The sequence below is a fragment of the Schistocerca nitens genome, chromosome 2 (genome assembly GCF_023898315.1).
Source record: "Schistocerca nitens isolate TAMUIC-IGC-003100 chromosome 2, iqSchNite1.1, whole genome shotgun sequence".
Lineage (NCBI taxonomy): Eukaryota > Metazoa > Arthropoda > Insecta > Orthoptera > Acrididae > Schistocerca > Schistocerca nitens.
The window spans coordinates 215,200,187-216,353,619 of record NC_064615.1 but is presented as its reverse complement, the minus strand read 5'-3'; the positions used below and the strand labels follow the sequence as shown (position 1 = coordinate 216,353,619).

The 1,153,433-nt window shown below is 43.1% G+C and overlaps 1 protein-coding gene, 1 long non-coding RNA gene, 2 other non-coding genes and 2 pseudogenes across 4 annotated transcripts; 4 read left to right on the top strand and 2 right to left on the bottom strand.

Moving 5' to 3' along the window:
- The first annotated feature begins 107,142 nt into the window (after window positions 1–107,142).
- Window positions 107,143–107,260, top strand: LOC126237884 (5S ribosomal RNA; annotated as a pseudogene).
- Window positions 107,261–501,894: 394,634 nt separating this feature from the next.
- Window positions 501,895–1,076,554, top strand: LOC126235933 (uncharacterized). The gene is made up of 4 exons (XR_007544844.1): window positions 501,895–502,037; window positions 919,548–919,627; window positions 1,012,243–1,012,354; window positions 1,076,436–1,076,554. It is a non-coding gene; the product is annotated as an uncharacterized LOC126235933 (long non-coding RNA).
- Window positions 633,760–633,877, bottom strand: LOC126238513 (5S ribosomal RNA; annotated as a pseudogene).
- Trnat-agu (transfer RNA threonine (anticodon AGU)) lies at window positions 648,395–648,469 on the bottom strand. The gene has a single exon. It is a non-coding gene; the product is annotated as a tRNA-Thr (tRNA).
- Window positions 648,830–648,906, top strand: Trnat-agu (transfer RNA threonine (anticodon AGU)). Its single transcript has one exon. It is a non-coding gene; the product is annotated as a tRNA-Thr (tRNA).
- A 23-nt stretch (window positions 1,076,555–1,076,577) lies between the features above and the next one.
- Window positions 1,076,578–1,098,028, top strand: LOC126235932 (uncharacterized). Its single transcript, XM_049944895.1, has 2 exons — window positions 1,076,578–1,076,699; window positions 1,094,075–1,098,028. Exon 2 carries the CDS (start codon window positions 1,094,180–1,094,182, stop codon window positions 1,095,515–1,095,517), a length of 1,338 nt encoding a protein of 445 aa, XP_049800852.1. The 5' UTR covers window positions 1,076,578–1,076,699; window positions 1,094,075–1,094,179; the 3' UTR covers window positions 1,095,518–1,098,028.
- Window positions 1,098,029–1,153,433: the final 55,405 nt, after the last annotated feature.

Sequence of the window (1,153,433 nt, the reverse complement as noted above, 5' to 3'; positions counted from 1 at the left end):
GCTATTCGTGCACCCAGGTTCCTCGTTGAGTACACCATCTCAGGCGCTCCTGTCTGTGATGCAGCGTCAAGGGTAACCGCAGCCATGGTCTCCGAGCTGATAGTCTGCAAACGTCGTGGAACTGTTCGTGCAGATGGATGTTGCCTTGCAAACGTCCCCATCTGTTGACTCAGGGATCGAGACGCGGTTGCACGATCCGTTACAGCCATGCGGATAAGATGCCTGTCATCTTGATTGCTAGTGATACGATGCCGTTGGGATCCAGGACGGCGTTCCGTATTATCCTCCTGAACCCAACGATTCCATATTCTGCTAACAGTCATTGGATCTCGACCAACGCGAGCAGCAATGCCGCGATACGATGAACCGCAATCGCGATAGGCTACAATCCAACCTTTATAAAAGTCGGAAACTTGATGGTACGCATTTCTCCTCCTTACACGAGGCATCACAGCAACGTTTCACCAGGCAACGCCGGTCAGCTGCTGTTTGTGTGTGAGAAATCGATTGGAAACTTTCCTCATGTCAGCACGTTGTAGGTGTCACCACCGGCGCCAATCTTGTGTAAATACTCTAAAAAGCTAATCATTTGCATATCACAACATCTTCTTCCTGTCAGTTAAATTTCGCATCCGTATCACGTCATCTTCGTGGTGTAGCAATTTTAGAGGCCAGTAGTGTACTTTTTAAATGCTCGCACGGACCTATATGTAATAACATGCAGCTACGACAAGCTTAAGACAGATCCAGAAAAGTAGATATCCAGGTCTATTTTGCTAAAATGGGATAAATCGCAGGAGAGGAACCCTGAAAAATAAGGAGAAGAAAGATTCACCTGGACATACAAGCTGTAACGAGTATAAGTATAGATATTTTCATTGGTGACAGGACAATTTACTGAACAACACTACTTCCATACTTGCTTCATTTGCAGACACACCTATAGCTGTTACAAGTCGTGTGTGTTTTAGGTTGGGTAACTCCAAGTCATGTGGCAAGAGCAAGCCATTAATAGTTATCTTCACCTAGGCAGCTACCCAGGTGTTGATGTGTGGAACAATGGACGCTGACGAGTCCACATAGTGGTGCAGTATGACCATGCAGATAACATCAGGTTGTAAAGGCTGTGACATGTTTGTCGGAAGATTGTTCGACGCAGAGAAACAAATAACCTACACAATGACATGTGTAAGTATTAAGGTACCACACATAAAAATATATGCACTTGTACCCGTTACACGCTTTATAGCCAGACATTTGTTCCAACGGAGGTATACCCACATGAAGGTGGAGGTAAAAGATCTTTAATAGTGTAGGTTTCAATGATTGAAACACACCAGCAAAGTGAGGGTATTCTGTCTTTAGTGTTTTAGTGAAATGCTGGCAGGGATCCATCAGCAGCAGTTCCACTTCAACGTTGCAAGAACCCCCCACTCTTACAAAATACCCAGAAATCTCTCAATTTAGCAGGTGAGTCCTTAAATGGTGGTATGAGGGGCGTGCAGCGTAACTGACCACGCTTTTCGACCAGAGTTTTGCGATAAATAAACCAGTCCATCCTTGGATTGACTTAGTGAGCCGCGGCGTAGGAATTCTTCCTATCTGTTGTGTGGAGATGACCTCGTTGTTTTATGTAGCCGTGCAGAGCCGTAACAGCTCCGAAGTGTACTGAAAGTGCAGTACTGTGATATACGTAGTGAAGCGGAAAGAAGCTTTCCTTCTGCAAATAATTTCTACGCAGGGTGCTATTATGGTGTGTTTATTTAAGAAACACTGAACTTGTTCACACTGATTACAAGCTAACTATGTCGACTAACTAATAACCGTACGAGAGCTTGGTCTACTGCGTGACTAGTTCGAAAGGCATCCGACTGCGGCGCACTGTCTGTAACTCGAGCGTACAATCGGTATGGTTCGTATAAGATTATGCCAAAGTTATTCACTTATTTATTTATATCACCGTTTTCTGGCTTTGTAAAATTTCTGAAAGATAGTGTCTAGGATCTAGTATCTAGGATCTGAGTGACAAAAGGCAACGTTTGTTAGCAAATATTTATTAATAACTGTGGTGTCACCGCCAGACACGACACTTGCTAGGTGGTAGCTTTAAATCGGCCGCGGTCCATTAGTACATGTCGGACCCGCGTGTCGCCACTGTCAGTGATCGCAGACCGAGCGCCACCACACGGCAGGTCTCGAGAGACGGACTAGCACTCGCCCCAGTTGTACGGACGACTTAGCTAGCGATGCACACTGACGAAGCCTCGCTCATTTGCAGAGCAGGTAGTTAGAATAGCCTTCAGCTAAGTCAATGGCTACGACCTAGCAAGGCGCCATAGCAATTGATAGTTATCGTATGAAGCATGTCTCATCAAGAACGATGTATACAAATGATGGATTAAAGTTAAGTATTCCAGAAGCTACGTACTTTTCTTTATAGCATTCATTACGTATCCTGTTTCAGACCTCACGCCATCCTGCGTGAGCTTATAGCGTGCATATAACAATATAACAATAACAATTTCTTAATTCGCGCCAGAATAAATCAACTTTCCCTACGTATCTCTTTGCTCACGCCATGAGCAATTTCTGCATCGGCACGTTATCGCATTAGCTCTGAGAGCGCCAGACGGGCAACCACCTCTGCCAGCCAGCGTGGGAACCTACCGCTCGCTCCTTGATCCATACGTACTGCAGTGCTGATACATTCACTAAACGTATGTGAAATAGCAAAACTGGAAATAAAGTAAAATGCGCTCTTATCTGCAAATAAGGGGTATCTTATAACGTCTGAGTGAGGATAATTGGCGACCAGTCATTCTGCGATTTCTGTGGGAAGCCCTTCCTCCCTTGCTGGAAGAGGTGCCTCTGGAAGTGCGAACACCAACGTGGCTACTGCACGGGGGTGCAGCAGTTCACTTCTGCATTTCCGTGAGGAGGCATCTAGGCAGCAACTATCACTACCACACACTGAGGCTGAACCAGTGAGGATGCTTCGCTGCCACTATATCACTAAAACTCTAGTACAAACAGAACCGACCCACTTGCTTAGTGTGTTCTCATGTAAAAAGGAGAGAGAGTGAGAGAGAGAGAGAGACATACCACTAAGCAATTAGGTGAATGGTACAGGAACAGGAGAATGTGCTGTACCTGTGCAGACAAATAGAAGATTACCGCTTCAGAAAAAAATGGATGATTTATTCAAGAGAAAATGCTGTACAAAATTGAGCAAGTCAGTGTTGCGTTGGTCCACCTCCTGCCATTGTGCAAGCAGTTATTTAGCTTGCATTGATTGAAAGAGTTGTTGGATGTCCTCCTGAGGGATATTGTACCAAATTCTGTTCAAATGGCCCGTTAGATGGTCAAAATCGCTACCTGGTTGGAGGGTCCTGCCCATAATGTTCCAAATAGTCTCAATTTTGGAGAGATCCGTGAATATTGCTGGCCAAGGTGGGGTTAGGCAAGCAAGCAGGTGAGAAGTAGGAACTCCTCGCCTTTTCAGGTGGGCATTATCTTGCTGAATGTAAGCCCAGGACGACTTGCTATGAAGGGCAACAAAACGGAGCGCAGAATATCGTCGACATAGAGCTGTACAGTAAGGGTGATGCGGGTGACAACCGAACGGGTCCTCCTATGAAAAGAAATGGCACCCCGGACCATCACTTCTGGTTGTCAGGCAATGTGATGGTAGACAGTCAGGTTGGTATACCACTGCTGTCTGGGGCACCTCCACACAGGTCTTTGTTGGTCATTGAGGTTCAGTTCGAAGCCGGACGCATCACTGAACACAACTTTATTCCAGTCAATGAGACTCCAGGCGAAAGACGAGTCAGGAGACAGGGGTGGCATACCAACCCGATTGTCGCCCGCCATAAAAACCGACAAAAAGGAGTGATTGTCTGGAGTGCCATTTCTTTCCATAGTAGCACCCCTATTCCTGCCATTCGCTCCATTCTTTCAGCAGAGCGGTATATGGATAATATTCTACTCCTTATTTTTTGCCCTTCATAGCAAGCCATCCTGGCAAGATACCACCCGCCGGCGCACGGCGAGAGTTTCTAATGATTTTCTGTGTATTAACCAGACCATACCCTGGCTGATACAGGTTTCTCGGGCTTCTAGTCGCATCAAGTGCTTTAAAATCCACGAGCTTTCGGCCGAGTACTCCTCGGCCATTGTCAAGTGCTGACTGTCTTCTGGTTGCGGCTGCCGTCCTTATACAGCCCCGCTGCCTTCCGTGACGTCACTGGTACCCTCTCTGGCACCTTATATGGATGGTAATGTTTGCGTTGTGCGGCCGCCGCGCCAGTTTCAACCTTCCGATGACCGGGTCCCACGCTGTGCTGAACTGCAGGCTTCCATCTTTTTTGAGCATGTTGTCGCAAATTTTTATTTCGATCGCTTCTTTTATTGTGCTACCCCAAAAACCGTTAGTCCGTGTGATAATAGATGTCTCGTCGACACCAAGTTGTTGTAGTTATCACTAAGTTGTGGCGGCCGCGGAGGCTAATTTTCTTATGTACTCAACTAAATTTTAATACTTGTAGCTACCCAACTGCGCATTGTCATTACCTTCCTAAAGGAAATACATAGTTCTTTCTGCGACACTGAAAAGAGCCTTGTAAGAAGACTTCAACAACAAGACGCGCTTGGAACTTAATCAAATAGTAAGAAGAAAACAGTGCAGCGAACCATTTTTCCGCCGTTCTATTATACTCTAGAGAGCCTTTAATTAATTTAATGACATAAAATTTGTGGAAGTAGATACAAGGCAACAGTACCCCAAATCACAGTTCCGCCGTTAGGAGAAGCGGTCCCACAAACATCGGCCGCTGTGCACCAAATGTAAGATCAAACATGTAGGTCGTGTACGCTGCACGTCTTTAAGTGTGCGCCTACGGTCTGACGTTATAGCGTCCAAACAACATGCTGGCAAAGTTATTCCAACCTTCACAGTATACACATACAGGTCAGTAGGTGGCAGCGCGAATATGCGAGACGGATCATACAGCGGATTATTCTACGAAACCCGAAACCCACATTCCAACGCATTTTATATTTTTCCTAATTTTCTTCCAACATCAGCTTCATGCCAGTGATTTAACGAAACTGGTGCCTACGAAAAATATGTGGTGATGCGTTGTTTCTGTGCAACATTTTGTTTACGGATGATGCATCGTTTTCAAACCGTGAGACAATCAGTCTTCGAAATCAACAATACTAGTCAGTTGGAAATGCACCTTGGCCAAGAGAAGTGGATAAACAACGATCTTATGCTGTCAATGGCTGGTACGAGCTTTTGGACGCTCGTGTCATTGCCTCCTGTTGCATCCACACAGCCACATATAACTACACTTCTTATCAGGTTTGCCACTGGAAGGCATCCCGCTAGACACAAGGGGTCGCGCGCATTCTGCTCAGATGATCACTAACTTTTTAACACAATTATTTGGAGATCGTCAAGTATGTCGTTCCGGAAATACAGGAAGACCTGCACGTTCACCCGAAGTAACACCTCTGGAGTTTTATCTGTGGATAAAATTAAAACAAGAGATCGGCAAGCAAACAGCGATGATTGAAGAAGACATGTTTTTGTGTCAAGCGTTTCTGACCACTTTATGTGACAGTCATAATGATAAACACCTGAACCGCGCCTGAGATAAATGTTTACCTTACTTCGGTACAGAGGAGTAGACGTTTGTCGAGCCTCTTCTCCTAACGACGGATCTGTAGTTTGATGTGCTGTTTCGTGTACCAAGTTTCACACATGCTATGTCGTTGAAGTAACTGAAAGATCTTTCCGAAATAATGGAAGTAAATATTAAATCCATTACTAAAAACAAAGCTGTTCTCGTAATTCATCACTTACATATGTTCAAATTTACAGTGTTTTCTTCAGCCAATTGTCAGCAAAGGGTATATTCTTTGAGGAAACCCATGACACTTGGCTGCTTTAGAACAATTTATTAATTGCTACTGGTTTCATCTGACATCTGAATCAATGTTAAAAAACGCAAATGACAACAAAATCTCAATGTACAAAACGTCATAACGACACGTAAATACACAACCTCCTCCCCCCCCTCCCCCCCCCCCCTCCCCGCCACCGTCGGAGGTTCGAGCCTTCTACGGGCAAGGGTGTGTGTGTGTTGTCCTTAGCGTAAGTTAGTTTAAGTTGGTTTAATTAGTGTGTAAGCCTAGGGACCGATGACCTCAGCAGTTTGGTCCCATACAACCTTACCACCAATTTACGAAACGTAACCTCCGAAAAATTGGCTAATGCAAGTCACATGTCTATCACTTGAATAGTAAAATTGCAATAGCTGTCAAATTCATTAATAATGATACAGCAGAACAGTAGCTTTTCCCACACCACCAACCTGCTCCACGCACGTGCAACAGAAAATTGGACATATGCTATGAGCATATGCTCAAAACTTTTAAGGGATGCATTTTAGAGCACATGTTTACGGGACATTTTTTTCTTGTTTTTGTCCATACTACCACTTCCAAAAATATGGAAGGCAAAGAGCTTGCAGTAGAAGAGATTTGTTTCATAATATTGCAAATCAAGAATACCTCATAGCTCTTATGGTTTGCGTTTCAGAGTCCATGTTTACTTGACATTTGTGCTTCTATTATCGCGTACTTTCAGCCGTGTAAGTTTGAAATGGTTCAAATGGCTCTGAGCACTATGCGACTTAACTTCTGAGATCATCGGCCGCCTAGAACGTAGAACTAATTAACTAACGTAAGGACATCACTCACATCCATGCCCAGACGGTAGCGCCTAGAACCGCACGGCCACTCCGGCCGGCGTGTAAGTTTGCTCCATATATATATATATATATATATATGTATGTATGTGTGTGTGTGTGTGTGTGTGTTTTGCTGATGTGTTTTAGATGTGGAAATAACGCAAGTTCCAACCTTTAGGAATTTTTTTATGGATAAATGCTTTTGAACATGACACAAAAAATTTCAGACTGTTTAGATACTTTTGAGTAGAACCAATATGACTGCATTGGGGCTATATTGTCATTCAGCAAAAAAATGGTTCAAATGGCTCTGAGCACTATGGGACTTAACTTCTAAGGTCATCAGTCCCCTAGAACTTAGAACTACTTAAACCTAACTAACCTAAGGACATCACACACATCTATGCCCGAGGCAGAATTCGAACCTGCGACCGCAGCGGTCGCGCGGTTCCAGACTGTAGCACCTAGAACCGCTCGGCCACCGTGGCCGGCTGTTATTCAGCATTTCGCGGTATCTACATGTTCCTCATTTAGTATCACACAAGACGTACAAAAGAAAATCCAGGATCTAACTAAATGAATGTCTCCTATTTTTGTAGTAATTGTTTTCACTGTTCCCAAAGAAAGGACAGGATGACAAACATTTCACAGAAAATATAATATTTGCGTGTTACAAGATAATAACCAAAATTCTAAATGAAATGTTTACTTTAGGTGGCCAAATGTAATACCTATCGAACATTTCATAAGGAACGTTTTGCCTATTTCCTGATATTTCACAATCTTCTCATGCTGTAACTTTGCTTATGGAGCGGCGGATTATGATCACAAACGCACACTGTATGGACTTACATGGTGACAAAATCAGACCATTCGGAAGTGTACTGGTGATATTCCATAAGTGGACTGATAACCAGTAGTTCTTTCGTCCCAGGTTTACTTTTTCCCGGAAGTGGCAGCAGGCGGACGACCTGGTGTCCTGGCACTGTGCCGTGTTGCAACGCGGCGTGGAGAACTGGACACCAGGTCTGCGGTCTGGCTGAAAAGCCTGCGGTCGCTAGCGCTGCACTGCTCCTAGGATAGGAGACGCGTCTAGCACTGCTCTGCCGATCGTATTTCCCGGTCGCGTAGAACAGTGACAGGTGATCCGAACGAGAGACCAGAACAAGGAAGTGCCGTATTTGTATCACGTAAGAATCTCGTCTCGACTACACAGTCTAGGAAATATTTTTGCTGAGTATTATGCTCCAGAGCTTCAATATTTTTAATGAACGACGTGTATATACACTGAAGAGCCAGAGAAAGTGGTACACCTGCCTAATATCCTGTAGGGCGCCCGAGAGCACGCAGAAGTGCCCCAACACGACGTGGCATGGACTCGACTAATGTCTGAAGCAGTGTTTGAGGGAAAACCATGAATCCTGCAGGGCTGTCCATAAATCCGTACCAGTACGAGGGGGTGGAGATCTCTTCTCAACAGCACGTTGCAAGGCATCTCAGATATGCTCAGTGTTCATGTCTGGGGAATCTGGTGGCCATCGGAAGTGTGTAAACTCAGAACAGTGTTCCTGGAGCCACTCTGTAGCAATTCTGGTCGTGTGGAGTGTTGCAGTGTATGCTGGAATTGTCCAAGTCCGTCTTAATGCACAATGGACATGAATGGATGCAAGTGATCAGACAGGATGCTTACGTACGTGTTACTTGTCAGGTGTCCCATATCACTCCACCTGCCCACTCCCCACACCGTTACAGAGCCTCCACGATCTTCAACAGTCCATGCTGACATACAGGGTCCATGATTCATGAGGGTTTCTTCATTCCCGTATACGTCCATCCACTCGATACAATTTCAAAACAGGCAACATGTTTCCAGTCATCAACAGTCCAATGTCGGTGTTGACGGGCCCAGGCGAGGCGTAAAGCTTCGTGTCGTGCAGTCATCACGGGTACACGAGCGGGCCTTCGGCTCCGAAGGCTCATATCGATGATGTTTAATTTAATGGTTGGCACACTTGCTGATAGCCCGGCACTGAAATCTGCAGCTAATTGCGGATTGGTTGCACTTCTGTCACGTTGAACGATTCCCTTCAGTCGTCGTTGATTCCGTTCTTGCAGGATCTTTTTCCGGCCGCGGCGAAGTCAAAGATTTAATGTTTTAACGGATTCCCAATATTCACGATACACTCGTGAAATCTTCGCCTGGAAAAGTCCCCCCTTCATTGCTACCTCGGAGATGCTGTGTGTCATCGCTCATGTGCCGACTGTAACACCACTTTCAAACTCACTTAAATATTGACTATCTGCTATTGTAGCAGTAGTAACCAATTTAACAACTGCGCCACACACTTGCTGTCTTACATAGGCTTTGCCGACCCAGCGCCGTATTCTGCCTGTTTACATATCTCTGTATTTGAATACACATGCCTATACCAGTTTCTTTGGCGCTTTAGTAGCTATATGTACTGGGTGATTCAAAAAGGAAGAATAAATTTCACTTGGTTATTACAGACAAATTATAAAAGATAGAAACACATTGCGCTTGTCACTAGACAGAGGAAGGTTCAAAGTTTTGGTTCAAATGGGTCTGAGCACTATGGGACTTAACTTCTGAGGTCATCAGTCCCCTAGAACGTAGAACTGTTTAAACGTAACTAACCTAAGGACATCACACACATCCATGCCCGAGGCAGGATTCTAACCTGCGACCGTAGCGGTCGCGCGGTTCCAGACTGTAGCGCCTAGAACCGCTCGGACACTCTGGCCGGCCCAAAGTTTTGGCCGCGATGGATTAGCCGAGCGGTCTGGGGCGCTGCAGTCAGGGACTGCGCGGCTGGTCCCGGCGGAGGTTCGAGTCCTCTCTCGGGCATGGGTGTGTGTGTTTGTCCTTAGGATAATTTAGGTTAAGTAGTGTGTAAGCTTAGGGACTGATGACCTTTGCAGTTAAGTCCCATAAGATTTCACATACATTTGAACATTTTTTCAGAGTTTTGACAGAGCTGCAGAGTTGTTTGTTTGTAGCATACATCACAAGAGAAATCATTTTGTGTGTTGGAATTTGAGCGAAGTAAATCCATTATGGAAGGGCAAGGAACCGCCTGTGCACAGGTAGGTTTATGATTGGCATACAAAATTGTTTGAAGTTGGTTGCCCATGCAAAGGGAAGAGCACTAGTCGACCATGCATGTCTGATGAAAATGTTGAGCTTATGCGGGACGCGTTCACACGGAGCTCTCCGAAGTCCACAAGACACAGGCCAGGAACTTCAGACTTCCTCAAACAACTGTGGGGCGAGTTCTGAAACGACGCCTGCATATGAAGCCTTACAAGCTGCAGTTCTGAGGCAGCTGCGTCCCGCCGATTATTACAGAAGGTACGAATCTTGCACTTCAGTTCTCCGGAACATGGCCGAGGATACTTTTTCTTTTCGGATGAATCGGCGTTTCACAAACTCTATGGACCTTTCTTTTTTGCGGAGGAAAGTGTGACAGGAGTTTCATACCTGAACATTCTGCAAAATTGCTTGTTTCCTCAACTTCACGAAGATTCCAGCGATTTCATTTATATACGTTCCTTGCTTTTACCCTCCCAGATCACGAGACCTCACACCTTACTTTTTTTTTCTTTGGGGGAACATAAAAGGCATAGACGCCTATGGCAGCTACTCTTCAAGAGCTGGGAAACCGAATTGTTGAAGCTGGCGATTCAATACTTCAGCCTGTTGATTCGTGTGAGGAATAAAATGGACAATATTTTCTATGTTGCAGTGCGGCGTTGTTTCAACAACAACAATCACACTGGTGGATTAGAAGGGTTGGACAAGAAGATCTTGTTCCTTGCTTTTAGCCTCCCAGATCACGAGACCTCACACCTAACAATTTTTTTTTTTCTTTGGGGGAACATAAAAGGCACAGACACCTATAGCAGATTCTCTTCAAGAGCTGAGAAACCGAATTGTTGAAGCTGGCGATTCAATAATTCAGCCTGTTGATTCGTTTGTGGAATAAAATGGACAATCTTTTCTATGTTTCTCGAACAACGTAAGGTGGTATTTTTCAGTGCCTGGTAAAATGTCTATGTGATGCTGTTTGATTCGTGGGGCGCTCAGCTGCGCGGTTATCAGCGCCCGTATAAAGTCCCAATATTTACGCAGTCCAGTCTCGCCACGTTCACGAATGACGAAATGATGAGGGCAATGCAAACAACCAGTCTCTGGGCAGAGAAAATCCCCAACCACGCCAGGAATCGAGCCTAGGACCCCGTGATCCAGTGGCAGCACAGCCAGCCACTAGACCACGAGCTTCGGACATGTCTGTATTTTACACAGAGTACGCGAAGGAACTTGACCCCCTTCTTGCAGCGGCCTACCGTAGGTCTCCAGAAGAGCGTAGCGTTCCAAAGGATTGATTGGAAAAGGGCACAGGTCATCCCCGTTTTCAAGAAGGGACGTCGAACAGATGTGCAGAACTACAGACCTATACCTCTAACGTCGATCAGTTGTAGAATTTTGGAACACGTATTAAGTTCGAGTATAATGACTTTTCTGGAGACTAGAAATCTACTCTGTAGGAATCAGCATGGGTTTCGAAAAAGACGATCGTGCGAAACCCAGCTCGCGCTATTCGTCCACGAAACTCAAGAGGGCCATAGACACGGGTTCACAAGTAGATGCCTTGTTTCTTGACTTCCGCAAGGCGTTCGATAAAGTTCCCCACAGTCGTTTAATGAACAAAGTAAGAGCATATGGACTATCAGACCAATTGTGTGATTGGATTGAGGAGTTCCTAGATAACAGAACGCAGCATGTCATTCTCAATGGAGAGAAGTCTTCCGAAGTAAGAGTGATTTCAGGTGTGCCGCAGGGGAGTGTCCTGGGACAGTTGCTATTCACAATATACGTAAATGACCTTATGGATGACATCGGAAGTTCACTGAGGCTTTTTGCGGATGATGCGTGGTCAAATGTATATCGAGAGGTTGTAACAATGGGAAATTGTACTGAACTGCAGGAGGATCTGCAGCGAATTGACGCATGGTGCAGGGAATGGCAATTGAATCTCAATGTAGACATGTGTGATGTGCTGCGAATACATAGAAAGAAAGATCCCTTATCATTTAGCTACAACATAGCAGGTCAGCAACTGGAAGCAGTTAATTCCATAAATTATCTGGGAGTACGCATTAGGAGTGATTTAAAATGGAGTGATCATATAAAGTTGATCGTCGGTAAAGCAGATGCCAGACTGAGATTCATTGGAAGAATCCTAAGGAAATGCAATCCGGAAACAAAGGAAGTTGGTTACAGTACGCTTGTTCGCCCGCTGCTTGAATACTGCTCAGCAGTGTGGGATCCGTATCAGATAGGGTTGATAGAAGAGATAGAGAAGATCCAACGGAGAGCAGCGCGCTTCGTTACAGGATCATTTAGTAATCGCGAAAGCGTTAAGGAGATGAGAGATAAACTCCAGTGGAAGACTCTGCAGGAGAGACGCTCAGTAGCTCGGTACGGGTTTTTGTTGAAGTTTCGAGAACATACCTTCATCGAGGAGTCAAGCAGTATATTGCTCCCTCCTACTTATATCTCGCGAAGAGACCATGTGGATAAAATCAGAGAGATTAGAGCCCACACAGAAGCATACCGACAATCCATCTTTCCACGAACAATACGAGACTGGAATAGAAGGGAGAACCGGTAGAGGTACTGAAGGTACCCCCCGCCACACACCGTCAGGTGGCTTGCGGAGTATGGATGTAGATGTAGATGTAGAACACAAAACTGAATCTCCCTGTCTACAGTGTCATACGCAATGTGTTTAATCTTTCGTAGTTTGTAATAAACAACTGGAGCATGTTGTTATCATCCTCTACTTTATCCGAAATGTACAGGGTATCCGAAAAGTCTTTCCCTGATTACATAAATTGATAACTCAGGCTAGAAGTAAGATACAAATATGAAACTGGTCTCTAATTGTTTACAAACTATCAAAGTTTTTTTCACACATCAGTAAACTTCCACATGAGCACCCTTGAGTAGCACGTAGCACATCTAGGCAATATTCAATTTCCGTCCACACATTAGCCAACTTCACTGGAGGGATCGATTCAACGACTGTGGTTATCCGTTGCGCAGGGTTTCAAGATCTGGTACACCTGTTCGGTAGACCTCGTCCTTGACATAACCCCATCAAAAGAAGTCTAATGGGGCTATGTCAGGAGAGCGTGGAGGCCAAACCGTTGGTCCATCACGACCAATCAATCGCCCAGGAAAAGTCATATCGAGATAGGCACGGACGTCCAAACCCCAATGAGGCGGTGCACCTTGCTGAAACAAGACATCTGGGTGATACTGAAGCAGCTGAGGAACAGCATACAGTTGCAACATGTCCAGATACACTGCTAATATGATGGTAGCCTCAGCGGAGAAGAATGGCCCGATAATTCGATCGTGCAATAGCGCGCACCAAACATTCACCTTTGGACTGCCTCTGGTGCACTCCATGACCTCGCCAGGGGGATGTGAACCCCAAATGTGCACATTATGGCGATTCATTGCTCCACTGACAAAAAAGGTCGCTTCGTCGGAAAAGGCAATTCGTCTGAGATAACCGTCATCGTCCTCAATATGTAATAGCTGTGCCTTCTCCTGATTGGTTAACATGGTTTCTTGGGCACTGCACCTCATCCACTACTTACGTACTGCGAACCTAAAACAGAAAAAAACTTTGATAGTTTTAAACAATTGGACACAAGTTTCAAATTTGTATCTTACTTCTAGCCTGAGTTATCAATTTATGTAATCAGGGAAAGACTTTTCGGACACCCTGTATTACTGGTTTCGATCTATATGTACAATGTAAATAAGTAATACAAAACTGCAACCAGTCACTTTTTTCAATAATTATGTTTTATTCCATAAACCGGTTTTCAAACCTTTTCAGGTTCATCTTCAGATTTACAAATAGAAATAAGATATCAGATCACTTGAAGTTTGTTCTTGTAGTAATTTACTTATTTATTTATTTTGTGCTCTCATGCTATCGCCAGTCTGATTAAAATATTTGCCCTTATATTGACTTTAATATATGTAAAGAAGAATAAATTACATCTCTGTGCAAAGTAGGCCTATGCCATATCTTTCTGTCAACATCTTTGTTACAAGCAACAGCTGTAAAGAGCATGCTGGATGCTGGAAAAATTTCGCTGTCAGGGTGTAAATTTATATAGTTTGTGCGGAAGGGTGTGTACTGGACATCAAAATGGAGGCAGGCAGATGAACACTAACCGAAAAAAGCCTCCTATAATGTCGCAGTAAGTAAAAAACTAAATTTACATCCATACCGACAGATAAGCTATAGTCATGGAGATACATTAAAGTGTATTCCATCTTTTTGTCATAGAGCCAGCACCCAGCATTATGCTAGCAGTAATGATGTAACTTCCTGAAACCATCTGAAGATGAACCTGAAAAGGTTCGAAAACCGGTTCATGGAATAAAACATAATTATTCAAAAAAGTGACTGGTTGCAGTTTTGTATAACATATTTACATTCAATATACAGTCACGGTTCTAAAATATCCGTAATGGATAAGCATAATCTATATGTACAATGTTTGGTCACCTAAAATTATTTTAGTTTACTGCATGTCTTTATGTACTTACTGAACAAAAAGTCGTTTTAACAATTTGCTTTCTGATGTTTTAAAGATAGTTGCCTTAATATCGAGTTAAATAAGGCAAACATCAGTATTTATAAATCACTAATACAAATCTATAACTGGACACAACTTTGCTCTAGCAGAATGACATCATGTACACTTCTTGTAAGACTGTGGAGTTAATATTGTATAACAAGCCTCGTCTGAGACCTTAAGACATGTCATACATGCCCTTCACAACATTCTCTCTGCATCAGCAACCTGTCTAAGATTCTCTTATTACGTTCACACCGCAGCTGTTGCAAAAATTTCGTAACGGCATCGATAAAAATATGTTAAACTTGTCTGTGGGTTATTGTGTTACATACACTCCTGGAAATGGAAAAAAGAACACATTGACACCGGTGTGTCAGACCCACCATACTTGCTCCGGACACTGCGAGAGGGCTGTACAAGCAATGATCACACGCACGGCACAGCGGACACACCAGGAACCGCGGTGTTGGCCGTCGAATGGCGCTAGCTGCGCAGCATTTGTGCACCGCCGCCGTCAGTGTCAGCCAGTTTGCCGTGGCATACGGAGCTCCATCGCAGCCTTTAACACTGGTAGCATGCCGCGACAGCGTGGACGTGAACCGTATGTGCAGTTGACGGACTTTGAGCGAGGGCGTATAGTGGGCATGCGGGAGGCCGGGTGGACGTACCGCCGAATTGCTCAACACGTGGGGCGTGAGGTCTCCACAGTACATCGATGTTGTCGCCAGTGGTCGGCGGAAGGTGCACGTGCCCGTCGACCTGGGACCGGACCGCAGCGACGCACGGATGCACGCCAAGACCGTAGGATCCTACGCAGTGCCGTATGGGACCGCACCGCCACTTCCCAGCAAATTAGGGACACTGTTGCTCCTGGGGTATCGGCGAGGACCATTCGCAACCGTCTCCATGAAGCTGGGCTACGGTCCCGCACACCGTTAGGCCGTCTTCCGCTCACGCCCCAACATCGTGCAGCCCGCCTCCAGTGGTGTCGCGACAGGCGTGAATGGAGGGACGAATGGAGACGTGTCGTCTTCAGCGATGAGAGTCGCTTCTGCCTTGGTGCCAATGATGGTCGTATGCGTGTTTGGCGCCGTGCAGGTGAGCGCCACAATCAGGACTGCATACGACCGAGGCACACAGGGCCAACACCCGACATCATGGTGTGGGGAGCGATCTCCTACACTGGCCGTACACCACTGGTGATCGTCGAGGGGACACTGAATAGTGCACGGTACATCCAAACCGTCATCGAACCCATCGTTCTACCATTCCTAGACCGGCAAGGGAACTTGCTGTTCCAACAAGACAATGCACGTCCGCATGTATCCCGTGCCACCCAAAGTGCTCTAGAAGGTGTAAGTCAACTACCCTGGCCAGCAAGATCTCCGGATCTGTCCCCCATTGAGCATGTTTGGGACTGGATGAAGCGTCGTCTCACGCGGTCTGCACGTCCAGCACGAACGCTGGTCCAACTGAGGCGCCAGGTGAAAATGGCATGGCAAGCCGTTCCACAGGACTACATCCAGAATCTCTACGATCGTCTCCATGGGAGAATAGCAGCCTGCATTGCTGCGAAAGGTGGATATACACTGTACTAGTGCCGACATTGTGCATGCTGTGTTGCCTGTGTCTATGTGCCTGTGGTTCTGTCAGTGTGATCATGTGATGTATCTGACCCCAGGAATGTGTCAATAAAGTATCCCCTTCCTGTGACAATGAAGTCACAGTGTTCTTATTTCAATTTCCAGGAGTGTATCTGTGTACCGCAACGTTAGTCACAAAGTTAGCTTCGCTTATCGTTAATCCGTTACTAAAAAGGTAATGCCGTTCAACATTAAAACTTTACTTTACTGTAGATCTAGCGCAAGTGACAGTTAATCATTCACTCGTAATAGTAAAATTCATGTTGATGGTTTTAGTGAAACGAGCAAGTGGACTAAAAGTTTTACCCTTGTTTAGGTAAAAATGTTTTGATTTGGGAAGTTGAGGTAGGACATAGAAGATGAATGTAAACATGTTTAACCAATTAGTTTTATTATCACATAATTATCAATGTTATGTTTATCTAATGCGTTAAATGAAAAATTGTTGCAAACAAATGTTTCTTAACATCACTGGGTAAAATGGCCCTTTGTAGAAACTTCCACTGTGATACCAGCACTACATACTAAACATAGCGTTCATATCTCATGCTCAAAGTGATACCCATTGGCTTGCATACATAGGGTCACTCTGCGGATGAAGGATGCCCTACTTCGTGCTACTGTTTCCTCTTTGATGGCTGTACAAGCATCAATAATGCGTTGCTTCATGTCCTCTGGTGTTCTTGGTTCATGTTGGTAAACAGCATCCTTCACTGCTCCCCAAAGAAAATAATCCAGCGGTGTAAGGTCCGGAGATCGGGCAGGCCACCTAACTGGGCCACCTCGTCCAGTCCACCTACCAGGGAACTTACGGTTCAGAAGTCGTCGTGCTCGTAAGGCGTTATGTGCAGGGCATCCGTCATGCCGATGCCACATGACCATTCTCCGGTTCAGAGGTACGGTGTCCAAGAGAACAGGAAGATTGTGTCGTATAAATCTGGAGTATTGTCTGCCATTTTGGATGCCATTTATAAAGAAAGGTCAGATAATGGTATCTCCAATAATCCCACACCAAACATTAACTTTCCACGGACGTTGATGCCCTACCTGACGGAGCCATTTTGGATTGTCTGCGGACCAATAATGCATATTCCTCATATTGACAATTCCTTTGTTGGAGAATGATGCCTCGTCGGTAAAGAGAACATCAGCAAAAAAATTTGGATTAGTCAGAAGTTTTTGCTGAGCCCACCGACAAAATGTTACCCTATTGCGGAAGTCATTTCCATGGAGATCCTGGTGTAAATGAACATGGTAAGGATGACATTTATGACGTTTAAGAATACGCTGCGCACTTGATTTCGACACACCAACTTCACGTTCAATTTGACGTGTGCTGATTTGAGGATTCACAGCTATGGTAGCGAGCACAGCAACTTCAGCACGTTCGTCTGTGCGTGTTCTAGGACGATGTCGAGGTCTTGGATTTAAGCTTCCCGTTTCACGTAGACGAGATGTGAGACGACCAAAACATCCGGCGCGAAGGCGATGGCTTGTCAGGGAATCGTCTTCTGTACAGTCGTTCTGCCTGAACAGCATTTCGTCCACCTACAACAGGGTACAGTACAGGTATGTAGAGTAGGGTAGAAAACAGACATATTAACTTAATAATCATAATGTTCGCTAACAGTACTATCAACAAACAATCAATCTCATAACGTATTTCCCGTCAACGTGCATTCTCCATAGATCAGCAGCATTTCTACCATATCTTCATGTGTGTATATTATACTGTACAGTATAAGTTCCACAACACAACGTTTATTCACAATGTGTACTACCTCCGTGCCGTCAATAGATTACTCTGATGCACGACTACACTGGCAAGCGGTGTACTGCACGCCAAAGCAACAACAAATGGAATGCTCGGAGGGTGGTGGAGTACAGGAGTTTGCATGGGTCGCAAATCATAAACAGGGCGAAGTGGTAACTGTGGCAGTAGTGGGAACTACGTTGGACACTTGACTAGGTAGAGCCAGACCCTGCGCGACAGGCACAATGGGTCATATAACGCATTAGATAAACCTTATTTTGGGTGTGCGGGATAAATAAGACAACCTGACGGGTGTACACCGATGGTACTGGTTCATATTGTGTACGTAGATACGTAAAACGTGCAAGAGGGAAACCATTATGTGCTTATGAGAGTTGATGGCAGCAGACCGTAGTATTCGTTTCGGACCTCTTGATAAGTATGGAGGTGTGATTACACATGACAATCACATCGCGATTACGGGCAGCATGGGGATCACGCCTGAGCCTCAGGACGTGCGCTAGCAGCGCATGTCGGGTGTTTCAAGCGTCAACTTCGCGTCTCAATATCTTGGGATGTAATGGGGATATTACGATGCAATCAACGCCATTGTGTATGTGCTTTGTCATGATATGGATTGCTGAAGAAAAAATATAGGAGGTCCATTTAAAAAAAAAAAACATAAGTTTGTGTTAAAAAACACATATGCTTTCGTTTTAGATACCGGTGAATGTCGTTTTCCAATAGCTGTTATTGTTCCAGAGATATTTTGGGTGGACAAGGTAGCTGGGACACCCTGTATATTTATTTACAGTATCCCGTTGGAACATATGGGATAAATAAAAAGAAACGTAGCATTTTCACCGTTCATCATATTGAAACATTACATTCGTATCATGTGCGAACGATTATCACACCACCAATACTCCAACAATTTCACATTTAACTCAGCAGTCATTGCTTCATTTCTGCCAACTCTTATTTTCCGTCCGAGCGCAAGCATTGAGGGAAACCCCTCTCCTCAGTATTATAGATATCATATTCTGGTAATATGTCCGTAGCCCATTTCACTTTATCGAAGCACCCCACGTAGACACTCGACTTGGCAGAATAACTGAGTGTATACAACTCAGCAATGGCATGCCAGCTGAGTCCACTGTTTCACCATTAACCATTTTGCAGAACTGACATTCAGCTCATGAGTGAGCACTGTCAGGTCCAACATAAAAGCGCCGGACGCAATCACGATACTTCGATGGTCATCCAGCGTCCGAAATGCTATTTCTTTTGCAACAAATCTATTGTCTGTTGCGCGAAATTCCTGACAATCAGCGAACTCATTGTGCACAGTTGCCGGCCAGTGTGGCCGTGGGGCTCTAGGCGCTTCAGTCTGGAACCACGTGACCGCTACGGTCGCAGGTTCAAATCCTGCCTAGGGCATGGATGTGTGTGATGTCCTTAGGTTGGTTAGGTTTAAGTAGTTCTAAGTCTACGGGACTGATGACCTCAGATATTAGGGCCCATAGTGCTTAGAGCCATTTGAACCATTTTTACGATACTGCAGAAACACTTGGCAGGAACGTAGCTATTGTACATGACTGTTGGCAGCGCTGGTTAGGAGAACGTACGGCCGCGAGAAGACCCGAGAGGGAGGTAAGGAAGTACTTGGAGATTAGGCAGTACTGATGCTGCTGTTGGCGAAATATTTACATGCGCAACTGTCACAGCTGTAATACGACAACAGATGTATAGCCTGATACGCAGTTACCCTGTCAGTGCATAGAATTAACCCCCTTATCTCATCCGTTTCTGGATTAGATCATCTTGCCCTACTGCTTCACACAAATTCCACAAGAATAAACTTATTCGCCAACATATACAATGTAACTGCCAGAGGTTCAAAACGGGTATATATAGTCATAGCACTTGACACTCTGAAGTACTTATAGAGGTGCAAAATGCACAACGTATCTCTGCTTAAGTGCAGTATTTATGGAATGAGACAGAATATACACCAATTAAAAACAATCGAAACAACGGAAAATAATTAATGGAGAGTAATGAAATTTCAGAAATGCATTTCTCTAGGTAACATATTTAACTGATTATCAATGCCAGATTACAGGTTAATGTAGGCGCGAGATAACATTACCAGATGCCAAGTTTGTTTTGTTTGCCGATGATACAAACATTGCAATAAATAGCAAATCAAGTGTAGTCTTAGAAAGATCAGCCAATAAAATATTTGTGGACATTAATCACTGGTTCCTAGCCAATTCTTTGTCACTAAACTTTGAATAAAACACTATACATGCAGTTCAGAACTTGTAAGGGGTGTCCCAAGAGTATATGTCTAACATAAGATGACAAGAAGATAGAAGAAGTGGACAGTGTTAAATTCTTGGGATTACAGTTTGATAATAAATTCAACTGGGAGGAGCACACCACAGAACTGCTGAAGTGTCTTAACAAATCTCTGTTTGCAATGCGAATTTTGTCAGACATAGGGGATATAAAAATGAAAAAGCTGGCATACTATGCTTACTTTCATTCCATAATGTCATATGGGATTTTTTTTTTTTGGTGTAATTCATCAAGCCAAGCTAAAGTTTTCCGGGCACAAAAACGTGCAGTGAGAGTTATATGTGGTGTGAACTCAAGAACATCCTGCAGAAGCCTGCTTAGGGAACTAGGGATACTAACTACTGCTTCCCAATATATTTATTCCTTAATGAAATTTGTCATTAAAAATATATCACTTTTTTCAAAACAACTGCTCAATTCATGGAATCAATACTAGAAATAAGAATAATCTTCACAAGGATTTAAAGTCACTTAGTCTTGTACAAAAAGGTGTGCATTATTCAGGAACACACATTTTCAATAACTTGCCAGCAGCCATAAAAAGCTTAACAACCAATGAAATTCAGTTTAAGAGAAGCCTAAAGGATTTATTGGTGGCCAACTCCTTCTACTCCATTAATGAATTTCTTAGTAAAACCAACTGATTTGTATATAAGTACAACATAACTTCTGCACAATTTCAGTGCAGTAATGTGTTCATTGAAAATTTGTGTGTGTGTGTGTGTGTGTGTGTGTGTGTGTGTGTGTGTGTTAGTATAATCTAACTTCTGCACCATTTCAGTGCAGTAATGTGTTCATTGTAAATAAGTATTACAGTAGTTGTATTACCTTATAAATAAATAAAAAACTTTTTTATTTTAAATTCAGTGCATTAGTATTTGTAAAATGACTCTTAGTGTTCATTAAAAAATGACGATCATTCCACTTGGGACCTGTGGAATGGTACATTAGCTTATTTGTTTTAGTTGTAAATATTTGTCATGTATTGTTGTTTTTCTGACATGTTCCACATCCTGGAGGATCTCCTCACGACGGATCAATTGGAATGAAAGTAAATCTAATCTAATCTAATCTAAGACATCGCAAATGTGAAATGCTCGTACATTAATAACCGCTGCCACAGCCAGAATGTTGAACGCAAGCAGCCAAACGTGCGTGCATTGTGTTGTACAGGAGCTGGGTGTTAGTTTGTGGAATGGGGTTCCAAACCTGTTGCATTTGGTGTCAAAGGAATGCACGTTAGCTATCCTTGAAGAATCGAACTGTAACAGTTTGTTGTGTGACTGTGGCGTCAACAGCTGCTCAAATTGCTGCTGCATATGCAATATGATGCGTGAGAGCCCCATGCGGACTACGACGGTCTTCCCTCTCGGTAGTACCACGCGGCCGTCCGGAGTCTGATCTTCTTGCCGCCGTACGTTCTCGTTACCACCGCTACCAGCAGTAATTCACAGTGGCTACACTCCTGCCAAAGTCTTTTGGGAATATCGTAGAAGGAACATTCAGCTTCTCGCGCCCCTATTACGTGTAATCAAACTCAGTGAGGTGTTGATAATGGTGTCTTTGTTGCCTTAAAGGCGTTCTTGACTAACATCAACTCACCAAGTCCTGTCTCAAAGATAACTAACGCTCACGACCGTTACAGCGTGTATTTAAAGCAAACCTGATTTACATCGTTATTGTGGCGCTACTAGTGCCATTCTAATGCGACTCGCGTAGTATTTGAATCGACATCATCTTTCAGATGTAATGCATGCTTACCAACTTCCGTTCATATCGCTCAACTCCATCTTGGTGTCGTGATTTTTTTCCGTTGAAACGTCCCCTTAGAAAAATTATACAAGACTGAGCTTAAACTGATACACAATATTTTTTAGCGCAACGCAATCTGACTTTCAAAAATCCCTACAAAAGAATGGCCCTGACTAACATTAACCTATACGTTTCACAAATCACTTACCTCACAAAAATCTTCGTTACTCGAACTACTGCAGTACAGCGAGCGCCACTACTGCCAGCTAAATAGAAGATTCAAACTACGGAAGGCACTAACTACTGATAGGCATAGTTAGCAAATGAAAGATTTTAATAGAGAACAAACAATGTATTTACCTTAATAGTCATAATATATATAGCAGTTCATGACAAATTTCAAAACTCCGCCATCTCTCTCCCCACATCCACCACTGCTGGCGGCTCACCTCCAACTGCGCAACGCTACGCGCTGTTCACATCCAGCTGCCGCTGCCCAACACTACAATGGCAGACAACAATGCAAACTAGCCACAGACTGCACACAGCACAGCCAGTGATTTTCATACAGAGCGCTACGTAACGTTGCCAATTAGAAAACATAAACAGCCTACTTACATAGCCCCCATGCTCCCCACAAAAAAATTTACAAATTGTTTTAGGCAATGGCCAATAATGATTTGATAAAATTTTCCGTAATTACAATAACAAAGAAATCAAATGCACACACTTATTGATACAATGTTGGTCAAAAGCTAAAATCTTCTCATAGTCCATAAAGACAGTCCTGATCGTTCATCACAGTAAAATAGCAGTGTTTTTCTCAAAGTCTGAGCAGTAAAAGAAAATGCACACGGAAGTAGTGGATTTCCATGCTGTCTTGAAGAAGTAGTGTTGTCCTTCCAACGGAAAGACAGTGCTGAATCTTGACATGCAGACAGGTAATGGGCCACAACAGAGCAAACCCACAGCAAAGTTTTGAAGAATATTGGTAGGTAGGTCATCACACAGCAGACCCACAGTAGTGCTGGTAGAGATTATGGTATTGGTGGGCCACCAGAGGTGCAGACCCACTGCAGTTCTGGTAGAAATAATGGTAATGGTGGGCCATCAAAGATGCTGACCCACTGTAGTCCTTGTAGAGACGGCCAGCAGCCATCTGTTGCAACTGTGCAGGTGCACAATCACCATTGAAGAGTCTTGAGGACAATATAGCAAGTCCATAAACCACCACTTGCGCACTCACAAAGTTTTTGAAATTGTCCTTAGGACCAGCAATGCTGTTATCCAGTCCCTTGCTGAATTATTAACACACGTGCAAACACTAACAGTCCCTACTTCTCACATATTTTCCATATACTATGACCAACAGAAACATGTGCAGTGAAATGTAACTTAATTTGAAGAACTGGTGTCTATACAATTATAAATTTACAACATGAGAATACAATTACAAAGGTACAAAATACATCATTAAAGAACATAACATTACAGAGAACATTTGTAGTACAGGCTTTACAAAAGAATCGAAATAACATATACGTCAGTGTTACAGGAATTATGGCATGAGTACATACATAAAAGATCAGAATAACTTTCGAAACATCAACTTCACACATGAGCATTAAAACAAAACAGAATAAATAATGTCTAAACATCTTTACAAAGAAAATAACATATTATCAGAAAAATTCTACACTGTAACTCTCATCAGATAAACACATAAAGACAGGAAGAACACAAATATACAAGAGTACACAAGCACATAGCGGAATAACAGAAAGGGAAAGGACAGGGTTTGTTTTCAGTGTAACATTTGGTACTGCAGTCCAACCCTAAACTTCATTCCATAGATCTTTCGTCTTATTTCAACATTTGTTTCCACCAAAAAAATCCTATCCAAGCATGCTTTCTGTATTTGTATGTTCACATATTTCTTACCTCATTATTTATTTTCCATTATCTTACCTCATCATTTATTTCCAAGAAAATCCAACCTAAACCTGTTGTCCCTAAACCCTACTTTTTTGCTCATATCCTCTTTCAAAATACTTTTTTGGCCAAACCATTTTCTTATAGCTTCTCAATGCATTTCTTTCCATTCATCACAACTCGTTCTCTTATATAGCCTACCCCATTTTAAACTAACTTAAATCTACTGAGCTCAGATGCTAAACTAAGGGACGAGGCAATGCAGCAGCATAAAACAATTAATACAAACAGCAATGAAAAAAATTGAAATTGTCAAAGCAAGCTACAGAAAATCTAAATTACCGAGCAATGCAACATTACAACTAATATGAGCCAATGTGCAGCAACAAGAATAATAAATCAGTAGTAAAACTAGATTAACAGAGTAATACAAAGTGAAATTTAATAGCACTATGCCTGGCAAGTAGCAGCAGCAAATGCAATAACTTATACCTAAACATGACAAAGCTCAAGCAGAAAAAATATTACAGTAAAAATGGCCGTGTTTAATACCTATGTCACATCTTAACACTAGGGTGATGCATCACCTTAACTTACACAACTAAATAAGTTACCCAGTCATTGACAAAAATTATGTATGCAATTGCTGTGAAGGAAAATGTCTTTTTCTGCTCCCTCGTATTTTTTTGGAAAAAATATTATTTACTCGATCTGTAGACAGAAAATATTTATATTAGTACATCTATAAAATTTTATTATAACCAATGCCGCAGTGCAGCTAGAAACTAGATATTAAACAAAATAGGCAAAGCAAGGCGTCAAACGTCATTCACTAGCCATATGCCATTTCATAATGCAGTAAACAATCTTTCAACTAGCAAGACAATAGATGTGAAATGTTTCTCATCATTTCATTTCAGTAAATATCATAAATTAAGAACTCTACAGTGTAATCATGTTTTCAAGTTTGAGCGTGTCATATTTGCGATACTTTCTACAAAGAAATGTCAATAGCGGGGATAATGGCCTCCTTTTTTCTCCACCTGAGCCTCTGAAAGGCACACACTAATTGCTTTTTTTCCAGGCAACTGTCGCGCAGCTGCCCACATAATGTGTCGTGCCCATGACGCATTATGTGAAGGTCACTTAACTTTCTTACTGAAATATTTACAACACCAGTTTGCACTACAGTGGCAGTCTCATATACAAAATTTCACGGGTCGAGAATTTGCTTTGCAAATGTGTAGAAACAAAATCTTATGAGTATAACAGTGTCCAAAAAATTTTCGTCGGCATTGTGATACATTCACGCATTTACACACATTTCATAACTCTTAAAGTACGATTCTTGGTTTCCAACATCCTTTTCCACAAATCAGAGTCCCTAACCACTACTCATTATTCATATACGTATTCGTCGACACTTCTTCAATATTTCATCTTAACAAATACATAGCATAATCAAATTCTTCATATAACATCAGCTTATTGATCATAAGCATACCTCAACAGCATAATACACATCGTTGTCGTAAAAATAACATCATAACAGATCAATCACATCTCAGAATCGTCGCAGTTTCTTTCAATAATTTCAAAGTCATCTACCTCAAACGTACTTCAAAAATCATGATCCCTTACCAAATACATCGTTCTAAGCTCTCATATTATCACAATGGTTCCGAAAAAATGTGAACAGTTCACAAATTACAGACAAAATACAATTTCATAAGTGGGAAATTATCCAACTGTGTAATTGCGTAAACATGTGTCACTGACATAAAAAAATTTTGTTTCTCTGTTAAATAATCAGATAGCTGTGTAATTCTGTGTTGGAGAAATATGGTAGCGATGTGTAAAGTTGTATAAGCAAATACCATATTAGCTAGGGCTCCTTGTGCTTCCCAAACACATGGTACACAAAGTAGGCGTGTACCCCCCTGAGGATTAATGTAATTATACCCTCAGGTGTTACAGATTACAGCAATGGAATCAAATGTATCACGGAAAACTTTCTTTGTAATTCAAAAATCTTTAAAAATAAATGTTTTAAGTACAAAATTAATCACTCAAATGCGTGTCCTGTAGCGCTAAATGTGCGTCTTGTTGTAAGATAATTCTGTGGAAATGTCGTAGTTATCGTCCTCTGTAAGCAAAGTTCTGCTGAAGTCAATGTACTTACCTCGTAATAAACGAAGTGAATTGCTTTGCGTATAGATATCTTAGTTATTACGCTTATTGCCATGATGAAGGAAGTACTGTGCTGTAACGTATTGTTGTGCTACGGAAAAGGCTGTCTCATTGTAGCTATACCACAAAAGTTACTAGTAAAACATGTTTTACTTTCCAGAATAATTCAGAAAAACTGTGCAGATATAAAACAGATACACCGCAAAAGCAACATTGTAAATTGTCACTCATTAGTAGTGTCGTGATGAAATCGTGTAGTTGTCACATAAACTAACCACTGTGTCATCTGGTATCTCACAGAAAGTACTTTAAATCCTGAATGTATCTTCAAGTAAACCAAAATGTTGCATTAAAATCTCATTAGCAGTACTGGTAAATGTTCTAAGTATGTAAGCCTGATAGTCGTTACGTAATCGTGCAACTAACAAGCAAGAATGTACAAATAACAACACTGTGTCGTCTGCTCACTATAACAATGCATTCGTAATTTCTGTTTAAAAATGTTCCCTAGGTTCTTGATTGGATATTTAACTTCAAACGTTGTTGCATGGTAACAGTTTCTAAGTCTGACAACGCACACTAGAAATGTGAAGTGAAACGTTTTATGGCAAAGACAAAGTTATGAAAGCAGATTATCTTTCAATAAACGGTTTTACATGTGAAATGTGGTGTAAATCTTTACTCTTCCTAGTACGCAGAGTTTCAACTTCAACGCAATTATCATGTGGTATACTTCGGAAAGGAATGCTAAATCTTTTCTCAAGGTTAGCGACTGTGTTATTTTTCTCTGAGCCAGCCGGCACAGGTGGCTGCCTGCAGTGCGAGTCATTGTCTGCCTCTTTGTTGGCGCGCGTCGTTATTGGGATTAGGAGACCTAACTTCTACAAATTCACCTTGTCGAGAGTGCCCTGCTCTGATTGAATCCCGCTAGTTCTGATGGAATTCAGGTCTGTCGTTTTGTCGGTAGTTTACATAGTTTCTTGTATGTTGGTCATGTGGTGGAGAATTTCTCGTGGAATCGTAACTGCGCGCTGAACTGTTGCATCTGAAGTTATTCTGTCTCCCTTGATAATAATTGTTTTTGTTCCCATATTGTCTGTTTCTACGGTAATCTCTGTCATATTCATTACTACGGAAATGCGATCTTTCTCTGTAACTATTATTACTCTGCCAGTGGTTGTCATATGGGTGGTGTCTGTTTTGGTCACGATTTGCGTTGTAAGAATAGACTTGTCGTGTCCAGTTATTGTTTCTGTCGTCACGGAATTGTGACGGATGTGACCTGTAGTGATTGTTTTCATGTTTTCGCATCCCGCGACTGTCTGTGTTAATTTCTAATTCTTGTAAGAGTCCCTGAAAAGCTTCAATGTCGTCTTTGCAACGTCCTGCCAAAATAATATTTCTTAAATGTTCAGGCAATTTCATTAAGCAAATGTGGATGAGTTTTGAAGGGCTGTATGGGTTTGAAAGATATTGATTCTTATGCAACATGTCTTCAAAATATTTGACAAGACTGGAAAATTCAGATTGTTCAAAGTGTTTCATCATCATGATGCTATGTTTTACTCGGTCTTGTGTAGCTTGAGACCAATACGCTGAGAGGAAGGCATGATAAAATTCTCCTTCACTGTGACAATCGTGAATGACCGATCGCATTCTTACAGCTGGTTCATTCTCCAAGTAGTCACACATAAATTCTAACCTGTGCTCCAATGACCAGTTGGGAGGAAAACAGAGAATTGATGAAGCCATGCTTGTGGATGAATGTCGTTGTCAGAATTCTTAAATGTTTTGAATTTACGTGTAGTAATGAACAGCTTATAGTCAAAATCATCGTGTCGGCGAGTCGCACATCGCTCATTGTTACTTCGTTTCGGCGGTTCCATCTCAAAATCCAATGCGACTTGCCAATTTCTTTCATAATTTCCGAAGTGTCCTGTGTTATTATTTTGTGGTTGTTCCGTATTTCTATGTCCCTCTTCTCGTACTGGAGCGCGAGTGTCCTCTGAAATATGTAATTCTTGTATTACTTGTGCCAACTGATCTTGTACTTCCCGGATTTCTCTTTTGTACTGCGTATTGATTTGATTCTGATTTTGTTTGAATTTCCTAATTCGTTCATACTCTCCAGTGTCCATGAAGGCTACAGGTCTTGTGTCGTTCAGATCATCATCTACCTTTGTAGATAAGTTAGTGAACTGATCTGAAAGTTCGGCTACTTTATCCGTTAGTGAAATTATTTCCTCTGTGTGTTTTTCTGAACCAAGATTCAGAGTGTCCATTTGTGTTGAAATCGTACCTACTGTGTCCTTTAAGTTTTCCTGAGTTTTTGCAAGTTGCGTAACCAAATCGGTAGATGCAACTGAGTCAATTTTAGCTTGCAAGGTGTCGTGATTTTCATGAACAATAGTTTGCAGTTCTTTTATGGCTGCTTCGTGATTCTGTAATACATTTTCATGACGCGAAAAAATAGGTTGGAAATGCTCACAAATTTGAGTTTTTACGTCATTACAGACTTTTTGACATTTCGATTCAATGTTATGTAACTCAGTAGTTAAATCTTCACGTGTTTGTTCAAGAGTTTGTTCCAATGAGTCTAACTTTTGAAGCTGTTGCTGTGTTTGTCTCTGATTTTGTTCCATTGCGTCTAACTGTTGCTGTGTTTGTCTCTGATTTTGTTCCATTGTGTCTAACTTTTGAAGCTTTTGTCCCATTTGTTGCATTAATTGTAATAACAATGCACTGGTGTCTGAAACATGTTCAAAAATGGTTCAAATGGCTCTGCGCACTATGGGACTCAACTACTGAGGTCATTAGTCCCCTAGAACTTAGAACTAGTTAAACCTAACTAACCTAAGGACATCACAAATATCCATGCCCGAGGCAGGATTCGAACCTGCGACCGTAGCGGTCCTGCGGTTCCAGACTGCGGCGCCTTTAACCGCACGACCACTCCGGCTGGCGAAACATGTTCCTCAGTGCTTTTCGGCAGTGAATTTGCACCAGCAACATTCACATTTTGACAAGCGGAAAATGTGTCTTGACTCATTTGAGTAAACGGTGAGAACCCAAAACCTGAGTTTACAGTATTTGCAATATTGTTTTCTGTCATTTCCGATGCCTGAGGCGAGCTGTTGCCGACCGATCGATCGATAATGCTTCCCTGTTCACTACCTGTTTCACTGTCTACACCATTATTTGCAGCTCGCTCCATTTCCCTATGCACAATTACCAAATTACTACTTTGAACATTAGTTAATTCATTACATGATGGCGCTAACACACTGCTTTCGTCTTCACTGTCATTTCTGAGTTTACTTTGGAGCCTAGTATTACGTTTTTCACACGCCATTATTGTCACAATATTTCACACGATAACACAGAAAAGCATAATTTGAAGAGCAAAAATAAGAGAACACATTAACATAGCACTGAAAATAATATCTAGTTAATTGCAGCTGCGAAATACTTGGTGCAAATCTACATGCATGCCACAACTGTTTTTCTGTACAAGAATGAAAAACTACAACTGTGGTGTCACCGCCAGACACCACACTTGCTAGGTGGTAGCTTAAATCGGCCGCGGTCCATTAGTACATGTCGGACCCGCGTGTCGCCACTGTCAGGATCGCAGACCGAGCGCCACCACAAGGCAGGTCTCGAGAGACTGACTAGACTCGCCCCACTTGTACGGACGACGTCGCTAGCGATGCACACTGTCGAAGCCTCGCTCATTTGCAGAGCAGATAGTTAGAATAGCCTTCCGCTAAGTTAATGGCTACGACCTAGCAAGGCGCCATTTGTAACATTGCATGTATCTTAAGAGTCTCACTTGTATCGTCAAGAGCAATGTACCACAAGGATGGATTACAGTTAAGTATTTCCGCAGCTACGTACTTTTCTTTATAGCATTCATTACGTCTCCTGTTTCGGACTTCACTCCATCCTTCGTGCGCTTATAGCGTGCATTTCGGCCCCCTCAAAATACTGTGTCGGCACCACTTGTCGACACAACAACAACTACAATGGAAATTCTCTCTATAATTACGCGCTGGCAATAAACAAAAGCTACACTAATTACACAAACTACAAGAAAAAAATCAGAAGATTCCAGTGAGGTATCCTCGGCTAAGGGTCGACATATGAAACGTCCCCTTAGAAAAATTATACAAGACTGAGCTTAAACTGATACACAATATTTTTTAGCGCAACGCAATCTGACTTTCAAAAATCCCTACAAAAGAATGGCCCTGACTAACATTAACCTATACGTTTCACAAATCACTTACCTCACAAAAATCTTCGTTACTCGAACTACTGCAGTACAGCGAGCGCCACTACTGCCAGGTAAATAAAAGATTCAAACTACGGAAGGCACTAACTACTGATAGGCATAGTTAGCAAATGAAAGATTTTAGTAGAGAACAAACAATGTATTTACCTTAATAGTCATAATATATATAGCAGTTCATGACAAATTTCAAAACTCCGCCATCTCTCTCCCCACATCCACCACTGCTGGCGGCTCACCTCCAACTGCGCAACGCTACGCGCTGTTCACATCCAGCTGCCGCTGCCCAACACTACAATGGCAGACAACAATGCAAACTAGCCACAGACTGCACACAGCACAGCCAGTGATTTTCATACAGAGCGCTACGTAACGTTGCCAATTAGAAAACATAAACAGCCTACTTACACCGTCAGTCTAGAGAATAGTCCGCAGCTCGTGGTCGTGCGGTAGCGTTCTCGCTTCCCACGTCCGGGTTCCCGGGTTCGATTCCCGGCGGCGTCAGGGATTTTCTCTGCCTCGCGATGACTGGGTGTTGTGTGCTGTCCTTGGGTTAGTTAGGTTTAAGAATTTCTAAGTTCTAGGGGACTGATAACCATAGATGTTAAGTCCCATAGTGTTCAGAGCCATTTTTTTGTAGAGAATAGAAGCTTTAGAAATGTGGTGCTGCAGAAGAATGCTGAAGATTAAATGGGTAGATCACGTAACTACTTAGGAGGTACTGAATAGTATTGGGGAGAAGAGAAATTTGTGGCACAACTTGACTAGAAGAACGGGTCGGTTAGTAGGACACGTTCTGAGGCATCAAAGAACCATCAAATTACTACTGGAGGGAAGCGCGGAGGGTACAAATTGTAAAGGGAGACCAAGGTATGAATACATTAAACAGATTCAGAAGGCTGTAGGTTGCAATGGGTACTGGGAGATGAAGAAGCTTGCACAGGACGGAGTAGCATGGAGAGTTGCATCAGACCAGTCCTTGGACTCAAGACCACTACAACAACATCAGTTTAGATAGTAAACCGACGACCGAATAATATCTATTCCATATTTCTATGATTGTACTTAAACTCTGTACTCGGTAGACTCTTCACGTTTGTGCCGACTCAAAACCGTCACCGTTGCGATGCAGTCGAAAGCCAGCGGGTGCCTACGCTTAGCGCGTTGTGGAGCTGTGCTGTAGGGGTCCGACGGTGGCGCTTCCTAACGAAGCTGCTTGCCATGGAGGTACAGTAGCAACTTTCTTCAAATGGTTCACATGGCTCTGAGCACTATGGTACTTAACATCTGAGGTCATCAGTCCCCTAGACTTAGAACTACTTTAACCTAACTAACCTAAGGACATCACACACATCCATGCCCGACGCAGGATTCGAACCTGCGACCGTACCAGTCGCGCGGTTCCAGACTGAAGCGCCTGGAACAGCTCAGCCATACCGGCCGGCAGCCTTCTTCCACCAGCACCTTTCAATCTCTAAGGACTGTCGACGGTGGCCAGCCCACAGGAGGACACTGTTTCCACGCCCTGGACGTGTTTGTTTTCCTGGCACCGTGTGGTCAACCGTAAGTGATCCTACGTGTTTAGGTTGTCTGTACCAGGTTGTGAACCCCGGTGTATCTCCTTGAATCCGTACAAGAAGTTCTTGGTGGTCTTGATTATTACCCAGAGACGCTTTGGTCGTGGTTCAGAAAACCGTTCTTCTGGTTAGTCTAAGGCAATTTGGTTGTTTCAAGACTTCATGAGCGCGGTAGCTACAGTCTGGCAGCTTTGCTGTATGTAATCGGAGCTCAGTTATGGCAGAACTCGCGAGCAGTGTTGTATAGCTTTCATAGCTGTGTTGATAAATGTTGATGCTTTTTTGTTCATGAAATTTTTTTTTTGTTTCATGCATTTCATGTCACGGCAATATTTACCAAACATAGATAATGTGCGATTTATACATTATAAGTTTTAAACATCGTAGTCGAAACAGCCTTGGCAACATGTCGGCGGGCTTTATCCTGGAACAGTATGATATTGTCCGTCAACATCGCTGGGCGTTTAGATTTGATTGTGTGTTTCAGTTTTTGCAAAGTGTCCACATACCGCTGAGGGTTTATTCTAGTGCCGTGTTCCAGAAAGTCAATTAGAAGCGTGCCCTTGTAATCAAAGAGAAATGACATCATGAGTTTTTTTGGAGGTACCGTGCCTGTTGTTTCGACTGCGCTATGGAATACGATGTGCGGTGCGTGCGTTGGCAAGAAAAACGATGCAGTGTTCCTTCGAACACGCGTGCCTGCATGTCCAGAGGAACACTGCATCGTTCTTCTTAACAACTCAGGCAATGCAATATCGCATCTATCCACCGATAACGGGTAGCGACTTTCAAATAAAATGTCCTTTCCCGTATGGGAATTACATAAAGTGTGTACGGTTCCAAGACGCTACTCCAGGTGGGTATAAAAATGAATCTGCGCAACGGCAAATAATAAACGCTAAAATTATGATTTGTCCCTGTCTGACTATCCCCTGAAGCAACCTTAGGAGCTCTTAATGCTATTTTTAACACATAAATTACCATCTAAACATAAATGGATGATGAAGGCAACTAATACTACTAAATGATAAACGTTGTTGTTCAATATATATCTATTATAGTTTAACATCAACCCTTTAAGTACAGTTGCCTATATTTCCTAACTAAAATTATTAATCAGTTGCCCAACTCTGGCCCTTATGGTGACTGTGCGGTCTAAAACCTCTAACGCGAAATGACTGACAACATCTACGTACCAAACACTGGAAGACACTACTTTCAAAGATGATCTACGGTGGTGTGGAACCTCAGTGGAAATAAACTAACGTGATCACAGCTGTTTAACCTCTGTAGCCCCTAATAAGTCGAAGCAATTAGCGATATCAATGTATGTACTGCGTCTGGTGCGTCGGCGTGCTGGTTCTCGTACACGTCTGCGTCGGTGGAAGAATTCCAGCCATAAAATAAAATTCTTTCAAACACTAGGACGGCAGAAGGCGGTCCTCTGACTAATACACTCTAATACTGTCTTCTCCTCTCTGTGTTCTACAGTCCGCAGCTCGTGGTCTTGCGGTAGCGTTCTCGCTTCCTGCGCAGGGGGTCCCGGGTTCGATTCCCGGCGGGGTCAGAGATTTTCCGTACCTCGTGATGACTGAGTGTTGTGTGTTCATCATCATCATTTCATTATCATTGACGTGCAAGTCGCCGAAGTGGCGTCAACTAAAAAGGACTTGCGATACGGCGGCCGAACTTCCCCGCAAGGGGCCTCCCGGCCAACAATGCCATACGATCATTTCTTTTTTTCATTGTGTTCTACAGACGAGAAACGCGAACTCCCTGCCACAAGGACGGCGCTCAGATAACGTCTCAACGTAAGTATAGGCAGAAGTGCTCTCAATTAGTGAACGCTGCTTACTGAACGACGACTTATAACCCGGAGGTGAAGTCTAGAATCGTATAGGTTCGCAACAGTACAGTGCCTAACTGTTCTAACTATAAACTCCCCTGAGAGCAAAGACAGCAAGTCCGTCTATACCAACAAAGCTGATACCGAGCTACTGTCACACACGGGCGCTCACAACGGAAGACCTCGTCTCTCTACCGCTGGCTTCCCAGCAAGGCTCAGCTCCCCACCCTCGTAATTCCGAAAACGAATCATATTCCCGAAACCACGGAATATTCTCCTTCTCTACAGATTCTTCCGAAAGCTGACCAACCATATTTTATTCTTTTGACGTCCAGCGTGGAAAGTTTGCAAGGAAAAACCTATACTCGTACAATGGTACGCTTCTGAGTAAAAATTCTTGGAAATAACACAGCCTGCGTGGTTTATGAGGTGCCGCTTCTTCGTTCCTCTCACCTGCGTCCAAGATTTGCAGAGTTTCCGGTTATCCCTCCAGTCCTGATACAATAGTGGCCGGCCGTCACCCTTGTAACAATTGTGATACTAAATGTAACTGGGGTTTCTCTTTTGATGCTAGTCAATTGTCAGGATGAGCATTCTAAAGCATTATGTCAGGGTGAAAATCCTAAATTATTAAATTTTTCTCTCTTAACAACTTGTGGGCAGGGTGGGTTCTTCCTTGGCTCGGGTATGAGGTCGAATTAAACATCGTTTTTACGTAAGATAACTTTTATTGAAGATTTGTACAACTGTATCTTACTCGATGTTCTGGCTCGGAGAGCGGCAGCTGTATCGTTTGCGAAGTCTTCTGCTGCGGCAGCGGCGGCGGCGGCGGCGGCGTCTGATTACGCGTGGCAGTGTTTATCTCGTGTCGCCGTCTCGCCCAGCTGACTGGAAACGCGCAGCGCGAGGTGGCCCGTTTAATTATTGCGAGCGAAGTCGTGCATCGGATGGTGATACCTTGAATGTGGCGTCTCAGTGTTTCTCTTCTCTAAGCGGCCGCGGGTGTTGTGCGTCGGCCAGCGGAGCGGCGTGAGGCCAGTGTCCCGGATTCGAAACACGGACTCCCACTTGCCAGTCTTCGGCTGTCAGGTCTTCATCCCAGGTCACAGGTGACTGCTGAGGTGAGGCCGTCTCCTTCCCATCCTCACGAGTCACCCGGGTACGTAAAAATCAGACTTCAAATACCTTTTAACTTCTGTCTTCTGGCGCCGCGGCTGCTGCTTGCTATTCCATTACAGCGGCGGACTTGGTTCGTCTGTGCATGATGCAGACTCTTCTTGCATGACGGTCTTCAGCACCGAAACTGACTGAAAACTACTGCTACGCTTCTTCACTTCTTCGTCTTCTTCGTCTCTCGTCTCCATCTCCGTCTGTCTGGCCCACTGCGTCTCGCGTATTTATTCACTTCAATTTACTGGAGGTGAACGACTTCACGGTCATTGCCTCTTCTGTCACGTTCAGAAGCTCCTCGAAGAATCTTCTTAACGTCGGTCATTGGCTCTTGGAATGTAGGCGAGGGCCTTTGATCACATGTGACGACTGAGAAACACGTGAGCCGGTCATTGCCTCTTATGTCACGTTGAAAAGCTTCTCGAAGAATCTTCTTAACGTCGGTCATTGGCTCTTGGAATGTAGGCGAGGGCCTTTGCTCACATGCGACAACTGAGAAACACGTGAGCCGTTCAGGCGATGCCCTGACGGCTGAATCGACAGCCCCCGCTTATGTGGAACTTGCTGACTTCACGGTCATTGTCTCTTCTGTTCTGCTGTTCTGCCCGCTGTTTGCGAGTATGTAACTCTCTAAACTAAACCAAGTTTTTCATTTATATTCTAATTTCTACTTCACTTTGATTTCACTAATTTATTTACTTAAGTATCACTCAACACCCTATTGTGCTCCAGAGATCAGGTGCCACGATGTCCGTCTAACTACTTTCTGTGTTTAAGCAGTACCAACACCTGTGCGGGCCTTCCACCTAGAGCTTGAGTTCTGTCTATCGTTTCATCTCCACTGGCGTTCCAACCGCTTCTAGTATAGGCAATCATTCATTACGCCGTTCTGATAATGAAGACAATCTGTCGCCTTTCATGCAATAAGCGTTAACAATTATTTACAAGGCGTAAGTGACAATGTCAGTCTTCTTCAAATATTCATATATACGATGTACAACCTATCGAATGATACCTAATTGTGGTTGTAGTTCACGGCAAAGTATGTGGATGAGTGCCTGTAAGGTGCGAAATTATAGCCACCTTACACGAGTACAAGTTGTGACACAGGATCGGCAACATATGGAAGTTTGGTTCTGACCGTGAGTCGCGGTTAAGGTGACCGCTCGCGTAAAGAGGAAAAACTGGGCTGGAGTACCGGTCCGACACAAATTTTCGTTGTCGTTATTGCCCCATACAGCTGGTGGTTGTCCGTATTTGCAACTCCGAACACAGTTCATCTAAGCTGTAGAAGTTTCGCTTGGAAGCCCTTACACAAGCCCCGATCTCTATCCATGTAATTTCTATATTTTTGGAGCCGTGAAGAAAGACATTTGCATCCATCTATTTGCTTCGGACAAAGAGGTGCACGCTTGGGTACAGTCGTGGTTCCGCAGGTAACCGCAAACATTTTTCAATGGCGGCACTGGCCATCTTGTCTGACGGAGGGACAAGTGTATTAAGAGCTACGGCGATTACTTTACAGGCAATAACCAGTTTACGTACTTTCTTCCACCTGTCTGTTTATCATTTGACTGACGCTTATATATTACCCATATTTCCTTATAACTTACATCTTGCACCATTCAAAAAAAAAATGGCTCAAATGGCTCTGAGCACTATGTGACTTAACATCTCACAAGGGACATCCCCATCGCACCCCCCTCAGATTTAGTTATAAGTTGGCACAGTGGATAGGCCTTGAAAAACTGAACACAGATCGATCGAGAAAACAGGAAGAAGTTGTGTGGAACTATGAAAAAATAAGCAAAATATACAAACTGGGTCGTCCATGCGTAAGATAGGCAATATTAAGGGCAATGTGAGGCGAGGAGCGCCGTGGTCCCGTGGTTAGCGTGAGCAGCTGCAGAACGAGAGGTCTTCAGTTCAAATCTTTCCTCGACAGAAAATTTTAACTTTTTATTTTCAGTATATGTGAAAAACTCTTAAGTTTTCATCACTTTTTTTGGAGTGATTATTACATCCACAAGAAAACCTAAATCGGGCAAGGTAGAAGAATCTTTTCACCCATTCGCCGAGTGTACTAGTTAGGTGGGTCGACAACATATTCCTGTCATGTGACGCACATGCTGTCACCAGTGTCGTATACAAAATATCAGACGTGTTTTCCTGTGGAGGAATCGGTTGACCTATGACCTTGCGATCAAATGTTTTCGGTTCCCATTGGAGTGGCACGTCCTTTCGTCAACTAATCACACGGTTTTGCGGTGCGGTCGCAAAACACACTTATTACAAACTTACAAAACAAACTTATTACAGTGAACAGAGACGTCAATGAACGAACGGACAGATGATAACTTTGCGAAAATAAAGAAAGCAAAATTTTCAGTCAAGAGCAGATTTGAACCAAGGACCTCTCGTCCCGCAGCTGTTCACGCTAACCACGGGACCACGGCGCTCCTCGCCTCACATTGCCCATAATATTGCCTATCTTACGCATGGACGACCCAGTTTGTATATTTTGCTTATTTTTTCATAGTTCCACACAACTTCTTCCTGTTTTCTCGATTGATCTGTGTTTAGTTTATCAAGGCCTATCCACTGTGCCAACTTATAACTAAATCCGAGTGGGGTGCGATGGGGATGTTCCCTTGTCAGGTCATCAGTCCCCTAGAATTTACAGCTACTTAAACCTAACTAACCTAAGGACGTCACACACATCCATGCCCGAGGCAGGATTCGAACCTCCGACCGTAGCGGTCGCGCGGTTCCAGACTGAAGCGTCTAGAACCGCTCGGCCACACCGGCAGGCCCTTGAACCATTGTCGAGCGCTTTTTCTATATCGATAAATCCAATGAATATGTCTTCATTTTCCTTAAGTCTTGCTTCCAGTAGCAACCGAAAAGTCAGTATTGCTGATTCGTGTCTTTCCCTGCCTTTTCTAATGCCTAACTGGTAGTCATATTTCCTTTCCGTTCTCCTGTAAGTTGTTAGCAATTTAAATCCACGATCTGCTTGCTCGTGGGATTCTCCTATCACTTATCTGCAGTGTAACATCAGAAAACGTGTAAGTAGGCTGTTTAGGTTTTTTTATTGGTAACGCCACGTAGCGCTCTGTATGAAAATCACTGGATGTGCTGTGTGCAGTCTGTGGCTGGTTTGCATTGTTGTTTGCTATTGTAGTGTTGGGCTGTTGGCTGGACACACGTCCAGATCATCCGCTCTCAAAAATCCGCCATCTCACTTCCCCACATCCACCACTGCTGGCGGCTCACCTCCAACTGCGCAACGCTACGCGCTGTTAACAGCCAACAGCCCAACACTACAATAGCAAACAACAATGCAAACCAGCCACAGACTGCACACAGCACAGCCAGTGATTTTCATACAGCGCGCTACGTGGCGTTACCAATAAAAAAACCTAAACAGCCTACTTAAAAAACCGGAATCTGCTTATTGCGGTTTCCAGTGCGCATTCCCTCATGTGATTCTAAAAGCAGTGACTAGACTGAAACACCGTCCAGGAAAAAAAAGGTTTTCCTAGATACAGTGTCCTCCAAGTATATGACCCTCCCCTGTTGTTTTGACGATCCTGGAGGACACCGTTACAAAAGTAATTCGGCCAAAATATTGACCAAATAAATTTCATTTGTTTTTTGCGTGATTTCGTGTTGTGGGAGCTGTGGTTTCACCGAGGAGAACTACAATGGTGCATTAGTAGAATCAGTGGGTTGGCATTCGGAAAGATTGCAGTTGAAATCTCTGTCTGATCAGCCTGATTTATGTGTCCCATGGTTACCCTGAGCCATTAACGTGAAACCCGGGACAGTTCTGCCGAGAAAAGCACGGCATATTTCCTTGCGCATCCATGTTCTGCGAGAGCTGATGTTTCAATAACAACCTCCTCCTAGACGGTACGTTACGTCCCAATCTCGCTTCCTTCCAAAGAACTCATCGTTGACGACGTAGCGTTGAATGCTGATTTTCGTTTTTATTTTTTTTCTGATACCAAGAATAATAATAACAGGGAATAAGCTATCCTAGCCAAGTGTCTGAACAAATGCATCGATCTATAAAAATTTTTTCACCCATTTATTGTTAAAATCAGAGGATTTATCTAAATTGATGTGTGGCAAAGTATGAACAAAAATTACTATTTTTGATTACTTCGGACGTAAAAGCTGTAATTACCCATCTTTCGTTGTTGTTGTTGTTGTTGTTGTGGTCTTCGGTCCTGAGACTGGTTTGATGCAGCTCTCCATGCTACTCTATCCTGTGCAAACTTCTTCATCTCCCAGTACCTACTGCAGCCTACATCCTTCTGAATCTGCTTAGTGTATTCATCTCTTGGTCTCCCTCTACGATTATTACCCTCCACGCTGCCCTCCAGTACTAAATTGGTGATCCCTTGATGTCTCAGAACACGTCCTACCAATCGATCCCTTCTTCTAGTCAAGTTGTACCACAAACTCCTCTTCTCCCCAATCCTATTCAGTACCTCCTCATTAGTTATGTGATCTACCCATCTAATCTTCAGCATTCTTCTGTAGCACCACATTTCGAAAGCTTCTATTCTCTTCCTGTCAGAACTATTTATCGTCCATGTTTCACTTCCATACATGGCTACACTCCATACAAATACTTTCAGAAACGACTTCCTGACACTTAATCAATACTCGATGTTAACAAATTTCTCTTCTTCAGAAACGGTTTCCTTGCCATTGCCAGTCTACATTTTATATCCTCTCTACTTCGACAATCATCAGTTATTTTGCTCGCCAAATAGCAAAATTACTTTACTACTTTAAGTGTCTCATTTCCTAATCTAATTCCCGCAGCATCACCCGACTTAATTCGACTACATTCCATTATCCTCGTTTTGCTTTTGTGGATGTTCATCATATATCTTCCTTTCAAGACACTGTCCATTCCGTTCAACTGCTCTTCCAAGTCCTTTGCTGTCTCTGACAGAATTACAATGTCATCGGCGAACCTCACGGTTTTTATTTCTTCTCCATGGATTTTAATGCCTACTCCGAAGTTTTCTTTTGTTTCCTTTATTGCTTGCTCAATATACAGACTGAATAACATCGGGGAGAGGCTACAATCCCGTCTCACTCCCTTCCCAACCACTGCTTCCCTTTCATGTCCCTCGACTCTTATAACTGCCATCTGCTTTCTATACAAATTGTAAATAGCCTTTCGCTCCCTGTATTTCACCCCTGCCACCTTCAGAATTTGAAAGAGAGTATTCCAGTCAACATTGTCAAAAGCTTTCTCTAAGTCTACAAATGCTAGAAACGTAGGTTTGCCTTTCCTTAATCTTTCTTCTAAGATAAATCGTATTGCCTCACGTGTTCCAACATTTCTTCGGAATCCAAACTGATCTTCCCCGAGGTCGGCTTCTGCCAGTTTTTCCATTCGTCTGTAAAGAATTCGCGTTAGTATTTTGCAGCTGTGACTTATTAAACTGATAGTTCGGTAATTTTCACATCTGTCAACACCTGCTATCTTAATCTTTCGTAATCCCGTTAATTACAATAGTCCCGTTAACATTTGTATCAAGATCCAAAAACTACGTCTATGCATCACAACACGGTCATTAAACTTCTTGACACACTGTAACTGTATGGCAGATCGGATTCAGACTCAAAACTTTGTCTTGTCCGTGAACGGTTAACGACAAGGCCTTACAGTTTCAACTCTGCCAGCATTTCTTTCCAGTTTTTCAGAGTTATTGAGAATACCACTGAGGCTGTTTTGTCCTGAAGTCTTTGGTGTGTATGAGGAGATACATTGTACCATAAATTTACAAACAGGTCACTTAATCCTTCTGGATTATGAAGAGATGGTTTGCCTATTGTAGCCTCCCAACAAAAAATATATTAAATAAAAATGGAAATGGAGCCAAGTGTAACCTCCCAACAGAAATTATGGAATGAAAATTGACCATTAAACCACACAATAATATTAATTAAATAATAAACCATGAACGAAATGTAACCTCCCAACAGAAATATTATCTGGTAAATTTTAAAAGGACAGCAGCGCTGACCTTCGGCCCTGTATTCTGAATAAAAAAGCAAAAATTCTTACCTCAATAAAAACTGCAACTATTTCTGCTCTTATTTAGATATTTATCGACACAGCTTCGTGCATTTTATTCTTGGAAGGAATGCATAGGAAATATTCTTTAAATTGAAATGAATGTTTTCCTTTAAAAAAAAGTTACTTTATATTGTAAAATTATTATGGGTCATTTTTTTCTGAACAAATTAAATAACAATTAACATACATTATTAATTATGCGCAAGGCTGCTTCTTTACCTTCTACAACAATACTAATCCTCCAGAGTCCTGACCAGAGTCGCGAGCAGAGCACACAGCCGACGCATGCCGACTCCCGCAGACTACTACCGTCCACACTTGCTACTAAAGCCGACCGACTACTACTGCATCCGACTGACTACTACTGTCGACTCGCGCAGACAAGCGCAGACACGCTACAAGCAACAACTAACAATAAACTACTCTCTGGTCAGAGATTCTGTCATGCCTCGCCCATCGCCGGCGAAGCATACATGTTACACTATCCTCCGGTGGCATTTTATTAGAGACTAGCGGACCCGACAGACGTTGTCCTGCATGATATTTCAAACGATTAGGATATTAAACAAAGTATGAAATGAAAGACAAATAATACAATAATTTCATTATTCTTTATTTTGAAATAACATAAATTTTTCTAAAAACAATTCGTTATAATCAATAATGTTTGTTTAATTTTATCTAAATTCAAGTTGATGAACAATATTTTTAGCCAATTCCTGAGGAGTATAAATGAATAAACTTGACGGTTTTTCAACGCGAGAACAGGCCCGATATAATTGGCCATGTGAAAAGACCGGATTTTCTAGATCCAACCCACAAATCGACGTTGTGTGACCTCGTGACTTATTAATAGTCATCGCAAATGCCAAACGAATTGGAAATTGCAGACGTCTGAATGGAATGAGTGAGTCTGAAGGGATCATTGGGATTCGTGCCAGGAGAACAACTTCACCATCAAATTTGCCGTTCAATATTGTAGCTTCAAGAACATTGCCCATAATTTTTTTAAAAAACTAACCTTGTACCGTTGTATAGCTTAGGTGCATTTAAATTCCGAAGCAAAATGATAGGTGAGCCAATTTTTAGTAGCAAGTTATGTGGTGGCATTCCTGGTAAATCCAGCTAATTCAAAAATGCAACAGGACTGTTGACTGCTTCGTCAGGATTGGTAACAGTGTCGATCGATTTGAACAATATCTCATAGCCGGACAAAGACTGTTGTATTTTGAAGTTAACAGCGTCAACATCGATATTTTTTGCGGCTAAAATAGCTCGTTCACGAAGCCACGCATGATTAATACAATTAGCGTGTAAATCTGGAAATATGCTTTCAATCAAAGCATATTTCGTATTCACCATGTTGCAGAAATGTCTGGCAATGTGCTGCGTTGTTTGTCTCCATGGTATTGTTCCATTTCCAATGTTAAACAATTGCTCGGAGAATGATAGTGCCAATGGATCGTTTTGCAGTTGAACACGTATATTTGTGGTAATACGTAATGTACTGACATTTCGCCATAGATAAGATTGTTTTATACATGCGTTAATTTCATCCTCATATGAAGCGCGTGGAATGACCAGCAATGTCTGTCTAAACTCACCAGACAGCAGCAGTAAGGCACCACAGAAAAGCCTGGTGTTATTATTTAGATCTTTCATCATTCTATCGAGAGCTTCAAGTGAATGCTTGTGGGCTATAGTGCATTCATCCCAGATATTAATTTTGCATTTTTGCAACACTTTAGCCATACCGGAATGCTTTTTTTATGTTGCACACTGCATCTGGATTTGTGTGAATGTTCAACGGCAACTTGAGTGCTGAATGTGCAGTCCGTCCGCCATCAAGCAAAGTGGCTGCAATACCTGATGAAGCAATTGCTAACGCAATATGATTTTGTGATCAATGCGCGTAGGTATTAGTGAGATGAGAAACTTTTTTCCAGTGCCACCTGGTGCGTCCAAAAAAAAAATCGATCGTATACATTCTTTTGTTCATCAGTGAATAGTTGCTCATTATTTTCAACGAAAGTAGTTAAAGAGAGCGTACTGAACTTTGTTCGCGCTGAATCTCGCTGTTAATGATGTCTGTTGCTGGGCGGTTAGGTGAGGGTATGCCAAATTGAATGAGTGGCATATTCGAAATCATAATGCAAATATCTTCAATCTTTATTAGCGCCTCGTTACATATTTCCGGCGAACTGATCAGGAGTACCTGGTCGGTTGCATAGTTCGAAAAACTCTGTTAATGTGGTTTTTGGGGAAATTGATGCACGTTGTAGAGTAGTCTCTTCCGTGAAATAAACACGCTGTCCATTTTCAAGGTGCACGGCCAAATGTATACCAGCAGGGTCTCTTTCGTGTATCGGAAAACCCAAAATACGCCAAACTGCTTCATTGCTGCTGATGTATCGGCCCACTTGATACTGTGTTATTACATCGTTTTCGTTAACATTGTGAACAGCAAATACAGCCATATCACTGCCCTTATGGACATATTTGCATATATATTTTATGGACTTCACCGAACTGCAGAGCTCAGTGTTTATGCGTGCTTTGTAGATTTTACACAGCAATGGTGAATACGGAACCACCGAGTGATTGTCAGTGTCAACTGTTGTACCGTTTGACATGCGTAATTGATGTGATTGACCACCATGGTCAGTGTCTCTACGACGATACAATGGATAACCATCGATATTAGTGACTGTATCATTTATACAATTTTTTGGAAAACGTTTCGTACATTTTCCATTGTCAATGAACGGCGCCGTCATGTTTATAGCACCGCATGGATCATGGACCATGTTAGCGGTAACAATCTCATACAATTCTTGATCGATATTCCGATCCGTAATTTCTGCTGAGATAATTTTATCAATTTCTTCAGACTGTATTAAGTCGACCAACCAAATCAAAACATGCGCGTGTGGCAAACCTGGTTTTTGCAATTCAACAGAATACAGCCAGCAACGTGTTTTGCCAAATACAGAGGAATGTATAATCAAGTTCATCAACGATTTTAACTTTTTTCTGAAGACACGTGCAGTGATATCGTGCCGATCTATTGCAGTTCGACCTGGCAATAACGCAATTTTAATTTCATCCCATTTTGGATTACACGTAAATGTAATGAACAAATCTGGTCGTCCAGACGCGCGCACGAAAGTCATGGTGTCTTGAATGTATTCTTGTATATGACGTGGGCTACCAATATATGATGATGGAGGGATATATGAAGTACCCATGTCGTCGATATTAGTTATTCCATCTAAGTTACCAACAACAGCATCACGCAAATGCATGTATTCCTCAGCTCGAAGTAGCGCTTGATTATACCTGATGTATCGTAATCGCTCGCTTTCAATTTACGCATACATATCAACGATATATTGATGAAACAGCTAGCGGCATCGGAGAATATTATTGTCTTCATTGGCACGAATCATCAACCAATATGCGTAGAAGTTCATAGCGCTCACTTTCTTGCTGGTTTCTGCACCTGCGAAATAAAAATATAATTAACACAAAAAGAAATTAATCGTGCAAAAAATGGTTCAAATGGCTCTGAGCACTATAGGACTTAACATCTGTGGTCATCAATCCCCTAGAACTTAGAACTACTTAGACCTAACTAACCTAAGGACATCACACACACCCATGCTCGAGGCACGATTCGAACCTGCGACCGTAGCGGTCGCGCGGTTCCAGACCGTAGCGCCTAGAACCGCACGGCCACACCGACCGGCTGCATAAAAATAAAATTTTAGGTAATGACATGTGTGGATTGTACCTGTTGCTGAATTTCTTTGTTTGATATTTAAATGATATCCATCTTCTCCTTCCCAAAATATCAATGGATATTGCAAAGCGTCGTAAGAGCGATGACTGTCTTCAATCGTATGCACTGTGTTATCTCTGCGTTGGATTCGTATATCTCGACGTTCAAATGCGTCGCCAACCATTACAACTGCAACTTCATTAATGGTCAGTGCATTATATTGCCCCGCGTGCTGCCCAGATGGTACTTTGTCTGCTTCGACGATGATCGTGTAGTTGTCGTTTTGCAATATGTTTGAGACGGTATTGAACAACTGGACCATCTGGTTGTGATTCTGTAAAAACGGTTCTAAAATACCCACAATTTCACACTCCTCCATCTGCTCGATATGGTTGTACTCGCAGCGTGCGTTTATTTGCTGCTCGTCGTCACCCATGAAGTAGATTTGCAGAAATTTTGAATCGATATTTGGCATCGGCATTAAAGAACCAATTTGATGATACACTTGGCCCTGAATCTTAAACGTTGATTGAAAATTGCGATCATCCTCATTCTGAACGATTTTTGTTGCTCCAGATGATGTCATTTGAAAGTACGAATTGAATTTGCGAATTTTACGCAAAAACAATTTAGATTGAGATGTATCTCCAGCCAACAGTGTTTTCAATGGTTCTGGCGGCGAATTCCATGGTGACAATACAACTTTTCCAGACGCGCAGCAGAAACCGGCCGATTCACCTTAGTATTTGAGTGCATGAGAGTGTTGGCATTGTTTGTTCATAGCACCGATCACAATTTGTGAATGTGACGAATAGTCGATGTCCGATTCATATTCAAACGCAAGGCGAAGTGTGATGCACGTGTCAATGCGCGATACACTTGAAAACGCTGTTGCTCACGTGTTCTGAATGTGTCGGTGGCTCGTTGACGGGCCAGTCTTTGTCTCAATGCATTAGCTCGAAGGCGTTCATTGCGTTGCTCCTGACTTTCATTAGCATGTCTGACTGCAGCCTGGTTTCTTAAATTTTCGTTGTCTGTCACTTGATCTTCTGCCGATCTATTTAACCGACGGTTCTGCACTAATTGTGAATTCCGAGTCCGTCGACCAATATTTCCTCCTCGTCCACGAAGACGTGGCGCTGTTTTATGTACGTAACTTATATGTGAATATAATACACTTAATATTCACTAAAATGCGACACCTGAAATATCAAAAGACACCGTACAAAAAAATTAAAATGTCAAAATAACGAAACACACATAATATGATACACTCAAATTAAAATGTCGAAAAATAAACGAAATCCTATGCACGTAACTTATATCTGAATATAATACGCTCAATATTGCACGCAAAATTGCAACGCCGCCTACCGTGCTAAGTTAAGAATGTATAATTTCCTGGCCCCCACTTGAATTTATTCACAAAAATCCATTCAAGTCGATCCAGTCGTTTAGCTGCAGTGTAGATAAATAACCTAGATACCGACAGCAGAGCCATCTGCCGGGCTGATTTGTGAATCTAAACCATCCAGGGCGCCACCCAAACGCAAACAAAAAAATTCATTCAAATCGGTCCAGCCCTTTAGGAGGAGTTCAGTGACATACACACGTACAGTAGAATTATATATATAAAGATAGTATTGACTCTGACCACAGCTTCCATGCTGATTTAAGAAAGTAATGCACACGCAGGGATTAGAAGGTTCGTTGGTTGGTAGATTTGAGGGACAGGGCCAAACAGTGAGGTCATCGGTCCCGTCGGATTAGGGAAGGAAGTCGGCCGTGTCCTTTCAAAGGAACCATCTCGGCATTTGCCTGAAGCGGTTTAGGGAAATCACGGAAAACCTAAATTAGGACGGGCGGACGCGGGTTTGAACCGTCGTCCTCCCGAATGCGAGGGACTAAAAATTTCAGTGTTTCCCACGGGGTGATGCGGCAACCATTTGCCTCTACCCTGTGACTCATTTATCGAGCGAGTAAATTCTGACTAGGTAATCGCTTTTATTTAATAGATTCCATGATTTGTAAGTAAAAAACAATTGTACCACACCCAATCTGTTACTGTCTGGAAGATCTGTCTCAGACTGCTACGTGTTCTGCTTTACAAGGTCGTCAACGCCCATTTTCGTCAGTAAGTTGTGGACATCCAACTCATTTACGACAGTTAGCGATTTCGTGATCATTCACCCATTTTCGGAAGAAGCCAAAGAAAACAGCAGACAATATCTGATGGCTCTTTCCGTTTTATGGTGTTACTGTAGAGCCAAAACTCCCTAACGATGTGCATTTGTCAAAGTCATATCAAACAACAAATTTATCCACTATTTTCATAGAAATTCTATCGAATGATGCCCTTGCATCTCTGGCTTTATCATACAGTCATCGCAAAGCGTTACATTCCTTCTACATGAGCTAGATATTGCCGTTTCCATGGTATAGCGTTGGACTTCTTAGTATAACATCTCATACACCGAAATTCCGAACGATCTGATAGAAATCCGTGAACGTATTGACACACCCATATCCACAGTAGCACAGTTTCAAAATGAAACGAAATACAAGCAGAGACGAAATTCTAAATAACGGTGAGACATTTCATTTCACAAATATTACTAATCGTTTCATTCTCAGTCAACCAAAAGAGTCAGACGATAAGATTTTCAGACGAACGTGGATGGAAGTTTGCTGTTTCCAGCATCAAAAGCCTAGTAACTGTCGTAAAATTATTATGAGAATCAAGATCCAAAAATTCATTTCTGTCGTTGTCTTAGGGAATGGCAAATCGCTACTTTAAAATTTCAAAACAGCTGCAAACGGCGTTCTCAGAAGCGTTAGGACGGAGTGCATCTTTACAAAAATAGCAAGGATACGCACTATCCGTATTGCCGATTACTATAATGTTAGCTAGGACCGGGGCAACAATACCGTGCGCAGACGGTTTCCTCGGAAATGCAGCTCAACAAAGCATAGTGGCTATATAAGGAGACGCGCTGTCCCTGAAATTCAGACGACTTCAGCAGCAGGAGAGAGCAACACGGGGCGACGGCCACTTTACACGGTGAGAGCTTCTCACGTAAGTATAGGTAAGTACGTCTGTCCACAGGTGCGTCGGCGAATACGCGTCTGCGACTCTTCACTTCTGTGGCTCTTCTCACCTGCGACTCTTCTCATCTGAGACTTTAGTGATCTGCGACTCTACACGCCTGCACGACTTCAAGCTGGCAGTGGCTACACATCTGTTACGTGTCTGGATCTGCATGTCTTGAGTGTCTGGAGCTATATGTCTATGACTTTGTGTGTCTAGGATTACCAGTCTGGAACTACTACGTGTCTGTACTCTTCACATCCGCCCATCAACTCGACTGGGACCGTACACTGCGCGAACCCGAGCCTACGCTTCGCACCCACGAGTCTACGCTTCGCACCCACGAGTCTACGCTTCGCACCCACGAGTCTACGCTTCGCACCCACGAGTCTACGCTTCGCACCCACGAGTCTACGCTTCGCATCCACGAGTCTACGCTTCGCATCCACGAGTCTACGCTTTGCATCCACGAGTCTACGCTTTGCACCCACGAGTCCACGCTCCGCACCCACGAGTCTACGCTCCGCACCCACGAGTCTACGCTCCGCACCCACGAGTCTACGCTCCGCACCCACGAGTCTACGCTCCGCACCCACGAGTCTACGCTGCACGTCCACGAGACTACGGCACGCTTCGCGTCCGCGACTACGCCACACGTCCAGAAGTCTACGCTATGCGTCCACGAGTTTGCGATTTGTCTCGGTCGAGTTAAGCTCTGGCTTGGCCCGTCACTGGTCCTCCTAGGACAGGCCGCGCCACGCGTCGGCCTGACGGGCCCTGTATCCTGCTGAGGCCTGCCGACCTTTTAAGGTTTTGTTGCCGGCCTTTTCAGGCCGTGCGCAGGTCATGTTGCAGGTTCAGAGCTTCGGGAAGTCGAGGCCGCAGACGAGTGGGCGTACGGCGTCGACGAGTGGGCGCACGGAGTCTGCGAGCGGACGTGCAGAGTCGAGTGGACGCACAGCGTGGACGCGTGGCTGCCACGCATCTGCGACTACGCATCAGTGACTCTGCTGCCCATCTGCGACTCTACGCATCCGTGACTCTGCTACCCATCTGCGACTCTACGCATCCGTGACTCTGCTTAGCATCGGCGACTCTACGCTACGCATCGGCCACACTACGCAGGAGCGAGTCTACCCACTCCACTCACTCTTCACGTCTGCCACGCACCGTTGACCCCGAGGACGACGCCTCTGCATGACAACTTACTGTGGTCCCTCAGTTCCGACCAGGGTTTTCGGGAGGTTTCCCTTGGTTGTAAGGCGAATGCCGGAACTGCTTACTCCCTCCCATCGATATGAATGTAATTCAATGTAAAGAAGAAATTGAGAAATAAACGAAATAAGCTTACTTTGCCTGGTTTTCAATGAATTTCGACATTAAAAAATGACATTGCCCGTTTACTGTGCCCGAGGCAGGAAGCTACATCTGACTGCTGTAGTATACGAAGAGAAAGATCAGTGGACGTGTCGCAGGTAGAGAAAAACATTTGTAGATGATGCTCCTGGCAAATCAGATAGGTTCGCTGGCTAATTAGTACTTAGCATTGACAGACATACAATGCTGCTTGCTACACATTGCCTGCTGGTTCTCTGCTGTTCAGATTTAATCGAAACGTCGGTATCTCTGGACTAAGCAATCTCTGGCGAGCTGTCTATTTCTGCACCTGTAAATATTTCTGCGCCTGGAAAAAGTCTACGGGCTACAGTGCACGTTGCGTCTCTTAATGTGCAAACTATAGCAAACATGATTATGCAACTAAACAAACATACGTTTCTATTAATGTGCAGGCTATAGCAAACATGATAAAACTGAACAAACATCGATGTGTACACTGAGATCGTTCGAGGGCTATGTTTTTCTCCCAATCTCCGATTAAATGCTAAGTACAGGGTGAACATCAACAAAACCGACAAACTACAGGGACACCGACAAAAAAAATGGTTCAAATTGGTCTAAGCACTATGAGACTTAACATCGGAGGTCATCAGTCCCCTAGACTTAGAACTACTTAAACCTAATCTAACCTAAGAACATCACACACATCCATGCCCGAGGCAGGATTCGAACCTGCGACCGTAGCAGCAGCGCGGTTCCGGACTGAAGTGCCTAGAACCGCTCAGCCACAGCGGCCGACGATACCGACAAACCACAGGGACGGATTCCTGACTGGAAATGAAGTAAAAAAGTCATATGAACACGTGTCTGGAAATGCATCAGTGCCACGGTAGATGGCGCTGGCGAATGATAGTTCCCACGTGCCTTGTGTTCCTTGTGCTTCTGGCTATGTGACTGACAAAGCATACTGTAAGCAACAGAATGTCGGGAACAAGCCAAGATGGTGTTTATGTACGGCCAAGCAGATGGAAACGGTCGAGAGACAGTACGGCTGCAATAAAATAAGTATCCTCACAGACATCAACCACACAGCATTTCAATCCCCTTTTGGACACGTGTGTATCCGTGGGTTCTTTCATATAGACGAACCTGCAGAAACTGGTCCTGTCCAAAATGGGATTGAGTCTGTGAGGGTACTGGCTTTGGTATAGCCGCGTTACCTCTCAACCGTTTTCATCTGCTTGGCCTCCCACAAACACCATCTCTGCTTGTTCCCGATATGAATACCGGACCATTCTGTTGCTTAGAGTACGCTGCTAGTATCCGTGGTAAGCTGCGCCATCCACACAGCCTCCAACACACAAGGAACACACACCACGTGGTCAGTGGAACTGACATTCGTCAGCGCCATCTACCGTGGCAACGATGCATTTCCGGACACATGTTCATAGTGTCTGTTAACCTCCAGTTCCAGTCATGAATCCGTCCCTGCAGCTTGTCAGTTTTGTTAATGATGACCCTGTAAAAAATACGGTGATACTCAAAAAGTTTTCTTTGCAACTTTCAGCTGTACCTTTCAGCCACTTCTCTGCGTAGTTGCCGTTCCGACTTGGACATTTGTCGTAGCGTGGTACCAACTATCCAATAACCTATGCTGGTCTGCAGGTCGTTGTCTGCGACGAACTTCTTTCCTCATAGCCAGTGGTTCATGTGAGTGAAGAGATGAATATCTGAGATAAGTCAGAGCTGTATGGTGGGTGATAAATACTTCCCATCGAAAACACTGCGGGAGCGTCTCTGTTGTTCCTGAATTGTGCGACCGAGAATTGTCGTGAAGAAATGAATGTTTGACAGTTACGTTATGTGGGATGTAAGAAATCAGGCCAAAGCTCTCCTCAGGACTTCATACTTGGAAGGTCACACTATTTTCTAAGGTATCTGTATTTGCTCACTGAGCGCTAAGGACAGAAAAATACGACGCTGGACAACACATTTGAGCAAAGCAATTTCACGACCGACCCCGGACAGCTGTAGGAGCGCTTAAAAAAGATTTACTCTGTTCAGCTAGATCAGTGGATTTTCACCGTAATGTCTAGCTAGTTATTACGTTTGCCCGAAAGGTATTTTACAACTTCAACGAATTCTGCTTAGATTATGTCTCCTCTTACACTCACTTTGCTCAGCGAAAAAAAAAAAAACAGTGATGAGACATGTGGAAAATATTCAATACCAATACGACAAAAGTACTTCACGTCGTGAATAATGAAACGTTCAATGTTTTAAATTATACCATTGCTCGTATAGCGTATAGTGGAAAATGTGTTGCCCGCCGCAGTGGCCGAGTGGCTCTAGGCGCTTCAGTCTGGAACCGCGCGACAGCTACAGTCGCAGGTTCGATTCCTGCCTCGGGCATGGATGTGTGTGATGTCCTTAGGTTATTCAGGTTTAAGTAGTTCTAAGTTCTAGGGGACTGATGACCTCAGATGTTAAGTATACGTTGATCAGCCTCCTCGGTCACTGATTAGTGCCGTCTAACATACGGCTAATTCACCGCATTCTCAACAAGAAACTCACTTTTAGTTTTGATTCTCATATTATTGTGGAGAAATAACTGGTCAAACTTTACATGGTTACGCGGTTATGCAACAACTGTACACCGTATATCAAAACATGAGGTACTTTCATCACATTTTAAGTAATTATAATATATAACCACCATATCAAACTTACCTTGTATGGGAAATAAACGAGTTTACGATGGTACTACTTTTAAATCAGTGACATCTGAGCGTTTTAAGTTTTTCTAAGTTTACGTCCACTAGGACAGGAAACTAAAATAATTTTATATTCCTAATTAAAAACGTGAAATTCACACAAATCAATATTCAGAGTGTCACATAATTAAATTTCTTATCTAAATGGTTCAAATGGCTCTGAGCACTGTGGGACTTAACATCTATGGTCATCAGTCCCCTAGAACTTAGAACTACTTAAACCTAACTAACCTAAGGACAACACACAACACCCAGTCATCACGAGGCAGAGAAAATCCCTGACCCCGCCGGGAATCGAACCCGGGAATTTCTTATCTAGAAATTGTTTGAGAATAACTCGCTTATATTTCAGTACAGATCTGCATCTACGCCTACGTGACTGCTCTCCATTTCACATTTGAGTGGCTGGGAATCATCGAATCGCTTCCATACTATTTCTGTACTGCTCCACAATCGAACAGCGTAAAGGAAATAAAAACGTTTTAGTCTTTCCATGCGAGCTCTTATTTTATTATGATGATCATTTCTCCCTATGTAGGTGAGCATTAATGAAATGTTTTCTCTTCGGAGGAGAAATTTGGTTTTTGAAATTTCGTGAAAAGATGTCGCCGTAACGAAAAGCTCCTTTGTTTTCATTATTGCCACCCTAACACGCATAGCATATCCGTCACACTCACTTCAAGATAATAAAAAACGAGCTGTCCTTCTTTGAACTTTTTCGATATCCTGCGTCAAATCTATCTGTTAAGGATCCCATACGGCAGAGTAATACTCTAGTAAAGAACAGAAAAGTATAGTATAAGCAGTCTCTAATGCAGTTGCAGCTTCCTCTAAATATTCCACCAATACAGCGCAGTGTTTGTCTTCCCCACGACATTGCCCATCTGATCGTTCCAGTTTAAGTTGATCGTAATTATAATTTCTAGACATTTTGTTGAACTGACAGCCTTTAGATCTTGATGATTTACCATGTAACCGTGTTTCATTTTAGTATTCCTGTGGACGATCTCATACTTTTCTTTGTTTAGGATCAATGACGACTTTTCGCACCATACAGATACCTTGTTTAAATAATTTTACAATTGGTTTTGATGTTCTGATGACTATACTAGGCGGTAAATGACAGCATAAACTGTAAACAACCAAGGTCTGAGACGCCTTGAAACGGTTCGCGCGGCTCCCCCCTTCGAAGGTTCGAGTCCTCCCTCGGGCATGGGGGTTTGTGTGTGTTGTCCTTAGCGTAAGTTAATTTAAATTAGATTAAGTAGTGTGTGAGCCTAGGGACCGATGACCTCAGCAGTTTGGTCCCATAGGAACTTACCACCACAAAAAATTTACCACCTAACAGCCTAAGACGGGAGCTCAAATTGTATCCTAAATCACTTGTACAGATTCGGAGCAGTGGACGACCTAAACTATTTCCTTGGGGGACGTCAGATATTACTTCTGTTTTACTCGATGACTTTCCATCAAATACTACGAATTGTAACCTTTCTAACAGAAAATAATGACTCCAGTCGTACAACTGAAACGATACGCCATCGACCCCCAATTTGATTAGATGTCACTTGTGAGAAACTATATCAAAAGCCTTCTGAAAATCTAGGAAAATGGAATCGATCTGAGATCAGCCGTCGATATCACGTATTACTTCGTATGAATACATAGCTAGTTTTGCTTCACAAGAACGATATTTTCTGAATCTATGATATGTATCCATAGATAGTTTTTTTCGAGGTATGACAATGAAATATTATTTATTCTACAAAACATATTCTGCGTGAATGGTGGGGATGTTAGCAACTTTCCGACCCACTCCAGAAAAATGTCTACATACGTCTTCAAGCACCTTAACTTCTCTTATTTCATTAGCATGACGCTTATGCGAGATACGAGTCAAGACAATTGTTAAGCAGTGTTTTTCGAATACTGGGTCGCAAAATTCAGCTAACAGGTTTTCACGATACCAGCGTACTTTCCCTTTCAAAGACTCTCATTTAGTTCCCGGGGCAAATACGTTTCCATTTCGCTTCGGTTGTACTGACGTGATGCGGCTCTAGCTGTTCGTTTTCCCATGTCTGCTGCCACGCCTACTAGATTAGGATTCGGGACGCAGGAGCATATTGCAAAACCGGTTGCACCAACCTTTCCGTATATGGCTTCAGGTAAACATGCAATGCTTCTCCCAAATTCCTTCCAATAAACCAAAATCCTCCAGTTGCCTTTCCTACCACTGATTTCCCATATTCGTAGATATTTAAAATGTGTGGCAGGCTCATAAGCTCGAGAACAATCATGTAAACGTATATTACTGGGTACTTTCAGTCTGGTATGCAATGCACCCGACAGCAGTAAACTAAACCGTCATGCATTCCCTTGTGATCATCCAGTGGCGACACGCTTTTTGTATACTACGCCCCTCTCAGCGAACAATCTGACAGTGTTTTGTATGCTAAATGACTTGTGTGTGGGATATGATGTATATTCAGAACATTAATGGTTCTTTGGAGGTTCATAACACTTCCGTTTGTGAGTCCACAAGAAGTACATGAAATGATTACATTTACAGATCAACAGCACAAGCGGTTCTGAGAAGCCACGTATCGACCCATACAGAAACACCCACATTAGCACGTGGTGTAGCCCATAGGTGACAGTGCAGGATCTCACTCTGACATCCAGTTGCTCGTACATTTGGTGAATACTGCCTTGGGATATGATATACCACGCCTGATTGACCTGTTCTTGTAGTTCTGTAAGAGTTGCCGGTTGACGAGATGCACGGGTCACTTCTCGTCCCATCATATCCCACATGTGCTCTACTGAAGACAAAGATGGAGATCGTACTGGCCACGGAAGTTGCTGCATGTCTTGCAGTGCACGTTGAGTTTCACTGGCAGTGTGTGGGGGAGCATCATCCTATTGGAACAACACGTTCCCTACCTGTTGCAAGAATGGCAAAAGAAAGGGTCTAACAACATTCTGCACCGACCGAGCGCTGGTTAGCGTCCCCTCCAGAAACACCGAAGGTGAACGACAATTGTAGCTTATCGCACCAAGCTCCATAAAGCCTGGTAGTGCACCAGTGTGTCTCAGATGAATGCGCTGTACGAGGCAGCGCTCACCAGGTCTCCGTTCAGTCGGAATCTACAGTCGACGCTCATTATCACGGCGAGCCATTCCACCTTCCAAGTGATCTTTTGACGGCACCAGCAGAGTCATGCACGTTTATGCTGTGGGGTGAGTGAAGACGGGCTAGAGGTGTGCTTGCCCGTAGTCTCACTGCTAATAACCTGTTCGCAACAGTTCGCGCTGACACATCTCAGCTTACATGCCCTCTTCTCTGTGATGTGGTAGCGGTAAAATCTGCCACTACTGCCCTTACAATAAGACGATTCTAGAAGGCGTCTGTGCTGTATGGACGTCCAGTACCTCTTCTACGTGTATGAGTATGTTCACGTGAACACTGATGCACAGTCGGCCGATGTGGCCGAGCGGTTCTAGGCGCTACAGTCTGGAACCACGCGCCCGCTACGGTCGCAGGTTCGGATCCTGCCTCGGGCATGATAGTGTGTGATGTCCTTAGGTTAGTTAGATTTAAGTAGTTCTAAGTTCTAGGGGACTGATAACCTCAGAAGTTAAGTCCCATAGTGCTCAGAGCCATTTGAACCATTTTTGAACCACTAATGCACAACAGACACAATACATCCAGTTTGTGTGGCAGTTCTTCGAAAGGACCATCCCGCTACTCGGAAGGCCGCAATTTAATCTCTTTCAAAGTCGTTCAGTTGGCCGTAGGAAGCATTAGTGCGTCTCTGTGGCATGGTTGCCTCCTTGCTTCACACTTTTGTACCACACTGAGCCTTATGGCTGTGAGCATTCCCTATTAAAGGGAAGACACAGATGACACCCTGGTAGCTATTCCATCTGTTGGCAGATGTCGTTGAAACCCCAGATCACGTAAGAAACAGATTGCCCAATCGCTTGGTCTAGCAGGCAACCCTTGTTAGGGAACGGCCACCAGGCGGCAGCAGCGTCACACCCTTACTTGTGGAATCAACCACTAGATGGCACTCCGTTCTGTGAAATATGTGGCAGCATCGGCCGAACGCGTGCAGCTTTCCACTATTTGGCGTCTGTGAAGTACAGCTGTTTCTGACATACCGGTGGTAGTGGATCGAGTCGTCATGCCGAGGGCCTGCGAGTATATCAAATGTGGAAGGAGTAGACGAACAAATCCTGAACTGAAAATGTTCAGATTCCCGTCCAAAATAAAGAAAGATTACGCGAGTGGATTTTAAATTCAAGTAAATCTATAAATTAGTTACGAGTAAGAATTAATAAAGATCCCTAAGCATTCGATCCTATCTAAATTTTGTCGATCTTATATTCTGATATAACGTGGCAGCCCTTCCTGTACAAGAATCATATCATATAATTTTTAAATGAAATCTTTGCTGCGATTTGGACTTTTTTTAAACTGTTTATTCATTTCACTATCGTAATTTTGGCTGTAGAGGCAATTTTGTGTGCAATGTGAAAACTGAAACCAATATAAGATATGGATAACAAAACGCAAATCATAGTGTGGTCGCATTTGGTAACTAATTTAAGAAGCATTACCTTACAAGACCTTTCCCTTGGTACTTGAAAATGGCTCTCGAACTGAGATCGCAACAGTGAAATAAATGAATAATAGACGTCATCTAACTGCTAGGTCATTGGTCCCTCTAAATCCTGGTATATACTAGAGCGAACGAAGTGAACGAGTGTAAAACCTCGTTTACACTGCTGCAAATGAGTATTCATAGATAATTCGCCAATGTTCAGTTCCATTCGTTTATACATGTGAACAAACGTTTATACTGGAATGAAGGGAGGAGGATAGAAGAGAACGAGCATAGCATGCAAACTATAGACGCTGCCTATTTTAATTTTTTTTTATCTGTGCGCTAATAATCCTCACACAGCTTTCACTCGAAAACAACACTGCTTATAGTAACATGTCTGCTTTTTTTTTTCTTTATTGTAATTTTAATCACCTCATACAAGGCGGGCTGGCAGCAGCTTAATACGCTGCTCTTCAGCCTTATGGGGTACAATAATATGATATAGGTGACACAGACAATACAAAAAATGGCGGGCAAAGAAAGTAGTTACAAAAAACAAAAAACAAGAAGCCGTTCACGTTGGACGATAAAAACACCAACACTTGTTGACACGGCGCACAAAACACGGAGAACGGCGACGGCACATGTGAACAGTTGAGTTGTAAACATGTCTGCGCGAGAATAGATTGTGTATTACTTATCATTTCGCATATGATTGTGAGAAGTATCCCTACAGTAGAAATAAACTTGGTTTGTGGAATTACAGGAGCTAATCTACATTCTTCGATTGAAAACTCGGGAGAAACCATAGCCGATCATGGTCTACAGTCAGCTGTGTGACGAATCATTTCGCGCGCAGCGCTCTAGCCGAACACAAATCAGCGTCATTCACGTCACCGAAGATACAGCGTTGCCAATTCCACGACATGGACAGATCAGTTAGCATTGTAGCGTCGCCTGCGACATCTGTAGACCGACGGGAAAACTATTTTTACGGTTGCCTGTTCCGTCGTAAGGACGGTCAATCTGTTTCTTACGTGATCTGGGGTCGAAACCATTATCAGTACTCCACAATTCGCAGTAATTTTGGAGGTTGTATCCGTGCTATAATCGACGCTATAAAAATACATAGAAGTCACAGCTTGTGTGGTGACTACTTTCTTTAATGATACATTTCGATTTATACATCATCAGATTAATAAAGATTCACATTGTCTTACTGATGAGACATTTTACGCCGTATCTGTTGAAAGGTAACTGTCGATTTTCAAGAGATTTTGACCATAAATGTAAAGGAACACGTGAATTTGATAAATGTACTCAACCTCTGTAATGTTGATATAACCATATTCTTTGTAAGTCTGTTCCTGAGACCCCAGAAAGGTTAGGTGTAGTTTGCCAGAGTAGCAGATAGTGTGTCTTAGACAGCCTGGCAATGTACTTGTCTGAGAAGGATGCAAGCTGGACTGCCATGTACTGGAGGCAGCATTATTTGATGAACATTTTGTATTACATTATTCTGAGAAAAATTTTATAGAACTCAGAAGATATGAATGCAACACTGTCAGAAGAGAAGTTTTCTAAGGTAGTCTACTTTTTTTACATAGTTGTAATTGTGTAGTTTCTTATTGTTAGAACATTGTGCATGACTAAAATTTACTGCAAGAAGTTTTATCGTGAAGTATATGAATTAGGCTTATAATTGAAATAAGTGTCAAGGAAAGTAATTGTACACAGGAAAATTATTGAGAAAGATTTTTACTAGCTTCTCTAGTTGTGAGAAATTTATGAAAGGGTGTACTGTAGCTAATCAACCATGGTTATACTTGAAGTCTTTGTTCTCATTTATCAGTCGTTAGGTTTAGTTCCTAATTTTCCCTTCTTTACCTTTATGAATGTGTTGGGATACCCGGATTGCACATCGCCCGTTGTGTGTTGCAGGAACATTTTTTATGTAAAGTGCTAAGATACCGCCTTACATTACACATCGCGAGTACGGTAAATGAAATTTGATTCTTGACAGTTTCGACATTATCTTAATAGTAACAGGTTGGAGGACACGCGAGCGTTCCATGCGCACAGCTAAGCCAATGAATATAATTACCATCAAGATTCATGTACATTGTAGGGCATAGTGACTGCCAGAGTGTTTTTGCGAAAATATCTGTATCAGTTCTGAAGCTTAATACTAGCAAAAGATCCTATGACATCGTGTTATGCTCATAAAATAAATCCGAAAAGTTCACGCTATTTTAAAAGGACGCTACTTTTGAGCGGTTGTTGCAAGACTCTACAACAAAAAATTCATTGCAGCTATGGACCCTATCGCATTGAAAATTACATATAAATAACATATAAATAAAGGCGAAACGCGTATGGCACTAAAATTGTGTTTTATTCAGTTGCTGTCAGACGGTCCATAAGTAAAAATTATCAATATACCGTAACATATAAATTTCTTTGAAAACGTATTGCTCTCTCGCAGGCGAACTGTTTTATGTACTGGCTAGCCTGTATTTCGCATCGTGTCGCGTGAGTTTCACATACTTTCGTTCAGTATTTAACACTTCTGTTGCCCTGACTGACTTTTACACATTTCAGTATCAAAAATGAGTTTCACACTGTTCCTCAGATACCGACCAGACACACACAAACACGAGGTTAAAAGTTTTTACATGGTACTTTCACTGTATATGACGTGTTCTCCTTTATCTTAATCTATCGAAGTATAAATCGAAACGCGTCATTAAAGAAAGTAGTCACCACACAACCTGTGACTTCCATGTACTTCTATAGCGTCCACTATAGCACTGACGCAATCTTCAAATAAAGTAAAAGTGGGCGCATACCTCTTAAGTGACTTATCGTCAAACCTGTTATCAATTAAGCGGATATTCTGTACGTTGCCAAATTAAACGAGCGTACTGGTTGAGGCACTGTAATTTCATTCGCGAGGACGGCGGTTCACATCGTCTTCTGGTTAGAAAGATTTTTTTTTTGTCCCGTGTTTCCCCTAAATAGTTCCATAAATACTGGACTGTTTCTTTTCAGAAGCACATGGCTGATTTCCTTCTTCAAACCGAGCTTGTTCTCTGTGATGACCCCATCGTCTGCGAAATGTTAGACCTTGCTCTTTCTTCCTTTTCCCTCACTGCCAAAAACACTAACGTAATGGCCAATGGATCGAGAAAGAACATGCTCTGTAATGTTCTTCAAGGTGGTTTCCCGTTAATCTGAGTAAGTGTGGCTTCCACTAACAGGAGGGGGCCAACCTGTCTCACTGTGAAGCCCTCCGCATGCTTCCTCTGTGTCATACAGGGTGGCCACAATAGAACATTTGGAAAATATGTCATGCGCCTTAAGGTAGGTTACCCAACTTGTATCATATGCACTTGGAGCAGGTGATGTAAATTGGTTCGCCTATCTTAAGGAGCATGAAACATTTTCAGGGCCAGTTTTATTCTGTCCAATCTATGTCTCGCGATAAGATGTTCAACGTGAAACATTTGGTTAAACTTTCTGATCATGGTTGTTTCTGATGAAGTACCTTGTACTACTCTTGTCTTCAGAGCACCACATTATGACATCGTTAGCTCAGAGTACAAATTATTTGTCACCACCTTAAAACAGCACACTGGTCACTATGGGACGCTGTAGACGGTGTAGACAAGGTACCGCGCGGTCATGTGAGCCTCTACTGATGAAATATAGGTGAGATCCGATGTACTACTGTATGTGCCAGTTGGTCGCACAGGAGCAGCGCAGTAAGGTGGACGACGTGAAGTCCGTGATGGAGCGGCAGAAACCATCTGTCGTGTTTCGACGTGCCCATGACCACACCGTGAATGACGTTGCTCGATTTGTTGGGGGTGTCAACATGGAGCCGTCCGCTGCGGACGAGCAGTTCTAGGCGCGTCAGTCCGGAACTGCGCTGCCATTACGGTCGCAGGTTCGAATCCTGCCTCGAGCATGGATGTGTGTGATGTCCTTAGGTTAGTTAGGTTTAAGTAGTTCTAAGTCTATGGGACTGATGACCTCAGATGTTAAGTCCCATAGTGCTTAGATCCATTTGAATAATTTGTCAACGCAGAAGGTCCAACATGTCAAGGAATTGGTGTACCACTCGTCACCATATATCTCGACGTAAGAACAATGGTACCAGAGAGATCCTGACAGTCACTGGATGGAACGAGTGTCTCGTCATGTCAATGACAAACAGATCCAATTGCGACTGAACTTCCTGATGCAAGTGAATGTAGATCCGTCTATAACACTACGCCCTAACAAAACAAATAGTCCTGTCACCGGAAAAGCCACGTATCACACTATTTTAAGGGGGATTGTGCATGTTGTATACACTTCACAAATGTACCTACTTTCCACAACTGTCGTATAATGCTACCCCTTTTACAGGATTCGACTGTGATGTATCACTAATGGATATTGAAATTAGACTATTAGTTCTTTTCCTAAGAGTTAACTTTCTGTATCAAGTTCGTGAAGTTGTTTTTCTAATGTATTTAGGAAGGTGGCAGCGGTAAAATACAGGGAGCGAAAGGCTATTTACAATTTGTACAGAAACCAGATGGCAGTTATAAGAGTCGAGGGGCATGAAAGGGAAGCGGTGGTTGGGAAGGGAGTGAGAGAGGGTTGTAGCCTAACCCCGATGTTATACAATCTGTATATCGAGCAAGCAGTGGAGGAAACAAAAGAAAAATTCGGAGTAGGTATTAAAATCCTTGGAGAAGAAATAAAAACTTTGAGGTTCGCCGATAACATTGTAATTCTGTGAGAGACAGCAAAGGACTTGGAAGAGCAGTTGAACGGAATGGACAGTGTCATGAAATGAGGGTATAAGATGAACATAAACAAAAGCAAAACGAGGATAATGGAATGTGTCGAATTAAGTCGGGTGATGCTGAGGGAATTAGATTAGGAAATGAGACACTTAAAGCAGTAAAGGAGTTTTGCTATTTAGGGAGCAAAATGACTGATGATGGTCGAAGCAGAGAGGATATAAAACGTAGACTGGCAATGGCAAGGAAAGCGAAATTTGTTAACATCGAGTATAGATTTAAGTGTCAGGAAGTCGTTTCTGAAAGTATTTGTATGGAGCGTAGCCATGTATGGAAGTGAAACATGGACGATAACTAGTTTGGACAAGAAGAGAATAGACGCTATCGAAATGTGGTGCTACAGAAGAATGCTGAAGATTAGATGGGTAGATCACATAACTAATGAGGAGGTATTGAATAGGATTGGGGAGAAGAGAAATTTGTGGCACAACTTGACTAGAAGAAGGGATCGGTTAGTAGGACACTTTCTGAGGCATCAAAGGATCATTAAATTACTACTGTAGGGAAGCGCGGAGGGTAAAAATCGTAGAGCGAGACAAAGAGATGAATACACTAAGCAGATTCAGAAGGATGCAGGTTCCAGTAGTTACTCGGAGATGAAGAAGCTTGACAGAATAGAGTAGCATGGAGAGCTGCATCAAACCAGTCTCAGGACTGAAGACCACAACAACAACAAAATTAGGGTCACCAGCATATCTACGCAAAGAAATGGTTAAGTTTCAGAAAAAAAACAGAAGTAAATTTGGCCTACTTTCCCGCTTTCCCTGACATAGCTTTACAAATAAATATAACTTTTCAGAATAAGGTTCTGAGAAAGACACAGGAATCCTTTAGCTACTATACCCAAATACATATATAGTTTTGATCCAGAAACATCACAAATTTTTAGTCTTCAGTATGTGGCAAAAAAACTGGCCAGTGAGGACTTACATGTTTGCATTTTGTATAACCAAGAAATTATATAATTATTTATTCTAATTGCATAATACACACATTTAAATTCATTAAGGCACTTTGTCTATAGCTTTCTCTTTACTAACGATCTGTCAAAAGCCAAAGGTAGGTTATGGTCATTCTATATTGTTATTCAGGATTTTTATGCAACTCTACTTCAGTGTTACTGAGCGACATAAGCAATTTTCCTTTCCTTTCCTTTCCTGTACTCTAACGACTTTCATTTACAACTTTACTCATGACTTAAAACTTGTAAAACCTCAGTATTTATGTATGACAAGTTCATTTTTTTAACAAATCTTATTTACTCACTTTCACTTTATTTACTGCCGCAAACAGAATAAGAATATTAAAATCGATACATTTTTCTGAAAACATTTTCTTCAGAACTTAAGCAAAGTTTCACGTCAGCATTCCTACTACGTACTTTTATCTACACTTTAAAAGTTACTCAACAACAATTATTTTCTGACATTTATTCAAAGAGGAAAATAAGTGCTTTCAGATACTGAATAAAGCACTCCAAATGTTTCTATAGCAGTTTTAGTCGGAATAATAAAACACTAGGAAAGGACCCTGCATAGTAAAAACTGGTTCAAATGGCTCTGAGCACTATGGGAGTTAACATCTGAGGTCATCAGTCCCCTAGAACTTAGAAGTACTTAAACCTAACTAACCTAAGGACATTCCACATATCCATGCCAGAGGAAGGATTCGAACCTGCGACCGTAGTGGTCGCGCGGTTCCAGACTGTAGCGCCTAGAACCGCTCGGCCACCCCGGCCGGTTTTGCGGATGATGTTTCTCCGCTTTCCCGTTATGCAGCATTAAATCTCCGATAAGGTGCCCCTTGAAACACCACACAGTTCATCTAACTTGGTTAAGGAGCCAGCCATCATAGGAGCACCAAAACGTTTTCCTTGTTCAAATTCACTTAGCTCCGACATAACGTACACACAACTACACAGAACACTCTTGTAACCACAACTGACACTTTCAACGTACTGAGTACGCTGCACAGATGCCGTTAGTGGACAAATACAAAAGTGCAACCCGCAGACTTGGCTAGCATGTGCCTTCATGTTCAAGCATTTATTTCTCGCGGTTTTTCCATATTTTTCTCCAACCGCTGTATTTGTACATGTATTTTGTCCACATCAGTACCTAGTTTTACTCTGCAGTTTCATCTGAATCCTGGGCAAACTTGCAATTCTCCCTGGGTAAGTAGTATTCAATAGTCTTGGACGATGGTTCACATTTTTGGGTGTGAAAATGGAACAAACACTTTTTGTATTTGTAATTTCTTCGCATTCTTCTCTTTTTTAAATTTTATTTATCGTAAGAGTCTGTCTTAAATGAGAAGTCGAGGAGTTCTGAAACCAATAATTATTTCAACTCCTGACACCCACTACAGCGTAACATACTCTTTATTACAATGTAATCATTTGATAGTCGACAGTTGCCCCGATGGATTATCCTAAATAGTAAAATACAGCAAGAAAAGAGTCCAGATGGTCCAGTATGGAGCAAATCCGTCAATAGTCCACAGAACATCAATACAAATGTAGTCGAGTTTCCGGCATACTGCCAGATGGCGAAAGTGTGGTGTAGACGCTGCAGAGACTTTAGCACAGCACGATTCAAAGCGTCTTGCACCAGCCGTGTTTTATCTCCGCCTTGACGTCAGTGGTAAGGCTCATGGGCCCATGTGGATAGACCATTGGCACCTCATGTTGGTTCCTGCAGGAGTTGTCTACAGTGGAAATTGCAGGATATCGACATTGGTTACATGTTCCAATACCATTAATGTAACCACTGCCTATGTCCGGCATCGACTTGCAATAACCACTCATTGACGACAGGTGTCAGCATGAGCACTGGAGGGCACACAAAGCGTGTCAGTGGGACGCGGCATACTCTGCTAGACAGACCACACAAAACAACCTGTAGCACACTGGAATACAGAAATACCTGGAGCTGCGTGAGATCTGTACATATCTTTATGCAATGTCCTACTCAACAGCGGATTCGTGTGAGACAGAGTGTTCAGCATCTGCAAAATTTTTAAAGGGACCTCATTTGGTCGGCTGATCAAAGTATGCAATATTCAGATCTATGAGGCATTCGACTATGGCAGTCACCAAGTGTTTTTATAAAGGGTGAAGAGCCTCCACGGCAACAACAGTGCGATAGCCAACATAAAAGTTCTACTGCCACCTCTGCATACTGGTTAGTTTTCACTAAGTGAGGTCTCGCAGGAGGTGGGTGCTGCGAGGTTTGCGTAAGTCTGGTTATCATTAAATATTAATACGCGCTCATTCGGAGATACATCGGATCAAAAGTTAAACGAAGGGGCGGTTTGAAGCGTAGGTGGGCGGAGCGCCAAGACAAGAGCCAAGGGAAAAAATCTCTCCGATAGTCGAGTCCGGTAGTAAGAGCAGCAGCGGATTGCTGTCTGCGACAGATCATACAAGGGTTAGGTAAGTTAGAGGTGGGTATCGTGCAGGCCGATACCTTTGACGTCGTGAGGCGTTGTTACTTTGTGGCTGCAGCTACGAAACGGCGTTGACTTCTGGGCCAGCATGAACATACCTGTAACAGTTGGATTCTTCATCGGTTACGTTCACAGTATGGGGTAGTGTTGGCGCTTTGTTTGTGCATTAGTGTGTGAGCTTGTTGACTTCTCTGCTGGTGCCTGTTGGTCGGCTGGGTTAGCAGTGGCATATCCAGTTAGTATTTCTGATGTACAGAGGCTTGCCCACGTTGTCGCTTGTGTGTGCTAGCTCGCCAGTTGGTTATACCCTATGGTCGCTTATGCAGTGGAAACCTATGGTTGTGATCATAGTTCCATAGAGTAATGATGAAAGGACTGCTCGAGTTTCTCGAGTTCCTGTATAGTCGTGTGGCGCGTTTTTTTTAATACTTCCTTAAGGGCTTCAACGCCGTATGCATTGTGAACAATAGTGTGGAGCGAGCTAATGGTGCGTAGCACTTTGTACTGTATGATATGCAGGCGGTGCAGGTGTCTAGGAGCTGCCTATCCCCAGACGGGAGCTGTGTACGTAATCAAAGGTCTGGTCGGTACCCTCCTATTTAGAGCGCTTTCCCTGTTGACCATTGGGTAAGGTTGTTTGAGCCTCGTGTGCGCTCTGTTGGCAACGTATTCTATGTGGTCCCCCCATGGAAGTTTCCGGTCCAGCCACAGACCGGGGTATCTAACTTTCTCTCGGAAACGCCTTGGGAGTTCATGTCTCTGATGTTTTCGCAGTAGCTTCGGTCTGCGTGTGAACAGGACTGCTTCGCATTTGTCGACGTTTACTTTAATATGCCCCCGTTCCAACTATGGTTCAAAATGGTTCAAATGGCTCTGAGCATTATGGGACTCAACTGCTGTGGTCATAAGTCCCCTAGAACTTAGAACTACTTAAACCTAACTAACCTAAGGACATCACACACATCCATGCCCGAGGCAGGATTCGAATCTGCGACCGTAGTGGTCGTGCGATTCCAACTATGCCTCGGTAGTTCTGAGTGCTGTCTGTAATCGTGAATTCATGTTCGACCGTTTCCAGTTTTGCTCAAGGATAGCTATGGTAACCGCGTAGAAGGCTATCGTCATGTTTTGTGTTGCTGGGAGATCATTAATGTACAGACTGAGCACCGTGGGCCCCAGTGTGCTTTCCTGGAATACTCCACCTTAGATGCTGTGCTGTGTCGATTGTTTGCCCTGCGCGTCAGTATTGAAACATATGTTCATGAGATATGAGTGTATGAGACGTAAGAGTCCGTCGGGGAAACCAGCATCGCTTAGCTGCGTATGAGGCCGTTGTGCCAACCGGCGTTGGACTGTATGGGAATTGAAGGCAGGAATACCCGTCGTCAGCCTTCCGGTAGACAATGTGTGACCACCACAATGGGGGGGGGGGGGGGGGCGGATCATTGTATTATGTATCAAGCACATCGTAACTCCTTCGCATCTCTACTTACCACGCGAGGGCAAGTTTTGTAGCTTCTGATATAAACTGTGTTATCCATTGCCCGGACACCAGCAGCAGATGAACTAGGAAATTACCATCCCATGTCCAGGCTGCCGTTAGCACAACATCACAAAATATTGCATTTGGAATGGTGCCTTGGTCGGTAAGCAGGGACTGTTCACGAATGGCGTTGCATTCCTGAAACGTTGTTACCAGTCTATCACTTCATTTTCGATTACTATTAATCAGTGTTCAATAATGCGGCAGTGCGTTTTTCTTTTGCAGTTTTCTCGAGTAATGCAATCTTTTATGTTGATATGGGACACAGGTGATTGCAGATGTCAAGTCATCGCTCTAACAACATAAACCCGATCAGTTACGAGTATTTAAACAGCATATTGTACTGCGCCTGTAAATTATCAAGGTCTTGGCGAGCCATTGCACGAGTTCAAATGGTTCAAATGGCTCTAAGCACTGTGGTACTTAACATATGAGGCCATCAGTCCCCTAGAAAAATGGCTCTGAGCACTATGGGATTTAACATATGAGGTCATCAGTCCCCTAGTCTTGTTGTTGTTGTTGTTGTTGTGGTCTTCAGTCCTGAGACTGGTTTGATGCAGCTCTCCATGCTACTCTATCCTGTGCAGGCTTCTTCATCTCCCAGTACCTACTGCAACCTACATCCTTCTGAATCTCCTTAGTGTATTCATCTCTTGGTCTCCCTCTACGATTTTTACTCTCCACGCTGCCCTCCAATGCTAAATTTGTGATCCCTTGATGCCTCAAAACATGTCCTACCAACCGACCCCTTCTTCTAGTCAAGTTGTGCCACAAACTTTTCTTCTCCCCAATCCTATTCAATACCTCCTCATTAGTTACGTGATCTACCCACCTTACCTTCAGCATTCTTCTGTAGCATCACATTTCGAAAGCTTCTATTCTCTTCTTGTCCAAACTAGTTATCGTCCATGTTTCACTTCCATACATGGCTACGTTCCATACAAATACTTTCAGAAACGACTTCCTGACACTTAAATCTATACTCGATGTTAACAAATTTCTCTTCTTCAGAAACGATTTCCTTGCCATTGCCAGTCTACATTTTATATCCTCTCTACTTCGACCATCATCAGTTATTTTACTCCCCCTAGTCTTAGAACTACTTAAACGTAAATAACCTAACGACATCACACACATCCATGCCCGAGGCAGGATTCGAACCTGCGACCGTAGCAGCAGCGCGGTTCCGGACTGAAGAGCCTAGAACCGCTCATCCACAGCGGCCGGTTATCGGACAAGTGATGACCTGTTAGCCAGAGGGAGATGGCCCCAGAGGACAGCTTAACGCGAGATCCAAAGAACAGTGCCTTTTGCACAGAGTCATTCCGCTAACCCTCCAGATAGCCCTGTCACGGAAGTCGGTCGCTGTGGACAAGGCCATTATGCGGAAGGCGGAGCGGTCTTTTCGGAAAAATTGGAGAGCTGTCTGGTAGACAAGCCATATAAAATACCTGTACCAATCTGCAGTACAGAAATCTGGAATTTCGTAAGGCCTGTGTGTTTCTTTATGCAGTGTCATATTCACCTAAATAGCCTTTCACAGTGACTGCTTGCCAAAGGTCGGACAATGGAAATAAAAGAATAGAGTGCGCGTAGCCAGAAGAGAAGATAACACCTTGACAGGTCCGTGGGACTGCAAACCTTTGGAATGTTGGGCACACTTTGTCAAGAGCCGACGCGCAACTTTCTGTTATTGGGCCACAGTATTTGTTGACGCGATTACTGAAGAAAAGAACAGGACATGCGGTGATCCGATAGTGCCCAAGAAAGTACAGTGGGAGAACAGGTGCCGTTTTCAGAGAAAATCGAACGTGGATGTTGCTCCCATTGCTCTGGGTTGCTACTGTTCTTGAGTGTGGGAGTTTGCCGCCAAATTGTTAGAAATTTTATTTACCATGAGAAAGTAAGAGATTGGCTAGCTGAGGAAGAGGTTTTGTTACGTGATATCTCATTGATTGGGAGAGAAGTGCTGATTCTTCCCTGAGGACTCGGAGGAGAAGGTTTTGGAGAGAGATAGATTTGGGATTCAGGACTAGAGTCATCGATTGCGACTTCATCAACTTGGATTTCGTCTTAGGACAGGCGGCCCTCGTTTTGGACACGTGGAAGGGAGTTTTCACTTCAGACATTTCAGTTTTGGCTTCCGTTTCTCCGGGTGGTGGACGCAGTGTACTTTCTAGTGACGAAGAATTGTGGTAAGATCACGCTGCCAAAGAGAATGTGGAATGAGAGTAGCGAGAAAGATGGAGGCGCGTTTACTTCCAAAGTTAAGAGTACTTTGTTTTGGATGTACGCTATGTGCTCAGTGAGTGACTCATGTTTCAGGCGCTTAGGTTTCCTGCAGGTGATTTCTTGTAATCCACAGTAGATTAGTGCAATCATCATGTCTGATGTAGAATCGAATATTAGATATATCTCTGTGGATCACGTATTAATTATCAGATCCTTGCCTCTACCCACATCCTCTGGGCCTTACCGTTCAATGTTTGTATTTAAGTGAATTTATTTGCAAGGATTTTGTGTTCCAATTTTCTTTTATCTCCTTTTTTGCATTTTTTACAGTGGTAGATTAAGGTCAAAGTGAACTTATGTTTTGTTTCAGTAGACAGATGAACCCCGTAACTCTCTTTATCAATGTCCATTCTTGCAAGGGCCACATTTTCGATTCACTTGTACGGCCATTCATTCCCAGACCGTTTCCATTGCTCACAGTCTTTCACTTTACATCTGAGTCGGTCGGGGCGGGGGGCGGGGGGGGGGGGGGGCGATCGACATGTCGATGCAGTGTTTATAATTAGCCATTGGCCGGTGGCCTCTTGCATTGTGTCCAGCGATGAATCATTCAATGTTTCGGAGAGGCTCAGCGGTGTTACTCCTTACGTCATGGCGTTGGGAGCCATCTAGTATGACGAACAGTAGCGAGTCAGGCAACTCTGAGAGAACAACACTGCGTCACTGTCGTCATGGTTCCTTACGTTTTACCTCACCTATGACACTGTCGTTATGCCAGGACAACGCTCGTCCACACATGGTACGTGTCTCTATGAACTGCTGTGTGATGTTGAAGCACTCCAGGGGCAAAAAGATGCAAAGATCTGCCCCGATAGAACGTGTGGGACCAACTCGGACGTGAACTTCATCCCACTACCAGCATCCAGGATATCAAGGACTATGTCTGATCCACTAAAGATGGCGGTTGGCTTATGTCAAGGCACGGAGGGGAATTGCACTGCTGCAGATTCCAAGCGGAATTTCATTATGCGCACGCGCCTTTAGTGCCTGAAGACAGCGCATATCCAGCAGATTATGTCTGTCGCAGAATTTGTCACTTACGACGACTGTCAGCGGTGACAACTCACAACAAATGGAACAGAAATTCAGTAAATAACTCGCTGAGCTCACATTTAATGCTCGCATTAGCTGCAGCATTCGCAGTAGAGCGCTCAGAACACTACTGAGCTCTGATTGGCTGTCGACGAATGCGTGAGTTAGGTGCGCAGAACAAGCCTAAATTTGACCGCCATCATTCGTGACTCCAGCTATAGTAACAACAGTCGTAGGCTGCTCGCCTCAGGAGAGTATACAACATATTTAGGTGCCTTTTCTGAACCGAATCAGTGCACTTATCCCGGCAAGAGGGGATGCAACGTCATACTGGTAAGTGGGTTCATACTGTCAACTTCTTCCTAAATTTGGCTTACTGTCGCTGTAATCACATCATCCCTTGAAGTTCCGTGTTCTTTTCTCCTGCCCTCTGCGTGTTTCGCTACTTCTGTGCTGATGGACGCTGGCGCCAGGACACCATGCAGCATAGAGGTTACGAGAGTATCGATAGAGACCAACGACAAGAGTCGCTGGAAACGCCCCGCCAGTGCCCTGTCAGCCGCCAGTGTTTAGCATCGCCGCTGCGGACCGGAGGGCCTTAGTTCGTTCCAGCTAATTAGTTGGAGCCTGTTACGCCAGTTAGTTCCAGTCTGTACGCCGTGGAGTTCCAGCGTGTCACCGATATGGAGCCTCAGACTTAGCCTCTAGCACAGAGACAGGCAGCATATAGCAACCTTATTGTGAACGTAGCGGAATTCTACGTCAACAGCATTGAGGCTACGTGGACTACGCAGAAGAGAGCTTGTACTATAACATATGAAAACTTAAGTTAAGTACCTCTTTATTTATGAATAAAGAACCCAGTTATTAATTGCATGCAATTTGTGTAATAGATTGAGGATACCGGCCACCAACCAACCTTCTCTTCTTGCTTCCCATGATACAGCTCTACAGAGACAACGAGACGACATAAAAGCGGCTAAAGAGAACAACACAACAGCTTCTGTCAACCAGTGTATAACTCTAGAGCAGTGTTTTTCATCAACAAAAACAAGACACAAGTTTGAATTACCCACATCCCACCAGCATTAGTTCTATACGTTCTTGTCGACGGTCAAATTATACATGCAGAGCTCTGCACTATACTTTCTTTGGAAGTTTCTTTTGCTCTTCTTGAATGTTCTTGTTCCACCTTGTGCTCTTCCTTAGCAAGCAAGATCGGAGGTGAGTTTATTAAAAAAACGCTTGCATTTTGTTCACTGTGATTTTTAAATTTTTTCACAGACATCCTTTCTTTAGGGACTGGTTTGAAATCAAAAATATTTCGGCGGTACCTTTTAGCTTGTATTGTATCGTATTGTATGGAACTGGGGGCCTAGAAGCGAGGGAGAGGTTTCGTCCCCGCCGTAGCCCTCAGTCGTTCACAAGCCCACAATAGTCTACAGCAGTCCACTCACCCCACCGCCGCCCCACTTCGAACCCAGGGCTATTGTGCGGTTCGGCCCCCAGTAGACACCCCCCCCCCCACCTCAATGTTTGCGTGGTAGAGAAATTATGGTGTACGAGTAAGTAGATAAAGTGTTTGTGCAGCAATCGCCGACATAGTGTAACTAAGGCGGAATAAGCGGAACCACCCCGCATTCGCTGAGGCAGACGGAAATCCGCCTTCAAAACCATCCACAGACTGGCCGGCACACCGGACTTCGACACTAATCCGCCGGTCGGATTCGTGCCGGTGACCGGCACCCTTTCCCGCCCGGGAAGCAGTGCGTCAGACCGCATGGCTAACCGGGCGGGCTACGTTTTAGCTTAATAGGAGCAGCATTTGTTTAAGTTATGGTTCTTTATTTTACCCTGCCTGATGACCATCAGAAGATTAATTAGGATTTTTTGTTGGTCGCCCTTTAGATGTTGTAGTCTAAGCAGTATTATTTTCAGTTTCAGTTTTCAAAAAAAATGGCTCTGAGCACTATGGGACTTAACATCAATGGTCATCAGTCCCCTAGAACTTAGAACTACTTAAACCTAACTAACCTAAGGACATCACACAACACCCAGCCATCACGAGGCAGAGAAAATCCCTGACCCCGCCGGGAATCGAACCCGGGAACCCGGGCGTGGGAAGCGAGAACGCTACCGCACGACCACGAGATGCGGGCTTTCAGTTTTCGTGACATCAAAATAATGCACATTAAACACAAGGGGATCATATGGTTCTATCTCACGTTCTTTGAACCCATTAACTGCCTTACCGACTATAGCTGCCTTGCAATAAGCAGAGCTCAGTGGATGACGATATCGTCAACTTGCGTCAGTCATCTTGCCGCATGGACTATATCAAAAGGCTTTAGTTTTTGGAGTGGGATCAACAAGAATAAGACACGAATAAATAGTCACTGTGAAATGCATCTTTTCTGTTTATTTATCTACAAGAATAAGCAAATATCTAACCAGTTATTCCACAAGTGCTTTTACTGAATGTCTTGAAAATTACTACGCGCCAAGCACTATACTCGACAGTGACACTCACTGAAAAGGAGGCAGAGATTTCTCTGTGTGAGTCTTTCGTGTCCCATCATGTGAAGCGTTAGCAGCAACCGTATGATGGTGCTACCTAGAAGTATTTATTTGCAATAAGTTTTAGTCATCTTAGCGCTCTTCTCAACTAGTCCCGATCTCCTCAACCTCAAACGCGCAGTTTTGTAAACAAAAAGAAATCGTTAGGGAATAAATCAGGCGAATCAGGACAATGAGGTATTAATGCGGTGGTCCCTTCCGTCAAAAAAACAACATTTTACGTACTATGTGACCACTGGTATTTTCATGATGTGACGATTTCTGTTATTTTTCCCAAGTTGGATGACTTGCAGCAAACAAATTGTTGTTTGCCATTCACCATTAAATATAATCTTAATTTGTCTCGATTGCGAGTTTGTACAATGATGTAACTGGTTTCAATCATGCTAAAAACCATCTCCAGATATGAACAATAAGATTCTGTCACAGAGAGTAACACGTCACATGTTGTACAATCAAGATACGTGTCTGTATCTAAATTTTCCGTCTTTTTCAAATCCATAAACGAACTTCTTGTTTTGGTTCAAATGGCTCTAAACACTATGGGACTTAACATCTGAGGTGATCAGTCCCGTAGACTTAGAAGTAATTAAACCTAACTAACCTAAGGACATCACAAGCATCCATGCCCGAGGCAGGATTCCAACCTGCGACGTAGCAGCCGCGTGGTTCCGGATTGAAGCGCCTAGAACCGCTCGGTCACAGCGGCCGGCTTCTTGTTTTGAATCAGCATCCATATCATATTATTCATTGTCGTCACGTAAACTGATCAAGCGCCTCTGTGATTCAGTTTCGCATAACAAAAAATCAATTTTTTTATTATAGTTTGTGCCTCTTGCTTTAGTAGAATCTGTTTTCTTTTATTAATGTTTGTTGCTTTTTCGATCTTTGCATGTTCTTTGATTTTCTGTTTCTGTTCTTTAAATTTTCAACACGTTTTTATGTAACGAAGCTGTCATAATTGTCGACTGTACTTTCCTCTATTTTTGTATCTACGCCTGTTGCTACAGGGTGTTACAAAAAGGTACGGCTAAACTTTCAGGAAACATTCCTCACACACAAAGAAAAAAATGGAAATGTCGTGTGGCTAGGGCCTCCCGTCGGGTAGACCGTTCGCCTGGTGCAAGTCTTTCGATTTGACGCCACTTCGGCGACCTGCGCGTCGATGGGGATGAAATGATGATGATTAGGACAACACAACACCCAGTCCCTGAGCGGAGAAAATTTCCGACCCAGCCGGGAATCGAACCCGGGCCCTTAGGATTGACAGTCTGTCACGCTGACCACTTTTTTTTTTATAAAAACATTTATTAAAAAAACAATGTTACACTCCAAATACATACTAAGTTATGCATACATGAAGTTATTTAAACATTTCAGTTACGCTGACGTTAAGGAAAGACAACAGAGGATTGTGTTACTGACTAATTACCAGAAAGAATTAATTTAAACATCAAGAACAAAATTTTTAAAGACATTCAAACTTCAACCTGAAGAAGTAAAATCTGCACTTTGAATTACATGAGGTGCAATCTTGACAGAAGCATAATTTCTTTATGATGGATATCAGCAAGTTGATGGGATACTTTTAATTAAAACAATTTAATAATCATATTAGACAATTTCTGAAATACTTGAGAATGGCGGAAAGGAGATATATAATAAATTTGACTAGCCTTCCAACTACACTTTCTGGACATTAATTGAATCTGATCAGATCTATATAATCAGTCTTTCACTGGATCAGATCTATGTAAACAGTCTTTCACTGAGAAACTGACTTACACGTCACAGTGCAAAAATGAACAGGGCAATGTGCCAGCCATTGAATATTACATTTATCAGATAGAATCTTATGGTTTTAAACAATCGATAAGGACATTTCTATAAAAACTGTCTATTTCCAAATTTCTAGTATAAGCCAATAATGCACCTTTAATGTTTTGTGTTTTGACACTATTTCGACACACAATCTCAATGTCACATAAGTTCTGTACATTAGCTTATAAGTTGCAAAAACTACTCTCTGAAGTAGAAAAAGTACACATCATTAATATACTGTAAAATCTTAAATAGTATCCTTAAGGTAACTACAATACATCACTGTCAACACAGTCTTCTTTTTTATATTAACCAATGCCTATTCTTTCAAATACAATTTTTAACATATTACCGAACTTTTTCTTGTGATTCGAATAGCTTCTAATTTTGTGAAACGCACACAGCATGTGTACTTTGAACTCTATGATGCTATCGGATCCTAATTTGTTAAGGACGTAGTTAACAAAATTTCCCAGCAACCAGTGCACAGCGTTATTTTTTGCTTCTGGGAAATAGCGTGCGTCAGGCCTGTGTATCAATGACAGCGATATATACTCAGGGGATGTTCTTGTAATCAGAGCTATTTGCTCTCGGACCCACTTCCAACTATTCATGTGACCACTGCAAGTATATCTGTGAATTACTGTGTCAACTAGATGGCATTGTTGACATAAATTTGCTTCACAGAGTCCGATTGCGTGCAGTCTTTCATTGGTGCTAACTATGTTGTTAACTGTCTTGTACCATGACGTTTTTATATTAGACGTGAGCACATTAGAACTAATGTTTTTCCAAATCTCAGTCCACTCAATGTTTGGAAACTGTCGTTCTATTTTGTTTCTTCCTTCGCTTTTATTTCGTTCCCGCATTATGGCTCTCGATGTTAAGTGTCGTGACTGCCTGCGTTCGACACTGACATAACTAAACCCAACATAGAAAATCCTCACGTGCTGTAAGCGACTGTTGATATTCTGCACGTCAATCGGGGGAAGCAGGCTTGGAGGTTTAATGATCTCGAAAAGTTGGCTGGTTATGCTTTCTCGCGAGTCTCTTATTAAATTAACTTGCCTTTTGATAAAAAGAGCAGAGGCTTTATCCGTTATATCAGTTAATCCTAGTCCACCATTTTTAGGATCTAAAGTGGCTACTTTAGCAGGTACTCTGAACACTTCACCTCTCCACAAAAAGTTGGTGATTTTGGACATTATTCTCCTCGCTATCATTCTCGGTATTGGAAACAGCTGGGCAGTATAATAAGCCTTAGCAAGGATGCATGAGTTGATATACTGTGTTCTTTGAACTTGGTTCATATATCGAGTTAAATTCTCTACAATGGCTCCTTGCACTTTATCTCCTGCAGCTTTCCAATTTAAAGCCGTCATTTTCATAGGACATGCTGTCAGGGTGATCCCAAGTGTTTTATGTTGTCGGACTATTTTTGCCCACTCGACGTTGATATTATCAAAACCTCTGAGATTTAACATCTTACTTTTTTTTTCGTTTGCATTGGCTCCAGATGCTCTACAGTACGAATCAATCACCGTTGCTAGCATGGTTACCTCGTCATTATCCCTTATAATGACCCCTATATCGTCAGCATAGGCTCTTATAACAGTTTTATTTCCTGATAATGTTAGCCTTTTAATGTAGCATGGACATGTCGGAGGAAAGGTTCCAGCGAAATGGCGAAGAGCGACATGGACAGAGGACTTCCTTGAGGAACACCTCGTTGTATTTGCATCGGCCTGGATTGTTGACAATTCACCGCTATTTTAGCATTTATTCCAGTTGCTATGTTCTTAATCAACTGTATGACCCTATCGTTGAAACCTATTTTCTTCAATGTCTGTAGAAGATATTCATGATTTACTACATCGAACGCTTTATAAAAATCTAAAAACAATAAAGCACACTTTATGTTTGTTACAGTAGTTATTGCAATGATACCCCTGAATTCCGCTAGATTTTGAAAAATGGTTCTGCCTTGTGCACAGTTCTGATGTTGACTAATAATTTTATCTGTAAGGCATGAAATTCTCTTGTTTATTATTCTAGCTATTAATTTATAATCAGAAATCAGCAGTGAAATTGGACGAAAATTATTTAAATCTTTGTTTCCATTATTTTTTGGCACCAAAACAATTTTACTCTCCTTAAACTCAGCCGGAATCATTTTCCCCTGAATAACCTCATTTACAATGTCCGTGATTTTCGCACCTACTATTGGCCAGCAACGGATGTAAAACTCTGCTGGCAGACCATCCGGTCCAGGGGATTGTTTTGGTGGTGAGGCGCACAGAGTCTCATACACGTCTTCTTCAGTGACAACCTCGAGAAAATTTTCGTTGTCATCATCTGTCAGCTGTGGGGCTAGGATGTCAAGGAATTCTTCCAAGGAAGCATCTCTACTTTGATGTACAGAATATAGCTCGCAATAATAGCGATAAATCTCGTCCATGATATCCTGCTGGGTTCTGAGAATCGTACCGTGTTTTGTTCGAATTTCAACAATAAAAGTCCTTCTCCCGTTTTTCGTATGCTTCACTAAATGATATAGGGAAGTAGTTTCATCTTCTGACACCGAATTTGCCTTCGATTTTATTTTCAACCCTTCCATTTGACTTCTCTTGATATTAAGTAACTTGGCTTTGACTTTTTTGATGTCTGCTATCCGAAGTGAGGAACCTGCTGAGACTTGATCATATAGATCTCTCAAAACGGAATAGTAATACTCTATAGTGCATTTCATTTCCCTTGCTCTCTGGGCACTGTATTGAATAAGAACTTTCCTCAACTTTGGCTTTGCCATTTTAACCCACCAATCAATAGCAGTGGCATATCTACTACGGGCTCGCAGGCATATTGCCAATGTTTCTTTAATCAGTTCTCCTAAATCATGATTTACTAACAAGGAAGTGTTCAAATTCCACTGATTCTTGAATCGGCGAACCGGCTGTCTTGTTAGATTTATGCAAGCTAAGACACTTGAATGGTCTGAAAAGTACGTAGGAATGGTTTCTACTTTTGTCACGGAAGTTTCAAGATTGTTAGAAATATACAGTCTATCAATCCTGCTGCGTGATATTGCCGTGACATAAGTGAACTCAACACTGGAGGGGTATTTGATTTCCCATACATCCTTTAATTCTAAACCAGTAACTAGTTGTTTTAGTTCACTTGAGAAATTAAAATTAGGTAACTGATCTTTTCGATTTAAAACACAATTAAAATCACCTCCAAGTAATAACTGTCTTGGCGATTTCCTTAACAAGTATATCAGGTCATCTTTGAAGAAACGTGCCCTGTCAGCTCGATGAGAACTTCCTGAAGGGGCGTACAAGTCGACGATAGTCACATCATAGATATTTAGTCCTATTCCTCTTCCGGATTCCAGTCGTTCCACCTCGCTTACTGCAATCCCTTCCCTCACCAAAATAGCTATTCCAACACTTGTTTCGGGAGACACATTTATGTAACTGACAAAACCGGGAATTACCAAATCCGAAATTAGAACTTCTTGTAACAGGGCAATATCAGTCGCGGATTCGTACAAAAATTCAAACTTTCAGAAAACATTCCTCACACACAAATAAAGATGTTATGTGGACATGTGTCCGGAAACGCTTACTTTCCATGTTAGAGCTCATTTTATTACTTCTCTTCAAGTCACATTAATCATGGAATGGAAACACACAGCAACAGAACGTACCAGCATGACTTCAAACACTTTGTTATAGGAAATGTTCAAAATGTCCTCCGTTAGCGAGGATACATGCATCCACCCTCCGTCGCATGGAATCCCTGATGCGCTGATGCAGCCCTGGAGAATGGCGTATTGTATCACAGCCGTCCACAATACGAGCACGAAGAGTCTCTACATTTGGTACCGGGGTTGCGTAGACAAGAGCTTTCAAATGCTCCCATAAATGAAAGTCAAGAGGATTGAGGTCAGGAGAGCGTGGAGGCCATGAAATTGGTCCGCCTCTACCAATCCATCGGTCATCGAATCTGTTGTTGAGAAGCGTACGAACGACTGAAATGTACAGGAGCTGTGCATGAACCACATGTTGTGTCGTACTTGTAAAGGCACATGTTCTAGCAGCACAGGTAGAGTATCCCGTACGAAATCATGATAACGTGCTCCATTGAGCATAGGTGGACGAAACTAAAATGAGCTCTAACATGGAAATTAAGCGTTTCCGGACACATGTCCACATAACATCTTTATTTGTGTGTGAGGAATGTTTTCTGAAAGTTTGGCCGTACCTTTTTGTAACACCCTGTATATTTGTAAGTGCACAGTTTATAATTAAAGATAAACATGTAACACTGTGTTGCTATATGACACATGCATCCAATTTACACCATATTACCACATTATGCATTAGTTGAATAAATACTGAGACGTACTTGTGGTCATATCGATTCTGACTGCTCACTGAACTTCTCTCGTCTTCGTTTCTCGGCGACGGCTTCCCAGGCGTCTCGCAATCGGCTAACGTTGCGGCTCTTTGAATTGATCGCTCGTGCGACTTTCTGTGGTTGTCTTGTCTTGCTAGCTGTTCCGAACGCTAACAGGGGTCCGCATCCGAGAACGGAGGACTGGTCACCATGTTGTGGTTGGCGATCGTCTAACGTGAAGAGCGTCCCGACGTCATCTGAAGACTCACTGCCTCCCTTCATCTTCGTGGTCGCCGGTTGCCGTCTTCTGTGTCGGCCGATTCCTCCTGCCTTGACTGCATTCCTTCTTCAACAATCTCCGGCATCGAAATAAATGGTGATCAACTTGCCTCCAGTGTAACTAAATGTCGGATGCTGTTCGATGTGATAACCTTGTTCTTTTACCGATGCCTTGTCACTGTTGTTTGTTGTGTGATCTTGCTTGCCCTACAGTTCTGTGTAGCTTGGGCTAGTGGCCAGCATTTTGGCTTCTGTTCTTAATGAGGATCAGCATCCATGTAATCGGAACACACCCGGGCTATTCAAAAAAAAATGGTTCAAATGGCTCTGAGCACTATGGGACTCAACTGCTGTGGTCATAAGTCCCCTAGAACTTATAACTACTTAAACCTAACTAACCTAAGGACAGCACACAACACCCAGCCATCACGAGGCAGAGCCGGGCTATTCCTAAGACAGTTGTGTAATAGCTCACATTTTGCGCAGTTCTAGTCCCCTTATTACCTTATGAAACGTTGTGACTGATTCTTTAAAATGGTATGTGTGTCTTATTTCTGAACTGTTGTGAAAACATTTCCGTTTGTTTATTTACTTTAAAGCAAATGTAGATTAAACATGCACAGTGTATCTGGCTTTAAGTTTATTATCCGAAGGCTGAAAGCCTGTGTGTGTGATCTGTAATTAACTTCTGTATGTATCGTGATCTGGGGTTACTTTCTCTCTTTGCGGGTAATTTTGGCTCACTGGTCGGAAAAGGGTTAGAATCTATTTCTCACTAAAATCCCAGCACTAGCATGGAGTGAACAAGGCAGCATGCATTTACAATGGGTGAAGACGCAGTTGTCACAGCCCTGGACGCAATGTTGTTCACAAATATTTTTAAAGCTGTTACACTCCAATAACTTCTGCGTAGAGGGTTCACATCGGTTGACCTGTACACACAGTAGGTGTGCTTTATCATTCTGTGGTTATTACGGAATAAGACGAGGAACCGTCAATTGTGTGGAATTCAATTTAGATATCATACGTCGATGCGCCAAAGAAACTGGTATAGGAATGCGAATTCGAACACAGAGATACGTAAAATGGGAGAATACGGCGCCTATATAAGAAAATAAGTGTCTGGCGCACTTGTTGGATCGGTTACTGCTGTTACAATTGCAGGTTATCAAGATTTAAGTGAGTTTGAACGTGGTGTTACAGCCGGCGCACGAGCGATGTGACACACTATCTCTGAGGTAGCGATGAATTGGGGATTTTCCCGTACGACCATTTCACGAGCGTACCGTGAATATCAGGAATCCGGTAAAGTATCAAATCTCCGACATCGATGTGGCCGGAAAAAGATCCTGCTAGAACGGGACCAACGACGACTGAAGAGAATCGTTCAACCTGACAGAAGTGCAACCGTCCGCAAACTGCTGCAAATTTCAATGATGAGCCATCAACAGGTCAGCGTGCTAACCATTCAGCGAAACGTCACCAATATGGGCTTTCGGAGCCGAAGATCCACTCGTGTACCCTTGATGACTGCACGACACAAAGTTTTGGCCTCACCTGGCTATGTCAACTCCGAAAATCGTCTCCTTTCAAATTGTATCTAGCGGGTGGACGTGTATGGGTGCGGAGACAGCCTCTTGAATCCATGACCCTGCAAGTCAGCAGGAGACTGTTCAAGCTGCTAGAGGCTCTGTAATGGTGTGGGGCGTGTGCAGTTGGAGTGATATGGGATCCCTGATACGTCTAGATACGACTCTGACAAGTGACACGTACGTAAGCATCCTATCTGCTCACCTGCATCCATTCATGTCCATTGTGCATTCCGACGGACTTCGGAAATTCCAGCATTACAATGCGACACCCCACACGTCCAGAATTGCTATAGAGTGGCTCCAGGAACACTCTTCTGTGTTTAAACACATCCGCTGTACACCAAACTCCCCAGATACGAACATTATTGAGTATGTCTGGGATGCCTTGCAACGTGCTGTTCAGAAGAGCTTTCCACCCCCTCGTACTCTTACGGATTTATGGACAGCCCTGCAGGAATCATGGTGACAATTTCCTCTAGCACTACTTCAGACAGTAGTCGAGTCCCTGCCATGTCGTGTTGCGGCACTTATGCCTGCTCTAGAGGGCGCTACACGATATTAGGAAGTTGTACCAGTTTTTTTTTTTTTTTTTTTGGCTCTTCAGTATACAAATCTTGTAACTTTCTAAGCCAGTAAGTTCCTGAACAGTGCTGCATGCTAGTGATGGTTGATACGGTTCACTCGACAGGATGGAGCCATCAGTTGCCGCTGAGAAGTGCAGTGAAATGATGCACGTTCCGTCATTATTGGTCGTAATTTTCGTAGAGTGAATTTTAAGAGGTGAGAGCAACTGTGTAATAATTCTTTCACGTTGAACGATTCTCTTCAGTCGTCGTTCGTCTCGTTCTAGTAGGATCTTTTTCGGCCGCATCGATGTCGGAGATTTGATGTTTTACGGGATTTCTGATACTCACGGTAGACTCGTGACATGGTCGTACGGGAAAATTCCCACTTCATCGTTACCTCGAAGATACTGTGTGCCATCGCTCGTGCGCCGACTGTAACATCACGTTCAAACTCACTTAAATCTTGATAAGCTGCCATTCTAGCAGCAGTAACCTATCTAACAACTGCTCCTGACTCTTTTTGTCTTATACTGGTGTTGCCGACCCTAAAGCCGTATTTTGCCTGTTTACATATCTCTGTATTTGAGTACACATGCCTATACGTGTTCCTTTGGGGCTTCAGAGTACATGTGTCATACTCACCGTTGTGTTAAATCCTACCACCCTCCGCTACTGACGACGTGTTAGCAACTAGCCGAAAATCTACATCTACACACATGCTCCGCAAACCACCGCATGGTGCGTGGCGGAGGGTACCCTGTACACCTACCAGTTATTTCCTTTCCTGTTCCACAAGCAAACAGAGCAAGGGGAAAACGACTGTCTACATGCCTCCGTATAGCCCCTAATTTCTCGTATCTTGTCCTCGTGATGGCGAAATTTATGTTGGCGGCAGTAGAATCGTTCTGCAGTCAGCTTCAGACGCTGGCTCCCTAAATTTTCTCAATTATCCTCGAAATGAATGTCAATATCCCTCTAGGGATTCTCATTTGAATTCCTGAAGCAGCTCCGTAATACTTGCCTGTTGTTCGAAAATATCGCTAACAAATTTAGCAGCCAGACTCTGAACTGTTTCTACGTCCTTCTTTAATCCGACCTGAGGTGGTTCCCCAAACACTCTAACAGTACTGTAGTATAGGTCGCACTAGGGTCCTACATGCGGTCTCCTTTACAGATGAACCACACTATCCCAAAATTCTTGTCTTTCCTACCACAATCGTCACATGCTCGTTCCATTTCACATTGCTTTGTAACTTTACGGCCAGACGTTGTGGACGAGCGGTTCTAGGCGCTACAGTCCGGAACCGCGCTGCTGCTTACGGTCGCAGGTTCGAATCCTGCCTCGGGCATGGATGTGTGTGATGTCCTTAGGTTGGTTAGGTTTAAGTAGTTCTAAGTCTAGGGGACTTTACACCTAGATATTTAATCGACGTGACTTTGTACAACAGCACACTACTAGTGCTGTATACGAACACTGTGGGTTTGTTTTTTCTACTTATTCTCATTAACTAAGATTTTTCAACATTTAATGCTAGTTGCCATTCATCACACCAATTAGAAACTTTGCCTAAGTTACCTCGTATCCTCCTACAGTCATTCAACGACAACACCTTCCCGTACACCACAGCATCATCAGCGAACACCCGCAGATAGCTGCCCACCCTGTGCGCCAGATCATTTATGTACATAGAAAATAATAGTGGTCCTATCACACTTTCACGAGGGACTCCCGATTCTAAAACATGGTTCAAATGGCTCTGAGCACTATGGGACTCAACTGCTGTGGTCATAAGTCCCCTAGAACTCAGAACTACTTAAACCTAACTAACCTATGGACATCACACACATCCATGCCCGAGGCAGGATTCGAACCTGCGACCGTAGCGGTCGTACGGTTCCAGACTGTAGCGCCTTTAACCGCTCGGCCACTCTGGCCGGCTCTCCCGATTATACCCTCTTCTCTGATGAACACTCACCATCGAGGATAACATACTGGGTTCTATTACCTTAGAAGTCTTCAAGCTACTCGTATATTTGGGAACCTATTCTATGTGCTCTTAAATGTGTTAACATTCTGCAGTGGGTACCGCGGAAATCTAGAACTATGGAATCTGCCTGTGGCCCTTCATCCATACCTCGCAGTACATCATGTAAGAAGAGGGGAACTGAGTTTCGGACGAGTAACGCTTTCTAAAACAGTGCTGACTGATGGACATAAGCTTTTTGGTCTCTAGACCCGCTGCGACGACAGCACATAATGCCGTAGAGAGAGAACTGTTTACATCATACTTCAACATTAGCGCGTCATAACGTGCACATGCTGGCCTACTCGTAAAGCCAGCTCACGCAGCAGGCTAGCCGGCTACGCGTGGCAGGTGATCCTGCCACGACACGGAGACCGCATCCATTAGGGGCGCTAACTGCCGCGGCAGCGGCGCCGTGTTAATGGGGCCCTAATTAGCTAGAGGGTAGTCTGCCGACGCTACCTTACACCTGACCCTCCGGGAACCTCCTCTCCACACTGCGCCGTGTTTCGCAGTAAGGGAAATCTTAGGGGTGGTATCATTAATACTCGCTAACACGCCGTGAGCAGATTTCTTGCGGCGGATAAATAGAGGAAAATATATACGCTACGTGACACCACCACCCAAGCCTGCTTTAGCAGACGCCGAGACGCGCACATGACTGCTCTAGCGAGATCGAATAACACAGAGGCCCCATTTAACTAAAGTAACATTTACATTACGACAGAATATTGATACTCTCGTTACAAATAACAGTCTAGTACATTTCATTTCTTAATGTTAAATTCTTCCACATCTGTATAGCTTTTCAGGCCAGATTTTCTCCTCAGAGGGCAGTCGAAGAGCAGAATTAAGGCAGAGCCACATTAGCTACACGCTACAAAACGGTCTCCAGGAATCTGATCTAAAGAATCAAACTCTCATGTGTAAAACACCTTCAAAAGTCTGGCTACTTTAGAGACGAGATTGTTGTAAGTGCTGCGCTTTGAGAAAAGCAAGTTTTTCACGCACCTCAATGTTTATGCCACATCTCCTGAACAATGTGTCGTACAGTGACACAATTTTGCAGGCACAGTCAGTGGTACTTTTAGATGTTGTTGTTGTGGTCCTCAGTCCTTAGACTGGTTTGACGCAGCTCTCCATGCTACTCTATCCTGTGCAAGCTTCTTCATCTCCCAGCACCTACTTCAACCTACATCATTCTGAATCTGCTTAGTGTATTGATCTCTTGGTCTCCCTCTACGATTTTTACCCTCCACGCTGCCCTACAATGATAAATTTGTGATCCCTTGATGCCTCAAAACACGTCCTACCAACCGATCCCTTCTTCTAGTCAAGTTGTGCCACAAACTTCTCTTCTCCCAATCCTATTCAATACCTCCTCATTAGTTACGTGATCTACCCACCTTATCTTCAGCATTCTTCTGTAGCACCACATTTCGAAAGCTTCTATTCTCTTCTTGTCCAAACTAGTTATCGTCCATGTTTCACTTCCATACATGGCTACACTCCATACAAATACTTTCAGAAACGACTTCCTGACACTTAAATCTATACTCGATGTTAACAAATTTCTCTTCTTCAGAAACGATTTCCTTGCCATTGCCAGTCTACATTTTATATCCTCTCTACTTCGACCATCATCAGTTATTTTACTCCCTAAATAGCAAAACTCCTTTACTACTTTAAGTGTCTCATTTCCTAATCTAATCCCCTCAGCATCACCCGATTTAATTTGACTACATTCCATTATCCTCGTTTTGCTTTTGTTGATGTTCATCTTATATCCTCCTTTCAAGACACTGTCCATTCCGTTCAACTGCTCTTCCAAGTCTTTTGCTGTCTCTGACAGAATTACAATGTCATCGGCGAACCTCAAAGTTTGTACTTCTTCTCCATGAATTTTAATACCTACTCCGAATTTTTCTTTTGTTTCCTTTACTGCTTGCTCAATATACAGATTGAATAACATCGGGGTTAGGCTACAACCCTGTCTCACTCCTTTCCCAACCACTGCTTCCCTTTCATGCCCCTCGACTCTTATAACTGCCATCTGGTTTCTGTACAAATTGTAAATAGCCTTTCGCTCCTTGTATTTTACCCCTGCCACCTTCAGAATTTGAAAGAGAGTATTCCAGTTAACGTTGTCAAAAGCTTTCTGTAAGTCTACAAATGCTAGAAACGTAGGTTTGCCTTTTCTTAATCTTTCTTCTAAGATAAGTCGTAAGGTTAGTATTGCCTAACGTGTTCCAACATTTCTACGGAATCCAAACTGATCTTCCCCGAGGTTCGCTTCTACCAGTTTTTCCATTCGTCTGTAAAGAATTCGCGTTAGTATTTTGCAGCTGTGACTTATTAAACTGATAGTTCGGTAATTTTCACATCTGTCAACGCCTGCTTTCTTTGGGATTGGAATTATTATATTCTTCTTGAAGTCTGCGGGTATTTCGAATGTCTCATACATCTTGCTCACCAGATGGTAGAGTTTTGTCGTGACTGGCTCTCCCAAGGCCATCAGTAGTTCTAATGGAATGTTGTCTACTCTCGGGGCCTTGTTTCGACTCAGGTCTTTCAGTGCTCTGTCAAACTCTTCACGCAGTATCTTATCTCCCATTTCATCTTCATCTACATCCTCTTCCATTTCCATAATATTGTCCTCAAGTACATCGCCCTTGTATAAACCCTCTATATACTCCTTCCACCTTTCTGCCTTCCCTTCTTTGCTTAGAACTGGGTTGCCATCTGAGCTCTTGATATTCATACAAGTGGTTCTCTTCTCTCCAAAGGTCTGTTCAATTTTCCTGTAGGCAATATCTATCTTACCCCTAGTGAGACAAGCCTATACATCCTTACATTTGTCCTCTAGCCATCCCTGCTTAGCCATTTTGCACTTCCTGTCGATCTCATTTTTGAGACGTTTGTATTCCTTTTTGCCTGCTTCATTTACTGCATTTTTATATTTTCTCCTTTCATGAATTAAATTCAATATTTCTTCTGTTACCCAAGGATTTCCATTAGCCCTCGTCTTTTTACCTACTTGATCCTCTGCTGCCTTCACTACTTCATCCCTCAGAGCTACCCATTCTTCTTCTACTGTATTTCATTCCTCCATTCTTGTCAATTGTTCCCTTATGCTCTCCCTGAAACTCTCTACAACCTCTGGTTCTTTCAGTTTATCCAGGTCCCATCTCCTTAAATTCACACCTTTTTGCAGTTTCTTCAGTTTCAATCAGCAGTTCATAACCAATAGATTGTGGTCAGAATCCACATCTGCCCCTGGAAATGTCTTACAATTTAAAACCTGGTTCCTAAATCTCTGTCTTACCATTATCTATCTGATACCTTTTAGTATCTCCAGGATTCTTCCAGGTATACAACCTTCTTTTATGATTCTTGAACCAAGTGTTCGCTATGATTAGGTTATGCTCTGTGCAAAATTCTACAAGGCGGCTTCCTCTTCCATTTCTTCCCCCCAATCCATATTCACCTACTATGTTTCCTTCTCTCCCTTTTCCTACTGACGCATTCCAGTCACCCATGACTATTAAATTTTCGTCTCCCTTCACTACCTGAATAATTTGTTTTATCTCGTCATACATTTCATCAATTTCTTCATCATCTGCAGAGCTAGTTGGCATATAAACTTGTACTACTGTAGTAGGCATGGGCTTTGTGTCTATCTTGGCCACAATAATGCGTTCACTATGCTGTTTGTAGTAGCTAACCCGCACTCCTATTTTTTTATTCATTATTAAACCTACTGCTGCATTGCCCCTATTTGATTTTGTATTTATAACCCTGTAATCACCTGACCAAAAGTCTTGTTCCTCCTGCCACCGAACTTCACTAATTCCCACTATATCTAACTTTAACCTATCCATTTCCCTTTTTAAATTTTCTAACCTACCAGCCCGATTAAGGGATCTGACATTCCACGCTCCGATCCGTAGAACGCCAGTTTTCTTTCTCCTGATAACGACGTCCTCTTGAGTAGTCCCCGCCCGGAGATCCGAATGGGGGACTATTTTACCTCCGGAATATTTTACCCAAGAGGACGCCATCAACATTTAATCATACAGTAAAGCTGCATGTCCTCGGGAAAAATTACGGCTGTAGTTTCCCCTTGCTTTCAGCCGTTCGCAGTACCAGCACAGCAAGGCCATTTCGGTTAATGTTACAAGGCCAGATCAGTCAATCATCTAGACTGTTGCCCCTGCAACTACTGAAAAGGCTGCTGCCCCTCTTCAGGAACCACATGTTTGTCTGGCCTCTCAACAGATACCCCTCCGTTGTGGTTGCACCCATGGTACGGCCATCTGTATCGCTGAGGCACGCAAGCCTCCCCACCAACGGCAAGGTCCATGGTTCATGGGGGAAGTACTTTTAGATACCGTCTGCTAAATGCGTTGCGAATAGAGTTAGTAGTAAAGGAGTAACAAGTTATAACGTCTTGCCTGGTGCTGAAGTTTCACTGCATGAACATCGAAAATGTAGTAAGCGATGAAATTTCTACCTTTCATTATTTTTCGGTCGATGTCAACGAAACTATTTTTGAACTGGTTTGAAATTACGTCTACAGTTTGTTGGAAGTCGCTTAATGCTGTCATTCTCAAATACCAGACAAGCATATTTTGATTAATCTGGGAGCAGTGAGTTACGCTGCCCGAAGATACACTGATGAGTCAAAACATTATGACCACTTGCTTAATAACTCGTTTGTCCGTCTCTGGAACGAAATACATCACTCATTCTGCGTATCAGGGTTCCGACAGTTTGTTGCTAGGTTTGTGGAGGTAAGTGGCATCGGATGTCTACGCACAGGTCACGTAATTCGCATAAACAACGGGCCGCTGATTCGCGTATACTGCGAAGTCTCCCAATAGCGACCCAGATGGTTTCCTTGGGATTTACTTCAGGCGAATTTCGTCACCGAGACATCAACGTGAGTTCACTATAATGCTCCTCAAACCACTGTAGCGCAGTTCTGGCTCCCAGACACCGACAGTTACACTGCTGAAAGATGACATCGCCGTCGGAAACCTGCAACTGGGTTTGGGCCACTGTTTCAGTCCTTTAGTAATACATTTGTTGACACTCGTTAGAATCCGATGAAAAATTGATCAGCTTCTTCTTCAACAAGCCGCCTCGTACAGAAAAAGTGTTCCATTGCGTAGGTTTGCAAAGTCAAACTTCCTTCCCCATCATTATTTCGTGAACTGATTACGAACTGTACCACTCTGAAACATATCAGGCAGTATAACCTCGAATAATTAGTGGCTCGATTGGAAAGGACAGGAGGAGTACGAAGACGACTGAAATGCCAATGGAGGCACCAAGATAAGGAAACAACTTAATGGGCATGGGAAAGGTGCAGGACATTTATCACAATCATTTGTTACTTCACAAAAGTCCAACAATCTTTTATTGCACACATACCGAAAGCGATAATAAAATACAAATGATTCAGCCTAAGCCAAAATTTCTTCAATTAAAGCAATTGATTATTAATAAGTTAATTTAAACGAATAAAATGCACCAATTTAAGAAGGACTAACATGCAAGTAATACAATCAAATACAACTCAAACACGCGCTTAGCGCTGGGCAAACAATGACAGAAATGATGCTAAAGATTACAGTTCCAACATTTGGCTGGCCAAAGGGGGTGCTTGGCATTAATCAATATACTTACAAGAAGTTTATTAACATAACATTACACAAGTCTGATATCAACACAAATATCCAATATTTGATGTATCAGAGAAGCCCCTTGGGCATACTCAAGATGCACCAATATTAAAACTATTACAGTAAAATTAAACTTCAAATAGGGAAAACATGGAAGGAGCAGGTACGGCAGGCCATTTGGGAATAATATAGTTTAGAATAAGGGGCACTACTGGTTAGATTAACGCTCGATTGGTACGAGATAGAAACTCAACTTATGAGGGATGCCGTAGCACGCCAGGAGGCCGCAACGTCTCAGAGGCTACGGTGAGCCGGGAAGCCGACGCTGACAGGCTACACCCGTCCAACTGGCGGCTAACAGATAACATCCCGGGGCAGCGCCTCCAAACGCTACGAACAGCTCGGAAAGCCGAGAGAAAACAAGCAGACATATAATTCATGCATAATAATCGTAGAACACATGAACCAAGACAAGAAACTCAATATGAGAGTGGTCCCAAGCCCAAACCAAACCTTACGTATTACAACAAGAATATTAAAATAAGAATTACTAAAAGGATTAACCGGTTAATCTTACAATAAAATATAACTACGAGTTACTCTAGTAACCAATAACTAACAGAATTAACTTAAGTGACTTACAAGGTAAAAGGCAAATGTTGAGGACTAACACTCAAACAAATACAATAGTAATTTCATTTAAAGCAATTAATATTAATTTTATTGAAAGGAGCGAAATCTCACCATAGTTATAGAACTTAATTACCCATATAAGCCAAGATTCACTGGGCCGCTAGCGTCTGCTTACCACGGCCCTAGGCAGTTTAATAGTCGCTACATCAGACAGGGAAGCAACAACTTTCAACACAAATAAGACTCAGTCCCGTCCTCAGGAGTCATTAATGCACGTGGCGGCCTAGAACATATGACAACTAATGTCTGGCCCGAATGACAAGATCAGCAGACAATGAACAATTAAAGGAAATTATAAAGCATAAATATGGCAATACCTTTAGCTTGGAACTCTTCCATTTAGTCCGTGTTTGCATAGAAAAACCACAATATCATAAATTGAGTCCACCTTGATGCAAAACACCTTGTTATTTGTTTACTGTTTTATTTTCCCAAACCAGTTTCGGCGACAAATATCACCATCGTCAGTGGATTTTTTTTTCAATGTAAAACATGCAGAAAAAGCATAGTTATACAAACACAGTAACACATTGTTACGTTTTACTGATCGTTTTTTGAAATATAGTTTTCTATGGATAATTTCATACTGTTTATGAATTATAGAGCGCAGCAATAAGTCGTCCTTTTTTTTTGTAGGTTTTATTTGGCAAATCCATTCAAAGAACTGTGACTGACGCCCGAACAACAGGGAACTGACATGTACCGAGACTAGAAAATAGTGCATTGATAATGGCTAGGCAGTACCCGAAATCTGTATTTGCCAAATAAAAGCTACAAAAAAAAAAAAGACGACTGATTGCCGCGCTTTGTAATTCATAAATAATATCACAGACGCCGAGTGCACCAACTCTCCTAATGGAAGGTAAACTGATTTTCATACTGTCTTATTTATATTAAGTCATGGCATATTTTTACGAATTATTGTCGCTGTTTGCGGCATATTTTCTGTGCTTTTTTCTGTTGCCTGATGGATGATCTGTGGATAACAGTGTTTGTGGATGATGTGGGTTTCCTGCAGATGGAGAATTCATGTCGGTGGCTGTTTCTTGTGAATGTGAGTTCCAAGAAATTTAGTTTCTCGTTTTTTTTTTATTTCCATTGCGAAATGGATTTGCAGGTGTACTGTACTGATGTTACTTTGTAGCTCTTCTATCCTGTTATGTTTTCGATCTACAAGACAGATTATGTCATCCACATATCGGTACTAGTAGATTATTTTGTGCCCTCCTGCTTTTACATTGTTATTGAATAATGTGCCCTCTATGTGGCCCAAGAAAATGTTGGCTAAGTTTCCACTGATGGGGGACCCCAAGGACAGCTCCTCTTCTTGCAAATAGAAGTTGTTGTTGAAAGTGAAGTAGTTTTGTTCTGTGATTGGCCTAAGAATGGATGAGATTTCATTTATTTGTATGCCTGGGAATTTCTTGCATTTTAACTGTTGTTCTATAATGTTTGTAGTTTCCTCTGTGGTTATTTTCGTGTACATGGATGTTACTGTGGGCGGGAGGCTTCTGTTGTTTGTGTGTGTATGCTTTCTATAGGAATGTGTGCATGTGTCTCCCTAGTATGTAAGATGGGGCTTTTCTGAAGTCCACGACTGGCCTTACTGGGACGAGGGGTTTGTGGACCTTTGGCAGGCTTGTTAAGAGGGAGCTTTAGGGTTCTTTTGTGTCATTCTTTTTTCCTGGTTCTGTGTCAAGGTGTGTGTGATATTTTTAAGAGAGTCTTTTACGTTTCTTTGATATCTTCGTGTTAGGTCTCTGGTTAGCTTGCTTATTTCAATCTCTGCCAGAAATGTTTCTGTTTTCTCAATGTATCCTGCCTCTGTTATTAAGACTAGAGCATTCCCTTTGTCCGCCTTGGTGATGAGAGCATATGCCAGTTTCACAGTCATGCTCCACAGGATAAACAGAACATCTCTATAACCAGAAAACTACACACAGGAACTAAATATAATCAAACAAATTGCTGTTCAAAACAACTACAAGACGGACATAGTAAACAAACTCAACAACAAGGTAAAAATGGAACATAAAAATAGCGAACAGCCACTCAACAGCACAACCAAAGGATGTGAAAATCCAGAGGCAGTACACACAGACAACACAGCAGACCACACCAAATCAGGAAAAAGAGACAGATGGTACACACTAACATACAATAACAAAATATCACATAGAACTGGAAACATCTTGAAAAAGCAAGAGATCCCAATGACATTCAGAAAGAACAACACAATTCAGAGAAGGCTAAGACCAGTCAGAAAAAACCTCACACAAATTCAGCAACTCACTTGCAACTAAGTCAGGTCCAATGCATAGGACAAACAAGCAGAAACTTAAGAACGAGGTACAAAGAGCACATGAGAGCTCAGCACACATCCAACATTCGCAGAACACCTAATGAACAAACATCATAACCCCACTAATATCGAAAACGATCTACACATTCTGAATAACAGCAAAAGTCTAGAACGACAACTAACAACAGTAGAAAATTACTGCATACAAAAGGCCATAGCGGAAGGGAAAAATATAATAAACGAAAACACAACATTTTGCAACAATACACTCTTTACCGCTCTGAGAGAACTGAGCAAGGACATAGAACAGAAAGCACACACACGCTAGAGAACCACTTCCCCATCGTAGACACAGACATAAATAAGGAACAGAAGTCGTCGTAATTTCCGCTACAGTTTTCATAGCTTTCTCGCAACAAGCGATACTCCTCTCGCGACATACGCAAACAGCAAGATAGCGTAATGTTTCTTGATCATAAACAGAGTGTGAAAATTTTGTTTTTCTACGTACAGAATCAGCTACATGCCGTACAATGAATGTGGGTACACGAATAACTAATTAATAGCCCAGTACACACTCAAACTGGATTCCACAACACTACCGCAGCCCCAAGTGTATATTGCTGACATAGTCAGTTCACATTTTACTATTTGTTTACTAACAGTCGCTCACACAGTTGCAAATGTAATGATTACGCTGAGAAAAAAACGGCAACAGAAAGAAGCACAGAAAATATGCCGCAAACAACGAGAATAATTCGTAAAAACATGCCCTAACTTATAATAAATAAGGTTGTATGAAAATATCCATAGAAAACTATATTTCAATAAACGACAAGTAAAAATGTAATAATGTGTTACTGTGTTTGTATAACTATGCTATTTTCTGCATGGTGATATTTGTCGCCGAAACTAGTTTGGGAAAATAAAAATGTAAACGAATAACAACGTGTTTTGGGTCAAGGCGGACGCACTTTCTCATACTGTTTCTGTTTTTTGTTGTTGTTCAAATAAGGCACTCACATAATTTAATTTCAAACACAGACACCACAAGGTGAGTTTAACACTTGAGTCAGAGTGATGGAGGATCACAGGCAATCCAGCGTAGTGGGAGCAACTTCAACATAGAAGCATATGTGTCAATCAAGCAACGAGTACCTTACTCCAAAAAGCAGAAAAATTGGCACCGGAAAATAAACAGCTCTCCAACATCCACATCAGCAATTATGGCTTCTTAATCCAGGCTAAACCGGCTGCAATGACATTAGGCCCAACTATTGCCGACCAACATAACTCTATCGACCGCTGGCCGCTTAGACAACTGTGCCCCCGTACGCTCCGTAAGTCACATGTCCTCTAGTCTCTCTCTCCCTGACTGCGACCGACTACCTGCCCATGTGGTCAACAACCGGCTCCAAGAAATTATAACGAAAGAGTCAACTAACAGGCGGTCGAAACGCCACCCAGCGACTAGACAGAACGGATCGCGCCAGTAGCAAAGTAGGCAAAGATGCAAGAATATAGAACGAGCCGAGACGGCTCACCGACGATGTATGTTAGAATGAATTGTCTGCAGCCATAAAGGGAGTAATCACAAGGGTGCGCAATGGATGATGACAGAGACCTACATTCTGATCACATTCTCTACCTGTTAAAACACACTTGGCTTCTGCTGGTCAGCAGTCGTTCTCAAGCTCTGTTTCAACTGGTGATGCATTAACACAGCGAACTCCGGAATAGGTTCATACACTATGAAAAATAACACGCTACTCTGATAAAAATGGGCGTGGGATACAGGGTTAAAACTCAACCCATCCACAGCCCGAAAGGTCACTGGTTGTTCATCGGGAATCCCTACCACCTTTAACCCGAAATGAGACAATAATTAGCTTCTCTCCTTCAGCAAAGAGTATAAGATTAAAGTCTAAATTGGACTGAGCATGTAACTGCAATGTGCAAGAAGTCGTCAGCATCCCCCCTTACCCTACAAACATACAAATAGCTATTCCCTTTTATTCTGAAAAAAAAAGAAACTTGTAAAATAACTTTTACTTTCGTCAACTTTTGCAGTCCTGTCGTCCTCAGATGCATATAATACGTTGATAACTTTTATTTTTGGGCCGTCTGCCTACAGCTGAATGAAACAATTTCCCTGCCATACGCATTTCGCCTATATTTCTTTGCGGGGCATCTTCAGTGGCAGATTTGGTGGATGTTGTCCTACATGTTGTGGTTTTGTTCCATTTTTGGCGTTGTTCTTCTTCTTGGAATTGCCATGTGAAATTTTGTTTTTCAGGCCTCACAGCACTAGGAACTGAACGCTTGTTTTGATGTTGTTAAAAGGCGAAACATGTATGGCACGAAAATTCTGTTTCATTCAGTCTAATTAGATGGTCCGAAAGTAAAACTTATCACCTTAAACTTTAACTTCCAGCTGTTGATTACAGCGATGTTATACTGGGAGGCCTTTCTGAGGAAAACCTCACTGCGCCAGGAACTGGTTATGAATGCTTGTATTCGTTATATCAGTGATATTCGACCCTGATCATATTTCACCATCATATACACAGCTATCCTGGCTGCGCACAGACAAGCGCAGAGATATCCATACTCTCTGTTTGTTCTACTGTCTTGTCAACGAACACTATCCTTCATAATTATCCCTCACAATTATCTCTCCTCGACGTTAAAGCTCTTGTCTGAACAACAGGGCAGAAAGACCCATTCCCATCAGAGCAAAATTCTTTGTGTCCCACTCCATTGTTTAGCCACTCTCTCGAAGTCTTTCTCAGTAGCAGGAACCTGACTCTGAAATTATCTCCCGCATTTGTATCTCAAGCTTCAGAAGACAGTTACTGACGTGCCTACTAGAGCACTAACGACGACCATTGTCCCTAACGCACTCGTTACCTTTGCATATCCTTCTTGCCAACCAGATCTTTGTCATTTCCCGGTATTCATGGCTACATCAGAAAATATTTGTTTCGAACACCTGTAAATTCTTTTTACAAGTGTCATTATCATCATCGACATTGTCATCATCGTCATATTATTATTGTTATCACTGTTAGTGGCGGTAGTAGCAGTACCACTAGTAGTACAAGTCCTTCCAGTATTAACTTTGTTAGTTGAAAGTTAGTGTTGTTTATTCACTCTAGACACTTAAATCATTTGAACACTGTCTGTCATAGTTATTTATTACGTAACTACGGTGTAAAGAAGGTGTGTATGTCTGAATCCTGGTCCGAAGTAAGATACAGCCTGTTGGCCCTAATCAGATCAGGTTAAATAAATAAATAAAAAGACTCTTTATCCCTGAGGCTCTATGCCCTCTGCTTACTTTGCTGTACAGTGGTAAAACGATAAACCTAAAGACATAATTTCCATGCACGTAAATTCCCGGAGCCTGCACGGTAGCCACTAATTACGATTGACAAGACGGGGAGGCATGGATCCACCTGTGACAAAGCTGAGACTGTGGAAAATTCAGTTCCCTCGGGGAGAGAGTGAAGGAGATGAGGATCAAAACTGCCAAACAAGAGCAGTAAAGCGATTATTGCAGGATATTCACAGAGTACCAGTCAATGAGATAGTGAGAGAGAATCAATCAATCGTGCCGTTATCAATGTAAAATCGGAGGAATTAGAATAGACCGTGGGTTTGTCTTCAGGAGCAAGAGACCGTATGCGACTCAGTCTTCACAGTTTTAGTCAGATCTCTACTTCCATTCCAGTGTTTAACATAACTTTGTGACTTATTCGTTTTCTCTTCATGCTGAGTCGACGACTCCTTGCAGTCTGGTGCTTGGGTCTTCAAGAATCTGGCTGCACACTGCATTCTGCTTGCCTGACCCTATTCTCCAAACATTACCCTAATAAGATTTCTGGAAGACAATTACCACAGATAGCCTCTGGGGGGCACAGATACAAGAACGCGTCTCAACCACCGTTCGCTTTCTGCAACATTAAGACCAGCGAAAGACAATTTGAGAGACAGAATGATTTGTTAAGCCACCAAGGACTTCAGGACTTCGCCCCAAAGCTGTAGAACAATGAAGACTAAAGCTACCAGCTGACATCCCACCGCCAAACAATGACCAGATATTTGATGCGTCGGAACAACCTTGGATTTGTCTTACCCATCTTCATGCAAGACTGACTCCATCCAATGATGAGATAGCCCACCTCCCCTCCTACCTGCTCAGTTACTGAGTCATATTTTCTTCTTTTGCTGGTGCCTTGTCTCGCGGTTCTGCAGAGTCAGCATGGTTAGCATCGGATTTGGCAAGGTTAGTTTTAAGGGGTGGCTGGATGCCACCACCCCGTACCCCTCGGGATGGAATTAGTGCACTACAGCTGTCTGCGTCCAGTGTAATCCATGGAATAATGCGAAAGTGTTCAGATGCCTGCGAGTCATGTAACTGAGGAGGAACGCGGGGGCCAGCCCGGTATCCACCTAGCGGGATGTGGAAAACCACCTAAAAACCACATCCAGGCTGTCCGGCATACCAGCCGACGTCGGTTATCCGCCGGGCGGAATCGATCTGGGGCCGGCGTTCCGACCCGAGTCCAGGAAGTAGCGCATTAACGCTCTTGGCTAACCTGGCGGGATTACTGAGTCATATCTATGCCCTGTCAAATCCACATTGTTTTCTATTTGTACGAGGGTTGTCCAGAAAATAAGTTCCGATCGGTCGCGAAATGGAAACCACTGTGAAAACCAGGAACGTTTTATTTGCAACAGTTAGGTACATCTTCCATCTACTTCTCTACATAGTCGCCGCTCCAACTTCGAGTTTGGTCGTAGTGTTGTATCAACTTCCCAGTTTCGTCGTCACAGAAAGCAGCTACCTGTGCTTTCGGCCAGTTATTGCACTGGTCTGCAGCTCGTTGTCTGTGGAAAAATTTTGTCACCGTTGCCGGCGGTTCTTGTGAGCAGAGATGAGACTCAGGGGGAGCCAATTACGGACTGTATTGTGGGTGATCAAACACTTATGGGAAACGCTGCAAGAGCGTCTTCATTGCCCCTGCAGTGTGCGGCCGAGAATTGGCATGAAGAAGGAACTGCTCGACAGTTGTGTTATGTGGGCTGCATGACACAGGCAAAATCTCTAACCACGCCCTCATACTTGGCATAAGGCGCTATCCCCTACGCGTCTTTACATGTTCACTGTTCACTCAGAACTGAAAAGAGCGACGCGACACATTCGACGCGCATACTAGAGACACTGCCCAACACATCTGTGTAAAACTTTACCGGATTTTCCCAATGGTTTTCATTTCGCGACCGATCGGAATTTACTTTCTGGACAACCCTTGTATATCAGCTTAGCGCCTAGGCTCACCGGCCACCTGCACAACAGATGCGTCAGGCGGGTCCCGGACCTACCAGGGGCCAGCCCATATGCCGCCAAGCAGGTCACACCGGCAGCCTTCAGGGTGCAACAGATATGCCGCTAGAGGTCGCTACGTACACGGACTAGTTTATTGCGCACCGACAGTGATTCAGAATACTGAGCAGAGTATTCTGCCGCGGGTAGCCCATTAGAGGCAGCGCACGGACCACAGAAAGAAGTCTTCGTCGAGTAAGTCGCTGGGATAGGTGACGAGAGAAACTGCTCTTTCACAATAAAGGGCTTACTTTCGTGCATCCAGGAGGACGCATCGCAGTCCACCACCGCTACGCCGCTGAGCATCCCTCCCGGGGCCACCTCTACGCTCCGGGTCAATGCCAGTCGACGCGTGGCCTGCGACACAGTAACGACAGTCTGGATCTGTAAATTATAGTTGTTCACTTTGGTTAACAGTCGGAGAAAATGAGTAACTGCTCCTTCTATCAACCTCCTGACTCAGATAATACAGTTGCTGATTGGTTTAAAGAAAAGTTGAGGGTCATTTCCTCGATATGTTGGGCGAAAATACACGTTTAAAGTCGGCGGCAGGCAGGGAACATGATGAATGCCTTCCGAGAAAATTATTTTCAACAAACAGTTCAGGAGCCCACTCTAAGTGTAAATGGTATCGAAAACATACTTGACCTCTTAGTAATACATAATCCTGACCAAATAAGGAGCATCATGACAGATACAGAGATTTGTGACAGCAAGGTTGTTGTACCTGGACTGAATAACGTAACACCCAAACCCATCAAACATAAAAAAAGTTAAACTTGTCGTTTAAGGTAGTTCTTGTATTCAGCAGCCAGCAGGATACACCAAGATGCAAAAGCGTTCCAAGAGCTCCTTTCTGAGGCGACCGGATCCATTATTCTGATGAAGAGGAGAAACAGAAGATCCCTGATGCAAACACACGCACACACAGGAAAGTCATCGTCATCTGTTACACCAGCAGCAATACTCGACTTTTAGGATTGTGGTATAGCAGACCTATTCGAATTGTTCTTCATTTGCTTAAAGGTCTCGAAGGGCACACCATATCCGCGCGGGATTAGCCGAGCGGTCTGGGGCGCTGCAGTCATGGACTGTGCGGCTGATCCCGACGGAGGTTCGAGTCCTCCCTTGGGCATGGGTGCGTGTATTTGTCCTTAGGATAATTTAGGTTAAGTAGTGTGTACGCTTAGGGACTGATGACCTTAACAGTTAAGTCCCATAAGATTTCACACACATTTGAACATTTTTTTGGCACACCATATGATGTCACGTGCTATTCGTTCAAAAGACTTTTCCAGGTTCTCAAAAGCTATGTGAAGGTGCTTAGACTTCTCACAGTGTTTCTCAATAATCAGATCCAGTTGCATAAATAACATTGGTGATTCCACAGCCTATCAAAACAAAACCGCACTCATTGCTGATAATATTGACAGCTTTGACAACCTCGCGTCTGTGACGCGCTCTAAGATCTTCACTATATGTACGGGGTGGCGTGATTCCATTCGCCTTAACGAATTTAGAGAAACAGCGGAAACTACAATCTGAGATGCCTGACATAAAATTTGAACACCACTCCCCACGACTGTGAGTGCATGACCTTAAACACTGTGCAACATCATTCGGTATAGACATTGAACGTGTGTGCCCTTACGGCCTACCTATAGCGAATATATCGAGTAGATTAACGTTCACCATTGTCCTCTAAGCTTCCAGCTTGCAGCATGTGGGACGAAATTTTTTTCTGATTGTAACTCTCCAATAATACGGAACCGTGGAAACTCAAACGTCTAAAGAACAAAAGATATTGTATAGTAGCGACAGTAATACGTGCTAGATGTATGTGCAATAAGGGATGCAAAAAGCACAATAACCATTTGTTTCTCTTTTTCTTCATGCTGTATTGCATACAGTGAAGCAGAGACACGGATATAAATCGGAGGACGATAGCCACTATTGCAACGTAAGCGAGACAAACAGCTGCAAACTCTGAGCACTAGCAGGTGGTCGACACGCGGGCGGGCGTTTTACGGCGCAAACAGGACGGCGTTTTCAGCGATAATCGCGCTTCGCCGCAGGACCGGTCGAGAGCGAGCGCCCGCTCCGCGAATGTGCGTTGAAATATTAAAACCCGTCCGTTTCGCCCGTCGAACCCATTTCAATTAACAGAACAATGTCCCCCGCCGCACTCGCACGAACGACACGGAGTATTATACTGTGCACGATTTCCCTGTGCACCGTTATTAATTTTCGGCCCCGCGTGAAATATTCACGGCGTAATTAGGCATGTCAGGTGCCGCCTAGTAGTTCTGCGCTGATTCGACGATGAACGTTTTACCAGGACGCCACCAACTGCTCAACAAAGACTGCGTACATTTTTACTGTGTGTTTGGGAGTAACGTAAACATGTCACAATGTAATTTTAACTGGTGTATACCCACTGTATTAAGAATATAACTTTTGGAGGCAACTAACGACATTCTACAGCCATCTACTATGAGGTACATAGGATGTCATACTTTGACAGTACATTCCACATACTAAGCACATGGGCGAAACGTTTCTATAGGTGGCATTCAGTACGGTATTTTATCTGCCTGGTATGATGCGGTCGGCTACGAATTCCTCTCTTATGCCAACCTCTTCACCCACAGCAGCACTTCTACCCAACGTCCTCAGTTATTTCTTGCATATATTCCAGCCTCTGTCTTCCGCCACATTTTCTATCCTCTTCGGTTTACTCGGGTACCATTGGAGTTATTCTTTGATATCTTAACGTATGCCTCTTCATTTTTTCACATCCTCTCCGATTCAGTAGAAGACCACCTCATTTCTTACTATTCAATAATCAGATCCAGATTACTATTAAAGACCTCCATTTAATCCTAAAGGGTTATTAGACCCTATTTCATAAATAAATAATAAATGGATTGCTGCCTGTTCACTTAAATTTCAAAATCCTCTTTAGCACCGCATGTCCAACGCTTCAATTCTTTTCCTGTTTTCCCACATTCATAATTTATTTCCATACAATAATGTGCTCGAATCTTTAATTATCAGAAATTTGTTCATTAAAAATCAAGAATAATTTTACATATTAGCAGATTTCATTTGGACGGAAATGTCCTCTTCGTCTATGCTATTCTGTTTTTACGTTGTATGTCATTTCAGGCAGTGGCGAAGTGGACCCTGAGGTAGTACCAAATGGCATCAGTCACATGAGGAACAGAGGTCTACTGAGTAAACAGCGGATGTCTGGAATTTCTAAAGATAAACCACGTCCCGTTGCCTCACATGGAACGTAATTTGGTTCAGTCACTAACATTCTTTGGAGCAAGTAAATATGAAGAAAATAAACACAATACCGGCTCTAAAGTGATTTTTGATAGAGGTTGGTGCATTGAAAGTGCTGATTCGGAATACATTACTGAGTTAGAAATTAGAACCCTCTTACAACAAAGAATGAAATTTGACATACAAGCAAATGGCAAGAAGCATTACCACACAAGACCACAAGACTTTTCGTAAACTACACCCCGTTGTACGTTGAGCATTCTGAAGTTTATTCTTTCTTTCTAACAATGGGACTGATGGAAGTCTACACGACGTTTTACGATCAGGGTACACGAAGCAATAACAGAGTTGTAATCCTTGACGTTAAGGCAGAACTCATATTCTTAAGGGGGCTAGGACATCAAACGGGCCGACTTGGAGCCGGAGAGGCACCACAGGACATTTTAATTTCCACTGTCTATACTTTTACTAATAAATTCATAAAACATTGTTAGCATGACCACGAATAATGCAGGATTCACGCTCATAGCAGTTGAAGTTCAAAAACATAACTAAATAAATTTTTTTTACTTGTGAAATTTCATCATTTTTTTTTCACTTACTATTGGCTGCATTTGTTGCTATAGGTACACTTTTCTTCATAAGTAAGAGAGACTCTTCGAGGAATTTTGCGCAGCATACAAACCATACTTCTTGGTGTACGAAACTCTAAAATTTATTTAATTTATGAAAGAATGAATGAGCTGTAACATTTTAGGGTTCATGTTTAGAAAACAGTCAAATTTTATAGTTGACTATCTCAACTTTTACCACAGTTTTTAATAGATTTGGAAAATTCTGTATTTTCATACAGCTGTAAGTATGGTTCGTATGCTGTGCAAAATTCATCGAAGAATCTCTTTTACTTATGAAGAAAAGCGTACATATAGCAATAAATGCAGCCAATAGTAAGTGAAAAAATGGAGAAATTTCATACGTAAAAAAAATTATTGTGCTATGTTTTTGAACTTCCACTGCTATGAGTATGAATCCTGAATGCTTCCTGGTTGTGCTTTTTTATGAATTTATTTATAAAAGTATAGAAAGTGGAAATTAAAATGACTTGCGGTTCCGGCGCTCCGGCTCAAGGCGGCCCGTTTGGTTGCCTACCCTCCACTAAGTGGAACGTGATTATGTCATCGCCTTGGAGCTAGGCAGCCCACACTACTGCCACGCTTGTCATGTGAACAGATGTTCTGGCGGTCTCAATTACTTGTTCTCTATACGCTAAGGACCTAATAACTTCGGTTGTTTTGAACCTAAAGCAGTTGACAACTCTCGCTTTAAATGATGGTAGTGCGGGTTATGTTAACAAACTTGTCAGGTTTTCAATATTAGCGGAAAGCATATGAAATAAAATGATATGCTGCGTTGTTTTAAATTTTATTCTTGCTGCCATTGTGAGATGTACCCGATAACGTAAGATAAAAATTCTGTCAGTACCTCTCAACGAGGTGAAGATTGCCTGGAACGTCACGTGGTTCGATTTCTACGTTAAACTGTAGGCCCCTGTTTCTCCGGCTGGATAACAGGGATGGGTTAGGGACACTAAGTCGCCGAAGTGGCTTCCAACAGGAAGACTTGCACCAGACCAGTCAGCCACACGGAATTATTATTATTATTACCTAAAAGCAAAGATAATTTGTATTTTTGAACAGTTTTGTTTTGATAACAGTATCGATGTCCAAAGAGACGCTACCATAAGTTGTTAAATGAAAGAGTAGAGATTGTTTAGAGAAGAGGCTTCTTCCCGTTTAACTTTAATTTGTTTCGTTCCTTCAGGTGGCATAGATGATGGCAGATGTGCCAATTTTGAGATTTGATTTATTCTGAATACCTAACCAATTACCTGAAACGAATCTACTATCAATTAAGTCTTCTATAGATTTCTCACATATGTTTTACTGTAAGTTGCACATTTTCTGTTCTAGAAAAGATGATTCAAGAGAGGTAACGTACATTCTTCGAAAGCCACCAGACCCACTTCGTATCGCGTTTTGCTGATTAAGCATTTCATTTACAATAGAACCTGCATCTTTTTAATACGAAGTCTAAGTTAATGTTGCTACCACTACTTAAGGTGAAAACTGAACTGGCATTTTTTTTCACGGTCAAATTGCTTATCGAATAATGGTACGTGCAGCAACACCCACTGACTGATAAACTTATCCATCAATATGCAGTAGTTATTTTATTACGCTGAAAAACAAATCAGCAACTTACAGAGTAACTAATATTTCGTGTACGGATTTAAATTCAATACGTCATGTAGTCGCTTTTGCGATGTGCCGTTTAGACGGCAAACTTTTACTTATGCACTGAATACCGTTGATCATATTCAACTATCTTTTTCATTCCCATTTTCTCTTCACTGCCGGACAAAGGAAACGTTACAAGCGTTTTATTATATCTATTTCAAATACAAGAAGTTCGCGTGGTAACATTTTAAGTCTGAAACGGAGTCACCCATTTGATGCGTTACATGTTACTCCTGGTTGGACCACAGGTAATTTTTCTGTCAACAAAAGCTGCTATTAAGTATTACTTTATTGCTTTGCTACTACACTCATGGTCATAAATTAAGGATAATTGAAGAATGTGGCGCCACACAGCGTCGCACTACACATAGGGAACACACACGACACAGATCTGTAAATCCACGGTATTGGTGATAAGTTGAGAAAACCGTCCAGAAATACATGTCCTACAAAACGCCACTGTTTCCTGCGCATGTACCCCGACACCAATATCGGATATTATCACCATGCACACGTACACAGGCCGCACAACGGGTTGGCATACTCTGGATCAGTTGGTCGAGCAGCTGCTGGGGTACAGCCTCCCATTCTTGCACCAGTGCCTGTCGGAGCTACTGAAGTGTCCCAGGGGTTTGAGGAAGTGCAGCGATATGTCGACCGAGAGCATCCCAGACGTTCTCGATTGGGTTTAGTTCTGGAGAACAGGCAGGCCACTCCATTCGCCTGACACCATCTGTTTCAAAGTACTCCTCCACGATGGCAGCTCGGTGGAGCAGTGCGTTATCATCCATCAGGAGGAAGGTGGGATCCACTGCACCCCTAAAAAGGCGGACATACTGGTGCAAAATGACGTCCCGATACACATGTCCTGTTACAGTTCGTCTGTCAAAGACATGCAGGGGTGTACGTGCACCAATCATAATCCCACCAAACACCATCAAACGACGACCCCCATACAGGTCCCTTTCAAGAACGTTAAGGGGTTGGTATCTGGTTCCTGGTTCACGCCAGATGAAAAGCCGGCCGTGAATCACCGTTCACACTATACCTGGACTGTTCCATGAACATAACCTGGGACCACCGTTCCAATGACCATGTACTGTGTTCTTTACACCGGGCCTTACGGGCTCTCCTGTGACCAGGGCTCAGTGGAATGCACCTTGTAGGTCTCCAGGCGAATAAACCATGTCTGTTCAGTCTTCTGTAGACTGTGAGTCCGGAGACAACTAATCCAGTAGTTGCGGTAAGGTCCCGAGCAAGGCTACCTGCAGTACTCCGTGGCCGTCTGCGGGCACTGATGGTGAGATATCGGTCTTCTTGTGGTGTTGTACACTGTGGACGTCCCGTACTGTAGCGCCTGGACACGTTTCCTGTCTGCTGGGATCGTTGCCATAATTTTGAGATCACACTTTGCGGCACACGGAGGGCCCGTGCTACGACCTGCTGTGTTTGACCAGCCTCCAGTCGCCCTAGTATTCTACCCCTCCTAACGTCGTCAATAAGTGTTCTTTGAGCCATTTTCAACACACAGTCACCATTAGCACGTCTGAAAATGTCTGTGTACACATACTCGCTGCACCGTACTCTGACATGCAAAAACACTCCTCTGCGAATGTGGACTGCTGCCAGCGCCACGGTGCGACGACCGCAGGTCAAATGCACCACATGGTCATACCCTGAGGTGATTTAAACCCGCAAACCGCCGACCAAGCGTTGTTTCACCATGTATCAGCATGATCCTTAATTTATGTGCATGAGTGTAGTTTCGCATATCCTAATCATCTGTCAGACTTTACTAATCAAAGTGCAATAAACCACATGTGCATGACTACAACGTATCTCAGATATTATTTGAAGAGGAACATCAAATATCATAGGAGATGGTAGTATAGACTAATTCTAAGAAAATATTCCGTATAGCCTATGTTGAACGTTTATTCATTACAATATAACCCAAATGAATGTTCACAGATTGTTTTAAGCCACGGTAAATCGTTACGAGTATGTTCTATCATCTAGTGCCTTCTACTAGTTAGTGTTTTCTATACACTCCTTTCTTTGGCGCAGAACCTCCTCATTTATTGCCTTATCAGTCCACCTGCTTTTCAACATTCTTCTGTGGCACCAAATTTCAAATGCTTCGATTTTCTTCTTTTCCGATTTTCACTACCATACGATGCTCTGGCCCAAACGTACATTCTCAGAAATTTCTTCCTCAAATTAAGGCCTATGTTTGATACTAAGAGACTTCTCTTGGCCAAGAATACCCTTTTTGACAGTGCTAGCCTGCTTTCTATATCCTCCTTGCTCCGTCCGTCATGGGTTACTTTGCTACCTAGGTAGCAGAATTCCTCAATTTCATCTACTTCGTGATCACCAATCCTGATGTTAAGTTTCTCGCTGTTCTCATTTCTTTTAATTAGCATTACTTTCGTCTTTCTTCGATTTATTCTCCGTCCATATTCTATACTCATTAGTCTGTTCATTACGCTTAGAAGGTCTTGTAATCCTTCAATTTCACTGAGGATAGCAATGTCATCATCGAATCTTACCTTTGATATGCTTTCTCCTTAAATTTTAATTCCACTCCTGAATCTTTCTGTTATTTCACTCATTGCTTCTTCAGTGTATAGATTGAACAGCAATGGCGAAAGACCACATCCCTGTCTTACACCCTTTTTAATCCGAGCATTTCGCTCTTGGTCTTCCACTCTTATTGTTCCCTCTTGGTTCTTGTACATAGCATATTACCTGTCTTTTCCTATAGCTTACCCGTATTAGAATATCGAACAAGTTGCACCATTTGACATTGCGGAATGGTTTTTCCCGGTCAACAAGTCCTATGAACGTGAAGGGTATTAATGGTATTATTCGGCGATCTGCAGTCAACTAACGACAAAATTCCAATCGTCTGCCTTCATCTCCTTCACGAAGTTTTTAAATCCACTCTGAATGGTAAGTATAGAAGCCATGCAAACATAATGTCTGCCACATTCGTGTAAATTAAATACTGATACATGTGGAGACTTTATGCGTGCGTGTTGAAGGACTACGTTCTCGGAACTGAATAATGTCTTCTACTTCATCCACAGACCATTTTCTCCTTCAGATGACGTATGAATGGTAGACGCTGCACCATTCTCATGCAGTTTGGTGAAAACACGAGTAAACATTTAAACATTCTTGAATCTGTACTGTAAGATTAGGAAATCGTCTTGCGTCTTCTGAACAAGAAGCAGCAGCGGTTCCATTAGAAAACCCGTAAACTAACACTACATCGTCATACTTAACAATTGTAAATTCGTGAGGCCTGCTTAAACAATCCAGTGGAATCGTCTAGCAAATCATAATCACAGTCAGAGTTGAAAAATTCTTTGATGTTAACGCAAGCACAGCTTCACATCTAGAACGCCGAAACAAAAACGATAATTGATAAATTAATCCATAGGAACTGGATTTCCAACACGGGGAATGAACACATATGAGTAACCAAGCTGACATATATTAGCAACGAGAAGCTGGAAATGGTAACGTACCAGGCCACAAAAAAATAACACATCATCCAAAAACATAACACATCATCAAAAAATATCCATTGATTTTGTTTAATAACTTGAACAAACTGTTATGACTTTTTACAGGCGAAATGTGACAAACTCAATGAAATCCGTTCACAAACACTTAGCAGTTGAAATATGAGTATTTTTAATCTGAGATTTCATATCCTGACCGTGCGTAGAGCTTCACCTCACTCAGGTGGTTCTGTCCGAAAATAAATTCAATAAAGCACACTATTAGTTAATGTACTACTGGACCAAACACTTCAGTTAAGAAATACACATACACATACATACCCGAGGCGTGATTCGAAACTGCAACCGTAGCAGCAGCGCGGTTCCGGACTGAAGCGCCACCCTACTGTTGACGGCGGTAAACAACTGAGCTGGAGCTCGTGGGCAACGAGGTTAAGTCGGCGGGGTGGGGAGTCATGACACCTGGCCGGTCACGAAGGAAGCGGTTGCTTAGCTAGAAAGACAAAGATTTATTCCATGCTTTTGATTCCTTATCGGAGCACCGCCTGGGTCACACGTGTATCTCTGCTACACGGAATTTTTTGTTGGAATTAGTCCATACTGCCACCTCTTAAAATATTTATTATTTCTCCTGAAACATCCAGTATCTTAGGGAAGCAAGCGCACCTGAGGTGAGACACGACGTTGCAACGATGTTGTGCTGTACTTGAGCCCCCCTGGTTTCTTCAGTGTTTATTTATCTGAGCTAGACAACCATCGTGGACACGTATTTTATACGAGGGTGGGTCAATAAATACGTCGCAAACGCCAAAATACCGCATACCGTTTTAATTATGGCGCCTATACGCATCTAGATCCAACGGCCTTGCCGCAGTGGTAACACTGGTTCCTGTCAGATCACCAAAGTTAAGCGTTGTCGGGCTGGGCTAGCACTTGGATGGGTGACCATCCGGTCTGCCGAGAGCTGTTGGCAAGCGGGGTGCACTCAGCCCTTGTGAGGCAAAGTGAGGAGCTACTTGATTGAGAAGTAGCGGCTCCGGTCTCGTAAACTGACAAAACTGCGGGGAGAGCGGTGTGCTGACCACATCCCCTCCATATCCACATGGTCGGTACCGTTGGGCCCTCATTTACTGTTCCGGCGGAGTTTGGTTTCTTTATACTCATCTAGAAGGTGGTAGAAAATGTCGCGTGGAAGGCACCTGATAAACTGTTGTCTGTGTCCAATTGTTAATGTTCTGCAGTTAGACCTAGATGGTAAGTATGGTATGAGTGTGACCCGCCTACAACGACGCGATTTCTGTAAGCCGAGAGACTGTCCGCAGAACATGTCCATAGCGATATTCGTCTCGTATATGATTATAACTGTAAACTCGGTTGTTCTTTTTATCACAAAAGCATTTTCGCCAGTTCGCATAAAAACCCACAATGATCACTAGCTTCAGTGAAATAACGTCGCCATGTACAGATTATTTACGTAAAAAATTACTGACAGTCCGTTTGTTGACTGTTTCTACTCATATTATCGGAAGAGGGCCATTTAATTTCGCTGAAACTAGTTACCACTACATATTTTTATCCGATATGACAGAACAAGAAAGAAGATCAACCGTGTTTAGATTCCGAGATCGCCTCCAACACAACTGACAACGCCAGACAATCGTCATGATCAGATTTTCACAGAAATTTGTGTTCAGTTAGATACAGGCTTTCAGAAAAGCACCAAAGGAGTTAAACAATGATTCTACTGGTCACGCTTGTTACCCCTTGATGGGACATTCTGTCCCAATCTAGGAATATTTCGCTACCATCACGCAGGACACATCGGACTTGCGGGTTGCAGCAATTTAAGGCACCACATAAACTTGTTAATCCCCGAGAGGTCATCGTTATAAGCGAACGCTGCCACAAGAATTCTATGCTAAAGGCTTTTAATGACTTTTCGAACGACGGTCAGGCTGGTATACCGGTTTGCGGTTTGTTTATTGACTCACCTACTGCCACTTTGATGGATAAAATGTGACAGGTAATAATTTCAGGTCAAAACTAGTCTCAGCTGGATATTGTTTGACCAAGTCCTACTGTCTAACAAAACTGTTTTTCATACAATATATCGAAACTGTAGAGCATATTTCAACGCAGACTGTGTCTGTTAGTTGGTTCAAATGGCTCTGAGCACTATGGGAGGTCATCAGTCCTCTAGAACTTAGAACTACTTAAACCTAACTAACCCAAGGACATCACACACATCCATGCCCGAGGCAGGATTCGAACCTGCGACCGTAGCGGTCACGCGGTTCCAGACTGTAGCGCCTAGAACCGCTCGGCCACTCCGGCCGGCTGCCTGTTAGTTTCTCGGTCCTTAATCCCATAATACGTTTACCGAAGAGCTGCACCTGTCTGCTGTGTAAACTAACTGAGCCGTGGCGTTTTGCTGGCGCGCCATCGTATTTGCAGGTGCCTCGCCTTCACGCTCTTATCTTTTCTTGTGACGCGTACTGAGTCTTGGCTGCCTTATCTTTGCTGGAGGAGTTAACTGGAGGCTCTCCCGAAGAACGTGACAGTTGGCGTTCGATGTTACCTGAGACCGGAGTGCGCTTGTGGTGGAGCGGGAACCGACCACGTGTGTGGGGCAGCTTGGTGGAGAGCCTTTCCTGTCGCCTGTGAGCAGGCTTTTTGTTGCCTTGGGTTGCGTGCTAATAGTTCCTGACACGGCTGTCTACGGTCGTCCGCTGGCTTATTTCCGCCTGCTGTACCCGACGCAAGCCATATCGGACGACCAGCGAAAAGTTACGTGAATTTGTCCGTGATATGTGACTGCAGATTTGTCAGCATTGCTGTAGTGCTTTAAAATATATCAAACTTTTTTATTTGGCTTATGCCATAATAAACTTCCTGTGGTGTGAATGCATTCTGTGGATCGACTATTGGATGAATTGCTGAAACCTGAAAATGTTCAGAGTGATATGCTATGTAATAAGCCGTGTATGTTGGAATCATTTATTTAGTGAGATGTGTAATTCTTCTATTACCATCAAATATATATGCTTCATTGTATTGCCACAATTAATCCAAGATTCAGTATTTTTCATTGAAAATAGTTGCACATATTTGCTAGCCCTGTTTTTGTGCGTTCATCTAAGTGATACGACCTGTTGTACAGTGTATTTATATTTGGAAGTTGATTAGCTGTGTCTGCATGGTCGTCATTCCGGAGGAGAAATGTTTATAAATGTTAATCGAAACACAAAGTACTTGATCTTAAAGAAGGCAGTGTGCCGTTTTATTAGTGAATAATTTAACCTGTTAGTTAATATCTTTTGGTGGTTGTTTACATTGTCCCTGCGGACCTGTTCAGTGCGCTTGTTAAATGTTACAGCTGGCTGGCTGGTGTTTTGGAGTAAGCGCTACCTTTTCACCTACGGGTACCGGGTCTGTGAAATCCTGGGGCGGGAGGTGACTTTGGATCGAAGGTCGAGAAGCGGGTCTTCTACGAACTGCCGGCTTCCGCCTTCCGCCTTGGTTTCTCCAAGTTAAGTTTTCGTTCCGCCTTCGAGCGACCTGGCGTCACTACTCGCTAATTAATTCTGGTGCTAATTATGTTTGCTCGGGTATTTATTATATTTATTGAAGTTTGTTGAAGAACTACATAAATTGTGAATTAATTTTAAGCCGTTAGGCGCTTAATTGTTAGTCGTCAAAATTTTCCTATATATGAGACAGACTTGTTTCATAAGAGAGATTGGTAGCAGATTAAGATATTGTTGTTTTAAAGGAATTTGTTTATATGATTGTTAAATAAAACGAGTGATAACAAAAGGGGTCTAGTCCTTCCTGTTTGTTTCCCTATTCCCTAGTAGACCAGGTATCACTAATATCTCACTACTAAGTGATGTCATGCAGCCTCTCTGCCACTTGATGTGGATAGAAAACGAAAAAGTTAAAATGATGCTTTTACTTGTAATACACTCTAAGACAAAAGAAACGACGCACCACAAAGGCATTATCCGAATGGGACGGGAATCGGTAGATGTGATGTACGTGTACGGACAAACAAATGATTACACTTTCAGAAAAATTGGATGATTTACACTCATGCTCATAAATTAAGGATAATTGCAGAATGTGGTGCTACACAACGTGAGACTACACAAAACTGGCACTAATAGCATAGGCACATAGGGAACACATACGACACACACGACACTGTTTCCTACGCGTGTACCCCGACATAAATATGAGATATGATCACCATGCACACGTACACAAGCCGCACAATGGGTTGGCATATTCTGGATCAGATGGTCGAGCAGCTGCTGGGGTATAACCTCCCATTCTTGTACCAGTGCCTGTCGGAGCTCCTGAAGTGTCGTAGGGGTTTGAAGACGTACAGCGATATGTCGACCGGGAGCATCCCAGACGTGCTCGATGGAGTTTAGGTCTGGAGAACAGGCAGGCCACTTTTTTCGCCTGATATCTTCTGTTTCAAGGTACTCCTCCACGATGACAGCTCAGTGGGGCCGTGCGTTATCATGCACAGGAGGAAGGTGGGATCCACTGCACCCCTGAAAAGGCGGACACACTGGTGCAAAATGACGTCCCGATACACCTGACCTGTTACAGTTCGTCTGTCAAAGACATGCAGGGGTGTACGTGCACCAATCATAATCCCACCCCACACCATCAAACCACGACCTCCATACAGGTCCATTTCAAGGACGTTAAGGGGTTGGTACCTGCTTCCTGGTTCACGCCAGATGAAAACCCGGCGAATCACTGTTCAGACTATACCTGGACTCGTTCGTGAAAATAACCTGGGACCACTGTCCAATGAACAGATCCTGTGTTCTTGACACCAGGCTTCACGGGCTCTCCTGCGACCAGGCGTCAGTGGAATGCACCTTGCAGGTCTCTGGGTGAATAAACCATGTCTGTTCAGTCGTCTGTAGTCGGTGTGTCTGGAGACAACTGTTCCAGTGGCTGCGGTAAGGTCCCGAGCAAGGCTACCTGCAGTACTCCGTGGCCAACTGCGGGCACTGATGGTGAGATGTCGGTCTTCTTGTGGTGTTTTACACAGTGGATGTCCCATACTGTAGCACCTGGACACGTTTTCTGTCTGCTGGAATCGTTGTCATAATCCTGAGATCACACTTTGTGGCACATGGAGGGCCCGTGCTATGACCTGCTGTGTTTGACCAGCCGCCAGTCGCCCTAGTATTCTACCCCTCATAACGTCATCAATATGTTTTCTTTGAGCCATTTTCAACACACAGTCACCATTAGCACGTCTGAAAACGTCTGCACACTTACTCGCTGCACCGTACTCTGACATGCACCAACAGACGTCTGCGTATGTAGACTGCTGCCAGGGCCACCGTGCAACGACCGCTGGTCAAATGCACCGCATGGTCATACGCCGAGCTGATCTAAGCCCGCAAACCGCCCACCAGTGCGTTGCTTCACTATGTATCAGCGTTATTCTTAATTTATGAGCATGAGTGTATTTAAGAGGAAGAGTTTCACAGACTAAGAAAGTCAATAAAGTTTGGGTCCACCTCTGATCCTTATGCAAGCAGTTACTCGGCTTGGCGTTAATTGATACAGTTGTACGATCTCGTTCTGAGGGATATAGCGCTAAATTCTATCCAGTTGACACAACAGATCGTCAAAATCCCGTGCTGATTGCGAGCCCTACTCGTAATGCTCCAATCCATATGTTGTCAATTGGGGAGAGATCCAGCAACCTTGCTGGTCAAAGCAAAAAGTTTGGCAAGCACGAATTCTAGCCGCTGCGGGCGGGAATTATCTTGCTGAAATGTAAGCGCAGGATGGATTGCCATAAAGGGCAACAAAACGGGGCGTATGGCATCATAGACGTACTGCTGTGCTCTAAGGGTGCCGCGGATGGCAACCAAAGTGTCCTAGAATGAAAAGAAACCATCACACCATCGGGCGGTATGGTGAACGAAAGTCAGTTTGATACCGCACCGCCGTCCGCGGCGTCTACAGTCACGTCTTCGGCCTGGAATCTCGTTGACTGGAGTAGAACTTTCTTCACTGATGTGCCCTGATGACAGCAAGGACGTCTGGAGACGCCCTGGAAGTGGTGAGAACCGACCTGGCTATCGCGCGCCATACGGCCCGACAACCAGGCCGGACCCCTTTGATGTCATCTGGGCATCCTTACAGAACCGCGGTACGTCGACAATATTCTGCCCCCTTCGTGGCAAGCCATATGCTAGTAGGTTAGTCTGACTGCTGTGACTAATTGGAGTGCATCCTGATACATCCTTACATTTTCGTTGGTTTCCTTGACAACCGCGCACATACACGGTCCAGTCACATTAATTTGACCGCCGCCTATGTTCGACGTCAACGTGAAATAACCACTCACAGATGGCGGGTGGCAGCACAAATAGTAGAGGGTATATCAAGTGTGTCGGGACACCGCGGAAAGAGTGTAGTCGTTGTCGTAATGCGGAAAAAGAACGACTTATCTGACGTCTAAAAAGGCATCATCATTGGCTTTTGGGAGAAGGTTCAAATGGTTCAAATGGCTCTGAGCACTATGGGACTAAACATCTGAGGTCATCAGTTCCCTAGAACTTAGAACTACTTAAACCTAACTAAGCTAAGGACAGCACACACATCCATGCCCGAGCAGGATTCGAACTCACGACCGTAGCGGTCGCGCAGTTCCAGACTGAAGCACCTAGAACCGCTCGGCCACACCTGCTGGCTGGGGACAAGGATGGAAGCATTTCCAAAAGGGCTAATTTTGTAAACAGTTAGAGTGCCACCGCGATAAAAGTATACCGTGCATGGTAAAATGGCACAAAAACATTGGACGAGACGACTTTGGTACACCACGGGCTACATGTGACAAGGGTGAATGACTGCTGCGGAGATGTGTACGAGCGAATAAACGTGCAACTGTTGAGTAGCTGATCGCCCATACGAATAAAGTGACTGCCAACAGTGTCTCCTCAACGACGATGAAGAACGTTGCTGCATGTGGTCCACCGCAGTTGACGCCTCGTTCATGCAGCCGTGCCCACTGTTGTTCATCGACAATAAAGGGTAGAATTTGCACACCGATACCGCAACTGAACGTCCACTAATTGGTGACATGTGGAGTTCCAGATGAATCACGTGCTCCCATAGGACAGATGGCCTTTGGCAAAACATCTGAAAGAAAACATGCTGCGACAGTAATCGGTATAGTCCAGACTCGAGGAGAGGGCGTTATGGTCTGTGAAATTTTTCTGTGGCATTCCCTGGGTGATGTTGTCATTCTGGAAAGCACATTGGATAAACACAAATCTGTATCTAGCCTTGGTTACCACGCCCACCCGTCTATGCACATTATTTTTCCTCGGCATGATAGCATCTACCAACAAGACAATTCAACATACCACACAACTCGCAGTGTTCGTGCGTGTTCGAAGAGCATCAGGATTATTTTACCATACTACGCTGGCCACATGTCTCCCAGGATTTAAACTCAATCCAGCATCTGTGGCTCTACCTCGATCAACTCTCCGTCAATGAAACCACACTTTCCCTGGGGCGTTGATTCCCACATTTCGAGGTTGAAAATGAATACGATGAGCAACAGGTAAATGTTCTTGACAACCTTAGACACTGCTGATACACTTGCAAGTTTGAACCTTTCTCTAAGGACATTGAAGGCTGAATCCCCATTTAATGTGATCACACCCCTTTCGAGTGGTTTCATTGGGCCCTTAAGCCACCTACTTAGAGGTATTTTCGTATCGATTTTGAGCGGCGGTGAGTCTGAAACGTATTCCTCGGCCACCGATAACAGAACTGCGTGATTTCAGCGCGTTGTGTCGCGGTCCTGACCACCATCGTAGAGACGTCAAAAAAAGGGCGAAACGTGGGTAAAAGGGACTGTGATGACCTCCTCATCGTGCGATACGTCCTCGGTGGCACTGTGTCAATACGACTTCATTAACGCACCCTACACTTCACGCGAACGTCTGACAAGGGGAGGCCGCCAATTGTGAAATTCAGATTTGATGCATACTGCGCATAATAAAAGCTCATGGCCAGAGGTGTAATGTGGCAAAGCACCAAGATGCACTTCTCAGCCGTTGTCGAGAAAATCCACAGTTAAAAGAAACCGTTGCGGTGAAATACTCTCTAAGATTAATAATCATCTATAGCGTCGTGGCGCAACGGTAAGCGCTCGGGTTCGTAATCCGAAGGTCACCGGATCGAATCTCGCGCCATGCAAATTTTTTTTATTATTAGTTTTTTGTAATTCAAATACACACACACACACACACACACACACACATATATATATATATATATATATATATATATATATATATATATATATATAAACTATTAATGAATTGCTTATGCATGTTGGTGTAGGCGGATCGCTCTCCAATTGTACCGCCTCCATTTTTCCATTTGTTTAACAGGGTGTACCAAAGCTCTCACGTCCGCACTGATTTTCGACGATGTTGTAAGTAGCGTTAGGGACCGCATATACCTTCTTTCGAAGTTAGCAGGCAACTACGCTGTTATGCGGCGGCTCGTTTCGGCCCATTCAACATCTGTCCTTCAAGTGTAACGAGCGAGTAACGGAGTTTATATTTCATACCTGCCACAGCAAATTTGTGTTCGTGGGGTTTCTATTCTAATTCGAACGTTTGACTTACGCTATACGTATTCGTTTCGGAATATCGTTTCTACGTCTTCCGTTAACTATACATGGTTAATAAAAATGGTTCAAATGCCTCTGAGCACTGTGGGACCCAACTGCTGAGGTCATTAGTCCCCTAGAACTTAGAACTAGTTAAACCTAACTAACCTAAGGACATCACAAACATCCATGCCCGAGGCAGGATTCGAACCTGCGACCGTAGCGGTCTTGCGGTTCCAGGCTGCAGCGCCTTTAACCGCACGGCCACTTCCATGGTTAATATTATGAAGACAATTAATAACGTTTGTGAAATACAACTTTGTTTTTCCACGACAAACGACTTTCAACAACTTATTATATGCATAATTGTTGCAACTGATTGCCGGGAATTTTATATATATATATATATATATATATATATATATATATATATATATATATATATATATATATATATAATGGGTGTGTGTATATATATACACACACATTTGAATTACAAAAAACAAATACTAAAAAAAAAAGGTTGCATGGCGCGAGATTCGATCCGGCGACCTTCGGATTACGAACCCCCCGAGCGGTTACTTTCTTTCTTTTTTTTTTTCAATTTATTAGTCATAACATTCCACAGTAGTACATAATTTTCAATTGACATTTAAAAGTAATAAAACAAACTAAACGCTGCGCCACGACGCTGTAGAAAATTATTAATCTTAGAGAGTATTTCACCGCAACGGTTTCTTTTAACTGTCGATTTTCTCGACAACAGCTGGGAAGTGCATCTTGGTGCATTGCCACATTACACCTCTGGCCACGAGCTTTTATTATGCGCAGTATGAATTGAATCTGAATTTCACAATTGGCGGCCTCCCCTTGTGAGCTGCGGCCTGTTTTTCGCACGAGTCGACACCGGGCTGCTTGCAGTTTGGTCGAGCTCGAGGGTAACGCCGCAGCCTGCCACTCTTTTGCATCATTGCAGAGGAATGGTATAGGCACTATTGAGACAAAGTACAACATTATGCGTTGCAATTAGGGGTTTCGAAAAATTGATCCTTTAATTCTAATGCGCAGCGTATTTATCGAGGAATGGAACGTATGTCTAAAAGACAGATTAACACCATAGAAAGGGGAGTGTTCATTGCACTAGACAAAAATATTGTGTCCGTCGCGGTCGAAATTGAGTCTAACTGTGAACCTATTTGGACGCATATAATATGCCTAGGAGAAATCAAGTTTACCACAAGGTTTTACTGGCCTTCTGATTCCGACGCGTCAGTTCATTCAAAGAAATTCTGTGCACAGTAGCGTTTAAATACCGAGATCTTGCAGTGATAATTGGAAACGACCTTAACCCACGGTGCATAGACTCGGTGGTATGGACAAACAGTCTTAAGAAGTACTTTTGAACACATTTTCTGAAAATTGCCTTGAACAGCTAGTTCAACAGCCCACACTCAATGGTAATATTTTAGGCTTCTTAGATATCAACAGGCCTGACTCTATAGATGGTGTCAGTATAGAGACAGAGATCAGTGCTCACGATGTCATGAAGCGACGAAGGTTACTAAAATTAATAAATTCGTGAAGAAGGCTGGGAGAATATTTTTGCGGGAAAGAGCAGACAAGAAGTTGTTAGCATCCCACTTACACTATGAATGGATAACAATTAGTTCCAGTATGACGGACGAAGAAGATTTATGGATAAATCTTAAATGCATTGTAAATCGCACGCTGAAGGAGTATGTGCCCATTACGTGGATTATGACGGAAAAGACCAACCGTGCTTTAATAATAAAACCTATAATAAATACCGAGTAGAGTGGATTACATACAATACAAAAGAAAAGATAGTTATCGAAACTAGAGTGCACAAAATGGAAAGAATGTTTCATATGACCAAAAACGCTTATAACAAAAAATCCTTGTGCTGTAACACAAATTAAGACACTACCAAACAGTGGCCAGACCTGAAGCTCTGTATGCTGTAGAAACACTTAATCTACCAAGAAATGGAGATCTTGAGAAACTAGAGAAGGTCGAAAGAAGAATTTTAAGGAAAATACTGGGAGCTAAAAGAAACGATAATGCTGAATACAGGTTAAGACCAAACAGAGAGCTATACTTGAAAACTGAAATACTAACTGATGTAATGAGGAAGAAAAGACTACAGTTTTTTGGGCATACATTCAGAATGGATAACAACAGACTAACCAAGCGGATATTCACATTACTCAATAGCTACAAATCCTAGTCTGCATGGTTCATAGAGACGGAAAAGGACTTGGGAACCCTGGAATTACAATACACACAATAGAAAACTGAACACATTTCAGAAAGGCAGTTCAAAAGGCAGAATTTCTGGAGAGAAAGAAAACAGCTAGACGAAAGTGGATTCAAGAAGAAGAGGAACAATACTCTAAAAGAATGAAGCAAATTTCGAAGCTAAGGAAATTTAATACAATGAAGAGTAGCCAAAGTTGATTCATCGTACCCTCCAAATGGGTTATTCGAAAGAAGAAGAAAACTCGGAAATTGCCGAAGAAGCAGAGACTGTTGCCCGCTCGGTTCAAAAAAGAACGAGCAAATGACGACAGGCTAAAGTTAGCAGAAATTCGTACGTGTGTAAAATGATGGATGTCTGAAACATACATCTACCACAGTTATACCTTAGCAAAAGATCTTGCCGAAACCCCGAGAAAATTCTGGTCCCATATAAAACGCTAACCGAACAGGAGGCTTCTATTCAGTAACCCGTTGAGAAGTCTGATGTGGCAACAGAAGACAGCAAAAAGAAAGTTTAAGAACTCACTCACGTAGGTAGAGCATACAAAAGTACCATCGTTTGATAGTCGTACAGACTCCCGTACGGAGGACATGGTAACAGGCAACCCTGTCGTGGAGTATCAATTGAAAAAGTTAAAAAAATGGCACGAATGGAAACCCGGTTGGATTTTACAGAGATCTCTATGGCACTGGCCCTTTTCTCAGCTTGAATTTATGGTGAATCTCTTGCATGGAACGAAGTCCCAAGCGACTGAAATAAAAGCGCTGGTGACTGCTATACATAAGGGTAAAGAAACGATCCTGGCCGCGCGGCTCGCCCCGTCGGAGGCATGAGTGTGTGTGTTGTCCATAGCGTAAGTTAGTTTAAGTTAGATTAAGTAGTATGTAAGCTTAGGGACCGACGACCTAAGCAGTTTAGTCCCATAAGATCTTACCACAAATTTACAATTTACAAAGCGAACCTGCAAAATTACAGACCAATATTCATAATATCGGCTTACTACAGGATTCTTGACCACATTCTGTGTTCGAAAACAATAAATTTTCTTGAGTCAGAAGAGAGAAGAGCTTCTGTCCACATACGAGTATCAGAAAGATTTGTAAAGGATCGGTCCTGGGAAATTCAAGTTTCCCTTTTCTCACGTGACATCCTGCGAACCATGCATAAAGCGCAACAGACAGATTCCATATTCCTAGATTTCCGGAAAGCATTTGACACTGTGCCGCGCTACAGACTGTAAACGAATGTAGGAGCTTACAAACAGGTTCCCAGATATGTGAGTACTTCTTAAATAATAGAACCTAGACGTTGTCTTCGAACGTGGGTGTTCATCAGAGATAAGGATATAGTGAGAAGTGCTCCAGGGAAGTGTGACGGGACCGCAGCAATCTGCGGCTCTGTGCTGATGATGCTGTCGCGCAAGGAGGATACGACTTAGACAAAATTTCTAGCTGGTGTGATGAATGGCCGCTTGCTCTAAATGGTGTAAAGTGTACGTTGATGCAGATGAACAGGAAAAACAATCCCGTAGTGTTCGAATACTGCTTTAGTAGTGTACTGCTTGACACAGTCACGTCGATTAAATATCTAGGCTTAACATTGCAAAGTCATGTGAAATGGTACGATCAGGTAAGGAAGGTAGCAGGGAAGGCGAATGATCAATTTCGGTTTACTGGGAGAATTTTAGGAAAGCGTGGTTCATTCGAGCTCTACTGAGACTCATTCTTGGGTACTGCTCGTGTATGCGGGATCTCAAACAGGTCGCATTAAAGAAGACATCAATTCAGGCTTTTTACCGGTAGATATTGTGGAGATTTTTATTGAACTCAAGTATGAATTTCTGGGACACTACGAAAAAATTTAGAGAACCAGTATTTGAAGCTCATTGCGGGACGATTCTACTGCCGCCAACGTCCACTTCGCTTAAGGAACACGAAGATAAGCTACGAGAAATTAAATCTTGTACCGAGGAATATAGAGCGTCGTTTTCCCCTCCCTCAATTTGCGAGTGGAACACAAAATGAAAGAACTAGTAGTGGTACAGGATGCCCTCCGACACGCACCGTATGGTGTATGTAGATGTAGATGCATAGTTTATTTAAAGATATTATAAACAGAAAACTACCGTTACTTTAATTGTGTAATAATGAGACCGTTTTTGATTTAATTCTTAATCTCTACAGAGTTATTTATTCTTTCGCTAGGTGACAGCTTAATTTACACCGTAGCACTATATAAGCGCTTTGTATCCCAAGTTCAGCTCTTAAACGTACGGATACCAAAGCTAAAATCTCTGATAACGGCTTACTTGGAGTTCAACACTATGTAACATGGGTTGCGCCAAATTGGGCTCTCCCCGGGGCAGACGCAACCTTCCATTACGAAATTAAAGCACACAGCATTTCAAATGGCTTAGTGCTAAATGTGAAATGACACATGTGGGACACAACGCAGAACCTCAGCCTAGCCTCCTGGCTAATGTAGCGATTACTGTAAATCAGCTAAAGCGCATTCCCGTGTAATCCTTCGCAATCCGTGCTGAGCTGAAATCTGACTACTGTGACACACCTCGCTTCAATCCATTAAAACAATTACAAATACATTCGGATTCCCGACTGCACTGTTTATATAAACTGTTCGAATGTAATTCGGGCTTTTTAAAAGTATGAACGCTCTGGGGTATTTGTAGTAAATAAACTCAACTCTGTTATTACTTGTGACGTTAAACTGGCGAGCACTGTAACACCCACATGTGCCAGTCTTGATAATCGCCTGGCAAACTTCACTGTTCATAAAGACCGTACTGAAACAAAAGCAAGCTTCTCCGTAGCAGCCATATGATTTACACCGATCACGAGAAACCCAATCCGCGCTGTTGGCACACGATATCCTGAAGGCAGTGAACAGAAGGTGTGTCTGGATTTTTCAGAAGCTTTTGATTAAAAACGTCATTTAGGATATCTATAGGGCGGGACAAATAAAAGTGGCCCGGAGAACAGAGTTCCAAGGTACAAAGAAACACAGCAGAGAAAAGGAAATACAGCACTAACCTGACTATACCAGGTGTCGAAAGTGATCACCGTTCATCTCTTGGCACTTTTGGGTCCTGGTCAGCAAGTTGCTGAAGGCGGATAGAAACTGGACGGCTGGAATTGCTGCAGTCTCGTCTGAAATGTTCTGCCGCAGTTCTTGAAGACTATGAGGGTGGTTGCGATACACCATAGACTTCGGGGCTCCCCACACAAAGTAATCGCACACTGACAGATCCGGTGTCCGGTGACCTGGGTGGCGAGCTAGGGCCGCGACTAGACTGACCTCTGCTGACAACTCAGTCAGGCGTGAAGGTAACATAAATGTGCTCCAAGGTTCGGCCGGCTGTATGGGCAGTTGCTCCATCCTGTTGGAAGTAAGTGTCGATCTTTTCCTCCCCCGTTAATGCTGCTACAAATGGTACCCACATGTCCGGGCCACTTTTATTTCCCCCACCCTGTAGCTGACATTTCCGACTTTGAGGATTTCATGGTAGACTGAACTTCTTGAACGAGTGCCATTAGCGATACTTATTTTTGCAGTTCGGTTACTATTTCTCAGTCTATCACAATTACACATATGGTTAGTTTACGTAAGGAAACAAGATGGCGGCTAGCCAATGTGGCACTTCCAATACACTGAAGACAGTTAGTGATATGTAAGAGCAAACATCTCAAAGATGTTCGGGTTGACATGCGGTTCCTCTTCGTCGAAATGTCTTGGCTGAACTCGTCTAGTGGTTGAAACGCACGTGTCGCATTACACGCCCTAAATTAGACACTTGGGACCCTTTGGTTAAATTGCCTGCCTGATGGCAAGTTTGCGAATTACAAAGTTAACATAACATATAATAACAGCGATAATAATATCGGGAACTAAATTAACGACCCATAAATGGTGTAGGCCACACAGTTGCGATTTGGTTACAATAATGTTTGTTCAGAAAGAAAACTAATAGCGAAAGTGGTCGTATTTAGAATTGCTATTACACCCGAGCGCATATCCATTTGACACAGTTCGATCATTCACAATCTCATCGTGAATTAAAAGTCCAATACTCCAACCCGTTAACTACGCGGAAAGTTAGAGTTCACACCAGGCCCGCGGCTGCTCACCGCTCAGAGACTAAGTCCCGCGATACCACACAAGGCGAAATTTTCTTAGTCGTTTCACTTCCTAGCTACCTAAAGACCGACTGCCCGCTTTCGCGTCTCAATCCAAACTGTATCCTTTGTTGTCTCCAGCCAAACTGTCCGTTTTCGCGTCTCCACCAGAACTGTTCCCTTTGGTGCCTCGACCAGAACTGCCCTCTGCCCGTCTCCGTCCGCGTTTTCCACGCGTCGAACATTTTCGCTCAACTGACTAGCGCAGTTCCCTTTCCTAAAGCCGTCCATCTGATTGGCTACAGCTTATTCTACATTACTTCACATTTTAATATATTTAAATAATCAAAGCTTGACCGCTTTTACGTTCTAAATAAAGTAACAGTAATATCCATTACATAATAAACGTTAAATTCTTTTATATAAAATCAATACAATTTCCTTCTTAACTTTGAATGTCTCGGCCAGTAGCCTTGCACCAATGTGCTCTCTGATAAATAAATAAAGAACAAAATTAACTATTATGCACTGAACTTTACAACAAATATTCTATTAACTAATGATTCAATAAGGAGAAAATGATGATCTGATGCTTAACTGAAAATACAGATAATTCATATTTACTGTTTCTTTTAAACAAATAAAGTTACAGAGTTGATATTTACAGCATTTGTCATTTTAATGATGCGCTTGTATATGCAATATTGATCGATAAGATCGACCAAAGCGTTCAGAATTTAGCATTCAGGTCTTTGTCAAAAAACTTGTGAATTTCAGTTTGACAGTAATTCCTAAACTGTTGTAGATATGATCAATATTCAAGTTTTATTGGTATCACCATGAAAATTTATGAAGGATGGTAGATTAAAATTACTCTGGCTTAATTCCCTGAATTGATACAGAATTAAATAGTTTTCATAAACGTTTCCCTTCATGGCCAACCTAAGGTCCGCCATATTTAACACTGCTATGCTTCCCTGGGTTTCCCTATGACGTAGGTTCCTTCTTAACTTTGAATGTCACTGCCGGTAGCCTTGTACCAACGTGCTTTGTGATAAATAAATAAAGAACAAAAGTAACTATAATGCACTAAACTTTACAACAAATATTCTATTACCTAATGATTGAATAAGGTGTTTCACTCGCCCACTACAGCGCTTAGGCCTCATTCAGCACAATAGACGTCTGCGAATTTCCCCATCTCGTGGTTAATCTACGCCGTTTGTGGTACGCGGTCCTGGACGACAGAATTCGTTTCAAAATTCCTGTAGGCTGACTATTTCGGCCATATATTTAAATGAGAACGCAATATGGTTCTCAGTAAAACGAAATCGTGAGAAGTTAATTTAACAATCAGTGCATTATATGAATGAATGGTGTCCGTTCTTTCGGCCACGCGGAATCCGCAACTGTGATACATGTTACGTAAATTTAAGTTGAAGGGGGTGAAAGGTAAGATTGATGTCAGCTGCAACGGGACTTCATGCGGAAGCAGCTGCGGAAAGTGGAAACGGGAACCGGACCAGGATTCGAACCCAGGATCCTCTGTTTACTGGGGAGTTGCGTTAACCACTGCGCCAGCCAGACGCAGCACGTATCGCAGTCGCATGGACTACCTCGGCGCGCCTCTCAGCCGACCCACACTCCCACCTGTCTGTTGTCCCTGTCCATGTCTTCCATGCTCGCTATTTCGAGATTCTCGCAAGAGGTCGGACATAACTATGCATCTGCACTGAAGGTGGCGGATTTACTGCCCATCGAGACGAATCAATGATTGGTGTCTGTTCTTTCGGACATGTCCGCGCAACTGCGATACACAGCGTGATTCAAAAAGAATACCACAACTTTAGGAATTTAAAACTCTGCAACGACAAAAGGCAGAGCTAAGCACTATCTGTCGGCGAATTAAGGGAGCTATAAAGTTTCATTTAGTTGTACATTTGTTCGCTTGAGGCGCTGTTGACTAGGCGTCAGCGTCAGTTGATGCTAAGATGGCGACCGCTCAACAGAAAGCTTTTTGTGTTATTGAGTACAGCAGAAGTGAATCGACGACAGTTGTTCAGCGTGCATTTCGAACGAAGTATGGTGTTAAACCTCCTGATAGGTGGTGTATTAAACGTTGGTATAAACAGTTTACAGAGAATGGGTGTTTGTGCAAAGGGAAAAGTTCTGGACGGCCGAGAACGAGTGATGAAATGTAGCACGCATCCAGCAAGCATTTGTTCGCAGCCCAGGAAAATCGACTCGCAGAGCTAGCAGAGAGCTGCAAATTCCACAATCAACTGTATGGAGAGTCCTACGAAAAAGGTTAGTTATGAAACCTTATCGTCTGAAATTGGTTCAAGCACTGTCTGCAGCTGATAAGATTAAAAGAATCGATTTCTGTGATTTTATCCTTGCTCAAATGGAAACAGATGAATCTTTCGTTTCAAAGATTTTGTTTAGTGATGAAGCAACTTTCCACACTAACGGGAAAGTCAACCGTCACAATATCTGTATATGGGGCACTGAGAACCCGCGGGAAACAACTCAGTATGAACGTGACTCGCCTAAGGTGAACGTTTTCTGTGCCATTTCAGCCAATAACGTTTTTGGTCCCTTTTTCTTCGAAGGTGCTACTGTAACTGGACTAGAGTATCTGGAGATGTTAGAGAATTGGCTGTTCCCTCAGCTCGAACAAGAAGCACAACAATTCATATTTCAGCAGGATGGAGCGCCACCACATTGGCACTTATCTGTCCGTAACTACCTGAACGTCAACTACCCGAGGCGATGGATCGGCCGCCAGGCAGCCCGTGACAGAGCACTTCATCACTGGCCTCCAAGAAGCCCTGATCTTACCCCCTGCGATTTTTTCTTATGGGGGTATGTTAAGGATATGGTGTTTCGGCCATCTCTCCCAGCCACCATTGATGATTTGAAACGAGAAATAACAGCAGCTATCCAAACTGTTACGCCTGAGTGTGGAACGAGTTGGAGTGTCGGGTTGATATTGCTCGAGTGTCTGGAGGGGGCCATATTGAACATCTCTGAACTTGTTTTTGAGTGAAAAAAAACCTTTTTAAATACTCTTTGTAATGATGTATAACAGAAGGTTATATTATGTTTCTTTCATTAAATACACATTTTTAAAGTTGTGGTATTCTTTTTGATCCTGGTGGTGCAGTGATAAACGCAGCTGCCTCGCAAGCACGAGATCCCGGGTTCGAATCCCAGTCCGGCACACGTTTTCACTCGTCACCGCTGATTCCGCATAATGTCCTTATGCAGCTGGCATCAATAGTGCATTTCCTTTCCCTTCTTCCCTCCAACTTCAATTTACATGTCATTTATATTATCAACGAACGCAGAAAGGAAACTTCACAAAACAACAAAGTAACATCGTCTCAAATACGTGACTCTGATTCCTTGAAAAAATAATCTTTACACTTCAGGAGGGGTTAACATCTTTGAATTTATAGTACCATGGAGCAAAATAAAGCAATATGTTATGCGATACCCAGCTTTCAAATAGTTCATAATAGCAACCAATCAACGCCTATTAAACTGCGGAAGCGCACGATGTCATACTTACTCGCAGAGTAATACAAGTTAACATCCCAAATTAGCCTCGCCACCCAAAACTGACTTTTGCCACAATAAGTAAGTTGCGATGGTCTCATCCGATTCCTTACGTATTGCTCAAATGGTTCAAATGGCTCTGAGCACTATGGGACTTAACGGCTGAGGTAATCAGTCCCGTAGAACTTAGAACTACTTAAATCTAACTAGCCTAAGGACAGCACACACATCCATGCCCGAGGCAGGATTCGAACCTGCGACCGTAGTGGTCGTGCGGTTCCATACTGAAGCGCCTAGAACCGCTCGGCCACACCGGCCGGCTTACGTATTGCACTGCCTTCTCAACAGCGTGGGTCTCAGCCAGATAAATGCATCTTCTTTCTCAACATCTGAACACATCACGTAATATCTCTTCGAATTTACCACACCAAGTCCTAATAACAAGCCGGCCGAAGTGGCCGTGCGGTTAAAGGCGCTGCAGTCTGGAACCGCAAGACCGCTACGGTCGCAGGTTCGAATCCTGCCTCGGGCATGGATGTTTGTGATGTCCTTAGGTTAGTTAGGTTTAACTAGTTCTAAGTTCTAGGGGACTAATGACCTCAGCAGTTGAGTCCCATAGTGCTCAGAGCCATTTGAACCATTTTTTCCTAATAACAGGTGACCGAGAATAATAGCGCGCTACTTTCAGTCGAGAAGTACCACATGTCCAAACACCTGCGAACGAATACTATTCGTCGAGAGCAGACTGAAATGCCAAAGACTTCAGTTTTTCGACGTGATCAAGCACAGAGGTCGCTAAAGAGCTTCTATCGACAAATCGAAACTTGTTACTGCAAGTTCTCATAGAGCAAATATAAGCATCGCGCTTCACAAAATTGGAAAATATACTACAAAGGAATGAAGGTACTGAGTAAATAGGCGCCTTTCTACATATAAAGAATTTTAGTGATCTCTGCGTTGATAGCTGGGGTCTCTAATGACATGGTCACGTTACAGCTGCTCTTGCCAGAATAAAAAGTTTTCTCCGAATTTTCCACACCACTGAGTTCTGTTAAAGGCCAAATTAATTCCTGCTGGAGGTTGTAACAAACCGCTCTTGGATAAGCTACGAATCTTTGAAATACGCACTTCTAGTGATTATCACTATATTGCATTTACAGTTTAATGTTCCAAGAGAATATGTATGCTGAAGCGCCAAAGAAACTGGTATAGCCATGCTTATTTAAATACAGAGATACGTAAACAGGCAGAATACGGCGCTGCGTTCGGCAACGCCTAGCCAAGACAACAAGAGTCTGGCGCAGTTGTTAGATCGGTTACTGCTGCTACAGTGGTAGATTATCAAAATTTAAGTGAGTTTGAACATGGTGTTATAGTCGGCGCACGAGTGATGGCACACAGCATCTCTGAGTTAGTGATGAAGTGGGGATTTTCCAGTACGATCATTTTAAAGTGTGCCTTGAATATCAGGAATCCGGTAAAACATCAAATCATGGACATCGTTGCGGCCGGAAAAAGATCCTGCAAGAACGGGACCAACGACGACTGAAGAGAACCGTTCAAGCTGACAGAAGTGCGATCCTTCCGCAAATTGCTGCAGATTTCAGTGCTGGGCCATCAACAAGTGTCACCGTGCGAAACATTCAGCGAAACATCAACGATACGGGCTTTCGGAGCCGAAGGCCCACTTGTATACCCTTGATGACTGCACGACACAAAGCTGTACGCCTCGCCTGGGCCCGTCAACACAGACATTGGACTGGAAACATATTTCCTGGTCGGACGAGCCTCGTTACAAATTTTATCAAGCGGATGGACGTGTACGGGTATGGAGACAACCACAAGAATACGTGAACGCTGCATGTCAGCAGGGGACTGTTCAGGCTGATGGAGGCCTGTAATGGTATGGGGAGTGTGCAGCTGGAGTGATATGAGACCCCTGATGCGTCTAGATAGGACTCGGACAGGTGACACGTACTTAAGCGTTCTGTCTGATCACGTGCTTGCATTCTGTCCGTCGTGCGTTCCGACGGACTTCAGCAATTCCAGCAGGACAATGCGACACCCCACAAGTCCAAGAACAAGTCGAAGAACACTCTTCTGAGTTTAAACACTTCTGCTGGCCACCAGAATCCCCAGACATGAACATTATCGAGCATATCTGGGATGCCTTGCAGTAGAGATCTCCACTCCCAGGCACTCTTACGGATTTGTGAACAGCCCTGCAGGATTCATGGTGTCAGTTCCCTCCAGCACTACTTCAGACAATAGTTGAGTCCATGCCACGTCGTGTTGCGGCACTTCCGCGTTCTCGCGGGGGCCCTACGTGATAATAGGAGTGTGTACCAGTTTCTTTGGCTCTTCAGTGTACTATCAATAATTATCTTCATTTGTCTTCAGTGTCCAGAGGTTGATTTCAGATAAGTCTTGATTGAGATAAGGATCATCTTAGTTTCGTCGTTGTCCAAGACTGAAGCACTTCAGTAGAATTTTAACTTGGACATTTTTATTTCGACGATTTCCCACCACATGCTTTGGTTGCAAGAAGCTTAATTCATAAAAACATAATATACATTTTTAAAACCAAATAAAAACTTTTCGCCCCACTTTTCAGTAGAGAAGTCATACTATGTACGGAATACAAGTGGTCACAGGAATAGATAAAAATCACAAACTGTCTCATTGCAGAGTGATTGATTTGGCGACCATTCAGTTCTATATATCGTAACATCGTTTTCCAGAATATTCTAGAACCGATACTGCCAAAGCAATATTTTATAATAACGTCGTGGTTTTGTGTTATACACAATTTTAAGCAAACTTATATAATTTTGTGCTTACACAAATCCAAGCATCACTCTAGTATTACAATACATTTTACATGGTTTTGAAAATAAAATCAACACTTTAAAAATATCTTTGTATATATCTAGCTTTCCTAGTATAATAGAGTGTTTTTGAAGTAATATAATAATTGTTCTTGATTGGTGAAGACCAAAGTTTCATTTACACTCCTGGAAATTGAAATAAGAACACCGTGAATTCATTGTCCCAGGAAGGGGAAACTTTATTGACACATTCCTGGGGTCAGATACATCGCATGATCACACTGACAGAACCACAGGCACATAGACACAGGCAACAGAGCATGCACAATGTCGGCACTAGTACAGTGTATATCCACCTTTCGCAGCAATGCAGTCTGCTATTCTCCCATGGAGACGATCGTAGAGATGCTGGATGTAGTCCTGCGGAACGGCTTGCCATGCCATTTCCACCTGGCGCCTCAATTGGACCAGCGTTCGTGCTGGACGTGCAGAGCGCGTGAGACGACGCTTCATCCAGTCCGAAACATGTTCAATGGGGGACAGATCCGGAGATCTTGCTGGCCAGGGTAGTTGACTTACACCTTCTAGAGCACGTTGGGTGGCACGGGATACATGCGGACGTGCATTGTCCTGTTGGAACAGCAAGTTCCCTTGCCGCTCTAGGAATGGTAGGACGATGGGTTCGATGACGGTTTGGATGTACCGTGCACTATTCAGAGTCCCCTCGACGATCACCAGTGGTGTACGGCCAGTGTAGGAGATCGCTCCCCACACCATGATGCCGGGTGTTGGCCCTGTGTGCCTCGGTCGTATGCAGTCCTGATTGTGGCGCTCACCTGCACGGCGCCAAACACGCATACGACCATCATTGGCACCAAGGAAGAAGCGACTCTCATCGCTGAAGACGACACGTCTCTATTCGTCCCTCCATTCACGCCTGTCGCAACACCACTGGAGGCGGGCTGCACGATGTTGGGGCGTGAGCGGAAGACGGCCTAACGGTGTGCGGAACCGTAGCCCAGCTTCATGGAGACGGTTGCGAATGGTCCTCGCCGATACCCCAGGAGCAACAGTGTCCCTAATTTGCTGGGAAGTGGCGGTGCGGTCCCCTACGGCACTGCGTAGGATCCTACGGTCTTGGCGTGCATCCGTGCGTCGCTGCGGTCCGGTACCAGGTCGACGGGCACGTGCACCTTCCGCCGACCACTGGCGACAACATCGATGTACTGTGGAGACCTCACGCCCCACGTGTTGAGCAATTCGGCGGTACGTCCACCCGGCCTCCCGCATGCCCACTACACGCCCTCGCTCAAAGTCCGTCAACTGCACATACGGTTCACGTCCACGCTGTCGCGGCATGCTACCAGTGTTAAAGACTGCGATGGAGCTCCGTATGCCACGGCAAACTGGCTGACACTGACGGCGGCGGTGCACAAATGCTGCGCAGCTAGCGCCATTCGACGGCCAACACCGCGGTTCCTGGTGTGTCCGCTGTGCCGTGCGTGTGATCATTGCTTGTACAGCCCTCTCGCAGTGTCCGGAGCAAGTATGGTGGGTCTGACACACCGGTGTCAATGTGTTCTTTTTTCCATTTCCAGGAGTGTAGCATCACTTAAATTAAATCTATAGAATAATCAAGTCCCCATGGCATTACTATAAACGGTATGAAAAGAAATATAAAAATACGTTTCTCATAGACACAGAATCATATGTCTATATTAGGTTAACTGGATAATCATCTTTCGTAATGTAACACTTTCACATAAAAGTTCGCAAAAATGTCTTACTATATAACAAACAAATTTAGAAAAAGAATAGTTTCATAAATATTTCAGCGTATAGCGAACTTATGCAAAAACCACTACAACAAAAATTAGAATCAAAATTGCCGGAAAAGGAGATGAATCGCAAATTTCGTAAACTTAGAATGTTACCGTAAACTTCGGTTGATCTAGAAACCCCTAAATGTTGGTGTGCTATTAGGGTCTCTCGTCGCTTAGCCAATAGCTGGACGAACCACGAATCTCTTCGTTTTTCATACTTCTCGATGGAACTCTCTGCGCCAAATACTCATTTTCTGAGCATTGCACTTCCGGCATAAGCTCCATCTCCCGGACTCCTTTCTGCATGGTACTACCGACTCCTAAACCCTGCGCGGTCTAACGCGCTGCTTCCCGAGTGAGCAGGCGTGCCGGTCCCCGACACGAATCCTCCCAGCGGGTTAGTGTTGAGGTCCGGTGTGCCGGCCAGCCTGTGGATGGTTTTGAAGTCGGTTTTCCATCTGCCTCGGCGAATGCGGGCTGGTTGCCCTTATTCCGCTTCAGTTACACTATGTCGGCGATTGCTACGCAAACACTGTCTCCACGTACGCGTATTTACGTTACTCTGCCACGCAGACATTTGGGGTTACAGTCGCTTGGCACAATACACACACACACCTAAAACGTGTGACTACTATGTGACACCAGCAGGTAAATGTAACTGGCGCTCTCCACTTTGGGCTGTACTGTGTAAAGCCGACATACGGCAGAGCAGCGCCTCGCATCTGGCGGCCACTGGTGAATGCAGTGCGGCAGGTTGTGGCTCCGTGGCTCGCTTGGCACTCAGTCAGCTGGTGGCGACACTAACAGCGTGGGCGGGCTCTCCCCTCTCCCGCCCCTCCCCCACCCCTCTCCAGCTCTTCCTAGCTCTCCTCGGTTCTCCCGCCCCTCCGCCTTCGGCACTTACAGGCAGCGGACGCGACTTCTCGAGGGCTCTCGGGTTGGAGAGAGCCCGCCTGTCCTTAATTGCTCCCGCATTTGTCAAAAACCCTCCCGCGATCAGCGCCAGGAATGCTTTTTAAGATCCATCCAGACGGTAATGACCTTTGAATTAATTACTTTTCAGCTCTAATTACGATATTTCCGCAGAGTTCACGAAGCGTCCGTAATTAAATTCCAGAATCGCGTTCTTCGCGTGGAAAACTGCAGGTAGCACGACAGCCGTAATGACATGAATAGGATTTCCATAATATTTTTATGAAAAATCAAGTCACTTTCAAAATGTTCCATCAAAAAATCCAAATAAAGAGTAAAGAAATCACGGCATGATTGAATTCTCAGTTATATGGAGACACCAATTATTGCCTTGGACAAAACAGATTAATAACATTTTCGGACACACAACTTAGATATCAGGACTATAACTGAAAGTTATGGAGTGCTGTAAACCACCCACGATTAAAGAAACAATCTACTTTCCTTCACATTGACCTTTAACTACGTTTTTCCTTAAGGATGGAGACATGGGTGAGAGTTATTCATTTATTTATTTCTCCTGTTACCATCGATGCCTTCGGGCCCTCTCTCGTCTCTAACGCCGTGCGCTGTGGCCGAGCGGTTCTAGGCGCTTCAGTCCGGAACCGCGCTGCTGCTACGGTCGCAGGTTCGAATCCTGACTCGGGCATGGATGTGTGTGATGTCCTTAGGTTAGTTAGGTTTAAGTAGTTCTAAGTTTAGGGGAGTGATGACCTCAGGTGTTAAGTCCCATAGTGCTTAGAGCCATCTGAACCATTTTTTCGTCTCTAACAAGAGTTCCTTAGTAAGTACAGTTTGTATGGTACACGAGGAATATATAATGATGATAATACTAGTAGTAATAACAATAATATAATGGCAATAATTGAATTTATGAATATGTAGGATTTAAGAAATGTCAGTCTATTAACATTAAGCAAATTAGAATTTTAAGCTCTGTTCCCGTGCTTCCAGAAAAAAATGTATTAAAGAGGGTCAGTCATGTTTCAAGTACACAGTTACAGCATACTCAGAGGGCTTTTTTCCCCTTTATTTATCTGGGATACACATTTAATTTCCGTCAGGAAATAGATTACATCGAATTCTGGTGTTGTTTAAACTAAATATGTACTTCACCTTCCGTTTGCGTTGTGTGTATGCTGCCAAAAATGTTCTGAAGTGAAAGGTGTGTCCAAGCCACAGCAACAAAACAAGACCCAGAATTCATCAACGAGGAGGGGAAAACGTGAGTGAACGCTGTTAAAATACGAAACGTAATCTATAAATAAGAAGCCACAGCAAATAGTTACTCCATACCAAAGCTACACGAAGTTTTACCGATGTCCACAGATCGTTCTAAATGCACGAAAACCAAGAAAAACATGTTTTGGCAGACATATAAAAACCGGCCTTAGCTCAGAAAAAGCCCAATACAGCAATGGCAAGCCTAAAAAAAGGAGCATATTCCACGACTGTACGGAAATATACATTCTCAAAGGTTTTATTTGGAACAAAAATTTAATTCAAACGAGGCCCTAACATTCCTTTGTTTCCAGATGAGATGGTATATTAATTTGGACCTATCGTTGATTTTGGTTGGCATCCATTGGACATACAAAATACACCGACGGAAAAAAATAATTAATGTAGAATAATGAGATTTCGGTAACACATTTGTCTACGTAATATACTTAAGTGATTAACGTTACAAGATCACAGGTTAATGCACTACTGGCCATTAAAATTGCTACACCAAGAAGAAATGCAGATGATAAACGGGTATTCATTGGACAAATATATTATACTAGAACTGACATGTGATTACATTTTCACGCAATTTGGGTGCATAGATCCTGAGAAATCAGTACCCAAAACAACCCCCTCTGGCTGTAATAACAGCCTTAATACGCCTGGGCATTGAGTCAAACAGAGCTTGGATGGCGTGTACAGGTACAGCTGCCCATGCAGCTTCAACACGATACCACAGTTCATCAAGAGTAGTGACTGGCGTATTGTGACGAGCCAGTTGCTCGGCCACGATTTACCAGACGTTTCCAGTAGGTGAGAGATCTGGAGAATGTGTTGGCCAGGGCAGCAGTCGAACATTTTCTGTATCCAGAAAGGCCCTTACAGGACCTGCAACATGCGGTCTTGCATTATCCTGCTGAAATGTAGGGTTTCGCAGGAATCGAATGTAGAGCCACGGGTCGAAGCACATCTGAAATGTGACGTCCATTGTTTAAAGTGCCGTCAATGCCAACAAGAGCTGACCGAGATGTGTAACCAATGGCACCCCATACCACCACGCCGGGTGATACGCCAGTATGGCGATTACGAATACACGCTTCCAATGTGCGTTCACCGCGATGTCACCAAGGACGGATGCGACCATCACGATGCTGTAAACAGAACCTAGATTCATCCGAAAAAATGACGTTTTGCCATTCGTACACCCATGTTCGTCGTTGAGTACACCATCGCAGGCGCTCCTGTCTGTGATGCAGCGTCAAGGGTAACCGCAACCATAGTCTCCGAGCTGATAGTCCATGCTGCTGAAAACGTCGTCGAACTGTTCGTACAGATGTCTTGCAAACGTTCCCATCTGCTGACTCAGGGATCGAGACGTGGCTGCACGATCCGTTTCAGCCATGCGGATAAGATGCCTGTCATCTCGACTGCTAGTGATACGAGGCCGTTGGGATCCAGCACGGCGTTCCGTATTACCTTCCTGAACCCACCAATTCCATATTCTGCTAACAGTCATTGGCTCTCGACCAACGCGAGCAGCAGTGTCGCGATACGATAAACCGCAATCGCGATAGGCTACAATCCGACCTTTATCAAGGTCGAAAACTTGATGGAACGCATTTCTCCTCCTTACACGAGGCATCACAACAACGTTTCACCAGGCAACGCCGGTCAACTGCTGTTTGTGTATGAGAAATCGGTTGGAAACGTTCCTCATGTCAGCACGTTGTAGGTGTCGCCACCGGCGCGAACCTTGTGTGAATGCTCTGAAAAGCTAATCATTTGCATATCACAGCATCTTCTTCTGTCGGTTGAATTTCGCGTCTGTAGCACGTCATCTTCGTGGGGTAGCAATTTTAATGGCCAGTAGTGTATAAGCGCAAAGCAAGTCATTCCAAATATGAAATGCTGGTACGTTAATAACCGATGTACTCGCCGGAATGTTCAATGCAAACATGAAAACATGCATGCATTCTATTTTACAGGTGCCGGATGCCAGTTTGCGGGATGGATGTTGTATTTGGTCGGTCAGTGCAGGGACGGTAAATGCTGTTTGTGGATGACGCTGGAGTTATCGGTCGATGACGTCCCACATGTGCTCAATTGGAGACAGATCTGGTGATCGGACAGGGCAAGCCAACAAGTCGACCCTCCGTAAAGCACGTTGGTTCACAACAGCGGAATGTGGGCGAGCGTTGTCCTGTTGGAAAACTCCCCCTGGGATGCTGTTGATGAGTGGCAGCACAACAGGTCTAATCGTTGTTATATTAGGCCACGAACGATGATGATGATGATGTTTGGTTTGTGGGGCGCTCTAATGAGCGGATATCAGCGCACAGGTCTAATCAACAGATCTGTCCGTCTACCGTACACACAACGCAGTGTTGTAAAATATGTTCATACGAGGGTCGTCCACAAAGTAAGTTCCGTTTCTATTTCTGTCCCCGGCAGCGCTGCGATAGCAGTTCTGAGCATGCGCGGCAGTTACTCAGGCTCAAGGAGAAGACATGTACGCCATTTTCAGATCGCTGCTGCGGAAGTGTGCTTTCTAGTGCTTCTTTATAACGTCAGCCGTAATTGAAAATGCCGCCGAGTGTGAAATCAGATCTGTAATTCGTTTTCTAAATGCAAAGAAAGTTAAATCAAAGGAAATTCATCGGCAAATCTGCGAGGTTTACGGACAAAATGCTATGAGTGATTCAATGGTTAGAAGATGGGTCAGACTGTTCGATGCAGGACGTGATCGAGTGCACGATGAGGAATGAAGTGGACGCTCCTCTGTGGTTGCTGATGAACCGGTTCACACAGTTGAAGACAAGATTAAGAACAACCGTAAGTTTACACGTAGTTCCCTTGCTATGGAAGTTCCGCAAATCTCACGATCACTAATCCACGAAATTGTTACTAAAGAACTCAAATTTTGAAAACTTTGCTCACGTTGGGTACCCAGAATTGTTACTGAACAACACAAAAAACAACGGATGGGCAGTGCACTTCAGTTTTTGACACGCTACAATGAAGAAGGTGATGATTTTCTTTCTTGCATAGTGACGAGGGATGAAACTTGGGTATCGTACGACACCCCTGAAACAAAATGGCAGTCAATGGAATGGAGGCACAAGTCATCCCCAACGAAGGTTAAGCCTAAGCGAATCTTGACACCTCGAAAAGTCATGTGCACCGATTTTTTGGGACAGAAAAAGCATTTTGCTGGCTGATTTCTTACCACGAGGCCAAACAATCAATGCACACGGATACTGCGAGACCATTAAGAAATTGCGCCGCGCAATACAGAACAAGCGCCGAGGATTACTGTCAAAAGGCGCTGTTTTTTTCCACAATAATGCCCGACCTCACACGGCGAATGTGACCAAACAACTCACACTGGAATATCACTGGGACGCGTGTGACCACCCTCTGTACAGCCTGGACCTCGCTCCTAGTGACTTTCGTCTGTTCTTACACCTAAAATCTGTCCTTGGTGGTCAACACTTCAACGATGATGACGAGCTGAAAGAAGATGTTACCACATGGTTAAATACACAGGCGGCAACCTTCTATGAAGAAGCCGTAGAAAAACTTGTGCCACGCTATGACAAGTGCCTACAAAATTTCGGAAGCTATGTAGAAAAGTAGTTTAACAGTTGTAGAGTTTTGTACAAGAAATATTTTTTCTGTATCTGTACACGTTTGTTTTATATAACCGAACGGAACTTACTTTTTGGCCATACCTCGTATATAGCGTTTGCTTAAGCGCAATAAGTGGACCACACTCTAATCACGACAAACATCCCCCATACCGTGACACCACCTCCTCCACACTTCACTATTGGCACTGCACGCGAAGGCAACTAATGCTCTCTAGGCATTCGCCAAACCCAAACACTGGCACAGGGCGTAGCGTGATTCATCTCTCCAAATCACAAGTTTCCAGTCACCCACTATCCAGCGGCTTCGCTCCTTGCATCACTACAAGTGTCGCTTAGCACTGAGCTTATACCTTATGAGATACTGCTTACCATTGTGTCCCGTTATTTTTAACTCCCTCGCGTAATCATTGCGAGAGCTGGACTTGTGGTAGCACTTTGGATCTCACGAAAGATTCCTTTCACTGATTTCGTGCGATTTCCTTAGATCCACCTTCCACAATGCTCGACGGTCTCTGTCCGTTAGTACGTGCCAGCTTGGTGGTTCTGCCTTCGCATCGGCGAACTATCAACTTGAGTAGCTTCAGAAGGAGTGCAATGTTCCTGATGGATTTGTTGCTCCGGTTACATCCACTGACCAGACGAAGTTCGAAGTCACTGAGCTCTCCTGATAAACATATTCTGCGGTTGCGTTTCTCTGGTGGAAAAACTATACTCACATACTCTTTTTGTAATGGCGGGTCCGCCTTTCGTTACCGTTATATACAGGGCTCTTCAAAAACAAGGGACCGGTTTCAAACATTTATTGCTTCCAAACTACAAAACATAGAAACGAAATTCCAACGTTCCTGGACAGAGAAAAGTTCAAATTTTTATGCATTCAATGTGAGCGCCGATGTGTTACACGACAAATATGAAAACGGTGGCTTATATTCCACCACATACGAAGCGGCTGGTCTCTCGTTATCGGATTCACATCTTCAGCAATGCGATGTCGCGGTCTTTTACGTAACCCCACAGATAACAGTCACAAGCGGGGGGGGGGGGGGGTCTGGAGGCCTGGGAGACCACCGGCGATGAAGTTCATCTTCTGCTCCTCCTCTTCCCATCCAGTGTCCTGGAATGGTGTCGTTCAAGTAACGTCGGACGTGCTCAGAGAATGCTTGCAAGTACTAAATGCTTGAAAACTTACCCTTCTTCTTGAACAGCCCTGTAAGGCTACGCATTTATTTTGATCAGACTGTGTATTTGTGAAACATCCGGTTGCTTGATCACATCAGTCCTTCCTATAAACTGTTTGGGTGCAGCCGCATAGGCGGCGTGATTTTTCACACGTTCTGTTTACTTCATCAGATTGTTAGCCACTGCTGTGTCTAATAACTCTTCACATGTCAAAAACCAATTGTCATTCCATAACTGCATTCTCAGATCGGATACGTCCTGTATCTTGGCTGCATATTTGTATAACACTAAATCTTGCTCCATCTACTTCTTCATTTCAGCCACACGTTTGTCGAAGAATTCATCCTTTATCCTGTGTCTTATCCAAGTTACTATGCATTCAAGAGCAGTTAAAACTTAGTCCTTTATCATCGGCGTGGCTTCCCTCTTGGGGTAACCCAGCAGTTTTCCTTTTGTCCAACAGGAAGACATTATGTCTGTCACATTGTAAGTTAAGCACGGACATGAACTAAGTTACATATCATCTTGATCGAGCTGAGCCACACAGCTGACACTAGCGTTAATGTTCAGTGCAAACCACCTCTACCTTATTATTATACATATATTGTGTTACGATCGATTTCGCTCGTAGAACATCTTTAGGTTGCTGAGACGTGCTGGAGTCATGCAAGAAACAAACGTTTGGTTGTCGTGTGTAATCCGACGACCAGACCATTGCCGCCACGACTTCAGCAGAGTTCGGCAAGCTGATGGTGTTCCATGAGCTAAACAGGTCGTAACAAAATAAATGTCTAATCATATAGCTGGGGTGTTTTTCATCAATCGTTAACGTAAGTTTCATATGTCGCTCCACGCTAAGACCGTTTTACAAGAGGAGTGTCACATTGTCAGCAAAGAATGTATGCGCCGAGATGCCTGCAGACACATTCGAGCTGTTGTACGCGTAACAGGTGCATCACAGTGAAGTAGCGAAATGACTCGGCATTTGGAAACGAACGCCAAAGGTGAAGTACAGGCGACACTGTCATTCTTGTGGGCAAAACGTCTAAAGTACACACAGACTCACCGTAAAATTATGGCGGTATATGAATCGCATCTAGTCGTAGTGTAATCGTGACAACAATTTGACTACGGCTCATAGACATGGGTGTCGCTGATCGGGAAGGAAGACCACCGGCATCGACCACAGAGGACAACGTCCAGTCAAAAGAGGAAGAACATCGAGAGGGAAAAAGGTTTTCTAACACAGCGTTCACACAGAGGTACTCGAATGGTTCAGTCACCAAGGAGCGGATTTCTGACGTCGAGGAACTGAACGACTGCTATCACATTTCCAGCCGTAGTTTACAGAAACTTTCTATGTTGAAAAGTGGTGTCACGCATCAGTGTCACTTCGAAACGTTGTACAGCTTTCAGTTTAAATTATTTGGTCTGTCATTACATTGTATAAGTCAATTTTTGCAGTCCGTTCATTTCTATGCTTCTGTCATCCCTTTCTATTTCCGTTTTCTTTCATCTCATCTGCTAATGTTACCCAATTATTCATCGCTCTTCCTTTGACCTTTCAGCTCTTCTCCACATTTATTCATTTAGTACTGTTGCCACATGTTTGTATCAGATTTCGACATCCGACAGGAATGTAATGAGCAAATTGCTTCGTAATACTGAATTACAGAGTCTGCCTTTTTGCAAGTACGCAATTATTATTTTGCTTTAACACCAGACACGTTTCACCACAGTTGCGGCATATTCAGCGGTTTTTCTCCTCTTATTTACCTCCTCTTATTTACTCGCAGACCGATTTTATTTAGTTTAACACATATGTTAAACGGATTTTGTTCTTGTTTAAATTACGTATGCTCTTCACCTTTTACCTTTATCTTTACCTTTATACAATGACGGAAAAAATTATTAAGAAGGAGCTGTTCGGCATAAAGGGAAGTTGGTAGGCGTGCTTTTACATCAAAAAGATGCTGTCTGTTAGAACTTCGCGCCAGTCGCATAAGAGTGGCGCTAGTAATACCACTTGAGGGTGCAAATTGGGTTTGCTTTAGATAGCCGCTGTAACGGACGTGACCGATAGTTACCTTTGAGATTAGATGTGGTGAGTCGATGTTAGTCAAGAATGCCTCTAAGGCAACAAAGTCTCCATCGTCAATACTTCACTGAGTTTGAACGAGTTTGTGTTATAGGGCTACGAGAAATTGAATATGCCTCCTGCGATACTGCAGAAAGGCTCGACAGGTATGTAGCCATTGTACATAACTGCTGGACAGCCGTGGTCACGAGAATGTACGGTCACATGAACACGGTCACGTGGCACTACAGAGAGGGAAGGCAATCGTGTTCAGCGTACTGTATCTGCAGCAGCAATTTGAGTAGCAGCTGGTACCACACTGTTACAGCGAACTGTCACAAAACGATTGCTTTAAGGACAGCTCCGATTCAGACGCCCTGTAGCTGCATCCGCTCATCCCGCACCACCACCATCTGCAACTTCAGTGGTGTCAAGAGAGAGCTTGTTGGAGGGCAGCGTGGAGGTCTGCTGTGTTAGTTAGAAACGAGCCGCTTGAGTGCTTGCAACCAACCTGTCTGCGTTCTGAACCTACACCTGGGGTGCGATTTCGTATGACAGCAGGAGCCACTCTCATTGTTATCCCACACATGCTATATATGAATACATTTTACAGCACTTCGTTGTGTGCACAGTAGACTAACAGATCGGAGACGATGATTGTTTTTATTAGCATGAAATTTATCGCGTCATAAAACAGCTATTGTGAGACAATGGTCTGTGGGCAATAACATTCTTTGAAATACATTGACCTGCTAAGAGACCCCACTTGAAGAAAATGCCATTTGAAGCAAATGGAACACCTCTGATACGTTATAACGTTCATCCCAGCGTCCAACATAACTATCTTGTATGGTTTCAGCTCCTGAGGAAGAATGAGCTGCCATTCATCCACAGATATTCAGACACCTGACTGAAAGTATCTCCAGCAGAGTTCAAGCCGTCGTAGAGATGAAGTGTGGACGCTTGTCATATTAATGACTCCTTATTAGTGTCTGGATACTTTTGATGAGATAGTGTAAGTTACGAATCATTCATAGCTAGCTTACGTAGACTGTGGACGATTCTTCATGTTGAACTACGCTGCAGAGCCGAAGAAACTAGTAGACCTACCTAAAATCGTGTAGGCCCCTCACAGCAAGAAGAAGTGCCGCAACGCGAAGTGGCATGGACTCAACTAATGTCTGAAGCAGTGATGAAGGGTTGGTTCAAACGGCTCTGAGCACTATGGGACTTAACAGCTATGGTCATCAGTCCCCTAGAACTTAGAACTACTTAAACCTAACTAACCTAAGGACAGCACACAAACCCAGCCATCACGAGGCAGAGAAAATCCCTGACCCCGCCGGGAATCGAACCCGGGAACCCGGGCGTGGGAAGCGAGAACGCTACCGCACGACCACGAGATGCGGGCAGTGATGAAGGGAAGTGACACCATGAATCCTGCAGGGCTGTCCATAAATCCGTAACAGTACGTAGGGGTGGAGATCAGATCTGAAAAGTATACTGCAAGGCTTCCAGGTATGCTCGATTATGTTCACGTCTGCGGAGTTTGGTGGCCAGCGGAAGTATTTAGAGGACATGCTCGTGAAAATGGCCAAAAATTTGAAAAACATTTTCTTGGTCTATAGAAAAGAGCATTTCATGCTGATTTCAAAAATGTGTAGTTTATAGGCATTATCATTTTCCATTCGTTCTAAAACTGAAGTTGAACGTAACTTTGTACAGGGGCCACGCCCATCAGTCAGTTTCAAGTGCGTCAGAATACGTGATGGGTTATTTTGTTCTTCCATTTTTTTCCGTCGTTAGTTGCGGATCGTTAAGCCAGGTGTATTCTAGAAGGGACTGACTCCCGGAATCAAAGTACTGGCATGTCTAGAAGGCTATGGTTCGAGTAAGAGAATTTGAAAACTGTTTCCCCAAGAAAGTAGTTAAATCGAATTATAAGAAACCATGCAAGAAAACCTTGGCTTACTAAAGGAATAAAAATATCTTGTAACCACAAAAGGGAACTGTATCTAACAACAAGAAAGAGTAATGACCCAGAAACAGCCAAATATTATAAAAACTACTGTGCTACATTAAGAAATGTTATTAAAAAGTCCAGAAGTATGTGCATCATGTCTGAGATTAATACCTCAGATAACAAAATCAAAAGAATTTGGAACATTATTACAAGGAAGACAGGGCAACCAAGAGTACAGGATGACGGCATCACCATCAAAGCGAATGGAATCTTGATAAACAACAAGCCGGAAGTCGAAAACATTTTGAATAATCATTTTTTAAATGTTATAGAGAAAATAGGATCTAAATGTTCATTAGAAGAAGCAAGGCAGTTAATGGAAGAGGCCTTACCCACACCATTTGATACAATTGAAATTCCACCCACTTCTCCTTCTGAAATTAGGACGATAATAAACTCTGTCAAGAATAAAAGCTCACATGGAATTGATGGCATTTCCAGCAGGATAATAAAAGCTTGTTCCCAAGAAATAAGTGAGATTCTCAGCCACATATGTAATAGGTCTCTGAAGCAGGGCATTTTCCCAGATAGACTGAAGTATGCCATTGTTAAACCACTGCATAAAAAAGGGGATACGACTGATGTCAACAACTACCGCCCAATCTCTCTTCTGACTGCCTTATCCAAAATCCTTCAAAAATTAATGCATTGTATAGTAGCTTCACACCTATGTAAAAATAAAGTTTTAACAAAACGTCAGTTTGGTTTCCAGAAGGGTTTCTCAACGGAAAATGCTATATATACTTTCACTAATGAAATATTAAATGCTCTGAGTAACCGGAAGTCACCTGTTGGTATTTTTTGTGATCTATCAAAGGCTTTTGAATGTGTAAATCATGGAATACTTCTAGATAAGTTCAAGTATTGTGGTATGAATGGGACAGTGCTCAAATGGTTTAAATTATACCTAACTGGAAGACTGCAGAAAGTTGAAATAAACAGTTCACATAATATGGAAAAAACTGGCGATTTCTCAAACTGGGGAACAATCAAGAATGGGGTGCCGCAAGGTTCGGTCTTGGGTCCTCTGCTGTTCTTCATATATATTAATGACTTGCCATTCTATATTCACGAAGATGCAAAGCTGGTACTTTTGCCGATGATACAAGTATAGCTATCACACCCGACAGACAAGAATTAACTGGTGAAATTGTAAACGATGTTTTTCAGAAAATCATTAAGTGGTTCTCTGCAAATGGGCTCTCATTAAACTTTGACAAAACACAGTATATACAGTTCCACACAGTAAATGGAACGACCCCATTAATAAATATAGACTTCGATGAGAAATCGGTAGCTAAAGTAGAATATTCAAAATTTCTAGGTGTATGCATTGATGAAGGGTTGAACTGCAAAAAACACACTGAGGTTCTGCTGAAACGTTTGTGTTCAGCTACTTATGCTATTAGGGTCATTGCAAATTTTGGCGATATACATCTGAGTAAATTAGCTTACCACGCCTATTTTCATTCTCTGCTTTCATTGTTGTTGTTGTGGTCTTCAGTCCTGAGACTGGTTTGATGCACCTCTCCATGCTACTCTATCCTGTGCAAGCCTCTTCATCTCCCAGTACCTGCTGCAGCCTACATCCTTCTGAATCTGCTTAGTGTATTCATCTCTTGGTCTCCCTCTACGTTTTTTACCCTCCATGCTGCCCTCCAGTACTAAATTGGTGATCCCTTGATGCCTCAGAACATGTCCTACCAACCGATCCCTTCTTCTAGTCAAGTTGTGCCACAAACTCCTCTTCTCCCCAATTCTATTTAATACCTTCTCATTAGTTATGTGATCTACCCATCTAATCTTCAGCATTCTTCTGTAGCACCACATTTCGAAAGCTTCTATTCTCTTCTTGTCTAAACTAGTTACCGTCCACGTTTCACTTCCATACATGGCTACACTCCATACAAATACTTTCAGAAACGACTTCCTGACACTTAAATCAATACTCGATGTTAACAAATCTCTTTTCTTCAGAAACGCTTTCCTTGCCATTACCAGTCTACATTTTATATCCTCTCTACTTCGACCATCATCAATTATTTTGCTCCCCAAATAGCAAAACGCCTTTACTACTTTAAGTGTTTCATTTCCTAATCTAATTCCCGCAGCATCACCTGACTTGATTCGACTACATTCCATTATGCTCGTTTTGCTTTTGTTGATGTTCATCTTATACCCTCCTTTCATGACATTTTACATTCCGTTCAACTGCTCTTCCAAGTCCTTTGCTGTCCCTGACAGAATTACAATGTCATCGGCGAACCTCAAAGTTTTTATTTTTTCTCCGTGGATTTTAATACCTATTCCGAACTTTTCTTTCGTTTCCTTCACTGCTTGCTCAATATACAGATTGAATGGCATCGGGGAGAGGCCGAAACCCTGTCTCACTCCCTTCCCAACCACTGCTTCCCTTTCATGTGCCTCTACTCTTAAAACTGCCATCTGGTTTCTGTGCAAATTGTAAATAGCCTTTCGCTCCCTGTATTTTACCCCTGACACCTTCAGACTTTGAAAGAGAGTATTCCAGTCAACATTGTCAAAAGCTTTCTCTAAGTCTAAAAATGCTAAAAACGTAGGTTTGCCTTTCCTTAATCTTTCTTCTAAGATAAATTGTAGGGTCAGTATTGCCTCACGTGTTCCAACATTTCTACGGAATCCAAACTGATCTTCCACGAGGTCAGCTTTCGTATGCCATCATATTCTGGGGTAACTCGTCATTGAGTAGAAGAGTGTTCATTGAACAAAAGCGTGTAATCAGAATAATTGCTGGAGTTCATCCAAGATCATCCTGCAGACACTTATTTAAAGAGCTAGAAATCTTCACTGTAGCCTCACAATATTTATGTTCACTTATGACATTTGTTATTTCAATCCGAACGAATTCAAAAGTAATAGTAGTGTACATGGCTACAACACTAGGAGAAAGGATGATCTTCACTACTCAAGGTTAAATCTAACTTTGGCTCTGAAGGGGGTAAATTATGCTGCCACAAAAGTCTTTAGTCACTTACCTAATACCATCAAAAGTCTGACAGATAGCCATATAGCATTTAAAAGGAAATTAAAATAATTTCTTAGTGGCAACTCCCCACAAACAAACAAAAATAAAAAATAAAAAATATTGAGTGTCATGTAATATTTTGTCTAATGTAATATCTTGTATAGACACCTGTTATTAACCTGACACGTTCCACATCATTACGGAGTGTCGTATTCACGATCTATGGAACAAGCACTAATCTAATCTAATCTAATGTAAACAAAGATCTGAGAATATATGATTTTGGAATTTCATAGGCGTGTGGTTTTGTAGCTACTGTGTATTGCTTTGTGTGTGTATGTACTGTGCTGCAAATGCCGAGAGTAAAGAAATTTATCCCCAAACGAAAGTTTCGCGGCAACCAGTTCTAAACACAACCGAATAATACACATCAGTTGCTTCAAAAGTCGCCTGCGGAAACTGTGTCTACAGGCAGTGCTTCTAGACGTAAACTTTCGCTTTCTGAATATAATAGGAACAAGCCTAGTAGTATTGTGTGCAGTAATAACGACGGAAATGTCATTGTGAACCTAAATGTGCTGTCAAGATTTTTGAAGTTTGCTGTGAAATGTAAGTACTGCAGTTGTGAAGGTATTATTGACGTTTCTGAGGACATTTCAGCAAGGAAGGGTCTTTCAAGTCGTTTAGTGATTGCCTGTAACTCGTGTAAGATCCATAGTGATACTATGACATCGCCAGTAACTGATAGTCGACATTACAGTGTAAATATTCAGCTTGCTTATGCAATGCGATGTATTGGAAGGGGAAGGAGAGCTGCCCAGAGTTTTTGTGCAGTGATGGATTTGCCTCTACCTCAGCTGAGGTTTGACAGATACAATAAATTAATACATAATGCTTTATGTGGTGTAAGTGAACATTCAATGAAAAGAGCAGCAGAAGAAGGAGGAACCCTGTCTGAGAATACAGACATTGTGGCAGCAATTGATGGATCTTGGCAGAAGAGAGGTCATACGTCTCCGAATAGTGTTGTAACTGCCCCATTTATTGAAACTGGTAAGATACTAGATTATGAATGTCTTAACAAAGCACTGTCAGGCTTGTTCAAGTACATTTATTGGCACCTATGTTTGTGTAAAGAATTTTGACGGCCCAAGTGGAAACACGGAAACGAAATGAGTTCTAAACATTTTTAGAAGATCAGAGGTCAGTCGTGGTGTGAGGTATGTGGGCTATCTTTGGGGTCGAGACTGTAAAGGACACACTACTGTTGTTAAAGACAAACCATATGGGGACATTCTGCTGGAAAGCTTAAATGTGTTTAGCATGTACAAAAAAAGTGGGAGCTCGGCTGAGAAAATTATGTAAAGACTTCAGTGGAAAAAACCTGTCAGTCGGAAAACATTTAGGTGGTCCAGGTCGTCTTACAAAAAGTGAAACTGATTCTTTGACTCAATATTATGGCCTAGCAATAAGGAGAAATATAGGAGATTTGGAGAACAAGAGATGAGCTGTTTCGGCAACATGGTTTCACAGAGTGTCAACAGATGAAACCCCACACCATGGTTTGTGTCCAAAAAGGGAAGATTCGTGGTGCAAGTACTGGTTGAGCAATGCTACAGGCATACAATATATCCACAAGCATTCCTTACCACTTGCTGTAATGGAGGCAAGTAGGGCTATACATAGGGATCTGGCAAATAAAAATCTACTTAGGAAATGTATGCATGGTCTCTTTCAGAATGCAAAGGAAAGTTTCAAAAGCTGTGTATGGCAGAGAATATCCAAAACTGTATTTGTTGGGCTGACAGTGCTGAAGATTGGCGTAATGGATGCAATAATAACATTCAATGATAGTGCAATTTCAAGGATCAATGTTATGAAGAAATTGAACACCCAGACGGGAAAGAACATGGCTTCAGCTCTAACTGCTATTGATAAGCGGCGGGTAACCGAAGCAGAGACAGCTGCAGAAGCTGCTACCAGTAGTCAAAGACAAAGGCAAGAATGAAGAGAAAGAGTATGGAGGACAAGGAAACAGGGGGACAGCTGGAGTATGCAGCTGGAATGTTCTAAACGAGCATAGTGGTAAGTTAATAAATCTGTAAATCTTCTTTTGCGATTTACCGAAAACTTGAATTTTCATCATTCAGGTACACTTTTCTCCTAAATGACTAAAGTTAAACTCACAGAAATTGGTACAGATATTTAGAATGACCACTTCTTCCCCCCGTTGCCTGCTATTTCCTGAAAATTAAAAACATGATGATGATGTCGGTGATATTTGAGCAACATTTTTAAATATTTCTGTTGTAGTAAAATAAATTACTAGTCTTGTTCTCTGTACTATGAGTCTTTTTCCAAGCTGTGCAGTCAGTGGTTCCAAAGAAAATGATACCACAGTGAAATAGTGTTCCGTTTTTTATACTATTATAGACATTGTTGTCAGTACCAAAATATAATAAATATCTCAATGACTTTTTGGGAAATGCTTTGAATAATAACCCTAACTGTGCGTAAGAATTTTGAACTGTCTCTCTTTTACAGATCAGTTGCACTGTGAGGGTGAAGATAATGCTAAAAAAATGGGGGCATGTCCCCTTAAACTCGGAACAGTGTTCCTGGAGCCACTCTGTAGCAGTTCTGGTCATGTGGGGTGTCGCATAGTCCTGCTGGAATTGCTGAAGTCCGTCGGAATGCACAATGGACATGAATGGATGCAGGTGACCAGACAGAATGCTTACGTGCATGTCACCTGTCAGAGTCGTATCTAGACGTATCAGGGGTTCCATATCACTCCAACTGCACACGCCCCACACTATTACAGAGCCTCCACCAGCTTTAACAGTCCTCTGCTGACATGGACGAGTCGGCCTTCGGCTCCCAAAGCCCAAGTTGATGATGTTTCGTTGAACGGTTCGCACGCTGACACTTGATGATGGCCCAACATTCCAATCTTCAGCAGTTTGCGGAAGGGTTGCATTTTTGTGACGTTGAACGATTCTTATCAGTCATCGTTGGTCCCGTTCTTGAAAGAGCTTTTTCCGGTCGCAGCAGTGTCAGAGATTTGATGTTTTACCGGATTCCTGATATTCAAAGTACACTCGTGAAATGATCGTACGAGAAAATACCCACTTCATCTTTACCTTGGAGATGCTGTGTCCCACCCCTCGTGCGCCACCTATACCACCACGTTCAAACTCACTTAAATCTTGATAACCTGCCACTGTAGCAGCAGTAACCGATCTAACAAATGCACCAAACACTTGTCTTGTATAGGCGTTGCCGATCGCAGCGCCGTATTCTGTCTGTTTACAAATCTCTGTATTTGAATTAGAATGCCTGTAACAGCTTCTTTGGAGCTTCAGTGTATATCAACACGGCTTATAATGACTATACGATTATTTGAAATTCGAGTGATTTATCCCTATTTACGTTATAATCGATATCATGATAAAGTATAGAAGGCCACAGTTTTGTTTCAGTTCCATGTGGCAGTAAAAAATTTTAACTCTTATTATACGAACGCTATTTCTCCAACTCAATTTGTTCTAAGTAAAGTTAATGTGAATCCTGCAGTGATCATATGTGGACTTTTCAGAACCCGCCAGAACGCAAGGTTTTCTTCTCGTAGGCCAGTTAGGAAAGCAACATTTAATATATTCTGTCAGTGTGTGGATCCTCTATAGCAATGCATAGATCTGCGAAATGCTGAAAGGCTTTGACATATGAAATATTAGCCACAACAATAACTATATACACTGAAGGAACATTAACGACTACTTTTATTATTATTGTTACATACTAAAGCAACTCGTGAGCATACCATACTCGCACAGCTCGCACAGCATCAGAAAGCAAATAGAATGGCTTCGAATAGACATGATCGGAAGAATCTACAAGTACTTAAATAAAGACTGTTAGTTAGCTATCCGGTCGCACGTACTGCAACTGCTTACTTGAGATCTCATTCCATTCCAGTTTGACAACATGAAATCTTGTGGTTGACTCTCTCTTGTTCAAAACAAAAACAGTGTGACCATTAGAAATTTTCTTCCGAAAGTCTCTCGTGAGCATCACCGAGTGGTAGTATGATATTTCGACAACATGCTGGAGTGCTAACATCAGTTGAATTTTATGCACTCATCCTCGGTATTTTTTCTACATGGCAGGATTGGATTTTCGCCATGTGGCTTGCGGCGAGGTAAAGCCGCATCGTGTGAATGCTTCTCATTGTTTGTTAAGTACGGCCGTTCAGTTAACGGGATCCACAAATGACCGCATACACTATCACTCGTGCATGACAAGCGCCAACGCGAAATTTCGGCGTGTCAGTGTTAAAAGGCGCTGACCCGGTTAATTAAATTGTCCGCAACACTTATTTCAGCGATTCACGCATTACAGCTCCAGAAAGTGGTTGTAGAGTTAGTATTTTCATCCTGCTCCTGAATGAATAAAATGTTCGACTGTAGGGGTGAGGCAGAGGACACTAAATCATCATCTCCCGTTGAGATATTTTGATACCACTTCTTCTTTTTAAAATTTTTAATTTATTTGACTTTTTTTGTACAAGTCATACAGGCAACCTGATTAGACAACTGCAATGTTACATACCGTTTTAATGTTGGTAGGCAATCACTTTTTCCTGTAAGTATTCCTTGTGATGTCACAATGCTTCTTTTAAACTCATATAGTGACTGATTTGATGCTGTCCATTTTTCTCTGTTGTTGTCGTTGTCTTCACTTTGAAAACTCATGTGCTGCAGATTTCCATGTTACTCTATCCGGTGCAGTCCTCTTCAAGTGTGCAACCAGTATCTATTTGGATCTGCTTGCTGTCCCCAAGCCCTGATCTCGATATACAATTCACCACCCCCACCCTCCAAACTTCCTCAAAAAGTGTCTTGTCAGTAAATGTCTTCTTTTAGTCCAGTTGTGCAACAAATTTGTCTTTTATGCCAGAGACTCCTTTTCACTTCGTTTCTAAGCTGTACCACCTCATTAGTTATCCGATCCACCCATATAATCCTCAGCATCCTTCTGAAGCACGAAATTTCAAAAATCTATATTGTCTGGCCTGAAATGTCTATCGTACACGTTTCACTTCCATACACTCCGGACAAATGCACCAGAAAAGACTCTCTAACACTTAAATTTTTATTCTGTATCACACTAAGGTGACAGAAGTCGTGGGACAGTGATATGCACACGTTCAGATGGCGTAATATCGCGTACACAAGGTAGAATAGGGCAGAGCATTGGCGGAGCTGTCATTTGTAGTCAGCTGATTCACATGAAAAGGTTTCCAGCGTGATTATGACCACACGACGGGAATCAACAGACATTGTTCGCGGAATGGTAGCTGGAGCTAGACGCATGGGACATCCCCTTTCGGAAATCGTTAGGGAATTCAATACTCCGAGATCCACAGTGTCAAGAGTGTGCCGAGAATATCAAATTCCATGGTTAGTGTCTCACAACGGATAACGCATTGGTCGACGGCCTGCATTCAACGATCGAGACGAGCGGCGTTGGCGTTGAGTTGTCGGTACTAACAGACAAGGAACCCGGTGTGAAATAACCGCAGAAATCAATGCGGGGCGTATGACGTACGTATACGTTAAGACAGTGCGGCGAAATTCGGCGTAAATGGGCTGTGACAGCAGACGATCAGTGCGAGTACCATCGGTAACAGCACGGCATCGCCTGCAGTGCCGCTCCTGGGCTCGTTACATTATCTGTTGGACCCTAGACGACTGCAGAACGATGGCCTGGTCAGATAAGTCCCGACTAGAGTGTGTAAGTGCTAATCGGAGGGTTTAAGTGTGGCGCAGACCTCACGAAGCAGTGGATTCAAGGTGTCAACAGCGCACATTGCAAGCTGTTGGAGACTCCATAATGGTGTGGGCTGTGTTTACATGGAATGAACTGGGTCCTCGTCCAACTGAATCGATCAATGACCATCTGCAGCCAGTCGTGGACTTCATGGTTTTGAACAGCAATGGAGCGTTTATCGACGAGAATGCGCCATGTCACCGGGGCACATTTGTTCGTGACTGCTTTGAAGAACGTTCTGGACAATTCGTGCGAATGATTTGGCCACCTAGATCACCTGATATGAGTACCATCAAACATTTATGAGACGTCCAGAATGAGATTTTCACTCTGCAGCGGAGAGTGCGCTGATATGAAACTTCCTGGCAGATTAAAACTGTGTGCCCGACCGAGACTCGAACTCGGCACCTTTGCCTTTCGCGGGCAAGTGCTCTACCAACTGAGCTACCGAAGCACGACTCACGCCCGGTACTCACAGCTTTACTTCTGCCAGTATCTCGTCTCCTACCTTCCAAACTTTACAGAAGCTCTCCTACGAACCTTGCAGAACTAGCACTCCTGAAAGAAAGGATATAGCGGAGACATGGCTTAGACACAGCCTGGGGGATGTTTCCAGAATGAGATTTTCACTCTGCAGCGGAGTGTGCGCTGATATGAAACTTCCTGGCAGATTAAAACTGTGTGCCCGACCGAGACTCGAACTCGGCACCTTTGCCTTTCGCGGGCAAGTGCTCTACCAACTGATCTACCGAAGCACGACTCACGCCCGGTACTCACAGCTTTACTTCTGCCAGTATCTCGTCTCCTACCTTCCAAACTTTACAGAAGCTCTCCTGCGAACCTTGCAGAACTAGCACTCCTGAAAGAAAGGATATAGCGGAGACATGGCTTAGCCACAGACTGGGGGATGTTTCCAGAATGAGATTTACACTCTGCAGCGGAGTGTGCGCTGATATGAAACTTCCTGGCAGATTAAAACTGTGTGCCCGACCGAGACTCGAACTCGGCACCTTTGCCTTTCGCGGGCAAGTGCTCTACCAACTGAGCTACCGAAGCACGACTCACGCCCGGTACTCACAGCTTTACTTCTGCCAGTATCTCGTCTCCTACCTTCCAAACCTTACAGAAGCCCTCCTGCGAACCTTGCAGAACTAGCACTCCTGAAAGAAAGGCTATAGCGGAGACATGGCTTAGCCACAGCCTGGGGGATGTTTCCAGAATGAGATTTTCACTCTGCAGCGGAGTGTGCGCTGATATGAAACTTCCTGGCAGATTAAAACTGTGTGCCCGACCGAGACTCGAACTCGGGACCTTTGCCTTTCGCGGGCATGTGCTCTACCAACTGATCTACCGAAGCACGACTCACGCCCGGTACTCGCAGCTTTACTTCTGCCAGTATCTCGTCTCCTACCTTCCAAACTTTACAGAAGCTCTCCTGCGAACCATGCAGAACTAGCACTCCTGAAAGAAAGGATATTGCGGAGACATGGCTTAGACACAGCCTGGGGGATGTTTCCAGAATGAGATTTACACTCTGCAGCGGAGTGTGCGCTGATATGAAACTTCCTGGCAGATTAAAACTGTGTGCCCTACCGAGACTCGAACTCGGCACCTTTGCCTTTCGCGGGCAAGTGCTCTACCAACTGAGCTACCGAAGCCCGACTCACGCCCGGTACTCACAGCTTTACTTCTGCCAGTATCTCGTCTCCTACCTTCCAAACTTTACAGAAGCTCTCCTGCGAACCTTGCAGAACTAGCACTCCTGAAAGAAAGGATATAGCGGAGACATGGCTTAGCCACAGCCTGAGGGGATGTTTCCAGAATGAGATTTTCACTCTGCAGCGGAGTGTGCGCTGATATGAAACTTCCTGGCAGATTAAAACTGTGTGCCCGACCGAGACTCGAACTCGGGACCTTTGCCTTTCGCGGGCAAGTGCTCTACCAACTGAGCTACCGAAGCACGACTCACGCCCGGTACTCACAGCTTTACTTCTGCCAGTATCTCGTCTCCTACCTTCCAAACTTTACAGAAGCTCTCCTGCGAACCATGCAGAACTAGCACTCCTGAAAGAAAGGATATTGCGGAGACATGGCTTAGACACAGCCTGGGGGATGTTTCCAGAATGAGATTTACACTCTGCAGCGGAGTGTGCGCTGATATGAAACTTCCTGGCAGATTAAAACTGTGTGCCCTACCGAGACTCGAACTCGGCACCTTTGCCTTTCGCGGGCAAGTGCTCTACCAACTGAGCTACCGAAGCACGACTCACGCCCGGTACTCACAGCTTTACTTCTGCCAGTATCTCGTCTCCTACCTTCCAAACTTTACAGAAGCTCTCCTGCGAACCTTGCAGAACTAGCACCCCTGAAAGAAAGGATATAGCGGAGACATGGCTTAGCCACAGCCTGGGGGATGTTTCCAGAATGAGATTTTCACTCTGCAGCGGAGTGTGCGCTGATATGAAACTTCCTGGCAGATTAAAACTGTGTGCCCGACCGAGACTCGAACTCGGGACCTTTGCCTTTCGCGGGCAAGTGCTCTACCAACTGAGCTACCGAAGCACGACTCACGCCCGGTACTCACAGCTTTACTTCTGCCAGTATCTCGTCTCCTACCTTCCAAACTTTACAGAAGCTCTCCTGCGAACCATGCAGAACTAGCACTCCTGAAAGAAAGGATATTGCGGAGACATGGCTTAGCCACAGACTGGGGGATGTTTCCAGGATGAGATTTACACTGTGCAGCGGAGTGTGCGCTGATATGAAACTTCCTTCCTGGCAGATTAAAACTGTGTGCCCTACCGAGACTCGAACTCGGCACCTTTGCCTTTCGCGGGCAAGTGCTCTACCAACTGAGCTACCGAAGCACGACTCACGCCCGGTACTCACAGCTTTACTTCTGCCAGTATCTCGTCTCCTACCTTCCAAACTTTACAGGAGCGCACACTCCGCTGCAGAGTGAAAATCTCATTCTGGAAACATCCCCCAGGCTGTGGCTAGCCACGTCTCCGCTATATCCTTTCTTTCAGGAGTGCTAGTTCTGCAAGGTTCGCAGGAGAGCTTCTGTAAAGTTTGGAAGGTAGGAGACGAGATACTGGCAGAAGTAAAGCCTTGAGTACCGGGCCTGAGTCGTGCTTCGGTAGCTCAGTTGGTAGAGCACTTGCCCGCGAAAGGCAAAGGTGCCGAGTTCGAGTCTCGGTCGGGCACACAGTTTTAATCTGCCAGGAAGTTTCATTTATGAGACGTAATCAAGAGGACAGTTTGTACACAAAATCCTGCACCGGCATTATTTTCGCAGTAATGGACGGCTATAGAGGCAGCATGGCTCAATATTTCTGCTGGTGACTTACAACGACTTTAGTCCATACGATGTCGAGTTGCTGCGCTACGCTGTGCAAAAGGAGGTCCGACACAACATTATGAGGTCTCTCGTGACTTCTGTCAACTCGGTGCAAAATGTTTGTCTTTTCCAGAAAGGCTACCTTGCTATTCCCATTCTGCAGTTTATATCCTCTGTACTGCGTCCGTCAGTTATTCTACTACCTAAACAACAAAACGCATGGCTGCTTTTTGTGTCTGATTTGCAGCGCGGAGGGGCCCCGCGGTTTGGGGCACCATGCCACGGATTGCGCGGCCCCTCCCGCCGGAGGTTCGAGTCCTGTCTCGGGCATGGGTGTATGTGGTGTTCTTAGCATATGTTAGTTTAAGTTATTTAAAGTAGTGTGTAAGTCCAGGAACCGATGATCTCAGCAATTTGGTCCGTTAGGAATTCACACACTTTTTTTTGTCTCATTTGCTAATCTAATGACCTCAGCATCGCTTGATATAATTCAATTGTACTGCCTTATCCTTATTTTACTTTCTTGATGTTCATCTTATAACTTCTTTTCAAGTCACTAGAAATTCCGTTCATCTGCTCTTCCAAGTCCTTCCAAACTAATTTTACCAGAGGGCGACGTCTACAAATTCTTCCATTCCTCTATAGCTAATTCGTGCACTGCAACCATGTCTTACTAAACGTATGGTTTGGTAATATTCCCACCTGTCATCACCTGCCTCAATTGGAGTAGGAGTTATTACACTCTTCTTGGAGATTGTTTCTCCTGTATCTTCTCTCCCATCTCATTTCCATCTAATTGCAATTCTCTTTCTACAACGTTGCCTTCAAGTTCCTTTCCATACTATAGACACTCTATGAGTTAGGGCTTTTTACGATTCACATAAACGATCTGGTTGATGGTATTGACAGCGGCATTAGACTGTTTGCTGGTGATACTGTAGTCTACAAGGAAGTAGTATCACACGAAAGTTGTGAACAAATCAATGAGGATTTGCAACAAATAAATGCGTGGTGTAACTTACAGTGTGTAACAAGGTGACACTCCCCATTAATGTTCGAGTACAAAATAAATGCCCAGTTTTTGGAAGCGGTAAAATCCGTCAATTATCTCGGTGTGGCTATTCGAAATGATCTCAAATGGAATGATCAGATTACACAACGGGCAAGGCGAACTCTAGATTGGAGTTTATTGGTAGAATCCTGAAGCGAGCAGTCCTTCAACATAGGATATTGAATACAATACGCTAGTTCGCCAGTCTTAGAGTATTGTTCGTCTGTATGGGACCCTTAACAGTTGGGTCTCACTCGAGTGATTAAGAAGGTCCAAAGAAGAGCAGCAAGATTCGTGACTGGTACATCTAGCCATCGCGAGAGCGTTACAGATCTCATAGAAAGTTTGAAATGGGATACACTTGCAAATACACGACGCGCTAAACGGAAGGGGCTGCTCACTAAATTCCCAATTCCCATCTTCGCCGAGGACGTGGAGCATATATTATTACCGAATACTTTCAAATCTGGCAATGATCACTACTCAAAGATAAGGTAAATTAGAACTCGTACTGAGGCGTTCATACAGTTGTTTTTCCCTCGTGCGATCCGCGAGTGGAACGGGGGGGGGGGATATGACTTTGGCGCGAATTGTGCCCTCCGCCACACACCGCTTGGTGGCTAGCGGAGTATAAATGTAGATATGTACCGGGTGATCAAAAAGTCAGTATAAATTTGAAAACTGAATAAATCACGGAATAATGTACATAGAGAGGTTCAAATTGACACACATGCTTGGAATGACATGGGGTTTTATTAGAACCAAAAAAGTACAAACGGCTGGCCGTGGCCGCAGCTTCTGCTAGCACGACTGCGGCTGGCAGTCGGTTGGCCCGCAGCTCAGTCGTACGATGGGGATTACGGAGACAGCAACGGCTGTGTATTCATCGTCAGGCGAAGCGAAAGAAGAAAAGATACTGGGTACACCCTACGTCTCAATCCCGCTCTAAAAACGGAAAGTTTGTTACTTTTTTGTGAACTTCGTGAACACTAAGACAAATTCTTCAATTTCACTAGAATGTCTATAAAAGCTTTTCATGAAATATTAAAGAAAATTGGAGACAGCATAAGAGGTACAGACACAGCAATGCATAGGAAATGAAGAGAAACCGCTAATCATGTTAAGGTAAATTTTATTAAAGAAAATTTTTACCAATAACGAAATTGTTAATGTTACATTATGTAGAAAGTAAAATTAACTTGATGATTCTCCGAAACGTGTGAGTGGTGTTGATGTAACACGATTATCAATACTGCCGTCATCGGTGATTTCCGGTGGACACTGAAGTGAATTATTACGAGGGCTATCCACAAAGTACATTACGTTTTCGTTTGTGTCCGTTACGGGCGGGGCTAGCGAGGCCATCTTGGTGTCATGGCATTCCGCCGCTCAGTCGGCATCCTGCCGTGCTAGTGAGAGGTTCGTGCTGTACTCCGTTGAGTTACTGTGACAATTTGAAATGTCAGCGTTAATTGAAAATGCCGCGAAGTGTGAAGTGCGTGCTGTAATAAGGTTTCTGACTGCAAAAAGCTGTACACCGATAGAAATCTATCGGCAGCTTTGTGAAGTGTATGGGGACAACATAATCACTGCAGGTGGACTGCGTCAATGGCTCATAAAATTTAAAAATGGCCTAACTAACGTTCACGACGAAGAGCGAAGTGGAAGACCCAGAATAGTGACTGCCGAACTTGTCGAAAAAGTCGATGCCGCGGTCTGTGAAAACCGTAATTTCACAATAACGGAACTCTCTACGAGTTTTCCACAAATTTCACGAAGTTTGTTGTACGAAATCATTACCGAAAAGCTTGGTTACCACAAGTTTTGTGCAAGATGGATACCAAAAATCTTGACAGACATTCACAAAAATCAGCGAATGGCTGCAGCGTTAACGTTTTTGGATGCTTACGAGAAAGATGGCGACTCATTACTCGATCGCATCGTTACTGGTGACGAAACATGGGTTAAGCATGTGAACTGCGAGACAAAATTGCAGTCAATGCAGTGGGGGCACACAAATTCCCCCCAAAAACCCAAGAAATGCATGCAGACAATGTCGGCAAGGAAGGTGATGGCGACTGTCTTTTGGGACAGAAAAGGTGTGATTTTTGTGGATTTCCTGGAAAGAGGCACTACAATAAACTCTCAAAGGTATTGCCAAACTGTGCACAACCTCAGAAGAGCAATACAAAACAAGCGCAGGGGAAAGTTGGGCTCAAAGATCTTGCTGATTCACGACAACGCCCGGGCCCACACGGAAAATGCCACTCGTGAAGTTCTCGAATCTTTTAAGTGGGAGTTGTTTCCTCATCCGCCGTACAGTCCCGACCTGGCACCGAGCGACTTCCACTTGTTCCCAGCAATGAAGAAGTGGTTGGCTATGCAGCGTTTTGATGACGACGCACAGCTTCAAGAAGAGGTAACCACGTGGTTGAAGGCGCAGGCGGCCGAATTTTACGACGAAGGAATTTCGAAGCTCGTCCATCGCTACGATAAGTGCCTTAATTTAAGTAGCAACTATGTAGAAAAGTAGTATTTAAGTGTGGCTTTCATCCGTATATAATAAAAAAATTCCAATACTTTATTTATTTTTAATTCCAAAACGTAATGTACTTTGTGGATAGCCCTCGTATTTTGTGAAGAAATTACAATGAAATGAATACCCTTAGCTGCATACAGGCATTGATATACGTCAACGGGGACAGTTGGAAATGTGTGCCCCGAACGGGACTGGAACCCGGGATCTCCTGCTTACATGGAAGACGCTCTATCCACTTTTTTTTTGTTCTCATTTTATTCTATGTTGTTCGTTGCATTTGTTCGGTGCGGATGTCCCAGGATACCCGTTCAAATTCAGTCTTCAGCCGTTGACTCAGTTGTTTTATTACAGAGGGCAGCGAACCCTCTGACCGAACACGCTGAGCTACCGTGCCGGCGTCCATCTGAGCCACCGAGGACACAGAGGAGACTGCAGCGACTTAACTCTGGCACGCCTCCTGTGACACCCACATTCCCAACTTATTGTTCCGCACTATATTCGTAGTGCCCCTGCCCCTTACACTCATTACTCGTCGCTTTACTGATTCCCGTAAGAGTTCGGGTAATCTTTGTGCATCCGCACAGAAGATAGTCAAATGGCCGGTGAGCCTTGTGAGGAATATCCTGTTGATGCTTCTGGACGGTGAAAAATGTACGCTGGATAATGTTCGTAGGTACAGACACAGTATATATATATATATATATATATATATATATATATATATATATATATATATATATATACTCCTAGAAATTGAAATAAGAACACCGTGAATTCATTGTCCCAGGAAGGGGAAACTTTATTGACACATTCCTGGGGTCAGATACATCACATGATCACACTGACAGAACCACAGGCACATAGACACAGGCAACAGAGCATGCACAATGTCGGCACTAGTACAGTGTATATCCACCTGTCGCAGCAATGCAGGCTGCTATTCTCCCATGGAGACGATCGTAGAGATGCTGGATGTAGTCCTGTGGAACTGCTTGCCATGCCATTTCCACCTGGCGCCTCAGTTGGACCAGCGTTCGTGCTGGACGTGCAGACCGCGTGAGACGACGCTTCATCCAGTCCCAAACATGCTCAATGGGGGACAGATCCGGAGATCTTGCTGGCCAGGGTAGTTGACTTACACCTTCTAGAGCACGTTGGGTGGCACGGGATACATGCGGACGTGCATTGTCCTGTTGGAACAGCAAGTTCCCTTGCCGGTCTAGGAATGGTAGAACGATGGGTTCGATGACGGTTTGGATGTACCGTGCACTATTCAGTGTCCCCTCGACGATCACCAGTGGTGTACGGCCAGTGTAGGAGATCGCTCCCCACACCATGATGCCGGGTGTTGGCCCTGTGTGCCTCGGTCGTATGCAGTCCTGATTGTGGCGCTCACCCGCACGGCGCCAAACATGCATACGACCATCATTGGCACCAAGGCAGAAGCGACTCTCATCGCTGAAGACGACACGTCTCCATTCGTCCCTCCATTCACGCCTGTCGCGACACCACTGGAGGCGGGCTGCACGATGTTGGGGCGTGCGCGGAAGACGGCCTAACGGTGTGCGGGACCGTAGCCCAGCTTCATGGAGACGGTTGCGAATGGTCCTCACCGATACCCCAGGAGCAACAGTGTCCCTAATTTGCTGGGAAGTGGCGGTGCGGTCCCCTACGGCACTGCGTAGGATCCTACGGTCTTGGCGTGCATCCGTGCGTCGCTGCGGTCCGGTCCCAGGTCGACGGGCACGTGCACCTTCCGCCGACCACTGGCGACAACATCGATGTACTGTGGAGACCTCACGCCCCACGTGTTGAGCAATTCGGCGGTACGTCCACCCGGCCTCCCGCATGCCCACTATACGCCCTCGCTCAAAGTCCGTCAACTGCACATACGGTTCACGTCCACGCTGTCGCGGCATGCTACCAGTGTTAAAGACTGCGATGGAGCTCCGTATGCCACGGCAAACTGGCTGACACTGACGGCGGCGATGCACAAATGCTGCGCAGCTAGCGCCATTCGACGGCCAACACCGCGGTTCCTGGTGTGTCCGCTGTGCCGTGCGTGTGATCATTGCTTGTACAGCCCTCTCGCAGTGTCCGGAGCAAGTATGGTGGGTCTGACACACCGGTGTCAATGTGTTCTTTTTTACATTTCCAGGAGTGTATATATATGCCTGGAGCATGGATGTGTGTGATGTCCTTAGGTTAGTTAGGTTTAAGTAGTTCTAAGTTCTAGGGGACTGATGACCTCAGATGTTAAGTCCCATAGTGCTCGGAGCCATTTGAACCAAGTGTCTAATAACTTGGACATTCCGGAAGACAAACACAGTTTAGACATAAACAAAACGCCCGTGCCTTATGTATTTGTTGCTGACGACGCATTTTCACTGTCACGTTCAATAATGTGTCCATACGTAGGTCTGCGACTTAAGGAAAAAAAGTATTCAACTATCGTCATTCTCGAGCAAGACGTTTCGTAGAGTGCACGTTCGGGATGATGGCAAGTAAGTGGAGGATCTGATTCTTGAGTTTCTCCCGGCGTATTTGATAATGAAAATATCCACGGGTGTACTGCCGGTCTACAGTGTCCAACGGACACAATATTTCGGCGATCATACATGTAGCCATCATCAGGTGAACTGACGGACTGCGCTCCTGTGAACGTGCCGGCACGGAGATCCGTACGCTATGGCTGCTCACAAGGGAACCTCCCCATCGCACCCCCCCCCCCCAAGATTTAGTTATAAGTTGGCACAATGGATAGGCCATGAAAAACTGAACACAGATCAGTCGAGAAAACAGGAAGAAGTTGCGTGGAACTATGAAAAAAATATAGCAAAATATACAAACTGAGTAGTCCATGTGCAAGATAGGTAACATCAAAGACAATGTGACTCCAGGAGCGCCGTGGTCCCGTGGTTAGCGTGAGCACCTGCGGAGCGAGCGGTCCTCGGTTCAAGTCTTCCCTCGAGTAAAAATTTTACTTTCTTTATTTTCGCAAAGTTATGATCTGTTCGTTCGTTCATTGACGTCTCTGTTCACTGTAATAAGTTTTGTGTCTGCGTTTTGCGACCGCACTGCAAAACCGTGTGATTAGTAGACGAAAGGATGTGCCTCTCCAATGGGAACCGAAAACATTTTATCGCAAGGTCATAGGTCAACCGATTCCTCCACAGGAAAACACGTCTGATATATTCTATACGACATTCGTGACGGCATGTGCGTCACATGACAGGAATATGTTGTCGACCCACCTAACTTGTACACTTGGCGAATGGGTAAAAAGATTCTTCTACCTTGCCCGATTTAGGTTTTCTTGTGGATGTGATAATCACTCCCAAAAAAGTGATGAAAACATAAGAGTTTGTCACATAAACTGGAAATAAAAAATTAAAGTTTTCACCCGAGGGAAAACTTGAACCAAGGACCTCTCGTTCCGCAGCTGCTCACGCTAACCGCGGGACCACGGCGCTGCTGTGTTCAGTTTTTCAAGGCCTATCCACTGTGCCAACCTATAACTAAATCTGAGGGGGGTGTTGTGGGGAGGTTCCCTTGTCAGAAGGAACTGAATGTGGACGTCGATGTCGCCATACACATTGTTAAGGCATGTCGTGTTTTACACAACTATGTACGAAAGAGCGATGGTATTCAGTTTTAGATACACTGTATGGATATCCTTCAGTTCATGAGGATATTCCACAACGAATACGTAGACCTGCATCCAGTTCACATTACAGATGGTTTTGCCGATTACTTTGTGCATGAAGGCGCTCTGCCATGGCAGTTGGATTACATTCACAGAAGTCTGAATTACATGTAAATGTTGTGTTAATAAAGATAAATAAAAGTAATAGAACTTACACAGCGTGTTTTGTTCCTGCGATGTTGCACATTCTCTGCCCCCGAACATCACAGTCACTTCCTCCCACATTCTCTTTTTCACATTTTTGTCAGCATATTCTTCAGATTACAGAAGAATGCTGAAGATTAGATGGGTAGATCACGTAACTAATGAGGAGGTATTGAATATAATAGGGGAGGAGTTTGTGGCACAAATTGACAAGAAGTAGGGGCCGGTTGGTAGGACACGTTCTGAGGCATCAAGGGATCACAAATTTAGCATTGGAGGGCAGCGTGGAGGGTAAAAATCGTAGAGGGAGACCAAGAGATGAATACACTAAGCAGATTCAGAAGGATGTAGGTTGTTTTAGGAACTGTGAGATGAAGAAGCTTGCACAGGATAGAGTAGCATGGAGAGCTGCATCAAACCAGTCTCAGGACTGAAGACCACAACAACAACAACATTCTTCAAATGACAAGTCCCACCTAGCAGGCCTCTCCCTTATGTTTATAATAAATTTCTCCGTATTAAAGTCCATGATGACAGAAATATCCTTCTGCAGACACGCAGCAGCAAACAAATAATAAAATGTAAAATATCTCCACAGCTGGAACCGCATTGACGGCTGACCGCACACTGGCAGTGCAGCGTGCGCGCTGCCGCATTCAGCTGCGTGTCACTTCGGCCGCAGCGGCGCGCTGGCCGCAGGCTGGTCACGTGACAAAAGTGCAGCCGGCTCCGTGCCCGTTGCGCGGCTCCTTTCCATGCGAAACTGGCCGCATCTGACCAGGCCCAAGTCTGGCCGTGGCCGCACTAGTTTGCTATTGCCCTTACTTCAACATTTCATCATTGCCTTCCTTTGTTTAGTACTGGCTTCCCATCTGAGCTCTCAACAGTAATATAGGTACATCGCTTTCCTCCGAAGATCTCTCTAATTATTCAATAGTCGACATTTATCTTCCCCATAGCCACACATACCTCTACAGCTTTGTATCTTCTCAAGCCGTTCCTGTTTTTCCCGTTTTTCACGATCTGTATACTTCATTCGTAATGCATGTTTATTGCCTTACGCCTGCTTCATTTGCTTCATTTCTATACTTTCTGGTCATTTAAACTCAGTGTCTGGTACATTACCCCAGTATTTGTATTGGACCTTTTCTTTTTACCTGTCTGATCCTCTGCTGTCTTCACTATTTTATCTTTCACCCATTCGTCTTCTGTTGTGTTCCTTTCTCTTGCTTCAGTCAATCGTTGCCTATTACTCTCCTGGAAACTCTCAACAGACTCTTGTTCTGTCAGTTTATCCGAGTTTCATCGTATTAATATTTTACTTTTCGGTTTTTTTTTTTTTTAGTTTTAATCTGAAGTTCACAACCAATAAAGTACGGTTAGAGTCCACATCTGCCTATGGAAAAGTTTTTCAATTATAATCTGGTTTCGGAATCTCTGACTTGCCATCATGTCATCTATCTGAAACCTTCGACGTCTCCAGACATGTTACATACATCATGATTTTTGAACACAGAGTTAACAATAATCAAAATATGCTCTGTGTAGAATTCAGGCATCTGTCATTCATTTCCCCCATTCCGTTTCCTCCTACTACATTCGCTTCCCTTATTCCTATCGAATTTCATTCCCCCCATCACAAATTTTTGTGCCCTTTAAGAATCTGAATAATTCCTCTCTTCATTTCGCAGCTATCAAGCATGTAAGTTTGTTCTACACTACTGAGAGTCATCTTTTATCTTTCTTGGCAAAGATAATGCGTTTACTCTATTGTTCACAGCAGTTTACCTGCACTTATACTTTCTTATTCTATATTACATCTACTCCTGCGTTTACTCTTGTTCATTCTTTACTTGTAACCCTGTAGACATCTGAGCAGAAATCACGTTCTTCCTGCCATCACACTTAACTAGCTTCCACTGTATCTATCTTTAATCTCTCCATTCCTATTTTTAAATTCTCTAACCTACCTATTCGATTTTGGGATCCAGCATTCTACGCTCCGACACGCAGAACACATGTTTTATTTCTCCTTCTGGGAGGCCATCTTTCCCTATTTTGTTTTAATGTGTCCTAGCTGTTGCAAGAAAGGACAATGACATTCTCTAACTTGGCGGTTATAGACCCACTACTATTTACGTAACTATAGGCTTATTTCGCCCATTAGCTATTTTCATATGAATACTATGTTCTTAAAGACCCGAGCGGAAACAGCGTCCCATGCCCATAAACACTTTAAAAATAGCTACTGCCATTATTTAGTCATGGGTGACTGGAATTCGTCAGTAGGAAAAGGGAGAGAAGGAAACGTAGTAGGTGAATATGGATTGGGGGGAAGAAATGAAAGAGGAAGCCGCCTTGTAGAATTTTGCACAGAGCATAACTTAATCATAGCTAACACTTGGTTCAAGAATCATAAAAGAAGGTTGTATACCTGGAAGAATCCTGGAGATACTAATAGGTATCAGATAGATTATATAATGGTAAGACAGAGATTTAGGAACCAGGTTTTAAATTGTAAGACATTTCCAGGGGCAGATGTGGATTCTGACCACAATCTATTGGTTATGAACTGCAGATTGAAACTGAAGAAACTGCAAAAAGGTGGGAATTTAAGGAGATGGGACCTGGATAAACTGAAAGAACCAGAGGTTGTAGAGAGTTTCAGGGAGAGCATAAGGGAACAATTGACAGGAATGGGGGAAAGAAATACAGTAGAAGAAGAATGGGTAGCTCTGAGGGATGAAGTAGTGAAGGCAGCAGAGGATCAAGTAGGTAAAAAGACGAGGGCTAATAGAAATCCTTGGGTAACAGAAGAAATATTGAATTTAATTGATGAAAGGAGAAAATACAAAAATGCAGTAAATGAAGCAGGCAAAAGGGAATATAAACGTCTCAAAAATGAGATCGACAGAAAGTGCAAAATGGCTAAGCAGGGATGGCTAGAGGACAAATGTAGGGATGTAGAGGCTTGTCTCACTAGGGGTAAGATAGATACTGCCTACAGGAAAATTAAAGAGACCTTTGGAGAGAAGAGAACCACTTGTATGAATATCAAGAGCTCAGATGGCAACCCAGTTCTAAGCAAAGAACGGAAGGCAGAAAGGTGGAAGGAGTATATAGAGGGTTTATACAAGGGTGATGTACTTGAGGACAATATTATGGAAATGGAAGAGGATGTAGATGAAGATGAAATGGGAGATAAGATACTGCGTGAAGAGTTTGACAGAGCACTGAAACACCTGAGTCGAAACAAGGCCCCGGGAGTAGACAACATTCCATTAGAACTACTGATGGCCTTGGGAGAGCCAGTCATGACAAAACTCTACCATCTGGTGAGCAAGATGTATGAGACAGGCGAAATACCCACAGACTTCAAGAAGAATATAATAATTCCAATCCCAAAGAAGGCAGGTGTTGACAGATGTGAAAATTACCGAACTATCAGTTTAATAAGTCACAGCTGCAAAATACTAACGCGAATTCTTTACAGACGAATGGAAAAACTGGTAGAAGCGGACCTCGGGGAAGATCAGTTTGGATTCCGTAGAAATGTTGGAACACGTGAGGCAATACTAACCTTACGACTTATCTTAGAAGAAAGATTAAGAAAAGGCAAACCTACATTTCTAGCATTTGTAGACTTAGAGAAAGCTTTTGACAACGTTAACTGGAATACTCTCTTTCAAATTCTGAAGGTGGCAGGGGTAAAATACAGGGAGCGAAAGGCTATTTACAATTTGTACAGAAACCAGATGGCAGTTATAAGAGTCGAGGGGCATGAAAGGGAAGCAGTGGTTGGGAAAGGAGTGAGACAGGGTTGTAGCCTCTCCCCGATGTTATTCAATCTGTATATTGAGCAAGCAGTAAAGGAAACAAAAGAAAAATTCGGAGTAGGTATTAAAATTCATGGAGAAGAAGTAAAAACTTTGAGGTTCGCCGATGACATTGTAATTCTGTCAGAGACAGCAAAGGACTTGGAAGAGCAGTTGAACGGAATGGACAGTGTCTTGAAAGGAGGATATAAGATGAATATCAACAAAAGCAAAACGAGGATAATGGAATGTAGTCAAATTAAATCGGGTGATGCTGAGGGGATTAGATTAGGAAATGAGACACTTAAAGTAGTAAAGGAGTTTTGCTATTTAGGGAGTAAAATAACTGATGATGGTCGAAGTAGAGAGGATATAAAATGTAGACTGGCAATGGCAAGGAAATCTTTTCTGAAGTGAGAAATTTGTTAACATCGAGTATAGATTTAAGTGTCAGGAAGTTGTTTCTGAAAGTATTTGTATGGAGTGTAGCCATGTATGGAAGTGAAACATGGACGATAACCAGTTTGGACAAGAAGAGAATAGAAGCTTTCGAAATGTGGTGCTACAGAAGAATGCTGAAGATAAGGTGGGTAGATCACGTAACTAATGAGGAGGTATTGAATAGGATTGGGGAGAAGAGAAGTTTGTGGCACAACTTGACTAGAAGAAGGGATCGGTTGGTAGGACATGTTTTAAGGCATCAAGGGATCACAAACTTAGCATTGGAGGGCAGCGTGGAGGGTAAAAATCGTAGAGGGAGACCAAGAGATCAATACACTAAACAGATTCAGAAGGATGTAGGTTGCAGTAGGTACTGGGAGATGAAGAAGCTTGCACAGGATAGAGTAACATGGAGAGCTGCATCAAACCAGTCTCAGGACTGAAGACCACAACAACAACAACTGCCATTATGGCATACACAGTGTGTACCAGATTTCTTAAGACTGATTGTGTGAAATTCCAAACCTCAATGCTATCTCGCGGTGAGTTGCAGCTTTACGATCCCAGAAGCTGTGTGGAAAGTCGAAACGCTAGCTTTGCTGCAGCATCCTTCTTGACTGCGAATGTAACAATACGTGTATGACAATCGTCGGAAAATGAAAGTGGACCAGTTAGGCAACATCACGTTTTTTGAGTCCTCCAGTATCTGTGAGCGAGAATTCGTCGTATGTCTCCCAAAAACGAGTGACAGGTTCCTATTTGCACCTCCATGGCGACACCCCAGCCAACAAAGCGGACACTGTGCACGAATTTTTGGACCAGACCCGGATCACCCACCGTATTCGTCGGATTTGGCCCCTGCCGACTTCTCGTTGTTCGATTTCTGATAGTTAAATTGAAGTTGGCAACTAAAGGACACCGTTACGACCTAGTTAACGACACCCAAGAAAATGCTAGTGCAGTACTAAATGCAACTCCAGAAAAGGACTACAGATGCTGTTTCAAGGTATTTTTAAAACGATTTAGTGTTGTGATTCAGTGGGGACTATTTTGATTAAACACAGCAATTTTTATAACATAATCCATTACTTTAATTTCTTACAGCGACAGTCCTAACGGAATTGAGACACACTGTGAACGTACAAAAACAGAAAACGCACCGCACTCCTAGTACGGAGCACAGTCCTCCCTGGGTTAATTCGAATTAGTTTGGGGAGGACGATGTTCCATGAGAATAGTGCTTGGGCTAGGATAGGGCATAAATGTCAGGAGAAAGAAGAATGTGACACTCTTGAACATCGTGTCGAACGATGTCGTTACAGCTCTGCAATATTCGACGAAATACACTCCTGGAAATGGAAATAAGAACACCGTGAATTCATTGTCCCAGGAAGGCGAAACTTTATTGGCACATTCCTGGGGTCAGATACATCACATGATCACACTGACAGAACCACAGGCACATAGACACAGGCAACAGAGCATGCACAATGTCGGCACTAGTACAGTGTATATCCACCTTTCGCAGCAATGCAGGCTGCTATTCTCCCATGGAGACGATCGTAGAGATGCTGGATGTAGTCCTGTGGAACGGCTTGCCATGACATTTCCACCTGGCGCCTCAGTTGGACCAGCGTTCGTGCTGGACGTGCAGACCGCGTGAGACGACGCTTCATCCAGTCCCAAACATGCTCAATGGGGGACAGATCCGGAGATCTTGCTGGCCAGGGTAGTTGACTTACACCTTCTAGAGCACGTTGGGTGGCACAGGATACATGCGGACGTGCATTGTCCTGTTGGAACAGCAAGTTCCCTTGCCGGTCTAGGAATGGTAGAACGATGGGTTCGATGACGGTTTGGATGTACCGTGCACTATTCAGTGTCCCCTCGACGATCACCAGTGGTGTACGGCCAGTGTAGGAGATCGCTCCCCACACCATGATGCCGGGTGTTGGCCCTGTGTGCCTCGGTCGTATGCAGTCCTGATTGTGGCGCTCATCTGCACGGCGCCAAACACGCATACGACCATCATTGGCACCAAGGCAGAAGCGACTCTCATCGCTGAAGACGACACGTCTCCATTCGTCCCTCCATTCACGCCTGTCGCGACACCACTGGAGGCGAGCTGCACGATGTTGGGGCGTGAGCGGAAGACGGCCTAACGGTGTGCGGGACCGTAGCCCAGCTTCATGGAGACGGTTGCGAATGGTCCTCGCCGATACCCCAGGAGCAACAGTGTCCCTAATTTGCTGGGAAGTGGCGGTGCGGTCCCCTACGGCACTGCGTAGGATCCTACGGTCTTGGCGTGCATCCGTGCGTCGCTGCGGTCCGGTCCCAGGTCGACGGGCACGTGCTCCTTCTGCCGACCACTGGCGACAACATCGATGTACTGTGGAGACCTCACGCCCCACGTGTTGAGCAATTCGGCGGTACGTGCACCCGGCCTCCCGCATGCCCACTATACGCCCTCGCTCAAAGTCCGTCAACTGCACATACGGTTCACGTCCACCCTGTCGCGGCATGCTACCAGTGTTAAAGACTGCGGTGGAGCTCCGTATGCCACGGCAAACTGGCTGACACTGACGGCGGCGGTGCACAAATGCTGCGCAGCTAGCGCCATTCGACGGCCAACACCGCGGTTCCTGGTGTGTCCGCTGTGCCGTGCGTGTGATCATTGCTTGTACAGCCCTCTCGCAGTGTCCGGAGCAAGTATGGTGGGTCTGACACACCGGTGTCAATGTGTTCTTTTTTCCATTTCCAGGAGTGTATATTGCTAACTTTTCAACAGAACTCGTGGTGGTTTTGAATTTCTTTCATGTTTTGTGGTTCTATGTGACGAAGTGAGACATAGCGTCACAGCATAATTCACCGAGTTAGGACAAAAAAGTACAAAAACAGAAAAGAGGTAAATAAGACTTTAGACTTCTATGAACATCTTTTCCTTGTGATTTGCCACCAGGAGAGAGGGTTGTAAGGTAGGATTTGATTTACAAATCTTATTCCTAGCGTACATAGAATATATTCCACCTAACCTTGCTCTGTCCTGTTCTGATTTTCTCTTACTGGTAGAACGCCTAGTTCCTTCCCGATGAAGTCATTACTGATTTTATTTCTTTATATTCAACATCTCACGCATCTGGAGAACTTGAGACAGAAATTTCATGAACCTATACGTATGTGTTCTGATTAGTACACGTGCTGTATTTAACTTACTGTTTTGCTCCAAGTTTAAACTCTTTTATTATTTACTGACCCATTTCTGTTCAATAAATGTGACAACTATATGAGTTATTGTGCTACGTTAATTTGTTACGTTTTTAAAGGTTTTTTTCAACGAAAATTTGTACGATATAGTAGCTTACTACAAATTAGTCCAGTTAGAAATAAAAGTAATCTGTGCCACTAAAATGAAAGAGTTAACGGTTACTTGTGAAGACTGGAAATGAGTGTTAGCGGTAATGGAAGTTCGCTACTATTCGCGGGTGTATAAAGGGTAGCAAACTGAAAACACGGAGGAATAGTAACTGGGACTGTGTGGATAAAAGCAGCATTTGACAAGGAGTATGTCGATATCGTGCAAACTGTCAGGTGTTTAAAATTGTCGTGAACTCACTGCATAATAGCGGTCCTACAGAACTGTTTGACGAACGCTGAAAGGAAACTTCAATTATTTATTGTATTCAAGGAAAGTAGACGAATTAAAAGAAATCAAACTAGTGGAATGAGAACTTAAGAGGGGGCCAAGGTGATTTCCCGGTGTGAAGATTCATAACTAAATAAGAAATTAGAGGACATATGCATGAACTTTAATGGTGTATAGTAACTACGTGAAATTCGAGAAGCTTCATAAGTGACAGACGTTGTAGTAAGACAGACGTGTGGGAGAAAGACGAAGAAAGTGCTAAACTTTGAAAGGTCTCTGTTGGATTCCTTTCATGTTTAATTTCTCAAAATTGTTGTCTTTTAAGGAATAAATTCCTCTTCTAAATTTACTGTGGCGTTTCTGACTATCTGGGAGGAGACTGAGTAGTGGAACGTGTTACTTTTACACGTAAACAAGAACGATCTCTCACACTACTACACTTTAAAGCACAGTTTATATGTAATTCTTATATGTAATTCATGTCACACAGTCTCATACGGAACCTACATCCGCTTTCTTTTATATACTGTGTATGATAAGATACTGTCATCCCCCTTCCCTTCTGTGTGAGAGGATGAATGATCAAATGTGTTTGTAGCTGCATGCTTGAGGGTAGCAGACAAGGCTGTCTGCTAGAGAACAGTAGGACCAACGTTGAAACAGGTAGCTACGCTTCCTAAAAGCAGAGAGGTTTCCATTCTTAGTATGGTCCGGTCCGTCCCCTGTCATGTTGGTATAGGAAGCTGCCCCTCTGGCGCCTTCCGTTGGTCTTTGTGAGCGACTCTCGGGAGCACGCTGGGTAGTTCAGTAGGAGTCTGGCAGTTGGAGAGTAAGCAGTTGGAGTCCAGTAGTAGCGCAGGGCAGTCCAGCAGTAGCAGTCTGGCGGTAGCGAGCGTCTGAAATGGTAAGATCTCCGGCTAAGCGCGTGTCTGTTAAGTCCATAGGACAATGGATTTGTTAAGTTCAGCTTAACTGAGAATTTAATCATTTTATTTCGGGTTAGCTTTAAAATAGCTAAGGTTATCTTTAATTGCAGCGGAGTGTAATTCTCGTGTCCAGTTCAGATTAATTTGCGGTAGTTGCTTTGTTACTACTTTGTGAGTAAAGTGGAACCACGTGTTGGTCAGTAACTCTAAGTAAGATCAATCTTAAATGCAAATGCTTGTGTGATTATAACGTATCGTCTTGAAAAGATTTTGAATATACCAACTTTTCTTTATGTTCAACCCACGTGGCGTGTACTTTGTGAGACCAGTACCACGTGCTTATATAACTGTTTGACCCATCAGGTTAGTAGTAAGACGTTAGTAACCAGTTCGAGGTTTTTGTTTTGTAATTTGCTTTTTGATCTAATTTATTTTTATTATCTAAATTATTGCGGAGTTATACGCTTTCTGTAAACCAAGTTGACCACGTGAAGGGTAATTACAAGACGGACAGGATTGTGCTACGAAAGTAAATTCCTTAACTAAAAATTCGAATCTGTTTGTAGTGATTAACTTTCTCTTGCATGCGTTTCAATGTTCTTTGTGTGTTGTTTTATGAATGCAGTGTTGTATCCAGTCTCCCAATCTTGACTCCATATTTTATGTGTTCCGTAATATTCCAATCTCACAGTCTCACAATCGTAAATAAGGCACCAGCTCAGTTATAACTCATGTATAATATGCTGAAATTTCAATGAACAATCTTTAAAATAAATTTGCAAATATAAACTGATTTCTTTCTTTTTATTTAAATTCTCCTTTTATATAGATATATTACCGGTTGTTGTATGACTGTAAAAGATTATAATCAATGATAGTCTGATTGGTAATATGGTAAACTTAGACTAGTTACCTGCTGAAACAGTGGGCCAGTAAACGCACGGTTAACCTCACAAGACAGCTCACAGTTTTAAACCGCTTTCATGGTCTAATTAGCACCCGATTTCAGCATACCAAATTCAAGTCACAATCTTACGCTATTCAGCAAAGCAAATTAGAGTTACAATCTTTCACATGGCGACCCTGTTCTGTGATTCCGCTAGACTCTGGAATCTCTGAGACGTTAGATTGCAAGCGTTGAATAATCTTAATTTTTTTTCCTACAGCGCTCAAACAACTTTTGCGTTGTTTCCGAGCAGACGTTCAAAAGATTAACGGCGTTGTTGATCGGCGTTGCGTTGTTTGTCTTGTTTTGTTTTCTATATTTGTGTGTTTTATATGTGTGTGTGTGTTTTTTTTTCTCTCGCTTGTAAATTCCACTGTTTCGATCTAAGATAAAAATTTGTTTTGCGTGTAAAAAAGTGCGTACTAGGTTGAGTATCTTTCGTGTGACTGTCGTAATTTTTGGGGGACACATTTATTGTGATTAGTGTGTTGCGTACTGGGTGTAAACTGCACTAATGCTGACACGTAACCAAGCTAAAAGTAAGGGGTCCGACAACTTAAGCAACATGGACCAAGGGGATAATTTGATTTCCAATATTAACGCGTCGGGCGGTTCCGAAAATGCAATGGGGAATACTTCAGACGAAATGCAAAACAGCACGAACGGGCTCACATCAGAGCCAGAAATTAATTCGCCTCCAACTAACCAAATTGATTTGGCAGAATTCATGAAAGCCTTATTGCAACAAAATAAAGAAAACGCAGAGAAATCTGAAAAATCGATCCGCGAGCTAGGCGAACAAATAGACAAAAAATTAATCCAGCAGACAAATAAAGTTGACAAGTCGATGCAGAGAGTGTCCGATGATATCTCACAAAGAATAAACAATCTGGCAAGTGAAATAAAAAGTGACATTATGAAAGAATTAGGCCGTACATTTGAACAAATCGACGACCGTCTGCAAGCCCTAGAACAGAGCAAGCGGTGTGGCGAGGCCGAATCTAAAGAAAGCCAAGAACGGCTACTTAGGAATTTCCAAGAGCTGAGAGAACAATGCCAAAGAGATCGTCAGCAGGTACTGTCGAGGGTCCAAGAGGCTGAAACGCATTGTCCCACGGCCGTTAGCAACACAATAGCGGACAACAGTTTAGCGATCCACGCGTTGGAACAGCAGGTCGAACAATTGAAACAGACTGGGGCGGAGGACAAGAGACAAATAGATGAGAAGATCGCGGCATTAGCGGACATTGTAGGCACGATGAAGCTGACGGAAAGCGAGAACAATATCACACAGGTAGCGGCCGCAGAGACCGAAGAAGTGCGTTCGCTTCTTAAATTCCAGAAGGGACAGTTTGAAGTGAACAGACAACACAAAGCTGTAACAGGCGATTTACAAGAACGCGTGGCGCATCTGGAAAACCGCATGGCGTGTGATTCCGAACTCGCCAATAGCAATAAAAATAGCCGTACGAACAGTGCAGAGAGGGACTCCGGCCACGAGGGAGATTGTGACGACAGGGAAGAATGTAATTTAAGGGGCAGACATGAAACAAATAGAAACATTCAAGGGCCTCGCCAGGAGGAAATGCGGGGATTTGATTTCAAACATTTCCTTACGGTAAGAAAGTTTGAGATATTCCGAAATTCTCAAAAAGGCATACATCCACGAGCATGGCTCGAGCAATTTGAGTTCTGTCTTCCTCCCGACTGGGCAAGTTCACATAAAATAGAGTATATGTGTGGCTATTTGGAAGGCGAACCGGCGAGTCGTATGAGGTCGGCAGCGCGTCACTGCAACTCCACTCGGGAGTTTCGACAAGCCTTTCTGTCCGCCTATTGGTCGGAAGCGGCACAAGATAGGGTCAAACATGGCATAATTATGCTGCCAAATTTGAACCAGTCTGGTTTCGGCAGCCCTGCACGCCTATTCGACCACATGCTGCAGGCAAATCAATTTTTATACGACCCATACGGACCTGCGGAACTAATTAGGATATGCATCACCAAATTGCCGATGCACTTGCGGCACGTCATTCTTGCGGGACGATGCAAAGAGGACGTGGAAACGTTTAAAACGCTTCTCCAAGAGTTGGAATACAATACACCAGAATGCCCGCCTAATCAGGCACAAAGTTATTACGGGGCTCAGCAGCGCGATCGCAGTCGTGGCCGTATTACTAATCAACGGCGTGACTGGTCGTCGCGACGCGAACGAAACAATAATCGGGACAGGCCGTATAGAAACTGGGGTAACAGTCGCGAACACAGGTGGAGCAACAGAAATGATCGAGGACGTGGACAAGATCGTGAACGCAACAGGTACGGCAACCAGCATCGTTACTACGATGAACACGGTGGGAGTAGAATTGTAGGCGGAGCCCCACATGATGTCGAAATTCGGCCGGCCAACCCCAGACATAATCCAACAAATGGGAATGAACGAAACCGGCAATGACAAATGATCAGCCCAGAAGGCGCCAATCGGAACAAATGAGCGACATGGCAAATGAGTACATAGGATTTATAGAGAGGAGAATGAATTGATTAGTTTAAATTTGTGGCGTATGAATTTTGAATAATATGTTAGTAAAAATAATGATAAAGATATTTTTATGTGATTGATTGAAGTGATGTTTTAATTGTTTTCTTTCCTTGTGCAATTAGGATTTAGTTTGATTCAAACGTAAAGATAAAAGGTTTCCTTGTGAACAAGTTAAATGCTTTTTTTTGTGTCAATTGAAAAGAGTCGCTCCTGAGAGAAGCAAGATCGTTGCTGAAATTGCAAGAACTCAGGGGAATATCCGATCTGTGGATATTATGGGTCTGGCAAACCCAGGTCCCCAGCTGTTAGTAGCCGTGTTTCCGATTTTCTGTTTTCAGTGCTACTATCTACCTATTACTATTCTATATCTGTCAGTATAAATGAGGATCTCTTACTATAGTATGCGTGCTGTATGAATATTTTAAGATAGGAGAACTCTGAGAAAGGAATGAGTAAGTTTGGAATCTTGAAAACAGGATGCGATAATACGATTGTTTAACCATTGGCTTCCCAATATGCGATGATATGTTAATATTGATGATATATGTCTTTTTTGTTCTTTATAGCTGAGTACGTAAAGTGCTGTCTGTGGATTTCGTAAGTAGTATATTGATTCCCTTCAAGGTGAAAGAAGAATTGTGGTTTGTGTAATTTACGTGGTCCTGAAATATTATTGTGGTAGTCAAATACGAGCAGTTTTTCAGCAAATGGAGAATGGAACGGAAATATGGATCCTTTTTGTAATCTTGATTGATGTTGAGCCAAAACCCGAAAAATTATTCTGCGTGAATACTTGTCCTAGAAAAGCGACGTTTATGTGATTTTGCTGATGCTGTGAGCATTACAGCCTACTGTTTTCGCTGGTGCGGGATGCACTGCAGCCTATAGGATTTGTACTGAGGAAATTTCCCTCTTGAAGGTAGAGGATGATTAAATAATTTTGATTATGGGAACGAAGGAAAGCTTGGTTTAAGGTAATAAGGATGAAGCAAAACATTTGTCATTTATACTACAGGAGGATTCGGATCTTTTGTGTCTGTTGTAAGTTCAATGTTAAGATGATACTGTTTTACAGAATAGAGGTGACCACAATTTTGCCATTCATGAGAAATGAATCCAGAATAACCACCACAGGCGAAATAACTGATTTGAAGGCGAAAGGTAACGTAAAGAAGGAACGAAATCGAAGCAAAATGGGTAAGAAAAAGTAGTATAACCTGTATAATGCAAATAATTTAACCTTCTCAGAGCCATCTGTGTGATTAATTCTTGTGATAATGTAATTTTTAGAGGAAATTTTCTTACTGTTTGATGTGTGAATATATGAGTATGATAAATGTATAATTGCGAGTCTCTTTTCAGGTGGGTGAACTGATATAAATGTTTTTGCGTGTAAATAACCATTGTTCTTTTTACTGTGTATGTTTAAGGAAAGTTTCTCCATATTTATCATGTGACAAGACGTAGGCAGCGAGCGTAAAGAAGAGGACAAATTAGAACATTGCTGTAGTGGTGTATACACGGTGTTGGAAGTAGCATTGAAGTAGCTTGTTGGATTAATTAGTAGTGGATAGAAGTAGAATTTAGAGTAATGCATGTTTACGGGTAGTTAGTTTGTAGAATAGACAACAGGTGTGGATGTGTGTGTGTAAATAACATGTGAACCCCATGCTCTCCTAACCTATACTTGCGCAAGACATAACCCTATTCATTTTAGTGAATTAATTAGTAGCATTTGATTTATTAAAACGTAAGTGAACCACATTAGTGATGTGGATTTAAATATGATATTGTCAGTTCATTTAATTTTAATTTTTTTACATTGTCAAGTCATTTCACTTTTATCTTTTTATATTGTCAAGTCATTTAACTTTTAATTTTATATTGTCGATTCATCTCACTTTGTTCTTAAAAATTGTGAAAGACAATACTAAGTGGTATTATGTATGACATTGTGTAATCACATAAGGATGATAAAAAAATTTCTGTGAATGCAGTTGAGAACGTGAAAGCGAACCGGCAAAACTCTTAAGAGACAGCGGGAGCAGCCAGCTAGTTGTAAACTGGCGGGTTTCCCAGCGGGACACGCTGTCAGCCAGGCCACTTCGGGAGCGCGGCCGACAACAAAAGACCCTACGCCGCAAACACTTTCCCGTATACCTGCAGCTAATGGGCGGCCGCCCGCGCGACCCTAGCTGAAGGGAATGACCTGAGATGGGCGAGCGGTCCACCGCGCGGAAATCCATCTCCTGGCAACGCACCTCACGCACGCGACCGGGACGAGACGGCCGCGGAGAAACAACACAAGGGGCGTGGAACCTTTTGACAGGTACTGTCCAAAGAAACTTGCAGACGTCAACGACGCCTATCGACATTTCCTGATGGATGCCTACTGTCAAGCGACAGTAATTCATGGTTAGATGTTCTCTGGTCGCTAAGGGTGACACGAAGAAGAGCCATTGAAGTGTCATCCTTGCCCAGGAATATCAACCTGGCATGTCAATCGAGGATACTGCACGAATTTGACAATACAAACATGGAACAAAATCGAGATGTTCGTGACACAAGAGAAACTTCATGAGAGGGCAGAGACGGCGGGATCGCACGCAACAGATGGACAAAAATCCCTACTGACAGCTGCGGCGACGAACCCCCTCCCCCACCCCTTATATTGTGCCACGGAACAGTGGAACTAGTGAGTGTATAAGTGAACAGTGATTATACGGTTCTTAGTTCAATGCATATACGTGTGTTTCTGTCACAGAAACTTTGACTCGTGTGTTTTGCAGGGACTCGATTTATTGGTCTTTATTAAACTTTGACTCTTGTATTTTGCAGGTGTTCTATATTTTTTTAAAAAACTTTGACTATTGTATTTTGCAGGTGTTTTATTTATTGGTGTTTTGTTTTAGATGTTAATTATTGTACTGTTTTATTGATCAATGTTTGTTCTTGTGTTAGGTATTGGATCTGTGATATTTTGTTTAGAAAATTCATTGCTGTGGCACTGCTTCCTTTATGAGTCAGATAGCTATTCATTCTCATTGGACTGTGATCGATTAGCCTTTGCATGGGGCATATTTATTGTGAGGAACCCCTTAAGGGTAACAATCACACAATTATTGTACTTTCAGTATAATGACACAGTGCTCATTGTTTGCTAACTAACTGAAATATTGTAGAGTGATTAAATTAGTGCCACATAGTTAGGTTAATCCTACAGATTATTAGTTTTATAAGGTATAGAAATTTTTTTGCGATAACCACTTAGTAAAACATGTTTTTTTTTTGTCGATTTTTTTGCTTTTGCGAATTGTGCATTGTAATGTTCTACTTTATGATACTGATGTTATTTGATGTTCTTTTTTTTTAATTGCTGTGGCACCTTTGCTATTTTCATAAATTTTGCCTGTTAATAAACAGTCATAAATTCGCCTGTGATCAGTTGGCTCTTGCAATGAGCAAATACTGGTGAACTCCATAAGGGTAACAACCAGAAATTGTTTTCATATTAATGACACAGGAACCATTGTTTTTACTTGCTGACCGATTTAGGTCTACATGATCTTTTAAATAGGTGTCACAGATTGTGTGTTTTTATTTTTCTCTCTTTGAAATTGGTAGATTGTAAAGATGTTTGAAATTATTGTGTTTTAGCAAGTAGCTGGTGACCTTTTGCCTTTTTCTTTACACTTTTGGTTTAAGTAGGGTGTGAGAAGCCTGCTTGGGAATGTCCTAGCATGGCCAGAAAATTCCCTGCACAGTCTTTTCCCGGAGCGTTGGGGTTATGAAAGGTCTCTGTTGGATTCCTTTCATGTTTAATTTCTCAAAATTGTTGTCTTTTAAGGAATAAATTCCTCTTCTAAATTTACTGTGGCGTTTCTGACTATCTGGGAGGAGACTGAGTAGTGGAACGTGTTACTTTTACACGTAAACAAGAACGATCTCTCACACTACTACACTTTAAAGCACAGTTTATATGTAATTCTTATATGTAATTCATGTCACACAGTCTCATACGGAACCTACATCCGCTTTCTTTTATATACTGTGTATGATAAGATACTGTCATCCCCCTTCCCTTCTGTGTGAGAGGATGAATGATCAAATGTGTTTGTAGCTGCATGCTTGAGGGTAGCAGACAAGGCTGTCTGCTAGAGAACAGTAGGACCAACGTTGAAACAGGTAGCTACGCTTCCTAAAAGCAGAGAGGTTTCCATTCTTAGTATGGTCCGGTCCGTCCCCTGTCATGTTGGTATAGGAAGCTGCCCCTCTGGCGCCTTCCGTTGGTCTTTGTGAGCGACTCTCGGGAGCACGCTGGGTAGTTCAGTAGGAGTCTGGCAGTTGGAGAGTAAGCAGTTGGAGTCCAGTAGTAGCGCAGGGCAGTCCAGCAGTAGCAGTCTGGCGGTAGCGAGCGTCTGAAATGGTAAGATCTCCGGCTAAGCGCGTGTCTGTTAAGTCCATAGGACAATGGATTTGTTAAGTTCAGCTTAACTGAGAATTTAATCATTTTATTTCGGGTTAGCTTTAAAATAGCTAAGGTTATCTTTAATTGCAGCGGAGTGTAATTCTCGTGTCCAGTTCAGATTAATTTGCGGTAGTTGCTTTGTTACTACTTTGTGAGTAAAGTGGAACCACGTGTTGGTCAGTAACTCTAAGTAAGATCAATCTTAAATGCAAATGCTTGTGTGATTATAACGTATCGTCTTGAAAAGATTTTGAATATACCAACTTTTCTTTATGTTCAACCCACGTGGCGTGTACTTTGTGAGACCAGTACCACGTGCTTATATAACTGTTTGACCCATCAGGTTAGTAGTAAGACGTTAGTAACCAGTTCGAGGTTTTTGTTTTGTAATTTGCTTTTTGATCTAATTTATTTTTATTATCTAAATTATTGCGGAGTTATACGCTTTCTGTAAACCAAGTTGACCACGTGAAGGGTAATTACAAGACGGACAGGATTGTGCTACGAAAGTAAATTCCTTAACTAAAAATTCGAATCTGTTTGTAGTGATTAACTTTCTCTTGCATGCGTTTCAATGTTCTTTGTGTGTTGTTTTATGAATGCAGTGTTGTATCCAGTCTCCCAATCTTGACTCCATATTTTATGTGTTCCGTAATATTCCAATCTCACAGTCTCACAATCGTAAATAAGGCACCAGCTCAGTTATAACTCATGTATAATATGCTGAAATTTCAATGAACAATCTTTAAAATAAATTTGCAAATATAAACTGATTTCTTTCTTTTTATTTAAATTCTCCTTTTATATAGATATATTACCGGTTGTTGTATGACTGTAAAAGATTATAATCAATGATAGTCTGATTGGTAATATGGTAAACTTAGACTAGTTACCTGCTGAAACAGTGGGCCAGTAAACGCACGGTTAACCTCACAAGACAGCTCACAGTTTTAAACCGCTTTCATGGTCTAATTAGCACCCGATTTCAGCATACCAAATTCAAGTCACAATCTTACGCTATTCAGTAAAAGCAAATTAGACTTACAATCTTTCAACTTCATGGATTTGCCAATGAAAGAAATCGTGCAACTGTGGACTGCTCAATTAAAATGGACAGAATATTACGTGAACATTTAAGATGGTCAGCTAAGTTAGCTCTAACTGCTATTGTGAGGGAACAGCACGTACTTCCAATTAAGTGACCTTACCAGTAAATGTGCATGTCTTTCAGCAAATACGTTTCAAGCAGGAGTCTACTCTCTGTTACGACAAATTGGCATTTTTCGTGAAACATTGCATCTAATCCCATCCAACTCTTTCCAGTGGATTGTTAAAAACTTTTATTTTGCACCTGTCGGCGATCTGTAATCGAGTTTCGATGCAATTAATTCTAAAATGGTTGCCGAGAGCAGCCATTTGCAGAAATAACGACCTTCAGCTACCACAAGAGAACAACAGAGATCACACAGCATCTCACTGCAGCAACCTGTGTTAGCAGCGAGCTACGGAGATACAAGGAGTGAACAAGAATACGGAAACACCAAAAACGCAACACATCACCGTGCCCAATATGACGTAGGTAAACCGTTGGCATTCAAATCAGCATCTAGTCGTCTTCGAATATTTATACTAATCTAGGTAACCTTTTAAAACGCAACAAATTAACATAGTAAAATAACGCATGTATATATTCTGTATGGTTTTCAAAGGAATCATACAGCATTCGGGTCAGAACACTGTTCCAGAAACAAGGAAACAAACATGCCAAATTTAAACAGACGCAAAATCCCCAAGACTGGCGATTTTTCACAGAAGCTCGAAATTTAGCGCGGACTTCAATGCGAGATGCTTATAACTGTTTCCAGAACGAAACTTTGTTTCGAAATCTGGCAAAAAACCGAAGAGATTCTGGTAGTATGTGAAGTATTTTAGCAGCAAGAAACAATCAATGCCTTCTCTGTGCGATAGCAATGGAGATGTTATCGAAGACAGTGCTGCCAAAGAAGAGTTACTTAACACAGCCTTCCGAAAGGATATTACAGGACAGCTTGCTACCAGAGTTTAGGCGGGCTTTGCGAACATAAGTACTGACGATGTTTTTCTTCAACGCTGCTTTTAACACTGAACAATATCTTCGTATGCAAAGATTCGGGCTAGTGAGAAGACGCCGTACTGAGGTAGGTGGGACATTTTGTAGTGCACAGTACGACGAAAGACAGTGGAATTACGGAACGCAACGCGACTTTTAACCCGCATCGCCGCAATAAATACATACAAAGAAATGTTACTTAAAAGTATACCGTCTTAAACTAGATTAACCTAGAATTCTTTGTCCATTGGTTGTTACTGTAGAGGCTGGCGTGGCATTTGGGAGGGGGGCAGTAGATGGCCAGAAATCTATGTCAGTGAAGTCTTCTGCTGGTTGATTTCTTTGTGGTTGACTATGTATGATATCACAGCCTGTATAGGAGGCAAATAGTTTTGCATCAGTTGTGTGTTGCGAAAATAGTGTGAAAGGCTTTTATATGACAGTTGATCACTTACGATTTCATCACCTTGCAGCTTCACTTGCGTCACTAGTGTAATGGTGCAGCTGTTGAGTGACATGACACTTTAGCACATTGTATTTTGTCACTGATTCACAGCACAAATTGCTTCGACATACGTAAACATTATGCACTTAACACAAGATGGCGGACTTGTAGCATGTGAGTCAGTATCGATTATCGAGGTTTTGTATCGATGCTCTTGGTACTGACAGATTTGTAGTCATTTATTTACATTGACACATCTTCAGTCTATTGAGTTAGAACTGGCTTAAGACTGTTGAAGAAGTTTGAGTTTTTGAATTCGGTTATCTCATTAAGAATGTTATCTCCATGCTTTGTATTATGTATGAAAATTTCCATTTCTTCCGTGATATCCATTCTTTTACTTTTTCCTATTTTGTGTAAAATTTCGAGGTCCTCTTCGATTTTCAAAGGGTGGCCTCTGTCTTTAATGTGAGTTGCTACTGCTGATTTGTTACATTTATCAAGTCTGTAGCAGCCTAAATGTTCTTTGAATCGAGTTCTGAAATTTCTCCCTGTTTGGCTGATATAATATTTATTACATTGGCTGCTGGTAATTTTGTACATGCCACATGCATCAAGACTTGTATCTGGTGGTTTTATATTGTGAATAAGCTTCCTACTTGGGTTGCTGTTGGTGCTGAAGCTGATTTTTATTTCTGTGTATTTGAATAGTCTTTCTAGTTTGTGGAATACTATTCCAAGATATGACATTTTTACATATTTGGATGTTGGGGCACTGCCGGTTGTGAGTGTAGGTTGATGTTGTTTGTTCATTTTTTTATCTGTTGTGACATGGTATTAATTAGAGAAGGATCATATCCATTGTTTATTGCGGTATATGTTATGGTTTCCATTTCTTGTTGGAGTTCTACAGGTTGAAGTGGAAATTTTTGTGCTCTGTACAGCATTGATCTATAAGCAGCTTTTTTGTGGAAGGAGGGATCTGCAGAGGAGTTTGGTATAGTGGTGTCAGTACCACTAGGTTTTCTCATCGTGTTGTTTTGGTGCTGACTGGGTTCGCGAGAGCGATGATATTCACCTGTGCGCTGACTTCTGCAGCTGTCGTCCTCTTATTTTTCGTCGCAATCCACTTCAGTGACCGTGTGTCACGATCACTGAACACATGCTTTCGTCAGCTGTGTGACAGCGGAAGATATTTTTCCGCTTTCCCAGAATGAGGTATAAGTTTTCGTCTCACTGCCCCTTAAAACATCAAATATTTCGACTATCTCGTCTACGGCAGCACTCACCAGACGTGCACCAACAATTTTCCCACCCTCATATTCACTTGGCTTCGACATAATGCACTCACGACTACACAGTACAAGGTTCTGACCACGCCTTGAAAACACAGCACAGGTACCGTTCGCGATCAAATACAACAGTGCCCCCTGCAGGCTTGACTAGCATCTGCATTTTTCTTCAAGGATACATTTTTCGAGGTGTTTCCATATTTTGCCCAATCCCTGTAGCTGTACCGTAGGTGCAACCACGTCGAAGGGGCATCTGTGGTCAATTTTCTTGTGAGAAAAACTATTACTCTATTAGAACTTCATACTGACGATCTGATAACTCAAAAGTTTGACAAATGAAACGACAAAATTTCAGAGACTACACTGCCTCATACAGGTATGATTTTATGTATACAGATTGAACCTGCGAGTGAAAATTTGTAGCACGGTCGGGAATCGAACCTTAGTCTCCTGCTTACTGGGCAGGTGCCTTAGCCACTAAGATTCCTTGGCACAGAGGTTTAAATAACTGGGGCGGCGGTGAGAATTTGGATCGAGGAGCGAGGCGTGCCAGCGTAATCTGTGCAGCTGTGTGAACCGCAGTTACAAGGTGGGTTAGTGGCAAACGCACCTGTCTGGTAAGCAGGAGACCTGGGTTCGATTCCAGACCTTGCTACAAATTTTCTCTCGCCGATGCACTCTTTACACATAAAATCAAATGTTTTAACTTGGTTAGTTAAATTTCAGACAGACTTAACAGAGAAAAGTGTTGTATCTTTTCGTAACCCAAGTGTTAACAGAATCCTCAAGGACTGTCTCGCAGGTGACGTTTCGTAGAACTACTATATAATCACAGTTAAACGTCTACTTGCGAGTAATGCTTGTAAGTGAAGTCAAGACTACAGTAATCAGTTGTCGAATACCTTCGGATGTACGGATCGTATCGTAGCAAGTAATAACAGACAATAAGTTCAAATAATATCAGAATCGTTAAGTATTAACTGGAGACGCAACGGTTTTGATTTACCGTTCATTCATGCTCTTGCCATTTACGTTAAGGTATGCTTAAATTCCGCAATGAAATCTCATTTATTATCAGAATCCTTTTACAAAACATTAACTGCAGACGCAACAGTTCTGATTTATGTTCATGCATGCTTTTGGTGTTTAAGTTACGATACAATTAAATTTCGCCTTAAGACTACGCAACGTTGTTCTGGTTTGTGTGGATGAGGACAATCTACACACACTAAAGAGAGAATCCTGAATCTATAGTGTTCAAGCGTAACGTTGTTCTTGACAGAGGAAGCAGTGGTGTTGGCGAAAGAGTACAAGTTGATTAGCAAGGAGGAAAAATTTATCAGCAGTAAAGGCTATAGCACGAGGTAAACAGTTTATATATGATATGGAGCTGCTGCTCTGATTGACCGACTGTATTTCAGGTACAGCTTTGTACTTACTGAAAATCTGGCAGCAGTTGAATTGAACAGACTTAATACGAGTATTGTTTACGATAAACCTAACGTTGCAGGGACGGCTATTTCAGATGTTTCCAAGGCGCTGCTTGCAGATTTTCATTTTGGCTGTGTGCTAAAAATAAGAATGTTAAAATGTGTTAAACAGATACTGACAGACTAATACATAATATAACAACGCAAATATTTATGATGAAACTAAAAACGATGTGCAAAGGTGGTTGACACTTTGCTTTACCGTTATGACGACATTTATAACATACATGCATCAGTAAGAAAAAATAAGTGTCCGGAGATGTTATTACTGACTTCGTAGGTCTAAGAGCAAAAGTGTATGCACTCGAAACTGAGTCGCAACGTGGAACGCATTGACTGATAGGCGGGATACGGTCACCTTCAAAAGAACGAGGTATTGATAATTATTGGGAATGTATGTTAAATGATACTGCAAAATCAACAGTGCAGTATATAATTCGACGAAAGCTGCACACGGCTTTGACTACAAAGCACTGCAAATTTATCTCTTTCAACTAAAGCCGAAAAGAATTTCGTACTTGATGATTAAGCGATCACATTTGCATGGTGCTACTAATACCTGCTGCATGATTATTGGTCTTATTGCGAGTACCTGTAAATAGTGTACATACCTGAAAAGTAAAAGTAAATATTTGAAAAAATGTAAATTGTAAACAGCAACTGAAGGTGAGTATCACCTTTCTGATGTATACTCTTTTTTGGTAATTTAGTGATCTTCTAACTGATCAGACAGTGAAAAACATTGTGTGTAAAAAGTTAAATGGAAATACATTGCATAAATTTTTTTGGTAAATTTTTTTTCTTAAGTATTTGAGGCTGAGTTTCTTCCCCTTCCTATTGACTCCGTAGTTTGTACTTGATGCAAAATAACTTTAGTGAGTCTTTCTCTCTCTCTCTCTCTCTCTCTCTCTCTCTCTCTCCTATCAGGACAGCTTAGACATGTCGAGATACCTCCCCACGCTGGGTTACCTCTCTCTCTCTCTCTCTCTGTCTTTCTCTCTCTCTCTTGCTGTAAGTGGGCCTGTACTGACGTCCATATCATGTGTATGCATGTGTGAGTGCGTTGGTGATGAGAAAGCTTGAGAGTTCAATATTTACATTTATTTCTGACAATGATTCAAAAGGTGAGGTACTTTTTAAATGTTGTGGGATGACATTTAATGATTGGGCAGAGTTAGGAACATATGAAATGTACTGTGCAAATATTTTGTGCACACACACACATCTACATGAGATAAAATTTATTATGAAACAGAGAGATAGGAAATATTTTATGACATGAAATTTAATGACGAAACAATACGTAGGACAGTATGCTGCAATTTTGAACACGTTTATTACGATTTCAGTTAATTATGTTACAATATCACGGCAATCTGTTACAGATTTGAAGGAAATAACTATTTATCTGTTTAACCATTTGCCGTTTAGTGTTTACCTTTTGCCATTTACCAGTTTCCGTTTGCCACCCACTGTTCACCGTTTGCCGTTTACCGTTCACCGTTTATAGTTTATCGTTTACCATTCTTTTCATTTATCATTCACCATTTACCATGCACTGCTCACTATTTAACATTAACCGTTTCCAATTTACCATTCACCTTCAGTGTTCACCATTTACCATTGACCGTTTTCCATTTATCATTCACTGTTCACCATGTGTGTGTGTGTGTGTGTGAGAGAGAGAGAGAGAGAGAGAGAGAGAGAACCATTTTATGTAAATATGTTCGACTTTGAATGAATTAATGCAAGTTGGTGCCATCTTTACACTTCATTGTAATATTGTCCATAAATGCGTAAACGACTTCGACTTTCACAGAAATAACGTAACTTGGCATCATTTTTACATGTTGTTGTTGTTGTTGTCGTCTTCAGTCCTGAGACTGGTTTGATGCAGCTCTCCATGCTACTCTATCCTGTGCAAGCTTCTTCATCTCCCAGTACCTACTGCAACCTACATCCTTCTGAATCTGCTTAGTGTATTGATGTCTTGGTCTCCCTCTACGATTTTTACCCCCCACGCTGCCCTCCAATGCTAAATTTGTGATCCCTTGATGCCTCAGAACATGTCCTATCAACCGATCCCTTCTTCTAGTCAAGTTGTGCCACAAACTTCTCTTCTCCCCAATTCTATTCAATACCTCCTCATTAGTTACGTGATCTACCCACCTTATCTTCAGCATTCTTCTGTAGCACCACATTTAGAAAGCTTCTATTCTCTTCTTGTCCAAACTATTTATCGTCCATGTTTCACTTCCATACATGGCTACACTCCATACAAATACTTTCAGAAATGACTTCCTGACACTTAAATCTATACTCGATGTTAACAAATTTTTCTTCTTCAGAAACGATTTCCTTGCCATTGGCAGTCTACATTTTATATCCTCTCTACTTCGACCATCATCAGTTATTTTACTCCCTAAATAGCAAAACTCCTTTACTACTTTAAGTGTCTCACTTCCTAATCTAATCCCCTCAGCGTCACCCGATTTAATTAGACTACATTCCATTATCCTCGTTTTGCTTTTGTTGATGTTCATCTTATATCCTCCTTTCAAGACACTGTCCATTCCGTTCAACTGCTCTTCCAAGTCCTTTGCTGTCTCTGACAGAATTACAATGTCATCGGCGAACCTCAAAGTTTTTACTTCTTCTCCATGAATTTTAATACCTACTCCGAATTTTTCTTTTGTTTCCTTTACTGCTTGCTCAATATACAGATTGAATAACATCGGGGAGAGGCTACAACCCTGTCTCACTCCTTTCCCAACCACTGCTTCCCTTTCATGTCCCTCGACTCTTATAACTGCCATCTGGTTTCTGTACAAATTGTAAATAGCCTTTCGCTCCCTGTATTTTACCCCTGCCACCTTCAGAATTTGAAAGAGAGTATTCCAGTTAACGTTGTCAAAAGCTTTCTCTAAGTCTACAAATGCTAGAAACGTAGGTTTGCCTTTTCTTAATCTTTCTTCTAAGATAAGTCGTAAGGTTAGTATTGCCTCACGTGTTCCAACATTTCTACGGAATCCAAACTGATCTTCCCCGAGGTCCGCTTCTACCAGTTTTTCCATTCGTCTGTAAAGAATTCGCGTTAGTATTTTGCAGCTGTGACTTATTAAACTGATAGTTCGGTAATTTTCACATCTGTCAACACCTGCTTTCTTTGGTATTGGAATTATTATATTATTCTTGAAGTCTGTGTGTATTTCGCCTGTCTCATACATCTTGCTCACCAGATGGTAGAGTTTTGTCATGACTGGCTCTCCCAAGGCCATCAGTAGTTCTAATGGAATGTTGTCTACTCCCGGGGCCTTGTTTCGACTCAGGTGTTTCAGTGCTCTGTAAAACTCTTCCCGCAGTATCGTATCTCCCATTTCATCTTCATCTACATCCTCTTCCATTTCCATAATATTGTCCTCAAGTATATCGCCCTTGTATAAACCCTCTATATACTCCTTCCACCTTTCTGCCTTCCCTTCTTTGCTTAGAACTGGGTTGCCATCTGAGCTCTTGATATTCATACAAGTGGTTCTCTTCTCTCCAAAGGTCTCTTTAATTTTCCTGTAGGCAGTATCTATCTTACCCCTAGTGAGACAAGCCTCTACATCCTTACATTTGTCCTCTAGCCATCCCTGCTTAGCCATTTTGCACTTTCTGTCGATCTCATTTTTGAGACGTTTGTATTCCCTTTTGCCTGCTTCATTTACTGCATTTTTATATTTTCTCCTTTCATCAATTAAATTCAATATTTCTTCTGTTACCCAAGGATTTCTATTAGCCCTCGTCTTTTTACCTACTTGATCCTCTGCTGCCTTCACTACTTCATCCCTCAGAGCTACCCATTCTTCTTCTACTGTATTTCTTTCTCCCATTCCTGTCAATTGTTCCCTTATGCTCTCCCTGAAACTCTCTACAACCTCTGGTTCTTTCAGTTTATCCAGGTCCCATCTCCTTAAATTCCCACCTTTTTGCAGTTTCTTCAGTTTCAATCTGCAGTTCATAACCAATAGATTGTGGTCAGAATCCACATCTGCCCCTGGAAATGTCTTACAATTTAAAACCTGGTTCCTAAATCTCTGTCTTACCATTATATAATCTATCTGATACCTATTAGTATCTCCAGGATTCTTCCAGGTATACAACCTTCTTTTATGATTCTTGAACCAAGTGTTAGCTATGATTAAGTTATGCTCTGTGCAAAATTCTACAAGGCGGCTTCCTCTTTCATTTCTTCCCCCCAATCCATATTCACCTACTATGTTTCCTTCTCTCCCTTTTCCTACTGACGAATTCCAGTCACCCATGACTATTAAATTTTCGTCTCCCTTCACTACCTGAATAATTTCTTTTATCTCGTCATACATTTCATCAATTTCTTCATCATCTGCAGAGCTAGTTGGCATATAAACTTGTACTACTGTAGTCGGCATGGGCTTTGTGTCTATCTTGGCCACAATAATGCGTTCAGTATGCTGTTTGTAGTAGCTAACCCGCACTCCTATTTTTTTATTCATTATTAAACCTACTCCTGCATTACCCCTATTTGATTTTGTATTTATAACCCTGTAATCACCTGACCAAAAGTCTTGTTCCTCCTGCCACCGAACTTCACTAATTCCCACTATATCTAACTTTAACCTATCCATTTCCCTTTTTAAATTTTCTAACCTACCTGCCCGATTAAGGGATCTGACATTCCACGCTCCGATCCGTAGAACGCCAGTTTTCTTTCTCCTGATAACGACATCCTCTTGAGTAGTCCCGGCCCGGAGATCCGAATGGGGGACTATTTTACCTCCGGAATATTTTACCCAAGAGGACGCCATCATCATTTAATCATACAGTAAAGCTGCATGTCCTCGGGAAAAATTACGGCTGTAGTTTCCCCTTGCTTTCAGCCGTTCGCAGTACCAGCACAGCAAGGCCGTTTTGGTTAATGTTACAAGGCCAGATCAGTCAATCATCCAGACTGTTGCCCCTGCAACTACTGAAAAGGCTGCTGCCCCTCTTCAGGAACCACATGTTTGTCTGGCCTCTCAACAGATACCCCTCCGTTGTGGTAGCACCTACGGTACGGCCATCTGTATCGCTGAGGCACGCAAGCCTCCCCACCAACGGCAAGGTCCATGGTTCATAGCATTTAAATATTACACCAGAGATAAGTAACTGTATGCGACTATCTTCGACTTTCCGGGAAAAAATGTAACTTGACACCATTTTTACACATTAATTTAATATAGCACTGATTAAATACAGAGGTATTCATGTGTGTGCAATGATCTTTTCCCAGTCCCTCATTACCTTGTCGAGGTCCAGGTTGAACATAGAGAGGGTAACCCGTCGCCTTGGAGTCTTCTATATTTGATCATGAAAGCATCGGAAATTTCACCCATGAATTTAATTTTCTGTGTTTTGTTAGAGTAGTCACAGTGCTTTGGGTCGTGTCCCGGTTCTTATAACAAGTTGAACAAGGATTGTCGGTAAGCTGAACAGTATGGCGTCTTGAAAGTTGTGAAGGTGCAAATGATTGCACCATTCCTGATGGCCTTATGTTGTAGAATTTCTTCCATATTGAAGATGTAGACTGTACATACACGACCAGCGCGGAAACCTGCCTGGTATTCGCCAATTTTGTATACTAACTGTTCTTGTGCTCTCTGGAATCAGTATGTCGAGACAATTTTGTAAATTAGATGCAGCAAGGAGAGTGCTCTGTAGTCGCTCACATTCGTCCTACCTCCCACACTATGCAACGATTGGATAAGTGCGCCCCTCTAGCTGTCAGTAAGTATTTTTGTTAACTAGTGGTTCTAATTATTCGTGTAATTTGCTCTATGGACTTTGGTCCGAGAGTCTTTAGTTGGTTTTCAATGATTCCGACTTTACCAAATGCCTTATTGTTTCTTAGTTTAAGTGTATGTATCTCCTCATAAGTTGGTGGTAGTGACTTTAGGTGAGTGGAGGTGCAAATTCACCCATATGCTGACAACATTGAGTTGTATTTAAGTGCAAGTCCAAAAAAATTGTGCAGAGCCGTCCAGCATGTAAATGCCGCTTTACTTTCCGTATCAGTGTGAGTACAGATCATTTGTTTGAAACTTAACCCATCTAAAACCCAAGGAATCTTAGTCGCTCACAAAAGACTTATTACTCCTCAGTTCAGAGAATCTCTTCCACCATTAATTCCAAACGGCACAAAAATAACCTTTCCTCTTCTGCGAAGAAATAGAGGATAATTGTGAACCATCATTTGGACTGGACGGAACATACAACTGCAGTCTCTAAGAAGGTATCAACGTCGCCTCACTCATTACAGAAATACAAAAAAGTATTTCTTTTCGAGCTGAAAAGAATTTTGTAGGGATACTAATATTCTCAGTACTTGGCCATGGTGATGCCCTTCTCCAAGGAATTTCGTAAGAAAGCTTAGCAGGCTAGAGTTGGCGATGAATGCTTGTGTACGACACATATGTGATGTACGCAGTTTGATTATACCACAACAACAGACGGACAATTATCAAGGTTACGTGCAGAGAAGCGTGGAGACTATCGCACTCTATGTTTGCTGCATCGCATTCTCAATCATTGCACTTCCTCTTATTTGTCTTCAACTTTTACACTATTATCTGAATAACACAGCAGAAATACTCGTTCTCAAGAAATTTAAAATTCTCTGTATACCATCAGTCCCATTGCCGCATTTTCTACATCACTTTTTGTATGCGAAACCCGATTTTGGAACAATCTTTCTCAAAATATCAGCGAAGTTAAATTCCTTCCAAATTTCAAAAAACAGCTAGTGGTCCTCCTTCTGACACAATAGCCCTCTCTCCTATATTCCTTGCAGCTCATTCTCGTCAGCTCCCTCCGTGAGAATTTGTCCTTGCCTCTTGTCGGCAGAGTTATATTCCTGACAGCCACTGTCACTATCTTTTCAATCTACTAGTTGCTAATGAGTCTTCCCGAATGTATCACCTTGGTCGAAAAAACTTTTCAAGAGCATCTCTGAGGATGAACATCGCAGCTCTGGACGAAAAGTCAAGAATGGAAAATTTTCTTCGACCACGGTAATATAAACCGGAAGACTCATCAGCAACTATGACATCCGATCGTGAAAGCCTTCATCGCATGATTTCAATTTTCTCCTTTTCATTTATCCATTCCGCTTCTGATAATAGCAAACATGGCTTCAAACGTCCTATGGTAATCTATAGCATTCTAAATCCCTTTGCTACCACGACCATCACTGTTATTATTATTATTATTTCTTTCTTTTCTCAGACATTATGTCTGGTCAAAAATGGAAAGTGACGCGGACCTTGATCAAGCGTGACTTCCTTTTAACTGTACGGTGTATGTTATATTGCATTTAGGAACTTTCGGGTAATTGAACATGTATCAATAATTACGGATTCCTGTAGTTGTATATATAAGTTTGGATGTAGCTGTATTGCATTGATGTACTGGTGGATATTGTGTGGTATGGCTCCTGTAGTTGATAGTATAATTGGTATAATGTCAACTTTATCCTGATGCCACATGTCCTTGACTTCCTCAGCCAGTTGGATGTATTTTTCAATTTTTTCTCCTGTTTTCTTTTGTATATTTGTTGTATTGGGTATGGATATTTCGGTTAGTTGTGTTAATTTCTTCTTTTTATTGGTGAGTATGATGTCAGGTTTGTTATGTGGTGTTGCTTTATCTGTTATAATGGTTCTGTTCCAGTATAATTTGTATTCATCATTCTCCAGTACATTTTGTGGTGCATACTTGTATGTGGGAACGTGTTGTTTTATTAGTTTATGTTGTATGGCAAGTTGTTGATGTATTATTTTTGCTACATTGTCATGTCTTCTGAGGTATTCTGTATTCGCTAGTATTGTACATCCGCTTGTGATGTGATCTACTGTTTCTATTTGTTGTTTGCAAAGTCTGCATTTATCTGTTGTGGTATTGGGATCTTTAATAATATGCTTGCTGTAATATCTGGTGTTTATTGTTTGATCCTGTATTGCAATCATGAATCCTTCCGTCTCACTGTATATATTGCCTTTTCTTAGCCATGTGTTGGATGCGTCTTGATCGATGTGTGGGGCTGTTTTAGATGATACGGGTGCTTGCCATGTAGTGTTTTCTTTTTCCAATTTACTTTCTTCGTATCTGTTAATGTTATGTGATCTCAAGGGTTGTAGAAGTGGTTATGAAATTGCAGTGATGTAGCCAATGTATTTATATAAGTGATTGCTTTGTGTATTTTATCCAGTTTCTGCTCGTTCTAGAAAGAATTTTCTTAAATTGTCTACCTGTCCATAATGTAGATTTTTTACATCGATAAATCCTCTTCCTCCTTCCTTTCTGCTTAATGTGAATCTTTCTGTTGCTGAATGTATGTGATGTATTCTATATTTGTGGCATTGTGATCGTGTAAGTGTATTGAGTGCTTCTAGGTCTGTGTTACTCCATTTCACTACTCCAAATGAGTAGGTCAATATTGGTATAGCATAAGTATTTATAGCTTTTATCTTGTTTCTTGCTGTCAATTCTGTTTTCAGTATTTTTTTAGTCTTTGTCTATATTTTTCTTTTAGTTCTTCTTTAATATTTGTATTATCTATTCCTATTTTTTGTCTGTATCCTAGATATTTATAGACATCTGTTTTATCCATCTCTTCTATGCAGTCGCTGTGGTTATCCAATATGTAATCTTCTTGTTTAGTGTGTTTTCCCTTGACAATGCTATTTTTCTTACATTTGTCTGTTCCAAAAGCCATATTTATATCATTGCTGAATATTTCTGTTATCTTTAGTAATTGGTTGAGTTGTTGATTTGTTGCTGCCAGTAGTTTTAGATCATCCATGTACAGCAAATGTGTGATTTTGTGTGGGTATGTTCCAGTATTATTATTATTATTATTACTATTAGTGTTAGTTATTATTATTATAATTATTATTATTGGGAAACTGAACTCCGCCAGAACAGTTCTTGAACGCCCAAAGGTACCAACCGGCTACCGTGTCTTCCTCAGCCCACAGGCGTCACAGGATACAGATACGGGTCCATGTGGTCAGACACCGCTCTCCCGGCCGTTCACCGCTCTCCCGGCCGTTTCTCAGTTTACGAGACCGGAGCCGCTACTTCTCAATCAAGTAGCTCCTCAGTTTGCCTCACAAGGGCTGAGTGCACCCCGCTTGCCAACATCGCTCGGCAGACCGGATAGTCACCCAACCTAGTCCTAGCCCAGCCCGATAGTGCTTAACTTCTGTGATCTGACGGGAACCGGTGTTACTACAGCGGCAAGGCCGTTGGCTTATTTTTGGGAAGATTTTGTTATATCTTTGGTATGTGTTGCTCCTGTTCAGGGGTAAGAGAGGGCCTTAAGGCCGTAATCTGGTCAAGCTAAATAAGCAATAAATAAATAAATAATGTGCGCGTCCCTGATAATTCTGTTGACTAGTCAGTACAATACAGGATGTTACAAAAAGGTACGGCCAAACTTTCAGGAAACATTCCTCACACACAAAGAAAGAAAATATCTTATGTGGACATGTGTCCTGAAACACTTACTTTCCATGTTAGAGCTCATTTTATTACTTCTCTTCAAATCATATTAATCATGGAATGGAAACACACAGCAACAGTACGTGCCAGCGTGACGTCAAACACTTTGTTACAGGAAATGTTCAAACTGTCCTCCGTTAGCGAGGATATATGCATCCACCCTCCGAAGCATGGAATCCCTGTTGCGCTGATGCAGCCCTGGAGAATGGCGTATTGTATCACAGCCGTCCACAATACGAGCACGAAGGGTCTCTACATTTGGTACCGGGTTTGCGTAGACAAGAGCTTTCAAATGCCCCCATAAATGAAAGTCAAGAGGGTTGAGGTCAGGAGAGCGTGGTGGCCATGGAATTGGTCCGCCTCTACCAACCCATCGGTCACCGAATCTGTTGTTGAGAAGCGTACGAACACTTGGACTGAAATGTGCAGGAGCTCCATCGTGCATGAACCACAGGTTGTGTCGTACTTGTAAAGGCACATGTTCTAGCAGTACAGGTAGAGTATCCTGTATGAAATCATGATAACGTGCTCCATTGAGCGTAGGTGGACGAAACTAAAATGAGATCTAACATGGAAATTAAGCGTTTCCGGACACATGTCCACATAACATCTTTTCTTTATTTGTGTGTGAGGAATGTTTCCTGAAAGTTTGGCCGTACCTTTTTGTAACACCCTGTATATACAGTAGTAACATACAGGTCGTATAGGTGCATATAGTAATCTACGAGGGCTATTCCGAAAGTAAGGTCCGATCGGTCACGAAATGGAAACGACTATGAAAATCCGATAAATCTTTGCACAGATGTGTTGGGTAGTGTCTCTAGTATAACCCCAGTTAGCATCACGTCGCTCTTCTCATTTCTGAGCTCGCAGTGAGTGCGTAAAGATGTCTAGAAAATAGTGTCTGCCGCCAAGTACGGGGGCCTGGTGAGAAATTTCCCCTGAAGCTATGCAGCTAACATTACATAACTGTCGTGCTGTTTCGTCTTCAAGACAATTCTCAGCCGCATTCTGCAGGGGCAATGAAGATGCTCCTGCATCGTTTTCAAATGGAAATGTGAGAGTACCCACAATACAGCCCGTAATTGTCTCCCTCTGAGTTTCAGCTCTGGTCACATGAACCGCTGGTTATGAAGACAACATTTCGGCACAAGACAACGAGGCGTAGGCCAGCGTAGAGAATTGGCGGAGAGCACTGGCGGCTGCCTTCTATAGCGAGGGTATGGGAAAGTTGGTACAACGCTACGATACACGTCTAAGTCGGGTCGGCGACTATGGAGATAAGTAGCTGCAAGGTGTATCTAACTGTTGCAAATAAAACATTTTTGATTTTTACCGTGGTTTCCATTTCGCGACCTATCGGACCTTACTTTCGGAATAGCCCTCGTAGCTGATGGATCATGAACAAAGACGAATAAACGAATAACATGTGCAGGGAATTTACATGAATACTTTAGAGCCATAGAAGACATGGAGGAAGTCAGTACAGTCCAGTAGCTACGCCACATTAACGATACAAGTTTCGTTTCCCATTGCACAAGTGATACCGAACACTACATCTATAATGTAGCACTACAGTCTCGAGTGATGAAAAGCGAACATGTTTCGCCTCGTGTGAAGCCTACAGGTTGAAGGAGGCAGCGCTGCCAGGCGCCTTTGTCCCGGGAACATGATTTTTCATAATTAACGGCGGCCAAATTAGTTGTTAAGCACCTTGACGGCCGCTGGAAGCAACTCCGCGCGACAGCGCTGGCGGGATAAGCCCTTATCGCCAGGATTAACGGCTCCGCGACAGCAGCAGAGGGCTGGCTGCTGGGCTGCGCCCGTCTGCCTACCGAGGCCGAAGCGCCGAACGTTTACTGGCTCGGCCGACAACGTATCAAACTAAAAGGTACTCGGCTTCACGGGAAGAGCGCAGTGTCAAGAAAATGAAAGCTGCCTGTTTACGTAAACATATCACATGGTGTCCTCAAACTCCCTCTCTACATCTGCACACATACCCCACAGGTCGCTGTAAAGTAGGGCGTGGAGGAGGGTTCGATGTACCAATGTTAATGGTTTTTCAGACTAATTCACGTACTGAGCGTGGAAAAAATGGCTATCCATATGGCTCTCTACACTTCTTATCTGTCATAGTTTATTATCGTAGCTCCCTGTACTATATCATATTTCCGTTTCTACTATTCCTTGCGGCTCCTTTTCGTCAGCATTATCTTAGAAAAGCTGCTGGCCTATATGGCATTAATGCTGAATTAATCAAATATGGAGAATCCATTTTAAAAATTTGCTTCCTCCATTTTTAAAAAAATTGTGTTGGAAAAACTGTTCTGTACCTGAAGAATGGAACACAGCTAAAGTATCTACTACAGTTAAAAAGGCAATAGGAAAGACTTAGGAAATTATAGAGGATTAAGCTTGCTAAATGAAAGATATAAAATTTTTGGGAAAACTTAATCAAAGGCTACAAACTATCGGTGACGCAATAATCTCAGAAGAACAGTCTTGAGAGAGGGACGTTCGTGTAATGATAATATATTTATAACAGGACAAATTATTTAAAAACGTCGAGAACTTGGCTTACAAACACATTTGTTGATACTGAGAGACCCTTTGACAAGGTAGGAAAGCCTGTTTTCTGGAAAATTTTAGAAATAGTAGTTTTTCCTACATATTTATATTTTATTAATACCTTAAAGAGTCTGCATGTATTTACAAAAATAGTTATAAGTTCAGGTTCTCAAATGTCAGACGAAATTTTAATCAATGAAGATGATCGAGAAGGGTGCAGTCTGTCACCCACTTTATTTAAATGACACCTTGACGTGGCCGTGCGGTTAAAGGCGCTGCAGTCGGGAACCGCAAGACCGCTACGGTCGCAGGTTCGAATCCTGCCTCGGGCATGGATGTTTGTGATGTCCTTAGGTTAGTTAGGTTTAACTAGTTCTAAGTTCTAGGGGACTAATGACCTCAGCAGTTGAGTCCCATAGTGCTCAGAGCCATTTGAACCATTTGATTTGACACCTTGACGATCTGGTTATGAAGTGGAAAGGTGAAATACATTTAGGAACTAAAATGGTATCGTATGTACCAATAAATAACCTGTTATATGCTGATGACCATATAATTATACAGGAAACAGAAGATAATGTACAAAGTGCAGTTTGTAGATTGAGCCAAAATGCAATATGTTACAACTTAATTATATCTGCAAACGTGACACAGATAATGGCTTTCAAAGGAAAGAATCCAGCCAGATAGAAAACAGTAATAAGTGGGAGAATTTTAGAACAAGTAGCCAACTTCAGTTACGTAAGATGTGATACCAGCTGTAAGTATCACAAGAACTTTGAGAAGGAAACAAAAAAAGAAAAATGACTGAAATTCTATAAAGTTATGGCTGTACTTACTACTGTATATGGTTTCGAATCGTTGACAGTAACAAAAAATAAATAAATAAACTTCACGTGTACAAGCAGCAGAGATGAAGTTAATGAGATATATAAGAAACTGTAATAAAATGGATAAAATAAGGAACGAAACAATAAAATCAGATTTAAAAAATTTTTTTCAGTTACTGACAAGACAGAAGAGAATAGAATGAAATGGAAGGTTCATGTTGATAGAATTACAAAAAAGATTTCCAAGAAAAGATAAAAAGTTATCGGCCGACTGAGAAGAAAGAACTAGGCACATATCGTAAGAGATGGATGGATGGAGGGATGATAGAGACCTAGTCTTTGGAAGGAGATGATGATGACTCTTTCGTATCGTTGGTAAAATATAAAGTAATTGGTTTTATGAAGTAGTGTAGTCCACACAATGATATTTTAAAACTCACTTATTTATTCGCAATTATGGTACAAAGACGCGAGCGTGCCTTTCTTTGCGTCCGCTCCATGCCGTGGCTACTAGGAGAAGTAAAGTCCGGTTTGTTCCCTTATATTGAGACACGTCAAAATGCGACAGAGGCAGAGATGAAATTGCTAAAGTGAGCACCCAAAGGTAATACACGACGAAAACGTTATCTAACACACAAAGCTAAACAAAAGGAGTTATGCCGTAGCCAGGAGAGGTGTGACATATTATAACGAGGTATAAGGTAGTGGCAATAGAACTGATGTATCGTCTTCCCCGAAAAATGCTTCTCTGTATTTACCAAACAACGAGTTCAGTAAGTAATCGTTACAAAATACTGACACGAATCCTTTCCAGAAAAACAGAGCAACTAGTAGAGGCCAACATCAGAGAATATCAGTTTGGGTTCCCCGGAAATGTAGCAACAGACGAGCCAATACTAGTTCTACGCTTTATTTTAGAAGTCAGGTAAAGGCTACAGAGAACTCGAATGAGGTAAAAATGGTTCAAATGGCTCTGAGCACTATGGGACTCAACTGCTGAGGTCATTAGTCCCCTAGAACTTAGAACTAGTTAAACCTAACTAACCTAAGGACATCACAAACATCCATGCCCGAGGCAGGATTCGAACCTGCGACCGTAGCGGTCTTGCGGTTCCAGACTGCAGCGCCTTTAACCGCACGGCCACTTCGGCCGGCTCGAATGAGGTAGCTCTGTTTTAAACAGACTGAGTGTTCGGGAGGCTGGAGGTTGCAGTCTGCATCCGTCCAACCTAACATCAGGTTTTCCGTGGTTTCCCTAAATTCCTTCAGACAAATGCTAGGATCGTTCCTACTATAAGGCCGTAGCCGACTACTTAGCCCATCCTAAAACTGGAACAGCAAATATATTAATACCTGTATATATGATTCATGTTTTTTTTAATGATAATACATCTCCAAAATCCTTGTAAAAGTGAAACATTGTAAGAATGATTAAAAATCTATACGACCACTACTGCTTCTATTGGGATGAACTGAGGCAATCCTAGGTTTATAGCATTTCTAGATGCAGATTGGGCATTTGATAACTGTTATTGGACTGTGTGATTTTCTGCAGATAGCCAGGATTAACTACAGGGAACGTAAAGTTACCTACAGTTTGTGCAGGAACTAGGCTGCAGTCACAAGAGCAAGAAGACATGAAAGGGCAGCAGAAATTGAAACTGGAGTGAAACAGGACTGTAGCCAATCATGGTGTTTCCCAGTCTGTACGTTGAGATTGCTGTAAAGAAACCAATGAGAAGTTTCGAAAGGATATTTAAGTTCAGGGAGAAGAAATAAAAACTTGAAGATTTGTCATTGACATATTAACTCGGTGAGAGACGGCAAAGAAGTTGGAGAGCAGCTGAACGGGATGGATAATGTCTTGAAAACAAGATATGAGATGAATATCAACAGAAATAAAATAAAGGTAATGGAATGTAGTGAAGGAAATGTTATATTTAAAGCAGTAGATGCGTCTTAGTGATTGAGCTGCAAAATTATCAATTATGGCAAAATTACGCAAAAAGAGAAACATGTTAACGCTGAATATAAGTTTAAGTGTCAGGAAGTCATAATTGAAGGTGGTAGTCTGGAATGTAGATGTGTACGGAAGTGAAACATGGGCGATGAACAGCTAAGACAAGAAGAAAATAGAAGCTTTTGAAATGTGGTGCTACAAAAGAAAGCTAAAGATTAGATGGGAGAATCGAACTACAAATGAAGAGGCAGTGAATAGAAATGAGGGAAGAAAATATGGTGCAACATGACCATAAGAAAGGATCCTTTGATACGACACAGCCTCAAGTGCCAAGGAATTGCCAGTTTGGTAATGGAAGGAAGTTTGAAAAGGGGGGGGGGGGGTTGGAGGGGGGGAGGAGAAATTAATAGAGGGAGTCCAAGGGTCAAATAAAGTAAGCAGGTTGTAATGGATGTAGTTTATAATAAGATGTAGAGGCCGGTGTAGAATTTAGACTAGCGTGTAGAGATGCATCAAATCAGTTTTCGAACTGAAGAATACAGCAACAACAACAACAACAACATGTTTACCAACAAAGTTTTGCTTGAAAAAAGTGCCTTTCTCCCAAAGACTCCAATTTAAATTCCTCGAGACACTTATTATGGGCTATACCAACATTCCACGATCCTAAAAGCGTGTCCCTCTATTCGTTCGACACTACTCCGTAAGGACTTCAAACGCTGGAGCAGTTTCCCATATTTTGTGAACACAATAATCTGCAGCGCTTGATGCCGTATTTTACTTTTAAAATGCTGACTAAACAGCTAGCGGTCGATTATTATTGGCTTTTCTGGTCGAAGCTACAATATAAAACCTTTCGGTATGCATGCGACAGCATAAAAAAGGATTTTCCGGTTCTCTTACCTCCTATTCTTTCAGTGATAAAGTGGTGGTGCCAAATGTTTTGGATAGCCCTTGGGATAGGCACCATTTGCTTACCCAAGAGAAGGAGCGTCTCAGTGTTACTATACCGCCTCAAAATATGAATATAACACACTTCCTCTTACTTAGGCACATGGAGAAAATCGGTTCTTTTTACATTTAATGTCGTCAAAGGTGGGCTTGATGAGACTCACGGAGGCACCGTTATTTCATGGTCAGTTGCTCGGAAACCCCCCAAAAAAGGGTTGCGTTACTATATTTTCGTCGTAACGAGAGGTCGGAAACCCAATCGAGGATTGCATGACTGCTTTGCACAGTACGTGGCATTTTTGGATATATTCCTAAGATCCCGACCTGTAAGAGCCTTGAAAACTTTCTTGATGTCTTTAACCGTTTCCAACACACAGAGGTACAAATTTATCCTACGTGAACACGCAAAATACGCCCGTAAATCCAGTGTGAGGCGGAAACGTAATTTATAATATGACGTAGCAAACACAGATATGCTGTAAAGTGCCTCCGTTATCACTTGGAATCCCCATGTTGTAGTAGTGAAGCACATGCAAATTTTACGTTATTTCAGTTTATATAAGTAAACTAACTTAATTTTACTCAGCAACATATTTCTTTTCATGTGAGTACAAGCCTTGCTGCAGTAGGGAAAACAAGGGAACAGCGGAAAAATGGTCCTATCGGAGCACAAGAAACGCAAATAGCTTCCTGTTTATTTAAAGGATTCCGACCGAAAAGTGGGATATCAGCTGCCTCAATCTACCATCCTCATCATCTTGACAGCCTCTGGACCGCGTCTACAGTCCTCGCTAAGAAGAGCCCAACTGTATACAGGTTGTTCCATTGATAGTGACCGAGCTAAATATCTCACAACATAAGCGTCAAAAGAAAAATCGACACAGAACGAAACTTCTCTAGCTTGAAGGAGGAAACGAGATGGCGCTATGGTTGGCCCGCTAGATGGTGCTGCCATAGGTCAAACGGATATCAAATGAGTTTTTATTAAAAATAGGAACCCCCATTTTTTATTACATATTCGTGCAGTACGTAAAAAAATATGAACGTTTTAGTTGGACCACTTTTTTCGCTTTGCGATAGATGGCGTTGTAATAGTAATAAACATATGACTCACTATTTTAGACGAACAGTTGGTAACAGGTTGGTTTTTTAAACTAAAATACAGAACGTAGGTACGTTTGAACATTTTATTTCGGTTGTTCCAATGTGATACATGAACCTTTGTGAACTTATCATTTCTGAGAACGCATGCTCTTCCAGCGTGATTACCTGTAAATACCACATTAATGCAATAAATGCTCAAAATGATGTCCGTCAACCTCAATGGTTCAAATGGTTCAAATGGCTCTCAGCACTATGGGACTTAACTTCTGAGGTCATCAGTCCCCTAGAACTTAGAACTAATTAAACCTAACTAGACATCACACACATCCATGCCCGAGGCAGGATTCGAACGTGCGACCGTAGCGGTCGCGCGGTTCCAGACTGAAGCGCCTAGAACCGCTCGGCCATCCCGGCCGGCCAAACTCAATGCATTTGGCAATACGTGTAACGTCATTCCTCTCAACAGCGAGCAGTTCGCCTTCCGTAATGTTCGCACATGCACTGACAATGCGCTGACGCATGTTGTCAGGCGTTGTCGGTGGATCACGATAGCAAATATCCTTCAACTTTCCCCACAGAAAGATGTCTGGGGAAGTCAGATCCGGTGATCGTGCGGTCCACGGTATGATGCTTCGAGGACCAATCCACCTGTCATGAAATACGCTATTCAATACCGCTTCAACCGCACCCGAGCTATGTGCCGGACATCCACCATGTTGAAAGTACATCGCCATTCTGTCACGCAGTGAAACATCTTGTAGTAACATTTGTAGAACATTACGTAGGAAATCAGCATACATTGCACCATTTAGATTGCCATCGATAAAATGGGGGCCAATTATCCTTCCTCCCATAATGCCGCACCATACATTAACCCGCCAAGGTCGCTCATGTTCCATTTGTCGCAGCCATCGTGGATTTTCCGTTGCCCAATAGTGCATATTATGCCGGTTTACGTTACTGCTGTTGGTGAATGACGCTTCGTCGTAAATAGAAAGCGTGCAAAAAATCTGTCATCGTCCCGTAATTTCTCTTGTGCCCAGTGGCAGAACTGTACACGACGTTCAAAGTCGTCGCCATACAATTCCTGGAGCATAGAAATATGGTACGGGTGCAATCGATGTTGATGTAGCATTCTCAACACCATTGTTTTTGTGATTCCCGAATGTCGCGCAATTTGTCTGCTACTGATGTACGGATTAGCCGCGACAGCAGCTAAAACACCTACTTTGGCATCATCATTTGTAGCAGGTCGTGGTTGACGTTTCACATGTGGCTGTACACTTCCTGTTTCCTTAAATAACGTAACTATCCGGCGAACGGTCCGGACACTTGGATGATGTCGTCCAGGATACCGAGCAGCACACGCCCGTTGGGCATTTTGATCACAGTAGCCATACATCAACACGACATCGAACTTTTCCGCAATTGGTAAACGGTCCATTTTAACACGGGTAATGTATCACGAAGCAAATACCGTCCGCACTGGTGAAATGTTACGTGATACCACGTACTTATTCGTTTGTGACTATTACAGCGCCATCTATCACAAAGTGAAAAAAGTGTTCCAACTAAAACATTCATATTTCTTTACGTATACACGAATATGTAAGAAAAGTGGGGGTTCCTATTTTTAAAAAAACGCAGTTGATATCCGTTTGACCTATGGCAGCGCCATCTAGCGGGCCAACCATAGCGCCATCTGGTTTCCTCCTTCAAGCTAGACGAGTTTCGTTCTTTGTAGTTTTTTCGTTTGATGCTTATTTCGTGCGATATTTGGCCCGGTCATTACAATGGACCTCCCTGCATTCAACAAGTGATTGTAGGTATCGTTCACTGGAATCAGTACTAGGTGAGAATTAAAACTGGTCAATCCACGAGAACGATGATCCGTTGTCACGTACAATCGCCACACAACAGTTAAATACTGCGAAGTTTCTATCAATAAAATCATGCTGTCGCTCGGTGTGAATTTTATATCTCTTGCGAACAGAAACCAGACTGTCGCCGTGTTTTTTAATTGTCTGTCTATTATTTTACCTGTCTGCTTCATATGTATTTTATTAGCATCGTCAACCCTTTGCTTTATGTTTTGAGTTCCACGATTTTCCGCCATTTTACCATTTAAGTCAACGATTTCATCGCCTGCCTTTGTTATTTATTATCTTCATCTTTTTAAATCAAATTCTGTAGGCTGAAGAGCGGCATAGTAAGCTGCTGCCAGCCCGCCCCCTTCGGGAGGAATCGAAACTCAATAAAGAAAAAAAAAATTAATAAATTATACTAAATTGTTGCTGACGGTGTTGCAATCATTTATGCAGTACATCAAAAGTAAAATAGCAATAATTTCAAGGCACGTAGAAAGTGCTCGCAGTGCCGACCATTGCATTTCAATGGTAATACCGGTTGTTAATGATACGCTGCACTGATACTCATTGAATAATAATGGAACACGTAAGTATGGGAACTTATTTTCATATTCTAGCTCAATATTTTAGCTCGTGAATGTATAGCTCACTGTTTTATAAAGACGCAAGATAGTGTGTGTGCGGTAGTTCTCACACGTAACTGCCCTCGCAATCTTCAGGATTGTGTGAATGATTTTTTTCATAAAATCAGCTTGTATGTCTCCAGATTCGTAGATTCTACAAAGAAATTTGAATAGTCCTTTGACTGGCAGTTCCGCACAATGATTTTAGAAATTCTCAAGGAATACTGTTTATGGCCGGCTGGAGTGGCCGAGCGGTTCTCGGCGCTACAGTCTGGAACCGCGCGACCGCTACGGTCGCAGGTTCGAATCCTGCCTCGGGCATGGATGTGTGTGATGTCCTTAGGTTAGTTAGGTTTAAGTAGTTCTAAGTTCTAGGGGACTGATGACCTCCGAAGTTAAGACCCATAGTGCTCAGAGCCAATACTGTTTATGCATTCCGCCTTACTTTATCTCAAGTCTTCCAAAGCCCTGTTACCTTCATTACGGAGAGGCTTTCAATGTACCCTTTCCACCTATCTACTCTCTCCTCTGTGTTTAACAGTGGAATTCCTCTTGCTCTCTTTATGTGAGGCCGTTAATTTTAATTTCTACGGACATTCTTTTGGCTTATCTGTACGCTGAATCAGTCCTTCTGACGACCATTTCTCTTTCGATTTCATCACATTTTTCCTGAAGCCTTTTCGTCTTGGTTCTATACACTGCTAACTCTGACGTCAACGCTCTCTTGGAATGATGTGTACAAGACGCTGCTGCACCCAGTTCTGGACCACACATCTGACGTCTGGAAATCGATTACGCTCCCTTCTTTTTTTTTTCTTTTTGAGTCATCAGTCTTCTGACTGGTTTGATGCGGCCCGCCTCGAATTCCTCTCCTGTCCCAACCTCTTCATCTCAGAGTAGCTCTTGCAACCAACGTCGTCAGTTATTTGCTGCATATATTCCAATGCCTGTTTCCTTCTACAGTTTTTACCCCCTGCAGCTCCCTCTAACACCATGGAAGTTATTCCCTAACATCTTAAGAGATGTCCTATTACCTTGTCCCTTCTTCTTGTCAGTGTTTCCAATATATTCTTGCTGTGTCGTCCGAACAAGACACAGCCAGGGCAAAAGCACCAAAACACAAAGATGCGAGCTGGTGCCTGTGCCATAGAGACTCGCCACTTGCGCGAGTTCCACCAACGCTAGGGACGGCGCTGTGGATTAAGATATCGACTTCAACTAGGCCTATTGCCGAGTACAATCCGCCAATGACCGAACGACGGTGGACAGAAGGCTACTCGGAAGGTAGAAAAGCAGCTCTCGCCCACTTCGTTATAGATCGTCGTCCAGGGCTGGCTTAGGGATCGTCGTATAGTGAACCTTTAGAACTGAACAGACAGTTGTTGTAAACTGCATTTGCTATTGCGGGCTTTCAAATAATAATGATGTGGTGAGGTGGTGTGGCCCTCAACTACGTTCCCCCAGATTCAGAGTTGAAATATTAAAAGTTGTGGCTGTTTTCTTTGTCTAGGGGCTGGGATACGCATTACAAGCCAACTGCTGCTGAGTCTACAGTATACAATATGAATATACACATGAATCGAATGGTTGAAGGTTCCTATCACTTGGCAGTTGCGAATTTTTAAAGTTATATAGAAACTTTTAAATGAAAGATTGCAGTTAAATAAAATCTGCAGAATATTTCAACGACTTTAAATCATGAGTACTACAGATGGGCAAACTGAAACACGTAACTGTTTCGAAACAAATGAAACAGTACAATGTAATGTTTAGATACTCTGTTTCGAAACAGTGAAACAGTTTGTGTTTAGTAATCTAATAAACCTACACATTTTATCACCTTGAATGTCTACTGTATAAGTATGTCCATATAAACACAAATGAGGAGCGAGAGCGCTAGTCATATTGCAGAAAGTATGAAACTATCACTTAGCCGTATAGGCATTTCGTATTTCCTGCAGCAAATCCACTGCTTTCGTGTCGTGTGACTTTTATACTTTTCAATTGACTGAGGACAGCCATAGCTGAAGACAGAAGAACCACCACGAACGGAACTGGAGGTGGGAGCAAACTGCAGAAACTACGGACGTGCTACTGGGATTCCCACATTCCGTTAATGCGGGTAATACACCCATCCTGCTAATTTCCATGCACACAAAGGGAATCATTGTGGATAATAGGCACATTGACTATAGACTCACAGATAATTCGAATAAATAACAAAATATAACAGAAAAAAATTTTGTCTTTCAAGGTGTTTCGAACCGTTACTATAAATTCACCATGCTCCCCAGCCCTTCCCGTTCACCATTACACTATAAGTGATATGTCAAACAGATTGCTTGCAATTATACCTACATCAAATTTATGTATGTGTCTACTAACTGTCACTCTACGCCTTCTTTATTCAAAATGTTGTAGGTCTACTTGTGTTTCTTAATATGATTACTATACATGAACAGAGAAGCGTATGTTATGAAAAAAGTGTAATTTAACTGAATGATTTTCACATATTTATTATTTTGAATGTGAATAGTACGCGTTGTTTCATTGTTTGGTTAGTGTTTATAAAGCAGATGTTACGCCATTTCGGAATAGGACAGTCAGCTAGAAACGAAGCTTTATTTTCGGATATCTTAAGCTTCATGCTATTGCCTGTCAAAAAGATTTCGACACTCTTGAAAGTGTTTCACGAAGTGGTATGTTGTGTTTCAGTACCTGTGCCGGCCCCAATCTCGTCCGACACAGAGCGGAATGAAACATCACTGTTTCGATACAGTTAGTCCGTTCCAAGCACAGGTGGACTGAAACAGCCTTATTTTGAAACAACGATACAGTTTCTGTGTCTGGCTCGAGATCGAATCCGGTCCGGTTATCCGAGACAGGGGCGGAATGAAACACCACTGTTTCGAAACAGAGAACCACAGCCGTTCCGAAACACTGAAACAGTTCCACGTATCGATACACTGTATCGAAACATAGAAACAGTGGCCAAGTCTAATGAGTACGATAGCAGAAATACCTTTAAGAATGCCCTTTATTACTGTAAAACACTTATTGGTGTCGATGGTCCAGCAATTAAATAAAATATAAGTTCAATAACAGGGAAATAATAGATTTCTACTTCACGTAATTAGTTATGAGCAACAACATAGCTCACGAGATATTCACTTTTAAACACATACTACGTCTTCACTGCAGAAGCCACGGAAATCTCACAAGTACACAAGTCGGCACTACGAAATGTTCCTATCTCCCGCGACCACGCGCAAACTGCTCCACTCTCCACGTCTTTCCCGCGACCGCCCGTCGCGTCGCGCCACCTCGTCCAGCACTTCCAGTGTCCTGTGCCGTCCTGTCCCTCGCGCCGCACCATTCCGAACTCCCCATTCACAAGCGCTGTGATTGGCTAGAGCGCTTCCTCCCTGTCTTCTGGGGCTGGACCCCTCTTGCTTCAGCCAACGTCTGACACCACGTGGTCGGCCTGCCGAGCCGCCCGTGCCTGCCGAGTGGCCCATGCGGTCACGCCAACTCCGAAACTTATAATATTTTCAGGGCACCACAATTCGCCCCTTACCTGGGTCGTGACCTACGATTATTTGCACATAGCCATTGAGGGCCTTTTTTGAGTTGTATTACATGCAGTGTTACAGACTTCGTTATTCGACAACTTACAAACATAAATAAACCTTTTTAACCCATTTGTGTTCCTTTATTACTACACTGCTGGCCACCGTAAATGCAACACCAAGAAAGACAAGAGGTAGCACAACAAAATTTATTGTGCAGATAACATGTTGACCAAGTATCAAATGTTTACGTTTACAGACGTCTGTGACATGTGGTTCCTGCCAGAATCAGTAACCAGAGTAGCCGCCATTGTTGGAGATCACCGCTGCCACACGTCTCGGCATTGAGTCAAAGAGACGTTGGATGTGTTCCTGGGGTACAGCAGCCCAAGCAGCTTCCACACGTTGCCAAAGATCATCTGGTGTGGCAGCTGGGGATGTAATCTGGGTCACTCGTTGAGCAACCATGGCTCACATGTTTTCTATCGGTGAAAGATCCGGAGAGCGAGCCGGCCAGGGAAGCAATTCAATCTGGTTATTGACGAAGAACCTTTGGACAATGAGTGCCACGTGTGATCGCGCATTATCCTGTTGAAATATGGCTGTGGCCGAGCCCTGAAGGTAAGGAAGGACAACTGGCTCCAGCACCTCGGATATGTAGCGTCGGCTATTTAAAGTACCGGCAATGCGTACTAGAGGCGTGCGAGAGTAATATCCAATGCCGCCCCATACCATAATACCCGGTGAAAGACCAGTGTGGCGGTGCATAATGCAGCTGTCCAGCATCCTCTCTCCACGAAGTCTCCGCACTCGAATCCGACCATCGTGGTGCTGCAGACAGAAGCGTGCCTCGTCAGTAAAGACAACGTCATTCCATTCTGCCGTCCACATCCGTCTGTCATCACACCATTGGCGACGGAGACGTCTGTGGTTCTGCGTCAATGGTAGACGAAGCAATGGACGTCTTGCGGACAGACCACTCTGCTGTAAACGGCGTCGAATGGTACGCGCAGACACTGGATGATGCGTTACAGACGCAATGTGCTGTGCTATGGTTCGGGATGTCACTGAGCGATCCGTCACTGCCATGCGCACAATTTGCCTATCAGCACGTGCAGTGGTGCACCGAGGTGAATGCGATCGACCACGTCGGTCCGTCGTACCCTCCTGCATCCAACGGTCACATATCCGCATTACAGTTGTTTGGTTTCGTCCAAGACGACTAGCGATTTCTCTGTATGATAATCCACAATCTCGGTAAGCCACTATCCTTCCTCTGTCGAACTCGGATACTTGATCAAAAGATGTTCGCTGTTGTCTACGAGGCATAACTGATCGTCTGGTGAAACAACCACAAGGTAAACACACGTGCCGAAAGTACACTCGTCGAAATCGCCAAGCCTTAAATGGCGCTATGAGGTGGCGCCACAGGCGCGCCTGATGTGCGTCTGCGCTGAAATTCTAATCAGTTGCATATCTCATCGCTGCAAACTCATGGTGTAAATTTCGCTTGATTCGGATGCTTCCTTCAGGGTGTTGCATTTACGGTGGCCAGCAGTGTAATTTGGTGGAGTGTTGTAGAATCTTCGTTCTCCTATCCCGTTACCTCATCCAGGGGCACAGGTGCGTAATACTGGCAGGAAGAACTTGTCTTACCGATGTACTGCACCAGAAGTCGTTTCACGAACTCACAAACTCGACCTACCGTAGCAACAGTGGTAACTCGGCCTCCACAGCAGTAGCGACGAGGTCTTTACAAAACTGGCGACGAGGATTTACAAAAACTCCTTTCCTTATCGATATTGCGGTGAACCTCGTCATTCTTTACGTTTCCAGTCCACGTAATTTTCAACTTTCTTCTGTAGCGTCACATATCAAAAGCTTGGATTCTCTTCTGTTTCGATTTTGCTTCTCTCCATGTTTCACTAGCATGCAATGCTGTGCTCCAACCGTACACTCTCAGAAATTTCTTTCTCAAATTAACGTCTGTATTTGATACTCTGAGACTTCTCTTGGACAGGAATGCCCTTACTGCCAGTGCTAGTCTCCTTTTTAAGTCTTACTTACTCCGTGCCGCGCGGGATATTCGAGCAGTCTAAGTCACCTTAAATGATAATTAATTGAAACCCTCAGCTGCCGACAGGTGTTGTTGATATACCTCGATGGGGACTAAGTCGCCTTGCCACGGTTCGCGCGGCTACCCCCGTCAGAGGTTCGAGTCTTCCTTCGGGTATGTGTGTGTGTGTGTGTGTGTGTGTGTGTGTGTGTGTGTTGTCCTTAGCGAAAGTTAGTTTAAGTTAGATTAAGTAGTTTCTAAGCCTAGGGACCGATGATCTCAGTAGATTGGTCCCATAGGAACTTACCAAAAATATCCAAATTTCCTTTCTCCGTGCGTCTAGGTAGCATAATTCCTTAACTACATCTACTTCGTGATCACCAATCCTTATGTTAAGTTTCTCACTGTTCTCATTTTTACTACTTCTCATTACTTTCGTCTTTCTTCGATTTACTATTGCGTTTAATATGGACTGCTCATTCCATTCATCAGATCCTGTAATTCTTCTTCACTTTCACTGAGGATAGCAATGTCATTAGCGAATATTCCTTCACCTTGAATTTTAATTCCACTCTTGAATCTCTCTTTTATTTCCATCATGGCTTATTCGATGTGTAGGTTGAACAGTAGGGGCGAAATACTACATCCCTGTCTTACACCCTTCTTAATCCGAGACTTCATTCTTGGTGTTCCACTCTAATTCTTCCCTCCTATTTCTTGCATATTTTGCTCAGGATTTCGAACATCTTGCACATACTGTCGAATGCTTTTTCCATGTCGACAAAACGTATGGACGTGTCTTGATTTTTCCTTAACCTTGCTTCTATTATCGCCTGCGACGTCAGAACTGCCTCTGTGGTGCCACTACCTTTCCCAAAGCCAAACTGATCGTTATCTAACAGAGCTTCAGTTTTCTTTTCCATTCTTCTATATATTACTCTTGTCAGCAACTTGGATGCATGAGTTTTTAAGCTGATTGTGAGATAATTCTCGCATTTGTCGCCTCTTGCAGTCTTCGGAATTGAGTGGATGATGTTTTTCCGAAAGTCATGCGGTATATCTCCAGACTCTTGTATTCTACGTGCCAACGTGAACATCCGTTTTGTTGCCACTTCCCCTACGATTTTAGAAATTCTGGTAGAATGTTATCTATCCCTTATGTCTTATTTGATCTTAAGTCTTCCAAAGCTTTTAAATCCTGATTCTAATACTGGATTCCGTATCTCATCTATATCGACTCCTGTTTCTGCTTCTACCACGTCATCAGACAACTCTTCCCCGCACAGAGGCCACCAGTGTACTCTTTCACCTATCCGCTCTCTCCTCTATACTTAACACCGGAAGTCCCGTTGCACTCTTAATGTTACCAGTCTTGCTTTTAATTTCACTGAAGGTTGTTTTGACTTTCGTGTACGCTGGGTCAGTCCTTCCGACAGTCATTTATTTTTTTATTTCTCACGCAGCGATTTCGCCTTAGCTTTCCTGCACATCCTATTTATTTCTGTATTCTTGAATTTCGCTGAACATTTTCCTTCTTTTATTGATCAGCTGAAAGATTTATTCTGTTCCTCATCGTTTCTTCGCAGTTACCTCCTTTGTACCTATGTTTTTCTTTTCAACTTCTGACTGCCGTTTCTAGAGATTACCATTGATGAAAACTTGAACCGTATCTCTTCATTCCTTAGAAATTCCGTATCCCTCTTCTTTTCATGTTGATTCTTCCTGACTAATCTCTTCAACTTTAGCCTACTCTTCACCACTACTACATTGTGATCTGAGTCTATATCTGTACCTGGGTTCGCCTTAAAATCCAGTATCTGATTTTGGAATCTGTACCTGACATCTTCCGATATCTCCTGGCGTTTCCCAAGTATAGCTCCTCCTCTTGTGATTCTTGAACAGAGTATTGGCTTTTACTAGCTGAAATTTACTGCATAACTCAATTAGTCTTTCTCCTCTCTCATTCCTTGTCCCAAGCCCATATTCTCCCGTAACCTTTCCTTCTACTCCTTCCCCTACAACTGTATTCCAGTCACCCGTGACTATTAGATTTTTGTCTCCCTTTTATGTTCTAGATTACCCGTTCAATGTCCTCATATACTTTTTCTAGCTCTTCATCTTCAGCTTGCGACGTCGGCGTGTATAACTGAATTGTAGTTGACGGTGTTAGTTTATTGTCAATTCTGATGAGAGCAACCCTTTCACTGAACTTCTCACAGTAACTACACTCCTGGAAATGGAAAAAAGAACACATTGACACCGGTGTGTCAGACCCACCATACTTGCTCCGGACACTGCGAGAGGGCTGTACGAGCAATGATCACACGCACGGCACAGCGGACACACCAGGAACCGCGGTGTTGGCCGTCGAATGGCGCTAGCTGCGCAGCATTTGTGCACCGCCGCCGTCAGTGTCAGCCAGTTTGCCGTGGCATACGGAGCTCCATCGCAGTCTGTAACACTGGTAGCATGCCGCGACAGCGTGGACGTGAACTGTATGTGCAGTTGACGGACTTTGAGCGAGGGCGTATAGTGGGCATGCGGCAGGCCGGGTGGACGTACCGCCGAATTGCTCAACACGTGGGGCGTGAGGTCTCCACAGTACATCGATGTTGTCGCCAGTGGTCGGCGGAAGGTGCACGTGCCCGTCGACCTGGGACCGGACCGCAGCGACTCACGGATGCACGCCAAGACCGTAGGATCCTACGCAGTGCCGTAGGGGACCGCACCGCCACTTCCCAGCAAATTAGGGACACTGTTGCTCCTGGGGTATCGGCGAGGACCATTCGCAACCGTCTCCATGAAGCTGGGCTATGGTCCCGCACACCGTTAGGCCGTCTTCCGCTCACGCCCCAACATCGTGCAGCCCGCCTCCAGTGGTGTCGCGACAGGCGTGAATGGAGGGACGAATGGAGACGTGTCGTCTTCAGCGATGAGAGTCGCTTCTGCCTTGGTGCCAGTGATGGTCGTATGCGTGTTTGGCGCCGTGGAGGTGAGCGCCACAATCAGGACTGCATACGACCGAGGCACACAGGGCCAACACCCGGCATCATGGTGTGGGGAGCGATCTCCTACACTGGCCGTACACCACTGGTGATGGTCGAGGGGACACTGAATAGTGCACGGTACATCCAAACCGTCATCGAACCCATCGTTCTACCATTCCTAGACCGGCAAGGGAACTTGCTGTTCCAACAGGACAATGCACGTCCGCATGTATCCCGTGCCACCCAACGTGCTCTAGAAGGTGTAAGTCAACTACCCTGGCCAGCAAGATCTCCGGATCTGTCCCCCATTGAGCATGTTTGGGACTGGATGAAGCGTCGTCTCACGCGGTCTGCACGTCCAGCACGAACGCTGGTCCAACTGAGGCGCCAGGTGGAAATGGCATGGCAAGCCGTTCCACAGGACTACATCCAGCATCTCTACGATCGTCTCCATGGGAGAATAGCAGCCTGCATTGCTGCGAAAGGTGGATATACACTGTACTAGTGCCGACATTGTGCATGCTCTGTTGCCTGTGTCTATGTGCCTGTGGTTCTGTCAGTGTGATCATGTGATGTATCTGACCCCAGGAATGTGTCAATAAAGTTTCCCCTTCCTGGGACAATGAATTCACGGTGTTCTTATTTCAATTTCCAGGAGTGTAATTCTCTGCCCTACCTACTTTCATAACGAATCCTATTCCCGTTACACCATTTTATGCTGCTATTGATATTATCGTAAAGTTATCTATCCAGAAATCCTTGTCATCCTTCCACTTCACTTCACGTACGCCCACTATATCTAGACTGAACCTTAGCATTTGCCTTTTCAGATTTACAAGCTTCCCTACCACATTGAGACGTCTGACATCCCACGCCACAGCCCGTTTACCGCTATCCTTTAGTTGGTTATTCAGTCTTTTTCTCATGGCACCTCCGCCTTGGCAGTCCCTCATGGAGATCCCAGTGGGTGTATATTTCGGAATCTTTTGCCAGTGCAGAAATCATCATGACACTTTTTTCAGTTATAGGCCACATGTCCTGTGGACACACATTATGTCTTTAATGTACTGGCACATTATGTCTTTAATGTACTGGTTTCCACTACCTTCTGCATGCTCATGCAGTGCTGACTCTTCCGCCTTCAGGTGCAGTTTCCCAACCCCTGAACTTCTGTCTCCCCCTCCACCTGTACAGAATGCAAAATCATGCATTCAAACTCGCTTTGCACATACGTCGGTATTTCCTGATAGTGGAACTCGATCAGGTAATACCTCACCTCCGGGTGATGTTAGGAGAGTGGCCAGTGAGTACCACCTGAAGTTACAGGGAGCAGCGCCAGAGCGCAAACATTTGGCCACAGGGCAGCCGACAAATAAATAAATTAGCAATAGACCTACGAACGTCTGAAGGAACAGCCTGCAGGGGTAAGGCTTAATCAAACATCGGAAGAACACATTTAGCATTCGAAACGATGAGCAAGTGCTTCAGGATTGGTGCAGACCTCGTTGCTGAAAATTTGTGTAGAACCAACTATTCAACGCCGCAGGAGATCCGAGAGGAATATACACCATTGGCCATTAAAATTGCTACACCACGAAGATGACGTGCTACAGACACGAAATTTAACCGACAGGAAGAGGGTGCTTTTCAGAGCATTCACACAAGGTTGGCGCCGGTGGCGACACCTACAACGTGCTGACATGAGGAAAGTTTCCAACCGATTTCTCATACACAAACAGCAGTTGACCGGCATTTCTTGGTGAAACGTTGTTGTGATGCCTCATGTAAGGAGGAGAAATGCGTACCATCACGTTTCCTACTTTGATAAAGGTCGGATTGTAGCCTATCGCGATTGAGGTTTATCGTATCGCGACATTGCTGCTCGCGTTGGTCGAGATCCAATGACTGTTAGCAGAATATGGAATCGGTGGGTTCAGGAGGGTAATACGGTACGCCGTGCTGGATCCCAACGGCCTCGTATCACTAGCAGTCGAGATGACAGGCATCTTATCCGCCTGGCTGTAACGGATCGTGCAGCCACGGCGTGATGGTATGGGGTGCCATTGGTTACACGTCTCGGTCACCTTTTGTTCGCATTGACGACACTTTGAAAATTGGACGTTACATTTCAGGTGTTTTACGACAGGTGGCTCTACCCTTCATTCGACCCCTGCGAAACCCTACATTTCAGCTGGATAACGCACGACCTCATGTTGCAGGTCCTGTACGGGCCTTTCTGGATACAGAAAATGTTCGACTGCTGCCCTGGCCAGCACGTTCTTCAGATCACTCAACAATTGAAAACGTCTGGTCAATGGTGGCCGAGCAACTGGTTCGTCACAATACGCCAGTCACTACTCTTGATGAACTGTCGTATCGTGTTGAAGCTGCGTGGGCAGCTGTACCTGTACACGCCATCCAAGCTCTGTTTGACTCAATGCCCAGGCGTATCAAGGCCGTTATTACGATCAGAGGTGGTTGTTCTGGGTACTGATTCCTCAGGATCTATGCACCCAAATTGCTTGAAAATGTAATGACATGTCGGTTCTAGTATAATATATTTGCCCAACGAATACCCGTTTATCATCTGCATTTCTTCTTGGTGTAGCAATTTTAATGGGCAATAGTGTAAATTACATACTAACTGCGAAAATTTCCGTTCGGTTACCCTTTCAGTAGCGACTTATGTGAAGCTTTTACAGGCATCATAGGACCGTTTATTGGATAATCATTATTATATTTCTATTTCATTTCCTCACACATTATATATCGATTCCGATGGGTTAAATTGCCGTCAGTGTAGATCTCAGAGAAGATTTTCTTACGAGGCAGCCACTAAACATAATGGAGTTCGCATCAGACGCACTGGGCGCGAACAAGGGGGAGCTAGCCACGGCGGTGGGTGAAAGGGTTGTCGCAACAAAGGGCCGCGCGGGGTGAGTACAGCGAGAGGCCCTCAAAGCAGATTGGTCCAACTGCGTGTCGGGTGGCTCACGCCGAGTATCGATCGCCACGAGAGTATCGATAGCGCACCGGGCCCTCTCAAAGCGATCGGTTAGAGAGGTCGCTTTCTCCAGCGCAATGGCGCGGATTATGACCGGAACAGGTCATCGTTTCAGCATGTGCGACGACCGCCTTTGAAACGTGTGTTGGTTACTGAACGCTTTGGGCATGTGATGAATCAGAAGAGCTAAGAGGAATTTCTACAAGTGGGGCAGACTACGCCGAAACGAGTGCTGATAGCTCAAGCTCTTTATTTCTTCGTTACTGCCTAAAGCGAAACTGTCGTTTTCTTTTCACTCTCTGGCATTATACAGTATCTAGTTACTAGTTATAATTGAAAAGTACAAAACTGTTGATTTTCTATAGCATTTATTTATTTCGTTAAATTGTTTTCGGCAAGTCCAAACACAGAGTGAAATTCGTCTCTGACAGTGCAATAGCAAAATGATGCAAATTGCAAAACGGCAAGTACATGTGAAGCAAATAAACAAGAAAGTCATTAATACTAAACATTAGAAAAAAAAAAACAGAAGAGAAGCGCTTGCCGCAAAACAACAACCTAATAGCCAGTACAATATTTTGAATTAAATTAACGATCACAATAAAATCAAATTAATACAAGACGATAGGTTTGAAGGAAAGATTTAAGAGGTGTCACATGAGTAAAGAGGGTCATGGCCAGGTTACACAGGAAACATTCATGCAAACACTTTCGCTGAGTAACAGACACGGCTCGATCTGCCCCGCTGTTCGACAGATATGGTTTCTGCACAGCTGGTAAACAGTATTAAAGCCGACATCGGCCTATAATTACTTCATGAGTTTCAAACTATCATTTACTTGCACCCAAACTCAATCCTGGGTCGTCCAAGAATGTCGGTATGGCTATCTGTTCCAGAGATGGTTCCAAACGCCTTTCCAGAACACTAATCACGAGAGTAGTTATTTTCATTGACACTGGAATTTCCATTCTTCAGTATATTACACAGAAGGTTTGAATAAAAATGCCTTCAGCCACAATTTTTTCGTGTTTTAGTAAATTACACGATGCGAAACCGACCCTGTGAGGTCCATCTTCAGGTGCAAATAGTGTAATACAAATTTTACATTTGCTCTTCGGTATATTATCCCGTCAGCCACTTGGATGGATGAGTTGTTAAGTTGACTGTGCGATAACTCCTTCCTAAAGACAGGCTGATTGTCATCTAACAGATCCTCAACTTCAGCAGTATAATAACACAATACTACACGTATTGTTTGAATATACGGTGCTCGCGCATAACTACTAGCACTCTAAGCGTCGTTATTTGTAATGATCGAGAACTCATACCAGGAGTTCGTTTCATTTCTAAATAAAATGGACTGCGAACAATCGAATGCATTGCTGATGTAGGCATGTATCGCTATTAGCTGGCAGCTGGGACGCCTCATCCAGTATGCTTACGGTACATTTACTTATGCGAAGATCGTAGTTTAGTGGATACTCGCTCGTGATATTTTGAACGATCTGAGGCTCTGGAGTTCTTCCTGGTGAATGGACCCGCCAGCAGTAACTCGTAGGAGTTTAGTTGAAGATGGAAAGTTGTTTCATACAAAAAGTGTGGCATGAAACAGAGCTAGTGTCCCTCAGAAAATAACCATATGACGCTACCTGTACGGCAAGCGATTTGAGGACGAACAAGCACCTGTTTGAAGGTAGCGGAATAATCGAAGTATCCCGCCCCAGTTGGTAGTATGAAAGAACCAAAGCAACGGCAGGTTCTGAGAAGAGGAAATTCACATTAAAAGAATTAACAGAGCATATTATTCGCGAAACAGGCTGCCTTGTTCCTCTCAAAAGCAGGGGTGATCCCTCACTCAGGGAATGAGCGCATGAGACCAGATGCAGAATGGTACATCGCTGCTCTTGGCAATATCATAGTGTATGTGGTTTGCCGTAACCTTCCCCCGACCACTGAGGAAGTGTCAAGCGTGTATCTGTGTCCTGTGGACGACATGGATGAGTGCTTGGACAGTGTAATTTGGGTTTGTGTTGTTATGGATAACTAGAATGGTTCAAATGGCTCTGAGCACTATGGGACTTAACATCTTAGATCATCAGTCCTCTAGAACTTAGAACTACTTAAACCTAACTAACCTAAGGACATCACACACATCCATGCCCGGGGCAGGATTCGAACCTGCGACCGCAGCAGTCCCGCAGTTCCGGACTGCAGCGCTAGAGCCGCACGGCCACAACGAGAATGGAGACGGTGAAATATGGTGCGTACTCCTCTCCTCTCGAATAGCATAAAGGAAGCCACAGAGCTTAACTTCACCATCCGACGAGCGGATCACCACCACCGGTGTCACTTGCCCACACTTTATGAGACGCTGCGGAGAGTTTCTAATATAATCGAGGGCACTGACGCAGAGACTGTTGCTCAGGGACAGCACCTCTTGCTATCCAAATACTATCAGAGAAAATTTTCCACCAGCAGGATTCGAACTACCTTACATCAGAGACGTTTGTTAGCAACCTCGCCTGCGGAGGCGGTGGCTAATACCTTTGATGAAATAGAAAACCAAAACCAGGGAGTCTACGTAGGCACACTTGACAAAGGTAACCTGTGGACGTGTTACATCGGTTTTGGTGTACTCTCATTACCAAAATCAAAAGTCTTAATGGTCGCATTATTCACATTTTTGCTATCACTTGTTCCACTTCACATTGCTCTGATCACTTCATTGAAACTCTTCATTTACAATTCGATGACGAATAAGGGAAAAGCATATGACTACACGGCATCTTTTATTTCGGGAAATATGAATTAAGTGGTGCACCCGTTAACATAACGTTTCAAACAGATTTCAGGTATTTGATAAGCAACACTTCACTAATTACCCTTATGAACCTGTTGGTCGTAATTCTGTGTAATAGGACAATGTTTCTTCAGCGACTTCTGTAGTCTTTAGAGTCTTTATTCTTCAAACATCGATTGTACACAAGTGCAGAATATAACATGTGAAGGCCCTTTACGGCTGATAGAACAGAAACGTCTCAATATTTTAAACACTTCCCTTGTAAGAAGCAATTTGAAACTAGATGAATAGTAGTTGGGAAAGCGAATGAAAAGCAGAGTTGTTGGAAGAATTCTGGGAAAGTGAGGTGCAGAATGATTTTCTTTTATTTACGCCAACGATCACAAAACTTTTGGTCCTTATAAAACAGGTCTGAAGATGGTCATTGCTGACTGTAAGCGGTAATCTAACAACCAAAACTTTTGTGATCATTGGCAGAAATAAAAGAAACTCATTATGCGCTTCCTGGATTATTCCTTTTATCCGCGACCATATCGCAACTTGTGAAAATGAGGTGTATCTCTAAAGGAAATAGCATAAGAGACGCTAGGGCAGCCAATTACATATACACTCCTGGAAATTGAAATAAGAACACCGTGAATTCATTGTCCCAGGAAGGGGAAACTTTATTGACACATTCCTGGGGTCAGATACATCACATGATCACACCGACAGAACCACAGGCACATAGACACAGGCAACAGAGCATGCACAATGTCGGCACTAGTACAGTGTATATCCACCTTTCGCAGCAATGCAGGCTGCTATTCTCCCATGGAGACGATCGTAGAGATGCTGGATGTAGTCCTGTGGAACGGCTTGCCATGCCATTTCCACCTGGCGCCTCAGTTGGACCAGCGTTCGTGCTGGACGTGCAGACCGCGTGAGACGACGCTTCATCCAGTCCCAAACATGCTCAATGGGGGACAGATCCGGAGATCTTGCTGGCCAGGGTAGTTGACTTACACCTTCTAGAGCACGTTGGGTGGCACGGGATACATGCGGACGTGCATTGTCCTGTTGGAACAGCAAGTTCCCTTGCCGGTCTAGGAATGGTAGAACGATGGGTTCGATGACGGTTTGGATGTACCGTGCACTATTCAGTGTCCCCTCGACGATCACCAGTGGTGTACGGCCAGTGTAGGAGATCGCTCCCCACACCATGATGCCGGGTGTTGGCCCTGTGTGCCTCGGTCGTATGCAGTCCTGATTGTGGCGCTCACCTGCACGGTGCCAAACACGCATACGACCATCATTGGCACCAAGGCAGAAGCGACTCTCATCGCTGAAGACGACACGTCTCCATTCGTCCCTCCATTCACGCCTGTCGCGACACCACTGGAGGCGGGCTGCACGATGTTGGGGCGTGAGCGGAAGACGGCCTAACGGTGTGCGGGACCGTAGCCCAGCTTCATGGAGACGGTTGCGAATGGTCCTCGCCGATACCCCAGGAGCAACAGTGTCCCTAATTTGCTGGGAAGTGGCGGTGCGGTCCCCTACGGCACTGCGTAGGATCCTACGGTCTTGGCGTGCATCCGTGAGTCGCTGCGGTCCGGTCCCAGGTCGACGGGCACGTGCACCTTCCTGGCGACAACATCGATGTACTGTGGAGACCTCACGCCCCACGTGTTGAGCAATTCGGCGGTACATCCACCCGGCCTGCCGCATGCCCACTATACGCCCTCGCTCAAAGTCCGTCAACTGCACATACGATTCACGTCCACGCTGTCGCGGCATGCTACCAGTGTTAAAGACTGCGATGGAGCTCCGTATGCCACGGCAAACTGGCTGACACTGACGGCGGCGGTGCAGAAATGCTGCGCAGCTAGCGCCATTCGACGGCCAACACCGCGGTTCCTGATGTGTCCGCTGTGCCGTGCGTGTGATCATTGCTTGTACAGCCCTCTCGCAGTGTCCGGAGCAAGTATAGTGGGTCTGACACACCGGTGTCAATGTGTTCTTTTTTCCATTTCCAGGAGTGTATATTTTTTAGTTGCAGCGCAGCCCACGGCCAAAATAAATACGCTGATTGACAAAAATCTGTATGACTGACTATTACTTGGGTTAGAATAATCCTTATTTTGAATCTTCGCTACCATACCTGATGGCCCTAGAACCATTTTCTAGTGTATGAAAATAGAGGAGAATCGTACATTATAGGCCGGCTTACTGTACTGGCAACTACTGTCATTTCGCTCTCCACCTCCAGCCCTAAAAAGTGTACGGTATGCAGAAGCAAGCGTGTGTATCCATGTGCACAGGAGTCGGATATCTTCTTCCTCTCTTCAGAGCTTTCTCTGCTCTGAGTTCCTGATGGTGGTCGCTGTAGTTCTTAGCGCACGGAGGATTTGCGTTGCTACACACTTAAAACTATATATACAAAATTTCATTACCTTATCAATTTGTCCCAGTTGCCTTACCTTTGAGTTACAGTACAATTCATCACTTCAGTTTATAAAAACTGCATTATGCTACGTCCATAGACCATTAACAAAATTCTCCCAGCTAGCCACTAGCTTTAAGTCTTACATCCTACCTATAACAGAGGGCAACGGCAACTGCTACTGCGCTCCGTGTGCCCGTACTTACAATCGCTTCTGCTACTCAGGCAACATCTTTGGTTCAGTGGTGTCAAAAATACAATTTCTTCTACATATGACAATCGTTTCAGTTCACTTTTCTTGAATTATATTACAAAATCGGGCTCCACGTACAAGTGGACCCCTAACATAGACCGCTATGAGGCAACGCCCAGTATTCAACACACTTAACGCACATGCAACGCGGGTACGACTTTAGCTGACTAAAGCTACTCTAACTTCCAGAAAAATGGCGTGAAATGTCGATTTTTAAGGTTTTCATTGGACTCCCGCTCGAACAACAGCATAACACGCAGGCTTGGCTAGCATCTGAATTTATGTTCAACTATGTGCTTCTCACTGTGTTTCCATATTTTTGCAGACGCCCTGTACATGCTGCTTCTGTGGTTTCTCTCCTAAAGTGGTATCCAGTGGTTACTTGCTCAGACGAAGAAATGGTGATTTGGCAGACACTTCGAAAATGACAACGAGGTGATTTTCGAGGTGAAACACTTTAGTAAAAATGAAGATTTCTGCAATCAAACTGTCAGTCAGACCATCCACCCTTGGTAAAAACGTGTCGCACTGAATGACAGGCCACTACCAATTTCCCTGTCCGAGGCTTGATTTTTGTCACGGTGGTACTAAAAACTTTACGACTACCCACTTATAGTGCTTTTTTATGGTTCCGTGCATCTAAATGCAAAAGCAGAACCATTATAAGATCGGTTTGTTGTCCGTCTGCCTATCTGTACGACTTGCAAGAACACTTTTTCTCAGGGGGTTAGACGTATTGTAACCCCCCCGCAATATAGTTAGTCTATATTAACGGAATAATAAAATGAGCCAAGCGTAACCTCCTTGCAAAATTAAAGAATAAAAATTGCGCAAATGTAAACTCCCCACAAAATATCGTTAAGGGATGAAGATTAATCACAAACCCACAATAACATTAATTAAATAATGAACCATGAACTGAATGTAACAACTCAACAGCAATAACTAAACCTGACAAATTTTATAAAGACAGCAGCGCTGACCTACGGCCCTGTGAAATAATTAAACCAAAATTCTTACCTCAGTAAAACTGCATCTATATCTGCTCTTATTTTTCGGCATAGCTTCGTGCAATGCTGGCTTATATTTAATTTTGATTCTTGGAGGGAATGCATAGGAAATATTATTTAGCTTGAAATGAATCTTTTTCTTTAAATGAGTTACTTTATAAAAAGTTAATATTGGGGCATCATTTTGAACAAATTAATTACAATTAACATACGTTATTAGCTGAGCGCAATGCTTCTTCATTACCTTCTACAATAATATACATATCGTCCACCACATTCCTGACCAGACTCGTGGGCAGAGCACACCGCGGACGCATGCCAACTCGCTACACACTAGTACTGACTGAGTACAACTATCCAATTGTCTACTCCCTCTGCCGACTCGCCACACACAACTAAACTCTCGCGCGGTCAAGCGCAGACTAGCCACGATAAATAACTCTCTGGTCAGAGATTCTGTCATGCCTCGCCATCGCTGGTAATGAATACATATGAAACGTACGCGTTTCATAACCCACCACTGGGGGGCAAAAATTTGGCAGTGGTGGTGAGTCATTTGGACTTGCCATGAGCAACAAATTTTTTTAACTAATTAACTTTACAATTACAGAATATATATATATATATATATATATATATATATATATATATATATATGTGTGTGTGTGTGTGTGTGTGTGTGTGTGTGTGTGTGTGTGTGTGTGTGTGTGTGTGTGTGTAGAACATGAAGTAAATATAGTGCACATGCACTGAGTACAGAACATATCAGGCAAAGACAAAATATATACAATGAGTACAAAACATATTCACAAATGGCAAAAGTGCACACGCACAGTAGTACAGAACATATCAGCAAATCACAAAATGTATAGGCCATGAATACAAATCATGATAACAAAATGATTTTTAATATGTTACAAGAATTAGGATAGGAAAGGGAAGAATTGCGTCATGGTTGTAGCACTTTAGGTTGCACGCAGCTGCACTGAAAGCCCATATCTTTCTACAGAAGCACAACACCAAGTGAGGCAATCTAAAGTTCTTTTCCCAGAAGTATTAATCAGCGTAGCCAAGACACTGAAATGCCGTAGTAATATTCCATGTTATCCTTTTTGTAGTACATTAGGTACTCCAAACAGTGGGACCATAATAGCATCTCATCGCTCATTGTGGTGGACAGCATGTCGTGTCAACACCACGTTCTTGTCTGTTACAGCAACGTAGAATTAGTGCAAAAACCAAATATAGTGCTCCATGATCATGAGGATATACAGTAAAAACGGATATTGCAGTAATTCCAGGTAATTAGGTTAGAAGGTGAAGGACATTAAGTCACATACTAGTCTCCATAGAGAATTACACTAGTAATAGGTGGCACTCATTGCCCAGTCATTGAACATTTCTGTACCATGTACGTAGTATTACAGAATAATGGTCATGAGTAACATTACAGAGAACATTGGCACTCATTGCCTAATTACAAACCATCAGAAGTCATTTACAGAGAACATTGGACTCGTTGCCTAATTACAAACCATCAGAAGTCATTTACAGAGAACATTGGCACTCATTGTCTAATTACAAACCATCAGAAGTCATTTACAGAGAACATTGGCACTCATTGCCTAATTACAAACCATCAGAAGTCATTTACAGAGAACATTGGCACTCATTGCCTAATTACAAACCATCAGAAGTCATTTACAGAGAACATTGGCACTCATTGCCTAATTACAAACCATCAGAAGTCATTTACAGAGAACATTGGCACTCATTGCCTAATTACAAACCATCAGAAGTCATTTACAGAGAACATTGGCACTCATTGCCTAATTACCATCAGAAGTCATTTACAGAGAACATTGGCACTCATTGCCTAATTACAAACCATCAGAAGTCATTTACAGAGAACATTGGCACTCATTGCCTAATTACAAACCATCAGAAGTCATTTACAGAGAACATTGGCACTCACTGCCTAATTACCATCAGAAGTCATTTACAGAGAACATTGGCACTCATTGCCCAATTACCATCAGAAGTCATCATTGAAAATGAGTTAATAAATGGCATAATTAATCTAATTATAGTAAACATTGTTCTCATAGTTAATCTTATTACATTAATCAGTGGCATTCATTTGCCAGTTACAAAGCTTTTTTTTGTGCTAGCAATGCATTGCGTTGGGTTCGATAATTAATAACAATATTTGCTTTTGAGTTATTGCTGCAAATGAAGATGTGTAACGTCATTCGTCATGAGTCAGCTATATCAAGATTATGAAACAAGTAGAGTATATGTAATCACATTCATAAATGACATGGGTTTAATGAACAACTGCTTATAGTACATTAATTTCATGAATAATTTCTCCTGCAAAATATACAAAAAATGGAATATTAGACTGAAAGAAGAAACGCATTTTATGCTGAAAAGTAGGAACTTCGAATTAACGGGTAGTGACATGTGTATAAAATGTGTTTCCTAGCTGTCCTTTCCAAAACCTTCAGTCATCATACTATGCAATAAACACATACTGTCAAAACGAACTGCAACAAATACTTAAATAACTACAGAGCATAAATACATAAACTTCAACATCATCCTCATCTGTAAAGAAAAAACTTCATTATCCATCACTTCATTATCATAACTCCATTATTATCATCACCTGTAAAGAAAAACTTCATTATTCATAGCTGCATATTTTTCATCATTATTCATCACCATTCATTATCATCTGCAAAAAAAATCTCTTCATTATTCATTACACAACTATTCCTTATTTCTAGCATATTTCCTCACTAAAACTAAGATGTGAAGTTCTGTCTGACAGCCTACATCAATCGCTTCGTATTCTGAAAGAAAAAATTAGTTAAGACTGCTATTCTACGATGTGTATAGTATATTCTTGTTAATGCTTGTTAATTCTGATCCATTTACTCTTCCTCATAAGGTTTTTGCATCTTCTTTCGTTTATTCCGTAGGTGAAATTCCCATTTCTGTTTAATTTATTTCCTTTACACGTTATTTCTTTCTGAAAATGATGAACAAAGATTAATGTCTTGCATTTAATTCATATACCCATTAGATAAAAACTGGTTTATAGTGATATAATTAAGCATACAGCATAGCATGACAGAAAACGTAATATGTCAAAAACATAGACAGTGTGCAGGTGCAAAAAATGTACACAGAGTATCACAATGTAGCAGCAAAAAAAAAAAGTGTAAAATAGTCAACTGGTGTTTGTTATATCGTAAATATTTCATAGTGCATACAAACAAAACAGGAAAACAATCATACATACATGAAAAATGGAAAATATGCACGGTCTGATATATAACGACAAGGAATGTGACCTTCTTTGTGTTCAGCTTGTATGTTGTGTAATCAATAGAGGCGAGAATTGTAGACTTTAATGGAGAGAGAATTTAATAAAATTAATATGTCACTAGATAGATTTGCATAATTATTCATAAGATACGTAAGTTTATCTGGAAAAATGTGCACGGTCTGATGTGTAACGACAAGAAAAGCGACCTGCATACCTTACCTTGCCGGGCACTTGCCAAGAAAAAATACGACAATCATCAGTAAGTATTCACATGAATATAATTGTATAAGTGGTCATAAAAATTAGGAAATGGCACTACAGCATGTTAAATCATAAAGTATCTTCATTCAATAAAAGGTTTAATATTCGATATGTGGTGGTTTCCTTTCGATTTTCTGGTTCTAAAAGTTTCGACGTGTACAACATTGGGGTGAGGAATGCTGCGAATCCGATATGGAACTGCGTATAGAATTTCAAATTTACTGCACCTACCTTTTATTTTGTTGGACAAAGAGTGTGTAGGTACTAATATCTTCTGTCCAACGTGAAAGTCACGGCGTATACAAACCTGTTTTTGTTGTCTTCTCCGGCGCTCTGCGGCACGTTTGATGCTGTTCAGTGCAATGTCAATTATTTCATGGTGTCGTAGTCGACGAGATGTAGGAAATGTTACTAATTCTTTAATTTTGTTAGGTGGTTCAACATTTTTCAGTATAACAGACAAAGATAGCATAGTAGATTCATTCGGTATGGAATTAATTACATCGTGGAATGAGAGTATGTGTGTGTCCCAATCAATATGTTTTTTATGGCAGTAAATTCTACACAGTTTACCAATTTCTTTCATTATTCGTTCACAAGGGTTCGAAGAAGCATGGTACCTGGGTATACACTCCTGGAAATTGAAGTAAGAACACCATGAATTCATTGTCCCAGGAAGGGGAAACTTTATTGACACATTCCTGGGGTCAAATACATCACATGATCACACTCACAGAACCACAGGCACATAGACACAGGCAACAGAGCATGCACAATGTCGGCAGCAATGCAGGCTGCTATTCTCCCATGGAGACGATCGTAGAGATGCTGGATGTAGTCCTGTGGAACGGCTTGCCATGCCATTTCCACCTGGCGCCTCAGTTGGACCAGCGTTCGTGCTGGACGTGCAGACCGCGTGAGACGACGCTTCATCCAGTCCCAAACATGCTCAATGGGGGACAGATCCGGAGATCTTGCTGGCCAGGGTAGTTGACTTACACCTTCTAGAGCACGTTGGGTGGCACGGGATACATGCGGACGTGCATTGTCCTGTTGGAACAGCAAGTTCCCTTGCCGGTCTAGGAATGGTAGAACGATGGGTTCGATGACGGTTTGGATGTACCGTGCACTATTCAGTGTCCCCTCGACGATCACCAGTGGTGTACAGCCAGTGTAGGAGATCGCTCCCCACACCATGATGCCGGGTGTTGGCCCTGTGTGCCTCGGTCGTATGCAGTCCTGATTGTGGCGCTCACCTGCACGGCGCCAAACACGCATACGACCATCATTGGCACCAAGGCAGAAGCGACTCTCATCGCTGAAGACGACACGTCTCCATTCGTCCCTCCATTCACGCCTGTCGCGACACCACTGGAGGCGGGCTGCACGATGTTGGGGCGTGAGCGGAAGACGGCCTAACGGTGTGCGGGACCGTAGCCCAGCTTCATGGAGACGGTTGCGAATGGTCCTCGCCGATACCCCAGGAGCAACAGCGTCCCTAATTTGCTGGGAAGTGGCGGTGCGGTCCCCTACGGCACTGCGTAGGATCCTACGGTCTTGGCGTGCATCCGTGCGTCGCTGCGGTCCGGTCCCAGGTCGACGGGCACGTGCACCTTCCGCCGACCACTGGCGACAACATCGATGTACTGTGGAGACCTCACGCCCCACGTGTTGAGCAATTCGGCGGTACGTCCACCCGGCCTGCCGCATGCCCACTATACGCCCTCGCTCAAAGTCCGTCAACTGCACATACGGTTCACGTCCACGCTGTCGCGGCATGCTACCAGTGTTACAGACTGAGATGGAGCTCCGTATGCCACGGCAAACTGGCTGACACTGACGGCGGCGGTGCACAAATGCTGCGCAGCTAGCGCCATTCGACGGCCAACACCGCGGTTCCTGGTGTGTCCGCTGTGCCGTGCGTGTGATCATTGCTTGTACAGCGCTCTCGCAGTGTCCGGAGCAAGTATGGTGGGTCTGACACACCGGTGTCAATGTGTTTTTTTCCATTTCCAGGAGTGTATATATCGGAGAAATGTTTCTAGCTCGTAACGTACATGTCCATATAGCAGATCGAAACTGTGATCCATTGTCGGAAATAACTTTCAACACACGCCCTACATGAAATAGAAAGTGTTTTACAAATGCTTTCGAAACAGTTTTAGCAGTAGCTTTGCGTAACGGAGTGAAGGTAACAAATTTTGAAGTGAGTTCAACAGCGACAAAGATGTAGCAAAAACCTCTATTAGTTCTGGTAATCGGACCAAAAATGTCTACAGCGGTCATATGTCTCAATTTAACAGGTACAATGGGATATAATGGAGGAATATGTGAAGTCTTATCTGATTTAGCTTTCTGGCAGATTTTACACGACGCTAAAGCTCGTCGTATACGTTTCTCCATGTTGGCATAATAACAGTTCTGTCTCAGTATAAGAAAACATTTTCTAGCTCCGTAATGTGCGTAACTTAAATGAGTATACCAGATTAATTTGTTAATAAGTTCGTCAGGAATGCATAATAACCAATTGTTGCTGTCAGTATGAGAGCGGCGAAACAGAATGTCATTGTGTACATTGTAATGGTTTCTAATGGTAACATTTTTCCTATCTTGCCAAAGGTGTTTAATTTCTTTCCACACGTTGTCTTTACTTTGTTCTTGTGCTATGTCCTGTAATGACGACGAAATGAAATTTTCAAATGCAACTTGTTGAATGTACATGACGCTGAAATTTGCTTTGCAGAAGTTGGTTGCGATGTCTTGCTGATTGTTGCCGAGAGAACGAGATAGTGCGTCTGCTGCAACATTTTGTGTGCCGGGAATGTGAACAATTGTAAAATTAAATTCCTGCAAGTAAAGTTTCCATCTGCTTAATCTGTCGTGTGTAAATTTAGCCCAAAGTAAAAACTGTATAGCTCTATGGTCTGTATAAACGGTGGTGTGTCTTCCATAAAGAAAATGCCTAAATCTCGTAAAAGCCCAAACAACACATAATGTATCAAGTTCTGTAACAGAATAATTTCGCTCAGCAGGTGATAGAATGCGACTTGCAAATGCTATGTTTTTAATTACAGTACAGCCATCTTCTTCAATTTCCCGAAAAATATGTACGCCTAAAGCGGTGTTAGAACTGTCGGTGGCAATGGAAAAGTTCCTGGTAAGATCTGGGTGCAATAAAAGTGGTGCATTCAACAAAGCATGTTTCAGGTTCATAAATTCAGAATGTGCTTGCTTATCCCAGGACCAAATAGTGTTTTTCCCTGTCAATTGGCATAATCTAGGGGTGTCTAAAGCAGAGTAATGAATAAATTTACGAAAAAAGTTAATTAAACCCAAAAAGCTGCGTAGTTGTTTTTTTCGTCGTAGGAACAGTAATGTCACGTAAAGCTTGAAGTTTTAACGGGTCAGGCGCAATGCCCTCTGCTGAAATTACATGTCCAAGAAATTTTATAGAAGTTTTACCAAAGTGCGATTTACTGAGATTAACTGTGAGTCCTTGTGCACGAAAAGTTTGCAACAGTTGTTCAAGAATCAGATTGTGTTGAGACCAGTTAGCTTCTGCGATAAGAATGTCGCCTACGTACGTTGTAATTCTGTCTTTAAGTTCTGTCGGAAGTATTGTATTCAAACCGCGAATAAAAGCTGCAGAAGAAATAGTTAAACCGAATGGTAATTTACAAAATTGATAACAATCACCAACACAGAGAAATGCTGTGTACTTTCTGCAGTTCGGATGGAGCTGAATTTGCCAAAATCCCGATTTCAGATCTAATGTAGAATAAATGGCAGTACCGTGAAATTTCTGTAGTAGTTCTTCTAGTGTCTGTGGTCGATCTGCTTCATTAATAATTATGTCATTGATGTGACGCGAATCAAGTACGAGGCGAAGTGAACCATCTTTTTTCTTAACAATATGGAGCGGGTTTATGTACGGACTAACTGCCGGTTCAATAATTCCTTGGTCAAGCATATCTTGCAATTCTTTCTTAACTTGCTCTCTATGAATATACGGAATAGGATAATGTTTGGCTTTAAATGTGTCGTGCTGTTTAACTTGAAATTCATACATAAAACCGGACATAGTACGAGGAATGTTGTCGAAAACTGGAGCTTGCTGTAAAAGAATTTTGTGTAGTTGCGTGCGTTCGTCGTCTGTATTTGCACTGCTCTGTTTAACTTTATCAGAAATCATCTGAATAATGTCATAGTCATCTTCGTCTGGAGTATTATAGTTATGTACGTACGTATCCGTGAACAATGTGGAATTACAGTCTATGCTACGTGATGCGGAAATGACCTCTGTACGATTAATTGTTTGTTCTTCTGTAGACAAAGAATGCTGAAATTCTAAAGCCAGTTGTACATTTTCATCCTTTAACATTAAATAGAAATTTTGAAAGTCAATAATTGCGTCGTGTTGCACCAGAAAATTCGTACCTAGAAAAACGTCTGTTGTCAATAAGTGAACAATCCAAAAATTTGAGTGAAATGTATGACTTGCAATACAAAATGATAAATATGTCTGTAATTTAACATCTACTCCTTTACTAGATACTCCTCCTTTCACTTTCGTTTTGCCTAATGGTAATGTAGGCAGGTATTCTCTTTGTTACACTCGAAAGTTTCTTCATTTATAACTGACATAGGTGATCCAGAATCAATTACTGCTGAAAATTTCGATGATCCAATTTTAACTTCGATAACAGGGTGTGAAATAGTTTTCTGAACAACTGGTCTTTCCTGCAAAAGAGTGTCTCGGATGTCGTCAAAAGTAATAACATTCCCGTGAACAAGATTCTCTGCGTCAAAAGTATTGCTTGCGTTACTGGAAGATGTAACCTGTACAGTATCTAGTCAAATTCTATCTGACGTGTTATTATTCTCAGGAGGAGGATGCGGCATTTCAACTATTTGAACTGTTCTGTTATTTCTTCCTGAGGTATTACGCTCTGGATGATACCTACTGTCTGGTTCATTCATGATAATATGTTGTTGCGGATGATTTTGCTGCTGGTAAGACCGACTGTTATTAAATGTACGCTGAAAATTGTGCTCATTATTTTTACGTCTGTCATGATAGTCATTTCCATACGGTGCATTGCGATAGGAATTGAAAGTGTGTTTTCTGTACGTAGTTATTTCCTTGTTGCTGTGCGTTACTATTTGTTGGAGCTGATGCTATACGTGCACGTGGCGAACCATAAAGCTTGGTTGACCTTGTACATTACATTGTTGGTTAGGTATGCTAACCGGTTGGCTTTCATGCTGTTGCGGAGAAAAACGTCTATTATTACCAAAATGTGTTAGCGACTGCTGAAAATTTTGACGATATTGATAATTAAAATTTTGTCTGTTATTAAAGTTCTAGTGGTTGTCGTTCCTAAAGCGTCTGTTACCTTTGCTATTGAAATTACGTGGCTGATCGTAATTGCTGTACGTTTGTTGACCTTGGTTATTATAAGAAAAATTTTTGTTTATAAAGGAATAGTGCGATTGCTGTACTTCCAAAAGCTGTAACAGATCTCTGAATGCCGAAATGTTTTCCTTCTGCTGACCCGTTAAAAGAGACACACATAATGATCGTGGTAATTTAGAGATACATAGTTGAATAAGTGCAGATTCACTATAAGGTTCACTTAGGTACTGGTTTTGTTGGACCATGTGTTCAAAAAATTGCGTGACAGTGGAAAAATTTGAGTTCTCATAGTGTGGTAAACTAATTAATTGATCCTTAATTCCGCGCTGTGTCGTCTTCGACCAATACGCTGACAGAAAAGCATTCTGAAACTCTTCTATCGAATAGCATTGCCTCGCGATCGGTCTCATACGAGTTGCCGGTTCGCCTTCCAAAAAACTGCAAATAAATTCAAGTTTATGTGTTACGGGCCAAGTCGGTGGAAAAGCAAAGCTAAATTGTTGCATCCATCCAGTGGGTGAATCTGTGTTCTGTCATTTTTAAATACTTTAAATTTTCTCACTGATAGAAAATGTTTGTAATCAAAATTATCGTCTCTGTATGTGGGAACCGGTTCAGGATTGAATGAAAATCTATTTGACTGGGACTGTTCGGAATCTAACTCACGTACTCTTTGTAGATTACCTAAATTATACTGGCTGTGTGAGCGTGAGAAATGTTCGGAATTCGCCGTATGCTGTGACGTGTTATTAACTGAAATATTTTTTATCTCTGTTACTTCTTGCTGTAAACTTGACAATTTTCTACGTAATGTATTATTAGACGAATCTATCTCACTGATCGTCTGCTGTAAATTTTGGAATTCAGGTGTTTGGTTAAACAAAATCGGTGCAGTATCGTCTGATTTGCTGTCATTATTATTTTCAATAACGTCAATACGACTGGCCAATTCATCATATTTTTCAGTCAGTATTTTTACCTGATCATCGGTTTTAGTGTCGCAAGCATTAATTTGTTTTTGTATTTTTCGTGTGGTTTCGTTCAATTTTTTAACGTCTGCTTTAATGACATCGGAATCCTGTGTTAGTTCTAACTGTTCGAGTCTGTCTGTCACTGTCTGAAAGTCTGCTGTGTGTGTGTCTGTTTTCGACTTAAGATCGGAAATTTCATCACGTGATTCTGTGTTCAACTGTTTGATGGTATTAATTTCGTCGGACACTGTAGCAATATTGTTGTCTACGTATGTTTTTGCTTTCGCAAACAATTTACGTTTATCTTCCTGTCTCTGTGCGGTGATTGTTTCCATGACTTGTCGTTTTACTTTATTCTGTTCCTGTATAAATTTACGGAAACGCGTACCACTGTTTTGTAGGTGATGATTAAAACGCTCGTCAATTTGAGTGTTCTGTTGGTCGAATTTCGCGTCTATCTTTGCATCCATTGTGCGCGAAAGTTCTGCTGTCATTAATTTAAACTCGTCGCGTAATTGTGTTGCCTTCTCAGAGCATTGTTCACCGACTGCACTAATTTCGTCTCTAAGTGATTCTGTTGCAGCTGTTTGCATATCCCTTAATTCTTGAGCAACAGATCTAATTTCCTCACTACTTTTCCTAGCACAAGTCTCAATTTCCTCACGTAATTGTTCCTTAGTATCATGACACTGCGCGGCAACGGCTCTAATCTGTTCACTAAGCTGTCTGGAATTGTTGTCTAATTTTTCATTTAGTTGTTTGTAATTGTCGTCTTGTCTTTCATTCTGTTGTTTGGAATTTTCATTAAGTTGTTTCAAACTTTCCCTAATTTGTTTGTTATCTTCACTCTGTTGTTTGGAATTGTTATCTAGTTTTTCAATACGTTCATTAATATGTAGCAACAATGCCATAATTTGATCTGAGCCAAAATTAACAACTCTATTCTCTGTGCTGTGTGTTGGTGTATTTGCATTTGTCACGTTTTCTGTAACCACTTGGTTATTCTGTGATTCTTGGAAATGTTTGCCAATCGGATGAGCACTGTTAGTCACTACACCGGAATTAAATAAATCTGTCGTACTCTGATTACTCTGTTCATTTTCAATAGAAAAATTTGTCTGTAAATTTTGCAAACCGGTAGTGTTAAGCTGGGCAGAGCTCATTGCAACAGAACGCCCCGCGTCATCAATTGTCGTCAAATTAACAGAGGACGCAACTGAGTTCGTCTGTTCAGCACTAGGATCAAAATCAACATTAGTGGTCGGTACACACTTATTATCCGTAATTGAAGGATTGTCATCATTACACTGCGTGTCGCAAGTACTATCGGTCAAGTTGTTTAATTCGGTTATTTCACTCATTATACCTCGCGATATACTATTAACAGTTTTTCGCGGCATTTTTACACAAAACACAATTATTCACAAACGAAACAAAGACAATACAAAATCCAACAGACACAAATACAACAGAGAGCAACTAATTGCCGATGATCTATGGAAGAAAGTTGACAAATTAGAAAATGCGTTGCGCCAAATGCTAATTATATTTAAGTAAATAAGAGCAGATATCTGACTGCTTATCAGAAGATTCACAAAGAAATACGATCCTGGTCCGGATGTCGCCAAGTGTAACATCCCCGCAATATAGGTAGTCTATATTAACGGAATAATAAAATGAGCCAAGCGTAACCTCCTTGCAAAATTAAAGAATAAAAATTGCGCAAATGTAAACTCCCCACAAAATATCGTTAAGGGATGAAGATTGACCACAAACCCACAATAACATTAATTAAATAATGAACCATGAACTTAATGTAACAACTCAACAGCAATAATTAAACCTGGCAAATTTTATAAGGACAGCAGCGCTGACCTACGGCCCTGTGAAATAATTAAACCAAAATTCTTACCTCAGTAAAACTGCATCTATATCAGCTCTTATTTTTCGGCATAGCTTCGTGCAATGCTGGCTTATATTTAATTTTGATTCTTGGAGGGAATGCATAGGAAATATTATTTAGCTTGAAATGAATCTTTTTCTTTAAATGAGTTACTTTATAAAAAGTTATTATTGGGACATCATTTTGAACAAATTAATTACAATTAACATACGTTATTAGCTGAGCGCAATGCTTCTTCATTACCTTCTACAATAATATACATATCGTCCACCACATTCCTGACCAGACTCGTGGGCAGAGCACACCGCGGACGCATGCCGACTCGCTACACACTAGTACTGACAGTAAAACTATCCAACTGTCTACTCCCTCTGCCGACTCGCCACACACAACTAAACTCTCGCGCGGTCAAGCGCAGACTAACCACGATAAATAACTCTCTGGTCAGAGATTCTGTCATGCCTCGCCATCGCTGGTAATGAATACATATGAAACGTACGCGTTTCAGTATCAAGTTGAAATTTATGTAACATATTAAGGTCTATGGTCTGTTGGAGGTGTAAAAATTTTAAGCTTCTAAGTCAATTCAGTCAAAAGGTACACCATTTACGTAACTTATTTTGATACTCGAAAACTCATTCTTCAAAACCTATAGAGCAGAGTGGGGCAAGATTGAGCACTTAAGGTTTAATTAGCAAGATACTGAAAGAAACTTCACACATTACAATTTTATTTTAACTGGAATTTCATCTGACTTTTGCCTATTATATAACAGAGTCCGAAAGTCGTATGCACAATTTCACTGTAATTCGCACTTAGTAAAGAAAGTAATGCAAATGCGCGATCTAACCAGACGGTGTGGTAAGAGTGCGTTCCTAGTGGGGTAAATTTTCGCATTATTACTAAATGAGAAAAACGTATGTTCCATTCAGTTCTTAGTCTTTATTTAATTCATAGCGTACGTAATCATAATACACATTGTACATGTATTACTGTAGATACAAGATTTGAATTATTTGATAATTCTGGGGGCTGTGAACAAAAACCTGCAAAAATATTCCAATCCGAGAAAAACTGTTGAACAGAAATCACAAATGAAGTGTCCAGAACCTTCATAACAAGAGCATGATTCATGATACTACTCCTGGCACTTTAGACATTGAATCCAGTTTTTTGTTGATAGATTATCGTTCTTTTCAGCACAGCCTGGGCAGTGGAGAGTTTGTGGATTTTCCGTCGACGTATTTAACTTCTGCTTTGCTTTCTTTTTGTTTGCTTGATATGAATCAGTTTCCTCCTTGATCCTTGTCTCTTGACTGGGATTCCAGTTGATTCTTGAACTGTGTCCCAGACACTATTTCTGACTTAGTCCTTTTCTTCTGTCTTTTTTGTCAATCTTTTCTTCTTGGCAAAGGAATTATTTCTTCTGGGGAAACGTGGGTACTTGGTCCTGGTTGTCGTTCATCTGTAGAACTTTGGCTCTGGAGAGATACAGCGTCAACTGTGGAGGCATCATTAAACTTGTGACTTAGATCTGTACGGCAGAACGGAGGAAATTTTCCTCGGTGAATATATGACGACCGATTGGATAAATTCCGCACATCTTGAATGCCTTTGTGGCCTTCGTCATTGTCATTGTGGCCATCCCTTGATAAGCATTTCCGAACAATTCAGTAATAAATTCTTGTGTAATTACATATCCAAGGAGGTTAATGAGCCACTGGTCGCAATCTTTTGAATGAAAGTCCTTCAGCGGCTAGAAAAAGCAGTGATCCAGTGGCTGCAGTTTGTGAATGCTGTGTGGAGGAATTGTAAGCACATGAATGTTACGTTCCCTGCAATGAAGGACGGCATTCAGACTCAAATGTGAAAGTGATTGTCCAAAATTAACAATACTGCATTTTCATCTATTGGCTGTGTATGTTTCTCAAAATGTGTAACCTCCCCGTGAGAAATTAAAATGTCAATGATTATAGAAATGATGTGCCAAATGTTGTCTTCCCACAAAAGTGAATAATAAAAATGAGTCAAGCGTAACCTCCTTGCAAAATTAAAGAATAATAATGGCCCAATGTAAACTCCCCACAAAATTAACGTTAAGACGATTGCACATTAAACCCACAATAATATTAATTAAATAACGAAGCATGAACTGGATGTAACATCTCAACAGAAATAATTAAACCTGATAAATTTTATAAGGGCAGCGACGCTGACCTTCGGCCCTGTGAAATAATTAAACCTGATAAATTCTTACCTCAGTAAAACTGCATCTATATCTGCTCTTATTTTTCGGCACAGCTCCGTGCAATGCTGGCCTATATTTAATTTTGATTCTTGGAGGGAATGCATAGGAAATATTATTTAACTTGCAATGAATCTTTTTCTTTAAAAAAGTTACTTTATAGAAAAATTATTATTAGGGCATTTTTTGAACAAATTAATTACAATTAACATACGTTATTAGCTGAGCGCAATGCTGCTTCATTACCTTCTACAATAATACACATCGTCCACCACAATCCTGACCCAGATTCGGATGAACAGCAGGCCGTCGACGCATGCCGACGCCCGCTCAATACAACCGTCCACTCGCTACACGCAACTGCACCAGACTGCTAATACTATCCAACAGTCTACTCTCTCTGCCGACTCGCCAGACACAACTGCCGACTGACTACTACTGCAGACAGAGTGCAACTCGCAACTGAACGCTCGCGCGGTCAAGCGCAGACTAGCCACGATAAATAACTCTCTGGTCAGAGATTCTGTCATGCCTCGCCATCGCTGGTAATGAATACATACGTGTTTCAAATGTTGTAGCCATGTGAGATACAGACCTGAGTTGAAGCACCCAGTGTACGAATACATCATTAGTGATGTAGGAGGGGCAACATTCTGCAAAGTCTCCTTCTTCCTATACAGAGAAAATATTATTCCTGGAGGGAAGTAATTCCTCCCAACTACCAAACAACATACAATCGCTATCAATTGACACAATTTTGCCTAGGTGCTTCTTGCCTCATTTTGGAATCACTTTCGGAACTTTGTTAGGAACAATTGTAATCCCCCGACACATCCGTGTGGTGACGTTCAGATTTATAGATCTCCATTAGCGTCGAAAGATTGTCAAAGGAGATGTTCGTCTGCTGTTATTGGAACCCCATCACACCTCCGAGACTAGGTTTCTGTGGGATCCGAAGGCTAATATTCCGTCCCTGCATGAAATCATAAGCCCAATCCTTTCTGGCCACCTTAGTATTTTTGTCAAGTTTTGTTTTTATACTATTCCTCTGAGAGTGGTCATGAACTAATTTTCTTAAATCTTTCAGCGTTACATCTTAATAACATCTGTTAAAAGATCTACTGTGTTTGGCGAGTTCCAGTTCCTGCTCATCAGTAAAAGTTCTTACGAATAATCCCAGTCTGTTTACCCTAAAACCCCGAATAAAAGTAGGGTAAGAATATTAATTTTAAGTTTTTCTTTACGTAGGAAACAGTTCCCAAAATAAAAACTATAGAGACAAATGTACTCTTGAAATGGCCTCGAACATCTTTAATGCGATTTCAGATGGCAGCTTCACTTATTCCAAGCTCCATAACTAACTGTCGTTTAGACTGACCACTTTTCAAGCACTTTCTTTGCAGCTTCCAGCATTTCTGAAGTGCATGGCTTCCGTTCGGTTTTTCTTTTGCGGAGGCTAAAATAGAAAAAAAACTGACTCTTTGAAGACTACTGTCGGTTTCATAAACATTTCTAGCTTCATTTCAACGAAAAAGCTGATAATTATGACGGATAGGGTAAGATCACGCGCTGCGCCGTTCTACCACACCTGCGATGAGTAAGCTTGCCCCGTACTATGAGACTGCAGCTTTCGTCCGCACGTGGAAACGCTTTGTAGGAATGTCGATGTGTTAATACATCACAAGGCTGACAATACATCGTAGTACACAACGGAATAAAGATAAAATTCGTAAGCCCGTTGCTGCCTGAGTTACAGCATATTTCCGCAACATAAAATTTTATAGGAAAATGACGTAAAACAGTTGTTACCGCAATGCGCGGCCGTTAACACCAGGACAAAAAACTACGAAAACAAATGGTCAGCCACAGATGCTACTTCGTGCCCTGAAGAGTAGCCACTGCCGGATTGTTAAAACTGAGATATAAGCGTTGCGCAGTTTTATCCGCGGTTCATACTTATCCCACTTATCCCACTCTATACCCCTTGACCTAGAATCACAAAATGTCGCAAGAAAAAAGATTTTACAGCAGAGATATAAGAAAAAAATCCGAAAATTCACAATTTGTGATTATATAACAAGAAAAAATATTTTTATCGCTTTTTTATCTGTCTCCGTGTTTCTCTGTTCGTCTGTTAAGAACCACATTTAAGAGCTATAGACTCTTGATGGTGTAAATATTAGGTTTCTAAGGCAACGCAACCAAAAGATACGGTTATTTATGTCATATATGTTGATACTCGAATACTCACTGATCAAAACCTAAAGGGTTGACCTAGAATTACGAAATTTGGCAAGATGCAAAGTTTCCTAACGCAAGTAAAAGAAAAATGCAAAAAAACTCTTGATTTGTTATTGTATAATAAGAAAAAATACTTTTTGTCATTTTTTTATCTGTCTGCCTGTTTGTCTGTCCGTCTGTTAAGAATCTCTTTCTCTGGAATATGCAGGAGTACCAAGTTCCAATTTATGTCACATAGTAAGGTCTATAGTTCATTGGCGGTGTAAAGATGTTAAGCTTGCAAGTCATTTCAATTGAAAAATACGACAATTTATGTCATATATTTTTTTACTCTAAAACTCGCTCATGAAAACCTGTAGAGTACTTCCCATTGACGTAGAATCATGAAATTTGGCAAGAAGCAAGGAAGTAAAGTAAAAAAAAATTCAAAGATTCTTAATTTGTTATTATACAGCACGAAAAAATATTTTTTGCTATTTTTTATCTGTCTGCCTGTTTGTCTGTTAAGACCATTTTTCCTCTGGAACAGGTTCGCATATGAAGTTCAAATTTATTTCACATACTAAGGTCTATGGTCTCTTAGCGGTGCAAAAATTTTAATTCTGTAAGTCAATTCAGTCACAAAAGACGGCCATTTACATCACATATAATGACACTCGAAAACTCGCTCATTGAAATCTGTGGGGTACTATATCGAAAACTCAGCAAACAGTTGCATAAAAGAAATTAAATTTCTTAACTGGTTTCGGGCACTAAGTGCCCTTTTTGATAAGATTGTACAGAAACGTATACCAGAGGTAAGTAGAAGTTAGATAAGAATATTAAAATTAAGGACGAAAATTTTTAAAAATTTAAAGGTAAAAATCTGTAGTGGTTCTAAAAAAGTACAAGTGCAACAAGTAATACAATAATGAATCCATTAATACAATAAGAGCTCGTAAATGCTTACGTGTGGTTCATAGTATCTGTACCAGAAGAAGCTAAACGACAAGTGTAGACATCATTCCTGAACTGGAGCTAATTAGCTAATGGCATTCATATCTCAGGGTGCGGCTAAATGTACGAAAAAATAATAAAACAAAACCGTACACAACTGTAATTGTCCTAAGGCAAAAACAAAAATATAAGCACACTTAAGCAGCCTAATACATAATATACAAAAACCTAATAAAAAATAAAATAAGTTAACATCAACAACAAGTGGCGCTATGGACGGGAAATTTGGGAACTAATCTCCAAACAGCTGTAGTGAGGTCAGTAGCATGCTGGCGGGAAATCTGTCTGCGAAAACAAAGTGCAAAGGTATCGTGAGGTTGGAGCCTGTGACTGGAGTAAGCCGAGAGACAATTCTCAATAATTAACTAATATTAAGTATCGGGAAGTGACTACAGACGAAGAGAAGAGTGGACACAGCTATATTCAAGTGAACGAACTAGTACTGGAGTAAACGCAGGTCGCAGGTACGTTTCGTGAAAGACTTGTAACTTGCGGCATTTATACCAGTTTTATGTTATTGTAAGTTTTAGAACACATCACTGAACTGGTGCAGAGATGTCAGTAGCGTGGTAGCAGAAAATACGGCAGCGCAAACAGTGAGCGAGATGCACCAAGAGGCGAGAAGCAATAATCGGAGCAAGTGTAGACACAGTTCCTAGTCAGTAGCTAAAACGAAGAAGATTCGAAAGGAAATGTGAGCTCGTTGCATACCTTTTATACAGTCGAATAACTAGTTCAAAAACGGATACATATTCCTGGATATGTTTCGTAAAGTAAATATAACTAGGAATATTCACATGAACTGTATGAAATAAGTACAATAGGTTTGACTACCTGACCGTAAATGACCAAAAGTGCTTATTAACCGTAAACACTGTTTGTAACTGTAGAGTAGGGCATCTGTAACTTTAAGAACTGAATGTTTATGGTTCATTATCTACATAGAGCTAACCATCTGTAGCTAACCATGGTTAACTACCTGCAATGTAAGTGGCTAACCCCTTAGAACTGAAAATACTTGACTACATAGAACTGTAGATGCCTAACATACTGTAACTACAGATGATCAACTTACTAAAAGTCTGTGTAAGTCTAACTCCGTCCGTACAGGCCTTGAAGGCCCAACGGTACAAAAATGTTAACGATATAACTACATCTAACTAATGTCCCAACAGTAAAAGGTGAATTAGTTGTAGATGTGAGCAACTGTTTAAATGTGCCTGTATACGGCTAACAGCAACTAAGTAGAACAGTGTATGGCCAAGCTATAGTGTGTAAAACACTATTAAAAATTTACTACTTATAAACAGCAAATGTCAGGAAGTCGTTTCTGAAAGTATTTGTATGGAGTGTAGCCATGTATGGAAGTGAAACGTGGGCGATAAATAGTTTAGACAAGAAGAGAATAGAAGCTTTCGAAATGTGGTGCTACAGAAGAATGCTGAAGAAGATGGGTAGATCACATAACTAATGAGGAGGTATTGAATAGAATTGGGGAGAAGAGAAGCTTGTGGCACAACTTGACTAGAAGAAGGGATCGGTTGGTAGGACATGTTCTGAGACATCGAGGGATCACCAATTTCGTATTGGAGGGCAGCGTGGAGGGTAAAAATCGTAGAGGGAGACCAAGAGATGAATACACTAAGCATATTCAGAAGGATGTAGGCTGCAGTAGGTACTGGGAGATGAAGAAGCTTGCACAGGATAGAGTAGCATGGAGAGCTACATCAAACCAGTCTCAGGACTGAAGATCACAACAAGAACAACAAACAGCAAATAATTCAGCATCTGAATATAGCCACTTACTGCTAATTATAGAAAGTAGCGTACTGATTGCAACCTATATACTGACACTTATTGAATGTAAGTACATACAAGTAGTTGTAATAGCGGATGTGACTTACCAAATGACAATATCCTACCTACGAAAATTAATGGGTTCATATAATCATATAATTAACAAGGTTGTACTCGTGGTCTGGGGGTAGCGTCTTTGATTCATAATCAAAACGTCTTCGGTCCCGGGTTCGATCCCAGCCACTGCCTAAATTTTGATAAATAATCAGCATTGGCGGCCGAAGACTTCCGGCATAAGGAGGCAGCCTCATTCTGCCAACGGCCTTGTCAAAGAGGGCGGAGGAGCGGATAGAGGTTCAGGGCACTCTCTTGTCCTAGGGGTGGGAAATAGCCCATAAAGGCGGAAGAATCAGCAATGATCAACGACATGAGGATGCAGAAGGCAATGGAAACCACTGCATTAAAGACACGTAACGTGTATCCACAGGACATGTGGCCTGTAATTGAAGAAGTGTCATGATGATCTCTCCATTGGCAAAAGATTCCGGAATAGTCCCCCAATCGGATCTCCGGGAGGGGACTGCCAAGGGGGAGGTTACCATGAGAAAAAGATTGAATAATCAACGAAAGGATAACGTTCTACGAGTCGGGGCGTGGAATGTCAGAAGCTTGAACGTGGTAGGGAAACTAGAAAATCCGAAAAGGGAAATGCAAAGGCTCAATCTAGATATAGTGGGGGTCAGTGAAGTGAAGTGGAAGGAAGACAAGGATTTCTGGCAGATGAGTATCGGGTAATATCAACAGCAGCAGAAAATGGTATAACAGGTGTAGGATTCGTTATGAATAGGAAGGTAGGGCAGAGGGTGTGTTACTGTGAACAGTTCAGTGACCGGGTTGTTCTAATCAGAATCGACAGCAGGCCAACACAGACAACGGTAGTTCAGGTATACATGCCGACGTCGCAAGCTGAAGATGAACAGATAGAGAAAGTGTATGAGGATATTGAAAGGGCAATGCAGTATGTAAAGGGGGACGAAAATCTAATAGTCATGGGCGACTGGAATGCAGTTGTAGGGGAAGGAGTAGAAGAAAAGGTTACAGGAGAATATGGGCTTGGGACGAGGAATGAAAGAGGAGAAACACTAATTGAGTTCTGTAACAAGTTTCAGCTAGTAATAGCGAATACCCTGTTCAAGAATCACAAGAGGAGGAGGTATACTTGGAAAAGGCCAGGAGATACGGGAAGATTTCAATTAGATTACATCATGGTCAGACAGAGATTCCGAAATCAGATACTGGATTGTAAGGCGTACCCAGGAACAGACATAGACTCAGACCACAATATAGTAGTGATGAAGAGTAGGCTGAAGTTCAAGACATTAGTCAGGAAGAATCAATACGCAAAGAAGTGGGATACGGAAGTACTAAGGAATGACGAGATACGTTTGAAGTTCTCTAACGCTATAGATGCAGCAATAAGGAATAGCGCAGTAGGCAGTACAGTTGAAGAGGAATGGACATCTCTAAAAAGGGCCATCACAGAAGTTGGGGAGGAAAACATGGGTACAAAGAAGGTAGGTGCGAAGAAACCATGGGTAACAGAAGAAATACTTCAGTTGATTGATGAAAGGAGGAAGTACAAACACGTTCCGGGAAAATCAGGAATACAGAAATACAAGTCGCTGAGGAATGAAATAAATAGGAAGTGCAGGGAAGCTAAGACGAAATGGCTGCAGGAAAAATGTGAAGACGTCGAAAAAGATATGATTGTCGGAAGGACCGACTCAGCATACAGGAAAGTCAAAACAACCTTTGGTGACATTAAAAGCAAGGGTGGTAACATTAAGAGTGCAACGGGAATTCCACTGTTAAATGCAGAGGAGAGAGCAGATAGGTGGAAAGAATACATTGAAAGCCTCTATGAGGGTAAAGATTTGTCTGATGTGATAGAAGAAGAAACAGGAGTCGATTTAGAAGAGATAGGGGATCCAGTATTAGAATCGGAATTTGAAAGAGCTTTGGAGGACTTAGGGTCAAATAAGGCAGAAGGGATAGATAACATTCCATCAGAATTTCTAAAATCATTGGGGGAAGTGGCAACAAAACAACTATTCACGTTGGTGTGTAGAATATGTGAGTCAGGCGACATACCATCTGACTTTCGGAAAAGCATCATCCACACAATTCCGAAGACGGCAAGAGCTGACAAGTGCGAGAATTATCGCACAATCAGCTTAACAGCTCATGCATCGAAGCTGCTTACAAGAATAATATACAGAAGAATGGAAAAGAAAATTGAGAATGCGCTAGGTGACGATCAGTTTGGCTTTAGGAAAAGTAAAGGGACGAGAGAGGCAATTCTGACCTTACGGCTAATAATGGAAGCAAGGCTAAAGAAAAATCAAGACACTTTCATAGGATTTGCCGACCTGGAAAAAGCGTTCAAGAATATAAAATAGTGCAAGCTGTTCGAGATTCTGAAAAAAGTAGGGGTAAGCTATAGGGAGAGACGGGTCATATACAATATGTACAACAACCAAGAGGGAATAATAAGAGAGGACGATCAAGAACGAAGTGCTCGTATTAAGAAGGGTGTAAGACAAGGCTGTAGCCTTTCGCCCCTACTCTTCAATCTGTACATCGAGGAAGCAATGATGGAAATAAAAGAAAGGTTCAGGAGTGGAATTAAAATACAAGGTGAAAGGATATCAATGATACGATTCGCTGATGACATTGCTATCCTGAGTGAAAGTGAAGAAGAATTAAATGATCTGCTGAACGGAATGAACAGTCTAATGAGTACACAGTATGGTTTGAGAGTAAATCGGAGAAAGACGAAGGTAATGAGAAGTAGTAGAAATGAGAACACCGAGAAACTTAACATCAGGATTGATGGTCACGAAGTCAATGAAGTTAAGGAATTCTGCTACCTAGGCAGTAAAATAACCAATGACGGACGGTGCAAGGAGGACATCAAAAGCAGACTCGCTATGGCAAAAAAGGCATTTCTGGCCAAGAGAAGTCTACTAATATCAAATACCGGCCTTAATTTGAGGAAGAAATTTCTGAGGATGTACGTCTGGAGTACGGCATTGTATGGTAGTGAAACATGGACTGTGGGAAAACTGGAACAGAAGAGAATCGAAGCATTTGAGATGTGGTGCTATAGACGAATGTTGAAAATTAGGTGGACTGATAAGGAACGAGGAGATTCTGCGCAGAATCGGAGTGGAAAGGAGTATATGGAAGACACTGATAAGGAGAAGGGACAGGATGATAGGACATCTGCTAAGACATGAGGAAATGACTTCTATGGTACTAGAGGGAGCTGTAGAGGGCAAAAACTGTAGAGGAAGACAGAGATTGGAGTATGTCAAGCAAATAATTGAGGACGTAGGTTGCAAGTGCTACCCTGAGATGAGGAGGTTAGCACAGGAAAGGAATTCGTGGCGGGCCGCATCAAACCAGTCAGTAGAGTGATGACCAAAAAAAAAAAAAATAACTCCTCTCTAATGATGCGTTAGTTTCTTGCGAACTCTTCTTTATCAAGTCTACCAACATCGACCACATATCGGCATCCTCTGAAACTGACTTATTTCTCGTCGTTTGTTCCGGTGTCTCAGGATAACTAGTTGAATGTGCTGATGGGCTTCCTAATGACAATCCACAATCACTAATTCCTGAATCATCCCTGTCTTCCTGTCCTATCCCTTTTCTTTCAACTACTGCCTCACAGACCTGCTTATCTTCAGAAGACATGTTTGGTTTATATTTAATGCCCAGGCAAGTAATACAAAATAATCTTTAATAACCCAAAACACTCCTAATTATCATGAAACTAATCAACCAGTACCTGCAATCCTTTCAGTTAACTTCCAAAATGATACTATATGCATGAGTACCGAACATCACAACTCTCAAACCTATTAATTTCCAATAACAATTTCCACATATACAATTTATGTAAAAAATGTTTTAAACAAGATAATCATAACACTCACAAAATCTATAAATGCAGATTCATCAAAACAATTATCATTTATACAATGCAGTGTGCATAAATAAGCATGCTAGACTTCTGAGTATGTTTCGCAACTTTTTTTTTTGAAATTACTGCAATTGAGCACTTTTCCTAACGTAAATATCATTTAAAAACTGTTTATTTATCGCGAATATTGCACACTGCAATTTACTGTTACGTTAACCCGTCGTCTTCACTCACCAACCGACGTTACCGCGAGTCGCAATGTTTTGACGTTTGAGATGGGCGTGGCTGTGCCGCCGCTGGAGCTCGCGTAAAGTTGAAGATCAGCTGTAAGGCGACGTAGTTCCCCGTCGGCCGCTCCGTGGCGCTGCAGGCAGGCGTAGTTCGTAGTTCGGCCGCTAGATGCTGGAACTGCGCTCGTTGTCTCGACTGAGCTAGCCGTGGTGTCGTGTGAAATCACCTCGCGGATCGAAGCTCTTTGGTGCAACTGCTACACTGCTCTGCGTGACGTCACTCATTAATTGCGTCGCCACAATACATTATCGTCAGCATACCAGTTTACGGGTCCACACTAAACCGTCCGATTTTCACCGTTCAAAAGGCAATTTCCGTCAACATGTTATCATTAAACACCTTTCTAACAACTTTTGTGACGAAATCTTAGCTCGTTTTGCTATTTTACTGTTCACACGTATCTTTCTTTAGCGTCCACTTTTCACAGTTTTTTGCGCGGATTTCCGCATTTCCACTTTACAACACAGTTTATTGATGCTATTGTTCTATTTAATATGGCCAGAAAAACAGTTTAGTCACACTCTTGAGATATTATTACTTCGTATTGTTCAAAAAATGCACTGTTCCTTATCGCGATTTTAACGTTCATGCACTGTCCCGATTCCACATTGAAAAATTAGTATGGCTCGTCCGAAAATTGCACTTGTCCTTTCATGGTAAGCCAAGGGTGTAACAGTGCCCTTTTATTTATTATTATTGTTCCCGCTCGTTCGGGATCTGAATAGCAGCCCAAATTTAGATAATTAATTAATGTGACCGTGTACCTAATGGGCTGGCAATCGGATTGGACTGCTCAGGGGATGTTACATTCCGTATTGTCCTTCGCAAATACTGTAATAAGTACTGTTTAGTAGTAAGAAGGACACAACACAGTTTCACAAACAAGATCTATATTCTTAACAAAAGCACAAAATAAGGAGACAGCCACTGCCTTCGTCAATACACTGTAAATGACGGCTAATCTCAGCACAGGTTTCTTTAGTTATTCTTAATCGTCACACGCAACATCCAATCACTGTAATCCAAGTAATGCCGGCGCGGTAGACGCGGAAGTTCAATAACGGCACTTAATATCACTGAAATCACTCTGTAATTAAACCTTCTCACTTTCTCGTATAATACTAACACAAAGGGGTTAAACCGCGGCGATGGCCACTCCCTTTGTCGATACTTTGCATTAATTCAACTGCTGGCTTCTGCACAGCTCTGCCCGCCTCGCGGGGGCCTACCACACCCTTACTTCAGCACATCTCAACTCTCACTGCTCTCCGCCCAGTTCTTCCCGCCTCGCGGGAATCTACCCAAGCAGCACTCGGCACTCCGGTGAACCCCCTTTCGCTCTCGCAACCTGCACACACACTACTCGATATTTGCCCTGTCGACCTGTGTGAGCGCAAACTTAGTAGTAAGGGCCTGCGGACCCCTTACATGTTGCTTATGTAGCCCATGGACTACTCAGTTTGTATATTTTGCTTATTTTTTCACAGTTCCACACAACTTCTTCCTGTTTTATCAATTGATCTGTGTTCAGTTTATCAAGGCCTATCCACTGTGCCAAGTTATAACTAAATCTGAGGGGGGTGCGATGGGGAGGTTCCCTTGTAAGTGATTACATTCTACGTATGGTAGTTGACAGGTTCCTTCAACAAATTGCATGTAAGAGAGGAATGGACCGTACATCAGGAACTGATACTAAAGAACTGTATTTCCCGTTGACGTAGAGTCGTGAATTATGGCCAGAAACAAGGTTTCACAGAACAAGTAACGGGAAATATCCGACACTCTTAATTCGTAATTATGTCACACGACAAAAATGTTTCTTGTGTCACGTGTTGTCCGACTTCAGACTTAAAATTAAAACACTCTCCAAAGTCTTGGAATCCGTAGTACCGACATCTTGCCAGTATCGGTGTCGATAAAAGGCAAAAATCATCAATATCCTCGATACCCGGAATGGATAAACCATCTACATAAAAAATACTGACATTGTAGGTCGGTACCCCGGGCCGTGTATGTGCCAAATTTACTATTAATTGGCAACCTGTATAAATTAGTACGCCATTCGGAACAGTTCGTGTCGACTGTTCTCCGTTTCAGGTTATTGCCACTCTCAGTGATCCCAGAAGTTGTCTGACGAAATGTTATTATATTTTCTGTGTTAGCGGATGATTAATAACAGTGACTGTCTTCTTCTTTTTCCTTCTCATGGCGTTTCATCCCTGTGTGGTTCTTAGCCTACATCTACATCTACACCTACACCTACATACTCCGCGAGCCACCATACGGTGCGTGGCGGAGGGTACCCTTTACCACAACTAGTCGTTTCCTTCCCTGATCCACTCGCAGGCAGAGCGAGAGAGAAACGAGTGTCTGTATGCCTCAGTATGAGCCCTAATATCTCGCATCTTATCTTCGTGATCCCTACGCGGAATGTATGTTGGCGGCAGTAGGATCGTTCTGCAGTCCGTTTCAGATGCCGGTTCTACAAACTTTCTCGGTAGTGTTCTTTGAAATGAATGTCTTCTTCCCTCCCAGGGTTCCCACTCAAGCTCCCGAAACATATCCGTAGGACTTGCATGCTGATCGAAGCTACCGGTAACAAACCTAGTAGTTCGCTTCTGAACTGCTTCGATGTCATCTCTCAATTCGATCTGTTGCGGTTCCCAAACACTCGAGCAGTACTCAAGAATAGGTCGCACTAACGTCCTATATGCTGTCTCCTTTACAGATGAACCACACTTTCCTAAAATTCCTCCAAGAAATCGAAGTGGACCGTTCGCGTTCGTTACCGCAATTCTCATGCTCGTTCTATTTCATACCGCTCCGTAACGTTAGACCCAGATATTTAAACGATGTGACTCTGTTAAGGATGATACTAGTAATGCTGTATCCGAACATTACGGGTTTATTTTTCCTACTCATCCGCATTAATTTACATTTTCCTGCAAACAATCCTGTGGGAGGAACATCTGCGACTGAGCATTACACCAGAGGTTGAAAATACCGCACAGTTGTAAGGTTTTTTATGTAGAACACGACCGGTTCCGGAATCGTATACGCCCATCAGCAGTTGTTATGCTAAAAATAGCGAGAAACAGGAGGTAATAATAGTTTTTACACGCAGCAATACACATTAAAAAACAAAATAGTTCCATATAATATTTTAGAGACCACTGGTCGGTATACGTGCTGTAAAACCTAAGTCAACGGTGAAGTGACACCAGACAGTACTACGGACGACTGCCTGGGTAAATAAATATGCAGTGAATACCAGGACACACACTCCGATCTGTGACCCCCAGCGCCGCGATCGACGAGCACGTGAGGCGTTGTATTACCAGCGAACGCAGAGCAGGGAGTAGCGTACATGAAGAGGGAAGCAAACTGGTAACAAGAGTGACAAAAATACTGCCATCTGTTGACGGGAAGAAGAAGGCGGGGCCCGGCATCGTGTTCTAAATAAAAGAACCTTACAACAGTAGAGGTATTGTCAACCTCTGTTACATATTTCTACTTTAAGAGCCAGCAGCCATTCATCACAGCAACTAGGAATTTTGTCTTAGTCATCTTGTATCTTCGACACCTTCCTGTACACTATAGCACCATCAGCGAACAACCTCAGATTGCTGCCCATCCTGCCTGCTAGATCATTTATGTATATAGAAAACAGCTGCGATCCTGTCACACTTCGCTGGGGCACTCCTTGTGTTACCCCTGTCTCCGATGAAAACTCGTCGTCCTGGACAACATACTGGGTTCTATTATTTCAGATGTGTTGAAGCCAGTCACATATCTGGGAGCCTATTCCGTATGCATGTACCTTCGTTAACAGTCTTCAGTGGGGCACGGTCTCGAATGCTTATCGGAAATCTAGAAATACGGACTCTGCCTGTTGCCCTTCATCCACAGTTCGTAGTATATCACGCGAGAGAAAAGCAAGCTGGGTTTCGCACGACCGATGCTTCCTAAGGCCGTGCTCATTCGGGGAGATGAGCTTTTCGGTCTGTAAGAAATTTATTGCTGTAGCGCAGCTTTACGCTACCACAGGAAAGGTTCAGTTAATGAAAGGACTAGGTCACAATTCTCAAACATGATTGGCTTTATTACAATATAACTCTCTGAGCAACTTTCATTCCTTGATACTTATTAAAATTATATATATACATACAGAATCATTGTGCTTCCAGACTTGATCTAAAGTGAGGGTAGACAAACATGAGCTCATTTAGCATTAAACTTTTAGGCAAGCTATTAAAATAATAAAAGACTAAAATATATTTTACCAAGCAGCAATATTTAAACAAGCATTACCAAAGCAGTCAGAATCCATAAAATTTTTAGACAAAGTTCCTCATAAAAACATTACTCTAATTAAATGTAGAAATCTCTAAAACAAATTCAAGCTGACAAGTAAATGACTTTAGAGTTAACTTCCGCAATAGTTCAACACAGGTTCATTAAACAACATTAAACAAACTCGTGGTTTTAAAATTAAGCCACCACTCACGCAACTACAAATGCATCAAGAGCTAATGGCTATAATTGGAGGCGTATACTTAAAGCAGGGTTACACACCTTTCCTTTCATTACACATGAACTGCCGCTCTTGCCGGCCGTTGTGGCCGAGCGGTTCTAGGCGCTACAGTCTTGAACCGCGCGACCACTACGGTCGCAGGTTCGAATCCTGCCTCGGGCATGGATGTGTGTGATGTCCTTAGTTTATTTAGGTTTAAGTAGTTCTCAGTTATAGGGGTCTGATGACCTCAGAAGTTAAGTCCCATAGTGCTCAGAGCCATTTGAACTGCCGCTCTTCGTACGAGCCCTTTTACTCTCCAACAATGAACAGACCCAGCTCGCCCGTCTCCTCAGGCAGCTCGTTGTACACACGGGAGAGAACACAAAGTAACAAGAGAAGCTTCTAAAACACACAAACAGATGGTGTTAATTCAACAAGCCTCAAAAACATATTCATACGTGCTTCAGGGAATACAGGCCAGACAACAATGACAATTCAAACTATGTTCTGGAAAACTTCAAGCAACCAAATGGTCCAGTAAATAAAACTTGTAAAAAATTTAACCACACTTGATAAACCATCAAAACACGGGCATTTCACTGCTAAGGAAATCGTTCAGGACTGGCAATTGGCAATACCCGTAGCCCAGACTGAAGTAGCAGACGAGAATATCGAATGAGGCAACAAGAGGCAGCAATTCATCAAATCACATTGTTACCACAGTTCATAGGCTGAAATTTTGCTCACCCCAAAATTAAACTATCCATGGTTCCAGTGCCGTCGCGAGCAGAAACAAGGCTGACCACTCAGAGTCCCGTCAACCAATCAAAGTCAGAACCACCAGCGTCAGGACCAACAGTCTCAGTTCTACTCGTTGCCAGCTTATACTCCACCCTGCGTGCTTCCAAACACAGTGCAGTGCAGGCCACTCACGCCTCCTAGCGGCTCCGTGTTCACTCCCTCTCTCCGTGCCTCGCCTCAGGCGCGCGCTCTATAGGCAAACTTTACGCCAGGCGACATCGATAACGGCTAGGTCGATGTGCACACATCAGTTACATTCGAACGCAGAATATGTTCTAGAATTCTGTAGCAAACCGATGAGAAGTATATTGGTCTGTAATTTTACAGGACCGTTCTTTTTCTCCTTCGTATATATAGAAGTGACCTGCTCTTTTTTTTTTTTTTTTCAGTCGCTTGGCACTTGGTGCTGGTCAAGATACGAGATAAAAACAAACTAAGTAAGGGACCAATGACGTAGAGTACTCTTTGTAAAACCGAATTGGGCTTCCGTCCGGGTCTGGCGAACTATTTTTTTCAGCCCTTTCAGTTGTTTCTCTACGTCAGGGACACTTATAACTGTCTCATCCATACGATACTCTGTGCGATGCTCAAACTACGGTATGTTTATACGATACTCCTGCGTGAACAATTTCTCAAACATGTGTAAGTAGGCTGTTTAGGTTTTTTTATTGGTAACGCCACCTCTGTACGAAAATCACTGGCTTTGCTGTGTGCAGTCTGTGGCTGCTTTGCATTGTTGTAATACTCGCCATTGTAGTGTTAGGCAGCTGGCTGTGAACAGCGCGTAGCGTTGCTCAGTTGGAGGTGAGCCGCCAGCAGTGGTGGATGTGGGGAGAGAGATGGCGGAGTTTTGAAATTTGTCATGAACTGACTGCTATATACACTCCTGGAAATTGAAATAAGAACACCGTGAATTCATTGTCCCAGGAAGGGGAAACTTTATTGACACATTCCTGGGGTCAGATACATCACATGATCACACTGACAGAACCACAGGCACATAGACACAGGCAACAGAGCATGCACAATGTCGGCACTAGTACAGTGTATATCCACCTTTCGCAGCAATGCAGGCTGCTATTCTCCCATGGAGACGATCGTAGAGATGCTGGATGTAGTCCTGTGGAACGGCTTGCCATGCCATTTCCACCTGGCGCCTCAGTTGGACCAGCGTTCGTGCTGGACGTGCAGACCGCGTGAGACGACGCTTCATCCAGTCCCAAACATGCTCAATGGGGGACAGATCCGGAGATCTTGCTGGCCAGGGTAGTTGACTTACACCTTCTAGAGCACGTTGGGTGGCACGGGATACATGCGGACGTGCATTGTCCTGTTGGAACAGCAAGTTCCCTTGCCGGTCTAGGAATGGTAGAACGATGGGTTCGATGACGGTTTGGATGTACCGTGCACTATTCAGTGTCCCCTCGACGATCACCAGTGGTGTACGGCCAGTGTAGGAGATCGCTCCCCACACCATGATGCCGGGTGTTCGCCCTGTGTGCCTCGGTCGTATGCAGTCCTGATTGTGGCGCTCACCTGCACGGCGCCAAACACGCATACGACCATCATTGGCACCAAGGCAGAAGCGACTCTCATCGCTGAAGACGACACGTCTCCATTCGTCCCTCCATTCACGCCTGTCGCGACACCACTGGAGGCGGGCTGCACGATATTGGGGCGTGAGCGGAAGACGGCCTAACGGTGTGCGGGACCGTAGCCCAGCTTCATGGAGACGGTTGCGAATGGTCCTCGCCGATACCCCAGGAGCAACAGTGTCCCTAATTTGCTGGGAAGTGGCGGTGCGGTCCCCTACGGCACTGCGTAGGATCCTACGGTCTTGGCGTGCATCCGTGCGTCGCTGCGGTCCGGTCCCAGGTCGACGGGCACGTGCACCTTCCGCCGACCACTGGCGACAACATCGATGTACTGTGGAGACCTCACGCCCCACGTGTTGAGCAATTCGGCGGTACGTCCACCCGGCCTCCCGCATGCCCACTATACGCCCTCGCTCAAAGTCCGTCAACTGCACATACGGTTCACGTCCACGCTGTCGCGGCATGCTACCAGTGTTAAAGACTGCGATGGAGCTCCGTATGCCACGGCAAACTGGCTGACACTGACGGCGGCGGTGCACAAATGCTGCGCAGCTAGCGCCATTCGACGGCCAACACCGCGGTTCCTGGTGTGTCCGCTGTGCCGTGCGTGTGATCATTGCTTGTACAGCCCTCTCGCAGTGTCCGGAGCAAGTATGGTGGGTCTGACACACCGGTGTCAATGTGTTCTTTTTTCCATTTCCAGGAGTATATATATATATATATATATATATATATATATATATATATATGATATCAAGGTAAATACATTGTTTGTTCTCTATTAATATCTTTCATTTGCTAACTATCCCTATCAGTAGTTAGTGCCTTCCATAGTTTGAATCTTTTATTTAGCTGGCAGTAGTGGCGCTTGCTGTATTGCAGTAGGGGGAGTAATCAAGATTTTTGTGAGGTAAGTGATTTGTGAAAAGTACAGGTTAATGTTAGTCAGGGCCATTCTCTTGTAGAATTTAAAGTCAGATTGCGTTGCGCTAAAAAAAAATATTGTGTGTCAGTTTAAGCACAGTCGTGTATAAATTTTTTTAAAAGGGGACGTTTCATATGGAAAGTACAGGTTAATGTTAGTCAGGGCCATTCTCTTGTAGAGATTATTTAAAGTCAGATTGCGTTGCGCTAAAAAAAAATATTGTGTGTCAGTTTAAGCACAGTCGTGTATAAATTTTTTTAAAAGGGGACGTTTCACATGTAATTTAAAACTTCAGCCTTCCTTTTGCTATCTTCTTTTGCCAAACTAGAGTGGTCAATGAGTGACTAGATGGAAGACAGATTCGCTTAGATATTTTAAATAGAACCACACTTTTTCTGGTTTCTTCGCCAGATCTCTAGCTAAGGTATGGCGGTGGTAGCTGCTGTATGCTTCGCGCGTAGATCTTTTCACAGACGCACGAATCTCTACCCATCTTTCGTCACGGAATCGTTTAGCTGGCGAGAGAGCGTTACGGAGGTGCTAAACAAACACCACTGGCAGATGTTACAAGAGAGACGTTGTGCATTACGGAGAGATTAACTATTGAAATTTCGGGACAGCACATTTCAGGAGGAGTCAGACAACATATTACTCCCCTTCCCCACATACATCTCGCGTATTGACGACGAGGAGAAAATTCGAGAAATTAGAGCCAATACAGAAGCTTCCCACGCGCTATTCGCGAGTGGAACAGGGCTGGAGTGATCAGATAGTGGTTCCGAAAGTACCCTCCGCCACACACCATTAGGTGGCTTGCGGAGTATGATGTCATTGTCAATGGAGAGAAGTCTTCCGAAGTAAGAGTGATTTCAGGTGTGCCACAGGGGAGTGTCGTAGGACCGCTGCTATTCACAATATATATAAATGACCTTGTGGATAATATCGGAAGTTCACTGAGGCTTTTTGCGGATGATGCTGTAGTATATCATGAGGTTGTAGCAATGGAAAATTGTACTCAAATGCAGGAGGATCTGCGACGAATTGACGCATGGTGTAGGGAATGGCAATTGAATCTCAATGTAGACAAGTGTAATGTGCTGCGAATACATAGAAAGAAAGATCCCTTATCATTTAGCTACAATATAGCAGGACAGCAACTGGAAGCAGTTAATTCCATAAATTATCTGGGCGTAGGCATTAGGAGTGATTAAATAAACTCCAGTGGAAGACTCTGCAAGAGAGACGCTCAGTAGCTCGGAAGGGGCTTTTGTTGAAGTTTCGAGAACATACCTTCACCGAGGAGTCAAGCAGTATTGTTGCGTACATAGTTCCGCGTAGTCAGCGCGTACACAGCTTTCCTACTAGAGCGCGCCCCGCTAAGCACAACAGCGCAGGCGCAGCGCTCGTCCGTCTCCGCACTACGAGATACTGCTTCCACCGATCTGCGTATTAATATGTAACGCAGCCAATGAGATTGCTGCTAACGTAGAACCTTTTCTCCTCGCGGATCACACTCGCGCAGTGATACATGAACGCGCGAGGTATTATAACGAGTGTACAGACCTCCGATTAGTCAGTCCGCATTAGTCTGCATTAGTCAAGTTTCAGTCTGGGCCTAATAAGATTATCATATTTCTGTACATGGCCATGAAGATAAATGTATAGACACTTTGTCAAGTATCAGAGATATGTGAGAATAAGATTAACGTACCAAGACCAAATGAACTTCAGATTGTCAGTTGTAAATAGCATCCAGAATCAAGTTAAGTAAGGTTTATGATTGATATTATTCTAATAAATGTGTGTGAAAATTAATCAAGTTCTGTTTAAAGTTGGTCACCGTCAATCTGCTACTCTAAGCGTGCAAGTCTGACCTAACGGCGGAAGATAAACACGCCACGATAAGACCACGAGACATATTGCTGACACTCGCCTACTTTGCTAGAGCGACAAGCAAATAATCTGATGGTGTGTGTACCGAAGGTCTTACAGTACGCACACCACAAGTATATTGCTCCCTCCTACAGATATCTCGCGAAGAGACGTGAGGATAAAATCAGAGAGATTAGAGCCCACACAGAGGCATACCGACAATCTTTCTTTCCACGAACAGTACGAGACTGGAATTGAAAGGGAGAACCGATAGAGGTACTAAAAGTACCCTCCGCCACACACCGTCAGGTGGCTTGCGGAGTGTGGATGCAGATGTAGATGTAGAAGTTAAGTTTGTACGAAACCCTCAGTGCGCGAGTTCTACTTGTACCTATCCAGTTATCCTCTCGGTCAGTAGGTATCCATGCGGCTGAACACGCTGGCAAACACGTGGTTAACACACGGCGCTACGCGCTGGAATTCGCCCCTTGCCGGCCGCCCTTACACTGGAAGCCAATACCGTGCAGCCGGCAGGTGGCGCGGCGCGCGCTCAAAGGCAGGAGCCGAGATTGCCCCCGAGGCGCCGCCCGCTATGCCAACAGCCGCCTCCCGCCCCAGGGCCGCCGCTGCCGGACATGCAAATCCCTGCACCGTTCCCCGGCGCTGCTGGCTCCCGAGGGAATCCCGGGACCGCCGCAGGTTCATTTTTATTCCGACGCCGGCCTCTAGGGATCGGTTTCGAATCCCGGAAGCAGAGGCCGTAACGGGGAGTTCTTCTTCCGGGCCAGATATGCCGAAATCCTCTTGCATCGACTTCAAGCAATGATTCTCAACGCCGTAGCAGTTTCCTCAGGCCCAGACAACACTTAAGCCTGGTAACGTTTTATCGTCAATCTTGTATGATCACGCAAAAATGACAACACTCATACAAATCGCGACAGTTACGCTATTAAAACTTTCGATCAATCTTTGACTCAGTCGTTTAGAAGTAGCCACGGAGGAAGAAAGATGTGACGGCGGTCGAGATATGTGCTCTTAAAGTGAAGAAGAAAGTAAATAAGTTATACAAAACTGCAACCAGTCACATATTTGAATAATTATGTTTTATTCCATGAACCGTTTTTCTAACCTTTTCAGGTTCATCTTCAGATGGTTTCAGGAAGTTACATAATTATTGCTAGCATATTTGCCGCTATATCGACTTAAATACATGTAAAGAAGAACAAATTACATCTGTGTGCAAATTAGGCCTATGCCATATCTTTCTATCAAGATCTTTGTTACAAGCAACAGGTGTAAAGCGCATGCTGGAAAAGTCTCGCTGTCAGACTGTAAATTAATGTTGTTTGTGTGGAAGTGTGTGTAGTGATATAACCACTGGACATCAAAATGGAGGCTGACAGATGGACACTAATCGAAATGACAAAAAGATGGAACACACTTTAATGTATCGCCATGACTATAGCTTATCTGTCGATATGGATGTAAATTTAGTTTTTACTTACTGTGACAGTATAGGCGGCTTTTTTCGGTTAGTGTCCATCTGTCTGCCTCCATTTTGATGTCCAGTTGTTACATCACTACACAGATCTTCAAAGATCTACTACATTTAGAAATATAGTACAGGTTTCATTATGTTGTAGGATATTACATTGGCACCTATGTAGTTAGGATGTAAGGAGAGGGAGGGGGGTTCGTTGGGGGGGGGGGATGGGGAGGTGGTGTATGGTTCGTTGACTGGTTATTTGTTTTGAACAAATAACCACTCAATTTGTTTTGAACAAATAACAACTCAACGAACCCTACACCACCTCCCCATGCCCCCCCCCCCCAACGAACCCCCCATCCTTCACCTTACATCCTAACTACACCGGTGCCAATGTAATATCCTACCACAGAATAAAACCTGTACTATATTTCTAAATGTTAAAGTCCTCTACTGCTAACATAAATCAATACTTTTATACATGTTACTTCCAGCTGGAACAAACAGAAGCTGCCTTTACCAATATTTCAGAGCACTTTAATGTTACAATAAAAATAAGTCAACAGTTAAAGAACTTTCGTTCATGGTTTTTAAATATAAAGAGTACAGCCATACAAACAGCTTTAGTCCATTACAATCACTATAACTTTTACACATATACCTTTAGCTAAAATAAACGGAATCTACTCTTGCTAATACCCCAGATCATGTTAACAACAGAAATAAGTCAACAGTTCATCTGAAGGTTAAATATAAAGGTCCCAGCCAAATAGACAGCTGCATCTCACTCGAGATACAATAACTCTGTATCATTGGTTCCTGGGTGTTCATGTTAATGCCAATCACATTAAAAGAAATGCTATAAACTGCCTGTATTGTACGTAATACACAAATAGAAATAATATATCAGATCACCTGAAGTTTGTTCTTGCAGTAATTTATCTATTTATTTTATTTTGTACTCTCATGTTATCGCCAGTCTGATTAAAATATTTGTCCTTATATCGACTTTAATACATGTAAAGAAGAACAAATTACATCTCTGTGCAAAGTAGGCCTATGCCATATCTTTCTATCAACATCTTTGTTACAAGCAACAGGTGTAAAGTGCTTGCTGGATGCTGGGAAAGTCTCGCTGTCAAGAGTGTAAATTAATATAGTTTGTGTGGAAGTGTGTGTAGTGATATAACAACTGGACATCAAAATGGAGGCAGACAGATGGACACTAACCGAAAAAAGCCGCCTATACTGTCGCAGTAAGTAAAAAACTAAATTTACATCCATATCGACAGATAAGCTATAGTCATGGCGATTCATTAAAGTGTGTTCCATCTTTTTGTCATAGAACCAGCACCCGGCATTATGTTAGCAATAATAATGTAACATCCAAAAACCATCTGAAGATGAACCTGAAAAGGTTCGAAAACCGGTTCATGGAATAAAACATAATGATTCAAAAAAGTAACTGGTTGCAGTTTTGTATAACTTATTTACATTCAATATACAGTCACGGTTCTAAAATATCTACATCTACATCTACAGGACTACTCTGCAATTCACTTAAGTGCTTGGCAGAGGGTTCGTCGAACCACAATCATACTATCTCTCTACCATTCCACTCTCGAACAGCGCGCGGGAAAAACGAACACCTAAACCTTTCTGTTCGAGCTCTGATTTCTCTTATTTTATTTTGATGATCATTCCTACCTATGTAGGTTGGGCTAAACAAAATATTTTCGCATTCGGAAGAGAAAGTTGGTGACTGAAATTTCGTAAATAGATCTCGCCGCGACGAAAAACGTCGTTGCTGTAATGACTTCCATCCCAATTCGCGTATCATATCTGCCACACTCTCTCCCCTACTACGTGATAATACAAAACGAGCTGCCCTTTTTTGCACCCTTTCGATGTCCTCCGTCAATCCCACTTGGTAAGGATCCCACACCGCGCAGCAATATTCTAACAGAGGACGAACGAGTGTAGTGTAAGCTGCCTCTTTAGTGGACTTGTTGCATCTTCTAAGTGTGCTGCCAATGAAACGCAACCTTTGGCTCGCCTTCCCCACAATATTACCTATGTGGTCTTTCCAACTGAAGTTGTTCGTAATTTTAACACCCAGGTAGTTAGTTGAATTGACAGCCTTGAGAATTGTACTATTTATCGAGTAATCGAATTCCAACGGATTTCTTTTGGAACTCATGTGGATCACCTCACACTTTGCGTTATTTAGCGTCAACTGCCACCTGCCACACCATACAGCAATCTTTTCTAAATCGCTTTGCAACTGATACTGGTCTTCAGATGACCTTACTAGACGGTAAATTACAGCATTATCTGCGAACAACCTAAGAGAACTACTCAGATTGTCACCCAGGTCATTTATATAGATCAGGAACAGCAGAGGTCCCAGGACGCTTCCCTGGGGAACACCTGATATCACTTCAGTTTTACTCGATGATTTGCCGTCTGTTACCACGAACTGCGACCTTCCTGACAGGAAATCACGAATCCAGTCGCACAACTGAGACGATACCCCATAGGCCCGCACCTTGATTAGAAGTCGCTTGTGAGTAACTTTGTCAAAAGCTTTCCGGAAATCTAGAAATACAGAATCAACTTGAGGTCCCCTGTCGATAGCGGCCATTACTTCGTGCGAATAAAGATAAGTATAATCTGAAGAAGAAAGTCTTCACGTCGTTATTGAAGTGAGGGACATTTTGTAAGTAGGCTGTTTATGTTTTCTTATTGGCAACGTTACGTAGCGCTCTGTATGAAATTCACTGGCTGTGCTGTGTACAGTCTGTGGCTAGTTTGCATTGTTGTCTGCCATTGTAGTGTTGGGCAGCGGCAGCTGGATGTTAACAGCGCGTAGCGTTGCGCAGTTGGAGGTGAGCCGCCAGCAGTGGTGGATGTGGGGAAAGAGATGGCGGAGTTTTGAAATTTGTAAGACTGGATGTCAATTATGACTATTAAGGTAAATACAGTGTTTGTTCTCTATCAAAATCTTTCATTTGCTAACTATGCCTATCAGTAGTTAGTGCCTTCAGTAGTTTGAATCTTTTATTTAGCTGGCAGTAGTGGCGCTCGCTGTATTGCAGTAGTTCGAGTAACGAAGATTTTTGTGAGGTAAGTGATTTGTGAAAGGTATAGGTTAATGTTATAGTCAGGGCCATTCTTTTATAGGGATTTTTGAAAGTCAGATTGCGTTGCGCTAAAAATATTGTGTGTCAGTTTAAGCACAGTCACGTATATAATTGTTCAAAAGGGGACGTTTCATATGTCGACCCTTAACCGAGGATACCTCACTGGAATCTTCTGATTTTTTCTTGTAGTTTGTGTAATTAGTGTAGCTATTGTTTATTGCTAGCGCGTAATCATAGAGAGAATTTCCTTTGTAGTTGTAGTTTTTCATTGTTGTACAGTAAAACAGTTGTGGCATGCATGTAGATTTGCATCAAGTATTTCGCAGCTGCAATTAACTAGATATTATTTTCAGTGCTATGTTAATGTGTTCTCTTATTTTTGCTCTTCAAATTGTGCTTTTCTGTGTTATCGTGTGAAATATTGTGACAATAATGGCGTGTGAAAAACGTAACACTAGGCTACAAAGTAAACTGAGAAATAATAGTGACGACGAGCGTAGCTTATCAGCACCACTGTGTAATGAATTAACAGACATTCGAAGTAGTAATTTGGTAATTCTGCATAGGGAAATGGAGCGGGTGGCAAATAATGGTGTAGACAGTGAAACAGGTAGTGAACAGGGAAGCATTATCGATCGATCGGTCGGCAACAGCTCGCCTCAGGAATCCGAAATGACAGGACACAGTTTCGCAAATACTGTAGATTCAGGTTTTGGGTCCTCACCGTTTTCTCAAATAAGTCAAGACACATTTTCTGCTCGTTAAAATGTAAATGTTGTCGGTGCAAATGCACTGCCGAAAAGCATAGAGGAACAGATTCCAGACACTAATACATTATTATTGCAATTAATGCAGCAAATGAAACAAAATCAGAGACAAACACAGCAACAGTTGGACACAATGGAACAAAATGTTCAAAAGTTAGACACAATGGAACAACACCAGAGACAAACACAGCAACAGTTAGACACAATGGAACAAAATCTTCAAAAGTTAGACACAATGGAACAACACCAGAGACAAACACAGCAACAGCTTCAAAAGTTAGACTCATTGGAACAAACTCTTGAACAAACACGTGAAGATTTAACTATGAGTTACATAACATTGAATCGAAATGTCAAAAAGCCTGTAATGACGTAAAAACACAAATTTGTGAGCATTTTCAACCTATTTTTTCGCGGCATGAAAATGCATTACAGAATCACGAAGCAGCCATAAAATAACTGCAAATTATTGTTCATGAAAATCATGAGACCTTGCAAGCTAAAATTGACTCAGTTGCATCTACCGATACGGTTACGCAACTTGCAAAAACTCAGGAAAACTTAAAGGACACAGTAGATACGATTTCAACACAAATGGACACTCTGAAACTTGGCTCAGAAAAACATACAGAGGAAATAATTTCATTATCGGATAAAGTAGCCGAACTTTCAGATCAGTTCACTAACTTATCTACAAAGGTAGATGATGATCTGAATGACACAACACCTGTAGCCTTCAGTGACACTGAAGAATATGAAGAAATTAGAAAATTCAAATAAAATCAAAATCAAATCAATACACAGTACAAAAGAGAAATCCGGGAAGTGCAAGATCAGTTGGCACAAGTAATACAAGAATTACGTATTTCAGAGGACACTCGCGCCCCAATGCGGGAAGAGGGACATAGAAATATGGAACAGCCACAAAATAATAACACAGCGCATTTCGGAAATTATGAAAGAAATTGGCAAGGTGCACCGAATTTTGAAATGGAACCGCCGAAACGACGTAACAATGACCGATATGCGACTCGCCGACATGATGACTTTGACTATAAGCTGTTCATTACTACACGTAAATTCAAAACATTTAAGAATTCTGGCAACGACATTCATCCACAAGCATGGCTCCATCAATTCTCTCATTGTTTCCTCCCAACTGGTCGTTAGAACACAGATTAGAATTTATGTGTGGCTATTTAGAGAATGAACCAGCTGTAAGAATGCGATCGGTCATTCACGATTGTCACAGTGAAGGAGAATTTTACCATGCCTTCCTCTCAGCATATTGGTCTCAAGCTACACAAGACCGAGTAAAACATAGCATCATGATGATGAAACACTTTGAACAATCTGAATTTTCCAATCTTGTCAAATATTTTGAAGACATGTTGCATAAGAATCAATATCTTTCAAACCCATACAGCCCTCAGAACGCATCCGCATTTGCTTAATCAAATTGCCTGAACATTTACGACACATTATTTTGCAGAACGTTGCAAAGACGACATTGAAGCTTTTCAGGGACTCTTACAAGAATTAGAAATTGACACAGACAGTTGTGGGATGCGAAAACAGGAAAACAACCACTACAGGTCACATCCGTCACAATTCCGTGACAACAGAAACAATAACTGGACACGACAAGGCTATTCTCACAACAGAAATCGTGACCAAAACAGACACCACCCGTATGATAACCGTTGGCAGAGTAGTAATAATTACAGAGAAAGATTGCATTTCCGTAGTAATGAATATGACAGAGACAATCATAGAAACAGACAATATCGCAACCAGAACTATTATTATCAAAGGAGACAGAATAACTTCAGACGCAACAGTTCAGCGCACAGTTACGATTTAGGGAGAAATTCTCCACCACGTGACGGACAAGGAAGAAACTACGGAATCTACCGACATGACGACAGACGATATATTCGTAACGACAGACCTGAATTTCAGCAGAACTGGCGGGATTCAAACAGAGCAGGGCACTTTCGACAAGGTGAATTTGTAGAAGTTAGGTCTCCTAATCCCAATAACGACGCGCGCCAACAAAGGAACAGATAATGACTCGCTCCGCTAGCAGCCGCATGCGCCAGCTGGCTCAGAGAAAAATAACATAGATGCTAACCTTGAGAAAAATTCCAGTATTCTTTACCAACGTATACCGCATGATGATTCCGTTCAAGTTGAACCTCTGCATAGTAGGAAGAGTAAAGGCTTGCACCACATTTCACATGTAAAACCGTTTATTGAAACATAATCTGCTTTTTAACTTTGTCTTTGCCATAAAACTTTTCACTTCACATTTCTAGTATGCTTTGTCAGACTTAAGAAACTGTTAACATGCAACAATGTTTGAAGTTAAATATCCAGTCTAGAACCTAGGGAACATATTTAAACAGAGATTATGAATGCATTGTTATTGCGAACAGACGACACAGTGTTACTGTGTGTGTACATTCTTGCTTGTTAGTTGCACGATCACGTAACGACTATAAGGCTCACATACTTAGAACATATACCGGCACTGCTAATGAGATTTTCATGCAACATTTTGGTTTACTTGAAATGACATTCTTTATTTGAAGTAATTTCTGTGGGATTAAATATGACTTAGCATTTGGTTTTATTGACAGCTACACAATTATATCACGACGCTACTAATGTGTGACACAATTTACATTGTTGCTTTTGTGGTGTATCTGTTTTATATCTGCACAGTTTTTCTGAGTTCTTCTGGAAAGTAAAACATGTTTTAGTAGTAACTTTTGTGGTATAGCTACAATGAGACAGCCTTTTCCCTATCACAATAATACGTTACATTATAGTACTTTCTTGATCATGGTAAGGTACGTAATAACTACGATATCTATACGCAAGGTATTTCACTTTTGTTTATGATGAGGTAAGTACATTTACTTCTGCAGAACTTAGCTTTCGGAGGACGATAACTACGACACTTCCACAGAGATTATCTTACAACAAGACACACAGTTTAGCGCTACAGTACATGTATTTGAGTGATTAATTTTGTACTTAAAACATTTATTTTTAAATATATTTGGAGTACAATGATACAAAGGTTTTCCGTGATACATTTCATTCCATTGCTGTAATCTGTAACGCCTGAGGGTATAATTACATTAATCCTCAGGGGGGTGCACGCTTACTTTGTGTACTATGTGTTTGGCAAGCACAAGGAGCCCTAGCTAATATGGTTTCTGCTTATACAACTTTACACATCGGTACCATATTTCTCTAACACACAAATTACACAGCTATCTGATCATTTAACTGAGGGATAAACTTTTTCTTACTACATCAGTGACACATGTTACGCAATTACACAGTTGGGTAACTTCACACTTACGAAATTGTATTTTGTCTGTACTTTGTGAACTGTTCATATTTTTTCGGACCCATTGTGATATTATGAGAGCTTTGAATTATATATTTGGTATGGTATCACGATTTTTAAAGTACGTTTGAGGCAGATGACACTTTTGACATGAGCAGAGAATTTTTTTTAGGTTTTGAAATTATTGGAGGAAGCTATGACGATTTTGAGAGTTGACTGAGGTGTTATGATGTTATTATTATGACGACGATGTGTATTATGCTGCTGAGGTATGCTTATGGTCAATAAGCTGATGCTATATCAGGAATTTGATTATGCTACGTATCTGTTATGATGAACAATTGAAGAAGTGTCGACGAATATTTATATGTGTAATAAGGTAAGGAGCAATGAATAGTGGTTAGGGACTCTGACTTGTGAAAAAGGATGTTGGAAACCAAGAATCGTACTTTAAGAGTTATGAAATGTGTGTAAATGCATGAATGTATTACAATGCCGACGAAAATTTTTTTGGACTCTGTTATATCAATAGGATTTTGTTTCTACACACTTGTAACGCAAATTCTCGACCTGTGAAATTTTTTATATGAGACTGTCACTGTAGCGGAAACTGCTGTCGTAAATATTTCCATAAGAAAGTTAAGTGACCACCTGCACGTAATGCGTCGTGGGCACCCAGATGGGCGACAGTCGCCTGGAAAGAATTCATTAGTGAGTGCCTTTCAGAGGCACAGGGGAAAAAAAAGGCCATTATCCTCGCTATTGACATTCCTTTGTAGAAAGCATCGCACAAAACGACACGGTCGAACTTGAAAACATATGATTATACTGTGGAGTTCTTAATTTATGATATTTACTAAAATGCCTAATGAAACTATGAGAAACATTTCACGGCTATTGTCTTGCTAATTGAGAGAAATGCCATATGGCTTGCTTTATGTATTTATTTACTCATTTTGTTTAATATCTAGTTTCTAGCTGCACTGAGCATTGGTTAAAAAAAAATTTATAGATGTACTAATATAAATATTTTCTGTCTACAGATCGAGTAAATAATAATTTTTTCAAAAAAATGAGGGAGCACAAAAAGACATTTACCTTCACAGGAACTGCATTCATAATTTTCTTTTCAAGTACTTGGTACTTTATTTTGTAGAATAAGTTGTGGTGCACCACATTAATGACATAGATATTAAGATGTGATTAGACATTTCCCTTATCTGCATTGTTGTCTTTACTGTAATATTTTTCTGCTTGAGCTCTGTCATGTTTAGATATAATTTATTGCATTTGCTTCTGCTGTTTGCCAGGCATAGTAATACTAAATTTCACTTTGCATTACTCTGTTAAGCCAGTTTTACTACTGATTTATTTTCCTTGTTTGCTGCTCATTGCGTAATATTAGTTGTAATATTGCTGCTTGCTTGGCCAATTTGAATATTTTGTCATTGCTGTTTGTGTTAATTGTTTTGTACTGCTGCATTGCCTCGTCCCTTAGTTTAGCATCTGAGCTCAGCAGATTTAAGTTAGCTTAAGATGGGGTAGGCTATATGAGGGAACGAGTTGTGATGAATTGGAAGAAATGCATTGAGAAGCTGTAAGAAAATGGTTTGGCCAAAAAAAGTATTTTGAAAGAGAATATGAACCAAAAAAGTAGGGTTTAGGGACAACAGGTTTAGGTAGGATTTTCTTGGAAATAAATAATGAGGTACGAAATATGTGAACATATAAATACAGAAAGCTTGCTTGGATAGGATTTTTAGGTGGAAACAAATGTTGAAATAAGATGAAAGATCTATGGAATGAAGTTTTGGGTTGGACTACAGTACCAAATGTTACACCGAAAACAAACCCTGTCCTTTCCTTTTGTGTTATCCCACTATGTGTTTGTGTACCCTTGTGTATTTGTTTTCATCCTGTCTCTGTTTAGTTTCATAGAATTTTTTCTTCTTCTAATACTAAGCTACATTTACTATGATGAGGAATACTGTTATCCTCAAATATAATTTGCATTAATAATATGTTATTTACTTTGTAAAGATTTTAGACATTATTAATTCTGTTCTGTTTTAATACTCATGTGTGAAGTTGATGTTTCAATAATTATTCTGATCTTTTATGTATTTACTTATGTCATAATTCCTGTAACACTGATGTATATGTTATTTCGATTCTTTTGTAAAGCCTGTACTACAAATGTTATCTGTATTGTTATGTTCTTTAATGATGTATTTTGTACCTTTGTAATTGTATTCTTATGTTATACAATTGTAATTGACACCAGTTCATCAAATTAAGTAACTTGTAGGTTCCATTTCACTGCACACGTTTCTGTTGGTCATAGTATATGGACAATATATGAGAAGTAGGGACTGATAGTGTTTGCACGTGTGTTAATAATTCAGCAAGGGACTGGATAACAGAATTGCTGGTTCTAAGGACAATTAAAAAAAACTTTGTGAGTGCACAAGTGGTGGTTTATGGACTTGCTATATTGTCCGCAAGACTCTTCGATGGTGATTGTGCACCTGCACATTTGCAACAGATGGCTGCTGGCCGTCTCTACAAGGACTACAGTGGGTCTGCACCTTTGATGACCCACCAATACCATTATTTCTACAAGGACTACAGTGGGTCTGCGTCTTTGCTGACTCACCGGTACCATTATTTCTACAAGGACTACAGTGGGTCTGCGCCTCTGGTGGCCCACCAATACCGTAATCTCTACCAGGACTACAGTGGGTCTGCTCTGTGATGACCTACCTACCAATACTCTTCAAAATTTCGACTGACTCTGCTGTGGGTTTGCTCTGTTGTGGACCAATACCTGTCTGCATGTCAAGAGTCAGCACTGTCTTTCCGTTGGAAGGACAACACTACTTCTTCAAGATTGAATGGAAATCCACTACTTCCGTGTGCATTTTCTTTTACTGCTCAGACTTTGAGAAAAACACTGCAATGTTACTGTGATGAATGATCAGGAATGTCTTTATGGACTGTGAGAAAATTTTAGCTTTTGACCAACATTGTATCAAGAAGTGTGTGCATTTGATATCTTTCTTACTGTAATTATGCAAAATTTTTTTCAAATCTGTATTGGCCAGTGCCCAAAACAATTTGTAAAATTTTTTTGTGGGGAGCATGGGGGCTATGTAAGTAGGCTGTTTATGTTTTCTTATTGGCAACGTTACGTAGCGCTCTGTATGAAAATCACTGGCTGTGCTGTGTGCAGTCTGTGGCTAGTTTGCATTGTTGTCTGCCATTGTAGTGTTGGGCAGCGGCAGCTGGATGTTAACAGCGCGTAGCGTTGCGCAGTTGGAGGTGAGCCGCCAGCAGTGGTGGATGTGGGGAAAGAGATGGCGGAGTTTTGAAATTTGTATGACTGGATGTCAATTATGACTATTAAGGTAAATACAGTGTTTGTTCTCTAACAAAATCTTTCATTTGCTAACTATGCCTATCAGTAGTTAGTGCCTTCAGTAGTTTGAATCTTTTATTTAGCTGGCAGTAGTGGCGCTCGCTGTATTGCAGTAGTTCGAGTAACGAAGATTTTTGTGAGGTAAGTGATTTGTGAAAGGTATAGGTTAATGTTATAGTCAGGGCCATTCTTTTGTAGGGATTTTTGAAAGTCAGATTGCGTTGCGCTAAAAATATTGTGTGTCAGTTTAAGCGCAGTCACGTATAATTGTACAAAGGGGACGTTTCAATTTTCCCATCCGAATTTTCTCCGTGTACTACGGCACTAACCAGAAGTTTGGCGCAATTATTTACGCAAGGACACAGAAACGTACTGTAAACAGTTAACATTTGTAACCCCAGAAACTGAAAAAGAAGCCAGTGTCATAGTGTGGCTGCCGGGCCCCACGAGAGACTCGCCGTAACGTTGAGGTTTTTAGAGACTGACAGGAGTTACAAGGACCCAGAATTTCCTAATTTTGTATGAGGGACACAGTAAATAACGGTTGGTGAGTACGAATATTAAAACTGATTTTTGCTACTTAAGGGGAGAAACCACATTAGGAGAGGCTGTTTGACACTGTTCAAATTTTGACATCATTTCATTCATATTTCGAACAGTTTTTGTTAATTTTTTTGAATAATTGCAGACAAAAATAACGAAGTTACGCTGTGATGTCCGCTGAAGATTGCAAGTATAGTTCTCCAATTGCGTGCAGTGTAGCCATTCTGATTTTCATCTCAAATCAAAAAGATTTTTATTTTACATTAATAATTTATTTTCTAAAAATATGAACCCCAGTGCAGCTGAAAATAATGAGAATTAAAACTTTTACAAGCGTTGGAACAAATTACTTCGATTTTCAAGACTTTTTTCTCTAATTATGGAAAGAAAAATACCCTTAAAATCACGGTATCATCTCACAAGTTGGTTCATATAATTCGTAATTTTATAAAGAATCACATTATCAGTTTTCATAATCATCGGTTCTATAATTTTTGAGTTAGACTGGACGCAAATGTCAAAAAAAGTCATTTCGAGATAAACGAGTTTGAAAAATAAATTCTCGGAAACTAGAAATTGAAGGAACTTAACAATAATGTAAAAGGGTTACCGATTAATCTGCGATTCCAGCTCCGGCCGTTGTGGACGAGCGGTTCAAGGCGCTTCAGTCCGGAACCGCGCTGCTGCTAACAGTCGCAGGTTCGAATCCTGCCTCGGGCATGGATGTGTGTGATGTCCTTAGGTTAGTTAGGTTTAAGTAGTTCTAAGTCTAGGGGACTGATGACCTCAGATGTTAAGTCCCATAGTGCTCAGAGCCATCTGAACCATTTTTTGCGATTCCAGCACCATATAGTAATCCTTCTTCTCCCTCATAGGCTTCGTTTTGCGTTTGCAGCAGTGCTTCCCGAGCTTTCCGACCTTCCTGTGATTCCAATGAACTATGTCGATTCTGCCGGCTCATGCGCTGGTTATCCATTTGTTCGGCATAATTGAAACTCTGAGTGCATATTACAATTCTTGACCATCAGAGGGGATGATTCCCTTCATTGAATAAGCCCACTGCTAAATATGAAGCCAGTTCAACGACTTTTAGTCTGGAGTGCAAGTTTTTAGGAGCTAATCGCCAAATAGTGGAATTAAAACTTTCATTCGCATTTTGTGTGTGGCCACCTAAACATCTCTCCCGTAATTCATCCCATGATAAATCTTCATATATTGTTATAATTTTGCTTCTGTACGTCGGAGTGCAGTGGTGCAGGGTGGAATCCATGTTCCATTCCAAGGGCTGTTCGTTTCTGCCACTCTCACCAGCTGTCTTCTCCCTCTTGCCGAGGATTATCATCCGTGCAAATCAGATGATAGTATGTCGCCATATTTGCTTTTTTCATGTCTGTACCAGTTGTGCACTTGGTTTTATGCTCATAAACGAATGTGGATTTCGCTTGAAATTTTGATAGCGAATTCTTGGACAGTTAAGCTAACGACTTATGCAATAAAAAAAATCGGATTTTTTTAAAGTTAACTCGAGCCTAATGTGGTTTCCCACCTTAAGTCCTTTTCGTAATCTTCTATGTCTAACTGTGATCTTTAACATTCAAGAAGGAAAGTACATCAAAGCACCACAAATAACGTTCATAAATTCATCCGTTACAGCTTCAGGTATCATGAACGCTTTTATTTTCGCAATCTCTTTGCTGTAAAATTTTCTAAATGGGTTGATCTTTTTATTGACCAACTGTTTTATAGCTTCACGGTCCATCTCTTTCTTCTCATTAACCAAACTTATCCACAGTTTTCCTTGTCTCGGTTGACGTAATCCTTAGAGTATACGTGCCAGAGGCAAAGAAAACTTTGGTACTTCTCTATGAACTCCGTGAAAAATTCGTGAGTCCAGTGTAGCAGATACATCATTTTCTTTCGTCACTACACACACTAAAATGAGAGTTGGAACCTCTAGCGTCACCGAGAGCAGATTGGCTGCAGAACTAAGTTTGGGCGACAAGACTGACGAGCATCTACAAGAACAGACTCGTCGGCAGTTTTGCACGTACGTAAAGTACAGTCTTTTGCGACTTTCTCAAACTTCATTTAAGTCATGCAAGACTGACAAACTTACATCCATATGGAAAGTTTTATTTGTCAAATCTGGCATGGTCAAGCAAGACTTCGCTTGCAAACATTGTTTCTGTACGAAAGAGCGCGCATATAACGTCCCCAAACAATATGTGCTTTCTCCTGAGTGTTGATTGGTTGGTTGGTTGATTTGGGGGAGGGAACCAAACAGAGAAGTTGAAATGTGTGTGAATTTCTAAGGGACCAAACTACTTAGGACATCGGTCCCTAGACTTACACACTAATTAAACTAACTTAAACTATCTTACGCTAAGAACAACACATACACCCATGCCCGAGGGAGGACTCGAACCTCCGACGGGAGAACAGAGAGGTCGTCGGTGCCATCGGATTAGGGAAGGATGGGGAAGGAAATAGACAGTGCCCTTCCAAAGGAACCATCGCGGTATTTGCCTGAAGCGATTTAGGGAAATCGCGGAAAACCTAAATTAGAATGGCCGGACGCAGGTTTGAACCGTCGTCCTCCCGAATGCGAGTCCAGTGTGCTAACCATTGCCCCACTTCCCTCGGTCTCTGTTCAGGTCATAGCTCCAAATTTGTACTTCTTGAGTGCGTTGTGCAGTCCGAATTATAGGTTTTGTTTCTGAATTACTTCAAATTACGTACGAAAGTTGAACAGGAAGCTCATCTAAACTGGAGAACTGATCAATGAGGTCCGACAATGAACTGAAAACTGCAAAAGCAAACAAAGGTTGCCGCTGCTCCTGGTACGAAGGAGTCTGCTTTCAGGAAAAGAGTGAACGCGGTGAGTAGAAACTATAGCTTTTGAAACTTCCCGGCAGTTAAAAACTGCGTGCCGGACGGAAACTAGAACTCGGGATGTATGCCTTTCGCGTGCCAGTGCTCTACCAACTGAGATACCCAAGCACAACTCAGGACTCCTCCTCACAGGTCTGCTTCCGCCAGTATCTCCTCTCCTACCTTCTGAATTTCAGAGACGCTCTCCTGCGAAACTCGCAGAACTAGCACTCCTGGGATAAAGGATATTGCGGGGACATGGCTTTGCCACAGCCTTGGGGATGTTTCCCGAGTGAAATTTTCACTCTGCAGCGGAGTGTGCGCTGATATGAAACTTCCTGGAAGATTAAAACTGTGTGCCGGAGTGAAACTCGAATTCTGGACCTTTGTATTTCGCATGCAAGTGCTCTACCAACTGAGCTACCCAAGCACGACTCACGCCCGGTCCTCACAGCTGTACTTCCGCCAGTTCCCAGTCTCCTACCTTCCAAACTTTACAGAATTGGCTAGATTTTGGCGCTTCCATAGGAATGGATCCAGTGCATCAACAGAGGGAGATGGTGGTACGAAGAGTGCTCTTCATTTGAGAGTGATACTGCGTTCATTTTTGACATTTACTAAATGCGTATTCTTTGAGCATGTTTTGCGTACTCTTAAGCGCAAGTGAGTGACAGAGTAAGCATTTCCCGTTTACTGTATTTTTGAAAGGTTCGACAAAAATATTACCTGTCTACTGCTGTAGTTTTCTGAGCACGTAGATTTTGTGTATAAATCTAAAATGGTTTTGTTTTCCTATTGACAATAACTCAAATATTTACAGTTATTCCTTAACAGCGCTCTCTTAGGTATGGTTCCCCTAATTAGTAATCCTCAGAGGGCGAGTCTTACTCGCACTTCTCCGGTTTATTTTATTGATTGCTGACATAATATATTTTAATCAACTTTTAATGTTGTTACATCTTATTCTTGGGATTAAGTCAGTGGGAAGCCTGAAACCCCTTCTTCAGGAGCAGTTCTTCAAATCTCGACACAAGACCGAAAATTTGTCTCGCATCTCTTTCTCCACATGACTTCCAATGCTGAAAAACTAATCTCACATAACAGGGAAATTGCAAAAGTGTCGAAACTCATAGGGTCTTGTTACCAACTTGTGGATACTCCTGCTTCACCAAGCAGCAACACTCGAAGCAGTGATAAGAAAACGAACTCATTTTCTGTGTATGGAGTCAAAAGGAATGTCGGTAAATTTCTCTTGTTCTTTTGTGGTACCGTAAGTGTTAATGGAAATTCTGTATTGAAATAACCTTTTATCTAGTTACGTTGATGAACCTGCTCTCGAAAATCCTTCAGAAAGTACTCACTGAATTCAGTTAAATGATTCGTAAACATAGCTCAGCTGAAAATCATTGTCTTCTAAAACAGTGTTAAGAGAAAGGTGGAACACAAAATAAGTTCTGTGATATTTCGACAACGTGCCATGTAAATAAGAACCAACAAAAAGCAAGAACGCTCGCTGCATACCAAGAGAAACTTGCGAGATGGCATACCGTATTTGTCGTCTTCAGTTGGTGGGCTATCACAGCCCATAAACATGTGCTTCTCCAAGCACTATCACATTCGGTCTCTTGAGAACCTTTTCGTTATTGGCACGACTTGTTGTAATAAAATGATGAGAAAGGTAATATACAGACATCAAAAAAACGTTTGCACCACTCCGGTTCCCAGAACTCCTGAAGATTAACGTTTACTGTGGATATTGTATCACAGACACAGTCCCTTTCACTGTTCAGAGATGACACTGAACCCGCCCAAAGATGTAAACAACCATGCATGAGCAGCGCCTATTAGACGGAGGGCGTCCGACTGCCGATAAGTTCCAGTTATTCCACCTGGAAAGAGATACACGACTCGTGTTCTCTGTAGTTCAATCATGCCTAGACGGTCAATACCGCGGTTCGATCGCGTCCGCAGCGATGTTGTTCGGACATAGAGGAGATACAGAGGGACAGGAATTATCATGACATGCCTCGCTCAGGCCGCCCAAGGGCTACTACTGCGGTGGATGACCGCTACGTACGGATTATGGCTCGAAGGAACCCTGACAGCTGAACCACCATGTTGAATAATGCTTTTCGTGCAGCCACAGGACGTCGTGTTACGACTCAAACTGTGCGCCGTAGGCTGCATGATGCTCAACTTCATTTCCAACTTCCATGGAGAGGTCCATCTTTGCAACCACGACACCATGCAGGGCGGTAGAGATGGACCCAACAACATGACGAATGGACTGCTCAGGATTGGCATCACGTTCTCTTCATCAATAAGTGTCGCATATGCCTTCAGCCAGACAATCGTCGGACAAGTGTTTGGAGGCAACCCAGTCAGGCTGAACGCCTTAGACACACTGTCCAGCGAGTGCAGCAAGGTGGAGTTTCGCTGCTGTTTTGGGGTGGCATTATGTGGGGCCGACGTACGCCGGTGGTGGTCATGGAAGGCGCTGTAACGGCTGTACGATACGTGAATGGCATCCTCCGACAGATAAATCAACCATATTGGCGAGGCATTCCTCTTGATGGACGACAATTCGCGGCTCCACGTGCTACTGGGTATTAGAGGTACCTGTGTACAGCAATCTGGACCACCACATCTGAAGGACTCGCTATATGGTGGTACAACATGCAATGTGGGGTTTTCATGGGCAATGAAAAGGGCGGAAATGATATTTAAGTTGATTTCTATTCCAATTTTCTGTGCAGGTTCCGGAACTCTCGGAACCGAGGTGACGCAAACCTTTTTTTGATGTGTTGATGTGTGTAGGTGGTTAAAGAATTATTTTCGAGTTTTACGACAGCACACTGTTGTAAAGCAATGACACATTGAGGATTCATCAAAAATTTATCGTCCTTGTGTAGGATTTGTTATAAATAAATGTCAGTCATTACATCGGCGGTTAACACCTTCAGAACACCGTACCATAAAATAAAAGTGCGTTTATAGCAGAATTTCAGTGTAGCGTAGCTGGTAGGGGCGTCACATTACGAAACAGTGGTTAGTGGGTTCACTTGCCACTGAATACAGTTTCAATTCACGTTTTCTGAAAGACTGTGGAACTTACTAATCAAATTAATATCAATAATTTCTGTAATTTTGGTATTATGTAAATATAATAATGTAAATAATATAAATCGGTCAAGGATGACTTTGTTGGGTTTTATGAACTTTCTGATGTCCTTACTGACTGTTCATGGATATTAAAGTTTTTATTTATGCATCCTACAGATAGAACAATATGACTACCGTATGAACAAGGGAGGAAATGTGTGTTTTAATAAAAGATAGTGCAAAACTTCAGCGCCAGTCCACGTTTGTACACAAACTGTGTGGTTCGAGAGCCAAATAAAGCCGACAACCGTCGCTGGAGAGCTCTGAGAGCGCAAAATCACGTTAACCATCTGCTCTCGTGTGCCGACGTCGCTCTCTCCCATGACGTTGGATTTCCCGTCCGCGTCCACGTCAACGTTAGCTGCCTCGTCCCGTGTGACGACAGCTTAGGCATGTATTACACAATGCACCTAAGGTGTACACCTCTGCAGTAGCGCTCCAAGTGTGTGCTTATGGAATAGCAGACTGGTTTACGTCGTCCACTACTTGCGAAATACTACTCAAATAGGTATGGTAAAGTCGCTCACTCATATCAAAAATTTCGGGGAGGGTAGTTCACCCATATATTTCTAACATTCTGCGTGGTGTCTGTTTGTTCTAAGTCGTGTTTTTTAGGGACTTGACTAGTTTGAACCTGGGACCTGTTGCTGGTAAGGAGACGCCAGACCGCACATGACATGTAGAGTTCAGAAGAGTTCAGTGAGACTAGCGATGATATAATCAAATACTTAATGATTTCAGCGTCAGCTCCACTGCACTCCCTGTAAAAGAATCTTAATACTAACTAAATTTAGTGGAAGGGGTTCAAGGCTTTCCTATTTTTAGTTAGCTGGTGAAATAACGTCGAAAAAGCAGTTAAGTTCACCATTGGAAATATTATTCTACTCACAAAACATTGTTTATAAATTGCACTATTGATAAAAGGAAATATTTTAATACAGGATGATAAAAACCAACTGCATTCAACAAAAATGTGAACGAATATTCCGTGAATGGGTTTCCAAGTTCTATAATGGATCGAAGGATGACCTATGCCACATCACATCTATAATCTAGATTTAAGTTAAGTTTCATAAAAGAGAAAACTATCAAAATGGTCTACAGTGACCCTCAATTATCTTTAATTACTTATCCAACTTGTCGTAAATTACAGTGGCTGAAGTGGCTTCTCAATAATTATATAACAGAAAAATCATCGCGTTTCAGCTTTTTACTTCAAGTAGCAAATGTGAATACCATGAGATTTAATTGACGATAGACACTAGTATTACGCAAAAAGGGGATGTAACAGTGAAGTCTTACGCGCTCAAAAATGCGGCATCGTGTGCGTTCATTACCTTGTCGGTGTTTAGGCAGCGTCAGGGGGCGGCGGGCGGCACAGCTCCATGCACCTCGCCATCTCGGAAGCAACTCTCTCCTAACTTCACCTTACTACAATTTACCGAAGTTGGTTTAAAATAAGCTATCTGGCTGTGTATTCAACTGACCAATCAGGGTCTCAATGTTAACCTTAACCTCTGCCTACAAAAATTCTGTCAATCCAATGAGAAACGTTATACTTTTCGTGGTGGGGCAATGTTTTTAACGTTTGCAACGTAACAGAGACGCGAAAAAGTCTCACCCTAAAACTTGCAGCTGGTGTGGCACTTTTAGTGTTATCATAAGATCTATACTGTTCTTCTGGAGGGCTCTATCTTTTAACATGGGCTGGGGGATGGTTTTGGCGGTCAGCTGGAGACGTGGGTGTCCCTCCCTTATCATAGGGCCTTTTAACTTGACACGGTTCTGCTCTCGGCTTCTGTTCTCGTTTCTTCCCTCAGAACTGCGTCTGTTACACGGTGGGAAGGTATGACATGCATTTAGGCATTCTTGTGTTAGTCTGTGGTATTCCATTTGCTCACTCATTGATCGTATTACTTTAGTTAATTTAATGTCAGGATTTATTTGGAGCTATGTGACATACTGCCGGATTTGCTATCATGTCAGGGTTTTCATGGAAGGTGTTGGATTTGCCTGACACCTTACATATCACCACCCTTCGGACTTAATTTTCGCACTGAAGTTAGGCAATGATTGAATCGTTGTCTAAGTCAGTCAAAAAATTATTCCTTTATCTAAATTTTGTTGCCTACTGTTCAGCCACGTTATTCTGGTTCTGTGCTAGTTTGTATTACTAATTTATATTTTTGTATTCTTCCACATTATTCTCAAACATATGTTTATATTGACAAGAGAAGAATATTTTTATGCTATTATCATTATTAATTTTTAATTATTTTCTTTCTTGATTTAAGTGTGAAGTTTGTTTTTTAAGAAGTTTGTTATCGAAAGTGAGGAGTCTTTCACATCGATTTTCTTAGAAATATTTTTTTATAAATGTAGTAATTAAGTAAAATCTATTCCTAACACATTTTCTAAATATCATGTACAAGTAAAATGTTTTTGTTTCTAGACACTCACTTCAACATTGTTACACTAACAAATAAGAATTATTTCCAAGAATTGCTTTTACAAAGAAATATAGATACACAAGTATTGAGATATTATCCTAACAAATGGTACAAATGTTAAATAAAAGGGAAAATATCTAACAAGATAATTTTTTATTCTTTGTTTTTATAAGGAGAAAATAAGTAAAATATAGTTATTCTATTATTTTTATGAGGAGAAAATAAGTGGCATATAGTTTTAGTGTTTATTATGCCTTACTTTTGTTCTTTATGTACTGTCCATTTCAGAACTAATGACTTATTTTTATCGATAGTCTATTTTTTACTTAAGTCCATAGTCAATGACTGTTATTTTGTAGTTTATTAGCTGTCTGGTGTGCTTAACTTATTTAGTTTTTCACATGTTTCTTTTGCACAATTCCTACATCGCATAATTTGATTTCACACATTCACACAATCCTATGAATGTTTAAGCATAAGGTTGGCGAATGTTTTTGCACAAAGTTGATGGACTTGAGCGAGATGGATGTGGGCAAGTATTTGATGAAAAGCTTCGTTCGTCGTTCCTTGTTGGCTTTGCAATGGTGTGTTGCTGTTGTGGAGGTCCCATAATGGGATGGCGCTGTGAGTACAGAATCTCGTGGTTTACTGGCTTTGTATGCGTGAAAGTCATCGTTATGTGTCGCTGAAAGCGGTCGTTTTTCGTTGTGATACTTCGCAGACGACTAGATTACAATAGGATAGGGATTTGGGAAGGTATATCGTCTATTCTTCACCCATCTTCTTTCTTGGTCTCAATCTTGCGAATCTTCAACTTCTGTTCTTCCTGCTTTTTCTTTGCTTCTTACTTGATTCTTGGTTCTTCTCTGGGCAGGATATGGGAATATTTATTGATAACTAGTCGCTTTGAAGTTCTCCTCTTAGTAACAGTTTGATAAATTGTTTGGACGTGTCATTTCTACTTTGTGTAAGTTTTCTTCAGTTTCGTGCATCAGCGTGCTGTTTAATAGCAGTAGTGTGACTTTTACACATATATTTTGCCAGTGGTGGCTTGCCCAAGCGGTCTTCTCGTTGCGCCGTTTTTTGCTCGCTCCGCTGAGTCGGGGCGTCCCGGGACCCTCCTGGCCTTCCATGTGTCTCTGCAGGGTTCTGCTTAGCAGCAGATTTACTGCCCACTTCAGATACAAGGGCCCTGTGTTGGTCTCGCTGTCCTTTCCCTTCTCTTGACCCTTCTGCCTTGTAGGAATCGTGTCTTGCTAATTACGTCCTTTTCTTTCCTGATACTTCTTGCGTTGTGGGTCGTTGCATCTGGTTGTTGCTGGAGTTTTTACAATGGTTCTTATAAAAAGTTTTACTTATATTCATCTAACATATGTCTACTACCTACATTGTTTTAAACCTTTTTTAAAAAGCTTTAGAAATTTCGGCGCCCTTTCCATGTTAAATTCTAAGATATTTTGAGTCTTAACTTCTACAAGAATCCTCAAATTCGTTTTTTATTTTTTTGTGTAGTGTCGTGGTGTATAGCATTTTAGTATTTCATGCTGTTAGACTATCTACGCTTTATCCCTCTTCACCTTAATCTATGGTACTATTGATGTTATTTTTGTTTTTGTTTTTATTGAAACTACTTTCTTTTCCCCACCTTCCTCTCTATTCATTCTTCTTTCTCCTGACGATCTTCTCTGCAACATAAACTTGAAATATTGTGCTGATTATTTACTTGAACTTCTTGAAATTTTTCGTCAATTTCTTTATGGATTTCTAACATGAGTTGAGGCGATTCTCCCTTTTGTGCATAGCATTCTAATTCTTCATCCTCTTTATCTCGCATCATTCTTAATTGTTTGTTTATAACTGGTATTTCTTCTAATTTTAGCTTTTGCTCAAAGAGAAGTGTGACATTCCCAAATGTTACGCTACCTTTCCACATATTTATTATTGCTTGTCTCTCATTTAAAAAATCAACACCTATAATCAAGAAGTTGGCTTCGATCTTTTGACCTTGGCACAAAAGAGTTAACCTTGTTTGTCTCGTAACTTCCCCAGCATTGTTTCTAATAGGACCGCTTACTTTAATCTTAGGTGTTTTCAGAACTGGAAATTCCTCACTGACATTACACTGCATGAATAAATTTTCTGAGATCGTGGTCAGTTCACTTCCGCTATCAATTACAATATTGACTGGGATATGCTTTACCATGGCCTTCACAATTGGTTGAATTTGAAAGGGTTGGTTCTGTTCTTCTTCTTATTGCATCAACAAATCCTCCACTGAATCATACATGAGTCTTTTCAGGAATTTCCCTTGTGAATTCGAACTTTCTCTAGGATAAGCTTCGACTGCTACGTCTCTCTCTTTTATTTCCTCTTCTCTATTTCTTCCTTCATTTACGCTTTCTTCAACATCATCTACTTTTTCCTCATCTTCGTCTATCTTCTCCTTCTTCATCGCTACTTCTACATAATCGCATTTAAATGGTCTAATTATCGCTTCATAACTTTCTTCATTACATTATATACGTTGGGTTGTGTGCCCACTAGTAACTTATTTTCAACTTCTGTCGACTGCACATTATCCTCATTGAATTCGCTTTCCCTGGTTTCCATCCCAAATAGCTCTGCAATAGTCATTACTTTGTCCTTTCCTCCTACATTCGTTGTGCATGCCTCTGGTAATTCATCTTCCTCGTCAGTATTCTCCCAATTAATTTCGTCCCAACACAATATTGTTATTTTCCTGTCTTCGTTTTCATCTGGTCCCTGCGGATTTGTTTCTTCCTTCTTCTCTTCTCGTGATAAGGTATTTACTTCCCTGTTCAAGGTGCTGCAATTGTCCTGGGTCAGTGCGTCATTCCCTTTGGCATGGGCGCTTAGCTGTCAATTCGAACGTTTTTCGGGGTTTGGTGGTCTTACCTCCGCCTCTTCTATCTGTATTCTCTTTTCTTGCTGTGCTTGTTGATATTGGTTTCTTTGTTGATAATTTGTCGGTCTATTGGCGCTCCAATACCCGTTCCGGTTGTTGTTATTCCCTCTGTAATAGTTGTTGCCGTTCCTGGGTGAATTATAGTTATTGCCATATTCTCTTCTAAATCCATAACCGGTTCTTTGTTGAAATCTATTGTCGTTTCTTGGTGCGAAGTTATCACGTGGTTCGTAATTATTGTTTCTTCGTACTGTGTCTTGTGGTTTCCACTGCTTTTTGCTTTCGTTTTCACGTGCGCTTCGTCTTTTTCTTGCGTCATTTTCCGAAAATATGAACTATAGTTCCCTTAGAATACCTTTAAATGCTTCGACGTCATTGCCTCCGCGACCTGCTGGTATTTCAATGGTAACTTCATCGCGCATAATTTAATCAACTCTCCGTCACTGTATGGTACATCTAAGCATTGATTTTTCTTTGCCATTAATTCGAAAAATTTCATGGGACTCTTCTCTCCTGAATTTTCAAAATATGGGTTCTGTAATAATTCGTACTTCACTCTGTTCTGTGCTTCGCTGGACCAATATCGTGAGAGAAACTTCTCTCTGAAATCTTCGTACGATCGGCATGTCGCTGCAACATTCTGCATGGTTTCTGCGACTGTTCCTGACATGTGTGCACATATAAAGTCTAATTTGTGTGCTAGCGTCCAGTGTTCTGGTAATCCTACTCGGAATTGATCAATAGAAGTTCGTGGATGTAATGAGTTTCCTTCTCGAAAGTGTTGAAATTTTCTGACTGTGAGGAAATGATCGTTGTCGTACTTCGTCATAGTTCCATATGAAATTCGCGATTCTTCGCCACTTTTGTTTCTGATCATTTCTCCCGTCGTTCTTTCCGGTTGTGGTAGATCCATTGGATATTGTCCACTGTAACTTTCACCTACCCTTGCGTAGTATCGTTGGAGTGGTACGCAATAATTTTCTTCCATCGGTTGTGAACGTGTAGCTGAATGCATTGCACTGTAGTCTTCGCGACCTGACTTTCCATTGTCACGTATTGGTTCGGTATCTTGTCTGGCTAACCTTGCCGCTTCATTGCACGATCCAAACTGTCTTGACATATACATTTGTGGTTCTGCATGTGTTTGTGGTGCCGTTTGTTCATCAAAAATTTCGAAACGTGTTTGTTGCGGTGCAGGCTGTCTGATTTGACGTATGTTATTTTCCGCCTGTGATTGGAATCGTAAATGCATGATATCTTCGTTAATTTGCTTGTTTTTCCGGTGTTGTTACAGATACGGGTGTGGTTGCAGACTCAGTGCTTGTTCGATCCTGTTCACTACGCTCTTCAATGGTTTGCAACAACTCTGTTCGCAATTTCTGAAACTGTTGCTTCGTTTGCGCTTCTATTTTGATTATGCGGTTATCATATCTTTTCAGCGCTGCTTTTGTGATACGTTTGCGTAACACACTGTTTTCAACAATTTCACGCGCTGTACCTGCTGCTTGTCTAGTAATTACGTTTATCTGTTTCTCAGCACCCTCGAAGTCTTACGAGGATCGCCGAAATGCCTCGATTAATGAAGACAATGTGCACGCAGCACTACGTTAGCAGTGTATGGATAAGTTGAGAATTTGCGTCTGACAAGAGACGTGCTAGGGTAGTATGTGCAGTTGTGAAAACCACTCTGTCTGGAAAGCGCAGTGGGCAATGCATCTGCCTAGCAAGCACGAGATCTGGCTTTCACTTCCGGTCTGGCACAAATTTTCAACTTTCCGCATTGATTTAAATCGGAACCCACCATGGAGGCACAGAAAGGAGAGAGGTATCATACGTCACACACTTTAACCGGATGTCGGCCATCTTTGCTAGCCCAAAACATTAGATTCACCACATTCATACCTCCCCAGTTCACCGCGTTGAACTCTATTCTGCATAGAGATACACTTCTACGCAGTTCTGTTTCTTTGATTTTTTAATAATCATTCACTTTGTTAAAATGTACGAGATAAATAGCAATTCTTGCTTCTTTCCTCATTACACAAGTTTATGGCCAAGCAAAGAACACTTAGGAGTGTTTTTTGCAAACGTCATCACTAGAAATGTTGTGCATATGAGTTGAAAGCTGGAAATGTATCGAACAAGAAGCAGTACTGATACGAGTAGCAAACAAGCATTGGTTTCGAAGTTCCAGTTTCGTCTGCTATCTACATAAATACAGTAAAAGTAGAATTAAATGGATTACGAAAGCATGCGTTTCACGTCACTTCCTTCTTTTTCTGGTTACCCGAAATAAAGCGGCAAAAAACAGCTTACGTTAACGATGCCAAATGTGCTATATTACTATAGCAAACATGCTTTCGATAACAGAAGAACGTTCGAAACTGCTTTCCTGACACTATGTTATTCATGTTAAACTCTACAATTTTTAGTATGTAAGACAGTTTTGCGCGCACACTATAGAAATAATGAACAGAAGCAATCGTAAACAGTAGTCTGCTAATGTTTTGGGCTACATGAAATGGCGGCAGATCCCGCCTACTCCAGCTTCAAAACAATGTACAGCTTAAGTCTGTAGTGCCACCTCCGTTCTTTATTTACCTCCTTCGTACCCACTCTTCCTTTGTTTCTACAACAGAGATGGTTGTGCTACAGATCAGTGTTGAAATGCAAGTGACTTGAAATGTCTATCTGAAGCATTTGCTTTTGCAGTTTTCTTTCAACGAAACATATTCGCAAAGATTTTCGTATTTTCACCATCAAATATGTCGGTTTATATTATAAAACACTTTCGTTTGGTCATAAAACGAATTTTCAATGTGTACCAAATGTTTTGATTCACAACATATGAAAACAATAAATAAAAACACAATTTGGCACTCCTGTTCTTCGTAAACCCTATATTTGTTTTCATATGTTGGGAATCAAAATATGCGTTGCACATTGGAATTGCTTTTTATGGCCAAATGAAAATCCCTTATAATGCAAACCGACGCATGATGGTGAAAATTCGAATATCTTTGTGAAAATACGTCGTTGGAAGAAAATTACAAAAACAGATACTCCAGACTGACATTTCACGTAACCTGCTTTCTTTCACAGATCTGTTGAAGATTCGTCTCTGTTACACGCTTGTAACTGTGAATTATTGTACATTCTAGGGCAACTCACCAATACACCAATGTCTCACTTTTTTTTTTACGAAAGCATGTAGCCATCTGATGATGAATTGTGTAAATTCGAAAGCGGTAACGCTACTTTGTCAATGAAGTAACGCTAACCAATTTGTGGCTAGTTCCAGTATACCATCAACAATTCATACCAATCACCTCTTTACACAGTATAATATTACTACACAACATACACATTGTTTTGCTTTTTCAATGAAGTTCTAAAACTTACAACTATCGAGGGCTATAATTAAAGTGCAACTACTCACGGAGGTCCAGTGTGGGCTGTAACTATGGTAGTGAAACTAATGGGTTAATTCGGAACCGATTGACGCTGGGAAAAAATCAGATCCAATTTTGGTCACCAGGAGCAAATCTGGCACTCTACAGCGTTTTTTGATGTACCCGTAGCTTATATTGCACAAACCGTGTATCTGGTTGTCAAAAATAGAATCAATATTATGGTTGGTTCAAATGGCTCTGAGCACTATGGGACTTAACATCTCAGGTCTTCAGTCCCCTAGAACTTAGAACTACTTAAACATAACCAACCTAAGGACATCACACACATCCATGCCCGAGGCAGGATTCGACCTGCGACCGTAGCGGTCGCGCGGTTCCAGACTGAAGCGCCTAGAACCGCTCGGCCACAGGCAGCCGGCTCTTGCATTCACGGCGCCATATTTACACCTGGTGACCAAAACTGGAACTAAATTTTTTTTCCAGCAATAATGGTTCCGCATTAACTCGTGAGAACATCTACCGAGTACGATCATTACAGCCCTCCTGGACCTCTATGATTTACAGCACTTATAAGAACCTGGTACTCACCATCCGTGTGTCGAGTGGCGGAGAATGATCGACGGTAGAGTCTATGAATCATTGCATCATCACAAAATGTTAGAAAATGATATCGGAATGTATTAACAATTGCACGGAAGTTTCATCAAAGGATGATATGTGAGTTTTACATACTAGTTTGCTGGTGATCCGTATCGCAATTCGATCAGTAGATGCTACTGAACACTATCCATCTAAGGTGGTAATCCCACGCTCCTTCTATTACATTCGAGACACAAACCGTTGTCCGCCCTCAGAACCTGCGGTTATGTGCTGTGCGCACATAGCGAACCCGAGCTCAGCTGACGAAATTTCGCTGACTCTTCAGGTATATTTTCTGAGCACTGTCGCATATAATGGACCCGTGATATCTGGTGCCTCGTTACACAGTAACTGCATTTCGTTTGTTTTATTACCTCACTGATTTTTGTATCTCCATTGCACTGAAAATTTCTGCACCATAGTCGTATGTCAACGGTAGCCGCAGTTTGCCTTGTTTGGAAACAAATTAATTCCAGTCACTCGTGGTACTTGCTGTTGACGACAGTACTCTTCACCCTTAAAACTGCGAGTCTTGGGTTGGTGCATAAGTTCGTAGCGTTTTTCTTTAAGTTTCATAAACACAACAGGTACACGTAACACAGAATTCAGTCATCAATAACAAATTTTCCTTCACTATTTAAAACAGTTTGTCAGCGCTGGGGTAATTTTTCGTTTCCGCAACAATAGAAATCACCTGGTTTTGAAGTAAAGAACTTGTCATGTTCTCAGCGCATTTTCATCCGGAAAGGAGTTTTCTTGAAGGTTGTTTGATACCGAGCGGAAAGGTGAAAATGTGAGGGCGGAAGATCAGGCGAATAAGGTGGGTGCGACACGACGTCCCAGCCCAGCTCCTGTACAGTGTTTTTTGTCAGTCAAGCAGAATGCGATCAGGCGTTGCCGTAGAGTAGGATCACTTCACGCAGTTTTCCTGGTCGTTGTTCTAGGATTGCGTCTGGGACGCGTCTCACTTATTGCCAGTAAATGTCAGCGGTGATGGTTACGCCTCGGGGAAGCAATTCGAGAAACACCACACCATCGATGTTCCACCAGATGCACAACAATATTCTGTGATGCGCGCAGGCCTTTGTATAGGGAGTTAATGCTTTTCTTTTGGGGCTCAACCATCCTTTATTTTCCTTGTGTTAGCATAAAAACACCATTTGTGTCACCAGTACCGGAAACAGGATAGGAATGGTCGATGCGTTCACAAGACAATTAATGACGAGCAAACAGAGATGCACATATAGCCACCTGTTGATTTTTGTGATTTGGGCTTAGAGCATGCAGAACCCATACAACCGGTTTTTGAACCTTCCCCAATACATGCAAACGTCTCACGATGGTGGAATGATCATACACTAATGGCCATTAAATTTGCTACACCAAGAAGAAATGCAGATGATAAACGGGTATTCATTGGACAAATATATTATACTAGAACTGACATGTGATTACATTTTCATGCAATTTGGTTGCACAGATCCTGAGCAATCAGTACCCAGAACAACCACATCTGGCCGTAATAACGGCCTTGAAACGCCTGGGCATTGTGACAAACAGAGCTTGGATGGTGTATACAGGTACAACTGCCCATGCAGCTTCAACACGATACCACAGTTCATCAAGACTGGCGTATTGTGAAGAGCCAGTTGCTCGGCCACCATTGACCAGACGTTTTCAGTTGGTGAGAGATCTGGAGAATGTGCTGGCCAGGGCAGCAGTTGAACATTTTCTGTATCCAGAAAGACCCGTACGGGACCTGCAACATGCGGTCGTGCATTATCCTGCTGAAATGTAGGGTTTCGCAGGGATCGAATGAAGGGTAGAACCACGGGCCGTAACACATCTGAAATGTAACGTCCTCTGTTCAAAGTGCCGTGAATGCGAACAAGAGGTGACCGAGACGTATAACCAATGGCACCCCATACCACCACGCCGGGTGATACGCCACCAAGGAGATGACGAATACACGCTTCCAATGTGCGTTCACCGCGATGTCGCTAAACACGGATGCGACCATCATGATGCTGTAAACAGAACCTGGATTCATCCGAACAAAATGACGTTTTGCCATTCGTGCACCCAAGTTCGTCGTTGAGTACACCATCGCAGGCGCTCCTGTCTGTGATGCAGCGTCAAGGGTAACCGCAGCCATGGTCTCCGAGCTGATAGTCCATTCTACTGCAAACGTCATCGAACTGTTCGTGCAGGTGGTTGTTGTCTTGCAAACGTCCCCATCTGTTGACTCAGGGATCGGGACGTGGCTGCACGATCCGTTACAGCCATGCGGATGCCTGTCATCTCGACTGCTAGTGATACGAGGCCATTGGGATCCAGCACGGCGTTCCGTATTACCCTCCTGAACCCACCGATTCCATATTCTGCTAACAGTCATTGGATCTCGACCACCGCGAGCAGCAATGTCGCGATACGATAAACCGCAATCGCGATAGGGTACAATCCGACCGCCGGCCGGGGTGGCCAAGCGGTTAAAGGCGCTACAGTCTGGAACCGCGCGACCGCTACGGTCGCAGGTTCCAATCCTGCGTCGGGCATGGATGTGTGTGATGTCGTTAGGTTAGTTAGGTTTAAGTAGTTCTATGTTCTAGGGGACTGATGACCTTAGAAGTTAAGTCCCATAGTGCTCAGAGCCATTTGAACCATACAATCCGACCTTTGTCAAAGTCGGAAACGCGATGGTACGCATTTCTCCTCCTTACACGAGGCATCACAACAACGTTCCACCAGGCTACGCCGGTCAACTGCTGTTTGTGCATGAGAAACCGGTTGGAAACTTCCCTCATGTCAGCACGTTGTACCGAGCGGGGTGGCGCAGTGGTTAGACACTGGACTCGCATTCGGGAGGACGACGGTTCAATCCCGCGTCCGGCCATCCTGATTTAGGTTTTCCGTGATTTCCCTAAATCACTCCAGGCAAATGCCGGGATGGTTTCTCTGAAAGGGCACGGCCAACTTCCTTCCCCATACTTCCCTAATCCGATGAGACCGATGACCACGCTGTCTGGTCTCCTTCCCCAAACCAACCAACCAACCAATCAGCACGTTGTAGGTGTCGCCACCGGCGCCAACCTTGTGTGAATGCTCTGAAAAGCTAATCATTTGCTTATCACAGATCTTCTTCCTGTCGGTTAAATTTCACGTCTGTAACACGCCATCTTCATGGTGTAGCAATTTTAATGGCCAGTAGTGTAGTTCATAGCATTTTCCGGTTCTCGAGTACACTGACGTGGATCATTCTAGATTAACGCGTTTAAACGATCTTCATCAAATCCCGAAGGTCTTCCTGAACGTGGAGAGTCACTAATGCCAAAACGATGCTCTGTAAAACGTAAAAACATTTTCTGCCGTGCTCTGTCCGATGGCATTATCCCCATACACGACTCAAAGTTTCTGGCGGCCTCCGCTGCTGTCAAAACTCTACTGAACTCATACAGAAGAATAAGTCGGATATGTTCCGATTTCTCGACTTGGCAGTCGTTTTTGTAGTGTTCACAGCTCCACTTAGTATCTCCAAATGACAAAATGACAATATGTAAACTCAAATAGTTACAGTGAACTACAAATAAAAAATGACAAACGATAAATAAACCCATAGCAAACGGCATATCAACGTGCAAAACAAAAACGTTATGAATATCTGTATTACACTGTAAATATCTGCACAACAGTCGAAATGTCGACAGTATGCGCTGTGTACCTTGTTTAAAAATAAAACTTGTTCCGTATGTTTGCCGTAGTCACTGTTGACAATAGTAGTGACTATTTTACTATTCGCCCTCAAGGTTGCATTCGTACCGTCTTCAGTTTGTTTTTCAGGTAGTGTTAGCTGTGCGTCAACAGTGATACACAGCAGTGGGTTAGGATTACTGACGAAGCGTTGGCCGATATGGAACTTGGGAAGGTTACACTGAATGCAGAGGAAGAGCAAAACAACGTCATTATGGTCACCTGTTCCCAGAGTGACGGCAATCACATCACAGTACTTCTGCATTAGGGGGTTGTTCCGTTATTCTTTTTTTTGTTTTGTTTTGTACGTTTTGTACGTTTCCGGAGTGGTCGAGCGGTTCTAGGCGCTTCAGTCTGGCACCGCGCAACCGCTACGGTCGCAGGTTCGAGTCCTGCCTCGGGCATGGATATGTGTGATGTTCTTAGGTTAGCTAAGTTTAAGTAGCTCTAAGTTCTAGGGGACTGATGACCTCAGCTGTTAAGTCCCATAGTGCTCAGATCCATTTGAACCATTTTGAACAGACTTCTCCAATGTTGTGGTAAAAAGCCGAATGAATCGTAATTATATAATTGCGCAATAAAGAGCAACCACAGACCACAAGTCCCTATACAAGAAGTATCTCTACACTACCTCCGAAAGTTTGTTGATTGAGTTTGGTTTCATCCTGTTTTTGATGCAAGAGTATTGCAGCATCTGTGGTTCCGATGTGATACTTCTGCACAATGTTACTGTAATAATAACTCAGTCAACTTTCTCAACAATTACTTTATCCAGGTATGTCCCCTAATTATCACTGCGCCGTGATTTACCTTACGTCATGGAAACCAGTGCGCAGTCGTGAATTCAGGCAGCTTTGAAATATTTTAAAAATTCTAAAATGCAAGCTGCTGAGCGAAATACAGCAAAACTGTGTCGGCCCACTAATTAATTCCCGCGCCGACGCCTTCAAAAATAATTACAAAAAATAAAGAACGAAGATTTGAAAGAAAATCAGAGGGAGAACTGCGTCGTGACCCGTGAAGTAAGAGAAGCACAGGCGAGAAAAAAAAGATAACTTCTTTCCTCCAGCGCACCCTTTAAAAAGAGGGATATGAATGGGACGTGAAATGCTTTCATTGTCTGGTTTTACCGCTTCATACAGTTAGCTGACACTTGGAGTATTTCTCGCGCCTCATCTCTGCCGGCAGCGGCGGGAGAAAGCTTGCACTCTGTAGACATCTGGTGGCTTGGCGGGTAAACCTCTAGCTGCCCAACCTGCCGCTAGAGCGGAGCACTATGGCAGTGGCGGCCATTCGATTTCGTTTCTATTACTCTTTGCTCTCAAAGATGATTCCTACTCCTGAAATCATGGAGTAAATATCTCTGGAGTGAGCAATGCGTTCTGCGCATGTTGTCATCATTAAACCAGGATTGTCACGTGATCTCAGGACATCGCTGTGCCTCTGTGCTTTCTGCAGCGTTTGAAGTTTATAATACCAAGAGTTTTTGTTGTGTTTCACCGTTTGTTGATAGTGTAATAGCGATGGTGAATTACGTTGTTGCTACGGATGGAAAGAAAAATATGTGAAAGACGGGATAGTAACTTTTCATGGGTACATTCCATATAGCTCTAATTATAGTTTTCATTTTAGTAAGAGACACTGTATACGTTTGAAAATTTCGAGACGCATTATAATTAAGACTTGATTCTGTAGACCTATTTTTCTACGATTTTATGACTATATAATAGATATTACGGCTCGTACAAAAGCTTACAAACAATCGCTTCCTCTCGTAAATTTGCTAGTGGAACAGGAAAGGGAAAGGTTAGTTGTTTCAGTAAATACTATCCTCCATGCATTTATCAGTGACTTGTCAATTATGTATATAGATTACTCCGTCTACTATTTATTTAATGAACTGGGAGCAAGTATTTAAAATGCGTTAAATAAATACCTCAAAGTGGAACCAGTAAGAAAAATTGTGCTTTAGGTCGCAAAAACGAGAAAATAAATACGCAGAAATACAAGAAAAAAGGACGAATTAGCAGGGATATAATCGCTAATGTGTGGTAAATTCGGTGTTTTTCGGACACTTGCGAAAGTACTAACGTACTGTCAAGTCGTTTTGCAGGACTATCACTGCAAAAATGTACTTCAGACTCTGTAATACTATAAAGTGCGGTATCATACCAAAAACTGCCAAAAATCGAGTGCATCTGAACTATGACACCTATCGCAAAGAAGCTGAATGTAATATCACTTGCCCTTAAAAGTTACGTAGCTGGTTTATTCCCCGTATCAAATGGATACTGTTAAAATGTCTTCGCAACATATATAAATAATCCACGACACGTACGAAAAGAATCCGTCTGTACTAGGGATGTAGTGACATTCTAAATATACAGGGTGCTATACGAACAAACACACGACGTCCCGAGATCACGTGACCAGGCCGGCAATGTACGAGGGCAGTTCAATAAGTAATGCAACACATTTTTTTTCTCGGCCAATTTTGGTTGAAAAAACCGGAAATTTCTTATGGAATATTTTCAAACATTCCCGCTTCGTCTCGTATAGTTTCATTGACTTCCGACAGGTGGCAGCGCTGTACGGAGCTGTTAAAATGGCGTCTGTAACGGATGTGCGTTGCAAACAACGGGCAGTGATCGAGTTTCTTTTGGCAGAAAACCAGGGCATCTCAGATATTCATAGGCGCTTGCAGAATGTCTACGGTGATCTGGCAGTGGACAAAAGCACAGTGAGTCGTTGGGCAAAGCGTGTGTCATCATCGCCGCAAGGTCAAGCAAGACTGTCTGATCTCCCGCGTGCGGGCCGGCCATGCACAGCTGTGACTCCTGCAATGGCGGAGCGTGCGAACACACTCGTTCGAGATGATCGACGGATCACCATCAAACAACTCAGTGCTCAACTTGACATCTCTGTTGGTAGTGCTGTCACAATTGTTCACCAGTTCGGATATTCAAAGGTTTGTTCCCGCTGGGTCCCTCGTTGTCTAACCGAACACCATAAAGAGCAAAGGAGAACCATCTGTTGCTTGCTCGTCATGTGGCTGAGGGTGACAATTTCTTGTCAAGATTGTTACAGGCGATGAAACATGGGTTCATCACTTCGAACCTGAAACAAAACGGCAATCAATGGAGTGGCGCCACACCCACTCCCCTACCAAGAAAAAGTTTAAAGCCATACCCTCAGCCGGTAAAGTCATGGTTACAGTCTTCTGGGACGCTGAAGGGGTTATCCTGTTCGTTGTCCTTCCCCATGGTGAAACGATCAACTCTGAAGTGTATTGTGCTACTCTTCAGAAATTGAAGAAACGACTTCAGCGTGTTCGTAGGCACAAAAATCTGAACGAACTTCTCCTTCCTCATGAGAACGCAAGACCTCACACAAGTCTTCGTACCCGAGAGGAGCTCACAAAACTTCAGTGGACTGTTCTTCCTCATGCACCCTACAGCCCCGATCTCGCACCGTCGGATTTCCATATGTTTGGCCCAATGAAGGACGCAATCCGAGGGAGGCACTACGCGGATGATGATGAAGTTATTGATGCAGTACGACGTTGGCTCCGACATCGACCAGTGGAATGGTACCGTGCAGGGATACAGGCCCTCATTTCAAGGTGGCGTAAGGCCGTAGCATTGAATGGAGATTACGTTGAAAAATAGTGTTGTGTAGCTAAAAGATTGGGGAATAACCTGGTGTATTTCAATGCTGAATAAAACAACCCCTGTTTCAGAAAAAAAAAAAGTTGTTGCATTACTTATTGAACTGCACTCGTATGTTGACAACACAAAATCTGTTCTGCGCATGTGAGTGCTCACTCCAGAGATATTTACTCTATGCCTGAAATCTCCTAAACTGAAGAAATAAGTCTTACAGTGTTACTTCGTGCAAGTCATTTGCTACAGTCTCGCGTTACACCAGTAGCAACTAAATCAAGTTCAATAAACTATATATAGTGGCAGTAGCGTTACATCACAAGGATTAACTAGAAAGATTTAGTTCTGAACAGTAACATGCAGAGGAACTGTACTGTCGAGTAAGCATAGGATACATATACCTAAGAAACAGTTTCTGATGGGAGGGACATAGTATGCAATGTAGGCTGAAACTGACCAAGAACCCATGGTCCGATGGAATCTCTATGTACAGGGCTTCCCAACGTGTGGTCCGCGGACCCATTAGTGGCCGCCGGCTCTTTCTAGGAGTCCGCGGCCACCTTTCACCAAATCGTGTAAAATAATGAGTAAAATTATTGAATAAAAATTTGGAAATCAAATTCATCACTTTTTTTTCGTGTGAAAAACATGTTACTCTTTCTTCAGGTCGTATCCCCAAGCAGCCTTTGCGGTTCCTAAGTGAGAACGTACACTCCTGGAAATTGAAATAAGAACACCGTGAATTCATTGTCCCAGGAAGGGGAAACTTTATTGACACATTCCTGGGGTCAGATACATCACATGATCACACTGACAGAACCACAGGCACATAGACACGGGCAACAGAGCATGCACAATGTCGGCACTAGTACAGTGTATATCCACCTTTCGCAGCAATGCAGGCTGCTATTCTCCCATGGAGACGATCGTAGAGATGCTGGATGTAGTCCTGTGGAACGGCTTGCCATGTCATTTCCACCTGGCGCCTCAGTTGGACAGCGTTCGTGCTGGACGTGCAGACCGCGTGAGATGACGCTTCATCCAGTCCCAAACATGCTCAATGGGGGACAGATCCGGAGATCTTGCTGGCCAGGGTAGTTGACTTACACCTTCTAGAGCACGTTGGGTGGCACGGGATACATGCGGACGTGCATTGTCCTGTTGGAACAGCAAGTTCCCTTGCCGGTCTAGGAATGGTAGAACGATGGGTTCGATGACGATTTGGATGTACCGTGCACTATTCAGTGTCCCCTCGACGATCACCAGTGGTGTACGGCCAGTGTAGGGGATCGCTCCCCACACCATGATGCCGGGTGTTGCTCCTGTGTGCCTCGGTCGTATGCAGTCCTGATTGTGGCGCTCACCTGCACGGCGCCAAACACGCATACGACCATCATTGGCACCAAGGCAGAAGCGACTCTCATCGCTGAAAACGACACGTCTCCATTCGTCCCCCCATTCACGCCTGTCGCGACACCACTGGAGGCGGGCTGCACGATGTTGGGGCGTGAGCGGAAGACGGCTAACGGTGTGCGGGACCGTAGCCCAGCTTCATGGAGACGGTTGCGAATGGTCCTCGCCGATACCCCAGGAGCAACAGTGTCCCTAATTTGCTGGGAAGTGGCGGTGCGGTCCCCTACGGCACTGCGTAGGATCCTACGGTCTTGGCGTGCATCCGTGCGTCGCTGCGGTCCGGTCCCAGGTCGACGGGCACGTGCACCTTCCGCCGACCACTGGCGACAACATCGATGTACTGTGGAGACCTCACGCCCCACGTGTTGAGCAATTCGGCGGTACGTCCACCCGGCCTCCCGCATGCCCACTATACGCCCTCGCTCAAAGTCCGTCAACTGCACATACGGTTCACGTCCACGCTGTCGCGGCATGCTACCAGTGTTAAAGACTGCGATGGAGCTCCGTATGCCACGGCAAACTGGCTGACACTGACGGCGGCGGTGCACAAATGCTGCGCAGCTAGCGCCATTCGACGGCCAATACCGCGGTTCCTGGTGTGTCCGCTGTGCCGTGCGTGTGATCATTGCTTGTACAGCCCTCTCGCAGTGTCCGGAGCAAGTATGGTGGGTCTGACACACCGGTGTCAATGTGTTCTTTTTTCCATTTCCAGGAGTGTATATACAGTTTAGTGCCGCATAATGCGGCTTCTCAGATCGACTGTTTTGCAACAGTACGGGGGTCGTTTGTGCGTCGGCTCACGGCGCTAGATGCGGTGAAACCTTTTACGCATGCGCGGAGCGAGCTTTGTAGACCAATCACAGAGCTGTTAAACTTGCTTTGTCAGTGCATTACCTATTTCATAAGTCGATTTTTGACCAGTTTATTACTTCTAACATGGATCGGTGGCTGAAGTCAGGATCATTGAAGAGGCGAGCAGTTTCTCCATCGCCTTCACAACAAGGGAAGTTTCCAGTTGAAATGAATGAGGAGGGAGGACGACCAAAGGAAGACTTTACATACATTTGAACATTTTTCTTCGGATTTCACGAAAAACCACACACACACACACACACACACACACACACACACACACACAGAAACACACACACGACTGTTACGAAATATGCATGCTCCTTACACAACAGTAGCCAAATAGTGGAAGTGAACAGACCATAAGCGGCAGCTTGTCAACAGCGAACAGTTTGGACGTGACGTTCATTGCTCTTGGAGGAAGGCAGCTCCATCGTGTGAAATTTCAATTACCAAGTAATTTTAATCAGGCTATAATGTTTTGAACAAAGGGAGTAAATCCACTAGTAAGTGTCTGGAGTCAGTGGGAATCCAGATTGCATTGTTAATTTCAAGTTGTTCTCATTCATCTCTAAACCAAAGACTATTGATACCTCGGGAGGGGGGGGGGGCGGTCATTAGGAACATGGCACTTGCATTAAGGAGCTTTCATTTCCCATGGGTTTCTCTCTGAAATTTAAAGTTACGGTGCTCTTGACTGACTAGGGATCCGCCACGGATTTTCGACTGAAGAAGGGGTCCACCAGCTGAAAAGGTTGGGAAGCCCTGCTCTATGACATACTATACACAGTTTCTGGTTGAGATAGCCCATCTCTTAATAGCAACGACCCATGGATCCGTCAGACAAAAAATTATGCCCAGTGGTGAAAAGAACGCACGGGTGAAGCCTTATACGAAAAGAACACCACAAGAGATCGGCAACATAATTATCCAATATTATTGACGTCCATTTATTGTCGAATCTTAAATCGTATTCTGACCTCAAAATTAATGAGATATCTTTAAGAGAATGACCTCCTCCATGCCAACAAACATGGATTCCAAAACAACTGGTCATGTGAAACCCAGTTCACGTTTTGTCAGGTGACATCCTTAGCGCCGTTGATCAAGGCAGTCATATGGCTGAAGAATTTATTAACTTCCGAAAAGGATTTGACGCAGTGTCACTCGAAACCAATTTTTTTCTTCAGTAGCCTCAAGTGTATCCAAGGGAAATGCGTATTAACCTCTAGGCAGATATTATTGATAGTAAACACAGACTTTTCGGAGGTGACTGTGTTATCTACGCTGAGACGACAGAAGTCATGCGATAGCGACCGATGGCCACTTAACGACTTGGAGCAGCAGCGTTTGCATAGAAAAATGGTTCAAATGGCTCTGAGCACTATGGGACTTAACATCTTAGGTCATCAGTCCCTTAGAACTACTTAAACCTAACTAACCTAAGGACATCACACACATCCATGCCCGAGGCAGGATTCGAACCTGCGACCGTAGCAGTCTCACGGTTCCGGACTGCAGCGCCTAGAACCGCAAGACCACCGCGGCCGGCTAGCGTTTGCATAGAGTTGTCAGTGTTAACAGGCAAGCAAAACTGTGCGAAATAACTGTAGAGATTAATGTGGGACGTACGATGAACATACCCGTTAGGACAGTGCGGCGAAATTGGCGTTAACAGGCTCCGGCAGCAGTGCTATTGACAAGGGATTTCAGATTGCGTACGAATGCATGATTTCAGATCGATTCCGTATTTCTGCTTTTTCGGAAGGCTTTGGACACTGTACCACATAAGAGGCTTGTAGTGAAATTGCGTACTTATGGAATATCGTTTCAGTTAGTGACTGGATTCGTGATTTCCTGTCAGAGAGGTCACAGTTCGTAGTAACTGACGGAAAGTCATCGAGTAAAACAGAAGTGATGTCTGGCGTTCTCCAAGGTAGTGTTATAGGCCCTTTGCTGATCCTTATTTATGTCAGCGATTTGGGAGACAATCTGAGCAGTCCTCTTAGGTTGTTTGCAGATGACGCTGTCGTTTATAGACTAATAACGTCATCAGAAGATCAAAACAAATTGCAAAACGGTTTAGAAAATTTGTGTGGTGTGAAAATTGCTAATTGACCCTAAATAACGAAAAGTGTGAGGTCATCCACATGTGTGCTAAAAGGAATGTGTTAAATTTCAGTTACACAGTGAACCAGTCAAATCTAAAGTGCGTAAATTCAGCTAATTCCTAGGAATTACAATCACGAACAACTTAATTTGGAAGGAACACATAGAAAATGTTGTGGGGAAGGCTAACCAAAGACTGCGTTTTATTGGCAGGACACTTAGAAGAGGAGGCTGCCTACACTACGCTTGTCCGTCCTCTTTTAGAATACTGCTGTGCGGTGTGGGATCCTTACCAGACAGGATTGACGGAGTACATCGAAAAAGTTTAAAGAAGGACAGCACGTTTTGTATCATCGCGTAATAGGGGAGAGATTGCCACTGAAATCATACACAATTTGAGGTAAACGTCATTAAGCCAAATGCGTTTTTCGTTGGGGCGGAATCTCACGAAATTCGAATCACCAACTTTCTCCTCCGAATGCGAAAATATTTTGTTGACACCTACCTACATAGGGCGAAATGATCACCATGATAAAATAGGGAACTCAAGAGTTCGTACGGAAAGATAAAGGTGTTCGTTCTTTCCACGTGCTATACGAGATTGGAATAATAGAGAATTGTGAAGATGTTTCGATGAACCCTCTGCCATGCACTTAAATGTGATTCGCAGCACATCCAGGTAGATGTAGATGTAGATGTAGATGTCTGGTTGGCAGTGTGGGGGCGGGAGTTATCGTGCAACAGGATGATTCCACCCGACAGCATTCCGACAGCTCGAGAGCAAACGGCAACGCCAACACTAGAAACATCTCCCCGGCAAAAGAAATCCAAGATAAGGTCATCATGATCTTCTTCTTCGACTGTAGGGGCTCTCCACTCGTCGATTTCCTCGATCGTGGAACCACAATCATGCGTCGGTCAACCCCCTGCTCACTGACTTTCCGTAACACGGCGCCATAATTAATTCACAGCGGTACATGGACACTTTGCAAAAATTGAATGGGGCCATCACGTCCAAACGCCCAGGAATGTTCACAGACGGCATCATTCTGTTCCCGGATAATGCATGGCCACAAGCTGCCAAAGTTTTTTCGACAACGCTGCAGACGTTTCGCTATGAAGCCATTACACACACTCTGTACAGTTGCGATCTCTCTCCATAAGGTTTCATATTTTTGCAGCCCCGGAGAAAGACATTCGTGGCCGTGGATTTGCTTCGCGCTTGGGTATCATCTTGGTTCCGTAGGCAACCGCACACTGTTGTTTTTCCGTGAAGGCTAATGACTGTTTTGTCTTATAGTGGAGTAATTATATTAACAGTTATAGCAATCACTTTTGAAATAATAAACAGTTTACCTACTTCCTTCCATCAGTCTCGTTTCCGTTTCACTGTCACTTATACCTTACAATGCTGACGAAGTATTTTCCAATTAACAATATATATAAAGTGTAAACAGAAGTTATTTCAACAAAAATGGCTTCGATACCTACAATGACATTTTAAACAGTCCATCTCCGCACTGAATTTGGTGTCTGCTCCCATAGACTACATGAACTGGAGCCATCGAGGTTAGGAGTTAAGTATTCACTTTTTATGATTTTGTGTTGTTGCGGACTGAAGTCCGAGGACTGGTTTGAATCAGCTCTCCACGCTGGTCTGTACTGTGTACTCCTCTTCATCTCAGTAAATTGCTACAATCTATGAGGGCGTGCTGAAAGTTATGCCTCGGATTTTTTATATGGAAACTCATAAGCTTTTTACACAAAACAAACTTTAATAACATTCTGAATCTATATTCTTCATGTCTACATATCTGCAGCCTTCAGCCACTAGAGGGCTCAAAACTGTACCTCGTAACATGGGCATGTCTAACGTAACTATTTTGGTGCGTGAGAAATAGTGTGCTGAAATCGAGTTTCGAATTCGAAGAGTTCGACCACACTTGGAGTAGCGCGTCTATCAGTAGGACAATGTCAGACCGCACACGAGCGCTACATCTACAGGAATCCGACACCTCTTCGATCATCCTCCGACTTCACCCCATTCGATTTCAGCTGTTTCCAAAACACCTTCGACGACTTCACTTTGACAGTGATGAAGAGGTGCAAGGAGAAGTGAAGTGGCTCCGTCAACAAAGTCGAACATTCTACAGTGACGGTATCAACAAACTGGTCCCTCGTTGGGAGAAATGTGTTCGTCGCCAGGGCATGTGTGTTGAGAAATAAATAGGTAGACACGAAGAATAAAGATGTAGAATGTTAATAACGTTTGTTTTATTTAATAAGCTTTAAGAGTTTCACATAAAATTTACGGAGGCATTACTTTTCTGCACAATCTTGTACATCAATTTGGGTCTTTGCTTACTGTAGTCAAACCATGGCCTCCCTCTTGAATTCCTTCCCACCTCCACCCCCTCATCCCCCCCCCCTCCACGCCTCCACACACATTCTTCCATTCCATAACTGACGGTTCCTTGATGCATCACGTCAGACGTCCCCTACTTTAGTCAAGTTGCACCACAAATTTATTTTTTCCCCAACTCGATTCTATAACGCTTTATTAGCTATTCGATCTACCCATCTAATCTACTGCATTCTTGTACAGCGTCACATTTCAAATGTTTCTATTCTCTTCTTGTCTGAAACATGTGTCGTCCAATTTTCACTTCTACAAAACGCTACATACCACACACATACTTTCAGTAACGCATTCCTCACATTTTAATTTATATTCGATGTTAACAAATTTATCTTTGCAGAAAAAGTTTTTCTCGTCGTTGTGAGCCTGAATTTTCTTATCCATTCCACGTCTGTCATTGTCGGTTAGTTTCCTGCCCAAAAAGAAATACTCCACTATTTGTAGTGTCTCATTTCCTTACCTAATTCTATCAGCACTGCCTGATTTATATCAACCAAGTTCCATTGCTACTCTTGACTTTTGTTTGTGTTCATCTCATAACTTGTTTCCAAGGCATTAACCATTCCCTTCAACTGATGTTCCAAGTTTTTTACTGATAAAATTACATTGTCAATGGCAAACCTCATGAAGTTTTTATTCTTTCTCCATGAACTTTAATTACCTTTCCAAATGCCTGGTTTCCTTTACCGCTTGTTCAATGTACAGGCTGAATAACACGAGGATAGGCTACAACACTCTTTCCTTTCTCAGCTACTGCTAGCCTTTCATGTTCTTAGAATTTTCTAACTGCTATCTCCTTTCTATGCATGTTGTAGATTAATTTACGCTCCCTGTATTTTACCCCTGCTACCTTAAGCATTTCAAGGACTGTATGCAAGTCAACACTGTCAAAAGCTTTCTCCAAATCCACAAATGCTGTAGGTTTTCTGTTATTCGATGTATCTTCTAAGGTAAGTCACACGCTGAGTACTGCCTCGCTTATTCTGACACTGCTGCCGTACTCAAACTGATCTTCCTCGAGGTCGGCTTCTACCAACCTCTATAAATAATTCATATCCTGCATGCATTACATGTTTGTACATCTCGCCATATGAAGATACGCCCAACACTGTCGAATATGATCGTTTAGTGGTCACGGTGTTACGGTGTGGAGAGACATAATGTTGCATTGCCGTGCTGACCTCCAAATATTTGATCACGGTACAATCACCTGTTCAATGTTATTTTGACGGTGTCCTGCTACCCCTGTTCCCCATATGCGTTTTTTTCTTTCAGCAGTTGAAAGGTGGCTACACTGAGCCACAGCGCCAGAGATCGCGCTAGAGAGTATTGTTCCGCCGCCTCCACTGGCAGTGATTATTGAGAAGTAGCGGTGGGCAGTGCTTGCTGAGATGTCGTAGTGAAGAGTTCTTGTCGAGAGGTGGTAGTAGCGAGTCGGTGTGGAGATGTTGTAGTAGTGAGTGCTTGCTCCATGTTTTATGCAGTTGTTTGATGGGCTAGACAGCAGATGTTGTTCTAATGGAGATATTGTAATCATTAGAGTGCTTTTCATCAATATATATGAAGGTAACAAAACTCGTTTTATTTCTCATTATTTCAATGTCTTGAATAATGCGTCATTACAGGTTCAGTCAACAAAGCATCTGGCTTGTGTTCTTATATTAGAGTGTAATTCTGGTTTTCTTGCGCAATTATAGTATTTCTATTTTCTTTAATTACTTCAGTATAAATGATATTTAAAATTTCTTGTGTTATTGAAGAAGAACCGTGCCAGGTGTGTATGTTGAATCACACTTCCACACACAGAACAGTTACACTTGTGCTTTGTTGTTGCGTTGGTTTTATAGTTGCTGGGGACTTAATTAATTAATTGTGTTAACGGAAATTTTCATTTCATTCTTTGTTGTTGTTCTATGCAGTCAGATTGCGTACAAATACTAATCAGGGCCAACCGTTTACGAGACTTCGTAATCGGACTTACAGCTACGAAAAATAATAATTATTGTCATTTATTTAATTAAGCCCCCATGCAATACTCTCCCGCGATCTCTGGCGCTGTGGCTCAGTGTAGCCATCTTTCACAGTGCATTCGGCACTGATTTCATTTCTGTGAATGACAGTCCGACCGTATCGAATGCTACAGGTGGAGTTCTCGAGACGAGACGATATTCAGTGAATAGACTGGCCTGCCTATTCCCCCTTAAATCCCATCGAGCACATGGAGAAAGGATTGGGGATACGTATTGCAGCCGGTCCGCATGTACCAGCGATCAGCCAGCAGTTGTCAACCGCCCTGGTCGAGGAATGGAATGTCCTACCACGACAACTCCTTGTGACCAGCATGTGATTACGTTGTAGGGCATGCAGTGGCGACCGTTGTGATATCTCTCCCTATTAAGAACCATGTCTCGTCTTTTGTAACATCCAGGGGACTACCAAGAATCGCGGTGACGTCAATGTAATAATTGTCTATAAATAAAAGTGATAATTTTTTTCATAATGTGGGGCCACAGCCATATTTCTTTAAAGTCAGTACCACCATTAGACAGTTTTTTTTTATTTTTTTTTATTTGCAGAGTTACAATTACCCGATCATGAATTCGCTTGTAAGTTGCCATTATCAAGTGTTTTAATGTTATACAGCGCCTAAGATGGCAAATAAAAATGACATTTATGTTCGTCTCATTGCGCATTTATTTCAGTTACCTTGTGTGCTGGATGGTTATAATTAAAGAGCAGCCACTCACGGAGGTTCAGTGTGAGCAGTAATTGCCGTCTATGCAACGAAACTTGATGGATATGCTAATGCGTTAATAAAGAACCGATTTACGCAGAAAAAAAAATAGTTCCAATTGTGGCCACCAGGTGCCAATCGGCCGCTGTACAGTGTCTGCGTGACGGTACGACACCCACGTTGAAAAGCCATAACGTGAGTGAACAGTATGGCTATCGAAAGAGAGACAGTGGGCTGAAAGCGAAGCTGTTTCTTGCGAACGACACCAATTACTGTGTTGCATTGAGAGAGTGTCGCCGACTGTTAGGTCTGAGGGCAGGCCCGATCTCATTTAATGGTTTAAAGAAGATAATAATGAAATTCGAAAACACGGGTGAGCTTGGTGCTGCGACGGTACCTAGTGGTTAAAAAAAATGGTTCAAATGGCTGTGAGCACTATGGGAATTAACATCTGAGGTCATCAGTCCCCTAGAACTTAGAACTACTTAAACCTAACTAACCTAAGGACATCACACACATCCATGCCCGAGGCAGGATTCGAACCTGTGACCATAGCGGTCGTGCGGTTCTAGACTGTAGCGCCTTTAACCGCTTGGCCACCCCGGCCGGCCCTAGTGGTTACTAGATGTGTAGTTACTCTTCCTAAACAGCAACCCACACGAGCAATCAGTAGCGTCTTTACTTGTGGTTCCTCGTACTTCAGGTAATTGGGCTATGCACGGCTCTGTTTAAAAAGATTAGCTGGATGTAGTCATATGTCGAGCCGCGTAGGTCTCTTTTCATGCCCCGCAGCTAATTCACTGCAGATAACACGCTGTAGCTTTGATCCTGTAGTCAGACAGTCTATGCATTGGCTAGAATTGCGAGTTAATAAAATATACAGAAATATAAAATAGAAGTTAAATGAATAATTTATTAACAAGACTCTATTCTAACGAATATAATTGATGAAGACGACAGAGAATTATGTTGAATAACGTTTATTCAAGAAAGTACATCTCAAATAAACGGGAAATGGCCCTGCGATATTCAAATACAGACAAAAAATACCATTATCAAATGCAGTAAAGTTACATTGGGTGCTTTACGAGAATGGTAGCAAAATGCCCAAACTAAATACACATAAAAGATACGCGAAAACTACACTCATGCTCATAAATTAAGGATAATGCTGAAACATGGTGAAACAACGCTCTGGTGGGCGGTTTGTGAGTTCAAATCACCTCGGGGTATGACCATACGGTGCATCTGACCTGCGGTCGTCGCACGGTGGCGCTGGTAGCAGTCCACATACGCAGAGGCGTGTTGGTGCATGTCAGAGTACGGTGCAGCGAGTAAGTGTGCAGACGTTTTCAGACGTGCTAATGGTGACTGTGTGTCTAAAATGGCTCGAAGAATACATATTGATGTCGTTATGAGGGGTAGAATACTAGGGCGACTGGGGGCTGGTCAAACACAGCAGGTCGTAGCACGGACCCTCCGTGTGCCGCAAAGTGTGATCTCAAGATTATGGCAACGATTCCAGCAGACAGGAAACGTGTCCAGGCGCTACAGTACAGGACGTCCACAGTGTACAACACCACAAGAAGACCGATATCTCACCATCAGTACCCGCAGACGGCCACGGAGTACTGCAGGTAGCCTTGCTCGGGACCTTGCCGCAGTCACTGGAACAGTTGTCTCCAGACTCACAGTCTACAGAAGACTGAACAGACATGGTTTATTCGCCCGGAGACCTGCAAGGTGCATTCCACTGACCCCTGGTCACAGGAGAGGCCGTAAAGCCTGGTACCAAGAACACAGTACATGCTCATTGGAACAGTGGTACCAGGTTATGTTCACGGACGAGTCCAGACATAGTCTGAACAGTGATTCTCGCCGGGTTTTAATCTGGGGCGAATCAGGAACCAGATACCAACCCCTTAATGTCCTTGAAAGGGACCTGTATGGAGGTCGTGGTTTGATGGTGTGGGGTGGGATTATGATTGATGCACGTACACCCCTGCATGTCTTTGAGAGAGGAACTGTAACAGGACAGGTGTATCGGGACGTCATTTTGCACCAGTATGTCCGCCTTTTCAGGGATGCAGTGGGTGCCACCTTCCTCCTGATGGATGATAACGCACGGCCCCACCGAGCTGCCATCGTGGAAGAGTACCTTGAAACAGAAGATATCAGGGGAATGGAGTGCCCTGCCTGTTCTCCAGACCTAAACCCCATCGAGCACGTCTGGGATGCTCTCGGTCGACGTATCGCTGCACGACTTCAAACCCCTACGACATTTCAGGAGCTCTGACAGACAATGGTGCAAGTATGGGAGGCTGTACCCCAGCAGCCGGCCGCGGTGGCCGTGCGGTTCTGGCGCTGCAGTCCGGAACCGCGGGACTGCTACGGTCGCAGGTTCGAATCCTGCCTCGGGCAAGGGTGTGTGTGATGTCCTTAGGTTAGTTAGGTTTAAGTAGTTCTAAGTTCTAGGGGACTTATGACCTAAGAAGTTGAGTCCCATAGTGCTCAGAGCCATTTTGAACCATTTGTACCCAAGCAGCTGCTCGACCACCTGATTCAGTGTATGCCAACCCGTTGTGCGGCCTGTGTAGGTGTGCATGGTGATCGTATCCCATATTGATGTCGGGGTACATGCGCAGGAAACAGTGGCGTTTTGTAGCACATGTACACTCCTGGAAATTGAAATAAGAACACCGTGAATTCATTGTCCCAGGAAGGGGAAACTTTATTGACACATTCCTGGGGTCAGATACATCACATGATCACACTGACAGAACCACAGGCACATAGACACAAGCAACAGAGCATGCACAATGTCGGCTCTAGTACAGTGTATATCCACCTTTCGCAGCAATGCAGGCTGCTATTCTCCCATGGAGACGATCGTAGAGATGCTGGATGTAGTCCTGTGGAACGGCTTGCCATGCCATTTCCACCTGGCGCCTCAGTTGAACCAGCGTTCGTGCTGGACGTGCAGACCGCGTGAGACGACGATTCATCCAGTCCCAAACATGCTCAATGGGGGACAGATCCGGAGATCTTGCTGGCCAGGGTAGTTGACTTACACCTTCTAGAGCACGTTGGATGGCACGGGATACATGCGGACGTGCATTGTCCTGTTGGAACAGCAAGTTCCCTTGCCGGTCTAGGAATGGTAGAACGATGGGTTCGATGCCGGTTTGGATGTACCGTGCACTATTCAGTGTCCCCTCGACGATCACCAGTGGTGTACGGCCAGTGTAGGAGATCGCTCCCCACACCATGATGCCAGGTGTTGGCCCTGTGTGCCTCGGTCGTATGCAGTCCTGATTGTGGCGCTCACCTGCACGGCGCCAAACACGCATACGACCATCATTGGCACCAAGGCAGAAGCGACTCTCATCGCTGAAGACGACACGTCTCCATTCGTCCCTCCATTCACGCCTGTCGCGACACCACTGGAGGCGAGCTGCACGATGTTGGGGCGTGAGCGGAAGACGGCCTAACGGTGTGCGGGACCGTAGCCCAGCTTCATGGAGACGGTTGCGAATGGTCCTCGCCGATACCCCAGGAGCAACAGTGTCCCTAATTTGCTGGGAAGTGGCGGTGCGGTCCCCTACGGCACTGCGTAGGATCCTACGGTCTTGGCGTGCATCCGTGCGTCGCTGCGGTCCGGTCCCAGGTCGACGGGCACGCGCACCTTCCGCCGACCACTGGCGACAACATCGATGTACTGTGGAGACCTCACGCCCCACGTGTTGAGCAATTTGGCGGTACGTCCACCCGGCCTCCCGCATGCCCACTATACGCCCTCGCTCAAAGTCCGTCAACTGCACATACGGTTCACGTCCACGCTGTCGCGGCATGCTACCAGTGTTAAAGACTGCGATGGAGCTCCGTTTTGCCACGGCAAACTGGCTGACACTGACGGCGGCGGTGCACAAATGCTGCGCAGCTAGCGCCATTCGACGGCCAACACCGCGGTTCCTGGTGTGTCCGCTGTGCCGTGCGTGTGATCATTGCTTGTACAGCCCTCTCGCAGTGTCCGGAGCAAGTATGGTGGGTCTGACACACCGGTGTCAATGTGTTCTTTTTTCCATTTCCAGGAGTGTATTTCGGGACGGTTTTCTCAACTTATCACCAATACCGTGGACTTACAGATCTGTGTCGTGTGTGTTGCCTATGTGCCAATACTATTAGCGCCAGTTTTGTGTAGTGCCACGTTTCGTGGTACCACATTCTGCAATTATCCTTAATTTATGAGCATGAGTGTATGTCCGTTTCGTGATCACAATACACGAAATATTCACCACCTCGAAACAGTTCACAGTTCAACGTGATGACTCACTCGTGATACAAAGAACAGTAACTCGTACTCTGTCTATGGTCAGTTCCACAACACAAGAGGAAAACGTCTGTGCTAAACCGGAGCACGTACAGACCTCTCGAAATATGAAGCCCTTGAGAAATTAAACTACTGTAGCGGCCGTTCACTGCCTATAGTCTATCACCCACTCCATCAAAAACAACACGATACCACAGGCAGGTCTGCCTTCTTCTGGAACGAACATCCAAGTGCCCCCTTGAAGTTCTCACCGAAAAGGTGTCATCAAAAGCTAAAGTCTCATAGTAGCTGTTCACCGCACAGAATCTAGCACCTATACGTCCGAATCACCCACATTACCACAGGCAAGTCTACTTTCTTCCAGCATGAACCCAAAAGTCTCGAACTGCTCGTTTGAGCTCTTCACTCTAAGAAGTGTCCCTCTCTACTTGAACCCAGCAGCATTCCACCACTATCCAACTCTCTTTGGCTGAAGGACATCCTCACCAAAGATGCAGCGTTCTCAAGCTCTACAGACTTGTTCTGCTTCAACCTGACAACTTCCCCACACTAAATTCACGTATTACAACAACATTTAAATAAAGAAAATGTTATAAACATTTAGTACACTCAGACCATGCACAATAATTACAAATAAAGGTTTGCTCATAAATAAATAAGCTATTATTCTTGCGCCAGTGCGGTCACGATAAATGACAAGGAACAGTCGTTAAATTTTGTTTATACAATTATTTGTGCCTTCTTCACAGAAGCGTCTTTTGGTTCTCTTTTCAACAATGGTGTCCGCTAATATATGCGATTCACCAGTTTTAAATTAGCACAGCTTTTTAATTCCGCTTACAGTCAACGTCTGAATGATGTTACTGGCAGAATAGTAAACTGTTCATTAAGTAAGTACACGAGAACGACAAAATAAGATGTATTCATGCTCTATTCATTTTATGTGTAGTTTTGGCGGATACGATGTTCTGGCAAACATTTGGGTAACAAGGAAATTATAAAAGACGTTAGAAATCAATATATAAAATACAAACAGGTGAGTGGCCTTTAGGAACGATAGCTATCATGCAATTCTGTCATCTGAGCTATCGCAAGTTGAAACCACATGAAACGTTTATTAGTTGTTAATTCAGAGGTTCATTGTGAGAATGTTTATTCGCTGCGAAATATTAATTTCTGTAGTTTCAAAAATATTGAAATACTGTTGGATCACTGGATGCGCCTACTTTTTATGAGATCACAAATATATTCAGATTTGACAAAATGCCTATTGGGTTCTGTCTCGGGTTCTTCGGCCGACGTTTATTTAATGATTTTTCTGACGTTTCGCCAGCACGAGTGGCTGGCATTGTCAAAGCTTTACCCTCCATTGCCGGTGGTGAACAGGAGCCGAGCTTGCGGCCGCAGACTATATGTACCTGGCGCGCCAACGTCCGAGGGCTTCTCCGGGGTCATTTCCGGTGCGGTTCTCCTCTTGCTACCTGCGACGGTCGTTCGCTGCAGTACGGGAAGACAGGATCCGTTTTCCTTAAGGCTTTCCTCTTTCTTGTCGAAACTGTTCTCGTGTTTTTGTATTTCTACAGCTTCTCTACAGCCAGAACTTCCGTGTCGGCGAATTTTATTACGTGGTCGGTCTCATTCAGTGCGTGCTCGACCGGCAATGGAGGGTGAAGCTTTGACAATTCCAGCCACTCGTGTTGGCGAAACGTCAGTAAAATCATTAGATGAACGTCGGCCGAAGAACCTGAGACAGAAGCCAATACGCAGTTTGTCAACAAGTGGCCACAAAAGCCTTAACAATATTCATATTTGCTGATTGTGAAGAGCTGTAAGAAGCCATTTTTAGCTTTTCTGACACTCCGTCATTTCTAGGTGCATTGTTTCCTGCACAAGGGTCATGCGAGCATCAGCCGCCCAATATCCCAGCTTTGGGATTTACCCATTTCCGGTAACGAAGCTCGTCACTGCACCTGGCTCGCTTCTAGTGGCTGTGGCGGACCGCTCGGTAGCGACGCGCTCTCGGCCCTGGTGCCGCCCAGCTTCGCAAACGATTTCACCTTACCCCTGATCAATTCTAGGCGGCCCATTAGTTCGCCTACATACGCGTAACGTTACAGTGTGGCACGAGGAAGAGGAAGGCGTCCTATCCCGGTGGAAGTTAGGTGACGAGAACGCTGTTGCTGTAACTGACCATGCAGCATGTGCCCCCCGGATAGAGCTAGTGCCCGTGCAATGCCACGAGAATTGGCCATACCCTGGTCAATAGTACGGAAAGCTTTCCTGCCTATTTTACACTGATACCAGTACAACATCTAGACGGTGCAGTAACTGAAACTTCATGGTCCACAGCAAAGTTCTGAATTTGTTCTTCGGTTTCTGGAATGAGTAGAAGTTGACGACATGCGGCAGGGCAGATGATAAACGGGTATTCATTGGACAAATATATTATACTAGAACTGACATGTGATTACATTTTCACGCAATTTGGGTGCATAGATCCTGAGAAATCAGTACCCAGAACAACCACCTCTGGCCGTAATAACGGCCTTGATACGCCTGGTCATTGAGTCAAACACAGCTTGGATGGCGTGTACAGGTACAGCTGCACATGCAACTTCAATACTATTCCACAGTTCATCAAGAGTAGTGACTGGCGTATTGTGGCGAGCCAGTTGATCGGCCACCATTGACCAGACGTTTTCAATTGGTGAGAGATCTGGAGTATGTGCTGGCCAGGGTAACAGTCGAACATTTTCTGTATCCAGAAAGGCCCGTACAGGACCTCCAACATGCGGTCGTGCATTATCCTGCTGAAATGTAGGGTTTCGCAGGGATCGAATGAAGGGAAGAGTCACGGGTCGTAACACATCTGAAATGTAACGTCCACTGTTCAAAGTGCCGTCAATGCGAACAAGAGGTGACCGAGACGTGTAACCAATGGCACCCCATACCATCACGCCGGGTGATACGCCAGTATGGCGATGACAAATACACGCTTCCAATGTGCGTTCACCGCGATGTCGCCAAACACGGATGCGACCATCATGATGCTGTAAACAGAACCTGGATTCATCCGAAAAAATGACGTTTTGCCATTCGTGCACCCAGGTTCGTCGTTGAGTACACGATCGCAGACGCTCCTGTCTGTGGTGCAGCGTCAGGAGTAACTGTAGCCTTGGACTCCTAGCTGATAGCCCATACTGATGGAAACGTCGTCGAACTGTTCGTGCAGATGGTTGTTGTCTTCCAAACGTCCCCATCTGCTGACTCAGGGATCGAGACGTGGCTGCACGATCCGTTACAGCCATGCGGATAAGATGCCTGTCATCTCGACTGCTAGTGATACGAAGCCGTTGGGATGTAGCACGGCGTTCCGTATTACCCTCCTGAACCCACCGATTCCATATTCTGCTAACAGTCATTGGATCTCGACCAACGCGAGCAGCAATGTCGCGATACGATAAACCGCAATCGCGATAGGGTACAATCCGACCTTTATCAAAGTCGGAAACGTGATGGTACGCATTTCTCCTCCTTACACGAGGCATCACAACAACGTTTCGCCAGGCAAAGCCGGTCAATTGCTGTTTGTGTATGAGAAATCGGTTGAAAACTCTCCTCATGTCAGCACGTTGTAGGTATCGCAACCGGCGCCAACCTTGTGTGAATGCTCTGAAAACCTAATCATTTGCAAATCACAGCATCTTCTTCCTGTCGGTTAAATTTCGCGTCTGTAGCACGTCATCGTCGTGGTGTAGCAATTTTAATGGCCTGTAGTGTAGTTTGTTGACTGCATCCTTGGCGGAACCTATCATGTGGCTCCAGTGGCTGCTGCGGGAAATCGGTCTGATAACTCGGCCGTGCAGTACACTGTCTGGCTGTTCACTGACGCTCTTCACATATAAATGCACTAGCGGAAGCTTCTCTTCCTTGCCCTGTTCTATTTCGGTTTACCTTGGTCGTCTTATAATGTGACGTATTCACACCGATTCTTTCTTTCTTTCACTGGTGCCATGTCCCGCGCTGACGCAGGTTCGGCATTGTTAGGAACGTATTTGGCAAGGTTAGTTGGAAGGGGTGGCCGGATGCCCTTCCTGCCGCCACTCCGTACCTCCCGGGACGGAATTAGTGTACCCCTCCTGTCTACGACTAGTGCAATTCATGGAATAGTGCGAACGTGTTCAGATGTCTGCGATTCATGTAACTGAGGGGGAACGTGGGGACCAGTCCGGTATTCACCTAGCGGGATGTGGAAAACCGCCTAAAAAGCACATCCAGGCCGGCCGGCACACCGGCCCTCGTCGTTAATCCGCCGGGCGGATTCGATCCGGGGCCGGCGCGCCTACCCCAGTCCACGAAGCAGCCCGTTAGCGCGCTCATCTACCCTGGTGGGTCGACGTGTTCACACCGATCGTCTACGATAAATAGAACCGCCCTCCCTCCAGCAAACAAGCCTTGCCCTGAGGAAACCCGTTGTACTATAGTCTAAAAGTCGATTTTAAGTTTATAATCAAAGTATTTTATACTATGCCGCGGTACAACACGCAGAAGAATTTTAACCATCATGACGTCGGCTGCATATTCCTACGTAGTCAGATAAATAATATAATGTAGCTTTACAGATAATATAGTAAGTACAGTAACGGAATGAAAATCCGCCATAGTTCACAGACATAACCAGGAGGCAGTCACCGCCAGTCGACGCAGCGGCCCTTCACTCTTGCGCAATTTTCGTGTTGACCTCCTTCCTAGTGACAATACCTACACGCAGAATACCGGCCTCTTTCGAGGTGTCAACACGACCCAGAAACATAACTTCTTCGGAAATTATCCGCAGTGGACAGCAGTATTTAAAGCTCCCAGGAGCAGTCCGTCAGCCGGCCGGAGTGGCCGAGTGGTTCTAGGCGCTACAGTCTGGAACCGCGCGACCGCTACGGTAGCAGGTTCGAATCCTGCCTGTGGCATGGATGTGTGTGATGTCCTTAGGTCAGTTATGTTTAAGTAGTTGTAAGTTCTAGGGGACTGATGACCTCCGCTGTTAAGTCCCATAGTGCTCAGAGCCATTTGAACCAACCAGTCCGTGAATAGCTGAGCTGTAGTACGACATCCATTTCGTGCTGGCCAGCTCCATCCCTATGACGCAGCCACCTCCACCCCTGTCTGTAGCTGTGATAGTCGAACTGGTCCCTACCGAATACTAGCGGGCGTTCCAGTGTTCATGGTGGGCGGCCGGATTAGGGATTTTAAAGACGTCTTCATTAGGTTTGCATAAAATTTTGACATAAAGTGTTTGCTTAGTAATTAGTATTATATGCTTTAACTTGCTGTAGCTATGCTTTACAAATTTTATACAGCTACTTCCCAACTTCATACATCACCATTACTGTGAAAATGGTAGGCGTTTAGAAAATTTTGCTACTAATACAAATACGAAAGGGGACGGTAAGTAAAAAAGTTTGACTGCCCCTGGCCTACAGGATGCGAACCGCTGACCGCCGACCCACTGCCTGGGCTTCTGGCAGACAGCCGTTGCCACCGCCACGTGGTCCAAGGCCCGCAGCGAAGTCCAGTCAGCTCCCAAGCCTGCGAGGACTGTGTTCAGTACTCGGTATTCGTCGTGCTGCCAGCCGCCCTATCCCTGGGCACTGCATGTTGCTTCGCTGCCTGTTGTCCTCAAATAGTGAGCGACACGTTTTGCAGTGCAGAGGCTGAAGCTGCCTGCCGCTGTACTTGAAGAATGCTTGCATTCTTACACCCGTGTCAACGTGCCAGGGTGTGAAGGTTACTTACCCATTCCCTGTTGTCCGGCTACTGCAGAAACACGGCTGTACTTGCTTTTATGACTGTTAATAAATTGTTTCAGCAAAAAGTTGGCTGTCTGCACCGTCTGCACCTCCAGCCACCTCCGGCAGGGAGCTACTCACCCACACCTTCCTATCAATACCCATTCATCTGCCGGCCGCTGGTGGCCGAGCGGCTCTAGGCGCTTCAGTCTGGAACCGCGCGACCGCTACGGCCGCAGGTTAATCTTGCCTCGGGCATGGATGTGTGTGATGTCCTTAGGTTAGTTAGGTTTAAGTAGTTCAAAGTTCTAGGGGACTGATGACCTGAGATTTTAAGTCCCATAGTGCTCAGAGCCATTCTGAACCCATTCATCTGGTGTCAGAAGAACTGTAAAACGTTGTCAACGCAGTTTGACAACGCATGAAACTGTGTTCAGTGTATGCCTCCTTTAGCATCTGAAGATGGTCATTGTATGGCCGAAACCGGTTATGACTGTGTTATAAACATGTGATTGTGTCTATAAATAAACAAAAAAATTTTTACAAGAGAATCAATCACGCAGTACATAGACAAAATGTTTTTTTTCCAAAATCATTGTCGGAAGAACTCTTTGAGGCTGTAATGGTGCAGCAATGGAGGGTAGAAATGAACAGGATATAGTACCAATGGCAGTTAGCGCCGACTTTAAATTTCTCTTCGTTTCACTTTTTTTCCGTTTGCATGTATTGTAATTTGTGGAGGTATTGATAAGCAAAATGTATGTTCATATAAGAGCGACAACTCGGGAGACGATTCAGCAATTGCTTGATGATGAAGGCGCAGATCAGTCTGATATTAAAGCTTGACATAGGGAAATACATTGTTAAAAGGGGGGGGGGGGTGAAGGCAATCGTCAGCTTCTAGCGTGTCTCTGCCCATCCTTGATGCTAGTACTGCCTCGCTTATAGCCCTATGTTTTGATAAGTCTGAGGAAATGTTTTTACCTTTTTTGACAGTTTGCGTGTAGCCGCGTGCAGTTAGTCAGGGATGACAGTGCAGAAATCATGATCAAAATCATGAGCAATTAAAAGGTGCAGGCGGCTCGGCTTTCGTAGACTTTCAGGAAGGGTTAGTGGATTCTTACGGAAGAAAGAATACTTGTTCAAAAACAAAGGGAATTGGTAGAAAGTTTAGACTTATCAGGAAAATCAATATTGATTTGTATGAGCTGACCGATGATGATCATTCCAACAAGACATTTTGCAGGAAGCAGAGCAAAGGGGGGCTTGACGTGTTTTTGTGGACTCTACCGGCTGCAATGCTGCGAAAAGTGCGAATGGAGTTCCCGAAAAATTGCGGCGAAGCAATAGTAACTGCGGCTGCTTTGGCTGAAATTGACTCGAAAACTAGGCCAAGAGAGAAGCGTGTAGTTTTTAATGTTGAGTTCGTATGTTATAGATGTGTCTCTCCAGGCCATATTCAGTTGTTTTGTAGGAAGTCACAGCGTCAAAGGTGCAAACAGATTGGGGACACCCTTCGAAGATGTCCACAGGCGCGTGGAAGGCGGAATCAAAATGGTTCAAATGGCTCTGAGCACTATGGGACTTAAAATCTGAGGAGGACATCAGTCCCCAAGAGCTTAGAACTACTTAAACCTAACTAACCTAAGGACATCACATATATCCATGCCCGAGGCAGGATTCGAACCTGCAATCGTAGCGGTCGCGCAGTTCCAGACTGAAGCGCATAGAACCGCTCGGCCACACCGGCCGGCCGAAGGCGGAATCATGGTAACACTCGCACCCCTATGTAAAATAAGACAGGATCATCGAGAGCACAGTGCAATGCTCCCCGTTGAGTTTGAGTATGGGAAACCCCCATGCAAAATCAATGGCAGACATTTATCTCACCAGCTATGTAAAGGAAGATTGTCTATAGCAGCACAGGTATCTACGGCGATCCAAAGTATATATCGTCCCACAAATTTGAAACAGTCACGTTGTAGACTAAGTGATGAGTGTAGTATTAGTGGTCACTCGCTCGTTTCGGTATTGAATTTCAGCATGGGGAAAGACTACCAGGTGTGTATGAAATCTCACTCTAGTGTGAGCATAAGCTACGATGACATTCTTGGGCTAGACTTCTTGATTAAACATCATTCCAAAGTCGATCTACTATAGTGCATAGTGGAGCTGGGTGGGACACCGTTCTGCCTCAGTTTTACTGCTGAAAAAATCGAACTATCACAAGGAAAACCCGAGACATTGAGTAAGCCACTTCTGAACTTTGGACACGGTCTTTTAGACTTGACTCAGGACATAGCGAAAGGTACAAGAAAGCTGTTCTGGATGAATGTATGAACTGTTCTGCTTTACGCCCTTGGCAGTAAACGAGGAACTGGATTATGCACAATGTTCCATACGACGTAGTTCATTCTTTGGGAAGGAAATTGACACAAGTTGAGTGGTGCCTGTGTAGACAATTTTGGTTCAGAAGAGGTGAGGCTGTCAAAAGGTGAACTGACAGATAACTTAGAAGTGTTAAGGAAAGATGAGTTGGACAGGGATTTCAGTGTAGAATACTCGAAGCCAGTGCACTATATTTAATTAATGAAACTAACAGGAAAGGTGTTGCATGTGAAAAGACATGACAGAGTGGACATGGAGAGATTATTGGAGAAATTCTCGGAATTATTCATCACAGCTATGCCACCAGTGCAGCACATAATTACCGCTGGAAATCAACCACATGTGTACAGAAAACCATAATATCAAGTCGCGAACCAAGTACGGGCAGTGATGGAGAAGTTTACTGATCGACAGCTCCGTGATGGAATTATTGAGCAAAGCACCAGTTCCTAGGCAACTAAAGAAATCCTCAGATAATTAAAATGCTTATAGATTCTACTGTGACTAAGATTTTTAAAACAACAAACAGTCACGGCCCATAATACAGTGCCGCACATTACATTACAGAGACCTTCGATAATCTGAGGCAATGTTGTTACTTTACCCATTTAGAGAAAGCACTGGAAGGTCGACGTCAAATGGTATTTCAGGTTCGATTCGGTCACTACCAGCATCGTCAGATGACATTCAAAGTGAAAAATACACTGAAGCCTTTCCAATGCTTGTTATCTGGAAATAATGTATGGTCTACCTAGATAATGTCATTGTATTCCCCAAGGACACCCAGGAGCATGTGGTGCTTGGTTATTTCTGTGATACGACTGACCCTATATATAGGCAATATTATTGTCCAGGACAGTTTATGAACCAATCCATGACTGTTGCAAGCCATAAAGGATTTCCCAACGCCTAGGCAGTAAAGGAATTAGTCATACCTCAGCGTCATCAGTTTTTATAGAAACGTCCCAAAATTTGCGGATGTATTAAGATTCCTTACACATTTATTGAAGAATACAGCAAACTCTCAATTGACTCCAGATTGCGAAGCAGCATTTGAAAAGTTAAAAGATTTGTTGACCACCGGTCCCATCCCCATTTTTCCTATTAAAAACAGTTTATAATGTCATGTGACTTGAGCAACCACGCTCTAAGCTATGCTTTCAACAAAGAGACAGATGGCAAAGATCACCAATAGCCGGTACTTTGGATGGTTCAGTAAGATGGAATTTCATGTTAGGATGTAGACCATTCATATGGCTGATGAACTACTGCAGAGCCACACTACCACGCAGTCAAATTAAAAAATATAATCAGCATACCCGAAGAAGCATTACAGAGAGAGGGGGAGTTCGCTGTTCAACTCACAATTGTTTGTTGATTTCATAAAGTAGACAAGGGTAGTCCCAAGTGAACTAACGGTCAGCCATGTGACGATTGGTAGGAGTGGTGAATCCGAGTTGAGACGCATATGTAAGAACATTCCAAAATAAGTTTTTACTATCAGCACAAAACAGAACCCAGTCAAGCGACGGACCCCAGTTAGCCTTACAATTTTCTTACTACTATGTATAATGACCACGATGCGCAGTCCTCAAAAAAAAAAAAAAAAAAAAAAAAAAAAAAAAAAAAAAAAAAAACGAGATACCACCACTTACCAGAATAAGAGGAGTTAAAGAATATACGAAGATCTAAATTCTCACAATAGTACATTGGCAAGGCTAGAATTAAAAGAATTAGACTCTAGATCGTAGGTTTATAACATAATAAAAATTCCTTTGGAAACATCAGCAATTAAAAATCACCTATGGTTTCAGTTCAGGCGCCAGTTATCTAAAATCAACTTCAGATCGTAAGCGCTAAACGTGTGAAGGAACGCTATAGTTTGGATACATTAGTCAAGAGAAGTGCCACGAAAGCAATAACCTACGCTTACAATCGTTCTTGAAAGAACTCACAGCAACTGCCATTCAGTAGACTAAGCAGCTTAACAAAGAATCTCTCACTAACCAACACTTATGACGTCAGAGTACTGTATAGCCGAGTACAGCTTGAAACAATTACGTTCAGAATTATGTTTAATATTTAACTGTAACATCGTTTTATATGAGAACAGCTACTACTGAATAGTTAGTTTGGATGATGTTTCAGAAGTCCCTGAGCGTCAGGAAGCAACGATAGGGAGGAAGGGTATCAGTCACAGGCATTTCGCAGCACCTGTGTGGGCCACAGTGGACTCACGACCAGAATGTCTCCAACTATGGATACTATTCTCACAGAATACAATTTAATGACCTATATAGTCCACGTAACTTCATAGTGAAGAATAATCCATGATACTTTGGTTACGTAGGTGACCATACTGAAGCAACATTTTGCCGGATCCAGGTTTTAGTTATCAAAGTTCATTTATATGAGAGCTCGGAGTAAACAGTAAGTCTAGGATATCTAATTAACTTTCGTTGCTGTAGAGCAAAGTTAATTACGAGAGTTACGTCCAACAACGTATTATTGAAACTTAGAAGATCCCTGGCTTTAGCCAGGAAACGTCACAGTTACTCAGAGGACGTTTTGTTTCAACATGACACCATACACTGATATTGTTACATCAACGCCCGGTCGTTCCCTCGTAAACTGTGCCAGAAAATTATTCCATATGACATTGTAGAATGGAATTATGCGAAGTAAGTTAATTTTTTGATGCTTTCGTCACCAAAACTAGCTTCTGTAGCCTTTAAATTTCAAACATTTATCTGTAAAACACTACATTTCTGTACAGTAAATGACCTTCTTGGGTGGTAGAACAGACATCTACGTTTTTTAAAATCATATTTATTTGGTTTCAGCTGTTGGAGTTGTGGCTTTCCCTTGCAATATGTGTGTTTTTCAGTTGAAAGACGCCTGTTTATTCAGCACTTTCATCTTCCTAATGTTATAACTTGTTTTCTGTGGGTCGCGATACTTTTATTTCCTATACTCTAAGCGAATATGATCAAACCAGTTTCGATGTATCCATACAAGCTCTGTAGCAACCTCTTCAGTTGGTCCTGAGACAATTTGGGAGCCAATCTGTTTTCAGCCAGTGGGTTTCGTCAGCTGATGTTGGACCATGTGGTTCCATTCGTCTGAACGAGAGACATCATTACGTTACATTACCTGTTATGACTCTGGGTGGAGAAATCGAAGAGGCTTTGTGCTGTGTCCTAATGTTGAGAGAAATGCTGCCTTTGTCTTCTGGTGGTCAATGCCGTTATAAAGATGTTACTTTCCATCGAAAATTGGGTGAGGTCGTTACAATTTATTTCCTACAGAGAAGGTTATTTTTCGATAAGACCACTCCGAGTCTAGGGATATGGGCATGTCCTTGCGCACAGTGGAATAGGTGCTCACAAGCTGCCAGATAACGCGTAGCTAGTTGAGAGGTGGTTATTGCATCTCGTGTCCGCCCCTGGTAGCTGAGTGGTCAGCGCAACGGAATGTCATACCTAACGGTCCCGGTTCGATTTCCGGCTGGGTCGGAGATTTTCTCTGCTCAGACTGGGTGTTGTGTTGACCTTATCATCATTGTTTCATCACCATCGACACCCAAATCGACGAAGTGGCGTTAACTCGAAAGACTTGCACCAGGCGAACGGTCTTCCCGACGGGAAGCCCTAGCCACACGGCATTTCCATATTCCATCTCATGTGCACTATTTTGCTTCGTGATACAGTAAATGTCAAGCCATTTGGCTCTCCTGACGTACAAGGGGCATTCAATAAGTAAACCAACACACTTTTTTCCTCGGCCAGTTTCAGTTGAAAATGGCAGAATTTGTTGTGGGACATCATGGAGTCCCTTTAGCTTCTTGAAGTTCCGATAGGTGGCGGCACTATACTTAGCCTTCAAAATGGCGTCTGTAACGGAGGTGTATTTCAAGCAGAGAGCTGTCATTAAGCTGTTTTTGGCGGAAAATCAGAGCATCACAGATATTCATATGTCTTGCAGAATGTCTACAGAGACATTGCAGTGAACAAAAACACGATGAGTCGTTGGACGAGGCGTCTGCCATCATCGCAATAAGGTCGTGCAAACCTGCCCGAGGTCTCGCGTGCCGTCCAGCCGCATGCAGCTGTGACTCCTGCAGTGTTAGAACGTGCGGACACTCTCATTCGAGGTCATTAACGGATCACAATCAAACACGTCGCTTTTCAACTCGACTTCTTTGTCGGTAGCGCTGACATACTCGTCCATTAGTTGGGGTACTAACAGGTATGTGCGTGCTAGGTTCCTCGCCTCCTAACAGAAGACCATAAAGAGCAACGGAGGACCATCTGTGCGGAATTGTTTGTGTGTTACGAGACTGATCATGACAATTTTTTGTTGACATCGTCACAGGCATCGCTTCGAACCAGACACAAAACGGGCAGTTCTGGAGTGACGCCATACCACCTCTCCTCGAAGAAAAATTTCAAAACTGCACCCTCAGCCGGTAAAGTCATACCGACGGTCTTCTGAGACTCTGAAGGGATAATTCTGTTTGATTTCCTTCCTAATGGTACAACGATCAACTCTGAAGTGTATTGTGCTACCATCAGGAGACTGAAGAAACGACTTCAGCGTTTCGTCAACCACAAAAATGCAAATGAACTTCTCCATTAGAACGCATGGCCTCACAAACCCAACAGGAGCGCAGTAAACTTCATTTAACTGTTCTCCCTCATCCACGCTACAGCCCGGATCTCACACCTTCCGACTTCCATTGTTTGGCCCAATGAAGGATGCAGTACGCGGGAAGCAGTACGCGGATGACGAGAAAGGGGCTACTGATGCAGCAAGATGTTGGCTCCGACTTCGACCAATAGACTGGTATCATGCGGCAGACTGGCCTTCGCAGTAAGGTGGCGTAAGGCCGTCGTATTGAACGGAGGATGTCTTTAAAAATAGGGTTAGGCAGCCAAAGGAGTGAGGAATAATTGGAAGCCTGAATAAAACCAACCAGCTTTCAGAAAGAAAAGTGTTTCATTACTTATTGAACGTCCATTGTATTCATATTAGTTTCTCAGTCAATTAGAAATATATAATACGAAATTATGCTTTCACAAATGGCGATACAGTCTCATTGCAGAGCTGGATGCTTTACGAATAAGGTTAACACATGTTCACTACAATCTATAGCCTTTGAAAACTAACACAGGGTGTTCGGAAATTTTCGTTACAAACTTCTAGGATTTGCAGGTGAGAGTGTGTACATAATATTTTGAATAGGAACCCATGCCGTACCGTTTCTTTTCTTCGACGGTTTCAGTTCAAATGATTAATTCACCCACTTCTGCTTGAGGAATTTAATTAGGCTTGATGCAGTACAGTTATTAAGTCACAATTCGAAAGGAAACACAACGAAACATCCATTTATCACTTAAGTTCTTTTATTTGTATTAACACGTAAACATTACGAGTTCACATTATTCCAAAACAAAAAAGGGCCCAGCATACTGTACGTATAGAACAATACTGACGCATTACAATACGTAACACTATTGTTTAATATTGTAATTAATTTGCACAGATTTATCCTGAATAATGTAAAGTGTATATTCTTTCCCATGTAATATCTTTCGTCTATTGTGGAGAAACGATAAGATTTGTAATATGGTTGCTCTTTGTGTGTTAAGTTCTTTGTATGATTTCGAGGAGATTGTCTTTCAATGAGATAAATATTGCACTGGTTTCTTAATATGCTTAAATGACAAAGTTTTTTAAAAGTATGTCTATTGGTAATTATGTTGAAACTGGTTCACACATAGCGACTTTGCATTGTATAAACTGAAAAGTAAATGTACGCCCCCTCTACAACGGAAGTGGGTTAGCGCGCGCCAAAGTGTGGTTAGCGCGAACGAAAAGGTGGATGTGGCGTTCGTCCGGGTGCCAAACGAGAGAGCTCGGTAGTCAGTCGGCAGTGAGACATTGACGAGTAAACAGCGCAGGTGCCGAGTGAGTCCTGTCGTGTTTCCAGTGGAATGGAACAGCCTCGGATGTAATATGTGGCTCTAAAATGGTGCTCTCGTTTTGGAAAAAGCTCCGAAATTATTACTATCATCGCCAAGAAGAAATATATAGAGCTTATTTGTGCAAATGGAAAGACCACCTAACTGCCACATACTCGCCACCTCGATTGCGCAACCACTTCGTCACACTCACAAAAGGTCAGATATGTAAGCATGTGTGAACCAGTTACGTTGTATTTGGTTCAGTGGAAATATAATCTTAAACCTAAAAGAATTGTGTTCCACCCATGTGTGTATCCTATGCACTTATCCAAGTAGGATCCTCACCATTGATTAATGAATTCCGAGAGTGATTCTTCCATAAAAGTATTAACAAAAATACAGTGCAAATTTTATGATGTGTGGTAAAGTATTGTGCCAGTACACTTAACATGCTGGTCAAGAATTGTTCATTTCTCATACTTATAACAGTGACTATTTTGGTTTGAAAGTTTTAAAACAGCTAGGAAATGAACTAAAAATCAGTTTAGGAAAAGAGAATGCTAAAGTTTACTGAGTCAAAATTGCTTTCAAAACCTACTTACTTCACAAGTGATACTATGAACCTTTTGTCTTGATGCGTTAAGATTATATTATAAAAGGTTACTGAAATTAACTGTTTTAAAATTCATGTAAGGTGAGTAAAATTAGTGCACAGTTTGTCCCAGAAAAGAGTATTAAGTTATCTTCATGGTGATGGACATTTTAAGAGTTCACACTTTTGTGCTGTTTAAAATGAGAAAACATTCTTAGATAACGAATTTATTAATTGCATTCTGAAGAAACACTGAAGTTTTGTGTACTTTGTGTAGTAGAAATTGGAAAGCCAGTTTGAGGTACTCACTTAGATTTATTTATAAAAAATCGCTATAATTTCTTTGATTCATGAAAACAAAACAATTTGGCTTTATAGAGAGTGTAAAAATCCAATTGCATATGACTTTTTATTATACCTGTACTACTTGAGAGGCAACTATTGAAATAGGGCTAAGCCCATGTCCAGTTCTAGTTTAGTAGTATATTTCACAACAATTGATAATGAAATAATTTATACATTACAAAAATATTTACTGTTGAGAAGAAACAAAATTTGGTTGCTACTACAAAGAAAGATATAGTTTGTGGGACCACATTTCTATTCCAACATAATAAAAAAGATAAATCTGATTAGCAGGTTTCTTGCTAATGGATCTTGAAGTAATCAGTGAGTGACAAAGATAGAAGGTTTGTATTCTGTGTGTTCATTTCTTTGTATAGTGAATATGTGTGATTATTGTACCTGACTATTATCATGTGCTGTCTGTCCTTGTGTAGTTAGTGAAGGGCAGGTTTGAGCCATATTAATTACAGACTAAAGCAATGATTGAGGTAAACAAGAGAAACGGCTTATTTGCAAGTCTCGTGTCTGCTTAAATGTTAAGGTGACAACTGCTGTTCCGCTTGTGTAATTTGTCCATTCGTGCGTGGTTATTGCACTTCTTAGAACAGTGTTTAATGAAAGTTCAGTTGTTGTAATAGTAGAAATAGATTCTTTATGAATAATGCTTTTGCATTATTATGCCTAACTAGGCTGGCGACCGTATAACTGTTCCAGTTAACAGTAATCATTTACTATTACCCATTGCAAATTAATTCTTTCGGTTATTTACCTACACCAATGCTAACGGAATTAAGGTTCGATTCCAAATTATCCGTTCGGTCAAATTGCTAAAAATCCTTTCAGAGGGTAACATATACTGTGCATAATAAACCAGTTTTGGTAATTATCTGTAAACACTCAGACGCCAGTAGAGTGTTATAAATACCGGCTCAAAGTGGCGGCCACGAATGTTGTTACATACATTGTTGGGTTGGGGGGTTGGGTTGTTTGGGGAAGGAGACCAAACAGCGAGGTCATCGGTCTCATCGGATTAGGGAAGGATGGGGAAGGAAGTCGGCCGTTCCCTTTCAAAGGAACCATCCCGGCGTTTGCCTGGAGCGATTTAGGGAAATCACGGAAAACCTAAATCAGGATGTCCGGATGCGGGATTGAACCGTCGTCCTCCCGAATGCGAGTCCAGTGTCTAACCACTGCGCCACCTCGCTCGGTTTACATACATTGTACCTATGAAGCAAGTTATGGTATACACTCTCCATCTCACCTGGTGTCTTCTCGTTTTCTAGTGCAACGGCTGTAACCCTTGCCAACAGATCTTCCTCTGTCTCTACAATAGTCTCGTAAATTATCCTTTGCATGCAATCCCACAACAGGTAGCCCATGTCAATTAAATCCGGCGACTGCGGCAGTCACGCTGTTGGTCGACCTCGGCCAATGCATCTTACAGCATATTACCTGTTGAGAAGTCTTCGAATCGCATGTGAGAAGTAAGATGGTGCATCATCATGCTGGAATCACATTTCCTGACGGACATTCAGTGGCACACAGTTTCCAAGAAAGAGTCCAATATGTTTTGTGGGAAGATCAAATATGTAGGACCAGTTAGCTTGAGTGGAAGTAGATATGGCCCAATCACATGACCATCCAGAATACCTTCCCTCACGTTACTCCCAAATCGGTGCTGAAATCCTTCAATATGGGTGGCTCGGGGATTTGTGTCTGCGCAGACAAGGCTGTTTCGCGTATTCAGAACACAGTCCCTAGTGAACTTACATTCATCTGTGAACAGAACTAGACGTGGAAATAGGGGAGTGTCGACGAATCGGTGCGGGAACCACGTTCAGTAGGCATCGTGTTGTGTAAAATCGGTTGGACCCATAGTGTTTACCCTTTGTAGCTGGTAAGGTTGTAAATGTTGCTCACGCAGAACCTTCCAGACGATACTGTGACGTAACACCCACTGCACGTGCAACTACTCGGGTACTCGTTGACGCGATCTCTTCAACGCGATGCAACACACCTTCTTCAAACACGGACGTGCAGCTTTGCTGTGGAGCACCACAGTCCTGCCCCCTCACGATATAGATACCTTTTTCTCGGAGTTGCTGCTAATTTGGGCAAAAAGTTTGTGCGATGGCGTGCTACATTGCGGGAAACGATCGTGATACAGTCGGCTACTAGTTCCTCCATCACCTCGAGCGTCACCATACACGAGGAGCGTCCCTGCGTATTCCCAAAACGTATACCGAACGATGTTTGCTGCAGCAGAGACTTACACGTATTGAATAGGTCTCGCAGCAGGACGGACGGTAAGTGACATCAGGTGACCGTCTGACGTAATACACGTCATCCTGTCAACCCTATTGGATACCAGAACAAGCAGCTCTGTGACTTTTCTCTTTCGCACAGCAGACGTAGACGCTTTACACACCTGAACTGAAACCATCGTAGAACGAAAACGGTACCTTTGCGGTCTTGAGCTCCTATTCAAAATATTATATACTCACTCCCCTCTACAAGTCCTAGAAGTTTGTAACGGGAATTTCCGAACACCCCCAAGCAAGTATTAGATATGCACGTCCATTTCTTTTCGTTGATCAAAATTTAAGTGTGTGTGGTTCTATTCAATTCACGGTCCAGATCGTATTTCCAAGCTGTTTCTGGTCCATGAAAATTATGCATTCTGCATATCTTGAAGGTGTGAGGGCTAAATATCACTATTTTGGGTGTAGCTTATTCTTTTATAAAAACACATACTCACACATACACTATTTGATCAAAAGTATCCGAACACCTGGGTGAAAATGACTTACAAGTTAGTGGCGCCGGCCATCGGTAATGGTATGGTGTTAGCCCACACTTAGCCTTGATGACAGCTTCCACTCTCGCAAGCATACGTCCAGTCAGGTGCTGGAATTTTTCTTGGGGAATGGCAGCCCGTTCTTCACGGAGTGTTGCACTGAGGAGAGTTATCGATGTCGGTCGGTGAGGTGCAGTTCAGTCTATTATAGGGTTGTTATTGTCGTGTAATCACTCCGCCACAGGCCGTCATTATGAAGAGGTGCTCGATCGTGTTGAAAGATGCAATCGCCATCTCCGAATTGCTCTTCAACAGCGGGAAGCAAGAAGGTGCTTAAAACATCAGTGTAGGCCTGTGCTGTGATAGTGCCACGCAAAACCGCAAGGGATGCAAGCCCCATCCATGAAAAACAGGGTCACGCCATAACACCACCGCCTCCGAATTTTACTGTTGGCGCTACACACGCTGGCAGATGACGTTCACTGGGCATTCACCATACCCACATCTTGCCATAGGATCGTCACTTTATGTACCGTAATTCGTCACTCCACACAACGTTTTTCCACTGTTCAATCATCCAAGAGAGGCGTCGTTTGGCATTTACCAGCGTGACGTGTGGCTTATGAGCAGCCGCACGACCATGAAATCCAAGTTTTCTCACCTCCCGCCTAACTGTCATAGTACTAGCAGTGGATCTTGATGCATTTTGGAATTCCTGTGTGATGGTCTGGATAGATGTTGCCTATTACACATTACAACCCCCTGCAACGGTCGGCGGTCTCTGTCAGTCAACAGAACGAGGTCGGCCTGTTCGCTTTTGTGCTGTACGTATCCCTTCACGTTTCCACTTCACTATCGGAACCTAGGGTTTCGGAGTGTGGAAATCTCGCGTACAGACGTATGACACAAGTGAAAACCAAACACCTGACCACGTTCGAAGTCCGTGTGTTCCGCGGAGCGCCCCATTCTGCTCTCTCGTGATGTCTAATGACTGCTGAGGTCGCCGATATGGAGAAAGTGGCAGCACAATGCATCTAATACGAAAAACGTATGTTTGTTGGGGATGTCCGGATACTTTTGATCACACAGTGTAGCTTCCACAGTCTTTGGTGCGACACAAAAGACCACGTCCAACAGCGACTGGAGGCCACGAACATGCCATTCAGCGAGGTATAGAAAAAAGGGTAGGTTTATTTCCATATCGCTCGTATAAATATTTGCGAACCCCTTCAAACTCTGCCACGCACGCTTAGCAAAGAGAGGGTCTGGCGCTATGCTGGCAGAGTACTGAGGGCAGGAGGAGCGCTGCGCCGGGCAGCGGTCGTGAAGTGGCCAGCGGGGATGGGGGCTCCGTCACTCCTCCCTGGAGTCGCTGTCGTCTTCCTCCTCCTCGGGCGTCGGCGTGACACGGATGCGCGGCGGGTCGAAGCCGCCGAAGGACTGCCTCCGGGGAATCCCCGGCTGGCGGTGGTCCGACGCGGACGAGGGCCCCGGCTGCGGCTGTGCCTTTGCGGAGGCGGGCAGCGCCGGCAGCGACGACGACACGCGCTGCTCCCGCTGCTCGGCCGGCGGGGGCGTCGGCTGGCGGTTGCGTCGCATGCGCTTCCACACCGCCTCCAGGCAGAAGCAGCGCAGCTTCAGGCGGCCCAGCTTTCCCTCCGGCGGTTCCCTGCACCGACAGGGCAGCCACTCAGACTGGCAACACGAATGTGCATTTCGTGGAACTGTTTCAGCGTCACGATCGGCCTCATCTTAATACAGCCGTCAGGCGTAATAACATGAGACTTTGGGGTGCGCTGATGACAGAAAGCATGAGTCACATTTCAGTGGTGTCGGTGGAGTCTATCAGCAGGACGGGTTTCACTAGACATGGCCTGCACCTCAACAGGTATGGAAAGGGGAGGTTGGCAAAGCTTATAGGTGACAGCATAGGTGGGGTTGTGGGATCACTCATGGGAAAATTCCTGCAGTAGTGGGTGTTAGAGCTGCACCTTTTTTAGATTGAAGTCAGCTGATAGGTATTCCTGCTTAAGGGAAGTCTCTCTAACAAAGGAACCACTTTTGACAAAGCTTAGGTATCCGAGTAATGAGGGAATTATATTTCATCAAAATATACAAGGTATTAAAGTTGGTGAACTGCTTATAGATGTTGACTCTGAAATTATTGGTATATCTGAACACTTCTTAAATAAGGAGATAATTCAGAGGCTTCCTTTACCAGGATACAGGTTGGCTGGCAGCTTTTCTAGGAGCTCTTTGCGGTGTGGGGGGGTAGCCATGTATGTGAAAAACGGCATCCCATTTGAGTTAACTGATGTTTCAAAGTACTGCACTGAAAAGGTGTTTGAATGTTGTGCAGGTGTGGTTAAATTTAATGGAGCTAAACTTCTAACTGTTGTTATTTATAGCCCGCATCTCGTGGTCGTGCGGTAGCGTTCTCGCTTCCCACGCCCGGGTTCCCGGGTTCGATTCCCGGCGGGGTCAGGGATTTTCTCTGCCTCGTGATGGCTGGGTGTTGTGTGCTGTCCTTAGGTTAGTTAGGTTTAAGTAGTTCTAAGTTCTAGGGGACTTATGACCACAGCAGTTGAATCCCATAGTGCTCAGAGCCATTTGATTTTGTTATTTATAGATCCCCAGACTCCGACTTCACAACATTTTTGCTAAAGCTAGACGAGGTTCTTGGTTCACTTTATAGGAAATACAAAAAGTTAGTTATATGTGGTGATTTCAATATTAATTGTAAAAGTGACTGTGCAAGGAAGAGGATGCTGGTAGACCTCCTTAATTCATATAATCTTATGCAAACCGTATTCTTTCCAACGAGAGTGCAAGGGAACAGTAGAACAACCACAGACAACATTTTTGTTCATTCCTCATTACTAGCAGGGCATTCTGTTAGCTAAAAGGTGAATGGCCTTTCAGATCATGATGCACAAATTTTAACTCTAAAAGATTTTTGTGCTGCAACACATTTTAAATATAGTTATCAACTGTTTAGGAAAGCTGTAGAGACCTTTGTAAACCCTATCAAGGAACAAGAGTGGCAAGATGTTTAAGGCGCTGATACAGTAGATGATAAATATAATGCTTTTATCAAGACTTTTCTCGTGCTCTTTGAAAGTTGCTTTCCGTTAGAACGTTCAAAACAGGGTACTAGCACAAACAGGCAGCCTAGGTGGCTGACTAGAGAGATAAGAATATCTTGTAGAACAAAGTGGCAATTACACCAAAACGTTAGAAACAGGCAAAATCTAACTGCAGCAGCCCATTACAAACAGTATTGTAAGGTGCTTAAAATGTTATTAGGAAGGCAAAAAGTATGTGGTATGCAGACAGAATAGCTAAGTCTCAGTATAAGATTAAAACCATATGGTCAGTCGTAAAGGAAGTGGCTGGTCTGCAGAGACAGGTCGAGGATATAGAATCAGTGCGTAGTGGGAATGTCCGTGTTACTAATAAGTCGCGTATATGTACAATATTTAATAATCACTTTCTGAATATAGCAGGTGAACTAAATAGAAACCTAGTCCCAACAGGGAATCACATAGCGCTCTTAGAAAAAAGTGTTCCGAGACTGTTACCTGAAATGCTCCTCCATGATACTGGCAAGAGGGAGATTGAGTTAATAATTGAATCACTAAAGACCAAGAACTCTCATGGATATAACGGGGTATCTAGCAGAATACTGAAGTATTGTTCTATGTATGTCAGCCCAGTACTTAGCCATATCTGTAACTTTTCCTTTAGGAGTGGTCGGTTTCCTGACCGATTAAAGTACTCGGTAGTGGAGCCACTTTATAAAAAGGGAGACAGGGATAATGTTGACAATTTTGGACCCATTTCTATGCCATCGGTGTTTGCTAAAGTTATCGAGAAGGTTGTATATACAAGGTTACTGGAGCATTTAAATTCACATAATTTGCTGTCAAATGTACAGTTTGGTTTTAGATACGGTTTAACAACTGAAAATGCTATACTCTCTTTCCTCTGTGAGGTTTTGGACGGATTAAATAAAAGGATGCTAGGTGTTTTCTTTGATTTAACGAAGGCTTTTGACTGTGTTGACCACAAAATATTACTGCAGAAGTTGGACCATTATGGAGTAAGGGGAGTAGCTTACAATTGGTTCGCCTCTTACTTTAAGAACAGAAAGCAGAAGGTAATTCTCCGCAATATTGAGAGTGGTAGTGATATTCAGTCCCAATGGGGCACTGTTAAGTGGGGCATTCCCCAAGGGTCGGTGCTGGGGCCACTGCTGTTTCTTATTTATGTAAATGATATGCCTTCTACTATTACAGGTGATTAAAAAATATTTCTGTTTGCTGATGACACCAGCTTGGTAGTGAAGGATCTTGTGTGTAATATTGAAACAGTATCAAATAATGTAGTTCATGAAATAAGTTCGTGGCTTGTGGAAAATAATTTGATGCTAAATCACAGTAAGACTCAGTTTTTACAGCTTCTAACTCACAATTCAAAAAGAACCGATATTTTGATCAGACAGAATGGGCATATTATAAGCGAGAAGGAACAGTTCAAGTCCTAGGCGTTCGGATAGATAGTAAGCTGTTGTGGAAAGCCCACGTCCAGGATCTTGTTCAGAAACTAAATGCTGCTTTATTTATCATTAGAACAGTATCTGACAGAAGTGACAGTTCAACACGAAAAGTAGTCTACTTCGCATATTTTCATACACTTATGTCGTATGGTATTATTTTTTGGGGTAATTCTTCTGATTCAAAAAGGGTATTTTTGGCTCAAAAACGGGCTGTTCGAGCTATATGTCGAGAACCTCTTGTCGACCCCTATTCAATAGTCTGGGAATTCTGACATTGCCCTCACAGTATATATTTTCTTTAATGTCGTTTGTTAGCAATATTAGCCAATTCCCAAGAGTTACCAGCTTTCACTCAGTTAATACTAGGCAGAAATCAAATCAGCATGTGGAATGAACTTCCTTGACTCTTGTGCAGAAAGGAGTGCAGTATTCTGCTGCATCCATTTTCAGTAAGCTACCACAAGAACTCAAAAATCTTAGTAGTAGCCCAAACTCTTTTATGTCCAAACTGAAGAGTTTCCTCATGGCTCACTCCTTCTATTCTGTCGAGGAGCTCATGGAAAAGCTAAAAAATTAAGCAAATTCCAGTGTTACATTGTTGATTTTCTTTATTTAAACTTAAGACTTATCGCCTGAATGTGTTTTTTATATTTCATTTTATCTGTTTCTACTGTCGTGTTATAATTCCATGTATTGACTCGTTACATGACCATGTAGACGTCTCCTTAATTTGGTCCCATGGAACAATAAATAAATAAACATAGCACCGAGCCACTCCTCAGGACCGTGCCTTTGGCAAGAAATACTCACCGAGACTACCTTTCCAAAACACAACACTAATAGCAGAGAAACATCACTTAAGGTACCAAACAGGTACGACAACATCCAAGTGTCCGGACCGTTAGCACATCAGTAGCAGACAAATTGCGCGAGAATCGGGAATCTCAAAAACGTCGGTGTTGATAATCCTACATCAACATCGATTGCACCCGTACCATATTTCTATGCACCAGGAATTGAATGGCGACAACTTTGAACGTCGTGTACAGTTCTGCCACTGGGGACAAGAGAAATTATGGCACGATGACAGATTTTTTGCACGCGTTCTATTTAGCGGTGAAGCGTCATTCACCAACAGCGGTTACGTAAACCGGCAAAATATGCACTATTGGGCAACGGAAAATCCACGATGGCTGCGACAAGTGGAACATCAGCGACCTTGGCGGGTTAATGTATGGTGCGGCATTATGGGAGGAAGGATAATTGGCCCCCATTTTATCGATGGCAATCTAAATGGTGCAATGTATACTGATTTCCTACGTAATGTTCTACCGATGTTACTACAAGACGTCTCACTGCATGACAGAATGGCGATGTACTTCCAACATGATGGATGTCCGACACACAGCTCGCGTGCGGTTGAAGCGGTATTAAATAGCATATTTCATCACAGGTGTATTGGTCGTCGAAGCACCATACCATGGCCCGCACGTTCACCGGGTCTGACGTCCCCGCATTTCTTTCTGTGGGGAAAGTTGAAGGACATTTGCTATAGTGATCCACCGACAACGCCTGACAACGTGCGTCAGCGCATTGTCAATGCATGTGCGAACGTTACGGAAGGCGAACTACTCGCTGTTGAGAGAAATGTCGTAACACGTTTTGCCAAATGCATTTAGGTTGACGGACATCATTTTGAGCATTTATTGCACTAATGTGGTATTTACAGGTAATCACGCTGTAACAGCATGCGTTCTCAGAAATGATAAGTTCACAAAGGTACATGTACCACATTGGAACAACCGAAATAAAATGTTCAAAGGTACCTACGTTCTGTGTTTTAATTTAAAAAACCTACCTGTTACCAACTGTTCGTCTAAAATTGTGAGCCATATGTTTGTCACTATTACAGCGCCATCTGTCACAAAGCGAAAAAAGTGGCCCAATTAAAACATTCATATTTCTTTACGTACTACACGAATATGTAATAAAAAATGGCGGTCCCTATTTTAAAAAACGCAGTTGATATTAGACCTATTGCAGCGCCATCTAGCGGGCCAACCATAGCGCCATTTGGTTTCCCCCTTCAAGCTAGATAAGTTCCGCCTTTGTAGTTTTTTCGTTTGACGCTTATTTCGTGAGATATTTGGCCTGGTCACAATCAATGGACCACCCTGTATAGCCGTCCACGACTGCGAAAGTGTTGCAGGTGCAAGATTTTGTGCACCAACTGACCTCTCGATTATGTCCTATAAATATCCGATGCGGTCCATGTCGGGCGATCTGGGCTGCCAAATTATTCGCTCGAACTGTCCAAAATGTTCTTCAAATCAATCGCTGAACACTGTGGCCCGGTGACATGGTACACTGTCAGCCATAAAAATTCCATCGGTGTTTGGGGATATGAAGTCCACGAATGGCTGCAAATCGTCTCCAAGTAGCCGAACATAACCATTTCCAATCAGTGATAGCTTCAGATAGATCACACGACCCAGTCCATTCCATGTAAACACAATCACACCCCTGTGGAGCAGTGCCTTGTTGACAGTTTGGGTCCATGACTTTGTAGGGTCTGGGCCACACTCGAAACCTACTATCAGCTCTTACCAACTGAAACCGGGACTCGTCTGACCAACCCACAGTTTTCCAGCCGTCTAGGGTTCAACCGATTCGGTCACTAGTCCCAGGCGATGTCGTGCTGCTAACAAAAGCACTCGCGTCTGTAGTCTGCTGCCGTAGCCCGTTAACGTCAAATGTCGCCGCACTGTCCTAACGAATATGTTCTTCTTCCGCCCCACATTGATTTCTGTTGTTATTTCATGCAGTGTTGCTTGTCTATTAGCAATGACACCTTAGCGCAAACGACTCTGCACTCGGCCGTTAAGTGAAGGTCGTCGGGCACTGCGTTCTCCGTCGTGAGAGGTAATGCCTGAGCATTGATATTCTCAGCACACTCTTGAGACTGTGCATCTCGGAATGCTGAATTTCCTTACGATTTCCGAAATGGAATGTCCTTCTTCAACTATCATTCTGCGTTCAAAGTCTGTTAATGCGGCCAGAATCACGTCGGAGAAATTTTTACACGAATCACCCGAGTACAAATGAAAGCTTCCCAATACACCGCTCTTTTAAATTTCGTGTACGCGATGTTACCGCCAGCTGTATATGTGCGTATTTCTATTCCATGACTTTTTTGTCGCCTCAGTGTATACTCTATCGTAATCCCTTGACAGAACTGACCCACAAAACTCCATTTGTTGTTGAATCTCACACGAAGAGGTCCCCAGGAATGCGGCAGATTTCTTGAAACCGTCTATACGGTGTTGTAGGTTAGGGTGCCAGGCATCATACCATGCAGCCATTCACCTGCCGGCCATTCATTTGCGAGTAATCGACGAAAAAATTTCATAATTCGCGCCATGTTCTAGAGGTTTAAAAGTACAAGTACTACACGGATTGGTGGTGTAGTGTTATGGTTGAGATACTTTCTGTTATCAGAAGACTCTGGGTTCGAGTTTCATAAGGTACAGTGATATCTTTCATTTTTACGTCTTTATCGAACTAACTTTCATCATTTTTATCCAATTAATTGCTTTAAATGTATTTCTTTATTTATAATCCTTTGTGGTGCCATTTTAATCATCGTTTTAACTTCTTTACTTGTACTCATTTTTCTTCCTTTCATTCTTTTTCCATTCTTAGAAGCATCGTTTCATATTGTATGATGCCCAAAAAGAAAACAAATTTTAAAGGAGAACAAAAACTGATTACTATTAACCTGGGAAATTTTCACAGATTTTAAAATGTGAAATAGTTGTGGTGTTTGAGAAGTACCTCAAAAAACATCAAAAACTGAAATCAATTTGTAATTGTGTTCTTCAAATTTAAAGACAGTGTGTTGGACTTAATATGCTTTGATCCAATACTTCGTAAAATATAAAAATAAATGGTAAATACATAACTAAACATTTATTTTTGTTATTATTGTAGAATAACATTACCTGTTAATACAAAATTAATTTTCACAAAAAATTCTGATTTATAGCGTGTTGATAACGTCCTTTTTGCTGCCAATTGGCTTTGAAAACCATTTTATTACACAAAAATATATTTACGTTGATCATTTTATGTTGAATTCACAGTGTGTTTCCGGTAAAAATTCCTATTTAAAGAATCTCCAGACTGGCCATCCTATTGGCTTCTCTTCTTATTTGGTACAATCCTGCTCCATCCAAGTACCCACAAGCTGAGACACAAACTTCTTCCCAGTTACAGCATGAACTGCATCGATGATGTTTTTCCCTTACAATCATACCAAAACCTTTAATTAGTAAGTTATTCATATCAATCTCCTTGCCTTGCTCACTCTACTGCATAGTGAAATTACTGATCGTTCAGGAACAAGGCATATTGTTTTCCCTTTTTTAGAATGGGCTGAACATCTTGAAAGATCGGTTGGCTCCATTTTTATTTTGATCGTTACTTTTCCATCTTTAATTGACTTCTGAGAATGTAATTCGTTACTTGTCACTGATACCGTCCATCTTTTTAAGATATTCACTGGGAGCTGCTCGCATAAGGAATGTGGACTGAAGCTACAGATTTATATACACGATAATAATCTTTGTGTGTCAGTGTCCCGGATTTCTTTCGAAGATGTTTTTCCAGAACTCCAAAGACTCCGACAACAGGAGGAAAAGAGTGGCCTCTACGTAGATCAAGCAGTGTTATGTTCTTAAGCTACTGAGGAGTTTTTTTTTTCACTGTAAAAATACAGCAACCAGCCACTTTTTAATGCATTTTATTTATGCCAATATGCATTTCGGGTTTGCACCCATCTTCAGCTGGCAAATTACATGGATCTTCAGTTACTACAGTAGTACAATCTCGACAGCAGTTTGGATGCTGTAGCAGGCCTGTGCAAAAGCAACGATTCCCATCATTTACTTCAATTTCGCGAGTTTAAAGTTACACACTGTCAGTTGTTCATTTTACTTACATTCTCCTCTCCTTGTTTTTTCTTGGCTTTTCTTCTTTTTTGCAACAACACAAACACTTTTTATCACGTATTTTACACAGGCGCACTGCGTTATCCGCCATGTTGTCGACTGACAGTTTTTGTTCACATACAAACGGTTTATCTATGGACAGAGTTATATTTTACGAAAGTTTTGTGGTTCTAAGATAAGCTACTGTTTTCTAAACATTGACTTGGGTGATAGAAGTATTCTAAGTACGATGTATACAATTTTTTTTGGCAGTATTGAAGATAATAAACTAACATAACACATTTATACAAAGCAGTAATTCATACATTTACAATATAACAAAGATAGAATTAAGATTTTAGAATTACGATTTTTATGTTTTATATTATTACATGCATTTGTTGGGTTTATATTAGAGTATGTTATTTCTTGATTGTGCTTAGTAAGTGGTTTGATAAGTAGAGTGTGGAAGTTTTTCAGAAATATTCGGTTTGGCAGCTCTGTTTGGTCGTTAAGTATGTCAGAAGGGGATGCATGTTTGTGTGAATAAATTTCGATTTCTTCTAGGAGGTTCATTTTTTTTCCTTTGTTGGCTAGGTGGAGAACTTGTAGGTTATGGGATATGTCTGTTACTTGATGTTTTTCTTCTGCTACATGTTGGGCGAATGTGGATTTATTTAAGATTTTTAAACGAAGAGCATCCATGTGTTCTCGAAACTGTATGCTGAAGTTTCTCCCTGTTTGGCCTATGTATGTTTTTGGACATGAGTTGCAGTTAAGTTTGTGTATTCCTGATTGATTGTTCGGTTTGGTATTATTTTTAATGTTATGGATAGCTTTGTCCTTTATCCGTATAGTAGCTGATTTTGATATCTGTTCCTCGGAACAGGGTTGCTATTTTAAATGACAGCTTTCCTACAAATGGCAAGCTTACATATTTTTCTTTTGGCTGTGTTGTGGTATTCTTTAATGTTGTTTTGTTATTGTATTTGTTTATGTGGGGATTTATCTTAGAGTTTAGTTCATCTATTAATTTTGGATTGTAACCATTATTGTAAGCAATTGCTTTGATGGTGTTTCGTTCTTCTATTTGGTCAGCTGGTTCTAGTGGTATTTTGTGCATTCTGTTTAGCATTGCTCTGTATGAAGCCATCTTATGTTTATCTTGGTGGCAGGATGATTTATTAATTGTGTTATCTGTGTATGTTGGTTTCCTGTATACTTGAAATTTGTGTTTGTTGTTGGAGCTACTTATGCAGAGATCCAGAAAATTTAAACCTACTTGTGTTTGGTGTTCTACAGTGAAGATGATGTTCTGATGCATTTTATTCATTTCTTTTGCAAGGTTATCAATTTCTTCTGCTGTGCCATCAAATAAGATTATTATATCATCAACATACCTTTTGTAATAAATTATCTTGTATACTATCTGAGGGTCTTCTTTAAAAAATTTACATTCTAAGTTATTGATGAAAATATCTGCAAGCAAACTGGCAAGGCAGCTACCCATAGTCAGGCCCTCTTTCTGCTGGTACATTTTGTTATAGTGATAGTACTAGTGTTAATAGATCAATGAATTCATATATTTCTCGTAATGCCAAATTTTTATGTTTAAGTAAATTGTTTTTAATTATTTCTATTGTTTTTTTGACCGGTATGTTTGAAAAGAGGTTTTTGATGTCAAGTGATGCAAACCTAGCAGTATCAGGAATCTGAATTTCCTTTAGACAATTAATAAGTTCATAACTGTTCTTTACTGAGTATGTCTCTTCAAATTTGAATGTGTTGCTAAGGATCTCATTCAGTTTCTTGCTGATTTTATAAGTTGGGCTGCTCCGAGAATTAACAATTGGACGTATAAGACAGTTAACTTTATGGGTCTTAGGTTGTGCTCGTAGACGTGGTGCATAAGGATTCATAACAGTGCATTCATGTATATCTTTTGCATTTAAAAGGAAATCACTTTTTTTCATCATATTTTTAAGTTTATTCTGTAACTTAAAAGTGGGAGCAGACTGAATTTCTACTATATTATTGTTACTCAAAAAATTCAATGGTACTTCTTACTTATTCAGTTTCATACATTACAACAATAGCATTGCTTTTATCTGCTTTTACTACTAAAGCTTTATTGTCACTTAGTTTCTTATTAACACTTTTTTTAATTATTGTACTGTCATGGTACTTTATACTATTATTATTATTATTTGCTTTCTCTATTTGTTTGATGATAAAATTGTTAACTTTGTGGCCTATGGCAATCTGATCATTCTGAGTTAGTTTTGCAGATAACACAATTAATTAAAAATCTTCCTGCCACCCGGATAAACATAGGATGGCTACATACAGAGCAATGCTAAACAGAATGCACAAAATACCACTAGAACCAGCTGACCAAATAGAAGAACGAAACACCATCAAAGCAATTGCTTACAATAATGGTTACAATCCAAAATTAATAGATGAACTAAACTCTAAGATAAATCCCCACATAAACAAATACAATAACAAAACAACATTAAAGAATACCACAACACAGCCAAAAGAAAAATATGTAAGCTTCCCATTTATAGGAAAGCTGTCATATAAAATAGCAAACCTGTTCTGAGGAACAGATATCAAAATCAGCTACTATACGAATAAAGGACAAAGCTATCCATAACATTAAAAATAATACCAAACCGTACAATCAATCAGGAATATACAAACTTAACTGCAACTCATGTCCAAAAACATACATAGGCCAAACAGGGAGAAACTTCAGCATACAGTTTCGAGAACACATGGATGCTCTTCGTTTAAAAATCTTAAATAAATCCACATTCGCCCAACATGTAGCAGAAGAAAAACATCAAGTAACAGACATATCCCATAACCTACAAGTTCTCCACCTAGCCAACAAAGGAAAAAAAATGAACCTCCTAGAAGAAATCGAAATTTATTCACACAAACATGCATCCCCTTCTGACATACTTAACGACCAAACAGAGCTGCCAAACCGAATATTTCTGAAAAACTTCCACACTCTACTTATCAAACCACTTACTAAGCACAATCAAGAAATAACATACTCTAATATAAACCCAACAAATGCATGTAATAATATAAAACATAAAAATCGTAATTCTAAAATCTTAATTCTATCTTTGTTATATTGTAAATGTATGAATTACTGCTTTGTATAAATGTGTTATGTTAGTTTATTATCTTCAATACTGCCAAAAAAAATTGTATACATCGTACTTAGAATACTTCTATCACCCAAGTCAATGATTAGAAAACAGTAGCTTATCTTAGAACCTCAAAACTTTCGTAAAATATAACTCTGTCCATAGATAAACCGTTTGTATGTGAACAAAAACTGTCGGTCGACAACATGGTGGATAACGCAGTGCGCCTGTGTAAAATACGTGATAAAAAGTGTTTGTGTTGTTGCAAAAAAGAAGAAAAGCCAAGAAAAAACAAGGAGAGCAGAATGTAAGTAAAATGAACAATTGATAGTGCGTAACTTTAATCTCGCGAAATTGAAGTAAATGATTGGAATCGCTGCTTTTGCACAGGCCTGCTACAGCATCCAAACTGCTGTCGAGATTGTACTACTGTAGTAACTGAAGATCCACGTAATTTGCCAGCTGCAAACCCGAAATGCATATAGGCATAAATAAAACGCATTAAAAAGTGGCTGGTTGCTGTATTTTTACAGTGAAATATCATTATCCACGGCCACGGAGCTCAACAGTCCAAATAAAATGGACAAATTGTTGCTGAGGAGTTTCTTTAAGTAGAAAGATAGTCAAAGCATGTGTCACATGGGCAATTTTCTTTTGTCCTCCACAGCCACCTTAAAAACCCTCAACCTACTATCCTCAAGAGGAAACGCAAACCTTCCCAGATAGTCACAGCGATCTGCGGCAATCTCAGCAGAACGTCTGCAAGCTTGATTTTCCGTCCAAACATAGAGGTGTGGATTCTTATTATCCGTTTCTGTTACACAGAGAGTTTAATAGTTTATTTGACGTGAATAATATGCTTCCTTGATCGATAGATTTGGAAGGATCTGTATCCACTGTATAACAAAGCGTAGGGTTGTTGAATTACAGAGCTTTTCCGTCATAGCAGATGAGAAGTTTTTGCGATTAATCTATTATTGATTTTTCGTTTTGGGCAGCTGTAGCCAATTATAAGAGATTTTAAGGAGTAGCTACAAGTATCTGCGGAACGTGTTCCGAAACCTAAATTAAATTTTGAGTTGAATATTTTCCGAAACAACCATTTTCTTCTACTTGTAATTCACTTGATACACTTGGATTATACATTTTGATCAACTTACTGATGGTCTGTTCTGAAGGAAGGTACTATCTTTGGCTCTTCTTCCTAGAATAATGCTCTTCTACCTGCGCTTTAGGCTCGAGATGAAACTAATAACCTTCTCTCTCTTTGGTGCAATCTTTTCTTTCTTTTGATCATCCCATCTGCCTTCTTTATACCATCACCACCCATAACTGATTTAACAATAGTATTTAGATGACTCTCCCCGAAGCCAAACGGTTTTGCAAAAAATTTTGCAAAAGCTGGTTCCAGGTCACTATTTACTGGAATGTGATACATGACGATCATTGCTGTAGGTTTCCTGGTATCAGCTCTTGAGTGGCGTCTCTTTGGTGAAGAAAAATGAATCATCAGTGAAACGCGCCGATCCTATTCATTTTTGTTTAGAACTCCGAATACTTCATTTTTTAAGTTTAGTAGTGTTCTGCCGTAACATCAAGCGCCGACACGTCGGCCTGAACGATACAGCAGAGAAGAACGACACCGCGGTAGAAGCGGCACCTCTACGAAGAGAACATAAGAGCCGCTCCAGCCAGCCTCGGTACACTAGAAGACCGCACTAGAAGACGAGCTGTGATATAAGCTCCTTAGCCGTGACTTGCGATGCATATTACACTACTGGCCATTAAAATTGATACACCACAAAGATGACTTGCTACAGACGCGAAATTTAACCGACAGGAAGAAGATGCTTTGATATGCAAATGATTAGATTTTCAGAGCATTCACACAAAGTTGGCGCCGGTGGCGACACCTACAACGTGCTGACATGAGGAAAGTTTCCAACCGATTTCTCATACACAAACAGCAGTTGACCGGCGTTGCCTGGTGGAACGTTGTTGTGATGCCTCGTGTAAGGACGAGAAATGCGTACCATCACGTTTCCGACTTTGATAAAGGTCGGATGGTAACCTATCGCGATTGCGGTTTATCGTATCGCGACATTGCTGCTCGCGTTGGTCGATATCTAATTACTGTTAGCAGAATATGGAATCGGTGAGTTCCGGAGGGTAATACTGAACGCCGTGCTGGATCCCAACGGCCTCGTATCACTAGCAGTCGAGATGACAGCCATCTTATCCGCATGGCCGGTCGGGATGGCCGAGCGGTTCTAGGCGCTACAGTCTGGAACCGCGCGACCGCCACGGTCGCAGGTTCGAATCCTGCCTCGGGCATGGATGTGTGTGATGTCCTTAGGTTAGTTAGGTTTAAGTAGTTCTAAGTTCTAGGGGACTGATAACCTCAGAAGTTAAGTCCCATAGTGCTCAGCGCCATTTGAACCATTTTTTTATCCGCATGGCTGAACGGATCGTGCAGCCACATCTCGATCCCTGATTCAACAGATGGGGACGTTTGCAGGACAACAGCCATCTGTACGAACAGTTCGACGACGTTTGCAGCAGCATGGACTATCAGCTCGGTGACCATGGCTGCGGTTACCCTTGACGCTGCATCACAGACAGGAACGCCTGCGTTGGTGTACTCAACGACAAACCTGGTTGCAGCAATGGCAAAACGTCATTTTTTCAGATGTATCCAAGTTCTGTTTACAGCATCATCATGGTCGCATCCGTGTTTGGCGACATCGCGGTGAACGCACATTGGAGGCGTGTATTCGTCATCGCCATACTGGCGTATCACCCGGCGTGATGGTATGGGGTGCCATTGGTTATACGTCTCGGTCACCTCTTGTTCGCATTGACGGCACTTTGAACAGTGGACGTTACATTTCAGATATGTTACGACTCGTCGCTCTACCCTTCATTCGATCCCTGCGAAACCCGACATTCCAGAAGGATCATGCACGACCGCACGTTGCAGGTTCTGTACGGGCCTTTCTGGATGCCAAAAATGTTCGACTGGTGCCCTGTCCATCACATTCTCCAGATCTCTCACCAATTGAAAAAGTCTGGTCAATGGTGGCCGAGCAACTGGCTCGTCACAATACACCAGTCACTACTCTTGATGAACTGTGGTACCGTGTTGAAGCTGCATGGGCAGCTGTACCTGTACACGCCATCCAAGCTCTGTTTGACTCAATGCCCAGGAGTATCAAGGCCGTTATTACGGCCAGAGGTGGTTGTTCTGGGTACTGATTTCTCAGGATCTATGCATCCAAATTGCGTGAAAATGTAATCACATGCCAGTTCTATTATAATATATTTGTCCAATGAATACCCGCTTATTATCTACATTTGTTTTTGGTGTAGCAATTTTAATGGACAGTAGTATAATTTCTTGCATGGAAATTGCATATAACGAAGGACACTGATTATTTGCATGTCCCCAATTGCTTTCGACCCCTCTTTGTAAAAAGGCAAAGTTAAGTATTGTCATTTCAGTTTCTGTAGTAAACTCTATCAATAATATATGCTTGAATGTTGTCTAGGTATCCGAGAAAACAGCTCCCTAGGCACCCTATATTAGACGAGTGTGCAGGATCCCATAGGTAGGAAATGTGCTGGTATATTGCAGATATGGTGAAAGGGTACAGTACTACCCGACATACAAAAAAATTGCCTCATTGGGTACAATAATACCCATTGTATAACAACATACTTCGTTGTACATGTCAGAACAGCGGTTTTATGGTAAAACAATTTTATTCAGTACACTGAAACCGGATATTGATGTACAAAAGACGGACAATTTGTATATTTAATTATTCATGTGTGCACTTCCTTCAAAAACAGATCCCTATATCTAGTTTTGTGATGTTTGAGAAATGAGTGAATGGTTTGTTGTCTGCTGACCACTGATGGTGGATATAGAATCTGTAATTATCTTTGAGACAGTCCTCTGGTCGCCTTTGGCAGAACCAAAAAATGGTTAAAATGGCTCTGAGCACTATGGGACTTAACATCTGAGGTCATCAGTCCCCTAGAACTTAGAACTACTTAAACCTAAATAACCTAAAGACATCACACACATCCATGCCCGAGGCAGGATTCGAACCTGCGACCGTAGCGGTCGCGCGGTTCCAGACTGAAGCGCCTAGAACCGCTTGGCCACACCGGCCGGCTTGGAAGAACCAAAGAAAGGAGAGCACTAGAGGGCCTGGAGCGTGGCAGGTAAGAGGATCCTCCCCCACTTCTGAGAAAACATGGGATGGCCCGGTGATCGGCCATGTTCCGACACTCTGTCACTGGTTCCTGAAGTTCAGATACCTATTTTCAGTGTGCTCCGTAAAACTAAAGAATAAGGGAATGGTATGCACGTGGAATATTTAAGAGTAGATAGAAACAATGATTTCCCTTTTCAGGATATCGACGAGAACAAACCTTTTTGGTGGGAGATTCATGTAAAGGTAGGCACGTAAAACTCATGGGGAACTTAGGATTCTTTGATAGTGACCAACAGTCACAATGAAACCACGAGTAGTAATTTTAAGCTATATGCGTGTGGCAATTTTAAGCTAAGATACTTGCATGTGTAAATTTTAGCGGAGAATATTTAAGAATTGCGTGTACAGAATTTGAATTGGGAACAACCACTTCCACATGGTGAGTACTGACTTTGTTTGAATCTGACCAAGAGACAATGGTAAACAGCAGTGCTTGTGGAAATTTTCAGCTGAGGATCCGTATGTGAGATAATTAAGTAATCATGGTATCAAAATTACCGTTATTAATTATATTCCTGTGAAGCAAGTAAGAAAGTTTGATACTCTAAGACAGAAAAGATGACTTAACCATCTGCCCAGCAACACATTGCATTGAGATATGAGCAGAAATCCTCCAGAGATGAGCATAAATCCTCCAGAGTACGTGGTAGGTCCGTAGGAAAGGTTACGTGTCAAATTTAATCCGGAGGTCTGTGACTTGATAATCTGGGTCGAAATTTTGTTGTGAGGAAGATTTGATACGTACTGGCTAAAGTCAGTTGTTCTGTTTTATTTTTCCCTTTTAATTTGTGTAATTTGAATTCGGCGACTTAGTTACAAGTACTGTACCAAAAAGCAAGAATGTTCTTTGAATAGACTGACCGCTAGTAAATTCTCTAGGTTATTAATGAATGAGCTTATGAGAGAGAGAGAGAGAGAGAGAGGGAGAGAGAGAGAAGTAGTAGATAACCGTACCAATCCAGAAAGTACACCGAGCGAGGTGGCGCAGTTGTTCGACACTGGACTCGCATTCGGGAGGACGACGGTTCAATCCCGCGTCCGGCCATCCTGATTTAGGTTTTCCGTGATTTCCCTAAATCGCTCCAGGCAAATGCCGGGATGGTTCCTTTCAAAGGGCACGGCCGACTTCCTTCCCCGTCCTTCCCTAATCCGATGAGACCGATGACCTCGCTGTCTGGTCTCCTTCCCCGAAACAACCAACCAACCAGAAAGTACTCTAGAGTAAATAGAAAATGGCTCTGAGCACTATGGGACTTAACTTCTGAGGTCATCAGTCCCCTAGAACTTAGAACTACTTAAACCTAAATAACCTAAGGACACCACACACATCCATGCCCGAGGCAGGATTCGAATCTGCGATCACAGCGGTCGCGCGGTTCTAGACTAGCGCCTACCACCGCTCGGCAACCCGGGCCGGCAGAGTAATAAGAAAAAACATTAAGTGATCATAGGATACTGAAATGTGTGCGTAATATCATTCCCACTGGGCAGAGAATTCCTTGTTTTATTTTATGTTTAAATGTATTGGTTGAAATTCTGTATCTTTGCGGTGGTAGAATGTCAGAAAATCAAACAGAAAATATGAAACAAAATGGTGGTCATGATCATGCAATAGGGGGTAGCCATTTTGCTCAGGCTTTTTGCCACAAGCTCCCTACTACTAGAATAGCCAAGCTCTGATTAAAATGAATGCAATAGAATGGGAATTTGGTCTGCCAAGGTGGAGTTAGTCCATCGGAAATGTTTACAGACAGTGCCACATTTAAAATTTATTAGTCAGATGCGTTTAATTCCGTTTCGTTGATATAATTAAAAAGACAAAATTATAGCAAGCGAGTCTCGCTCCGGCACACATTTTTAATCTGCCAGGAAGTTTCATGTCAGCGCACACTCAGCTGCAGAGTGAAAATCTCATTCTGGAAACATCTCCCAGGCTGTGGCTAAGCCATTTCTCCGCAATGTCCTGTCTTTCAGGAGTGCTAGTTCTGCAAGGTTCGCAGGAGAGCTTCTGTAAAGTTTGGAAGGTAGGAGACGAGGTGCTGGCAGAAGTAAAGTTGTGTGGACGGGGCGTGAGTCGTGCTTGGGTAGCTGAGTTGGTATTTGCCGGCACGGTAGCTCAGCGTGTTCGGTCAGAGAGCCGGTTGGCCTCTGTAATAAAAAAAACTGAGTGGAAGGATCAACCACCGAACTTGAACAGGATGTCTTACGACGTCCGCAACGACCAAACACAACGATCAATAACAAACAAAATGCAAAAAAAAAAAAAAAAAGTTGGTAGAGCACTTGCACGCGAAAGGCAAAGGTCCCAAGTTCGAGTTTCGGTCCGGCACACACTTTTAATCTGCCAGGAAGTTTCATATCAGCGCACACTCCGCTGCAGAGCGAAAATCTCATTCTGGAAACATCTCCCAGGCTGTTGCTAAGCCAAGTCTCCGCAATATCCTTTCTTTCAGAAGTGCTAATTCTGCAAGGTTCGCAGGAGAGCTTCTGTAAAGTTTGGAAGGTAGGAGAAGAGGGGCTGGCAGAAGTAAAGTTGTTAGGACGGGGCGTGAGTCGTGATCGGGTAGCTCAGTTGGTAGAGCACTTGCCCGCGAAAGGCAAAGGTCCCGAGTTCGAGTCTCGGTCCGGCACATAGTTTAATGTGTCAGGAAGTTTCATATCAGCGCATACTCCGCTGCAGAGTGAAAATCTCATTCTGGAAACATCTCCCAGGCTGTGGCTAAGCCATGTCTCCGCAATATCCTTTCTTTCAGAAGTGCTAATTCTGCAAGGTTCGCAGGAGAGCTTCTGTAAAGTTTGGAAGGTAGGAGAAGAGGTGCTGGCAGAAGTAAAGTTGTTAGGACGGGGCGTGAGTCGTGCTTGGGTAGCTCAGTTGGTAGAGCACTTGCCCGCGAAAGGCAAAGGTCCCGAGTTCGAGTCTCGGTCCGGCACACAGTTTAATCTGTCAGGAAGTTTCATATCAACGCACACTCCGCTGCAGAGTGAAAATCTCATTCTGGTATAGCAAAACAGTTGGACAACAGGGCTTTGCTATCAATGTACAGTCGCAGTAGCTATGATAAGTCATATCAACATTTCCGATGCACAAATATTAAAAGCACTCGCTTGGCAGGCCACACATCTAGTACGCCTGACTGCTAGATGCAACAGGCGGGAGAGCTGCGACCGGAAAGGATGACGGTAGTAACTTCCCAATGGAAACGACCTTCTCCGTGCTGCCACGATGGTGTGAACACGATCATATCAGGATCTCCATCGGAGTTCCTATGAACAAAATGGGAGAGAGACAAACCTTAATTTCTATTTAGTACTGTATAATTCACAGAATTTCAAAGTTCATTAAAATTTTGTCATGGTCAGATTAACGATTGTATCGAGATTTAAAATCCAGTATTCTTTTCTAAACTTTACGAACCTTGCCTCAGATTGAAGCTGATGGGGATGTGCTGTTTTCTTTTTCCCCTTCCGGCTTCCTCTTGAATCATCATCAACTGCAATTTCTTCCTGCATAACCGAAAAAGCTGCTCCCATACAAACTATTCACAAGATAATTGTCTTTACTGAACACGTAGTGTTGTTGAGAAAAGCGTGCTAGTTGTCAGTACAGCCTACTATGCAAAGTGACAAAACTGCTTCAAGTCGAATTAATGTTGGATACATTATGATTTGAAATGCGCACTACAGAGGAATCATAGGATTTGAAACAACTGCTTTCCTTCAGACGCTATTTTCACTGTTAGTGAATCCGATTTGTTACATTCTGACTTCGCAGAATGAAAGCTCGCTATGGAAACTATACGGAAATCTAACTCAATTCTCTCCATTGATGGACATATTACGATTTGAAACGATGCTTCCCTTGGAATCTATGTGCATATGAATTTAATTATTTTTTATTTATCTGTATTAATACTTCAACATTTGAAAACGCCAATCTATCGGTTAAGAACAAAACATGAAATAATCTATTTATATTGATTGTTCAATGATATCAAAAATTATTTTTTGTTACAAGATGTACCGGTAGATGATAACTGTCTTACAAGCATTTAAAACACAAATTTTTGTTGCACTAGGACAAAATATAGGGTTCACAACTAAAATTAAATTCAAGCAACATGAGAAACAGAAATAGTGAATGTGATAACTTCGACGAAAATATAAGATTATAAAACGGAAGAAATTAAATGGAAGTTAAAACATAATGATAACTAAAATCACATGAACAAAGATTCCAACTGAAAGAAAAATGAAATGAAGAAAAAATGAGCGCAAACCAAAAAGGTAAATTGATGACTAAAGTGCACGAATAAGAATTAAACATAGAAACTACATTTAAACTAAAAAGTACCTGAGGAGATCTGAACCCACAACCTTTTGCATGTGGGCAATGCACCATAATTATTACATTACACTGAGAGTCTCTGTGTATAAACAATTATTAAGTCTCTAGATGATCACATGATTTTCCAAAACTTTTTTCGTTGATTACTCGCAACTCATAACCGTATAGATGGGTTTAAAAGTCAGTCCCATCCCAGGGGACCTCTGTTTGTTAGAACATATTATGAAGTATCTCGAACAGAACGATTTCCTCCATCCCCACCAGCATGGGTTTTGGAAACATACACTCCTGGAAATGGAAAAAAGAACACATTGACACCGGTGTGTCAGACCCACCATACTTGCTCCGGACACTGCGAGAGGGCTGTACAAGCAATGATCACACGCACGGCACAGCGGACACACCAGGAACCGCGCTGTTGGCCGTCGAATGGCGCTAGCTGCGCAGCATTTGTGCACCGCCGCCGTCAGTGTCAGCCAGTTTGCCGTGGCATATGGAGCTCCATCGCAGTCTTTAACACTGGTAGCATGCCGCGACAGCGTGGACGTGAACCGTATGTGCAGTTGACGGACTTTGAGCGAGGGCGTATAGTGGGCATGCGGGAGGCCGGGTGGACGTACCGCCGAATTGCTCAACACGTGGGGCGTGAGGTCTCCACAGTACATCGATGTTGTCGCCAGTGGTCGGCGGAAGGTGCACGTGCCCGTCGACCTGGGACCGGACCGCAGCGACGCACGGATGCACGCCAAGACCGTAGGATCCTACGCAGTGCCGTAGGGGACCGCACCGCCACTTCCCAGCAAATTAGGGATACTGTTGCTCCTGGGGTATCGGCGAGGACCATTCGCAACCGTCTCCATGAAGCTGGGCTACGGTCCCGCACACCGTTAGGCCGTCTTCCGCTCACGCCCCAACATCGTGCAGCCCGCCTCCAGTGGTGTCGCGACAGGCGTGAATGGAGGGACGAATGGAGACGTGTCGTCTTCAGCGATGAGAGTCGCTTCTGCCTCGGTGCCAATGATGGTCGTATGCGTGTTTGGCGCCGTGCAGGTGAGCGCCACAATCAGGACTGCATACGACCGAGGCACACAGGGCCAACACCCGGCATCATGGTGTGGGGAGCGATCTCCTACACTGGCCGTACACCACTAGTGATCGTCGAGGGGACACTGAATAGTGCACGGTACATCCAAACCGTCATCGAACCCATCGTTCTACCATTCCTAGACCGGCAAGGGAACTTGCTGTTCCAACAGGACAATGCAAGTCCGCATGTATCCCGTGCCACCCAACGTGCTCTAGAAGGTGTAAGTCAACTACCCTGGCCAGCAAGATCTCCGGATCTGTCCCCCATTGAGCATGTTTGGGACTGGATGAAGCGTCGTCTCACGCGGTCTGCACGTCCAGCACGAACGCTGGTCCAACTGAGGCGCCAGGTGGAAATGGCATGGCAAGCCGTTCCACAGGACTACATCCAGCATCTCTACGATCGTCTCCATGGGAGAATAGCAGCCTGCATTGCTGCGAAAGGTGGATATACACTGTACTAGTGCCGACATTGTGCATGCTCTGTTGCCTGTGTCTATGTGCCTGTGGTTCTGTCAGTGTGATCATGTGATGCATCTGACCCCAGGAATGTGTCAATAAAGTTTCCCCTTCCTGGGACAATGAATTCACGGTGTTCTTATTTCAATTTCCAGGAGTGTAGATCACGTGAAAGCCAACTCACACTTTTCTCGCATGACATGCTGAAAGCCATGGATCAAGGCAGTCTGGCAGATGCATTATTTCCCGTTTGACTCTGTACAACATCTACGTTTATTAGCAAACGCACAACCGAACGGGGTATATAACCAAATTTGTAACTGAATTGAGGATTTTTGGTAGACAGAATGCACCACGTTATCTTGGCTGCAGAGTCGTGGACAGATGTAGACGTAAGTTCAGATGTGCTCCAGGGAAGTCTGTTGGGAACCTTCCTATTCGTATTTTATTTTAATGACCTTGTGGAAAATATTTACAGCAACCTCAGACTTTCTCAGATGATACAATGATCTATAAAGAAGTACTGTCTTAAACAAGCTGCATAAATTTTCAGTCAAATTCCGATAAGATTTCAAACTCGCACGAACATTGGCAACTTGCTTTAAGTGTTCAGAAAGGTAAAATTGTACATTTCACAAAACGAAATATCTCGGTGTCTTATGAATGTAACATCAGTGGTCACAGTTGGAATCGGTAAACACAAACGAGTACCTGGGTACTCTGTATGGATAGCAAATGGAACGATCACATAGGCTCATTCGTCGTTAATGGAGGTAGTGGACTATCAGGGGATATTAAAGGTGTACAGAGAAGGGCAGCTCGAATGTTCATAGATTTTTTGACCTACGATAGAGTTTCACAGAGATCTTTAAATGATGACTCTAGGAATACACTACAACCCATTACGTATCGCTCCCGTAGGTATCGTGAGGAAAAAATTAGATTAATTACAGCACCCACGCTCGCATGTGAATGGAACGGTAAGAAATCCTAATAATAACTGGTACAATGGAAAGTACCCTTTGCCATACACTTCAATGTTGTTTGCACGGCACAGATGTAGATGTAGTTGTAGATGTAACTGGACCTGAAGCCACACACAGAAATGTTGTAGGGCAGTCGAACCAAAGAGTCAGTCTTATTACCAGAGCACTTACACTGTTAGAATAGCAACAAATCTACTCTGCTTACACTATGCTTGTCCGTCCTTTCTGTAGTAATGCTGCAAGGTATGAGAGCCTTACCAGAAGTAGGGGAGACAATGTCTCGCATTTTATACATGAATTGGGTTGGCAGTCAATAAAACAAAGGCGTTTTTCGTTGCGGTGGGGTCTTTCCACGAAATATCAGTCAGCAACATCCTCCACCGTGATCGAAAGTAGTCTGTTGACTCTCATCCGTAGGGCGAGCACAAAAGAAGTTCACACCTTTAAAAGTTCGTATACACGAAACGGTACAAGCTACAAAACTTAACTAGCTAATAGATTCCCTCTGGTAATTTTTCATTTACTTATTTACTTGTTTTACGCATGCGCAGGATGCAGGGTGCTTCCGCCAGAGAGCGCAAGTGTAGAAAACGGCAACACCACAACAAAAGAGCTGGTGCGTCCTTCATTTAGCAAAAGGGAGTCGCTAACTGCTGTTCAACGAGCATTTCGCACACACCTTCACCAGGAGCCAATCACCACAGACTGCATTTATACTTTATAAAAATAGTTTGAAGAGAAGGGCTGCATTTGCAACGACAGAAGTCCTGGTCGGCCTTCTGTGTCAGAGCAAAATATTGATCGCTTTCGAGCTGCGGTCCAATGAACCCTACAGAAATCAATCCCTCGACCAATTTGAAGCTTCATATTCCACAAAAAATCGTTTCCAAAATGCCGCGCAAACGCTTCCGCATGGAACTATACAAGCTGCACTTGGTCGACGCGCTCACTTCAGGAGACAATGGTGAACAATCAGTCTTATGTTCGAGATGGTGTCAGGAATGGACAATGACAAGGACCCGTCAAAGAGGTTAATTTTTAATGATGAAGCAAGTTCGTTTTGGGGAATAGCAAATCCCCATCTCTCCATCGAAGATGAACGAGATTCACCAAAGGTCAATGCTGGTTGTAGACACATGGTTGACGACGTATGGAAGTTTGGGTCTGGCACTGGACCGAGCTCAGATAGCCTAATGGGTACAGTCTGGCTTCAGATGTCCAGAAGAGCGAATGAGCGCTGTGTTTCTGCCTGCGATGTGCACAGCCTACCTTGTCTACCTTGTGGACTTCGACTCCGCTTGCTTGTGAGTAGGAACATGGCCTACCTCTTCAGGAAAGCAATACTTCGATTCACTTTTACCAATAAATATACGCGATCAAAAGCGCTGGAAGTAGAACGCTTCCTCCGTGATGAGGCAGAGGTACCACATCGAACATACTGGAGATACATCTTTCTATTCTTAGTTGCGTTGTATATGTCAAGGTCGTTGACAATCCAGCGTGTGACAGGATCTTGAAATCTGCGCAAGATGGTCTCCAGTTCTGTCACACTGAGGGAAACGTCGGCGAAGTCACGGTGGAGCATGCGGGCTTGGGCTTTCGAACCATACACGTGTTTGAGCTGCCTTTAGAGCTGGCGGCGGAAGATGTCATAACGACCTTCCGGCTCTGCGACATGGTTCACAGTCACAATGCAGAACGCTGGGTGCAGTTGGACATGTACCCAGTTTTGAACGGGCTTGTATCAGATCACAATTGATCTTCGTTGTCAGGTGCCGTCCTATTCAAACATCAGTGGGCGTCGCGCGGTCGTTATACACGACTATCAATCTAAGATCTGCTGTGGCGCAATGGCGCATCAGTTAAATGCCGCCCACTAAGACGCCAAGAGAGACTCCACCAATGGTACTGCTTGTCACCTATAGGGCGGCCCTCACTTCGCCACCCACCGGTCGGCAACCAACGGAGCCAATGTCACAAGTCACACGCCCATCTGACGAGTCCTACGGAACGGGGACGCCTGCATCCCTCCCTCCCTCCTACCACAACGACGCCGCGCCGGACGGTTCAATTGAACTTTCAACACTCATCATTCTTGGATGGATTCTATGCCAGAAGCACCGGTCACCAAAGAAGTGCAAGTGGCGGCACCGCACGATCTCTGACTGGAATGTCTCGCCTCCCGTCCGTGATTCAGTGACCGATCGTCCTGGAATATCTCGGTGATTTCTCAAGATAGTCAGGACAACGATGTTACTTTGGCAGACGGACCAGCAGTGACAAATACGATGGCTGTGCAAATCTTGATCTGGAAAAGCTACTCCTCACATGCAGGTTGGCTGTTCTGCCGCTGCCGTCAGTGATGAATGACACATCTGAGACGCCGACGTCATCGGTTTGGACAGACGACATCAAGGACGCACCGGACCAGGTACCTGTTATGGAGCATTAAACGCAGGACGGCAGCAGCAGCGGATTCAGGGACGCCCGGTGAGCGGCACAGCGGGCTGCCCCCATTCTGTTGCTTACCAGCATGATTCCCCCCCTTCCAACAGCCGTGTACCGCAAGTCTCTAGAGGAGCGGAAGGTTCCAAATGATTGGAAAAGATCACAGGTAGTTCCAGTTTTCAAGAAGGGTCGTCGAACAGATGCGCAAAACTGTAGGCATATATCTCTGACATCGATCTGTTGTAGAATTTTAGAACATAATTTTTGCTCGCGTATAATGTCATTTCTATAAACCCAGAATCTACTCTGTAGGAATCAACATGGATTGCGGAAAAAGCGATCGTGTGAGACCCAACTTGCTTTATTTGTTCATGAGACCCAGAAAATATTAGATGCAGGCTCCCAGGTAGATGTCATTTTCCTTGACTTCCGGAAGGCGTTCGATACAGTTCCGCACTGTCGCCTGATAAACAAAGTAAGAGCCTACGGAATATCAGACCAGCTGTGTGGCTGGATTGAAGAGTTTTTAGCAAACAGAACACAGCATGTTGTTCTCAATGGAGAGACGTCTACAGACGTTAAAGTAACCTCTAGCGTGCCACAGGGGAGTGTTATGGGACAATTGATTTTCACAATATAAATAAATGACCTAGAAGATAGTATCGGAAGTTCCATGCGGCTTTTCGGAGATGATACTGTAGTATACAGAGAAGTTGCAGCATTAGAAAACTGCAGCGAAATGCAGAAAGATCTGCAGCGGATAGGCACTTGGTGCAGGGAGTGGCAACTTACCCTTAACTTAGACAAATGTAATGTATTGCGAATACATAGAAAGAAGGATCCTTTATTGTATGATTATATGATAGCGGAACAAACACTGGTAGCAGTTACTTCTGTAAAATATTTGGGAGTATGTGTGCGGAACTATTTGAAGTGGAATGATCATATAAAATTAGTTGTTGGTAAGGCGGGTGCCAGGTTGAGATTCATTGGGAGAGTCCTTAGAAAATGTAGTCCATCAACAAAGGAAGTGGCTTACAAAACACTCGTTCGACCTATACTTGTGTATTGCTCATCAGTGTGGGATCCGTACCAGATAGGGTTGACAGAGGAGATAGAGAAGATCCAAAGAAGAGCGGCGCGTTTCGTCACAGGGTTATTTGGTAAGCGTGAAATCGTTACGGAGATGTTTAGCAAACTCAAGTGGCAGACTCCGCAAGAGAGGCGCTCTGCATCGCGGTATAGCTTGCTGTCAAGGTTTCGAGGGGGTGCGTTTCGGGATGAGGTATCGTATATATTGCTTCCCCCTACTTATACCTCCCGAGGAGATCACGAATGCAAAATTAGAGAGATTCGAGTGCGCATGGAGGCTTTCCGGCAGTCGTTCTTCCCGCGAACCATACGCGACTGGAACAGGAAAGGGAGGTAATGACAGTGGCACGTAAAATGCCCTCCGCCACACACCGTTGGGTGGCTTGCGGAGTATAAATGTAGATGTAGATGTAGAAGTAGACAGACCCCACCTTCAGACATACCGAGTGGCTACAACAACCACTTTTACTTCTGTGGGAAATATTGTGGGCTTCCGACACTGACGTCGCGCTGCTTCAGGAGGTACACTTGGCCGCCATGCCGGATGTGGCGAGTTACTCCTCTCCTAGTGCCGACGACCTTGGACGTGGAGTAGCTGCGTTTGTTCCAGAGAGCATGTCAGTATAAGACGTCATATATCTGCCATCCACTAGGAGTATGCCACTTACCATGATGGGCACCCGCAATGTAAATGCGTATGCCCCATCTTGTTCTGGACATAGAAGGGACAGAGCTCGATTTTACTCTCAGGAGATCACTCCCCATTTCTTGGCCTCTATGAACGTAGTCTGCTTGGCGGCGGAGTTGTGTTTTACTTCGGAAGGACCATCGAACATACTTCAGGAACTGTCTTTTGCTTTCAGCGATCTTGCCCTCAGTGACACATGGCGGGGATTTATGTCTTCCATGGGCCTCGTCGGTGCTATCCAAGAAGCAAAACGTTGGTCCTTGGCGTTCTCAGACCATTGTGTGAAAGTCAGCACTATCCATCTCCTATGGCAGGTGGTGTGGCGCAGTCATGTGCCGTGTAAATTAAACATCAGACACATTACCAGCTCTGACTGTCGGCGGCGTGTAGCGGATGTTTGGACAACGTGCGAAAGCTAGCGTCCAACATACACGACAACGATGGCTTGGTGGCTGGAATGTGCCAGGCCTGCGATATAGCGAGTCAAGAGGCAGTTTTGCAGGGAGGCGTCTTCATGGAACCGCCACACAACAGACTTCAACTTCACTGTGCTTCGTGATCTTGACACGCAACCACCCTCTTCTGCCATTCAGATGGATCGCAACAGGATCAACACTCACTCAGATGAGCTGACCCATCGCAGATTGCAGACAGTGGACGAGAGGACTCGCCATCAAGATATGGGTAGGGCAGGAAGACCCCTCAGTCTATCACATCCTGGCTGAAACACAGACGGCAACAATTGGTCTCGGAGCTCTTCAATTGAGGGGGCCAACAACCAGGCAGCTACCGTGGCTGGCTTTGTGGACTTTCACCACATCTACCGCTACTAGTAACATAAAGTTCATGATGTGGAGATGGTTTACTTAGTTACACACTTTTGGGCATAAAAGCAGAAATCCTGATGGAGGATATCACCGCTGATGACGTCAAGGACGCGATAGCGAAGGGCACTCCAAATAAGTCGCCTGGCATGGATGGTCTCCCTGTGGAATTTTTAGGGGCATTTCAAGATCTGGTGGCGCCAAGGCTGACTACAATGTTCCTCAGTTGTTGACGACAGCCGCCACGGTTCCGCAGCCATTTTTCGAACGCATTATCATCCAAATTCAAAAGCCATCACAGGGGAATAAGTTGCCATTACCACCCCATAACTTTACTCAGTGCCAGCTAGAAGACATTAGCATGTATTTTGGTGACGCAACACCATCGTGTCCTTCCAAGTATAATGTCCACAGAACAAACAACGTCAGGTGGACCCATCAGTGGCCAGACAGCCACTGGTGAATGCCGAGATGTAACTGCTGTAGTAGTTATGTTTAATCTCTGTGCAGCATTGGAGGCCCGCGACTTTGTCAGCACTTTTGATCAGGTGAAACATGGTTGCCTCTTTGTTGTCATGGAGTGGATTGGCTTCCCAGTCCCCTTCACCAGTGCCTTAGGAGGTCTATACACCAGCGTCCACTCCCTTGTCCAGGCTAACGGCCTTATCGCCAGACCAGTACTGACCCGCCGTTTCTTACATCAGTGATGCTCAGTATCGCTGATCCTCTATCCTCTCTCCCAGGAGCCACTTACTGGGAGTCTCATGACCCAGTTGTCAAGATTCACCCTGTAGCAATACACTTTTCACTCCTGTGCCTATGCAGATGACGTATTGCTGGTAGTATGGTCACAGAAAGAGAGCAGTTGTGTACTTGATCTGATCCCTACATACGAGGACATGATAGGTAGTGCTTTGAGTGTTGCCAAATCTACAGCGTTACCAATCGGCTGCGGACTCACAAGAGAAAAATTGGCACTTCTATCTTATGTGCAGGGCTTTCGATACCTTGGCATTATCCTTACATCACCATCTGTCACACCACAGCGGTGAACTTCCGGTGCGCCTTCCAAGTCACTCACACAACTGTTCGACAACACTGCCTCTGTCGCTTTGATGCTTTGCAACGTGTGGAATGTCTGAGCGTGCATGCAGTTTCCAAGCTATTACACATACCACACGTCTTTCCGATTTCACCGGTGATTGGTCACAGCCTGCAGGCTGCGTTGGACTACTTTCTGACGTCTGGTAACATTTTAAGGTCAAATATCACACAATCCCCCTCCCCTAGAAAACCAGGGGACTTAGACCCACCAGCATCCAGTGCCATGCAGCAGCCTTATATCTTAATATCATCAACAAACAGTGGTCTGGCACGGGGAACTCACTCACATGATATCTCTTGGACATTTACACGCAAGCCTCCATTTCCTCACTGGTGTTGGTAGGACACTTGCACCTCTACTCACACATCTGTCTGTCTTTTTTGTTGACCTTAGATATACATGCACTTGCCTCTCATGTACGCCCCCACCCCCATGTCTAAAGGATTTTTACATTCAGTTGCTGAGTGGCATACCTTGCAACAACATTGGGATCAAGTATTCTTTAACGAGGTCGACGACAGTGTGGCGCAAACATTATCAGCCATACCTCTCAGCATCAGTCCAAGCGAGATGGTAACACGTCATCTGGAAAAATTTGCCAATAACCAGCGTTTACATATGGTTGATTTAATGGACAATCCTTTTGCTCCAACCGGCCGGTGTGGCCGTGCGGTTCTAGGCGCTTCAGTCTGGAACCGCGTGACCACTACGGTCGCAGGTTCGAATCCTGCCTCGGGCATGGATGTGTGTGATGTCCTTAGGTTAGTTAGGTTTAAGTAGTTCTAAGTTCTAGGGGACTGATGATCACAGATGTTAAGTCCCATAGTGCTCGGAGCTATTTGAACCAGCTTTTGCTCCAGCTGCCACTCGATGGACTATGATGCATATGACCTGACCTGCGCCGGTGCTCCTAAAATGTGGACATTGGGGTGACAAAAGGTCACTTGTTTCCTCTGTGCTCCTCCAGCTGTGGAAGAACCGTACACTTTCATTTGCCTGGAGTGCATGTGTTTCCCTGCAGCCAAGACTCATGCAATAGTCTGAGTCAAGGGATGGACAGTCGCCTACCTTTATGGAGATGGGGACAAATTGTGGCTCGATCTTTGGACCCTACTATAGAATGACCGTGCGGTGATTGAATGAAGTCCTTGCTACCGCACTTATTCGCCAATTACCTCTGTGGAGTTTTGCACGATCCCCAGCTCAACTGGAATGTGCCTGGACGAGAGGGAAGCATGGCTCAAACACTTTGACTTTCACATATCCCCACAAAAGAATCACAAAGAGTAAAATTTTGTCATTGTGGTGGCCATCTATGCGTCATCATACCACCTGCACAGTTGAACTATCTTACAGCCATATGTGTCTATACGTGGTCCCAGACAGCCAAGTGGAGGTGAGGAGAGGCACTAACTTGTTGCAAGATAAAATTGTTGGAGTCTCCTTGCAATTGAGAAGGATCTACAAACAAATAATTCCAAGGTGGCATATGAGTGTGACCGTTTCTCTCATGAAAAAGAAAGGGAATAAAATTTTATCCCTCGATACAGTCAATAATCCTAGAAGCTAGATTAAGGAAAGACAAACCTATGTTTCTAGCATTTGTAGACTTAGAGAAAGCTTTTGACAATGTTGACTGGAATACTCTCCTTCAGATTCTGAAGGTGGTAGGGGTAAAATACAGGAAGCGAAAGGCTATTTACAATTTGTACAGAAACCAGATGGCAGTTATAAGAGTCGAGGGCCACGAAAGGGAAGCAGTGGTTGGGAAGGGAGTGAGACAGGGTTGTAGCCTCTCCCCGATGTTGTTCAATCTGTATATTGAACAAGCAGTGAAGGAAACAAAAGAAAAATTCGGAGTAGGTGTTAAAATCCATGGGGAAGAAATAAAAACTTTGAGGTTTGCCGATGACATTGTAATTCTGTCAGAGACAGCAAAGGACTTGGAAGAGCAGTTGAACGGAATGGATAGTGTTTTGAAAGGAGGATATAAGATGAACATCAACAATAGCAAAACGAGGATAATGGAATGTAGTCGAATTAAGTCGGGTGATGCTGAGGGAATTAGATTAGGAAATGAGACACTTAAAGTAGTAAAGGAGTATTGCTATTTGGGGAGCAAAATAACTGATGAAGGTCGAAGTAGAGAGGATATAAAATGTAGACTGGCAATGGCAAGGAAAGCGTTTCTGAAGAAGAGAGATTTGTTAACATCGAGTATAGATTCAAGTGTCAGGAAGTCGTTTCTGAAAGTATTTGTATGGAGTGTAGCCATGTATGGAAGTGAAACATGGACGATAAATAGTTTGGACAGGAAGATAATAGAAGCTTTCGAAATGTGGTGCTACAGAAGAATGCTGAAGATTAGATGGGTAGGTCACGTAACTAATGAGGAGGTATTGAATAGAATTGGGGAGGAGAGGAGTTTGTGGCACAACTTGACAAGAAGAAGGGACCGGTTGGTAGGACATGTTCTGAGGCATCAAGGGATCACAAATTTAGCATTGGAGGACAGCGTGGATGGTAAAAATCATAGAGGGAGACCAAGGGATGAATACACTAAACAGATTCAGAAGTATGTAGGTTGCAGTAGTTACTGGGAGATGAAGAAGCTTGCACAGGATAGAGTAGCATGGAGAGCTGCATCAAACCAGTCTCAGGACTGAAGACCACAACAACAACAACTGTAAATAAAACATTCACCTTTACATATTGACAACTGGCGTAATGGAATGTCAAAAACGAAAACTTGTGCCGAACTGGAACTCTACTCTGGATTTCCCGCTTATCGTGAGCGGTCGCCGTACCGTATTTTTTAAACCTTTTTTGTGGAACATGATAGGGAAATATAACTTTAATTCCAAACAAACAATACATCAGATCAGCAGATAACGTCAAAAAATGCAAATGTGGAAAATTGACCGCTTCTCGCAAGCAGACGGAAGGTAGGAATGATGGGAAATGAATACAGGCAGGTCGCCTCCGTCTCAATGGCGGGGTGGAGGGCGGAGTGGACAGGGGTCGACCCCAACACTACCAACCAACCGGAAATCGCCAAGAAAGAGCAGTCTGGGAAGGAGATATTTATAAAGGAGATATTTACTTGTAACCACGAAATTTCATCATGTGACACTGCAGCAGCAGGTAGAGGAGTGAGAGTAGAAAACATGGACAGTGAGGTATCAGGGACTGCTACGCCCGACAGGGGCCCGAAATAACGTGAAGGGGTGTCAGTATTGCACCTAGACAGCCACGTGACACATATGGAATTTCCTGTAAGTTCAAAAACAAAAAGTTCCAGACATGCTATATTAACAGCACAAGATATGAAGCGAATTGGTTGTACCGTTCCGTTCATATGAATTTTTATATCACGAGGGTCGATCAATAAGCAATGCAACACACTTTTTTCTCGACCAGTTTCGATGGAAAAAATTCTTTATATGTTGTGGGACACCGCGGAATATTCCCACTTGAGACCCTGTAGTTTCATGAAGTTCCGATGGTTGCTGGTTTCTGTAGCGGATGTGCGTTCGAAGTAGAGAGCTGTCAATTACTTTATTTTGTCGTTAAACCAGATCGTAGAAGATATTCACAGGATCTTGCAGAATGGCTGTGGAGACCTGGCAGATAACAAGAGCACGGTGAGTCGTTGGGTGAAGCGTCTGTCATCATACAAACAGGATCGCACAAACCTGTCTCAACTCCGGTGTGCCGGCCGGCCGCGTGCAACTGTGACTCCTGCAATGTTGGAACGTGCGGACACTCTCATTCGAAGTGATCGGCGGAACACAATCAAACAACTCGCTGCTCAACTGGACGTCTCTGTTGGTGGCGCTGACACAGTCGTCCACCAGTTGGGGTACTCAAAGGTGTGTGCCAGCTGGTATCCTCGCCGCCTACCATAAGACCATAAAGAGCAACGAAAGGCCATCTCTGTGGAACTGCTTGAGCGTTGCGAGGCTGATCGTACCAATTTTTGTAGTACATCATCACAGGCGATGAAACATGGGTCCTTCACTTCGAACCAGAAACAAAATGCCAATCCATGGAGTGCCGCCACATCACCTCTCCACCGAAAAAAAAGGTCAAAGCTGCACCCTCAGCCATTAAAGTCATGACGACTGTCTTCTGGGTCTCCGAAGAGGTTACTCTGTTTGACGTCCTCCCACGCGGTGTAACTATCAACTCTTAAGTGTACTTTGCTACCCAGAGGAAATTGAAGAAACGATTTCAGCGTGTTCGTCGCCACAAAAATGTAAACGGACTTCTCCTTCTCCATGACAACGCAGGGCCTCACACAAGTCTGCATACCCTAGAGGAGCTCACAAATTTTCAATGGCCTGGTCTTCCTCATCCACGCTAGAGCCCGTACGTTCCACTTTCTGACATCCATCTGTAAGCTCACTGATGCAGCAAGACGTTGGCTCTGACTTAGATCAATAGACTGCTACCATACGGCCAACAGGCCCTCCAAGTAAGGTGGCGTAACGCCGTCACAGCGTATATATATATATATATATATATATATATATATATATATATATATATATATATATATATATATATATATACGAGGCCTGTTCAGAAAGTAAGCTCCGATTGATTGCCAAATTGAAACCACAGTGAACATCAGAATTGTTTTACTTGTAACAATTAGCTACACCTTTCAGCTACTTCTCTACGTAGTCGCCGTTCTGACTTAGACTTTTGTCATAGCGTTGTACCAACTTTTCAATAGCCCCATCATAGAAGGCAGCCGCCAGTGCTTTCGGCCAATTCTCCACGCTGGCCTACACCTCGTTGTCTGTGTCAAAATGTTGTCTTCAAAGACAGCGGTTCATGTGACCAGAGATGAAACTCAGGGGGAGACAATTGCTGATTGTATTGTGGGTAATCTCACATTTCCATTTGAAAACGATGCAGGAGCATCTTCATTGCCCCTGCAGAATGCGGCTGAGAATTGTCTGGAAGAAGAAACAGCACGACAGTTATGTAATGTTAGCTGCATAGCTTCAGGCGAAATTTCTCACCAGGCCCTCGTACTTGGCGGCAGACACTATTTTCTAGACATCTTTACGCACTCACTGCGAGCTCAGAAATGAGAAGAGCGACGTGATGCTAACTGGGGTTATACTAGAGACACTACCCAACACATCTGTGCAAAGCTTTATCGGATTTTCATAGTCGTTTCCATTTCGCGACCGATCGGAGCTTACTTTCTGAACGCCCCTCGTATATATATATATATATATATATATATATATATATATATATATATATATATATATATATATATATATATATATATAACGAAGTAACAGGAATTAGAGCTCGCCCGGAAAGGTTTAGGTACTCAATTGTCCCATATGCTATTCGACAGTGAGTGGTAGAGGAGAAAGTGGTTCCATGAAGCCTCTGACGAACTCTTAAGTGTTATTTACAGAATAATTATGTAGATTTATCTCACAATAATCACACTTAGCGCCTCGTCTACTGTATTGTGCTGACCCTGAAGTTTTGGGGTACCATGTGTATAGCGATATTTGTAATGTGGTAATCGTTCTGTGATTCTGAAGGCAAGGTGCGTCAAAACCCACGATTTCTACTGGCCTGGTCCTCTGCAGACTTACTCGCCGACGTCGTGGCCCTCCCCTTCCTCCTGCTCTCCGTCCTCCTCCGGCAAGGTGGGCGGGAGAGAACGTTTCCGCTCCCTCAGAATCTCCTCCGTCAGCTTCTCCAGGTCTTGGGTTTCCTGCTTTTGGCGCCGTAATTCGTAATACCAGATGTCGTACAGCACGCACGCCTCGAAAATGTAGAGGAGCGCATTTGCGAAGCACGCCAGCGCGATGTTGGAACACAGTATGAAGAACGGATACTTCGCCTTCTCCTCTGGGGGCAGCAGCATCACCTTCTCGTCGATCGTTGGGTAATGCATGGACAGCGTGCCGCACACGAAAAAGCACACTCCTCCCATGAATCCGAAAAACAGGTCCTGCAACAGTCGAAAGAGGGCAGAGGCTGACGGGTGTGAGTACTAGCGAACCACCAGCATTGTTGCCAATTAGTAATGCGAAATAACTAAATAAGCAATAAACTACTAGTAGTAGCCGATCTGGAGCAATGTCAGTTTGAGCTCCAGACGAATGGCGGAACAAGCCGAGCCAGACTCATACTGCGACGCACCTTAGAAAACGGGTTGAAGAATAAGAAACTCCACATTTATAGCGTTACAATAATATTGAAAAAGCATTGCCAATATTATAGACATTCTGAAGGCATATACATTAAATTGTAACAGAGAAAGCTTTTCTACAACTTTTTAAGAAACCAGTGTGCAGTTATGAGAGTCGATGAACTTTCACTTACAAGGGCGTGCCGGAAAGTAATGCCTAGGAATTTTTTATCTGAAAACTGTTCAAGCTTTTTTAAAGAAAACTAACTTTATTGACGTTCTACATCTCTATTCTCCGTGTCTACATTTTTACACTGAAGCGCCAAAGAAACTGGTATGGGCATGTGTATTCAAATACAGAGATATGTAAACAGGCAGAACACCGCGCTGCGGTCGGCAACGCCTATACAAGACGACAAGTGTCTGGCGCAGTTGTTAGATCGGTTACTGCTGCTACAATGGTAGGTTATCAAGATTTACGTGAGTTTGAACGTGGTGTTATAATCGACGCACAAGCGATGGGATACAGCATCTCCAGAGTAGCGATGAAATGAGGATTTTCCCATATGACAATTTCACGAGTGTACCGTGAATATCAGGAATCCGGTAAAACATCAAATCTCCGACACCGCTGGGGCCGGAAAAAGATCCTGCAAGAACAGGACCAACGACGACTGAACAGAACCGTTCAGCGTGACAGAAGTGCCAACCTTCCCCAGATCGCTGCAGATTTCAGTACTGGGCATCAACAAGTGTCACCGTGCGAACCATTCAACGAAACTTCATCGATATTGGCTTTCGGAGCAGAAGGCCCAATCGTATACCCTTGATGACTGCACGATACGAAGCTTTACTCCTCGCCTGGGAACATCCACACCGACGTTGGACTGTTGATGACTGGTTGCCTGGTCGGACGAGTCTCGCTTCAAATTTTATCGAGCGGATGGACGTGTACGAATATGGGGAGACAACCTCGTAAATCCATGGATCCTGCATGTCATCAGGGGACTGTTCGAGCTGGTGGAGGCTCCGTAATGGTGTGGGACGTGTGCAGTTGTAGTGATATGGGACCCCTGATACGTCTAGATACGATTCTGACGGGTGACACGTACGTAAACATCCTATCTGAACACCTGCGTCCATTCACGTCCATTGTGCATTCCGACGAACTTGGGCAATCCCAGCAGGACAATGCGACACCCCACACGTCCAGAACTGTTCCACAGTGGCTCCAGGAATAATCATCTGAATTTAAACACTTCCGCTGGCCACCAAACTCTCCAGACATGAACATTATTGAGCATATCTGGGACGCCTGGCAACCTGGTGTTCAGAAGAGATCTAGACTCCCTAGTACCCTTACGAATTTATGGACAGCCCTGCAGGATTCATGGTGTCAGTTCCTTCCAGCACTACTTCAGACATTAGTCGAGTCCATACCACGTCGGTTGCGGCATTTCTGCGTGCTCGCGGGCGCCCTACACGATATTAGGCAGGTGTGCCAGTTTCTTTGGCTCCTCAGTGTCTTTTTTAACATAGTCACCCTGGCGACGAACACTTTTCTCCCAATGAGAGACTAGTTTGTTGATACCGTCACTGTTAAAGGTTTGACTTTGTTGACGGAGTCGCACACTCACCTCGCTTGCACTCCTTCATTCCTATCAAAACTATTCCCCGAACGTGTTCTTTAAGTTTTCGAATCAGATAATAAACAGGTGGAGTCAAGTTGTGTCTGAACCAGGACGGTCGGTGAGAGGGAACCTAAGGTGTCGGACTGGTGCAGACGTCGCAGCGCTCTTGAGTAGTCTGGCACTGACACACTGAGTGAGATGGTGCTCATGTGTGAACGAAGTTTCCTAGATTAGAAACTAGATTACAGAATACTGTTTCTCACACAGCGACAGTTACGTTACACATGACCATGTTACACCCAATAATTCGGAACTCTCTAGCGGTAAAGGATTGCAAGTCGCGTTAGCGAAGGGGGGAAGACGATTGAGTAATACCTCAACCGATATTGATAACGAAATAAAAAATTCGGAGTTATTACTTTTCAGCACCCTCTCGTAAAATAAAGTAGTAATAATCCATCTTTCCCTCCCTGTCATTCGTGCTGACACTATGCCACATTCTCAGGTGAACAAGATTGCTGTTCTTCTGTTTGCACGACAAACTGGGTACATCCTCTAACTTAAGTTCATCTCTGACCATCTAGAAGCGCGCCGTCGCTGCACATAATCGGAAAAGATCTTACACTTCTCAATGGTGTACCTCGCCGCAGCTACCAAGCGAGGTGGCACAGTGATTAGCACAATGGGCTCTATTTCGTGAGGACGATGGTCCAAATCTCCGTCTCCCCATCCAGATTTAAGTTTTTTGTAATTTCCGTTAGTCGCTCCTGGCAAAAACCGCTATACTTCATTTGATAAAGGTCACGGTCAATTGCATTCCCATACTTTCACAATCTGAGCTTGTGCTCCGTCTTTAACGATCACACTGTTGACAGGACGTTAAATTCTAACCTTCCTTCCTTCGTCACTGCTGTTCAAGAAACATTTGTTTCGTGTAGTTAATTTAGATGTCCACTAACACGGTAAAATTTTTTGCTTTGCGGTGTTCTCCCATATTTTTATTTGTCGACCAGCTTTTAATTTCAAGTGTATTTGATATTACCGGGTACTAGGTCTGCTTGATACATTTTAACAATCTATTACTATTCGTAGGTGTTGACTGTAACCAAAATATGTCTGTGTGCTCCTTTTATTTTTATTATTGTTTCCATTACACAAACAATGGTTGTTTTATATTTGTATTTTAGTTCTATTACTCCTGTATGTATTTCAGACTTACTTGAAAATTACTGCACAGCCGAAACTGTGCTCTAGCACCGCAGCCGAAAATAAAAGGATGTTCTAATACAACCATCATCAATCACTGTGACAGAATGTAGTCATTCAGGAAATTTGTTTTGGACGTGGCTCTCATACCAACTAAAATAGACAGTGAACCAGAACTCTATCGACTTACAGTGGTGGTAGTATGAAGCAAAACAAAGCAATAATCTCTGCTAATCATGGGCTCCAAAAGGGATACTTAACCGATATGAGCACTTGCTCATAACCGCTATTGTGAGACACACCTCTTTTACTAAAAGCTCTATGCTTTCCATATTTTTTTATGAGAGGTGTTAGCGTAGGCCAAAATACGAAAAAAACTCTTAGTAAATATGGACACTAAAATACTTTAAGAATTATGAGCACTTGTTCATCTTTTCTTCTATGAAACTCATCTCTTCTACTAAGCAAGTGCTCATAGCTCTTCAGGTATGCAATCTGGAGCCCATATTTACTAGACTTTATTCCTTGGTTTGGTACTCCGAAATATGGAAAGCTAAGAGCTTGCAGTAGAAAAGCTATGTTTCATAGTATCGAAGATGTGCTCATAGTTCCTAAGGTATGCATTTTAGGCACATGTTTACTTGGCTTTTGTTATTCTTGTTTTGGTCCATCCTGACACCTCTGAAAGTTTGTAGATGGCGTTCTGGTTCACTCTGTGTTGAAACAGCAACTAAGTTAGAAAGGTGTGAGATAGATTTGTACCTTACCCCCATTGTTATTCAATCTGTACACGGAGCAAGTTATGAAGAAAAGCCTGCAGTTGGAAAATTAATCAGCGTTAGGAGAGAACAAATAAAAGCTTTGAAGTTTGCCAATAACTTTCTAATTCTGTCACACACAGCAAAAACCTTGGTGAACATAATGGACGGTGTCTTGGAAAAAGGTTGCAAATGAACATCACTGAAAATTAAAACAAGCCTAACGTTGTGTAGTCAAATGAAATCAAGCGTTGCAGAGGAAACTAGATAAGTAAAGGAGATACTGAAAGTGGAAGATGAGTTTTGTTTTTGGGGAGTAAAATAATGATGATGGCCGAAGTACAGAGCGTATAAAATGCAGACTGCCTATAGCAATAAAAGCATATCTAAAAAGAAGAATTTTTTAACATCAAATATAAATTTAAAGTTAGGAAATCTTTGGTGAAAGTATTTATTTGGAATGTAGCCTTGTACGTAAGTGAAACGTGTACTATCACCATTACAGACAAATGAGAACAGAAGCATCTTAAATGTGGTGCTACAGAAGAATGCTGAGAGTAAGATGGGTAGATCTAGTAATTAACTGAAAGATTTTGCACAAAAGTGGGGAGAAAAGAGCACCGAGGCACAATTTCTTTCAAAGAAAGTTGATAGAACACATCCTAAACCACCAAGAAATAGTTAAATAGAGAGGGGTATGAGAAGTTAAAAGCTGTAGAGGAAGAATAAGGTTTGTCTACAACAAGCAGGTTTAAATGTATGTGTGTTGCATTAGTTATGCAGAGATGAAGACGCAGCCCTCCACGCTAATATATCACTTGCGTGCATCAAATCAGCTTATGGAGTGAAGACCATAAGAAGAGTTAAATGTTAGATTTTTATTATTCATATGGCGTCTAACGGGGCTCCGGTGAGCTGTGATAGGCCTAGATAACCAATAATGGATCAAGAACCAGCTTTCAACAACGGAATTAGTTTCAGAAAGGATGGATACAAAACACAAGGACCCTGCAAGGTAAATGGACGACGAATTGGAACTTTGAACATTGGAACACTGACAGGAAAGGTAGATGAGGTAGTGGCCATGATGAAAAGGAGAAAGCTAGCTAATTTAGGCATGGGAGAGACAATGGAAAGGAGAAGGCAACAGAGAATTGAGGAGAGGTTACGGACTGTACTGGAGTGGAAATGAAGAAGGAAGACAAAACCGAATGACAGCTGTTGTGATGCATGGTCTAAAAGAAGAGGTACAGGGGATAAGCGACAGGACAATGAAGATCAGAATAATGGTAAACAGTAGAAGTAACGAGGTGATCCCGATTTGTGCCCCTGAAGTTTCCAATACCCCTCAAGCGAAGGGGCACTATGAGGAAGAACTACAAAAGCAGTGTAATAGGCAGAGGACAATAGCCATGGGAGACTTGAATGCACGTGTAGGGGATGAAAGACAAGAACATGAAAATACAATCCTGGAAATTGAAATAAGAACACCGTGAATTCATTGTCCCAGGAAGGGGAAACTTTATTGACACATTCCTGGGGTCAGTTACATCACATGATCACACTGACAGAACCACAGGCACATAGACACAGGCAACAGAGCATGCACAATGTCGGCACTAGTACAGTGTATCCACCTTTCGCAGCAATGCAGGCTGCTATTCTCCCATGGAGACGATCGTAGAGATGCTGGATGTAGTCCTGTGGAACGGCTTGCCATGCCATTTCCACCTGGCGCCTCAGTTGGACCAGCGTTCGTGCTGGACGTGCAGACCGCGTGAGACGACGCTTCATCCAGTCCCAAACATGCTCAATGGGGGACAGATCCGGAGATCTTGCTGGCCAGGGTAGTTGACTTACACCTTCTAGAGCACGTTGGGTGGCACGGGATACATGCGGACGTGCATTGTCCTGTTGGAACAGCAAGTTCCCTTGCCGGTCTAGGAATGGTAGAACGATGGGTTCGATGACGGTTTGGATGTACCGTGCACTATTCAGTGTCCCCTCGACGATCACCAGTGGTGTACGGCTAGTGTAGGAGATCGCTCCCCACACCATGATGCCGGGTGTTGGCCCTGTGTGCCTCGGTCGTATGCAGTCCTGATTGTGGCGCTCACCTGCACGGCGCCAAACACGCATACGACCATCATTGGCACCAAGGCAGAAGCGACTCTCATCGCTGAAGACGACACGTCTCCATTCGTCCCTCCATTCACGCCTGTCGCGACACCACTGGAGGCGGGCTGCACGATGTTGGGGCGTGAGCGGAAGATGGCCTAACGGTGTGCGGGACCGTAGCCCAGCTTCATGGAGACGGTTGCGAATGGTCCTCGCCGATACCCCAGGAGCAACAGTGTCCCTAATTTGCGGGGAAGTGGCGGTGCGGTCCCCTACGGCACTGCGTAGGATCCTACGGTCTTGGCGTGCATCCGTGCGTCGCTGCGGTCCGGTCCCAGGTCGACGGGCACGTGCACCTTCCGCCGACCACTGGCGACAACATCGATGTACTGTGGAGACCTCACGCCCCACGTGTTGAGCAATTCGGCGGTACGTCCACCCGGCCTCCCGCATGCCCACTATACGCCCTCGCTCAAAGTCCGTCAACTGCACATACGGTTCACGTCCACGCTGTCGCGGCATGCTACCAGTGTTAAAGACTGCCATGGAGCTCCGTATGCCACGGCAAACTGGCTGACACTGACGGCGGCGGTGCACAAATGCTGCGCAGCTAGCGCCATTCGACGGCCAACACCGCAGTTCCTGGTGTGTCCGCTGTGCCGTGCGTGTGATCATTGCTTGTACAGCCCTCTCGCAGTGTCCGGAGCAAGTATGGTGGGTCTGACACACCGGTGTCAATGTGTTCTTTTTTCCATTTCCAGGAGTGTATATTGAGAGCCGAATGATGGGGCAGTGGAAATGAAGGAGGAAAGGGATTGCTGAAAATCTGCAAGATAAATGATTTAGTGATAGGTAACTCCTGGTTTCGGAAGAAAGAGAGCCACAAAGTAACGTGATACAAAAAGAATATAGCGCAGAAATCTTTCTCTATGAGTGGGAAACGAAGAAGACGATAATAGATGTAAAGATACTATCATCTGTGGCATTGGGTAGTGACCACCGGTTACTGGTGATGAACATGAGAAGAAGACAGAAGAAAGAAGACAGAGAACCAGGAAAGGAGAATTGGAGTATGGAAATGGAAGGAAAAAGAAGCCAAGGAAGAATACAAAGAGATAATAAGGGGAAGGTTGCCAAAGGATGAATCAAAAACAGAAGACTGGAGACTAGAAATCTACTCTGTAGGAATCAGCATGGGTTTCGAAAAAGACGGTCGTGTGAAACCCAGCTCACGCTATTCTTCCACGAAACTCAGAGGGCCATAGACACGGGTTCACAGGTAGATACCGTGTTTCTTGACTTCCGCAAGGCGTTCAATACAGTTCCCCACAGTCGTTTAATGAACAAAGTAAGAGCATATGGACTATCAGACCAATTGTGTGATTGGATTGAAGAGTTCCTACATAACAGAACACAGCATGTCATTCTCAATGGAGAGAGGTCTTCCGAAGTAAGAGTGATTTCAGGTGTGCCGTAGGGGAGTGTCATATGACTATTGCTATTCACAATATACATAAATGACCTTGTGGATGGCATCGGAAGTTCACTGAGGCTTTTTGCAGATGATGCTGTGGTGTATCGAGAGGTTGTAACAATGGAAAATTGTACTGAAATGCAGGAGGATCTGCAGCGAATTGACGCATGGTGCAGGGAATGGCAATTGAATCTCAATGTAGACAAGTGTAATGTGCTGCGAATACATAGAAAGATAAATCCCTTATCATTTAGCTACAAAACAGCAGGTCAGCAACTGGAAGCAGTTAATTCCGTAAATTATCTGGGAGTACGCATTAGGAGTGATTTAAAATGGAATGATCATATAAAGTTGATCGTCGGTAAAGCAGATGCCAGACTGAGATTCATTGGAAGAATCCTAAGGAAATGCAATCCGAAAACAAAGGAAATAGGTTACAGTACACTTGTTCGCCCACTGCTTGAATACTGTTCAGCAGTGTGGGATCCGTACCAGATAGGGTTGATAGAAGAGATAGAGAAGATCCAACGGAGAGCAGCGCGCTTCGTTACAGGATCATTTAGTAATCGCGAAAGCGTTACGGAGATGATAGATAAACTCCAGTGGAAGACTGCAGGAGAGACGCTCAGTAGCTCGGTACGGCTTTTTGTTAAAGTTTCGAGAACATACCTTCACAGAAGAGTCAAACAGTATATTGATCCCTCCTACGTATATCTCGCGAAGAGACCATGAGGATAAAATCAGAGAGATTAGAGCCCACACAGAAGCATACCGACAATCCTTCTTTTCACGAACAATACGAGATTGGAATAGAAGGGAGAAGCGATAGAGGTAGTCAAGGTACCCTCCGCCACACACCGTCAGGTGGCTTGCGGAATATGGATGTAGATGTAGAGGAATGGGAACACTTTAAAAGTGCTATGGTAGATGCTGCGGTAGCTGTATGTGGAAGGACAAGTGACAGAAAACGGTGGAAGGAGACATCCTGGTGGAATGAAAGAGTCAAGGAATTAATGGGAAGGAAGAACGAGGCATTCAGACGATGAGGATAAAACACTAAAGGAAATAGTAGAAAGCTCTACAGGGGTGGGGGCTGGAGGAGGACCTGAGCTGGAAAGAAATGGAAATGGCACTGGACGATATGAAAGGGGAAATGCACAGATGTGTATGAATTAAATGTCGAAAAAATGAAGACAGCAGGGCAGGCTGGGAAACAGTGGTTCTGACGTGCGATGAGGGAGGTGTGGAATAAGATGAACGTTTCAGAAGATTGGAAGAGGTCACTGATCGTCCCTATATTCAAGAAAGAGAGTAGGAAGGATTGTAGAAACTACAAGGGGAGAAACACTGATACCACATACCAAAGTATAAAAAAATATCCCGTAAAGCAGAATTTGAATAAGCGTAAAGAATAAACTGAGAGAGAGGAATAGCATGGGTTTAGACCTGGGAGGTCATCTGTTGACCACACATTTGCAGTGAGGCATCTCCAAACACTATGAATTTGGGGAAGGCCTTGCGATGGCCTTTTTCGATATAGGAAACCCATTTGATAGCGTCTATAGATGAAAAGTATGGGAAGGACTAGAAAAGAAGGTAGTGGAAAAGGAGACAACAAATAGAGTGGAGGAGATGTCTTGTGGAAGTCTGAGTTGTTTGAATGTGGGAAGTGAAAGGACAGATTGGTTCCAGCAAACAAGTGGTGTGAAACAGTGCAGAACATTTTCACCTCTCCTCTTCATTGTTGTCGTGGATGAGATAATGGCTAAGGTGGCAGAAAAAACAGGAGAGGACAAGATGAAAGCAATGGTGTTTGCGGATGAGTTGGTCTGGGGAAAGAGGAAGGAGGAGGTTCACGAACAGATGAATGCTTGGGAAGAAACTGTGAGACAGCAAGGGATGAAATTTAAGGCTAGCAGTTGTAAGATTTTGGTTACAATTAGAAAGGAAGATAGACCATCTAGCGGAATAGGGATTCGAGGTGAGCAATTTCAGAAGGCAGAGAGGGTCAGGTACTTGGGGAGTATAATAGAGGAAAATGGAAGAAATAAGAAAGAGATCAGTGAATGTGGTAGACAGGCAGAAGCATTCCTGCGAAGTGTTAGGTGCCTGGTTCGAAACAAAGATGTCCGACAAAAAAGCAAAGAAAGAAGTTACTACATATCAATGCATCTGAAACGTGGGTAGTGAAAAGAAATATAAAATGAGGTTCCTCAGAAGCAGGATAGGAATGAAAACGATATATAAAATGAGTAATGAAACAGTAAGGGAAATAGTGAAAGACGGACCATTTCACAGCAGATGACAGGGGCGCTTAAAGAGAATCGAAAACAACAGGAGGATTCCCAAGAAGACACATGAAACAGAGGTGCAAAGGAAACGACCCAGAGGAGATAGTTGAAAGGTGTAGAGGAGTATGTTGAAAAAAGAGACGAGGACTGGACCAGAGTAAACACAGAAAAATGATGAGAAAACCAGACTAGATGGCGATGCCTGGGACTGGAACTGTTCAAGATGATGATGTGATTTGTACAGTTGTGAAAAATATCCAGACCAGTGCATTCTGGTACATACTTGCACTGACACAGACATTTTAAATGTACGAACATATTATTGACGTAACTATTTATGGTCTTTAAGAGGGTATCAACAGTATCAAAGTAACTCGAAAACTATGCATCCCACAAGACAATAGCAAATAGTACATCCGCATGAATAACAGGGACGTTCAGGATGGTACCAACCACTTTCTGAAGGTGCTTGTGATTTTGAAACACATGGGGGTATGCTTGAGTGCTCATCCTCACACTTCAATACAACAGGCCAAAGACGAGCAGTGTTAGAATTTCATCCATGTCGGAAACAGACACTCGATCTAGAATTTCAATTTGAGACTTACAGTGGCCCACAGACTTCTGGGCTTTACTGTGGTCTTCGTTTGGTGCTCAGTGACAAACACATCAATAAAACAACGGCTGTGACATTGAATTTTAGTATTCTTATATTAGAAGCTTCACTGTCCTACTCATTACAGAAAAAACGTCCATCCGACGGCGATCAGTAGGAGGAGGAATACTAAGCACCTAAAGGGACATTCTATAATTTTAAGGAAAGATGCAGCAATTTGGAGTGTTTTAAGCTCACTGTAAGGTAAGCATGAATTCTTCGTTTTGAATATTAAATAAATGTGTTTTGTGTTATTTTAATATTACAAGAATAGGCTGTATTGAAAGGAGAAAAACTTATGAATATACAGGTATATACTATCTGGGGGAATATGTTTGCATTGTAACGTCACATGACCTAGGTCACTGAGTAGTCATCCTCCTCAACACTGTCGTCATCAGCTATGAGCCCAATGGGAAGCCATGCCACCTGCCCATACCCCTCCCCTCTCTTTATCTCCAGCGAATCATAGCGTAGTATTAAAAATCCAACTGTGTCCGAGGAAAAAATTAAAAATTCCCTCCCTGCCTGTTGTCTTCAATCAGTGACCTGTGCAGTATCCCTTATCTCCAGCCAATTAGTGTACATAAATATCTAAGATGGCGGAAATAGCCCATTTTGTAAATGGAAAATGAAAAGTTCATCCCCCCATATCTCCAGCCAACCGTAATGCAATATTAAAACCCTAAGTTGATGGAAATAGACCAACTGTATGACTTATACCCCAAAACCTTCCCTCTTTCCAACCAAACATAACATAGTATAGTAATGATGTTGGAAAACGGTTTCAAATTACATTATTTCAGAGTGTACAATTCCCAATTTCCAACCAGTCAAATTATAGTATTTAAGACAGTGCTGATACGTAGTAAAAAAGTACATGACCATTAGATTATAAAGTCAAAGATAGTCATTATTTCCGAAAGACATTTACCTTTGGCGTAAAAATAGTATCAAATTACATTAAATATACGTACACACAAATATAGTGGACACAATATTAAAATGACTGCAAGGTCAAAGACATGTTTTGCTTTCATAAAATGGTGCTCACACATTACATAGTGTTCTTCCCTTCTCTCTCCTCTCCTGCAATCAGAGCCAAGTATTAAAATGAGAAGACCGATTATTTTGTAGCCCTATCTGGGCTGTGTGATCAAAACTATCTGAACGACTTGAATTATTTATGAAAAAAATAAGTAACACACATCTTCCTCCCCCAATCAGGTCCTAGTATTACTGTTACAGTGTAGCTCTTCTGGGTTGCCTTTAAAAAGTATCTGAAATATTTATCAAGAAATATATTACGTTATCTGAATTGCCTAAAATAACGAAAATAACGAATCATTTTTGGAATGGCTCACCAGCCACTCCGTTAAATTTCATTTGAAGCTATATAACTATCATTCGATACAAATGTTGGAACGAGTATATAACATATTGTCTATAAATAATTAAAAACCCATATTTAGTTATAAAATATAAATAACAAATTAAGAATATGTAGTTCTCGAAGACAAGTTTTACATTAGATACCAGTCCGTGAACACTGAAAACGCGAAATAAAGTCAACTCTTATTTTACATCCCAATTGCTTAATGTCATCAACAGCATCATAAGTTGGCTACGAAGTCTTTCGCGACGTATTTCTTGAATAAAAATCTCTCGGTGTACATGCCGCGTCAATTCAGGATAAAACTCCAAACTTTCGACCACTACCTTTATGGTCGTCGTCAGGGCTAAAACTGACTGTCCTGAACTAGCGAGGTTCCCACTTTTATATGCCAAGGACGGCTTCTGATTGGCTGGAATACGTCATAGCAACAGCGATATGGCGCGTAGTGAAGTGGTGCCCTCTACTTCCATAGATGTAGTTTCTATCCTGCGTTGCTTGCAGCGCCATCACTTGAATCAGGAGGTAAAGTGCGGGAAGTTTTTCTCTGCGATTTTTCTTTATCCAGTGCACTCTTCCAAGTGTTGCTAAGTGCATAGCCGTTGTCTCTGTTAAAGTTATTATCGCTAAGTCTAATTTCGACTGCTTCCCAGATCACAGAGTCCCAGTAATTCGATGCGTGGGCTATTACTCTGGTTTCTTCAAATAAAATCTTATGCTTGCTAAGCAGGCTATGTTCAGCCACCGCTGATTTTTCCAAATACCTGTATTGTAGGTGGCGCTGGTGCTCGATGCAGCGGTCGGCAACGGTTCTTACAGACTGGCCCACGTAATTCTTGCCGCATTCGCAAGGAATAGTATAAATTCCCGGCACTCTTAAGCCGAGACTATCTTTGACTGATCTCAACATTTCCTTAATTTTCCTAGATGGACGGAAAACTGGTTTTATTCCTTGCCTCTTCAGGATTCTGGCTATCTTGCTCGTTGTAGCACCGCAAACAGGAAGCCGCGCTATGTGTTGGTCCTCTCCTTGTATATGGCTGGCATCGTGTCTTACTTTCTTGGACAATACTGATTTAATTTCACCGGCAGAATAACCATCCCTCTTGAAAACAGTCGTCAAATGGTTAATCTCGGGACCGAGGTGGTCCTTGTCGGAAATAGTCCTGGCTCTGTGTACTAAAGTATTCAGCATAGCTCTCTTCTGAGACGTATGATGGCAGCTATGGCTATGCAGATATAAATCTGTATGGGTTGGCTTCCTGTACACAGAATGACCCAGTCGTCCATCCGGCTTTCGCTCTACCAACACATCTAAAAAAGATAGAAACTACATCTATGGAAGTAATTGGCACCACTTCGCTACGCGCCATATCGCTGTTGCTACGACGTATTCCAGCCAATCAGAAGCCGTCCTTGGCATATAAAAGTGGGAACCTCGCTAGTTCACGACAGTCAGTTTAAGCCCTGACGACGACCATGGAGGTAGGGTCGAAAGCTTGGAGTTTTATCCTGAATTGACGCGGCATGTACACCGAGAGATTTTTATTCAAGAAATACGTCGTGAAAGACTTCGTAGCCATATTAGTTTCCTCTACGGGGAGGATATAGCGCGCAGCGTTCGTCACCTGGAGAAGCTGCGCCTAAAACAGTGTCAGTTGCTGAGCAATCTGGCCTTTTTTACAACGCTGTCGTGACAAGGAGGTAGTACCGAAGTTTTCAGTCGTCAAACACCACATCAGAACCGCTGCAGTAAACAGAATTTTACGAAAGACCAGCCATGCCATTGTGAAAGAGAGGATACGTCATACCAGGTATGAACTAGACATGAACGCTCGCCTGTTATTAAGTTGCCATTTACTTCTGGCCGGAGTCCTCTCACCATTGGACTGGGAATGGGTGGATATGACTTTGGCGGCACACCAACGAGCCAATTTAAGCAGGACTACGGCGAAACAGGCCGATAAATTTGAGCGGCTTAACCGTGATCAAGGAACTACTGGGTCCAACGGCATTCAGCGCACTGTTATCAACTTCTCTGACAAGGAACTTGATGAAGCCAGCATCTCGGCTCTCAGTAAAGGATTGAACTTTGCCGCAGCTCCACGTAAGTTACCGGTGGTTGAGATTATTAGTGGAGTGGAACAAGCAGTTCGTCATCTTCCTCAAGAAGCAGCGGATGACGTAAGGCTTGCTACTAGCCGGATTTTAGCGACATCCAAGCCGCCTAAATCAAACATCAGCAGAGAGGAGAGACAAGGACTGAAATTGTTGCAGAAGGATGAAGATCTAGCTGTTTTACCTGCTGACAAGGGGAACGCCACGGTAATCCTCAATGCTACAGATGACCATAAGAAAGTTGGATTATTACTGGAGGATAGCACATACCGGATTCTCAGACGGGATCCCACATCGGCGCTCAGCAGGAAGACAAGGGAGCTACTGAAAAACTCTGACCTCTCCGACGAACTGGTGAAGAACTTACGGCCGAGAGCACCTAGGCCACCAAGACTGTACGGTTTGCCAAAGGTCCCGTTGAGACCGATTGTTAGCGCTATTGGCTCTCCTACGTACAGGCTTGCAAAACACTTAACTAAATTGTTGGCGCCTATAGTTGGTCACTGCCCACATCATATTAAGAATTCAAAAATGTTTGTTGATATCATAAAACAGATGAAGATAGGCCAAGTGATATCATGGTCAGCCTCGACGTGGTTTCTCTGTTCACCAAAGTACCTGTGGATGACACATTACAACTGTGGGCTGCTCATTTTTCCTCAGAAATTTTGAAGTTGTTCCGGCATACCTTGACGACCACTTACTTTTTATACAGTGGAAATTATTATGAAATGAGGGATGGAACAGCCATGGGTTCGCCACTGTCACCAGCAATAGCGAATTTTCATGGAGGACTTTAAAGAAGGAGCGTTGAGCAGTGCTCACCTCCGCCCACCATGCTTCTACAGATACGTCTACGATACTTATTTAATCTGGCCACACGGCAGCGACACGCTGCAGCAGTTCGTCGAACATTTAAATGGTGTACATCCAAACATAAAATTTACATTGGAGGTAGAGAAGGAAGGGAAGTTACCTTTTTTAGATGTGTTGGTAGAGCGAAAGCCGGATGGACGACTGGGTCATTCTGTGTACAGGAAGCCAACCCATACAGATTTATATCTGCATAGCCATAGCTGCCATCATACGTCTCAGAAGAGAGCTATGCTGAATACTTTAGTACACAGAGCCAAGACTATTTCCGACAAGGACCACCTCGGTCCCGAGATTAACCATTTGACGACTGTTTTCAAGAGGGATGGTTATTCTGCCGGTGAAATTAAATCAGTATTGTCCAAGAAAGTAAGACACGATGCCAGCCATATACAAGAAGAGGACCAACACATAGCGCGGCTTCCTGTTTGCGGTGCTACAACGAGCAAGATAGCCAGAATCCTGAAGAGGCAAGGAATAAAACCAGTTTTCCGTCCATCTAGGAAAATTAAGGATATGTTGAGATCAGTCAAAGATAGTCTCGGCTTAAGAGTGCCGGGAATTTATACTATTCCTTGCGAGTGCGGCAAGAATTACGTGGGCCAGTTTGTAAGAACCGTTGCCGACCGCTGCATCGAGCACCAGCGCCACCTACAATACAAGTATTTGGAAAAATCAGCGGTGGCTGAACATAGCCTGCTTAGCAAGCATAAGATTTTATTTGAAGAAACCAGAGTAATAGCCCACGCATCGAATTACTGGGACTCTGTGATCCGGGAAGCAGTCGAAATTAGACTTAGCGATAATAACTTTAACAGAGACAACGGCTATGCACTTAGCAACACTTGGAAGAGTGCACTGCATAAAGAAAAATCGCAGAGAAAAACTTCCCGCACTTTACCTCCTGATTCAAGTGATGGCGCTGCAAGCAACGCAGGATAGAAACTACACTATGGAAGTAGAGGGCACCACTTCACTACGCGCCATATCGCTGTTGCTATGACGTATTCCAGCCAATCAGAAGCCGTCCTTGGCATATAAAAATGGGAACCTCGCTAATTCACGATCTTCCCCACCTCCCCTCTCTTTGCCCCCTTCTCTCCCCCGAGTCCTTTTACATTTCCCTCCTCTGCCTCCTCTCATTCCGTCTCGCGTCTGCCCTTCTCCCCCTTTATTAGTCCTCTCCCTCCTTGGTTCCCCCCCCCCTTTTCGTTTTTTCCTCTCCTCCCTCCTTGTTTTTCCCCCTACTCCAGGTCCCCCCCCCCCCATCTGCCTTGGATCGGGAGTGCCATCTTTGTGCCGCCTTTTTCGTGCAGTGTTTTCACAGTGTGTTTTTCCAGTGCGTGCTCCGTGTTGTGTCTTTTGGGAAGTGTAGCGAACAGCCATCATACTGTCGCTGGGTGTGCTTTTTGTTTTATCACTTGTGAACAGAAACCAGACTGTCGCCATGTTTTTTAATTGTGTGTCTACTATGTTACTTGTCTGATTCCTGTGTATTTCATCAACATTGCCAACCCCTTTTGCTTTCTGTTTTAACTTTCCGCATTTTTAGGCCATTTTACACTTTAAATCACCATTTTATCGCCTATTTTCCCTTGTTTCTTTCTTCTTCCTTTTTTAAACAAAAGTCTGTGGGCTGTAGAGCAGCGTAGTAAGCTGCTGCCAGCCCGCCCCCTTCGGGGGGAATTGAAAATCAGTAAAGGAAAAAAAAATAGTTCACGACAGTCAGTTTTAGCCCTGACGACGACCATGGAGGTAGTGGTCGAAAGCTTGGAGTTTTATCCTGAATTGATGCGGCATGTACACCAAGAGATTTTTCTTCAGCATCATAAGTTGTTTTCACTATCACCAACAGGCGTCTGCCCAGGTAAAAACGTTCTACTTCGATCTACGGACCATACTTGATTTAAGACACAAAACTACCGTAAGTTAATTATTTTCCACATCTACAATGCGACAATATCTACACTACCTCAAAAACACATCAGAAATGCATAAAGTGTGATAGTTACATCGATGATCACAGTGTTTCTTCTTCATAGAGTGTTTTCCACACATATACATCATGATTGTGAACTCTAAAGTATGTGTCAGGAGAGGGGAGGGTGATAGTGAAAATAATGTACCACTAGAAAACTGTAATACTTAAAGATTATTACAAATTATTGAGACTTATCTGAGGCTAGGTAAGAGAAAAATGTTGTAATATGTAAATTAATTACTCTGCATGATGCTAGTCAAAACGTCACAATATTCTGAAATGGGTCAGAAAGTATAGCGTTTATGTTGCAAAAGTATCTAAATATCTGAAGTGTATTCAGATTGCACAAAAACTGTGATGCTTAAATGGTTTATCACACCGTGTTTAGATCACATTATCTTCCACACACATCCATCATTATGGTGAAGTCTAAGTATTTGTCATGGGAGAGGAGAGTAAAGGGGTAATGCAGCACTAGAAAAATATAATCAATAACACTTGCAGCAACTGATCAAAACATAGTTGAGGCTAAGTAGAAGACAAATGTTGTAAGCCTCAAATTAATTTATTTTACCTCAGTTATGATACTTGTAAAAATTATTACACTCTTCTAACATACTTCGTAAAACATAATGTTCACAACGCGACAGTATTCAGTCTGATAATGTGTGTACTGTTTACGCAAATTTTTTAAAATCAGTTTTAGGAGGGGGTGAATTAATATTACAAGAGAAAATACAATCAGTGCCAGGTATTACAAAGAAACTGCCGTTGCCTTCAGAACTAAAACCAGCCAAAATAAAACAAAAAACTGTGATAAACAAGACCAACATCTAATAAAAGTACTGCATGACAATAATTTTTTTAGTGAAGAGATAAGACTTTCCATTCGATGAAGGAATAAGCTATTTTATTACGATATATGTCCGCCATTCGTGGTCTCGCGGTAGCGTTCTCGCTTCCCAAAGACGGGGTCCCGGATTCGATTTCGGAGGGGTCACAGATATTCAACTACCCTCGAGATGGCTGGGTGTTGTTGTGTCGTCTTCATCATAATCATTCATTCCCATTACGGTCGGAGGAAGGCAACGGCAAACCACCTCCATTAGGACCTTGCCTAGTACGGCGATGCGGGTCTCTCGCATCGTTCCGCTACACTCTGTCAAGAAGCACGGGACTTCATTTCCATTACGATATATCATTTAAATTGAAGAACGACATTGATTTTTTATACAATAGCGATGAGAGACAACCAAAGAAAGCAACAGTGAGAGGTAGCATCTCCAAAGACAATGTCAGTGTCGATATCTCGAAAAAAAAATATTTATCAGTTATGGTATTATATGTGATATTTCTCACACTTTACAAGATCAATGAAGCTTCAAATTAACTATTTCAGAATCTAAATTGTCATTATTAATTACTAAACCGTGTCGTACTATATGTAAGATCTGTATGAAAATTCGAGCAAAATAAAATTGCTTTATATTATGTAAGACTTATCAAACTTTGCAAGCACAATGAAACTTCAATTTTTTGACATACTGATAAGATCTTTAGACGAAGCAGCACTCCAGCACCCTTCTGAGTCAAGCAAGTGATTTGTAACTAAGCCTGCGACTATAGAATTAATGAATTACATTATTTTAATAAAAGTGATCTATTTTTCAAAGTTAACGAAGTATAATAACGTATTTTAACAATGCATTTTATATGTGTAAGCTGTTGATAGCGAATTTATTATGACAAATAAGTTCTTTGTATAGATAAAACAGAATTGTGACATACAATACACGAGGAAAGGGAAGCGCACATTTGAAGGAAATGATGCGGTATTTGCAAGGAAAGAACAGCACTCCCTTTCTTTTATTGGAAGCGAAGTTTGCACGACCAACCATTGTCAAAGGTGTCAACATTTTATGGTTAAAGCTACTTGTTTCCGTCATCCTAGTTAGCACCACTGCCTTTGGTGCTGAAGAACACAGACTTCATCCCCAGTACATCATCCGAGTTTTCTGATGCAGAGGGGTGTGCAACCTCTTTGCACAAGGTAGGGAGATCTGAAACTTAGTTGCATAGGACTTCACGATATTTACAGCTGTCAACACGCAACAAAAATTTTGAGGCAATTTTACATTGTTTGACAGGCCAGTATGAAACACTTTTTGGCAAGTTGATGGCGTCTGAGGGATAATTTCATAAAATTTTGGGGCAAGTTGATACAGTTTCAGGGGTAATCTGATACATTTTAGAGTAATTCGATACACGTTTGGAGCAAATGGAAAGGCTTTTAGAGTAAACTGCTACAAATTCCTGGGTAATTTTATGATCTTTCGGGGCAAGCTGATGCACTTTTGGGTAAGCTGAAGCAGTTTGGTAGGTAATTTAATATATTTTGAGGGGAACTGATTTTTTGGTGCATCTTGATACAGTTTAAGATGATATTTGTTGTACACTGAAGCGCCAATGAAACTGGTATAGGTATGCGAATTCAACTACAGAGATATGTAAACGAGCAGAATACGGCGGTGCGGTTAGCAACGCCTATGTAAGACAAGTATCTAGCGCAGTTGTTAGATCGGTTACTGCTAATAAAATGGCAGGTTATCAAGATTTGAGTGAGTTTGAACGTGGTATTACAGTCGGCGACGATGGGACACAGCATTTCCGAGGTAGCGATGAAGTGGAGATTTTCCCGTGCGGCCACTTCACAAGTCTTCCTTGAATATCAGGAATCCGGAAAACATCAAATCTCCGACATAACTGCGGCCGGAAAAACATTCTGCAAGAACAGGACCAACGACGACTGAAGATAGTCATTCAACGCAACAGATGTGCAGCCCTTTCGCAAATTGTTGTAGATTTCAATGCTGAGCCATTCACAAGTGTCAGTGTGCAAATCACTCAACGAAACATCATTGATATGGGCTTCTAGAGGCGAAGGCCCATTCGTGTACCCTTGGTGACTGCACGACACAAAGCTTAACGCCTCGCCTGGGCCCATCAAAACCGACCTTGGACTGTTGATGACTGGAAACGTGTTGCCTGGTCGGACCAGTCACGTTTCAAATTCTGTCGAGCGGGTGGACGTGTACGGATATGGACTCTGCATGTCATCAGGGGACTGCTCAAGCTGGTGGAGGCTCTTTAATGGTGTGGAACGTGTGTAGTTACAGTGATACGGGGCCCCTGTTACGTTTAGATACGTCTCTGACAGGTGACATGTACGTAAGCATCCAGTCTGATCACCTGCATCCATTCTTGTCCGTTGTTTATTCCGACGGACTTGGGCAATTCCAGCAGGACAATGCGACACCCCTCACGTCCAGAATTGCTACAGAGTGGTTCCAGGAACACACTACTGAGTTTAAATATTTCAGTTTGCCTTCAGACTCCCCAGACACGAACATTATTGAGCATATCTGGGATGCCTTGCAAAGTGCTGCTCAGAAGAGATCTCCACCCCCTCGCACTCTTACGGATTTATGGACAGCCGTGCAGGAGTCATGGTGCCAGTTCCCTCCAGCACTGCTACAGACATCAGTCGAGTCCTTGTCATGTCGCGTTGTTGTGGCACTCCTGTGTGCTTGCAGAAGCCCTACACGATATTAGGCAACTATACCAGTTTCTTTAACTCTTCAGTGTAGATGTGGTAATCTGATATACTCCTGTGGCAGGTTGATATACTATGAGCGGTAATTTGATACAATTTTGGGTCTAGTTGATACACTTCTGGGGCAACTTGGCACAGTTTGAAAGGTAATTTGATACACGTTTGGGGCTAGCTGATATACTTCTTCAGAAAAGTGATACAGCTTGAAAGGTAATTTGATAAAGTTTTTGTGTTGTTGGTACACTTTGGGGGCAAGCTGATAAAGTTTAAGCGGAAATCTGATACAGTTTGGGATAACTAATACACACGCTCATGCCCGAGGGAGCACTCGAACGTCCTGCGGAAGGGGCCGCCCAACGCGTGACATGGTGCAACTAACCGCGAGAGCGCTCCGCTTGGCACATTCCAAATGTTGTTCACAATGTATTTTTCATTTTCCTTGGCGCAGTCCAACGCTATTTGTTTATCCGTCCCGTATGACTATTTATGCAGACTTTAATTACTTAATTCAGATGCTTCACACTGACTAATTAAGTACATGAGTAAGCATGTGAGTAACTCATTCGATATACCTTGATGAGCGCTTTCATTTGCTCAGTCGATCTTCTTTCTGGCTGAATTACTATAAGACTTATTACAGTTATTGCAAGAAGTCGTTGCAGACTCATTTTCCACTCATTACCTAACAAAATACTTCACTTTCATGGTAAATCTAATCATTCTGTTGAGCTCTTTAATAAGGCGTATCGCACTCGGCGGTACGTTTAGTGGTTCGCACCCTACGTGCATAAATATGTATAATCTTGACAATTTGCGCTGACTGCTAATGACTTTCGTGACGTTACGTCCGGAAGTTGTCGAGTGCAAAGGCGCCCATTCACAACACGACCGGTGTGCCGACTCGCTTGCTAACTGGATCACGGGGTCCGGGGTCCGATTCCCGGCCGAATTGGGGTGTTTGTGTTGTCCTCAACATTCTATCATCATTCGTGAAAGTGGGTGGATTGGACTGTGCACTGGAACCGTGCGACCTCTACGGTTGCAGGCTCGAATCCTGCCTCGGGCATGGATGTGTGTGATGTCCTTAGGTTAGTTAGGTTTAAGTAGTTCTAAGTTCTGATGACCTCAGAAGTTAAGTCCCATAGTACTCAGAACCATTTGAACCATTTGGACTGTGTACAGATTGGGAATGTGTATGGGCGTTGATGACCGCGCAGTTGAGCGCCCCACAAACCAATCATCATCATCATCATCATCGCTTGCTAATCCACTCAATGACTCGTCTGCATGTGTGTGGGAAATGTCGACTTTTTGGTGGACTCAACCTGGTATGGGCTGGCATGTAGGGTTTGGGGCTTTGAGTTGGCGGTTCGCTATAAAACTGATGCGACCGGGCCATGGATCTGACCAATATAATATTTCCTACACAGGACAGACCTGCTTGGCAGGGGGTGGGGAGAGGGGGGGGGGGCGGAGAAGTCGCCTGAGTGGTCCACCCTGTGTATGGGGGCCTTAACAGAAGCACGTTGGTCTTGCTGCTACGTCATCGCAGTGGCACACAGACAGTTAGCCAAGTGTTCTCAAAACAAAAGAAGCCACCTTTATACGTCGTGTCACAAGCAGGACAATGTGGAAACATAGAGGTACATGACACCGGAAATGACGCCAAAATAATGAGAAAATAGACTTGAACAACCACCGAATTTTTTTAGATAGAGCTCTGGTACATGCACTATAATATTGGGAAAAATCAGTGAGCAAACCATGCCGGGTAATCAGATAACACAATACTATGGGTAGGTAATGGATAAAAGTTGCCTCAAAGAATAGTGCAGTGCTCACCACTTCCTTTGGGGCCGGCTTCCTGATGAAGTAGCCCAGCAAGAGTGCCACGGCGATAATGGTGAAGCCCATGAAGGTACCGCAGAAGAGCGTGTTGTGCACCTCCGGTAGGTCAGGGTTCATGTGAGCGCTCTCACGCAGCGTCAGGCAGCCGATACCCATACCCTGCACACAGTGGTACTCCTCCATCACGACAATTTTCTGCCAGACTGCTTACTAACACCCTGTAGCGACAACAGCGACTACATTTATTCTACTTGTTTAGCAGACATATAATGCTGGCCATTAAAAATGCAACATCAGGAAGGACAGCACAGACTGAAATTTTACTTACTGTGTGTGTGTGTACAATGTAGTAGGACGAATAAATGGTTTTCTTGGTGATTTGGCATATTTAGGTGTCACCTCTGGCAGATAACTAAGGATCTACACAGCTAGGAATTGTGCCGAACTGAGACTGGATGACAAATACAGGTACACCATTCTTTGCTGCTTCAGCTCTACACAAAGGTTCACCAGTCGTAGTGGCTGCTGAGTGGTGCCATTCCAATCTCTCAGCAATCCATGAATTGGATGTTTTCAATGGCTGAACGATCTGGAGAACGAACTGGTCAAGATAACAGTTGAACACCCTCTGTACCAACGTGGGTCAAGACGGTACAGGCTGTTACTGAAATATGTCACAGAGGCTTCCAGAATAAGCCACAGGCTGTATAAAGTGCCAATTATATGAACTAGAGGCGATCATATTGTGCACCTAATGGTACTCCATACCATAAAACTAGATGCTAGGTCCATATCACTGTTGGTGCGCCTCTCTCTGCTACTGCCTGAAGAGAAGCTGCAACAGTGGTCGGGCACACTTACAGTCCGTACTGCTTCAGACGTTATCACTCTGTCCTTATAAATCCTTGTCTTACTGCAGATAATTTCCCTATTCGAGGCACAATACATGAGTGTACGGTCGACAGTTTTCTCTGGGGCCAGTCCTGTGAGGCCGCTGAGATCCTGCATGGTGTTGAGTACGGCGCTCTTGATCCAGTCGCTTTCATACACACAATACAGAGGTAGAAGACCATTCGGGACGAGCAGCAATAACGTGGAAAGGAACAGGACCGATAGGCCCTGTCGAATTCTGAGACGCTTTGATCCATGTTTCACATTCTTACATGAGGCATAACACGATCTTCAACAACATTGAGATGCGTCTCCTGAATGAGAAACCCGCTGCATAAGCTTTCCTGATACAGAGAATGTAGAGGGCATCACTCCTAAGAATTATGTATAGTCGCGCTGAAATGTTAATCATTTGCATATCCGAGAATGTTCTACAGTTTACCTCAGTTTAACGTGCGTTGTACGCCGCTTTCATGATTATGCAATCTTAATGGCCAACAGTGTAAATTATTTATTTTCCAAACGCTGCAGTATCTCAATTATATATAGAGCATGCCAACAGGATCCTAAAAAATAAACTTAAATAACACATGCTAACACGTGAACTGTTTATATGGCAATCGTGTATTTACAATGAAATCAGGTTTCAGTTAACTAAAACAAACTCTCGCATTAAACATATACACGAATCAGTCACAGTAACGTGAACACCACCGAAGTTAGGCGTCAAAGTGCAACAACAACTCACAGATGGCATGTGGTAGCACAAGTAGTAGTGGGAATATGACGCCTGTCGGGAGGACGCAGAAAACAATGCAGTTGGGGTTCTAATGCAAAAACAGAGCGATTTATCTGACGTCCAAAAGTGCATGATCACTGGCATTTGTGGCAATAGTGGAAGTATTTCCGAATCGCTTTTGTAAACTGTACACATGCCGCTATGGTTAAATTATTCTGTGGTTACAGAATGAGATTGCACCGGAGTGTGCGTTGATATGAAACTTCCTGGCAGATTAAAACTGTGTGCCAGACCGAGACTCGAACTCGGAACCTTTGCCTTTCGCGGGCAAGTGCTCTACGAACTGAGCTATCCAATCACGACGCACGACCCGTCCTCACAGCTTCAATTCTGCCAGTACCTCGTCTCCTACCTTCCAAACTTCACAGAAGCTCTTCTGCGAACCTTGCAGAACTAGCACCTCTGGAAGAAAGGATACTGAAGAGACATGGCTTAGCCACAGCCTGGGGGACACAGTTTTAATCTGCCAGGAAGTTTCATATCAGCGCACACTCCGCTGCAGAGTGAAAATCTCATTCTGGTTAACATCCCCCTGTCTGTGGCTAAACCATATCTCCGCAGTATCCTTTCTTCCAGGGGTGCTAGTTCTGCAAGGGTCGCAGAAGAGCTTCTGTGAAGTTTGGAAGGTAGGAGACGAGGTACTGGCAGAATTGAAGATGTGAGGACGGGTCGTGAGTCGTGCTTGGGTAGCTTAGCTGGTAGAGCACTTGCCCGCGAAAGGCAAAGGTCCCGAGTTGAGTCTCGGTCCGGCACACAGTTTTAATCTGCCAGGAAGTTTCTTATTCTGTGGTTGGTTAAATGGCGCTATACAAAGCCGACTGCAGAGATGTGTATGCGCGAACAGAAGTGCAACTGTTGAGCAACAGACCGCCCAGATGAACCAAGGGGCTACCAACAGTGTCTCCTCAACGACCGTTCATCAAAGATTGCTGTGTATGGGCAGCCGCAGCAGGCAACTGGTTCGTGCACCAATACTGACTGCTGTTGTACGGTGTATAAAGTCTGAAAGCAAACACCCTGCAACAGGCGTCTGACGGGTCAAGGCGGAGGGCATTCCCCGTGTGATCTCTTCATTCTGGAATACACTGGATCAACAGAAATGTGCGTATATGCTTCAGGACCATGTTTGCTTTTCCTCAGCAAGGTGGCACTTCCAGCAGGACAACGCAACTTGTCACACAGCTCCCAGTGTACATGTGTGGCTCGAAGAGCACCAGGATGTTTACCATACTGCTCTGGCCTCCAGATTTAAATCCAGTCAAGTATCTGTACCCTCTCCCTCTTCGAACGGGCTGTTAGGGTCATGGATCCTCAACCGAGAAACCTAGCACACCTGACCTTGGCACTACAGTCACCATGGTTCCAGATCCCTGTCGGAACCTCCCACAAAATCACTGACTCTCTTCCTACACGTCTCGCAGAAGTCCATACTGCAGAAAGTATTTATTCAGGCTTATGACAGGTGGTCACATTAATGTGACTGGACAGTGTATTTCATGCAACAGTAGTGTGAACTTCCCAACGACGTACAGCTCAATGTACTAGTTCTTAATCTTCTTCACTTTTCATCTCCTTTTCCCTTTCAAGGAATTCAGGCCCTAAGACCGGTTCTGGTTTTCATCACATCCATGTCTTTCCAGTTGCCATAGCTCATTCGACCTATTGATACGTAGCTGCAAACTACAAGGGTCGTTCAATAAGAAATGCCCCACTTTTTTTTTCCTCAGAACATATTTATTGTTAAGAGTCAGAATTTGGTGACAATATACATAAACATGTCTTGTTCATTTCCTGTTTTTCTACGTAGTCTCCATCACGTTCTGTGGCCGTACGCCAACTTTGTGGAAGAGCATGTACTCCCTAATGGTAAGAGCCACTCCATGGACTGCCTTTTCGTTTCCGGCGCAAAGTGATGTACTCCGCTTTCGTCCCCCATAACGATCCGTGACACAAAGGCCTCTCCGTCGTTCTCCAAACGCTCCAACAATTCAGATGAAATGGCCTTTCTTTGATTCTTGTGGTCCGCTGTGAGCATTCGTGGAATCCATCGTGAGCACCTCTTTGAATATCCGAGAGTCTCGATCGTTGCAGACGCACTTCAACTGCTGACTGAGAACTATAGAGCCAATTGTCGAGTTGTGATGCGACAGTCGGTACGAATAACGGCATCCGCACGATTCAGCATGTCTGGAGCAGTGGCTGTGACAGGACGTCCCGAGCGTGGCTGATCATGGAGCTCTGTTGCTGCATTTCCTGAGACTATAACTTTCTTTATCCATCGCCCATGTGCACTCCTTTCAACTGCAGCATCACCACACACTGCACACAAACGTTTATGGATGTTCACCATGGATTCTTTTTCTATACGAAAGAATTCAATAACAGCACCCTGCTTGTATCGTTAGTCGTATGTAGCTGCCATTTTGACGCTGTACTACGGCTCCGCCACCTGCCAGAACGGTTCTAAACTTCACCGGCGCACAGAACAAACATCAAATGTGAAGCGCCAATAAGGAAATCTGCCTATGTCTATTAATGGCTTTTTCAGAAAATGTGGGGCATTACTTATTGAACGACCCTCGTGGTTTTGATATTCTGCAATATCGCATCCCATTTAAATGGACCTCCTACCACTTCCTATTGTTTTATATTTTATTTTATGATTTGAACTAAATATTTTAAGCCCTTCCTTAACTACGCTGTTTCTTATGCAGTAGTTTATATTCTTTGATTTGAGCAATTTCGTCCCTGCTGCCTCTATATGGTTTTCCTGCTTCAAGGTCATTACCCAGCTTTCACTTCCGTAAAGAAGCTCTAGTATAGCTATAAATTTATAATATTTAAGTTTTGTTCCTGCTCTAGCATTTTCTTACTGATTGCATGTCACTGTTTCGGAATCTATTTAGTTGTACTTGTTTTATCACTTTCACTGTCATTGTCAGAGTTTTAACTGTCGTCGCAGCCTAAATGGCAAGAGTGAGATACTTTACGGACTGACTTATTGTCAATATTTATTTATTATCTAAGTGGCTATTTACCTACGAATGCCGTTACTTTAATTTTATCTAGTAGGATCAATAAACTGTAACCAGAGGAGATCCGATTCAGTTTACGAATAATGAACCGCAGTCTGTCTTCTGTGTCATCTACATCTAACAATTAATCAGCAAAATAAACATCTGTAATTTCCTGCTGGAGTCAGTTTTTCTTCTTTGAGTTAGATAATTTTCTGCACTTTAACATTAAAAGAAGAGAAAATTACAATTTTAAATGGAATTTGTTCCGTTCACAAATCGTCATAACGCACCTCAGAAAACAAAGACACAGATAAAAATCAGAATGAGTGCTTTCCGGAAGTACTATATCGGTATTTTGCCTGTGACTCTTACAAAAGGCAAAGTAAACGTTCAGAAACATACACTCCTGGAAATGGAAAAAAGAACACATTGACACCGGTGTGTCAGACCCACCATACTTGTTCCGGACACTACGAGAGGGCTGTACAAGCAATGATCACACGCACGGCACAGCGGACACACCAGGAACCGCGGTGTTGGCCGTCGAATGGCGCTAGCTGCGCAGCATTTGTGCACCGCCGCCGTCAGTTTCAGCCAGTTTGCCGTGGCATACGGAGCTCCATCGCAGTCTTTAACACTGGTAGCATGCCGCGACAGCGTGGACGTGAACCGTATGTGCAGTTGACGGACTTTGAGCGAGGGCGTATAGTGGGCATGCGGGAGGCCGGGTGGACGTACCGCCGAATTGCTCAACACGTGGGGCGTGAGGTCTCCACAGTACATCGATGTTGTCGCCAGTGGTCGGCGGAAGGTGCACGTGCCCGTCGACCTGGGACCGGACCGCAGCGACGCACGGATGCACGCCAAGACCGTAGGATCCTACGCAGTGCCGTAGGGGACCGCACCGCCACTTCCCAGCAAATTAGGGACACTGTTGCTCCTGGGGTATCGGCGAGGACCATTCGCAACCGTCTCCATGAAGCTGGGCTACGGTCCCGCACACCGTTAGGCCGTCTTCCGCTCACGCCCCAACATCGTGCAGCCCGCCTCCAGTGGTGTCGCGACAGGCGTGAATGGAGGGACGAATGGAGACGTGTCGTCTTCAGCGATGAGAGTCGCTTCTGCCTTGGTGCCAATGATGGTCGTATGCGTGTTTGGCGCCGTGCAGGTGAGCGCCACAATCAGGACTGCATACGACCGAGGCACACAGGGCCAACACCCGGCATCATGGTGTGGGGAGCGATCTCCTACACTGGCCGTACACCACTGGTGATCGTCGAGGGGACACTGAATAGTGCACGGTACATCCAAACCGTCATCGAACCCATCGTTCTACCATTCCTAGACCGGCAAGGGAACTTGCTGTTCCAACAGGCAATGCACGTCCGCATGTATCCCGTGCCACCCAACGTGCTCTAGAAGGTGTAAGTCAACTACCCTGGCCAGCAAGATCTCCGGATATGTCCCCCATTGAGCATGTTTGGGACTGGATGAAGCGTCGTCTCACGCGGTCTGCACGTCCAGCACGAACGCTGGTCCAACTGAGGCGCCAGGTGGAAATGGCATGGCAAGCCGTTCCACAGGACTACATCCAGCATCTCTACGATCGTCTCCATGGGAGAATAGCAGCCTGCATTGCTGCGAAAGGTGGATATACACTGTACTAGTGCCGACATTGTGCATGCTCTGTTGCCTGTGTCTATGTGCCTGTGGTTCTGTCAGTGTGATCATGTGATGTATCTGACCCCAGGAATGTGTCAATAAGGTTTCCCCTTCCTGGGACAATGAATTCACGGTGTTCTTATTTCAATTTCCAGGAGTGTATGTTTGACATTCCCCAGGGAAAAGAACAAGCTGGCTTTACAGGCTTCCAAGAAACTAGCAGTGATCATCAGTTACCACTAGCACTAGACAGTTTTTGAATCTATGAACACTTCACAGAGTTCCAGGAGTTTGGTCCCTATGTTTGCTTGTGCTAAGGGTGCTGCTTCCCAGTTATCCAGTAAAAAATCGAAACATTTATTCAAGTTACCTCGTTTATTAGTAAAAAAATGTCCTTAGAGAGCACAGTCTACAATAACAACCACCATCTGCCAGGTTTTGCACTGTTGGCAACTTAATTTTGAGAGAACTCTGCAAAAGTAATGGAGGTCTTAACGACCTACCTCAACATCGACTCAGTTCGAACTGATTGTGACACTCCTTAAAAATCTGTATCTAGACATACCTCTCCCCACCAGTTTAGGGGATCTAAGGATACATAAACGAAGTATAAATGAAACCTTCATAGTGCAATAAAGCTGTCTGGTAGCAAGCACTATTTTAACACATGATACTTTCACCATAAAAGAGATTTCCTTTGTTTATCATATCCTTCGGAATGTATACAAATGTGATAGCAACAATATTTAATCACTTATTCCTTCCACGACCCGTTCTGCCATATTAACTGTGTAAATTAAACGTAATTTTTAGGAACTTCAGGATCACTATGAAATTATGTGTAAAACGTCTAGTCTTAAACAAATTATTATGCTAATTCCCAAAGTGGTCTTAGATTTTGTGAGTCTGTAATATTTCCCAAGTTATGCAGGATTTAAAATTATGATTAATAATTCATAAAGAGTTATTAACCAGCTGTTTCTGGGATCCAGTTGGTTGTAAAATGTTTTCTTTGTCCTCCAACAGTAGTTGAACGATGAAAACATCAGTAATTGAATTTCGAGATGGCATTACATATTCCGTTGCCAATACGTGATGCAATTTTTCAGTTAACTAAAAGTATAGGTCCCCATGAAACCTGTGCCCTTTTACGATCTCTAGTTGCTCAAACCCTCAATTCACGGTAGCCAAATATCAGACTAATGAATTTATAGAATTTATATGATTTCATTATTCAAAATATTGATTTCTTACAGGGTTCCTGAAATGCAGTTTCAATAGGTTTTTCTGTTACCTGAGCACCTTCACCAGTTTGTTGACGAAAACATACAACATACCCCATTCGACCACATCATGGCATTGGAAACCTCAGAAATGAGGAAAGTTTTGGGCAGCTGACCACGTTGCACCGAAATTATTTTTTGGAACCTTCGAAACGGTCATCTATGTATTAAACTTGGATGAAGAAGGAATGTGCTTGATTGATCGTATCTCAACCACTTTCGATTTGCAGATGACACTGGTTGAAATTACGAAAAGGAAGTATGACAGTAGGCCAGAAGATTAATTACAGCGAGACCTAAATAATTTACAGACAGTACGCTGATAAGAAAGTAGTAAATATTAATGATGAAATTAAGGAAGCAACGGATGAAGTTGTGTTGTTGGATCAACTGAAAACAGCAAGATGGCGCACACGTAAAAAAACATAGAACGTTAAAACGGCTTAAAGTTAATTCCGGAAACTGGATGCTATATTCAGAAGTAAATTCCATATCTGCCTTAAACCGAAATTCTGTAATTACTGCACACTGGCAGTATTAACACACTAAAGCGAAAAATAGATGTTAAATGCACGTACTTATATAACACTGAGATTACCGAAAGAGTACTGGAAAGATGCAATTGGGTAAGACAAAAGACAGTGACTGTTAAAAAAGTGATTGTTAGGAAAATGAAATGGAGATGTGCTGGGCGTATAAGGAGGCGAGATGACAATAATCAGATTCAGTAAATTAATACTGTACTTACAGCTGTTCTTCCGAGCTGTTGGTTCCCTTTTTATGTCTTGTCTTCAAAACCTGACAATTGTGTTAAAACTGAGTGAAAGGCTTCCTCAAGATCCGTTACTCGCAATCAGAATGTTAATTCTTAGACATTACACTTTCATATATCTTCATACACGAATGGCAATGATCCATCACTTATGTCCGGAACTCCATGATTTTTATGCTAGAGACCTTTTCAGTCATACACTACCGGCCATTAAAATTGCTACACCACGTAGATGACGTGCTACAGACGCGAAACTTAACCGACAGGAAGAAGATGCTGTGATATGCAAATGATTAGCTTTTCAGAGCATTCACACAAAGTTGGCGCCGGTGGCGACACCTACAACGTGCTGACATGAGGAAAGTTTCCAACCCATTTCTCATACACAGACAGCAGTTGACCGGCGTTGCCTGGTGAAGCGTTGTTGTGATGCCTCGTGTAAGGATGAGAAATGCGTATCATCACGTTTCCGACTGTGATAAAGGTCGGATTGTAGCCTATCGCGATTGCGGTTTATCGTATCGCGACATTGCTGCTCGCGTTGGTCGAGATCCAATGACTGTCGGCAGAATATGGGATCGGTGGTTTCAGGAGGGTAATACGGAACGCCGTGCTGGATCCCAACGGCCTCATATCTCTAGCAATCGAGATGACAGGCATCTTATCCGCATGGCTGTAACGGATCGTGCAGCCACGTCTCGATCCCTGAGTCAACAGATGGGGACGTTTGAAAGACAACAACCATCTGCACGAACAGTTCGACGACGTTTGCAGCAGCATAGACTATCAGCTCGGAGACCATGGCTGCGGTTACCCTTGACAGGGTTATTTGTCTGCGGTTACCCTTGACAGGGTTATTTGGTAACCGTGATAGCGTTACGGAGATGTTTAATAAACTCAAGTGGCAAACTCTGCAAGAGAGGCGCTCTGCATCGCGGTGTAGCTTGCTCGCCAGGTTTCGAGAGGGTGCGTTTCTGGATGAGGTATCGAGTATATTGCTTCCCCCTACTTATACCTCCCGAGGAGATCACGAATGTAAAATTAGAGAGATTAGAGCGCGCACGGAGGCTTTCAGACAGTCGTTCTTCCCGCGAACCATACGCGACTGGAACAGGAAAGGGAGGTAATGACAGTGGCACGTAAAGTGCCCTCCGCCACACACCGTTGGGTGGCTTGCGGAGTATGAATGTAGATGTAGATGTAGATGTAGATGTAGACGCTGCATCAGAGACAGGAGCGCCTGCGATGGTATACTCAACGACGAACCTGGGTGAACGAATGGCAAAACGACATTTTTTCGGATGAATCCAGGTTCTGTTTAGTGCATCATTATGGTGGCATCCGTGTTTGGCGACATCGTGGTGAATGCACATTGGGAGCGTGTATTCGTCATCGCCATACTGGCGTATCACCCGGCGTGATGGTATGGGGTGCCATTGGTTACACGTCTCAGTCACCTCTTGTTCGCATTGACGGCACTTTGAACAGTGGACGCTATATTTTAGACGAGTTTTGACCCGTGGCTCTACCCTTCACTCGATCCCTGCGAAACCCTACATTTCAGCAGGATAATGCACGACCGCATGTTGCAGGTCCTGTACGGGCCTTTCTGGGTACAGAAAACGTTCGACTGCTGCCCTGGCCAGCACATTCTCCAGATCTCTCACTAATTGAAAACATCTGATCAATGGTGGCCGAGCAACTAGCTCGTCACAATACGCCAGTCACTACTCTCGATGAACTGTGGTGTCGTGTTGAGCTGCATGGGCAGCTGTACCTGTACACGCCATCCAAGCTCTTTTTGACTCAATGGCCAGGTGTATCAAGGCCGTTATTACGGGCAGAGGTGGTTGTTCTGGGTACTGATTTCTCAGGATCTATGCACCGAAATGGCCGGCCGAAGTGGCTGTGCGGTTAAAGGCGCTGCAGTCTGGAACCGCAAGACCGCTACGGTCGCAGGTTCGAATCCTGCCTCGGGCATGGTTGTTTGTGATGTCCTTAGGTTAGTTAGGTTTAATTAGTTCTAAGTTCTAGGGGACTAATGACCTCAGCAGTTGAGTCCCATAGTGCTCAGAGTCATTTTTATGCACCGAAATTGCCTGAAAATGTAATCACATGTCAGTTCTAGTGTAATAATATTTGTCCAATGAATACCCGTTTATCACCTGCATTTCTTCTTGGTGTAGCAATTTTAATGGCTAGTAGTGTACGTTGTTACAGAGACTGCGGTCTAATACGCGCTGTACTATGCAGCTACAGTTACAGTATGTGCTGAAAATGGTTTCCGTGTGCCTCAACACTTGTGTGTAAGCGTCGTAGCATGTTCTGTCTCACACGTTCACATCCGCCAGGCTGCATCCGAACAGCGTCAAAGGCAGCATGCATACGTTGCTCCAGTGTCTCCACACCAGGAAAGGGCTCGGCATACAGGATACTTTTGAGATGGCCCCATATCGCACGAGTTGAGATCCGGTGATCGAATATAGAACCATTGTGTACAACGCTGTATCACAACCACTACAAGGTGAGTAAGCAAGAGAAGTGAATCGGACATAACATTAGCAATTATTATGGTAGAAGAGGGCGCTACGGCATGATGTACGAGGAACAGTGCCACCCTCTAGGGGGAAACCATGCATGCAGTAACTGATGCTGCATGGTACATAGCGTATTAGACCGCAGTGTCTGTAACAATGTGTGAAACAATAAATGGTGTCTCCCATGGAAACCATGCACTTCCGGACATAATTTCATTAGACCATTTTTATTTCGTATCCTCTCATCAATCACTCCCTAGAGTTTGTACACGGTGGAAAAAATAAGTGGCCGCAGGGCAGGTGGAACTCAGTTCTCATCGGGCAGCCACCTCAAGTAGATGATCGATAGCCATACCAAGCTACCATCTAGTCGCCGCCACTGCCACTGGGCTCTTGTGGCTTCGCTCCGTTCTATTCGTTGTCTCTCATCCTGCTGCACTACCGTAGGACTTCCCTGGTCGTCCTACATCGTTTACTTTCTTCTAAACTTTAATTTTTTTTTGTGAGACAAGTATCTGGCGATTTAACATGTATCAGCGTCTGGCGGCCATACTGTGACCGTGCATGGGTATTTATTGATGTAGGTGGCAGTAACATATATCCACTATCCCGCCTTTTACTCACAGACCATCTGCTCAGTCACGTCAACCACCGTTTATCTGAAGCAAGTTTATCATTCACAAAGCGTTACGGTGTTACCTGAGGATGCTTTTTTTTTTTTAGCTGTGTGAACTGATACAACGTACTAATTTTGTTGTTTAGTGAATGGTGTTCTTTCACCAATTTCCAATTTTTCGGGGAATTGAAATTACAGTATATGAAGAGCTGTGAAATGAAGTTGCAGTATTCAATATACAGAGAAACTATTTCCGTATCAGAGACAATTCACTTAGCTTAAAACGTAGTTAAGATGTTCAAATGATAACTGTAGTGGAAGATTCACCAACTGTAGTTCCTTACCAACTGTATTATCTTGATAGTGGCTAAGACGCATCGGGTATTGTCCATGAGAGTCTCGGGCTGCTTTCAGGCCTCTGAAATAAACAACACTATGCAAATATATTCATGATCAAGTTGTCCCACAACTAAGTAATAAAGCGTGTAGAAGCACAATGGTTAACACATAATATTCATTCTCACTATAACCGACATAATCGTCTTGAGAGATTCAGCGACTGTACTGATATTTGCGACAGTTCTCATTTATTTTTCCGTCTCAGTTGCACCTTTTTAATTATATTACATGTTTCGATCACTCTGGATCATTTTCATTTCCAAATAAATGTGTCAGCAGGTCGTCTTGTCTATTCAGAACGACATAGCAGGGTGACGGTTCTCAGCAGACAATATGACTTTCTAAAGCAACATTTTTAATTAGATTGAAGAAGTTGCGTCAGCTAGCCGTCTTGTCTACTGAGAACCACAGATCATAATGGTGATTCTGAGTAAACTACTTAGATCTGAAGATGATCCAGTGCAATTGAGGAGGAATAATAAATGAGAATTATCGTAAATATTCATTGTGTTGGATATGAGAATGGAACTGTTATTTCTTTTTGAAATATCGATGGGAGATGTTCTGGGATTGTAACCGATGGTCATTCACTGTTGTGGTCTTCAATCCAAAGACCGATCCGTATCCTGTGCAAGCCTTTCATCTCAACGTAACTGCTGTAACAAACATTCCTTCGAACTTATTTTCTGTAGCCAAGTCTTAGTCTCCTCCTTCACTTTTAATCCTCGTGTCCTCCCTCCCCCCCCCCCCTCCCTCCGCCACATTTCCCTCCATTACCAAATCGACGATTCCTCGTTTTCTCGGGAAGTGTCCTCTCAACTTAAACCTTCTTTTAATCAGTGTGTACCATAATTTTTTTCTCTTGCCAGTGTTATTCACTGTGTCATTATATTTGTCTATCTTTCTACTATTTAGAATTTTTTGTAGCGTTACATTTCGAAATCCCTAATTCTTTTTTTGTTTTATATTTTCCCACATAAGGCTATATATCAGACAAATACCTCAAATTTGAATTTGGTCTTAACAGATTTATCCCTTCAAGAAGGGCATTTCTCACTATTGACAGTCCGCATTTTCTATCCTCTGTACTTTAGTAATCGTCGGTTATTTTGCTGCCCAGCTATTAAAACTCATCTACTTCTTTTAATGTCTAAACTATTGTACTCAGCATAGAATAATTTTATTCGCCTAATTCCATTGCCCTCTTTTTTTATCTTGTAACGTAATTTCAAGAAACTATTCCGTTCAACAGCTCTTCAAACTCCTTGCCAATGGCCGGCCGAAGTGGCCGTGCGGTTAAAGGCGCTGCAGTCTGGAACCGCAAGATCGCTACGGTCGCAGGTTCGAATCCTGCCTCGGGCATGGATGTTTGTGATGTCCTTAGGTTAGTTAGGTTTAACTAGTTCTAAGTTCTAGGGGACTAATGACCTCAGCAGTTGAGTCCCATAGCGCTCAGAGCCATTTTTTCCTTGCCAATGACGTTGTGATTCTATCGAAGTTTTTATTTCCTCTCCCTGAACTTCAACTCCCTTCCCAAATTCTACCTTTGTTTCCTTCACAGCTTGCTCAACGTACACACTGTGTAACATTGCAGATAGACTACAATCCGGCCGCGGTGGTCTAGCGGTTCTAGGCGCTCAGTGCGGAACCGCGCGACTGCTACGGTCGCAGGTTCGAATCCTGCCTCGGGCATGGATGTGTGTGATGTCCTTAGGTTAGTTAGGTTTAAGTAGTTCTAAGTTCTAGGGGACTGATGACCACAGATGTTAAGTCCCATAGTGCTCAGAGCCAGACTACAATCCTGTCTAACTCCCTTCTGAATTACTACTTCCGTTTCCTTTACAACTGCAGTATACTGTCTGTGCAAGTTGTAGACAACATTTATTTCATTTCTTTTACTTACAAATTTCTAACCATGTGAACTTACATATAGAACTTGAATGTCAATGTTCCGACATCAGTTTCCTAAAACAGTACGAAACAGTTCTCAAAACAAAATTGTCTTTGAAGATTTCCGAGTGCTATTAGATACAAAACTATTGCAGCTATTTAACATGTCCACAGATAGGTGAGTGTATAGCATAAATAATGATCGACTCCGAAACATCGATGTTTTTGAAATCGCCCGTTCCTGTTCCAGTTTGCAGATTACTCTCTCCTGGTGCTGTTTTATAATTTTCGCTCCATAAATCAATTATGGTTCCTCTATTTTACTGTAAGGTATCAGAGTGTTGCCCAGTCTAACTGAAAGTCGGCTCAAAAGCTGCTAGCAAATAGTAGATAGCTTCGGTTGTTTTCAAACTTGCTAACGCATCTTGTGAGAGACGTCAGCCTTGTCTGCGTCTCATCCTATTATTTTAATTTAATATTTCACCAAATTAAAATCTAATTTGGTCTTATTTGATAGAAGCTTAATTTACAAATAGATAATGAGCGACTATTAGTTCCATATGTAGTCAGTTCTTCACTCGATTTCACCTACTTACTTTCACCTGGTGTTTAGTTTAATATTAGTGCATGTGGTAGAGCAGGCAACAGGCTACCTTTCACCAAAGGTTCTGTTGTCCCGCACTGGTGAAATCACGATGGGCTTCCTGTTTGGGAACCTACCAGATTAAGCGTGAGGGATGGGGAAACAGGCGACATCTGGTCAGTCCACCTAATGGGACGCTGTGGCACCCACCTGACAGCAAGGGGTGTTGCAGTACTCATGCCTTGCAGACTCGCAACAAAACTTTTAGATTATTTTACCTGCGTAGCCGTACAGAATAGAACCGTACCCCTTCCCCTTTTTGTTTCCAATCAATTGTTTTGCTGTTTTCTAGACAATCCGATAATACCTCAAAAGGGCGGAACGCGTTATTGATATAAAATAACTTTGTAATAAAGGCTGTTTTCATTCTGAAATCATCCAAAAGAGTTGCTGTACTACTCTGTCACAATGGAATGAAAAAATTCTTAGAGTACAGTGTGGTTTGTAGCGCGCTGTTGCATTTGGAGTGAGGAAGTTGTCGGTGAGTAGTAGCGTGCCTCGATTCGAAACAGAAATCTTTCATCATGCAGTTGGCGGTGCAGCGGACTTCAACCATCAGCGTCGATGGCTTGTGGAGGCATACTACGGCAGCAGCCTATCTGCATATGCTACTCGTAAACGAAGCGAGGGCGCAATTTGGAGCATCTTGTCATCTGCAGCTAAAATCATCGAACCAGCTGTGGTGAGAACAGCGAGCAGCTCTACCTTGTGATGGTACAAACCCCCGTTACTAGATGAATATTTCTAGTATATATGGATTGCTTTGTGGAGAGCGAGCGCGTTACATGGTGCGTGATTCGCGGAAGCGCCAGATTTGCAACGGTCGGTGGGATACCTCCGCCCGGGGGCGGCCACGTGGCCCGTAGCTTGGGGCATTGTTTGGGTTTTCGCGCATTACGCGAAAACTATAGAACTTAACGGTAAAGAGCAATGCAGCAGTGGATTGTCGTCAGCAATATGCACCTTCTGAAAGATCGATATTTATTTCAAGTCACGAGACGCAAAAGTTATAGTAACCTCAAAATCGGTTAATGTCATGAATACTGAAAGATTAATAAAAATAGTAAATAACTATTTACAGGGATGAGCGAGCACTCATTAAAAACGTCTCGTCATAGCGGATCGAGTGCCACAGTCATGTTAAGATTCATAAATAATTAATCCCGTAAAGAGCAATAAACAAAGTTTGCGGGGAAATTGTTCATAAAATTCAATAGAAAATTCATGACGTAAAGAACGGCACTATATAATATTTTGGGTGGCATCACACGTATTTTAAGCTCGTTAAGTTATACTATACATGTAATTTGCAATAGTTTTTATTGTTTGCAAATTATTATTAACATTTATCGCCCATAATTAATTAATTAATATAGCTATAAAGATTTTGAGCAGCGCAATGTGTAGATCGCTATAGATTACGTCTAAAACCAGTGCTATATGCAGTTCCATGTTAAAACTTTGGAGCACAGATGTAAACAAACAAATTTGCGCTAAGTGGCGAAATTTTGCAAAAACTAAAACTTAATTTACGGGCGATACAATAATCCTAGAAATTATTGTAACATAGTAAATAAGATGTACTTTTTAGCGCAGTTCCGATGATGTACTTATTTCTGTCGAGGGATGTATGTATCAAAATTTGTAACCTTAACTGGTGAGACTGGTACTTCAATAACCAGGGGGTTGGATATCCGAGCCTATATAAGCGAGCGGCTACACTTCAATAGGGAACAAGAGACACTTCTCTCGCCTATCGAGAAAAGTAAATTTGTCGTTTCCCCCTTCCCACCCAATAAATAATCCTAAGTGCGAGATGACAGACGCTACTAGCACTTCCCCTGCTATCACCCGCAGCAAGACTGCAACACAAGAGGCGCAAGGATCGACTGCACCCGCCGAAACTCGCGCCCCGCCCGCTACCGAAGGCAAGGGAGCGGCTAGCGACGCTCGACAGCTTGGCGCCAAAGCGCAAAAGCAGCTCGAGTCGCGCCGGCTAATCACCGAACTTTTCGGGGCGGACGTCTCTCCCACCAAAACAACTACACTCAACATCACTTTACACTCACATGTCACTGGACAGTCATGTACCATTCTCCCACCGGCGCCGCAGCCTCAAGAGACCGCGGCAGCGGCGGCGGATGTGGATACAGAAAACCACTACACAGAGCCCTGGCAGGTGGAGGGCCCAAAACGCAGACCCAGAAAAACACCAGCACAAACAAGCGAGCAACCAAACTCGCTAGGCAACCGAAAGGCGCTGTTGCCTACACCCACTAGCTCATCTCAGGCTAGCAACATTAACACAAAACAAAACGCAAACACAGTTGTGGCGAACAACAACAAAGCACACAAAGCCACAGCAGTGCCCACACAACACAAGACTGGTTTCCCCCCACTTGTTATACAAAACTATGGGAACCTTAGTGCCCTTAACACTGCATTCGCGGCAAGGCACATAAACAGCACATTACATGCAAAGTACTCGGGGGATAGGGCCTCACTATACGTTGCCACAGACAACGAATATAAAGATCTTCTGACCTTCCTCAAAGATCGGAAGATCGAACATTACACGTACAGAACGCTGGACGAGAGAACCCAGCAGTACGTGATCAAGGGAGTGGATCCCAGTGCCCCCAACGAGACAGTACATGCGGCCCTTTGTTATGTGGGATTCGACTGCAGAAGTGCCTCCCGGATGACAGGGTTCCGTACACACGCACCACACTACATGGTTGAGTTAGCCGACTCGGCTGCTTCCCGCGCCATCCTGCAGATAAAGAGCTTTCTGCGGATGGACGTACGTGTAGAACTTTACGAACCACCCAACGTCCCCCAACAATGCAACAACTGCCAGCGGTTCGGCCACTCGGCCCTCCGCTGCGGCCTGACAACTCGCTGCCGCTGCCGCAGATCCAACACAACCAAACCAGCGACGCTGTGGCAACTGCGGTGGGCCCCATGCGGCAAACTTCAGACAGTGCAACTCATACAAACAGGCGCTGAAGCGAAAACAAGACAAAAGTAGGGTACTGTACGACATACCACGTCCAAGGCCAGCGCCGAACCCAGTAAGGAACGGCGTAACGTTTGCCACGGTTGCACGCCCTGGCGGAACGGCACAGGCTGCGGAACCTCGGCGCCCTACACACACACACGTGAAACAACCGCTGCAACAGCCACACAACAGCCACAGGCAGCACCTGAAACCCAACAAGCATCGGTACCAACACCTATGCCCCCAAACAACACGACGCCACTCCCGGAAATCACGTGCTGCGAAGAAACGCACTATATACAGGAAAACACACCCACACAAGAACCCCCTGAACCCCAAGCCCAGAGGAGTGATAGACGTACACGCAAACACAGGGCGGGGAACACGAAATCACCACAAAAGGCCACACAGCAACAACAGAACAGCAACACACAGGAAAACAGTCAACAAGACACCGAGACTGTAACTCACACTACCATCCCCCTCACCACAGAAGTAACACAGGCGCCACAACCTCTGTCACAAAGCACAAATGCCGCTCCTAACAACACACCAATACCCGCACAAGCGGCCGCTAACTCCACAACAGCACCTCAGGCTGCCACACCCAACACCAAAACACCACCTGGGGGAATACTGGAAACACTATTCCCCCGACACACGACCGTTCAAATCCTTACCAAGGTGCTGACGGCCGTCACTACACTCATCACCCAGCTCATGAGCGCCGAACCCGGGCAATACTGGGCTGTCACACTCACTGCCATCACAACACTCTTTCACACTCTTACATGAATAATATACCACACCCGGCCCATAAAGCAGACCCGTATACACTATCACAGATCCTGTTCTGGAATGCAGACTCGATCCACAACAAAATGGCAGAATTTGCCGCGTTCATGGAGCGCAAGGGAATCCTTGTCGCGCTACTGAGCGAGACTAAACTTAAACCGCACAAACAATTAAACTTTCCTGGCTATTGTGTCTATCGTACCGACCGACCGGGCGACGCCGTGGCAGGTGGAACTGCAATCGTCATACACAAAGACATTGAGCACACAAACATAGAGCTCCCTGAACTGGAAAAAATCGAGGCTACGGCCGTCAGAGTCAAGTTCAACGGAGCCTACACCACACTGATATCGGTATACAACAGCCCTGTAGGCATTTCAACACGCGATATCAGCACATTACTCAACATTTCACCGCGAGTAATAGTCGCTGGAGATCTGAACGCAAAACACCCAGAATGGAATTCACGCATACGAAATCCCAACGGCAAAAAACTGTACGAACATTCGCTAGGCAGAAACTACATTATACTAGCGCCGACTGAACCGACGCACATTCCCTATCAGAGGGGACACAGGCCAGACGTGATAGACATGGCCCTCATCAAGGGCATTACAGCGACACTCAACGTTGCCGTTGAAAACGATCTGCCCTCAAACCACCAACCTGGAATACTATACATTGAGGAAACACTGCAGCACACGGAACAACGCAAGATGTTGGACTACGGGCGTGCGAATTGGACATTGTTCAAGCAAACGCTTGATAGCCACATCCCACCTATACACGAAATTAACTAAACAGGACAAATTGACGAGGCAGTAGAAACCCTCACTAACGCCGTCCGGGACGCAATGGCAGGCACCATACCTGATCGCACCTCACAACAACGCAGTGCGGCCCTACCCCAGGAAATCCTGGACCTAATCTCAATGAGGAATCACCTCAGGAGACAATGGCAGCGCACCAGGCGTCTGTACTTCAAACGGCACATTAACAGACTACAGGGCATCATACACGATAAAATACAAACACATAGAACACAACAGTGGAATCAAAAACTCGAAGGGCTGGACACCGCACGACCTGGCGTGTGGCAACTAGCCCGACACTTCACCAGGGAGAAAATATACACCCCAACGCTTCAAGGGCCTGACGGACCTGCATACTCAGCGGAAGAGAAAGCAGAACTAATGGCTCGAACACTCGCAGCGTCATTCACACCGAACCTGGTACCATCAGATCCAGTGTTCACACTTGCTACTGACCAAGAGGTTACACGCATTCTAGCCCAACCATCGCGCGACGACATTCGACATGCTAGCACAGCCGAAGTCTCCTGGGCTATAATGCATTCAGCTGCTAGGAAAGCCCCTGGTCATGATGGCGTTCAAAACCGTGTCCTCCAGGAGTTCACGGATAAAGCAACTGAGTACCTAACACACATAACGAATGCCATACTAAAACACCAACACTACCCCGCCTTTTGGAAGACGGCCAAGGTCCTGATGTTCAGGAAGCCGGGGAAAGACCACAGCCTCCCACAAAATTACCGACCCATCAGCCTTCTGAGCTCGCTCAGTAAGATTGTTGAGAAGGTGATTCTCAAACGCATCACTAGGCACTGCATAACAAATGACATCCTGAGACCGGAGCAATTCGGCTTCAGGAATCACCACTCCACAACAGAACAACTCCTACGGGTCGTTGAACATATAACACATGGCTTCAACATAAACAAAGCTACAGGGGTAGTGTTCCTGGACATCGAAAAGGCTTTCGACCGTCTATGGCACAACGGCCTCATCCGCAAACTCAGCGACGCGGGATTCCCCGACGGGCTGCTGCGTCTAATACACTCATACCTCACAGACAGGAGTTTCAACACTGACGTGCAGGGAAAACAATCAACACGACACGGTATACACGCGGGAGTACCCCAGGGAAGCATCCTAGGGCCCCTACTGTTTCTTTTTGTTTTTGTTTTTTTTTTGTTTAGGTTTTAGGGCCCTACTGTTTAACCTCTACATAAACGATCTCCCAACCACACACAACACAATGATGGCAATCTACGCGGATGACACAGCCATCCTTGCGCAAGATTGGAAACCATCAAACATTACGTCACGCCTACAGACTGCGCTCAGAGTGGCCGAGCCTCGGTTGGAGAAATGGCGTGTTAGAGTAAACGTCGACAAGTGCGAAGCCGTTCTGTTCACTAGAAGACCGAAGCAACTGCGCAAACACCGCTACTGCAGACTAATAACTCTACATACACGTCCAATACGTTTCCGCGAGAAAGTCAAATACCTCGGTGTCTGGCTGGATCGGAAATTACTCTGGGGGGACCACATACAACACATGACCAACCGAGCTAGCGCGAGGCTCAAACAGCTCTATCCTATGCACAACAGGCGTAGCACACTGAACAGAAGGGTGTCGAGGTCCATGTACATGACACTTATCCGACCCCTGATGAACGCAGCTCCTGTCTGGGGATACGCTGCGCCTACACGCCTGCGCCGTCTGCAGCTCATACAAAACAAAGTACTCAAAATCATAAGCAATGCTCCACGATACACACGCATCGCGGACCTTCACCGGGAATACCGACTTGAGACTCTCACGGAGGTAATCCACAAACTCACCACAAGACTATACAGAAACTCCAGACATTCGCAGAACCCGTTTATTCTGAATCTGGGGAACTACGACCACAACCATAGATGGAAACATAAAAGACCAAAAGACATACTTGTAAGGACATAACATCTATGGCCAAGCATACGCAAACATAACGGCACAGGCGAGCCCCTGTTAATCAGACGCCATTACTGGATATCCAGCTGAAATACACTGTCGAATAACTGGCACCACACAGGGAAGCCGTACCGTACACTGCATGCAAACAAGCTCCACACATCCCCCACACAGTGAGATGATCTATGGCCGATCTCCCACTACTGTATAACGATCTTGATTGTTCCAGGAATGTAGCAGCTACAGCAACTGGGACACATCGCCATCGCTTGTCACGGTAATGATGCATGATACCTATACTAACAAATCCAACCTCGCATGAGCTATCGCAGCTAGTAAGCCACTACTGCTCTTACTACCCATCCCACTGTCGCAGAGGTTTTTTTCCCACGGCACGAGCCATGGCACTTTTTTCCCTCTGCTCTTCAAATCGCTACCCTCACTCGCGTTTCATCCACTATCTATCACCTGATGGACCGTGTTAATGCGTAGCCTTACCCAGACGCACGGACAAAATCACAGCCCAGCATCCTGTGACCCACTTACTAGACAACTAACATGTTTACGGAGGTGACAGTAGAACTTTTGGTTTGGTCACCACGTTGGTGCGGGCGTGGAGGGACCACCATCTCTTTCGAAAAAAAATTGGCCTGGGGTCAGTCGTTGGTCAGTCGTTTTGGAAGGTGGGTGGCCCATGTGGTCATTTGAAAATTTTTTCTCGCTCCGACTTATTTGGACAAAGAGTATTGTTTAATAGTGCAAGTGTGCAATCATATATTTTGTGAACTGGAAGTGGTACGATTATTTGTGAGAGTGTGAATTACGAGGTATACATCGGCGTAAGTGAACATGTGGCGATCTGTGATTTCGCGTCAAAACTGCAAAAACAGAGAGGACAGTGGGACTTGTGGTTCACTTCGAATTGATTCGTTTATAGCAGCCTACATAACTGCTATTGGGGGCTCGAGTCAAATTACTTTTAAAGTAAAACTGTAAACCGTCTCACCAGTGCTAATTTCATTGTGTGAAAGAAAAGAACAACGCCAATAAACAGCGATTGAACTGTATCGTGAAAAACTGATTTTAGTATAATAATCGCTTAATTATTGTTCCCTAGCATAAACTGTGCTTATGTCTGAGTGAATAATTAATTCAAAAACTATAACAAATGAGCGGGTGTGGAAGTGTACTGATGCACCAAGTGTGGAAATCATCCCCTGAGACTTACATGAGAGCTAAAAATTTGCAATAACATTTTTTTAACCAACATTTGTATATGCACATTCGTGTGAACTCTCTGCAACCGCACTTCTTCTTTAGTTACCGCCCCGTTGCAAACTTTAGAACTAATAACGAAGAGTAGTGTTGTGTCGATTCCCTAAGGTCTCGACACAATGAGTGGCTAGGTGCACGCGAAACTAACGCAGACGGGCGTAATTTCTGAAACAGGAGACTGGATGAAAAACTATAAAGAAAAGAAGAGAGATTGTCATCTACTTAACTTTTAATGATGTTCTTCTTGTTGAAATACATCTCTTGCATAGTAGTAAGCAATTAGCAATGATACACATGGCGCCTTGCTAGGTAGTAGCGATGGACTAGCTGAAGGCTATTTAATCTGTCTCTCGGCAAATGAGAGGAAGACGTGATACGTCTTGTCGCAAGCTATGTCGTCCGTACAACTGGGGCGAGGTCAAGTCCGTGTCTTGTGACCTGCCCTGTGGTGGCGCTACGTTTGCGAATACACAGTGGCGACACGCGGGTCCGACATGTACTACAGGACCGCGGCCGATTTAAGTTACCACCTAGCAAGTGTGGTGTCTAGCGGTGACACCACATTCCTCCCCCGCAAATCGGCGAACGGTCGTGAGATAAGGCTTCCGCCCGCCGTGGGGAGGACCCCATGTTGACGTATGCGATGAGGTGGGGAGCCTAACAACAGGCGAGGCTGTGCCACCCGCACCCGGCCATTCGGTCCGAGGGGAGCTAGGAAACGCCTGCAAACCTAGTCCAGGGTGCACGTCAACATGAGGTGTATGCGCACGTAATGAGACAGAAGGGTCGACCTCCATGTGGTCGGAGCACCCGACGGGCGAAGACGACATCTGGTCCGGAGTGGGCAAGAGGTCCATGGCGGAGGACGGCTGGTCACGGGAAGCGAGCGGCGGCGCGTGACCCAGGGAGGCGCGAGGCGGCTGCAGCGAAGCGTCCGCTGCTGGCGGCGCCGGCGGCGGCTGCGGCGGCGCGACGCCATGAGGCAAAATGGAAGGCATCGTCGGTAACACCTGGGGATGAGGCGAGCCAGTAGATGGGTCCCCAGGGCGCTGACCCGACGGCTCCGTCGCTGAAAGCAGACGGGGAGCGGCAGAACCCAGGCGACGACAGAGGCGCAGCTGATTGAGATGCCGACGCACCTCACCAGAGGCCCCCAAAACCAAATACATCGCGCGGCCTAGGCAGCGAAGAATGCGCCCTGCGAGCCAACGCTGTGAACCGCGATAGTTGCGATAATAGACAACGTCGCCAGGAGCAAAAGCAGGAGTCTGCCGCTGCACAGGAACCTGATGTGGCGGATGCAGCAAAGACATCAGAGTTCGATGAGGACGACCATGGAGCAACTCAGCCGGCGAGCGACCATCGCGGGGCTGAGAGCGATATGAGGACAAAAAGAGCAACAAAGCGTCCTCCCGAGAATGCGACTCTTTCAACTTCAACATCTGTGACTTGAAAGTCCGGACCAATCGTTCCGCGGCACCGTTTGACTGAGGCGAAAACGGCGCGGATGTCAGATGTTGAATACCATTGGCCTTGCAGAATGACTGAAATTCTGCGGACATGAATTGTGGGCCATTGTCGGAAACAATAGTCTGCGGAAGACCTTCAATGCAAAAGATAGCAGACAAGGCTTGGATGGTGGCCGAAGACGTCGTGGAAGACATCCGGACAACAAAAGGAAAATTACTGAAAGCATCGACCACAACCAACCATCGAGCATTCCAGAATGGACCAGCAAAATCGATGTGCAAGCGTTGCCAAGGGGAAGAGGCGTTCGGCCATGCAAAGAATTTCCGCGGCGGTGCGGATTGTTGTTCGGCACACGCCACGCAAGAGGAGCACATATTCGCAATCGCAGCATCGATTCCGAACCAAGTACAGTGCTGTCGAGCAAGTTGTTTCGTTCGCACTATACCCCAATGTCCTTGGTGAAGAAGCCGTAAGACAGAGGACTGTAACGAACGTGGGACCACGACTCGGGACTGATCATTATCGGAACGCAACAACAAAACACCACGTCGTACAAAAAGTCTCTCCTTGTGAGCAAAAAAACGGCGAACCAAAGGATCCTCGATCCGTGACTTTGACAAGGGCCATTGCGTAGCAACAAAACGCAAAACGGGAGCAAGGACAGGGTCAGCAGCTGTGGCTGTAGCACACGACGAAAATCAATCGGAAACGATGCGACCACGTCATCGGCTTCCGAATCAATGAACATGCAAGCAAGTTCGGAAGAATCGAATGCTTCATCCTCAGCAACAGGCAAACGGGACAACGCATCAGCGTTTCCGTGCTTAGCAGTGGACCGATACAAGATATCGTAGCGGTACTGCGAGAGAAAAAGTGACCAGCGAATGAATTTCTGCGCTGTACGTGGAGGTACAGGCTTGTTCGGATGAAAAAGCGATGTCAAAGGTTTGTGGTCCGTGATGATGGTAAAGTGACGACCATACAAGAAGTCATGGAACTTTGTTACACCAAACACAAGAGCCAAAGCTTCCTTCTCTATGTGTGAATAATTTCTTTGCGCAGATGAGAGCAATTTTGACGCAAAGGCAATAGGGCGATCATGCGAGCCATCCTTGTGCGCAAGCACAGCACCGATCCCGAAATCCGATGCATCTACCATCAACAAAAGGGGTTTTCGGGGATCGAATGGCGTAAGGCAAGTATTTGAAAGTAACGCCGATTTCAACTGGCGAAAGGCGCGTTCGCATTCCGTCGTCCAGACGAACGGAACACCTTTACGGCGTAAGCGATGAAGCGGAGCTGAAATGGAAGAAGCATTGCGCACAAACCTATGATAATAATTGACCTTACCCAGCACACTCTGCAGCTGTTGTAAGTTCTGCGGTGACGGCAAGTCCTGAATGGCACGAAGGTGCTCTGGACTCGGATGGATACCTTGGGCGTTAAGGACATGGCCCAGGTACGGTAAGTCACGAGCAAAAAACACACATTTGTCCTTCCTCAAGCGAAGACCATTCTGACGCAATACCTGAAATAATGTTCGGAGATTCTGCAAATGTTCGGCTTCTGTCTTTCCTGAGATCACAATATCGTCCAGATAGTTCGCAGCAGTAGGGACCGACGCACAAATAGTTTGTAAATATTGCTGAAATAAAGCAGGGGCGGATGCACACCCGAATGGCAGTCTTTTGAAGCGATACAAGCCAAGATGCGTGTTAACCACTAAGACGCGCTGGGATTCTTCGTCCACAGGTATTTGCAAGTACGCATCTGCTAGGGCCAATTTTGAAAAATATTTTCCCGGGCACAGTTTGTCAAAAAGATCTTCCGGGCGGGGCAAAGGAAAAGTAGCAGTCACAAGTTGTGGATTCACAGTTGCCTTGAAGTCCACGCAAAGTCTCAATTTTCCGGAAGGTTTGGGCAAAATTACTAAGGGTGAGGCCCAGAGAGAAGCCTGCACACGTTCAATTACACCTTGAGATTCTAATTCGGCTAATGTTTTTGCGACCTCATCACGCAATGCGTGGGGAACATTGCGCGCTCTGAAAAATTTGGGTTGCGCGTTGTCTTTCAGTTCCAAATGCGCTTCATAGTTCTTAGCGCAACCAAGGCCCGGTGCAAAAATGTCTGCAAATTCTTCACAAAGACTAGAAACACTGGCGGAAGGCACAGTCTGATTCACGGAGAGGACCTGATTTACAATAGACATATTAAACAATTGAAACAAATCTAAACCAAACAAGTTCACTGCACTAGAGGAACGAAGAACATAAAATGACACAAGTTTTGTCTGTCCCTTGTATGTTGCAAGAAGGCTGCACTGTCCTAACACAGGTATATGCTGTCCTGAGTAACTAGTTAACGTAACATTTGCGGCACGCAATGGCGGGGCGCCCAGTTGTTTGTACGTGTCGTGATTGAGCAATGAAACAGCAGCTCCGGTATCGAGCTGGAATGGGATCACTTTTCCTGCAAAGGCTAAGTCCACAAAAAGTTTATTGTCTTGTTGACGACAAGAGCGACTGTCTCGTGCAATTTGAATTGATACAGGTCCAGAAGCACTTGCAACTTTACGGGATTTCCGGCGACGTCGACGCACACTTTGGGTGGGACGAACACAGTCACTGTGAGCTAAAGGGTCACTGGACGGGTGGGAATGTACTACATGGATGTCCATGGGTGAAGGTCCACGAGCCTGATTGTCCTGGGTTCGATTCCGGCGCGAAGCAAAGGGCCTGGAATTTGTGTGATTGTCTGACCTAAGCTTTTTCTGGCAAACACTTTGTACATGTCCTTTCTTGTGACAGTAAAAGCAAATAGCTTGGCGTGACGGGCAATTGTCACGCGAATGTCTAGTCGCACACCGCGGGCAAGATTTCACTGCATTTGCTTGCTTACGCGGCGCACGTGGTTGCAAGCTAGGCGGCCGCAGCGAAGTCGGGCGCGAGGGCCGCTTAGCGTCCCGTGCAGCGGGCCGGGCGGGCCGATTAATGTGACACACTGCTGGCGAAGTTTCAAAAGATTCCTGAGCAAAGTCAAGTGTGTCTTGCCTGTCCAATATGTCTATCACCTGTTGCAGGGAGGGATTAACTAGTTTCAAAATCTGTTCCCTTATGCGAACATCAGAAACGTTCTGTGCAATTGCATCACGCACCATAGTATCTGAATATGGGAGGCCACATTCACAGGCAAACGCGCAGTCTCTAGTAAGTCCTTGCAAAGTTGCTACCCACTCCCTATTAGTCTGACCGGCGGTACGTTTTGTACGAAAAAACGTATACCGTTTTGCAACAACATTAACTGTTTCTTTGAAATAGGCATCTAAAGCCGACAAAAGTTCCTCGTAGGTCAGAGTTGCTACGTCGCGTCGGGGAAACAATTTCACTATCACCCGGTAGGTAGACACACCGACACAAGAAAGCAAAAACGGCTGCCGCTCTTTACCTTGAATTCCATAAGCAGTGAGGTGGAACCGGAACTGATCGGCCCACTCAGTCCAGCTCTCGTTATGGGCCTCAAAGGGCCTAAATGGCGGTGCGACAGCGGTGTGTGGCTGCGGTAGCGATGAAGCGGCTGCTGCCGCATCGGTTTGCAGCGCACGTTGACCCTGGACGAGCTGTCCAAGGGCTTCCAATAACGCCTGCGTCTGCTGATTCTGCAAGCGAAAAAATTCGGACAGTACATCTGGAGAATGCGGCGAAGCCATGACACAAGCAAATTAGAGCAAGTATAACACAAAGACTGCAACGTGGGCGCGGCACCACACCTCGTCGCCAAAATATTGTTGTGTCGATTCCCTAAGGTCTCGACACAATGAGTGGCTAGGTGCACGCGAAACTAACGCAGACGGGCGTAATTTCTGAAACAGGAGACTGGATGAAAAACTATAAAGAAAAGAAGAGAGATTGTCATCTACTTAACTTTTAATGATGTTCTTCTTGTTGAAATACATCTCTTGCATAGTAGTAAGCAATTAGCAATGATACACATGGCGCCTTGCTAGGTAGTAGCGATGGACTAGCTGAAGGCTATTTAATCTGTCTCTCGGCAAATGAGAGGAAGACGTGATACGTCTTGTCGCAAGCTATGTCGTCCGTACAACTGGGGCGAGGTCAAGTCCGTGTCTTGTGACCTGCCCTGTGGTGGCGCTACGTTTGCGAATACACAGTGGCGACACGCGGGTCCGACATGTACTACAGGACCGCGGCCGATTTAAGTTACCACCTAGCAAGTGTGGTGTCTAGCGGTGACACCACAAGTAGGATAGTTAGACATGGCAGCTGAATTAGCAGTAGTATGTTTTCGTGTGAGCCACAAAGCTTATGTGCGTTGTTTTTATGATCTTTTGGTGCTTTGTCTTTGTGTTGTTTCTCAAGTTATTACTTGTTGTAATAGGTACATTCGACGGAATACGTCTCGCTCAGTCATGAGAGAGAAAATAACAACCATGGTCTTTCCTCTACAGTCTGTAGCTAAATATTAGGTTACGCGTTGTTCATTACTAATGCTGTGTCATTTCTGGCATTAAAGACTTCAATATAGTTATTCTTTTCAAGCGGGTTTATCACTTTGGGGCGACGCTGTTTTCTACCGTTTTTAAAAATAAATTAATATTGCTAGATCACTCATTACATTTGGTACATACGTTGATGCATCTAATATGTTGACACGTTCAGTTGATAGTAACTGCATTTTGATATTACCCCTGAGATTCTCCCCAGTACACTGTGTACACTGCAAGCCAGGTACCTTGATATTCAGGGTAATGGTTAATGGAATTACTTATCTGCTTGCAACATACTTTTACACGCAAATTTCACCAGCAGCCTCTTCCTGAGACCACAGAAGGTCACTACTATCAGCCAGATCTGTGATATCTGCACTGTTAGCTTGGGTGGTGAACTAGCATGGCAGTTAACGAAATTATTAGTCATTGCAAGCAGCTACAAATATTTTTCAATAATACCGAATGTTAATGCCATGTAGTGGGTAATTATTGAACTAGTTTAAAGTCTGATTCTTTTCTACGCCCCTCATGTGCTACTAAACTTCTTTTACTCCACGTTATAATCATTTAAATAACAGCAGTCAACTAAGGCGGTTTGTTAGTCTTTACAGCACATTTTTTTGCTACCAAACTGAGCACGAGACATGATTTTTTTCCAAATGCTATTTCTGCTCACCTGACGACTGGAATAATATTGCGAAGTTGGACCAAAATTGCTGGCTCATTATGATTATGCACCATATTTATCACGCTGATTTTCTTGTAGCGTATTTAATTATTCAGCAGAACACTAGCCTCTTGAGAAGGGATGGGGCGACAGGTTAATTTATTTATTGGTACGCGTCCTTTCCAGTCCTGGTGTTCCCTTCCTGTGCTCATGAGTGAATGAAAATGTATGCCCATCCTTCTGATTGAAGGTTTGTGAAATGTAGACCATTCACTTTCGTAATAGAATGAAACACCTGCTGCCGTCCATTCGATGTTATTTATGGTATAGTAACCAGTTTCGGTAGATGTCACACAACATAACTCGAAGGTGAGAAATCTATCGACGCATCAAGCTTGGCTGGCAAGCATTTGGGAAGAATTCAAAAGTATTCAGCTCAAAAATGCCAGTAAATCTGAAGAAAGCAGTATTTGATCAATGCATTCTTCCTGTGATAACGTATGGCTGCGAGACATGGACACTGAACTCATTCACAAAAGGGAAACTTAGGACAGCACAGAGAGCCATGGAGAGATCAATGCTGGGCTATACAAGAAAGGACAGGAAAAGGGCAGATGACATCCGGTCTGTGACGAAGGTTAATGACATCTTAGAGAGAGCAGTTTCCTTGAAATTGCAGTGGGCTGGCCACGTTGCAAGAAGAAAAGAGAACAGATGGACGAAGCTAGTACTGGAGTGGAGTCCGAGAGAGCACCGGAGGCCTAGAGGAAGACCACGAGACAGGTGGGACAAAGACATCAAGAAGATCGCTGGTAACACCTGGCAGAGAACTGCCTAAGACCGTCCCACTTGGAGAAGACTTCTGAAAGCCTACCTGAATCCACGACTCGAAGAGGCCACATCATCTAATGATTGAATTGGCTGATGATGATGATGATGATGATGAACCAGTTTCGGTGACTCAACACGCTCTGTGGGGCTATCTCGTCTAAGTTGTGGGTACAGATATCAGAATGCGATATTTAGTTGCAGAATAGCCTAACTCTTTTTCTCTCTCTATCATTTACGTTAGAGGAGTGATTCGAGGTCCCGCAATTTTGATCCTTTTGTTAAATTTTTCTGAAAGTCTGATGGTCATCGGTTTGGTAAAACTGAACCATCAATAGATGCGAAAGTATCTCCAGTTCTAACGGTCATTGCTTTGTGTGAGATTAAGCCATCGATACATACCGAAGTATTCATAACATAAGCGTTGTGGATTCATAATTCGATAATCTTTTTCTCGTAGATAGCTTGGCGCAGAAGTCTATGTGATGATGTTTGGTTTGTGGGACGCTCACCTGCGCGGTCATCAGCGCCCGTACGAAGTCCCAATTTTTGTACAGTCCAGTTTTTACACAGTCCAATCTAGCCACTATCACGAATGTTGATGATGATAATGAAATGATGAGGTCAACACAAACACCCAGTCCCCGGGCAGAGAAAATCCCCAACCGGGCCAGGAATCGAACCCGGAACCCCATGATCCAGAGACAGCAACGCTACCCACTAGACCACGAGCTGCGGACAGAGCTCCATGTGAAAATTATCCCGATTTAGAGCTTCTCTCCTTGTGACCAGCATGAAGACCATTGTTTGGACCCCCCCCTCATATGTTCATGATTTCATAGCTAGTATTGCGCTGCATTGTGTAGTACATTAAAATCCACGTACACTGACTACCTGCAACCGGTCATTATTTCCTTTTTTATTCAACATTTTCGTTGATGATAGCGTGCCTGTGTTTAATCCTTGGTTTGGTTCACTAGTAAAGATAAAAGAGAAGATTATGTGAGGTTCTGGGCCTCTTTAAATGATTATTTCTTTAGGAATGTTGTGTCAGCGTTTGTTTGCCGTCACTCTCACATGCTCATGGTTTTACAGCTAATGAGATACAAAATACCTTGCAGTGCGCAAAACATTAACATCTGTGTAGAGCGACCACCTACACGCTGCTTGCATCATTACTTAATAACTATTTTTGGGTTATTTACAGTTTTGTCAATGCGCACTTGCCTTCGATATGAACTTTCTCCTTCACCCAGTGAGTTCGCCGTTTGCTCAGCTTTCTCTTGGTAGCCAGTAGTTAGTACGGCTGCCCACTGTGATTTATGCTTAGTATTGGAAATGGAAATGAGCGTTTGTCCTCATTGGCCCAGAGTCCCCCTACAGGGGAGGTCCGGCCGCCTTGGTGCAGGTCTTATTACATCCGACGCCACATTGAAGGACCTGCGCGCCGGATGGGGATGAAATGATGATGAAGACAACACAACTTGGGCGGAGAAAATCCTCGACCCAGCCGGGAATCGAACCCAGGCCCGTAGGACGGCAGTCCGTCACGCTGACCACTCAGCTATCGGGGCGGACTGCATTAGTATTATCCAATGGTGATTATTAATGTTCATCCTCCATCATATATTCCAGTCGGATATTAACGGACCATCTATTCTAGCGTGAATTAATGCATTTGTCTATGTAACGAATGTATGAAGTGTGTTCGAATGTATTAAGTGTGTTCCAAGTCATTGGTTTTAAGAAAATAAATACGTGTCATTAATGAAAGGAAAACCCCTTGGTTATGTGAAAGATTTTCCATTACCCAAGCCATGTCCATTTACCCTAGATTCTCTTATCCCAAGAGATCAACACGCCTGCAATGCCGAGACTGACAATGAGTGGAAAGGGAAATGTATAATATGACAAGACTTAAGAGTGGCTTACGGGACATTTCTTTCCCCGACTTCCTTGTGTGAAAACGCGTTATCCGTGTGCTAAGTACTAATGTAAATCAACTATTCGGTCTCATTAAACCTAAACTGAGACGAACGAATATTACATGTTCGGAAACTCAGTTCCAGCCTCTACAAAACTGGTTTACAATCGGTGCTCAGGCGCTTTTTTTAACTTGTGAATCAGGTGATCAGTCAAAAACAATAAAAATAAAGTTTTCTAAGCCCCTGACCGTTATATATTACGAAAGTTATTGAAAATAGTAGCTTCAGTACCAAAACAGAAATATCGACGCTTGAACTCATACTTTCGATATGTTGTAAGTATCGCTGATATCGCACACCCCTACTTGTAATCGTGAAGTCGCTTGTTCAAATCTCCTAGTAACAACATTTTTTAGTGTTATTTAAATTCCATGTTTAACACGTTTTTCACGTTATCCCACACATACCTAAAGGCGAATATGTTAAATAGGTATAAAAGTTCTGCACTTAACACTGCACGGAAATCTGATCTTCAAAAACGATTTTTTCGAGTTGTCTTTCTTTTTTGTTTTGATAATCTTATCATACTATTTGAGGGAACTGATGTCCGGGAACTGACATTCAAATCCTATAGGTATGAAAAAAATCAGAGGGGACAGAGCAGTGCATGAGGTCCCTTTGCAGCAACGTTTTCCTGCCAACATTATCAACAGCTTTCTCTAAGGCTGGAAATGCTACAAGTGTTGATTTGCCTTTCTGCAATCTACTTCTACGAGAAATCATAAGGTCAATACCGTCTCACGTGGTCTTACATTTCTCTTGAACCTAAAATGTAGTTTCCCAGGGTCGGCTTCTACCAGCTCTTTCTTTCCTCTGTAAGTAATTCGTGTCGGCATTTGGCAAGCGTGACTTATTAAACTGATTGTTTGGTAATATTCACACCTATCAGCACTTGCTTTCCTTACAATTGTAATTATTGTATTCTTCTTGACATTTAATGGTGTTTCACTTTGCTCATATATCTTGCATAGCTGGTGGAATAGTTTTCTTACAGCCAGCTCTCCCAAGGATCGCAGTCTAATACTGGGGCTTTGTTTCGACTTAGGTCTTTCAGTGCCCTGTCAGGACGTTCTCGCCATATCATAATTCCCATCTCTTCTTCATCTCCTTTGTCTTCACATTCTGCATTATTGCCTTCAGCTCTATTCCTTTGTGTAGTGCAGTGTATCTATGATCGTTCTGGCGGACCTACTCAGAAACTATTGATTTGTTTACATTTGCGATGCCACTAGCCTCGCCATCTGTAAGGAGTACCATTCTGATGTCATAATGGATCGATATTGTAACATTTGCTTATGTCTGGCTTCTGGAACATTCAAAGCCGGGCGCGCCTTTCCTCCGGCGGAGCTTTGTCTCGCTTTTTTATGGCAACAATGGCTCAGCGCTATTCATCACGCGCCATCTTGAAGTGGGCAGTTCCCACAGGGAGCGGTCGCGTGGAGAGCTACGTCACGGATAAATAATATGAAGAAATTGGCAGAAATATAATTAAGAGTAGAAACTGTTATTTCGGCTCATAGGAGAAAGATGCTCGAGTGATTTAGCTATTTCGCAGCAAGGCATGAGGGATTATTTATGCGATTTATATAGTCATATTGTGGTGTTGCAGTTCTTCCTATTTCTGTGCTTGCTAGGAAATTTGGATGAGGAATTTAATCTTACGCAAGACACGTTTCGAGTTTTGTTTCACCGAGACGTGTTTCATCACTTTTTGTGCTATCTTCTGTGGGCTACTTTATTTCCTTTCTGTAAAATTGTTATAACATATTAACGTTCGCAGAAAACATCTGGTACAAAATATTTACATTTGTGAGTCAAGTGCCTGTTGTCATATAGTATACACGGTTTGTTTACAGTTCGCTGCTGAGATATGTGTTACTGGGCTATGCATTGTATGTTGTTTATTACAATATGTCTAAAGTTCTGGATTTATTTGGAAAAATGGTGGATGTATGCATTGGTTTACATACCTTACATGACGCTATTGAATCCTATGTTGGTAGCTGTAAGTCTGCTACACAGTCTACAACTTTTCGTGTCCAAACGACGAAACTTAATTTTTATCTTAAGTTTATTATGCATTTTCGAAAGATAATAAACCTGTATCGTGTTATTTTACATGTTACTTACGGATTTAATATTGTGGTGTTTGTCTCCTTCGTTTGTGGGGTGGTAACACGCTCATTTGTACCATTTTTTTCGTTTCACGGACATTTTCTACAATTTTTAGAACTTGCACCTGTTTTCGCCGGCATTACATGATGTTGTGGCTGTGTAGTATTCATTTGTTTCGTGACTTGTTTGTCATTGTGAGTGCTCTTGGCTTTTATGGGGTTTCGTTTGTGTGTGTGTGTGTGTGTGTGTGTGTGTGTGTGTGTGTGTGTGTGTACAGAGCTGAGAGGGGGGGGGGCGGAGGAAGAGAGGGAGAGACTGAGAGAGAGATATATATTGTTGTGAAGATTAGCAGCAGTTGCAAGTTAGTTGCTATATACCAGACTGGCAGTACGTGTCACCGTTGGTGGTATTTGTTCCAAGTCTGTTTTGTATTGTGTTGTTGATTCTGTATGCTATGTTGATTCCTTGTTCCTTTAGTAAGTTTCTCAGCCTGTGTTACCTGTTTTTGTACTTTGTGCTTTACTTTATCTGCTTTCTTTGTATCATATCCAATCTCCTGTACAATTTGCTTTAATGTATTCAGTTCTCATGTATAATCATGTTTGCCGATAGGTGTTTTGCTCAGTCTGTGTGATAAATATAAAACCACAAAGTACAAAAACAGGCAACAAATAATCATGAAACATACACACAAACAAACTGAAAAAAAATGGTTCAAATGGTTCTGAGCACTATGGGACTTAACATCTGTGGTCATCAGTCCCCTAGAACTTAGAACTACTTAAACCTAACTAACCTAAGGACATCACACACATCCATGCCCGAGGCAGGATTCGAACCTGCGACCGTAGCAGTCGCGCGGTTCCGGACTGCGCGCCTAGAACCGCTAGACCACCGCGGCCGGCACAAACAAACTCAACACAACACAAAACAAATCAGCAGACCATCAGCAACAAATGGCACATAATGACTTACAACAACAAAGACTCACACAGGCTGAGCAATGTACAAAAGAAACAAGGACTCAACATAGCATACAGAACCAACAACACAATACAAAACAGCCTTGGAACAAATACCACCAACACTGATAAATACAGCCAGTCAAAAATGTAGGCATTTCAGAACCATGTACGCAGAACACCTCAAAGTACCATACCGTACTGAAAAGCAATAGCTCACACTCAACGTTCGCAGATCACATGTTAGCACAGGATATCCACCCAACAAATGTTGAAACTGACTTAAAGATTCTCGAAACTAGTAACAGCCTGCACCAAAATTTTGCAATAGAAGAAAACTATCGCATTAAAAAATCAATAGACCAAGGAATGACAGAACTAAACGAATTCAAATCGCTATGCAATACACCCCCATTGCCACACTTGAAGAACTATATAAAATAACTCACACCAAAACTTCAAATGATCACCCCCCAACTTCACATGATCACCCCCCTGCAGAACAAAATTTCCCTCTCCCCCATACTGCACACCAATCACTCTAGATGCCTTTCCACAACAACCTCTCTCTCTCTCTCTCTCTCTCTCTCTCTCTCTCTATCTATCTATCTCTTTGTCTCTCTCTTTCCCTCCCTCCCAACTCTAAACACACACACACGCAGAGAGAGAGAGAGACAAAACCAAATGAGTGTGTTATCACGCCACAAACAAATGAGACAAATACCACAACATCAAAGCTGTAAGTAACACGTAAAATAACGCGATACATACTCATTATTGCTCAGAAATACATAATAAACAAAAATAAACATTAAGTTTCGCTGTTTACAGACGAAAAGTTGTAGACTGTGTAGCAGACTTACAGCTTCCAACATAGGATTCAATAGCTTCGTGTAAGACATGTAAACTAATGCAAACATCCACCGTTTTTTCAAATAAGCTATCAAACCAGAACTTGAGGCATATTGTAATAAACAACATACAATGCATCAGCCCAGTAATTCATATCTCAGTTGTGAAATGTAAACAAACTGTGTATAATGGTTGACAACAATCACTCCACTCATAAATGTAAATGTTTTGCACAAAATATTTTCATGATTGACTGATTTGGTGGAGGAGACCAAACAGTAAGGTCATTGGGCCTCTCGGATAGGGGATTGATTGATTTGGGGGAGGAGACCAAACAGTGAGGTCATCAGTCATCTCGGATAAGGGACGGCTGGGGAAGGAAGTCAGCCACACCCTTTCAAAGGAACCATCCTGGCAATTGCCTGGACAGATTTAGGGAAGTCATAGAAAACCTAAATCAGGATGGTCAGGTGTGGGTTTGAACCATCGTCCTCCTGAATGTGAGTCCAGTGTGCTAACCACGGCGCCACCTCACTTGGTCCCAAAGGTTTTCTTTGAACGTTAATATTTAATAACAATTCAGCAGAAAGTAAATAAAGTAACCCACTGAAGATAGCACAGAAAGTGCTGAAACATGTCTGGGTAAAACAAAACTCTGCAGGTGTCTTGCCTAGGGCAGAATTCCTCATTCCAATTTCTTAACAAGCATAGCCTCCACCCATGAACCATGGACCTTGCCGTTATCAGGAGAAAGAAAACTGGCGTTCTACGGATCGGAGCGTGGAATGTCAGGTCCCTTAATCGGGCAGGTAGGGTAGAAAATTTGAAAAGGGAAATGGATAGGTTAAAGTTAGATATAGTGGGAATTAGTGAAGTTCGGTGGCAGGAGGAACAAGACTTCTGGTCAGGTGACTACAGGGTTATAAACACAAAGTCAAATAAGGGTAATGCAGGAGTAGGTTTAATAATGAATAGGAAAATAGGAAGGCGGGTAAGCTACTACAAACAGCTTAGTGAACGCATTATTGTGGCCAAGATAGATACGAAGCCCACACCTACTACAGTAGTACAAGTTTATATGCCAACTAGCTCTGCAGATGACGAAGAAATTGATGAAATGTATGATGAAATAAAAGAAATTATTCAGATAGTGAAGGGAGACGAAAATTTAATAGTCATGGGTGACTGGAATTCGAGTGTAGGAAAAGGGAGAGAAGGAAACGTAGTAGGTGAATATGGATTGGGGCTAAGAAATGAAAGAGGAAGCCGCCTGGTAGAATTTTGCACAGAGCACAACTTAATCATAGCTAACACTTGGTTTAAGAATCATGATAGAAGGTTGTATACATGGAAGAATCCTGGAGATACTAAAAGGTATCAGATAGATTATATAATGGTAAGACAGAGATTTAGGAACCAGGTTTTAAATTGTAAGACATTTCCAGGGGCAGATGTGGACCCTGACCACAATCTATTGGTTATGACCTGTAGATTAAAACTGAAGAAACTGCAAAAAGGTGGGAATTTAAGGAGATGGGACCTGGAAAAACTGAAAGAACCAGAGGTTGTACAGAGTTTCAGGGAGAGCATAAGGGAACAATTGACAGGAATGGGGGAAAGAAATACAGTAGAAGAAGAATGGGTAGCTTTGAGGGATGAAGTAGTGAAGGCAGCAGAGGATCAAGTAGGTAAAAAGACGAGGGCTAGTAGAAATCCTTGGGCAACAGAAGAAATATTGAATTTAATTGATGAAAGGAGAAAATATAAAAATGCAGTAAATGAAGCAGGCAAAAATGAATAAAACGTTTCAAAAATGGGATCGACAGGAAGTGCAAAATGGTTAAGCAGGGATGGCTAGAGGACAGATGTAAGAATGTAGAGGCTTATCTCACTAGGGGTAAGATAGATACTGCCTACAGGAAAATTAAAGAGACCTTTGGAGATAAGAGAACCACTTGTATGAACATCAAGAACTCAGATGGAAACCCAGTTCTAAGCAAAGAAGGGAAAGCAGAAAGGTGGAAGGAGTATATAGAGGGTCTATACAAGGGCGACGTACTTGAGGACAAAATACGGAAATGGAAGAGGATGTAGATGAAGATGAAATGGGAGATACGATACTGCGTGAAGAGTTTGACAGAGCACTGAAAGACGTGAGTCTAAACAAGGGCCTCGAAGTAGATAACATTCCATTGGAACTACTGACGGCCTTGGGAGAGCCAGTCCTGACAAAACTCTACCATCCGGTGAGCAAGATGTATGAAACAGGCGAAATACCCTCAGACTTCAAGAAGAATATAATGATTCCAATCCCAAAGAAAGCAGGTGTTGACAGATGTGAGAATTACCGAACAATCAGTTTAATAAGCCACAGCTGCAAAATACTAACACGAATTCTTTACAGACGAATGGAAAAACTAGTAGAAGCTGACCTCGGGGAAGATCAGTTTGGATTCAGTAAAAATACTGGAACACGTGAGGCAATACTGACCTTACGTCTTATCTTAGAAGAAAGATTAAGGAAAGGCAAACCTACGTTTCTAGCATTTGTAGACTTAGAGAAAGCTTTTGACAATGTTGACTGGAATACTCTCTTTCAAATTCTAAAGGTGGCAGGGGTAAAATACAGGGAGCGAAATGCTATTTACAATTTGTACAGAAACCAGATGGCAGTTATAAGAGTCGAGGGACATGAAAGGGAAGCAGTGGTTGCGAAGGGAGTAAGATAGGGTTGTAGCCTCTCCCCGATGTTATTCAATCTGTATATTGAGCAAGCAGTAAAGGAAACAAAAGAAAAATTCGGAGTAGGTATTAAAACCCATGGAGAAGAAATAAAAACTTTGAGGTTCGCCGATAACATTGTAATTCTATCAGAGACAGCAAAGGACTTGGAAGAGCAGTTGAACGGAATGGATGGTGTCTTGAAGGGAGGATATAAGATGAACATCAACAAAAGCAAAACGAGGATAATGGAATGTAGTCGAATTAAGTTGGGTGATGTTGAGGGTATTAGATTAGGAAATGAGACACTTAAAGTAGTAAAGGAGTTTTGCTATTTGGGGAGCAAAATAACTGATGATGGTCGAAGTAAAGAAGATATAAAATGTAGACTGGCAATGGCAAGGAAAGCGTTTCTGAAGAAGAGAAATTTGTTAACATCGAGTATAGATTTAAGTGTCAGGAAGTCTTTTCTGAAAGTATTTGTATGGAGTGTAGCTATGTATGGAAGTGAAACATGGACGATAAATAGTTTGGACAAGAAGAGAATAGAAGCTTTCGAAGTGTGGTGCTAAAGAAGAATGCTGAAAATTAGATGGGTAGATCACATAACTAATGAGGAGGTACTGAATAGGATTGGGGAGAAGAGGGGTTTGTGGCACAACGTGACCAGAAGAAGGGATCGGTTGGTAGGACATGTTCTGAGGCATCAAGGGATCACCAATTTAGTATTGGAGGGCAGCGTGGAGGGTAAAAATCGTAGGGGGAGACCAAGAGATGCATACACTAAGCAGATTCAGAAGGATGTAGGTTGCAGTAGGTACTGGGAGATGAAGAAGCTTGCACAGGATAGAGTAGCATGGAGAGCTGCATCAAACCAGTCTCAGGACTGAAGACCACAACAACAACAACAAGCATAGAAATAAGAAGAACTGTAACACCACAAGATAACTATTTCTACGTCAAGCCGAGTATTCTCTTTGTAGCTGTTCAACAAATTCCAGAACACAACCATCAAACTTCAAAAAACCGTACTCAACATAAAATTCAAGAAACTACCTTTAGCCTATAAAATAGTCCCCAGCTATGTAATCATAACTGTGAACAACAAGTCATCTTTATGACAACAGATAAAACGTAAGGCTGAAAACATATAAATAACGCAAGAAATCTGGTCTTTTTATTCCAAAAAAACAGGCATTGAACACAGAACTACACAGATTGCATATAGAACTAGAAAATGACATAAAGTATCCACCATATTATGATGAACTAATCTGCAGGGTTAGAACACACACAGATATCATAATTAAAAGAAAACATACAATACAACAAAAGAAACTCAACAAAATGATAAATCACACAAACACCTATGAATAACATCACCAATACAACAAACACAGCTTTCAAAAAAGAGTGATTAATCTAACAGACATAAAATTGTCTGAACAAGAGAGCAGCCTGCTTGAAAAGGATCCCAAACATAACATAATGGTATATGCGATTGCAGTCTTTCTCAGCGTATTCCACTGATGAATTGTTCTCTTCGCCAGAAGATGATGGGTACGAAACTCATTGAAACGTTGCGACAAGATGACGCCACCACTCGGCTGATAGCCCGAGAAGAATTCATCACCAAAGCATAATGATGTCACACAAGATAATAGAAAATATCATAACAGAAACTGACATGTCATAAAGCAACAAGAAAAACTGAACACTCCTGAGTTCAATGCAAATCTAACAAGAGAACTAGTTGTTGAGGAAATAAGAAACATAATCAAAGAGAACAAAACCACCATAAAAGAAAACACAATGATAACCAAAGGAAAAACATAAAAGAAACTACACAAACAATAGTGCAAGAAAATGCCATCATCACAAAATACGACAAAGGTAACACAGCTGAAGTAATAAAAGAACAGGAATACATTGACAAAACATTAGAATTCATCTAAAGCAACAACATTACATAATTAACTAGTGATCCAAAAAACTGAAACCATACAAACTTACGGAAAACTCTGAAAAACGTATACAGATGCACAAAATTAAAAGAATAATTAAGAAAAATCCTAAGGCACCCATTTTAAAATCACTGCCTAAAGTTCACAAACATGGAATTTCCATATGTCCATTGATAAAGTTTGCCAAAGTACCAACATACTACTTTGCCAAACAAACATACTCTCTGCTACAGTCAACATACAAATAAGCAGAAAATAGAACTCAAGCGACTTAACACAAAAAATAAGAAACGAAAACATACCAATCACAGCAACATTAATTCCATTTGACATAATTTCTATGTTCACACATATTCCAACAGTTGGAACCATGAACTTCATAGAAACAAACCTCCATCTACACGGAAATATTCCATAACACACTTAAAAAAATATCAGCCATACTCAGGCTCATTACAGAGCAAAACTACTTCATATTCATCAACAATTTTACCTTCTACAAGATGGACTGCCTATGGGATCCCCAACCAGTGGCCACCTAGCTGACGTTGTCCTCAGTCAGACAGACAAGCAAATCTTTGACGAAGTAGTGATACCAAAACAGTACAATATAATATATTGGTACAGACATGTAAATGATATAATTTCCAAATAGATGAATCACAGCTTCACATAAAAGAACTTCATCAGGGCAAAAACACCATTGACCCACTAATACAGTTCACCATTAAAACACAAACAATGAAAAACTCAATTCCTAGATCTCACCACACAAAAGAGAAACACCAGACTTGGGTTCATAATTTACAGGAAAGCCACAATCATCAGCACCATTATTCATAACCAATCGAATCATCCCATTACTCACAAGGAACCCAGCTTCAGCTTCCTCATCCAGTATGTGATTTATAGTTGAAGGAGGATGAAGAGGAAATTAGCGTCCCATCGACAACGAGGTCATTAGAGACAGAGCACACGCTAGAATTAGGGAAGGATTGGGAACGAAATCGGCCGTGCTCTTTCAAAAGAACCATCCCGGTATTTGCCTGAAGCAATTTACGGAAATCACAGAAGACCTAAATCTGGATGGCCAGACGCGAGTTTGAACCGTCGACCTGCCGACTGCGAGTCCAGTGTACTAACGACTGTGCCACCTGGATCGCTGATTTATGGATGAAACCGTGTCGTGTTTGTGGGTAAGTAATTGTTGTGGAGGAACATATTGATGGTAGAAAGCAAAAGAAATGGCTCCCATGATCAGTAAATATCTGTTTAATTAATGTGTAAATGCAATGTAGCACTGGTTACTTCAGTATGAACGTGATACGGGCTTAACTGTTAACGCAAGACTGGAAGAGTTTCGGTATTGTTGGGGAAGTGTGTTAAGTGTTTAAGGGACAATAAATCGAAGTAATTCATCTTGTACTGTTATTATTTACAAGTAACATTTTTCCATTTTTAACTGAATAACTTTAATATTTGAAAAGTTTAAGAGAGACATATTCATAACAGGCGCATAGCGAGGTTTATTTCGTGCTCTCTTATGTAATGCTCTCAGTCTCGCATTCGATAGTCCAATGGCCACGAAAGTTAATATAAAACAAACTGAAAAGGCTTTTTCAGAGCTTTACACATCTATGACATGATCATCATGTTGGTAAACGCCACATCCCCTTAGTGATGACATCCTCATTATCACATGACAAACAACACCCTGATTATCTATGACATCATCATTCACATTCTAGGGAAACACAACTCATCTTTGGGAACGGTAGTGACCGTTACAACAAAACAACCAGTCACAGTGTAATATTTTAGCAAGCATTAAACTGAAACAGCTATGCACAATATACCCCTAGAGCAGCCATCTTGGCCATGCTGAGAAGTATGTGCCACTTTCAAAAGACGTTATCGAAAAAAAATTATATAAACTGTTTAACTTGCAGTATCTCCACGTGTAAAGTACGTTAGCAAAACACACACACATATATATACACACAAAGTTGCTTATCATAATACAGAAGTGTAATTACAGGTCTCTTGATTGTGAACGAAAATTTGAACATTGTGCCAAAATAAAATTGTTTCTCAAAATACATAAGACTTCAAGCACAAAACACACGCAGTACTACTCTCGCAACTTCAATCTTCTTTAAGATTTTAAAAAAAATGCAAATGACTTGCATGTTCACACTACTGATAAAACTTACAGGCTGAAAGCACTTGTTGAAAACCAAATTAAATATTTTGATGACTACCAAATCAACTATTTCCAAATCTAAATTGGTTTATTCATCAAAATACATGCAGCTTGCTTACTGGCAACACTGAAAATCATCTGATAGTTGACGAGATTGTTCTGTCTTCGTACAAGAGGTTACATTCATCAAAACGCATAAAAATTGGTTCTATAATATTTCAAGCACTACTGATTATCTAACTTACAATTTAAAGTCCACTTGTATAAGAAAATTATGGTAGTAAATAACGTTATTAATACAATGTTGACACTGACAACTTCTTACACTCGCAAAAAACGAGTTTTAGTTACTTCACTATTTATCTGTACATCATCCCATATTTGGAATGCATTTAGCACAGCAATATCATCAGAATGCCTACCACTAGTAAATGTTTTTTGTTTATAGATCACACAGCGGTTGTCTGTACTAGTAAGAGTAACCTCCAGGAAGATGCAGCTGTTGAAACATGTTTGCAAAACAGCATGCTGAAAAGTAGTAATACATTTTTAAAGGTAAGAAATGATGTTGGTTATCTTTTCTTCAACATAGCCTCAAATGGGCCGAAATAATTTATAATACTTGCCAATCAGTATCATCGATTATATTTTTCTAGTGTACAACATGATGCATAATTTTCTCCCCCCGCCTCTCAAATTTGTGCATGGTCAGGTGATGTACTACTGAACAAACTGTACAGACATCAGGTGATGTCATTTCGTTTTCGGAACCATTAATAATATACATACAGATGGAAATTCCAGCAGCCTTTAAGTGTTTTACACGAAGAGATACCACTGTAGAGAGGCGGCGCAGTGGTTAGCACACTGGACTCGCAATCGGGAGGACGGCGGTTCAAACACGCGTCCGGCCACCCGGATCTGGCTTTTCCGTGAGTTCCTAAACCGCTCAAGGCAAATGCAGGGATGGTTCCTTTGCAAGAGCACGGCCGCTTTCGTACCCAGTCCTTGAAACAACCTGAGTTTGTGCTCCGTATCTAATACTCGATGTCAAACAGATGTTAAACCCTAATCTTCCTTCCTTCCTTCAGTAGCTGCTACGTACGACGTCTTCAATTATTTATTGTACATATTCCAATCTATGTCTTCCCCCACATTTATTGCTCTTTAGGGCACTCTCTAGTATCTCGAAGTATATTTATGATGTCTTAATAAATGTCCTATTAGCTGTCCTATTAGCCTTCCACGTCCTGTAGTTAGTGTTTGTCTTATTACTCTTTCTCCTCTGATAGTGCGGAGAACCTCCTCATTAGGTATTCTGTCATTCCACTTCATTTTCGACATCATTGTGTAACATCACATCTCAAATTCTTCGATTTTTCATACACTGCTACGTTCCACAAGTATATTTTCGGAAATTGCTCTCTCAGCTTAAGCCCTAAGTTTGATAGCGCTCTCTATGCCTGTGCTAGTCTGCTTGTATAATTTATTTTGAGTCCATGGTATTAGAATTCCTTCTCCTCGTGTACTACGTGGTACCCAGTTATAAAGTGAAGTTTATCGTTAATTTCGTTTATGCTGCTGCTTAATACTGTAGTTTTTCTTTGATTTTTACTCTCAGTCCATATTTTGTGCTGGACAGCTTGTCCATCCCATTCAACATATCCTATAATTCATCGTCATAGCAATGTCATCAGCGGAACCAGGGTGAAAGAGTGTAAGTGATAAGTTACTAATGCCCTCCCACCCTGAATTTCAATCCCACTTTAATTTCTACTTTGCATCTTCGATAGTTGAACAAAACAGAAAAAAATTGCGTCCCTTACTTAACGCTTTTTCTAGACCGGAAAATGCTATCAAAGATTCTCGATTCTTCTGAAGTAAGTTTTGACAGCAGCAGTAAGCTGAACCTGCTGGAAAAAATGCATACTTGATTAGCTCACGGAAGATCCGATGAATGAACTGGTTTTCTTACCACTTTAAGGTAGCTCTTGTTCACAACTTCCTAGTGAGGTTAATTTCTGTGTAACACTGTATAATTATCACTATTCCAATGTCACTAACTTACAGGTAGCCATTAATGATAAACAAATTAGACAAGAAGACAACAGAAGCTTTAGAAATGTGTTACAAAAGAATGCTCACGTAACAAATGAGGTGATACTGAAGAGAATTGTGGAGAAAAGAAATCTGTGGCACAACGCGACTGGAAGATGGGATCGGTTGATAGCACGCATCCTGAGACGTCAAGTGAACCCCCACTTAGTATTGGAGGGAAATGTGTGAGTGGTGGAGGGGGGAGGGGGGGATGTAAGAATCGTAAAGGGAGACCAAGAGATGAATACAGTAAACAGATTCAGAAGGATGTAAATTGCATTAGCTATTTGAGATGAAGAGGCTTGCACACGATAGAATAGCAAAGAGAGCTGCATCAAGCCAGTCTTCGATCTGAAGACCACAAAAACAACAGGAATTTCAATAGGCATGAACATCGACTTTTATTCACTGTGGCACTGAAGACTTGAGGAGAACTTGTTAATGTGACAATTCACGAATGAGTAGTTTAAAACTGTGACTTGAACATAACAGCAATAGCTTCTCTATACAATTTCCCTAATACATGTGAATGATATGACTGGACAAAGAAAATTAATGAAGTGCAACAACAGCATAAACATTGGACGGTTACTGTACAAAATGTGTGCATCGTCACTGGGTATGAACTAGGAGTGCCTCATTATTCTAGTTTTACCAATTTATTGCTACATTAGCTTACTACCAAGAAATGATATCTAATGGTTTCAGAGACCACTGATTCTTTTACACGAAACACTGATTCATATACATTGCATTATGAGTACTGACTGCTCCACTGAAATTACGTGAAAATTATTGTCGAAGTGCCAGTCAACATAACGCCAACAAATTTGATTGAAATTTACGTCCGAACACCGCAATTTTTACTAACTACATGCTATCTATCAGAACGTTTCGATGCACGATGACGTTTAATTGTGTTTACTATCCGCTTACGAATAAAGAACAGGAAGATTATGTTTGTCCCGCTCAAGATGATGGATGAATCTTCTTACACGAAGTACCAGTCTAGAGCTATCTGTAACGACGGGAACTTTATCCCGTACATTATTTAATCTTCATTTAGTAACACCGGCCTTCAAATTAGATAAATCACGGTCTAAAGAATATTATCTCATGATCTTATTCGCTGAAAAACATTGTCAGGTATCACTGATTAGCACCTGCACATTGTAACTGATTTTGGCTTTATAATTTTTACGTAAAAATTTGAAATACAGATTTGAGATGAAGTAACACTAAGACGACTTTTAATAATGAAACTAATAACAGAGAACACGTTTCATTTCAGTTGTTTTGACCATATATCTCTTACACATACACAGAAAAAAAGACTTGTAAATTTCAATCATTTGCTATACATAAAAGACCATAACGCTGCTTTATGTTTCGCATGGATCTCGCTATCTCACTAAAACATGTAACTTTATTCGGTTAACAGTGTGCTTTCGGGTGTTCTGCCGAGTTTTGTTTCCACTTTAAGCACAGTAGTTTCCATTTATGCACTGTACATAGAATAAAAATAATAAATTTGCATAACACCTGGAAGCACATTACTAATCAATTACGGCGAGGAAACCCGAGGTAACACAGCTATATTCGGTTTCGAGAGAATTAATAAATATTTCAACGGAATTGCAACAACGCGAAATTTGTGCATAGAAATTTTATTCCACGCTCACCTGGTCTCAGTGACATTACCTTTCCTTCCGAGGGTCCATATATACACATTTTTTGTGACAACAAACAAAGAATCCGCCACTGTGCCACTAAATTTCTTCCTTTTACTTTCAGTGTAACGGGCAAAGATGGGCTCCTAAAACCTACTCGGAACAAGCTATTTCGAGAGATAAAATATAGCTCTCAACACATACAGCAAAGTCTTTCTTAAAAACTAATTCTAACGTGAAGTGCTAAAGGAAGCTGTTTTCTGTTGTTTCCATCTGAGAGGATCCAAAGAAACACAAACGCTCTTACCAAAGATATTTGATGCATTTGGTGGCGTACCAAAGATACGCTTCACGGGATTTATGCATTACATTGTTTCCCCTTTAGCGTATCCTAAAACAATATGCTCAACCCTTTGAATACACAGAAAACAATCGAAAATATTTGTATAAAAGCTTAAAGCCAAGTTCAAGTACCTCGGCTGTGACCGACAATGCAATCAACCTGACTATTGAGACATTCCGTTCGTCAGAGTATAGAAATAAGCGAACGATCAATGCCAGTGTTGCCGTTATAGCGACAAAGTCGCTAGAACCAGCGGATTTTATGAACTTTTAGCGGGCAAAATTGTGGCTTTGGCGAAAGAAAAATTTTAGTGACTTCTAGCGACTTCTTAGGCAGTCAAGACTAAGTTACCTTTTAAATCTTTCGCATATGAGTCGCTCTTAAAACTCAGTCACATTCTGCTATGGACCACCGCTACATCCTCAGTGTTATGCTAATTGTCTCTTCCTAATAAATATCAACATTCCTCTACTTCCCTAATTCCCCTTGTGGGGAGGGAAAATAAAATATTTCTCTATGGAGAAAAACTCAACGTGCCGCAAAATACTTTTACACCACTAGTATCGTCTACAGTTTAACTCTTCGTTTATACTCGCGTAATGTAGTCAATTGCGATTCAAAACGCTTCCTTTCTATCATGAACTTTCTTACGACCTGCGAATTTTAACAATTTTCTTGTAAACTTATACACGGCTATCTTAATTATGTGCAAAAAGATGCCCGCATCTCGTGGTCGTGCGGTAGCGTTCCCGCTTCCCACGCCCGGGTTCCCAGGTTCGATTCCCGGCGGGGCAGGGATTTTCTCTGCCTCGTGATGGCTGGGTTTTCTGTGCTGTCCTTAGGTTAGTTAGGTTTAAGTAGTTCTAAGTTCTAGGGGACTTATGACCACAGCAGTTGAGTCCCATAGTGCTCAGAGCCATTTGAACAATTTTTTTGCAAAAAGATCCACATATTTCCTTAATCTAGTACAAAAACGCACAGCTGTGTTTACTTTTCTTTTTTAATGAAACTGAAGTATGAAACCAAATACTAGTATATTAATACGTACAGATTGGAAAAATTGTCAACTGACAAGCTTATTTGTATCCGAGAAACGGTCAGCCATGTACGCAGTAGTAACATCATGAAAAGATGAAAAAGAGATTTTTGCAAGTCTCGTTAAGTGTCAAAGTTCTGATGCCAAACAAGTGAATACAAAATGTAAATATTTTCTCGCAAGCCTAAAAGTGTAAGTACGTTAAAATGCGTATTTTTTTTAAATTCCTATAATAATTATTCACATTCCTCACAGCTGTTGTTGTTGTTGTTGTTGTTGTTGTAGGGGTCTTCAGTCCTGAGACTGGTTTGATGCAGCTCTGCATACTGCTCTATCCTGTGCAAGCTTCTTCATCTCCCAGTACCTACTGCAACCTACATCCTTCTGAACATTAACAAATTTCTCTTCTTCAGAAACGCTTTCCTTGCCATTGTCAGTCTACATTTTATATCCTCTCTACTTCGACCATCATCAGTTATTTTGCTCCCCAAATAGCAATACTCCTTTACTACCTTAAGTGTCTCATTTCCTAATCTAATTCCCTCAGCATCACCCGACTTAATTCGAGTACATTCCATTACCCTCGTTTTGCTTTTGTTGATGTTCATGTTATATCTTCCCTTCAAGACACCATCCATTCCGTTCAACTGCTCTTCCAAGTCCTTTGCTGTCTCTGACAGAATTACAATGTCATCGGCGAACCTCTACGTTTTTATTTCTTCTCCATGGATTTTAATACCTACTCCGAATTTTTCTTTTGTTTCCTTTACTGCTTGCTCAATATGCAGATTGAATAACATCGGGGAGAGGCTACAACCCTGTCTTACTCCCTTCGCAACCACTGCTTCCCTTTCATGTCCCTCGACTCTTATAACTGCCATCTGGTTTCTGTACAAATTGTAAATATCCTTTCGCTCTCTGTATTTTACCCCTGCCACCTTCAGAATTTGAAAGAGAGAATTCCAGTCAACATTGTCAAAAGCTTTCTCTAAGTCTACAAATGCTAGAAACGTAGGTTTGCCTTTCCTTAATCTAGCTTCTAAGATAAGTCGTACGGTCAGTTTTTCCTCACGTGTTCTAATATTTCTACGGAATCCAAATTGATCTTCCCCGAAGTCGGCTTCTACCAGTTTTTCCATTCGTCTCTGAAGAATTAGCGTTAGTATTTTGCATCCGTGACTTATTAAACTGATTGTTCGGTAATTTTCACATCTGTCAGCACCTCCTTTCTTTGGGATTGGAATTATTACATTCTTCTTGAAGGCTGAGGGTATTTCGCCTGTCTCATATATCTTGCTCACCAGATGGTAGAGCTTTGTCAGGACTGGCTCTCCCAAGGCCATCAGTAGTTCTAATGGAATGTTGTCTACTCCCGGGGCCTTGTTTCGACTCAGGTCTTTCAGTGCTCTGTCATACTCTTCACGCAGTATCTTATCTCCCATTTCATCTTCACCTACATCCTCTTCCATTTCCATAATATTATCCTCAAGTACATCGCAGTTCTATAAGCCCTCTATATACTCCTTCCACCTTTCTGCTTTCCCTTCTTTGCTTAGAACTGGGTTTCCATCTGAGCTCTTGATATTCATACAAGTGGTTCTCTTTTCTCCAAAGGTCTCTTTCATTTTCCTGTAGGCAGTATCTATCTTACCCCCAGTGAGATAAGCCTCTACATCTTTACATTTGTCCTCTAGCCATCCCTGCTTAGCCATTTTGCACTTCCTGTCGATCTCATTTTTGAGACGTTTGTATTCCTTTTTGCCTGCTTCATTTACTGCATTTTTATATTTTATCCTCTCATCAATTAAATTCAATATTTCTTCTGTTACCCAAGAATTTCTACTAGCCTTCGTCTTTTTACCTACTTGATCCTCTGCTGCCTTCACTACTTCATCTCTCAAAGCTACCCATTCTTCTTCCACTGTATTTCTTTCCCCCATTCCTGTCAATTGTTCCCTTATGCTCTCCCTGAAACTCTGTACAACCTCTGGCTTAGTGAGTTTATCCAGGTCCCATCTCCTTATATTCCCACCTTTTTGTAATTTCTTCAGATTTAATCTACAGTTCATAACCAATAGATTGTGGTCAGAGTCCACATCTGCCCCTGGAAATGTCTTACAATTGAAACCTGGTTCCTAAATCTCTGTCTTACCATTATATAATCTATCTGAAACCTGTCAGTATCCCCAGGCTTCTTCCATGTATACGACCTTCTTTTATGATTCTTGAACCAAGTGTTAGCTATGATTAAGTTGTGCTCTGTGCAAAGTTCTACCAGGCGGCTTCCTCTTTCATTTCTTAGCCCCAATCCATATTCACCTACTACGTTTCCTTCTCTCCCTTTTCCTACTACCGAATTCCAGTCACCCATGACTATCAAATTTTCGTCTCCCTTGACTGAGCTAGTTGGCGTATAAACTTGTACTACTGTAGTGGGCGTGGGCTTCGTGTCTATCTTGGCCACAATAATGCGTTCACTATGCTGTTTGTAGTAGCTTACCCGCACTCCTATTTTGTTATTCATTATTAAACCGACTCCTGCATTACCCCTATTTGATTTTGTATTTATAACCCCGTATTCGCCTGACCAAAAGCCTTGTTCCTCCTGCCAGCGAACTTCACTAATTCCTACTATATCTAACTTTAACCTATCCATTTCCCTTTTCAAATTTTCTAACCTACCTGCTCGATTAGGGGATCTGACATTCCACGCTCCGATCCGTAGAATGTCAGTTTTCTTTCTCCTGATAACGACGTCCTCCTGAGTAGTCCCCGCCCGGAGATGCGAATGGGGGACTATTTTACCTCCGGAATATTTTACCCAAGAGGACGCCATCATCATTAAACCATACAGTAAAGCTGCATGTCCTCGGGAAAAATTACAGCTGTAGTTTCCCCTTACTTTCAGCCGTTCGCAGTATCAGCACAGCAAGGCCGTTTTGGTTAGTGTTACAAGGCCAGATCAATCATCCAGACTGTTGCCCCTGCAACTATTGAAAAGGCTGCTGCCCCTCTTCAGGAACCACACGTTTGTTTGGCCTCTCAACAGATACCCCTCCGTTGTGGTTGCACCTACGGTACGGCTATCTGTATCGCTGAGGCACGCAAGCCTCCCCACCAATATTTAACTCACAGCATTCTTTGGAAATCGAAATAGTGATAGTTTTGAAAGCTGCTGCAATTTATAGTGCCATAATAAGTCCGAACTACTACCGCATTTTTATTTGGAATGTGCTTTTGCACTTCTTTATCAAACAGACAATCGTTTCGCAGCGTTTATACAGAACAGCTTGGCGGCACTGCAGTAGCGAACCTGCGGAAAAACTGTAGGAGCATCGTGACTCAACAATGAGTGACAACAAGAATACTGTATTGGAACTGGACTGTTTGGAATGTCATATTCATTTTAGTTGTATCGATGTGTTGCAGTGTCGTTAGTTCTTACAGTTGTTTACAGATTATCGGTTTTGATTGTGTAACGATAGTAGTTGTGTGGAATTAACGCAGTTGTAAAAAAAAAATCGTGGAAGTGCCGCCTAAAAGAAAGGTCTAAAGCCAGAGTTATAGAAAAGAGTGGGAAAACTGCAAGAAGTTCAAACATTGGTTGAAGCCTGTGGCAGGTAACTCATCTAAAGCCTACTGTAGCTATTGTCAGTCCAAAATGTATGCAAAAATTAACGATTCGAAAAAGCATTTGGAAACGAAAAAACATAGAGCAAAATATGAACTAATTTCTCAAAATAAGCAACTGACATTTTCTGCAGTACCAGTGAAAACAAGTAATTCATGTGCAACAGCTGAGTGTACGTTAGCGTTGTACATTGCTGAACGTAGCTCAATTTCCAACATTTATCACTTGACAGACGTGTGTAAAAAATGCTTCAAGGATTCGAAATCAAGAAACGACATGTAATTACATAGAACCAAATGTACGGAGCTAATAAATTATATTCTAGCATCTCATTTCAAAAAGGAACTTTTAAATGACATAGGTGACAAAATGTATAGTTTATTATTAGATGACTCAACAGATGTAAGCATCAGAAAATATCTCGGGATCGTCGTAAGATATTTCAGTTTAAATTTAAAAAGAGTAGTGTCTGCGTTTTTAGCTTTGCAGCCCCTGGAGAATTCTGATGCCGTTGGAATGGTATCGGCACTTTTACAGTGTTTAAAAGCTGAGGGCCTCAAACTACAAAATTTAATGGCAATAGGAACCGATAATGTAGCTGTTATGACTGGTTCCAGCCACAGCGTGTATACAATTCTGAAAACGCAACACAATCTTCCACATCTCATTTTGATACCTTGTGTATGTCACTCATTACAGTTGGCAGTAACGCATGCATCAGAAATCACTTTGCCACGAAACAGAGTTTCTGGTCCGTGAAACCTACACCTGGTTCTCACAATCGTCAAAGCGCCAAATTGAGTATAAAAATATGTTTCAGCTAATTAATTTCGGTGATGCACCGTTAAAAATACTGAAAGCGTGTGACACACGATGGCTATCTATCGAACCGGCTTTAGCAAGAATTTTATCCCAGTGGGATGAATTAATATTGCATTTTAAGACTACTAAAGATCGATGTTCCACAGCGGAGATGTTTTATAATATGTACTCAGATGAACAGAATCGACCCTATATGTACTTTTTGACAACAATTCTTGGTGAGGTGCAACAGACAATCGAAATCTTTGAGAGTGAAAAAGGAAACCCCGTAAAACTGTTAAGTTGTTTGATGGCTTTGCTACGTTCAGTCTGCCAAAGAATTTTGTTGCCGACTGCAGCAACAACCTACCAAGACTACATAGATCTCAAAATAAGAGATCACCTGAATCCCGTCCCCTACCTCTGATATCTTTTTGAGTCACATGTGCAGAAGCTTCCAGTAAATCATAATGTTAGTATTGCAGGAATCAAAAAAACGGTGTATTGATTTTAACGTAAAGTTAGGAGAAGAAATCCAAAAAAGACTTCAGCCAACTACAAAGCTTTAGAAAAATTTACACTCTTGAGTGAGGAATAAACTTTGAAAGAATCAAAAGACACGTCATTAACTAATCTTGTAAAGGAAATGGGATACCCTGACGAAAAAATTTACAAAATCTTGCAGCAGTGGCAAACTATTCACTTCGTTGATTGGAATCCGCTAATCGGGGACACTATTAGCTTTTGGTCTAAAGTAGCCGAACATAAAAATGCGATTGGAATAAACACCTTCAAGGATTTAAGTGATTTCGCTATTGCTGTTCTAATCTTTACCACATTCAAACGCCGAAGTATAAAGGGTGTTTAGCTCCATGAATATTGTAAAAAATACGCTTCGGAGCAGACGTTCTGAACAAACTGTAAATTCTCTTCTTCTCATCAGAAACCAACTAAAGATTAAAAACATGAGTTGCTCGACTTATGATCTCCCAGAAGATGTTATTAACCAAGTTGGCAAAGGAAGACCAAGAGAAACTGGAGAGGCTTCAACTTCTTCTTTAGTTAACGCAATTGATGATCCTGGAGACTTCTTACATGATTCTGAAATTTAATAAAATCATTCAGCTAATAATTAATTTTCTTTCATGAAAGTGCAGCGTAATATACACATCGTGACATGTTGCATCAAAAGTCGAATCGAAGTTACTCATCATTGCGAACAAATTCTACTATGGGACCAGCCGTGATATCGCAAAAAATTAGCTATTCCATATATTTTTTGAGTGGCCTTGGGCTTTTTATGTGAAACAGCCGATTTTTTCGCGATTTCACGGATTGTCTCATAATAAAAGTTGGAGTTATGAGTAGCTACATTATTTGGTCTTTCAATGTAACACGTTTAAAATGTCACAGTGCATGTATTTTATTTTATTAATAATCTCATGTACACAGCTACAACTACAGAATTTTAATAGCTAAAAGCATACTTTTCATTTTGTCTTTTTAGATCGGAAGCTTGCCGGCCGTGGTGGCCGAGACGTTCTAGACGCTACAGTCTGGAACCGCGCTACCGCTACGGTCGCAGTTTCGAATCCTGCCTCGGGCATGGATGTGTGTGATGTCCTTAGGTTAGTTAGGTTTAAGTAGTTCTAAGTTCTAGGGGACTGATGATCTCATAAGTTAAGTCCCATAGTGCTCAGAGCCATTTGAAGATCGGAAGCTTGAGACACGAATAATTTCGATTAAGTGGAACATTTAATGACTTCGTTTCCAAATTTAATTTTTTTCAGGTTTTTCTAACTGTGCATATGTTAGACTAATTTTGTTGGTGAAAATAACTTTCAGTACCATTTATCAATAAATTAATGTGCTTTGTAGTATTTCATACCAAGTTTCTAAAATATCGCTGGAATAAAAGCAAAATAGGACCATTAAAAATATGTTGTAGGCGTTGTAGTACATTATTGACTGGTAATACCCAAGAGCTGAAAATAAATACACTCCTGGAAATGGAAAAAAGAACACATTGACACCGGTGTGTCAGACCCACCATACTTGCTCCGGACACTGCGAGAGGGCTGTACAAGCAATGATCACACGCACGGCACAGCGGACACACCAGGAACCGCGGTGTTGGCCGTCGAATGGCGCTAGCTGCGCAGCATTTGTGCACCGCCGCCGTCAGGGTCAGCCAGTTTGCCGTGGCATACGGAGCTCCATCGCAGTCCTTAACACTGGTAGCATGCCGCGACAGCATGGACGTGAACCGTATGTGCAGTTGACAGACTTTGAGCGAGGGCCTATAGTGGGCATGCGGGAGGCCGGGTGGACGTACCGCCGAATTGCTCAACACGTGGGGCGTGAGGTCTCCACAGTACATCGATGTTGTCGCCAGTGGTCGGCGGAAGGTGCACGTGCCCGTCGACCTGGGACCGGACCGCAGCGACGCACGGATGCACGCCAAGACCGTAGGACCCTACGCAGTGCCGTACGGGACCGCACCGCCACTTCCCAGCAAATTAGGGACACTGTTGCTCCTGGGGTATCGACGAGGACCATTCGCAACCGTCTCCATGAAGCTGGGCTACGGTCCCGCACACCGTTAGGCCGTCTTCCGCTCACGCCCCAACATCGTGCAGCCCGCCTCCAGTGGTGTCGCGACAGGCGTGAATGGAGGGACGAATGGAGACGTGTCGTCTTCAGCGATGAGAGTCGCTTCTGCCTTGGTGCCAATGATGGTCGTATGTGTGTTTGGCGCCGTGCAGGTGAGCGCCACAATCAGGACTGCATACGACCGAGGCACACAGGGCCAACACCCGGCATCATGGTGTGGGGAGCGATCTCCTACACTGGCCGTACACCACTGGTGATCGTCGAGGGGACACTGAATAGTGCACGGTACATCCAAACCGTCATCGAACCCATCGTTCTACCATTCCTAGACCGGCAAGGGAACTTGCTGTTCCAACAGGACAATGCACGTCCGCATGTATCCCGTGCCACCCAACGTGCTCTAGAAGGTGTAAGTCAACTACCCTGGCCAGCAAGATCTCCGGATCTGTCCCCCATTGAGCATGTTTGGGACTGGATGAAGCGTCGTCTCACGCGGTCTGCACGTCCAGCACGAACGCTGGTCCAACTGAGGCGCCAGGTGGAAATGGCATGGCAAGCCGTTCCACAGGACTACATCCAGCATCTCTACGATCGTCTCCATGGGAGAATAGCAGCCTGCATTGCTGCGAAAGGTGGATATACACTGTACTAGTGCCGACATTGTGCATGCTCTGTTGCCTGTGTCTATGTGCCTGTGGTTCTGTCAGTGTGATCATGTGATGTATCTGACCCCAGGAATGTGTCAATAAAGTTTCCCCTTCCTGGGACAATGAATTCACGGTGTTCTTATTTCAATTTCCAGGAGTGTATAATAATTCCCCCGCCCGCCGACATATCTTTGCCCTTAAGAAAGTTTAGCGTCATATCTAGTGGACTTTTAGTGACCGTTATTTTACATATCTTGCGGATTTTTTAACACGGCTAGCGACTTCACATATTATGCAATGGCAACTCTCATCAATGCTTAGACCATAGATACATACGGACTACTCACGCATCGACCTCTGCCGTGATAAGCACTGAAACGAACCAGAAACTCACGCGATGGGAGGAGTGAGATGGAGTCATTATTATTCCACACTATTCGTAGTGAAGTTCACAGTCATGAATTTTCACATTTACATTTGAAATAAAGTATTTCAGTTAAGAAAGTGAACGAGGTCCTGTTTTGCCCTTAGTATGTAGCAATACTGTTACAGCAATTTCTGTGAAAGCAGCTGTGTCAGAGCGGTGATTTCCGTAGGAGCATAAAATATGTTAAGTCTGAAACATTGGTTACAGTTCGTTCTTTTTAGAAGCGCTATAACTGCCTTTCCCTCACTAAACTCCCCTGATTTTGCTACACTGTATACCATCTGGATCATCATTCACACAGGACTTGAAAACGATGTATCAGTTTAGTACAAAACATTTCGTTTTACAAAACAATGGTGTAAAATTATTTTAATGCTGTTTTATGCAGAAATGACATGCGCTCTTACCCACCACCTTCTGTTTTTATGCTTTGTTATTTCTTACATTAGATTGTATGACTGTTACTAAATTCATTAAAGATAAGCAAAAACACAAGAAGTCTGCTCTAGTGCGCCACATAACATTAAAGTTTTGTCTCGTCGTCTTTCGTCAAGTTTTGCTACTGAGGATAAGGGAACGACGCAAATTTTTACATTGATTGTCAAGACCCGTAAACTAAATTTCGCTATTAACATTCACAAGTATGTAATACTACTTTCAGTAACTTATGTGGTACTTTCACTTTCGTGACTTTTAATGTACTGAAAACAGGATCTCTTATTCAACAACATTACCTGTGCTGCTTCCCCCCGATTTTTATACAGACTAAACCAAACCTTATCTAAATGCAGTTTCAGATGGAAAGGAACAGTACGTTTAAGTGACTGAAACTTGGGCGTAGTAATTGTCTTTAAGTCATATCAATAAAGGTGTAGATAAATTACATCTTACATTACAGTGTCCCACACGGATGGCACTTTCTGCTATTTTCTCTGAAATGGAAGTATTATAATGATTAAAATTTCGTGGCACGTCATCTTGCGTAATTTTCCTTCCGACACCACAGAGCTCACTCAAAACATTTGGGTGAAAATCGTACACTTCAGACTGGGTATAGTAAATCGTACTAAAAAGATCTACTGTTCAAGGCAAGGATCAAAAAAGTCCTTCGTGCCTCATCAGTGGGAAAACAGTTACGGGTGCTCATGATCATGTGAAAAGAAGTTTAGAAGTTCATATCGTCATCAAAAACTGAAAAAGGATAATGCAATTAAAATTGAACAAATTTCTGCACATGGCTTTATGAAACCAACATATAATATTTTTTCTAAATAATCAAGGAACATTCACACACAAATACATCTTACATTTAAGATCATTCACATCTGCTCGGTAATGCTGTCACTTCTTACCGTCACTCTATAATTTAATGCCTCGATCTCAGAAACGTGTTGGCAAAGCCTAGGCATTTTTCGAACAACCTGCCTTTCTCATACTTTTCCATGTAACCAAAGCATCAACAGTACCACATCCTTCAAAAAAAAATCTTTACTGTAAGTATCACTAAACCCTAACTAAACGAAAATCCGCCCGAACAGGCCGTGATGGCCCAACGGTATCATCCTCAGCCCACAAGCGTCACTGGATGCGGATATGGGGGAGCAGGTGGTCTGCATACTACTCTCCCTGCCGTATGTCAGTTTAAGAGACCTCACTTCACTTTGCCTCACAAGGACTGAGTGCACCCCGCTTGCCAACAGCGCTATGCAGACCGGATGGTCACCCATCCAAGTGATAGCCCAGCCCGATAGCGCTTAACTTCTGTGATCTGACGGGAACCGGTGTTACCACTGCGGCAAGACCGTTAGCGTAAGTACCACAAAAAAATAAAGATTAACGTTCAGCCCGCAAGCCACCTACTACGTGTAACAAATAGTCATACCAGTAATTGAAATAGCACATGAGTAAGAGTCGGTAAGTAGGGTAGAATGCTTCGAACTTTTGGGTGTACATATTGATGAAAACTTGGACTGGAAGAAGTGTATTACTGAGCTCCTCAAACAGTTAAGTTCAGCTGCTTGCTTGCTAATCTTGGAAACGAACATATCAATCATCTGTCATATTTCCATTTTTTCACTCAATAATGTGGGAAGGAATAATTTTCTGGGGTAACTCATCATTTAGAAAGAAAATACTAACTGCCCAAAAGCGAGCAGTAAGAATAATTCGTGGTGTTCAACCACAGACATCACGTAGGTAACCCTTCAAGGATCTAGGCATTTTGACTACGCTGTCACAATACATATTTTCGCTAGTGAAATTCATCATAAATAATTCATCAAAATTTGAGAAGAACAGTTATGTACATACCTACAACACTAGAGGGGTAAAATGACCTTCATCACCCATTGTTAGAGCTTTCAGTGGCTCAGAGAGGAATTCAATATGCAGCAATAAAAATTTTTGATCATTTGCCCGACAATGTAAAATGTCTGAGAGATAGCGAAGCAACCTGTAAACTGACTCGTTCCGCATCATTTTGATAAAAAACACACAGCTAACTAAATTTTACTTCTCCTGTCTCTTACTATCACTATCTCTTATCTCTTTGGCTTTCATGCTATTGTCAACATCGACTTCTCTTTCACTCTCCCACCATCAATGGCTCCTCTCTCGTTCTCTCCCATTGGCACTGTCCTCTCTCTCTTCCATTGTCACTGTCGCTTAGCTAACCTCTTTCACCAGATAAATGATGAAGGTGTACACAGAAGTTTTGCACCCGAGGTCTAGGGGTGACGTCTTTGATTAGTAATCACAACGTTCTCGGTTTCTCGTTCAAGTCCCGCCACCGCTTAAATTTTGATTAATAATCAGCACTGCCGGCCGTAGACTTCCGAGATAAGAAGTCTCCCCCATTCTGCCAACGGCCTTGTCAAAGAGGGCGGAGGAGCGGACAGAGGTTCTGGTCACTGTCTTGTTCTAGCGGTGAGAAACTGCCCCTCAAAGGCGAAAGAATCAGCAATGATCAACGGCATGAGGATGCAGAAGGCAATGGAAACAACTGCATTAAAAACACGTAACGTTTATCCACGGGACATGAGGTCTATAATTAAAAAGTGTCATGATGATCTCCCCATTGGCAAAAGATTCCGAAATTAATCCCCCATTTGGATCTCAGGCATGGGACTGCCAAGGAGGAGGTGACCATGAGCAAAAGATTCAATAATCAACGAAAGGATAACGTTCTATGAGTCGGGGCGAAGAATATCACAAGCTTGAAAGTGGTAGGGAAACTAGAAAATCCGAAAATGGAAATGCAAAGGCTCAGTCTAGATGTAGTAGGGGTCGGTGAAGTGAAATGAAAAGAAGTCAAGGATTTATGGTCAGATGAGTTTAGGAGTATAGGATAATATCAACAATGGTTCAAATGGTTTTAAGCACTATGGGACTTAACATCTGAGGTCATCAGTCCCCTAGACTTAGAACTACTTAAACCTAACTAACCTAAGGACATCACACACATCCATGCCCGAGGCAGGCTTCGAACCTGCGACCGTAGCAGCAACGCGGTTCCAGACTGAAGCGCCTAGAATCGCTCGGCTACAGCGGCCGGTCTAATATCTACAGCAGGAGAAAATGGTATAACGGGAGTAGGATTCGTTATGAATAGGAATGTAGGGCAGAGAGTTTATTATTGTGAACAGTTCAGTGATAGGGTTGTTCTTATCAGAATCGTAGCAAACCAACACCGAAAACTATAGTTCAGGTACACATGCCGACGCCGCAAGCTGAAGATGAAGAGATAGCGAAAGTGTATGAGGATATTGAAGGGATAATACAGTACGTAAAGGGAGATGAAAACGTAATAGTCATGAGGGACTGGAACGCAGTTGTAGGGGAAGGAGTAGAAGAAAACGTTACAGGGGAATATGGGTTGGGACAAGGAATGAGAGAGGAGAAAGACTAAGGAATGAAAAGATGCGCTTCAAGTTCTCTAAGGCTATAGATACAGCAATAAGGAATATCTCAGTTGGCAGTACAGTTTAACAGGAATGGACGTCTCTAAAAAAGGGCCATCACAGAAGTTGGAAAGAAAAACAAAGAGCCCGCATCTCGTGGTCGTGCGGTAGCGTTCTCGCTTCCCACGCCCGGGTTCCCGGGTTCGATTCCCGGCGGGGTCAGGGATTTTCTCTGCCTCGTGATGGCTGGGTGTTGTGTGCTGTCCTTAGGTTGGTTAGGTTTAAGTAGTTCTAAGTTCTAGGGGACTGATGACCATAGATGTTAAGTCCCATAGTGCTCAGAGCCATTTGAACCATTTGAAAAACAAAGGCGCAAAGAAGGTAACTGCTATGAAACTGTGGGTAACAGAAGAAATACTTTAGCTGATCGATGAAAGAAGGAAGTACAAAAATGTTCCGCGAATCTCAGGAATACGGAAATACAAGTCACTGAGGAATGAAATAAACAGGAAGTGCAGGGAAGCTAAGACGTAATGGCTGCATGAAAAAGGTGAAGAAATCGAAAAAGAAATGATTGGCGGAAGGACAGACTCAGCACACAGGAAAGTCAAAACAACCTTCGGTGACATTAAAATCAAGTGTGGTAACGTTAAGAGTGCAACGGGAAATCCACTGTTAAAAGCAGAGGAGAGAGCAGATGTGGAAATAATATATTGAAAGGGTCTGATGTGATAGAAGAAGAAATACGGGCCAATTTAGAAGAGATGTGGGATCCAGTATTACAATCAGAATTTAAAAGAGCTTTGGAGGCACTATGGTCAAATAAGGCAGAAGGGATAATGACATTTCATCAGATTTTTTAAAATCATTGTGGGAAGTTACAAGAAAAGTTCACCTTGGTGTGTAGGATGTATGAGTCTGACGACATACCATCTGACTTTTTACAGACGAATGGAAAAGAAAATTGAGGATGTGCTAGATGACGATCAGTTTGGCTATAGAAAAGGCAAAGGCATCAGAGAGGCAATTCTGACGTTGCGGTTGGTAATGGAAGCGAGACTAAAGAAAAAAGAAGACACCGTCATAGGATTTGTTGACCTGGAAAAAACGTCAACTGGTGCAAGATGTTCGCAATTCTAAGAAAAATGGTAAGCTTCAGAGAAACAGGGTAATATATAATATGTACAAGAGCCAAGAGGCAGCAATAAGAATGGTAGACCAAGAACGAAATTATCGGATTAAAAAGGGTGTAAGACAGGGATGTAGTCTTTCTCCACTACTGTTCAATCTATGCATCGAAGAAGCAATGACGAAACGAAAAGAAAGGTTCAAGGGGAAAGTATATGAATGACGAGATCCGCCAATGACATTGCTATCCTTAGTGAAAGTGAAGAAGCGTTATAGGATTTGCTGAATGAAATGAACAGTCTAATGAGTACAGAACACGGATTGAGAGTAAATCGAAGAAAGGCAACAGTAATTAGAAGTAGCAGAAATGAGAACAGCGTACATCTTAACATCATAATTGGTGATCACCAAGTAGATAAGATTAAGGAATTCTTCTACCTAGGCAGCAAAATAGCCCATGACGGACGGATCAAGGAGGATATAAAAGGCAGACTAGCACTGGCAAAAATGGCATTCCAGGCCATGGAAATTCTTTTAGTGTCAAATATAGGCGTTAATTTGAGGATGAAATTTCTTAGATGTTCGTTTGGAGTTCAGCATTTTAAGGTAGTGAAAAACGGACAGTGGGGAAAAAGGAAAAGAAAAGAATCGAAGCATTTGAGAAGTGGTGCTACAGAAGAATGTTGAAAAATAGGGGGTCTGATAAGGGAAGGAATGAGGAGGTTTTCCGGAGACTCGGCGAGGAAAGGAATACATGGAAACAAACTGTCTGTTGGCTTCTGTCCCAGGTTCTTCGGCCGACCTATGTTTGACGAGAGCTTTTCCGTGGGCATTTCCGGTGCGGTTCTCCCCTTGTTACCTGCAACAGTCGTTCGTTTTAGCACAGGAATCCAGAGTCTGTTCACCCTGAGGCTTCCTTACTTCTTGTAGAAGCTATTCACATGTTTGTGAATTTCTATAATTACTCTGAATAAGTGGGTGTGATAGCTTTTCTCTATAGCAAGAACTTCCGTGTCGGTGTGTTTTACTTTGCAGTCCGCCTTACACAGCGCGTGCTCCGACGGGGTCGATTTCTTCACCTGATCCAACCTGCAGTGTCGCTTGTGTTCTGTGATGCTGGTGTTGATTGATCGTCCAGTCATTCCAACATAGACTTTTCCGCATTTACCTGGTATGCGGTATATTCCTGACGTTGCAACTGGGTCCCTTTTCTCCTTTCACGATCTGAGACCATCTTTGATCTTCTTTGTCGTTTTGAACGTAGTCTTTACGCCGTGTTTGCGCATATACGGCCGATTCTGTTAGTCACTCTGGGAATGTATGGTAAAAAGGCCGTACCCGACATTTCTTTTTTCTGATGTGTCACTTCGCCGAGTGTTTGATTCTGTGACACTTCTTATATAATTCGTGGAGTACCCATCACTCCTCAGAACGCTTTCCAGGTGTTGCATCTCTCGTCTGAGGTTTTGCGGCTCACATATTTGTTCTGCTCGCCTTAGGAGCGTATTAATCATGCCTCACTTCTGGCTCGGGTGGTGATTTGACAGTTTATGTATGTATCGGTCCGTGTGTTTCAGTTTTCGCCACATGTTGTGTCCCAGTTTTCACCATTCCTCGCCACCAGCACATCTAGGAAGAACAACTATTGATCCTTTTCCACCTCCATGGCACATTTTATATTGGCATGGAGGATGTTCAGGTGTCTTAGGAAGTCACCGAGCTGTTTCTCACTACAATTCCACACAACGAAGGTGTCCTCGACATATCTGTACCACACCTTAGGTTTACAATGTGCTAAGTCCAGTACCTGTGCTTCGAAATTTTCCATGAAGAAGTTCGCCACCACTGGACTAAGTAGACTATCCATAGTGACGCCTTCCAGCTGTTCGTAGAAGTTGTCATTCAACATGAAATAGGTCGAAGCGAGTCATGCATGAAAGAGTTTGGTAATGTCTTGCGGGAAAATGGAACCGATGTACTCCAGGGAGACAGTGAGTAGCACTTTTGTAAACAAAGAAACAACATTAAAGCTTATCAGTATGTCGTTTGGCTCAAGTTTTCGTTTCTTCAGCTTCTCAGTGGTATATCTAGAGTCCTTTATATATGTGCAAGTCTTTCGCACGTGCGGCTGGAGAAGAGAGGCCAAGTGTTTTGCCAGTTTATACATCGGTGAACCAGAAGCGCTAACATTCGGTATTAATGAGACATTATTCTTACGAATCTTCGATAACCCATACAACAAAGGTAGTAGGTCTTCAGTGTTGCGCAGGTTCTTTTGTATGTCCACCGAGAGAGGAAGACCCCTTGATTAATCGATTTGTGTTCCGTATGATCCGCTGCGTCGGATCTGCACTTAGTTTTTGGAACGTCGTCGGATCCAGTTGGTCCCGGATCTTCTGCTCATAACCTTCGGTCTTCATTACATTTCCCTTATCGGCAGGCAGAACCAATATATTCTTGTCGGTGTTAAGACTCTTGATACCTTATAATTCTTCTTTCTTTAAGTTGTAGCTAGTGCTTTTGTTTGGCACAGTGTCCTGGAGGTTTCGGAGCGTATTCCCTCATACTGTTCGCAAGGAAGGGTCCGAATGGCTGCTTTGATATTACCAATGATAACCTCCTTAGATACACCGTCAGGATGATAGCGCAATTCCCTCCCTTTTGAAGGACTGACTGTTCCTCTTTGGTCAGTTGTCATTCGGTGAGGTTGACCACTGTGCGTAACATGTCGAGAATCGCCTTGTCAGTCTGCTTCCCGCATCTTGCAAACTTTTTATTGTGTCACTCAGCGCGGTGCTCGAATTCGTTCTGCATGCAACTGTGAGTGATGCTGTAGATCTTGTCGTCGCGATGCATTCTGCTACCTGGTTGATAGAAAATGTCTTAAAGTTCCTCATCCGTTCTTGCCGAGAACCACCGTGTTGCATAAATTCACTCCCGAAGAAAAGCCCGTGTTCCATTCTGTCTGCTTGGGCGATGGTGATTAGGTGCTTACATTTCAAGAACTTTGGTGTGTCCCCTTCATCCCTGCACAGCAGCCGATAAAGTTCAAATCTTTTAGGTTTTTTTAGCAACAAAAACGTTAATACTGGCCGCACTTCACAGTTAGCGGTATTTTCAATTGCGGCACACATTTCAAACTTTCACTGCCAAATAACGGAAAACGACACCAATCACGATGGCATACCTGGATGCCGACTGAATAGATAATCGCTGACACAAAAATATGGCCACGCTAACTCCGTCCACTGTTGCTGCAGGCGAAACCGTAAATCTACTGTATTTTCTGGATAGCCCTCTTAGTTCGTCGAAACTTATAAACCATTGATGAACCAGGAAAATCATATTTTTCTTTCTGAAATATTTACTGATCCGACAAAAGTATTTTACTGCTTAGGTTGCCAAAGCAATTATCTCCAACTTGTGAATAGAATAAAAAATAAAACAATAAGTTAGGACATAAAACCGACATAAGCTGACAGTAAAAATAGCACACACGCTTAAGATTAAAATGATCAAAATTAATCTGTCCTAGTAGTACACACTGAAGAGACGAAGAAACTGGTACATCTGCTAAATATCGTGTAGGACACACCCGAGCACGTTGAAGTGCTGCAATACGATGTGGCATGGACTCGAGTGATGTCTGGAGTAGTGCTGGAGGAAATTGGCTCCATGAATCCTGCTGGGCTGTCCATAAATCCGTAAGAGTACGAGTGGGTGGAGATCTCTTCTGAACAGCACGTTGCAAGGCGTTCCAGATATGCTTAATAATGTTCATGTCTGGGGAGTTTGGTGGCCAGCGGTAGTGTTTAAACTCAGAAGAGTGTTCCTGGAGCCACTCTGTAGCAATACTGGACGTGTGGGGTGCCGCATTATTCTGCGGAATGCACAATGGACATGAATGGATGCAGGTGATCAGACTGGATGGTTACGCACGTGTGACCTGTCAGAGTCGTATCTAGACGTACCACTCCAACTGCACTCGCCCCAAACCATTACAGAGCGTCCACCAGCTTGAACAGTCCCCTGCTCACATGCAGGGTCCATGGCTTCATGAGGCAGTCTCCATAAACGTACACGTCCATCCGCTCGATACAACGTGAAACGAGACTCGTCCGACCAGGCAACATGTTTCCAATCATCAACAGTCCAATGTCGGTGTTGACGGGCCCAGGCGACGAGTAGAGCTTTGTGCTGTGCAGTCCTCAAGGGTACACGCGTGGTCCTTCGCCTCCATAAGCCCATATCGATGATCTTTCCTTGAATTGCTCGCACGCTGACACTTGTTGATGGCCCAGCATTGAAATCTGCAGCAATTTGCGTAAGGGTTGCACTTCCGTCACAATGAACGATTTTGTTCACCCGTCGTTGGTCCCGTTCTTGCATGATCTTTTTCCGGCCGCAGAGATGTCGGAGATTTGATGTTTTGCCGTATTCCTGATATTCACGGTGCACTCGTGAAATTATCGTACTGGAAATTCGCCACTTTATCGCTACGTCGGAGACGTTGTGTCCAATCGCTCGTGCGCCAACAATAACACCACGTTCAAACTCACTTAAATGTTGATAACCTGCCATTGTAGCAGCAGTAATTGATCTAACAACAGCGCCAGACATTTCCTGTCTTACATAGGCGTTGACGACCGCAGCGTCTTGTTCTGCCTGTTTACATACCTGTGCATTTGAATACGCACGCCTATACCAGTTTCTTTTTCGTTCCTGTGCATTAACCGCTTTCTTCTTCTTCTTCTTCTTCTTATTCTCCTTTGCTTCTTCCCATTTCTCTACAGGTTCGGCGATGCTATATAGATTTTGATAATGTTAATGGTATTTGGTGACGGACTTTTCCCATGTCGCCGCAACTCTGGGATATATGTATCCCCTCTATCTATATCTCATGTTCAAGTTGAAAATGTGTTCTGCACGTTTATCTAGCATTTATCTGAGGTGGGACCTGGGTACCTGCTCAGTATTTACCCAGGTGAATGTATGAAAAGCGCCTAAAAAATCATATCCAGTCTGGCTGTCTCAAGCCCTCGCCGTATACCGCGAGATTGATTGGTAAAATTATTGGCTGTCCCAAATTCTGTGCAACTGGAGCGTTAGGCCATCAAAAATCAGAGCTGGTATCGGAACAAGTCAGCTCGGCACTAGTAATTGTTACCAACGAATCTATTTTTTTAAGGCCGCTAACAGTTCTACGGAGATGTATCGCTTCACTATGGCTAATTAAAGCCTTTCGTGGCAAATTTATTTCCTAAAACTGTTAGAATGATGGAAAATGACCATAAAATTAAACTTATATTTCTTTTAATTGCTGAGGCGAAGAACATGGGACAGCTAAGTATGAAACATGATATCTGTTACGATTGATACAGCCTTATGAAGAAAGTCGTTTTCGGACGAAATTTAAATTAAATTTCGTTAAACATATTAACACTGCCCGTCGATAAGTACTACTTATTTTGCTTTTCACTAAAGCATCAGTGGCCTGGTATTATTTCCTGAGCACTGCTATTTCAAAGTTTTTGTACTGACGTCTTTCAGTGGGATCCTATGGGTAGATTTCATTCTCCAGAATGAGATTTTCACTCTGCAGCGGAGTGTGCGCTGATATGAAACTTCCTGCCAAATTAAAACTCTGTGCCGGACCGAGACTCGAACTCGGGACCGTTGCCTTTCGCGGGCAAGTGCTCTAACCATCTGAGCTACCCAAGCACGACTCACGACCTGTCCTCACAGCTTCAATTCTGCCAGTACCTCGTTTCCTACCTTCCAAACTTCATAGAAGCTCTTCTGCATACCTTGCAGAACTAGCACTCTTGGAAGAAAGGATATTGCGAAGACATGGCTTAGCCACAGCCTGGGGGATGTTCCCAGAATGAGATTTTCACTCTGCAGCGGAGTGTGCGCTAATTGAAACTTCCTGGCAAATTAAAAGCGTGTGCCGTACCGAGACTCGAATTCGGGAACTTTGCCTTTTACGGGCAAGTACTCCATCTGAGCTACCCAAGCACAACTCACGACCTGCCCTCACAGCTTCAATTCTGCCAGTACCTCGTTTCCTACCTTCCAAACTTCATAGAAGCTCTTCTGCATACATTGCAGAACTAGCACTCTTGGAAGAAAGGATATTGCGAAGACATGGCTTAGCCACAGCCTGGGGGATGTTCCCAGAATGAGATTTTCACTCTGCAGCGGAGTGTGCGCTGATTGAAACTTCCTGGCAAATTAAAAGCGTGTGCCGTACCGAGACTCGAATTCGGGAACTTTGCCTTTCACGGGCAAGTACTCCATCTGAGCTACCCAAGCACAACTCACGACCTGCCCTCACAGCTTCAATTCTGCCAGTACCTTGCCCGCGAAAGGCAAAAGTCCCGAGTTCGAGTCTCGGTCCGGCACACAGTTTTAATTTGCCAGGAAGTTTCAGATTTCATTCTCTTCATTATGGAAAAAAGTTGTTCGCATAAATATGTAGGTTCAAACATCGACACAAACGTAGCTGCAAACTTGTGAAGTTGAGGAAATTCTTAACAAGAAAACTTTTGTACGAGTCTATAAGATTTATTTTATTATGAAATTAATCACACAACTGCCTGTCACTCGCCAGGTCTGTAATTTCTAACTGTAGCTAGACGTCATGCACTGACGGTGTGTCTGACCTTTGTTTTGAAGTTCTTAACCCGGCCATGACGGTGCTTTCGTCGATCTTAAAAGAGCTGCTCTCCACTTTATTATACACTTGCGTTTAAAACTACTGCGTACGTACACTGAGGTGATGAAAGTCAAGGGATACCTATTAATATCGTGTCGGATATCTTTTGCGTGATAGTGCAACAACGCAGTGCGGCAACTCGCCGTAGCATGGACTCAACAAGTCGTTGGAAGTCCAGTACAGGAATATTGTGCAATGCTGCCTCTAAGCCATCCATAATTGCGAAAGTACTTCCAGTGCAGGATTTTATGCACGAAGAGATACCTCCATTATGCCCACAAAAGTTTGATGGGATTCATGACGAGCGATCTGTGTGGCCAAATCATTCGCTCGAACTGTCCAGAACGTTCTTCAAACCAATCGCGAACAATTGTGGTCCGGTAACATGGCGCATTGTCATCCATAAAAATTACATCGTTGTTTGGGAACATGACGTCCATGAATGGCTGCAAATGCTCTCCAGGTAGCCAAACATCAAGGGGACCTAGCCCATTTCATGTAAACACAGCCCTCACCATTATGGAGCCACCACCAACTTGCACAACGCGTTGCTAACAACTTGGGTCCATGGCTTCGTGAGGTCTGCGTCAGACTCGAATCCTATCGTCAGCTCTTACCAACTGAAATCGGGACTTATCTGGGCAGGCCACTGCTTTCCATTCGTCTAGGATCCAATAGACATGGTCACGAGCCCAGGAGAGGCGCTGCAGTCTATGTCATGGCGTTAGCAAAGGCACTGGGGTCGGTTGTCTGCCGCCAAATTTATAGATGTTGGCCACTGAAGCATCGTGTATACGCATGGTGTTAGCTGCATCAGCTAAGGGCTGAAGATGGTCTATTGAAGCACCGAAACAGGTAGCCATACAGTAAACGACATGATATGGACAGCTGTAGGTGTTTCATTTGCTCGCAGACCTCCAATCTCAATGACTGACTTACAAAAACACATCATTTCTACAAACCAGCATGCTTGGGTAACCTGGGCCAGCAACTTTTGTTAATCAATAGAACTGGTTTTTCGTTCTATCCACCTCATTTCTGTTTTGCTCGATGAGTTGTCATCAGTTACTGCAATCTAATGCATTGCTCAACGCTAGTGCAAGTTTCATTCTCTCTGCATAACTGCTGCAGCCTATAGCCATTTGAACCTGCTTACTATAGACTACCCTTGAACTCTTTGGACAATTTTTAGCGCCCACACATTCCTCGTCTACAAAACTCCTCGTTCCTTGATACCTCAGGATGTGTCGTACAAAGCGATGGCTTAATTTAGTCATGTTGTGTCACAAAGTCCTTTCTCCCAAAATCGATTCAGTAGCTCTTCATTTGTTATGTGATACGTATCACTCTTCTGTGACATATTTCAGAAGCTTCTGTTCTCTTTTGGTTTACACTGCTTATGGTCCAAGTTTCATTTCAGGATGTACCCTAGAAAAATAATTTTAGAAAATACTGACATCTGACTTCATTCTCGCTGTTGCAAGTACGTAATATATAGCCTCTCTACCACCGTCGGTTATATTCCCTCCCCAGATAACAAACCTCACTTTACTTGTCCCAATATTTAAATTTGTATTCGCTGTTGATAAATTTCTCTTTTTCAAATATGCTTTTCTTGTTATTACCAGTCTGCATTTTATATCCTCTGTACTTCGGCCATTGTCAGTTATTTTATTGGCCAAATAACAAAACTCATTCCACACTTTTATTGTTTAATTTCTTAATCTAGTTCCTTCAGTATCTCCTGATTTAATTCTACTGCATTCTGGTACTCGTGTCTTAATTCTGTTCTGATCTTTCGAGTCATATGGCGTCTTTGAAAAAATTATAACATCACTGGCAAACCTTGAAGTCTTTATTTCTTCTCCCTGAACATCAGTTGCCTTTTTAGATATCTCCTTGACGTCCTTCACACCTCTCACAATCTACATACCGAATAACGTCGAAATAGGTAATTACTCTGTCTCATTCCCTTATCGACAACTGCTTCACGTTCATCCTCTTTGGCTCTTATAACTGTACACTTGCTTCTGTACAAATTGTAGAAAACACTTCGCTTCTTATATTTTATTCCAAGTACATTTATAATTTAAAAGACATCACGCCAGACAATGTGTCAAAAGTTTTGTCTAAATATCAAATGCTTTAACTATACATTTGCATTTTTTCAGTCTATTTCTTAAGGTCGGAAATTAAGGAGATGGGACTCGGATAAATGGATAGAAACAGAGGCTGTCGAGAGCTCAGAGGGAAGATTAGAGAACGGTTGACTGTATGAGGGAAAGGAATACAGTAGAAGACGAATATATAGTTCTGAAAAAAAGTTCAAAGAAGGGCAGCACGTTTTGTATTATCGCGAAATATGGGACAGAGTGTCACAGAAATGATACCTGATTTGGGCTGGACATCATTAAAAGAAAGGCGTTTTTTGTTGCGCCGGAATCTTCTCACAAAATTCCAACTTTCTCCTCAGAATGCGAAAATATTTTGTTGACACCGACCTGCATAGGTAGAAACGATCACTACGATAAAATAAGGGAAATCAGGGCTCGTACGGAAAGATATAGGTGTTCTTTCTTTCCGCACTCTATACGAGATTGGAATAATAGAGTTGTGAAGGTGGTTCGATGAACCCTCTGCCAGGCACTTAAATGTAATTTGCAGAGTATCCAGGTAGACGTAGAGAGGTGCAATAGTGAAGATACAGATAGCAGAGGATCGAATAGGTAAAAAGACAAAATCTAATAGAAATCCTTGGATAATACGGGAGATACAGAATTTTGTTGATGAAAGGAGAAAACATAAAAATGCATCAAATGAAGCAGGCGAAAAGGAATACAAACATCTAAAAATAAGAGACTGACAGGAAACGCAAAATGGTGAAGCAGGGACGGCTAGAGAACAATTCTAGGAATTTAGAAGCATATTTCACTTGGGAAAAGATAGATATCCCCTGCAGTAACATTAAAGAGGCCTTTGGAAAAAAAGAAGCAGCTGTATGAATATCAAGAGCTCATATAAAAACCAGTCCTAAGCGAAAAAGTGAAAGCTGAAAGGTGGAAGGAGTGTATAGATGGTCTGTACAAGGGAGATGAACTTGAAGGCAGTATTATAGAAATGGAAGAGGATTTAGATGATGAAATGGGGGATATGATACTGCGAGAAGAATATGACAGAGCACTGAAAGCCCTAAGTCGAAACAAGGCCCCTGGAGTAGACTACATTCCGTCAGAACTACTGATAGCCTTGGGAGAGCTAGCCATAACAAGATTCTTTCATCTGTTGTGCAAGAGGTGTAAGACAGGCGAAATACTCTCAGACGTCAAGAAGAACGTAATAATTCCAATTACAATGAAAACAGTTCCTGACAGGTGTTAATATTATCGAACTATCGATGTAACAAGTCATGGTTGCAAAATACTAATACGAATTCATTTCAGAAGAATAGAAAAACTAATAGAAATCGACCTCGTGGAAGATCAGTTTGGATTTCGGAAAAATGTAAGAACTTTTGAGGCTATATTGAACCTATGACTTACCTTAGAAGATACGGTAAGTAAAGGAAAATATGCGCTTGTAGCATTTGAAGACTTAGAGAAAGATTTTGACAATGTTGACAGGAATATTAACTTAGAAATTCTGAAGGTCGCAGCAGTAAAATACAGCGAGCAAAAGGCTATTTACAACTTGTACAGAAACCAGATGGCATTTACGAGGATCGAGGGCCATGAAAGGCAAAGATTGGTTGAGAAGGGAGGTGACACAGGGTTGTAGTATATAGCCGACATCATTCCTTCTGTACACTGGGCAAGCAGTAAGGAAAACCAAAGAAAAATTTGGAGCAGGAATTAAATTGAGGGAAGTGACATAAAAATTATGGGTTTGCCGATGACGTAATTCTGTCAGAGACAATATAGGACTTGGAAGAACAGTTGAACGGAATGGACAGTGTGTTGAAAGAAGGATATAAGGTGAATACCTGTAAAAATAAAATAAAGATAATGGAATGTAATCGAATTAAATGAGATGATACTGAGAGAATTAGATTAGGAAACGAGACACTTAAAGTAGTAGATGAGTTTTGCTATTTGGACAGTAAAATAGCTGATGATGGCTGAAGTAGACAGGATATAAAATATAAACTGGCAATGGCAAGAAAATTGTTTCTGTAGAAGAGAAATTTATTGACATCGAATATAGATATTTATGGAAGTAAAATATGGACGACAAACAGTTTAGACAAGAAGAGAATAATTTTTGAAATGTGGTGCTACAGAAGAATGCTGAAGATTAGATGAGTAGATTACGTAACTAATGAGGAGGTACTAAGTAGAATTGGGGAGAAGAGAAATTTGTATTACAACCTGACTAGAAGAAGGTACTGGTTGGTCGGACACTTTCTGAGACATCAAGGTATCACGAGTTTAGTACTGGAGGGAAGTGTGGAGGGGCAAAAATCGTAGAGGAGGACTAAGAGATGAATACAACAAATGGCTCTGAGCACTATGGGACTTAACATCTGAGGTCATCAGTCCCCTAGACTTAGAACTACTTAAACCTAACTAAACTAAGGACATCACACACATCCATGCCCGAGGCAGGATTCGAACCTGCGAGCGTAGCGGTCGCGCGGTTCCAGAATGAGGCGCCTAGAACCGCTCGGCCACAACGGCCGGCTAGATGAATACAGTAAGAAGGTTCAGAAGGATGTAGGTTGCAGTAGTTATTCGGTAACGAAGAGACCTGCACAAGATAGAGTAGCATGGAGAGCGGCATTAAACAGGTTTTTATATATATATATACAGTATATATGATACTACGTGGTGTCAGGATTATCTAGCGTGCTCCTACATTTTGTCGGGACAGAAACTGATCCTTTTATTTGTGCACAAACAGGAAGTAATAAAATATGCCTCTTGCGTGTGCAGCAGCTCTGGGTAACAATAAACTCGATGCTGTCGCAGGGTTCCACGGCTCTCGCCAATGCCAGCGGTGCGTCGCCGCTTTGTGACGGCGCCAAGTGGTGACGGTGTCGGATGGAGCCCAAGGTCAGCGGCCGCTGCACGCCGGAGCCACCCGGAACACGCGTCCTGCCGCCAGCACGGCGCTTCCGGTCTGCTCTGTTTGTGGGAAATCACGCAGGCGACCCTCTGGAGTGCATTTGTTTCTTTCTTTTACACTCGTATCTTTCATTTGTGAATCTATAAAACCAGCATAAGTCGCCTCCATAGCCGAGGTCGCTAACGCACACACCTGTATGGTGGTGCCCGCTTCGGGAGACTGCCAGTTCGAATCCTGGTCAGGTGCGAAACCGTAGAAGGAGTGAAGGGTAATGACACGCAAGTCACCCTCCCCCCCCCCTCTTCCAAACACACACAAAATACTTTTTAGTTGGATTTTTATAGTTTTACGTACATCAATTATCTCATTTCACAGCTGACTGTCGGCTAACAAAATAGTAGCAAAACTCAACGTGCCTGTTGATACATTGTGGTCATGGGACAGCTGTTGGTCAAATATTTAACAAAGAAATTCGCCAAACAGCCGAGAAAATTGAAAAGTTATTTTATTTCATTTTCGCTATCTGTTTCGGTAATTCAATACGCCATCTTCAAACCACATATGCACCTCTCAAAAATTATCGACATCCAGAAAGAGATGGCCCCAGTTAGCCAATATCGATCACTTTTGAGAGGTGGATATGGGGTCTGAAGATAGCATATTGAATCGCCGAGACTGGTAGAGAAAACAAAATAAAATAACTTCTCAGTCTGCACAGTTGTTTGACGAATTTCTTTGTTAAAAACTCAAAGTGGTCCTACACAAAGGGACTGAGTGTAGGGGGCCAGATGTGTGAATCCTGCTTCGGTGCTTTAGGCAAGAGCCGGTTTGCCGTTGCCTTCCTGCATCCCGTTATCAAAATGCCAAGTATGCTTCTGTGTCGTGTACATGACTGTTACGAGTGCTTGTACAGTGTAGTGTTGGTTTTGTGTTGTCGAGGATGAAGGAGAAGGAGAGGGTGAATCCAGATGGCGGCACACAGCCTGTCCCTCTCAAATAGTAAAAGATCCCCGTTACTTTTTTCTGTTCGATGTATACTTTACGTACTGATGCTAACTGTTGTTTCATTACTGACTGATCCTGAAGTTGGATTTTCTGGAAATAAGGGGCCATCTTTTTTCCATATCGCAAGAACTTGGTGCAGCCGCTATGCTTCTTATCTTGAGCAGGCAATACTTCCCTCTTTCGCAAGTTCCACTCATGTCTTATCGCCATGCTAGCTACATCTGGGAACCGTGAATGTGTGTAATAACCACTTCTTTGTATTTTCCGCTACCTGTCCCTTTTATTTGCTTTATATTTAATTTAATGTACTGCAACGCGTTTCGAACATGTTCTGTTAATCTTCAGGCATTTATTCATATAGAAAACTGTTACTTAAAAACCATATGTTTTACTTTAAATTAATATGGGACCTTTTGTTTATTGTTCGCCGCTGTTGTGGCTGTTGGGGTATTTGGAGAGAGAGGGCCGGGGTAGTGATTGGCCACAAATTAGTGTCCAATGATGTCTTCTGCTAGAGTGGAGGGTCCCTGAACATCAGTGTTTGGCCATGTTAATTTAACTTCACATATTTCATTTTTATGTAAAATTTTTCTGTATGTATAAACACCTGATGATGAGCAGAACATGCTCGAAATGCGTTGCAGTATGTTAAATCAAACATCAATCTATTTACGTAACTGGTAGCAGAAAATACAAATAAGCAGTAATCAGTGCAATGTCGTCTGAAGTCATTAACAGAATTTAGGTGAATTTGACCCAATCATTAACCTAAAACGTGCATCGTAGTCCGACCATGCCGAGTCCAGAACGACTGATGAAGTAATGAATTTTATTACTCAATTAAAAAACACATTTCGAAAGCAGGACAGTTATAGCGAGTCACCACAGGAGGTCGAAAGGAGTGGCGAAATGCACGTGGGGGAAAAGACTAGCCAACTATTCTCTATAAAAAAAGGACATGCGTTTAAACCGAGATAACCTTTCCTCGGATTTTGGTAATCATTTAACAAATCAAAATCATCTTAATATTATACGAAGATTGATTTCTTACCAAGCTTTCTAGGCATTATTCTTTCAGCAAAAAAGGACGTGTCATCGGGACGATAGGACACAGTTGCTCTGCTAAGCGCATTAGATCTCATTAACTACTAGTGAAGAAAGGAAGCCACAAGACTATAATTTCACCAGTCAAACCAAATAACTCCTACGAATTATGGTCGAACCTGGCTGTGATCATTCTACATCTACATATACACAGATACTCCGCAAGCTACCGTAAGGTGCGTGGCGGAGGGTACCCTGTACCACTACTTGTCATTTCCGCTCCTGTTCCACTCGCAAATAGAGCGAGGGAAAAACGACTGTCTGTATGCCTCCGTATGAGCCATAATTCCTCATATCTCCGTGGTCCTTACGCGCGATGTATGTTTGTGGCAGTAGAACTGTTCTGTAGTAAACTTTAAATGCCGGTTCTCTAAATTTTCTCAACAGTGTTTCTCGAAAAGAACGTCGCCTTCCCTCCAGGGACTCCCATTTGAATTCCCGAAGCATCTCCGTAACACTTACGTGTTGTTCGGACCTGTTGTTCTTGTGGTCTTCAGTCCTGAGACTGGTTTCATGCAGCTCTCCACGCTCCCTCTATCTTGTGCAAGCTTCTTCATCTCCCAGTACCTACTGCAATCTACATCCTTCTGAATCTGCTTGGTGTATTCATCTCTTGGTCTCCCTCTACGATTTTTACCCTCCACGCTGCCCTCCAATACTAAATTGGTGATCCCTTGATGCCTCAGAACATGTCCTACCAACCGATCCCTTCTTCTAGTCAAGTTGCTCCACAAACTCCTCTTCTCCCCAATCCTATTCAATACCTCCTCATTAGTTATGTGATCTACCCATCTACTCTTCAGCATTCTTCTGTAGCAACACATTTCGAAAACTTCTATTCTCTTCTTGTCTAAACTATTTATCGTCCATGTTTCACTTCCATACACGGCTACACTCCATACAAATACTTTCAGAAACGACTTCCTGACACTTAAATCTATACTCGATGTTAACAAAATTTCTCTTCTTCAGAAACGCTTTCCTTGCCATTGCCAGTCTACATTTTATATCCTCTCTACTTCGACCATCATCAGTTATTTTGCTCCCCAAATAGCAAAACTCCTTTACTACTTTAAGTGTCTCATTTCCTAATCTAATTCCCTCAGCATCACCCGACTTGTCGACTATCGGACCTATCAGTGACAAATCTGTCGACCCGGCGCAGAATTGCTTCTATGTCTACCTTCAATCCGACGTGGTACGGATCCCAAACACTCGAGCAGTATTCGAGGACACGTCCCACCAGCGTCCTATATGTGGTCTCCTTTACAGGTTAACTGCTCTTTAGTAAAATTCTAGCAATAGGCGGAAGTCGACCATTCGCTTTCCCTACCACAGTTCAAATGGTTCAAATGGCTCTGAGCACTATGGGACTCAACAGCTATGGTCATCAGTCCCCTAGAACTTAGAACTACTTAAACCTAACTAACCTAAGGACATCACACAACACCCAGCCATCACGAGGCAGAGAAAATCCCTGACCCCGCCGGGAATCGAACCCGGGAACCCGGGCGTGGGAAGCGAGAACGCTACCGCACGACCACGAGATGCGGGCCCTACCACAGTTCCCACATGTTCGTTCCACCTCATATCGCACTGCAGCGTTATGCCCAGATAAAGTCACTCAACGTCGACGCCTTACCGTACACCACGGCATCAGCAGCTAACAACCGCAGATTGCTGTCCACCCTGTCCGCCGAATCATTTATGTATGTAGAGAACAACAGCGGTCCTACCACACTTCCCTGTGGCACTCCAGACGATACCCTTGTCTCTGATGAACACTCGCCATCGAGGACAGCTTATTGGGTGGTATTATTTAACAAGTCTTCGAGCCACTTTCATATCTGTGAACTTATTCAATATGCTCGTAGCTTCGTTAACAGCCTGCAATGGGGCACCGTGTCAAATGCTTTCCGGAAATCTAAAAATATGGAATCTTCCTGTTGCACTTCATCCACAGTTCTCACTATATCACGTGAGAAAAGGGCAAGCTGAGTTTCGCACGAACGATACTTTCTAAAACCATGCTGATTCGTGCACATAAGCTTCTTAGTCTCAAGAAAGTTCATTATATTCGGACTGAGTATGTTCAAGGATTCTGCAGCAAACAGAGGTTAGGGATACTGGTCTGTAATTTTGTGGCTCTGCTCTTTTACTCTTAATGCTACGTTTAGAAATTAAAAATTATAGTAGCACAGATACAAAACACAATTTTTTTGAGTCATCAGTCTGCTTAGTGGTTTAATGCGGCTCTACGTGAATCCCTCTTCGGCGCCAGCCTTTTCAACTCAGAGTAGGAACTCCAATCCAAGTGCTCAATTGTTTGCTGGATGTGTACTAGTCTCTGCCCTCCTCTGTTGTTTTTACCCTCTACAGCTCCCTCTAGTACCATAGAAGGTATTCCATGATGTCTTAGCAGATGTTCTATCACTCTGTCCGTTTTCTTGTCAATGTTTTCTATGTATTCCTTTCCTCGCCGATTCTGCAGAAAGCCACCTCATTCCTTACCTTATCAATCCACCCACTTTTCAACATTTTTCTGTAGCACCACAACCTAAGTGCTTCGATTCTCTTCTGACCCGGATAACACACAGTCCATGTCTCACTACCACACAAGACTGTGCCCCAAAGGTAAATTTTCTGAAATTTCTTCCTTACATTCAGATCTGTGTCTGATACTAGTAGACTTCTCTTGGGAAGAAACGCCCTTATTGCTAGTGGTAGTGGGGGTTTCATGTCATTCTTGCTCCGTCCGTCATGTGTTATTTTATTTTGCTGTGTGGGTAGCAGAATTCCTTAACTCCACCGTCTTCGTGATCACAACTTACGATTTTAAGTTTCTCGCCGTTTTCATTTCGGGTGCTTCTCATTACTTTCGTCTTTCTTCGATTTGCTGTCAATCCATATTGTGTACCATTAGATTATTCATTCCATTCGACAGATCCTATAATTCTTATTCATTTTCACAGAGGATAACAATGTCATCAACGAATTATATCGGTCATATCCTTTCGCCTTGAATTTTAGTGACTGTCATCAAGTTTTCTCTTATTTTTGTCATTGATACTTCGATGTATAGAGTGAACAGTATGGGCAGAAGGCTACATCCCTGTCTTACGCCGTTTTTAATCCGAGCACTTCGTTCTTGTTCCTCTACTCTTATTGTTCCCTATTGGCTCTTGTAAATATTTATATTACCCGTATTTCCCTATAGCTTACTCCTACTTTCCTCAGAATTTCGAACATCTTTCACCATTTTATATAGTCAAATGCTTCCTCCAGGCTGACAACCCTTATGAACGTGTCTCGATTTTTCTTCAGTCTTGCTTCCATTATCAACCGCAACATCCTAACTGCCTCTCTGGTGCCTTTACCTTTCCTAAGACCACACTGATCGTCATCCTGACACATATAGTTTATGTTCGCACGTGATAAGCGAAACAATTAGCAATTAAGATACGCTGCGTTTTTAATTAATAGCGCTAGCAGCAAGGGGCATGAGAGATAGGTTTGGAGGAGGGGACGAAAAAGGGACTCGATAACAGTTAATGTAAGAGGAAATTAGGCGCCGTGACTCATGGGGAAGGGAACTGAGACAGAAGCATAAATGGGAGAAGATAAGAGGACGGGCTTTATTATCTGAGAGGAAGTTGTTCGCACGTTAACTTTTGGGATGATGGAAGGAAGTGCTTCAGCTTCTTCTTAAAAGCACATACGAACCCACAAGTGAGGGTCATTCCTTCCTCGACACAGATGAGACCGCTAAAAACTTTACTATTAGGTTTCCACTGAGGGCATGGGATGGCGATATGCACAAGTACAGATCGCAGTAGCATCGCGTACACGATGTATAAATGGGCACTGAATTGCAGAGCTGCCATTTGTACTCAGTTTATTCATGTGAAATGGTTTCCAACGTGATTGCGGCCGCACTACAGGAGTAAACAGTCTTTGAACGCACAATGGTAGCTGGAGCCTCACGCTTGGGACATTCCGTTTCGGAAATTGTCAGAGAATTCAATATTCCGAGATCCACAGTGTCGGGAGCGTCCTGAGACTATCAAATTTCAGGGATTAGCTCTGACCACGGATAATGCAAAGACCGACGGCCTTCACTTAATGGGCTCCGGAAAGGCTCAAAATCATGAAAAGTTCAATTTTTACTTTTTTGCGTTTTCTGAATCTGCAGACTATTACCTTTTAATAGATATATAATTTATTCAATTCCGAAGACTACAACTATTTTTAAATTTTTTTTGAAATGTGTTCTACATGGGCGTGACCCACTGTGGCGCTGTTAAACTGCTGTCAAATGGTGTTATTATTAACGTCCGTGTTCATCAGGTAGATTTTAGTGATGTAAGATAAAGTATGTGTTGTGGCTAACCTGTGATGGTTCAATATATATCGCTGGTGTGATTGTCGATTGTTTCTTGTTTATTTACTCTGTCGTTATCTCGAAAATATTCGTAATTAATTCTGTTTGTTGAGTCTCTGTTTTGTTGAAGTATAATAATGAGTAAAAGTAAAGTTATTAGAAATCCTCTGAAGGCTTTTAAGAAAAGGAGAAATGTTGGAAAGCCAAAGGTATGTGTTATTACTGTAAACAATAAAGACGATGAAAATCCCCAACATAGCTTGTGTCCCAAAGAAGAAGACAGTTGGTGTAAATATAACAAAGGATTGCTAACTGGTGAAGTGTACACTCATAAGCATAGTCTGCCTCATGCAATAATGGAGGTGATAAAACCTATTTTCAGAGACTTAGCAGCACCTGAACTGTTGAAAAAGTGTATTCACGGAAAAACTCAAAACCCCAATGAAAGTGTAAATAGTGTTATATGGTCGAGAATCCCCAAGACTCTATTTGTTGGAATAGAAACACTTCACTTTGGTGTGTATGATGCTGTTGCGACTTTCAATGATGGCAACATTGTAAGGTGCAAGGTATTTAGAAATATGGGAATGAAGATAGGTTCTAACATGGTACGAGCGATGCTTGTTTTAGACAAGGAACGCCTTCGGGCTGCAGACAGGGCTGTAAAGAGTCTAGAAATACAAGCAAGAGTAAACAGGAGGAGGAACAAGAGGAAGCTGGAGAAGGAGTTTGCAGAGGATGAAGATAATCCATCCTATGGACCTGGAATGCACTAAAAAGTTAATCCAATCTTTGTCGCTCGATTCCCAAAACTTTTATTTTCTCATACTAATTACATGTTTTCTAAGGCTCTTCCAAACATATTTGTTTCAAACTTTCAGTAAATGTTACACAGTACCTTCTGCATAATTTAACACAGCCTTTTTCCAAAAAACTGTATATTTTTGAATATATAAATAAAAAATTGCAAAAAAATGTTGTGAATTTTCATTACAATAGAAAAAAAAAACATCTTTAATAACTGAACCAAAATTTTGTAAAATCCCTGTGTTAAGTTGTAGCCCATATTCCAATAAATAATCTGTAAAAAGTTCAACTTCCTACCTCAAATACTTTGTGAGGAAAGATGTAATTTATAAGCGTTATTTTAACATTGCAAGTATAGGGCGTTCCGGAGCCCCTTAAGGACTGAGAGCAGAGTTTGAGTAGTCAGTGCTAACAGACAAACAACTCTGCGAGTAATAACAGCAGAAATCAATGTGGGACGAACGACGAACGTATCTGTTAGCACAGAGTGGCGAAATTGGGCATTAAAGGGCTATGGCAGCAGACAAACGACTCGAGTGGCTTTGCTCATACCATGATATCGACTGCAGAGCCTCCTCTGGGCTCGCGACCATATCGATTGGCTCCTAGACGACTGGAAAACCGTGGCTTGATCAGATAAGTCCCGATTTTAGTTGGTAAAACCCGATGGTAGGGTTCGAGTGACGTAGACTCTTAGACCCAAGTTATCAACAAGGCACTGTGCAAGTTGGTGGTGGTTTTGTCATGGTGTGGTCTGTGTTTACAAGGAATAGACTAGGTCCTCAGATCCAAATGAACCAAATGAGACCATCTGAAGCTATTATCGGACTTCATGTTCCCAAACAACGATTGAACTTTTACGGCTGCAGTGCACCATGTCACCGGGCCACAATTGTTCATGACTGCTTTGAAGAACATTCTGGACAATTCGAGTGAATGATTTGGCCACCCAGATCACTCAACATGAACCCATCAGACATTTTTGGGACATGAACGAGAGGTCACTTCATGAATAAAATCCTGCGCAATTATGAGCGGCCGTAGAGTTTGAATGGAGTGAACATTCAAATGATTACAGGGTATGGAATGGCAATAAATCGAAGAAAGACGAAAGTAATGAGAAGTAACAGAAATGGGAACAGCGAGAAACTTAACATCAGCATTGGTGATCACGAAGTAGACGAAGTTAAGGGATTCTTCTACCTAAGCAGCAAAATAACCCCTGACGGACAGAGCAAGGACTTAAAAAGCAGACTACACTGGCAAAAAGGGCATTCCTGGCCAAGAGAAGTCTATTAATACCAAACATACGCCTTAATCTGACGAAGAAATTTCCGAGAATGTATGTTTGGTGCACAGCATTGTATGATAGTGAAACATGGACTGTGGGAAATCCGGATCAGAGCAGAATCGTGGCATTTGACATGTGGTGTTACAGAAGAATGTTAAAATGGTGTGGACTGATAAGGTAAGGAATGAGGATGTTGTCCGCAGAATCGGCGAGGAAAGGAATGTATGGATAACACTGACAGGGAGAAGGGACAGGATGGTAGGACAGCTCTTAAGACATCAAGGGATAGCTTCCGTGGCGCTGGAGGGAGTTGTGAAAGATAGAGACCGTAGAGGAAGGCAGAGTTTGGAATACAGCCAGCGGGTTGCAAGAGCTGCTCTGACATGAAGAGGCTGGCGCAAATGAGGACTTCGTGTCAGGCCGGATCAAACCAGTCGGAAAACTGACGAAAAAAAACTAAAGAAAATCTTGTGGCTTTGTGAGGTATTTCTGCAAGAGACTGCCAACGACTTGTTGAGGTAATACCATGTCGAGATGCTGCACTACGCCGCACAAAATGAGATCCGACACGATGTTAGGAGGCGTCCCGTGGTCTTCTTCACCTCAGTACAAAGAATGATTGCATGATTATCCGGCTTACAATTGAAGTTTTGTGAAGCTGTACTGCTTGTTGTGGCTGTTCCTTCTTGTAATGTTTTTCTGGTTCCTGGTTAGATGATAAGAGGGTGCTATGACAGGAGGATGGCGCGTTTCCTCTCACCACAACACAAAATGTACACATGGCTCTGAGCACTATGGGACTTAACATCTGTGGGCATCAGTCCCCTAGAACTTAGAACTACTTAAACCTAACTAACCTAAGGACATCACACAACACCCAGTCATCACGAGGCAGAGAAAATCCCTGACTCCGCCGGGAATCGAAACCCAGGAACCCGGGCGTGGGAAGCGAGAACACCACCGCACGACCACGAGCTGCGGACGGTTAAAATACACATTAATACAGGAACCAATTGAGTACTTCAGCGAAGACCTGTATGAAGTTCTGTGGCTTACAGGAAACAATTAACATGTACCAATACTTGAATCTTGTCCGTGTCCATATCACAGCTATAAACAATGACTAACGTTCCCTTGCAGCTAGCTACGGTGAGAGGCGACGACTGTCGCTGTGTAAGAGTAGGGCACAGCGAGGCGTATTGAGGTGCAATGCGAACTGAGAGACTGAGAGATCATTGAAGTACTCAATTGGTTCCTGTAATATTTTGTATTTTAACCACGTGTGCATTTTGTGTTGTAACTCTCTCTCTCCGTCCGATCAGGCCTTGGAAGGCCCAACGTTACCGACCGGCCGCCGTGTTTCTTCAGCCCACAGGCGTCACTGGATGCGGATACGGAGGGTCATGTGGTCAGCACACCGCTCTCCCGTCCATATGTCAGTTTACGAGACCGGAGCCGCTACTTCTAAATTAAGTAGCTCCTCAGTTTGCCTCACAAGGGCTGAGTGCACTCCACTTGCCAACAGCGCTCTGCAGACCGGATGGTCAACCATCCAAGTGCTAGCCCAGCCCGACTGCCCTTAACGTCGGTGATCTGACGGGAACCGGTGTTAACACTGCGGCAAGGGCGATGGCTGAATTTTGTGTTGTAGTGAGAGGAAACCGGCCATCCACCTACCATACCTCCCTCTCCTCTCCTCATTCAGCCAGGAATCACAAAACATTACAAGAGGGTATGGCCACAGCAGTGCCAACGTTCCAGTTTCTCTTTGTTGTCGAGAATCTTACGAAAAAAAAAACAAAAAAAAAAACACATGTTCTTGAATTGTGCGCAGAGTGGAGGCAACTCGTTGCAGCGTCCTCGAAGGAGTTTGCGAATGTTTCTGTTTTACCAATAGTCACAGGTAAGATAGCAGATAAGCGGCACCTAGTGTTTCGATTATAATGAAAGGTGTTTGATTTCTGATGCGAGGTAATCCTGTGCTTGCGTACTGAGAAGCCGGGGACCTACAAGCAGACAAAGTGTGTGATAATCACACAGTGTGTGATAATCACCATCCTAAGAAGCACTCGCAAGCTCAGTAGCGGATTCAAGCATTCATGGTTAGTTCCTACTATCTTGTTTTTTCGCGATTCGTGCCATGCTGAATTAGACTGATGAGCCAAAATATCACGATCATTGCCCACCGCGAGGTCGTATGCTGCATGGTGGTGCCGAGGGTACGTGACGCGGTAAGAGAAGTATATGAGCGGAGCAGAGACGAATGGAGAATCATTCTAGCGACGATAAGTGGCACAAATACGGAAATCCGCCGACTTGAGCGACTTTGACAAAAGCCGGATTGTTGAGGCCCATGGTGTGGGAGCGAACACCTGACAAGGGAACCTCCCCATCGCACCCCCCTCAGATTTAGTTATAAGTTGGCACAGTGGATAGGCCTTGATAAACTGAACACAGATCAATTGAGAAAACAGGAAGAAGTTGTGTGGAACTGTGAAAAAATAAGCGAAATATACAAACTGAGTAGTCCACGGGTCGCATAGGTAACATCATGGACAAGATGACCTCAGGAACGTCGTGGTCCCGTGGTAGCGTGAGCAGCTGCTGAGCGAGATGTCCTTGGTTCAAGTCTTCCCTCGAGTGAGAATTTTATTTTCTTTATTTTTGCATTGTTATGATCTGTCCGTTCGTTCATTGACGTCTCTGTTCACTGTAATAAGTTAAGTGTCTGTGTTTTGCGACCGCACTGCAAAACCGTGCGATTAGTAGACGAAAGGACGTGCCTCTCCAATGGGAACCGAAAACATTTGATCGCAAGGTCATAGGTCAACCGATTCCTCCACAGGAAAACACATCTGATATATTCTATACGACACTGGTGACGGCATATGCGTCACATGACAGGAATATGTTGTCGACCCACCTAACTTGTACACTTGGCGAATGGGTAAAAAGATTCTTCTACCTTGCCCGATTTAGGTTTTCTTGTAGATGTGATAATCACTCCCAAAAAAGTGATGAAAACATAAGAGTTTGTCACATAAACTGAAAATAAAAAATTAAACTTTTCACTCGATGGAAGATTTGAACTAAGGACCTTTCGTTCCGCAGCTGCTCACGTTACCACGAGACCACGGCGCTCCTGCACTCCCAGTGTCCTTGATGTTGCCTATCTTCCCATGAACTACTCAGTTTGTATATTTTGCTTATTTTTTCACAGTTCCACACAACTTCTTCCTATTTTCTCAATTGATCTGTGTTCAGTTTTTCAAGGTCTATCCACTGTGCCAACTTATAACTAAATCTGAGGGGGGTGCGATGGGGAGGTTCCCTTGTCAGAAACGGTGAAGCTGGTCGGCTATTCGCAGGCAGTTGTCGTGAGCATCTATGGACAGTGGTTGAAGGATGCTGAAACCACGAGTAGGCGACCAGAAGTTGAACGTCCATAACCCGTCACAGAACATAGGGATCGGAGGTTTGCCCGCTCTCTAAAGCAGGATAGGTGGCGATCTGTGGCAGATCTGACGGCAGAGTACAGTGCTGGCGCGGGCACAAATGTTTTGGAGCACATCTTCAGCGTACAGTGTTGAACATGATGTTCCGCAGCAGAGGACCCCTATGTGTTCCCATGTTGATCCAGCAACGTCGTCAGTTATGATTAGAAGGGACACGGGATCATAGAGATTGGACCGCGGATCAATGGAATCGTGGCGCCTGGTCGGATGAATCCCGTTTATTATTAAACCTTATCGACGGTCGTGTCCATATACGCCGTCATCCAGACGGACGCAGGCCTGTGGGAGTAGTATTACGGTATGGAGGACATTCACTTCCGCTTCCATGGGACCTGCGGAAGTAATCATGACAGCTGTGGTCTCCGTATGCTTGATACCTTCCCCAACAGCGATGGCATCTTCTGGAAGGATAACTGTTCATTTCACAAGGCCAGGATCGTGTTGCAATAGTTTCAGGAGCATGACTGTGAACTTACTTTGATGTCTTGGCAATCAGATTCGGCTTATCTGAATCCGACGAAACCCAACTGAGGTGCTATCTGGAGCCTGCTCAGTGCCCACAAACCAACAGTCCATAAATTACAGAAAGTGTGTGACATGTGCATTGGCATCCGGTGCCAAAACCCTCTGGAAACCTTTCAAGTACTTGTCGAACCCATGGCACGCAGAATCACTGCTGAATTGTGTTCCAGAAGTGGACCAACACCCTTTAAGTAGGTGATCATAATGTTCTGGCTCACCAGTGGACACCACAGTAGTGACAGCGAGTGACTGCAGGAGTTTACGTTTCACATTCTGCGGAAATAAGTTCCGAAACTTTTTGAGGGCACAGAGGCGCAAGAAAAAGGCTTCTGGCAAATGCGACAGTATTATCTGCCTAACTGAGATGTTCATACAGTGTTACACTCAAGTCCTTCACTGTTTTCTGATGTGGTACTGGAATATCGTAGAGCAGAATAGAAGGCTGGTCACGGAATTCTGAACTTACTAGTTTCTAATTGAATAATATCATTACTTTTGACTTTTTGCATTTTGTTTAAGACCCAGTTTTTGCGCCCATGTTACCACTGAAACAGACTGGACGATCGCAATATTTATATCTTCAGATGTGGCACTTAGGTAACACTGGAGGTCGGCAGCATAGAATTGATATTTACAGAATGACAGAAGTTACAAAATATCTTTGACATACAAGGAAAACAGAAGTAGCTCCAAGACTGTTCTCTTGTCTCTGTTGCACTCCTAAGAGAATATGTTACGAAGACAATTTTTCATTCCCATAGACAACTTACTGCTGTGTTATTCAAGTACCGTAATGCGCGGTCTTTTTAAAATAAATGCTGCACTCTAGTGTGTAAATATGGAACTAAGGCCAGAGTCGTTAAATATTGCCAATAATCGACACTTTCAGGTGATATGTGAGTCGATATGAAATAACATTGTATACCAACGCCATAAAATAAAATAATTTTCTGGAAATGTAAATTCCTTCACAACCGCAAAAACATTTGCCTATTATGAGAAGCATTTTTGAATTTAGAATTTGAAACGAGTTTTTATGGGCAAGGTTAACACTTGAATGAACATTTACAGAAAGCATAAAATTTTAAATTTATTCTTTGGTGACGTAAAAAAATAAAATATGAAGGCTTGTCCTTCAAGGGGTGACTTTTATCAGCGCCTTCCCTATTCTTTGACACATTAGCTCCATCGAAAACATGTTTTAGTGAAGTTTCCTTCAAAGAAAAGTGTAAAATAGGGTTGGACATATCACTGATGACGAAATCACACTTCTGAGGAAATGGCATTCCAAGGTGGAATCAGATGAAGTTTTTTTATATGGCCTAATGTTCCAGATTTTGAGAAAGATGACATTTGTAGGATTCTACCTTATTCTAGATAGAAGGGGAAGGCTTCATTTTGAATTTAAATTTGATGTCTATGACATCTGCTAGTGTGGACACTTTCGTGGCAACTTCATTTCCTGTGGAGTGTTCACAGACGCAATTCTTTAAAAAGTGATAACTTTTTTTTCATTTCTTTTATTAAAATCAGGTGTTGAAATGATCTGTTTTTAAATAATTGTCTTATTTCATAAATAACTCAGCACCCATTTCCATTATTAGCTAAATTAAGCCATAATCATACGAACAGTTTCAGGTGATTAAAGAAAACTCATAAGAAATACTCAAATTTTTCTAAATAAGTTACTTTCAAAACTATATTTATATATCCAAAATATCATTCTGTTTCATGTGATAGGGGTGTCATTTAACAGTAATTGACATGAATGACTCCAGTCGGCCGCCGTAACCGAGTGGTTCTAGGCGCTTCAGTCCGGAACAGCGCGCCTGCTACGGTTGCAAGTTCGAGCTCGGGCTTGGATGTGTGTGATGTCCTTAGTTTAGGGATCTGATGACCTCCGATGTTAAGTCCCATAGTGCTTAGAGCCATTTGAACCATTTTTGACATGACTCCCACAGAATAGGCAAATGTTTTTATGTTCATAGTGACCCCAACCCATGGGGAGAAATTGAGCAATGAAACATTTAAAAAAATAAATTAGGCCTGGGAGATAAAAATGTATAATCTGCTTTATCATATTCGGCAACACCTCTTGCAACTTCCCAAAAAGTTTCATATCAATATCTTCAGAAGTTTCTGTTTAATTTACAAAAATGACTTTAAAATATTCAAAGTCATCCCGCTTTACGGCATTTATCAAACCACTTCAGCAAGCAATCTGAGAAATTTAGCTGACCCATTTTTCTGAGCAGCATGTCGAAGTTGATAGTATTAATTGCTTTGCTAGAGTCTAATTGCGTCAATATTGTGGCCACCCTGATGTCCATGGCCTGCCTGATTACTTCAAATTTATTGTGACTATTGTTATATTATCGGCATGAAAAAGGATATACGCTGCTTTCTATTATGCATACAAGACAAAAACCATGAACCTTCTGTGTCTACAGGTCCATATTATTTTGACTTTTGCGTGAGAGTATCGTGGTTAACACGGTCAAAAGTAACGCAGTTTGTCACTTTCCTACAGATAGACTAGTCACTGGTTAATGTTTCGGAGAGTTCGGCTGATCGTGCATTCACCGTGCCTAGCGTAACCTCACGCGCCGATTGTAATGGCGATCAACTGTGACTCAGCTGAGAAGCCAGTAAACAAAAGAGGCGAATACCCTCTCGGCGTCGGTACGAAAGGCGGAATTCCGATGTGCCGCGGTTCACAAAGGAATTGTACTCACACTTGCTACTCACATCGCTGTAGCCTGCACGAGAGATGCGCCAATGAATACGTAACATCTCTGTTTTCGTCGATATGTCGCATACGGGTACGGGCATTATGTGGGACCGAAGTATGCCGCTGGTCGTCATGGAAGGCGCCGCAACGATAAGTGAATGCCATCCTCCGACCGATAGTGCAACCATATGGGCATCATCTTCATGGAAGACAATTCGTGCCCCCATCGTGCTTATCTTATGAATGACTTCCTTCAGTATAACGACATCGCTCGACTAGAGTGGCCGTCTTCTAAGATTTTAACGCTAATTAAGGCCATAAAGCATAAAGCATCTTTTCTGAACGTACGACTGACGTAGTCAGAAGCCCGAAGTTTTTGTTAATCCCCCAACCAATATTTCTTTATATCCAACCGAGAAGTGAAGTACCAATTCTCATAAATTTAGCTTTTAATTTTTTTTAATGTACCAAAATAGTTTCCTAAAAATTTTCTTCCCCTTCTGCACTCCATTAGGGGCTGAGTTTCCAGAAACACTGAAACATGTATGTTTTTATTTCTAACTAAGAAGTCAAATACGAGTTGTCATAGATGTAGCCTTACCAGTCCCTTAGTAGTTCTTTAGTAGTCATTTATTTTCATAAAAAAAACTTTCACCCACCATTTGACCCCTTAGTGGTTGAATTTCAACACATGCTGAAAGGCGTATTTTTTATTTTCTGAGTGAGAAACCGAATACAAGTTTTCGTAGTTCGAGCTTCAAAATTCCTTTAATATCGACATTCTCTCAAAAGGCCTTTCGTCCCATTTTTCACCAACTTAGGAGTGGAATTTCGGACAATCCTTTCTTAAACGTTGCCTATAGTGTAAGATCCACACCCTCTCCAAACAAGTTTCTACCCTTAGCGGTTTGGGCTGGGCGATGATGAGTCAGTGAATCAGTCTGACTCTATTTCACCCCCTTAGGGGTTGAATTTCCAAAAACAGTAAAACAAGTATTTTTATTTCTAACTGAGAAGGCAAATTTAAATTTTCATACACTTAGCTTTAAAAATGCTTTAATAATAAAATATTTTTATTAAAAATCTCATTCCTATTTCGCCCCCTTAGTGGTTCAATTTATAAAAACACTGAAACATGTAATTTTTTTTTATTTGTAATCGAGAAATCAAATACCAATGTTCATAGACGTAGCTTTAAAAATACCTTAGTAGTTCTTTAATAACGATATATATTCAAAAAAAGCTTTCACCCACTATTTCACTCCCATAGGGTTAAACTTCCAAAACGCTGTAACCTGTGTTTCTTTATTTCTGACCGAGAAATCAAATACCAATTTTCGGAGGTCTAGCTTCAAAATTGCCTTAATAGCGACATTTTCAAAAAAATCCTTCATCCCTCGTCCATCCTATTAGGGTTGGAATTTCGAAAAATCCCTTCTCAGACGACGACTACGGTATAAGATCCATACCTTCTCCAAATTTCAAGTTTCTGTCCTCAGCGGTCTGGGGTGGGCGCTGATGAGCCAGCCAGTCAGTCGATCAGTCAATCAGGACATTGCCTTTTGTATACAGAGAAGATCACACCTCACACTTTCCTCCAGCACCAAATTAATGCGTCAGGACACTGATATTCAGGACATATCCTACCAACTTAAAACTTCTTTTTGTAAAGTTATGCCATTAAGTTCTTTGCTGCACAGTCCGTTTCGGTATTTGCACATTAGCTACTCGATCTATCTATCTCCCTTTCAGCGTTCCTCTGCGACACTGCATTTAAAAAGTTCCTACTCTCCTCTTGTCTGTAGTGTTTATTGCTTACCTTTCACTTCCGAATAACGGTACGCTCCAGACAAATATTTTCATAAAGACTTCCTAATAAATTTATATTAAATGTTTAAAAATTTCTCTTTTTAATAAACGCTTTTCTTGCAATTTCCAATCTGCATTTTATATCCTCTATGCTTCTACCATCGTCTGTTACTTTGCTGCCCATGTAGCAAACCTAGTCTACGACTTTTAGTGGCCCATTTCCGTATCTAATTATCTCAGTATCACCGAATCTAATTCAGCTCCACTCCATCACCATCGTTTTACTGTTGTTGATGTTCGTCTCATCCCCACTTCTCAAGACACTATCCATATCTTCCAAGTGTTCGTACAAGTTCTTTTCCATAACTGAAAGAATTACAGTGTCATCTTCTTCAAGTTTGTATTTCTTCTCTCCGGACTTCAATTGCCTTCTCCAATTTCTCTTTAGTTTATATTATTATTTGTTCAACATACAAATTAGTAACACTGGCATAGAATGCTAACCGTGTCGCTCCATTCTCACGTAGTGCCACCCTCGCATGCATGTTTATGGATGGTCGACGGACCAAAGGACGTTTCGTGCTGATTGTAAAAGAAAAGGCCGAGGCTGCGAACTGTGGGAATTGGGTAGAAAACACTTAGGGCTGACACGATGCATGTAGCTGGGTAGCGCAACACATGGAAAGCTCCAAAGAAAGCCTTATCCAGTCTTCTTCTTCTTCTTCTTCTTCTTCTTCTTCTTAGCGTATCCCTAACTGTCATATGGATGTCATTTAAATGATCCTGTTGTGTCCTGATGCCCGACGATGTGGTGTAAACGGGACAATAGAGGAAGTTATGGCTCATCGTCTGCTTAGCACCACACCCGCAGAACACATCTTTGTTATCGCATAGTCCCCATTTTAACGTGGCAGTTTTACTTCGGCCAGTTTCCAAACGTAGACAATTAAGTGACCTCCATGTCGGTCACGGCAGGCTATTTGCTGATGGTAGCTGCTCTTTTTGTGGTATCTAATCACATCTAGATCGGTCCTGTGAGCGTTGAAACCTTGAAGCTCCTCCTGCTGCAAAGACGGTGAGCAGCAGATTCATGAAGTGGTCTCTGCCATCAATGCTAACATTATTCCTTTCGGATCTGGCTGTTTCTATCCGTCTGATACCGGATGGTGTTATACTGCCTAACATGAACCTTCTCTACTGGATCTCGTATCAAGCATCGTGTCACCTAGAGACCGGTTTCGTGAAGAGAAATGCCAACGTATTTTAAGTGAAAAAATTGGTATTACACAGGTGAAGTATATCCTCCTGCCAAGTAACACAAGGCTAGAGCCGACGTCCGAAGTACATGTGGACGTGCTCCCCGATTTATGTCTCTGAGCTTTCTTAACTTCTGTTTTTTCGTGCTGCGACATTAATTCTGACATGAGTCTTTTTGCTCCTTGAGTGTCTGACTCCTCTCAAGAATAACCCCAAGGTATTTAGGAACACAACTGTGACAGAGAGAATACTCAGCCATAAGACTTTTATGTTATCACACCTGTTGCTGAGGTGGAAAGCACCGACTATTGGTTTGCTAAGATGTTGCTTCATGTTGGTGACTTCGTTTCACTCTTAGGTCGCCCAGGTTGTTGGCTTCGCAATATTCCCAGATTGCCAAGAGCAGACGAAGGTTTTCTTTCGATGCCTTTAAGTCGAGAGGACTATACAGAGGACTATACAGCTGGTATTACGATTGGTCGTTGGTGAAAACCTTTTAATAATGTGTGAGCGTGGTAGCATCTTGGGGAAGACCATTTTTTGTTTTTGATTTCTTGAAAGCTGGCATAGAATTTTCTATTGTTGAGCAGCTCTGAAGTGTTCCTAATAAGGCCGTAAACTTGTCTTTGTGTTCTTAAGACAGTATTCCGTACTGCGAACTTCATTCTGACACAGTTGCACTGACCCTTGAATGTCACTCTCCCATCAAGAATAGCCCCGAGGTTCCGTGATATTTACTGTGTCGTAGGCAGCACTCGGATCAGGTGTCCGCCTGTTAGCTGGGTGGTAACGGGCTCGTCTCCCACGCAAGCGGGACCGGGTTCGATTCCCGGCCAAGTTGGGGATTTTCTTTGCTCGGGGACTGGGTGTTGTATTGTTCTCATCATCATTTAATCCTCATCACCGGCGCGCAAGTCGCCGAATGTGAAGTTGCCTAAAATAAAACTTCCACTTGGCGGTCGAACTTCCCCGGATGGGGCCTTCCGGCCGACGATGCCATACGCTCATTTCATTTTTTTCAACACAGGTGACGAGATATTTCTCGCAGCCGCCTTCGAAATTCTGGGTATGATAAAAAAACTTCACAAAACCTGCGCTGTGCATGACCGACCAAGTCGGAAGCCGGTTTGTTCTCTAATGATCCTATCTTTCTTAGATGACGGGAATCAGACGGCTCAATGAATTCGTTCAAATAGCTTTAACGACCCTGGTAAAGATATTTGCCGAAACTTTTTTCATGTCGTCTGGTGGTTTTCCGTGCTTGATCGAAACGTTAACAGAACTTCTCTCCACGGTTTCAGATTGGTGAACGTTTCCAGGCAGTTTCTGATCATTTGGCGTAGTAGATCTTTCGCCACAGTGTTTTCGTAACTCTGCATGTACGTTATCTACTCCATCAGTGTTTCTTCCCTCCAGAGTTCGGATACCATTAATAATATCTTCAGTTGTGATAGAGTGCATGGTGCTGTCAGCTCCTGATTCAGTGTCAAGAATCAACTTATCTATAGTCTTCAGACGCTTCCTGTTGCACTTCCCATTTAGTAAAAGCTATTGGTAGATTTCAGTGACGATGCTAAATAATGCAGTGATGTGATGCTCGTTGGATAATTTCTTTACTGTGGATCAGGCGTCCTTGCAATTGTGAGTAAAGTCGAGAACTGTCCTCGTCTTACACCAAGAGGTCGTGGATAACAAGTGCCTGATGATATTGATTATGATGACATAGGACGAGTCTGAACACCACAAGACACTGTCAACGTGAAAGCCTGCAGAATATATCCACAGAATCATAATGCTGACTGGTTATGCCAGAGGAAATTAAAAGAGTGGTGAGTCGGAACATCTTTAAAAATGGCCTACCTCTTTACCCTTCAAAATTATCCATTGTGCATGAGTTAAAGCTTCCAGACGAATTGCGTGTGTTCATACCCGTCAGTAGTTTCCCAATAATGTGGATGGAGAAATTTTGCATATGCTGTTTCCCATTCCTTCAAATAAGGTCTGGTGTAAAGCAGTTTTCAACATATTTACCGTTTAACATCCATGTCTTTACCTTTCGTTTGAGTTCGTTACCCATCGTTTGTCTCCAAGATGCACTTTGACGATATCTGCGACTGGCTTTGTTTAATAGAAAGTAAAAATATACCTGTCCTTCCCACGATAATTTTCGGTGTCAGTGTTGGAAATATTTAGATCTAATCCATTTTGTAGAGCTTCTATAAAATTGGCACAAAAAAGCGAATTAAGCGTCAGTCAACCACTGGTAGTACGTATATGTTGTTGTTGTGGTCTTCAGTTCTGAGACTGGTTTGATGCAGCTCTCCATGCTACTCTATCCTGTGCAAGCTTCTTTATCTCCCAGTACCTACTGCAACCTACATCCCTCTGAATCTGCTTAGTGTATTGATCTCTTGGTCTCCCTCTACGATTTTTACCCTCCACGCTGCCCTCCAATGCTAAATTTGTGATCCCTTGATGCCTCAAAACATGTCCTACCAACCGATCCCTTCTTCTAGTCAGGTTGTGCCACAAACTTCTCTTCTCCCCATTCCTATTCAATACCTCCTCATTAGTTACGTGATCTACCCACCTTATCTTCAGCATTCTTCTGTAGCACCACAATTCGAAAGCTTCCATTCTCTTCTTGTCCAAACTGGTGATCGTCCATGTTTCACTTCCATACATGGCTACACTCCATACAAATACTTTCAGAAACGACTTCCTGACACTTTAATCTATACTCGATGTAAACAAATTTCTCTTCTTCAGAAACGATTTCCTTGCCATTGCCAGTCTACATTTTATATCCTCTCTACTTCGACCATCATCAGTTATTTTGCTCCCTAAATAGCAAAACTCCTTTACTACTTTAAGTGTCTCATTTCCTAATCTAATCCCCTCAGCATCACCCGATTTAATTTGACTACATTCCATTATCCTCGTTTTACTTTTGTTGATGTACATCTTATATCCTCCTTTCAAGAGACTGTCCATTCCGTTCAACTGCTCTTCCAAGTCCTTTGCTGTCTCTGACAGAATTACAATGTCATCGGCGAACCTCAAAGTTTTTACTTCTTCTCCATGAATTTTTTTCTTTTGTTTCCTTTACTGCTTGCTCAATATACAGATTGAATAACATCGGGGAGAGGCTACAACCCTGTCTCACTCCTTTCCCAACCACTGCTTCCCTTTCATGCCTCTCGACTCTTATAACTGCCATCTGGTTTCTGTACAAATTGTAAATAGCCTTTCGCTCCCTGTATTTTACCCCTGCCACCCTGAAGGTGGCAGTATGTATATAAGTAACAATAAACTAACATTAAATCAGTCATTTGAAATTCGGCTACCCTTGTTCTTCCAAGTAACATTTGTTAACTGCCTTAAGAATCTTTTTTGTATCTTTCCCTCTACCACATTTATTTAATTCTTTTAATTCTACAAATACATCTTTTGCTTTATCATAAACAGTAAATTTTGCACAAGCATTTCGAAATAGAGTTCCATCTAAGCACTCTACTTGGTACTCTTGCAGTAAACTATTTAATCACTCTCTCGTGTTTTGGTACTTCATCTTGTTCCTACTATATAGGTCTAAGATCTTCATTTATAACAACAAATATCTTTTAAAATATTTAAAAAATTACAGATTGAAGCATAGGCTCATGAAAAGTTAAACAACAAGCAAAAGCTTTTCTTTGTGCCTATTTGGTGTTGCTTTAATTTTATCTAGTTTGATTATAATCTTGTAACTTAGATCTTTTTGGTTCAAATCTGTTCCTAGAGCCAATAATTGGAACAGAAGCATTTAAAAATATGTCTGTTTCTTCCACAATAATTTTTGATGGTAATGTTGGAAATAATTAGAGCCAGTCCTCCTCCTAAAGTTTTCAGTCATCTATAATTCTTTTTATTTTTATGTTTCCTATTATTTCTCCTATTTTTGTACTATCAATTGCTTCTTTGTCTTCTGCTTTATACAATAAACCATCACTTTTTCGAAAATAATGTTTTCAAATAAATTATTCTAGGAAACAGGTGTCTATTAAATGCAAAAAAACTGTCTGTTCGTATTTCTAAAAATGGTTTACCTTTGGAATAGTAAAAAATTTCTAATTCCTGTCTAAAACTACTCTATGGAATACAAATAAATCCTTCACCTTTTAGAACATTTTCATTTTATAATTTCTATAAAATTAATTTTATTGTGTCCTTTAAGGTTATACAGAGACTTTTTACCATTATTTTCACCCAAAAAACCAATACATATAAAATTATTTTTATTGTTTAGAATAGAAACTTAAGTTTTATATACTCCACTTGTTACAAAATTGCTCCATTTCCCTTTAAAATATTTTTATTCAATTTGCTTTAATTTTTCACCTTCTCCGATAAATTTTTTGTCTTCTTCCTTTAAAGATATAGTATTATCCAAAATGGCTATTTTTTGTTGTATACTTAAGATTTCTAATTATTGTTTTAGCTTTTTATTGGAGTGTAAATATGCTATATTTATTACTTTACTTTCTATAATGGTATATGGATAAAGTTTATTGGAAATAGTTGTTCTTTTTCTAGACACAAATGGAATAACACAATTCGTTTTTATTAATCCTAGTTCTTCAATATTTATAATTTCTACCACTGTAGAAAACTAAACATTGGATTTAGAAAAATATGTTGTTCTAAGTTTTATAAAATATGTTTGTTTCACAGAAATAATATTATTTGTCTGTTCAAAAATTCTATTCAGTTACTGGGCAAGTAGTTAAAACTAAATGCAGATAAAATATATTAAATCATTTTATCTCTTTCTTCTTTACTATTTTTATTTGTATTTCTGCTGTTTTTTTCATGATTTTATTGCCTCAACAAATCTATTGCATTATCTTATTGTAAATAATTCAACTATTTTGTAATGTATCTCTTAATTTTTGCTACATTTGAGTTAGTGGAACAGAATACAAAGGAGCTTTCTTGAAATATTTGCTATTATTTGTCATTAATTCCAAACATTCGCTTAATGAATCGAATTCCTGTTCTTTTCAGAAATTTGGTTTAGTGTAGTTATAAATTGTTGCTCCTAATCTTGTAATTTCATTTTCTTGAGCTAATTTAGAAGCAAATGTTTCTTTTATTCTTCTGACTTAATAATTTAAAAATCTATAATGTTGTTGAGAAGTTGTTGTGTTAAGTAATCTTTTCCTACAGAACTATTGTTGTATTCTCCTTAAATACAAAAATTAAAATTAGTTGTTAAATATTTGCACATTTCTTGTTTTTTAAAGATACCTCCAAAATTTCAGGTTATGTCTAAATCTAATAAATAATAATGTTCCTTGTTAAGTTCTGTCAAAATTTCTGGTAACTCTTGTAACAGTGTGTCCAGTTTAACATCTGCTAATTCTATCATGTAAGGTGTAGCAACAGGATTCATATATTGATGTTTTATAATTTTTGTGTGTTTGCTAATAATTGTATAATACATTTAATTGTTTCTGTACTGGAATCTGATGAATATGGAATTTTTACTTTAGCTTCTTTTTTGGAAGAAATGTCTAGTTTTCATTTGTTGTTGTTGTTGTTGTTGTTGTTGTCTTCAGTCCTGAGACTGGTTTGATGCAGCTCTCCATGCTACTCTATCCTGTGAAAGCTTCTTCATCTCCCAGTACTTACTGCAACGTACATCCTTCTGAATCTGCTTAGTGTATTCATCTCTTGGTCTCCCTCTACGATTTTTACCCTCCACACTGCCCTCCAAAGCTAAATTTGTGATCCCTTGATGTCTCAGAACATGTCCTACCAACCGGTCCATTCTTCTTGTCAAGTTGTGCCACAAACACCTCTTCTCCCCAATTCTATTCAATACCTCTTCATTAGTTATGTAATCTACCCATCTAATCTTCAGCATTCCTCTGTAGCACCACATTTCGAAAGCTTCTATTCCCTTCTTGTCTAAACTATTTATCGTCCATGTTTCACTTCCATACATGGCTACACTCCACACAAATACTTTCAGAAACGACTTCCTGACACTTAAATCTATACTCGATGTAAACAAATTTCTCTTCTTCAGAAACGATTTCCTTGCCATTGCCAGTCTACATTTTATATCCTCTCTACTTCGACCATCATCAGTTATTTTGCTCCCCAAATAGCAAAACTCCTTTACTACTTTAAGTGTCTCATTGTTGTTGTTGTTGTGGTCTTCAGTCCTGAGACTGGTTTGATGCAGCTCTCCATGCTACTCTATCCTGTGCAAGCTTCTTCATCTCCCAGTACCTACTGCAACCTACATCCTTCTGAATCTGCTTAGTGTATGCATCTCTTGGTCTCCCCCTACGATTTTTACCCTCCACGCTGCCCTCCAATACTAAATTGGTGATCCCTTGATGCCTCAGAACATGTCCTACCAACCGATCCCTTCTTCTGGTCAAGTTGTGCCACAAACTCCTCTTCTCCCCAATCCTGTTCAGTACCTCCTCATTAGTTATGTGATCTACCCATCTAATCTTCAGCATTCTTCTGTAGCACCACATTTCGAAAGCTTCTATTCTCTTCTTGTCCAAACTATTTATCGTCCATGTTTCACTTCCATACATGGCTACACTCCATACAAATACTTTCAGAAAAGACTTCCTGACACTTAAATCTATACTCGATGTTAACAAATTTCTCTTCTTCAGGAACGCTTTCCTTGCCATTGCCAGTCTACATTTTATATCCTCTCTACTTCGACCATCATCAGTTATTTTGCTCCCCAAATAGCAAAACTCCTTTACTACTTTAAGTGTCTCATTTCCTAATCTAATACCCTCAACATCACCCGACTTAATTCGACTACATTCCATTATCCTCGTTTTGCTTTTGTTGATGTTCATCTTATATCCTCCCTTCAAGACACCATCCATTCCATTCAACTGCTCTTCCAAGTCCTTTGCTGTCTCTGACAGAATTACGATGTCATCGGCGAACCTCAAAGTTTTTATTTCTTCTCCATGGATTTTAATACCTACTCCGAATTTTTCTTTTGTTTCCTTTACTGCTTGCTCAATATACAGATTGAATAACATCGGGGAGAGGCTACAACCCTGTCTTACTCCCTTCCCAACCACTGCTTCCCTTTCATGTCCCTCGACTCTTATAACTGCCATCTGGTTTCTGTACAAATTGTAAATAGCCTTTCGCACCCTGTATTTTACCCCTGCCACCTTTAGAATTTGAAAGAGAGTATTCCAGTCAACATTGTCAAAAGCTTTCTCTAAGTCTACAAATGCTAGAAACGTAGGTTTGCCTTTCCTTAATCTTTGTTCTAAGATAAGTCGTAAGGTCAGTATTGCCTCACGTGTCCCAGTATTTCTACGGAATCCAAACTGATCTTCCCCGAGGTCGGCTTCTACTAGTTTTTCCATTCGTCTGTAAAGAATTCGTGTTAGTATTTTGCAGCTGTGGCTTATTAAACTGATTGTTCGGTAATTCTCACATCTGTCAACACCTGCTTTCTTTGGGATTGGAATTATTATATTCTTCTTGAAGTCTGAGGGTATTTCGCCTGTTTCATACATCTTGCTCACCAGATGGTAGAGTTTTGTCAGGACTGGCTCTCCCAAGGCCGTCAGTAGTTCCGATGGAATGTTGTCTACTCCGGGGGCCTTGTTTCGACTCAGGTCTTTCAGTGCTCTGTCAAACTCTTCACGCAGTATCTTATCTCCCATTTCATCTTCATCTATATCCTCTTCCATTTCCATAATATTGTCCTCAAGTACATCGCCCTTGTATAGACCCTCTATATACTCCTTCCACCTTTCTGCCTTCCCTTCTTTGCTTAGAACTGGGTTTCCATCTGAGTTCTTGATATTCATACAAGTGGTTCTCTTCTCTCCAAAGGTCTCTTTAATTTTCCTGTAGGCAGTATCTATCTTACCCCTAGTGAGACAAGCCTCTACATCCTTACATTTGTCCTCTAGCCATCCCTGCTTAGCCATTTTGCACTTCCTGTCGATCTCATTTTTGAGACGTTTGTATTCCTTTTTGCCTGCTTCATTTACTGCATTTTTATATTTTCTCCTTTCATCAATTAAATTCAATATTTCTTCTGTTACCCAAGGATTTCTACTAGCCCTCGTCTTTTTACCTACTTGATCCTCTGCTGCCTTCACTACTTCATCCCTCAAAGCTACCCATTCTTCTTCTACTGTATTTCTTTCCCCCATTCCTGTCAATTGTTCCCTTATGCTCTCCCTGAAACTCTGTACAACCTCTGGTTCTTTCAGTTTATCCAGGTGCCATCTGCTTAAATTCCCACCTTTTTGCAGTTTCTTCAGTTTTAATCTACAGGTCATAACCAATAGATTATGGTCAGAGTCCACATCTGCCCCTGGAAATGTCTTACAATTTAAAACCTGGTTCCTAAATCTCTGTCTTACCATTATATAATCAATCTGATACCTTTTAGTATCTCCAGGGTTCTTCCATGTATACAACCTTCTATCATGATTCTTAAACCAAGTGTTAGCTATGATTAAATTGTGCTCTGTGCAAAATTCTACCAGGCGGCTTCCTCTTTCATTTCTTAGCCCCAATCCATATTCACCTACTACGTTTCCTTCTCTCCCTTTTCCTACACTCGAATTCCAGTCACCCATAACTATTAAATTTTCGTCTCCCTTCACAATCTGAATAATTTCTTTTATTTCATCATACATTTCTTCAATTTCTTCGTCATCTGCAGAGCTAGTTGGCATATAAACTTGTACTACTGTAGTAGGTGTGGGCTTCGTATCTATCTTGGCCACAATAATGCGTTCACTAAGCTGTTTGTAGTAGCTTACCCGCGTTCCTATTTTCCTATTCATTATTAAACCTACTCCTGCATTACCCCTATTTGACTTTGTGTTTATAACCCTGTAGTCACCTGACCAGAAGTCTTGTTCCTCCTGCCACCGAACTTCACTAATTCCCACTATATCTAACTTTAACCTATCCATTTCCCTTTTTAAATTTTCTAATCTACCTGCCCGATTAAGTGATCTGACATTCCACGTCCGATCCGTAGAACGCCAGTTTTCTTCCTCCTGATAACGACGTCCTCTTGAGTAGTCCCCGCCCGGAGATCCGAATGGGGGACTATTTTACCTCCGGAATATTTTACCCAAGAGGACGCCATCATCATTTAATCATACAGTAAAGCTGCATGCCCTCGGGAAAAATTACGGCCGTAGTTTCCCCTTGCTTTCAGCCGTTCGCAGTACCAGCACAGCAAGGCCGTTTTGGTTATTGTTACAAGGCCAGATCAGTCAATCATCCAGACTGTTGCCCTTGCAACTACTGAAAAAGGCTGCTGCCCCTCTTCAGGAACCACACGTTTGTCTGGCCTCTCAACAGATACCCCTCCGTTGTGGTTGTACCTACGGTACGGCTATCTGTATCGATGAGGCACGCAAGCCTCCCCACCAACGGCAAGGTCCATGGTTCATGGGGGGGGGGGGGGGGAGTGTCTCATTTCCTAATCTAATTCCCTCAGCATCACCTGACTTAATTCGACTGCATTCCATTATCCTCGTTTTGCTTTTGTTGATGTTCATCTTATATCGTCCTTTCAAGACACTGTCCATTCTGTTCAAATGCTCTTCCAAGTCCTTTGCTGTCTCTGACAGAATTACAATGTCATCGGCGAACCTCAACGCTTTTCTTTCTTCTCCATGGACTTTAATAGCTACTCCGAATTTTTCTTATGTTTCCTTCACTGCTTGCTCAATATACAGATTGAATAACATCTGAATAACATCGGGGAGAGGCTACAACCCTGTCTCACTCCCTTCCCAACCACTGCTTCCCTTTCATGTCCTTCGACTCTTATAACTGCCATCTGGTTTCGGCACAAATTGTAAATAGCCTTTCGCTCCCTGTATTTTACCCCTGCCACCTTCAGAATTTGAAAGAGAGTATTCCAGTCATCGTTGTCAAAAGCTTTCTCTAAGTCTACAAATGCTAAAAATGTAGGTTTGCCTTTCCGTAATCTATTTTCTAAGATAAGTCGTAGGGTCAGTATTGCCTCACGTGTTCCAACATTTCTGCGGAATCCAAACTGATCTACGCCGAGGTCGGCTTCTACCAGTTTTTCCATTCGTCTGTAAAGAGTTCGCATTAGTATTTTGCAGCTGTGACTTATTAAACCGATAGTTCGGTAATTTTCACATCTGTCAACACCTGCTTTCTTTGGGATTGGAATTATTATATTCTTCTTGAAGTCTGAGGGTATTTCGCCTGTCTCATACATCTTGCTCACCAGATCGTAGAGTATTGTCAGGACTGGCTCTCCCAAGGCCGTCAGTAGTTCCAATGTCTACTCCCGGGGCCTTGTTTCGACTTGGGTCTTTCAGTGCTCTGTCAAATATTTCGCGCAGCATCGTATCTCCCATTTCATCTTCATCTACATCCTCTTCCAGGTCCATAATATTCTCCTCAAGTACATCGCCCTTGTATAGACCCCCTATATACTCCTTCCACCTTTCTGCCTTCCCTTCTTTGCTTAGAACTGGGTTTCCATCTGAGCTCTTGATATTCATACAAGTGGCTCTCTTTCCTCCAAAGGTCTCTCTAATTTTCCCGTGGGCTGTATCTATCTTACCCCTAGTGAGATAAGCCTCTACATCCTGACATTTGTCCTCTAGCCATCCCCGCTTAGCCATTTTGCACTTCCTGTCGATCTCATTTTTCAGACTTTTGTATTCCTTTTTGCCTGCTTCATTTACTGTGTTTTTATGTTTTCTCCTTTCATCAATTAAATTCAATATTTCTTCTGTTACCCAATGATTTCTACTAGCCTTCGTCTTTTTACCTACTTGATCCTCTGCTGCCTTCACTACTTCATCCCTCAGAGCTACCCATTCTTCTTCTACTGTATTTCCTTCCCCCATTCCTGTCAATTGTTTCTTATGCCGTCCCTGAAACTCTGTACAACCTCTGGTTTCGTCAGTTTATCCAGGTCCCAATTCCTTAAATTCCCACCCTTTTGCAATTTCTTCAGTTTTAATCTACAGTTCATAACCAGTAGATTGCGATCAGAGTCCACATCTGCCCCTGGAAATGTCTTACAATTTAAAACCTGCTTCCTAAATCTCTGTCTTACCATTATATAATCTATCTGATACCTTTTAGTATATCCAGGGTTCTTCCATGTATACAACCTTCTTTTATGATTCTTGAACCAAGTGTTAGCTATGATTAAGTTATGCTCTGTGCAAAATTCTACCAGATGGCTTCCTCTTTCATTTCTCTCCCCCAATCCATATTCACCCACTATGTTTCCTTCTCTCCCTTTTCCTACTCTCGAATTCCAGTTACCCATGACTATTAAATTTCCATCTCCCTTCACTACCTGAATAATTTCTTTTATCTCATCATACATTTCATCAATTTCTTCATCATCTGCAGAGGTAGTTGGCATATAAACTTGTACTACTGTAGTAGGCATGGGCTTCATGTCTATCTTGGCCACAATAATGCATTCACTATGCTGTTTGTAGTAGCTTACCCGCACTCCTATTTTTTTATTCATTATTAAAACTACTCCTGCATTACCCCTATTTGATTTTGTATTTATAACCCTGTATTCACCTGACCAAAAGTCTCGTTCCTCCTGCCACCGTACTTCACTAATTCCCACTATATCTTACTTCAACCTATCCATTTCCCTTTTTATACTTTCTAACCTGCCTGCCCGATTAAGTGATCTGACATTCCACGCTCCGATCCGTAGAACGCCAGTTTTCTTTCTCCTGATAACGACGTCCTCTTGAGTAGTCCCCGCCCGGAGATCCGAATGTGGGACTATTTTACCTCTGGAATATTTTACCCAAGAGGAGTTTTCATTTATCCTTCACAATCTATAACAGCTGTTATTTTTATGATCATAATGTTGTCGCATAATGGTTCAGTAATCAGTTTAAATTCTTCTAAGTTTTTTCTTCCTTCTGTGTAGATAATATTGCCAATATTTGTTACAAGATGATGATTATTATTATAATTTTGTGTGTGTAACCCAAACCCAAATCTTCCATTTGTTTTATTTCCAGAAGGTTCTGTTATAGATTATTCTTTTTTAGCACACATTTTATTTTCGGCTTTTATTTAGTATAACAAATTTTTAAATAGGTTTGAGAAAAGCAGTTGAAATTTCGAAGGTACCTAAAACTGACTAGCTGAAAGCATAGTGCTGTGCTAATATTCCCTATATGACTCTTCCCTGTTTGATGATCTCAAACTACAGATTATTTATAGAGAGAATGGAAAAAATATAATTTTTCCTTCAGGAATGTGGAATCTATATGCATCAAACAATCATCTGATGGTGTACTTGGACAACGCTTTCAGAGATTTTATGCAAGTCACATGACTGAATGGTGATGTTAACAGTTTCACAACAATTTATCCTTTGTACATTGTGTACTTGGACAACGCTTTCAGAGATTTTATGCAAGTCACATGACTGAATGGTGATGTTAACAGTTTCACAACAATTTATCCTTTGTACATAACAAATATGTCAAGAAGAATGAATGTGTTGCACACAGAGAAAAAGACAGTGAAGCTGTGTGCCACATTCAGTGTTAAAATTTCAAATGAAACTATTACTCATGTAGTCATGTATGGTAGAAGAAATTTAACATATGACACTCAGCATAGAATTTTACATGAATATTTTTAATTAGACAAAATGAATGAAAAATAGAAAAAATTATAGAACTGTTAACTGTGTGCATATATGTCCTTTATAAGCATTTTAATAAAGACAGAGGAAATAAAAACTAAAATTTTTTTATGTCAATAGAAAATGATGTTCGATTTCATTTATTACTGTTTCTTTGGACAGACCTTTCCATGTAGATTATGTTACTTTTTTGAATTTTTAAAGTCAGTTAATATTTAGCTGAAAAAAAAAACAAAATTCGATCTATTCAGCTGGAACTAGAAGCAAGTGTTATATAACGTTAGTAGATGTGAATATTTAAATACTAGATTTGGTAAAAAAAAATTGTATGGAGCTCAACAACGATTTTAAAATTATTTTGCCAAACAGATAGTATAAATTAATTACTGTATGAGATCTTCAATTTTTTGAATATGTAAATATTAAGCTGAGATACAAGGGAATGAAGAAACTTGAAAACAATGATAATGAATTTCATGATTTGGAATATTTGCTGTGAATGGAGCTGGTGCTGAAGTCCATTTAAAAATTTGCCTTATCTTACTTTATTTGAAGAGAAAACTATATTGATTGCTAATGATATTTTATGCTTTATTCAGTATGGAACCTCAGGCAATGTGATGCCAGAACCTGAAAATCATTCAAAACTTAAAAGATGAAATAAATAAAATATGTATATTACACCTAAAATTGGTTATTTCCCTGCTCATTTACTCAATTATTTGCCTGCCCTGACTCATGGTGAAATATTACAGTGTTTTGTGTCCCAAATTATTATGACAGGGGTTTCACGTGCTCCCAGAAAGTAGGTTCATGAACTGCTCTCCCCGAATGCGCTGAATGTGCCCGTTTACTACGGATGCCCCTAAGTGTGAGAGTGCCAATAATATTCCCTCGCTCTCTTCAGAACATCCGACATGATGGTAGATCAATAAAGAACTAAGCTAATTAGACAAAACACTAGTCACCCCCTCGTGACGCCACGCTGTTCACATTGAAGCACTGCAAGTGGTGTAGAATTGATACCAAGTGGTCATGTCAACTTGTATCTGTGTTGTGTATATGCCAGGTGGTTGTATGGAACCAGTGCAATAAGATGTAGATACTTGATAGAAAGGTAGGGAGCAGCTATTGCTTCGAAATAACTGAGGCAACATCGTGATTAAAGTTGCACGATTTGTTGATGCGTCTGTTCCCGATTGTCTAACGCGTCTACTAGGAACGATGTACATCTCTCAGCCACCCAACAGTTAATAAGAAAAGTGGTCGTATCAGATGAAAATCGTAAAACTCCCGAATATAGATTGGAACGTCTATGGATTCATTGCACAAGGTGCAGACAGAGAGCCTTGCGAATTACTTTTGAACAAGTTTTCCGAAAACTGTCTTGAGCGGCTAGTTGAGCAGCCCATACGCAATGGAAATATCTGAGACGTTGTGGTTACAAACAGCCTGGAACTTATCGATGGCGTCAGTGTAGAGACAGGGATTAGTGACCACGATGTCATCATAGCGACTATGGTTACGGAAGTTAATAAAACAGTCAAGAAAGCAAGTTCAAAATGGTTCAAATGGCTCTGAGCACTATGGGACTCAACTGCTGTGGTCATCAGTCCCCTAGAACTTAGAACTACTTAAACCTAACTAACCTAAGGACATCACACACAGCCATGCCCGAGGCAGGATTCGAACCTGCGACCGTAGCAGTCGCACGGTTCCGGACTGCGCGCCTAGAACCGCGAGACCACCGCGGCCGGCCAAAGCAAGTAAAGTGTTTCCACTAGAAGGAGCAGACAAAGAGTTGTTAGTATCACAATTACACCATCAAATGCGATCATTTAGTTCCATTGTGATGGACGTAGAAGAATTAAAGGCCAAATTTAAAAATGATGTAAATCGTGCTCCGGATAAATATTTGCTTAGCAAGTGGATTAAAGACGGGAAAGATTCACCGCGTCTTAGCAACGAAATTCGGAAAATACTGAGAAAACAAAGGCTGTTGCGTTCTCGGTTCAGAAGAGAACGTGCAAATGACGATAGGGAAAGATTAGTAAAGATTCGTGCGAGACATACAGGGTGGTCCACTGATCGTGACCGGGCCAAATATCTCACGAAACAAGTATCCAACTAAAAAACTACAAAGAACGAAACTTGTCCAGCTTGAAATGGGAAACCAGATGGCGCTATGGTTGGCCCGCTAGATGGCGCTGCCATAGGTTGGTTCAAATGGCTCTGAGCACTATGGGACTTAACTTCTGAGGTCATCAGTCCTCTAGAACTTAGAACTACTTAAACCTAACTAACCTAAGGACATCACACACATCCATGCCCTAGGCAGGATTCGAACCTGCGACCGCAGCGGCCGCACGGTTCCTGACTGTAGCGCCTAGAATCGCTCAGCCACTCCGGCCGGCTGCTGCCATAGGTCAAACGGATATCAACTGCGTTTTTTTAAATATGAACCCCCATTTTTATTACATATTCGTGTAGTACGTAAAGAAATATAAATGTTTTAGTTGGACCACTTTTTTCGCTTTGTGATAGATGGCGCTGTAATAGTCACAAACATATGGCCCACAATTTTAGACGAACAGTTGATAACAGGTAGGTTTTTTAAATTAAAACACAGAACGTAGGTATGTCTGAACATTTTATTTCGGTTGTTACAATGTGATACATGTACCTTTGTGAACTTATCATTTCTGAGAACGCATGCTGTAAATACCACACCAATGCAATAAATGCTCAAAATGATGTCCGTCAACCTCAATGCATTTGGCAATACGTGTAACGAAAATCCTCTCAACAGCGAGTAGTTCCCCTTCCGTAATGCTCGCACATGCGTTAACAATGCGCTGACGCATGTTGTCAGGGGTTGTCGGTGGACCACGACAGCAAATGTCCTTCAACTTTCCCCACAGAAAGACATCCGGGGACGTCAGATCCGGTCAACGCGAGGGTCATGCTTCGACGACCATACCACCTGTCATGAAATATGCTATTCAATACCGCTTCAACCGCACGCGAGCTATGTGTCGGACATCCATCATGTAGGAAGTACATTACCATTCTGTCATGCAGTGAAACATCTTGTAGTAACATCGATAGAACATTACGTAGGAAATCAGCGCCGGCCGCGGTGGTCTCGCGGTTCTAGGCGCGCAGTCCGGAACCGTGCGACTGCTACGGTCGCAGGTTCGAATCCTGCCTCGGGCATGGATGTGTGTGTTGTCCTTAGGTTAGTTAGGTTTAAGTAGTTCTAAGTTCTAGGGGACTGATAACCACAACAGTTGAGTCCCATAGTGCTCAGAGCCATTTGAACCATTTTTTTGAGGAAATCAGCATACGTTGCACCATTTAGATTGCCATCGATAAAATGGGGGCCAATTATCCTTCCTCCTCACCAAGGTCGCTGATGTTCCACTTGTCGCAGCCATCGTGTATTTTGCGTTGCCCAATAGTGCATATTATGCCGGTTTACGTTACCGCTTTTGGTGAATGACGCTTCGTCGCTAAATAGAACGCGTGCAAAAAATCTGTCATCGTCCCGTAGTTTTTCTTGTGTCCAGTGGCAGAACTGTACACGACTTTCAAAGTCGTCGCCATGCAATTCCTGGTGCATAGAAATATGGTTCCGGGTGCAATCGATGTTGATGTAGCATTCTCAACACCGACGTTTTTGAGTTTCCCAATTCTCGCGCAATTTGTCTGCTACTGATGTGCGGATTAGCCGCGACAGCAGCTAAAACACCTACTTGGGCATCATCATTTGTTGCAGGTCGTGGGTGACGTTTCACGTGTGACTGAACACTTCCTGTTTCCTTAAATAACGTAACTATCCGGCGAACGGTCCGGACACTTGGATGATGTCGTCCAGGATACCGATCAGTATACATAGCACACGCCCGTTGGGCATTTTGATCACAATAGCCATACATCAACACGATATCGACCTTTTTCGCAATTGGTAAACAGTCCATTTTAACACGGGTAATGTATCACGAAGAAAATACCGTCCGCACTGGCGGAATGTTATGTGATACCACGTACTTATATGTTTGTGACCATTACATCGCCATCTATCACAAAGCGAAAAAAGTGGTCCAACTAAAACATTGATATTTCTTTACGTACTACACGAATATGTAATAAAAAATGGGGGTTCCTATTTTTAAAAAAACGCAGTTGATATCCGTTTGACCTATGGCAGCGCCATCTAGCTGGTCAACCATAGCGCCATCTTGCTTCGCCCTTCAAGCTAGACGAGTTTCGTTCTTTGTAGTTTTTTCGTTTGATGCTTATTTCGTGAGATATTTGGGCCGGTCACTATCAATGGACCACCCTGTACTGCAACTGCCACCACTATACCTGGCTGAGAACCAGAGAAAATTGTGGTCTATGTACAGTGGCTACGTGGGTCTGAAGTTCCATCCAGTAACTTATTGATCAATCTGGATGGCAGCTGAGACAGCAAAATGAAAGCCAAAGTTTTGATTCCGCTTATAAGTTATCGTGCACAAGGAAGAATCGTACAAACGTACAGTCATTTGACCATCGCACAGAGTACAGTACGGATGACATAGTAATAAGAATCCCTGGCGTAGGCAAACAATCTAAAGACTTGAAAACAAATAAGCCTCCATGCCCGAGTGGAATCCGGTTTTACAAAGAGCACTCTACGGCACTGGCGCCTTACGTAGCTTCCATTTATCGCGGATCTCTCGCCCAGCACAAGTCCCAAGCGACTGGAAAAAAGCTCAGGTGACTCTTGTATTTAAGAATGGTAAAAGAGCGGACCCGCATTACAGACCAATATCGTTACATTCTGAGTTCGAACATGAAGAAGTTCCTAGAGAACGAATATCATGTAGGCTCTGAATCAGCAGAGTTTCAGGAAACATCGGTCGTGTGAAATTCAGCTTGCCCTTTTCTCACGTGATATACTGTCAACTGTGGACGAAAGGCAACAGACTGGTTCCATATTCCTAGATTTCCGAAAAGCGTTCATCACGGTACTCTGTTAACGAAAGTACGAACACACAGAATAGGTTGGTGGATATGTGAGTGGCTGTAGCCCAATATGTTGTCCTCGATGGCGAGTGTTCATCAGAGACGAGGGCATCATCAGGAGGCAAAGTGTGTTAGGGCCACTATTATTTTTATATACACACGATGTGGCGGACAGGGTGGGCAGCAATCTGCGGCTGTTTGCTCATGATGCTGTTGTGTATAGGAAAGTGTCGAAGATGAGTGACTATAAGATAGTTGGAAACGAATTAGACAAAATTTCTCGTTGCTGTGGAGAACGTCAAACGGCTCTAAATGCAGAAAAAAATAAGTTAGTACGGATGTGTAGGAAAAACAAACCTGTAATTTTCGGATACAGCACTAGTAGTGTCCCCCTTAACAGAGTAGCATCGTTTAAATATCTAGGCGTAACATTGCAAAGCGATATGAAATGGAATGAGCGTGTGCGGACTGTGGTAGGGAAGGCGAATGATCGACTTCGGTTCATTGGGAGAATTTTTGGGAAGTGTGGTTCATCTGTAAAAGGAGACGAATTATAGGACGCCACTGTGACCTATTCTTGAGTACTGCTCGACTGTTTGGGATCTGCATCAAGTCGGATTAAAGGATGACAGGGAAGCAATTCAGAGTCGTGCTGTAGATTTGTGACGGGTAGGTTCCAATAAAACGCAAGTGATATGGAGATGCTTCGGGAACTCAAAGCCAAATTCCTGGAGAAATTCATGTCAAGAAACGGTACTGAGAAAATTTAGAGAACCAGCATTTGACGCTGACTGCCCAAACATTCTACTGCCGCCAACATACATTTCGCGTAAGGACCACGAAGATAAGATAGGGAAATTAGGGCTCATTCGGATCACTGAGTTGATAAAAGTCTTGGGATAGTGAAATGCACAGATACATGTGGCAATAGTATCGAATACGTAAGGTAGATAAGGGGTGTACTGGCGGATCTGTGATTTGTGTTCAGGCGTTTCATGTGAAAGGTTTCTGACGTGATTTTGGCCTCACGACGGGAATTAACAGACTCTGAACGAGGAACGGTAAATGGAGGACGCAAGGGATATTCCATTTCAAAAATCGTTAGGCAATTTAATATTCCGAGATCGACAGAGTAAAGAGAGTGCCGAATACGCCAAATGTCAGGCATTACCTCTCACCACGGAAGGCGAATGATCGACTTCGGTTCATTGGGAGAATTTTTGGAAAGTGTGGTTCATCTGTAAAAGGAGACGAATTATAGGGACGCCACTGTGACCTATTCTTGAGTACTGCTCGACTGTTTGGGATCTGAATCACGTCGGATTAAAGGATGACAGGGAAGCAATTCAGAGTCGGGCTGTAGATTTGTGACGGGTAGTCGATGGCCTTCACTTGATCGAGAGTATTTACGTAGAGATGTCAGCGCTAGCAGCCAATAAACACTCCGTGAAATAACAGCAGAAATTAATGTGGGACTTCCGATGAACGTATCCGTCTGGAAAGGCGAGATTTGGCGTTAATGAGCTATGGCAGCATACAACCAATGCGAGTGTCATTGCTAATAGTACCTCGCCTGCAGCGCCTCTCCTGGGCACGTGACCATATCGTTTGGACCCTAGATGACTGGAAAACCGTGGCCTGGTATGATGACTCCCGATTTCAGTTGGTATGAGCTGATGGTAGGATCCGAGTATGGCACAGACCCCACGGTACTATGGACCCAAGTTGTCAACAACACACCGTGCAAGCCGGTGGTGGCTCCGTAACGATGTGGACTGTGCTCACTTGGAATGAACTGGATCCTCTGGTCCAGCTGAACCGATCATGGTTATGTGCGGCCACTTGGAGAGCATTTGCAGCCACTGATGGACTACAAGTTCCCAAACGACGATGACATTTTTATGGGTAACAATGCACCATGTCACTGGGCCGTAATTGTTTGTGACTGGCTTGAAGAACATTCTGGACAGTTCGAGCGAATGATTTCGCCAACCAGATCGCCCGACATGAATCCCATTGATCATTAGTGGACATAATCGAGAAGTCAGTTCGTGCACAAAATCCTGCTACCGGCAATGCTTTCGCGATAATATATAGCTACAGAGGCAGCATGGCGCAGTATTTCTGGGGGAACTTACGTCTCGTTGGGTCCGTGCCACATCGAGTTGTTGCACTACGCCGGGGAATAGGACGTCTGACACGATATTAGTAGGCATTCCATGACTTTTGTCACCTCACCGTATAGATAGCCATTTTTCTATCGCTCTCTCTGCGAGTGGAACAGGAAAGGAAACGGCTATAGGTCGTACGGCTTATCTCGCCACCCACCCTCCAGTGGCTTGCGGAGAATATATGTAAATGTTGATGTAAATGCAGATCCTAAGCAACAGGGACCGGGGATGAATGTCACGTCTTCTCAACAAATTTCCGTGTACAGATTGTGAAGGGAACTAAATCCAGTAAAAAAAACAGAAGTAAAACAGAAGTAATATCCGGCGTTCTCCAAGGAAGTGTTATAGGTCCTCAATTGTTCCTGATCTATATTAACGACATATGAGACAATCTGAGTAGCCGTCTTAGATTTTTTGCAGATGATGCTGTCATTTACCGTCTTGTAAAGTCATCGGATTATCAAAACGACTTGCAAAATGATTTAGATAAGATATCTGTAAGCTGCGTAAAGTGGCAATTGACCATGAATAAAGAAAAGTGTGAAGTTATCCACATGATTACTAAAAGAAGCCAGCTAAATTTCGATTACGCGATAAGTCTGAAGGCTGTAAATTCAACTAAATGCTTAGGGATTACAATTACAAATAACATAAATTGGAACGATCACATAAACAATATTGTGGGTAGAGCAAACCAAAGACTGCGATTCATTGGCAGAACGCTTAGAAGGTGCAACAGGTCTACTAAAGAGACTGCTTACACCACGCTCGTCCGCCCCATTCTGGAGTATTGCTGTGCGTTGTGGGATCTGCATCAAGAGGGACTGACGAATGACATCGAAAAAGTACAAAGAAGGGCAGTTCGTTTTGTATCATTGCGAAATAGGGGAGATAGTGTCACAGACATCATACGTGAATTTGAATGGCAGTCATTAAAACAAAGGCGTTTTTCGTGGCGATGGGACCTCCTCATGAAATTTCAATCACCAGTTTACTCCTCCGATTGCGAAAACATTCTGTTGGCTCCCACCTACATAGGGAGAAATGATCATCACGACAAAATAAGAGAAACCAGGGCTCGCACAGAAAAATTTAAGTGCTTGTTTTTATCGCGTGTGCGTTCGAGAGTGGAACGGTAGGGAGACAGCTTGAAGGTTGTTCATTGAACCCTCTGCCAGGCACTTTATTGTGAATAGTAGAGTAATCACGTAGATGTAGATGTAGAATCTGGAGCCTGATATCTCTAAGAGGGACGTTGCTCAAAGTGGTCCATGCGGCTGTAATTCTTCGATGGGCCAGACAATAGAAATACAGCTGTGGTATCGTCCGACGAGTTGCGATTTTGCCTCTCTCCAAATTACGCAAGGCGTCTAGTAGACAGACTACCTAACGAGCCGTTTAGCCCACTGTGAATGGAGAGTCTAGTTCAGGCCGCAGATAGTTCTGTGATCTTTCGGGGGTGCCTTTCGTCGATGACTCGTATTCAGTCATACAGATTACCATGAACTGAACCAGGACGTTTCACATTATCCGTCACCAACTGTTGTTCTTTCTTCTACATCTACATCTACACTTACACTCCGCAAGCCACCCAACGGTGTGTGGCGGAGGGCACTTTACGTGCCACTGTCATTACCTCCATTTCCTGTTCCAGTCGCGTATGGTTCGCGGGAAGAACGACTACCGGAAAGCCTCCGTGCGCGCTCGAATCTCTCTAATTTTACATTCGTGATCTCCTCGGGAGGTATAAGTAGGGGAAAGCAATATATTCGATACCTCATCCAGAAACCCATCCTCTCGAAACCTGGACAGCAAGTTACACCGCGATGCAGAGCGCCTCTCTTGCAGAGTCTGCCACTTGAGTTTGCTAAACATCTCCGTAACACTATCACGCTTACCGAATAACCCTGTGACGAAACGCGCCGCTCTTCTTTGGATCTTCTCTACCTCCTCCGTCAACCCGACCTGGTACGGATCCCCCCTGATGAGCAATACTCAAGTAGAGGTCGAACGAGTGTTTTGTAAGCCACCTCCTTTGTTGATGGACTAAATTTTCTAGGAGTCTCCCAATGAATTTCAACCTGGTACCCGCCTTACCAACAATTAATTTTATATGATCATTCCACTTCAAATCGTTCCGTACGCATACTCCCAGATATTTTACAGAAGTAACTGCTACCAGTGTTTGTTCCGCTATCATATAATCATACAATAAAGGATTCTTCTTTCTACGTATTCGCAATACATTACATTTGTCTATGTTAAGGGTAAGTTGCCACTCCCTGCACCAAGTGCCTATCAGCTGCCGATCTTCCTGCATTTCGCTGCAATTTTCTAATGCTGCAACTTCTCTGTATACTACAGCATCATCCGCGAAAAGCCGCATGGAACTTGCGACACTATCTACTTCTATGTCTTCATGCTGAGTACGCTCCCACCTTCCAAGGTGAAAAATGTCGTGTCCGCAGTACCGCTCGTATAAATGGCTGGTGCGACGGACACGCACCTCGACTTGTCCGATGAATCAACCGATCTTAGTCACGTAGAGAAAAACTGGCGCTACAATTGTGTTCAGAACTTAACCAGAAAAGTAACTTTCGCGTGATGCTTCACTTCCTAGTAACATAGCTCTATGAAACTTGGACCAGAAATAGAAACAAATGCTACACTAAGTACAGCAGGTAACTGAAAGAAATACACAACGAGACGAACAGAAATGGTAGTTTTATTCAAAGACTCCACCATTAATGATAGTCCCTGGACATTACAAAAGGCAAAACGTGGAATTTAATAGGATGTGTGATACCCACTGACTGACGGCAATGCATGCTCTGCAACGAGCTACGATGCTAACCACAATGGCGGTACGGAGTTCTTGTAGCAGGGCGTTCCATTACCCCACCAAGCCTGGTTGACAACTAAACTTTTCATGTACTGACGACTAAACTATTCCTGTACTGACACGTTCCTTGACCTTGGAGATTTGCTCCTCAATTTGGTCCTAGGGAACTAGAGGTGTAAAATAAATAAATATATGGCCGTTGGCGTACGCGGACGTGCTGCAGTACGCCTTCCCAATGCATTCGCCATGTGCTCGATGGTATTTGAGTCGGGGGATGGGCAGGTCGGTCCATTCGCCGTATACCTCTCGTTCCCAGAGCTCACCCTGTGGTGTTCGACGCGGTTGTGCAGTGTCACCCATAACAATGAAGTCAGGGTCGAATACAAATGGGGAAGGAAGTACATTGTTACGAAGTGTTCGCTAATGGGTGAACCGCGATCAAAGATTTGGAGGGCAGTACGCACAAGCAACGTTATGTCCCCTCACACCGTAACACCACTATCACCAAAATGATCATGTTCGACAATGCTGGACGCATCCTCATACGGCGAGGTGGGAATGCACCCAGGAACACTGTTCAGTTCTTTCTACGCACAGTCCAAGTTTCATCGAGCTATGTAACTCGGCAATGATTCGCCATGCAAAAATTACTTTCGGCCTTTTGCGCAGCAGTTTATTTGGAAGAGCAGGTGAAACAAGGAATTAGCATCCCCGATGTTTGGTATCCCCCTGGACGTAATCATCAATGAGTACTTTCAGGTGAATATGGTATAACTGAATAAACTCGTGGACTCTGTTCATCGCCGCACTGAAGCCAAAATGAAGCCTAGAGTCAGTGACGTTCCATGACGGTGGCAAACTGTTTATCCAGTCACTGTTAGTCACTGATTTTGAAATCTAACACCATAGGGTTCCTTTCAGTTTCATAGGCATTATCTTTCATTTATCCACATCCAATGAGAACTGTCTGCCATTCATTATATATATTGGAAATTTTGGATTGTTACTGCTGTATTCTTTACTGTCTTGTTTGATTCTCAACTGACTTCACAATTTCTTCTCGCAAAATCACTCATCCGTCTTCCATAACAGTTCTTTCTTTGGTTTCAGTCAATATTTACCTAATGCTCCTCTTGAAACTCTCAACATCCCCTTGTTCTTTCAATTTATCCAGTTTACTTTATCTCTTTAAATTCCTACGTTTAAACAATTTATTTAGTTTTAACCAGCTATGCATATCGAATAGCTATCTATACCTCCATCATCTACATCTACACTACAAATTTTGCCAGTGTCTAGCAATATGACGGCCTATGGTCTTTTGACTTACAATTGTAGTAATTCTAACTAAAGTGTATGTATTAGAATGAAATGGTAATTAAATCAACACCCTAAGCTGTCAACAGGCGTCGATATACATCAACGGGGACAGTTCAAAATGTGTGCCCCGAGCGGGACCTGAACCAGGGATCTCCTGCCTACCTGGCAAACGCTCTAACCATCTGATCCACCGAGGGCACAGGTGGTAGTGCGACTGCAGGGATTTATCCCTTGTACGCTCCCCGTGAGACCCACATTCCCTACTTAAGTCCACACACTACATTCGTAGTGCCCCTGCCCACTACACTCATTACTCGCGGCTGACAATCTTACAGAGTCCCGTAGGAGTTCGGGCAATGCGTGTGCATCCACCACGGAAGAAGGTCAATGGCTGGTTAGCCTTGACTATATGAAGATGGTACCATCTCCATATATGAATATATTAGGTTGGGACGCTTTTCCGTAAGTTTAATAAACACTACAGAGACACATAACAGAGACTTCAGTCATCAATAACATAACCTCTTTTATTATTTACAACAGCCTACGAACGCTGGGGTAACTTTCTTAGTGGACATCACATGGGTTTGAAGCGAAGAACTCGTCGCGTCATGTTCGGAACGCATTTCCATCCAGAAAGTAAGTTTCTTAAACGTTGTTCGATTGAGAGCGAAAAGGTAAAAATCTGACGGCGCAAGATCAGGGGAATAAGGTGGGTGCGGTATTGCTTTCCAGCCTAGAGCCTGTATAGTGTTTTTTTTGTCAGTGTAACAGAAACCGGGCGGGCGTTATCGTGGAGTAGCATCACTTCCCGCAGTCTTCCTGGTCGTTGTTCTCCGATAGCGTCTAAATTCAAATGGCTCTGAGCACTATGGGACTTAACTCTTGAGGTCACCAGTCCCCTAGAACTTAGAACTACTTAAACCTAACTATCCTCAGGACATCACACACATCCATGCCCGAGGCAGGATTCGAACCTGCGACCGTAGCAGTCGCGCGGTTCCGGACTGAAGCGCCTAGAACCGCATGGCCACCGCGGCCGGCTCCGATAGCGCCTTCAAGACGTCTTAGTTGTAGACAATAAATGTCAACAGTGACGGGTACACCTCGGAGAAGCAATTCGCTGTAAAACACACAGTCACGGTTCCACCAGACGCATAATATTATCTTTGTGGATGCGTGCAGGTCTTTGTACGGGAATTGCTGATTTCTTTCCCTTATGCTAGCATAAAAACACCATTTCTCGTCGCCAGTAACGATACATGATAGGAATGGTCGGTGTTGCTCACGAGCCAGTTGGTGACCAGTAAGCAGAGATGCACACATGGCCACCCGATGATTTTTTTAAATTTGGTTTAGAGGTTGAGGTACCCGTGCAGTCGATTTTTCACTCTTCCCCATTGCATGCAGATGCCTTTCGATGCTGGAATGATCACATTTCATCAAATTTGGTATTTCTCGAACACAATGACGTGAATTATTGTGGATTAATCCGTATCACTGTGGATTAATGCATTTAAACGATCTTCATCAAACCCGGAAGGTCTTCCTGAACGTGGAGAGTCAATATCCAAACAATCCTCTAAAAACGATAAAACCATTTTCTTGCCATGCTTTATCCAATGGAATTATCTCCATACACGGTGGAAATGTTTCTGCCTACCTCTGCTGCAGCCACCACTTTACTGAAGTTAAACAGGAGAATATGTCGGAAATGTTCCGATTTCCCCACTTTCCACTCAATTTCCTACCGTCCACAGCCCCACTCACTATATTCAAAAGCAAAATGACAATATGTAAACTCAAACAGCACTAGAGCACTACAAATAAAAAACGACGCTCGATAAATGAACCCACAGCAAGCGGAATAGCAACATGCAAAACAAAAACACTACGAACTTATCCATCAACCTAATATTAATTTTATGTATAAAAATTGAACTCCTTTTAATACATTTAAATTCTAAAATTACTTGTTTAACATTGTGAGGAATAAAATAAAATGGAAAAAAGTTGGTAGCACGGATCGATCCCGAGCCGACGTATTTCCAGTGGGTGTGCTTGACCGTTAGGTTACTTCGCCGTTAAGTGAACTGCTGTTCAAAAATCCCATATACTATATGTGTGAATCTTTAGAAAGCGTTTCACTTTTTCCTACGGCCCACTCAAGCGATATGGTCTAGAAACCCGAAAGGGGCATCTACCCTCTTCTGCTCACGTTGTTTGAGACAAATTGGTAAGCCTCGTCCCACGCCTTCCTGTTGTTGGATTTACATTTGGAGAAGATCTAAATCCCACTATCTCCTCCAAAGATCTAGTGAAAAATGGCCTTTTTACCTGATCGTCTATGGATCATCTACAGAAAACGTGTCCATACTAAGTTTCCTCATATATTCACTTATTTCTGTTCTGTTCATAAACAACATGACATCGATGCAAAGAACGACTTATGAGTCAGTGTTGCCACCTTGACCCTAGCCAGAAACAATGCAGTGCCATCTTGGAGACATCCGCACATCTGTCGTTTGCTGAAGCCACAACTGGGCATGAAAGTGTTACTGCTAAAAAAGACACCCGTTTCAGCTGAGGCTGCTGTTTTTATTCTAGGCTATAGAGACATCTTTTCCATGGTATCAAACAAGCCCACAGTCAGAATTACTACGTGTCCAACGACCCAAATATTGGATAAATTACATTATGTTGATGGCAAATAATACGCATATTTCAGAGCATCCAAATGACCTTGGGAATCCTTCATAATTTCCCGATTCTGACTGTATGTAAATTGTGTTTACAATGTTTCTATGGGGACGGGTTGAAAGGGATGGAAAGGGCTGGAAACGTACAAAAACAAAAATCACCAGAAAAATGCAAATATAAAAATCTAACAAAATGTTATGATGATGAACATCAAACGATTCCATTTGATCAGAAGCTTCCAAAACTGTAGTTGGATTTTGTCTAAGCAAAGTATTATAGAAGTTGTTGATACGTCCTTATTGATGCTTGAATTAATTAATAGTATTTAAAACAAATTCTTTTAAATTTATGAAATGATCTGTACTACTTCAGCCACTTTTTACTAATATTTAATTAGCTCGACACATTGCGGTAGCCTGCTGTTATCACAGGTGCGTTCCTGTTACATGTAAATTACATTGATCTGAAATGCAATTAGGTTCATTTGCTGTGTGCCAGTGAAATTATGTATCGAAATGCAATCCTGTACAGAAAGATACATACTCTTTAATGTGTATATTTAGAGATTTGCTTGTTTAAATCATTTCGTTAGTGCATTTTTGTTGGAAATTTAGTTGTCTGTCACACAGACCACAGTGACAAACACATAGTAGCTTAACATTTTGACATACACTTGTTCACATAGTTCAAGAGTCTTAACTGATACGGTTAACTAGTTGCAATTGCTAACAAGGGAACCTCCCCATCGCACCCCCCTTAGATTTAGTTATAAGTTGGCACAGTGAATAGGCCTTGAAAAACGAAACACAGATCAATCGCGAAAACAGGAAGAAGTTGTGTGGAACTATGAAAAAAATAAGCAAAATATGCAAACTGAGTAGCCCATGCGTAAGATAGGCAATATTAAGAAGAGTGTGAGCCCAAGAACGCCGTGGTCCCGTGATTAGCGTGAGCAGCTGCGGAACCAGAGGTCCTTGGTTCAAGTCTTCCCTCGAGTGACAAATTTACTTTATTTATTTTCGCAAAGTTATGATCTGTCCGTTCGTTCACTGGCGTCTCTGTTCACTGTAATAAGTTTAGTGCGATTAGTAGACGAAAGGACGTGCCTCTCCAATGGGAACCGAAAACATTTGATCGCAACGTCGTAGGTCAACCGATTCCTCTACAGGAAAACACGTCTGATTTATTCTATACGACACTGGTGACGGCATGTGCGTCACATGAGAGGAATATGTTGTCGAATGGGTAGAAAGATTCTTCTACCTTGCCCGATTTAAGATTTGTTGTGGATGTTATAATCACTCCCAAAAAAGTGATGAAAACATAACGGACGGACGGATAATAGTTGTCTGAAAATAAAAAATTAAAATATTTCACTTGAGGGCAGACTTGAACCAAGGACCTCTGGTTCTACAGCTACTCACCCTAACCACGGGGCCACGGCTCTCCTGAGCTCACAAACTCCTTGATGTTGCCTATGTTGCACATGGACTACTCAGTTTGTGTATTTTGCTTATTTTTTCATAGTTCCGCACAGCTTCTTCCTGTTTTCTTGATTGATCTGTGTTCAGTTTTTCAATGCCTATCCACTGTGCAACTTATAACTAAATCTGAGGCGGTGCGATGGGGAGGTTCCCTTGTAAGATAGTAATACACAGTGCAGATGGAACCTTTTCTGCATAGACACATTTACGTCACGGCATATATCACGTAACTGCAACGGCCTTGCCGCAGTGGATACACCGATTCCCGTCACATTACCGAAGTTAAGCACTGTCGGGCGTGGCCGGCACTTGGATGGGTGTCCTTCCGGGCCGCAACGCGCTGTTGTCATTTTTCGGGGTGCACTCAGCCTCGTGATGCCAATTGAGATGCTACTCGACCGAATAGTAGCGGCTCCGGTCAAAGAAAACCATCATAACGACCGGGAGAGCGGTGTGCTGACCACACGCCCCTCCTATCTGCATCCTCAGCTGAAGACGATACGGCGGTCGGATGGTCCCCATGGGCCACTTGTGGCCTAAAGACGGAGTGCCTTTTCTTTTCTTTATAAGTCTTTGAAGAAATTAATATTGTTACTTTGTAGGTTATCATTTAGTACATGTTACGATCTACTGATTTCGTATAAATCTTGTGTTCCTTGTCCATTTTATGCGATATACGGAAACGGAATTGGTGGCCAATGTCCTGATTGTGCGTGGCTATTGTTGATTTATTTGTTTATGTGGTTGCGTTAGCCACTTATATGTTGAATATATAAGAAACTATCAGCCTCGATTGCGGTAATGAAACCAACCTTTACCTAGGTTTCAGCCCAAGCAATTGAGGCTTCTTCAGAAGATATATCTGATTCTATAATATGTCTAGGGGACTGATGACCTCAGCAGTTAAGTCCCGCAGTGCTCAGAGCCATTTTTGAACTAAAACTTCTATGTTGACTGTATGAGGAGTATTCAATAAGTAATGCAACTGTTTTTTTCTGAAATCAGATTGTTTTTATTCAGAATTCCAGTACACCATGTTATTCCCCACTCTTTTGGCTACAAAACCCTATTTTACAACATAAGCTCCGTTCAGTACGACGGCACCTCACTGGGGGGCCTGTATGCCCGCATGGTACCAATCATCCACGTACTGCTTCCCGCGGAGTGCATTCTTCACTGGGCCAACCGGATGGAAGTCTTAGATGGCGAGGAACCCAGTGGCCACACACCTTTGAGTATCCCAACTAGCGGACTAACGTGTCAGCACTGCTAACAGAATATATGCAGTTGCGCAGCAAGGTGTTTGATTGTGATCCGTCGATCTCGTCGAATGAGTGTCCCACACGTTCCAGCATTGTAGGGGTCACAGCTGTGTACAACTGGTCGGCACGCGAGAGATCGGACAAGTTTGCGCGACCTTGTTGCGATGATGACAGACGTCTCGGAGCCAAAACGACTCACTGTGCTTTTGGTAAATGCCAGTTGTTCGCAGACATTCTACAAGCCCCTACGGGTCTCTGCCATGCTCTGGATTTCCGACAAAAGGGACTCAATGAGAACTCTCTTCATGGAACTCACCTCCGCTACAGACACTACTTTCTTTCTTTCTTTCTTTGTCTGAGCCTCGTCCCGCAGTTAAGGGTCGGCCATGGTTAAGCGGATGTTGCAAATGTCCGCGAGTCGTGTAACTGAGGCGGTACGTGAGGACCAGCCCGGTATTCACCTAGGGGGGTGTGGAAAACCGCCTAAAAATCACATCCAGGCTGACAGGCACACCGGCCCTTCGTCGTTAATCCGACGGGCGGATTCGATCCAGGGCTGGCGCGCCCACCTGAGTCCAGGAAGCACCGCGTTATTGCTATCCTGGCGGGTGTTACAGATGCTACTTTAAAGGCTACGTATAGCGCCGCCACCTATCGGAACTTTATGGATCTATAGAGCCTGAAGCGGGAATATTCCACTATGTGCTACAAAAAACTCCGCATTTTTTTTTCAACCGAAATTGGCCGAGGAAAACTGTGTTGCATTACTTATTGAACACTCCAAAAGACAGACCAAATAATAAAACCTAAAACTTAAGAAAAAAGCTGGAAAATAAACTTAATGAAAAGGATCAATATGATTACGTCACGACCAATTATTACACTACTGGCCATTAAAATTGCTACACCACGAAGATGACGAGCTACAGACGCGAAATTTAACCGACAGGAAGAAGATGCTGTAATATGTAAATGATTAGCTTTTCAGAGCATTCACACAAAGTTGGCGCCGGTGGCGAGACCTACAACGTGCTGACATGAGGAAAGTTTCCAACCGATTTATCATACACAAACAGCAGTTGACCTGCGTTGCCTGGTGAAACGTTGTTGTGATGGCTCGTGTAAGGAGGAGAAATGCGTACCATCACGTTTCGAACTTTGATAAATGTCGGATTGTGGCCTATCGCGATTGCGGTTTATCGTATCGCGACATTGCTACTCGCGTTGGTCGAGATCCAATGACTGTTAGCAGAATATGGAATCGGTGGGTTCAGGAGGGTAATACGGCACGCCGTGCTGGATCCCAAAGGCCTCGTATCACTACCAGTCGAAATGACAGGCATCTTATCCGCATGGCTGTAACGGATCGTGCAGCCACGTCTCGATCACTGAGTCAACAGATGGGGACGTTTGCAAGACAACAACCATCTACACGAACAGTTCGACGACGTTTGCAGCAGCATGGACTATCAGCTCACAGACCATGGCTGCGGATACCCTTGACGCTGCATCACAGACAGGAGAGCCTGCGATGGTGTACTCAACGACGAACCTGGGTGCACGAATGGCAAAACATCATTTTTTCGGATGAATCCAGGTTCTGTTTACGGCATCATGATGGTCGCATCCGTGTTTGGCGACATCACGCTGAACGCACATTGGAAGCGTGTATTCGTCATCGCTATACTGGCGTATCACCCGGCATGAAGGTATGGGGTGCCATTGGTTACACGTCTCGGTCACCTCTTGTTCGCATTGACGGCACCTTGAACAGTGGACGTTACATCTCAGATGCGTTACGACCCGTGGCTCTACCCTTCATTCGATCTCTGCGAAACCCTACATTTCAGCAGAATAATGCACGACCGCATGTTGTAGGTCCTGTAAGGGCCTTTCTGGATACAGAAAATGTTCGACTGCTGCCCTGGCCATCACATTCTCCAGATCTGTCACCAATTGAAAACGTCAGGTCAATGGTGGCCGAGCAACTGGTTCGTCACAATACGCCAGTCACTACTCTTGATGAACTGTGGTATCGTGTTGAAGCTGCATGGGCAGCTGTACCTGTACACGCCATCCAGGCTCTGACTCAATTCCCAGGCGTATCAATGCCGTTATTACGGCCAGAGGTGGTTATTCTGGGTACTGATTTCTCAGGATCTATGCACCGAAGTTGCGTGAAAATGTAATTACATGTCAGTTCTAGTATAATATATTTGTCCAATGTATACCCGTTTCTCATCTGCATTTCTTCTTGGTGTAGCAATTTGAAATGGCCAGTTGTGTATTACTTAGAATTTAAATTACGACGAACAAACCAGTTTTCATCTGAAGAAATCGATTCGAACTCGATTGCTCACATTCGATTTCGGGTGTATAGCGGCGCGACGTTTTGCGTAGGATTTTGTCACAATTGATATGTACGTGAAAATGTTTTTAGCTTTACCGATAACACGCGCGCTGCCCTTAGGAATTAAGAAAATCGACCGCGGCGAGACATCGCCACGGAGTGACAGCTGCGCGCGCACAGCACCCGCACTGGCAGCCGTTAGTTCCGCGGGCGGCCGCTAGCAGGCGCCGGGCGCTGGCGTCGTCGCCCACCGCCGGTGCGGCCGGCACGCGTCTGCAGAGCCAGTCTGTCTGGTGGCAGGCAGAGTGAATGAACCCGCGCGCTGACAGCCCGGGCCGTGTGTAGTGCGCCTGCGACGCCGACGTCTGCTCCGTACGGGACCTGTTCCGCTGAGCCGACACGCAACCGGAGCGCGCCAGGGGTCGACTTCTCGCCGAGCCGAAGGTGAGTCCAGTGCACTTCCGGTCGGCCGCCGCCGGCTTGTGCCAACAAACCGCGGCCGGAATTATCCTCCTGAATGGATGACGTGTCTATTGTTCGGAACAAACGGCGCGCGGAGATACGGCTGCTGTCATAGCGGCACCGAAAACATAGGCTCCCAATGAACACACAGCTCTGACAGTGGAGCTGTACAGGGCTGTCATTTTAATTTATTCCGCTGAACTTGCTTCTAGAACCACGACGTGAATAAAAATCAATTCTGTAACAAACTGTAAATTTACTGAAGATACGCGATGTCTGTACGCACATTTTCACGCCCTTTGTTTCCCATCGTCACAAGATTCGTCCACTTCAGGATTCCCTTACCACAAATGATTTTCCTAGCCGTAAATACTGAAGAGTTATGCTGCTTTATACAGATCTTAGATTCACAGGTTTTGCTTTATGAGTCTCCAAAATTTTGTCCATCGTAATATCCAATGAAATTAACAGCTCCTCAATATAGTTATATCTTTGTAACTGGACCAAAACGCATTTTCTTATTAAGTCGGTTCTATTGTCATATACTTGTAACGAGTTTTGGAATTTTCTCTCCATCATCAAGTACATATTAGAGATTACATATTAGTGTCCGAGATTTTGTGTTAAGTGTGTCACACTTTATTGAGGGGGGGGGGGTGGTGGAGGCGGGTGAGACGTAAACACAACGTCAGGCACGAACCATCTTCCACACTGCACTGAAAGTTTTATGTAATTTACCTGGTAACGGGAATTTCAACGCCGAAACTCATTCTGGAGGTATAGCAATAACAATGACTAATTACAACATTGCAAATGCTGTTTAGAAATTGTTCTTACAGCCCCATCTACACTCAACGTATGATTTCCATACTAATTGTTTCTAATGTGTTATCCAACCGTAACTGATGTAGTTTATAAACTGTTCTTTGTAACTCATCTTCGCTTTCTTCCAAAATTGTTACAACATCTGCCTACATAATAAAATTTGCATATTTATTTCTCTTAATTTGTAAAACTCGATTTACCGCCTGTCTTCAGGTCTTAACCAAATCATTTACATCCACAATAAATAAGGTTAGTGGAAGGTTGCAGCCTTGTTGCAGATGATGTAACAATTTTGGAAGTAAGTTTATGTGAGCTACGACAAGCAGTGTATAAACTACACCAGTTAGGAAAAAGAGAGTGTAACCATCGTGTATCAATAAAGAAAATCAAAATTTTGGGTGATAGCGGAAAATATGCTAACCACTCAAAAATAATAGATAATATTCCACTTGAGCGAGTCTCCAGCGTCAACTCTTTAAGATGTTATATAAGCTATGATATGGACAAGAACATAGAAAATAAGATTAACAAATATTAATCAATATTCCAACCCAAAATACGGAAGGAAACAATATTGAAATTTTCAAAACTGTTGCTAGACCTGTATTGTTGTATGGAAGTTAGTTATGGGTCCCTCAAAAGCCTTGGTAGAAGTAAAATACAAGCAACAGAAATTAAATTTTTCGCGAAAGCCAGGGAAGACCACATAAGAAATAATAATATAAGAAAGAAATTAAATCATAATGGGAACATCACCTGCAGTGAAAGAGTGCAGAGAGACTCCCACATCAGGCTATGCTGTAAGAGGCAAGAAGGGACGTAGGAAGACCCAGATCCAGGTGGCCGAGAGAAGTGTATACGATACAGGAACAAGTGCGTGAACCTGAAATTGCGAAAGGAGGAGGAGAAGGAGAAGAAAAAGACGATGATGATGATGGTGTTATTGAACGGCAACCAGTGGACACAACATGAGCATGCAGTACAGGTGGGATCTTCCTTCGGAAAACGTACGAAATCCTGAACGTTGAATGTCAAACAAGCAAGCGAGTTTACGCATGTTTACAGTTTGTAAAAAATGTGGTCATTAGCTTGGTACTGCTGTCTGTTTCTGAGCCGCTGGGGATTGTTATGTCGTTTCACAACGTCGTTGTGTAATTCTGGGAGGTGCGTAAAATACCACAGTCTTGGGGAAAGTTGTATCTTACGTGCTCGCTACACAGATAATCGATAGAGGGTTGACGCAGGTTCAGCGCTAAGCTTTCGGCGTCCAGTGTGCGGTTTCCCTCAGAGATCGTCAGATAACTGTTTCCTAAATCATTGCCATCTGATACCCTTTTTACTGCCTCTCTCTCTTTCTCACTCACATTGTGTGTCAGTCAAGCCGATCTTAATTTTTCAGTTCTCAGTTGGAAGCTGTCTCCATTATCCTGGATGTCTAGAGATATTTTCCTTCTCTCTTCCACTTATTTTTCCCAAGCTTGTTTCTTCGCCTATTTTTACCTGAAACATTTACATTTAACTCACTACCTTATTTTTCTTATTGTTACAACAGCACATTTCGGATGCAAGTGTCTTTTTAATATGTTCTTCAGTATTTACGAGGCTAGTGGCACAGTTCGTTATTTTTCATATTTTGTCTCCATTTTCGACGAAACGGTAGCCTGTTATCGTATATAACAAGTGATACTTTACAGATCGCTATGTAGTGTTTCTGCCCAGCAACTCTCATGGTCAAACCCGGAACCTTCTTTCATCAACGATCACTACGAAGCCTCCCTGTACCATACATTGTAGACGATTATCTCAAACGTATCTGCTGGACCGATCAAATAATCAAACTTTTTCTTACGCCATCGTTTGAAACGTGATTCTATCTAGGCACTCCAGCTCTCCGCGTATGCATCTTTGTTTTCATGACAGTCTAGCCTCTGATCTGTCTTAGAAGTCCAACCTGATGTGGCAGAGAATGTGACGGAAAGATAACGGTGTGGGAGACTTTAGACAGTTGACGATGTTTTATTTGTTGGTCTCAGGTGACGCCGGCATACGTTGCAACATGAATCGATCCAGGTTTTGTTGATCAGCGAGTTATTGTCAATGTTTGGTTTAGAAGCAAGCTGTACCGCATTTGTCGTCGCTCCATAACTAGACTTGGTGAAGGAGACCACACTTCGCCAGCACGAGGTCACAAGAGTAGAAAATTATCTGTACTATCGGCTGATACTACGGACTAACGTGACATGCCATTTGGGATGCTGTAACTGAATGTTAGTATCAATTCAGCCGAAAGATACACAACAGCCGAAAGCGTATTTCCACTATAGATCTGTGTAAGGTGGAAGCACTATGCACGCTAGTAGTAAATAATTATATCTTTAACATCCCCCAGGCTGTGGCTAAGCCATGTCTCCGCAATATCCTTTCTTTCAGGAGTGCTAGTTCTGCAAGGTTCGCAGGAGAGCTTCTGTAAAGTTTGGAAGGTGGGAGACGAGATACTGGCAGAAGTAAAGCTGTGAGTACCGGGCGTGAGTCGTGCTTCGGTAGCTCAGTTGGTAGAGCACTTGCCCGCGAAAGGCAAAGGTCCCGAGTTCGAGTCTCGGTCGGACACACAGTTTTAATCTGCCAGGAAGTTTCAATCATATGTTTGTTTCGCCGAATGGGACTAGCACTGAAACGTGGCACAATTATACGAAATAATTAGCAACGTTTATTAACAGTGAGGATACACAATTGCACTTTGGTAACAGATGCATGGCACTTGTCTTACCCCTAATACAATGCCGCGCGGGATTATCCGAGCGGTCTTAGGCGCTGCAGTCATGGACTGTGCGGCTGGTCCCGGCGGAAGTTCGAGTCCTCCCTCGGGCATGGGTGTGTGTGTTTGTCCTTAGGATAATTTAGGTTAAGTAGTGTGTAAGCTTAGGGACTCATGACCTTAGCAGTTAAGATTTCACACACACCCTAATACAATGAATTCTAAATAACTTTGCTCTCTCTTGGCAGTCTATGAATTAGTTACAATGAATGAAAGGTCCACTCGTAGTTAACTGTTCCTATTGCTCCGTAAACAGCGACTGTTGTGTCGAAACCGTGGTATGCTGAACGGAGCTGCCGGAACTGTGCTAATTCTAGGAAATCGCAGAAATATATAACTGATGGTACTGCAGAAACAGTGTGAACTGGAGTTTCAACGAAATTCACAATCTTCGGCATTGTCCTCAAAACAGATCATGGCCGCCTGCTTCTGAGTCGATTGGAAGGCTTGAACCGGAGACTTCGAAAGTTCTGTGACAAACTAGGGTGGACTATCTAGACTTGGGCCATAGGGTTGACAGTCGCAGGACCCCCTTAAATGGTCCAGGTACGCACTACACATCATAAGCAGCTACCCAAGTAGCTGACGGTGTGTGGGGTGTAAACAAGTGTCGCTTTTTTACAGTACGCCCTCTCCATTCACCTCAGATAACGATTGCTTTAGGAAACCCAGAAGTATCAGTGTAAGCTCCAAAGAAATGCCTCCTGCAGCTGAGATAATTAAAGTCCTAGTGATTACCTACCGAAGCGTTCGCAACAAAGTGCTAGAGTTTGATGCGCTCCTAAAAAAAAATCTGAAGCTCGCATAATACTAGGCACAGAATGCTGGTTAAAACCTGATGTTGACAGTCCTGAGATCCTTGGGGAAAATTTTAGCGTGCATCGAAAGGATAGGCTAATGGGAAAAGGAGGTGGTGTATTTGTTGTGTTGACTGTCTGAAGGAACAAATTCCTTTTTTCATCTTTGATTTGCTCATCCGAGCTTCTTTTAGTCGAGGAGATGTCTCATTGTGCCACTCCTCACTTCACCGCTTTGTCTCAGAATCGTACTCAAAAATCACCTGTGATTACACTACTGAACTATTTGTGGTCTTTGGCGATCCTCTCAAAAAGATCACGCCCACGTTTCTTCGATTCTCATTCTGCCTAGCTGTGAGGTTTTTCGGCACCATTTTGGCACAAACCCAAAACTTCGGCCAAAATTCTATGTACGCTGAAAGTGTTTAACAGGTCATCCATCATCTTTATCGTTAACGTCGGTCTGATTTCACAAGAGCATACACACGTTCAGCGTTTTCGTCGTTTTTTGAAGTTGAAAGTCTCCCTGAGCAAGGTTCATTTTCAACGTGTTCTCGGCCTGCCAAAAAACATTTGTGCCAGCGAAAACATTTTGCTCTTGATAAGGAATGTTTCCCATAGGTCTGTTCCAACTTTTCAAACGTCACCTTTGCAGGTTCTACAAAATTTGAGGCATTGCCATAGCCAGTCTACATTTTATATCGTCTCTATTTCGGCCATCATCAGTTATTTTGCTCCCCAAATAGCAAAACTCATTGACTACTTTAAGCGTCTCATTTCCTAATCGAATTCCCTCAGCATCACCTGACTTAATTCGACTACATTCCATTATCCTCGTTTTGCTTTTGTTGATGTTCATCTTATATCGTTCTTTCAAGACACTGTCCATTCTGTTCAACTGCTCTTCCAAGTCCTTTGCTGTCTCTGACAGAATTACAATGTCATCGGCGAACCTCAAAGTTTTTATTTCTTCTCCATGGATTTTAATACCTACTCCGAATTTTTCTTTTGTTTCCTTTACTGCTTGCTCAGTATACAGATTGAATAACATCGGGGTGAGGCTACAACCCTGTCTCACTTCCTTCCCAACCACCGATTCCCTTTCATGCCCTCGACTCATAACTGCCATTTGGTTTCTGTACAAATTGTAAGTAGCCTTTCGCTCCCTGTATCTTACCCCTGCCACCTTCAGAATTTGAAGGAGAGTATTCCAGTCAACGTTGTCAAAAGCTTTCTGTAAGTCTACAAATGCTAGAAACGTAGGTGAGGCTTTCCTTAACCTAATTTCTAAGACATACCACGATATGGGTGTCCAAATCATCGCTGAACCGCGCCATGTTTCACTCTTTGGACGTAAACTGGGCCAGAAGTTGAAAACGGTGTGAAACAAGACTCATCCGATCAAATGACTTCCTTCTATAGCTTCACACTTCAGGTTTTATGGCTTCATCACCACGTTTTCCCCTTAAGGGCATTTACATAACTGATGAGTGGCTTTGTAATTCCCCTCTTTCTAGAGCTCCCATCGGGTTGTTTTGGTGCTGACGTTGTTCATGAGTGCGACATTTAGCTCTTCAGTGATTTTTGCAGCCGTCATGCACTTATTTTTCGCCACAGTCCTCTTCAATGATCGTCTGCCCCGATCACTCAAATACAATTTCGTCCGCCTTGTGACTTAGCGAATGATTTTTTTGCCGCTTTCCCTGTTGTTGTTGTTGTGGTCTTCAGTCCTGAGACTGGTTTGATGCAGCTCTCCATGCTACTCTATCCTGTGCAAGCTTCATCTCCCAGTACCTACTGCTACCTACATCCTTCTGAATCTGCTTAGTGTATTGATCTCTTGGTCTCCCTCTACGATTTTTACCCTCCACGCTGCCCTCCAATGCTAAATTTGTGATCCCTTGATGCCTCAAAACATGTCCTACCAACCGATCCCTTCTTCTAGTCAAGTTGTGCCACAAACTTCTCTTCTCCACAATCCTATTCAATACCTCCTCATTAGTTACGTGATCTACCCACCTTATCTTCAGCATTCTTCTGGTAGCACCACATTTCGAAAGCTTCTATTCTCTTCTTGTCCAAACTGGTTATCGTCCATGTTTCACATCCATACATGGCTACACTCCATACAAATACTTTCAGAAACGACTTCCTGACACTTAAATCTATACTCGATGTTAACAAATTTCTCTTCTTCAGAAACGATTTCCTTGCCATTGCCAGTCTACATTTTATATCCTCTCTACTTCGACCATCATCAGTTATTTTGCTCCCTAAATAGCAAAACTCCTTTACTACTTTAAGTGTCTCATTTCCTAATCTAATCCCCTCAGCATCACCCGATTTAATTTGACTACATTCCATTATCCTCGTTTTGTTTTTGTTGATGTTCATCTTATATCCTCCTTTCAAGACACTGTCCATTCCGTTCAACTGCTCTTCCAAGTCTTTTGCTGTCTCTGACAGAATTACAATGTCATCGGCGAACCTCAAAGTTTTTACTTCTTCTCCATGAATTTTAATACCTACTCCGAATTTTTCTTTTGTTTCCTTTACTGCTTGCTCAATATACAGATTGAATAACATCGGGGAGAGGCTACAACCCTGTCTCACTCCTTTCCCAACCACTGCTTCCCTTTCATGCCCCTCGACTCTTATAACTGCCTTCTGGTTTCTGTACAAATTGTAAATAGCCTTTCGCTCCCTGTATTTTACCCCTGCCACCTTCAGAATTTGAAAGAGAGTATTCCAGTTAACGTTGTCAAAAGTTTTCTCTAAGTCTACAAATGCTAGAAACGTAGGTTTGCCTTTTCTTAATCTTTCTTGTAAGATAAGTCGTAAGGTTAGTATTGCCTCACGTGTTCCAACATTTCTACGGAATCCAAACTGATCTTCCCCGAGGTCCGCTTCTACCAGTTTTTCCATTCGTCTGTAAAGAATTCGCGTTAGTATTTTGCAGTTGTGACTTATTAAACTGATAGTTCGGTAATTTTCGCATCTGTCAACACCTGCTTTCTTTGGGATTGGAATTATTATATTCTTCTTGAAGTCTGAGGGTATTTCGCCTGTCTCATACATCTTGCTCACCAGATGGTAGAGTTTTGTCATGACTGGCTCTCCCAAGGCCATCAGTAGTTCTAATGGAATGTTGTCTACTCCCGGGGCCTTGTTTCGACTCAGGTCTTTCAGTGCTCTGTCAAACTCTTCACGCAGTATCTTATCTCCCATTTCATCTTCATTTACATCCTCTTCCATTTCCATAATATTGTCCTCAAGTACATCGCCCTTGTATAAACCCTCTATATACTCCTTCCACCTTTCTGCCTTCCCTTCTTTGCTTCGAACTGGGTTGCCATCTGAGCTCTTGATATTTATACAAGTGGTTCTCTTCTCTCCAAAGGTCTCTTTAATTTTCCTGTAGGCAGTATCTATCTCACCCCTAGTGAGACAAGCCTCTACATCCTTACATTTGTCCTCTAGCCATGCCTGCTTAGCCATTTTGCACTTCTTGTCGATCTCATTTTTGAGACGTTTGTATTCATTTTTGCCTGCTTCATTCACTGCATTTTTATATTTTCTCCTTTCATCAATTAAATTCAATATTTCTTCTGTTACCCAAGGATTTCTATTAGCCCTCGTCTTTTTACCTACTTGATCCTCTGCTGCCTTCACTACTTCATCCCTCAGAGCTACCCATTCTTCTTCTACTGTATTTCTTTCCCCCATTCCTGTCAATTGTTCCCTGTATACGGTGTAAATCTTAGATACGGTGCCTCTTGAACCACCAAACACTTAGGCTACCTTGTTTACGGAATTACCCATCATACAAGCACCAACAATTTGCCCACGCCCGAGCTCACTCAGCTGTGACACAACGCACTCGCAACTACACAGAACACTGTTCTGACCAAGAGTGTCACTTGTAAGATATTTATGACATTGCACTGGTGGCGTTCGTGGTCAGATACAACAGCGCAGCGTACAGACATGGCTAGCATCTACAGTTATGTTCAAGTATAGATTTATCGCGGAGTTTCCACATTTTTGTCCAATCCCTGTATGTGGTGTTCATGTATGTGATCGTTTTATAATTTCATACAAGTAACTACGTAGTAGTGACGCTAGCGGTTATAGCTGCACACGAGGAAGTTTGCTCGATATTGTCGTTATTGTAATAAAACTTAAGGAGCTGGGAAAAAGATTTCAATCGGACCGTCTGAGCAAACTGTATTTCTCTGCATCAGAATAAGTAGTTCAGGCAACAATTTTATGTCGCCGAATCAAGATCCGTCAATTTGACAAAATTGTGACAGAGTTTAAGGTTTTGTTTATCGTTTTCAACTAACATTTACAGTTTGATGACCTCTTTCGGTGATTCTTAGAAATACACTTCTTCATTCACAGTTACGCTCCTTTATGAATCCAAAGAAGTCCAAAAAGAGAGTGTGTGCTTGTTATGATTATACGATTCATGCACAGTAATATCATTTCCAAAAGATCCTATCCTGACAGCTAGACTATGGTCAAAGCGAAAATCGAGGAAATAAAAATATTTCAACACGCAATCTTCTCCGCTTAAAATTCTTATTTATCAGCAAATATCATATCGTGCCCAGAAACATGTGCAACTTATATAAATCCAAACGCCAGGCAAACGCAGAGTACGCACTATCACCCAGCTACTTTCGTTCTCTAATGACTCAGCAGCCAACATAAGCTATGGACTCCAAGTGTTTGCCAATGAGTCACTCGCCTATGACAAAGGGTTGTCGTAATCAAGACCCCCAATAATCATTCTATTCGTCACAAGACTGCAACGAAGCATGGGCCTGCCAACTAATTCCAGATGATGAAAGTACAGGGCGCATTGAAAACAAATGACCCAAATTTTAGTGTGGGTTCCTCACACTTAAAGACCAGAAGTCCCATGGGATATACACACCGAGGTGACAAAGCTCATGCGATAGCGACATGCATATACATGGTGGTCCATTGATCGTGACAGGGCCAAATATCTCACGAAATAAGCATCAAACGAAAAAACTACAAAGACGAAACTCGTCTAGCTTGAAGGGGGAATCAAGATGGAGCTATGGTTGGCCCGCTAGATGGCGCTGCCATAGGTCAAACGGATATCAAATGAATTTTTTAAAATAGGAAACCCCATTTTTATTGCATATTCATGTAGTACGTAAAGAAATATGAATGTTTTAGTTGGACCACTTTCTTCGCTTTGTGATAGATGGCGCTGTAATAGTCGCAAACGTATAAGTACGTGGTATCACGCAACAATCCTCCAATGCGGTCGGTATTTGCTTCGTGATACATTACCCGTGTTAAAATGGACCGTTTAACAATGCGGAAAAGGTCGATATCGTGTTGATGTATGGCTTTTGTGATCAAAATGCCCAACGGGCGTGTGCTATATATGCTGCTCGGTATCCTGGACGACATCATCTAAGTGTCCCGAACGTTCGCCGAATATTAACGTTATTTAAGGAAACAGGAAGTGTTCACCCACGTGTGAAAGGTCAACCACGACCTGCAAAAAATGATGATGCCCAAGTAGGTGTTTTAGCTGCTGTTGCGGCTAATCCGCACATCAGTAGCAGACAAACTGCGCGAGACTCGGGAATCTCAAAAACATCGGCGTTGAGAATGCTACATCAACATCGATTGCACCCGTACCATATTTCTATGCACCAGGAATTGCATGGCGACGACTTTGAACGTCGTGTACAGTTCTGCCACTGGGCACAAGAGAAATTACGGGACGATGACAGATTTTTTGTACGTGTTCTATCTAGCGACGAAGCGTCATTCACCAACAGCGGTAATGTAAACCGGCATAATATGAAGTGGAACATCAGCGACCTTGGCGGGTTAATGTATGGTGCGGCATTATGGGAGGAAGGATAATTGGCACCCATTTCATCGATGGCAGTCTAAATGGTGCAATGTATGCTGATTTTCTACGTAATGCTCTGCCGATATTACTATAAGATCTTTCACTGCATGACAGAATGGCGATGTACTTCCAACACGATGGATGTCCGGCACATAGTACGCGTGCGGTTGAAGCGGTATTGAATAGCGTATTTCATGACAGGTGGATTGGTCCTCGAAGCATCATACCGTGGACCGCACGATCACCGGATCTGACTTCCCCAGACATCTTTCTGTGGGGAAGGTTGAAGGATATTTGCTATCGTGATCCACCGACAATGCCTGACAACATGCGTCAGCGCATTGTAAATGCACGTGCGAACATTACGGAACGCGAACTGTTCGCTGTTTAGAGGAATGTCGTTACACGTATTGCAAAATGTATTGAGGTTGACGGAGATCATTTTGAGCATTTATTGCATTAATGTGGTATTCACAGGTAATCACGCTGTAACAGCATGCGTTCTCAGAAATGATAAGTTCACAAAGGTACATGTATCACAATGGAACAACCGAAATAAAATGTTCAAACGTACCTACGTTCTGTGTTTTAATTTAAAAAACCTACCTGTTACCAACTGTTCGTCTAAAATTGTGAGCCATATGTTTGTCACAATTACAGCGCCATCTATCACAAAGCGAAAAAAGTGGTCCAACTAAAACATTCATATTTCTTTACATACTACACGAATATGTAATAAAAAACGGGGGTTCCTATTTTTAAAAAACGCGTTTGACAGCCGTTTGTCCTATGGCAGCGCCATCTAGCGGGCCAGTCATAGCGCCATCTGGTTTCCCCCTTCAAGCTAGATAAGTTTCATTCTTTGTAGTTTTTTCGTTTGACGCTTATTTTGTGAGATATTTGGCCTGGTCACGATGAATCGACCACCCTGTATATAGAAGCCGGAAGTATCACGTAGACAACGTATAAAAGGTCAAAAAGTTTCGCACGTGATTATGGCCGCATGACGGGAATTAAAAGACTTGAACGCGGAACGGTTATTGGACTAGACGCATGGACATTCCATTTCGGAAAATAGTGAGGGAATTCAATACTCCGAGTTGAACAGTGGCAAGAGTGTGTAGAGAATACCAAATTTCATGTATTACCTCTCACCACGGACAACGCAGAGGCCGACGGCCTACACTCAACGACCCACAGCAGCGGCATTTGCATAGAGTTGTCAGTGCTAACAGACAAGCAACACTGGGTGAAGTAACCGCAGGGATCAGCGAGGGACGTACGACGAACGTATCCTTTCAGTGCGGCCAAATTTGGCGTTAATGAGCTACGGCAGCAGAGGACCGACGTGAGTCCCTGTACTAAGAGCATGACGTCGCTTCCAGCCCCTCTCCTGGGCTCGTGACCATATCGGCAGGACCTCCAAGAATGGAAAACCGTTTCCCGGTTAGATGAGTCCCGATCTCAGTCAGTAAGAGCTGGCGGTAGGGTTCGAGTGTGGCACAGACCTCAAGAAGCCGTGGACCCAAGTTGTCAACTAGGTACTGTGCAGGCAGGTGGTGGCTTCACAATGGCGAGGCACTGTGCGAGCTGCTGGTGGTGGTTTCATAATGGCCGGGAGTGTGTCTACATGCAGTGCAACGCGTCCTCTGGTTCAGCTGAACCTATCATTGGCTGTAAGTGAATGTGTTCGGTACTTACAATGGAACCTCCCCATCGCACCCCCCTCAGATTTAGTTATAAGTTGGCACAGTGGATAGGCCTTGAAAAACTGAACACAGATCAATCGAGAGAACAGGAAGAAGTTGTGTGGAACTATGAAAAAAATTAGCAAAATATAAAAACTGAGTAGTCCATTCGAAGATAGGCAACATCAAGGACAATAAGAGTGAAGGAGCGTCGTGGTCCCGTGGTTAGCGAGAGCAGCTACGGAACGAGAGGTCGTAGGTTCAAGTCTTCCCTCGAGTGAAAAGTTTAGTTTTTTATTTTCAGTTAATGTTACAAACTCTTATGTTTTCATAACTTTTTTGGGAGTGATTATCACATCCACAAGAAAACCTAAATCGGGCAAGGTAGAAGAATCTTTTTACACATTCCCTAAGTGTACACGTTAGATGGGCCGACAACATATTCCTGTCATGTGACGCACATGCCGTCACCAGTGTCGTATAGAATATATCAGACGTGTTTTCCTGTGGAGGAATCGGTTGACCTATGACCTTGCGATCAAATGTTTTCGGTTCCCATTGGAGAGGCACGTCCTTTCGTCTACTAATCGCACGGTTTTGCGGTGCGGTCGCAAAACACAGACACTAAACTTATTACAGTGAACAGAGACGTCAATGAGCGAACAGACAGATCATAACTTTGCGAAAATAAAGAAAGTAAAATTTTCAGTCGAGGGAAGACTTGAACCAAGGACCGCTGGCTCCGCAGCTGCTCACGCCAACCACGGGACCACGGCGCTCCTGAGGTCATTTCTCCCTTGATGTTGCATATGTTGCGCATGGACTACCCCAGTTTGTATATTTTATTAATTTTTTTCATAGTTCCACACAACTTCTTCCTGTTTTCTCGATTGATCTGTGTTCAGTTTTTCAAGTCATATCCACTGTGCCAACTTATGACTTAATCTGAGGGGGGTGCGATGAGGAGGTTCCCTTGTTAGAGACTATTTGCAGCCATTCGTGGACTTCATATTCTTGATGGAATTTTTATGGAAGAGTGCGCCTTGTCACCTGGCACAATCATTGCGATTGGTTTGAAAAACGCTCTGGACAATTCGAGCGAATTTTCGGCCACCCAGATAGCCCAACATGAATTCCATCAAACATTTATGGGACGTAATCGAGAGGTCACTTCGTACAAACAATCCTGCCTCGGCGATACTTTCGCGATTCTGGACGGCTGTGAGGCAGCATGACTCAGTGTTTCAGCAAGGGACTAAACAACGACTTGTTGAGTCCATGCCGCTTAGTTGCCACACTACGCCGTACAAAAGGAGGTTCGACACGATATTAGGAGCGATCCTATGACTTTTGTCGCCTCAGTCTGATGCCGTCATAGCTAATGGCAAAAACTGAGACTAGTGAGAAAGAGCCATAACTCACAACAGAAGTACTACTGTAGTTGGTACAAATATTTTTATCTCAAATATCACGCCTTGCCTATTTAAACGAGAAATATAATACACTACTGGCCATTAAAATTGCTACACCAAGAGGAAATACAGATGATATACCTCAGTTTGTATATTTTATTAATTTTTTTCATAGTTCCACACAACTTCTTCCTGTTTTCTCGATTGATCTGTGTTCAGTTTTTCAAGTCATATCCACTGTGCCAACTTATGACTTAATCTGAGGGGGGTGCGATGGGGAGGTTCCCTTGTTAGAGACTATTTGCAGCCATTCGTGGACTTCATATTCTTGATGGAATTTTTATGGAAGAGTGCGCCTTGTCACCTGGCACAATCATTGCGATTGGTTTGAAAAACGCTCTGGACAATTCGAGCGAATTTTCGGCCACCCAGATAGCCCAACATGAATTCCATAAAACATTTATGGGACGTAATCGAGTATTCATTTGACAAATATATTATACTACAACTGACATGTGATTACATTTTCACGCAATTTGGGTGCATAGATCCTGAGAAATCAGTAGCCAGAACAACCACCTCTGGCCGTAATAACGGCCTTGATACGCCTGGGCATTGAGTCAAACAGAGCTTGGATGGCGTGTACAGGTTCAGCTGCCCATGCAGCCTCAATACGATACCACAGTTCATCAAGAGTAGTGACTGGCGTATTGTGACGAGCCAGTTGCTCGGCCACCGTTGACCAGACGTTTTCATTTGGTGAGAGACCTGGAGAATGTGCTGGACAGGGCAGCAGTTGAACATTTTCTGTCTCCAGAAAAGCCCGTACAGGACCTGCAACATGCGGTCGTGCATTATCCTGCTGAAATGCAGGTTTTCGCAGGGATCGAGGGAAGGGTAGAGCCACGGGTCAAAACACGTCTGAAATGTAGCGTCCACTGTTCTAAGTGCCGTCAATGCCAACAAGAGGAGACCGAGACGTGTAACCAATGGCACCCCATACCATCACGCCGGGTTATACGCCAGTATGGCGATGACGAATACACGCTTCCAATGTGCGTTCACCGCAATGTCGCCAAACACGGATGCGACCATCATGATGCCGTAAACAGAACCTGGATTCATCCGAAAAAAAGAATGACGTTTTGCCATTCGCACACCCAGGTTCGTCGTTGAGTACACGATCGTAGGCGCTCCTGTCTGTGATGCAGCGTCAAGGGTAATCGCAACCATGGTCTCCGAGCTGGTAGTCCATGCTGCTGCAAACGTCGTCGAACTGTTCGTGCAGATGGTTGTTGTCTTGCAAACGTCCCCATCTGTTGACCCAGGGATCGAGACGTGGCTGCACGATCCGTTACAGCCATGAAGATAAGATGCCTGTCATCTGGACTGCTAGTGATACGAGGCCGTTGGGATCCAGCACGGCGTTCCGTATTACCCTCCTGAACCCACCGATTTCATATTCTGCTAACAGTCATTGGATCCCGACCTACGCGAGCAGCAATGTCGCAATACAATAAACCGCAATCGCGATAGGCTACAATCCGAGCTTTATCAAAGTCGGAAACGAGATGGTACGCATTTCTCCTCCTTACACGAGGCATCACAACAACGTTTCACCAGGCAACGCTGGTCAACTGCTGTTTTTGTATGAGAAATCGGTTGGAAACTTTCCTCATGCCAGCACGTCGTAGGTAACTTTGTGTGAATGCTCTGAAAAGCTAATCATTTGCATATCACAGCATCTTCTTCCTGTCGGTTAAATTTCGCGTCCGTAGCACGTCATCTTCGTGGTGTAGCAATTTTAATGGCCAGTAGTGTACTACTTCGAACAGCCCCAACCGACTGGGAAGGAACGCAGGTGAATCCCGTATATAGACCAATATCCTTAACACAGGTTTGCTGCAGACTTCTTGAACATTTTCTCAGTTCGAATAAAACAAAATTCCTTGAGACAGAAAAACGTCTTTACACAAATCAGCACGATTTTAGAAACCGTCGTTCGTGCGAAACTTACCTTGCCCTTTTATGAAATGATATCTTGCGAGCCATCGATGAAGAGCAACAGGCAGACTTCACACGCTTAGATTTCCGGAAAGCGTTTGACACGATGCCCCTTGTAATGGTCGCCTGGTCGTAGATATTGCTGATTGCTATAATCGCACTATTTCACTCCAATTTACGGAGCTTGTTAGCACTTGATGTTAGGTTGGCGCCATTAAAATGCATTGTAGTAATCGCTGCTGCTTGCTGGATCGCTGCTGTGTCTCGATGCTGATGCTGGCTCTAAATCTGGTTGTCTAGGGTTAAAAAACATGAGGTCCCGTGTTTTTTCATGTGCTTTTGATGATAAAGAACGAGCGAAACCAACACATATGTAAACATCAAATATTTATTACTTTGGTGGCCATATTAATTCCACTGTCCACCAAAGACCATAACACAACACAAAGTAGTACTTCCTTTACATGTTCTTTGCATTGTTTTTCCGTCCCAAACAATAACACAGAAACACACTTCACCAAAGTGACATTCCGACTGCCTCCCCGACCCTTCTTGCTGCTTGTATTTATAACATTGTCAAAGAACTACTAAAAAGAGATATAGTTTATAAGTCACATGTACATCTGTTATCATAATTTGTGCAGAAAAGTTATTAATTTGCATCGAGTGACATAATTTAACATGTTATTAAAATGACAGACAGATTTGTTGACTTGACAGAATAATTCTTTGTTACAAAAAGGCCGTTTTTTAGAAGTTTGTCAATTGACTTCTCTAATTTGCATAAATAAGTAAGTAACATGAATTATGAAGAATTACATTGGTTTTCGTCTAAAATAGGATTGATTACGTGAATACTGAGTGAAAACGCTCCTAGTGAACAAATAGGTTTCACTGGGTGATTTTTATTTAAGGAGATCCAAAATACCTAAGTTGGCCACTATTTTTCGTACTTCATATTAATTATTTAAGATGAACTTAGTGTTTTTACATTATGACATTTGCTGTATCAGTGATCAAGTGATATTAACTTTTGTGTGGGTCAGTTATCCATTATAATTTAATGGGTTGACTGTTTATGGAGACATGTTATGCAATCATTGTTAACATACACAATAACTTTTCTATAATCATAAATACTCGTTAAACTGGTTGAATTTGGAGGGTATCGCATACTTCATTAAAGTAAAGCCTTGAATATGTTCCGTTACACCCTGCAGACTGTTAATAAATTGAGAAATGTACAGAGTAGGTTCGAAAACATGTGTGCGGCTTCTTGACAGCAAGTGTTCATCAGAGACAATGGTGTAGCCAGGAGTGCCCAATGGCAGTTTGATAGGACCGTTTTTATTCTCTACACGTCCGTAAATGATCTGACGGACAGGATGAGTAGCAATCTGCGGCTGTTTGCTGTTGATGCTACGATTTACGGGAAGGTATCGTTGTTGAGGACTGTAGAAGGATACAAGATAACTTATACGAAATTTCTTGTTAGTGTGATGAATGGCAGCTAGCTCCAAATGTTCGTTCGGATAGTCAGGGAACGCAATCCCATGATTTTAGAAATCAGCATTATTAGTGTGCAGCTTGACACAGTTACGTCGATTAAATATTTAGATGTAACGTTACAGATTGATATGAAATGGAAAGAGCATGTGAGAATTGCGAGTTTGATTTTTTGGGAGAATAGTATGAAGGCTTTCACGACCGGATGACATATCTTCTGGTAAATCTTCCGGGAGGTAAGGTCGTGCTCCATGAAACTCTTCAGCTCCTAACGTTTCGTCCAGAGCTGCGCTGGACATCTTCAGAGGGGTGTTTCTCCTCCGGTGAGTCTTGCCGGCAACACTCACCGGAGGAGAAACACCCCTCTGAAGATGTCCAGCGCAGCTCTGGACGAAACGTAAGGAACTGAAGAGTTTCATGGACCACGACCTTACATCCCGGAAGGTTTACCAGAAGATATTATTGGGAGAATTTTAGAAATGTGTGTTTCAGCCATTAAGGAAACAGCGTATAGAGTGCTAGTGCAACCTTCTTGATTACTGTTAGAGTGTGTGGGATCCCTACCAGGTCGGATTAAAAGGCAACATCGATGCAGTTCAGAGGCGTGCTGCTCGAGTTGTTGGCGGTAGGTTCGATCAACACGCGAGCATTACGAAGATGCGTCGTGAACTGAAATAGGTTTACTTGGGAGAAGAAGAACTTCTTAGCCGAGATTGCTATAAAAAACTTTATTGTAGATAACCCGTTTCGGTAAGAGTAAGTTATCATCTTCAGATATTCATAGATAAACATCTTGTGGCAGCTACACATAAAATATTTCTATTGAATTTGCAGGTACATAAAACATGAAATGAGCGATGCGTTGAGGCGTCAAAATTAGACTTACTATGTAAATCCCAATTCTCCAAAACGTCGGTCCGATAACATAACACGCCATGTCTACCAGGGCACCACGAGGCTACCTGTTAATTTTGAGGGGCCCTGGTAGGCATGGCGTGTTACTTTATGGTAACTATGTTTTGGCGAACTGTGAGTTAGATATTAATTTTAAGTTTGGCGCGTCAGTGAATCGCTCATTTCATGTTTTATGTACCTGGAAATTCAATGGAAAAATTTTGTGTGTAGCTGCCACAAGATGTTTGTAGTACCATTTATGAAGATCTGAAGATGGTAACTTACTCTTACCGAAACCAGTTATCTACAATAAAGTATTTTTTAGTGATCTCGGGAGAGAAGTTCTTTTTCTAAGTAATCACTACAGATCGCCCCTTCGAGCTCAACAGTGTAAACTAATCAAATGGGAATCCCTGGAGAGAAGAGGACGCTCTTTTCGCGGAAAAGTATTGAGAGAAAAGGCATTTGAAGCTGACTGCAGAACGATTCTACTGCTGGCAAAGCTGGAAGAAAGTGTGGCGAAGTGAGACAATCAGCTAGTCCCCTAACCACATATACAATGAAAAACGCTTCATGTTGTGACTCCAAATTTCGGTGAGAAACCGCACATGGAAGACCTTAGAAATTCCACATTAATGCTGTGTCAGTCTTCTATCGATTATCTGTATAGCGAGCGCGTGTGATACAACTTTTCGCAGGGTTGCGGAATGCGCGAGCTCCCCGAAGCGTAATAACTACTATCGTTCGAGGGTGGCATTTTGCGTTCATGTGCCAAACGTATTTTAAAATAATAATGTACAGATTTTCTATTAAAACCGACTGCGAAAAAATTCCGGCTATGCTGTAAAAATCTGCGATTTCATTTTCTTTTTCGCAGTCACATCTATGACATGAGGGCATTATAACCTGTAGACAAATTATCTCTCCGATATCTGTCCAGTATCCTTATATACACTACGTGGTCAAAAGTATCCGGACACCTGGCTGAAAATGACTAACAAGTTCGTGGCGTCCTCCATCGGTAATGCTGGAATTCAATATGGTGTTGACCCACCCTTAGCCTTGATGATCGGTTCCACTCTCGCAGGCATACGTTCAACCAGGTGCACTTCTTGGGGAATCGCAGCCCATTCTTCACGGAGTGTTGCACTGATGAGAGGTATCGATGTCGGTCGGTGAGGCCTGGCACGAAGTCGGCGTTCCAAAACATCCCAAAGGTGTTCTATAGGATTCAGGTCAGGACTCTGTCCAGGCCAGTCCATTGCAGGGATGTATTGTCGCGTAAATACTCCACCAAAGGTCGTGCATTATGAGCAGGTGCTCGATCGTGTTGAAAGAGCAATCTACGAATTGCTCTTCAACAGCGGGAAGCAAGAAGGTGCTTAAAACATCAATGCAGTCTTGTGCTGTGATAGTGCCACGCAAGCAACAAGGGGTACAAGCCCCCTTCATGAAAAACACGACCACACCATAACAACACCACCCTCCGAATTTTACTCTTGGCACTACACACGCTGGCAGATGACCTTCACTAGGCATTCGCCATACCCATACCCTGCCATCGGATCGCCACATTTTGCACCGTGATTCGTCACTCCACACAACATTTTTCCACAGTTCAATCGTCCAATGTTTACGCTCCTTACACAAAGTGAGGCGTCGTTTGGCATTTACCGGCGTGATGTGTGGCTTATGGGAAGCCGCTCGACTATGAAATCTAAGTGTTCTCACCTCCCGCCATCTTGCAGTAGACCCTGATGCAGTTTGGAATTCCTGTGTGATGGTCTGAATAGATTTCTGCCTACAGATAAATGTCAGTCAACAGACGAGGTCGGCCTGCACGCCTTTGTGCTGTACGTGTCCCTTCACGTTTCCACTTCATTGTGACATCGGATACAGTGGACCTAGGGATGTTTAGGAGTGTGGAAATCTCGCGTTCAGACGTATGACACAAGTGATACCCAATCACCTGACCGCGTTCGAAGTCCGTGAGTTCCGCGGAGCTCCCCATTCTGCTCTCTTACGATGTCTCATGGCTACTGAGGTTGCTGATATGGAGTATTTGGCAGTAGGTGGCAGCACAATGCAAACGTATATTTTTGGGGCTACCCGTATACCTTTGATCACATAGTATGTAATGACGAGCCATAGAAACTGGTACATCTGCCTAATATCGTGTAGGGCCCCCCTGAGCACGCAGAAGTGTCGAAACACGATGTGGCATGGACTCGACTAATGCCTGAAGTAGTGCTGGAGGGAACTGTCAGTGTGAGTCCTGCAAGGCTGTGCATAAATCTGTAAGACTGTTCTGAACGTCGCAAGGCATCGCAGATGTGCTCAATAATGTTTATGTCTGGGGTGTTTGGACCAGCGGTTGTGTTTAATCTCAGAAGAGTGTTCCTGAAGCCACTCTGTAGCAATTCTGGACGTGCGGGGTGTTGCATTGTCCAAGTCCATCGGAATCACACTGGACATGAATGGATGCAGGTCATCAGATAGGATGCTTACGTACGTGTTACCTGTCACAGTCGCATCTAGACGTATCAGGGGTCCCACATCACTCCAACTGCACACGCCCCAACCATTGAAGAGCCTCCACAACCTTGAACAGTCCTCTGCTGACATCCTGACATGCATGGGTCCATAGTTTCATGAGGTTGTCTCCATACTCGTACACGTCCTTCCGCCCCATACAATTTGAAATGAGACTCGTCGGACCAGGCAACATGTTTCCAGTCATCAACAGTCCAACTTCAGTGTTGACGGGCTCAGGCGAGGTGTAAAGCTTTGTGTCGTGCAGTCATCAAGGGTACATGAGTGGGCCTTCGCCTCCGAAAGCCCATATCAATGATGTTTCGTTGAATGGTCCCCACGCTGACACTTGTTGATGGTCCAGCATTGAAATCTGCAGCAATTTGAGGAAATGATGCACTTGTGTCACGTTGAACGATTCTCTTCAGTCGTCGTTGGTACCGTTATTGCAGGATCTTTTTCCGGCCGCAGCGATGTCGGATGTTTACCGGATTCCTGATATTCACGGTACACTCGTGAAATTGTGGTACGGGAAAATCTCCACTTCATCGAAACCTCGGGGACGCTGTGTCCCATCGGTTGTGCACCGACTAAAACACCACGTTCACACTCACTTAAATCTTGATAACCTGCCATTGTAGCAGCAGTAACAGATCTAAAAACTGCGCCAGGCACTTGTTCTCTTATATAGGCGTTGCCAACCACAGCGCCATATTCTGCCTGCTTATGTATCTCTGTATTTGAATATGCATGCCTATACCGGTTTCTTTGGCGCTTCAGTGTATAGATATAAATAACGTGTTGTTTTATTTTCTTCAACACAGACAGTTTTAAAAGAAAACAGAGAAGTTGTATTTACGGGTTATCGGGGCATGGTTAGCATACCACTGCAGAATCTAAATCGTCCGAATCTTCTTAATCCAACGCGTTTGCAGATTAAAACCATACGAAACAATATCGTTGAAGCCACTATCCTCACACATCCAGCAGCAGGAGAGACGCTGTCACACCCTGTATGCCAATAGTCCCAATCGATTTACCCATTCATTTGAAGCGACTTCAGTTCCCAATCAAAGTTTCTTTTGCAATACCAACGAACAATGCTGAAAGACATAGAGGAGGGAGGAAAAGGAGATATAGAGGGGGTATGAGGATATGGACAGGAAGAGGCGGGACAGAGAGAAGTGGACGAGAAAATAGAGAGAGAGAGAGAGAGAGAGAGAGGACGGAGGCGGAGCTGTACAGAGAGAGAAAGAGGGGGGGGAGGAGGAGGAGGAGGAAATGGACAATGAGATTGGGGAGGAGACGAGGGAGGGAGGAAACAGATTAGGACGTACATCCAATTCCCACGTGTATGAGGGGCGTTCAATAAGTAATGCAGTACATTCTTTTTCTCGGCCAATTTGTGCTGAAAAAATGGGAAATTCATTTGAGGCATGACGTGGAATATTCCCGCTTCAGCTCCTATAGTTTCATGAAGTTATGATGGGTGACAGTGATAAATTTAGCCTTCAGACTGGTGTCTATAATGGAGGTGCGTCCCAAGCAGAAAGTTGTGACTGAGTTTCTTTTGGCGGCAAACCAGAGCATCACTGATATTCACAGGCGCTTGCAGAATGCGTAAGGAGACCTGGTAATAAACAAAAGCACGGTGATTCGACGGGCGAGTCGTCTGTCACCATCGCAACAAGGTTGAGCGAACCCGTCCGGTGTCCCACGTGCCGGCAGGTCGCTCACAGATGTGACTCCTGCACGAACTTCTCCTTCTCCGTGACAACGCAAGGCCTCACACAAGTCTGCGCTAGCTGGAGGATCTCAGAGTACTCCACTGGACTGTCCATCTGCGATCTGGAGACAAACGATTCATGTCACGACAAACAATAGCAGACGATTTGAGAGAGCGTGTTAAGGAAAGGCTGCAAATGAATGGATCAGGGAGTTGTGTGTATTAGAAGAAATAGTTAAAGATTGTGATAAAAATGAAGTGTAAATGAACAAGACATGTGGCGAAAGTGTGGAAGACGGACAAGAAAGTTGTCTGCTGGAATGAAAGGTTGGTTGGTTGTTTTGAGGTCATCGGTCTCATCGGATTAGGGAAGGACAGGGAAGGAATTCGGCCGTGCCCTTTGAAAGGAACCATCCCGGCATTTGCCTGGAGCGATTTAGGGAAATCACGGAAAACCTAAATCAGGATGGCCGGACGCGGGATTGAACCGTCGTCCTTCCGAATGCGAGTCCAGTGTCTAACCACTGCGCCACCTCGCTCGGTGGAATGAAAGAGACGACGGTCTAATGGAAGGGGGTTTAAGACATGCGATACGAACGACGCTTATAGCGAAGGGCAGTGGAGAAGTCTACAGGGTGGTCCATTGATACTGACCGGGCCAAATATCTCACGAAATAAGTATCAAACGAAAAATTACAAAGAACGAATCTCGTCTAGCTTGAAGAGGGAAACCAGATGGCGCTGTGGTTGGCCCACTAGATGGCGCTGCCATAGGTCAAACGGATATCAACTGCATTTTTCTAAATAGGAACCCCCATTTTTATTACATATTCGTGTAGTACGTAAAGAAATATGAATGTTTTAGTTGGCCATTTTTTTAGCTTTGTGATAGATGGCGCTGTAATAGTTGCAAAAGTATAAGTACGTGGTATCACGCAACATTCCGCCAGTGCGGACGGTATTTGCTTCGTGATACATTACCCGTGTTAAAATGGACCGTTTACCGATTGCGGAAAAGGCCGATATCGTGTTGATTTATGGCTATTGTGATCAAAATGTCCAACGGGCGTGTGCTATGTATGCTGCTCGGTATCCTGGACGGCATCATCCAAGTGTCCGGACCGTTCGCCGAATAGTTACGTTATTTAAGGAAACAGGAAGTGTTCACCCACGTGTGAAACGTCAACCACGACCTGCAACATATGATGATGCCTAAGTAGGTGTTTTAGCTGCTGTCGCGGCTAATCCGCACATCAGTAGCAGACAAATTGCGCGAGAATCGGGAATCTCAAAAAGGGTAACGTAAACCGGCATAATATGCACTATTGGGCAACGGAAAATCCACGATGGCTGCGACAAGTGGAACATGACCGACCTTGGCGGGTTAATGTATGGTGCGGCATTATGGGAGGAAGGATAATTGGCCCCCATTTTATCGATGGCAGTCTAAATGGTGGAATATATGCTGATATCCTACGTAATGTTCTACCGATGTTACTACAAGATGTTTCACTGCATGACATAATGGCGATGTACTTCCAACATGATGGGTGTCCGGCACATAGCTAGCGTGCGGTTTAAGCGGTATTGAATAGCATATTTCATGACAGGTGGATTGGTTGTCGAAGCACCATACCATGGCCCTCACGTTCACCGGATCTGACGTCCCCAGATTTCTTTCGGTGGGGAAAGTTGACGGATATTTGCTATCGTGATCCACCGACAACGCCTGACAACATGCGTCAGCGCATTGTCAATGCATGTGCGGGCAATACGGAAGGCGAACTATTCGCTGTTGAGAGGAATGTCGTTACACGTATTGCCAAATGCATTGAGGTTGACGGACATCATTTTGAGCATTTATTGCATTAATGTGGTAATTACGCTATAACAGCATGCGTTTTCAGAAATGATATGTTCACAAAGGTACATGTATCACTTTGGAACAACCGAAATAAAATGTTCTAACGTACCTAGGTTCTGTACTTTAATTTAGAAAACCTACCCGTTACCAATTGTTCGTCTAAAATTGTGAGCCCCATGTTTGTATTACAGCGCCATCTATCACAAAGCGAAAAAAGTGGTCCAACTAATTCATATTTCTTTACGTACTACACGAATATGTAATAATAATGGTGGTTCCTATTTTTAATAAAACGCAGTTGATATCCATTCGACCTATGGCAGCGCCATCTAGCGGGCCAACCATAGCGCCATCTGGTTTCCCCCTTCAAGCTAGACAAGTTTCGTTCTTTGTAGGTTTTTCGTTTGACGCTTATTTCGTGAGATATTTGGCCCGGTCACGATCAATGGACCACCGTGCGTAGGAGGTATTTATTAAGCAGCGGATTGCAAACGGTGATAGCCTTTGGTGTTTTAGTAGCGATTTGAAACTTCGTTTTATCATCTTGTAGGTGATGTCAGCCTAAACAAATAATGCTCATCGCTCGTTGCATGCAACAACCAGTCTCAAATGTCTGTTTCCTATTATTAACAAGAAATGTTTCAGTGTGAACTTTTGTGTAACCACTCCATACAACGGTTCTTGGTTCAAATGGCTCTGAGCACTATGGGACTTAACTTCTAAGGTCATCAGTCCCCTAGAACTTAGAACTACTTAAACCTAACTAACCTAAGGACGTCACACACATCCATGCCCGAGGCAGGATTCGAACCTGCGACCGTAGCGGTCGCGCGGTTCCAGACTGTAGCGCCTTTAACCGCTTGGCCACCACGGCCGGCTATACAACGGTTCTAAATTAGTCTATCACGATATTCAGTTTAACAACGTGTGTTAAGACCGACCTCAAAAAACGAAGAATAGCCAGTATACTAGCAGCGACTGGGTAACGGGCCGCCAGGCGAGACCTAAAAATGTTTACCGACATGACAAATGTTAGATGACATATCACTAAACCGATTATCGGACAGACTAATTTCCGACCAGGCTGTCGAACGCGCACATCAAATTTCGCTTTCAAAACACATTAACCAAGTTTTTGCCGTTGACACGATGTATGGCCTAGATCCATTTTACATTCAGTGGTGTATTTGGAAGTCTACAAAATGTGTTTCGAAAAGAGGTAATAGCAAAGAAGTATAAGGTCTGCCCAACTGAAAAGGAGACCTTCACTGTATCGGCGTTGTACGTAATGGTGAATGCGTGTACCGAGAGACGATGTGGTATTCCCAGCTGCGCAAGTGGAGTTAATGGCTTAGAACCAATTTCCTCATTTCTTGAGAGCTGTTTCCGTAGTTCATTGTATGATGGATTCCTCCCAATCAGCACAAAGAGCGGTTATTCGATTTCTCTGCGCGGAAGGGGAGAATACTTCACAGATTCATCACAGGATGGAAAAGGTGTACGGAGAGCAGTGTCTCGCAGGGTGCACAATATTCTGGTGGTGTCAGCATTATGAGGCTAAAAGTCAACAAGCAAAGGAACTGTGCGTCACATAATTCGCGAATGGGTGCTAAAACGTCTCTCAGAGAACCAGAAGATGGCTAGAATAGGTGTTTGTCTGATCTGCCTGTTAAAAAACACGGAGCAAGGAACGGATTTTATTGCTCACAAGAGAAAACCCCCATCGCACCCCCACGCAGATTTAGTGATTAGATGGCCCAGAGGGATAACCCGTCAAAAATCGAACACAGATCAAGCATGAATACAGGAAGAAGTTGTAATGAACTGTGAAAAGAAAAGCAAAATAGAAACAATGAACGGTCTAAGCTCAAGATGCTTTACATCGAGCATATTTGGATAGCCGCGGCGTTATGATTGTGTGATTACGGTGTGCTCCGAAGGGGCTTCCGGCATGGTAGCTCAGCGTGTTCGGTCAGAGGGATAGTTGACCTCTGTAATGAAAAAACTGGATTATCGATGAAATTGACGGGTGTCATAAGACGTCTGCTCCGCACAAATGCAACGAACAGTAACGAGAAAAATTGAGATAAAAAGGGGGGGGGGGCACCGGTGTTCAAATATTCCTCGTGCACCATATATATTTTTTTCACAAAATTATGGGCTGTCCGTACGGTCATTGATGTATCTGTTCGCCTCAGTCATATTTGTGTCTGTGTCTTGGTGTGGCCAGCGGTTCTAGGCGCTACAGTCTGGGGCACAGCGACCGCTACAGTCGCAGGTTCGAATTCTGCCTCGGGCATGGATGTGTGTGATGTCCTTAGGTTAGTTAGGTTTAATTAGTTCTAAGTTCTAGGCTACTGATGACCTCACCAGTTAAGTCGCATAGTGCTCAGAGCCATTTGAACCATTTTTGCTTGGTGTAACGCCCTTTTTCAAGACCGATGTGCACGGAATGGACCTCCAGAAGCTCTTTTTTCTTTTTTTTTTTTTTTTTTGAGTCGTCACTCTTGTGATTGTTGTCATGCGGCACGCCAGGATTTTCTATCCTGTGCCAACCTCTTCAACTCAGAGTAGCATTTGCAAACCACGTCCTGAACTATTTTCTCGATGTATTCCAATCTCTGTCTTCCTCTAATGTTTTTGCCCTGTGCACCTCCCTCTAGTACCATGGAAGAGATTCCCACACGTCTTAACACATGTCCCAGCATCCAGTCCCTTCTACTTGTCAGTGTTTTCCACATATTCCTTTCCTCCCTCATTCTGTGCAGAACCTCCTCGTTCCTTACCTTATCAGACCACCTAATTTTTAACATTCCTCTGTGGTACCGCTTATAAAATGCTTCGATTCTCTTCTGTTCTGGTTTTCCCACAGTCTATGTTTCACTACCATACAATGCTGTGCTCCAAACGTACATTCTCAGAAATTTCTTCCTCAAATTGAGGTCTATGTTTGACACTAGTAGATTCCTCTTGGCCAGGAATGGACGTTTTGCAAGTGCTAGTCTGCTTTTGATGTCCTCTCTGCTCCGTCCGTCATTGGTTATTTTGCTGGCTAAGTATTAGAATTCCTTAACTTCACCTACTTCGTGACCATCAACCCTGATGTTAAGTTTCTCACTCTTCTCATTGCTGCTACTTCTCATTACTTCGCCTATCTTCGATTTACTCTCAATTCATATTGTGTTCATTCCATTCAGGAGGCGCTGTAATTCTTCTTCACTTTCACTCAGGACAGCAATGCCATCAGCGAATCTTACCATTATATACCTTCACCTTGAAATTTAATTCCACTCTTGCACCGTTCTCTTATTTCCATCACTGCTTCTTCGATATACAAGTTGAACAGTAGATAACATTCTTGTCTATCCGAGCAATTCCTTCTTTCTCGCTCACACTTATTACTATCTCTTGTCTCTTGTACATATTGTATGCTACTCCTCTCTCCCTGTAGCTTACCCCTATTTTTCTCAGAATTTCGAACGTCTTGCACCATTTTCCATTGTCTAACGCTTTTCCCAGGTAGTCAAATCCTATGAACGTGTATTGATTTTTCTTTAGTCTTGCTTCCATTATTAACCGTAAGACTTGCGTCTCTCGTGCCTTTACTTTTCCTAAAGCCAAACCGATAGTAATCTGATACATCTCAATCCTCAATTTTCTTTTCCATTCTTTTGCGTATTATTCTTGTCAGCAACTTGGATGTATGAGCTGGTAAGCTGATTGTGCGGTAATTATAGCACTTGTCAGCTCTTACAGTCTTCGGAACCGATTGGATCATATTTTCCCGAAAGTCAGATGGTATGTCGCCAGATTCATACATTCTAAACGCTGTGAGGTAACGGGCGAGTCGTCGCGCCCTGAAAATATTCTGTTCTGAGGAAGTAATGGCCGCATGGGCTGGTCGGCGGGCGCGGGCCGCTCGTTAGGAAAACACGTGGTGGCAAACGTTAGCCGGACGAGAGGGGTAGCCCCAGCGTATGGTCCAGCCTAGAGAGCCTGTATACAGAGAGAGTGGCCATACGTGAAGTTGCCCGTGATTGGTTGATTAGCTTTGGCGCCATTTTTCTGCCAAACGTGTCTCGCGCTTCCTATGTTCGCCGTGCTTTTGAGTTGAACTGAAGTTCAGAGGACGTTTCAAAACGATTAAAAGGTATTTGAATTATTGAGAGACTTGTTATGCGTTGTGCATGCATGTTCGATGTAATTGTATATCGTTTTTTGTACATAATTAGCGTCTGCGATCTTAAATAGGAGTTGAAATAATGAAGCGTTTTGTGATGAAGTCGGTAGGCCTACATGTTTGAAGTAAACACGTTAGTAATTGTACAGTATTGTTTTTGACATCTGTAATTCGTTCTGCAAACGTTCGTAAATGATGCCAGGTTGTGCTGCATTTGGTTGTTCCAATAGGGAAGAAAGTGGATTTCGCATGTTGGCATTTCGACGCAATGAAGAAAGACGAAAGCAGTGGGCAGTCGCAGTCAACAGGGCTGACTTTATGTCGTTCCGAATCAGAACACTAGGCATTATTTTGGTTTCAGTATTATTGCCTGACTGTTGACGCAGGCAAGTTGTAAGCATGTTTTCCGCAGTTGTCGTGGTTGCTGAAACATTATTCGTAGTAAATACTTGTAGGTACTCTTGAAGACAGTTTTTAATAGGCCTACTTACTGGGGGAAGAAGGGATACGGCAGTTTTCTTGTTATATTTGGTCGTTATTACAGTAGCCTACATTTAACATTACCTGATTTTTGCAATCTTTTTCGTTTGTTATCTACGAGAGGTATTCAGTATATATGAAAGGAAGCGGTTGTTTACTTGTGACATGCAAAAAGTTTGAAGACGTGACAAGAAGTACTAATACGTCTCACACTTTTTTGCATGTCACAAGTAAACAACTGCTTACGACTTTCATTCATCTGACGTAATACAGGTACGTTAAATCTTTAGCGTTATGCACTTTCGTTACAAAACAAATGCTATACCCAATTTTTTTTTATTTACGTTACTTTCATTGCAATATGTTTAGTAATCGAACTTTAAAGGAGATAAATGCAAGTAATTTTTACAGCCACTGTATCAAATTTTCTTGTGCTGAACGTAGTAGGCTACTATGAGTATATTATAGCTGTTAAGAAAGGCATTTAACGAATGATTTCGCCATATTGTCTTGTTCTTTTGATTCGGTGAGTATGTACTCCAATACTCCACTACTGGCCATTCAAAAGTCCGGCCCGCAGTTTGGCAGAAAAATGGCCGCAGTATCATCCGGTTGGCCACTCTCTCCCTATAGTTCAGCCGCGTGGCTGGGAGTGCCAAAGATGGCGGACTTTGTGAAGCCATCATGGAAGACATTTCACAGTTCGTATAGAAATTAATAGTAGCCAGATGAGTCATGATACCTCAAAAAGAAACAAGTACATTGCTGCTATTTTCACGACGATTCTGGTGGTGCAATCAGATTTTCGATATCTTTATTAGATTAAAGTTTAGTATCTGACGGTAAATTATGCAAGTAACACCCAGCAGCGAAATTCCAAAACATAAACGCTTCATCCGATTTTGTCGATAGACGTGTCTTTATAAAGCTATTAGTGTAACCCTAAATTGGTATGAATTACAGGCATGTACGTGAGTTATTGGAGGTCAAAGTGGCCGATTACTATCGATCGCGTCAGGACATAAGTACTCCACAGTTACACGAAAAAACGGTAGCAGTAGGCTTTTAAATATATTGATTCACCCATGTCTTTGTTAATATCCGATATACGCTATTCATGAAGAAATTGGTTAAATATGTACTGTGTGTTAGAAAGCACAGAGATGTTAGGCTACTGGCCTATCTTTTGCTTCTTTTCTTTTGGTATATGTTTATTTAATTGTTTACACATTTAATAATGTGTGTTAGAGCGTGCTTATGGTCCAGCTGTAAAAATATTTATTTAATTTCAAGTAGTTAAATGTAAATCCAGTATTTCTTATGTGCTTAAATATGTGTGTGGGTGCGTTGGTTGAAGACATGGCGCGAGCGATCAAGCCAGTCACAACGCTCGTAAATGGTGAGACTGGATGGGAGCATCGCTTCCGGGGAGTGAGCGCTGTACACGGACAGTACAGCGCGACGGACGCACAATAGCGGGGGAGACTTGGAGAGTGTGAAGCGGTTTTGCGCGTGGTCGCGGCAGATAGAAATACTTCGGAGTGCCGACTTGTGAACTTGTGAGATTTCCGTGGTTTCTACAGTGAAGACGTAGTGTGTGTTTAGAAATTACGTGCAGTAGGAATCTATTGTTTCCCTATTATTCAACTTATACACTACTCGCCATTAAAATTGCTGCATCACGAGGATGACGTTCTACAGACGCGAAATTTAACCGACAGGAAGAAGATGCTGTGATATGCAAATGATTAGCTTTTCAGAGCATTCACACAAGGTTGGCGCCGGTGGCGACACCTACAACGTGCTGACATGAGGAAAATTTACAACCGATTTCTCATACACAAACAGCAGTTGACCGGCGTTCCCTGGTGAAACGTTGTTGTGATGCCTCGTGTAAGGAGGAGAAATGCGTACCATCACGTTTCCGACTTTGATAAAGGTCGGATTGTAGCCTATCGCGACTGCGGTTTATCGTATCGCGACATTGCTGTTCGCGTTGATCGAGATCCGATGACTGTTAGCAGAATATGCAATCGGTGGGTTCAGGAGGGTAATACGGAACGCCGTGCTGCATCCCAACAGCCTCGTATCACTAGCAGTCGAGATGACAAGCGTCTTATCCGCATGGCTGTCACGGATCGTGCAGCCACGTCTCCATCCTTGAGTCAGCAGATGGGGACGTTTGCAAGACAATAACCATCTGCACGAACAGTTTGACGACGTTTGCAGCAGCATGGACTATCAGCTCGGAGACCATAGCTGCGGTTAACCTTGACACTGCATCACATACAGCAGCGCCTGCGATGGTGCACTCACCGACGAACCTGGGTGCACGAATGGCAAAACATCATTTTTTCGGATGAATCGAGGTTCTGTTTACAGCATCATGATGGTCGCATCCGTGTTTGGCGACATCGCGGTGAACGCACATTGGAAGCGTGTATTCGTCATCGCCATACTGGCGTATCACCCGGCTTGATGGTATGGCGTGCCATTGGTTACACGTCTCGGTCACCTGCTGTTCGCATTGACGGCACTTTGAACAGTGGACGTTACATTTCAGATGTGTTACGACCCGTAGCTCTATCCTTAATTCGATCCCTGCGAAACCCTACATTTCAGCAGGATAATGCACGTCCACGTGTTGCAGGTCCTGTACGGGCCTTTCTGTATACAGAAAATTTTCGAATGCTGCCCTGGCCAGCACATTCTCCAGATCTCTCACCAACTGAAAACGTCTGGTCAATGGTGGCCGAGCAACTGGCTCGTCACAATACGCTAGTCACTACTCTTGATGAACTGTGGTATCGTGTTGAAGCTGCATGGGCAGCTGTACCTGTACACGCCATCCAAGCTCTGACTTATTGGCCAGGCGTATCAAGGCCGTTATTACGGCCAGAGGTGATTGTTCTGGGTACTGATGTCTCAGGACCCTAATTGCGTGAAAATGCAATCACATGTCAGTTCAAGTATAATATATTTGTCCAATGAATACCGTTTCTCATCTGCATTTCTTCTTGGTGTAGCAATTTTAATGGCCAGTAGTGTATTTTATTTAATTACTGGACCATCGAGACCAATAAGTGTTTTGCAGAAATATACCGCATTCTCAAAAGTACTTCTTCTAGCGTAGTCATCATTTAAAGTCATTAAGATAGTACCTGCAGATTTTATTGAATTGCAATCTTTCATTTATAAATTTCTACGTTATATTCGCAATTGCCGAGTGATAGGAACCTTCGACCATTTGATTCACATGTATATTCATATTGTATACTGTAGACTCAGCAGTATTTGGCCTGTAATGCAACAACTACCTATCTCAGCCCCTAGACAACGAAACCAGCCAAAATTTTTAATATTGCAACGTTGAGACGGAGGGTGCGTTGTCATTTTTGAAAGCCCGCGACGCCAACGTGAATAGTGCTTTTGTTGCCAGTTCCCCTAATGATTTATAAATTCTGATGGCATTTTTTTCCATCCCTTCTGCCTTATTTGATCTTAAGTTCAAAAAATGGTTCAAATGGCTCTGAGCACTATGGGACTTAAAATCTCAGGTCATCAGCCCCCTAGAACTTAGAACTACTTAAACCTAACTAACCTAAGGACAGCACACACATCCATGCCCGAGGCAGGATTCGAACCTGCGACCGTAGCGGTCGCGCAGTTCCAGCCTGTAGCGCCTAGAACCGCTCAGCCACACTGGCCGGCTGATCTTAAGTTCTCCAAAGCTTTATTAAATTCTGTATATAATACTGGATCCCCTTTCTCTTCTAAATCGACTCCTCTTTGTTCTTGTATCACATCAGACAAATCTTCCCCTCATAGAGGCCTTCAATGTACTCTTTTCACCTATCCGTTGCCTCCTCCGCATTTAAGAGTCGGATTCCCGTTGCACTCTTCATGTTACTACCTTTGCTTTTAATTTCATCGCAGGTTGTTTTGACTTTCCTACATGCTGAGTCTGTTCTTCCGACATCGTTTCTTTTTCGATTTCTTCACTTTTTTTCTCACTTTCCATGCACTTCCTATTTATTTCATTCCTGAGTGACTTGCATTTCTGTATTCCTGAATTTCCGGAACATTTTGTACTTCCTTCTTTACCGATCAACTGAAATATTTCTTCTGTTACCCAACGTTTCTTCGCAGTTACCTTTTCTGTGCCTATGTTTTCCTTTCCAGTTTCTATGGTTGCCCTTTTTATAGATGTCCTTTCCTCTTCAACCGTTGCGCCTACTGAGCTGCTTAAAATGGTTCAAATGGCTCTGAGCACTATGGGACTTAACATCTATGGTCATCAGTCCCCTAGAACTTAGAACTACTTAAACCGAACTAACCTAAGGACATCACACAACACCCAGTCATCACGAGACAGAGAAAATCCCTGACCCCGCCGGGAATCGAACCCGGGACCCCGTGCTCTGGAAGCGAGAACGCTACCGCGAGACCACTAGCTGCGGACTGAGCTGCTTATTTCTGTATCAATAGCCTAGTGAACTTCAAGCGTATCTCGTCATTCCTTAGTATTTCCGTATCCCAATTCTTTGCGTATTGATTGTCCCTGACTAATCTCTTAAACTTCAGCCTCCTTATCATCATTACGACATCGTGATGTGAGTTTGTACCTGTTCCTGGGTACGCCTTACAATTCAGAATATATTTTCGGAGTCTCTGTCGGACCATGATGTAATCTAACTGAAATCTTCCCATATCACGCGGCCTTTTCCAAGTATACCTCCTTCTCTTGTGATTCTTGAACAGAGTATTCGCTATTACTAACTGAAATTTATTACAGAACTCAGTTAGCCTTCTCCTCTCTCATTTCTTGCCCCAAGCCCATATATTCTCCACTCCCTCCGCTACAACAGCATCCCAACCTCCCATGACTATTAGATTTTCATCTCCCCTTACGTACTGTATTAGCCTTTCAATGTCCTCATATACTTTTTCCATCTCTTGATCTTCAGCTTGCGATGTCGGCATGGACTATCGATGTCGATGTTGGTTTGTTGTCGATTCTGTTAAGAATCAGCCTATCACTGGACTGTTTACAGTAACACACACTTTGCCCTACCTTACTATTCATAACGAAACTCAGTCTCGTGATACCATTTCCTGCTGCTGTTGATATTACCCTATACTCATTTGACCAGAAATCCTTATCTTCTTTCCATTTCACTTCACTGACCGCTATTATATCTAGATTGAGCCTTTGCATTTCCCTTTTTAGATTTTCTGATTTCCTAACCACATTCAAGCTTCTAACATCCCACGCTCCACCTCATGGAACGTTGTCCTTTCGTTGTTTATTCAATCTTTTTCTCATGGTCACCTCCCCCTTGGCAGTCACGTCCCGGAGATCCAGATAGGGAACTCTTCCGGAATCTTTTGCCAATGGAGAGATCATACGACACTTTCCAGTTATAGGCCACATGTCCTGTGAATACACGTTACGTGACTTTAATGCAGTGGTTTCCATTGCCTTCTGCATCCTCATGCCGTTGATCATTGCTGATTACTCCGCCTTTAGGGCAGTTTCCCACCGCTTGGACAAGAGAGTGACCTGAACCTCTGTACGCTCCTCCGCCCTCTTTGACAAGGCCATTGGCAGAATGAGGGTGATTTCTTACGCAGGAAATCTCCGGACGCCAGTGCTGATTACTAATAAAAATTTAAGAGGTGTTGGGTTTCTAGCCCAGGACCGAAAGCGTTTTGATCTCGAATCAAAGACGTTGCCCCTAAATGACGCTTACAAGATCCAGTTTTTCTACGCGGGTACCACGTGGTATGACTCTTGGTTCCGTTTTGGACGTTTGGACTCGTGAATTTCTGTGTTGTAACATAGTCACACCCGGTTATTTGTTGTTTTTATTTCTGTGTGAGGTCTATACTGGGTCTCGCCTGCTCCATCACACTTACTTGCGACGGTAATATATTCTTACCACATAACGTATTTTCTAAAACCAGTGTATAACATAACAATTGCCAAGACTAAAGAACGAAAAGAGACGCGTCCATGACCGGAAAGATCATAATTTTGTGGAAAAAGAAACGGGTGCCAGGGAGACTTGAACACGGATTTCCTGCTTTGCAGTCGGAGACCATGACGACATAACGATGACGGCGCGGCTGTGGTGTCGTGCTCAAAGTTGTATACCTTGGGCCTGGATTGTTCACTGTTTGTATTCCGTTTCTTTTTTCACACTTCAGTGCACTTTCTTCCTGTTTTCGTGCTTGATCTATGTTCGGTTTTCGACGTCTATCCACTGGGCCGTTTTACCTCTAAATCTGAGGGGGGTGCGATGGGGAGTTTCCCTTGTCAGATTGTAGCATGCGATGAAAGGGGGTATCACCACTTGGACCCCATTCCCAAACGGATGAGCAAGCAGTGGCGGCTTACCGCCGATGGTTGTCCTCTGCCACGAAGACCGGAAAAGTGATGCTGTTCATTTCGACGCAGAAGGACCTCTGCTCATCGACTGGTTACCGAGGTGTGCAAAAGTTAACGCTGAGCAGTATTGCAGCGCGCTATAGAGACTGAAACAGGCCATCAAGAACAAGCGCAGTGGCAAGCTCTCGAATGGCACAGTGCTTCCCCAGGATAATGCTAGGTCACATGTGGCGAAAAAGACCCTCGAGATCCTTCAAACATTTTGACGGGGGACTCCTGGGACATCCTCCTTACAACCACGATATCTTCCCACATATCTTCGGCCCTTTAAATCAATCTCTGAGAGGTCCTGTGGCAAGGAAGAGTAGGTCGCAGTGGAAAACTGAATCCGTCAGAAGCCCAGAAGTTTCTACAACGAAGCCATTCACTCCTTCCTTTGCACTAAGATCGGTTTATCAGTTTCAATGGCAATTCCGTATAGTTGCACTGTTCCCCTTGAACTGTAATTATATTATTGTTATTAAAATTTCTTTTCATATAACTGTAATCACTCATTTGGGCACACCTTATAATAAATTAAAACGTCATTCCTGAGGCTGTATTTTTATGCAGTTTTACCGTATGAACAGCAAAAATGTACTAAGTTACAAACGTTTATCTTTCATTATACGCTTTATACGTGCGCGCGGGGTGTGGCGAGGAAGGAAAGGGGGGTGGCGTATCTGTCACAGAGAAACCGTTACGAAATGGTCTGAAACTATGCATGATGTATAATGTATAAAGTATGTTGTTTGTTGCAAGTCGTTACGTGCTCTCATTCTCAAGCAGTTTCTAACTTTAATACTTGTCTTACTGTGTTAACGTGAATTCATGCCTCTTAATGAGTACATTACTACAGAATTTTAAATTTTTAAAAACGGTAAATAATTGTATGAAATTCTGAAAATCAAATTTTATTGCCTCTGGAAGCCGTTATATCGGCAACGTGCAACAGGGATTCGGTGACCGTTTTAGCCCTTTAGTAATACTGATGCTGTATAGGATGCGTGTGTTCAAAATGTGAATAATACTGTGGCGTTAGTCAGTGAAATGGCTATACGGCCTTACAGGGTGTTGTGGGTATAAGTGCAGATATTTCAATCGCTGACTGAGGACAGTGTACTGAACGACTTTATGTCAGTACTTACTTAATTTCAGGAAATAGTTATAATTATTACGAGTAGAATGTTTTTCGGTCAGTTAGTATCTCCAAGCACGTGTGACGCAAGCTAGCCATTAATGCTTATTTTCCTCCTGGAAACATGTCAGGGGTTGAAGTGTGGATGTGTGGGCACAAAATAGATAGCGTATACCGACAGTCCACTTGGCGGAACAGTTACAACAGTGCAGAAAACATCAGGTAGTACATTACGTGATGTGTTTGCGGGAAGACGGTTAGGCACAGAGAAAAAACAAATAACCCAATATAGTGGGTTCGTCTTAAGGTGCCAATTATAACAGTAACTGTACCTATACCCCCAACACCCTCTACAGGATATATATATATATATATATATATATATATATATATATATATATATATACGAGGGCTATTCCGAAAGTAAGGTCCGATCGGTCACGAAATGGAAACGACTATGAAAATCCGATAAAGCTTTGCACAGATGTGTTGGGTAGTGTCTCTAGTATAACCCCAGTTAGCATCACGTCGCTCTTCTCATTTCTGAGCTCGCAGTGAGTGCGTAAAGATGTCTAGAAAATAGTGTCTGCCGCCAAGTACGGGGGCCTGGTGAGAAATTTCCCCTGAAGCTATGCAGCTAACATTACATAACTGTCGTGCTGTTTCGTCTTCAAGACAATTCTCAGCCGCATTCTGCAGGGGCAATGAAGATGCTCCTGCATCGTTTTCAAATGGAAATGTGAGATTACCCACAATACAGCCCGTAATTGTCTCCCTCTGAGTTTCAGCTCAGGTCACATGAACCGCTGGTTATGAAGACAACATTTCGGCACAAGACAACGAGCCGTAGGCCAGCGTAGAGAATTGGCGGAGAGCACTGGCGGCTGCCTTCTATAGCGAGGGTATGGGAAAGTTGGTACAACGCTACGATACACGTCTAAGTCGGGTCGGCGACTATGGAGATAAGTAGCTGCAAGGTGTATCTAACTGTTGCAAATAAAACATTTTTGATTTTTACCGTGGTTTCCATTTCGCGACCTATCGGACCTTACTTTCGGAATAGCCCTCGTATATACTACTGGCCATTACAATTGCTACACCACGAAGATGGCATGCTACAGAAGCGAAATTTAACCGACCAGAAGAAGATGCTATGATATGCAACTGATTAGCTTTTCAGAGCGTTCACACAAGGTTGGCGCCGGTGGCGACACCTACAACGTGCTGACATGAGGAGCGTTTCCAACCGATTTCTCATACACAAACAGCAGTTGACCTGCATTGCCTGGTGAAACGTTATTGTGATGCCTCCTGTAAGGAGGAGAAATGCGTACCATCACGTTTCCGACTTTGATAAAGGCCAGACTGTAGCCTATCGCGATTGCGGTTTATCGTATCGCGACATTGCTGCTCGCATTGGTCGAGATCCAATGACTGTTAGCAGACTATGGAATCGGTGGGTTCAGGAGGGTAATACGGAACGCCGTGCTGGATCCCAACGGCCTCGTATCACTTGCAGTTGAGATGACAGGCATCTTATCTTCATGGCTGTAACGGATCGTGCAGCCACGTCTCGATCCCTGAGTCAACAGATGGGGTCGTTTGCAAGCCAACAACTATCTGCACAAACAGTCCGACGACGTTTGCAGCAGCATGGACTGTCATCTCGGAGACCATGGCTGCGGTTACCCTTGACGCTGCATCACAGACAGGAGCCCTGCGATGCTGTACTCGACGACGAACCTGGGTGCACGAATGGCAAAACGTCATTTTTTCGGATGAATCCAGGTTCTGTTTACAGCATCATGATGGTCGCATCCGTGTTTGGCGACATAGCGGTGAACGCACATTGGAAGCGTGTACTCGTCATCGCCACACTGTCGTATCACCCGGGGTGATGGTATGGGGTGCCATTGGTTACACGTCTCGGTCACCTCTTGTTCGCATTGATAGCACTTTGAACACCGGACGTTACATTTCAGATGTGTTACGACCCGTAGCTCTACCCTTAATTCGATCCCTGCGAAACCCTACTTTTCAGCAGGATAATGCACAACCGCATGTTGCAGGTCCTGTACGGGCCTTTCTGGATACAGAAAATGTTCGACTGCTGCCCTGGCCAGCAAATTCTCCAGATCTCTCACCAATTGAAAACGTCTGGTCAATGGTGGCCGAGCAACTGGCTCGTCACAATACGCCAGTCACTGCCCTCGATGAACTGTGGTATCGGGTTGAAGCTGCATGGGCAGCTGTACCTGTACACGCCATCCAAGCTCTCCTGGACTCAATGCCCAGGCGTATCAAGGCCGTTATTACGGCCAGAGGTGGTTGTTCTGGGTACTGATAATATATTTGTCCAATGAATACCCGTTTATGATCTGCATTTCATCTTGGGGTAGCAATTTTAATGGCCAGTAGTATATATGGTGTGTGTTCTTCTGGACATGTGTAATTAAGGCGAGGATGGCCAATGATCTGTTTAGTGCAGATGCACACCAAACACCAAGCTCGAACTCTTACAGGAATCGGCTAAACGCTGGAAGTAATAAGGGTAATGGGCGCGGGGCACTACATAGCAGTGTGTGGATACGTTGAGAATTTGGTTCTGGCCCAGTGGTCAGCGCATCTGATTGGTAAGCAGGAGACCTGGGTTTGAATCCTGGCCTGGCATAAATTTTCTACTTTCCCCATTCATTTAATCAATGCCCTCTCGCAGCCAGTGTCTGTAATTCCTCTGTCATAATTTTTTTCGTCTGTTGTCTACACGTCTACGTCGAGCTCGCTGTAAAAGTGTGTTCTAGCACAAGGCTAAGTAATATTCAAACTTCCTAGAACTGTCTTCACAGACGCATAATGTTCATCTCGTGTATACCTAAATGAAGAAGACTTAGAGAACGTGTTGAAGGGGGTGAACAGTCCAATGAGTACAGAATACGGAATGAGAGTAAACCGAATAAAGGCATAAGTAATGAGAAGTAGCAGAAATCAGAACAGCGAGATACTTCACATCAGCGTTGGTGATCACGAAGTAGATGAAGTTAAGGAATTCTGCTGTCGAAGGTGCAAAATAACACATCACTGACTAAGCAAGGAGAACATAAAACGTGGATCAGCACAGGCAAACAGGGCGCTCTTGGTCAAGACAAATGTGCTAATATCAAATATCGGCTATAGTCTGAGAAGGAAATTTCTGAGAATGAACGTTTGGAGCTCAGCTTTTTGTAATAGTGAGTCATAAACTGTGGAAAAACTGGGAAAGAAGAGAATCGAAGCACTTGAACGCGGTGTAGGAGGACGTTGAAAATTAGATGGATTGATAAGGAATGAGAAGATTCTATTCAGAATCGGCGAAGGAAGGAACCGATGGGGAATACCGATAAGAGCAAGAATCAGGATGCTAAGAAGTTTGTTAAGACATCAGAGAATAACTTCCATGGTACTATGGGGAGCTGTGGAGGGGGAAAACTGTAGCGGAAAATTGATTGACATAACTGACACTGAAATACATTGAAATACGCCTAATAAATAATTGAGGACGGAGCATTCAAGTGCTCCACCGAGATGTGAAGTGGTTGGCACAAGAGAGGAAGTCCGCAGCTCGTGGTCGTGCGGTAGCGTTCTCGCTTCCCACGCCCGGGTTCCCGGGTTCGATTCCCGGCGGGGTCAGGGATTTTCTCTGCCTCGTGATGACTGGGTGTTGTGTGACGTCCTTAGGTTAGTTAGGTTTAAGTAGTTCTAAGTTCTAGGGGACTGATGACCATAGATGTTAAGTCCCATAGTGCTCAGAGCCATTTGAAGAGAGGAATTCGAAGGTCGCATCCGACCATGCAGAAGACTGACGACTCGCAAATTAAAAGTTAAAGCAAAGCCAATGTGTAAGAGTGGTGTTAGTAAATGTATAGACATTGTAGCATGTTCGATAGACCAGAGACTGTAATTATGAGTCATATCCATTGGGAAAGACAATGAAGGGATCAGGGAAATTCCGCAGAGAGTAGCTCTCGCCGCAGACGTGGAGTAAGGCACGATGATATAAAAAACCCCACCCTCCTCCCTGCCCCTCTCACACGTAGCGGTCCTGACCCACGCAGGTAACATTTGCCTCAAGGCCTGCCATTACTGCTGCATCGCGTGCCGATCTTCCTTCCATAATGCCTCTGGCGGTAGCTGCTGTTTCCTCGAGGAACTACACGATCCGCTGTCCGCTACCCATGCAGATTTCGAATTCTTCTTCTGTAACGAAGTCTTAATGACTAATGTGTACGCCGGTGCAGAAGAGTCTACTTGCTTATATGCGAGCTTACATGGCAGGTCTTCTACGTATCTAACTTATCTCGCCACGCCTTCCTATGTCAAGTTAATCTGAGCTCTTTTGAAAGTGTTTGGGGCCACATCAAAGTTCCCGTGTTTGTAGAAAATCTCTCAGGAACAAACTAATTAAACGGTGCAGCTTGACAAGTCAGTAGCTAGTAATTAGAGCTTACATATACATTTACATCTACGTCTACATCTAAACTCCGCAAGCCAGCTTACACAGGTGGCACAGGGTAATTTGTGTACCGCTGTCATTTCTCCTCTCTCCTGTTCCAGCCGCGAACGGTTCGTGGGAAGAACGATCGTTGGTTAGACTCCGTGTGAGTTTTTACATTCGCGGTTTTGTTGCGAGGTATGCGTAGGAGGAAGCAGTATATTGGTTGATTCTTCTCAGAACGGACTTTCTGGGAATTTAAACATTAAACAATACCGTGATGCGGAAAGACTCTCTTGAAGTGTCAATCACTGGAGTTAGCATAGCATATCCGTGACGTTTTCGCGCTTAGTAAATCAACCTGTAACGAAACGCTCTGCTCTTCTTTGGGTCTTTTCCCTCTATCTTGTCTGATACGGACCCCAGGAAGAACAGCAATCATCACATATATTATTTCTGAGGTCAACATCCCTTTTTCTCAACACATGTCGAGGGGAGGTTTACTATCTTTGGCCCGAAAAAGGCATGTTCTTTGAGAATTTTTTTCTCAGGATGTGTTATAGATATCAATGTTAAATTTGATCAAAATGTTTATTGATATTTCCTCTACAAACCGGAATTTTTTCGACCGGAAATGTCGAAGAGCAAAGGCGGAACGAAACAAAGTTTCGATGTAGACCTCCACGCGCGGTATGTCACAGGTCAGCTGGCCCGTCTGAAATCACAATTTAGTTGACGTTAGCGAAGTATATAAGATTCTTTAGGAAGTTATTTGGACCATAGGAAACAAAATGGCGGCAATTTGAAAAAATAGCTTTTTTTATCTATTTTTCGACTTCGTCGGCCAAGTAAAAATACACTCCTGGAAATGGAAAAAAGAACACATTGACACCGGTGTGTCAGACCCACCATACTTGCTCCGGACACTGCGAGAGGGCTGTACAAGCAATGATCACACGCACGGCACAGCGGACACACCAGGAACCGCGGTGTTGGCCGTCGAATGGCGCTAGCTGCGCAGCATTTGTGCACCGCCGCCGTCAGTGTCAGCCAGTTTGCCGTGGCATACGGAGCTCCATCGCGGTCTTTAACACTGGTAGCATGCCGCGACAGCGTGGACGTGAACCGTATGTGCAGTTGACGGACTTTGAGCGAGGGCGTATAGTGGGCATCCGGGAGGCCGGGTGGACGTACCGCCGAATTGCTCAACACGTGGGGCGTGAGATCTCCACAGTACATCGATGTTGTCGCCAGTGGTCGGCGGAAGGTGCACGTGCCCGTCGACCTGGGACAGGACCGCAGCGACGCACGGATGCACGCCAAGACCGTAGGATCCTACGCAGTGCCGTAGGGGACCGCACCGCCACTTCCCAGCAAATTAGGGACACTGTTGCTCCTGGGGTATCGGCGAGGACCATTCGCAACCGTCTCCATGAAGCTGGGCTACGGTCCCGCACACCGTTAGGCCATCTTCCGCTCACGCCCCAACATCGTGCAGCCCGCCTCCAGTGGTGTCGCGACAGGCGTGAATGGAGGGACGAATGGAGACGTGTCGTCTTCAGCGATGAGAGTCGCTTCTGCCTTGGTGCCAATGATGGTCGTATGCGTGTTTGGCGCCGTGCAGGTGAGCGCCACAATCAGGACTGCATACGACCGAGGCACACAGGGCCAACACCCGGCATCATGGTGTGGGGAGCGATCTCCTACACTGGCCGTACACCACTGGTGATCGTCGAGGGGACACTGAATAGTGCACGGTACATCCAAACCGTCATCGAACCCATCGTTCTACCATTCCTAGACCGGCAAGGGAACTTGCTGTTCCAACAGGACAATGCACGTCCGCATGTATCCCGTGCCACCCAACGTGCTCTAGAAGGTGTAAGTCAACTATCCTGGCCAGCAAGATCTCCGGATCTGTCCCCCATTGAGCATGTTTGGGACTGGATGAAGCGTCGTCTCACGCGGTCTGCACGTCCAGCACGAACGCTGGTCCAACTGAGGCGCCAGGTGGAAATGGCATGGCAAGCTGTTCCACAGGACTACATCCAGCATCTCTACGATCGTCTCCATGGGAGAATAGCAGCCTGCATTGCTGCGAAAGGTGGATATACACTGTACTAGTGCCGACATTGTGCATGCTCTGTTGCCTGTGTCTATGTGCCTGTGGTTCTGTCAGTGTGATCATGTGATGTATCTGACCCCAGGAATGTGTCAATAAAGTTTCCCCTTCCTGGGACAATGAATTCACGGTGTTCTTATTTCAATTTCCAGGAGTGTATTTATAGTTGATGGATCGGAATAAAAGTGGTACAACTCCTAGACAATTTAGTTAGCTTCGTCGGAAAGAAAGAATCATGCCAATCGGCTCAGTAGATTTGAAGTTACCATAGCACGCGATAAAAAAAAAGTCATTTCGAGAAAAACGCGTTTGAAGTTTTGACTACATACAAATGCAATACTATGCAAATTACGTTCAATTCGCTATTCCGGGTCCGTAAACTAGTCCTTCCTCCTCCTCACGGAGGGCGTTCTGCTCGATCTGGGCCATCCTGCGCTGCTCCAGAGCCGCTCGTACGGCCGGTGACAAACGGTTTTCCGCCGCTTGAATCCGGTGGTCGTCCGAATGCTTGGCGAACTGCGTCGAATAGAGTCCCAGGGTGAAGTCGATCGTTCTCATGGTCTTCAGAATTGCTGAATACCCTTCGTTGAAGCTGCTCACTGCCAGGAAAGTCGCAGTCGCCACAGTCTTCGCATCACAATGCAAATGCTTGGGGGCTAACTTCCAAACACACGCATTGAAAGTTTCGTTTGAATTTTGTGTGTTTCCTCCCAAGCACCGGTACAATAACTCGTCTCCGAACGAAAAAAACTGATGCGTGAAAAAGGCCGATTTCAGGCAGGTGCATTTTTTCAACCGCAAATAACAAATATTTCCGTTCCGTATCCGGAAAAACCGTTTCAGGGGTGGATTCTAAACACTTTTATGGATCCAAAAATTCAAGTTAAAAAAATCGATTTTTTGAACCAAAAGATAATAAACCTCCCCTTAATCGAAAAAGGATGAATGGGATATCGTTAGGAAGGTCTTTTAACCAGCTTTTGACATCCCATACCGATTTTGCGCTAAAACTTACTATTTGTGGATAATTTTAATATAAAAGAGGCTTGTATCTAACAATAGCCAAGAAGACGTCATGGATACCCTGCTTCATTCTTAATTTTACGAATCTAACTTGTTGTTGTTGTGGTCTTCAGTCCTGAGACTGGTTTGATGCAGCTCTCCATGTTACTCTATCCTGTGCAAGCTTCTTCATCTCCCAGTACCTTCTGCAACCTACATCCCTGTGAATCTGCTTAGTGTATTCATCGTCTCCCTCTACGATTTTTACCCTCCACGCTGCCCTCCAATGCTAAATTTGTGATCCCTTGATGCCTCAAAACATGTCCTACCAACCGATCCCTTCTTCTAGTCAAGTTGTGCCACAAACTTCTCTTCTCCCCAATCCTATTCAGTACCTCCTCATTAGTTACGTGATCTACCCACCTTCTCTTCAGCATTCTTCTGTAGCACCACATTTCGAAAGCTTCTATTCTCTTCTTGTCCAAACTAGTTATCGTCCATGTTTCACTTCCATACATGGCTACACTCCATACAAATACTTTCAGAAACGACTTCCTGACACTTAAATATATACTCGACGTTAACAAATTTCTCTTCTTCAGAAACGATTTCCTTGCCATTGCCAGTCTACATTTTATATCCTCTCTACTTCGACCATCATCAGTTATTTTACTCCCTAAATAGCAAAACTCCTTTACTACTTTAAGTGTCTCATTTCCTAAGCTAATCCCCTCAGCATCACCCGATTTAATTTGACTACATTCCATTATCCTTGTTTTGCTTTTGTTGATGTTCATCTTATATCCTCCTTTCAAGACACCATCCATTCCGTTCAACTGCTCTTCCAAGTCCTTTGCTGTCTCTGACAGAATTACAATGTCATCGGCGAACCTCAAAGTTTTTACTTCTTCTCCATGAATTTTAATATCTACTCCGAATTTTTCTTTTGTTTCCTTTACTGCTTGCTCAATATACAGATTGAATAACATCGGGGAGAGGCTGCAACCCTGTCTCACTCCTTTCCCAACCACTGCTTCCCTTTCATGCCCCTCGACTCTTATAACTGCCATCTGGTTTCTGTACAAATTGTAAATAGCCTTTCGCTCCCTGTATTTTACCCCTGCCACCTTCAGAATTTGAAAGAGAGTATTCCAGTTAACATTGTCAAAAGTTTCTCTAATTCTACAAATGCTAGAAACGTAGGTTTGCCTTTTCTTAATCTATCTTCTAAGATAAGTCGTAAGGTTAGTATTGCCTCACATTTTCCAACCTTTCTACGGAATCCAAACTGATCTTCCCCGACGTCCGCTTCTACCAGTTTTTCCATTCGTCTGTAAAGAATTCGCGTTAGTGTTTTGCAGCTGTGACTTATTAAACTGATAGTTCGGTAATTTTCACATCTGTCAACACCTGCTTTCTTTGGGATTGGAATTATTATATTCTTCTTGAAGTCTGAGGGTATTTCGCCTGTCTCATACATCTTGCTCACCAGATGGTAGAGTTTTGTCATGACTGGCTCTCCCATCAGTAGATCTAATGGAATGTTGTCTACTCCCGGGGCCTTGTTTCGACTCAGGTCTTTCAGTGCTCTGTCAAACTCTTCACGCAGTATCTTATCTCCCATTTCGTCTTCATCTACATCCTCTTCCATTTCCATAATATTGTCCTCAAGCACATCGCCCTTGTATAAACCCTCTATATACTCCTTCCACCTTTCTGCCTTCTCTTCTTTGCTTAGAACTGGGTTGCCATCTGAGTTCTTGACATTCATACAAGTGGTTCTCTTCTCTCCAAAGGTCTCTTTAATTTTCCTGTAGGCAGTATCTATCTTACCCCTAGTGAGACAAGCCTCTACATCCTTACATTTGTCCTCTAGCCACCCCTGCTTAGCCATTTTGCACTTCCTGTCGATCTCATTTTTGAGACGTTTGTATTCCTTTTTGCCTGCTTTATTTACTGCATTTTTATATTTTCTCCTTTCATCAATTAAATTCAATATATCTTCTGTTACCCAAGGATTTCTATTAGCCCTCGTCTTTTTACCTACTTGATCGTCTGCTGCCTTCACTACTTCATCCCTCAGAGCTACCCATTCTTCCTCTACTGTATTTCTGTCGCCCATTCCTGTCAATTGTTCCCTTATGCTCTCCCTGAAACTCTCTACAACCTCTGGTTCTTTCAGTTTATCCAGGTCCCATCTCCTTAAATTCCCACCTTTTTGCAGTTTCTTCAGTTTCAATCTGCAGTTCATAACCAATAGATTGTGGTCAGAATCCACATCTGCCCCTGGAAATGTCTTACAATTTAAAACCTGGTTCCTAAATCTCTGTCTTACCATTATATAATCTATCTGATACCTCTTAGTATCTCCAGGATTCTTCCAGGTATACAACCTTCTTTTATGATTCTTGAACCAAGTGTTAGCTATGATTAAGTCATGCTCTGTGCAAAATTCTACAAGGCGGCTTCCTCATTCATTTCTTCCCCCCAATCCATATTCACCTACAACGTTTCCTTCTCTTCCTTTTCCTATTGACGAATTCCAGTCACCCATGACTATTAAATTTCCGTCTCCCTTCACTATCTGAATAATTTCTTTTATCTCGTCATACATTTCATCTATTTCTTCATCATCTGCAGAGCTAATTGGCATATAAACTTGTACTACTGTAGTAGGCATGGGCTTTGTGTCTATCTTGGCCACAATAATGCGTTCACTATGCTGTTTGTAGTAGTTAACGCGCACTCCTATTTTCTTATTCATTATTAAACCTACTCCTGCATTACCCCTATTTGATTTTGTATTTATAACCCTGTATTCACCTGACCAAAAGTCTTGTTCCTCCTGCCACAGAACTTCACTAATTCCCACTATATCTAACTTTAACCTTTCCATTTCCCTTTTTAAATTTTCTAACCTACCTGCCCGATTAAGGGATCTGACATTCCACGCTCCGATCCGTAGAATGCCAGTTTTCTTTCTCCTGATAACGACGTGCTCTTGAGTAGTCCCCGTCCGGAGATCCGAATGGGGGACTATTTTACCTCCGGAATATTTTACCCAAGAGGACGCCATCATCATTTAATCATACAGTAAAGCTGCATTTCCTCGGGAAAAATTACGGCTGTAGTTTCCCCTTGCTTTCAGCCGTTCGCAGTACCAGCACAGCAAGGCCGTTTTGGTTAATGTTACAAGGCCAGATCAGTCAATCATCCAGACTGTTGCCCCTGCAACTACTGAAAAGGCTGCTGCCCCTCTTCAGGAACCACATGTTTGTCTGGCCTCTCAACAGATACCCCTCCGTTGTGGTTGCACCTACGGTACGGCCATCTGTATCGCTGAGGCACGCAAGCCTCCCCACCAACGGCAAGGTCCATGGTTCTAACTTATTAACCGCAAACAAGAGACTCCCTTTTCATATTATCTTATTACAAGTACCATTTTGTTTTAAAGTACTAATTAACTGAATGATGTGTATACAGCATTGTTTTAGATAATAACTGTGACCCCGCGACCAGCTTGGGATTAATTAAAAGTTGTGCAGAAATCGTATTGCGGTGCCTAGAGCGGAATGGCGTTGAGTGGATACAGTTATTGAGGTGCAAGTGAGGCAGTGGTTGTAGCCTGTCACCCACGTATTATATTTATATTGACCAAAAGTAAAGGAACCCAAATTGTAATTCGCGTAGAAGAAATTAAAACTATAAAGTTTACCGATGGCGATATAAATATGCCAGAGATGCCAAAGGACTTTGAAGATGGGTTGAAAGGAATGGATGGTACATTTAAAATAGACTGTAAGATGGGCATCACCAGAGGCAAAGAAAGGATACTGGAGAGTAGTTGAAATAAGTCAGGTGATACCTAGGGAATTAGATTAAGTAAAAAGACTCTAAAAGTAGTGAACGAATTTTGCGACATGGGTCACAAAATAACTGACGGCGACGGGTTTAAGGAAGATAATTTGTTGACATCGAATATAAATTTGTCAGTAAGCATTTTCCGATGGCATTCGTCTGGAGTATAGCTTTTCACAAACATGTGAAACGCAGAGGTTCAACAGCACTGTCAAGAAGTGAATAAGCTTTTGGAAAGTGTTGTTTACAGAAGAATACAGAAGATTCGGAGGATAGACTGCGAAGCTAATGAACTGTGTCGAGTTGAAGAAAACAAATTTGTGGTACAAACTGACTGAAAGAAGGGATAGATTGAAGGGACACTGTCAGAGGCGTTACGGGTTAGTTAATTGATAATGGAGTGAAGGACTGGAGGGAGTGTTAGGTAAGAATTGTGGTTGTAGTGGGACACAAAGACTAGAATGCATTAAGTAAGCAAATGCACATAAGTTGTAACAGTTGTTCAGAGATAAAGGGATTTGTACGGCATAGATTAGCGTGAAGAATTGCCTCGAACCAATCTCCGAAATGAAGACTACAACAACACATTCCCTATTTTTGTGTCACTATAGACGACTCATGGCATTTTCGTCTTCTGAAAACAAAAGCTGGTTATAGCGTTTAAGTATTTTTTTCCTGAAATTTATGATGGTACGAGATAGTTTCTCTATTTTGAATAATACTTTTGGCGTAATCTGAAACTGTCCCTTCCAAAACCAGTTAATTATTTTTGGAAAATGTGACATTTTATCATGGAGATAGAGTTACTTTTTACTGTTCATTTAATGTTTTGTTTGGAACACTAACAGAAAACATTTTCAGTGATTGCAAATAAGAATATGTTAAGTGTACAAAATCTGTTATCTCACGCTCTTCTAACATTGCTGCACAAGTCTAACGTATGGTAGGAAAATTTGACAAAATCGAATAGCTAATATCCGATACGGAAAGATTCATTGTTTGCTTAGGCTTGTTTGCGGATATATACTTGGAGTGATTCGTATCAAATAACCTGGAAGAAATTTAGTAATTTAATGCTTATATCTGAAACACACGTTTTGTTGCACAAATTCGTCAAGATTTAAGGCGTTACTTACTGTCGACCATTTGAGGCTTAATATGTCCTATTTAAAAATAGATGATTTGCTACCGATCTTTCACAGGTGACAATGATCGATACCTTTATCCATCAATAGCACGTTACTGAGTTCATGAAGGCGGACTATTTTAACGTGACGGTATCTAGTCACATGTCAGTTACATCAAAATTTCTCACGAAAGATGTTCAATACCGTTCAAGTCTGCGCTTTGAGCAGACCAGTCCATCAAATCCATCTGATTGTACTCTACACAAATCGGCATTCTCATTAATTTCTCTGATTATCGTGATTCCGTCTTGAATAGACGATTGAGGTAGTAGAACTGTCGTTCAGTCTTCCTCGAACATCGGCTGCCTAAATTCAACTAGCAGGGCTAGGCAAGAACAACCTCACATCTCTGCCAATCATACCATCTACGTTCGCACAGTTTCTCTGGTACCCACTGTATTATCCACTATACTACTTGAAAAGAACTCCAAACGTTGTAGCAGAATTCTAGAGTTGGTGGTACTAGTACCTTGCATACGATTTCATTTTGAAATACCTTCCCAACCAGCCTTGGTCTTGCATTCACCTTCCCTATCTTATTTCACGTGTGCATCGCTTCATAGTACTCCCCACCCTCTTATACAGGGTGCCCCAGAAGGAATGGTCAATGTTCAGGATATGACAGGAACGATCATTGGAAGCAAAAAAGTCTAGTAAACATGGTCTCTAAAATGTTTACCTGAAGGGTTATGAGCACTCCTTCATCTTCGAAACTGTGAAACACATTTCTTCTACTGCAAGTTCTTTGCTTTCTCTATATTGAAAGCTGGTAATATAGGCCAAAACACGAAAAAAAAATATCCAGTCGAGATTGATTCTAAAGCGCTGACCTTAAGAATTATGAGTACCTATTCATCTTCGCTACTCTGAAACACAGCTCTTCTACTCAATAAGTGTCCATAGCTCTTAAGGCGTGCATTTTGGAGCCCAAGCATACTTCAGAGTTTTTTCTTGTTTTGGTTTACACTATCTCCTCCAAAAATACGGAAAACAAAGAACTTGCAATAGAAGGAGTTTCACAGAAGATGAAGAAGTGCTCATAGCTCTAAAGGTAAGCAGTTTAGAGCCCATGTTTACTGGACCACTTTGCTTCGAATGGTCCTTCCTGTCATATCCATGAAGTGCCCCAGAAGTTTCCACAACCCGTATGATCGAATTGCGTTTTGACCATTATCTTACATTTATGCACAATTAAAGCTGGAAATTTTATCCAAATCTTTGACCATTTTCTTACGACTGACCAACGACAATATTTTCCTGTACACAGCAGCACGGTTAGCGAACAACCTCTTAGTATTGCTGATCTGATCCGTTAAATTGGAAACATCAGTGCTAGAGGCACATGAATTTGCTTTGAATGTTCACCATCCACTGTAACTAACAGTGTTCCACCAGAAAACAAAATTGTAGCTAAACACCTACTTATGAAAGTAATGTTCGTATGCTTGCCAACACGTTACAGTGTGGTTACAGTATCGAAAGCATTCCAGTAATTTCGGAAGCCTGCAGGTACTACACGGTGGACCGAAAGTCACGAAGGAGTTATAAGTCTCAACAAATAAAAAGTTACTCAGGCTTGGAGATATTATGTATATTATACCTTCATGTATTCACAGTGATAACCCCTTCGTAATTTTGGATCACCTTGTACTTGTAAGTTACTGTGTATGAATAAAGCAACGCCGGCCGGAGTGGCCGAGCGGTTCTAGGCGCTTCAGTCCGGAACCGCGCGACCACTACGGTCGCAGGTTCGAATCCTGCCTCAGGCATGGATATGTGTGATGTCCTTAGGTTAGTTAGGTTTAAGTAGTTCTAAGTTCTAGGGGACTGATGACTTCAGAAGTTAAGTCCCATACTGCTCAGAGCCATTTGAACCATTTTTTGAATAAAGCAACCTGTATTTTAAACGATTGTTTTTGTCTGAATCTATAGTGATTCTTCGAAGAAAGCACTTATCGTTTAAGGTACAGTTTGAGTGTTTGAAATCCACAGTTTGTAGTTAAGTGCTTCGTAGTCTTCCTATAAAAAAAGGCTTTTGGAAGCTGAGTTTGTAATTTTGCTGTGTGTCACGTCGCAGGAAAAGCGGGGATAAGGTGAGGCAGATAAAAGTCGGAGTCTATGCGTGTAGTCTGTCTTTTGTTTCTTGGTGAGATTAGATTGTAGCAGAGAAAGCTCCGCTGGAAACGTGCATTTAAGCGCTTTTCTTAAAAACACCTGGACGTAAACATAAAGTAATGAGTGTCACACACATTGTTCATATAAGCGGGAAGGCATCTGAAACAAGAACACTATGAAACAATGATACAGCAACTAATTACAAGTATTCCCGACTGTCAATCGGCCACTCGTTTACTTTGGAAACATTAGTAGGTAAGTACCAATAATATTAGGACATATAAATTGCTGGCTTTTGACGCCGTTGTAACTGATGACAAATTCTTCTGGGTTGTTACGTTGCGTCATGTTCCACTTCCAGTCTTGCCATTATTCGACTTTTGGACCCCTCTGCAGGGCTCTTCTCCACGCGCCTGCTAGTGTCGATACGGAGTTCAGTCACATCTGCATCTACGTACATACTCCAAAAGCTACCAAACGGTGCTTGGTGGAGGATACCTTGTACTACTACTAATCATTTCCGTTTCATGTTACACGCCCGTGCGAAACTCAGCTTGATCGCACGATATCCTATTCTTATATTTCCAGAAAGTCCGCCCCCTGGTAGATGAGTGGTCAGCGCGACGGAATGTCATGCCTCACAGCCCTGGTTCGATTCCCGGCTGGGTCGGAGATTTTCTCCGCTCAGTGACTGAGTGTTGTGTTGTCCTTATCATCATCATTTCACCCCATCGACACGCAAGTCGCCGAAGTGGCGTCAGCTCGAAAGACTTGCACCACCACAAAAAAAATGGTTCAAATGGCTCTGAGCACTATGGGACTCAACATCTGAGGTCATAAGTCCCCTAGAACTTAGAACTACTTAAACCTAACTAACCTAAGGACATCACACACATCCATGCCCGAGGCAGGATTCGAACCTGCGACCGTAGCAGTCGCGCGATTCCTGACTGAGCGCCTAGAACGCTAGACCACCGCGGCCGGCTGCACCACCACACGGCATTTCCATTTACAGAAAGCGTTCCACAGTGGCATACTGCAGACTGTTACCGAAGCTCCGAAAGCACGGAAAAGGGTCTCAGATGCATGATTGGCTCGAGGACTTTTTAAGTAACAGAACCGTTGACTGCAAGCGTTTAAGGAAACAGAGGTGTCGTCAGGAGTGCCTCAGGGAATTGCGACCGCTATTATTCTCTCTCTTTCAATAATATGAGATCTGGCACCGACAGGGTGATGACGCTGCAGTGTACGGGAAAATGTCGTTGAGCAACTCTAAGAGGATACAGGATAACTTGGACAGAGCTTCTGTTCAGTGTGATGAATAGCAGCTTCTTCTAAAAGCGTAAAAACGTAAGTTAATGCAGATGAGTAACAAAAACAATCCTGTAAAGTTCGAATACATTATTACTGGTGTGCTGCAGGCCACAGTCACATTGATTACTTGTGTAGGCGCATGAAATCGAATGAGCGCCTAAAGTCTGTTCTAGGGAAATCGAATAGTTAACTTTTGTTTATTGGGATAGCACTCGGAAGTGCAGCTCATCTATAAACGAGACCGCTAACAGAAAACTTTTGCGACCGATTCTGAGCACTGCTCACCTGTTTTAGGGATTACCACCAGCTTGGATTACAGGAAGACACGGAAGCAATTCAAAGGCGTGCTGTTACATTTGTTGGGTTTGGTCAGCGCGCCAATATAAGGAAATACACCGTGAAATAAAACGGATATTTCCGGAAGGAAGAAGACGTACTTTCCGTGAAACACGCCAAAAGTGTCCTGAAGAAAATCCTGGTAAAGGGGTCGAAACATCGAGTATCGGAGACGTTTGAAGAGAAAGATGACGCAACTTAACAACTCAGAAGGTTTTACCGCCAGTATTAGGATAGTGTCTTGCTGACGCACTATCCGTTGGGTACACACAGTTTGAGATGAAACACTCATATAACCTGTGATGGGGTCCAAAGTGTCTCCCTAGTTGCTACACGTTGATCTTGTCAAAAGTCGAAAAGCATGCATTTGAGTATGTATATTGCTGTATTACTCTATTTTTTCTTTGGAACTGTGTGACCTTGGTTCATCATCTTACTTGCCTTGCCGGTTCTGAGGGAGCAGGTCATCAAATGCGACATCGTCTGAATTTCTCTACGTTAGCACTCGATCGCTGTGTGCCCTAATAACTTCAGTTCACAAAGCTGCCTACCGTTATCACATTTCGTAATTTATCTGCGATTCACCATAAAAGCAGGCATTTTCCTTCCCACCTATGATTTCTTCAAGAAATTTCATCCACGAACCAGTGATTTAGGAAAATTCTCTCCATTTATCCACGCGATCCATATCAAGCGATTGTGTAAGATTTTTAGAATAATGTGTTGACCTCGTCCGTGTAGGACAGTGAGTATTGTACACACTGAAATCCTTATGCGTGTATTTTATAAGATGTGCGGCTGTGCACCTTGAGAGACTTAACGATATTGACAAAGGCAGCGGAAGCAAACGTATTTATATTTTACTGTCACTCACAATTTAGATATAAGTAGTCACAGAAAGTGCAATTAGTGGTGACGACGCGTGATGCTGCTATTTGGCGATTCAGCACTGAAAACAGTGTCTCCAGATCCGTTATATATGTGTTGCAGTTATTGATAAGCTTCATATATTGTCGCAGCTATCGTCGCAAACTTGACGTCGTGGTATTGTAGATTGAATTTTCTCATTTTGAGAATATTGAAGGGAGATCTGTTATAATTGTCGAAAACGATTAAAAAACCAAGATAGCAAAAAAATTTCTTAAGACGACCCCCGAAACAGTTTCAGCCCAATGATTCATACGACACAGTTCAAGCTTATTTTCACATAAAAGTACAGTCCTCGAAGTCTTCAAACATGACATCGTACACAAGCACTGTTTCTCCGTGGCACACCAATTAGCGTCTAATGCACACGCAGGCAGTCTCTTAGTTCATTTACGAATAAAAGCAGAGCACACAGTTGACAACTTACTCAATATTAATCACTGCCTTTCTGCCTCTGTCGCCTAGATCGCGACCGCGTGCTTCAGCGACGGCGCTCGACTCAGAAGTACTCCATTTCGAACCCTTGTGGTGGATGGAATTTTCATTGCCAGAATTTGGTCGGCTGGTGGCGCGGAGTTCCTGATTACCGGTCCTTGCGCCAATGCACTGGATTAAATTCCAACATTCTCCTACTGTCCCATGAAGTTAGGTACGGGACACTGCTGTTCGTGGACCGTCCGTCGGATAGCGGTGTTCACCTACATCTACATCTACGTGGGTACTCTGCAAGACACATTTAAGTGCCTGGCAGAGGGTTCATCGAGCCACCTTTAGAATAATTCTCTATTATTCCAATCTCCTACATCTTTCCGTGCGGGCTCTGATTTCCCTTATTTTATTAGGTTGGTCATTTCTCCCTATGTAGGTCGGCGTCAACAAAATATTGTCGCATTCAGAGGAGACAGTTGGTGATTGAAGTTTTGTTCCGCCGCAAAGAAAAATGCCTTTGTTTTAAAGATGTCCACCCCAAATCCTGTATCATGTCCGTAACACTCTCCTGTTTCGGGATAACATCAAACGTGCTGCATTTCTTCGAACTTTCTTGACGTACCGTACTCCGTTCATCATATCCGGTAAAGATCCCAGACCGCGAAGGAGTACTCCAAAAGAGAATGGAAAAGCGTAGTGTAGGCAGTCTCCTTAGTAGATCTGCTGCATTTTCTAGTGTTCTACCAAGAAAACGCAGTCTTTGGTTTGCCTTCCCCACAACATTTTCTATGTGTTCTTTCCAATCATAGTTCTTCGTATTTGTAATTCCTAGGCACTTAGTTGAATTTACGGCCTTAGATTTGATTGATTTATCGTGTAACCGAGGTTGAACTGGTTCCTTTTAGCACTCATGTGGATGACCTCACACTTGTCATTACTTAGGGTGAGCTGCCAATTTTCCCACCGTAAAGTTACATTTTCTAAATCGTTTTGCAATTTTTTTATATTCTGACGAGATTATTACACGATAAACGACAGTATCATCTGCAAACTACGAAAGACGACTGCTCAGATTGTCTCCTAAACCGTTTATAGAGATAAGGAACAGCATTTGGCCTATAACACTACCTTGGGGAACTTCAGAAATCACTTCTGGTTTGCTCGATGACCTTCCGTCAAATACTACAAACTGTGATCTCTCTGACAGGAAATTACGAATCTGGTCACATAACACACGATACTCCAAAAACATGCTATTTCAGTACAAGCCGCTTTTGTGGTACAGTGTCAAAAGCCTTCTGTAAATCTAGAAATACGTAATAAATTCGAAATACGTTGTCAATACCACTCAACACTTCGTGTGAGTAAATAGCTGGTTGTGTTTCACAAGAACGATATTCTCTAAATCGGTGTTGACTGTGTGTCAACGTTCGAACACAATATATGTTCCAAAATCTTGTTGCATATCGACGTTAATGATATGGACCTGCAATTTAGTGGGTTTCTCCTACTACCTTTCTTGAATATTGGTGTGACTAGTGCAACTTTCCAGTCTTTAGGCACGGGTCTTTCCTCTAGCGAACGGTTTTATATGATTTGTTAAATATGGAGCTATTGCATCAGCATACTCTGAAATGAACCTAATTGGTATACAGTCTGGTTTGGAAGATTTGTTTTTATTCAGTGATTATGTTGCTTCACTACTGCAAGAATAGCTGCTTCTAAGTTACTCAAGTTGGCAGTTGTTCTTCATTCGAATTCTGGAATATTTACTTCATCTTTTTTGGTGAAGGAGTTTCGGGAGGCTGTGCTTAGTAACTCTGCTTTGGCAACATTGACGTCGATAGTATCTCCATTGCTATCGCGCAGAGAAGGCATCGATTGTGTCTTGCCGCTAGCAGACTTCACATACGATCAGAATCTCTTTGGATTTTCTGCCAGTTTTCGGGCTTCGTAAAAGATCACCAATCTGCTATTTTACGTGTTAAGCTTGGCGGCCGCCTCGTGCTATTCAGGAGGAATAGGCTACGAGCGGTTACAGGTGTCGCCCTTCTCTCATTATCATCATCCTGCTGAAACACTAAACTATATACGCATCCATTACAGTGACTTGCACTTTACAAATACACATAGGGCAAAACTCTTACATACACTACTGTCCATTAAAATTGCTACACCAAGAAGAAATGCAGATGATAAACTGGTATTCATTGGACAAATATATTATACTAGGACTGACATGTGAGTACATTTTCACGCAATTTGGGTGCATAGATCCTGAGAAATCAGTACCCGGAACAACCACCTCTGGCCGTAATAACGGCCTTGATACGACTAGGCATTGAGTCAAACAGAGCTTGGATGGCGTGTACAAGTACAGCTGCCCATGCAGCTTCAACACGATACCACAGTTCATCAAGAGTAGTAACTGGCGTATTGTGACGAGCTAGTTGCTCGGCCACCATTAACCAGACGTTTTCAATTGGTGAGAGATCTGGAGAATGTGCTGGCCAGGGCAGCAGTCGAACATTTTCTGTATCAAGAAAGGCCCGTAGAGGACCTGCAGCATGCGGTCGCGCATTATCCTGCTGAAATGTAGGGTTTCGCAGGGATCGAATGAAGGGTAGAGCCACGGGACGTAACACATCTGAAGTGTAACGTCCGGTGTTCAACGTGCCGTCAATGCGAACAAGAGGTGACCGAGACGTGTAACCAATGGCACCCCATACCATCACCCCGGGCGATACGTCAGTATGGCGATGACGAGTACACGCTTCCAATGTGCGTTCACCGCGATGTCGCCAAACACGGAAGCGACCATCATGATGCTGTAAACAGACCCTGGATTCATCCGAAAAAATGACGTTTTGGCATTCATGCACCCAGGATCGTCGTTGAGTACACTATCTCAGGCGCTCCTGTCTGCGATGCAGTGTCAAGGTTAACCGCAGCTATGGTCTCCGAGCTGATAGTCCATGCTGCTGCAAACATCGTCGAGCTGTTCGTGCAGATGGTAGTTGTCTTGCAAACGTCCCCATCTGTTGACTGAGGGATCGAGACGAGGCTGCACGATCCGTTACAGCCATGCGGATAAGATGCCTGTCATCTCGACTGCTAGTGATACGAGGCCGTTGGGATCCAGCGCGGCGTTCCTTATTACCCTCCTAAACCACTGATTTCATATTCTGCTAACAGTCATTGGATCTCGACCAACGCGAGCAGCAATGTCGCGATACGATAAACCGCAATCGCGATAGGCTACAATCCGACCTTTACCAAAGTCGGAAACGTGATGGTACGCATTTCTCCTCCTTACACGAGGCATCACAACAACGTTTCACCAGGCAACGCCGGTCAATTGCTGTTTGTGTATGAGAAATCGGTTGGAAACTTTCCTCGTGTCAGCACGTTGTAGGTGTCGTCACCGGCGCCAACCTTGTGTGAATGCTCTGAAAAGCTAATCATTTGCATATCACAGCATCTTCCTGTCGGTTAAATTTCGCGTCTGTAGCACGTCATCTTCGTGGTGTAGCAATTTTAATGGCCAGTAGTGTATTTACAAGGAGAGCGGCCGGTGTGTGCGGAGGAAGAACAACCTGTCCGACAGGGGCTGTACCCACTCTAACAATGTAACTCTAACAATGTCATACCAGATTCACAGTTTTACTCTTTTCCGCAGCTCACATCGATAGACTGCACATATTAATTTAAAAGTTTTATCCGCGTCTTTACGTACGAAAACCAATATACCAGCCACACCAGATGTCAGCAATCAATGTTCTCCTCGCTACCGCCTTGTCGATTATTCAGTCTGGATAGTCGAAAATAGGCACTCTTATAGCAAATAAATACACAAATACCTTGAAGTATGATACGTTTAGATGTAATATTTACTATTGGAAATGCCGTGTGGCTAGGGCCTCCCGGAGGGTAGACCGTTCGCCTGGTGCAAGTCTTTCGAGTTGACGCCACTTCGGCGACTTGCCTGTCTATGGGGATGAAATGATGATGATAAGGACAACACAACACTCAGTCCCTGAGCGGAGAAAATCTCCGACCCAGCCGGGAATCGAACCCAGGCCGTTAGGTATCACATTCCGTGGCGCTGACCACTCAGTTACCAAGGGCGGACATATTTACTATTAAATATAATGGAATGACCACGTAAAACAAATAGCAGCAAAAGCATATACTAAATGAGATAAATACGAAGAACCTTCCAGAAACGTAACTCTTCCACTATAGAAGTGGCTTACAAGGCGGCTGTCTCACCGATTCTTGAGTACTGTTTATGAATCTGCGACAGTTACCGGGTGTGACTGGACTGACAGAAGAAATAGAGAAGATCTAACGAAGAGCGGCGTGTTTCGTCACGACTTTGTTTAGTCGGCGTGGGAGTGTTACAGAGATGCTCAGCAAACTCCAGTGGCAGGCGTTACAAGAGAGGCGTCGTGCGTCACGCAGAGGTTTACAATTAAAATTTCGACTGAGCACTTTCCGGTAAGGAAAAAAAAGTGCAAATGTGTGTGAAATCTTATGGGACTTAACTGCTAAGGTCATCAGTCCCTAAGCTTACACACTACATAACCTAAATTATCCTAAGGACGAACACACACACCCATCGCCGAGGGAGGACTCGAACCTCCGCCGGGATCAGCGGCACAGTCCATGACTGCAGCGCCTGAGACCGCTCGGCTAATCCCGCACGGCTTCCGGTAAGAATCGAATAACATATTACGTCGTTCCACACACATCTCACAAAATAACTCGACTGAAAATAAGAGCAATTAGACCTAAAACAGAGACTTTCCAATAATCGTTCTTCCCACGCGCCATTCGCGAGTGGATCAGGGAAGGGCGGATCAGTTAGTGGTACCAGAACAACCCTCCACCACACACCGTTGGGTCGGCTGCGGAGTATGATGTAGATCTAATGAATAAAACAAAATAATGAAGCAAATTAAATATTTATAACGGCTCCCTAGAACCTTTACAAGCGGTGTACCGTAGAGAAGAAGGTGAAATGTCCCCTTCGAAAAATTATGAATGACTGTGCTGGTAAACTTCTACGTTATTTGATTTTCAAACAGCTAAGCAAAACTCAACGTACTCAAACAGTTCTCTCTTTACTTATTCTGATCATCACTAAACTGACACACAATATTTTTTAGCGCAACGCAATCTAACTTTCAATAATCCCTACAACAGAATGGCCCTGACTAACAATAACCTATACCTTTCATGAATCACTTACCTCACAAAAATCTTCGTTACTCGAACTACTGCAATACAGCGAGCGCCAATACTGCCAGCTCAATAAAAGATTCTAGATGATCCTATGTAAGTAGGCTGTTTAGGTTTTTATGTTGGTGACGCCATGTAGCGCTCTGCATGAAATCACTGACTCTGCTGTGTGCAGTCTGTGGCTGGTTTTACTCATTAGTGGAATATTCGCTATTGTAGTGTTGGGCAGTTGGCTGTTAACAGCGCGTAGCATTGCGCAGTTGAAGGTGAGCCGCCAGCAGTGGTGGATGTGCGGGGAGAGATAGCAGAATTTTGAGAGCGGACGATCTGGACGTGTGTCCATCAGAAAGGGTAAATTTGTGATGCTGTATATCATGAACTGATATATATATATATATATATATATATATATATATATATATATATATATATATATATGATAACTTTTGAATATTATTAAGGTAAATACATTGTTTGTTCTCTATCAAAATCTTTCATTTGCTGACTATGCCTATCGGTGGTTAGTGCCTTCAGTAGTTAGAATCTTTTATTTACCTGGCAGTATTGGCGCTCACTGTATTACAGTAGTTCAAGTAACGAAGATTTCTGTGAGGTAAGTGATTCATGAAAGGTATAGGTTATTGTTAGTCAGGGCCATTCTGTTGTAGGGATTACTGAAAGTCAGATTGCGTTGCGCTGAAAAATATTGTGTGTCAGTTTAGTGATAGAATAAGTAAAGAGAGAACTGTTTGAGTACGTTGAGTGTTGCTCAGCTGTTTGAAAATCAAATAACGTAGAAGTTTACCAGCACAGTCATTCATAATTTTTCAAAGGGGACATTTCAAAGGAATTAATTGAAAGTCGTCCTGCGCTACCCGCTACAATCACTATATACTGCTATAAAGCGACATTGTATTTATTACCGTAAGCGTAAGGACTTCCACAGCTGCCTCTGAGGGTTTTTGCAGCTGTTGGTGGGACCATAATGGTTTCGCCGCTTTGACCGCGTACATCCTCAGCCGAACACGCAGGTACCAGATGGGCGCAACTGGGTTGATATTTGCGCTGCACCAGCGTCCCGATTAGGTGAGCGGCGTGGGCATACCTTCGTGCCTGCAGCGGCCTTGTACAGCGAAGGTCCGCGGTTCGTCGATCCTCCGAGATGCAGTCGCCAGTACCGACCGGGAACGGGTATCCACGACGGGTTATCACCTCACGGTAATAAATACCAGCCTTGAAAGCAGACAAAATGTTATTAAGTATTATGGTCCTTGCTCATCCCCCACGTATTAACGACTGCAGAGGAAGTATGCAGGCGTTCAACACAGCAGCACATCGTCGCCCGCTAACCAAGACACGATCGTACTGAGTATTTTCGCAGATACGTGATTCAGTAGATAGTACTGCGAAGGTCAATCAGATATTAATGCTTTCTTTCTTTTTTTTTTTTTTGTTTTACAAGAAAAGTAAATGTCGTATACACTGGAATGGAAACTTGAGGACGAAAGTTAACTTTTGCATGATGAGTCATTGTCAAGTAACGTAGCTCGATGAAACTTGGACCGCACATCGAAAGGGCTACTATCGTGTAGTACAAAAAGGGCAACTGAGAGAAATACACAATGAGACGAACAGTTACGACACGTTCATTCAAAGACAGTAATTACGAGGGTAATCCCAAAAGTAAGGTCTCCTATTTTTTATAAGTACATAGACCTGTTTATTTTTACAATGGTTTACATCAGTTTACAGCTTGAATATTTATCTATTTTCCGACATAATCACCATTTCTGTCGATGCATTTTTGTAGACACTGTGGCAGTTTTTGTATGCCCATGTCATACCAGCTCCGCCATGCTGTTCAGAAAGTTATGAACCTCTTCTTTCACCTTGTCGTCGCAGCTGATTTCTTGGTGCGGTCGCAGTTTCTGCGGCCAAACGAGATGCAACCCAAACACACTGGCGCACTGATTCCGTTGACAGTTCCCAAGTAATTATGGCATCAGTGTATATGTCAGTAATCTGTCTCCAATTCTCAATAAGGACGTCTACACCTTTTTCTATATAGTGGAATCGCAACAATAGTTAACCACCTATCTCTAGACAAGGGAAACCGAAAGCGAACTGTTGATTCTTCATTCAGTTTAACACGACAGTGCTATTGTATCACACTCGAAAGAATACAGTACAGTAGTTGTATCAAACTGTAATTAAAGCCAAATACAGCAGTAGAAAAAAGAAATCACCATTTTCAGTGCAAGAAGAAAGGGGGAAATGTGAAATTTCAGGATGGAAAAGCGATTCTTTTCAGGATTGTACTATGGGACTTAACATCTGTGGTCATCAGTCCCCTAGAACTTAGAACTACTTAAACCTAACTAACCTAAGGACATCACACACATCCATGCCCGAGGCAGGATTCGAACCTGCGACCATAGCGGTCGCGCGGTTCCAGACCGTAGCGCCTAGAACCGCTCGGCCACTCTGGCCGGCTAATATGTAAAGCTTAGCGACTGATGACCTTAGCAGTTAAGCCCCATAAGATTTCACGCACATTTGAACTTTTTTTTTTTTACTCGTTCCCTGTAATAACAGTTACCTGCTTTTCCAAATTTCCTGGTCGGCGTCTTGTTTTCCCTTGATGTTATGGTCCTACTATGCAGTGCCGCATATTCGACCGCTAACTTCTTTTCCGATTGCAGAGGGGCGAGGGCTGTAACAGAGCTTCTACATTTAAACAACTCGCTACGGAATCGCATAAAACGGTTTCTATAATTCTTCTATATTCAGATAAGTTCTGAACTCACAACAACTGACAATTAACAAAGTTTCTCAGGCAATATGTTCGCACATAAGGCTTCAATGCTTGACCAAACCATACGTTCAAAAAATGTTCAAATGTGTGCGAAATCTTATGGGACTTACCTGCTAAGGTTATCAGTCCCTAAGCTTTACATACTACTTAACCTAAATTATCCCAAGGACAAACACACACACCCATGCCCGAGGGAAGACTCGAACCTCCGCCGGGACCAGCCGCACAGTCCATGACTGCAGCGCCTAAAAACCATACGTCCGTACTTAACTCGAGATGGCATAGCATAGAGTCTACAGGGTGTTACAAAAAGGTACGGCCAAACTTTCAGGAAACATTCCTCACACACAAATAAAGATGAGATGTTATGTGAACATGTGTCTGGAAACGCTTAATTTCCATGTTAGAGCTCATTTTAGTTTCGTCAGTATGTACTGTACTTCCTCGATTCACCGCCAGTTGGCCCAATTGAAGGAAGGTAATGTCGACTTCGGTGCTTGTGTTGACATGCGACTCATTGCTCTACAGTACTAGCATCAAGCACATCAGTACGTAACATCAACGTTCATCATGAACGTGGTTTTGCAGTCAGTGCAATAATTACAAATGCGGAGTTGGCAGATGCCCATTTGATGTATGGATTAGCACGGGGCAATAGCCGTGGCGCGGTACGTTTGTATCGAGACAGATTTCCAGAACGAAGGTGTCCCGACAGGAAGACGTTCGAAGCAATTGATCGGCGTTTTCGGGAGCACGGAACATTCCAGCCTATGACTAACGACTGGGGAAGACCTAGAACGACGAGGACACCTGCAATGGACGAGGCAATTCTTCGTGCAGTTGACGATAACCCTAATCTCAGCATCAGAGAAGTTGCTGCTGTACAAGGTAACGTTGACCACGTCACTGTATGGAGAGTGCTACAGCAGAACCAGTTGTTTCCGTACCATGTACAGCGTGTGCAGGCACTATCAGCAGCTGATTGGCCTCCACGGGTACACTTATGCGAATGGTTCATCCAACAATGTGTCAATCCTCATTTCAGTACAAATGTTCTCTTTGCGGATGAGGCTTAATTCCAACGTGATCAAATTGTAAATTTTCACAATCAACATGTGTGGGCTGACGAGCATCCGCACGCAATAGTGCAATCACGTCATCAACACAGATTTTCTGTGAACGTTTGGGCAGGCATTGTTGGTGATGTATTGATTGGGCCCCATGTTCTTCCACCTACGCTCAATGGAGAACGTTATAATGATTTCATTCGGGATACTCTACCTGTGCTGCTAGAACATGTGCCTTTACAAGTACGACACAACATGTGGTTCATGCGCGATGGAGCTCCTGCACATTTCAGTCGAAGTGTTCGTACGCTTCTCAACAACAGATTCGGTGACCGATGGATTGGTAGAGGCGGACCAATTCCATCGCCTCCACGCTCTCCTGACCTCAACCCTCTTGACTTTAATTTATGGTGGCATTTGAAAGCTCTTGTCTACGCAACCTCGGTACCAAATATAGAGACTCTTCGTGCTCGTATTGTGGACGGCTGTGATACAATACGCCGGAGGGCTGCATCAGCGCATCAGGGATTCCATGCGACGGAGGGTGGAGCATGTGTCCTCGCTAACGGAGGACGTTTTGAACATTTCATGTAACAAAGTGTTTGAAGTCACGCTGGTACGTTCTGTTGCTGTGTGTTTCCATTCTATGATTAATGTGATTTGGAGAGAAGTAATAAAATAAGCTCTAACATGGAAAGTAACCGTTTCCGGGCACATGTCCACATAACATATTTTCTTTCTTTGTGTGTGAGGAATGTTTCCTGAAAGTTTGGCCGTACCTTTTTGTAACACCCTGTATATAACAACACTCATTTTTCTTTAGTGCTCGACAATTGTCGTCAGTCCCCTTTCTTCTTTGGAGTTCCCAGCACCCCCAAAGCACGACTACAAAGTGCGAATGACCGCTCACTGGTCAGTCCAAATCACACATTCTGCGCTGTGTCCGCATTTTTTTTTCTCATATCTGCAAATAAATTCCAACAAACCCTGGCACAGAAGATGCTCTTTATGCTAGTACTAATTAAAGTCACGTTTTTCACACGCACATCTTTCACCTGTGTAGTAAAAGGAAAGTAATACGTGTAGCTATGGTTTATGATGAGATCCCATTGTCCGAGGAGCGTTGGGGACGATGCGAGAGACCTGCAGCGCCGTACTAGGTAAGGTCCTAGTGGAGGTGGTTTGCCATTGCCTTCCTCCGACCGTAATGGGGATGAATGTTGATGATGAAGACGACACAACAACACCCAGTCATCTCGAGGCAGGAAAAATCCCTGCCCACGCCGGGAATCGAACCCGGGAGCCCGTACGCGGTAAGCGAGAACGCTACTGCAAGACCACGAGCTGCGGACTATAATTTATACCAATACGTTAATATTTTTTAGCTTTATTCCATAATTCGTTGCATAGGATGAATATAATCATAAGAGGACATAACGTAAGATCGTTGAATCAAAAAGGTAGAACCGACATTTATCTTAATAACAAAAATTTTATTTTGTGTGCGGTATTGTAAAATGCTTACCGGTTAGGTACCAAAGCAGTCGACCTTAAAAATACTAGCTATATAACTATAAATCTCCTGAGATACAATAAATTTCTTGTACTTTTGTCAAATTTGCTTCGTAGGGGACGTCAGGTTTTCAAACCCACCGTATCAGTTATACAGTATCAAAACCTTCAATTTACCCCGACTTGCATAAATAATTTGACTCAAAATATCTTTCTATTTCATCGGGAAGCACGCTTTGACAGGTTCCGGCTTTCAAATAAAGTCTCCGATAGTTCCTCACTCCAACAATGGTGCACCAAAACTAAAAATCAGTTAATTATCTTCGTATGATTCTTGAGTTTCTCCCGGCGTATTTGATAATCAAAATATCCACGGGTGTACTGCCGATCTACAGTGTCCAACGGGCACAATATTTCGGCGATCATACATGTCGCCATCATCAGGTGAACTGACGGACTGAGCTCCTGTGAACGTGCCGGCACGGAGATCCGTACGCTATGGGTGCTCAGAGGGAACTGGGTTCGGTCGCGGCGACGGCCGATTTAAATACCCTCCGCTCGCGGCGCGCTCCCTCCGCTGTCCGCGCCCAGCGCCACTGTCGCGCGGTGGAACAGATTGCGACGCCGTCTGACATGACGTCGGAGTGATGGCTCTGTCCGCCGTGGTCGTCACAACTATACGTTTGCTCGATATACTCTTGATTAACCCAATCGCTGGTTCCCAAGCCTTGCTAATATTATAGCCACAATCACGGTTTGTGATGTCGTCATTGGTGCGAATTTCGATGGCCTCTCTAACAACGCTGTCCCAGTATCTCGACGTCTGTACCAGAATCCTCGTGCGTTCATACCCCATAGCGTGATTTTCCGACAAACAATGTTCGGCGACCGCCGACTTGCTCGGATACATCAGTCGAGTGTGCCTCTGGTGTTCACGGCATCGATCCTCGACGGTACGCATCGTCTGACCAATATACGACTTGCCACATTGACACGGAATCTGGTACACGCCGGCCTTCCTCAAACCGAGGTCATCTTTGGCGCTCCCCACCAGTGCACGAGTTTTATTCGGAGGACAAAACACAGTTCCGACCCGGTGTTTCTTCAGAATGCGGGCGATTTTCCCCGAGGGTGCGCCTGTATATGGAATAAACGCAGTGCCTACCTCCTCCCTCGTGATTTCATCCATCTCCACAGGTTGTGCTGTAATGGTTGGGCTGAGAGCTCGTTGAATCTGCCACTGCGAGTACACATTTTTTCGAAATACAGTCCTCAGATGTTCCAATTCCTGCCCCCCCCCCCCCACCCCCCACCACCACCACCCTTCCCGCAGTGCAATCTGAGTTGATCTTTGTGCCACCTGCACTTGCTTCACACAGTCAGAGAGAAAGAGTGGACATCTGGACGTGATGATAGCTCAACAACTAGTAACTCACCTTCACACAGCGAAAGTAAAATTACGTTCTACTACAATTTCAAATATTTACCTAAAATTTCGAAAAAAACATGGGCTTCGATATTGCCGTTTCGATATGAGTATATCGATATACCAGTGAGTTATCATTCACGAGCACTTATATCGATGTATCGGGACAGTGTTTCGATATTATCGATATTTCAGCAATAGTCCTACTGGAGAGCACTGAGGGCACAAATCACGTTAGCCAGTTCATCCGTTGTGTAGGCGGCGCTTTTGGTGTGAAGTTGGATGTCTCGTCCACGTCAACGTTAATGTCATCGTCGCGAGGACAGCTTTACTCACCGACTCGCTAGATATCACTGTTAGTGCACCTGATGTTCCTTAACACAGAAAGCAAATAAACTAATTATTTATATGAAATTACCCCGACGTTCTTACTGGAAGGTTGCGTGACGCAGAGTATGGAAACCCCTGACGTAGACAAATGACGCATAGCTATTTTTTTTTCCGAATGTTGCTATCGGCAATTTCGTGCTCACCAGCTGTGGCGCGGCTGCGCGGCCGCAGCTGGTGTCCCGTCGGCAGGGGGAAGAACTCGCACGCACGCATCGCCTTATCGAGCGTTACCGGTCACCATCTAAATATTATGGTTGGAGCGCGCCGCCCAAATATTTGCCCCCATCGAACCGATATCTCGGTCGACGGTCGTCGCCGACTAGGACGCGGCACGTAAACCCGACGTCTCGCCGGCATGGGTCGTGGGTTTTGGGTCGTGCCGATTGGCGCACGCGGTCGAATCACTGCTGCCACCACCAGCAATCCTAAAGACTCTGTATAATGACTAGCCGCTAGCGTACAGAGTAATCTCTGTCTACGGGAAGTCACTCAGTCAGGTTCTGATAGATTACCATGCGTTATCACGCTGTCTGCAGCGCTTCCGATAGGAGGTGGAGGCTGGCTGGGATGAGGGACACCAGCGAACACTACAATTGAGATACGAGGGCCAATCGGAAAGTAGCGCCAGCTCTTTCGTTTTTCCTCTTTATAAAGTTTATCTCCTTTATGTAGTAGCCTAATCGTGAATTTGGCGCACTTCTGTAAATGTTCATCTGGAGTCAACTCCGGTAACAGCGTCTTACGCCAACAGATGGAAGCATTGTGTACATTTTGAAAATGGCCGACACTGACGTTCGTAAGGGCTATTCATACCTTCGGCTTACCCGGTAGTGACGTCAAAATGATGTGTAAGTGTACAGCAACACATTTAGAGTAAGCCGGCTGTGAAACTGACACCAACTTCTCCCGTAGGTGAGTGGACACTGAGAAATTGCAGAAACAACAGCCAAATAGTGGGTGTTTATAAATTAGTTATACGAAAGTAACTTTTAATTGTGAAAAGAGTAAATAACTTATAGAAATGTTTGGTACAGTACCGAATGCAGTACACCTTCAAGTTTTATACCCTCCTAGCACTGTTAGTTCCTGACGTTCCAACTAAGCGGCATGCACGAATGAGTTATTCCAACGGCCATCGTAGTCATATAACGGAGATGAGTGTGCGCAGTGTTGTTTATCGTTTCGTGAAGGCTGAGAGGCAATTCAGGAACAAATATCACAAGTTTCAAAGGCAAACTGGTACAATCGTTTCACCAAAACTGGCTGTGTATTATAAATAGGACGCCGAATCATGGTCGGCCAAAAGTCTCTGACACAGCAGTTGAACAAGTTCGGCGGTCTTATCTGGACATGACTGAACATTACTTAATGCCTCAATTACAACAGGATACCGACAAAGTATTTATTTTCCAGCAAGATACCGCACCACCACATTATCATTGTGAAGTTGTCACGATCTCTGTAGGAACGTATCGACCTGGACTGCACATGGTGGTGCAATATCCTGGCCGCCACGATCAACTGGTTTAACTTAAATGGACTTCTGTCAGAGTGTTTACTCCTCCGCTTCCTGGAAGCGTTGACGAACTGCGACAAAAGATAACACCAACAGTCGCCATCATACATCAAGACTTGCATCACAGGATTTGACAGGAAAGTGATTACAGATGGAACACTTATCTTGTTACAAAGACAGTCACACTGAAGATTTGTAAATAAATCTTGATTATATATTGCATTCAGTGCTGTATCGAACGGTTCCATAAGTTCTTTACCCTTCACACAATTAAAGGTATATATAGTATAGTATAAGGTATATATAGTATAACTAGTTTATGAACGCCCTGTATTTCACTCGCAGCTGTCCTCTTAGGCTATTGCCTAACCACAACATCGTAAATCGTGATACATTCGGAAAAAACGGCGAAATATTTGTGACAAGCAAGAAAACAATGTCATTTCTGGTCGTTTCACTCGTAGTAATTTCATCGTTCGCTTTCAAATGAGACAGAAGTCACAAAATCGAATAAACTCATTCCTGAGATAGTGCTCTCATATTTGCAAATAACATCGAACATTTGCAGAACATACTTGCATTACATTTGCAGGAAAGTACTGATGTTGCGATGAGGCCAATACAAAGCCTCTCTCACGCAGAGTTTAACCGCAGCTGCCAGTGGTGCACCCTGCCAAGCTGAGTGTCAGCGGATTACTGTAAGATCGAGCGCAGGGGAAGTGCTGCACCAGTACTCAATACTCATTTAATGAGGGATAGAAGTTTGACGATAAGTTCGCATATGGCAGCCCCACCACCAATTTTACCTGCTCTGTGTAGGTAATGCATTCCGGGACATTTCGAATACTCCAGGTTCCCGGACTCGCCTCGGAAACAGGACGGATATTCTGCGCCCAGGCCAGCTAGGTAAAAGGACAAAAGAAGATGAATAACTAGAAAAGTAAAATTAGTTACATGGAATGTAAGAATAATTGCTTACAAAGGAGAAGTAACAGCCGAGATCTTCTCACAAGAGATAGAATTTGCAGCTGTCTCAGAGCATAAGAAGAATCACAAAGGTAGTTATTCATTTTATAGTGTGATGGAACATACATAATGTTGAATAGTGAAGCACATTACAAAGAAAGAGCAAATAATGATGTAACAATGTACACAAACAAAAGATGGCAAAATTATATCATGAATTATGAATATATAAACGAAAGAATTGTAACAGCGACGATAAAAACAAAAAAAATCTAACTATGGTAGCAGGTATGCTTCAGAAACCAATTGCCTGTTATGACCCCATTCAAAAAAATTATTGACCTTCACAACCAAAAACATCAAGTGGTTCTGTTTGGTGATCTGAAAGCTATGGTAGGAAACAATGAAGTACCTAATGTTGTTGGAATGCACGGAGAAACAATTTGTAAATAAAATGGGTAATTACTTACAGATTTTTCCACTATTAAACATTATTGAACAGCATAGAGAGTTTAACAAAGGGACACATATTCCTCCATACAGTTCGAGAAAACTTTCGATAATGTGGTTAAAGAAAAGTTGTGGAGAATATGGAGCACAGACAGCTCATACCCGCTGTTAAAAGTCTACGTAAAGGAACATCAGTAATCTTAGATATAGAAGGCATATATAAGGAACCTATACAAATAAATAAACACTGTTTAATATTTACATTGATGAAGCAGTTCACAGATGGAATTTAAGGATAAACACTGGGGTATAACCAAACAATTTACTAATGCTAAAATCACTCCTGTATGCTGATGACATTACACTGTCTTTTTTTTTCAAGAAAAGATGATTTACTAAATGGAATTTATGCACAAAAAAATATGTAAGGAATATAATATGAAAATATCTTCTAGTAAATCTAAGACAATGACTTTTTGTGGAGAATATTCAGTGAGAACTAAGTAGTGGATGAAAACACACGCTAGGACACGAAAACTTTTTAACTATCTTAGACATAAAATATCGTATGAATATGAAGAAGATACGCAGATTTGGAAGAATCTGTAAAACAATGAACAGTTTTTTAAGGTTTAAAACACGGAAAGAACGAAACAAATTTTGTAAAACGGTCACATTGCCAAACTTATTATATAGAAGTGAATCATGGGTGCTGAATAACAGACAAGAACAAATACAAAGAGTAGAAATGCGATTTTTGGAGCAATGAAGGGGTGTACAAAAACATAAAAAATATGAAATGAAGAAATTCGAAAGGAGCTGAAAATCTGGAGTGTGAAAGAAAAACTGGACGAAAAAAATGAACATCTACAGCGAATAGATGCAGAGAGACCATCACATCATATAGAGAACTTAAAACCAGAAGGGAAAAGAGATCCTGGCGCACCAGCAAAAGCGTGGAAACGATAACAGGCCACAATGAGCCTAATACGGAAAGTGCAAATGAAGAAGAACAAGAACAAGAAGAAGAAAACATTGGAATGTGTTAAAACGCTACGATGGAAAAAACAGATATTACTGTATGGCAGGACACCTTCCATCAACTCCATAATCGGCATCTTTAACCGCTACGCTGTACTGAAGACTTCATCTTACTCTCAGCCGAAGGCCTTTACTGTCAAAGGGTAATTAGCTGACATTTAATTATAGGAAATCGTACCAAGAGTGACGTGTTGGTGATAAATCTTGAATTTACCATTGCCTTGAAACAGCATACTATAAGTTATAATGTAGAAACAGCGAAATACAACGAAACCAATATGGCGTCTGTCGCATCGAGAGGCACATAATTTTGTGATTTCACGCAATTTCTAGAGGGTTTGATTGTGATAAATTTTTGAAGACAGGGTGCAAAATGAACTCTACCCTGCTGGAACACAGAAATGGAACAACTGATTTCAGTACATGTAGAAGCGTCTTGAGTAATAAGTGTAATGTGAATGATATAATTGTTTATTAAGCTTAGGTAAAATAATACCTGTAATGAAAAGACGTAACGATGTAATTACGTAATATAAGAGTAACACAACACATATCTGTATCAAATGACAGTCAAAGATATATTTAGTACACTACTTCGAATGTGACAGGCTCAATGATTTGCCAAATCATCACACCCGACACAGCCAGGTGGTGGGATCTCTAATACAGATTTAAATTTTTTTCTATTATCTTTAATTTCTCCATCTTAAATGCAAGATTCTTGTTATCTTAGAAATTTTTTTCCGAATTGTAATATGTCAAAGTGATGGTATATCATAACTTCTTTCCATCTTCCTAAATTTCTATCGTCTATTCAAAAAGCGTTAATTTAAGATTTCTATTTCTTAATTATTTTTAAATCTCTGGAGTTTTAAAAGGTGCAGTATTATTAATCTCTATTACAAATAAGAAATATCAATTAGATTCCACACTGTGTACATGTAAAATTTCAAACTATGAATATAGACCTGCTTTAGGAATTAGATGGCAGATGATTTGTAAAAGGTAGCAACAAATAAACAATTAAAAAATATATACAATATGTCAAAACCCTCAAGAAGTTGAAGGCTTGTCCATTAAAAGATATAGGGGATGATTTTCTTTTGCACCACAGTGCAAGATCATACACCCACCAGTCACTTCGGCACTTGCGAAACTGCGAAAATCGGCTGGTAGATATTGGCCTGGAAGACGTGGAGACTTTGAAAAATCTTCTCTGCCAATGGCTGAGGAAGCAGGACCAAGATTTTTACAGCACAGATACACATGCTCATCTTTCAAGACTGAAAAAAACAGTAGACAAAGATGGTAATTGTACTGAAAAGAAACAAATTAATCGTGAATGTTGCACCTGTTATCCTATGTAGATGAAGTTCGGGTATTCTGGAATACCATTTGTTTTTGTGGTTGTATCTTCAAATTGAACTTATTCATTGCTGAACTATTTGGCAATAAGTATTTGTATTTCTCTTAATAAAAATTTGAAAAATATCACTGAAAAAACGTTTCCTATGAAAAAATATGGCATAGTCGGAAAACAGTTAATCAAGCAAATTTGGGAAAAAACATGCGTTATATACCAATAGTACAATCCTGGGACTAGTCTTAATGTAAAATCTTAAAAGAAATAGTTATCAGTAACGGAAAATGTAATTTGATTCGATAACAGATATGTTACATTCATTAAATTCACAACGAAGTTCTAAAACAACTATTAATTTATGTAGTGCAGGCGTTCATTTTATATTCATTAATTTGCATACGTTACAAATCTATTCTTCGTTCTCGGCACCTGCACTGTCTATGTGGGTTTTGTGGAATACGACACGCCATCTTGGACTTCACGACATAACAACACAAACAACAGCATCCAGAGCCAAAACCAAGCAATACATAACTATCTACTAATATTTTACTTAATAAACTACATAGTTTTAATCCTTAGTGTAGATTTTCAATAATTATTGCATATTTTTGAAAACATACCTCCAAAAATTATGTCAAACTACGGAAACAATTTTTCTGCGACGAAGTTCACATGACGTCTGGAGACCAACTGGACTCCCTACAGACCATAGCGGTAACATTTTGAAATGGATCATGTGACTCCTGCTTGGAGAGATAAGAAACTGCCCAACTGTTCCATATTACCCTCAGTTCATCTATACACTTTTGTTCTAAAATAAAAAATTCTAAAAATAAGAGGCATTACTATTTGACTGGCCTTTGTATTGCGACAGAAAATCATATGCGATCCATCGAATTTGAGGTTCACGGAAGTCGTGCGGAAGTCTGGATCGTGCTAATCTATAAGTCTCGATCTGCAGACCTTATCCGGCGTGTAGCTAAGTGTGTTACCATTAAAATAATACAGGGTGATTCAAAAAGAATACCACAATTTTAAAAATGTGTATTTAATGAAAGAAACATAATATAACCTTCTGTTATACATCATTACAAAGAGTATTTAAAAAGCTTTTTTTTCACTCAAAAACAAGTTCAGAGATGTTCAATATGGCCCCCTCCAGACACTCAAGCAATATCAACCCAATACTCCAACTCGTTCCACACTCTCTGTAGCATATCAGGCGTAACAGTTTGGATAGCTGCTGTTATTTCTCGTTTCAAATCATCAATGGTGGCTGGGAGAGGTGGCCGAAACACCATATCCTTAACATCCTTCATCACTAAACACAATCTTTGAAACGAAAGATTCATCTGTTTCCATTTGAGCAAGGATAAAATCACAGAAATCGATTCTTTTAATCTTATCAGCTGCAGACAGTGCTTGAACCAATTTCGGACGATAAGGTTTCATAACTAACCTTTTTCGTAGGACTCTCCATACAGTTGATTGTGGAATTTGCAGCTCTCTGCTAGCTCTGCGAGTCGATTTTCCTGGGCTGCGAACAAATGCTTGCTGGATGCGTGCTACATTTTCATCACTCGTTCTCGGCCGTCCAGAACTTTTCCCTTTGCACAAACACCCATTCTCTGTAAACTGTTTATACCAACGTTTAATACACCACCTATCAGGAAGTTTAACACCATACTTCGTTCGAAATGCACGCTGAACAACTGTCGTCGATTCACTTCTGCCGTACTCAATAACACAAAAAGCTTTCTGTTGAGCGGTCGCCATCTTAGCATCAACTGACGCTGACGCCTAGTCAACAGCGCCTCAAGCGAACAAATGTACAACTAAATGAAACTTTATAGCTCCCTTAATTCGCCGACAGATAGTGCTTAGCTCTGCCTTTCGTCGTTGCAGAGTTTTAAATTCCTAAAGTTGTGGTATTCTTTTTGAATCACCCTGTATAGTGGGTAATACTACTACATGATAAGAAATGCAGCGAACAGGTACAGTTACTAGTAGGGAAGGCTTACTGACGTCTTAGATTTGTCGGAAGGGTTCTGGGAAACTGCACTGCAGCAGTAAGGGATGCCTTTGTGACCAAATATAGCGCTATGTTTAGAATCCTTATTAGTAGCCAAGACGGTATCCACCGTAAGAATTCGGAGACGTGCTACTAATATCGGTATCAAGAAAGCAAGGCGCCTATGAAAGTGTAACAGAGATCCTCGGGGTATCTTTGCAAGGGAGGCGATGCTGTTGGAAAAATTTAGGCAGCTGGTATACGAGGATTAATGTGCGACAGTTCTGCTGAATTCATCATATATCTAATAGTCTGAAAAGAGAGATTAGGCCGCGTTAGAAAGATATAGACACTTCCTTTTCGTTCGTGCCAAATACGCATGGAGAAGAACAAAATATCTCTGGTACTGGTATAAAGCACCCTCCACAACACCTCATACAGTGGCTTGCGGAGTGTGTGTGTAGATACGATCTACCTCCTACGGCTGAATCACAGCTGAAGTGGCCAGTAGCGGTTAACGGTTCACAGGTTCCAATGGATATCTATCGTGATACGTTACAGGACAGCGTTTTTGTTGGGACGTGAACAATATGGTCGTGTGTACGAGACCATAATAGCTTATATTACCGACAAAAAACAACAACAACAACAAGAACAACAACAAAAACACAAAAATGGTCCAAATGGCTCTGAGCACTATGGGGCTTAACTTCTGAGGTCATCAGTCCCTAGAACTTAGAATTACTTAAAGCTAACTAACCTAAGGACATCACACACATCTATGCGCCAGGCAGGATTCGAACCTGCGACCGTAGCAGTCGCGTGGTTCCGGACTGAAGCGCATAGAACCGCTCGGACACACCGGCCGGCACAACAACAACACAAGCCGGGAAGTTAGATGAATGTCAGTCTGACTGGGGCAGTAGAATCACTGCAAGAGGGGTATACAGCATATTCCCAAACATTAGGAACAGGCAGTTTGCGCGACATTGCCCTGCTGGCTGTTAACAGGTCATGGCCCACATCACACACGTCTACATCGAGTGTGGTGTAGTAACGCACCAGTCTGTGAATGGGGAGAGGAATGTTCCGCTTTACATGTTGTTTTCAACTACCCCTGTTTCCAGGTAGACTGAGAATGCACAGAATTTAGACTGCGATCTGCAAACAACCATAAGTGACCAGAAATTATGGACTACAGTTAATGTATAAAAAGAAGCGTCTCGACTTTCAGCGTTCTGGATTAAGTGGACGCCCCATGTGTCAAAATTCGTCAACAGATCACAAGAAGCGTTTCCTCCACTATAGAGAATAGTCGATACATGTAAAAAAATTCAAAGTACAAATTAAATGCACTAACCACCCAAACGGATGGCGTAGACTCGAGAACTACCGAGGCACGCACATACCAGTCTGGGTGAAGTAGAATAGTGTACCAAAAATAGGCCTACGAGAAGGTATAGGTATAATTAGTCGGCAGACCTCGATTTCTTCATAAACTACAAGTAACAGATCTAGTACTATAAGCTAGAAGTTATTCATTTAGAAACTGAATTACATTCCTTTTATTTTATGTTGTATTTATTTGGTTATATTATCAATATTCTGTTTTATTTCTACATTAATATTAACAATGGTCCGTTAACATAATTTATGACTGTGATACATTGTGTGTCACTTGAGAATAGGATATGTGCAACCTGTTTAGAGTTTCCAGACAGCAGGTCTAAAATCCGTGGCAATAAACTGAAATGAATTGAATTGGCCTGTAAGAGCCAAAACTCCGTCCGAACCACCTTAGAGTCTTCGGTGAATCGCAGTGTGCACGTTCTACGGATGATGGTCAGAAACAGTGTGAAAAGCTTCTAAGGGCGTTGCTGGGTATGTTGTGCTGAGAAATAATTTTTGAAAAAAATTCGATACGTTGCGCCGTTCCGATTTAATTAGTATTGAAGTTAGCAATCAGTTCGCTACGTGCGCAGGTTCAAGCAGCCTGTTAGAGCCGGTGGTGCCAACATTGAAAGGTTTGGTTTCCTACAATCTAACAGGAGAGCGATACGGAAGTTCGACATCAAACAGCAGCAAGGATGGAACCAGCGCAAACGACTGAGCAGCCGCGTGCGCTACCACCTACGCTATGAAAACAACAGACACTAATTATTTTATCTGGCAGGCTGCTTGACTTTGCGTGCGCAACGGCCTGATGGGTTAACTACAGTGCTAATTAAATCGGAAACGGTGCAAGGTATCGAATTTTTTTCTTGACAATTATTTATCAGCACAGCCTACTCTGCAACAGCGTTACAAGCATTTCACACCGTTTCTGACCACCGTCTATATTCATCTACGAGGTGTTGTCATAAAGTTATAATCAAAACCCGAAAAAAATCAAGTTACAACCACGACACTTGCTGATTGTGTCAGTCCCTCTCTTTATATTCTCTCCTCAGTGCGACACACTTTCCCAATGACGGATGACTTGACAGAAACAGAATTTAAAAATTTAAAATTCTGTCTTAATTTACTCATTAATAGGTATAATCTGACGCTGAAGATGTTACGCAATAATTCAAGTATTAAAGCTAGAAATAGTGTATACTCGTATTCTTGAGGCAGGATAACTCTCCGAGCGCAAATTACCTAAATTACATTCGTCTAAAATTTGAAAATTAGAGCACCAGCGACTTCCAACAAAGTTTGTATATAATTTCAAGCCTTTTCGAATATTTTTCTCGCTAACACCACCCACAAAGTGATGAAAGTAAGAAAGTTTATCGCTTACTACATTTTCGTTGGTCATGCAGTAAATCTTCTGCGACAGACATGACGTTTTAATTCGTTAATTCTTTATTATTAACTCTGTTTGCAACATATTTTGCAGACAGATTTAACATACACTACTCAACGCACCTCCAAAATTATACCATTGTACGAAATCATAAATATTTGAAACATCCCCTTGGATAAAATTAAAAATGACAGTGCTGGAAAACCTCTTACGTTATTTGATTTTCAAACAGCTGAGCAAAACTCAACGTACTCAAACAGTTTTCTTTTTACTTATTCTGACCATCACTAAACTGACACACAATATTTTTAGCGCAACGCAATCTGACTTTCAAAAATCCCTACAAAAGAATGGCCCCGACTAACAATAACCTATACCTTTCACGAATCACTTACCTCACAAGAATCTTCGTTACTCGGACTACTGCAATACAGCGAGCGCCTATACTGCCAGCTGAATAAAAGATTCTAACTACTGAAGGCACTAACTACTGATAGGAATAGTTAGCAAATGAAATATTTTGGTAGAGAACAAATAATGTATTTACCTTAATAGTGTTCAAAAGTCAATTTCACACACACACACACACACACACACACACACACATATATATATATATATATATATATATATATATATATATATATATATATATATATATATATTTCATACAGACCGCTACATGGCGTTACCAACATAAATACCTAAACAGCCTACTTACACATTAAAATGCGTGAAACAGATGTTGTTAGATGGGAGTTCGATTATTTAACCCAGTAGTAGTCAAGTAGTCAACCTGATTCCTACCGCCCACTAAAGGTCTTTCATGGTGGGCGTTAGGCGGTAGGAGTTTTAAAAACATTTTCTTAAGGTTTTCATAAAATTTTGACATAAGCAGTGTGGTAAGTAAGTGTTACTATGTGCTTGAACTTGCTGTAACTCTGCTTTATAATTTTTATAAAGGGACTTCGCTACATTATAAATCATCATTACAGCGGAGCCAGTGACCAGTTATAAAATTTTTGCTACTGACACAGATACAGAAGTGAGCGGTAAGTAAAAATGTTGAATTCCCTTCTTCAAACCAATGTGGTCGTATTTATATACTCTACTGGTTGTTCCAAATCAGATTTAATACATATCAGCTAATATAGCTGTTTCTTACATCAGATAGCGTGATTGTAGGGTATGGTAGACCTCAAAACAGTCTTCTACATCCAGAGCAACACCGCTCTTCTTACACTACCATGCGACCGTGCACCTTCACTCCCTTTCTCTTGAGCAGCGCGCAACACACCTTTTCGTGACATTTTTTATCAGCAGAGGGTGTATGCGTCGGGAAATGGACTCGTGTTTTCGTCGTTTTTGCCTGAAGTATAATAGTGGTGGTACTCGCTGATCGTCGCGAGAAAACAGAGAACTGTCAGAGAAATCACAGTTCGTAGTAATTGACGGAAAGTCATCGAGTAAAACAGAAGTGATTGCTGGCGTTCCCTTCCGCTCTTCCTTATCTATGTAAACGACTTAGGAGACAATCTGAGGAGCCGTCTAGGTTGTTTTCAGATAATGTTGTCGTTTATCGTCTAGGAAAGTCATCAGAAAATCAAAACAAACTGCAAAACGATTTAGAAAAGATAGCTGTATGGTGCGAAAATTGGCAATAGATCCTAAATAATGAAATGTGTGGGGGATGAATGAGTCAAATCTAAAGGCCGTAAATTCAACTAAATACCGAGTAATTACAATTACAAACGAATTAAACTGGAAAGAACACATAGAAAATGTTGTGGGGGAAGACAAACCAAAGACTTCGTTTTATTGGCAGAACACTTAGGAAATGTAACAGATCTGCTAAAGAAATTGAATATACATTACGCTTGTCCGTCCTCTTTTGGAATACTGCTGCGGGATCTGGGTTCCTTACTAGATAAGATTAACGGAGTACATCAAGAAAGTTCAAAGAAGGGCAGTACGTTTTGTATTACCGCGAAACAGAGGAGAGAGGATCACTGACACGATACAGGATTGCCGGCCGTTGTGGCCGAGCGGTTCTAGGCGCTTCAGTCCGGAACCGCGCTGCTGCTATGGTCGCCGGTTCCAATCCTGCCTCGGGCATGGATGTGTGTGATGTCCTTAGGTTAGTTAGGTTTAAGTAGTTCTAAGTCTAGGGGACTGATGACCTCAGATGTTAAGTCCCATAGTGCTTGGAGCCATTTTAATTTGATACAGGATTTGGAGTGGATACCATTAAAATAAAGGCGTTTTTCATTGCGGCAGAATCTTCTCATAAAATTTACGAATGCGAAAAGATTTTCTTGACGCCGACCTACATAGGGAGAAACGATCATCATCATACAATAACGGAAGTCAGAGCTCGCACGGAAAGTTACAGGTGTTCGTTTTTTCCGCGCGCTGTTCGTTACTGGAATAATAGAGAATTATTGTGAAGGTAGTTCGATGAACCCACTGCCAGGCACTTAAGTGTGATTTGCTGCGTATCATGTAGATATAGATGTAGAATTCTGTGCACTTTCTACCAGTTGCTGTGCAACGTTGGTCCCGAAGTCGGTGTAGCAGATTTTCTTTTTCTTTCCTCTGATCGTGTGTGAACATAACCCTTATGAAGAACATAAAATATAAGGGAATTGTATTTACGTCCTAATGTCCTTCTCCCTCCTCTCTCTGTCCACCTCTTTCTCTTCCCCCTCTCTTTGTCCGTCGCCTCCTCCTCCTCCTCGCCCCTCCCCCCAACCTCTCATAGTTTCCTCATCACGCCTCTCTCTGCCTATCTCCTCCTATCCCCCCTCTGTCTAGTTTCTGCCCTTCCCCATACCCATCCCTATCCATCCTCTCATCCATTCTCGCTGACCCATCCTTGTTTATTGTTACTACAAACGGAACCTTGATTGGAAAATGAAGTCACATAAAGTGAATGGGTAAATCGGTTGAGGTCATTAAGGGTCTGTGAGGATAGTACCTTCAGTGACAGTACTTCTTATAGTTTTAATTTGTGGACGGGCAGGATTGCAAAGTTTCAGATGATTCGGATATCATAGTAGTATTCTAATCGTAAGTCGGTAAGTCATAAATACAACTTTCCTCTTTCGTCTTAAAACTGATAGCAAGGAAGAAAACAAAAGAACACACTATTGGTGTACAAATTTTGTTGAAAATCACACATTAGGAGAAAGAATATACGTAAAGAAACAATTTGTCTAATGATTTAAACGCCCTGATATATAAGTTCACAGCACAATGTTTTCCTTCTTGCAGTCGATTTAACGGAAAATCATTACATTGTTGTTTACAGAAGTATATAGCCTATGTACGTCTGAAGGCAGTAGAGTATCATGTAACAATCTGAAGTAAAACGGTGATGATGCTTGATTTGTGGGGCGCTCAACTGCGCGGTCATCAGCGCCCGCACAAAGTCCCAATTTTTTCACAAACCTCTGTCACGAATGATGATGATGATGACGATGAAATGATGAGAACAATAGAAAAACTCAGTCCCCGGGCAGAGAAAATCCCCAACCCGGCCGGGAAACGAACCCGGGAGCCCGTGATCCAGAGGCAGCAACGCTAGCCACTACACCACGAGCTGCGGCCAAGTAAAACGGTCAAGAATTTTTTTTTAGATTTTCGCTAACAGCGTTTTCCTTTTATATTTACAAGTCTGTCCGAATTGTGAAAAAATTCATTTTTGTGTATTAGATACATGCTTATACCATATATATTAAAATATGTAGTCTGTGTCTGACCGAACATTTATTACAATCTAAACTAAATCGGTTAAGAACTTTCCGAGAATTTTGCCAAGACGTTTCCTTTTTACATAGTATACACACACCATATATATATATATATATATATATATATATATATATATATATATATATATATATATATATATATATATATACTACTGGAAATTGAAATAAGAACACCGTGAATTCATTGTCCCAGGAAGGGGAAACTGTATTGACACATTCCTGGGGTCAGATACATCACATGATCACACTGACAGAACCACAGGCACATAGACACAGGCAACAGAGCATGCACAATGTCGGCACTAGTACAGTGTATATCCACCTTTCGCAGCAATGCAGGCTGCTATTCTCCCATGGAGACGATCGTAGAGATGCTGGATGTAGTCCTGTGGAACGGCTTGCCATGCCATTTCCACCTGGCGCCTCAGTTGGACCAGCGTTCGTGCTGGACGTGCAGACCGCGTGAGACGACGCTTCATCCAGTCCCAAACATGCTCAATGGGGGACAGATCCGGAGATCTTGCTGGCCAGGGTAGTTGACTTACACCTTCTAGAGCACGTTGGGTGGCACGGGATACATGCGGACGTGCATTGTCCTGTTGGAACAGCAAGTTCCCTTGCCGGTCTAGGAATGGTAGAACGATGGGTTCGATGACGGTTTGGATGTACCGTGCACTATTCAGTGTCCCCTCGACCATCACCAGTGGTGTACGGCCAGTGTAGGAGATCGCTCCCCACACCATGATGCCGGGTGTTGGCCCTGTGTGCCTCGGTCGTATGCAGTCCTGATTGTGGCGCTCACCTGCACGGCGCCAAACACGCATACGACCATCATTGGCACCAAGGCAGAAGCGACTCTCATCGCTGAAGACGACACGTCTCCATTCGTCCCTCCATTCACGCCTGTCGCGACACCACTGGAGGCGGGCTGCACGATGTTGGGGCGTGAGCGGAAGACGGCCTAACGGTGTGCGGGACCGTAGCCCAGCTTCATGGAGACGGTTGCGAATGGTCCTCGCCGATACCCCAGGAGCAACAGTGTCCCTAATTTGCTGGGAAGTGGCGGTGCGGTCCCCTACGGCACTGCGTAGGATCCTACGGTCTTGGCGTGCATCCGTGCGTCGCTGCGGTCCGGTCCCAGGTCGACGGGCACGTGCACCTTCCGCCGACCACTGGCGACAACATCGATGTACTGTGGAGACCTCACGCCCCACGTGTTGAGCAATTCGGCTGTACGTCCACCCGGCCTCCCGCATGCCCACTATACGCCCTCGCTCAAAGTCCGTCAACTGCACATACGGTTCACGTCCACGCTGTCGCGGCATGCTACCAGTGTTAAAGACTGCGATGGAGCTCCGTTTGCCACGGCAAACTGGCTGACACTGACGGCGGCGGTGCACAAATGCTGCGCAGCTAGCGCCATTCGACGGCCAACACCGCGGTTCCTGGTGTTACCGCTGTGCCGTGCGTGTGATCATTGCTTGTACAGCCCTCTCGAAGTGTCCGGAGCAAGTATGGTGGGTCTGACACACCGGTGTCAATGTGTTCTTTTTTCCATTTCCAGGAGTATATATATATATATATATATATATATATATATATATATATATATATATATATAGTGACAATTATTGAACTACATGAAATAAAATCGCCATAACTTCTGAACGGTTTGGGTTAGGACGTTCAAACTTCACTGTCGGCCGCCGGGCACATTAGGAATAAGTATGGGTGCTTTACCGACGAAGCCCACTTTCATTTGGATATGTTCGTCAATAAGCAAAATTAGCGCATTTGGGGGACTGAGAATCCGCATGTCCCGATCGAGAAGTCTCTTCATACTCAACGGGTGACCGTGTCGTGTGCAATGTCCACTCACGGAGTAATTGGTGCGATATTCCGTGATGTAACGATACGTGAAGATTTTGGAAGATGATTTCATCCTCTTTATCCAAAGTGATCTTAATTTCGACAAGATGTGGTTCATGCAAGACGGAGCTCGTCCCATCGAAGCAGGAGAGTGATCTCCTGGAGAAGCGCTTTGGGAACCGCATTCTGCCTTGGGGTATCCAGAGACCACTGGCATGGGTCTCGATTGGCCGCCACATTCTCCGCATCTGAACACATGAGACTCCTGTGGGGCTTTATTAAAGATAAGGTGTACAGCAATAACCCGAAAACCATTGGTGAGCTGAAAACGGCCATTCACTAGGTCATCGACAGCACCGGTGTTTCGACACGTCAGCGGGACACGCAGAATTTCGCTATTCGTCTGCGCCTCATCATCGCCAATGATGGCAGGCATATCGAATATGTCACAACCTAAATCCGAATATCTGCAGTGACGTTCTGATGTTGAATAAAGTGTGTACACGCCGTAGTTCGTAACTAATTTACTTTTTTTCATATAGTTCAATATTTGTCACCCTGTATTTATATACCATTACATTAGAAAAAGGTCTATCCTTTCTCGGTCCGAACGTTTCGTAGAGTAAAAGTTTCTTAGTACAAAAATCTGAAGTAAACTGAGTAAGAACTTTTCGACATTTTGCTAACAACTTTAAACTAAAACTTCTCCTTATATAGTAGTATATTTACCTGCTACCAGGTGATAAACATGGCCTGTGGTTCGTTTTAGAACACACTTAATAGGCATCTGGTAGATACGAAGTGAACACCATGGATTCTCGTAGTGAAGGGTGTATTTACGATCTGACTTCGTCATACGATTTGAAGGAAATAGCAACCTTAGGCGACTACAGTTTGTCATTTGACGCGATTGAGGTAAAGAATCGGGATGGTGTTACTGATTAGAGCGAAAGGCCTTACCGTAGTGGTAACACCGTTTCCCGTCAGATCGGAGAAGTTGAGCGCTGTGGGGCTTGGTCCGCACTTGGAGGGCTCACCGTCCGGATGTGCCACGTGCCGTTGGCAAAGGGGTGTACTCAGCCCTTGGAAGCCAATTGAGGAGCTACTTGACTGAGAAGTAGCGGCACCGTTCACGAAAACTAACAACGGTCGGGAGAGCAGTGTGCTGACCACATGCCCCTCCGTGTCAGCATCCGGTGACGCCTAAGGGCTGAGGGTGGCACACCGGTCAGTCGGCACCGTTGGGCCTTCAAGGTCTGTTCGGACAGGTTTCTTTTTCTTCTTTTTTTTGTTACTGGTTAGAACTATCTAGAGAAAGGACATCGCCGAGAAATGGCTTAACCACAGCGTAGAATGAATCGTCTGTCCAGGATTTTAGAGACTGGACTCGCTTTCGGAAAGACTACCTATCAGATCCTCATCCAGCCGTACTTTTCCGATGTTTCCCCAACCAAGTGGAGATAGATGCTAGGATGGTTCCTACGAATTGGAAACTGCTGTTATCCTCCTCAGTCCGTGCTTGATCTCGGTTTCGACAGACCTCGGAAGGCCCATCGGTTCCGACCGATCGCCATTTCATCCTCCGTTTATACTGGACGCAGATGTGAAGGGGCTTGTGGTCAACACACCACCCTCCCAGGTGTTATCAGATTTCGTTATCGGAGCCACTACTTCTCAATCAAGTAGCTTCTCAATTCGCCTCACAAGGGCTGAGTGAACCCCACTTCCCAACAGCACTTGGCAGACCTGGACGGTCACCCATCCAAGTGCTGCGCAAGCACGACAGCACTTAACTTCGGTGACCCGACGGGAACTGGTGTTACCACTGAGGTAAGGCCGTTGGCCCGCCGACAAAGATCTGAATTTTAATTAATCTCCCTTCAGACTTTTTTATCCCCGTGTGGTCTGCTACTGAGATCGAAGTTAAGATAGCACTGAGATCGCTGCTTGTAACAACATGAGGAGCGCCGTCGTTGGTAAACTGCCGGATCTACGGTGTGGTTTTCTCTAAGGAAATTCAGCTCCGTACAGAAGGAGCAATTCCAACAAACAGCAGACTATTTTCCAGTAGGGAAAGACATATAATTCTTAATTGAGGAAAGTAAGACAGTTTGGGAACTCCCGGCAGTCGCATTTAACGGTGCCTTCGACGAGCCCGCCGTTGTGCAACGTGTAGGCACCTGGCAGAGACTACGGTAACGGGCTTCCTAACACAGGTGTTCTCATACCCACAGCCCAACGCTTTCTAATGTGGGTCGTAAAAAAGTGAATGGAGGAAGGGACACCAGAGACATAAACAGCTGAGCTGCACACGGAAAAGGAAGGTAACTGCTTGTACGTTTATCCGCTGCAAGTCTTCGCACGATAAGTAATGGAGGGTGCTTTGTGTATCACTATCAATTCACCCCTCTCCTGTTACTGAAATGTATGTGGAGTGTACGGTCTCCGAATTTTTCCGGTAAACACATTATGGTGTACAACGCCTCTCTTATAACGTCTGTTGTTGGAGGTTGATGAGCATATCCTTGACTCTCTGGCCGTTAATAAAAAAAACTTGTTACGGCACTTGTAGTTTGCCTTTGAATCTCCTCTACCACCTGCAGTAACCCTGCTAGCCAAAGTCCCAGACTGACAAGCAAACCAGTCGTTAGATTAAGCGTTCTGCAAGCGAATTTTTTTACCGGATGACACTTCCATTGTCTCTCAGCCTACTGTCTGACGTTCCTGTGATAACTTCTTTTTGTCCTTCCGCTTAAAATCATTCCGGACGCAGACTGTTATTCAGTGGGTGACAATTTCAGTGATTGATTACAAGTGGTGTAATCTAACAGCAAAAGGCCTTTCCGCCTGCATATATCGCAATATTCGGCGTATTTTATATTTTATGTTGGTTCAAATGGCTCTGAGCACTATGGGACTCAACTGCTGAGGTCATTAGTCCCCTAGAACTTAGAACTAGTTAAACCTAACTAACCTAAGTACATCACAAACATCCATGCCCGAGGCAGGATTCGAACCTGCGACCGTAGCGGTCTTGCGGTTCCAGACTGCAGCGCCTTTAACCGCACGGCCACTTCGGCCGGCTATTTTATGTTGGTCTAGGCGCATTGTACAGGGACGAGGGTGAACTTGGAGTGCTACGCCCATCACCGTAACCCACAAGTTCGAGGTGCTGTCTTCCACTGAAACCGAAACTGAGCTAGTGAGGCGCACTTTACGTGCTGGGAAACCTGATGAGTCCTATGTCAACTCGGCGCAAACGGAAAATGGCAGAGGACAATTAATCGTCAGCAGTTCAAACATTCGGTGGATAACGGTTATACCTGTGGTCCTCATTCAACATAATGAAGGGGCTATCGCTGCAAGCATTGGCGGAACAAACGTAACCGTCTGCGGACTGCGGCGCATGTTGGAACAAATGGTGCCTGTCATCTGGACTCCGTGGTCATACTTGGACCATTCCAGCGACGGGCAGAGTAGATTGAGAAGAGCAGGCTTCGTCACGAAGTTTCAACAGAGCTCACAATTTTGCTCCCGGAACTGATCGTGCTCCCCTCGTTCTCAATCGAGTGGATAGCTTGACCCAGAGACTTCGAAGGTTGGTCGATGTACTAGTTGATTTGGGGTGGGGGGCCAAACAGCAGGGAAGAATGGGCAAGTAAAACGGCCACGCCCTGTCGAAGGAACCATCCCAGCATCTACCTGAAGCGATTTAGGGAAATCATGGAAAACTTAAATCAGGATGGTAGGACGCGGGATTGAACCACCGTCCTCCCAAATGCGATGATGATGATGTTTGGTTTGTGGGGCACTCAACTGCGTGGTCATCAGCGCCCGTACAAAGTCCCAATTTTTTCACAGTCCAGTCTAGCCACTGTCACGAATGGGGGTGATGATGATGATGATGAAATGATGAGGACAACATAAACACCCAGTCCCCAGGCAGAGAAAATCCCCAAACCGGCCGGGAATCGAACCTAGGACCCCGTGATCCAAAGGCAGCAGCGCTAGCCACTAGACCACGAACTGCGGACTCCCGAATGCGAGTCCAGTGTGCTAACCGCTGCGCCACCTCGCTCAGTACTTCGAAGGTTCTGTACCAGGCAAGGCTGCCACATCCTAGACTTGTGCCAATAGGCTTCAGGACTGACCCTGAACGGGTCATTTGTTCGCAACACATCGGAGGCTGCTGTGAGGGTCGCACACAACGCTATTTTTAGATTAGGGAACAGTCCATCCATTTCAGATAACGATAGCTGTAGGAGTCGAAAGAAATGCTCCCTACATTCGAGGCATTAAAATCCTAGTTATTAACTGCTGACCCATTCGCAACAAAGTACCAGAATTTGAACCAATCCTAAAAAATCAGTGGAGCCAATTATTGTCATCATCGGAAGAGACTTATATATATATATACATATATACATATATATATATATATATATATATATATATATATATATGGCAAGCGTATGGGTAACTTTTCTTCTAAACCTGAGCCACAGTTCTTGCACGTGCTCTGTTCAGAGCTACATGTTTCGAGTTCCAAATTTAGATAAGTTACTACTGCCTCTTTAAGTAGTTTGCTACACATTTGAATCCCCCTACTAATTTAAGTTGGTTTTTGCACTTCGGTAATTATTGTTGCTGCAAGTGCCCTGTGGTTACTGTCACCACTTGCGACGATCGACGGTATGGAATGGGGTTGCAGATGCTTCTGCTCGCCAGCTCTCGTCGTCTAACTCGAGGGTGATCCCCCTAACCTTTCTACGACCAGACACCTGCGGTTACGAACTGGTAAACTGCACAAGTAAAGTACTCTCGATGCTGCTGACCGACAGGTACAAATATTAACCAGAGTACAGTCCAGACTGCTGACGTCAAATGACTAATAGAATGCGTTTGTGAAGTTTCTTAAAATTCACAAGCTTTTGTCAGTAACTAAATACAGTTCACTAGTGATATCTTCGGAACAGTTACATGCCATTTTAATTATTGCGGGAGCCCCCAATAGTGATAACGGACACGCTATAAATTTTAGAAAAGGTTGTTGAATGCTGAAGAACATCGATTGATATTTATCAAATCGGTCATTTCGCTGAAAGACGGCCTAATACCAATGACCTAAAGTTCACTCGGCACTAGTGCGAATTCCTAAGTGTCTGATGCCACAAAATATTCAAAGTTCCCACTGGTTTAAAGTCCAGTGGCACTGTTTCAGAATCATTCCCCTAAACATGGTGAAAATAATTAGAGTCCAACCTGACCCTATCAGAAAGTAACTTCCGTAAGTATCACCAAATGCTCAAAAATAGAGTCCCACAGTAACGCTTCAGCGGCACTCGTAAGGAAACAGCTACGATTTTGCATCAAAGTCCCGTTTGCTTACAAAAGCCATCACCAAAAGACACAACACGTGAAAAACAGAAGTTCCTAGCATGTTCCACACCGAAAATATCGTTGTGTCCGGTTTCTTCGCACGCGACTGCTACGGTCGCAGGTTTGAATCCTGCCTCTGGCATGAATGTGTGTGGTGTCAGTGTAGTGTTAGCAGTTAGCCAACACTACGCACACTACTTGGTTGAGGAGGCCGAATGCACGCGTTAACTTACGCAGGCTGGCGTGCGGTCTGAAACAGGATACGTAATGAATGCTATAAAGAAAAGTACGTAGCTGCTGGAATACTTAACTTTAATCCATCATTTGTATACATCGTTCTTGATGAGACATGCTTCATACGATAACTATCAATTGCTATGGCGCCTTGCTAGGTCGTAGCCATTGACTTAGCTGAAGGCTATTCTAACTATCTGCTCTGCAAATGAGCGAGGCTTCGTCAGTGTGCATCGCTAGCTAAGTCGTCCGTACAACTGGGGCGAGTGCTAGTCCGCCTCTCGAGACCTGCCGTGTGGTGGCGCTCGGTCTGCGATCACTGACAGTGGCGACACGCAGGTCCGACATGTACTAATGGACCGCGGCCGATTTAAAGCTACCACCTAGCAAGTGTGGTGTGTGGCGGTGACACCACAGTCAGGTTAGTTAGGTTTAAGTATTTCTAAGTTCTAGGGAAGTGATGACCTCAGAAGTTAAGTCCCATAGTGATCCGAGCCATTTTTGATTCTTCGCGAACAATTCTATCTACCGTTTGCGCGCACACGCGAAATTCGGCTAAGTTCGACACTTCTGTAACCACAACAACTGTTACCAAAATGTCGCATCGAACAACACAGGTCCGGCGTCGGCATAAGCGCGCAGAACTCTGTGATGGGACTTTGTGTCAGCTCCGCGTTCGATCCGATATTCCCGTAGGTACGTCACGTAACTGCGTTCCATTGACCGCACTTGTTTGCATAACTTTTTAAATAGCAGAGCAATCTTAATTCTGTTTGCACCATTATATGCGCGCTCAAATTCTCATCAAAAATCATACATTACACAAATTTGTAGTTGCAATAGTTTGCCCAGAAGTAAGGTTTTAATGCTTTTCCAATTATCTTTGCATATCGTGGAAATAGATTTTGTCCATATGTGCCAGTAAACAACATTACAATTCTTTATATGTCACCGCTTTCGCCGGCCGGGGTGGCCGAGCGGTTCTATGCGCTACAGTCTGGAACCACGCGACCGCTACGGTCGCAGGTTCGAATCCTGCCTCGGGCATGGATATGTGTGATGTCCTTAGGTTAGTTAGGTTTAAGTAGTTCTAAGTTCTAGGGGACTGATGACCTCAGAAGTTAAGTCCCATAGTGCTCCGAGTCATTTGAACCTTTTTTTTTCTCACCTCTTTCGTTGCGGATTTGAAGCGAACTTTCTGATAAGCTGATCAGTATTCACGTATATACAAAGGGTAAACACATATAGACAAAACTATGCAAAATTATTTATAAACGAAGACAACGTATCATAATATTTACAAATATCACGAACTAATCATGTTTAAAATGTGTATAATGACATGCGCTCTCATACACTATCGTGCTGTTTGTGTATCTATCTTGTATTATTTGTTTTAATTAATTATCAGCAACAAATTAATAAAACTGGTGTTTTACACGTTTAGAGTTGCAAATCATAGAAGTTATGTCAGTCGTTGAGTTTGAAATGAGCACTCGCTCTACTCTGTACCTGCATTGCTTCGAAAGTTATAAATTATCCAGTAAACTGCACATATTGCAGATTTGTTTATTTAACACACTTTGATATAAAATTTGTATCAGCATCTCGGCTGATTCGTCTCAAACTCATCTTTTATTTGCCGTATCGTACTTTGTCGCACTAATTTGGGTTTGCATGTAATCAACGAAAATGTGGATAAAGCATTTAAGCCGTTTGCTGGATAGGGGTGAACGCGCGTGACGTCACGTAACCGCCAGCCGTTTGAAACTGACAAGTCCACGTGGAGCGATCTGCCGCAGACCACTCGCTCGCCGCCGTCTTCCTCCCGCTCTCTCGTCCTCTGCTTGCCTGAGCAAACCTCACTGGTCGCCGTGCGCGCGCCCTTTTAAGTACGACCCGCGATCAAACTCCTCTCTCCAAATGACAACAAACGACTGTGGTGTCACACACTTTCGGTCTGGACGTCATCAAAGAGGTCAGAGGTGTTTTTGTCACTGTATTTAATATGTTGACGCAGAAGAAACTGATTAGTGCAGTCCCCGTGGTGTAGTGGTTATGATGCTAGACTATTGCCTGGAGGGTTGTGAGTTTAAAACACCCCGCAACTGTAAAATTTTAATTTCTTTATTCGGTTCGAGTACATTCTAGAAGTATCCACAAATGTCAAGTAACATTGTACTGGAATGTTCTGTAACTGTATAAATACCGTATGTGTTCTGGCTGGAGGCAGTTCGCTCCGCGCTCTTGTATTTGCAAGTGCTGAATAAACCTTCGTTAAGTGAAGTTAGTGTTCGTCATTCATCTAATTAACCATTCTACATGATATTATTCTAGTTTTGAACTCACGACCCTCCATGCAACAGTCTAGTATCGTAACCACTACACCACGGTGACTGTGCTACTCAGCTTCTTCTGCCACAATATTTCTTTTTAAGTTTCCGAATTATCTGCTCTAAGAAGTTCTCAGAGAAGGCATCCCGTCAATTTTGAGTCGACTGCGCGTCATGAAAGTTAGGGGTTGTTTTCTCAAAAACGAGGGGAAGTTGAGCCACAATATCTTAGAGCTTTTCATTTTAGATTTTGTACAAATGACCTAGCAAACATGAATCGGTTGGCCATGTGAGAGGCTTTTCTCTTGTTAGTCCAAACGAAGGCACCTAGTAAAGTTTCGGAGCGGATAATGCATAGTATCGTCGAAGTTAATTTTTAGCAGTCATAGTAAGAAACGAAATCACCGCTTATTATCTAACCTATCTTCTCTTTAACCTGTACATGACCAATGTATTCTCAAGTGATCAGATGCTTCACACTGCTAGCAAACTACACGTTCTGTAAAACTCAACTGAACTACATATGTGTAATGCACCAAAGTCAAAGTAGGCCCTCATCTCATATCCAAGGAATGGGCGTAAGGGAGCAAAAATGGTTCATATGGCTCTGAGCACTATGGGACTTAACATCTGAGGTCATCAGTCCCCTAGAAGAACTACTTAAACCTAACTAACCTAAGGACATCACACACATCCATGCCCGAGGCAGGATTCGAACCTGCGACCGTAGCGGTCGCGCGGTTCCAGACTGAAGCGCCTAGAGTCTGGAACCGCGAAACTGCTACGGTCGCAGGTTCGAATCCTGCCTCGGGCATGGATGTGTATGAAGTCCTTAGATTAGTTAGGTCTAAGTAGTTCTAAGTTCTAGGGGAATGATGACCTCAGCAGTTAGGTCCCATAGTGCTCAGAGCCATTTGAATTTTTTTGAAGCGCCTAGAACCGCTCGGCCACACCGGCCGGCGTAAGGGAGCAGATGTAGGAATCTTGCATTTCTGTCGTATTGGAGGTAGTTCAACATTGTCTTCATCCGACCTATTATGAAGAGCCAAATGAGTATCTGTGTCTTGTTGATGACTGTGCCGAGTGTTCGTAGAGTATACTGTTGGGTTTGCGTTGTTATGTATGAAGGGAAGGGAGAGGGTGAATCCATGTGCTGGCTCGTGGCCTACTCCTCTCCAATAGCACGAAGGGGGCGTTCGAACTTAACGTCCCCATCCTTCGTACACATCTCCATAAACAGGGTCACATGCGCTCACTTCGTCAGACGCGGCAGGGAGACTTTTAACAGAGTCCAGGACATTAGCACAAAGACTGGCGGTCATGAACTGTAAGCTGTCACCTCTCCTCTCCTTGCCGACGAAATAACGGCAGTGAAAATTTTCCACTACCGAGATTTGAACCGAATTACCTCCGAGGTGAGTGCCACCGCACAGGCTACGTTAGCAACCTCGGCCACTTACTCGTAGTATTCATTTGAATGCTAAATAGGTGACACTGTTGCAAAGTATTTCACAGTTAGTAAAAGCATGCCAGCTATGTAACTGGCATATAACTGCACGCATATATACTGAATCATGGAACCAAAATGGGCATGGTAAGGTGTTTTGAAAAATTTGGAATTACATATCAAGGTGTAGCCCATCTGTGAGTTGGAGGTTTCGGATTTGAACTTGTTGTTTTAGCTACGCTATGGTGGCAACATGCTAAAGTTGAATAATTTACATGTGCCAACAGAGCTCGTGTCGATGTCCGCTACAGAAGGATGTTAGTGGCACCACTGGTCCCTTTGCATAATAGACAACTCAGTGAATCTTCCGATGACGAAAGAAGACATCGAAAGTTTGAGTTCTCACCAGAACCCAATTCTGCAAGAAAACAGAAAATTTCGTCCCCTAACATCGTTGCAAGGAACTCCATTCACCTTGTACCTGTTACAGCGCACATCAGTTCCAGTTCAATGGGCAAGAATTTAACTAAAAGCTATTCCTTGGGTCTTGTGAGCCAAAACTACTTGTTGATGGAACAAGTAATAGCGTAATTCACAGACAGATGATACGAATCTCTGAAAACTCTTTCAGTTCGTCTAGAAACCCACTAGAAATTAAACCTGAATAACACTGAAGAGCCAAGGAGACTGGTACACCTACCTAATGTCGTGTAGGGCCCCTGTCAGCACGCAGAAGTGCCACAACACGACATGGCATGGACTCGACTAATGTCTGAAGTAGTGCTGGAGCGAAGTGACACCATTAATTCCACAGGGCTGTCCGTAATTCCGTAAGAATACGAGGGGGTGGAGATCTCTTCTGAACAGCACGTTGCAAGGCATCCCAGATATACTCAATAATGTTCATGTCTGGGGAGTTTGGGGTCCAGCAGAAGTGTTTGAACTCAGAAGAGTATTCCTGGAGCCACTCTGTAGCAATTCTGGACGTGTGGGGTGTCGCATTGTCCTGCTGGAATCGCCCAAGTCCGTCGGAGTGCACAATGGACATGAATGGATGCAGGTGATCACGTATTCAGTGTCGTACCTAGACGTATCAGAGGTCCCATCTCTCTACAACTGCACATGCCCCATACCATTACAGGGCCTCCACCAGCTTGACATGCAGGGTCCATGGATTCATACCAGTACACGTCCATCCGCTCGATACAATTTGCCGGCCGTGGTGGCCAAGCGGTTAAAGGCGCTACAGTCTGGAACCGCGCGGCCGCTACGGTCGCAGGTTCGAATCCTGCCTCGGGCATGGATGTGTGTGATGTCCTTAGGTTAGTTAGGTTTAAGTAATTCTAAGTTCTAGGGGACTGATGACCTTAGAAGTTAAGTCCCATAGTGCTCAGAGCCATTTGATACAATTTGAAACCAGACTCGTCCGACCAGGCAACATGTTTCCACCCATCAACAGCTCAACGTCGGTTTTGAGGGGTCCAGGCGAGGCGTGAAGCTTTGTGTCGTGCAGTGAACAAGGGTACACGAGTGGGCCTTCGACTCCGAAAGCCCATATCGATGATGTTTCTTTGGATGGTTCGAACGCTGACTCTTGTTGATGGCCCAGCACTGAAATCTGCAGCAATTTCCGGAAGGATTGCACTTCTGTCACGTTGAACGATTCTCTTCAGTCGTCGTTGGCCCCGTTCTTGCAGGCTCTTTTTCCGGCCGCAGGGGTGTCGGAGATTTGATGTTTTACCGGGTGCCTGATATTCACGGTACACTCGTGAAATGGTCGCATGGGAAAATCCCCGCTTCATCATCACCTCGGAGACGCTGTGTCCCATCTCTCGTGCGCCGACTGTAAGACCACGTTCAAACTCAGTTAAATTTTAATAACCTGCCGTTGCAGCAGCAGTAACCGATCTAACAACTGCGCCATACACTTGTCTCATATAGGCGTTACCGACCACAGCGCCGTATTCTGCCTGTTTACATATCTCTGTATTTGAATACGCATGCCTATACCAGTTTCTTTGGCGCTTCAGTGTATTGCTCCCGTCAAAGAAGTGTTTTCCATATGCTATTAGTTGTTCCGTCTAATGTTCACTAAGTGAATGTTCAGGTCCTTTTAAATTACACTACATCACGAATCACAGATCCCGTTAGGGAGTACATGCTCAGTAAATTCCGGAGTTAGAATTGCGAGACTCTTGGACAGTTACTTGCAGTTAGTTCAGGAACTAACATCGCATATACGTCGGACTGACCTTCCTTGGCTACGAACAGTCTTTGTGAATGCACAGAATTGCTCCAAAATATGATACCACTGCACAAAATACAGAGAAAGGACGTGTCCTAGGGCTAGCATGTTGGTAAACTACGTCAATCAACGACGGCAGACTTTGGTGCCGAAAACGTAGACGGTTAGCCGTATTAACAAGTTTCCATTGCAATGCTGTGCACTGGCTTCAGTGGCGTGATGAACAGATGTAAGGGTCTCGTGGTCAGGGCTGCCTGCGCGGCCTAAACTTGTCACGCAAACCTGAAGGCGGACAGTTCCAATTTGCCTGCACTTCCTGCTGCGTATCCCGTTACCGTCGGCGGGATCGCTTGCGAAATCTGCGCAACTGCGGCGGCCAGTGACATCGTGCTGGATCGTCTGAACTTCTTATCCACAGCTACAGTGCACGTCCGATGAGCTGATTATACGGGGAACTGTGGCAACTTTAAGCCAAATCATCGCAGACAGCTGTGTAATCCAAGTATTACGGTATGAACGTCGTGAAGTGCTATAAAAATCTCTCTTGTTTGATACCACTTCATTATGTTCAGAGTTTTGTGTTGAATTTTCATATATAATGAAGGAGCTGTTTGTGGATTAATCACTTTTGAACATAGCAGTATATTGCCAAAACCAGTAAGGTGAAATTGTAATTATTAGGCGATCTTCATCTACACTTGCACGGCTACGCTGTATTTCACACTTAAGTGCCTGGCAGAGGGTTCAGTGATCCACCTTCACACCATGTCTAAACCATATGTATGAAATGTATTCACAGTTGCGAATACAAAAATAATCAGTTGTACAGGGTGATTCAAAAAGAATACCACAACTTTAGGAATTTAAAACTCTGCAACGACAAAAGGCAGAGCTAAGCACTATCTGTCGGCGAATTAAGGGAGCTATAAAGTTTCATTTAGTTGTACATTTGTTCGCTTGAGGCGCTGTTGACTAGGCGTCAGCGTCAGTTGATGCTAAGATGGCGACCGCTCAACAGAAAGTTTTTTGTGTTATTGAGTACGGCAGAAGTGAATCGACGACAGTTGTTCAGCGTGCATTTCGAACGAAGTATGGTGTTAAACCTCCTGATAGGTGGTGTATTAAACGTTGGTATAAATAGTTTACAGAGAATGGGTGTTTGTGCAAAGGGAAAAGTTCTGGACGGTCGAGAACAAGTGATGAAAATGTAGCACGCATCCAGCAAGCATTTGTTCGCAGCCCAGGAAAATCGACTCGCAGAGCTAGCAGAGAGCTGCAAATTCCACAATCAACTGTATGGAGAGTCCTACGAAAAAGGTTAGTTATGAACCTGAATGTCAACTACCCGAGGCGATGGATCGGCCGCCAGGCAGCCCGTGACAGAGCACTTCATCACTGGCCTCCAAGAAGCCCTGATCTTACCCCCTGCGATTTTTTCTTATGGGGGTATGTTAAGGAGATGGTGTTTCGGCCACCTCTCCCAGCCACCATTGATGATTTGAAACGAGAAATAACAGCAGCTATCCAAACTGTTACGCCTGATATGCTACAGAGAGTGTGGAACGAGTTGGAGTATCGGGTTGATATTGCTCGTGTGTCTGGAGGGGGCCATATTGAACATCTCTGAACTTGTTTTTGAGTGAAAAAAAACCTTTTTAAATACTCTTTGTAATGATGTACAACAGAAGGTTATATTATGTTTCTTTCATTAAATACACATTTTTAAAGTTGTGGTATTCTTTTTGAATCACCCTGTATAAGGAAACGACAAAATTGAAAATGTGTGCCAGGCGGGGACTCGAACCCTGATTTCCTGCCTTATCCGAACTAAAGCCTGTTTTGGCTGTCTCTGCACGACTCACTGCTAGACGAAAACTTCCACATGTCGTTCCTGCGTCACAACCTGTGCCCGTACACACATTTTAATTGAAAGTTCCTGTCTGGTATCGCCGTATAGATACGATATTCCATTGCCTATATTGTTAAGACGAATGATACAATGTTCCTTCGGACATCCGTGCACGCTTTGGATACCCGGCTGCTCGGCCCGACCCAAACTTCCTTACGTCGTCTTTCCTGCCTCACAACCTGTACTCTAACACACATTATGTAATTTCCGTACAGGGGAAGACATTTTAAGTAAAAGTCGCTGCCTGGTATCGGCGGATAAACACGACACTGCAGTGGCTCTGCACTGCACTGCAATATTATGTTTCATTACGTTTGTATGAGCCGACCACTGTGTCCGAGCGGTTCTAGGCGCTTCCGTCCGGAACCGCGAGACCGCTACGGTCGCAGGTTCGAATCCTGCCTCGGGCATGGATGTGTATGATGCCCTTACGTTAGTTCAGTTTAAGTAGTTCTAAGTTCTAGGGGAGTGATGACCTCAGATGTTAAGTCCAATAGTGCTCAGAGCCATTTGTTTGCATGATATTTCCTCCATTTGACTGTAGAACTTCTTTATTTTATATTACTATCATGATTTGGGCTTTAAGCCATTATCAAGTACAACGAACGTTGGGTATAATTAGACTATGTTAAGTGAAGTCATCGTCGAAGTCTAATTACAACCATCGTTGTTGTACTTGATAATAGCCTAAGGACGAAATCTTGATAGTAATATAAACTAAGAAGTATGTACAGTCAAATGGAGGAAATATCATACAAACATTATTACATGACTGTGGCACAAAAATATAAAAAAGTATTTTATTATGTTCGAAGAAAGGAGATGTTCCAAAATCCTACTGCAAATCGACATCATAGAAAGTGTTCTGTAATTTACCAGATTACTCCTGTTCCCTTTCTTGGATAATGGCGTGATATGTGCAACTTCCAAGTCTTTAGGTTCTGATCATTCGTCGAGCGAGAGGTTGTATATGATTGCTATGCAGGCAGGTATTATATCAACATACTCTGAAGGGAACTTGTATACAGTCTGGATCGGAGGACTTGCCTTTATTGAGAGATGTGTGTGACTTCGCCACGCAGAAGACATCTGCTCTTCTTGAATGGAATTGCAGGATACTTACTTCGTCTCTGACGTTTGACGTAATAAATTATTGTACCATGACTAACTACAGCGCGCACAGAAACTTTTCACTAATAATAAATCTTCCCTCGCTTCATACGCGAATGGAACAGGAAGACACCTCTATATCGATTACCGCAAACGCCAGAACGGCTCCCTCAAGAAGTCACGGCGAATTCCGTTCTTCTTCTTTGTGTTGTCAGAGACTGTGATGTGTCTCCAGTTACGATATAAACATGATATTCCTCCCTTTCTTCCTACAACACACATTTATTTATTTACATACCTAGTTCCATAGGACCAAACTGAGGAGCAAATCTCCAACCTCATGAAACGTTTCAGCAGATGAAATTACAACATGAAAGTAATAACAAATAAAATAAAATGTTTATGAACCCATAAAAAGTCAAACCATAAGTTTAAGTAAACGCAATCAGCAATTTAACACGGAATCAGCTTAATTTTTCAAGGAACTCCTCAACAGAATAGAAAAAGTGACCCATGAGGAAACTCTTCAGTTTCGATCTGAAAGCGCGTGGATTACTGCTAAGATTTTTAATTCGTGTGGTAGCTTATTGAAAATGGATGCAGCGGTATACTGCACACCTTTCTGCACATAAGTTAACGAATCGCGATTCATATGCAGATTGGATTTCTGCCGAGTATTAATTGAGTGAAAGCTGCTAATTCTTGGGAATAAGCTGCTATTCTTAACAAGAAACGACAGTAAAGAATATATATATTGAGAGGCCAATGTCAGAATACCCGGACTAGTGAACAGGGGTTGACAAGAGGTTCGCGAACTTACACCACTTATTGCCCGAACTACCCGTTTTTGAGGCAAAAATATCGTTTTAGAATGGGAAGAGTTATCCCAAAATATAATACCACGTCACATAAGTGAATGGAAACAAGCAAAGTAGACTAATTTTCTTGTCGGTCACTTACTTCAGATACCGTTCGAATAGTGAAAAGGTCAGCATTAAGTCTTTGAGCAAGATACTGAACGTGGGCTTTCCACGAAAGTTTACTATCTGGACACTAGAAACTTGAACTGTTCAGTTTCACTAGTCATATGCCAATTCTCTGAAATTAAAACAGCCAGTTTTGTAGAACTGTGTGTTAAAAACTGTAAAAAACTGAGTCTTACTGTGATTTAGCATTAGTTGATTTGCTACAAGCCATGAACTTATGTCATGAACTGCAATATTTGAAACAACCTTCACTACCAAGCTAGTGTCATCAGGAAACATAAATATTTTAGATCTTCCCATAGTACTAGAGGCATATAATTTATATAAATAAGGAACGGTAGTACATCACGTGATGATGATTGCGTCCTCTTGGGTAAAATATTCCGGAGGTAAAATAGTCCCCCATTCGGATCTCTGGGCGGGGACTACTCAAGAGGACGTCGTTATCAGGAGAAAGAAAACTGGCATTCTACGGATCGGAGCGTGGAATGTCAGATCCCTTAATCGGGCAGGTAGGTTAAAAAATTTAAAAAGGGAAATCGATAGGCTAAAGTTAGATATAGTGGGAATGAGTGAAGTTCGCTGGTAGGAGGAACAAGACTTTTGGTCAGGTGATTACAGGGTTATAAATACAAAATCAAATAGGGGTAATGCAGGAGTAGGTTTAATTATGAATAAAAAATTGGAGTGCGGGTTAACTACTACAAACAGCATAGTGAACGCATTATTGTGGCCAAGATAGACACGAAGCCCATGCCTACTACAGTAGTACAAGTTTATATGCCACCGAGCTCTGCAGATGACGAAGAAATTGAAGAAATGTATGATGAGATAAAAGTAATTATTCAGGTAGTGACGGGAGACGAAAATTTAATAGTCATGGTTGACTGGAATTCGAGAGTAGGAAAAGGGAGAGAAGGAAACATAGTAGGTGAATATGGATTGGGGCTAAGAAATGAAAGAGGAAGCCGTCTATAGCTAACACTTGGTTCAAGAATCATAAAAGAAATTTGTATACATGGAAGAACCCTGGATATACTAAAAGGTATCAGATGGATTATATAATGGTACGACAGAGATTTAGGAACCAGGTTTTAAATTGTAGGACATTTCCAGGGGCAGATGTGGACTCTGATCGCAATTTACTGGTTATGAACTGTATATTAAAACCGAAGAAATTGCAACAAGGTGGGCATTTAAGGAGATGGGACCTGGATAAACTGACGAAACCAGAGGTTGTACAGAGTTTCAGGGACGGCATAAGAAACAATTGACAGGAATGGGGGAAGGAAATACAGTAGAAGACGAATGGGTAGCTCTGAGGGATGAAGTAGTGAAGGCAGCAGAGGATCAAGTAGGTAAAAAGACGAGGGCTAGTAGAAATCCTTGGGTAACAGAAGAAATATTGAATTTAATTGATGAAAGGAGAAAATATAAAAATGCAGTAAATGAAGCAGGCAAAAAGGAATACAAACGTCTCAAAAATGAGATCGACAGAAAGTGCAAAATGGCTAAGCAGGCATGGCTAGAGGACAAATGTAAGGATGTAGACGCTTATCTCACTAGGGGTAAGATAGATACGGCCTACAGGAAAATTGAAGAGACCTTTGGAGAGAAGAGAACCACTTGTATGAATATCAAGAGCTCAGATGGCAACCCAGTTCTAAGCAAAGAAGAGAAGGCAGAAAGGTGGAAGGAGTATATAGAGGGTTTATACAAGGGCGATATACTTGAGGACAATATTATGGAAATGGAAGAGGATGTAGATGAAGATGAAATGGGAGATACGGTACTGCGTGAAGAGTTTGACAGAGCACTGAAAGACCTGAGTCGAAACAAGGCCCCAGGAGTGGACAACATACCATTAGAACTACTAACGGCCTTGGGAGAGCCAGTCCTGACAAAACTCTACCATCTGGTGAGCACGATGTACGAGACAGGCGAAATACCCTCAGACTTCAAGAAGAATATAGTAATTCCAATCCCAAAGAAAGCAGGTGTTGACAGATGTGAAAATTACCGAACTATCAGTTTAATAAGTCACAGCTGCAAAATACTAACACGAATTATTTACAGACGAATGGAAAAACTGGTAGAAGCCGACCTCGGGGAAGATCAGTTTGGATTCTGTAGAAATGTTGGAACACGTGAGGCAATACTGACCTTACGACTTATCTTAGAAGAAAGATTAAGGAAAGGCAAACCTACGTTTCCAGCATTTGTAGACTTAGAGAAAGCTTTTGACAATGTTGACTGGAATACTCTCTTTCAAATTTTGTAGGTGTCAGGGGTAAAATACAAGGAGCGAAAGGCTATTTACAATTTGTACAGAAACCAGACGGCAGTTATAAGAGTCGAGGGGCATGAAAGGGAAGCAGTGGTTGGGAAGGGAGTGAGACAGGGTTGTAGCTTCTCCCCGATGTTATTCAATCTGTATATTGAGCAAGCAGTAAAGGAAACAAAAGAAAAATTTGGAGTAGGTATTAAAATCCAGGGAGAATAAATAAAAACTTTGAAGTTCGCCGATGACATTGTAATTCTGTCAGAGACAGAAAAGGACTTGGAAGAGCAGTTGAACGGAATGGACAGTGTCTTGAAAGGAGGATATAAGATGAACATCAACAAAAGCAAAACGAGGATAATGGAATGTAGTCGAATTAAGTCGGGTGATGCTGAGGGAATTAGATTAGGAAATGAGACACTTAAAGTAGTAAAGGAGTTTTGCTATTTGGGGAGCAAAATAACTGACGATGGTCGAAGTAGAGAGGATATAAAATGTAGACTGGCAATGGCAAGGAAATCGTTTCTGAAGAAGAGAAATTTGTTAACATCGAGTATAGATTTAAGTGTCAGGAATTCGTTTCTGAAGGTATTTGTATGGAGTGTAGCCATGTATGGAAGTGAAACATGGACGATAACTAGTTTGAACAAGAAGAGAATAGAAGCTTTCGAAATGTGGTGGTACAGAAGAATGTTGAAGATTAGGTGGGTAGATCACGTAAGTAATGAGGCGGTATTGAATAGGATTGGGGAGAAGAGAGGTTTGTGGCACAACTTGACTAGAAGAAGGGATCGGTTGGTAGGACATGTCCTGAGGCATCAAGGGATCACAAATTTAGCATTGGAGGGCAGCGTGGAGGGTAAAAATCGTAGAGGGAAACCAAGAGATGAATACACTAAACAGATTCAGGATGATGTAGGTTGCAGTAGGTACTGGGAGATGAAGGAGCTTGCACAGGATAGATTAGCATAGAGAGCTGCACCAAACCAGTCTCAGGACTGAAGACCACAACAACAACAACAGTGGCCCCAACACTGATCCCTGCGAAACCCCCCATTTGACCGTACCCCACGCAGACCCCACATCACAGCCATTCTCAACACTGTGAAGAATGACCTTTTGCAGCCTGTTGTTAAACTAAGAGGTGAACCAGTTGTGAGCTTCTCCCAGTATTCCTTAATGGTCTAATGTCTGAATCAATATTTTGTGAAAAACAAAATCAAACGTCTTAGTTGAATCAAAAAAATATGCCTAGCGTTCGAAACCTAAAGCTGAACTGTACATTTGATAGCAAATTATGTGATGCAAAATGATCAATTATCCTCAAATACACAGCCTTTTCAACAATTTTAGGAAAAACCGATGGCATAGAAATAGGCCGAAAATTGTGTACATGATCCCTTTCTCCCTTTTTATAAATCGGCCTGAGTACTGAGTACTTAAATCGTTGAGGAAACTGACAATTCTTCAAGGAAAAATTACAAATATGGCTAAGTGCAGGACTAACATGTGCAGCACAGTGCTTTAATATTCTGCTAGGCACTCCATCATATCCATGAAAGTCCTTAGTCTTCAGTGATTTGATTATCGACTCAGTCTCCCCCTTGTTTGCAGCACAGAGGAAAATTTCAGACATCAATCTCGGAAAGGCACTTTCCAGAGAGTTATATGACTCCCTGTTGAAACTAAGTTTTTATTATATCACCAGCAATGCTCAGAAAATGATTGTTAAATACTGTACATATATCGGATTTATCAGTAACAGATATATTTTTAAGGCGAACTGACTTCATACGTCGACCTTGTGCTGATGACCAGACACTTCCTTCACAACTCACCATATGGTTTTAATTTTATCCTATGAATTAGCTATTCTATTTGCGTACCACATACCCTTTGCTTTCCTAATAACATTTTCAAGTACCTTACAATACTGTTTGTAATGAACTACTGTAGCTTGATTGTGACTACTTATAACAGTTTGATATAATTCCCGCTTTCTTCTACATGATAACCTTATCCCACTGGTCAGCCACCCAGGCTGCCTTTTACTACTAGTACCCAGTTTAGAACGTTATAATGGACAGCAACTCTCAAAGAGAATGAGAAATGTGTTAAGGAAAGCATTAGTGTTATCGGCACTGTAAACATCCTGCCACTCTTGTTCCTTAATGAGTTTTAAAAACTCTCTATTACCGTTGAATTAGCTTTCCTACATAATTTTTGACATTTGTTTGAGTACAAAGGCCTTTTAGTGTTAAAATTTGTGCATCATGGTCTGAAAGGCCATTCACCCTTTTACTAACAGAATGCCCATCTAGTAATGAAGAAAGAATAAAAATATTGTCTATGGTTGTGGTACTGTTCCCCTGCACCCTGGTTCGGAAAAAAAAAAACAGTCTGCATCAGATCATATGAATTTACGAAATCTGCCAGCATTCTTTTCCTAGCAGAATCACATACAAAATTAATGTTGAAGTCACCACATATAACTAATTTTTGGTGCTTCCTATAGCTTGAGCAGAAATGATCTGAATTCAGAGTTGGGACCTATAAAGAACAACAGTTAGAAATTTAGTTTCACTAAATTCAACTGCCCCTGCACAAAATTCAAGTATCTGTTCAGTGCGTGCCGTGATACCTCTACGGACTCAAATGGATAACTGTTTTTTACGTACATGGCCACTCCCCCACTCCACGAGGAACTCCTTGAAAAACAGCCAGCTAATCTGTATTTATGTAAGTCTGCAGGCTTTCGTGGCCGAGCGGTTCTAGGCGCTACAGTCTGGAACCGCGCGACGGCTACGGTCGCAGGTTCGAATCCTGCCTCGGGCATGGATGTGTGTGATGTCCTTAGGTTAGTTAGGTTTAAGTAGTTCTAAGTTCTAGGTGACCTGATGACCTCAGAAGTTAAGTCCCATAGTGCTCAGAGCCATTTGAACCATTTTTTAAAATGTTCTGGGTTATTAGGCCGCGTCATATTTCTTCTAAAATGATCGATGTTTCGACCCCCCCCCCCCCCCCCCCCCTGCTGGGATGTTCCTCGGGATCTTCTGATAGTAGTAGTGGACACCAGAAGATCCTGAGGAAGATCCCAGCAGAGGGGTCGAAATGTAGATTATTTTAGAACAAATATGACGCGGCCTAATAACCCAGAAGATTTTAACTTCAGTAATCTGTATTTGTCACACTTTTCGTTAATGACAGACGGTAAGTCGGCTGGGTAGTGTGGAGACAGGCGTAGTTCCTTGCCTTCTCGAAAGAAGCAGTTTTGTGCTGACCAGGAATGATTGGAGGAAACCGCCAACAAGTTATATCTGCATGATTTTTCAGGGATTCGAATACCAGCCCTGACTGGTCGATAGAGCGGACAAGACGAAATCGTCCCGATTCATGTCGAAATTTTTGTTTCGAAATTTTGTAAGCTGAGAGCAGTTATCAAAGATACACTCTCTTACGCAGTCTTATCTGTACTGATAGTGCATTAACACGGATATCCCGTAACCCTCATTTCTCAGGATATCTTGCGGCGAGATCAGGACAATAGATACGGGCGGCTGACACAGCAGCGGAAGTGGAACAGTGAGACAAAGGCGCCACCACGTCCTGAGTAGTACAGTAGTAGCCACTGCTGACGAAGTTCGTCTGGACGGTAAACAATACAGACATACGAGACCTGCGTCGGCGCCCTGTGCTGTCACGAGTGACCACAGAAAAGTGTTTTGCAGTTCATTTCATCCTACAGTGTGACGTCATGTTTCGCGTGTATCTGAACAGCGTACAGCAGGATTTCGCAATATTGTTGGATAGATATTAACAGACATGATTCATGAGTGAGGCTTAATTATATTTTGAAACAGTCCCAAAGCTTGTCTTCCTTTATTTAAGTTTAACCTGGGAGTTCATATGAGTGTGCCACTCTGGTTTTATGACCTGAAATGGCTCTAAGCACTATGGGACTTAACATCTGAGGTCATCAGTCCCTTAGACTTAGAACTACTTAAAACTAACTAACCTAAGAACATCACACACATCCATGCCCGAGGTAGGATTCGAACCTGCGACCGTAGCAGCAGCGCGGTTCCGGAATGAAGCGCATAGAACCGCTCGGTCACAAAGGCCAGCAAAATGTTACCCCTTTGCATTAAAGCTGGCCCACATGTAAGTGAACGTAGCCTGTGATGACTAAAGTTTCGGAGTGGCAAGGACTTCCGCGAACCGTAACGGAAGAAAGGTGAGTTAACAAGAGTTAACGAAGACAAAACTGAAATTAGAATCCTCACAGTATACCTGATGCATCTGCTGTCTGTGTGTGCGAATAATTTGTAACTTAAAAACACAATTTGTGTAAGACAAATGTTTCGGCCATCTATGCCCTACACTACTAGTAATCTGAAAGAGTCTTGAGCTTGCGTGGTATTACAAATTACTTAGATGATTCCGTTTCCACTAGCAAATATTAAGAAGTTCCACAGCGAAGTGAACTAGCTTACATTGCTGATAATTCTTACACCATATATTGATTTGATCCGTTGGACGTTTGTTATTCTCGACGTGTACTGTGCACAGAAAATTGTGTGTGATGTTTCCTATGTGTGAGACCCTGCACAGATCGATCACAAGAAAACTTAAAGACAACAGAATAATTTGGAACTTCTCAAATCAAAAACATTACGAAAAAATGCTATAGTACACAGGAAAAACTCACAACGGGAATTATTTCCCGTAACACGTCGTGCAAAATATACTGAACATAAGAGAAATTTTAATTTGAGAAAGAAATTACGTTGGATCACAGCATTGTGTGGTAGTGAAACATTGACTGGGGGAAAAGAGGAACATAAGAGAATCGAAGCATTTGAGATGTGGTGGTACAGACGGATGCTGAAAATCAGGTGGACTGATGAGGTAAGGAATGAAGAGGTTCTGCGGAATCGGAGAGGAAGTGAATGTGTGGAAAACACTGAAAAGGAGAAGGGAGAGGGTGATAGGATATCTGTTAAGGCATCAGGTAATGACTTCCATGGTACTAGAGGGAGAAGCAGAGGCAAAAACTGTATAGGAAGACAGAGACTGGAATACATCCAGAAAATAATTGCGGACTTAAGTTGCAAGTGCTACTCTGAGATGAATACGTTGGCACAGGAGGAGAATTCGTGTTTGACCGCATCAAACCAGTCAGAAGACTGATGACCTAAAAAGAAAAAAACAAGCTGGTGTGATCGATCCCCAGGTGTCAGATGTGTGCTCCACAACTGGGCGCAGTAGCGAAAATCGTGACTGGTAGCAGAAAAGTTGTTTATAAGCGAAACCATTTACATTATATGTAATTCTGAGCATGAATTAATTCAGGCTGTTTCGCCCCAGCTTTAAATACAGTTAAACTGAGTTAGGTACTTTCGATAACGTAGTTCTTGAGAGAACACATAAGGAGATATGGAACACGTGCAAAGATTTATTGGACAAAAACAAGGGAGAAGGATAATAATCCGTACTCAAATGCAATACACAGGGTGATATGCTTCATATATGAACACAACAGACCATATGCTTTATATCCTCACCGGATATTACAGAAAAAAGAAAATTACGAAATATTATTATTAGCTTCTGAAACATTATCTTACGAGCATTGAGCCACTTGAAACCTTCCGTGACTGAATTAGAAATGGATACTGAACCCCACATGTCGTGAAGAAGTTGAAAACGTGAACAAGCCAAAAACGACTGTAAAATTTATCGTGGAAAGAAACCTAATTTCCATGATCTGGAAGGGCATGTAATTTACAGTCATGTAAATACAGCGGAAATGTGCGAAGTAGCGACGATTTCACCATACTCAAGAACCAAGTAGTATGAACGCGCCAATCTTTAGGTCACAAGACGAAACGTCTATATTACTATGAACGTCGGCACAGTCAGCTGCCATGGCAGAAAGAACCCTTGTGCTGCGGCCACGAGGCATTCCGAAACGAAATACGCCGCCCAGAATACACATCATCCGGAACCTGTCGAAACTCGCTTCTCCCGTCAAGATACACCTTTCACTCTCTACCCAGAGAAGCAACGTGCTGTCAGACTGAAGATCTTTGAGGCTAACAAGTGATTATCGTAGCGCACTCGAGTACGCTGTGTGACAGACGTTCGCGCCAAAGCAGACGCCTTTCAAGTCTAGATCACGTTTTTATTAGCGGTATCACTCGAATTAAATGATTTTCAGGTCTAACACTAAAATAGCGTCGTCGTAACGACACGCAACAGCTGACGCCGATGGTAGCAGCCATCCTTCTCTATCTCAGTGTTAGGCAGGAAGACGCCGTGTTTCGACAGACACCGGTGTAGCTGTTACAGAAGACGTTATCTAGACAGTTTTGTTCGTAAAATAATAAAACAGGTTCATTGAGTTCTCTGCGACTTATTATTCATACTCTGGAGCAATAGATGTGAAACACAATGAATGCATCTACATCTAAATTTACATTTATACTCCGCAAGCCACCCAACGGTGTGTGGCGGAGGGCACTTTACGTGCCACTGTCATTACCTCCTTTCCTGTTCCAGTCGCGTATGGTTCGCGGGAAGAACGACTGCCGGAAAGCCTCCGTGCGCGCTCGAATCTCTCTGATTTTACATTCGTGATCTCCTCGGTAGGTATATGTAGGGGGAAGCAATATATTCGATACCTCATCCAGAAACGCACCCTCTCGAAACCTGAACAGCAAGCTACACCGCGATGCAGAGCGCCTCTCTTGCAGAGTCTGCCACTTGAGTTTTCTAAACATCTACGTACCGCTATCACGCTTACCAAATAACCCTGTGACGAAACGCGCCGCTCTTCTTTGGATCTTCTCTATCTCCTCTGTCAACCCGACCTGGTACGGATCCCACACTGATGAGCAATACTCAAGTATAGGTCGAGCGAGTGTTTTGTAAGTCACCTCCTTTGTTGATGGACTACATTTTCTAAGGACTCTCCCAATGAATCTCCACCTGGCACCCGCCTTACCAACAATTAATGCAAAATTTGTCGTACATGAATGATGGTGAACCATTTTATAGGATTATACTTTCAAGGTGATACAACCGGTACACAAATATTTTGTGATGTCTTACAAAGTTAGAATATCATCTTATTTATGTCGAGACCTTGAATCAGGGATGCATTTTATTTGCTTTGACGTGATTGCTTTCGGGCGATTATCTCTGTCGTTTTCAGTCAGTGTTGTCACGACATTCGATACTTACGTGTATGATTTCGTACATATGTGAATTTGCCTGCCTCTCAGCAAAATGACGTACTCAAATCTCTTACAAAGTTGGCTCTCTCTTTAATCATCTTGTATATTACCTATTAACATGTTTGGTGATTAGTGAAGCATCTCCCCTGCCCCCCCCCCCCCCCCTACTGGTTATATTGTATTATTGTACCACGTCGCCACTTACTTCTTTGAGGTACTGGACGTTAGTTTCGCTTGTGGCGCTGTCTCCTCATGGAGAACGATGCCCTGGGCTCTGTTTGCTAGGGAGCGTTCAATCTAATCGCCTACCTGCCCCGATGAGTTCCGTATTTTGTTTACTAGTCGACCGAGTGGAAGTGTATCCGAGGCCTTCCAGAAGTCAAGAAACACGGCATTCGCCTGGTATTCACAATCCACAGTCTCTTACACTCAAGAGCACAAACCAAGTTTCTTCCAAACCCAGTGGCAGACGCTGCAACACAGGCTTTGTCCATCGCAGTGTTGTTTACTGTTTAAGTTTACAGAGTGTACGCTAGCTAATATACCGATTCTTCGTACGTATACGTCGCGAAAAGACAATGAAGGTAAAATCAGAGCTCACGCAGAGACTTAGCAGCACACGTTCTTCCTGGGTAGCATTCGCGATTGGAACAGGAAACGAGAACTGGTGCACAAAGTACCCTCCACCATATATCGTAAGACGGCTTGCCGAGTACAGATATAAATGTAAATGTAGATATTTCACACTGCCAGTGCTCAAGAGCGTGGTGTTTACAATGTTCGCTTTTCTCTTCGCATTACTATAGAGACGCCGTATCCAGTTATCAGGCATGTGGGCCACTGTATACATGCAAAATGGCCTTTTGGGCAACAAGCGTGGCATGAGCAGAATAGAAAATTTCAAGGAATCGAGAATATGCTGGAGAACCTCAGATTTAGTTATAAGTTGGCACAGTGGATAGGCCATGAAAAACTGAAACAAGAAGAAGTTGTGTGGAACTATGAAAAAAATAAGCAAAATATACAAACTGAGTAGTCCATGTGCAAGATAGGCAACATCAAGGATAATATGAGCTCAGGAGCGCCGTGGTCCCGTGGTTAGCCTGAGCAGCTGCGGAATGAGAGGTCCTTGGTTCAAGTCTTCCCTCGAGTGAAAAGTATAATTTTTTATTTTCAGACAATTTCAAAACGTTAAAAACATTTGTTTTCACAGAGCACAGGAAAAACTGTGGGACTGTGAAACTACAAGGAATTTTATGTACAATCGGTATACCTTTTGCTTTCTTCAACATTCTTTTATCTTCGAGGTGGGACTGAAACTAATTTCAACTGCGTACCTGTCCAACACTTTCCCAGTGCGATCTGTAATTTTACTAATGAACGGAAAGAAAGCTTTCCCATTGGACGACAATCGGGTGATCCTGATTCTATGCCTAGGGTGAAGAGCTCGACCATTTTCTTGTTAGAACAACCATTCTTCTTAAAGGTCGATCGTAGGTGGTGAACTTCATCACGTAAATAGCACGGTTCACAAATTTTGTTATCCTTTTCCGTCAAAGTTTATGTAACACCTTTACTTTGTCTGGAGCTATTGTCAGATTCAGTACGAAGATAGTGATCAGTATGCGTGGCTTTTACATACACCTCATGACCCAATGTTCCGTCTAAGCGTTTGATTACAGACGTATCCAGAAAATTAGCTGGCCCTTTGCTCTCCGTCTCCTTAGTATGCTGAATGTCTCCGGAGTCGGAGGCGAAACGTTAGGGGAAGTTTTACATACTGACCATGGCCTTTCAGGCCTGATCTTTTAAAGGAAGAGAGGAGAACGATGTGAGTGAGCAACAGAGACACAAGAATAAAATCCAGAAGCTACATAAACCTACCAATTGAGGGTTGTAGAATTGAACAAGCCTCGGTTCAATTTCTCGTCCATTAACTATAATCAGTCAGAAACTATCTTATGTCTCCGAGCAGGCCACGTATATTTCGTTTTCAAAAGGGGATACTGGTGACATTTAGGTGGTCCGTCTCCCGAGAATTTGAATTTAACTGATGTTCTCCACCATTTCAGTGCATTCGGTTTGTCTTAATTCCTCCAGTTTCCACGTCATCTGTAAAGAACAAACAACAGTCGTAACTTGAGAGTGAATAATGAATGTTTAAAGTGAGCTAAGGCTATCTGACAATAACGGAGTACATGCTCCAGATAAATGAAAAACACTCAGATAAAATATGAGAAGCTATCCACCGAGAGTCGAAAATTTACCAATACCTGATGAAAGTAGATAAGTTTGCCATTCACTGCACCATCCCCGGCAAGGTTGCTTAACTGAACCACACCGTCACTCTAAGGCTGTGTCCCCTGGAAAGATTCTAAAAAAAAACTGCCAAGTCCAGAAAGACGCTCATGAGTTTGAATTGTAAGTTTCAAACTTTTCTGACGACAGTGTTGATATTCAGATATGTCTAATTTTCTCAGTGCAATATTTATTTGAGTAAAACTAGAATTAACGTATGATAAAGTAAAATGTAGTAAAGTGTTAAAACTACATAGCGTGACTAAGCTACATCAACATTAATGTACGATTTGATGTGAGATAAAGTTGCTTTCACTGTGCACATGACATACAAGAAACGAGAACTTTCACTATATAATTTATTTTATTTTCTTAACATATTTTCACATTACGACAGATTTTGGAGAAACATAGGGAAAAATCAAAAAATACAGGATTAATTTTCATAGATCTAGAAAACGCGTATCATACTGTTCCAAGAAAATTACTTTGGAGAGCACTACATATGGCAAACATAAACCCTTCCTTGATTAAAATAATACAACAGATGTATAAAGATAACATTTGCCAATTGAAAAACTTTCACAGAAATTTAGAACAAGCAAAGCGTTTTACAGGGCTGTCCCATGTCGCCATCATTATTTAAAACCTAGATACATACTAGCCTTAGAACATGGTATGCGATTAGAAAGAAGGGATGGAGTTTACCTACATCATATATTGTTTGCTGATGATCAAGTAGTTGTAGCACAAGATGGGGAGGATGCTAACTGTATATGCAATCAACTGGCAGTAGCATACGAAACTTGGTGTCTGAAGACTAATTATTAAAACACAGAATACTTGACTAATGATTCAAATGAGCTCTACATTGAAGGAAAGAAAATCAAAAAGATACTTTCTGTTATTTGGGATCCATTTTAGAAATCGAGGGACGGACGGAAGGTCATTGGGATGCTTAACTCAGTTTTGTGGAGCAGGAATGCAATGAGCAGAACTAAAAAATTAATAATACAAATCTACATTAGAGAGTGTGGTTCTGTATGGAACGGAGAACTGGACAATTAACCTAAAGCACATTAAAAAATTACAAGCTCTAGGGATGGACTTCTGGAGAAGATCGGCAAGACTCTCCAGGAAAGAGAAGATAAAGAACACCGAAATAATAAGAAGAATGGAAATAAAAGAAAGAATATATGACGTAATGGATAGGAAGAATATTACAGTGGTACGGACATGCACGACGAGTGGAGGAAGCCAGAATACCAAAATTGATACTGGAGTGGGAACCGGAGGGGAGAAGAAGAAGAGGACGACCTATGACCACCTGGCTCCAAAATGTACAGCACACAATGGGGAGAATGGGCGCAGAGGAAGAGGACACACAAGTTCGAAACTCCTGGAGGAATATTGTGAAAATATAGTTGAAGATCGTTTATTCTTTGTATAGTAATTTCCTAGTAAATTATTATGTTGAAGATAAGCCTCTGTAATGAGGAAAAGCTCAAAATAATAATAATAATATAACAAATGGTCCCACTATATAGGGAACACATTGTATATTGAGGCTTATCATAGAGTGGGATGTTTAACATGAAATACTTGTGAAATCGTTCTGTGGATATGCTGCGTTGTTCTGTGCGGCGAACAGCGAACGCTATCGGTATTTCCTTGTTGCGTGAGGGAATGGAACAAGAGTTTCGCCTGGTAGCTGTGTCTGCCGCACAATGCAGCCGGCGTTTGCACAGCTCCGCACACTCACGGCTACTTAATCAGCAGCTGCGGGATCGTCTGCTTCTTTCGTCAGACATATTTCCACAACCGTGTGACGTCATTATTGTTCTACAAGAAAGGGATGTATTGCGCTTGAAGGCGCCAGTCTTCGAGAGAAATCTCATTACGTCAGGAGTATCTAAATTCCAGAGTATCCGACTTCACGAAACGTTAACCACACAACAAATTACACGCGTCTGTGCGCCAAAGCACGGACACGTGAAATAACTACACACAGAACACGTAGTAGGGCTGGACCAACGGTACTCGCGTTTGAACGGGCTCTAGATTTCTCGATACGCCGCAGCGTTCGATACAATATAGAGATTGTTCGAACAGTCACGTGTTGAGTGCTAGAGATATGCAAGTAAGTACGAACAAGCCACAACAATAAGTGCCGCTTAAAATTAGATTACTTCGTGAAACACTGGAGGAAAACAGCATTAAATCCCATCACTGCACAAACTCCTACTGTGTTTGAACAAGTTTACAATGAGTTCTCATATAGTACCGATATGTATTGATTTATAGCTATTTATGCTCATTTCTGAGTTAAGGCTAAAGACAAGGACGAATATGTTGTCCTCCAAAAAAATAACACTTGACTCAACCCATTATAATATTTTATTTGTTTATGAAAAACGGTAATTTTTTACAAAGTATGTTGCAAATGAGCAATTTAATCCCTGTTCACATGGTAGGATAACAGATAAAAAGTGTACCAGATTTTCATATGTTTGAAAACAAGACGGCTACATTCAGATGAAACAATCAAGACAAGTAATTAAGGAAAAATACCGAACAAACGAAATAGATCGTAATAAAATTACGAATTTTTATCGCGAGAATGAATTAACAGTGGCAAGACTCATCTAGGAGGTAGTACTATCAGACTTCACTAGATCACGGGACGAACAAAAACTTGAGAACTGGATAGAATCACGATTGCGATTTTTATTTATTTATTAGTTGCCGTTGTTATGCAAGACTGCACCCTAGAAGTTATTTTACACCGTGTTCCACAATTATTTTAATTATTAAAATCAATAGTCCACCAAAACCCCAAGCGCAGGTTGTTGCGATAGTACCAACTAAAGTCACTAGATGGCAGGCTGATCAAAAGATCGAACAGAACCCGAGATTTCCCGAAATGTGACGTAATTCTGTTCGAATAATTCGAGTCGTGTTCAATCACAGCCCTAACACGTAGAGAGCCCATATATAGGAAGTGTGCCAGTCTCAGACCCTGACTGCGCGCTTGAGGCACACAACTAGGTATCGCCATTACATGAAATGCACTCGCCTACTCGCTATAGAAAGACATCGACCTGACAAGTGACACCAAAGCAGCCCTGCTAGCTTGTTATTTGACGCGTGGCTAAAGTGAATACAGTTCTCATGTAGCTATATCTTACTGGACAGTTTGCTGTGAGGCAGGGTATACGTCGGACGAATGCCAAGAGAAATGAAATACTAGCCATGTGTAACAATGACGTTCACGAAGTAATTGGAATCGACAGTATAAAATCTCTTTTCTTTCATTTTACATGTTCTGAAGCCATTTCTGTTTTGCCTGCTGAGAAATTCATACCTGAAGTTAATAGCCTGTAAGCTTTGAATATATTTTTTGTTCGTCCCCGCGTTATATATTTTCAGTGAGTCATTGTGGAGCCAACAACTTTCTCTTATATTGGAGAAATACTGAAGACGTATTTCTTGCACTGAGAGTTAGAAGGGCTGAAACATAAAGAAGCGTAAAAACTATTTAAGTGTAGCCGATTTTCGGAAACGAAGCATGTTTACATCCCACATTGACAGGTAAATGATTACGTTATACACAGTAGCAAAATATGTATTCTCAGACTTCCACAACCAATAATCTCTCCTCTAAACTTCAAGACCGAGCGAGGTGGCGCAGTGGTTAGCAAACTGGACTCTCATTCGGGAGGACGACGGTTCAATCCCGTCTCCGGCCATCCTGATTTAGGTTTTCCGTGATTTCCCTAAATCGCTTCAGGCAAATGCCAGGATGGTTCCTTTGAAAGGGCATGGCCGATTTCCTTCCCCATCCTTCCCTCACCCGAGCTTGCGGTCCGTCTCTAATGACCTTGTTGTCGACGGGACGTTAAACACTAATCTCCTGCTCCTCCTCCTCCTCTAAACTTCAATAAACAGCAACATAAAATCTCAATGTGTGGTTTGTAGGTTGGAGGTACTACTACAGATATCTCACAAGACGCAAATCAAATTCCTGGCATTAACAAATCACTACCAGAGGTGAAGGACACGATAAATGACGACTGAACCCTAAATCTCTCCATTAATATCCAAGACCTGTACCACTTAGCCACCTATACACGTATGCCCGCAGCTCGTGATCGTGCGGTAGCGTTCTCGCTTCCCACGCCCGGGTTCCCGGGTTCGATTCCCGGCGGGGTCAGGAATTTTCTCTGCCTCGTGATGGCTGGGTGTTGTGTGATGTCCTTAGGTTAGTTAGGTTTAAGTAGTTCTAAGTTCTAGGGGACTGATGACCATAGATGTTAAGTCCCATAGTGCTCAGAGCCATTTGAACCATTTTGAACCACCTATACACGTACCAAAGTATGGCATTAAACATTTTATAGACGCAACCAGTGCCCGTACGTTACACAGGCTGCTATCACCCATCACCCTGCTACTGCCATTTCTTCGACAGGAAGGTAATGTGCTTTTTCAGCAGAACAACGCTTCTTCTTTGTATACAACCACTGTCCTGGCCAGCGAGATCAGCAGATCTCTCGCCAATCGAACACGCATGATAAAGAGGGAACTTGTTCTCCAGGGCCGGCCGCTGTGGCCGAGCGGTTCTAGACGCTTAAGTCCGGAACCGCGCTGCTGCTACGGTCGTAGGTTGGAATCCTGCCTCAGGTATGGATGTGTGATGTCCTTAGGTTAGGTTTAAGTCTAGAGGACTAATGGATGTTAAGTCCCATAGTGCTCAGAGCCATTTGAACCTTTTTTTTTTTTTTTGTCGAATTTCAACAAAAGGTGCTGGTGCTTGGGACAATCTATCGCAGGATGCCATTCGGCAGATTTATGATCGTTGCATGCGAGAATACACGCCTGCGTTGCCGTCGTTTTGATATCTTCTTTTGATACCTTCTCTTAAGGATTCAAAAGGGAAAGGCAACATTTGCAGTTGGTCAAGCTGGAACACAACGGTTCTAGTGTGCTAAGCAGCTGAGCACAGTAGCTAAACATTTAGTTGTTTACTTAGTCTGCACAAAATTCAAAGTTATTTTAAAAACATAAAAAATATTAAAATCAATAATCCTTTAAACTTGTCCGAAAGAACAGACACATCGTATTCATACAATTTGATAGGCCTAGCTGGGCAATGAATCCACCATCTTCAGTGCGGACGCATAATTACGTCCGACCTCCTGTGGGAATCACAGAGAGCGAACGTGGAGGAAGTGGACATGGACTTTCAGGCCGAAGGCGTGTCTGGAGGCGCCCGGACAGCGGTGGGCTACCAACCTGACTGTCGCCCGACATACAGCCTGAGAACCACGTGTGATGGTCTAGGGTGCCATTTCTTTTCGTAGCAGGACCTCTTTGGTTGTCATCCGCGGCACCTTTACAGCACAGCGGTACATCGACGGTATTCTATGCCCTGTTTTGTTGCCCTTCATTACAAGCCACTCTCGACTTACATTTCAGCAAGATAATGCCCGCCCGCACACCGCCAGAGGTTCTACTGTAACTCTCCGTGCTTATCAAACTCTAACCTGTCCAGCAAGTTCGCCGGATATCGTCCTAATTGAGAATTTTTGGAGCACTATGGGCAGTGCCTTCCAACCATCTCGGGATTCTGGCGATCTAACCCACCAATTGGACAGAATTTGGCACGATATCCGACAGGAGGACATCCTATAACTCTGTCAATCAACGCCAAGCCGAAGGCCTGCATAAGGGCCACAGGTGGATCAACGCGTTACTGACTTGCTTAAATGTGTAAAGCTCTTTCTCTCGAACAAATCATACACTTGTTTTTCTGCACATTTACATGATATCCAGCGATTTCCCTCCCATTCACGTAACTCGTTGGTGACGCGTCTTTTTTTTGTCGATGTAGTGTGTATATGCCTGTGTACGCACACTAATCTTTTTTTCCTTATCTGTATGTGAGATGGAAGCATAATGGTACCAAGAGCTTCTTCGAACGCAGAGTGTCGGGCAGAAGTACGTCATCTTTCTTCCGAGATTTCCTCTTTAAGTTCGCGAGAACTTTGTTCACCGAAATGTTACGATGCTGGTAGCGGCGTCTTACAAGTATTCCAAACACTGCGACAGTATTGTGGAACTGGTCGCACTTGACTAGGTTACAGTATGCAGCTTCCTTTTCAGATGTATCGCCCATTCCCAGAAGCCTTCCAATAAATCTTTCCTTCATACTACCTGCTACTCATTTCACGTGATTATCCCATTTCATATCGCTTATTAGTATTTTCCCTAAATACTTTTACGATGTGACGTACCGAGCGAGGCGGCGCAGTGGTTAGCACACTGGACTCGCATTCGGGAGGGCGACGGTTCAAACCCACGTCCGGCCATTCTGATTTAGCTTTCCCCTAATTTCCCTAAATCGATTCAGGCAAATGCCTTTGAAAGGGCACAGCCGATTTCCTTCCCCATCCTTCCCTAATCCGACTATATGTTCCGTCTTTAATGATCTCGTTGTCGACGAGACATTAAACAATAATCTCCCCTCCTCCTCCAAGATGTGACGTGCTAAAAATGTTCATCACTAATTACAAAATCATATACTATATAGTTTTCTCTCTCTCTCTTTGTTACAGGTATTGTCCTCATTTAAAGAGAGCTGCCAGGACGGATCCTGCAAACGTCTGCCTTATGTACACTGTTTGCAATGAAACACGTAAGCTTGAGTATTTATTTATTCGTTTATTACACTGTAGCCCGTTACCTATAATTTAAACGCAGGCTGTAGTCATTCTTATGCGAATTATTAGTATCAATAGCTTTTATTCCTATATATCGGCTGCTAATGATACAGTATGTTTATTGCATTCGGCAGAGTACAACTTCACATTACCTATTTCTGCTCTTAATGAACGCTACGCTTACTAAGATAGTTACGTACAACACTATTATTGCCCTACAGCTTATTTTTCTTCTATATATCAAAATATATGCTACGACCAACTGAAACAGATTATAAACAGCATTAACAAGAGATTTGATTCCATATCTAAACAGTTGTGTCCAGCGAGACTGTATTCATTTCAAGTAGTAAAGGATACAGGAATCATTCGCATTGATGTTTATTGCATATCTAGATTTCGATCACTGTGAGACCATCTTCAGTGATAAACAGCTTTTGAAGAACCATTTACAATACGGTAACATGTGTATCTTATTAAATGTACAGTTGCATAGGCTTTAAAAGTAAGCCAATAATAAAATACGTACATGACATAACTTAGATTTACTGATATTTACTTTATGACTGGTTTACAGTTAACGTTTATGGAACTGTGCGTTTAATAAGGCATGCATGTTATCTTATTGTAAATGGTATTTCACATGTTTTTTAGCACGGACGATGGCCGCACAGTTACCTAAGTCTAGACATTGTCGGATGTAGAGTTTATTACTTCAGCAGTAACCAGTTTTATCTGCGACACTCCACAATGCAATCCATCGCTCTCCGCTCGGTCGGCACACCCCGTCGGTTCCGTGGCCGCCATGGAGAGCGCCGTATTCGCATCTGACTTCTCCGTTCTCTGTCGGCTCCCTGCTTGGAGGGGACGGCTCCCCTGGCCCGAGGGAACATCTCTGTTGCCGGTGAGAGGCTGAGCCACACGCCGGTCCTCGCCACTCCGCCTCTAGCCCCTGGGTGACGAGACGCGGCACACCGTTGCGCTTCCACACTGACGATGTTCCGATCGCCGTGGATGCGGTGTTGGTTCTTCGTGTGCTACAACTGTTTGCTTTTGCTGTCGTCGCTGTGTTTCTTATCGATCTTCTGTCACAACATCCCGCAGTGTAGTAGGCGTGAATGCCTGGTAAATGCTACTTTTGTTGTTGTTGTTGTCTTCAGTCCAGAGACTGGTTTGATGCAGCTCTCCATGCTACTCTATCCTGTGCAAGCTTCTTCGTATCCAGTACCTACTGCAGCCTACATCCTTCTGCATCTGTTTAGTGCATTCATCTCTTGGTCTTCCTCTACGATTTTCACCCTCCACGCTGCCCTCCAGTACTAAATTGGTGATCCCAAGATGCCTCGGAACATGTATTACCAACCGATCCCTTCTTCTAGTCAACTTGTGCCACAAATTTCTCTTCTCCCAATTCTGTACAATACCTCCTCATTGGTTATGTGATCTACCCATCTAATCTCCAGCATTGTTCTGTAGCACCACATTTCGAAAGCTTCTATTCTCTTCTTGTCCAAACTATTTATCGTCCATGTTTCACTTCCACACAAATACTTTCAGAAACGACTTCCTGACAGTTAAATATATACTCGATGTTAACAAATTTCTCTTCTTTAGAAACGCTTTCCTTGCCATTGCCAGTCTACATTTTATATCCTCTCCACTTCGCCCATCATCAGTTATTTTGCTCCCCACATAGCAAAACTCACTTACTACTTTAGGTATCTCATTTCCTAATCTAATTCCCACAGCATCACCTGATTTAATTCGACTACATTCCATTATCCTAGTTTTGCTTTTGTTGATGTTCTTCTTATATCCTCCTTTCAAGACACTGTCCATTCCATTCAACTGCTCTTCCAGGTCCTTTGCTGTCTCTGACAGAATTACAATGTCATCGGCGAACCTCAAAGTTTTTATCTCATCTACATGGATTTTAATTCCTGCTCCGAATTTTTCTTTTGTTTCCTTTACTGCTTGCTCAATATACAGATTGAATAACATCGGGGAGAGGCTACAACCCTGTCTCACTCCTTTCCCAACCACTGCTTCCCTTTCATGCCCCTCGACTCTTATAACTGCCATCTGGTTTCTGTACAAATTGTAAGTAGCCTTTCGCTCCCTGTATTTTACCCTGCCACCTTCAGAATTTGAAAGAGAGTATTCCAGTCAACATTGCCAAAAGCTTTCTCTAAATCTACAAATGCTAGAAACGTAGGTTTACCTTTTCTTAATCTATCTTCTAAGATAAGTCGTAGGATCAGTATTGCCTCAAGTGTTCCAACATTGCTACGGAACCAAACTGATCTTCCCCGAGGTCGGCTTCTACCAGTTTTTCCATTCGTCTGTAAAGAATTCCCGATAGTATTCTGCAGCTGTAAATTATTAAACTGATAGTTCGGTAATTTTCACATCTGTCAACAACTGCTTTCTTTGGGATAGGAATTATTATATTCTTCTTGGAGTCAGAGGGTATTTCACCTCTCTCATACTTCGTGCTCACCGTATGGTAGAGTTTTGTTACGGCTGGCTCTCCCAAGGCTGTCAGTAGTTCTAATGGAATGTTGTCTACTCCCGGGGCCTTGTTTCGACTCAGGTCTTTCAGTGCTCTGTCAAACTCTTCAAACAGTATCATATCTCTAATTTGATCTTCATCTACATTCTCTTCCATTTCAATAATATTGTCCTCAAGAACATCGCCCTTGTATAGACCCTCTGTATACTCCTTCCTCCTTTCTGCTTTCCCTTTTTTGCTTAGAACTGGGTTTCCATCTGAGCTCTTGATATTCATACAAGTGGTTCTCTTTCCTCCAAAGGTCTCTTTAATTTTCCTGTAGGCAGTATCTATCTTACCCCTAGTGAGATAAGCCTCTACATCTTTACATTTCTCCTCTAGCCTTCCCAGCATTTCCTGTATATCTCATTTTTGAGACCTTTGTATTCTTTTTCGCCTGCTTCATTTACTACATTTTTGTATTTTCTCGTAACATCAATTAAATTCAATATATCTTCTGTTACCCAAGGATTTCTACTAGCCCTCGTCTTTTTACCAACTTGATCCTCTGCTGCCTTTACTATTTCATCCCTCAAAGCTACCTATTCTTCTTCTACTGTATTTCTTTCCCCCTTCCTGTTAATCGTTCCCTAATGATCTCCCTGAAACTCTCTACAACCTCTGGTTCCGTCAGTTTATCCAGGTCCCATCTCATTAAATTCCCACCTTGTTGGAGTTCCTTCAGTTTTAATCTACTTCCGGAGGGCGTTCGATGCGGTTCCGCACTGTCGCCTGATAAACGAAGTAAGAGCCTACGAAATATCAGACCAGCTATGTGGCTGGATTGAAGAGTTTTTAGCACACAGAACACAGCATGTTGTTCTCAATGGAGAGACGTCTACAGACGTTAAAGTAACCTCTGGCGTGCCACAGGGGAGTGTTATGGGACCAATGCTTTTCACAATATATATAAATGACCTAGTAGATTGTGTCGGAAGTTCCATGCGGCTTTTCGCGGATGATGCTGTAGTATACAGAGAAGTTGCAGCATTAGAAAATTGCAGCGATGTGCAGGTAGATCTACTGTGGATAGGCGCATGGTGCAGGGAGTGGCAACTGACCCTTAACATAGACAAATGTAATGTATTTCGAATACGTAGAAAGGAGGATCTTTTATTGTATGATTATACGATAGCGGAACAAACACTGGTAGCAGTTACTTCTGTAATATATCTGGGAGTATGCGTACGGAACGATTTGAAGTGGAATGATCATATCAAATTAGTTGTTGGTAAGGCGGGTGCCAGGTTGATATTCATTGGGAGAGTCCTTAGAAAATGTAGTCCATCAACAAAGGAGGTGGCTTACAAAGCACTCGTTCGACCTATACTTGAGTATTGCTCATCAGTGTGGGATCCGTACCAGGTCGGGTTGACAGAGGAGATAGAGAAGATCCAAAGAAGAGCGGCGCGTTTCGTCACAGGGTTATTTGGTAAGCGTGATAGCGTTACGGAGATGTTTAGCAAACTCAAGTGGCAGACTCTGCAAGAGAGGCGCACTGCATCGCGGTGTAGCTTGCTGTCCAGGTATCGAGAATGTGCGTTTCTGGATGAGGTATCGAATATATTGCTCCCCCTACTTATACCTCCCGAGGAGATCGCGAGTGTAAAATTAGAGAGATTCGATCGCGCACGAAGGCTTTCCGGCAGTCGTTCTTCCCGCGAACCATACGCAACTGGAACAGGAAAGGAAGGTAATGACAGTGGCACGTAAAGTGCCCTCCGCCACACACCGTTCGGTGGCTTGCGGAGTATAAATGTAGATGTAGATGTGTATTCACGTAAGTTATTTGAACATTCGGTACGCCGGTAGAAGCTCGTGCTTCACTGTATTTACTTCGCTTGCTTACAACATGTTACACATCAGACTGTGATTGACACCCGGTTAGGTTCCCAGTTACAGGCCAGTATATGTATCCGATAGCCTCAGTTTTACAGTTGAGTGCCTGCAAAGTCGGAATTGGTATTGGCTCGCAATCGGCGAACTGTTACTCCAAGGCAGCCGAGTGACGAGTTTGTTCCGACCTTCGGGCAGCGGTAGTCTCGCGCGTTGACCTTTGCCAAACTGGTCATCGGTGGGGGCCCTGAACTAGGGACAGGTGTGCGTTGGGAAACGGGCCTGCAACACTGGCCTCGTCCGCTGCTGACGTTCCCTCTCTACAATGCGGAGACGGCAGGTAGTCAGGGGGATGTTGCACTGCGGTGTCCAAAGCCGGTTCGATGGAGATTACATATTGTCATCGGAACACTTCCGGCATATTCTTCTGCTTGATTTCAGTAGAGGGGTGACAACAGCGGAGGCACCTAGAAACATTAGCGCTGTGTACAGGGGTAATGCCATCGGACAGAGCACGGCAATAAAATGCTTTTCTCATTTTAACGAGGGTCGTTTTGACATCGTTGCTGTGCTGGTACTGCGATCGGCTGAAAGCAAGGGGAAACTACGGCCGTAATTTTTCCCGAGGGCATGCAGCTTTTCTGTATGATTAAATGATGATAGCGTCCTCTTGGGTAAAATGTTCCGGAGGTAAAATAGTCCCCCATTCGGATCTCCGGGCGGGGACTACTCAAGAGGACGTCGTTATCAGGAGAAAGAAAACTGGCGTTCTACGGATCGGACGTGGAATGTCAGATCACTTAATCGGGCAGGTAGATCAGAAAATTTAAAAAGGGAAATGGATAGGTTAAAGTTAGATATAGTGGGAATTAGTGAAGTTCGGTGGCAGGAGGAACAAGACTTCTGGTCAGGTGACTACAGGGTTATAAACAAAATCAATTAGGGGTAATGCAGGAGCAGGTTTAATAATGAATAAAAAAAATAGGTGTACGGGTAAGCTACTACAAACAGCATAGTGAACGCATTATTGTGGCCAAGATAGATACGAAGCACACACTTACTACAGTAGTACAAGTTTATATGCCAACTAGCTCTGCAGATGACGAAGAAACCGAAGAAATGTATGATGAAATAAAAGAAATTATTCAGATAGTGAAGGGTGACGAAAATTTAATAGTCATGGGTGACTGGAATTCGGTAGTAGGAAAAGGGACAGAAGGAAACGTAGTAGGTGAATATGGATTGGGGCTAAGAAATGAAAGAGGAAGCCGCCTGGTAGAATTTTGCACAGAGCACAACTTAATCATAGCTAACACTTGGTTTAAGAATCATGAAAGAAGGTTGTATACATGGAAGAACCCTGGAGATACTAAAAGGTATCAGATAGATTATATAATGGTAAGACAGAGATTTAGGAACCAGGTTTTAAATTGTAAGACATTTCCAGGGACAGATGTGGACTCTGACCACAATCTATTGGTTATGACCTCTAGATTAAAACTGAAGAAACTGCAAAAAGGTGGGAACTTAAGGAGATGGGACCTGGATAAACTGAAAGAACCAGAGGTTGTACAGAGTTTCAGGGAGAGCATAAGGGAACAATTGACAGGAATGGGGGGAAAGAAGTACAGTAGAAGAAGAATGGGTAGCTTTGAGGGATGAAGTAGTGAAGGCAGCAGAGGATCAAGTAGGTAAAAAGACGAGGGCTAGTAGAAATCCTTGGGTAACAGAAGAAATCTTGAATTTAATTGATGAAAGGAGAAAATACAAAAATACAGTAAATGAAGCAGGCAAAAAGGAATACAAACGTCTCAAAAATGAGATCGACAGGAAGTGCAAAATGGCTAAGCAGGGATGGCTAGAGGACAAATGTAAGGATGTAGAGGCTTATCTCACTAGGGGTAGCAGACAACATTCCATTAGAACTACTGATGGCCTTGGGAGAGCCAGTCATGACAAAACTCTACCATCTGGTGAGCAAGATATATGAGACAGGCGAAATACCCTCAGACTTCAAGAAGAATGTAATAATTCCAATCCCAAAGAAAGCAGGTGTTGACAGATGTGAAAATTACCGAACAATCAGTTTAATAATCCACAGCTGCAAAATACTAACACGAATTCTTTACAGACGAATGGAAAAACTAGTAGAAGCCGACCTCGGGGAGGATCAGTTTGGATTCCGTAGAAATACTGGAACACGTGAGGCAATACTGACCTTACGACTTATCTTAGAAGAAAGATTAAGGAAAGGCAAACCTACGTTTCTAGCATTTGTAGACTTAGAGAAAGCTTTTGACAATGTGGACTGGAATACTCTCTTTCAAATTCTAAAGGTGGCAGGGGTAAAATACAGGGAGCGAAAGGCTATTTACAATTTGTACAGAAACCAGATGGCAGTTATAAGAGTCGATGGACATGAAAGGGAAGCAGTGGTGGGGAAGGGAGTGATACAGGGTTGTAGCCTGCCCCCGATGTTATTCAATCTGTATATTGAGCAAGCAGTAAAGGAAACAAAAGAAAAATTCGGAGTAGGTATTAAAATCCATGGAGAAGAAATAAAAACGTAGAGGCTCGCCGATGACATTGTAATTCTGTCAGAGACAGCAAAGGACTTGGAAGAGCAGTTGAATGGAATGGATAGCGTCTTGAAAGGACGATATAAGATGAACATCAACAAAAGCAAAACGAGGATAATGGAATGTGGTCGAATTAAGTCGGGTGATGCTGAGGGAATTAGATTAGGAAATGAGACAAAGTAGTAAAGGAGTTTTGCTATTTGGGGACCAAAGTAACTGATGATGGTCGAAGTAGAGAGGATATAAAATGTAGACTGGCAATGGCAAGGAAAGCGTTTCTAAAGAAGAGAAATTTGTTAACATCGAGTATAGATTTAAGTGTCAGGAAGTAATTTCTGAAAGTATTTATATGGATTGTAGCCATGTATGGAAGTGAAACATTGACGAGAAATAGTTTGGACAAGAAGGGAATAGAAGCTTTCGAAATATGGTGCTACAGAAGAATCTGAAGATTAGATGGGTAGATTAGATAACTAATGAGGAAGTATTGAATAGGATTGGGGAGAAGAGAAGTTTGTGGCACAACTTGACCAGAAGAAGGGATCGGTTGGTAGGACATGTTCTGAGGCATCAAGGGATCACCAATTTAGTATTGGAGGGCAGCGTGGAGGGTAAAAATCGTAGAGGGAGACCAAGAGATCAATAACTAAGCAGATTCAGAAGGATGTAGGTTGCAGTAGGTACTGGGAGATGAAGAAGCTTGCACAGGATAGAGCTGCATGAAACCAGTCTCAGGACTGAAGACCACAACAACAACAACATTTTGACATTTGTGTCTCTCAACGTTGAGAAAGACCCTCGGGGTTTGGTGCAGATCGTTTAAATACATTAATTCACAATTACCCACGTCAGTCTACTCGAGAAACTGACACATTTGATGAACTGTGATCATTCCACCGTTCTGTGACTTTTCGTGCAAAGGGGAAGGTTCAAAAAGTGGGTGTATGGGTACCGCATGCTCTAAGCCAAAATCACAAAAATCAACGGGGTCCATATGTGCGTGTTCGTCGTCTGACTCGTGAACGGCACCGACCATTCCTATCCTGTATCGTTACTGGTGACAGTAAATGGTGTCTTTATGCCAACATAAGGAAAAGAAAGGAATAGTTACGTCCAAACAAAGCAGCAATTCTCTGTACAACGACCTGCACGCATCCACAAAATATAATATTATGTATCTGGTGTAACAGCGAGGGTGTGGTGTAGTACGAATTGCTTCCCCGAGGGGTAACCGTCACTGCTGACATTTATCTTCAACAACTGACAATGAGACGTCTTGCAGACGCAGTCGAAGAACAACCAACAGGAAGGCTGCGCGAAGTGATGCTACTCAACTATAACGCCCGCCCGCATCCTGCTAACTGACAAAAAACACTACACAAGAGTTGGTTTGGGAAGTCATTCCGCACCCACCTAATTCATCTGATATCGCACCCTCATATTTTCACGCTTTCCGCTCTCTATCGAACAATCTTCAAGGAACTTCCCCTCCGGATAAAAATGCGCTCCGAATATGATTCGACGAGTTCTTGACATAATGCTTCGACTTTATGCACCAACCGAATATACAGGGTGTCCCATTTATCTTGTCCGCCCCAAATAACTGTTTGTCCAGATGCAAATTACAAAATATTTCAAGCAAATGTTCTTTAGCCGTCAGAGGCACATCAGTCAGCATGATTGCCTTCGTTGTAACTTTGTTTTTTACAAAAGATATGACTTTTTAAACGGCACACTGTATTTTTTATTCGGTAATTCATTTCTCCTCCTAAAGACCTATTCAAAAAGTGTCCCAGTGTACCATTCACTGAAACACAACGTTGTTAACTACATAACACAGCACTGACGTTGACGTTCCCAGTGCTTAGTGCAGGTGCTCGCTGTAATGGAACACATCCACGTGCTCACGTTGACAGAGGACAAATGTAAACATAATTAGACGCACACCCTTATCGATAACCTGACAGGAACCCACCTTTCCAACGGATGTTTTCTCGTCTTGTTGCGACGCTTCAGGAAACGGGAAGGTTCAACCCAAGACAACGCAATCGTCATAGCACTCACACAGACGAAGTTGAAAAAGTTATTGTTCTCGCTTCCGTTGCTACGAATCCACATGACAGCTTGAACGCGAGATTGACATTCCTAAAACCAGTGTACATTGTATTCTAATACGTCACCGGTACCATGCTTACCATGATGTACACCTACATCAAGAATTGCATGGGAATGATTTCCAGAATCGTGAAGAGTTCTGTCAGTGGGCTCAGCAGCAAATCCTCGCCAACCCGAACTTCTTCTCCAGTGTTCTATTTACCGATGAATGTTCTTTCTCAAACGAAGGACAGATAAATACAAGGAACATGCATTATTGGTCCAGCGACAACCAACGATGGCTTATACAGGCGGAACATCAGCGTCAATGGAGTGTTAACGTCTAATGTGGGATGCTTGGTACTACAATTATTGGCCATTATTTCATCAATGGTAGTCTAAACGGCACAGCGTATGCCAACTTCCTCAGACAAATTCTTCCTCCTCTTGTGGATAAAGTGCCGCTAAAAACCAGAATGCTTATGTGGTATCAACACGATGGATGTCCAGCACATAATGCCTTGCGTGCACGTCGTGTTCTGAGCCGAAGGTATCCTGCCAGATGGATTGATCGAGGAGGAACAGTTCCTTGGCCTGCTAGGTCTCCTGATTTATATCCTCTGGACTTTTTGCTTTGGGGATGCATTAAAGACGTTGTCTATGGCGATATTCCAGCAACTCCAGAGGACATGCAGGGACGTATAGTGCTTGCTTGTAATTCTCTTCAACAGGCAACACTGGAAGCAGTAAATAATCCTTTCATTCAACGAGTGCACCAGTGTGTCGGTGTCCAGGGTCGCCACTTTGAGTACGTTTGAATGTTCTGGTCCTGGTCAGTGGTACAGGAGAGTAAAAGTCAATATTGTGTTATGTTTTTACTTGGTTTTCATTTGTTTTTTGACAACTCCAGCAAGTGGACGAGTTTGTGTTCCTGGTCACAAAGACAATGTTGTGTTATGCAATTAATAACGTTGTGTTTCAGTGAATGGTACACTGTGAAACATTTTTGAATAGGTATTTAGGAGAGGAAATGAATTACCGAATAAAAAATACAGAGTTCCATTTAGAAAAACTCATACTGCTGTTCATATCTTTGTAAAAAAAAAACCTAAAACGAAGGCAATCATACTGATTGATGTCCCTCTCTGACGGCTAAAGAACATTTGCTTGAAACATTTTGTAATTTGCATCTGGACAAACAGTTATTTAGGGTGGTGAAGATAAATGGGAACATATATATATATATATATATATATATATATATATATATATGTGTGTGTGTGTGTGTGTGTGTGTGTGTGTGTGTGTGTGTGTGTGTGTGTGTGTGTACCGTTTGGTTATTTCCTGAACAGACATCGGATTGACAATTTCAAGAAATTGTCGATGCACACTCTCGAAAATTTCTATGGTCCGAATGTCAGTCGCGGTCTCAGCAATTCTTGTGACCACCTCTTCATTGTTGTTCACTTCCGCAAGGAACAACAGTCTGATAACAAGGGCACAGCAGGACAGGGGAAGAAGCCACAAAACGGCGACCAGTCAGCATCGAGCTCGCGGAAGTGAAAAACAGTGAAGAGATTGTAACAAGAATTTCTGAGACCGCGGCTGACATTCGGACCATAGCAATTTTCGAGAGTGTGCATCGATAATTTCTTGAACTTGAGAATCTGAGGTCTGTTCAGGAAAGAACTAAACACTTTGATCTTACTTACGGATTGTTTTCGTCACTTCTTGGTAGAAGTAAACTCATTTTTTCTACTGTTTTTTTTTTTTGTTTATTCATGACTATAATTTTCGGCTTATTGAGCTATGTTCAGGAAACAAAGTGACTGGTTGTAAGACATGAGACTGGCCACCCAGTTACGTTTGCAACAAAATTGTTTTCAATTGGAGGGTACTCTGCACAAACAGCTGGATGACTTGGCAGTGGCGTCTCCCTTCAGCCCTCCTTTAGCAGAAATCTTCATGGACCATTCCAAAAAACAGTTCCTCACAATAAACTTCTCAGTGATAATAGCAAGTGTTGGTGCAGTTATGTAGATGATGTACTGTACCTGTGAAGTGATGCCAAAAGACAGCTGAACACATTCCTGGGACATCTAAACTCACAACACAAAAACATACAGTTCACCATGGAGATAGGTGAAAAATCCATTAACTTCTTCGACCTTAAAATAGATACCACTAGAAATATACATAGTTTCAAAATCTACAGAAAACCCACAACAACAGACACGGTAATATCCTCTTGTTCGGAATACCCAATAACACACAAACATGCTCCCTTCTATTCCATGGTACATCGTATCACATCCACAACAATGTCAAATAGAATTAGACAAGATCCCTAAGTTAATTGACAACATTCTTCACGAGAGACAAGAAAGAAAGATGTTGCCCCATGTATATGCCCCCGCTGTAGCAACAGTCACATCTAAAACAAATTGGTGTACAATCCTATGTTTAGCCAAAACTCTCAGAAATAGCAATTATAAAACTTCATTCTACGTAAAAGATTCTACAGCTCATATCTTATTCAGCAGCAACCGATTTATCATGTATCAGTGGTATCTATAAAATGACTTGCAATAACGGCAACAAACGGTATGTATATATATGTCATACAGGCAGGGTTATAGCAACTAGGCTGATTGGACACGAACGCAGCTGGAAGCTACGTAGGTCGGAATACTCCACCATTGCCGAGCACCTGCTGAAGTAAGGACACAGATACCGAGTCCACCAAGAAGTGCTGCATATAGCCGACAATGGAAGGAAACTTAGCATTTTAGAAGCACTTGACGTAAACAGACATTTAGCTCAAAATGTCCAGCTGGCTCTAAATAATCAGTGACAGCTGGACACGTCCCCACTTTTAAGCTTCTCATGATGCAACCAGTCACACACCCACAAACTGTCACAATGATACATAATGCCACGCAAAATTAAAATACAGTAGTGAGACGCTCGCTAAATCCGCTGGGCAGAACAGTTAATAGGATTGTGGAAAGGGCCAAGGGTTGAGGTCAGTTTCTGCTTCTAATTGTCATTTATTGTAACTTAATAGCCTTTACAATCAAAGCGGCACATAGCCGAATCTTTACCGAATGCAACTCTTTCACGGCTGATGGCCTCCAACAAGTAATCTTAACAAGATAAAAATCCAATTAAGATAGCAAAAAAATAATTCAAAAAAACAACATACGCAAAGTGCAATACAAATGGCTGAGGGCCACAATTAAATTCCAAAATTTTAGAATATATTACCATAGACCTTTAAAGGCAGAAGGCTAACAAGAAATCTTTAAAAAAATCTAAAATTCAGTTAAGATTGCAATAAAATAATTTAAAACCCAAAAAAGCAACATACGCAAGGTGCAACACAAATGGCTGAGGGCCACAATTAAATTTCAAAATTTCAGAATATATTACCATACACTTTTAAAGGCAGAAGGCCACAGTGTTTAAGCTTGAAAGATAAATTTAAAAATTAATTTGCAAAGTTTTAAGAAAACAAAACAAATAACCATAAACCTAAAATTAAAACAGCTACAACGGATAATTAAACACCAGTGGCACTCAGAAGCCTCCAGGGAGGTCGGTATGCGCTCGTTCACTTAGGTGAGCCAGGCGGTGAGCCCAACTATACTTGATCCGTCAGAACCCAACCACAAGGGACAGCGACGGACCGACCAACACAACGACGTGCTTCCCGTCAATCAGTACATGAGAACACAAACCGGCAATGTGACAAACATGATAATCCACAGTGGAGTATGTATTAACTGTCAAAATTACGCACCACGTTGGACAGCGACAACAGGTGAGGAAAGGACGCTGCCTGAAATTACGTTAGTTCAAAAATGGTTCAAATGGCTCTGAGCACTATGGGACTTAACAGCTGTGGTCATCAGTCCCCTAGAACTTAGAACTACTTAAACCTAACTAACCTGAGGACATCACACACATCCATGCCCGAGGCAGGATTCGAACCTGCGACCGTAGCAGTCGCGCGGATCCGGACTGAAGCGCCTAGAACCGCTAGACCACTGCGGCCGGCAATTACGTTAGTGGCCAGGGCAGGTAACCGGAAAACTAACGGCCACTAGGCAGAAAATTCCACTAGTACACTTGAATCTGAAACACGGTAATAGTTAACTTTGCTCAAAAGAACACTGCCTGTATTTACGTCAGTGCCCATTGCAGGTAACCAGAACACTAACGGCCACAAGACAGAAAATTCCACTGGTGCACTCAAATCGTAGTCGACTAAAATAGTTAATTGCACCGCATGGCGGCTAAATCTCAGCAGTAGAACCACTCGGTGTTGCTCACCGGAAAACCTCCCCAACAGCAAACCACCGAAGTGAACCACCACAACATGAATAGAAGTGGCCTGGGTAGTTGAAACCACTACTCAACTTTGACGTCATGTGTCGGTGAACCACGAAGCTCGTAGCGATCGGACAGCTCCACAGACGCCCCAGTCGACTGCACCGCGCGGAGATAACTTTCCCTCGTCCGCATCAACCGAACGACACACTCGAGACCCCCTTGCCGGAAACTATAAGCACCAATCCAAAGATGGTACACGGCGCAAATATCGATACACATCACTGTTGCCACACGTAGAAGGAAGAAGAACCATAACGTAACCGCGACAAGGGCGGGAAACCAAACACAGATAGACAGCGAAGTTCACGAAAACGCATAGTTGGGAGAGAGCACGGCTCAAATAGAATTTTATATTTGTTTCTTTGCTTACCTTACAAACTTCAACATTATAACAATATAACTTGTGAGACTGTAATATCGTGTATTTTATCACATACTGTATTCAATATTGTCCATTGCATAATTGTAATTTACAATGTAAAGCATGTTTGTTGCACAACACAAATGACTAGTGCAGTGTCAGTTCTCTAACATTTTGAATTACGTGCCAGCTGAGATATTTAGCGATATGCGTCTGGCAGCACTGCCTTGTGCGTTACCTCTTTTGTAACCATTTTTTTTTTTTTTTTTAATTTTGGGATGCTGATATCTCGTTCAGTTTCAGTGATATTGTTATTTGACTGCAACGTGTTTTAATGGTAGTGGCGATCTGTGAAATGTGGTTTTCTAGAGCAATAGCCGGCCGAAGTGGCCGTGCGGTTAAAGGCGCTGCAGTCTGGAACCGCAAGACCGCTACGGTCGCAGGTTCGAATCCTGCCTCGGGCATGGATGTTTGTGATGTCCTTAGGTTAGTTAGGTTTAACTAGTTCTAAGTTCTAGGGGACTAATGACCTCGGCAGTTGAGTCCCATAGTGCTCAGAGCCATTTGAGCCTAGAGCAATGATACAACTAAACATTTTCGGTGAAACCAGGGAAAACTGTTACAGAAACTTTGCAACTTTCAGACCAAGCTTACGGATGTGAAACTCTGGGACGTAGGCTATGCTTCGAGGGCAAATCATAACGTCTTTACCTCTATCGTTTTAGCCAAATTACGGCTGTAAATGCGAAGTCAGCATGTCTGTTCCCAGTGTAGGACCTTTCTAGGTTCGGCCGGTATTATCTAACGGCAACTCCGCCGCACAGCGTTGCTATCGGTTGTTAAAGATGGCGGTTGTGCTTCATACGTCCACGGCGTTAGAAAAACTAATTGCGATTCGTTTTCTATGGAGCAAGGGATGAATGCCCATCGAGATATACAGGGAAATTCAGTCCACATATGGGCACATCACGCCATTTCCCAGGAGTTTGATATATCGTATCGGAGTGCTTACGACATCGTTCACGGGTCCTTAAAACCAAATTACACTCCGCCCGAACAGGCATGAACGACCAAAGGTATCGACCGACCGCCGTGACATCCTCAGACCACAGGAGTCACTGGATACTGATATGGAGGTGGTGGTGGTTAGTGTTTAACGTCCCGTCGACAACGAGGTCATTAGAGACGGAGCGCAAGCTCGGGTTAGGGAAGGATTGGGAAGGAAATCGGCCGTGCCCTTTCAAAGGAACCATCCCGGCATTTGCCTGAAACGATTTAGGGAAATCACGGAAAACCTAAATCAGGATGGCCGGAGACGGGATTGAACCGTCGTCCTCCCGAATGCGAGTCCAGTGTGCTAACCACTGCGCCACCTCGCTCGGTTGATACTGATATGGAAGGGCATGTGGTCAGCACACCGGTCTCTCGGCCGTTTTGTCAGTTTACGAGACCGGAACCGCTACTTCTCAATCAAGTAGCTCCTCAGCTTGCCTCACAATGGGTCAAGTGCACCCCACTTGCCAACAGCGCTGGGCAGACCAGACGGTCACCCATCCAAGTGCTGTCCCAGCCCGACAGTGCTTAACTTCAGTGATCTGACGGGAACCGGTGTTAGCACAGAGGCAAGGCCGTTGGCTCCACGGGTCCTTAGGGTACCGGAAGGGTTCGTGGCAATGGGCCCCTAACAAGCTGGTGAAACGCAGCCGAATGATGTCTTCACTGAATCATCCGGAATGGTACTCCAAGGAGGAGTGTGAAGGTTTTCTGGACCACATTGTTACTGGCGATGGAAACGTGGATACTGTACTTCACAAGCACCAGAGCATGGTGTGGAATCATACGGGTTAGGCTGTAAAAAAAAAAAAGTTCCTTTCAGGGCCACCTGTTGGGAAAGTGATGTTAACGGCCTTCCGGGCTAACTGTGGGGCGCTTCTGCTGGATTTCATGCCGCAAGGTGCAACAGTCAATGCTAACAGTTATTGTTCCACGCTGTCACGTCAGAGGTCTGCGATCAGGCGAAGGCGCCGGGGGAATCTCGATGTGGACACCGTGATTCTGCTTCACGACAATGCGAGACCACGTGTGGCAATCAGAACTGCCAAAAGCTACATGCATTTCACAGGGAGATTCTGGACCAGCGACCATACCGTCCAGAAGTCGCTCTTAGTGATTTCCAAGTTTTCGCACCGCTGAAGAAGTTCCTGGCAGGACAACGATTTACAGGTAACGATGATGCCAAGACAGCAGTCCGACAATGGTTCCGTAATCATCCGGACGAATTCTCCTGCAGCGACATCTCAAATTTAGTGCTACGATGGGACAAATGTGCGAACCGGTGTGGGGGCTATGTGGAAAAACAGTGTGAGGTACATAGAATGTGATGTATATTTTTCATTATCTGTACGTAAATAGGGCAAAGACTTTCTGATTTGCCATTGTACAAGTAGTTTCTACGATTTACAATAGCTCATCGGTAGGTTGAAGATGATGCGCCATCAGGAGATCCTTCCACTTCTACTGGTGAGTCACACATTCCGAAAATCACCGATCCGGTGCATTCAAATCGTATATTGACTGTTTTGTAATGATAACGAGAAAAAAAACGGCAAAGAGGCCTGAGTTGTGGCGAGAAAGTTTATGGTTCTGGAACCACGACAATGCGTCCGCAAACTCAGCTGTGTCAGTTCGTCAGTTTTGTGCCAAAAATCAGATGACTGTCCTCCCGCAGCCTTCTTACTCGCCAGACCTGGCTCCTTATTTCCGGAATTAAAATCTGTGCTAAAAGGATGCCATTTTTAGAGTATTAACGACATCAAAGCAAATTCGTCATAGACCTTGATGTTCATCTCAAATGAAGTTATCCAGGACTGCTTCAATAAATGGAAACACCGTTGGGAAAAGTGTGTGAGAAGGGGAGGTGAGTACTTTGAAGGGGACAAGGACCACTAATCTGTAAAATTAATAAAACGAATAAAATAATAACAATTCTCATGTACAAAAAAGGAAAGAAGAATGACCCATCCAACTAAAGAGGGATAAATCTAATGAGTAAGTTCTTAAGCTCATAACAAATATAATAATAGGAAATAAAATAAAAAGCATTACAATCCTTGCAGAGGAGCAGTAGTGTTTTAGTTTTAATAGGTCATGGAAGAGATGCAATATTCTTAGACATGTTGTAGAGAAGTCCACTAAATACAATAGGCCAACTTGTCTTTGTTTTATTGATGTACAGTAGGCTACGATAGGATTCAGTTAACAGATGTGGTACACCTGCGCCACAAACGGGGGATTCCTTCTTACTTAACGAAGACAATTGAAGATATTTATTGCAACAAGGACATCAAGACGAAAACTGGTTCCAAGTTAATTAGCTGCATTGCAGTTAATAGTGGTATTAGACAAGGTGACTCTGTGCGCCGGCTACTTTTTAACACAGTCATGACGAGGTGATAAAGTATTGGCTGGCAACGGGTATAGAAGGGGGGATGAAGAAGTAAACACTCATTTGTTATGCTAACGATGCAGTTCTGCTCGAAAACAGCGAGGATAACCTGGTGAAATTTTTACATACACTCCACGTGGCAGCCAAAACGTAAAAATGGTCATATCCACTCAAATAACCAAAAGTATGATCATACCTGTTGAACCAATTAGATGTAAACTGGAAGTGGATCGAAAAATTATTCAACAGTTAATGAATGACATTTAAATATCTCCGTATTGAACTGTGCAGCAGTGAATATGTCGAAAAGGAAGTCAAAGAGCAAGTAGCAAATGCAAATAAAGTGGCAGGGCTTCGAAATGATACTATTTGGAAAAACAAACGTAAAGGAAAAGGTGTAAAGGCAAGAATGCACTAAACAATAATGAGCTTTGAGACGAGACAGGCCGGCCGCAGTGGCCGAGCGGTTAAAGGCACTACAGTCTGGAACCGCACGACCGCTACGGTCGCAGGTTCGAATCCTGCCTCGGGCATGGATGTGTGTGATGTCCTTAGGTTAGTTAGGTTTAAGTAGTTCTAAGTTCTAGGGGACTTATGACCACAGCAGTTGAGTCCCATAGTGCTCAGAGCCATTTGAACCATTTTGACGAGACAGGAAACATCAAAAACAAAAATACTTTTGGAAAAATTCTTCGAAGGATTGCAGGGAAGACACTGCGGGATAGAAAAGTGAAAGCATTAGAAAATGATGCAACGTGGACCCCATTAATGAGTGGGTACATAGGAGAAAGTAGGAATGGAACGAACACACAAACAGGATGGATGAACGGAAGATTGTGAAAATTGTAAGAAATAAATTACCAGCTGGTAAAAGAAGTATTGACCGCCCAAGGAGAAGATGGAGCGACAAATTCAGGCTAGAGTAAGGGGCACTGAAAGAAACAGGCTCTAACAAAGAAGGAAGAAGGAGAGGAAGAAGGAGAAGAAAGTTTGGTTTTCTTCTGAACAGGCTTCATATGTAGGATCTGTTGTAAAAATATGTTTTAAAAAAACATGTGTTATAAATTTAACATCTGTTTTCTTTTCCACTATTCATTTAAGGTCACAGATCTGGATCAGGATGTCAGTGTATCGATAGTAGGGAAAGTTCGTAAACTGTCCCGTTCCCTTTGACTGTCTGACGAATTCTTCCTTTCCGCAGACCGCGGCCACCTCTAAGGCTTTTATGCTCCCAGCGCACAGCTGCAGCCTAGCTGTGTACCGCTATGAGCGTGTCGTGTCGTGCTGCGTTGCACCACGGCTATTAAAAGTTCAGCGCAAAGCGGCGAGCAGGTGTGTGTGGGCGCACGTGCGTTTCTGCTTCCGCAATTATCATCCGAGTTTCTTCTGTAAGCCGGAAAAAAACGTCTCTGCAACCCTGACCTTTAAAAGGCGCATTTATCTTTGTAATGTTGCACCTTCAATGGTCGCAGCACTCAAGGCCTTTTACATTAATCTGAAATAGGGGAAGGTCGAGAGAGAGAAGTTTGATAATTCATGGAGACGGCGCAGGATGTTGGAATTGCGGCTAGTCATCAAAGACTTATGACGGCTAGCCAAAAATTTCAAGCCTAAACATACCTTCCTTTAGAGTCCCATCAGAAGAAGTGGTGTTTGGCCCATCCGCGGAAGTGGGGTTTGGCGCCAGACTCATGCCAGTTTTTAACACCAAGCTACATCGCTTGTGAAGTAAATACACTCTAAGACAAAAAAAAAGGAACGACGCACTACGAAGAGTTATGTAAAATTGTCACGGACTGATATTCGTACAGGTATCGACGGAAAATGCAAAATGTAAACTTTGACGGCCGATGGACGAATGTGTGAGGCTGCAGCGCAATTTCACCGTGCAGCTGGTAAGAGTAGTAAACAGGGGACATGTCGATACTAGGGCATAAGGCCATTGGGATCTTCATTCCTTGTACTAATTTGGACAGTAACTATGCCTCACAGTCACGTCCGTGAACAATATACGCAGATGAAACTTTCCTGGCAGATTAAAACTGTGTGCCGGACCGAGACTCGAACTCGGGATCTTTGCCTTTCGCGGGCAAGTGCTCTACCCTCTTCTACTCACGTAGTTTGAGACAAATTGGTAAACCTCATCCAACACCTTCCTCTTGTTAGATTTACATTTGGAGCCGGCCGGTGTGGCCGTGCGGTTCTAGGCGCTTCAGTCTGGAACCGCGTGACCGCTACGGTCGCAGGTTCGAATCCTGCCTCGGGCATGGATGTGTGTGATGTGCTTAGGTTAATTAGGTTAAGGTAGTTCTCAGTTCTAGGGGACTGATGACCACAGATGTTAAGTCCCATAGTGCTCAGAGCCATTTGAACCATTTACATTTGGAGAAGATCTAAATCCCACTTTCTCCTCCAAAGATCTATTGAAACAGGGCCTTTTTACCTGATCATGTGGATCATCTACAGAAAACGTTTCCATACTAAGTTTCCCCATATATTCACTTATTTTTCGAATTATCGTGGTTTATTTCTGTTCTGTTCATACAACATGACATCGATCCAATGAACGACTTATCAGTCAGTGATGCCACACTTACCCTAGGCAGAAACAATGCAGTGCCATCTTAGAGACATCCGCACATCTGTCGTTTGCTGAAGCCACTACCGGCCATGAAAGTGCCACTGCTAAAAAAGACACCCGTTTCAGCTGAGGCTGCTGTTGTTATTCTAGGCGCTAGAGACGTCTTTCCCATGGTATCAAACAAGCCTGCCTTCACAATTACTTCGTGTCCAATGAGCCGAATATTGGATAAATTACATTATCAGAATGAGATTTTCTCTCTGCAGCGGGGTGTGAGCTGATATGAAACTTCCTGGCAGATTATAACTGTGTGCCGGACCGAGACTCGAACTCGGGACCTTTGCCTTTCGTGGGCAAGTGCTCTACCAACTGAGCTACCCAACCAGGACTCACGCCCCATCCTCACATCTTTACTTCCGCCAGTACCTCGTCTCCTACTTTCCAAACTTCACAGAAGCTCTCCTGCGAACCAAGCAGAACTAGCACTCCTGGAAGAAAGGATAGTGCGGAGACGTGGCTTAGCCATAGCCTGGGGGATGTTTCCAGAATGAGATTTTCACTCTGCAGCGGAGTGTACGCTGTTATGAAACATTCCTGGCAGATTAAAACTGTGTTCCGGACCGAGACTCGAACTCAGGACCTTTGTCTTTCGCGGGCAGGTGCTCTACCATCTGAGCCACCCAAGCACGACTCGCAGGAGAGCTTCTGTGAAGTTTGGAAAGTAGGAGTCGAGGTACTGCCGGAAGTAAAGCTGTGAGGACGGGGCGTGAGTCGTGCATGGGTAGCTCAGATGGTAGAGCACTTGCCCGCGAAAGGCAAAGGTCCCGAATTCGAGTCTCGGTCCGGCACACAGTTATAATCTGCCAGGAAAGTTTCATAACAGCGCACATTCCGCTGCATAGTGAAAATCTCATTCTGGAAATATACGCAGATGTCAGCATTTGAGGAAAACGTGTAACTGGGGTCAAAGAAGAAGGTTGGAGAAATCGGCGAATCGCTCGACGTTTGGATGTTGGCAGGAATGGTGAACCATGGCCGAACACAACGTCAAGAAGGAAGCGGTCGACCTAGAGGACAGGACCGAGTAATCGTCAGAGTGGTGCTAAGAGCCCAGATTCTTCACTACCATCGATCCGATGTGCAGATAGTGCTTCAGTGGCGACGAGGACCGTAAACAGTCGTTTCAAAGAAAAGGGGCTGAGCTCACGGCGCCTCTTGCACCTACTACCTACCACTGACTTCTCTACACCAACAGAACCCGATTGCAGTAATGTCGGTCACATTCGGGCTGGAACCTTCTTGAGAAGAATTGTCTTCAATGAAGCGTCCCGCTTCGAACTGATCTCCTGACCACCAAAGACATGACTGGAGATGCCGTGGATGGCGGTGGAATACCAACCCGACTGTCACCTGCCATGTCGCCCGAGAACCAGTAGTGATGGCCTGAGTTGCCATTTCTTTTCTTAGCAAGACCACTTTTGGTTGTCATCCGAGGCATCTTTACAGTATAGCGGTACGTCGACGGTGTTCTGCATACCGCTTTGTTACCGTTCATGGCAAGCCATCCTGGGCTCAGAGGTAATGCCCGCGCGCACATTAGATTTTCTACTGCTTGCCTTCGTGTTTGCCAAACCCTACCTTGGCCAGCAAGGTCCCCGAATGTTTGGAGCATTATAGAGAGCACCCTTGAACCAGCTCGGGATTTTGACAACATAACGCGCCAAATGGACAGAAAATGGCACGATGTCTCTCAGGAGGACATCTAACAACTCTATCAATCAGTGCCATGCCGAATAACTGATTGCATAAGGGCCAGAGGTGGACGAACGTGTTATTGGCTTGCTTAATTTGTGAAGCTTTTGTCTTACAGTGTATTTTACCCAGCTTCTTAGTCCCACATTTGAAAAACAAACGTTTTTAAAACGTATTCCTGTAATGTATACATTTAAAATTCTGACATGATTATACATGCATCAAAAAAAGTTTTGCATCACCTCGGTTCCGAGAATTCCGGAACCTGCACAGAAAATTGGAATAGAGATGAACACAAACATCATTTCTGCCGTTTCTATTGCTCATGAAAACCACACATCGCATGCTGTACCACCATTCGGCGAGACCTTCAGAGGTGGTGGTCCAGATTGCTGTACATACCGGTAAGTCTAATACCCAGTAGCACGTCCTTTTGCTTTGATGCATGCCTGTATTCGTCGTGGCATACTATCCACAAGTTCATGATGGCATTGTTTGACCATATTGTCCCACTCCCCAACGGTGATTCGGTGTAGATCCCTCAGAGTGGTTGGTGGGTCACGTCGTCTATAAACAGCCCTTTTCAATCCATCCCAGGAGTGTTCGATAGGGTTCATGTCTGGAGAACATTCTGGGCACTCTGGACGAGCGATGTCGTTACCCTGAAGGAAGTCATTCACAGGATGTGCACGATGGGGGCGCGAATTGTCGTCCATGAAGACGAATGCCTCGCCAATATGCTGCCGATATGGTTGCACTATCGGTCGTAGGATGGCATTCACGTACCGTACAGCCGTTACGGCGCCTTCCATGACCACCAGCGGCGTACGTCGGCCACACATAATGCCACCCCAAATCAGCAGGGAATCTCCACCTTGCTACAGTCACTGGACAGTGTGTCTAAGGCGTTCAGCCTGACCGGGTTGCCTCCAAACTCGTCTCTGACGATTGTCTGGTTGAAGGCATATGGGACACTCATCGGTGAAGAGAACGTGATGCCAATCCTGAGAGGTCCATTCGGCATGTTTTTGGCCCTATCTGTACCGAGCTGCATGGTGTCGTGATTGCAAAGATGGACCTCGCCATGGACGTCGGGGGTGAATTTGCGCATCATGCAGTCTATTGCGCACAGTTTGAGTCGTAACACGACGTTTTGTGGCTGCACGAAAAGTATTATTCAACATGGTGGCGTTGCTGTCAGGGTTCCTCCGAGCCATAATCCGTAGGTAGCAGTCATCCACTGCAGTAGCAGCCTTTGGGCGGCCTGAGCGAGGCACATCATCGACAGTTCCTGTCTCTCTGTATCTCCTCCATGTTCGAACAACAAGTCCGAGACCCCTGGACACTTCCTGTGTTGAGAGCCCTTCCAGGCACAAAGTAACAATGCGGACGCGATCGAACCGCGGTATTGACCGTCTAACCGTCTAGGCATGGTTGAACCACAGACAACACGAGCCGTGTACCTCCTTCCTGGTGGAATGTCTGGAACTGAACGGCTGTCGGACCCCCACCGTCTAATAGGCGCTGCTCATGCATGGTTGTTTACATCTTTGGGCGGGTTTAGTGACATCTCTGAACAGTCAAAGGGACTGTGTCTGTGATAATACAATATGCAAAGTGAACGTCTATCTCAGGAGTTCTGGGAACCGGGGTGATTTAAAAGTTTTTTTTGGTGTGTGTAGTTCCCATCAACGATTACAATGAAATACTCTAGTGAGAGGAGAGTATTTACAGATAAATTCTAACAAAAAACTTGGAATTATCTCTGAGGGAAACCCAGTGACAGTGTTGAATACATTTTTTTTTCTTTATTGTATATTTCATTCGTGGTTCACGCAAGTGGTATCTTTTCCAGTTTCAGTAATAACAAAAAGAACAAATAAACAGAAAGCGTCGGAAATAGAAAATTCATGACATACATGCTGCAAGTTTTTCTTGCTGTTTTCATGATTAGGTATCTTGTTATTCCTGCGCCCTTCCAATATGAGGGCTTGCTGCACTGTCTTGTTGATTACGGACGTATTCTTATGGTGTTTCAGGATCCCAATACCAATATTCTGAGATTAATAGATACTTGACAGTATGCTTTGTTATTTTTGGACAGCAAGTATAACACCGCTATATACGTTTGTTCTCTCAAAACAGTGAAACATTGTACTTGATGCACGGAATATGAACGTTAAACTGGAAAGTGAAGTGTATTGTTCGGGGAATGAAATAGAAAGGAAGTAAATTCACTACTAAAATTATTCCTATTTCAGCTCACACTCGCCATTAACTAGAAGGAACACCATGTCATATCACCACACACTGATCGCATGAACGGGAAAGTACTTACGGAAAAGTAACTTACTTGCCACAAGGAACAACATTTTTTTATATAGTTATTTCGGGCAAATGTTCTCTTGCTAATTATATATGAATAGTGTTTTGCAGTGACACGTTGGTAAGCTGACACCCGCCACTCGATAAAGACCTTTTCGCGGTACACCCTGCCTATCCACTAATTCTGACAAAAAGTACAACCCAAAGAAGGTCGTGCTGTATCGTGTCATGTTGGAAACGTCTGACTCGATCTTACCTTTAGGTATGAATCAAGCGGTCAGTCTGAACATCGATTAATCAAAGCTTAAACAGGAACGACTGTACAACAATCACAACGACGGGCCGGCCGGTGTGGCTCAACGGTTCTAGGCGCTTCAGTCTGGAACCGCGCGACCGCTACGGTCTCAGGTTCGAATCCTGCCTCGGGCATGGATGTGTGTGATGTCCTTAGGTTAGTTAGGTTTAAGTTGTTCTAAGTTCTAGGGGACTGAGGACCTCAGGTGGTAAGACCTATAACGCTCAGAGCCATTTTGAACCATAACGACGGGAGGATCCCAAATTTGACGCCTACGCGTTTCCTACTTAGACTGGGAAAAAAGGCTTCAATCATAGCTCAGTTGTGTGTTCGTCGCGCCTGAAGATGTCCGTCAGTTGCGGCGATGAAATACAAAGTGATTCAAAAAGAAAGAGAAGTTTTCCATTTTTTTCTACAGGCTAACTATGAGAGACATCGCCCTTCCATTTTATTCCACACACCCTGTTTACTGAATCGACAGCTTCAACAGTTCGATTTGACTTTAAAGAGTAGCTGCCACAGATGGGGCAAAGACTATCTTTTATGTACCCCCACAGAAAAAACCCGCAACGTGTAAGGTCTGGTGACCTGGATGGCCAAAACCACTGAATGAGATCTTGTTGTCCAGCTCTGCCAATCAACGTTGTGGGATGGTGTTCCTAAGATATCGCCGCACCTCAAGGTGAAAGTGAAGTGGGCAGCCGTCATGCATAGAAATGAAATCATTGGAATCTTCGTGAAGCTGAGGAAACAACCAATTTTACAGCATGTCAGGAATGGCACTGCTGTTACACTTTCCTCCGCAAAAAAGAAAGGTCCATAAACTTTGTGAACAGAAACGGCAAAAAACACGTTCAGTTTCGTAGGGTCTCTTTCATGTTCGACGACGACGCCGAGATATTGTGACCATCCAAATTCTTACATTATGGCGGTTCACCTTACCCTACGTCCGAAACAATGACTCTTTCGGAGATAGGTCCTCTCCCATAGCCTGGAGAACTGAAACGCAAAATTCGTGACTTCTACTATGGTCGCCGGGACGCAACTCTACAGTAACTGCAACCTGCACAGCTTCTTAGGCAGGCGTCGTTTCAGAAGACACCAACCGTTGTTTCAGGGAGCTGATTGTTCCTGGCCTTGTGGACTTCCGAGCTCTCCTATGAACACATCTCGGGCACGCTCGACATTTTCATCAGACGTGCGTGGCCGACCAGTGCTCTTTCCCTTGCACATGCTAACAACTTCCAAGAATTTTATATGCCATTCATAAATCTGCTTGTACAGAGGCGGTTTCCTGCTGAATGGACAGCGGAATGCACGTAGCTCCTCAACAATGGATTGTCTTCGCGCAAATTCCAACACACAAAATGATTTGTCTTGTGATTTAGTTGCCATGTCACCAAAACAACACCGCAGTTGTGTCAACTTTGAGCCTTTCTGGTATCCAGTGACACATGCATTGTGATTCTGTCGTTTATAGTTTGTCTGTAACAAACAACTGAAATCTGATGTCTCTTTTGATTCACCCGGTATTGTGGGGATTTCGCAACGACATCCGACGTCTCGGCCGAGAACCATTTTTGAAGTGTGAAACCACTTGCGTGCAACTCATTCCACGCAACGAGTGGCGCAACCCAGTGTCGTCGTGTAAACGGCTTGGCGTAGCGTAGGATGTATTCTTTTTCCTCCTACGTACTTCTCGCGAGAAGACCAGGAAGATAAAATTAGAGAGACTCGAGCTAACACGGAGGCTTACCAACAATCAGTCTTCTCGCGGATGATTCTAGCGTTGCTGATAAAATATCGATATATCGATACCCGTTAGGGAAAGTATAGATACATACAGGTGACGTATTCGCACAGAAAACAATATACACTCCTGGAAATGGAAAAAAGAACACATTGACACCGGTGTGTCAGACCCACCATACTTGCTCCGGACACTGCGAGAGGGCTGTACAAGCAATGGTCACACGCACGGCACAGCGGACACACCAGGAACCGCGGTGTTGGCCGTCGAATGGCGCTAGCTGCGCAGCATTTGTGCACCGCCGCCGTCAGTGTCAGCCAGTTTGCCGTGGCATACGGAGCTCCATCGCAGTCTTTAACACTGGTAGCATGCCGCGACAGCGTGGACGTGAACCGTATGTGCAGTTGACGGACTTTGAGCGAGGGCGTATAGTGGGCATGCGGGAGGCCGGGTGGACGTACCGCCGAATTGCTCAACACGTGGGGCGTGAGGTCTCCACAGTACATCGATGTTGTCGCCAGTGGTCGGCGGAAGGTGCACGTGCCCGTCGACCTGGGACCGGACCGCAGCGACGCACGGATGCACGCCAAGACCGTAGGATCCTACGCAGTGCCGTAGGGGACCGCACCGCCACTTCCCAGCAAATTAGGGACACTGTTGCTCCTGGGGTATCGGCGAGGACCATTCGCAACCGTCTCCATGAAGCTGGGCTACGGTCCCGCACACCGTTAGGCCGTCTTCCGCTCACGCCCCAACATCGTGCAGCCCGCCTCCAGTGGTGTCGCGACAGGCGTGAATGGAGGGACGAATGGAGACGTGTCGTCTTCAGCGATGAGAGTCGCTTCTGCCTTGGTGCCAATGATGGTCGTATGCGTGTTTGGCGCCGTGCAGGTGAGCGCCACAATCAGGACTGCATACGACCGAGGCACACAGGGCCAACACCCGGCATCATGGTATGGGGAGCGATCTCCTACACTGGCCGTACACCACTGGTGATCGTCGAGGGGACACTGAATAGTGCACGGTACATCCAAACCGTCATCGAACCCATCGTTCTACCATTCCTAGACCGGCAAGGGAACGTGCTGTTCCAACAGGACAATGCACGTCCGCATGTATCCCGTGCCACCCAACGTGCTCTAGAAGGTGTAAGTCAACTACCCTGGCCAGCAAGATCTCCGGATCTGTCCCCCATTGAGCATGTTTGGGACTGGATGAAGCGTCGTCTCACGCGGTCTGCACGTCCAGCACGAACGCTGGTCCAACTGAGGCGCCAGGTGGAAATGGCATGGCAAGCCGTTCCACAGGACTACATCCAGCATCTCTACGATCGTCTCCATGGAAGAATAGCAGCCTGCATTGCTGCGAAAGGTGGCTATACACTGTACTATGGGGGACTGATGACCTTAGCTGTTTAGTCCCCCTTAAACATCCCAACAACCACCACCACTGTACTAGTGCCGACATTGTGCATGCTCTGTTGCCTGTGTCTATGTGCCTGTGGTTCTGTCAGTGTGATCATGTGATGTATCTGACCCCAGGAATGTGTCAATAAAGTTTCCCCTTCCTGGGACAATGAATTCACGGTGTTCTTATTTCAATCTCCAGGAGTGTATATCGATATGTCAAAGAGGGATGTTGATATTTTTGTTTTATATTATATTTCTTTCACAATTTTCGGTAAATATTTGAAGTTTTTCTTTTTTTTAATTGTAGTAGATCATAATTAGAATTTTCACTGTGCGAAGGAGTGTTACTACTTGAACTTACAACACGGTCAAACATTCTCTTTCTCTGTGGGAAGCAAGTATATGTCCTTCAAAAGCAGTTGCTGGAAATGAGAAATAAAAATCTACATGACAAGATTGGTCTATGAGGTGGGTGGACAGGTGTGAGGAGAAATGCTGGCGTAATCGGCTCTTTGCGCTACCAACAGAACTGTAACGCTTAGCTCCGCCACTGCTAGGTGGCAAAAGTGAAAAAAAAATAATAACAAAACCGGGAAGTGGACATTAACTGTTCCACAAAAATCCGATATGTGACAAAAACCGAACGACGCACCAATCGGACAGCTTTTATTGTGCCACTTACGTGCAGTTACCATGGTTGGCAAGGTGGGTATCGCCAAGCGTGAACGTGCATCGTTATCCTTTCAATTCTTGCTCTAAGGAGAATAGGCAGGCTGCTAGTTTGTTGATGTACAGAGTATCTAACAATAAATCAATACTTAAATATACAGCTCTAAAACAGGCTGCATATTTACAGTGTGAATCCTGTATTTTTATGGGCCTGTTCGTCGATATTTTCTCCAATCGAAACATTTCCTCGATATATAGAGAACTTACTTTGATATTTATTAGAATATCGATGTATGTGACTGCCTAATTTTTATAGAAATGTTAACATTCCTGGACGATTCGTGATTGCAACAGGAAGCGACGGGGGAGGGGGGGGGGGGGGGGAATTGTCATTGGCACAGCAGAAAGTGCCAGCCGCCACACCCTAAGGTGTCTTGAGTGGTATAGATATGATGTAGATGTACATGCGTAATTCTGTTAAGTACTTTCGATTTCCGCTCATCCAAGATTGGAATACTTTACTTGTTTTTTTTTGTGACAATATTCTGAAGCCGTAAAGATACGCTTTCTTGCACTAGCGACAAAATATTGTGTGAAAATTTGTTCTATGACGTAAATTTAACGAGATGCATCACAGCTCGAAAACATCCTTGCGCCAAATATAAGATCTTTAAGTAACACTATTAAACTGCAGTAGACCCGATTCAGTAGCAATTACGTTGTGAAAGTGGCAGTTATAAGGCCTTGATGTGTTTTTCTAGGTCCACCTGGCTTGCCGCAGGGGTCTGTTATAAATGCTAGCATCAAAGCCAGTCGCTGTTTCAGACGAGAAAAAAATCGTCTGGGTAATAACGGACTAAGAGCGCCATGATCGTAAGTTAGATGTCGGAGTAGACGGCGATGTGTAAATCCTGTGTCAGTTAAGGGAGAGGAGATAAAGTAGAGCCACGGTGGTGGCGTCTTTGGAGATACTGACCAAGCGCCACGCCACAGTCCCCTATCACGTGTCAACACAGTCTCTGATCCGAGGTCGCAGTGCGTTTACGCGCTGCTCTTGCCGGCAGTTTCTGTCGTGCCGAGCTCAACACTATCAGAAGCGGCCTTTGCTAGCATTTTATCTATTTATTATTACGTATAATCTCATTACCCACCGCCACCTGCAATGTTATGCGTATCGTATTTCCACACTGCTACACAAAGGTGTAAAAAACTGTAATTAAATATTCGCTTCAGGATTTGTAATGTAGTTACAGGATTTTTCAGCCGGCCGAAGTGGCCGTGCGGTTAAAGGCGCTGCAGTCTGGAACCGCAAGACCGCTACGGTCGCAGGTTCGAATCCTGCCTCGGGCATGGATGTTTGTGATGTCCTTAGGTTAGTTAGGTTTAACTAGTTCTAAGTTCTAGGGGACTAATGACCTCAGCAGTTGAGTCCCATAGTGCTCAGAGCCATTTTTGAACAGGATTTTTCAATAATTAAGCACAAGATAAAAAAGTCCAGAGAAATGTTAGTAGGACTCGCGCTCTGAGAGTTCTGTGCAAACTTCATTAGTAGTGAAACTGTAGTGAAATGGTAGAAAGCTAGGCGCTGGAGTAATAAGGCGCTGAACTTAAATACTTTAATAAAAATCAGAATATTGTAAAAGATTTATTTAAAATATTTAAAAACCTAGAAGGTGGAAATAGATTTATTTTCTTTTATAATAAAACGCGTCCGCTTTGGAGAGCGGAAAATAATAATCTTAATTAGAATGAATTTAATTCACAATAACTCTAACCAAAAGCGATCGTTACTCACACTATTAAAAACTTTAAACTAATCAAATAAATTTTACAGCAAATGATAGTGCATGATATATAAATTGAAGGGAATCACTGCTGTCAGCTGCAGCAGAACATTAAGCGGAATCAGCGGCGACAAGCGAAAATGTGTGCCAGACTGGGATTCGAACCCAGGATCTCCTGCATACTAGGCAGGTGCGTTAACCACTGCCCCATCCGGGACACAGCATTATTGCAACTGCGCGGCGTATCTCGGCACATTTCACGGCCGACCAACATTCCCACTGAGCGTCACCTATCCGCAGTCCATTATACTCTATCTTCGCTACTCTGAGATTCCCACGGGAGGTCGGTCGTATTTGTGTATACGCACGTATCAAAAAGAACAGACACCACCCATTCATATAATTGATACGCCTAGCTGGGCAATGCATCCACCTTCTCCAATGCGGATGTACAAATACGTCCAGCCTCCCGTGGGAATCTTAGAGCAGTGAATTTGACTGCAGATAGGTGGCGTTCGGTGGGAATGTGGATCGGCCGTGAGACTTGCCGAGTTAGTCCGCGCGGGGGCGATAGCGGTGTGTCCCGGATGGCGCAGTGGTTAGCACTCTTGCTTAGTAAGCAGGAGGTCCCAGGTTCGAATCCTGGTCTTATACACATTTTCACTCGTCGCCGCTGATTCCGCGTAATGTCCCGCTGCAGCTGCCAGCAGTGATCCCCTTCAATTTGTATACGAGGTGGAATCCAAAATTTTCGGGACTGGTGCTGCCATCTGGAAAGAAGAAGTAGTAGATGAATGAGATTTTCACTCTGCAGCGGAGTGTGCGCTGACATGAAACTTCCTGGCAGATTAAAACTGTGTGCCCGACCGAGACTCGAACTCGGGACCTTTGCCTTTCGCGGGCAAGTGCTCTACCATCTGAGCTACCGAAGCACGACTCACGCCCGGTACTCACAGAGGAGACGAGGTACTGGCAGAAGTAAAGCTGTGAGTACCGGGCGTGAGTCGTGCTTCGGTAGCTCAGATGTCAGAGCACTTGCCCGCGAAAGGCAAAGGTCCCGAGTTCGAGTCTCCGTCGGGCGCACAGTTTTAATCTGCCAGGAAGTTTCAGAAGTAGTAGATCTTTGCGCTGGTAGATGGTTAGAGCTGCATATCTGATGAGTCAGCTGGGAAAGCATGTTACGTGTCCACAGTGATTTCCGTAATACTCTGTGTTTGGTGTGTGGCGATTTTACGATGGATCCGCGAACAGAACAGCGCGTGTGCATCAAATTCTGTGCGAATCTCGGGAAGAGTGTTACGGAGACCATTGCAATGATTCAACAATTGTTTGGGGGACAGAGCATGAGCCGTACGCGAGTGTTGGAGTGGCACGCTCGCTTCAGGCCGGCCGTACAGACGTCGAAGATGATGCTCACACTGGAAGGCCCGTTAGCCGCACTACGCCAGGCATTGTTGCCAAACTTCAACAATTGGTTCGTGCGGATCGACGTCGAACCATTCGAGACCTTGCGGATGAAGTGGGTATTGGTTATGAGACATGTCAACGAATGTTGACTGATGAATTGGGCATGCATCGTGTCGCCGCAAAATTTGTGCCAAGGATATTGACTGCCGATCGGAAGGCACAGCGTGTTGAAGTGTGCACGGACCTTCGTCAGACCGCATCTGATGATCCAACCTTCTTGTCACGGGTTATCACCGGCGACGAGAGCTGGATTTACGGTTATGACTCAGAGACAAAGCAACAGTTGTTCCAGTAGAAGAGCCCGGGCTCTCCAAGACCAAAAAAAGAGAGACAGGTGAAGAGCAAAGTGAAGAGCATGATCATCGTTTTCTTTGATACCAAGGAAATTGTGGACAAAGAATTCGTCCCACCCAACCAAACAGTGAATTCCGCTAACTACTGTGACATTTTGCGACGGCTCCGTGTAAACGTGCGGCGACGACGGCCCGAACTTTGGCGTCAAGGGAACTGGCTGCTGCGTCACAACGCGCCCTGTCACACGTCCTTGCTCACCAGAACCTGTTTGGCAAAAAACAACATGGTGGTTGTACCCTACCCACCGTACTCGCCACATTTGGCACCTTGCGACTTCGCGCTATTCCCGAGACTGAAACTCAAGTTGAAAGGCCGTCGGTTCGACACTCTGGAGAGGATTCAAGAAGGATCGCTGACGGTGATAAACACCCTCAAAGAACAGGACTTCCAGAAAACGTTCGACCAGTGGCAGAAGCGCTGGGACCGGTGTGTACGTTCGGATGGGAACTACTTCGAGGGTGATGGTGATCACTAGTCCAAAGGTAAGGTTTTCAACAGATGGCAGCACCAGTCCCGAAAATTTTGGATAGCATCTCGTACAATGTTTCACAGCTGCGGATTCTGCGAGGTGTCCGTAGTTTTGGACATGGCCGAAAGAACAGACACCACGCATTCATATTCAGATAGTACGTGATCTTTAAAACAATAACCTTCAGAGTTTTAAAGACGTTCTTTAAAAAATACACGCCTACTATTGTAATTTCCACAATCAGCGACCATGTAGGCTATCGTGTAAAAAGTGCAGCAGACGCAGTGACAATGTGATCACAACAAACCACCTTTGTTTACTGTAGAATACCCTGCGCTTCCATGCAACCGCTTATAGTTTCAAGGCTTTTCACTACACCAAATACGTTACCTGTAAGACATCAAATATAAATAAGCACAAATACAGTTAACACACGCATACAATAAATTAATCCTTCCTAACTTCGACAACTGAAAGTACTTAAAATTCGAAGACAAGCTTTAAATTATTATACAACGGCCACAGCTGAAAGAGCCCCCGACTTTAAAGTACTTTGCCCGAAACAATTTTTCAATGAATAAAACAAGTTTTCAATGTATAAAATGCATATATCAACTATCAGCTGTTTTTATTTTAAACCCAGACATCTATCGGTTTTGGTCTTGGACCATCATAACGGATGAAGGGTTAATATGGTTTAAGCCACCATATTGCATTAGTCATTACTTAAAATATGTTTTGCATGTCACGAATGTAAATATATGACACAGGACTTTAAAAGCGAACATACGAATACTACATACATACAGAGCAGTACTGAAGAGAGGATCTTCTTACAACTTCACCACGTTTCGATAAATAATAACGCTTTCTTGCGTATAAGCCAACGGAACACACATTATTTGAAAATACAGCTCAGTGAGCTGTTAGTAAGCTACAACAGATTGACACCAGAATAATGTAGAATGGAAGGCTCCCTAGAACAAACCAGATGGCTTTTAGAAAGAATGTAGTAAGCATATGCTCACCATTCTAACACCGATGCAATGCGCTCGAAATAAGCTGGTTCAAAGCGACGGCAGGCGCCACAGGGAGACGGAGTGCAACTGCCGTGCGATACACGCAACGGCTCCTCCCAGGGCATCACTGCAGAGGTGAGTCAGTCCGCTCTGCCCCTGGCTGCCGAACCCTCTCGAAGAATCCCGCCTCTGGACGGGAGACTGAGCCCTGTTGCTCACTGCTGGCTATCAGCTGCGCTCCACACTGTACTGGCCTCCCCTGCAGTGGGCCAAACCCGGGAACACAGCTGAGCTTTCTTACCGAGAGCACCGTGGTCACACCGCGTGCCAACCAAAGCAGTACCATCTGTTACCGATCCAAGAACACTGCCGCACTACCTGCGTATCCCCCATCTTCCGCCTACCCCATTGTGACAACCACTGAAGTTCCACCTGTCGATCAAGACCAAATTTACTCGCCACAAGCTGAATCGAAAAATCGTGTGCCACGGCTCACACACGTATCGATGAGAGAGTTTGCGAGTGTCAAAATTTTCGACATATATCGTTCGTGAAGAAGTAGCCTAGGGGTAGCGTCTTTGGTTACAAATCAAAACGTCCTCGATGGCGAATTAGAAGCCCGACACTGCTTAATTTTTTAATAAAAATCATCATCAATCGCTGCTGAAGACTTCCGGCATAAAAAGTCACCCTTGTTCTGCCAACGGTCTTGTCAAAGAGGGTGGAGGAACGGACAGAGGTTCAGGGCGCTCTCTTACCCTTGGGGTGGGAAACTTCCCCTAAAGGTTAAAGAATCAGAAATGATTAACGGCAGGAGGATGCAGCAGGCAATACAAACCATTTCCTTAAAGGCACATAATGTACATTCACAAGGAATTGGGCCTGTAACTGAAAAAGTGCCATTATGATCTCTCTATTGATTAAACATGCCGGAATAGTCTTCCATTCAGATCTCTGAGATGGGACTGCCAAGAGGAAGGTGACCAAGTCATGGAGGATTGGAATGCGGTTGTACGGGAAGGAGTTGAAGAAAGGGTCACGAGAGAATATGGACTGAGAGGGGAGAAAGGCTAATTAAGTTCTGTAATAAATTGAAGCTAGTAACACTCCGTTATAGAATCACAGGAGGAGGAGGTATACTTGGAAAAGGCCGGGGGATACAGGAAGATTTCAGAGTACATCATGGTCAGACAGCGATTCTGAAATCAGATATTGGATTGTAAGGCTGACTCAGATGGCAATTTAGTAATGATGCAGTGTAAGATGAAGTTTAAGAGACTAGTCAGCAAGGATCATTGCACAAAGAAATGAAGAGAGGCGCTTGAAGTTCCCTGAAGCTATAGATACTGTGACAGTATTACAGAATCTGGGAAGGGAAAAGTAGGTACTAGGAAGAAAGCTACAAAGAAACCATGGATAACACAAGAAATATCTCAGCCGACAGAGAAAAGAAGGAAGTAAACAAATGTTCAGGGAAATTCGGAAAAAATAAATACAAGTCACTTGGGAGTGAAATAAATAGGTAGTGCAGGGAAGCTAAGGTGAAATGGCTGCATGAAAAATGTGAAGAAATAGAAAAGCAAATGATGGTCAGAAGGACTGACTCAGCAAACAGAAGTCCAAATAACCTTCGATGAAATTAAAAGCAAGGGCGCTAATATCACTGGCTCCGAGCGCTATGGGACTTATTAACATCAGAGGTCATCAGTCCCCTAGACTTAGAACTACTTAAACCCAACTAACCTAAGGACGTCACACACATCCATGCCCGAGGCAGGATTCGAACCTGCGACCGTAGCAGCAGCGCGGGTCCGGACTGAAACACCTAGAACCGCTCGGTCACAGCGGCCGGCATATCACTGGCGCAATACTAATTCCGCTGATAAATACAGAGGAGAGAGCGAATAGGTGGAAAGAGTGCAATGAAGGCTCTATGATTGGGACGACTTGTCCGATGGCAGAAGTACGAACAGGAATCGATACAGAATAGTATTAGAATTTGAATGGGCTTTGGAAGAGATAAGATCAAATAAGGCAAAAGGGATAGATAACACTCGACCATAGTTTCTAGTATCATTGGAGGGTGTGGCAACAAAACGACTACTCATGTTGGTGTGCAGAATGGGCGAAACCGTCAGTATATCTTCAGACTTTAGGAACACCACCATCAACACAGTTCCGAAGACTGCAAGAGCCGATAAATGTGAGAATTATGGCACAATTCGCTTAACAGATCGTGCATCCAAGTTATTGTCAAGAATAATGTACAAAATAATGGAAAAGAAAACTGACGATCTGTTAGATGACAATAAGTTTGGCTTCAGGAAAGGCGAAGGCACCAGGGAAGCGGTTCTGATTTCGTTTGATAATGGAAGCAAAACAGAAGGAAAATCGAGACACGTTCGTAGAATTTGTCGACCTGGAAATATGGTGCAAGATGTTCTGAGAAAAATAGGGGTAAGACATAGGGAAAGACGTATGATATACAATATTTGCAAGAACCAACAGGGAACAATATGAGTGGACAAGTACGAACTGCTTGGATTAAAAAGAATGTAAGGTAGGGGTGTAGCCTTCCGCCCTTGCTGTTCAGACTATATGTCGAAGAAGCAATGAAGGAACTAAAGGAAAGGTGCAAGAATGGGATTAGATTTCAACGTGAAAGGATATCAATGATAAGATTCGCTGTCGACATTGCTATCGTGAGTGAAAGCGAAGAAGAATTACAGGGTCTGTTGAATGGAGTGAAGAGTCTAATGAGTATAGGATATGGACTGAGAGTAAATCGAAAAAAGACGAAAATAATGAGAAGTAGCAGAAATGAGAACAGCGAGAAATTTATCATAATTGGTGATCACGAAGTAGATGAAGTTAAGGAATTCTGCTACCTACGCAGCAAAATAACCCATGAAAGACAGAGAAAAGAGGACATAAAAAACAAGCTAGCACAGACGAAAAGGGCATTCCAGGCCAAGAGAAGTCTGCTACTATCAAACATAGGCCTTAATTTGAGGAAGACATTTCTGAGAATACACATTTGGAGCACAGCATTGTGTGGTAGTGAAACATGGACTCTGGGAAAACCGGAACAGAAGAGAGACGAAGCACTTGAGATGTGGCGCAACAGAAGAATGTTCAAATGGTTCAAATGGTTCTGAGCACTATGGGACTCAACTGCTGTGGTCATCAGTCCCCTAGAACTTAGAACTACTTAAACCTAACTAAAGGACATCACACACATCCATGCCCGAGGCAGGATTCGAACCTGCGGCCGTAGCAGTCGCACCAGAAGAATGTTGAAAACTGGTGGACCGACAAGGCAAGTAATGAGTAGGTGCTCCGCAGAATCGATGAGGAAAGGTATATATGGAAAACAATGACTAGAAGAAGGTACAGGATGATAGGACATGCGTTAAGACATCAGGGAATAACTTCCGTGGTATTAGAGGGAGCTTTATAGGGTAAAAACTGTAGAGGAAGACTGGAATACATCCAGAAAATAATTGAGGACATGGGCTGCAAGTGCTACTTTGAGATGAAGAGTTTGGCACGGGAGAGGAATAACTGGCAGGCCGCATCAAACCAGTCAAAGGATTGACGACTAAAAAAAAGTCCGTGTCTTTTGATTGCGTTAACTTAGAAGCTTAATTTTTATACTGCCAAGGAAACGTAGATCCTCGTATTTCGACACCTCTACGCATTCCTGAGAAAAAGCGGTCTTATAGTCGGGCAGACAACAGACGGACAACAAAGGGTCCCTATAAGGCTTCCGTTTTTACCTACCGAGGTACAGAACCCAAAAAACGTTAGAAGACCAAAAATTCTTAAACCATGGTACTAAATTTGTTGATCAGCTACAACACAAGCGCAGCAAATGGCTTACGGTAGTTCCTAATCTTAACTACTGAAACAGCTTCAGGAAGCTGCTATTGCGTAGTTCTGTACGTGTGATCTATGCTAACACTACTTACGCCTATGCGAGTGTCCCCGATTGCTGGAGGCAGTATGCTAAATATCTAGTACTGAAGTTTCAGGAAACACATAGCATCCCAAAACAGTCCCGTACCTACCGCACGTCAGCCCTAAAATGGAACCACATGATGAACAACCGCTTTTTTAAAAAATTTCAACATAGGATTATACAGCTAACCGGTTGCAAATAACTGTATGGTGCATAGACCTAGGGTTCGACTCCTACTAAGGGTGTCTTCATCAGAATGAAATATTTGAGAAACCGTAAAATTACATTGCAAGGAAGCAATGGTTAACATTTAGAACAACTATGCTCAATCCACAAATAAGATAAAACACTTTCCAGCCTTTGCTACGTGTGCTTAGCTAAAAACAACATCAGTGGCTGTATAATCCTATGTTGAAAATATGCTACTGGCCATTAAAATTTCTACACCACGAAGATGACGTGCTACAGGCGCGAAATTTAACAGACAGGAAGAAAATGCTGTGATATGCAAATGATTAGCTTTTCAGAGCATTCACACAAGGCTGGCGCCGGTGGCGACACCTACAACGTGCTGACATGAGGAAAGTTTCCAACCGATGTCTCATACACAAACAGAACTTGACCGGCGTTGCCTGGTGAAACGTTGTTGTGATTCCTCGTGTAAGGAGGAGAAATGTGTACCATCACGTTTCCGACTTTGATAAAGGTCGGATTGTAGCCTACCGCGACTGCGGTTTATCATATCGCGACATTGCTGCTCGCGTTGGTCGAGATCCAACGACTGTTAGCAGAATATGGAATCGGTGGGTTCAGGAGGGTAATACGGAACGCCGTGCTGGATCCCAACGGCCTCGTATCACTAGCAGTCGAGATGACAGGCATCTTATCCGCATGGCTGTTACGGATCGTGCAGCCACGTCTCGATCCCTGAGTCAACAGATGGGGACGTTAGCAAGACAACAACCATCTGCACGAACAGTTCGACGACGTTTGCAGCAGCACGGACTTTCAGCTGGGAGACCATGGCTGCGGTTACCCCTGACGCTGCATCACAGACAGGGGCGCCTGCGATGGTGTACTCAACGACGAACCTGGGTGCACGAATGGCAAAAATCATTTTTACAGCATCATGATGGTCGCATCCGTGTTTGGCGACATCGCGGTGAACGCACATTGGAAGCGTGTATTCGTCATCGCCATACTGACGTATCACCCGGCGTGATGGAATGGGGTGCCATTGGTTACGCGTCTCGGTCACCTCTTGTTCGCAATGACGGCACTTTTAACAGTGGACGTTATTTTCAGATGTGTTACGACCCGCGGCTCTACCCTTCATTCGATCCCTGCGAAACCCTACATTTCAACAGGATGCTGCACGACCGCATGTTGCAGGTCGTGTACGGGCCTTTCTGGATACAGAAAATGTTCGACTGCTGCCCTGGCCAGCACATTCTCCAGATCTCTCACCAACTGAAAACTTCTGGTCAATGGCGGCCGAGCAACTGTCTCGTCACAATACACCAGTCACTATTCTTGATGAACTGTGGTATCGTGTTGAAGCTGCATGGGCAGCTGTACCTGTACACGCCATCCAAGCTCTGTTTGACTCAATGCCCAGGCGTATCAAGGCCGATATTACGGCCAGAGGTGGTTGTTCTGGGTACTGATTTCTAAGGATCTATGCACCCAAATTGCGTGAAAATGTAATCACATATCAATTCTAGTATAATATATTTGTCCAGTGAACACCCGTTTATCATCTGCATTTATTCTTGGTGTAGCAATTTTAATGGCCAGTAGTGTAGTAAGAGAACCTATGCATCTGACAGAAAAGCTATCGGAAACACGCATAGTATGACGAATAGTTCCTGCACCAGTGATGTCCTAAAGGCTCCTATGAGCCTCAGCAGCACACTCCACTGTGAATGCGTTAGGAATGATTGCACCGATTGTATCGCAGTCTGTGTGCCTGGACACTGGTTTGAAACGCTGCAGGAGTAGTGATGTTGGCACTCTTGTACTCGGAAGCCAAACGCCGCTGCTCGGCTGTCCTGTCACTGTGCCAGCCGCGAGGCGAGAGGGAAAGCCAAGTGAAACGGTGCCTGGCTGGGGGACAGGCCGATAGCGTCATGGCTACCGGCCCTCGGCGCAAGAGCACAGTGGTCGACTTCCGCTGCTACTCCCTTGCCAGTGATCTCCATACCTTAGGCCATATATGATACAGACCGCGCTTGATGTCATTACTGTGAAACCAATGCTCAGTCAGCTGACTAGTGGCAGCAATCGTTTGCAGGCGGCTTTTAGAGTACTGTTCAGTTTATCTTAATTTCTGTATCACAATGATGAAATCTTGTACAGCATTCAATTGAGCTGAAACATTTGTGAAAGGCAGATAAAGTTGTTTTGGAAACACAAAAGTTTTTGAGAACATATTTTTCGAGTTTGTCAGTGAATTTGAAGGGTGAACCTAAGGCGTGACCCCATTACCAAGTAAATGTGAATGGTCATATATCTGGAGGTATTTACTTCGGTCTAAATATTACGAAATAAGTTTTATATAAAATTTATTTCGTAATATTTAGACCGAAGTAAATACCTCCAGATATATGACCATTCACATTTACTTGGTAATGGGGTCACGCCTTAGGTTCACCCTTCAAATTCACTGACAAACTCGAAAAATATGTTCTCAAAAACTTTTGTGTTTCCAAAACAATTTTATCTGCCTTTCACAAATGTTTCAGCTCAATTGAATGCTGTACAAGATTTCATCATTGTGATACAAAAATTAAGATAAACTGAACAGTACTCTAAAAGCCGCCTGCAAACGATTGCTGCCACTAGTCAGTATATATATATATATATATATATATATATATATATATATATATTTACGTTAAACTCAGATCTAAAACTCGATGAATGACTGGGATTTTGAGACAATAGTATGTTAATATCTAATTCAGTACAACAGTTTTCTCTACAATCAACGGTTTCTAGTGCATTACGGTTCTTATGTTCAAAATGTTTGAGTGTCTGTGCACGATTAAGCGAAAGTCATAAAACATGCACACTTATTTTGTGTACAAACAGGATATTACGAACAGATGGTTGAAATGGCTCTAAGCACTATGGGACTTAACATCTGAGGTCATCAGTTCCCTAGAACTTAGAACTAATTAAACCTAACTAACCTAAGGACATCACACACATCCATGCCCGAGGCAGGATTCGACCCTGCGACGGTAGCGGTCACGCGGTTCCATACTGAAGCGCCTAGGACCGCTTGGCCACAGCGGCCGGCTATTACGAACAGAAACGGATGTCGTCTCTTATAAGCATAGTAAAACATTTGACACGTATTGTTAAGAAATCGTCAAAAAACTAAATGCTTGCCTCCAAAATAATGTTTCCTCATCTACTTCTGTTGAAGCGGCTGACTTAATGACAAATACAGGAATTCACTGAAGATCTGTAATTCTGTCGCTTATAAAAAGAAAAAACAGTCAAAATAAATGTATCGAACTATTTGTCACCCTTTCATCTCGCCAAATACAAAAACGTTAACCGTCGCATTAATATTGGGAATTTCCAAGAAATTAGGTTAACTCTGGTACTACGCGTGTAATGCTAACACAACAAGTCTTTGATTCGTTAAAATCAGTACTATATTATCTATAAATGAGAAAAACTGTAAGTTTCGGCTCCACTTCGCACAGTGCATAGTGACATAAAAACAGCTTTTTACCCTTAATTTCAAAAATTAACACAGCGGAAGCAGGGCCGTGAGCACTTTGTATCTATTGTCCCCTTGGTCTCTAAGCAGAGAAATTCAGCGTGCTTGAGGGTTCCGATCGTCTCTATCGTCCGCCATTTTGTTGTTTGGAAAAAAAATTGGATCGATCTGTGCGTCATTATGGGTCGTTTACTTATTTGTGGTTATCAAAATTGGTGATTTGTTAGGTGACTTTCAGTTTGGTATTAGGAAATGTAAAGGCACGAGAGAGGCAATTTGTCGCTGGAAGCAAGACTTGAACAGTGAAGAGACATCATAGGATTTGTCGCTCTGGTAAATACGTTCGACTATGAAAATGGTCCAAGATCGAAATTGTGAATAAAATATATGTAAGCCTTACGAAAAGACAGGTAATGTACCTCAGTTAAAAAAATCAAAAAGGGGGGGGGTGAAAAAAAGGAAGACAAATAAGAGGTTATAAGATTGGGGTGCAATCATCAAAAAAAATGCAGAATGAGATTTTCACTCAGCAGCGGAGTGTGCGTTGATATGAAACTTCCTGACAGATTAAAACTGTGTGCCCGACCGAGACTCGAACTCGGGACCTTTGCCTTTCGCGTCTCGGTCGGGCACACAGTTTTAATCTGCCAGGAAGTTTCATATCAGCGCACACTCCGCTGCAGAGTGAAAATCTCATTCTGGAAACATCTCCCAGGCTGTGGCTAAGCCATTTCTCCGCAGTATCCTTTCTTTCAGGAGTGCTAGTTCTGCAAGGTTCGCAGGAGAGCTTCTGTAAAGTTTGGAAGGTAGGAGACGAGATACTGGCAGAAGTAAAGCTGTGAGGACCGGGCGTGAGTCGTGCTTCGGTAGCTCAGTTGGTAGAGCACTTGCCCGCGTATATCAGGCGTCCTCTAGTCTGTGACGACGGCGTCCTCGCTACACAGACTAGAGGGCGCCTGATATACGCATCATAATCCATGGCAACGGCGTCCTCACCACAAGGAGCAGAGGGTTCTGTAGTCCTTCCATATTAGCCGTTTTAGTAAATTGACTGAAATGTTTTCTACGTAAATGTACGAATAGATGTATTATAATACAAGACGACACCTGTTTTTGTGTGTCACAAATTGTTTTACTTTATATTATGGCACATAATGTAATACAGTTTTTGCGAATTTTACGAGTTGACTACGGAACATTTGTTATTATTTTATAATTAACACTATAATTGTAACTCTTTTTAAATGGAATGTACCGTTTTCTGTTATTTACTGTCACTTAAATTTATGTTAAACCAAGGTGTCCAGAAATTACATATAATAAACTGTGTTAAATGCCGTTGATCGCCGTTGGGGGTGTTGCCGTCTATTCACGTGATCTCAGCACGCTATTTAAGTCCATACGAAGGACTAGTATCGCATAGTTTCCTGCCGTTATGTAGACAGGAGTGACACCACCAGCAGTCGACCAATGGGTAACATATTTTAAATTTACGTAATTTTATCTGTTGTATAACGGAGCCTTTCTGACGGATATCTATAATTTCACAGTGTAAACGTCCAGAAGATGACCCATACGTCGGGTTGAAACCGGTTGGCGGTATAATAAGAATAAATGCGATTAAGACTGTTTTTGAATAATTGAAAACAGAAGAGAGTCGAAGCACTGGAGTCGTGGTGGTACAGAGGAATATTGAAAATTAGGTGGAGTGACTTGGTAAGGGACAATGAGGTTCTCCGCAGAATCGGCGAGGAAAGAATACGTATATGGGAAACACTGACAAGAAGAAGGGGCAGGGTGATAGGACGTCCATTATGACATCGGGGAATGACTTCCATCGTATTAGAGGAGCTGTAGAGGGTAAAAACTGTGGAGGAATGCAACTCAGCTTGATACATATTGGAATATATCTGGCAGATAATTGAGAACATAGGTTGAAAGTGCTAATCTGAGACTGGCACAGGAGAGCAATTCGTAGCGGACCGCATCAAACCAGTCGGAAGACTGATTGATGACAAAAAAACTAGTTTTGAAATTACACACATACAATAATTACTATGACGTAAATAATGAATAGAACATTTACATAAATGATACATCAAAGAGTTTGGTGATATGGAAGTCACATTACACGTAAGCAGACAAAGAAGTTAATGAGAGAAGCACACGTAATATCAAGATTGGTGTCGCAAAGGATAGTGCGAAGTGTCAGAACGAGAGGAATTTCAGCTTTGGAAGAGGGATTGCGTCCATTAGATTCAGACCTCTAAACGCTTTGCTCTTCTGTGCAATAGCTTTTCTTGCCTGCACAACGCATGTGGGAACAGTCTTAATTTGCTCACATTACTTCTTTTCTTTTCTTCGCGCGTTCACTTAGACTCTGGTCTTCCATTTCCCTCATTATCAAGAGCCTCAAGCGTGGAGTCACTCTTCGAACTCCTGTCTCACTTGACACTGCCATTTGGAGATAACGGGAAAACTCTGATGAGTCTTTAGGTCATTAAGTGCTACTCAATGGCAACAGGTTACGTCACTGAGCAGACAGAGATGTTGACACCTTGTTGAGACAGCTATTAGTGTGGCCGGTGTCTGGGGTTCTTGGGGGTGATGTATTCTCGCGTCCTGCTTAATGACCTGAACTTCTTGCTTGACTGCGAATGCAAAGAGCTGTCTTCTCGCTGTAATATTCCTACTAGGTCCGCTGCTTTTTACGATTTACATAAACGATCTGGTTGATGGTATTGTCAGCGGCATTAGAATGTTTGCCGATATGCTGTAGTCTACAGGAAAGTAGTATCACACGAAACTTGTAAACAAATCAATGAGTATCTGTAGAAAATAAATGCTTGGTATAATGACTGGCAGTTATCTCTCAATATTAGTAAGTGTAACCTATTGCGTATAACAAGGCGAAAATCCCCATTAATGTATGAGTACAAAATAAATGCCCAGTTTTTGGAAGCGGTAACATCCGTCAATTACCTGGGTCTGACTATTCGAAATAATCTCAAATGGAATTGGAAGAATCCTGAAGCGATGCAGTCCTTCAACAAAGGAAATAGCTTACAATACGTTACTTCCTCCAGTCTTAGAGTACTGTTCGTGTGTATGGGACCCTTACTAGTTGGGTCTGATTAGATTGAGAAGGTCCAAAGAAGAGCGGCAAGAGTCGTGACTGGTACATTTAGCCATCGCGAGAGCGTTACAAGTCTCATAGAAAGTTTGAAGTGGGACACACTTGCAGACAGACGACGCGCTAAACGGAAGGGGTTGCTCACTAAATTCCGAAATCCGATCTTCGCCGAGGATGTAGAGCATATATTATTACCACCGACTTTCAAATCGCGCAATGATCACCATTGAATGGTAAGGGAAATTAGAGCTCGTACTGAGGCGTTCAGACAGTCGTTTTTCCCTCGCGCGATCCGCGAGTGGAAAAGAGAAAGGTGTGGGGGGGGGCGGGGGGGGGGGTAAAACGACTTTGGCGCGAATTGTGCCCTGCGCCACACACCACTTGGTGACTAGCGGAGTATATACGTAGATATGAATTGCTCACATTGATCATCATCGTCATCGTCATTTCAAGGCCGCATCACCTGCCCCAGAAAGCATCTTGTCCACGGGCGCCCGGCATTTCGCTCTCCAGTGGCCTTGTAGTTCACGGCGATTCTAGACAGACTATCTCGCTACATTCTTTCTATATGTTTACGTAAGTAGACCTCACATTCGTATTTTGTCCATCATTTTTGACTGCCCTGAGAAATTTCATTTCAGCTGGCATAGTTTTCCTGCTCAGACAATGGAAACTCCAGGTTCGAATATGCGTATGTGTTTTTCGTTTAACCTGTCTGCAACTCAGCGTATTATCTGTAGGGTGAATAGCAACCTATCTTTTCCTTGCAATTTTCTTTCTTTCTTTGAGAGTAACCACGTCTCACTTCCATATAACACCATCAGTACCGCCATTGATTTATAAAGTTTCAGTTTAGTATCCTTTCTAGTTTTACATTTCAGAGTTCTATGGATTGTTGCATATATATTTTTGAATTTTGAAAGTTTTATTTCTTTGTTGAGATCTACTGTTGGGAATGTTTCACATCTTAAAGGTGGCTATCTGCTTCAATATTTATCTCAGTTTGTTTTTGTTCAGAAATTACTTTTGGTTTATGTGGAGATATCTTGAGTCCATATTCGTCTTCTATATTTGTAAATTGTCTTCTGTCTGCTCCACAATAACGAAGTCGTCTGCATACAAAATACTACTTAATTCATACTCCGGTGAGAATATTATACTGCTCTTAAAAATTTGTTTCTCCTCTCCCTATGCTCTCTTCTGCATAGGTATCAAAAGTGTTTGGAAGATATAACAGACTTGTCTAACTACTTTGTTTGCTTTTGATGGTGCTGCCTGTTGCTTTCCTGTGTCAATGAACACAGTGTGTTTTGGTGTAGACCTCTGATAGATTTTACTAGATTATCTGGTAAACCTTTTCCGTTCAATATTTCCCGCAGCACGTCTCTACTCAGGCTGTTAAATGCATTTTGAAAAGGCGATGTTAGTTTCCTGTCATTTGTTTCACTACGGAAATGGCACCCCTTGTACAGCGGCCCCATCTAAACCATATCTTGTCTTAGGTGATGACAGTGTCTGATAAGCCATTAAGCCTATTACTAATTATACTGAAGTATATTTTATAGGTTTTATCCAGAAAACTGATGACCGCATGATTTTCACATTCACTGCTGTCACCTCTCTTATCGGTTGGAAAGATCTCGGCTTTTAGCCAATTCTCAAGTATTCTTCGTTATATCCAGCACATAATATTCATAAATGCACGAGTCTAACGTGTAAGAACTTTCCACCATATTACCAGCACTGAACATTAATTTCGTCCATTTCTGTTGCTTTTTTGTTTTTTGGGCTTTGATCGTATCGACAACTTCCCCAAGATATGTGCTCTCTAATCTTGAGGTTCATATGTGTATATATTTTCCTCGGAATTCTTATACTCGTACCATAGATTTCGATAGTGCGAACGGCAGGATTCCTCGTCAGTCATATTTAGTTTCAGTGTCTTTCTATTCTTTGTATAACGTTTTCAATGCCTTATAAGAGAGAGACTGTCAACCGTGCACATCTTTTTCAGTGTTTTGAGATTAACCTATCTCATGAATCTTGATAGCTCTTTTGCACTAGATTCTTCGTTATATTTGTCTTTATCCGATAGACTTGCCGATTCTCTGCTGTATGCTTGCCTAAACGTATTCTGTATGCCTAAACGCATTCTGTAAGCTGTATAAATTTCCTCAACGGCCTCTCGTGTTTCTCCAGCCCGTATCTTTAGCCTTTCCTTATTCTTTATTTTCTTTCTTTTCTTTCCTAGAACTTCTCTGGCTACTTTGTTTATAGCTCTTCCATTCCTTCTCTATGTCTTTTTTTCTCTTTGCTTCAGTTCGTAATGCTGTCGCTTTTGAAAAAGTAGTGTTGCAGGAGGTGTGGTTTATAAACTACTTCTTGTCAATCTCTGTTTCTTTTTGTTTCTTCCATGTAGCTTTAGCTTATACCGTAGCCTTCGTACACTCTAACATCGGCTGTTTTATTAGATGTCCAGCTATTTTGTTATTTGTAATGATGCAATCAATTATTGATTTAAAACCTCTTGCAGCCCAAGTCACAAACTACTTGTAACCGAGAGCATGCCTACCATCGAACAAGACAAGAAGAGCTCTTAACTCCGACTGCCGACTTTGGCGTGCAGTCCGTATCTCTTACTAGTTTCGCCACAGTTCGTGGATTTCCGATCAAGTTCGTACTTACTAAGATATGCATTTGTTAATGAACGGGTGTGAATTTTAACGAGGCAAAATTATTATAAATAGTTTTAAACATCCAGAGGCTTCTCCTAGTATTCATGTTGTCATAAATGACTTTAATTATTAAATATAAATAAACAAAATCGGTGACTTTGGCGCCAAGATGGCGGTACTTCCCGTCATGTGTATTTCCCAGGCTGACGCTTGTTGCTACGGTCCAGCGCCGAGCCCTACCCCACTACGCGCGACATACGGTCGCTTCGTCACCTAGCCAGCCAGCGTGCGAAATGGTCTCCGACTCATGCCCGGCTACGGACTACAGCACTTCCTAACTGTCGTGAATACATCAGTAAGAGACAATAATTTATTAAATCTGGTAAAAAGTCTTCCTCACGTAAGAGGCACCTTACAATGTGTTGCCTATCCCCGTACGAGTCTCCAGCTACGAGAATCTGATCAGTACTTGCGAAACTGTTAACCCCTTTTTTGGACATTTTGTAAAACTGTTCAGATTCTTTTGCCATACCCTCTTCTGGAGCATAGGCACATGTTAGGTTAAGCCTTCTTCTTAGATGTTCCAGACTTACTAGCATAATTCCGTCTGACATTTTTGTGGCTTTTAATTCTTTCTTTTAGACTTTTTTTTCCTTTATAAGTGCTATACTTATGCGTACTCTCTGCTGCTGGGCCATCCCAGTACAAAATAACATATAATCCTAAACATATTAACTACCGTTAAGCTTCTTTTTTCCAACGATAAAGGCTGCACTGACCTTAAGTGTTATAAAAGTCGTACTAATTCATTTTCTTTATTAATTATTAATCTAACTTCCCAAGCCCCAAAACCTAATTTTTCAGCAGTCCGTCTCTTGTCCTTTTTCTCTCAGCTGTTGGAATATTCCTCTTCCACCTTTGAGACCGGCTGACCAGCCTCCACCTGTAAGCCTAGGTAAGGTCCCTTACTAGGTGCTACTATCCGCAGCCGGATGTATCTAGGTTTTTTAACGAAGTTGTTGCTCCTCCGGCTTGTCCTTCCTCATCTCATGTGCGATAATGGCCCGGCCTTGCGTAGTTGCTCAAGTTGATACAGCAGGAGATTAGTGTTTAATGTCGACAACGAGGTAATTACGGACGGAGCACAAGCTCGGATTAAGGAAGGATGAAGAAGGAAAGCGGCCGTGACTTTTAGAGGGAACCATCCCGGAATTTTCCTTAAGCGATTTAGGTAAAACACGGAAAAGCTGAATCAGGATGGCCGGACGCGGGTTTGAACCGTTGTCCTCCCGAATATGAGTCCCCAGTGCTAATAACTGCGCTGTCCCGCTCAGTTAAACTGATGCAGATGTTTACTCTGTTGTGCACGGTATCTCTGCTCATTTTAATGAGTGGTGTAGTGGTGGGCGTAATCCATGATACTAGATCAGGGATGCACAGACCGCGGCCCGCGGGCCACATGCGACCCGTCTTTGATCTGATGGCCGGCCGCCTCTCATTAATCATAATCTTTGAAAATTGTTTTCCATAAGAACGTTCTAAACAATGTACTAGCAGTGAAAGGTAGCCTGGGTGGCTGACTAGTGGGATAAGGACATCGCGTAGAACAAAGCAGGAATTATATCAAAATGTTAGAAGTAGTCACAATCAGACTACAACAGCCCGTTACAAACAGTATTGTAAGGTGCTTAAAAATGTTATTAGAAAGGCAAAGAGTATGTGGTACACAAATAAAATAGCTAATTCACAGGATAACGATGTAAAGTCAGTTTCTAGTCAAATATTTCTGTTGCTGATAAGTCAGATATATGTACAGTATTTAAAAATCATTTTCTGAGCATCGCTGATGAATTAATTAAAAATTTAGTTTCTACAGGGAATCATATAACTCTCTTGCCAAATGCCTTTCCGAGACTGATGCCGCGCGACTGCTACGGTCGCAGGTTCGGATCCTGCCTCGGACATGGATGTGTATGATGTCCTTAGGTTAGTTAGGTTTAAGTATTTCTAACTTCTAGGAGACAGATGAGCTCAGATGTTAAGTCCCATAGTGCTCAGAGCCATTTGAACCATTTTTCGAGATTTATGTCTAAAATACTCCTCTGAGATACTGAAAAGGGTGTGATTGAGTCAATAACTAATCACTGAAGAGTAAGGACTGTCATGGATATGATGGAGCGCCTAGCAGAATTTTAAAGTACTGTGCTGTACATGTTAGCTCTGTACTTAGCCATATTTGTAATTTTTCCATTAGGGGGTGGGCAGTTTCGAACGTTAGGCATATTTTTTGATTTAATTAAAGCGTTTGATTTTGTTGATCACAAAATATTGCTCCAGAAGTTGGACTAATTGCGGAATATGGGGAGTAGCCCACAATTGGTTGACCTCTAACTTTAAGAACAGAACAGCAAAAGGGAATCATATAACTCTGCTGCCAAATGCCTTTTCGAGATTGATGTTGAAGAGATTCATAGGCTGTATGAAGTACTGTATTTCACTGGAATGTATTAAGGAAAGCATTATATTTGTCATCTGTTATCGGCACTCTAAACATCCTGCCACTCTTGTTTCTTAACGAGGTTTAAAAAACTCTGTATTGCCATTGGATTAGCTTTTCTACATAGTTTGTGACAATTGTTTGAGTACAAAAGCCTTTTAGTGTTAAAATTTGTGCATCATGGTCTGAAAGGCCATTCACCCTTTCACTAACAGAATGCCTATCTAGTAATGAAGAATGAATAAAAATATTGTCTGTGGCTGTGCTACTGTTCCTCTGCACCCTGGTTCAGGAAAACACAGTCTGCATCAGATCATATGAATTTAGGACATCTTCCAATATACTTTTTCTTAATTCTTATTTTTCACCGTCGCGGAAACGACAGAGCGAACCCTTGAAGAACTTGGTTCTTTTGCGCCCAGCCTAGCTAGCTAGCACTGGTACAGTGGGATCGCAGTCCGCAGTAATAAGTTGTCTCAGGGCCCCTTATTTTTGAACTTGCGGCTGTTACGTAGTTACAGTGAGGGAATTGCGGTCCACGGTGGTAGGAAGTCTACACTGCCCTGCACCAAATGGTTCTTTTTAAAAGCGTGAATCGTTGACTCTCGTCATAACAAAATTCGGCCTACTACCGACCGTCTTGGTTACACAAATGCGTAACCTTTTTTTTTTTTTTCAATGCTAAAGGAAGAGAAACATTAATCTCGCCATGTGGTCTGCCCAGTTACACGACTGCCAGAATATCACGTATGATCACAATCTAGGATAAAAGTTCTAACTAGCGATTGTAGTAGCTCTTATTCCACTACCGTCTAAACTGCTAATTATCTGAAGTGCCTCGTAAAGCTCTACTCTTTTGTTCGATTACAAAGGAAAAATGAGGCGAGAAGAACAATGCATACCTCAGCAGAAGGGTATAAATACAAAGATCAACAGAATGGATACAACAATTCAAGTGTAGTGCCTCTCTGTACCATCATTAAGTGGCAATGAAAAGGTGTGGACAAAATTTAGTGTAAGGAAAAGTAGGTGGTCATCCATGGATGGCGCAAAACTAAAGAAGAGTGTTCGTTTTTTGTTTGTAATTCATAAAAAATCTACAGTTTTATTCTGATCTTAATGAAATTTAAGACAAGAGGAAGATAACTGTCTATGTAAGATTTCGTAATCTGACCTGAAACATGTCTGCATGTAATATGTAAAGGGGAAAGGTTGTTACCAAAGATCTCTAAAAGTTCTTGGCCGATTTACTTCAGATTTCTACAATGTCCTCCAATAAACGTTTGGGCGGACATAGGCTATATATTTTATAATATACGCAATATATACACATGCGGAAATGGGTGGCTCATGGGTGGTGCATTTGTCCTTCCGGCAGGAGATTTTCGACAAACCCAGCCTGTGATTCCCCGTTCTACGTCAGTGGACGAACTTAATTCCTGCCTCAAGTCATCGGCCTTATGGGGTCAGGTGTGCGAAATGCATCTCAGGATGAATATGAGGGTTCACTTCGAGGTGAAACGAATGCAGAGCAGTTTGCACAGTAATTGCTGTAACTTGGCAATTGAGAATTTCCTGTCAATCCCTGTACCTGTTTAATTTTGTTGCTCTCAAATTTCTGCAATATGGTCAAGTCACTGGACGACCTAACAGCTATGTGTTTCCGGATACACGCAAAAATTTCAACTCTCGTCACTAGCTGTGTGAGAGGGCCATATACACGCCACAAAACCACAGTGTCAAATAAGTTAATAAGCTGATCCAGGAAATGGTTCTCGGCAACTCTGTTACTTCTAAGCGTCCACTGATTCAGTAACGGATACAAAACAAGCTGTGCGCTACCCGACAGAACTTTTAAATGCCTTTAGGCCCCCCAGGACTACCACCACACAAGCTCATTTTAAAAAGAGGCTTCCCTATCATATTATTAAGCAATATCGACCCGCCTTCGCTTGCAACGGAACGAGGCAGTCTGTGAAGAAGCTAAGCCGAACGTAATCGAACGGAAAAAGGTTACCTTCACCACAGGGTATACGGTGAAATCGAATTCATTCGTCGCATTCCGTTGATACCCAATGATTTTAACACGCCCTTCGATTAAACGCGATTGCAGTTTCCCATCCGGCTTGCATTCGCGAAGAGTTTCAACGAGGCACAAGGCCAATCACTTTGTGTGGCAGAAATTAAACATCCCGGGCAACGCTGGACACTGCAACTAGTATACGAATAAAAATAATACGTTTTAAAAGACGTTGAATTTATTTCTGCTCAAAAATCAGTCCTAAAACCCATGCGGTCGTGTGAACTATGTAACACGTCCTTTTATATATTTTATCTATCTGCTCGTTCGCGGATCTGATTAGCAGCCCAAAATTAGATAATTAATTAATGTGACCGTGTACCTGATGGGCTAGCAATCGGATTGGACTGCTCAGGAGGTGTTACATTCCGTATTGTCCTCATAAATATGGTAATAAGCATTGTTTGGTGGTAATGAGGACAGCAAACACAGTTTCACAAACCAAACCTATATTCTTCGTAAAGCACAAAAATAAGGAGACAGCCACTGCCTTCGTCAATACACTGTTAATGACGGCTAATCTCATCACAGGTCTCTTTAGTTATTGTTAATCGTCACACGCAATATCCAATCACTGTAATCCAAGTAATGCCGGCGCGGTAGACGCGGGAGTATAAAAGCGGCACTCAAATATCACTAATATCACTTTATAATAAAACTTTCTCACTTCCCGCATAATACTGATACAAAGGGGTTAAACCACGGCGTTGGCCACTCCCTTTGCCGGTAATTTGTATTAATTTCTGCTGGCTTTTGCACAGCTATGCCCGCCTCGCGGGAACCTAACACACCCTCACGGCATTCTCCACACAACTAACTTCGCACTGCTCTCCGCCCAGTTATTCCCGCCTCGCGGGAATCTACCCAAGCCGTCCACTCGGCACTCCGGGGAATCCCCTCTAGCTCGCGCGTCCTGCACACACTACTCGATATTTGCCCTGTCGACCTGTGTGAGCGCTAATTTTAATAGTAAGGGCCTGCGGACCCCTTACAACTACATATTCTACAATCCAATTGCTTTAAAGAAAATCCCCTCATATTCGTTGTACAAGTAACAGATTCAATTTTACTGTTTTATTTGTGAACAGAAAGCCAGATTGTAGAGTGTAGGCGACTAATGGATGTGCGTATAGTGTTGTGTCGTATTTGTATTGTGTGGTAAAGAAAGGAAGATGGCGAAAACTGGTATCTGCACGTATTGGACTCTTCCAGAATCCGAATAGCGCCGACGAGGCCGCAGAGCTCAAACGTCCCCATTCATTGGATGGACCACCATTAACACTGCCATAAGCACTTACTTCATGAGACCCTGCGGAGAGGCTTGAGATGTAATCCAGAGCGTTGGCTCAAAAGTATAGTGATCAGAAACTTTACGCCACCATGTCTTCTTCCCATGCCAGACAAATAATGGCAGTGAAAATTTATTCCACGCCCGGGATTAGAACAGTTCACCTCTGCGACGAGCGCCAAAGCACAGACGTGGGTCACTGACTTCAGATTGGGGTATTTTATGTGGTAGGGAAATAGTACTCTACCGGTCATGGGAGCCCATTTCGAAGCGGGACTCATCACTGAAGATAGTTCTATTTCAGTTAATTACATTGCAGGCCGAAGACAAGTCTGGACACGCCGTGGACAGCGGTGGAATACCAACCTGACAGTCGCACGCCATATGCCTGGGGTGGCATTTCATTCACAGCATGACGCCTTTTATTGTCATCCGCGGCATCCTTACAGCACGACGGTACGCTGACGATATCCTACGCATGGTTTTATTGCCCTTCATGGCAAGTTGTCCTGGGCATACATTTCAACAAGATAATGCCCGCCCGAGCACGGCGAAAGTTTCTACTACTTGTCTTCGTGCTTGGCGAATCCTGCCTTCGTCAACAAGGTCGCCATATCTCTCACTAACTGAGGACGTTTGAAGTCTTATGGTTAGGGTCTCCAACCATCCCTGTATTTTGATGATCTAATGAGCTAATTGGGAAGAATTTGGGACGATGTCCTTCAGGATGGCATCCACCAACTCGATCAATCAATGACAACCGAATAACTGCTTGGATAATGGCCAGAGGTGGACCAAAGCGTTATTGACTTGCTCAACTGATGTGATGTACATCACATTACCAATTTATTCCATACGGACAATTCCTTCGTGGTGAGTCGTTTTTTCCCTTTTCTTAAGAGTATATGGGAGTAACATGACAGAGTGTTAGGCTAGAGCCTAAAAAAGTAAAGACTTGTGATCAAAATGATTTGGCGAAACTTGTCGCGGTGAATTACCAAGACAATAGGCCTAAACAAAAAAAGGACCCTTACGTTTACCTTCTGCCTTTATTGTGCCTGATAAACACAAGTTAATGCTCTTTGGTACAATAATTTAAAGTGAGGCCCATTGTACGCTTAAAAATAAATGTGGAAGATAGTTTATGAGACCAAGGAGGAAGGGAAGGAGAGATTAGTGTTTAACGTCCCGTCGACAACAAGGTCGCAGGTTCGAATCCTGCCTCGGGCATGGATGTGTGTGATGTCCTTAGGTTAGTTAGGTTTAAGTAGTTCTAAGTTCTAGGGGACTGACGACCTCCGATGTTAAGTCCCAGAGCCATCTGAACCATTTTTTGACAACAAGGTCAACAGAGACTCAGCAGAAGCTCGGATTGTGTAAAGGATGGGGAAGGAAATCGGCCGTGCCCTTCCTTTCAAAGGAACCATCCCGTAATTTGCCTGAAGCGATCTAGAGAAATCACGGAAAACCTAAATCATGATGGCCGAACGCGGGTTTGAACCGTCGTCCTCCTAAATGCGAGTCCAGTATGCTAACCACTGCGCCATCTCGCTCGGTTTTGTGAGACCATGCGCAGTAATATTATCAAACTTTACTGACAAAAATATCATGTACTGTTGCGCAAATTTCATTTCAAGTAATGTCACATTCGGCGATGAACAGAAAGAGACGGGGCAAGGAAAATTTTGGCAAAATGACAGAAATATCTGATAACTGCCAATTGTATCTCACTGACATCAAATCTCCTCTAGCACTTGTCTGCTACGTAATTACACGCCTCGGCGATAGCCGACAACAGAAACAGAGGTTCCGTTAGAAGAGGAAGCGGAGCAGTTGCGGAACGAATGAGAAGTTAGCCCGTTAGAGTTCTGCTAAAAGGAGCGTTTAATGAATACCGTCAGTGGCTATAGAGATGTCACTGATGGCTTAAGTGAGTTAAAATAGGAAGAAAACATTTAAAATTGTTTCAGAAATTAGCAAGGTAGAGCCAGTTAACTTTGTAACAGCTCCTTGTCACAAAACATTGCATATTGAATATTGCTTTAGTTTATAAGTAAATTAAAACTTAATTAAGCAAATCAGATCTGACTGACGAATCGTGAAACGACGAAGTGAAATGTCTTTTTTTATGTGTAGACGGATGCGTAAGATCTTAGTTGTATTTCAGGCCTATGAAATTATTTTGGCACATTAACGGATCATAGTGGTAAATCATATTGTGTATACACCTTTTCCAACATCTGCATCAAAATTTTATTTTATTTTGAAATTGATTCGTAAATAAGTAAATGGTAGAGCTGTAGTGACAATACGGTGTCAGAATTTTGTACGTGCACACAGACGTTAATCTGAGACGAAACCTGACTATCTGATCAAAAGTTTCCGGACACCTCATCAAATGTTGAATAGACCTGTCAGTATAAAAGGAAGTGCGGAGTATTGTGTCGTCAGCAGAGAAGCAGTAGCAGTAGCAGTAGAATGTTTCGGTCAGGAGTGCTCAGTGACGACGAAGGTGGACTACAAGTGATGCAAAATAGAGTTCTCCAGGCACCCACCAGACCCTACCACTTCTATCCAGTTGGATGTCACCTGTGTAACAAATCCATCCAACTTCATCCCCTCCTATAGTGGCCCATGTCGACTGCTGATGATGTGATTGTGAAGTGGAAATGCAAAGGCAAAACCGCAACTAAACCGGCACCAGATAGACCTCATGTACTGACGGACAGAGACTGTTGACCATTGCAGAGGGCGGCTGTAAAAAATAGCAGGAAATCACTCGTGAGTTCCAAAGTGCTACCAGCAGTCTAGGTATCACAGTGACTTACGTAGGGAATTAAATACAATGGGATACAAGGGCCAAGCAGCTCCTCATAAGCCGTACACTACTGTAGTCAATACCAATCGACACTTGAGATGATGTAAAGAACGACGCAACTGGATTCTGAACGAGTTGTAACGAGTGATTTGATGGGTGACGCTATACATTGTGGCAACTGGATGGATGCCTGGAGAACTTTATTTGGCATCATGTGTAGTACCAACAGTGAAGTACGGAGGATGTGGTGTAACGATAGAGGGTGTTTCTCGTGTTTAGGGTGTATTCCCATTATTGCACTTAAGAAAACGCTAAATCCAGAAGGATGTGAACATTTCTACAACAGAGGAACAGTTCGGAAAGCACGAGTGTTTGTACCAGGAGCGTGCAATAAGTTATGCAACACATTTTTCTCGGCCAGTTTCCCATAAAAAATGCGGAATTTGTTGTGGAACATCCTAGAATATTCCCGCTCCAGGCCCTATAGTTTCATGAAGTTCCCATTTGTGGCGGCGCTCTACGTAGCCTTCTGAATGACGTCTGTAAAGAAGATGTGTCTTATGTTGTCACTGAGTTTCTTTTGACGGAAAACCAGAGCATCGCAGATATTCATAGGCGCTGGCAGAATGTATACGGAGATTTGGAAGTGAATAAAAGCACGATGAGTCGTTGGGCGTGGCGTCTATCATTACAACAAGGTTGCGCAAAGCTGCCCGATCTCCCGCTTGCCAGCCGGCCGCACACAGCTGTGACTCCTGCAATTTTGGAACGTCCGGACACTTTCATTTGAGGCGATCGACACATCACAATCGAACACCTCCCTGCACAACTGGACCTCTCTGATGGCAGTGCTGACAACCGAGAGTAGCTCCCAAAACTTCCCTGGACTATTCTTCGTCGTCTACACTACAGTCAGGATCTGGCACTTTCCGACTTCCATCTGTTTGGCACTCTGGGGCAAGCAGTATGTGCATGATGGAGGTTATTGATACAGGAAGACGTTGGCTCCAGCGTCGACCAGTAGAGCGGTACCACGCGGGCATCAGGCCCTCCAGCAGGGATGGCGTAAGGCTGTCGCACTGAACGAATATTGTGTTGAAAAATAAGGTTTTCTAGCCAAAATAGAGGGGAATAATATGGTGTATCGGAATCCTGAGTAAAACCCAATCTGCTTTCAGAAAAAAAGTGTTGCATTATTCATTGAACGCCCATCGTATCAGCATGACAACGCACTCTGTCATAAACCACGATCTGTGTGACAATGGTTTGTGGACAGTGACATTACTGAAATGGAGTAGCATCGCCAGCGTCCCAACCTGAACCCAGTGGAACAGATTTAGGTTGTGTCAGAACGTCGACTTCATTCCTGACACCACCATCACTACTCCTCTGGTTTTGGCTCTTGAGTAAGAATGGGGTGCCATTCCTTCACAGACATTCTGACACTTCACTGAATGTGCGGCCAGCAGAATTCAAGCTGTCATAAAGACGAAGGATGAACACGGCCCATATTAATATCCAGTAACAGGTGTCCAGATGCTTTTGCTCGGATAGTGTACGCTTATACCCAAGAGATGAAATTGGAGATATGATACTGCGAGAAGAATTTGACAGAGCACTGAAAGAACTCAGCTACGATCTACTCTCTTCTACAAGAAGGAAGTCAGTACCATGACTATGTTATCTGTGCACCGTTCAATCTTTCGACCAACTTGGTTGTACAGGAGCGAAAGCTGGGTGGATTCAGGTTACCTTATCAATAAGGTTGAGGTTACGGATAGGAAAGTAGCTAGGATGATTGCAGGTACTAGTAGATGGGAACAATGATAGGAGGGTGTCCACAATGAGGAAGTCAAAGAAAAGCTGGGAATGAACTCCATAGATGTAGCAGTCAGGGCGAACAGGCTTAGGTGGTGGGGTCATGTTACACGCATGGGAGAAGCAAGGTTACCCAAGAGACTCATGGGTTCAGCAGTAGAGGGTAGGAGGAGTAGGGGCAGACCAAGGAGAAGGTACCTGGATTCGGTTAAGAATGATTTTGAAGTAATAGGCTTAACATCAGAAGAGGCACCAATGTTAGCACTGAATAGGGAATCATGGAGGAATTTTATAAGGGGGACTATGCTCCAGACTGAACGCTGAAAGGCATAATCAGTCTTAAATGATGATGATGATGATGATGACTGAAAGACCTAACATTCAGTTAGAACTACTGGTAGCCTCGGGAGAGCCAGCCGTGATGAAACTCTTTCATCTGGTGCGCAAGATATATGAGCAGGCGAAATGCCCTTCAAGATGAGTCTAATAATTCCAATTACAAGGAAATCAGGTGCTGAAGTGTGTGAAAATTACCGAACTATCAGCTTAATGTCACGGTTGCAAAATATTGACACGAATTCCTTACGGAAGAGTGAAAAAACGTAGAAGCCGACCAGGGGGAAGATCAGTTTGGATTCCGGAGGAATGGAGGAAAACGCAAGGCAATGCTGACCCTACGACTTCTCATTGAAGATAGGTTAAGGAAAGGCAAACCTACGTTCATAGCATCTGCAAACTTAGAAAAAGCTTTTGACATTGCTGAGTGGAATACTCTCTCTGAAATTCTGAAGATAGCACAGAGCGAAAGGCTATTTACTTCTAGGACGGAAACCAGATGTCAGTTATAAGAGTCGAGGGGCATCAAAGCGAAGCAGTGGTTGAGAAGGGAGTGAGACAGTGTTGTAGCCTAACACCGATGTTATTCAGTCTATATATTGAGCAAGCTGTAAAAGAAACAAACGAAAAATTTACTGTAGGAGTTAAAGTCCAGGGAGAAAAAATAAAAACTTTGAGGTTTGCCAATGACACTGTGAATCCGTCAAAGACAAATGGTGCAAATGGCTCTGAGCAATGTGGGACTTAACTTCTGAGGTCATCAGTCCCCTAGAACCTAACTAACCTGAGGACATCACACACATCCATACCCGAGGCAGGGTTCGAACCTGCGACCGTAGCGGTCGCGCGGTTCCAGACTGCAGCGCCTAGAACCGCTCGGCCATTCCGACCGGCCCGTCAGAGACAGCAAAGGACTTGGAAGAGCAGTTGAACGGAATAGACAGTGTCTTCAAAGGGGGATATAAGATGCCGGCCGCGGTGGCCATGCGGTTCTAGGCGCTGTAGTCCGGAACCGCGCGACTGCTACGGTCGCAGGTTCGAATCCTGCCTCGGGCATGGATGTGTGTGATGTCCTTAGGTTAGTTAGGTTTAAATTGTTCTAAGTTCTAGGGGACTGATGACCTCAGATGTTAAGTCCCATAGTGCTCAGAGCCATCTGAACCACTTTTGAGGATATGAGATGAACATCAACAAAAGCAAGATGAGGATAATGGAATGTAGTCGAATTAAATCAGGTGTTGCTGAGGGAATTAAATCACTAAATGAGACATTTAAAGTAGTAGATGAGCTTTGCTATATGGGGAGCAAAATAACTGATTATGGTCGAAGTAGAGAGGACATAAAATGTAGACTGGCTGTGGCGAGGAAAGCATTTCTGTAGAAGAGAAATTTGTTGGTATGGAATTTTGATTTAAGATTTAGGAAGTCTTTTATGAAAGTGTTTGTATGGAGTGTGACCATAAATGGGAGTGAAACATGGAAGATAAACAGTTTGGACAAGAAGAGAATAAAAGATTTTGAAATGTGGTACAGCAGAAGAATGCTGAAGATTAGATGGGTCAATCACGTACCTAATGAGAAGATACTGGATAGAATAGGGGAGACAAGAAATTTGTGTTACAACCTGACTAGAAGAAGGGATGGTTGGTAGGACATATTCTGAGACGTGAAGGGGTCACCAATTTAGTAGTAGAGTGAAGCGTGGGGGGGGGGGGGGGGAGGTAAAACTCGCAGAGGGTACCAAGAGATGAATACAGTACGCTGATTCAGAACGATGTAGGTTGTAGGTTGCAGTAGTTACTCGGAGATGAAAAGGCTTGCACAGGATACAGTTGCACGGAGAGCTGCGCTGAACCAGTCTTCGAACTGAAGACGACAACATATATCCAACACATATAGTGAAAATGAACTTAGAAACGATATGAACCGCTGTTTACTAGTGCTTGGAAACCGGTTTCGATCATGCAGCCCGACTCGGTTATATATAATTTCTACGTTGAGGTGGCAACATTGACGAAGTAGTTCCTTACTTATATGTAAGAAAATTGTAACTTGACTTAAGATGTGATTTACGATATAAACAAACTCTCAAGTCGGCTTCATGGCTAACACTGTCTTGCATCAGTGAAGCTAAATATGGAAAACGACCTACAGGTTATAGAATAAAAGTAAGTACCCATGATTATTAATTAAACGTAACTATACAACTGGCTGGTCCCGGCGGAGGTTCGAGTCCTCCCTCGGGCGTGGGTGTGTGTGTTTGTCCTCAGGATAATTTAGGTTAAGTAGTGTGTAAGCTTAGGGACTGATGACCTTAGCAGTTAGGTCCCATAAGATTTCACACACATTTGAACATTTTTGAACTATACAACTTTGGAAATGTGGCTGCTACATAATTTGATATTTTGCACAAGGTGGCTGTAGCTTTCAAATTGTATTCGATAAGACGTTGTATTGACGAAGATCTAAATGTATTACACCAAATGAAGATGAGTGATAGCGCGACACACATCTTGGCTCAAATAAATCCGTATGAAAAATGTCTGGTTGCTATACTTCCTCAAGGAATTCAGTGCATATGCACGGAGATCAACCATTAACATGTCTAAATTAATGAAGTAGTACCTTCTAGAAGGTTTCTGTCAGTTTTGGTGAGCCGACAACATGTAACTGCCAAGAACCAAGGCTGAAGGTTTTAGATTATGTTGCTCTCGCCTTACCTCAGAGTACAGGTGTACTAGACCAGGCTTTAATAGATAGTGGTCTGAGGGCGGTTGTATAACCGAAACCGGTAGGCAAACACTAACATATCGTAACCTGGGTTATCATAAGACCAGTTTTATTAAATAATCGCTAATGTTCCTTAGACATTCTCTTAAATTACTTACACATAGCTTATGACGTCAGCAACACAACATCCAGTATGTCTCCAGTATTGTTCAGCTCGCCTCGAGCTATCTGTGTGCTATAGTGTGTGTTTACCGGTAGGCGCTCGAAGGCGTGGAGGAAAACGGTGAGCAGAGCAGATGGTAATTGAGGCGGATTTAAGAGCAGCAGAATGGGCCGCAACAGCTAAACAGGATGCGGCAATGTGGACCACGTGCGACGCTCACGGTGGTTGGCTCCAGTTTCTACCAGCTGTATTAAATGGCGGATGCTGTAATGTGAGGTACTGATTGTGTGCAGAGCTGTTGGGTATCGTATGTATTTATTACTGAGAAACGAATACGTCGCGAGACCGGAAGTGCCGTTTCGTTACTCGGGAGCTTTCTTCGCGAACAGTTCGTGTTCGCGTCGGATCTATTCGAGTCGGCAGGTTTCATACTCATACAATTCGTTACCCTTAGCGGACTGAGTGACGGAAACGTGTATTTTTCCCTACCTGTAGTTCGCATCGTCTCACTAGTTTTCATTTAACTCTAATTTCTTATCCTCAGCGGGCCAATCCGGAAGAGCGTGGAATGCATTTCGTCACTCTCCTCGTTTTCTTTCCCGCAAGCAGTAAGTGTCCGAATCGGTCGGAGTAGGCAACACAGCCTACGGTTCACAGGAATTTGTGGAAACATGACGTCACACACACTTTTCGAAGACCATAAGAACTGCTGTCGACTTTCGCTAACATTCAATGCTGGGTCGTTGGGAAACACCATACTGGATTCCGTAAATTCGTATCGTAGCTTGCGTGTCATGAAAATATGCCGCTTCAAGACAATGGTGCACTGAAGATTTGTAAAAACACGTCATTCTTGGTGCGATGCGTTTTAATCAAATACAACGTAATGACGTATCGGCGGTTAAACCGTCGTGGCATATACGATACAGTACAAAAGGCAAAGCGGATTTTTTTTTCTTTTTGCACCCTCACGTTTTTAAGAAGTTCCGGAACTACCTAACTAAGTTAACAAGTTAACAGAAGTATGTTCTCCCGTTGATGGGTTATCGAGAGATTCACAATATTTTGGAACAAAAAATGGTGCAAATGGCTCTGAGCACTATGGGACTCAACTGCTGAGGTCATTAGTCCCCTAGAACTTAGAACTAATTAAACCAAACTAACCTAAGGACATCACACACATCCATGCCCGAGGCAGGATTCGAACCTGCGACCGTAGCGGTCTCGCGGTTCCAGACTGCAGCGCCTAGAACCACACGGCCACTTCGGCCGGCTATTTTGGAACAGCTTTTATTTATTGGGCATAAGATAAATAAAATGCTGCTCTGATTCATCTGCTGGAATAGTTACTTACCCGTCCTTTCTTATTACAGACCAACTTCTGAAACTGGGTTTCAGATTTTCTAAAAACTGGATACAATACTGCCTGGCTTCACTTTTATTTATTTATTTATTTTCCTTGTAACAATAAGTTGCCTCGCTTTCGAGACTGATGAAGGCATATCAGGAAAAATAATAAAACTTTTTCAGTAAATTTCGGAGTTAATTCATGCCAACACTTTCGTTTTTCCCTCATCCACAGTCTAGTCCACATGAACGTGGAACTCTACATATTTATTAACGACGTAACTTCGAGGTTAACGAACCCTGCAATGAAGAAAAAGCATAACCTCCAGTTCTCTCTGCTCGAGATGAATGTTAGCTTTGGAACGTCATGTTCGTCTCGCATATTTTGAACCGAACAATCACGATAGTCGACAAACAACTCTTTTCGTCTTCGATACAGCGTGTGACACCAAAATGACGTCACGTTTGCACGAAGGGTTGTAAAAGGTAGGTTACTCGAGTCGGCAGTATTCGAAAGTCTCCGTTTCCTTCCTCCCAAATTCCGCGTACTATGCTGTTTCACGCGATACCATTTCCACTGTACGGTTAATGGCTGGCCTTTGGATAACCCAAAGTGTTATTCAAATGCTGTGTGCAGGCGATAGGTGATTATATTTCATCGACAACAATTAACTCCCCCTGCCTACGCTTTTCTACAAAGTTTAGTTGGACTGTAAAATTTAATTGTAATCGGCGCTGAATGGAAAGTTCTGTTTTACAGCGATTCGTTTTACTATTTGTCGTGAATTCACATTAATGATAGTGAATTTTCCATCGGTGCTTGGCAGAATACGACAAGAACATTAAACAGGCAACACTTTCCTAATGTTCTACGGAATTTATTTATTTGGTCACGAACCGTCTTTCGGTTTCTTAGGTTATCGTCAAGTGGCCAATGAATACAAATAAAATGGCCTGTGACTTATATAGATATTATAGATACAGAAGATACAGAAATGTTGACACGTAGAGTGTTTACAATGAAAGTATTACGCTTTGCTGTCACACAGAAACATTTACGTGTAACTAAAAATGAAAAATAAAGTTTTAAAGTGGAGTTACATGAAGGACTGACGAAGAATAAAGTCGAATTTAAAATTGCAATCAAATATTTGTATAAGTACGCCTGAATTTAGTAGAGAGAGAAAAGTAAATTGAGTTTCATCATTTAATATCAGGCTGACGTTCTGTGTCATGCGCTTATTTTTTTCCAGTAGGTTAATATTTCAACTTTTACTTCATTATCACAGAAGTATAAAAGTAAGGCCTTGTTTCTTTTCTTCTGTAACTATTATTGACCCTTCATTTTTGCTACTGATTAGGAATTGTTTTCTCTACTTACTTCAGTTATTGCTTCTCGTCCCTCGGTGCATCTCGCGAGTTGTTTGCGCGGCCGTATTTTCCGCGAGCATGCTATTGACATCTCTACACCAGTTCAGCAATGTGTTCTAAAATCTACCATACAACTGGTGTGAATGTCGCTAGCTTCATTTGTTCCACAAATCGTATTTGCGAACCTGCATATATTCCAGTACTGGTTGTTTCACTATAATGGAAGTACAAAGTTCTGCCCGCGCTTCCTTTCCTCTGTAGTTGCTTTCTAACCTTCATATTAGCTAATGACTGAGAACTGTTTCTCCACTTATTCTGGTTACAGCTTCTGGCCCCACGATACGCTTCGCACTTCGTTTTCGCCGACAGCTTCCCTGATAGCGCGCTACAAACCTCACTACTTTTATTTAGGTGATTGGTTCCTAAACTCCTTATCTACAGCACCACAGTTCGTTTGTATTAACTTATTTTATTTATCATTAGATTAGTTGGTTGATTTGGGGGAGGGGATCAAACAGTGAGGTCAGAGGTCCCATCGGATTAGGGAAAGATGGAAGTCAGCCACACCCTTTCAAAGGGATCATCGCGGCATTCGCCTGAAGCGATTTAGAGAAATCACCGGAAACATAAATCAAGATGGCCAGAGGCGGGTTTGAACCGTTGTCCTCCCGAATGCGAGTCCATTATGCTAATCGCTGGGCCACCTTGGTCAGGTGTTTTTTTTTTTTTTTTTTTTTTTTTATACAGAAGGTCGCTGATCGAACACGCTAAACTACCGTGCCGGATTTATCATTAGAATTTTATATATTAGTTAATACGCTGGTTATACCCAATTACATTTTTGTTTCTGTACTATGGCAATTATAATTAAGTAAATTTGACAATCATATACAAAAGTGCGCTCGTCGAAAGATCCGTACCCAAAGACTGGAAAGCTTCACGGGTCACACCAATATTTAAGAAAGGCAGTAGGAGTAATCCACCTTATTACAGGCACATATCATTAACGTCGATATGTAGCAGGATTTTGGAAGATATATTGTGTTCGAACATTATGAATTACCTCAAAGAAAACGATCTATTGACACACAGTCAACATGGGGTTAGAAAACATTGTTCTTGTGAAACACAATTAGCCCTTTATTCGAATGAAGTGCTGAGTGCTATTGACAAGGGATTTCAGATCGATTCCGTATTTCTGGATTTCCAGAAGGCTTTTGACACTGTACCACAAAAGCGGCCTATAGTGTAATTGCGTGCCTATGGAATATCGTCTCATTTATGTGACTGGATTTGTGACTTCCTGTCTGAGAGGTCACAGTTCGTAGTAACTGACGGAAAGTCATCGAGTAAAACTGAAGTGATTTCTGGCGTCCCCCAAGGTAGTGATATAGGCCCTTGGTTGTTCCTTATCTATGTAAACGATTTGGGAGATAATCTGAGCAGCCGTCTTAGGTTGTTTGCCGATGACGCTGTCGTTTATCGACTAATAAAGTCATCAGAAGATCAAAACAAACTGCAAAAGGATTCAGAAAAGATATCTGAATGGTGAGAAAACTGACAGTTGACCCGAAATAAAGGAAAGTGTGAGGTCATCCACATGAGTGCTAAAAGAAATCCGTTAAACTTCGGTTACACGATAAATCAGTCAAATATAGAGGCCGCAAATTCAACTAAATACCTAGAAATTGCAATTACGAAGAACTTAAATTGGAAGGAACACATAGGAAATGTTATGGGGAAGACTAACCAAAGACTGCGTTTTACTGACAGGACACTAAGAAAATGTAACAGATTTACTAGGGAGACTGCCTACACTACGCTTGTCCACCCTCTTTTAGAATATTGCTGCGCGGTGTGGGTTCCTTACCAGATAGGACTAACGAAGTACATCGAAAAAGTTCGAAGAAGGGCAGCACGTTTTGTATTTTCGCGAAATATGGGAGAGAGTGTCACTGAAATGGTACAGGATTTGGGCTGGACATCATTAAAAGAAAGGCGTTTTTCGTTGCGACGGAATCTTCTTTTGATATTCCAGTCACCACCTTTCTCCTCCGAACGCGAAAATATTTTGTTGACACCGATTTACACAGGGAGAAACGGTCACCACGATAAAACAAGGGAAATCAGAGCTCGTACGGAAAGATATAGGTGTTCGTTCTTTTCGCGCGCTATACGAGATTGGAATAATAGAGAATTGTGAAGGTGGTTCGATAAACCCTCTGCCAGGCACTTAAATGTGATTTGCAGAGAATCCATGTAGAAGTAGATGTAGAATTTTATTTCATTATTTCATCGTATTATTAACCTCCTCATTGATACCATCCTCAGCAAACGCATGTCATTAACTAATTATCTCTATTTCTTGCACTATATATTTCCGCCACTGTGAGAACGACCTAGTTTTAACACACTCAAGTACTCAAGGGGTGGCTTTGCAAGGGTCTATACAAAGTGCTCGGGGATTCCTGTTACAGTCTTTTAGTACTTATAGAGGGGGGAGAGTGCATAATATTTTGAATAGGAACCCATCAACGGAAACGTACCGTTTCCGTTCTACGACGGTTTCAGTTCAGATGTTTAACTCATCCACTTCTTCTTGAGGAATTGTATTAGGCGGGACGCAGAACGTTTATGAAATTGCAGTTCGAAGGAAATGTAACATAACATCAATTTATCATTTAAGCACATTTTTTGTATTAATATTTATACTTTACCTGTGTATAGTATTCCAACACAACATAGCCGAGAGGTTCTAGGCGCTCAATCCGGAACCGCGCGACTGCTACGGTCGCAGGTTCGAATCCTGCCTCGGGCATGGATGTGTGTGATGTCCTTAGGTTAGTTAGGTTTAAGTAGTTCTAAGTCCTAGGGGACTGATGACCTCCGCAGTTAAGTCCCATAGTGCTCAGAGCCATTTGAACCATTCCAACACAACAAATAACCCAGCATACTGTACGTACAGGACAGTACTCATGTATTACAACAGCGGCTAGATGTGGCGACCACCAACGCTGTTACAGACATTGCACCTAAGAAGCATGTTCTGGTAAACACTCTCTATCAGAATTCGTGCCAGCGGACCTTCCTGTGTTTCTACAGGAGCGTCGTAAATCAAAATTTGCAAAAATGGGTGGCTCTGAGCACTATGGGACTCAACTGCTGTGGTCATTAGTCCCCTAGAACTTAGAACTACTTAAACCTAACTAACCTAAGGACATCACACACATCCATGCCCGAGGCAGGATTCGAACCTGCGACCGTAGCAGTCGCACGGTTCCGGACTGCGCGCCTAGAACCGCGAGACCACCGCGGCCGGCCAAAATTTGCATACAGCTCCATAGGTGTTAAATCTGGCGATCGTGAAGGCAACGCGGCTGGACCACCTCGGCCTGACCTTCTTCCACCATATTGTCTGTTGAGATGTCTTCGAACCGTTCGTGAGAAGTGAAATGGTGCACCATCATGCTGAAACCACATTTTCTGACGGGCATTCAGTGCACAGTTTTCACCAACCGATCCGATACGTCTTGTAGGAGGATCAACTATGCAGGACCAATTAGATTGTGTGGAAGGAGGTATGACCCAATCACATGACTGTCCAGAATACCTGCCTACACGTTAAACAGGGGTGTGTCGATGCCGCAGTGCAGGAACCACGTGCAATAGGCAACACGTTGTGGAAAATCGGCTGGACCCATAGCGTGTACCCTTTGTAAGTGGTACGGATGTAACTATTGCTCACATCGAGCGGTGACTAACACCCACCGCACGAGCGATTGTTCGAGAACTCGTTGACGGGTTTGAAATCTGATTTCGCAGGACAGAGTGCATCAGGTTGTGGAAAGGAGCCCAAATCAGTTGCTGCTAGTTGCACAAACATACAAACTTTATTTGCTAAAAACACTTAATCACACATTGCCTTAAAGAATTCAGAAACAATATGGCTGAAGGCCAGAACACAAGTTATTGAAATTGCGTTAAGGAATACACACGGCTGAAGGCCTTAGTTAAAAAATACAAGAACTGAGGGCTTAAGGCCTGGATAACCAGAACTCCGGTAAGGAAATTTTAAAAGGTTTTTGACAAGGATCTTTCAAATTTTAGTTTAAGTAGGCTGAAGGCCTAATCTTGAAATATTTCACATAAGGTTCGGCTGAAGGCCATATACTGAACATAGAATAAATCAAGGCTTAAGCCGGACGATGTGGCCGTGCGGTTCTAGGCGCTGCACGAGACCGTTCGGTCGCAGGTTCGAATCCTGCCTCGGGCATGGATGTGTGTGATGTCCTTAGGTTAGTTAGGTTTAACTAGTTCTAAGTTCTAGGGGACTAATGACCTCAGCAGTTGAGTCCCATAGTGCTCAGATCCATTTAAACCATTTTTTTAAACTCAAGGCTTAAGGCCTGGATAATAAATTAAGATAGAGAGATAATTTTCAAATGATGATTTTTTTTTTTTTTTTTACTTCAGACGGCTGAAGGCCGTATCTTAAAATATTTCACATAAGGTTCGGCTGAAGGCCACATTCTGGACATTAAAAGTAACTAAATTAATACACAACTGAAGGTCTCACACAGTACTTGAGGCAAAAGAAAATCACAATCCCAAACAACAGAATAGTGTTGCTCAGAAATGTTCCGAGGGTCGGCCTGGGGAGGAAAATCTAACAACAGGTTAGGTGAGGAGGAGGAGGAGGAGATTAGTGTTTAACGTCCCGTCGACAACGAGGTCATTAGAGACGGAGCGCAAGCTCGGGTGAGGGAAGGATGGGGAAGGAAATCGGCCGTGCCCTTTCAAAGGAACCATCCCGGCATGTGCCTGAAGCGATTTAGGGAAATCACGGAAAACCTAAATCAGGATGGCCGGAGACGGGATTGAACCGTCGTCCTCCCGAATGCGAGTCCAGTGTGCTAACCACTGCGCCACCTCGCTCGGTAACAGGTTAGGTGAGACAGGCAGCCAAGCATAGCACTAAGTAATCGGGTGGCAGCACGACCTTGGGACGGATGAAGAACCAACCAACAATCTAATCAATTCCCTTCTACTCAATCAACGGCACGACAACCGAAAAAATCAGCGAGGACGAAGATCGCAGCAGCACTATGTCATGATAATTGGCCTTTAAACACAGTCAAGGTACAATAACCACTCAACAAAAAAAGGAGAACAACATCAAGCTGTCGAACTACATGCCATGCCAGACAGCATCAACATGGCGAGGGGAACACACTGCCGGAAAACTACGCTAACAACCAATAAGTTACAATCATTTCAATAGTTAAAAACCATACAAGAAGATGGCTGCAAAATTTGCTGACTCCAGCACACCATATGTTGCTGCTTGTGGGAACGACCCAGGAAGCAACAACTGGCAATGAACGAAGAGTGTCAGAGCAATTGAGGTTTTGTAACAGGTTAACTGATTACTCAACTCCAGTATCCAGGTTCGGTGGGCGACGAACTTTGCAGAATTCACAGCTAGTGCCTCACAACTCGGACCACGCATGCACGCCGCCAACTGCCCCGGCCTGACCACACGCCGTGTAGACTTCCTCGCTGCTCAGTCGCAACCGACCGACTGGTCACTTACACCACCACACGGAAAATATAGCGGTCACACCAAAGATGGTACAGCAGTACTAGTGTCAATAAACGCTGCTGCTGCCACTGACGGAGGCAAGTGAGCAGCAACTCATTCAGGTAGTAAGGCGCCACTCGATGGTGAGAAAATGCCAAAAGAAGAAAAAGGCATCAGCGCGAGCCGGCCACTGCTCAGGGTTCTCTTCAACACGATGTGCGTTACATCTTCTTTAAATTCGGCCGTGCGGCGTTGCCGTGAAGTACCTCAATCCTGCTACATCACGCTGAAGGTTTCTCGGAGCCACTGCGTAACTTGGGCAAAAAGTTTATGCGACGGTGTGCCACGTTGCAGAAAAGCATTCGTCATACAGTCGACTGGCAGCTCTACCGTTACCTCAAGTTTCGCCAAACAAAATGAAAAAATGCACATCTGCCTCTACATATTCATAGATACTCGGCAAGCCACCGTATGGTGCGTGGCGGAGGGTACCGTGTACCACTACTACTAGTCATTTCCTTTCCTGTTCCACTCGCAAACAGATGTCAATATGGTTCCTTATGAGCCCCAATTTCTCGAAACTTATCTTCGTGGTCCTTACGCGCAATGTCCACTGGCGGCAGTAGAATCATTTGGCAGTCAGCTTCAAATTCCGGTTCTCCAAATTTACTCAATAGTGTTTCTCGAAAAGAAATTCACCTCCCTCCCCAGGGATTCCCATTTCAGTTCCCAAAGTATCTACGAAGCATTTATGTGTTGTTCGAACCCACCGGTAACAAATGTAGCAGCCCGCCTCTGAGTTGCAGTACTCAAAAATACACTCCTGGAAATGGAAAAAAGAACACATTGACACCGGTGTGTCAGACCCACCATACTTGCTCCGGACACTGCGAGAGGGCTGTACAAGCAATGATCACACGCACGGCACAGCGGACACACCAGGAACCGCGGTGTTGGCCGTCGAATGGCGCTAGCTGCGCAGCATTTGTGCACCGCCGCCGTCAGTGTTAGCCAGTTTGCCGTGGCATACGGAGCTCCATCGCAGTCTTTAACACTGGTAGCATGCCGCGACAGCGTGGACGTGAACCGTATGTGCAGTTGACGGACTTTGAGCGGGGGCGTATAGTGGGCATGCGGGAGGCCGGGTGGACGTACCGCCGAATTGCTCAACACGTGGGGCGTGAGGTCTCCACAGTACATCGATGTTGTCGCCAGTGGTCGGCGGAAGGTGCACGTGCCCGTCGACCTGGGACCGGACCGCAGCGACGCACGGATGCACGCCAAGACCGTAGGATCCTACGCAGTGCCGTAGGGGACCGCACCGCCACTTCCCAGCAAATTAGGGACACTGTTGCTCCTGGGGTATCGGCGAGGACCATTCGCAACCGTCTCCATGAAGCTGGGCTACGGTCCCGCACACCGTTAGGCCGTCTTCCGCTCACGCCCCAACATCGTGCAGCCCGCCTCCAGTGGTGTCGCGACAGGCGTGAATGGAGGGACGAATGGAGACGTGTCGTCTTCAGCGATGAGAGTCGCTTCTGCCTTGGTGCCAATGATGGTCGTATGCTTGTTTGGCGCTGTGCAGGTGAGCGGCACAATCAGGACTGCATACGACCGAGGCACACAGGGCCAACACCCGGCATCATGGTGTGGGGAGCGATCTCCTACACTGGCCGTACACCACTGGTGATCGTCGAGGGGACACTGAATAGTGCACGGTACATCCAAACCGTCATCGAACCCATCGTTCTACCATTCCTAGACCGGCAAGGGAACGTGCTGTTCCAACAGGACAATGCACGTCCGCATGTATCCCGTGCCACCCAACGTGCTCTAGAAGGTGTAAGTCAACTACCCTGGCCAGCAAGATCTCCGGATCTGTCCCCCATTGAGCATGTTTGGGACTGGATGAAGCGTCGTCTCACGCGGTCTGCACGTCCAGCACGAATGCTGGTCCAACTGAGGCGCCAGGTGGAAATGGCATGGCAAGCCGTTCCACAGGACTACATCCAGCATCTCTACGATCGTCTCCGTGGGAGAATAGCAGCCTGCATTGCTGCGAAAGGTGGATATACACTGTACTAGCGCCGACATTGTGCATGCTCTGTTGCCTGTGTCTATGTGCCTGTGGTTCTGTCAGTGTGATCATGTGATGTATCTGACCCCAGGAATGTGTCAATAAAGTTTCCCCTTCCTGGGACAATGAATTCATGGTGTTCTTATTTCAACTTCCAGGAGTGTAGGTCGCAGCAGCGTCCTATATGCGATCTCCTGTACAGGTGAACCACTCTTTCATAAAATTCTCACAGTAAACCAATGTCGACCACTCGCATTCCCTACCACAATTCGCACATGCTCGTTCCATTTCATATCGCTTTGCACCCTTAAGCCCAGATATTTAAACGACTTGACTGTGTCAAACAGGACACTAGTAATATTGTATCCGAACATTACAGGTTTGTTCTTCCTACTCATCCGCATTAACTTATATTTTTCACATTTAGAACTAGCTGCCACTCATCACTTCAACTAGAAATTTTGTCCAAGTCGCCTTGTGCCTTCCTACAGTCACTCAACTTCGACACCTTACCGTACATGACAGCATCATCAGCAAACAACCGCAGATTGCTAGCCACTCTGCACGCCAAAGCATTTACGCATATAGAGAACAAAAGCGGTTCTGTTCCCTGGGGCACTCCTGACACTACTCTTGTCTCTGACGAGCCGTCGACTACAACGTACTGGGTTCTACACTGAAGAGCCAAAGGAACTGGTACAGCGGCCTAATATCTTGTAGGGTCCCCGCGAGCACGCAGAAGTGCCGCAACACGACGTGGCATTGACTCGATTAATGTTGGAAGTAGTGCTGGAGGGAACTGACACCATGAATCCTGCAGGGCTGTCCATTAATCCGTAACAGTAAGGGGGAACGGAGATCTCTTCTTAACAGTACGTTCCTGGAAGTGTTTAAACTCAGAGGAGTGATCCTCGAGCCACTCTGTAGCAATTCTGGACGTGTGGGTTCCTGCATAGTCCTGCTGGAATTTCCCAAGTCCGTCGGAATGCACAATGGACATGAATGGAGGCAGGTGATCAGACAGGATGAAACTTCCTGGCAGATTAAAACTGTGTGCCCGACCGAGACTCGAACTCGGGACCTTTGCCTTTCGCGGGCAAGTGCTCTACCATCTGAGCTACCGAAGCACGACTCACGCCCGGTCTCACAGCTTCACTTCTGCCAGTATCTCGTCCCCTACCTTCCAAACTTTACAGAAGCTCTTCTGCGAAACCTAGCAGAACTAGCACTCCTGAAAGAAAGGATATTGCGGAGACATGGCTTGGCCACAGCCTGGGGGATGTTTCCAGAATGAGATTTTCACTCTGCAGAGTGAAAATCTCATTCTGGATCAGACAGGATGCTTACGTATATGTCACCTGTCAGAGTCCTATCTGGAAGTATCAGGGGTACCATATCACTTCAACCGCACACGCCCCACACCTTTACAGAGCCTCCACCAGCTTGAACAGTCCCCTGCTGACATGCAAGGTCCATGGATTCATGAGGCTGTCTCCATACCCGTACACGTCCATCCGCTCGATAAAATTTGAAACGAGGCTCGTCCGATCAGCAACATGTTTCCAGTCATTAACTGTCCAATGTCTGTGTTGACGGGTCCAGGCGAGGCGTAAAGCTTTGTGTCTTGCAGTCATCAAGGGTATAAGAGTGGATCTTCGGCTCCGAAAGCCCATATCGACGATATTTCGTTGAATGATTCGCATGCTGACACTTGTTGATGGCCGAGCACTGAGATCTGTGACAATTTGCCAACGGATTGCACTTCTGCCACGTTGAACGATTCTCTCCAGTCGTCGTTGGACCAGTTCTTGCAGGCTCTTTTTCGGCGAGATTTGATGTTTTACCGGATTCCTGATATTCACGTTACACATCGCTACCTCGGAGATGCTGTGTCCCATCCGTCGCGCGCTAACTATAATACCACGTTTAAACTCACTTAAATCTTGATAACTTGCCATTGTAGCATCAGTAACCAATCTAACAACTGCGCTAGACACTTGTCTTAGGTAAGCGCTGCCGACCACAGCGCCGTATTCTGCTTGTTTACATGTGTCTGTATACGCATGCCTACACCAGCTGCTTTGGCGCTTCAGTGTATTAATTAAGAAGTCTTCAAGCCACTCACATACCTGTATCGGAGACCTACTGGTATTGAATAGGTCTCGCAACAAGGTCGACGTTAAGTGACACCAAGTGCCTATGGCACACCAGGACAAGGAACTCTGAGGCTTTCTCTTCCCTCAGCAGACATGGACGCGTTACAATCGGAAATGAAAGCGCCGTAGAACGGAAACAGTCGGTTCCGGATATGGGCTGCTATTCAAAATATTACGTACTCACCCCACTCACAAGTTCGGAACACCCTGTATATGGAGTTGTGGTATTTCAGATAGGTGTTTCCACCTGGCTAACCTCACCGAGGTGATAGACGCATACAGTCCACCAAGATGCGTAAATAGACTAAGAGTTTGCAAAACATCTAACAACTCGCAACAATCAGATTTAGAAACAATGTCGTGCTCTCTAGATGCGTATTTTGTAGCGATGTGCTAATTCTTATACACACACTATCTTTGGATGGAAGCGTCAGACCTTTGTTATGATGTCACACAGTCTAGTAATGTAGTGGTGGCTTAGCAGCGGTTTATCTATCGCGGTGTGGTGGTTCCTATATATACCGTATCTTTGGTTGAAATCAGTAAAATTACAGGCAGCGTCGTACACTAGTACACTATCGACGCCACCAGGCATTCTACGTCGAAAGGTTGGCAGTAACATATGTGACTGCCCTGCCAATCCGCAACCGGGTCAACACACCCTCTGCTTCACGCTAGGGCAGCGCCGCCACCCACACGACTTAAGACGACGCCGTACCGATGCCAGCCAGTGGAATCGTGGAGTTCATTGGAACCTTAGCTCCTTCAATACACTGCAGGAAAAAAAATACACCTGAATAGAAACGTCGATATTGATTGGAGGACGGCATATGCCACCTGGAGGACAGTAGATGTACTGATGATGATTTCTACGTCATCCGCCAATAGAAAAAGTAGAGCTATAGCTATCAGGGCGCTATTTGTGTTTACCTTTTAATATGGAATATTCACAGCCAGATGGCTCAGTATGGTGTAAACGTGTGAAGCAAGCAGGCACCCATGCCAGAGAGTTTCACTCGTGCTTCCTACAGCCAACTGAGCATATTTGAAAACGTTCAAATTGAGGCCTTCCTGGAGAACGGGACGATCCTTTCGGAGAATTTCCACAAAAATTCGACGTGCTGCTTTAGTTGTGCAACGATGCTGGTAATAGTGGTCACATGAACATTCTCACACCCTTAGAAGAGATTCTGGGCGTCCACGCAGCACAGACACCCACAGCACAGGTAAGATGGCTTGTGAGACCAGACGTGTCAATACGAACTGTTGCGAAATCGTTTTTAGCAGTGGGACTACGGGTACGCATACCTATAGCCCGTCTTCCATTCACGCCACAGCATCGAAATGTACAGCTCGACCAGTGCCATCGAAGGAGCAATTGGGCCTTGGAATGGCCGCGATAGTCTTCAGCGATGAAAGCAGATTCTGCCTGCACGGAAGCGACGGTCGTTTTCGTGTACGACGCACACTTGGTAAGCGCCGTTTGTAGAGTGCATTCGACCAAGATGCACTGGCCCCACTGCAGGTGTTATGGCCTAGGGTGCGATAAGCTACAACTCTCGTTAAATTTTGATATTCCTCGAGGAGATGCTGACCAGACCTTTGCTGCAGAATGTTGTCATACCCGTTCTTTTGCCATTCTTATAACAGGAAGGTGATGTGTTGTTCCAACAGGATAATGCTCGTCCACACACTGTCTGTGAAACTCAACCTGCTCTGCAAGACGTGTAGCAACTTACCTAGCCAGCACGCTCTCCAGGCTTGTCTACAATTGAGCACGTGTGGGATATTATGGGATGAAAAGTGACCTGTGCGTCACGTCAAGCAGTAACTTACAGAACTAAATGAACAGTTCGAGCAGGCATGGCACAAAGCAGCCCAGGACAGTATTCGCCATCTGTATGATAGACTGGATGCCAGAGTCAGCGCCTGCATTGCTGCCGACGGAGGTTACACTACGTATTAATATGGGTGTTTCAGCATGGGTCGATACCTCGTGTCCCAGAACCGCTTTGTTATTGATCTGTAAATGTAATCATTCCAGGTATTCCATATGCACTTTTGCAACACTAAAATGGCTCTGAGCACTATGGGACTTAACTTCTTTGGTCATCAGTCCCCCAGAACTTAGTACTACTTAAACCTAACTAACCCAAGGACAACACACCCAGCCGGCCGCGGTGGTCGTGCGGTTCTAGGCGCTCCAGTCCGGAGCCGCGCTGCTGCTACGGTCGCAGGTTCGAATCCTGCCTCGGGCATGGATGTGTGTGATGTCCTTAGGTTAGTTAGGTTTAAGTAGTTCTAAGTTCTAGGGGACTGATGACCACAGCAGTTGAGTCCCATAGTGCTCAGAGCCATTTGAACCATTTTTTTGACAACACACCCATCCATTCCAGAGGCAGGATTCGAACCTGCGACCGTAGCGGTCCCGCGGTTCCAGACTGTAGCGCCTAGAACCGCATGGCCACTGCGGCCGGATGCAACAATAGATCTTCAATGAATTGAAATCTCTAAAAGATGTACTAACTTTTTTTCTGGCAGTGTAGTATCTCCTCTGTTATGACGAACGTGCCTGTGTAATGGACTAGTGTAGAAGAAACAACGTTGCATACACATTATGTGTGATTCTTATTAATTTGTTGTTCCAGCACCCATCTATTCCTCGGCATCCACCTCTGGACTGACCCTACACTATGGTGCTTACAGAATCAGCTATGACGTCATTATATCCACAAACCTGTCGTTTCTAACTCATACGCTTTGACATCACACCCATCCACCACCTCCCCACACCCACCCCTTCCCCACGCACACACACACACACACACACACACACACACACACACACACACACACATACACACGCCCACACACACTCACACACTAATAATGAAGTGGTGACTCAGTAATGATAATTCGGGAACTTGCTGGGTGACATCGACAATACGCGACGTTAACATGACGTCGGAAGCAGTGGGATGGAAATCGCAGAATTGGATAAAATTTTGGAAAAATACGACAAAATACGTAAAATTGTGTAAAATACGGAAAAATACGAAAATCTGTAAAAAAACGCAAAATTGGGGAAGAACGAGAGTTCTTACTTTTCTTAATAACTTTTAGAAACCGTCCGTTGTCTCCGAGCGGTTCTAGGCGCTTCAGCCTGGAACTGCGATGCTGCTACGGTCGCAGGTTCGAGTCCTGCCTCGGGCATGGCTGTGTGTGATGTCCTTAGGTTAGTTAAGTTTAAGTAGTTCTAAGTCTAGGGGACTGATGACCACAGATGTTAAGTCCCATAATGCTCAGAGCCATTTATTTAACTTTTGGAAACATTACTGGAAAATATGATCGATCTGTAGATAAATAGAATACTAACGTGTTGATTGCAAGGATTTATTAAAAATTAATTAATGTCCAAGTGGCAACCGGTTTCGATTTTATCAGAAATCATCTTCAGACCATGTCGGTCTCATCAGATGGTGAACAGAGACGATGATTGGAGCTCTGGTAAAAAGTCGGAGGACACTAGTTGAGCAGTAACCAGTGATGTCCTCTTACACTTACCAACGCTCCACCCGTTGTCTCTGTTCACTGAGACATGACCTGAACATGATTTCTGATAATATAGAAACCCCTTACCGTTTGGAGATGTGATTATAAATTTTTGTAACTCCTTTCGATCAAGACTGAGTAGTATTTTAATGTACTTGCCTGCGTGTGGTCTCTGCTGATGCCTCAAATAACATAACATTAAACTGTTAATAACAAACAGATTTCGAGTGACATGGCTTAACGTCATTTGTTATTAAAAATAGACACAGCCTGTATTTCCCTATATACTGCCCAGCTCCAGAGTGAACCCCACACATTCAAGTGCATTAGATATGAAAGACAGCAATAGGGATGGGGTGCTTCAGTCTCATTGGTCGGAGCAGAGGGGAGGGGATGGGAGGGGAGGGGATGGAAGGGGAGAGGAGGGGACGGATTTCCCTGGGTGATGCTGATCATTGGTTCCCCAGGGGGAGTGGCGGGCTGACGACCCTCAAGTGTATAACTTGACATCGGAAGTCCTTACGAGATACGTGTGTCGTTATCGCACCTAGTATGACCACTGATAACCTGCTACCGCTATCCTTTGAGTTACAGATGACGCACACATCAAACTCTGTTAAATGGCTACTAAAACTGTAGGTATGTGTGAACATGACGCTGCATACCGCATCTTTCTATCCATCCCTATTGCCGAACTTTACGAGATAAAAGCTGTAAAGATCATTTTGCAGTACCCTCTACATCTGCTCTAAGGCGAATCCACAAATCCCATTCGTGGTCAAACTCCCTCTTTTGAATCAGTCACTAAGCGTAATGTGTAATGTATAGTTACAGTGACAAGATAGCTAAATATACCTCTGAGGACCACAGACCGATTATGAATCCACGTCATATGAAGCTAAAGAGCTCAAACAAGCCCAGCGATTTCCTACACACTGGCAGGTGTAGTGTGACTTGTCGTTTGGGTGTAGCTGGAGGCCAATATCGGCCAGAGAGTGAAGTGTGAGTGTCTCGTAGCGGGCTCTGTGTGTGTATGTGTGTGTGTGTGTGTGGGTGTGTTTGAGTCTTGGCACGTAGGCCGCACGTGCAGGCAGGCCGCTGCGGCGCTCCCACGGACTGTCCAGTAATTGGCCGTTCGCGACCTCCGACCGTGTCGCTGTCACCCACCCACCAGAGCCACGCACAGCGTGCTACCCGTCACGTGCGCGCCACGCCTCTAACTGGTTCACGGCTCCGGCCGTTCACCGCCTTTTGGGTTATTAACCATTACTCCAGCGGCGCCACTCAATAGAGTTCGGAACATCTGCAGCGTTTCCATAGTTGCACCACTTGCGGAAATTGTGAAGTAGGATACAAGTGGCGGAGGTAATCGATGTTTTATTTATTTAGGTTATGATACTATAACCGCAACTGAGTACAACAAATGTTGTACCACATATTTGTTTCCAAAAAAAGTCCAAATTCTGTCTCCAGTTCGCTTTCCTTTATTTCCATATGATCAGTTTCGGGCCATCTGCCCATCTTCAGACCATTTGTTTCAGTAACCTGTGGACTGTTGTACGGTAAGTTCATTGTTCACTGTTGAGATTTTTCTGTATAAACTCAAGTACAGTATACATGGAGGGCTTAGCACACTCCACGTGTCTCACAAGCGAATGTCTAATTGCTTATGTCGAGTACCAGAGCTCTTCCATCGAAACAACGTAGACTCAACATCACCCTCTGTTCAGTATCATATACCGGGTGATCAAAAAGTCAGTATAAATTTGAAAACTGAATAAATCACGGATTAATGTAGATAGAGAGGTACAAATTGACACACATGCTTGGAATGACATGGGGTTTTATTAGAACCAAAAAAATACAAAAGTTCAAAAAATGTCCGACAGATGGCGCTTCATCTGACCAGAATAGCAATAATTAGCATAACAAAGTAAGACAAAGCAAAGACGATGTTCTTTAAAGGATATGCTCAGTACGTCCACCATTATACCACAAAAATAGCTGTAGTCGAGGAATAATGTTGTGAATAGCACTGTAAAGCATGTCCGGAGTTATGGTGAGGCAATGGCGTTGGATGTTGTCTTTCAGCATCCCTTGAGATGTCGGTCGATCACGATACACTTGCGACTTCAGGTAACCCCAAAACCAATAATCGCACGGACTCAGGTCTGGGGACCTGGGAGGCCAAGCATGAAGAAAGTGGCGGCTGAGCACACGATCATCACCAAACGACGCGCGCAAGAGATCTTTCACGCATCTAGCAATATGGGGTGGTTCTAATAAAACCCCATGTCATTCCATGTCAATTTTTACCTATCTATCTACATTATTCCGTGGTTTATTAAGTTTTCAAATTTATACTGACTTTTTGATCACCCGGTAGATAAACATGCAACGCGTATACACTTTCCACATACAGAACTTTTTAATTATTGTCTGGGACAGCTTGCACAATAAAGGACGATGTCCCAGAAATAAATTAATATGTTTAGAACCCACAGATTCAGATCAAGCTTTTCGTGAGGTTTCCCTCCGTTGTAATGCAAATGCCGGAACTCGTAAGCCCCTGCCATTTATTCCCAATCGGGAACCCTATTTTCCCCCAATAGAAACGCGACTTATTAATGCGACGGATATCGAACAGCCCGCTACACTTTCAGAAGTGGAAAATGAAAAGATTTTCAAAAAATCGGAGCAACACATCATATCGAGCAATTAAATGACTTTACTCAGTACACACATAAAAAAAATACATATACGCATACTCTAGTCCCGCCTGGTATTTGTCTGAAGAGTCTCTGACTCGACTACAACGGAAAAGAAACCATCTAAGGAACGCAAATGCCCCCTCCGCCATCACCCCCCCCCCTCCAATTGTTACAGAATTTAAATTAAAGTACGTTTTATCCCTTGTGGATGACGAAATGCAACTGTGATTAAGTTGACAGTTTATGTAGGAAAAAAATACAAACTGTATCTTTCTGGATTTGATAAGATTTATTGTTGATTCGAGGTCCGCAACTGTTCAGTACTGAGGAAATTTGAAAATTTCTTTATTTTGCCTGTGTCAGTCGAATGAATAAACAATTTTTGCTGCAGAAGTTACAGGTTTCGGGCTGACACGTCCATTCTCAAACCACACACATTGTTATTAACCTTTAACTACTCATACAATAAACGTAACTAGTCATACAATATAACGAGGTGAAAGAAGTCATAGGACAGAGAAATGCATACATACGGATGGCAGTAGTATCGTGTACACAAGGTATAAAAGGGTAATGCATTGGTGGAGCTGTCATTTAACTCAAGCGATTAACGTGAAGAGTTTTCCGACATGATTATGGCCGCACAACGGGAATAAACAGACTTTGAACCTGGAATGGTAGTTACAGCTAGACGCATGAGACATATTCCACTTCGGAAATCGTTAGGAGATCTACAGTGTCAAAAGGATGCTGAGAATACCAAATTTCAGACATTACCTCTCATCACGGACAATGCAATGGCCGACGGCCTTAACGACCGAGAGCAGAGGCGTTTGCGAGTTGTCAGCGATAACAGACAAGCAATACCGCAGAAATCAGTGTGGGACGTACGCCGAGCGTATCCGTTTAGACCGTGCGGAGAAATTTATCATTAATGAGCTATCGCAGCAGACAACCGACGCGAGTGCCTTTGCTAACAGCACATCCCCTGCAACGCCTATCCTGGTCTCGTTACCATATCAGTTGGACCCTAGAAAACTAGAATACCGTGTACTGGTCAGTTGAGTCCGGAATTCAGTTGGTAAGAGCTGATGGTAGGGTTCCAGTGTGGCGCAGACCCCATGAAGGCATGGACCCACATCGTCAACAAGGCACTGTGCAAGATGGTGGTGGCTCCTGAACGGTATGGGCTGCGTTTACATGGAATGGATTGGGTTCTCTGGTCCAACTGAAACGCTCATTGACTGGAAATGGTTTTGATCGGCTACCTGGAGACCATTTCCTTGCCATTGCCAGTCTACATTTTATATCCTCTCTACTTCGACCATCATCAGTTATTTTACTCCCTAAATAGCAAAACTCCTTTACTACTTTAAGTGTCTCATTTCCTAATCTAATCCCCTCTGCATCACCCGATTTAATTTGACTACATTCCATTATCCTCGTTTTGCTTTTGTTGATGTTCATCTTATATCCTCCTTTCAAGACACTGTCCATTCCATTCAACTGCTCTTCCAAGTCCTTTGCTGTCTCTGACAGAATTACAATGTCATCGGCGAACCTCAAAGTTTTTACTTCTTCTCCATGAATTTTAATACCTACTCCGAATTTTTCTTTTGTAACATCGAGTATAGATTTAAGTGTCAGGAAGTCGTTTCTGAAAGTATTTGTATGGAGTGTAGCCATGTATGGAAGTGAAACATGGACGATAACCAGTTTGGACAAGAAGAGAATAGAAGCTTTCGAAATGTGGTGCTACAGAAGAATGCTGAAGATAAGGTGGGTAGATGACGTAACTAATGAGGAAGTATTGAATAGGATTCGGGAGAAGAGAAGTTTGTGGCACAACTTGACCAGAAGAAGGGATCGGTTGGTAGGACATGTTCTGAGGCATCAAGGGATCACCAATTTAGTATTGGAGGGCAGCGTGGAGGGTAAAAATCGTAGGGGGAGACCAAGAGATGAATACACTAAGCACATTCAGAAGGATGTCGGTTGCAATAGGTACTGGGAGATGAAGAAGCTTGCACAGGATAGAGTAGCATGGAGAGCTGCATCAAACCAGTCTCAGGACTGAAGACCACAATAACAACAACCTGGAGACCATACGGAGTCAGTTATGGACTGCATGATCCCAAACAACGACGGAATTTTTATGGATGACAATGCGCCATGTCAGCGTGCCACAATTGTTCGCCATTGGTCCGAAGAACATTCTGGACAATTCGAACGAATGATTTGGCCACATAGATCGCCCGACATGAATCCCATAGAAGATTTATCGGACATAATCGAGAGGTCAGTCCGTGTACAGAATCGTACACCGGAAACACTTTCGCAATTATGGACGGCTATGAGGCAACGTGGCTCAATATTTCTGCAGGTGACTTGACTTGTTGAATGCTTACCACATTAAGTTGCTGCACTACGCCGCGAAACGGGGGGGTCCATCACGATACTAGGAGGTATCCCATGACTTTGGCACCTCAGTGTGTTTAGGTACAATATGTAAACAGTATCTTTTTGTATTTGATACGATCCATTGTACCATTAACTAGTTTTCCAGTCATTGCAGCATCATTATCAGTTGGAGGTGTTACAGGAACGTTATTTTCTGGACCATTTGTAGTTAGACACTGGATCTTGGTGCTGGCGGGAAAAAAAGGAAATTCAGCCGTAAATTACGGAATGTTTACGAAACGAATAGACCGTTATGGTTTTTAGGTTACTTATATTGCAGTGCTCGTGGTATCCACTAACGGAATGGACGCCGCGATGCACAGCAGTGTAAGTATCTAAAAGATATCAGTCTTTTCAAGAGCAAGGGAGGCTGATGCAAACCAGTTTTTCACAAGGTAACAGAGTGCTTCTGGAGTGCAGATGGTCTTTTTAGGCTAGACGATAGTTTCAGGTCCTGTGATGAGCGCTCGCCAATCGATAACCAGAGAGCGAAATCAGATAGCATACGTAGTAGAGATACTTCGACGAAGTTGTAAAAATAAATTGCCGAAGTCTTCTGAATGTACTGCCCTCCGGGAAAGTTGTCGCACTCAAATTACTCTCGGAACTAATAGCTGGATGAAGCCCAAACTAGAAAGCTCCGAAATATTCGATGGGGCATGACAGAGTGCTTCTGGAGTGCAGATGGTCTTTTTAGGCTAGACGATAGTTTCAGGTCCTGTGATGAGCACTCGCCAATCGATAACCAGAGAGCGAAATCAGATAGCATACGTAGTAGAGATACTTCGACGAAGTTGTAAAAATAAATTGCCGAAGTCTTCTGAATGTACAGCCCTCCGGGAAAGTTGTCGCACTCAAATTACTCTCGGAACTAATAGCTGGATGAAGCCCAAACTAGAAAGCTCCGAAATATTCGATGGGGCATGATAAGTAGGCTAACATAGACAGATTAAGAGGCCATGGGAGGGGGAGTTTTGATTGCGGTCGACAAAATAAACTGATTCTGTGAAGTTATCAGGAGGCAAGTGACTCAAGATAATCATCGGGTCACCCGATTGCGCCTTATCAGTTGTAGAATCAATCAAGAAAGTCTACGTTCATTATCACTGAAATACATCATGCAATATTAGTTGGAGGGGACTTTAACCTCTCGAGCATAGATTGGGACGTCTGTGGATTCTCTGTGTTGTGGTTCGAACAGACCTTCTTGTGAACTAGTGTTGAGAACTTTCTGATCAGCTACTTCGACAACCGAAACCCAATGGAAATAATTTATACCTATTAGTGGTCATGATGCCTTCATAGCCACAATGGTTACTGAAGTTAATTCATCCAGAAGGGTGGGAAATAGCTAGAAAGAACATATAAGCGGGTGTTAGCGTCCTGCAGCCAATGAATGGACATCATTTAGTTACTGTATGACATTTAGTTCCATATGACGGACGTAGAGGCATTATGGGCAAAGTTTAAACAGGCTGTAGATCGCGCTCTGAAGAAGTGCCGAGTAAGTGGATTAACGACGGAAAAGACCAGCCGCAGTTTAATAACATAATTCAGAAAATCTGAAGAAGCAGAAAAGTTAAAAATTAATGTTCGGTCAGCGTCAACGTCAGTAGAAACAAAACTATAGATCGGAATGGCAAAAGATAGTGGGTAGGAATGGACTGAGATTTTAGCATAGTATACTTGCAACCGGCAACTTTTTAAGAACAATGTCAGAATAAATAATTTTAGTTATTAGCTATTCCACATCTTTCGACTGATTCGTAAAAGAAAACCTAACTTGAGATACCGTATGAGATAATCAAGATAGGCATGTTTATTTGTCTCACGCAGGCGTGATTTTGTGCAGGTGCTTACAAGAAACAGTTTCAGAAAAGTGTTGAGTGTTTCTGCGCGCCATGTGTACTCCCCATAGGTATAATGGCTAGTCCAGTTTGTCTTTGATTCGCATCTCGAACAGCGCCACAATCCATGCATAATCTGTCCTTTTCGAATCTGGGAGGAGGTAGAAGTCCGCAGTGACCACACAGGAAACTCCAAAGACGGTCCTGTTCACCTTAAGTCGGTGACAACTCTTGCGTTCCTAACACATAGGGCTGTCGGGTATAAAAAGCTATGTTCAGCTGTCTTATTTGTTCGGCGCAATGCCAGATTCTGTGGTGTTTTGCGTCTGTGTGTATGGTTCCGTTAAACAGTTTATACCATGTGGCAGAGAGAAAAGAACATAAGACAAACCCATTTGGATTTTTTGTTTGGTACGTACCCACTTCAGCACCAAGCGACATCAAAAATTGTATAATATCGACTTGTACGAGGATCACTCCGAAAGAAATGTACAGCAGTTTTGTCAAAAATCCAAATTTTGTTCTGCATATTTGCTATTCATGGCGGTCATAGAAACATTCATTCTGCTTGTATTCAGACCCAATTAAATCCATTTCCGCAACTCGCGCTGTCGTAGCACTCCATCAAGATGGTTGCTGCACTTGATGTACGTCTGTATCAATTTTTTATTATAGAGTTCCTGTGTTATGAGAACGAAGCAGAGACAAACATTCACAAGAAATGAGTTCAAATGGCTCTGAGAACTATGAGTATGGGACTTAACATCTGAGGTCATCAGTCCCCTAGACTTAGAACTACTTAAACCTAACTAACCTAAGGACATCACACACATACATGTCCGAGGCAGGATTCGAACCTGCGACCGTAGCGGTCGCGCGGTTCTAGACTGAAGCGCCTAGAACCGCTCGGCCACACCAGCCGGCATATTCATAAGAGATTGTGGGAGTTGTGTGGGGATGACGCTGTTGATCGCAGTAGAGTTAATCGTTGAATAAGAAAATTATTTAGTGAAAGTGGGCATTCCAACAATCTAGACTTTCCGTGCAGCGGCATACCAACATTACAGGGAGTCATGACGATGTGCAGCGTGTTCGCAATATCTTTTGACTGACAAACCGCGTAACAGTGAACAAGCTGTCAATCCAAGTGGGAGTGGGAGAAGAGAGTGTGTGCAGAGTATTGAAACCGTGTAGAAAAAAATTGAGCTAAGTAGGTTCCATGAAGGTTGACGGACGCCCACACAGAAACACAGAAGACAGTGTCCAGCCAAGTTTTGGAACAATATGGGAACTGTGGAGATGGATGACGGCATTGCAAAAATTATGATAGGAGATGAAACCTAGTTGTACCACTTTGAACCGGAGACGGAAAGGCAGTCGATGGAATGGGCGTTATGCAAACTAGAGGAAAAAGAAGAAACTCAAGACTGTGCCTTCAGCAAGAAATCTGATAGTCTTGCTTTTTCTTTTTTTTTTTTTTTTTTTTTTTTTTTTTTTTTTTTTTTTTTTTTGATCAGGACTGTTGCTGGTGGACATTATGCCACACGGAACTACTATCAGTTCTAACGCATACGAGGCGTAATAAAAAATAAAAAAAGCGGGAATGTTTGTTTCTCTTAATCTTTATTAATACATCAACATCAAAAATGTCCCCTCAGATATAACACACTTCTGCTAGTGCTTTTTCCGGTCTTGGAAGTACTTCTGGAACTCACTTTTCGCTATGGTGTTGAGCTCCTTCAGTGATTCTATTTTTATCTCGTCAATGGTGGTCTTTAGAAGTGCTGGATCGTTATCGACATCACACAGCAATTCCTGAGCGATGGTCTACTTGTCGTCGCTTTTACTCGAATTTTTTCTATTCGTTTCATGCCCAAAACTCCGAAAATATTGGTTAGCATGAGCCAAAGGATTTGCTAACATCATCAGCAACCTCTCTGATGGTGATTCAGCGATTTTCTAGAACAATTTTTAGTACTTCTTCCCACACTGTCGTCAGTAATTGAAGAGCTAGGACGTCCAGGGCGGTAGTCGCTTTCAGTGTCTTCTCGACCCTCTTTGAAACGTTTGTGCCACTCGTAATGTCTTGTCTTACTCCTAGTAGATTCGCCAAAAGGCACTGAGTAAAAATTCGCCTAGCGCTCGAAAACAGGTATAGCCCTTTCCAAGTCAACAGTACACTAAATATTCAAAACAGCAAAAATTCAAACCTTAGAACAGGGGCAAATATACCAATAAAATACAAAAGAAATTGAAAATGGGATGTATAAAGCTTGCGAAACTTAAAAAAAAATCCGCTACTTTTTGATCACTCCTCGTATGTGGCAACACTGAAAAAACTTCATGCTTGGATGTATCGCCTTCGGTATCATCGGCAAAAACATTGCTTTGCTGTTGCGTGATTTCCCGGCCATATATCAGATAGGAAACCACCGGCCATACTGCGAACCTTGGGTGCACAACATTGAAAAAACATCTTACAGCACCGTATGATCACCATCTCTTCGGTAAACTGTAGGAATCGCTTCGTGTAACGGGATCCTATGATGATGATACCCTTGTGAAGCGGGTTAAACGTGCACCTGGTCCTGATTTTTAAAGTCCAGGTATACAGGCCTTACTTCCACGGTGGCGTACAGCAGCTGAAATGGGTGTAGGTGACGTGGAAAATAATAGTTTGTCTCTGAAGAATATATCAACATACTGTAAAACTTTCAAAGATATAGAAAATAAATTGGATGTTCAAAAAAACTTGTGCATTTCCCTTTGTGCTCCCCTCATACTAAAGTGGCAAGCAGGTGCAGCTATTCACTTGATTTAAAAAAGTCTGTACTCTATTGTCAGAGAGAAACCCCTCCAAATAGCTGTACAGCCAGTTGTGCCAGTCTTTCATCGGTATGGATGAAACAAAGCTCCGACTGCAGATGCCCGTCCTCTGCCCGCTACGATGACGCAGTGCCTATGTTAGCAGACAAATGTCTTACGCTTTCGCAATTGGGAATGTCCGGGTTGCGTGACACTAGGCTGATTCCATAAATCGGAGTCAATCGGGTCGGCGTGTCTCCCATTATTTACTGAATGAACCTCATGTAGTCGGGCCAATTCGCAAACGCATCCAGCACTGGCCGAGACCTCGGGCGGCGACTGTGTAAACAGCTATGCGTTACAAAATTGAGCTGGTATACCTCTACTTGTGTGTGTGTGTGTGTGTGTGTGTGTGTGTGTGTAAATTTTACCATTTCAGATCTAGCACATCTGCAATCGCACCGAATGAGGTGACTTGTGTTCCAAGTACTACAGGAAAGGAACCTGTAGCGTGGACATTACGATATACTCTGCATCCAAGAAAATACCGTCGTAAATCTGATGATGGCCAGTGGATCAAACTAGTAATTTGGTATGCTAGTACAAAATAATAGCAAACTTCGCCGTACAAAGTATTAGTTTCGTGCATAAGTTCGTTGTGTTTTTCAAGAAGTTTAATAAAAACAACAGATACACATAACAAAGACTTTAGTCATTAGTAATATATTCTCCGTCACTATTTACTGGATATTCCAAAGCTGGGATAACTTTTCGATTCCCGACTGCAGAAATGGTGTGTTTTTGAGGCGAAATACTCGTCGAGCCATGTTCGGAGCGCATTTTCATCCGGAAAGGAAGTTCGTTGAAGGTTATACGATTGAGAGCGGAAAAGGTGAAAATCTTAGGCAGCATGATCAGATGAATGAGGTGGGTGCGGAATGACTTCCCAATCCAACTCCTGTATAGTGTGAAATGATAATTAAATCAAGACCCTAACCTGTCGAAGGAGTTGATATACATCAACGGGGACAGTTGAAAAACGTGTACCCCGACCGGGACTCGAACCCGGGATCTCCTGCTTACATGGCGGACGCTCTATCCATCTGAGCCACCGAGCCCACTGAGGATAGTGCGACTGCAGGGATTTATCCCTTGCACGCTCCCCGAGAGACCCACATTGCCAGCTTAATGTCCACACACTACATTCGTAGTGCCCCTGCCCATTACACTCATTACTCGCGGTAGAAAATGTTACCGAGTCCCGTAAGAGTTCGGGCAATGCTTGTGCATCCAGCACAGAAGAAGGTCAATGGCCGATTAGCCTTAACTACATGAAGATGGTATCTGTTCTTTCTTCATACCTGTATAGTGTTTTCTGTCAGTCTAGGGGAGTGCGGGCGGGCGTTATCGTGGAGCATAACTTAAAGCAGTCTTCCTCGTCGTTGTTCTTGGACTGCGTCTGCAAGACGTCTCAGTTGTTCACAACAGATGTCAGCAGCGATGTTTACACCTCGGGGAATCCATTCGTAGTACACCACACCGTCACTGATCCACCAGATGCATAACATTATCTTTTGTGGATGCGCACTAGCCTTTATACGAGGAGTTGCTGCTTTGTTTCGGCTCAACCGTTCCATTCTTTTCCTTATGTTAGAATAAGGACACCGTTTCTTGCGACCCGTAACGATACGGGGTAGGGATGGTCGCTTCTGTTCACGAGCTAGCAGACATCCACATATTGCTACCCGCTGATTTTTGTGATTTTAGGTTAGAGTATGCGGTACCCATACACCCGATTTTTTAACCTTCCCCATTGCATGCAAATGTCCACGAATGGAATGATCACAGTTCATCACAGTTGCTAGTTCTCGAGTTCACTGATGTTAATCATTGTGAATTAACGTGTTTAAACGATTTTCATCAAACGCCGAATGTGTTCCTGAACGTGGAGAATCCCTAATGTCAAAACGATCTTCTTTACAACTAGAAAATCATATTCTTGCCGTGCTCTGCCAGTGCCCTTATTCCCATACACGGCGCAAATGTGTGTGGCTACCTCCACTGCTGTCACTTTTATACTGAACTCAAACAGAAGAATACATCGAAAATGTTCCGATTTCTCCACTTGGAACTCTAATTCCTACCGTCCACATCTCCACCCACTACCTCAAAATGCAAAATGACAATATGTAAACTCAAACAGCAAGAGTGAACAACAAATAAAAGATTACAGTCTACAGGGTGTTACAAAAAGGTACGGCCAAACTTTCAGGAAACATTCCTCACACACAAATAAAGAAAAGATGTTATGTGGACATGTGTCCGGAAACGCTTAATTCCCATGTTAGATCTCATTTTAGTTTCGTCAGTATGTACTGTACTTCCGCGATTCACCGCCAGTTGGCCCAATTGAAGGAAGGTAATGTTGACTTCGGTGCTTGTGTTGACATGCGACTCATTGCTCTACAGTACTAGCATTAAGCACATCAGTACGTAGCATCAACAGCTTAGTGTTCATCACGAACGTGGTTTTGCAGTCAGTGCAATGTTTACAAATGCGGAGTTGGCAGATGCCCATTTGATGTATGGATTAGCATGGGGCAATAGCCGTGGCGCGGTACGTTTGTATCGAGACAGATTTCCAGAACGAAGGTGTCCCGACAGGAAGACGTTCGAAGCAATTGATCGGCGTCTTAGGGAGCACGGAACATTCCAGCCTATGACTCGCGACTGGGGAAGACCTAGAACGACGAGGACACCTGCAATGGACGAGGCAATTCTTCGTGCAGTTGACGATAACCCTAATGTCAGCGTCAGAGAAGTTGCTACTGTACAAGGTAACGTTGACCACGTCACTGTATGTGCTACGGCAGAACCAGTTGTTTGCGTACCATGTACAGCGTGTGCAAGCACTATCAGCAGCTGATTGGCCTCCACGGGTACACTTATGCGAATGTGTCAATCCTCATTTCAGTGCAAATGTTCTCTTTACGGATGAGGCTTCATTCCAACGTGATCAAATTGTAAATTTTCACAATCAACATGTGTGGGCTGACGAGAATCCGCACGCAATTGTGCAATCACGTCATCAACATAGATTTTCTGTGAACGTTTGGGCAGGCATTGTTGGTGATGTCTTGATTGGGCCCCATGTTCTTCCACCTACGCTCAATGGAGCACGTTATCATGATTTCATACGGGATACTCTACCTGTGCTGCTAGAACATGTGCCTTTACAAGTACGACGCAACATGTGGTTCATGCACGATGGAGCTCCTGCACATTTCAATCGAAGTGTTCGTACGCTTCTCAACAAGAGATTCGGTGACCGATGGATTGGTAGAGGCGGACCAATTCCATGGCCTCCACGCTCTCCTGACCTCAACCCTTTTGACTTTCATTTATGGGGGCATTTGAAAGCTCTTGTCTACGCAACCCCGGTACCAAATGTAGAGACTCTTCGTGCTCGTATTGTGGACGGCTGTGATACAATACGCCATTCTCCAGGGCTGCATCAGCGCATCAGGGATTCCACGCGACGGAGGGTGGATGCATGTATCCTCGGTAACGGAGGACGTTTTGAACATTTCCTGTAACAAAGTGTTTAAAGTCACGCTGGTACGTTCTGTTGCTGAGTGTTTCCATTCCATGATTAATGTGATTTGAGAGAAGTAATAAAATGAGCTCTAACATGGAAAGTAAGCGTTTCCGAACACATGTCCACATAACATATTTTCATTCTTTGTGTGTGAAGAATGTTTCCTGAAAGTTTGGCCGTACCTTTTTGTAACACCCTGTATAAATAAACGCTTAGCAACCGAAATACCAACATGCAAAAAAAAATCGCTTCAGACTTAGGCACCTATTTAATACAACGGGGAAGGTTAAAATAATACGCAAAGTCATATACCAGTAAATAAATTGGAACCATCTAGTCCCATATCACTCCATTTGAACATACATTGTGGGACAAAATATTATGATCACAGCTCACCGTGAGATTGGCTGATGGTTCAGATGGCTCTGAGCACTATGGGACTCAACTGTTGAGGTCATTAGTCCCCTAGAACTTAGAACTAGTTAAACCTAACTAACCTAAGGACATCACAAACATCCATGCCCGAGGCAGGATTCGAACCTGCGACCGTAGCGGTCTTGCGGTTCCAGACTGCAGCGCCTTTAACCGCACGGCCACTTCGGCCGGCTTCACCGTGAGATTAAATGCCGTCTTGCAGACACGTGACACGGCAAGAAAACTACTCAAGGAGATTTAAAATAGTGTCAAATATTCCTGTTGGATATAACATCGACAAAAATTACAAGAAAATTTCCTGTAATGATAAATGTGGAAACCAGAGTTCCTCTCCTGTGCCAAACTTTTCATCTCAGAGTAGCACTTGCAACCTATGTCCTCAATTATTTCATGGATGTATTTCAATCCCTGTCTTCCGCTACAGTTTTTACTCTCTACAGCTCCCTCTAGTACCATGGAAGTTATTCTCTGATGTCGTAACACATATCGTATTATCCTGTCCCTTCTTCTTGTCGGCTTTTTCCCTACATTCCTTTCCTCGCCGATTCTGTGGAGAACCTCCTCATTCCTTATCTTATCAGTCCACCTAATTTCCAACATTCTTCTGTAGTTCCACATCTCAAATCCTCCGATTCTCTTCTGTTCCAGTTTTCCCACAGTCCATGTTTCACTACCATACAATGCCGTCCTGCAAACGTACATTCTCAGAAATTTCTTACTCATATTGAGGTCTATATTTCATACTAGTAGAATTTTCTTGGCCAGAAATTCACTTTTCGCCACTGCTAGTCTGCTTTCTTATGTCCTCCATGCTCCGTCCGTCACGGATTATTTTGCTGCCTAGATAGCAGAATTCATTGGCTTCGTCTACTTCTTGATCCACAATTCTATTGTTAAGTTTCTTGCTGTTCTCTTTCCTGCTACTTCCCATTACTTCCGTCTTTCTTCGATTTACTCTCAATCCATATTCTGTACCCATTATTCTGCTCATTCCATTCAACAGATCCTGTAATTCTTTTTCACTGTCACTGACGATAGCAATGTCATCAGCGAATCTTACCATTGACATCCTTTCACCCTGAATTTTACCCGCACATGATCCTTGTTTTATTTCCGTCATTGCTCCTTCGACTTTTAGATCTAACAGTAGGGGGCGAAAGACTACATCTCTGTTTTACAACCTTTTTAATCCGACGACTTCGTTCTTGGTCTCTCACTCTTACTGTCCCCTCCTGGTTCTTGTACAAACACATTTTTTACCCCTTTTTCCCTATAGCTTACCCCTACCTTTCTCAGAATTTCAAACATCTTGCACCATTTTACATTGAATCCGATGACCGTGTCTTGATTTTTCTTCAGTCTTCTGTCCATTATCAACAGCAACGTCAGAACTGCAGCTATGGTGTCTGTACCTTCTTTAAAGCCACACAGATTGTCGTCTAACCCATCCTCAGTTTTCTTTTCCATTCTTCCGTGGATTATTCTTGTTATCAATTCGGATTCATGAGCTATGAAGCTGATTATGTTATAATTCTCGCACTTGTCGGCTGTTGCTGTATTAAGAATTGTATGGATGATATTTTCCCGAAAGTCTAATGGTATATCGCCAGCCTCATACATTCTACACACCAATGTGAGTAGTCGTTATGTTGCCATTTCTCCCAACGATTTTAGAAATGCCGACGGAATGTTATCAATCCTTTCTGCCTTATTCGATTTTAATTCTTCCAAAGCTGATTCTAGTATTGGATCCCGTAATTCGTCTATATCGACTCCCGTTTCTTCTTCTGTCACGTCATCAGACAAGTACTTCCCCTCATAGAGGCCTTCAATATAGTTTTTCCACCAAGCCGCTATATCCTCTGCATTTAACATGGAATACCCACTGCACGCTTAATGTTACCGCGTTTACCTTAAATTTTTTTAAAAAAGGTTCAAATGGCTCTAAGCACTATAGGACTTAACATCTGAGGTCATCAGTCCCCTAGACTTAGAACTACTTAAACCTAACTAACCGAAGGACACCACACACATCCATGCCCGAGGCATGATTCGAACCTGCGACCGTAGCAGGCGCGCGGTTCCGAACTGGAGCGCCTAGAATCGCACGTCCACAGCGGCCGGCTCTTTAATTTCACCGACTCTCCACTGTGCTGAGTCAATCCTTCCAACAATCAATTCTTTGACGATTTCTTCACATGTTTCAAGCAGCCATTTCGCCTTGCTTGTGTGGACGTTCTATTTATTTCAGTCCTAAGTGATTTGTACCTTTGTGTTTAGAAATGCCCTGAAAATTTTCGTACTTCCTTCTTTCGTTGATCAGCCGAAGTATTTCTTCTGTTACCCATGGTTGGTTGGTTGGATGTTCCACGGATCATTTTGCACGATAAGTCGTAATGATGTGGAAAGAGTTCAAAAAATGGTTCAAATGGCTCTGAGCACTATGGGACTTAACATCTATGGTCATCAGTCCCCTAGAACTTAGAACTACTTAAACCTAACTAACCTAAGAACAGCGCACAACACCCAGCCATCACGAGGCAGAGAAAATCCCTGACCCCGCCGGGAATCGAACCCGGGAATGTGGAAAGAGTCATTTACATTCACATCGCAAATTGATCTGTAGATACGATTACATTCTGAACGTTGCTAAGTGTATTTCCATAAAAAAAGATATACGGATGTTAGTTAGTAATTCTTACCCACAACCTTTTGCACATTACAGTAATAGAAATTCTTCTGCGGAATAGAAGGAGCTGTCAAGAAGAAACTTTCCCAGTTTGTTATCACATTTTACCCTGCTGTCTGTTAGACATTTTATATCACTGGGTAAGTGATCAAAAATTTCTGTTGCACCATTCGACAACCTTAATGTGGAGTAATGAACGTCATTTTTCCTTCTGTTATTGGAATCATGTACATCTGTGTTCCTTTTGAACTGTAGTGAATTACGTACAACATACGTCATGAGGGAATAAATGTACTGTGAAGCTGCAGTCAGAATGCCCAGCTTCTTAAACAGATGTCTACAAGGGGACCGTGGGTGAGCACCACATATTATTCTTACAGCACGTTTATGCGCAATGAAGACTTACTTTCTTTCATCGCAGCCGCCTTCCTTGTATATATGATAGCGACAAAGCAACTGCTCAGGAAGAACTGACCACGCGAAGAGTAGATGCCTGCAGCAACTCCAGTTCCCGCACACTTTGTTGCAGGATCACCTCTACATGTGGCAACACCGTTGGAGGACTCCGTTGCGCTGATTACAGCAGTTTGTTCACACTTTACGGAAGCACTGACCTTATTCTGCTGACGTAGCACATTGGCAGCACAGCTTCAGCTGACTGATGTATCAGCACCACCATGACTGCCCTACAAATTACAACCCTTCAAGCACTCATGATGAACTGCAATAGTAAGAGGGCCTACACCACCGAATACATTACTCGTCTCAAGCGTCTACCTCCACATTTACGTGAGTACCCTGCAACTCACAATTAAGTACGGGATAGAGGGTTCACCGAACCATATTCAAGCTATTTCTCCACCTTTCCACTCTGGAGGACGGGGAGCGAGGGCGGGGGGAGGGGGGGGGGAGGACGAACACTTGAATCTTAGCGTGCGAGCTCTGGTTTCTCCTGCTGTATTTCAATGGTAATTTCTCCCTAAGTAAGTGAGTCTCAACAAAATATTTTCTCTTTCGAAGGGGAAAGCTCGTGAAAAGAATTCGTGAAAACAGGTACTGGATTCCAGACTATCATTACAGCAACTTTTCATCTAGTTTTGACCAATTCTGCCTCCTGTAGGAGTATGCGACACTTTTTTTGAACGACCAGTATAAACGCTATAGAGAGGAACAGGGAAACCACAGACTTAGGTGGAACCGTCCCTTAATGGGTTGTCTTTTTAGAATTCTCTTCCTCCGCACAGTATTACTGACCTGTGAAACAGAGTGAAACGTAACAGCACGTTTTTCATACGATTTCGAAGCTAATATGGATTGCATGATTAACTGTTATGCCATTAGGTAAGACCCACATAAGTAATTTCGACTTTTGAACTCTGTAACGTAATTTTCAACAATTTCATGTCAAAATACACACTGATATTATTTCCATCCATTGGTAAAAACTCGTACTTTCAGTTATTTTAGTTCCAATGAGGGCTTTTTATTTATGAAGAATCGAGTAACAGAAGAGATACCAAACATACTGCAATTATAATGTTTGAAACCTGTAACATCTCTGTTTATCATACTGTCAGCTTGCTAAGCTGTTGGTTAACATAACACATAATTACCTCGCAATTATTATAATTCATAAAACGAAACCAGATAAACAATGTAAACAAAGTATCTGGGCTGTTATATTATATACTGAAATTCTGCTCGCATTAAAAAATAATGTACTAATACGTGTAACAGTAAACGTAGTTTCAGTCTTATTAACATAAAGGTGATCTGTATTGTTTATTCTTATCATTTCACTTTCTTTTCCATGAAAACAAGAGCTATGTCTTTGTATCACATCCCATGCATTTCAGTTTTAACTGCCGGTCGATATTCTTTGTAACTGTCAACGACTTCTGTAATTGTAATTCGCGAATTCACTATAACCAACAATACATCAATTCTTAGCAAAAGTATACAACATCCGCGAGAAATCGTGTGGAAGGCCGAGTATGATGTAAGATCTTGAGCACCACACTGTGACGCAATAAACTGCACACCTGGGACAATAACTGACTTTTCAAGTCTTGTGAGAACCAAGGTGTTCCCTGGTCCGTTTTTACTCAAGGAATTAACAGGAAACACCAACTGCAGTGAACCAACGAAATTAAGACAAGTTCAGGTCAACGTTCATTATTTTGAACAAAGTGGGCTACACAGCGAAATTTCAAGACCATTAATTTCAGCTACCATTCACAAAATTAACGTTTCATATAGACGTTTCCTTCGAATTAGTCTCTTTTGACTACGACAATTGGGGTTATTACTCAAAGCATTTTTGAGAAAATCAATTAGGTATTTACTCGTATTATATTGTGATGTTGACAACAATATTTATAAAAGGCTGAAAAGCAGAACACTGTTTAATTGAGGTGCCATTTTCTTTGGTTCACTGACCTCGCAGCTTAGAGAAACGGCGAAGGACAACAGTCAGGAAAGTATTACGCCTCCAGTTTCCTCTTCTAATGCTGACCTGCGAAAAATATGCAAAATTTATTTTACTACAAGAAATATACTTAAAAATGTAGATCGACATTCAAACACATCATCATAATATTTTAGAAAAAAATCTTGGAATAGTAGGCAAGGGAGGTAGAGAAGGTCATTCTAATTGTATTTGACAATTTTGCTGAATTTAGCAGCAGTCATTTAGGGGAAAAGAGTACCTGAAGGACAAAAATTCAAGTTTCTGGTTAATTGTGAAAGAAAATTCACTAACTCATCAGCTTACCACTATGCTGCACATTCCTGCTGGTCACGCGATTCTTTATCCTGCATACTCTTTCTCTTCATTCTCCTAAATAGCAGCTTCTGCAGCTCTCTTCACTTCATTTACTCGCAGCCGATCAGTAACAGTTAGAGTTGAAACTATATTCCTTCTAGTCTGTATATTTAAATTTTTCAGGACATGAATCCTAGAAATTGCATCATCACTGAAAATTATTACTGTACCCATTACGCCTATCTCAACTATGTCAGACTGACAAGTACAGTTTTCGGTATTCACTCCTCTACGCAGCTTTTGTAGGGATTCTGTAAGAGACCATGGAGACATCTTCTCAGATGATTTGTACCTGCCACATCCCTTAGTTTTGGCTTAAATGCTCCCACAACAGCAAGGAAAGCTTGTGCGTGTACTCCCTGTACACCCATTGTCTGTAGGTGATTGCTGAACGAAGTGATACGTGTATCATTCGATGCTGCTTTGAACGCGTTGCGTCGAAACCTCCGTTTGGTGTTAAATTGGTTTAGTCTCGACATTTTTGACACAGGAAACACGTACAATAAAACAAAACAACACAGCAGTAACTATGAAGCACAGGTGTTTGAAATTCCGAAGGCAAGATCTAAACAAATATATCGTATGTCCTTTGGTTGCAGCTAAGCAACAGCCTTCTAGATATTACTGTACTTACGTTCCGGTAGTCAGAGCTCTCTAGAATACAGTGTGTTTAGGATCCACATCTAAAACCTGAAAAAAGTAAGGAAAAGAAGAATACATGGCCTATTCCTACGCACAGAAGGCCGTGACACCTCCGCAACGTTATGTTCAAACTAAATTTACGAACAAACGACAAATTAAAATGTTCGTAAGCTAAACTTTTTTTGTAATCGGCATGAGATGCTCTTTTCCACAGAGCAGAATAATTTTTCAAATTTTTTGTCATTTTTCACAAGCAGGTCGCCATAAGTGACCTCGAGAAACGGCAGATTCTTATGGTCCGACACTAGAGATCAGAAATGAGCTCCCTATACTTCATTTAAACTCGCCAACGAGTCCTGTGACGCCATGTACGAACTCGCTGTCTCCGTGTGCCCGTAGAATCGATTTGTGAGTCTCCGCCGCAGTTCACTTGTCGCTTGAGTCTCTAGTCGGGTACAAATGGAGTCGACTCGCTCAGAAAGGAAAGCGAGTACACGAGTTGGCAAGCATAACCGCGGATTCGTGGCATTCCCGCTACACACGCAACCGTTTTCAAAAAATTTCCACCATTAAACTGTAAATTACCGTTCACTTATTTCACACAATCATAATTTCGGCTTTACAGCCATTCTGAAATGCAAGTTGAAATTCCACAAAGTGACCGACCTGCCTAAATGAAAGAAACAACCACTGGAAATGACGATTATTATTCACCAATACAATAAATGATCGGTTAACAGTGAATATTGTTATGTTTATTCAGACTTTTTCGAGAACTGCTGTAAATTTATCTTAATATGTAATATCTATTCAGAGAATGACTAACAATAACGTTTACATTTACACACTTTTGAGGCGTTACCGGGACTCTAACGACAATGCCGCAAAACGTGACATGATGATGAAGTGGAATCTCTCAATGGTGATTAATTATTAAAATAAATTACAGAAATGAATGAAAAGCTACACAATTCGCTGTTAGCACATAAACGCAGGTTGCCATAACCAAATGCATATAGAAATAGTGCAAGGGTCCTAATAGGGACGTTGCTCTGTGCCAAGTTTGAAGCAGCACATATGATCGCTCTTGGGGGTGGTGAAATGAACAAGAATATGACCATTTTTTTGCACTGGACGAAATCTTTATGGTTTTCATCTGAAGCATGGACTCGCGCCCGGGTTCCCGGGTTCGATTCCCGGCGGGGTCAGGGATTTTTCTCCGCCTCGTGATGACTGGGAGTTGTGTGATGTCCTTAGGTTAGTTAGGTTTAAGTAGTTCTAAGTTCTAGGGGACTGATGACCATAGATGTTAAGTCCCATAGTGCTTAGAGCCATTTGAAGCATGGACTACTGCGTGAAACTCATTCCATATATCACTCCTTATCTAATGAAAAACGTTTACAATTGTCTATTTTGCAACAATTGATTTTTGTTTTACACCATCCACAGTCTGACAAACACAACTTCGTTAAAGGCCATCTTATCCCAATCATCCGTCATTTCCCTTTTTCATTTCCACGTTGCAACGGCAAGATCGCGTGCTCGTCTTCCGTACTAACAGTAAGTTACGAATAGCTTTACACTCCGTAAGAGAGAACGAGGCGACGAGTATGAAGCGACCGTAGCGCCACAATTCCCGGATTCGTCATACTCGCGGAAGTACAGCGGGAACGAAGGAAGCCCGTTAGCACTGACGTAACAGTGGCGCCTTGATTTATTAATTGTGCAACCTGCAACATTTCACTCGTAATAGCTCCGTTTCCGATCACTACCCGACACCTACGAACGAGAAAACGGCGAAGTTGCTCGGCTGTTCGCATGCTGCGGTTGTGAGTTTGGTCGGATGAATAACCTTTCTTGCAGCATCAGGTCCATGGACGCGTCAAATTCACGCCACGAGAATCGTTGGTTTGTTGCATTTCAAATTTGGACTAACATCCTATTAATCAGGATGTCATAGGGTGGCTGCATAGAGATTCCTTGAGTATTAACTGATTCTATTCTAGTCGGCTCTGCAGAAATCGTCGTCGTAGTCGTCGTCGTCGTCATCGCCATCATCGTCATCATCTCCTCCTTGCAATCACCTTTTCCGGTCTCTGTCATCCATCATCTGTTACGATGCAGTCGGCCGATAAGTCATTGCAATTTTTGGCAGTGTATTTTCTATCATTCTATCACGATCCTTCCATTCTATTCTCTCCTATCTTCTCATTAAATCAAAAGATTTTTAAATTTGGTCTTATTGTTTAACTCTTTGTTTTAGCCAGTGTAAATGGTTCAAATGGCTCTGAGCACTATGGAACTTAATTTCTGAGGTCATCAGTCCCCTAGAACTTAGAACTTTTTAAACCTAACTAACCTAAGGACATCACACACATCCATGCCCGAGGCAGGATTCGAACCTGCGACCGTAGCGGTCACGCGGTTCCAGACTGTAGCGCCTAGAACCGCTCGGCCACCCCAACCGGCTTAGCCAGTTTATTACAGCCTCTTACGTACCGCATGAGCTTCATCTCTGCTGCCTCTATATGTTATTTTTCTTTTTTTTATTATTGTCCGTGATTGGGAACCATATACATGAGTAGGTATAGCCGTAAGTTAATTCAATCATTTGTTTCTTTTCTTGTTTTTCTTCACAAATTTCTTCCAGTTGTTCCGCAGATAGCTTGACTTTATTACCCTCCTTCTCAAAGGCTTTGAATTTGTTAAAACTCATTTATTACTGTTTTCGACCTGATTGTATTCTTTTCTGGGAGAGCCATTATCTTTATCTTATTTGCAGATATAGTTAAGCTGTAACATATTTCGTTTTGGGTCAATCTGTATACTGCTCTTTGTAAATAATCTTCTGTTTCCTGTATCTAGTCATCAGCATATATATCGGAGTAGATCCTATTTTAATGTCTAACTGTAATTCGTCTTTCACTTCATAACAAGGTCTTTTGACCTTATCAAAGGCTTTCTCAAAATTCTAAGCCAAATTTCCTACGTTTTTCTATAATTTGTCTTATTATAAATGTGTTATCAATACACAAACATCTTTTCTGAAGCCTGATTGTAGTCCTGAGATTATTACATCAATAATAGTTTGTAGCCTTTATGAATTTTCCCATAAATTTTATTTCCTGCATTTAGTAAACTTATTCCTCTATAATTTCCTGTGTCTTTTCTATTGATCTTTTTTAAATATAGAAATAACTAGCCACAATATTCCAATGGCTCATCTCGTCGAAAGCTTCAGGTGAGAATGTTTTCGCAAGAACCTTTTCGTACGCTTTTTCATACGCCGCAGATGACGAGAAGCGCGTTCCCCGAGAAATCGTCGCCGCTGCCCCTCCTAACGTAAGTGAAGATACAGCGCCCCAGTGCCGAAAGTTGACAAAGCGTTGTATCGCTGTCGAGTACCAGCGTCGATGCAGAAGCCCGCTGAGTGAACGACCCTTGTTTCTTAATCTATACGTTTTATAAAACTCGTTGTACGTATGTGTGTATGTTCCGCATCTCCTCCTAAAACACTGTAGTATAAATAGTATAAATAGTATAAATATCACTTACAAAGTCTTCTAGGTTGTTGGGCTGCATCATACAGGGCGGGCCCGGACGATTGGATACGATTGGAAGTGAATGTTTGCATACAAACGCAACTCCGTGACGGGCACACCACGTGTACACCCGCGACGTGATCCACAACGGTTCAGAACGTAGTGCGGGCTGTGTCAGTGTGAGTGGAGCAGTGCAAAAGGAACGATGGTACTCAAAGTGGAGCAGCGGGTGTTCGTGGTGGAAAGTTACATGGCAGCAAAGTCGTGAAAACGTTGTGGTCAGTTGTTTGCTATGAAGATTAATGGTATTAAAGTGTCAGCAAAGAGTGCGGTGCAACGCTTAATCCGAAAATGACGTCACACAGGATCTGTTCTGAACAACTCAAAAAACATTTGGAAACGTGCCCGCACACCAGAAAATGTGACTGCAGTTCACCAGAAAATGCTTCAGTGTCCTACCAAATCAACTGTATTTCGTTTCCTCTGCTGTATTCCTTTGTACATTGGAACTCTGTTCTCCAGGCCACTTTTATTTGCCCCATCCTGTATTTCTTCTAAACGATCCTGCCCATAGACAAGACTTATAAGCGAAATATTAATTATGCTAAGTAGTAATGACGAGGAACCACCTCCTCACTCTTTCAAGTTACCGTTTGCTTCTGCGATCACTGACCGCGTAAGCAGAATTCTAAGGAAAAATGGTATTCAGGCCTCTTTCTTTAGTCAGAAAAAAATAAAGGACTTTTTTCGGCGAAAAACGAATGCACCTGATTGCCTCCAAACTGCGAACGTCTATGAAATGATGTGTGGCTGCGGCAAAGTGTATATAGCCGAAAAGGGAAGGGCTGTTACCGAACGTATTAAAGGACACGAACGCCAGACGCAGCTAACAGTGTGAAGTTGGCGGTAGCGGCACATCCCACTGGCCTTATAGTACTTTCAGCAACGTACGTGGGCTGACTAACGAATCCAACATTTATAGAATAAAAGTCCGAGAAGGGATTGCAATTTCAAAAAGCGCGTAACTTCAATAGAGAGGACGGCTACAGGCTTGCAGCACCTCGGCACCCCGCGTCAAGGAAGTGAATAAGCGGCCTCGGCGTGCGAGAAATACAGCGTCCTGTGAACCACCTCTATGGACAATAATATTTTTGATAAACATTTCGTCTCTGTTGCTCTCGTCGTTTCACTTCTAGCTAATGATAACGGTCCACCAAAAACAGCATGAGGAATTTTAACTAACAATTCTTCTCCAACGTTAACTACGGGAAAATAGCTTTCTAACCAATGACGATGGCCCACCAATGGCAGCCACAAGAAATTTGGCCAATAACTCCCTTCTTAAGCTTTAGCGCGGGAATATTACTTACTATCCAAGGACGGTGGCCCTCCAAAGGTAGCCACAATAATTTTACCCAATTACTTCTCCAGCCAAGTGGACATCGCAGAATCCCGAAGAACATCCCAGCAGAGGGGTCGTACGTCGACAGTTTAGAAGAAATATGACGCGGCCTAACAACCGAGAAGATTTTAACTTCAGTGACAACGGTCACGAAAGTCTTCAGACTTACATATCACTCTGGAAAGAATCGCTTTAGGGATAGGAACCACCTACCTACCAAAGAGGTGGAGGTCAAAACGAAGTTTATTCCATGACGCACAAATACCCAGAATTTGTTCATCCAGTACTTGAGGATGAGAGCACTTAGTCAATTGTAACACGCTATACAGATGATACCAAACCTTTAAGAAACTCTTTCTCGCCGACAACGCCACAAAATGAAGGAAGGAAAATAGTTGACCGCTTACTACATTTTCGCTGTTCATGCAGAAAAATGTCGCATAGGGCGTGACATTTCAATTTACAACTCCTTTAACACTAACTGTACTCGTAAAACATTTTGCAGACAATATTCATATGCACAACTGAATGTACCAGGAAAATTAAATAATTGTTCGACACTTATTACAGTTGATATGACGTTATCAGTATTGAGCTGCGTGAAAATTAAACTGCAAGGCGAAATGCGAAAGAGATACAGATGAAATATGTGTACAAACTTGTGTACGCGAAATACATGTGACATGCACGTAAGCAGGCAAAGCCTCGGGTAAAAAGCTCCTCATAAACCCCTGGATCTATTTCAGCCAAATTTTGTGAACCTGATATTTACTGCCTGGAAGAAAGTGCGTCGGAATACGAACCAGCAATCTTCTATTAAGGTGGTGTTGATCACTTGGAGAGAGAGAAGGGCTAGGAGAAGATGGACAGGAAGAAGTAGAATTGGACAGAGAAAGGGTAGGGGAAGAAATGAACAGAGAGAGAGAGAGATGATAAGATGAACGGGGAGAGGAGGAGGAGCAAAAGGACAGAGAGAGAGGGACAAGAGGGGAGAGAAAGAGAGAGCGGGGAGGAGGAGATGGACGGAGGGAGGGGCAGAGAGACAGCCGGGAGGAAATGTACAGAGAGATAGGGCTAGCAAGAGCCAAGCAGTGAAGGGGGGGGGGGGGGGTGCAAGAGATGTACAGAGAAGATGGATTAATAGAAGACTGGAATAACTACATAGCCCAGCAATGCCGGGTATTCATCCAGATAAAGCGAATTACAATTCACTTACGGGGTAGCCCTTGTCTCTATTTCCAATGTCTTCCAGTCTCTTTTCATTGATTATACTAGTTAACAAATTTAAAATTTTTTTCTGCATCTGGTTTGTAAATGGGTAGATGTACCTAATTTTGGAGTGCTGAATATATTGGTAAAATCAGTTTTTCTCTATGACGTCACATTTCCTAGATACATAGCAGAATAAAAAATGGTAATAGCGAAAATTGACACAATTAAGTCAAACGAAAATGCACATTCAGAACGTTTGAAATAAATACTATTTTGTATGTTTATGTGGCCATGATACCAATAAAAGGTCCAAATTAGTTTAGAAGATATTTTCACCTTTAATCGTCTTTCGTTTTTGAAAAATACGACGACGGAGCTCTTCTCTTGTTTGCCGTTTTATCACTCTCCCTAACAAGAACCCAGCAGTCACCCATCATCGAAGGTTTCCAATGGCCTTGCTAACGGAGTTCCATTGTAATAATGTCTTGGTGAAAGCGCTCATCGCCTAGGGCTCCCAAATTTACCGAGAAGAAATCAAGGTGAGAATGTAAAAAGTGAATTTTAGGCGACATTCTACACCCCATGTTCTTATACTTGTCCAACAAATAATTCCCAATGGTAACATAGTTTTTGTCTTTTCTGTTAGACAAAAAGCTCTTCACAATTGCTTTAAAAGAAGACCAAGCAGCTATTTGGATACCTGTGAGTTTGGTATCAAAGGTTGGATCTTTCAGAAATTTTCTTATTTGTGGTCCAACAAATATACCCTCTTTCAACTTTCCATCACTTAATTTGGGAAACTTTTCTTTTATGTGATTGAAGGCGTCACCTTCTTTATCCTGAGCTTTTAGAAAGTTCTTGATAAAGCCCAACTTGATATGAAGGGGAGGCAAAATGATTTTATCGGTCTCAACGAATGGGGTATCGTTCACATTTACGTTTCCAGGAACATATGACTTCCATATAGGCCATTCCTTGACTGTACAGTGGTTCTTGGTGTCACGGGTGTCCCAAAGGCACAAAAAGCAGCAGTATTTCGTGAATCCAGTCTGTAAACCTGTAAGGAGTGCAACAACTACTGAATCACAGAAAAGCTGCCATTCATGATCCTTATATTTGATTAATAGAGTTGAGGCGAAGTGTCATGATATTGAGGCAGCACTCTTCCACATGTTTAATACTTTCTGATTCATTTGACGTGGTGTTTGGTTCCGTGGCTTTCAAGTTACAGACGGGAATAGGCAACCCCTCATCATTGGGCACAGCCAAATGCACTGAAGATACATTTGGATATTTTATTTTATGTCTAGTTTTGCTTGAATGTCCCGAAATAATTGTAAGACAGAAGTAACAGTCTGAATAATGATCATTAGGCTCACACCACACCATCGGAACAGCGAATGGCATGGCTCGGCGTTTTCCTTTCAGCCACTCGGTTAAGATTGTAGTGCATGTTATGCAGGCAATATGAGGCGCAAAATTTTTATCTTGATCACCAACAGGACAATCAAAATACAATTTATATGCCTTCTCAACCAAATCAGCGATTGGTTTTCTTTGGGCTTTTATAGTGAATTTCCAACACACATAACAAAAGCTGTCGGAGTGGTTTGGACAGCAACGAAATTTACTAGTTGCCATTTTTCTTAGTGTAAGTTTTAAACACAAAAAGTTTGCACTATATTTCACAGGAAACACTCACTGAGGATCTTTTTCACACCACTGGACTACCACACCAACCATTTACTGACGATTTGTAGATCTTCTGGCTCTCCTCTGCAAATCAAAAACAAACAATTAAACATCAAAACAGAAGAAAAGAAAAAAGCGAAATACTGAATGCGAAAAATAAAAAACCTTTAAAAACTCCAAAATGATACGTGCTAGAACATTTTGAAAGGTATATTGGGATTCTACATACCGAAATACATACTAGTTGATGTATCACATCCCAGATGCAAAATGGCTGTTGACTAGTGTTACTTTAAGACTCAGTCCCAACAACAAAACGCTGGGGCAACTGCATGTGTCTCATCACACATCATTCTGTGTGCTCCCTCATTTGCAAATTTCTCAGGTTGTAATAATCGCGTGTGGAGATGATGCTCAATCCATGGAGCGAGTGTTAGTTCAATTACATTTTCCCGCATTGGAAAGGAATTTTGTAAACGCCGGGCTTATTCAATCGTAGATCAACTTTCACCAAGCCATGGAGTGGAGGAAATACGGGTTTGATGTTTTATCGTTTTAAAATTCTTCCTATCTCTGAAAAAACACTCAAATCGCATTGAAGGAAAGCATCTGATCTAAATATATCGTATACTGCTTCCGGCGAAGATCTAAATGTCAACGCACGATGGGCATGTTGGTCAGTGTAAGTATTCTCCTTGAACACGAGACTGAGGCGTTCTAGTTGGTTGCAGCTCTTGTGTCAAGTTTTCCGCGCCCGAGTTCGCGCAAGCCTTCCTTGCCAACGTCCACAGAAAGGATAACTGTACAACGCATACGGACCGGTCTCTATACGCAACAAGTTGGAATCCACTTTACCAACACTCGGGGGTCCTGCTTTCGAGTACTCGATAGTTATTGAACGTTTACGCCAGCTTTCACCACCGGGGTCCTGTAACTTTACTTGCGTTAGAGGACAGCAGCGACAATTTCTGACACACGCGCGGATGGTTTTCTGCGTCGTTCATGATATGAACCATTTCCGGCAGACCACCAAAGAGCGTTCTCACCCCAAGACTGCGGCCAGATGGACCTTCGACATACTGTGTGTAGATGATTGCATGATACGGCTGCAGATCTGACAAGAAGGTCATCAGGTGATCATAATGTTACGGCTCATAAATGTAGCTTAAACAGTGGCGCGCACTCGACTCAGCACTCCTTGTTGGAATGTTTACCAACACCCGTTCCCCCCTCTTCCCCCATGTTTTTCCTCCGACTTCTTAGATTCAATGTAGTCAATGTTTACCTGGTACATAACCCCCATTATGTACCTAGTATTGTCATAAGTCATCACTGCACTCGCGTTTTCAAGAGCTTTCGAATGTCGTAAAAAATTACATTGTTCTACTTAAAGATACGTTTGTTTCAAATGGTTGATGCAAGAGTTAGTTCTCTCACGCGGTGCCGGCCGTTGTGGTCGAGCTGTAGGGAAGCAGCCTACTCACGCTGTCGTAAATTCACATCAGTCTTTCCATTGTGTGCCAGCCAGTCCGCTGTAACTAGCTCTGACGTCATATATGTTGCGCAATACTTTAAAAATCAAGTAAATAACCTAAAACATTTCTAGCATGTCAGGAGTAATACTAAATTAATGTGTGTTAAATATCAGTTCGATAACTTTAGCCATTTTCGAAATTTGGACGTTTTCTGTAAAAATCATTGGCGCAACAGAAAAGAGCTAGAGAATTCAAAAGTTATAATTAGATTCATTTTTCACAATTATTTAATAAAAACAGTACTTTGGATTTCACAAATTAAAATTTTAGTGGAAATTCATGATTTTCTGGTTTTCGTCTCAAAACTTAAGGAAGCAAGATAGATTAAGTAGGCTAATAAATAAGGCTAGGATGTTTATATTTAAGTAGGTTGGAGATCCGCTATAACTATGAAGATGCGAAAAGTTTCATTTGAATACCTATAAAACTATAGCGATAGCTTATCTCCAAAGGGCCAGTTCAGAGCTCGTCTACTGCATGCAGTTTAATTAAATTAATTCTCTCGCCCAAAATATTTAACGTAGCCACGTCAAAATTTTATTATCAATACTTACCTGCGTGCTGAATGCACATTTAAATTAAGAGCTTCATCGGCCATCAGCAAGAGAAGCTATGATTTATTCGGTAACTTAATGTGGTGCATTACTAGCCCAGCGGCTAGTCGGGAGAGCCGATTTGATCAGGCATTCCCTTAGCCGTCCGCACCGCGGCTTTATATATAGGAACGCTGCGCGAAGAAGGAAGGCCCCAGTTCTCTCCAGACGCTGAATAGCACGTGATCTGTGTCGGGAGTCGCGTCGCGTCGCGTCGGTATCATTGCTACAAACAGCCTCGGATGCCGTATTAAGTTACTCGGGATACGCGTAACCATGAAATCTGTTGTGTCTAGCTCATAAAGCATAGACACAATGAGGTAGCTAGGTGCACGCTAAACTAACGCAGACGGGCTTGAAGTTCTGGAACATGAGACCTATTAATGAATAAGAAGAAAAGTACGTAGATGTTACTTAACTTTTATTCTCTTGTTGGAATACATCTCTTGAATAGTAGTAAGCTATAAGCACTGATACAAATGGCGCCTTGCTAGGTAGTAGCTATGGACTAAGCTGAAGGCTATTCTATCTGTCTCTCGGCAAATGAGAGGAAGGCGTCGTACTTCTGGTCGCAAGCAATGTCGTCCGTACAACTGGGGCGAGGTCATGTCCGTGTCTTGTGACCTGCCATGTGGTGGCGCTAGGTTTGCGATTACACAGTGGCGACACGCGGGTCCGACATGTACTACAGGACCGCGGCCGATTTAAGTTACCACCTAGCAAGTGTGGTGTCTGGCGGTGACACCACATTCCTCCCCCGCAAATCGGCGAACGGTCGTGAGATAAGGCTTCCGCCCGCCGTGGGGAGGACCCCATGTTGACGTATGCGATGAGGTGGGGAGCCTAACAACAGGCGAGGCTGTGCCACCCGCACCCGGCCATTCGGTCCGAGGGGAGCTAGGAAACGCCTGCAAACCTAGTCCAGGGTGCACGTCAACATGCGGTGTATGCGCACGTAATGATACAAGAGGGGCCGAAGGGTCGACCTCCATGTGGTCGGAGCACCCGACGGGCGAAGACGACATCTGGTCCGGAGCGGGCAAAAGGTCCATGGTGGAGGACGGCTGGTCACGGGAAGCGAGCGGCGGCGCGTGACCCAGGGAGGCGCCAGGCGGCTGCAGCGAAGCGTCCCCTGCGGGCGGCGCCGGCGGCAGCTGCGGCGGCGGCGCGACGCCATGAGGCAAAATGGAAGGCAGCGTCGGTAACACCTGGGGATGAGGCGAGCCAGTAGATGGGTCCCCAAGGCGCTGACCTGACGGCACCGTCGCTGAAAGCAGACGGGGAGCGGCAGAACCCAGGCGACGGCAGAGGCGCAGCTGATTGAGATGCCGACGCACCTCACCAGAGGCCCCCAAGACCAAATACATCGCGCGGCCGAGGCAGCGAAGAATGCGCCCTGCGAGCCAACGCCGTGAACCGCGATAGTTGCGATAATAGACAACGTCGCCTGGAGCAAAAACCGGAGTCTGCCGCTGCACAGGAACCTGATGCGGCGGATGCAGCAAAGACATCAGGGTGCGAGGAGATCGACCATGGAGCAATTCAGCCGGCGAGCGACCATCACGAGGCTGAGAGCGATATGAAGACAAAAAGAGCAACAAAGCGTCCTCCCGAGAATGCGACTCTTTCAACTTCAACATCTGTGACTTGAAAGTCCGGACCAATCGTTCAGCGGCACCGTTTGACTGAGGCGAAAACGGCGCGGACGTCAGATGTTGAATACCATTGGCCTTGCAGAATGACTGAAATTCTGCGGACATGAATTGTGGGCCATTGTCGGAAACAATAGTCTGCGGAAGACCCTCAATGCAAAAGATAGCAGACAAGGCTTGGATTGTGGCAGAAGACGTCGTGGAAGACATCCGGACAACAAAAGGAAAATTACTGAAAGCATCGACCACAACCAACCATCGAGCATTCCAGAATGGACCAGCAAAATCGATGTGCAAGCGTTGCCAAGGGGAAGTGGCTTTCGGCCATGCAAAGAATTTCCGCGGCGGTGCGGATTGTTGTTCGGCACACGCCACGCAAGAGGAGCACATATTTGTAATCGCAGCATCGATTCCGAACCAAGTACAGTGCTGACGAGCAAGTTGTTTCGTACGCACTATACCCCAATGTCCTTGGTGAAGAAGCTTTAAGACAGAGGACTGTAACGAACGTGGGACTACGACTCGGGATTGATCATTATCGGAACGCAACAACAAAACACCACGTCGTACAAAAAGTCTCTCCTTGTGAGCAAAAAAACGGCGAACCAAAGGATCTGCGATCCGTGACTTTGACAAGGGCCATTGCGTAGCAACAAAACGCAAAACAGTAGCAAGGACAGGGTCAGCAGCTGTGGCTGTAGCTACACGACGAAAATCAATCGGAAACGATGCGACCACGTCATCGGCTTCCGAATCAATGAACATGCAAGCAAGTTCGGAAGAATCGAATGCTTTATCCTCAGCAACAGGCAAACGGGACAACGCATCAGCGTTTCCGTGCTGAGCAGTGGACCGATACAAGATATCGTAGCGGTACTGTGAGAGAAAAAGTGACCAGCGAATGAATTTCTGCGCTGTACGTGGAGGTACAGGCTTGTTCGGATGAAAAAGCGATGTCAACGGTTTGTGGTCTGTGATGATGGTAAAGTGACGACCATACAAGAAGTCATGGAACTTGGTAACACCAAACACGAGAGCTAAAGCTTCCTTCTCTATCTGTGAATAATTTCTTTGCGCAGATGAGAGCAATTTGGACGCAAAGGCAATAGGGCGATCATGCGAGCCATCTTTGTGCGCAAGCACAGCACCGATCCCGAAATCCGATGCATCTACCATCAACAAAAGGGGTTTCTGGGGATCGAATGGCGTAAGGCAAGTATTTGAAAGTAACGCCGATTTCAACTGGCGAAAGGCGCGTTCGCATTCCGCCGTCCAGACGAACGGAACACCGTTACGGCGTAAGCGATGAAGCGGAGCTGAAATGGAAGAAGCATTGCGCAGAAATTTATGATAATAATTTATTTTACCCAGCACACTCTGTAGCTGTTTTAAATTCTGCGGAGCAGGTAAATCCTGTATGTCACGGAGGTGCTCTGGACTCGGATGTATACCTTGGGCATTGATGACATGCCCCAGGTAGGGTAAGTCCCGAGCAAAAAACACACATTTGTCCTTCCTCAAGCGAAGACCATTTTGACGCAAGACCTGAAATAATGTTCGGAGATTTTGCAAATGTTCGGCTTCTGTCTTTCCTGAGATTACAATATCGTCCATATAGTTCGCAGCAGTAGGGACCGACGCACACACAGTTTGTAAATATTGCTGAAACAAAGCAGGGGCGGATGCACACCCGAACGGTAGTCTCTTGAAGCGATACAAGCCAAGATGCGTGTTAACCACTAAGACGCGCTGGGATTCGTCGTCCACAGGTATTTGCAAGTACGCATCTGCTAGGTCCAATTTGGAAAAATATTTTCCCGGGCACAGTTTGTCAAAAAGAGCTTCCGGGCGGGGCAAAGGAAAAGTGGCAGTCACTAGTTGTGGATTCACAGTGGCCTTGAAGTCCACACAAAGTCTCAGTTTTCCGGAAGGTTTTGGCAAAATTACTAAGGGTGAGGCCCAGAGAGAAGCCTGCACACGTTCAATTACACCTTGAGATTCTAAATCGGCTAATGTTCTTGCGACCTCATCACGCAATGCGTGGGGAACAGTGCGCACTCTGAAAAATTTCGGTTGCGCGTTGTCTTTCAATTCCAAATGTGCAGCATAGTTCTTAGCGCAACCAAGGCCCGGTGCAAAAATGTCTGCAAATTCCTCACAAAGACTAGAAACACTGGCGGAAGGCACAGTCTGATTCACTGATAGGACCTGATTTACTATAGACAAATTAAACAATTGAAACAAATCTAAACCAAACAAGTTCACTGCACTAGCAGAACGAAGAACGTAAAATGACACAAGTTTTGTTTGTCCCCTGTATGTTGCAATAAGGCTGCACTGTCCTAACACAGGTATATGCTGTCCTGAGTAACTAGTTAACATTTGCGGCACGCAATGGCGGTTTGCCCAGTTGTTTGTACGTGTCGTGATTGAGCAATGAAACTGCAGCTCCGGTATCGAGCTGGAATGGTATCACTTTGCCTTCAAAGTCTAAGTCTACAAAAAGTTTATTGTCCTGCTGAGCACAAGAGCGACTGTCACGTGCAATTTGAACAGACACTGGTACAGCAGCACTTGCGACTTTACGGGAGTTGCGGCGACGTCGACGCACTCTGTTTGTGGGACGAACACAGTCACTGTTAGCTAAAGTGTCACTGGACGGGTGGGAATGAACTGCATGAATGTCCATGGGCGAAGGTCCACGAGCCCGATTGTCCTGGGTTCGATTCCGGCGCGAAGCAAAAGGCCTGGAATTATTGTGATTGTCTGATCTAAGCTTTTTCTGGCAAACACTTTGAACATGTCCCGTCTTGTGACAGTAAAAGCAAATAGCTTGGCGTGACGGGCAATTTTCACGCGAATGTCTAGTTGCACACCGCGGGCATGATTTCACTGCATTTGCTGGCTTACGCGGCGCACGTGTTTGCAAGGTAGGCTGCGACGGGCGCGAGGGCCGCTTAGCGTCCCGTGCAGCGGGCCCGGCGGGCCGGTTAATGTGACACACTGCTGGCGAAGTTTCAAATGAGTCCTGAGCAAAGTCAAGTGTGTCTTGCCTATCCAATATGTCTATTACTTGTTGAAGGGAGGGATTTACTAGTCTCAAAATCTGTTCCCTTATGCGAACATCAGAAACGTTCTGTGCTATTGCATCACGCACCATAGTATCTGAATAAGGGAGGCCACAGTCACATTCAAAGGCACACTCCCTAGTAAGTCCTTGCAAAGTTGCAACCCACTCCCTATTAGTCTGACCGGCCGTACGTTTTGTACGAAAGAACGTATACCGTCGTGCCACTACATTAACTGTTTCTTTGAAATAGGCATCTAAAGCAGACAAAATTTCGTCGTAGGACAGAGTTGCTACGTCGCGTCGGGGAAACAACTTCACTATCACACGGTAGGTAGACACACCTACACAAGAAAGCAAAAACGGCTGCCGCTCTTTACCTTGAATTCTGTATGCTGCTAGGTGAAAGTTGAACTGGCGAGACCACTCTTGCCAGGTCTCTTCGGCCGCCACGTATGGCCGAAAGGGAGGTGCAACAGCGTTTTGTGGCAGCGGTAGCGAAGAAGCAGCGGCTGCCGCATCGTTTTGCAGCGCACGTTGACCCTGGACGAGCTGTCCAAGGGCTTCCAATAACGCCTGCGTCTGCTGATTCTGCAAGCGAAAAAATTCGGACAGTACATCTGGAGATTGTGGCGAAGCCATGACACAAATGAATTAATACAAACTCTTTTGCTCGTCGCCAAATAATGTTGTGTCTAGCTCATAAAGCATAGACACAATGAGGTAGCTAGGTGCACGCTAAACTAACGCAGACGGGCTTGAAGTTCTGGAACATGAGACCTATTAATGAATAAGAAGAAAAGTACGTAGATGTTACTTAACTTTTATTCTCTTGTTGGAATACATCTCTTGAATAGTAGTAAGCTATAAGCACTGATACAAATGGCGCCTTGCTAGGTAGTAGCTATGGACTAAGCTGAAGGCTATTCTATCTGTCTCTCGGCAAATGAGAGGAAGGCGTCGTACTTCTGGTCGCAAGCAATGTCGTCCGTACAACTGGGGCGAGGTCATGTCCGTGTCTTGTGACCTGCCATGTGGTGGCGCTAGGTTTGCGATTACACAGTGGCGACACGCGGGTCCGACATGTACTACAGGACCGCGGCCGATTTAAGTTACCACCTAGCAAGTGTGGTGTCTGGCGGTGACACCACAAAATCATTTTCGAGTGAAGTGTCAATTCTGGGATGATTTTCATTATCTAGCTTCAGTTTGCGTATTGTCGTATTTTCACGTGCCGCCGCGGGACAAACATTCTACCATTATTTAGCGTGGCGTTTGATGAACCTAATCATCAAATTATGGCGAGCATTCATTTAAATATTTAATTTGGACAGTATAGTGGCATCAGCGCATTAGACTCTGAACTGCTCTGTTAGTTAGATTGTGTGGATTCTTTTGTTTTCATCTGTGACTTTCAGAATACAGGACTTTTTTTCTCACGACCGTTTTTGATTATAAATCCCGGACAATCTCCTAAATTCCTCAGAGCTATAAGCTGTAACTATAAGTGTTTCTCAGATGAAGTGGGCACTAGGAATTCTAATTACAGGCTTCACGTTTTGCTAATCACTTTCTGGTTGCCAATATTGTAGTTAGAAAGCCAGTGTTGAGAACGGCGAAAGACAGCATAAATAACATTCTAAATAATAGGAAATGAAGTGTTTCTACATGCAAACATTTATGCAACATTAAACAATTAAATCCTCCCGCCGCCCCACAGAGCGGTTCTAGGCGCTTCAGTCCGGAACCGCGCGCCTGCTGCGGTTGCAGGTTCGAATCCTGCCTCGGGCATGGATGTGTGTGATGCCCATAGGTTAGTTAGATTTAAGTAGTTCTAAGTCTAGTGGACTGATGACCTCAGATGTTAAGTCCCATAGTGATTAGAACCATTTGAACCATTTTCTATCATGCGGCAACAGTCAGTAACTGCTGCTAATTGCTGCGAAACATACTGAAGCTTAAAATATGTGTCCTGTCGACAGGGTGTCTCTCGGATTGGGGGAGTGGCGATCTTTAAGAAAATCGGCTATGTCATTTTCAGATGAAACATATCGACGTTATCCTTAAACGATCCAAGGAAATCACGGAAAAGCTAGATCTGGATGACATGATGGGGATGTGAAATGTTATCCTCCAAAACGAGTGTCCCATGACTAGTGTGCTCCCTCGCTAGGTCCCTGAAGTTTGAGATCACGAAGGAAGACCAACTGGTACCACCAAAAAGAAAGATCTACAACCGCTGTATAAACCCTACGCTCATATACACCGGGTATTACACAATCCGTATCACAGGCTTCCAGGTGTTGAGGAAGGTACTTAAAAGATGTTTTCGCAGGGTACCTAGGCCTGGAAATGTACCGTTCGGATGTAAAATGAGTTTGAAGAACGGATCATTTTCAAATCCCCTGCTTCACGGTACGCACACAGCGGAGACAGTGTGCGCTCTACAGGAGCTGTTCCACGTGGAAACCCTGTTGTTCTTTGCACATGATATATCTGCGACACATGCTTTCATACACAAGTGCTACAAACCCCGGAATACGCTGAGTAATCTCTGTTGCCATCAGATCTCGTACAATGAGATCATCTGATTTTACACCACACACAAGACACTTCATATGGGCCCACAAGAAAAAGTCATGAGCAGTTAACCTTGTCGACTGTAATGGCCAAGGAGTTGGTCCACCAAGACTTATCCGCCCTTCAACGTACATTTAATTGGGATGTACGCGGAAACCACAAGCAATATGCGCGGATGTGGAATCATCTCGGAACCACATTTGCTGACGGAATCAGTGGCAACTCATCCAATATCTCCACCAGTACGTCTGGTCTTCTTCTCAGTTCGCGTGCGTACCGTGAATTAGTAAATTTGGAAGTGATCCGATTTTCAAAGTTATTTTACTTCCATTTTCGGTCATGGGCTCCTTGTCGAAACTTTATTTACTAAGCCCTTCTACAACTCCAAGAACCCTGTAATAAGAATTGTCAAACACACTCCAGTTCAAAGTACACAGTGCGGAATTGATCACTAGATGCAACAAGAGGCGGACCGCCAGTATAAAAGGAAGCAGGGAGTTCTGCGTTGTCAGTAGGGTAACAGTAACACGGCAGATGCGTCGGTCAGTCACTTCGAACGTGGACTAGTTATTGGACGTCATCTGAGTAAAAATCCATCAGGGACGTCTCATCCCTTCCAAAGCTACTCAAAACGACTGCTGTTGATGTGATTCTAAAGTGGAAACACGAAAGATAAGCAGATCTCACGTAGTGATGGACAGGAACCGTCCAACAAGGCGGAGCATGAATGTAAAAAGTCGCAAGAAATTAGCGGAAGGAATTACTGGTCAGTTACAAAGTGCTACAAGCGGTCTACCTAGCGCAATGACTCTACGTAGGATACAACGGTTGAGCAGCTTCTCATAAGCCACACATTTCTGAAACCATTCCTAAGCGGCACAACTGGACAGTAGATGACTGGAAATGAGTGATCTGGAGTAATGAAGTATCCTATAGCTGTGGCAGTCCGATAGATGGGTTTGGGTTTGGGAAACGCCTGGAAAGCTTTACCTGCTGACATGTGTAGGGCCAACAATGAAGGATGGAGGATGTGCTGTTACGGTGTTAGTGTGTGGTCTCCTTATTGCACTAAAGGAAATACTAAATGTCGAAGTATATGAACAGATTTTACAGCGTAGTGTGCTGTGTAGAGTAGATGAACAGTTCGGAGATGATGATCGTGTCAGGATGACAATGCGCTCTGTCACAAAGCAGCATGTGTGTGGACGATAACATTCCTGAATGGAACACCTTTGGAATAAGCCAGAAAGTCGACTACGCTCCAATGTCCAGTATCCAACATAACTACTACTTCCCTGGTTTCGGCCCTTGCAGAATGGGCTGTCATTCCTGCACAGTCAGCCCGACATCTCAGTAAATGTGTACCAAGCAGATTTCAACCCACCATGAAAGTGAAGGGCTGACACATTCCATACTGAAGTCCACTAATAACTCACCGTAAACATTTAACCAGATAGTTTACATGTAGACAAAAAACACCTAAGTTACTATTAACAAATGATTTAATTTTCACCACCGATTACGTTTACTAACCCTTCTCAGGTGACTTGCATAACAACAGAGACGTGCATTGGTTAAGGGAGATATCCCTCTAAGATAACATTTTTAAGCATTTCATAACAGCAGCTGAGCTGATGTTTATCATATAACTTCAGATATTAACAGCTAAACAGCATGCATGATATTACTTCAGATGAAGCCCTCAGATCTGATTTCTCAAATGCTTATAGGAAAATAGAGTGACAGAGAGAACATTGAGAGAGATAATGGCGCCGTCCGCCTTTGACAGGGACAGAGGTTCACTGGAAACATCGAGCAGTCATCGACTTTACTGGTAGAAACATGAACATGTACATTTACACATACTCTACGCCTTCATATTGTCCATGTGCTATATATCGTTCCAGAACTAAATCAAAAATAGTTGCCACCCCCGGTCCCAACTGGGGTTTGTGGGAGGTTACCATTACTTGCAAGGTGAATGCTGAAATTCGAACTCCCAACTCAATCCCAACCGCACATCCTGTGCCCCACTGCCAACTCGCCTGTATTTGACTGAAACAGGATAAAAGAAAATTAGAAGATTTTGTTAGAAACAACATGAAGAGACAGGGGAATGAGTGAATTGGTGAGGACTAAAACAGAAGTAAACGACGCACTGGTCTAAAATTTTGAAACTGACAATGGGCAAGAGAGGTCTTTAGAGGGTCTAATGGCAAATGAAGCGAAGCAACAACACAATCATTGCGCCTAGATGGAAGAAGGTAAAGAGGAATATTAATAAAAAGGAGGCAAAGCGAGCTACAATTAGATGAGCATGAAAGAGGGGGGGGGGAGTAGGGGGGAGCCCGGAGGAATAAGTTGTAAGTGAACTTTTCCCAGCACGAGTACATTAATGGTTGACAACGTAAACAGACTCCGCCTGTGCGATTCCATGAATAACACGTTTTCAGCTCATTTGTACATGTGTCCATGTCAGACAAATAAAAAGAGTTACCAGGGATTATTTCCCGAGTGGTTTTTATGATAGCTTCCGAGGAAGTTTCGCTCGGGCTGGGAGTGCAGTAACAGCACCTGACGCAACACGGCAGCCAGCTGTAGGTGAAAGTGGGTACGCAGCTGTGGGCGGGTGGACTAATTAGCGTTAAGAGCGGAACATCCCGGCGGCAGCCATTAACTGCAGCTGGGGTCCAGCTTCTGGGTCAGGGGCGGCTGCGGCAATTGTCCGCAGCAGCGGGACGAGCCACGTGCGACCAGTCCCGCTAATAAGAGGATCATCAGGGGCGAATATGGGTCACAGATAACATCCCAAGCAATCAAGCCATCTGCATTATCCATGACTGCTTGAGACGCAGCGTGTAAATTTTATCATTATATCAGCTGAAAGAGTGTGTACGCGCACCGCACGCACACACACACACACACACACACACACACACACACACACACACACACACACACAATACATACTAAATTCAATAACGGAGGTAAAACCGATTAATAATAGACTAATGAAAATTTCTCTTAAACGCGCTCTGAAGTTAATGGAGCTTGGGAAACGTTAGAAAGCATTATCCTGAAAAGCCTCTCAAACCATGTTAAAATTTTAATGGGTGATTTTAATGCCCGATTAGGTAAAGAGAAAAAATATAGGAAAACGGTGGGTGGTTTTCCTTCGCATAAATGGACAAACCAAAATTGGCAGAGACTTGTTGAAACGTGCAAAAATTCTAACCTTAAAATCACGTCAATATACACTCCTGGAAATTGAAATAAGAACACCGTGAATTCATTGTCCCGGGAAGGGGAAACTTTATTGACACATTCCTGGGGTCAGATACATCACATGATCACACTGACAGAACCACAGGCACATAGACACAGGCAACAGAGCATGCACAATGTCGGCACTAGTACAGTGTATATCCACCTTTCGCAGCAATGCAGGCTGCTATTCTCCCATGGAGACGATCGTAGAGATGCTGGATGTAGTCCTGTGGAACGGCTTGCCATGCCATTTCCACCTGGCGCCTCAGTTGGACCAGCGTTCGTGCTGGACGTGCAGACCGCGTGAGACGACGCTTCATCCAGTCCCAAACATGCTCAATGGGGGACAGATCCGGAGATCTTGCTGGCCAGGGTAGTTGACTTACACCTTCTAGAGCACGTTGGGTGGCACGGGATACATGCGGACGTGCATTGTCCTGTTGGAACAGCAAGTTCCCTTGCCGGTCTAGGAATGATAGAACGATGGGTTCGATGACGGTTTGGATGTACCGTGCACTATTCAGTGTCCCCTCGACGATCACCAGTGGTGTACGGCCAGTGTAGGAGATCGCTCCCCACACCATGATGCCGGGTGTTGGCCCTGTGTGCCTCGGTCGTATGCAGTCCTGATTGTGGCGCTCACCTGCACGGCGCCAAACACGCATACGACCATCATTGGCACCAAGGCAGAAGCGACTCTCATCGCTGAAGACGACACGTCTCCATTCGTCCCTCCATTCACGCCTGTCGCGACACCACTGCAGGCGGGCTGCACGATGTTGGGGCGTGAGCGGAAGACGGCCTAACGGTGTGCGGGACCGTAGCCCAGCTTCATGGAGACGGTTGCGAATGGTCCTCGCCGATACCCCAGGAGCAACAGTGTCCCTAATTTGCTGGGAAGTGGCGGTGCGGTCCCCTACGGCACTGCGTAGGATCCTACGGTCTTGGCGTGCATCCGTGCGTCGCTGCGGTCCGGTCCCAGGTCGACGGGCACGTGCACCTTCCGCCGACCACTGGCGACAACATCGATGTACTGTGGAGACCTCACGCCCCACGTGTTGAGCAATTCGGCGGTACGTCCACCCGGCCTCCCGCATGCCCACTCTACGCCCTCGCTCAAAGTCCGTCAACTGCACATACGGTTCACGTCCACGCTGTCGCGGCATGCTACCAGTGTTAAAGACTGCGATGGAGCTCCGTATGCCACGGCAAACTGGCTGACACTGACGGCGGCGGTGCACAAATGCTGCGCAGCTAGCGCCATTCGACGGCCAACACCGCGGTTCCTGGTGTGTCTGCTGTGCCGTGCGTGTGATCATTGCTTGTACAGCCCTCTCGCAGTGTCCGGAGCAAGTATGGTGGGTCTGACACACCGGTGTCAATGTGTTCTTTTTTTCATTTCCAGGAATGTATTTTAAAAAGAACCCTTCTAAACAAAAAACTTGGCGCGCAGCCAATACATTTATTGGGAAATTTCAAATCGATCACGTGGCAATTTCGTACGCTACCTACAAAGAAATTTTAAAAGCCCATGTTAAGATTCTGACCATTATTTAATGCGAATAAAGGTAAAATTTCAAATTCAAAAACTATTCAAAACAAAAAAAATGTTATTCCAAAATGTGACACTACTAAAGTAACCCTAATTCAACAAGCGAATTTGACAAAAAACAATCCAACAATTGGCAAAGCCTAAAAGAAAAGTTCATCACAACAGCATAAAATTCCGCTTTGAAAAAAATAAAAACACCCTTGGTGGAAAGCGGATTGTGAAACAGTAGTTAAGTATAGGTATGAAGCATTCAAAAATCGGAATAGTAACAAAACTGAAAGTACTTACAACACCTTTCTAACAGTAAGAAAAGAAAAATCTAAATTAATCTGATAGACTACAAGAAACTACGAAAATGCCCAACCTTTAGAAAGCGAAAAAGACTTCCAAAAGAACAATACAAGAAATTTTTATAAAACATTCAAAACAAAATTAACTGGTTACTAATCTCAAAGTCTTTGCCTCAGAAATGAAAATGGCTCTTAACAACCGGGAATATTGTAACGTACTTGCTAAATATTTTGAAAAACTATTAAACTGTCTAGAACCCGCGAATATATTCCAACCACAGCAGACTAATAACACCAACCCTAACTCTAAGGAAGCTGACGAAATCGAAATAATTAAACAAATTAAGATACTTTAAAACATTAAACACCCGGAGACGACGGTATAACTGCAGAACTACTAAAATCAACTGGCCCTACCATTATAAAAGAGATCGCTAAACTAATAGGAAATATCTGGCAAATTGAGAAAATAGCTGAAGACTGGAAAACTGTCCTAATTCATCCATTGCATAAAAAAGGGGATAGAACCGATGTTAATAATTACCCGGTCACAGAAAAAATTCTCTCGCATTGTTTACTTGATCGAGCCCAAGAACAGGTAGAACCTGAAATTGGTGAATACCAAGCAGGCTTTAGACCAAACAGATCCTGTCCGGAACAAATTCTTGCTTTAAAACTAATCCTTAGTCACCAATGGAATTCAGGTCACAATACTGTATGTACATTTGTGGATTTTGAAAAGTTCTTCGACTCAGTTGATCGTGAATTTCTTTTCCAAATTTTAAAGGAGCAAGGTCAAGATAACAAAACTCCAACACTGATTAAGGAAACGTTACCGGACACTAGCTCTAAAGTTAAATTCGTGGGAAAAATTTCTGAACCATTTGATATAAAGACTGGTGTTAGACAGGGAGATGGACTCTCCCCATAACCGTTTAACTGTGCTTTGGAAAAGGTAATTACGAAATGTCGATCAGTCAATCAAGTTAGGCGGATGTAATATTATATTAGATTGCTCTCCTTTGCAGATATCTGGCAGTTTTAACTAGGAATATTAGCACCGTTCAAAAACAAATTGAAATTCTTAAACAAGTTGCGGAAAAAGTAGGAGTACAAATATCATTCGAAAAAACGGAATATATGACTTGCAATAAACAAGCACCAAAGTTTTTGAACACAAATATGTAAAAATAAAAAGGGTTTCTCATTTTAAATACTTGGGGGAAATCATACAAGAAAACGGTCTAGAAAAAGCTGCAAACGAAGATCGCTGTCAAAAAATGGCAGCTGCATTCAGACGAACACAGAAGGTTTATAATAAAAAATCACTTCCTAAATTCAGTAAACTTAGGCATTACAGAACTGTAATCAAACCTGAATTCTGGAGCAGAAACTTTTATTTTAAATAGAAAGAGGGATGCTGAAGAGACCCAAAAGAAAGAAAGAAAGATTATTAGGAAAATACACTCCTGGAAATTGAAATAAGAACACCGTGAATTCATTGTCCCAGGAAGGGGAAACTTTATTGACACATTCCTGGGGTCAGATACATTACATGATCACACTGACAGAACCACAGGCACATAGACACAGGCAACAGAGCATGCACAATGTCGGCACTAGTACAGGGTATATCCAACTTTCGCAGCAATGCAGGCTGCTATTCTCCCATGGAGACGATCGTAGAGATGCTGGATGTAGTCCTGTGGAACGGCTTGCCATGCCATTTCCATCTGGCGCCTCAGTTGGACCAGCGTTCGTGCTGGACGTGCAGACCGCGTGAGACGACGCTTCATCCAGTCCCAAACATGCTCAATGGGGGACAGATCCGGAGATCTTGCTGGCCAGGGTAGTTGACTTACACCTTCTAGAGCACGTTGGGTGGCACGGGATACATGCGGACGTGCATTGTCCTGTTGGAACAGCAAGTTCCCTTGCCGGTCTAGGAATGGTAGAACGATGGGTTCGATGACGGTTTGGATGTACCATGCACTATTCAGTGTCCCCTCGACGATCACCAGTGGTGTACGGCCAGTGTAGGAGATCGCTCCCCACACCATGATGCCGGGTGTTTGCCCTGTGTGCCTCGGTCGTATGCAGCCCTGATTGTGGCGCTCACCTGCACGGCGCCAAACACGCATACGACCATCATTGGCACCAAGGCAGAAGCGACTCTCATCGCTGAAGACGACACGTCTCCATTCGTCCCTCCATTCACGCCTGTCGCGACACCACTGGAGGCGGGCTGCACGATGTTGGGGCGTGAGCGGAAGACGGCCTAACGGTGTGCGGGACCGTAGCCCAGCTTCATGGAGACGGTTGCGAATGGTCCTCGCCGATACCCCAGGAGCAACAGTGTCCCTAATTTGCTGGGAAGTGGCGGTGCGGTCCCCTACGGCACTGCGTAGGATCCTACGGTCTTGGCGTGCATCCGTGCGTCGCTGCGGTCCGGTCCCAGGTCGACGGGCACGTGCACCTTCCGCCGACCACTGGCGACAACATCGATGTACTGTGGAGACCTCACGCCCCACGTGTTGAGCAATTCGGCGGTACGTCCACCCGGCCTCCCGCATGCCCACTATACGCCCTCGCTCAAAGTCCGTCAACTGCACATACGGTTCACGTCCACGCTGTCGCGGCATGCTACCAGTGTTAAAGACTGCGATGGAGCTTCGTATGCCACGGCAAACTGGCTGACACTGACGGCGGCGGTGCACAAATGCTGCGCAGCTAGCGCCATTCGACGGCCAACACCGCGGTTCCTGGTGTGTCCGCTGTGCCGTGCGTGTGATCATTGCTTGTACAGCCCTCTCGCAGTGTCCGGAGCAAGTATGGTGGGTCTGACACACCGGTGTCAATGTGTTCTTTTTTCCATTTCCAGGAGTGTATTAGGCCCTAAAGTTACTTATGGAGAAACTTATAGGCCGAGAAGTAATAAGGAAATAGAAGAATACACAGGCATACGTGCTGACATGAGAAAACGGAGACTTAAATTTTATGGACAATTAAAAGAATGGCACCCACTAGGTTGACTGCCGCGCATGCTCGGAACTGCGATCGTAGCACTGCCGCGGATAGAAAGAGAAACGGAACTTACTTTGTGAGCGACCCTCGTATACTCATTTGCAGTGTGTCCAGTTCACCAAACAAAAAAGAAATGTGTGATGACAAAATGGTTAGTTTTCAATAGGGGCTTTTTTTTCAGCAATCAATACTTGGTGGAAGTCTTCAATGGCGATTGCACGTAAGTCGCGCAAGGTACGTGGTTGTTGTCGACATCGAAAAACAGCTCGTCCGGGGAACAGAAAAGTCACTCCATTCCGTGGTCCTAGCGTGACGACAGACATGGATCATCTTGTGAACCTGACGAACGCGGACGACATGCCAAATTGGAGCCGGTTTCACGTACGCTCCACATCACTTTCACTCCGGTGCACATGTAGAGCAACTTTCTGGTTCACAAGCCTGCTGCGATTAATATGATGATGTGGACCCGTTCATTGGTCACGACTGCCTTCGTGGCACGATTGATGTTCATTCTACCGTTTCACGGACATCTCTGAAGCGCCCCTTCCGGCCGTTTACTTCCGACTGAAATGCTGCAATCTTTTAGCGTGCAGCATTCTACCACGATGCGCAAGCTATGGTAATTGTTGGTATATTTACAAACAACGTCACGGATGACCTTCCGATCGGTACAGGAACAGTCAGAACAGCATCGCATCTGCACGATATATTGTGGTGACTCCAGACTTTTGGTGACACGTGTACATGAAATACTGGAAGCCGATAGACAGGCAGCCTGCAACTGGAGTATGTATCTATTAGCTGATTAGTAATCTAAATTTATTAATATAGATTATAGACGGTAGGCAGTTCAGTCACGGGAATAGAAGCTTTTGAACCGTGATAGTATAGAAGAACTCAGAAGATTAGGTGGGTAAACCGAATAAAAAATGAGGAGGCACTGGAATCGAATTGAAAAAAGAAAAATATGGCGCAACTTGACTAACAGGAGGGATCGTTTGGTAGGACGTATACTGAGGCGTCAAGGAATTGTCAGCTTTGTAATGCAAGGAAGGGTAAGGGGGCGGGAGTAGGGACACCAAAGTCTGAATATAGAAATCACGTGCAAATGGATGTAGGCTGCAGAAGCTATGCGGAGGTGCATCAGACCAGCCTTCAGGCTTAAGGTCAGAACAACAACAACAATATAGCTGCACAATAAGAATAGGATTTAACTGTCGCTTTTTCGTCGACGACTTGCAGCCAATAATCGCCAGCCGCATTTTCTCTGGTACTTCAACAGATATTTGTAATTTCAGTTTTACGAATTTTAAATGTTGCCAGTCCAAACACACACGTATTGCTTATAATGTATTTCATGCGGTGACCATCGTCGACTTAGAACGTCGATTTATCTCTGCTTACAAACAAAATGTTTCTTTAAGCGGTTTTTTGAGTCCACATTCGACAGAGCGGCCCAAATTAGCGCGATATCTCCTCCAACATTTAGGTCTGTTAGTACGCACCTGTTGACCACGACTTCTTACGGCCCTTCCCTTCTCGACTCTTTTGCGGGTAGTCGCCTTCAGTGTTGCCTAGCACTGTGTCCACTAAACTGTAGTGATCTTAAGATCTGCAGCTGCTTCCCCCTGGTTCAGGGTTCATTCGCTTTATAAAAAATTATGTACACAACTGTGACACGTAGTCACTCACTGTACAAACTACTAACTTAGCTGAAGCGCCGTCGGCCGATGTGGCCGAGCGGTTCTAGGCGCTTCAGTCTGGAACCGCGCGACCGCTACGGTTGCAGGTTCGAATCCTGCCTCGGGCATGGATGTGTGTGATGTCGTTAAGTAAGTTAGGTTTAAGTAATTCTAAGTTCTAGGGGACTGATGACCTCAGATGTTAAGTCCCATAGTGCTCAGAGCCATTTGAACCATTCTGAAGCGCCGTACATCGTAAAAATTATATAATCTGCCGGTAACCTTACTCTTTGTTACAAAAAATTCGTATTAATTCTCGTCAAACAATACGGCTGTATTGTGAATCATTTGAAATTTTATATTTTTGAATAAACCAGGACATTTAAAGCTCCGAGTTAATTGATTGCGAAATGGTACAGTTTAGATTGCTATTGTTCATTCTATAGTACGATTACAAAGAATACCAAATACGAAACTTCTTGAAACTGTTATTCTGCTTTTGATCTATCCGTTTTTAACTATGTGACCTGTTGACGATTCTTATCGGCTGTGATGGGTTTCATTTCTGTTGCAGGTATTGAAGCACGTCAGAGCTCAGCAACTCCGCTCTTACGAATGAGATTATCCTGAACTGGTGGCCAAAATTAACCTCACGGAGATTCAGAAACTGCTCTGTCCGAGCAATATACATACATGCAGACTGTCTGTCAACTGATTCAGCTAGGAAACAGGTAAAAGCGTCATACTTTTTCTTTGGCATTGTGCATTCTGGCCGGGGGCTAATAGTGTAAAGTACGACAACTCTAGTTTCTTGGTACTCATTACATGCAAAGTGTTTCATAAATGTCTGACTTACATTTAGCCATTGCTTTACAATTAGCATCTTCGAGGAGACACTAGAATGGCAGAAATACCCGAAAATTTTGCATTCCGGAGCAATGTAAACAGGCGACCTTAAGTCTAAGGGTCGAAACATTTGGAAGCTCTTTCCTGTTATGCTTCCTGCGCCTGCTCTCTATCTTGCTTGTATGTTTCAGGGATGTCGTCATCCAATGCTGACTCGGTTTTCTCAATCTCAGTCCGCCGTTGTGCATGGCGTATGTGGCTTTGTCCTCGTGGCCTGTCTCTTTAGTGCTCTGAGCAGCCTTCGGTTAACTTCTTGTGGTTTCTACGCCGCATCGCTCGTTACTTATATGTTGTGACCCCACAGTAGGGGTCGGCACAGGGGTCAAGAGGGGACATTTCTCCCCTCGTGGAATCTGAGTACAGTTTTCTTATTCATTACAAAATCATTGTGTGTTCCTATTAATGATCTGTCTAGATTTACTAATCCTCAGGTTTAACATTGCCGAGCGCAACGAGAAATTGCAGTTGACACGCGTGCAGGGTTACACGTTACGCAAACAACGCAAAAAAAATGTAGCTACAAAAGCAAATTTTGTTCAGATTTGATCATTCCAATCAATACTGAATAACAGAATGCACAGAAATAATGCAATAAATCCATTAGCATTGTCAGATGTGAATTTTTGCAAGCAAACGAAGTTTCACAGATGACGTCAAAATTACGGTGCACAGTCATTGTCTAGCGTTTTCCCAAGTCCATTTCCTATCTCTCCACTTTGAAGAATATTATAGAGGCAATTTAGGCTAGTTATTTTTGTTGCAATACGACATGATTTTTTTAGCATTGTGATTTATTTTTCAAGTTCATATTTTTAATGCTAGCAGAACTGTTGAAGAGCCTGGGAAACAAGGAAAGAAAAGAAATAGTCTACATCTGTAATGAGATATATGACAAAGGGGAATGGCCTGAGGACTTCCTTGCAACAGTTTTGGTACCAATAGAGAAAAAGAGAAACACTAAAAAATGTTAAGAGCGGAGGACCATCAGTCTAATTTATCATGCAGCTAAAGTGTTGCTGAGAGTATAGAAGGCTGTATGGCAAGCTGGATAGAGGGATTGCAGATGAGCAGTTCGGATTTAGAAGAGGAAAAGGAACAACAGAGGCTATTGGCCTGTTTAAGAACTATAGGGTAAAGATATATGAAAAAAGGTACAAAAATCTTTCCTGTTTTTGTAGATTTAGAAAAGGCTTTTGACAGAGTCCAGTGGAACAAGCTGATGGATATTTTGAAGAGGAAAGGAGTAGATTGGAAAGAGAGACGACTGATACAGAATCTATATTTACACCAGAAAGTAACGATAAGTATTAGAAATGAAATGTCAGAAGGAAACAAGTTAGACAAGGTTGTTGCCTTTCTCCAGTGTTGTTTAACGCATACCTTGAAGAGATTAATGCGAAAGGCTTAGATGGGAAAAGAATATGTATTGGTGGAAAGAGAATAGAATGTATAAGGTTTGCTGATGAAATGATATTAGTGGCAGAAAGTGAGCGGACAGTGAATAACATGCTGAAAGATCTGAATGAAGCTTGTGTGGAATATGGGATGCAAATAAACGCAGCAAAAACATGAAGTATGGTCATCAGTACAAGACGCAGACTGTCCATTATTAAAATAGGAAAAGCTACCATTAGCCAAGTAAGTGCATTTAAATATCTTGGAAGCACAATAACTGAAGACTTGAGATGTCACCAGGAGGTGAAAACTCGAATTGCCATAGCGAAGAAGGCATTCAACAGAAAGAGGAGACTGTTATGTGGCAAATTAGATAAATGTTTAAGGAAAAGGCTTGGCAAATGTTTTGTCTGGAGTGTGGCGCTATATATGGCAGAAACATGGACGCTGAGACGAGAGGATGAAAAAAGGTTAGAAGCATTTGAGATTTGAATGTGGAGGAGACTGGTTAGGATAAGCTGGATGGAAAGAATGAGTAATGAAAGAGTATTGAAATGGGTTGGTGAGAAAAGATGTCTGCTGAAGGTTATAAGAGAAAGGAAAAAGAACTGGTTGGGACATTTACTGAGAAGGGAGTGCTTGCTAGCAGGAGCTTTGGAAGGACTGGTTTGTGGGAGAAGACTGAGAGGAAGAAGGAGATAGAAGATGATAGACGACATAAAGGGAAGAGGAAATTCTTCGGACCTGAAGAGGATGGCAGAATACCGGACAGCCTGGAGAACAACCATGTGAAAACCTGCATTTCGGCAGAACGCTAATGATGATGATATTTTTAATTTTCAGTGTCGATGTAGTCTTTTTTATGAATATACTTTCCAGCTTACTATCAATGTAATTTATTTTAAAAACATTGAGTGGATAACTATCGGTCGTTTGAGATACAACTACTGTTACGCACTTGTCAAATTTAGTTCTTGGTGAGAGCTACTTTTTCAAACTCACCGAAAAGTTATATCAAAAACACCAATTTTTAGAATCTTATCCCCTCTTGGATAAATTTCTGCGGACGTCCATGGACGTCACAAGTAAATGCAGCGCCATATGCCTTATACTCTTGGAACCACTAAGAAGCATCAAACACGGAATTCGACTCTCATTGGAGCGTGTACACATGTGCATAGCTTAAGTACTTTAAATTGAGCACCAGCTCCCGAAACGCATGACAGTGAACCCATAAATAGTAGCCATCAAGAGCTATTTGACATCTACAGCAGAATAAAAAAGGCCTTCTATAGAGCCATCCATGTATTACGGTTTTCCGGTACACTCAGTCCATATCTTCTGGTAAACCTTCCTGGATGTAAGGTCGTGGTCCCTCCGGAAGGTTTACCAGAAGATATGTCATCCGATCGTGAAAGCCTTCATACTACACTCAGTCCATGTTCATATTTTCTACAAATTATCTACTCAGCTTCAACTGACTGTCATTGTGATCTTTTTCTTATTTCTTGGAATCGAGACACACTACCTCCCTACATCTGCCATACAATCGCCTAGCTACATGTCCATCTCATTTTCATTACTGCCATTATTCCCTCTTCCTCTACAGCCTGCTTTCTTATCTATTTTTCTGTTTCTGCTAGTAATTCGCAACGTCTCTAAAACTCTCGCTGACAACCAATCCTTTTGAAAGTCCATTTCTTGTTGCCAACAAAATTGGTAAAGCTAGTTATAAACTTCACTGGTTATAAACTTCCTTTTTGGGCACGTTAGAAGCATCATACTGAATGATCTAATGACAACCTATCAGTTAATTTGAAGAGACTGACAGTTTCAACCTTAAACAATAAAAAGTATGAGGTCCTCCACACGAGTACTAAAAACTTAAGTTAAATTTGGTTTACACGATAAATTGCATAAATTTGAATATCGTCGAATCGACTAAATACGTAGGGATTACAGTTACGAACAGCTTACAGAAGCACATATAAGAATATTATGGGGAAGGCGAACCAAAGACTGCGTTTTATTGGCCGGATACTGAGATCTGTTAAAGAGACTGCCTACAGTTCGCTTGTACGTCCTCTTCTGGAGCATTGCCGCGCGGTATTTGTTTCTTAGCAGATACGTACAACTGACGCAGGATATTGAAGTAATTCAAAGAGGAACTGCTCTTTTGCATTATAACGCAATAGGGGAGATGGCCTCACGTAATGACCGAGTTTAGGTGGCAGTTATTAAAATAGAAGCGTTTTTCAAATGGTTCAAATGGCTCTGAGCACTATGGGACTTAACATCTGTGGTCATCAGTCCCCTAGAACTTAGAACTACTTAAACCTAACTAACCTAAGGACATCACACACATCCATGCCCGAGGCAGGATTCGAACCTGCGACCGTAGCAGTCGCGCGGTTCCGGACTGCGCGCCTAGAACCGCTAGACCACCGCGGCCGGCAAGCGTTTTTCGTTGTGGGGAAATTTTTCACGAAATTTCGGAATCAACTTTTTCCTCGGAGTGCGAAAATATTTTATCTCCCATCTACAAAGGGAGAAATGACTATCGTGAAATAATAAGAAAAATCAGAGCTCACAGTGAAGTATCTCCGTGTTCCTTTTTCCCAGCGTGTTGGTACAGAGCGCAAAAGTTGAGAAATAGTGCTAAACAGTGAATTTCATAGTGATCATTAGATGTAAATGCAGAATTAAATTCAGAATGGGTTCTGCATGTGATGAGTAACTGATCATAATCTTCATTGGAAATTGCTTTTCAGCAAGCATATAACTGATACATATTGCAGACGATACTAGTGTATTAATAAATCTCATTAGAGAGGAAGCAACAGAAGAGATACTTAATGAAGTTTTTCAAAGAATTATTAAATAGTTCTCTGAAAATGGATTCTCCTTAAATTTTGAAAAAATACGCTATATTTGGTTCTTTACCACAGGTGGTTATACCAACAATTGACGTAGCATATGAACAAGAGTCAGTAAATAGGGCAGAATGTTCCAAATTTTTGGGTGTATACACTGACAAAAAATTGAATTCGGAGAGGCATATTACTGAGCTTTTCAAACAGCTAAGTTCACCTGCTTTTGTTCTTCCTATAACTGCTAGTCTTGGAAACAAACGAATCAGCCTCCTGACATATTTTGCATGTTTCAATTCAATAATGTCTTATGGAGTAATATTATGGAGTAACTCATCACTTAGAAAGTACTGATTGCATAAAAACGAGCAATAAGAGTAATAGATGGTGTTCAGGCAGAATCGTCATGTAGGTACCTCTTCAAGGAGCTAGACATTTTAGCTACGTCGTCACAATACATACATTCGCTAATGAAATTCCTCGTAAATAACACGTCGCAATTGTAGAACAGCGACGTACATACCTAAAATACCTGAGGAAAAAAAATCTCCTTTGCTACCTGTTAATGAAGCTGTCAGTGGTTCCGAAAGGAGTTCAGTGTTCAGCAACAGAAATTTTTGATCACTTGTCCGGCAACATAAAATGTCTGACTCGTAGCGAACCAATCTACCCTAAAATCATTCGTCCTGGTACTTCATGGGATTTCTAAGTAAAACTTTGAAATGTGATTGCATTAGTAGGACTAAAATAAATATGTTCTTTGATAGTAACTGACTCGTCACACGTCATTTCTATAAAAGAATCCTTCAAATAATGTACGGAACAATTAACTAATTAATTAACTAATAAAGACGTAGCTCCTATATTGCGAGGTCTGCCGTTGCTTTGAGTGTTTAACTTAAGTACGTAATGATGTGTGTAGTGACGTCAGAAACAGCTCTCAGTTCCTGGTGTGTATTTCTGCAGAAATGCCCGGGAAACCTGGCAACCACTCCGGTTGTTTTGCGAGACAGAGACGCTGAGTTCTATAGTGTGTCGACGTTGGGCAGGAATTTGGGGATAATGCGTGGTGAGTGGGTGGAGGTGGACTCATATGTGGGCTTTCGTTTTAACAGATGGAGGTATGCAGTGGGTTACACGCCGCCAGGACATGCTGTCACGATACCGTGGCGCCGTCGGGACGCCACTATGTCACTATGTTGGGCGACAGGGCGTGGCTGATGGCTGCTGCCCGGCAAACACGGGCTAAGTGACCTCCAGAGAGGATCCAAACAAGCTAACAGCCACACGACATCAGTCCCTAGTCCACCCCTTACCGCAGCTGTCAGAAGGCGCCACTGAGGCGCGGCGCTTGAGTTGTCCAACACAATACCTACATCCGCGTACATACGAGGCCGAAGCGTATTGCCAGGGAATTTAAACTAAGTGTTAGTTGGTAACCTTGCTATGGCTGTTAATCATATATGCATTAATACTTACGTAGGTATTATTTGCGATGGCGTGTCCTTTCGAATAAAGTATATCTACACGATTACTCTGCAATTCACACTTAAGTGCCTGGCAAAGGTTTCATAGAGCCACTTTCACACTGTTGCTCGACTGTTGAACTGTGGAACAGCGCGTGCGAAAAATGATCACCTAATATTTCCGTACGAGTTTAGATTTCACTTATTTTATCGCTATGGTCTTTCCTACCTAATTAGGTGGGAGTCAACAGGAGAAAGTTAGTGGCTGAAATTTCCTGAACAGAAAACGCCTCCCCTATTTCGCGATAGGTAAGAATCCCATTTCACGCAGTAAAATTCCAGAAGAAGAGAGACCAGTATAATGTAGGCTGTCTCTTTAGTAGATTTGTTGCGTCTTGTAAGTGTTTCACCAATAAAACGCAGTCTTTGATTCACCTTCCTCACATTTTATTTGTGACGGTACCAATTTAAGTTGTTCGCCATTGTATGATTTATCGTGTTACCGAAAATTACCGGAATTTTACACTACTGGCCATTAAAACTGCTACACCACGAAGATGACGTGCTACAGACGCGAAATTTAACCGACACGAAGAAGATGCTGTGATATGTAAATGATTAGCTTTTCAGAGCATTCACACAAGGTTGGCGCTGGTGGCGACACCTACAACGTGCTGACATGATGAAAGTTTCCAACCGATTTCTCATACACAAACAGCAGTTGACCGCCGTTGCCTGGTGAAACGTTGTTGTGATGCCTCGTGTAAGGAGGAGAAATGCGTACCATCACGTTTCCGACTTTGATAAAGGTCGGATTGTAGCCTATCGCGATTGCGGTTTATCGTATCGCGACATTGCTGCTGGCGTTGGTCGAGATCCAATGACTGTTAGCAGAATATGGAATCGGTGGGTTCAGGAGGGTAATACGGAACGCCGTGCTCGATCCCAACGGCCTCGTATCACTAGCAGTCGAGATGACAGGCATCTTATCCGCATGGCTGTAACGGATCGTGCAGTCACGTCTCGATCCCTGAGTCAAGAGATGGGGACATTTGCAAGACAACAACCATCTGCACGAACAGTTCGACGACGTTTGCAGCAGCATGGACTATCAGCTCGGAGACCATGGCTGCGGTTATCCTTGACGCTGCATCACAGACAGGAGCGCCTGCGATGGTGTACTCAACGACGAACGTGGGAGCACGAATGGCAAAACGTCATTTTTTCGGATGAATCCAGGTTCTGTTTACAGCACCATGATGTTCGCATCCGTGTTTGGCGGCGACATCGCGGTGTACGCACATTGGAAGCGTGTATTCGTCATCACCATACTGGCGTCACCCGGCGTGATGGTATGGGATGCCATTGGTTACACGTCTCGGTCACCTCTCGTTCGCAATGACGGCATTTTGTACAGTGGACGTTACGTTTCAAATGTGTTACGACCCGTGGCTCTACCCTTCATTTGATCACTGCGAAACCCTACATTTCAGCAGGATAATGCACGACCGCATGTTCCAGGTAGTGTATGGGCCTTTCTGGATACAGAAAATGTTCGACTGCTGCCCTGGCCAGCACATTCTCTAGATCTCTCACCAACTGAAAACGTCTGGTCAATGGTGGCCGAGCAACTGGCTCGTCACAATACGCCAGTCACTACTCTTGAACTGTGGTATCGTGTTGAAGCTGTATGGGCAGCTGTACCTGTACACGCCATCCAAGCTCAGTTTGACTCAATGCCCAGGCGTATCAAGGCCGTTATTACGGCCAGAGGTGGTGGTTCTGGGTACTGATTTCTCAGGATCTATGCACCCAAATTGCCTGAAAATGTAATCACATGTCAGTTCTAGTATAATATATTTGTCCAATGAATACCCGTTTATCATCTGCATTTCTTCTTGGTATAGCAATTTTAATGGCCAGTAGTGTATTTTACTACTCACATATTTTATTGCCTATGGTCAACTACCACTTTTCGCATCGTAGACATTTCTTGTCTGTCGTTTTGCATTTGGTTTTAGCTTGTGATTACTTTACTAGAACGTAACCGACAGCATAATCTGCAAAGAATCTGAGAGAGCCGCTCAGAATGTCTCCCAAAAAGTTTACATTGATCAAGAGGGTGCCACGGTGCCACATTCCAGTTTCTTAAAGAAGGTACGAGCACTTGGAATAGGTTCACTGATATGTGACTGGCTGGAAGACTTTTTAAGTTACAGAACCCATTATGTTATCCTCGACGGCCAACATTTATCAGAGACAAGGGCGTCGTCAGAAGTGCACCAGGGTAGTGTGGTAGAATCGCTGTTGTCCTCTATATACATAAATTATTTGGCAGCAAGGACGGGCGGGGGGGGGGGGAGGGGGGGGGTAGCAATCTGCGGTTCTTTGCTGATAATGCTGCGGTATACGGTAAGGTACCGGAGTTGAGTGACTGTAGGAGGATACAAGGTGACTTAGACAAAATTTAAGATTTCTAGTCAGAAAAATGTTAGTTAATGAGTAGAAAAAATAAACCCTTAATGTTCTGATACAGCATTAATAGTGTCGTGTTGACACATCACTTCGTTTAAATATCTGGGCGAACTTTGAAAAGCGATATGAAATGGAACGATCGTGTGAGGATTGTGGTAGGAAAGTCGAATAGTCGACTTCGGTTTATTGGAAGAATCCTAGCAAAGTGTGGTTCATATGTAAAGGAGACCGACCGTATATAGGACGCTAGTGCGACCTGTTCTTGAGTACTGCTCGATTCTTTGAGATCCTTACCAGAACGGATTGAAGGAAGTAATTGAAGCAATTCAGAGGAGGGCTGCTAGATTTGGAGGGAAGGCGACATTCTTTTCGAGGATCACTATTGAAAAAATTTATGGAATCGGCATTTGAAGCTGACTGTAGAACGATTCTGTTGGCTCCAGCACACAATACGCGTAAGGGCCACGAAGATAAGATCGAGAAATTATGGCTCATACAGCGGCATACAGACATTCGTGAAACAGGAAAGGAAATGACTAGTAGTAGCACGAGGTACTCTCAACAGCTCGCCATACGGTGGACTGCAGAGTACCGATGTAGATGTAGACCACACGGCAATCGGATTTTTGTTATTTATATCTGTGATACATTACGTTCAGAATCCAAATATCAGTCGTACAGCGCAGTTCAACACTACTCTCAAAAATTCTGGAGTATTAAAATTTTAATTTTTTCAAGTTTCTTTAATACCCTGAAGTATAGCCAGTTTTTCGACAGGCAACTTGGCTTTGTGGTGGAATGATTTCCTGCCATGGAAAGGGCTTGGGTTTGATTCGTATGTGAGCAATAAACAAAGCTGCATGTTCTGCGATCATTTCCGCGTAGAATAAATTGATAAAAAATGAAATAAACCATTAGCACTCGAGAGTGGTAATCGTTGGATGCTTGCTTCAAGTGTTGTTTCAGCCATTTTTTTTTTTGTTTATTTTTCGTCTAGTTCGAATACTTCAGTTCGAATACCTACATCACATAAATATAAAACTCATCAAATATATGCTAATTAACACATATTTAATTGTTATTTTATGAATAATAAACGTCATCTTACTTCTAATTACACACAAAAATATATTTTTCATCGCAAATGTAAATTCTTCAACACTTATCTTTTAAAAGACGGAATTCGAAAGCAACGGAGAGATAAAGAAAAAATTACAAAACCGGTTTCGAGATCAAGGTAAAGAATTTTTTCGCTGAGGGAATAAGAAGCGACCAAAGTGGTTGCGAATTTTGTGGCTGTTTTTCATATTTTCCTTTCTTCGTCAATATGCGGAGAGCCTCCTCATACCTTATCAGCCAACCTAATTTTCAACAAAGGCAACGGCCTTGCCGCAGTGGATACACCGGTTCCCGTGAGATCACCGAAGTTAAGCGCTGTCGGGCGTGGCTTGGGTGGGTGACCATCCAGCCGCCATGTGCTGTTGCCATTTTTCGGGGTGCACTCAGCCTCGTGATGCCAAATGAGGAACTACTCGACCGAATAGTAGCGGCTCTGGTCAAAGAAAACCATCATAACGACCGGGAGAGCGGTGTGCTGACCACATGCCCCTCCTCTCCGCATCCTCAACTGAGGATGACACGGCGGTCGGATGGTCCCGATGGGCCACTTGTGGCCTCAAGACGGAGTGCTTGCTTTTTAATTTTCAACAACAGCAGCATATCTTAAAATACTTCGATTCTATTCTGTTACGATTTTCCACTGCCCATGGTTCATTACTATACAATGCTTCGCTCCAAACGTACATTCTCAGAAGTTTCTTTCTCAAATTAAGGCATTAGTTTGACACCAGTAGACTTCTCTTGGCCAGGAGTACTCTTTTTGCCTGTGCTACTCTGCTTTGTATGTCTTCCTTGCTTCGTCCGTCAAGTGTTACTTTGCTTTCAAGGAAACAGAATCCCATAACTTACTCTCACAAGGGGAGGCCGCCAATTGTGAAATTCAGATTCGATTCATACTGCGCATAATAAAAGCTCATAGCCAGAGGTGTAATGTGGCAAAGCACCAAGATGTACTTCTCAGCCGTTGTCGAGAAAATCGACAGTTAAAAGAAACCGTTGAGGTGAAATACTCTCTACGATTTGTAAGTTCCTACAGCGTTGTGGCGCAGCGGTAAGCGCTCGGGATCGTAATCCGAAGGTCACCGGATCGAATCTCGCACCATGCAACTTTTTTTTTTAGTATTTGTAATTAATATATATAATTCACAGCAATCAGTTGCAACAATTATGCATATAATAAGTTGTTGAAAGTTGTTTGTCGTGGAAAAACTGGCGACTTCGAACATGATTATGTTTTCTGCAAACAAAGTTGTCTTCATAATGTTTACACGTGTAGTTAACGGAAGACGTAGAAACGATATTCCGAAACGAATACGTATAGTGTAAGTCAAACGTTCGAATTAGAGACCCCATGATATATATATATATATATATATATATATATATATATATATATATATATATATATATATATATATATATATATTTGAATTACAAAAAACAAATACTAAAGAAAAAAATTGCATGGCGCGAGATTCGATCCGGCGACCTTCGACTTACGAACCCAAGCGCTTACCGCTGCGCCACGACGCTATAGGAAGTTATACATCGTAGAGAGTATTTCACCGCAACGGTTTCTATTAACTGTCGATTTTCTCGACAACGGCTGAGAAGTGCATCTTGGTGCTTTGCCACATTACACCTCTGGCCATGAGCTTTTATTATGCGCAGTATGAATCGAATCTGAATTTCACAATTGGCGGCCTCCCCTTGTCAGTCCATATTCAGTACTCACTAGACCGTCCCATTCACTAGATCCTGTGATTCTTCATATTCAGTGTGGATAGCAATGTTATCAGCGTATCGTACGACTGATATCCTTTCGCCTTGAATTTTAATCCCAAACTTGAACCTCTCTTTTATTTTTGTCATTGCTTCTTCCGTGTCTAGACTGAACAGCAGGGGCGAAAAACTACATCCTTGTCTTACACCCTTTTCCATTTGTGCACTTCATTCTTCGTCTTCCACTCTTCCCTCTTAGTTCTTGTACACACTGTAGGCCTGTATTACCCGTCTTTCCCTATAGCTCACCCCTATTTTTCACAGTAATTCGAACACCTTGCACCATTTTACATTTCTAAGCCGATAAATCGAATGAACATGTCCTGATTTTTCTTCAGTCTTTCTTCCATTATTAAGTGCAACGACAGTCAGAATTGCCTCTCTGATACCCAAACTGATCGTCAGCTTGTAAGCTGATTGTGCGATAGTTCTCGCACTTACTTGCTCTTCCTCTCTTTGTAATTGTGTGAATATCAGTCGGTAAGTCGCCAGTCACGTAGATTCTACACACCAACGTGAATAGTCCTTTGATTGACACTTTCCCCAATGATTTTAGAAATTCCGATAGAATGTAATCTTTTCCTTCTGCCTTATTTGATCTGAAGTCGTCCGAAGCTCTTTTAAATTCTGATTCTAATACTGGATCCCCAATGTCTTCTACATCGATTCCAATTTGTTCTTCTATCACTTCATCAGACAAGTCTTCCCCCTCCCCATCATGAAGGCCTTCAGTGTTCTCTTTACATGTATCACCTTCTCCTCTGCGTTTAGGAGCGGAATTTCCATGGTTTTAATTTCACTGAACGCTGTTTTGATTTTTCTGTATGGTAGGTCAGTCCTAATTGGCACTTGCAGAGATTGAACAATACTTTCATTCATTACTTTTTCTTATCCGTGTGTTTTATCAGCAATGTCGTACGTATACGTCACTTCTACTTTACGACTAAGTTGTTTTCTAATGATTGTTAGGCACCGTAATACAGGGTGTTTCAAAAAGGACTTTACAACTCAAAAAATTCGCATAAATTTATTGAAAGAAGATATAGATCTGGGTTTAGTGTTATTTTGTAGGGAAACACATCAACCCTTTTACCATAAATTAAAGATGTTGTATGTGGCTTCCGTCGGATTTCCTACACACAGCCCATCGGAAGTCAGTTTCTTCTCAAACTCACTGTAGGTGTAACGTGCTCAGTAGCGGCGTAGATTCTTGCTCTAAGTTCAGGTTGAGAAGCCGGCACAGGAGGTACAAACACGATATCCTTGATGAATCACCATAAAAAAATAAAAAAAAAATTAGTAGTGTCAGGTCTGGGGAGCGTGGGGTCCATGCAATTGGCGCATCACGGCCAATCCATTGACCTGGAAAGTCTTACCGAGCACCCTGTTTCTACAAAACATTTATGCCACTGATAAATTGTAGACCTATTAGGAGGATCTTTAGCGTACTTGGCACGGAAAGTACGCAGAACTGTTGTTGGCGACTTCGATTCTTCAAAACAAAACACTCAGCTAGCACGCTCGGGTTCAGTGAAAGGAGCCATCTTCAACGCATCTGCCGCTAGCGCTCCTTCGGTGCGATTCGGCACTAACGAACTACGCGAGACAAAACTTGATGTATTTCCCTACAAATTGACACTATAATCACCTCTGTAGGTACCATGAATTAATTTATATGAATTTTCAAATTTGTGAAGCATTTTTGAAATACCCTGTGTTTCGGTTTGGCCGCTATGGAAGTTTTATGTCTCTCTGATGTCGACAGTGAGAAAAGTATGTTCGTTGCGTGGTTCATTAAGTGACTGCGAGACCCAGATCTCAGACGCCAGGGGGGCAACAGCGCGCTGTGTGCAATAACGCCATAACTACTGACGCTGTGTGATGTCAGCTTTAGTTTCTTTTAATTCACTGGCGCAGTCAGCAGGAAATGCTGAAGAGAGTTATGTGCGCGTCAGCAGTGAGCTTCGCCAGTCGTTTCGTGCTGAGACGGCATCTTACGAGTGGACCGCTGCGATAGCGACTTCGGTGCAGCTATGACTAGCTTATTGTCTAGAAAGGAGCATCTGCAGCACGGAACACGGCTAGCCTACTGGACTAAAGATGTGACGTCTGTGACGTCACCCAACAACAATGAATTCAACCATACTTTCCATTCAAACGTCAAATATTTCTTTACATTTAAATACACTCCTGGAAATGGAAAAAAGAACACATTGACACCGGTGTGTCAGACCCACCATACTTGCTCCGGACACTGCGAGAGGGCTGTACAAGCAATGATCACACGCACGGCACAGCGGACACACCAGGAACCGCGGTGTTGGCCGTCGAATGGCGCTAGCTGCGCAGCATTTGTGCACCGCTGCCGTCAGTGTCAGCCAGTTTGCCGTGGCATACGGAGCTCCACCGCAGTCTTTAACACTGGTAGCATGCCGCGACAGCGTGGACGTGAACCGTATGTGCAGTTGACGGACTTTGAGCGAGGGCGTATAGTGGGCATGCGGGAGGCCGGGTGGACGTACCGCCGAATTGCTCAACACGTGGGGCGTGAGGTCTCCACAGTACATCGATGTTGTCGCCAGTGTTCGGCGGAAGGTGCACGTGCCCGTCGACCTGGGACCGGACCGCAGCGACGCACGGATGCACGCCAAGACCGTAGGATCCTACGCAGTGCCGTAGGGGACCGCACCGCCACTTCCCAGCAAATTAGGGACACTGTTGCTCCTGGGGTATCGGCGAGGACCATTCGCAACCGTCTCCATGAAGCTGGGCTACGGTCCGTTAGGCCGTCTTCCGCTCACGCCCCAACATCGTGCAGCCCGCCTCCAGTGGTGTCGCGACAGGCGTGAATGGAGGGACGAATGGAGACGTGTCGTCTTCAGCGATGAGAGTCGCTTCTGCCTTGGTGCCAATGATGGTCGTATGCGTGTTTGGCGCCGTGCAGGTGAGCGCCACAATCAGGACTGCATACGACCGAGGCACACAGGGCCAACACCCGGCATCATGGTGTGGGGAGCGATCTCCTACACTGGCCGTACACCACTGGTGATCGTCGAGGGGACACTGAATAGTGCACGGTACATCCAAACCGTCATCGAACCCATCGTTCTACCATTCCTAGATCGGCAAGGGAACTTGCTGTTCCAACAGGACAATGCACGTCCGCATGTATCCCGTGCCACCCAACGTGCTCTAGAAGGTGTAAGTCAACTACCCTGGCCAGCACGATCTCCGGATCTGTCCCCCATTGAGCATGTTTGGGACTGGATGAAGCGTTGTCTCACGCGGTCTGCACGTCCAGCACGAACGCTGGTCCAACTGAGGCGCCAGGTGGAAATGGCATGGCAAGCCGTTCCACAGGACTACATCCAGCATCTCTACGATCGTCTCCATGGGAGAATAGCAGCCTGCATTGCTGCGAAAGGTGGATATACACTGTACTAGTGCCGACATTGTGCATGCTCTGTTGCCTGTGTCTATGTGCCTGTGGTTCTGTCGGTGTGATCATGTGATGTATCTGACCCCAGGAATGTGTCAATAAAGTTTCCCCTTCCTGGGACAATGAATTCACGGTGTTCTTATTTCAATTTCCAGGAGTGTATTTATACATCCAAGGTTGCACAGGTCACACAAATATTCAAGAAATGGGAGTAATCCACTAAATTACAGGCCCATATCATTTACGTCGATATGCAGCAGAATTCTGGAACAGACATTGTGTTCGAACATTATGAAGTACCACGAAGAGAACGGTCTATTGATACACAGTCTACACGGATTTAGAAAAGAAAACATCGTTCTTGTGAAACACAATTAGCTCTTTACTCACACGAACTGTTGAGTGCTATTGACAAGGGATTTTAAATTGATTCCGTATTTCTAGCTTTCCAGAAGGCTTTTAACACTGTACCCCACAAGCGACATATAATCAAATTGTGTGTTTATGGAATATCGTCTAACTTATGCGACAGAATCCGTGATTCCCTGCCAGAGAGGTTACAGTTCGTAGTAATTCACGGAAAGGCATCGATGGAAACAGAAGTGATTGCTGGCGTTTCCCAAGGTAGTATTACACTCTCTCTGCTGTTCCTTATCTATATAAACGATTTAGAATACACTATGAGCAGCCGTCTTAGGTTGTTTGCAGATGGTGCCCAGTAAAGTCATCAACAGATCAAAACGATTTAGAAAAGATATCTCTACAGTACGAAAATTGGCAATAATGAAAAGTTTGAGGTCATCCATATAAGTACTAAAAGGAATCAAATTTCGGTTATACGATAAATCAATAAACTCTAAAGGCGGTGAATTCAACTAGATATCTAGGAATTACGATTAAGAACAACTTAAATTGGAAAGAACAAATTATAAAATGTTCCTCGTGATGACTGGGTGTTGTGTGCTGTCCTTAGGTTAGTTAGGTTTAAATAGTTCTAAGTTCTAGGGGACTGATGACCATAGATGTTAAGTCCCATAGTGCTCAGAGCCATTTGAACCATATAAAATGTTGCGGGGAAGGCGAACCGAAAATTGCAATTTCTTGGCAGAACACTTAGGAAATTTAACAGATCTACTAGAGAGACTGCCTACACTACGCTTGTCCGTCGTCTTTTAGAATACTGCCACACGGTCTGGGATCCTTACCATGGAGGGTTAACGGAGTACATCGAGAAAGTTCGAAGAAGATCAGGACGTTTTGTATTATCGAGAAGTGGGGGAGAGAGTGTCATGGACTTGATACAGAATTTGGGGTGGACATAATTAAAACAAAGGAGTTTCTCCTTGCGGCGCGATCGTCTCACAGAATTTCAATCAACAACTTTCCCCTCCCACTGCGAAAATATTTTGTTGGCGCCGACCTACATGTTCATCATCATAAAATAAGGGATATAAAATCTCGCACAGAAAGATGTAAGTGTTCGTTTTCTTCTGTGCGCTGTTCGAGAGTGGAATAATAGAGAATTATTGTGAAAGTGGTTCGATGAACCCTCTGCCAGGCACTTAAGTGTGATTTACAGAAAATCCAGGAGATATTATAAAAGTGTATGAATTTATGTTCGACATCTCTTAAACCAATGGAGCGATTTCAACCAACCTTGGTACACGCATCACTTACTGTCTGGAAAGAAATACTGTGGGGGTAATAACCACCTAACTGTCAAAGAGGGGTGGGAGGGGGGGCGGTAAAAAAGAAGCGTCATCTACGACGCGCAAATAGCCGAACTTCATTCATCCAGTATCGGAGAATGAGAGCACTTAAGTGACTTGCAAAAAAATTTACACACAGTTTCAGATCTTTAATAGAGACTTTCTCGCTGACACTCCCCACAAAATGATGAAAGCAAAAAAATTTATTCCTTACTTTGGCTGCTCATGTAGTGAAAATGCTCTGGCTGCTCATGTAGTGAAAATGCTCTATGAGATATCGCCTTTTAATTTGTTATTTCACTACTAAATCTATTAGAAACAGATTTTGCAAACAATATTGATTTATACCATTCAATGTACCCGGAAAGAGAAGTGCGGAAGGAGCAGGTGGCCTACTAGAACTGGAATACATACACACCCGGGCAGTGATGGGTAATCAACTAGTATAATTACAGAAGTGCTGTAGGCGTAATCAACACTTAATTTAAAGAGAGAATTTGTAAGAACAAATACTTGTTTCACACGTAGTTCAAAAGATTTTACATTATCAGAGATCAAAGAAGCTGATACAGTTACTACAAACGCATGTGACACATCTCCGGCAGGCTTATCGTCACTACATAAATTACTTAAATTATGAAGTGACTGAGAACACATTCAGTACCAAGGAACAACTAAAATAGAAATTAAAACTTGTATCACCCACATCCATGAGACGACAGCACCATAAATCAATATAAATAAGTCTATACACGTTAATGAGAATGATAATTCCCAGTATTTCACATGCTACAGCAGTCTTCATTAAAATACTCTTAAATAAGTTTTCTTAAAAAGTCCTCAGAAAATTAACTTTTTTTGTACTTCTCCCAAATCATAAACTGTCCCCGACATGCTACCAGAACTTTGCTTAAGAGGCTTTGTGGATAGAGATTTCATTTTTTTACAAGTCTTCCTTTTCGTTTTAGATCCTTATCAGAAGTATTTTCAGAAATGACATTTTCTTTTACTGACTCTTGCTGAACAGGTTTTAGAGGGTGCGTCGATAAAACATTAAATTGACGAGAATATTTACACATATTGATTATACTTATGAACTGTAAGTTTATATATTGCGAAATATTACTTTTAACGTGTCACCAGATTCCTGTTTTATTGTTCTTTTTATTGAATTGTTTATAGAGTGCAAACTACGGCTCAGGCAATAAATACAGAAGAATAATCAGGTAATCAGGCTTCAGGAATGGACGTTCCTGTATAATAATATATTTACAGTACGACAAATTACTGAAAAAGACGGGAATTTGGCTTAGAAACACATTTAGCATTCATTACGAGGAAGCCTTTGAGAAAGTAAAAAACCCCTTTGGTAGAAAATATTAGAAATAAAATGCTTTCCAAACATATTACTGATTTCATAAATACTCTATGTAATACGAAAATAGTTATGAGCTTAGATTCGAAAATGTCGGATGAAATTTTAAAACTAAGCTGTTCCACAATAGTGCAGTCTATCCCCGACCGTCATTCGTTTTACTGAGGTGTCCCAGGAGGAATGTTCAATATTCAGTAGTATGACACGACCGATGATACGAAGGAAGAAAGTAAGCATGGACTAACATGCATACCTTAAGAGCTATGAGGTCTTCTTCATTTTTGATACTGTGAAATAAATTTCTTCTCCTGCACGCTCTTTGCTTTTAAGAGGTGGTGGTATGGGCAAAACAAGAAAAAACAAATATGGACCAAACAAGAAAAAACAAATATGGACTCTAAAGTGCCTGTCATAAGAGCTGTAAACACTTGTTCATCTTCGCTGCAGTGAAACATCTCTTCTACTGAACAAGTGCATTTTAGAGCCTATGTTTACTACACAATTTTTTCCTGTTTTCGCCCTTATTACCTCCTCTCAAAATACGGAAAGCAAAGAACTTGCAGTCGAAGAGATGTGTTTTATGGTATCGAATATAAAGAGTTACTCATAGCTCTTAAGATATACATTTTAGAGCCCAAGTTCACTAGACTTTTTGCTTCGAATGATCGTTCGTGTCATATCCCTGAATAACGACCGTTCTTCCTCGGACACCCGGTATGCTCACGACCTACTTGGAAAGACAAAATACACTTAGAAATTAAAGTAGGATCTAGCATACCATTTAAATGCTCTAGTATGTGCTGATGATCAGATAATTATACAGAAAACAGGAGATAATTTACAAAGGGCAGTATATAGATTGAGCCAAAACCCAATGTATTACAATTTAATAAGAGGAAGATAATGGCTTTCAAAGGAAATAATCCCATCAGATCGAAAATTGTAATAAGAGATAAAATTTTAAAACTGGCATCCCACTTCAACCATGCACAATGCGATATTAGTCTAACCGATGACATATATTGAGAAGAAGATTAGTAAATTTCAATCTTCCTGCGGAACCACTGGAAGAACAAAAATAAAAGGAAAAAAATAAAAAGAGAAAAATCAAATTTAGAGACAAGAAAGACGAATTTCATGAGATATGTAAAGGGCTGTAATAAAATGGATAAAACAATGAACGAAATAGTAAGGTCATATTCGAAAATCTTTTTAGTTAATGACAAGATGGAAGAGAACAGAGTGGGATAGAAGGTTCATGTTGATATAACGATGGAAAACATATTGCCAAAAAATAATTAATTATCGGCTGGCTGGAAAGAGAGAACTGGGTAGACCTCGTAAGAGGTGGATACATGGTCGAGACCGATACAGATGACTGTTGCAACTAAACCTTGCAGACAGATGATGATGATGGTCTGTAGAAGTCTGTCGCAATGTAGCATTTTTAGTCTTCAGTGCTGTCCGAACTTTTTTTTGTGAAAGACGAAATTTACATAGAGCCACATAACTACGATATTTCTTTGTTTCGGAAAATACGTCACATCTGGAGCAATTAGTTCTGCCATAACAATGAATCTATAACATCATTTCTTCTGCTCGTTTATTCGTGTCCATATGTCTTTACAGCTTGAGCAAATAAACCTATGGATTCTCTTGTCAACAAATCCACATCTGAGACAAGTGTGAACGTAAAGCCTCTCGTTTGTCGCTACAATGCCATTAAGAACCTGATACGACGTGGATCTTACCTCCGTAGTTAGAATTTTGTTACAAATTTTCTCCCATGCATTATCCCATTCATGCATTTTTTTCACTACCTAATCCTGTTTTTACTCCTTCGCAGTGTATCAGCAACAGATCATTGGTCTCTACTGCTTGTACTGTTGTGAATACTCTCCTTGTAACTCATTTCAATTTGAAATTTGTTGGAGCCACACTTACGGGGGGATGCAGACTATTCGGTTCTGCCGTTTTAAAGACGAGCTGCGTAAGACTGTGTGAGTAATTGCGGAGGAGTTCTTAAGTTCTCTTTAGAAATGAATCTGTAGTCTTTTGCCACATGTCTGTTGGTGTCAGATCGCTGTCTCCATATCGTAAGCTCGCTGTACTGGCTGCTGCTTTAAAGATGTAGCCTCGCAAAATCAACTGATAAATGGCTCTTGTAATATTTTTTTTTCTTTTTTTGCAATGCCTTATCCACTGAGCTATCCAGGCACCATAAACGATCCTCTCTCACAACTTCATTTCTGCCATTCCAAGACCGTATGGCTTTACTAGGCACGGTTCTATTGGAGGTTGTACGCTTGTACCTTAATCTGACCTGAACTTCAGTGAAGGAGGAGGAGGAAGAGCGGATTAATGTTTAACGTCCCGTCGACAACGAGGTCATTGGAGACGAAGCATAAGCTCGGAGTAGGGAAGGACGGGAAAGGAAATCGGCGGTGCCCTTTCAAAGGAACCATCCCGACATTTGCCTGACGCGATTTAGGGAATCAGGAGTACCGGACGCGGTTCTGAACAGTCGTCCTCCCGAATACAAGTCCAGTGTACTAGCCACAGCGCCTCCTCGCGCGGTGACCTTTAATGCAACTCGGCGCTTTTCATATCTGCAAATTGTTGCAAGAGTGGAAAGAAACGGTAAGCGACAGAAAAAAAATGTTATGATCAACCAAGGACTCAACCGTGAACTTCTGCACCTATATTTAGTCACCTACTTAGCCCAGCCTACAAGGACCACAAAAGGTCGAACAGGAGAAAAAATGCGCTTAGTCAAAATTTTCATACAGTTGCAGGAGAAAGCCTCGTGAAGAACATGCTAAAACTCCTGATCGGTGCGGCGTGAGCGTGGGTATGGGGAGCGTTTAAAGGCCACTTAATGCTTTTCTTCTTGAACAACTCGGAAACGGTGGCTTCTAGCTAAATTGCTTCTAAGACCAAAATTAAACTACATTAAATTTCCTAAAAAGCGTCTTAGTCCGATATTCGTTTTATCGACATGCATTAACAGGGATAGCGAAACACGAAGAATAAATCTCAGATTTAGTGGTATGATGGGTCAGTGGACAGCCCGTTAAAATCTGAACACAGGTCAAGCACGAAAACAGGAAGGTGAAAAAAAAGAAGCAAATGTGGTCATGATGTTTGAGTGCGACGTGGGGAGATCAATGTTCAAGTCTCACTCATGCCCTTTTTCCACAAAATTATGAACTGTCCGTCCGTTCATTGTCGCTGTATTCAAATTTGTGCCTGTGGATTGGTGTAACGTCCGTTTGCAACAGCGAGATATAAGGAAGGGACCTCCTATTTGCTCTACACAGGTACCACACGTTATGACTCTTGCGTTACGTCTTGGAAGTTTTGACTCTTGAATTCCTTTTGTTGTAACATAGTTCACACCGGTTACTTTGTTGTTTCTACTTCTGTGAGAGGTCTATGCGGCATCTCGCCTGCTCTCACTGTTCCTCATATTTACTTAAGACGGTAATATATCTTACCACATGACTCATATAATTAATGTATAGTATGACAATTGCCAAGACTAGAGAAGCAGTACAGACACTTCAGTTATCGGACGGAAAGTTCATAACTTTGTGAGAAACAAAAGGGCACGAGGGAGATCTGACCACGGACGTCCCACTTTGCTGTCCAATACCGTGACCACACGACTACGACGGTATGGTTCTCGCAATTCGCTCGATGTTGCACGTATTGATCTTGGACCGTTCACAGTTTCTATTTTGCTTCTTTTTTCACAGTTCAGTACAACTTCTTCCTGGCTTCATGCTTGATCAGTGTTTAGTTTTTGACTGGCTATTCACTGGGCCATTTTACCACTAAATCTGAGGGGGGGCGAGGGGGGGTTGATTAGGAGTTTACATTGTCGGTATCGCTGCATGCTTGGCGGTAGTAGTCAGCCCCTGCCAGAGTATCGGCTATTCTTCGTGTTTTTCTGCCCCTGTTAACACATGTACATAAAACAAATATCGTACTAGGCTAATCTGGGACCGCTCTATCGCATCGGCACTTAAAATTCCGTTTTAAGAATCATTTGGTTTGTAACAGAAAACAAACTGAGTTTTTCCTTCTACTGCGCGCTTCCCATTGAAGACGTGATGAACACTAACTGTTTGGAATCACTCCACCTACACAATGCGAAAACAAAATTGCAGACATCTGCCGAAACACCGGAGAAAATGCGTATAACGACTCTTAGGAAGGACGCCTTGTATATATGTCTTGGAGAAATCCGTAGTTCTGCCTTTCTTTTTTATCTTTTCTGTTCAATCTATAGTGTGTACTTCTGTTTCGTTTTAAGCTTATTGACAATGGTAAAGACAACAGTAATTGGCTGTCATTTCCAGAAAAAGGACGGTCGCTGACAGCTGTCCGAGTCTGTGACGTTTTACGTATCGCGACCACTGACAGAGAGGAATTTGGAGATGACGTTAAGTGTGTCTGTAATATTCAGCCGTCTGGCAAGATCTTTGGTAGCGAAACACACTGACAGTAGCATTGGCCCGCGATCTGCTTGGCACACTGAACAACACGAGAAAGAGACAGATTGTCCCTAACACTTTTGAAGTATTCCTAGTCGACTAAATACAGAAAGAAATGCCAACAGGTCGTAATCAAACAATTCTCTAAGTTACCCCTTCTCATTCTCACCCCTACATTTACAGATAGCAGTAACATTTTACTCTCACTGTATTTATATGCAAATAATGAGTAAAGTTTAGATCAAGTTTGGTTGATATTGCTCCAGACGTCCCTGAGATATACATTTATGACAGGGCTTTTCACCCCAGCCGTCTAGGACTGCCTTACTGTCACAGTGACTGTGTACAGATAGCAAGGTAATGTGTAGCAAGTTTGATGGAAGTGGCTTCAGAGATTGTATTAACTTGCTTCAGAGACCCTACGGATGAAATGTCATCGAGACTGCCACCAGTGACCCTAGCTATCCCAAAGACTAGGGATTCGATACCTATTTCGCTCCTCATTGAATAGTTCTACTTGTCGCGGGTCTCACCTCCAACCCATTATGTGGAAAGAACGTATAACTCCCACAGTAATTTTTGACAACAATGAATAATATATACCTTAAGACCTATGAGCTCTTCGCTACTGTGAAACACAACTACTCTATCGAACAAGTGCTCATAGTTCTTACAGTATGCATTTTAGAGCCCATGTTTACTGGATATTTTTTCCTTGTTTTGATCCATACTACTACCTCTAAAAGTTGCCTACACTACAGACTTAACAACAACAGTACCAGTATATGTACTCCACTGTCAGAGGTATCAGAACTGTTTTTGCTTATAACTTTCGACTTGCTCGTTCCCGGTACAGGGACCCTTACCTCATATCGATACATTTATCGTGCTCCATAACCTACAAAGTTTGTAAGATCATCACAGAATCACCCTGTACATATCTACATTACCACGCGACGGCGCCTGTAACTTTTGACTCTTTTTGGGTTGCTACGTAAAACTTTATCTACGAAGTCCCCTCTATAGCGTCTAGCACGCGTAACAAGAAATGTGGAACAGCATATATATAATTTCGATTAGTCCCTTTTAACAGAGCGATTGAACTTGAGTAGTCATGATTTCTTCCTCCTTCTCCTCCTCCGTTCTTTCCAAATTCACTTCATACGCTCGCTGTGCTCTCTCTTGCGTTCTTCCGACCATTTATTTCCTGTTCTTTTCGCGTTGTGTTTTTGTTCAAGTGTATGTTTCTTTATGACGTTCCTCGACTCTTCTCGATTGTTTGTGTTGTCTTGTGTGAGTCCCAGTTCCTTTATGCCTTCTTCTGTTTCATTAATCCACTCTCTCTTGTTCATGCTAGTGTTTGCTGTTCTTGTTCATCCTGCTGATATGTCCATAAAATTTCGTCCTTCTCTTTCTAAAACTCACCGTTATTGTTTCTATCTGTTTGTAGATCTCTCTTGTTGGCCACATTGCTTAACGAAACATTGGTCCATATACTTTCCTCAGAATTTTTCTTTCTTGGTTTTCAATTTCTCCGATTTTGGTATGATCGTTAATCACTGTACTTTCTGCAGCGTAAAGTGCTCCTGGTAGAACCACTGCGTATGTATCTGGCCATTCACGAGTTATGCATCTGTGTCATCCCATTTCACCCCCACCCCTATGGGAGGTAGATGGTTCTTATCGCCACAGTGTTGCTTTCCAGATAGTGATATTTGTACTACTTCTGGTTGATAGTTCAAAATGGTTCAAATGGCTCTGAGCATTATGGGGGTTAACATCTGAGGTCATCCGTCCCCTAGAACTTAGAACTACTGAAACCTAAATAACCTAAGGACATCACACACATCCATGCCCGAGGCAGGATGCGAACCTGGCCGGCCGAAGTGGCCGTGCGGTTAAAGGCGCTGCAGTCTGGAACCGCAAGATCGCTACGGTCGCAGGTTAGTTAGGTTTAACTAGTTCTAAGTTCTAGGGGACTAATGACCTCAGCAGTTGAGTCCCGTAGTGCTCAGAGCCATTTGAACCATTTGATGCGAACCTGCGACCGTGGCGGTCGCACGGTTTCAGACTGAAGAGCCTATAACTGCTCAGCCACACCGGCCGGCCTACTTCTGGTTGAGATCGATCCTGTGGATTCATAGATACAATGTTTTTTTTATTTTTACGTAGATAATAAATATATAGGTATAGACAGATAGAGAACATCCACCATACACACCGAGGGGGTCGCAGAGTGTTAAGCACACAGGACTCGCATTCGGGAGGGCGACAGTTCAAACCCGCGTCCGACCATCCTGATTTAGGTTTTCCGCGATTTCCCTAAATTGGTCCTGGTAAATGCCGAGGTGGTTCCTTTGAAAGAGCACAGCTAATTTCCTTCCCCATCCCTGAGATAATTCTAATGACTTCGATGTCGACGGGACGTTAAGTCTTCCTTCCTTCTTCTTTCCATTATACAGCAACAATTTCAGCTCACAGGAACGTTTAAAAGTGATGATCACGAATCTCCAAGCTTGCACTACTACGAAATGGTTCAAATGTCTCTGAGCACTATGGGACTTAACATCTGAGGTCATCAGTCCCCTAGAACGTAGAACTACTTAAACCTAACTAACCTAAGGACATCACACACATCCACGCCCGAGGCAGGATCCGAACCTGCGACCGTAGCGGTCGCGCGGTTCCAGACTAAAGCGCCTAGAACCGCTCGGCCACACCGGTCGGCGCACTGGTACGGCGAATAAGACTGGCGGGCCCAGAGGTACCAACCGACCGCCGTGTCATCCGTCTTCAGTGGTGTCATTGAAGGAGGTATAAAGGGGCGTGGGGTCGGCATCTCCCGCTCTCCCGGTCGTTGTCAGTTTCGTAACCTGGAACGGCTGCTACTCTGTTAAGAAAATCCTCAGTTGGCATCACGAGGCAGAGCGCACACAGTCCTCCAACCAAAGGAAAATTCCCTGGCAGTGATGGGAGTCGAACCCGAGTCTTCCGCATGGCAATCCGCCGCGCAGACAACTCAGTTACGGAGGTGGACCGAGACTGTCACACTCACTTAAATGTACCTTGAAGAATGAGACAGGCGGCAAAGACCCTCTCTTTGTAGTTTCTACTGGTGTTTCGTCTACCTGCCCCCGCAGACGAGGTCGTTAATGGGCGCTTGTGATCTGATGCACCAACTGCACGTAGCCGTTTCGAATTACGGCGGTGGAAGAAATTTTCAATGTTTATATGTGGCCGAAAAGAGCAGATGGCGTAAAGTTCATGATCACCAGTGTCCTGGATTAAATTCCCAGCATTATTGCACTGTCTTACACAATGAGGGCATGTGGCACTGTTAATCGTGATCCGTCCTTTGGATAGGGACGTTAAGCTCAGTAGTCCCACTTAGTGCTATTCTAGAGGATTGGCCTTTGTGTCCGTATTGTGTTTCTTCTGTCATCAACAACACAAACACGATACTAAAGCTACCCATTCATCCATCGTCAGCAGCAACACAAACACGGCACTAAAACCTCCACTCATTCATCAAGACACCCGCACTAAACAGATGCACTTGAGATACCACTCTTACAGTTTGCGAAGAAAAGGGGCCATTGTTCGTGAAACCTGTTCACTTAGACAGCTCAATCTACCCATGGAGGTCCTTCAGCCACCTAGGCTGTACGAATTTTCGTCACTGGGGTTTCATACATCAAGGTATTCGGGGGTTTGATACATCAAGGATTTCGTGTAACACTATAGCGGGGAAAATCCACAGTGAAAAAGTGGTGTTACAAATTTAGATGTAGAAACACACGTGCGCCAAGCGTTTCTCATCCAAGATCTCACGCCACCTGGAAAGATTGCCGCCCATGGTTTCCTTATCTAAAAACCTAAAGTTATGCAGTATCTACCGTGTATAAATCTGACTAAATATCTGGAGCTCCTTGTATGGTATTACACACAGATAAGTAAGTTGTCTGGCTTTCGTCTACCGGCATCACTATCACACCTGAACAATTTGGTATTACCTCGGACAAAATATCAGTTTATTGGCTTTTCAGAGTTGGAGTTGGCAGGTTCCCAAATAACCAGTAAACCCCTGATTCCTTAAAGAGCCGGACCAAAATGTATAAAAAAGCTTCGGACGCCTGATTGCCTTACAAGTGAGTTAATGCGTTAAATACTTGACTTTAAGCATGTAAGCGAGAAAAAGTTTAGAAAAGGTTTGAAAATATGATTAAAAGTTTGTTGGGGATGGATATAGTCTGGTAATTTTAAGCAAAAGCAAGGTTTTCACTAATCTCAATGTTTATGACGTCATAAACATCATGAACTATGCATCGTACAATGAAATAATTTTGCGGGTACATTCAGTGATATATGTAGATACTGTCCATAAAGTGTGTTGTAAATAAAGTTATAGTAACAGAGTAATAAACTAAAACGTTATGCCTCACGCTGAAATTTTACTGCTTGCTCTTTTAAGCAGAAGCTGGACTTCACTCATATATATGTCTATGACGTCATATCTTCTGAGCTATGTGTTGTACAATGGTATAATTTTGCAGGTACATTCAGTGATATATGTGGATGTTGCGAATGGAGTTGGTAGTAAAGAAATAATAAATTAAAACATGTCTGATGATTAAATTTTACTGCATAAACAGCGGAAAGTGTAGTAAGTGATAAACTTTCAACATTTTGTGGGCGGGGTGTCAGCGAGTAGTTTCTCTCCAAGTTATGGATGAATGAAGTCCGCGTATTCGCATGTCGTCAGCTACTCTGTTTTAAGACAAACACACGGTTTCTATTTATAATGTGTCTTATTGGGTTAAGCTCTTAAGATCATAACATTGCGCCTGTTAGTGGCCAGATTATGACGGCATTTGAAATTCTGTCAATAATTAGGCCAAACATTGATATTCACATTTTTTGTTCCACCTGGAGATCTGAACTGGTACCACGTGCGGGCATAGGCGCACGAGGAGTATTTAAGTGAAAATTTGAAATTCGATGTGCACTGCAGCAACTTTGGAAAGAAATTCAAGCTTGCGCAAGACACAGTCAGCCGGCCGGAGTGGCTGTGCGGTTCTAGGCGCTACAGTCTGAAACCGAGCGACCGCTACGGTCGCAGGTTCGAATCCTGCCTCGGGCATCGATGTGTGTGATGTCCTTAGGTTAGTTAGGTTTAATTAGTTCTAAGTTCTAGGCGACTGATGACCTCAGAAGTTAAGTCGCATAGTGCTCAGAGCCATTTGAACCAAGACACAGTCTGCTCACTTTTTCTTGACCCAAACACGTTTCAGCACTTTATGTGCTATCTTCAGTGAATTTTGTTTATTACTGCGTCTTATATGACGTTATCACCGACTGTGTGGTGAAAGTTTCACATGTGACATCCGTTCTCCACGTATCTCACAAATGATGCAGTCTCGAAAACTCCTGGAAGATTAAAATTGTGTGTCGGACCGGGACTCGAAGCCGGAACCTTTGCCTTTCGCGGGCACTTGCTCACCGAGCTACCCAATCCCGACGCAGTCACGACTCAATCGCGACTCTTCCTCACAGCTTTACTTCCGCCAGTTCCTCATCTCGTACCCAGTGCTTAATTTCTAAACTTAACGCGTTCCTGCCGAAATTAATCCCTGCTCCTACCTTCCAAACTTCACAGAAGTCCTCCTGCGAAACTTGCAGTACTAGCACTCGTGGAAGAAAGAATACTGCGGAGATATGGCTTAATCACAATTTGCGGGATGTTTCCAGAATGAATTTTTCACTCTCCAGCGGACTGTGCGCAGATATGTAACTTCCTGGAAGATTAAAACTGTGTGCCGGATCGTGTCTGCGACGAACCCGGTACCTCTGCCTTTCGCGGGCAAGTGCTCAACCAACCAAGAACTCAAGAGCCTTCTCTCAGTGTCAGTTACTAAAGTACATCATCTCCTGCGTTCCAAAGTTGCCTGTCTATGACAAATTTTCCGCGTTTTGCCAGGAAAGTGAAAATTCGTTTTGTTACAGTCTTATTTCCCTTTGTTTCAAACGTTTTGAAAGACTTATTTTCCTCATTATCGCGGTTTTTAACTGTTGCACACGTGCTTTATTAAGTGGCGCCAGAGATCTTTTAGCTTGTGATAAAATAATTGGCTGGTTCAAATGGCTCTGAGAACTGTGCGACTTAACTTCTGAGGTCATCAGTCGCCTAGAACTTAGAACTAATTAAACCTAACCAACCTAAGGACATCACACACATCCATGCCCGAGGCAGGATTCGAACCTGCGACCGTAGCGGTCGCTCGGTTCCAGACTGTAGCGCCTAGAACCGCACGGCCACTCCGGCCGGGATAAAATAATTAAAAGGTGTGTGTGTGTGTGTGTGTATGTGTGTGTTTGCGCGCGAGCGCAACTGTTAAAAAAGCGATAGAGAAAAAAATGGTCCTTTTTAAAATTTTCAAAACAGCGAGATTTATGTGAAAATTTCAGCACAATATTACAGGTAGCGTCCAATGAGACAGTATAATTAATAGCAACCTGCTAAAGGTAGTATAGAATGTGGTAAATCATTCTTGGATAAAGTGAAAATAAATGAACGGCGTTCTGCATATTGTGCGATTTTCTTTAATTTTGTTTGCAAGCACGGAAATTAAGAAGAGCGACAACATTAAAGTTTTCGACGTTTAAGTGCATATGACACTACCTTCAAGGCTCGAATGTAATTTTTGTGCGAACTTCCTTGCCAATATCGACGCGAGTGCTGAGTTACCAAAATGTGCGGCAGTTCCGCTGGCAGATATTCCAGTACGCTGGATAATCGCGGAGATCCCATTGACGCGTTCTGAGCGATGCAAGGATCCACCAGGGAAGCCAACTCGTTGACGTGGCAACGCCGACCGACGTGGTCCGACCGATTAATATCTCTGCTGATAGCATGAACAGCGAGTGAGAGTACAGTTCTACCTGCGCGCGCGTGTTTGCGCGTGCTACCGGGTAGGGACACGGAGGACGGGTAGGGGCGGTGGAGGGGGAAGCTGCACCGGCTCTTGTTTCTGGCCAGAGCACTATGCACTGGAGCCCCCCCTCCATCCGGCACACGATCTCTGCGTGTCCGTGTCCCGCTGACGCAGCCTACAAGCTCAGTGGCTCCTCTCGTAACCCCTTCAAAACAATGCTGGCTGCGTTCGCGAGTTCACGTGGTGCTGCGTCGTCCGGGCGTCTCGACTGTGACTGTGCGACTTCCTGTGCTGCGGAGAGGCGTCCTAACTCGTCCTGGTTCCCTCATGTATGTTTTTTTTTTATATTTCTTTTTTTTCTGTTATACTCGTTTGGAAAAGCACGTGACGTTGATTACTGTGTCGATATTTCCACAGTACCGGGTTAACAGACCTGAAATCGAGGTGATGCAGCTATCGAAGTCGAAATGAGCAATTAGCGTCAGTGCTGCTGTACAGTGAACGAGTGATACGGACCACGCTGTGCGTCGATAAATCGTATGGTTGCGAATTTCGCATGACCTCAGCTATTGATTATTCTGCATCCACACGGAAACGTTATTATGAGTAACTTGGGATTAATCGCAACAAACATTAAACTTGATTATGATATTTATTGTTGGTCAATATTTGCAGACGCAGATTATTGCAGCATCGCTTCCCAAAGAGCTCTAGTCCGCGTGTCACTATCTCCAACTTTACTGTTCATCGCTAACTTTCACTCGCCATTTTCGAAAGCAATATGAATATTACAGTGTATGCGAATCTGTCTCCTGGCACGGTAGCTGCAGACCCTCACAATTCTTGTGTCCGATTAACGAGCAATATGTCATTCACATAACAGCCAACATGGATATTGTTTTTTCTTTACCACCACCTTCTTCTTCTTCTTCTTCTTCTTCTAAAAGCTAAATCTGGTCGCTGAACCAATTTCCCGTACTTTGTACGGCCCTCTTCATTTCTTCATGATTTTGGCTCTTTGTTATTTCCAGTAATCTTCGACTATTTCATTGACATCCCGTTGCTTTCCTTACCTAGATATTTTCCTTCCAGTGCGTCTGCTAAAATCTCGTTGTGCCTCAGTAAGTGTCCGAACAACTGTCTTTTCCGTTTTTCGGGTAATTGCTGTTAGCTTTTCTTGCTCAATGATATCTTTCAGAGCAATTTTATTGATTTTTCTTTCTATCCTGCCTGCCGATTCTTGTAACCTTTTTTTTTTTTTGGAATATGAAAAAAAGTGTAACAATAAAGAAGTAAGTTTTTCCATACTACTTCTCTCCTTGCAATTTTCTGAACGCATGGATACGAAATTGTGCTTTCCTGGCGAATGATGAAATATTACCCATTTTTAGGTGGAGGATGATACGTCGCGTAGTCGATAAATAGCTTGGGTTGAAACTTGGGTGTTATGTAGGTAGCGGAGTAGATTCAAAACTGAACGATTTTCGGAAAACTAGGAACCGTAAGGAGCGTTCCAGTGCTAACGAGCACTTTAGACATTGAAGAACATGTTGGACTCAGTCAAGTTTGTGTAGAAAGCTGAAAGAGGCCTTTGTCATACGAAACATCCCAGTATTCGCCTTAAGTGGTTCTCGGAAACCAGAAACCTTAAACCTGCCACCAGATGAGAGTCCACTGCGTTTAGACAGCGCCTCATCACTCGGTAACTGTAGCAGTGTCGACTAAGAATTTTGTCCAAGATCAAGTGCTGCATTATAATAGGGAACATTGCAAACCATATTTTTCTACTTCGTCTTCTCTGGCCATTTGTTCATTACGGGAATTTCACTTTGTTTTTACTGAATTGCTGATTTAATTTATGTGCACATTTTTATTCGTTTATTTTATTTGCTTATCTACATCTATACGCCGCAAGCCATCTTACGGTGTGTGGCGGAGGGCACTTTGTGTACCAGTATCTCTTTTCCTGTTCCAGTCGCTTGCGGTTAGCGGGAAGAACGATTACCGGTGTGACTCCTCTATCAATCCCATCTGGTACGGATCCCCATCTGACGAGCAATATTCAAGTACTGATCAAACGAGGGTTTTGTATGCAACTTTCTTGTTGATGGACTACATTTCCTGTGGATTCTTCCAAAGAAGAAATGCATTTCAACACTTTTCTAACCACATCAATACAAGGAGCAAATAGTGTCTTCGTTAACTGCACACGCACGGAAGCTACTCATGCGAGAGAAACGGTGCACGGAAAGCAAACATATAATGTCGCTGAAGTAAAAAAAAATGATTCAAATGGCTCTGAGCACTATGGGACTCAACTGCTGTGGTCATCAGTCCCCTAGAACTTAGAACTACCTAAACCTAACTAACCTAAGGACATCACACACACCCCTGCCCGAGGCAGGATTCGAACCTGCGACCGTAACAGCAGCGCGGCTCCGGACTGGAGCGCCTAGAACCGCACGGCCACCGCGGCCGGCTGCTGAAGTATGAATACTTTCGACTAGGAACCTATGGTATAAGGCTAATCTCTGCCTCAGGAACAATGCTTGAGCGCAGCGCTTATATTGATTTTTATACGTATTGATTTTTTTTCGTTTGTATGTTTATTTAATGCTAAATGTTTATCTCAAAATGTTTCTGTAAAACGCAAAAATCAAGTAAATTTGCCGGCGGTACGTTGTACACGCCGCGGTATTAGATGCTATATAAAATACAAACTTAATGAGGCAATGCAGCGTTTAGGACGCTGACTTCATATTCATGAGGATGGAGTTTGTTCCGTTCCGCTAACCTGATTTAGGTTTTTAGTAGTTTTTCTAAACAATTTCAGGCAAAAGCAAGGACACAGCCGACCATATGTCATATCCTAGTAAAAACATCTCTATATATTTTGTGTGTAGGGTGAATCAAAAAGAATCATCCGATTTGGTACGTCTATATTTCTGGAGCTAATTTTGTTTTTTGATGAACGGTAAACTCAAAAAGTTTTTTTTTCATACCTTTTCATAGGTGGTCAATATGTCCCCCTTGAGACGGAAAGCATATTTCAATGCGGTGTTCAAATTGTGCCCACACTGCCTCGAGCATGTCTCGACTCGGGGTAGGCCCGGCGATTGCCTTTACATAAACAACCTGTTTCTCGGAATTTTTCATGCCATCGTCTAATGCTCTGTGCTGTAGGAGGGTCCGCACCATACCCAGTACGAAAGTTACGCTCAAGAGTTATTATTGCGCAAAACATAGAATACAAAACGCTTTCTGTTATCCCGACACCATTTTTACAACTTAACTGGGCGCACACTGCTGTTACCTAGCGGGAACCATGTAAAAATCGAGAGTTTTCTCTTTCCAACAGTACGTTGTTTACACGTGAATCTCAACGTAATAGTTATGATTTTTTAAAATCGGATGATTCTTTTTGATACAGCCTGTATATTTGAACATGGTGTCAAATCATGCTGTTGATTGTTCCATCTTGATAAACAACATAAGATGTGAAATGTCAGAAGCTATTCTGTAAAAAAGACCAGAGGTTTTGTGCGCCGCACGTGTAAAGGCATGAGATGTGTAATAACTCACAGGTCACTACGCAATACTTTAATTCTCAAAAAACTGGATTCCTGTTGATGCAGTAACTACTTATACGCTGAAAGTTTACGTCAAAGAATTACAAAAGGTATTTCGACACAGAACAAAGAAATATGTCGTCACTCTGGGCTGTTCTAGACAACAGAAGCTTAAGCATGAAGCGCAACAATAGCACATTTACACTTCTGTTGTCTGGGTAGCTCAGGTGTTATTAGTCTGACCCCGTTGTATGAATGTAATGCACCATGACTTGGGAAGCAGCTTATGAAAGAAAGGTTATATACCCTGTATTTTCATGTTTTATTTGCTGTATTTTCACTCCGGAAATTGTATGGAGTACTTTTAGATTGCGATGGCAGTGTCTTTGGTAATAAGCCACGAGATAATCCAGAATTATGTTCATGTTTTATTTCATTATAGATCCGTTATAATGCCTGGCTGACCATACAATATTGCTCAAGACAATTTGGTTCCTAGTTCATCCATTATAACACAGATTCAGCAAACATCGTCGTAAAACCACAGTCCTCTGGTGACATCGTTTGGACAAAGTGTGAGTTCCATATCTCCAGCTAATCTCCTTTATTACTTGTTGAATCGAACCATACGATGGTTTCCCTGTGATATTGTCTCAAGGACTTGTGACCTTGCGTAAACGCCACAGCGGTCCATGAAGAGTCGCGTATCCAATAATCTCTGTGCTACTGTAGGCGAACGCCATAATTCCATTCTAACTGCAATCAAGCTGTGCGGCTGATTCCGGCGGAGGTTCGAGTCCTCCCTCGGGCAAGGGTGTGTGTGTGTGTTTGTCCTTAGGATAATTTAGGTTACGTAGTGTGAAAGCACGGTCACAAACGGATAGCCATCTTTCCTTATTCTTGGTTGGACCTAGAACAACAAAAAATGGTTCAAATGGCTCTGAGCACTATGGGACTTAACATCTGAGGTCATCAGTCCCCTAGAACTTAGAACTACTTAAACCTAACTAAGGACATCATACACATCCATGCCCGAGGCAGGATTCGAACCTGCGACCGTAGCGGTCGCGCGGTTCCAGACTGAAGCGCCTAGAACCGCTCGGCCACTCCGGCCGGCCTAGAACAACAATTAAGTAACAATTAGTAATGGCATGTAATAGAGCATAAAGATTATTAGAATTCACTAGTTTCTGACAGAATAGTTGTGAAAATAAAATAGGGACAAAATAATGGATCACACGGTAGTTCGACCTGAAAACGAATCGGCCTTAATCTTATCAAACGAACAATTCTAACATTCTCTTGTAGTGATCGATGGAAATACGAGTCTACTGCGGGAACCATTGCACAACATCAGTCGGCGAATAATCAAAACTTAAACATCGTGACTACATCTGTAAACGCAAACTCGACCATTATAAAGTACAGCTTTATGTGAACTGCAACTATGCTTACATACTCGATTTGCATTATGAAACAGTACTGTGTTCTTTCATAGGCTTAACAAGCCTAAATCTCGATTTTGAATAGAGAAATCTATTAAAAGTCCGGCGGAATGTGGAGTCATTATAAAATTTTGCAGGACTGTTGATCCAAGTAAACAGAAAATAATAACTAAAGTTAAATGGGACCATGAAAGACATTACAGCAGAGATAGAATAAGTAATGAGAGAAATACGATAGAGGCACGCACTGATGTTGTTATTGTTATTGATGGTCTCCAACCGCAGGACCTGCAGGGAATTGATGTAAATGAAGAAAAAATGCCTTAATGGCGAAAATCTTGGCAGCAAATATTATTACTAGTGCCAAAAATATAAATGAATAAAACGTAAGGTACCAAGCAGGGACTAAATCTACAAAAAATTAGGGTTGAACATATTTTACAGACCTAGATGTATAAGTGATCATCAGGGTGTAACTAAATTCCGTCTACAGACTTCCTCACCCACAAAACAAGAAAAAATGTATAGTAAACATGGATTCTAAATAGTAAACATAGGCTCTAAATGAGCTCTTATTCTAAAGTAGAGAAGCGATTCACAGTAGCGAAGATGGGCAACTTCTTGTTTTGGTCTAAGGCACCCATCCTCAGAATCTGTAGAAATTATTTAGTTACACCCTGTGGAATGGTGTTTACCCGTGTTTATTAGCACAACGATTTAAATGAAATAGGCGGATTCATATTTTCATTTTACAGCCAAGACAGTTGAAAATTTTTTCAAAGTCTGGACACTGTTCAGTACTCAGAAGAAAAAAATTAATAAACAGCAGCGGAGACACAAGGATTGTGTTAAATATTCGGACGCTGCAGGGCATAAAACGTACAAAATTGGTTGTGCTATCTTTTACTGAAGTACACTCGCGATAATCCACCATTTAACCGTCCAACACGCTCGGTAGTCCGACTCTGCGTCCGAGGTCGGCACTGCGCTTGCTCCAGACAGACAGCCACACACTTCTACATCTACATCTATACTCTGCAAACCACCGTGAGGTGCATGACAGAGGGTACGTCCCTCTGCACCACTAATTAGGTCTTTTTCCTGTTCCATTCACGTATGGTGCTCGGGAAGAAGGATTATTTGAATGCCTCTGTGCATGTAGTAATTATTCTAATCTTATCCTTACAATTCCTATGTGAGCGATATCTAGCTTACGTCTATCTTCAAGAGTCTGCTACTTCAGTATCTCTGTGACACTCTCACGGATTAAACAAACTTGTGACAATTCGTGCTGCCCTTCTCTGTATACGTTCAATGTCCCCTGTTAGTCCAATTCGTACGAGTCCCACACACTTGAGTAATATTCCACAACCGGTCGTACGAGTGATTTCTAAGCAACCTCTTTTGTAGACTGCTTGCACATTCCCAGCATTCTACCAATAAACCGAAATTTACCACCTGCTTTACCCACGACTGAACCTATGTGATGACTGTGTCGCGACAGGCGCCTCCTTCAGTTTGCCCCGTGCCTCACTCCGGTATAGATGCGTCAGTGAGAATGCTCCTTTCATGTTATCAGTGAATTTGAATTCTGCTACACGGACTGATTGTTCTGTTCTCAATTTTGTGTTGAAAAGTGTTGTGTGATGACGAGCACATGTGGAAACGCTAAACGTAAGCATAAAACTTTACTTGCTGATAAAAGGGAAATTATCAAAAGGTACGATCGTGGTCAATCTCCAACTTCCATTTCTAAAGCTGTTGATATCGATGGAGAACTACCGTTTACGACACGTAAAAAATAGGGATAAAATAGAACAATTTATAAAAACTATAGAAGATGACTAACACCCAAAACTCCAGATGTCAGACACTCAGATCCGTATCAAACGGTGTATGTCGATAGAATATCAACGAAAATTCCGATTTAGTTCGAAATATGGGCGTAGATGTTGATTAAAATTAACACCAGAACTACGGAGCACAGGAAAACATAACTGTAACTAGTATGTATAGCTTCTGTGGGGACGTTGGTCGAGCGTTAGATCGTCGTACCAAGGGTCCTGGTTTCAGACCCAAATGTGGATCATTTTTTATTGTATCATGTGTGAAAGTGTTACATGGGACCATTAATACTTCCGCAAGTGTGATGCAATTGTTTCTTTATTCTAATGTTCCGACTGTTTGTTTATTCTGTGAAACTGTAAATGCACTAGCTGCTTCATCACGAACGGTGTCCTGTCGCTTATGTCCGAAACAACAGCACACCTATCCATACAAGTGCATTCTATAGGTTTGCTACTTTCAACTGAAACACTGCTAAAAACTCCGAAAACTCCTTTTATATGTCAGATAAATGTTGTCCATTGTAACAGTTTCACGCGTAGACAGTTAAAACAAATTAACATCAGCGGGACTTGAACGCAGGGCCTCTGCTACCACGACCTCACGCTCTACCAACTCACCCTCTGCAGAATAGTCACTCACGGATACTCCTTCCCTGTGCATCACAGTGCTGGTGTTACTTTTAAGTACCGTTTTCGCATGTTCTACTGGACGACAGCACATAGCACAAACGAAATTTGTGTTTCGATTGATACTCTATCGACGTACAACATACATTGCTAGCCATTAAAATTGCTACACCAAGAAGAAATGCAGATGATAAACGGGTATTCATTGGACAAATATATTATACTAGAACTGACATGTGATTACATTTTCAGGTAATTTGGGTGCATAGATCCGGAGAAATCAGCACAGTTCAAGAGTAGTGACTGGCGTATTGTGACGAGCCAGTTGCTCGGCCACCATTGACCAGACGTTTTCAGTTGGTGAGAGATCTGGAGAATGTGCTGGCCAGGGCAGCAGTCGAACATTTTCTGTATCCAGAAAGGCCCGCACAGGACCTGCAACATGCGGTCGTGCATTATCCTGCTGAAATGTAGGGTTTCGCGGGGATCGAATGAAGGGTAGAGCCTCGGGTCGTAACACATCTGAATTGTAACTTCCACTGTTCAAATGCCGTCAATGCGAACAAGAGGTGACCAAGATGTGCAACCAATGGCACCCCATACCATCACGCCGGGTGATACTCCAGTGTGGCGATGATGTGGCGATGATGCGTTCACCGTGATGTCGCCAAACACAGATGCGACCATCATGATGCTGTAAACAGAACCTGGATTCATCCGAAAAAATGACGTTTTGCCATTCCTGCACCCAGGTTCATCCTTGAGTACACTATCGCAGGCGCTCCTGTCTGTGATGTAGCGTCAAAGGTAACCGCAGCCATGGTCTCCGAGCTGATAGTCCATGCTGCTGCAAACGTCGTCGAACTGTTCGTGCAGATGGTTGTTGTCTTGCAAACGTCCCCATCTCTTGACTCAGGGATCGACACGTGGCTGCACGATCCGTTACAGCCATGCGGATAAGATGCCTGTCATCTCGACCGCTGGTGATATGAGGCCGTTGGGATCGAGCACGGCGTTCCGTATTACCCTCCAGAACCCACCGATTCTATATTCTGCTAACAGTCATTGGATCTCGACCAACGCGAGCAGCGATGTCGCGATACGATAAACCGCAGTCGCGATAGGCTACAATTCGACCTTTATCAAAGTCGGAAACGTGATGGTACATAATTCTCCTCCTTACACGAGGCATCACAACAACGTTTCACCAGGCAACGCCGGTCAACTGCTGTTTGTCTATGAGAAATCGTTTGGTAACTTTCCTTATGTTAGCACGTTGTAGGTGTCGCCACCGGCGCCAATCTTGTGTGAATGCTCTGAAAAGCTAATCATTTGCATATCACAGCATCTTCTTCCTGTCGGTTAAATTTCGCGTCTGTAGCACGTCATTTTCGTGGTGTAGCAATTTTAATGGCCAGTAGTGTAGATGGGTGTAAGAGAAAATCCGTCAAATAAGCGATTAGCCACAAGTTGAGGGAGCTCTGAACGTTTGCTTTTGAACAACGAAGAAGCAGACTTGTCCCTATTTCGGCAGATATTTTAAAACAGGAAGCCCAGCTTTTTTTTATCGTGAAATGATTTTCGTGTCAGCGATGATTGGTTTGGAAACATTAAGAAATGGCATGGCATTCGTTTCTTGCAGCTGACGAATCTGAAGTGTCTCAGTTCATTCAAGATTTAAACGCCAAAATCGACGAACTAGGCCTTACGCCCGAGCACTGTACATGTTGTAAGTAGGCTGTTTAGGTTTTTTTTATTGGTAACGCCACCTCTGTATCAAAATCACTGGCTGTGCCGTGTGCAGTCTGTGGCTGCTTTGCATTGTTGTAATACTCAACCATTGTAGTGTTAGGCAGCTGGCTGTGAACAGCGCGTAGCGCTGGGCAGTTGGAGGTGAGCCGCCAGCAGTGGTGGATGTGGGGAGAGAGATGGCGGAGTTTTGTAATTTGTCATGATATCAAGGTAAATACATTGTTTGTTCTCTATTAATATCTTTCATTTGCTAACTATCCCTATCAGTAGTTAGTGCCTTCCATAGTTTGAATCTTTTATTTAGCTGGCAGTAGTGGCGCTCGCTGTATTGCAGTAGCTTGAGCAGCGAAGATTTTTGGTGAGGTAAGTGATTTGTGAGACGTATAGTTTAATGTTAGTCAGGGCCATTCTCTTGTAGAGAATTTTGAAAGTCAGATTGCGTTGCGCTAACAAAATATTGTGTGTTGAAAGTCAGATTGCGTTGCGCTAAAAAAAAAATATTGTGCGTCAGGTTAAGCACAGTTGTGTAAAAATTGTTTAAAAAGGGGACGTTTCATATGTCGACCCTTAGCCGAGGATACCTCACTGGAATCTTCTGATTTTTTTCCTTGTAGTTTGTTTATTGCCAGCGCGTGATTATAGAGAGAATTTCCTTTGTAGTTGTAGTTTTTCATTGTTGTACAGTAAAACAGTTGTGGCATGCATGTAGATTTGCACCAAGTATTTCGCAGCTGCAATTAATTAGATATTATTTTCAGTGTTATGTTAATGTGTTCTCTTATTTTTGCTCTTGAAATTGTGTTTTTCTGTGTTGTCGTGTGAAACACTGTGACAATAATGGCGTGTGAAAAACGTAACACTAGGCTCCAAAGTAAATTGAGAAATGACAGCGAAGACGAAAGCAGTATGTTAGCGCCGCAGAATAATGAATTAACTAATGTTAACAGTAGTAATTTGGTAATTGCGCATAGGGAAATGGAGCGGGTTTCAAACAATGGCGTGGACAGTGAAACAATTAGTGAAGAGGGAAGCATTATCGATCGATCGGTCGGCAATAGCTCGTCACAGGAATCCGAAATGAAAGGACACAATTTTGCAAATACTGTAGATTCAGGTTTTGCGTCCTCACCGTTTTCTCAAATAAGTCAAGACACAATTTCTGCTAGTCAAAATGTGAATGTTGCCGGTGCAAATGCACTGCCGAAAAGCATAGAGAAACAGATCCCAGACACTAATACATTATTATTGCAATTAATGCAACAAATGGAACAAAATCAGAAACAATTTGAACAAAATCAGAGACAAACACTGCAAAAGCTTCAAAAATTAGACACAATGGAACAAAATGAGAGACAAATACAGCAACAGTTAGACAGAATGGTACAAAATCTTCAAAAGTTAGACACAGTGGAACATAAGCTTGAACAAACACGTGAGGATTTAACTAATGAGTTACATCACATTGAATCGAAATGTCAAAAAGTCTGTAACGACGTAAAAACACAAATTTGTGAGCATTTCCAACCTATTTTTTCGCGGCATGAAAATGCACTACAGAATCACGAAGCAGCCATAAAAGAACTGCAAACCACTGTTCATGAAAATCATGAGACCTTACAAGCTAAATTTGACTCAGTTGCATCTACCGATTCGGTTACGCAACTTGCAAAAACTCAGGAAAACTTGAAGGACACAGTAGATTCGATTTCAACACAAATGGACAATCTGAAACTTGGTTCAGAAAAACACACTGAGGAAATGTGTTCACTATCGGAGAAAGTAGCCGAACTTTCAGATCAGTTCACTAACTTATCTACGAAGGTAGATGATGATCTGAATGACACTACACCTGTAGCCTTCACTGACACAGAAGAGTATGAACAAATTAGAAAATTCAAACAAAATCAAAATCAAATTAATACGCAACACAAAAGAGAAATCCGCGAAGTACAAGATCAGCTGACACAGGTAATACAAGAATTACGTATTTCAGAAGACACTCGCGCCCCAATACGGGAAGAGGGACATAGAAATACGGAAAAGCCGCAACATAATAACACAGGGCATTTCGGAAGTTATGAAAGAAATTGGCAATGTGCACCGAATTTTGAGATGGAACCGCCGACACGACCTAACAATGACAGATATGCTACTCGCCGACACGATGATTTTGACTATAAGCTATTTATTACTACACGTAAATTCAAAACATTTAAGAACTCTGGCAACGACATTCATCCACAAGCATGGCTCCATCAATTCTCTCATTGTTTTCCTCCCAACTGGTCATTAGAACACAGATTAGAATTTATGTGTGGCTACTTAGAGAATGAACCAGCTGTAAGAATGCGATCGGTCATTCACGATTGTCATAGTGAAGGAGAATTTTACCATGCCTTCCTCTCAGCATATTGGTCTCAAGCCACACAAGACCGAGTAAAACATAGCATCATAATGATGAAACGTTTCGAACAATCTGAATTTTCCAGTATTATGAAATATTTTGAAGACATGTTGCATAAGAATCAGTATCTTTCAAACCCATACAGCCCCTCAGAACTCATCCGAATTTGCTTAATCAAACTGCCTGAACATTTACGACATATTATTTTGGCAGGACGTTGCAAAGACGACATTGAAGCATTTCAGGGACTCTTACAAGAATTAGAAATTGACACTGACAATCGCGGAACGCGAAACCAGGAACACAACAATTACAGGTCACATCCGTCGCAATTCCGGGAGAAATTCTCCACCACATGACCGACAAACAAGAAACTACGGAACCTACCGACATGAAGACAGACGATGTGATCATAACGACAGACCTGAATTGCATCAGAACTGGCGGGATTCTAACAGAGCTGGGCCCTCTCGGCAAGGCGAATTTGTAGAAGTTCGGTCTCCTAATCCGAATAACGACGCGCGCCAGCAAAGAAACAGACAATGACTCGCACAGCAGGCAGACACCTGCGCCGGCTGGCTCCGAGAAAAATAACATTGACGCTAACCTTGAGAAAAATTCCAGTATTCTTTACCGACGTATACCGCATGATAATCGATTTCAAGTTCAAACTCTGATTACTAGGAAGAGCAAAGGTTTACACCACATTTCACATATAAAACCGTTTATTGAAAGATAATCTGCTTTTTAACTTTGTCTTTCCCACAAAATTTTTCACTTCACATTTCTAGCATGCTTTGCCAGACTTAGAATCTGTTAACATGCAACAATTTTGAAGTTAAATATCCAGTCAAGAACCAAGAGAACTTATTTAAACAGAAATTACGAATGCATTGTTGTAGTGAACAGACTACACAGTGTTGTATTTGTACATTCTTGCTTGTTTGTTGCACGATTACGTAACGACTATAAGGCTCACATACTTAGAATATTTACCAGTACTGTTAATGAGATTTTAATGCAACATTTTGGTTTACTTGCAAATACATTATGGATTCAAGGTGCTTTCTGAGAGATACCAGGTGACACAGTGGTTAGTTTATTTGACAGCTACACGACTATATCACGACGCTACTAATGTGTGACACAATTCACTTGTTGCTTTTGCGGTGTATCTGTTTTATATCTGCACAGTTTCTCTGAATTCTTCTGGAAAGAAAAACATGTTTTAGTGGTAACTCTTGTGGTATAGCAACAATGAGACAGCCTTTTTCGTGGCACAGCGATACGTTACAGTACAGTACTTTCTTCATCACAACAATAAGCGTAATAACTAAGATATCTATACGCAAAGCATTTCACTTTTGTGTATCATGAGGTAAGTACAGTGACTTTTGTGGAACTCAGCTTTCGGAGGACGATATCTACGACACTTACACAGAGATTATCTTACAACAAGACGCACAGTTTAGCGCTACAGGACACACATTTGAGTGATTAATCTTATACTTAAAACACTTATTTTTAAAGATTTTTTATTACAAAGGAAGTTTTCTGTGATACATTTCATTCCATTGCTGTAATTTGTAACACCTGAGGGTATAATTACATTTATCCTCAGGGGGGTACACGCTTACTTTGTGTACCATGTGTGTGGCAACCACAAGGAACCCTAGCTAATATGGTATTTGCTTATACAACTTTACACATCGGTACCATATTTCTCTAACACATAAATTACACAGCTATCTGATTATTTGACAGAGAAACAAACATTCTTTTTACTACATCAGTGACAGATGTTTACGTAATTACACAGTTGGATACCTTCACACTTACGAAATTGTATTTTGTCTATACTTTGTGAACTGTTCATATTTTTTTGGACCCATTGTGATACTATGAGAGCTTTGAATGATATATTTGGTAAGGGAGCATGATTTTAAAGTACGTTTGAGGTAGATGACACTACTGAAATGAGCAGAGAATTTTTCTAGGTTTTGAAATTATTGGAGGAAGCTACGACGATTTTGAGATTTGACTGAGGTGTTATGATGTTATTTTTACGACGCCGATGTGTATTATGCTGCTGAGGTATGTTTATGGTCAAGAAGCTGATGCTATATGAGTTATTTGATTATGCTACGTATTCATTAACAGGAAATATTGAAGAAGCGTCGACGAATTTATATATGTGTAATAAGGTAAGGAGTAATGAATAGTGATTAGGGCACTCTGATTTGTGGAAAAGGTTGTTGGAAACCAAGATCGTACTTTAAGAGTTATGAAATGTGTGTAAATGCGTGAATGTATCACAATGCCGACGAAAATTTTTTGGACACTGTTATATTCATAGGATTTTGTTTTTACAGATTTGCAACGCTAATTCTTGACCTGTGAAATATTTAAGACTGCCATTGTAGTGGAAACTGCTGTCGTAAATATTTCCGTACGAAAGTTAAGTGACCACCTGCACGTAATGCGTCGCGGGCACCCACCTGGGCGACAGCCGCCCGAACAAAAAAAAAAAAAGGGGGCCATTAGCCTTCCAGTGGCACAGGTAGAAGAAAAAGCCATTAGGGGAGGCCATTATAATCGCTATTGACGTTCCTTTGTAGAAAGCATCGCAAAAACGACACGGTCGAACTTGAAAACGATGAGAAACATTTCACGGCTATTGTCGTGTTAATTGAGAGAAATGCCATATGGCTAGTGAATGACGTTTCACACCTTGCTTTGCCCATTTTGTTTAATATCTAGTTTCTAGCTGCACTGCAGCACTGGTTAAAATAAAATTTTATAGATGTACTAATATAAATATTTTCTGTCTGCAGATCTATTAAATAATAATTTTGTAATCCACATTCTTCGAAAAAGGAGCTCTTGGAATGGAAAGAACAATAAGAAGGGACTAATACCAGGAACTGCATACATAATTTTCTTTTCTAGTACTGAGTAATTTTTTTGTAGAATTAGTTTTTGTGGTGCACCACTTTAATTACTTAGACATTAAGATGTGATTATACATTTCCCTTATCTGCATTGTTATCTTTAGTGTACTATTTTTTCTGCTTGAGCTATGTCATATTTAGGTATAAGTTGCTGCTGTTTGCCAGGCATAGTGTTATTGAATTTGACTTTGTATTATTCTGTTAAGCCAGTTTTACTAATGATTTCTTGTTATTATTTGTTGCACATTGCCTTAGATTAGTTGTAATATTACAATTGCTTTGCTAATTTCTTAATGCTGCTTGCTTCGCAAATCTGCGTTTTTTTTTTGTCATTGCTGTTTGTGTTAATTTGTTATGTGCTGCTGCATTGCCTCGTCCCTTAGTTTAGCATCTGAGCTCAGTAGATTTAAGTTAGCTTAAGAGGGGGTAGACTATATAAGAGGCTAACTATGGAGAATAGGGAAAGAATGCTTTGAAAGCTATAAGAAACAGATTTGGCAAAAATGAGTATTGTGCACTGAGAAATAATTATTTTTGAAAGAAATATGAATAGAATACAGAAAGCAGGTATAGATGGGACTTTTGGAAATAATGAGGAATGAAGGGAGATCTCCGAGAAGTAAAGAAAGTTTTTGTTTGCAACATACTGCAGTAAAAGAAACCCTGTCCTTTCCATGTGTTATCCCACTATGTGTTTGTGTTCCCTTGTGTATTTATGTTTTTCCTGTATTTATATGTATATCTGATAATACTTATGTTGTAGAATTTTTCTAATACTAAGCTACATTCACTATGATGAGGAATACTGTGATCCTCAAATATAATTTGCATTGATAATATGTTATTTAACTTGTAAATATGCTTAGATATTATTTATTATGTTCTGTTTTAATGCTCATGTGTGAAGTTGATGTTTCAAAAGCTATTCTGATCTTTTATGTATGTACTCATGTCATAATTCCTGTAACATTGATGTATATGTTTATTTCTATTGTGTTGTAAAGCCTGTACTACAAATGTTATCTGTATTGTTATGTTCTTGAATGATGTATATTGTACCTTTGTAATTGTATTCTTATGTTATAATATTGTAATTGACACCAGTTCTTCAAATTAAGTATCATTTCACTGCACACGCTTCTGTTGATCATAGTATATGGACAATATGTGAGAAGTAGGGACTGTTAGTGTTTACATGTGTGTTAATAATTCAGCAAGGGACTGGATAACAGCATTGCTGGTTCTAAAGACAATTCCAAAAACTTTGTGAGTGCACAAGTGGTGGTTATGGACTTGCTACATTATCCGCAAGACTCTTCAATGGTGATTGTGCACCTGCACAGTCGCAGCAGATGGCTGCTGGCCATCTCTACAAGGACTACAGTGGGTCTATACCTTTGATGATCCACCAATACCATTATTTCTACAAGGACTGCAGTGGGTCTGCGCCTCTGGTGGCCCACCAATACCGTAATCTTTACCAGGACTACAGTGGGTCTGCTCTGTGATGACCTACCAAACGATATTCTTCAAAACTTCGATTGACTCCGCTGTGGGTTTGCTCTGTTGTAGCCCATTACCTGTCTGCATGTCGAGTCAGCACTGTCTTTCCGTTGGAAGGACAACGCTACTTCTTCAAGACTGCATGGAAATCCACTACTTCCGTGTGCATTTTCTTTTACTGCTCAGGCTTTGAGAAAAACACTGCTATTTTACCGTCATGAACGATCAGGACTGTCTTTATGGACTGTGAGAAAATTTTAGCTTTTGACCAACATTGTATCAATAAGTGTGTGCATTTGATTTCTTTGTTATTGTAATTGTGAAAAAAATTTTAACAAATATGTATTGGCCAGTGCCCAACAAAATTTGTAAAATTTTTTTGTGGGGAGCATGGGGGCTATGTAAGTAGGCTGTTTAGGTTTTTTTTATTGGTAACGCCACCTCTGTATCAAAATCACTGGCTGTGCCGTGTGCAGTCTGTGGCTGCTTTGCATTGTTGTAATACTCAACCATTGTAGTGTTAGGCAGCTGGCTGTGAACAGCGCGTAGCGCTGGGCAGTTGGAGGTGAGCCGCCAGCAGTGGTGGATGTGGGGAGAGAGATGGCGGAGTTTTGTAATTTGTCATGATATCAAGGTAAATACATTGTTTGTTCTCTATTAATATCTTTCATTTGCTAACTATCCCTATCAGTAGTTAGTGCCTTCCATAGTTTGAATCTTTTATTTAGCTGGCAGTAGTGGCGCTCGCTGTATTGCAGTAGCTTGAGCAGCGAAGATTTTTGGTGAGGTAAGTGATTTGTGAGACGTATAGTTTAATGTTAGTCAGGGCCATTCTCTTGTAGAGAATTTTGAAAGTCAGATTGCGTTGCGCTAACAAAATATTGTGTGTTGAAAGTCAGATTGCGTTGCGCTAAAAAAAAAATATTGTGCGTCAGGTTAAGCACAGTTGTGTAAAAATTATTAAAAGGGGACGTTTCAATGTCGATGAAACAGGCTTACATTGGCGGCTACTCTCAACAAAACTTGTAACGGAGGAAGAAACAAAAGTTTCAGCAAGGAAACCTCAAATACAGGTGGAAGCCATATGTTAAAGACTCGTAGCTGTGGACAAATCCAAGTCCCCACGGGCATTTAAAAATATAAAAGTCGAATCTCTTCCATTGATGTACAAAAGCCAAAGCCGAGCGTGGGGCACTAAAGAAGTATTTTAGACCGATTTTCCAACCATTTTGTACAAGAAGTCAAAGAACACGAAAAGAGAGAAAATTTGCCATTGAAGGCTCTTTAGTCGTTAGATAATGCTCCAGAACATCCGGGCAAGAAAGAATTGAGAGTTAAGACGGCTGACGGCGGTTACAAAGAGGCTTTGTATTTGCCAAAAAATATGACTACATTGATTCAGACGATGGATCAAAATATTATCAAAAAATCAAAATAATATCAACACATTGAAGCACATTACAAATAGAGCCTACAAGCTGATATCGTCAGCCAACCTGACGCAGACATCACATGGATCTTGAAGAAATTGAAACTCAACGATGCCATTGCCAATGCAGTATTTGCATGGCGTCAAGTCGAGCCTGTAACTCTGATAAAATCTTGGAAAATATTCGGCAAGAAAAGCTATTTCTTCCGTAGAAAGACGACGGAGATAATTAACGTAGTTACCAAGACTGCGCTTAACAATTTGTGATGAAATTAACATTCCGTAAAAAGATACAGAAGAATTGAGAAGATTAATATTACACTGTAACCTTGGTTCCAAACTGACAGAAGACAAGAAAGTCTCTGTACGTCTATCTTTTCAGAGATGGTTGCGGGACTCGGCTGTTCGATACGGGATGTCAAATGAAACATCTTTCAGCCGTCTAGTTCCCAAACTTATTTGGCTACCAGTTTCAGCGATTCACTACGCCATCTTCAGACGGTTGAAGGTATCGCTATAGCAAGCCGAAATCCACTAATACCAGTAATTGTGGCCTCCGTTTTGATCAGAACCGAGGTGGAATCTTCCAACACGTCGGTCAGGGGCCTGAAAACGGCGTAGTAAATCGCCGAAACTGGGTGCTAAATAAAATAAGTTTGGAAACTAGACTGCTGAAAGGTGTTTAATTTGACATCCTGGAGAGGAGATAATCCGAGAAGCTACAGTTCATGTTGTAGAGGACGACCCAACTGAGGCGGCCACGCAAGTGAAATGCATTATCACCTGGGACGAGGTTACGGAGGTTGGCAACACTTCGGTACGTTGGTGTGAAGAGAGGGAACTCGAGCACGAGAACATTTTAATGTTAAAAGACATTCAAGAAAATGCGATGACAGACTCTACGAAAGAAAAAACAAAAATCTATCACATAATTTTTAGGAGATAAATAGGGATTTGTATGTATATATGTATGTACGTGGTATGTATGTATTTGCATAAATCTGTAATACATAGATACATAATAAATTTCTTAAATATACAACCTATGTATTTTTTTTATAAACTTAGTAGCCACAAAATGTTTATTGTAACAATGGGTGTACTACAGTACATACTCAATATTTATACAAAACAACTTAAATTTTCAAGCCTTAGAAGTCTAAATTCAATTTTAAAAATTCTAGCTTTGATAATCCAGTAGTTTTCAGAATCCGACACAACCTTCGTCCCGTAACTGTCGGATTATAGCGAGTCTCCTGTGTTACCATAAGGTCCTATTTTACGAAATTTATTACAGAAGGTGGGAACCCTGTCTTGACACTGCTGTGGGGAAGTAAATTGTAAGTATTAAACAGCAATCAAGAAATGAGAATCTTACATGTAGATATAGGAAAAGAATTTGGTATAGCCACGACCCATTCAAAATTAATAAAAATCTGAAAAGGCGGAAAGAAAATAAATGGAACATTGACTCGAAAATACTTTTTTACGAAAAGGAAAATAAAGAGAACGAAGCTTACGGAAAAAAGAGGAGCAACGCAACAGGTACTAAGAGACACGAGACATTACACAACACCCAATAACATGGAGCTGTGAAACGATGAAGTTACGCTTTTAAGGTGAAGGTCAATTTTAGACCTGGAGAATCCGTCGAAAAGGAAAATAAAGAGAACGAAGCTTACGGAAAAAAAGAGGAGCAACGCAACAGGTACTAAGAGACACGAGACATTACACAACACCCAACAATATGGAGCTGTGAAACGATGAAGTTACGCTTTTAAGGTGAAGGTCAATTTTAGACCTGGAGAATCCGTCGGTGTGCCTCCGATGATGACGTCACGAGTAGTGATTGTTGAGGAGAAGTGGTGGGGAGGGGGGGTGGGAAGGGGAGGGGGTCATGTCCCTTGCTGCGGCTGCAACACGTCATGAGTGCAGGTTACGACAGGCTGTCAAGATCTGCGTGGCGCACTGAGAGCGCATTCTAACCAACGTGTGCACAACTGGAGCAGTGCTTCGCCAGCGACCCGATTAACGCTTTGGCAGCAGGTACGTAAAAAATGTAGTTACGTTTCCAAAATTTTTTAAACCTGTCAAATATACGAAGTAGCACTTTTCATAGTTTGATTTTGCTGATAATATGCAGCGTATGTCTTTTCGAGCTTTGGGCAGCACCGGACATACTTGCGACTAGCTTTAGTATTCGTTACATTTTCTTTAGATTGATACCGACCCACAAGGTTCTAAGAAAAATTTCTTCCATGCAGTAGGAAGAGTTGCACAGACGGAACTTAAGCTTGCCCTTAAATTAACATTTCCACGTAACATAGTAAGCGATCAGATATTTTGCTAACGTCGTTATTCACCACTTATTGAACTAACGTGAATGCACTGATAAGTCCACCAGAATGGCAGGAAGGTCTTATCCTTTTTTGTGGGGAAAAGGGGGAGGTGCACATTTTCCACCCCTACCACTCGCTGGGTACGCTCTTGCCATTTTCAAAGGGTATCAAATAGTAGCCAAAGCATTTTTTTTTTTTTTTGTGACAGTTGGAAATCACAATACTGAAGACACCATTTATAATTTAGTGCAGCAAACAAGGAATTAAAAGTGAAGGTGAATATTAACCATAATCCAAACGTTGGTTACGTTACATTATGAAAATGTTACACAAACGGAAAAGTAGACAAGCAGTCAAGGATGCCCATACCCGTGTGCAAGGGGAAGGGGGCGCCCCTCCCCTTGGTTAGCAGGGGAAGGAAAAATTATGGAGTAGCCAGGTGTTTTTCTTTCAAGAAAATTATTTAAAAGTCAATGTTACACAGATTTTTAAAAGACTGCTGAAAAGTCACTATTCGTCTTCCAAAATATTAAAAATACCCCATACCTGCCAGGTCTATCTCCGCCCCCCCCCCCACCCCACCCGTACAAAGGGTTGTATGGGCGCCTCCTCTTGTTCCTGTATTAATAGAAGTAGATTTATTCATCCGTCTCTCATATGTACAAGGTAGTGGACATACCATTGCGTTGTAGTTTTAAGAACAGAAACCTAAAGTAATTCATACGTATACACATTAACATCCAACTGTAGTTTGACGAGGTTGGGGCAGGAAGGCGGCCATGGGCTTCATGAGGGGGGGGGGGGGGGCTATTCGACGCTGGAAACAGTAGCGATAACAAAACTGATTAGATTATATAAACACGTTTTCGAAGTTGATAGACGTAGTAGCCATCGAGAGATGGATACGTGTGCGGGGAACAGGATGAGATGGTCAGAAATGAAGTAATGTTCCGTGGCTCACGGGTAATGATGTAAAACGACTAACACTGCAGGGTATAAAATTATTAGTATATTAGTGTGGTCGCATGTTGGGCGTTTACGCTTGAATACACAGAATTAGCGGCGACACTGGTAAATACGTAATACTTCGAGTTGTATAACCCACAAGGTTCTAAGAACAATTTCTTCCATGCAGTAGGAAAAGTTGTACAGATGAAAAAATGTGTGTGAAATCTTATGGGACTTAACTGCTAAGGTCATCAGTCCCTAAGCTTACACACTACTTAACCTAAATTATGATATGGAAAAACACACACACCCATGCCCGAGGGAGGACTCGAACCTCCACCGGGACCAGCCGCACAGTCCATGACAGGTGCACAGATGGAACTTACGCTTACTTTTAATATTTTCACGTAACATAGTAAGCGATCAGAAATTTTGCTAGCGTCTTATTGAACTAACGTCAATGACAATGAAAAGAAATTCAAGTTAGTTTTTCTCTACAAGTATTGTAATTTCAGACATCATTATTCCATCATCCGTCAGTTATGAGGCATTTACTTTATAGCTTCATCAGACATCGGCCTGCGAGCTACAGTACAACTGCAATTACATTACCTGTAGAACACAGTGCTTGTAATGGGAAGAAATAAGTAAATGTGCGGCGTGGTCGTTCAGTGAGGTGCTGGCAGAATACAAACACATAGATTCTCGACTTTTTTTCTGAGAGTTATTAACCTTTCGCCTCTCGGAAAGCGTCGAGTTATAACCGAATGCAATTCCACAACTGCAGATTCCTCAATAAATTGTGTTTGTAACACGTTTCCCAGGTCAATTATGGAAAGCTTATACCACCTGTAAACATAATCTAGCTTCCGGTTAAAATTATTTAGTAGTCGACATCTGTCACTTGCCGCTTCAGTGTTGCCGCATCGGCTGCCGGCTACAGCTCTGTTATAGGCGACACAAGACTCTTCGCAAATGCTGTCAATACGTAACGCAGACCCGTGTTGGAAGTGGTCGCCGCGACGAATGTCGGGGATGCGAGATGCTCCGTCGACAGCTGATTTTAAGAGACCAATGACTAAACTGCGGCAGACGACGCGTTTTGTAGCCCTGGTTTTCAGCTCATCTTAAAGGTAACCACAGCCTCGTGATGTGCAATGTATCCGAGAAAACGGCGGTCAGCAATCCGCGGCAGAAGTAAAATCACGATGGTTTTGTTCACGGCGATTAAAGCTAACCTCCACGTGCTAACTGAAGGTGGAAAAAAAGGCAGTTTCAGCGCTAAAAGCACTCTGTAATTTTCCGCTATCACTGGTTATCTGAAACTATCCTCACACTGGCTACACGAGCTGCCGCGTTACCAACCGACCAGCAGTTCTCGTTGCCACTTGGTTGCAGATTATAGGCTACACAGCCAGATTCCAAACAAGTAAAGAATGATACACAGAAAAATAACAGCAAACAAAAAAGTCAATACGGTGATGAAAATGATGCGGCAAACTAAATAAAAAATACATTACAACAAATTAACTGGATAAAAATAATAGATTACTCTTTTGATTAGACTTAGAAATACGAAAAAATTTCGCAACATTTGACGAGATTCGGATCTACGACCTTCTAAACGTCAGATAGACACGCTATTTCGCTATGCCTATGCCCCAACTCTGGGTTAAGAGGTGATATTTGTAATTCTGATGACTCAGTCTCAAAGATGAATTGAAGCCCTCAAAAACTCGGCTTTACGCAGTGTTGTGCTAAGCTTATCTAATGTAACGCGATCTCTGTGATTGTAATAACTATATAATATGACACTGAATCGCGTCTTGTGCGGAAGTATCCAATAGTGTTTGGTTAGTGCTGCGTATGAAACGTATGTGCAGTACTTCATTAGCATCGTTAGGCACAGGATGATAGGACATCTGCTAAGACATGAGGGAATGACTTCCATGGTACTAGAGGGAGCTGTACAGGGCAAAAAATGTAGAGGAAGATAGAGATTGGAATACGTCAAGCAAATAATTGAGGACGTAGGTTGCAAGTGCTACTCTGAGATGAAGAGGTTAGCACAGGAAAGGAATTCGTGGCGCGCCGCATCAAACCAGTCAGTAGACTGATGACAAAAAAAAAAAAAAGTGTGTGTGTGTGGTTATCACCGGTGTTGAAATACGAAACAGAAGTGTCAGACGCAAGATTCGGGATCAAAACACATCAACAAAGAAAGCCGAACAAGGAGCTGGAAGTGCACTGATCAATTGTTGTGGCAGTGTGCCGTGACGTTGAGCGCTCTGATTGGAGGAAACCAGCTCCAAGTCGTGAAGTGTCAACTATCAAGTAATTTTAATTGAACTATAGAGAGGAAAGTATTATCCCTGAGGCTGGAATATAAGAGCCGATACAGGCCTACTACACACTGTAACATAGTTCTACGAAACTGCCTTCCCTGTAATAAATTTACACATTGGTTCTAATGTGGCAACACACACGACAAATTCCGGTAGTGTAACACCGCTCAAGTGCAACTATATCTTGCAACTCGTTAGTTCAGAAATTATTTGAAAATCCCTGTGAAAACCGGAAAATCCCTCCCTTCTTTGAGTAGTAATAACAAGCGCTACAATCACGCCAAGATGTGACCGTACTCGCTGAACTATGTGTACAGTTTAGAGATGGGCAAGCTCGTTCATCCTTGGGAACTAGTTCACTGGTGATCGCTCTTTTTTGGAAACCGTTCATTTTTACTCGTTCACCATTCATTTGTGCTTGGTATACGGTTCATCTGAAAAATTGAAAATTCGTAGCACAGGTGACAGAAGATGGCAGGCGTCAAGTGGGGGCACTTTCCTCCGCACTGGAGTACAGAGTTTTTATTCATAACATAATTCTCACACAGTTGTAATTTTCGTGATTCTGCAAAACCTCTCCTTTAGCCAACTGTAGCGTTATGTGGCTGATGGCAGTTAAATAATATAACGTGGCGCAAGAAAAACCGGCCCTGAGTACAGATTACTCGCCAATTACGCAGGATTTGTTGACCGCTACGAGCAGAACAGATAAACATGTAATAATTAGGCAGTAAATAAATAACAAATAAGCTAATGCAAACAACAACTTCGAAACAATAGATGACGATTGGTAGGCGACAATGGGCAGTCTAGTACTCGGGGCCGATTTTTCGTGCGCCATCCTGTATCACTGAAATAATATTGTAGAAGTTATATTCTCTTTACAAAATGTGACACCAGACACATGATTATGGAACGCAGACTTCATTCGGTTGTAAGTCGGTCTGCCTTCCATAACAAAAAAATGTTCAAATGGCTCTGAGCACTATGGGACTTAACTTCTAAGGTCATCAGTCCCCTAGAACTTAGAACTACTTAAACCTAACTAACCTAAGGACATCACACACATCCATGCCCGAGGCAGGATTCCAACCTGCAACCGTAGCGGTCACGCGGTTCCAGACTGTAGCGCCTAGAACCGCACGGCCACCAAGGCCGGCTTTCCATAACAATGAACATGCACTTTTACCTTGGATCAAAAAAAAAAAAAAAAAGACGGAAAATGAAGACTCTTGTCTGCCATGCCGACTTCCTTTGCATGTATAACCAAAAAATCTTGCGTTATTTCAACTATTTCTTCTGCTGTTTATCGAAATAGTTAAGTAAACTGATATGCCGTTTTGTTACCTGAAAAGATGTACGTGCTTTATAGAATACGAAACGAACCATAAGTTCAGAGTTCAAAAAAGGTATGAAATAGATCTCGAATATGCGTGCGCAGCAAACAAAACGAACAACTCTGTACTGAACTACCTATGAGCAGTCGGCAGTGGAACTGCGACGAGTGGCCATGCGAAGAAGGGCGAGTCCGGCCGAGCGAGACCGAGACAGATGGGAACGGGACCGACGCTGGAACGGTTCAAAAATGTTTCAAATGGCTCTGAGCACTATGGGACTCAACTGCTGTGGTCATTAGTCCACTAGAACTTAGAACTACTCAAACCTAACTAACCTAAGGACATCACACACATCCATGCCCGAGGCAGGATTCGAACCTGCGACCGTAGCAGTCGCACGGTTCCGGACTGCGCGCCTAGAACCGCGAGACCACCGCGGCCGGCACAAGGGGAACGTGTAATCATAATTATTATGGCAGGCCAAGTAAATTTTATTGTATTTTGCACTGATACATGACGCTATTTTTCAACAAAGTCGCCAAGTCTCTGTAAAAAAAAAAAAAAAAAAAAAAAAAAAACAATAGCAATCGTTCAGTTCCTCGATGACAGAAATCTACTCCTCGGTTACGGATCCATTCCGAACCGCTGTATAAACGTCATCATCGTTGGAATATCTGCGATTGCTGCGAATCAGTTAGCAGATTGCCCAGACATTGCCGTGTGTGGTCGATGTCGGATGCCCTTTCTCCCCATTCAGCATTACCCGTCTCTGTGTGGACTTGGTCAAATTGTTGGCACCATTTCCCTCCAACTGGGCCGGCCGTGGTGGTCTAGCGGTTCTAGGCGCTCAGTCCGGAGCCGCGCGACTGCTACGGTCGCAGGTTCGAATCCTGCCTCGGGCATGGATGTGTGTGATGTCCTTAGGTTAGTTAGGTTTAAGTAGTTCTAAGTTCGAGGGGACTGATGACCATAGATGTTAAGTCCCATAGTGCTCAGAGCCATTTGAACCTCCAACTGGAGGACATAGCATTTGAACCACATAACGCCAGAATTTCACGGTGAACTTTTCTGAAATTTTGACGTTTTGCACATAAGAATCGTACAGCTCCGTGTACTTCAGCTTTGGTGTAGTTTTCCAGTTGCCGCACCATTTGATTCGCACATTGTAATGCACCTGTGGACCGAGCTGCAATAGAACTGTGTCAGGTGGGAACTAAGATCACGTACTCTGCTCTGACAATGCGCCATTCTTGTTGCACGATAGCCTTAGTGTCGGGTGACATGTGTAACGTTTGGAAATTTTAAACGAAATCAGCTGCTCTTTTTTGTCTAGAATAGAAGTTGTCGATTAAAAAAAAAAAGCTGTGTAACTACTTTATAGATGAAGTAAGAGATTACAGAGTAAAAGTACGTATACAACTAAGATTTTATGTTCAGCAGGATAATACAACCGGTGCAGATTCTGTCTATTCCCAGCAGTAAGAATTTTCATGTAGATCACGCTATTTGATTTGTTTCCTGTTGCCCTGTAAGGGGACTTTGACAGACGTACATTAATACCACATCTGTGTAGATCCACTGACAGCTTGAGGACATACATGTTCGTACTTGTAAATCACTGAAATATCAATTTATGAATAATCAAGAGATGTTACATTATTCTGGAATGCAGCTAGTGACCGCTGAAATTTATATTCATATTTTAAATAGGTAATGAAAGCTCCCAAACAGCTATTTATCATTTTCTTTCAGTTTTCCATTTCCAGGCGGCACCACTGGTTACCCAAAAAATCTTTAACATTGTCAGCATTCATGAGACATTAATGAAATCTAAATCTTGCTGATGGTGGAAGGCAGCGGTGGCCCCTGAGTATACATTCTAGACGTTCGCAAATTTTTAGATTTTGATAAATCTGAGAGTGTGAAATTAATAGCATTTGTTGTATAATAGTTATGCTTATCAACAAATTTATACAACTACAGCCACTGGCAATAGTAATAACAATAATAATAATAATAATAAGATGTATAGCTTATCTGACAAACGTAGGAATTGTTTTTGTGGAATTTTGTTTTTTTGTACACAATTAAGTACAGTTTAAGGCAATAACGAAATAATGTGTAAGCTTTCACAACCCTCCATTTCGCACTTTTGTGTAAGTGGGAGTTTTCATGCTATTCCATTTTTTCTGATACATATACAAGATCCCTAAGAGATGTGTTAGTTCACTTTTCCTGGTAATTTACTTTTCTGTTCCCAGAATGATATTTTCTCTCTGCAGCGGAGTGTGCGCTGATATGAAAAAGTGGTTCAAATGGCTCTGAGCACCTCGGGCACGGGTGTGTGTGTTGTCCATAGCGTAAGTTAGTTTAAGTTAGATTAAGTAGTGTGTAGGTTTAGTGACCGATGACCTCAGCAGTTTAATCCCGTAAGACCTTACCACAATGAATCAATCGGCACAAAATAGGTTTACTGACATTAACATATACTGACGTCCTAACTAATTCTACTACAGTATATAGTGAGTGAATTAGCATATCTTAGGAGTGTGCTGTCATCTAGCAGGATTTATGGCGATCGAACTGGGATAAAAGTCTGGCGTAGTGTGGCATTGACGGAAACTTCCAGTTGCCAGTTGACTGGCAAGGGCTAGCTGTGCAATGTGCACGTCGAGAACTGTGCACGTTGTTTATCAGATCTGTATGTATTTGGCTCCTAAGGCAATTATGTCACGCAAGTTGCGCATGCGCTGAAGCTCCTTAAAACGTGCACAACTGGAAGTGTGCTCGTGGCACTGTAGTCAAATTTCAATGAGTCTAGAGGAGCAGTAGCGCGGTAGATTTTTAAGTGTGTATCTTTCAGACTGCAACATCTATGTTACATTTAACACCATTCAGAGAAAGATAACCGATAAATTCGCAAGGTGTCGAAAGTTACAGAATTCATGTGCTCTTGTGCTCTTACACAGCAGCCGCCATTGGTGGCAGGATAGTATTCTGACAGGCATCGTAAAATATAGTGACTAGAGTGGCTGTCGCGAAATTAGACACCTGAAGATCACACCCATTGTCTGTAGTCCACAGGCGGTAAATGCTGTGATTCGCGTACCTCATAGCTTTTTGCTACACTGTAACAGTGCAGCGCCAGTTGAATGCTCAGTGTTTCCGTGCGATATCGTGTAGTACTACTCTAGTCGGTGTGCGTGATAGGCGAAAAGGCATTCGAAAACAATGTAAAATTGTCGTATCAAACGTACTGAAGTTGTCTATTGATCTGGCAAGTAGTGAAGAAACCAAGAAAGACAAATTTTGTCCAAGTGTATAAAAGACAACAAAAGGTTGGGGTATTTCGGATCTATTGTATTTCCACATTATCAGTGCAGTAACTTTAATATTTTTTGTGGGAACTGAAATTTAAAAACCTCTCTCACACCGGCCTGATTTAGCTTCACTGATCAGGATAGAAAAACATTGCGTATATTAAGGGAATTTTCATTCACAAAGCAGGCTTATCACATTCACACAGTTCAATACTGTTCTATCCTGATTAAATTGAGCTTAACTTAAATTCCATAAGGCAGTGAAGCAATTTTGAAGTCTCGGTGCGACGAAAATTGTCAGTCGATCTCCTGAAAACATTTGCAATAATTATTAACTTTCGGTGATCACATGGGGAAGACCGGAGATCTGCTGGTAAGACCGTGTTAGCCCATTTATTGAAAGTAATAAACTGGATATCTTGAGCGTACAAAACGGCAGGTTCGTCCAGTGTGAATCAGACGTTCCCACTGATCCCGTACAACACAGCGTAGTAAGCAGACACTGTCAATAATAATCAATTAAATAATACGTGAACACACTTTAGTTTAGTTCATGTATTAAATTCTTTCTCATACAGAATCTCATCAAGATGGCGACTAGCCCAACAATACATACATATACATCTTCGTTCTTTCACGGCTAATCAGCAAGATGTCAATCCTTCTTTTCATAAGAGAAAACATAGATAGCAGAGAAGTAAATGCATGGAGTAAATGCATGGAGTAAATGCACGCTCCAAGGAATAATAGGGCTTGAATCTACTTTGCATTGATAATCATCGTATATTAAAGTTTAGGAATCGGTAAGATAAGAAGAGATATTTCGAGATATGTACTGAATTATATAATTTATAAAAATTTCTGAAAATATCGCGGAGAGACCGCTGCAAGAGACATTACATAACAATAGTAGAATCTCTAGATGTGACCGTGTGTTATGATTCTCCAAGGAACAGATATAAACGGAAATCCAAGGCATTTGACGACTTTGACAAAGAATTTGTGGATAGGATTCTACTTAAATACTACGATAGATGAGAGTATCCGACGGCTAAAAATTACAGGGTGATCTCGGTGAACAAATTATTGTGGCTTGGAGAATTAACGTTGTTTGTCTTCTCCGCTCACTTGGTTTTTGATTCAGAAAGTGTAATGGTGGACGAAAATTTTTAATTGAATGCAGAGCCACTGCAGCAGCAAGAACGAAGTTTTGTGTATAATGCTCATACTGCGTGCTGAGGGCAATAGCCTTGTAGTATACTTCGATAAAAGATGGGTTTCACAAAACTATACGCACAAATACACTTTGCACAACTTTCGTAGAAGTAGTGGCCTGAAAATCGAAACACTTACATTTGTATGGTGTATTTCGGCGATTTGGATGATGCGTGCAGTGTCAAAGCGTCAGTAAGAGCAGCAAATAAATTTCCAGTTGGTAAGTAATACTCTCGGTCGGGGGAGAGCCTTCGGAACAAAAATCCTGGCGGCCACACACAAATACTCGCACGCTGCCGCGCACGGAGCCTCTTCGCAAATAAAATGCTTGCATAGGTGACGCGATACGATAATGATGTCTCAGGTGGTACCAAAATTAATTTTATATTTTTCTTACCAACTTGTTCTGTGGAAGTTTCCACAAGGTACAACAGAACGCAAAGTCATCAACCACGATATTTTTCGTAGCACAGGCGAAACAGTTTCACGCCCCTTACGGTATTTTATTTATTATCCCGGAATAATTTTGTTTTCGCGATAAAATATTTATCACGTGAATCTATAAACTTTCAGAATATTCATATACTTTTTTTCCATGTCAGTGATTCTGTTTTATCAACAGGTTAAGGTAAAAAATTTCTTATAACATTAGTTTTTATTTAATTTTATTTTATTTTTTCGTAGCAGCTGGCAAGAATTTTCTTTTTGAAAAATACTCATGTTCTAGATTCAAAATAACGGTCTCCAATATTTTTTCGAAATTTTTGCTAACATTAGAAATTACATTTAACTGACGATGTTATAAGACGGTGAGATGACCTTGAGAAGCCTATTTTCGTGAGGGCCGCTATAATTCCACATATAAGTACAATCTAGTGCAACTCAAGTAACAGTCACGGTTAAGTCTATTCGATACTTTTATGGCGTGTTTTGGCTCTAGCAGCATTGTTTCTTTTAAGAAAGCTTTGTACGGATATGGTAACAGTTTTTTGACTTCCTTACCTCCGTCGTAAAACGTAATCGTGTATTCTAGCTTCGATTATTGCTATTAATATTCAGCCGTGTCCTCTTTAGAAAAAGCAGAGTGAAATTCGTTTCTGAAACTAATGCAACTGTTAACTGACTCTTCCGTCGGTTCTTGGTAGAACATTATAATGAATGAAAAATGATAGTTTACTTTTGTTCTACGGTATTAATTTATTGTGTTAACCGGTTTTCGGCTTACAAGGCCCTTATCAGACATTTACTATCACCAGTGGTATCTGTACAGATACCAGCTTCATATTTACTGACTATTGTCACCAAAGAAATTACTATGTTTGTAAACGACATTGGAAAAGAATTTAAACCACTAGTTGCAGCACAGACGCGCAGGTAATGACATCTTTGACAGTGTGGTGGTAATCTAATGAAAAATGTAGAAAGTTGGACAATAAATAAATATAAAAGTATACAGGAGAAACTAACGCAAAACTGGAAAAGTATACCTATGTAACATTTTATATTAACAAACAAAACCAATAAAATAAAATTAGTGCCCGACAAAGCTACTTCAGGAGGTATAAAACACGGGGAGTGATACACAAACCAATTAAAAGAAAGAATTATCAGTTGTGACTACAGAATAAATGAAGAACCTAAGCAATATCAGTAAGATAAACAGAAATGAATAAATCTAGGAAAATGGAGGAACGTGAGGAACATACTGTAACTTCCATCTTTGAGAGTGTGGTTGTACTGCACTTGAGAAATTACAAATTGAACAATATACAAATACAACGGGAGCAAACAGGGAAAAATTAACACTGTACTAAAAACTGTACCTATACAACAGTTTGTGTTAAATAAATGAACCAAGTAAAATAAAAACTGTACTTGAGGAGACAACTTCGTGAGGTATTTAACATGGAAAATGGTACTTGTATCACTAAAAGAAAGACTTCAACAATTGTAACTACACACTATATGGATTACATAGCCATTTCCAATAACAAAAGAGAGCTCAATGACCACAGGATAATGGGGGGGGGGGAGATATTTATTTATCGTCCAACTTTTTTACTTTTTACGTTACATTATCATCACCCTGTCGAAGTTGCCATTTACTGTGCGTTTGCGATTCAGTTTAGAGGTGTAACTTCTTTTCCAATGCCGTTGACAAACATAGTAACTTCTCTCTTAACAAATGTCGGTAAATGTCTGATAATGGGCTTGAAGCCGTAAATTGGTTAACACAGTAAATTAACACTGAAGAACAAAAGTAAACTAGAGCTTTTCATTTATTACTGATATAAATGTTAACCTCATCTTGGATTATGTCGGTCGGCATCTGATCTTCTTTTAGTGGGTAGAAATTAGCTTACCACGAAAGCGGCTCGCCATTAATATTTTAGAAGTGTTGGTTCGGTAACGTCAACCATATCGCCCATCCTTACATTAACTTCAACTTCTACTACTCTTATGGTGTAAAATCTCATTTCCATTACTTTCATCCTCCTCTTGTTTATTATTATCCCTACTCCATTAGTGGCACATGGACTTACAATAGTGTTCTCGAGCCGAAGATACTATCCTTTCCTCGTATTTCCACCTCATTCACACAACTTAATACCCGAGCAAAACAGTAAGAGCTATTAAGAACATATCATTTCGATATTTTCAGTATGTGTACCGTGTAATTTCTAGTTCAAGTAACTCATTTGTTTCCGTAATCTAACCTTGTTCATCTCCAAATACCGCATTTTATTCAGTCCCTCAAAATACTTCATGTACCTTCATAAATCGAGCACGGTAACTGTAAAAATTTAGGACGTCGCCTTAGTACTGTGGATGAAATTCCAATTGAAAATCTACTCACTAATGGTTTAGCCGCAATTTTTTATTGGCGTAATGGACGTGCAGGACATAAAATGTCGTACACAGAACATCGGCATGTACTTCGCCGATAGCCTGCTTTGGTGTTGTGAGAAATCGTGGCTCTTTAATGAATTTGCTCAGTTGTGTTGACAGGACGCAGGTTGCTATTGCTCCACGTAGTAACTCTAGTCTTGACTGTAATTTGCCTTCCTACAAACACAAAACTGTTCCGCGAAAACATTCAGTATTTAAAACCCTAAAGGCATGTGCTCGCTATCGAAACTGCCACTTAAAAGAATGAAGAAACAAAAGAGGCTATTACACGTTTATGGACGAGAATAGCGGTGTGGCGACTACGCTGTACACACCTTACCGTCAACTTTGTATTTGTAATACAGTCACATGACAATACTGTTACATCGACGGTGTGTAAGTCTTCAACTCGAAATTTGGCAATGATCCTCAGCAAAGTACCAGGTGTCATTTTCACATCGGGGTTCGGAATTACTAGATTACACAAGGAAAGCGGCCGTGATCCGCTTTTAATGAGTCATCGCATAATTTATGATTCTCCAGCAAAGATTTAATAGCTTTCTAACAGCAAACTTCACACTCTAAAGTTCAATAATAGTGCACCTTACGACAAGCACTGCAAGGGCAAGAAACTAAGTACAAATATTTACAGATTATTTCTTGTAAGGATGGTGTGGTACCTAACTACTGTGATATACGGCGACACGACACGCATCGAGTCATACACATGTGAATTAAGAAGACAATACAGAATTGTTGCCGCTGGCACGTGATATTCACGTATCGACGTAGGGCAGCTTAAAAGATGTGTTGGTAGAAAAAGTAAATCTGTCACCTAGGCGAGGGACAGTCTGAAAGAGCCCATATACATAGAGAATGGCCAGTCCTCAGGTAGCCGCCGTGGGAATTGCCCAAATAAAATTTCATTTGCTTTATTTCATATTTTCTGAAATCATGTTTTTCTTGATGGGGTATTCATCTTTGAAGTTAGTAGCCTCTAAGTTTTGAGGACCGTTTTTTCGTCCCCGCATATTTCGATGAATCATAGTAACGCTCATCACTTTTATCCTATTCTAGTGAAATCCAGAAAACTTATTTATGCACTTACGTATAGAAAAGCCAAAACATAAATAATCGGAAAAAGTGTACAATGGAATATCTATAATTTTTACACTGACACACTAGTAATAATGCATAACAGGTAATTAATTATAGACATTACACAGTTTAGTAAACACCTTTTGTCTGATTCATATTCCTCGCCCTACATTTTATCAATAGTTTTCTCTAAGAAAGGCAATGAACAGCGTTTAAAAAACCAGCCTGTAAATGAAAAACGCACAGCATGTTGATTGGATATATTACTACAGGCATAGACAAGATGCAAATAAAATTTTTCACTTTAAGAAATCACTAACGAAGGTCAAGGAAGTGGCAACTGAAACGAAAGTCGAGCTGACTGAGAAATGAACCAGATGTCTATGGACTGATAGTCAGCCACTAGATCACTTAGCCACCAAGACACATCCTGATAATATAGTATTAAATACTTACCAGTCACAGTGTGTTATCCACTGCTTTTGTTTTACAGTATTACTTTTATTGTGTTAACCACTTTTCGGCTTACAAGGCCATCTTCAGACATTTACTGAATATCGTCACCAAACAAATTACAATGTTTGTAAACAACATTGGAAGAGAAGTTACATGTCTAGATTGAAACAGAAACATACAATAAGTAACACCTTTGACAGTTTGGTGGTAATGCAATGAAAAAGTAAAAAACTCAACAGTAAATAAATAAAAACGGAGTAGACGGGAAAAAAATTAACACAAAGTAGGAACAGCATATCTGCATAACAGTTTCTATTAATAAACAAAACTAATAGATATAACACGTTATGCATGTCTACATAACAGTTTCTATTAATAAACAAAACTAATAGATATAGCATGTTATGCAGACATGCTGTTCCTATTTTGTGTTTATGTTTTTCCTGTCTACTCCATTTTGTATTTATTTACTGTTCAATTTTTATGTTTTCATTGCATTATCACCACACTGTCAAAGATGTTACTTACTGTATGTTTCTGCTTCAATTTAGACATGTAACTTCTCTTTCAATGTTGTTTACAAACACAGTAATTTCTTTGGTGACAATACTCGGTAAATGTCTGAAGATGGCCTTGCAAGCCGAAAGCCGGTTAATACAATAAAAGTAATTGGAACAAAAGAAAACTGGTGCTTTTCATTTATTATAATGTTGTTCTACCAAGAATCGACCTATTATAAAACAATCGGCACGCTATGAATTTGTTCATACTCAGAACTTCGGACGTTGGAACAGTTCCACAGAATTAGTCGTATGGACGTATCTTTGTTCGGTTCTTTCCCAGTACACAGAAAATGTATGCGCTGTTGCGAATACGGGCAACCTCCAACTGTAGGATGAAATGACAACATTGAAAACTTATGCCAGACTTATACTCGAATCCGGACTTCCCACTTGTCGCGAGCAGTGACCGTAACAATTTCGGCTATACGTGCACGCTTCAAAACCAGACCATAAACTTCCATATGTCGTCGTCCATTTGTCATTAAGCTGCACTCTTACACTCTAATTCCCATACAGGGAGACATTTAATCGAAAGTCGATAGCCTCGTATCGGTGATTTCCGGAACACTTTCATTTTTCAATTAACCTTTGGTACTGTTTTACCTATCATTCCATTGAAGATCTCTTTTTAGTATAGTACTTAGTACTTGTGGTTTTCAGTACGAAGACTGGTTTGATTTAGTTGCCTACACTGCTCTATCCTGTGTGAGTCTGTTCGTCTCTGCATAAGTAGCGAAATTTCTCTCTCTCTCTCTCTCTCTCTCTCTCTCTCTCTTCCCCCCCCCCCCCCCCGCCACCCCAATTCTATTCAGTACTTTCTCATTAGTTATTCGATCTACCCATCAAATCCTCATTCAACTAAACTTCATACTAGTTTAGAAACACCTTTCACACGGAGCACGTCCGTGTCTCACCACTGACTTGTAATATCAGCCGCACGCAGTTGACGTCAAGTGTTTGGGCCTGAAGATAACGTTGTTACAACGTTGAAACTAGTTGCCAAAATAAAATCGACACCTTAAATACACACCGAGCGAGGTGGCGCAGTGGTTAGCACACTGGACTCGCATTCGGGAGGACGACGGTTCAATCCCGTCTCCGGCCATCCTGATTTAGGTTTTCCGTGATTTCCCTAAATCGTTTCAGGCAAATGCCGGGATGGTTCCTTTGAAAGGGCACGGCCGATTTCCTTCCCAATCCTTCCCTAACCCGAGCTTGCGCTCCGTCTCTAAAGACCTCCTTCCCTAACCCGAGCTTGCGCTCCGTCTCTAATGACCTCGTTGTCGACGGGACGTTAAACACTAACCACCACCACCTTAAATACAGCTGGAGGAATTTCTTCATTTTTAATATAAATTTATACCAGCTGACGTCCCACTGTCCTCCATTTCAACTACGGATGTACGAAGACATTTCATTATCGTCCACGTTTCACTCCCATACAAGATGCGCTCCATAGGAATACCTTCATAAAAGATTTTCAAACACTTGTGTTTATATTCAGTGTTAAATTTCTGTCTTTTAGGAATGCTTTTCTTGTTATTGCGACTCTGCATTTCATATTCTCTCTGCTTCGACCATCATCCGTCGGTTTGTTGCCCAAATAGCTAAACTTAGCGACTATTTGTAGTGCCTCATTTCTAATGTAATTCTATCATCACCGGATTTAATTCAATCACATTTAAATATCTTTGTTTTATTTCTGTCGATATTTACGTCGTAACCTTCTTTCGAGACACAATCCTTTCCTTTCAGCAGCTCTTGCAAATGGTGTGCCGTATCTAAGTGAATTACAATGTCATCCGCAAACCGCAGTGTTTTTATTATCCTCTCCGTGAACTTTTATTCCCTGCCGGCCGGAGAGGCCGAGCGGTTCTAGGCGCTACAGTCTGGAACCGCGCGACCGCTACGGTCGCAGGTTCGAATCCTGCCTCGGGCATGTGTGTGTGTGATGTCCTTAGGTTAGTTAGGAAGTCCCATAGTGCTCAGAGCCATTTGAACCATTTTTTTTAAATTCCCGTTCTTGATTCCTCCTTGGTTTCCTTTACTGTTTCCTCAGTGAACACACTGAATAACACAAGAAAGAGGGTGCAACTCTCTCCTTTCCCTCCTCAGCGAATGCCTCCCTTAATCCTCATACAACTACTGTCTGGTTTTGTTAGTAACGTTTCGCTTCCTTCATTTATTAGCCGTAAATATATAAACAAAGTGATGGGCTCCAGAAGTGAACACATTCTCTTTTATTCAGACATCATATTGTTCCTTCAAATTAACTACCATAAAAAACCCAGGATGGAATGAGAAGAAATTCTTTTAGTTGACGCGGGGCCCACGTTTCGTTTCTTACACGTAGTATGTTAGAAATGCTCGGTATAACTGGCTTAACATGTGGATTCCCAGGGAATACAGTTCCGGTAGTAAAGGCCGAGTACTCCTCAACGCATCGTCCCCTACGCTCCTCGAAGTATGGGACCTCATCACCATCACTCATCAACGGCCGTACCGCAGGTTCCACCAGCTTGTGAACTTCTACTGTGACTGACTCTTCCGTGGCTGTCCCACGGTGTTGTGAGACTGGCGCCTCTGGGAGAAACGCTGTGATGCAGAGAACAGGTAGTTAAAAAACATACAGTTACCATCGTGAGAGAGCTGCAGGAAGAAATCACAGGCAGACTAAACCGGTTAGTTTACTTGGCGGAATGTTACCAGTGAAAGAAACAGTTTTATTCAACAAATGATACGTAATCCTGCTTCCTGCTAGAACTCACATGTGACAGAAAGCCCGCTCTGAAATCAGTTCCCATTAAGGAAGGAATCTTCCGCTGGTTAGAAGAGGCCGAAGTAGTGAAGAACACGATACAACCAACAACGCTACCCCCAACTATCCGACAGCACTTTATAACAACTGTAATAACTGTGTCACTCATTTTAACTATGAAAATACAAGGATTCCATTCCCCGAAGCGCAACCCCGTCCCCCATCACCGAAAATGGCGATTAAAGTCGGGACATTCTTGCTAATGCCATCAAACATAATGAAAACTTGAAAATATCAGACATTAGAAGAAAAGAGGTCGTCGTTGGGACCCGTAAATATAACTACAGAATACGTTGCGTATCAAAAATTGTAGTGACACGGGCACTCACTACACCAACATTTTTTGACACTTTTTCACCGATTATGTTTTTATTTTTCAACACAAGACTCCAATTTCGGCTCTAAAGCTATTTAGCATAAGCAAAACATTGGCCAGGTGTAGGACTCGCGCATCGAGGGTTCCGTGAAAACTTATTTATGTAAACACACAAGTCATCCATTCCGGGAGTCTAGAATCCCTACGATTATTGCCCGTTATCGACATCGATACCGGCAAGATGTCGGCCCCAGGGATTCGAAAGCTTTCGAGGATGTTTTAATTTAAAGTTTGAAGACAGGTAACAAACGAAAAAAGAAGTATTTTTTCGTGTGATGTAATTACAAATTAACAGTTTTCGTATTTTTCCCTTTGGTTGCGCCGGCCGGTGTGGGCGTGCGGTTCTGGGCACATCAGTCTGGAACAACTACGGTCGCAGGTTCGAATCCTGCCTCGGGCATGGATGTGTGTGATGTCCTTAGGTTTGTTAAGTTTAAGCGGTTCTAAGTTCTAGGGGACTTAAGACCTCAGATGTTAAGTTCCATTGTGCTCAGAGCCATTTGAACCTTTGGTTGCAGTGTGAAACCCTTTTTGCCGAACTTCATGATTTCACTTCTAGGGGAAGCACCAATAAGTTTCTAATGGGCGAGTTTGCGAGTTTCAAAATATGTGACATAAAGTGCGCTATTTTTTGACTGCATTGAGTTAGAAGCTTCACGTTTTCTTACATCGTCAAAAGTCCGTAGACCTCAGTACGTGACATAAATTTCAACTTGATATGTCTAACCGTTCCTGAGAAATGATGATGATGATGATGATGATGAGGTCCCATACTCCGAGGAGCGTAGGGAACGATGCGGGAGACCCGCGCAGCCGACTAGGCAAGGTCGTAGCGGAGGTGGTTTGTAATTGCCTTCCTCCGATCGTAATGGGAATGAATGATGATGATGAAGACAGTCCAACAACATCCAGTCATTTCGAGGCAGGGAAAAATCCCTGATCCTGCCGGGAATCGAACCCGGGACCCCGAGCGCGGGAAGCGAGAACGCTACCGCAAGACCACAGGCTGCGGACTCCTGAGAAAAAGAGGTCGTAACACACGGACGGACAGGTAGATAGTCTGATCATAAGTGACATTGTTTTCGTATGATATAATGACAAATTATCAATTTTTGGAGTTTTTCCTTCGGGTGTACTATGAAATCTTATTTCTTGCCATATTTCATGATTCTAGGTCAACGGGAAGTACGCTGTAGGTTTTGATGAATGAGTTTACGAGTATGAAAATATGTGACACAAATGGCCGTATCTTTTGATTGCATTGAGTTAGAAGCTTCAGTTTTTTACATCTTCTAGGGAGTGTAGATCTTAATACGTAACAATGTTCAACTTGATGCGACAAACCGTTCCTGAGAGAAAGGGTTTTGAAAAGTGGGACAGACTGTCAACAAAGGGATACTATAAACCCGAGGTAAAAAAAAAAAAAACACCTGTTTGATAGGAACTATTACGCCAGGTGTGCTCTTGAGAACGGCCTCAAATATGTTTATACCACTATCCGGGTATTTATGTCATGCTAAGGCACTGCTTTAAGCACTTGACAATGGTCTCAGTGCCAAAATTGCAATAGTGTATATAAAAACACAAAATTTCAGTCACGGCGGAAAGATGTTCTTCAAAAAAATTCATTCTGCTTGTGGACCCCAAGCAAAATATGTTATTTGCAACTGAAGTGACATCCTCCAACCTAAACTACCCCTTAGGATATGCTCGTGATTAGATCGTCACAAGAAGTTTCAATTATCGAAAGAGTAGCTTCCTTACATGATACATTCGCTGCATTCGTCTCCTCACAACCAAGCCATCTCCTTCTAATCTCAACTGCGGACTACGCATAGATCACTTTGTAACCGTAATTGTGGTTTTACAACCTACTTCCACTTTACATTACTTGTCGAAATAGAACTCTTTTATCGCGAACTTCATTACACTTCGTGGAACCGTCTCTGAAGTAATGGAGAGCACAGCGAACAGTCAGCTGCAGCTCGTCACTAACTGACCGTACATATAGACTACGCATTACATCATTACATGTAAAGCAAGATCTCGATCAGATGACTAGCGGCGCCAAGCATTTGCAAGGGACTTGAGAAATTCTGTTCAATTTATCTCAATTGTAGCATTGTTAGTAAAGGTAGGTTTATTACTATGTTGAAATCTTGTGCAGCGTTTGGTTGTGAAATTCCCACAGTCCTCGATGAAAATACCAGCTTCCCGCGAAATTAATACTAAAACTGTTCAGAGTGGAGAACGAGTATATTGAAGCACTATTGATTAACTGCCAAAGCGTTCCCAATAAACCGCCATCATTGAACATTTCGCCAGTTGCAAGCTTCGTATGCAACACAGATGTTCTCCAGCGCAATGCGCTGACATTTTGCCACTCATGAATAGTCAGTTTACGATAAAGTGACCAGACGTCCCGATATGGCCGCGACAGTTCCCATTTTCGCAGTCCAGAGCCATTGCTCCCACCGTGTTTTGCCGGGACGCCTAAATGTTCTGGCTTTTAGAAATCAAATCAAATTCTCGGTCATGTGGGATTTCAACATATATTTTTTATCTATCATACCATGACAAGCCGCATTATGAAAAGCATTACACGGCCTACTCGATGATGTGTTCGAAATCTAATACTTGCGCTGAAGTTGGTATTACGGAGCTGTATTGGAAGTTGAAATACAGGGCAGGTGGCACTATCTGTGCCGAGCACAGACGTCAGTTGAAGCCTTTCCGCCATATTGGGGAGTCTTAGAAGACAGTCCGTTAAAGCCATGTAGATTGGGTTCATCCCTCGGGCATGGGTGTGTGTATTGTCCTTAGCGTAAGTTAGAAGTACTGTGTAAGCGCAGGGACCGATGACCTCGGCAGTTTGGTCGCACAGGATCTTACAACCACCAACTATCAGTTCAGTGTATGTACTTTGAAACCATACGCTTTCGTGAATGAAAACTCCCGATCAGGCAGATTTCTTAGCGCCAATTCTCATTCGACGAGCACTGTGTACATCGCAGCAAAACAGCCGAACGTTTTATTCCGGTTTTAAGAGAGATCAGAGACAGCAATGTAATAGGAACACAACAAGACTCACCAACATGGCGGAGGCAGGCTTCACAGATTTTCTTAGAGGTAGCTCGAATATATTAACGTGAGAGATCTCAGTTCCCTTGTACATAAGTTCTCTAATCATATTGTAATCACTGGAGGAGTCAAGTTATCCAACAATCAAGTGAGATTATTATAGTTTTGTTAGTGGCGGACGTGACAAGACATCCTGTGAAACGTCACTAAATGCCTTCTTTGAAAGTTACCTAGATCAGATAGTTCAGAAACCCACTCGTAATGGAAATACGTTACATCTAAGGTCAATAAGCACATCTCTTTGAGGAAGTCTACCTTGAAACTAGTATCAGTGACCATAAGGCAGTTGTAGCAACAATGAATACCAGAGTAAAATAAGGGCAAGTTAAATGAGCAGAATGGTTTATATTTCCAGCACACAGACAAGCAGTTGTGATCTATTTCAGCTACGGTCGCAGGTTCGAATCCTGCCTCGGGCATGGATGTGTGTGATGTCCTTAGGTTAGTTAGGTTTAAATAGTTCTAAGTTCTAAGGGACTGATGACCTCAGAAGTTGTGTTCCATAGTGCTCAGAGGCATTTGAACCATTTTATCCTATTTCAACGAGGAACTTTGAACTTTTAGCTTAAGACAGTATCACGTATAGTAACTATAGCTAAAGTTTAAAAGGATAGCAGATAATGCACTGGGTAGATAGTATCCAGAAGAACAGTTTATGATTGGAGACCCCCTCTCAATGGCACACAATTATTCTAAAGAAACTTCTACAGAAACGGATTACTGCATAAGAGACAGCTGCTAAATGAAATGTGTTTGGCAGTCAAGGGAGCAATACGTCAAGCCTTCAGTGACAACCGTAGCAGAATATTGTCAAAGATCTTTCAGATACACCAAAGAAATTCTTGTCGTATGCAACGCCTGTCAGTGGCACAAAAGTTAGTGTCTTGTCAATGGCGGACGAGACAGGAACTGAAATTAGGGTAGGAAAGTACAAGCAGAAATGTTTAACTCTGTTTTTAAATGGCCTTTTACAAAGAAAAACCTAGGAATATTGCCTACTTTAATTCTCGTACCACTGAAACAATAAGTGAACCTTTTATTTGTGTCAGTGGCGTTGAGAAACAGCCGAAATCGTTGTTGTCGTGGTCTTCAGTCCAGAGACTGGTTTGATGCAGCTCTCCATGCTACTCTATCCTGTGCAAGCTTCTTCATCTCCCAGTACCTACTGCAACCTACATCTTTCTCAAACTATTTAGTGTATTCATCTCTTGGTCTCCCTCTACGATTTTTATCCTCCGCGCTGCCCTCCAATACTAAATTGGTGATCCCTTGACGCCTCAGAGTATGTCCTACCAACCGATCCCTTCTTCTAGTCAAGTTGTGCCACAAACTTCTCTTCTCCCCAATCCTATTCAATACCTCCTCATTAGTTACGTGATCTACCCACCTTATCTTCAGCATTCTTCTGTAGCACCACATTTCGAAAGCTTCTATTCTCTTTTTGTCTAAACTATTTCTCGTCCACGGCACTTCCATACATGGCTACACTCCATACAAATACTTCCAGAAACACTTAAATATATACTCGATGTTAACAAATTTCTCTTCTTCAGAAACGCTTTCCTCGCCATTGCCAGTCTACATTTTATATCCTCTCAACTTCGACCATCATTAGTTATTTTTCTCCCCAAATAACTCCTTTACTACTTTAAGTGTCTCATTTCCTAATCTAATTCCCTCAGCATCACTCGACTCAATTCGACTACATTCCATTATTCTCGTTTTGCTTTTGTTGATGTTCATCTCATATCCTCCTTTCAAGACATTGTCCGTTCCGTTCAGCTGTTCTTGCAGGTCCTTTGCTGTCTCTGACAGAATTACAATGTCATCGGCGAACCTCAAATTTTAATATCTTCTCCATGGATTTTAATTCCTACTCCAAATTTTGATTTTGTTTCCTTTGCTGCTTGCTCAATATAATGATAGAATAACATCGGGGAGAGGCTACAATCCTGCCTCACTCCCTTCCCAACCACTGCTTCCCTTTCATGTCCCTCGACTCTTATAACTGCCATCTGGTTTCTGTACAAATTGTAAATAGCCTTTCGCTCCCTGTATTTTACCCCTGCCACCTTCAGAATTTGAAACAGAGTATTCCAGTCAACACTGTGAAAAGGTTTCTCTAAGTCTACAAATGCTAGAAACTTAGGTTTGTCTTTCTTTAATATATTTTCTAAGATAAGTGGTACGGTCAGTATTGTGTCACGTGTTCCAACATTTCTACAGAATCCAAACTGATCTTCCCCGAGGTCGGCTTCTACCAGTTTTTCCATTCGTCTGTAAAGATTTCGTGTTAGTATTTTGCAGCCGTGGCTTATTAAACTGGGGTTGACAGATGTGAAAATTACCGAAATCGTTGAAACTGAAGGAAACCCCAGGGCCAGGTGGAATCCGTATGAGAGTCTATACCCAATTTGCGGCCCCCTCACGCCATCGATAAACGCTTCTTTGCAGCGCACCGAGCCTTCACACAGCGCTGCGCGGCGCTAACTGAAAGAGCAGCGCCTCCTTTGTCGTAGCTTTGATCTGCAGCGCCGACGTGTTTCAGTTCCGTCAAAGAGTTTATTGAGCAGCTTGCCACTCTTTTACTTTTCTTACTGAATAAGAAAATAAAGACGTAATTTAAAAGTAAATCCTGGTTTCCACCATTTCTCGAAGGAAGAATAGTTGATGGTTTACTAAAGAGGCAGCAATTTACCCAGTTGTGTGGCGGCTGCAGCTATAAATGGTAAACACGCACGTATCATCAAGACAGCTGACTGTGGGTCGTTTTATTAAAACAGCAAAAACATTTTCTTCACGTTGTTGCTGGTTACCTATCATTCCCAAACACACTCACGTTCATTGACGATGAAACAAACAGAAGATCGCCAGACTGGTCTATGTTCAACATTTCATTGTTACATAAGAAGTAAATTGACAATGAAATTAAATTTCCTCAAAGCAGGCAGTTGTGATTACCTTCCTTGTAATCGTTGGTGGAATGGTTTCGATATGTCAACTTTCCTACTGCGTTAATAGAGAGACAATTCCGTTACAAAGAGTTTTCAGATCCAGTCTGTGGAAGGCTAGAAGGTATGTTCAAGTACTTGCTAAAAAGTGCACAATTTTTTATCTGTATTTGAAAGTATCACCAGAATTTGCTGAAGATATCATAAAGGCTTGCTGCATATAGCACAGTTTTGTTCGTGATCGAGACAGATACAGATTTGAAAGCACTTAAGATTATTTGTGGGTTAGATGACATTTCGAAAGACCAAACGCAAGCGGGAAGAAATGTGAGTGACGCTCAAAAATCTCCATCTTCTCTGACGAACGTTTGCCTGAAAACTTTAATTTTCTGCAGCTTATGACCCTTACCGTTGGTGGTGAGGCTTGCGTGCTTCAGCGATACAGATAGCCATACCGTAGGTGTAACCATAACGGAGGGGTATCTGTTGAGAGGCCAGACAAACGTGTGATTCCTGAATAGGGGCAGCAGCCTTTTCAGTAGTTGCAGGGGCAACAGTCAGGATGATTGACTGATCTGGCCTTGTAACACTAACCAAAACGGCCATGCTGTGCTGCTACTGCGAACGGCTGAAAGCAAGACGTAATTTTTCCCGAGGGCAAGAAGTTTTACTGTATGGTTATGGAATGTAGTCGAATTAAATCGGGTGATGCTGAGGGAATTAGATTAGGAAATGAGACACTTAAAGTAGTAAAGGAGTTTTGCTACTTGGGGAGCAAAATAACTGATGATTGTCGAAGTAGAGAGGATATAAAATGTAGACTGGCAATGGGGAGGAAAACGTTTCTGAAGAAGAGAAATTTGTTAACATCGAGTATATATTTAAGTGTTTCTGGAAGTATTTGTATGGAGTGTAGCCATGTATGGAAGTGCCGTGGACGATAAATAGTTTAGAAAAAAAGAGAATAGAAGCTTTCGAAATGTGGTGCTACAGAAGAATGCTCAAGATTAGATGGGTAGATTACATAACTAATGAGGAGGTATTGAATAGAATTGGAGGGAAGAGAAGTCTGTGGCACAACTTGCCTAGAAGAAGGGATCGCTTGGTAGGACATATTCTGAGGCGTCAAGGGATCACCAATTCAGTATTGGAGGGCAGCGCGGAGGATAAAAATCGTAGAGGGAGATCAAGAGATGAATACACTAAATAGTTTCAGAAAGATGTAGGTTGCAGTAGGTACTGGGAGATGAAGAAGCTTGCACAGGATAGAGTAGCATGGAGAGCTGCATCAAACCAGTCTCTGGACTGAGGACCACAACAACAACAACAGCATCAGTGTATTGGCTCTGAGCACCATGGGACTCAACTGCTGTGGTCATCAGTCCCCTAGAACTTAGAACTACTTAAACCTAACTAACCTAAGGACATCACACACATCCATGCCGCCCGCATCTCGTGGTCGTGCGGTAGCGTTCTCGCTTCCCACGCCCGGGTTCGATTCCCGGCGGGGTCAGGGATTTTCTCTGCCTCGTGATGGCTGGGTGTTGTGTGCTGTCCTTAGTTAGGTTTAAGTAGTTCTAAGTTCTAGGGGACTTATGACCACAGCAGTTGAGTCCCATAGTGCTCAGAGCCATTTGAACCATTTGAACCATGCCCGAGGCAGGATTCGAACCTGCGACCCTACCTGTCGTGCGGTTCCAGACTGTAGCGCCTTCAACCGCTCGGCATCAGTGTATTCCTCACGCTCCATGTGGCATATCGATGGATGGTTTTCAGCTTCACAGATGAAATTTTCTGTATTCACTTCCATCCTTACCCAACAGTGTGACCTACATTACCGTATTACCAAATAATAGTGAGCAGCAATAGCATTACTTTACGAATCGACTGTTAACATGCGGCGTTTTTCCCGGTGCTTGGACGATTATCGCCATCGAGTGACGTCGTATAGAGCCCGCTGCTGGAAGCACTGTTCCGCCAGCAGTGGCCTAGTGACGCTTCTGCACCACCAGTGGCGGTTGACCGCCACCGAGCCTCACAGAAGCGTGGTGGCGCTGTACGTCTGAAGGTGCTCATTGAAACCAATGCTTTGCCAGCGGAAGCGCCACCGAGAAGCGCTTTTCATTGGCTCCGTGTGAGGGGGCTCTCAGCCCCTCTGTTAACTATAATCTGTCACAGATCCTCTGAAGAAAGAGCCGTGCCCAGTGCCTGGAAGAAAGCACGTGCCACACTTGCCTTCAAGAAGGGTAGCAGGAGCGATCCACAAAACTACATCTACATCCGTACTCCGCATGCCACCTGACGGTGTGTGGCGGAGGGTACCTTGAGTACCTCTATCGGTTCTCCCTTCTATTCCAGTCTCGTATTGTTCGTGGAAAGAAGGATTGTCGGTATGCCTCTGTGTGGGCTCTAATCTCTCTGATTTTATCCTCATGGCCTCTTCGCGAGATATACGCGTAGGAGGGAGCAATATACTGCTTGACTCCTCGGTGAAGGTATGTTCTCGAAACTTCAACAAAAGCCCGTACCGAGCTACTGAGCGTCTCTCCTGCAGAGTCTTCCACTGGAGTTTATCTATAATCTCCGTAACGCTTTCGCGATTACTAAATGATCCTGTAACGAAGCGCGCTGCTCTCCGTTGGATCTTCTCTATCTCTTCTATGAACCCTATCTGGTAAGGATCCCACACTGCTGAGCAGTATTCAAGCAGTGGGCGAACAAGCGTACTGTAACCTACTTCCTTTTTTTTTCGGATTTAATTTCCTTAGGTTTCTTCCATTGAATCTCAGTCAGGCATCTGCCTTACCGACGATCAACTTTATATGATCATACACTCCTAATCCATACTCCCAGATAATTTATGGAATTAACTGCTTCCAGTTGCTGACCTGCTATATTGTAGCTAAATGATATGGGATCTTTCTTTCTATGTATTCGCAGCACATTACGTTTGTCTACATTGAGATTCAATTGCCATTGCCTGCACCATGCGTCAATTCGCTGCAGATCCTCCCGCATTTCAGTACAATTTTCCATTGTTACAACCTCTCGATACACCACAGCATCATCCGCAAAAAGCCTCAGTGAACTTCCGATGTCATCCACATGGTCATTTATGTATATTGTGAATAGCAACGGTCCTACGACACTCTCCTGCGGCACACCTGAAATCACTCTTACTTCGAGAGACTTCTCTCCATTGAGAATGACATGCTGCGTCCTGTTATCTAGGAACTCTTCAATCCAATCACACAATTGGTGTGATAGTCCATATGCTCTTACTTTGTTCATTAAACGACTGTGGGGAACTATCGAACGCCTTGCGGAAGTCAAGAAACACGGCATCTACCTGGGAACCCGTGTATATGGCCCTCTGAGTCTCGTGGACGAATAGCGCGAGCTGGGTTTTACACGATCGTCTTTTTCGAAACCCATGCTGATTCCTACAGAGTAGATTTTTAGTTTCCAGAAAAATCATGATACTCGAACACAGTACGTGTTCCAAAATTCTACAACCGATCGACGTTAGAGATATAGGTCTATAGTTCTGCACATCTGTTCGACGTCCCTTCTTGAAAACGGGGATGACCTGTGCCCTTTTCCAATCCTTTGAATCGCTACGCTCTTCTAGAGACCTACGGTACACCGCTGCAAGATGGGGGGCAAGTTCCTTCGCGTACTCTATGTGTCCTATATCCTTGGCATTTATTTCTTGTAGAATCGTAAGGCACATTTTGAGCTCAAATCTAGTGAGGTATTTCGAACTGAACGACCTCCTCAGTGCCAACCAGCATCGATTTCGAAAACATGGATGTGAAACCCAACTCGCACTTTTCTCACGTGACATGCTGAAAGCCATGGATCAAGGCAGTCAGGTAGCTGCAGTATTTGACTCAAAGCCACAGCTATACTAATGATGGATAGTACGATCGTATGGGGCATCGGATGAAATGCGCGCATGGATTGGGGATTTCTTGGTAAGGAGGACTCTTCGGTATATTGGTAGAGTACTAGGGAAATGCAAACGGTCTACGAAGGAGACTGCTTGCATGCCACTCGTGCGACCCACCGTAGAATATTGCTCAAGCTTGTGGTACACGCACCAAATAGGACTAGCAGCGAAGGTTGAACGTACACAGAGAAGGGCAGCACGAATGTCCACAGGTTTGTTTGACCCACCGGAGAGCGTCACAGATAGCGAAAGATATGAATAGGCAGAATCTTGAAGACAGGCGGAAATCATACTGAGAGTGTGTACGGACCAACTTTCAAGAATTCGCTTTAAATGATGACTCTAGAAATGTACTACGAGGGTTGGAACTTAAATGGTGGCAACTATTTATTCACAACCGATACAAAAGATTCAAAATGGTTCAAATGGCTCTGAGCACTACGGGACTCAACTTCTGAGGTCATTAGTCCCCTAGAACTTAGAACTAGTTAAACCTAACTAACCTAAGGACATCACAAACATCCATGCCCGAGGCAGGATTCGAACCTGCGACCGTAGCGGTCTTGCGGTTCCAGGCTGCAGCGCCGTTAACCGCACGGCCACTTCGGCCGGCGATGCAAAGGAGTTACTTGATTGCACCTGTTACTGTTCATCAAAGTAGTCGCCAGCGTTGGGTAGAACCCGTTGCCAGCGATGTGGAAGGCGTAGTATACCGTTAGCAGAGACTGTTCTGTTGATGGTGCGAATGAGCGGTCTACTGCCTGTCGAATCTCTGGAACAGTTCTGAAGCGAATGCCACGAAGTGGATCCTTCATCTATGGAATAAAATAAAAGTCACAAGGACGTAAGTCCGGGAAGTATGGTGGATGGTACAGTACTTCCCAGTCGCATCGACCGAACAGAGCAGCCACAGCTTGCGCTGTTATGAGCCCGCGCACTGTCGTGCACAATGATAGGTGGACTGCGCAGGAAGTGTCGCCGCTCCTTTCGCGAAGTTGGTCGCAGGTGATGCTCCAAAAACGAACAGTAACACTGTGCATTGAAGGTCTGCCGTGGAGGAACGTAATGCGTTAGGATAACACCATCACAGTCGTACACGAGAATCACCATAACTTTCACCATACTAGGGCTCTGACGCACTTTCGACTTTCGCGGCGACCCATAATGACGCCATTCGTTGAATTGGCGTTTCAGTTTTGTCTCGTACAATGTGGCCCATGTCTCATTTAGTGTTACGATACGGCGTAAGAAAGCCTCTCCTTCGCGCTCATAGCGCTCCAAGTGCATCTGAGTAGCGTCGTAACGCATCCATTTCTGCATTTCCGTCGTCATGCGGAAACCATCGTACTGCAATTTTTCGCATGCCCAGGCGTTACTTCAGGGTGCGAAGCACAGTCGTATGCGCTAAACCGGTTTCGTGGGCGAGATCACGAATCGTATGGCGTCGATCACTGTCCACTATCGGGCAACAGAATGCGCTTCTTCTTCAGAGACGCTAGGACGACCTGCCCGATGCATGTCTGCCGCAGTCTGCCGACCTTCGTTGAAGGCTTTTACCCAACGTGCCACTGTTCTGTACGGCAATGCTGATTCCCCGCTCTTGAAGACCTTAATGACGCTGTCGTGCTCTACGACCTCTGGCGTATTCAATCTTGACCCAACTCCGTTGTTCCTGTTTCGAAAACATTGTGACATCGTTACGTTAGACCGCTCGCTCGCAAGTGACTGTGTTTCCCTGGATTGTGCGCACGTCGGTGACGTGGGACGGGCGAGTCCATTTGCCCGGAGGTAAGGTAGGTATGTCAACAACGTGTGCTATCGGTGACAATTGTAGATTCCACAGCAGTGTCGCCACCACGAGTTCCAACCTACGTACAACCCCCTACATATCGGTGTCACAGGGATCGTGAGGACGAGATTAGATTAATTACAGCACGCGCAGAGGAATTTGAACAATTAGTCTTCCATACATGAATGGAGCGGGAAAAATTTCTAATAAGCGGTACAGTAGGACGTGCTGTGATTCGCGGAGTGTAGATGTAGATTTATATATAGATACAGATTCCGAATAGTGAGCAGTTGGTCCCACCTTCGACTCCCAGAAATATCATCCCCTTATTTAAGTTCACTGACATGAATCTACGCTTTCGCGAGCGACGCCTTTTGTAGTATATCGTCAACTTTGGTTACGTTTCGTCGTAATCGCTGAACAGTTTCACGATTTCTTACTTTTGACGGAAGGAAAATTTACTCTAATTTCAAGAGTAAAAAAAAAAAAGTTGTGTGTAAATTTAGTGTATGCGCTTGGGCGTGCGCGCATGTAGATATGGGGCTTATTTTAGAATTTAATTTGTTTAATGCAGTAACTTAGTTTTTCACATGTTAGAATCTGACTGAATGGGTGGAGGAGGTAAAATAAGGGCCTAGTCGACGACCAGTCGTAACGGAAGACTCAACAGCTTGGAGAAGTCTGGAGAAAATAAAAAAAATATCTCTTTCAAAGGTACCGTACCAAAATTCGCGCCAAGCGATTTAAAATCTAATGTGGGTGACAGAACGGGATATCATCACAATTGCCCTCGAATTCCAGTCTTGTGCCTGAATCCCTACATCAGCTGGCACAATTCTTTCGTTTGTGAGATCATAGTTGGAGCGTAGTGTATTATATGATCATCAGTTATTGATGGAATCTCTAAATTTAGAACAAATGCAGACTCAAAAATAATTTGTGATTGTGGTGCCCCATAGCTTGTATATGTTTAAATAAGTCATAGTAGGTAGAGAGCCTCAACACTAAATGTTTAAGCACAGGAACAATAGACACGAGTAATATGTAACAGATTTTAAGCATTTGAACCTTACCTTTAATACCGTCGTTTAAGCTGTTTGACGGTCTGAGGTCTGAAGATGCTGGTAATAAAGATATACGAGGGTAATCCCAAAAGTAAAGTCTCCTATTTTTTTATAAGTACATAGGCCTGTTTATTTCTACAATGGTTTACATCAGTTTACAGCTTGAACATTTAGCTATTTTTCGACATAATCACCATTTCTGTCGATGCATTTTTGTAGACACTGTGGCAGTTTTTGTATGCCCATGTCATACCAGCTCGCCGCCATGCTGTTCAGAAAGTTATGAACCTCTTCTTTAACCTTGTCGTCGGAGCTAAATCGCTTTCCGGCCAAATGTTCTTTTAACCTAGGAAACAGTTGAAGGTCACTGGGCGCTAAGTCAGGACTATAGGGTGGGTGGGTGATTGTGTTCCACTGAAACAGTTGCCGGAGAGCAACGGTTTGCCGAGTGATGTGTGGGCGAACGTTGTCATGGAGAATGTGTACGCCCTTGCACAACATTCCTCTTCTCCGGTTCTGAATTGCCCGTTTGAGTTTTTCCAGAGTCTCACAGTACCTGTCAGCGTTATTTGTGATCCCAGCGATTCAGCTCCGACGACGAGGTGAAAGAAGGGGTTCATAACTTTCTGAACAGCATGGCGGCGAGCTGGTATGACATGGGCATACAAAAACTGCCACAGCGACTACAAATATGCATCGACAGAAATGGTGACTATGTCGAAAAATAGTTAGACGTTCAAGCTGTAAACTGTTGTAAACCACTGTAGAAATAAACAGGTCTATGTACTTATAAAAAAATAGGAGACCTTACTTTTGGGATTACCCTCGTATTATCAGCTCTTGGTGGCAAACTATGGCGTTTTCAGAATTCAGAAACGTCACGGATCACTTGTTCGCGATACAGTAGTTTTCCTAGACGTTCAAAGCTGGCAGCCGGACATAAAACCATAGGATGTACCAGCGTACAAAATAATAACATTTGACATCAGTCTTACTTTTCGTTACGGTACAAGCGCACAATTTGTTGGCCATAAAATATTCACAAAATTGATTTCACTTAAAAATCTGCATCGCCATGCAACTACGTACGTTTCCTCTAAGAAAAATTTACGGAATGACATGTTTTCGTAAATAAAACTCTCTTTCAAGAATCAGTCGGAACGACGAATTATCCGCTTTCGAAACTTTTCGGACTCTTATAGCACAAACTTGAAATAAAAAAGCGTGCTGTACGACGCCCATTATTATACACGCGATGACAAATCGCATCTTGCGCAGAAGTTGTATTTGTTACACAATACTGAAAAGTTCTCCTCGTACCTGGTGTCTCAGATGATGTCTTGGCATCATTCGAATTGGCCGGAATTTATCGTGGTAACCTTGAAAACTGTTAAAGTAGTCCTCCGTTTCGCATTCCTCTCAAAAGATTCCTGCATTTTTCACGCGAATCGAGTCGTATGACCTTTAGGTCATTGCCCGGTCTTATTTCTTAGTATGTTACTCATGATAAGCGCACTATAATAGCAACAAAAATAAAACATTACGTAAAACGAAACAGAGACTTGCAGCAGACTTCTGTAACGGATATTGCTTGCGTTCCACGCTATTCAAACATTACAAACAAACTGATGTGCTGTAGCGCATGGTGATTGTGACGCATTGGCAAAGCGGGCAGTTCGAGCGTGACGTTGATAGTTCTTGGTTGGTGGATTTCGCTCCCGAGGCGTTAAGCATAAGCGGAAAAGTAAATTTAAAGGAACAATAAGCTCTGGGACGGCTGTATATAAAGTTTTCGGTGGTAAAGACAGTCTTGTGAAATAGTTGTGCCCGGATTATGAGATAACTGCCTGAAAATCGTTCTTTAACAGCCAGCACGCGAGAAACTTATATAAGCTCAACATTAAGGAAAGTGGCAAGCGATCGAGGTGTTATTCAGGAGGCCAAAAGGTTATCAAAAAAAACTAGGGGAGTGTATTGTTTCATAAGCTTACTCTAACATTTTAATTAAAAATAGAAATAGTGAAATTCCAGTCGAAATATGACATAGTAGATATTTATTACCATTGCTCAGTCTAGATCGCAAACTTACTTAAGCTCATTATTCAGCTTTAAACGTTTAGGCTAGCGGCATCATCAGAATGAACATGGTCACAATGTATCACGTCAGGATTGGTATCAATGTAAATACAAAATACTATATTTATTAACGATAGAGCGAGATCTCATTCCTGGACCAAAGTACTGTTCGCTTTCATACTGATGACGGGGATAACTCATAGTCGTTAATTGTCTAACGTACGTCAAACAATTTCCTACGTAACACTGGTTATAAGTACTAATATTATCGTTCTTATGTGAACCTATAACAAAATCTGCGAGGAAAGGAATTTGTGTGAAGTATTAATAATTAGGAGAACGGACAAGATTACAGGATATCTGGTAGCGGAATAAGTTGCATGGTACTAAAAGGAAATGTAGAGACCAGACATAGTACACCATATAATTGAGTACGTCGAGCTGCGTGCAACTCATCTGAACAGATGAAGGATGAACACCTTTTCCCCCACGCCCTCGCCTTCCGGATGAAGAGTGCTGGCTGCCTGTGCCGGCCGGAGTGGCCGTGCGGTTCTAGGCGCTACAGTCTGGAACCGCGTGACCGCTACGGTCGCAAGTTCGAATCCTGCCTCGGGCATGGATGTGTGTGATGTCCTTAGGTTAGTTATGTTTAGGTAGTTCTAAGTTCTAGGGGACTGATGACCTCAGAAGTTAAGTCCCATAGTGCTCAGAGCCATTTGACTACCTGTAATTTTTATCCTACATTACGAAAGAAGTAGTTAGAAGGGGGATCATTACAAAAAGGAAGCAGAAATACCAGTTCTTTTCACTCTCCCCTCTCCCTCCCCCCTCCTCTCTCTCTTCCTCTGTCTGTCACTCTCATTCATTTTTCAAGACACCGAACTTGGCTACAGCAGAACCGAGTTTCAGTTCGGCCACACTAATTTTGATTTTTCTTAGTTTTCCTATGTTGCTTAATACAAATACCGAAATACTTCCTTTGAAAAGAATGCGGATGAATTCTTTCCCAATCCTCCCACTATTTAAGCTTGTGGGGTTTATCACCTTGGTTTATCACCCTGCTGTCGATGGCACATTAAATCCAAATCTTTGTTTCGTTCTTTCCTTGTTTTTCCTTTTCTTCGAAAATGGTTCAAATGGCTCTGAGCACTATGGGACTTAACATCTATGGTCATCAGTCCCCCTAGAACTTAGAACCACTTAAACCTAACTAACCTAAGGACATCACACAACACCCAGTCATCACGAGGCAGAGAAAATCCCTGACCCCGCCGCGAATCGAACCCGGGAACCCGGGCGCGGGAAGCGAGAACGCTACCGCACGACTTTCCTTTTCTTTCCCTGTTGTTCATGAACCAGCACCAAGTCTTCATCGATAGGTCCTTCATCCACAAAAGAAGTGGCTTATGAAACCGTCGTTTGATCTATTCTTAATTACTGTTCATCATTCCGGGACGCTTAGCAGGCAGGATTAATAGTAGATATAGAGAAGATCCAACGAAGAGCGGCGCATTTTGTCTCGGAATCGTTTACTGGGTGAAACAACGTCAAGGGGAAGCTCCTCCAACTCTATTGGCAAACGATACTACAGTGGTGTTGTACGTAACTGTGAGGTTTACTGTTGAAGCTTGTTGAAACTTCGAGAACGTAAGTTCCGAGAAGAGCCGGGCCTCACATTACTACCTACAATGTATGTCTCGCGAAATGATTACGATGAGAAAATCAGAGGACTTAGAGCATATGGGTAGCATTCTTCCCACTCGCCATTCGTGAATGGAACAGAAAAGCGGATATCAAACAGTGGTGACATGAGTTCCCTCCGTCACGCTCCGTAAGTTGGTTTCCGGAGTACAGATGTGGATATAAGTTTATTTTTCCAAGAGCTTTAACGATACAGTTTGTTTACCGGAAGGACGCTTTGTATACTAACTGGCGGCCACCACCCAATAGAAACACCATTTTATGAATGTCTCTGCTGAAACCGAACTGGGAGCCGATGACACCTCAGATCTATCGGTCGCAAAGTCGGGTGGCGCAAACGCCTGCAGCAGGCATCAGAAACGCCTGTGACAAGAAACCTATTTGGCCGCCGAGGGAAAGGCCCGACGGCGACCTTGCAGACGTACGGCACTTTTGGACTCCTTTCGTCGCGTCCTTCGGGTGCCTGTGGTTTGCGGCCAAAGGAGTGCTAGCACGGCTGCTGTGAAACGGTTGCCTTTCAGCTGCAGTATTTTCTCTCTAAAAGTCTAACATAATTCCTTTAAATTATCCGCACATTTTGTCAGTCTAAAATCGATTGTAAGCTCACGATCTGCATCTAATGGACTGCGTGATAATTCCTTTGTGAAGTACAGCCCAAATTTTGAAGTAATAAAAGTTGTTTCTGGTATAACGTAACAGACACTTTTAAGATTTTTTCCAACCCTACGTATCTATTCATATCAATAATTTATGTTTACTACATCAGGTCTCATTATTTAATCCAAATATTCGCTTATTTTTCCTTTTTAGAAACTGTGCTTAACACTCCTTAGCCTGTATCGGATGTCAGAGCCAACTCTTATTTGCACTGACGTAATACGTTTTGTGAGTTATAACTTACATGAACTAACTCTGCAAAAGCTTGGTGTGGGAGAACTGCTGGACTTAATTTTTTTTTATTTATTTATTTATTTATTTATTTATTTTTTTGGAAGAGGCTTTTGAAACAACTATTTCAGTAGAAGTACGCGATAAAAATACCTTGATTCTGCTAACTAGTTTTACTTAAGAGACGATGTTTTCATGGCTATTAATCACTTAAAACTCAATACATTTACTTCTACAACTCTCTTAATACTTGAATAAATCAAATTTCAGTTTCGTAGCCTGCTAATCTAATGGAATCGTTAGATATACATAATAAGGTTCCATCTAGTTATTTTTGCATTTTCTAGTTATTTTTGTTCTTGTATGTCTTCAGCCCTACGAATCCTCTTTCAAACCAGTGCAATCAGTGTATCAGATGACTTAAAAAAATAAGTTAGGCATGTCGTCCCATACCAACAGGCGGAAGCGCCTACTCATCATCACTGATTTCATCCAGATTCATGGCATATGCAGGCCTCAGCCTGAAACGAAAGTGACAGAAGTGGGGGCTCAAGATGGCCAACTCTTTAGACAAAATAGCGTTTTCACGCAGCTCGGGCGATCCATGAGCCATTTACGTTGTTGTTTCCACGCAGGACGGTAATTCAAGGGTCGTGGGATCGAGTTCCTCTGTGGATACTTATTTTCGAGTTTTTATGTTACTTATCCTGCAAATAAACCGAAATAATGCTCAAAAATGGCTCTGATCACTATGGGACTGAACATCTGAGGCCATCAGCCCCCTACACTTAGAACTACTTAAACCTAACTAACCTAAGGAGAGCACACACATCCATGCCCGAGGCAGGATTCGAACCTGCGACCTTAGCAGCAGCGCGGTTCCGGACTGAACCGCCTAGAACCGCTCGGCCACAACGGCCGGCAGAAATAATGCTCAGTATATCGTATTTATTAATCTTTTCGTTAACACTTTTAGAGCTGAATTTTTTCTAGAGGCAGGAAAAATTTTATTTATATTCTAATGCTCTTAGATGCTTTTTTAAATGCTTTCTCAAGCAGTATTTACAGAAATATATGTATCCGTTATCAAAACATACTTTGTTCACTCAGCTTCATTTTACGGACAAAAATATTTAATTTTGAAATATACACTGTTGTAACAATACACTGATCATTCAATAATTACCATGCAAAAGCACAATAGTTTCCTTAATTTATACAGTGGAATATGTATTAAACCAAAAACTTCCGGAAATGCTTGCGGTGACTTGTTGATATTAACCACCAACTTACATATATGCTTGCGGTCACTTGTTCATATTTTTGTAGTAATACTGAACAGATGACGGCACTGGTGCATGAAGAAAAGATTCAACAGTCGCAGATGAATACATAATGTTTCCATTGAAGAAAAATGTTTCTGTTGCAGCTAAGATACGGTAAAAACAAAAGTACACAATTGTAGCCTGAGGGTCTGAAAGAGTTAAAGCATAAAAAGCAAAGGCAAAGGAATGTTTGGGATTGCAAATAAACTTCCAGAAAGCAATAGTGAGGCACGCACCAGTCCCTCGCATATAAAATTAGATTCTTTCATTGTTTTACACTTGATTATTTACACACTGGGGAGAAATTCATCGTAAAAACTATGGAACCTATTATTCGCGTGCAACAGCCAAGAGCTACTCGAAGGTCAAAGTGGAACTAACGGAATACGAAGTACTAAACGCTTTAATTGCAGTCCATTCCTGCAGTGTTGTTTGCGGTGTCTTCGTGGACGCTGTAAGTACAATCCCTTCTTGACAAAAATTTTTGTAGTCCCAGATTTTCTTTTGCCATTCCTTTTTATACCTTTTATGAAAATATTAATGAACACCTTACACTGAGTATTTTCTCTGTTTATTATCATTGTGAGTAACGTAAAAATTGAAAATAAAAAAGGGAAGTTTCCGCGGAGGGCCTAGACCCCACGACCCTCAGATCACAGACCTATACTCTTTCCACTACCGTCACAAATGACCTTGGAAGTCGACGGGACGTTAAACACTTACCTTCCTTCCTTCTTCTCCCCGCTACCCTACCCGCTCCCAGGGAACTACGCCAACAAACCCCGAGGAGCCACTACAGTATGAACACATGTTTAATAGCGTGTTGTTGCACTTTCCAAAGACACCACAACAGCGATTCTGCTTGGCAAGGATTCTACAAATCATTTATGGGGTTCCAGTAGTATATGGCACCAGATGTCTACTTACAGGTCATTAAATTCACGCAAATTACGAGATGGTGGTTTACGTTCACGCAGCTGGCGCTCGACGTGTGTTCCAATGGACACTGATCGGGCACATTTACTGGCCAAGACATCAGTGTGAGTTCACTACAATGCCGCGCAAACCACTGTAGCGCGAGTCTGACTTTGCAACACGTACAGTTATCGTGCTGGAAGATGTCATCGCCGTAGGGGGAGACCTCGAGCATGGCCGGCCGCGGTGGTCGAGCGGTTCTAGGCGCTTCAGTCCGGAACCGCGCGACCGCTACAGTAGCAGGTTCGAATCCTGCCTCGGGCATGGATGTGTGTAATGTCCTTAGGTTAGTTAGGTTTACGTAGTTCTAAGTTCTAGGGGACTGATGACCTCAGATGTTGAGTCCCATAGTGCTCACGAGGGAACCTCCCCATCGCACCCCCCTCAGATTTAGTTATAAGTTGGCACAATGGATAGTCCTTGAAACACTGAACACAGATCACTCGAGAAAACAGGAAGAAGTTGTATGGAACTATGAAAAAAATAAGCAAAATATACAAACTGACTAGTCCATCTGCAAGATAGGCAACATCGAGGATAAGTAAGCTCAGGATCGCCGTGGTCCCGTGGTTAGCGTGGGCAGCTGCGGACCGAAAGGTTCTTGGTTCAAGTCTTCCCTCGAGTGAAAGTTTTACTTTCTTTATTTTCGCAAAGTTATGATCTTTCCGTTCGTTCATTGACGTCTCTGTTCACTATAATAAGTTTAGTGTCTGTGTTTTGCGACCGCACCGCAAAACCGTGCGACTAGTAGACGAAAGGACGTGCCCCTCCAATGGGAACCGAAAACATTTGATCGCAGGATCATAGGTCAACCGATTCCTCCACAGGAAAACACGTCTGATATATTGTATACGACACTGGTGACGGCATGTGCGTCACATGACAGGAATATGTTGTCGACCCACCTAACTTGTACAATTGGCGAATGGGTAAAAAGATTCTTCTACCTTGCCCGATTTAGGTTTTCTTGTGGATGTGATAATCACTCCCAAAAAAGTGATGAAAACACAAGAGTTTGTCACATAAACTGCAACAAATGAATGCAACAGTTTCACAGTCGCTCAGTTTTCCCTGTGCTCTGTCAAAAAATATGTTTTTAACGTTTTCAAATTTTCCTGTGTGTAGACCGTCAAATCCTGTATATGTCCAAGCAAATCTGAACATGTCCTGGAATTTTGGAGAGTGAAGTTGATTTTGTGTGAGTGCCTGAACTTTGATAATTGTCTGAAAATAAAAAATTAAAATTTTCACTCTGGGGAAGACTTGAACCAAGGGCCTCTCGTTCCGCAGCTGCTCACGCTAACCACGGGACCACGGCGCTCACGAGCTCACACTATCCTTGATGCTGCCTATGTTCCGCATGTACTACTCAATTTGTATATTATGCTTATTTTTTTCCTAGTTCCGCACAACTTCTTCCTGTTTTCTCCATTGATCTGTGTTCAGTTTTTCAAGGCCTATCCACTGAGCCAACTTATAACTAAATCTGAGGGGGGTGCGATGGGGAGGTTGCCTTGTCAGAGCCATTTGAACTTCAAGCATGAAGCGTTGCAAGAGGTCCGCAGTAATGTTCACGTAGTACACTGGTATCATGATGCCTTCGATTACTACCACAGATCCCACGGAAGCCCAACTCAATGTACCCCACAGCGTAATTCTGCCCTCACTGGCCTGCACCTGTGGCGCAGTGCCTGTTTCGCTCAATCATTCGCCTGGATCACGGCGTGTAAGGACTCAACCTTCGACCTGATGTAGCAAGAAATGCGATTCATTAGACAGGCGTCACGTTCCTATTCGTCCACGGCTGTGCCAACTGAAATCATATAACTGACGATGTCGTTGGGTCAACACGTGAACACGCAGGGGTCAAGTGATGTGGAGCTTCATGTTCAACAGTGGCCTTTGAACGGTCTGCTCCGAAGCAGTTGCGCCAGCACCGGGATTGTGCTCCGTCGTCATATCTGCCACAGATCGCTGCCTGTCCTGGATTACACACTGCGGAGGGGGGGGGGGGGGGGAATTTTCCGATATGTACCATACGGCCTACTCGTTGTTTCACCATCCTTCAACCACTTTCGATAGCGGTAGCGTTCTCGCTTCCCACGCCCGGGTTCCCGGGTTCGATTCCCGGCGGGGTCAGGGATTTTCTCTGCCTCGCGATGGCTGGGTGTTGTGTGATGTCCTTAGGTTAGTTAGGTTTAAGTAGTTCTAAGTTCTAGGGGACTGATGACCATAGATGTTAAGTCCCATAGTGCTCAGAACCATTTGAACCATTTAGCCACTTTCCATAGGTGTTCGTGACAGTAGAACGCCAACAGCTTCGTCGTTTCAGAGATTCTCGTTTCCTCTGTCAGAAACGCTTATATCACTGGATTTCCGCGTTTGCGGCCCGTGTCTTCGCTATGTTGACTGCCCATTCGTCTCTTTTCCGCTTACATTCTTTCCGTACTGCCTCACCTGCCCGCAATACCACCATGAGGCATTCATCCTCGCGATGGACAGTGGTCGTAATGTTTTGGTTCATCGCTGTAAATGCCTCATACCTCAACTGCGCCAAAAGCTCTATTTCTTCTAAACTCCTGGCTATCTGGAGCTCCTACATCTGTCACTTTCATTTCAGGCCAAGCCCCGCATATACTGTAAATTTGGGCGGAATCGGTGATGACGATTAGGCGCTGTCCCTTTGTAAGACAAACGCGGAACAAAAAAAAAAAGAAATGGTTCAAAAGGCTCTGAGCACTATGCGACTTAACATCTGTGGTCATCAGTCGCCTAGAACTTAGAACGAATTAAACCAAACTAACCTAAGGACATCACACACATCCATTCCCGAGGCAGGATTCGAACCTGCGACCGGAGCGGTCGCTCGGTTCCAGACTGTAGCGCCTAGAACCGCACGGCACTCCGGCCGGCCAACCGCGGAACAATAGTGGCGCACTGTCGGAAGAGAGAACATGTTCCAGGTTTTCTGCATACATAGTTCCACAGTGGTGTGGATAAAAGGTGCTTTACAGTGTGGGAGCGAAATGGCGCAGCAACCGCCAACGTACTCCAGAGTTGAAAGATTCTTGTCGGCAAAGCATCTAAATTGAACACAGATTTACCTAGAAATTCTAGCGGTGTATGGAGCAAGTGTAATGTCTCCTCCAGCCGAAGTGAAACGCCGCCAACAATTTTACAAGGCCGCAAGGACGTGTGTGACGCTGGTCGAGATGGAAGACTGTCGACATCGATCACAGAGGACAATACGATACAGCGGTGCCAGTGTTATTCCGAATTACGAAGTAATGTTCCTTTGGACGTGCATGCATGTCCAAGGGATCAGGCGCTGCAGCGACTACAGCCGTCATGAAATACATTAAATGTATTAGCAACTGCGAATATGGACAACCATCAGATGTAGAATGGAGTCATAATTCTCACTAAGAGAGGCACTGCAATAACGTATTTCTCGGCCGACGCCGGGCAAGTGACTTTCAAGTAAAACGTCTCGTCTGTACGGGAATAGACAGAGTGGATATTCGAGTATAGGTTGTCCACATATGGAAGTTTCGATGTGCTCGTGAGTCCTGCACGTATAGCCAAACGGCAAGGGGACCGCCCGCGGTAAGTGGGAGATCTGGGTTCCAATCGCGGACCGATACAAATTTTCATTGTCGTCATACCATTCTAGAGCTGATTGTTCTCCATACTCGCAACTGCAAATGCATTTCGTGTACTCTGGTATCTATAACACCTGCTTTCTCGGATCCCTAGACAACTTTCAAACAAATCGTATTAATGAGTTTTATTAAAAAATGAAAAAGACAATACTTAACTTTAGCTTAAAAAAATAGATTCAAATGGCTCTGAGCGCTATGGGACTTAACATCTGAGCTCATCAGTCCCCTAAAACTTAGAACTACTTAAACCTACCCATCCTAAGGACATCACACACATCCATGCCCGAGGCAGGATTCGAACCTGCTACCGTAGCGGTCGCCTGGTTCCAGACTGAAGCGTCTAGAACCGCTCGGCCACAGCGGCCGGCTAACTTATGCAATTACACAGACGTGTCGCAAGCAAAGTGCTGCATACGAAATATCAACTTCTTCAGTATAAACAATCTCAAGTCTGTGCTACATAGACAATACAAGCGAAGTAACTAGAATTGACGCTGCTATCCAAGTCACTAATCTTGAAGCTGCTATTGAACTGGGCCGTCACCAGTCGGTTGCGGCGCTTATGCCCTCTTCACATAAGGGCCGCCGCTGTCGCGTTGTCGTCCTGGAGAGGGGTCGGTTAGCGTGCGATTGGCTGACGTCTTCTTACAGCCGTCTCTTCTTTATCGTTCGCGACTGGCGTGCCGGCGCTTAACTTTACGCCGTAACATGTACAGGCAGTCGAGGAGCTAATTCGGAATAACTGCAGATTTCCGATGATGGGGACCTTCGAACAGTTTTCCTCGAACGGCTCCAAGGCCAAGGTGCGGATTTCTGTCGTCGAGGAATTGAAATTCGCTTACAGAGACTTGGTGACTGTTCAGAAATACTGATGATGATGATGATAATGCTGTTTGGTTTGCAGGGCACTCAACTGCGCTATCATCGGCTCCCGTACAATGTCCCACTCTTTACACAGTCCAATTTGAGCCACGTCCACAAATGATGATGATGAAATGACAGGGACAACACAAACACATTCGGGAGGACGACGGTTCAATCCCGCGTCCGGCCATCCTGATTTAGGTTTTCGGTGATTTCCCTAAATCGCTCCAGGCAAATGCCGGGATGGTTCCTTTGAAAGGGCACGGCCGACTTCCTTCCCCACCCTTCCCTAATCCGATGAGACCGATGACCTCGCTGTCTGGTCTCCTTCCCCAAACAACCCAACCCAACCCAACACAAACACCCAGTCCCCAAGCAGAGAAAATCCCCAACCCAGCTGGAAATCGAACCCGGGACCCTGTTCAAAAATACTGTCACATATCTGTTCAAAAATGGTTCAAATGGCTCCGAGGAGTATGGGACTTAACATCTGAGGTCATCAGTCCCCTAGAACTTAGAACTACTTAAACCTAACTAACCTAAGGACATCACACACATCCATGCCCGAGGCAGGATTCGAACCTGCGACTGTAGCAGTCGCGCGGTTCCGGACTGAAGCGCCTAGAACCGCTCGGCCACACCGGCCGGCTGTCATATATCTGTCATTGTGAAGTGAAGAGTACCATGTACTTATAGTTGCCTGGAATAATAAGGTCAAATTTAATTTTATAGTCCCCTCGTATTATAAACAGGGTGAATATCATTTAGCTGCACTGAATTATCCGCATAATTGGCCATTAACGTAGCTTAAAATTATGTAAAATTATATGAAACCTAATTTGATTCGTAAGACACGTTATAATTCTGACGAAGGGATCGTTTGACTCCAAGGAAAGGACGCAACTGACACCATAATAAAAGAATTATCTTCAGCTGATGGTGGATTGTTGCGTGGACAGTTTTTCGAGAGTGCTTGAGTTACTTCGTGCGCTGTCCCAGTGTAATAATTGTTGCTAGTCTCGTAGGATCTTCTGCCGGATCCTAAAATCAACATGTCTCTATTTCGGCGATCCATCTGTTCGTCATCTTTGGTACAGTCCTGCTGCTCCTGAGTCCCGCTGAAAACTGATGCCAAGACAGCCAGTCACCGAAATTTGTAGGCTTCCGTCCGTACACAGCGCATGCGCCGCCCATCACAAATGGCTCTGAGCACTATGGGACTCAACTGCTGAGGTCATTAGTCCCCTAGAACTTAGAACTAGTTAAACCTAACTAACCTAAGGACATCACAAACAACCATGCCCGAGGCAGGATTCGAACCTGCGACCGTAGCGGTCTTGCGGTTCCAGACTGCAGCGCCTTTAACCGCACGGCCACTTCGGCCGGCGCCCATCACAGATGCTGCTCTCCAAGACTGGGCTGGTGGTGACGCTCTTCGTAAAACACCGTCACCAGCGATGTGTCGCACTCAAAGACTATCTTCAACACTCTTGCTGACCGTACCAAAGAGTATTTTGATTCGAGATAGTACAGGGTCCCACGTCCTGCTAAGAGGAAAACCAGTCTTTATTAATCAAACCATCTGCCAACCTGATTTAAATTACCTCTTCATAAACACTCCAAAACAGGGGTCTGACTATCTGTGGTTTCCCGGAGTTGCTTCCGGTGAGATGGTTGCTTCAACAAGCACAAGGCCGATTTAGCTTCGTTCTCGCCTAACTAAGCTGCTGATCTGGTCTTTAATGACCTTGACAGCAACGGAACATTAACTTCTTTTCCTCCCCACCTCTTTCCCTCCTTCCCCCCCCCCCCCCTACCCACTGCCTTCAGTCAAAGTTTTTGTTTGTTATTTATAATGCAAAAGATCACTTCTGTGATGTATGGATCTGTCGACCTGTAACCGGGACAACCAACGTTCACAAGATAAGTATATCAAGGGCATGTGATGCAAGTTTTATTAATGTATCTGGCAACTTTGTAACTACATAGTGTCTTAATCTTGTTGGCCCACAACAGACTACAGTTAACGATGTTGTTTATCAGTGCGTTTTTCGCCGCTTTTTTACGGTTTGAACGATCTGAAGATGGTTGTAGAAAAGACCAGAAACTAATCACTGTGCTGTAATTGTATATTGAAAACTGCAGTATAGGCATAAAAAGGTTTTTGTACTACTTTTTTTTATTTAATAAGTATTTCCATTGTAGCTGTGGATTTAAGACTCTGCACATGGGGTTTGGCTTTTGTAAACCATACATCGATTATAGGTGGATCTTAGTACTATTAAGAAAGTAAGTCACGGGATGTATCTGGTTAAGTCACCAATTTTAGTGTGTGCTTCGGCTGGGACTATACTTAGTTTCTTTCCCGGTAATAACGAGCAACCGCGTACAGAAATAGAAACATAAATATTTACGCATTGCAGATCAGGTAACGTACTTCGAAGTCCCAATGCGAACGGGTGACACCAGCACGTTCTCCGAACAGTCGCTATTTCGTTCCATTTCCGGCCAGGTGAGGCATCGCCTCTGGGAAACCGGGTATAAGTGGCGTTACGCAGAAGCTGATTCACGCATCTCTGGCCACCTGGGCTTACTCACCGCTCGGATACCTGGACCGCGTATCGGATCTGGCAGCCGGATCGTATGGGTTTCCGAGACCGCAGGTCTTGTGTAAGGTCGAAGCTTGGCTAGGCGACCACACGGGAAGTCCAGGTGTGTCGACGAACTTGCAAGGGAGCTGTGGCAAAAGGCGGAGTAGTGGAGCGGAGGTGGTGGGGAGGGGCAAGGGTGGGGAGAGAGGAGGAGATAATGTCCCATCGCTGTCAAGGTCATTAAAGGCTGGAGCAGCAGCTTAGCTGCGCGAAGGCGAGGCAAAATCAGCCGTATGCTCATTGAAGCAATCATCTCGACAGAAGGAGTAAAGGGAAACCACAGATAGCCAGACCGAAACGCGAACTTATCTCCACCCGCAAGAATGTCTTCACCATCACATTAGTGCACTCAACAGAGTGGGAGCAAAATAGTGGGCTATAACTTAATTGTTTTATACAGTACAGGGTGTAGCCTGTCTTCTATAGTGGTCGCAGGATCCAGGACATGCTAGGCTCCACTAAGGACAAGGTGGATACATTACACACTGCAGGCGTGTAAAAGGTGGAATGCGAATGTGGAGAGGCATATATCGGCGAGACTGGCAGGCCAATAGCAATGTGCATTCGGGAACACGAACGCTGTATTTGTCTGGGGCAACACAGCAAATCTACAGTGGTAGAACATCAGCAAGATTGCGGAAAAGAAATAAAATTCAGCGAAGCCTGTGTGTTGGCCAAGCAACCAGTTATGACAAAACGCTAAGTCAGAGAGGCCATCAAAATACTTAAAACACCCTAACAACATGAATATAGAGGATGGATTCAGGCTTGCCCTATCTTGGCTGCCAGCAAACAGAGCCCAACAGAGCGTACTGTCAACACGAAGCGCGGGCACTACCGGCGGGTAACTGCCGTCGCGGGGCCGACGTCCAGCACTTACAACGGAACCTCCCCATCGCACCCCCCTCAGATTTAGTTATGAGTTGGCACAGTGGATACGCCTTGAAAAACTGAACACAGATCAATCGAGAAAACAGGAAGAAATTGTGTGGAACTATGAAAAAAATAAGCAAAATATACAAACTGAGTAGTCCATGCGTAAGATAGGCAACATCAAGGACACTGTGAGCTCAGGAGCGCCGTGGTCCCGTGGTTAGCGTGAGCAGCTGCGAAACAAGAGGTTCTTGGTTCAAATCTTACCTCGAGTGAAAATTTTAATTTTTTATTTTCAGTTTGTGTGACAAACTCTTATGTTTTCATCACTTTTTTGGGAGTGATTATCACATCCACAAGAAAACCTAAATCGGGCAAGGTAGAAGAATCTTTTTACCCATTCGTCAAGTGTACAAGTTAGGTGGTTCGACAACATATTCCTGTCACGTGACGCACATGCCGTTACCAGTGTCGTATAGAATATATCAGATGTGTTTACCTGTGGAGGAATCGGTTGACCTATGACCTTGCGATCAAATGTTTTCGGTTCCCATTGGAGAGGCACGTCCTTTCGTCTACTAATCGCACGGTTTTGCGATGCGGTCGCAAAACACTGACACTAAACTTATTACAGTGAACAGAGACGTCAATGAACGAACGGACAGATAACAACTATGCAAAAATAAAGGAAGTAAAATACTCACTAGAGGGAAGACTTGAACCAAGTACCTCTCGTTCCGCAGCTGCTCACGCTACCACGGGACCACGGCGCTTATGAGCTCATATTCTCCATGATGATGCCTATGTGGCCCGTGGACTACTCAGTTTGTATATTTTGCTTATTTTTTCATAGTTCCACACAACTTCTTCCTGTTTTCTCAATTGATCTGTGTTCAGTGTTTCAAGGACTATCCATTGTGCCAACTTATAACTAAATCTGAGGGGGGTGCGATGGGGAGGTTCCCTTGTTAGTAAACAGGAGCCAACTTCTCATTCGCCGGTGACCAACAGACATGGCACATAATACAAGAGGCAACAGACAACAGACTGCACCGCAGTGATCTATTAAAATAAAATAAAATTCCCTCTCCTTCTTCCTTAAGTGAGCAATGAAACGAACTGTCTTTTTAAAATTACGACGTAATGACATGCGCAGCGAACAAAATATAAGGAAATACAACAAAATATGTGGGACACTGTATAGCTAAAACGCACCAGTGGACTCATAAGAACGCCGCTGCAACCGTGGCCGAAACATTAATTTTCTCCAGTAGTAGTTTTATACGAGATGACGCGGTAGCAAACACAGAAAAGTTTTATGTCGAAAGTACCGAGTGTTTAATTATGCTAAAGACAGGAGTAGAAGAAAGGATTACGGGAGAATACGGGCTTGGTAGTATGAATGAGAGAGGAGAAAGACAAATTGAGTTCGGCAATAAATTTCAGCTAGTAACAGCGAATACCCTGTTCAAGAATCACAATAAAATCACAAGAGGAGGAGATATACTTGGAAAAGGCCGATAGACAGAGGAAGATTTCAGTTAGATTACCCATGGTCAGGCAGAGATCACATAATCAGGTATTGGATTATAAGGCATACCCAGGAGCAGATATAGAATCAGACCACAATTTTGTAAGAGACTAGTCAGGGAGAATGAATGCGCAAATAATTGGGATACAGAAGTACTAAGAAATGAAGAGAGAAGATTGAAATTTTCTCAGGCTATAGGTACTGCTATAATGAACAGCACAGTAGTCAGTTCAGTTGAAGAGGAATGGACATCTCTAAAAAGGGCCATCGCGGAAGGTGGAAAGAAAAACATAGATACGAGGAATGTAACTGCGATGAAATCTTGGATATCAGAAGTACTTCAGTTGGTCGAAGAAAGAACTGAGTACAAAAATATGTAGGAGGAATTCAGGAATATAGAAATGAAGTCACTTAGGAATGAAATAAATAGGAAGAGCGGGGAAGCTAAGGCGAAATGGCTAAACGAAAAATGTGAAGAAATCGAAAAAGAAATGATCGTCGAAAGGACTGACTCTGAATACAGAAAAGCCAAAACAACATATGGTGAAATTAAAAGCAAGGATAGTAACATCAAGAGTGCAATGTGAATATGACGTTATAGAAGAAGAAACGGGGGGGGGGGGGGGGGGGGGGAGAGGTACGGGATCCAGCATTACAATCAGAATTCAGAAGACATTTGAAAGACTTAAAATCAAATCAGGCAGAATAGACAGATAACATTCCATTGGAATTTGTAAAATCATTGATGGAAGTGGCAACGAAACGATTATTCTCATTGGTATATAGAATGAATTAAACGGCGATGTACCATCAGACTTTCGGACAGACGTAATCCACAGAATTACCAAGGTTGCAAGAGCCGACAAGTGAGAGAATTATCACACAATCAGCTTACCAGCTCATGTATCCAAGTTGCTGACACGAATAATATACAGAAGAATAGAAAAGAAAATTGAGGATGTGTTGGATGACAATCAGTTTGACTTTTGGAAACGCAAATGCAAAAGAGGCAGTTGTGAGGTTGCGGTTGATAATGGAAGCAAGACTGAAGAAAAATGTAATCTTTTACCGAAGAAGCAGAGACGGAAATAAAAGTAAGTTTCAAGGGTGGGATTAAAATTTAAGGTGAAAGGATATCACAGTGATAAGATGCGCTGATGACATTGCTATCCTCACTGAAAGCGAAGAAGATGTACAGGATCTGTTGAATGGAATGAGCAGTCTACTGAGTACAGAATATGGATTGAGAGTAAATCGAAGAAAAACGAATGTAACGAGAGCTAACAGAAACGAGAACAGGTAGAAATTTAATATCGTAAGTAGTGACCACGAAGTAAATGAAGTTAAGGAATTCTACTACCTAGGGAGTAAGATAAACCATAACGGACGAAGCAAGGAGGACATAAAAGGCAGACTAGCAACGGCGAAGAGAGCATTCGTAGTCAACTGAAGTGTACTAGTATCAAAAAATACGTCTTCATCTGACGAGGAAATCTCTGAAAATGTATGTTTGGAATACAGCATTATGTTGCAGTGAGACATGGGCTGTGGGAAAACTGGAGCAGAAGAGAACAGAAGCATTAGAGATGTGGTGCTAGAGAAGTATGTTGAAAAATTAAGTGGACTAATAAGTTAATGAATAAGGGGTTTGTCGGGAGAATCGGCGAAGAAAGGAATATGTGGAAAGCTCTGAAAATAAGGGACAGGATGATAAGACATGTGTTAAGGCAACAGGAAATAACTTGCATGCTACTAAAGGGATCTGTAGAGGGTAAAAACTGTAGAGGAAGACAGAGATTGGGATACATTCAGCAAATAATTGAGAACGTAGATTGCAAGTGCTACTCTAAGATGAAAAAATTGGTGCAGGAGAGGAATTCGTGGTGGGCCGCGTCAAACCAGTCAGAAGACATTCCATTGGAATGCATCATACATTTCACTGACGAAACTCATGACACAGCTTGAAATTACCGAGGTCAGTGATAATGGTTTTGAAAGCCACTGACAAGTAATCAGTGCTGTGGCAGACTGAATGCAGTCTTGGATGATGTTTCAGCAACGCATTATTTGCTCATGTCGTGCGCGAAGCGTTTAACTACGAAAGCACTGAGACGAAGCACACAGTCTGCGATTAAACTCGCTCAGTGCATGTGTTAGCAACTTGTCGTTATGCAGTATAGAAAACACACACCCCTCCCCACTCACACACACACACACACACACACACACACACACACACACACACACACACACATACTCTACAAATACTTGTTTTTGCCATTTTGAATTCACATTCTGCATAGACACATACAACGTAACGACAAATCTACATCACATGCCCATTGTGAGGCGTGGTTTGAACCCACGACCAACTATTATTATTATTTTTTTTGTGAAGGAAGATTTACCATTGTTCGTATGTTCAAAAATTCAGTGCCTAAACTAAACAGGGATGATGACGGAGACAAACACAGATATATTTCGTAAAGCAACCATGTGTCGGAAACGCATATTGTTTGAGTACTGAGTATGCTGTAGCTTATTGTGTGTGATTGAAATTACAATGGTGTTAAATGTCTTTGATTGCTTTATTGTTCTGATCGCTATTAAATTACAATAAATGTTCAAAATGAGCACCATTAACGTCAGCGCAGAGCCGGTATCGAGGTAGCAGGAAGTCCCGTATTCGCTGGAAAATGCGTGGTATGTTCTGTATTTTTGTGGCTGCTGCAACAGTTCTTGCAGTTAGTTACACGTGCGAGCCGACAGGGGTGAAATACACTTTGGCTTTCATGTAGCTTCAGAGAAAGAAGTCTAATAGGGTGACGTCCGGGGACCTTGCAGGCTAATGACCAGGTCCTGTCCGCCCTATCCAGTGATTGCCAAAAGTACTGGTTACTACCGCTGACACTCGTTCTGCTAAGTGCGCTGGGGCCCCGTCATGCTGAAGACACACCATCCTTCTGATGTCTGGGGGTGTTTCCTCCAATAATGTCGGCAAGAGAACTTCCAAGAACACTCTGAACACTGACCACGTGAGTCGAGCAGGCAACATGTGAGGCCCAAGTAAATAGTCACCCACGATACGGGTCCAAGTGTTCACGGCAAAACGTGGCCTCGCACAACTGTAATACGTCGGTTTTTACGCACGCGAATTGTGACTATTGTACGAGGCGTGTTTTTTAAGTAAGTACCGTTTTGAAATTAAAAAAAGACGTGCTAATATATCTCAATAATTTTGTTTTTACATGAAAGCCCGTACCTTAATCTACTTTTCTACATAATTTCCGACAATATTGAGGCACATATCATAACTTTGTACAGTTCTTGAATACCCTCCTCATAGAAGTCTGCCGCCTGACTTGTTAACCACTGCATCACCATGTTTTGACTTCGTCATCGTCTTGAAGACGCTGACCGCCCAGGTGTTTCTTCAAGTGCAGGAACAGATGGTAGTCACTGGGCGCAAGATCGGGGCTGTACGGAGGATGATCTAGAGTTTCCCATCGAAAAAATGTGATGAGATCTTTGGTCTGATTCGCCACATGCGGACGGGCATTGTCTTGCAGCACAACGATGCCCTTGCTCAACTTCGATGGATTGTTGTTTTGATTCTAGTGTGACATAGGCCACCCATGTTTCATCGCCCGTAACAATTTAGCTTAAGAAATCGTCACCGTCGTTGTGGTACCGCTCAAGGAAAGTCAATGCACTATCTAAACGTTTGGTTTTGTGCACATCCGTCAACATTTTCGGTACCGAACGTGGGCACAATTTTCGGTAATTCAAGTGCTCGGTCACAATGCCATGCAAAACAGTACGAGAAACATTAGGAAAGTCATCCCGCAAGGAGGAAATCGTAAAGCGTATGTTTTCTCTCACCTTATTGTCCACTTCCTGCACCAAACTTTCATTAACGACCGAAGGACGCCCACTCCGCTGTTCACCATGCACATTTGTGCGGCCATCTTTAAATGCGCTCACCCGCTTTCTTACCATTCCATCTCCGTAAACTGCACAGATCTCACGATGAATATCAATCGCTTCTAGGCCTTTAGCACTAAGAAATCTTAATCTTATAACAGCCCGTTCTTTACAGTCGGCGCGACTCGCGATTATCGGAGGCATCTTAAAACACTCAGTACACAACGAAAACAAGGAAGAATCAGACTGTAATGGCGTCAGTGCGTATATTAAGGTACAGGCTTTCTTGTAAAAATAAAGTTATTGAGATATCTTAGCACGTCTTTTTTTTTAATTTCAGAACGGACTTACTTAAAAGACACGCCTCGTAAATAGCGTCAGGAAAACGAGGGTGTTCATTAGCCTGTTGCAGGGACGAACGTACATACTCAAGACGAAGTGGATTGTCATCTGGTCGCATGGCCTGTACCCTCGTAGGATGATAAGGATGAAGCAGCTGTTCACGCGACATATATAGTACTACACTATGGTGAATACCGAGTACAGCAATTGCTCGTGTACTTGTCTCTAGATTGTTCTCAAAGCATAACAGCCCTTCCTAAGCGCACAGTGTACGAGCCATCTGCCGCATTAGGCGTGCGTACAGTCAGTGTGCCGGTATTTCCCAATCGAGCATGGACTGCGGTAAATGTGCGATAATGCGGACATCTGGGTACAGGGAACCGTTCGCGGTACATTCACTGGGCTCTTTCGACTATTGCCTTCAGCCGCACCGTAAACAAATTACATCTCAGGCAGTTCTCCTCTTTTGTAGCGCTCCGTACTCCATTGAAACTGTTGTACAAGCAATAGTGCTACCCTCTATTTGCTGACTCAGTGCTGAAGATCAAAACACCACGACATACTACGTATCTCAAACTAACATTTGCGGTAACAACGTTGGACACAACGGTTTTTATTTGCTCCCTTCGTGTATTACATACGCAAGCTCAGTGCTCACGCAGTGCGGGTTTTCGACACATGGTTTTTAAACGAAATAAACAGCGTTTCTTTTTGTCTCGTGGTCATCCCTGTATATGTGCGTGCAAGCGAGTTTCACACTGGACTGACTCTCGCAAGATCTTTGCTTATGGAATATATGATGAATTTCCTAAAGAAAATATTCTTTCCCAAAAAAACCACAGTTCCTGAATATAAAACACGTTCGACTATCTGTAGACGATCAGAGTCACCTGGACTGGGTAATGGATGGAAAATAAATTCTACAAAACACTGATTTTTGATTATTAATTGAACATCATATATGCTCCTTTTCCAAGATTGGTAGTTGGTAGGTGTTCGAAACCGTGAGTGTTACAACAATGAGTGTTACCGCAACAGTGGTTGAGACATTTTGCTTTTGGTTACATTAGCAAGGGAATGTTATTTGTCCTCTTATTCACGTCCACATTCAGTGTTCCACGAACTTGTACGTACAGAAGCAGCGCCTTCCTAGAAACCGTCCATTCATAGGTAAAGTAGTGGGTGGCGACAGGTAACAGCCAAGCTGTTCGCTACGACCTCACTTATTCAGCATCAGTGTCGGCTACGTCGATAACGCCGCTCCGCAGGCCTTCGTGGAATACGCTCACTCCTTCGAGCTCCCCCAGGCGTATAACCGCAGGCTTCTCCCCCTCCTACCTTCTTGTGGAGTCCACATAAACATGTAGATTTACAGAGCTATAAATTTCGTCCCCGAATGCGCGCTCACCTGCGGCAGCGAAAGCCCATTATGTCGAGATGGAGTGCTTTCAGGCTGTGTTAAGGCTCAGCTCCCCACAATGCTTTCGGAATATTTTTCACTACAGTCCTCCACCAAGCAGTGAACAAACGACTTCCATTTCGAAACCCACAACAACCTTATTTGCGACCATGAGTATCTACGGCACATGCATTACTGGTGCAGAAGAATTCCTTCCTCGCATCTAACCGTAGTAAAAGCATTAAACAAGTTTCACATTACTTTTTTTCAGTCAGGTGTATACAGCAGTCAGTGCTACCGTTATTTGCTGTAATATTACTGACCTTCACCTGCGCTAAAATGCAACTTCCTGGCAGATTACAACTGTCTGCCGGACCGAGACTCGAACTCGGGACCTTTGCCTTTCGCGGGCAAGTGCTCTACCTTTCTTTTTTTTTTCTTTTATTTTGCGCCGGACCGGGACTCGAACCCGGATTTCCCGCTTATTACGAGCGGTGGCCTTACCATTTTTTTTATTTAGGATGTCCTTTATAAAATAAAATATTTCTGGAAAACGTAACTAAGTGGACTTTTTTTGCATAATGGTGTATCAATAACAACGATAAACTGCTTCGGTCAGTTTTTTTATCTACATCTACATGGATACTCTGCAAATCACAATTAGTGAGAAGATTCCGTCGCAACGAAAAACGCCTTTCTTTTAATGATGTCCAGCCCAAATCTTGTATCATTTTTGTGACACTCTCTCCCATATTTCGCGCTAATACAAAACGTGCTGTCTTTCTTTGAACTTTTTCGATGTACTCCGTCGGTCCTATCTGTTATGGATCCCACACTGCCCAGCAGTATTCTAAAAGAGGACGGACAAGCGTAGGGAAGGCAGTCTCCTTAGTAGGTCTTCTACATTTTCTATGTGTCCTACCAATAAAACACAGTCTTCGGTTAGCCTTCCCAACAACATTTTCTGTGTGTTCCTTCCGATTTAAGTTGTTCGTAATTGTAATACGTAGGTATTAGTTGAATTTAGGGCTTTTGGATTAGACTGATTTATCGTGTAACCGAAGTTTAACGAGTTCCTTCTCATGTGGCTGAACTCACACTTTTCGTTATTTAGGGTCAACTGCCACTTTACGCACCATTCAGATATCTTTTCTAAATCGTTTTGCAGTTTGTTTTGATCTTCTAATGACTTTATTAGTCGATAAGCGACAGTGTCATCTCCAAACAACCGAAGATGGCTGCTCAGATTGTCTCCATATAGATAAGGAACAGCAAAGGGCATATAACACTACCTTGGGGAACGCCAGATATCACTTCTGTTTCACTCGATGACTTTCCGTCAATTACTACGAACTGTGACCTCTCTGACAGGAAATCACGAATCCAGTCACATAACTGATACGATATTCCACAAGTACACAATTTCACTACGAGCCGCTTGTTTGGTAGGATGTCAAAAGCCTTCCGGAAATCCATAAATACGGAGTCGATCTGAAATCCCTTGTCAATAGCACTCAACACTTCATGTGAATAAAGAGCTAGTTGTGTTTCACAGGAACTATGTGTCAGTAGACCGCTTTCTTCGAGGTATTTCATAATGTTCGAACACAGTATATGTTCCAAAATCATGCTGCATATCGACGTTAACTATATGAGCCTGTAATTTAGTGGATTACTCCTACTACCTTTCTTAAATATTGGTGTGACCTGTGCAACTTTCCAGTCTTTGGGTACGGATCTTTCGTCAAGCGAACGGTTGTATATGATTATTAAGTATGGAGCTAATGCATCAGCATACTCCGAAAGGAACCTAATTGGTATACAGTCTGGACCAGAAGACTTGCTTTTATTAAGTGATTTAAGTTGCTTCACTACTCCGAGGATATTTACTTCTACGTTACTCATGTTTTCGGAAATCTAAAAATATGGAATCTGCCTGTTGCCCTTCACCCATAGTTCGCAGTATATCATGTGAGAATAGTGTACGCTGAAATTCGCAAGAGCAATTCTTTCTAAAACCATGCTGATTCGTGAACATAAGCTTCTCGGTCTCAAGAAAATTTACACTACTGGCCATTGAAATTGCTACTCCAAGAAGAAATGCGGATGATAAACGGGTATTCATTGGACAAATATATTATACTAGAACGGACATGTGATTACATATTCACGCAATTTGGGTGCATAGATCCTGAGAAATCAGTACCCAGAACAACCACCTCTGGCCATAATAACGGCCTTGATACTCCTCAGCATTGAGTCAGAGCTTGGATGACGTGTATCAGGTACAGCTACCCATGCAGCTTCAATACGATACCACAGTTCATCAAGAGTAGTGACTGGCGTAATGTGACGAGCCAGTTGCTCGGCCACCATTGACCAGACGTTTTCAATTGGTGAGAGATCTGGAGAATGTGCTGGCCAAGGCAGCAGTCGAACATTTTCTGTATCCAGAAAGGCCCGTACAGGACCTGCAACATGCGGTCGTGCATTATCCTGCTGAAATGTAGGGTTTCGCAGGGATCGAATGAAGGGTAGAGCCACGGGTCGTAACACATCTCAAATGTAACGTCCACTGTTCAAAGTGCCATCAATGCGAACAAGAGGTGACCGAGACGTGTAAGCAATGGCACCCCATACCATCACGCCTGTATAGCCTGTATATATTCAGACTAAATGGGTGACCACGTGATCTGAAGCCACAAGAATCTGATTTCAGAGAACTTCAAAATAAAGCAGGCTTCCGCGCTGAGAGAAGTAACCGAGCTGTTACCTGAATAAGCATAGATAGTCACTTGTATTCACAATCAGAAAGACTTTATTTTGAAGCCGGCCGCTGTGGCCGAGCGGTTCTATGCGCTTCAGTCCGGAACCGCGCTGCTGCTACGGTCGCGGTTTCGGATCCTGCTTCGGGCATGGATGTGTGTGATGTCCTTAGGTTAGTTAGGTTTAAGTACTTCTAAGACTAGGGGACTGATGACCTCAGATGTTAAGTCCCGTAGTGCTTTTTTTTATTTTGAAAATAAATCGGAATAATTGGAAACCAATTGGCGGTTAAATGAGCTCTCTTTGGCTCGTTTACTAAGGCGCTAAGCTTCATTTTCTAATATTACGGCGTTTGAGCTAACTCTACGCAGACTAAATTTGTATGAAGTACCACGAGGGCCGACTTTGCAACGTCTCACGAGCAAGTGAGGTCTATTCAGTTCTCCTTTCTCTGCAGAAGAAACTCCCATGACATTATGTTCCAGGGATGTTTGAGAGAACTCCACGTATACATTAGACCATAGATTCATATCATCCGCCTCCGTACTGAGTTGTCTGCCATGCAGGGGCCCGGGTTCAATTCTTGGTGCTGCCATGGATTTTCCTTTGGTGGAGACTGGTATGGGTTGCATTCAGCCTCGTGATGCCAACTGGAGAGTTACTCGACCGACTATACTCCGTTTATCATAAGAATAAACCTGATGTAAACAGACACAAAGGCGATGACTGGTCAGCAGCCGTAGCTGCTGTTGTTCCACCCTTGTAAGTAGGTCCAGGTTATGTATTAGAATTCTTATTACTATGTCACTGTGTATGAAACTTTTATTCATTCTGATATATTAACAACCATCAACGTTTTTCTTAATCATACTTCAGCTAAGTAATTTTTTATTTCAATAATCATGCACAGTCACAGCCTCCGTAAACGTTACTTCTGCTCTAATTGTCTCGCTGGTTAATACTTACCGTGAAAATGGATGACAGTGCTTCCTGCTTCATAGTGAAACACGCGCGCTGAACACCGTTAATGATTAGAAACGAGTTGTTCTTAATGTTTTCAATTAATTACAGTGAAAAATCAGCCCTGACGTGTTTTAAGAAACAGTATATACTAAATGTAGGGGAACGAAATTTAATCATACGCGTGGCATGATCAGTAGTTAGCCGGCACGGTAGCTCAGCGTGTTCGGTCAGAAAGTTAGATTTTGAAATAAAAGAAACCGAGTGAACGGATCAACGAAGAGCCTGAACGGGTGTCATCGGACGTCCTCCCCGAACGAATTCAACGAACAAAATGGGGTTAAGAAAAAGTAGTAACATGGATTAATATAAGGACGTTGTGGTGGTGGGCGGCGGTTCGAAACTTGTTAGAGTCTACAATTTTTTTTGTTCGGTTTGAATACCTCAATTTGAATACCTAAATCATTTACATATGAAATTCATGAAATATATGGTAATTAACACATACTTAACCATCGTTTCTCAAGAAAAATGCACGTCCTCTAGTTTCTAATAACATGACGCACGCAAGATTCTGGTTTTCATTGAAAATACACATTCTTAATTATCGAGATTTTATAAAAGATTGTTGAAATTAAGAAATCATTACACAGTTAAATTGTTTGGAGAAAAGTGAAAAATCAAATACTCTTTGTTTGAATGTGCCTATTGTTTTGTAGGACGGATGTGAAATGTGAAATCTTATGGAACTTAACTGCTAAGGTCATCAGTCCCTAACCTAAATTATCCTAAGGACAAACACACACACCCATGCCCGAGGGAGGATCCGAACCTCCGCCAGGACCAGCCGCACAGTCCATGACTGCAGCGCCCTAGACCGCTCGGGTAATACCGCGAGGCGGACGGATGTGATCTCATATAAGCCAGAGTCATAAGCATCGTAGAAACACAGAAAACAATCATTTTCACGGCGTCGAGCATACTGTACACGTGCTTAATTTTTACGGTTGCCACCTGAACATTGCAATCTGAACCCAGAACTGATCTAGAGCCAAGTTAAGGAATTTGTCGCGAGAAATAACAAGACATTTAAGCGGCCACACGTACTCGAACTAATGCACGAAACTTTGTGACACGTCGCTGCCGAACAATGGCGAAATGCAGAACAGCTTGTCATAAAAGAGGAGGAGGAGGAGGAGGAGGGACATGCAGAACATCCTGTCATAAAAGTGGAGGAGGAGGGAATGTGGAGCTTTCGGTGGCTTAGGAGTCTGTTGCTGATCGCCTCGTTATCGATGTAGCTGTTCTGAAATATTCTTCGAAGTCTGATATGGAAGGAATTCAGAGATTACCAGACGACCGACTGTAATACCTTCAGTGGTTTCAGTATTTGACACCCTGGTAAAATGCCATCAGTGCGCTTTAACGCCGCACATAGCTCATGCAGAAAAATTACCATTGTTAAAATCGGGAGTTCTTATCACTCTTGTTTTTAATTACAGTACTATGTTAGCTAAGATCGAGAGCATGTTGTTTTTCGTCCGATCACCTACGGAAGAGTATCGCCTGAGTTTTACCGTATATTATTCCAAAATGGTGCAGATGGCTCTAAGCACTAAGTACAGGGCTATTACGAATGATTGAAGCGATTTCATAAATTCACTGTAGCTCCATTCATTGACATATGGTCACGACACACTACAGATACGTAGGAAAACTCATAAAGTTTTGTTCGGCTGAAGCCGCACTTCAGGTTTCTGCCGCCAGAGCGCTCAAGAGCGCAGTGAGACAAAATGGCGACAGGAGCCGAGAAAGCGTATGTCGTGCTTGAAATGCACTCACATCAGTCAGTCATAACAGTGCAACGACACTTCAGGACGAAGTTCAACAAAGATCCACCAACTGCTAACTCCATTCGGCGATGGTATGCGCAGTTTAAAGCTTCTGGATGCCTCTGTAAGGGGAAATCAACGGGTCGGCCTGCAGTGAGCTAAGAAACGGTTGAACGCGTGCGGGCAAGTTTCACGCGTAGCCCGCGGAAGTCGACGAATAAAGCAAGCAGGGAGCTAAACGTACCGCAGCCGACGGTTTGGAAAATCTTACGGAAAAGCCTAAAGCAGAAGCCTTACCGTTTACAATTGCTACAAACCCTGACACCCGATGACAAAGTCAAACGCTTTGAATTTTCGGCGCGGTTGCAACAGCTCATGGAAGAGGATGCGTTCAGTGCGAAACTTGTTTTCAGTGATGAAGCAACATTTTTTCTTAATGGTGAAGTGACCAGACACAATGTGCGAATCTGGGCGGTAGAGAAACCTCACGCATTCGTGCAGCAAATTCGCAATTCACCAAAAGTTAACGTGTTTTGTGCAATCTCACGGTTTAAAGTTTACGGCCCCTTTTTCTTCTGCGAAAAAAACGTTACAGGACACGTGTATCTGGACATGCTGGAAAATTGGCTTATGCCACAACTGGAGACCGACAGCGCAGACTTCATCTTTCAACAGGATGGTGCTCCACCGCACTTCCATCATGATGTTCGGCGTTTCTTAAACAGGAGATTGGAAAACCGATGGATCGGTCGTGGTGGAGATCATGATCAGCAATTCATGTCATGGCCCCCACGCTCTCCCGACTTAACCCCATGCGATTTCTTTCTGTGGGGTTATGTGAAAGATTCAGTGTTTAAACCTCCTCTACCAAGAAACGTGCCAGAACTGCGAGCTCGCATCAACGATGCTTTCGAACTCATTGATGGGGACATGCTGCGCCGAGTGTGGGAGGAACTTGATTATCGGCTTGATGTCTTCCGAATCACTAAAGGGGCACAAATCGAACATTTGTGAATGCCTAAAAAAAACTTTCTGAGTTTTTGTATGTGTGTGCAAAGCGTTGTGAAAATGTCTCAAATAATAAAGTTATGCCGGCCGAAGTGGCCGTGCGGTTAAAGGCGCTGCAGTCTGGAACCGCGAGACCGCTACGGTCGCAGGTTCGAATCCTGCCTCGGGCATGGATGTTTGTGATGTCCTTAGGTTAGTTAGGTTTAACTAGTTCTAAGTTCTAGGGGACTAATGACCTCAGCAGTAGAGTCCCATAGTGCTCAGAGCCATTTGAACCATTTTAATAAAGTTATTGTAGATCTGTGAAATCGCTTCAATCATTTGTAATAACCCTGTACATTAAACATCCCTGCCCGAGGCAGGATTCGAACCTGCGACCATAGCAGCAGCGCGGTTCCGGACTGAAGCGTCTAGAACCACTCGACCACAGCGGGCGGCTATATTATTCCCTTCTGTTTCAAAATTAAATGACATTCAAAGCTATATTGTTCTGTGCTCGCCTCTTTTTACGTCTTTACTGCAACTGTTCACATCACTGCAGGGTAGTTGGACCCGGTGGCCGGCCAGTGCTGTCCGAGTTTCATTCGCCGGTAAAGCTGTTGCCCCGTATTATCGCTGAGTCGATGTGCGCGTGACGCACGGCATAAAACGTATCCTCCTTATCGTACTTGTCTGTACTCGAGACAGCTTGGCTTCCGCTCCAGCAAATGCGGAAGAATACATAGTGCAATGCTTATATCAGGTTTATTCTTTTGATAAACGGAGTACAGTAGCGGTTCCAAGGTCAAGAAACCCGACAGCGGCCGGGAAAAGGGTGTTCTGACCCCACGCCGCACCATATCACATCCATTGATGTCACTGGCAGAAGATGTGGGAGCCGATTGGCCTGTCTAGGACCAGAACGTGGAACTTTATACAGAGTGTCTCGCAATTCGTGTTACACACTTCTAGAAGTTGTATGGGGGGGGGGGGATATTAATAGATCAGATTTTACAAAGGAACCCATGTCCGGAAACGGTTCGTTTCCATGTCACAAACAAAACAAGATGTACAGATTTCACTCTTGTATACTGTGATATTAGAGCAGCCGTTCGATATGACGGCCGCAAAGGTCGGCGCGAATTGTATCTGCGCAGTTTCGCATAAACTCTGTCCAACATGCGTCGCGTATGGTTAATCACTTCTGCCGCGGCCGTGATTTGTGCAACCAAACCTTACTCAGACTGGACAGAGGTCACGTAAACAAGGGGGCTCTTCATGTGGTCTCACAAAACAAAGTCCAAAGCCTTTAAATCTGGGGATCTTGGTGGCGAAGCATGTTGTCCACCTCTATTGATACATCTGTCACGTAGACTTCCTTCAGATGGTTCCGGACGCGAACTGCAAAATGTACTGCCGCGCCATCTTACTGGAACCACAATTCATGCCGAATGTCCAACTGCACATTTTTCAAAAACTCCACCAGCACTAGTTGCAGGAATATCAAGTACGTGGCAACCGTTCGGGGCGTTGGAAGGATGTACAGACCAATCACACGACCATCTCAAAACATGCCCAGACGTTGATGCCGATGCTGAAATCTTCGTGTACACGTGGCATTGGGATTTTCTTGGTCCCAAATGTGGCTATTTCGAACGTTCAAAACACCTTCTCTGTTGAAACGCGCTTCGCCAGCGAGCAAAATTCGCATTGGAAACAGGAAAATCCGCTGGAAGCATGGCATGTACTTTCGGAGAGTGATGTTGGTGGAGTTGCTGCTTATCCAGAACACGCGAGGCAGACGAGTGAGGCACATGCAAGTCGACGATGGGTTCTCTTCAACTTGATGAAGTACACTCCTGGAAATTGAAATAAGAACACCGTGAATTCATTGTCCCAGGAAGGGGAAACTTTATTGACACATTCCTGGGGTCAGATACATCACATGATCACACTGACAGAACCACAGGCACATAGACACAGGCAACAGAGCATGCACAATGTCGGCACTAGTACAGGGTATATCCACCTTTCGCAGCAATGCAGGCTGCTATTCTCCCATGGAGACGATCGTAGAGATGCTCGATGTAGTCCTGTGGAACGGCTTGCCATGCCATTTCCACCTGGCGCCTCAGTTGGACCAGCGTTCGTGCTGGACGTGCAGACCGCGTGAGACGACGCTTCATCCAGTCCCAAACATGCTCAATGGGGGACAGATCCGGAGATCTTGCTGGCCAGGGTAGTTGACTTACACCTTCTAGAGCACGTTGGGTGGCACGGGATACATGCGGACGTGCATTGTCCTGTTGGAACAGCAAGTTCCCTTGCCGGTCTAGGAATGGTAGAACGATGGGTTCGATGACGGTTTGGATGTACCGTGCACTATTCAGTGTCCCCTCGACGATCACCAGTGGTGTACGGCCAGTGTAGGAGATCGCTCCCCACACCATGATGCCGGGTGTTGGCCCTGTGTGCCTCGGTCGTATGCAGTCCTGATTGTGGCGCTCACCTGCACGGCGCCAAACACGCATACGACCATCATTGCCACCAAGGCAGAAGCGACTCTCATCGCTGAAGACGACACGTCTCCATTCGTCCCTCCATTCACGCCTGTCGCGACACCACTGGAGGCGGGCTGCACGATGTTGGGGCGTGAGCGGAAGACGGCCTAACGGTGTGCGGGACCGTAGCCCAGCTTCATGGAGACGGTTGCGAATGGTCCTCGCCGATACCCCAGGAGCAACAGTGTCCCTAATTTGCTGGGAAGTGGCGGTGCGGTCCCCTACGGCACTGCGTAGGATCTTACGGTCTTGGCGTGCATCCGTGCGTCGCTGCGGTCCGGTCCCAGGTCGACGGGCACGTGCACCTTCCGCCGACCACTGGCGACAACATCGATGTACTGTGGAGACCTCACGCCCCACGTGTTGAGCAATTCGGCGGTACGTCCACCCGGCCTCCCGCATGCCCACTATACGCCCTCGCTCAAAGTCCGTCAACTGCACATACGGTTCACGTCCACGCTGTCGCGGCATGCTACCAGTGTTAAAGACTGCGATGGAGCTCCGTATGCCACGGCAAACTGGCTGACACTGACGGCGGCGGTGCACAAATGCTGCGCAGCTAGCGCCATTCGACGGCCAAAACCGCGGTTCCTGGTGTGTCCGCTGTGCCGTGCGTGTGATCATTGCTTGTACAGCCCTCTCGCAGTGTCCGGAGCAAGTATGGTGGGTCTGACACACCGGTGTCAATGTGTTCTTTTTTCCATTTCCAGTAGTGTACTTCCCCTTCCAAAAAATGGTTCAAATGGCTCTAAGCACTATGGGACTTAACATATGAGGTCATCAATCTCCAAGATTTAGAACTAGTTAAACCTAACTAACCTAAGGACATCACACACATCCTTGTCCGAAGCAGGCTTCGAACCTGCGACCGTAGCAGCAGCGCGGTTCCGGACTGAAGCGCCTAGAACCGCTTGGCCACAGCGGCCGGCACTTCCTCTTCCATTACCACAGCGCGCTTCCTTCTTGGAGCACCACAGTTTGTTCTATCGCTCGTGAATTTTCCACTTTCCCGCAACCGTTGTTCTGCTCTGGCAAAAAGGGGTGAGATGGGGTCACACGATTTGGAAAGTACTCTTGATACAGGTGTTGAGCTTCTCTACCATTATGGCGAGCTTCAACGCATACTAACAATACATCTGTGTACACTACAAACGTGTACTCAGGCGTCCTGTTACTTCAGTAGTATTCACCGTAATGTCAACTGACGCATCACCAGGAAGCATGAAAACGAGGCAGATGGAAACAGAGGACATCACGTGATATCGCGTCACCGTACCGTTGATGAATGTGGCTAGCCTATCATAACAGGCGAACTGCGTAGGGAATATACAGCTCGCGCTAGAGTAGCTCTTGTTTTCACTGTAACATGAAAACGAACCGTTTCAGGATATATGTTTTTATGTAATACTTTTCTTCTAAGTCCCCTCTATAAACCCTAGAAGTCTATAATATGAATTGTGAAACACCCTGTAGATGCATGTAGATGCCCCTATCTCTGCCGTGTTAAGGTTTAAAACTAACATCTAAGTCACCTGAAGGAATGCAAAATGTCGAGTTTCTGTCATTAAGCACTATGCATTATGAGAAATGGGGGTGACTTAGATTTTCTCATTTATATCTGAAATCAAGCACTGATGCTAATAGCTGAACGACTTGTTTGATTAGTATTACACATGTCGTATTACAGACTACCTAATTTCTCCGAAATTCCCAATATTAATGCGATCGTCATATCTTTTACATTTAGCTAAGTTATATCGTCACAAACAAAGCTTCAAATATTGTATTTTACAAGCGACAGAATTTCAGTTCGGCGAAATCCTATCTTTATTGCACTGCGAGCAATTTAGTCCACTGTTTTCACAGGAGTAGGGTTTGGCAGGAAGAATTCAATTACTGACGATTTCTCAACAATACTTGTGAAAATTTTTTGATGCTGTTATAAGAAATGACAAACATTTATATCAATTATGTCCGAGTTTTTTACAAAATAAGCGATTATGTTTTCTGACATTTTCTTAATCCGCTAGCAATATCGAAACAGTTATCGATGTAAGAAGCATAATAGCATTATAAAACTTTGGTTAAAAACTCATGCTGTGAGTTACATATTAACATTCTGTCGTCTGAAAATCTTCGTCATTCATCGAGTTTTAGGTTTTAGATGCAACGTTCTTGTACGAGATAGGTATGTAATGACGATTATCATTCAGTTCTCAGTTAGACCATTCGCGTGTCCTTGGTAACTATGTCGTTCCTTACCTTCACCGTATAGATTCACGTACTTTAAATGAATCGCGATTTTTTTTTTAATTTTTAAAACGATTACCTTCGGTACGAAATATTACTTCCTTCCACATATCTGTCTGTGCAACCAAATGCTGCACAAGATTTCATATTAAAGAAACATCTACTGAAAATACTAGAATTCAGATAAATTGAACAGTGCACTAGAAGTCACCTGCAGATGGTTGCCGCCTCTAGTAAACAGATCGACGTGTTGATTTCAGTCGTGGTCAACGATAAATACAGGCCTGAGAGCACGTCTGTGTGACGTCAACAATGTAGTAATAACTGCCGGACGACATAAATGCATGCTTCATCAAAGAATTTGTCGTACTTCTTTGAACAAACTACCTCATTGGAACAATTACACGACCGTAAAATTTTTCGTCATACTTGTTTGGGTACGGGTGCCCAACAGTTTACCTCCTGTAGCACAACATATGTTGGTGGCGAGCACATTACTTGAAAAGAATGAGAAATGGAAACCATTGTGGGTGAAACCGTGGATAGCGAGAGGAGAAGCTCGAAGTGTTCATGAGAATTTGCTTTGTGAGTTACTGTGCAAGGACATAAAGAAGAACGAAATTTATTTGAGAATGAGCGAACAAACATTTCATTTTGCCGTCTTGAGAGTGGTCCTTCGTATCTGCATACGAGATACTTATTTAGAAAATGACATTTCCCAGTTTCATTCATCATAATTGATGTTTTTGGAAAGCCTGCAACTGTATCATTCGTGATTTAAGTAATGAAACATTGCTCTTGTCACGAATTTTTTCATGCTTAATATGAAAATTTGTTCTCATTATCAAGAGGAAATATTCACATTGGTATCTTATGCGATGTTTATGTGCGTATTGTTCTGTTTTGTGGTTTACTACAGTCGGACAGACTTATTTTGTCAAATTTTTGCGAAACGTCACGTTAATACCTATGTAAATGTTTGTTCTTGATTACGAGACTAAATTCTCGCACAGCATCTTGTACATCGTGAAAAAATAAGTAATTGATGCAGTGTTTTATTGTTTTTTTCATCATGAATGCTATTTCTGCTGAAGATCGTCTCATAGCTAAGACAAGATATTTAGTAATAGGTGAAAGCTGTTCCAGCTTGCGATATAGTACGCGAATCCCACAGTGTACCAATTAACGTAGTATTACACAAACATGTGAACCAGTGTATTAACCTGTAATGAGGAATATGTCACGGTTAAGTTATTTAGAGAACAAATAAATACATTTCACTTATGTACACCTTGAACACACTTGGCTTTTCACATCTCCTTCCACATCGTTACTCTTTACGTGCAAGCTTAACATCATGCACAGTGCAGCAACTTCGAAAGCAGCTGATTCGCTGCAGCTATTTCTTTGTAAGATTCGAGCTATTAAGACTGCATGCTGTGTGTGTTATGAAGAATTTAGTACTCTTCGTACTGTGCAAAGATTACTGTGATGGCACCCACGCACCAAATATACTTCATTGTTTTATAGCTTAAATTCACAAAAGAAAGCGAGGAAACAGTTAAACGATGGCCCTCGCTCTAACTTTTATCAAAGATATTTGCAAAAACAAGGCCCCGGGAGTAGACAACATTCTATTAGAACTACTGATAGCATTGGGAGAGCCAGCCCTGATAAAACTCTACCATCTGGTGAGCAAGATGTATGAGCCAGGCGAAATACGCTCAGACTTCAAGAAGAATATAATAATTTTAATCCCAAAGAAAGCAGGTCTTGACAGATGTGAAAATCACCGAACTATCTGTTTAATAAGTCACGGCTGCAAAATACAAACACGAATTCTTTGCAGACGAATGGAAAAATTGGTAGAAGCTGACCTTGGGGAAGATCAGTTTGGATTTCGTAGAGATGTTGGAACACGTGAGGCAATGCTGACCCTACGACTTATAAAATAGATTAAGGAAAGGCAAACCTACGTTTCTAGCAGTTGTAGACTTAGAGGAAGCTTTTGACAATGTTGACTGGAATACTCTCTTTCGAATTCTAAAGGTGGCAGGCTATTTACAATTTGTACAGAAACCAGATGGCAGTTTTAAAAGTCGAGGGACATGAAAGGAAAGCAGTGGTTGGGAAGGGAGTGAGACAGGGCTGTAGCCTTTCCTCGATGTTATTCAATGTGTATATTGAGCAAGCAGTAAAGGACACAAAAGAAAAATTTGGAGTAGGAATTAAAATCCATGGAGAAGAACTTTGAGGTTCGCCGATGACATTGTAATTCTGGCAGAAACAGCAAAGGACCTGGAAGAGCAGTTGAATGGAATGGACAGTGTCTTGAAAGAAGGATATAAGATGAACATCAACAAAAGCAAAATGAGGATAATGGAATGTAGCCGAATTAACTCGGGTGATGCTGAGGGAATTAGATTAGGAAATGAGACACTTAAAGTAGTAAAGGAGTTTTGCTATTTGGGGAGCAAAATAACTGATGATGGTCGAAGTAGAGAGGATATAAATGTAGACTGGCAATGGCAGGGATCACCAATTTAGTATTGGAGGCAGCGTGGAGGGTAAAAATTGTAGAGGGAGACCAAGAAATGAAAACACTAAGCAGATTCAGAAGGATGTAGGTTGCAGTAGGTACTTGTAGATGAAGAAACTTGCACAGGATAGAGTAGCATGGACGGCTGCATCAAACCAGCCTCCGGACTGAAGACCACAACATTTGCAAAAAAGCTTCTCTACTGTACTGTCAAACATTTGACCAAATGGCTTTGTAAGTATTTATCGTTGGTCACGAACACTGCACGAGGACCACGAGAAACGCAGGCCATGGCGCTTACTTCATACGTGAGGTTGCAGGTCTTACGAGTGCCAGCAGCCGTCTCTGGCGGGAAGCGAGTAACTATTTCAGGCGAGTTTCACTATTCTTGACTGTTTGTTTAAATACATGTAAATTTTGGAATTTAAACAAACAGTCAAGAATAGTGAAACTCGACTGAAATAGTTACTCGCTGCCCGCCAGAGACATGTAAATTTTGGAAATGGAAAAACTAGTAGAAGCCGGCCTCGGGGAAGATCAGTTTGGATTCCGTAGAAATACTGGAACACGTGAGGCAATAATGACCTTACGACTTACCTTAGAAGAAAGATTAAGGAAAGGCAAACCTACGTTTCTAGCATTTGTAGACTTAGAGAAAGATTTTGACAATGTTGACTGGAATACTCTCTTTCAAATTCTAAAGGTGGCAGGGGTAAAATACAGGGAGCGAAAGGCTATTTACAATTTGTACAGAAACCAAATGGCAGTTATAAGAGTCGAGGGACATTAAAGGGAAGCAGCGGTTGGGAAGGGAGTGAGACAGGGTTGTAGCCTCTCCCCGATGTTATTCAATATGTATATTGAGCAAGCAGTAAAGGAAACAAAAGAAAAATTCGGAGTAGGTATTAAAATCCATGGAGAAGAAATAAAAACTTTGAGGTTCGCCGATGACATTGTAATTCTGTCAGAGACAGCAAAGGACTTGGAAGAGCTGTTGAACAGAATGGACAGTGTCATGAAAGGAGGGTATAAGATGAACATCAACTAAAGCAAAACGAGAGTAATGGAATGTAGACGAATTAAGTCGGGTGATGTTGAGGGTATTAGATTAGGAAATGAGACACTTAAAGTAGTAAAGGAGTTTTGCTATTTGGGGAGCAAAATAACCGATGATGGTCGAAGTGGAGAGGATATAAAATGTAGACTGGCAATGGCATGGAAAGCGTTTCTGAAGAAGAGAAATTTGTTAACATAGAGTATAGATTTAAGTGTCAGGAAGTCATTTCTGAAAGTATTTGTATGGAGTGTAGCCATGTATGGAAGTGAAACATGGACGATAAATAGTTTGGACAAGAAGAGAATAGAAGCTTTCGGATTGTGGTGCTACAGAAGAATGCTGAAGATTAGATGGGTAGATCACATAACTAATGAGGAGGTACTGAATAGGATTGGGGAGAAGAGGAGTTTGTGGCACGACTTGACCAGAAGAAGGGATCGATTGGTAGGACATGTTCTGAGGCATCAAGAGATCACCAATTTAGTATTGGAGGGCATCGTGGAGGGTAAAAATCGTAGGGGGAGACCAAGAGATGAATACACTAAGCAGATTCAGAAGGATGTAGGTTGCAGTAGGTACTGGGAGATGAAGAAGCTTGCACAGGATAGAGTAGCATGGAGAGCTGCATCAGACCAGTCTCAGGACTGAAGACCACAACAACAACAACAAATTTTGGATAGCACGCCACAAAGCCAAGACCTGCAGGGGGGAACCTTTTCAATTAAATATTGATTTCCTGTATACCCTGCACGGAGCCGAGCGTTCAGGAAATGTGGCTGACAAGCCGACTGGTGTGACGTCACAAGTTCGTTGCAGAGCCTGTATATCTCGTTGACCCCGACATTGCATTGCTGATGTCACACAGACATGAGCTCAGGCCTGTATTTTTCGTTGACCAAATGACATCATGCACAATCTATATCGTTTATGCTCTGGGATGTATACTACCAGCATGAGGTTCAGCTAAAGCACTGTGGAGATAATGGAGGAGCTGGGAGAGCTGTGTGTTTCTCTAGATCTCTGTTTTGTGAAATCCATGTTGACTCTTATAGATGATCGTTTTACAAACACCTCATAATACAAGAGCATCATTCACTTCTTCTTCCCCCATGAACCATGGACCTTGCCGTTGGTGGGGAGGCTTGCGAGCCTCAGCGATACAGATGGCCGTACCGTAGGTGCAACCACAACGGAGGGGTATCTGTTGAGAGGCCAGACAAACATGTGGTTCCTGAAGAGGGGCAACAGCCTTTTCAATAGTTGCAGGGGCAACAGTCTGGATGATTGACTGATCTGGCCTTGTAACATTAACCAAAACGGCCTTGCTGTGCTGGTACTGCGAACGGCTGAAAGCAAGGGGAAACTACAGCCGTAATTTTTCCCGAGGACATGCAGCTTTATTGCATGATTAAATGATGATGGCGTCCTCTTGGGTAAAATATTCCGGAGGTAAAATAGTCCCCCATTCGGATCTCCGGGCGGGGACTACTCTAGAGGACGTCGTTATCAGGAGAAAGAAAACTGGCATTCTACGGATCGGAGCGTGGAATGTCAGATCCCTTAATCGGGCAGGTAGGTTAGAAAATTTAAAAAGGGAAATGGATAGGTTAAAGTTAGATATAGTGGAATTAGTGAAGTTCGGTGGCAGGAGGAGCAAGACTTTTGGTCAGGTGATTACAGGGTTATAAATACAAAATCAAATAGGGGTAATGCAGGAGTAGGTTTAATAATGAATAAAAAAATAGGAGTGCGGGTTAGCTACTACAAACAGAATAGTGAACGCATTATTGTGGCCAAGATAGACACAAAGCCCATGCCTACTACAGTAGTACAAGTTTATATGCCAACTAACTCTGCAGATGATGAAGAAATTGATGAAATGTATGACGAGATAAAAGAAATTATTCAGGTAGTGAAGGGAGACGAAAATTTAATAGTCATGGGTGACTGGAATTCGTCAGTAGGAAAAGGGAGAGAAGGAAACATAGTAGGTGAATATGGATTGGGGGGAAGAAATGAAAGAGGAAGCCGCCTTGTAGAATTTTGCACAGAGCATAACTTAATCATAGCTAACACTTGGTTCAAGCATCATAAAAGAAGGTTGTATACCTGGAAGAATCCTGGAGATACTAATAGGTATCAGATAGATTATATAATGGTAATACACAGATTTAGGAACCAGATTTTAAATTGTAAGACATTTCAGGGGCAGATGTGGATTCTGACCACAATCTATTGGTTATGAACTGCAGATTGAAACTGAAGAAACTGCAAAAAGGTGGGAATTTAAGGAGATGGGACCTGGATAAACTGAAAGAACCAGAGGTTGTAGAGAGTTTCAGGGAGAGCATAAGGGAACAATTGACAGGAATGGGGGAAAGAAATACAGTAGAAGAAGAATGGGTAGCTCTGAGGGATGAAGTAGTGAAGGCAGCAGAGGATCAAGTAGGTAAAAAGACGAGGGCTAATAGAAATCCTTGGGTAACAGAAGAAATATTGAATTTAATTGATGAAAGGAGAAAATATAAAAATGCAGTAAATGAAGCAGGCAGAAGGGAATACAAACGTCTCAAAAATGAGATCGACAGAAAGTGCAAAATGGCTAAGCAGGGATGGCTAGAGGACATATGTAAGGATGTAGAGGATTGTCTCACTAGGGGTAAGATAGATACTGCCTACAGGAAAATTAAAGAGACCTTTGGAGAGAAGAAAACCACTTGTATGAATATCAAGAGCTCAGATGGCAACCCAGTTCTAAGCAAAGAAGGGAAGGCAGAAAGGTGGAAGGAGTATATAGAGGGTTTATACAAGGGCGATGTACTTGAGGACAATATTATGGAAATGGAAGAGGATGTAAATGAAGATGAAATGGGAGATAAGATACTGCGTGAAGAGTTTGACAGAGCACTGAAAGACCTGAGTCGAAACAAGGCCCCGGGAGTAGACAACATTCCATTAGAACTACTGATGGCCTTGGGAGAGCCAGTCATGACAAAACTCTACCATCTGGTGAGCAAGATGTATGAGACAGGCGAAATACCCACAGACTTCAAGAAGAATATAATAATTCCAATCCCAAAGAAAGCAGGTGTTGACAGATGTGAAAATTACCGAACTATCAGTTTAAGAAGTCACAGCTGCAAAATACTAACGCGTATTCTTTTCAGACGAATGGAAAAACTGGTAGAAGCGGACCTCGGGGAAGATCAGTTTGGATTCCGTAGAAATGTTGGAACACGTGAGGCAATACTAACCGTACGACTTATCTTAGAAGAAAGATTAAGAAAAGGCAAACCTACGTTTCTAGCATTTGTAGACTTAGAGAAAACTTTTGACAACGTTAACTGGAATACTCTCTTTCAAATTCTGAAGGTGGCAGGGGTAAAATACAGGGAGCGAAAGGCTATTTACAATTTGTACAGAAACCAGATGGCAGTTATAAGAGTCGAGGGGCATGAAAGGGAAGCAGTGGTTGGGAAAGGAGTGCGACAGGGTTGTAGCCTCTCCCCGATGTTATTCAATCAGTATATTGAGCAAGCAGTAAAGGAAACAAAAGAAAAATTCGGAGTAGGTATTAAAATTCATGGAGAAGAAGTAAAAACTTTGAGGTTCGCCGATGACATTGTAATTCTGTCAGAGACAGCAAAGGACTTGGAAGAGCAGTTGAACGGAATGGACAGTGTCTTGAAAGAAGGATATAAGATGAACATCAACAAAAGCAAAACGAGGATAATGGAATGTAGTCAAATTAAATCGGGTGATGCTGAGGGGATTAGATTAGGAAATGAGACACTTAAAGTAGTAAAGGAGTTTTGCTATTTAGGGAGTAAAATAACTGATGATGGTCGAAGTGGAGAGGATATAAAATGTAGACTGTCAATGGCAAGGAAATTGTTTCTGAAGAAGAGAAATTTGTTAACATCGAGTATAGATTTAAGTGTCAGGAAGTCGTTTCTGAAAGTATTTGTATGGAGTGTAGCCATGTATGGAAGTGAAACATGGACAATAACCAGTTTGGACAAGAAGAGAATAGAAGCTTTCGAAATGTGGTGCTACAGAAGAATGCTGAAGATAAGGTGGGTAGATCACGTAACTAATGAGGAGGTATTGAATAGGATTGGGGAGAAGAGAAGTTTGTGGCACAACTTGACTAGAAGAAGGGAACGGTTGGTAGGACATGTTTTGAGGCATCAAGGGATCACCAATTTAGCATTGGAGGGCAGCGTGGAGGGAAAAAATCGTAGAGGGAGACCAAGAGATCAATACACTAAGCAGATTCAGAAGGATGTAGGTTGCAGTAGGTACTGGGAGATGAAGAAGCTTGCACAGGATAGAGTAGCATGGAGAGCTGCATCAAACCAGTCTCAGGACTGAAGACCACAACAACATCAACAACATACACCTCTTAAGAGGCAGCGCCACAGGTGACGTGTAGTCGATAAAAGAACCGACCATTTCTGCTATTTTTAGCGGACAGTTTCCTCACAGTGAAGATTAAACAAAGAGAGAAGGTGCGATGTTTTGGTCGGCGGCTCGGACGCGCGAAAACTTGAAGGCAGTGCACCGCCTCGTATCCGGCGGGGGTAGGCGGTCCCCAGAGGGATTAGTGAATAGGCGGCAGGGGCTTATGGGGAGCGGGCGCACGGTGAGTGGCAGATCCCTCCCTCCCCCACCACCTCCCCCTCCATGCCACCCCCGGCCATTATCTGCTCTCTGAGACTGGCGCCGGGGGGCGCCCGATCGTTAACTCGCCCCTCGCCACTTTGTCCCCCCGACGCCGTCTTGTTTATCAGCCGCCTAGGAGGAGCAGGAGGCGGTACTGCGCTGGCAAAATGCTGCTGCACTGCTGCACCAGCGTCGTGGCGAAGCACACGCGCTTCTTACAGGGAAGCGAATTTCGTTGCGATTTTCCAAAACTCCATCACCGTACGAGATAAAGGTACTGCAGAGGAACTAGCCGGTTTTTAGCTCCTACAGGAGATGGAGAAAAATAGGGAAACACCAAAAAGGCATTATCGTCGGTAATACAGTGTAGGAAAAGGACGAGAATTCTCTAGAGTTCTCGGCAAGATCATTCGCTTAAGTTTCGCACATATATCTTTTCATAGATGCAAGATTTTAAACATGGGCCGCGCGGGATTAGCCGAGCGGTTTAAGGCGTTGCAGTCATGGACTGTGCGGCTGATCCCGGCGGAGGTTCGAGTCCTCCCTCGGGCATGGGTGTGTGTGTTTGTCCTTTGGATAATTTAGGTTAAGTAGTGTGTAAGCTTAGGGACTGATGACCTCAGCAGTTAAGTCCCATAAGATTTCACACACATTTGAACATTTTTTTTTAAACATGGCTGAAGCAGCAACTGTTGAAATTCTTCACGGTAAATGATAACAGCCAAACAGTTGCAGGAGAAAGATTTTTTAAAATCCTTGACCACGGTTTTGGTATATCTAAATACACCTCCATCAGAAGTAAAATACACTAAAATCACACCCTGCAGTGGAGATACATAAAACAATCGTGCCAAAGACGTCGTCAGTAGTTAAAACATCATCTCCATTTGTACAACATAATTATGAACAGAGGGTCGATGGAAACACAGCATAGCATACGGTACTTCGCCTGTGAACTCGGCTTCCGCTGGCCACAAGACTCCCCAGACTTGAACATTATTGAGCATATATGGAATACTTTGTAACGTGCTGTTCAGAAGGGATCTCCACCGCCTCGTACTCTTACAGATTTATGGACAGCCCTGTAGGATTAATGGTGTCAGTTCCCTCCAGCACTATTTCAGTCATTAGCCGAGTCCATGCTACGTCGTGTTGTGCCACTTCTGCGTGATCGCGGGGGCCCTACACGATATTAGGCAGCTGTACCAGTTACTTTGGCTTTTATGTGTGCATCCCGAGAATTCTTCCAGAGCATCACAGTCTGGCAGCTGCCTTTCCCCTGGGGAGTTATACGACGTCGTTCCAGTATAAATTCCTCCATACGCGCGCTCCCAGGTAGTTAATGTATGTTACTGCTTCCAGTATTTACGCGAGAACCTTGTAATATGCAGTAAATTTTTATCCAGCCTATTAAGGAACAAAACGCTAAATTTGATAAGGGTGAGTGTCAACTGCCAAGCCCTGCACCAAGCACAGACGCTGTGCAGGTCTTCCCTGTATTTTGGTACAGTTTTCTAGCACTGCGACTCCTCTGTATACACTGGATACTCAAAAGTTGTTGTTGTTGTTGTGGTCTTCAGTCCTGAGACTGGTTTGATGCAGCTCTCCATGCTACTCTATCCTGTGCAAGCTTCTTCATCTCCCAGTACCTACTGCAACCTACATCCTTCTGAATCTGCTTAGTGTATTCATCTCTTGGTCTCCCTCTACGATTTTTACCCTCCACGCTGCCCTCCAATGCTAAATTTGTGATCCCTTGATGCCTCAAAACATGTCCTACCAACCGATTCTTTCTTCTAGTCAAGTTGTGCCACAAACTTCTCTTCTCCCCAATCCTATTCAATACCTCCTCATTAGTTACGTGATCTACCCACCTTATCTTCAGCATTCTTCTGTAGCACCACATTTCGAAAGCTTCTATTCTCTTCTTGTCCGTACTAGTTATCGTCCATGTTTCACTTCGATACATGGCTACACTCCATACAAATACTTTCAGAAACGACTTCCTGAGAGTTATATCTATACTCGATGTTAACAAATTTCTCTTCTTCAGAAACGATTTCCTTGCCATTGCCAGTCTACATTTTATATCCTCTCTACTTCGACCATCACCAGTTATTTTACTCCCTAAATAGCAAAACTCCTTTGCTACTTTAAGTGTCTCATTTCCTAATCTAATTCCCTCAGCATCACCCGATTTAATTTGACTACATTCCATTATCCTCGTTTTGCTTTTGTTGATGTTCATCTTATATCCTCCTTTCAAGATACTGTCCATTCCGTTCAACTGCTCTTCCAAGTCTTTTGCTGTCTCTGACAGAATTGCAATGTCATCGGCGAACCTCAAAGTTTTTACTTCTTCTCCATGAATTTTAATACCTACTCCGAATTTTTCTTTTGTTTCCTTTACTGCTTGCTCAATATACAGATTGAATAACATCGGGGAGAGGCTACAACCCTGTCTCACTCCTTTCCCAACCACTGCTTCCCTTTCATGCCCCTCGACTCTTATAACTGCCATCTGGTTTCTGTACAAATTGTGACTACATTCCATTATCCTCGTTTTGCTTTTGTTGATGTTCATCTTATACCCTCCTTTCAAGACACTGTCCATTCCGTTCAACTGCTCTTCCAAGTCCTTTGCTGTCTCTGACAGAATTGCAATGTCATCGGCGAACCTCAAAGTTTTTACTTCTTCTCCATGAATTTTAATACCTACTCCGAATTTTTCTTTTGTTTCCTTTACTGCTTGCTCAATATACAGATTGAATAACATTGGGGAGAGGCTACAACCCTGTATCACTCCCTTCCCAACCACTGCTTCCCTTTCATGCCCCTCGACTCTTATAACTGCCATCTGGTTTCTGTACAAATTGTAAATAGCCTTTCGCTCCCTGTATTTTACCCCTGCCACCTTTAGAATGTGAAAGAGAGTATTCCACTCAACATTGTCAAAAGCTTTCTCTAAGTCTACAAATGCTAGAAACGTAGGTTTGCCTTTTCTTAATCTTTCTTCTAAGATAAGTCTTAAGGTTAGTATTGCCTCACGTGTTCCAACATTTCTACGGAATCCGAACTGATCTTCCCCGAGGTCCGCTTCTACCAATTTTTCCATTCGTCTGTAAAGAATTCGCGTTAGTATTTTGCAGCTGTGACTTATTAAACTGATAGTTCGGTAATTTTCACGTCTGTCAACACCTGCTTTCTTTGGGATTGGAATTATTATTATCTTCTTGAAGTCTGTGGGTATTTCACCTGTCTCATACATCTTGCTCACCAGATGGTAGAGTTTTGTCAGGACTGGCTCTCCCAAGGCCATCAGTAGTTCTAATGGAATGTTGTCTACTCCCGGGGCCTTGTTTCGACTCAGGTCTTTCAGTGCTCTGTCAAACTCTTCACGCAGTATCGTATCTCCCATTTCATCTTCATCTACATCCTCTTCCATTTCCATAATATTGTCCTCAAGTACATCGCCCTTGCATAAACCCTCTATATACTCCTTCCACCTTTCTGCCTTCCCTTCTTTGCTTAGAACTGGGTTGCCATCTGAGCTCTTGATATTCATACAAGTGGTTCTCTTCTCTCCAAAGGTCTCTTTAATTTTCCTGTAGGCAGTATCTATCTTACCCCTAGCGAGACAATCCTCTACATCCTTACATATGTCCTCTAGCCATCCCTGCTTAGCCATTTTGCACTTCCTGTCGATCTCATTTTTGAGACGTTTGTATTCCTTTATGGCTGCTTCATTTACTGCATTTTTATATTTTCTCCTTTCATCAATTAAATTCAATATTTCTTCTGTTACCCTAGGATTTCTATTAGCCCTCGTCTTTTTACCTACTTGATCGGCTGCTGCTTTCACTACTTCATTCCTCAGAGCTACCCATTCTTCTTCTACTGTATTTCTTTCCCCCATTCCTGTCAATTGTTCCCTTATGCTCTCCCTGAAACTCTCTACCACCTCTCGTTCTTTCAGTTTATCCAGGTCCCATCTCCTTAAATTCCCACCTTTTTGCAGTTTCTTCAGTTTCAATCTGCAGTTCATAACCAAGAGATTGTGCTCAGAATCCATATCTGCCCCTGGAAATGTCTTACAATTTAAAACCTGGTTCCTAAATCTCTGTCTTACCATTATATAATCTATCGGATACCTTTTAGTATCTCCAGGATTCTTCCAGGTATACAACCTTCTTTTATGATTCTTGAACCAAGTGTTAGCTATGATTAAGTTATGCTCTGTGCAAAATTCTACAAGACGGCTTCCTCTTTCATTTCTTCCCCCCAATCCATATTCACCTACTATGTTTCCTTCTCTCCCTTTTCCTACTGACGAATTCCAGTCACCCATGACTATTAAATTTTCGTCTCCCTTCACTACCTGAATAATTTCTTTTATCTCGTCATACATTTCATCAATTTCTTCATCATCTGCAGAGCTAGTTGGGATATAAACTTGTACTACTGTAGTAGGCATGGGCTTTGTGTCTATCTTGGCCACAATAATGCGTTCACTATGCTGTTTGTAGTAGCTAACCCGCACTCCTATTTTTTTATTCATTATTAAACCTACTCCGGCATTACCTCTATTTGATTTTGTATTTATAACCCTGTAATCACCTGACCAAAAGTCTTGTTCCTCCTGCCACCGAACTTCACTAATTCCCACTATATCTAACTTTAACCTATCCATTTCCCTTTTTAAATTTTCTAACCTACCTGCCCGATTAAGGGATCTGACATTCCACGCTCCGATCCGTAGAACGCCAGTTTTCTTTCTCCTGATAACGACGTCCTCTTAAGTAGACCCCTCCCGGAGATCCGAATGGGGGACTATTTTACCTCCGGAATATTTTACCCAAGAGGACGCCATCATCATTTAATCATACTGTAAAGCTGCATGTCCTCGGGAAAAATTACGGCTGTAGTTTCCCCTTGCTTTCAGCCGTTCGCAGTACCAGCACAGCAAGGCCGTTTTGGTTAATGTTACAAGGCCAGATCAGTCAATCATCCAGACTGTTGCCCCTGCAACTACTGAAAAGGCTGCTGCCCCTCTTCAGGAACCACACGTTTGTCTGGCCTCTCAACAGATACCCCTCCGTTGTGGTTGCACCTACGGTACGGCCATCTGTATCGCTGAGGCACGCAAGCCTCCCCACCAACGGCAAGGTCCATGGTTCATGGGGGGGGGGGGGGGGGGGGCAGAAAGAGGCAGGACAGTGAAACTACCACTAGGCGCTAAATGATGGACGTCCACGACTCTTCAGAGAACGTGGGGTTCGGATGCTTGTCTGCTCTGTAAAGTAGGACAGATGGTGATGTTCGGCATCTCTGCCGAAAGAGCACAGTGCCAGTGCACGCACAAGTGTTTCTGTCACTGAATCTGCGGCCGCTCCCGCCGGAGGTTCGAGTCCTCCCTCGGCATGGTTGTGTGTGTGTTCTTCTTAGCATAAGTTAGTTTAAATAGTGTGTAAGTCTAGGGACCGATGACCTCTGCAGTGTAATCCCTTAGGAACTCACACACATTTGAACATTTTTGAACAAGTGTTTCGGAGCACACCTTCACAGTACATTTTTTAACATAGAGACCCGCATCAGACCATCCGTACACGTTCACATGTCGACTCAACGCCATCGTCAATTACGCTTGTAGCTGGCACGTGTCAATTGGGAATCGGGCGTCGATCAATGAGAACGTGTCGGCTCTTCGGGTGAATCACATTTTTGCTGCACTAGGTGGATGGTCGGCTCCACAAACGCCGTCATCGAGGGGAACGTGTAACGCCGGAAATGCATATCTTCGTATTTCCATCTATTGTACTATAATTTTTTCCTTATTTTGTTATCTGAAGATATAACATTTCTGTGTCTTTGTATATTGTAGTTGTTTTACTATTTGTATATATATGCATTTATGTCGATTTATAATTGGTTTATTTTGTAAATATTATTTGTATTTTACGCTGGGTCTTGCCTAGGGAAAACTATGCTATCGAACGAATACATCGATAGGTCGTGTGGAGAACCTAAGTGTTTAGGATCTTTGGTAGTGTTAACTCTGCCGCGTGGAGCGCGGGCAGTGCAGGGGGAGTCTGGGTGGAGTAGTGCGGTTGAGCAGGTGTGTTGTGTGTAACTCCCGCGAGTTGCCGCGCGTTAGGGGTTGGGCAGCATGTAATTGCGCTCGACTGGCTATAATAGTTTCTAGCACGGTGTCGCGGACGGGAAGCATTAGCTGGCACACATCAAGAGCCCGTTTCGCCTGGTGACCGTGTCGAGAAGAACGCGCGCCAGCATCCAGCTTCTGCAACAGCGACGGCCGACAATGAGTGACTGTCGCCACCTCCTCGATCGACGACTTCAAACCTTCAATCAACCAACAAGGAAGACTAAAAGCACGTAAAGTTTCAGAACTGTATGGCAGACCTCAGCTTTTAAAATTGTTGCATCACAAAATTACAGCAACTTAGCATGAACCTTTGTTGCTCATTGTCCCAATTGCATTGCCAAGCAGGGTCTCTTCCTTTTCCGAAATGAACCCGAGTGTCGTTGAAATTCAAACGCCAGCATTAAAATAATATAATTCGATTTCACTGCTTTAATTTCAAAGTTCAGTTAAAGTATTCATAGCTGGCTACAATATTTAGATTAGACGAGTACAAATTAAGAGTGCGAGTTTTGTTAGCATATTTTAGCTTACCTGTGACTGCAGCTCAGCTAGGTACGTACTAAACTTTACTATTGTTAATTGTTCAGAATCATTTAATTCAAGTTCTAAGTTAAATCTCTTATTTCTAAATTGCGTAGATTCAAGTAGCTTTTGAAATGATTGTTGAGGTAGTCCAAGACGAACCGTATTTTACTGAATTTCGATGTGCTTCAGAAAGAAAGCTCACTATTAACTTCAGTCACTAAATTAACTTTCGATCTTCCGGTTTTATTAATTCTTTTGCTAAATTAAGTCAGAGTGTAGCGAAATTTATTACTTCTGTCAAACTTTCAGTTTTCACACTACACGTGTCAACCTTCAGTTGCCACGCTTCTAGTGCTAATTATATGTGTAATAACCTTTCTTTTTCAGTTACTATAGTAATTGTCCTTAGGACTGGCGACCGTAATTTTCCCCAAATCTCAAATATATAATTACCGCTAGTTAACTGTTGACGTAACGGCCGCACATTTACTTTCTTTATTAACTTTACCCCATTTCAAAATTAATTTCCACCAGTTTCATTTGCATTTTTCCTTTCATTTAGATGTAACCCTTTCCTCCCTCTTTACCGACAGATTAACTTCGGTGACGATTGCTTTTCCCAAATTTCCATTAGGTACACGCGGTTTAATTTTTCACTGTCATTAAGGTCGATAAGCGAGGGGGAGGTTACAAGCGGCAGCTCGAAACGTGCAGCGCGCCACGGACGCAGGCTGGTGGGAGCAGTATTATGCTACGGGAGACATTATGCTGCGCTGGCCTAGGACCTATGGTAGTAATAGAAGACACGCTGACAGCTGCCGGATCACCTGCATCCCTTCATGCTTCATATCTGCCCCGACGGCGATGTCATCTTTCAGCAGTATTATTGTCCGTGTCCCGGAGCCAGAACCGTGCTACAGTGGTCTGAGGAGCATTACAGTGAACTCACGTTGATATCTCAGCGACCAAATTCATCTGATGCAAATCCTGTGGAACCCAGCTAGGTTGATATCGAGCCATCACCGAGTATGGAGATCAGCGGCCCGTTATTTACGCGAATTAAATGACCTTTGCGTAGAGATCTAATGCCACAAACCTCCACAAACCTACCAACGAACTGTCGGATTCCTGATACGCAGAATCAGTGATGTATTTCATACCAAAGACGGACAAAGAAGCTATTACCTAGGTGGTCATAATGCTGTGAGTCATCGGTGTAGATCGGCATCGAACATTAGAACTAGAGCGGCAAAACAAAACTAAACGTTTTTCGACTTAATTAACGACATTTCGAAGCTGGCGGTATCTATCACTTTTTAATGACTTCTCTGCAACCTGCCAATGAATTCTTGACACAAACTGCGTGGCGATGTTTCAGAAGAGTAAACAGGAGGGACATAAACTGCTTATTGTAACAAGGAAAAAGTATGGAAGACTTCAGTTATTCTTAAATTTTGAGGATCGGGTTTAAATACACTCCTGAAAATTGAAATAAGAACACCGTGAATTCATTGTCCCAGGAAGGGGAAACTTTATTGACACATTCCTGGGGTCAGATACATCACATAATCACACTGACAGAACCACAGGCACATAGACACAGGCAACAGAGCATGCACAATGTCGGCACTAGTACAGTGTATATCCACCTTTCGCAGCAATGCAGGCTGCTATTCTCCCATGGAGACGATCGTAGAGATGCTGGATGTAGTCCTGTGGAACGGCTTGCCATGCCATTTCCACCTGGCGCCTCAGTTGGACCAGCGTTCGTGCTGGACGTGCAGACCGCGTGAGACGACGCTTCATCCAGTCCCAAACATGCTCAATGGGGGACAGATCCGGAGATCTTGCTGGCCAGGGTAGTTGACTTACACCTTCTAGAGCACGTTGGGTGGCACGGGATACATGCGGACGTGCATTGTCCTGTTGGAACAGCAAGTTCCCTTGCCGGTCTAGGAATGGTAGAACGATGGGTTCGATGACGGTTTGGATGTACCGTGCACTATTCAGTGTCCCCTCGACGATCACCAGTGGTGTACGGCCAGTGTAGGAGATCGCTCCCCACACCATGATGCCGGGTGTTGGCCCTGTGTGCCTCGGTCGTATGCAGTCCTGATTGTGGCGCTCACCTGCACGGCGCCAAACACGCATACGACCATCATTGGCACAAAGGCAGAAGCGACTCTCATCGCTGAAGACGACACGTCTCCATTCGTCCCTCCATTCACGCCTGTCGCGACACCACTGGAGGCGGGCTGCACGATGTTGGAGCGTGAGCGGAAGACGGCCTAACAGTGTGCGGGACCGTAGCCCAGCTTCATGGAGACGGTTGCGAATGGTCCTCGCCGATACCCCAGGAGCAACAGTGTCCCTAATTTGCTGGGAAGTGGCGGTGCGGTCCCCTACGGCACTGCGTAGGATCCTACGGTCTTGGCGTGCATCCGTGCGTCGCTGCGGTCCGGTCCCAGGTCGACGGGCACGTGCACCTTCCGCCGACCACTGGCGACAACATCGATGTACTGTGGAGACCTCACGCCCCACGTGTTGAGCAATTCGGCGGTACGTCCACCCGGCCTCCCGCATGCCCACTATACGCCCTCGCTCAAAGTCCGTCAACTGCACATACGGTTCACGTCCACGCTGTCGCGGCATGCTACCAGTGTTAAAGACTTTTTTTTTTTTCACTAGCTGCTTATATTTTATGACCCACCGTCTAATTTCTTATGGTGGGTCGTATATTGCCACTTAGCCGCTGTGACTGGGTCCGGGGTCCGCAGTGACTGAAAGTAACACCACACCGGCTCCCGTCCCCACTCACACCGTTGCCCGTGTCCCGCCACGTGGAGGCGGGCTCTGTTTAGATCCATTTGATTTTTTTTTTGTGCAGCATTAGAAAAACTTATAACTAATACAAAATCAAGTAAGATATTAATAAACAAAACGAAATTAAATATTTAGAAAGAAGGAAGGAAGAGAACTGAATAGAGAAGTTATAGGTATAATATGGCCCGTCACCTGGTTGTGGGCGGCGGCCCGGGTCTTGGAATGACCCTCAAGACGCTGGCCGTTGCTCACCATGCTTTTAACATCTACCATCCTAAAAACTACCTTAACTAGAAGAGATTATGGTACGTTAAAGCTAGAAACTAAGACTAAGACCTCCATGTCCAGCCGGCTAAACTATTTACGATATACAATAGAGAGGTAACTGATTTTGTGCTTGGCTCAAAGTTGCTAATGAAAGGGTACTCGTGGTAAAAGTAATAAGGTAATGACGCTAACGGTTTGTGTTGAGCCTGCAAGGCTCCTAGTAGAGTACTTCAGGCGCGAGCACCTCCCGGCCCCGCCGACAACACGACCTGAACGGTGGTTTTCCCCGATCTACCATAGGTATCCGTCGAGTTGGGCTCAAAAGAGAGGAACCACAATTAAGATCCTTCCATCCAGGACGTGCGCCGCCTCTTACCAGGGGGGCGTGGGTCCCTTGAAGAGGTGCCCAACTTTAAGCTTCAGATGAGAAGTTCTTAGTATAGTGGAGGTTGAGGTATAGGCTGTGTAGGTTGGTTGTACAAACAGTTCACACTGAGCCAATGAGACTTACAATGATACATGGTGTGGCAGTTAGCACCTTCCGGCCCCGCCAGCAACACAGCCTGAGCGGTGGTTTTCCCCGATCTACCATAGGTATCCGTCGGGTTGGGCTCAAAAGAGAGGGACCACAATTAAGATCCTTCCATACAGACTGTGCGCTGCCTCTTAACGGAAGGTGTAGGTCCCTTGTAGAGGTACCTAGCTTTAAGCTCTTATTGGACATGGAGATGCTGTTAACTATCTATATATACGGTGCAATCTGTTTTTAGGATTGTGTGTGACTTGTGCACCTCTTGTCGGTTGTTCCACTCTGTTCTTTGAATTTGACTTGGTTGACACTATGGATCATCCGCACTGGACGCTTCAATATCTGTGTTGGTGCCCTGGTCTGTATCTGTTTCTTCTTCATCACTCGTGGTGCTAATCATATCTGTATCCCCCTGGGCATCGTGACGTCTGTTTGGACCGACTTGCCTTCGGTAGGGTCTGTTGCGCAAGTATTCTATTTGTTGGATCTTCGAGATTTCGTCCGTTAGTTTGTTGAGTTCAGTCCACCTTTCCGGGTCGCGTATTATGGCATGTAGTTCGTTCTGTGTGTTCAGGCGATTTATGTGTACTGTGTGTCTTATGTTCGTGCGTTGTCCGCAGAAGAAGACAGTATGTTCAGGGGAACCTTCTTCCCCGCATGTGCATCTATTAGTCTGCTGCAGACTCACGCGGTACAGGTGCGTGGGATAAGGGCCATGTCCTGTGATGAAATGTGCCATACCGCGGCTGGGATCAATATGTTTTAGTTTTAGTCTTTCCCGGATGTCAAGGAAGAAGTTGTAGACACGGCGGCCCTTATCGCTGTTGGCCCACTCGCTCTGCCAGGTATCCACTCGCCATGCTCTGAGTTGGCGTGTTGTCTCAATCGGTACACCAGTGATCTGCCGAACCTGGTCTATTCTCCCCATCCTAAGCCAGTACATTGCTGCGCGGTACCTGATGGTGATATCTATGGGGAAAATTCCCATGACGACATATAGTGCGTCATTTGATGTTGTGTTAAATGCCCCTGTTAGTCGAAGTAGAACACTTCTTTGGCCTCGACGTACAATGGTTCTGTTGGTTGAGAGATTTAACCTGTGGGCCCACGTACTGGCAGCAAAGCATAGTACTGACTCGAAGAGAGCGCAATGGTATGTTCGTGTCACTGACAGGGGTAGTCTGAATTGTTCCGAATTTAGCCTAGCCAGTTTGTGTAGTATCTTTTCTGCTTTGTTTGTGCATATTCGCATGTGTTCGTGGAAGTTCAATCGTTCATCAATGTATACTCCTAGATAGCGTGTGACTGCTAGTCTTTTTATGTTTGTGTCCCCGATTTTGACTATTGGGTTCCTGCGCAGGATACCCTTTAGCAATGTATAAGTTGTTTTGTTTCCTGCTATCTTTAATTTATTATCTGTGCACCATTGGGTTATTGTCCTAAGTGTTCCATTGGCTCTTTCTTCTAGCTGGGCACGGTTATTTGCTGAAACTACGACGAGTAGATCATCAGCATAAGCGACAGCTCCATCTGTCAAGATGTGCTCCTCTAGTAACTGTAGGAGCGGTTCTATAACTATGTCCCAGAAGATGGGGCCGCAGATCGACCCTTGTGGACAGCCTTTTGTAATTCGTTTAATCACTTTCTGGTTGTCCATTTGCCAAACGACCGTTCTGTCTCTGCAGTAGTCCATGAAACTATTATACAGAGACTCCGGTACCTGCAGGTGTCTGAGCCTCTTGAACAAGGCCGGCCACCAGAGGTTGTCGAAGGCACCTGAGATGTCTATCATAATTGCAAGTGTGTATTTGGAGGGTGTGTCGTGTACTATTTGAAGTGCTCTGTTAATTGCGTCGTCTATAGATTTCCCTTCCCTGAAGCCGTATTGGTGTGGTGTCAGTCCCCGTAGTGTTCGGTGTGCTTGTAGTCTTTTGCAGAGTAGTTTTTCTTGTACTTTACCGAGTGTATTGATAAGGCAAATTGGTCTGTATGACTTGGGGTCTGATGGGTCTTTGTCTGGAGCCTTTTTTATGATAACCGCCTTCGAGGTCTTCCACACTGCAGGCACACGGCCCAGCCTTAATGCATCGTTCAACAACGTTGTGAGAAACGGGGTGATCTGCGGTGCAATTTGTTTCAGTTCCTCAGAGTGGATACCATCCGGTCCAGGCGCCTTTTTGTTTTTGAGTTCTGAGATCGCTGTCGCCACTTCTTCCTGCGCAAATGGACAGGTGACGGTTGGTGTGGTGTATACTGTGCCTACTTCGCGTCTCAGTGCTGCATGTTGTGGTGTGTCTGTGTATGCGATGTCGTCGGGCAGGAGTTTGCTCAGCAGGAACTCCGCTGTGCGTCTCCAGCCCTTAGTCATCTCACCATCCTCCTGTCGCAGCGTTCCCAGAACCAGTGGGCTCTTAATTTTCTCTGTCACGATTTTGTATGGTTCCCCCCAAATGTTTAGTTTGTGCTGCTACATGGCTGTTCCAATGGTCTTTCCTGGTCTTATTCAGCTCAAGTTTATATTTATCCTTGGCAAGCCGGTAGTCGTGTAGTCGTAATTGTCTTTCTCTATCTGAAATTGCTCGTTGGTAAAGTTTACGTTTACGTTTTGAGTCTTGTTTGAGTCGTGTTAATTGTGTAGTCCAGGGAATATTTTGGTGTTTTGTCATTCTTTGTGTGGGTATGCAGGTGTCCTGTGTGTGTGTGATGATATCTGTCAGCATGTGTGCTCTGTAATCAACACTGCCGGTGATGTCTTGCGGTATGTGCTCATGTATTTTTTGTCTGACCCTGTCCCAGTCTGTTTTGTCAAATAATAGTCTTTTTGGTAGTGTTTCTGTGTTGACGTTTGGTGTGCCACTTAAGGTTAGTGTGATGATGTTGTGGTCGCTAGCAGTGATCTGGTCATGTACGGTCCAGTCTCGTACGTGGTTGATGGCGGCATTATTAACGAGGGTGATGTCTATGTTTGATGAATGACCGTTGTGTCCGATGTGAGTCGGGTGATGTCCTTCCTTGTTGAGTACGTGTAGTCTGTTTTCTTGGATGATGTCATTTATTATTCTACCTCTGTCGTCAGTTCTGTCTGAATGCCACAGGGTTGATCTGGCATTTATGTCTGCACAGATGAGAAGTTTTTTGTTGCCAGCGTATTGCGCAACATCTCTGATGAGGTCTGCGTATGGTTTGATGCAATGACAGAATTGGGCGTACAGCGACGCGATGATCCAAGTATCCCCCTTGTGTGTGACTTCAACTGTAACTAGGTGCTCGGAACAGAGTTCTGTAATTTTGACTGGATGTATTTCTTTGTTTAGGATTATGACAGATGCCATGCAGCCTGTCCCCTCCGCAACTGTCACCGCACTTGGAGGAAAGTTGGGGATATGCCCTTGTCTAGTGTAGGGCTCCTGTATGCACAGAATGTCACTTTTTAGTTCACGTAGGACCCGTGGGAGCTCCGAATTTACAAGTATACTCCGCATAGCATTAAGCTGTGCTATTAGCAGTTTGGGTGTTTAACTGTGGCGTAGCACTTGCTGCCAGTTTGACTGTAATCGAAGTATGTTCTCCCATGAGCCCTTACGTGATCCTTGTAAAGCTTGTCCATATCGAATGGTTCCTCCCTGCGGGCGCACACCTGCATGAGCAGGTCTAGTAGGCTGTCTGGATCTGTTGGAATATTCTCCGTTTTGAGAATCAGTCTATCGGTTTGCTCTGATGTACGGAAACAAACAGATTGGCCGTACGGGTGTAGGGTGCGGATGAGCATCCGCTGTGCCGTCTCTAAGATGTCTCTTTTTTCTAGCCTACTTAATTTTACATTTATATCTAGCTTGTCGTAACTAAAACTATCGGTGTCGATGGCGTGTGTTGGCGTCTCTGCAGCCGTGACGTGTCGTGATGGTGTAGTGGCGTTGTTGTGCACCTCTGCGGGGGGCGCTGGATTGACTTCCTCGTTGGTTGTTGTGGGGGTTTCCTTGGGCGTCGGCATTGAGGTTGTTGGTTGGGAGGCTGCGAAGGTGTTGGTATCATCAGGGGAATGCACTTTCGTATCACTAGGTTTTGACGCAGCCTGCGATTGCCGCGATTGGTCGTCACACGCTTTCACTTTCGGGACTCTCTTAGGCTGTTTGGGTTTCCTATGCGGTTTTAGTTTCCTAAAGGCTGCGATGATTCGTTTGTTTTTTGTGTGTGTTTCGTTTGTGCAGTCTTGATGTGTATCAGATGTGTCGTTTGTTTGTGCCTCCATTCTGCATTGATATGACGTGATTTCGTTCCCACTTGACTGCTCGTCTACGCTACCTGCGACAGACATAACACCTTTTGGTATGTTATGCGCACTATCGCCTCTGTTGCCAGACCCTCCGCAGACTTTTGTTGCGGTTGTTGCTGCGGCTTTTTGTGTGGCATTCGTGATGTCTGCCGGCGCTGTGGCCTGTTCAAGGTCGGTATTACTGTTTCGAATATCATTGTTATGAACACTACAATCTCTGGCGTAAGGGCAATAATAGACGTCGTCTTCTTCCTCTGTCAATGAGTTAGAGAGAGTTATTTTGCGTTTGATTTGATTACAGTCTGAGGTGTCTGATTTGTTCATGTTTTCCGTTTGGACTCCAGTTGTGCTTGCTTGCGTTACGGTTGTGTTTAGCACCGTTGGGTTCAAGGTCTCACCTTGTATGAATTTGATTGGTTTGATGCGTCCTTCGCATTTTGTAGTGTCGTATGTGCGTCGTTGTGCTGGAGTGGATGGGTGATCTTGAGTGGTTAACAACGCTGTTTTGTGCAGTTGCTTTGGTTGGTCATGTGTGGTGTGGTTTTCTGGTCTGTCGGTATCAGGATTTGGGGTTATCATGTCTATTCTCAGTAGTTCGTCTTCGAGTTCGTCTATCCTGTTCATAAGGGTCGTCTGGAATGTCATCCAGTACATTATTTGTCTTTTGATTAGTTTGGCGGCTTCTGGTGACATTTGTCCTGTGAGTGTTAGGTCGTCTATGTATTCAGTGATTGCATTTCCAGGAGTGTATAAATCCTTCTGTTTGCCTTCTATTTACGCTACGTGACCTTAAATTTTTGTTTGAACAACAATGAATTGAAGTGCCGATCTACACTAAGGCCCTACAAAACAGATTGGAGAAACAACTTGATCAAGAAATTGGTGAATACCAAGCAGGCTTTAGGAGGGGAAGATCTTGTGTGGAGCAAATTTTAAACTTGAAGTTAATTATTAAATATAGACGATTAAGAGGAAAAGACATCTTTATCACGTTTGTTGACTTCAAGAAGGCGTACGACTCCGTTGACAGAACAACCTTGGTTAACATCCTTAGTGAGTTTGGAGCAGACAAGAAAACAGTCGCAATCGTCAAAGAAACACTTACGGATACCTATGCAAAAGTAAAGTTCCGGGGGGTGAGGTATCCAGACCATTCAAAATCAGAATAGGATTAAGACAAGGAGATGGGTTGTCACCTACCCTATTCAACTGTGTGTTAGAAAAAGTTATTAGAGAGTGGAGGAAGAAAACGACTGAAGAAGGAATACAAAAAATCAGGTTAGGAAGAATAAAGGATGGATTAGAAGTAGATTGCCTCGCTTTTGCTGATGACTTAGCGATTCTGGCAGGAAGTTTGGAAGAAGCAGTCAAACAGATCAATATTCTGAATGAAACAGCAGAAAAAGCAGGACTGAAAATCTCCTTTGAAAAGACAGAGTACCTAACCAATGTAAAAGAGGCACCGAACAATATCATTACAAAGTATGGCCAGATAAAGAAGGTTTCTAATTTCAAATATTTAGGGGAAATCATCCAGCCCAATGCTTCAGATAAAGAAGGAAATAAAACAAGAACAAGAAAAATGGAAATGGCATTCCAGCTAACAAAGAATGTGTACAACAAGAAGTCAGTATCAATTAACGCAAAAATAAGGCACTACAACACTGTGATTAAGCCAGAGTGTCTCTATGCATCTGAATGTTTAGCAATGAACACTAACAAGGAAATGGAAGCTATAGCAAAAAAGGAGCGAAAAATCATTAGAAGAGTACTTGGGCCGAGGTTTGAGAATGGGACTTGGAAGCTTAGAAGTAATAGAGAAGTGTATGACAAAATTGAGAAAGTGGGAGATACTATGAGGAAGAGAAGAGTAAGCTTTTACGCCCATTTGGAAAGAATGAATGATGAAAGGCTGACAAAGAAAATATTCATGTTTTTTGACAAGAACCCCAGAACCCAAATTACCTGGTTCAAAGAAGTCAAAGCAGACTTAGAGGAGATGGGTATAGGAGAAGATGATATAACCAACAGAGACTTAATGAGAGACAAAATTCAACATTTTGAAGGATTTGAAGTGAAGAAGAGAAGAACTGGAGGAACAGTGTGGACAGAAGACCGAAGGGAGCAGCACAGAGAGAGGATGAAGACATATTGGCAGAAGAGAAAAGAGGAGGAGCGCAATAGGAGAAATGTACATTGAAAAATAGTTGTTTAACGCGGTCCCTAGACGGCCAAAATCGGACTAAAAAAAATGAATTGAAGTAAGTGCAGATGCGCTTCTAAAAATTTGTAGTTTTATTCAGGATTCCGTTCTTTCATGTATGAGTATCAATTTCCTTTCTTCAGCCGTTCACTGAAGTATACAGTTCTTATAGGTCATCTGTTTGACATTATGGCATATTTTGCTTAAATGGTTCGCTGTGGGTGATATGTTGCGTTTGCTTAGTCTAACACAGTAAATATTATCGTGAAAAAGTATTTTGAATTTTCCAGATTGGTCTATGTAACGTGTACAACGATTGATCGTTATTTTATATATCTCACCTGCTTGAAGTTACGCACAAGCTTTTTCTTTAAATTGTTGATGGTGGCAGAAGTGACATTGATGTAAATTATTATTTAATTTCTTAACATGGTCTATTGAATTGTAATATTTCACGTTTCAAGGTTGACTTGCAGTATTATCTTTTACATTTTAGAGTAAACAAAGAAAAATAATTCGGTTAGTTACATCACGTACCTTATGTCCCTAACATAAAATTCCGTTTCTAATGACCTCTGTGTCGGCGGGACGTTAAAACCAATCTTCCTTCCTAATGTGAAATTGGAAGTATTTCTATATATATTAGCTTTTTTTGAAATAACAATTCAATGTGGTAGTGTCAAAAATTTAGAGGTTTGTTCGATATTGTTGAAGATAACATTGTTGTTTCTTCTTATTAATATAAAAGTGTTATGCAGCTACGTGCAGAATATTGCTACACCCTTATTGTTCTGGTAGTAAACTACAATAAGCCTTAAGCTTCAAGGAAAGGACATGCAGCTTGTATATTTTCAACTGAAAATGGAAAATAGCTCTGTAATGTAAAGATCGGTTGGAATATTACCATGTCCAAGGTTATAGTTATTTACTTTTTGTAATATTAGAACTTCTTGCCAAAGTCTCACCACAAGATCGATCCAACATTGACAAACGAAGTTAGGGATATTACGAGTTGATGACGTGTTAATCATCACTATTCGTAACACTGCACTTCATTAAAAACTGATTGGGTATTGGGTACACATTGTTTCGTACAGCAGTTTCTTGTATGGTCTCGTTAAAATTAATTCTTTTTCTTCCTCGTTGTTCGGTATGATGTAAAGCCGTAGTTCCTAGTGTGCACCTCTGTTTCGTCGTCAGTGTAGCGAACAACAACAACAAAGCGACGAAGGATCGGTCACCGCCTGTGGAATGTGAGTACTGCAGACGGGACATGTTAGGTAGGACCTGTAACGTTTACTGTTGTGTATGTCGAAGGTGCCTTGAATGCCACCTGTTACCGGAAGTGTTGCTTAATGTTTCAGAACGGGTGGAAGGGAGTTTATGACGCCGAGAGATATGAGTGGCTTTCCGTTATCACCGGAGCATGGAAAGAAAGGAGGACCGAACTCAACACTTTGTGGTACAGGAACGATAGGCGGGGACGTCGGGTACGAACGCATGCGGTTTGTAAGTCTCATCAACACCAGTGCTGTTGTACTTTTCATATACACCCTCAACGTGTAACGCATAGTAACAGGCACATACAAGTTATCCTTAGTTCATATTATAGTGATGTAAAATCAAGCTTTTGTTCCACGATTCATGTAATTTTCATATGCCATCAGACGCTTTTCAAATTTCACATGATTTCAATTGAAACAACTCATTTCCACTGTGCGTTTCAGAGGTTCAGACCTTAGGTGGATTGATGCGAGTCAATACGACATGTGTGTAATGTGTGTAGGACATGGTGAAACCTGTGGCGCTGTCTCCAGCTCCTTTTCCTGTCCTTTTACATCACATACCACATCGCTCACTGTGTTTGTTACGGTATATTTGTGTATTGGAAACCACTTAGAGGAATTTCTACATGGACCTCCTGTGTAGCAGGTTCTCGCAATATGCAAGTATTTCATAACGCTGCAGTTTATTTGTTACTAACGCTCATGCCCATCTCTGTAGCGGCGGGGTCAGCATGGCTGGATACTAACCGGAGGGTGCCAGGTTCGATTACCGACCGCGTCGTGGATTTTCTCCGCCACGAGACTGGTTGTTTTGTTGTCTTCATCATTTCATCAAGACCGGCACGCAAGTCGCCCTAAATAGTATCACCTACAAAAAAAAAAAAAAAAAAAAAAAAAAAAAAGACCAGCGCCCGGCGGCGAAGTCGCCACCCGACAGCGCTCAAATGTTGCTCCATTTATACAACAAAACATTCTCCCTCAGGCGGTTTGCTTCACCAGGTCATTATACAAGACCGAAATACAACCAGTCAATGACCCTTTCTTTCATAAAACATATATCTTTCACTGTCCGTGTGTGTGCGTGTGTCTCCTGCAGCCATTATGGATTTGTTACGAGAGAAAGAGGCTTGTACAGGACAGGCCGAGGTGGAGGGATGACTCAAGCTAGTCCCCTTTACTGAGGACCATAACAACAACACTTTACGGAAGCTCGTAGATGTGCAGAAAATCAGACTACGGCCTTACTGTCAGGGAGCGCTGTGGAAAACATAAAATCAGCAATGGGAGTCTGAAAATAGCCGCCACGTGCTTGATGTACTCAAATTAATCTACCAGTGTGAATGTCAATATAAATGTTTACAGATATTGTGGATTGGCGAATTGGTGTACCACCTGGAGAAATGTGGTGTCATTGCTGGCCGACATTATTAGTGTTGTACTGATGGCTTACAGAAGCAAGCCTTTCAGGAATGGACTCAGATGTGACACATATCTCAGCAGTATAAAGGAATGCATTATGTTTCAGTAGAATGGAGCAATCCATCAAAAACATGGTTCCACATGTAAAACTGTCTAGACGATGAACCTAAACTATGAAATCCGTCACATTCGGTCGCTGCTGTTATCCTTCACACATACGTAGACTGGAAGTTGAGGCATCTCCGTTTTGCGAGGATCATGGAAAAGAGATCGCAGACATCAGCTATGTGGCACATGAGTGTCCGCTTTATGAATTACAACTGTGTAACTTCCTCAAGGACTTGATGAGAACAGGAATGCACCGCCCTGCTTGTGTAGCAGAATTGTTTCGGTAGCAGTGTACTATGTATCATGCAAGAATTTCCCGGTCTCTGAGAGAAAGCGAATATCCAGATGTAATGGAAACACGAAGGTAAAATTCGTTGCAGAGAACACACCACATTCAACAAGCCCTCTGTTAAATTGGTGCTCTCTGAATTAGAAGTTACGGTACATGAATAGGGTTGAGCAGTCGGTGGCAAGCAAAAGGGATACTGTCGAGGTATATAGTTGATGTCGTCGGATGAGCAGCTATCTGCCCGGTCCAGTCTCTTTAGAACATAGTACGGAAAACGTATTTCAAGATGATGCATAAGGAGGACACTACAACGCCTTGAGAACAAATATTCCCCTTTGTTATTGTAATGTTGTAAGAAGTGAATTGTATTACTTGGCAAAACAAACCTACACTCGGGAGTAGGGGGAACTAAACTGGATCACGTGACAAGGTATAGCTACCCTTCAGATAAAGTAGTGCACCTGACAGTGAAAACTTGCTAGTAAAGCCATTAATTTTAGTGGCGACGAGAAGGAGAAAGCAGTGATACGCAGACGGGAAAAGTAGCGGAATGTGTAAGTAAAGTGTAAGCAAGTCGCTGGTACGCAAATTTCGACGTGAGCAACACGATGCTCAAAAAAATGGCTCTGAGCACTATGGGACTCAACTGCTGTGGTTATCAGTCCCCTAGAACTTAGAACTACTTAAACCTAACTAACCTAAGGACACCACACACATCCATGCCCGAGGCAGGATTCGAACCTGCGACCGTAGCAGTCGCACGGTTCCGGACTGCGCGCCTAGAACCGCGAGACCACCGCGGCCGGCAACACGATGCTGAGTTGAGTGGAACTGAAGTAATTAATTCAAAGGAAATGCAACAAAACGCACACAATAAACGTATATTGACCGTATTGATGAAAATAATGTCAGGCGGAAATTTCTGTTGGGTTATGAATAATACAAGAAAAAACCAACTTTGTGAGAGCTTCACACAAGGACTGACAATATTTTTAAAAACTATCAGAAATCTGATGTATCGATATCGATATTTGAAATATATCATTATTGGTGTATCGACATATCGACTAAAAATGCCGACATACCGGCCTATAAGAATATCGGCTGCACGTTTCATATATAGAGCCGGCTTTAGATCTATATATTTAAGTATTGATTTATTATTAGATATTCTGTGCATCAACAAGCTAGCTGACTCCTTATCCTCCTCAGAGCCAGAACTGAAAGGAAAACGATGCACGTTCACGCTTTGCGATAACCACTTTGCTAACAATGGTAACTGCATGTAAGTGGCACAGTAAAAGATGTCGGATGGGTCCGTCGTTCGGTTTCTTCACATAGCGGATGTGTCTGGAACACTTCATGCCGTCTTAGCTATTTTTACATTCCTGCAAACGCCAGAGACCTAGCAGTTCATGTGCCAAAAGTTGCAGTTTCTGTGGATGGCGCCGAGCGCCGATAACGTCAGCATATCCCCTCACATGTCTCTGCCGACCGCAAAAACCAATCTTGTCATTTAGACTGTGGTCATCTTTTTCAGCAGCTGTTTTTGAAGATTGCCGATGTGAACAAATAGCACAGTAGTTGCTATTTCTTTCCATCAATTGTTAAAAAGCAATTTTTAACGCAACTGGTGTGCTTTTTCTCCACATCGGAAATGATGTTATTCCATTCACACCGCCACATCCCAGTACACTTGCTCCACGCAGTCAAAGAGAAAGACTGGACGTGATGGGAGCTCAAAAAGTAGTAAGACTCCTTCACAAAGTGAAAATAAAATTATATTCTACTACAATTTCAAAAGAACAGTTTCATATATTTACCGAAAATTGCGAAAAAATAATATAAAATAAAAATATCGGCATTCGATATTGCAATTTCAATGTCGATATGTAGCGGGAAACGATATAGCCGATATATATCGATACGTTTAGAGAGTGGTACAGATATGTCGCTATATCGATATTTTATCAACAGCTCTTCTTCACACCAGATGTACATATGAGGACTACAAACCTAGCAATGAAACTCTGAAAATGGGAGTGCGTGCGGTCGAGGATTAGGATCGGATAACTAACCAAATAGTGATGTGGTTTAAGACGTCAGGTACCCCACACTTAAGCCGCACACCCTTACAGGTCTTCGTTCAAGCGATATCGTAGCATCTGCGAAAATTCTGCCGGCTGTGGAGAAGCACGAACGTAGTGTGGAGGGCTGCGAGCTAAGATGCTGAGGGCGCTGGTTCTTGCCGACAAAAATAAAAAAATAATTATCACACAACCAGCACTGAACTCATTTATTAAAGCATACTATTCTGACACTGTACGCGTTGCTCTTCTCGCCACTGCTACCTTTGCGTCTGTTTAATGAATGGTACGGAAAGTGATCTCCTCCGAATTCCAGGGATGAGGTGTCCTGCAAGAAGGCCCTCCAGTGTAAACAGCTTTAAATGTAAGATGACTGGAACCTTAAAGTACCTCACCATTCAGTCCGTTTTCCAGTACCCATACTCGACCCACGTGCTCCTCTTGTTAGACAAAATTTTGGGCAAGGCATCAGATTTAAAGGGACCAGTGGTTCATTTAGACTTAGCGCGGATTGATACCTACAGGGGCTGGACAAAAAATGGAAACATCGCGAGAAACACTTGCGTGAAAATACCTGCATTGTTCTATTTGACCACGAACGTCACCTGTGCAACGTCCTCAATATGATGCAAGAGGCAATCAGGGTCAGAACAGTGTTCTGTTTAGATGAGAGTACATTTTGTCGGAGCTAATTGAATTCGAAAGTGGGTAAATTATTGGAGCTTGTACGCCGGGTGCTTCGGGTCATGGTAACCGAAGAGTTTGGTGTTTCAAAAGGCACCGTATCGAAGATTTGTACCGCATACAGGGAAAGTGGCAAAAGATCCGTTAAGACACAACGCAAGCTGACGTGAGTTTTGAGTGATCGTGACGGAAGGTCATTGAGTGATCGTGACGGAAGGTCACTGAAGAGGAGTTTGATGAAAAGTAAGAGGACGACGGCTGCAGAGGCCACTGCAGCATTGAATGTCGCACTCGCGAACCCTGTCAGCACCAAAACATCACGAAGGAAGCCCCATCAGCAAGGAATCGCAGGGTGAGGTGAAATTCCAAAACGACTCATCAGTGATACAAATGCCCGTAACAGGGAAACGCCGTGCTGAAACCATGAAACCTGGAATATGGAGCAATAGAAGAAAGTCACTAGGTCTGATGAGTCTTGTTGCACACTTTTGCTAACTTCTGGCCGAGCTTGTAACCTCCCCCTCGCTTATCGACCTTAATGACAGTGAAAAATTAAACCGCGTGTACCTAATGGAAATTTGGGAAAAGCAATCGTCACCGAAGTTAATCTGTCGGTAAAGAGGGAGGAAAGGGTTACATCTAAATGAAAGGAAAAATGCAAATGAAACTGGTGGAAATTAATTTTGAAAAGGGGTAAAGTTAATAAAGAAAGTAAATGTGCGGCCGTTACGTTAACAATTAACTAGCGGTAATTAGATATTTGAGATATGGGGGAAATTACGGTCGCCAGTCCTATGGACAATTACTATAGTAGCTGCAAAAGAAAGGTTATTACACATATAATTAGCACTAGAAGCGTGGCAACTGAAGGTTGACACGTGTAGTGTGAAAACTGAAAATTTGTCAGAAGTAATAAATTTCGCTACACTCTGACTTCATTTAGCAAAAGAATTAATAAAACTGGAAGATCGAAAGTTAATTTAGTGACTGAAGTTAATAGTGAGCTTTCTTTCTGAAGCACATCGAAATTCAGTAAAATACGGTTAGTCTTGGACTACCTCAACAATCATTTCAAATGCTACTTGAATCTGCGCAATTTAGAAATAAGAGATTTAACTTTGAACTTGAATTTAATGATTCTGAACAATTAACAATAGTAAAATTTAGTACGTACCAAGCTGAGCTGCAGTCACAGGTAACCTAAAATACGGTAACAAAACTCGCACTCTTAATTTGTGCTTGTGTAATCTAAATATTGTAGCCAGCTATGAATACTTAAACTGAACTTTGAAATTAAAGCAGTGAAATGCAATGATTGTACTTTAATGCTGGTGTCTGAATTTCAACGACACTCGGGTTCATTTCGGAAAAGGAAGGGACCCTGCTTGGTAATGCAATTGGGACAATGAGCAACAAAGGTTCATGCTATGTTGCTGTAATTTTGCGAGGCAAATTTTAAAAGTTTGAAAAGCTGAGGTCTGCCATACAGTTCTAAAACTTTCCGTGCTTCCAGTCTTCCTTGTTGGTTGATTGAAGGTTTGAAGCCGTCGATCGAGGAGGTGGCGACAGTCACTCATTGTCGGCCGTCGCTGTTGCAGAAGCTGGATGTTGGCGCGCCTTCTTCTCGACACGGTCACCAGACGAAACGGGCTCTTGATGTGCGCCAGCTAATGCTTCCCGTCCGCGACACCATGCCAGAAACTATCATCGCAAGTCGAGCGCAATTACATGCTGCCAAACCCCGAAAGCGCGGCAACTCGCGGGAGATTCACACAACACACCTGCTCCGCTCGCTACTCCAGCCAGACTCTCCCTGCCCGCGCTCCACGCGGCAGAGTTAACACTACCAAAGATCCTACACACTTTTATTCTTCACACGACCTATCGATGTAATCGTTCGATAGCAGTTTTCCCTAGGCAAGACCCAGCGTAAAAATACAAATAATATTTACGAAACAAACCAATTATACATCGACATAAATGCATAAATATATATATATATATATATATATATATATATATATATATAGTAAAACAATTACAATATGTAAAGACACAGAAATGGCATATATTAAGGTAACAAAAATAAGGAAAAAAATTATAGTACAATAGATGGAAATAGGAGGATATGCATTTCCGGCGTTACAAACTGACATGCCGAGAGTCAAACATGGCTGGGTTGGATGGTGATTTGGCCAGCCCTATCGTGGTTTTTCATAGACCATGGATATTCTACGAGGTCGCCTTAAAGTCAAGAGTTACATGATTATTTTGGCTGATCAGACCCATCCCATGGTACAGTGTTTGTTCCCCGATGGTGCCGCTATGTTTCCAGACGACAGTTCTCCGGTTCACACATCTCGCATCGTCCAGGGTTGTTTTTGTGAGTACGAGGATTGTAAGTAGGCTGTTTATGTTTTCTTATTGGCAACGTTACGTAGCGCTCTGTATGAAAATCACTGGCTCTGCTGTGTACAGTTTGCATTGTTGTCTGCCATTGTAGTGTTGGGCAGCGGCTGTTGGCTGTTAACAGCGCATAGCGTTGCTCAGTTGGAGGTGAGCCGCCAGCAGTGGTGGATGTGGGGAGAGAAATGGTGGAATTTTGAAATTTGTAAGACTGGATGTCATGAACTGCTATATATATTATGACTTTTGATGACTATTAAGGTAAATACATTGTTTGTTCTCTATTAAAATCTTTCATTTGCTAACTATGCCTATCAGTAGTGCCTTCTGTAGTTTGAATCTTTTATTTAGCTGGCAGTAGTGGCGCTCGCTGTATTGCAGTAGTTCGAGTAACCAAGATTTTTGTGAGGTAAGTGATTTGTGAAACGCATAGGTTAATGTTAGTCAGGGCCATTCTTTTGTAGGGATTTTTGAAAGTCAGATTGCGTTGCGCTAAAAATATTGTGTGTCAGTTTAAGCACAGTCGTGTGTAATTGTTCAAAGGGGACGTTTCAGGATGAATGGTCGCATCTCCCCTGGCCACTACAGTCGCAAAATTTCATTATTATTGAACCTTTGTGGTCTACTTTAGTGAGAAAGGTGCCGGATCGTTACCTGAAATTGCCGCTGTTTTTCAACAGGAATGGTAAATATTTGCTTGAACACCATACAGGATCTGTGTTTATCTATTACGGAACGACTGGAAGCTGTTTTGGATGCCAACCGTTCTCCTACACGGCATGCGCATGACAATGCGCTGTTATTCCTGTATTTCCATAGTTTTTACCACTGTAGACTCTGAACAAAAGCTGGTAAAATAATAGGGCTCAACGAATATTGTCAAACAGAGGGCGGTCCGCATTTAATTGTTATGCTGTCCAGGGGATTGACCTACAGACGTGTAGCGTGTGACAGTACATCAGGGTGAGAATGCTGGAGTGTATATGCTGCTAATGCCTCCCCTCCCCCTGCTACCCTCCATGTCCATCCCCTCCCCACCTCTTCCCTGTTTCTAGAGGGTAAACTTTACGATGCCGCCGAGTAATAATAATATTCACTTCTCAGTTTACGTGTAAATGTGTGTCATGAAGTTTATACTGTATTACATTAAAATTTCTACCTTCAATACACAGCGTATTTAACTAAGAGTGTCGTATATTCCTGCAGGGGATAATACTGATCAAAACTAGAAGAAAAATTCCAATAAATATATATCTGGAAACCGATACTTGTTGAGATATGCGCCGTTTTACTTGAGTAACGGTAGTATCCACTAATGGTAGTATTCGCTGGACTAGTCAGAGTTCAGAGTAAATGGCAGAGTAGATTACCACATGCGGACATATTCAAATACTCGCGCAGTAATATAAATAAGGAATCAGGATCGCTTCAGTATCAGTTTACGGGCAGGAGTTATCAATGACAGACTCATAGTGTCATATACAGGGTGATTCAAAAAGAATACCACAACTTTAGGAATTTAAAACTCTGCAACGACAAAAGGCAGAGCTAAGCACTATCTGTCGGCGAATTAAGGGAGCTATAAAGTTTCATTTAGTTGTACATTTGTTCGCTTGAGGCGCTGTTGACTAGGCGTCAGCGTCAGTTGATGCTAAGATGGCGACCGCTCAACAGAAAGCTTTTTGTGTTATTGAGTACGGCTGAAGTGAATCGACGACAGTTGTTCAGCGTGCATTTCGAACGAAGTATGGTGTTAAACCTCCTGATAGGTGGTGTATTAAACGTTGGTATAAACAGTTTACAGAGAATGGGTGTTTGTGCAAAGGGAAAAGTTCTGGACGGCCGAGAACGAGTGATGAAAATGTAGCACGCATCCAGCAAGCATTTGTTCGCAGCCCAGGAAAATCGACTCGCAGAGCTAGCAGAGAGCTGCAAATTCCACAATCAACTGTATGGAGAGTCCTACGAAAAAGGTTAGTTATGAAACCTGAACGTCAACTACCCGAGGCGATGGATCGGCCGCCAGGCAGCCCGTGATAGAGCACTTCATCACTGGCCTCCAAGAAGCCCTGATCTTACCCCCTGCGATTTTTTTCTTATGGGGGTATGTTAAGGATATGGTGTTTCGGCCACCTCTCCCAGCCACCATTGATGATTTGAAACGAGAAATAACAGCAGCTATCCAAACTGTTACGCCTGATATGCTACAGAGAGTGTGGAACGAGTTGGAGTATCGGGTTGATATTGCTCGTGTGTCTGGAGGGGGCCATATTGAACATCTCTGAACTTGTTTTTGAGTGAAAAAAAACCTTTTTAAATATTCTTTGTAATGATGTATAACAGAAGGTTATATTATGTTTCTTTCATTAAATACACATTTTTAAAGTTGTGGTATTCTTTTTGAATCACCCTGTATGTTATCGAGCAGACCAACTAGTGCTGTGTATCACCGATTTCTGAGAGATGAGCTACCAGCGTTATTGGAGAACGGTACCCTTACAGACGGACGACTGTGATTTATGAACAACGGTGCATCATCCCATGTTCTACGGATTGTATGACAGTACCTCACCGCAACGTTTCATGGGCGATGAGTTGATCGAGGAGGTCCAACTGCATAGCCTCCCTGTTCGCAGCATCTGAATTCGTTGGATTTCTGGCTTTGAGAACACTTAAAGGTGCTGGTGTATGCCCAACCCATCGGCTATGTGGAGACGTGACAGGAGCGTGTGCCCAATGCATGTGACGCTATCTGAATGGATCAAGTGTATTTGAAACTTAAATTGGAAGGAACACATAGAAAATGTTGTGCGGAAGGCTAACCAAAGACCGCGTTTTATGGCAGGACGCTTAGAAAACGTATCAGATCTACTAAGGAGACACTACGCTTGTCCTCCCTCTTTTAGAATACTACTGCGCGGTGTGGGATCCTTACCATATAGGAGTGAGAGAGTACATCGAGCAAGTTCAAAGAAGGGCAGCACATTTTGTACTATGGCGAAATAGGGGAGAGATTGTCACTGAAATGATACAAGGTTTAGGATGGACATCATTAAAACAAAGGCGTTTCCGGTTGCGGAGGAATCTTCCCACGAAATTTCAATCACCAACTTTCTCTTCCGAATGCGAAAATGTTTTGTTGACGCCGACCTACATAGGGAGAAACGATCACTATGATAGAATAAATGAAATCAGACCTCGTGTGGAAAGATATAGGTGTTCGTTCTTTCCGCTCGCTATACGATATTTGAATAATACAGAATCGTGAAGGTGGTTCAATGAACCCTCTGCCAGGCACTTAAATGTGATTTGCAGAGTTTCCGTGTAGATTGACTGTGAAGAAGGACTGAAGGATGTGTCAGAATGCATAGCAACCACATCCAGCACTGCCTTCTACGTAAGAGGCAGATGGGTAAGAGTGGGCAGATTGGCCCGTATCTCAACAGGCACTGGTTTCCGGACGTAGCACAATACGTACTTTTTTCTAGTTTTTACCAATACTATTCCTGTTTTTAAACACCCCATATGTTATACATGTTGAAGCAAGAAGAACTCCAAGAAGTTTTTCTCTAGTTTTTCCCAATACTACTTCCTGTTTCTAAACACCCTACATGTGATACACGGTGAGGCAAAAAGAACTCCAAGTTTTTGAAACCACAAAGCTTCACGAGGGAATGGTGTAGAGTGGTGTGAGTAGTGTCTTTCAGCTACTGTGCAGGTGCCATTGTCAGTGTCAGGAATGGCTCGGTCTGCTGGGTGTCGTGCCTGTACTCGTAAAGTTTATTAAAAATGGCGGATCGCCGATAGCGACACACTGATCTTTTCGCGTCTACTTTGCACTTGATCGACCTGCCCCCACCCAACATAAGAAAACGATTTGCACAGGGACTCGAAATTTTAGAGAAACAAGTTCTTCTTTGAAAAGGAAATGTCCTCGCACTGCAACAGGGCCGGAAAATGTGGCTTTAGTGAGGCATCTAATTCAGCAGTCTCCATGGCGCTCTAACACGAATGCACGTGACGGCCCCACACTTATCAGACCGAAATGTTCACAGAATTCTTCACCGAGATCTAAAAGATGTATCCTCATAAGATAGTGATGATTCATGTTCGTATGTCTTCAGTGACACCGAGCGAGGTGGCGCAGTGGTTAGCACACTGGACTCGCATTCGGGAGGACGACGGTTCAATCCCGTCTCCGGCCATCCTGATTTAGGTTTTCCGTGATTTCAAATCGTTTCAGGCAAATGCCGGGATGGTTCCTTTGAAAGGGCACGGCCGATTTCCTTCCCAATCCTTCCCTAACCCGAGCTTGCGCTCCGTCTCTAATGACCTCGTTGTCGACGGGACGTTAAAGACTAACCACCACCACCATCTTCAGTGACAAATGAAACCCGTACGACATTACGGCAAGACATTCTTCGAAACGTGCGCTGCACAGATGTCATTCCCTTTACAAACGAAGCCAATTTTCGTCTTTCGGGTGCAATTTGGTTTGCCTTACTAAATTGACAGAACTACCAAATATTGTCTGGTGAAAGGATTTGTAAACATTAAAAATTATATTTATTATTACTGGTTACCAATTGTAACAAATTTTTGTTACCTTTAATTTTTTTTGTAAGGGACGTTGCTTGTTGCATACTTCAAATTACAACGAATGCATAATCCTGCTTTTACCATATTGACACTCAGTTATTGATTTGATTTGGCAAATCAATGAATAAATTAATGATATGAACGGAATTCAAAGAATACCGAACCACTGAAACTTCGATACCTAACAACAAATACTGAGCTGAAATACCGAACAGTTCAAAAATGTTCAAATGTGTATGAAATCTTATGGGATTTAACTGCTAAGGTCATCAGTCCCTAAGCTTACACAATACTTAATCTACCGAGGGACCGGCCGAAGTGGCCGTGCGGTTCTAGGCACTACAGTCTGGAATCGAGGACCGCTACGGTCGCAGGTTCGAATCCTGCATCGGGTATGGATGTGTGTGATGTCCTTAGGTTAGTTAGGTTTAATTAGTTCTAAGTTCTAGGCGACTGATGACCTCAGAAGTTAAGTCGCATAGTGCTCAGAGCCATTTTTCAACCATACCCGAGGGAGGACTTGAACCTCCGCCGGGATCAGCCGTACAGTCAATGACTGCAGTGCCTCAGACCGCTCTGCTAATCCCACGCGGCCCGAACAGTTCGGTGAAAGACCGAATACCTGGCAACCCAGGGTCCAGTAAATAATCAACAATTCAGATGCTGGTTTGAAAGCAGCCCCCGAGAATTTCACCAACGGCCACTTCATAGCCCGAAAGTAACAGCTGGGGAATAGTTTTTTCAGTTTGTTATGTTGGGTCCCTACTGTTATAGTAAACAGTGATCGTCATTGTGAGATGTTGCAAACGTTTCTCCGGCCAAAAGAAGGTGAGGTTATTTATGAACACAGAACAGAAAATATATGATTTTTCAGCTAGATGGTGCAACATCCCATACAGTTCGTCGTTTACTTGAAATCCCGAGAGACATGTTTCCTGGGCACGTTGTTTCCTTACGAGGTGATATCGGATGGCCTCCACGCTCTACTACTTGCCACCCTGCAATTTTTTTCCGTGGGAATACTAAAATCCAGGATGTTTCAGTTTCACCCACAAAAAGCATAACAAACGAAGTTAATGGCCGTTCCGCCCGAGATCTTTCATAGAAATGGTAAATTTCCGAGAGAGGCTCAATCAGTGCATCAACAATGGAGGCGCCATTTGAGTGATGATTTGTTTAAAACCCTATGACGTAAAATGTTACAGCATAATTATGGCATTTTGTAAAACTTTACGAGATGTGATCAAAAAGTAACGGAAGTTTTTATAATTCTCGGGCTATATACACACATCAAAAAAATGTTTGGATCACCCCAGTTCCCAGAACTCCTGAAGATAGACGTTGACTGTGGATATTGTATCACAGACACAGTCCCTTTGACTGTTCAGAGATGTCACTAAACCCGCAGCCGGCCGGAGTGGCAGAGCGGTTCTAGGCGCTACAGTAAGGAACCGCGCGACTGCTACGGTCGCAGGTTCGAATCCTGCCTCGGGTATGGATGTGTGTGATGTCATTAGGTTAGTTAGGTTTAAGTTGTTCTAAGTTCTAGGGGACTGATGACCTCAGATGTTAAGTCCCATAGTGCTCAGAGCCATTTGAGTCATCAGTCCCTAAGCTTACACACTACTTAACCTAAATTATCCTAAGGGCAAACACACACACCCATGTCCGAGGGAGGACTCGAACCTCCGCCAGGACCAGCCGCATCTAAGTAATACTCCTCAGATATAATACACTTGTGCCAGGGTGTCTTCCAAACTTGGAAGCCCTTCTGGAACTCACTTTTCGTTGCGGTGTTGAATTCCTTCAACGATTCCGTTTTTGTCTCATCAATGAACATTTTTTATTACTTTGAAGGGTACATAGTTGATTCCTTTAAGAAAACCAAAAATTCCCGTAACTTTTTGATCACACTTAGTATTTCTATAAATGGTATTTATTGGTATCTCGTTAGGTTTTGTTTTTATTCATTCCTAACATAGGAGATTTCTTTTTGCATATCCTGTAGGATAACTGTAAATAGTTTCCCTGTCTAAACTATAGCAAAGGCCAACTGAAAAAATAGAACCTGACGGGCGAATACAGCAGTGCAGTCTCTCGCAGCCGGCTGGTCTGTCGGCAAGGTGCACGTAAACCGGTCGTGCCCCCGGGCCACCACCTTGGGCAGTGCGTTGCTTCTTGCTTGTGTCCGCCGCCCAGGCGCGGGAAGCACGCGGACACGACGTGCGTACCCGGACCGTGTCCCAATTGCCGCGACATTGCGCGTTACGACACGTCACCCTAGCCGATATATCGCTCTCCCGGACAAACAGCGCGCTTTGAGCGCAATAACATTGGCACTGATTCAGTAGTCGTACTACTTCTTCCGCAGCTCCCGCTAGCCAGATATTGCAAGGGCTGTTCCTAGCTCATTGCTTCAGAACTAGTCGAGTCGCTCGAACGGTTTACGTCACAGTTCGATAAACCTCGGGTTCTGCTCCAGCTTTCGATTGTTCCGCGATCTAGCGACGTCCGTTGGTACTATCTCCACGATGTACCGTAATGTTATTAGTGCACTTTTATGGATTTCCGGAAAATTCAAATTAAAGTTAAAGCATGTCTCTAGGTTCTTCGTGTAATCGATGATAAAAGAAACTTGTGTTGTTGTGGTCTTCAGTCCTGAGACTGGTTTGATGCAGCTCTTCATGCTACTCTATCCTGTGCAAGCTTCTTCATCTCCCAGTACCTACTGAAACCTACATCCTTCTGAATCTGCTTAGCATATTCATCTCTTGGTCTCCCTCTACGGTTTTTGCCCTCCAATACTAAATTGGTGATCCCTCGATGCCTCAGAACATGTCCTACCAACCGATGCCTTCTTCTAGTCAAGTTGTGCCACAAACTCCTCTTCTCCCCAATTCTATTCAATACCTCCTCATTAGTTATGTGATCTACCCATCTAATCTTCAGCATTCTTCTGTAGCACCACATTTCGAAAGCTTCTATTCTCTTCTTGTTCAAACTATTTATCGTCCATGTTTCACTTCCATACATGGCCACAATCCATAGAAATACTTTCAGAAACGACTTCCTGACACTTAAATATATACTCGATGTTAAAAAATTTCTCTTCTTCAGAAACGCTTTCCTTGCCATTGCCAGTCTACATTTTATATCCTCTCTACTTCACCCATCATCAGTTATTTTGCTTCCCAAATACCAAATTCATTTACTTCTTTAAACGTCTCATTTCCTAATCTAATTCCCTCAGCATCACTCGATTTAATTCGACTACATTCCATTATCCTCGTTTTGCTTTTGTTGATGTTCATCTTATATCCTCCTTTCAAGACACTGTCCATTCCGTTCAGCTGCTCTTCCAGGTCCTTTGCTGTCTCTGACAAAAATACGTCATCGGCGAACCTCAAATTTTTTATTTCTTCTCCTTGGATTTTAATACCTACTCCGAATTTATATTTTGTGTCCTTTACTGCTTGCTCAATATACAGATTGAATAACAACGGGGAGAGGCTACAAACCTGTCTCACTCCCTTCCCAACAACTGCTTCCCTTTCATGTCCCTCGACTCTTATAACTGCCATCTGGTTTCTGTACAAATTGTAAATAGCCTTTCGCTCCCTGTATTTTACTCCTGCCACCTTCAGAATTTGAAAGAGATTATTCCAGTCAACATTGTCAAAAGCTTTCTCTAAGTCTACAAATGCTAGAAACGTAGGTTTGCCTTTTCTTAATCTTTCTTCTAAGATAAGTCGTAGGGTCAGTATTGCCTCACGTGTTCCAGCATTTCTACGGAATCCAAACAGATGTTCCCCGAGGTCGGCTTCTACCAGTTTTTCCATTCGTCTGTAAAGAATTCGCGTTAGTATTTTGCAGCCATGACTTATTAAGCTGATGGTTCGGTAATTTTCACATCTGTCAACACCTGCTTTCTTTGGGATTGGAATTATTGTATTCTTCTGGAAGTCATGGTATTTCGCCTGTCTCATACATCTTGCTCACCAGATGGTAGAGTTTTCAGGACTGGCTCTCCAAGGCTGTCAGTAGTTCTAATGGAATGTTGTTTACTCCCGGGGCCTTGTTGCGACTTAGGTCTTTCAGTGCTCTGTCAAACTCTTCATGCAGTATCATATCTCCCATTTCATCTTCATCTACATCCTCTTCCATTTCCATAATATTGTCCTCAAGTACATTGCCCTTGTATAGACCCTCTATATACTCCTTTCACCTTTCTGCTTTCCCTTCTTTGCTTAGAACTTGGTTTCCATCTGAGCTCTTGATATTCATACAAGTGGTTCTCTTTTCTCCAAAGGTCTCTTTAATTTTCCTGTAGGGAATATCTATCTTACCCCTAGTGAGATAAGCCTCTACATCCTTACATTTGTCCTCTAGCCATCCCTGCTTAGCCATTTTGCACTTCCTGTCGATCTCATTTTTGAGACGTTTGTATTCCTTTTTGCCTGCTTCATTTACTGCATTTTTATATTTTCTCCTTTCATGAGTTAAATTTAATATTTCTTCTGTTACCCAAGGATTTCTACTAGCCCCCGTCTTTTTACCTACTTGATCCTCTGCTGCCTCCGCTATTTCATCCCTCAAAGCTACCCATTCTGCTTCTACTGTATTTATTTCCCCCATTCCTGTCAATTGTTCCCTTATGCTCTCCCTGAAACTCCGGACAACAACTGATTTAGTCAGTTTATCCAGGTCCCATCTCCTTAAATTCCCACCTTTTTGCAGTTTCTTCAGTTTTAATCTACAGTTCATAACCAATAGATTGTGGTCAGAGTCCACATCTGCCCCCGGAAATGAAATACAATTTAAAACCTGGTTCCTAAATCTCTGTCTTACCATTATATAATCTATCTGATACCTTCTAGTATTTCCAGGCTTCTTCCATGTGTACAACCTTCTTTCATGATTTTTGAACCATGATTAAGCAACTTAATCGAGAGAAAAGCGACAGCATGATAGGACATACGTTAAAATACCAGGGAATAACTTCCATGGTACTGGATGGTACTTGGTGAAGATGGAGACTGGAATATTTCCAACAAATAATTAAGGACGTTGGTTGCGAGTGCTACTCTGAGATGATGAGGTTGTCACTCGAGAGGAATTCGTGGCGAACTGCATCGAACCAGTCAGAAGACGGATGACTTAAAAAACAGTTTAGGAAGTTGATGTGTTCAAATATTGAACCGACGATTCTGGGGAATTTGAAGCTATAGTTTGTATTAGTTGATGGGGTCTAAGAGAATTTTACTTTTTCCTGTGTGCCTTTTTGAACTTTTTGGATATGTAGTCAAGCGTAAACATTTGTCTGGTACGTAACACGGTGAATCTTTGGGAGTTATGAGAATATTTTACCGAACTTTTCATACGGCGGTATCTAATGAACAAATTTCAGAGACATACGTAACGCATGGGAAGATCAGTTTGGATTCCGTTGAAATATTGGAACACGTGAGGCAATACTGACCCCACGACTTATCTTGGAAGAAAGATTAAGGAAAGGCAAACCTACGTTTCTAGCATTTGTAGACTTAGAGAAAGCTTTTGACAATGTTGACTGGAATACTCTCTTTCAGATTCTGAAGGTGGAAGGGGTAAAATACAGGGAGCGAAAGGCTATTTACAATTTGTACAGAAACCAAATGGCAGTTATAAGAGTTGAGGGGCTTGAAAGGGAAACAGTGGTTGGGAAGGGACTGAGACAGGGTTGTATCCTCTCCCCGATGTTATTCAATCTGTATATTGAGCAAGCAGTGGAGGAAACAAAAGAAAAATTCGGGGTAGGTATTAAAATCCACGGAGAAGAAATAAAAACCTTGAGGTTCGCCGATGAAATTGTAATTCTGTCAGAGACAGCAAAGGACTTGGAAGAGCAGTTGAATGGAATGGATAGCGTCTTGAAAGGGGGTATAAGATGAACATAAAAAAAAGCAAAACGAGGATAATGGAATGTAGTCGAATTAAGTCGGGAGATGCTGAGGGTATTAGATTAGGAAATGAGACACTTAAAGTAGTACAGGAGTTTTCCTATTTGGGGAGCAAAATAACTGATGATGGTCGAAATAGAGAGGGGATAAAATGTAGACTGGCAATGGCAAGGAAATCGTTTCTGAAGAAGAGAAATTTGTTAACATCGAGTATAGATTTAAGTGTCAGGAAGGCATTTCTGAAATTATTTGTATGGAGTGTAGCCATGTATGGAAGTGAAACATGGACGATAAATAGTTTGAACAAGAAGAGAATAGAAGCTTTCGAAATGTGGTGCTACAGAAGAATGCTGTAGATTAGATGGGTAGAACCCATAACTAATGAGGAGGTATTGAATTGGACTGGGGAGAAGTTTGTGGCACAACTTGACTAGAAGAAGGGATCGATTGGTAGGACATGTTCTGAGTCATAAAGGGATCACCAATTTAGCATTTGAGGGCAGCGTGGAGGGTAAAAATCGTAGAGGGAGACCAAGAGATGAAGACACCAAGCAGATTCAGAAGGATGTAGGTTTCAGTAGGTACTGGGAGATGAAGAATCTCCCAGCATGGAGAGCTGCATCAAACCAGTCTCAGGACTGAAGACCACAACAACAACACGTAACGCATGACTAGAAGAACAAATACAGTGAAGGCACTGAGACCATTGTTTCCTTTTACCACCTGCAGAAGAAAAGTTAAGTGTTAATCATATGTGGGAATATCTATCAGTTGCCTACTACAGAACCAGTTGGCAAAACACCTCATTCAAATATCAAGCCTTTACGAAAAATTAGATGTTCTCGTTACAATTAAATAGCAGTATACTGGCCATATAAAATGTATGGTATACCATCTATTTACATATCCCAGTCAGATATTTTTTTCAGTGACACCTATACTGCCTATCTGTACGCAGTACCCAGATTTAATGACATTTAAGTATTTCCGATGCCAGTTTAACTCATACTCAAGAAGCAAAAGAGATCATACATTTGAACCAGTTACTCATGCGAACCACTCTTTTTAATTGAATAAATTCTAACTAATCTTGTTCGGGACAGAGAACTTTATGTAATTTTATAGAGCCAGCCAGCGTGAATGAAAACTAAGATGGTCAATGAGTTTATCATTCGGTTTGGAAAATGCCTTTTAGGTTCATTTAGTTGGGAAAGACATTCTTCACGTACCGGCGGCGGTATGGAGTGTGATGAATATGCCTGCACTGTTTAGGGGCACGGTATATGCGTTTTCTAGAGAAGAACAACGAAGCCCATATTGCGTGCACTCACTCCGAACTGTTGATAAGAATGGAAGTACAGTGCAGGCTGACGATTGCACGTAGCGTTGCGACACGAAACTAAGGGATAAGGTTTTAAGGCAGAAAGCACGAAGTGTTGGGGTGAGATACCTTTGTCGAGGACGCTGACCTTTGCCTGCCTTTGTTGAAACACGCATTGCGTGCCTGCAGTGCGTGTGAGAGGGTTTCAGATCCGTTAAGTTGGCTTCAACGATTGGAACATGAGGGAAAGAAAGATAGATGGAATACTTTTAAACTACCGTAATGTGAAAAAAGGAAAGTAGAGTCGTAAGTTATTTAAATGAGGGTGTATACGCCCCGGGACAACCGGGAAATGCGGGAAAAACTCGGAAATTTTTCCATCCGGGAGAAAACTGGGAAAAACTCGGAAAAATTTTTGAATTCCAGAAATTATCCATTGTCTTAGTTTTGAATACCATTTTTGTAATTTTGAATGGTAAGAACTGATATTCTAACAAAGAATTTTACTTTAGCCCGCTACTGTAGAATAAACATAAACTAGAGAAAAACACCAATGTAAAACTTAAGTTGCAAAGAAAACGCGCCACTTACAACAACAAAACACAGTGCGCACCAAAGCGTTCGCCGAAAGCGAAATGTGCCAAAGGCTTCAAGAAGGCTATACAATACTTCATAACAACTGATTTCGATGATCGTGGCGTCACAACTCCTTTTCTAACAGATCGCAGGAAAATACTGCAAATGGTGGTTTGAGAAGCGTCCACTTGCAAAGTAATTTTTCTTTTACAAAAGATGAATTACGTTAGTGTGAGAATGTGCGATGAATTTCTTAGTCACAGAACGTTTGACCGTCATTCAAAACTTTTTAGAAAAATTTCTGGCCCGGAAGGCAAGACATTTATGTCATCATTTAAAATGTTACTGGCACGTTCGTGTTTGATATACCTTAAAGGGCAACACACACTAAAAAGACCATTATAATATATGAAAGCTTAGCTTTTCTTGTATGTATATTAATTTAAACCATGAACTTTTTCTATTTGTGTATTGCTCTACTTAACAGTGATGTTGTTATAGGCTGACTACATCAATTGTCCTAGGGTCTGAATATCTGCTTTCATTTGCTGGCGAGATAAAGTGACGTGAGCTATGATTGGCTGACAAAAGCGTATCGCAATCTGGATTTCAGTGATCCGGAAACTAACGTGCTATGTTTGGTGTAATTCAGGTTTTCACTTCCATAATATGAAAATATGCAGCGTACATGTTGCTGCGCATCAATAACCTTCCCAAAACGCGTCCTTTTTTGGTAGGTTTCGTTTCCTTAAGTGCCGGGAAATGGTGTATAAAATCTCTTCCATTCAAAGAAATAGTTTTTATGGTTCCGAGGGAAAGTATACTGTCACTTAACAAAGACAAAGTGTATTTTCACCCAGAAAAATGCATATTTTCATCCCGAAAAAATCCGGGAATTTTTTCCTTATCTGCGTATACAGCGCGTGAATGTAAATTCTCATAGTGAGGAAAAAATGTTGCCCGTCCTCGGCTTTTCAATACTGTAATTTCTTCAACTAACTACTGAACTGTAAAGACGCGCGAGCGCACGCCCGCACGTGTGTGTGTGTGTGTGTGTGTGTGTGTGTGTGTGTGTGTGTATGTATGCGGGGTTCGCTAATGCATCTCCTTTACTGAACAAGTACTCATACCTCTTGAGGTACTCATTTTAGAGCCCGTATTTACTGTACTTTCTTGCTTCTAATGGTAGTTCCTGTGATATCCCTGAATATTGACCATTCTCCCTCTGACACCCTGCGTAGAATGCAATGTGATAGGTACATCACATGTTGTCGAAAATCCACTGTCAGTTAATGAAAAAAAGGTCTCCTTAAACCAACTTGTCTTAAATAATATGTTCGCTCTTTTAAAGAGAGCATTTTTATTGTTATTAACGTATTTTACCTCCGACACACATTCTTTGTTTAACGTAAGTTATTTGAAATATCTTGTTGGGGAGTAGGTGACATCTTTACTTGGAGGATAGAGTCCGCACTGTAAACAAAAACATTACATGTAAAGCTCATGTCTGAGATTGCAACTGAAGAATTTTATGAAGTGCTTCTGTCTCATAGTGGTTTGTTTAGGATATGCTTGCTGTTTATACTTCAACAGTTTCCTCTTCTTGTAAATGAATAAGGGCCAAAACAAGATGGAACGCCGTTCACGAGAACAAATGTAAACGTACATTACTCTTTCACTTGACATCTCATCAACTCGTCTGGATACCCGAGCGCATTAGGACGCCACTTCTGGCCCCAGATAGAATGCCACTTGCGAATTTACAACGAGGGTCGGTGTGTCGGCCAGCCTGGATGTTTTTAGGCGGTGTTCTACATCTCAGTAGGTGAATACTGGGCCAGTATCCACGTTCCGCCTCACTTACAAGATCCGCAAACATTTCACTATGTTCTCGCATTTTCACCTGGAATGACACTAGCCGCAGACAGATGGGGTACACAAATTCCGTGGTGGGGGATGGTCCGAAGGTGTGACGACAGGACGAGCACCCAGCCACCTACTACGACCACTTACTTTTTTTTTTTTTTTACCTTAGCAAACGTTTCCACTTATCAGCGGTTGCCTATTCTCAGATGCCGAAAACTTCTGTGCTGCGAATCTTCGTTCCATAGAACTTCCATTTCTTTATGCCTTTGCTATGGCTCCCATCCACGTTGCCCTCAGCCTTCCTCGGCTCCTTTTCCCTGGCCGACCTGTCCGCGCCATCTCAGTGCTCGAGCATCAATCCTATCTGTGACTGGTTCCACTGCATCCGTATATATTCTTACATTTTGGTACCTCCTCTACCACTAACACTGTAAAATCCAGAACAACATGTTAGCCCCGTGAAGACAGACGATAGGGCAAGGAATACAAATAAGAAGACTTTATGTCTTACCAGATGTAGGCACATCATAGAACAGAGGGGGACTCTAGCCTTCCCTCCTACTTTCTGATATATGAGCTACAGTCAAATGAAAACCGAACACCCGCCACAACCGGACCACGGAATGGTTCCATTCAAAGATAATCACCCCACACGTTAAGACATTCCTCCCACTGAGAGAAGAGACGATGAATTCATGTCTGGTAGAACGCGGTCGGCCGCTAACGGATATGCGAGGGTTGACTGAAAAGTAATGTCTCCACCTTCGTAACGCTTCAACAGTTGGCAGCATTGGTATGCGGCAGGTACTGGCTTGTTCCGTAGCATCTTCTCTACAACTCCAGTTGGCGGGAAGCCTTAGCATTGAACGGTTGTGTTGTTACAATGTAAAGTATGGAACCCTGCGCAGACGGTTGATCAGTGCGATTTAAGCAACGTGCAGTCATTGAATTCTTGACAGCAGAAGGTGTTACACCGAAGGAGATTCTTCAGAGAAAGAATGCAGTTTATGGTGATTGTGTTGATCTGAGTACTGTGCGTCGTTGGGCTAGTAAGTTTGAAGATATAGAGGCGGGAACATCTGGTCTGCGTGACAAACAAAGATTTGGACGTTCTGTGACAGCAACCACCAAGTTTCACAAGAAAAATGTTGACATATTGATTCAAGACTATCGTCGTATCACTTAGAGTGAAACTGCAAGCACAATCGGCATTCCAGAAGAACGTGTGTGTCACATTATTGCTTTGCTTGGCTATCGGAAGATCTGTGCACGATGGGTACCCCTGATGTTGACTCCTGAAATGAAAGTGCACAGGCTTGAAATTTGCCAGCAACTCCTCTCGCATTACGAGAATGAAGGTTACGCCTTCCTCCACTCAGTTGTGACAGGAGACGAAACGTGGGTACACCATTACGACCCGGAGACGAAATGTCGGTCTATGGAATCTCGACACAAAGACTCGCCCCAGAAAAAGAAATTCAAGACGCAGCCCTCAGCTGGAAAAATCATGGTCACAGTATTCTGGGACTTAGATGGTGTTACCCATGTTGATTACCTTGATCGTGGAACAAAAATCAATTCAGAGCGTTACATCACAATGCTGCGAACTCTGAAACGATGGCTAACAAGAGTCCTAAAGGAAAAGGGAAATGTTTTCCTGCAGCATGACAATGCCACACCACACACTTCACGTGTCACCTCAGCAGAACTTCAGTCTGCATCTCACCACCATACGGCATCCTCCATACAGTGCAGATTCAGCACCATCTGACTTCCATCTGTTCCCAGTAATGAAAGACGATCTGCGGGGTCATCATATGCTTCTGATGAAGACACTGAGCGAACTGTGAGACTGTGGTTGCGGAAACAGATTGCCGACTTCTTCTGTGATGGTTTCAGAAAACGTGTTCATCGCTGGCAGAAATATATCCAGTTGGATGGTGATTATGTGGAAAAGTGATTAAAAGATCACATTCTAAGGATTATTTCTGCGTTTGATTTATTAAAATTTTCCCATCCAAACCCAATTAACGAAGGTGGAGGCTTTACTTTTCAGTCAACCTTCGTACAACTGCACCTACCCTTGCACTGCGTTATCAGACTGAAGCCGACGTCCACGCATTTCTTTCTTCAGGTCGCCAAAGATGTGAAAAATCACACGGTGAAAGATCCGGACTATACGGAGGATGTTCCAGTGTTTCCAAACCAAATCACTGAAGCGTAGCTTCATCCGACTGGCGATGTGGGGGCGGACATTATCGTGCAACAAGATGACTCCTTCCGGCAGCATTCTGACAGGCCTAGGGAAAACAGCAATGCCACAGAGGAAACATCTCCTACACCAAAGAAAAATCAGAGCTGTTCACTACAGTTCCGGTAAGGTCATGAGGACGTTCTTCGAGTGCAGGGGCCCTCTACTCGTCGATTTCCTTGAGTGTGGAACTAAACTTTTCAGAAACTGCGAGGCGCCATAGAGTCAAAACGCTCCGGAATGCTGCCGGACTGAATCAATCTTTTGTACGCTAACGCTGCCCCCCCTCCTCCCCCCGTCACACACAGACACATTGCCCCCCCCCCCCCCATACACACTGCCAATCGGACGAAGGTTATGCTTCAGTGACTTGGTCTGGAAACGATGCAACATCCTCTGTACAGTCCGGATCTTTCACTGTGTGATTATCACATGTTTGACGACCTGAAGAAAGACATGCGAGGACGTTGGTTTCAGTCGGACAAGGAAGTGCGAGGGTGGGTGCTGTTGTGGATCCGGCCACGTTCCATGAAACAGAGTTCATCGTTTCTTCTTACAGTGGGATAAATGTCTTAACGCCTGTGGTGATTACTTTTGAACGAAACCATTCCATGGTTGCGTTGTGTCGGGTGTTCGGTTTTCATTTGCTTACACCTTATTATCCAATATTACTTTACAACTTATCTATTGATTGCTTAGTGTGTTTTATCACTAGTTTTCGTTGCTTTCGCGCAGTAATACGTTTACTTCGTAAAGCCGATAGTTTGTAGTGGGATATAGAAAACAATCCATAGTTTTCTCTTTTAGGTTTTCACCAATGCCTCTTATATGATGTTTTAGGTGTAATGTTATTTACTTTATTTTACTGCGTTATGTACAGATAGGTCAAAAAATGTGTTTACTGCATTCAGGGGAGTGTAGATGGCGCCGAAATCGCATTATTTGTTGTAAACAAAGACCTTTAAATACAGCTAAAAGATTCATTCACGTTCCAAAAAACATAACACCTTGCGCTCCGTAGCCTATCTGAAGATGCATATACGTTAGGAGAGTGCATTGGGTAATGGGAGAAGTGTCAGTGGGCATGGTTGTACCGGAAGGATCCGTTAACTCTGACGTCGTCAAACGGAAAAAGACTCGGCTGGGTGAAGTTATTGGTCTGCCCTGCACTGTTCCACAACAGTCAACGCTACTGCTGTTAATGAATGTGCGAGCAATGAATACAGTATTAGGGTACAAGGTTTCGTCGACTACAAGGTTGTTAGAAAGGTAGCTCAGGAGCAGAAGCTAGGCTGCGACCTGTTCAAAAGAAGCGTTCCACCATTTTCTGTAAGTGATTTTGTGAAACGGCAAACGGATGGGGATCTGAGCACGACAACTCCCAAATGCGACCGAAGTACCACCTCGCTTGGTACGCTATTCAGTGTTTCCTCAATAAACACCAGAAGTATATAGAGCCATTGCAGGCGAAGGCTTCCAACTTAAAGATGCCCGGAATGGGTCCCGTTCGCTCCAGCCATCTAATCGGAAGTTTTCTTGCTCCGCGCACAGTGGCAGTCGAAGTAACTCCAGGCGTACCGCCGGGAAGTGTTTAGGGACCTATTTTGTTTATCTTGTAAATTAATGAACTGTTAGGCAGTTTTATTAATAACGCCAGACTTTCCGCAGATCATGCTGTTATCTACACTCCTGGAAATGGAAAAAAGAACACATTGACACCGGTGTGTCAGACCCACCATACTTGCTCCGGACACTGCGAGAGGGCTGTACAAGCAATGATCACACGCACGGCACAGCGGACACACCAGGAACCGCGGTGTTGGCCGTCGAATGGCGCTAGCTGCGCAGCATTTGTGCACCGCCGCCGTCGGTGTCAGCCAGTTTGCCGTGGCATACGGAGCTCCATCGCAGTCTTTAACACTGGTAGCATGCCGCGACAGCGTGGACGTGAACCGTATGTGCAGTTGACGGACTTTGAGCGAGGGCGTATAGTGGGCATGCGGGAGGCCGGGTGGACGTACCGCCGAATTGCTCAACACGTGGGCCGTGAGGTCTCCACAGTACATCGATGTTGTCGCCAGTGGTCGGCGGAAGGTGCACGTGCCCGTCGACCTGGGACCGGACCGCAGCGACGCACGGATGCACGCCAAGACCGTAGGATCCTACGCAGTGCCGTAGGGGACCGCACCGCCACTTCCCAGCAAATTAGGGACACTGTTGCTCCTGGGGTATCGGCGAGGACCATTCGCAACCGTCTCCATGAAGCTGGGCTACGGTCCCGCACACCGTTAGGCCGTCTTCCGCTCACGCCCCAACATCGTGCAGCCCGCCTCCAGTGGTGTCGCGACAGGTGTGAATGGAGGGACGAATGGAGACGTGTCGTCTTCAGCGATGAGAGTCGCTTCTGCCTTGGTGCCAATGATGGTCGTATGCGTGTTTGGCGCCGTGCAGGTGAGCGCCACAATCAGGACTGCATACGACCGAGGCACACAGGGCCAACACCCGGCATCATGGTGTGGGGAGCGATCTCCTACACTGGCCGTACACCACTGGTGATCGTCGAGGGGACACTGAATAGTGCACGGTACATCCAAACCGTCATCGAACCCATCGTTGTACCATTCCTAGACCGGCAAGGGAACTTGCTGTTCCAACAGGACAATGCACGTCCGCATGTATCCCGTGCCACCCAACGTGCTCTAGAAGGTGTAAGTCAACTACCCTGGCCAGCAAGATCTCCAGATGTGTCCCCCATTGAGCATGTTTGGGACTGGATGAAGCGTCGTCTCACGCGGTCTGCACGTCCAGCACGAACGCTGGTCCAACTGAGGCGCCAGGTGGAAATGGCATGGCAAGCCGTTCCACAGGACTACATCCAGCATCTCTACGATCGTCTCCATGGGAGAATAGCAGCCTGCATTGCTGCGAAAGGTGGATATACCCCGTACTGGTGCCGACATTGTGCATGCTCTGTTGCCTGTGTCTATGTGCGTGTGGTTCTGTCAGTGTGATCATGTGATGTATCTGACCCCAGGAATGTGTCAATAAAGTTTCCCCTTCCTGGGACAATGAATTCACGGTGTTCTTATTTCAATTTCCAGGAATGTATAACGAAGTAATATCTGAAAGGTGCCACAGTGCATCTGCGCGATTATTTGTGCTCGTCCTACAGAAAGTGCCCACTCACCTTGTGGGAATTTCTTTTTCTGCGGTCCGGTGCACCCTGGTTTCCTGTTACAAACGAATGATATTCTTCCACTGGAAGTAGCATTATACGAATCCAACGATGCGACGAACGTGTTTGAGTATCAGATTAACAGAGCAATTAATTGAAAGATAGTTTGTGAATGAAAACTTCAATGTATTGTGTCTTGTTTGATACAAAAACACTGCCAAGCCCGTATTAATCATGAGTCACAGTTTTGTCATTCACACGCATCACACTCACTCGCGTAGCCAGCTTATGGTAATTAACCAAACCCGTTATCAAAAGGATTACCAAACGGATTACCTGTGACAGAATGCTCGTCAAATATTACACAATTTTACCACTACCAATATTCAGTTTGCGGTCACGTCTCGTATAATACGCAACGCGGATTTTGGTTATTCAAAAGTCACAGTTTACATATTAAATCGGAATTTCAGGTGTTTGTCTTTTTTCACTCGTCCGCGTCCACTTTGCGGCACTCCTCGATCACGTTTTAATCATTATTCCGCAAAACTTTTGCATCTATTCAGTGTTCCCTATATCCATGTACGAACATGATCGCGGCTGACCTCAGAACTGAACTTATCGACTTCACAAAGTAATTCTCTTAGCCCACAAAACATGCGCGAACGTACTGTCCCCTGATTAGCTTATACACGTCATAGTCAATCCAATATTGGTATTAAACGGCGCAGTCCCCCGTCTTTCCCTTTTAACCAATGAATAATTTATCAAAAGAATACATTTGTAAAATCCACAAGTATGAAAATAATGCGCTCTATAAATAGCAAAATTATTGTAAAATATAACTTGTTTTCTCAGTCCCATAAAATGGCAAGTTGCACTCTACAATTTCCCATGAGTATGATTCACTCTCTCAATACACAATTCTCACGCTAACGTATACTCAGCTAATAGACATAACAGCGATCATTTACTTAATATTTCACATTTCCACCATCATTCACACTAATAATTAAACATATAAGTAATAATTAATAAAAGTCATAATACTGCTAAGTTAGAAGTTCCAAGTTATACTGTTTTAACTACTTGATAATTTCATAGTTCGTAAGATATTGACACCTTTCGGCCATAGCCGAAACTACTTGCAACTAACTACTGGCTCCGAGAGCATCTGTCATGCGAGACATGGCCCATGTATGAAGCTGTCTGCCTGCTACCGTCTATTATTGACATAGGCGCGATGAAACGCGTTACGCTTCAACAAAGATATTCAGTAAGGTCTTTATAAGATTTCCAGTTTATGCAAACACTGGCAACTCGTTTTAAATGTAAATAAAATACCATAGTATCCTGCGACTATGATAGAAAAATTCACCATTTACAATCAGCCTGTAGCGACATGTAAGGTAATGATCACATAGGCTTAGTCACAGGTAAGGCAGGAAGACAGGCAGATTTTCGGTCGTTGGAAATACAATGGGAAAATGCTGTCATTCTACAAGGACATTGCTTTTAAATCAGTAGTGAATATCCACTTACAATATTACTCAAATGTGTGGAATCCATACCAGACAGGACTAAAGCGACATTGACGGTACAGAAAGAAGGACGGACATATGGTCAAATGTTTGACTCACGGGAGAGCATCAGGGAAATGATAAAAATCCGTAAACTGTCAGCCTCTTGCAGAATTACGCAAAATTTTCGCGAAAGCCAACCTGCCTAAATTTCAATAACCAGTATTAAATGAAGAATCTACAGATATTCTTCAGAAGCGTAAGACAGACGTTAGAGTATTTACAAGGGGTGCCCAGACTCGCTGCTGTATTATGTTAATTTTAATTCCCTTCCGTTTCACTACAGATCTGTTTCGGCTAAATTGCATTTATCGAGTCACCTGTGCTACCATGTGGGTGATATTATTTTCATTATACATTTTGTGTTATAGTAGAACATTGAGCACGGATTGATACGTTCGTATATCTTGTCTAGATCAGTGGTTCCCAACAGGTGGTCCGCGGACCCCCAGGGGTACGTGAGCAATGCCAGAGGGGTCCGCAAGATGCTATTAGAATAAATCATCATCATCATCATTTAAGACTGATTATGCCTTTCAGCGTTCAAGTCTGGAGCATAGCTCCCCTTATAAAATTCCTCCATGATCCCCTATTCAGTGCTAACATTGGTGCCTCTTCTGATGTTAAACCTATTACTTCAAAATCATTCTTAACCGAATCCAGGTACCTTCTCCTTGGTCTGCCCCTACTCCTCCTACCCTCTACTGCTAAACGCATGAGTCTCTTGGGTAACCTTGCTTCTCCCATGCGTGTAACATGACCCCACCATCTAAGCCTGTTCGCCCTGACTGCTACATCTATAGAGTTCATTCCCAGTTTTTCGTTGATTTCCTCATTGTGGACACCCTCCTGCCATTGTTCCCATCTACTAGTACCTGCAATCATCCTAGCTATTTTCATATCCGTAACCTCAACATTGTTGATAAGGTAACCTGAATCCACCCAGCTTTCGCTCCCATACAACAAAGTTGGTCGAAAGATTGAACGGTGCACATATAACTTAGTCTTGGTACTGACTTCCTTCTTGCAGAAGAGAGTAGATCGTAGCTGAGCGCTCACTGCATTAGCTTTGCTACACCTCGCTTCCAGTTCTTTCACTATGTTGCCATCCTGTGAGAATATGCATCCTAAGTACTTGAAACCGTCCACCTGTTCTAACTTTGTTCCTCCTATTTGGCACTCAACCAGTTTATATTTCTTTCCCACTGACATTACTTTCGTTTTGGAGATGCTAATCTTCATACCATAGTCTTTACATTTCTGATCTAGCTCTGAAATATTACTTTGCAAACTTTCAATCGAATCTGCCATCACAACTAAGTCATCCGGATATGCGAGACTGCTTATTTTGTGCTCACATATCTTAATCTCACCCAGCCAGTCTCTTGTTTTCAACATATGATCCATAAATAATATGAACAACAGTGGAGACAGGTTGCAGCCTTGTCTTACCCCTGAAACTACTCTGAACCATGAACTCAATTTACCGTCAACTCTAACTGCTGCCTAACTATCCATGTAAAGACCTTTAATTGCTTGCAAAAGTTTGGCTCCTATTCGATAATCTCGTAGAACAGACAATAACTTCCTCCTAGGAAACCGGTCATATGCCTTTTCTAGATCTATAAAGCATAGATACAATTCACTGTTCCACTCATAACACTTCTCCATTGTTTGCGGTAAGCTAAAGATCTGGTCCTGACAACTTCTAAGAGGCCTAAACCCACACTGATTTTCATCCAATTGGTCCTCAACTAATACTCACACTTTCCTTTCAACAATACCTGAGAAGATTTTACCCACAACGCTATTAGAATAAAAAATATATTAAATATATTTCGTATGATAACAGATTTTTTGTTTGGGCCGCTTCCTGCATGAGCAGTTTTAACCTCAATATTTTTTCAATAATGAATATGTCAGTGTTTTTTCTAAGTACCAAAAATAGAAAACGTATAAAAAGACTCTTATTTGCCTTTTTTAGGTACTTGACACTGTGATATGACAAGGTACCAATCATGCTCGTTGAGGGGGTCCTCGAGAAAATTTTGTTGGGAACCCCTGGTCTAGATGGATTGACATACATATAACATCGTTGCCAACTGTATTTTGAGTGTCGTTTTATATTTGCTGAATTAAGGTAGTAATTAATTTGTTATGACTGTAATTTCAAAGTTTTGCAGCCACGATGTAATATGTTTATAAAGTATAAGCACTGTTATACCGATAATATATACCTTATTTGGTTGTTCGTGTATCTATGGCTGCTGTATGTTGGTAGCGGTCTATGTCTGCAGTGATCGTAGGCGCTAATAATTTATAGGTGTTTACTGAGTAGGCGTTTTTTATTTAACGTGTATGCTTTATTAGCTTCTGTTTTCGCTAATTTAACGTATATTGTGACATTCACGTGTGTATTGTATTGACTCTGACATGTTTCCAGAGAATGTATTTGGGCAACGATGTTTGCATTTATCCGTTTTCTTTTTCGAGTATTTCAATAATTTTTTTATAAATAGTGTTGCTCTTTGAGATGCGCCTGTTCGTTTAATATATATTGTGGATGATTTCTTATGTGTATATAAATTTCAAGTTGCTCAAGAATGTTCATGTTAGGACCCCTCCGAATTTTATGTAGTACCTGCAGTGCTTCATCATTTGTTTTTATCGAGTGTTCATAGTCTTTTAGGTGGAGAAAAAATTACGATTGGTTGTTATCAATATTTTGAATGGGAAAGGAATAAAAATTAACGTCACCTGGCTGTGAGACTGGACATTGCTTATAAGTACGTCGCTTGCTGGCTTGTACTACGCTGCTGGCCCTATGTAACAGAAAAATTAGAGCAATTACGGCATTCACGGAGGCGTTTACACGAGTCATTAATCCCCGTTCTATACTCCTGTCGGTGGGTGACACCTGGTACTCAAGAGTGGCTTTTGAGCGTAGGTGACTGTAATGGGTGACATTCTGTGTTGTATGCTGATGATGGGAGGGAGGGGGCGAAACCCGATGCTGGCGAATAGCCTTTACCTGTCGAGTGCCTACAGGGCACGAGCGGGGGAGGGGGGGGGTCGAATTACCATCGTCACACGCTCTCACTCAATAAGGCACTGTGGAGAGGTCTGGAACCGAACATAGGTCACTGACTCAAAGTGTTTTGATCAAGCACCTTATTCCTCCACACCTCCTCCACAAGTCGGCAAAATACTGGTGGTAAAAATTTCTTCCATCATCAAAACTCGGGTCGTCTATCGTCGAGTGGAACGCCAGCGCACAGGCGTGCATTAGCAACATCGGATACTGGGCTGGGTATCATTGAACGTCAAGTCAGCACCTCTGTTACGCTCTTTCGATAAAACATTTGAGGATGCTGAACCATGGCAAATGTGTGAGAATACTTCCAACTTACGATACATTGTGACCCTAGGTAACACTCAGGGTGCTTCAGTGGTCTCAAGTTGTGCTAAGATCGCCAATTTCTGCCTGTCTGATTCGGCCGAAGAGTACGTTAACGTGCTGCTGCCGTCTGGAACCAGAATGAGGGGCGTACCATCTTCCTTGGCCCATCGGCACTAACACTGCCACATTGCAACCAACGCACTAGGCAATTCTTCTGAATGACTTTCCAGTCTACTGCAAGCTTAAAATGTGACTACGTGAAATTCAGTTCATTCGTTGGCTGCACCCTGTTGCATTGACAATATGTGCAGTCCTACTTGTGTTGCAAAGGTCTTCAGTCCTAAGCAGCTGTTCATTCCATTCTATGCAAGTCTCTCTACATCTCTTGAATAACTACTACAACCCACTTACTGTCTTCAAGCCTTTCTCTCCCTTCACGGATTTAACCCTCACGCTTCCCTAGTTATGAAACTAACAATTATTTGAAGCCTCAGAAACCTTTCTGTTAATAAGCTATAAATTTCTTCTTTCTTCAGTTCGATCCAGCACCTTCTCATTAGTTACTCAATCCACAGATCTAATTTCCAGTTCTTTTCTGCAGCTTCACATTTCAAAAGCTTCTATTCTCTTCTTGTCTGAACTGTTAAATAAATGTCGTGTGACTAGGGCCTCCCGCCGGGTAGACCGTTCGCTGCGTACAAGTCTTTCGATTTGACGTCACTGCGGCGACTTGCGCGCCGATAGGGATGAAATGATGATGATTAGGACAACACAACCCCCAGTCCCTGAGCGCAGAAAATCTCCGACCCAGCCGGGAATCGAACCTGGGCCCTTAGGATTGACAGTCTGTCACGCTGACAACTTTTTTTTTGGTGTCGATATTGAGCGTTACGTTTTGTCCGGACGGACGTCACAAGACATCCCTTCAAGTTGAGCGTTGATTCCTTGACTCAGTTTTTTTTTTTTATTACAGAGAGCACGCATCCCTCTGACTGAACACGCTGAGCTACCGTGCCGGCATCACACAGATATCGGGGCGGACATCTGAACTGTTTATCGTCCATGATCACTATCGTACAAGCCTACACTACTGACAAATACGTTCAGAATATACTTCTTACCACTTAAAGTTATATTCGATATTAATAAATATCCTTCTTTCAGAGATCCTTTTCTTTGCTATTGCCAATCCTCTCTAATTCGGTCATGTTATTTAGCTGTGGAAATAGCAAAACTCAGCGGCTACCGTTAGTGCCTCATTTTCTAATCTAATTTTATCACAATCATCAGATTTAATTATTTCTACATTTTATTACCGTTGTTTTACCTTTGGGTCATTCATCTTATAAACCTCCAGGACACTGTCCATTCTTGCCAATACTCAGCCATCTCTGATAGAATTACAATGCCATCGACAAACATAAAGTTTTTATTTCTTCACTTCTGACGTAACTTCCTAATACTTAAATATATAATAGATGTTAACAAATTAGTCTTTTTTAGAAATGTTTTTCTTGCTATCCCCAATCTGCATTGCCAGTTTATCATTCTTTATCATAACTGAAATAACAAACCACTATTATAGTGAAACAAACATAATCGTTATGGTCTTAGCGGCTTCCTTCGTCACAAGTAGGCTCTTGAAGAGAGACGCAAAATTTTTCATGAAATTTGTTTTGTCTAAGGAAGTGGTATTAAGTGTGCCACCACGTGATGGCGGGAAGTAGACGCAGACTTGCAAGTAGATCAGGTGACGAGGTATCTTCTCTTGGCTAAGCATTGTCATTGAGTGACCTGAGACAAAGATAGCTGAAGTGGCACAGTGCGTATTGTTCTGGTATTGTGCTATCAGCACGTAGATCTCTAGCTGTAAACAAACGGGGTGATGCCGGAGAGGCTTACGTTCTATTAGGCAACACCGCTGGGTTCGTACGGTCCTATAATACGAGTTATTGCAGCTACGTCTACAGATATATTTCTCAAACCGGGTCTCCGAGGAGGAATGGTCAATATTCAGAGATATGACAGGAAGCATCATTCGAAGCAAACAAGCCTAGTAAATATGGGCTCTAAAATGCATAACTTAAGACCTTTGAGCAATTCATTACCTTCGTTACTGTGAAACAAATCTTTTTTACTGCAGCCTCTTTCCTTTCCATATTTTGCGAGAATGTAGTATGGACAAATGGAACTGACCACTTTGGGGCTTAACATCTGAGGTCATCAGTCCCCTAGAACTTAGAACTATTTAAACCTAACTAACCTAAGGACATCACACACATCCATGCCCCAGGCAGGATTCGAACCTGCGACCGTAGCGGCCGCGCGATTCCAGACCGTAGCGCCTAGAACCGCTCGGCCACACCGACCGGCGATGTATGGACCAAAGCAAGACAAAATTGTCTAGTAAACATGGACTCTAAACTGCATACCTTAAAAACTTTGAGCACTTGTTCAGCAGGAGACGTATGTAGCACAGTCGCGAAGATGGAACAAGTGCTCATAGGTCTTAAAGTACGCAATTTAGAGCCAATATCTATTGGACAGTTTTTCATGTTTTGATCCATACTAACACCTCTTAAAATATGGAAAGCAAAGATCTTCCAGTAGAAGAAACTTATTTCACAATGTGAAGACGAAGAAATGCTCATAGCTCTTAAGGTCCATTAGACTTTTTTGTTCCGAATGATCGTACCTCTCATGTCCCTGATTACTGACTATTTCTCCTGGGAGACCCTGTATAGTGCATGGCAGAGCACAACGTACCAACGTCTTCTTAGCGAGCAGGCCGCGGTGGTCTAGCGGTTCTGGCGCTGCAGTCCGGAACCGCGGGACTGCTACGGTCGCAGGTTCGAATCATGCCTCGGGCATGGGTGTGTGTGATGTCCTTAGGTTAGTTAGGTTTAAGTAGTTCTAAGTTCTAGGGGACTTATGACCTAAGATGTTGAGTCCCATAGTGCTCAGAGCCATTTGAACCATTTGAACTTCTTAGCGATTTCCTGTTGTATTCCACTCAGGTACTGAGCAAGTGGGAAATTTCTCTTTCCATGTCCAATCTGTGATATTTTTCTGACAATGTTAGATACGATGTGTAGTGGTGCAGTTTTACGAGCGCTTACTGAAAAGTGTCAACGGCCTTGCTGCAGTGGATACACCGGTTACCATCAGATCACCGAAATTAAGCGCTGTCGGGCGTGGCCGGCACTTGGATGGGTGACCATCCGGGCCGCTATGTGCTGTTACCTTTTTTCGGGGTGCACCCAGCCTCATGATGCCAACTGAGGAGCTACTCGACAGAATAGTAGCGGCTCCTGTCAAAGAAAACCATCGTAACGACCGGGAGAGCAATATCTGCTTAGAGACTTTAATTTATTTTTCGTGTCTATCAATTTTTTATGTACTTATTTATTTGGTCTGATCTGATTAGGGACAGCAGGGCCTCTCTTACATCGGACCAGGGTTTTACACATAGAGTACCTTTTTTACGATAATGATAGAAGCGAAGAAATGAATCAAAATTTGTGCGACGGCTTGACCCCGGGTCTCCTGTTTACTAAGCAGATGTATTAGTCATTACACCATCGTAGCAGTATAGGTAACACAGCTTCGCGGACTACCCTAGTCCAATGGCCTCCCTAACACAAACTTCAGCTCACACCTTCAGCCTATTTTCCCCTTTTTTACATCATAGATTCCTAAGAAATAACGGCTTTTATATGACAAATAGCATTAAAATGATCTGAATGTCTGAAGTGGCACTGTGAGTGAATAATACTATGAACTAATGAAGTTAAATCTGACAATATCTGTACTACTGCAGCTGCTGCTACAGGCCGGCCGCGGTGGCCGAGCGGTTCTAGGCGCTTCAGTTCGGAACCGTGCGACTACTACGGTCGCAGGTGTGAATCAGGCATGGATGTTTGTGATGTCCGTAGGTTAGTTAGTTTTAAGTAGCTCTAAGTTCTAGGGGAATGATGACCTCAGATGTTAAGTCCCATAGGCAGGACGTATTTAAATGTTGCGATATGAAACAGTGGAAAATAAATGGATCGATAACGTACAAAATAAATTGTCTAAATGAGCACTTATTGTCATTCGAATGTTGTTTTATTTCCTTGTGAACACTGTTGAAATTCTCGCTCTATAGCCATTCTTTTTTAGTGATTCGTTATTATCCAAATCACTGTCCAAAGAGCTGTCCTAAAAGAAATGAAAGAACAGCCGAATGACACAAGTGTAGTCATTTACATGTGTCTACATGACTGTTACTTCCAAAAACAGGAAAAATCATAAAAAATAAGGATTTTCTACAACAGTTAAAGAGGCAATACGTCGTTCGAACCACTATCAAATGAAGGAACAGGTTCATGGGGCACCATTTAAGACATACAGGTATAGGTAACCTGATGCTGGAATGAAAAGTAGGCAGGAAAATTGTAGGGTCGGGCAAATATTACAATATGTAGAGTACATTACAAAAAATGTTATGTGTAATTAATATGCAGAAATTGAAAGATTAGCACGAGATGGGAAGAGATAAGGACCTCACCACGCGAGGTATCTAAGGGATTTGACTTTAACAAATGATTACGGAAATGTCACCTCAGTTGAGTTGCCCTTCTGACCACACATTTTCAACATTGTAACAGCTGGACACTTGATGGTATAATGTTGAAATTCTTGCACACTGAATGTAAGTATTTTTAAGAACATGATCTGTATGGTAATGTGTGGTTGCAAGTCTGCGTAGAAGTGGTACTTATTGTATAATGTAGTTTCTAAAGTTCATCGATTACGATCGTTGCGTTCTAGATGCTGGCTAAATGGATAATATCCAGAGACAATAAATAAATAAAGCTTGTATACACACCCAGTGCAAAACTAACATAGGCATCTGTGAGAGCTCATATACAGTGCTGAGAAAACGACTTTATGATAAGGACAGAGAAGAGTAATGGATTTCGCATTGATAAAATTAAAAAAAAAAAAAAGAAAACATGGGTCAGAAACGCACCCTTTTGCAGCTACGGCGATAATACGACATAGTGGCAGTGCCGAGAACGTTAGTTTCAACTAGTCAGAGCCAGGCAAAATAAATTTTATCCATGACGGGTAACGTCAGAGGTGAATTTTGGTTGGTTCAAATGGCTCTGAGCACTATGGGACTTAACATCTATGGTCATTAGTCCCCTAGAACTTAGAACTACTTAAACCTAACTAACCTAAGGACATCACACAACACCCAGCCATCACGAGGCAGAGAAAATCCCTGACCCCGCCGGGAATCGAACCCGGGAACCCGGGCGTGGGAAGCGAGAACGCGAACACGAGATGCGGGCAGGTGAATTTTCAGTAATGTTTACTGGCTAAAGCTAGGCTATTAAATCAACTGCGCAAGAAGTGCAGTTGAGGATAACGACCACAACGTAACGCAGCTACAGTTTAGTTTGATAAAACCGCATTACTAGGCAGATTGGTAACCGGATAAACTTCTGCACGCTCTTCGCTTATTGGCTATCAATTTAAGACCCTAGCTCCACAGCAGTGCATTTTCAAGAGATGGTAGTTTGGAAAATTTTGGTCCAAATCCCCTGCCATGCTCCGACTTATCACACTGTTTTTCTTCAAACTATATACCTCTATTGTTTAGCACACCTGCTACCACGACAATGCTAAATATAGTAAAATGTAAACCACTAATCCACCACAAAAATTGTAATTTCATTCTTATAACATTTTTGGCTTATTGTATCCGTTTTGATATTTCTCCTACTTTATGAGTAACATTCAGAAGATTTTATGACATTTTATAATCTCTTCTTTTTATACTTACTCCATTCACAACTACATTTTTTTCTAATTTTGTTTGCAGGTGGCTGGACGTTTTGACATCGTCGCGGGGAGAAGCCAAGATAATATTTCCAGCATCGAAGGATTACATTGTTCTGGCAGGTAAGAAACTTTGCCGATTCTTTTTTCTCATTTGTCCGAAACGAAGAGAGAATATACAACTTTTGTGTGTAATGATTTATTCTTTTGGTGAACGTCGTTTCTTTAAAAGTGAGAAGCACGCTGGGATAGAGTTTCTCATATAAAAATGTTTATGCCAGTATGAACCCTTGATTTGATGCAGTCGTTCATAGCTACTGTATCTACTCAAGAAACACAAGTGCATTTCAAACTTATTGAACGTTCATGAGTTGTTGTACCAGGTGGCCTAACATATGTGGGAAACTGTTCCGGTTTGCGCATATCGGGGGACGTGCACTCCGTTCAAGTCCGTTTTGGAATACGACTTTTCCAGTTCTACATCGACATCTATATACACACATCAAAAAAAGTTTTGTATCATCTTGGTTCCGAGAGTTCCGGAACCTATACAGAAAATTGGAATAGAGATCAACATAAACATTATTTCCGCCCTTTTTATTGCTCATGAAAACCGCACATTCCATGTTGCACCAACATACAGCGAGACTATCAGAGGTGGTGGTCCAGATTGCTGTACACACCGGTACCTCTAATACCCAGTAGCATGTCCTCTTGCAGTGATGCATGCCTGTATTTGTGTCCACAAGTTCGTCAAGGCACTGTTGCTCTAGATTTTCCGAAGCCTCAACGGCGATTTGGAGTAGATACCTCAGAGTGGTCTGTGGGTCACGTCGTCCATAAACAGCCCTTTTCAATCTATCCCAGGAATGTTCGATAGGGTTCATGTCTGGAGAACATGCTGGCCACTCTATTCGAGCGATGTCGTTATTCTGAAGGAAGTCATTCACAAGATGCGCATGATGGGGGCGCGAATTGTCGTCCATGAAGACGAATGCCTCGCCAATATGCTGCCGATATGGTTGCACTATCGGGTGGAGGATGGCAAAATGGTTTAAATGGCTCTGAGCACTATGGGACTTAACATCTGAGGTCATCAGTCCCCTAGAACTTAGAACTACTTAAACCTAACTAACCTAGGAACATCACACACATCCATGCCCGAGACAGGATTCGAACCTGCGACCGATTCGGTTGCGCGGTTCCAGACTGAAGCGCCTAGAACCGCTCGGCCACTCTGGCCGGCTGGAGGTTGTCATTCACGTATTGTACAGCCGTTATGGCGCCTTCCGTGACCACCAGCGGCGGACGTTGGCCCCATATAATGCCACCCGAAAACAGCAGGGCACTCGCTGGACAGTGTGTCTAAGGAGTTCAGCGTGGCCCGGTTGCTTCTAAACACGTCTCCGACAATTGTCTGGTTTAAGGCATATGCGACACTCATCGGTGAAGAGAACGTGATGCCAATCCTGGGCGGTCCATTCGGCATGTTGTTGGGTCCATCTGTACCGCGCTGCATGGTGTCGTTGTTGCAAAGATGGACCTCGCCATGGACGTCGGGAGTGATGTTGTGCATCATGCAGTGTATTGAGAACAGTTCGAATCGTAACACGACGTTCCGTGGCTGCACGAAAAGTATTATTCAACATTGTGGCGTCGTTGCCGGGGTTTCTTCGAGCCATAATCCGTAGGTAGCGGCCATCCACTGCAGTAGTAGCCCTTGGGTGGCCCGAGCGAAGCATGTCATCGACAGTTCCTGTGTATTTATTTATTTACTTATTGTTCCGTGGGACCACATTTAGGAGAAGTCTCCATGGTCATGGAACGAGTCAATACATGAAATTATAACACGATTGTAGAAACAGAATGAAATGAAATATAAGAAACATATTCAGGCGACAAGTCGTTAGTTTAAATAAAGAAAATCAAGAATGTAACACTGGAATTTGCTTAATTTTTTAGCTCTTCCAGGAGCTCCTCGACAGAATAGAAGGAGTGAGCCATGAGGAAACTCTTCAGTTTAGACTTAAAAGTGTTTGGGCTACTGCTAAGGTTTTTGAATTCTTGTGGTAGCTTATTGAAAATGGATGCAGCAGAATACTGCACTCCTTTCTGCACAAGAGTCAAGGAAGTGCATTCCACATGCAGATTTGATTTCTGCCTAGTATTAACTGAGTGAAAGCTGCTAACTCTTGGGAATAAGCTAATATTGCTAACAACAAACGACATTAAAGAAAATACATACTGTGAGGGCAATGTCAAAATTCCCAGACTATTGAATAGGGGTCGACAAGAGGTTTTCGAACTTACACCATACATAGCTCGAACAGCCCGTTTTTGAGCCAAAAATACCCTTTTTGAATCAGAAAAATTACCCCAAAAAATAATACCATATGACATAAGCGTATGAAAATATGCGAAGTATACTACTTTTCGTGTTGAAATGTCACTTATTTCAGATACTGTTCTAATGGTAAATAAAGCGGCATTTAGTTTCTGAACAAGATCCTGAACATGGGCTTTCCACAACAACTATCTATCCATACGCCTAGGAACTTGAACTGTTCCATCTCGCTTATAACATGCTCATTCTGTCTGATTAAAATGTCAGTTCTTGTTGAATTGTGAGTTAGAAACTGTAAAAACTGAGTCTTACTGTGATTTAGCATCAAATTATTTTCCACAAGCCACGAACTTATATCATGAACTACATTATTTGATAATGTTTCAATATTACACACAAGATCCTTCACTACCAAGGTGGTGTCATCAGCAAACAGAAATATTTTTGAATCACCTGTAATACTAGAAGGCATATCATTTATATAAATAAGAAACAGCAGTGGCCCCAGCACCGACCCTTGGGGAACGCCCCATTTAAGAGTGCCCCATTGGGACTGAACATCATTACCACTCTCAATATTGCGGAGGATTACCTTCTGCTTTCTGTTCTTAAAGTAGGAGACGAACCAATTGTAAGCTACTCCCCTTACTCCGTAATGTTCCAACTTCTGCAGTAATATTTTGTGGTCAACACAGTCAAAAGCCTTCGTTAAATCAAAGAAAACACCTAACGTTCGCAACCTTTTATTTAATCCGTCCAAAACCTCACAGAGGAAAGAGACTATAGCATTTTCAGTTGTTAAGCCATTTCTAAAACCAAACTGTACATTTGACAGCAAATTATGTGAATTTAAATGCTGCAGTAACCTTGTATATACAACCTTCTCGATAACTTTAGCAAATACCGATGGCATAGAAATAGGTCTATAATTGTCAACATTATCCCTGTCTCCCTTTTTATAAAGTGGCTTCACTACCGAGTACTTTAATCGGTCAGGAAACCGACCACTCCTAAAGGAAAAGTTACAGATATGGCTAAGTACTGAGCTAACATAGGTGGAACAATACTTCAGTATTCTGCTAGATACCCCGTCATATCCATGAGAGTTCTTGGTCTTTAGTGATTTAATTATTAACTCAATCTCCCTCTTGTCAGTATCATGGAGGAGCATTTCAGGTAACAGTCTCGGAACACTTTTTTCTAAGAGCGCTATATGATTCCCTGTTGGGACTAGGTTTCTATTTAGTTCACCTGCTATATTCAGAAAGTGATTATTAAGTACTGTACATATATGCGACTTATCAGTAACACGGACATCCCCACTACGCACTGATTCTATATTCTCGACCTGTCTCTGCAGACCAGCCACTTCCTTTACGACTGACCATATGGTTTTAATTTTATCCTGAAACTTAGCTATTCTATCTGCATACCACATACTTTTTGCCTTCCTAATAACTTTTTTAAGCACCTTACAATACTGTTTGTAATGGGCTGCTGTATTTAGATTGTGACTGTTTCTAACGTTTTGATATAATTGCCACTTTGTTCTACAAGATATTCTTATCCCTTTAGTCAGCCACCCAGGCTGCCTGTTTGTGCTAGTACCCTGTTTTCAACGTTCTAACGGAAAGCAACTTTCAAAGAGCACGAGAAAAGTCTTGAGGAAAGCATTATATTTATCGTCTACTGTATCAGCACTATAAACATCTTGCCACTCTTGTTCCTTGATAAGGTTTACAAAAGTCTGTACAGCAACTGGATCAGCTTTCCTAAAAAGTTGGTAACTATATTTAACATGTGTTGCAGCACAAAAATCTTTTAGACTTAAAATTTGTGCATCATGATCTGAAAGGCCATTCACCTTTTTGCTAACAGAATGCCCTTCTAATAATGACGAATGAACAAAAATATTGTCTATGGTTGTTCTACTGTTCCCTTGCACTCTCGTTGGAAAGAATACGGTTTGCATAAGATTATATGAATTAAGGAGGTCTACCAGCATCCTTCTCCTTGCACAATCACTTATACAATTAATATTGAAGTCACCACATATAACTAACTTTTTGTATTTCCCATAAAGTGAACCAAGAACCTCCTCTAGCTTTAGCAAAAATGTTGTGAAATCTGAGTCTGGGGATCTATAAATAACAACAGTAAGAAGTTTAGCTCCACTAAATTTAACCACACCTGCACAACATTCAAACACCTTTTCAGTGCAGTACTTTGAAACATCAATTGACTCAAATGGGATACCGTTTTTCACATACATGGCTACTCCCCCACACCGCAAAGAGCTCCTAGAAAAGCTGCCAGCCAACCTATATCCTGGTAAATGAAGCCTCTGAATTATCTCCTTATTTAAGAAGTGTTCAGATATACCAATAATTTCAGAGTCAACATCTATAAGCAGTTCACTAACTTTATCTCTAATACCCTGTATATTTTGATGAAATATACTAATTCCCTCATTAATCGGATACCCAAGCTTTGTAGAAAGTGGTTTCTTTGTTAGAGAGACTTCCCTTAAGCAGGAATACCTATCAGCTGACTTCAATCTAAAAAAGGGACAGCTCTAACACCCACAACTACCGGAATTTTCCCATGAGTGATCCCACCACCCCCACCTATGCTGTCACCTATAAGTTTTGCCAACCTCCCCTTCCCATACCTGTTGAGGTGTAGGCCATGTCTAGTGAAACCCGTCCTGCCGATAGACTCCACCGACACCACTGAAATGTGACTCATGCCTTCTGTCATCAGCGCACCCCCAAGTCTCATGTTATTACGCCTGACGGTTGTATTAAGATGAGGCCGATCGTGACGCTGAAACAGTTCCACGAAATGCACATTCGTGTTGCCAGTCTGAGTGGCTATCTTTTCCAGGTCACCATCTATGTCATACTCCCCATCCCTATCAATACTATTACCAGCCCCACCCACAATCACTACCTGATCCTCTTTAGTAAAATCCCTACATAACCCCCCCCCCCCCCCCTATGTTAAAAGTCACCTGAGCCAATCCTGCATTAGGCTTCACAATGCTGGTGACCTGGTACTCACTCCCCAAAACTTCCTGCAGCTGCTGGCCTACACCTCTACCATGAGAACTACCTAACAGCAGAACCTTCTTCTTTCTCTTAGACATTGCAACTGTCCTAGCCACCGTAACTGCTGAGGTCTGCTGCATACTTCCTACACCTACAGCTACTAGAGATTCCTCTCCACTAGACTCTGACAGTTGGTCATATCTATTACAAACACCAATAGTAAAACTATCTGAAAATCTCCTTCTCCTAGCAGACCTCTTGCCAACAGCCAGCTCCCATTCCCCAACCACCTTCTCGCTCCTCATCCTATCTAGCTCCTCCTGAGCGTTTTTCAACTGCACCTGAAGGGCACAGATCTTACGCTCCTGCTCCTCTATCAACTTACTCTTGCTACATAACCTGCAGTTCCAGGAGAGGATCTCACCAGAATGCCCACTGGCTTCCCCACTGCATTCCCCCCAGTGAAAATACTTCGAACAAGTCTCACACCACAATCCACTGCTCACGAACCTACGGCAAAGCCCACACGTCTCACTCATGGTAAAATTTTACAATTATTGAAACAAGAAAACAACTTTATCTAAGTTCCGCTACTACAATAAGAAGATGTTAAAAACTGACTACAATAATCACAAACTTGCTCTACAAGGGAAGTAACTACTATTATTGACAGTATTAATCAACAACAAATGAGAATATAACAAAATACTAACACAGAAAGAAAATCAAACGTCTAATGACAGTAACGAAACTGAAAGTAGTGCGCAAAAATTTCTTCTGAAGTTATTTCACCGGAAAACACCAAGAACACCGGTTGAAGACTACTAAAGTTCCTAAATAAACTACTATACACAAACAATTAATTAGTACTTAGCTTTCGACGCGCCGCTACAGCTGCAACTGGTCAGCGCGGAATGTAAACACGGGTAAGAGGTTAAGTTGCTCGATACGAAACACTCACAAATATCAGGCCACAACAAAAGAAATGCAGAGGTGAATGAAGAAACCACTAATAAGTCACTTATATAGTAAATATTATCACAAAAACAGTTAAAATATATATCTGAAACCTAAAAATAGATGAAAACTTAGAGAGCGATCTCACACGCAGTCACGCGCTTATGACGTCACACCAAAGATCTCCTCCATATCGGAACGACATCGCTTTGGTTCACATCCCTGCACACTTCTCTTGTTGAGAGCCCTTCCTGGCACAAAGTAATAATGCGAACGCGATCAAACCGCGATATTGACCCTCTAAGCATGGTTGAACTACAGACAACACGAGCCGTGTACCTCCTTCCTGGTGGAATGACTGGAACTGATCAGCTGTCGGACCCCCTCCGTCTAATAGGCGCTGCTCATGCATGGTTGTTTACATCTTTGGGCGGGTTCAGTGACATCTCTGAACAGACAGAGACTGTGTCTGTGATACAATATCCACAGTCTACGTCTATCTTCAGGAGTTCTGGGATCCGGGGTGATGCAAAACTTTTCTTGATGTGTGTATGCACTCCACATGCCACCATACGGTGCCTGGCGGACGGTATCTTTTACCATTAATTTTCAGTCGTTTTTCTATTCCACCCGCAAAGGAGCAAGGAAAACACGACCGTTTGTATGCTTCCGTACGAGCCTTGATTTATCTATTTCTGCAGTCGTTAAGTGAGATGTACGTTGGCGCCACCCTTGTACAGAACAGTCCAGCCAAAGGGTAGATAGAGTAGAACTAATTTGTAGACGTCCAAACTCAGATGACTTAATCTCGTGTGACTTCTGTATCCGGAGTTATGCCGTGTGGATAGTTTAAGCTAAACCTGAGATGTGCTATCGATCCCCATGGGAGTTGTAAAAGCAAGTTTTATTTATTAGATTTTCACGATGATGGTCCCATTGAACCAGTAAGAAGAGAACGAACGCTGTCCCCCCTCCAAAAAACAGTAATGTAGACACTAAATACTCCTTACTGTATTACTACTGATTACATCCAACCTCCAGGACATCAACTGCCAACATCATTACCCATCTATACACTTTCATGTCTATATGATTAGTAATCCGGTTGCACATTTAAAAAATCAGTCACATAAGACAACGATTTTCAGTACGCTTAAGTCCACCACGAGTTCGATAACAACAACACCGTAGCACAATTCAAAATTAGTGTTTACAAAACAGAACCAGCGTTGTAATAAAACAGTTTCAACCCTGGTTGTCGTATCTAATGTAGTGTATGTAATGCAGTATTTTAAACATAGCTGCGCAACAGCAACGGTTCCACGTAATAAGATTAAAAAACAGCCGACCAGTTGCAAAGGATAAAGTAATCTTTACCTAGGTTTCGATAGATTTAAATCTATCTTCTTCAGAAGGCGGCAGTATTACATTAACATGGAGTGATATGTCATTGTCGTATTTACAAACATCTGCATAACTCGATTAGTCCAAATAAAATATAGCCCTGAGAATAGGGTTTGTCAGACAAATAAAAATAAGTACATGGAAGTTGGAGAGCGCATAAGCGACTCCATGTACTTATTTTTATTTGTCTGACAAACCCTATTCTCAGGGCTATATTTTATTTGGACTAATCGAGTTATGCAGATGTTTGTAAATACGACAATGACATATTACTCCATGTTAATGTAATACTGCCGCCTTCTGAAGAAGATAGATTTAAATCTATCGAAACCTAGGTAAAGATTACTTTATCCTTCGCAACTGGTCGGCTGTTTTTTAATCTTAGTATGTAATGCACATACGACAGCCAGACCATTTATTTCTTGACTCGGGAACCTGAAGATGTTAAGGAAACGAAACCGATCGTAACACAATGAATGTGTAAAAATATAGCTGAGATGGTTTTCATTACTTAGTAACTTTAATATCAGCTGTGGGCTCAACATGATGAAGATTATTCTCATTTAATCAGTACAGTCACGCGCGCAGCGATACTGACTTAACAGGCTTGGCCACTGACGTAACATTCAATATAGCACGTCGCACGAACGAACAAACAAGCCGTTACAGATAGAGATGGGCAAAACTGTTCTTTTCAGAGATTGGATCAGAACTGTTCACTCCCTGAAATGAATTAGCTGTTTTTCATGACTCACCACTCATTTACAAAAGAAAATAAATGAAAGGCACATTGCCCTTTAAACTTGGTTTATTCCAGTACTATACCTGTATTTTGATCTTATTTGATCCTATTTTGAAGTAACATAGATAATGAGTAAGAATTTTGTATTGTTTATTGAAATTTCCACGATATGACAAAGTTTTTGATTATTGATTTATTTTGCACTAGCGTGGTTTTTTGGGTGATCGGAAAATGTTGTAACTTGAGATTTACATTAACAATATATTTGGCTATAATGTATTAAAATTTCATTAACCTCATACAAATACATTGCAAGCCATATATTTTTCCTTTCGAAGACGCCTAAAATCGCAAAATCCGTACCAGAATAAGAAAAAAAAATATAAATTTGACTGTAAAACGAAAGTGCTGCATATAGCCTTACGCAGAATAAAACAAGGAAAATATTGGTGTATCACATTTTGCGATACGTTTATCGGTTCGCTCGTAATTAAAGCGTAAATTCGAGTGTCCATAATAAAAATCCTATAGTAAGAGTAGTCATCAGGAACCTAATCTAATCAGTTTAAACAAATAAAAATAAAATAAAAACAATTGATGTATACATAACATAATAATGTAATATACATAGCGGTATTACTATGAAGAACAATATCCAGTGGGGACAAACTCCGATGCAGAGGCGCTGAGTCGAGCAGGTCGAGCCGCGAGCTGTATTTCTGCGTGAGCTGAGACCGCAGAGACCAGAGTGACACCAGAGTCGCTTTGCTCGACGCTCTGGCTAGAGTCGAGACGGTGGGGTGAGCGTTGAGCGGGCGAGTTCCGAGGATGGGGGGAGCTCACCCGCTCCGAGACAAATCGTCCGCTCCCTTGCGAGCAGGTTTTTGCAAGTAGTTCCTATGTTATCCGCTAGGTGGCTCTCTGTCCTGTTGCTGGCATCAACTGCCCAGAGGGCAGGACGTGCGACTGAAACGATCGTCGACAGAGTGCGATGCGAAGTTAAGCTGCGCCAGACACTGCACAGTGCACACGGCAGACGACGCACAGAGACGGCCCGGCATATGTGAAACACAAAATCCAATGGGGCACTGCACAATGCAGGCAGCCAAGGTAGAAGCAGGGCAGAGGCCGGCGCTGGCTGTGTTGTGTGGCGTGCACTGTGCTCTGACCAGCAGAGGCGCTGCTGATATGCTCCGTCTCTCTCTCTCTCTCTCTGCCTGGGAAACGTTTGGAGCTACCGTTCTTTTTTTCTGAATCACTGATTGTTCACTCCTTTGAAAGATTGAACTCTATGAATTAGTTCAAGAGCGGATCCCCCATCTCTAGTTACAGAACGCCCACAGATTTCCATAGTACACTGAATTACAACTTGCTGCAATTAACGCACCTTGTCACAATTGTATCTTACACTGTACCTCGAATTCATGGTCATCAGAATAACCCTCAGCGCTGCTTGTAATCTGCCGAAGCCTTCAATTAGTTGTTGTGCGCGTGACCCGAGAAGACAGCACCCGCTACCTCAAGTTGCTGCCCACCTTACGACCGACCGTACTGACCGCTGTCCGTCCGGTATCGCTCCACACCAGCTCCGTGAGGCCCCTTGGACTTGGCTGCTAGCAGACGAGCTTTGTTCGTGTCTCTCCAGGAACTGACCGCCCCAACGGCGACTCCTTGGACCAGCATCACCGACGCCCGAACAATCGTGGGCAGTGCGCCAGGCAACAACCTGGCACCGGCCCGCAACTTGTCAGTCAGAACCCGCAGCGGCCTCCGGCGCTGGCTCAAGTTGAAGTCGCCACTTCCTCTCGGCGCCGCAGACTCTTCCTGACTCCTCAACACCTCGAGGCCCATCCCGCCGTTCGGACAACCTCGGCGATCGCGCAGTGCCCGGCCCCTGGCGAGATGCAGCGGAACTGCCAGCTGCTTCCACCGCGGCACCTGCGCCCGCCGGCTTCGGGAAGATGTCGTTTCTCATCGTACTGCAGACTCACCACCGCCGTCCTTGCGCTCTCCCAGCTGCCCGACGCTCACAAGTCCCGCAGCAGTCGCGCTCTGTTGGCACCGGTGCCTCGTACCAAGAAACATAACCGCTGCCGCCGGAAAAGTAACCTTGCCGTTCCACACGTCACAAGCGCGACAGTTTCGAAACTAAAAAATCAACCATTAACTGGCCTTTGTTGGTATGAGCTTTTCTTTTTAATGTTCTGTAACTAAATAGTAAAAGCGGAACACTTAAGGTTTGTTGGTTAATTTTGGGGAAAGGACCAAACAGAAAGGTCCTCTGTCCCATCGGGTTATGGAAGGATGGGGAAAGAATTCGGCAGTGCTCTGTCAAAGGGACCATCCCGGCATTTGCCTGAAGCGATTTACAGAAACGCGGAAAACCTAAATCAGGATGTCCGGTCGCGGATTTGAACAGTCGTCCTCCCGAGTGCGAGTCCTGTATGTTAACCACTGCGCCACCTCGCTCGGTGAACCCTTAAGGTTAATTCATACTATATGTAAGTTTAGCGTGGAGAGAGGAAGAAAGGGAAGGAGAGGGAGGGAATCACAGCTGTCAGTTGCATCGAGACATCGGATCGGCATTTGAACCCCGGAGCCCCCTATGCAGCTGACAGCAATGATCCCCTGCCTTCCGTCTCCTTTCTTCCCCTCTCCACCTTCAATTTACAGATAATGTATAACGGCAATAGATTCTGCGCGGTGTCTGTTGTTTCGGACATATCCGAAAGAACAGACACCACGCGTTCATGCAATTCACGCTAGCCGTCACGTCACGTCAAAACATTCCACACTGCATTTCAAATTGCCAGCATTAACACAGGCCGTCAACGGATCATCAAGTCTCGTCACGTGGCGTCAAGGTTTCTAGGAAAGAAACTTTTCACTACTGTGCCTTCTGCTAAAATCGGAATTTAACCTATTTTCGACGCGCTCACTCATGTTGTGAAATGATAATTACATCAATACCCTAAGCTGTCGACGGGCGTTGATATACACTCCTGGAAATTGAAATAAGAACACCGTGAATTCATTGTCCCAGGAGGGGGAAACTTTATTGACACATTCCTGGGGTCAGATACATCACATGATCACACTGACAGAACCACAGGCACATAGACACAGGCAACAGAGCATGCACAATGTCGGCACTAGTACAGTGTATATCCACCTTTCGCAGCAATGCAGGCTGCTATTCTCCCATGGAGACGATCGTAGAGATGCTGGATGTAGTCCTGTGGAACGGCTTGCCATGCCATTTCCACCTGGCGCCTCAGTTGGACCAGCGTTCGTGCTGGACGTGCAGACCGCGTGAGACGACGCTTCATCCAGTCCCAAACATGCTCAATGGGGGACAGATCCGGAGATCTTGCTGGCCAGGGTAGTTGACTTACACCTTCTAGAGCACGTTGGGTGGCACGGGATACATGCGGACGTGCATCGTCCTGTTGGAACAGCAAGTTCCCTTGCCGGTCTAGGAATGGTAGAACGATGGGTTCGATGACGGTTTGGATGTACCGTGCACTATTCAGTGTCCCCTCGACGATCACCAGTGGTTTACAGCCAGTGTAGGAGATCGCTCCCCACACCATGATGCCGGGTGTTGGCCCTGTGTGCCTCGGTCGTATGCAGTCCTGATTGTGGCGCTCACCTGCACGGCGCCAAACACGCATACGACCATCATTGGCACCAAGGCAGAAGCGACTCTCATCGCTGAAGACGACACGTCTCCATTCGTCCCTCCATTCACGCCTGTCGCGACACCACTGGAGGCGGGCTGCACGATGTTGGGGCGTGAGCGGAAGACGGCCTAACGGTGTGCGGGACCGTAGCCCAGCTTCATGGAGACGGTTGCGAATGGTCCTCGCCGATACCCCAGGAGCAACAGTGTCCCTAATTTGCTGGGAAGTGGCGGTGCGGTCCCCTACGGCACTGCGTAGGATCCTACGGTCTTGGCGTGCATCCGTGCGTCGCTGCGGTCCGGTCCCAGGTCGACGGGCACGTGCACCTTCCGCCGACCACTGGCGACAACATCGATGTACTGTGGAGACCTCACGCCCCACGTGTTGAGCAATTCGGCGGTACGTCCACCCGGACTCCCGCATGCCCCCTATACGCCCTCGCTCAAAGTCCGTCAACTGCACATACGGTTCACGTCCACGCTGTCGCGGCATGCTACCAGTGTTAAAGACTGCGATGGAGCTCCGTATGCCACGGCAAACTGGCTGACACTGACGGCGGCGGTGCACAAATGCTGCGCAGCTAGCGCCATTCGACGGCCAACACCGCGGTTCCTGGTGTGTCCGCTGTGCCGTGCGTGTGATCATTGCTTGTACAGCCCTCTCGCAGTGTCCGGAGCAAGTATGGTGGGTCTGACACACCGGTGTCAATGTGTTCTTTTTTCCATTTCCAGGAGTGTACATCAACGGGGACAGTCGAAAATGTGTGCCCCGACAGGGACTAGAACTCGGGATCTCCTGCTTACATGGAAGACGCTCTATCCATCTGAACCACGAGCGTACAGAGGATAGTGCGACTGCAGGTATTTATCCCTTGCGCGCTCCCCGTGAGACGCACATTCCCAACTAAATACCCACACACTAAATTCATAATGCCCCTTCCCATTACACTCATTACTCGCCGCAAACAATCTTACCGAGTCCCGTAACGCTAGGCACAAATTGAGAAGCGTATAGCACGTGTGACGTGACACGAGACTACAGCGCGACACGCACGTGCCGCACGGGTCGCGCGGGTCCAGCGCATATTGCGACGCGTACACCGTTTACTTCGCACGCGCCGACTGGCGACGCTCTGCGCTGACAGAATCGAAGCGCGCGCAACCTCTTATCTTTCTCAAACGATTTTACAGAAACTATTCTCTGAAAATATATGATTTTTGCCTTACTTGTAGCGTTATATGTCAGCTTCGTGACGAAGTGCCCATCACCTCGCTAATGACCATTCTTATTGTGATGTACACATTTTAGTAAGATACTACGCAAAACTCAAAAAGTTTGCAACGGAAATTAGGGGTCGCTATGATTTTGCGTTTGGTGCGTATTACACCATATGTTGCTGCGTATGAAATTTAGCTAACATGCTTAATTTTTGTTAAGACTTGGGAGGAGGTCTCTATCTGCCTCCGACCTCTAGAAAATGGATCCCATGTAGCGCGCTCACTTCCGATCTCACGCCCGCAAGAATGAAATACTCGCAACATCTCTCGTATCTCCTAAACCGCTCGAGACATCGAAACGAAAGTTTGGCGAATGATAGCACACAAGGAGGAGAGTGTTTTGCCAATTATTAAACACACGTAACTTTGAAACTTCCTGGCAGATTAAAACTGTGTGCCGGACCGAGACGTTTGGAAGGTAGGAGACGAGGTACTGGCAGAAGTAAAGCAATGAGGACGGGGCGTGAGTCGTGCTTGCGTAGCTCAGGTGGTAGAGCACTTTCCCGCGAAAAGCAAAGGTCCCGAGTTCGAGTCTCGGTCCGCCACACAGTTATAATCTACCAGGAAGTTTCATATCAGCGCACACTCCGCTGCAGAGTGAAAATCTCATTCTGGACACGTAACTTTCTTATCTATGGCGATATATCACTACTTATACTTCTTTTTTTATTTATTTCACTCCAGTGATTGTAATTTTTTAAGAGTTATCGACAGCTAGCGAAACAAGAGATTCCTAGTATGAAAATAAACATGAAATTTCTTCTTTTATGTTACTGCAAACCGTTACTACGAGGTTTTTCGTAAGCTATTGAGCTCTGTGATTGCCAATTACTTGTTTAATGAGGCCCTCCGTTTCGGAATTCTGTCTCAATAGCTCCTGTGAGATGAGTTTGGCAAATTACATTGTGACAAAGGAAGTACAATTAAACCAGTCACCAAGAGAAATGTGGCCTTTACTCATAAATGGTGATGCTTCTAGGAATGAGAAAAGGTTAACAACTCACACAAAAACAGATTGGCAATTCTGTTGGAATTTTGGTGGAATCCCTGTAACCCATCGTATTTTTAACACTGAGCGACTGGAATGGAAACTTACCAAAGGATTTTATTCCTTCTCTTGATCTGAGCAGTATTAAAATTATGACGAGCGTTCCTTCAGGCGGAATGGTAGGCACATGCCAGATTCTGTTTACTCACCTAGGGCTTACCAAACTGACAATGCGTGATCGCGAATAAAATAGTTGTTATTGAGAAAAATAATTGATATGTCGCACAACACAATGGTGAGTGTATTGTCAGCAGCGAAGGATAATGCGCGCGACAGGAATGCACAAGCTAGCCATGTGTGCCTTGTGAGATGGAGTTCGAAAAACATTGTCATGAAAGTAGATCTGCCTTTGTCAGCAGCACATTTCAACAAATTAAATATATCTAATCATAACACTTTTTAGGATATTCCTACTTTCGTAATAATACCGACCATTTTCTTCATTTGTGTAGACTGTTGTTGTATAATTAGTTTATTAATGCTGATAATGCACATGCAACAATTGAAATGCTTTTTCTCATCACGGCGAACCAATTAAAACATTGTTATTTGTGACTGCTTTTCGACTATTTCTAGCTTGCAGTGGAAATATGTTGCTCACATGCATGTGGTACAGTGTGTCGTATTACATTATTACATCCATATCAGAATAATCACAGTGAAACTTCTATACTTCAGATTTTGGACGCTTTTTACCAGATGCACTGTGGAGATTATCCATTTCTAAATTTTTGTAACAGATCGTACAGATACGCTAGCTTACTAGGCAGCGAGAAGATAACCTTGCTTTTCTTTCCTGCCTTGATTCTTAATCACATGATTTTATAATATTCCTTGCTTCCTTATTCACTACCCTCTGTCCCTTCTTGCGATCTGAAAACATCGGGGCGGGGGGGGGGGGAGGGGGGGGGGCATATGGTGCAATTCCAGTGGCCAATGGCTCATCAGTTACTGAAGTATACATCTATCTTGACAGAAGAAAAACAAAACAAAACAAAACTATGCACATATAAGTAACAGGAAAGTATAACGTGCTAACGAGGAAAGCTGGAGCGTTTAAATGGCGAAAAACGAAATACTACCCAAAGACAATAAAATTCAGTACACAGTAAGGCAAAATTTATCGTATGGGCAATATTACCACTGCTCATATGCGCCGTTCCGATGTGAGCATATGGCCGTGCTACTTTTCCGCTCCCCGCCTCAAATTTCCCACGCTGCTAGCAAGGCTAGCCCGACGCGCGGCGCGAGAACCTGTGCCTCAACCACAACGCCGCGCGACCTGGCGCAGGCGCGTGTCGCGTCCCAGTCGCGTCGCGTCGCAATTTGCGCGGTCCCATTTGAACCTGAGATGTTACAAAAACACGCGCTGCGCTGCGTCGCGCCACACGCGCTATACTCGTCTCAATTTGCGCCTAGCCTAAGAGTTCGGGCAATGCATGTGCATCCAGCACAGAAGAAGAAGGTCAATGGGCGGCTAGCCTTAACTATATGGAGATGGTAACTGTTCTTTCGGACACGCCCGAAAGAACAGATACCATCTTCATACACTCATGTTGTGGTGTGGTTTTGTGTCTTCTTAACCTTTATTTTAATGTTGTGTTTCGTTTTCTTGGCAAACTGCTAATGTCCCGTGAAGACTTGAATATTTTTTCCATTTTGTGTTCTTCCACAAGCGAGGACAGATATCTGAGAGCAAAACATGTTTAGGTTTTACAGTAGCCGCGCGGGATTAGCCGAGCTGTCTAAGGCGCTGCAATCATGGACTGTGCGGCTGATCCCGGCGTTCGAGTCCTCCCTCGGGCATGGGTGTGTGTGTTTGTCCTTAGGATAATTTAGGTTAAGTAGTGTGTAAGCTTAGGGACTGATGACCTTAGCAGTTAAGTCCCATAAGATTTCACACACATTTGAACATTTGTTTTACAGCAACAGAGCGGAGCTGACACCCATTCTGTATATAAACAAAAACGTAAGTTGATGAAGCAGTTTAAAAAAAAATGGTTCAAATGGCTCTGAGCACTATGGGACTCAACTGCTGTGGCCATAAGTCCCCTAGAACTTAGAACTACTTAAACCTAACTAATCTAAGGACAGCACACAACACCCAGCCATCACGAGGCAGAGAAAATTCCTGACCCCGCCGGGAATCGAACCCGGGAACCCGGGCGTGGGAAGCGAGAACGCTACCGCACGACCACGAGATGCGGGCGAAGCAGTTTTAATTAAATAATATTTTAAGTGGACGGGCTCTAACGAAGGAGAAGAATACAGTTGTTCATGAATTTATTAATTTCGTAAGAAACAAAACACAATGGATAACGTGAAATGTATTCGCAGTTGCGAATATGGACAACCAGCAGCTGTGTAATGGAATGATGACTATGAAAATTAGTGCCGAACCTGGATTCGAACACGGATTTCTCGCTTATCGCCAGCGGTCGCCTTACCATTTTTTTTTCAGTTTTGTTCGTTATTGTTCGTTACATGTGGTCGTGGCGGACGTCAAATGACACCCGTTGAAGTGCATCATTGATACCTTCACTCAGTTTCTTTGTTACAGAGAACAGACAGCTCTCTGACCGAACACGCAGAGCTGCCGTGCTGGCAAAACGGTATCCATAGCACGAACTGCAAAGCTACCATTTGGCTGTCCGAGCACGACTCAGGGCTACACCTAAACTTGCATATCTTATCAACCATATCTCTACGACCTGTTCTCTTACATCCATTATGCACTCTATCTTCCCCCGTAAAGGCGACGCATTTCACTTGAAAGTCGCTTGCCCGGTAAAAAATGTAAATGTCGTGTGACTAGGGCCGCCCGACGGGTAGACCGTTCGCCGGGTGCAAGTCTTCCGATTTGACGCCACTTCGGCGACTTGCGCGTCGATGGGGATGAAATGATGATGATGAGGACAACACAACACCCAGTCCCTGAGCGGATAAAATCTCCGACCAAGCCGGGAATCGAACCCGGCCCTTAAGATTGACATTCTGTCGCGCTGATTACTTTTTTCCTTTTTTCTTTTCTTTATTTTGTTCGGTGTTGTTCGTCGCGTTTGGTCTGAGCGGACGTCACATAACAGCCGTCCAAGTTGATCGTTGATTCCCTTACTCAGTTTTTTTATTGCAGAGGGCCACCGCCACTCTCACCGAACACGGAGAGCTACCGTGCCGGCACTACTCAGCTACCGGGCGCGGAAGCTTGCCCGGTGTCAGCTGATAAATACGATATTGTAGTGCCTGTGTTATTCCCAGTCACGATGCAATATTCCTTCGGACATGCATGCATGCGTGTACGAAGGAGCATTGCGTAGTTATTCGGAATAACGCAGGCACTCCAAGACTGCATAATGAATAAAGTAAACAGAGCCTGTTTATTCCATTGTAAATATTGTTTTACATATGTATGTATGTATTTTGGTAGCATATAAATGTCGATATTCTGAAATATTGCTTCGCTTCTCAGCATTTACCACATAAAATTGATCAAGAACGTATGTCATGAAGTTTCCTTTGGTCGTTAATAAACTTCAACGTCACTTTCGCCGTTCGGTACTGGGTTAAGGGAATTGACGTAACGTGATGTGACGGACAATGTGAATTGGCCTTTATAGGACTACTTCATTGTCCGTCTGTCTGTCGGTCTCTTAGCACCGTTTTCTAAGGACAGGTGGATATATGAAGTTCAAATTTGTGTCAAATACTAAGATCTACGCTCCCTTGGTGGTGTAACACGTTTAAGCTAAGTCAATGCAGTCAAAAGATATATTATTTCTCTCACACATTTTGATACTCGCAAACTCATTCCTCGGAACCTGTGGATGAACTGTCTATATACCTAATAAGTTTGTAGAGAACCCTTACAGCGCGGGTCCTACTCACACTTCCCCGGTTTTTCTTTTTTTTTTCATACTTCCGTTTCCTAGGTGTTATCGACTATTTTCGATACGCCGTCTCTGTGACGTATACACGTTACCGCCGTTGTGGTACAATCGGAAGTAGACTCTATTATTAATTTTACTGTGACTTGTTCAGTAAAGATGCCCGTGTAGATTTCCGTGACATGACGTTGGACACGGGTGCGCTTGTTCATATTGACAAAAAACTCATACCATGGCAGAGGGAGGAGAGATGAAATGTACAACATCTTTCATAACATCAGTTACCCTGAGGGAAATATATTCTGAAATGCTACTTGTTTGCAAATCGCAAGAACAAACATATTAAAAATATTCATTATTCAGTATTGTATACTTTGTAAACTCCAGAGTTTCTAGACTATAGTTCCATCATCTGTATCAGTAGGTATCGTTGTCGTGTCAGTAGAGTAAACTACTTTCAAATTCGCTGATGAGCTGTTCGTGACCGCGTTCAGATCCGGTCCTGACTACACCCTTTTGAAGTTCTGCAATTACGTGTATACTCTCAAGTGATCATTCACTATCTGCTGCAGGGTCTCTTCTACTACCGTCAGTGAATCCCTTTCCTATTCCAATCACAAATGGAGCGAGGGGAGAACGTTCGTCTGTACAATGATGAACCAAATCATCATGTCCGTCTTTGCAACGAAATACATCACTGATTCTGCGTATCACAGATCCGACATTTTGTTGGTGGTTTTCTAGAGGTATGTGGCGTTAGATGTCTAACAAGGGAACCTCCCCATCGCACCCCCCTCAGATTTAGTTATAAGTTGGCACAGTGGATAGGACTTAAAACACAGATCAATCGAGTAAACAGGAAGAAGTTCTGTGGTATAATGAAAAAAATAAGCAAAATATACAAACTGAGTACTCCATGCGTAAGATAGGCAACATCAAGGAGAATGTGAACTCAAGAGCGCCGTGGTCCCGTGGTTAGCGTGAGCAGCTGCGGAATGAGAGGTCCTCGGTTCAAGTCTTACCTCGAGTAAAAAGTTTAGTTTTTTTATTTTCAGACAATTATCAAAGATCAGGCAATCACACATAATCAACTTCGCTCTCCAAAATTCCAGGACATGTTCAGATTTGCTTGGACATATGCAGGATTTGACAGTCTACGCGCGGAAAAATTTGAAAACGTTAAAAACATATGTTTTGACAGAGCACAGGGAAAACTGTGTGACTGTGAAACTGTTGCATTCATTTGTTGCAGTTTATGTGACAAACTCTTATGTTTTCATCACTTTTTTGGGAGTGATTATCACATCCACAAGAAAACCTAAATCGGGCAAGGTACAAGAATCTTTTTACCCATTCGCCAAGTGTACAAGTTAGGTGGGTCGACAACATACTCCTGTCATGTGACGCACATGCCGTCACCAGTGTCGTATAGAATATATCAGACGTGTTTTCCTGTGGAGGAATCGGTTGACCTATGACCTTGCGATCAAATGTTTTGGTTCCCTTGGAGAGGCACGTCCTGTCGTCTACTAATCGCACGGTTTTGCGGTGCGGTCGCAAAACACAGACACTAAACTTATTACAGTGAACAGAGACGTCAATGGACAGATCATAACTTTGCGAAAATAAAGAAAGTAAACTTTTCACTCAAGGGAGGACTTGAACCAAGGACCTCTCGTTCCGCAGCTGCTCGAGTTAACCACGGGACCACGGCGCTCCTGAGCTGATACTGTCCTCATGTTGCCTATCTTGCACATGGACCACATGGACCACTCAGTTGTATATTTTGCTTATTTTTTTTTATAGTTCCACAAAACTTCTTCCTGTTTTCACAATTGATCTGTGTTCAGTTTTTCAAGGCCAATCCACTGTGCCAACTTATAACTAAATCTGAGGGGGGTGCGATGGGGAGGTTCCCTTGTAAGCAGACGTCATGTAATTTGCGTAAATAACTGACCGCTGATTTGCGTACGCGGTTGATAGCGCCCGATAACGACCCAGACGGGTTCTATAGGATTACATTTGGTCGCCGAGACATCAACATCAATTCACTATAATGCTTCTAAACCACTGAAGCATGTTTCTGGCTCCGAGAAACGGACAGTTACACAGCTGAAAGATAACATCGCCGTCGGGGAAGCTGTCAGCGTGTGTCTGATTACTACTACAAGTGCCATGCAAGAGCAGGATAATGTCTCCCATAGCATAATACTGCTCCGACTGGCCGTTCACCTCGATGACGGCGTTTGTGGAAACGGCCATCGACCTGGTGTAGCAAAAATGTGATTCGTCCAAAAAGCCAACACGACGGTCGAATCCCGATGGTCCCGTGCCCACTGCAATCATAATTGACAATGTCGTTGGGTCAACATGTGAACACGTAGGGACGGTCTGCCGCGCAGCTCCATGTTCAACAATGCACGATGAACGGTGTGCTCCGAAACACTTGTGCGTGCACCAGCGTTGTGCTCTTTCTTCAGAGACAGGCAAGCCTCTGAACCGGACGTTCTGTGAAGAGTCGTGGACGTCCAACCATTTAGCGCCTAGTGGAGGTTTCACTGTCCTACTTCTCTCCGTAGATGCTCACGACAGCAGCACGTGAACATTCGACCAGCTTCATCGTTTTCGAGATACTCGTTCACAGGCTCTGCGTAGTAATAATCTACGCTTTGTCAAAGTCATTTACCTCAATGGATTGCCACATTTGGAGTCCATGTCTTCGCTATGGTGATCCCCGTCCGAGTCTGCTCCACTTACATATTTTCAACGCGTCATCTGCCGTCAACGCCACCAGATGGCATCCAATTTCGCGGTGGGTAGTGATCATAAATTTTTGGCTTATCAGTGTATGCTTCCGTACGAGCCCTGGTTTATCTGTCGGTCGATATATTGGTTACATGTACATTGGTGGAAGCTTTGGTCCTCTCAACTTCAATAGTGTTTCGCGAAAAGAACGGTCTACCCTCCAAGGGATTCACAGTTTCAAAATACTCGCGTGTTGATAAAACCTACCGTTAACAAATATAGCAGCGTGCCTTTGAATTGCTACCTTTAATCCGACGTGGTGGGGATAACAAATAGTCGAGCGTTTTCTGTACGCAGTCTGCTTTATAGACGAGCCACACTTCTTGCTCCATTAAAGCGTCAAGATTTCAAAATTCCTTTTCAACATTTTCAAGTCGCCCACATCCTTTAGCTCTCCTGCATTTACTTCTTTTATACAAAATTGTGCCCGTCTGTCGACAAAAGATTATTGATATTTCTTACCGATATTTTTTGTTTGGCTTTGTTCCAGATTAATTTCAATGAATTTTCGTGATGTCTCCATTTCACTTGTACAACGAAGTATGAAGTAGACGCTCTACAACGCACACGAAAACCAGCCATGCTACTGCTGTTAATAATGACTGGCGTATTATTGTAGTTTGTACAGACAGTGACTATAGCTCGTAGAAGGGCACGTATATCCGCGCTCCCACAACTGAACTGAGCTATGGACATGTTAAAGTCGTTTTAACAACAAGTGCACGTTGTAGCTTTCTGGATCTATATGACTCGCTACTAAACACACTGACGACGGTAGCTGAAATCTAGCTAGATCTGCAATAAAATACAGATTTGTATGTGACTGATTGCTGTGTTCATCCCTGATTATAAAATGTTTACAGTCGCTGAGCACAACGGTTCCCAATGGAATCCACCCTAATGTAAAAGATTTTCGTTCGAGCTTACGAGAGAATGTATTTAAATTATTTTGTTAACCTTAAGACAGTTTCACTTATGTCTGCGCGAAAGAAAATTGAACCAGAAACCTTTTGTTTATCTTAATGTTCAAAAAGAATATCAACTATGAAAAACAAACCCCAACAGAAAAGCAAGAAAGCATATAACAGCCAGCTGAAATTGGATTTGCAACAAATCCGAAGCCGGTAATGGTATGATTTAATAAACATTTGAACCATACATGGGGCTGGTTTAAAGCACTCCGTATTCAGGCCACGAGTGGCCTACCGGGACCATCCGACCGCCGTGTCATCCTCAGTGGAGGATGCGGATAGGAGGCTCTGAGCACTATGGGACTCAACATCCATGGTCATCAGTCCCCTAGACCTTAGAACTACTTAAACCTAACTAACCTAAGGACATCACACAACACCCAGTCATCACGAGGCTGAGAAAATCCCTGACCCCGCCGGGAATCGAACCCGGGAACCCGGGCGTGGGAAGCGAGAACGCTACCGCACGACCACGAGCTGCGGACTGCGGATAGGAGGGGCGTGGGGTCAGCGCACCGCTCTCCCGGTCGTTATGATGGTATTCTTGACCGAAGCCGCTACTATTCGGTCGAGTAGCTCCTCAATTGGCATCACGAGGCTGATTGCACCCCGAAAAATGGCAACAGCGCATGGCGGCCTCGATGGTCACCCGTCCAAGTGCCGACAGCCGTTGCCACATAGGGATTGCTACTACACTCCTGGAAATGGAAAAAAGAACACATTGACACCGGTGTGTCAGACCCACCATACTTGCTCCGGACACTGCGAGAGGGCTGTACAAGCAATGATCACACGCACGGCACAGCGGACACACCAGGAACCGCGGTGTTGGCCGTCGAATGGCGCTAGCTGCGCAGCATTTGTGCACCGCCGCCGTCAGTGTCAGCCAGTTTGCCGTGGCATACGGAGCTCCATCGCAGTCTTTAACACTGGTAGCATGCCGCGACAGCGTGGACGTGAACCGTATGTGCAGTTGACGGACTTTGAGCGAGGGCGTATAGTGGGCATGTGGGAGGCCGGGTGGACGTACCGCCGAATTGCTCAACACGTGGGGCGTGAGGTCTCCACAGTACATCGATGTTGTCGCCAGTGGTCGGCGGAAGGTGCACGTGCCCGTCGACCTGGGACCGGACCGCAGCGACGCACGGATGCACGCCAAGACCGTAGGATCCTACGCAGTGCCGTAGGGGACCGCACCGCCACTTCCCAGCAAATTAGGGACACTGTTGCTCCTGGGGTATCGGCGAGGACCATTCGCAACCGTCTCCATGAAGCTGGGCTACGGTCCCGCACACCGTTAGGCCGTCTTCCGCTCACGCCCCAACATCGTGCAGCCCGCCTCCAGTGGTGTCGCGACAGGCGTGAATGGAGGGACGAATGGAGACGTGTCGTCTTCAGCGATGAGAGTCGCTTCTGCCTTGGTGCCAATGATGGTCGTATGCGTGTTTGGCGCCGCGCAGGTGGGCGCCACAATCAGGACTGCATCCGACCGAGGCACACAGGGCCAACATCCGGCATCATGGTGTGGGGAGCGATCTCCTACACTGGCCGTACACCACAGGTGATCGTCGAGGGGACACTGAATAGTGCACGGTACATCCAAACCGTCATCGAACCCATCGTTCTACCATTCCTAGACCGGCAAGGGAACTTGCTGTTCCAACAGGGCAATGCACGTCCGCATGTATCCCGTGCCACCCAACGTGCTCTAGAAGGTGTAAGTCAACTACCCTGGCCAGCAAGATCTCCGGATCTGTCCCCCATTGAGCATGTTTGGGACTGGATGAAGCGTCGTCTCACGCGGTCTGCACGTCCAGCACGAACGCTGGTCCAACTGAGGCGCCAGGTGGAAATGGCATGGCAAGCCGTTCCACAGGACTACATCCAGCATCTCTACGATCGTCTCCATGGGAGAATAGCAGCCTGCATTGCTGCGAAAGGTGGATATACACTGTACTAGTGCCGACATTGTGCATGCTCTGTTGCCTGTGTCTATGTGCCTGTGGTTCTGTCAGTGTGATCATGTGATGTATCTGACCCCAGGAATGTGTCAATAAAGTTTCCCCTTCCTGGGACAATGAATTCACGGTGTTCTTATTTCAATTTCCAGGAGTGTATTTCAAATTATAAACCCTATAGAAGTGTACTAGTAGCAAACGTAAGTCTTAACAATAGAAGAAAATTTCTGAGAATGTGCGTCTGGAGCACAACATATTATGGAATTGATTCATGGTCTGCGAGGATACTGTATGAGAATCGAAGCGTTTAAGAAGTGGTATTACAGGATGACACTGAAAATTATGTAGCCTAATAACGAATCAGGTGATACTTCGTAGAATCGGGGAGGAAAGCAATGTATGAAAAACACTGGCTACTGTAGGGATAGGATGATAGTACATGTGTTTGGACTTCAAAGAATAGCTTTCACTGTACTAGAGGAGCGATGGAGGGAAAAAAGTGAAGCGGAAAACAGAAATTAGAATTTATACACATGTAATTGAGACATCGGCTGTATATGAAACTGTGAGCTGAAATGGTTGGCACAGACAAAGAATCTGTGGTGGACCCCATCAAACCACCCACAAGACTTGTGACTTAACCGTGACAGTATCATAACCGGGAAAACGTAAATTTTAGTGCGCCCTGTACTGAGTTATTTAATTACATGTTCCATAGTTCACTTGGACGATGAATAAAAGTGGCTCAACATAGTTGTTTGAGCAGCTCAGTAATATGCTTCTCCCAGTTCAAGTTTTCTTCAGTATGTACACCAAACATTTTAGAATTTTACTCTGCTTACTGCCTATTGTTCATGTGCTACATTAATTGTTGATATGGCTCTATTTGTTGTAGTGTGTTTTTTTCAAAATTTAGGGAGAGTCCATTTTCTGAAAACCACTTAAAATTCTTTGGAAAATACCATTTTCTATCTCATCTGTTCTTTTCTCTCTAATGGGATTTATTACAACATTAGTACCGTCTGCAAGAAGTACCAGTTTTGCTTGTTGAACGTTAAGTGGAAGATCATTCATATACGTACGGAACAGGAGTGGACCTAAAATTGAACCCTGTCGGACTCTATTTGTGATTTTTTTTTCCAAGTCACAAAAATTTTCCACCTTTCTGACATTGTCTGATTTGTTCAGTTCACTCTTTTCCCTCTGTTTGTGAAGCATGATCCAAACCAGCTGGACGTAAAACCATCAATTCCGTTAAACTCGAGTTTTTCAAAGAGCGCATTACGATCTACACAGTCAAACGCCTCTGAAATATCACAATAAGAACCAACAGGCTATATATAATTATCTAAGGCTTGTGCTATCTGATGAGTGACTGTATAAATACCATTCTCAGTCGAGGCAACCGGTCTGTGATACGTTAAATAAATTGTTTCCGCTTAAGTGTGCGCCTGAAAAAGATGTCAGTAAGGGAATTTGACGATAATTGTTTAAGTCTGCTTTGTCACCTTTCATATGGGTGGTTTAATAATGCATTTTTTAACCTGTCTGGGAAAATTTCCTGTGTCATCGATGCGTTACGAATACCACTAAGGAAATTACTATTAAACTTGGAACAACTTTTCAGAATTCTGTTTGAAATTACATCAATCCCGCAGGAGCTTTTGTATTTTAGAATTTCTATAATTTATTAATTTCATCGGAGGGTGTTGTTGATGCTGCTAGTTGCTTAAAACTTTATGGAATATATTTTCTTGCTTCTCCAACTGAATTGTTTAATTGTATATTTGCTGTTACGTTTAGAAAGTTGTTGTTAAAAGTAGTTGCAAGCTGTGAATTATCATTCCCAATATTGTCATTTAGTTTAATTGCCATGGAATCTTGTACACTGACTGCCCGTCACGTATCGCATTCTCTGAATAATCTGTCCAGAATAATGCACTGCTTTGGGAAACCAGATTTGTAGTTGAATTATGCGCCACATGAAAGTTTCTTCATCACTATTTCCGTATCTGCGTCCTCGTTAGCATTTCCAACTGTTTGCTGAAACATGTCGAGGTTATGGACGTCAGATTTTGTTCTCCTTCGTTTCTGTCACTTGCGTGATCGTTTTCTCCGTCTGCTTGTTTTCAAATTGTTTACGAAAGCACATTACTTTTCCCTTTCCGACGGCGAAGCGTGGGAGGCGCAGACACAGGCAACAGGTCCGTTCAAAGACGAGTCACGGCTCGTTTGTTTTGCCGCGAGGGAATTTAATTGCCAGTCGGGGGGTGTTTGGTTCCGGCCAAGTTGAAATAGCCCCGGCGGGCGGTAAACAGTTTGTCGCTGCCCGAGGGCCGCTTACAGCTGTCGCCTCGTAGCGTCCCGGAGAACCATTGCCCGCTGGGAGCACTCGCCGTAGCGCTGAAAGCAGGTCTGCAGGCCAAGTATTCAGGCTGTGTACATTTTTTCTTTTTGTGTCACCTGTCTTGTGATTTATTTGATGCTGCCCACCGTGAATTCCTCCTCATCTCTGGGTAACAAATGTATTTAATTCCATCAATTATTTGTTCGATGAGCCGGCCGGTGTGGCCGTGAGGTTCTAAGCGCTTCAGTTTGGAACCGCGTGACCGCTACGGTCGCAGGTTCGAATCCTGCCTTGGGCATGGATGTGTGTGATGTCCTTAGGTTAGTTAGGTTTAAGTAGTTCCAAGTTCTAGGGGACTGATGACCTCCGATGTTAAGTCCCATAGTGCTCAGAGCCATTTGAACCATTTGTTCGATGTATTCCAATCTCAATCATCCCCTACAATTTTTACCCTCTGTGGCTCCATCAAGTACAGTGGGTGTTATTCCTTGAAGTTCTGGCACATGCACTACCGTCCTGACCCTTCTTTATGTCAGTGTTCTCCACCTGTTGCCCTCCTCGCCTATTCTGCGTAAAACCTTCTCATTTCTTAACAGTCCACCTAATTTTCAACATCGTTCTATACCGCCAAAACTTATTATCCTTTCCGGTTTCCCCATAGTTGTGACCCACGTCCATACTGTTCTGTGCTCCAAACGTAATTCTGAGATATTTCTTCCTCAAATTAAAGGAGATTGTATGTCAAATTAGGTGACATTTGACATTTTATGCTTTGTTTTATATGACTCTGCTGAACATTTTGGTATATCATACATTAAAAACAGACGATTTTAAGATCTTCAGATAATATTTTTAAATTCAACATGCGACAGAGCATTTTCGGCGCTTCATATGCACTGCCAGAGTTGAACAATCACATCTAGAGAACTATATAGGTTGTGAACTGTCTTTTTTTGTTGCCAGTCCTATGTTTCAGAAGTTGACGTTAGAAATAAACAAATCAGTCCTTTGTTTCTGGCACTAGTTTGCACGAAAATAGGATGCCAGCCAGGGATTTCTTTAGTGTACTTGCATTTATTGCTCTTTTAAATGTATACAGGGTGTTACAAAAAGGTACGGCCAAACTTTCAGGAAACATTCCTCGCACACAAAGAGAGAAAATATGTTATGTGGACATGTATCCGGAAACGCTTACTTTCCATGTTAGAGCTCATTTTATTACTTCTCTTCAAATCACATTAATCATGGAATGGAAACACACAGCAACAGAACGTACCAGCGTGACTTCAAACACTTTGTTACAGGAAATGTTCAAAATGTCCTCCGTCAGCGAGGATACATGCATCCACCCTCCGTCGCGTGGAATCCCTGATGCACTGATGCAGCCCTGGAGAATGGCGTATTGTATCACAGCCGTCCACAGTACGAGCACGAAGAGTCTCTTCATTTGGTACCGGGGTTGCGTAGACAAGAGCTTTCAAATGCCCCCATAAATGAAAGTCAAAAGGGTTGAGGTCAGGAGAGTGTGGAGGCCATGGAATTGGTCCGCCTCTACCAATCCATCGGTCACCGAATCTGTTGTTGAGAAGCGTACGAACACTTCCACTGAAATGTGCAGGAGCTCCATCGTGCATGAACCACATGTTGTTTCGTACTTGTAAAGGCACATGTTTTAGCGGCACAGTTAGAGTATCCCGTATGAAATCATGGTAACGTGCTCCATTGAGCGTAGGTGGAAGAACATGGGGCCCAATCAAGACATCACCAACAATGCCTGCCCACACATTCACAGAAAATCTGTGTTGATGACGTGGTTGCACAATTGCGTGCGGATTCTCGTCAGTCCACACATGTTGATTGTGAAAAGTTACAATTTGATCACGTTGGAATGAAGCCTCATCCGTAAAGTGAACATTTGCACTGAAATGAGGATTGACACATTGTTGGATGAACCATTCGCATAAGTGTACCCGTGGAGGCCAATCAGCTGCTGATAGTGCCTGCACACGCTGTACATGGTACGGAAACAACTGGTTCTTCCGTAGCACTCTCCATACAGTGACCTGGTCAACATTACCTTGTACAGCAGCAACTTCTCTGACGCTGACATTAGGGTTATCGTCAACTGCACGAAGAATTCCCTCGTCCATTGCAAGTGTCCTCGTTCTAGGTCTTCCCCAGTCGCGAGTCATAGGCTGGAATGTTCCGTGCTCCCTAAGATGCCGATCAATTTGTTTAAACGTCTTCCTGTCGGGACACCTTTGTTCTGGAAATCTGTCTCGATACAAACGTACCGCGCCACGGCTATTGCCCCGTGCTCATCCATACATCAAATGGGCATCTGCCAACTCCGCATTGGTAAACATTGCACTGACTGCAAAACGACGTTCGTGATGAACACTAACCTGTTGATGCTACGTACTGATGTGCTTGATGCTAGTAGTATAGAGCAATGAGTCGCATGTCAACACAAGCACCGAAGTCAATATTACCTTCCTTCAATTGGGCCAACTGGCGGTGAATCGAGGAAGTACAGTACATACTGACGAAACTAAAATAAGCTCTAACATGGAAATTAAGCGTTTCCGGACACATGTCCATATAACATCTTTTCTTTATTTGTGTGTGAGGAATGTTTCCTGAAAGTTTGGACGTACCTTTTTGTAACACCCTGTATAAAATGACTAAGCGTAAAAGTATGTTTAATACACGCAAATTTGGGGGTAACAGACACGTCAGGAGTGAATTTGCGTCTAAATTTGTAGAAAATATGTACAATCAGTGCTGGTAGTGTAAATAACCAGAATAATGTGTCTGAAGTGTCAGTGTTCCATAGTAGTTGGTGTAAGTATAGGACAGCTGAATGTTCTGATTTTCTTTGGCAGTAATGGCGGCTATCAAACCTAAATTAAACGATTCGTAAATCCATAGCTACTAAGGAAATGTGTGGGAAGACCCAGAATGTTGTCTGGTGCCATGTTCCTAGAAATGTTTTTGTTTGCCTCATGAGTCTAAGGTTAGCAGTGTTTGATGCTGTAATTACTTTCCATAGTTGTAACTATAAAAAACTGAAGGTTCTGCAGGAGTTACAGGTGAGATTAGGTCAGAACACAGCTAGAGGTCTGCGAGAACTAGATGTGCTTTTTGTAGGCTAAGCAAATGACAAAAGAAGCAAGAAAGAAAAGGAATATGCAAGAAGTGAGCGACTGTGACAGTGAGGACGACATAGATAATAGGCCAGGAAAATTGTAGTGCAGGAAAGAGAGAGCCGTAAGTCTGTTTAAATGTTTTTATTAAAAATGCTTTAGAACTCAACATCACGGAACTACGTTATTTTGTTAACTATCATTGGCCGTTTATCTCAGAAAGTACTGAACGTAGAATAATAAAATTTTCACAGTGCGACGGTACCTAACGGCTACTGCTTGTGTAGTTGATCTTCCTAAACAGCATCCCATATGAACAAGCCAGTTACCTCATTACCTGCAGATATTTGAACATTTGGTACTTGGGCTACGCACTTCTCCGTTTAAAGAGAATAGCTCGATGTAGTCATAGGGTTGACTCACCCATGTCTTCGTTCATGTCCCTCAGATAATTTGCTGCAAATAATAACCTGTAGTTGTGTTCTTGCTGTCAAACAGCTATGCACTGGGTAGAATTGCGAATTAAGAAATTAAAAATAAATGCAAAATGATAGTTAAATGAATAATTTAACAACAAGGCTTCTATTCTGACGTCTGTAATTGATGTAGACGTCAGAGAATTGTACTGAATAATGTTCATTCATCTCAAAGTGGTAGGTATTCTACGATAGTTAGACAAAATACAGACCAAAGAAATACCCTTATGAAATGCAGTAATGCGAGGTTGAGAGCATTTCGAGAATGGTAGCAAAATCCCAAGATAAAACTGTTATCAGAAACTGAGCCCATTTAGTGATCACAATACAAGAAATATTCACCAACTCAAAACAGTTTAGAGTTCAACCTGATGATTTACAAATTACGACATGAGACACAAAGAATAGTAACTCATACTCTGTCCACAGTTCTGTAATAGCATACGAGCGGGATAAGTTTAGAGTTCTACTCTGGAGCACAGTCAGACCTCTAGACACATAAAGTCCCTTCAGAAGTTGGTTTGATAGCAGCCGTTCAGCACCCAGAATTAATCACGTAGACAAACAAATCACACAAGTTACCACATCCAGGCAGGTCTGCCGTTAAAGTGTAAAGAATCGCTCCCTTGAGCTTTTCACTCGAAAAGTCCATCTCCAGTCCGCAGCTCGTGGTCGTGCGGTAGCGTTCTCGCTTCCCACGCCCGGGTTCCCGGGTTCGATTCCCGGCGGGGTCAGGGATTTTCTCTGCCTCGTGATGACTGGGTGTTGCGTGATGTCCTCAGGTTAGTTAGGTTTAAGTAGTTCTAAGTTCTAGGGGACTGATGACCATAGATGTTAAGTCCCATAGTGCTCAGAGCCATTTGAACCATCCATATCCACTTTACTCCTTTAGTACGCGCCACTGTCTGCTTCTCCACTCGCCGAAGGCTGTCTCACCAAAAATACATCGTCCTTAAGCTGATCTGATCTGATTCATCTTGACCACTTTCCCGCTCTAAACTAATATATTATTACAATATTTAAATGAAAGAAATGTTATAAGCGTTTAGGTACATTCAGATGATTTTTGATAAATATGAGTCATAGTTAGTTCATAAATAAATAAGCCAGCATTCTTGCACAGTGTGCTCACAATAAATGACGCTAGATTGCCCTTAAAAAGGTTTAAACAATTATTTAGGCCTGCTTGACAGAAGTGTCTTTCGGTCGTCTGTTCGTTTGTGGTATCCGCTAACACATGTGACTTACCACTTTTAAATTAGCACATGTTGAAATAAAGTTCCTGGCAAAATAGTAAACATTTCATTAAATAAATACCCAAGTATGACAAAATACGAGGTATTCATGTTGTATTCATTTGCTGTGTAAATGTGGAGAATACGATGTTCTGACGAACATTTGCATAAAGAAAAAGATATGAAAGACGTCGTAAATGAATAAATAAAATACTCAGCTTTCAGGAATGATAGTTGTAGTGTAATGGTACGATCTGAGATGTCATTTGTTGAAATTGCATGAAGCGATTCAAAAAATGGTTCAAATGGCTCTGAGCACTATGGGACTTGACTTCTGAGGTCATCAGTCCCCTAGAACTTAGAACTACTTAAACCTAACTAACCTAAGGACATCACACATATCCATGCCCGAGGCAGGATTCGAAGCGGCGACCGTAGCGATCGCGCGGTTCCAGACTGTAGCGCCTAGAACCGCTCGGTCACACCGGCCAGCATGAAGCGATTAAAAGTTGCTAATACAGAGGTTCATTGTGAAAATGTTTATTCACCGTGAAGTATTGACTTACGTAATTTCAAAGATATTGAAATACTGTTGTGTTTTAATGCGAGCATTTTAGGTTAGGCTTTACCATGACTGTTATTGACATTAAATTAAACAACAAGTTTACTGTTACCAGTCACCGTGACTGGTAACAGTAAACTTGTTTCATTTAATTTACTGTTGTGTTATTGTATGCCCCTGATTTTTATGATGTGAGGTGAGGTTTTGTCGAACCTCAAAGAGTTGTAACTTAGTCATCTGTAAGATTGTCTGACACTCCGCCATCTCTTGGAGCACCTCCTGCACAAAGGTCATGAGGGTAACAGCTGTCCAAATTCCCAGCTCAGGGATTTTCCCTGTTTCCGGCGAGGCGCCTCTCGTCCCTGCACCTGGACTCGCTCGTACCGGTCGCCTAGCAGGAAGCCGGAACTGCCGCGGCACGCCCAAGACCTGCCCCCTAGCGGTCAGCCGTACAACACATTCATCTTACCTCAAACCAGGGCGGCGGATTAGCTCGCCTAAATACAGGTAACGTTACAGCAGCATGCCAAGAATAAGATTCAACACATAGGGAACTAGAAAAATAAAACTATCGCATGTTCATCGGTTTTTACGTTCATTTAGTTACAAAATTCTGCCAGAAAAATTAAGAGTTTACGAAAAATGTTATAACAGTTCACAAATACAATTTTTGCAAATAATTCTGGTGCAGTATATCTATACTCTCTTTCAACTTTTAAAGGTGGTAGGGCTAAAATACAGGGATCGAAAGGCTATTTACAATTTTTACAGAAACCCGCGGGCAGTTATAAGAGTCGAGGGGCATGAATGGGAAGCAGTGGTTGGTAAGGGAGCGAGACAGGGTTGTAGCCTATCCCCGATGGGAGGAACAATGAGCGGGGTGGGGGTGGGGGGGAAACGGGAGAATGAGGGGGGAGCGAGCGAACCGGAGTCTCTGGTAGACTTTTTATTGATTTTGTGGTTGAGTTCTTATTAATTTCAAAATTCTAGAAATGATTAACTCTACTCATCCATATGAAATGGGGTAACACAGTGGTTTTCTAATTAATACGTTGTTTTGATGTCAAAATGTTCACGGGAAATTGTACCGTTTTCATGTTGTGGCAGAGTTTTCGCCATCGGTTTGCTCTCTGGGCGGATGCGAATCTTTGCAGAACATTGCCAAAATACAGTTCCCAGTCGTTTATCTGTCGCTTCCCTCTGCAGCCCGTCACGAGCTATAGAAACGAACATTTTCAACACCTAGTACAGTACAAATGTGGCTGCATTGTACGTCCCGTACGCCTGTCCCCGAATTCACAAGAACAACCCTTACCCTTGCATGCTTGTTAATCTCCACTGTAAGAATCCATTTGACTCGGCAGTGCTTGTTGCGCCTTCATTCTGTTTTACATGGTAGATACTACCAATGATATACTTCACCTGCGGTCTTAAATGCAGAAAAAGACAGACGAGAGTAATAAATGGTGAAATATTAACACCGAAATGGTGTTTGGACCGTCTTAAAGTACATGGTTCTTGAACCATTTGGGGTGCAAAATTGCGCAACATCCAGGCATTGACTTATGAGTTCTGTAGTCCAGTTGCCATCTCTGCACATTAACGTGCGAAACCAGGCAGACGGAGACCATTTTGGTTGAATCCGATGCTGTTAACAGTTGGTTTTAGCGACCAGTTTGATGGTTGTTTTAGAAGATTTCTTATATCTAGCTATATTCATATTAGTAGTACACAAGAAAGTGTACTCTGGATATGCATATGTAATATGCTTACCTTCAAGATATGGCAGAAATCTACCTTTAAGAAAATTTAACAGGATAGCTATGAAACGTTGAAGATGTGCGAGACGTTCTCAAATTCAACTAAACGAAACTATCAAAAATTGACCTTTTGGGATCTTGCCACTTTGGTAATCCATCAAGTGGGACTGCAGCCGGTCACTTAGTACTTGAATAATGACAAAATCAGCGACTGTATTTGAATCTAGCGTCGTTTATTCTTTTTAAAATATGCTACCAGTTTCGACACCGGATGGTGTCACCTTCAGGTCCCGAACGTAACCTGCCATCCACAACCGTTTTCATGTGCAATGAACAGAATCGTATGCAGCGGGCCAAAATTAACTGCATTTCATACCTACCGTGGTAATAACAAGCCCAGCATGGTCAGACGACTGTCGCTGCGTACGTTTCTGTTCGTTGCACATGAAAACGGTTGTGGATGGCAGATTACGTCTGGTGCCTGAAGATGACACCATGTGGTGTCGAAACTGGTAGAATATTTTAAAAATAATAAACGACGTTGGATTCAAATACAGCGACTGCTTTTTGTCATTATTCAAGTACCTGCCAGATAAATTTCTGCAGACGCCTAAGTACTCAGTGAGGAATATGTACGATGCACAACAGTGCTACCCTACAATAACATTACGTACGCACTACTCTCGCTGGTACTCGCATCCTGCAGGCGCCTGGTGCGGCAGTTCCCGCTGCTGTGGCGCTGGGCGGCGGCCAGGGACAGCTGACACACTTTGAGTGCGCGTCCTATTCTCATCCTCTTACCGGCTTACTCCGGGCACAGGCTGACACCGCGATATCGCACTCGTTTATTTCCTCGCCGTCCGTGTCTCTCTCTCTGTCTGTGTCTCTCTCTCTCTCTCTCTCTCTCTCCCTCCATTTCGACCTAATTTCTTCAGCGTTTTGTAGCCAGCTGCGTCTTTTTACTCGGGTGGAAAGTTTTCGGGTCGCTATATTTACCCTGGATAAGCAGTGCGCGAGAGATTCTTTATGATATTTTGAATAGGGACACAAACAACCGCCTTCAAGCGTGAAGAGACTTAGGAAAGCTGGCGAGCAGCATCTAGCTTGTCATCATCCTTTCTACCGTCTCCTCTCAACCACCATCGCTGTTAGTCCATAAGTGGAATCGTTATACACACATCATCAAAAGCTCTGCATCCCTCTATTTCGAAATTCGTTTCACGGGAAGCAAATAATAATAATAATAATAATAATAATTCAAATGTGTGTGAATTCGTAAGGGACTAAACTGCTGAGGTCATCGGTCCCCATAGAAAGCAAAAATTGGCTCATCAGCAGGCGTATACAGGGAGTTTCAAGAATGATATTCAATGATTCAACCCGGTCGGAGTGGCCGAGCGATTCTAGGCGCTACAGTCTGGAACCGCGCGACCACTACGGTCGCAGGTTCGAATCCTGCCTCGGGCATGGATGTGTGTGAAGTCCTTAGGTTAGTTAGATTTAAGTAGTTCTGAGTTCTAGGGGACTGATGACCACAGCAGTTAAGTTCCATAGTGCTCAGAGCCATTTGAACCGTTTTCAATAATTCACACATGGAAGGTAAGAAGGCCAATAGTAGCTGAAAAGCTCAATTAAACATGGGTCCACAAATCATTTGTTCATCTACATCTACATCTACATGATTACTCTGCAATTCACATTTAAGAGCTTGGCAGAGGTTTCTTCGAACCACAATCATACTATCTCCCTACCAATCCATTCCCGAACAACGCGCGGGAAAAACGAACACCTAAACCTTTCTGTTCGAGCTCTGATTTCTCTTATTTTATTTTGATGATCATTCCTACCTATGTAGGTTGCGCTCAACAAAATATTTTCGCATTCGGAAGAGAAAGTTGGTGACTGAAATTTTGTAAATAGATCTCGCCGCGACGAAAAACGTCTTTGCTTTAATGATTTCCATTCCAACTCGCGTATCATATCTGCCGCACTCTCTCCCCTATTACGTGATAATACAGAACGAGCTGCCCTTTTTTGCACCCTTTCTATGTCCTCCGTCAATCCCACCTGGTAAGGATCCCACACCGCGCAGCAATATTCTAACAGAGGACGAACGAGTGTAGTGTAAGCTGTCTCTTTAATGGACTTGTTGCATCTTCTAAGTGTCCTGCAAATGAAACGCAACCTATGACTCACCTTCCCCACAATTTTATCTATGTGGTCTTTCCAACTGAAGATGTCGGGATACAATACATTTTTTGTTGCGGTTCATCAGTGTCTAGAGACACATGACACTTCTAAACGTTGAAGTAGGTGTTCGAGCCGCGCGGGATTAGCCGAGCGGTCCAAGGCGCTGCAGTCACGGACTGTACGGTTGATCCCGGCGGAGGTTCGAGTCCTCCCTCGGGCATGGGTGTGCGTGTTTGTCCTTAGGATAATTTAGGTTCAGTAGTGTGTAAGCTTACGGACTGATGACCTTAGCAGTTAAGTCCCTTAAGATTTCACACACATCTGAACGTTTTTTTTAGGTGTTCGAAATGTTGTCCATTCGTCTGAATGCAACATTGAACTCGTCTCTGAAATGAGTTGCGAATCCTCTCAGGTAATCGTAGAGAATTCTGTAAATGCTCGAATGGCCCTTCAATCCTCAAGCGTAATTCCTCAAGAGAGTTGACCTCGGTAGCGTACACTAAGCTTTTCACGTGATCCCACAAACAGAATTTCATGGAATTTAAATCCAGGGATCTTGGAGGCCATGGCACAGGCGCTCCTCTACCTGTCCGATGTTGACCATACTTCCCAGTTAAAAGCCGGCGCACTCGTAAAGCTCGAGCACCTCACGCATGAACCGTATGTTCAGGCGTTGGTTCAAATAGCTCTGAGCACTATGGGACTTAACATCTGAGGTAATCAGTCCCCTAGAACATAGAACGACTTAAACCCAACTAACCTAAGGACATCACACACATCCATGCCCGAGACAGGATTCGGACCTGCGACCGTAGCAGTCGCGCGGTTCCCGACTGAAGCGCCTAGAACCTCTCGGCCACCGCGGCCGGCTTCAGGCGTTGGTTCAGTGCGACATCATTATGTACATGTGGAAGTACAGTCCGCAGGAATCGCTTGTACTGCTATCCAGTTAGCCTCTGTGGTAGGAAGTGTGGTCCAGTTCTGTGGTCTCCAAGCAGTCCTGCCCAGACGTTCAACGAATGACGCTGCTAATGTTGCGATATATGTATTGCATTAGGATTGACATCGGCCCAAATGTGGCAGTATGGTAGTTAAAAATACGATCACGGGTAAATACAGCCTCATCCGTGAAGAGAATACTGCTTACAAACGGGGGATTCAGGGGACACTGTTATTGTACCCACTGGCAGAAATTCTCTCTGGGCGGGGAGCCTGCATTGTTGAGGACTTGCAATTGCTGGAGATGATATGGGTAGAGTACTTGCCGACGTAAAATCCGCCACGCACTGCTATGACTCAGGACACGCTCTTAGGTAGCAATCCTTTCTGTTGAAGTACTCGGACGTTCCTGTACAATGCGTAACAGCCTTTCCCCAACGTCGGGTGTTATGGATATGGTCGACCTTGTCGTACACTCTGTGCAAAACTCCCCGTCTTCCTAAGACGCTGATGTAACCGATAAAATCCGGAGAGGAAAGGCTTCTTCATACAATCGTCCAGCCTCAAGGGCACTGCCATTCGCATTATCATACATAAAGGACATGTCAGCGTACTCTTCATTGGTGTAGCCCTTGCCCTTGGTGCCTTCACGTTCGTAACTGATTGTGAGGCCGGTACGGAGAGGGGAAAGGGAAGTAATTGCGCATGCATAAAGAAACATATAGTCGATCCCAAACCTTGAGGCACCAACTCAAATACCGTGGTATCCAGGGGCGTTTACAGTTGGTTCCAAACTCGAATTAATGCGATATTTCGGAAACGGTTGATTTGCAGACCAATGTTTATTGGAGTTTTTAAGGTACTTTTGGTCTGTTCTTCTCATGGGTGAATTATTGATCATCATTTTTGAAACACCCTGTATACTCATTTGCACCGTGCCCAGATCACCAAATCAGAGAATCGTCCGAGCGGTTCTAGGCGCTTCAGTCCCTAGCCGCGCTGCTGCTACGGTCGGAGGTTCGAATCCTGCCTCGGGCATGGATGTGTGTGATGTCCTTAGGTTAGTTAAGTTTAAGTAGTTCTAAGTCTTGGGGACTGATTACCTCAGATGTTAAGTCCCATAGTGCTGAGAGCCATTTGAACCATTTTGAGCCAGAATCGTCCGTTTTCCTTGGGGCATTTATCACAGCAATCCTGAGCATCGCCAGTACGGGGTGCAGAAATTCCTTTCTCGAATACAGGCCTTCCATCCAGATCATCAAGCCATCCATGATTTAAACAGTCTCACCCTTAAATGACAATTCTGCGTGGTCACGCAGAGTACCTGATGGTTGTCGACGTCGAAAAACAGCTCGTTTGAATTCATACCACACGTGTTCAATTAGGTTCATGTCCGAGGAACAGGCAGGCGACTCCATTCTGGTGACGCTAGCATGCTAAAGGAACGTGTTCACGACAGCAAAACGATGAGCACGCGACTTATCATCCATGAAGATGAAACTGTTCAGATGGTTCAAATGGCTCTGAGCACTATGGAACTTAACATCTGAAGTTATCAATCCCCTAGAACTTAGAACTACTTAAACCGAACTAACCCAAGGACATCACACACATCCATGCCCGAGGCAGGATTCGAACCTGCAACCGTAGCGGTCACGCGATTCCAGACTGAAGCGCCTAGAACCGGTAGCCACTCCGGCCGGCTGATGAAACTGTCACCAAAATGTTGGCGATACCGTCGCACACTTAGTTGCAGAATCTCATGCCTTTACCGTTGAGCAGTGAGATTCATATTGCCCTCAACAGAGGTGCGCGGTGGCTCCGTGTAACGCCACCCAGAACATCTCTTCACTACCAGCTTGTTGCACATGAGGGACATAGGGCTGGAGGCGTTCGATGTCATCGGGTTCTCTCCAAACAAGTTGTCTGCCCTTATTCAGGCGCAGAAAGGTCCGAGTTACGTTTGTGAACAAGACGCAATACTGTCGCGTCCATTCTGCATGATTTCTTGGCAACATGGTAATGGGATCTATGCTGTTGTGGTGCAAGACGTGGTACACACCGTGGTCGTCGGGAATGATTGGATCATGCGATGGTCTCCTGACAGTTTGATGGCACACATAACGTCCTGTAAACTCTTCGAATGCCGAATTCAGTTCTAGAGCTCTCAGCCCGCAGGTCCTTCCACTCAAAAGTACTAGATGCCGATCATCTTGTGCACCTATCGAACGTGGACGGCCTGTGCGTTGTAAATTCTCCACACTACCTGTCAAATGGATTACAGATTTCAAGTCCGCAGCAGGTCACTGTGGCTCCGTGCACACGTCGAGCAACTTCCCCGGTTGCCAAGCCTCCTGCGAATAACGTGATGATGCCGACACAATGGGTGGTTGCGACTGTCCATCGTGGCATGGTCGATGTTCACGCTACTGCTGCATAGACGTGTCTAATGCGTCCCTATTGGTTCCAACTGGAAGACTGCAATCCATCCGAATGCAGTGTCGTACCTGTAGGAAACCATCACGGTAACTGTGTGTGTGTTTACAAACAACGTTAGAAGTGATCTTCAGATTGGCACAAGGACAGTCACAATAGCAGCACACCTGCACGACATTCTGGGGTCATGCAAAACTTCTTTTGCGGTATGTATATCGTGATGAAGCTGTTTGTACATTCTTCACATCTAAAAATGTCAGTCAACTGCTGAAACTTGTTATGTGAACACTGTAAATATTAGGCGATCTTGAGGTAAAAAATTATTATCTAGACCTTTATAAGGTCGCATACTTCCGTTTGTCAATGTATCGATTCTTGTTCTGTGTGTTACAAGAGATCTGTTTGCTGAGGACACTGTAGTGCATTGGAATGTGTCGTCGTTGGACGACTTCTGGAACATATAGGATGACGCGAATAGAATTTTTGTTTGGTGTATTGAATGGTAACTTTACGTAAATGTGAAAAGATGTAAGTTAACGGAGAGGATCAGGAAAAACAATCACTTACTGCCCCAGTTCAGAATTAGTGTTGTGCTGCTTGACAAACTCACCTCGATTGAATATCTAAGCGCAACGTTGCAAAGCAGCTTGAAATGGAACGTGTACGTAAGATCGGTTCTAGGCAACGCGAATGGTCGCTTTCGGTTTATTGGGAGAATTCTGGGAAAGAGTGATTCATCTTTAAAGGAGACCGCATATAGATCGCTAGTGCGACCCACTCATGAGTACTGTTCAAGTGTTTGTGATCCGTACCAGGTTGGATTAAAGGAAGGCATCGAAGCAATACAGAGGCGTGCTACTAGATTCGTTACCGGTAAGTTCGATCATTACAAGAGTATTACTTAAACACTACTCAAATGGAAATCCCTGGATGGAAGAAGGCGTGCTTTTCGCCGAAAACTGCTCAGACAGTTTTGACAACCGCCAGCTGGGACAGACTGCAGAACGATTCAGCTATCACCAATATATACGTCTGGTAAGGACCACGAAGACAATAGAGATCAGACGTCGAAAGGAAGCATGCAGACACTTTTTTTTCCCTCGTTCCGTTTACGACTCGAACCTTAGTGTGTATTTAGATTTAGTTGTAGAGATCAGCATGTCTTACAAGGGAAATTGCTCGTCGCACCCCCCTCAGATTAAGTGGTAAAATGACCCAGTGGATAGCCCGTCAAACACTGAACACAGATCAAGCATGAAAAACCGAAGAAGAACTACTGAACAGTGAAAAAAGAAGCGAAACAGAAACACTGAACGGTTCAAGCTGAAGATGGGCAATATCGAGCGGACTGTAAGAACCACGGTGTTGTGGTTAAGTGCTTACGGTGATGGACTGCAAAGCGAGAGATTTATGTTCAAAGCTCTCTCGTGCCCCTTTTTTCTCACGAAATTATAAACTTCCCGTCTGGTCATTCACGTAACAGTTCTCCTTCTGTAGTCTTGGCAGTTGTCCTGCTATAAATTGGTTATACACAGAAGCGCCAAAGAAACTGGTATAGGCTTGCGTATTCAAATACAGAGATATGTAAACAGGCAGAATACGGCGCTGCGGTCGGCAACGCCTATATAACAAGTGCCTGGCGCAGTTGTTAGATAGGCCACTGCTGCTACAATGGCAGGTTATCAAGATTTAAGTCAGTTTGAACGTGGTGTTATAGTTTATGCACGAGTGATGCGACACAGCATCTCCGATGTAGCGATGAAGTGGGAATTTTCCCGTACGGTCATTTCACGAGTGTACCGTGAATATCAGGAATCTGGTAAAATATCATATCTCTGACGTCGCTGCGGCCGGAAAAAGATCCTTTCAAGAACGGGACCAACGACGACTGAAGAAGAGTCGTTCAACTGACTTACTGCAGGTTTCAATGCAGGGCCATCAACAAGTGTCAGCGAGTGACCCAGTCAACGAAACATCGTCGATATGGACTTTCGGAGCTGAAGGCCCACTCGTGTACCCTTGATGACTGTATGACACAAAGCTTTACGCCTCGTCTAGGCCCGTCAACACAGACGTTGGACTGTTGATGACTGGAAGCATGTTGCCTGGTCGGACGAGTTTCGTTTCAAATTGTATCGAGCGGATTGATGTGTATGGGGTATGGAGACAACGTCATGAGTACATGGGCCCTGCATGTCAGCAGTGGACTGTTCAAGCTGGTGAAGGCTCTGTAATGGTGTGGGGCCTGTGCAGTTGGAATGATATGGGACCCCTGATACGTCTAGATACGACTTTGATAGGTGACACGTACGTAAGCATACTGTCTGATCGCCTGCATCCATTCATATCCATTGTGCATTCCTACGGACTTGGGCAATTCCAGCAGGACAATGCGACACCCCACACATCCAGAGTAGCTCCAGGAACACTCTTCTGAGTTTAAACACTTCCGCTGGCCACCAAACTCCCCAGACATGAACATTATTGAGCATATCTGGGATGCCTTGCAACGTGATGTTTAGAAGAGATCTTCACACCGTCATACTCTTACGGATTTGGACAGCTCTGCAATATTCATGGTGTCAGTTTCCTCCAGCACTATTTCAGACTTTAGTCGAGTCCATGCCACGTCGTGTTGTGGCACCACTGTGTGCTAGCGGGGGTCCTACACAATATTAGGCAGGTGTACCAGTTTTTTTGGGTCTTCGGTGTAGAATATGAGTCATGTGATAAGAATATATTACCGTCGCAAGTAAATGTGATGAATAGTGAGAGCAGGAGAGATGCCACATAGATCTCTCACAGACATGAAAGCAACAAATAAACAGACGTGAACTCCTTACAGCAAAGGAATTCAAGAGTCAGAACCTCCGTAACGGAACGCAAGAGTCACAACATGTGCTACTTGTGTAGAACAAATAGGAGGTATGTACGCCTGGAGGTCGCTGCCTTACACCTTGCTGTTGCATACGGACATTACACCACGACACAGACACAAATCAATGCAGCGAACAGACTCGTAAATGACCGGACGACCATAATTTTGTGAAAAATAAATATGAAGGGCACGAAGGAGATTTGAACGCAGATCTTCCCCCTTCGCAGTGTAACACCGTGACCACATAACCAAGTCGCTATGACTATTGAAATGCGCTCGATGTTGCACATCGTGAGCGTGGACTGGTCACCGTTTCCATTTTTCTTCTTTTTTCAAAGTTCAGTAAACCTCCTTCGTGCTTTCATGCTTGATCTGTGTTCAATTTTTGATGTGCTATCCACTGGGCCACCTTACAGCTAAATTTGAGGGGGCTGCAACGGGGAGTTTTCCTTGCTAGTGTGATAATTCCTCTTTATGTTCAGGCAATAGCGGCAGTTCTCAGATTCCGCCCTTGGCATCTTAAAGTACCAACCGACCCGTATATCTGAGTGCCTGCACACGGCCATCGCTGTAGATGATGTTCTCGCTGTCGGCTCACGCAGAGCTAGTGGAAGCTTTATAAGGCGCTGAGGCGTACGAGGGTGGAGAGAACTCGGCGAGCATGCTCGCGGGAAGACCTACGGTGCTAACCGGATCAGGGACAAAACGCAGGAAGATCTGAACGCCTCACCTGTTGAGTCCAGGCCGCTGCCGTCGACGATTCTCCATTCTGCTAGCTGTGGCTGCGTGTACAGGGTGCGCATAAAGTCTTTCTCCGATTATAGAAATTTGTTTCTAAGCAATAATGCTAGATACAGCTATTAGGTTTGTTGCAAATCATAAAGTTATTATTATTATTATTATTATTTTATGTGGGTACGCTTCCACAAGTGGTCCGTTTGTAGAAACTTTGATCGACATTCAGTTTCTCTCCATGTCCTTGCCAACACCTTTTCCGTCACCGCCTCTGCAGCACCTCGAATTCATGCCCTAAGAGTATGCGCATCAGGAACTAGTGAACACTTTATTCTTAAGTGTAACTCCAGAGAAGAAGAGTCAAGAGTGGTTGTGTCTGTTGAAAGTGGTGGCCATGACGTTGGTCTCTGCCGATCCATCTGTCAGGAAGCCGTCGAACAAGTAACACTCAGTGTGGCGGTGCACCATCTTGTTGAAAGACAACCTCTGGTTGAAATTCCTGTAACTGATGTGAAACGGGAAATCGAACATGTACGGGAAAACTGTTGCCGTAATGGTAGTTTCAGTGTACAAGAACGGTCGAGTAATTATATTCTGCATTAAGGAAGACACATATTCGCTTACCAGCCGTCCGTTGTCTGATGTACCACGATATATTGATTCCCCCCCAGAACCGGGCATTAGGACTGTTTACTTTCCCGAGATCGACAAACAGCAGCATCGGTTCGTCCGAGCAAAAATGGTTCAAATGGCTCTGAGCACTATGGGACTCAATTGCTGTGGTTATCAGTCCCCTAGAAATTAGAACTACTTAAACCTAACTAACCTAAGGACATCACACACATCCATGCCCGAGGCAGGATTCGAACCTGCGACCGTAGCAGTCGCACGGTTCCGGACTCCGCGCCTAGAACCGCGAGACCACCGCGGCCGGCTCGTCCGAGCATGGTGGCAGCAAATTCAGTACGTCTGGGCCTATCGTCTGGCTGCAAAGGTTGCAGGTTTGCTCCTTGAATGCATTGAAGTGGTGCTGTTTGTGTAAAATTTTGACCGCAATGGTCTGAGGTACGCCTGTTTCTCTGGAAACTAACGTGTCGATTTCCGTGGGACTACGTTGAAAGCATCGGTGTCGTCATTCACTCCAGGTCTGCCGCTTCTCGCTCTGTCAACGACACTGCTAGTCTCTTTTAAACTATGCACGCTAGTGTATCGAACCTATGAGTCGGGCGACAGATCATATGACTTTCGGAAAAATATCATCCACACAATTCCTAAGACCGGAAGCTCTGACAAGTGCGAGAATTATTGCACAATCAGCTTCACAGTTCATGCATCCAAGTTGCTGTCAAGAATAATATACAGAAGAATGGAAAAGAACTGGCAATGGCAAGGAAAGCGTTTCTGAAGAAGAGAAATTTGTTAACATCGAGTATCGATTTAAGCGTCAGGAAGTCGTTTCTAAAAGTATTTGTATTGAGTGTAGTTATGTATGGAAGTGAAACATGGACGATAAGTAGTTTGGACAAGAAGAGAATAGAATCTTTCGAAATGTGGTGCTACAGAAAAATGTTGAAGATTAGATGGGTAGATCACACAACTAATGAGCAGGTACTGAATAGAATTGAGGAGAAGAGGAGTTTGTGGCACAACTTGACTAGAAGAAGGGATCGGTTGGTAGGACATGTTCTGAGGCATCAAGGGCTCTGTCTGTTAGGCTCATCGAGCTCGAGGCGCAGGCGTCGGCTCGTAGTGGCGTTGGGGCAACTGTGGTGAGACCTATGCCTACTTCGGTGGCCTTGGAATCACATGGAACCCCTGATGTCGCTGCGTCTTCCGGCAGTGAGCATCTTACCGGTCAGCCATCACTCCAGGGTGAATGGCGGACAGTGGTGGGCTCGCGCGTGCCTGGCCGAAAGGCGAAGGTGGGATCTGGCCGCGTGGCAGCTGCCTTACCCCTTTCCAACAGGTACGGGGTGCTTCCTAGTGGTGATGACATCGTTTCCGAGCCACCACAGGATGCCTCGCCTTTTGGGCCAGTGGCCGATTCTCCGGCAAGGTCCCGACAGTCACAGAGGGCGGGCCTATTAGTTGTAGGGAGCTCCAACGTTAGGCGGGTTATGGAGCCCCTCAGGAAAATAGCGGGTAGGTCGGGGAAGAATGCCAGTGTGCACTCGGTGTGCTTGCCGGGGGGTCTCGTCCGTAATGTGGAGGAGGCCCTTCCGGCAGCTATTGAACGCACTGGGTGTGACCGGCTGCAGATAGTAGCACATGTCGGAACGAATGACGCCTGCCGCTTGGGTTCTGAGGCCATCCTTGGTTCCTTCCGGCGGCTGGCTGATTTGGTGAAGACAACCAGCATCGCACGCGGAGTGCAAGCTGAGCTTAATATCTGCAGCATAGTGCCCAGAGTCGATCGCGGTCCTCTGGTTTGGAGCCGTGTGGAGGGTCTAAACCAGAGGCTCAGACGACTCTGCGACTATAATGGTTGCAAATTCATCGACCTCCGTTATTGGGTGGAGAACTGTAGGGCCCCCCTAGACAGGTCAGGCGTGCACTACACACCGGAAGCAGCTACTAGGGTAGCAGAGTACGTGTGGCGTGCACACGGGGGTTTTTTAGGTTAGAGGGACCCCCCCTTGGGCGAAACGATAAAATACCTGACGGCTTACCAGAGAGAACATTATCATCGTTGATAAAGAACGTCCGTCCTCAGAGACCAAAAACAGGAAAAGTTAACGTAATATTGGTAAACTGCAGGAGTATCCAGGGCAAGGTTCCTGAATTAGTATCTCTTATTGAAGGAAATAGTGCGCATATAGTATTAGGAACGGAAAGTTGGTTAAAACCGGAAGTGAACAGTAACGAAATCCTAGACACAGAATGGAATATATACCGCAAGGATAGGATAAACGCCAAAGGTGGAGGAGTATTTATAGCAGTAAAGAATTCAATAATATCCAGTGAAGTTATTAGCGAATGCGAATGTGAAATAATCTGGGTTAAGTATCAAAGGTGGGTCAGATATGATAGTCGGATGCTTCTATAGACCACCTGCATCAGCAACCGTAGTAGTTGAGCGCCTCAGAGAGAACCTGCAGAACGTCGTGAAGAAGTTTCGTGATCATACTATTGTAATAGGGGGAGACTTCAATCTACCAGGTATAGAATGGGATAGTCACACAATCAGAACTGGAGCCAGGGACAGAGACTCTTGTGACATTATCCTGACTGCCTTGTCCGAGAATTACTTCGAGCAGATAGTTAGAGAACCAACTCGTGAAGCTAACGTTTTAGACCTCATGGCAACAAATAGACCGGAACTTTTCGACTCCGTGAATGTAGAAGAGGGTATCAGTGATCATAAGTCAGTGGTTGCATCAATGACTACAAGTGTAATAAGAAATGCCAAGAAAGGAAGGAAAATATATTTGCTTAACAAGAGTGATAGGGCACAAATCGCAGAATATCTGAGTGACCACCATCAAACGTTCATTTCTGAGGAAGAGGATGTGGAACAAAAATGGAAAAAATTCAGAAACATCGTCCAGTACGCCTTAGATAAGTTCGTACCGACTAAGGTCCAAAGCGAGGGGAAACATCCACCGTGGTATAACAATCATGTACGAAAGGTACTACGGAAACAAAGAAAGCTTCATCATAGGTTTAAGAGTAGTCGAATCATAGCTGATAAGGAAAAGCTGAACGAAGCGAAAAAGAGCGTAAAGAGAGCAATGAGAGAAGCATTCAACGAATTCGAACATAAAACATTGGCAAGCAATCTAAACAAGAACCCTAAAAAGTTTTGGTCATATGTAAAATCGGTAAGCGGATCTAAATCCCCTATTCAGTCACTCGTTGACCACGATGGCACCGAAACAGAGGACGACCGAAGAAAGGCAGAAATACTGAATTCAGTGTTCCGAAACTGTTTCACTGCGGAAAATCGTAACACGGTCCCTGACTTCAGCCGTCGCACGGACGCCAAAATGGAAAATATTGAAATAAACGATATCGGAATTGAAAAACAACTGCTATCACTTAGTAGCGGAAAAGCATCCGGACCAGACGAGATACCCTTAAGATTCTACAGTGATTATGCTAAAGAACTTGCCCCCTTTCTATCAGCAATTTATCGTAGATCTCTGGAAGAACGTAAAGTACCTAGCGACTGGAAGAAAGTGCAGGTCGTTCCCATTTTCAAGAAGGGTCATAAATCAGATGCGAATAATTATAGGCCTATTTCGCTTACGTCAATCTGTTGTAGAATAATGGAACATGTTTTGTGTTCTCGTATTATGACGTTCTTAGATAATACAAATCTCCTTCATCATAACCAACATGGATTCCGCAAACAGAGATCATGTGAAACTCAGCTCGCCCTATTTGCCCAAGAAATTCACAGTGCCGTAGACACTGGCGAGCAGATTGATGCCGTATTCCTGGACTTCAGGAAGGCATTTGATACGGTTCCGCACTTACGTTTAGTGAAAAAAATACGAGCTTACGGAATATCGGACCAGGTTTGTGATTGGATTCAGGATTTCCTAGAAGAAAGAACACAACATGTCATTCTTAACGGTTCAAAATCTGCAGATGTAGAGGTAATTTCGGGAGTACCGCAAGGAAGCGTGATAGGACCTTTATTGTTTACAATATACATAAATGACTTAGTTGACAACATCGGTAGCTCCGTGAGGCTATTTGCAGATGACACGGTTGTCTACAAGAAAGTAGCAACATCAGAAGACTCGTACGTACTCCAGGAAGACCTGCAGAGGATTAATGAATGGTGCGACAGCTGGCAGCTTTCCCTAAACGTAGATAAATGTAATATAATGCGCATACATAGGGGCAGAAATCCATTCCAGTACGATTATGCCATAGGTGGTAAATCATTGGAAGCGGTAACGACCGTAAAATACTTAGGAGTTACTATCCGGAGCGATCTGAAGTGGAATGATCACATAAAACAAATAGTGGGAAAAGCAGGCGCCAGGTTGAGATTCATAGGAAGAATTCTAAGAAAATGTGACTCATCGACGAAAGAAGTAGCTTACAAAACGCTTGTTCGTCCGATTCTTGAGTATTGCTCATCAGTATGGGACCCTTACCAGGTTGGATTAATAGAAGAGATAGACATGATCCAGCGAAAAGCAGCGCGATTCGTCATGGGGACATTTAGTCAGCGCGAGAGCGTTACGGAGATGCTGAACAAGCTCCAGTGGCGGACACTTCAAGAAAGGCGTTACGCAATACGGAGAGGTTTATTATCGAAATTACGAGAGAGCACATTCCGGGAAGAGATGGGCAACATATTACTACCGCCCACATATATCTCGCGTAATGATCACAACGAAAAGATCCGAGAAATTAGAGCAAATACGGAGACTTACAAGCAGTCGTTCTTCCCACGCACAATTCGTGAATGGAACAGGGAAGGGGGGATCAGATAGTGGTACAATAAGTACCCTCCGCCACACACCGTAAGGTGGCTCGCGGAGTATAGATGTAGATCACCAATTTAGTATTGGAGGGCAGCGTGGAGGGTAAAAATCGTAGAGGGAGACCAAGAGATGAATACACTAAAAGGATGTAGGCTGCAGTACGTACTGGGAGATGAAGAAGCTTGCACAGGATAGAGTAGCATGGAGAGCTGCATCAAACCAGTCTCAGGACTGAAGACCACCACCACAACAACAACAACAACAACAACAACAACATGAAAAGAAAATTGAGCATGTGTTAGATGACGATCAGTTTGACTTTAGGGAAGGAAAAGGCACCAGAGATGCAATTCTGACGTTGCGATTGATAATGGAAGCAAGACTAAAGAAAAACCAAGACACGTCCATAGGATTTGTCGACCTGGAAAGAGCGTTCGACAATGTAAAAAGGTGCAAAACGTTCGAAATTCTGAGAAAAATAGGTGTAAGCTATACGTAGAGACGGATAATATACAATATGTACAAGTGCCAAGAGGGACTAATAAGAGTGGAGGATCAAGAACGAAGGGTTCGGACAGAGATGTAGTCTTTAGCCCCTCGTATTCAATCTGTTCATCGAAGAAGCAATGATGGAAATAAAAGATAGGTTCAAGAATGGAATTAAAATTCAAGGTGAAAGGATACCAGTGATACGATTCGCTGATGACACTGCTATCTTGAGTGAAAGTGAAGAAGAAATACATGATCTGCTGAATGGAATGAACAGTGTAATGTATCAAACATATGCCTTAATTTGAGGAAGAAATTTCTCATACTGTGCATTTGGAGCGCAGCATTGTACGGTAGTGAAACATGGACTTTAGGAAAACCGGAACAGAAGAGAATCGGAGCATTTGAGATGTGGTGCTACAGACGAATGTTGAAAATTAGGTGGACTGGTAAGGTAAGGAATTAGGACGTTATGCACAGAATCGGAGAGGAAAGGAATATGTGATAATACTGAAAGGGAGAAGGGACAGGATGATAGGACATCTTTTAAGACATCGGGGAATGACTTCCATGGTATTAGAGGGAGCTATAGAGGGCAAAAACTGTAGAGGAAGACAGAGATTGGAATACATCCAGCAAATAATTGAGGACGAGGGCGTAGGTTACAAGTGCTATGAAGAGGTTGGCTCTGTAGAGAAATTCGTGGCGGGTCGCATCAAACCAGTTAGAAGATGGATGACTAAAATAAATAAATAAATAAAAACCATCCCTCGATGATCTTGGATCTCGACCACAGGCACTTCGGAATTGTCCCTGAACTGCAAAAAGCAATCATGTTCCATGAAACCATAGAAAACATTGCACTTTCTTCTACATAGATTCCACCGTCAGAGCAGCACTCCTAAAATGCTTTACCTGTAACAGCTGAGAGAGGAATGAAATCATGTGCTATCAGAGCACATGTAGATGTGTATCCATGAAAATTCATGAGTTAAGCTACCACTTGCGTGTAGAAGCGTATCCATAAAAATTCTAGTAAACCTAACATTTGCAACAAACCGCAAAGCTGTATCTAGCATAACTGCTTAGAGTCAAATTTTTGTAATCAGGAAATACTTCATGTCACACGGTACATCTATATGTACACACCGTAAGCCACCTTATAACACGTGGAGCGGACTTTTGTGTTCCAGCGTCAGTTTCCCCCCTTCGCTGATACAGTCGCGACTGATGCATGGGAAGAATGATTGCTGGTAGTTCTTGGTATGAGCCGGAATCTCTTACCTTGCGTGCATGGTTTTCCACGACATATGCAAAGGAGGTAGCAATGCATTGGTTGAATTTTCTAGAAAAGTACGCTCCCGGAACTCTGACAGTAAACCATTCCGTGATCCACAGCGCAACCATTGTTTTGTCTCGTAATGCATCTCCGTGACGATTTCACGCTTACTGAATGAAACTGTAATGAAATGCGGTGGTCCTCTGTAGACCTCTATTCTATCTAGTAAAGTTTCCAGAGAGACGAGCAGTACTACAGTAGCGATGGAACGAGGGTTTTGTAAGATTCCTCCTTCGTGGATGGAGTGCAGTACATGGGGAATCTTCACATTAATCTCAATCTCGGACTGGCGCCTGCCTTACTTGCGAGTAGTAATATGTGGTCATTCTATTTTAAATCGATCCGTACACATACTTCCAGACATTCAGTGAATGTGATTCTTTGTAGTGAATGTTTGACAGTACAATAACGGATCATTGTGCGTTATTTCGCCTAATACGTTACATTTTTGTTGAGGATCAACTCTCTGCACCAAACGCTAAAATTTTCTTGTGGTCCGCAGCTCGTGGCCTTGCGGTAGCGTTCTCGCTTCCCGCTTCTCGGGTTCGGTTCCCGGCGGGGTCAGGGATTTTTCCTGCCTCGAGATAACTGGGTGTTGTTGTGTCGCCTTCATCATCATCATTCATCCCCATTACGGTCGGAGGAAGGCAATGGCCAACCACCTCCACTAGGACCTTGCCTAGTAAAGCGTTGCGGGTCTCTCGCATCGTTCCCTACGCTCCTCGGAGTACGGGACCTCATCATCATCATCATCGTCATCATCATACGACTTCCCTGTATACAACGGCATCATTCGCGAAAAGCCTCACTGAATCTCTGATGTCATCCTATTGATCATTTATACAGTAATGATCTTACAACACTCCTTTGGAGTACACCCAGAGTTGTCCTGTGATTGAAAATTTCTTTCCGCTAAGCATGACGTGCTGTGTTCTGTTAGCTGAGAATCATAAAGGTGCTCTGAATTGCATATCGCCTACTTTGTTCATTAGATGGCAGGGCGGAAGTGTGCCAAATGCCTGACAGGAGACAAGGAAGACGGCATCAACCTGTAGGTCTCGTGGACTAACAGACGAGCTGAGTTCCACACGATCGTTGTTTTCGGAACCAGTTTCGGTTCCTACAGATGGGATTTTCTGTCTCCAGAAGCCTCATAAAACACGAGGATTAAAAATATTATACAGTTCCGTAGCAGACCGGCGTCAGAACTTTTGGCTTATAGTTTTGTGCATCTGTTCGAAAACCCTTCTTGAAAACGTGAATGACTTGTGTTTTTTTTTTCTTCCAATCACTACAAACACTTCGTTCCTCAGCGACCTACAACATACTACTCCATATTCTGTGTAGAATCTTATAGCCGACCCTCTGTCCAGCGATTACAGCAGATTTTTCCACACCGCGGTAACTGATTTCGATATCCGTCATTTTGACGTTCGTGCGACGTTGGAAAGGAGGAATCGCACTGAAACAGTTTTGGAAAAATCAATCTGCCATCGTCTGTTTCGTTGCCATTATGATCACAAAGCGCACTAGATACAAGAAGCCACCATTAGCTGTAATATAAATTTTACCCTGTCTTTCCAGCCTAACTTCTTCTTTCGTGACATTGCAACTAAAGTCCTCTTAAAAGTTGTTCAGAAGGATTTAAATAACAAGAAAAGGTACTGTGGCGCACCAACCGCTTCTGGTGTTCAGTCACCAAAGAGGCAGGAGCTATACCAGTACATGACGATCGTCTCAACCGATACAGTGGTTTCCAACAGAGATCCACGTCAGACGTGGCGTTAACAAAAATACGCCGTGAACCCTCTGACGTGAAAATAGCACACGCAGCTGGCGGAATAGATAGGCGCCGCCGGCCGCTGTGGCCGAGCGGTTTTATGCGCTTCAGTCCGGAACCGCGCTGCTGCTACGGTCGCAGGTTTGAATCCTGCCTCGGGCATGGATGTGTGTGATGTCCTTAGGTTAGTTAGGTTTAAGTAGTTCTAAGTCTAGGGGACTGATGGCCTCAGATGTTAAGGGCAGATGTAGGGCAAAATTGCGAAAAAATTCGAATTCTTTTATTGCATAATTTATTGGATTGAGTCTTTAAGAATAACATCGCACAATTTCACCATTGAATTCTGGCTAGAAATATGTTTTTAAAAATTTTGTTTGGGCGTCTGCGCCAGCCAGGCCCCCTCTTTCTTTGCTGTGATTCACACCTTCTCTACGCTACAAAATTTTTATGCGTTAATTTGTCGATCTAACAATCGAAACAAACTGCAGATGAGTCTAGAAAGCTGTGAGAAAGATTAGCTTTGCTTGTTCCTTAGATTACGACGTGTTTTTTTTTTTTTTAACAGGACGTGCTACAAACTTATTTCAGGTTTTAGTTTTGCATATATCATCCTGTTTTGCTCGAAATGGGTCGTAACAGTGAAAGCATATTTTTTTTAAAAAAAAGTGAGGAAATGTCAAATTTCACGTGTAAAAGGTACAGGAAATTTAAGTGACAGTGTTACTGAAGCTGCTTAAGTGTAAGAACAATTTTCCACAAAGTCACTAAGTTTATCGAAGAAGAAAATTAATGAAGGAATTGATGATGTTGCGTACAAAGACGAGCTTGCCACTAGGTGTTTAAGATGTTGTAGAACTAATTTGCAGGTACCTAGCCAATCCTGAACTGTTGAATAAATGTGTACGTGGGAAAACACAAACGAGAGCTAAAATGACATTATATGGACGCTTAGTTCAAAAACAGCATTTGTGTCCTCAGATGTGAAGATAGCAGCATGTGGTGCCCGTCTAGTGTTCAATAGTGGAAATATAGGTAGGATTAAGTGCCTGCAGAGACTAGGCTTCCATCCAGAAGTATTCACACTGAAGACACAGATGAATGGATGAAGCGCGATTGGACATAGCTCAGGCATCAGAAGAAAGAATTCAAAAGTTGGCTACGCAAAAGAGGCAGGGGAAGAGATTACTGCAGGAAGACGAGGAAGAGAATAAATGTTATGGATATGGACACCATCAGTCAGTTGACATATAGCAATATCGTCAACAATTGAAATAAAAACATTAAATGCGAATTGCCGTAAAGTGACTTTTTTGAGCTACAATGTACGTTTTCTCAGGGACTATAAAAGATAACATCTCGAAATTTGGGACAATTCTCAAGAATTACTTACTGAACAATCCTGTGCAGTACTTTTCCTTTATCTCTTCTCTGAGAAACGTTCTCCTTTAAAATTTGAGAAAAATAGTGCAGTCCTGGGTAACACAAAACTGAGAAATTAACTTCAAAGCGACAATGACCTTAAGCAAAAATCTGTTCCACACGTTTTATTATCCTCTTATGCAGGTGTAAACTGTGAAACTCTGGTTTTACTGCTTGATTAGTTTGAGAAAAAAGGCAGATTGTAAAAGCAATGGTAATTAAAAATTCAAATCCTTATAAAATGGATGTCTACGCGCATTTTCAAACAAAAATTGCACAGAATACCAAACATTACATTGCACATACTAGTCTCATGTTTTACTATTTTAGCTGTAATATTTTTGAAGATATATATGTTTCAGTACAAGAATGCATTTTTCCCTGCGTCTGTCCTTAAGTCCCATAGTGCTCAGCGCCATTCGAACCATTTAGAGAGGCGCCACCAGGACTTGCCGCAAGCACCACATGCGTACATGGCCGAAGGAACATTGCATCGTACTTCTTACATACACAGGCGATGCAGTACCTTATTTATTCGCCGATACCAGGCTGGAGACTTTGATTAAATGTCTCCCCTGTACGAGAATTACAGTAAGTTGACAAGTGCAGGATAGTGACACATGACAAATGGATGACGAAATATGGAAGGCAGAGTGTGGCTGTGAGGCGTGCCCGGATAGCCGAAACTGTAGCAGCCAGCACGGTAGCTCAGCGTGTTCGGTCAGAGAGCAGGTTGGCCTCTGTAATAAAAAAAACTGAGTAGAAGGATCAACAAACGAACTTTAACAGATGTCATGTGATGTCCGCAACGACCAAACACAACTATTAACAACGAACAAAATGCAAAAAAAAAAAAAAAAACCTGTTAAGGCGACCGCTCACGACAAACGAAAATTTCGGGATCCAGACCCGGTCCGGCACAAATTTTTAATGTCGTCATTCTGTTGGACAGAGGGAGGTTACCCATATGCGCAACGGTCAATACATTTCCTGAGAATGATTTTGTCTTGATTACGTTTGAATCAGTCATATCCCAAACTGACATGTTTAAAAAAAATACTATCTCGTTTATTTTCCCGTGTCAGTTGCACATTTTTTTTTACGGTATGACAAGTTTCGATCACATTCGTTCAGTTTCGGATATATCTGCTCGCGGAAGTAGCCCTTTGTGTCCATAAAGAAATGCACACCAGTAGGCTGATATGAAGTTCCCGTATAGACAGGTTACTTCGGCAACCAAATAGATCTGAAGCTGAACAAATGTAATCGAAACTTGCCATACTATAAAAAAATATAAAAAATAAAAATTGGGGGCAACTAAGATGGAACAAATAAACGAAATATGAAATATTTTTAAAAAATGTCAACCCACATACTGAATTCTCTCGCAACGAATATGTCGGCTATAGTGATACATTTTCATGAATATAGTCTTGACAAAAATGGTTCAAATGGCTCTGAGCACTATGCGACTCAACTTCTGAGGTCATCAGTCGCCTAGAACTTAGAACTAATTAAACCTAACTAACCTAAGGACATCACACACATCCATGCCCGAGGCAGGATGCGAACCTGCGACCGTAGCGGTCGCTCGGCTCCAGACTGTAGCGCCTAGAACCGCACGGCCACAGCGGCCGGCTTATAGTCTTGACCAAACACATTTTTTTTACCTATTCATTTTTCTGTGAATTTCGGCAGTCATGGGTCAGTTAACTTTATTTTCTTAGTAGCACATACTGATGTTCGTGTAGCTGTCATCTGCAGTGCAGCTCCTACTTTGGTACGTTTTGTAATATGCAGTTTTCGTAAGCAATGACAAAGCGTGATTGTGTTTGCGATTACAGTTACGTAGTCAAGTCAGCGTGGAAACCACAAAAATTTGCTTCTGTACTGACAGTGGATATGCTAATGTGGGTGTACGTGGAAAATGGTGCTGGAATGGGATATTCCTCGGCACACAGCACGGTGCGTGACTTGCGAATGATGAGGCGTCCCCCCACTCTACCCCCCACACTACCGGCAGTACAGCAGTTTCTCCCGGACACAGGCTATGGCAGTTCGACGCGGGCCTCCCATACCACCAGTTCGCGCCCTCCTGCTCCTCTCCTTCATTTCCGTCCAACACACTGTTCTCTCTCCCTTCTGTAGCTTCGTCAGCGCTGTGAGGTGAGTTCCAGTAAGTTTATTCCATAAGTACATTTTTAGTTATCGTTCTTCCGTTTCGATGGGACCCGCCTCAGATTCCTCTTCTGTACGTACTTCTTCATCTGGGGACAGCACTTATACCCTACGTCCTCATTTATTTGCTGGACATATTCCAATCTCTGTCCTACCTATAGTTTTTACCCTCCACAGCTCTCTCTAATATCATGGAAGTTATTTCCTGACGTCGTAAAATAAATCCTATCATCCTGTCCCTTCTTCTTGTCAGTGTTTCTCGTATGTTCCTTTCTTCGCCGATTCGACGGAGAAACTCTTCATTCTTTATCAATCCGCTGATTTGTAACATTCTTCTGTAGAGCCAGATCTCAAACGCTTAGATTCTCTCTTTCCATCGATACATGACTCACCATCATACAACGCTGTGCTCCGAAAGTAAATTCTCAGAAGTTTCTTCCTCAGATTAAGATCAATGTATGCTGCTAGCAAACTTATGTCGATGAGGAATGCTTCTTAAGATCTCCTTGCTTTATACGTCATGCTTTATCTTTCCCTAGTTTCGAAGTTAACATTATCGCTAATCTCATTTCTGCTGTTTCTCATTACTTATGTCATTTTAAAGTTTTCTCTCAATCCATATTTTATACTCATTAGACTGTTCATTCTATACAACTAGTTCTTTAATTCTTCTTCACTTGCACAGCGGATTGCAATTCCTCGATGGACGTTATCATTGAAATCCTTTTTCCCTGAACTTTAATCCCTTTCTTTTATTTTCGTCGTTGATTCTTTTATGCATACATTGAACAGCGAGGATGAAAAAACTACATCCCTGTCTTACACCATTTGTAATCCAAGCTCTTCGTTCTTGGTGTTCTATTCCTAGTTTTCCATTCTCATTGTTCCCAGTTTTTTCTTGTAGATAATTACTTCGTATTATCCGTGCTTCCCTATAGCTTACTCCTATTCTTCTCAGAATTTCGTACAACCTGCACCATTTTACATTGTCGAACGCTCTTTCCAGTTTAATGAACCTGTGGAGATTTTTATTAAGTCATTCTTCCATTATCAAGCGCAGGGTGAGAACTGCCTCTCTGGTGCCCTTACATTTGGATAACCAACCTGATCGTCATCTGACAGATCCTCAGGCCTCTCTTCGTTTCATCTGTGTATTATTGTTGTCAGTAACTTGGAAGCATGAGCCGTTAAGCTGATTGTGCGATGAAATGGCTCTGAGCACTATGGGACTGAACATCTGAGGTCATCAGTCCCCTAGAACTTAAAACTACTTACACCGAAGTAACCTAAGGACATCACACACATCCATGCCCGAGGCAGGATTCGAACCTGCGACCGTAGCGGTCGCGCGGTTCCAGAGTGAAGCGCCTTTAACCGCTTGGCCACACCAGCCGGCTTGTGCGATGATTCTCATGCGAGTATGCATCTGCTCTTTCTACCTCCGGTATTACGTATTCTGAAAGTCTGATAGTTTGTGTCCAGACTCATAGATTCTACACCCCAACTGGAACAGTCGTTTGTTTGCCACTTCCCCCAATGACTTTAGAAATTACGAAAGAATATTACGTATCCATTCTTCCTTATTTTATCGCAAGTTTTCCAGAGTTCTGTTACATGACTGTAACACTAGATCTCCTATGTCTTCCATAATGACTCCTATTTCTTCCTCAATTACATCATCAGACAAATCCTCCCCCCCCCTCCCCTTTTCCGTAGGAGGCCTTCTATATACACTTTCCACTCATCTTCTCTCTCCTCTGTGCTTAACAGTGAAATTCCCATTACGTTTTTAATGTTGAGACCGTTGCTTTTAATTTCGTTATGTCTTTTTCTATTTCTTCGCGTTTTTCCTATAGTCATTTTGTCTTGGGTTGTAAATATAAGACCTTAAGGCGCAACAACACACACTGCTGTATATAGATGTGTTGTTCCTTGGACATTCCAATACAGTTGCTGAAACAACTTAGGGAAGTGTAGCATAGAATCGAAAGGGCAGCGAAGGAAAGAAGTGGAGGACTTGACGCTGAGTAGATAATAAGGTGGCAGTGATGGAATAGCTCGTGCCAGTTTGTTCATTAGACAACTTAATATGGTCATATGAGATGTTACTGTGGCTCGGTGGCTATTTAAGTTTTATACTGCAAATCCGAATGCTCGACTTTCAGTCCCAGCAAGAATAGCTTCGACTTTCTAGTACAGACAGCCATTTAACATCCGTCGTCATCTTTGCTACACGACCCTAGCGCCACTTCTCTGAGCTCTTACCGTGTCTGCTGCCACGCCTAACTGATTTGGACTTCAAGCGCCTCTGCACTACTCTTGAATCACAATAACGTTTTGTTCTGAAATTTGCAATTCCTCCATCTGCATTTCCTTATGATTATCCAGTCACGATAATTTCCAGTATGTAGAAAATTGCGCTCCATTGGGATCACACCCAGTGTCATTTTAGTGCCATTCTGCAAGACGTACCATTAGTCAAAAATTCTTCGAGTAAGTCACACAAGTATGATGATAATGCGTGTTATGGTATCTTGGTTATTAGTGGACAATGTCGTACGATGCCGAATCCTTTCGGGAAACGTTGTGTGGTAATAAAGCGAGCTGTATTTTACACGATCAGTTCCTTCTCGAACCGGTGCTATTTTATGAAGTGAATCTTTGTTCCCTCTAGGAACTTTCGATATTAGAATATTGTCTAGGATACTGCAAGAAGCTGGGGTTAGTTAAATTGGTCAGGAATTATGTGTATCCTGTGTTTTGTCCTTTTTGGGAAAAGCAGTAGTCTTTCACAGTGAGATGTGGATTATTTGCCACGCTAGTGATTTTCTATGAACGGAGCTAGGAATCGGGTAAATTGCTCAGCGCATTCAGTGTAAAGTCTAACAGAAATTCCGTCAAGGCAGCGTGACGCTTGTATACTCTTAATTGTTTTTCAGTACCAGAAGTGCTCATTTCAATTTCTTTCATTTGTGGATGAGTGCGGTGATTCAACATTGACGTGATAGTAGCCGAATGTTTGAATACACTTTTAAATTCGGACGTTAATAGTTCGGCTTTCTGTCTGCTTTCTTCTGTTTCAGCCCTAGAGTGATCCACTATAAACTGAATGGAATTTTTGTATCCTTTCATTGACTTTACACAGGACCAGTACATTCTTGTGTTTTGTAATAGATCTGTCGCTAGAACCTGGCTGTGGAAGATATTACAGATTTCAAGCGTAGCCCTTCTTGCCAATGCACGAATTGCTGTTAAGTGTCATACATCATTTTCACAACATTCTCTTTTATAGCAAGAGTGCGACATTCTCCGAATGGTGACATTAAACCATAATATGTCTTTGCTATATTTTCTCTGTACTGTATCAATCTCAGATGATGCCCCAGAAAATGGTTCAAATGGCTCTGAGCACTATGGGACTTAACATCTTAGGTCATCAGTCCCCTAGAACTTAGAACTACTTAAACCGAACTAACCTAAGGACGTCACACACATCCATGCCCGAGGCAGGATTCGAACCTGCGACCGTAGCAGCCGCGTGGTTCCGGACTGAGCGCCTAGAACCGCTGGACCACCGCGGCCGGCCACGATGATGCACCATCTCCGGCTTGGTTGTACATTCAAGAGGTTTCGCGGCTTCTGCCTGTTCATTAACGAGGCTGTAACTAATGTGGGAAGTAGCCTATATGCATTGACGTCGTCGTCAGAGAACATTATCGAAAGCTCGGAATGTTTGCTTACAATTCATTCTGCATAGTAACCAACAGTATTTTATCAGTAAATGGAGGTAACATACGGAGAAAAAAGAGACAAGATACGCCAGTTGGCTGTGTTATAACTGTTTGCGGGGAGGAAGTTGCAAGCGACGACGTAAATCCCCAAGAATTTCGATAAACATGAAGCAGAGAACGTCATCGTTACACGATAGTGATGTTTGTGTTGTTTCAAGGTTGTGCTCTACATACCAGAAGACGCTGCTGGAGGGGATATTACGAACAACGTATTCCATGCGACAAGCGCCCTTGTATTGCTTTTGGAGTGCGAAAGCGTGCAGTAACCCGACTGCATAAACACACTGCTGAATCCTATCATTTCCTTTACGTCGGGCATTTGGCTTGTAGCCGCGTTTTCGATAGCACTGATGTTCCATTTTCAAAGAAACACTCATAAATGGGACGGCATACCGACTGAACCTGTTCAGAAACTGCAGCTACTTATTGACGAATGCTAACGTTAACGAAGTCTGTAAGCAGTTCGGCGGAATAATTCGGTGGGAATGATATGGCTTACCGTAAATACTGCAACCTAACCAATTTATGGGTCCCCACACCCCACAGGCGAGTTACGGCAGAAGAATCACTGCAGCCTATGTTCATCCATCTACAGTTGTCGTTCTGACTACTTCGTTCTCCTTTTCACTACCAATTCTGATACGTGCACTGGAATCAATATGGAGGAAGAAGTTGCGCTCGCAAATAATGGTACTTTTTGGTGAATTTCATTTGTGTTTGGTTTCAAATATAAAGTTATTAAAATATAGTTCTGCCTAGAGAAAACTGCTTATGTAACACCCATATTTGTTTCGCTGAGGTTTTTCCCTCGTCAGTGGGTTAATTTTACTTTCTTTCAAATAAGATGTAAGTTTTTTGGACATGATAATATATGAGGATTTAGGATCATGGTGTTGGTATTATCAAAAATATATGTACTTCGATATCACATATTGATGTTTTTTGCTGTCTCTCTTTTGTAGTAGGCCTACAGCTGATGTTTTGCTCCAGTTTGTCATTAGTAATTAATAAGACTCGTCGGTAGTATATTACATATACTTACAGAAATGTTAGGCCTGAAATGAAACTACTGCTTTTTTCCTCTGGTTTTTTAATGTCAGATGACAGAACTGCCGTTATCTTACATTTTTCTGCCAACTCTGATTTCTTAATTATCCTTTGACTGTCGTTTGCTAAGTTAATTTATGAAAAGTGGAAACAACAAAAAGGAACTACATACAGATTACATAGACAGGACCCCTGCCCCTCACTCGTCAATTAACAAAGCACGTCTCAAGTAACAGATGATCTCAACATTTCTGAAAACTATTACATTAACCTATCAAATGCTAAAGGAGAAATAGCAAATCAATGTTCAGAGCTAAATGTAAGATAATGGTAGTAATATAATCGAACTTTAACAAAGAAGGAAAAAAAACAATAGTTTCATTTTAGGCCTAACACATCAGTACATAATGTAGTATTGAGAAATCCTCATTAACTGCAGAAGACAAAATGGAGCAAACTGCACTTTGTAGTGCAAATAACAAACACCCACACAAACGTCAATATGTGATTAATGGTGTACTTTCGGATGACCAGTCGACTTGTTGTTTCCATTTTATGTGCTATACTTCGTCTTCTTGAGATGCTGCGACTACAAGTAACATTAATCAAATGGCTCAAATGGCTCTGAGCACTATGGGACTTGACTTCTGAGGTCATCAGTCCCCTAGAACTTAGAACTACTTAAACCTAACTAACCTAAGAACATTACACACATCCATGCCCGAGGCAGGATTCGAACCTGCGACCGTAGCGGTCGCGCGGTTCCAGACTGTAGCGCCTAGAACCGCTCGGCCACCCCGGCCGGCTAACATTAATCAGTCACACCGAGAAAACCTGAATAATCACCTTAATATGTGATATTAAAGTTTATATTTTGTTAGTAATGCTTTGAATATAAATGACACATCCCAAAACTGTATATATTATTCTGCATAAAAAATTGCTTTACATGTTATTTGACATATGATAAAATGAACCCACTGACGACGGTGTAACTTCAACGAAGATGTGTAGGTGTGAAAAAAGAACTTGTATTTGCTCAAGGCAGAACTATACTTCCATAATTATATATTGCTTGTTTTCTCATGTCACACATATTAACTGTGTACGTACTGTTAACAATATGAAGTACCATTTCTTTTACAGGGAAATGATATATCCTGAGAAGCCTGCCATTGCTAGAATTCTCAATTCTAGTGAATTGCTGTTATCGCGTACTGCGCGAAGTTTGCGTCATACAATGTTCTTAAATAATCTCGAATGTCGAAGCAAATAATTGGATACGTTAGCTTTCCAGAATTACTGTCTCTTAACGATAGCTTTAATCCTAGAACCGTCTACCGCTGTTCGCAGCTCACGCAATGGTTACACGTCATGGTTTACTGTTCGTTGCACAAAAACATTATACCCGGCCTCCTAGTCTCAAAAGCAATATTAGACACTTCTCCATAAGAGTCCTCTTCAGTACATATTATGACATTATTTTCACGCGCCGAGTAATCGATACTGCTGTCGTTGTTATTCGACATTGTCAAATCGGAGGACAGGGGCTCTGTTATTTTAAAATGTGTGGATAGTAATCCTAGTTGAAGATCGCTAAAATTCCTTTATTGATTGTTTCAGCTCATTGACGAGCCAACCTTTAGTTCAATAAAAATTATTATTTAATTCAGTGTCTGATACACACTGAATTAAGTAATAATTTTTAATGATCTGAAGACGACTTGTCAATGAGCTGAAACTAGTAAATCACTCAAGGAATTTTAGCGATTATGAGCTAAGATTTTTATTCTCACATTCTAAAATATTGATCTACTAACACATCATTACCGAGCGAGGTGGCGCAGTGGTCAGACACTGGACTCGCATTCGGGAGGACGACGGTTCAATCCCGCGTCCGGCCATCCTGATTTAGGTTTTCCGTGATTTCCCTAAATCACTCCAGGCAAATGCCGGGATGGTTCCTCTGAAAGGGCACGGCCGACTTCCTTCCCTAATCCGATGAGACCGATGACCACGCTGTCTGGCCTCCTTCCCCAAACCAAAAACCAACCAACACATCATTCTGCGTGTTCATCTAAATGTCTGCATCTACATGATTACTCTCCAATCCACAATTATGTGCCTGGTACAGGGTTCATCGAACCACCTTTAAGCTACTTCTCTACCGTTCCACTCTCCAACAGTGCGCGAGAAAAACCAACACTTAAATCTCTCTGTTCGAACTCTGATATCTCTTGTTTTGTTATGCTGATCATTCCTACTTACGTAAGTGGGCACCTACAAAATATTTTCACACTCCATGGAGAAAGTTTGTGGCTGAAATTTTATTAGAAGATCCTGCCGCAACGAAAAACGTCTTGTTTTAATCATTGCCATCCCAGTTCCCGTATCGTATCCTTGACACTCTCTTCCCTATTTCTCAGTAAAAACGAGCTGCCCTTCTATGAACTTTTCAGATGTCCTCCGCCAACCCTAGGATTGTCTGCTCGTGAATCCAACTTGTTCCCGGGAGCTAAGGTGTGCGTTTGCGAGCAATGAGTCACTACGCGCGTAACTATGACAGTCGATGCATAAGGCAACGATCTACATTCTTCTGAAAAGTTTCTTTAGCTTTTTGGTTGCTGTAGTCCTTATGACGCTATGTTGGAACACAGGTGCCTGCCTCGATAAGGCCTTTTAAATATTCTGCACACCGCTTTTGTAGCAATTGGTGCTTTTTTGTTGAATGTTATACGATACACAAACATGTCTGTGCACATTGTATCACAGACATAGTCCCTTTGACTGTTCGGAGATGTCACTAAACCCGCCCAAAGATGTAAACAACCATGCATGAGAAGCGACTATTGGACGGAGTGGGACCGACAACCGATCAGTTCCAGTCATTCCACCAGGAAGGAGGTACACGGCTCGTGTTGCCTGTAGTTCAACCATGTCTAGACGGTCAGTACCGCGGTTCGATCGCGTCCTCATTGTTACTTTGTGCCAGGAAGAGCTCTCAGCAAGGGAAGGCTATGGTTCAAATGGCTCTAACCACTATGGGACTTAACATCTGAAGTCATCAGTCCCCTAGACGTAGAACTACTTAAACCTAACTAACCTAAGGACATCACACACATCCTTGCCCGAGGCAGGATTCGAACCTGCGACCGTGGCAGTAACGCGGTCCCGGACTGAAGCAGCTAGAAACGCTCGGCCACAACGGCCGGTTGTCTGTGTAAAGACATATATTTGACCCATTGTCTGTACAACAGTTTCTTGAAGAAAAGATTCATACGATCTACCCCTGGCTGGAATACGAAATGGACAGTGGGACTTTAAGACTTCGTAAGAGTAAACACGTGAGTGAATCCCTATACTACTTCGGCGTAGGCAGAGACGATGACGCGGTGTTTGGTGCTGCCAGACTGCCCCACAGTGCTTTCCCCGGAGCCTTACGGTTTCCGTTAACGGAAATTTGTTTGCCTTCTGCACGCTCACAATAAGGGAAGTGTGTGCTACATATGCATTAATGCTCCTCGGTTTACATTTAGAAGAAACACACACTCACCTACTTGCAGAGTTCCGCCTCTGAGGGCAGCCTGGTTAGAAAGGAATCCACGAATTGCAGCCTACACCTTCTTTTCACAGCGTAATTGTGCCCGTGAGTTCCATGCGGTAAACTGCTAGGAACGATTTGTGTCTCTCAGAGAACGCCATTTGCTGAACCCAAGTTTTACTTCTCCTTTGTAAGATCCTTCTGCGCTAGCCCAAAAGAGTCCGTAGAATATTAAGAATTCATGACAGGACCTTTCTTGAAATGAGACATAGGTGTGTACATAGCACAGTTCAGCATGTAAAAATGGTTCAAATGGCTCTGAGCACTATGGGACTTTACATCTGTGGTCATCAGTCCCCTAGAACGTAGAACTACTTAAACTTAACTAACCTAAGGACATCACACACATCCATGCCCGAGGATGGATTTCAGCATGTAATAACATAGGGTTTCAAACATATAAAATCGCAACGGGGTATTCAATTAGGCGTCAACTGCGCTGACAACGAAAGCTTAGCAAGACTACCTGCTGCTGGGAAGCTATAAAAGAGCACTTCTGACACCTGCCTTCAAATAAAGGGCCAATTAAATCTTTCTGTATGCCATCTTTATTTTCCAATCTTGCCTTAGAAGTATGATTCATTCTCGCCCAATGATTTTCACGATTACCAGCGCATTTGTCGCCTCCCCTTCGTTATTTGCAGTTGTAAATTTCAGTAATGTCTTGGCTGTTTGTGAACAAAAGAAGACGAAGAGTCAACTCAACAACATGCACTACACGCATGCTCTTCTTTTGCATGATTAGAAAATGGCATGTCGAAATATAGCCATAATAGAAGGCACGGCAAGAAAATGGTTCTGTCTCCCCAACTTTGATGGTAGCTACCCGCCATGTGCGGCAAGGATGTTGGGCTTTTATGTAAGCTTTAATCCATGGTGATCATATACACTGTCTGACATAATAAGTGAAGCACCCAGAAGACATGGTCGGGTGTAAATGTGACACGGACACACAACCAGCTATTGGAATGAGTGCTGGAAACTCGCAGAAAGAAGTAAGTTTTAGACATTTAGAGATGGATCACTTGAGAAGGCCGAATAGAATTTTCCTAACTTGATCACGTAAGGATTGAGAAAATAAGAGAAAGGATTTAGACGCATTATAGTATTACGGATAGAATTGAAGAAAGACAGCCAGGATGGTTTTGGGCATCTCAAAAGAATGTATGAAGGCAAGTAGGTCAACAGAGTACTTACACGGCAATCTCCTGGAAGGAGAAAAAAAGGAAGACCTCCGAATGCGCAAATATTTTGTTGACACCGACGTACATATGGAGAAACGATCATCATAATTAAATAAGGGAAATCAGAGCTCGCATGTAAAGACATGTGTTCTTTTTTTCCATGCGCTGTTCGATAGTGGATTAACAGAGAATTATTGTGAATGTGATTCGATAAACCCTGTGCCAGGCGCTTAAATTTAATTTGCAGAGTGTCGATGTAGATGTAGATGAAAGTGTGGGTATGTGGTACCCAACAAGCGATAGAGAGAAGAGGAATAAAAGAGGATGTGGGAGAACTGCGAGATCGAGGCGTTTGTTTGGTTGGTCTGTTGATTTGCGGGAGGGGACCAAACATCGATGTAATCTGCCCCTTCGGATTAGAGAAGGACGGGGAAGGAAATCGGCCGTGCCCTTTCAAAGGAACCATCGCGGCATTTGCATGAAGCGGTTTATGGAAATCAGGGAAAACTTAAATGTGGATGGCCGGAAGCGGGTTTGGACCCTCGTCCTTCCGAACGTGAGTCCAGAGTGATAACCACTGCGCCACCGCGCTTGGTGAGGCCTTTGGCTACAGAGATACGTGGTGCGGCGACGGCTGTGGTGCCCCCGCAACAAGAAGAAGGGGACACCATCGCTGCGCATGTGTGTGATTAGGGCTGTAATTCTCTGACAGCAGTAAAACGTCCACCTGACTACGTTAGCGTTGCCTAATAGGATTTATTTTGTGTTCAGACATAATGACCTTTCTAGACACTGAGAAGCTCATCTGCAGAAACCAGCACGGTTTTAGGAAACAGCGGTCATGCGAGACACAGCTGGCCCTCTTTGTGCATGACATACAACAGGCTCTAGATACCGGCTCCCAGATTGATGCCATATTTCTCGACTTTCGAAAGGCGTTCGACTCAGTTCTGCACTGTCGCTTGCTAGAAAAAGTGCGCTTTCGGCCTATCCAATGACATGTGCGGTTGGATAGAAAGTTTTCTAACAGACAGGGAGCCTTATGTCGTCCTGAAGTAACTTTAACAGAAACAAGAGTAACTTCAGGTGTGCCCCAGGGCAGCGTAATAGGTCCTCTGCTTTTTACGATTTACATAAAGGATCTGGTTGATGGTATTGACAGCGGCGTTAGACTGTTTGCCGATGGTGCTGTAGTCTACAGGAAAGTAGTATCACACCAAAGTCGTGAACAAATCAATGAGGATTTGCAGAAAATAAATGCTTGGTGTAATGACTGGCAGTTATCTCTCAATATTAGTACGTGTAATCTTCTGCGTATAACAAGGCGAAAATCCCCATTAATGTATGAGTACTAAATAAATGATTAGTCTTTGGAAGCGGTAACATCAGTCAAGTATCTGGGTGTGACTATTCGAAATGATCTCAAATCGAATGATCAGGTTACACAAATAACGAGTAAGGCGAACTCTAGATTGCGGTTTATTGGTAGAATCCTGAAGCGATGCAGTCTTTCGACAAAGCAAATAGCTTACAATACGTTAGTTCGTCCAGTCTTAGAGTATTGCTCGTCTGTGTCGGACCCTTACCAGTTGGGTCTCATTCAAGAGATTGAGAAGGTCCAAAGAACGGCAAGATTCGTGACTGGTGCATTTAGCCATCGCGAGAGCGTTACAAATCTCATAGAAAGTTTGAAGTGGGACGCACTTGCAGATAGACGACGCGGTAAACAGAAGGGGCTGCTCTCTAAATTCCGAAATCCAATCTTCACCGTGGATGTAGAGCATATATTATTACCACCAACTTTCAAATCGCTTAATGACCATCATTCAAAGACAAGGGAAATAATAGTTCTTACTGAGGTGTCCAGACAGTCCTTTTTCCCAGTATCGCACGAAAGTTGTGAACAAATCAATGAGGATTTGCAGAAAATAAAGCCTGATCACCGAAGTTAAGCAACGTTGGACACGACTAGTGTTTGGATGGGTAACCGTTCGGGGAAAACTAAATGCCGTAGGTATTGAGGGCACGTAAGTGGCCGAACTGACATCCAATTGAAAGACTTGATTGTGCCACGCGACACTGATTTATTCACTTACAACGTCTGGTCACCATCTATTGCTGTTTGCCTCCATGTGGAACCGTACTGCTATGCTGAAAGACTCGAGAATACACCGCGTTGTACGCGCTCTTTTCTCAGAAGAGCAGGTCAACTCTTAATGTGATTCTGCTGTTATTTTATGTTGATGTTGTGTGTGTTTGTCCTTAGGATAATTTAGGTTAAGTAGTGTGTAAGCTTAGGGACTGATGACCTTAGCAGTTAAGTGCCATAAGATTTCACACACATTTGAACATTCTTTTTATGTTGATGTTGACGTACAATGTGTTAACTAAGATGTGTACGTTGTTCTACACCATATACGTAAAAGGTATGATGTCATATGTTCAGGTGTTAAATAAATAAAAAAACACTTTTCACTACTCGCGCTACGATGGGTTACATAGAAATAGTAAAACTTCGAGAGAACGAGTGATTGCACCAGTGCACGTTTCACATCTTGTGGAAATACGTTCCGAAACTTCTGGTGGGCATAGAGGCAAGCAGTAGTCTTCCTGCGTGTGGCGACCGTATTTACGCCCAGGTGAGATACTGACCCAAAGATGTACCCAAGTTCTTCGCCGTTTTCAGATACGATCACCTGAGAAAACAGAAACAATTGATCAGCTTGTCATTCGACTTCCGTTGCTGTGCAAGATCTACGAACATAAAAGCAATGAAATACCATTTACATCAGCGTCATCTTCAAGTAATAGAGAAATTTTATCTTTGCCATAGTACTTGACGGCCCCTCCCACCGGAGGTTCGAGTCCTCCCTCGGGCATGGGTGGGTGTGCTGTACTTAGCATAGGTTAGTTTAAGTAGTGTGTAAGTCTAGGGACCGATGACCTAAGCAGTTTGGTCCCTTAGAAATTCACACACATTTGAACAGTACTTGATGAAATCTTTTCGTGTCATCAGCCGAATCAAATGGTTCAAATGGCTCTAAGCACTATGGGACTTAACATCTGAGGTCATCAGTCCCCGTAGAACTTAGAACTATTTAAACCTGACTAACCTAAGTCCGCAGCTCGTGGTCGTGCGGTAGCGTTCTCGCTTCCTGCGCCCGGGTCCCCGGGTTCGATTCCCGGCGGGGTCAGGGATTTTCTCTGCCTCGTGATGACTGGGTGTTGTGTGATGTCCTTAGGTTAGTTAGGTTTAAGTAGTTCTAAGTTCTAGGGGACTAATGACCATAGATGTTAAGTCCCATAGTGCTCAGTGCCATTTGAACCATTTTTTAACTAACCTAAGGACATCACACACATCCATGCCCGAGGCAGGATTCGAACCTGCGACCATAGCAGTCGCGCGGTTCCAGACTGAAGCGCCTAGAACCGCTCGACCACAGCGGCCGGCTCAGCCGAATCGTGGCAAAGTTTTTGTCGTAACGTTGTAACATGTTTCCTGAACATGACTAGCAGAAAAGTTGAAACGTTGCGACAACCCGACACTCCTGGTAACCCGAGAAAATTTCTTCGCTGAAATTTTCATATTTGATCCAATTGTATCGAAGGGTTAGGTAGCAGGCATCATCACTGTACTGGCGTGTAGACGGCCGAGGTGTTGACACCAAAGGCGATGGACATGAAGGCCGGTATTACACTATCAAATTTCTTTGTCAAAGATTTGATCAAAGATGTGATCCAATATTCCGTCCAATATATTTGACAAAGATCTTTGACGTAGCGCTACAAGGGGTATTACACTGTCATCAAAGTTTTCGTCAAAGTTCAAGATGGCTGACAACAACTTGTTATTAACCGCAGCAGTTCTACGTACTCCAATTGCATTGTGTGCACATGCGGAAAAGAAGTGGGGGGAAAAAATGGAACCATACATACGAGGTTGACAGTCTTAAAAGTCCTGGGATTACAACTTGATAATAAATTCAGTTGGGAGGAGCACACCACAGAACTGCAGAAAGGCCTTAACAAATCTGTATTTGCAATTCGAGTGTTAGCAGACATGGGCAACATAAAAATGAAAAAGCTTGCATACTTTCATTCCATAATGTCATATGGGATAATATTTTGGGGTAAATCTTGAAGTCAAACAAAAGTTTTCAAGGTCCAAAATCGTGTAATACGTATTATTTGTGCAGAAACCTCTTCTTGAACTGGGTATACTAACTACTGCCTCTCAGTATATTTACTTCTTAATGAAATTTGTCGTAAATAATATATCTCTTTTTCCAACAAACAACTCAGTTCATACATACAATACCAGGAACAAAAATGATCTGCACAAGGACTTAAAAGCACTTACTTTAGTTCAAAAAGGGGTCCACTACTCAGGAACACTCATCTTCAATAATTTGCCAGGAAACAAAAAATTTAATTAGAAATAAAGATCAGTTTAAAAGGAGCCTGAAAGACTTACTACTGGCCAACTCCTTCTACTCCATTGGCGAAATTTTTAATAGAAACAAATGATGTATTGTATTTATTCATACTATTAGTATTGTTATTTCAGATTTAAAAATCGACATGTTCCACATCCACGAGGAACTCCTCAGCACGGATGTATGGAACGAAAAACTAATCTAATCTGGGTGAAGCCATGGGTTTTACGACGACACAATAAAAGCATTCAACAAAACTTGTTACGTAAGCTTACAGTGGAAGAGGTCAAGTCGTACATCAATTACTTAAGAATGGATGAGCATACATTTCTGTATGTGCTCAATGAAGTGTATCCTCATATCACAAAGCACAATATTCACTTAAGAACTGCTACATCTTCAGAAGACAGGCTCACTATAACACTCCGATTCCTTGCTACAGGAGAGGGTTATGTTAGGTTAGGTTAGGTCAGGTTAGGTCAGGTTAGGTCTCCAATCTTCTTAACCTATATTTGTATTCAGGGTGCCTCACGTTGTAAAGCGCCTCATCAGCATCAGACATCTCTATTAATTTTGTAGTTGTCGGCACGCACCAATTGTATTTACCGGCAATGTTTATAAAAACACTACAGACGACAGAACGCTGCAGCGATGCTAGCGCTCCATGTGGTAACATGTCACATTGCAGTGAACAGAAGACAAGCGGTTTCTTTGATCAAATATACAGCGAGGCCCTAGATTTGATCAAATATTGGACGACATTTGACAAAGTCCCTATTACACTATCAAATATCTTTGACAAAGATATTGGACAAAGAAATTTGATAGTGTAATACCGGCCGAACCGCCGCACACAGCAGAGCAGTGGGTGCCGCATGGCTTTGCATTTCCAGTCGATCAGTCCAGATTTACGGTGTCGGTAGTTTCCCTAAAACTATTAAGGTGAGTTTCCGAGTCGTCCTTTTGAAAAAAAAAAGAAAGAAAAAAAAAAGAAAAGAACGCTATCGATTTGTCCTCCATCCTTGCTTTTATAAGATACTGCGCTTCGTCCGTAATGACATATAAATCGAAGGGGCGTAGTATCCTAACCTTCCTTATCTTCTTGCGAAAAGCTGACCCGTCGGTCCGTCCGGAAGTGGAACAAAGGGCAGAAAGCGTGCGAGCGCGTCGCAAGCCGCTTAGTCAGCCGCTTGTCGGAGGGCAAAGGATGACGGATGGGAAGTTGGGATGGGGTGGGACGGGACGGGACGCGTTCCTGTGGCACTACGGGCCCCACCCGCGCTCATCCCGGGCGTCGGCGCGTAGGAGGAGGGCGTGCCCTCCTGTAGGGCAGCCACGTGCGACGACCGCGGGCCCGCTCCTCACCTCCGTGGGACCTGCGTCTGCCCCGCTCGCCGTCTGATTCAGCTACTCTCTCACTGCGCCAGCCTAACCTCTCAATTTTGGTACCGTTTCTGTCGCCAGTCCTAAAATTGGTAGATTCTTATCACTAGAGTCCGGATTTTCATGCGCTACCAAATCGAATGGAAAAACTGGTAGAAGCCGACCTCGGGGAAGATCAGTTTGGATTCCGTAGAAATGTTGGAACACGTGAGGCAATACTGACCCTACGACTTATCTTAGAAGAAAGATTAAGGAAAGGCAAACCTACGTTTCTAGCATTTGTAGACTTACAGAAAGCTTTTGACAATGTTGACTGGAATACTCTCTTTCAAATTCTGAAGGTGGCAGGGGTAAAATACAGGGAGCGAAAAGCTATTTACAATTTGTACAGAAACCAGATGGCAGTTATAAGAGTCGAGGGCTATGAAAGGGAAGCAGTGGCTGGGAAGGGAGTGAGACAGGGTTGTAGCCTGTCCCCGATGCTATTCAATCTGTATGCTGAGCAAGCAGTAAAGGAAACAAAAGAAAAATTTTGAATAGGAATTAAAATCCATGGAGAAGAAATAAAAACTTTGAGGTTCCCCGATGACATTGTGATTCTGTCAGAGACAGCAAAGGACTTGGAAGAGCAGTTGAACGGAATGGACAGTGTCTGGAAAGTAGGATATAAGATGAACATCAACAAAAGCAAAACGAGGATAATGGAATGTAGTCGAATTAAGTCGGGTGATGCTGAAGGAATTAGATTAGGAAATGAGACACTTAAAGTAGTAAAGGAGTTTTGCTATTTGGGGAGCAAAATAACTGATGATGGCCGAAGTAGAGAGGATATAAAATATAGACTGGCAATGGCAAGGAAAGCGTTTCTGAAGAAGAGAAATTTGTTAACATCGAGTATTGATTTAAGTGTCAGGAAGTCGTTTCTGAAAGTATTTGTATGGAGTGTAGCCATGTATGGAAGGGAAACATGGACAATAAATAGTTTAGACAAGAAGAGAGTAGAAGCTTTCGAAATGTGGTGCTACAGAAGAATGCTGAAGATTAGATGGGTAGATCACATTACTAATGAGGAGGTATTGAATATAAATGGGGAGAAGAGGAGTAGTTTGCGGCACAACTTGATTAGAAGAAGGGATCGGTTGATAGGACATGTTCTGAGGCATCAAGGGATCACCAATTTAGTACTGGAGGGCAGCGTGGAGGGTAAAAATCGTAGAGGGAGACCAAGAGATGAATACACTAAGCAGATTCAGAAGGATGTAGGCTGCAGTAGGTACTGGGAGATGACGAAGCTTGCACAGGATAGAGAAGCATGGAGAGCTGCATCAAACCAGTCTCAGGACTGAAGATCAGAGCAACAACAACCAAATCGTATAAGATGAATGCATTGATGCAGTAGCGTCTCACTGAACATGCGCACTGACGCAGCAAAACAATGAAAATATGCAAGAACAAAATTTAGTTCTACGTTTATTTCTATTTCCTTGCAGAACTATACACAAGAATTTTTCCAAATTTCGTCACTAACACTTATGCCTTTATCAGTCACAATATTTTTGAACATACAGAATGGCCTGTCTACGTCACAAGAAGCGACAGGTGCATATTTAGTGAAGAAATTTCGGACAAAGTCGGGTCAATTTGAAAACCTTTTACATTTTCGCCAAAAAATATTTTTTGGCAAGAAATGTATACGCAGTTGCGATTATGGACAACCATCAGCTGTTTTATCGGATGACGACAATGAAACTTTGTGCCGGACCGGGACTCGAACTCAGATTTCGCCCTTATCGCAAGTGGTTGCCTTACCACTTTTTTTATGTGGATGATCTCATTTTCTTCGTTGTATTTGTTAGGGGCGTACGTCCCATTACGCTTGTCCAAGTTCATCGTCGGTCCATTAACTCATTTATTACAGAGGGCAGCTAATCGTCTGACCGAACACGCTGAGCTACCGTGCCGACTTATGGCCACACTCAAACTTCCTCATTTCATCAACCATGTGTCCACATCCTGTACTCGTACATCCACTAAGTATATTCCCCTACACGGGAGACATTTTACTCGAAAATGACTTGCCGCTGTCTGCAGATAAATACGACATTGCAGTACTCGTGTTATTCCTAATTACGGTGTTCCTTCTGATATTCAGGCATGTCCGAAAGAACTTTGCGTCGTAATTCGGAATAACAAAGGCACTGCAGCAGCGTAAATACTTTTTTGTCTACTTCATGAACTCACAATCAGGATTCGATCCGATAAATTTGTTCATGTTAAAAGCTTCAACGCCCACTTCTGTACAGGAAGATTGCAAAGATTTTTCAACCACTTCATTATTTTGCGAGTTTAAGACCCACCAGCCGAACAAAGCGAGCAGACGTTAACTTCAATAAATTTGCGGGAATTTACTTGATCACAGTTATCATAGTAAAAGATGGCAGCATTTATCCAGGAACCCCAGCTAGTGAAAATAAGTAGTGCTGGTAGAGTTAAATTTAGCAATACACCTAAATGCGGAAATGCGGACAGGTGCTTTCAAGAATACCTCCAATAGGAAACGAAGTCAGCACATGACTTAAGTAATGCTGTCAGATTATCGACCTTTTATATTATGAAACTGTTTACCTTGTTTCTGATCCCGGCGGAGGTTCGAGCCCTCCCTCGGGCACGTGTGTGTGTGTGTGTGTGTGTGTGTGTGTGTGTGTGTGTGTGTGTGTTTGTGTGCGTGTGTCCTTATTGTCCTTAGGATAATTTAGGTTAAGTAGTGTGTAAGCTTAGGGACTGATGACCTTAGCAGTTAAGTACCATAAGATTTCACACACATTTGAACAATTTTTACCTTGTTCGTGGAGGATATCCGCATATTCACATTGCGTTATTTTAGACATACTGTTTCAAACACGCGGTGCAGTTCGTGCGCTAAAAATTAACGTGCTTTGGGTTAGGATAAAATATTTTAATTACTTTCCCGCTCTTCTCCGTAAGCAGGGCAGCATCACATAAGAACAACAGGAGATTTATTGTGTAAATTTATTGGCACGAAGAATACGTTTTTTATCGACATCTACCGTGCCGAGCTAGGACGCTTCACCTCACTATGAAGATTACAGACTGTAACAAAGTTAGCGAAATTCTTCATGTTCTGCTCTTTTGGTGTCATTCATATGAAAAACAAACTTCAGTAAAAGGTGCTATCACGAAAGTTATAAGATTGTATGCACTGAAGTCAGAAAAATGTCTAGATTCATGCAGTTATGTCGATGAAATCTTCGAAATGACCAAACTTGCAGACGTGCATGCAGCATGCATTTGCATGGAAATCCGAGCTCTACTTATGACTGATGAGCCAAAACGTTATCATCATTTTCTGTTGCTTGATAGCGTTGTGGGAACGTGATGCGTTAAGGGAAGTACGTAAGCGGAGCACAGATCAGTGGGCGATCTAGAGCTGTGTTCGAACACGACTCGAAGTGTTCGAACATTTTACGTCACAGCTTGGGAAATCTTGGGTTCCGTTCGATCTTTCGATCGGTCTGCATTCTAGTGGTTTTTATTGCTACTATTACAGCGACGTGTCTTAGCGTTTTTAATGCACTGTGGACTTTAACAATAAAAATAATTGTGAAAGTATATTCTAGGATGCAGGTCATGCGTAAGAACGTCACTAATAAATCAACAAAAGATCGCAATCACAATTCTGTCCAAATCTCGAGCTTTCCCTCGTCCGCTATTTAGTATCGAATGATCTCCAAGACGGGTCTTACCGTTGTAATTCATTCCTGCGATAAAAACTGCAGCCACCTTGTAACGATATATTTCGTTTGTTCAGCATTTAATTATTGATTAATTGTTTTGATTGTCTCAGGTGAATGTTGCCGTATTGTTTTCAAACTGATCTAAATTTGGTAAAGTTTTTATCTGTTGTTTTAGTGTATGAACAGGAATTGAATTGCTCATTTACAACCTACTCGGTAAATCATTGTCACCTCTCTTAAACAAATAAGATGATATGTTGGGTTCAGTCGAGTACTATTTTTTGGAGGACAGTTTTTCGTGCTTCTTATCTTTACTTAAAAACCAGCTAAAAGTTTTGTATATTCAATCATGCCGGTACTCTATCAGAACTCTATCGTAAATTTGTTCAAGTACAATACGAGTTTGTGCAGTGGAGAATTTATTGCTATTTCCTCCATTGTTACACCAAATTGTCAAATTTTAAGTAGAGCATAGCGTACTGTTATAGCTAGTCCACAGTTTCTTGCGTATCCCTCGCACTCGCATCGCGCGAGTCGAGTCACGTGACTGTTCGAACAAGCTCGATACTGTATCGAACGCTGCGGTGTATCGGGAAGACTCGAGACCGCTGGAACGCGAGTATCGTTTGCCCGGTCCAAGGGGAAACATTCTAGCTACGACAACTCATGCAACTAGGGAAATCCACTGACGTAAGTGACTTTGACAAAGGATTGGTTTTTATAACCTGGCGACTGGGGACACCTCGGAAACAGCGAAGCTGGTCGCCTGTTCCTCTACCTCTACATAGATACTCCGTAAGGCACCGTTTGGTGGGTAGCGGAGGGTACCCTGTACCGCTACTAGCATTTCCCTTCCTGTTCCATTCGCAATTAGAGCGAGGGAAAAACGACTCTATGCCTCCGTATGAGCCCCGATTTCTCGAATCTTATCTTCGTGCTCCTTACGCGCAATGTATGTTGGCGGCAGTAGAATCGTTCGGCAGCTTCAAATGCCAAACGGTACCCCATTATCAGACAGTTTTTCGTAATAGGTAACGTCCGTAGTTAAAAGGAGTAGAGTATTCTGTTTAGATTTGGGCTCTGGCTCTACTATGTAGCAGTACCTGGTTCAGTTCTTTCTTCGCGATTGGCTCGTTTAAAAAGCTCCATGAATTCCGTGTGTCTGAATCATAATACTGTTTGTGTAATTTTGATTCCCCACCTACATCTACATCTATATACGAGGGCGGTTCAGAAAGTAACCTCCGATTGGTCACAGTGCGGGTTGTGGGGGGAGTAGCGACGCCATTTGTGCGTTCACGCACTCAACAGGTCAGTCGGCATCAAGCCGTGGTCGAGTGAACGTCGTACCTGCGCTAGTTTAGTTTTTGTGGCAGTTTGAAATGTGTGCTGCAATAGAAAACCCCGCCAAATGTGAAGTGCGTGCTGTCATAAGGTTTTTTACAGCCAAAGGATATTCTGCAGCAGCTATTCATCGTGAGCTTTGTGCCGAGTACGGACCAAGAGTTATGAGTGAAGGAGTTGTCCGTGAATGGGTACGTTTATTTAAAAGTGGACGAGAAAACGTTCATGATGAAGAGAGGAGTGGTAGACCATCATTGGTGACTGACGAACTCGTTCAGACAGTTGATGCAAAAGTTCGTGAAAATCGACGTTTCTCAATGTCGGAGTTGTCTACTGGTTTTCCACAGATTTCTAAGACTCTCTTGTACGAGATAGTGACAGCAAGACTGGGTTACCGTAAGTTCTGTGCACGATGGGTGCCTAAAATTCTTACCGACCACCACAAAACTCAAAGAATGGCCTCTGCATTAGACTTTCTGTCACATTATGAGGACGAAGGAGAACCATTGTTAAACAGAATCGTGACCGGTGACGAAACCTGGATTAAGTACGTGAACCCTGAGACAAAAGAACAATCAAAGATGTGGGCACATTCAAATTCGCCTACCAAACCAAGAAAAGCCTCGCAAGATTTTTCTGCCAGAAAACTGATGGCAACGGTGTTTTGGGATGCCAAAGGGGTGTTGTTGGTTGAATTCATGGAACGTGGTACGACCATTAATCAAGACGTGTACTGTGAAACAATAAAAAAGTTACGACGGGCTATACAGAACAAACGCCGTGGTATGCTGACTTCCGGTATCGTTTTTTTGCACGATAACGCCCGTCCTCACTCTGCTCGCAGAACAACGGCCCTTCTTGAGTCCTTCAAGTGGGACGTTATCAACCATCCACCTTACAGCCCAGACCTGGCGCCAAGTGATTATCACCTCTTCATGCATTTGAAGAAATGGCTCGGGTCACAGCGGTTTGATGACGACGAAGAGCTCAAAGATGCGGTCACAGGCTGGCTCCAGGCACAAGCGGGTGATTTTTATGCAGAAGGAATTTCAAAGCTTGTGAAGAGATACGATAAGTGCCTCAATCGCTATGGAGACTATGTAGAAAAATAGTGCAAAGATGTAGTTGTAAGATGTATATATTAAAATATTTTTATTTAACTTGGTGTATTTTTTAAATCAACCGGAGGTTACTTTCTGAACGGCCCTCGTACATAGTCTGTATGCCACTGTATGGTGCGTAGCGGAGGTTACCCTGTACCACTTTTAGTCATTTCCTTTCCTGTTCCATTCACAAACAGAGCGAGGAAAAACGACTGTCTATATGCCTCCGTATGAGCCCTGATTTCTCGAATCATATCTTCGTGGCCATTACGTGCAATGTATGTTGGCGGCTGTAGAATCGTTCGGCAGTCAGCTTCAGATGCCGATTCTCTAAATTTTCTCAGTAGTGTTTTCGAAAAGAACGTCGCCTTCCCTCCAGGGATTCCCATTTGGGCTTCTGAAGCATCTCCGTAACCTCGTGTTGCTCGAACCTACCGGTAACAAATCTAGCTGCACGCCTCTGAACTGCTTCGATGTCTTTCTTGAATTTGACCTGGTACTGATCCCAAACACTCGAGCAATACTCAAGAATACGTCCTATATGGGTCTCCTTTACAGGCTAACCAATCTTTCCTAAAATTCTCCCAATAAACCGAAGTCGACCATTCACCTTCCCTACCACTGTTCTCACATGCTCGTTCCGTTTCGTGTCCCTTTTGCAGCGCTACGCTCAGATATTTAAACGACTTGCCTGAGACAAGCAGGTCACTAGCAATACTGTATCCGAACATTGCAGGTTTGTTCTCCCTACTCACCCGCATTAACTTACATTTTTCCACAATTAGAGATAGGTGCCATTCATGACACCAACTAGATATTTTGTCTAAGTCGTCTTGTATCTTCCTAAGGCCACTCGACACCTTACCGTACACTATAGTGTCATCAGAAAACAACCGCAGATTGCTGCCCGCCCTGTCGGTTAAATCATTCACGTAATACTGTCGTGAGGATGTATCGAAAATGGTTGAATGGCGGTGAAACCACAAGTTGGCGAGAAGGTGCTGGATGTCCACGCCTCAGACGTGTCCTCGCCCAGTAAAGGAGGATAATCGCCGATCTGTGGTAGGTCTGACAGAGAACAATATTGGCGGAGATATCACACCGTCTCTTAGGGCAACTTAAGCGTGCGTTGTTTAGCATGGGACTCCGTAGCAGACTACCAATGCTTGTTTCCATGTTCACCCGACGGCATCGTAAATTACTGATGCAGTGGGTACGGGATGATCAAGATTACATTGTGGGGCAAGAGGAAACGTGTTGCCTGGTCTTCTTATACAGGATCGATGGTCGTATCCGAATATGCCTTCATTCAGGCGAACGACTGCACTGAATATGAATCGTACCACGGACGCCGGCCACTGGGGGCTAGGGGGGACATTCACCTCGGCTTTCATGGGACCTGTAGTAGTATTCGAAGGCACCATGACAGCTGTGGACTGTGTGAATATTATTGTGGACCACCTGCATCCTTAGGTCCTACATGTCTTCCCTGACGGTGGTGGCATCTTTCACCAGGGCAACTGTCTTTGTCGCGAAGTAAGAATTGTGCTACAGTGGCTTGAGGAGCACGACAGCAAACTGACGTTGATGGCTTGGCAAGTTGACTGCCTCCAAAATGTCTGCTTTGTTGGTTCACACACTTCTCTCTTTGTCCCATCTCAAACCGTAAAAGTGGGCAATTTTTTTGTGACTGGGGTATTACATTGTGAGATCAGCGCGCTCTTGCTTTTTATCCTTAGACATTGTATCGGGGGTTAACATGCCACAGACAGTTCTGCCACAGCGTGTCCTTTCATTGTGAAGCCATTATTAGAGAAGTACCACTACGAGCATCACACCCGAGCTCATCACAAAGATATTCTGTTTGTATGTGGAACGTATTTGTGAATTTCTTGAAAACTTTATTCTACTGCCTATAACACTGAAGAGCTAACTGAATGTACGTCGACATAAATAAGTTATGAAATGATAATTAAATGGCCACCCTAACTGCAAAGAGGCGTTGATATACTTCATTGGGGCCATGTTGAAAATGTGTGCCCCGACTGGGACTCGAACCCGGGATCTCCTGCTTACATGACAGACGCTCTATCCATCTTCTTCTTTTTTTTTAATATCATTTTTTTTTCGCTTTCGTTCGTTGCATCTGCTCGTGGCGGACGTCGTAAGACACCCGTTTAAGTTAGTTGTTGATCAATTAACTCAGTTTTTTTGTTACAGGGGGCAGCTAACCCTCTGACCGAACACGCTGAGCTACCGTGCCGGCATCCATCTCAGCCACCGAGGGCACAGAGGATAGTGCGCCTGCAGGGACTTATTCCTTGCACGCTCCCCATGAGACCCACATTCCCAACATGTCCACACCACTACATTCGTAGTGCGCTTAGTAGATGTTTGCCCATCATACTCATTACTCGTGGCAGATTAATCTACCAAGCCCTGTACGAGTTCGGGCATAGCGTGTGCGTTTGCACAAGTTGGTCAATGGCCGGGAAGCCATATTTTAACTATATATGACGGTAGTACGGGACTTGGTAGATTAATCTGCCACGAGTAATGAATATGATGGGCAAACATCTATTAGGCGCACTACGAATGTAATGGTGTGGACATGTTGGGAATGTGGGTCTCACGGAGAAACATGCAAGGGATACGTCCCTACAGGCGCACTATCCTCTGTGCCCTCGGTGGCTTAGATGGAGAGAGCGTCTGCCATGTAAGCAGGAGATCCCAGGTTCGAGTCCCGGTCGGGGCACACATTTTCAACATGTCCCCAATGAAGTATATCAACTCCTCTTTGCAGCTAGGGTGTCCATTTAATTATCATTTCATTTCTAGCAAAGCTGCATGGTCATCAACGGTAACTGTTCTTTCGGGAACAGATACGACCGTCATATATAGTTATAAATAAGTTAGTCTGTGTGCTCCGTTCTGTAAAAGAGTTAAATTTTATTAACATTTCATTCAGCCTCTGGAAAACGAAAGAAAGTTATTTCCGTAAATTAAGGAGGGTACTTTGGGACAGCGCACATACCTTCAGAAATAAGTATAACAATTGAAATTTTAAATAACTAGTCTCATTAATAAAATTAGGAACATTTGTGAATGGTTTATTAAAAAAGACTATGATTTATTTTCCATTATAACAATGTTTCGAAATACAGCATACAGTTCCTCAGTAAACTGTATTTCATTTACATCTATGTACGTACTCCGCAAACACCATATGCTGCATGGCAGAGGGTACCATGTACCATTAGAGGGAGGAAAAACGACTGTCCATAAGCGCTAATTTATATCATATCTTCGTGCTCCATACACGGAATGTACGGTAGCGACAGTTGAATCGTTCTGCAGTCGGCCTCTAATGCCGGTTTTCTAAATTTCCGCAATTGTGCCTCGCGAAAAGAGCATTGTCTTTCTTCCAGCGATTCACATTGCAGTTCACGTAGCATCTCTGTAGCACTTTGGCAGCGGCAACAAGTCTGGCTGCACGCCTTTGAATTGTTTCGATGTATTCCTTTAATTCGATCTGGTGGGGATTCCAAACACTCGAGCAGTACTCAAGAACTGGTCGCCTTAGCGTTCGACACGCCGTCTCCTTTACAGACCAGCTACTTTCCCCCAAAATTCTCTCAATAAAACGAAGTTTAGCTTTCTTGCACATCCCATTTCATATTGCCTTGCAAAGGTGTCCGTGACTTTGTTTTCTCTCATACCATTAAACTTGTAAGTAAGTATGATGCAATTACCTTCCTTAGAGAATATCGTGCTAAATGTAGGTGTTTTGATCTGTTTCTCTTCTCGTTCGCTTCCAATGAAGAGATTCTTAAATAAGTGTGTAACCGTTTTGTTTACTTTAACTTCCTTCTTAATTCATGTCAATTTTGTTTTTTCCATTCTTATTTTGTATGAATGAGTATAAGGCTATAATTAGTTGGATTTTAAGAATATTTGCAAAATAAATCTACCAAATTGGCAAACTTTATGACAAACGTTTTTATGCCTGTGGGTGAAGCAAAACTCATAAAACTGGGCAAATTTGTAACAAACTTACAACTGCTTGTCGTGAAGAGATCATCTCAGCTTTGTGAAAGATTAATTTAATGCTACTTTACCTTTTCTTAGATTTCATGTCATAATATTGTCCTGAGCCTGGGGGGCGGGGAGGTTACTTTTAAAAACTTTATTTGCTACCAAAAATTAAAGGATAAAGGTTACAATATTCCTTAGTTACATGTGGAAATTTAAATGCGTAATACATATTTTTGTTAGGTTATGTTACAAAAACTGCTTAAAGTGTCACAAAGTGTTTACTGTAGTAATTGACTTTAAATTTCTGTTTATCCATCTGTTTTCTTTTTATGATGGTTGTTCCACACCTATGAACCACCCGAAGTCTACGTTTATTTGTTGCTTATATTCCACTCTTGGTTTTCCTCTTCAGTGTTTGCCTTCTATGGCTCTCTCTAGTATCATGCATGTTATTCGCTGATACCTTAATACACGTCCTACCGTCCCTGGTTCTAGACAGTATCTTCCATACAATCCTTTCCAATTATCTGGAGAATCTCCTCATTTATCACCCTGTAACTCCACTTAATGTTCATCATTCTACTGTGACATCACAAATCAAACACTTCCATTCTCTCCTTTTCCAATGCCCGCATCTCGTGGTCGTGCGGTAGCGTTCTCGCTTCCCACGCCCGGGTTCCTGGGTTCGATTCCCGGCGGGGTCAGGGATTTTCTCTGCCTCGTGATGGCTGGGTGTTGTGTGCTGTCCTTAGGTTAGTTAGGTTTAAGTAGTTCTACGTTCTAGGGGACTTATGACCACAGCAGTTGAGTCCCATAGTGCTCAGAGCCATTTGAACCATTTTTTCCTTTTCCAATATTCATTTTCACTTCCATGCTATGCTGTGCTCCAGATTTCCTTCGTTTGATACTAGCAGGTTTATATTATGGACGAATGCGGTGTTTTCTTCTGATAGTTTGTTTCTTATAGACGGAGGCGATAGACGTTATAAATGGTTCAAATGGCTCTGAGCACTATGGGACTTAACTTCCGAGGTCATCAGTCCCCTAGAACTTAGAACTACTTAAACCTAACTAACCTAAGGACGTCACACACATACATGCCAGAGGCAGGATTCGAACCTGCGACCGTAGCGGTCGCGCGGTTCCAGACTGTAGCGCCTAGAACCGCTCGGCCACTCCGGCCGGCTAGACGTTATAGGATAGCGATATGCACATATACAGATGGCGGTGGTGTCCTGTGCACAATATATAAAAGGGCAGTGCACTGGCGGAGCTGTTATTCATGTGAAAAGGCTTCCGACGTGATTATGGCCGCACAATGAGCGTTAACAGACTTTGCACGCGGAGTGGTCACGCGGTTTCACACTGTAGCGGTTCCACACTGTAGCGCCAGGTTGAGATTCATTGGGAGAGTCCTTAGAAAATGTAGTCCATCAACAAAGGAGGTGGCTAACAAAACACTCGTTCGACCTATACTAGAGTATTGCTCATCAGTGTGGGATCCGTACCAGATCAGGTGGACGGAGGAGATAGAGAAGATCCAAAGAAGAGCGGCGCGTTTCGTCACAGGGTTATTTGATAAGCATGATAGCGTTACGGAGATGTTTAGCAAACTCAACAGGCAGACTATGCAAGAGAGGCGCTCTGCATCGCGGTGTAGCTTGCTGTCCAGGTTTCTAGTGGGTGCGTTTCTGGATGAGGTATCGAATATATTGCTTCCCCCTACTTATACCTCCCGAGGAGATCACGAATGTAAAATTAGAGAGATTCGAGCGCGTACGGAGGCTTTCCGGCAGTCGTTCTTCCCGCGAACCATACGCGACTGGAACAGGAAAGGGAGGTAATGACAGTGACACGTAAAGTGACCTCCGCCACACACCGTTGGGTGGCTTGCGGAGTATGAATGTAGATGTAGATGTAGTGGTAGTTGGAGCTAGACGCATTTTGGAAATCGTTAGGGAATTCAGTATTCCGAGATCCATATAGAATTGTCAGTGCTAATAGAAAAGCAACACTGCGTGAAATAACCACAAAAATCAATCTGGACGTACAACAAATGTATCCATTATGGCAGTTCAGCAAAATTTGCCATTAATGGGCTATGGCAGCAGACGACCGACGGGAGAGGTGAGAGCCTTTTCTAACAGCACGACATCGCCTGCCGTGCCTCTCCTGGGCTCGTGACCACACCAACTGGAGCCTAGGCAACTGCGTCAGACGAGCCCTGATTTCAGCTGGTAAGAGCTGACGGTAGGGTTCGTCTGTGGTGCAGATCTACGGAGCTGTGGACCCAAAATGTCAACAAGGCACTGTGCAGGCTGCTGGTTTCTCCGTAATGGCGTGGGCTATGTTTCTATGGCCTGGATTGGGCCCTCTTGTCCAACTGAATCAATCATTGACTGAAAATGGTCTTGTTCAGCTACATGGAGATCATTCTGAGCGATTCGTAGACTTCATGTTGCCAAACCACGGTGGAATTTTAATGAGTGACAATGCGCCATGTCAGCGGTCCACAATTGTTCGCGACTGATTTGAAGAACATCTGGACAATTCGAGCGAATGATTTGACCACCCATCGAACATTTATGGGAGTGAGCGAAGGTCAGTTGGTGCACAAAATCCTGCACAGGCAAACCTTCCGCCATTATGGGTGGCTATAGAGGCCGCGTGGCTCTATATTTCTTCAGAGTACTTCCAACGACTTGTTGAGCTCATATCATGCCGAGTTGTTGCACTACGCCGGGTAAAAGTAGGTCAGACACGATATTAGGAGGTATCCATGCCTTTTGTCATCTCGCTGTATTCTCCTTGTCTGTCATGATTTATTGTACTTCCAACAGGAATACATACACTTGGCCTATTACGTGGTTTACAGTTCTCATATTACGCTTGTCGCCAATGATACGAATAGATCCAACAAACAATTGAGGATATTCCATGTTAGTGTTACTCTTAGATTAAGAACTTTACCCTGAAGAGGAAGTAATGTTGTGCCGCACCAAACCAGTCAGAAGACGGGATGAAAAACCTACTTCCCATCTAGGCCTTCTCCTCTGACGATTTCCTTTTGTGAAGTGTACCTAATAATTTAACAGCAAGCCGTGGCTTTCGCTATTACACTGTATGACGTAGCGTTGCGCAACAGTGAAGTGTTCAAAGCGAAAAAAAGAACACTTGAAGACTTCAAACACCAAAATAGCAAGTGACAAATTAGTCATGTAGAAAAAGACGTTACACGAATCTCACAGATCATTATTTTAGAAAAATAACGCTTTGCACACAGGCAGCGTTGTGCGAAATGCAATGAGCAATAGCAACCTTGGCGCTGCATAACGTCATTTGACTTTTTTTTTTATAAGTAACTTGTAATTTGTATGTACATAACGCCTAAAGATGAGTGTCAGCAAGAAAAGCGTCGGTACGTAATAAAATAAAACATAACGTTAACATTTACTCAGACTAGTAGCACTAACGTACAACTAAATAAGAAAAGAACTGTGTGCAGAGTCCTTGAATTTTAGATGCAATCACTTTGCTACCGCATGTTATCCTTGTCGATGAAACGTTTCTTATCCTCTGCCTCAGACTAAACATCAATCAAAGAATAGAAATGTGCTCGGTTAGCAGCCAAAGCGAAAACTTTCATCAACAGAGACCTGGAAAGTTCAAGGCAAACTTCTTACGTAGGAAAGGGCTACTGCTTATAGATTTTCTGTCATTTTGCCAGTAACACTGATGTATATTGCGAAACTGAAGAAACAGAGGTGGACGGTTAAAAATCGGGCGAAGACCTCATTAATCTTCACGCGTCGTGCTCCTCCGTCAAAGTGTATACCTTTTGGCTGCATATTTTAGTGATTGAATAATGACCACAGAGTAACTGTAGTTTTTTCTTTTTTTATAATCTTTATTTGCAATACATTATAATTATACAGTGTAACCCACCAACCCACCACCTTAATGATTAGTGGGTCCTAAGTTATACAATGTTGTTATTTGCAGCTAATTACAGTTAACTTGTAAACTACAGACAGTATAGACAGTACAGGTTAATGGGCGGACTTACGATTTATGTTAAACTATACACACTACTACCTACTTATAAGCAATCCTAACTGCCTGCAGCGTTACAGGTATGTCAGTGTGGATATGAACCTACTGCAATGCCTTGCTCATCAAGCTAATCCCGATGAGCGTGCCCCTGACACTAGGCAGGTCAAAACTACTAGTCGCTGCAGGTTCCTATTTTGGTATCTACTTCTAAATCCTACTAACTACTAACTAACCTACGTCAAGTCCGGTGCTGTCATTATCGTGAAGTTAATGTACCCCAGCCACCCTAGCCCTGCACGTGGCGGATTCCAACTTGCGAGTCGACCTGTCCACGCACAGGCGGTACAGGATTAGGGTACTAGGACACGTTCAGTACTCGGTTATTAATCACGAATGTCACTCAGGTATGCTGTCAGAACTTTACGTGATACGTCGTTAGCCAGATTATTCAAGGTTTCGAAAGTCTCTTCGTGTCTGAGCAAGTCGTATGTATCGTTGTTTGGTAGTTGTTGTCGTAATGTAACTGCTACATCATCGAAAAGGGGGCACTGGTAAACCACATGGTCGGGAGTACCCTCCGATGGGCCACAGTCACACTCAGGCGTAGCCCTCTTCCCAAACCAGCATAGATATGTCGGATAGCTCGAAATACCTCATGCCTAACCTTTCTTTAACATTTGGTAAGAGTCTGAAGGTTCTTCTGCAAGATTCATCCATTTCCCATAATTCCTACCATAGATCTTCGCCCCTTTTCTTTATCTCACCCTTGTCCCTAGCCTGAACTCCCTGAATATTTTCTATTTTCATATTATTCCCTTTCTTAGACCGGCACCATGCAGCTTGCTCTCTAATTTTGATGTCCAGAGGACAGAGTTCCATTATCACCAATAGGGCAACATCCCCTGGAAATGCCCTATAAGCCCCCACAGATCTTAACAGCATGTCCCTCTGTACCTTCTCACTGTCATGGCGGGCACCTCCCTTGTGAGCCTGTGTGCCCAGACTCCCGAGCCGTAACCCGCTATTGAGGTTAGTACACTGTTATGGTACAATTTCATCAGGTGTGGGGGGGAGGAAGGTGAAATCTTTTGTGTCCTATGGAGATGAGGTTATTGTGTACTTGAGTAACTGTGGATATTTGTAAGAAAATGAAATCGTAATGTACGGTTGTGTGGAAAACCCTAAGGAAAAGAGTCAGCCGCATGAGGCACCTTTCCTTCACGAAGTATGGTAACTGCATCTTAAGTGTCTCTGTTGAGTTTGGGTGTGACTCTAATGGATGTACACTGAGGTGACAAAAGTCATTGAATAGCGATATGCACACACTAATAGCGGAGCATCGCGTACGCAAGGTATAAAAAGGCACTGTGTTGGCGGAGCTGTAGTTTGTACGCAGGTGATTCACGTGAAAAAACTTGCGACGTGGTTATGGCTGCACGACGGGAACGCGGAATGATAGTTGGAGCTAGACGTATTGGACGTTCCACTTGGGAAATCGTCAGGGAATTCAATGTTACGAGATCCGAAGTGTCGAGAGCATGCCGAGGAGACCAAATTTCTGGCGTTACCTCTCACAACGGGCTACACAGTGGCTGACAGCCTTCACTTAACGACCGAGAGCAGCAACTGCGTGAAATAACCACAGAACTCAATAAGAGACGTACCACGAACATATCCGTTAGGGTAGTGCGGCGATATCAGGCAGTAATGGGCCTTGGCAGCAGATGACCGCCGCCAGTGCCTTTGTTAAAAACACGCCATCGCCTGCAACGCCTCGCCTGGGCTCTTGAGCATATCGGTTGGACCCGAGACGCCTGGAAAACCGTGGCCTAGTCGGATGAGTCCGATTTCGGGTCGTAAGAGCTGATGGGGTTCCAGTGTGGCTCAGACCAAAGAAGCCATGGACACAGGCTATCAACAGGGCACTGTGCAAGCTGGTGGTGGCTCCATAATGGTCTGGGTCCTCTGGTCCAACTCAACCGATCATTGATAACGGTCTTGTTCGGCTACTAAATCAGATATTCATAGACTTCATGTTCCCAAATAACTAGAACGCGCCATGTCACCAGGCCACATTTGTTCACGACTGGTTTGAAGAACATTCTGAACACTTCGAGTAAATGGTTTGGCCACCCAAATCGCCTCACATGAATCTAAAAATGGCTCTGAGCACTATGGGACTTAACTTCTAAGGTCATCAGTCCCCTAGAACTTAGAACTACTTAAACCTAACTAACCTAAGGACATCACACACATCCATGCCCGAGGCAGGATTCGAACCTTCGACCGTAGCGGTCACGCGGTTCCAGACTGTAGCGCCTAGAACCGCTCGGCCACTCCGGCCGGCTCACATGAATCTGATCGAACATTTATGAGACGTAATCGAGAGGTGTGTTCGTGCACAAAATCCTGCACCGGCAACACTTTCGCAATTACGGACGGCTATAGAGGCAGCACGGCTCAGTATTTCTTAAGGGTAATTCCAACGACTTTTTGAGTCATTGCCGCATCGAGTTGCTGCATTACACCATGCAAAAGGAGGCCCGACACGTTATTGGAAGGTATCGCACGACTTTTGGCACCTCAGTGTATGCAGAGTCTGATGTCGTATTTGCGTTGTATGACAATGAGGTAATGAGAAGGCGGAATCCATTGCCGACACATTATCTGACAAAAAAAAAAATGAAGCGCCCAGAAGACATGGTCGGACGTCAGTGTGACGACGTACACGGACACAATATCGGCAAGTACGTAGGTAATTAGAGTTGAAATTCTCTGTGACTGGTAGGATGGCCACCAGATATCGTTAGTGTTGCTTGCTTGTGTTTAGTGTTATTACCAGGGCCGGTGGGTTATGTAAGAGGCGCGAGCAGCGTGGGATGTTGAGTGAACACTATGAATTTACGGGAACTTGTGTGAGCAGATGTGTGTCAACTCCCCACCAAAGCCTCACTGCTTCCATGCCACGACGCGTCGTCGCTTTTATCCGTGCCAAAGATGGGCATACCGGCTATTAGGTTGGTGGTCGTAATGTTTTGGCTGATCAGTGTATTCGCTGAATTAAAAAGATGAAATGACATTTTCGTTGCCACTCCCTTAAATACTTAAATGAGATATTTGCGGGATTTTACCAGACTCCTCCCCCCCCCCCCTCCTCATTTTGAGCTCACGTGAGTAATGGACGTCCCCTTTGGTGCGAGGTTATCCGTAGCGTTGTTGTATGTACCTCCGATTGACGGCACGTTCATGCGGATACATCGCTTCACTACCTCGACAGGTGTGGATATCTCGCTGTTCCCGAGCAGTGTTTCTCTTAAGTGAGTGCGGGCGTACCCACGGTAGACTACTCTGCTACACGAAACAGGCGAGCATCGGCGCCCGTGTCATCTTCCAGAGAGGTAGTTAGTGGGTCACGGTCAGCTGGTTTTGATGCTGGAAAAGCGTCAGGCGAGGGGAAGGTGAGGGGGGGGGGGCGCTGAGTGCAGCTCGCCTCCTACCTCTTACGTCACGTGCTCCATCAGCCCAGCCACTACCGGTGCCCTCGTTCCACCGGCAGACCGAAGCGCGTGGGCGTCTGCTATGGCCTTAACCTCGGCGTCGCGCTAAGCGGAAACCGGCTTCTCCAAAAGGGTTCGTCACAGTCATGATTTATCGCTCCGGACCCACAAAAAAGATTTCTCCTTCCTTCTCACCTCACAGGATGCGTGACGTCATTTCCGAGGAAGGGGGCGAGAATTTCGGCGCGCTCTTGACGCCCTTTGTGGCGGTCTGTAATGACGAGGTTACGAGCGGCCTCTTCGTTCGCGGCGTTCAGGCTGTGGAAGCGGCCGCTTGCCGCTGCAAAGAGAAGAACAGAGGAAGTTCGCTAGAGAGACAGTCTTCCCGGAACGGTGCGCTGGCGGAGTCCTGGCAACGTATCTCGCACGTCAGGAAGGGAAGGTGAGAGTTTAACGTACCGACAGCGCCGAGGTCACGGGCGACGCATTGTCTGCTCGGTAGTGAGTCGATCTTGGGAAAGGGAACTGATCTTCGATTTTTCTGCAGCCAGCACATGAAGTGGCAGGAGACGAGCCATGGAAAACTGGCAACACGCCCTCCATATTTCTCGCCCATTCAGCACATAAGGTCATGGGATGCCAAGAGAGACTGGCTGGACTCGCAACCACTTCGATTGATGAACTTTGGCATAGAGATGAAGCGACGTGGAATGACGTATCCGCATACAGGTTCTTAAAGAAATATACCGTAGTTTTAGAGGTAGTAGTATGAACCAAAATAAGACAAAAATGTCCATTAATTATGGGGTCTAAAAAATATACTGTAAGAGCTATGACCACTTGTTCATCTTCGCTGCCGTGGAACACACCACTTCTACAGCAAGTCCTTTGGTAATACGAAAGAACTACCGAATGCAGTAAACAAATGAGAACAAATTCCTCTGTTACTGTCCATGGGAACAGCAGGCAATAAATGACGAGGGTAGAGACAAGGATTTGTGCGGAGTGGAGCGAACTATTGGTATACTGAAAGCAAAAACGACTTTAACTCTTCATTGACACGCGGTAGGCCAACACACAAACATGTTAGCTGCATCTGTGGCCAGTAACGCAACATTCTTTAAAATTTTGTTATGTGCTTGAGTATCCGCACTTACGTATTCGTCCTCTGTAATTTACAATAGTAGGACTCGCACGAACAGATATGCTCTGTGAGTGCAGCACAAGGCGATTTCAATGTGGTCGCGCATGACGAGAGGTCGCAATGATTCTGCGTCATGAGACGCTGTTTTAGTAGAAATATGTAACTGTTTTTAGAAAACTTATTGGCTAAACAAACAATATGTTTTGGCCTTTAAATTTTTTCTGTGTAAACCATTTATGTATCTAGTCCTTAGGAAGACAATCATCTGTGGTGTGACGCAAAATTTGTAAGGTAGCAACAAATGTGATTTGTATTTACTTACTTTTATTGTACTTTATATTAATCGTGACTGCAGTACCCCTTATTTTAATTCGGTGCGGCCATATTGGCCGTGGATGCGCCCTGAACATGAAACGCTTGTCTTATGTTCAAATATGTAACATGTACGCACGACGCTAGTATTTTTATTTGTAATACTTACATTTGTTATTACCATGCACTATTTTGATGCCAAGATTAATAAAGATGCTTTGACGCATCCACATTTAATATGCGGCGCTTCCATAGGCTGCGGGCGTGCGCTTGTGCAGGAAGCGGGACACTAGCGCCATCGAAAGTTCCCTGGTGCTGTTGGCTGTGTTGACCTCCAGTTTGATTTTGACTTGCTAACAGGCACCTGTGTATTCTGGCAGTCATTCTGCGAAATTTTAGAAAGCATTTATTGTCATTTTGATGTTTCTTATTAAGATCAGGCGCCTTCACTGCACCTGTGTTTCAATTAAAATAATTAATTTCTTTTGTGTTTGAACTGTTTATTGTAATTCCACTTTTTGTATTCACTGTTCACTGACGACTATGTATTTTTAGCGTCACTAGGCCACGCTTGAAAATTAACCATTTGATTGGAAACTAGTCGCCAAACATATGTACTACAACTGCTGGCAGATTCGTTAATAAACGCTTCATGGAATTAACCGAACAGTCATACCATGCTCTACCAAGGTATTTGATAATCATGCTTCAAAGTAGTATTTCATAAAGACACTTTCAAGAAAACTTCTAAAATGGCACTTTTAAATACTTAACTTCTTTGAGCACCAAAAGTTTAATTAAGCTCAAGATCATTTAACAGTTCTTCACAGATTCAAATGTGAAGTGTTCCTCTTTCAGCGTAGAAGCATTAAAATTTATTCATTTCTTCCAAGCTTCCGAAATACAAAAAAATTAATCTTTTAAAATTATACAAAATTTTTAAACTTACAGATTATAATTTGAGGAAAATTAGTCAAGTAAAATGTTTCATTGAAAACAAACACTAGTTTTCTTGACAGTTTTTCCATAGTGAACCAGTTTACAATTTCATACGTAGAAACTTCCATTCTTCTTTTGCACGTCCCATATGTTTTATTATATTCTGCGTGGGACGAACAAATAATTACTTAGAGTTACCCATCCCTTTGTCCGGTCAGTTCCCAGAATTACTCATGCCATCTCTATCTAGGCTCAGTTTCAAAAAGGTTTCTCTAGCAATAGAGCGCAAGATAAAAACCAGCTTGCTGTACCCCAAAGTGTCATCAAATTGAAGGTGTGAAAATGAGAGCACTAGTTCCTTGACAAACCTCCTCGAAAAGTCCTTAGGTCAACGACATTCTCAGTGTTCAAATGGTTCAAATTGCTCTAAGGGGCTTAACATCTGAGGTCATCAGTCCCCTAGACTTAGTACTATTTAAACCTAACTAACCTAAGGACATCACACACATCCATGCCCGAGGCAGGATTCGAACCTGCGACCGCAGCAGCAGCGCGATTCCGGACTGAAGCGCCTAGAATCGCTTGGCCACAGCGGCCGGCACCATTCTCAGTGTCTCGTCACACTTCTGACAGAAACACGGTCCTAGAAAAGTTTTACTGAGCTTTTCAACATGACCACTTCCTCTGGCGAGACTTAAACCCGGAACCCCCTGCTGGAATGGTCATAACGCCTCAAAAGTTCCAAGGTCGATACATCGTATGTCTGTCCAATGTATTCGATACCCACTCCCCGTCTTCTTCACCCACGAAGGCGACCCTCGATCCGTGTCTGCATGACGAAGAACGAAGTTGCAGACCATGTTGTAGGCTCTGGTTCTCGAAGACTGTCGTGTAACAATCGAAGCGATGGCGGGAAAAGTGAAAATCAGTGCTGGCTTTATCATTATGACTCCCAGATGAGAAAAACAAGCGGTGGAAGCGAATGAATTCTCCACCGCCAAAAAAGGTGAAAATCCGACCATCATCAGGGAAGGGGGTGCAGTGTGTTTCGCGGGCATGTCATGGTGTGATACTAATAGATTTTGTCCGTGAGTGGCATGCCGTCACACGGTCATGTTACTGACATTTCCTGACGAGGTTGCGGGTGGTCATCAAGACGAAACGCCGCTGTAAACTGCCCAAAAGGGAGCTTTTGCTCTACTACAGTGGCCGAGCTCGGTCTCCACAGGACACAATCACAAACATTTGCCTATCCATTCACATTCTCCTGACCCACTGACTTCTTCGTCTTCCCGATGAAACAATTGCTAAAATCACTGCTAGGCCACTCATGAGGTGAGACGATCCGTTAGCTGCTGCCTTCTACAACCAGGGCCTGTGACAAGTCATCCATCGTTGGAAAAAATGTACGCTCTGAAGGGTGTACATGTAGAGGATATCATCGCCGAGTCTGATGGTCAACGGCTTGATTTTTTTTTTCTCGCCGATAATTACGCCTTTATGACCACCCTGCGTATTGTGTTTCAGGTTCGTATGCCGTTAGTGTTTGCAACAAAATGTACAAAGTATTTTAAGCGTGAATTGAGAAGATTTTATGTAGTATATCCTCAGAAGTTGACGCAGACGTTTCTTTTCCAGGTTCAGGCACCGTGGCCATGCGCCTCACAGGGGATTCGCTGCTAGCAGAGTAAAAGGACCCCTCCAACGTATGCTGACCAACTTCGATGTAGCATCGTGCGTCAGAGATCAGGTAAACTCCTAACCATCACAGTGTCGTTTATCTCTCGTAATTTAGATACAGGTGCCGCGGCTAAGGAAGAGGAGGAGATTAGTGTTTAACGTCCCGTTGACAACGAGGTCATTAGAGTCGGAGCACAAGCTCGGACTAGGGAAGGACGAGGAAGGAAATCGGCCGTGCCCTTTCAGAGGAACCATCACGGAACACTTAAATCAGGATGGCCGGAAGCGGGTTTGAAACGTCGTCCTCCCAAATGCGCGACCAGTGTGCTAACCATTGCGCCACCTCGCTCAGTTCTACGCTTAAATCTTGTGTTGTCTAGTGAGAAGTGGTTATTTCACGCACACAAGGGGTTTGCCAATAATTCTATAGTATTGCAATAGGAGTGTGGTTTCTTCATTCATCAGCTATCTATTTCCTGCGTGGGCTGTTCTTTTGTATTCTCCTTTTTCTTCCTCTTCTACATGAAATAGGCATTGAGCCTGCTCCACCGGCACAAATCGGTTCTCTCTCTCTTCTTAGGTCTTACAACATCTCTTCTTCCTGTCGGCTTATAAGCTCAGACTAATTTAGGGATTCGTTTAGCGTTCATTCTTTGCACCAGTTTGGACCAGGTGTAGCGGCATTTCGTTATCCTTCAATGCAGTTAACTCTATTTTTATTCTTGTCACATTGTTTTTTTATGTGATCACTTCTTGAGTAGCCATTTGTTCTTAGAAATTTCATAACTGCACTTTGTATTTTACCTTATATTCTTTTTGTAGGTACCCAGTGTTCGCTCACTTGAAGAAATGTAGGAAGAGCCATAGTTTTATAAAATTTTACTCTCATTTCTTGTCAGATTTTTAAGTACCGGTAGATTACGAATGGCGCCACATATATTTCTCAATCGAGCCAATTTACGTCTAGATCTTTATTACACTGAGGGGAAAAAAATGACATTCCAGATAAGTGAACGATGACACTTGCTCTAAAATCACACAGTCCACAATGATTTTGAATTAGACCAGATCTTTGCCCCAGAAAGCCATCACTTTAGTTCTGGTTTTAGAAATCTCAACGTCGTATTGTTTACAAATGTAATTCAGGTGGTTCAGTGCACCTTGTAAGTCATGTTCTTTTTCTTGCAACATTAATATATCATCTGCATGAAGTAAAATATTTCACATGGTTGTCTTTGGTATTTTAATACCTTTTTGTATGTGTTTCCTCCAATTTACGATAATGGTATTAATGTGACTATCATAAACAGTGTGTGCTACTAAACACTCTTGGCATACTCCTTTGTTTATTAAAATTTCTTCTGTCCTTGTTTCCCCTCTATCCACTATAATTTTTTATTCTTTGTGTAGCTTTCTCATGGCCTTTCCTAGTTTGCTGGCTATCCATGACTTTCCATTATAATCCAAATTTTGTTTCTGTTCACATTATCAAATGTTGTAACCAAGTCTATAAATGCTATGTGTGTTTATAAATTATGTTCTCATCTTTTCTGTGTAACTTGTTGCAGAGTATGTACCTCGTCTGTGGTTGATCTTCCTATTCTAAATCCAGACTGTTCTTCGCTAATGACAATTCCAAAAATTGTTTAAAGTCTGCTATTTATTCTTCTTTCATATTAGTTTTGTAGTGAGTTTAGAAAACATATACCTTTAACAAGCATTTTATTTCACTGTTTTTTCCCTCTGTTCCCTACTTATAATAGAAATTGTTGTGCATACTGCATGTTAAGATCCATACAACAGTTTTCTTTAGGGTAACTATAATTATCGAGGAAAGTTTTTCTTTCGCAACACTAATTTTTAGACCTTTTTGAGGAGATTTTGCACGAGCAATAACATTCCTTTACAAGAGTTAAGTTTTTATTTCATTTGTACGATAATGTATGCTATGGTTTACTTTAAAAATTGTGCGACGTTGGCCGCCAATGTCAGTCTTCGACATCTCAGCAGTAGATCTGTGGCACACGGCCAAATAAAATGTCCTGCATGGCAGTAAACGTTGAGCGGCTGCACTCCAGGAACGTGATCGAGTATTCAGTCCGCCGGGAAAATTTCTTGATTCACCATGTTTGATTATCTCGTCTGGTCTTCTTAGTGTAGACTCTGCTATCTGGCCCAGGTTACTAAACGATGGCGATCGACCACTTCTGCTTCGTCCCCTACCTAAACTTCAAAGCATGGAAATACTCCGATCAAACTCTAGTACTACGTGGTGATTCTAACTTGCGCAATATCGACTGGGAAAACTACGCTAGCGTTATCGGCAGTAACAACAAACAGTCTTGCGGAGCAATACTGAACACCTTATCAGAAAAGTGCCTCGAACAACTAGTCTGAGTGCCCATGTGCCTTAAGATATGTTTTAGAACTCCTTCCTGGAAACAGATCCGGTCTTCTCGATAGTGTCACCAATGAGTGATCAGCGACCATGATGCTTTTACGGGGACGATAGTACATCAAGAGATACCAAGACATAATAAGGCATGCAGATAGTCATTTTTCTCTCGCTCAATTCTCGATTGGAACAGGACGAAAAATCGGTAATATAATTGGGAATTTCTCGAAGAATAACCAGCAAGTACCCCAGCAGTGAGTGAGCAGCGCTGCTGCATGCTTGTGACAGTACGGGTCAAGGCGGTGCTGTCGCTACTGTACGGGTTTTTCTCTGTGTTTTACTGGCCGTATTAATACATATCGATAAGATATGCCTGTGGAAGAGGCACGTAAAATTCTGTTTTAAAACTCATTTCGTTCATAACGGGAAACAAACCTACGCTTTCCGTCTTCACTGGGCATCGCGTGAAAGACCTGGTATTTGTGTATGCCGACTCCAGCTACACAAACTAAGGGTGAAAGTATCTGACGAAACACCAGGCGAAATGAGTCTCAAGGAGGGACATCCGGTATGTACAGGGTGATGGCGTAATGATGTTAGAAACTCTCAAGGGCGGTGTATCAGTCTGAGGTAATGGAGCCCGGTCTGGAAACGACCAAATCGGAAGCTACTGCAAGCTCTTTGTTTTCCATAGTTTAGCAGGATACAGCGTGGACCAAAACAAGAAAAAAATGCCTACTAAACGTGGGCTCTGAACTGTATACCTTAAGAGCTTTCAGCACTTGTTCAGCAGAAGAGATGTGATTCACAGTAGGGAAACTGAACAAGTGGTGAAGGGTGTGCGCCGGCCGCTGTGACTGAGCGGTTCTAGGCGGTTCAGTCGGGAACCGCGCGACCGCTATGGTCGCAGGTTCGAATCCTGCCTCGGGCATGGAAGTGTGTGATGTCCTTAGGTTAGTTAGATTTAAGTAGTTCTAAGTTCTAGGGGACTGATGACCTCAGATGTTAAGTCCCATAGCGTTCAGAGCCATTTGAGCCATTTGGAAGGTGTGCACTTTAGAGCCCATGTTTACTGGACTTTGTTTTTCTTTTTTTAGTCCATACTATATCCTGCCAAAGTAAGGAAAGAAAAGAGCTTCCAGTAGAAGAGGTCCTTGGTCGTATCACGATTTTCGCCTATAACTTTCGACTGGGTCGCTTCCGAACAAGAGTTTCTCACCTAAAATTGATACATTTACCATTCTCCATCATCCCTTAAAATCTCTTACATGACCCCGGAATCACCATGTGCGAGTATATTAGACGTGTAGATTTCCCTCTGGGAAAGGAAACAGTAATTATAGATACTGTTGAATGGAATGAACAGTGTAATGAACACAGAACATGAACAGAGAGTAAAGTGAAGAAAGACGAAAGTTAGAAAACCAGCACAATAAGATCCGCGAAAAACTGAATATAAAAATTATTGGGAACCATGCCGTACACTTTAGAGATTATAAAAAGCAGAGTAGCTCGTGCAAAAGAGGGCACTGATCGCTAAAAGAAGTAAATGTGATTTAATTTCTGAGAGTGAGAATGTACACCTGGGCTACAGTGTTTTGCGGAAGTGAGTCATGGACAGTGAGACAATCGAAAGTTTGAAATGTGATACTGAGAAATAAGTGGACTGATAAGGTGAGAAATGAAAGGATCAGGAAATGAATAACTGGAAAATATTAACTAGTACAAGGAATATAATGACAGGACATTTCTTAATAAATTAAGGAATAACGTCCACTGTACTTGAGGGACCTGTGGAGGATGAAAGATATAAGACAGAGATATGAATACGTGCTTCAAATAATTAAAGGCTTTGGCTTCAGCTACTACACTGAGATAAAGAGGTTAGCGCAAGGGAAAAGTGGCCTGGCACAGGAGGGGGTGGGGGGAGTGGACTTCAGAGCACAATTCATCAGCCAACCTAATGCAGGTTCCCCCACACGAAGGGGAATGTTTGCTATGTCCGAAATCACATTCCCTCCGGTGTTTGTCGCACCTATGCCACGTCTCTGATGATCTTATGACCGATAGGATACTTCCTCCGGTATGAACAGGCTTCCTCGCAGGGAATGAGAGCAAGAGAAGAGATGTCCTCAGAGACATGCTCAATTGCGATAGAGGCGTTTTCTGTGTCCTCTTGGCGCGGTATGGCCCCCGTCCCAATTACCGGCTTCGGGTCGTTATAACGGAACTTGTCTTCCTCCTCTCTGTCTCCACGCTGTCTCCTGACTCGGCAGTCTGCATCAAAAAAGGAACACGAAGAAGCTGTGAAACCAGTTGAAATTTGCGGCAAGCATTGCGTGCCACGTCTTGAGCTTGCGTGGAAGGTGTACTCGCCTCTCGGTGACGTTTCATTATGCACTGTGCTTTGTCGAGCCGTCAGCTTGTTTATGCTCGAACAATAATTTAGTCTGCCTTAATATTCACAGCGATTTCACGGAAGCAATGATTGTGAGATTTAGAATTAATTTACTGTACAGATCTCTTCTCATCTCTCTACGTTCAAGAGCAAAATTTTTCACAGTAAACTACACGATAAGGCACCTTCATTTTTTTGGGGATGTTTTGGAACGCAGTCTTCAGGAGACTGGGCCGGCCATAGATATTTTGGCTCTATTGGGCCATTGCGTTATCGTTTTATTTATTTCCTTCATTTTGTTAATATTTCTTCTGCTTACATCGAACTTCATTCTAGCTATGAATTACAACTTTTTTGGTTTTACCACAATGATTTACGAGGTTCACTTTTATCTAATTTCTCAGTGTGCTAGCGTTTAGGTGTTGAGTAGGTTTTTTCAGTTGATTTGTTAGCTTATATTTATTTAGCAGTTTTTGGTTAGCCTGTTTAGCTTGTTTGATACATTTTCTTAATACAAGTTTTTGCTCCAAAGTTTTCGTTCCTACAACTGTTTTACAGGTTTATGTCATTGCACCTATTTGGATTTGTTTGGATGTCAACGACATATTATATTCTTGTGTTCTTGGACTATTACTCGTCAGGAATCAACGTCAGATGTTGTGGAGGGGTTAGGGTTATGTTTACCGTTGTTAGTATTTTCTCTTTTCCTTCGTATTTGTGTATTAGGTTTACAAATACAGTTGCCGTGTTTCGTCCGGTGTTTCTTGGTGGTTGAATGTACCTGAATTTGGGTTTTGCGCTGTGTTGCGGTAGTGTTGTTAGGATTTGTGTCAAGTACGGTCTGTGTGTTAATATGTGTCTGTCGTAAATGAGTTTACTTTTGTGAGCCCTGTTGGAGCGGGATTAAGCCTGCTATTTCGTGCACTTCGTTGTTTCTTCGGTAGTGTAGTATCAAATACTGCTGATAAGTCATCGTTCTGTCCTATGTTTTTCCGTTGACTGGTTCGCTCATTCCAGCAATGGAGACTGTGACATATTACGTTATGGGAGTGATGATTGTTTTATACATATGTACAGCTGTGTTGTCGCTGCAGGCATGGGACTGTCCCTAGACGCAAAACTACAGGCACATTGCATCTTTTCTAGAGTACCGCCAAGAAAAGTGAGATGACCGACCACTATTCTACGACAGCGACGATGGTCAAAGGCAAACAGCTCATGAAGAGAGCTAGGACACTCTGTTCGATCGAACTGATAGACATTAATAAGAAACTAAAAGGTGATCTGAAAATATTTAGCTCAAAAACGACAAATATAGAAAAATTGTAGCTACAGCCCAAAGGTATCGTAAACCATTATCTAGATATATGCGTACCAAGTAAAGCAAAAAGATAAGCACCTCGGTTTACTGCTACTATTTGGACAAGGTTGTGAAATCGAAGACTACCAAAAAGAAAGCGCTATGCGTGAATCTTACAACAAGTTTCACAGTCTGGACGATCTGGTCGTATGTGAAGTTACTTATTGAATTGTAACCTTTGTACGGGCTCTCGAGGAAAACTCTCTGGTTGAAACTGAAGACAATAAGTGCTAAGCCAAAATTTAAAATTCCTCATGTAAAAAGGTATTTGGGAATGAGAATACTAGCGTACCTGTGCTTGACCGCCGCACAAACACTGACGAACGGAAAGCACCCCTGGTATTGAGCAACAATTAAGACCTCTCAAAGCGAACAAGGCACTATTTCACACTGAATACGCTGCCGAATTGTCCGATTTTCTAGTTCGTATGTATCGATAGCCTGTGACACAGCGAATAGTCGCACGAGTATAGAAAAGAGGGTGGCCACTGTGATTAGCAGAAAGGGTAATGGAAGATATGCATATAGCAACAGGCCAATATGTCTTACTTCCGATTGTCACAAGATACTAAGCATATTTTAAGCTCGAATATTTTTTTCCTAGCGAAAAAGAAGTTTGTCTCAAAGAATTAACACAGATTCAGGCCAAACCACTCTTAATAAACACAGTTTGCTTTATTCTCACACGATGTAGTAGGTAAACTGACAGAAACCTCTGGAGAAAAGGCACGTAGCTGCACGAATACCAGGAGCTCACATGACAAGCGAGTAAAAAGCAGGCAAGGAGAGGTAAAAAGGTGAGAGGAATATACAGAAGGGCTGCACAAAGAAAATAAATTTGAAGACAGCTTTATGGAAAGGGATGAGGAAGTAGATGACGAAGAGATTGGAGAAATTGCGAGAAATTGCGGGAAGGAGTTGAGAGACCACTGAAAGACCTAAGTCAAAAAGTCGAATCGACATTCACTCAGATCCTAGGGAGATCATATTATGGCAAAACTATTGCATGTGGTATACAAGATACGTGACAGAGTCGAAGTACCCCCAGACATCAAGAAGAATGTAATAATTCATTCTGCAAAGAAGCCAGCCGCTCTTTGGTGTGCATATCGCGGAATTTTCATTTTGATAAGCCATGGTTGCGAAGTACTGATACAGATTATTTTCAAAATAATTGAAAGACAGGTAGAAGCTGACCTCGGGGGAGATCACTTTAGATAGCAGAGAAATGTAGAAACAGGCGAGCCACTTCTTACTGTACGACTTATAAGATAGCGTTTGTAATGGATAAAGTTCTTGACAATAATGACCGAAATAATTTTTTTTTAAAATTCTGAATGTAGCAAGGGTACAATACAGGGGGTGAAACGTTGTCTACAGTCGAACAGTAACCATACTGCAGTTTGAGTCGAAGAACATGAAAGAGTATCAGTAGTTTGGAAGCGAGTGAGGCGGGAGTATAGATTATTCAATCTGTACTTCGAGCAAGCGCTAAAGGAGACCAAAGAGAAAATTAAAAAGGGAATGAAAAGTTCAGGGACCAGAATTAGAAACTTTGAGAATTGCCGATAACATTGTAATGTGTCATAGATGACAAAGGACTTACAAGAGCAGTTGAATGGGCAGCTCTTGAAAAACAATTATAAGATGAATATCAAAAAAAGTTAAAGAAGGGTAATGGAACGTAGTCGATTTAAAACAGCCGTAGTTGAGGGACATAGATTAGGAATTGACATTAAAAGCAGCAGATAACTTTTGTTATTTGGTGGTGGTGGTGGTTAGTGTTTAACGTCCCGTCGACAACGAGGTCATTAGAGACGGAGCGCAAGCTCGGGTTAGGGAAGGATTGGGAAGGAAATCGACCGTGGCCTTTCAAAGGAACCATCCCGGCATTTGCCTGAAACGATTTAGGGAAATCACGGAAAACCTAAATCAGGATGGCCGGAGACGGGATTGAACCGTCGTCCTCCCGAATGCGAGTCCAGTGTGCTAACCACTGCGCCACCTCGCTCGGTTTTTGTTATTTGGGTAGCGAAATAATTGACAAATAATGAAATAGAGAGGATATAAAATGCAGACTGGCAACATGAAGAAGGCGCTACTGAGAAAGAGAAATTTGTTAACACGAATATAAATTTGATGCGTGGCCTTGTACGTAAGTGAAATGTGGACGATAATCTGTTCAACAAGAAGAAAATAGAAGATTTTGAAATGTGTTGAAACAAAAGAGCGATGATGATAAGATAAGCAGATCGGACAACTAATCCAGTCGGGTAGAAAATACTTTTGTGACACAACGTTACTACAAGAAGTGATCGGTTGGCAGCGCACATCATGAGGCATCAAGGAATCGGCAAGTTGACTACGGACGAACATTTGGCGGAATGGACTGTTGTTACCAGCTTCAAATGGATGAAGGGTGCAGCTGTTATGCAGAGATGCTGGAACTTGCACTAATAGTTGCATCAGACAATCTTTCGATTGAAGATCACAATAACAACTTCTTGGAAATAGTAAATGTCGTCCTCTTATACTTCGACGCTGTAGCTCACCGGTCGAAGTGCTGCAGTGGACTGGAAGACGACGGTACAGATCCGCATTTGGCCTTCCATATTACGTTACCTGTGATTTCCCTCAGCCGAGTGTTTTACTGGAAAGGACACGGTCGATTTACTTCCTCAGTCCGAAATTGTAATTCGACATCATCGCCGATGGGGCATGACATCTTAATCTCGCCTTCTTTTACACTGCATCACGGTGTCGAACAATAGCCAAAATGTTGTAATACGGAGTAACTTGATAGGTATACGACTGTCTGAATGAATTTTTATTAACAGTACCCAATCCGTTAAAACGGACGAATGAAATGGAAATGAAGTCCCATGCTTCTTTACAGAGCGTAGGGGAACGATGCGGGAGACCCGCACCGCCTAACTAGGCAAGGTCCTAATGGAGGTGGTTTGCCGTTGCCTTCCTCCGACCGTAATGGGGATGAATGATAATGATGAAGACGACACAACAACACCCAGTCATCTCGAGGCAGGAAAAATCCCTGACCCCGCCGGGAATCGAACCCGGGACCCCGTGCTCGGGAAGCGAGAACGCTACCGCGAGACCACGAGGGGCGGACTAAACGGACGAATAGTGCTCTACAAAAACGAAACCAAGCGTTTCAGTATGCATAAATGATTATTCAGGATCAGCTGTTACCCACAGGATCAAATGGGTCAAATGGCTCTGAGTACTATGCGACTTGATTTCTCAGGTCATCAGTCGCCTGGAACTTAGAACTAATTAAACCTAACTAACCTAAGGACATCACACACATCCATGCCCGAGGCAGGATTCGAACCTGCGGCCGTAGCGGTCGCTCGGTTCCAGACTGTAGCGCCTAGAACCGTACGGCCACTCCGGCCGGCCCCACAGGATCGTATGGTCGTTGAAGTGAAATACATAGATCATAATGCATGGCAGATCTCTATAAACGTAAGTCAGTCCACGCAAACGTTCATAACAGAAATAAGGAACTCGAGAGTTTCCGATCACAAGAGCAGGGTTTTTTTTTTTTTTCGGGGGGGGGGGGGGGGGTAGTACTACGAAAACCCAGACAAAAGGAAATCAGACACAAATCGCTATGTGATGAATTGTAGAGTGCTGTTCCAGCGCTTGGACACTTCATCAAGTGCACGTTACAGCGGAATCGAACGTGCAACAACTAGCGTGTGACAGACCGGTGTAGCTAACAAAGATGGAGATGCATGGGGAATTTCATTTAGAATAGCCTTGGAAAGGATGGAAAAAAATCAACGAAGGAGCTATGTAGCACAGGTTTATTAGAACCCTTGACCTACGTTTCGATAATTCTGAAGAAGATGATTGTAATTTCGTGTATAATTCCAAGTGCGTAGAACGTTTGTGAAATTATGAACACTCTCCGAGCCGTCCGTTGTGACCAAGCGGTTCTAGGCGCCTCAGTCTGGAACCGCGACTGCTACGGTCGCAGGTCCGAATCCTGCCTCGGGCATGGATGTGTGTGATGTCCTTAGGTTAGTTAGGTTTAAGTAGTTCTAAGTCTACGGGACTGATGACCTCAGATGTTAAGCCCCATAGTGCTCAGAGCCATTTGAACCATTTTTTTGGACACTCGCCGAGAAAACTCGTAGGAACTGTAAGTTTACATAAAGAAAGAAAAGGTCATAAGCTAGATGTATTTTTATCTAACACAGATGTTTTTACGTTGAATCAAAAGTTACAGCTTAGAAATAAGAATTTCCTCGACGGCTTGAAGCCGTCACTGGAGGCCGCTTAACGTATGTTTACCTGGTGCGCGTACTATGTCGAGGATGTCATTTTCCTCAAACATACTTCCTTATGTCAATTAGCCAGCACTGGATATTTATAGTCCAGGTGCCATATCGCAAGAAAGAAATTCAGTATTCGCAACTATTTTCATCTTTAGAGCTTTAATTAGAACCTGAAATGTATTGGCTCCTACACTTCATCTACAGTTTATGGTGCCAGAGAAGAAAGATTACCCATTGTGCATGTAATTATTTTAAAGACATTATGCTCATATAGAATTTTTACTTTGTAACGAGCTTTATGGCAAGGGGTTTTAAAAGATTTTGTATCATGTGCTTATCATGTGCTTAAAGTAAAATACACTCCTGGAAATTGAAATAAGAACACCGTGAATTCATTGTCCCAGGAAGGGGAAACTTTATTGACACATTCCTGGGGTCAGATACATCACATGATCACACTGACAGAACCACAGGCACATAGACACAGGCAACAGAGCATGCACAATGTCGGCACTAGTACAGTGTATATCCACCTTTCGCAGCAATGCAGGCTGCTATTCTCCCATGGAGACGATCGTAGAGATGCTGGATGTAGTCCTGTGGAACGGCTTGCCATGCCATTTCCACCTGGCGCCTCAGTTGGACCAGCGTTCGTGCTGGACGTGCAGACCGCGTGAGACGACGCTTCATCCAGTCCCTAACATGCTCAATGGGGGACAGATCCGGAGATCTTGCTGGCCAGGGTAATTGACTTACACCTTCTAGAGCACGTTGGGTGGCACGGGATACATGCGGACGTGCATTGTCCTGTTGGAACAGCAAGTTCCCTTGCCGGTCTAGGAATGGTAGAACGATGGGTTCGATGACGGTTTGGATGTACCGTGCACTATTCAGTGTCCCCTCGACGATCACCAGTGGTTTACGGCCAGTGTAGGAGATCGCTCCCCACACCACGATGCCGGGTGTTGGCCCTGTGTGCCTCGGTCGTATGCAGTCCTGATTGTGGCGCTCACCTGCACGGCGCCAAACACGCATACGACCATCATTGGCACCAAGGCAGAAGCGACTCTCATCGCTGAAGACGACACGTCTCCATTCGTCCCTCCATTCACGCCTGTCGCGACACCACTGGAGGCGGGCTGCACGATGTTGGGGCGTGAGCGGAAGACGGCCTAACGGTGTGCGGGACCGTAGCCCAGCTTCATGGAGACGGTTGCGAATGGTCCTCGCCGATACCCCAGGAGCAACAGTGTCCCTAATTTGCTGGGAAGTGGCGGTGCGGTCCCCTACGGCACTGCGTAGGATCCTACGGTCTTGGCGTGCATCCGTGCGTCGCTGCGGTCCAGTCCCAGGTCGACGGGCACGTGCACCTTCCGCCGACCACTGGCGACAACATCGATGTACTGTGGAGACCTCACGCCCCACGTGTTGAGCAGTTCGGCGGTACGTCCACCCGGCCTCCCGCATGCCCACTATACGCCCTCGCTCAAAGTCCGTCAACTGCACATACGGTTCACGTCCACGCTGTCGCGGCATGCTACCAGTGTTAAAGACTGCGATGGAGCTCCGTATGCCACTGGCTGACACTGACGGCGGCGGTGCACAAATGCTGCGCAGCTAGCGCCATTCGACGGCCAACACCGCGGTTCCTGGTGTGTCCGCTGTGCCGTGCGTGTGATCATTGCTTGTACAGCCCTCTCGCAGTGTCCGGAGCAAGTATGGTGGGTCTGACACACCGGTGTCAATGTGTTCTTTTTTCCATTTCCAGGAGTGTATTTTATGTACTTGATTGTATTGTTAAAGATAGGTTTATATTATATGATTATCCACGCCTAATCACTCGCAATTTTTATTTGTCAATGATTTTATATAAGCCATTCACCATTCTTATTTGCGCATTTCTTACGCGCGCACAAGCAGTGAGTGCCCTCTATGCGTCAAATAACCTTGACTAACGAACCTAGTACGTTAGTTACTTAACAGTTTTTATCCGTGAAGTTCACATGACGTTATTTAATTGCCATACGTTATTTTATTGTATTTGAGGTGAATATTTACTTGACAAGAGCCAAACGGCTTTATCCTAACTTACCTTTTTAATACAGGATGTAACAAGTAAGTGAGCACTCTTGTCTTACAGTATTATCTGCACTTGCTATATCTGTTTCACGTGAACCGTTCGTAACCACATCTTCTGAAGAATCTAATTCTGTAATTATCGAAACTTAGATCAAAAATCTGCATAAACCGATGCTGCGCAACTTGTTGGCAGATTTTTTTCATCCTTTCCTACACTATCGTTTTACAGTTGTTGTTTACAGCCCTGATGTAGTCTTTTTCTCCCACTCAGTACGCGAATGGAACAAGATAGAAAATTAGAATTATTAGTGGGCATTGCACTACAGAGTGGCTTTCGGCGCCCATACACTGGTGAACCGAAAGATTATAACCACCTGCATCGTCTACATATTCCGTGAAGAACTAAAAAAACTGGTACACTTGCGTAATATCGTGTAGGGTCCCCGCGAGCATGCACAAGTACCGCAGCACGACATGGCATGGTTCAAATGGTTCAAATGGCTCTGAGCACTATGGGACTCAACTGCTGAGGTTATTAGTCCCCTAGAACTTAGAACTAGTTAAACCTAACTAACCTAAGGACATCACAAACATCCATGCCCGAGGCAGGATTCGAACCTGCGACCGTAGCGGTCTTGCGGTTCCAGACTGCAGCGCCTTTAACCGCACGGCCACTTCGGCCGGCGACATGGCATGGACTCGACTTAAGTCTGAATAGTGCTGGAAGGAATAACAGTACGAGGGGGTGAAGATCTCTTCTGAAGAGCACGTTGCAAGGCATCCCACGTATGCTCAACAATGTTCATGTCTGGGGAGTTCGGTGGCCAACGGAAGTGTTTAAACTCAGAAGAGTGTTCCTGGAGCCACTATGTAGCCATCCTGGACGTGTGGGGTGTCGCATTGTCCTGCTCGAATTGCCCAAGACCGTAGGAATGCACACTGAGCAATGGATGCAGGTGATCAGACAGGATGCTTACGTACGTGTCACCTGTCAGAGTCGTATCTAGACGTATCAGGGGTCCCATATCACTCCAGCTGCACACATCCCACATTATTATAGAGTCTCCACCAGCTTGAAGAGTCCCCTGCTGACAGGCAGGGTCCATGGATTCATGAGGTTGTCTCCATACCCGTACACGTCCATCCGCTCTATACAATTTGAAACGGGACTCGTCAGACCAGGCAGCATGTTTCCAGTCATCAACGGCCCAACGTCGGTGTTGACGGGCCCAGGCGAGGCGTAAAGCTTTGTGTCGTGCAGCCATCAAGGGTACGCGAGTGGACCTTCGGCTCCGAAAGCCCACATCGATGATGTTTCGTTGAATGGTTAGCACGCTGACACTCGCTGATGGCCCAGCATTGAAATCTTCAGCAATTTGCGGAAAGGTTGTACTTGTGTCACGTTGAACTATTCTCGTCAGTCGTCGTTAGTCCCGTTCTTGCAGGATCTTTTTCCGGCCGCAGCGATGTCTGAGATTTGATGTTTTACCGTATTCCTGATATTCACAGTACATTCGTGAAATGGTCGTACTGGAAAACTCCCACTTCATCGCTACGTCGGAGGTGCTGTTTTCCATCGCTAGTGCGCCAACTGTAACACCACGTTCAGACTAACTTAAATCTTGATAACCTGCCATTGTAGCAGCAGTAACCGATCTAACAACTGCGCCAGACACTTGTGTTTATCTAGGCGTTGCCGATCGCAGCACCCTATTCTCCCTATTTACATATCTCTGTATTTGAATACGGGTGCCTATACCAGTTTCTTCGGCGCTTCAGTGTACATCTGTTTACTTAGTCTACAAACCACCGCTTGGTGAGCTGCGGAGCATACCCTGTACAACTACCATTCATTTCCCTTCCTCTTCCACTTCCGAATGGAAGAACAACGGAAAAACGACTGCTTGATGTTGTCTCCGTACGAGCGCTGATTTCTCTTAGCTTATCTTCGTGGTCGTTCGCGAAATGTATGTTGCCGGCAGTAGAATCGTTCTGCAGTCAACTTCAGATCCCAGTTCTGTAAATTTCTGCGAGAAGAACGTCGCCTTCCCTCAAGGGATTCCCATTTAAGTTCCCGAAGCATTTCCGTAATACTCATTTGTTGATTCATCCTACAAGTCTAGCAGCCCGCATCTGAGTTGCTTCGATCTTTCCCTTTAATCCGACCTGGTACGGATCCCAAATAATCGAGCGCTAGTTTTCCATATACGGTCTCCTTTACGGATGAACCACACTTTCCTAAAATTCTCCCAATAAAGCAAAGGCGACCAGTCGCCTCCCCTAAGTTTTCCCTGCGCCTTTCTTGCGTCCTGGTTCATTTCATATTACAAAGTCGTTAAGGCTTTCGTGGCCACTTGTTACAAACTGCCTATTGGCTTCTGTGTCGGGTTCTTCGGCCGACGTTCACCTAATGATTTTACTGTCGTTTCGCCAGCACGAGTGCCTAGCATTGTCAAAGCTTCACCCTCCATTGCCGTTGGTGAACTGGAGCCGAGCTCGAGGCCGCAGACTATATGTACCTGGCGCGCCAACGTCCGAGGGCTTCTCCTCGGTTATTTCCGGTGCGGTTCTCCTCTTGCTACCTGCGACGGTCGTTCGCTGCAGTACGGGAAACCCGGATCCGTTTACCTTAAGGCTTTCCTCTTTCTTGTCGAAACTGTTCGCGTGTTTTTGTATTTTTACAGCTTCTCTGAATAAGCGCGTGTGATAGTGCTTCTCTACAGCCAGAACTTCGGTGTCGGCGAATTTTACTATGTGGTCGGTCTCACTCAGTGCGTGCTCTGCCACGGCCGACTGAGTGAGACCGACCACGTAATAAAATTCGCCTACACGGAAGTTTTGGCTGTAGAGAAGCTGTAGAAATACAAAAACGCGCGAACAGTTTGAACAAGAAAGAGGAAAGCCTTAAGGTAAACGGATCCTGTCTTCCCGTACTGCAGCGAACGACCGTCGCAGGTAGCAAGAGGAGAACCGCACCGGAAATGACCGCGGAGAAACCCTCGGACGTTGGCGCGCCAGGTACATATAGTCTGCGGCCGCGAGCTCGCCTCCAGTTCACCACCGGCAATGGAGGGTGAAGCTTTGACAATGCCAGCCACTCGTGCTGGCGAAACGACAGTAAAATCATTAGATGAACGTCGGCCGAAGAACCCGAGACAGAAGCCATTCATTTCATCAACGTTACACCTAGATATTTAATCGTCGTTCCTTTGTCAAGCAGCACACTGCTAATGGTTTATTGCAACATTACGGGATTGTTTTTCCTATTCTTCTGCATTAACTTACGTTTTATACATATAGAGGAAGCGGCCATTCATCACACTGACTGGAAATTTACGATATTGCAAAGCCTGTGTTGTTCAGAAGTACGATGCAATGTTCCTTCGGACATGAAATGCATTCGTAACATTCGTAACACGGACAAACATTGGCCGTATCGTGGACTGGGGACAGTGAAAGTCTGTGCCGCACCGCGACTCAAGCCCGCAATTTCCCACTTATCGCGAGCAGTCACCTTACCATTAGGCTATTCATGCATGCTTCACGGCCAGACCCATACGTCCATACGTTGTCAGCCATGTGCATGTTCGAAGGATCATTACATCATTCTTCTGAATACTGCAATATCGTATTTATACGCAGACACGGGACAAGCGACTTTCAGCTGTACGTGAACATACTTAATGGATATTCGAGTGCAAGTTGTAGACACATTGTTGACGACATATGGAAATTCGGGTCTGACTGCGAGTAGTGCTCGGATAGCCTAGTGGTAATGCTACCGCTCGCAATAAGCGGGAAGTGCGGGTTAGACTCCCGTTGCAGGACAAATATTCATTGTCGTCATTCCGTTATACAGCTGATGGATGTTCATATTCGCAGCTGCGAATATATTTGATGTAACTAGAAATTTTGTTGGAAGTCATCTAGCAGCCTCCTACAGTCATTTAACGACATCTTTCCGTACACCACAGCATCATCAGAAAACAGCCGCAGATTGCTACTCAGCCTGTCCGATGGATCATTTATGTATACAGGGTGTTACAAAAAGGTACCGCCAAACTTTCAAGAAACATTCCTCACACACAAATAAAGAAAAGATGTTATATGGACATGTGTCCGGAAACGCTTAATTTCCATGTTAGAGCTCATTTTAGTTTCGTCAGTATGTACTGCACTTCCTCGATTCACCGCCAGTTGGCCCAATTGAAGGAAGGTAATGTTGACTTCGGTGCTTGTGTTGACATGCTACTCATTGCTCTACAGTACTAGCATCAAGCACATCAGTACGTAGCATCAACAGGTTAGTGTTCATCACAAGCGTGGTTTAGCAGTCAGTGCAATGTTTACAAATGCGGAGTTGGCAGATGCCCATTTGATGTATGGATTAGCATGGGGCAATAGCCGTGGCGCGGTACGTTTGTATCGAGACAGATTTAGAGAACGAAGGTGTCCCGACAGGAAGACGTTCGAAGAAATTGATCGGCGTTTTAGGAAGCACGGAACATTCCAGCCTATGACTCGTGACTGGGAAAGACCTAGAGCGACGAGGACACCTGCACTGGACGAGGCAATTCTTCGTGCAGCTGACGATAACCCTAATGTCAGCGTCCGAGAAGTTGCTGCTGTACAAGGTAACGTTGACCACGTCACTGTATGGAGGGTGCTACGGGAGAACCAGTTGTTTCCGTATCATGTACAGCGTGTGCAGGCACTATCAGCAGCTGATTGGCCTCCACGGGTACACTTATGCGAATGGTTCATCCAACAATGTGTCAATCCTCATTTCAGTGCAAATGTTCTCTTTACGGATGAGGCTTCATTCCAACGTGATCAAATTGTAACTTTTCACAATCAACATGTGTGGGCTGACGAGAATCCGCACGCAATTGTGCAATCACGTCATCAACACAGATTTTCTGTGAATGTTTGGGCAGGCATTGTTGGTGATGTCTTGACTGGGCCCCATGTTCTTCCACCTACGCTCAATGGTGCACATTATCATGATTTCATACGGGATACTCTACCTGTGCTGATAGAACATGTTCCTTTACAAGTACGACACAACATGTGGTTCATGCACGATGGAGCTCCTGCACATTTCAGTCGAAGTGTTCGTACGCTTCTCAACAAGAGATTCGGTGACCGATGGATTGGTAGAGGTGGACCAATTCCATGGCCTCCACGCTCTCCTGACCTCAACCCTCTTGACTTTCATTTATGGGGGCATTTGAAAGCTCTTGTCTACGCAACCTCGGTACCAAATGTAGAGACTCTTCGTGCTCGTATTGTGGACGGCTGTGATACAATACGCCATTCTCCAGGGCTGCATCAGTGCATCAGGGATTCCATGCGACAGAGGGTGGATGCATGTATCCTCGCTAACGGAGGACATTTTGAACATTTCCTGTAACAAAGTGTTTGAAGTCCCGCTGGTACGTTCTGTTGCTGTGTGTTTCCATTCCATGATTAATGTGATCTGAAGAGAAGTAATAAAATGAGCTCTAACATGGAAAGTAAGCGTTTCCGGACACATGTCCACATGACATATTTTCTTTCTTTGTGTGTGAGGAATGTTTCTAGAAAGTTTGGCCGTAGCCTTTTGTAACACCCTGAATACGAGGGCGAGTCAAATAGAAACCTTAAATTTGTAATAGCAAATTGAAATTTCGCGCCGTTATACTGTAAGTTCGTAAGCGTGCTACAAACAGCGTGCAGAATGGCCTGTAGGTGGCAGCATAGTGCAGATGCACACATACCGTCGCAGTATCAGTTTAAAGATGGCCGCCCCACTTGCGACTTGCACCAGGGAAGAACAGCGTTCTGTTATTCGGTTTTTAGTTAGTGAAGGTTTGAAACCTATTGAAATTCATCGACGAATGAAGGTTCAGTACGGTGATGCATGTTTATCACAGCAGAAAGTCTACGAATGGAGTCGGAAGTTCGCATATGATGTGACTTAAGTGGAAGATCCTAATCGTCCAGGTCAGGCACAACGAGTTGTGACTCCACAGAACATTGCAGCAGTTGAAGCCATAGTGAAGGAAAACCACCGAGTGACACTGAATGACACTGCAGCATGTTTACAGATTAGTCATGGGTCAGCACACCACATTGTTCGAGATGTGCTCCAGTTTCACAAAGTGTCTGCAAGATGGGTGCCACGGCAGCTGACTCCTGAAATGAGAGAACGACGTGTTGATGCCTGTCAAGAACTTCTTCGGCGCTTTGAACGAGAAGGTGATGACTTCCTTGCAAGAATCGTTACTGGGGACGAAGCTTGGGTTCACTTCCACAAACCGGAAACGAAGAGAGCGAGCAAAGAATGGAGCCATTCCTCATCACCAAAACCAAAGAAGTTTCGAACAGAACCATCAACAGGGAAGGTTATGCTGATTCTCTTTTGGGACGAAAAACGCGTCATTCTGGAGCATTGCATGCCTAGAGGAACCACTGTCACCAGTGCATCATACACAGATCTTCTAAAAAATCATCTGCGGCCAGCAATCAAATCAAATCGACGTGTATTGCTGTCAGCAGGTGTCCTTTTGCAATATTACAGTGCAAGGCCCCACACTGCCCGTACAACAACAACAACGAAAAAAAAAAAAGGCTCTGAGCACTATGGGACTTAACATCTGAGGTCTTCAGTCCCCTAGAACTTAGAACTACTTAAACTAACCTAAGGACATCACACGCATCCATTCCCGAGGCAGGATTCGAACCTGCGACCGTAGCAGTCGCGCGGTTCCAGACTAAAGCACCTAGAACCGCTCGGCCACTCCGGCCGGCCCCGTACAACAGTTGCAACAATCACATACCTGCATTTTGAGTGTCTTCCTCATCCACCATACTCACCAGACCTTTCCCCAAGTGATTTCCATATGTTTGGACCACTCAAAGACGCAATTGGAGGAAAGAAGTTCCCGTTCTGATGCAGAGGTACGCCACGCGGTGCATGAGTGGTTGTGCGGACTACCAAAAGAATTTTTTTCTAAAGGAATTTATGCACTTCGTAAGCGCTGGAGGACTTGCATTGAGCGTGGGGGAGATTATGTTGAAAATTGATACAGCTTTGTACCACTTCTGCATAATAAATAACATTTAAAAAATGTTTAAGGTTTTCATTTGACTCACCCTCGCAGAAAACAGTAATTTGTTGGTCCACCCTTGGAACACATTACAGCAACGAGTCAGCTTGCCATGTCTACATGTCCTTGGTAGCAACGATGCTCTGTGGGGGACACGAGGAACCCATTGGCAGACCAGCTTCCTCCTGACGCTACAGAGCGCCGGCACCACCAGGGCAGACAGGCACATTGACAGCACAAGCCAAATATGGGCTATAAACGATCCTGGTAACAGCAGCAATGACGTTCAGTTATTCCCGACAAGGAGGATGACGGATTTTGTCCAAAGCTCGAAAGATTTTACTCAGATTTGACGCTACAAGTCAAACAGCAGAATGTTTAATTCAAGGCCTTGATAGATTTCCGTGGGTATGTGGTACCAAATGTGTAAGACCGGTCTACAGGTAGTTCCTGTAAATTACTGGCCGGTGGCTTATGGGTGCCGAGCTATCCCAAGACATCAAAGTGAGTTCACTATCATACTCCTAGAGTCTGTGTAGCTATCCTTTGGCATCCGTGAAGACATCAAGAATAAAAGGATGCAGCTGGTCAGAATGATGTCCATGGAGTCTACGGACACTCGTCATAGCATAATACGACGCTCATATCTACATCTACATCTACATCCATACTCCGCAAGCCACCTGACGGTGTGTGACGGAGGGTACCTTGAGTACCTCTATCGGTTCTCCCTTCTATTCCAGTCTAGTATTGTTCGTGGAAAGAAAGATTGTCGGTATGCCTCTGTGTGGGCTCTAATCTCTCTAATTTTATCCTCATGGTCTCTTCGCGAGATATACGTAGGAGGGAGCAATATACTGCTTGACTCCTCGGTGAAGGAGTGTCCTCGAAGCTTCAACAACAGCCCGTAGCGAGCTACTGAGCGTCTCTCTTGCAGAGTCTTCCACTGGAGTTTATCTGTCATCTCCGTAACGCTTTCGCGACTACTAAATGATCCTGTAACGAAGCGCGCTGCTCTCCGTTGGATCTTCTCTATTTCTTCCATCAACCCTATCTGGTACAGATCCCACACTGGTGAGCAGTATTCAAGCAGTGGGCGAACAGGTGCACTGTAACCCACTTCCTTTGTTTTCGGACTGCATTTCCTTAGGATTCTTCCAATGAATCTCAGTCTGGCATCTGCTTTACCGACGATTAATTTTATATGGTCATTCCATTTTAAATCATTCCTAATGCCTACTCTCAGATAATTTATGGAATTAACTGCTTCCAGTTGCTGACCTGCTATATTGTAGTTAAATAATAAAGGATCTTTCTTTCTGTGTATTCGCAGCACATAACAATTGTCTACATTGAGACTCAATTGCCATTCCCTGCACCATGCGTCAATTCGCTGCAGATCCTCCTGCATTTCAATACAATTTTCCATTGTTACAACCTCTCGATATACTACAGTATCATCCGCAAAAAGCCTCAGTGAACTTCAGATGATATCTACTAGGTCATTTATATGTACTGTGAATAGTAACGGTCCTACGACACTCCCCTCAGGCACACTTGAAATGACTCTTACTTCGGAAGACTCCTCTCCATTGAGAATGACATGCTGCGTTCTGTTATCTAGGAACTCTTCAATCCAATCACACAATTGGTCTGATAGTCCATATGCTCTTTCTGTGTTCATTAAACGACTGTGGGGAACTGTATCAAACTTCTTGGGGAAGTCAAGAAACACGGCATCTACCTGGGAACCCGTGTCTATGGCCCTCTGAGTCTCGTGGACGAATAGCGCGAGCTGGGTTTCACACGATCGTCTTTTTCGAAACCCATGCTGATTCCTATAGAGTAGATTTCTACTCTCCAGAAAAGTCATTATACTCGAACATAATACGTGTTCCAAAATTCTACAACTGACCGACGTGAGAGATATAGGTATATAGTTCTGCACATCTGTTCGACGTCCCTTCTTGAAAACGGGGATGACCTGTGCCCTTTTCCAATCTTTTGAAACGCTACGCTCTTCTAGAGACCTACGGTACACCGCTGCAAGAAGGGGGGCAAGTTCCTTCACGTACTCTGTGTAAAATCGAACTGGTAGCCCATCATGTCCAGCGGCCTTTCCTCTTTTGAGCGATTTTAATTGTTTTTCTATCCCTCTGTGATCTATTTCGATATCTACCATTTTGTCATCTGTGCGACAATCTAGAGAAGGAACTACAGTGCAGTCTTTTTCTGTGAAATTGCTTTGGAGAAAGACATTTAGTATTTAGGCCTATCATCCTCTGTTTCAATACCATTTTGGTCACAGAGTATCTGGACATTTTGTTTTGATCCACCTACCGCTTTGACATAAGACCAAAATTTCTTAGGATTTTCTGCCAAGTCAGTACATAGAACTTTACTTTCGATTTCATTGGACGCCTCTTGCATAGCCCTGCTCACACTACATTTCCCTTCGTGTAGTTTTTGTTTGTCTGCAAGGCTTGGGCTATGTTTATGTTCGCTGTGAAGTTCCCTTTGCTGCAGCAGTTTTCTAACTCGGTTATTGTACCACGGTGGCTCTTTTCCATTTCTTACGATCTTGCTTGGCGCATACTCATCTAATGCATATTGTACGATGGTTTTGAACTTTGTCCACCAATCCTCAACACTATCTGTACTTGAGACGAAACTTTTGTGTTGAGCCATCAAGTACTCTGAAATCTGCTTTTTGTTACTTTTTCTAAACAGAAAAATCTTCCTACCTTTCGTTATACAGGTGACGGATGTTCATATTCGCAGCTACGAATATATTTCATGTAACTAGAAATAACCCCCCCCCCCCCATGAACCATGGACCTTGCCGTTGGTGGGGAGGCTTGCGTGCCTCAGCGATACAGATAGCCGTACCGTAGGTACAACCACAACGGAGGGGTATCTGTTGAGAGGCCAGACAAACGTGTGGTTCCTGAAGAGGGGCAGCAGCCTTTTCAGTAGTTGCAAGGGCAACAGTCTGGATGATTGACTGATCTGGCCTTGTAACAATAACCAAAACGGCCTTGGTGTGCTGGTACTGCGAACGGCTGAAAGCAAGGGGAAACTACGGCCGTAATTTTTCCCGAGGGCATGCAGCTTTACTGTATGATTAAATTATGATGGCGTCCTCTTGGGTAAAATATTCCGGAGGTAAAATAGTCCCCCATTCGGATCTCCGGGCGGGGACTACTCAAGAGGATGTCGTTATCAGGAGAAAGAAAACTGGCGTTCTACGGATCGGAGCGTGGAATGTCAGGTCTCTTAATCGGGCAGGTAGGTTAGAAAATTTGAAAAGGGAAATGGATAGGTTAAAGTTAGATATAGTGGGAATTAGTGAAGTTCGGTGGCAGGAGGAACAAGACTTCTGGTCAGGTGACTACAGGGTTATAAACACAAAGTCAAATAGGGGTAATGCAGGAGTAGGTTTAATAATGAATAGGAAAATAGGAACGCGGGTAAGCTACTACAAACAGCTTAGTGAACGCATTATTGTGGTCAAGATAGATACAAAGCCCACACCTACTACAGTAGTACAAGTTTATGTGCCAACTAGCTCTGCAGATGACGAAGAAATTGAAGAAATGTATGATGAAATAAAAGAAATTATTCAGATAGTGAAGGGAGACGAAAATTTAATAGTCATGGGTGACTGGAATTCGAGTGTAGGAAAAGGGAGAGAAGGAAACGTAGTAGGTGAATATGGATTGGGGCTAAGAAATGAAAGAGGAAGCCGCCTGGTAGAATTTTGCACAGAGCACAACTTAATCATAGCTAACACTTGGTTCAAGAATCATGATAGAAGGTTGTATACATGGAAGAACCCTGGAGATACTAAAAGGTATCAGATAGATTATATAATGGTAAGACAGAGATTTAGGAACCAGGTTTTAAATTGTAAGACATTTCCAGGGGCAGATGTGGACTCTGACCACAATCTATTGGTTATGACCTGTAGATTAAAACTGAAGAAACTGCATAAAGGTGGGAATTTAAGGAGATGGGACCTGGATAAACTGAAAGAACCAGAGGTTGTACAGAGTTTCAGGGAGAGCATAAGGGAACAATGGACAGGAATAGGGGAAAGAAATACAGTAGAGGAAGAATGGGTAGCTTTGAGGGATGAAGTAGTGAAGGCAGCAGAGGATCAAGTAGGTAAAAAGACGAGGGCTAGTAGAAATCCTTGGGTAACAGAAGAAATATTGAATTTAATTGATGAAAGGAGAAAATATAAAAATGCAGTAAATGAAGCAGGCAAAAAGGAATACAAACGTCTCAAAAATGAGATCGACAGGAAGTGCAAAATGGCTAAGCAGGGATGGCTAGAGGACAAATGTAAGGATGTAGAGGCTTATCTCACTAGGGGTAAGACAGATACTGCCTACAGGAAAATTAAGAGAACCACTTGTATGAACATCAAGAGCTGAGATGGAAACCCAGTTCTAAGCAAAGAAGGGAAAGCAGAAAGGTGGAAGGAGTATATAGAGGGTCTATACAAGGGCGATGTACTTGAGGACAATATTATGCAAATGGAAGAGGATGTAGATGAAGATGAAATGGGAGATATGATACTGTGTGAAGAGTTTGACAGAGCACTGAAAGACCTGAGTCGGAACAAGGCCCCAGGAGTAGACAACATTCCATTGGAACTACTGATGGCTTTGGGAGAGCCAGTCCTGACAAAACTCTACCATCTGGTGAGCAAGATGTATGAAACAGGCGAAATACCCTCAGACTTCAAGAAGAATATAATAATTCCAATCCCAAAGAAAGCAGGTGTTGACAGATGTGAGAATTACCGAACTATCAGTTTAATAAGCCACAACTGCAAAATACTAACACGAATTCTTTACAGACGAATGGAAAAACTAGTAGAAGCGGACCTCGGGGAAGATCAGTTTGGATTCCGTAGAAATACTGGAACACGTGAGGCAATACTGACCTTACGACTTATCTTAGAAGAAAGATTAAGGAAAGGCAAACCTACGTTTCTAGCATTTGTAGACTTAGAGAAAGCTTTTGACAATGTTGACTGGAATACTCTCTTTCAAATTCTAAAGGTGGCAGGGGTAAAATACAGGGAGCGAAAGGCTATTTACAATTTGTACAGAAACCAGATGGCAGTTATAAGAGTCGAGGGACATGAAAGGGAAGCAGTGGTTGGGAAGGGAGTGAGACAGGGTTGTAGCCTCTCCCCGATGTTATTCAATCTGTGTATTGAGCAAGCAATAAAGGAAACAAAAGAAAAATTCGGAGAAGAAATAAAAACATTGAGGTTCGCCGATGACATTGTAATTCTGTCAGAGACAGCAAAGGACCTGGAAGAGCAGTTGAACGGAATGGATGGTGTCTTGATGGGAGGATATAAGATGAACATCAACAAAAGCAAAACGAGGATAATGGAATGTAGTCGAATTAAGTCGGGTGATGTTGAGGGTATTAAATTAGGAAATGAGACACTTAAAGTAGTAAAGGAGTTTTGCTATTTGGGGAGCAAAATAACTGATGATGGTCGAAGTAGAGAGGATATAAAATGTAGACTGGCAATGGCAAGGAAAGCGTTTCTGAAGAAGAGAAATTTGTTAACATCAAGTATAGATTTAAGTGTCAGGAAGTCATTTCTGAAAGTATTTGTATGGAGTGTAGCCATGTATGGAAGTGAAACATGGACGGTAAATAGTTTGGACAAGAAGAGAATAGAAGCTTTCGAAATGTGGTGCTACAGAAGAATGATGAAGATTAGATGGGTAGATCACATAACTAATGAGGAGGTACTGAATAGGATTGGGGAGAAGAGGAGTTTGTGGCACAACTTGACCAGAAGAAGGGATCGGTTGGTAGGACATGTTCTGAGGCATCAAGGGATCACCAATTTAGTATTGGAGGGCAGCGTGGAGGGTAAAAATCGTAGAGGGAGACCAAGAGATGAATACACTAAGCAGATTCAAAAGGATGTAGGTTGCAGTAGGTACTGGGAGATGAATAAGCTTGCACAGGATAGAGTAGCATGGAGAGCTGCATCAAACCAGTCTCAGGACTGAAGACCACAACAACAACAACAACTAGAAATTTTGTTGGAAGTCATCTAGCAGCCTCCTACAGTCACTTAATGACGACAACTTTCCGTACACCACAGCATCATCAGAAACCTGTCCGACGGACCATTTATATATATAGAAAACAATAATACCTTGGTCCACCTTTGGAACACATTACAGCAGTGAGTCAGCTTGCCATGTCTACGACACGTCCTTGGTAGCACATCTGTTTCTTGCAACGATGCTCTGTGGGGATAACGAGAAACCCATTGGCAGTCCAGCTTCATCCCGACACTACAGAGCGCTGACACCACCAGAGCAGACAGACATAATCTCTGGCAGCACAAGCCGACTATGGGCTATAAATGATCACCATAACAGCAGAAATGACAGTCAGTTATTCCCGACAAAGTGGATGACGGATTTTGTCCAAAGCTGAAAGATATTACACAGATTTGACGCTACAAGTCAAACAGCGACTGTCCTTGATAGATTTCCGTAAGTATGTGGCACCAAATGTCTAAGACCGGTCTACACGTAGTTTCTGTAAATTACTGGGTGCCGAGCTATCCCAAGATATCAAAGTGACTGCACTATCTTTCTCCAAGAGTCTGTGTAGCAAAATTCTGAGTTTGAGACAAAGAAAGTTATCCTTTGGCATCCGTGAAGACATCAAGAATAAAAGGATGCAGCTGGTCAGAATAATGTCCATGGAGTCTAAGGACACTCGTCATAGCATAATACGGCGCTCATAGCATAACACGACGCCCACCAACCAGCCTGAGAGGCGCGGTGTATATTCCGAATAGCCGTTCGCCTGGATGGCGGCATATCCGGCCACGACCGTTGACCTCGCGTACCCGGAAACGTGATTCATCCGACCACATGATACATTTCCGTGATTGACCAGTCCGGTCACGACGATTCCTTGCCCAGTGCAATTGCAGTTGACTATTTCCTTGGCGTCGCCTGCTGCGAAGCCCCATGTTCAACCACGTGTGCTTAACGATGTGCTCCGAAACACTTTTGCCTGCACCAGCATTGTGCTCTGTCATCGGTCATCAGACCTGCTTCAGACCGCAGCCTGCCTCGCTTTACAGAGTGGGCAATTCTCCGACGCGCTGTGATGAGGCGAGGACGTTCAACACCTTGGAACCTTCTTCTGGTTTCACCGTCATCGACCATTTTCCGTTATGCTCACGACAATAGCACTCAAAGGGCCAATCAACACCGCCAGTTCCAAGATGACTGTTCCCAGGTGCCTGGCCACAACAGTCTGCCATTTAGCAAATCTGCTTATGTTAGAGGATTTCCCTGTTTTCTGCCCCTTCCGTCCCCGGAATGATTCTCGTTCTTCTCTGCTCCTCGTACATACTTTCTGATGGGGAAAAAACGCGAAGGAGTTATCCCAATTGGACAGAGATCGGTACACGCACAGACAAGCAAATGATACAACTCCAAAAAGATTGGATGATTTTGTGGTGTCACCGCCAGACACCACACTTGCTAGGTGGTAGCTTTAAATCGGCCGCGGTCCATTAGTACATGTCGGACCCGCGTGTCGCCACTGGCAGTGATCCCAGACCGAGCGCCACCACACGGCAGGTCTCGAGAGACGGACAAGCACTCGCCCCAGTTGTACGACGACTTTGCTAGCGACTACACTGACGAAGCTTTTCTCTCATTTGCCGAGAGACAGAATAGCCTTCAGCTAAGTCCATGGCTACGACCTAGCAAGGCGCCATTAGTTACTTCATGAATCTTAAGAGTCTCACTTGTATCGCCACAATCTCCAGATGTCTCATCAAGAACGATGTATATAAAAGATGGATTAAAGTTAAGTATTCCAGAAGCTACGTACTTTTCTTTATAGCATTCATTACGTATCCTGTTTCACACCTCACTCCATCCTTCGTGAGTTAGCGCGTGCATTGCGCGTGCATCTTGGCCGCATCTTTCAATTAGTGTGCGTAGTGTTGGCAAGTCTGCCGACACTACAGATTTATTCAAGAGAAAGCTTCACGAATTGAGTGAGTCATTAACGCCTTGTCCACCTCTACCTCTTATGCATGCAGTTATTCGGCTTGGCACTGGTTGCCGAGTATTTGGATATTCTCCTAAGGTATGTCGTGTCATATTCTGCCCAACTGGCCCATTCGATCGTCAAAATCTCGAGATGGTTGCAGGGCCCTGCCCATAATGCTCCAAAAGTTCTCAGCTGGGGAGAGATCCGGCGACCATGCTGGCCGAAGTAGGGTTTGCCAAGCACGAAGTCGAGCAGTAGAATCTCTCTCCTTGTGCTGGGTAGTATTATATTTCTGAAAGGAAAGCCCAGGATGGCTTAGCGTGAAGAGCAATAAAACAGGTCGTAGAATACAGGGTGGTCCATTGATAGTGGGGCCAAATATCTCACGAAATAAGCATCAAACGAAAAAACTACAAAGAACGAAACTCGTCAAGCTTGAAAGGGGAAACCAGATGGCGATATGGTTGGCCCGCTAGATGGCGCTGCCATAGGTCAAACGGATATCAATTGCGTTTTTTAAAATAGGAACTCCCATTTTTATTACATATTCGTGTAGTACGTAAAGAAATATGAACGTATTAGTGGGACCACATTTTTCGCATTTTGATAGATGGCGCTGTAATAGCCACAAACGTATAAGTACGTGGTATCACGTGACATTCCGCCAGTGCGGATGTGTTAAAATGGACCGTTCACCATTTGCGGAAAAGGTCGATATCGTGTTGATGTATGCCTTTGTGGTCAAAATGCCCAACGGGCGTGTGCTATGTATGCTGCTCGGTATCCTGGACGACATCATCCAAGTGTACGGACCGTTCGCCGGATAGTTACGTTATTTAAGGAAACAGGAAGAGTTCAGCCACATGTAAAACATCAACCACGACCTGCAACAAATGATGATGCCCAAGTAGGTGTTTTAGCTGCTGCTGCGGCTAATCCACACATCAGTAGCAGACAAATTGCGCGAGAATCGGGAATCTCAAAAAGGTCGGAGAATGCTACATCAACGTCGATTGCACCCGTGCCATATTTCTATGCACCAGGAATTGCATGACGACGGCTTTGAACGTCGTGTAGAGTTCTGCCACTGGGCACAAGAGAAATTACGGGAAGATGACAGATTTATTGCACGCGTTCTATTTAGCGACGAAGCCTCATTCACCAACAACGGTAACGTAAACCGGCATAATATGCACTATTTGGCAACGGAACATTCACGATGGTTGTGACAAGTGACAAGTGGAACATCAGCGACCTTGGCGGGATAATGTATGGTGTGGCATTATGGGAGGAACGATAATTGGCCCCCATTTTATCGATGGCAATATAAATGGTGCAATGTATGCTGATTTCGTACGTAATGTTCTACTGATGTTACTATAAGATGTTTCACTGCATGACAGAATGGCATGTACTTCCAGCATGATGGATGTCCGGCACATAGCTCGCGTGCGGTTGAAGCGGTATTGACTAGCATATTTCATGACAGCTTGATTGGTCGTCACCGGATCTGATGTCCCCGGATTTCTTTCTGTGGGAAAGTTGAAGGATATTTGCTATCGTGATCCAACGACAACGCCTGACAACATGCGTCAGCGCATTGCTGCTGCATGTGCGAACATTACGGAACGCGAACTACTCCCTGTTGCCAAATGCAAAGTTCACAAAGGTACACGTATCACATTGGAACAGCCGAAATAAAATGTTCAAACGTACCTACGTTCCGTATTTTAATTTAACAAAACTACCTGTTACCAACTGTTCGTCTGAAATTGTGAACCATACGTTTGTGACTATTACAGCGCCATCTATCACAAAGCGAAAAAAGTGGTCCAACTAATACATTCATGACAAACTGCCTATTGGCTTCTGTCTCGGGTTCTTCGGCCGACGTTCATCTAATGATTTTTCTGACGTTTCGCCAGCACGAGTGGCTGGCATTGTCAAAGCTTCACCCTCCATTGCCGGTGGTGAACTGGAGCCGAGCTCGCGGGCGCAGACTATATGTACCTGGCGCGCCAACGTCCGAGGGCTTCTCCGCGGTCATTTCAGGTGCGGTTCTCCTCTTGCTACCTGCGACGGTCGTTCGCTGCAGTACGGGAAGCCAGGATCCGTTGACCTTAAGGCTTTCCTCTTTCTTGTTCAAACTGTTCGCGTGTTTTTGTATTTCTACAGCTTCTCTGAACAAGCGCGTGTGATAGTGGTTCTCTACAGCCAGAACTTCCGTGTCGGCGAATTTTATTATGTGGTCGGTCTCATTCAGTGCGTGTTCTGCCACGGCCGATTTCTCCACCTGCCCCAACCTGCAATGTCGCTTATGCTCCTTGATCCTGGTGTTAATGGATCGTCCAGTCATCCCGACATAAACTTTTCCGCATGTGCATGGTTGCGGTATATTCCCGACATTGCAAGTGGGTCTCTTTTCTCCTTCGCCGATCTAAGACACTCTTTGATCTTCCTTGTCGGTTTGAAGATCGTCTTTACGCCATGTTTGCGCAATATACGGCCGATTCTGTCCGTCACTCTGGGAATGTATGGCAGAAAGGCCGTACCCGACATTTCTTTTTCTGGTTCCTTACTTCGCCGAGTGTTTGGCTCAGTTACACTTCTAATATAATTTGTGGAGTACCCATTGCTCCTCAGGACTGTTTCCAGGTGTTGCATTTCTCGTTTGAGGTGTTGCGGCTCACATATTCGTCCTGCTCTCGTTACGAGCGTACTAATCATGCCCCTTTTCTGGCTCGGGTGGTGGTTTGACAGTTTGTGCAGGTATCGGTCCGTGTGAGTCGGTTTTCGATACACGCTGTGTCCCAGGTTTTCGCCGTCCCTTGTGACCAGCACATCTAGAAATGGCAGTGAATGGCCATGGTGAAGAACAGCTCGGTGACTTCCTAAGACACTTGAACAGCCTCCATGCCAACATAACATTTACCATGGAAGTAGAAAAGGACAAGAAACTGCCATTTCTAGATGTGCTGGTCACAAGGGACGGCGAAAACCTGGGACACAGCGTGTATCGAAAACCGACTCACACGGACCGATACCTGCACAAACTGTCAAACCACCACCCGAGCCAGAAAAGGGGCATGATTAGTACGCTCGTAACGAGAGCAGGACGAATATGTGAGCCGCAACACCTCAAACGAGAAATGCAACACCTGGAAACAGTCCTGAGGAGCAATGGGTACTCCACAAATTATATTAGAAGTGTAACTGAGCCAAACACTCGGCGAAGTAAGGAACCAGAAAAAGAAATGTCGGGTACGGCCTTTCTGCCATACATTCCCAGAGTGACGGACAGAATCGGCCGTATATTGCGCAAACATGGCGTAAAGACGATCTTCAAACCGACAAGGAAGATCAAAGAGTGTCTTAGATCGGCGAAGGAGAAAAGAGACCCACTTGCAATGTCGGGAATATACCGCAACCATGCACATGCGGAAAAGTTTATGTCGGGATGACTGGACGATCCATTAACACCAGGATCAAGGAGCATAAGCGACATTGCAGGTTGGGGCAGGTGGAGAAATCGGCCGTGGCAGAACACGCACTGAATGAGACCGACCACGTAATAAAATTCGCCGACACGGAAGTTCTGGCTGTAGAGAACCACTATCACACGCGCTTGTTCAGAGAAGCTGTAGAAATACAAAAACACGCGAACAGTTTGAACAAGAAAGAGGAAAGCCTTAAGGTCAACGGATCCTGGCTTCCCGTACTGCAGCGAACGACCGTCGCAGGTAGCAAGAGGAGAACCGCACCTGAAATGACCGCGGAGAAGCCCTCGGACGTTGGCGCGCCAGGTACATATAGTCTGCGCCCGCGAGCTCGGCTCCAGTTCACCACCGGCAATGGAGGGTGAAGCTTTGACAATGCCAGCCACTCGTGCTGGCGAAACGTCAGAAAAATCATTAGATGAACGTCGGCCGAAGAACCCGAGACAGAAGCCAATAGGCAGTTTGTCAACAAGTGGCCACGAAAGCCTCAACAATTTTGTATTACGCCTCTACGGGGAGGAGATTTGCAGATTGTACCGACGCCTTGACCAACGACGGAAGAAGAAAGCGCGACTGATGTCCTCTCTCGCCTTTCTGTCACGGTGCCGAGATGAATGTGCTACACCGAAGTTCTTGAGATGCAAGCGCCTATTCACCACCGCCCAAGCACATCGTATCTACGACAGAATGGAACGAGCTTTTCTTCGTGAGCGAATACATACAACACGGAGAGACTTGGCAAGAACGGATCAGGAACTTCTGGACATTTTCTATCAACTAAGTAGCAGAATGCATCGAGACGACTGGGACAAGATCGACAGCATCACTCACAGGAGCATGCAGAACGAACTCGAGCGCTGCACCGAGCGACAGAAGAAAAAGTTTGAAAGATGCCGGAAGCAGACCGACAAGGCGACTCCCGACATGTCACACACAGTGGTCAACCTCACTGAACGACAATTGACCGAAGAGGAAGTGTCTGTTCTTCAAAAAGGAGGGAATTTCGCTATCATCCCGAGAACCATACCTATGGAGGACATCATTGCCAACACCGAAGCAGCCATTCGTGCCCTTCCTTGTGAAAGGGCAGAGGAAATACGCACGGAAACAGCCAAGATACTGCGCCGAGCAAAACCGCCAGCTTGCAACCTGAAGAAAGAAGAGGTACAAGCCATTAAGAATCTCAACGCCGACAAGAGTATATTGGTACTGCCTGCCGATAAGGGGAATGCGACCGTCGTAATGAAGACTGAAGATTATGAGCAAAAGATCCGAGACCTATTAGATCCGACGACGTACCGAAAACTACGCGCAGATCCGACGCAACGTATCACACGGAATACGAATCGATTGATCAAGGCGTCTTCTCTGCCGGCGGACATAGAGAGAAACCTGCGCAACACAGAAGCCCTACCACCTCGGCTGTATGGATTACCCAAGATCCATAAGAACAACGTTCCACTGAGACCGATCGTTAGCGCTCCTGGATCACCGACATATAAGCTGGCAAAACACTTGGCCTCTCTGCTCCAACCACACGTGGGGAAGACCGACACATACATTAAGGACTCAGGACATTTCATTGAGAAGCTGAAGAAACTGAAACTTGCACCAAACGACATCCTGGTCAGCTTCGATGTTGTTTCGTTATTTACGAAAGTGCCACTCAGTGACGCTCTGGAGCACATCGGTTCCATTTTCCCGCTAGACATCAGAAAGCTCTTCCATGCATGTCTCACCACGAGCTATTTCACGTGGAATGGCGACTTCTACGAACAGCTGGAAGGCGTCGCCATGGGTAGTCCTCTCAGTCCAGTGGTGGCCAACTTCTTCATGGAACAATTCGAAGCACAGGCACTGGACTCGGCGACTTGCAAACCTAAGGTGTGGTACAGGTACGTCGATGATACTTTCGTGGTGTGGAGCCATGGTGAAGAACAGCTCGGTGACTTCCTAAGACACTTGAACAGCCTCCATGCCAACATAACATTTACCATGGAAGTAGAAAAGGACAAGAAACTGCCATTTCTAGATGTGCTGGTCACAAGGGACGGCGAAAACCTGGGACACAGCGTGTATCGAAAACCGACTCACACGGACCGATACCTGCACAAACTGTCAAACCACCACCCGAGCCAGAAAAGGGGCATGATTAGTACGCTCGTAACGAGAGCAGGACGAATATGTGAGCCGCAACACCTCAAACGAGAAATGCAACACCTGGAAACAGTCCTGAGGAGCAATGGGTACTCCACAAATTATATTAGAAGTGTAACTGAGCCAAACACTCGGCGAAGTAAGGAACCAGAAAAAGAAATGTCGGGTACGGCCTTTCTGCCATACATTCCCAGAGTGACGGACAGAATCGGCCGTATATTGCGCAAACATGGCGTAAAGACGATCTTCAAACCGACAAGGAAGATCAAAGAGTGTCTTAGATCGGCGAAGGAGAAAAGAGACCCACTTGCAATGTCGGGAATATACCGCAACCATGCACATGCGGAAAAGTTTATGTCGGGATGACTGGACGATCCATTAACACCAGGATCAAGGAGCATAAGCGACATTGCAGGTTGGGGCAGGTGGAGAAATCGGCCGTGGCAGAACACGCACTGAATGAGACCGACCACGTAATAAAATTCGCCGACACGGAAGTTCTGGCTGTAGAGAACCACTATCACACGCGCTTGTTCAGAGAAGCTGTAGAAATACAAAAACACGCGAACAGTTTGAACAAGAAAGAGGAAAGCCTTAAGGTCAACGGATCCTGGCTTCCCGTACTGCAGCGAACGACCGTCGCAGGTAGCAAGAGGAGAACCGCACCTGAAATGACCGCGGAGAAGCCCTCGGACGTTGGCGCGCCAGGTACATATAGTCTGCGCCCGCGAGCTCGGCTCCAGTTCACCACCGGCAATGGAGGGTGAAGCTTTGACAATGCCAGCCACTCGTGCTGGCGAAACGTCAGAAAAATCATTAGATGAACGTCGGCCGAAGAACCCGAGACAGAAGCCAATAGGCAGTTTGTCAACAAGTGGCCACGAAAGCCTCAACAATTTTGTATTACGCCTCTACGGGGAGGAGATTTGCAGATTGTACCGACGCCTTGACCAACGACGGAAGAAGAAAGCGCGACTGATGTCCTCTCTCGCCTTTCTGTCACGGTGCCGAGATGAATGTGCTACACCGAAGTTCTTGAGATGCAAGCGCCTATTCACCACCGCCCAAGCACATCGTATCTACGACAGAATGGAACGAGCTTTTCTTCGTGAGCGAATACATACAACACGGAGAGACTTGGCAAGAGCGGATCAGGAACTTCTGGACATTTTCTATCAACTAAGTAGCAGAATGCATCGAGACGACTGGGACAAGATCGACAGCATCACTCACAGGAGCATGCAGAACGAACTCGAGCGCTGCACCGAGCGACAGAAGAAAAAGTTTGAAAGATGCCGGAAGCAGACCGACAAGGCGACTCCCGACATGTCACACACAGTGGTCAACCTCACTGAACGACAATTGACCGAAGAGGAAGTGTCTGTTCTTCAAAAAGGAGGGAATTTCGCTATCATCCCGAGAACCATACCTATGGAGGACATCATTGCCAACACCGAAGCAGCCATTCGTGCCCTTCCTTGTGAAAGGGCAGAGGAAATACGCACGGAAACAGCCAGGATACTGCGCCGAGCAAAACCGCCAGCTTGCAACCTGAAGAAAGAAGAGGTACAAGCCATTAAGAATCTCAACGCCGACAAGAGTATATTGGTACTGCCTGCCGATAAGGGGAATGCGACCGTCGTAATGAAGACTGAAGATTATGAGCAAAAGATCCGAGACCTATTAGATCCGACGACGTACCGAAAACTACGCGCAGATCCGACGCAACGTATCACACGGAATACGAATCGATTGATCAAGGCGTCTTCTCTGCCGGCGGACATAGAGAGAAACCTGCGCAACACAGAAGCCCTACCACCTCGGCTGTATGGATTACCCAAGATCCATAAGAACAACGTTCCACTGAGACCGATCGTTAGCGCTCCTGGATCACCGACATATAAGCTGGCAAAACACTTGGCCTCTCTGCTCCAACCACACGTGGGGAAGACCGACACATACATTAAGGACTCAGGACATTTCATTGAGAAGCTGAAGAAACTGAAACTTGCACCAAACGACATCCTGGTCAGCTTTGATGTTGTTTCGTTATTTACGAAAGTGCCACTCAGTGACGCTCTGGAGCACATCGGTTCCATTTTCCCGCTAGACATCAGAAAGCTCTTCCATGCATGTCTCACCACGAGCTATTTCACGTGGAATGGCGACTTCTACGAACAGCTGGAAGGCGTCGCCATGGGTAGTCCTCTCAGTCCAGTGGTGGCCAACTTCTTCATGGAACAATTCGAAGCACAGGCACTGGACTCGGCGACTTGCAAACCTAAGGTGTGGTACAGGTACGTCGATGATACTTTCGTGGTGTGGAGCCATGGTGAAGAACAGCTCGGTGACTTCCTAAGACACTTGAACAGCCTCCATGCCAACATAACATTTACCATGGAAGTAGAAAAGGACAAGAAACTGCCATTTCTAGATGTGCTGGTCACAAGGGACGGCGAAAACCTGGGACACAGCGTGTATCGAAAACCGACTCACACGGACCGATACCTGCACAAACTGTCAAACCACCACCCGAGCCAGAAAAGGGGCATGATTAGTACGCTCGTAACGAGAGCAGGACGAATATGTGAGCCGCAACACCTCAAACGAGAAATGCAACACCTGGAAACAGTCCTGAGGAGCAATGGGTACTCCACAAATTATATTAGAAGTGTAACTGAGCCAAACACTCGGCGAAGTAAGGAACCAGAAAAAGAAATGTCGGGTACGGCCTTTCTGCCATACATTCCCAGAGTGACGGACAGAATCGGCCGTATATTGCGCAAACATGGCGTAAAGACGATCTTCAAACCGACAAGGAAGATCAAAGAGTGTCTTAGATCGGCGAAGGAGAAAAGAGACCCACTTGCAATGTCGGGAATATACCGCATACCATGCACATGCGGAAAAGTTTATGTCGGGATGACTGGACGATCCATTAACACCAGGATCAAGGAGCATAAGCGACATTGCAGGTTGGGGCAGGTGGAGAAATCGGCCGTGGCAGAACACGCACTGAATGAGACCGACCACGTAATAAAATTCGCCGACACGGAAGTTCTGGCTGTAGAGAACCACTATCACACGCGCTTGTTCAGAGAAGCTGTAGAAATACAAAAACACGCGAACAGTTTGAACAAGAAAGAGGAAAGCCTTAAGGTCAACGGATCCTGGCTTCCCGTACTGCAGCGAACGACCGTCGCAGGTAGCAAGAGGAGAACCGCACCTGAAATGACCGCGGAGAAGCCCTCGGACGTTGGCGCGCCAGGTACATATAGTCTGCGCCCGCGAGCTCGGCTCCAGTTCACCACCGGCAATGGAGGGTGAAGCTTTGACAATGCCAGCCACTCGTGCTGGCGAAACGTCAGAAAAAATCATTAGATGAACGTCGGCCGAAGAACCCGAGACAGAAGCCAATAGGCAGTTTGTCAACAAGTGGCCACGAAAGCCTCAACAATTTTGTAATACATTCATATTTCTTTACATACTACACGAATATGTTATAAAAATGGGGGTTCCTATTTTAAAAAAAAACGCAGTTGATATCCGTTTGACCTATGGCAGCGCCATCTAGCGGGCCAACCATAGCGCCATCTGGTTTCCCCCTTCAAGCTAGACAAGTTTCGTCCTTTTAGTTTTTTCGTTTGATGCTTATTTCGTGAGATATTTGGCCCGGTCGCGATCAATGGACCACCCTGTATAGCCGACGTACCGACGTGCAGTAAGGGTATCGCAGATAAAACCAAAGGGGTCCTGCTATAAATAGAAATGGCACCCCAGACCTCCTGACTGTCAGGGCGTATGACTCGCGACAAAGTTGGTATTCCACCGGTGTCCGAGACGTCCAGACACATCTTCGACCTGGAATCTCAATGAATGACGTACAGTTGTCCTCATTGATGAGTCCCGCTTCGAACTAAGCCCCAATGACCAGCGACGACGTGTTTGGAGACGGCCCGGACGGCAGTTGGATACCAACCAGTCTGTCGCCCGTCATATGGTCCGATAAATGGGGTGATGGTCTGGGGTAGCAGGACCCCTTTGGTTGTCAACTACGGCACCCGTACAGAACAGCAGTACGTCGACGGTATTCTAAGATCCATTCCGTTGCTCCTCATGGAAAGCCATCCTGGTCTAACATTTCAGCAAGATAATGTCCGGCCGCACACTACTGCTTGTCTTCGTGTTTGCTAAAACCTACCTTGGTCAGTAAGATCGCCGGATCTTTCTCCAGTTGAGTACTTTTGAAGCATTTTGGTTACGGCCCTCCAACCAGCTCGGCGTTTTGACGATGTAACGCGCCAGTCGGACAGAATTTGTCACGATATCCCTCAGGCGGACATCCGACTACTTTGTCAATCAATGCCAAATCGAACAGCTGCCTACATAAGGGCCAGGGCTGGACAAACACATTATTGACTTGCTCTGTTTGTGAATCTCTTTGAAACTGTAATCATTTGTTTGTCTGTACATGTATGTCAGACAGGCGAAATACCCTCAGACTTCAAGAAGAATATAATAATTCCAATCCCAAAGAAAGCAGGTGTTGACAGATGTGAAAATTACCGAACTATCAGTTTAATAAGTCACAGCTGCAAAATACTAACGCGAATTCTTTACAGACGAATGGAAAAACTGGTAGAAGCCGACCTCGGGGAAGATCAGTTTGGATTCCGCAGAAATGTTGGAACACGTGAGGCAATACTGACCCTATGACTTATCTTAGAAAATAGATTAAGGAAAGGCAAACCTAGGTTTCTAGCATTTGTAGACTTAGAGAAAGCTTTTGACAATGTTGACTGGAATACTCTCTTTCAAATTCTGAAGGTGGCAGGGGTAAAATACAGGGAGCGAAAGGCTATTTACAATTTGTACAGAAACCAGATGGCAGTTATAAGAGTCGAGGGTCATGAAAGGGAAGCAGTGGGTGGGAAGGGAGTGCGACAGGGTTGTAGCCTCTCCCCGATGTTATTCAATCTGTATATTGAGCAAGCAGTAAAGGAAACAAAAGAAAAATTCGGAGTAGGTATTAAAATCCATGGAGAAGAAATAAAAACGTAGAGGTTCGCCGATGACATTGTAATTCTGTCAGGGACAGCAAAGGACTTGGAAGAGCAGTTGAACGGAATGGACAGTGTCTTGAAAGGATGTAGGTTGCAGTAAGTACTGGGTGATGAAGAAGCTTGCACAGGATAGAGTAGCGTGGAGAGCTGCATCAAACCAGTCTCAGGACTGAAGACAACAACAACAACAACATGTAAGTCACATCTACTGATTTCCGTCCCATTCGAAAATTTCTTCGTGGTGCCTGTTTTCTTCGTAGAGAGTACCTACCTTACCGCATCACGTGCCCGTAATGACATCAGTTGGAATATTTAGTCCCGGTACCAACCTTCCTTAAACCAATATCCCCCACTGCAATCAGTTATGGGTTAGTATCCCTCCCCTCCCCTCCCCCTCGATCCCCCCTCAAGTTCCCTTATCCTCACCATCTCAACTTTAGCGCCTGACTAATCATTAGAGCGCAAACTGGATTTCCTTTGAACACTCTTATCTTTTTAAAATGACGAAAGGTAGATAGTCTTATGGTAATATTGGGTGATAAAGAGGTAGATGTACAGTTACAACTTGATGCGTGGAAGGAAATAATGAGAAGGTATGGATTAAAAATAAATAAAGATAAGAGTGAAGTAATGGTATTTGGAAGAGAGAAAGGGATCAACGGAAATATTACCTTGACCTGAGAACCCCTCAAAGTGGTAGAAAGTTTCACTTATTTAGGGAGTGAAATATCTAGGGATGGAAGAATAACTAACGAAATTAATAGGAGGTTACAGAAGGGAGGCAATTTCTACCAAACAATAAAACACCTCATTTGTAATAAGGAAGTTTCAGAAAAAGCAGAAGTCCTTATGTATAAGAATTATTACTTCCCAATTGACACCTATGGCGGAGAAACATGGACAATGACAGAAAGGGACTGGAGCAGACTGCAAGCAGGGGAAATGAAATTTCTCAGAGCAGTTAAGGGAAAAACAAGAATGGACAGAGTAAGGCATGTAGAGATTAGAAAGGACCTTAAACAAGAAAGTATGAGAGAAGACGTTGAAAAAAAGAGATTAAGATGGTATGGGCATTTTAAGAGGATGCATGGGCAGAGATTCCGCAAAATTATGGAAAAACTAAAGATGGATGGGAAAAGACCTAGAGGGCGCCCAACAACACGGTGGAAAATGGGAGTGAGAATATCTGTGGAAAGGAGAGGTGTGACCTGGTAGCAAGTGGAGGAAGAAAAGTGGTGGGAGGACCGAGCCAAATGGAGAGGACTCGTCAGCACCCAGACACGGCAGTAGCTGGAGCGGGATCCGGATATAGATAGATAGATAGTTTTATGGGAGTTTTTTTTAGCCATTGACTATGATTCAATGAGGCAACTGGTATTGCTTATGTATAAAAAGTTTTTTAGATATAGATATTAGTTAAAAACGTACTTTTCCTTATGCTATGTTCGGATAGTATGTGTGTGTGTGTGTGTGTGTGTTGTGTGTGTGTGTGTGTGTGTGTGTGTGTGTCTGTGTGTGTGTTTGTGTGTGTTTGAATGGTGAAACACTTCCCTGTGCATCACGAGTAACACCTACCTAGGACCCTTTTCTCAGACGAGAAATCACCTCCACAGTGAGGGTAAACACTTGTTACAAAACATGTTTCCCCTGCACCACTCCTCTCCATAGCAGCATTGCAACTCGGAGAAGACATATGGGTGAAATAAGTTTGTTACGTATGTGTCTCACTTTTACCATCATCGGTATACGACGAAGAGCGTAAATTATGTGTGTGGTTGCTGAACTGTCTGAGGAACTTATAACCTCCACCGCACAGGGGCACACATTAATGCTAGTAACTGAGGAAAGAGTAATTATTGATGATTTGTGTAATCAATATCAGAGGCGTAAAAAATTTTGATAATACTAATGATCTTTTAAAAATAATATAGTTTCATGAGTGAAAGACTATCAAACCCTTTCGGCTTTTACTCCTCTGAAAATTTCATTTTATCTCTCAGGGAGTAATGGTCCAAATGGCTCTGAGCACTATGGGACTTAACATCTGTGGTCATCAGTCCCCTAGAACTTAGAACTACTTAAACCTAACTAACCTAAGGACATCACACACATCCATGCCCGAGGCAGGATTCGAACCTGCGACTGCAGCGGTCACGCGGTTCCAAACTGAAGCGCCTAGAACCGCACGGTCACAACGGCCGGCCAGGGAGTAATTACCCTCCTGTTGGGAAACAATGTGTTATCGGTACAACTTAACCAGTTTCTGCAACGTGAGTTATTATCTTAGGACGGGTGGAATGCAAGGTCAACAGTGGTTTGTGGTCAGAAGCCAGTAACTGCTCCATTAAGTATACCAGACAGCCGCGTCTGTCCCACTACTAAACTGCCAGACTATTACCATACAGATATACTTATCTTTAGGTTGAAGATCCCCCCCCCCCCCCATGAACCATGGACCTTGCCGTTGGTGGGGAGGCTTGCGTGCCTCAGCGATACAGATAGCCGTACCGTAGGTACAACCACAACGGAGGGGTATCTGTTGAGAGGCCAGACAAACGTGTGGTTCCTGAAGAGGGGCAGCAGCCTTTTCAGTAGTTGCAAGGGCAACAGTCTGGATGATTGACTGATCTGGCCTTGTAACAATAACCAAAACGGCCTTGCTGTGCTGGTACTGCGAACGGCTGAAAGCAAGGGGAAACTACGGCCGTAATTTTTCCCGAGCGCATGCAGCTTTACTGTATGATTAAATGATGATGGCGTCCTCTTGGGTAAATTTTCCGGAGGTAAAATAGTCCCCCATTCGGATCTCCGGGCGGGGACTACTCAGGAGGATGTCGTTATCAGGAGAAAGAAAACTGGCGTTCTACGGATCGGAGCGTGGAATGTCAGATCCCTTAATCGGGCAGGTAGGTTAGAAAATTTGAAAAGGGGAATGGATAGGTTACAGTTAGATATGGTGGGAATTGGTGAAGTTCGGTGGCAGGAGGAACAAGACTTCTGGTCAGGTGACTACAGGGTTATAAACACAAAGTCAAATAGGGGTAATGCAGGAGTAGGTTTAATAATGAATAGGAAAATAGGAATGAGGGTAAGCTACTGCAAACAGCACAGTGAACGCAATATTGTGGCCAAGATAGATACGAAGCCCACACCTACTACAGTAGTACAAGCTTATATGCCAACTAGCTCTGCAGATGACGAAGAAATTGAAGAAATGTATGATGAAATAAAAGAAATTATTCAGATAGTGAAGAGAGACGAAAATTTAATAGTCATGGGTGACTGGAATTCGAGTGTAGGAAAAGGGAGAGAAGGAAACGTAGTAGGTGAATATGGATTGGGGCTAAGAAATGAAAGAGGAAGCCGCCTGGTAGAATTTTGCACAGAGCACAACTTAATCATAGCTAACACTTGGTTTAAGAATCATGAAAGGAGGTTGTATACGTGGAAGAACCCTGGAGATACTAAAAGGTATCAGATAGATTATATAATGGTAAGACAGAGATTTCGGAACCAGGTTTTAAATTGTAAGACATTTCCAGGGGCAGATGTGGACTCTGACCACAATCTATTGGTTATGACCTGTAGATTAAAACTGAAGAAACTGCATAAAGGTGGGAATTTAAGGAGATGGGACCTGGATAAACTGAAAGAACCAGAGGTTGTACAGAGTTTCAGGGAGAGCATAAGGGAACAATGGACAGGAATAGGGGAAAGAAATACAGTACAAGAAGAATGGGTAGCTTTGAGGGATGAAGTAGTGAAGGCAGCAGAGGATCAAATAGGTAAAAAGACGAGGGCTAGTAGAAATCCTTGGGTAACAGAAGAAATATTGAATTTAATTGATGAAAGGAGAAAATATAAAAATGCAGTAAATGAAGCAGGCAGAAAGGAATACAAACGTCTCAAAAATGAGATCGATAGGAAGTGCAAAATGGCTAAGCAGGGATGGCTAGAGGACACATGTAAGGATGTAGAGTCTTATCCTACAGGAAAATTAAAGAGACCTTTGGAGATAAGAGAACCACTTGTATGAACATCAAGAGCTCAGATGGAAAGCAAGTTCTAAGCAAAGAAGGGAAAGCAGAAAGGTGGAAGGAGTATATAGAGGGTCTATAGAAGGGCGATGTACTTGAGGACAATGTTATGGAAATGGAAGAGGATGTAGATGAAATGGGAGATACGATACTGCGTGAAGAGTTTGACAGAGCACTGAAAGACATGAGTCGAAACAAGGCCCCCGGAGTAGACAACATTCCATTGGACTGACAAAACTCTACCATCTGGTGAGCAAGATGTATGAAACAGGCGAAATACCCTCAGACTTCAAGAAGAATATAATAATTCCAATCCCAAAGAAAGCAGGTGTTGACAGATTTGAAAATTACCGAACTATCAGTTTAATAAGCCACGGCTGCAAAATACTAACGCGAATTCTTTACAGACGAATGGAAAAACTAGTAGAAGCCGACCTCGGGGAAGATCAGTTTGGATTCCGTAGAAATACTGGAACACGTGAGGCAATACTGACCTTACGACTTATCTTAGAAGAAAGATTAAGGAAAGGCAAACCAACGTTTCTAGCATTTGTAGACTTAGAGAAAGCTTTTGACTATGTTAACTGGAATACTCTCTTTCAAATTCTAAAGGTGGCAGGGGTAAAATACAGGGAGCGAAAGGCTATTTACAATTTGTACAGAAACCAGATGGCAGTTATAAGAGTCGAGGGACAGGAAAGGGAAGCAGTGGTTGGGAAGGGAGTAAGACAGGGTTGTAGCCTCTCCCCGATGTTATTCAATCTGTATATTGAGCAAGCAGTAAAGGAAACAAAAGAAAAATTCGGAGTAGGTATTAAAATCCATGGAGAAGAAATAAAAACTTTGAGGTTTGCCGATGACATTGTAATTCTGTCAGAGACAGCAAAGAACTTGGAAGAGCAGTTGAACGGAATGGATGGTGTCTTGAAAGGAGGATATAAGATGGACATCAACAAAGCAAAACGAGGATAATGGAATGTAGTCGAATTAAGTCGGGTGATGTTGAGGGTATTAGATTAGGAAATGAGACACTTAAAGTAGTAAAGGAGTTTTGCTATTGGGGGAGCAAAATAACTGATGATGGTCGAAGTAGAGAGGATATAAAATGTAGACTGGCAATGGCAAGGAAAGCGTTTCTGAAGAAGAGAAATTTGTTAACATCGAGTATAGATTTAAGTGTCAGGAAGTCATTCTGAAAGTATTTGTATGGAGTGTAGCCATGTATGGAAGTGAAACATGGACGCTAAATAGTTTGGACAAGAAGAGAATAGAAGCTTTCGAAATGTGGTGCTACAGAAGAATGCTGAAGATTAGATGGGTAGATCACATAACTAATGAGGAGGTACCGAATAGGATCGGGGAGAAGAGGAGTTTGTGGCACAACTTGACCAGAAGAAGGGACCGGTTGGTAGGACATGTTCTGAGGCATCAAGGGATCATCAATTTAGTATTGGAGGGCAGCGTGGAGGGTAAAAATCGTAGGGGGAGACCAAGAGATGAATACACTAAGCAGATTCAGAAGGATGTAGGTTGCAGTAGGTACTGGGAGATGAAGAAGCTTGCACAGGCTAGAGTAGCATGGAGAGCTGCAACAAACCAGTCTCAGGACTGAAGACCACAACAACAACAACAGGTTGAAGATCACTCCAGCGCCCGTCTTTGCTTACTAATAAATTTGTTTCTGGATATGTTACGACTTGAACGGAAACAATTCTTCTTCTTTTATACCCAAACATGTTTTGCTGAAGCTATAGCGTCATCAGCGTTTTTTTCTTTTCTTAAATTTGCTTTGCATTAAATAAAAGAAAATTGGTTTTGTTAATATCTGTATGGAGAGAAATTCAGTTTTAAGTCAAGTATTCACCAATTTGAAAATACAATTTTTTTTGTGCAAGACATGCCACCCCAAACATATCCAGAATGAATAAACATAGAGAGGTGCGGTTTACGCGAAGTTATAGCGGGCAATACAGCGAATTTCCTGACTTTCGCGAGTAATTTTTGTTGTTCATAGTCGCCGAATTACGACAGCGACTTTTTTTATAATAGAAATATATATTTTTTCTGTGATATATGAAAGAAGTTTCTTACATAACTTCAACGATATAACACGTATGGGACTCAGTCAAATAGTATCAAGATAATAGGAGAACAGGTTCCACAAACGTCTGCCGTGTTATACCAGTTGTAAGCAAACGCATAACTCAAGTGTGGTTCTTGTGTTTACCTATGCGCTTGAAGCCAGTCAGACCGTTCTGCTGTTGTAGCAATCAGGTAGATTGCTCATAAATCTAATGAGACATTCGCAAGTATTCGACAGTCGAATAAGTGAATATCGTTTATTGCAGTTGTCGCCAAACTATTAGAGCAACGTTAACAAGGGCCTGTGTTACCTTTAATTCGAGATGAAATTCAATGTGCGGTATTGCTCAAGAGTATCCAGAACGTGTCAAGCACATTATTTGTTAGGGAAGAAGCGTCGTTTACAAACCATAGGCAAGTCACTCTTCGCAATACACATTAATCGTCAGTTGAAAACCACGCTGAATCAAGGAAGTGGATAAAAACAACGTTCTTCGTCTATAGACGTTTGGTGCGTGTTTTTCAAGATCCGCACCGTTGGTCCCTATTTTACTGAAGGGAATCTAATCACACTCAAGTATCTTAAGTTCCTAAGATATGCTGCTGCCGCAGTTATTGTTAAGACATCTCACTGGACATATGGCAATCTGTGTGGTACTAACAAGATGGATGTTCCTACAATTCGAACATGTAAAGACAGACACTCTTAAGAGAACATTTGGAGAGCACTGGAAAGATCGTTCAACAAAAGCAGAATTGTCTACACACTTACCAAACATAACACTTCTATATTTTTATCTGCTGCGAAAACTAAAACAAGAGTTCTACTAGAAACCACCGACGACTATCGAAGGTGTGAAATGCCTGTTAACACGGTCCTTTAACTCGAGATGAAATTCAATGTGCGGTATTGCTTCACCAGAATCACTTTATAAGGTGCAGTAACGCTCAGCTTCAACGTTTTTAGCACTTGGCATGACAGCCGTGCCTAAATTCCGTGTTTGCTTACATTTGTTATAATAGGACAGACGTTTTCTCCTGCCGGCGGAGCAGTGGTTTGCCGCGCTCTCATCCTGATACTATTTGATCAAGTCTCGTTCATTTGTGTCGTTGAAATTCTTTTAGAAGCTTCTTTCAAACGCCACAGAAAAAAGTGCGTAGTTTCTTTAGAAAGAAACAAATTCGGTGTCGTAATTCGGCGACTAAACGATAAAAATTACTTTGGAACGTCAGGAAATTCGCCATATTGTCCGCTATAACTTAGCGAAAACCGCATCTCGATGTATTTGTTCATTCTGGGCGTATTTGGGGTGGCCTGTCTATGCTACCTCGCCCTATATACCTGGTCGAAAGTTCTGTGGTTTCTATGGCTCTTGTACTTTGCATTAGAGCTGTTTTCATTTATAGTTTCTCATCTGCAACCGTAGAGAACTTGCCGCAGAAAACTTGTTTGCTTCGAAAATTTAGCTACAGCCAAGAGGTTGGGCCTATTCGTTGTGCTATTGCTGTTATGGAGTGACGACTGGTATTTATTATATGGGAAGAGTCGCTGCGGATACCAGTAAATAAGAAGCCGATGAAACGAACAGAGCGTGGATACAGGAAGGATTGATGTGATCAAAATGGTTCAAATGGCTCTAAGCACTATGGGACTTAACTTCTGAGGTCATCAGTCCCCTAGAACTTAGAACTACTTAAACCTAACTAACTTTTGGACATCACACACATCCATGCCCGAGGCAGGATTCGAACCGCGCGGTCGCGCGGCTCCAGACTGTAGCGCCTAGAACCGCTCGGGCACCCCGGCCGGCTGATGTGATCGAACAGCCGAATATTACAAATGTACCTTTCACAAGCATATGAGCCATTCCATTTCAAATGGGATAACTTATCTCGTATATTTTAAAATCATTACTAACTTTAACATGTTCCAATTACTGTAAAAGAAAACAACTTTCATGTAGTTATCTCATACATGTTTACTAGTCTTCGAGTTAAAATTCCACAGAGTTTGCGCTATTTTCTGATCGCGGCAAATTTGTCTCCTAAGTAGCTCAAGAACCTTATACTGGATTTCAGTGCACAACGATCCATATCGAAGCTGAATGTTTGTTGGTGGTAAAGGTATATAACACTAACGTAACAGTAGTTAGTATAACTTCTAAAAACATTTTATTCATGTATTAAGCATAAACACAATTTTCTTGAAAATTAAATTTCTTATGTCTTGTCTGAAACGTTGGGAAAAATAATTACATAACAAATGTTTAACCTCACTCCATACTTAGGTTGCGATGGGCTGCCGCGAAACAGGGCTGCTGCTGACGCTGGAATAACGAGCAGGTCCTTGGCTCGTGGCGGTGCAGCTTAGACAAAAATTTGTCATTCCTGCGGTTCCTGTAAGAGAGAGAGAAATATATATTACCACTCTTGTCGATTGGTCCTGTCTGGTGTAACCTGAAAAAGAGAATGACACACTCTGTTGAGGGATTAGTAAAACTTAATCCCTCAGCAGGTCAGGCCAACGCGTGGTTGGCCTGTGATGACGTTGTTGGCCCAGTCCACGGATGAGCCGGTTGCGGGGGCGTCTCGTCTTCTCGTAGAACTTCCTGGCGATGGCGCGGAACCTGTCTCGGAGAGGCAGGATCCCGGTGTCCTCTTAGAGTTGGCGCGTCGAAAAGCGCCTCGGAAGATGCATAGCAGTCTTCAGGGCGCGGTTCTGTATCCGCTGCAGAGTCACAATGTGAGCATCTGCGGTTTTCCCCCAGACCACGGCCACATACTCTAGCAGTGGGCGAACGAATGTTAGGTAAAGCGTGATGCCGTGTTGCGGTGCAGTGACGACTGCGGGTTTAGCAGCGTCCTATTGCTCTCCCTTTCACATCACGGATGTGATGCTTCCAGGTGAGCCTGCGGTCTGGGGTAACCCCTAGGTATTTCGCCGTCCCACTCCATAGGATAGGTTCTCCCAGGATTTCGAGCGGCGTAAGCCCTGGCGGCAGAAGTATTCGAGTGAAGACGACTGCCTGGCTCTTTGTGGCGTTGAATTTCAACCGCCACTTTGTTGCCCATGAGCCCAAGGCGTCGCACCCGCGTTGGAGGCGGTTTCTCAGCACTTGGGCGTTCATGCTGCGAGTGAACAGGACTGTGTCATCAGCGTACAGCGCCAGTTCGACTCCTGCCACTTTCGGGGCGTCGGCAGTGTACAGGGAGTACAGCGAGGGGCCGAGAACCGACCCCTGCGGCACCCCTGCACGTATCTGCCGGTCTGTGGACATACCGTCGTCAGCCCTCACGTGGAAGGTTCGTTCGGACAGGTACGACCGCAGCAGCGTCATGTGGGACGTCGGTATCCCTTGTTCAAAAAGTTTGAACTCGAGACCGTCGTGCCACACCGAGTCAAACGCTCGGGAGACGTCGAGGAACATGGCGCCAAAGAATTCCCTTGTTTCCAGTGCCCTCATCGCCGGTTCTACCACCCGCAAAAGCTGATGGGAAGTGGCATGTTCTTCTCGGAACCCGAACTGCTCAAACAGGGCTGCCGTGAAACATAAACACGAGGCGTTCGACAATGTCCTCGTCATGAGTCTTGGTTGTTGCCGTTGTTTCTATTTCCTTCTTATTTTTTCTATAGCTCTCCATCGAAGATATCATAAAAAAAGCTTACTAACACTGTTTTTAAATCAAATGGGGAACATGGCATAATATTTATTCCTTGTTTTTTCAGAAAAAATATGAAACAAGATGAAACAAGATGAAAATTACATTAAATTTGTGTTCTAAAAATACCACATAAATAGCATCTCAAACTATACCTTCATTCCCATTTTTATTCGGAAATTTTGCTTCCGATAGTTTCTGAACTACGAGTCTCAGAATCGCGTGATATTATTAAATTGCAGTAACTCTGGCCATAAAAAAATATAAATAAAAAAAAGCGGAAGCACTTTTATACCAGAGCTGCAACTTTTCAAAAGATAATAACTTAACATCTACTTAAGACGGCAAAAAATTGAACCCCCACAAAAAAAGGGAGGGGTTCCAGCTGTCCGAAGCTAGTTTTCACTATTTCTGCCTTGTTGAACTATATCAATAATGTTTCTTTAATTTGAGGTGGAGTGCTTGCCTACGTGATCATGCAGAAGCGGAATTGGAAAACTGGTTCGGGTAAAACGTATATTTATTCCGTGTCTGCTCCTCAGAATATTTCTTCAGCCGGGGGAGCTTTGTATACCGCGGCCAACATCGCAGAAAGTGTAAGTGTGGCGGGAGGGCGCTGTACCAAGCCGTGGTGTTAGAGGAGGAGGCGGCGGCGGCGTGCGCGGACTTAATTCTCGAGACGGCCGCGACACACATGTGGCGCTCTTGGCAGCAGAACAAAGGCGGCCGCCGAGCCGCGCGCTACGGCCGATTAATCGCTCAGGAGAGTCGTAAATCTGGAGCCCAACAGAGCGCGCGCTGCCGGGTGGGACCGCACTGGGTGCGAGGCGGCACTCGGCGCTTCTGCGTCGCCATCGCAGTTACTGGCTGGCCAACAAGGGGTGCTGCGTAAAAGAAAAAAGGAAATGTGAAGTGCCATGTTACAAATCCAAAGGTCACGGGTTCCATCCCCGGTCAAGTGTAAGATGTCTGTCTATCACTTTTCAGCTCTTTTCACCAGTGGCCATGTTTATTGATGGGAAAAATGTCGAGTTGCCCCGTGGTTCGAAGTCCTCATTGTAGGTCCACCTATAATTGGCTGGGTAAGTCAGTTCAGAGGTCGGCGAAAGTTAACACCAAATCCAACAGGACCATGCCTAGTAAAGCACTGTGGCGTTCAAAACAATCGTCGTATTGATGACTGCTCCAGCCATGGTATTGTGGGGTTCAAAACAATCGTCGTATTGATGACTGCTCCAGCTTCTAACATTACCACCACTTGCAAAGTAGGTTGTTGTTGTTGTTGTTGTTGTGGTCTTGAGTCGTGAGACTGGTTGGATACAGCTCTCCATGCTACTCTATCCTGTGCAAGCTTCTTTATCTCCCAGTACCTACTGCAACCTACATCCTTCTGAATCTGTTTAGTGTATTCATCTCTTGGTCTCCCTCTACGATTTTTACACTCCACGCTGCCCTCCAATACTAAATTGGTGATCCCTTGATGCCTCATAACATGTCCTGCCAACCGATCCCTTCTTCTAGTCAAGTTGTGCTACAAATTTCTCTTCTACCCAATTCAATACCTCCTCATTAGTAATGTGATCTACCCATCTAATCTTCAGCATTCTTCTGTAGCACCACATTTCGAGAGCTTCTATTCTCTTCTTGTCCAAACTAGTTATCGTCCATGTTTCACTTCCATACATGGCTACGCTCCATACGACTTCCTGACACTTAAATCAATACTCGATGTTAACAAATTTCTCTTCTTCAGAAACGTTTTCCTTGCCATTGCCAGTCTACATTTGATATGCTCTCTACTTCGACCATCATCAGTTATTTTGCTCCCCAAATAGCAAAACTCCTTTACTACTTTAAGTGTCTCATTTCCTAATCTAATTGCCTCAGCATCACCCGACTTAATTCGACTACATTCCATTATTCTCGTTTTGCTTTTGTTGATGTTCATCTTATACCCTCCTTTCATGACAACGTCCATTCCATTCAACAGCTCTTCCAAGTCCTTTGCTCTCTCTGACAGAATTACAATGTCATCGGCGAGCCTCTACGTTTTTATTTCTTCTCCATGGATTTTATTACCTACTCCGAATTTTTCTTTTGTTTCCTTTACTGCTTGCTCAATATACAGATTGAATAACATCGGGGATAGGCTACAACCCTGTCTCACTCCCTTCCCAACCACCGCTTCCCTTTCGTGCCCCTGGACTCTTATAACTGCCATCTGGTTTCTGTACAAATTGTAAATAGCCTTTCGCTCCCTGTATTTTACCCCTGCCAACTTCAGAATTTGAAAGAGAGTATTCCAGTCAACATTGTCAAAAGCTTTCTCTAAGTCTACAAATGCTAGAAACGTAGGTTTGCCTTTCCTTAAACTAGCTTCTAAGATAAGCCGTAGGGTCTGTATTGCCTCACGTGTTCCAATATTTCTACGGAATCCAAACTGATCTTCCCCAAGGTCGGCTTCTACCAGTTTTTCCATTCGTCTGTAAAGAATACGCGTTAGTATTTTGCATCCGCGACTTATTACACTGATTGTTCGGTAATTTTCACATCTGTCAGCACCTGCTTTCTTTGGGATCGGAATTAGGTTAGTAGGGTAGAAATCAGATTAGTAATGTTGCTCACGCAGCATATATTCGCTGTATCGGGCAACACCAAAGTTATTGATTGTGGATGGTATCGTCAGAATGGAAATAATGAAGTCACTATAAAAATGTCATTAATTTTGGCACTTATCTCGAATGGATTCCCACGTAGTATTCGTCGAAGTTGTTATGGCTTTTCTTGTTGATTCTAGGGTGATTCCACTTTGACTGCTAGAAGGTCCAGATTTGTATTTTAGCAATATTTGAAGACCTAACAAATGCGTTTTTCAGGAAATTCTTAATGATCAAACAATTCCAGATCAGAACAATGGTATGGTAGAAATAATTTTTGACTTGGTGTTCACGATCCACATTTTTATTAAATTCTTGCAAATTCACATATACTACTTCTTAATTGTCACATCATCAAGAAAACAGTTTTGTATCAATCGTCATATATTTAATTTTCACTTTAACCAAACACAAGACTTGACTGTTCTTTTTACAAAGCGAAATAACAACTTAACTTCTGCAAAGTGAAACAAAGACTGCTCTGTGCGCATTCGCGCCAAAACGGTTACAAGTAAGTCAAAGATTATGACAGTCTCACAGAAATGAATACACACAAGAACCATATCACTGTAATATATCGATACATCGGAGTATCTATACATTAATAAAACCAAATTTGAATATTGGCACAAAAATATGTCTTTTACTTCGCAGAAAAGTAGTACGGTATTACGGGTATCGAGAACTGTGGTTGGAGTGTCGTAATGGTCACGTAAATAAAGAACCATTACAAGCTACGGTATATAAGTCACTTTGAAAATGAAATAAATAGATAGTACAAGGAAGACTAAGCGTAATGGCTGCAGGAAGAATGCGAAGACATCGAAAACAGTGTCAATGACCAACAAGCGACAGGGAAAATTTTCTTCCAATTTGGGCTCTAATTCTGGTCGAGTTTTATCGTATTCATGGCAGTTTCCTTGCACAATTGTACGTCACCTATATTCTCTTCAACACTGCACACTTTACGTAGAGCACAGGATCAATTTTATATTTCATTGTGTAAGATTGGTAGGTTTCGGTACAAGATCAGGTTCTCTAGTAACGTTTCAAGAGACTTTTTTTCTGTCAGTAACGCTATTGTGTTTCCACGCACACATATCGACATAGATCAATTTTTCCAGTTTTGCATTTCGTGTTCCGCCTCTGCGGAACCAGCCTGGTAGGGAATACATTGTTCATACTGATACGCATGCTGTGCTATAGCGACTCTCTAATGTACTAGAGCGCGTGGCGACATCTGTCGGCGAAGGCCCGACATTGAAGCATCGCCAATGCTTCTATCGTAGTACTAGCACCTGTCAACAGATGGCGCGACAGGCAGTACGTAAGCTCCTACTTTCGGTTGCCAGACTTTTGAGGACAATCTAGAACAGTGCGGGTAACCCAGGCCCGAAAGGCAAACAGTAGCTTCAACCAGAGTGGCAGCATTGTCTGTTTTAAGGTCCAAAGAGAGAGACAAGAGATTGTGAACCAGGTACACTCTGGTGGACACAGAGGTCACTCGCTACTGGAGAACATGATGACTGAAATGACTGCAAGTTGGTGCAAGAACACAAAAGACGCATTTCGCTTATACAGTACATCGCTATTGATCACATATTACGCATTACCTACGAGTGGTAGTGGCATTGGAACACTGCACATGTCAACAAAGTCACTGACTTTCCTATATACAAACACAAGCAAATATGGTGCACCATTATTAAAAATATTTATTACCCCCACCCCCACGTGCCCGGCCTGACCAAAGTTTTCGGAGGTTTCCGTGTTTGATTTTAGGGCAACTAGAAATCGGTCCCCAACTATTTACAGTTGGGACTACCAATTGTCCCACTGGCCACCTACCCTGAAATTTGGCCGTAATGTGTGCAATGGGTCGTTACAGGAACAGTGAGCTTTATCCACAGAATGAAAATTAAAATACATTTCGCTTCCTCTGCTGCACACGATAATTCAATCGCAGAACACAACTACTTCTGAAACTTTTTGTAGACTAAAACTGTGTGCGAGACCGGGACTCGAACGTCGGACCTACGAGGCAGGTGCTTATAGTACATCTATGAAGGAGTATGATGAGTCGTGCTTGGGCACAACATAAACCCTGTAAGAATTCTGTACTTAATAATGTAATAAAGTTCAAACAATGTATAACATAGCGCAACGAAAATGTTGGAAGAGCTATAGACACTTAAAAAAAAAACGTTTTCCGGAGTACACAAAATGTTCACTACCATCATCATCATCATCATCGTTATCATTATCATCATCATTAGTATTATATTATTATTATTAATTCCATGTTTAATATACTTAATTTGAAGGATATGCTTATAACGGTTAAGCTCTACCTCAATATTTGTGATTTGTTGAAAAAAGATTATTCAGTCGGCGATTTGCCAGCGAAAGGCAGAGGTCCTAGGCCCGTGTACTTGTCCAGCATACAGTTTTAAAATGGCAGAGAGTTTCAAATGAACGCACACTCCTCTACTGAGTGACAATTCATTCTGAAAACTATTTTCTGTTGCAGTGACTCGATATTCGTCCTTTGCGTACTTGTAATCTGATATCACTATATTTTTCTGTTCCTGCGCTCACTGAAATCGTGTGTCATGTGCAACGGTGTTGCAACATTGTCTACTGCCATTTGACGAAACTAAAGAAAAAGCGTAGACAGCTTCCTCTTCATTTATAAATGCTAAATGTATTCTTCTCAAGGACTTAACTTTAAGATTCGACGCAGGAGTATTAAACTCGGCAATTACTTACCAGTTAATGCTAGAAATACGATATGAAATATGCTTCGCCATTGGCTGGTGATTACTCCGAAGCTACAAACGGCTTGCATGAAACTAGCGAGATTTTTGCGGCAACATCTGTCAAACTAACTGAAAAAGAAAATTAAATCACATACGACTTTTGAAAATGAAATAATATTTTACAGTTTATCATTGTTTTTGTGGACTTCAGTTCGAAGACTTGTTTACCACGCTAGTCTAACTTGTGTACGTTTCTTAATCTCAACATAATTGCTGCAACCTACATACATTTGAAAGTGTTTACTGTACCATAAAAACTTGTATTCTCTTCTTGTCTAAAATATTCATCGTCAGCATTTCATTTCCGCTAAACGTAAAACTCTAGACCAGTACGTCTAGAAAACACTTCCGAACACTTAAATTTTTATTCGATGTTAACAAATCCCCTGTTTCCAGAAAAGTTCTTCTCGCTACTGTTCGTCTGCATTTTATGTCCTCTCTGTTTCAGCCATCATCAATTGCTTTGCTTGTCAAATAGAAAAACTCATCTTAGTCTCTCATTTCCTACTGTAATTCCCTCAACATCATCTGATTTGATTCCACTGTATTACATTACCTTGTTCTATTTTTGTTGCTATTCATCTTATTGTCTCACAATCCATTCCGTACAACTGCTCTTCCAAATCTTTTGCTGCCTCTGACTGTATTTCAGTGTCGTCTGCACATCTTAAAGTTTTTAGTTCTTCTCCCTCAACTTTAATTCTGTTTTCTAATTTCTCCTTGGATTCCTCTATAGCGTACTTAACGTACAGGTTAAATAAGGCTGCAACCCTGTCTCACTTCCTTGTCAGCAGCTCCTTTCATGTCTTCCTACTCTGCCGGCCGGTGTGCCAGGAGCTACAGTCTGGAACCGCACGACCGCTACGGTCGCAGGTTCGAATCCTGCCTCGGGCATGGATGTGTGTGATGTCCTTAGGTCTAAGTAGTTCTAAGTTCTAGGGGACTGATGACCCCTGCAGTTGAGTCCCATAGGGCTCAGAGCCATTTGAACCATTTTTGAACCTTCCTACTCTTAACTGCAGTCTGATTCGTATGCAATGTGCAGATATCGTTTGGCTCCCTATATTTTATCCCTTCTACCTTCAAAATTTCAATGAGTGTATTTCAGTCAACATAAAGGAATGCATTCTCTAAAGTTACGAGTGCTCTAAACGTAGATTTGCGCTTTTTCAGTTATCTTGTATCTTATAAGACGAGCCAGTCCTCTGTAATTAATTCGTGTCAATATTTTGCAACCGTGACTGACGAAACTCACGATTCTACTCTTTCTTATTGGTGTGAAAGTGTAGAGTTTATGAGTTTATCCCATCGGACAAGAGTATTATTTCTGCAGCCACGCTACGGGTCAAATCTGCGCGATGCTTTTTTTTTTTTTTTTTTTTTTTAGTGTCACAAATACTTACAAAACGCAGTATTGGTCTAAACTACAAGAAAAATTCCTACGACGATACGCCCAGAAAGCAGTCTCATCCTGGCATTTTCTCCAGTCCTTCGCAGTGAGCAGCGCACTCTTTCAGATACACCTGGCTTCAAATGGCTCTGAGCACTATGGGACTTAACTTCTCAGGCTTTAGTCCCCTAGAACTTAGAACTACTTAAACCTAACTAACCTAAGGACATCACACACATCCATGCCCGAGGCAGGATTCGAACCTGCGACCGTAGCGGTCGCGCGGTTCCCGACTGTAGGGCCTAGAACCGCTCGGCCACTCCGGCCGGCCCAGATACACCTGGCTCCGTTACTGTTGCGTCATATGCATTCGTCACACACCCATGGCTTCACATCTCCCCATAATCATACACTGAGGTGACAAGTCATGGGAAAACTCCTAATATCGTGTCGGATCTCCTTTCGCCCGGAGTTCAAAAATGTTCAAATGTGCATGAAATCTTATGAGACTTAACTGCTAAGGTCATCAGAGACTAAGCTTACACACTACTTAACTCAAATTATCCTAATGACAAACACAGACACACCCATGCCCGAGGGAGGACTCGAACCTCCGCCGGGACCAGCCGCACAGTCCATGACTGCAGCGGCTAGACCGCTCGGCTAATCCCGCGCGGCTCGCCCGGAGAAGTCCAACACGTAGATATGGCATGGATTCAACAGGTCTTTGGAAGTCTCCTGTAGAAATATTGAGCCATGCTGCCTGTACAGCCGTCCTTATTGCGAAAGAGTTGCCGGCGCAGTATTTTGTGCACGAACTGACATTTCGATTACGTCCCATAAATGTTCGACGGGATTCATGTCGGGCGATGTGGGTGGCAAAATCATGCACTCGAATTGTCCAGAATGTTCATCAAACCAGTCGTGACATGTCTGGGATTATGAAGTCCGTGAATGGCTGCAAATGATCTTCAGGTAACCGATGATAATTATTTCCCGTCAATGACACTTCAGTTGGAGCAGAGGACCCAGTCCGTTCCATATAAACACAGCCTACACCATTATGGAGTCACCACCAGTTTGCACAGTGCCTTGTTGCCAACATGGGTCCATAGCTTCTTGAGGACTGCGCCACACTTAGACCATACCATCAACACTTAACAACTGAAATCGGGACTCACCGGACCAGGTCACGGTTTCCAGCCTACATCATTATGGAGCCACCACCAATTTGCACAGTGCCTTGTTGACAACATGGGTCCATGACTTCGTGGGGATTGACCCACACTCAGACCATACCGTCAGCTCTTAACAACTGAAATCGGGACTCACCGGACCAGGTCACGGTTTCCAGTCGTCTAGGATCCAACCGATATGGTCAAGTGGCCAGGAGAGGCTCTGCAGGAGATGTCGTGCTGTTACAAACGTACTCACGTCGGTCGTCTGCTGCCGTAACCCATTAAAGCCAAATTTTGCCGTACTGTCCTAAAGGATATGTTCGTCGTACGTCACACACCGCTTTCTGCGGTTATTTCACGCGGTGTAGCTTGTTTGTTAACACTGACAAGTCTACAGAAACGCCGTTGGCCTCCGTCGTTAAGTAAAGGCCGTCGGCCACTGCGTTGCCCATGGTGAGAGATAATGCCTGAAATTAGGTATTTCATTTCTGGTTTTAAGTTGAATGTAATAAATGCTAGAAAGTCTTAAAATTCCGATGTTTCTTTTGAAATATCCGGTAATTATTAGGTTGGTGCTTAAGTTCATCGTGTTTTTGTTTTGTATGTTGGTATTCCGGTAGCTATGGATTTATTTATACAGTACTGGCCATTAAAATTGCTACACCACGAAGATGACGTCCTACAGACGCGAAATTTAAACGGCAGGAAGAAGACGCTGTGTGATGCAAATGATTAGCTTTTCAGAGCATTCACACAAGGTTGGCGCCGGTGGCGACACCTACAACGTGCTGACATGAGGAAAGTTTCCAACCGATTTCTCATACACAAACAGCAGTTGACCGGTGTTGCCTGGTGAAACGTTGTTGTGATGCCTCGTGTAAGGAGGAGAAATGCGTACCATCACGTTTCCGACTTTGATAAAGGTCAGATTGTAGACTATCGCGACTGCGGTTTATCGTATCGCGACATTGCTGCTCTCCTTGGTCGAGATACAATGACTGTTAGCAGAATACGGAATCGGTGGGTTCAGGAGGGTAATACGGAACGCCGTGCTGGATCCCAACGGCCTCCTATCACTAGATCCCAACGGCCTCGTATCACTAGCAGTCGGGATGACAGGCATCTTATCCGCATGGCTGTAACGGATCGTGCAGCCACATCTCGATCCTTGTGTCAACAGATGGGGCCGTTTGCAAGACAACAACCATCTGCACGAACAGTTCGACGACGTTTGCAGCAGCATGGACTATCAGCTCGGAGACCATGGCTGTGGTTACCCCTGACGCTGCATCACAGACAGGAGCGCCTGAGGTGGTGTACTCAACGACGAACCTGTTTACAGCATCATGATGGTCGTATCCGTGTTTGGTGACATCGCGGTGAACACACATTGGAAGAGTATATTCGTCATCGCCATACTGGAGTATCATGCGGCGTGATTGTATGGGGTGCCGTTGGTTACACGTCTCGGTGACCTCTTGTTCATATTGACGGCACTTTGAACATTGGACGTTACATTTCAGATCTGTTACGACCCGTGGCTCTACCCTTCATTCGATCCCTGCGAAACCCTACATTTCAGCAGCGTAATTCACGACCGCATATTGCAGGTCCTGTACGGGCCATTCTGGATACAGAAAATGTTCGACTGCTGCCCTGGCCAGCACATTCTCCAGATCTCTCACCAATTGAAAACATCTGGTCAATGGTGGCCGAGCAAGTGGCTCGTCACAATACGCCAGTCACTACTCTTGATGAACTGTGGTATCGTGTTGAAGCTGCATGGGCAGCTTTACCTGTACACGCCATTCAAGCTGTATTTGACTCAATGCCCAGGCGTATCAAGGCCGTTATTACGGCCAGAGGTGGTTGTTCTGGGTACTGATTTCTCAGGATCTATGCACCCAAATTGCGTGAAAATGTAATCATATGCCTCTTCTAGTATAATATATTTGTCCAATGAATACCCGTTTATCATTTGCATTTCTTCTTGATGTAGCAGTTTTAATGGGTAGTAGTGTAGATTGTCAGTTTTTATTTATAGTTCACTGTTTTTTAGATATTACCATATTTTCATTTGGAGATAGTGAGTGGAACTGTGGACGCTAGAAAATGGAGTGCCAAGTGGAGGAATATGCACAATTCCCACATATTCGCCTGTCCAATGGAGGGGCGACAACAGCGGATGCCAGAAACGATTTGTGCCGCGTATGGGGATAATGCCATTGGACAAAGCACGGAAAGAGAATGGTTTTCTCGTTTTAAGGACGATCGTTTTGACATTATTGACTCTGTACGTTCAGGAAGACTTTTGGGGTTTGATGCAGATCGTTTAGACGCATTAATCCACAATGATACACGTCAGTGTACTCGAGAAATGAGTGGCAAATGTGATGAACTGTGACCATTGTAACATTGTGCGACATTTGCGTGCGGTGGGGAAGGTTCAGAAGGTACCGCATGCTCTAAGCCAAAATCACAAAAATCAGCAGGTCCATGTGTGCATCTCTGCTTGCTTATCATCATTTGGCTCGTGAACAGCCCCGAGCATCCCTATGCCGTATCGTTACTGGTGATAAGAAACGGTGTCTTTATGCTAACATAAGGAAAAGAAAGGTATGGCTGAGCCCAAACAAAGCAGCAACTCCCCGTACGAAGACCTGCGTGCGTCCACAAAAGATGATGTTACACTTTCGGTGAAACATCGACTGTATGGTGTACTACAGATTGCTTTCCCGAGATGTAACCATCACTGCTGACATTTATGGTCAACAACTGAGACGTCTTGCTCGACGCAATGCAAGAGCAACGACCAGGAAGGCTGCGTGAAGTGATGCTACTCCACGATAATGCTGCCCGCATTCTGCTAGACTGGCAAAAAACGCTATACAGGAGTTCGATTGGGAAGTCATCCCGTACTCACCTTATTCACCTGATGTTGCGTCCTCAGATTTTCACCTTTTCCACTCTATCGAACAACCTTCAAGGAACTTCCTTTTGGAATGAACATGCTCTCCGACGTGTTCTTCACCTCAAAACCACGTGATTTCTACAGACGTGGAATTGAAAAGTCATCCCAGCGTCGGCAGACTGTTGTAAATGGTGAAGGAGAATATGTTACTGATGACTAATGTCTCTGCTATGTGCATATATTGTGTTTATTACACTTATGGGTGTTTATTAAACTTATGGAAAAACGCTACGAACTTATACACCAACCTACTATTATGCTTGGGTATACAGAGAGGCCATAGAAACTGAAAATCCCAGAAACAATTCTAAGAGAAAAGAAGAATTATTGAAATGATGTAAGCTGTGAGCCTTATTGCTAAATAAAACAAACAGCATCAACTCGTTCCAACTACAACTTCCACAGGAGACATCGGCCCGACTCTGAGTTCTTAGGGAGCAGTCCGATGACGTCACGAACCGTCCCTACATATAAACAGTTCACCTTGCTGAGCTTGTTTGAGTCTGTAAGTGCCTTCTGACTCGTTAAAGCCTTTGACGATGACTGCAACGTTGGAAGACGAAACGGCAGAGAATTATGCCTAAGACTACTGCCTCACGCCCATAAAATAAGTATCAGCAATCAGTTTTCTTCTAGTTTTCACTGATGTTACTTCCGGTATGAATATGTGACACATGTAAATGGCTTTTAGGCGTACGTGCCGCCACAGCTCGTAGTGGCTGCATGGTGAGGAAAGTCACGTCGTACTATCTCTCGTCGTAATTCTTGTTCAAACAAAGATAACTGGAGTGTGGTGTCTCGGAATAAATTACCAAGTTCACACAGGGAGTCGCCTTCTGGTACTTTAACCTTCTGTAACCGCTTTATAGTTCATTGTTCCATTACATTTTTTAAATTTTTTTTATTTATACCGGATTGTGCTGTAAGAGTGGTGACTACAAGTCAGCTTAAGTCCGCCGTTCTGATTTAACGTCGTTTCTTGTCGCGGTAAGTCGTTGTCTCTTGCACTCTAATCACTTTTTTGTCTATGCTGGATCTCATGGATAATTTCTACGTGCATATTTCTGTTCGGACATGGAATCAAAACATGGGACGTGTAACATGGCTAAATTTGCACTGCGGATGCGCAACCTGAGTCGTGACACGTCTGAGAATTTAATCTCCGTCTTTGTCATCAGTGTGCTTCGTTTCCGGCTTTAAGTACACACATCAAAAACGTTTTGCTGAAATAGATGTTAACTGTGGACATCGTATCACAGACACAGTCCCTTTGCTGTTCGGAGATGTCACTAAACCCATCCAAAGATGTAAACAACCATGCATGAGCAACGCCTTTTAGACGGAGGGGGTCCGACAGCCGATCAGCTCCAGTCATTCCGCCAGGAAAGAGGTACGCGGCTCATGTTGTCTGTAGTTCAACCACGTCTAGACGGTCAGTACCGCGGTTCGATCGCGTCCTCATTGTTACTTTGTGCCAGGAAGGGCTCTCAACAAGGGAAGTGTCCAGGCGTCTCGAAGTGAAGCAAAGCGATGTTGTTCGGACATGGTGGAGATACAGAGAGACAGGAACTGTCGATACAAGCCTCGCTCAGCCCGCCCAAGGGCTACTACTGCAGTGGATGGCCGCTACCTGCGGATTATGGCTCGGAGGAACTCTGACAGCAACGCTAGCATGTTGAATAATGCTTTTCGTGTAGCCACAGGACGCCATGTTACGACTATAGGCTGCATGACGCGCGACTTCACTCCTGACGTCCATGGCGAAGTCTATCTTCGCAACCAAGATACCATGCAATTCGGTACAGATGGGCCCAACAACATACCGAATGCATCGCTCGCCGGCCGCGGTGGCCGAGAGGTTCTAGGCGCTTCAGTCCGGAACCACGCGGCCGATACGGTCGCACGCATGGATGTGTGTGATGTCCTTAGTTAGGTTTAAGTATTTCTAAGTTTAGGGGACTGATGACCTCGGCTGTTAACTCTCATAGTGCTTAGAGCCATTTAAACCATTTCAATGCACCGCTCAGGATTGCCATCACGTCGGAGACGTGTCTGAAGGCAGGCTGAACGCCTTAGACACACTGTCTAGCGAGGTTCCCTGCTGTTTTGGGGTGGCATTATGTGGGGCCGATGTACGCCGCTGTTGGTCATGGAAGGCCCCGTAACGGCTCTACGATACGTGAATGCCATCCTCCGACCGATAATGCAACCATATGGGCAGCACATTGGCGAGGCATTCGTCTTCATGGACGACAATTGGCGCCCACATCGTGCACATCTTGTGAATGACTTCCTTCAGGATAACGGCATCGCTCGACTAGAGTGACCAGCATGTTCTCCAGACATGAACCCTATCGAACATGCCTGGGATAGATTGAAAAGGGCTGTTTATAGACGTGACCCACCAACCACTCTGAGGGATCTATGCCGAATTGCCGTTGAGGAGTGGGACAATCTGGACCGACAGTGTCTTGATGAACTTGTGGATAGTTTCCACGACGAATAGAGGCATGCATCACTGCAAGAGAAAGTGCTACTGGGTATTAGAGGTACGGTGTGTACAGCAATCTGGATCACCACCTCTGGGGGTCTTGCTGTATGTTGGTACAGCAAGCAATTTGTTGTTTTCATGAGCAATAAAGTGATTTTATTTCATTTATTTATTTACTCGTCAAGTTCCGTAGGATCAAATTGAGTAGCAAATCTCCAAGGTCATGGAACGTGTCAGTACATGCAATACAACTTAAACGTAATAACAGATAAAAATAAATGTTCACGAACCTTAAAAAAGTCAGTCCATAAGTTTAAGTAAACGCTGTCAACAATACTATAAAAATCAGCTTAATTTTTCAAGGAACTCCTCAACAGAATAGAAGGAGTGACGTATGAGGAAACTCTTCAGATTCGATTTGAAAGCGCGTGGATTACTGCTACGATTTTTGAATTCGAGTGGCAGCTTATTGAAAATGGATGCAACAGTATACTGCACACCTTTTTGCACAAGAGTTAAGGAAGTCCGATCCAAATGCAGGTTTAATTTCCACCGAGTATTAACCGAGTGAAGGTTGCTTATTCTTGGGAATAAACTAATATTGGTAACAAGAAACGACAATAAGGAATATACGTATTGGGAGGCCAATGCCAAAATACGCAGACTGGTGAACAGAGGTCGACAAGAGGTTCGTGAACTTTTTTTTTTTTTTTTTTTTTTTTTGTCATCAGTCTACTGACTGGTTTGATGCGGCCCGCCACGAATTCCTCTCCTGTGCTAACCTCTTCATCTCAGAGTAGCACTTGCAACCTACGTCCTCAATTATTTGCTTGACGTATTCCAATCTCTGTCTTCCTCTACAGTTTTTGCCCTATACAGCTCCCTCTAGTACCATGGAAGTCATTCCCTCATGTCTTAGCAGATGTCCTATCATCCTGTCCCTTCTCCTTATCAGTGTTTTCCACATATTCCTTTCCTCTCCGATTCTGCATAGAACCTCCTCATTCCTTACCTTATCAGTCCACCTAATTTTCAACATTCGTCTATAGCACCACATCTCAAATGCTTCGATTCTCTTCTGTTCCTGTTTTCCCACAGTCCATGTTTCACTACTACGTGAACTAACACCACTTATTGCCCGAACCGCCCGTTTCCGAGCCAAAAATATCCTTTTAGAATGGGAAGAGTTACCCCAAAATATAATACCATACGACAATAGCGAATGAAAATAAGCAAAGTAGACTAATTTTCGTGTCGAACGATCGCTCACTTCTGATAACGTTCGAATAACAAAAATGGCAGTATTAAGTCTTTGAACAAGATCCTGAATGTGGGCTTTCCACGACAGCTTACTATCTATCTGAACACCTAGGAATTTGAACTCAGTTTCACTAATCATATGCCCGTTCTGTGAAATTAAAATGTTAGGTTTTGTTGAATTATGTGTTAGAAACTGTAAAAACTGAGTCTTACTGTGATTTAGCGTTAGTTTATTTTCTACAAGCCCTGAACTGAGGTCATGTACTGCACTATTTCAAACGGAGCCAGTGTTGCACACAACATCCTTTACTACCAAGCTAGTGTCATCAGCAAACAGAAACATTTTAGAGTTACCCGTAATACTAGAGAGCATATCATTTATGTAAATAAGGAACAGGAGTGGCCCCAACACTGATCCCTGGGGCACCCCCCACTTCACAGTACCCCACTCAGACCCCACATCGCAGCCATTCTCAACATTGCGAATAATGACCTTTTGCTGCCTGTTGCTAAAGTAAGAGGTAAACCAGTTGTGAGCTACTTCCCGTATTCCGTAATGGTCAAACTTCTGGAGCAATATTTTGTGATGTGTATGTTGATCTGTATTCCAATTTTCTGTGCAGGTTCCGAAACTCTCGGAACCGCGGTGATGCAAAACTCTTTTTGATATGTGTATTAGTGGGATGGTCTGTAGCCCACCACATCGCGTCGTAATTGTTAAAACCTTACACCCAGCCACCCCCTTTTCTTGCAGCTCAGCCAGTGTTCTACTACTTATGTTTTCTCTTCGTTGTTGGGCTTCAACTCTTGAGCGCCTTATTGTTTATCTCTCATTTTTCCTAAGATATTTTAGTTTCAGCTGCAATATTTCTTTTTAACTTTTCAGTTCACGCAACTGTTAAATCCGAGACCAGTTTCCAAAAACACTGATTTTCGTACCTTCACCTTCCTCCCGTCCATGCCTCTCATAGCTTTGGAACGGGACGGAACGAGACGTCAAGGTCAGGTTTTCTCGGGAAGAAAGTTTGCGTGTTGAGGTTGATCGGACGGAGCGACTCGTCGGTTCCTAACACCGGAAGTCATTCTGTTTCCGCGATTCTCACTCACTGTGGAATCTAGAAAGTGATAAACAGTGAGACTGGTGGGCAGTTATTAAGGTCTGTGTGTTGCTCCGCTCGCTCTGCAGATGGGGGCGAGGCAGCGGCGGCGCTGAGGGATGCGTGGCCAGCTGACTCGTTGCGTGCTGCTGCTGCCGCTGCTGCTGCTGCCGTGGCCGGCCGGCGCCGCCCCCGCACCCGCGCCCCTGCCGTCGCCGTCTGCGTCTGCGTCGCCGTCGCCGGTGGACCGGCTGCTGGACCACCACGCCGAGCAGGGCTCCTCCTGGCAGGCGTGGCTGCTGCTCGACTCGGAGGACGACGCCAGCGCGGACCTGGCGCACGGCCAGCGACAGGTACAGACCACCTGCACACCTCACCTCACCCCACTCCTCGGGTTTTGCTGCAGGATCCCATGTGGGACCCTGCCCACACATGTAATATAGGATGCCTAGGAAGATGTTTTCACGGATAGCTAGAGAACATACACTACTGGCCATTAAAATTGCTACACCACGAAGATGACGTGCTACAGACGCGAAATTTAACCGACAGGACGAACATGCTGTGATATGCAAATGATTAGCTTTTGAGAGCATTCACACAAGGTTGGCGCCTGTGGCGACACCTACAACGTGCTGACATCAGGGAAGTTTTCAACCGATTTCTCATATACAAACAGCAGTTGACCGGCGTTGCCTGGTGAAACGTTGTTGTGATGCCTCGTGTAAGGAGGAGAAATGCGTACCATCACGTTTCCGTCTTTCATAAAGGTCGGGTTGTAGCCTATCGCGATTGCCGTTTATCATATCGCGAAATTGCTGCTCGCGTTGGTCGAGATCCAATGACTGTTAGCAGAATATGGAATCGGTGGGTTCAGGAGGGTAATACGGAACGCCGGGCTGGATCCCAACGGCCTCGTATCACTTGCAGTCGAGATGACAGGCATCTTATCCCCATGGCTGTAAGGGATCGTGCAGCCACGCCTCGATCCCTGAGTCAACAGATGGGGACGTTTGCAAGACAACAACCATCTGCACGAACAGTTCGACGACGTTTGCAGCAGCATGGACTATCAGCACGGAGGCCATGGCTGCGGTTACCCTTGACGCTGCATCACAGACAGAAGCGCCTGCGATGGTGTACTCAACGACGAACCTGGATGCACGAATGGCAAAACGTCATTTTTTCGGATGAATCCAGGTTCTGTTTACAGCATCATGACGGTCGCATCCGTGTTTGGCGACATCGCGGTGAACGCACATTGGAAGCGTGTATTCGTCATCGCCATACTGGCGTATCACCCGGCGTGATGGTATGGGGTGCCATTGGTTACACGTCTCGGTCACCTCTTGTTCACATTGACGGCACTTTGAACAGTGGACGTTACATTTCAGATGTGTTACGACCCGTGGCTCTACTCTTCATTCGATCCCTGCGTAACCCTACGTTTCAGCAGGATAATGCACGACCGAATGTTGCAGGTCCTGTACGGGCCTTTCTGGATACAGACAGTGTTCGACTGCTGCCCTGGTCAGCACCTTCTCCAGATCTCTCACCAATTGAAAACGTCTCGTCAATGGTGGCCGAGCAAGTGGCTCGTCACAATACGCCAGTCACTGCTCTTGATGAACTGTGGTATCGTGTTGAAGCTGCATGGGCAGCTGTACCTGTGCACGCCATTGAAGCTCTGTTTGACTCAATACCCAGGCGTATCAAGGCCGTTATTACGGCCAGAGATGGTTGTTCTGGGTACTGATTTCTCAGGATCTATGCACCCAAACTGCGTGAAAATGTAATCACATGTCAGTTCTAGTATAATGTATTTGTCCAGTGAATACCCGTTTATCATCTGCATTTCTTCTTGGTGTACCAATTTTAATGGCCAGTAGTGTACAAGCAAATCATATTAATGGATTCCAGAATGAGATTTTCACTCTGCATCGGAGTGTGCGCTGATATGATAAAGGATACATATTAATGGAGTTTATTACAGTAACTGAATTGGCAATAGTTAACTTTGCCTTCTACACTGAAGTTTTGCAAGGAATTGGCAACATGGGAATAATCAGTGTCCTTCGCTGTATACAATTTCCATGCTAAGAGACACTCCCTCCGCAATAAACCTAAGAAGACTGTTTAGTTGCAATAGCATGAACATTCTTCCATTACAACCTACACACCATACGGCGCACAGTCATACTCTTATAGACGTAATCGCAACGAAACAGACTGACAAAGTAAGAGATGTTGGTCAAACATCGGCCCCTGGCCTCTCAGCACATGATGTAATATTCCTGGCCTACTCTGTGCAGCCCCCAAGGATCAAATCGCGTTACATAACTTGTAGGAACATGAAACGTATTGACCTTGACGCTCTAACAGCCGATTGCTCAGAAATCTCATGGCATCAAATAATCAGAAAACCCACAATCGACGGCAAAATTAATGAACTTGGTGATAAACTCACTGCCCTCTATGACAAACATGCACCTGTGCGCACAATCCGTGTAAGAAAATCTCCTGCTCCATGGCTGACAGCTGAATTACGTCAAATGATGACTAATAGGGATGCTGCCCACAGGCGTTTCAAGGCAGATCCGAAACCCGAGCGTTTCGAAGAATATAGAAAGCTACGGAACAGAGTGAAACAATGCATTCGCAATGCTAAAATCAGGCACGCTCGCTCCCTTGTATGCAGCGATCTGACGCCCACGACTCTATGGAAGAATCTCCGTAGCTTGGGGGTCGGAAAGGCAAAATCGGAAACCACTTTTCATGTGTCAGCTAACGAATTAAATGAATTCTTCTCTGCACCTCTGAATACCAGCACAGCTGATAATTACCGTCCACAAGAATCCCTAAACAGGATAACTAACAACGATACCTTCCATCTAAAACATGTAACAACAAATACGGCAAGAAAAGCAATAATGAGAATCTCTTCTGATGCAATAGGCAACGACAGTATCGGTATAACCATGATTAAGAATGTTGCCGATATCTTAGTGCCTGTCTTAACTGACATATTTAATTTTTCCCTCGTGAACGGAATATATCCCACTGCATGGAAAAGAAGCCTAATTCGACCCATCCCTAAGATCGAAAACCCGCAACTGCCTAGTGATTACCGACCAATTAGCATACTGCCTGCTGTTTCCAAAGCACTTGAATATATTGTTCATGACCAAATCACTGAACACTTGCATGAATTCAGCCTATATGACAAATTTCAATCCGGTTTCCGTAAACATCACAGCACAAACACTGCTCTAATTAAAGTAACTGATGACCTGAAATATGCCATCGACAATCGAAAGGCAACAATATTGACGCTACTGGACTTCAGCAAAGCTTTTGACACTGTTAACTTTGACATAATGCTCAGAAAAATGCAACAGCTTAATTTCTCTGAAAGTGCAATGAGATGGTTTGAAAGCTACTTAAAAGACAGACAGCAATGTGTTGTCTGCATAAATGAAAAATCTTCCTGGAAACATGTTTCCTCGGGAGTGCCACAAGGATCAGTCTTAGGACCACTTTTGTTTTCTTTATATGTCAACGATATTTCATCGGTTCTGTCCTCCTGTAAGTATCATTTCTATGCCGACGACCTCCAGCTCTACCTAAGCGTCAGACCTGAAGATGTAAACACTGCAATCGCTCAGATGAATGATGATCTGTCTTCAGTAGTGACATGGGCGAAAAACCTGGGGCTTAAACTAAATGCAAAAAAGACGCAAGTAATCTTAATAGCCCATCAGAAATTAATAAGTTCAGATTTCCGCGAACGGCTACCTCCTATTCTGCTCGACGGTACTCCAATACCATATCAGAAAACAGTGAAGAACCTGGGTGTAACTTTGGATGAGCATCTCAACTGGGCGGAGAATACAGTCGCAGTGTGCCGAAAGACGTCTGCTTGTCTCTATGCTCTCAAAAAGTTTCGGAACATATTTCCACAGGACTTGAAACGCCAGCTCGTGCAAGCACTCGTTCTACCGAACCTCCACTATTGTGATGTGATTCAACAAGGCATGAGCAGTGAAAACAAAAGACGGCTAGAGCTAACCATGAATGCCTGTGTGCGTTACACCTGCAACATTCGCCGATACGATCATGTTAGTGCTTCATACTCCCAGCTAGGGTGGCTGCGGCCGGACAAATTGCGCGACTACCACACTCTATGTCTACTCCACCGACTCCTCGAGGCGCAAACACCCCAGTACCTTGCTTCAGAGATTAAAAACCTGTCATGTCATCATAATCGAAACATGAGGTCACTCTTATTTGGTATCCTAACTGTGCCCACTCACAAAACAAAAACTTTTGCAAACTCCTTCTCAGTTGCCGCTGTCCGCCTCTGGAACAAACTGCCCCTTACCTTGCGCAAAATTCAATCTCCTGCTGCTTTTAAGAAGAAGTTGAAGCATTTCCTACTATCATCCTTATAAAGTTCTCCACAAAATTAATGTACAAGGACAATCCCCTCATCTGGCAAATAGCAAAGCTAGCGTCTCCTATGTTGCTCCTGAGATGCCTTCCTCTTCATCCACCTCTATTAGCCACGCAATATTCTTTTCCTTTATATTTCCTTAATTATGTTTCATCATGTCTCTCTATTCTTCTCCTCCCTTCACCATGAGTCTCCCTCATACTCCCTGCTGCCAGCACTCCTATCTCAAATCTGTCTGTTCAATAATGTCTAATTATAACAGTACTTGTGATCTAAGAATATAAACTCTATATGTATGTATTTTTCCAGGTGTACCTTTCAAATTGTTTATTTCACTTTTTGTACTAGATGTAGTTTAACATGCCTACTAAAACATATGAATGTAAAATAAGTAGAATGCCTGGTTAGATGTAAGAGAGGGCCTGATGGCCCTAATCTTGCCAGGTTAAATAAATCAATAAATAAATAAATAAATAAAAATAAATAAATAAAATAAGAAACAAGTCTCACCCAAACAGTTAGGATGACGGCTCGTCTTCTAGTGCGGCTCTTCTAGTCCGTCTAGCGCAGCCGAGGCGGCGCTTATATTCTCTTCGGATAGAGGCCGCTCCTACCGTGGTGCGGTCCTAGTCAGAGTACTATGGCTGACGTCGTCTCACAGCCTTCTCTGCGGTTACCTTCCATGCTGACGTGCCGGCGCTTGGTGTTACGCCGGAACATCCCCAACACTCGTATTTCAGCGACGCAACTGTCCGCCATCTTTTACCGTCTGGCCCATTGCACCTACATCTCCATCTACATGGATACTCTGCAAATCACACGTAAGTGCCTGACAGAGGGTTCATCGAATCTGCTTCACGGTAATTCTCTACTATTCCAATCTAAAACAGCGCTCGGAAGAAAACGAACACCTATGTCTTTCCGTGCGAGCTTTGATTTCCCTTATTTTATTCAAATGGTTCAAATGGCTCTGAGCACTATGGGACTTAACATCTATGGTCATCAGTCCCCTAGAACTTAGAACTACTTAAACCTAACTAACCTAAGGACATCACGCAACACCCAGCCATCACGAGGCAGAGAAAATCCCTGACCCCGCCGGGAATCGAACCCGGGAACCCGGGCGTGGGAAGCGAGAACGCTACCGCACGACCATGAGATGCGGGCCCATATTTTATTATGAAGGTCGTTTCTCCCTACGTAGATCGGCGTCAACAAAATGTTTTCACATTCGGAGGAGAAAGTTGGTGATAGAATTTCGTGAGAAGATTATATCGCAACGAAATTTTTAATGATGTCCACCCCAGATCCTATCCGGAGCACTCCCTCCCCTACTTCGCGATAGTAAAAAACGGGCTGTTTTTCTTTGAACTTTCTCGATGTACTCCGTTAATCCTGTCTGGAAAGGACCTCAGACCGCGAAGCAGTACTCCAAAAGACGATGAAAAATCTTAGTGGAGGCAGTCTCTTAAATAGATCTGTTACATTTTCTAAGTGTTCTGTCAATAAAACGCAGTCTTTGGTTTGCCTTCCCCACAACATATTCTATGTGTTCTTCCCAATTTAAGTTGTTCGTAATTGTAATTCCTAGGTATGTAGTTGAATTTACGGCTTTCGATTTGAGTGACTTATTGTCTAACCGAAGTTTAACTGATCCCTTTTAGCACCCATGTGGATGACCTCACACTTTCTATTAATTAGGGTCAACTGCCTATTTTCGCACCATACAGATATCATTCCTAAATAGTTTTGCATTTTTTTAATATTCTGATGACTTTACTAGTCGATAAACGACAGCGTCATCTACAAACAACTTAAGACGGCTGCTCAGATTGTCTTGCAAATCGTTTATATAGATAAGGAATAGCAAAGGGCCTGTAACACTACCTTGGGGAACGCCAGAAATCACTTCTGTTTTACTCGATGACTTTCCGTCAGTAACTAGATGATATTCCACAAACACGCAATTTCACTACAATCCGCTTGTGTGGTAGTATCAAAAGCCTTCTGGAGACCTTGACATACGGAATCAATTTGAAATCCGTTCTCGACAGTACTAAACATTCGCGTGAGTAAAGAGCTTGACTGCGTGTCAATAAATTGTCCTCTTCGAGCTAAACCTGTTGTTCTAAACCTATTTTTGGTGCCTTCATCCGAGCATTAAATCTATCGCAGAGCTGAAACAGAGGCGAAGCTTCTGAAATGGCCTCACAGAAAATGTCAACCACGCAAAAGGAGAGGACTAAACGAAATGAAACTCCATAGTCTTTAGAGGGTATGTGATGTCATTTCATTGATTTCGAAACCGAGTCATATTTACAGACAATTTCGCAGCATGAGCTCACTTACCGATATACAGTATTGCAGACAACGCATGCAATTAGCACTGTTACGAAAAATCACATGCCGTTATGAGGAAAGGTGGCTGACTGTTTAGATACGTTATCTATTCCAGGTTATGCTCGATTAAGAGCTCATAAACCAAGCAGAAATTTTATTTTGTTCATCTTGGTCTGTCAGTTGGAGTCTGCGACTGTATGTGACACAAAAGACACGACCTAAAAGCACCACAACTAAGGCCACAATAATGACGGCAGTTCTATCAGGCATATCATGAAGTCTAGAAACAGCCCTTCCTGTAAGTTGGTAGAGAAACTAACAAGAGGAGGCCACGACGTTAGGATTACAGATTTATTTCAAACTTTGTACACATTTGGTAGGCCATTAAAACAACATAATGTGTAAGTAGTAAGGTGCACTAGTCTGGCAATTTCGAGAAAATCGCAAGAGAAGTTTAACGCGTCTATGACGTGGGTTATTTATCTGTGCATATGGGCCCGACGTTGGAGTCTATGGTGGTCAAGTGATTAGAGTTCGAGTTTCGGAAAACGAACGTTTATGAGGCGACGGTTCGACTCCCTCTCAAACTTAATTGTTAATCAATTCCATTCATCTCTGGTCGTATTATTTAATTTATATGACATTTGAGAGACATTATAATGAAAAAATCACCACGTATATTTGCATGAAGGTTCAATTTATCTTTTCAAAGTCTGTATGACAAATACCACCCTGCATCGTGTGATGTCGAGAGCTCATCCGACGAGTAACTGTTCATTACTCTTGTGGTCTGGCACATTGTCACTTACTGTATTAATGATTGCGAATAACGTGATTCGCGTCATCGTTTGTCGATGCTTGACTTGTGTTTGCCAGGCCTGTCCCTCGTCCTGGAAGTCCGCAGCTCGTGGTCTAGTGTCTGTCGTTGCTGCCTCTGGATTACGTGGTCCCGGGTTCGATTCCCGGCCGGGTTGGGGATTTTCTCTGCCCGGGGACAGGGTGTTTGTGTTGTCCTCATCATTTGCTGCCTCTGGATTACGTGGTCCCGGGTTCGATTCCCGGCCGGGTTGGGGATTTTCTGTGCCCGCGGACAGGGTGTTTGTGTTGTCCTCATCATTTGCTGCCTCTGGATTACGTGGTCCCGGGTTCGATTCCCGGCCGGGTTGGGGATTTTCTGTGCCCGCGGAAAGGGTGTTTGTGTTGTCCTCATCATTTCATAATCATCATTCATGACAGCGAGTAGATTGGACTGTGAAAAAAAATCTTAGACTGTGTAAAGATTAGGACTTTCTATGGGCGCTGATGACCGTGCAGTTGAGCACCCCCACAATCCAAACACCGTCATCATCGTCGTTGAAAATTTAGTTAAAAATAGTAAGTAGCCAAATAACATATGAAATCAACTTCATGCGAGCAATAATAGAAAAAATATATATTAAAAAATAAGTGTTAGCGGGATTCGAATCTGCGCCTCAGGCACGACCTTCTTGCTAAGCGCATACGCTAACCAATTTTTTTTTAATCTTATTTTGTTCGTTATTGTTCATTGCATTTCTTCGGGGCGGACGTGTCTTGACACCCGTTCAAATTCATCGTGATCCATTCACTCAGTCTTTTTATTTATTTTTATTACAAGGGGCAGCTAACCCTCTGACCAAGCACGCTAATCTACCGTGTCAGCAAGCTGACGACAATGACTTCTTACCGTCTGCAATTTCGCACGGATATATCACTTACATAGTAGAAGCATAAAACTTCTTTTGTGATTTGCACGAAACTGTCAGAGTAGTGCACCTTACTAATTGCACATTACGCTGTTTAAATGGTCTACTAAAGGTGTAACAAAGTTTGAAGTAAATCCCTGATCCCAGCGTCATGGCCTCCCCTTGTAAGTGAGGTACTGGCGAACAGTTGGACATGTCATTAAAAATGCTCTGTAGGAAACAGGTACACAGCAATAGAAGAGCTACAAACAAGATTCTTGTTACCAACAAGTACCCGATGCTAACACTGGATGTCACTATTTGTGTACAAACATCCCCATAGATCCCCATAGATGAATCAGTGGAAGTTGTTAAACACAAGCGTCTTCTAACCAAACTGCGTGCCTACGGAATATCGCCTCAGTTGTGCGACTGGATTCGTGATTTCCTGTCAGAAAGGCCACAGTTCGTAGTAATAGACGGAAAGTCATCGAGTAAAACAGAATTAATATCCGGCGTTCCCTAAGGAAGTGTTATAGGCCCTCGGTTGTTCCTGATCTGTATTAACCACACAGGAGACAATCTGAGTAGTCGTCGGAGATTGTTTGCAGATGATGCTGTCACTTACCGTCTTGTAAAGTCATCAGATGATCAAAACGACTTGCAAAATGATTTAGATAAGATATCTGTATAGTGCGAAAAGTGGCAATTGACCGTGAATAAGGAAAAGTGTGAAGTTATTCACACGAGTACTAAAAGAAATCTGCTAAATTTCGATTACGCAATAAGTCACACAAATCTGAGGGCTGTAAATTCAACTGAATACTTAGGGATTACAATTACAAATAACCTAAATTGGAACGATCACATAGATAATATTGTGGGTAGAGCGAACCAAAGACTGCGATTCATTGGCAGAACACTTAGAAGGTGCAACAGGTGTACTAAAGCGACTGCTTACACCACGCTTGTCCGCCCTATTCTGGAGTATTGCTGTGCGGTGTGGGATCCGCATCAGGTGTGACTGACGGATGACATTGAAAAATTACGAAGAAGAGCAGCTCGCTGTGTATTATGGCGACATAGGGGAGATAGTGTCACAGACATGATACGTGATTTGGAGTGGCAATCATTAAAACAAAGGCGTTTTTCGTTGCGACGGGACCTTCTCATGAAAATTCAATCACCAGTTTTCTCCTCTGATTGCAAAAACATTCTGTTGGCACCCACCTACATAGGGAGAAATGATCACCACGATAAAATAAGAGAAATCAGGGCTCGCACAGAAAAATTTAAGTGCTCGTTTTTCCCTGCGTGCCGTTCGAGAGTGGAACGGTAGAGAGACAGCTTGAAGGTGGTTCATTGAACCCTCTGCCAGGCACTTTATTGCGAATAGCACAGTAATCACGTAGATGTAGAATCTTACAAAACATCGAAGTCTTCAATGGCTGGAACCAGTCAGTTCATTAACTTGCTTGAAATGTTATCAAATTATAATTCCTTCACTTTGAGAAGTGCTGTGTGCTAACAGCCCAGTTGTGTAGCGACGTCTCGAGCATATCTGAGACCATAGCTGACATTTTCTTAAACCACCTTGAGGTAAAATTAATTAGCAGTAGCTTTCCATGTTTATAGAATAATGAGCTCTTTGAAAGGTACGTGTTTCTGTCAATATTAATAATAGTAGGGGAAAGTAAGCAAGAAGTGGACGCATTAGGATAAGGGACGGTTAAAAAGTTTCCGTTCGATGGCAGTACAGCCCACAGTTGGTATGTCTTATCGAGTGAAATCGCCGTGAACACTGAGGCAATCATCAGCCGACGCGCTAGGTTGAAGATACTCGTTTGTTAAAGCGCCATGTCCTGCTGCGTGAAGAAGTCTAACCGCCTGCTTCACGTCCTCGTCCGACAGGAATCGTCGACCCTTCACGGCCTTTTTTAAGGCACCGAAGTGAAGAGATCTGGACCGTGGGGCGGGTGCTCGAATGTCTCCCACTTGGGTTGGCGTAACTTCTGTGTTACATTTGCGATTTGGGGACGTGCGTTATCATGAAGCAGCAGAACTCACTGTCGCAGAACGGTGCTTTTCAACGGTGGTTTTCGACGGAAATGCTGCCCCATACACATTCTTCATTCTCCTGCGGATGTTGCGACGGGACGGTAAATAAATTGCGATTGAAGAGTTCACACGAATGTGTGATGTTCGTTATAAAATGTTAGTACAAATTTTTGGCTCTCACGTAAGTCTCGGGGGATGATTTCCAAAACAAAAAAATGGCTCTGAGCACTATGGGACTCAACTGCTGTGGTCATAAGTCCCCTAGAACTTAGAACTACTTAAACCTAACTAACCTAAGGACAGCACACAACACCCAGCCATCACGAGGCAGAGAAAATCCCTGACCCCGCCGGGAATCGAACCCGGGAACCCGGGCGTGGGAAGCGAGAACGCTACCGCACGACCACGAGATGCGGGCGGATGATTTCCACACTTGGTGCATTAGTATACTGTTCCACCCCCGCGCATTAGTTATAGTTGTTGAATTAATATCGCTCAGACATGAGTACAGTTTATGCTAGGGAACAAAAATCAGGCGATTATTATAGCGAAATCATTTTTCACGACACAGTTCAATCACTATTTATTGGCGTCGTCCTTTTCTTTCACACAATGAAATTAGCACTGGTGAGACAGTTTACAGTTATACTTTAATAATAATTTGACTCCGAGCCCCCAGTAGCAGTAATATGGACTGCTATAATCGAAAAGTACTCAATCAATTCGAACAGAACGACAAGTCCCACTGTCCTCTTAGTTATAACAGTTTTGGCGCGAAATCACAGATCGACACATGTTCACTTACTCCGATGTATACCTCGTAATTCGCACTCACACAAATAATCGTAGCACTTCCAGTTCACCAAATACATGCTTGCACTATTACACAATACTCTTTGTCGAAATAAATCGGCGCGAAAAATTCTTACTCAAACGACCACATGGGCCACCCAAAAGTGGGGCTCGCTCACCATACACCGGCCAACGCCTCAACGACTGCCCAAAGACTGACCTCTGGCCAAGATGGCCGCTCTTTTATATAGGCTCGGATGTCTACCCCCTATCCCCCCCCCCCCCCCAAATCCCATCGGTTATGCAAGCACCAATCTCACCAGTTAAGGCTACAAATTTTGACACATACATCCCTCAACAGAAATAAGTTCACCATCGGAACCGCGCCAAAAAGTACATCTCTTTTACTATGTTACATTAATTTCAAGAATTATTCTACCGCCCGTAAATCAAGTTTTAGTTTTCGCAAAATTTCGCCACTTAGCGCATATTTGTTTGTTTACAAATGGTTCGAATTGCTCTGAGCACTATGGGACTTAACATCTGAGGTCATCAGTCCCCTAGAACTTAGAACTACTTAAACCTAACCAAGGACATCACGTACATTCATGCACGAGGAGGGATTCGAACCTGCGACCGTAGCAGTCGCGCGGTTCCGGACTGAGCGCCTGGAACCCCTCGGCAACCACGGCCGGCGTTTGTTTACATCTGTGCAGCAGAGTTTTAACATAGAACTGCAGATAGCACTGTTTTCAGGCGGAATCTATTGCGATCTACACATTGCGCTGCTCAAAATCTTCATATCTATAATAATTAATTTATTATGAGCGATAAATGTTCATAATAATTTGCAAACAATGAAAACTATTTCAAGTTGAGTGTATAGTATAACTTAACTAGTTTAAAATACGTGTGATGCCACCCAAAATGTTATATAGTGCCGTTCTTTACGTCATGAATTTTCTATTGAATTTTGTAAACAATTTCCCATCAAACTTTGTTTATTTCTCTTTACGAGCTTAATAATTTATGAATCTTAACATATGACTATGGCAACCGATCCGCTATGACGAGACGTTTTAATGAGCACTCGCTCATCTCTGTAAGAGGTTATTTACTATTTTTATTAATCTTTGAGAAAAACCAAACAATGCCTCAAGCTTCGGGCCACCTGGCCGCCCGGAGGCGGACACATCTCGCCGATACGTTGCAAATCTTGCGCGGGCGCGCCACGCGCTTCCGCGAATGGCGCACCATGTCGCGCACTCGCTCTCCACAGAGCAGTCCTTGCATACTAGACCAATTCATCTAGTGACGGGGGTTTGTACCGTCACAATGTCTCACGTTGTTCCTGTTTGGACGCATTTGGTAATATCGTCGCCATAGTTCATGTTTCCGCAATTAACGCATGAACTTCGGAAAGACACGAATGCCACACTAATCCCATGCCTATACGTCGCATTGGAATCGCATTACGTTGCATGTACGCTGCAGCAAGGTCCCTTATACAAGCACTCAACAACATGCACAAGAGCGTCAAGTTCACCTTTGAATACAAATGTCGAAATTCGCTTTACCTGACGATCTCCAGTAACATATTCTTAGCAACTACATAAACGCTTCTACTACAGATGTAAACATCCATACATCTTTATCTCACACTCACACATACAAACTAGCAGGCTATAGGCCCATATTACAAAGGGCACATACAAATGCCACTGAGCAATGATATGTATCAAATTTAATTTGGAATACTTAAACATACAGAAACGGCAAGTCTTTACCAATCTGCGCCCATAGCCATGATGTCTAGGAAAGTTGTGAAAGTGATAGATAAAAGCAAAATTTACAACAACAGACAAACAGACACGAGGGCACTGTGAATTCCATATTTTGCTTCACCTTAAAAAAAAGAACTGTTAATGTGTCCTACACTACTCGCCATTAAAATTGCTACACCGATAAGAAATGCAGATGATAAACGGGTATTCATTGGACAAATATATTTTACTAGAACTGACAACTGATTACATTTTCACGCAATTTGGGTGCATAGATCCTGAGAAATCAGTACCCAGAACAACCATTTCTGGCCGTAATAACGGCCTTGATACGCCTGGGCATTGAGTCAAACAGAGCTTCGATGGCGTGCACAGGTACAGCTGCCCATGCAGCTTCAACACGATACCACAGTTCATCAAGAGTAGTGACTGGCATATTGCGAGCCAGTTGCTCGGCCACCATTCACCAGGCGTATTCAATTGGTGAGAGGTGTGGAGAATGTGCTAGCAAGGGCAGCAGTCGAACATTTTCTGTATCCAGAAAGGCCTGTACAGGACCTGCACCACGTGGACGTGCATTAACCTGCTGAAATGTAGGGTTTCGCAGGGATCGAATGAAGGGTAGAGCCACGGGTCGTAACACATCTGTAATGTAACGTCCACTGTTCAAAGTGTTTTCAATGCGAACAAGAGGTGACCGAGACGTGTAACCAATGCCACCCCATACCATCACGCCGGGTGATACGCCAGTATGGCGATCATGAATACACGCTTCCAATGTGCGTTCACCGCGATGTCGCCAAACACGGATGCGACCATCATGATGCTGTAAACAAAACCTGGATTCATCCGAGAAAATGACGTTTTGCCAATCGTGCGCCCAGGTTCGTCGTTGAGTGCACCATCGCAGGCGCTCCTGTCTGTGATGCAGCGTCAAGGGTAACCGCAGCCACGGTCTCCGAGCTGATAGTCCATGCTGCTGCAAACGTCGTCGAACTGTTCGTGCTGATGGATGTTGTCTTGCAAACGTCCCCATCTGTTGACTCAGGGATCGAGACGTGGCTGCACGACCCGTTACAGCCATGGGGATAAGATGCCTGTCATCTCGACTGCTAGTGATACGAGGCTGTTGGGATCCAGCACGGCGTTCCGTATTACCCTCCTGAACCCACCGATTCCATATTCTGCTAACAGTCATTGGATCTCGACCAACGCGAGCAGCAATGTCGCGATATGATAAACGGCAATTGCGGTAGGCTACAATCCGACCTTTATCAAAGTCGGAAACGTGATAGTACGCATTTCTCCTCCTTACACGAGGCATCACAACAACGTTTCACCAGGCAACGCCGGTCAACTGCTGTTTGTGTATGAGAAATCGGTTGGAAACGTTCCTCATGTCAGCACGTTGTAGGTGTCGCCACCGGCGCCAACCTTGTGTGAGTGCTCTGAAAAGCTAATCATTTGCATATCACAGCATCTTCTTCCCGTCGGTTAAATTTCGCATCTGTAGCACGTCATCTTCGTGGTGTAGCAATTTCAATGGCAAGTTGTGTACATCTACCTCTGCATCCGTACTCCGCAAGCCACCTTAAGGCGCGTGTCGGAGGGTACTTTTGTACCACTATCAGTCTGGAACCGCGTGACCGCTACGGTCGCAGGTTCGAATCCTGCCTCGGGCATGGATGTGTGTGATGTCCTTAGGTTAGTTAGGTTTAATTAGTTCTAAGTTCTAGGCGACTGATGACCTCAGAAGTTAAGTCGCATAGTGCTCAGAACCATTTGAACCATTTGTACCACTATCAGTTCCCCCTTTCCTTTTCAAGTGGCTTATATTTGAAAATGTGCAATGCAAGACTTTTTTTCCGCGACCAACGTATTATGTAATAGACTGCCACACAACATGAGAACTAGGTAATGAAGACAAATTTTGCAACTAAGGGATGTACGACATAAAATGCAGTGAGTGCTCCGTACAATATGTGCGTTGAACTCGGTTAAGCTTCTGAATTAAATGTAAGGTTCATATAAATACATTTAGCTACAACATAACAAACAAATCCGCAATATCAACCCACATTAATGAAGTAAGTTTTCTGATAAGACTACGTTTATGACAGAAAGATCAAAAGATGCGAAGAAATATACGTATGCACATCTCCGTCTCTTTGATTACATAAGTTGGTAATGCTCTTACACTTACAAGTTGGTAATGCTCTTACACTTACAATTCACTGTTTGTGCAATCCCTAGGCTGTTTTCGGTTTGTGTTTATGTGTTATTTTTATTGATATAAATGTAATATAATGACCTGCAGTATGGTTTTTGCTGGAACATCTTGTACGTAGCTTATAGATATTAGGATATATCCTGACTTATTCACTCGTCATCGCCAGCCGAGATTGCTGAGGATAGAAACTTGAGATACGGAAATGGTGTTGGTCTTATACTTTAGGCGTTGTTTCAGAAGGGATTTTTCGAAATTCAGCTCCTAAGGGGATGAAGCAGGGGATAAAGGTTTTTTTTTTCTTGAAAATATAGCGCTATTAAGGCAGTTTTGAAGCTAGCTCTACGAGAACTGGTATTTGGTTTCTCGGTCACAAATAATGAAACACGTGTTTCAGAATTTCTCATCCCAATGGGGTGAAATAGTGGGCGAAATTTTTAAGAAATAAATTATTATTAAAGAATTAATAAAGTATTTTGAAAGATACGTCTGTGAAGATTGGTACTTGACTTCTCGACTAAAAATAGAAAATACATGTTTCAGTGTTCTTGGAAATTCAGCCCTTATGGTGGCGAAATACGGCATGAATATTTTTATGGAAATATTTCATTATCCAAGCAGTTTTGAAGATAAATCTATGAAGATTTGTATTTAACGTCTCTGTAAAAATTAAAAAATTCATATTTCACTGTTTTTGGAAAGTCAATCCCTAAAGAGGGTGAAATAGGGGATGAAATTTTTAGAGAAAATATTTCGATGTATTAAATACGTTTAAAACTAAATCTATGAAAATTGGTATTTGACTTCTTGGCTAGAACTTAAAAATACATGTTTCAGTATTTTTGGAAATCCAGCCCACTAAGGGAGCGTAATAGAGGATGAAAAGTTTTATAGAATTCTTTCATTATGCAAGCATTTCCAAACGTAAATCTATGAAAATTTATATTAGACTTTACTGTTAGGAATAAAAAAATTCCTGTGTCACTAGTTTTGGAAATTCAAGTCGCAAGTAAGTGAAACAGAGGATGAAAATTTTTAAGAAAGTATTTCATTATACTAAAAGATTTGTTAAGCTACATATATGAAATTAAATATTTCAATTCTCGGTTAGATGTAAAAAATATTTGTTATGGGATGAAAGTTTCTATGAAAATATCAGCATAAAAACACAAAGGGTATGACAAACAAAAACTCTGGACTCCAGGTACCAGAATCACTTTTTGGCCAGAAGTACATTCGGAAAAGACCATGCTTCTATAACCTCATTTAGCATGAACAGCTTAGGAGGCGTCGCAATTTGTCAACAACATAAAAATTCGATTAAAGGAAAACATAAAAAGATCTATCAGATTATACGGTCTATGCGATCGAAGGAGCGGGTGCTAAGGTATGCTAAGGTATATGCAGCGAAATGAAGTGTAAAGGAATACTCATGTAAACCACTGATTCATCTGAAGGTAAGGGTGTTGTTGTTGTGGTCTTCAGTCCTGAGACTGGTTTGATGCAGCTCTCCAGGCTACTCTATCCTGTGCAAGCTGCTTCATTTCCCAGTACCTACTGCAGCCTACATCCTTCTGAATCTGCTTAGTGTATTCATCTCTTGGTCTCCGATTCGTACCCTCCACGCGGCCCTCCAATACTAAATTGGTGATCCCTTGATGCCTCAGAACATGTCCTACCAACCGATCCCTTCTTCTAGTCAAGTTGTGCTACAAACTCCTCTTCTCCCAATTCTAGTCAATACCTCCTCGTTAGTTATGAGATCTACCCATCTAATCTTCAGCATTCTTCTGTAGCACCACATTTCGAGAGCTTCTATTCTCTTCTTGTCTGAACTATTTACCGTCCACGTTTCACTTTCACCATGGCTACAGTCCCTACAAATACTTTCAGAAACGGCTTCCTGACAAATCTATACTCCATCTTAACAAATTTCTCTTCTTCAGAAATGCTTTCCTTGCCATTGCCATTCTACATTTTATATCCTCTCTACTTCGGCCATCATCAGTTATTTTGATCCCCAAATAGCAAAACTCCTTTACTACTTTAAGTTTCTCATTTCCTAATCTAATTCCCTCAGAATCACCAACCTTAATTCGACTACATTCCATTATCCGCGTTTTGCGTTTGTTGATGTTCATCTTATATCCTCCTTTCAAGACACTGTCCATTCCGTTCAGCCGCTCTTGCAGGTCCTTTGTTGTCTCTGACAGAATTGCAATGTCATCGGCGAACCTCGAGAAGTGTCGTGGAAGAAACATAAAGGCGACTACCAAAGATAACTGTTTTAATTTTTCTTCTGAGCTAAAACTTACACTAGACGTAAGAGACTGTTAGAGCGGTGTTATATTTTGCAAGTGTTGTTCCACAGGGCGGCTCGGCGCCTCGGCGCATCACCCCCAAGTCGGTGTTCATAGCGCCAGCCTTCACACCCGACCAACTGCCGGCCTGCGCAGAAGGCTACCGCGCCGATTCGATGGGCCGCTGCGTCAAGGTGTTGCGTGTCGACCAGGCGGCGCATCTCGACTTCCTGCTGCGGCGCCTCAACGCCAAGTACGCCCCGGCCAAGCAGAACCCTGTTGCAGCCGCTGCTGTCCAGGGTCCGCCACCGCTGCCGCCGCCACAGGGTCCTCTCAAGCTTCCCCTGCCCGTGGACACTCACACCACCTCCTCGACGGCATCACCGGCTCCGAAGCCGACGTCGGAGACCCCGCCTCCTAAAGCAGATCAGAGTGAGTCTGATGACACCGGCGCCGCCGACATGATCATCAGTCTCTTCGGCGGCCAGGAAGGCAGCGGCGGCGGAGGTGGCGGCGAAGACACTGCAGCCGTGGACCCTACCGTGCTCAGTGCTGGGCCGCCTGCGGAAGACGTCGACGTCCGAGACACTCTGCCCATGCTCGTCCTCACTCACACCGATTCCTCGTCGCCGGTCGAAGACGAGATCGTCCCTGAGCCCGAGCAATTTACTGGCGAGGTGGTGACAGTAGCCTCTCCAGAATCGAACTCGCTTCCTCCGACCTCGTCACCCTCCCCTGCACCGCAAGTGACTTTAATCTCTGACAAACACCAGCACAATGCTGGTGGACAGATGATGCGTGACGCCAGTCCAGTCGCTGCATCAGATACGTCTCCTGATGAGGATTGGACACCAGTCTCTTCTACTCACGAGTCCAAATCCCCAGGTTCGTCAAAGAAGCGTACAGGAGAGTTTGTGTCAGACGACTGGCGAGAACGACCCATTCCTTCTGACGAGACGGCAAAGACTGTTCCAGTGGGCACGAGGAATGCTGACACTTCCGCAGTTGGCTCCGTCCAATTTTCGAACGTGAAAGTTGATACTACACGTACTGGTCCATTGGAAACCTCCCCTGTGGACAATTCTTCCAAAAAGAACAGTGCACAATATCCTGCACAGATGCAGAGGCAGCAGGGCAGCCACAGTTCCACCTTCGCTACAGCAAATGTGCCCAATGCCCACGTTGGTTCTACAGCATACAACAGTTACAACTCACCAGAAGGTCACCACGCTCAGGAGTGGAGTGGTGTGACAAATCGGATCCCACATACAGACAATGGCTATGTGCGGTTTCCACAAGGCCATGGAGGGGGCTATGTCCGTTTTCCACTAGATGCTTTCCAGGAGCAGCGAAATTCTGGTGGCAGCAAGTTATGGTGGTTGCAACCAGGCCCTAATGGTTGGCGTGTTAGACATCCTGATGCACGCTACAGACCAGCACTGGTACGCTTCTTCACACGGTTGCCACCATTACATGGACAGACTTCATGGGACACCTACGCTAGGCGTGCATAACTTGCCCACTCATCTAGGTTGTACTTAACAGAACACCACACATAATATATTACCCACTTTCTCTACATGTAGTACTAGAATGGTCCAGCATTCTGATTATATGTTGCATGAGAGTGATAAAACAGCTGCCCCTGGCAAGACGAGTGTTGTGGAGTGTCTCTACATATTTTTGAACTTGGTTCTCTGCTCATGATGATTTTAGCACATAAATATGAGTTACACATCAGTATCAAGTTTGAATTTGTGATACATGTGTAAAGCGGAGAAGAAGCAGTAAATATTATAACAGTGCCATGTACTGCTATAAACATTAATACTCGAACACGCAATATTGACTGTATTACAATGTAAACATTTGGGAGGATATGTATAGTTTGGAGTGTTGCCATACTGTGACTTCTTTCAAGAATCACTATCATCCACAACATGTAGTTTAAAGGAACCATTTGTTCCTCTCTATTTTCCCTAGTTTAATACATTGTATATTGTTGATTAAATGTGTACATAGTGTACAGAAAAAGTAGTTCTACCAAATAATAGGTTTTAAAAAATTTATTCTTCCATAGGAGAATAAAAATATGTAATGTGATCATGCATTTTATTTAGCATCACCTTCAGAAGTAGTGTATTCATAAATTTTCTTCTCTTATTGTATTATATGATCATTGCAATTTTTTGCATATATTGTAAAATATCAGAGAAGTCTTGCCAAGTGATGGACTGAATGGTATTTTAGATCTTATAGTAGTGAGTGGAATTATATATCGACCAAACCAGCCAATGATTTGGCACATAATTAATACCTTACCATCTGACTTTTATACTGTAAATATTACATATACTTTTGTCACTAGCAAATAGTATTTTGTATTTTACCTTATTTAGTTATTCATCTGTATTCATGTAGGAAAAGTGAAGGATGAAATTTTTAAAAGCGCACAGGCTTTTGTAAGAGCAGTTGTTTCTCTTTCCCTGGTGCACATTAATGTGCAGTACAAAATGTGATTATAATGTGCTTTTAGTTACCACATATATGTGTAAATAAGTGTCAGTAGACTAATTACATAAAAAACAAGTCAATAGAAGTAAACGCCACACTTCGCTGTTAGTTGTCTCGAAAGCTAAGTTAGCACACCCTCATAGACACTGTATATATACAGCCAATTTAATGTACATAATGTTTTGTCAGCAACGATAATTGTAAATCTATTTTTGAGAGTCATAGAAGTTCACATGCAATATTCTAGTCTTTTGCACTGTGTATAACAAAGCTTTAAAAGCTACTAGTGCCTTTTGATTTGTTGCTTTGTTTATAATGAAATTTATGCAGTCCAAGTACAATTGTTAAAGTTTTCAGAATAATTTTGATCCAATGTTTTCTATTTGTATAAGCCTATCCCGGTACTTAATATTTTAGAGATTGAAAAACAGTTATTCAGTTTTTATTGCTCTTAATCTTTCCCAGTTCAGCCTGCTGCCCATTTAGTCCTCTCTGTGTTAACATTTGTTTAATGCTTTGTAATATGCAGAATTTGACTGTTTGGCTATGTCTGTGCCCATTTATGGTAAGTGTTTTAATGATTAGTATGATGAAATTTTCCTGTTAAGTAGTGAAGCTTTCCTATCCATTTACCCACAAGATCTACTACCTGTTCTCGATGACATCCATCATTACTTGTAATGAAACCATTCAGACATCAAAAAAACCCTTTGTAAAAGTGGTAATACTACCATAGTTTCACTTTTGTAATAATTTACAGTTTGAAAAACATTTATGTGTCCCAGGGTCATAATCGGTTGTTAATTGTGGGGTCACCAATATTTATGACATGATTTCAGAAACTAACTCAAGATATAGTTAGCAAGGAAACTGATAACACTATAATATGTGAATTTAGAAGCATTAAAGAAATGCATAATAAACAAATGGACTAGTACCACTATTACTCAGTCTGGAAATTTTAGGTAATTTCAATAATTTGCTCTGAAGTATCTCAGGTAGAGTCACCATTTGAATTCCTGTACATTTTATTAGTGTTTGGTGTTTCAGCCTATGCTCACAACAAAACTTGAACCTTCTGTCCCATGAGCTTTTTACTCTTAATTCATCGCTTTTGGAGGTATCACTTAAAGCTATCACATCTAGTTTGAAGAAGAAGGAGGCTTGTGTGAAATACAAGTATGTAACTCAGGGTTTTCACTTTCAAACCTATCAATTTCTAGCTAACATTCTGCACTAAAAGATAAATGTAGTAAATTAAATCATCATAGTCACAGTGGTCTGACATTCTGAGGCATATACAAAGTCTTTATAATGATGGTGATGTAATTATAACATTAAATTAAATGACATCTTGGGTTGTCGGGTGTTCTGCCGGATATCAGCGTCTTACTTGCACGATATTTCGGTCATGTAGCTGGTAACCTTCATCAGGTGCGACCTGAGACTGACACTCTCAGGTCGCACCTGATGAAGGTTACGAGCTACGTGACCGAAATATCATGCAAGTACGACGCTGATATCCGGCAGAACACCCGACAACCCAAGATGTCATTAGATCGCCGGGAAAGCCTGAAGAGTTACATTTAATTAAATTATTATGTCATTTGCAGATATTTCTCGAGATAAATTTCATGTATAAGTCATCTATATTTTTACTTAACACTGTGTTACACTGAGAAAGTTTTAACCCTTAAATGAATATTTGGATTGAGGAAAATAGAATGCAGTTCTTTTTTAATTTTGATTTTGCTACATTTAGTGAATAAGTTAGTTGAACTTCATTAATGATTTTAACTTAATTTTATTCTAACCACAATTTTCCACACTTTCACTCGTAATTATTAAAATGATTCTATAATTCAAAACAGACAAGGGGAGTACTGCAAACCTTCATGAATACTGCACTCACAACAAACTTTCTTTTGAAACAGATAATGAGAAGTAGGTAGCAGGAAATGTGAGCAAGTAGCAGGAAATGTGATTATTATTTATTGGTTTCATTTTTATTCTCAGATATGGATAGCTAAAAGTTAATAAATAAAAAAGGAGTAAAAGTGACTCAAATATTTTTTAAACTAATAGAATTGAAGCCCAAAAAATTTGAAAAAGTATTTACAGTTTTAATATTTTTTAGATAACGTTATTTTAGTGTGGAACAAGAGTTACAGTATTCAAGAAGAAAATTCATAATATTCAAGATATTTAATTTAAAGTGTGGCATTACTTGTAAGGAGATAGATTTCGAGACAGCGTTTACAGCCTGCTTAAGTTACCAAACTATTGTTGGTAATACCTAAGCTATGTGTGTGGGATTTTAGCAACATGATACTCTTGGTAATTATTCATTTAATTACTTTTAAGAGTTTTTCATGCACAATGTAGCATCCAATAGCACTAATATATAAATGTACAAATTGTCAGGCCAGAATGTATTTAATAAATATATCAACGATATCTCTTTGTCAGTCTCTGTTAGATTACTTTTCTCTTTCCTTCTCCAGAAATTAACTTCCTTTCCAACTAACTTGAAATTTGACTGCTCTAGCTGATAGTAAGCTTAGAGGTGAAAATACTTTTGATGCCATAATACGTTTCTGAGACATTCAGTTTTCACATACACACACACACACACACACACACATTCCTTTGGTTGTGTACAAAATGATTTAGGCTGTAGCTGAAAACAAGGCAACCTGTGTTTGTGAAATAATTTGTAATATCACTCAGAAAACTAGACTTATTCTGTTCAATACCTGTTGTCGACTTACAAACTTTAATCAAAACTTTATTGTTTTTTGAAATCATCCCATACTCTCATTCACAATTGAAAGGTGCAACAATTCACAAATAAATTCCCATCATGGACTTTACAACACATTGCAGATTTCATTGAGACCCTAAAATATTCTCGGAGGATCTGCCACATCAAGTAAGATAGGGAAGTTGTACTCTCAATAACTACAATTGCCATGTGACCTCAGTTTTGCAACTTGACTATGAATATTTCAGCAAACGATGTTAGCTTACTGTGTAGCCATTAAATGAAATTTTTTCATGTACTGAATGTGGAAGTTGTTATGGTTTTTTAAATGGAAAAATGTTTTATTTCCAGAATGAGATTTTCACTCTGCAGCGGAGTGTGCGCTAATATGAAACTTCCTGGCAGATTAAAACTGTGTGCCCGACCGAGACTCGAACTCGGAACCTGTGCCTTACGCGGGCAAGTGCTCTACCATCTGAGCTACCGAAGCACGACTCACGCCCGGTACTCACAGCTTTACTTCTGCCAGTTTCTCGCCTGCTACCTTCCAAACTTTACAGAAGCTCTCCTGCGAACCTTGCAGAACTAGCACTCCTGAAAGAAAGGATATAGTGGAGACATGGCTTAACCACAGCCTGGGGGATGTTTCCAGAATGCGATTTTCACTCTACAGCGGAGTGTGCGCTGATATGAAACTTCCTGGCAGATTAAAGCTGCCCGACCGAGACTCGAACTCGGAACCTTTGCCTTTCGCGGGCAAGTGCCCTACCATCTGAGCTACCGAAGCACGACTCACGCCCGGTACTCACAGCTTTACTTCTGCCAGTATCTCGTCTCCTACCTTCCAAACTTTACAGAAGCTCTCCTGCGAAACTTGCAGAACTGCCAGGAAGTTTCATATCAGCGCACACTCCGCTGCAGAGTGAAAATCTCATTCTGGAAACATCCCCCAGGCTGTGGTTAAGCCATGTCTCCGCTATATCCTTTCTTTCAGGAGTGCTAGTTCTGCAAGGTTCGCAGGAGAGCTTCTGTAAAGTTTGGAAGGTAGGAGACGAGAAACTGGCAGAAGCAAAGCTGTGAGTACGGGGCGTGAGTCGTGCTTCGGTAGCTCAGATGGTAAGGCAAAGGTTCCGAGTTCGAGTCTCGCTCGGGCACACAGTTTTAATCTGCCAGGAAGTTTCAAATGTTTTATTGTTAAATAATTTGTTAGCTTGTGAAAACAGATGTGACTGGTGTAACGCATTCCACTGTTCAGACTAAAACGTTTTACAAAGAAGCTGTAGACTGCGCTACAGTTTACAGTTGACACTGGCACCTTACACAATTCTATGCTGTCTATGACATGATTATGTGTGGCCAAAATCTGTTAAATCACGCTTTTAGCGTGTTTTCTGGTCCTATCTTGTGGATGAATGATGGACTTGGCTATAAGCACTTTGCCGCGCCATGGCCGTTTGAAACATGTATCACCTGAAGGGCATCTCTATTGATGCAAAATCGGCAGTGACTCTTTAATAAAAGTATCTAACAGCCGGTGAGGAATGTTTTACTCACCAGTGGTGCTAAAGACGAGGTCGCTGTTTCATAAATCTACATTTACCAAGAGACGTAACCGAAACAGCATTTTTGCAGTTTGGTACTAAATTTTTCATATTTTCTGCCTATTGTATGAACTGTTTCACCGTGAACAATGTCATGCGCTGTATTACGTATTCCTGTTATGAAGATCTATAGAGTGGTATTTAAATAATACATTTCTATATTATAAAAATGCTTTTTTGTGTATACGAATCGACAAATAAAAGACGTATGAATATTATCTTAAAAGAAAAATATTTGCTTGTGTGCTTTATATCGTCAGCCGAAGTCCGCCTCCGTAGCGTAGCGATAGCGTTACAGCCTGCCACGCAAGGGGCCCAGGTTCGATCCCGGCAGGGGACTGGGTGTTGTTTTGTGTCCTTCATCATCGTTTTCATTATCATTGACACGCAAGGCGCCGAAGTGACGTCAGCTAAAAAGACTTGCAATACGGCTTCCGAACACCGAAGGGGATATCCCGGCCAATAAATGCCATACAATCACTTCATTTCATCGTCAGCCGAAAATCTCGTGTAGAGATGTATATATTCGGTGATTCGTACTACAACGCATTGTCGTTTGGAAAGATCATTATAACTGGGAGATGTTACCACTTTTAAGAAAACACACCACAGGCAACAGTAAAGCTGACGCTGAGAAGCCGTACATCACCACACAGCAGTTCACTATACAGGGTGAGTCACCTAACATTACCGCTGGATATATTTCGTAAACCACATCAAATACCGACGAACCGATTCCACAGACCGAACGTGAGGAGAGGGGCTAATGTAATTCGTTAATACAAATCATAAAAAAAATGCACGGAAGTATGTTTTTTAACACAAACCTACGTTTTTTAAATGGAACCCAGTTAGTTTTGTTAGCACATCTGAACATATAAACAAATACGTAATCAGTGCCGTTTGTTGCATTCTAAAATGTTAATTACATCCGGAGATATTGTAACCTAAAGTTGACGCTTGAGTACCACTGCTCCGGTGTTCGATCGTGTGTATCGGAGAGCACCGAATTACGTAGGGATCCAAAGGGAACGGTGATGGACCTTAGGTACACAAGAGACTGGAGCGGCACATTACGTCCACATGCTAAAACTTTTTTACTGGTCTTTTTCACTGACGCACATGTACATTACCATGAGGGGTGAGGTACACGTTCGACGGGCGTTTCGTAGGACGTGGAGGACGCATAAATTGGCCAGCCCGTTCTCCTGATCTTACACCTCTGGACTTCTTTCTGTGGGGTACGTTAAAGGAGAATGTGTACCGTGATGTGCCTACAACCCCAGAGGATATGAAACAACGTATTGTGGCAGCCTGCGGCGACATTACACCAGATGTACTGCGGCGTGTACGACGTTCATTACGCCAGAGATTGCAATTGTGTGCAGCAAATGATGGCCACCACATTGAACATCTATTGGCCTGACATGTCGGGACACACTCTACTCCATTCCGTAGTTGAAAACGGAAACCACGTGTGTACGTGTACCTCACCCTCGTGGTAATGTACATGTGCGTCAGTGAAAAGAGCAATAAAAAGGTGTTAGCATGTGGACGTAATGTGCTGTTCCAGTCTCTTCTGTACCTAAGGTCCATCACCTTTCCCTTTGGATCCCTACGTAATTCGGTGCTCTCCGATACACACGATCGAACACCGGAGCAGTGGTACTCAAGCGTCAACTTTAGGTTACAATATCTCCGGATGTAATTAACATTTTAGAATGCAACAAACGGCACTGATTACGTATTTGTTTATATGTTCAGATGTGCTAACAAAACTAACTGGGTTCCATTTAAAAAAACGTAGGTTTGTGTTAAAAAACATACTTCCCTGCATTTTTTTATGATTTGTATTAACGAATTACATTAGCCCCTCTCCTCACGTTCGGTTTGTGGAATCGGTTCGTCAGTATTTGATGTGGTTTACGAAATATATCCAGCGGTAACGTTAGGTGACTCACCCTGTATATATAGTTCGACTAAAATTACTTGAAAAAGACTCTTCGCGCGTTGTAGCTGCTTCCTTCCAATCAGAGCGCTCAACGTCACGCTCAGTGTTTCTTGATGTGTTTGTATCTCGAATCCTGGGTCTGGCCCTTTGATTTCGTATTTCATCACACACACACACACACACAAAAGCGCGCGCACCGCCCCTCCCCCCTCCACACATACACACATATACAACGAAGGTAACGAACGAAATACAGCGAGAAATTAACCGAGAAACTGCAGTTTGCATTTACCGCTAAGACTGAAATTTTGCTGCTGGAAATGGCTATGCGGACAAACATATAACGAAATTTTTCTGTCTTTGGTTTGCTCGTAGAGGTTAGCCTCAAAGTCAGTGAACAAAGTGATCGTAATTTTACCCGTAGTTCTGCCGCAGATTGTCGATCGCCGTTTTCTCGGATACATTCCACATCACGAGGTTGTGGTTAGGTTGGGACTTGAATTTAAACTCAGGGCTACAAAACCCGTCGTTTTCCGCAGTTCAGTCACTGGTTACTTAAAATCAGCGTCTTCCATTTCCCGTCATACCTCGCGAAGGCCGCTTCCAATATGGCTCCGCGTTACTCATTTACAGCATTTGTGAAGTGACCCGCCGTGTTTTTGTGTCACCTATTACCGAGCGATAGCCGGCAGCGGACGTAGCAATACTGTGGCGACAAGTGACAGACGTTAATTGTGAAGTAATTTAAATTGGACCATAGTAGATTAAAACTGAAGAAACTGCAAAAAGGTGGGAATTTGAGCAGATGGGACCTGGATAAACTGAAAGAACCAGAGGTTGTACAGAGTTTCAGGGAGAGCGTAAGGGAACAATTGACAGGAATGGGGGAAAGAAATACAGTAGAAGAGGAATGGGTAGCTTTGAGGGATGAAGTAGTGAAGGCAGCAGAGGATCAAATAGGTAAAAAGACGAGGGCTAGTAGAAATCCTTGGGTAACAGAAGAAATATTGAATTTAATTGATGAAAGGAGAAAATATAAAAATGCAGTAAATGAAGCAGGCAAAAAGGAATACAAACGTCTCAAAAATGAGATCGACAGGAAAAATTAAAGAGACCTTTGGAGATAAGAGAACCACTTGTATGAACATCAAGAGCTCAGATGGAAACCCAGTTCTAAGCAAAGAAGGGAAAGCAGAAAGGTGGAAGGAGTATATAGAGGGTCTATACAAGGGCGATGTACTTGAGGGCAATATTATGGAAATGGAAGAGGATGTAGATGAAGATGAAATGGGAGATACGATACTGCGTGAAGAGTTTGACAGAGCAATGAAAGACCTGAGTCGAAACAAGGCCCCCGGAGTAGACAACATTCCATTGGAACTACTGATGGCCTTGGGAGAGCCAGTCCTGACAAAACTCTACCATGTGGTGAGCAAGATGTATGAAACAGGTGAAATACCCTCAGACTTCAAGAAGAATATAATAATTCCAATCCCAAAGAAAGCAGGTGTTGACAGATGTGAAAATTACCGGACAATCAGTTTTTAAGCCACAGCTTCAAAATACTAACACGAATTCTTTACAGACGAATGGAAAAACTAGTAGAAGCCGGCCTCGGGGAAGATCAGTTTGGATTCCGTAGAAATACTGGAACACGTGAGGCAATATTGACCTTACGACTTATCTTAGAAGAAAGATTAAGGAAAGGCAAACCTGCGTTTCTAGCATTTGTAGACTTAGAGAAAGCTTTTGACAATGTTGACTGGAATACTCTCTTTCAAATTCTAAAGGTGGCAGGGGTAAAACACAGGGAGCGAAAAGCTATTTACAATTGGTACAGAAACCAGATGGCAGTTATAAGAGTCGAGGGACATGAAAGGTAAGCAGTGGTTGGGAAGGGAGTGAGACAGGGTTGTAGCCTGTCCCCGATGTTATTCGATCTGTATATTGAGCAAGCAGTAAAGGAAACAAAAGAAAAATTCGGAGTAGGTATTAAAATCCATGGAGAAGAAATAAAAACTTGAGGTTCGCCGATGACATTGTAATTCTGTCAGAGACAGCAAAGGTCTTGGAAGAGTAGTTGAACGGAATGGATGGTGTCTTGAAGGGAGGATATGAGATGAACATCAACAAAAGCAAAACGAGGATAATGGAATGTAGTCGAATTAAGTCGGGTGATGTTGAGAGTATTAGATTAGGAAATGAGACACTTAAAGTAGTAAAGGAGTTTTGCTATTTGGGGAGCAAAATAACTGATGATGGTCGAAGTAGAGAGGATATAAAATGTAGACTGGCAATGGCAAGGAAAGCGTTTCTGAAGAAGAGAAATTTGTTAACATCGAGTATAGATTTAAGTGTCAGGAAGTCATTTCTGAAAGTATTTGTATGGAGTGTAGCCATGTATGGAAGTGAAACATGGACGGTAAATAGTTTGGACATGAAGAGAATAGAAGCTTTCGAAATGTGGTGCTACAGAAGAATGCTGAAGATTAGATGGGTAGATCACATAACTAATGAGGAAGTATTGAATAGGATTGGGGAAAAGAGAACTTTGTGGCACAACTTGACCAGAAGAAGGGATCGGTTGGTAGGACATGTTCTGAGGCATCAAGGGATCACCAATTTAGTATTGGAGGGCCGCGTGGAGGGTACAAATCGGAGACCAAGAGATGAATACACTAAGCAGATTCAGAAGGATGTAGGTTGCAGTAGGTACTGGGAGATGAAGAAGCTTGCACAGGATAGAGTAGCATGGAGAGCTGCATCAAACCAGTCTGAGGACTGAAGACAACAACAGCAACAGTTTGTGGATCATTGACGACGTAGTGCTTTATGGCATAATTGAACTGAGAAACATCAACTAACATATACTGTTGTGTTGAATACAATCTTAACAGGCAGAACTAATATTTCGTAAGAAATTTATTACTTTTTGAGATTAATTTCAACGTATTTCTGGATACACGCATCTTTTGTGTGTTCTTTCGAGGTTATCAGTGATGGCAATTTTTACAAAAACTGGAACAAGATTCTAATCCGCTGAGGGAGCCATTTAGCGAGATATACTGTGACAGCTCAGTGATTTCATCATTCAAATCGAAATCGGCAGAAAAACAATACCAACGACAATGATTCAGGTATACATATCGACGACAAAAGCAGAACGTGAAGAGACAGAACATATGAGGGCTTGTAAAGGATATGTAATGGATGAAGAAAATGTAATAATTATGGGGGGATTCAGGGGAAGGAACATAAGGCAGAGTAATGGGAGAATAGGGTCTGGGTAATAGGAATGAGAAATGAGAAAGATTCCTTGAGTTCTGCAACAAGTTTCAGTCAGTAATTGCAAATACAATACTCACAAGGAACTCCTTGAGTGCGAGGTCGCAAGTTCAGTCGTTAGGAAGACTCATCTGAAAGTGTTGTGTTAACAATTATGAAGGGAAAGATATTAGCTATGACAGTTCTGTGATTTCATTATTCAAATCGAGACTGGCAGAAAAACAACGCCAACAACAATTGTTCAGATAGACATACTGACGTCAAAAGCAGAACATGAAGAGACAGATCATGTGCATCAGGAAGGCAACAGAAAATGAGTGTCCAGGAGGTGCACAGATCCATCTTTTGTGGGATGTATGTATTACACCTCACAAAATAGACATCGTCGACATTCAAGTAATGCTCAAAACAAACGATTTACTTGCACCATGAACACCGAATGAAAAATGGCGCGTCACAGTGATCACAAAGGTTCCCGCTATTAAGATCGAAGGCGAACTCCTTGGGATCTACAAACCGAGCATGACGTTCAGCGAGGTATCCACCCTTAAGGAATGCATATTGAATCACATAGGTGCAACGGGGTGATCAGAACTGATGGAATAGGATGACAAGCAACCGAATGCGAAACAGTCTGTAGTAATGCTTATTGTGAAACAGGGTTTCCTTTAAGGCGTAACTGCAGATAGTGTGAGAATATGTTTTAAGGCAGGGCTTCCCAACCTTTTCTGCTGGCGGACCCCCTTCTTCAGTCGAAAATCCATGGCGGACCCCTAGTCAGTCAAGAGCACAGTAACTTTAAATTGCAGAGCGAAACCCATGGGAACTGAAAGCTTCTTTATGCAAGTGTCATGTTCCCAATGACCCCCCCCCCCCTCCTCAAGTATCAATAGTCTTTGGTTTAGAGATGAATGAAAACAATTTGAAATTAAAGATCCAATTTGAATTCCCACTGTATCCAGACACTTAATAGTGGATTTACTCCCTTTGTTCAACACACTATAGCCTGATTAAAATTACTAGGTAATTGACATTTCACACGTTGGAGCTGCCTTCCTCCAAGAGCAATCAACGTCACGTCCAAACTGTTCGCTGTTGACAAGCTGCCGCTTGTGGTCTGTTTACTTCCACACTTTGGCTGCTGTTGCGTAAGGAGCATGCATATTTCGTAACAGTCGTGTGTGTGTGTGTGTGTGTGTGTGTGTGTGTGTGTGTGTGTGGTTTTTCGTGAAATCCGAAGAAAAATGTTGAAATGTATGTAAAGTCTATGGGACATAACTGCTGAGATCATCAGTCCCTAGTCTTACACATTATTAACCTAAGTTTAACTTCCGCTAAGGACAACACACACACACACACAGACACACATGCCCGAGGGAGGACTCGAACCTCCGGCGGAAGCGGCCGCGCAATCCACGACGAGGTGGCGCCTTAAACTGCGCGGCTATTCCGCACGGCTGTGAAGAAAAGAGGCAGACCCATGATTCGGGATTCAAACACATCACGAAAGAAAAGAGGCCAAGGAACTGCCTTTAAAGGACTATTTTGACATGTGTAGTGTCTGGGAATACATTCACCCAGTTTACATGCGTTTCCAAAATCGGATTTCGTAAGCCGATGTCCCACTTCCGCTTTTGGTTGGTCAGGTAAACACTTCAAATTCGAATCTAGAAATCTGCTTTTATAAAGCCGTTTTCCAGTTCCACAATCGATTTTCGTGCTCATGTAAACAGCTCGGAAAGTCTAGTTATTTTTACGTCTTTGCGCATCTACTGAACGGCAGCTGTCAGTCCATAGCCGGCGGCTAGCAGGCGGCGTTGCAGCAGTGTACTGTCAGTTGGTAGCTGGCAACTGGCAGGCGTCGTGACATTTTAGCCACAGCTGACAACTTCCACTACTACTTGGACACTTTATCGTGGCAGTCAGCCTCGACTGTAAACAAATTATGAAAACAAACAGACTCTTATTTCTATATAAGAAGACAAAGCATTTCACAGAACGTAAGACTTTTTTTCTCAAAGGAAACAATTCTGGCAGAGGAGGTTTACCTTTTACAAGCTGGCACGTGAAAAGTTCTCATTTGCATACGCTCGCAGCCAGTTGCCACAATATAGTGTCAGAGTAATAGCAAGTAATTGTAGTTGAAGTATAGGCAGGCCATATTTTTAACTGAGAAGACGGAATATATTATAAAGAAAAGAAATTAGCTTTAGAGATCATTTTAATTTTCGTAACAAAAATATCAATGCCAACAGAATTAAATTAATAATTATTTTGTAAATGATAGAAGACAGAAACAAAATTCCCACAGAGTTATAGTTCAGGTACGTTCACTGAGCATCGACGAAGAAAAATGCTTTCTTCTTTACTATAGATGAGTCTGTAGGAATAATAATGGAAACCTAATGCGATGGTTGAGGGTGCTTCTGCTGACACAATTTTGAAAGGTTGGGTTCAATTCTTGACAACTGGAGACGGATGTCTGGTTCTGTATTAGATCGAGAATCCAGATTCACACATGTATGTTGTGGCAAACGGAAGAAGTACACGTTTTGCCTTTTCAACAAGGGGGTATTAATTCTTGTTATCCAAACGGATCCAAAAGTGTCAGTAACTGTCAATGTCAAAACTCGATTTCAAGGTAGCGTCTGTGGCAATTTCTTTCTACAACTCATATTCATTTGATGATAGAATGTTCGGCTTTTTGGATACAGTGAATGGGTTGACCACCCATTCGTATTTCTGCAGCTTCTCATCTTCAGCTGTTGGGAAATAATGCTCCAATAATGAAATCAAGCTTCGGAGATGTTCCTAGATTTGATGAAACAAATTCTTCCCAAGCGCCAATGTTTTGTTTTTCAAAAACTCCTTGAGAAGAGGAAAACACTGGACCTCCCCCTCCTCGACACTCTCTGCCCAAAAATTGATTTTCCTCTTGAATGCTCGAACTTTGTCGATAGCAGTGACCTTTGTTTCACTTTGCCCTTGGAGTGAAATATTCATTTCGTTCATGTTGGAGAAAATATCTGACAAATAGGCAAGTACACACTGCCAATTTTCGTCATTAATAAAGTCTGCTAATTTGGTGCTATACTCCAAAAGGAAAGCTAAGACTTTCAATCTTAATTCGTACAACCGAGAGAGTGCAGGGAACGATGAAGGCTTCCCATATCTTCACACAGTATTGTGAAAAGCCTTGACTTCATCGGCCTTGACTTTATGTAGTTAATGATTTGAATGGATTCGTCTAAAACTTTCTTGAACGAAACAGGCACTTATTTCGTAGCTAACGCGTATCTGTGGAGCGCACAATGACTACTGCTGCAATTCTTGGCGTTTTCATTTATTTTCGTTATTGCTCCAACTGTAGGACCCGTCGTAGCTTTTGCACCATCTGTGCACACATCTATGCAATTAGACCATGAAACTTCGTTAGTCCTTAAAAAATCATCCAATAGACGGAATATTTCAGCACCTGTTGTGTTGGCAGGTAGTGGTCTGCACAATAAGAGGTCCTCCTCAAAACATCCAGAATATTCATAACGGACAAAAGCCAATAAAATCGGTAATCCTGCAACATCAGTGGATGCATCTATGTACAGAGAAAATGAATTGTGTTGGATGCGAGAAACAAGAGTGTCTTTCACATCATTTGACATATCAACAATGCGTCTCTTGACAGTATTGTTTGATAATGCCACCGAAGATACAAGCTTCACTGCCTTTTCGTCTAGCATGGAAAAAACAATATCATTAACACACGGCTTTATGAGATTTTCTGCAATGGGATGAGCTTTGCCTGTTTTTGCCACTCGATAACTAACCAAGAAAGAAGCTTTTAATGAATTTTCATTAATTGTTTTTGCATGAGTTTTCATGCAATGCTGAGAAGCAGCTAGCTCAGCGCTCTTCCTTTTGAAAAAATCGATGTCTTTAGCCTGGAAATCCGGGTGAGTACCTTCAAATTGACGGCGCAATTTAACTGGAACCACTGAACTGTTCGGAAGGACTCGCGCACAAATTACACACTGAGCTTTACCCTCCTTTGTCTCCATAAATCCCATTTCTAAATAGCTTTCGTTGTACTTAGTTATTCCACTTCCACATGATACTGCAACCAATGGAGTACTTGCAGCTTTTTCACATAGTAAATCCGGCTGTGGAGCTTCTTGTGATTGTTCTTCCTTTGGTCGTCCTCCCTCCTCATTCATTTGAACTGGAAACTTCCCTTGTTGTAAGGCGACAGAGAAACTGCACCCTTCTTCAATGATCCTGACTTCAGCCACCGATCCACGTTAGAAGTAATAAACTGGTCAAAAATCGACTTATGAAATAGATAGTGCACTGACAAAGCAAGTTTGACGTTTAATGATGCCTGGGGCCGCATACGTGCCAGCGAGCGTTGTGATTGGTCGACAAAGCTCGCTCCGCGCATTTGTAAAAGGTTTCAGCGCATCTAGCGCCGTGAGCCGGCGCACCAACGACCTCCGTATTGTTGCGAAACAGTCGATCAGAGAAGCCGCATTCTCCGGCACTAAACTGTGTATGCGTTCTCACTTAGGAACCGCAAAGGCTGCTTGGGAATACGACCTGAAGTAAAAGTACACATGTTTTTCACACGAAAAAAAATAGTAATGAATTTGATTTTCACATTTTTATTCAATAATTTTCAAATGGTTCAAATGGCTCTGAGCACTATGGGACTTAACATCGGAGGTTATCAGTCCCCTATAACTCAGAACTACTTTAACCTAACCAACCTAAGGACATCACACACAGCCATGCCCGAGGCAGGATTCGAACCTGCGACACCGTAGCGGTCGTGCGGTTCCAGACTGAAGCGCCTAGAACCGCTTAGACACACCGCCCGGCATTTAATAATTTTACTCATTGTTTTACACGATTTGGCGAAAGCTGCCCGCGGACCCCCTAGAAAGAGCCGGTGGACCCCTAAGGAGTCTGCGGACCACACGTTGGGAAGCCCTGTATTGAAGCATTGAAGAAACAAACATCTTAAGGCTGAATCTGTCCATTGGTTCCAGGAGTAATAGTTTGCTCTAACACAGACCAGGAATCAGGCAAAAGCAAGTTATTTTGACCAGCTGCTGGCCAAAAGCAGTGCTCATACCATAGCTGTAGTTCTTTTACGCCCATTTTCCCACACTTGTTTGCTACGTTGTAAATATTCCCTTCTGCCCTTGGAAGAGCACGCACACGAGAAAGAATCGAAGGGGGCACAGCACCTCCAACTCCTCGCAGCACAATAAATAATTTTCCAGCCAATTTACTATCCATACTGACAATCGGCATAATTGTATGCGAGTGAGTTTGGCATTAATGTTAGTTGATCTTGATACAACCCTCTTGGTACTTCTAATTTCCAGGGTTCCTTTCATAAGCGTTTCCTCTTCATATCTCGATTGGTATAAGTTGAAAATAAATTCCTTACTGAACGGGGGGATACGTTTGTTTGCAACCCTCTGCCGATTCCGCAGTATGCTGTACCCCGTCAAGTTAACGCTTTGTTGGAAATGTAGTTATCTTACGTGTCCCAATTCTGTAGCTCCGCTTGAAGTTATGCAATTGTCCATTGCTTCTCTTGAAATGAACGTAATCTATGTCGCCCGCCATCTGATGTGCATAACGCAACAGATCACTATCATGCACTTGCTGTAAATTGTGTCGAGCATACTTGAAACGCGAAAATACCAGTGTTTGTAACAAGTGCACCTTGTGCTCCGTTGAATATACGCAGTTTTTTTATGCTGCACACAGTCAGATTGCTGTGGACTTATTCGAAGTCTGTTCATAAATGGTGTTTTTTTTTTTTTACTTCGCCGCGAATGATCTTTCATGTACACAATCATGTTCATTACGTGAACGGGATTTCTTGTTTCCTGTCCGACAAAGATGATGAAGAATTTTGGAGCACGTATTATGTTCGAGTATGACTTTTCTGGAGAGTAGAAATCTACTCTGTAGGAATCAGCATAGGTTTCGAAAAAGACGATCGTGTGAAACCCAACTCACGCTATTCGTCCACGAGGCTCAGAGGGCCATAGACACGGGTCCCCAGGTAGATGCCGTGTTTCTTGACCTCCGCAAGGCGTTCGATACAGTTCCCCACAGTCGTTTAATGAACAAAGAAAGAGCATATGGACTATAAGACCAATTGTGTGATTGGATTGAAGAGTTCCTAGATAACAGAACGCAGCATGTTATTCTCAATGGAGAGAAGTCTTCCAAAGTAAGAGTGATTTCAGGTGTGCCGCAGGGGAGTGTATATTCACAATATACATAAATGACCTTGTGGATAACATCGGAAGTTCACTGAGGCTTTTTGCGGATGATGCTGTATATATCGAGATGTTGTAACAATGGAAAATTGTACTGGAATGCCGGAGGATCTCCAACGAATTGACGCATGGCGCAGGGAATGGCAATTGAATCTCAATGTAGACAAGTGTAATGTGCTGCGAATACGTAGAAAGAAAGATCCTTTACCATTTAGCTACAATATAGCAGGTCAGCAACTGGAAGCAATTAATTCCTTAAATTATCTGGGAGTAGGCATTAGGAGTGATTTAAAATGGAATGACCATATACAATTAATCGTTGGTAAAGCAGATGCCAGACAGATTCACTGGAAGAGTCTTAAGGAAATGCAGTCCGAAAACAAAGGAAGTAGGTTACAGTACACTTGTTCGCCCACTGCTTGAATACTGCTCACCGGTGTGGGATCCGTACCAGATAGGGTTGATAGAAGAGATAGAGAAGATCCAACGGAGAGCGGCGCGCTTCGTTACGGAATCATTTAGTAATCGCGAAAGCGTTACGTTGATGATAGATAAACTCCAGTGGAAGACTCTGCAAGAGAGACGCTCAGTAGCTCGGTACGGGCTTTTCACCGGGGACTCAAGCAGTATATTGCTCCCTCCTACGTATATCTCGCGAAGAGACCATGAGGATAAAATCAGAAAGATCAGAGCCAACATAGAGGCATGCCGACAATCTTTCTTTCCACGAACAATATTAGATTGGAGTAGAAGGGAGAACCGATACAGGTACTCAAGGTACCCTCCGCCACACACCGTCAGGTGGCTTGCGGAGTATGGATGTAGATGAAGATGAACTACATGGCTCTATACCTGTTTCAGTATCACTTTCACTTGTTAAGAACGCATCGTCGTCATAGTTGTTCTAATGTACATTGTTCGCACACATTCCACTGACTCATCTCGCAGAAACGTTAATATTTCATCTGTCATTTCTTCCTCACTCTGCGAAATTCCTTCGGTTCATTTCTGTCGAAATGACAGCTTCGGCAACTGTTGTTGTAGATACAATGCAACGCTTGCTTAGTTTATCATAGCTATTGCTGTGCTTTATAGGAACACCACTAACATTGTAGTGAGTTACTCGTCGACTTGGTAGTTCAACCACGCTCCGTAGCCTCATAATGTGCTCACCATCGTTTACCTCCAGTGCCGCCTTCTGTTGCCATTAGCAGCCAATACTTTGGTATTGTGGGGAGCTGCCCACTCGTCTCGTATAGGGTTCCTAAAGGATGCTGCATTCTCGGAATTATTTCAATAAAGCAGATTGACAAAACTTGTATTTATAACAAGTATCGCAAGCGATGGGCGACATGCAGAGCGTAATTCTTCGCTATAGACAATGTCCATGAAAGCAATTGATATGGGTCGCCACTAACTGATATCGTAGCACTCTCTGGTAGACCGTGCTAATACTGTCCTAATACTGTCCGAATACTGAGCCGATACTCAACGGCCGAGGCTGGCAGGAGCTGCTCTTACATTCTCCTCTTGTAGAGGGCGCTCCTGTTGTGGTGCGTTCATAACCAGCGCACTATTGGCCGACGTCGTTTCACCGCCTTCTCTTCTCTTGCGTTCTTCATCTTCGTTCCAGCGCTTGTGGTTACGTCAGAACAGGTAGCATGATAGACAATATGTTAGACGTCGAATGCCATAAACATAATTGGCCTTTTGTTACCTCGCGCTCAACGTGTTCCGTGTCAGAAAAGACAAGAAAGGAGAGCCAGTTCGTAAAGGTCGGAAGACACGCAAAGATGACTGCTGGATTTCATCGTCGTGAGACAGAGATTACGAAACCAGATGTACGACTAAAGATGACGAGTAGACTGAAGTTTAAGAGAATCGTCGGTAAGAATCAATTTTTAACGACGTAGGATACTTAAGTACGAGGTGCGACAATAAAGTAATGAGACGATGTGAAAAAAAAAATGTTGCTTACCGTTTTAGTCAAGTTTAGAGTTGTCTCCTTCAAAGTAGTTCCTTTCTGATTGCACACACTTTTTCCAGAGCTTCTGCCATTGACGGTAACATTTCTGGAACTCATCTTCTGTAATAAATATCCTCCAAGACACTCATCACAGCTTTTTGGACATCTTGTGTTGTTTGAAAATGGTGTCCCTTGACCACCGTTTTGACTCTTGGAAATAGAAAAAAGTCCCACAGAGCGATATCTGGTGAATAAGGTGGCTGTGGTAGTACTGAAATTTGTTTTGAGGTTAAAAATTGCTGTACTGACAGTGCAGTATGGGATGGCGCATTATCGTGATGCAGAATCCAACTATCAGCAATGTTGGCATGGACACGAAGAACTCTTTTGTGAAGTCTTTATGAACATTTCCCTTGGAATCAAACAAGCACACAAGCATGCATTTCACTTTTACTTTGACATGCGAGCTTTTTTTGGTCTGGGTGATCCCTTTGCGAACTTTGGCATTTTGTCAATGGACCGTACTGAAAAAAACCAACTTTCGTCACCAGTGATAACACGGCTCATCAATTCTGGATTGATTCCCGTTTGCTCTAACAGATCGGCTGCCACATTTTTCCGTGTTTCTCGCTGTTGTGGTGTGAGATTTTTGGAGACCATTTTTACACAAATCTTTCTCATATCAAGATCTTCAGTGATTATTAGATGAACCGCTTCTCGATTGATGTTCAGTTCTTCTGCAATCATTTTCACGGATAATCTTCGATCCGATCGTACGAGTTCACACACCTTGGCCAAGTTGACATCCATCCATGAGGTTGATGGTCGTCCACTGCGGTCTTCATCTTCAACAATCGTTCTGCCTTCACTAAATACTTTACGCCAATGAAAAATGTGAGCTCTTGACTTAACCTCCTCCCCCAAAGCCTTCTGAATCTTGCCGTAAGTTGTCGTCTCGTTTTCACCCAATTTAATGCAAAAAAATGGCATACCGATGCGCAATATTATGTGGTTCCATTTCCGTGGCGAGAGACACAAACACGTGTTAACGTATTACAGCCAAACTCACGACTGAACAGTTGCATCGATGTGCCGCTTCGACTAGAAGCAGCTTATAGACCAAGGTCAAAGATGTGCCTATGTAAGCCTGCAGGGTTGCCACATCTTGCAAACAAAATCAGTCTCATTACTTTATTGTTACACATCGTACTTAAGAGTGGTGACGTGAATTTGAGATTTCTAGGCTGTAGATAGAGCAATAATAAATTACACCGTAAGCAGTGGGAGAGGAGTTAACATCTCTAAAATAAAATAAAAATAAAAGAAAAGGCAATAACAGCCGACGAGCGGACAAATATAAGTACAAGGAAGGCAGCTGCGAAGAAATCTTGGGTAACTAAAGAATACATAAGTTGCTCAATGAAGATAGTAAATAATTAAATTTTTAGAAAAGAAAGGGATGTAGCAATACAAAGTACTTAGAAATTAAATCGTCAGAGGAGTTCCAGTAATAGGTAATGATAAAGGATTGCAGAAAAAATAATAATGATCCTCGAAGGACAGGTTCAGAATAGCCTACAGGGTGATCAGAAACATAGGAATATCTTCTGCAGCCAAGATAGCTTGGTATTTTATTTTATTTTGCGATGACTGGTTTCGACAGAATCTTGCTGTCGTCATCGGATCTTCGAAAAATTCTTATTAAGTTGCATACAAGCCACCATTACAACGATAACACTTTCCACTCATGGGAAAAGTGATGTTGAAACGGATGTTTATCTCTAACGTCAAGTGGTGCCACGTGCGATTATACGTACGATGAATCATTACTTGGACAGAACTGCACTGAAGATTGCTACCCAGTAGCTGAAATCGATGTGCAATAAACAGATTAAAATTTACGATCGATATTGCCCTTCCACCGATCTTGGATCTCATTAATACAGTCGTGGAAACGCTTTTCCAGATGGAAACAAATCTGAGGACATTTGATTTAATTAACATATTCCACGTCGGAAACGAACCTTGTCGTTAGAGGATGGGTAGCGGTCATAGTCGAGTATGGTTCTGATTGACAGTGACAAAATTATCAAGTCAAATTGTTAAGTCATAAATACTCGTATGCTGATTTATTAATATGTAACACTCAATAACACAGACTTTCACACTCGAACATCGTAAACTTAAAAAATGCGCTATTTCATTTTTTTATGTAACCAATGCACATCACAAGTGCACTGGAGCTCATGCATCTTATGCAAGAGAGGTTCGCTATCCACCCCTGTGTGAGAAATAAACAGTACTAATTGCAGCCACTACCACACTGCATATAGTTACGTCAGACATAGCCCCAGATACGAAACCAAATTAAAAATTGCTTCGGCAAGAGACAAAATGCTATAAAAATAAAAGAACGGAAAAAGTAAAATTTACCTTGTTATAATCAATGTATGCATTATATATACTGAGTCAGTTAAATTGTTATATTTACGTGACAGGATGATGTGAATGAGTATTCCCAAAAAGTTAAAATAGAAATGACTCATAATGTTAGTGTAAAATAAAGTAACTAGCAATGAATGTAAAATTTATTGGAACACAAGTAGCATGCTTACTAATCTTCAGAAATGAAGTAATGTATATTAATATAAATATTAAGAAACTAAATACAAATCATTATCATGAAGTCCATGTAAACTCCTTACTAGCAAGTGTTAATAAAAATACTCTTAATAAACACAAATGTCAATCGCAAACTGAAAATACTGGCAAAACATGTAGTTGAACGATCAAATATTATAAGATGGACTAACTTATCAGGCAAAATAATTACAAGTATAGCAAGGTTATTATTTTGACGTACGTGTTCCCCCCATGAACCATGGACCTTGCCGTTGGTGGGGAGGCTTGCGTGCCTCAGCGATACAGATGGCCGTACCGTAGGTGCAACCACAACGGAGGGGTATCTGTTGAGAGGCCAGACAAACATGTGGTTCCTGAAGAGGGGCAGCAGCCTTTTCAGTAGTTGCAGGGGCAAGAGTCTGGATGATTGACTGATCTGGCCTTGTAACATTAACCAAAACGGCCTTGCTGTGCTGGTACTGCGAACGGCTGAAAGCAAGGGGAAACTACAGCCGTAATTTTTCCCGAGGACATGCAGCTCTACTGTATGATTAAATGATGATGGCGTCCTCTTGGGTAAAATATTCCGGAGGTAAAATAGTCCCCCATTCGGATCTCCGGGCGGGGACTACTCAAGAGGACGTCGTTATCAGGAGAAAGAAAACTGGCGTTCTGCGGATCGGAGCGTGGAATGTCAGATCACTTAATCGGGCAGGTAGGTTAGAAAATTTGAAAAGGGAAATGGATAGGTTAAAGTTAGATATAGTGGGAATTAGTGAAGTTCGGTGGCAGGAGGAACAAGACTTTTGGTCAGGTGATTACAGGGTTATAAATACAAAATCAAATAGGGGTAATGCAGGAGTAGGTTTAATAATGAATAAAAAAATAGGAGTGCGGGTTAGCTACTACAAACAGCATAGTGAACGCATTATTGTGGCCAAGATAGACACAAAGCCCATGCCTACTACAGTAGTACAAGTTTATATGCCAACTAGCTCTGCAGATGATGAAGAAATAGATGAAATGTATGATGAGATAAAAGAAATTATTCAGGTAGTGAAGGGAGACGAAAATTTAATAGTCATGGGTGATTGGAATTCATCAGTAGGAAAAGGGAGAGAAGGAAACATAGTAGGTGAATATGGATTGGGGGGAAGGAACGAAAGAGGAAGCCGCCTTGTAGAATTTTGCACAGAGCATAGCTTAATCATAGCTAACACTTGGTTCAAGAATCATGAAAGGAGGCTGTATACATGGAAGAAGCCTGGAGATACAGACAGGTTTCAGATAGATTATATAATGGTAAGACAGAGATTTAGGAACCAGGTTTTAAATTGTAAGACATTTCCTGGGGCAGATGTGGATTCTGACCACAATCTATTGGTTATGAACTGCAGATTGAAACTGAAGAAACTGCAAAAGGGTGGGAATTTAAGGAGATGGGACCTGGATAAACTGAAAGAACCAGAGGTTGTAGAGAGTTTCAGGGAGAGCATAAGGGAACAATTGACAGGAATGGGGGAAAGAAATACAGTAGAAGACGAATGGGTAGCTCTGAGGGATGAAGTGGTGAAGGCAGCAGACGATCAAGTAGGTAAAAAGACGAGGGCTAATAGAAATCCTTGGGTAACAGAAGAAATATTGAATTTAATTGATGAAAGGAGAAAATATAAAAATGCAGTAAATGAATCAGGAAAAAAGGAATACAAACGTCTCAAAAATGAAATCGACAGGAAGTGCAAAATGGCTAAGCAGGAATGGCTAGAGGAGAAATGTAAGGATGTAGAGGCTTGTCTCACTAGGGGTAAGATAGATACTGCCTACAGGAAAATTAAAGAGACATTTGGAGAGAAGAGAACCACTTGTATGAATATCGAGAGCTCAGATGGCAACCCAGTTCTAAGCAAAGAAGGGAAGGCAGAAAGGTGGAAGGAGTATATAGAGGGTTTATACAAGGGCGATGTACTGGAGGACAATATTATGGAAATGGAAGAGGATGTAGATGAAGACGAAATGGGAGATAAGATACTGCGTGAAGAGTTTGACAGAGCACTGAAAGACCTGAGTCGAAACAAGGCCCCGGGAGTAGACAACATTCCATTAGAACTACTGATGGCCTTGGGAGAGCCAGTCATGACAAAACTCTACCATCTGGTGAGCAAGATGTATGAGACAGGCGAAATACCCTCAGACTTCAAGAAGAATATAATAATTCCAATCCCAAAGAAAGCAGGTGTTGACAGATGTGAAAATTACCGAACTATCAGTTTAATAAGTCACAGCTGCAAAATACTAACGCGAATTATTTACAGACGAATGGAAAAACTGGTAGAAGCCGACCTCGGGGAAGATCAGTTTGGATTCCGTAGAAATGTTGGAACACGTGAGGCAATACTGACCTTACGACTTATCTTAGAAGAAATATTAAGAAAAGGCAAACCTACGTTTCTAGCATTTGTAGACTTAGAGAAAGCTTTTGACAATGTCGACTGGAATACTCTCTTTCAAATTCTGAAGGTGGCAGGGGTAAAATACAGGGAGCGAAAGGCTATTTACAATTTGTACAGAAACCAGATGGCAGTTATAAGAGTCGAGGGGCATGAAAGGGAAGCAGTGGTTGGGAAAGGAGTGAGACAGGGTTGTAGCCTCTCCCCGATGTTATTCAGTCTGTATACTGTATTGAGCAAGCAGTAAAGGAAACAAAAGAAAAATTCGGAGTAGGTATTAAAATTCATGGAGAAGAAGTAAAAACTTTGAGGTTCGCCGATGACATTGTAATTCTGTCAGAGACAGCAAAGGACTTGGAAGAGCAGTTGAACGGAATGGACAGTGTCTTGAAAGGAGGATATAAGATGAACATCAACAAAAGCAAAACAAGGATAATGGAATGTGGTCGAATTAAGTCGGGTGATGCTGAGGGAATTAGATTAGGAAATGAGACACTTAAAGTAGTAAAGGAGTTTTGCTATTTAGGGAGTAAAATAACCGATGATGGTCGAAGTAGAGAGGATACAAAATGTAGACTGGCAATGGCAAGGAAAGCGTTTCTCAAGAAGAGAAATTTGTTAACATCGAGTATAGATTTAGGTGTCAGGAAGTCGTTTCTGAAAGTATTTGTATGGAGTGTAGCCATGTATGGAAGTGAGACATGGACGATAACTAGTTTGGACAAGAAGAGAATAGAAGCTTTCGAAATGTGGTGCTACAGAAGAATGCTGAAGATAAGGTGGGTAGATCACGTAACTAATGAGGAGGTATTGAATAGGATTGGGGAGAAGAGAAGTTTGTGGCACAACTTGACTAGAAGAAGGGATCGGTTGGTAGGACATGTTTTGAGGCATCAAGGGATCACAAATTTAGCACTGGAGGGCAGCGTGGAGGGTAAAAATCGTAGAGGGAGACCAAGAGATGAATACACTAAGCAGATTCAGAAGGATGTAGGTTGCAGTAGGTACTGGGAGATGAAGAAGCTTGCACAGGATAGAGTAGCATGGAGAGCTGCATCAAACCAGTCTCAGGACTGAAGACCACAACAACAACAACAACAACATAGCAAGGTAAACAACATATAATATAGTACAAAACATATTGAAAATTTGAGGAACATACTCCTAAAACTGCTGCATAAGTGAGAAATATCGTGTAGTACATGCATAAATTAACAAAGGATGCTCAAATGTAAAGTGTTCCACATCAGAACCAAAAATATAAGACTTTTGTGACAAGTACCTTCTGCATCAATATTGGTAGTTATCAAGCGTTGATCTTCAGCAGAAAGCAGAAGTGCTTATAAAGCTAGCAAAGTTAATTTTCAATGTTAGTTAACGTAAATAAGAGGAAAAATGATATAAAGCACTTACACATATTCTTTGGGTCATGTATTAACTGATGAACTCGTTTTAATCGAAGCACGGGATCGCTTGTGAACAATTTTTTTGTGAACAGGCCATTTGCTCTATCATTGCACAACTTGTATGTTGCAGTGAATGGCACACGCAAAATTCATGTTGGTTTATGCAGCGATGCGCTGACAGCTGATCTGTGAAGCATCCAGAATGCGGCGAGTTGAAAGGTCGATATCGGTATAGGCTAGAAGCCGCGTACCACTGACGCCGGAAAAGGGGGAGGTAGAAGTGCGGTGCAATGTCGCATTCGTTGTTGTTCATTATTGACACGACTGTAGTGGACCCGGACTACACGGGCCATCAAACAGTGCCGAAAGCTGCGGCTTATCTCAGCGAATACGTAGTTGCAGCATCAGATTTCTGCTATGTCGCTTCACTTACCACGTGTCTCGCTGAGATCCATAGAAAAATGATAACAGCGATAATTTAGACAAGAAAACACATATAGTCGCATAATTTACAAAGAGGCGACAAAAATCGTAGGATAGTGATAGATTCACGAAAATATGGAAATATTTTAATATGTTATTCTACAAGTAAAACCAAAGAAAAAAATTCATATAAACATAGCTCCGCAAATGTTTAGTTACGGAGTTACGGTCAATAAAAGATTTTGCCTGAAATTTAGCAACTTGGCAAATATGAAGCCATCGCAAAACTGTGAGAGGTTAAAGGAAAGCACGATTTCCATTTACTTTGTTGTTATTGGTCTGGTGAATCTAATAAAATATGTCTCAGTTGGCAGTTGCAGAACTCCAAGAGAAGGGCAGGATCTCCTGGACGTAAATGATGCACTTTTTGTTTATGGTAAGGATACAGATTATTGTACTTCAGTGTACACCATACCTTAGACTGTGAAATGCCTAACTGTTGAGAGATACGTCATGTACTGGTACCCGGGCATAATAACCTGATCATCGTCTTCACGTATCGAGCGCTCGTACTGATTATGAACGCTAGGTAGAGAACCTGTCTCCCGTAACATTCGAAATACTCCGCTAATGGTTCGTGCATTCGTAATCCTCCGAGTTGGATGACGTACGCGATATTCGTTAACTGCTGCCATAGCATTACCATCACATGTGCCATGAAAACCATATCGACGTATTCCTATGCCGTAAATTTGAAACGCATCCCTATTTCATAAATAGTCTACAAACTACAACACTTACTATGAGGTTTCACTTAAATACGCTGTTGTTATTATGTTCTTTCACTGAACTACACAGAAAACTAACTCGTTTCAAGGTTAGGAAATGACTGAGACAACTCACTAACGGTTTCCAACAACGACATAAACGTTTCTACATTCTTAATGGAAAGTAAACAAATTTATCTTCTGGTAAACCTTCCGGGATGTAAGGTCGTGGTCCATGAAACTCTTCAGCTCCTAACGTTTCGTCCAGAGCTGCGCTGGAGTTTTTAAAGAATTAACTGATTTTAGTTGTCTGTTTTTTTGTTAGGTTTTGTATTAGAGTTGTCTTCTATAAAATGTTCTTATCTTTAAAGTTTGATTGTGTTGGTTATTGGTCGCGCCAGACCGCTCGTGAATTTTTTTTTTGTTTTATTAATTAAAAGAACTTAAAGTTATGCTGATTTTTAGGTTAAGATGTTATAACCTCAATAGAATAAAAACCTCAAAGTCCTGCTCAGACACACAGCCGTAGGCCATCCTAGAGAATGGCCTCACGGTAAGTGAGGTCTCCTTATCAGGGTGATTAATATAGGTATTTATATTAAAGAATTGTTAAAGAAGTGTTGTCTGGGTGGTCTACTGTGTCTTGGTGCGGGGACGGTGGGTGGGTCTTACGTACCGTGTGTTACGACGCCCGTAGCGTGCGTAGCGTGTGTGAGAGCGCGTGACCTTGATTCGGACTTAGAAATTTTCAGCGTGCCTTATATTTACTTGACCCGTGTTGCTGGAAAACTCACTTCCGGTCTGTGTTATTCTTATGGAGAATAAGCGCTCTTATCAGTTAATTCTTTAAACTCACAGTCGGAAAGACTCACCGGAGGAGAAACACCCCTCTGAAGATGTCGAGCGCAGCTCTGGACGAAACGTTAGGAGCTGAAGAGAGTCATGGACCACGACCTTACATCCCGAAAGGTTTACCAGAAGATATGTCATCCGGTCGTGAAAGGCTTCATACTATAAACAAATTTATTTGTATAATAATCTTTGCTTCTCTGGATGTTCTGGAAAATTACTGCAGATACACGTCGTTACATTGTGAATGTCTCAGTGGCTTTACGAGCAAGATATCTGATTGCTATCATGGCAGAACACAGACTTTTGGCTTCAAGCGCGTAGGTAAACGCAAGAGCCAGATCTGAGTTAGGAAAGTGATGATCGAAGGGATCGCTTTGTCGGAAACCTAGGTCTACCAGTCACTGAATGCTGCCCCCTGTTCTCACTGGACCAGAGGCGGGAATCTTCCTACACGTGGGTCAAGGGGCCTGAAGATGCCGTAGTATATCCCCGAAAATGGTTGCTCAGTAAAATATCAATTGAAAATTTAGACGATATTTTTCTTTAGTTTTACTTGTAGAATAACATATTAAAATATTTGCATATCTTCGTGAATCATCCTGTATTTATAGATGGCGATGGTATCGCGTCCTCATCGTATAAAACGTGAGTGCAGTGGCGGAGCTGTCTTTAGTAATGAGGTGATTCACGTGAAAAGGTTTACGGCGTGATTATGGCCGCACGACTATCAAGTTTCAGGCATTACCTCTCACTATAGGCGATGCAGAGGCAGACGGCCTTCACTAAACGACCGGTAGCAGCGGCGTTTACGTAGAGTAGTCAGTGCTAACGGACAAGCATTACTGCGTGAAATAACAGCAGAAATCATTGCGCGAAGTACGACGGACGTGTCCGATAAGACAGCGCGGCGAAATTTGGCGTTAATGGGCTATGGCAACAGCTGATAGACGCGAGAGCCTTGGCTAACGGCACGACATCGCACGCACCGCCTCTCCTGGGCTCGTGACAGTATCGGTTGGATCTTAGACGACTGGAAAACCGTGGCTTGGTCAGATGAAATCCGATTTCAGTTGTTAAGAGCTGATGGTAGTGTTTGAATGTGGTGTTGATTCCACGAAGCCATGGACCCAAGGTAAAGAGGCACAATGCAAACTGGTGGTGGTTCCAGAATGATGTGGGCTGTGTTTGCATGGAATGGAATGGGTCCTCTGGTCCAACTGAACGGATCATTAAGGAAGTAAATGATAATTAATTGAAACCCTCAGCTGCCGACAGGTGTTGTACCTCGATGGAGACAGCTGAAAATGCGTGCCCCGACCGGAACTCGAACCTGGGATCTCCTGCTTACATGGCAGACGCTCTATCCATCTGAGCCACCGAGGACACAGATGAATAGCGCGACTGCAAAGACTTAACACTTGCACGCTTCCCGTGAGACGATGTTTGGTTTCCATTTTGTGCACTGCAACTTCCCATTTTCTGTCCTCAAAAAATGAAGAAGCATTCATCTATAATGAGTGGGATGTTGAACTCAGAAGAAAGTAATTTGCTCAGAAGGAATATAAGGTTTTAGTATTATACACTGTGTTGCTTTGTGAATGAGATCTCTCAGAAAATAAAAAAAAGAAGAAAAAACCTTAGAGTGAGTTTTTTTACGAACTCTCTACTCTGCTTTGTCTTAGTAATCCTTCACCGTGTAGCGTGTATTGCTTTACAAGAACATTGAACGACATGTTTTAATCTCCTTGGGCAATTTGTTGAACAGCTCCCCTCCTTGGTGGAACATGTTGTCTTGAGTTTTACATTTATTCTATCTTCGTAACGTGAATTCATTACAGATTTTGTTCCATTGTCATATATAATAATTATCAGTGTTATTTTTTGTGTGTACGTATTCTTGGTGAACATACTCATGTGGTGTTGTTCACATCAGCAAACTTTTGAACGAACCATTACAAAGAGCTCATTTACTTCTTCTTCTTCTGCTTCTTTCTAAAACGTTTCTGCTTATGCAGCTCGTTCGCAGAACCTCCTTCACCCTTCTCTTTTATCCCACAGTCTATCGTTCAGCATTATCTTCCACTGCCGTCCTCTTCGGCTGGTATCATCCTCTACGTGGTCTTTCTACCTTGTTCGTGGTCTTCCAGCTGGTCTCCGTCCAGATTCTGTCCATGCTAAGTAATTTCTCGGTTGTCTGTCTTGTCCAATTCTTTTAACATGGCCAAATCACGTTTCTTTTGGAGGATTGAGCTGAAGGGTGCTTCGTATTATTTCATTCCTTATCCTGGCCCTTCGACTCTTACCTAGGATCCATCATAGTAAGCGCATCTCTGTTGCTTGTGTTTTTCCCAGATCTTTCTTTGTCCAAGTCCAACATTCTGACCCATTCGTCAAAATTGGCGGATAATATGACTTGCATATCATGATCCTTGATTCGGCAGGTATTTGTCAGTTTCTAATCATGTCCCGTACAAAATAAATAAAAATTGAACATACTTCTATTCTTTCCGAAATTTTAGCCCTGTTCTGTTTTGAGCTATTTACCAGATTATAGTAACTTGGCTACTCTCTGACTGAAATTTACGTAAGCAAACTTTTACTATAACATTTTGCAGTTGTTTAGAAAACGCAAAAACAATTTAAATTGTGCCTCTCTTTATATTAACTTGGCACTTCATAAGTCTGTGTAACAGGATGCTGCGATTTATCAAACACCAGGAAGGAACCTTATATAGGTGTATGATTAGGATGAAATAACAGGGTGAACCACTGTCTTTAAAGTTCAAGAATGATTGTTAAAACATAGTTTAAATTAATGGTTCACGCTGTATAAAAGTAAATTTACTATAAAAAAGCCTTATCTGGTAGCCGTAGGTTTGGGTGTGGCGAACACTACCCACAGTATGGCCTGAAAGTCTCTAGCTGTATGGGCCCATTTTCTCTTCTTGGCGTCGTTCAGTTCTACGTACAGTAGCCCAACCACTCGCAGCTATGACGTAAGCCGTTCGCAATCTCCATCTCATGCATTTTGTGCGAATTTGCAGGCAAAGCTTCTCCTGCTCCACAAAGATGTTGCCTCAGACACTGCTGCTTACAGACTGTCTGTCTTACTTACAGCGCTTGCTCTAGGTAGCGCCCCATTTCGCCCTGCCGCATTTTCCACTTCACAGAGCTACTTCCGTTTAAAACAAAAGCACACTGGCTTTTACATAACACCTCTCTCTTACACTGTTGCTCAGCGTGGCCGTTTCTTAAGTTGTCAAATTTACATTAACATGAACAATTTACATACAAATATTTTTAAATACGAAAGGTCATTAGAAAATTATTTACCATAATAACAATTTACATAGTATTTTACTTACATACAATACAAAGAACTTCACTTTACATATACACTAAATTTAGTGCCAATATGCAAAAATTATTAAAGCAAAAAAATTATAAAAAATTTAAATGAACCTTAAACAAATATTGTTATAATAGTAGGAATAAAATCATATTACTGTGTACTTTTTTATTGACATTAGTTACAGTTAACTGCAAATACAATCACTGACACAATGAATGCACCACTTGCACTGCGCACAATTTGCTGAAACTCAATGCAAGCATGACATCGGCGAACAAGTTTCTGACGCACCCTGACAAATATCCCTGATGTGCTTCGAATCACATCACAGGCAGTTACAATTCTGGCAACTAATTCCATCTCCGTGTCCATTTGAGTCTCATACACAAGTGACTTTAGATATCCCCACAAGAAGTAATGAAGTGGATTCAGGTCAGGTGACCTCATACGCCATGGAATAGGACCTCCCTTCCAATACAGCGATAAGGAAACACGGCATTGAGATGGTTGCGAACATCCACACGGCGGCGCACCGTCAGGTTGTATCCAAATCCTCTCACGAACAGCCAAGAGTACGTTCTCCAGCAACTCAGGTAGAACTCTTTATACGAACCTCAAGTGCCGGTGGCGATTCAGACGGCCAGGTAGAAGATATGGGCCAATGAGGTTGTCGCCTACAATACCGACCCAGATATTCACTGCAAGACGTACTTGATGATGTGACTCCACTACAGTGTGAGGGTTTTCTGCAACCCACAAGTGACTATTCATGTTGTTCGAAATACGGGTACCATCATGATCAGTAAACAGCACAGTCTGGACGGAATCTGGTCGATCAATCCATTGTTGGAGCAACTACTGACACAATGTGACTCTTGGTGCAAAGTCAGTCACAAGCGTTGCATGGACTCGTTGTGGGTGATACGGGTGTAATTGTTGCTCGTGGAGTACTTGGCACACTCTAGTACGTGCATTTCACGTGCAATACGACGAGTACGTTCCAGCCTCTCCTCTTCAAAATCGGATGTGCGAGTGGTCCTCATGTTGCCAGGTCCCTCGTTTCTTCTTTCCAATGAACCAGTCTCCCTCATTCGTCGATCGAGAGAAATGAACACTCGTCGCGACGGATGATCCCTGTTAGGAAATCGTTCCCTGTACAGCCTTTCAGCATCGAGAACATTGTAACATACTTCTCCATACACAACGTGCACGTCAGTGAGTTGTGCGAAACTGTATCGGTAGTGCTCCATCAAAAATGGTTCAAATGGCTCTAAGCACTATGGGACTTAACATCTGAGGTCATCAGTCCCCTAGACTTAGAACTACTTAAACCTAACTACCCTAAGGACATCACACACATCCATGCCCGAGGCAGGATTCGAACCTGCGACCGCAGCAGCAACGCGGTTCCGGACTGAAGCGGCGGGCTACTGCTCCATCGTACTCTAATGTAGATCTCTGAATAGCACTAAGTAATGAATGGGTCTGTCGTTGATTCATAGCACGTTCTGTCATGGGACGATGTAAATACGATACAGCAGAGCCAACTTATTGACAAGTAAAGTAAACAAAACTTCCTAGTAACCAGGATCGTCCTCATTGTTTCGTTGCAGAAAATAAGGAATGTACATGTAAATAAACAGGGCAGTACGTGTGAACTTGTACGCAGGTTAGTTGTAAGTAAGCTGGAAAACAGTAATGCTAGACAAAGCGGTAGACAAGTTTACTTCCAAATCTCCTTCAGCTGTCTTCTCTGACCTCAGGTTCCCTCCTAAAAAAAAAAAAAAAAAAAAAAAAAAAAAAAAAAAAAAAAAAAAAAAAAAAAAAAGAGGAGGACTCGAACCTCCGCCGGGACCAGCCGATCCCTACTCAAATTGTTCGGTGGAGTATTCTCTATGTTCTGTTACATTTTTGCACGCTCTTACGGAAAAACTCTGTATAAACTGACTGTAAATCAAACATCCTCTTTACTTTGGGGGGGGGGGGGGGGGCGCCACCGGTAGCTGAGGGTCAGCGCCACAGAATGTCAATCCTAAGGGCCCGGGTTCGATTCCCGGCTGGGTAGGAGATTTTCTGCGCTCAGGGACTGGGTGTTGTGTTGTCCTAATCATCATCATTTCATCCCCATCGACGCGCAAGTCGCCGAAGTGGCGTCAAATCGAAAGACTTGCACCAGGCGAACGGTCTACCCTACGGGAGGCCCTAGTCACACGACATTTATTTTTTTACTTTGGGGAATAAATTTCTGAGAAGAATCATCTGGGGCACGGTACTGGAAGTTAATCTTGATGAGAGAAGTGGAAAAAAAGAGAATCGAAGAGCTGGAGTCGTGGATGTTACAGAAGAATGCTGCTTATCAAGCGGACTCTTAAGGTAAGAAAGATGGAGTTCCTCCACAGAAGCGGCGGGGAAATGTCAGCACGATAGGACATGTGTTAAGGTATCAGGGAATAAATACCATTTGGCTATCCGTGCACGACTCACCGCCAGACCGAAACTTCCATATATCCTCAACCATGTCTCCAAAACCTGTACTCGTACATTCATTACACATGCATGCATATCCAAAGAAAGTTTGCCTCGTAATTCAGAATAACGCCGGCACTGCAATATCGTATTTATCCGCCGACACCGTGCAAGCGACGTTCAATTACAATGTCTAACCTATACGGGAATACGCATAATGGATGTACAAGTACAGGTTGTAGAGGCATGGTTGACGGCATACGGGAGTTTGGGTCTGGTCATGAGTCGCGCACGGACAGCCAAATGGTAAGGCGACCGCCCGCGATAAGCGGGAATTCGGGTTCGAGTACGGGTCCCGCACTAATGTTCATTGTCGTCATTCCATTCTACAGCTGACCGTTGTCCATATTCATAACTGCGCATACATTTAGTGAGACCGAAATATGTCCAACAAACGATTAATGTCGTTTGGCTTACGTGCTACACGAGTTTTGTACTGGACAAGAAGTCGTGACGGGCAGTACAAAACCAGTCAGAAGTTTGATGACCCAAAACAAAAAAAAGTCGTTTATGGGGGGACGGTCGTAATTCAGACATGGGGGAACTCCACTTGGTCATTACACGGCAATATCCGATTCCGGTCACCTTGTCTTTCGATATTTTGGTTCATTTCTTGGATACTTCTGTAAAAAGTTTCAATGCCAGCACTAATAAGCCTTATACCATTGTACACGGTGTCTATAAAAGAATGCCCAGTTACAAATTTTAATACCATCAGTTGTAAGCGTTGTAGAGTGTTAGTTCAAGGTCACAATTAAAGAGCATCTCAAACATTTTTAGTTAAGCAAATGCGTGAGTACTGCTTTGCGGTTCTCCCGCCTGCAGAGTCGCTTACACCGCATACACAAAAAGACGACTCCTGAGCGTAAAGCGTTTTGTATTCTGCAGTTTGCCAAGAGAGAATCTATAATTTCAGTTCAACGTGCGTTTAGACTAAAATTTCATTGTGATCCCCCCACGAGGAAAAAAGCATCCGCTGATGATGTAGTCGATACGAAACAACAAAACGTGTGTAAAGAGTAAAGCATGAGACGACGAAAGTCTCTGAAGAGGGTGTTGACTGTGTCAGAGCATCTTACCTTCGTACTCCTAAGGAGTTTATACGGGATGCAAGTCTTGAATTTCAGTTGTCGAAGACGATGGTGTGATAGGATTTGAGAAAACGTTTACACGTGCGTCCATACCAGTTACAGTTGGCTGATGGCGTAAAGCGAAATGATAAATCTGTTGGAACGGAATATGACTTTTTTTGATCGTGTGATGTTCGGTGATGAGGCCACTTTTCGTGTAATTGGAAAGGTAAACAAAATTCAAATGGTTCTGAGCACTATGGGACTTAACATCTGTGGTCATCAGTCCCCTAGAACTTAGAACTACTTAAACCTAACTAACCTAAGGACATCACACACATCCATGTGGAAGAATTGTATTTTAGGTGCACATATTAAACATTTGTAATAAAAACTAGGTTAGTATTCCCTCAATGTGATGCGTGATTTGTTGTAAATAGTCTAAATTAAACTTTTTGTTTCGAATGTTTTTTTTTTCGATTTTCCTTTCAAATATCTTTGAAGAATCATATCGTTCTATTTTTTTAAAACGTTCTCACTTCGCTGTTCTGTTGATACATGATCAACATGGAATAAAATGCAAGAAAACTACATTCCTATTTCGTACTATCATATGCCATAAACCTCTTTTCGGTAACACAAAACAAAAGTATGTATATGTAAGATATTGGATCGTGATATCCTCGAAATAATCTGAGCTGACCTGGAGATATCTAGACAAGAAGGTGGCGTAGTATCACTCTGAATGCACCACAGTAATGTAGATACTCTAAAACTCGGAAACTAATCGTAAACCATGAGTGATATTCCTCCTGAATGGTGTACACAAAGGCATCATGTAATGTAATACCTTCACGTGGCAGCAGTCCTTCATCCTAAAAGGAAGAAGAATTAGGGACTAATTCGCTTGAGACAGACCACAAGCTTGAAAAGAAGAAATATTGTTGTCGTTTTTCACTTCACTTTATCCGACATTAGGTCGGGTTGGAACATTTATCGCACTTTTCCACTTTCCACTGTATTTCTACTATTCTTCTTCTATAACTTTTTTGATCTAGTCCAGGTTCCTTTTTTTTGTATTGGTCTTGATAGAATCAATCCATGTTGCTCTCTGTTTCCCACGTACCATCAAACTTCATTCGTTTTGGTATTCTTCGTGTTCCATTTTCTTTAATGTGGCCAAACCATTTTAATTTACTCATCTCAGTTCCTTGAGCCAGCATTTTTACTCCAGTTTCCTTCCTAGCATATTAATTATTCATTCTGTCTCTCTTCGTTTTCCGTAATACACTTCTTAGGAATTTTATTTCACTAACTTCGCTTCCGTTCTTCTCTCCTCTTGTCACTGTCCATGCCTCCAGTGTGAATATGGCTGTAAAGTACGTCTTATACAACACTTCCTTACACTTCATTGGCACCTCAACCCAGAATAAGACCCTTACACACCGGTAAAATGCTTTGCTCTGTTGCACCCTTTTTGTTAACTCCTACCTCCATCCTTGCAGTCTACATTATCTCACTTGCTAAATATTTGAAATTGTCCACAGGTAAGTGGAAGAGAGTGCAAAATTATCAACGGTGGTAAAATCGGAATAACAGTCTTTGTATCCAAGAGGAGGAGTTGCAAAATGAGTCTATTCTCTTTGTTAGGAGCGACTTGAACTTACTTTGGCCGTAGCTCCAAAATGCCTTGGTAGTGCCGGCCTCATTGTAATAACAGCCAACATTCGGAACGGAAGTTCAAAACCAGTCTTGAAATTAAAAAAAAAAAAAAAAATAGAACTAGGAATGGACCGCACCGTTTTAAGATAACCCACCCCGGCATTCGCGCACCAGTAGATTTAGGAAAACGCATATCAGTTCTCGTGATAACATTTTATTACTGGCTGACACTGAATAAATTACTTTCGTACAGTTGTAAGTTAATAACTGCAGTACTAGATACACTTCTTGTAATGACTTTGACTAGGAAGTCCGATAATATGGCTGTCACATGTCTGAACTGATGAGTTCGTGGACTATGAGTCAGTATGACAATTCTGATGCATTTTTCTTATGCAGACATTTGAAAATGGCTCCAAACCAAACCACATAATAATGAAAACGAAATACAGAAATTTTACTTCATCCAGTGACAACACAGTGTGATAATGTGTTATCATTCATACAGCTCGTGAGGGTTGTGGATCTTTTTGCATTAAAAATAACTAACTGAAAAGTTAAGTATTCTGCATTTTGTTAGTCTGCAAAATTACACATAAATGAGGCTCACCTCACGGTGGATATATGGAATAGCAATGTATTTGATCTAATGTGTCTAAACATGTGTCGCTTAAGGTACTTAAGAACTGGTCCTTGTTCCTCTCGATTACCTCTCCTGTTCCAACATCTCAGAGTAACATTTGCACCCAACGTACCGAATTATTTGTTGAATGTAGTCCACTCGCTGTCTCCTTTTAAAGTTTTTAACCATTACGACTACATTTAGCACCGTGGGAGTTATCCTTTGGCATCTTAAGACGTGTCCTATCATCCTAATTCTTCTTCTTATCAGTGTTTCCCACATGCTCCGCTCCTCTCTGGGACTTCAGAGAACCTCATTTCTTATCAATCCACTTAATTTTCAACAATTTTCTAGAGTACAAAATCTGAAACTCATCGTTTCTCTTCCTTTTCGGTTTTTATACAGTCCGTGATCCACTTCCTTACAACGCTGTACGCCAAACGCAAATTTTGAGAAATTTCTTCCTCAAGTTAAGATCGATGGTTGACATTAGTAGACTTCTAATGGCCAGGAATGTCTTCTTCGCCTGTGATATTCTGGTTATTATGTCCCCTCCCCCATCCCTCCAAACCTTTGAAGCTATCTGAATACCTTCAATTTGTTTATTGATGTTAAGTTTGTCAATAATCTCAGTTCTGCCACCCCTCACAACTTTTGTCCTTCTTCGGGTTGCCCTCAGTCCATAGCCTGTGCTCATTAGACTGTGCACTTCAAGCACCTAGACCTTCAATTCTTCCTCGCTTCGACTGAGGATAGCAGGCAGGTTGAAAGTGCTGCTCTGAGATGAAGAGATTGATACAGGAAAGGAGTTCGTGGCGGGCCGCATCAAACCAGTCAGAAGACTGATGAAGTAAATATATATATATATATATATATATATATATATATATATATATATATATATATATATATCATCGACGAATATTTTCATTGGAGTCCCTTCACCCTGACTTTTAACCCGAGTACTGAACCTTTCTGTTAGTTCCGTCACTCTTTCTTTGATGCATAGACTGAAAAATACGGAGAAAGACTGCACCCCTGGCTCACATTCTTTTTAATCCTTGCTTTTCGTTCTGGGTCCTCCAATCTTATTTTTCCCCTTTAGTTTCTTGTACCTGTTGCATATTACCTACCTTTCCCCTATAGCTTATACTTATTTACTAGGTCGAACGCTTTTTGTAGATCGACAAAATCTGTGAACGCGTCTAGTTTTTCTTGTCTTGTTTCCATTATCAAGCACTACATCAGAACTGTCTCTAGGGTGTCTTTACCTGTACATTATTGTTGGCTGCAGCTTAGACGGATGAGCTATTAAGCTGATCGTGCGATAATTCTCGCACTTACCTGTTGTCGTTATCTTCTAGACCATGTAGACGATTTTTCCGAAAGTTTGATGCTATGTCGCAAAACTTAGATGTTCTAAAAACCAACTTGAATAGTCATTCCCCCAATGATTTTAAAAATTACGAAGAAGTGTTTTCTATGACTTTTGCATTATTTGACTGCAAGTCTTCGCTAGCTTTGTTAATTTAACGCAGGATTATCCGGGTGAGGGCGGTTTAATTTCCTCGCTATGATTCATTCATTTTTCTGTGCAATATTTAATAACTATAGCGCTATAAGGAGCAGATTACATTTTAGTCCTTTCTTACGTGGTAAAATTTTCATGTTAAGCAGAGGTTTTCCCCCGAATGGTCACTGTTTACTGGACCCCGTGTGGTGAATGTCAACAGATGCACCCAGCAACATGGCTTGTCTGCGAATACCCACGATGCGGTGGATGCCGCGGCAGGATATCCGGCGTCGCCAATTGGAACGGTCACTGCCTCTGATTCATGAGATAGGGTAGCAGACAGCACGCTGATGCCTCCATGATACTACTCTCTATTTCGGAAATCAAATGGAATTCGCCAACAAAACTGTATTTCTAAGCTTAAATTTATCTGTGATATATGATGGTGACTTTCCTAGATCGTGTCTATGACTTAAAAGCCAACCATCCTTCTTCTCAATTTAACCTGGGAGTTCATAACAGACTGTTATACCCTGAACTGTTAACCTTTATATCACATCTGACCCATATGCACGCAAAAGCAATCTGACAGGAATTATTTAAGTTTCCTTTCACAAAGCGCAATGGAATAAAAGAAACGGGTTGAGCAAAATTAACCAAGAATAAAGAGGAACTAGAATCTCCATTTTATATATCAAGCGTTTACTCTCTACGTGAAGAAATTACATCTTACAGATACCATGAACCATGGATCTTGCCACCGGTGGGATGGCTTGTGTGCCTCTGTGATGTAGGTAGCCTTACCGTAAAAGGGCGGGGGGGGGGGGGGGGGGGTGCAACCACATCGGAGGGGTATCCTTTGAGAGGCCATACAAACGTGTGATTCCTAAAGAGGGGCAACAGCCTTTGCAGTAGTTGCAGTGGCAACAGTCTGGATGATTGACTGACTCTGGTCTCATAACATCAACCAAAACGGTCTTGGTGTGCTGGTACTGCGAACGGCTGAAAGCAAAAGGAAACCACAGCCATAATTTTTTCCCGAGGGCATACAGCTCCCCTGTATAGTTAATGATGATGGCATCCTCTTGGGTAAAATATTCCGGAGGTAAAATAGTTCCCCATTCGGATCTCTGGATGGAGACTACTCAGGAGGATGAAACTTCCTGGCAGATTAAAACTGTGTGCCCGACCGAGACTCGAACTCGGGACCTTTGCCCTGTTTGCAGGAGAGCTTCTGTAAAGTTTGGAAGGTAGGAGACGAGGTACTGGCAGAAGTAAAGCTGTGAGTACCGTGCGTGAGTCGTGCTTCGGTAGCTCAGTTGGTAGAGCACTTGCCCGCGAAGGCAAAGGTCCCGAGTTCGAGTCTCGGTCGGGCACACAGTTTTAATCTGCCAGGAAGTTTCATATCAGCGCACACTTCGCTGCAGAGTGAAAATTTCATTCTACTCAGGAGGATGTCATTATCAGGAAAAACAAAACTGGGGATGGGTAGGCTAATGTTAGATACAGTGGGAATTAGTGAGGTTCGCTGGCAAGATGAAAAGTACTTCTGGTCAGGTGAAAATGGGGTTATAAATACAAAGTCACATAGGGGTAATGCAGGAGTAGGTATAATGACGAATAAGAAAATGCGGTAAACTGCTATGAATAGTGCAGTGAACGCATTATCGTAGCCAAGATAGACACGACGTTCACACCTACCACAGCAGTAAAGATTTGCATGCCAAATTTCTCTGCAGATGATGAAGAGATTGAAGAAATGTACAATGAGATAAACGAAATTAATCAGAAAGTGAAGGGAGACGGAAATTTAATTGTGATGAGCGACTGTAATTCGATAGTAGGAAAAGGAATAATAGTAGGCGAATATCGACTGGCGAAAAGAAAGGAAAGAGGGAGCCGACTGGTAGAATTTTGCACAGAGCTTAATTTAATTATCGCTATCACTTGGTTTTACGATCATGAAAGAAGGCTGTATACATGGAAGAGACGTGGAGACACCGGAAGGTTTCAGATTGTTTATATAATGATAAGAAGAGATATCGGAACCAGATTTTAAATTGTAAGACATTTTCAGGGGCAGATGTGGACTCTGACCACAAACTATTGATTAAAACTGAAGAAATTGCAAAAAAGTAGGAAATTAAGGATATGGGACCTGTGTATGTTAAAAGAATCAGAGATCATTGAGAGTTTCAGAGGGAGCATCAGGTAGGGGTCATCTAGAGGTGAAAGAAATACAATAGAAGACGAATGTGCAGCTTTAATATAAAAATAGTAAAGGCAACGAGGATCAAGTAGGTAAAAGACAAGGCCTAGCAGAAGTCGTTGGATAACTCAGGAGATGTTGAATTTAATTGGTGGAAGGTGACAATACAAAAATACAGCAAATGAAGCAGAAGAAAGCGAATACAAACGTCTAAAAATGAGGTTGACTGGAAGTGCAAAATGGCTCAGCAAGAATGACTAGAGGACAAATGTCGATTTAGAAGCATGTTTTACTAGGGGGAAAGATAAATACCACCTACAGGAAAATTAGAGAGGCCTTTGGAAAAAAGACAAGCAGCTTAAGATTATCAAGAGCACAAATGGAAAATCAGTCCTAAGCAAAGAAGGGTTAGCTGAAAGGTGGAAGGAGTATACAGAGGGTCTATGAAAGGGAGATATTATGGAAATTGAAGAGGATGTAGATGAAGATGAGATGTGATATATGATACTGTGAGAAGAATCTCCCGGAACACTGAAAGACTTAAGCCGAAACACGTCCCCAGAAGCAAACAACAATTCCGTCAGAACTCGAAATACCCTCTGACTTCAAGAAGAATGTAATAATCCCAATTTCAAAGAAAGAACTTGCTAACAGGCGTGAAAAAAATTACCGAACGATCAGTTTAATAAATCATGGGTGCAAAATACCAACAAGAATTCTGTATAGAGGAATGGAAAAACTGGCAGAAGCCGATTCCGGAAAGATCAATTTGGATTCCGTAGAAATGTCGGAACACGCGCCGCAATACTGACCCTGCGACTTATATTAGAAGCTAGGTTAAGGAATGGCAAACCTACGTTTCTAGCATTAGTGACCTAGAGAAAGCTTTTGACAATTACTGGAATACTCTGTTTGAAATTCTGATGGTAGCAGGGGTAAAATACAGGGATCAAAATGCTGTTTACAACTTGTACAAAAATCGGACAGCATTGTAAGAATGTAAGGGCATGAAAGGGAAGCAGAAGTCGAGAAGGGAGTGAGACAGGGTTGTAGCCTATCCCCGGTATTCAATCTGTTCATTGAGGAAAAACTTTGAGCCTTGTCGATGATATTGTAATTCTGTCAGAGATAGTAAAGAACTCTGAAGAGCGGTTGCACAGAATGGACAGGTCTTCAAGGGAGGCTGTAAGATGAACGTCAAGAAATGCAAAAGAAGGATAATCGAATGTAATCGAATTAAATCAGGTGAAGCTGAGGGAATTAGATTAAGAAACGAGATACTTAGAGTGGTAGATGAGTTCTGCTATTTGGGCAGCAAAATAACTGACGATGGCCGAAGAAGAGAGGATATAAAATGTAGACTGCCAGTGGGTAAAAAAGCTTTTCTGAAGAAGAGAAATTTGTTATTGTCGAATATAGACTTACCTGTTGGAAAGTGATTTTCTGAAGGTATTTGGCTATAGCTACGTATGGAAGTGAAATTTGGAGGATAAACAGTTTACATGTAGACTACGTATCTCATGAGGAGGTAGTGAATAGAATTGTGGAGGCAAGAAATTTGAGGTACAACTTTACTAAAAGAAGGGATCGGTTGAGATAACACATTCCGAAACATTAAGGGGTCACCAGCTTAGTACTGGAGGGAAGTGTAGGAGGTAAAAAATTATAGAGGGAGACTAGAGACGAATAAAGTAATCAGATTCAGAAGGATGTAGGTTGCAGTAGTTATTCAGAGGTGAAGAGCCTTGCACAGGATAGAGAACTGCATCAAACCAGTCTTCGGACTGAAGACCACGACACAACAGATACAATTTATGCAATGCAAACGTATTTGCCATCCGTGTCCTATTTCACCTAATAATAATCTGGAAACGTTTTCTACAGTGCTAGAAGAAATTATATCAATATCTCCGTCTCAACCGGAACATGTCTCGTAGTTCAACAGCGACACACATTTACCGGCATAGCAGACGTTTTCATTTCATTAATGTGTAACTCTGCTTAAGACAAGCTACTACACCCGAGCTTTGAATACAATTAAAATAGCCGGTTCTAGGCGCTACAGTCTGGAACCACGCGACCGCTACGGTCACAGGTTCGAATCCTGCCTCGGGCATGGATGTGTGTGATGTCCTTTGGTTAGTTAGGTTTAAGTAGTTCTAAGTTCTAGGAGACTGATGACCTTAGAAGCTAAGTCCCATAGTGCTCAGAGCCATTAGAACCATTTTTGAACAATTAAAATGGAATGAGTACGTTCCGAGAACATGAACACATATACAGGTGTTCAACACGTGAAAAAAATTAAACAATCGCCAAAGGAAGAGGCTAACAAATCTGTATGCTTGGACATAATGTAATGGTCAATATTCGAATACAGAATAACATACTTCACGCGTAAATAAAATTCAACGGAACATATGCCTTTACATTCACATCAGATAAAATAGATAGAAGATTACATCGTGTTATTATTAATTCCTGAAACATTGGTTTATGAGTGGAAAAGCGTTGATATAATTCACTCCTAACTTTAGTTGACTGAATGAAAATTATATATTGATTTTCACGAGCTATAAGAAAGCTGAAAACGTAAACGAAGAACTTACATTCCCCGTGTTAAACAGGACAGCAAAATGTGTTTCGAACAGAAATGTAAACCAATGTAATCTGAAAAGACACGCAAAATCTGGATCGCTTAGTTATGGATACCCCGATCTGATTCTAGTGTTACTCGGTTTTTTTTCTTTGAGATGTCGTGAGGTGGTTTCTACGCTGTACGTCAGTATTGACGATATCTTGGCTTTGAATAGTGCCATTACTCCCATTAGGCTGAGGATCTGTTGTGTTCAGTTTCGTGAATTGCCATTATTGCTTGCATTATTTTCTGTGTTACAGATTTTATGTAACATTTTGCTCTTTTTTGTGTCGTAATCTCTAGGTATTGGAAGTCTGGTACGATTCAGAGATGGTCCACGGCGTCGAACTATTGAACTTGTTACTCCAAACTTTCCTTCAGCTTTTATTGTTCCCACTTCTTTCTTCTGAACAGAACGAAATAGAGCCAGAAGACTTGTTGACGTTCATGTCTGCCCTTTTTTTTTTTAATAATCTGGCATTAATGACGGCTATAAATTAATAAAACTGAGATAAAGCAACTGCAAAACTGATGGGTAAACAAGAACGTGATCAGCGATACGAATGTTTTTAGTACTCCGTATCAGCCCAGTTAGGCCTTGGTGGGTGATTTGAGAAAAACGACGGTTGGGATTGTCTGGACGGTGCTTCTTGGTCGCATTCTCTCAACGCACAGCCTTTGAAGATTTTCATGGCTAGAAGTGCTATCTTAAGTTTCGACTTTCTGTGATTAATGCCACCAAGAAATCTTTGGGCGACGAAGCTTGATAAATTTAGGGAAGAGTTTGAACTTTGCACCAACGCCCAAGACGTTTTCCAATTGTTTATTTCATTAGGTCTGGCGAAAAGGCCATTTTTGAACTACATCCAGAGGCTGCCGAGGAGCTTAGAAGAGAAGCACGTCGTGTGTTGACTTGGGGTGCTTTGCAGTCAATGGAGGTGGGTGCTGATATTTTAATCTTACCTGCTGATATGTTGGACAAGCAGGATTATGTTTACTATCTAATCTATCGTATCATACATAATGCTGACCCAGAAAAAAGTTTTGAGAAGCAGACTTAAAACCTCCTGAAGAAAAATATTTTGTAGCAAGGGACCTTTTTCTTTGAGTCATCAGTCTTGTGCCTGGTTTGATGTAGTCCACCACGAATTCCTCTCTTGTGCCAACCTCTTCATTTCAGAGTAGCAGTTGCACCCTACATCCTCAATTATTTCTTGGATATATTCCGTCTCTGTCTTTCCCTACAGTATTTAGCGTCTATAATTCCATCTAAAAGCATGAATATTATTTCCTAATGTCGCATCAGATGTCCCATCACCCTGTCCTTTATTTTTTATCAGTGTTCTCCCTGCATTCCTTTCCTCGCCAGTTCTGCAGAGAACCTACTCATTACATAACTTATCAGGCGTAATTATCGAGATCCACGAACAACACCCTGTCTTAAACGCTTCGATTCCCTGCTTTTACAGATGTTTCAGAGTAATGATCCACTTACACAGTATTACTATGGTCTAATTAAAACGTATATTATCAGAAATTACTTATCCAAATTATTTCCGATACCATTTGGTTCTTGTGGATACCGGATTATCCGTCGTTCTCTATAGCTTACACATATTTTGATCATCTGACACAGTTTTACATTGTCGAATCCTATGAACACGTCTTTACTTAAGTCTTACTTCCATTATCAAGTGCAGCATCAGAATGTCTCTCTCGTGCCTTCACGTTTCCTAACGACAAATCTCATCATTTGACAGGCAATATTCTTTATCATTCCAACGTAACGTGAAGCAAAACACCATGGTACTCTGTTGAGTTCACTAGTAGATTAGCGTGTACATCGCATTAGGAACTCGACGGGTTTCTTATAACGATCAAAAATCTGAGCGACTTTGATATTTCATGAAGTTTTGATGTGATTTCTCTCGCTTCATTCGCGTTTCGCTGTTTGATCCGTTGCGGTTAATCGAGGTTAGGTTTGGTGTTTATTTAACTAAGCTATTTCGACCTGACATCCACTTACATTTTGTTCAGCATTCGGTCCTGTGAGCAGATAGATGTAGTTGCGATGGGTAGCTCTGATCTCTTTAAGGAAAATTTCGAAGAATCTGGCCTGGAGTCAGCGGCATTGAAACCTGTGTGCTTTTTTACTTATGGGGATGATACTTATCTCTTATGACAATGAGAACTTGAACAACTCCTTAGAACCCCTGAATTCAATCTTTCGCTTCATTATGGAGGTGTGAAAGGATGGCTACCTCCCCCTCTTCGATGAACTGGTTAGGAGAGAGACTGATGGTACATTGGAACATGCCGTTTATGGAAAGCAACAACTCACACCGACTCGCATTTTCAGGATAACAGTTGTTACCACTCGTTCATCTTGAAGGGGGACTTATACCTTGGTTCATAGGGCCCACATTATCTCAGACCCTGATAGTTTGTAATTCAAGTTATCCCACCTTTGGGCAGAAAGGTTATAGTGAAAGATAGGTCAGACGACAAAGCGTGAATGGAGTCAATGATGTAAATAACCAGATAGTACTAAGTCTGTGGCCTTTTGCGTTACACAGGTAGTATTTTCAGCATGATTCGTCGGTTTCTGCAGGAAAATTGTATCAAGTGTGTTTCTCGACCACCATCTAAGATTAGAGTCCTTTTAGGGTCTGTAAAGCATGAGCTTTTCTGAGTAAGTTGGGTGTCTACCGTATTCTACGCAGCTGTGACACGTCGTGTATGCGTCGGACCATCAGGACCGTATAGGAGCAGTGCATTGAGCATTAGCGTCATACACACAGCATAAATCTGTTGTCGTACCTTGGTACCGTTGTCCTATGGAGTTTCACAACACAGAGAGTGTCACGTGTGCTTCCTGCCACTGGGAAAGTGCTGGTAGGGAAACAGATTAAATTGGCAAGTGACTTTATAAACAAAGACGGAGATTTTTGCACAAATTCTTCTTGGAATCGTCCTTTCTCCATGATCAAATAAGGGACATACTTGGCCACCAACTGGAATCAATATTCACTATACTGTTTACCAACAGGTGAACTAGCATAACTCTGTCCCTTTGCAGTTTGTTCACAGAAGAGTGGGACTTCAAACAGAATTTAAGCAAAACTCACCGTTGATCGCCATTGGTTATGCCACAGGACTGTTCGCTTACGGGGAGTGTGTTATCTTTCTGCATATACAGTATTAAGGTTCTTGGTCGGCGTAGACCCTCCTACTGTCTCGTTGCATTTGTGCCTTATAAACGGAGGGGTCAACATTTCGGCAGTTGTCGTAGACGTCACCCAGCTATATTTCCGTAGCAACACATTTTGTACCCTCACCTCAAAAACCGAGAGCTTTTCTCAAAAAAATATTGTAACGTTCAATTCTCCATTTAACGCCATTTCAAATGCTGTCAAAAGAAGACAATTAGGTCAGACGCACCTGTTCGTTTCCCAGCAGGAAAGGAGGCCAAACAAAATTTGAACAAAACCTCCAGTTTCACTATGTTGCCTACAATGCATAGTAGTTCGCTGTTAGGGACCTTGTGTAGTGGCATCCTGTGGTGTGTGTACTGTAATACCTTCGGTACACACACCATCAGATTATTTGACTTGTCGCTCTAACGAAGTAGGCGAGTGTCAGCAATATGTCTCGTAGTCTTATCGTGGCGTGTTTATCTTCTGCCGTTAGGTAAGATGATAGAAATGCCACTTGCACGCTTAGAGTAGCAGATTGACGGTGACCAACTTTAAACAGAACTTGATTAATTTTCACACACATTTATTAAAATAATAAAAATCATAGGTATTACGTAACTTGATTCTGGATGCTGTTTACAATTAACAATCTGAAGTTCCTTTGATCTTGGTACGTTAATCTTATTCTCACATATATCTGATACTTGAAAAAGTGTCTATACATTTCTCTTCATGGCTATGTACAGGAATAGGAATAATCTTATTAGGCGCAGACTGAAACTTGACTATAGACTGGTACAGACAAATGCAGACTGACTAATCGGAGGTCTGTACACTCGTTATAATACCTCGAGTGTTCAGGAATCACTGCGCGAGTGTGATCCGCGAGGAGAAAAGGTTCTATGTTAGCATTACATATTAATACGCAGGTCGGCGGAAGCAGAATTTGGTCTGTCTCTAAGACAGCGCCATCTCGTAGTGCGGAGATGGACCAGCGCTGCGCCTGCGCTGTTGTGCTTAGTGGGGCGCGCTCTATTGGGAAAGTTGTGTACGCGCTGACTACACGGAACTATGTACACAACGTCCCTCCCTTCTGGGGGAAGAAAAAAAGTTTTTGAAGTTTGCTTGAAAAGGCTTTTTTTTTCTGCTCCCTTGCTTTCCGGCGTGCATATGTCTGTGGGTGCACACATGTTGCTCCCCATGGCATTCGCCCGCGGTCTGCTAGGAAGACCTACTCAAAACCTACGGAACAGGGAACCGGAGAAGCAAAAATCACTGCGCGAGTGTGATCTGCGAGGAGAAAAGGTTCTACGTTAGCAGCAATCTCATTGGTTGCGTTACATATTAATACGCGGGTCGGCGGAAGCAGAATTTGGTCCGTCTCTAAGACAGCGCCATCTCGTAGTGTGGAGACGGACCAGCGCTGCGCCTGCGCTGTTGTGCTTAGCGGAGCGCGCTCTATTGGGAAAGTTGTGAACGCGCTGACTACGCGGAACTATGTACACAACGTCCCTCCCTTCCGGGGGAAGAAAAAAAGTTTTTGAAGTTTGCTTGAAAAGCCTTTTTTTCTGCTCCCTTGCTTTCCGGCGTGCATATGTCTGTGGGTGCACACATGTTGCTCCCCGTGGCATTCGCCCGCGGTCCGCTAGGAAGACTTACTCAAAACCTACGGAACAGGGAACCGGAGAAGCAAAAATTTTGTTACATAATTGCATTTCAACATCGGTACATTGGTCATAGCTTAAATCTAATTCTTCTTCGACGTCCATCTTCTCTGGGGATGTCGGCTGTGGACGGGTGGTGTAGTCGGCTGCCCATGAAGGTGCTGCGTCGGCGTCGGCGTCGGCGGCGGTGTCTGCGTTGGCTGCGGTGGCGGCGGCGGCGTCGTCTGCCAGTGACGCCGTCTGGAATCTTGCCAGCTGCTCGGGGTTGACATCTGCTTCTGAGTCTGCAAAATGAAACAGCCTAGGAGTTCTGCCTATATGTGACTTCTGTCTTCGCTGCCGTAATTGATTAGTATGGCGAATAACTATGCCGCTTTGCGTTTTTATTCTATACATGACATTTCCAATGCATTCTACAATGATTCCTTGTGTCCAAGTACGTTTTCCACGACTGTAGACAGTTACGAGGACTTTGTCGTTTAAGTTGAATCGTCGTCCTTTCGACGTTCGTTATCATTTTCTGGATGCATTGTGGGTTTTAGGATAGACATCAAAGTCCTGTGTTGTCGCCCATGCATTTTTTCTGCTAGTGACTGTGCCTCGTGCGGAGTAGCTCTGTATTGTGACAGAAAAATTAATAAGGAAGTCTCTTTGTTGTACTGTTGCACCAACTTTGTCATGTGTGCCTTGAACGTTCGTACGAATCTTTCGGCGAGTCCATTAGCCTCAGGGTGAAATGGTGCCGTCGTGTAATGTGTAATTCCGTTCATCTGACAGAATGACTGGAATTCTTGCGACGTAAATTGTGTGCCGTTATTGGTCACTATGGTTTGAGGCCATCCTTCAATGGAAAAGATCGTTGACAACGCTTGAATTGTTGTCGCTGATGAAGCTGTACGCATTTGTAGTACAAAAGGGAATTTTGAAAATGCATCAATGACAATTAACCAAGAAGTTCCAAGAAAAGGACCTGCATAGTCAATATGCAATCTTGACAAAGGTTCTGTTGCCTGTGGCCACGGAAAATATTGTCTTGGCGGAGCTGATTGATGCGTCTGACATAATTTGCAGTTGGAAAGCATTGTTTCAATATCTTTATCAATGTTCTTCCAGTAGCAATGTTGTCTGGCCATGCGTTTCGTGCGTACTATGCCCCAATGACATTGGTGTAACATTTTTAACACTTTATTCCTGAGAGCTTTGGGTATAACTACTCTTTTTTTCCCGTTTCAGCCGGCCGGTGTGGCCGTGCGGTTCTAAGCGCTTCATTCTGGAACCGCGTGACCGCTATGGTCGCAGGTTCGAATCCTGCCTCGGGCATGGATGTGTGTGATGTCCTTAGGTTAGTTAGGTTTAAGTAGTTCTAAGTTCTAGGGGACTGATGACCATAGATATTAAGACCCATAGTGCTCAGAGCCATTTGAACCATTCCCGTTTCACTGTGAACTAATATGACGCCTTTGTGCACTGTGAGAGCATGTCTCATGTTCCAATAAGATTTCGCTTCTGGCTGAGCTAACATGTTCTTGTCGGTTTGCCATTCCGTAAGAATATACTGCTTTATCTCTGATAACACTGGATCTTTGGGCACCAACTTAGCTTTTAAGGTGGCATTGACGGGGAAATTTTCCACGACGTCCTCACTGATACGTCTATCTGAAAACATACATTGTCAAAATGTGCATCTTGACGAGCCGATAGACGTGAAAGTACATCGGCGTTGGCATGTTTTGCCGTCGATCTATATAAGATCTCGTAGTTGTAATTAGACAGTAGCAATGCCCAACGCCGTAAACGCTGTGCTGTCTTAGGGGATACACTATTATGTGGTCCGAATATTGTCACCAATGGCTTATGGTCTGTGAGCAGAATAAATTTTCTTCCGTATATGCAGTCATGAAACTTCTTCACTGCAAAGATAATTGCTAGTGACTCTTTTTCTACTTGGCTATAGTTTCGTGGACTTGAGTTTAATGTTTTCGACGCGTATGCAACCGGTCGTTCAATTCCTTGATGTTTATGGGACATGACTGCACCGATCCCGTAATCTGACGAGCCCGCCGCAATAGTGATCAACTTTTGCGGGTCATATGTCGTAAGACATTTTGCGTCTACTAAACTTTGTTTCAGTGTGTCGAATGAGTGCTGGCATTCTTTGGACCAATTCCACGCGACTCCTTTGCGAAGCAATCTGTGCAACGGTTCGGAAATTTCAGCTGTTTTCGGTATGAATTTCCTGTAATAATTTGGCCTAATAAAGCTCGTAGTTGCTTTAAGTGTTTCGGAGCTGGCAATTTCTGTATTGCTTCTATACGCTGTGGTGTCGGACTGATTCCGTTATTTGACAATATATGTCCTAAATACTGAATTTTCGTGACAAAAAGTATACATTTGTCCTTGTTGCACCTGAGATTGGCCTTTCTGAGAACCTTGAACAGTTCTTCCAGGTTATCTAGCAAATCTTGTGGAGTTTTTCCCGAGACGATTATGTCATCGAGATAGTTAACTGCGTTAGGACAGTTTCTAATTAATTGTTGCAAGTAACGTTGAAAGATGCTTGGTGCACTTGCGATACCAAATGGTAAGCGCTTGTATCTATACAATCCAAGTGGAGTATTTATGACCATAAACTTTTGTGTATCTTTGTCTAAAGGGATCTGCAGATATGCTGAAACACGTATGTTGTGCGGCAGCGATGCTGAGACATTGTAGAATCTCTGACCAGAGCAGTTGCGCTCGACTCGCAGTAGCGAGCAGTCAGTCAGTCTGCAGTAGTCAGTCTGCAGTAGTCAGTCCTCAGTAGTGCTTGGAGTCGGTTGCTAGCAGTAGCGGAGAGCAGTCGGCGGGCGTCGGCACCGCAATGGTCGAGATACAGGATAAGGTATATTGTTAATCAGCCTCCCGCTCAACTAGCAATATTAATTAAGTGTAATTTTCTGTAAAAATCGCCCCCAATAATAATTTTGATTTTTTTGAAAGCAATTTTTTAACAAAAGTATCATTTGATTCCCTTGCATTTCCTTAAACAAAAAATTTCAGTTAACTTCAAAAAAATTTAGTTATGGCGATACATCTATTGCAAGCTGTGCCGCAGAATAAGAGCAGAATTTTGACATGCAGTTTTAATAAGGTAAGAAATTTATTCTGAATTCGCACAGGGCAAACACCGACATTTCGGTTTAATTGACTTTTGGTTATCACTGTAGTTTCATTGTCATGAGATTATCGTTCATTATTTTATGGGAACTTGTACTTGAGTCAGATAGCGAGCTTTCATTTAATTGTCTTTGCCATTAATATTCTTGTGGCGAGTTTATACTTAGCTGTGGCTCCATTACTAATAAATATAGTTATTTTTTTAGAATTTGTTGTGGGGAGGTTACACTTGGCGACACCCGGTCCAGGATCGTATTTCGTAGAGAATCTTTTGAAAAACAGTCAGATATCTGCTCTTATTTGCTTAAATATAATTATAATTTGGCGCAACGCTTTTACTAATCTTGTGACTTTCTTTCTACAGGTCAACGGCAATTCGTTGCTCTGTTGTATTTGTGTGTTGCTTTTGTATTTGTGCTTATTTCTTTTTGAATAATTGTGACTGTTGTAAAAATGCCGCGAAAGACTGTGAATAGTTTATCGCGAGGTATTATGAATGAATTTACCGACTTAAACAACGTGACCGATATTAATTGTGACACGCAGTGTAATGATAACAATCCTGCGTTCACTGACAATCAATGCGTTCCAACCACTAATGATGATTTTTGTCTCACTGATGAACAAACGAACTCAATTGTCTCCTCTGTTAACTTGACGACAATTGATGACGCTGGGAGCTCTATTGTAATGAGCGCTGCCCAGCTTAATACACCCGGTTTGGAAAATTCAAATAATGTACAGACAAATTTTACTAATGAAAATGATCAGTGTACACAAAGTACGCCGGATTTATTTAATTCCGCAATAGTGACTGACAGTGTACGTTCGAGTGACAAATCTTTTTGTAAATTACAGAATGACCAGATGGTCACACAAAACGCGACAATTGCAGGTACGCAATCAAATAGCACAGATAATCGAGTAGGTAATATTACTGAGGATGAAATTATAGCATTATTACTACAAATCAAGAAACAACAAGATGACTATTACAAACAACAGAACGAAATTTTCCACAACCATTTCAAACAACTTAGCGAAAGCTTCAAAAAGACGAGTGAAACATACGACAAACTTAATGAAAGTTTCGACAACCATTTCAAACAACTTAATGAAAGTTTTGACAACCACTTCAAACAACTTAGTGAAACAATTAATGAAAGTTTCAATCTGACGAACGAAAAACAAGACAGCCTTAACGAACGGAACAAACAAGTTAGTGAACAGAGTACAGCTGTTACCGTTCAATGTCAGGACACTAAAGAACAATTACGTGTGGATACTGAGGCTTGTGCTAATAACAGTAATAAAGAAGTTGGCACTGTTGCACAAGAATTAAGTAGTACACGTGTAGGCACAAGAGAATCAAATAAAGACGAAATTAATGCAGTCACTGAGCAACGTTCAGCAAACGCAACACAGATACACGAAATCAATGCAGTTACTGAACAATGCCCTAAAAACATAGTACAGATACGCGACGAGTTTAATTTAGAGTCACTGGAAGTTAAACACACTCTGAATACGGAAGTAAATAATAAAAGTGAACGACATAACAACGAAATTGACGAAAGTATTAAAGTAACAGAATTAACAACTATTTCAGTCACCAATACGTCGCAGAATCCGCCACGTTGCGAACATTTGTCTGACTCACGCAGCGCGTACAATTTGGCTAATTTACAGAGACTACGCGACTTAAAATTCGAAAAGCTACGCGACTTAAAAGCTGAAAAACTACGCAAGTTGAAGTACGAAGTGACACAGACAAATAGATTTTCACACAAACCTGAACGTGTTCTCAAATTCAGTGACGAGAACGCAGATTATAAGCAATTTGCATTTGTAAGAAAATCTAAGGAACATAATAATGACAGAACACAGGTACACGCATTGAACTGTATACGACAATTTATTTTTGTACTTTCACCAGCTTGGTCTGTAACAGTGAAACAAACTTTGAACCTGATACGACAATTTGCTATTGTACCTTCATCAGTATTGCCTATAATGCAGAAATTAGAATTAGCAAGAATACAACAATTTGTTTTTGGAATTTTACCGACATTGCCTGGAACGCAAAAGCTAAAATTTATTTGCAGTGCGTAATTGACCTCAGGGGATTCATTACGCTTTAATGAATATGTGCCGTAGCGAGCATAGGGCCCCGAGCTGTAGTAGTGCTGTTTCATCTTTAGTTTTCTGCACTGCTGCCTTCTCTTCTACTATCCTTTATATCTATCAAAACAGCTCTTTAACTATTGCTCTTCCTAGAATTAAGAAAAATGAGTAATGAGAACCCGATATGACAATTTTACCGAATGTGACAATTTTCAGTAGGCACTCCCGTAATGACAACTAACAACGTAATTTTAATAACAGATAAAATAGTAATCATCAGTATGCGTAAAATTAGCAGTAACAGCAACCACATTTTTGGTAACAATAGACGTTTTTCACCGTAACAGCATGAAAGTCAGTCGCTTAGCATACGTAACCAACAATGTAGTCTACAAGGTCAACCAAGCTTTGATGTTTCGCCGCGTGCACGTATAGTCCCAGCTACAACAAATGGTAGCGTACAGCAGCAGGAATAACTACGTACAGAAACACACTATTTCAATTCCTATCGCAATGCGCCGTATAGAAGTGACTATTATGACAGACGTAAAATTAATGAGCACAATTTTTCAGCGTACATTCAATAACAGTCGATCTTTTCAGCAGCCAGAACATCAGCAACAGCATATTATGATGAATAAACAGACAATAGGTGTCATCTATAGCGTAACATGTCAGTAAGAAATAATATAGCAGTTCAATTAGTGGATATGCCACAGCATCGTCCCGTAAATAACAGTACGTACGACAGAATTTGACCAGACACAGTACAGGTTGCATATTCCAGTAACGTAAGCAATAATTTTGACACGTAGAATCTTATTCACGAGAATGTTGTTGAAACATGCTTTGCTGAATACACCACTTTTATCGCACCCAGATCTTACTCGAAATTTTTCTATTGCCACCGACAGTTCCAACACCGCTTTAGGCGTACACATTTTTCAGGAAATTGAAGAAGATGGCTCTACAGTAATCAAAAACATCGCATTTGCAAGCCGCATTCTGTCACCTGCTGAACGAAATTATTCCGTTACTGAACTGGAAACATTATGTGTTGTATGGGCTTTTACGAGATTTCGACACTTTCTTTATGGCAAACACACGACCGTTTACACGGATCACAGAGCTATACAATTCTTACTTTCGGCTAAATTCACTCACGACAGGTTAAGTAGATGGAAACTGTATTTACAGGAATTTAATTTTACGATTGTTCACATTTCCGGCACACAAAATGTTATAGCAGACGCACTTTCTCGTTCTCTCAGCAACAATCAGCAAGACGTAGCAACCAACTTCTGCAAAGCAAATTTCAGCGTCATGTACATTCAGCAAGTTGCATTTGAAAATTTTATTTCGTCGTCATTACAGCACATAGCACGAGAGCAAAGCAAAGACAATGTGTGGAAAGAAATTAAACACCTTTGGCAAGATAAGAATAATGTTACGATTAGGAACCACTACACTGTACGCAATGACATTCTGTTTCGCCGCTCTCATCCAGACAGCAACAATTGGTTATTATGCATTCCTGACGAACTGATTAACAAATTAATCTGGTACACTCATTTAAGTTACGCACATTACGGAGCCAGAAAATGTTTTCTTATACTGAGACAGAACTGTTATTTTTCAAACATGGAAAAACGTATACGACGAGTTTTAGCGTCATGTAAAATTTGCCAGAAAGCTAAGTCAGACACCACTTCACACATTCCTCCATTATATCCCATTATACCTGTTAAATTAAGACATATGGCCGCAGTAGATATTTTTGGTCCAATTCCGAGAACTAACAGAGGTTTTTGCTACATCTTTGTCGCTGTTGAACTCACTTCAAAATTTATTACTTTCACTCCGTTACGCAAAGCTACTGCTAAAACTGTTTCGAAAGCATTTGTAAAGCATTTCTTATTTCATGTAGGGCATGTGAAGAAAGTAATTTCTGACAATGGATCACAATTTCGTTCTGTCATATGGACACGCATGTTACGAGCTAGAAACATTTCTCCGATTTATATATCCAAGTACCACGCCTCTTCGAACCCTTGTGAACGACTAATGAAAGAAATTGGTAAACTGTGTAGAATATACTGCCACAAAAGACATGTTAATTGGGACACACACATACACTCATTTCAAGATGTAATTAATTCCATTCCAAATGAATCCACTATGCTATCTCCGTCTGTTATACTGAAAAACGTTGAACCACCAAACAAAATCAAAGAATTAGTAACATTTCCTACATCTCGTCGATTACGACACCACGAAATAATTGACATTGCGCTGAACAACATCAAACGTGCCGCAGAGCGCCGGAGAAGACAGCAAAAACAGGTTTGTAGACGTCGAGACTTTCACATTGGACAGAAGATACTAGTACGTACACACTATTTATCGAGCAAATTAAAAGGTAAGTGCAGTAAATTTGAACTTCTATATGCAGGTCCATATCGGATTCGCAGCATTCCTCACCCTAATGTTGTACACGTCGAAACTTTGAGAACCAGGAAAAGTAAGGGGAACCATCATGTGTCAAACATTAAACTCTTTATCGAATGAAACCACTTTACGATGTAACATGCTATGAGGCCGTTTACACATTTTATGACCACTTATGCAATTATATTCACATGACTAATTACTGATGATTATCGTATTTTTCTTGGCAAGTGCCCGGCAAGGTAAGGTTAGCAGGTCGCTTTTCTTGTCGTTACACATCAGACCGTGCACATTTTTTCAGATGAACTTACACATTTTGTGACCACTTATGCAATTACATTTATGTGACTACCTATTGATGATTATCGTATATTTTTCTTGGCAAGTGCCCGGCAAGGTAAGGTTAGCAGGTCGCTCTTCTTGTCGTTACACACTAGACCGTGCATTTTTTCAGATGAACTTACGCATTTTATGAATAATTATGCAATTCTCTATAATGACGCATTAATTTTATCAAATTCTCTCTCCATTGAAGTCTTTAATTATCGCATCTATTAACTACACTTCATATGAGCTGAACACAACGAATGTCACATTTTGTCTTTCTTATGTATGTACGATTGTTTTCATGTTTTGTTTGTATGCATTGTGAACTAGTTAAGGTATAACACACACCATTTGACTTTGACATTTTGCCTTGTGATATCTCAACATCGTGACTGTTTTACATTTTCCTTTTTTGCTGCTGCATTACGATATTCTCTGTACACTTTTTGCCTTTAAACACTGTCTGTGCTTTCAGATATTACGTTTTCTGTCATGTTATGTTGTATGCTTAATTGAGTCACCATTAACCAGTCACTATTTAATGGGTATATGATTTAAATGCAAGACATTAATCTTTGTTCATCAATTTCAGAAATAAATGATGGTAAAGGAAATAAATTAAACAGAAATGGGAATTTCAACTACGGAATAGATGAAAGAAGATACAAAACCTTATGAGGACGAGTAAATGGATCAGAATTAACAAGCATTGACAAGAATATACTATACACATCGCAGAATAGCAGTCTTAACTAATTTTTCTTTCAGAATACAAGGCGATTGATGCAAGCTGTCAGACAGAACTACACATTTTAGTTTTAAGTGATGAAATATGCTAGGGATTAGGAATAGTTGTGTGATGAATAATGAAATGATTTTTGCAGATGATAATGAATGCTGATAATGAACAATGATGAAGAATATGGTACTATGAATAATGAAGTTTCTGTTTACAGGTGATGATAATGATGGAGTTATGATGATATGAATAATGAAGTTTTTCTTTACAGATGAGGATAATGTTGAAGTTATGTATTTATGCTATGTAGTTATTTAAGTATTTGTTGCAGTTTACTTTGACAGCAGGTGTTATATTGCGTAGTAGGATGACTGAAGGTTTTGGAAAGGACAGCTATGGAACACATTTTTTATACACATTTCACTACCTGTTAATTCGAAGTTCACTACTTTTCAGCATAGTCTGCGTTTCTTCTTTCAGCTCAATAATCCATTTTGTATTTTTCTTTCAGGAGAAGCTTTTTATGATACTTACTAAACTTGTTACTTATTATACCTGTTCTAGTACTTGCATTTTTCTTACCCAATTGTGTCTATCATTTATAAATGTGATAACCTTGCTACAGCTGACTCATGACGAATGACGTTACACAATCTTTTCATTTATAGGAACAACCTAGAAGCAATTTTTTCTCTTATTTCTTCTTGCTTTCCCTTATAATTACCCAAAGCAATGCATTGCTAGCAGAAAAAACAAAATGTATTAACAGTCCCAGATAATGTCACTAGTTTATGATAATTCTGAATAACACTGATCAGCTCTGAATAGTATGTCACTTGAATAATGACTTCTTAATGATACCAAAACATAATTGCCACTATCTATTGTAATGAGAGTACTTATTATGCCCATGCTTATTAATGCTACTAATGTTTTGTACTATTCAGTACTTGCTGGCCACTGAGTGCCCATAATTAATGTAATTACTTATAATGCCCATGCTTATTAATGCTATGATTGTAATTAACATTTTTCTAATGATGATTTCTTAATGATATGAATAATACTGAATGATGACTAATGTTTTATACTATTCAATACTTGCTGGCCACTGAGTGCCTATAATTAAGACTTTTTATGAACATGTTCTGTAATATTAAAATACATGGTACAGAAATGTTCAATGACTAGAGTATGGATACCGCAAACTACTTATGTAATCACTAATCAAGACTTGTGTGTTAGTTAATGTCCTTCACCTTCGGACCTAACTACCTGAAATTATTGTAACA

Bases quoted from the DNA above. Each gene is read 5' to 3' on its own strand.
- LOC126235932 (XM_049944895.1), top strand. From the start codon at position 1,094,180: ATGGGCCGCTGCGTCAAGGTGTTGCGTGTCGACCAGGCGGCGCATCTC.